The 1,075,787-nt window shown below is 47.8% G+C and overlaps 17 protein-coding genes across 47 annotated transcripts; 9 read left to right on the forward strand and 8 right to left on the reverse strand.

Moving 5' to 3' along the window:
• Window positions 1-616: 616 nt before the first annotated feature.
• LLGL1 (LLGL scribble cell polarity complex component 1) lies at window positions 617-59,108 on the forward strand. 3 transcript variants are annotated; one of them, XM_053276583.1, is made up of 23 exons: window positions 617-1,088; window positions 13,328-13,425; window positions 31,040-31,121; window positions 31,603-31,733; window positions 33,458-33,616; window positions 34,177-34,339; window positions 35,558-35,693; window positions 36,071-36,125; window positions 37,440-37,594; window positions 37,807-38,024; window positions 38,878-38,945; window positions 42,118-42,271; window positions 43,244-43,348; window positions 44,075-44,367; window positions 45,581-45,734; window positions 46,925-47,078; window positions 48,833-49,116; window positions 50,500-50,764; window positions 52,314-52,428; window positions 53,706-53,800; window positions 54,224-54,347; window positions 55,257-55,336; window positions 55,891-59,108. In XM_053276583.1, exons 1-22 carry the CDS (start codon window positions 840-842, stop codon window positions 55,333-55,335), a joined length of 3,336 nt encoding a protein of 1,111 aa, XP_053132558.1. In that variant the 5' UTR covers window positions 617-839; the 3' UTR covers window position 55,336; window positions 55,891-59,108. The 3 variants fall into 3 exon arrangements, with proteins under 3 accessions (XP_053132558.1, XP_053132559.1, XP_053132557.1); XM_053276584.1 differs by having other exon boundaries at window positions 618-1,088; window positions 31,603-31,718; window positions 55,798-59,108; XM_053276582.1 differs by having other exon boundaries at window positions 619-1,088; window positions 55,798-59,108.
• A 979-nt stretch (window positions 59,109-60,087) lies between these two features.
• On the reverse strand, window positions 60,088-91,384 carry FLII (FLII actin remodeling protein). Its single transcript, XM_053276242.1, has 31 exons — window positions 91,247-91,384; window positions 88,241-88,408; window positions 85,875-85,985; window positions 85,434-85,505; window positions 85,172-85,252; window positions 84,728-84,813; window positions 84,110-84,271; window positions 82,969-83,072; window positions 81,586-81,761; window positions 80,372-80,529; window positions 79,332-79,416; window positions 78,811-78,958; window positions 76,688-76,821; window positions 75,577-75,789; window positions 75,180-75,359; window positions 74,701-74,783; window positions 73,960-74,034; window positions 72,260-72,343; window positions 71,612-71,783; window positions 70,793-70,897; window positions 69,725-69,916; window positions 69,076-69,264; window positions 68,310-68,449; window positions 66,830-67,097; window positions 65,799-65,953; window positions 64,780-64,840; window positions 64,428-64,556; window positions 63,421-63,527; window positions 62,517-62,622; window positions 61,628-61,693; window positions 60,088-61,048 (listed from the first exon to the last, which is right to left on the reverse strand). Exons 2-31 carry the CDS (start codon window positions 88,301-88,303, stop codon window positions 60,914-60,916), a joined length of 3,840 nt encoding a protein of 1,279 aa, XP_053132217.1. The 5' UTR covers window positions 88,304-88,408; window positions 91,247-91,384; the 3' UTR covers window positions 60,088-60,913.
• MIEF2 (mitochondrial elongation factor 2) lies at window positions 89,211-98,494 on the forward strand. Of its 5 annotated transcripts, none has more exons than XM_053276251.1 (5): window positions 89,212-89,460; window positions 89,910-90,089; window positions 94,501-94,657; window positions 95,010-95,190; window positions 96,205-98,494. In XM_053276251.1, exons 3-5 carry the CDS (start codon window positions 94,511-94,513, stop codon window positions 97,260-97,262), a joined length of 1,386 nt encoding a protein of 461 aa, XP_053132226.1. In that variant the 5' UTR covers window positions 89,212-89,460; window positions 89,910-90,089; window positions 94,501-94,510; the 3' UTR covers window positions 97,263-98,494. The 5 variants fall into 5 exon arrangements, with proteins under 5 accessions (XP_053132228.1, XP_053132226.1, XP_053132227.1 ...); XM_053276252.1 differs by having other exon boundaries at window positions 89,985-90,089; XM_053276253.1 differs by lacking the exon at window positions 89,910-90,089 and having other exon boundaries at window positions 89,211-89,460.
• Window positions 98,495-99,044: 550 nt separating this feature from the next.
• On the reverse strand, window positions 99,045-119,103 carry TOP3A (DNA topoisomerase III alpha). 2 transcript variants are annotated; one of them, XM_053276244.1, is made up of 19 exons: window positions 117,337-119,103; window positions 116,314-116,373; window positions 115,319-115,392; window positions 114,905-114,980; window positions 113,817-113,925; window positions 112,642-112,785; window positions 111,586-111,756; window positions 110,466-110,566; window positions 110,301-110,375; window positions 109,717-109,799; window positions 108,950-109,157; window positions 108,603-108,788; window positions 107,701-107,830; window positions 106,296-106,409; window positions 106,048-106,213; window positions 104,492-104,635; window positions 104,070-104,192; window positions 101,804-102,567; window positions 99,045-101,268 (listed from the first exon to the last, which is right to left on the reverse strand). In XM_053276244.1, the coding sequence occupies exons 1-19, from the start codon at window positions 117,523-117,525 to the stop codon at window positions 101,084-101,086; spliced, it is 3,102 nt and encodes a 1,033-aa protein (XP_053132219.1). In that variant the 5' UTR covers window positions 117,526-119,103; the 3' UTR covers window positions 99,045-101,083. The 2 variants fall into 2 exon arrangements, with proteins under 2 accessions (XP_053132219.1, XP_053132218.1); XM_053276243.1 differs by having other exon boundaries at window positions 99,045-101,271; window positions 117,337-119,100.
• On the forward strand, window positions 118,878-129,532 carry SMCR8 (SMCR8-C9orf72 complex subunit). Its single transcript, XM_053276245.1, has 2 exons — window positions 118,878-122,318; window positions 123,943-129,532. Exons 1-2 carry the CDS (start codon window positions 119,974-119,976, stop codon window positions 124,394-124,396), a joined length of 2,799 nt encoding a protein of 932 aa, XP_053132220.1. The 5' UTR covers window positions 118,878-119,973; the 3' UTR covers window positions 124,397-129,532.
• On the reverse strand, window positions 129,374-151,698 carry SHMT1 (serine hydroxymethyltransferase 1). 2 transcript variants are annotated; one of them, XM_053276246.1, is made up of 13 exons: window positions 149,922-151,698; window positions 142,730-142,980; window positions 140,687-140,811; window positions 139,934-140,079; window positions 138,806-138,921; window positions 137,295-137,455; window positions 136,637-136,718; window positions 135,391-135,603; window positions 134,112-134,228; window positions 133,566-133,688; window positions 132,474-132,590; window positions 131,359-131,469; window positions 129,374-131,029 (listed from the first exon to the last, which is right to left on the reverse strand). In XM_053276246.1, the coding sequence occupies exons 3-13, from the start codon at window positions 140,780-140,782 to the stop codon at window positions 130,857-130,859; spliced, it is 1,455 nt and encodes a 484-aa protein (XP_053132221.1). In that variant the 5' UTR covers window positions 140,783-140,811; window positions 142,730-142,980; window positions 149,922-151,698; the 3' UTR covers window positions 129,374-130,856. The 2 variants fall into 2 exon arrangements, with proteins under 2 accessions (XP_053132221.1, XP_053132222.1); XM_053276247.1 differs by having other exon boundaries at window positions 142,730-142,808; window positions 149,922-149,980.
• LOC128336566 (chemerin-like receptor 1) lies at window positions 146,009-147,082 on the forward strand. Its single transcript, XM_053276443.1, has one exon. The coding sequence runs from the start codon at window positions 146,009-146,011 to the stop codon at window positions 147,080-147,082; it is 1,074 nt and encodes a 357-aa protein (XP_053132418.1).
• On the forward strand, window positions 151,178-168,403 carry PRPSAP2 (phosphoribosyl pyrophosphate synthetase associated protein 2). 4 transcript variants are annotated; one of them, XM_053276255.1, is made up of 12 exons: window positions 151,178-151,530; window positions 156,943-157,063; window positions 158,319-158,470; window positions 159,794-159,846; window positions 161,151-161,217; window positions 162,354-162,526; window positions 162,944-163,059; window positions 163,508-163,563; window positions 164,448-164,596; window positions 165,099-165,169; window positions 166,849-166,995; window positions 167,301-168,403. In XM_053276255.1, the coding sequence occupies exons 3-12, from the start codon at window positions 158,352-158,354 to the stop codon at window positions 167,457-167,459; spliced, it is 1,110 nt and encodes a 369-aa protein (XP_053132230.1). In that variant the 5' UTR covers window positions 151,178-151,530; window positions 156,943-157,063; window positions 158,319-158,351; the 3' UTR covers window positions 167,460-168,403. The 4 variants fall into 4 exon arrangements, with proteins under 4 accessions (XP_053132230.1, XP_053132229.1, XP_053132231.1 ...); XM_053276254.1 differs by lacking the exon at window positions 151,178-151,530 and adding an exon at window positions 151,872-152,023; XM_053276256.1 differs by lacking the exon at window positions 151,178-151,530 and adding an exon at window positions 156,502-156,652.
• Window positions 168,404-177,077: 8,674 nt separating this feature from the next.
• SLC5A10 (solute carrier family 5 member 10) lies at window positions 177,078-251,045 on the forward strand. The gene is made up of 12 exons (XM_053277175.1): window positions 177,078-177,137; window positions 177,981-178,085; window positions 192,458-192,563; window positions 193,990-194,070; window positions 198,388-198,593; window positions 204,348-204,483; window positions 235,267-235,374; window positions 237,949-238,099; window positions 246,865-247,033; window positions 247,965-248,180; window positions 250,294-250,405; window positions 250,734-251,045. The coding sequence occupies exons 2-12, from the start codon at window positions 177,990-177,992 to the stop codon at window positions 250,925-250,927; spliced, it is 1,575 nt and encodes a 524-aa protein (XP_053133150.1). The 5' UTR covers window positions 177,078-177,137; window positions 177,981-177,989; the 3' UTR covers window positions 250,928-251,045.
• On the reverse strand, window positions 195,628-232,619 carry FAM83G (family with sequence similarity 83 member G). Its single transcript, XM_053277172.1, has 5 exons — window positions 231,377-232,619; window positions 215,933-216,100; window positions 207,819-207,943; window positions 205,280-206,783; window positions 195,628-199,158 (listed from the first exon to the last, which is right to left on the reverse strand). Exons 1-5 carry the CDS (start codon window positions 231,854-231,856, stop codon window positions 198,742-198,744), a joined length of 2,694 nt encoding a protein of 897 aa, XP_053133147.1. The 5' UTR covers window positions 231,857-232,619; the 3' UTR covers window positions 195,628-198,741.
• A 3,270-nt stretch (window positions 251,046-254,315) lies between the features above and the next one.
• GRAP (GRB2 related adaptor protein) lies at window positions 254,316-270,963 on the reverse strand. 2 transcript variants are annotated; one of them, XM_053277174.1, is made up of 5 exons: window positions 270,730-270,963; window positions 268,267-268,364; window positions 267,567-267,689; window positions 256,602-256,770; window positions 254,316-255,038 (listed from the first exon to the last, which is right to left on the reverse strand). In XM_053277174.1, the coding sequence occupies exons 1-5, from the start codon at window positions 270,805-270,807 to the stop codon at window positions 254,853-254,855; spliced, it is 654 nt and encodes a 217-aa protein (XP_053133149.1). In that variant the 5' UTR covers window positions 270,808-270,963; the 3' UTR covers window positions 254,316-254,852. The 2 variants fall into 2 exon arrangements, with proteins under 2 accessions (XP_053133149.1, XP_053133148.1); XM_053277173.1 differs by having other exon boundaries at window positions 256,590-256,770.
• A 21,365-nt stretch (window positions 270,964-292,328) lies between these two features.
• EPN2 (epsin 2) lies at window positions 292,329-336,211 on the forward strand. Of its 5 annotated transcripts, none has more exons than XM_053276627.1 (9): window positions 292,329-292,613; window positions 311,629-312,404; window positions 319,755-319,867; window positions 320,577-320,669; window positions 320,952-321,114; window positions 325,069-325,245; window positions 326,883-326,975; window positions 329,313-329,525; window positions 331,855-336,211. In XM_053276627.1, exons 2-9 carry the CDS (start codon window positions 311,810-311,812, stop codon window positions 332,190-332,192), a joined length of 1,785 nt encoding a protein of 594 aa, XP_053132602.1. In that variant the 5' UTR covers window positions 292,329-292,613; window positions 311,629-311,809; the 3' UTR covers window positions 332,193-336,211. The 5 variants fall into 5 exon arrangements, with proteins under 5 accessions (XP_053132602.1, XP_053132607.1, XP_053132605.1 ...); XM_053276632.1 differs by lacking the exon at window positions 292,329-292,613 and adding an exon at window positions 293,615-293,637; XM_053276630.1 differs by lacking the exon at window positions 292,329-292,613 and adding an exon at window positions 294,748-294,880.
• A 5,611-nt stretch (window positions 336,212-341,822) lies between these two features.
• On the reverse strand, window positions 341,823-354,298 carry B9D1 (B9 domain containing 1). Its single transcript, XM_053276633.1, has 7 exons — window positions 354,115-354,298; window positions 352,958-353,026; window positions 351,663-351,774; window positions 349,850-349,946; window positions 347,257-347,319; window positions 346,737-346,804; window positions 341,823-343,211 (listed from the first exon to the last, which is right to left on the reverse strand). Exons 1-7 carry the CDS (start codon window positions 354,181-354,183, stop codon window positions 343,102-343,104), a joined length of 588 nt encoding a protein of 195 aa, XP_053132608.1. The 5' UTR covers window positions 354,184-354,298; the 3' UTR covers window positions 341,823-343,101.
• Window positions 354,299-365,749: 11,451 nt separating this feature from the next.
• CACNA1H (calcium voltage-gated channel subunit alpha1 H) lies at window positions 365,750-851,543 on the reverse strand. 10 transcript variants are annotated; one of them, XM_053276623.1, is made up of 41 exons: window positions 845,476-845,649; window positions 840,966-841,021; window positions 837,547-837,604; window positions 664,188-664,287; window positions 629,954-630,072; window positions 622,450-622,548; window positions 604,011-604,327; window positions 484,323-484,434; window positions 480,709-480,842; window positions 477,414-477,511; window positions 471,880-472,039; window positions 462,458-462,773; window positions 446,457-446,549; window positions 443,880-444,669; window positions 442,747-443,171; window positions 419,807-419,958; window positions 417,948-418,133; window positions 417,240-417,357; window positions 413,113-413,268; window positions 407,480-407,570; window positions 406,080-406,288; window positions 404,952-405,386; window positions 403,880-403,980; window positions 402,850-402,973; window positions 402,690-402,758; window positions 401,869-402,053; window positions 398,414-398,540; window positions 397,223-397,348; window positions 394,931-395,020; window positions 393,178-393,391; window positions 383,539-383,690; window positions 382,109-382,218; window positions 381,156-381,289; window positions 379,841-379,911; window positions 374,635-374,713; window positions 374,220-374,341; window positions 373,609-373,908; window positions 372,730-372,885; window positions 369,737-369,923; window positions 369,135-369,313; window positions 365,750-368,622 (listed from the first exon to the last, which is right to left on the reverse strand). In XM_053276623.1, the coding sequence occupies exons 7-41, from the start codon at window positions 604,310-604,312 to the stop codon at window positions 367,450-367,452; spliced, it is 7,476 nt and encodes a 2,491-aa protein (XP_053132598.1). In that variant the 5' UTR covers window positions 604,313-604,327; window positions 622,450-622,548; window positions 629,954-630,072; window positions 664,188-664,287; window positions 837,547-837,604; window positions 840,966-841,021; window positions 845,476-845,649; the 3' UTR covers window positions 365,750-367,449. The 10 variants fall into 10 exon arrangements, with proteins under 10 accessions (XP_053132598.1, XP_053132599.1, XP_053132594.1 ...); XM_053276624.1 differs by lacking the exon at window positions 622,450-622,548; XM_053276619.1 differs by lacking the exons at window positions 622,450-622,548; window positions 664,188-664,287; window positions 845,476-845,649 and adding an exon at window positions 851,441-851,543 and having other exon boundaries at window positions 393,199-393,391.
• LOC128336647 (uncharacterized) lies at window positions 710,609-716,709 on the forward strand. Its single transcript, XM_053276634.1, has 3 exons — window positions 710,609-710,891; window positions 715,543-715,663; window positions 716,391-716,709. The coding sequence occupies exons 1-3, from the start codon at window positions 710,876-710,878 to the stop codon at window positions 716,536-716,538; spliced, it is 285 nt and encodes a 94-aa protein (XP_053132609.1). The 5' UTR covers window positions 710,609-710,875; the 3' UTR covers window positions 716,539-716,709.
• Window positions 851,544-901,268: 49,725 nt separating the features above from the next.
• GRIN2A (glutamate ionotropic receptor NMDA type subunit 2A) lies at window positions 901,269-1,059,346 on the reverse strand. 6 transcript variants are annotated; one of them, XM_053276429.1, is made up of 15 exons: window positions 1,059,208-1,059,346; window positions 1,057,870-1,058,050; window positions 1,055,965-1,056,387; window positions 965,446-966,038; window positions 948,594-948,708; window positions 943,984-944,189; window positions 943,191-943,359; window positions 942,904-943,057; window positions 939,530-939,655; window positions 935,683-935,912; window positions 934,879-935,039; window positions 918,424-918,611; window positions 913,383-913,621; window positions 908,678-910,130; window positions 901,269-906,906 (listed from the first exon to the last, which is right to left on the reverse strand). In XM_053276429.1, exons 3-15 carry the CDS (start codon window positions 1,056,382-1,056,384, stop codon window positions 906,836-906,838), a joined length of 4,125 nt encoding a protein of 1,374 aa, XP_053132404.1. In that variant the 5' UTR covers window positions 1,056,385-1,056,387; window positions 1,057,870-1,058,050; window positions 1,059,208-1,059,346; the 3' UTR covers window positions 901,269-906,835. The 6 variants fall into 6 exon arrangements, with proteins under 6 accessions (XP_053132404.1, XP_053132402.1, XP_053132403.1 ...); XM_053276427.1 differs by having other exon boundaries at window positions 901,269-910,130; XM_053276428.1 differs by lacking the exon at window positions 1,059,208-1,059,346 and adding an exon at window positions 1,058,460-1,058,582 and having other exon boundaries at window positions 901,269-910,130.
• LOC128336568 (translation initiation factor IF-2-like) lies at window positions 1,058,814-1,063,837 on the forward strand. Its single transcript, XM_053276444.1, has 2 exons — window positions 1,058,814-1,060,267; window positions 1,062,271-1,063,837. Exon 1 carries the CDS (start codon window positions 1,058,814-1,058,816, stop codon window positions 1,060,149-1,060,151), a length of 1,338 nt encoding a protein of 445 aa, XP_053132419.1. The 3' UTR covers window positions 1,060,152-1,060,267; window positions 1,062,271-1,063,837.
• Window positions 1,063,838-1,075,787: the final 11,950 nt, after the last annotated feature.

The raw sequence follows: 1,075,787 nt of genomic DNA on the forward strand, positions 1-1,075,787 counted from the left end.
ACTATGCAGGCACTGAATTGGGCTCCCTGGGTGACCTGGCTTGCTTCGAACCAGTCCTTGAGAACCCTCCTAAAGAGTTGCGTACGTTCACGCGGCAGGCTTTGTGTGACGGGCGTGTATAGTGCATTTCTTATTTTTTGCTGGCCTGCAACTCCCATCATCCCCGGCCATAGGAGCCAACAGTTAGGGATTGTGGGAGTCGCAGTCCAACAGCTGCAGAAGCGTGCAGCGGCCCCGGCAAGAACTACACACACTTGTAATAATCCATGGACGCGCGCGCACACACACACCCCCTCCACACACACAGCGATCTGCACGCGACTGCACAGAAATGCGGCTCGTCTCAAGCCTCTCGTGAAGGCGCCTGTCGTCTGAGCCCAGCCCGAAAGGCGAGGAAGCCACCGCGTCCGCTGCCGCGTGCAATCCCTCGAGCGGGGCAGGTCAGCGCAGAGCCGGCCCAGCCTCCTGCCCCGTCGTCGGGAAATCAGAAGAGAACCCAACTTCTTCTGGCATTGCCCAATTCGGGCGGCGCTGGAAACTACATTTCCCAGCAGGGCCGAGGGCTCGGCGCAGGCGCCCTGGGGGCGGGGCAGGGCTGGGGCGCCGGAGCGCAGCGCAGCAGCAGCAGCAGCAGCAGCGCAGCGCCTGCCCCTCTCCGCCGCCGCTGGCTTTCGTGCGCTCTCGCTGCTGCAGCAGCCCATTGTGTGGCCGGGCCGGGCGCGGGGCTGGCTGATTGGGCGGTGCGCCCGTCACTCCGCCGCCGCCCCCCTGCCCGGTCTCCCGCCCGCCCGCCCGCCCCCCTGGCAGGCAGGCTGGCTGGCTGGGCGCCCCCGGCGCGGATGCAGGAGCAGCCCCTCGGGCGGGCGCAGCGCGGCTGGGTGCATCACGGGCGGCAGCGGCAGCAGCCCCCGCGGTTGCTCTTCCCTCCGCCGCCGCCGCCGCCGCCTGGGCCTCTGCCCCGCTGCGCTCGCCTCCCGCTGCTGCCCGCCGCCGCCGCCGCCGGCAAGATGATGAAGTTTCGCTTCCGCCGCCAGGGCCACGATCCCCAGCGCGAGAAGGTCAAGCAGGAGCTCTTCGCCTTCAACAAGGTAGGGGGAACCCCCCTCCCCCCCAGCCCCCCCCCACACACACACCCCACGACCACGCGGGGGATGGGAGGGTGGGAAGAGCTTGTGGGGAGCTCCAAGAGGGTCTCTCCAAACTGGGGGGAGCGGGCAACAAAGGAGAAAGGCGCATCCCTCCGGAGGAGGCTCTGCGGAGGGGGCTGCTCTGGGAATGGGGGGGGGGGGGCTGGGGTCCTGGTGTGCCTCTGTGAAGGAGAGAGGCGCAGCCCCTTCCCCAGCGGGAGTCTTTTGGGGAGGGGGCACTCAGGCCAGCTGGTTCTCCCCATCCTTGGAAAGGGGGGGGGTCCTGGGTGTTTCCTCCCCTCTCGCCATCTAGCAAAAGGGAAAACGGCCTGGGGGGGGGTTGTCGGCTCAGCGAATCCCTCCTCCTTTAAAAGGGGATGGTGGGGGGGGTCATCTTTGGCTTCTCCATCTTCTCCAGCTTTGGAAGAGGAGCCCGTGGCATCCCTGGAGGAGGGGCAGTGTCTTTTCCGGGGGGGGGGGTTACAACTCCTGGCTCTCCTGTGGAAAAGGGGGGAGTTCTGGCAGGCTCCCCTCCTTCTGTGCTCTTTGGGTGGGGGGTGGGGAGAAAGGGAGATTTCTTGGGCCGGGGAGGGGTGCTGTTTTGGAGAGGGGGGTCTGGTCCCCTGGCCTCCCCATCCTCTGCAAGGGAGGGTTGCTTTGCCTCCCCTCTCTCTGGAAGGGAAAAGAGAAGCTTCTCTCTAGGAGCGGTGGAGGGACCGCTCAGTTGGCCTCCTCCTGAAAGGGGGAGTGCCTTGCCCCCCTCCCTCCCCCCCTCCCTCCCTCCCGGTTTTGGCAGAGAAGGCGAGATCAAGGCTTGGTGGGGCTCTGCTCCTTCTCCTGCCTCCCCTCAGCAGCCTCTGCATTGGTGCTCCTAAGCCAAATGCAGCTTCTCTTGGGAGGGGGTGATAGAGGTCCTCGGATGGGCGGATGATGGGGAGGCCGAACCACCGATGGGGCACTTTGCAGGGAACAGAAGTGGGGGAGGGAATCTCTCTCCTGAATGGGGAAGTTCTTTCCCGAAACAACAAAGAGGATGGGGACAACTTTGGCTGTGTGTGTCTGGGAGTGTAAGAGTGCCTTAGGCTTTTCCCTTAAACCCCCCCCATCCAAGCTCAAAGATTTAGGGTGTCTCTTCCATGGCTGGCTTTTACTTTATTTTCACTCGGCAAATGCAACCCTCTCTGCTTCTAGCAGAGGCTAGAAGAGGAGATCAAGTTCTTTTGGTGGGGGGCGTGCAGAGGGGTTGTTGGCTGGCTTATGAATGTAGCCGCAATGTGTGTTATGGGGGGGGGGATCCACTCCCAGTCTCTTAGGATTGCTCTGCCTCTGAGATGAGAACTTTTAAAAAGTCTTTTCTTTTTCTTTTTCTTTCTTCTTCTTCTTCTTCTTCTTCGCAGAGATGATTGCTTTGTCAGTTGCTCTCTGTGTTCTCTCTCTTCTTCCTGCTTCACTTTGGTCCCTGGGAGAAAAGGCAGTCTGAGCTAGATCCCCTGCTCTGTTGCTGGGGGTTTCGTTGCTTTCTCCTTTCTCTGGGCATCTGCAGTCATCTCCCCCCCCCCACCCCCAACTTCCTCCTTTAGGGCCTCCTGGGTGGATGGAACTAATAAACCTCTTGCAAGGATATATTTTCTGCTGTATCGGAAAGCCAGATTCTCAAGAATAAAAATACTTTCTGCGTGCCCTGATGCCTTTGACCGACACAGGCAGAGCTTCACTTTCCAGTTATCCAGGCGGCTTCTTTACTTGTCATTCTGCTCCAAGTCCAAGATATCCACTGGAAGTTAATTTTTGAGCTTAATTTAGACCAGAGTGCACGCTTGGCGCCTCTTTTCAGCACTGGCACCTGGGAAGGTTTGAAGAAGCAATCTGTCTGTCTGATTTTATTTATTCATTTCTTTTCTTTTCTTCTCATTCCTATCTCTCTCTTCCTCCAAGGAACCCAGAGTGGTGTATGTGGTTCCATTTATCCTCACAACAACCCTGCGAAGTAGCACGGTTGTCACAGTTCTTCTGATCACGTGCAGAGTGCAGTCTCGCCAACCCACAGCCTGCTTCCCTAAATTTAGGTTCAGGGTGGGGGCTCCCGACCTTAGGAACATAGGAAGCTGCCTTGCATTGAGTTAGACAATTGGCCCATCTACACTGACTGGCAGCAGCTCTCCAAGGCTTCAGGCAGGGGTCTTCCCCAGCCCTACCTGGAGATGCTGCCAGGGCGGGAACCTGGGACCTCCTGCATGCAAAGCAGACGCTCTAGCACTGAGCTGCAGCCCCATCCCCTTAAAGGGAATATCCCACCACAGATAGCACTCCTCTGTAGTCACCCATCCAAATGCAAACCAAGGTGAATCCTGTGCCGCAAAGGGGGCCATGGATGCTTGTTACTGCCAGACCAGCTCTCCTCCCCATCACCCTCCGCCACGATGCCCCATGGGAGTTGTAGTCCAACAGCATCTCGGGATCAAAGGCAGGGCTAAGGACCGCTGAGAGTGGTGGGAATTACCTTTAAAAATGGATTAGCAGCCGTACGGCAGCACCTGTAAGCCTCTGAGAGCAGCAGCGACCCTCCTGGCATCCCACGCGGCGGCCCCACGGCCCCGACACTTGCCCTCTGTGCATGGGCAGAGGCCCTTTGTGTGGTCCGCTACACCAGGCTGTCCCTGGGAACCGATCTTCTAGGCCAGGAGGAATCCCTTTGGGCCCTGGCCCCTCTGCATGAACACCACCACCACGCTTCCTGCCACTAGTGAAAGGAAAATGGGGGAGCTGGGATCTCTCGGCGGGTTTGGCTTGCGGCTGCTCTTCTGTGCTGGCGTTTCTCAGTCGTGGCTGGAACGTTTGCTTTCTCCGCTCCTCTTGTTAGAACTGTCACTTTGGCTTCCCGTCTGCTCTGAAGAGCTAGAAATCTAGGCCAGGCTTTCTCTTGGTGTTTGGGGTTGGGGGAGGCATTCAAAGCAGGAGGCATTCAGGACTTCTGTTTCCAACTTCTAGAGCACTGTGTGTGTGAGCGCACTGCAGGGAGGGTTTCCTCCCCCACCCCACGGTCTTGATTTACAGTCCTTCCCCCCCTCCCCATCCTCCTCTTTTGTCTCTTGGCAGGCCTGCTGGCCCCCTTAACTCTTTCACTGCCTGGGGATGCCAGAGTTACTGATCTCTCCAAACTGGGGGAGTGAGCGACAACATGGCAAATGCCGATCAATATAGGCCAGGGTAAAGTAATTCCGGATGGGGCCAAAAGACCCTCACCTGCGCATAGACACTAATGGGGTCTGAGCTGTCAGTGGCTGACCAGGAGAGAAATCTTGGGGTCCTGGTGGACTCCTTGGAAGTGTCAACTCAGTGTGGGGCAGCTGAGAAAAAGGCCAATTCCATACTTGAGGTCATTAGGAAGGGGATTGAAAATAATATTATAGAGCCTGCATACCGATCTATGGTGCAGCTGCATCTGGAGTGCTGTGTACAGTTCTGGTGGTCATCGCATCTTAAAAAGAACATCCTAGAACTGGGAAAGGTGCAGAAGAGGGCAACCAAGATGATCAGGGGCCTGGAGCACCTTCCTTATGAGGCAAGGCTACAACATCTGGGGCTTTTTGGTTTAGGGAAAAAGCAACTAAGCGGAGATATGGCAGAGGGCTATAGAATTATGCATGGTGTGAAGAGAGTGGGGAGAGAGAGAGATTTTTCTCCTCCTCCTACAACACTAGAACCGGGGCTTATCCCATGAAACTGATTGCCAGGAAATGTAGGACCAACATCAGGAAGTACCAGTTTGCACAGCACATAATTAAACTGTGGAACTCACTGCCATGGGATGTGGTGATGCCCACCAGCATGGGTGGCTTTAAGTGGGGCTTAGACAAATTCGTGGAGGGCAGGTCTGTCAGTGGTTATTAGTCCTTGGGCTAGAGGCTACCTCCAGGCTCAGAAGGATATCTCTGAATACTAGTTGCAGGGGAGCAACAACAGAGAGAGGGCGTGCCTTCATCTTTTGCCAGTGGGCCTCCCAGAGGCATCTGGTGGGCCACAGTTTGAAACAGGATGCCAGATGGCCTTGATCCAGCAGGGTGGTTACATAGGGACATAGGAAGCTGCCATATACCGAGTCAGGCCATAGATCCATCTAGCTCAGTATTGTCTACCCAGACTGGCAGCAGCTTCTCCAAGGCTGCAGGCAGGAATCTCTCTCAGCCCTATCTTAGAGATGCTGCCAGGGAGGGGACTTGTAGCCTTCTGCTCTTCCCAGAGCGGCTCCATCCCCAGAGGGGAATATCTTACAGTGCTCACACATCAAGTCTTCCATTCATATGCAACCAGGGTGGACCCTGCTTAGCTAAGGAGACCAGTCATGCTGGCTGCCTCAAGACCAGCTCTCCTCTCCTCTGTTCCTATGCTTATGTGCTTTTTGGAAATGCTGTTCTGGGCCGCTCTTCCCTTCCCAAATGGCATTTGCAGGATTCTGCAGCAGACTGAAAACAGCTGCCCTTGCGGCTATTGACTGTTGTGAGTTCCAGTGCACACACTGGAATGTTGCATCTTTCTTGGAGGCTTCAGCTGTTCCAATCTGCCCCCACCCCACACACACACCGTGCCCCGTTTGTGGGGAATGTAATGCAATGGTACAACTCCCTTTCCTCCGGCAAGAAAACGTTGAGTTGGTAGAGCAGGAAAAAGGTAAGATTTGTCTGCTGCTTTCTCAACTTCCTGTTTGGTTGAAAAGCGACATACAAATATTCCTAATATTTACCAATCAATCATTCATTCATTCATTCATTCATTCAATTTCATTCATTCATTCATTCAATTTCCGTTCTGGCAAACCCTCACCTTTGGCAAGCAGTTTAAATTAATGGGAATCGGGGGTTAGGGGAACGGCGGTTGCAAAAAGACCAAAAGCTCAAAGAAAAAATACCAAAAAATTACCCCAAATTACCCGGAATCCCTTGAAATCACCAAGAAGAAGCAGGAGGAGTGAGCAAATTGAGCCTCTGGAAAGTTCTGAAGAATTTCTGAAGAAATTTCTCAAAAGCACTTTTGAACTACTCAAAAATCACTTTAAATCGTAAGGAGTTAGCAGGGTTAGCAAGAGGAATGAGTGGATTGAACCCCCCCTCTCTCTCTCACTCACACACACACATTGCGGAAACCCCCTCCCCACCAATCACTAAAAAATCTCGCCAACCTGCGGATACTTGGGTCACGGTTGGTGAGGATGGTCACCATTTCCCAATCGTGGATACTCAAAACTGCGATTGGGAAAACCGCCATTGGTGAGGGATGTCTATAATAATAATCCAGCCTCTCATTCCTGGATATCAGATACCCACAACGATTGCTATATATTCTATCGGCCTGCTATAAAAGGGTGATAGAACAGTGGTCTGTGCTGTTTTCAAGATGTTGCCAAACTACAATTCCCATCATCCCAGCCACAATAAGTTATAGCTAGGGGTGATGGGAAATGTAGTTTGGCAACATCTGGAGGGCCACAGGTTGGGGAAACTTGCCTTAGGGGATGGAGCAGCTCTGGGAAGCATAGAAGGTTCCCATTTCCCTCCCTGGCAGCATCTCCAAGAGCTTAAGAGAGATCACTGCCTGCAACCTTGAAGAAGCCGCTGCCAGTCAGTGTAGACAATACTGAGCAAGATGGACCAAGGGTCTGACTCGGTATATGGCAGCGTTCTATGTTCCTATGACTGTGCAGAGAATTCAACTTGGGGCAAAGTTTTGCACCGGACCAATAAACGATGAGTCAGGCAGAGTTTCCTCTGCTCTGAATGTTTTTAAGAAGGGCCTGAAAACATACCTGTTTAGCCAGGCTTTTAGTTTATAGTTTTAAAGCTTCGGGGTTTTAGGGGTTTTATTTGTATTTCAAATTGTATTGTGTTCATGTTTTAATGGTGGCTTTTTCCGCCCAGGGACTTCTGTATGGGACGGCATAGAAACGTTCTGAATGAATAATAACAAATAAATAGATCTGGGGAGAAAAGCTTCATGGCCATGCCAGGGAAAGCTTAGCCTGCAAAGCATCTGTGTGTCCGGCTGCTGCAAAAGGCAGAAGCACAAGGCCGGTCAGAAAAAGGGGCCACCTTTCTCTCCTGCCGAGCTCTCCGTGTCTCGGCAGTGCTCCCCCCCCCGCCTTTGCTATTTGAACTTTTGGCAAGTGAGGTGGCCGCGTTTTGTTTAATTTGGAAAGGATTGCGGAATGATCCCACCAGGGGCGCATGCTTCTCTGGCGTCAACATCTGTGCGGTGCAGCGTTTGGGCAGATGGCCCTGTGATGAACCCCAGTACGTTCCTCTGCGGACTCCGAGGGCCTCTCTGGGTGCAGAGAACATCCTGGGTGTGCACCTGAAGATGGCAAGCGTGTGAATGGAAAGGACAGGTGTCCAGCAGATATGAGTGTTCCCCGTCGGAGACACTGTTGGGGAGATACAGGGTTGGCCGCAGGCTGCAGGATCCTTGAGCGTCGCTCAGGAGCTTTCCCAGACAGCAGGCTTTACTGCCGGGTTTCTGCGGGGCTTTACTGTCAGTTTGAAGTTGCCCCAAAAAACAGACACAAAAAGTGGATTTTTTAAAAACCCCGGATATAAATAGGGCTACACTCTTAATGTGCAATGAAAAACCCGAATCGTGTGTGAAGTCCTCCCCGATAGCTCACGGGGACTTTGGGATAAATTTGGCCGATACGTGAACACACCCCTCTGTTCTGGAGGAGATGCGAGCTAAAAGCCGGGTGTGAAAACCCATCAGGGCTTCTCGAACTTGGGTCCCAAGATGTTGGATCACAACTCCCTTCCTCCCCAGCCCCACCATGGCTTGCGGGGATGGGCGTTGTAGCCCAGCAACATCTGGGGACCAAGTTTGAGCGGTCAGGGGTTCCCAGCCTGTGCTCCTCCAGATGTTGCTGAACCGCCTTGAGATTGTTTTTAATGTAAGGCGGTATATACATGTAACAAAATAAATAAATAAATAAAACTCCAGTTCCCATCATCCCTAGCCCTTGTAAAGTGTAGCGGTGGGATGATGGGAGTTGTAGTCCAACAACAGATCCCAGGCTGGGATCCAGTGTTCCCTCAAACAGGGATTCCCAGCTCCTTTGCAGCTGGGGATTCTGGGAGTTGTAGTCAACAACATCTGGGATTCCCTGTTGGAGGGAGCACTGCCTCAAAGGCAGGATGCCTCTGAGTACCAGTTGCAGGGGAGTAATGGCGGGTGAGAGGGCATGCCCTCAACTCCTGTCTGTGGCTTCCAGCGGCATCTGGTGGGCCACTGTGCGAAACAGGATGCTGGACTAGATGGGCTGCCTTGGGCCTGATCCAGCAGGGCTTATGTTTCTTATGTTTTGCTGAGGACCCCCTAAACTCGCCACGAAACCTAGGTTTCTTTCTGCCCTTAAGAGTTGTCATTTGGGGGGAAGCCTAACCCCACACGGCTGCTTTTGACTTGGTTTGAAAACTTCAAGCTGCCTGCTTAAAACCCGGGCAAGCCGCTCTGAGTTCCATCATGCAGGAAAGCAGGGCACCAATCCTGGGCAATAAGAGAACCATTTCCGGTGGGGTGCAAGTTCTTTCCTGCACGTTGAGTGGCTTCCTGGGTTATCACAGCAGACTCTGAGTGGGGCAAGTTAATTAAAGCTGGGTGAGCCAGTCAGGCAGCAGCGTGTGTGTGTGTTTGTGATCAAACACACCTGCTAATCCTGGGAGTTGATACCTAGGAACAAACCAGAGGTGATTACCTGACAGCAGCGGTTTAAGAGGCTTTTCTTGTACAGCCTCCGTAACTGAACTGGGCGAGACTGACTGCGTTGGGACCTGGGTGTGACTGTGTGGCGAAGAAGCATCGTGAGGAGGTAGCCTAGAGTAGCCGGGTCAACTCACCTGTGGTTTTGAGTTTCCCTCTTCTTCTTCCCTATGCTTTGTCCTTTGCTTCTCTGAAATGAAACTCTGGTCCCCAAGGAGAAATCATAATGTGCTTGTATTTTTATTTATTACATTTCTGGCCCACTCTCCCTCCGAGGAACCCAGAGTCCATGGTTTTATGATTGTTCTCACAACAACCCTGTGAGGTAGGCCAGGCTGAGAGAGAGAAGTGACTGGTAGTGAGTTTTATGGCTGAACGGGGATTTGAACTCAGGTCTCCCCGTCGTAGTCCAACACTCTAACCCAGGGCTGTTCAACTTCGGCCCTCCGGCAGATGTTGGCCTACAACTCCCATAATCCCTGGGCCCTGGCCACTGTGGCTGGGGATTGTGGGAGTTGTAGTCCAAAAACAGCTGGGGGGGGGTGGGCTAAGTTGAGCAGGCCTGCTCTGACCTCTGCATCAAGTGTTCTGCATATGGCCTTCCCCATGGACTTAAAAATGGGTTCTGCCTTCTCAAGTTTCCAGACCTCCTTATCCTAGAGGAGTTGCAGGATGCAATGACCAGGGTGTGCTCTGTGCTAAACGCTCTTCCTCCCTGCCACCACCCAATAGGACCTTGAGCCAAGCTATATCACCAGCTGGATCTCATGGTGCAACCCATCCCGGAATGTACCATTTCAGTTGCGGAGTATATTGGGGGGGAAATGCGCTGTGTGAACAGTCTCCCATGTACCAAACTCCCTGCACAAAGCCATTTGACAGGGGAGGAGAGCTGGTCTTGTGGTAGCAAGTGTGAATCGTCCCCTTTTGTGTTGGAACCCTTTTCCGGAGACTTTTGTCCTCGAAAGACTTGTTCAAATTTGCGCCCTTCTCCCTTGCAACACAGTCTCAAGTGGATCAGTCCAGCAAGAGCTGTGTTGTGCGAGAGCCTGCTGATCGCGTAGCTGCGCCCTGACACAGGAGTGGTCAAGCTTGGGCTCGTGGAAAATGGTTGGACGACAACTCCCATAATCCCTTTGGCCATCGCGGCCAGGGATGATGGGAGTTGTAGTCCGACCGCTGGGGCCCCAAACTGGAGGACCTGCATGCAGATCAGAAGCTTCTCCGTGACTCCATTTCTCCACGGCTCCAACTGAACTGCTTGCTGCACACTTGGAAAAATGTAGTCATCTCTGTTGTCTAGAGTCTCTCTCTCTCTCTCTCTCTCTCTCTCGTTTAAACATTTGGCAATTAACAGCTCCAAGATGAGGCGCTTTGGAACTTCAGTGCCTCCCACCAGCGGCTTGGCGTCCCACCAGGCGCGCTCGGAGATGGGCCTAATGTGTCACATTACATCCAGCGTGCATGCTCACCGAATATCTCCCGCATGGCCCCCGTGAGGCTGTTTGGTGCCTTCTGATGTTGTCGCCTGAGATGGGCAAGGCAGGAACTGATTGGAAGGGGCTCAGGACCAGCTGTTGCCTCCAACAGGGACTCCCAGATGTTGTTGACTACAACTCCCAGAATCGCCAGCTGCAAAGGCTTTTGCTTGGGGATCCTGGGAGATGTAGTCAGCCACATCAATCTCTATTGGAGGGAGCGCTGCTCAGGATGTGACTTGCATGCAGGGAGAGCACGTGTGACAACATCTGCAGGAGGGCTGAAGTGGAGCAGCCCTGTCCTAGACCCTGGTTTTGAATAGGTGTCGGAGTCTTTCTTGGGGTTCCACCTGCAGCTTTCCCAGACAGCAGGCTTTACTGCGGCTTTACTGCGAGTTCGAAGTTGCCCCCTAAAAGGGATGCAAAAAGTAGATTTTTTTTTTTTTACCCTGGGTATAAATCGGGCTACGCTGTAACATACGAGGGAAAACCTGAACCGTGTGTGGAACACCCGAATCGTGTGCCTCGCAGGGACTTTGGGGTAAATTTAGCCGATATGTGAACACCCCCCCCCCATTGTGGAGGAGATGTGAGCGAAAGGGCGGGTGTGAAAAGCTTCCATGCAGGGGAACATGGGATGCGGTTGGATCCCTCTTTGTTCTGGCCCTTCTGTTGGGAGAAATGTCGTCTCCTTTCTGTTGCAAGCAGAACCAGTGACCCAGAAGGCTTGCTGAATATCGGAGAGAGTCTCTCTTCCTTCTTTCCTTCCCACCCTCCGTGGTCCGGCTCTCTGTACCAGGTCACAATGGTTCTGTCTCTTACTACCTGACTGAGGAGCTCAGATTCATCTTCCTGCTTGAGCATTTATATATATGGGGGGGGCGGTGAGATTCTTGCAACGCTCGGGGGTGCCCAGTTTTTCTCTGGAGTCTTTGCCAAGGGTTAATTGAGGAGGAGGAGGAGGAGGAGGAGGAGATAGCATTTGCGACACCCCTTTCCTCTCCTTCCTCGGCTTCTTTTCTTGCATCTCCCCCAAAGCCTGAGAGTTGGAATTGGCTGGAAAGGTTCATTTGTCCATGGGGTGGGGGGAGCGTCTCTCGGCCAAAGGGCCGCTCGAGGGAGGCGAGGAGGAGGAGGGAGTGACGCGCAGTTGCAGCCAAGTCTGGATCGAATCTCTCCCTCCTTTCCGGCTGTCCTCGAATGCAGCTCCCAGGAGCCTGGCTTGAGCTGGAGCCAGTTGGAAGAAGCCGGCACCTGCATTGCGTGGGTTGCCTTGCCTCTTGGGTGACCCTCTCCAGCAAGCGGGGGGGGGGGTGGTAGCGGAAGACCACCAAGCGGCCTGGACTGTTCGTGTAGCATCTCTGAGGTCTAGGCCAAGAATCTGGCACGATCTCTCTTCTGGGCTTGCTCCAGTCACCTGAGCAGCAACTTGGGCATCGAAATCTAGCAGCTGGAGCTCTTAGGACTTAGGAAGTTGCCTTCTACCGAGGCAGACCGTTGGTCCTTTCGAAGTCAGAGGCTAAGCAAGGGGACAGGGGTGGTACCAGGATGTGGTGCTGGTTCCTTGATTGTCCCCTTTTGGCTCTCGGCTGAATAAATGTTGTAAATGAACATACTTTGGCAACATGGTGCTCTCTTTGTGGCTTTTCTTGGTGCACACAAGTCTGTTGGGCAATTTGCCGGCTGAGTGCTAAACCTCTGCAAAATGTAGGTGGTGCAGAATCCAGCTCCCGGAGAATCTCCACTTTGGGGTTTTTTTTGGTTTTCAAAAGCTACTAGTCCTTATGAGGGTTATGCAGATGCATGTGTGGGCAATACCTGCTGAAATGGGAGATACAAAGGTGATGGCTAAACAAGGTTTCTACTGGTCAGAGGAAAGCCCTTCACTGTAGCTCCTGGGCTCCCCGCTTCCCCGGTGGCTTTTGGGTTTTATACGCTTTAGTCTGCATAAACCTGAGCTGTGTTAAACTGTCATGAAACTGCCTAATCTTTTCTGCCATCAAAAGTGAAGAAGGATCCGCTCTTTAAATCTCCTCCTAAAACGCACTCCCCTCTCCAAACAAATACAGTCTTGCAATATGCGGATAACTAACAGACACATAACAAATGCAACAAAACAGACACATAACAAATGCAACAAAACAGACACATAACAAATGCAACAAAACAGACACATAACAAACGCAACAAAACAGATTCAAAGGCAGCGTCAATGGATCAGTTGAAAATTCCAGTGCAGCAGCCATCAGATTGGGCAGTAGCCGAGTGGAAGAACATCTGCTTTCGCATGCAGAAGGTCCCAGCTTTGATCCCTGGCAGCATCTCCAGGTAGGCTGGGGAAAGACCCGTGCCTGAAACTTCAGAGAGCCGCTGCCAGTCATAGGAACATAGGAAGCTGCCATATACTGAGTCAGATCCTTGGTCCATCTAGCTCAGTATGGTCTTCACAGACTGGCAGCGGCTTCTCCAAGGTTGCAGGCAGGAATCTCTCTCAGCCCGATCTTGGAGATGGTGCCAAGGAGGGAACTTGGAACCTAGATGCTCTTCCCATAGTGGCTTCATCCCCGAGGGGAATATCTTCCAGTGTTCACACATCAAGTCTCCCATTCAGATGCAACCAGGGCAGACCCTGCTCAGCTAAGGGGACAAGTCATGCTTGCTACCACCAGACCAGCTCTCTGAGCTAGGTAGACCAGTGTTCTGACTCGGTAGAAGGCAACTCCCTGTCTCTTGGGGGTGGATCTGGAACTCAGTGGTAGAGCATCTCTCTGAGCATCTGACATCTGAGCATCTGGTGGAGAGGGCCTCCGGTTCCGTCCCTGGCAGGACTTCTAGGTAGCGCTGGGAGAGCTGCTTCCTGAAACCCTGGTGCGCTGATGCATATGCTTGTGTCTCCCAGAAGCTTGCAATGCTCCAGCAGGCTTGTTATGAGAGCCCCTTTGCCTACCTTACTGCGGCTGAAATGGGATTTCTCTTTCTTTCCAGACGGTGGAGCATGGCTTCCCCAACCAGCCCAGCTCCTTGGCCTTTGACCCCAAGCTCCGGATCATGGCCATCGGCACCAAATCGGGAGCTGTGAAAATGTATCCTTTGGGGGTTGCCTGCAGCTGCCCTTCTGCATGTGGAACTCCAGCCGGAGCGGGAGGTAAGAGTGGTTGTGGTCAACTTCGTCACGTGTCCAATGCACTTGCGGGGTGTGGAGCAGGTGCTCTGCTGATACCAGGCCACGCCAGGTTAACTAAAGTCTCTGGATAGGATCCAGACCAAGTCACGGCATGAATGGGACTTCACTTAGTCGCGACTGATGTTTCAGTGGTGCTCAGTCATGACTAGCTAGTCTGCCCACTATGTGTTGGGCATAAAACTGAGCAGAGAGACGTCTTTTAAAAAGTGGCGATTCTCTTATATTTAGCACGGGGAGAGCAACTGGCCCTCTCCACCCCCAGCACAGCATCCCTCCAGTGGCTGTTGCTGGTGTTTGTTTTATGTTTCCTTTTAAAGTTTGTGAGCCCTTTGGGAGACAGGGAGCCATTTTATTTGCTTGCTTGTGTTTATATTGATTTAAACTGCTTTGGGAACTTTTGTTGAAAAGCAGGATATGGATTTTCGTCATAGTCGTATGGAGCATATCTCGGTGGAGTTGGACACTGGGCATAACCTTAGCTTTTGGAGTGTGCAGGAGTGTTAAAGGGACGTGTTTCCGCAGAATCTCTGGGAAGGGCAGAGGCTGTGTGGATTTTTCTTGCCACCATCTGATTCTGGGGATATCCTGAAAAAAGCAAAAAAGATGCGGAACCCTCTGTAGTGGTGACAGCCAACAGGCTGGATGGCTTTAAGAGGGGCTTGGACAAATTCATGGAGGACAGGTCTATCAGTGGCTACTAGTCTGGTGGCTATAGGCCACCTCTAGCCTCAGAGGCAAGATGCCTCTCAATACCAATTGCAAGGGAGCAACAGCAGGAGAGAGGGCATGCACAGACCTTTTGCCTGTGGGCTGCTCAGAGGCATCTGGTGATGGACCACTTTGTGAAACAGGATGCTGGACTAGATGGGCATTCTTGGGCCTGATCCAGCAGGGCTGTTCTTATGTTCTTCTGTCTCTGAACCATAAGAGCAGCTCTGGAGGATCAGGCCCAAGAATGCCCATCTAGTCCAGCATCCTGTTTCACACAGTGGCCCACCAGATGCTGCTGGAAGCCACAGGCAGGAGTTGAAGGCATGCCCTCTCTCCTACTGTTACTCTCCTGTAGCTGGTAACGAGAGGTATCCTTCCTCTGAGGCTGGGCTCAGCAAATGTCATTCTTCACCGGCGATATCCAAAAGTGTGCATTATCTTGGCAATTCCCACAACCCTCTTGTAAGGTAGGCCAGTATTGCCCTGCTCTCTGGCAAACGTGGAGGCCGACGGAACAGCGGCTTTTCTCCAGCTTTTTAGTGAGTTTGTGGTGAAACGGAGGCGCGACTCCGCAGACTCCTGGATGAGCGCTCTCCGCTGCAACACTCTGCTAGCTTTGTGGTAGGCCGTTCTTACAAACGGCTGCTTCTGTGTGTGGGGTGGAGGGCAGCCCCCAGGTTGCTTACCAAGAAAAGGATGGTGGGTTTTGTGCTCAACAGGTCTCCTGCTCGTTGCACCTGCTCTCCAGCTGTCTTAGATTTGCAGGTGCGCAAATTACAGGCTTGGGACCTGGGAGCTGCCTGCGTTTGCCAGCCTGGCTGTTGCTTCCAGCAGGAGGAGGAGAGGCAAAGGAAATTGGATAATTGTCTTGCCACCGGCATCTTTGGGAAGGGGCGGGGGTGCCCTTTTTCTTTTCATCACCTCCTCCAGAAGCATGGTGGTAGCCGACGCCTGTGGAATTTCTTTTGGGCTGAGAAGCAGTGTCGCAAAAATGATAAAGTTGGAAGGAGAGCAATGGAACATAGGAAGCAGCCATATACAGAGTTGGACCACTGGTCCATCTAGCTCAAGATTGTTTACACAGACTGGCAACAGCTTCTCCAAGGTTGCAGGTAGGAGTCTCTCCCAGCCCCCTATTTTGGGGATGCTGCCAGGGAGGGAACTTGGCACCTTCTGCATGCAAGCAGGCCGGTGCTCTTCCCAGAGTGGTCCCATCCCTGAAGGGGAATATCTTGCAGTGCTCACACATGTAGTCTCCCATTCAAATGCAAACCAGGGTGGGCCCTGCTTAGCAAAGGGGACAGTTCATACTTGCTACCGCAAGACCAGCTCTCTGCCTTGGTCTGACTCGCTAGATGGCAGCTTCTAACAGGGCTGTCTAGGGGTGTGTGGGGCTGGAGGCGAATTAGCATGTCCTAATGGGAGGTGGTTGTGGCGGAGAGTGTGCATATGCAACCCACAATGGGCCTGCCTCTTCCCACCTGCACGTCTCCTCCCACCTGCAGGGAGAAAACACGCAGCCACAGGCGGTGGTGAGGCAGACACTTGGGGGACAGGGAGAAAGCGTGTGCAGCCACAGATGGTTGGTGGGGAGTGGTCTCCTCCCCAGGGATGGCCCAAGGGTCAGGGTGCCCCACGTGAAGCCCACCTGGGCCCCCACTCCCAACCCGTTGCCACCGCCCTGTCACCCACCTGGGCACCTGTGTTCCCTCCGACAGAGATTCTCAGATTCTGTGGACTACAACTCTCAGAATGTGGGCGGGAAAGTGTGCGGGCGGGGCCTGGGGAAGGGCGGGGCCTGGGGCGACTGCCCCAGTCGCCCCAACCAATGACGGGCCTGCCTTCTTATGTCCCTGTGCCACTTCTGGAGATGGGATGCTAGCTGAGTGGTCAAGCATCTGCTTTTTATGCAGAAGGTCCCAGGTTCCGCATCTCCAGGAGCAATCCCAGGCATCTGGCTTCACCACGAGTTTGAAGTTGCCCTAAGAAACCGACGCAAGCCGTGGATTCTTTTATCCTGGGTATAAATCAGGCTAGGCTCCAATGGGCAGTGGAAAACCCGAATTGTGTGTGCTCCCCGATAGCTTGCAGGAACTTCGGTATAAATTTGGCCAATATGTGAACACACACCCTCCATACCAGAGGAGAGATGAACTCAAAGCCAGGTGTGAAAAGCTTCCTGGTCGGGCTGGGGAAGACCCCTGCCTGAAACTTTGGAGAAGCCGCTGCCAGCCCGAGCAGGCAACACTGAACTAGACAGGGTTCTGGTCTCTATAAGGCAGCTCCCCAGGTCGCCAAGTCGATCCTGCAGCCTGCCCACGCCACAATAAGCTGCCTAAAACCTGACCTTGAGAGTCGGGACGCGATGTGTTTAAACATGAAATGCTGAAAGGAAAGTCCAGGCAACCCCGTCCACACGTTCTTGCTGCCTGGGACAGATGAGCTGGCTCCATGTCGGCCCCGAACTCGTGGCCGAAGCCGTTGGGGCGGCCCGGGGAATTTTCTCTCCCCCCGCTCATTCCTTGGTGCATAGCAACGAGAGAGGCCCCCCCCCCGGCAAAAGGGGTCTTCTCGTGTCTCTCTGGAAGAAGGCTGAATAGAAGCCTTTTGCTGCAGGCATCTGGGCTCTTTTCAAGCTGGCGCTTGGCATCCCAGCTAGAAGATGTGCAGTCTCCATGGAGCTGACTGCCTCTGGAATAAGATGCAAGGAACACTCTTCCAGCATCCCTCCGGTTGGATCTCGCACGCCTCATTCTTTCCTCCTGGGGATTTGGGGTGGGGGGGGTGGGCGTCCAGGGTGACCAACATTTTAAGGAGATTGGTGATGGTTTCCAAACTGCTTTTGGGGGGGGGGAATAGTCTGTTTACAATTCAATCAAAAACTGCGCCGAAGAAGGATAACAGGTGCTCCAAATGCAAGTTCAGAAATGCCTCTGAACTCGGCACCAACCGAGACGTGGAAACAAAAGCGGTTTGGCAGCCCCAGGGCGGCCGCGCCCAAACACCCAGGCGTTAATTTAATGGAGTATGCGTTAAATTACACAGAGTACAAATTACAAAGTTGCTCTTCCTGAGGCAGGGAGTTCCAAAGAGCTGGGGCAGCTCCCAAGAAGGCCCTGTTTCTAAGTCTACAGCAATTTTGCTTTGGCAAAGGAGGGGTCCCGGAAACAGAGCTTTTCCTGCCAACTTTGGAGAGTGGGGAGGAATAGAGAGGATAAAGCCCTCCTTCGGTGACCCAGGCGGCAGACTCCTGCCTGCAACTTTGGAGAAGCCGCTGCCGGTCTGTGCTGGATGATCTGACTTGGCAGAACGCAGCTTCTTGTTTTCCCTGTCGCAAAACCTGAAACTGCCTAGGACTTTTCTCCTGCCCAGTTTATGGATGTGTGAACTGTCCCGTTTGTCTTTGGAAGCTCTCCATTCAGAAAGAAAAGAAAGAAAGAAATGTCGACCCTCCCTATAGGAGTTTGTGGGACCGTATTGTTTGATGATGATGCTTCTTCCACAGAGTCGGTCTCTCTCTTTCTCTGTCTCTCCCGCCCCCTTTCTCGGCATCTTTAGCTGCACTGGAAGCCTTTCTTGGCTTCTGCTCAGGACATGTGTGAGCTGGAAGAACAATAGGGGAAATGGCTTAAGAACAGAGGATAAAGTTCTTAAGGGGAAGGGGGGGGGGTTTCCTAGTTCCCAGCAGGGCAGGGAAGGAAACAGCTGAAACAGCTAAAAATACAGCCCTCGGTGCCTGAATGGAGTAATCCTCGGCTCCGAAGGGGGCTTGGGCTAGAAGGACTCTCCTTGCGGTCTGCTGCCAGAGGACTGTAGTGGAACCTGCCAAGGGGTGGAATAAAGGAAGACCCCCCCCTCCCCCTGGTGCAAAGCCTGGTGTTTGGGGCTGCTAGTGCGGGCGGTGTGCCCTGGCAAAACCGAACAGACTCTCTGCGGAAGGGAGCCCAGTTCGCTGTTGCCAAGGCGAAGCAAACTTCGGCAGGGCTGGAAATCACTGCGGCTTCCTTGGCCTCTCTCATCGGAAGATAGGAAGCTGCCATATACTGAGTCAGACCCTTGGTCTATCTTGCTCAGTCTTGTCTTCACAGACTGGCAGCAGCTTCTCCAAGGTTGCAGGCAGGAATCTCTCTCTCAGCCCTCTCTTGGAGATGCTGCCAGGGAGGGAACTGGGAACCTTCTGATGCTCTCCCCAGAGCGGCTTCATCCCCTGAGGGGAAGATCTTGCAGTGCTCACATTTCTAGTCTCCCTTTCGTATGCAACCAGGGCGGACCCTGCTTAGCTAAGGGGACAAGTCATGCTTGCTACCACAAGACCAGCTCTCGTCTCCGTGTTTGCTTCTCCCCACTGTTGAGCGGGGAGGAGAGATGGTCTTGCGGGCTTGAATTGTTCCCTTTGCTAAGCAGTGTCTGCCTTGGTTAGCATTTGGATGGGTGACAACAGGTGAGCGCTGCAAGATGTTCCCCTTAGACCAGGTCTGCTCAACTATCCCCCCCCCCCCCCCGTGCTGTTCTTGGACTACAACTCCCATGATCCCCAGCCACATTGCCCAATGGCCGGGGATTATGGGAGCTGTAGGCCCACATCTGCAGCAGGGCCGAAGTTGAGCAGCCCTGCCTTAGGGGATGGGCCCCCTAGCTCAGTGGCAGAGCATCTGCAGGCAGAAGGTCCCGGCCTTATTCCCTGGCAGCATCTCCAGGTAGAGCCGGGGGAGAACCTTGAAGAGCTGCTGCCAGTCTGTGTAGACAATCCTGAGTTAGATGGACCGATAGTCTGACTCAGTAGAAGGCACTTCACATTTTTTTTGGGGGGGGAAAGGGCTATAGCTCAGTGGCATCGCCCCTCTGAACTAGATGGACCAAATGCCCAAGGTAGTTTCCTACGCCATGCTGTATTTGGCATGGGGCTGTGGCGGGATGGGAGAGCATCTCCTTGGCATGCAGAAGGCCCCCAATTCCCTCCCCAGGTAGGGCTGGGACAGAGACTCCTGCCTGAAATCTTGGAGAAGCCGCTGCCAGTCCGGGTAGACAAGATTGAGCTAGCTGGACCAAGGGTTTGACTCAGCATAGGGCAGGTCCTTTTGTTCCTGAGGTCTAGCGCGCCAGGGGTCTTTCACATGTGTGCACGCTCTCTCAGGCAATGCACTGGCAACAGTGTCCCCTGCCGACTGGGCCCCGAGGCACCTTTTAAAAGTGGTGTTTCCCTTGATTGAGCAGGGGGAGAGCAACTGGCCCTCTCCATCCCTAGCACAGCATCCCTCCAGTGTCTGTTTCTGGTGTCTCTCTCTTCTGTTTCCTTTTTAGACTGTGAGCCCTTTGGGGAACAGGGAGCCATCTTTCTTGGTCTGTATCTCTGTCCACTGCTTTAGACGGGAAAGCGGTATATCAATATTCCTTGCATTCATGCCAGCAAGGCGGTGCACCCCCTGCCAAATAATACGGCATAGAAATCCGTGCAGGCAGAAGCAAACGGGCCTCTCTGCTGCCGCCATCCCGAAGGGCTTCCCTCCGCTTGGGCGCCTGCTTCCTTTTTCAGCCAAGAAGCCCCCTTCGTCTCTCATTCATGGCCTGTAGATACACTTTAAAAATTGCCCTCTTGTCCGGTGTGAAGCATTTCCTCTGCCTTAAGGGCTCTGAACAAGCGGTGGGTGGGTGGATGCTTTCCCCCAACAAATGGGCATCCTATGAATTGAAGGCCTGTCTTGTGCCCGTTGCTGGTGGTGGGGCCGGAATGCCTGGTCAAGGCTCCCTCCCTCCCTGTTGCTGGGAAGACCTTGCCCTGCAAGCCTGCCGGTCCGTCTCTTGCTCAGAGCTCTCCGATGCAAAGCCAAAGAGCGGGGAAGGGCCCCAGAGCTCGGTGGCAGAGGGCCTGCTTTGCCTGCAGAAGCCCCCACCCCGGGGGTCCGATCCCCCCCCCGGCAGCGCCTCAGGTTTCGGAAAGGCTTTGCACTATCCCGGGCCGCGGAAAGCTCTTGCCAGCGCAGAACCTGGACAGATGCTGCAATGGGCTGGCTTGGTCCGTAGCCGTTTCGTAGCTAATTTAGCAGGTGGACATGAGTTCGTTTTGGGGAGGGGTCCCAGGTTCACTCCCTGGCAGCTTCTCCCGGTAGGGCTGGGAAAGACGCCTGCCTGAAATCTGGGAGGAGCCGCTGCCAGTCAGTGTTGACAATAGTGAGCTAGAGGGACCAAGGGTCTGTCTCAGTATAAGGCAGCTTCCTATGTTCGGGGATGGGGCCATAGCTTAGTGGCTGAGAATCGGCTTTGCCTGCAGAAGGTCCCAGCTTCACTCCCTGGCAGCATCTCCAAGATAGGGCTGAGAGAGACTCCTGCCTGCAACCTTGGAGAAGCTGCTGCCAGTCTGGGTAGACAATACTAGGCTAGATGGACCAAGGGTCTGACTCAGTATATGGCAGCTTCCTATTATGACTCTGGCAGGACCACAGGCAAGAACGGAGAGCATGCCCCCTCTCTCCTGCCGTTGCTCCCTGCAACTGGTTTTCAGAGGCATCTTGCCTCTGAGGCTGGAGGTGGCCCGTAGCCCTCAGACTATTAGCTGCGGATAGACCTGTCCTCCCTAATTTTGTCTAAGCCCCTTATGAGGACATACACCCTCAAACTTTGAAGGCGGTTGTGTCTGTGACTCTCCCCTGCCCCCTCCTTGCTTTTCATGGTGCCGTAGCTTTAAGCTTCTCCTGCATGGTTCACAAACTTGTCATTTTGGGTCCTTGTGAGCAGCACACTCGCCTATTGCTTGTGGCAGGTCTGGCCGTCTGGGACTGCCATAGGATGGTCTGGGTGATCTGCACGCATCACAGATGAAGCCCACGGGCTGCGGCTACCCGACTTCACCCTGCGTTGCTCCACTTCTGTATAACCGCCCATGAGAGAAGGGCCGTGATTTTAAAAACCATCCGTCCCCATCCATCAAGGTTGGTGCGGCTGTTTCTGCAGAACAAATGCATGCTTCTTCCATGCCTTGAGAATCTCATCTTTCTGGTCGGTCTGTCTTTCTAGTAGAGGGTGCTAGTTCTCATGACTCTGGAGAACACTCTGAGGATGCAGAATCATACAATGTCGGAAGGGCCCCTGGAGGTCCTCTAGTCCAACCCACCGCAGGAAACTGACAGCATCCCTGGCCGGTGGTTGTCCAGTCTATGTTTGTATGTCAAGCCCAAGGAAGCCCATCTAGTCCAGCATCCTGTTTCCCACAGTGGCCCACCAGATGGAGAGGAGAGCTGGTCTTGTGGTGGCAAGCATGACTTGTCCCCTTAGCTAAGCAGGGTCTGCCCTGGTTGTATATGAATGGGAGACTGTGTGTGAGCACTGCAAGATATTCTCCTTAGCGGGGGATGGAGCTGCTCTGGGGAGAGCAGAAGGTTTCAAATTCCCTCCCTGGCTTCTTCAAGATAGGGCTGAGATTCCTGCCTGCAGGCTCGGAGAAGCCGCTGCCAGTCTGTGAAGACAATACTGAGCTAGATAGACCAATGGTCTGACTCGGTATATGGCAGCTTCCTCTGTTCCTGAGTTCACCCTCTGCAGCCCCCAAATCCTCTTTAGTCTGTCCTGGGCGATGTGGTCGCCGCACATCCGACTGGCTCTGTGCCAGGTGGCCGCCTGCGATTGTGATCTCCGCTCGGTGCTTTAGAGAGAGAGCAGAGAGTGAGAAAAAGAAATATGTGGGATGGGAGGATGTTAAGCTGTGTGTTGAAATGTTTCTGCTCGTGCATATTTGCATAGATATAGGTGTCAAAACAGTGATTGATAGGCTTATAGCTGGCTGATTGCTTATTGCTAAAAATGGGAAGATAAATATTATCCCCTCTTTGACAGAATGACCAAAAAAAAAATAAGCATGACAATGATGATTATGTGTCGGCTTGCAGCAGTAAGTCAATTTCATGTCGGCCAAGACAAATCACTTGAGTTGTTAATTAAAGATTGGCAGGAATTTCTGTGTTATTGAAGAAGTACGCTGATATTATTCAGTGGAAATGGATCTTACATTAACACGATGAGAAAGCAATTAACACAATGAGAAAGCAAGCTGGATGTATTGGAAGGTTGGATTGTATATATAATGCAAATTTCTTCTGGAAAATGAAATCGGAATAACTGATTTGAATGGTAATCTGTCCGGGTTAACGTTAGCCTATAAAACCAGGGCGATTTCTCTTGTGTATTTTCTGATCTGCATGAAGATGTGGTGATGCGATTATCTAACCTATGCATTACATATATAAACCTTCCTCCCCTTTGATTTCAAAACGCCTTGCAATATCTTTTCCCCCCAAGAGCGGACTTGGCCATCAGATTTCAATTATCTGCCCAAATTGGGAGCAGCTGCAGCTCCTGGCACCCCATCCCACCCAGCAACATTCAGCCTCCCATTGCCGGCTTCCCACCACAGCTTTAGAGTAGACCCTCACCCTGGCTGGACAGCCTGAGAAGAGAGCGAATCGGCAGGAAGAAAGAACCGGCCTCTCGGTTCGCAATCCTCTGCGGCAGAACGGCGCTGGGATGTGGGCAGGGAGAGCACCTGGGCTCTGTCCCAGAGTCACCCCTTGAATTTCATGGCTGAATGGGGATTTGGACTTGGATTTCCCCGGTCTAGTCCAGCACTGTACTACTCTGGCTCAGAGTTGGTGGTTGTTAGTATTCATTTTTGGAATAATCAGGCGGGCAGAGCCGCCCTGGTGACTTCAGAATGCATTTACTCTCCCCAGCAGCTGCCATTTGGCGCTAGTCTGTGCTTTGCTTGTGGCTTGTACAGTTCTTTTCCTCGGTGTGTGTGCGCGCTTGGGTTTCGATCCTACCATGTTAGATACAAATCCACACACTACAGTAGTCCTATGAAGCACTATAAAGCAACTGATGTGTTCCACATTTCTCTGTATCTCTGCTGATGAGCAATTTAGGTGTGTGTGTGTGTGTGTGTGTGTGTTTGCAGGGGTGGAGCCACCGTTGAGTGGATGGGTTCAAAGCACCTGGCCGCGAGCCATGGAAGTGCCATGCAAGCCCTCCGGAGTTGATTCCCAGCCAGCGCTGCAGGGAGAGGAAGGGAAACAAATGCACCCAGTCAGCAAATGCTGGGAATGCACCCTGGAGGGCTTGTGCGGGCCCTCCAGCCATTGGGCCATGTGGTACGTGATGTCACGCGCGAGGGGTGTCACTGGTGTGTGTGTGTGTGTGTGGCGCATGCAAGGTAAGGCTGCCAGGGACAGAGCAGAACCCCGCTCTGCGTTCCCTGGCCCCGCCACGGTGTGTGCGTATTTCGATCCGGCTCGTTAGCTACAAATCTGCACTTTGCCCGTTATTGCTAAGGCACCCGCCTGGTTCTGGCACCACCCACAATTGGCTCCACCTCTCACTACCTGTGGCTCTACCCATCGCCTGCCCTGCCTAGCGCCCACTCAGTCTAAGGAAGCCCCAGTGGCCACTGCTTGCAAGTGTGTCATAGGAACATAGGAAGCTGCCTTCTACCGAGTCAGACCTTTGGTCCGTCTGGCTCAGTATTGTCTACACTGACTGGCAGCGGCCTCTCCAAGGCAGCAGGCAGGAGTCTTTCCCAGCCGTACTTGGAGATGCTGCCAGGGATTGAACCTGGGACCTTGCGTATGCAAAGCAGAGGCTCTTCCGCTGAGCTCCGGCCTGATCCTCCTGGCTTTCACCCAGTTCTCCCTTTGATGCAAATCTGCGTCTGGGCTGTTGTGGACTTCACATAGGGGCGCACGAGACGGCATGCCATTTTCTCCCCCGCTGCCCCTGAGCACCAGACGCCACACACAAAAGCCAGCCCAGCTGCCTTCTAGTTTTCTCCCTCATGGGTTGCTTTTCTGTGTGCATTGAATTTCCGGTAAGCAGGCACAGCTCATCAGGGCCCGCTTTGTCACCCGCTTGAGATCTGCACCTTTTGCCACCGCGAGGATGTGGTCACCGGCAGCAATCACAGTTGCTTTTCTCACGGCTGGCCCGCCGTGGGAGGATCCGTGTCGCTCTGACTGCTGAGCCAGCAGGGTCTGCGTGGCTTCCTCCCCACTGTAGAGGTGTCGGTTGGTCGTCTGCTCGTCTTGCTGCAGAGAGCTCCTGGCTCCCTAAAATCGGTGGCTAGCTCTGCTGCCAGCCAGGGATGTGCACAGAATTGGTGGCTGCCGGTTCGAGTGGGCGGGGGGGGGGATAACTTTAAGGACTGGGGAAGGTGCTCTTAACCCTGCCGGTGCTGTTCTCAAAAACGTTTCCGCCGGGGCAGCAGCGTACCTCCAAATTTCCCCCACACTTTAGATTTTTCTGTGGCAAACATTTACATCCCATTTATAAACATTCCTCGTATCATTTCATTAAAAAAAAATTAGTACCAGTGAATTGATGCCAAGACACTATTAGGCAAGCGTGGCGGTTTCATGCTTCTAATTCGCGATCTTGAAGGGATTATCCCTAGGAAGTGTGTGTGAGAGAGTACAAAGATATATTAGTGATCTGTAAACAGGAGTGTGATATAGTGTATGTGTGGGAAATAAATCTATTGATCAAGTAACTTGCCAAATCAGATCACAATCTGTTTAGGACAGAATGGAAACTTGCATACTAATTTTTTTCTGAGACCTCTTTCAAGGAAATAAAGAGAAAAGTTTTATGGGAATTTTTCTGGATTGCCCCCCCCCTCCCCAAGAAAACTTCCCAGTTAAATCCTGCCCCCTGAATACCCAGATCTCTGCATGGATGCCAGACACCCTGACCACAGTGTCATATGGGCTTCTTTCAGTCAGCCTCTGCTGGTACTCCAGCTGAGCAGGTGTGATGGGATCAGCCTGGAATTCCCAGGGTGGAGAAGCCGCCACCTCCTTCCTGGAGGAAGTTAGTGTCAAAATGCAGGATTGCATTTCCTTGAAATACATTTAATTGTCACTCTGAAACCCCAAAGGTGTTTACTTTGGAATGTGGAAGAATGAAATGCCTTCCACACGGCCCTGCCACTAACAGAGCGCTGGTTGGCGGGGACTAGAAACAGGGCCTTTTTGGTTGTGGCCCCTTGGCTTTGGAATAGCCTCCCCGAAGAGCTTCTTCATGCTGCTCCCTCTCTCCATGTTTTTTTTAAAAAAGAAACCAATTAAAATACATCTTTTAAAAGAGGCTTTCACATGTTTTGTCTGCTGCTTATATCTGTTAGCTCAAAAATGAGAATTATAAAAACTAAAGGACCTTTAAAAAAAATTGGAACTTAAAAAAAATAATTGTAATTTTAAATGTGGTTTTAGTCTAGTCTTTTAACTGGTATGACTCTATTACTCTTATGTTGCATTGTATCTATTTTATTAACGTTGTGAGCCACCCTGAGCAGTAGCGTACTGGAGGGTCGAGGTGTAAATATTTTAAATCAATCAATAAAGAAATGATCCTCCCAGTTTTGATCTGGAAAAGGGCACTTTCTGAGTTCTGGCAACCAACTTGCAATAAAGCATCTCTCTCTCTCTCTCTCTCTCTCTGTGGAGGTTTTCCGATGCTTTCCGTGGTCTTTCCTGACTCCGAACTCTCTCGAGCAGCCGCAACCTTGTTGTGACATGTAGGAACACTTGCTAGGCAAACTTCGCACAGCAGTGTTGGTTCGGCTGATCGTGGGAGGAGGGGTGTGGTGTCACAGAGGCACCGATCACTCGCATTTGAAAGCTGCTGCCTCGTAGCCTGTTCCCCAGCACACATCTGGGGAGACAGGCCATAAGTGTTTTCTCTCAGATGGAACATAGGGAGCTGCCATAGACTGAGTCAGACTATCGGTCCATCTAGCTCAGTATTGTCTACCCACACTGGCAGCGGCTTCTCCCAGGTTGCAGGCAGGAGTCTCTCTCAGCCCTGTCTTGGAGATGCTGCCAGGGAGGGAACTGGGAACCTTCTGCTCTCTTCCCAGAGCAGCTCCATCCCTTGAGGGGAAGATCTTGCAGTGCTCACACTTCTAGTCTCCCTTTCATATGCAACCAGAGCGGACCCTGCTTAGCTAAGTGGACAAGTCATGCTTGCTACCACGAGACCAACCCCGCGTCTGACGGCAGACCCGGGGGCATGTCTGGGGCCCCACTCGTGACCCCGATTGGTGGCAGCCTAGGATCTTTGAACCCGTTCGCCGAATGGTGGCTCCGCCCCTGAATCCAACCCCTGCTAAAAGAGCAAAGAGGCACCATTTTAAAAGTGGTGATTCTCTTATATTTAGCAGGGGGAGAGCAACTGGCCCTCTCCATCCCCAGCACAGCGTCCCTCCAGTGGTTGTTGCTGGTGTTTATCTTATATTTCTTTTTTAGATTGTGAGGCCTCTGGGGGACAGGAAGCCCTTTTTATTTATTTACATCAATTTCAACTGCTTTGGGGACTCTTTTTTTTTTTTTTTTTAAAGTGGTGTCTAAATATCCATTGTATTTGTAAATATTTCCCTGTGCTGCAGACCCACTGGAGTGCCAAAACAAAGAAAAATGACTGTGGTTTTTAAGAGTGTACGACGAACTCGCTGAGTCTTATGCCGTGGTTCTGTGTTTCTCCCCCTGAGTTAGAGGAGAGCTGGTCTTGTGGCAGCAAGCATGACTGGTCCCCTTAGCTAAGCAGGGTCAGCCCTGATTTGTATTTGAATGGGAGACTACATGGGTGAGCACTGCAAGATATTCCCCTCAGGGGATGGAGCCACTCTGGAAAGAGCAGGAGGTTTCAAGTTCCCTCCCTGGCAGCATCTCCAAGAGAGGGCTGAGAGAGATTCCTGCCTGCAACCTTGGAGAAGCTGCTGCCAGTCTGTGAAGACAATACTGAGCTAGAGAGACCAAGGGTCTGACTCAGTATATAGCAGCTTCCTATGACTTCCTGCTCCTACAGAACCGTGATATGCTCACGGCCTGCCTGCCTGGCTCCATTTGGGGCTGGAGGCGACAGAGGCTTTGCTCTACATCAGCCCTCTCTTTGTCGCTGCTATCAATCTCCCAAGCGTGTTTTGCCCCCAATAAAATGGAGCCCGCCCGCCTTTCAGACTAAATAAGTCTTAGGAGCTGGCCTGAAGATGGGCACCCTGTGCGTGCCGTGCTTGGGGGGGAAGGAAGTCTGTGTGCTTCTTGCCTTCTGAGCCTTTATAAGGAGAGAGGCGACAGCCCGAATAGCATCTGAATGAGATCACGATCGTTGCTTTTGGACCAAGTTGACCTGGTGGTAACGCTGGGTGCTAGCTGTGAAGGATCGGTCCATAATTGCTCTTAGATATTATAGGGACATGCCTTATATTATAGAGATGCCTTATACTGAGTCAGACCCTTGGTCCATCTCGCTCAGTGTTGTCAACACTGACTGGCAGCAGCTCTCCTAGGTTTGAGGCTACAGTCTCTCTCCCAGCCCTACCTGGAGGCTTTTCAGACAGCAGGCTTTACTGTGGGTTTACCATGAATCTGTACTGCAAGTTCGGGGCATAACAGACACAAAAAGAGAATTTTTTTAAAAAAAAACACAAACACAACCCTGGACATAAATTGGGCTAGGTTCCAATATGGAGGGAAAAACACGAATCATGTGTGAAGTGCTCTCTGAAATATTGCACGGACTTTGGGACACACAACCGAAGTAAAGTTAAGTCACCGTCTGAAAAAGCTCCTGCCAGGGATTGAACCTGGGACCTTCAGCATGGCTCAGATGGAAAGCTTGAGCCGAGACCCAGGCTGGACAAAATGCATCTGCCAGGAACTGGAGCAGATAGAATTGCCCAGTCTGTGTTTTTTCTCTGTGTGCAAATCCTGTCTTTGAAACATCCTGTCGCTTGTGAAGCTGATCGTTGGCCCTCTTCTTGCAAACTAGGTCACCGTCCTACATGGAAAACAAAAGCTCTCGCTTGTCTTTGGAACCGAAAGTGACGCTGTGATAGGAGCCGCAGAAAGGTTGTGTGTGTGGCCACACTTTTTTCTTAAAGGCACCTAGAAAATGCTGTACAGATTCACCACGAAAGCCTGATTCCTGTATCAACTGAGCAGATCCTCAGTTTCTTTCTTTGCAGAATTCTGCATTTAAAGAACAAACTCTGTTTTGTATAATTTTGGCTTTGCTAGTCACAGGAAGAGGCAGGGATTGGGCTGGTTGCTGCATTTTTTTTTCCCGGTCCTGCACCCACTTCAAAACCTTTATTTAGGGAGCACCCATTCTTGGGAATGTAGCCACCTAATGGCACAGCAGGGAAATGACTTGCCTAGCGAGCAAGAGGTTGCCGGCTCGAATCCCCGCTGGTCTATTTCCCAGACTATGAGAAACACCTATATATAGCAATAGCAATAGCAATAGCACTTACATTTATATACCGCTCTATAGCCGGAGCTCTCTAAGCGGTTTACAATGATTTAGCATATTGCCCCCAACATTCTGGGTACTCATGTCCAGGGTTGTGGGTACTTATGTTCTGGGTACTTATGTCCAGGGTTGTGTATATATCGGGCAGCAGTGATATAAGGAAGATGCTGAAAGGCATCATCTCATACTGCACAGGAAGAGGCCATGGTCAACCCCTCCTGGATTCTACCCAAGACAACCACAGGGCTCTGTGGGTGCCAGGAAGTTGACACCGACTCAATGGCACACTTTACCTTTACCATTCTTGGGTAGGTGCATTTCATCCAGTTCTGTGGCATCTCAGCATACATGTGGCTTGAGGAAGGGGGTGGATAAAACAAACCTTAAAAAAAAAAAGGCAAATAGTGGTTAATGATTCTCATGACCAGGGCTGCCGAAATCCACTACTCTAATAGTCTGTGACAAGTGAAAAATGAGTGCAAAAAGTCCTGGTGAGCAGTGTACCAACATAGCTTGACCAGTGGAATATTTCATCTGCCTGATAAACAGCCAACATTTCTTCATCCCTGTTGCTTCTAAACTTCATTGTGTGTTTCTCAGAGGTAGGGATGCTTCTGCAGTTCTCCCCATCTGAACTTCTCTTCAGATCTTGGAAGAGAGTTGGTTTTGTGGGAGCAAGTATGCATTGTCCCCTCACCTAAGCAGTGTCTGGCCTGGTTTGCATTTGAATGGGAAACTTCATGTAAGATATGGGGCCGCTCTGGGAAGAAAATCTGCATGCTTACATGCAGAGCTTCCACATTCCCTCCCTGGCAGCATCTCCAAAGTAGGACAAGATTTTTTTTTATTGAACCAAAAGATTATTGATCTCCAAAGTAGGGCTGAGAGAGACTCCTGCCTGCAACCTTGGAGAAGCCACTGCCAGTGTGTGTAGACAAGGCTGAGTTAGATGTTCCTAATGTTGAATTTCCTGGTCCAAAGTGAAACTGATTCATGGTGAATTCTCTGTTGCTTGTGGAGTGGTAGCTGTTAATGTCTGTATTTTGGGCAGAACATGGGTGCATATATGAGTTGCTTGCAGCATTCATGCACCCCACCCTCCGTGCCTTGTATGCATGGTCCTACGTGTGCACACATTAGTAAAACACAACACAAAATCTGGATGTATCCCTGGGAGGAATTGCATCAGGAGGGCTTTCACAATGAGAGGAGGGGGAAAGCTGCAAAGGAACTGAAACGCTGTGCGCTCCAAATCCGAAAATTTTAATTCTGGAAATTCCCTTCGTTTCAGCTGGAGTTCAAGAGGAGTGCTCTAGAGGGACAAAAAGGGGATTGGGGAGGGGGGAATTTGTTCAGTTATGGGATGGAAAGCCAGTTGAGTCAGTCTCGTTAAAAAAAAAAAAAAGGCTGAATGCATGATTGTAGTGATGTGACTAGAGAGTCCAGTTGCCCCGTGCAACCAGCAAACAGGAGGCCGGTTGCTCGGAGACCTTCTCCAGGAGGTATTCTGACAAATGTCACTCTTGTGTCTAAAGGGGGTCGGGGGGGGGGGAGAGAAAACCAGGCCAGGCTAATGGATGGTGACCGACTTTCTAGGCCTTGGCAGCTGCTTCTCCCTCACAGTAGACATTTTGGTGCCTGACTCTTAAGGGAGGAGAGCTGGTCTTGTTGTGGCAGCAAGCATAACCTGTCCCCTTTGCTAAGCAGGGTCTGCCCTGGTTTGCATTTGAATGGGAGACCATATTTGTGAGCACTGGAAGATACGCCACTCAGGGAATGGGGAGAGCACCTGCCTGCTTGCATGCAGAAAGTGGTGGTGGGGGAGAAAACGACGGCCGGGGTGTGACGGGGGGAGAGAGAAAACTGGGGTGGGAAAGAAAGCAGCATTGGTGTCCTTGCGGGGGGGGGGACTGAGAATGGGGGGAGAGCTGGGGGGGAGGAGGGGGGAGAACTAGAGGCACAGATGCTCTGTGCCTGGGCCAGCTAGTTCTTTCTTAAATGCCCTCCACGCTAGTGATTGTCAGCTTGAGGCCATCTAGTGAGAGGCAGCAGGTCCAGGAGAGTCAAAAGAGAGGGACACCTCACACAATGCATGGTTGCTTTATGGAACTCCCTGCCACAAAGCTTGACCATGCCCTCTGTTTTTGATGGCCTTTAAAAAGGGCTGTACACTTTCTTGAAGGAGGGAAGAGCTCTGGCTGGCAATTAGCCATGATGTCTAAATGGAAACTCCATGCACAGGGGCAGTCTACCACTGTTTGCTAGCTGCTAGGCAGAGGTAGTGGGGCGGGGGCTGTGGCTTTCACCCGCTGTTGGTGGACTTTCTGGGTTTATCTGGGTTACCACTGTGGGAAGTGCTGGATTCAGATGGTCCTTTGGTCTAATCCAGCAGGTTATGTTAATTGTCCTTGTGTGGATGAATCCACCTGGGCGGGAGGGTGTGCTGTCAATCTGGATTACACTCCTCTTCCTCCCATCTTTGAGCTTCTTCCTTGACGCCATGCCTTCCTCAGATATGGAGCTCCTGGGGTGGAGTTCACAGGGTTACACAAGGAGACGGCTACAGTCACCCAAATGCACTTCCTACCTGGACAGGTAAGGTCCCTGTACTTTCAGATCTCCCTCTTAGTGCCTTTTAGTTGGCATCCTGGGTCACAGAGCTATGCTCATCAGTCTTCTCAGAAATCCCCGAACTAAGATGCTGGGATGTGTCTGGTATTGGGGCCCATCTGCTGAGATGTTTTCCAGTGGCTTATAAGAGAGGTAGGGATGTGCACGAACCGTTCGGTGTAGAACCAGTTCGCATTGAATTGGGCTGGTTTGGCAGTTCGATCATGGACCGAACCGGGGCTGGTTCGGTCTGCGGTCGAATCAAACCAAGCCTGGTTCGAGTGGACTGGTTCAGGGAAACGCGGCGGGGTGTGTGTGAGTACACCCTCCCCCGCCCTTAAAGCACTACCCCCGCCGGTGCCGAAGACCTTTCGTGCACATCCCTCGTGTGAACTTCTGGAAGACGAGAAGGGCAGTTGGGCGTGGGAACGCCCGTCCTAGAGGTGTGACGTCTCTCTTCGCCCAGGGCCGGCTGCTGTCCCTCCTGGATGACAACACGCTTCACCTGTGGGAGATCTACCAGAAAGACGGCTTCTCCAACCTGGAAGAGACTTGCAGCTTCATCCTCCCCGGACGGCCAGGGTTCGACAACGCTAAGTACTCATTGCCGATGGCCTCCTTTCTCGCTTGGCTGGGGCAGTTGGGGGTTCCGGAAAAACTTTCTGCAAGAAAGTGGAGGCCTTTCCATCGTCACAGTTGGAGTCTCCTGGATTCTGAGTGGTTTTCCCTTCTAGATTTCATAGCTGCCACCTGCCGCCTTGCTTCAGTATCTTGCTCCTTGAGGATGGCGGCAATCTTGGGTCAAGAGGTCACCCATCCTGTGGCTCGTCCTTTAGGTTTTCCCAGAGGAAACTGTTTATTGCATTTAGCCATAGGCTATCGCAATTAAAATAGGGACAGCATTTGTTTTTTTAATCATCCCACCTTTCATACAGAGCGAGCCCAAAAGGAAATAGGAAGAGAGAGGAGAAATTAGAGAGGAGAGCTGGTCTTGTTGGTAGCAAGCATGACTTGTCCTCTTAGCTAAGCAGGGTTCACCCTGGTTGCATCTGAATGGGAGACTTGATGTGTGAGCACTGTAAGATCTTCCCCTTAAGGGATGGAGCCACTCAGGGAAGAGCAGAAGGTTCCAAGTTCCCTCCCTGGCAGCATCTCCAAGACAGGACTGAGAGAGACTCCTGCCTGCAGCCTTGGAGAAGCCGCTGCCAGTCTGGGTAGACAATACTGAGCTAGATGGACTGATGGTCTGACTCAGTCTGTGGCAGCTTCCTAAGTTCCTAATAAGGTAAGACAGACTCCCTCTGCCCTGCCCATCCAAATGCAAAGCAGGGCAGACCCTGCTTAGCAAAGGGGACCTTCATGCTCGCTACCGCAAGACCAGCTCTCCGGCCTGAGATCCAGAGGGCTCTAGGAGGGAGTTTCAGGCATGCGGGGCAGCAAGGGAGGAAATGTGGCGTTGTTTCAGGGTAGAGAAAAGCTGCAGATGACCGAGAGTAGAGGAGCTGAATGAGGAAAGGTCACAGGCAAGTCTGTGCTGGGATACAAGCAAGCTGAGAGGAGGCAGCAGCAAGGCTGTGGACGGTTGACGTGGGATCCAGGAACAGCCAGAGAGAGGGATCATTTGTATGGCAACCATTTCCAGTGGCTCCATATATTTTTTCTTTTCCTTCAAACAATGCAAGGGGAGGGTTTGTTGTCCAGTTGCCATGCCTTCCGCTGTTTACAAGCATTCAGGTATTAATTCCCAAGGAAAGCTTTGAATTTGTTTTTTCAGAGCTAGCCTTTAAACCACGTAGGTGTGCTTTCCTGAATCTTCTCTCCACCCCACCCGCCCCCGGCCGATCAAATATTTCATTTCAAATACTTCAGGCTATTGGAAAAGCCCTTGGGAGAAATCTGCAGCACATCCAACTAAGCTGCCGTGCTTTTTAATTTGGTTTTGTTTACAGAATAAGTTGTGCACGCTAAATTGGATCATTGGGAAGATTTCCAGAAACCACCACCCCTGCCCTCCGTCACTGTGATCACTCGCGTCCCCATGACCGTGGGCTCCAAATCCTCTACAGTGTCCAGTTGCTGTGGGACAACAAACCCATCAACCCCTGCTGCAACATATCGCAGCGGGGGGCGATGGGATTTGTAGTTCTCCAGCCGCTGGAGAGCCTCAGGTAGCCCAGTTTTGCTCAGCAGCATGCAGGGCCTTCTGGGTAGCAGAGTCAATGTGGAAAAGGGTTGCCTGAACATGGAAAGTCTAAAAACCACTGGCCCGGTGTGTCAAGCAGTGCAGCCCTTAACTCTGGAACTGTTCTCTTGTCTGATAGTTCCCCTCCCAGCATCACCCGGGTGACGGTCATCCTGCTGAGGTCGACCTGCGATGTTGCCTGCCTTGGCACGGAAGGGGGCGGCGTCTACTTCCTGCACCTCCCTGGCCTAACGCTGATGGAGGACCGGACCCTCCACCAAGAAGAGATCATGCAGAGGTGAGCTGAGCACGCATGTTACGGGACCGGAGGGAGTTCTGCTTCTTACGTGGCAATCTCCAGATGGAGGGCCGCGCCCGTGAACGGACAGTAGCGGGAAACGCCGGTGTGCGGCTGAACAGTTGTGGGCATGGAAGGTCTTCCAAACCCCAAGAATCTCGTCTCCCAACAGGAAGGGTCTAAGAACATAAGAGGAGCCTGATTGGGCCGGCTGAAAGGAGAATTGCCCTTGCAGTGGCTGATCAGCGTGTACAGATGTTTGTATACTCGTTCAAGTGTGTGTTTGTGTGAATGATTGTCCCTGTGTTCATTTTAGAAGTGAACCTGGAGACAGGGTGTTCAAATACAGAGTACAGATAGGGAGTGTACTTCTGTACCTGCGTTCAGCATAACATGTGAATGGCTGTGCCTGCATCCAGATCTGTGCCTCTGTACACTGTACATTCATTGTACAAGAGTTAAACGTAATGTGTGAATGGGCCCCTTGTGTACACTCATATGAGTGTATCATCTGAATAGGGTTCATTTCGCTCTCTCTCTCTTTTTTCCCTCCATCCCAGCGTACCAGAAGACTACCGGTGTGGGAAAGCTCTTGGCCCAGTGGAATCCCTGCAGGAGCACCCCCGGGACCCAGCCAAAATACTGATTGGGTACAGCAGAGGCCTGATGGTTCTCTGGGATAAAAGCACGCGAGAAGTCCATCATCTCTTTCTGGGCAACCAGGTAACACAGTGCCTTGGTGGGATGGGCTTCCTATCAGGGTGTTGAACCAGATCTGAACCCCAAAACCAGTTCAGACAAAGAGGTTTTTCTAGTGAACTCAGTCTGGACCTAAAGCTCAGTATCGTCAACCCAGACTGGCAGTGGCTTCTCCAAGGTTGCAGGCAGGAGTCTCTCTCAGCCCTATTTTGGAGATGCTGCCAGGGAGGGAACTTGGAGCCTTCTGTATGCAAGAGAGGAGAGCTGATCTTGTGGTAGCAAGCATAACTTGACCCCTTAGCTAAGCATGGTCTCCCACTCTGGTTGCATATGATTGGGAGACTAGAAGTGTGAGCATTGTAAGATATTCCCCTTAGGGGATGGAGCCGCTCTGGGAAGAGCAGAAGATTCCCAGTTCCTTCCCTGGCTTCTCCAAGATAAGGCTGAGAGAGATTCCTGCCTGCAACCTTGGAGAAAACCGCTGCCAGTTTGGGTAGACAATACTGAGCAAGATGCTTTGACTCGGTATATGGCAGCTTCCTGTGTTCCTATGCTCTTCCCAGAGCAGCCCCATCCCCTAAGGGGAAGATCTGGCAGTGCTCACACATGTAGTCTCCCATTCAAATGCAAACCAGGGCAGTCCCTGCTTAGCAAAGGGGGCAAGTCATGCTTGTGACTACAAGACCAGCTGCTCATCCCTCCTTCCTGGAACCAGAGCTGAATCCTGGGCCACAAAAGGTGGTAACCAACCTACATCAGGGGCTCTCGCACTAGGCTCCCCAGAGGTTGTTGGACTACAACTCTCATCATCCCCCGCCGCAACAGCAAACCCAGCAACGTCTGGGGACCCAAGTATAGCAGCCCTTGACCTGAATGGTTCAATTAATCCTGTCACTCTGCTTTCAGTTGTATGGTCCATCTTTCCATGTTTGCTGTCTTGTTTGCATTTTGTTTGTAAAAAACAAAACAAAAACCCTTTTAAAAAGGGGGTGGGTGGAGAAACAGTGTTTAAAATATTTAATGGTGACCATTCGTCTTATAGAATTGCATTGCGAGCCAAAAAAGGCTGTTTGATATTCAGCACGAAATGCATCTCGACCGGTTCAAAGCGTCTGAACCGCTTTTTAAAGTCGGCGTCCGAAAGGGAACGGGTCTTTTCTCATCAGTCGCTCGGGAAACCAACCCGCCACTGAAAGCCTCCGAGTTCTCCTGAGCTCACAGTTGGTCTTCTCCCCCCTGCAGCAGCTGGAGAGCGTGGGCTGGGAGAGGAGCGGCCAGACCATCGTGAGCTCCCACAGCGATGGTGGCTACGCAGTTTGGTCTGGGGCAAGGGGCTCCCTGAAGACGCTGCAGCCGGCCAACTCCGCAATCCCTTACGGTGAGAGAAACTCCCTGGCCGTGGCTTGTCATGAGAAGAGCCCTGCTGGATCAGGCCCAAGGAAGCCTCTCTCGTCCAGCATCCTGTTTCCCACAGTGGCCCACCAGATGCCTCTAAGAAGCCCGCAGGCAGGCAGTGGGGGCATATCCCCTCTCCTGCTGTTGCTCCCCTGCAGCTCGTAGGCATCTTGCCTCTGAGGCTGGAGGTGGCCTATAGCTGTAGGAAATATAGCTGGGTATGTTGAGCCTGGGGAAGAGACTAAATGGATATGAGAGAGCCATCTTTTGATATCTTAAGCTTTCTTTTGCTTCCTCAGACTCAAAGCAGCAGCAGTCAAGCACTTAATTCAGAACCCCCTTTTTTTTTGGTCGTTTCAGGGCCGTTCCCATGCAAAGCGATCAACAAGATTGTATGGCAGACGTGTGAATCAGGGTATGTGCCAGGTTTGGATGTGACTTCTGTGGCTTCTTGGGCTGTAGACACTCAGGGCTTCAAAGACTGGGCAGGGGGATGTTGAGTTCTAATGAAAAGATGGACCTTGTGAGTAATACATTGCATTTTGAAACTCATCAGAACCAACAGGAACTAGCAACTTAACCTTTAAACAGAAGGTGGGACTTTCAATGTTCTGTGTTGCCTATTAGCTCATGTATGAAAGTTCTTATCAGCATTAGGAACATAGGAAGCTGCCATATATTGAGTCAGACCCTTGGTCCATCTTGTTCAGTATTCTCTTCACAGACTGTCAGCGGCTTCTCCAAGGTTGCAGGCAGGAATCTCAGCCCTATCTTGGAGATGCTGCCAGGGAGGGAACTTGGAACCTTCTACCTGCAAGCATGCAGATGCTCTTCCCCTAAGCTAGGGCACCATCCCCTATGGGGACTATCTTACAGTACTCACATATCTAGTCTCCCATCCAAATGCAAACCACAGGGGATGATTCATGCTTGCTACCACAAGACTAGCTCCTCCTCTTCCATTGACAAATAACATACAGGAGGACCTTGTTAATCGCAGACGCAGTACCCAAAGCTTTGCATATCAACGGACAGGTAATTGATACCTGGCCTCGTTATACTGTGGGGGGAAATTGCCAGGGACAGTTAACCTCACATATCCGCAGGATATCCACCCCCGGCATAGTACCTCCAGTGACTGTTGCTGGTGTCTATTTTACATTTCTTTTAAAACTGTAAGCCCTTTGGGGATAGAGATTCATCTTATTTATTATTATTTATCTATGTAAACTGCTTTGGAAACTTTGTTGAAAAGCAGTATATAAATATTTGTTATTGTCAGGGGTGGCTGGAAATGAACTCAGATGTCATTTCTGGCCGCCATTTTGAGATCGGAAATGTCAAAATGGCTCCTTTTGTGCCCACCAGGAGCCTAACCCCCTGGTATGCATTGCCCCAATGACTCCGTATTCATGGTTTCCATATCCACGGTAGCAGTGGAGAACGGAACCCTTGCGAATACGGAGCTTCTCCTGTACCTGCATTTTGCTTGTAAGTTTGGGTTGTTATATATTGGTTTCCCACAAAATACTGCACTCAGAGTGGCTCATGGTACAGAAATAACAAATCTGGGGGGCAGAATCCAAATGTCAGTTCTAATTAATTATTGCCGCTTCCTCCACTTCCGTTTTCTCCTGTCCACTGGCATCTCTTCCTCAGCCTCCTGACAGATGCAAGCCAGCCACTGCGGTGATGTTCTCTGATTGCTGTTTCTCCTCCCTTCCTGCAGGGGTCACTTTATCATTTTCAGTGGCGGGATGCCTCGGGCCAGTTACGGGGACCGTCACTGTGTCACCATCTTGCAAGGACAGACGTTGGTCACCTTGGACTTCACATCTCGTGTGATTGACTTCTTCACGGTGTACAACACAGAGGTAGAGGAGGGTATGCAGCCTGCTATTTAAAAAACACCAAGCTAAAAGTTCTATTTTTGTAGCCCCCCACCCGACCCCGGACCGTCCACCTTTCTCTGTCTGTGTTCCTCAAATGGTTTCTTCGTCCCCTTCCAGCTCACCATAATTACTCCTCCCCGTTACCCAGTACTGGGTGGTGTGTGTCACAGGTATGTTGGACTGATTGTGTCTTGAAACTTCCAGAATTCGACAACCCAACCGCCTTGGTGGTTCTGGTGGAAGAGGAGCTGGTTGTGATTGATCTGCAGACACCGGGCTGGCCCACGATTCCCGCTCCCTACCTGGCTCCGCTCCATTCCTCCGCCATCACCTGTTCTTACCACATCTCCAATGTCCCCCTCAAACTCTGGGAGAGAATAATCAGCGCAGGAGAGCAGCAGAGTCCCCGGCTGTCCTCCGTGGTGAGTCGGTGCTAGTATTCATCTGGGCAAGCATCTGACCTGCGGATAGAATTTTTGAAGTCTAGTCTAGTCCTAGTCTAGTCCTAGTCTAGTCCTAGTCTAGTCCTAGTCTAGTCCTAGTCTAGTCCTAGTCTAGTCGTCTAGTCCTAGTCTAGTCTAGTCTAGTCTAGTCTAGTCTAGTCTAGTCTAGTCTAGTCTAGTCTAGTCTAGTCTAGTCTAGTCTAGTGAATGAAACACATTTTCAATTTGTTTCGAATTCTAAAAATTTGATTCCAGTTGTAATCCAATCTGAATCTGGTCTGAAAATCCTATTTGAATTCAAATTGATTTGATCCTGTTTTGGCAGCTTTTTTAACCAACCAGGGGGCCTGAATGGTTTAAAAATGGTGCCAAACAGCTTTTGAATCGAATTTCAAAAATTTGATTCGGATTCAAATTGAATTGCCCTTTGAAGGGGTTAGATTAGAATTCGAATCACTCGAATCACCCAGGTACAAGTCAAATCAGTTCAAATCGATTTGCACATCCCTACCTGTGGATCCTTGGATCTTGTTTGCTTGTATACCTCTCTGTGACTGGGTCTGGGTGAGCATCCATCCTGTACGGATCTGTGTGTATAGCTTGTTAAACATCTTCGACTCTGTGCTCAAGCTTTCTGAATTTCAGTATATAGACTATTCCAGTCTATATATTGTGGAAATGTTTGCACAACTCATTGAAGAATTTAATACAAAATTCAGCAATGATTTTGAAGAAGTTGTGCCAGTTTTGTCAGTCTTGTGGGGAGAGGCAAGGAGCGCGGCAAGACGCCAAGTGGTGCTTGCTCATATTTTATTTCTTCCTTTTAAAACAGAACTGGCCTGTCAATGGAGGGAGAAACTTGGCCCAGGAACCCACTCAGAGGGGGCTTCTCTTGACGGGGTGAGTCTGTGGTGTAGGGCACTCTCCGTCCTCTTCCAGATTCGGAGGGGGGACAAGCAAATTTGCGACGGAGGGAAGAAGGCAGTCTGGGAACGAAGAGACTCGAAAAATGTTTGCAGTTGGGAATGATGTAGAAGAGAGCAATCCACATGATCAAGGGGTCAGGGCATCGTCTCAGACAAAGAAAAGCTAACGCATTTGGTGCTTATTAGTTTAGAAACAAGGCAACTGGAAGGAGAGCCCAATAGAAGTTTTTAAAATTATCCGTGGGGTGGAGGGAGTGGGAAGAGAGTTGATTGTCTCCTTCACCCACAACCCTAGATCCCAGGATCCGTTCCTGTGGAACGGATTGGCAGGAGATTCAGGGCAGAGGAAAAGGAGTCCTTCTTCACGCAACATAGAGCCAGAGTTTATTTAGGGAACTTGCTGCCACAGGATGTGGCAACAGCTGCTGGATCAGGTGGCCTTTAAATAAAAGAGACTAAGACATAGTCCTGGAGGGGAGAGCTATCTGCAGGCAGAGCTTTGGGTCCCCAGGTGTGGTTGGACGACAACTCCCGTCATCCCCAGCCACGGTGGCCAAAGGCTCTTGAGAGTTGTATCCAACCCTATCTGAGACCCAAGCTTGGGAACCTTGTCCTAAAGCTGGAGCTGGTGGAGTTGGGGAAGACTCCCCTTCTGGGTGGACGGATGGGCCACTCCCCTCCCCATTTTTGTTTACTTTGGCTGCCTAGCAAGAATGCATTCTCTCTCCCCGCCCGCCTTTCTCTTGTTTAAAAAAAATAAAAAAATCCTCTTGGCAACCCCTGAGCTGCTTGGAGCCAAGCACAATTGTGGCTTTGAATCTCCAACAGCCCCCTCTGAAAGCACAGCCAGGGCTTGCTAGCCAGGGTCTGCAGATGTTAAGGCTCGAATGGGGACTGGGTGGGGTGGGGGTGGGGGGGCGGGAGAGGCTGGGGTGGCCAGCTGGATCCTTCCTGTGCTCCAGCATGGGGTGTGCTGAGAGTTCAGAGCTGGCTTTCCTATGCAGGCCTGGAGCTGAACCGCCATCGGGCTACGAGGAGAAGAGCCCAGATGTTTGTGCTCCTTTCCCGTCAGGACCCCACAGCTTTTCATTTCTCACTGGCCTAGCTAGGCAGACGGTCCACCCCAGAGGTGGGGGGGGAGGATGTTTTGTTTTCCCCCAAGAAGTGAAATTGGGAGACATCCGAAAGGGAGTTTGTGTGTGTAGAGAGACCGCCGCTGATTTTGTCCGTATGGAGGGAAAGAGCCCAGCCTTGCGTGTGAATAATCCTCCGTCCTTGAGTGTGTGCACACTCCGTGCAAGAACTGAGTGGGGTGGCCTGCCTGACCCAGTTGGGATGCAGTTCTTGAATGCAAAGCACCTCGGCGTCGTAAATAGCAAGCAGCCCCGGTATGGATCCTCTTGCTGTATTTTTCTTTTGTTTCGCACCACTGATGTGCAAAGCTTTACTTATGAATCATAAACAAAGTTGAAAACAAAGCAGTATATAAGAGCACAGATTTTTACGTAGCTAAAGCATTGTCTCCTCCTCCGTGGTAAACAATCGGGCGGCAGGATACCTCCCTGCTGCCCCCTTGAAGCCCCCTGCCGCCCCCTTGAAGCCCCCTGCCGCAGCTTCAAGGGGGCTTGTACTGGTTCCCCCTGTCCATTGTCGGCCCAGATGATGGGAGTTGTAGTCCAGAAACAGCTGGGGGAACGAAAGTTGAGCAGGCCTGATGTAGACAATCATATACACAACTTCTATGACTCTTGTTGGGGCCGAGGGGTGATGACAAAGCCATGGGAGTGGACCTGAATGGGGGGAATCCCTCCTGCCCCCTTCCCATGTATTTTATTGCTGCTCGCTATGTGGGGAGATGGAAGTCTCCAAGTAACATCCTGCCAAGCCTGGCTGCAACCTGATCTTCCTTGTGGCAACCCCAGTGGTCTTGGCGGCAGCTGCTTTTGACATTCCTTCGGCATGTGGAAATCATTTCCCCCCCTTAAAAAAAAAAAAAAAAGGTTTTCCAGGTTTTTGCTTTTGAGGGCAGGAAGAAGGTAGGGAAGGAAGGATGGGAGGGCCCTGAACAGTGTTCCCTCTAACAGGGATTCCCAGATGTTGTTGACTACAACTCCCACAATTCCCAAGCAAAAGCCATTGCAGCTGGGGATTCTGGGAGTTGTAGTCAACAACATCTGGGAATCTCTGTTAGAGGGAACACTGGCCCTGAAGACTGGCAAAGGAGTGTGTGTGTGTGTGTGTGTGTGTGTGTGTGTGTGTGTGTGTGTGTGTAGCACCCTCTCTCTGTGCTGAATGCCCAGCCGGCTTTGTAACCGAGACAAATTCACGGCTCTATTTTGGTGGGCTTACCTCCAAGAAGTCAAGTTGGATTTGATTTGTATACCGTCCTATTCTCTGCCCCAGGGGTAGGCAGCCTTTGGCACTCCAGCTGCTGTCAAATGGCAACTCAGGGGGATGATGGGCTTTGTAATTCAGCAGCAGCTGGAGTGCCAAAGGCTGCCTATGCCAGGTATTCCCAAGCTGGGTTCCCAGAGGTTGTTGGACTACAACTCCAATCATCCCTCTGGCCACTGTAGCTGGAAACAAGGGCAGTTGTAGTTCAACTGCAGGGGACTCAGGTTTAGGAAGCCATGGTCTAAACAAATCAAATCTTTATTGTTTACAGTCATTCGACCAGCAAAACACAAAATACAAAAGCTTTACATAAAAGCAAACTTGGTCAAATAAAATAATAATAAACTGTTGAAACATAAAAACAGAACCATAACACCCGAGTTCATCCATTACATAAAACAGAGGGCTCCATGCCTTGTAATAATCTAAAATTTAATTCCATCCAACCCCATATCTCACTTCTCAACATTTTTTATCCTAGTCTTATTACTTCGCCACGTTATAAGACACTACATCCAGATGGGGGTTGACTTGCAGAACCATGAGCACGCCCACTTGAAGCCGCGCTGGAGAGTTTCAAAGCCAGGATGGCTGGAAGCCGGGGGAGAGGGCATCGTGTCAGGCAGGATTGTGGTGAGGGTTGCAGAGAAGATGCTAGGCCAGCGTCTGGTGAAAAAGTGCCTTAGGGACAGAACCGGTTGACCTGGGCCACCTGTTCCGTGGCCTAAAATGGCGGCTCCTTGTCCCCACAGCCACGAGGACGGTACGGTTCGTTTCTGGGACGCCTCGGGAGTGTCTCTCAAGCCGTTGTACAAGCTGGGCACGGCCAACATATTTCAGACAGACTGTGAGCACAACGACAGCTTGAACCAAACCTGTGAGGAGGAGTGGCCTCCCTTCCGGAAGGTACCGGTTCTCGATGGAAATGTGTGCGAGTCGAGGACGGGGCGGGAGGGCGAGTGCTGGAGTCTCGGAGTGGTCAGGAAGATTGCTGTCTTTTGTGTCCCAACCAGGCATGCCTGGGAAATTATAGGCATGGTGGGGGGCAGGGGGGGCGCAGAGGTTTCCCGTCCGCAGGTGGTCACACTTTGGAGAGGGACAGGGCTTTTAATGTCGGAGCATCAGTATGGGGGAAAGATTGGAGAGAGACAGGCACACACACACACATACACAGAGTGCCGGATTTAGGCACAAGCTATGGCTTCAGGCCTCACATTATTACTACCAAACTAAATGGAGAAGAAATGCAACTTAGTCCAGTAAATCTATCGTGGGAAATATATGCAATCTATAAGACAGAGTCACCTTAAGTGGCGCAGCGGGGAAATGCTTGACTTAACAAGCAGAAGGTTGCCAGTTCGAATCCCCGCTGCTACTATAGCGAGCAGCAGCAATATAGGAAGGAGGCAATGATAAACTCCTCCTGTATTCTACCAAAGATGAGATCCTGGGGTGAGTTTTCCAAAGGCTGGTGCCACCCCATAGCAGGCCCTGTCTGAAGTTGCCTGTTCGCGCACTTCTGCTGGTGGAGGGACCCAGGGAAGGGTGTTCGGGGCAGGTCTTGGTGCTCAGGTTGACTCATGAAGAGGCAGGCCTTTGAGGTGGTACCAACCTATTTAAAGACTGTCCAAACACACACACTGAATTACATGGGAAATGACAATGAGGGGAACGATGCAAAGATGAATAGCCCCTTGATGTGTCTAATATTGGTGGAAATGTGCCCTCATGTGGAGAGAGGAAGAATCACTGAAGGAGTTCTTGAGTTTGAGCCACTGCTGCTCATAGAGGCACGCTCTAGATTCCCTGTATGGCTGTGTGTGCCCCCTTATTCATTTCGCTAAGTTTCATAGTGCATAACTGCTGTCCTGCACCCAGGTTGGCTGCTTCGACCCTTACAGTGATGACCCCAGACTGGGAATCCAGAAGATCGCTCTGTGCAAGTACACAGCCAAGATGGTGGTGGCTGGGACGGCAGGACAGGTACTGGCTCCTAGAAAGGTGTACAAGATCCTTAGTTTGATGTCCCCCCCCCACCCTGTGGAACTCCCGGCCACTTGCAGGAGTTGAGTGGGGCTTTGGGAGGGAGTTCCTGGCATAGGGGACAGCAAGGGCTGCATTACTTGGCAGAGCAGGAAACCTTAAGGTGGGCTGAGGATGGTGCAGAGCAGGGGCTCCCAAATCTGTAATACTCCAGATATTGCCGAACTACAACTCCCATCATCCCCAGCCATAATAAATTGTAGCTGGGGGTGATGGGAGTTGTAGTTCAGCAACCTCTGGAGTACCACAGGTTGGGACCCTGGTGTAGGGCCTTTTCAGAGGTAGACCCACAGCTTTGGAACGCCCTTCTGGAAAAGTTTTGCTGTGCTTCTCCTCTCAGGGTTTTTAAAAAAAACAGCTAGACGCCCGTCAATTTAGAGAGACTTTTAAATGTTTTGTTTAAAGTTCATATCTGGTGGGTGTTCAACTCCTTCACTTTCAGCCTCCAATTTTGCAAGACTGCCTGAACAATATTGCCCTGGGGAGGTGGGGTATAACTCCTTGAAATAAATAAGAAGCTGCACGGCTAGTCCCATCCAAGTGAGAGCACATCCACGGCAGATTTTCTGTCTCCCAGTGGCATATAAATGGCTTCCCTCCAGGATGACGCCAGGAATTTGTGGTCCGGATCCCGAGGCTGGCATGACTCTTGTTCTCTCGTGACAGGTACTGGTGATGGAGCTCAGCGACGAGAAGTCAGAGCACCTGATCAACACTGCCATGGTGGACCTCCTCCAGGACCGCGAAGGCTTCACCTGGAAGGGCCACGACCGCCTCGCCCCCAAGAATGGCTCCATCCCCTTCGCTCCCGGCTTCCAGCCCTGCGCCCTTGTGCAGTGCATGCCCCCCGCAGCTGTCACGGCCGTCACGCTACACTCGGAGTGGAACCTGGTGGCTTTTGGGACCAGCCACGGCTTTGGGCTGTATGACTACTACAGGAGGAACCCTGTGCTGGCCAGGTAAGTGGGGTGGTAGGGGGTGCTTGGGGCAAGGCGTTGCTTCAGGAGCTCTTGCCTGCCAGCCAGCCAGCCAGCCAGCCTCCTTCAAGGTCCATCTGAGATCTGAAACACACACTCCACCATCACCACCACTATTGCCACCCCTCCTCTACCACCACCACTGCTACTACTACCACTCCACCACCGCCGCTGCTACTACCACTACCACCACTCTGCCGCCACCACCACTAGTACCAACACTACCACTCCACTGCCATCGCTACCACTACCACCACTCCACCTCCTCCACCGCTACTACTACTACTCGACCACCACCGCTACTACTACTACTACCACTCCACCACCACTCCTCCACTACCACTCCACCCCAGCCTCTTGGGGAGGAGATGTGCTTGTGCCCCTTCCACATTTGGCAGAGAAAGGTGTGGCTTTTATTTTCCTTGGGCAGGATTCAGACGAAGGCACCTGGCAACGGATGGGGCTTGCGTTAACTTCTCTCAGTGGTGCTTAATCATGACTAACTTCGACTGCATCGTGCCACTTGTGCTGAAGTGGAGAATTAGCTCTGCAGTGTGAGAGCAGCGCCTTGGCAGTTGTTCCAAGCCAGTTGGAACTGGGGCGGGGAGTTAGTTTTTGGTGGAGGTTTTCCTCCTCCATTTGAGGAGGGTGACACGGTAGGGAGCCAACTGGGTGTTTTAGTTACTCTGTGCCTAGGCGCCGTTTCTGATGTGGGTCTGCACCCCGGTGGCTTTGTGTTGCCTCGATACTGGGCCATGAGAGCTGATGGCAGTGCCAGTGGGAGAGAGTGGGCATGCCCTCTGCTCTTGGCTGTGGGCTTCCCGGAGGCATCAGGCGGGCCACTGTGCGAAACAGGATGCTGGACTAGATGGGCCTTCTTGGGCCTGATCCAGCAGGGCTGTTCTTATGTTCTTACGGTTGGGGATCAGCTGGTGGGAGAAGTCTGATCTGGAAGCTTTTACATCTCTGGTTAAGTCTGATCTCGATGCTTAAGTTTCAAGTTAAGTCTTCCCAGAAGACCAGAGGAGACCGGTGGAGGGGCTGGGTGGGCGGCGTCTCCCTGGAGCCCTATGAGAACAGTCACCCTGGAGATGCTTTCAAGTGTGCTTGCCACAAGGGGGGCAGCAGAGCCCGAATCCAGAGGCTGCCCGTCCTAGCTCTGCGGAGTCCTGATTGTGGCGTGGCGGTGTTGCAGGTGTACGTTGCACCCGAATGACTCGCTGGCCATGGAGGGGCCCCTCTCCCGCGTGAAGTCCTTGAAGAAGTCCCTGCGCCAGTCCTTCCGCAGGATCCGCAAGAGCAGGGTGTCCGGCAAGAAGCGGGTCAATGCCAGCAGCCCCTCCAGCAAGGTGAGCCGACTAGGTGCTTGCAGGCTTCGGTTTCCAGGTGGCGCCCAGGTTGTGGGTTTGAGTCCTGATGAGGTGGTAAGCACTTGGAGAGTTGGAGTGTACACTTCACACACTGGTTGTCGTTTACCGGACTCCCCACTCTTTGGGGGATTCCTGGTGCTAGTGGCTGCTTCTGGAACGGGGCCGTAGCCCAGAGCCCTTGCGTGTAAAAGAGCCCTGATTCCGAATTCAGAACAGATGAATGTTTGTTGAGTGTTTATTGAAAATCAGTCTATAAATAACGTTAATTGCCCTGCAGGTGTAGGAGAGGAGAGCTGGTCTTGTGAGAACAAGCATGAGTTGACCCTTTTGCTAAGCAGGGCCCACCTTGGTTTGCATTTGAATGGGAGACCACGTGTGTGAGCACTGTAAGATCTTCCCCTTAGGTATGAGAAGAGCACCTGCATGCTTGTATGCAGAAGGTCCCAAGTTCCCTCCCTGGCAGCATCTCGAAGATCGGGCTGAGAGAAACTCCTGCCTGCAACCTTGGAGAAGCTGCTGCCAGTCTGTGTAGACAATACTTTTATTTTTTTAAAAACACATTTTATATCCCGCTCTTCCTCCAAGGAGCCCAGAGCGGTGTACTACACACGTAGCTTTCTCCTCACAACAACCCTGTGAAGTAGGTTAGGCTGAGAGAGAAGCGACTGGCGCAGAGTCACCCAGCAAGTATCATGGCTGAATGGGGATTTGAACTCGGGTCTCCCTGGTCCTAGTCCAGCACTCTAACCACTACACCACGCTGTGATAGATGGACAAATGTAATGGACTTGATGTAAGGCAGCAGACTTGATGTTCCTGCGTACAGGCACTCCCTCGTTTACAAACACCCAGCTTGAACGACCTGTACTTACAGACAAAGCTCCGTAACCTATTAAATTAATGAAGTTCCCAGTTTACAAATGCCGACCCACACGTACAAACAGGCCATCTCTTATTGGAAGTAAGTGTGTTCCGCATTATCCATCCAGCTGACAAACTTTTGGAATGCAACCTGTTTGCAAGTTGGAGACTCGCTGTGCCTGGTAATCTTATGGAGTGGATTTTGGAGAATCTTGAAGATTATCCTGTCAAGGCTGGGTGTCTCTAGAAATATGGATCCAGCATTTGGGGGTGGCCGTATCTTGAACGCGGTCTGCTTTTCTCCCCAGGTGCAAGAAGCAAATGCCCAGCTGGCTGAGCAGCCGGGCCCCCATGAGGTAGAGATGACCCCCGTGCAGCGGCGGATCGAGCCCCGATCGGCGGACGATTCGCTCTCGGGAGTCGTGCGCTGCCTCTACTTCGCGGATACTTTCCTCCGAGATGGTAAAGATGGGGGGGAGGATTGTATGTTTGCAAATGAGGTAGGGGTGTGTGGAGGGGGGTGGGATTTAGAGGAGGTATGTCACTTTGTGTCCCTGCAAGGCAGCTCTTTTGGGTCCTTCTGAAAGCTGCTGAAAGCTGTTCTTCCTTTTACTTTTCACTTCAAGCCCGCTGCTAGGGAGGGGAGAAGGTTTGCAGCCCAGGGTGGGCATCTGCAAGCAGCAATGCGACTCTGTGGAATTTGGGGGTTGATGGAAGTGGGGCACTGGGAGGGGGGCGGTTTCCGCAGCAGAGGAGGTTCGGTGGCAGTTTTTGGCACTCTTAACTCCTGATGTTGCGTAGTAGGTCCATGCCACAGCTCTGGGGCTTTTCCATTTAGCAGAAAGAGCAAGGAAGACCGTGGGGAGGAGAGCTGGTCTTGCAGTAGCCAGCCTGAATTATCGCCTTTGCTAAGCAGAGTTCAACTTAGTTTGCAGGACTGCATGCACAACATAAGGCCCCGGGGCAGGATCCAGCCCACAGGGCCTTTTTTTTTTTTAAAGGGCCCCCAGAGAAGAATATCCTACAGCATCATAGGAGCTGGAAACTGCCTTACAGAGCTGATGTTTACTCGGAAATACATCCAGTGTTGTCTCTCATTTTTTTCACCTGTGTGTGGAATGAGTTTTGTTCTGCGCGGCAGTATCAAGGCAGTGTGTGTGCACGTGCATTCAGAATGGGGCCTTCCTGATTCGACCTGAGCGGGATCTAAAATTAACTGAGTGGACATCAAAAAATGTGAGAGCACGTACACACACACGCCTTAGAGGGAACACTGAATACACCCACAGTGTACCCAGTGAGGCTTCCTAGGAAGCTTGCCTAGGACTGCAGCCTGGAAGTGACAGTGATTTAGGGAGACCAGAGGGCATTTATTTGGGGCTGGCTTGCACTCCAGTGCCTCACTGGCTCGGCGTCGATAAAGTCTATTTTCGGGCAATATCCTTGGTCAAAAATTGTGAGTCACTTAACCAGGAGGGGGATCGATCCGTAGCTCAAACTGCCTTCATTATTTTTAATGTAGTAATTAATGTGCTTGGAAATGGACCTCGGCTTCCACATACCAAGTCATGGTTAGTTCCAGCCTACTGGGCATTTGAGTTGTGCGCCCCGTCTTAGAAGCTGAGGCCTTAGCTCAGTGGTAGAGCATCTGTCTGCATGCAGAAGATCGCAGGCTCACTCCTTGGTTGGCAGCATCTCCGGGTAGGGCTGGCAGAGACTCCTGCCTGAATGAAACCTTGGAGAGCTGCTTCCAGTGAGTGCAGACAATATTGAGCTAGATGGACCATTGTTCTGGCTCAGTCTAGGGCGGCTTCCTTTGTTTGGGCTGGGGCCCTGCCTCCGTGGGAGAGCATCTTCTGTGCATGCTGAAGGTCCCAGGTTCACTCCCTGGCAGCATCTCCAGGTAGGGTCGGGAGAGACTTGACTGATTGATTGATTGAGTGCTGTCAAGTCGGTGTTGACTCTTAGCAACCACATGGATAGATTCTCTCCAGGATGTTCTGTATTCAACTTGGAATTAAGGTCTCTCAGTGGTGCATGCATCACGGTCGTAATCGAGTCATTCCACCTTGCTGCTGGTCTTCCTCTTTTTCTTCTCTTTCCTTCAACTTTGCCCAGCGTGATGGACTTGCCAAATGCGTCTGACCCTTTGGGACTTAGAATGGCACCCCTCGAAAGCTTCTCACAGCGGCTTTTCTCCCCACATTGTCCCACAGCTGCACATCACGGGCCCACCATGTGGGCTGGCACCAACTCTGGCTCCGTATTCGCCTACGCCTTGGAGGTCCCTTCGCAGGAGAAGTTTTCCGAGCGCTCCGTGGAAGCCGTTTTGGGCAAGGAGATCCAGCTCATGCACCGGGCGCCCGTGGTGTCCATCGCCGTCCTCGATGGCCGGGGGAACCCTCTGCCCGAACCCTACGAGGTCTCACGGGACCTGGCCAAAGCCCCCGATATGCAGGGCAGCCATGCGGTGCTCATAGCCTCGGAGGAACAGTTCAAGGTAATTCTGGCAGGGGAAGGAAGCTTGTGGAGGGATGTGGTGTGGAGTGTGTGTTGAGTGTTGTAGAACTGGAAGAGGTGCCGAAGAGGGCAGCCAAGATGCTCAGGGGCCTGGAGCACCTTCCTTACGAGGCACGGCTACAGCATCTGGGGATCTTCAGTTTGGAAAAGAGAAAACTACGGGGAGACATGATAGAGGTTTATAAAATCATGCATGCAGTACAGAGAGTGGACAGGGATTTTTTTCTCCCCCACTCACAGCACTAGAAACTGAAGGCCAGGAAATTTAGGACCAAGTGCTCTTGTGGTAGCAAGCATGAATTGCCCTCTTTGCTCAGCAGGGTCCACCCTGGTTTGCGTATGAATGGGAGACCTACATGTGTGAGCACTGCAAGATATTCTCCTTGGGGGATAGAGCCACTCTGGGAAGAGCACCTGCTGTTTGCATGCAGAAGGCTCCAAGTTCCCTCCCCAGCAACTCCTGAGATGGCTAAGAGAGACTCCTGCCTGTAACTTTGGAGAAGCCGCTGCCAGTCTGTGTAGACAATACTGAGCTAGATGGACCAAGGGTCTGACTCGGTAGAAGGCAGCTTCCTATGTTCCTGTGAAGCACTTTTCCACACAGTGCATAATTAATCTATGGAATTCTCTTCCACGGAATGTAGTGACTAGCTTGGATGATTTTAAAGGGGCTTAGACAAATTCATGGAGGACAGGTCTATCAATGGCTACTAGTCGGGTGACTATAGGCCACCTCCAGCCTCAGAGACAGGGTACCTCTAAATGCCAGTTGCAGGTGAGCAACAGCAAGAGAGAAGGAATGCCCTCACCTCTTGCCTGTGGGCTTCCCAGAGGCATCTGGTGGGCCAATGTGGGAAACAGGATGCTGGACTAGATGGGCCTTCTTGGGCCGGATTCGGGAGGGCTGTTCTTGTGTTCCTATGAAGGGGCTGAAATGAAGTCATGAGAACTTCTGCAGCCTGTAAAAACTGTAGCAATTGTTTATTTCAGGAGTGAGGCTGTGAACAAGAACAGCTGTCCTCCCTCCGAATTGGCTTCGCGACCTAGCCAGACCTGACCATGTGACTTTGTGGCATCCTTCTCATGCCTTTATTTTCTATTCAACATTTTTTGCGTGCCGCTTCTCACCTTGAAGCCCCTGCAAAGCAGCTCGTGCAATTTAGAACCAGAACCTCCTAAAACGATGCGACGTTCCATTTCTTTGTGGCTGCTGTTCCCAGGGAGCCAAGCTGATATTGGTGGTCTGCTGCCCCTTACGGAAAATTGGGGGTGGTGGTGGTGGTGGTAGGTGGACACAGCTACCCCAGGGTTAAAAGCTAAGCTTGCCCTGGCTTTGCTCTTCACCCCCGTGCTCTGCCTCCAGGTTTTCACATTGCCCAAAGTCAGTGCCAAAACCAAGTTCAAGCTGACAGCCCACGAAGGCTGCCGGGTACGGAAGGTGGCCCTGGTCAACTTTGCCAGCGTGGCTTGCGAGGACTACACAGAGAACTGCCTGGCCTGCCTGACCAACTTGGGGGACATCCACATCTTCACGGTGCCGGGTCTGCGGCCGCAAGTCCATTACGACTGCGTCCGGAAGGAGGACATCAGCGGAATTGCCTCGTGTGTGTTCACCAAACATGGGCAAGGTGAGCTCAAATTAGGACTCTCCCCAATCCAAATGGCGCTTCTGCCATTGGCTTCCCTTAAGCAAGCTGCTCCCTCCCAGATTCCACTCCCTGGAGCCAAGACAGGATGGGCAAAGGGGTTCCGGGCTCGTGGGCAACCAGGTTATCTGTGTGTTCCCTTCTTGTAAGCACTAAATATGGGCAAAGAGCTGGTCTTGTGGGAGCAAGCATGAATTGCCCTTTTTGCTAACTGGGCAAAGAGGCACTTTTTTAAAAGTGGTGATTCTCTTGATTGAGCAGGGGGAGAGTAACCGGCCCTCTCCATCCCCAGCACAGCATCCCTCCAGTGTCTGTTGCTGGTCTGTCTGATGTTTCTTTTTAGATTGTGAACCCTTTGGGGACAGGGAGCCATTTAATTAATTTCTCTATGTAAACTGCTTTGGAAACTTTGGTTGAAAAGCGGTATGTAAATATTTGTTGTTGTTGTTTGTTTGTTTCTTTGCTAAGCAGGGTCCACCCTGGTTTGCATTTGAATGGGAGACTGCATGTGTGAGCACTGTCAGATATTCTTCTTGGGGGATGGGGCCGCTCTGGAAAGAGCATCTGCATACCTGTCTATGCATAACTTTCTGCATGCATAATCTGCATGCAGAAAGTCCCAAGTTCCTTCCCTGGCAGCATCTCCAGGTAGGGTTGAGACAGATTCCTGCACGTAACCTTGGAGAAGCCGCTGCCAGTCTGTCTAGACCAGGGCTGCTCAACTTCGGCCCTCCGGCAGATGTTGGCCCACACCTCCCATAATCACTGGCTATTGGTCACTGTGGCTGGGGATGATGGGAGTTGTAGTCCAAGAACATCGCGGGGCGGGGGGGAGTAGTTGAGCTGGCCTGGTGTACCTGGTGTAGACAGTAGTGAGCTAGATAGCCCAGCGGTCTGACTTGGTAGAAGGCAGCTTCCTATGTTGTTTCATCTTGTCCCCAGCGGCCTCAGAGTCCCATAGAGGCAGAGGGGATGGATTTTTGGACCAACAGCAAGGCCTTGCGAGAGCCGTGGGTCCCGTCGCCCTCTCTTTAAGCCTGCCTTGCAGTGACAGGGCTTGCTGGGCTTGTGGACTACCGACATGGCTGGTGCACAACCCGACACATCCACACTGGACGTTGTCAGGAGGTGTGTGCCCTTGGACGGGCCTGGCCATCTCTGGGGCTAGTCCTGGTCTCTCCTCGCCCCTCACCTCCCAACAATGGGGCTGATACTGGCCTGCCTTACAGGGTGCTTGTAATCTTTGCAACAAGATGCCCCCCCGCGAAGCACTTTCCGCACACGGATCCCGAGTGTGGATCGCAGGAGGTTGACTGCATAGCTGGTCTCCTCTTTGGAGCCTGGGCTGAGATTCTTTCAGCGGGTTGTGGCAGGAGGGGCTTGGAATCTGCTGGGGAAGTGGCACAGATATGTGGAGAGGGGGTCTGGCAGCCTTTTTTAAAAATAGTAGACCCTCTGCCTGCTGTCAGCTGTAATTGTGGATTTTTTTAAAAAAAGCAACAACCAGTGGGCCCTCTTTTTCCCCTTGCAGGCTTCTATCTGATCTCTCCATCAGAGTTTGAGCGCTTCTCCTTGAGCACCAGGAACATCACGGAGCCGCTGTGTTTGCTGGACACGAGCCGCGTCCACGACGCCACCTGCCTTGGGTAAGGGCAGCCCCTCTGCGGTCGCCATCCCTTCCGGGCTTGATGGGACCCAGCTTCATTTTTGACGACCCATGCATGGCCGCCGCGAGTGGGTCCGGGCCCTGGTGAAAAGTTGTTTTCGGGCCCCCGCCGCGAGGGCCCCCCTGCCGCTGCCGCCACTGCAAGGCCTTTAGATCTTTAAATCAATTCTAGCCGCCATGTGCACAGCCGGGGTGGGGGGGGGGTGAGCTGAGCACCCCCCTGTGGTGGCGGGTGAAGCAGGACCGGCCCAGCGGCCCTTGAGAACTGTGCGGTCCTCTAGTGCACCTGCACAGTTTGAATCGAGCGATGCTCAGTTTGAATTGAGTGACATGGGGTGTGTGTGTTTGATGCACACACACACGCACACACACGGCCACGCACATGGCAGCTAGAATTATTTTAAATATTGGCGGTTCGGCCTCGTGGCAATGGTGAGGCAGGTGCGGGGTGGTGGCAAGACAAAAACGTATGCAACATAGTCGGGTCCCGGGCCCCCTTCTGGCCTGCCGGCCCCCAATACTGGCTCCCACCACCACCCCCTCGTCGGCCCTGCCTATATGGACCTGATCCCAAATTGTCATCTTGGGGGGTCTTGGATGGGGAGGAGAAATGTCTCCTATCGGGACTTCCTTGCTTGTTGCTTAGACTATAAAGATGTGCCAGTTGAGGGCAAATAGTCGTGACCATGGGGGATGGATTTTGAGGGCAGGATTTGAATTAGGATTAAGAATATAAGAACATGAGAAAAGCTCTGCTGGATCAGGCCCAAGGCCCATCTAGTCCAGCATCTTGTTTCACACAATATCCCACCAGATGCCTCTGGGAAGCCCACAGGCAAGAGGTCTGTGCATGCCCTCTCTTCTATTGCAACTGATATTGAGAGGCATCGTGCCTTTGAGGATGGAGGTGGCCTGTGGCCCCCAGACTAGTAGCCACTGTTAGCCCTGTCCTCCATGAGTTTATCTAAACCCCTCTGAAAGCCATCCAGGCTGTTGGCTGTCACCACATCTTGTGGGGCAGGGAAGGACTAGAGCTCCCTGTCACCCACTCAGCAGCCCTGGATTAGGACTGGCCCTCCTGCAACTGCTATTTCTAATTTAACAGAAGCAACAGTCCTGTGAGCTGAATAACTGGAGTAATGATGCTGTGATACAGCTGCCGACTAGCATGGGTCTTGCTGGCTGCTAGGATGTATATTTCTGTCTTGACTGGTGCAGGAGGTGGGCGAATTAGAACAATTCTGCTGGTTCTTTCAGGAACAATTTTGCAGCAACACCAAAAGTCAGCCAGGCCAACGGAACACACGTCCTGCAAGGATCGGAGGCCAACCATTCCCTTGCAAGCAATGATCGTAAGGAAACGCTTCTTCCTGAACTACCTTCTAGCCGAGATAATGTCCAAGCAGTTCTGTTGAGCCACCCCCTGCCTTTCACTTGCCTTCACTTCCCTTCATTTCCCTTGCCTTCAATTATTTGCATGATATGCAGATTAGGGTGCCTGGATTTGAAGATCTTGACTATGGCAACCCTACTCTTGTTAGCTATTGCTGGTGTTTCCCTTGGGTTTCTTGTGAGCCTATTTGGGAGGGGGGAATCTCCTTTCTTTTGCTATTTGAGAACTGTTTTCAGAACCTTTTGTTGAAAAGCGGTGTATAAATATTCTTAATAATACCTAGAGGACAGAAAATCTGCTGTTGACATCCTGATTATGCCTCTTTCCAAATTATTTATTTATTTAAATTTTCTTATGTACCACCACCTCCAAATCCACCCAGGATCTCCCGACGAGTTGCAGGCGTCCTTCTCTCCCACTCCAGTTGACTCTCCCAATAACAGCATCGACACCCCTTTGGATACCACTGGAGACATCACTGCTGAGGAAGTGAAGGACTACTTGGCGTGAGTGTCTCTCCATTGATCTACCTCTTTAAAATTTCATGGCATGACGATGGATGAGATTAGGAGTGTGCAAATAAAATTTTATTCATCATTTTTTATTTTCTTTTTTTTTTGTTCCAGCTTTTCTTGGTGTATTTTCCTCTCTCTGTTATATTTTTGGCATTGTTTTTATCAAAAATGCAGTCGCTCTATCCACTCCTGACTGGAGTTCCAGAGCATAGTTTCCACCTCCTGGCTGCCATTTTGTTCGCTCATATAACTCATGATGTAGCATCACCATGAGGCGATTAAAAAAAAAATGGCTACCGACAATGGTCCACAATACTGTTCCATCACGAGTTACATGATAAAACAAAATGATTACCAGGAGGAGGTGGCTGCTTGCTAGAGCTCTGGTCCAGAGCCATTGATTAAAAAATATTCCACTATTTGTTTTCAGTTCAAAACAACAGAAACGAAATAGATTCCGAAAAGCAGAAACCTTCATTTGTTGCATTAGTCCTCTTGTTCTGTGGGACATTTGTTTAGAAATGAATGGAAATTAATACAACTGTGTCCCATTTAGATCTGTTCAATTTATTCTGAAAATGAATGCATATACTTTGATGAGATGGTTCATTGCCCTGAACTCATGGAGTCGACAAGGAGCAAACATCATTCCTGTGACAGCTGATAGTTTAGAGATCTTCTTTTAAAGGCAAATTCATGGGTGATGGGTCCGTGAATAGACCTTCCATGTTCATCTGCAGTATATCTCTGGTTACCAAATGGTGGGGATGAACAGGGATTGGCCATCTCCATCATTCTCGGGTTATCTGGCTGACCACTACGTTGGGGACAGGACACTGAGCTGGAGGGATTTCTGGTCTGAGTCCAACAAGGCCATTCTTGTGGTATTATCCATTACAGGCCCTCCGAGGAAACAGAGAGAAACCTGAGGAACATGAATGACGATGAGGCACAGACCCCGGGGATCCTGATTAAATGAGGTAAAGCCTGAAAAGTGTTGTTTTTATTTATTCAGTCTTTGAAACAAACAAACCTGAATGACATATCTAAGGTTTAAGGCCATGGAAGTTACTTTCAAATTTAGGTCTGAGAAATCTGACCAACATCGGAACATAAGAAGCTGCCATATACCGAGTCAGACCTTTGGCCCATCTATCTCGGTATTGTCTACACAGACTGGCAGCGGCTTCTCTAACGTTGCAGGCGGGAGTCTCTCTCAGCCTTGTCTGGAGATGCTACCAGGGAGGGAACTTGGAATCTTCTTCATGCAAGCAGGCAGATGCTCTTCGCAGAGCAGGGCTCTATCCCCTAAGGGGGATATCTTACAGTGCTCACCTGTAGTATCCCTTTCATATGCAAGCCAGGGTGGGTCTTCTGTATGGCTCAATACTATATATGTGTTATTAACATCTGAAAGGAAACCCATCTGTTCCTTCTGCAGAGACCACGTCCTGTCCAGTCGGCCCGTTGCGGCAGTTGGACCTTGCAGACAAAAGACTTGACTGTTGGCCAAATTTCTCCTCCTCCTTTCCAGAGACCATCTTCGATGCCCCGCCCCACTTTACAAATGTTTTTCTAACACCTGGCATGGAAGCAAGCAAGCAGGACCTCATACTGGCTCTCCCTGGTATCTCCTCTTCAGGTTAAAAACAGAAATGTGCCATCAGCTATAGGACCAAGTCATCTCAACTCTTCCGTTGTGCACACACACTGAAACTCTTAACCTTTTTAAAGCAAAAACTGACACACGCGGTGTGTGTGGCGGGAGGGAGGGGGGAATGATGAAATCCCACTGAGCAAACCTCTCTCGGCTGAGGATCAGCATCAAACTTTGGGGGAAAGGGGCTTTTTTATATATACCGTGAATGACTTTCCTCACCTTCTTTCGCTGCCTGGTACAACAGACAACTCCCCGTAACCGGGAATTGGCTGGCAGATTCTCTCATTTTGCTGGCTGCCAATTGCTCTCTTGTGGAAATGTTTACATACTTGCAGATTTCGCCTCCTTCCTTTCTAACAGCTTAAAACACCTTTTTCTCCCCCATCCCACCTCTGGTCACTTCCATGTCACCTGGCTGACAGAGAGAATTGGCCTGATGATCCCCATCAGGTGATCAGCAGCTTCTGCTCATGTGTCACCAGTGGGAACTCCTTGGGGTTCAGGCCTGGCTTGGGGAGAGGAGCTTGCTTGAGGTTTTTTGATACTGGTGGGGAGCCTTGAATGCTTTGGATCCTTCTTGGCTGACTGAGCTGATGGATGTTCTTGAAGTAGCGTGACGGGCTCTGAAGAAAGTGGGTGTCTCTTTCAGTGGTAGGTTTTGAGGCACAGGAGGGGAGACCAAAGCCCTGGGAGATTTCCATAAGCAAAACAGCATCAAATTTCTCTCCACGTGGCAAAGGTTCTAACCAGATGCCCAGATTGCTCCAATGATTCCTCTACTCCTCATGACAGCTCATGAGAAAAGTACAAGCTAACTTACCACATCCCCCTTGGTTGGTCATTGCTTGGTCCTTCACTTTTTGGCCAACTGTGAATTTTTTAGGAGGACTTGATGTGGGATGGTAGGAGGTGAATAAGCAGTCACTCCTTCCAAGGACTCCGACATGAAAATCAGGAGGGATACAAGGTCTTTGGGAATGGGGCTTCCTGTCTTACAAGCAACCATTGTCCTTCTGAAGACCAGGGGATTCCCAACCTGTTGTCCTCCAGATGTTGCTGAGCTACGATTCCCATCATCCCCAGCTGCAATCCCTTGTGGCTGGGGATGATGGGAGTTGTAGTTCGGCGACATCGGAAGGAGGACAGGTTGGGAACCTCTGCTGTGGGCCTTGTATGCCGCCCCCACCCCAACTGAACAACCTGAGTCCAGTTTTTCATGTTCAGTTCCTTACTTTATTCTCAGCTGGAGAGAGGAAACTCACGTGGGTCTAGGAAGCAGAGACTGGCCTTCTCTTTTCTGTTTGCTCAGATAGTCCACTCAACATGTCACCTGCACAAATACCCCGGTCTGGCACCCTTGAACTCTTATCTGTGCTAGGGAGTTGCAGTGCTATCATGCTATGATGCCTGAGGCGAAGAGGTTGAGCACAAGCAGCTACGTAGTTCTAGGGTTTTTAATTTTATTTTTTTTTAGGCCTTCAACGTCCATCTCTCCTCCTCCACTGCACTCTATTAGTCCCCTCAGCAGATCTCGGTCATCAGTCCAATAGACTTGTAATGTTGGCTGTAACTCAGTTTCCCCCACCTGTTTCTTACGATCGGTCCCAAATTTAGATGCTCATTATCACATCTGCAAAGTTACTTCAGGGGCCTTGATCTCAGTGGTTTAATTGAGAACTTGAAACTGCTTCCCACAAACCTGAAGCAGCCAGTTAAGGACTGTGGAATCTTGTAGGTCGGAAGACATTGAGGTAATTTACACCATCAAAAACGGTGTTCTACCCGGGTTCGGAAGCTGTGTGCTCTTCCAGTTTCCGGCTGCGTGGAAGCAAGATAAGAGGGAAACCTGGGTAGAAGTGATTGTGTGGAAGCAAGGGAGGAGGAAAACCTGGGTAGCTTTTCCTCCTACTTTGCATCCACACAGTCACTTCTACCCAGGTTTTCCTCTTACCTTGCTTCCACACTGCTGAAAATTGGCAGCACACACAGCTCCTGAAGTCGAGTAGAATAGTTTTTGATTGTGTGGATGACGTCGTCATCTTCTTTCTGTTGAAATGTGGCCAATTTTTCTTCCTCGCTTTCCCCAGCCCACTTTGGGGCTTGCAAGGGCAGCTTCTGATGTTACTTTGATGTGCCCAGTTGTACTTCCTGTGGCCATGCACATGGCCAGTGGCCTGAACTTTTTTTGCCTTGGAGAGCCACCTGCTCCTTGTGCATTTTGCAACTTGGGTGATTTCCTCCGCATTCGGCGTACAAGTGGGGCCAGCCTGCAATTGGGCACCCTCTCTGGTGTGCTTTTTTCTGTTCCCTTTTCCATTTCTTCTGTCCAAATGTTGCCACTGGCCGCTGCCTCCTCTCTGCAGGTGCTACAAGTGATGGCCCTGGGGACATCCTCGGCACTGGCAGGAGAGAAGCTCCAGGCCTTGCTCTTTGCAAGGTGGCGAAAATCTTTGCTCCCCTTTTTATGAGCAAGGGCTTCTTGCCTTGGTCCCTCCTGCTGACCGCTTTGTGCCAAAATGAGAGGAAGGTTGCTTTGAGGATTAGTGGGAGGGGGAGAAGTAGAGAGCTGGGAAGTGTGCTGACCAGCTCTCTGACAGGTACAGACCAGAGCAAGAATTGTATGCCGCATGGACTCCATCGTCGCTTGTGTTGCTCTGCAGGCTTTCTAGTTTGCTGGGTGGGGGGGGGGGTACTTCCCCTTCCTGCCTGACTTTTGCCTCTGGTGATGACTTCACAAGAAATTATTTGTAAGAATATTTTGGTACGGTTTGATTCCCATCTCCCCCTTCCCCCCGCCTGTATGTGTGTGTGTGTAAATGCCTGCGCTGTGTGTATGTGTGTGTGCGCGCGCTTGCGCGCACACACACGTGTGGCTGAGGGGAGAGGCATCCCATAGTCGAAACGTGCCATTGTGTGTCTTAATTTTTTTTTTTTTAGGGGAGCAGATTTAATTGTGGAGGGAAGGGTGGGTTAGTTTCCTTGGTAGAATGAACCCTCCGTTGGGGTTTTGGTCAAGCTGATGGATTTAGCATTGCTTAGTTATTAATACTGGTTTTTAATAATGAAAAAAATAAAGCATTTAATATCTTAAATTCATGTCATTGTCTTATCTGGGGGCGGGGTGCGTGTGGGGAATTTGCAGAACTCTGGGACTATGGCTCACAAGCAATAACTGCTCCTCTCCTTGGAGAATGGAGAGACTCCCCTAAAATTAGTAACTCCTACCCTTTCTCCTCCTCCTAAAGCAAGGCTGTACAACTTTTGCCTTCCAGCTGCTGTTGGAATACAACTTCCATCATCACAGCCACAGTGGTCTAATGTCAGTTCAATAAATTTTAGATCCTGCTCAGGCTGAATCAGGAAGGCCCCACTCTGAATGCGCATGTGCACACACTGCCTTGATGTTGCCGCCCAGAACAAAACTCATCCCACACACAGATTTTTAAAAAATTGGAACTCTGGTAGGGGGATTCCTGTTTCCGGCTCCACGAAGGAATAAACCCTTCTAACACGCCTCAGTCCTGACCCTGATTGGGCCCAAATAGAAGTATTCTATTCCAAATAATTCAGAATACTACCTATATTGTATTTATCCCAAAGAAAAAGGACTCTGGATTTAAGATGAGCCTCCCTCCACCCCTTAAGGAAATACCTGGGGGGGACCTCATCTTAGATTGGGGTAAATATGGTATTTAGGAAACAGAAGTCCAGCCCCTACGGCTGTGCTTACTGGAACAGTTAAAGTTATGATACTCAAATACTGCAGAGGTGTGTATCTTAAGAAGCCAACTCTATTCATTATAGACCTATAAAAGGGGGAGAAAGTATTCTTGCTTGTAGTCTATAGGCAGGAGCCTTTGTGGGGGGAAAGCCAACAGGTTTTGGCAGGCATCTAGAAATACGACCGCACAGACACATGAATTGCACATGTGGGGGTTGTCAGAGGCAGGAGTGCCCCCACATATTGTGGCTGGCTAGTAAAGGGGTTCTGTCACCAATCATTATCTCCCACTAGCTTTATTAGTAACTTCCCTAGTAATTATGTAAAAATGATGAACCGCAAAGCATGGCTTGAGACTAAAAGTCATTTAATAGATATAAAGCTGCCCTCAGCCTGTGTAAAATCAAATGCCGCAACCCATGTTAGGAAGGTACAGTTGTTTCCCCCATACTGCTGCCAGGAATAATGTACCAGAAGGCAAGGTTATATAGCCCTTATAAAATCTTATACAGCAAAGAATCCATTTCCCCTCCCTGAGGACTAACAGCAAATGAACTGAGCTTTATTGTTTTAAAGTTAAGAAAATGTGTTTCCCATCACTTTATTGCACCCCTAAGTAAACAAGCTTCCTACCCAAAAGTGGATTTAAATACAGGAAGAGAAACTTATTTTGTGAAGAACAGTGCAACTGCTATGGGAAGTTTGCTAGCTGAACACGGGACCGGTCATTTCTGCTCCCAGCATGCTGTGCGCTCAGGTGCTGCATAGAAGCTGAGTGGTGTGCTTTTTTAAAAAAAAGAAGTTTAAAAAGTCAGCTGCAAGTGGGAAAAGAACTGTATACTGCAATTCTACGACCTTTGGACTACGGGACGAGTCCAATTCTAACATTTCTGAGAACAGAGATGCAGACTTATCTCCTTTTACAAAAGGAGAGCACAGTGCAAGGAGGGATATTTGGCTTTTTGCTGGAGGAAGGGAGGGAGACTGCAGCTGTCCCCTTTAAGAAGGGAGGAGCCAATGCTAGCTCCACCTCTTCCAGTTATACATTGACCAATCTGTTGCTTTGAGAAAGGTGTGGCTGTCTAAGGGACAACCCCGGCTTGGCTGCTGGGAGAAGAGCAAGTCCATTCATTCCGGGAGTCCTGCTCATGATGCCGTCAAGCGGTGCCAACTGGGTTACACTAGAGGTTTCCGGAAAGCGCTCCAGGCGTGGAAGCAGCGGGTGAAGGCTGGCGGCTCATTACCTTTCCGGACCAGGCGGAGTTTCCGAGGACGTGCCGTTTCTTTGGAGCGCATGTGCTGAAGGTACACCTAGGACAGCGAGAATGGGGAAAGCTCAGGGGTGCTGGGAGGCCTACTGGAAATATCTTCCTCAAGCATAGAGAGCACCAGGCACTTGTGGCAACTAGCTAAGACAGGGGCTCCCAGCCGTAGCAGCCCAGATGTTGACTACAACTCCCATCATCCAAGGCCACTGTAGCTAGGCATGATGGGAGGTGTAGTTCAACATCTGGAGGACCCAAGACTGGGAGCCCCTGAGCTAAAGAGACAATTGTGTGCCCCCAAACAGGGGAGGTTCTAATCCCTACTGACCCCAAGTAATTTTGGAGCCGGGAACTCCAGGCCTTCTGGGCACTCCACCACCACCTTGCCACCGTGTGTGCTTGCATAATCTCAGCCAAACCTACTCCACAGGGGGATTGTTAGGATCAAGGGAGAGGTAAGAACCATGCATAACACCCGGGGTCCATGGAAGAAGGCTGAGCTACACGGGCAGTTAAATAACTCTCTGGAGTCCCAGACAGGGTCCTGTCTGTTCCAAACAAACCTATATGAGATGGTTTGCCCAGGGAAGATTCTGGGTAATTGTAGCTTCCAGATTATCTTTACCTGGCAGGCCTTGAGACTCAGCTTGATCTCCACCTGGCTGGTCTGTGTTCCTACCCACATGTACACCTGAAAGCAAGTAAAAATCGAGAGGTTTAGAAGTAGCTGCTTTAAATCTTACAATTTTTGCTCTAATCAGTGGTCCTGCTTGGTGCTTTTTAGATCTGGGCCCTGGTCCCCAGCCCCATTTTTAATAATTAAACTCAATCATACCCACTCCCCAAGAATAATTACATATGTTTTCCAAAGTCTTAATATTATAATTCAGCACCTCTGAAGGTGGAAGCAGCAGAGGTCCAGGTGAGGCTGGGAGTCCTCTCCCCACTGCTCTGTGCAGGTACCCGCTTGGCTGCATTTCCTTTCTGGAGGAGGGTGGGGGCTGATGAGATCTAGGGCTTGGGGGCCCTGCCCCACAGAGGCACACCTAGGAAATTTTGGAGCCTAGACCTAAAGGCCTCATCTCCCCTACACACACATAGGCACCCCACCCCACCGTCTCACACACAGGCTTTTTAACACATGGGTTCTCAAGGGCCCAAACAGCAACTGAACTCACAAGAATGCAAGGATGTAAAACAAATATATACATATTGTTTCCGGGGGTGGGGGGGGGGGCGGCGTGGGGAACGGAAAATTTTTCTTACAGGAAAAAGCTGCCATTTTGAGACAGAGCCTATTAGCAGCTTTGATGGCAGGCTGAAAAAGGGCAGCAGTGCGTGAATCGTCGAGGCAGAAAGGACGGGAATTGGGAGGAGAGGAAAACTGCCACCCCCACCTTCTGCTTCTATGAGCAAAAAAGAGGGCACCAAGTGCAGCTCCAAGGCCTCCTCCATTCTCTGATGAATCTGGGTCCCCATGCGGTCTCTCCCTCTCCCCGCTGTCAAGAACTCACCTCCTGCCCATTGTCCAGCAACATGATGTCGTCATCCGCCAAGTCATCCTGGCAGAAGTCAGAGCACTTTTCTGACACAGCAAAATAGCCTTTCTCGTTGGAGCACCTGAGGAGACAGAGGCAGAATCGCCTTCATCAGTCAATGGCCAAAGAAAACCACAGGGTTCTGTGCGTGGCAGAAGTTGACACTGACTCAACAGCACAACTTTAACTATATATCTTTATCTAGACACACACACACACACACACCCATCCCACAAACATATATGGCATCTGGCTCTTTGGAGAAACAGACACATGAAGCCAGGCTTTTGAGAGTGAAGTCTCAACCAGATTTTACACACATTCCGTCATCCTTTTTTAGACCATGCTAAGAGGGTGGCATCTGACCCGACCTCCATGCACAAGTCATTCTTGAAGGAAACATCAGTGAGTACAGCTCCCAAATCTCTCAGGATTTTTATTTTTGTATTGGTGCATTTGAAGCAACCTGAAGATTTAGGAGTGGTAGCAAGCACGAATTGTCTTGTTTGCTAAGCAGGGTCTGCCCTGATTGCATATTAATAGGAGACTACATGTGGGAGCACGGGAAGATCTTCCCCTTAAGGGATGGAGCCGCTCTGGGAAGAGCAGAGGATTCCATGTTCCCTCCAGCATCTCCAGATAGGGTTGAGATAGATTCCTACCTCCAACCTCAGAGAAGCCGCTGCCAGTCTGTGTAGACAATCCTGAGCTAGATGGACCCAGGTTCTGACTCTGTATATAGCAGCTTCTGATGTTCACTTGCATAATTCAAACAGAACAAAAAAGCCAACTTTTTTGGTGATAACCACACTGCCCTCTCTGTTGGTTGGGGGAGAGAGGAAGAAGAAGAAGAGGATACTGACAGAAGAGCAGCTCTCACCTGAAGAGGCGAGAATATTTCATGTAGTCAGCATCTCCATCGTATGGCTTCTGAACTCCGATGCCGACCCAAAAGAAGTTCTCGGGTTCCTCCCCCTCGTTTATCACCTAGAACCAAGCAAGGCAGAACATCTGTAATGCGGGGCAGGTGAGGTGTGAGTGGGAGATCCCTCAGCCTTTGCTCCCCAGATGATGTTGGGCTACATCCTATCGCCCCAGCCACTGTGGCTGAAGGCTCTTGGCAGTTGGAGTCCAACAATTATTATTATTTGTTTAATTTAAGTAACCCCTGACTCCAAGGGCTCTAGGCAGTTTACAAAAACAAAAGCGCAAGAAAAACTATTAAAAACAGCCATTTAAAAATTTAACATTCAGAGTTGTAGGCCCTTGGGAGTTGTAGTCCGAGAACTTGGGGACCCAAGTTGGAGAAGCCCAGGGCTGGAGAACATGGAGTTAAATCTCTGTCTCTGCTAAGGCAAAACCAGCAGGTTGCATTGAAGGCAGGTAGATGCCAATACAAGCCAGAAACTAAGTGTACCAGGACCTATGATCCACAAAACCATCAAAGATCCAACAAACTATACAAACATTTGATATATGAAGACAGGCACACAATTATAGTTCAAATGCAATAATACCTTCAAAGCAAAGCTGACAAAATATGGTGAAATCATAAAGCATAGACATCCAACAATGTCCACAGTGGTGACCTGGGGAGGGCTGTACCTTACTGATTCATTAATTTTTTAAGAAGGGCCAATATTAACATCATTCTCCAGTATCTTCAATAGTTAATGTAATACTTCTTAGGGCCTCACCAACAATTCAATTAAGCCCCCCTCCTTTAACAAGTCTTCAATTCAAGAAGGTCCAAGGATCTTACTGGGACTCCCAAGTCCAACTCTTAGTACTTTGAAGCTTAACAGGCCACTGCCAGCCACATAAGCTTCCTGCCCATCTTCCTCCCCCCATCTGCCCAAAGCTCTCTGGCTGTGCTCCCCACCTCACCTGCTTGCTGTAAGAGTCGTCAAACATGTGGTTCATGATGTCCTCTGCCAACTTAGCCTCATCAGGGTCCGCAGCCCGCCCCACCCAGGTATAGACAATGCCCTGGTTATCTGTGCTTTCAAAGGGGACCTGGAAACGAAAGGAGAAGAGATCAGGGCCCTCAGAGGACCAGATCGAAGTACAGTTTTCAAAAAGGGAGAGCGCAGGGTTGACAAGGACCACCAAAAACCTCTGCAGAAGGTACCCAGGACTGTCTGGGCTGCAAATTCCAGGGTTAAGTTAAACGGCTTTTACTTTGCCTTTCAAATGGATGCATCCAATTCCATAACAGAGGCGCACACAGATTCATTACCTTCAAAATGAAGCAGAACTCTGAGTTGAGAAGACCAGAGTCTGTGCTGATCTGGATGCACCTGAAAGGGGAGAGAGAGAAAGAGACAGCAACATCACTCAGTGTTCCCTCTAAGAGGTGGGCATTTGTGCACACACACACATTTTTTGATGTCCGTTCAGTTAATTTTAAATCCCGTTCAGACTGAATGGGGAAGGCCCCACTCTGAATGCATGTGCATGCACAGCATCTTGATACTGCTGCCCAGAACAAAATTCATTCCTCACACAGATGAGGAAAAAAAAATAGAGAGAACACTGATTCACCACAACAAACACAGGAAGCTGCCATATACTGAGTCAGACCCTTGGTCCATCTAGCTCAGTGTGGTCTACACAGACTGGCAGCAGCTTCTCCAAGGTTGCAGGCTGGAATCTCTTTCAGCCGTATCCTGGAGATGCTGCCAGGGAGGGAACCTTCTGCTCTTCCCAGAGCGGCTCCATCCCCTGAGGGGAATGCCTGAGAAGGTGAAAGCAACGTCTGCCACACAACACACTTGCATGGGGTGAAGAAATCGAAAGCCAAGAGAGGATCATCAAAATGCTGAAGAACCCTCACCCCGCAAATTAGCTAAGCCATTTCTCATACAGGGTCCATAAGGTGGCAGAGTATCTGCTTTGCACAAATACAAATATTATATACCGCTTTTCAATAGAAGTTCCCAAAAGTGGTTTACATTGATATAAATAAATAAAAATGGCTCCCTGTCCCCAAAGGGCTCACAATCTGAAAATAAACCACAGGCAGACACCAGCAACAGGCCCTGGAGGGATGCTGTGATGGGGTTGGATAGGGCCAGTTGCTCTCCCCCTGCTAAATACAAGAGGATCACCACTTTAGAAGGTGTTTTGGATCAGTGTCTTCTCTCAGTTAGCAGGTGAAGTCTAAACCCCTGATGAACCCGGGCTCAGCCTGAAAACCCCTCTGGGCAAGAGAGACTAAGCCCCCCACCCCCAAGGAGCTTGGAGAGAGCCCCTTACCGGGTGCAGAGGGCGCTGCCGTTGGTGCGGATGTGGTAGAGGCTAGGCTGGAGGTCGTTTTCCTTGGACTTCCTTTTGCCCTTGTGGATGATGAATTTCCTCTTGAAGTGGGAGAGGAACTTGGGATTCTCCTGTTGCTGCGTCATGCGCACAACCTGAAACAACCAACAACAACAAGGGTTCGAAGCCCCAGCTTAGGTTAAAGGAAAGCTAGGTCCATACCGGCCATTTGTATCTTGTAGCAGCATATGCATTTTAAAATTGCATTATTTTGCAAAAGATTATGCATCATTTTTGGAAGGCCAATCTGGCCTTGGAGTACGCTCAAACACAAAGCGGCAATCTCTACCTCAGGGCTTCTCGAGCTTGGGTCCCTACATGATGTTGGACTACAACTTCCATCATCCGGGGCTGGAGGCAGGGGATGAAGGGAGTTGTAGTCCAACACCACGTAGGGACATAGGGAAGCTAGGAAGCTGACTTATGCTAGATGGACTCTTGGTCCATCTAGCTCAGTACTGTCTACACAGACTGGCAGCGGCTTCTCCAAGGTTGCAAGCTGGAGTCTCTCCCAGCCCTGTTTCGGAGATGCTGCCAGGAAGGGAACCTGGAACCTTCTGCATGCAATCATGCAGGTGCTCTTCCCAGAGCAGCCCCATCCTCTAAAGGGAATATCTTACAGTGCTCACATAAAGTCTCCCATTCAAATGCAAACCAGAGTGGACCTGGCTTAGCAAAGAGGACAATTCATGCTTGCTACCACAATGTGCAGCGGGGAAATGACTTGACTAGCCAGAGGTTTCCGGTTCGAATCCCCACCGGCAGCAGCGATAAAGGAAGATGCTGAAAGGCATCATCTCATACTGCATGGGAGGAGGCAATGGTCAACCCTTCCTGTATTCTACCCCACAGGGCTCTGTGGGCACCAGGAGTCGACATCAACTCAATGGCACACTTGACAACCAGATCAGACCAGCCCTCCTCGCTAGGCTTGAGAAGGCCCGAGGTACATACGCCCCTCATTGACTCACCTCCAGCTTGCCGGGAAACAGACTCTCAAATTTCTTCTGGAGGCTGAAGGTGAAGGTCAGCCAACCCATGTTGGAGGCCTCCCGGCCCTGCCAGAAATACACGACACACTGGAAGTCTTCCTCGGGCTGCTTCTCCTCTTCCTCCTCCTCCTCCTCCTCCTCGTCTTCTTGGTCGTCCTCCTGCCCCACCTCCTGGTCAGCCCCCTTGGCTCCACTCTTCTTCTTCTTCTTCTCCTCATCTTCCTCGCACTCCATGGGCACCCAGTATCTTTCAGGGCAAAAGCACAGACGGTCAGCATGCAACCCCTCCCAGAAGGGTCAGACACGGACTCGGAAACCCCACGAGGTGCCAGCAATGGTCTCAGGTGAAAAGCAGCAATGTAAAAAGTTACGTTAAAAAGTTTAAGATTTGGCTTACAAAAATCAAGAGGTGGTTAGGCTGTGGCAACCCAAGAGTTCAAACTATTTCAGATTAGGGCTGTTTTGACTGATGGTCAAAACAGGGTTCGTTCAACTGACCGGTAATATAAGCATAACTTTGCTGGATCAGGCCTAAGGCCTATCTAGTCCAGCATCCTGTTTCACACAGTGGCCGATCGGATGCCTCTGGGAAGCCCACACACTAGGTGATGAAGGCGTGCCCCATCTCCTGCCGTTACTCCCCTGCAACTGGTATTCAGAGGCATCCTGCCTCTGAATATGGAGCCAGCCTTATAGCCATTAAGACTAGTAGCTATTGATAGACCTGACTTCCATTAATCTTAAGCCCTACTTAAAGCCATCCAAGCTGGTGGCCATCACCACATAATGTGGTGGAGAGTTTCACAGATTAAGTATTACTGTGAGCAGGGGAGTACTTCATTTTTGTCGGTCCCAGATTTCCTGGAAATCAGTTTCGTGGGATGGCCCCTGGTTCTAATGTTGCAAGAGAGGGAGAATAATCTCTCTCCACTCTCTCCACATCGTGAATAATTCTATAAACCTCTACCACATCTTCCCTTACTCACAAATGTTGCCACCTGGCCTTGTATGCAAGTGCACCTTCAATACAAGGAAGAACACCTCCATAGGAGAGGGCATCTTAGTTGCACTCTTCTAATAGTAGAGTATTTTTGCTCAGTCGAAGAGCATCCACTTATGTGAAATAAGACAGGACGAAATGCCCCGCAAACTGTGAAAAATTATGGGTGAAGTCTGATTTTTTTCCAAGAAACAAGCCACAAAATGGCTCCTCCTGGGTTCCTCCAGACAAAATGGCGGCCAGAAATGACCTCCATGGTCACTTCCAGCCCTCTAGGAACCACCAATGCGTAGGTTTTAACCTATTCGTATCAGTGGATACTGGAAACGGGTGTCTATTCGATACCCCATGGGTACGCAGAATCGCAAACCGTGGTTCTATGAGTAAGGAGGTTCTCTTGTACTGAGCTAGATGGACCAATGGTCTGACTCAGCATAAGGCAGATTCCGACGTTCCTACCGGCAGAGGAAGACATAGCAATCCTGGGTGTGGAAATGCCCAAATTCCTCCTCAGGCAGGCGGGTGAACTTCTTGCTCTCCAGGACGAAGCCTTCCATGCCGTCCAGGTCTTCATTCCATTCTTCCATAAGCTGCTCTGCCTGTCGCCCAAAAGATACAGATGGACAAGTTACCGAGGGGATGAGAGGGACGGGTGTGGGTGGAAAGGGCATGTTTTCTGGCTCCCTCAATTTTAGGTCTTTTTATTATTATTTTTAAAGACCTGTAGGGAAATTTAGGGTTTGCAAGAAATTAGAATCCAGCCATTAAGAAACATGATGGATGGTGCAGACCAGAGCTGCACTACACAGGGACAAATGTATAAATGGAGCAGAATTCAGGATACCAAGACCTGTCTTAAAGCAAATCTGAGAAGTTTCTAGTCCATCAGATTACGGGTGAAAGGGCTGTTATGTCGTGGTCTCAGAGAGTGGAGGAGGGATCAATCAGGATTCCCATCTGACAGGGGGAAAGGTCTTCAGCACCCCAAAGAGCTCTTTAACCCTACCCATGACCAACAGAAGTTATGCAGAATATGCAAATACATGCCTAGATTTGCATACATTTCTACAGGTTGCAGAATCCAGCTTTTCTGAGAGCAAATGTGCTGGGTTTTAAGTGCAAAGATGTGCATAGAAAAAATTCTAGGTCCATATATGATGCTGGGTCACACTGGAGAAGTCCCGAGAGGAATGTCTGTTTCGACACCCCCTCCACCACAGTATACCTCAGTCAGCGGCATGGGAGGTTGGCGGGGCAGGAAAAGGGCCGTCAGGTCCGCCTTCATCTGGTCCCTTTTCTCAGCGTCTTTCTGCACTTTGCCCGAGAGGCCACCTGTCTGCTGGACTGACTCTGCATTGCGGGTGTAGTCCACCTTCAGCACATCGTCCCAGTTCTTGAACTTGGACTTGAAGACCTGCCGGGGAGAGAAAGTCATCCACACTCAGAAATGACAGCCAATTAAGAGCCGGTTCATTAAGGTGGGTGCCTACTAGGGAGAGGGCCTTTTCAGTGGTGGCACCCTGTTTATGGAACAGCCTCCCCAATGAGGTTCGCCTGGCTTCAATTAGTCCTGCCTGGGAGCACGTGGGAAGGATAACCCACTCAGAGATGTCCTCAGCTCCAGGCAGCAGAGACCTGCCCTTTTGATCCCGGGCTTTTAGGCAAGGAGCTGCCCCATTCTCTTTTTTAAATATTTAGCTGCAGCGTTCTGCTTTTATGTTTTCATTGCATTGTTTTTGTCTTGTCATTAACTGCCCTGAGGTCTTAGGACAAAGGGCGGTATATAAATATAAAAACAAACAGCACCAGGTGAATGCAACTCCGGCCATGCAAATCCCTACCCACGCGTCCCACACGGGTCCCTCCTGACCTACCTGGCACTCGGTGCCCTCCAAGTTGCGGATGACCATGGCATGTTTGGGGCGGTGCAGCATGACACAAAGCTCCTGGCCCAGCTTAAGGGCAGCCGCCCGGACCAGGCGTGGGGATTTCCGGCCGATCCAGATGAAGACATCAGACCAGCAGTCCAGAATGTAGACAGACTTGGTGTCCAGCAGGCTCTGCAGCTGCAGGAGAGAGGAGATGGAGGTGTGTGTCCCAGCCACAGAGTTGAAGTATCTTAGTTCCTTCTCAGGGACTAAAGATCCCCCCAGAGGCTCACCTGCAACATTCTGTTGCACTGATCTCACTGCAACTTCCCCAGGTATGTAGGAAGCTGCCTCATACCAAAGCAGACCCTTGGTCCACAGAAGGAGGAGAGCTGGTCTTGTGGTAGCAAGCACAAATTGCCCCCTTTGCTAAGCAGGGCCCGCCCTGGTTTGCATGTGAATGGGAAACTACATGTGAGTGCTGTAAAATATTCCCCTTAGAAGAGGGGGCTGCTCTGGGAAGAGCACCTTCACACTTGCATGCTGAAAAGCAGACGGTGGCTTTATCTCCCTCCATGGATACATCAATCCTTTTTAAAAAATCCACCTATGCAAGTGGTTGCTAGTGAAGACCTTTTCGTTCACTCAGGCCCTTAAAAATAATTTTTAAAATTTTGATCTGATTTTAACTGGGTTTTTAAAAAATGTATTTTAAATTGTTTTGTATTGCATTTTGTATTGCTTTCCTCCTCTCTTCTGGTCTGTTATGATTTAATTCAATGTGTGTTTTTATCTCATGTTTTAATGTTGTGTTGTTGTCCAGAGAACAATTTAGGGGGCAGCTAACAAATAAAGTACATTAATTATTATTATTATTAGTAGTAGTGGTTAACAAAACCTCCTTAAGAAGGCCTCTGTAAGACTGCTCCCTTGGATGTGGTGACAGCCACATAATTGATTGGGGTGGGAAGTTGAGAAACCAAATGGAGGGATTTCTCCCTGACCCCCAGTACACATACACGAACATACGCACATGTGTGCACACATTCGCTCCCCCGACCCACGGAGTCTTACCAGTCTCATCTCTGGCAGCAAATCCACCTTTGGTCTCTTCTTATGTTCCACAGAGAGTTTATAGTTGATCTGGGGGAGTTCCAGGTAGCCCAAACCCAAGCCAACCTGTGCGGGAGAAAGAAGAGGATGCTCAAAACATCTTTTCTGCATTGCTCCCCAAACCCAGAATTCACAGAGGGGGGAAAATCTACCCATTGATTTAAAAATTATATTCAACCCCAAATTGGCAAATCAAGAAGTTGAGTGCCCACAATGGAATTTAAAAAAATAATCATCATGAGAAATAATAAAAGAAAGCAGAAAGGTTCCTGGCCTGATGAGCCGGAAACCCATTTTTTAAATCCAGAAATCAAATTCTAGGACTTCTATATCTTGACAGACTCCTGCATCAAAGTCAACTCGGTGCATTTCCTGACTCTAGTGATTTATGGGATAAGAAAACAACCGTAATTTTTGGCAGAAACCCCACAGAGCATGTGTGTTTAAAAGTTAGTTTTCTATGCCCGCAGCGCTTACGCTGATGTGGCGCTTAGCATGAGTGATTTCTCCCCTCCATCTGCAGAAGCCACATTCATAGTAATCTCCGGGCTAACTATAAGAAACTATGCATAAGGATTGGAGTCCCTGTACTGATATCACTCAACACTCATGATGTTCCATTTAGCAGTGGCGCTTACGGCGATGCAGAATTTCTGCTTCTTTTTTTAAAAAAACCAGCCTTTTTTCTTTAGTGTGGCATTTACGCCAATGCAGTGTTTTTGCCGAAAATTGTGGCAATGTTGTCCCGTCCAGATGGGTTTCAGAGTCTTTTCTCCCCACCTTGTAGAGTTTGGGTCTGGGTGGCCGGAAGTCATCTGGGACATTGGCCTTGATCTCCTCTGGCTGGCCTCCAAGGACGTCCCAGAACTCCGGAGTTTCCTGCGTCTGGCTGAGCAGCAAGATCTCCGCTTTGCCCTTCCTCTCGTTCTTGTTGATCTTCTCAGCAAAGAGCCTGGGAGGACAGAGGAATTCCGTGTGTGAAGGATTCGGGAAAGGGTTGTGTTGCATGCAGAAGGTCCCAAGCTGAATCCCTGTTCACTGGGGTGGCCCTCGGATTGTGTCTCTGCCTAATCTACCCGGTGATGGATACATGGATTCTTGCCCCCACCCCACCCCCAAGCTCCTCTGGAAGGAAGGGCAAGATCCCAAACTGATAAAGTAGAACAGTCTCCTACTACCCCAAGGGTGGCTTGGGTCTCCAGAAGTGTTTGGACTACAACTCCCATCACCCCCTGCCACTGTGGCACGGGGTGATGGGAGTTGTAGTCCAAACACAGCTGGGGACCCAAGCTCGAAAACCCCCATATTAGCAAAATGGGTACAGAAAGAAAGAGATATTAATTAATAAATGATGATGATTTTCCCCAAACCCCCAAAGTTGCTGACTCCCAAAGCCCAGTCCCAATGCTCCTCATGTTTGGAGGGTACCTGGCTTTGGTGGTCCCGCTCAGAGTGGCCTGGCTTCCCCTCCAGATGTAGATCTCAAGGCCATGGTCCAGGAGGAAGACAAACCTGGAAGGACCGAGAGGAAGGGGAGAGATGAGAGATTTCCCTTTCGATAGGTCAGACAGCCGATGCCCATTCTGCTCTACTGCCACAGTTGTCATTTTGGGAACGGACCATAATGCTTTGCATACAGATCAAGGGAGAGAAAGCAGAGGTTGCATTCTTCCCCTTCAAACAAACACAAAAAAAGAAGCCAGCAAAATATCAGACTTACCAATAGCCAGCCAGCTAGCCTGCCTGCCCTCTAACCAAAATGGGGATTGGATTCCTTTGAGTCGCTAAAAAAAAAAGACTTCTCCATTCTCTGGGCACTCTGATTGGCTACCTGAGGAGTCAATCAGCCTAGTCCCTCTCTTATTTGTTTAGAGGGCGGTCGTCAGACCACCCACTTTACAAGAACAAAAATGAGCATGCTCCTTGGCTTCTGCCTTATTAATATTAATATTTCAAAAGATCTGGGGCTTTTCATTTGTCCTTTGAGGTCGGTGCTACTGTCGCCCACCTCACAACTCTTAAAGCAGCAGCAAGAGCAAGAGCAGCAAGGAACAGCAGAGGGAGGCAGTACGTACACAAAGGAAAGACAACATGGATGGCTGATAAATTTAAGGGGAGCTCCGTCCACTTTGCCCATAAATAAGATGCGCCCCTGGGTTGATCCACTCGGTACTCAGCCTGGTTTATTTTTTAGAGGGGACCAGGTAGTAGGATTCACCCACCTCTGCTTCAAGGTCTTGGGAGTGAAGCCAATACATATTTTTCAAAAAGTGCTATCCATTCTGGAGATCTAATATTCTGCGTGGAAGCCTTTAAATATGCAATCTACCACTGGTGGATAGTCCAGAGGTTCTCAAACTTGAGACCCCCTTTGCTCTGTTATCCCCTGCTACCAGGGCAAAGAGGCACCCTTTTAAAAGTGGTGATTCTCTTTATTCAGCAGGGGGGGAGCAACTGGCCCTATCCATCCCCAGCACAGCATCCCTCCAGTGGCTGTTGCTGGTGTCTATCTTATGGTTCTTTTTTAGATTGTGAGCCCCTTGGAGACAGGGAGCCATTTTATTTATTTATAATGATGTAAACTGCTTTGGGAGCTTTTGTTGAAAAGCGGTATATAAATATTCATCGTATTCAAACTTGAGTCCCTAGATATTGTTAGACTTCAGCAGCCATTATCTCCAACCACAAGTCCAACATCATCTTGGGATCTAATTTGAGAACTCCTGGTATAGTCCTAGGAGGCCATACCACATGATTCTCTTCAATGCCACATCGGCCCACCTAGGCTAGTGTCCACTCTACATCTTCATCTTAGCTCCAGCTCAGAGGAAACATTTTGGACACTCACATTCCCAAAAAGAACCAGCCTGCAGGGGCTGGGCCACCATTGAGCGAACGTGTTCAAAGAACCCAGGCCACTAAGGAAAAGGGCCGCCAGGCCACTCCAGCCGTCCCGATCTCATTTCCAGGCAGCACTTGCTGCTGGATCGTGTTTATTTCCCTTCCTCTCCCTTGCTAGTACCACAGAGCCCAGGCCATGCCCCCTTTGCACGTGATGTCACACGCAGGCGGGGCAGAACAAGGGCCAGCACCCCACTGGCTACAGCACTGCCAGCCTGCATACTCACCGTGGGTCCAGAGAAGCTGCCTTCAGCGGTACTGGTTCCAGCTTTATGTTCTTCTTGCCATAGACACGGTAGAGCCTAAATTTAAATTACACCCCCCCCCCCAAAAAAAAAATTTGTAAAGGAGGGAGCATTAATCCTTCAGGGGGCTTTTAGGATTTTAGGTAGTCTAACTCATGAATGTTCCCACTCAGTCAGATACAGGAATTCAAAACAGCAGCTAGAGGGGGAAAACAGGACACTAGATCAAACAGAGGCTGCTCTAGCCTGAAATACACAGTGGTTTGGAGGTCTCTCTATCATAGAGTCTGCAGGCTAGAAAGGTCTGCAACTGTGGGACAATGGTGGAATTTCAGTTAAGAGCAGGGGGATAAGTTAATGGAGACCTGGGAGGGGAAATAGGAAAGGAGGAGGGAGACGAAAGGAAGGGAACCTGGCTCTCAGAGATTTAAGTGCTTTGCAAAAAGAGGCACCCGGACCAAGGCTGCTCAGAAGACACGCCTTTTCACCTGAAAATTGCACCCCTTAATCCCAAATATGCTGGGGCTAATTGGTGAAGGAAAACAACTCTGGAGATGATGAAGATGATGATGGGGGAGGAGGGAGGAAGGAAAGCAACCCATCATCTCGGTGCATGCTCCATGGCCAAGCTCCACCATTGTGGAGGGGGGAAGCTTCAGGCTTGACCTTTGGGCCACATCGAGTCACCTTACATCTGGTCCAAGGGGGCCATAGCATCGCTACCTGGAAATATAGTGAGTGTCCTCCACTGTGAAGAAGCCACTGGATGTGCCCCCTTCAATGTAGGAGATTTCGTGATCAAAGACCTGCAAGGGATCACAACAAATCAATGTTTGAAAATGAACACAGGAAGCGGCCTTCTACAGAGTCAGACCCTTGGTCCATCTAGCTCAGTATTGTCAACCCAGACTGGCAGCAGCATCTCCAAGGTTGCAGGCAAGAGTCTCTCTCAACCCTGTACCTGGAGATGCTGCCAGGGAGGGAACTTGGAACCTTCTGCATGCAAGCAGGCAGGTGCTCTTCCCAGAGTGGCTGCGGGTGATGGGAGTTGTAGTCCAACAACATCCAGGGGACCCAGGTTTGAGAACCCCTGGGTTACCAGAACCAGCGTGGGAGGGACCCCTAGACAACATCCTTCCTGCAGTCACCAGGGCTCTTCTCTTGGCAACAGTCTGCAGGGAAGAGCCCTGTTGGGGGCTTACCTGGCTGAACTCGTCACTTTCGTCGCCCATCTCTTCCCGGATGGTGCGGCACTCAGCCCCCAGGTAGTTCCGCAGGTTGACAGCATGGATGGCTGAACAGGCCTTCTTGTCAAGCGAGGACTCCTGGCCAATCCAATAATAGATCTCCCAGTTCAAGGAACCATTATCATCTAGAAGAGTCTGGGAAGGAACACATTTTCACAGTTGGACTAAAGTAAAGTTAAAGTGTGCCGTTGCTAGTAGCAACTGATAGACTTGTGCTCCGTGAATTTTTCTAAACCCCTCTTAAAGCCATCCAGGCTGTTTGCTGTCACCCCATCTTGTGGCAGAGAATTCCATAGGTTGATTACGGAACCATAACCGACCACTCCCATAATCACCCAACCACTCCCCTGACCTTCAACACGATGTAGCAGTCTGCCTCGTAGAACTTCCCATGAAAGGTCTCGTCCAGCAGGATGGGCACAAAATTCTCAATCTGCCAGACGGAGACGCCAGGGAGCTGGCCCACGTCCTCCGTGAAGAACTCTGAGTAGTTGAGCTGCGGCTTCTCCAAGCTTTGATCCCACCGACGTGTCTTCAGGTCTGTGTATTTCATGTCCCCATTCTCCTAGTGGTGAGAGAAACAGAGTGAAGGGCTTCAGTCACTTTTGCCTTTGCTACTAAAAATATTTAAGAACATAAGAGCAGGAAGGCCCATCCAGTCCAGCATCCCATTTCACACAGTGGCCCACCAGATGCCTCTGAGAAGCCCACAGGCAGGGGGTGAAGGCATGCCCTCTCTCCTGCTGTTGCTGCTCCCCTGCAACTAGGATTGAGAGGCATCTGAGGCTGGAGGTAGCTGTTGATAGTCTAGACCAGGGATCCTCAACGTTGGGCCCCCAGATGTTCTTGGACTTCAACTCCCATAATCCCCAGGCCCAGTGGCCTTTGGCTGGGGATTATGGGAGTTGAGGTCCAAGAACATCTGGGGGCCCAACGTTGAGGATCCCTGGTCTAGACCTCCATGAATTTATCTAAGCCCCCTTTAAGGCCATCCAAGCTCGTGGCCATCACCACATCCCCCGGCTGAGAATTCCACAGATTAATTATGCACTGTATAAAAAAGGACTTCCTTTTGTTGGTCTTAAGATCATCCTGGAGAGAATCTATCTATGTGGTCGCTAAGAGTCAGCACCAACTTGACGACACTCAGTCAATCAAATTTCCCAAAAAAGAAAAAGAAAAAAAAGAGAGAGAATCTGAAATTGGTTCCCTGTCCCAAAAGAGCCTTGAATACAAGAAAGACACCAAGAACAGCCACAGCGGGTGGGGAATACTATGCAGGGCTGGACAGGGACAGTTGCTCTTGCCCTACAAAACACAAGAGAGCCGCTTTAAAAAGGTGCCTCTTGGCCCACTGAGCTGGGAGAGGGGTCGCAGCCTGTGTTCCAAGAGGCCAGTCACTTGCACAGCTGCTTGGGTGTACACACACACACACACACACACCCTTGCAGATGTGCCCTTACCTCCATCTTCTTGTTCTTCTCCTGCGCCACATCGGACATCCCCTTCAGCACCTGCTTGGCCTGGTCATCCTGCGCAGAGTCCTTGCGTCTCCGTAACCGCATCTTCCGTGCCATGGGGTCCTTTGGGCTGCTTCCTGAGCAAGGGGAGGGAGGGAAGAGAATTTTAGGGGAGGGGGGCAGCCTTCCCTCCAAGGTGCACACACACACACACACACACACACACCCCACAAGCCCTCCACCCAACTCCCTTAAACTGCCGTTTACTGTGGCGGCGGCTGCTCCCTCCTCTTGCTGCTGCCTTACCAACCACCTCTGCCTGCCGGCCATGGGCTCTTCCCAAGGAGGGAATCATCTCCCTCCTTCACTGTGCCGGTGCGATCCTGAGCAGCACCTCCACCTCTGCCCGCCACTCGGGCTCTTCTGGAGGACTAGATGGGATTTTGTTTGGTCTCTATAGCTCAGAAGTTGGCATTCCCAGCCCTTTTTATGGAATATGCCCCGAGATTGCGGAATGCACCCCCCACTAAGATACGCTGTGGAAGAGGAGTGGGGGAGATTTTTAAAAATTGCATGCTCTGTGTGTGTGAGAGAGAGAGAGAGAGAGAGAGAGAGAGAGAGAGAGAGAGAGAGAGAGAGTGTGTGTGTGTGTGTGTGTGTGTGTGTGTGTGTGTGTGTATGATGTGCGCACAATACCTTGAAACTGCCACCCAGAATAAAATTGCTTCCACTCACTGACGATAAAAATTAAGAGGGAACACTGGAGTGGGGATACATTTTGAAATTCATGCTCATATTGCTAACAGCAGGGGTTCTCCCCAGATGCTGTTGGACCATTGTGACCGAGGATGATGGGAGCTGTAGTCCAACATTTGGAGACCCAAGTTTGAGAACTCTTGGCTTACAGATGGTAGAAAGGGGGGAGAGGAATAACTTTCCTATCATCCAGATGAGTTATAGGATAAGTCATTACTTGATGATAGGGTGGGCTGAGGGGCCGTTTAGGCAGTGGCGGGTCGGAAGGGAAGCCGCAGGCTTGGCCTCCATCTGCAGAAGGGGCACCCTCCCGCTGGGCGGCTTGGCGTTGGGTCTCATGGCCTGGAGGCAGGAGGCCTGGCAAATCCTCCATCGTGTCTGCAGCCTGGAGCGAGGAAGGCCTCCTGGCATACGTCACGATGGGAGGAGATCCCCGGGGTTCTCGTGGGGAGGCAGGGAGCTGTTGTTCCCCTTAGGAACAAGAATGTTCCTCAGCCTATTTGTTTGCTCCATCGACGAAGGGAAGGGTTCAGGGGAGCAAGGAGGGGAGAGAGAGAAAGGAGGGAGAAAGGCGGATTTGGGTTGTTGTTGTTTTGACGAAAAATGCTCAAAATGGGAATAGAGAAAGTCTCAAATAAGGAGTAGAAGTGCCATCTCTGGAGCTAGCCCAGGGCTAAGAAAACTGGGTGGGGTCATCCTTCCCAGGCTCTTAAGGACTTTGGACCTAATTAACCTAGGCCTGCCTCTGGAGCACGTGGGAAGGATAACCCACTAAGAGACGTCCTCATCCGGCAGTAGAGAAAGGGAACACCCGAATGTTGCTCATTTGTGTACATTTAAAATTTTAAATGCAAAGGAGATTTCGAGTTAAAGAAAACAAGCAGCGTAATAAATGTCTTAGAAAGACCAAAGGTGGGTTCCGATATCCCATGAAACCACTGTTTATTTCATTGGTTAATTTGTATGTCTGAACTGTACCAGTCAACAAACTGTGGTTTATTTGGGGCAGGATCTGAACCCAATGTTGGAAGGTTTGTCCTAACCCCCGTCTCATCCGATATCTGAACCCAGAATCATGGCTTCATCTCAGGTTCAGCGACTTCACCTTGCCCTAACCCTGGTCTCTTCTAATATCTGAACCCACAATTGTGGTTTCATCTCAGTTTCAGTAACTCCGCTTTCACAGGGCTCTCGAACAGAGAGAGGCAAGCCTAGGAAGGAGACCCAAACAAAGCCTGATTCATTTTGCTGTATCAAGTTTGGGAAACTGTGGTGGAAATCAGGAAGCTGGAATCTGCTGGGAGGGGCGAGGCAAGGAAACCACAGAATTTAAAAAACCCAATAACCCAAGGGATCACTTCCAAGCTCACCTGCAGCTGCTGCTGCCACAGTTGCAGGAGAGGCTCCGGCCAGCCGCAGCTGGTTCTGCAGGGAGAAGTCGATGTTGTACCACTCTGAGGTTCTGTCCACAGGCTTGGGGGGCATCACGAGGTTGGGGTTCTCACGGACATCTAGGATCTGCGGGAGGAAATAGTGGGGAGAACTCAGCTCAGAAGTGAGGCGGGTGGCTGAGAGGGCCTTTTCGTTGGTGGCACCTTCTCTATGGAATAGCCTCCTCAGTGAGGTTCACCTGGCTTCATCGCTTTATTCTTTTGGACGCCTGTTCACTCAGGCCTTTTAAATTTGGATTTTCTAATCTGATTTTTTAAAAGTTTTTAAAAATTGCTTTGTATTGTATCTCCCCCCGTTTTGGTCTGTTATGATTAAACGTGTTGTGTGTTTTTATTTCATGTTTTAATGTTGTGTTGTGAGCCACCCAGAGAACAGTTTGTTATGTGACAACAATAGCAGCAAATAAAGTTTATTTTTTTTAATTACTATTATTCCTCACCTCAATCTCAGTCAGAAAGTGCACGGCTTCTGGCAAAGTGACCAAGCGGTTCTTGTTCAACACCAGCTTCTTCAGCTTGGCACACCTGTTGGAGAGCAGGGGAGAGTGACTCACTCAGGGCTGTCCCAAACGCGGGCACAGACAAGAAGAAGAGAATATGAGGAAGCCAGCATGGCGTAGTGGTTAGAGGGTTGGACTAGGACCGGGAAGACTGGGAGTTCAAATCCCCATCCAGCCATGAAGCTCACTGGGTGACTCTGGGCCAGTCACGTATCTTTCAGCCTAAACTACCTCAAAGGGTTGTTGTGAGGATACATATAACCATGTATACTGCTTTGGGCTCCTTGAAGGAAAAGCGGGATATAAATATAAAAACAAAACCAACCACCAGAAGCTCTGAGAAGGGAGAGAGACTGCCTGGTTCTCCGACAGCCACAGAATCATGCAGACTGATGGGAAATGGGCTCAGCATGGATTGCAAGATTGCTTCACGCTGCCTGAGCAGGATAGTGGATGGTCTGCAAACCGGTCGGCTTATCAGTTCTAATTTGCAGCACTTGGGGCTGAAGTAGAAAATGCTCTCAGAAAAATGCCTACGTTTCTTTTCAGCCGTGGCGGGGAGCTGTTCCACACAAAGCTGTTCACCAACGTATATGTCACTTCTCCTCCAAAAACCGAGAATGGCATAAAGATGGGTTCCAGGTTAACTCCCATCTCAAACACGCTTGGCTTCAGAATTAGAGCTGCCTCCCTGCTGCCTCAGACCATCCTGCTAACTGGGCCAAGAAACACCTTTAAAAGTGGTTTCTTTAGCTCCGGTGTTCTCAACCTCGAGTCCCTGTATGATGGACTACAATTCCCATCCTCCCCAGCCACAATGGCAGAAGACTGTGGATGGTGAGAGTTGTAATCCAGCCATATCTGGGGAGCCAAGGTTGAGAATTCCCACCTTAGTTACGGGGAAAGGACCCCCCGCCTTAAACTGTGGGCTGTTTGGACCTGGAAGGGGACGGGGGGAGGAGGAAGAGGAGATGGCGTACCTGCACAGGCTCTCTGGGATGAGTTCTAGGTTGTTGTTGGCAGCCATGAACTCCTCCAGGCGGACCAGTTTCCCAATACCCGAGGGAATGCCGTCAAAGTCCACCTTGTTGGAGTTCAGATAGAGCTTCTTCAGCTTGGTGAGTTTGCAGATGGCTGACTGAAGAAGGAACCGAGAAAAATACAAGAGAACCTCGTTATATGCAGATTCTATATCCACGGTTTTGTGTATTCACGGGTGTGTAAACGACAATCAGTTTCATTATATGTGGATTCAAAAGGATTAGGAACCATGGATACATGGTTCCTAGAGGGCCAGAAGTGACTGCAGAGGTCATTTCCAGCTGCCATTTTGTGGCTCTTTTCAGCAACAACAAAAATCCATGATTTTTACAACCATTTGGGGGCATCGCTGGATGTCAGGAGACCTGCAGAGCACAGTAGGGCACATTATTTGGCCTGTTTTTGTGGAGGCTTTGTGGGTTTTTTTTGGGGGGGGGGGGGGTTTGAATCTGGGAACCTAATCCCCATGTTCCCACAGACTCAATGGCTCCTTATCTGCGGTTTCATTATCCACAGTAATATGTGGGAACAGAACCCCCACAGATAATGAGGTCCACCTGTAATATATAATAATAATAATAGTAATAATAATGATTATAATAATAATTATTATTATACAGACCCTATTTATTTTTCTATACAAGCTGCTTTGGAAACTTTGGTTTGAAAAGCAGTATATAGGTGGTAGTAGTATGCAATTCTCTGAAGCCACACCCTTTTCTACTTGAAGCTCCACCCATAGCCTAGAGCCCCACCTTTCACTTCTAGAGCTCCTCCCACATTTTGAATTATTCCTTAGTTTTATGAAGGAGTAGACCAGAGGTCCTCCACCTGGGGTCCCCAGCTGCTGTAGGACCACAACTCCCATCATCCCCAGCCACAACGGGAGTTGTAGTCCAACAACATCTGGAGATCCAACATGAGGAACCCTTGGGGTAGACTTAAGTTTCCAGTACCTGTTCACCTTTCAGTACCAGCAGGTTCAATGATAGTGCTGGTCATGCTCCAGTGGCATGCCTAAACAGTTTTTAAAGAGACAGTTACTACAACTCCCATCAATAAATTGGGGCAGGGGATGATGGGAGCTGTAGTTCAATAACAGCTGGAGGGTCAAGCTTGCCTGCCCCTGGCATGGACGAAATTGACCACTTACAGGCAGGGAGGTGAGCTGATTCCGGGACAGGTTGAGGGTCTCTAACTGGGTCCACTGGTCGATGCAGAGGGAGAGTTCTGCAATCTGGTTGCTGCTCAGGTTGAGGCGACGCAGGTTGGCTAAGGTGTAGAGGCACTCGGGGATCCGGCTCAGGTCGTTGCAGGAGAAATCCACATCTGGGGCACAGCGAGAGAAAGATCAGGAACACAGGAAGCTGCCATGCATGCAAACTGTAGGGTTATCCACAAAACACTATCTGCAGAACAGTATCAGAATAGTATCTGCAAGGGTTCCTTTGTCTGCTGCAACCACAGATAATAGAACCGTGGACACCGAGTCATTGAAGCTATAGGACTCAGGGTGTTAGTTTACCCCCTGCTAACTGGGCAAAGAGGCACCCTTTATAGTGGGGAGTCTCTTTCTTTAACAAGGGGAGAGTAACTGGCCCAATCCATCCCCAGCACAGCATCCCTCCAGTGGCTGTTGCTGGTGTGATATGGTAGGATTCTTTTTAGATTGTGAGCCCTTTGGGGACAGGGAGCCATCTTATTTATTTATTGTTGTTTCTGGAAGGCAAAAAAGCTCCCCCACCCAAAGGCTTTAAAAATGCAGGAACATGTGAAATAACATACCGTGCCCTGCTCTCCAGCAATGCCCCACAAAAGTCTCAAATCTGGGTTTCCCCCCGCAAAAAATCACGGGGTTTTATTTTAAACAAACAAGCCACAAAGTGGCTCTTCTCCTCAAAATGGCAGCCAGAAATAAACTTGGAAGTCATTTCCGCCCACCCCAACCCACGGATATGCAAAATTAACCCTTTGGGGGGGCTTCCTCCCCCTACACCCGCGTATGCTGAGGTTGGACATCAGTTACCCACGCGCGGATACATGAAACCACAGGTGCTGGATCTGCGAATGGCAAGGTTCTCCTGTATACCGAGTCAGACTGTTGGCCCACCTAGCTCAGTATTGTCTACACAGACTGGCAGCAGCTGCTCCAAGGATACAGGCAGGCATCGCTCTCAGCCTTATCTTGGAGATGCTGCCAGGGAGGGAACTTGTAACCTTCTGCATGCAAGCCGGCAGGTTGCTCTTCCCAGAGCAGCCCCATCTCCTAAGGGGAGATGCAGTGCTCATGCATGTAGTCTCCCATCCAAATGCAAACCAGGGTGGACCCTGCTTAGCAAAGGGGACAATTCATGCTTGCTACCACAAGACCAGCTCTCCTCTCTGGCTGGGCAAAGGGAAGGGTAAGTGGTCAAGCTGTGGCTAGACTGCATGCAGTCAGCACAGCGGAGAGAAATCCCAAGTCTTAAGAATGAAAAAACTTTACTCTTCCTGGCAGGATGTTGGCTGTGCCCCACAGAGCCTGTCCCAGCATTACCTGAAAGATTTGATAGCCCCTCCAGGCTGGTAGGGAGGTTGCTCTGCGTCCGTTGGGTGTTCCGCAGGTGCAGCGTCTGCAAGGCGGTCATTGCTGGGAGTTGCCTTCCGTTCGCAAGAGGGGTGGGGTGGGGGGGGGAAGCAGGAGCAAGGTAAGAATTTAAGGACAGCTGCCCATTGAGGAGAGGGCAACAAGGACTCACTTTAAGCTATAGGAAAGAATATTTCAATTCCGGGGTAAGCTTTTCTGATAGGTCATGTTGTATGATGGAGTATCATAAACCCATTATTACGACGACGATGAATATTTATATACCACTTTTCAACAAAAGTTCCCAAAGCGGTTTACGTAGAGAAACAAGTCGTTCTAGTAAGAACTAATCTGCCTACTTTCCTTTCACTTTCTCTACAACTGGACTAAATTTGGTTCAAATCAAGGCCCACAAGTTAGATCTCTTGCACCTTAAATGTTCACGAGTCCGTCACCTTGGATCGGGGTGGATGACTTCATTACCAACTACACCATTGAGGTATCCCTGTGTGTCACTCACTACAACTGTACCTCGTCTGGTTCAAACTGGTTATTCGGTCCACAAGTTAGTACACTTGAGCCTCAAAAGTTTATGCGTCTGCCATTTTGAATCAGGATGAATGACAACATCACAAACTACACGGTTTTGGCATCCCTCTGTGTCCCTAGAGCTGAAGGAAATCTGTTTCAAATCGGATAGGCGGTTCACAAATTTGCCCACTTGCGCCTCAAAGGTTTACATAGCTGCCATCTTGAGATGGAGTGAATGACATCATCACAAACTATGCCATTGACGTGTCCCTGTGAGTCCCTACAGTTGTAGCAAATTTAGTTCGCCGGCCGCCACTTTTGCTCCCCCCCCCCACCGCCTGCCTGTGCACTGGCCTTATGTTCCCCACCGCCATCCCTTTCCTCTCCCCCTCCCCTCGCTTGCAAGAGCTGCCATGCATGGGATTCACGAAGGGTACGTCTAAGAGAATGAGAGAGAGAGAGACGGAGGATCTTGGGATGCAGAGTCCTGCACCCATGGCCCAACGGCTTAGCCTGAACACACCCAGGGCCAACGAGAAAGACTCCACCCAGCCAGTAAGAACCTGCTCGCTCCCTTTACCTGAGCTGGGCATGCAGGAGTGGATTGTTATTCAGGATCAAGGTCTGGAGGTGCACCAGGCGCCTCATCTGCGGGGGGAGGCTCTCCAGCTTGTTGTCGCTCAGGTCCAGGTAGAGCAGGTCCGTCAGGTTGATGAACAGCTGGTTGGGGATGCTGTCGATCCTTCAGGGCGAGAAGAGGGGAGGGCGGTGAGAACACAGCAGCACCACACCCTTTTCAACTGCCAGGCAGATTCTGGCTGCGACTGCAAACGAGGGCGGGACGCTCGGAGAACAAGAGGCCCAAAACGCCTGCAAGGACCGCATGCCCGTTTGCATCACATTACGGAGCAGCGGTTTCTAGAAGGCATCTGCACAGCTGCTGAACTGAACTTCCAGTCCGACGAGGGGACGGGGCGAGAGGGAGTTATGCTGCTGCCCTTCCAGACACTTTTACAGTGCAGCACCAGCGGAGGAAACGGGGCGGGAGGGGTAAGAGCACCCTCCCCCCGCTCTTAAAGGTATTCCCCCCACCTCACCCGCCTTTGGACTGGCTCCTGCCAAAATTCCATGCACATCCCTAATGGGAGGGCCTGATCTGTAGCCCGCTTAGCTTGTGCCTATATCCGGTGCTGCTCACTTGTTGTTCTTCAGGTTGAGTACCAGCATGTTCTTGGCGTTCTCAAGCTCTCGAGGACACTCGGTCAGTTGGTTGTAGCTCAGGTCCTAGGACGACAAACAGATTGGAAGCGCCATCCAACAGAGCAAGCTCCGCCATTCTGCCTTTGCAGCCGTTGTGGCCTTGTGGTCCCCTTGGCTAATGTCTGCATTTGACTGGGAGACCACGTGGGAGCACTGGAAGACCTTCCCCTTAGGGGATGGGGCTGCTCTGGGAAGAGCACCTGCACACTTGCTTGCACGCAGAAGGTCCCAGGTGCAGAAGGTCCTTGGCATCTCCAAGATAGGGCTGAGAGATTCCTGCCTGCAACCTTGGAGAAGCTGCTGCCAGTCTGGGTACATGGTCCACCCACGAACCATGGTCTTTCTGCCCACCCTGGTCAAACAGCCAATGGACCACACTTACTAGCACCGAGAGGTCTTCGAGTTGGAAAATGTCATCAGGGACCCCAGAGTTCTTCAAGCAATTGGCCCGAGCAACAATAGCCTGGAAAAGAAGAAAGACCAGTGCTGGAGTAACGACACCAAAGCCAGAATCAACATTATGCATCAGAGGAGAGACGAGGAGGAACAGCTGGATAAAGGGAGGGATGGGCAAGGATGATGAAGTTCATGACTGGTGGAGATCCAAACGACCATCCCAATGACCAAGGCTGCCCAAAGCTTACCCGGAGGCAGGGGAGGCCGGATAGTTCTCCATGGAGAGTGGTTAGGCTGTTGTGGTTCACAGAGAGATGCTCCTATGGAGGAACAAGGAAGGAACAGGCATTTATAAAATACAGCTGAAGGAAAGAGCTACAGCTTGTAGGGGTACTACAAGGATGAAGAAAACTCTGCATGCCCAGGGTTCTCAATCTTGGGTCCCTAGATGCTATCGGACTACAACTCCCATCATCCCTGGTGGCTGTGGATAATGGGAGTTGTAGTCCAACAGGGTCCAGGGACCCAAGTTTGAGAACCCCTGGCATACTTTAGCTGCTAGGTGTTCTTTCCCCAGCTCTCTGTCAGGCTCTCCATCACGCTCCTGCCCTTACAGAAATCCCCAAAGAAGCTGCATTCCCAAAGTCTGCAGAAAAGGAATCCAAGTATCGACAAGCCCAGCTCCTTACCAACTTCTGGAGGGCCGACAGCTCCTCCGGCAGGTAGCAGAGGCCAGTCCTGTTCAACTTCAGCCATCGCAAGCTGGTCATAGATTTGACATGCTCCGGAAAATAGCCGCCCTGAGTGACGAGGGGGACAGAGGAGGACAGGTTTAGTTACATCCACGCAGCCGGACTTGTGCTTTGCTTTTGCTTTTTGGGGAGAGAAGAGTTTCCCCCTTTGATAATAGAAACAGGATCATGAAATAAAGTCAGTTAACATCAGATTTAAGGCAGGCAGAGAGCGGGGCGGGGGAAGAGGCCTTCACACATCATGCAACGGATGAAACTCACTGCCAAAAGATCTGGTGAGGGCACTGCCTTTGGGGGCTTTCAAAGGGAATTGGATACATTCACGGAAGGAGAGGTCTATTGACAGCTATTTCCCACAATAGCTAAATGGAACCTCCAGGTTCAGAGGCAGTGCATCTCATATTCTGGGGGCAAAAAACCTGGGGATTGCTTCATGCCCTGTGTGTGAGCTTCCCAGAGGCATTTGGTGGTCTGCTATTAGAAGTGGAAACCTGGAGCAGATACGTTTTTGTTGTGAGGTCAAGGGGATCTCAGAATCTCGTGTTCACTGCCCGGGCTTCTCCCCTTGACCAGACAAATGCCTGACCCCAGGAGTAGCTGGCTGGACCAACAGTCTGACACTGTATATGCAGCATAGGCCCAGACGACAGGGACCAGGCCAGATACTCAGTGGGAGAGGATCTGTTTTTTATGCAGAAGGCGGCTGGTTCCACCCCTGGCAGCACTCTCAGCCGAAAGGATCAGGTAGCAGGTGATGGGACCCGAGATAGCCCCTTCCAGTCAGCCTAGACCAATCTGGGGTCATGAGGTGGTCCCCGACTCAGAAGCCACTTCAGAAGAATCTGATGCATCAAAGACCCAACTTTGGATCCATTTCATATCCAAAACCGCAGGCAGAATTTTCCTTTGGCCACATCACTTCGATCCATGTGCTTTCCAACAGGGTTAGTTCACACATCCAGTGATGAGTCACTGAGCAACCCACTGGTGACAAATCCAGTGAGGAACCTGCATGTGTGAGTCCACCAGAAATAGTACCGAGCTCATCGTAACCTGCAAGGTTTCGCCACAATACGCTGGCTTCTAGAACAAATCCCCAGTAGCATTTCAGTGGAGGGTGTTTACTAACGTTTACAAAAGTTTACCTGTAGGATACCTGTAGGGAGGAGAGCTGGTCTTGTGGTAGCCAGCATGACTTGTCCCCTTAGCCTAAGCAGGGTCTGCCCTGGTTGCATATGGATGGGAATCTTGATGTATGGGGATTGTAAGATATTCCCCTCAGGGGATGGAGCTGCTCTAGGAAGAGCAGAAGGTTCCCAGTTCCCTCCCTGGCAGCATCTCCAAGATAGGGCTGAGAGAAATTCCTGCCTGCAACCTTGGAGAAGCTGCTGTCAGTCTGTGAAGACAATACTGAGCTTTTAGCCCTCCAGCTTGTAGCCGAAGATAGACCTCTCCTCCATGAAATTATCCAAACTCCTCTTAAAGCCATCCAGGTTGTTGGCTGTCACCACGTCTTGTGGCAGAGAATTCCACAAGTTATGTGTTGTGTGAAAAAGTACTTCCGTTTGTTGGTCCTAGATTTCCTGACAATCAATTTCATGGGATGACCTCTCAGAATAAATGATAACACCATGACAAAATGCATCCTAAGAAAAGCGTTCTATGGTCTATTTTATAGACCACAGAGGAATATACAATCAGATCTCAAATCCCCACAGTAGGCAAAACTGTCTGCTAATCAGTCTACATCTATCAGTCAGGGAAAGAATATTTTGTGATCTATGAGCTCCAGCCAAGTATCCGTTTTGGTGCAAACACAAAATGAAACTAAAGTTCCTTTGCTGGTGCACATCTGCTGCGGCAAGCGGCCGCAATCCGGTGCACTTATTTGGGAGAAAGCCCCAATGAACTCGGTGAGATTTATTTCCGAGTAAATATACATAGGACTGATGTGTTAAGTGCACTTTTTATGCTGAACACAGCCGGAACTTTCCACGGCAGGAAGCCAAGGAGTTCAGTGTGGCTCAAAAGCTTACACACCGAGGGACGTCTAGCACCAGAAGTCTGCTGAATTTCTTTCTCCATCAAGCAGCCCCCATCCAAGGGCTTATTCCTAGTAACGCAACAGCCACAGGCTGCCGTTCAGGCCTCCTGGCTCCGGCCAGGGCGGGATGGGATGAGCCACAGTCTAAAATTAGCCATGGAGGAGCAAGGCAGAGCCGGCCCGCCCGCTTGCCTTCCGGATCCGACAACCCCACGGTCTCGACCGACGGGGAATCCCAATCGCCTTCTCTCCCCCTTACCTTGAAGTCGTTCCCACTGAGATCCACGCCCCTGATGAAGGGAAGGACCCCCGTGGCAGCCATGCTGGGGGGCGGGGGGGTAGCAGTTGTTACAAGCTAGCCAGCCAGCCGCTTCCCCTCTTCCTCCTGCTGGGGTGTGTGTTTTTTTTCACAATCATTGACACAGCCCTAAAAGAGAGAGAGAGGAAAAGGGGAGGGAGGGTAGGCGGGGCCTCTGGCGCGCTGCAAGCAAGCTTGGTGCCCGGGACGCCCCGCCCTCCTTTAACCCTTTGTTGGCAAGGGCAAAGCACGAAGTAGCCGTCCCGCCCGATGGGGGGAAACCACCATCCTGCCTCTCACCGGGTGCCCAAAGGGAAGCCCACAAGCAGGGCAGGAAGGCAGCAGCTTCCTTTTGCTGTGCGGCTCCTACCCTAACCCTAGCCACTTGGGTTCAGACTGAGGTAGACTATCCCCGAACATGGAGGCTCTCTTCTAGCTCACACAGCTTACTGATGCTGAGAAGAAGGCTATTCTCCGTGAATTTTGTCTAACCCCCCCTTTTTTTTATAACCGCATAAGACGAGTCCTGTTGGGTCAAATCAAAAGGTATATCTGGTTCCATGGCCAACCAGATGTCTCCAGGAAGCCCCACCAGCAGCCCTCTCTCGCTGCTGAATACCCCAGCAACGGGTATTCAGGGGGTAGACGGTCTTTGGATATGGAGGTCCCATTTCGTGATCACAACCAATGTGACTCGCAATTTGCGAGACTTGTCCTCCTTGAATTTAACCCCCTCGTAAACCCACCCAGACGAAGTGAGCATCACCCCATCTTGTGGCAATGAGTTCCGTACACTGCAGTTTCATAAACCACACGTTGTGCACGCACTTTTTATGAACGTATTAGTTTAGGACGCGTTTAGAACCGGAGGGATTTGTATGCGCGCGTTTGGGGGAGTGGGGACTGGGGGCGGGTGGAGTTGTGAATTTCTCTTTCCTTCCTCCCCACCTTGCGGTGCGCAAGTGTAAACGGGACTCTGATAGGATCGCGGCGGCGGCTACTGTGCTGTTGCTGAGGTGGTAGCGGCAGCCTCATTGTCTCAGATGTGCAGCGGATTCAAGCCAAGCGCAGTGTCGGATAACGGGCAACATTGTCCCTCATTAACGGGCAACACTGAACAAACGAACCACTTGGTTGGTGGCATTACATCTGGTTGCCTCCTCGAAGTCAAACCAGCTCAGGTGAGAGAAAAAGATCCTTCCTCGGTATCTCTGCCTCTGTTTCCGTCCCTCTCGTTACAGACTGTGAACACCTTGGGGCAGGGGCCTGTTTTTCTGTCCTACGTAAGCGATGTCCAGATATATTCATGGCCTTTACAAAATACTCCGGGAAAGAGGTCTCTCTAAATTCGTACCTTATATGCCCTCCCTTAATTGTCTCCCCATTGCCAGAAATTTTAAATTGCGAGCCACTTTTCTTTTCATTCGTTTGCTATGGGAACTTTGAGAACTTTTTTGGGCTGAAAATACTACTAGTATGCAAATTGGGACAAGGTTTGTACGAAACAAAATTTATTTCTTTTGCTGTTTGAAACTGCTTTAAGCGCTCTTATACTGAAAAACATATTTATTCAAATAGTAATAGTAATAATGTGGACACTTGGAGGAGAAGAATGCTCTGCCTCTTTAAGGGTTCGAACCCGCGCGTTCTGCGCAGAATCCGAGAGAGGCGGAAGCCAAAGGAGCTACTCTGCGTTCTATTTTAGAACGCGGAGACGCGGGCGGCGCGCTGCCATTGGTCCCTGGTACTCGCCAACGTTCTATCTCTGGCTTTGAAGCGGCCGCTGATCTTCCGCAGCGTCCTCTTCGAGGTGAGTGTAAACTCGGCTTCTAAAGTGGGGACCTGGACTCTTAAGAAGGGGAGGGGGCTGGACCCCAAGATGGGTGGGGGTTGGCGTTCGCGCGTTGGAGATCCTGCTCCATGTTAATGGGCCAGAGAAGGAAGCTTTTTGATCGGGAAAGGTGAATTTTATTAATTTGCGGAGGGAATAAGCAGGGTCGAAGAGATCTGTGAGAGCACCTTTAAAGACTAGCACCTTTATTACAATGAAGTGCGGGTCGATGTATCGCAAGGGGAATTCTGATCTCTGGTCCGTTTTATTGGCCAAGCGGAAGTAAACTGTGTGTCGGATTTCACATCTTTTAAAGGGGAAGCGGAGGTGTGTTAATTCTCCAGGTGATACAGAACTCTTGGGCTCCTTCTTACCGGCACGGCTGCCTTTTAAAGAGCTTGTTCCCGTGCTAATGGCTGCACTTTGATAGAGACAGTTATCCTTGGTCTGTGACAGTGCCACAAATGGCTGACGTGACCTCTGGCAACTTGCTCTCTGTTGGCAGCAAAAATGGGGAAAAGGCCATTCTGCCTCTCTGGAAATGCCATTTATCTCTGGAAATAAAAGTGCGGAGGTACCCGCCGGGTTACCCGCAGGCCAATTCCCTGACTGTATATTCACCCCTACATCTCCAAGGGAGGCCAGAATTTCCAGATCAATCATTAGCCGTTTAAAAACCTGCTAGTGTAAGGAGCTGCCTTCTGTTGAGCCTGGATCTTATGGGCACAAGGCATGTTTTTCTGAGCTATAGGGCCTGCGTTGCTCTGAATTGCACCAACAGTCTGTCTTGCCTACTGTTGCCTACTCTGACTGTCAGCAGCTCTCCAGAGTCTTGAGCAGAGAGTGGTCTTTCTCAGCCCTGCTGAGAAACAAACAAGGTGCTTTTACAAAGTGGTGATTCTCTTTAGCAGGGGGAGAGCAACTGGCCCTCTCCATCCCCAGCACAGCATCCTTCCAGTGGCTGTTGCTGGTGTCTGTCTTATGTTTCTTTTTTAGATGGTGAGCCCTTTGGGAAACAGGGGGCCATTTTATGTCTGTCTGTCTGTATTTATTTCTGTGTAAATCACTTTGGGAACTTTTGTTGAAAAGCGGTATATAATTTTTTTTGTTGAAAAGCGGTATATAAATATTTGTACCTGGGATGCCAAGGACGGAAACTGGGACTTCCTGCATTCAAACCCACGGGGCTGCAGCTTCCTCCCAAAATGAATTCAAGCCCTCTGGCTTAATTGGTCAGGAAGGTTCCTTCTACTGAGTCAGATGCTCAGTCCATCTAGCCTGGAGTTACTTGCTCTGCCTGGCAGCGGTTCTTTAAAGAGGAAAGCAACTGCAGCATACAGCTGTGTGTGGTCTGGCAGATATCTGTGGTCCCCTGCAAGGCGAGAGACAAAAGACAGTAGTTCTTTGTTAACTAAAATGCTTGCAGCCTGCTAAAGGGTGTTGAGGCAGCTCGAAAGCAAACAAGAGCAATGTTTTTAAAAGCTTGAAGTCCAACAGCGATGATAAGTCAGGTCAAGTCCACTGATTGAAATGTAGCAATTTGCTATTATACAAAGTCCACCATGAAGCAAGAAAACAAACCACAACAATAATAAGGAAGTAACCGTGAAAATAACAAACCTCGGCTGGATGTGGGGAAAAAACAAAAAAGCCCAGAGGGCCCCCAAATGCTCTCTGAAATTGTATACACCAGTAAATATTTATATATTGCTTTTCAGGGGGGTAAAGGTCCCAAAGTGGTGTACATAGAAAAAAGAATAAGATGGTTCCTTGTCCCCAAAGGGCTTACAATCTAAAAAGAAACCCAAGATAGACACCAGCTCTAACTACTGCAAGATGCTTTGTAAAGATTGGCTAGGAATTGGTGTGGATAGATTAATCCAGGGCATGAATTGTCAGCTTTGCTAAGCAGGGTTTACCCTGGTTTGCTTTTGAATGGGATACATGTGTGAGCACTGTAAGATAGGGGATGGGGCCACTCTGGGAAGAGCAGAAAGTTCCAAGTTCTCCCTTTGGCATCTCCAAAATTGGATGAGAGAGACTCCTGCCTGCAACCTTGGAGAAGCCACTGTCAGTCTGCACATACCAGGCCTGCTCAGCTCCCTACCCCACCCTGGATGCTTCTGGACTCAGTTCCCACGAGCCATAGTGCCCAGTAGCCAGGGATTATGGGAGTTGTAGGCCGACATCTGCAGGAGGGCTGAAGTTGAGCAGCCCTGGGGTATACAGTACTGAGCTAGATGGACCAAGGGTCTGAGTCGGTCAAAGGCAGCTTCCTATGATCCTATGCCACTGGACTACAGCTCCCATCATCCCCAGCCACAATGGCCAAAAGATGATGGGGACTGCAGTCCACCAACATCTGGGGACCCAAGTTCAAGAAAGCTGTTCACTGGTGAGGTCGCAGATCATACTCCCCCCCCCCCACACACGGACAGAATGGAGTCCCAGGACTTTGGCCCCACTGCAGAAAACGTCCTGTCCTTGGAAATCACTCACACACACACACACACACACACACACACACACACACACACACACACACACACCACTTTGCTCCTTCTCCCCTCTGGCGTTGAGGGTATAAGCAATCGCACTGTGGGAAACAGTTGTGTCTATATTTTCAGGTGGGTGAAGGTTATTCATCGTCAAAGGAAATGCACTCTATGTGTGCATGGCCTCAGGGCAAAGCTAGCACTGCAAACAGATTTGGGGCTCAAATGTCATTAGTTTGGTTGAAGCTAAACCCCAGAAGTGCATCTTGGGCACGAATTGCTCCCGTAAAGCTGCTGGCAGGGTCTGGTCCCCGGAATAGAAAAGACCACCCCGGGGAGAACAGGCTAGCAGACAGATATTGTTACAAGGCTTCAAAATAGCAAATGGGAACCTGACTCCGTCCTTCCCACATCATTCCTGATGGATTCTTCTTTGCAAATCCTGCCGTGGGTGAGAGTGTGAAGCTGTTTCCCAGTGTGACTGGAACATAGGAAGCTGCCATATTCTGAGTCAGACCCTTGGTCTATCTTGCTCAGTATTGTCTACCCTGTCTGGCAGTGGCTTCTCCAAGATTGCAGGCAGGAATCTCTCTCAGCCCTATCTTGGAGATGCTGCTAGGGAGGGAACTTGGAACCTTCTGCTCTTCCCAGAGAGGCTCCATCCCCAAAGAGGAATATCTTACAGTCCTTACACATCATGTCTCCCTTTTGTATGCAACCAGGGCGGACCCTGCTTAGCTAAGGGGACAAGTCCTGCTTGCTACCACAAGACCAGCTCTCCTCTCTGTACCCAAGTGCTATGGTTTAGTATATGGGTTCCCAGCCTTGGGTCCTGAGATGAGGTTGGACTACAATTCCCATCACCCACAGTGGCCAACCTGGCTGGGAACCCTGCTTGTAGTAGCTAGTATCAGGCTTGGGAGACCCAGATTCAAAACCTGACACAGACATAGGTGAAACTGAGGCTGGTCAGTCTCTCTCAGCCTAATCGACTTTATAGGATGGTTGTGAGGATATAATTGCGGGTGTGTGTGTGTGTGATGCATGAGTTCCTTGGAAGAAGGGTGGTGGGATAGAAATGTAAAAAACATTATGTGATCTAGGTAGCACTTGGGTCTGAATGACACACTTGGCATTTGCTCAACTGACTGGCCTAATGTTTTTTTAAATGGGAACATTATTAGAACAACAAGAGATGCTTTAATCAGCTGCAGATCTGATGCTTATCCTAATCACACAAATTTAGTTACATTATTTAACCCCCCCCCCAATTGTAATTCGTTATGCTAATTTTTAATCAGATAAAATTTCTGTAAACGTAGTCGATTCACTAAATGACTCTTCTCTTCTGTCCTGGAGTACCATAGTCTGCTTTGGTTATTAAATCTTTCAAAACTATGGAATTAAAGTGGACATAAAGCAAATGTTGTACAGCCTCCCTCATCACCACTGCGGCCGGGTAAACATAGTCTTTTTGGCCCTTTCGGGCCTCCGTAAAGGCGAGCGGCGGCCAGTTTGCGGACCTACCGGACCGGAAGGTGGCGGGTTCGATAAGGGCCGGACCGAATTGGCCCGGTTCCGTTTGAGGCCGATCTGGCCTCGAACCGAACTGGGCCAGACAGTTCCGTGCACACCCCTATCTGTAACTATGTCACTGCCTTCTCTTCGGCTGTCCCTCGCCCACCAGAGCTGGCATTTATGAGTCAGAACTTCCACTGTGGTTGAGCCACAGCATCGTTATGGGAACGGAGAGGATACAAACAAAGAAATCTGCCCGAGGTAAGGAAGCCAGTGGTATTTAAAAGCTGAGCGCCGGCTTCCTGAACATGTGTGCAATGCAATCCTAAGCTCAGAGACATGGCCCAGGGGCGTAACTATGTTTTTCTTTCCGGAAGGTTGGTGGTGATGGCAGATTACGGCCCCAAGCCAGGGAAGAGGCGTGATGACAGCGGTCTGGGCGGCGTGGTGGACTTCTTGTTGGCCAACGCAAGAGTCGTCCTGGGAGTCAGTGGAGCAGCTATCTTGGCCATCGCAACGCTCGCTGTAAAGAGGGTGAGGCTGGAGGAGAGCTGGTCTTGTGGAAGCGAGCAAGAATTCTTTGCTTAGCTAAGCAGGGTCTGCCCTGGTTGCGTATGAATGGGAGACCACATGTGTGAGCCCTGGAAGATATTACCCTTAGATGATGTGGCCACTCTGGGGAAAGCACCTCCCTGCTTGCATGCAGAAGATCTCTCCCGGGCATCTCCAGATAGGACTGAGAGAGACTCCTGCCTGCAACCTTGGAGAAGCCGCTGCCAGTCTGGTTAGAGAAGTCTGAGCTAGATGGACCAATGTCTGACTCAGTATATGGCAGCTCCCTATGGAGATCGGGGCTCATTCTAATGGGGAATTTGTGCTTCCACAGCTTATAGACCGTGCCACCAGCCCACCAGATGAGGATGATATGAAAGCCAAGCAAAAGTCCCTGGAGGAGAGCTGGCAGGATCTCAGCTTGATCACAGTGGTGCCCACACCGCAGCTGAAGGCGCGACGGGAAGACCTTGAGGAACCCTTGCTGTCCCCAGCCGAGGCTGTGACTGCACAAGGTGAGGATAAATGTGGCGTCTTGTTCTGCCGGGATTCCAGTTCTCAGCGTGGCGTGTGTTCATTAGGAATGCCAGCTTAACCCCCGGCGGCCTGGTTGATTTCACGTTCTCTGCTGTAATGCTATGATGGGAAGCCTCCATCTTCTTCTGTCGGCCTTGCAGGATCCCCTTGTAAGAAGGCCCCATTCAGCCTTCACTTAGAAGGTGCTGCAGAAAGACCCCAAATTTCCAGACTAATGGAGGAGAAGCTCAGCCCAGATTAGGCAACGGTCCAAAATATTGCTACTTCTCAATTTAAGTTTATATACCTGCCCGGTGCCAGGCCTGGGTAAGAACATAAGAACAGCCTTGCTGGATCAGGCCCAAGGAAGCCTATCTAGTCCAGCATCCTGTTTCCCAAAGTGGCCCACCAGAGGCCTCTGGGAAGTCCACAGACAAGAGCTGAGGGCATGCCCCCTCTCCTGCTGTTACTCCCCTGTAACTGGTAGAGGCCTCTTGCCTCTGAGGCTGGAGGTGGTCCATAGCCATCAAGAGCAGTAGCCATTGGTCCCCCCGCCCTTGCTAACTGAGCAAAGAGACACCTTTTAAAGTGGTGATTTTCTTGATTGAGCAGGGGGAGAGCAACTGGCCCTATCCATCCCCAGCACTCCCTGTTGGAGGGCGCACTGGGGACAACCTTTGTGGACTGCACTGATTCCTGTCTACTGTCAGAAGTAAAAGGCGCCCATGTTCAACATTGGTCTGTCTTGCTGGGAATGCCCTTTCCGGATCAGAAGGGCTGCAGAAATCCACTAGTCTACTAGTCTGTGACGAGTGAAAAATGATGTCTGACAAGTGAAAAAAGTCCTGATGAGCAATGTAGCAATATAGCTTGACAAGTAAAATATTTTGTATGGCTGATGAATGGAGCCAACCTTTCTTCACCCTTGCTGATCAGAATAGTTGATGGACCTTTGCTCCACTGCTGCCCTTCTGCAATCGGGGGCTGATGCTTTATTCTCTTCTCCTTTGCAGAACCTGAAGTCTGTGTCCCACCCTTGCAGGCCCCACTGGTAGAATCAAGGACCCTGCTGTGCCTCACGCTTCAGGAGAAGTTGCTCTCTTACTATAGGGACCACATCTCTGTCTCTGAGGCAGAAACGACCCAGGGGAAACAGCTAGCCACGGACATCTTTGCCGAGTTGCAGAACTTTCTGAAAAACAAGTACTCCGAATTGCCCTTTGGTGACCTGTTCCTGAGCGGGTACCTCTGCGACGGCTTCGCTGGTGGCAACCCCCTCGAGGTTGCCTTCATGCTTCCTTTGGCACTCGAATCCAGCCTTTGGCGCTTGGTCCCAGGCGAGCAGACTGTTGTGAACAACCCGTGCTTGGGGATGATCAAGCGGACAGGCCTAGAGTTCTTCCCGCGGGGCACAAGCCCCTGGGACAGGTTCCTTGTAGGTGGTTACCTCTCGTCCAACACCATCAACGATGCCCTCCGCAAAATATTGATGGCCTCCATCAACTGGCCGGCTATCGGCAGCATGCTGGACTGCATCGTCAGGCCTAAAATGGCTTCCCGGGAGCTCAGGTTAGAGGCCAGGCATGAACAGATCCATGTGGACATAGTCCTCTGCCCGATGGTGGAAGCCGGGGATAAGATATTTCTTGCTGCATCGCTTGAAGAACCCGTAGAGAACCTCTGGCGGCAAAGTTTTTATGCAGCAGAGGTTTCCAAGCTTAAAGAGCTGGACGCTGGGGATTCTGGCATTCGGCAGCATTGCCTTGGTATCTTGAAGGCTGTCTTTGAGAGGCACCCCTTCTGGAGCAAGTTGACCGGCAGTCACGTGACTCATGTCCTCCTGCACCTGAGTGAAACGGAACTCGATTGGTCCGAGGCGATGCTGGCGGAGAGGCTGCAGAAAGTGCTAGAGGAGCTGCTGCAGTATCTGGAGAAAGGTGCCCTCCCTTGCTATTTCGACAGCAGGATAAACCTCCTCAGCCACCTGCTCTTGGAGGAAATAGAAGAAATTGGCTACACGTTGTATGGGGCTTTATCGGAGCCGGATCTCGTGACCGGGCTTGGCTTATGAGCGACTGGCTTGCGTGATGGTGGGGGAGGCTACCTGCACATGTCCACTTTGGGACTGAATGGCTTGGAGGAAGCTCTTCTGTTGATGCCGGTTGCAGCTCATTGCACCGGAACGAAATGTGAAGTATTAACTCTTGAAGTAAAATGGGTTTGGGTTGCCAGACAGGGCATCACACCTTCTCCCCCTTGGATCTTTCTGCAACCTGGGCCTGAGGTAGCCACATGTTACTCTGCAGGAATGCAGAAGCAGATGAGAAGAGTGGGGTCATGCGAAGAACGCCCAGGGCTGGATCAGGGGAGGTTCTTCACTTTTATCTGGTTTCTGCATCTCTGTGGGATGGAGTTATGAGGAAGTGGTAACACTACGGCCCCATAAAAGAACGAGGCCCTTACCACAATGCTTGACTCTCTTAGGGGTTGCTTTATTGCACAACCTGAAATCCTAGCGCGGGGGATCAAGGTGGAAGGGTATTTGTAGTTCTTTTGTAGTTTGGATTCCACCGCTGATGCAGAATCGGCACGTTCCACCCCCCCCCACTGCGGAAACGACTACAAAACTAGCACAAGATCACCCCAGGTGCTTGCATGCATTGGGTGCTTGGGGGAAACAAGTCATGTGGTGTTAATGACATGTCCGTGTCCCCTGGGGTGTCCCACACACCAAGACTGCAGCTTCCGACGGTCTGTGCAGCATGTGGCTAAAAGTTGGAGGCTTAAGAATTCGACTAGTCTGCATTGCTGCTGAAAGTGACCTTTCCTGATCAGAGCACCCCTAGTCGGGCATGGGGTGAATCTTCTACCTCACAGATTTGCAAACCCATTTTCCTCGCCGATCAGTTGTAACTGTGGCCAGCACACCAAGTGCCAAAGGGAGGGTGTGGGGGGAAGAGGGGTCGATCTGGGGTGTTCTTGCAATCGGTGAACTGGGAAACCTATTCATCGCGATCTCTTTTGCCAATGTCAAGCCAACTTAATGCTTTTGTTGCTGATTTCTGTCGAAAGCGAGTGTTTCCAGTTGTAGAAATGAGTGACTCTTGCAGGGTTTTTTTTTAATGCTTCCCCTGTTCCTTGCTATAGTTGTGCACCTACTGGCATGTAAATACACTAAGGTGGACAAAATACTCTGTACTGCTAGCACTGGACGCAGCGCAAAGCTGTAGTGGTGCTTCTGTGCCTGGGGTGGTGCTGACTGGGCGAATAAGACCTGGGTGAATAAAATTATGCAGAATTGGATCATGAGTCTACCTTATGCTCTGATACGGCGCTCGTCTCAGGCCGCCATCCTCGTTTCCGTTTGTAATCCATAGAAAGCATATATTTAGCATTCCTTACATGATGCTAAGAGAAGGTAACCAGGTCCTTCTTGGCTGGAAAAACTCTCTCTCTCATACTTTTATTGTCTCAAGCTATGCAGATTTTAAGGACTGCTCTTATCCAGAGACCTTGTTTTTACAACCACATCTGCATTTATTAGGGGTTGCTTTACTGAACAGCTTCAAGTCCTGGAAAAATTAGATCATTTTGCTTGGAGAATAGCTGTCGTTTTGCCGAGTCGGTGTTCTGGTCCACAAGGAACTACAGCAAGACACTGTTCCATGTTCTGATCCTGATCAGCTAACTGGAATGAAGATCTAAAATGCAAATCTTTGACCCATACAAGCAAGGCTGACCCTGCAGTGACCCCCCCCCCCGCCCCAGTATGTGGTTTGATAGAGCTTTCATATAACACTGGCACATCTGGCTGGATATATCATTCACCACTATTTAAAACACGTAAACATCCTTCAAGAGGCAGCCAGTGAAAGTAGCTTATTGCCACCATCTTTATTATTTATTTTAACCCATTTATACACTGCCCAAACCTCATGTCTCTGGGTTATTCACAATAAAATACAAGTTAACAAAATTAAGACCTTAACACAATGTAAAAACTGTTAATACCATAAATCTAATTTATAATCTGGTCTTAAAAGATGAAACTGCTTCGAACAAGGGCAGGCAAAAAGGTTTATTTCATTTCTATTCTGCCCTATCCAGAGGTTCTGGGTGGTGCAAATTCAGATGAACAGATAGATCTCTGGGCAACTGACAGATTGCAAGGGTTTGACTCCCTGCTTAACAACAGCGTGCATATTTCCTCCCCGCAGGCTAAGATGGAGGAAAGACTGAAGCTAGCCCTTGACTCGTATGTGAAAGAACTGTGCATTCAGATCTGAAAACAAATTGGTGGCTTGAAAATGTGCTCAGAGATAACCTTTTCCTTACTTCAGTGTAAGTCCAGCTGAATCATTATTTTATACTTGGGTTCAGTTAAACCTCAGGGTTCTTGTAAAAAAGAATTTTTTTAAGAGACCACCAGCCTAGATCCTGTACTCTTGATCACCCTGGCTTCTGTGATCTAAGAGCTGTTCTTCAGCCATGGTGTGGATATAACTCTGCATCCTCTCAAAACAGACTCACCAGTCCTATGGCACATGGTTGGCTTCAGAGTGCAGCATGCCTGGTGGTCCACCACTGGGAATAGCACAGGAGAAGGACTGCTCTCCTCTCACCCTTCCTGCCACCCAAAGGAGGGCAGGGAAGAGGCAGAGATGGGAACTTCACAAGGCTGCAGAGGAAATCAGTACACAGGCTCATGCTCCGAAGCAACAGAGACATGCATACCATTCAACCTTTCCCTTCCTTAATACTGGGAATCAAAGTACAAATTCTGCGCCATTACAAAACACAGAGAGCAAGTTTAAGGTAAAATTTTAATTAAAAGGCACATAAATTACCTAAGTAGGCAGCAGCTTCCTCTTCTGAGTAGAAGAGGGTGGTATTTGCTACACAGAAAAACAGAGGTTGAACTGCATGAGTCAGAATTGTTCTGTATGCTCATCTTGTCTACATGGCTGAGTCTGGCTACTCATGGAGAGATAGGGAAGGAATTTCTATTGCAGAATCAGAAAGTTGTCTGTTGGCATTCAGTGGAAGGGGAACATTTAGTCCTGCATCCTTGAAAGCCCTCCCAACAGCTGAAACAGACTTCTAGTTAAGTTTCCCAGGAAGCCACAGCCATACTATAGTTCTCTCCCAAGACCATGTAATAGAATGGCTGCTATTCTGTAGAGGTTACATCCATATTTAAGGACAGAATGAAAGATACCCAAGATGGACAAGTCACATTCTTGTCCTAATGAAGAAGTGTAGATTGTGGAGTTACCTACTGGCAAAGTACCCTGCCTGCCATCTTCTCCTGGAGAAGGGTGCACATCAATGCCTCTGATGACTTTTTCACATATCTTCAAATGTGTGTGTTAGAGCTGAGAAGCTGGCACTTCAAGTTAAGTGACTGGCTGAGCCGACCTTGGAAGCCATCCTGAAAATTGTGTGTGGGGGGTGTTGTTTCCAGCTTCACAACAAAGAGCTTACTCCCCTCTAAAGAAGCAACACAGCAAACTGCCCTTCCTACAGCACAACTGATAGGAAACCCTCTTGCTTTTTACATCACTGTCCAGAAAGAAAGGGAAAACGCAGTGCTGCAGACTGTTGCATTAAGGAGCTGGTAGTGAAATGGCTTCCCACTTCCCCACTCAAATCCAGTTTTTGAATCCACCACCAAGCTGAGGAGAACAAAGGCTTGTGTTGCATCTGGACTAGAGAAAGCGGTTAGTTGATCTTTTGCTAGTTTCTCAGACAAGAGTTTTAAGGCCAAGCTTCCAAAGTCTTTCCAAATGCGGTTTTTAATACTCCAGACAGACAATTCTTTGTTGTGTGGATTCGCTCCATCACGTCCTCCTACAAGAAGGTCTTGAATCAAGTTCAATAAGATGCTTGGCTTCAGCGATTCTGTGGGCACGTCTTCCGGGTATGACCAGGCTGGTGGCAAATTCCACAAGTCCGTTGCCTCTTAGTTGTGGGTGCTGTTAAGGAAGAATCGCTGTCTGACCGTTTAGCTTTGATTCCTGAGCCCCGCACATTCTTTCCACTCATGAAGTGGCTTGAAGGAAAAGCTGTAGTAGCTGCTGCTGCACAGAGAAAGAAATGTGGGGAGCTTCAGACAGAAAGCCTCTTATAATCTTCCTGTCTGCAGGGGAGCCAACAACAGGCCTCACAAGCCAAAGCTAGCAGGGGGCTTGGAAACTCCGAACTGTTTTGTCTGAACCAGTTCCCAAAGATAGTGTATTAAATTATCTTTCCATGGGTACATTTTATGCCTATGGTGCATAAAATCAGGAGAGTGACCACCCTTTTGATCTGGGCTTTTGGCCAATGAGCTGTCCCTGCTCTTTCTAATGTTTGAGCTACATTTTGTTCTGTTTATGGCTTTTGTGTCTTGTTTTATCTTGTTAACCACCTTAGGGTGGTTAAACATATATAAACATTTTAAAAAAATAATAATAATTCCACACATACACCCCCGCCAAGAGGTGGAATCCTCAAGAATCTGACAAACAACAAATCCTGCTGTGGAATCCAAGCTCACCGAAGGAGCTGTAGAGGAAGTGGAGACTCCTTCATGCTGCCATTAAAAGATGCATCTGCACACACTTTCCTTACCTGGTGCCATGTTCTCATCCGCCCACTGGAAGAAGCCACACTGCTGCTCCCGTGGCTTGGAGCACGTGTGGAACTGGCGCCCTTTATTGGGTCCTTCCTTTAGAACAGTCCTGGTGACCGCAGGCTGATCACACCTGCACGTAGCACCTCCTTCGTTGCCCTGGCCACCGCCGCTGCCGCTGCTGCCGCCGCCGCCGCCGCCGCCACCGCCGCCTCCTCCTCCTCCTCCTCCTCCTGGGTCATAGCCCTCACTCCAAGAGCGCCCGAAGCCCCTTCCTCCTCTCCCTAAGGAGCCTGGGGGCCGTGCAAAGTCCCTTGGCATCTCACTGCTCCTGGGGTCCGGCTGCTGATCTGCCCAGAGGAAGAAGTTGCAGCCGCCGGAGCTGCATTTATAGAACTGCCGGCCTTGGTTGGGGCCTTCTTTGCGCACTGTCAAAAGCACCGCCTCCTCCCTGCAATTGCAGACCACCGCGTTGTTCCCGCCACCAACAGGGGCAGGATTGCTGGCTGCTCTCACAGGGAGTGCTGGGGGTCTGGGCCCCACGCTTGCTGAGAGTGGGCGAGGGCCATTCTGGTGGCTGGCTGTGCGGCTGAAGGAGCGGTTGGCCTCGAAGTGGCTGGCTGGCTGCAGAGGCCTGGGTGGCCCTTGTAGGTATCTCAGGTCCAAGATCTCCCTCAGGGTCTCGTCACAGCCTCCGATGCAGCCGACAAACTCCAGAGGCATCATGACGGGCAGGCTGCCCCGCTTGAACTTGAGTTTCAACCTATAGGGAAGAGGCACTGCTAGTCAAAGTCCTGCTGGCTCAGACGACAGGTTCATCTAGTCTAGCAAGAAGCCCACCGAGAAGGCACATGGTCCGCTCTCTGCTGCTCCTCAGCAATTGGTGCATCAAAAAGAGAATCCAAATGTTATGTATGAATATTTTAATATGATAGGAATAAGACGATGATTTGAAAACACAGTCCAACTATGTAAGATATAATAAAACTGGATCAATTAAAATCTCTCTCTCTCAATAAAACTAATACAAAATGATCCAGCTGGAAAGGCCGATCATTCATTTCAAAATCGTTGATGAAATGGAAGACGTATGGATGAGTGTTCCCAATATCTTGTTTCAATTAGAAGACGAAACATGTCGTGATTTTGCCAGCGTCTGATCACTTGTGTGTTGTTGCCAGACACGTTCCGACTATAATCAAGTCTTCTTCAATGGCAACCATCGACTGTTAGTCTCCACCCAGCCTACGGATCGGACTGATGCCAGCTTCTCCCTTGGGCGGCAATTTTGAAATGAACGATTGGACTTCCTAGTCTGACACAGAGAGTACCTCAGGGATTGTTTTGTATTTTTATTGATCCAGTTTTATTGTCTTACACAGTTAGACAGTGTTTTCAAACTATACAGTCTTATTTCTATTATATTAAAATATTCATATGTAAGATTTGGATTTATTTTTTTAACGTTCAGATATACTGCTGAATCCAAACAGGGTTTTGTTTTCTCAGCAATTGGTGTTCAGGTATTCTGGACCTAGTTTATGCTGGATTGCAGAACATAGCCCTAGTGGCCAGCAGGGGTGTACCTAGGTAATTTTGGAGCCTGGACCTAAAGGCCTTTGGAGCCTGCCCGCCCACCTGCAAATTAAGCATCATTATGCTCGGCCAGGCAACTACAACACCCAGGACAGACTAAAAAGGATTTGGGGGCCCCCAGGGGCTGTGGGGGCCCTGGATTTTGGCCTGGAAGTCCAGAGGGAAAAGCACCTCTGGGGGCTAGTACTGGGCATGGTCCTGCTTGCAGCTTGCTCCTGTGCCAGGGTATGGCACAGCAACGTCTAGGCCAGGGCAGCAAGACTTCAGCCCTCCTGTTTTTGGACTACAGTTCCCACAATCCCCAGGCACAGTGGCCTTTGGTTGGGAATTATGGGAGTTGAAGTCCAATTACATCTGGGGACTCCCATGTTGAGAATCCCTGATCTAGACCATACCGTGCCAGGCCACAGATCCAAGGGCTCCCAGCCTTGGTCCCCAGATGTTGCTGGACTACAATGCCCATCATCCACAGCCACTGGGAACTCCTGCCTTGGACTAACCAGGACAACATGCTGACTGCGATTCCCTTGAGTAGGGGAGAGAAGCATATCCCTTTTGCAGCTGAATGTATGCTTGCATTTCAGGAGAAAGAAATGATTCACCACCAAGAAGGATGCTGCAATTAAAAGGTGACACCTGAAAGACACCCCTACCCCCGGAAATACTTACTTGTGCACTGGATGCGGTTGACACACATCACAGACCGAATCGTCCTTACTGACCTCCAGCACGGAATCGGGGAACCATATGGCAGATTTGCAGGCAGGATAACCCATGCAGCTGAGATAAAACCTGGGGATTAAATAAAGGAGAGAGAGCTTTAACAGGAAGCGTCAGAACAGACGGGGACCGTGTGGATTGCATGCTCTGCACAATGCCAGGCCACACTGCTGATGCTCCAGTCCTCGGCAGCATCTCCAGGTAGGGCTGGGAGAGACTCCTGCCTGGAACCTTGGAGAGCCGCTGCCAGTCAGAGCAGATAATACTGAGCTAGATGGACTAAGGGTCTGACTTGGTAGAAGGCAGCTTCCTGTGTCCCTAAGTTGGCTGCTAATTCATGTGCCGGGTTGTGCAGTACGAGACAGACTCACTTGCCATCCTTCTTGGTCTTTAGGACCATGTCGCTGTTGCACTGGGGACATTTCCTCACCGGATCTGGCAGTGCTGGGTAGATGTCTTCTTCTTGTGCAATGCTGGTCACTTCCCCAAAGTACTGAGAGAGGGCCTCGTCCAGCCTGTGAAGAAAGGCAAAGACTGCTAGGCTTGTTTTTCCTGCCACAGCTCAGAGGATTTGTGTGGCTCACAGAAGGCAGGCAGATTCGCAGCCGTTCCAGCAGGAGCAGCTGTGGAAAGTCAAGCTCCAGGCCCATTCCGGAAGGGCCAGGCGCGGGGCTCCTTAAGGAAGCAACAGCAGTTGTGAGAGGAGGCAACATGTGCTAGTGAAGAGGGCGAAGTCAAAAAAATGAAAAATAGAAAAAGAAATGTGAAGGCAGAGCAAACGCAAGAGTCCACTTTGTCAGATGAATGAAGTGGTCACCTAACTATTTGAAGTATTGGTATTCCACCCCTCCAACACAATACTGCTCGGGGCGGCTCAGACAATAAAACTAGTAATATAAAATTGATTAAGCTGGTATGACGACGATGAGATATGCACCTTCCAGAATCCACAAGCTTTCTCAAAGACCTCTTTAATGCACAAATAAAGCTTGCCGATATAAAAATTAATAAAATTCCGTTAAAACCCAGCTAAAACCAGAACAACTTTGAGATTCGTGTCTTTGAAGCAATATAAGAAAGACAAGCATTTTAAAAAAAGATTATTTGGTCAAAAGGCCTAGCAATGCAAGGGGTGTGGCACACTACTATGCTGAGCACAAATAAATACAAGACCCAAGATCTATGCAAAAGTGGGTGTGACATCAAACTAGCAGTTACTGGTATGAGCAAGCATAGCAGGATAAATTGTATAACTGAATACCAAAAGAGATACATTATCCTTTTTCTGGTGAGCCGGTCACTACTTGTTTCTACCATGAGTTGCATAACATAAAGGCCTACCACTTGCAATCTGCAAATGTACATTCCTCTTCTGTAGATGGGGAACCAAGGCCAAATCAATGGACAGGGGAGGGCTTTGGAACTAGGTTTCCTGTGGGCAGCTTAAACTTGGGAGTCCATGGAAAGAGTGGATTGAGAGAAGTTTTCCTCCCTTTCTGACAGCACTAGAGCCAGGGAACTGATTGCCTGGAAATTTAGGACAATGGGAGTACGTTCTCCAGAGCACATAATTAATCTATGGGACTCTCTGCCACAGGATGTGGTGATGGCCACCAGCTTGGATGGCTTTAAGCGGGGCTTAGACAAATTCATGGACAAGAAATCTATCAATGGCTATAGTCTATCTCCAGGCTCAGAGGCAGGATGCCTCTGAATACCAGGTGCAGGGGAACAGTGGCAGCAAAAATAGCATGCCTTCCTCTCCTGTTTTGCGAGCTCCACAGAGGCATCTGGAGGGGCCGCTGCAGGAAACAAGGTGCTGAAGCAGAGGGGCCTTGGGCCTGACCCAGCAAGGCTCTTCTCATGTCCCAAACGGTCCTCAGGGCAGTGGCATCCAAGCAGCTCCCCGGGCTCCCACAGCACTCACCTCTTTGCCTTCTCCACGGCTTCTAGAAAAACTCTCTTGTATTTCTGGACCTGTTCCCTCAGCACAACGGATTGGTCTTTCTTCCCTTCGCAGATCAGCTTCAGGTCAGCCTCCAGCTCTGCCCGCAGGTCAGGCTTGGACATCTGGTAGCCCATCGAATCGTAGCCTGGGAGGAGACACCACCTGACTGTGGAGGCCACGGTCCAAGCGCGCAGGAGCCCCACCCCGCGGGGAGGCGTCCTCCTTACCTTCGACCAGCCCCATCCCCAGGTGCCCTGGAAGGAACCTCTGGTCCGGAGTCAGCCCCACGTACGTGCGGGACTTGATGGTCTCGATGTGCTCCGCGTGGGTGGCATCGGTCCCTGAAAAGCAGCCCCTGCCGTGAGTGGCCGAGGGCAACGAGAGGGAGCTGCAAAGCCCCGTCTCGCCCCCTCCCCTCACTCCCCTGCCGGGCCAGAGGACCGTATTCAATAGACCCCAATGCTTGTATTGCCTTGGAGACACAGATCCAGACACCTCAGGAAGCAGGCTAGGAGCAGAGATGCTCGTGTGTGTGCCACAACCATCACATCAGGGGCTCACCAGCTGCTGAACTACAGTGCCCATCACCCACCACAAGGGCCTTGGGGGGTGATGGGTGTTGTAGTCCCCACTGGGCATCCAGGTTTGTGAGCCTCTGCCATAAATTGAGTGATTTCTAGCTTCCTGTGGAAGCAGGAATCCTCCCTTCCCAGTCTCAGCATCTCTGCCTGTGCTGACTGCTTCCTCATAAGAGCCTTCTACTGAGCCAGAGCACTGGTCCATCCAGCTCAGGGTTGTCTATACTGGGGGGCGGGGGCGCTGCACAACTTTGGCTCTCCAGCTGCAATGCTCGCCATCCCTGACGACTGACCACGGTGGCTGGGGAGGACAGGAGTTGTAGGCCAGCGTCTGAAGGAGGGCTGAAGTGGTGCAGACCTACTACGACGAATATTCATATGCCACTCTTCAACCAAAGTTCCCAAAACGGTTTACATAGAGAAAACAAGTTAATAAGAGGTATCCTTGTCCCCAATGGGCTCCCAATCTAAAAAGAAGCATCAGCAACTGCCACTGGGGGGATGGATAGGGCTAGTTGCTCTCCTCCTGCTCAATACAAGAGAATCACCACTTTAAAAAGGTGCCCCTTTGCTCAGTTAGCAGACCTAGCCTACACTGACTGGCAGCAGCTCTCCAAGGTTTCAGGCAGGAGTCTCTCTCAGCCCTACCTGGAGATGCTGCCAGGGACTCCAGATGCCCTCTCACTGAGCCCTAAGGAGAATATTTTGCAGCAGACAGTGCTCACATGTAGTCATGCATCGAAATCTGAACCAAGGTAAACTCTGCTTAGCAAAGGGACAATCCATGCTTGCTGCAACAGGGCGGGTTCTCCTCCCACAAGAGCTGACCCACTCAGTTTGTTTCTCAGCTAAGGCATTTAGATTGGGAGCCTTTGGAGGCTGGGTGGTGGGTATGTGGGATGGGGCCTTCTCCCCACTGCACTCAGGCTTTAGAACCCCCCGCCTTAGGAGGCACATCTGCCTCCCTAGCTCTTGGAAGTAGCCAGCACACGGACACTAGCCTCTAAAGGCACGAGACAACAGATCTCCTTTATGCTGCCTACACACTACTGACCAATGCCATGTTTCTCCATCAGCGAAATGAGATCCGCTTCTGTAAGCAGTTGTGGAGGGCTGGTCTCCCCATCAACCATCTCCACCGTGGTGGGCTGGAAGCGAGCCCCTCTCTCATACACGGGGACAACCTGTGGGATACGGTGGGAGGGTGGGGGAGAGAAAGAGAAAACATAATTCAATCACAAGTGAAACTAGTTCTTGAAATATTTTATTTCAAGTAAGCACAGTCTGCTTTTGATATACAGGAGGACCTCAGTATTAATGGGGGTTCCGTTCACGGCTGCAACCGTGGATACAAAAACCGCGAATATCGAGTCACTGGGGACTATGGAATCACGGGGTTTCGGTTCCCAGTAGTTGGGAAAATCATTTAATATCAGCCAGATTTGGGTGGGAAGCCCCCTACCATGCTTTACTGCCCTCCTTGTGCCCTGGAATGCCCCCGAATTGGCAAAAATTGGCTGTTTTTCTTTTCTTTTTTCCTTTCTTTCAAAACGGAAATTGAGGCTCCGAAACACAAAATGGGGGGCTGGAAATGACCACCACCATTTCCAGCCCCCCACAACCCACAGATACGTGAGGTCAAAGTGTCCCCCCCACGTATGCCAAGGTTGGGTGTCTTTTACCTGACCACGGATATGCAAATCCGCAGTTATCGAGGCCCTCCTGTGAATTGCTCTGATTTTAGCATCAAATTGGTTCTCCAGGGAAACTGTTGGCAGAAAGTTTGGTTCCTACAGATGTCGCTTGCTGCACACAAAGCTTCCCCCCACCCCCAGGCGGACAACTGGGGAGCCAGATCTGGTCTAGGGGAGTCCAGTGGCTGACTCTGCTATTAAATCAAACCCATCAAACAAACCCCATCCAGACAGTCGATGCCCGAAGACCAAACTTCCTCACCTTATCACTCCACTTCTCATAAGGATAGACATCCAGGTAGTTTCTGGCCAGGATCATCAGCCCATGGGCAATGAAGCGCTCGTTAGCGATGTCAATCTCCACAGTTGTCTCCTGTCCTCTCGCATCTTGGGAGCAGCAGGCCAGAAAGTGACGTACAATAAATTCGTACAATCGCTGCTCATTCCCCTAGGAGGGTGCATACAGTCCAAGGAAAAAAGTGTTAGGCGTGAGCTGCAGCTGGTGGGGGGAAAGGTTATTTGGTGAGCTCCTCCAACAGAGAGACTGAGCTGTCAACCAGGACTTGCCCAACCCCCAAGCAAAGAGAGTCACCAGCCACACAGACTCACCTGTAAATTACTTGCATGTTTTGTGGGGTGAATCGGGGGGTGAGCCTGATCCGATTTAGTCCCTTGGCGAGGTGTTGGCCCACCTTGGTCTAGAATCCTTTGCGCAAATGTTCCCCAGTGGGGGTCCTGTGTTTGAAGCTGTACCAAGTTGGGGAGGTTTAGGTCTTTGGGGAAAATGTTGGTCTCTGTTCGAGGGTAGCTGATGTACCTTGAAAAGAACAAAGGAAGCTGCTTTCTACTGAGTCAGGCCATTGGTCCATCTAGCTCAGCACTGTCTACACTGGCTGGCAGTAGCTTCTCCAAGGTTGCAGGGAGGCGTCTCCCCCAGCCCTATCTTGGAGATGCTGCCAGGAACTGAACCTGGCACCTTCTGCATGCAAGGACAGAGATTCTCTACCACTAAGCTATGACCTCATTTTCTAAGAGGAAGATCTTGCAGCAGACAACACTCACATGTAATCAATCACCCATCCAAATTCAGACCAGGGAAAACCCTGCTTAGCAAATCCATGCTTGCTAACAAAAAACCAGCTCTCCAAAACCAAATCATTTCCGTTTGATTTCTAGCTTGTTGCACTAGACGGTATTAAAATTCAACAAAATCCACACAGAGAATACTGAAATGCGGTACTAGAATTAGAACAATAATGACTCACAGGCAACCCTGAGCAGTCACTCAACTCCCACACTGCCTGATTCTGAAGAGAAGAGCTGTCCTAATGGGACTTCTTTTATATAACCAACACGTACACAACTACAGCTTTTACCCCTGAGTGTAGAGCTTCTCAGCAATCTTCATGGTTTCTTTGGCATTTATTTTCAGCTTACGGGAGGCCAACTTTTCAAGTTCCTGTATCAGAGGGAGATGAGAAAAGGAGCGTTGGTTTCACTTACTGTGAAGTCTTCTTCTGGTTGCTGAAGCCAGGGGCATCTCATTGGGTTATCTCTCTCAGAAGCTCCAAGGCAGGACAAAATTTGATTGGCTAAAGAACAAGTCCCGCCTACCCGAGCCCGAGGGGCAGTATATAAATACACTCAATAACACCTTTTAACTAATTACCTGAGCTTCAAGGTTAAAGAAACTGGAATCCAAAAAAACTCTAGCTATATTGGCCTTTTGGAAGAAAGGCACAAAATAGTACACACTGTCTTGTTTTTAAAAAGGGACAACACATTGCTACTAGCTTTTGACTAGAGAAAGACTTGCTTTCTCCAAGAACAGGGATCTTAATTGTAGAGTCTCTTCTCAGAGGCCTTCAAAAAGAGGACCAGTGCCAAGGCCTGGCTTAGACACTCACTTAAGAGCCTGCCTATTAGCCTAATGTTTAAGGATAACCTTTTATAAACATACCACGGTGTCCAATGGCAGAGGTCTCCATTTGCTCTTTGGTCTGCTCCCGATCTCCACGACTGTGGCCACCGGATCCTAGGAACAAAGACAAGCAGAGTGGCAAGGGAGAGTTCCCCAGAGGCCTCGGTGTCAAAAGGGAACTGGCTGGACCGCATGGCCTCCTACCTCCATGCACATCTGGTAGAGAACAAGGCAAGCAGTGTGGCTGAAGAGACGATTCCTCTTCCAGTTGAAGTCCACAGTGCCGTCTTCGTGATCATGGGTCACTGCAGGGAGAATACAGATTGCCATTAGAACTCAGCAATGCCAACAGAGCCGATCAGCCATAGATTCACCTAAAACCAAAAGAGTGGTAACCAAAAGTAATGTACAGTGGTACATTATCAATACAAAATATTAGCAAAGGTGGCAAAACAATGGACTTTCGTTTAAGATGATCACCCCAACATGATCCAGTGCAGACTTCTTCAGCAGCTACTGCTAATGTTGCAGCATCTAGACAAATACAGGTCTTCGTGGGTATTATATTTAGGTCCGATCTACCCAGATACAGGCCTTGTATATTTGCCTAGAGCAGTCAACAAAAAACCAGATTCCTTTGAGTACTCCTGTCTTGAGGGTAGAGAGACCCACCACTACTCTCAGAGCTACAAGGTACATAACAAAGTTAAACATAGGAAGTTGCCTTATACTGAGACAGACCATTGGTCCATCTAGCTCAGTATCGTCTATGCCAGTGGTTCCCAACTAGGGTTCCTCCAGATGTTGCTGAACTCCCAGCATCCTCAGCCACTGGTCTATGCAGACTGGCAGCGGCTTCTCCAGAGTTCTAGGCAGGATTCGCTCTCAGCCCTACCTTGGAGATGCCAGGGAGGGAGCTTGGAACCTCAAATGCTCTTCCCAGAGCGGCTCCATCCCCTAAGAGGAACATTTTCCAGTGCTCACACATGTAGTCTCCCATTCAAATGCAAACCAGGGCAGACCCTGCTTAGCAACAGGGACAATTCATGCTTGCTACCACAAGACCAGATCTTCTCCTAGTGGAGAAGCTATAGAAGGCATTGTGTGTGTGATCACCCAGCCCAGCACAGCAAAGAACCCAATCTTAAGAGACAGATAAGCAAATTTCATCTGTGGTTAAAGCAAACTCCTGGCCCTTGTGGTGGCCGAAAAGAGTCTGACAAAACAGGCAGCTTTTAACATTAAAAAACCAGACATTTTCTCAATGTACATTTTGCAATTTTAAACATGTTTTCATCTCTGCATTTGATATGTTGATACATACCTTTAATCTTGTAGAAGATCTCGGGGACAAAGGCTTGGATGGCTTTAAACCTTTCCACCACAAAGCCCAGTGTTGGGAACTGACAGCTCCCATAGCTGATGAGTTGGTCTGCTAAAACATCAGGGAAGATTTTCTGGAGCCTCAATGTCTGAAATCGGGTGAAGGCAGCACCTGCACAAAGAAGAGAAGATGATAAAGGTTTGTGTAATATTGACATGAAACCGCTGGGAGAGATCATCAGGAGATTTGGTGCAGGGTGTTGTCAATATGTTGACGACACCCAAATCTATTTCTCCAGTTCAACATCATCAGGAGAAGGCATAACCTCCTTAAATGCCAGTCTGCAGGCAGTGATGGGCTGGATGAGGGATGACAAACTGAGACTGAATCCAAACAAGACGGAGGTACTTGTAAATGTAAATGTAAAACTTTATTTCGGTCGTAGACCAGCAATACAACAATATTAAAATAATAATGATAATAACAATAATAAGATGATAATATAAAATTATCGTGAGGCGTGAGGTACTTCTTGTGCAGGGATACAGTTTTGATCTGCCAGTTCTGGATGGGGTCACACTTCCTCAGAAGGAACAGATACGCAGCCTGGGAGTGCTTTTGTACAAATTAAAAAATCAATAAAAATATATAGAATAAAAATGGTCTGACTCAGTATATGGCAGCTTCCTATGCTCCTATGAAGTCCTGCAGAGGTCTATTCTGAGACATGGGCACTTCTGAGAAGCCTGCAAGCTTCTGCTAGACCACTCAGATGATGTTTCTATACCTCAAGATTTCAATTAAAACATTAGGAGGAAACACAGCAAGGACTGCATTAACTCAGAAAACCGATAAAAGCAGAATGTTCATGAGTTTGGAAACCGAACACACACAGATCTAGCAGCAGCTCTTTGGAGAACAAGTCTAGAATAGGAAAGAGTCTTTACATCAAACATGCCAGCGTTTCAAATCCTTTTCAACAATGCTCGCCTCAGTCTTCGAAGTACCTGCAGGGCAGGGAGGGGGCAGCCACAACCCACTCCTTTGTTCTCCTACCTATCCTGAGGTCCAACTCTTGCCGAACGTCCACAGCTTTGCTAACATTCTCATCAGGCTGGGTGAGGTTCTCACAGGCGGCTCTAATGGCACGAGGCGTGATCTCAGAGAAGCGGGCTCGGAACACCTGCAGGCTGGGCTTCACTGTCCGAGAGAGAGAGGGAGAGACTGAGATTCAAGGCAGGTTTAGATCACAGAAGAATGAAAAGTCTCAGCAACATCCTGGTGGCCCACAGAACTTTCTTGAGCCCTCTTCCGTGGCATCAGTCCATTCATCCAAAATATCCCAATGGAAGAAAAACAACACTTCTTCAATCCCAAGACTCTCAGTTTACCAGACTCTATAAAGAGTAGCTCTCTCAACAGGTACTCTTGTTGCCAATAAATGAAATAAATGGACTGAGGCCACTGAAGAAGGCCTGAAGAGGCGGAAACGCATTTGGCGATCTAGTACTGCTGGCAATCAAGTACTGTGAGGATGCAGAAACCACAGGATTCCAGTGATTAAGTCCTGTAGCAATGAATGCAGCTTGCACGTGAAGGACTTCTATTTATTTATTTGCGTGAACCCCTGTAGAATGTAGGTTATGTTTTAATATTAACCTCTGTGTGTTTTATAAGGTTTTGCATATTATTGTATTTGAGATATTTATCCATTTTTGTGAACAGAGTTTGTTGTGGGTTTTTTAGCCACATTAGTATTACTTTTTATTTGTATTATTGTATTTGAATGAGTTATTTTCTGTTTTTATGGTTATATTATTATTATCTATCTATCTATCGGTGTCGACTCCTGGCAACCACAGAGCCCTGTGGTTGTCTTTGGTAAAATACAGGAGGGGTTTCCCATTGCCATCTCCCGCGCAGTAAGAGATGATGCCTTTCAGCACCTTCCTATATCACTGCTGCCCGATACAGGTGTTTCCCATAGTCTGGGAAACATACCAGCAGGGATTAGACCCGGTAACCTCTTGCTCCCTAGGCAAGTTACTTCCCCGCTGCCCAACATTAAGAACGTAAGAGCAGCCCTGCTGGATCAGGCCGAAGGCCCATCTAGTCCAGCATCCTGTTACACACAGTGGCCCACCAGATGCCTCTGAGAAACCCACAGGCAACATTCTACCACCACACCACATGGGGATAGTGAGAGCAGCCTTCTCCCTCCACAATCGCACCTGCTTCACAAACGCTTATGATCTCAAAGCCAATGTTCTCTCCTTCGCGGTCGCAATCTGTCCAGATCACCAGAGCCTGGCACTGTTGGGCCTCTCGCTCGAGGGTTCGCTGGAATCAGTAACAGGACGGGATGAGAGAGCAGGAAAACAAGCCACCCACATTGCTGCTGACTGTAATCCCTGCCAGTCATGTAGGCAGCAGGAATACAAGCACATTTCTCTAAAAAGGGAAGCAAGGTTGTGCCAAAGATTATCTAGGCTTGGGTCCAAGACTCTGACCTAAGCACCAAATGGCATCCAAAAACAGATGTGAAAGGTGTCAAAGTATGTATAAAGTGTTACTCTTCACATCCAACAGAAGCACATTGTCCAGGCCCAGAAACTGGTGGGTGCTTGCAGCTAGGACGTCTCTTAACCCTTTTTCCTACCCAAACATCAAGGGAATGCAACTCTGAAAGCCCAATTCAACTTGATTAGTTACAAAGACTGCATGTCAAAAGGCAAGGAAGTGGTGTTTGCAGAGAGCAGGAGCCATGCAACTGGTCAATAGCCCTCTTCTTACAAACTTCTCACAGGAACATAAGAACAGCACTGCTGGATCAGGCTCAAGGCCTATCTAGTCCAGCATCCTGTTTCACACAGTGGCCCACCAGATGCCTTTGGGAAGCCCACGGGCAAGAGCTGAGGGCATGCCCTCTCTCCTGCTGTTGCTCCCCTATAGGAAGCTACCATATACTGAGTCAGACATTTAGTCTATCTAGCTCAGTATTGTCTACACTGACTGGCAGCAGCTCTCCAAGGTTTCAGGCAGGGGCCTTTCCCAGCCCTACCTGGAGATGCTGCCAAGGATTGGGGCCTTCTGCATGCAAAGTAAATGCTCTACCACTAAGCTACGGCCAAAGCCCCACCTTGATCACCCATTAGCATTACCCTTTATCCACCACCCATAATCTCCATCTGAGAGACTTTTCTTTAGTGTAACTGAAGTTTTCTTTTTACTAACTTTTTACTAACTAACATTTACTGAAGGAAAACTCACTGCCTATAACATCGTCAGTTAGGCCAGGAAACCTTGTAGCAGTACACACCTTTATGTCCATGTAGTTTTCAGGACAGTATTTCTCAATTTCAGCATCAAAGAGGACAAGTGGGTTGCAGCTATGCCTGGAGAGAGCATCAAAACGCAAGATTTGAGGTAAAGAGGCACCTGATAAAAGCAGGAAGTGAGCAACAAAGTGCTCTCTAGGTTAGGGTTTCTTAACCTTGGGCCCCCAGATGTTGTTGGACTACAACTCCCATCAGCCACAATGGCCATGTCTGGGGGTGATGGGAGTTGTAGTCCAACAACATCTGGGGGCCCAAGGTTAAGAAACCCTGCTCTAGGTTATGAACACTTCTGCCACAACCCAGGTGCTGGTTTCTTATAGCTGTTGCCCTTAGACAGACATTCAAAATCCCATGTGCATGATCTGCTGAAATGCCAGAGATTTGCCAATACAAACCATTTTCGAAACGGCATCTTGAAGTCATGAGTCAGCAAGTGCCCCGAAACAGAAGTCATCACCACAGCTACATTCTGCAAAAGACAGAGTGAGACAGGGTCGCCCCAGTCAAAAACCAAAGGAGCACTTAAAGCCCTCTGCCCATACGCAGCTTCTAAGATAAAGGCCTGCTTCTTCCCCTCGTTCTTGGACGCATCAAAGAATCTGGCTCCCTAAACAAGAACCAGAGAAATTTTCTGGCTCCAGAGACGATTCAATTCCACATAAAGGTAATAAAAATGTCTCCATTGTTCATTATTAAGTAAAGACATGAACAGTGTCTGCACAGAAGCGAGAGGGACCAGTGGCATCTGGGCCACTGTGCGAAACGGGATGCTGGACTAGATAGGCCTTGGGCTTGATCCAGCAGGGCTGTTCTTATGTTCTTATATTAGAGCATATGTTTGTTATTGTTACTATTATTTATATACTACTTTTCTACGGAAAAGGTCTCAAAGTGGTTCACATAGGGGGAAAATCAATCAATCCCTGTGCCCCAAAAGGCTCAGTTTAAACACACACACACGGAACAGCCTCTGGAAGGATGCTGTGCTGGGGATGAATAGGGCCAGTTGCTTTCCTCCTGCTAAACAGAAGAGAACCACTATTTTAGCAGGGGCCTCTTTGACCAGATAGCAAGAGCCTGGGAAGTGCTTCCCATAATCAGGGTTTAAAAACATAAGAAATACTTTGCTGGATTAGGCCAATCAAGTCAATCTTCCATTTCCAAGTGCCTCTGGGAATTTCACAAGCAAGGCAAAAAGGCAACAGCCCCCCTGTTCGTCTACAGCATTTGGCAACTAAAAGTATGCTGCTTCTACACAGGGAAGGCTAGTAGCGGTTATGGCATGAGGATTTGGCTTTAACATCTGCACACTGCCCAGCACAGCCTCTCGTTCCTGTCCTCATCTGATAAGGGAGAGATAAACAACTGCAAAGAACAGTCTGACACATACCTGACCAAACATGTGATACTGGAATTCATAGATCTTGTTGAACTTGGAAATCCCTTCTCTCTAGAATGAAAAGGGAACAAGTCCAGGATAAAGCTGTTCATTCTCAACAAGTCAAGATAGACAGCTAAAGCAATACTTGCCCTGTCAACACATGACTGATATTTAAGAGGAAGGTTAGATCATGCTTCTAATGTAGCAGTATAGGCCCCAATCATGTGTATATTTGTTCATGTCTCCAGCTTTTAAGAACAGACACGACTAATTTCATACAAGCATGCGTTTTGCTGTGTGGCCATGTGCTGAGAAACCTGACAGGCAATCACTTTCCAGTGTAGAGATACGCAATGAAATATATGCCAGCAATCACCAGAGATGTCAATCTGTGCACAAGCTGCATCAGAGTGGTAGCAAGCATGAATTGTTCCTTTCGCTAAGCAGGGCCCTGCCCTGGTTTTCATATGAATGGGATACTATCTGTGAGCACTTAAGATATTCCCCATATAGGGGATGGGGCCACTCTGGGAAGAGCACCTGCATGCTCACATAACGCATAACACATAGGTTCCCTCCCTGGCACCTCCAGATAGGGCTGGGAGAGACTCCTGCCTGCCACCTGGGAGAAGCCGCTGCCAGTCTGTGTAGTCAATACTGAGCTAGAAGGACAAAGGGTATGACTCAGAAGGCAGCTTCCTATGTCAAGTGCTTCCCATACAGGAAGGAAGTGACTTCCTGCGGCCAGCTGTTCAAATATGAACAGATCCGCCTGCCCTGTAGTGAATGTTTCCCATCTTTCAGCAGCACCATACGACCTTCTGATCTAGGGTTGGTGGGGAGGGGAGAGAATTAAGATAATTCAGAGAAGATAAGTTTCTTGGGACAGTTGGATTTTAGCTGAGCTTAAAGATGTAACTGGACATTTGATGATGCATTTTTATTCCAGTGTTACTGTCCTCCCCCAAGCCTTCAGGACAGGGTGGGTTATAATCAAATACATAAATTAGAGTTCTTATTGTGTTCTCTTACCCGCCTCATCCTGCTGTTAGAAAGGATGTCTGCAATCCCCCTGGCAGCATCATTTTTCTCGGCCACACAGAGAACCTTCTGAATGTTTCGGAGCATCATGCCCTCAGCAGCCTGAGAGAAGCGGAGACTCCAGAGCCAGGAAAACAATTTGACCCCTCGGTGAGTGAACAGGTTGGCCTGTAAGATCATCCCAATAACAGGGCCCAATTTCCAGCCTGACAAGACATGGCAGAGTCTCCTTCACAGTGCTGCTTTATATTCCTATCCCTCTGCTTATTACAGTCTTCGTGAAAACAACCGAAATAACAGCAAGAGCTAGTCAAGATAAAACGGCAGTACTGGGAAGAAGCAGCAGCAATTCACACAAGGGTGCAAAACTCCAGGCATTCCACTTTCCACACATTTCCATTTGCTGGGAAAGTGCACAGGATGAGATCTTCTGTAACCACAGGTGATCAAGGCAACCAGGGCCTCCCTTTATGTCAGGCAGATTGTCAATTGACTGCACAGGCACAATTCCTCTTTCAAGTCCAGTCTTTAAAGACGCAACTCCAGGAGCTTCCAAACGTATTCCAAAGGCTCCAATCTTCAGTATCTCCTTTCTCCTATCAGTGGTCCACAACGAGCAGAGATCTATCACCACCTAGTTACTTGCTGACTGCTTTCGGTCACTGCATTGTTACGCTTCCAACTAAAACCATCCTTAGTGTCCAACACAAATGAATTCTGTGTTGTGCCTTGCTCTGTCTATCTAGCTACACCTTTGATTCCCCCCAACTCCTCTACAGCCTCCAGATCCACCTCCGACTTCAAGCCCATCAAGTCTCAGCCACACATAGCCCAAGGGGCCAGCTGCTACCTGGTAATTCCAGAGTGAACAGCCTGCCTTCTACCTTGCTCCCAAATCCATCAACCTCTCTACATAGGCTTCCCATTCATCCACTGACAGCTCGGCCTGAACCCCAAGGCGCCTTTAGCCTTCCCCTCCTACCTAGCCCTCCTACCTTTTCATCCCCTTCCCAAGTCCAGCTTTCTCCCTCAAACTCCACCCCCACCTACCGTGTTTTTCTTGCCTACCCTCAGTTGTCACTTTTCTCTACCTGCTTTCCACCCTTTTATCTTCCCCCCCCCCTTGGGACTCCCGATCTGTGCCTCATCCAGACCAGAAACCCCAACACTTAACCTCTTGCCTGCCTGCCGCCGGCCTGATTTCTCCTCCCTTGGTCCTCACTCAGGGTCCCCTTTTTCCCTTTGGTTCAAGGGCTTCTTCTCCCCACGGGCTGGCGGCGGGGGAGAGCTTCGTTCTACAACCTGGGGGGCTTCCTTTTCCCCACAGGCTTCGGTCCCCCCCTTCCCCCCCACAACTGAGCTCAGCCTCCCTTCTCAGGTTCCTCTAGGCTCTACCTCCTTCGCAAAAAGGCGCCTTCCCGCCCACTGCCGTATTCCGCGCGGCAGTCACTGCCGTAACGCGAGAGGCGAGGAAGAGATTGGCTAGAGCCGTTGTTTACCTATTCTTCTTTGCTTTACGGCTTTGCCGGGGAAGGGAGGAAAGCCCAAGTAGGCGGCGGCGGCGGCGACAGCGGCCCAATTGTGGTGTAGGGGAGGGGACCAAAACTACAGCCCCCAGAATGCTCCGCGGCTGCCACGCGTGTAACCGTCTCCTATTTTTAGAAATGTGTTTTTCGTATTCGTGCTTTGTGGCACAAAGGACGACATGGCGAAGCTGTGTGTGAGGAAAAAGGAGCACACCGGCTTTTAAAAACAACCCCCCCCCAACCAGTCGTGGTTTCCGGGGTCAGGAGGTCACAGCCTCGGAGCGGGTCATGTGACTCCAAGATGGCTGCCAGGCGGCGGCCGTGAGGGGGAAGTGACGGTTCCTGTTGGAGGCGCGGGGCGAAGGAAGGGGACAGACGGCGAAGGGACTCGGGCTGGTCCTAGCGCACACCTGGTTTGAGGAGTAGGGAACGGCAGGCTCGGGAAGGGCTCAGCCTCTCTGGGGACGGGAAGAGGCAGCCGTCCATTCCCCGGGCGGGCGGGCAGGCTGCAGCTCCCCAAGGAGGGCTCTGGAGAGGAGCCTGCGTCCTGGGGGCAGCCAGCTGCTCAAGGGCATTCCGGACTGGGAAGAGGGGCTGGGGCTAGACTCTGATCTCCCCTTCCGCCCCCGCGCAAATGAAGGGGCTTGTCTCCGCTGCCCCACTTGAGGGGAAGGACTGACCCCGTCTCCCTCAGGTGTGAAGAGGAAGTTCCCACCCAGGGAGGAGTGTTACTTGGTGAGGGGCAAGTGGCCCCTAGGCGAAGAGGTCAAGGGAGAGGGTGGGAAGGTCCTAGGGCGAGGAGCCCACAGAGAGCGGTCAGGGGGGCATAGAAGGGGTGAGTGACCCCCACAGAGAGTCCTTGGGGAGGTATAGTAGGATCCTCGGGTGAGAGGTGAGCCCCCCCTACACACACACACAGGCAGAGGTCAAAGGGGAATGCAATAGGGCCTGTCAGGTGAGGGTCAAGTGATTCCCCCCAACAGGTAGGTCAAGTGGTGGTTGTTCACCACCACCACCACCACCACCACCACCACCAATGGATTCTAGCTGAACATTATTGGTCCGTGTTCTCCATGCCCCTTCACTGCCCCCAACTGGAAATATGATCAGCGCCCCAGATGTGGTGGCGTTTACCAAAGAGGAGGAGTATGAAGAGGAGACCTACAACGAGCCAGCCTTGCCCGAGGAATACTCTGTGCCACTCTTCCCTTTCGCCAGCCATGGGGCCAACCCCTGGTCCAAGCTCTCGGGAGCCAAGTTCACACGGGACTTCATCCTTATCTCGGAGTTCTCGGAGCAAGTGGGCCCCCAGCCATTGCTCACTATCCCAGATGATGCCAAAGTTTCCGGCACCTTTGATCTCAACTATTTTTCTCTCCGCATCATGTCAGTGGATTATCAAGCCTCCTTTGTGGGGCACCCCCCTGGATGCCCTTACCCAAAGTTGAACTTTGTGGAGGATTCTAAAGTTGTCCTGGGCGATTCCAAGGAAGGAGCTTTTGCTTATGTGCACCACCTGACACTCTACGATCTCGAAGCAAGAGGTTTTGTCAGGCCTTTCTGCATGGCCTATATTTCTGCTGATGAACACAAAATCATGCAGATGTTTCAAGAGCTCTCCACGGAATTTTCTAAGGCTTCAGAATGCTTAAAGACTGGCAATCGGAAAGCCTTTGCAAGTGAACTGGAAAAAAAATTGAAAGATCTTGATTACACCAGAACTGTTTTGCACAATGAGACTGAGATCCAGAAGAAAAACAACGAGAAAGGCTTCTACACCACTCAAGCTATTGAGAAAGCAAATGAACTGGCCAGTGTTGAAAAATCTATTATAGAGCATCAAGATCTTTTAAAACAGATCAGATCATATCCTTACAGTAAGCTGAAAGATTCTGATTTTCATCATTATGAGCCAGAGTGTGCAATAGAACAAGACAATAACTCAGAACAAGGATGTACTACCTCGAAATCTGATGAGCCCAGTGAAATGCACCTTTATCCTCAACAGCCCTCTTATATCCCGAAGCTGATCAAGGCAAAGTCTGCCAAATGCTTTGACAAGAAACTCAAAACTCTTCAGGAATTGTGCAATGAATATTTTTTCACTCAGACTCTAGACCAATTGCATCAAATTGAGAAAATGTTCAGAGGTGATGTTTGCTACCTCTTGATTAACCAGATCAGTAGAGCCCTTTTAAAGCAACAAACTATTACCAACTTCCTTTTTGAAGATATATTCCTTCTTGATGAAAAACCGCTGAACAAGCAGTTCAATGGCTACCAGGGACTTAATCTAGACACCCCCCATGCCAAGTGTTTGGAAGTCAGTCCTGTTCCTAAAATGTTGGTCAACTTGGGATCTTACAAATCCAGTGTTGAGTCTGTGCCTATTAAGATGGATCAGGAGATTGAAGACACTCGAGAGACAGAATTTTCTGAACCGATTACTTTCAACTATCAAGACAATCTTGAATATCTTGATGCAGAGCTTAAAGGAAGTGTCAGTAGCGGTGAAAGCATTGAAGTTTTGGGAACGGAGAAGTCCGCAGCTGCCCTGCCTCCACCTGAGAGCCAGGCAAATTTGCCACCAGCCCACTGTAGCCCACAAGTGGTGAGGAACAAAGCAGTCAGCAAGCGGACTATCAGTGAGGACAGCATCGAGGTCCTCAGCACGTGTCCCTCGGAAGCGCTGATTCCTGATGACTTTAAAGCAAGCTACCCAAGTGCCATTAACGAAGAACCTTATGCAGATGAAGATGATGAAAGTCTTCACTTTAGCCATGGTTTAAATCTGGGCAACACTGAAGAGATGGAAGGCAATCCTGAAACTGAAAATCTTCTCCCTGTGGACTCTGCCTGTTGCACTGGAAAAGAGAGTCCAAACTTCCTAGAGCCTAACGTGATCCCCAGACATTGTGATGATGATGGAGTGGTCCGTATCCCACCCCAGCCATACCGGCAGGTGGATCAGGAGTTTCATAGTTTTACAGACTATTCTTCCCATGATGGGGTCTTGGGCGGCCTCCTCACCTATGAGCTTGATCCACATTATCTCACAAGCAGCAGGGACACCAGTAAGATGATCCTGGATAAATGTTCAGACTCCACAAGCTACATGAGCAGCACAGCTTCCACAAGCTCAGACCGGACTTCTTCTCCTGCTCCTCTGGTGGGTCAGTTTGGGGAAAAGCACAAGAAGAAGGCAGGGCAGAACGCCTTGCGGTTCATCAGGCAGTATCCCTTTGCTCACCCGACCATCTATTCTCTGCTGAGTGGGAGGACATTGATAGTGCTGGGGGAAGACAAGGCCATCGTGGAGAAGCTCATCACAGCCCTCTCCATATTTGTTCCAAACTGTGGAGCATATGCCAAACCTGTGAAGCACTGGGCCACGTCTCCTTTGCACATCACGGACTTTCAGAAGTGGAAACTGATTGGATTGCAAAGGTAAAAAACTAACCCACCCCAGATCTCCACCTTCTGCTAATAGTCCATTTTGTTTGGGAATAGGGCCACAGCTCAGTGGTGGAGCATCTGTTCTGTATGCAGAAGGTCCCAGGTTCACTCCCTGGCCGCATCTCCAGGTAGGGCTGGGAAAGACTCCTGGGAAAGCGAGCCACCCAAAGAATAATTGTCATGGGGTAGCCAGCAAATAAAGGTATTGATTTTAGATGGGTGACTGCATGTGAGGGCTGCCTGCTGAGGGCTGCCTGCCCATCTTTAGGGGATGGGGCCGTGACCCAGTGGCCGAGCTTCTGCTTTGCATGCAGAAGGTCCCAGCTCCAATCCCTGAGTAGGGATGTGCACTTTTACGGGCCTCCAAACAGGTCTGAACATCGGGTGGTTCGAAGGTGGGTGGGGGGATAACTTTAAGGGTGAGGGAGGGTGCACTTCCCCCTCCCTCCGCTTTCCCACTGCTGGAAGTACCTGGTGTGTGTGCACATGCCAGGCACGGGCGCGCACACATTCTTCCTGGTACTTCCAGCCAAAGAGGGAAGGAGGCCGCAGGGAGGGTGTGCTGCCGCCTCGACGGAGCCTTTACTAATGGAGCTCTGGCGGGGGTGGGGGGTAAGTGCACCCTCTCCCGCCCTTAAAGTTATCCCCCCCCCTTCGAATTTCTCCCGCCCAGTTCTGTGCACATCCCTATCAGTGTTTCCTCTAAGGTGTGCACACTCACAAGTTTTTTTTAATGTCCGCTCAGTTAATTTTAGATCCCGCTCAGGTTGACTCAAGAAGGCCCCATTCTGAACACACGTGCGCAGATACTGTCTTGATACTGCCACTCAGAACAAAATTCATTCTGCACACAGATGGAAAAAATTAGAGAAAACACTGATCCCTGTCCCTGACAGCACCTCCAGGTGGGGCTGGAAAAGACTCTTTCCTGAAATCTCGGAGAGCTGCTGCCAGTCAGTGTACACGATCCTGAGCTAGATGGACCAGTGTTCTGGCTTGGCATAAGACAGCTTCCTATGTTCCTAACCTCTGATCCATACAAAGCCGCATCTATCTAACTTTGGTCCCCACCACTCTAGCACAGAGAGAATCCTTGGCTGATTTCCCCTTGACCCAAGAGGTAAACTTGTGTGCCGTTTCACTTTCCATTTGCGCTGCTGTGGAGCTGTGCTTCTTAGAGCCCTCCACCCACCTAAAGGTTAGAGTTAAGGGCCCGCTAGCAGAGGTCACTGTGATTGACATGCCGATTTCTCTCTTCCAGTATAGCAGGTGAATGCCTTTGGAGGTGGAGCAAGTTTTTATCTAGATCAGGCCTGCTCAACCTAGAGCCCCCACCCCCCGCTGTTTTTGGACTACAACTCCCATAATCTTCAGCTATAGCCGCCAATAGCCAGAGATTTTGGGAGTTGCAGGCCAACATCTGCAGGAGGGCTGAAGTTGAGCAGCCCTGATCTAGATGCTATTTCAGGGGGTGGGGGTGAGACTCAAACCAGGAACTCCCTAGCGTGGAGCTTCCACTCTTGCCACCCCACTGGCTCTTGGCATCCAGTTTGCATCTCTGTCCTGGTGCTCATTGCTGCCACACCTTTGCATGCATCTCCCCTTTCTTTTCCAGAGCCTCTTCTCCAGCCGGGGTCAGCGTGATGCACTCTCTCAGCCGATACAGCCGGTACATCAGTATCCTGGATGCTGACAGCAAGACGCTCCGCTGCCCTCATTACAGAGGGACCCTGGTTCCCCGGCTGGCTGACCACCGCACCCAGATCAAGCGGGGAAGCACCTACTCTATGCACGTCCAGACTGTCCTGACCCAGCTGTGCTCCAAGGCCTTCCTGTACACCTTCTGTCACCACCTGCACCTTCCCATCAAAGAGGGAGAGACAGAGGAGTCCGTGGCATCTCGGCGGCTGAACTTCCTGAAAACCCAGCTGGGCCTGGCAAACGAGGATAGCAGAGTGGTGCAGTATCTGGCCGAGCTGCTGAAACTCCAATACGTTCAGGATCCCATCCGGGGGGTCAGCCCAGTCCTCAGGTTTGATTACACGCCCAGCTCTTTGTACAAAATTTAGCCGCCTCCAGCTTGCCCTGTCGCTTCCTCTCACACAACGATCGTCTGTCCTCACCTGTGGCTCTTCACGGACCCACACAGTGCCATTGTCACTGAGGTCTTTTGGGTGGATCGGAGAACAGCATGTAGCTCAGCCAAACTCATTAAAAGGAGACTGCTGAAATACCGGCCACACCTCTTTGGAAAAGGGAGACTGCCCACTTCTAAATCGCTTTTGGAAGGAGCCATTCGGTCTCGGATCGGGGGGCGGGGGGAGAATGGGGAGCGGCATCTTTGCAGTGTGTTGGCGGGTATATGGAAGGGGAAGTTGGCTTGGTACGTGGACAGTGCTGTGGGGGTGTGGGGAGGGGTGCGTAGTGGCACAGGGAACAGGGTTCCCTCTAACGGGAATTCCCAGTTGTTGACTACAACTCCCATAATCCCCAGCCAGAGGCCATTGCAGCTAGGGATGCTGGGAGGTGGAGTCAGCAACATCTGGGAATCCCCGTTAGCGGGAACACTGACCGGGAGGGCCCATGTTCATTTTTTTTATTTGAATGGAAATAAGCCACAGAAACATCTGCGTAGCAAACCTGGCCTTTCCTAGATCATTTTGGGTGATCATAGAAAGTGGAGATTACCTTTTAAAACAAAGCAGGGAAAAGGCCGGCTGCCCAAGTACCACAGGAGACAGATATTGATCCGCTGATGTGATCATTTTGCAGGGTGGGCGGGCATTGCAATGACTGCTGGAATTGAGCACCCCTGGGAAGTGGGGGCGGGGAACCGGAAGAGAATTCCACAAGGCATTTCCTGGCGCTCCAGATCAAAGCGGGAAGGAAGGCTTGGCAGGGTGTTGGAAAGCCAAAAAGGTGTGAATGTTGAGAGTAGGGGTGGGAAGGGTGTGAGAGTGAGAGTGCCCGGTGAGGGAGAGGCAGCGTCTCAAAGGGCCGCAGCATCGCCCTCTTAGCACTCAGGTGTCCTTGGGAACGAATGTACTGGATTCGACCACCTTTCTCCCTGCCCCTTGTGTGCTGCTTTGTCGCAGCTGGGCTTGGTTTGCCACTCACATCACAGCCAGCCCCCCAGGACCCACACTGGCGCACACTGCTTCCAACTCTGCCCCGCTGCTCCGTGTTTGTTTGTTTCAAATGTTAAGCCTTGCAACAATTTTACTACCTCTACCATAGCGGCACTGTGAGTTATGCAGCTCACTGTCCATTGGGTGTGGAGGACTTTCAGTTCCAAAACTCCTCCCAAGTTGCAAACCGGCTGAAAGCTGTCAATTTAGTCTTTACGGACTCGTCAAATGTTGGGTGATGCCCGCAGGATTTGTGCTCATCTTTCGTTTTGCCTGTGAACGCGGGAGATCTCCAATGAGGCTACATCGCATTTTGGCTGCAGATCAGCCAAGAACAGGGGCTTATTCAAAGGGGACAGCTGGTTGTAGTAACCTTTAAAGGGTAGAGGAATGCCTTACTGAAAATATCCTCCTTGGTTTTATTTCCCTTTTTAAAGGTTTTATTTCTGTTTTCAGTGTCGGGAGGCTGGTGGCAGAAGCAGAATCAAATATTTTAGAAGAGTAACTGAACTGTATATGTATTTTAAAACCTCTGTTTGATGTAACTCTGCGAGACAAAAGTTCTGGAACTGAATGTAAACGTTTCTGATGTCCCAGAGGAAGCGTCAAGGCCAAGTGTAAAGCTTAGTGTTTTAAGAGTTCTGGGAAACTTGATGCAAATGCTGCACTACTGTAAAGAAAAAGAAAAAAGCAGGGGGGAAACCCCCATCCCATTTGAAAGGGAGACTCCTTGTTTATATGCTGCACTTTTGAGTTCTTTAAGTAAAGAGAGTATTTTGTTGAGGTTACCCCCAAGAAGACTGCTTACCAAGTGAGAGCAAATGGCAGGGTTTTGAATAAGTGGTGGGAGGGAACCTCAGCCCTTCTGACATTGTCAGACCTACAGTGGAGTCACAATGTGGGGCGGGGCCTCCCCCCCCCCTGGCAAAGCAGGCAGGCACGGTTTGCAGCTTTTCAGGCCGCACTGCATTGCTTCCTGCCTTTTCCATTCAAACACCTGGATTGGGAGCAGCCCACATGTTTTACTAGCAAGGGTACCAAACCAGATGATCCCCACGCTTGCTAATGAGAGCTTGTAAATAAAGTCTCCTGTATTTTCTGCTGGAAAATACAGAAGCCAGGGTGCAAATAGCTTCTTGGCATTTCATCTCTCCCTCTCTCTCTGTTACGTCAGGACTTTGCAGGATTGCTCATATCCAGGATTTAGAATAGCCTTCCTTGGTTTATCTCATTTGAAAGACAGTGCTTATGAAACTGGACATGACGGAGAGCACAAACCTACTGCCCGAATGACACCCTGGCGTCCATTTCTCCCTCTATAATTTCTAGGTATGTTCATCTGTATCGGGATGACATCTGGTTGGCAGCCAGCACTGGGGGTGAAGAGTTTGATGCCATCTTTTGACAAATACCACTAGAAACTGGAGGGGATCAAGGGGAGTGCCAGAGATTGGGGTTCTGTGGCAGCCCCGTGCCATCTGCAGTGTCCAGTACCACTCCAAGAAGCCCCTTGTTCTGGTTATACTGGCTTCCAATATGCCTGCTCTACTCAGTGGGCTCTTTCTCTTTGTCATCTTACCTGAATTTCTCAGTATTTCCTCCTTTGATAGCAGCAGGGACTGGGGGAGGCAGCACATTTTTATGCCTCTTAAGGATGAGGAAGAGGGGCCTGCAGTAGAGAAGTAGCTTTCTTTCTTTCTTTTTTTGCTTCCCTAATGGAGCCAAGCCTACTTGTTTGGGATGGAGAAGGTTGTGCTTATAAAGCCAGCCATTAGCTGTTTCTCCAAAACCAGACACTGACACTTGTATGTGGAGCTACTGTTGATGCTGTAGCATCTAGAGCAGGGACAGGTAGCCTTCACGCTCCAGCTGTTGTTGAACTACAACTCCCATTATCCCTAGCCTCAAATTATTATGGCTGTGAATGATGGGAGTTGTACAACAACAGCTGGAGAGCCAAGGTCCCTGCTCTAGAGAAAACCTTGTAAGGTTATCTAGACAGCCAGTATTGGGGTCTCCATACCCCATTCCCAGATTTTTGTTCTGCCTTACCTGCACAATGCCTTTTGTACACATGTTGTATCCACAGCTGGCTAATACCTGTTCAAAGCTTGCACTATTATCAGAAATCTAGGAGGAATCCCCAAAAGAAGAGGTCTCCAGGGGTGGATCCTAGGTGGTCTTGCCTACACTAGACCATGCTATGCATTTCAGCCCATATTTTCAACCTCCTTGCTTGGGTTTCTCTATCTATTCTTTGCAGGTGCAGAATGGTTTATTACATTTGCATTTATCACTAAAATGTGCCAATGTGGTTTGTGAATAGGACTGGTTCCTTGAGGGACCCATAAGTGCAAGACTCTGGAAACAGTCCTGGCAGCTCGCATGCACTACTGACCCTTGAAGGCAGGCATTCTCAAGCACAGGCGTTCTCAAGCTTGGGTCCCCACATGTTGAACTAGAACTCCTATCTTCCCCAGTCAGTGGCTTTCAGCCATTTTTCAGGCTTTCTGTGGACCCAAGCTTGAGGACTCTTGCCTTCAAGGATGCCTGGGTCTAGGTGCAAGGACAGGTGATGGGTGCCATCCTGTTAGCAAGGAGGTGTCCTTAGCCCAATACATTGCTGAGCCTTGTAAGTATAGAAACAACCCATCCTCTGAAAACCACCACGGTGGGTGTTCCTTTCTTCCTCCTCTTGACTCCCTGACCATCCCACCTAGGCTGCATTTGACACAGTGGTCTGGCTTCCTAGCTTTGTATTCTGGATTTTAATACAATGGTGCTCTTTTGCACACACTTAAAACTGAAAAACTGAACCCACCAAATGTCCTTCAAGGACTGTGAGATTAGGCAAAACTCCCTCGTGCCCTCTGGCATCTTGTTTTTGGACACTGCATTGATATGTGGAATAAAGCAAGTTCATCTTGTGCTTTCAGGGCCCCACAATTCAGCCATGAGTCCGGTATAGACATAAGTGCTGTCGATCTAAATCAGGGTTAGCAGTTCCATAACATCCTACAGGTTCACAAGCTCCCTTCCCTCATCAGTGTTAACCATGGTGAAGAATTACACCTGCACCAAGGTTAACATTAACCATGGTTACCTCCTAGCCAGACTTTGCAGACCAGCTTCAAACCCTGGTTACAAGCCAACCATGACTAGTATGAAGTTTAATGTGGACTTCATGCTACAACATGGGGCAATTTGCATGGGATAGAAGAGGCGGCAGCAGGATGTGCCTATAAGGAGTTCCCAATCTCTAATCATGGTTTGTAGTGTGCCAAAGGCAGCAGGCATAGTTAAGAGAGAAGCTTAATCTAGCTCTTGCATCATGAAGTGACCTGCACCGTTCTGCCTCATTAATCTGGTAAATGTTCATATAGGTTGTCCCAAGAATGAACCATTGGGTGCAGATCAACATGCTACAACTGGAAATGCAGGGACTCTAGCATAATTTGCACTTGGAGATTTTTGAATGGGAGGTTGCTTTCCCGGACAAACCATGGTACTCCAGGAGCTGACACACCTGCAGTCATATCTAGGAATGCATAAGCCCACGGCCCTGCTAGTTGCTTCTTGCTCTCCTAGGCCACAGCCTTCTCAGCCCCTCCTTTTCTCCCTCCCTCTCTCTGGACTTGGGTGGGCTGGCAGCTGTCTAGAAGCCTCTGTCTCTTTCCCCCATTCCCAAATTCTCACCCTTCCACGACGTCTCTCATTGCTGCATGTTAAGTTTCTTGTCCGTACCTGTGTGTACACAACACTTTTGTGTAGGCAGTAGTTGGGGGGGCGGGGGAATATTAAATGGGATTGTCTTCACAGACAAAATCCATGCAGCATGCCTTCCATGTGTTTGTGCTGTTAAGGTGCGTACTGCACAAGATCTTAAAATAACATACCCAATGACTACAATGAAAAATGTACATTTAAAAAAATTATTTATTTGGGCTCAAATATTTTTTGAAATACAAAAAGGAAAAAAAATATTGGTTGTATTTTTTAAAGCTTATATAACCATTGGCATATATTGTGGTTAAATTCTTAACTTTATTGTGCTTAGTAAAAAGTGTCCTGACTATACTTCTGGGCTCATATGTCTGATGAAAAGTGTGCATGTGTAATAACTGGAGAAGGAGGCGAACTGCAGACTTTACTGCAGGGCGGGAGACTCGCCCCACTGTACTTTGGATTAAGAGACAGAATTTTGTCTTGCTATGGTGGATCTGCACTTATAAGCATGGCTTCAGAGATGGTTGGATGAAATTCACTAATGTGGTACGACTGTAAGCAAATCACGTTAGTCCCTATCCCACAGAGAAGGACTATGGGGAACAACAGTTGCTATTGAAACTAAAGTTATTCCCCTTTTAAGAGTGTTTCTTCCCTTTCCACAGCCCCTCCCTGTCTAATCCTCAGCCATCTAAGCTAGTGACCGTCACCTGATCTGTATGGCAGTGAGTTATGTAGGTTAAAGATGCATTGTGTAAAAAGAGCGAGGAAAGCTTTCTGTCCACCTTCTCCACATCTGAAACACTGTTCCCTCTAAGGTGTGCACATGCTCACAAGCTTTTTGATGTCCACTCAGTTAGTTTTCGATCCTGCCCAGGTTGAATCCAGAAGGCCCCATTCTAAATACACATATGTACACACACTGCCTCGATACTGCCACCCAGAACAAAACTCATTCTGTGCACACATGAAAAATGAGAGGGAACGCTGATCTGAAAGCTCTTTGGCTGCCCCAACAAAGCAGCATCAGAACGATCAATGTTCCGTGTCGATTGCCTCCTGCTTCTCCTTAGAAAGTTCTACTTTCTGCAGAGGGCCAGTTTCCATATGAAAAATCAAAACCTGCAGACAGAAGTGCAGCCCAGCCCTAAGGACGACTTTAGTGTGCATTTTTCCAGTCAGTCTAAGGGGAGCTGAAGTCTCATTTTATTATTTGCACAGTGTTCTCCACAGCTGCCTCCCTAGCTTTTTATGCTCAAATCTCACTGCACCCTGGCCTGGAGTTTCAACACACAGTGTTCGTATGGCCTGTCTCCATGAGGATCTTTGCAACACTGCCAACGGTATATTTTGAGATGTCCTTTAAGTGCTCTTTAACTACCCCACCAAGGGTGGGTTCTAATATTCTTGGGATGTGTCAGTTTCCTTCTTCAGTCCCTGCAGCTTGTAAAAAAGGGAAAGAGATTGATAAAAAGCAGGTTTTTAAAACCAGCTCCTGCTTGTAGGTACAGGAACAGCAAAAAAATGGGGATGGGTTTAATTCCTCCTGAATCCAATATCCATGAGGGCAACTTGACAAGACAACAGAAGCATCAAAGCAGTTGGGAAGGAACCGCCATCCCAGAGATGGGTTTCCATGCCATTCTCCTGGGGCGGGGTGTGCTGCAAGGTCGCTTTAAAGAACAGGTAAACCGGGGATTGGGAAGGAATCCGCAAAGACCTCCACCTCCTCCTTGAGGGACTTCAGCGCTGCTTGGTATTTCTCATCAGACACCAGCTTCTCCTTAAACTCCCTCAGGGTTGCTTTGGGGCTCATGTCATGCTGAACCTGCAAGGTGAGTTCTATACCTGTATGGGGCAATACAGACAACCCAGATTAAGTTGGCATACTTATTATACCAAAGCCTCAGCAGAGCCAACTTTTCAAGGCAGGGAAGAGTTAAATAATGAAAAGGTGCCATCTCTCTAACAAGGGCTCTCGATAGTCCAGTGCCAGCATTTTGTCTTCTGCACCACTGGAGCCGTTTCCTCGGCAAGCCTGGCAGACTGAGCTCAGTGCTTTAAGTGGGTCATTAGGCCACTGTGGCTGGGGATGATGGGAGTTGTAGTCCAACACCACCTGGGCACCAAGCTTAGGAGTCCCTCTTCAACAGCCACACCACAAAGGCACAACCTACCTTTGTGAATGAAGTGAGCGACCTTTTGGAAATCCCCTTCCAAGAATCCCCGAGAGGTCAGCGCTGGGGTGCCCAGCCTCAGCCCACTGGGACGCAAAGCACTCTTGTCCCCTGGACAGAAAGGAAATTTTTTTGGAATTAAAGCACAGGAAATGGAAGAGTGAATATAGGTTGCATGGATAATTGCATGGCAGTCAATGGTGGGGGTCATTCTATATTTATCGTGAAGTGGAGACCCAGGCTCCGTCTCTGATTTCAAGGGTCTCAGTGCTTGAATTATGAGGTCCTTAAAGAAACAGACATGACCCATCTCCCCTAGTGTCAACCAAATTTTGCTTCCTCTTAAAGTAGCAAAGAGGGTCAGTGCAGAATAAAGAGACCTGAGCACGAATATTCACAGATCCCGGAAAAAACCGTTCTCTGCCCCAAATCCTGGAGAGTTGTTGCCAAGCAGAGTGGGTAATCTTAAGACAGAACTGCCAAAGGACTGACTCCAAAGGCAATGCATCACCCATTAGGTAGGGGCTGTTGAATCCTTTTTTTTTTTTGGCATTTGGGGTTTCCCCCCCAGGCACTGGGAACATAACCCCCGATTTCCATCGCCCCAATGCCTTAGTATTTGTGGTTTCGCCATCCACGATACTAGCTCAGAACAGAACCCCTGCAAATACTGAGGTCCTCCTGTATAAATAATAAATAAATGTCTCCATTACAAAGAGAGGAACAGGGAGGGTTGCCATATTCTGGCTTTCCAAATCCAGGTGCCTAATTTGCATATTATGTAAATTGGCTGGAAAATCATTTTTGAGCAGAATAGTGACGGCACGTTTTGCTCCATAACTCCGCTTCTACAAGGTATAGAGCTTAGCTTTTTTAAAAAAGATGAAAGCTGAAATCTGGGCGAATCTGGGTGGGTTAAGCAATCTGGGTGAGATGCTTGAAATCCAGGTGAAACCCAGAATTCCGGGGGGGATGGCAACTCTGGGAATAGGCAGCGCCCAGCGCCATGCCCTGTGAATCCCCATCATACCTTCTGGGGCCAGGCAGCTGGAGCACCCCAGTGCGATGGGCATGTTTCACCCTCCCAAAGACCACCGCAGACCCCGCCCCCTCACCTGGGCAGGTGTTCTTGTTGCACGCAATCGAGCAGAGCTCAAGGACCCGTTCAGCACGCCCCCCGTCGGTGCCTTGGTTGCGCAAGTCCACCAGGATCAAGTGGTTGTCGGAGCCGCCTGAAAGAAAGCCCCCAACCGTACAGTCACTCCTGAACAAATCCAGGAGTGGTGGACTCCTCAGGCACCTGCTTCTAGTAACTGGCTTTGGACATAACGTTTACGATGATTCGCGTGACGGGTAGTCAGCTGCCTCATGTTGGAAGCGCTGTCTCTTGTCTCAATGACAGCGGAGGTCAGACCCGTGAGTCAGAGGGCTAGAGGGTCAAGACACTGGTCATCCCTTCTCTACCACTCTGACACTATCCCTTTGGAATGTAGATTGCTACTCTCAGGGACACTTCCTTCCTGCCTTGTCACTTCCTCTTCCCTTCCTTCTACCTTGCAACATGCAAGCTCCGCTCCCCTGCACCATGTGTGCAGAGATGCAGAATCCATCTGCATCCAGCTAGATAGATAGATTAGAGATCCTATCTCTTCACTTTACTATCTAGAATGGAGTTCTATAATAAATACTCCTTATATTGATTTGAAACTATGAACTGGCTCCAAGTTATTCCACTCTCAGCATACACGCATGCCTAACCAAATTCCGCTGTGTCGTGCCTCTGTGCACTCTGCTGTAAAGAATAAGGGTTTCTCCTACCAGAGAGAATTCCCAACACCTCAAACCCTTCCGCACTGGAGGGGGAAAGTGGGCTGCACAGATTAAAAAAACAAATAGCAGCACAGTTGGCAACAGGGCTGCACACCTTGGGCCCTCCTGCAGATGTTGGACTACAACTCCCATAATCCCTGACTACTGGCCACTGTGGCTGAGGATGATGGGAATTGGGATCCGACAACAGCCAGAGGGCTGAGGTTGTACAGCCCTGGTCTAGAGGCAAGTCAAGAGGGTGGTATTAAAATGTAATTAGTAAATACAACAAACAGGCACAAAGATGGAAGGCAGAATCCGTCAGTGTATGTCCCTAGCGGCAATCGAGATGCAGAAAAGGCTTTGGAGAGGTACGTAGACAGGTACCTGCTTCTTACCAGTCACAACATGGTATCCCAAACCGATGAGGGTTTTTGCCAGGGCTTTGCAGTTGGCTACCACTTGCTTCTGGTAAGCCTTGAATTCCGGGGTCATGGCTTGCTTCAGAGCAACAGCAACCCCTGGCCAAAGAGAGCAAGAGGAGGGTGAATAGCAGCTCTTCAGAGAACAGTGACACTGCTCCGCGAAAGAGCACACAATGCATACCGACTGCCAGAGATTCTACAAGGATCGTTGGTCCAAGACAGGAAAAAGGCTGTGCCCAAAATCATGATTGAAGGGGGATTTGTTTGACAACTCACAGGTGTGTGGGGCACACCTAGACATGCCCAGAGGCAGCGTTCCCTTTCACGGGGTTTCCCAGATGTTGACTACAACACCCATCGTCCTCAGCCAAAGGCCACTGAGCTGTGGATGATGGGAATTGTAGTCGACAACATCTGGGAATCCCTCTGATGGGGAACACTGCCCAGAGGGGTTCTTGACCTTCTTTGGCCCTCCAGGATTCCAGTCTGAATTCTGTGTTTTAGAGACCGCTTAGTTACCTGCAATGGCATGGTTGTGAGGCCCTCCCTGCAGGCCTGGAAATACAGCTTGATTGATAAGGCTCTCGAGGTTGTAGAGGATCTCCTTCCCTGTTTTGGGATCCACACTGCGAGCACCTGGACAGAGAAGGTGGTAGTTCTGCTCATCATTGCTCATCCTTCACCTTGGGGTTATATTTATAACCGCCTTGGGGTTATATTTTAACGAAAGGCGGTATAAAAATGCAAAAAATAAATGAATGAATAAATAAATTCACCCTGGTTGCAAACTTGCCGAAGCTTGGAGTTGTGTGCTTAACCCCCAAACCCAAGACATGTCTGGTCGTAAGAAGGCAAATAGGGAGAGAGACCATTGCTCAGTAGCAGAGAATATGCTCTGCATGCAGAATTCCCTAGGTTCACTCCCTGGCAGCATCTCCAGGTAGGGCTGGGAAAGACTCCTGCCTGCAGTATCGGAGAGCTGCTGCCAGTCAGAGCAGGCAATACTGAGCTAGAGGGACCAATAGTCTGGCTCGACTGACGGCAGCTTCAGGCGTTAATTCAGAGCATCCATAGCTCAGTAGCAAAGCTCCTGCTCTGCATGCCACAGGTCCCAGGTTCAATGCCTGGTAGCATCTCCAAGTAAGGCTGGGGAAGGACCTTTCCTGTAGGGATGTGCACAGAACTGGCGAGGGCCAGTTCAAAGGCGGGGAGGGATAACTTTAAGGGCGGGGAAGGGTGAACTCCCCGCCCCCCGCCACTGCCGCATTTCCCCCACCAGCGCTTGCTTAAAAACTAGCTTACCTCCCTGCTACCCCGTCCGCTCCTCAGACCGAAAGTGCAAGTCATTTCTCACTGTGCCATTCGGTGGCTCCACTCTCTCTACTCTATGCATAATTGTATACACTTCCTTCCATTTGAGACCCTGGAGAACCACTGAGTACACTACCCTTCCGGGCTAGACAGATGAAGGATCCACCTTAGTATAAGGCAGCTTCAAACACTGGTGAAAAGTATTTGAGCCTTTAAAAGATCCCAATCCACACGTGTTTAACCAAGGCTTTGGTCAGCTGTAGGTGGGTTTTACTGTTGTTGTATTTTTAAAAATATTATTTTCACAGGCTTAAATTGTTTTGTTGAAATCTCTGTGTGTGTGTTTTAATGTGTTCTGTAAACTGCCAGGAGATATTTGTTTTTGGCAGTATAAAAATGTAATAAATAAGAACACGGAGTTCAGAGGCAACTAAGAACACCCCACTCTGGAGAGAACTGGCATCGTCCTTCCGGCCGGAGCTCTCACCTTTCCGGTAGAAGATCATGCCAGCTCGGCAGCCGCGTAAGGTTTTGTGGGTTGTGGTCGAGACCACGTCGCAGTGCTCGAAGGGCGACGGCACCACACCAGCTGCCACCAACCCGCTGATGTGGGCCATGTCAGCCATCAGGCACGCACTGTTCTCATCTGCGATCTTCCTCATGCGGGCATAATCCAGATTCCGGGAGTAGCAGCTGACCCCTAGGACAGCAGAGAGAGCCGGCCAAGTTTAAAAAGGGTCGCAGGGCAAGCAATTCATGTGACAAGGATCTTTGCCTGTCCCCATGGAAACGACAATCAGAAGAGAAGCTTCTGTTTTATGGTCCGTCTCCAATGCATTTATGGTCATGATCGTGATCGTGCCAAAAGTATTATTAAGCAAAGAATTTATGGTATGGAACACCAAGCCGACACAAGTCTTGTCCCTAGTGACTATAATACAGAAAGATTAAATAATAGTACCAAGATCTTTCAATTCTTTCCTTACCCATTCCATAAAATCACATTAAACAATTAAAATCAACTAACACCATAAAAACAGCGAAATGCAACAGCCATAAAAACAGAAGCAGAGCAGCTGCAAAGGAGAGACTGCAACCCCTAAGGGATAAAAGCCTGAACAAATAAAAAAGTTTCCAGACGTTATTTAAAAACAGCCATAGACGCCAGAGAACGGATACCCAGCGGGAGAGCATTTCAGGGCCCGGGGGCAACAACAGAGAAGGCTCTGTCCCATGTGCACGACAGTTGAGCCTCTTTCTTAATGTCGGCACATGGAGCAAAGCCACCTCCAATGACCTTGTTAAACAACATAGGGATGAAAACTTTTTGAGATCAGAAATAGCCACTTGTATTGTTCTCTGTTCTTTAATGTAGGGATTCCCAACCTTGGGGCCCCAGTTGCTGGACTATAACTCCCACGATCCCCAGCTCCAATGGCCTTCAACCACTGTGGCTGGGGTTGATGGGAGATGAAGTCCAACATCATATGGCTGTGAAGCCCTGCTTTCATGCAAGAAAAGTGACACCTATTCTATTTGAAGACATCATTTTTCCTTTTTTTAAAGGACTAGATTGAAGGCCTCCTTTCTATGTGCTTTTATATTCACATATGTTTCTATAACTTTCTTCCTTTATTTTGCATTAGTCAATAAAAAGCGTGAATGTGGAAGACCAACTTGTCCAGCTTCACAGCCTCTTCACAAAGAGAGTTTCTTTCTTCCCAGTTCATTACCTGAAATGATGAGCTTTGGGTGGAATAAGCGAGCATTTTCCTCCAGCCTGTCATAGTCAATGTAACCCGTTTCAGGGTTGACCTAGTGAAGAGGAGACCAAGCAGGAAAGTGAACAAAAAGCTTCTCTCAGTCACAGCAGCAACTTTCTTCAACTTCCTCTATAAAAGGGCTTCGGGGGTCCCATGATCTTGGACTTGCATCTTTCATTATAGAATCAGCTGCTAGGAAGTCGTGCCAAGAAAGGGCTGCAGAAAACACACCCAGCTCCAATGAAGCCTCTTGGCTGGAAAGCTGCAAAGCAAGGATTCACTGGGAGACCCCATTTAGGAACATAGGAAGCTACCATATACTGAGTCAGACCATCGGTTCATCTAGCTCAGTATTGCCTCAGGGAGCCTACAGGCAGGAGTTGAGGGCATGCCCCCTCTCCTGCTGTTATTCCCCTGCATCCTACCTCTGAGGCTGGAATCAAAGGGCAACCCTATATACTGCCCTGAACCCCTTGGAGGAACAGTGGGATTCAAATATAATCTAATTAAAAAGTCAATAATAAATCAATATATGCTATTGCTTGGATCAAGAGTATTGTTTTATTGGCAGATCAGTGCCTGCGCCTAGAACTCAAACCCGTCTCCCCCTGGTGTGGAAGATGCTCACCTTGTAGGGCATGGACTCAAAGAAGATGGAAGTGGCTGAGATCTTCTTCTTGTCCGTCATGAAGCCGTGGGTCAAGTGACCCCCGTCAGGTAAATCCAAACCCATGATCCTCCCATGGGGCTCCACCAGACCAGTGTAGACTGCAAAGTTGGCAGGGGACCCTGAAGCAGAAAGACATTTCCCGGTACATGCATGGCAGTGAGAAACTTACACTCCAGTTTACCTGGTCTGTGCTACTCCCGATCCCCTTTTAGTGGCTGGTATACTGGAAGCAAAGTCAATCCTAGTGTTCTGAGTCAACAAACTGGGCCAGTTCAGACACAGCAAGGAGTGCTACTAATCCAGGGCACTTCCTCCTCACTACTTTTCCTTGCCACAGTCCTACGACACAACCACCCGGCTTAGCTAACCCTGGTTAGCTCTGTATCTCCTCTGAACCCAGCAATGGTGGTTTAGCTGCAGCTTACCACCAGGAAATGAAACGAGGATTTGATCCTGTATAAGTGATCCAGGTTCCGAAAGATCAGAGATTCCCAACCTTGGGTCCACAGATGTTGTTGGACAATTACTCCCATTATTCCCAGCTGCGATGGCTGAAGACCCTTGGGAGTTGCAGGCCAACATCTGGGGACTCACAGTTGGGAACCCTGATGACCCAAGACTAGGAACTGAGGAAGTTGCTGTATACAGAGTCAGACCCTTGGTCCATCTAGCCCAATATTGTCTACACACACTGGCAACGGCTTCTCCAGGGTTGCAGGCAGGAATCACTCTCAGCCCTATCCTGGAGATTATTTATTTTTTATTATTAATTCAATTTCTATACTGCCCTTCCAAAAATGGCTCAGGGCGGTTTACACAGAGAAACAACAAATAAATAAAATTTGGAGTCTCAGATGCTCCTCCCAGATTGGCCCTATCCCCTAAGGGGAATATCTTACAGTGCTCACATTTAGTCTCTCATTCAAAGGCAAAACAGGGTGGACCCTGCTTAGCAAAGGGGACAATTCACACTTGCTGCCACAAGACCAGCTCTCCTCCCAGATCTTTCACCTTTGTACAGAATCACTACACATGCAGTTTAATGAGCCACCTGGCCAAATTTGATGTTGCAGGTAGGCATAATGACCATATAAGCTTTCCATATAAGTGGAGATAGCCCCCAAATTAGCATGATTGTGAGAACCCACGCCAAGATGGTTTATGGCCCAAGATGAAGTTGAGAATCCCGTCATGGTGTGGGTTCACACAATCATGCTAATTTTGCTAACCTACATTAATGCCAGCTGAGGAATGCCTGAGGGAACTTGGAACTTTCTGCTCTTCCCAAAGTGGCTCCATCCCTTGAGGGGAATATCTTGCAGTGCTCACCCATGTAGTCTCCCATTCAAATGCAAACCAGGGCAGACCCTGCATAGCAAAGGGGACAATTCACGCTTGCTACCACCAGACCAGCTCTCCTCCCTAGCCACAGCCCTCCTCACCCAGTTTAAAGCCAGGACCTGGAATACCTGAGTAGGGTTGGACGTTGACTCCCCACTTCTGTGGATCCAGCCCGTAGGCCTCCAGGGCTCTCTTCTGACACAGTCTCTCCAACTCATCCACAAACTCTGTCCCGCCATAGTATCTAATGAGAGGGAGGGATTCTGATTCTAAAAGCCTCCATTCTAACAATCACAAAAGTGATGCACGATCTTTATCCTCACTGGAGAAGCCAGTGCAGTAATTCTGTGCTGGACTATACCACTTTAGGTTTGCAAGTGTCCCAGGTTGAAGCAGTGGCCAGAGGTGCCTTTTATCAGCTTCGGCTGATACACCAGCTGCATCCATTTCTTGAGATAAATGACCTCAGAACAGTGGTACATCTGCTGGTCACCTCCAGACTTGACTACTGCAATGCACTCTACGCTGGGGTTGCCTTTGTACGTAGTCTGGAAACTGCAGTTAGTCCAGAATGCGGCAGCCAGGTTGGTCTCTGGGTCATCTCGGAGGGACCATATCACTCCTATCTTAAAAGATCTACACTGTCTGCCAGTAAGTTTCCGGGCAAAGTACAAGGTTTTGGTTATAACCTATAAAGCCCTAAACAGCTTAGGCCCTGGGTATTTAAGAGAATGTCTTCTTTGCTATGAACCACACCGCCCCTTGAGATCATCAGGAGAGGTCCGTCTGCAGTTGCCACCGGCTCGTCTGACAGGCCTTCTCCGTTGCTGCCCCGAGGCTTTGGAACACACTTCCTGCTGAAATAAGAGCCTCCCCATCTCTTACAACTTTTTAAAAGGCAGTCAAGATGCATTTGTTCACCCAGGCTTTTAATTAGACAATGTTTTAATTCTGTTTTAATGGTGTTTTAATGTTTTAAATTTTAATTGTTGGAATGTCTCACGGCTGAATGGGAATTCGAACTCGGGTCTCCCCGGTCCTAGTCCAGCACTCTAACCACTACACCACGCTGGCATGGCAAACAAAGGTCTCGGGTTCAGACCCCGGCATCTCCAGTTAGCGGATCTCAGGTACCAAAACTGCAAAATACCTCCCCCTTCCCAACCTGCGGGAGAGCATCCCTCAGCTCTGCAACAGAAGGCAGACATGTATGCTTTGAAGAAGCAAAGGCGATCAGTTGTGTCTTGAACTCCCACCTTTGTCCTGGGTATCCCTCCGAATACTTGTTGTTCATGCATGAGCCCAGGGCCTCCAGAACGGCTCGGCTGGCAAAGTTCTCAGAGGCGATCAGCTCCAAGCCCACCCGCTGCCTTCGCTTCTCCTTCTTGATGATCTCGTGGACCTTTGCAAGAGGGGAACACATTGGAAGCTCCTTGTTATATCCTCCCCATGCAGGGTCACCCAGGCTCTGGGTCACGAACTATCCATCTCATCTTTCAGTTGCAGGGGGTGGGGGGATCTGGGTCACAAAAAGGGCAGAATCCTGGCGACCCACATATTTCCCTTAACTGGGCCAAGAGGGACCTTTCAAAGTGGCGATTCTCTTGTATTTAGCAGGGAGGGAGCAACTCTGGGTGTCCAACCCCAGCACAGCATCCTTCCAAGGCTGTTGTTGGCATCTCTTTTTAGCGTAAGAGCCTAAAGGACAGGGAACCGTCTCCTCATTCTATCCGTCTGTTGGTTCTACTCTTGCAATAATGTTCCAGGGTTGGTCAGCAAGGCTAGCCAAGATGTATGGACCCCTACTCATCACGTGTTAGTCCCTGCAGAAGGGAGTCAACAAACTGGAAAGCGTTAAACCAGAGCAAGGCGTCATTCTCTCAGTGAACGTCATTGTACCCAAAGGTCAGTGACCCCTTGGCCGCTCAGAGCTGCTGACGATGGTTGTGTTTTCCTGCCAGAATCGATACAACAGTCAACATCACCATCCGGGCAAGAAGCCCCCTCACCTCTGGGTCGTTGGTGTCCAGCGGTTCCATCACCATCTTATTGTGGGAGGCCCAGAGAGCCTTACTGAGGTGGTCTCCGTTGGCAAGGCTGGCCATGGCTTTTGGCTTGCTGGGTTTATAATGGCCTGAAAGGGAAGATGCAGAGCAGGGCTGCTCAACTTTGGCCCTCCTGCAGATGTTGGCCGACAACTCCCATAATCCTTGGCTACTGGCCACTGTGGCTGGGGATTATGGGAGTTGTAGTCCAACAACATCTGGGGACCCCAGGTTGGGAACCTTACACAACACTAAGCTAGACAGTAGCCTGGAGTGAGCAAATTTGCTTCTCCAGCTGCTGTTGAACTACAACTCCCATCATTCCCAGCGACAATTGTGGCTGGGAATGATGGGAGCTGTAGTTCCACAACAGCTGGAGAGGCAAGTTTGCTTTCCCCTGCAGTAGACAGTACTAAGCTAGACGGGCCTCAGTAGAAGGCAGCTTTGTATGTTCATAGACACGACTGCCAAATCAATGCGGCAGGGTCTGCAAGCATCCACTGGCCAAACGCCATCCTTGCAGTAAAGATGGACAAGGGAACCCGAGCCCCTTTGCCACTGCTGACCTCCACTTGCACACACAACCACTGCTCTAGGAATCGCTGGATGGCAGGAACAAAGCCAAGGCTGTCCGGATGGGGGGTGGGGTGGGCAGGAGCAACCACCGCCCTGTTTAATCGTTAACTCCTCAAGGATAGCAAAAGGCCGCATGGAGCAAATTGGGCAATTGCCTCTCGGCTGCGATTTAGCAACAGTGAAAGTCCGCTTTGCCAGGCTCAGAGTGGCCCACAGGGCAACAGGGCAAATTCCCGGGGCGCCCCACCCACGGGGCACCCCTGCACCCCAACTCCCACCCTTAATTACCTATTCTGCTCAAAACCCGGCACCCTCCCCACATATATTCCACCACCCTCTCAGTGCCCCCAGTCCAGCACTGCGCTTTGCAAATATGTCTCATGTGAAATACTTCCTGGGGCAAATACTTCCTGGATACCATACGTCAGTACCTTGTTAGGGTACTTAGGAACATAGGAAGCTGCCATATACCGAGTCAGACCACTGGTCCATCTCACTCAGGACTGTCTACCCAGACTGGCAGCGGCTTCTCCCAGGTTGCAGGCAGGAATCTCTCTCAGCCCTATCTTGGAGATGCTGCCAGGGAGGGAACTTGGAACCTAGATGCTCTTCCCAGGGCAGCTCCAGAATATCTTAACAGTGCTCACACATTTAGTATCCCATTCATATGCAACCAGGGAAGACCCTGCTTAGCTAAGGGGACAAGTCATGCTTGCTACCACAAGACCAGCTCTCCTCCCTACTTGATCTGGTATTGAAGTTTCCACTTCCCACCCCATATCAAAAGCTCGCTCGTCATCGTGGATTACCTAAACTAAATGGACTGGTGATCTGATTCAATCTATGGCAGCTTTTTTGGTGGGGAGGATTCAGTGGCAGAGCATCCGTTTTGCCTGCAGAAGGTCCCAGGTTCAGTCCCTGGCAGCATCTCCAGGTAGAGCTGGGAAAAGCTCCTGCCTGAAACCTTGGAGAGCTGCTACCAGTCCATGCAGATGATACTGAGCTAGATAAATCAGTGGTCGGACTCCATATAAATAAATAAACTTCCGCATTGCCGCATTTCCCCCACTGACAGGGCTTTTGTGTAAAATGCAGCATATGTGCAGCAGCCACCACAGGATAATTGTACACAGTTCAACAAGTCTTGCCAGCTGTGTGCTACAGCCGTGGAGTGCACAACTTCCAAAACACCACTTTCCTTATTGCTCCAAGCTAAAGATGTCACTCTTTGCTTTTCCTGACAAGGCTCTTCTACTCTTTTAACAGCAACATGACCAATTGAAATGCAACATGGAATTCCCCCCATGGAAAGGCTTCACCGGTTGGATTTCTACTTATCACGCAGCTGGTGAAGGCACAAGAGTCTGCAATAATTCTTTTTGTCCCATCCTGCTCCGAGCCCATCAACAGGCGCAGAATCCCCATACTTACCAAGACCACGCGCGGGAGTCCCTGGAAAGAGAGAACTCCTCCCCCGATCCGGACTTAAAGCCTCAGGCCCGGCGCGCTCCTGGAATAGAAGGAACGTCCAGTGCTTTGTCCCTCGCGTCGCAGCCAATCACAGCGTTCCGTCGGCAGGTCCCCGATAATTATACTGACGACGGTCCCAGCCAATCAGGGGTTAGAGACAAGGTCCTCCCTTTTCGTGACTCACACGCTATTGGATGGAGCGGTCTTGACTCCTTTTAGATGGGAGAGCGCGCTCAGAAAGCCTTATACTGTTATTAATAGCCAATGTTGGTGATGGAATATGCTGGGATCTAAGGCTGGGGGCCTCCGACTCTATCTATACATGTTATTTTTTGTGTGTGATATTGAGCAAAAAATTAAATCATTAATATGCATTTTTTTAAAAGACAATGCGATGTGTTTCTGGATTTGTTTTTTTAATGCATTTAGATCATTGGCCTGTTTCCCCGCCACTCAGACAAGGGGCCTCAGAGTAGCTTAGAGGAAATCATTTTATTTTTGTTTTGAATTGTCTGGTGGGTAACCTGCCCTGCCTTGCTTAGCCTTCTACTGCAGCAGAAAAGTGGGACAGAAATGTTTTCACATTAATAATAATATAAGTGAACTAAATATTCAAATACTACAATTTAAATAAAAAATTAACAATAAATGTGAGTAGTGCAAAAAATCAAGCGGAGACAGGAAGTTTCTGAGCATGTACAGAGTGCATCCTCCCCAAAGATACCACATTTTTCATTCTTTTTTTAAAGAGGGGAAACAGAAACAAGCAACAATTTTAGGCCAATAATATTCTGAGCCAGTGGCAAATCTAATCTGAATTCTGGGGTCTCTCTCTCTCTCTCAACTTGAGTGATCTGGAGTGAGTTTATAGCCACTTTTTTCTGCAGTGCTACAGAGAAAATAATAGGATGTACATTTTTTTTCCACTGGTTCTGCTCCTCTGACTTTCACAGCAACCTGACTCACCAACATTTAGCCGATGATGCTTTTCCCATCACTCCTCTCTATTTAAAGAAAAGCTTTACTTGCTAAGTTCTGTGTGTGAGACCCAGAGCTTAATACAGGTGCACTTAAATGCACAGGAGCCAAAGCAGGAAAAAGCTGGCAACCATAACAGTAAAAAAGCAGAACAAGTGAAATCGGACAATACCTAGATGCAAAAAGCTGGAGCTAGAAAACTAGAAAGCCCTCGGGTTGTCTCCCCTCATCCCACCACACCTGCCCTATACGTAATGATATTTTCACAGAGCTGTGACCTCCTCCCCACCCTTGCTCCTCTGCCTTTAAAAGCAGCTGGACACACAGAAATGAAGACTGCAATTCTAGGCACGCTGCCTTGTCAATCACACTGAACAAAATAGGACACACTAGATGAGGCACTGGAGATCCATAGTTAGATGTCTGGTCTCCTTACATATTTGTGAAAACCAGTTGTAAGGACCCCAATTTGGCAGGATCATGGTGCTGGGGGAGGGGCAAGGAGCTACCCCCCCCCACACACACACACACTTATGATGCTGCTATTTGGTCCTTAGTCTTTCAGTGAACATGCATAAAATTAGGGCTTTAAGTAAGCTAAACTTTTCCCATCAACTTATTCCCATACTGGGAATAGTGTCATCTACCAAATTTCTGCCTGTCAAGCTGCTGTTAAAAATGGATGGCATCTTCAAGATGCTACAAGATTCCTTGCCAATTTTGTTGCACACTGCTAACACCACTACACACGTGTATAATTTAACTTTTAAAAAAAACAAAAACAAAATATCCATGTATTCCAGTGAAGTGACATCCTAAATCATTGGCCAATGGGTTAAACTCCACTAACAAACTGGAAGAAGAGGTTAAGGAAAAATTAAGGAAGAAGAAAGGTTGGAGGAAATTGAAGAAGAGGTTAAGGAAGAAGAAGTTGGAAGAAATGTGATGCTCTGAAATCCCCTTAAACGTAGACATGTGGAAAGGAAAAAAACCATGATAGGCCAAGATGAATCAGCCAAGAAGAGCTCTCTCTCTCTCTCTCAAAGTCCCCCAGACACAGAAGAATTGTGGACATCTGTTGCTCAAAGAATCTGCACAGCAAAGACATCTACTGGAAGAGGCCAAAGTGGGTAAGCTGCTTCTTCCCCAAATGACCAAATTCACAGCTTTGCCTTAAATCAAAATTGAAATTTGATAGGTTGTTTAAAATTTTATTTTAAAAGAAAAAAGTATAGATATGTCAATTTACTGCTTGAACTCATAACATGAACTAGTTTACAGATCTCGGACACTGACCTCAGCAGATATCACTTGTCCTGATATTCCAAACGATATAATGCCCAATTTCTAGTGATGACTGAGTTATAATCTTTCCTTGATGAATATTTATTATTTTTATTTATTTAGCATATTTTTATACCACCCAAAATGCAAGAATATGAATATAGTGTGTTAAAATTTGTTCATAAGGGATCATATCACAGACCACAGTGAACCAATCTAATTGTCCACAGATAGGCACTTCTATCTTCTGTGGCCATTGAAGCTGTCAGTATATTTCAGGTCAGCAAATGATGAGTTTTTAAATTCTATGTTTAAGAGTGCTAATATAACCACTTCTGGTTGAAATGGGAATCTTGCATCTATTACTTGTATGGGAATAGCATCTATTACTTGTTTCCCAGTAAGGAACCATCTCGATGAAATTCCACCACATGTGCAGAAAATGGCATTATTTAGAAGTGGGGAAGGAATATTATTATTATTTAGAAATATTTATTTAGAAATTGAAATATTTAGAAATATTTATTTAGAAAAATTATTTAGAAATAGAAATTATTTAGAAATAGGGCTGGAGAAGAAAGATCGGGGGCGGGGGGGGACAATTCTCCTTTCTCAAACTTTTGCTATAATAAAAAGTACATTTTGTAGCCATTATTCATAATTTAGGAACATCTATTTGACCAGAGCAATATAAGGAGTAAATACATTCAAATGGTCAAGGAAGCAAAACATGAAATATATATCTAAACTTGAAAAGATGTTAAGCAATAATTTCCTCATTGAAAACAGCAGCAAATATAAAAACTAGAATCCACTACACTGAAATTATGATCTCAGGTAGATCGACCAATGTTCAGAAATATAAGATAAACACCAGTCACAGTCACTGGAAGTGGTTCCCATTGGTTTCATTTAAATTTATATATTACAAGATTTGTATGATGCTGCTTCTATGATTTCAGGAGCTGACTTCTGGGAATGGCCAATATCTCATATTCACCCTTCCTGACCAATGTTACCTTCTTGCATGAAAACACCACTTCACACGCAGCAAGCAGCTTCCTGCGTCTTCAAAAAAGCATGCATTTGCTTTCCATGGTGGTCTATGGTGTCTCATGTCTCCTGGGAGTGACTGGAAATGGGCTGGTCATCTGGATTGCTGGCTTCAAGATGAAGAAGACGGTGAATGTTGTGTGGTTTCTCAACCTGGCAGTCGCCGATTTTGTCTTCACGTTTTTCCTGCCCCTGAGCATCGCCTACACTGCTCTAGGCTTCCACTGGCCCTTTGGGAAACTCCTGTGCAAACTGAACAGTGCTATAGCCTTCCTGAACATGTTTGCTAGTGTCTTCCTTTTGATGGTGATCAGCGTGGACCGGTGTGCTTCAGTGGTCCACCCTCTGTGGTCCAGAAACTACAGGACCACAAAGTTGGCGTACCGAATTGCACTGGCTACGTGGGCCGTCGCCTTCGTCCTCAGCTCTCCGTATCTAATTTTCCGAGATACAGCGACCAACTCCAAGAATGGCACCAGCTGCTACAACAACTTTGCGCTGTCCAGTGACTATACAGGCGAGGAGACACGAAGGATTTGGAGGGCCAGGAACCAAATCATGACCATCATTAGATTCCTGTTTGGTTTCCTCATTCCCTTTTCCGTGATCTTGGTCTGCTACAGCGTCGTTGGATTCAGGATGAAGCAGAGACACCTAACCAAATCCTCAAAGCCTTTTAGGATCATCATTGCCGTCACAGTGTCGTTTTTCCTCTGCTATTTCCCTTACCATGTCTTCTCTTTGCTGGAAATGTCCAAAAGTCCTTTAAGCCATGAGCTCAAAATCGCTCTGTTTTTAGGGATACCATTGGCTTCTAGCCTGGCTTTCTTCAACAGCTGCATCAACCCCATCCTATATGTGTTTGTAGGACAGAAGAAGTTCCGACGGTCCATCATCTCAGCCTTTGAAGGGGCATTTGGCGAGGATTTCATCTTGTCTTTATCCAGCAAGAGAAAATCTAGATCCATCTCTCAGGTGGAGATCCAGATGACTACATAAACCAAGGATTCTCAAGCTTAGGTCCCCAGATATTGTTGTAATAGCAACATAGAAAGTAGCCTTATACCGAGAGAGGCCGTTGTGTTATCAGGCTCACTCAGATCACCATTTTGTGTGGTTCAGTGTACCCCAGACCAGAGACATATGCCATTTTTCTTAGCCTATTTAGAAGAGAAGTTCCAAATAGGCTAAGGTGTAAGCACTGTAGGATATTCCCCTTGGCTTAGGGGATGGGGCTGCTCTGGGAACAGCACCTGCATGCTTGCATGCAGACGGTTCCAAGCTCCCTCCCTGGCGGCATCTCCAAGATAGGGCTGAGTGACTCCTGCCTGCAACCTGGAAGAAGCTGCTGCCAATCTTTGTAGACAATACTGAGCTAGATGGACTAATAAGGGTCTGACTCAGTATATGGCAGCTGCTTGTGTTCCTAAATTTCAGCTGCTGCATTCCAGAGATTACAGGTCATTCTGATTAGGCATTCCCTGGTGCCCCCAGGCTAATTAACGGGACTGGGATATGCCACTCTGATTGCACCTGGGCACATACAGAAAGCCAGGGCAAAACCATCCCAGTAAAGAGACAAAAGGTAATGGAATGCAGGCTTCTTGTCACCCCTTAAGGGACCACTGAGGATAATACAACTCAAGGATATTTCCCTCCTTTCTACTTAACAGTTTTAGTGAGTCATACCAGAGAGAGATCTCCCTCTCCCAATGCTGTTCACACTACTTGCAGTAAAGCACCTGTGAAGCAACTCCTTTGTTTAAGAGAAGCAACCAAGTGAAAACACCCAGGATGCAGTCCAATTGATACAGTATTGGGCTGTATCAGAATTGGGCCTTTTATGGAACAAGGACTCACAATATTTGACTCCCACCACTCATACCCTCCAACTATGTTTTGGACTATAAAAACCCTTGTGCCTCTCTTGCACCCCACCTTTCTTGCCTCCTGGAGAGAAGGACCCTACCTAGATTGCAGGACAGGTAGCTATGAAACACGCCTTGGCTCCACCTTTCTCTGAAACCTTTCACCCCCAAACCTCTGTCCCACACCCTAGTGCTATAACATGGTAAATATGTATTACCTAAGCCATTTCCAGAGAGGTTGCAACCTCCTTACTTACAGAATTAGCAAGCCTGCAAAGAGCTAATCTCTGCCTTAATCGTCCTCTTTCCTCATTCTGTGCCCTTATTGCCCGTCAATAAAGCAACTCTGTTTTCAAGGCACATGTCTATGTTCCTGACCTCCATTCCAGTGCATCCATACTGGGTCAACTTTCCCTACACTTTAAGGTTCACATAGCTGTATACTGCTTTGCACCCATTTTATGCTAATTTCCCCCCTTTGAGCAAAGCATAGTCATGAAGGGCGGCTACTACCACACTTCAGAGCAAACCTGGTAAAAACTGGGCCATCTAGCTCAGTACGGTCTACACAGACCAGTAGCAGCTCTCTGAGGTTTCCAGGCAGGAGTGTCCCAGACAGCCCTAGCCAGAGATGCTGCCTGGGATTGAACCTGGGATCTTCTGCATGCAAGCATGCAGATGCTCTTCCACCGAGCTATGGCCCCATCCCCTAAGAAAATATCTTACAGCACTTACATGTAGTCTCCCATCCAAATGCAAACCAAGGCAGACCCTGTTTTGCAAAGAGGATCATTCACACTCGACACCACAAGACCAGTTCTCCTCCCCAAAGACAACTCTGAGCATCCTACACCACAACAACTTAAGCTAGCTGTAACCCAACGACATCTGGGGCCCAAGTTTGAATACCCCGAGCCAAGGGGGTAACATGATGTGCCAAGTTACCCATCAGGGTCCTCATCCCGGGTCCTCATTCAGGCTTCATGGATGTTTCATATTTACATCCTGTGCAAGCAGTCCGACTGGGTTGTTCTTGATTTCCATGATCACAATTTGACCTTCACAATGGTCACATTGAAGGGATGCTGCTGCTCTTTTCTAAAAGAGTTACCTACACAAAATGCTTGAGCACCCTCACATGGTCACACTGTGCATGACAGCTCCAAAGAGGCCATTTCCAGGCCAATCCAGTCAGCAGAAGTGGTCGATTGCATGGCACCACTGACTTCCAGAAGGAGAGGACAGCTGGTCTTGTGGCGGCAGGCATTCATTGTCCCCTTTGCTAAGCAGTGTCTGCCCTGGTTTGCATTTGAGTGGGAGACCACATGTGAGCACTGTAAGATATTCCCCTTCAGGGATGGGGCCACTCTGGGAACAGCACCTGCCTGCAGCCTTGGAGAAGCCGCTGCCAGTCTGTGTAGACAATCCTGAGCTAGATGGACCGATGGTCTGACTCAGTATATGGCAGCTTCCTATGTTCCTACAAGTTCTAGTAAATACGAGAGTACACCAATTTTATGTCTGCTACAATGCTAAAGAAGGGAACTAATTTGTAAGTCTGTCTCTGTAACTCTGGGAACAAATGTACATGTATTGATTGAGGGGGTGGGGGAAGGATTACATTTAAGTTTAAATTTTCTATGTGAATAACACTTTTATTAAAAAAAAATTTCAAGGGGGAGTTATAGTAGAGATCTGGCAAATGAATGCATTCTAGCAATAGATCATTTGTGATAGAGATTTTTTTTATTGGTGTTTTACATCAAAATCTCCAACAATAATAATAATGTTTATACTAGCTGGGCCAGCTGCAGAGCATCTGCACCTATAGTTCTCTCCCTGCTGCTGCCATTTTTCCCCTGCTACCTGCCTGCACCACCATTTTCTCCCCCAGCCATCGCCATTTTCTTTGCCCGCCCGCCATTGTAGCCCCCCCCCCCCCACTGCCGGTTTCTTCTCCTGGGACTTACCGGCTCCGTGACGGTTCCTACCGGCTCAGGGATGGCTTCCTGCTCGTCTGCGGGGAGACCCCGATAAGACTCTCCACACTGCTCACGTGGAGAGCCTCATTATGTTGAACACTAGTATGACAAGAGTACAATGTACACAGGTACTGTTATTCACAGGTTATGCTGAACACAAGTCCAGCAGTACACTTCCTGTGTGTACCATGCACTGTGGGGGATTGTACCTTGGTTCACCTCTAAAATGAACACAGGTAGCAGATTGGTCTAACGAACCAAGTATTCTATGGGGGTTTGGGGGGAAGTTTAAACATTTGTTAAAAATCTCCCGCTTCTTTTGTGGGCTGGGTGGTAGGTAGCATACGAGCACGACAAATATTCCCCATTGTCCCCTATGGCTGGAACAAGCTGCACTCACAGAGCGCACTGCACACAAGCTTTTGCATTGCAATTTGCATTGCAGACCAGAGCAGTGAGTGAATCACAAGTTAGTCTTAAGGCCAGACAAGGAGCTAATCACAGCAATCACCAAGAGATATTGCACACGCGCACACACACCTGGTACTGTCTAGTTCTCACCACAATACTATCTCACAAACAAAACAAACCACAACTCAAGGAAGGAAGGCACCCAAGTTCTGCCTTTTGGCACCCAAGTTCTCACCCTTCTGTCTCTGCCTTAAAGGCAGGAAGAGCCATTCCGGCTGCGCTGCCAATGCAGTGCGGGCCAATCGATTTCCTAAGCGGGGCCATGGGGCCCCTTTTGGGAGGGAGATCAATCAGCCCCGCCGTGTAGGGCTGCTGCTTGGCCCTGTTTGGAACCAAAATAATGCCCCCACACCCTGCATCTGCAGGGGGCGTGTCTGGAGCCGCACTTGTGGCCCCTGATTGGTGGCAGCCTGGGTTCTTTGAACCCATTCGCCCAATGGTGGCACCACCCCGGGTGCTTGCAGCCCCAGACAGTGAATGACAAACTGGAAATGGCTGACGCGCTGTTCACTGGGGCTGCAAGCACGTGCAAGCAGCCCTGTACCAACACTTTTGGGGAGAGTGCTGTGGGGGGGGTGGCAGTGGGGCAGGTAAGGAGCACATCCGCCTTGCCCCTTAAAGGATCCCCTCCCCTCAAGTGGAGGGATGCTGGATCCCTATGGGAGGGATGCTGTGCCTGTGCTGGGGATGGATAGGGCCGGTGGCTCTCCTCCTGCTAAATATAAGAGAACCACGCCTACTTCCAAAAAGGTGCCTCTTTTTTGCCATGCTCAGTCAGCAGGGGAGTAGTTCACCGCCGCCAGGGCGCGGCAGCTCTCCCCGCCGACTGCGTGGCCGGCCATCTCGCAGGCATCGCGGCAGCCCTGGGGCTCTCTGGCGGCGCCCCCTTGGCTCGCCCGGCCGAGCTGCCCCTGCCCAGCCAGCTGCACATTCACACACACACAGAAACATGTACCCGCCTGGCAGGCACCCCAGGAGGAAGGCCCGGACAGGGGCTCCTCGCCTGATTGACTGAGTCAAGCCAGTGCCGACTCCTCGCGACCCCAACCCAGAGAGTCCTTCTCTCCAGGGCGGCCTGCCTGCCTGCCACTGGGCCTTGGATGCCTCTCAGGGGCCCGTCGCACAGGTGAGGCTGAAACCCGTGTCGCCCGGCAGGCAAGGCAGAGAGCCTTAACTTGGGGCAAGAAGCAGCAGCAGCAGCTGGACACGCGTGTCCAGTGCTCGTGGGGAGAGGGGGCGTGTCGGGGGAGAAGCCTGGGAACCCGCTGTCAGCGGTCGTGAGGAGGAGGAGGAGGAGGAGGAGGGCGGCGGCCTGGGCTGCCCTGCACGTTCCCCGTGGGGGGCGCAGCGGAGGGGGGGGGGTGTCCCTCCTGAGGCGAGGGCGCCCCCTCTCGCCTGCCGCCGCCATCGCGGCCTGCCCCTCCTTCCCCGGCCTTCGCGCGCCGCCGCCGCCGCCATTTTGCATCCGGACCCGGCGCGTCAGTCTCCCGAGGAAAGACGCGCGGGAGGGAGGCCAGGCGAGGGAGAGGAGGGCTGCCGGCCCGGGCTGGGACGTGGGCTGCCGCGGCGGCAGGGGACCTCCGCCCTTCTCCTTCTCCATCTCGGGGCTGAGGCGGCAGGTAATGGGGAAGGGGCTCCCTTCTCCCCTCTCATCCCTGGTGGGGGGGGAGGGGTTGGCGGCGGCTGGTCAGCAGTTGGGGGTCTGCGCCATGGGGGGTGGGGGGTGATGAGGAGGGGGGCGGGGGCCCTCCTGGGTCCGCTGCCCCGCCCCTGCCCTCAGGTGTGCCGCTTGAAATGGTCTCCTTCTGGCGGGGGGGGGGGGGCTCCCCTTGCTGCTAATTGTGGGAGGGGGCTGCTGAGCAGGAAGCCTCGTGGAGGAGGCTCGGGGGCAGGATCGACTCCAATGCAGCCATCCAGCCAGGGGTCCCCATGTGGCGGACCACAACTCCCATCGGGCTGCAGGCGGCGATGGGAGTTGTAGTCCTGCCACATCTGCTGGGGGGGGGAGCAAAGGAGGGGTCTGACGGGGGGTTGCGGGAATAACACGCATTCCCCCCCCCCGGTGTGACGGGAGGCGGCTGCCTCGTTGGCTGCATTTGCATATAATACAATTTGGGATGATGGGTGTCTCTGCGTTATTCTGAGCGCAGCTGCTAGAGATGGACCTGATTTTCGGTTGTTTCTACGGTTCCTGCTGCTTTTCTGAGTTGAGAGAGAGGGAGGTGCAAAACAAGAAGAGGGGTTTTGGGGGGGGCTGCATCTCCAAAGCTTCTGCATCTTTAGCTGCCTGGGGAGGGAGAGCCTTCCATTTCATCCCCCCCCCCCGCCACTCTGCCATGCAAGACTTTTATTCTCTGCTTTGGAACATGTGCATGCACCTTGCAGCTAGCGGCTTCTTGGCGGACTTAAAATAACAGCTCCAAAGCACGAGGAGGGGGCTTCTTCCATGGGGAGAGGATCTTCATCTCTCTCTTTGCCCCTCCTTGTGCCAAGAGGCATAGAAACTGTGGGGTCCTAAGAATGATTGCTCAGAAGTCACAGTGCAGTGGTGGCTTGGAGATATACAGTATATGGCTTGTAAACAAATGCGTGCATTTCAAAATCAACTGCTAAATGACGCTTCCCATTTCTGCCCTTCAACTCCTCCCACTTGGGGAAAAAAGTTCACCCAAAAGGTTGTGCTGGCATCAGGAGGACAATGTGGGCTTAGAGCTTCTGGCCTCTCCCACCCCCGAGAATAATTGAGGAGGGGGATTCTTCCCTGTGGGGCCTCCGCTACCATCACCTTTTCACAAAGCTAAAATAAAATGAGCGGGGATTCCCCCCCCCCAGCTGTTTCTCATTCCTCTGCTCACTTCTGTTCTTTAGCAGCGACCCTATTGTTCATTTTTTATGGGGTTGGAGTTGAATGCACAGTGTTGATCTCCTGGGCTGATGCATCTGATTCATCTCCATGATCCTCCTCCTCCTCCTCCTTTCAGTAGCTCAGGAACAATGGCGCGGTGGAGGCCTTGTGGGTAAAAGCTTTTGCTGGGAAGCTTTGTCTGTTGGGAGCTGTGGCTTGTTTACAGCTTATGCCCAGCTCTCTCCAGCCACTAAAAGCCTCTGTGGTCCAGAGTCTGTCAGGACTCCACTGCTGTTAATGGCGAAGATTCAATCCAGCAAAGTCATCTCGCTTCAGAGAAGGTGGGGTGTGGTAGGGTGACCGTAACCAAATCAACTCTGTTGCTTTCCATGGTACCATTTCTGCTCCTCCGTTTTTGTACACTGCCATCCTACAGGCTTGTGTGAGCACGGGACTTATTACGAGGCTTTTCCACCAGCCCCTACTTATGGTATGAAGCAGTGTTCCCTATGAAAGGGATCCCCAGATGTTCTTGACTACAACTCCCATCATCCTCAGCTGCAATGGCCTTCGTCTCGAATTATGGGAGTTGTAACCATAATGGTGATGTAGTGGTTAAGAGTGCTGGACTAGGACTGGGGAGACCTGAGTTCAAATCCCCATTCAGCCGTGATACTTGCTGGGTGACTCTGGGCCAGTCACTTCTCTCTCAGCCTAACCTGCTTCACAGGGTTGTTGTGAGGAGAAACATAAGTATGTAGTACACCGCTCTGGGCTCATTGGAGGAAGAGTGGGATATAAAATGTTTTTTTAAAAAACCATCTGGGAAGAAATCCCTGTTAACAGGAAGCACTGATGTGAAGGATCTAAGTCCAAGCAGATCCACTACCTACTGTGTCTACAGCTACATTTTCCCATTTTTGTCTTGTGGTTGTTAGCAATGCTGGGTTTATTGCCGTCAAATAGGAAATGGAAGATTCTCTTGCTGAGGCCCTGGACTGATGGAATAAGAAGCCAGCAAATGTTACCTGGGAGTACCCATGTGCTGGTTTTGCTCCAGATTTAAAGGGCCAGTATGATTTACGCAGAGGTGTGCATTTGTTGATATGGGATCACACTCTTCTGAGTGGAAACAGAGCCATGTTTAACGTCCATGTAACTCCCCAGATGTTGTCTTCTGGAATCTTAATTATGCATATTACCCATTTTATCTTCTCTTGACAGCAAATATGTGGTGGGGTTTTTGTGCTTTTCTCTGACCTCTGGTGTTGATGCTCTAAACTCTCGGTGCTTGGGGTTGCTTGAAGGAATTCTGCTGCTTAGGGAGTTTGAACCCATTGCTTAATTTGCCCCCACATCCTGCTCCACTCTTCTCTTCCTGTGTGTGAAGCTGGATTAATATTGCAGTTTAGGTGACTTTGAACTACAAAACGGTTGAGTGCAGGGGCTGTCCTTAGAGAGCCCTGGTGGGGTGCAGGGCCTGGGGCAAACCAGCCAGTGCGGGGCCTCTTCCAGTTAATTTCAATGGAGGTTAAAAGAGTGGGGCCCAGGTCGGTCGCCCTGCTTGCCTTGCCCTAAGGACAGCCTTGGTTGAGCGATGCTACCTTTAGAGCTGCAGTGTTTAATGCACTTACTCGGGCTCAGTGGAGTCAGTTCCACTGAAATCTGAGGGCAACTTGCCTTCTGAGTAAGTATGCATAAGAACATGCTGCATAAGTGACTTCTCCTGAGGTGCAGTGCCCTTCTGGGAAATATCTTCTGCTGTCTGTGTGGAATGACAAAGCAGACCTTGGTGGTCTGTCAGGATTTTTTGGTGGGTTGTACTTATGAGTCGATGTAATTGACAACAAGCAGCTGGACACTGAAAGAAACAGAGCATGAAAACGTAGATTACACTGCCAGTGCTCTGTGTGTGTGTGTGTGTGTGTGTGTGTTTATTTATTTATTTATACACATACATATCTACATTTGCCCATGTGGTGGTATCATAATGAAACTGTAGTTCAGACATTGGGCAGATGTGGCAATGCAATAGTTGCCTTTCACTGATCCTCTTTAACTGATGGGATAAGATTGGTGAGGGTAGGGGTTGCTGGCTATCCAGTCTTCCGCATGAACCCGTCAAGGGGCAAATGCTCAGGAGTTCCTGCAGAGAACTTGGGACATTTTTTAAAAAGGACATTCATAGGATACAAAGTCAGACCCTTGGTCCGTCTAGCTCAGCATTGTCTACATTGACTTGACAGTAGGGATGTGCTCAGAACCGGTTCCGCCGGTTAGCAGGGGTATGGCTTTAAGAGTGGGGGAGGGTGCACTTACCCCTTCTGCCGCTTTCCCCCTACCGGCGTCTGTTTTCCCCCAAGCCCATCAGGGTGGCAGTATACCTCCCTGTCACCCCGTTGTCCAGATATAACTGGAAGTCACCCATGCGCTGGCATGGGCGCGCACATGTGCTGGCACGTGTAGGTGCATCGGAGACTTCCGGTCATATCTGGGCAGCGGGGTGGCAAGGAGCTACACTGCCACCCCGATGGGCTTGGGGGGAAATGGATGCCGGCGGGGGGAAATCAGCAGGAGGGCTAGGTGCACCCTCCCCAACTCTTGAAGCAGCACCCCATGCCGCCTTTGAGCCTCCCCGCCGGGGTTCCATGCACATCCCTACTTGACAGTGGTTCTCCAAGGTTTCAGGCTGGGGTATTTCTCAGCCCTACCAGGAGATGTTGGGGTCTAAATCCAGGATCATCTGTGTGTAAAACAGATGGATCTCTCCTAGCCCTGTAATTTGGCAATCCTTGCGTGCGACCACTTGTCTGGCGAATGAAGCACAGACAAACTGAGGAGATGGTCTTGAGATCTTAAAGCCTTTGTCTTCCATAGGTTGTTTCTAGTGTGCCTTCAATGCTGACCTCCGTTTTATTCCATCAGTTTTGGCCAGAGTACACTGTATTTGTCAGCTTGCCGTTTTTCGTGTGTGTTGTGTTAAAATCTTTTTGTTTCAGTTGGTACATTTTTGAAGAGTCGCTTCTCCTTTTTGACACTGGGAGTTATTTCCGGTTAATTAGGGAATTTAAGAATCTGAATTTCTTCCCTCGGGACAGCTTCCCCATAATGAACAAGGCTTGATCTGCATGAATGGCGAATGCAGCAGCGGGGGGTTGGGGACTTTCCTATGAATGAGATTCTCCGCCATCCTCTTGGCTGTGAAATTCCACTGAGCTGGACAGACTGAATTGGGTTTGTTTGCAGAGGCTGGGAGAAGAGCTTTAATAACACAGTTGCCCGCCATCGCTGGCAGATGCAAGTATGACTAACGGTGTTTTTACAGAAGCCACTCCAGAGAGCAGGAGGAGGCGGCAGTGATATTTTGGCATGAGGATGATCCGTTCTAGTCTGTTTTGACCAGGTTGTTATGCTCCTTGATTATTATGGCACTTTTGTGATAAGGTATCTGATGTTGATAGTGGAAAAATAAACTTTTTTAGGAGTGCTGTTGATCTGGGGTAATACTGATACTGTGAAAGGAATTTGGTTTTTTTTAAAAGCAGATTGCTGAGAGTGTGTCCCAAAATGCACGTGTGTATGGTAGTAAAGGAGCTGCTTTTAACTGGGGGATAAAGGCACTGCACTGAAGTCTTTTGCTTTTTGGGTCTTGCCTTCGCTGTCTCTTAATAGTTATATATTCTGTTTCCACAGGTAAAAAGCTTCGTGTCAAAGGATGCTCTCAGCTGCCTTGCCACAAGGAAACAAAGTTCAAGACTGCCGTAGTGCTCTGTGCCAATTTTTCTGAGCTCCTTCATCGGTCTCACCCTTATTTGTAAGCTGTGTGTCTCTTTATGTTGCTTTAGAAGCCTGGTCAACTTGGGGCCCCCAGCTCTTTTTGGACTACAACTCCCGTAATCCCCAGCCACAGTGGCCAATAGCCAGGGATTATGGGAGTTGTGGGCCAACGTCTACAGAAGGACCGAAGTTGAGCAGCCCTGCTTTAGAATTACATAGTGGCAGACGAGGGAGCCAGGAATTCTTAACCTTTTGTGGACTGTTTTGATGTGAACAGGAATACCACAAGGGGTTAATTCAGAGTTATCCCAAACCAGCAGCACACTTAAAGCCCTTGTTGCTGATTGGCCATGTATATGCACACACAGTCTGTGTTTCTCTCTTCTCTCTCTCTCTCTCTGATGGTGGGAGTGCATATTGAACCTAGGGTTTGTTCTTCTGCTTCATTACTGGGACTAAACATGAATCCGTGTTCTGGTTACCCCTGATTTATAGTCCCTAGTGGTAGTAAGGACTGTCACTTGATGAGAAGAAAGTCTGGCCTGCTCCTCTTTCTAAGAGCAGGTTGATGTCTAGACATTGGCTGGTGAAAGTTTTTGCAACATGGAGATGATGCTTATTTCCAGCAAAAGTGTGCATGTCAAGTGGTTATTAAAGGCATAGCTGGAGTTGCTGGCTGAAAGGTTGGCAACAGAAGTGGTGCTCATAGTACAACGTGTAAATGAGGTGTTCCGCTTTGGATAACTGATCCTTGAAAGCACCCCGCACCCCATACCATGGATTTTTCTCTCCTTAAAAACAAACAAACCTATGTAATTATTCATTTGGATCACTGTTATCTCTTGCTGTTTGTTTAGTTGAAATAAAGGAAGAAAACATGTGAGTGGCAAAGAGGCACCTTTTAATGTGGTGATTCTCTTTATTTAGCAGGGGGAGAGTAACTCGCCCTGTCCACCCCCAGCACAGGACCTCCAGTGACTGTTGCTGGTGTCTGTCTTGTGTTTCTTTTTAGATTGTGAGCCCTTTGGGGACAGGGTTCCATCTTATTTGTTTGTTATATCTTTGTGTAAACCGCCCTGAGCCTTTTTTGGAAGGCTGGTATAGAAATCGAATGAATGAATGAAATCAAATGAATGAAGTGAGGCAAAACATTTGCAGTCCTCAAAAGTACAGGAAGGTGTACATCGGTGTAGCATTTATGCTGAAATGCAAGCCCTTCAATCTTTTAAAATGTTTTCCTCCTGTTGGATGTTGTTTAAAGGGCGCCGGTCTCTCTTTTAATCTTCCTGCAGCACTTTAAAAGAGGGAAGACAAAGCAAGGTTTGATGTTTTGTGTGGCACCTGACGGAACAGGTCCCATCATGAATGTGACGAAGGGCGGGCTGGTGCTGTTCTCGGCCAATTCCAATCCATCCTGCATGGAACTATCCAAGAGAATTGCTGAGTAAGTAATTGCACGTGTGTGTGTGTGTGTGTGTAAAACACAACAAAAGCTCTTTTGCTGGCTGCTTTTCAGCAGGGGACCTTGGTACTGGCGTGCCTGGGAATGCAGCCCAACGTTCGGCAAGATTAGCGTGTTATTGTCAAGTTACTCAGTAATGCTCCACTGCAGTTTGCCAAGATAAAGTTACATTTAAAGTACAGTGTCAGTACAGTCTGGGCTTTATTCTTGTCAGCCAGATCTTCACATTTGATCGAGTCTGGTTACTCTGAAACATAATCTAATAAATCAAGCTCTCCTGTCTTGGAGATTGTGGCTCAGGAGTGTCGAACAGTGGTTCACAATCTCTGGTCTGTGGGCCTCCACTGGTTTCTGGTGCACTTTTAACTCGTTCCCAAGTCTGTGATTTTGGGAAGAGGAGGGATGGGGGTAGAAAATGCTGAAGATTTGGACGCTTTTGGACCCTTCTGCTTCATGCTGAGGAGGCAGGCCACTTTTGGGTGAAATATCAAAACTGCAAGGCGGCTTGCCTCATCAGCAGTAGAGATTCTAAGGAAGGGAAGGCTGATTAATGGAACCAAGTGGGCAGCTTCAGAGTAGGGAGCAGTTGAGGAGCCAGGTACTTTGCCGCCGTCCTGCTAAAGACGCTGCTTGCAATGTGTGAGGGCTTGGCTGCAGCTGGCCCTCAGTCTAACCATCTGTGGCCACCCAGATAAGATCTTAGGCTTGTGTGTGACTGGTTCCACTCCCAGTCACTATGAACCCTCTGGATCAGGTCGTTATTTCGGTCTTTGACCAGCATAAGGCAAAAGGAGACATAAAAGCTGTGAAATTAGCAACAATTAACATTAAACGCAGTAGGATCTACGCCTAGAGAGTGGGGGCAATTTGGATGCAAATACTCACTGAACAGCCGTAGTCTGCCTTGCTAGTTCAGAGACGCAGGGTTCATTCTGCAGGCGGCTAGGAACATTAAGCCCTCACCACTTCCTGTTGTCTCCCCCAGTATGCATTTTAAGCTCCTCCGAGAGAGGCCTGGCTAAAACACAACCGTCACTCCTGAAATGAAATGGGTTTTTTAAAACAGTTTTTCTAATACGAAGCTATTGAATGGTTCTCCACTGCTTGTTGTAAAGTCTTGGATTAAATTACAATGCTCTTCTTTCAAACAGCTGTTTTATAGTTCATGTTCTTACCCCACCTGTGACCCTTAAACAGGGGGCTTATACAGTCATAAGACTGAAGGGTGGGTGTTTTTCTGTTTTTCTTTTCATGTTTTGGCTTGTCTTTTTCCCCTGTAGTGACCTTTGCTTCCTTTTTCCACAGGCGCCTGGGAGTGGAGATGGGCAAAGTTCAGGTTTACCAGGAGCCAAACAGAGGCAAGTGTTTCTTTCTTGAGGTCTTTCACTTGGGAGCAGTTGTTTCCTTAAACATCTTCCCCTACAACAGGGCTGTTTAACTTTGGCCATCCTGGAGATGTTGACCTACAACTCCCATAATCCCTGGCTATGGGCCACTGTGGCTGGAGATTATGGGAGTTGTAGTCCAAAAACAGCGGGAGGGCCAAAGTTGAGCATCCCTGCCCTACAACCTACTCCCCTACTCTTTCAGCTAGGATTGGGATCCCTTTGTCCCTGAGCCAGCTCTTGCAATGTTTTGTCATTCACGGTGCGGGCAAGGGGGCCCTCTGGCATTCTCTCCTCCCTCGCTGTGTTACCAATAACCAGGGCAGTGCATTTCTCCTGTCATCCTGCCCTTGCAGTGTGGGGACCAGCTGTGTGAAAATAGCAGCGTTGCCACAAACTCTGCCCACGTTGCATGGTGCAGTGATGCTGCAGCTTTTGTGTAAGGCATGTAATGGCTTGCTGGGCCAGCCCAAGGGGCCCGTAGAGGCTGGATCTGGTTTCCAGCCTGGGGGAGGGGGATAACAGAAGAGGAGGCCTCAGTCGTGCAATTCAAGGTGGCTTATCGTAGGCCCCATGTGTCTGGAGCACCGATGGAGCCAAGCAGCCTTCTTTGTGATCTTAAAGTAAGGGCTCACTGCCTTCGTGTTTCCAGACTCCGTTTCAAGGGCTGTTCTTAGTTTTTAACCCCGCTGGATGTCGTGGGACGAGGTTAGCTCAGGAGCAGCCTGCTCTCACGTGAGATTGCGCTGTGCTCTCCTGCGCCCTTGTGCAAAGTCAGGCGGGCAAACGCATGAGAAGGGGCCTTCCTGGTGGTGATGGACCGCTGGCATTTTGCTAGTGAATACCACTAGATCTCCCTTAGCCCTAAATAATTAAATAAATAAAATACTTGGTACACAATGTTTTTGAAGAGTTTTGTCACCAGGGGAGTGGAGGGAGCCACTAAAAATGCATTTTTGACCCAAGCATAATGTTTCAAAGTACTTGCCATGTGGTTCAAGGGTGGTCACGTGGCAGGTCTTTCTCTTCCATTCCTCATTCCCAGCAACCTTCATGGAGGATGTGGGGATTTCATGGTGCCAATACCTGGAGCCACTGCAGCTGTGGCAAAGAGATCATTTTTTTTGGTGACACCCCTGTAGCAATTCTGTTCCAGCTTAAATTATGGGAAATTGCAGTATTACCTGCTTGTCTATCTGAGATGGCTTCCACTGTGGTTTCATCTGTAGATGGAAGATTGGCTGATTTGCTGAGCGTATGTTTGTGTGTTTTGGCAGAAACCAGGGTGCAGATTCAAGAGTCTGTAAGAGGAAAAGACGTCTTTATCATCCAGACCGTTTCAAAGTGAGTAGAAAATGTGCTTTGCGTGTACTCATCATTGCAGAGAAACAATTTTGGTAGTGCAGAGCAGATACATTTCATTTGTACTCCTTTTAACCCTTTTCGATATTCAGATGTCTGCAGCCTTTTGCTGTGTACTGCCCATTAAAGCTGTGCAAACCTTCCGGAATCTATTTGGCTTCAGCCCAACTTGGTCTGAATTAAAGCGCCATCTCATTGGGCTTCAAGTGGGACCAAAGTAGATTGAAGGCTTTGGTCCAAAACAAAGCAGGACTCCCTCCCTAGTTCCGAATTGAGTAGGATTCTCTGAAGCCCATATGGAAGAAGTCCCAACCCAGAAATTCCCAGGGAAGCTGCTGCTCTCAATGCAATGTTTTAAAGTTGTATTTGTTTGGAGAAAGTTGTTTATAGTGGAGTACAGAATGATGTTGGCTTAACATGTAGGCACCTAAAGCTCATCGGTGGCTGAAGCTTTGATCAAAGTAGCTGTACTCAAGCCAGACACTGGAATGGTTATTTTAAGCCTCTAACTAGGATAAAAATAGCTCATGGATACATTGCTTGTTATATATTCTGATTCGTATCTTGCTCTGTACTGATTCCTATTGGTTTCTCTTTGCACTCCCCTGGCCTGTTTTTGCTTTAGGGAAGAGGGAGGCGGTCTGGTCTGGTCGCTGCATTGCTCTGCAGCAGAGCTTGGCCAAGGGCAGGGTTGGGCTGGTGACAATGTCCAACTCCACTCCTAGCCAGATGCCTATAGCAGAAGAAAGACAACCTGTTGCTGGACGCCCTAGTGGAGTCATGGCCTTCCTTTCCTCTCTAGCGGGTGCATACAAGCCAGAGGTGTAAAGTGAGCGAGAGACAGAGCCTCACGCTGCTTTTAAAATGTTAAATGGAAATGGTATCTCTTTAACTGCTTGAACAATGTAATAGATTTTTCTAATTCTGATTTCTAAAATAGAAGTAATCCTTCAAACAAGTCACCAAATATGGTGCAGCAGTTTTCCTGGGAATTTCTGGGCAATGGTTTTCTACTCCCAACTTCCTTCTCCGATGGATGAAGGGCTTCATGTTTAAATCTGTCAGAGGCGAGATTTATTTTGGACCCTGGATACCCAGCTGGAGCCTCCTTGTTGCAGGGATGTGAATACGACCGTCATGGAACTCCTGATCATGGTATATGCCTGCAAAACGTCTTGTGCCAAAAGCATTATTGGCGTGGTCCCCTACTTCCCCTACAGCAAGCAGTGCAAGATGAGGAAAAGGGGCTCCATCGTCTCCAAACTGCTGGCATCGATGATGTGCAAGGCTGGTAAGAATGTAGAGCAGGGAGCTGTTCTTAAGAATAAAATGTATAGGATAAAAATTTCCTCAATCAAAGCTGTTCTAGAAGTATGTTTTAATATCTGCCACAACTATTCAATGATAAGCAAAACCACAGTTGAAGAGGCACTGAAGTTGCAGTTCTCTTGGTCTGTCAATGGAGGACAGGTCTGTCAGTGGCTAGTAGTCCTGACCTGATGCCTGCACGCAACCTCCAGATACTGAGAGGGGGTGCCTCTGAATACCAGTGGCAGGGGAGCAACAGCAGGAGAGAGGGCATGCCCCCATCCCCTGCCTGTGGGCTTCCCAGAGGCATCTGGTGGGCCACTGTAGGAAACGGGACGTTGGCCTTGGAAGACCTTGAGCCTGATCCAGCGAGGTCGTTCTTATGTTGGTTTCCCCAAAGGTCTAACTCATCTGATCACCATGGATTTGCATCAAAAAGAAATCCAAGGGTTCTTCAATGTCCCAGTCGACAACCTGAGAGCATCTCCATTCCTACTACAGTACATCCAAGAAGAGGTGAGCAAAGCAAGAGGGATGGTCAGGGATGCACTTAGAATTAGAATGAGTAATTAGAATTAGAATGAGTTGCAATCCAGAAATGCAAGTTTTGGGTGGTATAAAAATATGTTAATAATAATAATACCTACTATTTTGATAGTCCATCTGGCTTTAGAATTCTGCATCTGAGCCCTACAACTGGGGTTTCTAACTGTGGGTCTCCAGATGTTTCTGGACTACAATTCCCATCATCCCCAGCCACAGGGGCCTTTGTATAAACTCTGTAGATCCAAGCCTTGCATTGAATGTTCTCTAGTGGGGAAAGGGACTGGGTACGTACCTAATGTAAAGGGAGAAAGTGGTGTTTCTGTTTTGTGTTGGGAGTTTGTTGTTCCTATGCTGTACTGTATCTTGAAAGTTTCTGCTGCACATTTGAGGGTTTTAACAGTGTTGCGTGTCTCTTTAGATTCCAGACTATAGGAATGCTGTGATTGTGGCCAAATCTCCTGCGTCTGCAAAGAGGTGGGTAGTCATTTTTGCTGTCTGGAACCATGTCATGGTACAACAAGTAACTAATTTTTACTTTTGTAGCTTGCATTGTAGATTGTTTGCTGTGTAGTATGTGAAATGGCCTTTTGTCTGTCTTGGGACTGAAGGCTAGAAGAATGCAAGATGGTACTGAGAATGGATTATTCCATTAATCTCTCCATACTTGCCCAAAGAGGTTGCTTTTGAGCAGAATAGGGAAACCAAAATGATCAAGGGGCTGGGGCAACTCCCCTATGAGAAAACTACAATGTTTGGGCCTTTTCAGTTTAGAAAGGAGGTGAGGTAAGGGGAGAGGACATGATAGAGGTGTATAAAATTATGCATGGTGTGGGTCAAGTGGATAGAGACAAGAAGTTTTTGCTCCCTTTCTCATAGTATTAGAACCCCGGGGGCCCTCCACTGAAGCTCAGTGTTGGGAGATTTAGGACAGACAATAGGAAGTACCTTTTCACACAACTTGTAGTTAAACCATGCTGCCACAGTCTTAAAAGGGGATCAGACAGATTCATGGAGGGCAAGGCTATCAATGGCTGGTAGTCTGGATAGCTGTAATTTTCCATCAGGATCAGAGGTGGCATGCCCCTGAAACCCAGGTGCTGGGGAACACCAAGGGGAGGCGTCCCTCCCCCCAACTTGTGGGATTCTCAGACGCACCTGGTTTGTGTGAAGCAGGATGCTGGACTGGATGGGCCTTTGGCCTGATCCTGCAGGTCTTTTTCTTATGTTATTATGAATAAGAGTCCTGGGATAGGAATGCCGTCTTGCCTCCTGCGCTTTATTGCTTGCTTGTGTCTGTTTGACTTTTTGCACGATGACGAGCCTCGTAATTAGCGCTGCTGTCTTGCCCTGGTCCGCAGGGCGCAATCCTTTGCCGAGCGCTTGAGGCTGGGGATTGCTGTGATACACGGAGAGGCTCAAGATGCAGAGTCTGACTTGGTGGATGGCCGGCACTCCCCTCCAACCGCCAAGAGCGTCGCTGCCATTCATCCCAGCTTAGAGATTCCCAGTAAGTAACCTTGTGTGAGGGCGTCTCTGCTGATCTGGGTAGATCACATGGATTGTCTGCCAGAAAATGTCACTGCTTCTGTCTCTGCTATGCATTTATCCTTTTAGAAAGAGTGAGGGAAATCTGTCAGCATTTGACTTCTTTCCCCCACACCCAGTTCCACTTATGGAGGATGCAGACTTGAAGTCCTCTGCGGTGTAATCACCATGATCTGTGCATGAGACACCAGGAGGGCTCACTACACAGTGCACTACAGCCATTCGGAATGTATACTGGGCATTCGGGATGTGCATAAACCGGTTTGGCAGTCCTTTTATGGACCACCAAACTGGTTTGGAGGTCTGGCGTTCAGACAGTTCAGCGGTGGGGTGGGTACCTTTAAGGAGCAGGGACCACCTAAAAGGGAAATAGTTAAAGCTTTTATACTATCTTGTAGATAAGGTGAAGAATGCCAAGAGGTGAAAGATTTATGATGCATTCTCCTCCCCCCTCTTTTATTTAGTGCTGATTCCAAAAGAGAAACCTCCCATCACAGTTGTTGGAGATGTAGGCGGAAGGATAGCCATCATCGTGGTATGTAGCTGTCTTGATGCAGTAACCTGGGGATTTTGAACAGCCTTTAATGTTTGAAGGACGCATGTTGGGTAGCAGTGTATCATGAATGGTTCCGTTCTGAGGTGTGTGTGGGTTTTTTCTTCTTAAGGAATCCAAGGGCAGAAGTCCAGTTAGATGCCACTTTGATCCTGGGTTTCAGTAATAACCCCTTGATTCAGAAAAACCGAAACCTTATCAAGGCAGTTCTGAATGTAACTCTCTGGTTTGAATTGAAACTATTCTCACTTCCTTAGCCTGAAATTACAGGACTCTTTGAGCGATGGTGTTTCGCAATACCAAGCAAGGCAATTTGAGAACTTTTATCCTGGCCATGTAGCCTCATTCCTGCTGCTGGAGTGAGGCAATTTTAATAGAGGAACACTTATGGACAGGTTTCATACTTCCATCTTATATACAATCTGTTGACACTTCAGAGCCAATTCATGTTTTACGTCTTGAAATCAGGTGCCAAAGGTATCACAGCTACAAATGGCAAAATATGAGTGGGGTAAAAACATGCATGAATCCTGCACAATTAAGAGGCCATATTTGTTTCCCATATATCCAGAAGCAGCATTTGGGAAAAGATCATGTCCCAAGCATCTTGTGTTTAGTGCAGGAAAACTCAGCCATGACATTGCACCTATGTTTTGTCATTTTAAACTATGCTGCTTTTGTATCGGAGTTTGAGGTGTAAAATGGCTCTTAGGTCCTAAAAGGTTTGGTAGTAATTGGGCTGAAGATGCTGTTGCATAGGAAGAGGTTGTAGGTTACATTTGTCTGGCGTAGCTGTCACCAGTTCTGGTGACAATTGAACACCAGTTCTGTCTTCATTCGGGACATCTCTCAGGTTTGCTGGAAGCCAAAATTCCAGCTGTTGATTCCAACATTCTGTCTACATTCATAATTAAAATGATCAAAAGTCTTCTAGTAGAAGGAGAGAGATATAATTGTTTGCTTTAATGAGCCAGGTTTGTTTTAACAAGGCTGCCTTTTCACTGTACCAGTCTTCTGGTTCAAAGTGAACATTTTCAGCAACATGTGATTGCTGATAATTGTTCTCTACCCCAGGAGTTTTTTTGCTGAGCTGCTAATCCAGTGCATCCATCTGGTGTGCACTCAAACAACTGCTGCTTTTTATGATAAAGCAACCTGCCATTTGTACTGCCTAGAAAGAGGAGAGTTGAAATTAATCCAGTTTAGCAGATGTTGAAAAAGTTGTGCATTCAGAAAGGGTGAACTTCTTAAAATGTTGATGCAGGAGAAGCCGACTTTCGTATTTTGAAAGTTTGGGCAAGACAGTTTTGGAGTGAATAACTTCCCATGGAATGGTGTAAATTGGTTTCTGGGCCAGCAAGGCTTTCTAAAAGCAAATATTTTCTGTGCCTCGTTAAGCTTCTTAAGATCCTAAAATTAAAACACTCCTGGTATGCCTGTGGGAATCAGCATGGTCATTTTGTTAGTTTTTTCTGTGATCTGCTATGAAGCTTCCAAAGGAGTTTTGAACTTCTTTGGTGGAAGTAACTAGAGTCGCTCATACGATCATTCACTGGGTAGGACAAGCATCCTACAAGCTTTAGAGGGAGCCTGACCCCAAAAGGGCCTTCCTTTTCTCTTCTGTGGCTTCTTGGCTAACTCTTCCATGTCCTCTTGGGCAGGATGACATCATAGATGACGTCGACAGCTTCCTTGCCGCTGCCGAGACACTCAAAGAAAGAGGCGCCTACAAGATTTTTGTAATGGCCACCCACGGGCTCCTTTCCTCGGATGCTCCCAGGTTGATAGAGGAGTCTGCAATCGATGAGGTAAGCAGCACTGGGCTCATTCCCAGGTGATCACTTTGTTTCTGAAATAAGTGTCATCAGAAGGGTGCATGCTTAGAAGGAGCTCCATTGAAGCTGGGGGCATTTCCTCCCTTATGGTGTTTGCCATTGTTATGTCATTCCTCTGGTAAGCCATCCAACGGAGCTTACTAAATTGTTCTGCTTAATCTCATGGTGCAAAAGAGCAACATGCAGTAAGAAAGGTTGTTATCCTTTTTGGGATCTGTCTTGAGGAACTTGCAACTTCTGAATTCTGTGCTCACTTTTCTCTCTGCTTCACTTTCCAGGTGGTGGTCACCAACACGATTCCTCACGAGATACAAAAACTCCAGTGCCCCAAAATTAAGACTGTGGATATTAGCATGATCCTCTCAGAAGCCATCCGCCGAATCCACAATGGGGAGTCGATGTCATACCTTTTCAGGAATATAGGCTTGGATGATTGATCCCTCCTTCCAGGCTTTAAACGATGATAATTTCAGGGGCCAAACTGGACATGTACAGAAATGTGAAGCGTTTGTGGCTTAAACTTTGTATTTCGATGGAACCCATTACTGTTTAGTTGCTTCCCTCCCCACCTCGCTGCCCCCACAGTGGTTTAAATTTAGTAGATGAAATTTCCAGAGCTATTTTTTCTTTGCCATTTTTTGAGAAAAATTGACTTTAACAAAAAGAACAAAAAAAAAATTGAAAAAAATTCTTGTTGTCATTAGGCTAGCTGCATTCTTTATTAATGGTGGAATCCTCTGGGAAGTTCTCCTCCTGCACAAGTCTTGTATGAAAGAAACTGTAGTTTACACTCCAGCTGCACGGTCTTGGAAGAACAGCTTTGTCTCCCGGGGCTGATTCCATCGGTGGATTAGCTCTTTGGGTCAGATGCTTAGGCCCCTCTCATAAATACTTGTTTTTTCTAGATCTCCATCTGCCTGTAAACGGGGGGGTTCCCAGCCTGGGGTAAAACTTGCTTGTAAGTGAAAACTAGCCCTGCGTCCTGTGGAACTCCTCAACCACAAAAGCAAATGAGGCCTTCTGCCTTGCTCTTGAGCAACTGCTGTTCATTTCAGGGAGGCTGGCACAAGAGAATTTCCCAGAGGATTGGGCCCTAAGAATACAACTCGCGCACACAGAAGGTTGAAGATCGTGACTCTTTCACGTGACATTCCTGTTTTCCAGAACAGCTTGCTTACAAGTGCTTTAAAGGGTTAATTTAAAAAAAATGTAGCTACTGTATAAAATTTGCATCTGAGAAGCCAAAAAAGAAAAAGTTGCACTGTTGTACGCAGTTCAGTGACATTTTTTTTGTAGAAGTGCTTTTATAGGAAAAGCATATGAAATATGCACCGGTATTTATTTTCTGCCGCAAGAATAAAAGGTTTTTGTTTTTGTGTGAGCTTTTTAGGAAACGTTTATTCAGCAGTGGTGCTGTGTTTCTTATCTGCACAAGGTGTGTTTGTGGGGCAGGGGGATAGTGATGAGAGAACAGGTAGCTAGTCGGGTCGCTTGGTGAATTCTTTGAACCCTGTTGAAGCTTAGACCAGGGACCCACAATGTAGGCTTTGCTCACTAGCCAGCCAGTATTTGTGATTGCTGCCAATCCCCTTTCTTCTTTTAGATCCTTGTCTAGCACACAGGCAGGTTTTAGGAGATAAACAGGCCCTTTGTCATTTGCACTGGGATATGGAGATAAGAATCAGTAGGAACCCTCTGCTACTGCCCAGAAAGGATTCAGACTGTTTCTTAGCTACTCCAAAATGGCTGTGGAAATGAGACCTCTGTTGAGGAGATCTGTGTGGTGCTGGGTGTCCTCCTTGGTTAGTCAGTACACTATAGCAGCTCATCTCTGTATAACCAAAAGACCCACAGAAGTTAAAGGAAGTTCCTTGATGGAGAGGAGAGCTGATCTTGTGGGTAGCGGGCATGACTTGTCCCCTTAGCTAAGCAGGGGCCACCCTGGTTCCATATGAACGGGAGGCTAGAAGTGTGAGCACTGTGAGATATTCCCCTCAGGGGATGGAGCCGCTCTGGGAAGAGCAGAAGGTTTCAAGTTCCCTCCCTGGCAGCAGCATCTCCAAGATAGGGCTAAGAGAGATTCCTGCCTGCAACCTTGGAGAAGCTGCTGCCACTCCGTGAAGACAATACTGAGCTATATAGACTCAGTATATGGCAGCTTCCTGTGTTCCTAACTAACCTCTGCTACTGTCCTGAGTTGTGTGGAGCTGGTTGGTTTTTTCAAACCAGGAACACTGAACTTTTCCCAGATGGAATTCTGTCTGAGAATGCCTTTGAGAGGCGTGGGATTCCTCAGTAGGTTTCTAGGGAGCACTCTGGAGAGAGCCACCATCCGATGCACCAGAGCAGGGGTTTCCAACTTTTGGTACTGTCGTTGTGCCTGAACTATAGCTCCCATCACCCCCAGCTACAATTTATTGTGGCTGAGGATGATGGGATTTGTAGTTCAGCCACGTCTGCAGTACCACAAGTTGGGAAACCAGCACTGGATAATCTGTGGCCTCTGTTCACTCACAGAAGTATTTCCATGTTATGCTGCACAACACTGAATGACCCCACTCCTTAGAGCTAACCCTAGATGAAAAGGGGATGGGTTGTATTTGTGATGAGTTTTCAGCTCCTTTACCAACTCCCTGACACCTGTTTTATCCAAGAAACTCTCCCTCTGCTAGGGTTCATGCTTGTGTGCCATGACTGAATAATGTTGCAAGACAGGGCTCTGGCATTGTGGAGAATTTTTCAGAAGAGGGCCCTACTGCCTGCCCAAAGGAGGATGTCCTTTAGAGTGAGATGCCTCCTTGCCCGAATAAACCCAGGGGCAAGGCCTCACTTTGCAGCTGAAGCCGGCTCTCTCTCTCTCTCCTTCACCAGGGAGAGTCAGACAAACTGTGAAGGAGACAAAACTTTTCCTCAAAAGAGCTCAGAATCCAGGAGCTCTATAAAAGACGTTGCCTTGAAGCGTGTAGAACTGGTAGGATAGTTCTACCTCTTGTTATCAGCTGAGCTTATTCTGCCCGCTCCCAGAAGCCTCCCTGGTTGCAACTGCATTTCCAGGCTCGGAAATGCTTTTGCTATGCTCAGGAGCTGCACCACAATGTGAGCTCCCAGTTTGTTATACATGGGGACAAGTTGCTTTGTTGGCAGTGGACTGCTTGCCCCTAGATTTGGCTACAGGCCTCACAAATTGGAAAGGGGATTAGTTCCACACTCCTTCTTTCTGTGAGGGGGCCTGACTAAGCAGACTCCAGGACTAGCTACTGCAAGTGTCTGGCATTCAAGATCATTCCAGCCTTGGAATGAAATCTAAACTCCCCTCTTCTTGCAAGAGAGTTAACACCTGTTGTTAATGAAGCACTCAGGCCAGAAAGGCAAGGAAGATAAAACAGACTCCATTATTACAATAGGGATGAGTTGGTGATGTAACTTTGAAGAGGTGCCCATTGAAACTCTTGCTATAATTATTGGGAAGCCCTTCCCAGCACAGGATATTCTTTACACTTGCACACTCCAGTTTTCCTCACAATCAGCCTTGAATGCCATAGGCGATTCACACACATTCCTACCCAGGAAGGACTAAGACACAATGCATTCCGAACAAGTTGTTCTAGTAAGAACTAATCAGCCTACTTTTTTTCACTGTCTCTTCATCAGACGTTCATGTGACTGCCATCTTGAATTGAAACTGATACATCATCACACACCATGCCATTTGGGCATCCCTACGTGTGTCTACAGCTGTAGCAAATTTGGTTCAAATCGATTAGGTGGTTCACAAGTTAACCCACATGCACCTCAAGAGTTTACGCATCCATCATCTTGGATCGAGTAGATGACGTCATCACAAACTATGCTGTTGAGGTCTCCCTATGTGTCCCTACAACTCTACCCAGTTTGGTTCATAGTGGTCCAGGCATTGCGAAGTTGATGGGGAGCACACAGACGGGCACACACACAGAATGCCAGGTGATCTCATAAGCCTACTGAAAAGTAGGCTAAAAGGTTGTCTGGGCTCCCCTATTCGGCAGAGCAGGACAAAACAAATGTGCCCTCAAGGCACGTTTTGGGATATAAGTATCCCTAACTCCATGACCCAGTGTGCTTCCTTGAGTATTTTACACCTGGGATTCCCACTGCCGGATAGGGGCAGTTCTCCCCCTGCTAAGCCGAAGGGAGCTGCCATTTTGAAAAGGTGCCCTTTGGCCCAGTTAGCAGGTGCCACTCAACGAGGCTGACCTTTGTATGCTCATTTATTATTTAGTGAGCAGCTGGCCACTCTGCTTTTCCACACACACAAGTTCCCGCAGTGGTTTGCGTAGCAAAAGCCAGGAGAAGATGGTTCTCTGTCTGCAAGGGGCTCACAGTGTAAAAAGAAACCCAAGGGATACTCCAGCAGCACGGATTGAAGGAATGCTGGTCTCCCTGCTCAATAAAAAGGGCCACCATCTAAATTAGGGGCCTCTGACTAGGTTTTTAGAGCCTGCATGCAAGCAGGTTTAGGGCAGGAAAGGAAGAACCGCCCGCCCCATCTAAAAAGCTGCTTGGGGGGTGTCAAACAGAAGAGTTGCTGCCCCTTTGCAGAAGGTACAGGCTGACCTTTGGATAGAAAGACAGGACTCATATGTAAGGAGGAGAGCTGGTCTTGTGGTGGTAAGCATGAATTGTCCCCTTGGCTAAGCATGGTCTGCCCTGGTTTGCATTTGAATGGGAGATTACATGAGGGAGCACTGTAAGATATTCTCAGGGGATGGGGAAGAGCACTTGCACGCAGAAGGTCCCAGGTTCAATCCCTGCCAGCATCTCCAGATAAGGCAGGGAGAGAGACTCCTGCCTGCAACCTTGGAGAAGCTGCTGCCAGTCTGTGTGGACAAAACTGAGCTGGATGAACCAAGTGTTTGACTCAGTATAAGGCAGCTTGCTACGTTCCCTTGAGGTCATTCATACAATCAAAAACTCTGTTCTACCTGGGTGTGGGAGGTGTGTGTGCTCCCAGTTTTTAGTTGTGTGGAAGCAAGGTAAGAGGAAAACCTGGGCAGAAGTGATTGTGTGGAAGCAAGGGAGGAGGAAAAGCTGCCCAAGTTTTCCTCCTACTTTACTTCCACACAACCGAACATTGGGAGCACACACAGCTCCCAAACTCGGGTGGAACACAGTTTTTGATGGTGTGAATGACCTCTAAGTATGTTTGCTCTTTATTTATTTATTTATTTATTTTACATTTATGTTCCGCTCTTCCTCCAAGGAGCCCAGAGCGGTGCACTACATACTTCAGTTTATCCTCACAACAACCCTGTGAAGTAGGTCAGGCTGAGAGAGAAGCGACTGGCCCAGAGTCACCCAGCAAGTCTCATGGCTGAAGGGGGAGTTGAACTCAAGTCTCCCTGGTCCTAGTCCAGCACTCTAACCACTACACCACGCTGGCTCTACTTGTGTATCCATAGGTGTTCTTAGCCCTGGACTTAAAGGCTGAGGTACTCCACACCCCTGGGGGGGCCTGCATATCCTTCTTCGTCTGTCCTGGGCGGTGCCCCCCCTGGCATGGGGGATGGGCATATATATGAGGGATGGGAATATGTTAAGTTGTGTGGTGAAATGTTTCTGCTAATGCATCGTGGCATAAATAGACCTGTTTTATATGCAAACATTCTTGTGAGTTCTGCTGCTGTTTGCGCCTTCTAGAGCCCAATGTGTTAAGAATACTGCGTGTGTCACAGTGTGTGGGGGGAGGGGGCTCCAAAGCAGGGGATCCTCCAAAGGCCTTTAGGTCCAGGCTCCAAAATGACCTAGGTGCGGCGTTGTGTGCATCATGTCTTACAGTGTTGTGCACCTTTCAAAAGCTTTCATCATCCTTCACTAGAACTACTTGAGGGAGAGCTACTTATGTCCTCCTGGGACCTCTTGCCCTTGCTTAAGATGTGCACTTCGAATGTCTTTTCAACAGGAAGCCTGCCGAAATCACTCTCTGTTTTAAACCCCCTTGCCCTGCAGCAGCTGAGCCATGGGAGAACACAAAGAGAATGTGCCCAAAGCCCTGGGTTAGAATTTAAACGCTTCCCTCCGCCGAGTGGGTCTAAAGTGTCAAAGAAACACCATGCCCCCCCCCCAGAGTTATTAACTCAAGCTGTGTGACTTCTTAAGGAAAGGGCTGACACATTAACAAAGAGTGTCAGCATTTGCAAAGAAGGCAAGTCGCTCACAAGAGGACAATCTCTACAGAGCTGAAATGGGGAAGTGTGGAAAGTCCAAAGGTGCTGGACAGAAATCTGTGGTGGTGTGTAAAACAGAAAAGCAAGTGGTGTTTGGGATTTTAGGATTTTTAAGGCTTTTGTTTTGTTTTGTTTTAAAGACATCATTCTACATGGTTCGCATTATTTATAAATTCAAGATCCAAGTTACAGCATTAAGGTTTGCAGTATGTCCATTACAACAGCCAGGACATACTTCACAGAGAACTAAACATAAAACTATACTATATTTAGTTATTATTTATTTATCTATCATATTTATCTATCATATTTCTGTACCACTTGATATAGACATCTCTAGGCGGTGTACAAAGTTAAAACATAAGAAATGTAAACAGTATAAACAGTTCAAATTCATTTAAAAAATAAAACAATCTCAGTAGATAAACATATATTAAAATTGGGAAAACAGGTACTTCTTGAAGGTCTTTCTAAAAGCAAGCAGAGAAGGAAATGCTCTTATTTCAACAGAGAGCACATTCCAGAGCCCTGAGGCAGTCACAGAAAAGGCTCGGTCTCGAGTCGCCACCAAACGAGCCAGCAGAAACCCTAACTGGACGTCTCCAGATGATCTGAATAGGCAACAGGGTTCGTGACAGAGAAGGCGCTCTCTTAAGTACCCAGGACCCAAGCCATTCATTGAGGGCTTTATAGGTAATAACCAGCACTTTGTATTTTGTTTGGAAACATATGTGTATGTATTCAGTTTGGAAACTATATGATCCATACAATGCATATATATATGGCTGTATAAGGTTCAAAAACACCATCAAATTATATCATATGTGCCACAGAGAAGGAGCTTAGATACAGTGCAGAAAAATTCCAAAGTATTTCAAGCTACTGATGGCAGCATAAGTCCTTCCACTCCCACCAATTTTGCCAGCTTTAACAAGGGGTCCTCTCTTTCTCAAATTCTGCTAATTCCTGGATTTGTCTATAAAGAAAATACACAGACCCTTTAGTCTCTGCTGGTTTTTCTGCATAAGTGGGGTGTTTTTTAATTGCACATTGGGGTTGAAAGTGGATTCCAGTTCTGAACTGGGGTGTGTGTGTGTGTGTGTGAGAGAGAGAGAGAGGGTACCTTTTTCTGTTCCCCTCTTTAATGCCTGTGTTGGATTAGTGACCCACAGGTCTTTGCACAAAGCTACGTAGCACGCTACGCTCAGGCGAGGGTCAATGTTCAGCTATGGGGCAGTCAGACGGTTGGGAAGGGGACAGAAGGTGGAACACAAGAGCCCACCTTCAAAGTGTTAATTAACCATGTGTTAGCTTCTGACATTTAGCTGAAAGGGGAGCAGGCCCAGAGCAGAGTTAACCACTTGCAGAGTTAAGAATGCACTGCTCCCTGGTTGTTTAATGATCAATTCCTTGATTCCCGGCAAGTCACTCAAAATGATCACATAAAAGACTGTCTTGCCGTAATCTTTGGGTCATTCTCGGAGCTGGGCCAGGACGGGACGGCCATGGAGAGCGATTCCCATGCCAGATTGTCCACTCCAACACCACAGTTCACTGTCTCTGATGTGGTCGTTGTGGTGGTGTATTTTGTCTTAAACTTGGCTGTAGGAGTGTGGGTAAGTTGGCCCCCTTATTGAAGATGTAAGCTTAATTGGACAATTAATCCACTACAGCAGGGGTTCCCAGCCTCAGGTCTCCAGATGTTGCTGGACTACAACTCCCATCAGCCAAAGGCCATTGTGGCAGGGGATGATGGGATTTGTAGTCCAGCCACATTTGGAGACCCGAGGCTTGGAACCCCTGCTTTGTTGTATCCTTTTGTATCCTTGTTGTATCCAGTTGTATCCTTTGGATTGTGTCCCCTTAATTAGTTGTCGATTTTTATTTCTTAGACTTCATGCAGGGCAAACAGGAACACAGTAAGCGGTTACTTTTTAGCTGGGAGAAACATCGCATGGTGGCCAGTAAGTAGATATTTATTTCCCTTTTTGGGGGTGCTCACTCAGGCTTAATGTAAGGGTTGGAGTCGGGATTTTTAAAAAATTGGTTTAAAATACAAATGTTCTTGAAATATAGTTAGGTTTTAAGTCTGACTCAGTAGAAGAAAGCTTCATAGGTTTAGGGGAAGGACTTCAAATTAATAGGAGAACATCTGCTTTGCATGCTGAAGGTCCCAGTTCAGTCCCCAGAAGCACCGTCTCCAGGTAGGGATGGGGAAGATTCCCATCTGAAACCCTGGAGAGCTGCTGCCAGTCAGAGTAGACAATACTGAGCTAGATTCTCATTTGACTCAGCAGAAGGCAGCTACCTTACTATGTCCTCATAGCATCTTCTGTTTTTGACCCACAGATTGGAGCATCCTTGTTTGCCAGTAGTGAAGGATCAGGCCTCTTCATTGGGTTGGCCGGCACCGCAGCTGCAGGGGGCGTAGCCGTGGCTGGATTTGAGTGGAATGTAAGGAGTTCCTTTTTGTTTAATGAGCGAATCAATCACTTTGCACCACAATTTTATCCATTATTGATTGATTGATTTGATTTGTATACTGCCCTTCCAAAATGGCTCAGGGCCATTTTAGCTCTTCTGTGCTTTTATGAACCACTTTACTGTGAGGTCAAGTACCACAACTGAGTTATAGTTTTGGGTTGTTGTTTTTTAATAGAGGTGTTTTGACAACTCCCACTTTATATCCCCCCACCTTTTGTGGGGGGGCATTATGTGTAATGCAGCGGTACAACTGAGGTGTGCACAGAAGGTGTCTGAGTTCTGTAATGACCACAACATTAAATTCTGTAACGAGATTAATTTCATTAATCTCAGAGACCCTGAATCCCTCACTAGTGCACTGTTTGCTTCAACTCAAAAACTCCTAGAGATATGGATTTTTTAAAAGAGTGGATATTTAACAGCTCCTTTGCAGCCAAATCAACAGAAAAATAGTTATTATTTATTATAGGGGTTCTCAGACTCGGATCTCCAGATGGAGATCCATCTGGACTACATGGTTGGACTACAACTCTCATCATCCCCAGCCACAATGGGGCTGGGGATGATGGGAGTTGTAGTTCAACAACATCTAGAGAGCCATGCTTGGGAATCTCTACGCAATGAAATGGTTGTAATTTGTGATTGTTTAGCAAAGCACCAAGAGGTCCAATTACGAAGTCGTGCAGAGCCTTATTGTTGCAGTTAGTCAAGAACAAGCATGGAGATTGTCGTGCAATATAAAGTGAATAACATTGACTAGGTTAAGTACATTTGAGATAGGAAAGACCGATCCTAACTATGAGCTACACAGTGAATAGGAGCGGGGAGAGAGAGATGCAACCATCTGCTCTCCAAGGAGAAAGGAAACAGAACTGACTCGCTACAGGAAATACCTGAGGAGTCCAGGCAGGGGTCATAGAGAAGAGGCAAAGCAGGGACAGGTAAGGGGACCCTCACTAACTAACTACCTTTGCTCGCAATGCCACTAGTGGTCATTAGGATAGTTGGAGTGAAAGGTTGATGCACTGGAACTCCATCTGCAGCAGAAATTGGTTTGTGAATGATGCACAGGCCATTCAGAAGCAAGGTCTGGCTGAGATGTAGAACTACAGTTTCATTATTTGGTTTCTCTGGATCTAGGACTAGGACCGGGGAGACCTGAGTTCAAATCCCCATTCAGCCATGATACTAGCTGGGTGACTCTGGGCCAGTCACTTCTCTCTCAGCCTAGCCTACTTCACAGGGTTGTTGTGAAAGAGAAACTTAAATATGTAGTACACCACTCTGGACTCCTTGGAGGAAGAGCGGGATATAAATGTAAAATAATAATAATAATAATAATAATAATAATTTCTTGACTCCCTTTAGGCCACCTATGTGCTTCTGGCACTGGCGTGGGTGTTTGTTCCGGTCTACATCTCTTCAGAGGTAAGTGTACATAGGGCCTAGCCTTTCTCCAAATAATTTTGGAGAAATATTGTTGGGGGTGGGGGCAGGAATCTGCATGAATAGATTCAGCCAGAGTTGGCAATCTAGAACTTTGCTGCCCGGATCATTCACATTTCTTGTCAGTCTCTGACCATGGGAAGTACCTCCTTAAATCCTTGCACTGGCTTCCTTTCCACTCCCAGATCCAGAACAATCTCTTTGTTCCCAAAACCCACTCTGTCCTGGTTTGTCACATTTTAGACTGTAAGCTCCTTGGTGTTTAGGGACCTGTCCTGCTCACTGAGCAAAGAGGCACATTTTAAAAGTGGCGATTCTCTTTATTTAGCGAAGGAGAGCAACTCGCCCCATCCGTCCCCAGCACAACATCCCTGCAGTGGCTGTTGCTGGGGTTTATCTTATGTTTCTTTTTTAGATTGTGAGCCCTTTGGAGACAGGGAACCATTTTATTTATTTATATCAATGTAAAGTGCTTTGGGAACTTTGGTTGAAAAAGCAGTATATAGATATTTGTCATATTCGTATACTTTGTAAAGAGCCATACAACATGATAGGGCTGCATAAATAAAAATTAAACAGACTTCTAAATAATCCACAAATGTTACCATACCCCTGCCCACCGTCCCCAGCTTGCAAACACTCCCTTGCCTGGTCACCGGAAGATGATTCTTACTCGCCATAGGAGAGTGGTTGTTTACAAACCTGGTTTTACAAACAAGTTTCAGCTGGGTTTTTTTTGGCAATCTAGCTTGTGATGCTGCCTTTTTCTCAGTACCTCTTGGGAACCTGCTATTGTTCATTGGTTCTCACTCTTTTTTTCCTTAGATTGTCACCATGCCGGAGTATCTCCAGAGGAGGTTTGGCGGAGAGAGAATCCGGATATATCTTTCGTCCTTGTCTCTGTTGCTTTCCATCTTCACCAAGATATCTGTGAGTGGTTGCTGGCCCATTGGCTGGCAAAATAATATCTATCAATCATGGATGTGATTTGCCCTGAAACATGACTTTTAGATGTTTCTCCTTGGGAAGAACCCTAAAATTCTCTTTGAATTCCAATTTTGCAGTTATTTTGGTGTCAGCTCTAATCTAGTCTAATCACACAGAGCGTAATTAATCTATGGAATTAACTGCCGTAGGGGATATGGTGATGGCCACCAGCTTGGATGGCTATAAGCAGGGCTTAGCCAAATTCATGGAGGACGGTTCTATCAGCGACTACTAGTCCAGATGGCTATAGGCTACCTCCAGGCTCAGAGGCAAGATGCCTCCAAATACCAGTTGCAGGAGAGCAACAGCCTTCCTTTCCTGTTTGTGAGGCTTCCCATGGCATCTGGTGGGCCACTGTGGAGGCTGAACTAGATAGGTCTGATCCAGCAAGGTTGCTTAGGTCCTGAAACTAGTTACAGCTTGACCCCCTTAAGGATGAGGAGTCTAGCAAGTGGGCCCTGGGACAAGAAGTGAAGATGGGTTGCAGTGTTCCCTCTAACGGGGATTCCCAGATGTTGTTGCTCCCAAAATCCCTAAGCAAAAACCATTGCAGCTGGGGATTCTGGGAATTGTAGTCAACAACACCTGGGAATCCCCGTTAGAGGGAAAACTGGCTCCAGGCCCCTCTGCCTTTTTCTTCTCTCCTCTGCCACCCACAATGTCTTTGCTGCAGAAGAACTATATGGACATGGTGAGAAACAAAACATTCTTGGCATGCCCTTTTCTTGCTCCGGTGCAAATATCATCACACTCCCTAACCTCTGCTCAGGAGCCAGAAGCTTGCCACTGAGTCAGGGAGGCAGCAGGCGGACACGGGAGGGGCGAGCAAAGAGCAGTCTGTTTTCCAGCTGGTGAGGTGGGGTGCGGGACTCCCCCATGGATCCAGGGATACTTGTCCATCCTCATTCAATTATAGCTACAACTAGCAATAGCCCCTGACTCTAGCTCAGTGGTAAAGCACTTGCTAGTCACCGCAGACGGTACTGGGCTAGAGACACCGATGGTTGTCCGACTTGTTACACGGCACTTCATATGACTTTTAACATTTTTGTCGACGGTGGTTCTGCTGCAATGCAGCTCTCTCATCAGCAGGGAGAGCTCTTGATCAAGTTGCTGTCCCAGCCAACAATCACATCTTGCAAATTCCTGTTGTTTTTGTCAGAGATTATTCCACATCTGCCTAAATATATGCCCCTGGCACACCTTGGCTTCTTTCTTGGAAACGGTTTTGCAGAACGAATTGGTGATCCCTATCCACCAAGGCAGAGTGACTGTGGTATATAAGAACAACATCTGCCTTACCAGGATCCCTGTTGAAGTGTCTGACTGTATTGAATGTGTGTAGCAGACATGACAACTATGGGCCTATCCTACGTTGTCTCTGGACCGATGCACATTGCTGGTCACACGCTTGATCTGGTCTTTCACTTTTCTTCTTCTTCTTCTTCTTCTTCTTCTTCTTCTTCTTCTTCTTCTTCTTCTTCTTATTATTATTATTATTATTATTATTATTATTATTATTAATTCAATTTCTATACCGCCCTTCCAAAAATGGCTCAGGGTGGTTTACACAGAGAAACAACAAACAAACAAGATGGAACCCTGTCCCCAAAGGGCTCACATTCTAAAAAGAAATATAAGATAAACACCAGCAACAGTCACTGGAGGTACTGTGCTGGGGGTGGATAGGGCCAGTTACTCTCCCCCTGCTAAATAAAGAGAATCACCACGGTAAAAGGTGCCTCTTTGCCCATGTCAATATAATCAGGAGAAAGCATAACCTCCCTAAATGCCTGCCTGGATGCAGTGATGGGCTGGGTGAGGGATAACAAACTGAGACTGGATCCAGATAAGATGAAGGTACTTATTGTGCAGGGTCGGAACTCAGGAGACAATTTTGATCTGCTGATTCTGGATAGGGTCACACTTCCCTGGAAGGAATTGGGAAGTCTGGGGGTACTTCTGGAGCCAAACCTTTCCCTGGTGTCCCAGGTTAAGGCGATGGCCAGAAGTGCTTTCTATCCGCTTCGGCTGATATGCCAACTGCGCCCGTTTCTTGATACCACCTCAGAATAGTGGTACATATGGTGGTAACCTCCAGACTTGACTACTGCAATGCACTCTATGTGGGGCTGCCTTTGTACATAGTCCAGAAACTGTAGTTAGTACAGAATGCGGCAGCCAGTTGGTCTCTGGGTCATCTCAGAGAGACCATATTACTCCTATACTAAAGGAGTTACACTGGCGGCTACCAATAAGTTTCCGGGCAAAATACAAGGTGCTGGACTGTGGTTTTAAATTGCTTTAAGGTCTTTATTTTTAATCAGTTTGATGTTGTTGTAAACCGCCCAGAGACAGAAGTTGGGGCAGTCTACAAATTTGCAAAATATAAATAATTCCAGCCCAATCCAGCCAAAGTGATTTATGTACTTGTTTAGAATCTGTACCTAATATTCCCATTTAAAAAAAAAAAGTATGCTCAAGTTGGCTTACAGTTCTCAGTATAAAGGCTACAATATTTAATACCAAATCAGGGTGGGTAAGCATAATCCCAAATGTTTTCCCAGCCTGCTACCTAAGAAACTTTAAACTGGAGATGCCAAGGATCCAGTCTCTGTAAGGGAATCATCCCTTGCATCATCTTTGAAGATGAGACAATGAGGTAGGTGAGGGCTTAGACCAATATTCTCTGTGTGTGTGTGTGTAATCTGTGGGCAAAGTGAGGGGAGGGAAGGCAGATGCTGAAGGCAGATCTAGGTGAGGAAATGTTGCCTCGTCAGCAGTTCCAGGAAGGATTTAGGCTAGTCACCAGGAGGAATTTCCTAACTACGGTGCTTCCCAGATTACACCCTACAACAGTGTCACTACAGATCTGCTAAGTGTGCTTCCATACTTCCTGTATTGTGACACCGCAGTCCCTGCACTGACAACAAGGTGCCATTCACATTTCCAATGCCTTATTCCGGATTTCATCTTCTTCTTTATTTTATTGCATTATTTTATTTTATTTTGCATTTCTATCGTGCTCTTCCTCCAAGGAGCCCAGAGCGGTGTACATGGTTATGTTCATCCTCACAACAGCCCTGTGAGATAGGTGAGGCTGAGAGATGCGTGACTGACCCAGAGTCACCCAGTGAGTTTCATGGCTGAATGGGGATCTCAACTCAGGCTTCCCCGGCCCTAGTCTAACACTCTAACCCAGGATATCTTAACTTTGGGCCCCCAGATGTTGTTGGACTACAACTCCCATCATCCCCAACATCTGGGGGCCCAAGGTTAAGAAACCTTGCTCTAACAGGTACACCACACTGATATAAAAAGCAGGACAGTTTACAGGTAAGCAAAGCAAAATGGTTAAAATGCACAAGCGAGATACCTTTCTTCCTGTCTGGTGTCTGAGCAGGAGGTTCAGTGGCTCTTTGCATTATAGCGCTACAACTTTGCAAGTCAGCTGCAGACAAATGTATTTCCCCATTGTAGCAGTTTGAGATTCTGGGGATCGTTTTCAATACGATCCTGCCAAGCCAAAACATTTTACTCCTGTTGTAGCTTGTACAACAGTTGTATACTCACTGAGTCAACTCTCAAAGTGCTCCGTTTCATCTACAAAATCTCCATTGACAAAATAGGACCACAGTGACTTCGCTCTCAGGGCTTTATTTATTTATCTATTCATGCGTTCATTTGTAGATGGATATCCCATGTCTTCCCATTACTAAAAATGCTCAAGGCAGTTTGCAACAATTCAACACAGATGAATACAAGAAACCTGAACCCAATACAAAAAAAACAAACAAAAAGCAGTGTAAACATTTTTAACACAAGTCAAGAGAGAGGAAAAAAACACAGTAAAAAGAAATTAGTGTTTATTAAAAAAAACAACCAACCCCAAACAGTACATGTAAGATAAAATGCAACCATTGGCATAGCTATAATTGGACATGCAGGAGACAAATGTTCCTGGGCCACTGGAGGGGGGGGCATAGAGTTCTCTCCCTCCCCCCACAGGGCACTCTCTTATCCTCCTCCTAACCGGTGAACAAGGTCATAGGAAACATAGGAAACTGCCATATACTTAGTCAGACCATTGGTCTATCTAGCTCAGTATTGTCTTCACAGACTGGCAGCGGCTTCTCCAAGGTTGCAGGCAGGAATCTCTCTCAGGCCTATCTTGGAGATGCTGCCAGGGAGGGAACTTGAAACCTTCTGCTCTACCCAGAGCAGCTCCATCCCCTAAGGGGAATATCTGACAGTGCTCACACTTCTAGTCTCCCATTCAGATGCAACCAGGGCAGACCCTGCTTAGCTGAGGGGACAAGTCATACTTGCTACCACAAGACCAGCTCTCCAGGTCCCAGCTGGGAAGATGTTGGCCATGCCCTCTGCATCTGACATCAGACATAGGGGGTGTGGCTGGCATGTGGGGCAGTGTGGGGGAGGGCCGCTGGCAACAACTTGTCTCCAGGCTGCCAACCAGCTCCCTACGCCTCTGAGTACAGCCATCAAACTTGGCGCTTAAAGTGAACAGAAAGCAGGCCTTCCTAAAGGGAAATGTCTTCGGCAAACCACAAAAACCAACCCAAGACAAATCGAGACCCACTTCTCTGGGCAGGGATGCCCATAATTTGAGAGAGAGCTACCCAGAAAGGGCTTCCCTTTGCTTCTGCCAGCCACGTTTATTTGGGAATGAGGTCATGAAGTCTGTGCTATAGTAGACTCAGAGTTTTTGCAATCAGATAGGACGCAGCTGACAGGTCTCAAGATGTGGGTGGCTGCATTTCTCAGGAACAATCGAAGATGGCGTCAAGGAGAGCATCAAGGACAATGTGGAAATGCCACAGTGAGAAGGTCTGAGGAATATGTTTAATTAATAGATCGTAAGATGGCCAAGTGGCTTGATGATACAGGTTGTAATAAGACACTTCCTGGAAGGAAGTCTTTAATTAGAAAAAGGAAGAACCTACCAGAGCTAATCTTCACTGGCAGTAAAATTAGAATGGAGAACTGGACTGGGAATATCAACAATCAGGTTGTTTGAATATTAACAATCCTAGGGCAGGGGTTTCCAATCCCCAGATGTGATTGATGGGACTACAACTCCCATCATCCACAGCTGCAGTGGCTGGACATTTAATGCACAGCTGCTTAATGCAGATTGGTGCAGACAGCCATCTCTCACCTCTCTGCCTCTTGTTAAGGGTTATGTGTGTGAACTGGGTGCATAATCTTGCAGCACACACAGTGGCACTCTTACCCCTGGACCTCCGGGCCGAAATCCAGGACCTCCACAGCCCTGGGGCCCCCCAACTAGTCTGTCCTGGGTGGTGTGGTCTCCTGGCTGAGCATAATGATGCTTAATTTAGATAGACCCAGCGTGGTGTAGTGGTTAGAGTGCTGGACTAGGACCGGGGAGACCCAAGTTCAAATCCCCATTCAGCCATGAGACTTGCTGGGTGACTCTGGGCCAGTCACTTCTCTCTCAGCCTAACCGACTTCACAGGGTTGTTGTGAAGAGAAACTCAAGTATGTAGTACACCGCTCTGGGCTCCTTGGTGGAAGAGTGGAGGGGCCTCCAAAGGTCTTTAGGTCCAGGCTCCAAAATTACCTAGGTGCACCTCTGAGCACACAATCAGTCCACTGAATTCTCTGCCATGGGATGTGGTGATGTCCACCAGCTTGGATGGTTTTAAGCGGGGCTTAGACAAATTAATGGAGGATAAGTTTGCCAATGGCTACTAGTGCGGATGGCTGTAGTCTGCCTCTATGTTCAGAGGCAGGATGCCTCTGAATACCAGTTACAGGACAGCAGCAAGAGCGGGCAGGGGGCATGCCTTCATCTCCTGGTGTGTGGGCTTCACAGAGGCATCTGGTGGGACATTGTGGGAATGAAGGTGCTGGACTGGATAGGCCTTGGGCCTGCTTCAGCAAGGCTCTCTTGTGTTCTTTAATTAATTAATTAATTACATTTATAAAATGCCCCATCCAGAGGCTCTGGGCAGTGTAGAACTAGTTTAAAAAACATAAAAACGAACATAATTTAAAACGCACTACTTAAATCAATATAAAAACAATTTTAACACAATTTAAAACCGATTAAAATACTTTTAAAATGATTTAAGTATTTTGCTGTGACTTCTCTTGTTCCCTCTGCTTTTACCCCAAAATTCTGGCTGGAGTGTTAACCTTACATGTTCAAGTAACACAGGACTTGATTAAAAACTGAACTTTCTACCTTTGCCCGATTCCAGGCAGAGATTCTGCCAAAAATGTTCAACCTTTTGTTATCCTGGGGCTTCTGGTCACACCTAGGTGTGACTTCCGCAGTGCTGGCGTTGTGGTCCCCACTCCCCATGCTGGCCCTGCCTTGGGTTCTTTCTTTCTTTGCCCAAACTGTTCCCCAAAAGGGACAGATTGTCTCCTGCCCTCCCCAGAGGTTGGGCACCATTCTTAATCGCATTGCAGAAGCGCTCTGAGTCACGCACTATTCAGGCATAGAGCAACTCGTTTGGGCCAGGAGATTAAAGGAGCATCTAACTTCATTCATGGAGGATTTGGGTAATCTTGTTGACAGTAAATTACCGAGCTGAATGTCTGCACACACAAGGGATGTGTGAAGAGGTGGGGCAGCTTCTTCAGGGCTGGTATCATGATACCAAGGCTGGTATCATTGCCTTCCTGGTGGGCAGAAGCTGTACTATGGGCACCAGCAAGCAGGCACAGTGTGAGGCTGGGTTTCATGACCGGTTGGCATATGGCTTCTCCGGGGGTTCTCAAACTTGGGTCTCCAGACTTTGTTGGACTACAGTTCCTATCTTCCCCTACCACAATGGCTGAAAGCCCTTGGGAGTTGTAGCCCAACAACTTCTAGAGACCCAAGTTTGAGAACCCCTGGCTAATCTATAGTTTTGTTCCTGTGTATGAAGTGTTAGCCTAGATTTGACAGAAGTGCTTGAATCTGTGCTTGATCTACCACAGCATTTTCATCCTGGAAAAAACACCCACAGGTCCCTGACTGTGGTGCTAGGGGAAGTGGGAGTTAACTTTCATCTCAGTTATTGTTTTGCCCAGTGGGCTAAATAGCAGCTTTGATGGGGTGGAGAGGAGACAGTTTCCAATAGGTAAAAAGTGCATGGAGGAAATGGTTCAGCCACCTTGCCTCAGGACCATGGTCCCTACTGGAACCAACTGATTGTCCCCGAATCTGCATTTTCAGTCTTAAAATGACAACAGCACAGGAGACCCAGCCCTGAATCTTCTGTCATCTCAGCTCTTGCTCAGATTGAAGAATTAGGCCAGAACTGGCAGCTTTATATAGGGCCAGATAGGATCCTATTGGTCCCTTGACTCATCTGACCCAGCTGCTGAGCTGGGAGCTGCCATACCATTTCTGGCCCTCTCCTGTAGTAGGGGCGTTGAAGTGGAACCCTATTGGCCCTTTTCTGTCACCTGATCCATTCTGTGCTATGAGCTGCAGTACCATTTCTGGCCAGCTCTAGAGATGGTGCTGGAGAGCAGCAGAGATCACACCAGCATCTTCTTCCTCCTCTGGCAAGATGGTGGGGCAGAAAGCAAGACTGCCTAGGTTCTGATGCCAGAGCACCCTAGGCCTTACAGGGATTTGGAATGAAAACCGTTCTTCATCAGGCAGAAGGAAATTTATTGTGGCTGGGGATGATGGGGCCTGTAGTTCAACAACAGCTGAAGAGCCAAGGTGGCCAGGCCTACCCCTGATTAAAATCCTCCCTCCAGGGCAATTCAAAGTGAACTTTGCAGAAAGTGGTTTTTAAAAGATTCTATCCCAGTCTTGCCTTAAAAGGTTGCCTCTGCTGCCAGTTTGTGCATCAGCATAAAGCTTACTTTGGCTTGTGTAAGCCAAAGCTCTGCATGATCCTCCTTCTGCCAGAAGCCGCTGGGGCCGACTTCAAAGGTTTTTAGAGCTTCTACAGTTCTTCTTTTAAGAATGGGCCAGGCCTGCCTTTTTATTTGTTTTAACGAGGCTGCTGCTGCTGCGTTTGGGGAGTCATCTCCTTAATGAAGCCAAGTCACATGCTCCCCCCACCCATCTTGGCAGAATTATATCAGAGGAAGCTGGAGGGGCCGTGCTTTGGGATTCGAAGGGATGGGTTTTAATGGGGTGCAGATGCCTACCAGCTCCTCAGGGAGGCTCTCAGCACCATCCAGGAATTACGAAACAGTATTTCTTCCTAGGGAAATCTTATTGGCTGATGGAACCCGTCAGACGTAGCTTCTGTCCAAGCAGGGGTGAAGTGGAAGGGGGACGCGCAAGGATAGAGAGCCTGTACTCCTCGGCTTCTCTGGCTGTTGCGGTGGGCATGGCCATGGGCCTGCCGTGGAGAGTGCCTGCACTTCTGAATTTGCAACTACATCACTGTGTCCAAGGGAGGAAGGGGCAAGGTGCGAGGGATTAGATAAATTCATGGAGGAGAGGTCTATCTGCTGCTATTAGCTTTGGAATGGGGATGAGGCCGTAGCTCAGTGGAAGAGCCCCTGCTTTGCAGGCACAAGGTCCCGGGTTCAATCCCTGGAAGCATCCATCTCCCGGTAGGGCTGGGAGAGGCTTCTGTCTGCAACCTTGGAGAAGCCGCTGCCAGTCAGTGTAGACAATATTAAGCTAGTTGGACCCAGTGGTTGGACTCAGTATGCTAAGGCAATTCTAGCAACTCACAGAAATATTTCAGGGCATTCTCCAGGCGACTAAAACCGGGACCAAAGAGGGATAGTGATTTTTCCAGAGACTGGAACCAGGAGATAGAAACGGCCTCTTATAAAATGGAAAAGTTGGAGTGTGTACATTCCATCCTCACTGGAGAGGCCTAGTTGTGCCACAACAGTGCAACCGTGCAGGAGTGGCATTTCATTGCTGCTGGGCGTTGTGTATCGCTGCTTCAGATCCTTCTGCAGAGCCCCCGGGCAAAACCCAAGTAGGTCACCTCTTTTCCCTCAAGCCTTTTTTGGCCTCAGCCTCTGAGTGGGCAGGTGGTGGGGAACCTTCACTCCGAGAGTGGATGCGCTTGGTTACACCAGAGCAACCTATAATCCTGTGAAGAATGTTAATGCCTGCACCCTTCAGCAGCCTCTGATGTGGTCAAGGTGTGAGCCGAGAACAGAAACTAAACTGTGCCTCATAAAAAAAGGCCTCCCAGAACAACACGAGTGTGCATCCGCGTCTGAAAGGGTGCCACCTGCATCTCTTAAAATGAAACAGCAACTCCTTTATGGAGGGCTTGTTTTGCCCCAACCTGAAGTATTGAGATGACCAGCAACTGATCTTTCAAAATCCTTAGAAGCATCCCCACACCTGTTCTCTCTCTGACCATTTAGGGTACAAATAGAAGTGAGAGTGGAGAACCTGCAAACAAATCTGCTGCAGTTCTTTTAGAAAGGGGATGGTGACTAGGTGGGCGAGGGAATTCTGATGCCTTTCCCAGGGTGCTGTTTTCCTGGCTGAAATATCTCTTTTGCAGTTGCTCCTGGTATCCACAAGAACATCAAAACAACCATAATATGCCACAAGAAATTGAATGCAACTAAAACATGCAAAGATGTTTAGACATGATATGCAATGTCTCAGTACAATTTAGAAAACACACAAGGGGAACACACACACATACACACACTTTATATTCAAATTAGCTTATTAGCGGCATCTCCAAGACAGAAAAAACAAGATAGACTCTCAGATAGGCTGAGAGAGACTCCTGCCTGCAACCTGGGAGAAGCCACTGCCAGCCTGGACAATACTGAGCTAGATGGGCCAATGGTCTGACTCAGTATATGGCAGCTTCCTATGTTCCATTGACATCCTAAAACATGTGAGCGCCTGCACATGCCTGAGAGAGAGCACTGCGTCTGACCCTGTTTAAGGTTGTGAGAACAGCCCTCCTCTTGTGTTCTTCCATCAGTTGCCCTACAATAGATTATCAAGATCTGAAAACATATCTCAGCAGTTTCAGGAACTGATCAAGGAGAGAGAGAAAAGGCATCTGTTACCCATCTAATTTCTAGAAACCCCGAGGAAGAAGCTCATCTGCAGAGAACGACCGCTCTTAACTTTCACGAGCCATGTTTTAACAAGGCATCTCTCAAAAAGCAAAAGTAGGATCAAATGAAGGATTGTGATGTACCAGAGACAGCGGTAAGAAAATAGGGACAGCTGGAGGGTATGAGAAGAGCAGACAAGGTTTTTATCCCCTTTCCTGAACTGGCCTGGGGAAATAGCATGTAATTCGAAATAGTGTAATTTGAAGTGGCTTCGCTCAACATCTACCCCGCAGCATGAAGCTATGTGCGAATAACTCCTTGGGTGACCTAATGAGGGCGTGAACCAACTTGGAAAGGCCTGCTCCGTGTGAGAGTGATGTCTCGTGAGGAGAGAGAAAGAGCTGCCCAGGCAGCTTCTTTGATGCCTCCAGATGCCGGAAGAGAGGGTGTCGAGGGCAATCTTCAGCGCTGAGAGGTGAAGAAGTTTGCTTATTTGTCCAATTTTAATATCACCTTTCATAAGACATCCCAAGGGGGTTTACAAAAGTAGAAATACAGTAAAGCTCCACAAATTTTTATTTTAAAATCAGTTAAACAATAAGAATTATACCCCCCCATCTAGACTGGTGGCCATCACCACATCAAGTGGCAGTTAATTCTATAGGTTCATCACATCCTGTGTTAAGCAGTTCTTTTGTCTGTCCTAAATCCTCTTTCACTTGTCTTGACTTTTGTCCATTCCAGAGCTTCACATCTGTTATTTCTGCTGTCCTTAACAGCTTTTCAAGGGGGACCGGTAGTCTTGTTTTAATAATGTAGCTGGTGAGGTGATGCTGAGGTTGGAAGAAGACCTTAGCTAAGAACACCCAATGGGTATGAGTTTGTATAAGGCTGACTGTGGATATACATTTGAGTAGAGGTTCTCTGGAACTTCAGGTGGATTCTGGAGACTCATCATGATACTAGTCCTCATGAGTAGCTATGTTTTCTAGAAGGCCATTCGGGTGAATCAAAGTACCAGCCTTGTCGGACCTGGTGGGGAGAGTACAACCAGCCCTCCAGGTGGCAAGATCCTTGCTGCTTCTGCCAGCCCTGGGTACACGTGTGCATCTCGCCTCGTGGCCCACCCTCTACTGAGGACAGCCGGCGAGGCAAGATAACCTTTTGCAGCTGGGTTTGGAGCGCAGCATGTAATAACAAAACAGAACAAAACTTCTTTGGCAGCCGATTCAAAGGCGGGGCAGGTGCCAGAGGGGCAAATCCATTCAAGTTGGGAGAGCAAAATCACCGCCTTTGCCCCACCTGTCGCCTTCCGCGTTGCTGCCTCCGTCATTTCGCCTGGAGGGAACTGGAGGCCAAGGAAGGTGTTTGCTGAGCCTGCAGAAAAGAAGAAGCAACAGCCCTCCTCGGCCACTCATGGACAGGACTGAGAGAGACAGAAGGATCTGCCACAAGAATGCTGAGTTCTGAGCAGCTGCAGCAGCAGCTGCAGCTAACAGGAAACAGCCATCCCAGCTGCTAATTCATGCATGGGTTCTCTCTTTGCCTTGGACTCCCAGATGCTGTTGGACTACAACTCCCATCATCCCCCTGTCACAATGGCCACTGAGATGTCATAGACATGAAAACATCATATATTAGCCCCTGTTTACTCCTGCCCCCATTTCACTGGGGATTGTCTACCTGTGCTGAATGATAGATTGCAAGCCCCTCAGGGCACATACCTTTCCTCTTGTTGTCTGTACAGCACCATGCACAATAATACTTATAATAATTATAATAATATAATTAATATAATATAATAAACATTAATATTCAAGGCAGGGCAAAGGGTAGAGAGAAGTCAAAGAGGAATCAGAGGCTTTGTGGCTGTTCAACAGGTTGAACAATATTAACCATTGATAGAGCTGTCCTTCATGATTTGTCTAACCCCTTTTCGAAAGACATCGTCACTGCATCCTGTAGCACTGAGTTCCACAGATGAATCGATGAGCCTGAATTGAATTCTAGTCATTTGTAATTCAACCAGATGTGCAAAACAGGCCATCCCAGTGGATTATTGTCGGTGGTAATTGGTGGCAAAAGGTCCTCTTTGACTCTTGTTTGTTTACTTAAAATATTTCTGTCCCACCCTTCCATCACATCGCTGTCCAGAGCAGCAATAAAACAAAACAAAAAACCCACACTAAAACAAGAAATACGAATATTACGAATATTTATATACCGCTTTTCAACAAAAGTTCCCAAAGCAGTTTATATTACATAAACAAAATAAAATAACATTAAGAAATAAATAATGAAACAAACAAAAAGAAACAAAACAGCAAGATACAATAGCAGGCTGAAACTGAAACCCTATGAACACCAATTTTAAAATGCTTCTTTTAAAAAGAGAGTTTTCAACTCTGCCTGGATTTTTGTGCATCCCCCAGAACCCTGTGGAAATAGTCTCTTGACTATCTTGGCTCTCTCTCTCTCTCTCTCTCTCTCTGTGCTTCGCATTAAATAAATAAGCCTGTTAAGCAGAGTTTGTGCCTGTCTTGCACAGACCCTGAACTTCTCTTGGCTTAGAGGAGGCAGAATCTCAGTTTGCTGGCTGGTTGGTTTCTCAATTTTTTCTGTACCTGCTTGGCAGTGGGTGTGCCACTGGGCCCAGCAAATAATGAGAGGGATGTCGCAAAGTCTCATCCAGAATTTCTTGCTGCCTCAAAGCTGCAGCTGAGCAACTTGTTGACAAGCATAGGGTGGTGCAAGCAGCAGCCATTGCGCGTTTGATCTCAGCCGGCCTGGGGTGGATGCTGCACAATTAATGTGTGTTGCTTCACAGCACTGAATCGGAATTCCTGCAATGTTGTTTTCTTCCCAAGTAAGTTTCTAGTCCTCACTCTTCAGGAGGAACATTTAGAGCAGTGTTCAGCCCCAGGGTCCAGTGGTAGACCCCATCAACCCTACGGGCATTTGCCTGACTAGTTATTTATTGGGCCTGGATGAAACGCTGGCTGAAGCGGAATACTGCACGGTCCCCCTAGTCGCATTGGAGGTGACCATTCCCATCCTGCAGTGCTTTTGCCCAGCACTTGTGTGTGTGGGGGGCTCCTTTAAGGGGGAAAGGGAGCCCTCTCAAGCCCTTGCACCATCTTGGAAGGCATGCTCAGAGTGCTGGGAAGTGTGGCCCTTCCCAGCACTCACCTCCTAGAGGGCTCCGTCTTTCTTGAAGGGCCCTCCCAGCACGACAGAAAGCACAGGTTTGCGACTTTGAGCAATGACCTCAAGGCTCTTGCTGTGGCCCTTTCCAGATTGCACACAACCACAGTGTCACAACGTGCCCCTTCAGTGTCCTTCTGTACTGCCCGTGTCTTGACACTGAAGTCCCTGCATGGTCAGCAAGGAGCTGCTCACATGTCTGATGCCTTCTTTTGTGTTTTATTGCTGCTTTATAGCCCTATAACCAGGGGCAGAGCCACCACTGGGCAAACGGGTTCAAAGAACCCGGGCTGCCACCCTCAAAGGCTGTGCCTCGCAGCCTCAAACACCCCTCTGCGTCTGATGTCAGACGTGTGTGGGGGGTGTTATTTCGCTCCCAAACGGGGCTGTGCGGCCCCATTTGGAACCGATATCGGCCGTGCTGCATTGGCAGTGCAGCTGGAGTGACGCTCTGGCCGCTGTTGCCCAACTCCGAGTGGGCCCATCTCCCTTCCAAACGGGGCTGCGTGGCCCCATTTGGGAGGGAGACTATGCCCCTGCGTCTGATGTCAGACCCGGGGGCGTGGCTAGCCAGCTGCGGTGGTAGCCGAACACGGGCCACCGCCAGCCTCTCTCCACCCCCCCCCAAAAGGCTGTATATTTCCTATTGTAGGAGGCAATGGATTTCAACTGCGGTTTTAAACTGGCACCACAAAATGTCGCCGTTTACACCACTTTTGTAGTGTAAACCTCACTGTCTGGAAACCACCCCGCTGACCCTAGATACCATATTTACCCAAATAGAAGGCGACTCTGAATATAAGATGATGCCTTAAAAGATAGACGTTAAATACCTGTATTTACCTAAAAAAAGAGGACTCTGAATCTAAGGCATCCCTGCTCCCCCCCCCCAATATTTAACAAGAAAGTTGTTCAAGGTATGGGAGCCCCAGTCCATAGAAAAAGTGACCATCTAGGCCTAGCCAGAAATTCAACAGGGGAAGCTGTTCCCATCGCTACAGCTAGTGGTTGGTTGTGCTACTAAAGCAAGCTGCCTGAACTTCGAAGTACAGCACTAGGTGACATTTCTCTGCCGCTCTGAAATTTCTGACTGTGAGCTCTCCCTACAGACGGACCTGTACTCGGGAGCCCTGTTCGTTCAAGTCTGCCTGGGCTGGAACCTCTACCTTTCCACGGTCCTGATGCTGGTGGTCACGGCCGTTTACACCATTGCGGGTAAGATGCCCAGGGAAGCTGGCCTTAACGAAGAACAGCGGAACAATATTTGAAAAAGCAGCAAAGGAGATTTTGCTTCCCTTTTAAAGCAGAGAAGGATGTGGGCAGGTGTGCTCCCTTGGGGAAGGTGTTCTAGAACTGGGGTGCTACCCTTTGAGCACTGTCATATCCCCCTTGGGGGATGGGGCCATAGCTCAGTGGAAGACCCCCTCCCTGCTTGCATGCAGAAGGTCCCAAGTTCCCTCTCTGGCAGCATCTCCAGATAGGGCTGAGAGAGACTCCTGCCTGTAACCTTAGAGAAGCCGCTGCCAGTCTGTGTAGACGAGGGGTGCACAACTTAAAATGTCCCAACCATGACTTTGTTCCGGCCGATGTGTGGGGACTGATGTCAATTTTCAGCACGTGAATAATTACATTAGAAATATCATTAAAACGATTAATGAAAGCAGTTTTAGGTACTGGTCGATCCCTCCCCCTGTTAAAGGGACCAACAATTTTTAACCAAGGATAAAAGCCAGAAAATAAGGCTTATACTTGTCAAGTCAGTGGGGCACCTGGAGTGCATGCCAGCCACAAATAAATGCTCTCTCTTCTTCCCTTCACCCCACTCCCTAAATTGCTGTCACTTTCAGGCTGCAATCATAGGCATGCTTACTGGGAAGTAAGCCTCACTGGGTACACTGTATTTCCAAGTAAACACACACAGGATGTTGTTGTAAGGCAGTTTCTAGCTCCTATGATGCTGCAGGATTATCTGGGGCGGGGGGCAGTAAAAGATTTCCCACGGGCCAGTTCCGGCCTCAGGGCCTTATGTTGTGCAGGCCTGTGTAGATAATACTGAACTAGATGGACCAGTGGTCTGACTTGGTATAAGGCAGCTTCCTATGTACCATCAAAAAGGCCCTTGATGTTATAAACCCTAGACTGGGGTGTCAAACCCCAACCCTTCTTGGCCTACAACTCCTATCATGGGAAGAGAGCTGGTCTTGTGGCAGCAAGCATGACTTGTCCCCTTAGCTAAGCAGGGTCTGCCCTGGTTGCCCATGAATGGGAGACTAGAAGTGTGGGCACTGTAAGGGGCCCTGCCATCAACCTTGGAGAAGCCACTGCCAGTCTGTGTAGACAATACTGAGTTAGATGGACCAAGGGTCTGACTCAGTATATGGCAGCTTCCTATGTTCCCATCATTCCTGGCTACTGGCCACCATGGTTGGGGATGATGGGAGTTCTGGGCCAATAACAACTAGAGGGCCGCAGTTTGACACCCCTGCCTAGACCAGCTGCAGCTTGGATGGCCGGCTTACTCACAGAAGGGTCTCCTTGGAAAGCCTTAAAACATGGGGACAGATGCTTGCTTAGGAGAAAGCAATAAAGCCAGATTTTTACGGACGTTTCCTTAGACTCAGTCCTTGTGTGTCATTTGTAGGTGGGCTGGCAGCTGTCATCTATACAGATGCCCTACAAACAATCATCATGGTTGTTGGAGCCATCATCCTAACAGTAACAGGTAAGGCCCAGAAGCATGTCTGTCCCCAGTCTCTGGGTTGGAAATTTATGCAGTTCATCGCAGAAGAGAAGCGGGCATGGATGTGATCGCAGCTGCCTTCGTGCCCAGCGTATGGGCTTCTCCTTGGGACTGTGTTCAATTTTGGGTCCCAATTTTTTTAGGAAGGACATGGATAAACTGGACGGGATTCAGGGGTGGGCAGCCAAGATGGTGAGTGCTCTGGAAACAAAATCTGGTGAGGAGAGGTTGAAGGATTTGGGTATGCTTCTCCTGGAGAAGAGAAGGCAAAGGGGAAATATGAAGGCCATCTTCAAGTGTCTGAAGGGCTGTCTGTCATATAGAAGAAGGAGCAGACCTGTTTTCTGTTGCTTCTGAGGACCCAATAACCATTAGCAAGGTTACTGGTTAGAGACTAGAACCAATGGTCTAGTATAGAACCAATGACAAGGAAGGCGAAGTAACGAGGAAACTGTTCCTGGCTAGAGATTAGGAGGGATTTCCTGACTGTATCAAAAGAAATTATCTAATTACTTCTCTTCTGTCGTCATTTCCTGGCTGCTCTGAATTATTTTATGCCAATTATCTGCTTTCTAGGCAGAGCTTAGAAATCAGCTTGAAGGTGGCTAAATGTTGTGTCATGGCCTGTAAGATGAGGACAGATATGTTCTAGCTGGTTGTGAAGTTGGCTCATATTTATAGTTATGCAAATCAATTGTGGGTAATATCGAATGTTTCATTTGGGTCTTTGATCTGTTATAGTATATTACAGTATGTTCTCATTTGTGATAGCATGTTGCTTCTTCCTTCTGTTTCTGTCTGTTGGCCATAATAGAGCAATTGATAACTGTAAGAGTCGTTTGACAGTAAAACAGTCTGCCTGTGCAGTGGTCTCCGCTGGAGGCTTTCAAACAGAGGGTGGATCATGGCCATCTGTAGCAATTTCCTGCCCTGAGCAGGGTGTTGGAGAAGAAGACGCCCCCACATCCCCCTTCTGCTCTCAAAATCTATGATTCTGCATCATAGATTCCAGTGGCCACTCCTGGAAAGTGGATTCTTGACTAGACAGACCCGCTTTGGTCTGATCCAGCCAGGCTGCTCTTAACCTTCAGAACCATGTCAGTTTCCCAGTTTTGACCCAGAATAGTGGATCCAAAATATGTCCCTCTATCTATGTACATAGGGGACAGTTGGAGGCAATTCTGATCGGAAAGGACAATTCTTACATTCTTAATATGGTTGCGATTGTTGTAGTGATTCCTTGTATAAACATCGCAGGCCTTACTGGGGAAAGATATAAGCTAGATTCCCAACCTGGGGCACCCATGGGTGCAACCTGGGGCACCCAACCTGGGGCACCTTGGACTACAGCTCCCATCGTGTCCAGTCACAATGGCCAAAGGTCATTGTGGCTGGGCATGATGGGTGTTGTGGTCCAAAAAATATTTGGGGATCTGGGAATCCTTGATCTAGAGTAAATGACAGACAAGCAATACAATTTTCTAGGTGATGACAGGGCAAAAAATTAAAATCCACACAATTGTGAATTTTTTACATTTATAAATCCACATTTATTTTTATTTAAAGTTTTTGTTATTTCTAAAAGTGTAAACAATTTCTTTGGAGGCTGTACAACCAGGCTAACTCCAAACAGCAGCCATCCCTTATATGAACAGATTGTCCTGGACTTGGGTAATATTTTGGCTTGGGTAAACCCATATTTTGCCTTTTTGGAGAAATTATGGAGATTTAAAATAAAACACATTTTTTCTTCGTGCAAGTGGCTGAAGTTGCCATTTTTCAGGTTTCAGCCCCCCTGTCTAGGTCCCTAGAGGTGTGTGTGTATGCATCTCAACTCCAGCAAACATGTGTGTTAAATGCACATGCAAAATGCCCACATGTGGCTTCCTTTCTTCTTCCACCCCATCACTTGCCTGGGCGTTTTTCACACCCAACTTTTAGTTCGCATCTCCTCCGGAATGGAGAGTGCGTGTTCACATATCCACCAGATTTACCCCCGAAGCCCCTGCAAGCTATCAGGGAGCCCATCACACACAATTCGGGTTTTCCATCACATGTTAGAGTGTAGCCCAATTTATATCCAGGGCGGAAAAAAAAATCCACCTTTCGCGTCGGCTTTTTCAGGCAACTTTGAACTCGCAGTAAACCTGCGGAAAAGCCTGCTGTCTGGGGAAGCGCCTGATCAGCCACATTTACTATCAAATTGCGTTGCAGTCAATGAACATCAGGTGTGAACCTTATGGGAGAGCGGGGGCCAAGTAGGGTTGCCAACTCTGATTCAAGTTCTCCTTGGAGGGCCCCTCCGCCCACGGATATTCTTTCCAGGATGATCTCACAATGTTGATTCATTCAGATCTCCAGGGTTGCTTTCAACAGTGACCTGGAGATGGATGCAGATTTGTGGAGATTCCATGTTCATCTTGGAGAGCTGGCCAAGGGATTTGCAAAGGGATCCTTCGGGGGAGAACTGGAGAGCTCCAATCATGTCTCCGCTTTCTTCTGTGGAACGCTGGAGGGGATGTCATCGTAGGAAGCGAGAAGTCAGAGAAGTCAGAGTAGGCAATACTGAGTTAGATGAACCAGCGGTCTGACTCAGTAGAAGGCAGCTTCCTATCCAACCTGTGTAATCGTGTAGGGGAAGGGCTGTAGCTTAATGGAAGAGCATCTGGTTAGCATGCAGGAGGTGCCCTGGCAGCATCTCCAGGTAGGGCTGGGAAAACTGCTGCCTGAAACCGGTTGCAGTTAGCGCCACCATCCTTGGTGGCGACCCCAAACCGGGCCTTTTCTAGGGTTGCCTCAGAACCCTGGAATGCGCTCCCAGACGAAACCAGAACCTCCCCGTCTCTGGCTGTTTTAATGTGATTTTAGTTCATGGTGTTTTAAAGTTTTATTAATAGTTATTTTAAACTGTTTTACATGATGTCATGTTTTAAAGATTGTTTGTGCTTTTAATCCATAAACCGCCCAGAGATTTGTATATGGGGCAGTATATGAATGCAATAAATAACTAACTAATGGATTGTAAACAAACGCTGAATAAGAGTGGATCATGTGGTTCTGAGGCTCGCCCTGCTTGGTTGGCTCACCGCTTGGTCGCCATGACAAGGCTTTGAAAAGAACCTGAATCACTAATTCCTGTTGGCGCTCACCACAAAGGCCATAAATCCCCCCCACCCCAAAACATCTTCAAATCATTAACTTTCTCAAGAGGGTGGCTTTACTTTGCGGTATTTGTGGGTGCTTGCTTTAGTCCCAGGCTTCTTCACAAGAAGCATCTATCTGGCTCACCCTGGTGTCTCACTCTCTCTCTCTCCCTCTCCCTCTCTCTCTGGCTTCCTAAGGTGATTCAGTTCTTGCTAACGCCACTCAACAATCAGACACTTGCAAAGATCTGAAGGAGCAAAATGAGTCAGACTTTGTGGTCTTCCTTGTCTGGGGCTGTCTACTCTGACTAGCAGCTGCTTTCCAAGTTAAGCAGGTCTTTCCCAACCTTGCTGTCTGAGAACCTTGTCACTCGGGGGGCCAGATGTTGACCTTTTGGCCCCACAATGGCCAAAAGGAGTGATGGAAGTTGTGGTCCAACAGTATCTACGGGCCTAAGTTTGAGAGCCTCTAGTTCTGAGTGGCAGGAGCTCTCTTCTAACGTTTCAGGGAAGGGGTTTCCCCTGCTATCATTTGAGCTCCTGTCATTTGACTGGACACACCAGAGACGGGAACTTCTTGCATACAAAGTAGGTGCTTTACCGCTCGAGTATCCCCCAAAGGGTCTCATAGAAGAAATATGCAATGTGCCATGATTGGGGCTCCATCCTCCCTGGACCTCCTTTGCTCGAATTCATTGCACACGTGAAGTATAGCGATATTGTGTCAAGCATTTTGCAGTGGGAGAGAGGGAGAAGGGGATGCAGGGATATTGTCTCTGAGGATGGCAGCCTTGCACCGTCTCATTCCAGGCTGCCAAACTCTTCTTAAAATTAAACTAGCCTCTTAATTGTTGCTATGCTGCTTTTTAACAGTACCATCTCTGGCCAAGACAAATTTGGTTGAGGAATGAATCTTTTGCAAGAGGCTGGAACTGAAAAACTGTGCAAACTGTCTGCTTAAAAGAGTTTTAGAGTAAGAGAGAACTGCACGGTTGAGTAGCCTTGCCTTCCCCCTCCTGTTTCTGCTCCTCTCCTTAGAAATCATGCCCGAGTCCCTTCTAGAGAAAGGTGCAAAGATGACGTAGCAGCTAGGAGGGTTATCCACGCATGGAGAGCATTTCTCTTTTGAATAGGCTCCCCCATCTTCCCCTTCCAGCTTTTGACAAGATTGGTGGATACCACAACCTGGAAGAGGCCTACCTGAAGGCCATCCCCGCTAAGATTATCCCCAACACAACCTGCCACCTGCCCCGGCTGGACGCGATGCACCTTTTCCGGGATCCCGTCTCCGGAGACCTGCCCTGGACCGGCATGACGTTTGGGCTCTCGGTTTTGGCCACATGGTACTGGTGCACGGACCAGGTAAACATAAACACAACCCTTCCCTCTCCTTGCTGGGCTAATGCACAAACCCCCAGTGCTCCTTTGCGGTGGGCAGGGTCTCTGAACCACAGGGCGTGCTCCAGGGCACTTTGGTGTGTTCCCTAGAAGGACTTCTCCACCACCAGCCTCACTGGTCCTTGCGGCCGGCGGCTCCCTGCTGCCTCCGTTTGGAATCGGACCACTGGCCAGCCCTGTTCTTGAGGTGTTTGGATTGCGACAGTTTGGAGAGAGGGATGCCCAGCGGAGTCCTTATTTCTTCTGATGCCCTCTGGCTTTCTTTGAACGGGGTGGATGGATTGCCGGTTGCTCTGGAGGGGCTTTTGCCTCCTTGGGAGAAGCGGGCGGCGGGTTGGGTGTTCTTGCTGGAACTGAAGCCTTTGTTCTGCCAGTATGGTGGGCAGGCTGGGCCAGGGGAGGCTTTTTTGGCCCTGCTTGTGTCCTGGTGGTACTTGCTGTCTCCTGGGTTTTTTCCTTGGGGTGCGCCACTCTTGCCTCTTCCTGTAGGGAGCTGGACCCTCGATCCATAGCAGAAGAGCTGTGGTCCCTGTGAATGGAGCAGGAAACAAGGAAGGGACATTAAATTAGTGTTTGTGTGTGCTAATGCTCCCACCCTCCTCTTATTCCTTTTATTGCAATGAGATGAGATTACAGTACATAAACATGATCAAGGATAATAATAATAATTATATATATATATATATATATATATATATATATATATATATATATATATATATGATATTATAATTAAATGTGCCACAATAGAACATCATCCTAATTATTTTTTAAAAGGTTTTGTGAATTGTGGACGATGCAAGTCATTTAGTGGTCGTAGAGAAAGACATGCTGTTCTGGTAGCTCCAGGTCTCAACACTCACATCAATTTCGGAGGATGCATACAACTGAAGGAAGCCTGGGCAGGTGCACAGCTGGGGGAGTCAATCATGTGACTTGCCTCTGCCCCCCGCCCAGGCAGTGGGCCCCCAGACAACTGTCTCCCCTTGCCCTAGTATAGTTACGCCCCTGTAGGGGCAGAAGGGGAGATGAGCAAAGCTGTCTGAGGGAGCCGGACAGGGGAACCCTTGGATGGCTGAGGATGGTGTGGTGAAGCTCATAGGTGAGATGTGCTAGAACATGACAGCAAAAAGGACTGCAGCTCAGTGGTGGAGACCCTGCTCTGCATCAAAGTGTCCCAGGTTCCATTCCCTAGTATTAAGTAGGGCTGGGAAAGACTCTTCTCTGCTTAAGGCTCTGGAGAATTGCTGCCAGTCAGTGTGAATAGTACTGACCTAGAGGGCCCAAGGGCCTGACTCCGTAGAAGGCAGCTTCATAGGTTTGGGGGCAGGCCCATAGCTCAGTTTTAGGGCCTCTGCTTTGCAGGCAGAAAGTCCCAAGTGCATTCCCTAGCAGCATCTCCAGGTAGGGCTGGGAAAGACCCTTTTTTGTCTGAAACCCTGGAGAGCCTGCTGTCAGTCAGTGAGCTAGACGGAGCAATAGTCTGATTCGGTGTAAAGCAGTTTCTTATGTAATCGGATGGGTTGTGGGTTTTTTTTTTTTTTTAAGTGTTTTGAGTGCTTTTAATTCTTCTCGATCCCCCTGGTTCGCTACTTTGAAGCAGGGTATACATTTACAAAATGAAATTTAAGAAATGTCCGTAGAGCATTTTGAACATACTGAAAGACAGCTTAATAATAGCAGCTGCTGCAAACCCTGTTGGCCCCAGGAAGCTGGTTGGCTGCAACGCAAAGAGCTTTTCATCCCCAGAGACTTGGGACATGTTGAAATGGCCGGGCAAAATGGCAAATATTTAGACAACAAGGCAGAACTATTAGGGTGCCACACCTGATCAGCAAACAAGATCCCAAAGAGAAGCCTGGAGAGGTCTGGATACTGCTAGAATGTGTTTTTCTTTCCCTTCCTCTTCCAACTGGGAAAAGGGCAACCACTCTTGTCTAATGGGGTCAGTCCAGTCCCCGGTGTGGCGAGGATCGGGCAAAACTGTAGCCACAGCAGGACTGGAACCCTCAAGATATCCCAGGGCCCTTCCTGGAATATCAAGATATATCTTGATATTGGTTTGGTTGGTTTCACATCCTCTTACTTATGGAGACATAAGAAAAATGTGCAGTTAGGGTGCCAAGCAATTGCTCAGTGAGATGGCTATCAGTGGTTCATGTTTTCATGAAAGGGCCTCAGCAAAGTGGTAGCTGAGGCCCTTTGCTTGCAAGATGTTCCAGGTTTTTTTTAACCTCCAGCTAAAAAATCATGGCTAGCAGAAAAGACTCGTCTGTGACCCCAGCCAGCTGCTGCTGCCACTCAGAAGCATTAGTACTGGGCTGGATGGATCAAAGTTCTGACTCGGCAGATGGTAGCTTTGGGTGCTCAAATCGTGACCCCACCAGTTGCACTGGTGACCGAGTGAGCCCCACTGGTAGATGTGTTCGCATGACCCCTGCTCGGTAGCAGGATTTAGCTCCAGATTGGCTCTGTAAGGCATAAAAACACAATCTATTGGATCAGATGAAAGGGCCACCTAGGCTAGTATCTTTCCCCCTGGACGTTTTCCGGACTACAAGATTTGCAACGGGTAAAGCGTTGCAAAGTGTGACAGAAGAGTGCAACGGTTTAAAACCAAGAGTAAAGCGTTATTCAATGCTTCGTTGCAGGCTGGTGCCATTCATATATTCCGTCCATTGCAACGTGTCTATATTCTCCTTGAAACACATTTATCTGCCCCTCCTCCTGCTCTATTTGGGCCAATGGAGTTGCAGGTCAGGGGGGTGACATGGTTTTTTGGAGCGGTAATTTCTCGGCTGCCTTGCGCTAATCCGCAAGCAGGGGGAAGCACCATTCCAAAACAAAAATCTAACTTTGTCTTGCATCATTCCAGTCTTGTGCAAGCAATAAACAGGGATTTATTTATTTTTAAAAGAGGGGGAGCTGGGAGGAGATTAGCTACTCTTCTGTAGAAAAGCTGAGGCAGGGCTGGAGTTTGCCCCTTCATGCACCAAACCAAGCTGAATCACACACTTTGGACTGAGTCACGGGTTGAGCTGGAACGTCCCAAAAATCTAGCTCTCAGCATTTCCTCAACTGGGAAATTGGAAGTGCTGGAGTTTTCCTCTTCTGCAGAATGGGGACAATATCTCAAGAAGCCTGTGAGTAAGGCTGGGGAGGGTTTGCTGTCCTGGATAATGAGTGGTTGTATCCTGCTTGGCAGATGACGCAGGTGTCTGAGCATCCTATTCTGCATGGGCCTGCAAAAGCGATCTTCTACAGTCTAAGATCGCTGTGTTGTTTTAGTGGAGTCAGCATGGTCGTGACCTTTCTGATGCTGATCTAGGAGCTTAAGGCTGCATTCCCTACACACAGTTCCAGGATAGTAAGTCCCACTGAATGCAGAGTGACTGATTGCCAAGTAAACAGGCACAGCCACTGTCTCCTGCCCTAGATACGAAATCCTGATGATGGCCATGATTATAATAATCCGGCACGTCAATGTTTGCAAAATTTAGGAGGGTGGGAGAGATGGAGATGAGTGTGCCAGTGTGAGGAAGGATCTTGTTCTTCTTGGTCTGCATTAGTCTGCCAGTAAGGGCCAATCTAGATGCAGCACATCTGTAAGGAGCCCCCATGTTCAGAAGCAGCATGCTGTTAAAAACCAACTCCTAGGGAGCAGCCTGTTGCCTTCAGGTTCTGCTTGTGGGCTTCCCAGAGATATCTGGCTAGCCACTGTGGGAAACTGGATATTACAACTACATGGACCCTTTTGGTCCAATCCACCAGAGCACTTCTTATTTCTTTACCCATGCTAGCTAAATGGAGCCTCTGTGTTCAGAGGCACTCTACCTTTGAATGCTAAGAACAAACAATAGGGGTGCCTTCATGCCCTGTTTTAGGGCTTCTTGGACAGAGCTGATTGATCTCTGTGGAAACTAGATGGGGGATGTGGTGGACCTTTGGTCTGATCCAGTGCTGCACAGCATTGGCCCTCCTGCAGATGTTGGACTCAAACTCCCATCATCCCCAGCCACACTGGCCAATAGTCAGAAATGATGGGTGTTGTAGTCCAGCGTCTGCAGGAGGGCCAAAGTTGTGCAGCCCTGGAGAGGTCTTATGTTCTTCAAGGTCCCCAGGTCTCGTCATTTAGTTTTAGATGTTAAGGCCTGTGCCTTGAATTGGATCTGGAAACAGGCCAGCTCTTTTAGGACAGCTTATAGATTCAGCACATTTGATGGAAAATTAAGTGCAAGTAGTGTGGATTAGTGCCCCTCTGGAAATCGTGCCTGCCTCTTTAAAAGCGCCGAAGCAGCCAGGGAGGACTCAGCAGCCCCCGTTCTGCCCTATTCCTCCACCAGCCCTCTTGTCCACCTTCCTCCCCTACCTGCCATGGGGCAGAACTAGAGTCCTGCTGCTTGCTACAGCAGGATGAATCGAAGTGGAAGACTGGGAGGAGAGGCCTGTGGGTGGGCTGCATCCTTTGCTGTTGCTGCTGCAGGACTTTTCAAGTGGCAGGCAGGACAGCTCAGCCACAATGTGGTGTAGGGAGGCTGAGCTCACTTTTCAGTGCATGGTGACATTAAAATTAAGTATTAAAAATATGAAAGAAAGCAATTGTTCGTCACCTGTGGCTCTTTTCCCCATGTCAAGGGACCCACAGTTTTAACCAAGGACAGTGGCCAGAAAACAGGCCTGGTCAATGGACCTCCAGTCCATGCTAGCCCCAAACAAATGCCAAGTCCAGAGACGCAGGTTTTGGGACATGCCCAGAGATGCAGATTTCGGTCGGTATATAAATATGTTCAACAAATAATAAGTCCTCTCCTTTCCTTAAATTGCTGTTGCTTTCAGGTTGCAATCCTAGGCATGTTTACTTTGGAGTAAGCCTCACAGGGAACTCTGTGGGAATATTTCCAAGTAAACAAGCATAGGATGTGGATGTTGTTGGAAGTGGAGTTCCAGTGCATCGACCTTTTGCACCAACTATCCTAATGACCACTAGGAGCCTTGGGAGTAGAGGTAGCTAGTGAGGGTCTCCTTACCTGTCCCTGCTTTGCCTCTGCTGTCTGCTCTATAACCCCTGCTTTGACTCTTGTCCTCAGGTACTTCCTGTAGTGAGTCAACCCTCTTTCCTCCTAGAGAGAAGATGGAGACGTCTCTCTCCCTCCCTCCCTCCCTCCCTATTCATTATGTAGCTGATAAATAGGATAGATCTTTCCTATACCAAAAGTACTTCACCAATAAATCAGTTTGGTTTAGACTCTACTGTGATCTCCATGCGTGTTCCTTAAATAACTGCAACAACTAAACTCTGCACTCTGTAACTGGAATGGTAGCTTCCTTGGCATTTTGCTAAATAATTACAACCCCCACAAAAGATGTAAGGCAATTTCAGGGAGGAAAGAAGATGCCCCCCTTGCAGAAGAGGGAACTGACCCTCTTTCGTCCTGGGGTGCTGTTGCTGCAGGATATCCCTTCCCCTAGGCCAGCAAAAAAGTCCCTGTGTGCCCAATCCAGCAGGCCTGCCCTAAGTGCAAGCGAGGAATCTGGCTGCTCAAAAGGGTCATGTGTTTTATTCCCATTTTAATTGGTTTTTGGTTGGTATTTTGTACACCACTGCATTTTTACAGAAAAGCAACAGAACACATCTGTATAACTAAAACAACCATGCTCCGACTATGTGTGTGAAATTTGTGCCAAAGTCACCTCTGTGTCACTCCTGCTTTCTCACAGGTCATTGTGCAAAGATCTCTCTCTGCCAAGAATCTGAGCCACGCCAAGGCTGGATCCATCCTAGCCAGCTATTTAAAAATGCTGCCCATGATTGTTATCATCATGCCAGGGATGATAAGTCGGATCCTGTATCCAGGTAAGGCGTGATTGCCCCAGGGAGGCAGTGGTCTGCCTGGGAGGAGGTATCCAACCTGTTCTGGACAGGACTGCACTCCCTGTAAAACAGGGGCTGCCAAGCTTGCGTCCCCAGATGTTGCTGGACCACAACTCCCTTCATCCACACACATGTTAATTACGAGCATCTATAGCTTAGTAACTAGAGCGCTTGCTTTGCATGCAGAAGATCCCAGGTTCGACCTCTGGCAGCATTTCCAGGCAGAGCTGGGAAATATATTGTAGGGACCCTGCAGGGCTGCTGACAGACAGTGTGAGCCGCACTAAGCTAGATGGACCGAGGGTCTAACGTGGTCCAAGGCAACTTCCTAGGTGCCTACAAAGCAAAAAGGCTTCATTCAAAGTAACTTGTGTCTCAAACTGGGGATGGAATCATAACAGAGGGGCAGGACATCTGCTTTGCATGCAGAGAGGAGAGCTGGTCTCATGGTAGCAAGCATGACTTGTCCCCTTAGCTATGCAGGGTCCACCCTGGTTGCATATGAAAGGGAGACTAGAAGGGTGAGCACTGTAAGATCCCTTAGAGGATGGAGCTGCTCTGGGAAGAGCAGAAGGTTCCAAGTTCCCTCCCTGGCAGCATCTCCAAGGCAGGGCTGAGAGAGATTTCTGCCTGCAACCTTGGAGAAGCCACTGCCTAATCTAGATCCTCCCTGGGTCTTGTTTCTATCACAGACATACTTTCTGCTTGAGAACCATTTCAGTAATTACAGGCCCGCGCAATAAACGTAAGCTTAGAAGGTTACGACAGAGAGTCCTACCTGTGGAGCATTGCTCGGACAGGTAATGTGGCCGTCGGGTAAAGCATGCAGGTTATGGCCCCTTCCCAAAACACACCTAATTTCTTCTACACTGTCGCTTCTCCGCCTGCTTTGGAAGGCCTCATTCAGACCCACGCTGAGTATCGGCTGGGGGCTCCCCAAAGGACTCACAAAGGTGCCTCGGCTCATGTGGGGCTCGCTTAGTTTCCTTTGCAAGCGTGGGTGCTGTTGAGGGTCGTGCTCACTTCCGTTGGGGAAGAAGTCGGAGTTGGTCCTCCGGAGGAGCCCAGCATGCTCTCGCACCTCAAAGTACTCGTCGGAAATGGAGGACGCGTTGGAGCGGCGGTGACTGTGGTTGGCAGAGCTGCCAGACAAGCTCCCGTGGTTGCTGAGTGTTATGAAATCCTCTTCTTCGGCCTCATCCTCTTTCACCCCATTTACAGGACCGGGGACTGCTTCTGCGGACACAGCTGTCTGCCTGCTCAGTTTGTGATGACTCCTTGGGTCTTCAACCTGTGCGGCGTTCTCACTGTGCTTTCCATTTGTGCCACCTCCCTCTGCCTGGGGGCCATCCTCTGTGGCAGCGCCATCCTCCACTTTTGCGGTTTTCATGGAGGTAAGGTCTGTCACGGGGACTGTCCTTGGTTTTGGGACTGGAGGAGCAATGTCCTTGGCATCTGTTTGGTCGTGAACTTGTACGTCCAGTTTCTTTAGATGCTGACTGCTGGCCAGCGTTGCAAAGGTTTCTCCATTCTCCAGTTTCCTTGGAGTCTTGTCCATGGGGCTGGCTACAAGGTTCGGGACCTCCTGCATGGGGACAGAGGGAGAGGCAGGCTCCAGCTGGTGAGGAGAACTGGAGGCAGGCTGGCTGTTGTGGTTCCTTTTTGCTTCTTGTGCTTTCTGCTTGAGCATCTGCTTATGCTGGGCGTTGGCTTGGGAGACATCGCACACCTTGATGCGATTGATCTGGGACAGCTGGATGTTCTTGATCTTGGGGTCAATAATGTTGATGTAGCCCAAAATCTCGCTCCCCGGTTCTGGATCGGGTTCTACCCAAGTGGGCAGGTAATCAAACATGTTGGCCTTCTCCAAGTTCACGAGCCCCGGGTGGAGAGCGGGCGCCATCTCAACCATGTCGCTCGGTCGCTCGGAGACCCGGCCCTCTGGAATGGCATTGCCCTTGGCTTCAGCCCGTTTACGGTCAGCAAGATTCTTGTTACTGCTGGCGTGGCTGCTGCTGATCTGCTCGGCGCTCTTCGCCTTGACGAGGGCATACTTGGGGTTGACCATTTTCTTGACAGCGGCGTTAGATGGGTTCACAGGCATGATAGATGGTAGGATCATGGGCTCTGGTTCAGGCTCCTCATCCACGGGGATGGACTTCAGACTGATGCCTCGAGACATGAGATACAGTTCCTGGAACTGCTTGTCGAAGGCCTCCACAACCTGGCCCGTGAGGACCGAAATCACGTTCCTGTCCGTTCTAGCAGCAGACCAAGTAAAGCTGTGTGGGAACAAAATGGGAATTAGTTTTGGACTCAGAGCTCATCCCTTCCTTCAAGCTTAAAATGAAGGGCCCAAATGAAAAGCAGGCAGCATAAAACGTGCACTCAAGCTAGCATCTCAATTAAAAAGTGTAATACTGACAAGCGAGAGCAGAAGCTGATGTTGCAACTATTTGTGTAAGCAGGGGTGCAGCAAGACTGAAGTGGGCCCTGGGACAAGAAGTGAAGTTGGGCCCCTGGACCCCCTGCCTTCTTTGCCTTACCCCCATCTTTGCTGCAGAAGAGTGAATTCTTCCCCAACCCCGTGGTGGTGTCCTCTCCTCAGTGGCACAGGGATATTTGCCCCTGTTCAATTATAGCTACATCTCTGCATGCAAGTCTAGAGCTGCAGCATGTAATGAGTTAACTGGCTGGATTTGTGGGATTTAAAAGATTTTTAATCTGCTAAAAAGGTGCCCCTGATGAATCAGACAGGATTGGTGGATTGGTTGTGGAGGTTGTAGACTCTGATGGTCTTCAGCACTGAAAGCAATGATGTTTCCCCCGTGCAAGTTCTTTGAGGTTGTAGGATCTGATCCCAGATCTGATCTGCTGTCTCCCGCTTCCTAGCATCATGGAGCTTTAAAGGTGGAAGGCGTCTTGGAGGACTTCCATTCCAACACCCTGCTCAGTGCAGGAAACTGCTGCAGCATCCCTGACGGATGCCTGTTCAGCCTCTGCCCCCTCTCAGTTTCCCAACAGTATCTCCCCTGCTCATGCCAGCAGAGTGGTTAAGGAGCAGGCGGCAAGCAGGTGCACAGCTGCAGATGTATGGAAACTTCTTGGTCTCATCCAGTAGAAGACAGCTGCCTATGCTCACCCTAAATTACGCAAAGACCTGCCAGAACAAAAATGCTCTTAAGAATCCTTTCATTCACTGTGACACTGCAGCAGGGTTCAGAGTAACACTGAACTGTCTGTCGAGCATGGTGAGGGGAAAACCAGCCAATTCTTACGGTAACTACACTGCAGGAAACTGCTAGGAAAGCACCTACCTGTAGGACCCACACATGGCTTTGTCACCGTCCACAAACATGAATTTCTGCGCTAAGTTGCCCTTGAACCTTGTGGCCGAGTGGGTGAAGAATTCAGTGCCCCCTGTTGTGCGGACTCTGAGATTCTGAAAAACCAAAACGAAAGCAGGGAAGTGAGTAGGAAGCCGCCCTGGCAATCAAATGGAAAGCAGCTCATGAAAGATGGTTACTGCGTGGTCTATGCCTAACGGTGGGGGTTCTAAACTTGGGGTCCTCAGATGTTGTTGAACTACAAGACCCTTTGGAATTGTCACTCAACCACATCTGTGGACCCCAGTTTGAGAACCCCTGTCTGAAGGAGCATTTTCTGTTTCACAAATCCCTGATGGAGGGTTGCAAGGGTAGAATCGGTCCTGAAGAGTTTACCCGATGCTGGGACAGGGGCCGTCTTGCCACCTGTCTGCCGGGCGCTTTCCAGATTACACTCTGTTCAACAGTAAAATGCTTCAGCTTGGCAGAACCATTCTGAAAACGTCAATAGCTTGCGCAACCCTCCTACAATGGGGAAAACACAGCTATTTATTTGCGACGCACATGCAACATTGTAGGACTAAAACGGAAGGGTAAAATCTGAACGAAGGTATTGGAAATGTGAACGGCACCTTGCAGACAGCGCAGGGACCGGAATGTCGAAACACAGGCAGTACGGAAGCACACTTAGTGGACAGTAGTGACACTGTTGTAGTGTGTAATCTGGAAAGCGCCCTGGTGCCTCAGTCCTCTGCCATCTGAGGTGACCGCCTCACCTCGCCTCACAAAAAGACCTGTTGTCCCCAGGAGCCGGTTTAATGAGGTGTATTGCAGCTATCGTGGTCCAAGAGATCTGTTCCCATGCATGGATTGGTCTGATCTTTTGCTAACGCCATCCAAGTTAGTGCTTATCATCACATCCGGGAATCTCATAACATTGCATAAGGGGGGTTAGCTGGAGCCCGTTTTTACCTGCATCTATGATGAGGTTCCCCCTAGTTCTTTCCTGTTAAATATGGGGAGGGCGTCTTAGATTCAGAGTCATCTTTCTTTGGGGTAAATGCAGGTTCAACTTGTATTGAACCTCTGCCTTTTAAGGCATCACCTTACATTCAGAGTCGCCTTCCTTTCAGGCCTTTTCAGTAAAGAAAAGATCTCTTTCCCTAATTGTTGGCCTAATCCCCCCAAGTCTCCTTTCCAAGAGTGTGCTGTGCATGCTGTGTCCCCCTCCTTCCCTGAAATTTCAAACTAGATGCAGCACCAGCACCAAATTAGCTGTTCACTTTGGCTCTGGCAAGAAGGATGACAATTAAATATCCGAGTGAGGCAGAACCTGCCTCTCTCTCCCTCCCTCCCTTGGTTGCTCGCTGCCTCTCTTTGGGCTGCTGTGTTCTTGCTGACAGTGGCGCAAGTGTGGACTCATCTCTTCAGCATCAGTTTCATGATTTACCTTTTGGGTAACTGGAGCTCAACAATAGCTCAGCCCAGCAGCAATAATCCCTGGCATTTACCTTTGAAAAGCCTCCTGAGATTAATGGCGGCGACGTTTGTCTGGCCGAGCAGGGCGGCCCTTCCTTGCAAGGAATTTGCCCTGGTTTGCCAAGGGAGGAGGATGTAAAAGGTTGCTCTTGCTAGCTTCTGATCATGGGGTAGCAAACCGCTCCATAGCTCAATAGTAGCTAGGACCCCTTTGCATGCAGAAGGCCCCAGGTTTTGTCCCCAGTATCTCCACCAAAAATGGGTCTCTGATAGCAAGGCTAGGGAAGACTGGGGAGCATCTAAAACCGAATGGATTTTTCACTCTCGATCAATCAATCTTTATTTCAGTCTTTGGCCGTGTAAGATTTTTCACTCTGACTTCCAGTGCAAAAGAGTAGGGGTTTTTTAAACCATAGAAATTCCAAGGCCTGGGAGTTCTCCACACAGCAGGCTTCACTGCAAGTTTTCTGCGAGACTTTACTGCAAACTCAAAGTTATCCCCCCACAAACCCGACACAAAAAGTGGATTTTTAAACCTCGGATATAAATCAGGCGGCACTCTAATGCGCAGTGAAAAACTCGAATTGTGTATGAAGTGCTTCCCAATAACACGCAGGGACTTCGGGGTAAATCTGCCCGATATGTGAACACACACCCTCTGTTCCAGAGGAGATGTGAGCTAAAGGGCTTTAAAAGCCCTGTGTGGAATACTTCCTGGTGTTGCCTCTTGAACCTTGACTAAATTGTTCTCCCATTTTCTTCTCATGTTCACATTTTGGACGATTCCCTTACTCTCTGAATGTAAAGCTGTCTCAGCTAGTGGCCACTGCAACATCTTGTGGCAGTGAGTTCCACTAGGTATTGATGTGTGGTGTGCAGAAGGCAGCCTTCCTCTTGTTTGTGCTGAACCTACTGCCCTGCAGCATTGTTGTGTGGCCTCGTTCTATCACAGGGCTAAACGTCTTCGGCCCTCCTACCGATTTTGGACTACAGCTCCCATATTGCCTAGTCTATTTGCCACAGTGGCTGAGGATTATGGGAGCGGTAGTCCCAAAACAGCTGGAGGGCTGATGTTGTGCAGCCCTGTTTTCGCATCATGAAAGAAGAAAACTTATATGAACTTTTATTGTGTTCCCTTGTAATTACCTCCCCCAACCCCCCACTGAAAGGCCCGGAATATTTTTTTCTTTAAATATTAAGGAACTGATTGCTGTTCTCCAGTTTATGCAGAAGGAGGTAGTGGACTGAGGTGGAAAATTTCCAGACTGTCCCATGTCAAGGCTGCATGTGGGCAAAAAGCTCCCTGTACTTTAGGTAGTCAATTAGCCCATCAAGGAGAAGACTTTTCTCCCTGATGTGGGCTAGCTTACTACATGCAGATTGAGGGAGCATTCAGAAATGAACTTCCCACCTGCAGACTGAAGTGATCTAGTCCAGAATTCTACCTCCTCATTCTAGGCGATGGTTAGATTGGTTCCAGCTTTCCCATGTGCATCACATGTTAATGGAGTGTGCTAACTAAAGATAGATTGGCCTGCACTAGTAAAATGGGAAAGCAGAAGAAAAGTTAAGGAGCTAGTCAGCTCCGGCAAATGATTGTTTGAACAGGTCTTAAGTGACTTGCCAAAGGCTATAGAGATAATCGCTGGCAGTACTGAAAAACACCCAGCTCAGGCTTTTCCTGCCCTTCCTGTCTGCAGTGATGCCTAGCATGTTTCCCAGACAGATTTCTTAACTTCTAAACAGCCACTTTCATTTTGCACACCCTTGATTTAGGAGGAGGAGGAGGATGGATTTGTGGATTTTAAAAAATGCCACTGCATTGGTCAGGGACATGAGAGGAGATGTTACAGCTCTGAAGTGCTTTGGAAACACACAGGGGGAGCTGCAAGTCATGGATCTGAAGTGCTGGAGAGGGGAACCATGGCTGAGCTATTTCATTGTTCTTGTCCCTAAGCCATTTTTATTCCTCAGATGCCCTTTGTAAGGCTTTTTTTTCCTTCTGAAAGAGAAAGTGATCTGAAATTGGTGGGCAATGGAAAAGGCCTAAAATATATGTGTGTACTGCTATGGAGTGTTCTGGATAGGCAGTGAGTTTGAAACAAATCATTGTTTAATCCAACCCCTCTGCCCCCAATGTGCAAGTTAATGTGCAAAGAAGCCAGCTGTGGTAATATGCAGCCAGTGCATGCAGTTATGGTTCAGATGTGCACGTAGGGTTGCCTTATTAAAGCTTCTCAGATCTGGCCTAATTATGCAAATTATAATTCAATATTATGCAAAGTATGCGGCAACTTATTGTATTTATTTATTTATTTATCAGATATTTATTTATTTATCCGATATTTATCAGACAGATTTGCATACTGCCTGCCACTACATAAGAGCAGCCCTGCTGGATCAGGCCCAAGGAAGCCCATCTAGTCCAGCATCCTGTTTCACACAGTGGCCCACCAGATGCCGCTGGAAGCCACAGGCAGGAGTTGAGGGCATGCCCTCTCTCCTGCTGTCACTCCCCTACAACTGGTACTCAGAGGCATCCTACCCAAGTCTCTAAACAGTTTAGAATAATAAAAATCTGGGGGCTACCCTAAATTCTGGGGGACATGGCAAGGCTATCTGCATGGTATTGCTCGGAGAAATATCTGTGCTTTTGAATCGAGAGCATGAGGTAGAGCAAAGCTGTTTGTGGGAATGCTGCGTACAACAAAGATTTGGATCATCTGAGTTGCAAAACCTGCATGTCGGCTTTTGTGGATCGGTGTCCTGTATGTGCCATGTGGACGCATGGGAAAGAAGGCCGCCAAACTTCTGTTAATTGGCCCAAGAGGCACCATTACAAGGGGTGTGTGTGTGCTCTCGTATTGAGCAGAGGGAGAGCATTTCAAAAACTCTTGGGTTTTTAACTTCAAGTCCTTTGGGAACAAGGAACCATCTTCTTATTCTGTTTTCTCTTTTTCTTATTCCTTTTGCTGTGGAAACTACTTTGAGATTTGTTTGCTGGAAAGTTGTACTCGCGTATTCTTAATAATTAATAATGTGGTCGTGGTGGAGAGAATTCTTGTATCATCTTGTTCAGTGCTCCAATCAGGGCAAATCTGGCCGATATGTCAACGCATCCCCTCCATTCCAGAGAAGATGCGAGCGAAAGGGCTTTAAAAGCCCTGCGTGGAAAACTAGCCGGCTAGTAAGTTTTTGTATCAATAAATAATATGAATATCTGCAGGAATAGTGGAAGAGATGGGGATCATGTAAAAGATTCCTAATGATCCCTAGCATGGAACTGGCCTTTTTCACAGCTGCCACACATTGAGTCAGCATTTTCAACGAGCTGTCCACCACAACTCCAAGATCCCTCTCCTGGTCAGTCACCGACAGCTCAGATCCCATCAGCATGTACTTGAAGTTGGGGTTTTTCGTCCCAATGTGCATCACTTTACACTTGCCAACATTGAATGACTTTTGCCATTTTGTCACCCACTCACCCAGTTTGGAGAGATCCTTTTGGAGCTCCTCACAGTCTGTTTTGGATTTCACTACCCTAAATAGTTTGGTATCTTCTGCAGATTTGGCCACCTCACTGCTTACCCCAACTTCTAGATCACTTATGAATAAATTAAAAACAACCAGTACAGATCCCTGGGGGACCTCACTTCTTTCTTACTTCCATTGTGAAAACTCTCTGGTGACTCAGGAGTCCAGTGACTCCTGGATTTGCTTAGTTTCGTTGATGTTTGGACTTTTCTCTGGCTGCATTTTTCTCACACCTGATGCAAAGCTCTTTTTGTACAGACTGATGACATCACCGTGGGTGGATGGACGGATCAGTTTTGTTGGGTTAACCAGATGCTGTTTGGCCAGCGTGCCTCCACTTGAGAGTCTGACCCAGCAGTCTAAGCCCTGCCTTCTCAGAAGCACACAAAAGGGCCCAAGGTGTGCTTCAGGCAACACCCAGATGAGCACAAAACAAAAAATGACAACAACCCCAGAGCCCCACAGCAGCAGAAATGTCCAGCTTCCTCCTCATTAAGTAAGATCTGTTTGCTTAATCTCCCAATAGGAAGAAAAGCAGAAGCAAACACCCGAAGACAGGTGAGTGGCGGGGGGAATCATGCAATCCTCTCTGCAAAGGCTGAGATGAATCACTCTGCAAACAACTCCCTCTGGTTGCTCAGCTCACTGACACCGTTTCCCAAGCAGACGGGTTGACCCTTTGCACCTGCTTGCCAGAGCTTGTTGAGTGTGAAAGTTGATTCCGCTGTTGCTCTAGGAGTAGCCCTCTGGCCCTTGTGTGCATGAACCAAGGGAAGCTGGCACAGAGATGGGGGAGTGGGGATGCTTTGCTGACGCACGTTCTTTCCGCTGATGCAGCTGTTTCAGGATAAAGTGGGCATCCTACAGCTGTGCAAGAGTTTGGCCAACCATCACACCTCATCCCTATGTTGTGGTGGGCTCCTGTGGCTCTCGTCTGATGGTTGGCTATTGGTTTGATGGCTATAAGCAGAGGTGCACCTAGGTAATTTTAGAGCCTGGACCCAAAGGCCTTTGGATGCCCCCCCCCCCCCTGCAAATTAAGCATCAACATGCTCCACCGGGAAACCGCTCTGCCCGGGACAGACTAAAGAGGATTTGGGGGTTTGACCTCAAAGAAAAGGTCACCTGATCTGGGAACGGTGTGATACATTGGAGAGCTGTTGCTACTCAGAATGGGTAGGACAAAGCTGGGTGGACCAATGGTCTGTTTCAGGGTGAGGCAGTTCATAAGCAATTAAGCAGGAGCTCTGAACTCATTTCAGGGCCACAACCAAAGTGTTTTGTGTGAAGAAGAGACCCGGTTCAGGCCTTGGCAGCATCTCCAGGTAGGGCTGGCAAAAACCTCCGCTGAAACTCTGGACAGCTGCTGCCGGTCAGTGTAGGCAATCCTGAACTAGATGGACCCAACTAGATGGACTCAGAAGAAGGCAGCTTCAGGTGTTCATATGTATGTTTCTCAAAGCAGGTTAAATTTCAGCATTTCCTCTTGGCAAAGGTGCAGAGTTTCCTCTCCCTTGTCATGGTACAGATTTGGATTACCACATCAACTGCTGATCCGGGATAGAGCCAGGGTGGTGTAGTGGTCAGAGTGCTGGACTAGGACCGGGGAGACCCGAGTTCAGATCCCCATTCAGCCATGAGACTTGCTGGGTGACTCTGGGCCAGTCACTTCTCTCTCAGACTAACCTACTTCACAGGGTTGTTGTGAGGAGAAATTTAAGTATTCTTAAATGCACATGAATTCTTAAGTATCCTCTGGGCTCTTCCTTGGAGGAAGAGCAGAATACAAATGTAAAATAAAATAAATAAATAAATTTGGCCCCTTCCTTCCTGCAGAGCCTGGGCCATGATCTCATCATGTGGTCTTAGTCAAGCCTCTCTCTCTTTCACCATCATCTCCCCTCATCTGCAAAATGGGTATAATAATTGTCTAGAATACTTGTGTTCTGGGTGAAAAAGACTGAAATTCTGCACCAAATGAAGCTCTGTTCTGCAACCCTATGAGCTTGTGCCAGTTTGTATTTTTTTCACATGCATTATTTTGCTGTTGTTGACATTGTGCATCTCTTAGTTTAGATACTGGTAGATGTGGGAGGTGGCAAGGGGCTTTTAGGGGGCACTGAAGAAGTCCCACTCCTCTGATCCCTAGAAATCTTATTCAGCTCCCTTCTTCCCCGACACCCACCCCTTGCCCAGCCGCCTTCTGAGGTTTTTATAGGCATCGCTCACACACCCTCAAGCATATCTTCATACTCTTAAGAGCTGGGAACTTGTTCCTTTTTTAAAAGAAGGAATGACAAAGAGACACAACTGCAATTCCAAAGAAGCTACATCCCCACCCAATACCCCACCCTGTGGCTTTCCTGTGTTCCTGTCGAATGCACAGAGTCCCCTGGCCTAACTTACTGGGATGGTAGGGATTATGGAATATAGGTGAAGCATTCTGAAGCCTCGAAATGTGCTCATAATGAAGCCTCGAAATGTGCTCATAATGAAGCCTCGAAATGTGCTCATAATGAAGCCTCAGAATGTGCTCATAATTAATATTAATTGTGGTTGCAAGGGAGTAACAGCAGGAGGGAGGACATGCCCTCAACTCCTGCCTGTAGGCTTCCAGCGGCATCTGGTGGGCCACTGTGCGAAACAGGATGCTGGACTAGATGGGCCTCCTTGGGCCTGATCCAGCAGGGCTGTTCTTATGTTCTTCTATGCTAGATCTGCTCACAAATCTAGGATTTTCCTGTATGGATTTGTAGGAGAGTCTGAAGATGGCAGAAGTCACGGTGGTGACTTCGGCCACCTTGTTTGAAGTTAAGGCCACAGAGCTTTGGGAAGCTGTGGTGAGGATGAAGTGAGAAGCTAGCTAGTTGCCAGAGCTGCTGCCAATCAGTGTAGATAATATTGAGCTAGGTTGACCAAGGATCTGTCTCGGTAGACAGCAGCTTCCCATGTTCCTAGAATGCCTTCCTCTTTGTTGCAACCAACATCTTACAAGAAATAAACCCGTCTCTTTGAAGAGGCAGACGTCTGTGGCTTTCTTTGTTACAAACAGGCAAACATGTCTTGTGCTTTGGGACCGGAGTTTGCATTACCTTTAGGTGCCCGGCGTGCATTTGCGCTCGTTCGCACATCTGGAGGAAGTATTTCAAGTTGGACTCATCCAGGATGATGTAGATGGCCACTTTCCGCTTGAACCCTGCGTCCAGGAGGTCTTTGAAGATGTCCACGTCAGTGAACATGTCCATGACTACAGCAACGACCTGTGGAAAAGAAGAGCAGAGGCATTAGGGATACAATTCACATCTTTTGGACAACCGTTGTGGAATATAATCTCTGCAGGGCCTTGCAGTTCATGCTGACCTAGCCTAGGAGGGCCAATAGGTTCGAAATCAAACATTTCGAACCTCAGAAAATCAGAGGGCAACAGGGCAGCATGTAACCTTAGCTAGAGGGCTACTTGTAAGTGAAGTGTGCACTTCCCTGGCATATACTTACTTTTCACATACTTTATTCATGTGTTTCTTATGCCAGGCTTGTAAATAGCCAGTCACCTGTGGCAGTTTAAGAACTGCCTTTGGGGCGACCAGGAAGAGGAACTTGACAAAGACTGGTTTATTTGTTCTTTTAGGCCCTTTATGTATAGACAGTAGACAGGTAGCCTCATGCATATAAGAATTCTTAAGAACTAGGATCTTCTGTAGACTTCTTTGCCAAGTTGTGTTGCACTTGAAGCCTGCTTTTTCTTCCACAAGCTTGGGCCTGCCTACTTCTGTAGTTCTTAGTCAGTCTCCTGTAGGAGCCGCTTGCATTTCTAGATTCTCTTCTCTTTGGCGGTGAAATTGTCTCTAGATGGTTCTCTTTAAGTGTGGGCATCGTGTAGAAGTGTTCTTGGCATGCTGTGGTTTATGACGCTGCAAATCCCTCAGGTGGAGAGCATCACACTCCTCCATCTCTGCTCCGCACTCAGTCTCTTTCCAGCCCAGCTTGTTCCAGGTCATGGCTATGGACGGCACATGCTGTCATCCTGTGGGAGAACGCGGCATGTACTTTCATGCACTGGACGGAGAGAAAGGGGCGGGTTTTTAGGAGAAGTGTGAAGAAAGCCTTCTGAACATGCCAGTGAGCAAGCCATGGTCATAATCTCGGGAGCAAGGATGAAGTGTGCCCAGAGGCAGGCGTGTGCCTGGCGAGCAGGAGACAGGGCTGAACAGCACGTGATGCTGAGTCGTGTGTCGTTGCGGACCAGGTTATTTTTGTGGCCATGGAGCCTGCAATCTGTAGCAAAAGGGGTGCTTTCACTCCGCCAGTGGTTTTTCTAATAAAGATCTCCCTTCCTTATAGGGGTGCCATATTCAAGCTCTCCAAATCCGGGCACCCTGATCTGCATGTTATGCAAATTGGCTTGTCTATTATGCCTATGATGCAAATTAACTGCATTATGCATATTATGCACATTAACTTTGCGCTGTCCAAACAACTTGTATTTAATCTGTAGACAGTATTGTCCTCCATGAGTTGCAGAGGGTCTCTTTACCTAACCCTTTACCCGAGTATTAAACACCCAGACTTTATATCCCAACACTTCCTAATATACAAGTTCCATTTTTAACCTTGTCTCATAAGTTGTGTGTAGTGCTGTCATGGATTCCTCACCTACTGCGGACTACCGCCCCACTCCATTTCCCAACTTTACACATGACAATAGGGAGGCTCTCCACATGAGCAGTTTGGAGAGCCTGCAGAGCTTGTGCGGGGAGAGCGGGATTGACCCACTCTCCCCACACATGAGCATTCCGCCCTCCCTGGGCGGCCAGATCGGCCACCCACACAATTACCGGCTCTGTCACGGAGCTGGTAGTGGTGGTGGGGATTGGAGGGGCCTCCTGGCTCCCGGAAGTCCCAGAAAGTCCTGTGCAAGTGTGTAGGGCATTCTAGGGAGGCCCCCGATGCTGGAAGGCTTGTTGTAGCCTCCTGGAAAGAAAACCACAGGGCTCTGTGGGCGCCAGAATTCGAAATCGACTTGACGGCACACTTTACCTTTACCTAACAGGTCAAAGGCCATTGTGGCTGGTGATGATGGGAGATGATGGGGTCCCCAAAGGGGACCTAAGACTGGAAACCCCTGGCCTAGGCCACTGGAAGATAGGAAGAGCACATTTTGAGGAAACGATTAGGGGTTTTATATGAATGGGGCCATTTGCGGACACATCCGAGGTGCTGTATTTTAGGCCCCTGGAAGAGAGGGAGTCTAGGTTTCTGCATAGAGGCTGCCAATCAACCCTCTGTGTATAGCATTTGCTTATCTTATGTATTTGTTTTAAAAGGTGTTTACCTTTTTGAAACAGATTCAGAACAGCTTACAAAACTCTTATGAAGACAATTGCAGCATAATGCAGAGAGCCCTTAGCAACCGGGCAGCATCAAAGCAGCTCCGTCCTGTTGTCCTGGAGTGTTTGCAAAAATTCGCTCTATTGCACTGAGCTTGGACAAACCTAGAGTGTTTGTATCTGACCTGTTTGTGATGAATTCCACCCCACCCACATACACACACAATGGATGGCAGAAACAAGTAGGTGTCAATATCAGCTTTTTGGAACTGCACAGCGAACAAATGGGCTAATATGGATTCTCAGTAACCCTAACTACAATGCTGCAAGATTGCTCCATATTAACAGTGACATACATTTTAACAGTGGTGTGTTACAGTGGATTGACGGTACATAATAGACCTTCAATGCATGACTGTGATTCCATAGTTTCCCCTGAGGAAGAACAGTCACAGCTGGGGATTTTGTTTGGCCATCGGGCGCTCTCTGCACTCACTGCCTTCTGCGTACTGCATGGGGCGTCCTCTTCTTCTTCTTCCTCTTCCTCCAATCCTAGACTTATCTGGGAATAACCTGGGCCTTGAAAGTGCTCAACACTGGATGGATCATAGGGGAGAATTTGAGTCAACCCCCAGAGCCCAGGGAGGAGATCTGGAGGCAATTTATTGCTTAAGGGCTTCAGATAAACAAAAGTTTAATTGAAGGTGTTTCAAACTGAGATAGGAAGCCTGCACACTGTATTACTACTAGCTACCTCATAGTGAAAGGAAGAAGCAGAAGCAGAGTGAGAACAGAGAAGGGAGCGCCCTAAGAGTATCAGTCTCTCCCAGTCACAAGAGGCTTAAAACAGAGAACAAGATAGAAGAGAAAACAAGAGGACAGTCCTGCATTCTCTGCCTTAACTAATCCTAATGGTCAATATTTATTATATTTTATTTTATATCCTGCTGTTCCTCCACAGAGCCCAGAGCGGTGTACGTGGTTATGTTTATCCTCACAAAAACCCTGTGAGGTAGGTTGGGCTGAGAGATACATGACCGGCCCAGAATCACCCAATGAGCTTCATGGCTGAATGGGGATTTGAACTCAGGACTTCCCGGCCCTAGTCCGACACTCTAACCACTCCGCCATCCTGCCAATAGGAGGCAATTGGGGTTAAGAGTCAATGCCTGTGGAGTCAGATCTCCAACACGGATCATGTCCCGGAGAACAAGCCTTCCTCGCCCAACTCACATATGGCGTTTTTAATCCTCTGGTTTGTACTGCACACGGAGCCTTTCATCCCAACATATCAAAGGCCCTCTTGTGCTCAGCCTGCTCATTATCTCAGCATTGTTTCCTCCCTCTCTGCGGGAGGCAGAGACGTGTTACCTGCGTGGAACCAGTTGGGAAACAGGCCTGCGAGAACGCTCTAAGTGGCTTGGGTAAGCCAGCAAGCCAAGCTCTAAACAATTATTGCTCGATCTGGGCCATCTCTCCTTGACCTACTTAAGCAAGCTTTCCATCTCTGCCACATCACGTAGAGCACCTTTGCACGTGTTCCACAGCTCCTGAATCATGCTTGTTGTTAATAAAAATAATAATCTATAACCTTTATATAGCCCATTGCATATGTACAAAGCATGCCGTGTACATGAAATTAACTGCTGCTAACTGGGACAAGACCACCTAATGGCGCAGTGGGGAAATGACTTGACTAGCAAGCAAGAGGTTGCCGGTTCCAGTTCTCCGCTGGAAACACCTATATCAGGCAGCAGCAGCCTCTCATATTGTGGGGGAGATGGCAATGATAAACCCCTCCTGTATTCTACCAAAGATAACCACAGGGCTCTGTGGTTGCCAGGAGTCGACACCAACTCGAGGGCACAACTTTCCTTTTACACAACGTTTAACTGGACTAAGAGGCTTCTTTCAAAGTGGTGCTTCTCTTCTCTTTAGCAGGGGGAAAGCACCTAGTCCTCCTCCCCAGTTCCAGCCCAGCATCCCTCCTGGTGGCTGTTCCTGGTTTCTCTTTTGTGTTTCTGCTGAGATTCAGCACCAAAGAGCATGGTCTGGAAGCAGACAAGCTCAAGATGCTCTGGGTTAAGACACCAATATTTGTAGGAAATAAATATATCTAACTGGGAGACCCTGGTTGCATGTGAATGGGAGACTAGAAGTGTGAGCACTGTAAGATATGGATGGGGCCATCGCTCAGTGGAACAGCATCTGCCTGCTTGCGTGCAGAAGGTCCCAAGTTCCCTCCCAGGCATCTCCAGATAGGGCTGGGAGCCTCTTCTGCCTGCAACCTTGGAGAAGCCACTGCCAGTCTGTGTGGGCAATACTGAGCTAGATGGACCAAGGGTCTGACTCAGAGGCGCTCTTCCCCCTGGACTTTGGGGCTGAAGTCCAGGGCCTCCACAGCCCCTGGTGCCCCACAAATGCTCTTTAGTCTGTCCTGCGTGGTGTGGTCGCCCGGTGGAGCATGATGATGTCCTGGGTGGTGTGGTCGCCCGGTGGAGTATCATAACTTGGTATAAAGCAGCTTCCTATGTTCCTGTGTTCCTATGAATGTTTGGAGAGGGGCACTGCTGTGTGGCAACAGGATTAACTCAGAGGCCATACTGATCAAACCCAGCTAGATAAACAGCATCCCGAGTTTGCTTGCTAAGGCAGTTCTGTTTGCTCGCCTGTTTGTTGAAGGGAAGCTGGCTTTGCTTGCTTGGCCTTCTGCAGGCACCAAAACAATCTTTCGAGACCTCTCAGCAAAGTGGCATGATTGCGTCTTCTTTTTCTTTTTCTGGCTTTTCTGTGGTGCACACGGAAAATTCCCAGAGCTTTGCAAACTCTGCACTTAAAAGCAAAGAGATTTGTACTCAGGTAACTCAAAGTAATAGGCCAACAAAAGCACTTCCAGAGAGGTAGCAGAGAGGTGGTGTCAGTCTGAAGCCACAAAAACAATTGAGGGTTTTGCAGCACCTTAAAGGCCAGCAAAATTATAATTTACACAGCAATGTATGTTCGGTATAAATAATGCATTTGTACTTGTATACAGAGTGCAAATGAAGGGACTTCGCATCTGGCTGCTTATTTTGCATAATTCTTTCTGCTTTTGCCAGTTGGTGGAGTGGGGACGGAGAACTGGCTGGGTTGTGTCCCAGCCAGATGAGAAACCAAAGCAGACAAGCCACTCCCAAGCCTGGGTCGCCTTTTGTACACCAGGAAGCTCAAACCATGATGTGGGTACTTAACTATGATTAGCACAACCCCTGCTTTCTTCTTGCATCTGAACCCAGCCAGTGGGTAGTCCTTGGACACTGGGTGCAGGTTCTGCACCCCGCTTCCAAAGCGGACACCAGCAGTTTATTATTTATTTATTTGATTTTTATACTGCCCTTCCAAAATGGCTCAGGGTGGTTTACAATTAAAACAAACCATTAAAACAGTAAAGAGCTAAAACAAAAATTAAAAACAATATAACAACAATTAACAATTTAAAAATATTTTAAAACAACAATTAAGCAATCGCAATAATTAAAAATCCTGAAACTGGGTTAAAATATTAAAACCGATTTTAAAACCCTGGAAAGCCGGCTTTCTTGTTTTAAAGTGTCAGAACGTGGGTTGGGCAGTTTAATCTCCCAGTGGGCCTGGTGGTTCTTACAACAGAATTCTTGCAACTGATTCAGCAAAGTTTACTGTCTGGAACCAGACTCAAGAGGCAGAAGTTGGGAACACTAACAATGGTTAACTGGACCAAGAGGCCCCTTCAAAATGGCGGCTCTTTTCTGTTTAGCTGGAGGAGAGCAGTGGTCCCTCGTCTTCAGCCCACCAGAGCATCCCTCCCAGTGGCTGTTGCTAGCGTCTGCCTTGTGCTTCCTTTTAGATTGTCTAGGGAACGTTATTCTTATGCTTTGTAAAAAGCTTTTATGCACTGCTGGTTGAAAAGTAGTTTATAAATTCGAATAACAATTATAACAACCAATTTAAAAGGGGCTCAGATTATGGGGGAAGGAAGACCCCCACATTAACACTGCTTTACTACTGTCCCCTGCTAACTGGGCAAAGAGGCACCTTTTACCATGGTGATTCTCTTTATTTAGCAAGGGGAGAGTAATTGGCCCTATCCACCCCCAGCACAGGACCTCCAGTGACTGTTGCTGGTGTCTGTCTTATGTTTCTTTTTAGATTGTGAGCCCTTTGGGGACAGGGAGCCATCTTATTTGTTTGTTATTTCTCTTTGTAAACCGCCCTGAGCCATTTTTGGAAGGGCAGTATAGAAATCTAAATAATAATAATAATAAATAAATAATAGCTTCTGCTACATTTGTAAACTGCTTTGGGGTTGATTGAGAGGTGAAAGGTGTTGGAGATGGAGTTCCAGTGCATTGACCTTTTGCACCAACTACCTTAATGACCCCTAGGGGCATTGGGGGTAGAGGCAGCTAGTGAGGGTCTCCTTACCTGCCCCTGCTTGCCTCTGCTCTATAACCCCTGCTTTGACTCCTTCTCAGGTACTTCCTCTTGTGAGTCAGTGCTCTTCCTTTCCTCTTAGAGAGCAGATGGAAACAGCTCTCTCTACAAACCTATTCTTTCTTTCTTTCTTTCTTTCTTTCTTTCTTTCTTTCTTTCTTTCTTTCTAATGTAGCTGATAGATAGGACTAGGTCTTTCCTAATTCAAATGCACTTCACCAATAAATCTATTTAGTTTGGATTGTACAACAATCTCCATGCGTGTTCTTTAAATAACTGCAACAACTAAACTCAGGGCTCTACTCTGTAACTGGAGTGGGTAGCTTCTTTTGGTGCTTTGCTAAATAATTATAAACCCCAACAAACAGAAGTACAGTATCCTGATAAATAATGACATTCGGAAGGCCTAAACCTGAGTTTTCCCAGTTGTAGTCAAATTGTGCCCCTCATAGCATCCGGAAGGCAGTTGCTGAAGGGATCATTGCAAGAGCTAAGGGGGCTGGACCGTCTCTCTGCCTGCTTGGAATCTGAGCACCAAGTGCAACCAAACCTTCCCCAAAGACAAACTAAGGGCAAAGCAGGTTTTCCAGGGACAGTGACCAGAAAACAGGGACTGTCCCTGATGAATAAAAGCCAAGCTGGAATGTATGCTTAAGCATCCAGAATCCAAGGAAATTAGCTGTTGATTTCGCTTGTAGCTGGCCCTGCCAAGAATCTCTTTGTGTTTCCTGAATGTGAAAACCAGTGTACATCATTTCCCAGTGTCAATCAATCATCATCATCATCTACATTTTATATCCCGCTCTTCCTCCAAGGAGCCCAGAGCGGTGCACTAGATACTTATGTTTCTCCTCACAACAACCCTGTGAAGTAGGTTAGGCTGAGAGAGAAGTGACTGGCCCAGAGTCACCCAGCAAGTCTCATGGCTGAATGGGGATTTGAACTTGGGTCTCCCTTTAATCTTTATTACGGTCATAGACCAGCATAAAATACAGGGGGTTCCTAGTGTCAAAATACTCTTCTTTCCAGTTTGAACTGGTCTGTTTCCAGATCTCTTTCTTCTCTTCCCTGAATTCTAACAAGCTGTCCGGGTATTCAGAATATGCTGTTGGTCTGCATTTTTGAATGGATTAGCTGTTTAAGAAAGGAGGGTGCATTTAATATGGCCGAGGCTTTAGATTCTTTCCAGGTTGTTTATGGAGCAGACTCCTAGCACGAGGAAGTTGTGGCGATGCAACCTTCAATTTCCCCCTCTAATCGGCATGAAATAATGGAATAATTTTGGTTCTGGGAAAAACAGGTCTCGTTCCATCTCTTTCCCCACTTTCTCACTTACTTAAAGGAGGCTTTTAAGTTCTTGTCTGCTGGGCATCCAAACCCTATAATTAAATCTGAAGCTTTACCTGTTGGGGAAGCAAAAGTTGTGTTTGCTAAGCACACCTGTTCCTTCCTTCCATCTTTTCATCTCTAGACTGCCAAACGCTTTGCATCTTGTAATTACTAACCAAGATCGGCTGTTTTTTGGAGAGGTAGGGAAAAACTGATTGTGCCAGGGAGAGGAACCTTTTAATCTATGTTGTTGCTTTGGGGTTATTAAAAAGCAGTGGGTGAAATCAACTGATCTCACAGAAATTCTGATTTTTTAAACTCCTGGGGGTTGTTGTGAGCCTCTAAACTTTGTATAGAACCTGCCTCTTTTTCTGCTGTATATCAGCACAGATATAGCACATGCAATCAACAGCTCATACTTGGTGTTTTGTCCCCAGCATCTGATATGCATAGGCAGACTGCTCCTGAGCATGGAAGCTCCATTTAGTCATCATAACTAAAAATATAATAGCTCTGCTGGTACAGTGCCAAGGTCTGTCTAGGTCAGCATCCTATGTTCATCAGATGTATCACAAACAGGGCATGAAGTCAGTGTCCTTCTCTGTCACTGCATTCACCCATATGAACCTGCCACGGCCCTCCGTTCATCATCTCAGACCCAGCTCATGGCCCCGCCACTAACAGAGATAGAGTTGGCGGGGACAAGAGACAGGGCCTTTTTGGTTGTGGCCCCTCAGCTTTGGAACGGCCTCCCCAAAGAGGTTCACCATGCTCCTTCACATGTTTTTAAAAAACAACTTAAAACACATCTTTTTAGAGAGGCTTGTTAATGTTTTATCTGCTGCTTATATCTGGTAGGTTATTTAGTTTTTATAGTTCTCAGTTTTCAGCTTTTTAAATAACTTTTAATCTTAAACTTTTAAAAAATTGTCATTTTAATTGTTGTTTTAATCTGGGCATTTAACTTAATTTGTTTACTTTTATCAGACTCATGTTTTACATTGTATCCGTTTTATTAATGTTGTGAGTCTCCCCGAGCATTCGTGTCCCGGAGGAGCGGGGTATAAAGATTTCAAATAAAATAAAATAAAATAAATAATTTACTATTCAGAGAGATACTGCCTTTGCAGATGGAGGCTCCATTGATCAGTCATGGCTTTCAACACAGGATGTTTCTAAGGGCCAGGCTCTAATGTGCCGAATCTCTTGTCATGTTAAGCACTTTTAAAGCAAACCAAAACTAGGATAGCAAACTTTTAATGGGCAGTTTAAGCGAGCTTTTTTGTTGTCCTCATTAGAGGGTGGAATTTGACCTAGAGACCTAGCATTAAGGACACACTTGTTTACTTTTTGAGGCTATTTTGGTCCTGGTGTGTTACTGTAATAGAATGGAAAAGGAAATAAAGACAGCTTTGCTGTCTAGCAAGGAGTGGCTGCTCTTTTGTCTGTTATATTGTAAGTCCTCTTACGGAGCTCTTAAAGGCACCTATTCTGAGGTCTTGGTAAACTGAATAAATCAATAGGCTCAAAAACAGATGATTAACCAACTAAAAATGATTTAGCTGGTTGACACAACACCCAAGTACTTGTTCTGTGTTTACAATTAATTTAAGAAGCGATTAATTGTGATGCAATAGTTGAGTAATTGCTCTTTACTTGCGGCTCTGGATTCCGATCTCCTCTTTGCATGGGAGAGCGCTAGATCAGCGTAGAGCGGCAGGGCTACACAATTTTGGTTCTCCTGCAGATGTTGAACTACAACTCCCATCATCCCTGTCTATTGGCCACTGTGGCTGGGGATGATGGGGGTTGTAGTCCAAAACCAGAACTGAAGTTGTGCAGCCCTGGTGTAGCGCAAACGTTTTCTATATGGACTCATTCTTTGTTCTCAAATTTGGGTCCCCAGGGACTTTTACACACTGCAGGTTTTACCGTGAGTTTGCGAGGAGGCTTTACTGCAAACTCGAAGTTGTCCAAAAAACCTCTGCAAATAGTGGATTTTTTTACCCTGGATATAAACCGGGCTACACTATTATGCGCAGTGAAAACCCCAAATTGTGTGAGAACTGCTCCCTGATAACTTGCAGGGACTTTGGGGTAAATCTGGCCAATATGTGAACGCAGCCCCTCCATTCCAGATGAAATGCGAGTTAAAGGACTTTTAAAAACCCTGTGTGGAAAGCTTCCAGGGAGTTGTTCGCACCTGGCTTCATGCTTCGGGGGTAAATGTTGAGCAAAGCCACTTCGAACTACACTCGCAGCATTGAGGGAAGCAGCCCCTCCCCTCTGCTCTCAGGTTTTGTTTTGATGCAAGTTCACATGGCATGCCTCCGTGTTTCCCTTCTAGCCAATGCAGGGGTGGAGGGGGGAGAGCTTCCTAAAGAGCTACATCTGCATTTCTAAAGAGAGTATCCCTCTTATCATGCTAATGATTCTACGTCAGTGCCTCCCCCTGTTTGCTCCACCTTTTCGGAAAAAGTAGAATAAAACCCTTTGCTCTCTCTTAATCCAAGTCCAGTGGAACTTGAGCAGAAGAGTAACTGCACATTTTGCTCCATAACTCTGCTTCTACAAGGGCTAGCTTTTTTTTAAAAAAAAATGAAAGCTGAAATCCAGGCGAATTAAGCAATCCTGGTAAGATGCTTGAAATCTGGGTGGAACCCAGAATTCCGGGGGGCATGGCAACTCTGACTCGGTATAAGCCAATTGTATGTGTTTAAAGATGTGTTTATGTCAGAATGTGACTGACATCCATCATAGCCTGAGCGAAGCTATACTCAAACAGTAATTTATCTTGACAGCCTTTTCCCCTCTCCCTTCTCTTTATTTCCCGAATCCAAATGGCTTTGTGCCACGCAGACATTCTGTGTTGTGGGCAGACCAGGATGATGTAATCTTTCACACCATCAGAGAAGGCATTTGCAGGGAACTTTGCCCTTAAGTGGAATGTGGCTTTGCTTTTATTGTCCTTCTGAAAAACACATCTAACCTAACGTGATCCTTTCTGAGCTCTTGTATGATCAAGGTTCATCCCGGCATGAGCCTTTCTTTCACCAACACATAGTGTGCAGGGGTTGGCCTGGAGTTTCTAGGTCTAAGAATCTGTATCACTCTCCAAGTGATTCTGGAAAGCAAGTCTGGAGACTTGAAAGGCTTGGTTTTGGAGAAAATCTTTTTGCAGAAGAAGTCAGGAGGGCAGGGGCCCATCTTCACTTCTGTCCCAGGGCCTACTTCAGCCTTGCTACACCCCTGTAGAAAATATTTAGGGGGAAAGATCTCCCGGAATAGCTTCAGTCAGAGTTGGCAAACCTGGAGGCTTTACAGACCGGGCTTTTATTTCGAATCCACTCTGGATTGGGGTGTGCCAGTCCCCATATTAGCTCGATTTACCCCTTAGTACCTGCAGACTATCAGGGACCAGGACAGACAGGACTTTGTTTCCCCCCGAATGGAGGCTGCGCATTCTGGCTTAGCCCGAAATATGTCCGGCTTTAAAAAATCCTCTAGTTTCAGAGACTTGAGGGGGAGGATAGGAAACGGGGCTTCTGTTATGCCCCGCAGTTTCTCTGTTATGCATGGGGTGGTCATGCCAGTAAAGCGGCGTTTTTCAAAACTCAGTGTTTTGAAAACAGTTTGACAGCTGTTTTCGGTGTGGTTTGCTCTAAGTGATTTGCAAGTGCTGGGGGCGGGGAGGAGATGGTGTTGCAGATTGGTGATACTCCGTAGAGGGAGTCCAGAAGGGGAGGAGGAATTTCTGAGTTCTAAGCACAAAGCGCAAAATGTGTGTCTTCCTATGTTTTACATAGACTTTAGATCTGCAGAATGGATGTAACCTGAGCCCCCTTTTGTCTGAGCTGATTCCATTAGGTAGGGGGGAGGCGGCGGGGGGGAAACATGAGGTGACAAAGGCAGTCAAACGAGAGAGAGAAACCACTCTCTTGCCTCTTCCTTGGTGGTGTGATTTGCGATTGCTTGGAACGCACAGGAAAAAGATCTGCCAGGGAGTGTGGGGAGGAGCCGACGGCTATGTGAACTGTCAATTTAATCCCCCAAATTAAACTTTTTGCAAATTTGCTGCAAAGCAGAGTCGCTCTTCAGATACATGAAGCCAGGTATGAATAACTCCCTAGCGAGCGCTGATTTAATCAACCTTGGAAATGAAAAATTATCCTGCTTCTTGACTGCCCAGACACAGGGCAGTGCTCAGTCTTTTGGAAGCTGAAGCAAGAGGCTGAGAGAGAATGTAATGATGGGCACAGTCAGAAATGACTAGTGACAGAGCCTTGGAGTGTCTTGTATATTTTCCTGTCGTCACTGTTTTCCAGATGACGTTCAGCCTAACGTTGAAAGGGAGCCATAAACACACGTGCCCCATTGAATCTGGGAAGCAACAGGTTTGTTTACAGAGCAATGAGATCTATCCTAACAAAAGATCAAGTTCTCTCTTTCACCTACATTATAGGCACACAGAGAGAACAAGGGATATCTAGAAGGAAACTCCCAATTTCTGTTGTGATGGCAAGATATGGCTAACATATTTAGGGGCGTGAAAAATCAGGGGGGAAATTAATTGCAAATTGAGGTTGCTGCTTCTGGAATCTTGGTGTATGAGGTGAAGCAATAGGCTGGAGGAGGAGGGTAGGATCCAGAATTTTTCTGGAAGATAAAAATCAAATACATACATACAGTTGCCACCAGCTCGTCCGATGGCTACTCGAGGATGGGCTTTTTCCGTTGCTGCCTTCACTGCCCTCCACTGCCTGACTTCTCAGCACTGGGTGGCTGGCAGCAGAATGTGTGAAGTTACTCCACTGAACAAGCCCTGGGTGTAGGGTGATGATCTCTTGTGGTTCTTGTGCATGGACAAGCTGTCCCTTGATACTGTGGCAGTCACAAAGTGAGGAACGGGCAGGCATGAATTGGCCTTGAGCATCACGTGTCAAAACATCGTGAGCTGCTGCTCATAGCTTTCCAGTCTTTTCTCTCCCTTAGCATGGAGAAACCCTCTTCTGGGGCAATTTGTATGCATTTCATGCCTAAAATATGTTTTTATCCAGCTGGACCAGGTTGGTTACAAATGGGTGGCCACCCACTACCAAGAAGTCTGCAGAAGTTGGGAAAGGACGTTGTCCTGGCTTCCACACTCTGTGTTTTGTTTATTTTATTTTATTTATTTTTTACATGTTATATCCTGCTCTTCCTCCAAGGAGCCCAGAGCGGTGTACTCCATACTTTTGTTTCTCCTCACAACAACCCTGTGAAGTAGGTTAGGCTGAGAGAGAAGTGACTGGCCCAGAGTCACCCAGCAAGTATCACGACTGAATGGGGATTTGAACTCGGGCCTCCCGGTCCTAGTCCAGCACTCTAACCACTACACCATGCTGGCTCCATGATGTAACTGATCAAGGAGGTGTCAGTGGCTGAGATGGCTGAGCTCTGAAAGTGTGGGATCAGCAAAGCCGCAGTGCGAGGACGGAGCCTTTCTGTAGCTGCTTGCTGATTCCAAATGATTGTTTATAATGGACTTGCTGTTTTAATGAGCACCGCACTTGGCAATCTTTTGATCTTTGCTCGCAACAGGCTGAGAAGTAGGTCACTGTTACTCCCATTTCAAAGATGGGAGATTGCAAGTTGCCCAAGGACATGGAACCAGGATGGCTTTCTCTGGCTGCACCCTAACGCAGTAAGCATTATAGAAACAGAGGAAGCTGCCATATACCGAGTCAGACCATTGCTCCATCTAGCTCAGTATTGTTTACCCAGACTGGCAGTGGCTTCTCCAAGCTTGCAGGCAGGAGTCTCTCTCAGCCCTATTTTGGAGATGCTAGGGAGGGAACTTGGAACATAGATGTTCTTCCCAGAGCAGCCCCATCCCCTAAGGAGAATATCTTACAGGGCTCACACATGTAGTCTCCCATTCAAATGCAAACCAGAGTGGACCCTGCTTAGCAAAGGGGACAATTCATGCTTGCTACCACAAGACCAGCTCTCCTCCTCATCAAGGAGTGAAAATCTGCCCACTCCCTCCCTCCTTTTCTAAAGCATTTTCTAAAGCAGTGTTTCCCAGACTGGAGTCCCCAGGTGTTGCTGGACTTCAGCTCCCATCATCCTGAGCCACAATGGCTGAAGGCCCTTGGGAGTTGTAGTCCAACAGCATCTGGAGGCTCAAGGTTGGGAACCCCAATTCTAAAGGAAGCAAACTGGGTTGGCTATGGGGTTCATTTTCCATGGCTCATTCTGAAGACCCTCCAACATTTCACAGGTGACAACAGAGATATGCTTGGGAAATGAGCCAAGACTCCTATGATGATGATGATGATGATGATGATGATTATGAACCTGTGAAGTAGCAGTGAAGGGAAGAGCCTCACTGAGTATGTGCAGAGTGCATTTCCTTCACCGCTGAGTAACCACAGCTAGCACACACAGAGAAGTTCATACAAAGAGCCCTGCTGGATCAAGCCCAAGAAGGCCCATCTAGTCCTGCATCCTGTTTCCCACAGTGGCCCACCAGATGCCTTTTGAGAAGCCCACAGGCAAGAAGTGAAGGCATGCCATTTCTCCTGCTGTTGCAATCCTGAAACTGGTGTTTAGAGGCATCCTGCCTCTCAGCCTGGAGGCAAACTATAGCCATCAAGACTAGTGGCCCTTGATAGACAAATTCGGGGAGGAAAGGTCTAAGTCCCTTTTAAAGCCTTCCAAGCTGGCGGTGGCCATCATTAGGGAGCAGTATTTCCAGGCCGGAAGGTGCCACTTTCCAGGCAAACACGGGTCCCAGCATCTCTCGGTTTTTAAAAATTAAGCACGGCATGGAATGGTAATTGGGGCAGTTGCATAACTCCCTTCCTGCGGGGTCTTAGCAGGTCAGGCAGCTGTTTGGTTTTGCTTTGACTTATGCCAGTGGGACAGCACATGCGAATGCATCCAAATACCACCAGCACCTTCGTTCGTGGGAATCATCCTGTGCCGCCCACCCCCAGTGGTGCAATTGCACATTCAGAAGTACAGGCGGCACTTTCCATGACAGTCCCCCATGGCCATGCCCACCAGAGAAGCCAAGAAGTACCGGTGCACCGTCCCTGCACATACTATGCATGTGGTTGCCCGTGGCCTGCGAACAAGGAAGGTACAATCTAGTGGATCAAACTCAGATTCATAAGAAATGCCTTTAAATGAACAACTCCTCAAACCTCTTCCCCGTTTGATTCCTTTGGGAGATTGGATCAGTGCCTAAGGGCTTATCTTCCACCAAGATAAGTGGATCTCAACAATAAACATCAGAGGGATCAGTTCATTCTGGAAAAGAACAGACCTTCCCATGCCTCATCCTCCAGCGAAGACAATGGGGTGTTTTGGTTAGGCAAGGGGGTCATCTAACCTCCCCATGCCAAAAAAATAATAATGGTTCATGCACAAGGAACCACTTACCTTCTGAGCTTGGAAGATCATCTTGCGGACGACCTCCTTGATGTGGGGCTGGAAGTCGATGGGGGGCTGCATGTAGACCGTGGCTCGAGTCACACCTCGGTAAGCAACTGTCTCTGGCCACCCCAGGTCCAGTTGGGGAATGGACCGATCAGACCTCTCTGGCCAGTACTCCAAAGAAGGCACCGGGCCCAGTTCTTCGCTCTGGCTGTTCGCCTCGACATGCACATCTCCGCGGGGGATGAATTCCGAACCAGGGTCATAGGTTTCCAGCGTATCCAAGATCTTTTTAAGCTCCAGTTCCGAAAGGAAGTCCCGGATGTTCTCCTTTTTGAGGACCTCATAGAAGGCTTCTGGGCCTTTCGAGACCAGGGCTTCCAGAGCTAGCCGCTGTTCTTCGCTGTAGAAGAACTCTGGTTTGGATTCGCTGGATCTCCAGTTGACATGGCTGTCATCCAGACACTGGACCTGAGAGAGAGCCATTCTTTGCAACCCCAAAAGTGGAGAGAATCCACCAGTCCCAGTCCCAGAAGTATAAATAAAACAAGTTGATTATTTCCCAGTCTTTTTTAAAAAAACAAACAAACCCAATAACTTAGCGTTGTGTATCCCTGAGTGTAACAATTAGCAGCAAATATCGCCCCTCCTCCGTAGCTCTGTTGCGATTCCTCAGTTTCCTTTTTGCTTTTTCTCTCCTGACACTTTGCTGTCTTTGGATGTTTTCAGTTCCTTGCTCTGCTCATCACCTCATCTCAGTTGAATGAAAAGTCCTGGCCAGAGAGAAGGTCTGCTCAGGTTTCTTTCTCTCCCCAACTCTTGCAAGTAGGTTAGAAGAACTAGACAGTAGCAACTTGATGCATGAGGACGCTTAAAAGCTGCAGCTGCATCCAGATCCTGCTCATTCCTTTCCACCAGCCTCTCAACCGTCCACTTCCTTCTTTGCTTTCAAAATCCCACAGAATATGATAAAACACGAAGGGTAAACAGTGTTATGAAACTCCCCGGAACGAAGTCAATAGCAGCAGTTGGGAGCAGAATATTTTTGATCCTTTTTTTTTTTTTTTGCCTCTCTCTTGGGCTGAACTGCAGCTTCTCCAAACAGGATTAACAGGACAGGTTCCCCCCACAACTGCCTCCCTGATCCTGCTTGCCGTTTGGATCCAGATTTCTCTTGGGCTCTGCTCACACAGGTAGCATGAAGGAGTTTTGCCGGTTGGCAGCTTGGAGCCTGACAGCCAGAACTGAAAATGAGAGAGTGTGAGAAGGGAAGAGGAGAGGCGGGGGAAGAGAGAGAGAGAGAGAGCTTGAGTAATATGCTCCTCCCTGCCCCACCTGCTGCAGTCACATGTTAACCCGCCTTCAGATAGTCCCTGTTCCTACCTGTCCCATTAACTCCTTTAGGTATATAAAACTTGCACATGACTTCTGCCCAAGTCTGGTGCGGGGAGAGAAGGCAGGAAACTGACTCACCGGAGCAGGGCCAGCTCCCTCTTCAGCTTCCAGATCAGGCCGAGGAAAGAGACAGACAGGGCTGGGCTTGACTCAGGCCTCTGAGGTTTAAATTTTGTTTGTTTGTTTTAAAGTTCGGCGATCCTTCGATTCATTGTTTGTGTTTGGACGGAACGTCACTGGGTCTTGCGTGAGCTTCTCGACACCTGGAAAGTCACCGGCAGGAGTGCCAGTCCTTGAAAACACGTGTGCCAAGGATTTAGCTCAGGGGGTTCCAAACTCAGGTCCCCAGATGGTGTGGACTACAACTCCCATCATCCACAGCCCAAATGGCCAAAGGAGCACTGGGATGAGTTAGGCCAGGGATCTCCAAGCTCAGGTCCCCACCGGTAGTGGACTACAACTGTCAAGGACATTCAGCCACTGTGGCTGGAAATGATGGGAGTTAAGAACATAAGAACAGCCCTGCTGGATCAGGCCCAAGGAAGTCTATCTAGTCCAGCGTCCTGCTTTCTACAGTAGCCCACCAGATGCCTCTGAGAAGCCCACAGGCAAGAGCTGAGGGCATGCCCTGAGTTGTAGTTCAGTATCGACTTGAGAAGCCCTGATGTAGAGCATTACTCACTGAGAATCTGAGGAATGATTTTTTTTCTCACTCCCCTGCTGTCTTTCACTTTTGTTGCCTCTTGTATAAGATTTGCTTTGCTGGCTCAGATCAAAGGTTCATCCAGTCTACAGGGAGACAGGGTAGAGGTATATAAAATTATGCATAGAGAGAGTGGGCAGAGATGATTTTTTTTCTTCCTTTCTCACAACACTAGAACCGGGGGTCATTCCATGAAACTGAAGGCCAGGAAATTCAGGACCGACAAAAGGAAGTAGTTTTTCAAACGGCGCATAATTAATCTATGGAACTCTCTGCCACGGGATGTGGTGATGGTTACCAGCTTGGATGGCTTTAAGCAGGGCTTAGACAAATTCATGGGGGACAGGTCTATCAGTGGCTACTAGTCTTGGGAGCTATACGCTACCTTCAAGCTCAGAGGCAAGATGCTTCTCAATCCAAGTTGCAGGGGAGCACCAGCAGGAGAGAAGGCAGGTCCTCAGTTCTTGCCTGTGGGCTTCTCAGAGGCATCTGGTGGGCTACTGTGGGAAACAGGATGCTGGACAAGATAGGCTTCCTTGGGCCTATTTGTCAGATTTATATAGTGCCTTTCATTAAAAATAAATAAATCCCAAGTACTATATTACACACTTAAAACAATATAAATATTAACTTTCAATATTAACAAGAACTTCTGGTAAGAAGTAATCTGCCTACTTTCCTTTCCCACCAATTACTTTAATTGATAATTACTGTCTGCACAAGTTAGCCCACTTCCACCTCAAACATTCATGCGCCCACCATCTTGAACTGGGGTGGATGACATAATCACAAAGTACGCGCCATTGAGGTGTCCCTATGTGTCCGTACAAAAGTACCAAATTTGGTCCAGGTCAGTCTTGCGAAGTTGATAGGAGGATACACACACAGCTGGGTGATCTCATAATCTTACTTTCCTTAAGGAAAAATAGTATAGTAAAAATAGTATAAAAATAGTATAAAGTATTAAATAGTGTTGAAAACATATACACAGTAAAACAACAAAACAATATGCAGTACCGAGAAGCAGCAGCAGCATAGAACATAACACTCATCTAAAAGCCTGGATAAAAAACATGTTTTAACTTGATTTCTAAAAGCCGTCATGGAAGCTGTGGAGTGGATGCCAGCTAGGAGAGCGTTCCAAAGCCTGGGGGCAATGACGGAGAAGGCCCTGTCATAGGAACATAGGAAGCTGCCATATACCGAGTCAGACCCTTGGTCCATCTAGCTCAGTATTGTCTACACAGACTGGCAGCAGCTTCTCCAAGGTTGCAGGCAGGAGTCTCTCTCAGCCCTATCTTGGAGATGCTGCCAGGGAGGGAACTTGAACCTCAGATGCTCTTCCCAGAGCAGCTCCATCCTCTAAGGCAGGGCTGCTCAACTTCGGCCCTCCTGCAGATGTTGGCCTACAACTCCCATAATCCCTGGCTATTGGCCACTGTGGCTGGGGATTGTGGGAGTTGTAGTCCAAAAACAGCTGGGGGGCCTAAGTTGAACAGCTTCCTATGTTCCTTTGTCCTTTATATTGACGGTCTGGAGTTTGCACAAGGGGGATCTGAGTCTTCTTGGTTGCAGCATGTTCTGAAAGCTGCAGAGACTGAGCTCCCTTTCTGAGGAGGTCCCACCAGCCTACTCGGGTTCTGGGAACTGGCAGATTCTGAGTACGTCAGTGTTTAATTCAGGACCTCTGGCTTTGTTGATTTCAGCCATAAGAGCTCCTGGGAGCCAGCCACAGCCAGGTGCACCTTGTGGCCGGGAGCCCAGAAAGTTGACCACTTCCCTCTTTGTGTCGTTTCAGATGCTGTTGGCTGCGTCGATCCAGAGGAGTGTATGCGAGTCTGTGGGGCCGAGGTGGGCTGCTCCAACATTGCTTACCCCAAACTGGTGATTGAACTGATGCCTAGTGGTAAGTTGAGCCGGGAGAGGCCTGAAACGGCCCCAGAGGGATGGGCTGGTTCTTCTTTCTGCCCTTTACCCAGCCGCACCCTCTTTCCCACCTTGTTTGAGTGAAAGCTATCTTGATTTTCTTGGTGTTTCCCAAGAGGGGTTTCCCCCCTTCTGAAGGAAGAACTACAAAGAGTGACTAATGGGAGAATTTACATGGATACTTCTTGGTACAAATAGGATTATAGATGCTCTTGACTCCTGCAGTGTTCAGTCAGTCATGTTTATTTACGGTCATAGACCAAAATTTAAAGCATACATAATAATACACATGATATAATAATAATATATACATGATATAAACAGAGACATAAACTCATCCTAATCAGCAGTTTCCAGTTTGCATAATCTGGTTGATCTTAAAAGGGAATAACAGTGCCAGGACTATATTAATTATCGTAGTTGTAGTAGGACTGCTTTGATTCGGAGCAAACCTGGTTCAGATCTGAATCACAGCTTTGGTGGCTGAATCGGGCCAAATAACTTCTGAATTGAATCTGGCAACAAAGTTTTTGCACAGCCCTAACTGCTATACATCGCTGAAGGCTCTGTTCCACTGGCTGTGTGCTGAATTTGTCCGTTCTCCAGTAGCCTGTCCTGCATTCCTTTGCAAGCAAAAATTGTATTTTCCGTTTGGCTGATGGTGGGGAAAATATAACTATCCTAAGTTTATTAGAAGCCATTCAGAATATACCTTGGCAGCTGCAGGGAATGCAGTGGCACGCTGGACATCGCCAGGGTGTCACAGCGTTCATGCGCACACATGGATACAGAAGTGTGCTGGAGATAAATTGTGCCCACCCACCCACTCAGAGATTTAAGCACAAAAAGGAGCGGTGCGCTGACAAGATGCACAGTCTAGAAGGCTGCACTAATGAAATGTTAAGAAGGCCTATGCCAAAGGCAAAAACGGAGTCAGAACAGGGCCAGCGATTTACCAAGAACAGGGACAGAAAATGGGAACATTAGCCCTAACCCATCTTTTCGCCCAAGCTTTCTCAGCTTCCTAAATTTGTTAGGTTTTAATCTTGGGTTTAATTTTAAATTGTTAAATTGCTTTAAGTTTTTTGTATATGTTTTTAATTGTTTTTATGCTATTGTTAATGGCCCAGACACGAACGTTTGGGTGGTGTACAAATTTGATAAATAAAAAAAAATAAAATAAATAAACATAGGAAGCTGCCATATACCAAATCAGATGCTCGGTCCATCTAGCTAAGTATTGTCTACACAGACTACACAGACAGCGGCTTCTCCAAAGTTGCAGGCAGGACAGAGTCTCTCTCAGCCCTATCTTGGAGATGCCAGGACGGTAACTTGGAACCTTCTGCATGCAGATGCCCTTCCCAGAGTGGCCCCATCCCCTAAGAGGAATATCTTACAGGGCTTCCACAAGTAGTCTCCCATTCAAATGCAACCCGGGTGTATCCTCCATACTTGCTACCACAAGACCAGCTCTCCTAGGGATGGCGTCTAATATATGGACTGTTAACCCCTTGCTGCTCACAGCACCCAACTGCTGCTCTGGTAGGTAGTCTCTCACTTGAGGTGGCCCCCCCAGCAGGGGCATAACTATAATAGGGCAAGGGGAGACAGTTGTCTGAAGGGCCCCAGAGGCAAGTCGCATGACTGCCTCCCCCAGCCGCGCCCCCGCCCGGGCTTCCTTCAGTTGCATTCATCCTCCGAAACTGATGTGAGGGTTAAGACCTGGAGCTACCAGAACAGCATGTCTGTTCTCTAGTACCTTTAAATGACTTGCATCACCCACAATTTTGGAGCACGCCGCTCTTTTGAGGTAGGCTGCCACCAGCTGAAGACTGATCTAAAGCCACTGACCCGGCTTAGACCATTGATGCTTGTTAACGCCAGACTAGCTCTCTTCCGTGCAGTTTGCAAACTGCAAGTCAGGTTAAGAACATCTCTCCTGAAACTGCTGTTGGCTGCAGAAGGGTATGAATTGTGCCCTTAAGCGTCCCCCTCTGTGGCTAATGGCAGCTCCATGTTAGGGGGTGGTTAAGCTGGGAAAGACCTTTGCCCCAAAAGCTGGAGAGGGGGACAGGGTGCCCTCCAGCATCACCATCGGAGCTGGTCTTGGGGCCCGATCGGACCCTTGCAAACCAACGGCCACACTCTTTGCAAAGCTTGGAAAGAGCATGAGGAGAAGAGGCTGCTAGCAAATTCCCCTCTCACCTGCTCCTGCCCCCGCTGCACTTTCAGTGCAAGGGCTGGTTTTGAAAGAGGTATGGGTCATGGCAGCATTTTGCCCCTCAGCTCTGGCACTGCTATCCTTTGCTCTGCCCCTGTCTGCTGCCAGTCAGTGTAGCCAATCCTGAGCTCGATGGTCCGAGGGTCTGGCTCAGTAGGCAGTGGCTTGGAGGGAAGAGGGGAGTCAGCGAGCCGCTGACCCAAGAGATAAGGAAAGAATGAAATCTTTGACTTGCTTTGAGCCAAGCCTGCTAAATCTTGCACAGAAATGTGAAATGTCTCCTTTTGAAAAACCGGGTCTCTGCTGGTCTTTTGTGGCTTTGCCTTCCAGGGCTGCGGGGGTTAATGATTGCTGTCATGATGGCTGCCCTGATGTCGTCCTTGACCTCGATCTTCAACAGTAGCAGCACCCTCTTCACCATGGACATCTGGAGGAAGGTCCGGCAGGAAGCCAGCGAGCGGGAACTGCTTCTGGTTGGCAGGTACCAGCCGGGGTGGGTTGGCCGGGCTTCAAGGCCTGTTCAGTCCACCAGCAAGAGTGAAATGTGTGATCCCTTCTGCTTCATGGTGTGTTTCCTACCTTCTGAAGAGGCTGTGCATGCTTGGAATGCAAGTTAATTGACCTGAAAAGAACCTTGGCTTCTATTTTTGGAGAAATTGCTGTTTACATTCATGATCCTCGCCTTTGCTGCAAAAGTCCATGTGGGTGATGTTAATCTGAGCACAATTTGTTAATTACCTTATGGAACTCTCTGCCATAAGATGTGCTGATGGGTTTGGCTGACTTGAAAAAAGGGTTTTAACAAATTCATAGAGAAGATATCTGTCAGTGGATATTAATAGCCGCAATCACCAAATGGAGGCTCCAGGTTCAGAGGCATTCTACCTGTCTGAACACCAGAAGATGGGGACAGAAAAGGGAGGGCTGCCACTTTTCTAACTGGGGCTGGCCGCTGATGGGAAGTGGGTACTGGACTAGAAGGAACTTTGGTCCAGTCCTTTTACTCAGATTCACTTGGTGAATTTGCTAACTGAGCCAAGAGACACCTTTTTAAAGTGGTGAATGTCTTTTATTTAGCAAGGGGAGAGCAACTGGCCCTATCCGTCCCCAGCACAGCAGTCCCTGAGAGCAATCTCCCCTGTTTAGCCCTCTGTAGTCTTGCCTCTGGAACCATATTCTGCTGTCTTCTGTGCTTCAGTTGACCTACCTGTACAATGGGCATGCTGATGCTTTGCTCCTCCTCACAAGCATCTCGTGGTTTCTGCTAATGAATCTGTTTGTGTGGTAGATGAAGGGCTGATCATGCAGATTGTTTACAGATGATCCTATGAATTAATCACCAGGTAATTTGCCATTTTATTGGGTCGCAGCTGCAAGATTAGTCTTTGACAAGCCTAGGCAGTTGTTGATAAGGATGCTGCATATTCTGGCTACCAGTTAAACTACCAGCTGTGCTGTTGCTGCTACTATCTTCACAAAGTTCTGCTGAACCTTAATGTGAGATTGCAAAAAACAACCCAACAAATCTCAAGAGCCCATAAGAAGAAAGCTTGCCTTCCTTCCTAACCTTCCTTAAGAAAGTCATGGTGGCCTAAAAGGGGGTGGGAGGGAGAACCAACATTTTCCAAAAGGAATGCAAAAGATTCCTTGCTGGGTTGCCTGGAGGAAATCCTTAACTCGCCATGGATGATCAGGGACGTGGCAATTTACAGCCCTGTATTACTGATATCTTAAGCTACGGGTGCATGGCTGCAGCCGTGTATCCAGGATTTCCTTCCCACTGCTTTGCACATGAAACAAGAAATGTAGGCCTTTTCAAGTTGTCTCTGCCCAAGCCGTGTTTAGCCTGACCTTCGTTTGGTAGGTTTCTCAGGTTTGTCACAGTGAGTGTAGGCTTACCGACTCCTGACATTTCTAAATGTTCACCATATCAAACAATTTGCACCTCCAGGATTGGCTTCAGTCATCACCTGGAGATTGAGGCCAATTCCTGGAGACTGAAAATGGAGGAAAAGAGAGAATTTTGACCCGGTTTGCCCGTTATTGTCACCCTACCCTAGTGCTGAGGCTCAAATAATTGGGGTTTTCATTTGGGAAGGCTCATTTGACCATCACCACCACCCCCTGGCCAAACTGATCTTGCACTTCCCTTACACAAGTTGTCCTAATTGTCAACATTCTATGTTCGTTCTTTCCTGTCCCCGTAGCTTTTAGGAGGGCAGTTCGCATGATCAAAATTAGAGTAGGAGAATCCTCCTAACCTAATTTGGAAGCATGCTCCTATTTTACTACCATGTGCTAGAGAAAAATGAGGTCAGAGGCTAAGAGCTTGATCGTGAGCTAAGATCCAGCCGGGTAGGACGAGCACACACTACCCATAGGAACAAAGGAACATAGGAAGCTGCCATATAGTGAGTCAGACCCTTGGTCCATCTAGCTCAGTATTGTCTACACAGACTGGCAACGGCTTCTCCAAGGTTGCAGGCAGGAATCTTGGAGATGCTGCCAAGGAAGGAACTTGGAACCTTCTGCTCTTCCCAGAGCAGCTCCATCCCTTGAGGGGATTATCTTGCAGTGCTCACACTTCTAGACTCCCATTCATATGCAACCAGAGCAGACCCTGCTTAGCTATGGGGACCAGTCATGCTTGCTACCACAAGACCAGCTCTCCTCTCTTCTCTTATAGTATGAGATGCTGCCTTTCAGCATCTTCCTAAATCGCTACTGCCCGATATAGGTGATTCCCATAGTCTGGGAAACATATCAGCGGGGATTCGAACCAGCAACCTTTTGCTCCCCAGGCAAGTTACTTCCCCATTGCCCCATTAGGTGGCTACCCATATTCCGTCCCTAGCTTCAGAACGAGGTAGAAAGAAAAATTGCCCTACCCCGCTGGGGCTTTGCTCACGATCAAGTTCCCAAACGGAAGCATACGTGGTACCCAAATTATGGTCGGAGGCTTCTCCTACCATAATGTCAGTCATGTGAACTGCTCTAGAATGCTTCTGCGGATTCTGTGATGTCACAGCAGCTCAGCCAATGCTGGGGCTTGTGAGCAGCTGACAGCTAGCAACCAGCTTTATCCTGAGCTAGGCATACACACATGCATTGACTCTAATCTAAACTTGAGATGCTGCCTCATGCGGTTCTTTGAGATGACGTGGCTGGCCTTGTGTGGTAACTGATCGTGTCATGTCACCTCCAAAGTAGCAATTTGGGGACACTCCCTGAGGAATCCGCCCAGCTGGGCTTGGGTTGCGTTTGGTGAGGTGGGGGACACGCCTTGCTTAATTGTTTTCTTCTTTTGTCTCTTCTGGGGATAATCAATTGGCTTGTAATGTGTGAAGAGAGGAAGAGAGAGAGAGAAAGAGGCCTGTGAGCCTAACTTGCTAATTAGGATGCAATTTTGCAATCAGAAGTAGGCCTCCCACTCATCTAACCTAATTCTTGAGTGATTTCACAATGCTTCCTTTGGCTGTGAGTCAGTAATGAATCCAGTCTCAGTGAACTGGTATTTTATTTGGCTGAGAATCTTTCATTGAGCAGGTAAATAAAAACGGCTAATTTGCAGGGTCCGACTGTTGTCCGACCCTATGCCTTTTTCGTGTGTGTGTGTGTGGCAGGAATTTGTAGACATTTTTGATTAAACTTCATTTGATAGTCCGGAAACAGGAACCAGTTCTGTGTCCCTGTTTCCAGCCTTTGAGTCACTAAGTGATCTCTTGTCCTATCTCAGCGGACCCATCTCTGAAATGGGTGCCTCCCAGTTCCTTATCGCTGGGAGGAGATTGTGAAGCAGCTTTATTATGGCCCTGAGGTCCTGGGGCGAAAGTGAAGCTGTTTATCATTATTGACTGTTTGCGGGTGGGGCTATTTGTTTATGTAAAAACATTTAATTTGATTCATTGTCAAGTAAAAACCTAGAACATCATTAAACCACCCTGAGCCATTTTTGGAAGGGTGGTATATACAACAAACAAACAAACAAACAAAAATATATAAATAAATATAAATGAAATAAGAAGGTAGACGTCGTAAGAGAGAAAGAGCTACTGCTGGGCCATGATTGTTTCTCTCCTCTCCTTGATAGTGTGCGCAGCATAATACAATGTACGAAACGTGTGTGCCATTGAACTCTTTCCCTCCCTCCTCCTAGCACCCACATTACTGGGGAAGAAGAACTTAGGTGTTTCTTGTACCTTTGGTTCCTCTTAGGGCAAAACAAGGCCTTAATGTACAAGCCTGGCATTTTCTGCTTGTTCATTGATCGGTAATATGGGTATGTCTGTTCTCACAGTCGGCGTTGGGCTACGCCTGCATACCACCCATGACAGACTAAAGAGGATTTGGGGGGCCCCAGGGGACGTAGAGGCCCTGGACTTCAGCCCCAAAGTCCAGGGGGAAGAGGGCCTCTGGGTGCAAGGGGAGAGCAAGTGGGTGCAAGTGGGTCCCCCTCTCTCAGGGTCCCAGACATCACTACCACCCCTTGTTCAATTATAACTATGCCCCAGAACATGACCTCTTTTCAGCATAGGGGAGGGAAATGCAGCAGATATTGTCATGAGATATCTGCCTGGTTGACAAAGAGCTCAGGATGAAAGCCGGTATTCAGGACAGCATTCTGTGGTTCAAGTTTGAACACTCGTTTGACTTCTTGCAGTCATTAAAGTTTAAGGAGGCGAGAAGAAAGCCTAGTACATTGTAATTAGGGTTGCCCTCCCCCCCCACAACCCTGACTATCTGTGCTTCCATAAAAATCCCTGTGTGGATCCCACTTTCTTTCTTGGTGTCTCTATTGCAGCTGCCAAATATTTATTGTGTTTGAATTTTATGATCCTAAGCAGAATGTCACCTTCCTGGCCAGCTGCCAGGAAAGAAAAACGTAGAGCCAAGACTTTGGGTGTGTCTGCGTTTTCAATGTCATATTTCTACTTTCCTGTAAGCTGCTTAAAAAAGAAACTAGAAATAGTATCCATCGGAGAGGGGCACTCCGCACATGCTCAGGGACATGCTCACCTTATATTAATTGCTTTAAATATCTGCTAGTCAGGGTAGGGGTGAAAAAGGCACTCTGCACATGATGGAGGCTTAGTCGCTTGTGGTTGGTTTCTCTCCCTCTCCCCTTAAATATCTTGTTTCCTTCTCCAAGGGAAGACACTCTTCCGTTTTTATCCTCATTGGCTTTTCTTACACAAGGAAAGGAGCACTCCTTTGGGGAAAGGAACTCTGCACATTCTCAGAGGCACTCAGCTTGAGGTGCCATAATTTTAAAAAGCAAAAGTTGGCAGCTCCCATTTCTCTGGCTTCTTGCTACCCTTTCAGCATGTTTACCCTTGCCCCGGGTTCACCTACGGCCTCATCTGCATGAGTGATTGTTGTGGCAGGGGTGGTTTCACTGGGACATAACTGGTTACCATGGGGGAAAACACAAACGGAAAACCATCTATATAGACGTCACTTTACAGGAAGTACACTTCAGTCTTCCCTTATAAGGATGTAAATTTCTCCACATTTTTCTTCAGGCAAACTTCATGGCTTCCCTTTCTCCAAGGGTTTTTGTACAACATCAGTTGCGTAATGCCAGGGTGATTAACAAAAATGAGACACATGTGGCAAGCTCTTGGAAGTGAATGAATGGGTGACTAATCCCAGAGGGTTTATCAGTGATGGGTGATATCAGGAAGAATGCATCTGAAACAGCTTAGATCTCTCAGAGCACGGACGTGGATACAGAGTACACACAATTTCTCTATGAGATTTCCCAAGGACAGGCTCCCCAGATGATGATGATGGACTACAGCTCCCACCACCCCCTGTTGGCCATTGTGGCTGTGGATGGTGAAAGTTCTAGTCCAACAACATCTGGGGCCCCAAGGGAGCCCCCGGACGAAAATGTTCCAGGCCTGAATGGAGTTCTGATCGACATGCTAAAATCATGTAAGATGTAGGGGAAGGAGAGAGAGACGTTTTTCTCCCTCTCTCCTATTGCTAGAATTCAGGGGTCCTCCAGTGAACTAAATTGCAGGAGCTCCAGGACAGACCATAAGAACAGCCCTGCTGGATCAGGCCCAAAGCCTGTCTAGTAGAGCCTACAGTGGCCCAACAGATGCCTCTGGGAATCCCACAGGCCAGAGCTAAGGGCATGCCCTCTCTCTTGCCGTTGCTGCCCTGCAACTGGTATTGAGAGGCATCTTGCCTCTTGGGCTGGAGGTGGCCTATAGCCATCAGACTAGTAGCCATTGATAGGCCTATCCTCCATGAATTTGTCTTAAGCCCCTTTTAAAGCCATCCGTGTGGCCATCCCCACATCCCATGGCAGGGGAGTCCATAGATTAATTATGCACTGTGTGGAAATTATGTGCTGTATGCGCTGTTTTATTGGTCCTAAATTTCCTGGTCTTCAGTTTCATGAGATGATTCTTGGGATGATGTGAGAGAGTCAGAAAAAATTATCTTTGTCCACTCTCTCTACTCCACCTCTATCATGTCTCCCCATAGTCACCACTTTTCCAAACTAAAAAGCCCCAGATGCTGTAGCCTAGCCTCATAAGGAAGGTGCTCCAGGCCCCTGATCCTCTTGGTTGCCCTTTTCTCCACCTTTTCCATTTCTACCATGTCCTTCTTAAAATATGGTGACCAAAACTGTATACGGTACTCCAAATGTGGCCAATAGATTTGTATAAGGGCGTTATAATATTAGCATTTTTATTTTCAGTCCCCTTCTTAATGATCTCTAGCATGGAATTTGCCTTTTTTCACAGCTGCCACGCACTGAGTTGATGGCCAGGGATTGAACCTGGGACCTTCTGCAGGCAAAGCAGGTGCTCTGAATACACTGAGGAGGAGAAGTCTATGAAGCTATTCCCACGATCCACAGAAATCAGGCTAAGCCCAGCCTGTGGATCATGAGAACCGCCAGGCTTGCAGGCGAGCCCAGTGGCCCACCTAATTTCCCCTCCCCTTAAACCAAATTAACAGAGTGAGTGCTCAATTAGCCTTATTTTTTTGGTTGTGAGATGCTATGTGCATCTCCACGCCATGGCAACTCACGAGGGGACCCCTGACTGGGCCTTGGGGGTCTCCCCAGGATGCCCCGCGCACTTGCGCAGGGCATCCTGGGTGTGTGTTGTAGGACAGTGCTCTTTCATTCTGCTGAGTACTTGGGTGTTACTAGTACATCTCTATATTCAGCTGTGAAATGCTGGACAGTATGACGGCATGGGGACCCCTCTCTTCCCCTCATGGGTGAGTCACCCATTAAGAACCGTGTCTTCCTCCTGCTTCTCCACCTTTTTCTTTCCCTTACACTTACCAGCCAGACGAAGTTGGCATGCCCGGCTCTCTCCCCAGAAATAGCTACAGCAGCAAGGGATTCTTTATTTAATTAAACAGATCATCTTTGGCCTGGGGTGTAAATAAATGGTTATCAAAAGGGCAGGCCTCAGCCTGTTTCCTCTTTCTGATCACCTCCACCTGGCTGCTGACACAGCCTTGGAAGGATTTTTGGTTGTGGAGGGATTGTGTGTCTGTCGTCTCCTTCAGTGGTGGCTTCCCCATAGTTCTCAGGGCCCTACAGCGAGACCTGGCACGCTGAGACACCACCGTATTACTGACTGATTTGCATCTGCTGCAGAGTCTGGTTGTGTCACTCGGGGTGTTGGGTGAGTCCAGCCCACAGGAATAAGTTTTGGATGTCTTAACTCCTTTCTCAGTGATTTGTAATGCTTGGAAGGGACCCACAAGCCATCATGACATTGGATGAATTCCAAACTGTGCATATATGTAATTTTAATCTATTTTAGCTTGTCTCTTGCAATTGTCTCTTGCAATTATCTTTAATTTTAGCCTTTTCACGATATCTATCATCGTATTTGCAATCACGTTTATCCTCCTGTAGGGTATGAGACTTTGCAAATTTGGGCAGCCCCACATAGAGCACATTGCAGTAATCCAGTCTGGAGGTTACCAGCAGATGTACCACTGTTTTGAGGTCGTCTAACTCAAGAAATGGACGCAGCTGGCATATCAGCCGAAGCTGATAGAAGGCACCTCTGGTCACTGTCTCAACCTGGGACACCAAGGAGAGACTTGGATCCAGAAGCACCCCCAGACTGCGTACCTGCTCCTTCTGGGGAAGTGTGACCCCATTCAGAAGAGGCAGATCAAACTCGTCTCTCGAGTTCCGACCCCGCACAATGAGTACCTCCGTCTTATCTGGATTCAGTCTCAGTTTGTTATCCCTCATCCAGCCCATCACCGACTCCAGGCAGGCATTTAGGGAGGTTATGCCCTCTCCCAATGATGCTGACATGGAGAAATAGATTTGGGTGTCATCAGCATACTGATAGCACCCTGCACCAAATCTCCTGATGATCTCTCCCAATGGTTTCATGTAGATGTTAAACAACATCGGAGACAATACGGAGCCCTGAGGGACACCGTACAAAAGTTCAGATTTTGAAGAACAACAGTCTCCATATAGCATATGGAGTGTCAAATTGATCAGGGCTCTATTCCTGTTGGTGTCCATTTGGGCAACCAAGTTTTGAGTTTCAACCCTGCCAGATACCTAAACCAGATAACTGTGCCAAAATACTGCAGAGCTTTGACACAGGCACAATGCAATGCCTTGCAAAGAGCAGTCCTGGAAGGGAGATATCGAAAAATCCCCTACAAAGAACGCACGTGTCTCTGCAAAACAGGAGATACACACACACACACACACACACACACACACACACACACACACACACACACACCCCTATGTGCCACAATAGAACATCATCATCCTAATTTTTTTTTAAAGGTTTTGTAAATTGTGGACGATGCAAGTATTTAATGGTACTAGAGAAAGACATGCTGTTCTGGTAGCTCCAGGTCTTAACACTCACATCAATTTTGGATGGCACCCTCACCCTAAATCTGCTACTTGAAGCAGCCACCTCAACTTGGCTCATGTTAGAAGCAGTGTTCCCTCTGGGATTCTGAGATGTTGTTGACTACAACTCCCAGAATACCCAGCTGCAATGGCTTTTGTTTGGGGATTAGGGGAGTTGTAGTCAACAACATCTGGGAATCCCTGTTAGAGGGAACACTGCTTCTAACATGAGCCAAGTTGACACTGGCTATAAGTAGCTGTTTCAAGCAAGTGAGCCAAGCTGCATTTTAACGTGCTTTGCTATACCCTACAATGTGTTGCTTCTTTAGAATAAACAAGGCCTTGGTGTCTTTTGCTAACCCCTGCAGGATAGTCACAGTTATCCTGGTGGCGATTAGTGTCGTTTGGATTCCCATCCTGCAGAGCTCCAACAGCGGTCAACTCTACATCTACATCCAGTCGATCACCAGCTACCTTGCACCACCTGTCACAGCTGTCTTTCTGCTGGCTGTCTTCTGGAAGCGAGCCAATGAACAGGTAGACCCTGGGGGGACGCGGGGGGGGGGTGGAGTTTGCGAATGGCCGCCCTCTGGTTCTCCTGCGTCACTTTGAACCTGGGTTGAGTGAAAAGACGTAGCTAGCTCCTTGTCTCTGAGATTCAGCTCCTTGAGAAAGAGGCTAAGAACTTTGGGTTAAAGCTTAAGACCTGGAAACCCCCTTGGTGGCTTGGTTGGGAGCATCAGCCACTGGAGTGTGCCTGTGTCTGTCTGTGTGTGTTCTGTGTCCGCTGGTCTGGACCCTTGGAATTAGGGTTGCCAACATCCCATTGCCGGAATACGAGACACAAGTCGGGTGGGCAGTGTCTTGGGGGCGGGGTCATCTGTGGGCGGGGTCATCCTAGAAGCCTGAGTAGCAATGCATTTGTCAAAACCACAACAAAACAAGCCCCATGATTTCACAAAGCTTCTTATCCACACGGATCATCCCATGTAGACACAGACAGGTGGAAAACGAAGAGAATCCCTCAGGCTTACACACACACACTACATCCCCGCACTTCCACACTGAAAGGCGTTTTTTTATCTGCCAGAAGTGGTGAGTCGGTGAGCAGGAGTCTGTAGGTCTATTGACACTTGATAAGTAAACAATTATCCACTTGCAAGATGTAAACAGAACCAGGCAATGGCTCCTGCAAGTTTGCAGAGCAACTGGGGCTTCTTTTGTGAACTTGGTTGTTTCTCTCTTTTACATGATAATATGGACTTTGCTGGGATGTCAAAGGGCTCAATGCAAATGTATTGAGGGACAAGGGAGAGCCCCAGGCCCTGCCAATAATGGGGGCGGGGACAGCATCCCGCCCGGGACAAGAGATTTTTGCCTCTGATACGCGACTTCCCATATAATATGGGACTGTGGGAACGCTACTTGGAAAACCTGATTGTGTTCTCATGGATGTCTCTATTTTCAGGGAGCCTTCTGGGGTCTGATGGTGGGGCTTGCTGTTGGCCTGAGCCGGATGGCCTTGGAGTTTGCACACCCCACACCTCGCTGTGGCACCCTGGACAGCCGCCCTGCTCTTGTTAAGGACATCCACTACCTTCACTTTGCCTTCCTCCTCTGCCTGCTGACGGCTGCGGTGGTGCTTGGAATCAGCTTGCTGACGAGGCCTCCTGCAGAGTCTCAGGTGAGCAGGGGAAGCTGGAAGCTTGAGCTCCACTTTCCACCTTTCGGGGGGAGCCTTTTGCAAAGCCAGTGAACAGGGGAGAATCTTTGGGAGCGTTGGAAGAGATGTGCATGAGCATGGGAGATGAGCATGGGAGTTGTAGCCCAACAACATCTGGGGACCCAAGTTTGAGAACCCCTGGTTTAGGAAACCCAGAGGTGGGAATCCACGTTTTCTGAAATATTGGGCAGTTTTAGCTTCAGAAACTCAGCTGTTCTTGTTTCTGAGATGTGGGAAGAACAGATTTCAGCTAGGTTCCTGTGCATTACATTGGCATGCAAAATGGCTAGCGGGGGTGGGGCAGATAGTCAGTAGGATTTCCGTGTGCTGAGACTGACATGCAAGGTGGCCTATTCCCTTTTCAAAAATCTTGCCCGAGGCAGAACTCTCAGTGAAACCACCTTAAAACTCCGCTTCAAGATGTAATCCTCTTTCCCCCTCCTTAGCTATGGAGGGTTGGTTTTCCTTGGCATCGGGGCCTCCTGGGGCGTATTGGGACACGCCAGGTGGCCCAGCTGCTTTTGTGTGTGTTTGCCCAAGAAGAAAAGGCAGTTCTTCCATTAGAGGCATGAAAGTGAAGGTAAGGTTGCTGGATCTCCTCATGCCTGGGAGGTGGCTCTGAGGACACACTATTTCAAGGCAGGCAGGAGCAATTATTTGGTGGAAAATGGTTGTCTTGGTCTACCCTGTGCCTCTGCCAGAGTTTAGGCCTCGTCCTCTCCTGGATACATCTACAGTTGTCATGCCCCCTGAAATTCTGGGTTCCATCCGGATTTTAAGCATCTCATCCAGATTGCTTAGCCCACCCAGATTTGCCCAGATTGCAGCTTTTATTAAAAAAAACAAAAACAAAAACAAACCACGCTAAGCTCTAGCCCTTGGAGAAATGGAGTTATGGAGCAAAATGTGCAGTCACTATTCTGCTCAAAAATTATTTTCCAGCCAATTTACATAATATGCAAATTAGGCACCTGGATTTGGAAAGCCAGAATATGGCAACCCTAGCTGGAGGACAAACTCTCCGTTCTTCTCTGCTGTCTCCTTATGGTTGCATAATGAGAACTGTGTATATTTAGGTCAGCCTCAGAAGCTAGATTTTCCCCTGATCTAGGGAGTCAGAAGAATGCAAAGTTGTTGGCAAGAGACCCGAGCATTTAAAAAACTGATATAAATGGCACAAAAGTAAGTGAACAAAACATCCCTTAAATAGTCAATGTTGGTTTAATACCTTTGGTATTAATAAGCTGGTTGGTTTAATAAGCTGGCAAAACTGAAGGGTGGAGGGGAGAGGCAAGGAATAAAATGGAAATATCCACTCGCATGCTGTTTAATTCTCTATACAGAGCTCTATCTTTATCTGCATATTTGTCAAGCAATCTGATTATAAGGTTTGTGGGATTTCAAACTTGGAAAGTGCCTGCCTTTAACTTGTCTGGTGCTTTAAAAAACACACCAAACCTGAATATCACACTATTTTGCTGTTATGTGGGTAGTTGCAACTTCCACCTTCTTCCTGATCAGGCTGCTGGATCCAAGCCTATTGTAAGATGCTGGATAATTTCAGATTGTTTGGGGCCCCGAGGATTTCCCATTGCAACCATCTCCCTTTAAGGCAAAAGCTGTTTGGACAAAAAAAAACCCATCCCTGAATTTCTTGGAGGCAGCAACCTGTAGTGAGGTGTGCTGAGGTGGCAGAGCTTTTGCTAAAGAGAGCTTTCACAGATAACTCTATAGAGGCATGCCCAGCACATGGATGTGCTGCGTTTCCTTGGGAAGGTGAGTAGCACATATGTGCCACATGTGTGGTTGTATGTGTGTATGCATGTGTGTGCTGCTTACAACCTCCTGAAAGTGTCTGAACTTGTATTTTTGAGCTGATATTATGGTAAGGTTATCTGAAAGATGGGTGTCAGATGTTTGGACAGGGGCACAATTTCAGTGCTTGCCCTAGGCACTATTTCCCCTAGATACACCCCTGCCGTTTGCCCAGTGATGGCTCCGTCCCTGACCCAGCTATGATAGCAGTTACAGGGAAACACAAATCATTAATACAGTCCTTTTTGGGAGTGTGCAGGTCAAGAATGTGACTTGGTGGACTCTTGGTCCAGAACAGCGGCCTCCTCCTCCAGAACTCCCCATGCCAAAATCAGTATCTGAGAATGGCTTCTCCGGGACAGAAAAGGAAGGTAAGCCTGAACTGAGGTTCCATGTTGTTGTCATGACTGAAGCTGTTGATAAACAGATCCTCTAAGACAGGAGATTTCAATCTGGGGTCCCCAGATGTTGTTGGACTACAACTCCCATAATCCCCAGCCACAATGGCTGAAAACCCTGGGAGTTGTAGTCCAACAACATGTTGGGACTCACCCTGTTCTATGAATTTGTCCAGTCTTTAGAAGGGTTCCCTGGGAGTTGTAGTCCAACAACATCTTGGGACTCCACCCTATTCTATGAATTTGTCCAGTCTTTAGAAGGGTTCCCTCATTCTTCTCCCTATCTCTCCATTCCTGACAGAATCCCAGGAAGGGCACCCATGGAAATGCCTCTGCAGTGGGGTGGCCTGCAACTCCCTTTCTGTGAAAGCAGAAAAAGCCCCGGTGAAGGTCCCTGGGGACATAACAGAATCCCCGTTCTGGTCTCGGATCTGCTGCCTCAACGCCATTGTCCTGATTTGCGTCAATGTCTTTTTCTATGGTTATTTTGCTTAAGAATATCTCCTGTGAGTTGGAGAAAGAGGCAGGCAGAGTGAGGAGGAAGAACATTGGGATGTATGTAGAAAGAAGTGAAGTGTCCCTTGATGATTGTGTTAAAAAACAACATTTCAGCTAATGGAGCCTTTACCTTTGTACATTAATTCAAGGCGGGGTACTTTGGATTGGTATAAGATATTTCACTTTTGCTAGCATATGCTGAAACTCATCTTTGAAACTGTGAGGGTCTGGAATAGTTTTTGACAAAATGATAAGCTGGGGGGAGTAAATAGCAGGAAGGGGCCTTCATGTGCAAGCATCTAAAAAATGTATAACGAACTCGGCTTGGCTCACCCAAATCTGTACGGTTTCAAAAGTTCCACAATGCACTAGAAAGTAACAAGCACACCCAATGCCATTTTGCTGTCTCCAAAATAGACTATGAAATGATGGGCAGGTAAGAGATTTCTAAGAACGGAAGCCTTTGAAAAGCCAGCTATCATGTTTTGGTACATCTGACCTGAAGCCTTAGAGTGTTCCTAGTTTGTGGTCCTGATGTGGCAATTTCTGGTTACCCATGAATGATGCAAACACACCCTGCGACTCCCTTGTTAAGCACCTAGGCTCTGGCATGCAGGACTCCCTGCATGACTGTGGCAGTTTGCAAGCAGAAGCAATATTTGGCCCAACTCTGCTGCTCTACAGTGCCAGCACTGGAGATGGCCAGGGGTGGTATTGCAGCTACAGAAGACAAAGGAGGCCAATAGTTTCCCACTTCAGCTCCATCACTGCCAATGGACAGAGACTGGTTTCCAGCTCCAGCAGGGATCAGGTGAGGCAAGGAGCCGACAGCATCCCATCTGGTCTTCTAAAGCTGCTGACCCTAGCTTGGCTTCTCAGACTGAATGACTCATTGCCTGGACATAGACTGAGCCTGTTTATCAGTCTTCTTGATGGTGTGCTGGTTTGCTCTCTCCTGACCACCCACTTAATCTGCCTGTCTTGACCCCTGGTAGAGGCAGCCCCTTGTCTCCAGACCACCGACTCTGACACCCTTGCAAGAGAAGATGAGATGATGTCCTGGCAATTGATCTGCAGAAGGAAAGCTCTTGGAAAACCCTCTCTCGTAATTCTGACCATGGAGAACCAAGAGAAATATGGCTGCAGGTATGAGGTCCTAACCGGGTAGATATTTCTGGCTGCCAGTATTATTGGCACTATGCATCCCATAATGTTTGGCTAGCCTGAAGAGGAAAATGGGGCTGATAAAATGAGGAGAAATGGGATTGAAATGCAATCAGAGGAGGGTACAGTAAATTAGCATCAGCTGGGAGAGGCCATAGCTTGGTGCCAGAGTTCCTGCCCTGCATTCAGAAGGTTCCAGGTTCAATCCCTGGCCGCATCGCCAGTTAAAAGAATATCAGGTTTCTGGCAGAGCTAGAAAATACTTTTCTCTGCCTCAGACCTTGGAATGCTGCTGCCAGGCATTGCTTGAGATGGACTAATAAAGCGCCATAAGGCAATAAAGCAGTAGGTACATACGTTAGAGGGATCAGCCGTAGCTCATTGGTGGAACAATACCTTTGCATGTAGAAGACAGTGGTTCCAGTCAAAAAGATCTTAGCTAACAGGGTTAGGAAAACCCCTTCTCTTTCCCTGCAGGGCTGCTGCCAGTCAGAACAGATAGGAGCATAGGAAGCTGCCGAGTCAGACCATTGGTCCATCTAGCTCAGTATTTTCTACCCAGACTGGCAGCAGCCTCTCCAAGGTTGCAGGCTGCAGGAGTCTCTCTCAGCCCTATCTTGGAGATGCTGCCAGGGAGGGAACTTGGAACCTTATGTATGCAAGCATGAAGATGCTCTTCCCAGAGCAGCCCCAAAGTGGAATATCTTACAGTGTTCACACATGTAGTCTCCCATTTAAATGCAAACCAGGACAGACCCTGCTTACCAGAGGGGACAACTCATGCTTGCTTCCACGAGACCTGCTCTCTCAATAATATTGAGCTGGATCAGGGGTGTCCAACTGCAGTCCTCTAGCTGTTTCTGGCCTACAACTCCCATAATCCCCAGTCACAATGACCAGTAGCTGGGAATGATGGGAGCTGTAGGCCAAAGCCGCTGGAGGGCCTCAGGTGGTCAGCCCTGTGCTAGATGGACCAATGGACAGACTCAGTCAACGGCAGCTTCAGGTGTTCCATAGATCCTGATAAGGCCTGTTCTATAATCCCAGTGATTACAGAATGGAAACATCAGGCTCTGTGGCGGTATAAATAGATGGTGGGCATGAGAAGTTGAAGGAGATGACCGAAGATCATGTTTATCAGACTCAGGCCCACCACATTCCTATCTGGTGACCCAGGTAAAAAGGAAACAGCTTTGAACAAGTTTTTGACAAAATGGGGAACAGAGAATTGTGATGGGGAGTTCCCCTCTGACACCCACGAGCCCTCTGTTCCAGCAGTGGAAAACCACCCATGTGTGAAAGGCCTTTTTCACAACTGCTGTGCACTGAGTTGACACTTGCAATGAGCTGTCCACTATGACCCCAAGATCACTCACCTGGTCAGTCACTGACAGCTCAGACCCCATCAATATATATGTGTATAAGTTGGGGTTTTTTTTTGCCCCAATATGCATCACTATGCATCAATATGCATCAATATGCTTGCTTACATTGATCTGCATTTGCCATTTTGTCGCCCTCTCACCCAGTTTGGAGAGATCCTTTTGGAACTCCTCACAGTCTGTTGTGGATTTCACTACCCTAAATAGTTTAATGTCATCTGCAAATCTGGCCACTTTGCTGGTTACCCCAACTTCTATATCATTTATGAAGAAGTTAAAGAGCACTGGTCCCAGTATCGATCCCTGGGGGACCCCACTTCCTACTTCCCTCCATTGTGAAAACTGTCAATTTATTCCTACTCTCTGTTTCCTGTCCTTCAACCAGTCACCAGTCCACACATGGACCTGTCCCCTTATTCCATGACTGCTCAGTTTACTCAAGAGCCTTTGGTGGGGAACTTTGTCAAAAGCTTTTTGGAAGTCCACATATACTATGTCAAATGGATCACCTTTATCCACATGCCTGTTGACACTCGCAAAGAACTCCAAAAGGTTAGTGAGGCAAGACTTTCCCTTGCAGAAGCCATGCCGGTTCTCCTTCAGCAAGGCCTGTTCTTCTATATGTTTCACAATGTATGCTTTCCATCAAATTACCCGGCACAGAAGTTAAGCTAACCGGCCTGTAGTTTCCCAGATCCCCCCTGGATCCCTTCTTGAAAATCAGAGTACATTAGCTACTTTCCAGTCCTCTGGTACAGAGCCTGACTGCAGGGACAAGTAAGTTACACATCTTGTTCAAGTGAGCTACATCCTGGGTGAGGCACTGAGAAATTCTAATGCACAAGCAAAGGGAGAAGAATGTATTTACAAGAAAAGGCTGCATCTGCAAGAACAGGCTGGATGCTTGTTCAGCAGTCATTTCCCTTCCACAGGGGATACTGGAAACAGCAGTTCTGTGCATGGCACACCTGGGACTTCCAGCACAATTCTCAGCATCCTCACTGAGATAAAGTCCCCCAGCTTGTTTAAGGAAGCTACAATGGCATCAAACCAATATATATTTGCAATGTAGACATGCCCTGTCAGAGCTAGCAGGGATCACCATTCGTCTGCCCCACTTGTGCAGACGGTGTGATCTGCCATCAGCATTTGGTTCTGGCTGGAAATTCAGACAACCAGGAAGGATGCAGGGACTGCAGCTCTCAGATGGGTGGAGAGTTGGCACTTATGTGAGGGAGCCCCCTTTGTCCTCCTCCTGGAAAAAAGTCTGAGTGGGACGACCATCCCCTCGATTTTCTGTGGCACTTCTGGCCTCAATTTGAAAAGTCTTTGGCTACTGCAAAAGGGTCCTCCAGTTGGAGCATGAGCAGGGCCGGTCATATGCGCAGGGGGAAAACATAGTTCCTGGGGAAGAGGCCGCTTTTCACACCAATCTTCCCTCTCCACCAGTCGGGGTCGGAACAATCCTGGATTTCAATGATGTCTCCTCTCTGGAAGCTCAGCTGGGATGCATTTTGGGCAGAGAAGTTGAACTGCGCTTGGACGAACTTTGGAGTCCTGGGCTGCAAGGAAATGAAAACAAGACGAGGATTGGGGAAACACGTTTACATAAGAGCCAGCCTGCTGGATCAGCCCCAAGGCCCATCTGATCCCACATCCTGCCTCTGAACGTGGAGATTGCCTATAGCCATCAAGACTATTAGCCATTGATAGACCTGACCCCTGTGAATTTGTCTAAGCCTCTTTTAAAGCCATCCAAGCTGGTGGCCATCACCACATCACGTGGCAGAAAATCCCATAGATTAATGATGTGCTGTGTGAAAAGGTGCTTCCTTTTGTCGGTCCCACATTTCAAACCACAGGGCTCTGTGGGCACCAGGAGTCAAAATTGACTTGATGGCACACTTTACCTTTACATTTCCATGCAATTAGTTTCATGGGTAGCCAACTAATGGCGCAGCGGGGAAATGCTTGACTAACAAGCAGAAGGTTGCTGGTTCGAATCCCGGCTGGTACTATATCAGGCAACTGCAATATAGAAAGATGCTGAAAGGCATCATCTCATACTGCATGGGAGGAGGCAATAGTCAACCCCTCCTGTATTCTAAAAAAAAACACACCACAGGGCTCTGTGGGTGCTAGGAGTCAAAATTGATTTGATGGCACACTTTACCTTTTCCTTTAGTTTCATGGGATGACCCCTGGTTCTAGCAGGGGTGTAGACTTCTCAGTTTCCGGGGGGGGGGCATGGGGCACATGGGAGGAGAGGACTTGTGGTAGCAAGCATGAATTCTCCTCTTTGCTAAGCAGGGCCCACCCTGGTTTACATTTGAATGGGAGTCTACATGTGAGCACTGTAAGATATTCCCCTTAGGGGATGGGGTCGCTTTGGGCAGAGCAGCTGCATGCATAGAGCACCACTAGCTTTTCTCCTTCTTATACTGCTTCTCATCAGAGAATTATAGAGTGGAAGGGCCCTGAGAGGCAGCTGTGTCTCCTAAGAACTTGCTGAGCTGCTACAAAGAGAACACAGGACTGACTGTGTTGTTCAACTGACTGATGAACTTGAGCATGAGAGCTTGCTGATGCGACCTGGCAGCCAGGGAGGGCATTGCCTCCCCCAGGAAATCTGGAGGAGGGCTTGAGCCCCACCGCCCCCACGAACCTTATGCCCCTGGGCTCTAGTGTTGTGAGAGAGGGAGAAGAACGTCTCTCTTTCTCCACTCTCTCCACATCATGCATAGTTTTATAGAGCTCCATCATGTCTCCACTTAGTCACTTTTTTCTAAATTAAACTAACCTTTTCCTAAACTAATCTGACTCTTACCAGGGGTTCCTCTCTCCCATCTGTTTGCCCAGGTGTGCAGTTTTGCATCAAGTGCAGTGGCCACACAATGGACAGAGGGGATGAGAGGAATGAGCAGACAGGAGCTGTTGGTAGACGTTGGGAGATGGGCAGTGTATTTTAGGAAAAGGAATGGAAAGAGGCACTGCACCAGTCTTGTAAGCCCAATCTTTTAAGACTTCCTCCAGCAAAAGCCAACCAGGTGGGAACTAAAGATGGAAGGAAAACAAGTAGATATGGGAACAATCCAAGGGAGACCTCAACTTACACCCCCTCTTACTTCCTGCTTTTTCATATGATCTCGGAGAAAGAGTTGCTCCTTCTTAGCGATGGAGTTGGTTCTGTAGAAATCCACCAGTTGGTTTATAGAAGTGAACTTATCGTCCCAGAGATAATACTTGCTATTCTTCTCCCGGAGCACTTTGAAATGTAGGACATGATCTCCATAGCTGTAGAAGGATGCATAGAATGATGTTAGCAAAGACGAGGCTGCTTTCCAGATTACACACTACAACAGTGTCACTACATGTTCGTTAAACACACCACTACGTGTGCTTCTGTACTGCCTGTGTTTCTACATCGCAGTCCTTGCACTGTCAGCAAGGTGCCGTTCACATTTCCAATGCCTTCTTTCGGGTTTTATCTTTGCGTTACAGTGCTACAAGGTTGGCAAAACAACAACTACAAAAAGCTGTATTTTCCCATTGCAGGAGGTTTGCGCAAGCTAGAAAAGACTGCTCCTCCTGCTGGTGGCTTTGCACAACACCCTTTATTTACGGTTTCAAGATGATCCTCCCAAGCTGAAGTAAGCGACCACTGCTGTAGCGTGTAATCTAGAAAGTGCCAAGAAGGGAGTGATAATCCCTGAGGCAGGAGATTTCATAGCCTAGCCACCATGGTTGTTTATCACATCCATGATGACCTGGGTGTGACTTTCGACCTGTTGTCATAGACAGGATGCACAGCCTATGGCTGCTTCCCATTTTTTTGCAACTCTGCCTCACTTAAAATACATTTGTATCTTTTCCTCAAAGAAGGACAGCATTCTGCTTCCTGTGTACATTATGCACATCAACCAACTTTGCATATATTTGCATAATTTATTCTGAGTCACGGGAGAAGCAAAACAGAACATTAAAGCACTGACTGATGATAGATTTGGAATCCTGTTCATCTGCCCTCTCTGGCATCTGAAAGTTCGCTAACCATTCTCAAGCACATATTAGAGACTAGGAACTGGCTTTCAAAAATAAATAAGAAAATGAAAGCCAAGATTTTCACAAAATATCACATACTAATATCTGAAGAGCCACTTAATGGCACAGTGGGGAAGTAACTTGCCTAGGGAGCAAGAGGTGGCCGTTTTGAATCCCCGCTAGTCAGGGGTGTAGCAAGGTTGCTTGGAGTGGGCCCAGAGACAAGATTTTAAAATGCCCCCCCCCCAGAAGCTCAGCTCATGAAGTAAAGAAATCCTAAATTATTTTTTTTAAGGTTTTGTAAATTGTGGACAATGCAAGTCATTTCATGGTCCTAGAGAAAGACCTGCTGTTCTGGTAGCTCCAGGTCTTAACACTCACATCAATTTCGGAGGATGAATACCACTGAAGGAAGCCCGGGCAGGTGTGCGGCTGGGGGAGTCAGTCATGTGACTTGCCTCTGGGGGGGGGGCAAGGCAGTGGGCCCCCAGACAACTGTCTCCCCTTGCCCTATTATACTTACGCCCCTGCCGCTGGTATGTTTCCCAGACTATGGGAAACACCTATATCGGGCAAGCAGCGATATAGGAAGATGCTGAAAGGCATCATCTCACACTGCACAGGAGATGGCCATGGGAAACCCCTCCTGTATTTTACCAAAGGAAACCACAGGGCTCTGTGGGCGCCCGGAGACGACACTGACTCAATGGCACAACTTGACCTTTAATTTTTGAAGGGCGTGATCACTAAATTTTGGAATGCACACATTCTTTTACCAGTTTATTGATGCTCTCTAAGGACTTTTCAAGTGGTTGGTGCAGCATCAGAGTAGGTGGGCTTCTGTCTCTGGTGCTGGGTGGTGTCATGCAGGGGTTCTCAGATTTTGACCGGTGTGGCTGCTGGGACTGATGAGAGCTGTAGTCCAACAACAGCTAAGGATCCAAGTTTGAGAACTCCGGCTGTAAGGTTTTCTGCTTTGTATTTCTGCCACATGTACTTTTGACTGGGTTTGTTCATATCATATTTTAATATTTGAGTGGGGGTGGGTTTTTGTTTTTGCTATGTGGAGACTATTGCATTCTATTTTGGGGGGTGCTTTGAGTTTCCTATATGGAGGCAGGAAGGCAGGATACAAGTCCTTTGAAAAAGTATGGCGATTAACAGTCCATCTCTCAGCCAGAGATGTCGCTGCTGCAAGTGTCTCCTGCCAGCCAAGCAGCACCTCCTGTAGCCAGATCCTTATGAGGGATTAAAACTGCTTTGCTGATGGGCGTCTCTCCAGGTGCCACTCTACCTCTCTTGTTTGCATGAGCAGGAACAAGAAGCTCAGTCTGCTGATGCCAGAAATGGAGAAGGGAGAAATAATCTGGGGATTATTTTGCGGGGTAAAGACTTTTGATTCAGCATGCACATGCAGAGTAAGAGATGAGAAAAGGAACACTCACTATTTAGCCATTCCAAGCCTCCCACTCAACACCAGTGGCTTTTTGCAAGACAATTTGCAGAGGAGTGAGCCGACCGACCACTTGAATTTCAAAAAATTGGGGCAACAGCAAAGGCATTGAGGGTCTCTGGCAGAGACTTCCAGATGCCATCATCTCTGTGCTTCTGTGAGTTTCTCAGAGGGGAGGGTATTGCTGGCCTACTTTCTGCTGCTCTACAGCACCACCACTGCAGATGGCCAGAGGGTAGTATAGCAGCTACTAACTCAGCAGGAGTCAGGTGATATAATGGGCTTTACCCAATAGGGTTGCATTTCATTGCCTCTACTGGAGATGATCAGAGGGTGGAATCACAGCTACCGAGTCAGCAGAGGTCAGGTTACCCAAGGAATCTATAAAACGGCTGGCTCCAGCTTAGCTACTCCATCTGAATGACTTGTCACTCAGGCAAGATAAAATTGCTTGCAGACAGACAAGCGTACAGATCATGTCAGTACGAGGGAGTCTTCAGTGAACCAAGGAAAAAAAATTTGCATCATAAATTTTTTTGCTGAAAAGTCCTCTCTATTATCAGTGCTTTGTAACTTTACAGCTGGACGAGGCAAAAGCAGAAGTGCGGGATGCCCCCGACCTCCCCCCCCCGTGTCTCTCCTGCCACAGATGCCCTGCAGATGAAAACCACACCCTATTATCTCAAACTTGTAAAACCTACAAAGAACCTGGCTGTTTAGGTGGGGAAGAAAAGGCCAATTGCGAGCAGCTGTTTCCCATCCCAGGAGCATGACGTCCCATTTTTAATAGCCCTACTTAAACAGGCATCTGGGCAGAGAGGTGTGGTGATGTCACGTCAATCTTTGTGCCATGCTGAGGCACGGGTTGACTTTGTGCCACCAACTTGCCCCAAACAGGCCCGGGATGGGCTCTTTGGCTTCTTTTCGAGATGCACCCAGAAGCGACGGCGCCTTCGTAAATCTGGGAACAGGCAGGCAAGCGGCTTGCCCCATGACTTATGGCCAGGCTATGTAAACTACGGGAGGGGGCATCTGGGGACACCAGCCTGCTTGTACATGTTTGACATCAGTGCATAGCCAATGCACTGCCCTTGAAAACAGGGTTGCTTCATGGTTGGTCCGTTCTGGAGAGCAGCGTGGTAGCATTTTGCCCCAGATACTAAGCTTGTTCTCACGATCCTAATTAGGATAGCATGTATATCCTGCCCTAGTTCAGGAGCTGTGCACGATCCCATATTGTGACGGTGTGCAAGTAAGATGCAAGGCCGGAGGGGGAGGAAGTGACTGTCCGGGAGAGAGGAGCTAGAGTGGAGGGCACCTTTCTACCCAGCACTTTAGTGAGGTAGGAGAAAACTACCTTCCCCTCAATCCAGCTCCTCTCTCCCAGACGGTTATTTCCCCCCCTTATGAACTTGGGTGGAGAGCTGGTCTTGTGGAAGCGGGCATGAATCGTCCCCTTTGCTGAACAGGGTCCACCCTGGTTTGCATTTGAATGGGAGACTGCATGTGTGAACACTGAGAGAGTCCCCTTAGGGCAGGGCTGCTCAGATGTTGGCCTACAACTCTCATAATCCTTGGCTATTGGCCACTATGGCTGGGGATTATGGGAGTTGTAGTCCAAACACAGCTGGGGGGGGCAAAGTTGAGCAGGCCTGCGTTAGGGGATGGGGACGCTCTGGGAAGAGCACCTGCATGATTGCATGCAGAAGGTTCCAAGTTCCCTTTCTTGCATCTCCAAAGATAGGGCTGAGAGAGATTCCTGCCTGCAGCCTTGGAGAAGCCGCTGCCAGTCTGGGTAGATGAAACTGAGTTAGATAGACCAAGGGTCTGACTCGGTAGAAGTCAGCTTCCCGTGTCCCTGTGCTATGCCTGACATCTCCAGTGTCAGTGGTTCAAGACCCCATGTGGGTTTTGACCCTCCTCCTGGGTTGCCTTGCCAGCTGGCTTTTAAATGGCATCTGAAGTGTGAAATATCCTTTCCTGATGTATGGGTTTGTGTGTGTGTGTGTCTAAGAAGCTGCTTTTTCTCTCCAAATCAACTCGATTTGCTCCACTGCTTCTGCCAAGGTCAACACACGTGCGTTGGACAAATGGAATCTAGTGTGAGAACGGCTGGAGGGCAGACCAAGGCCTCCGTGCAGCCTCTCCTGCTGCAAGGCCCCAACCATCCAAATGTCTTGCTGGCAAGCTGGGTTTGCCTGCCTTCCTCTGTCCTGCCCTCAGTGGGTCCTGGGGCTGTGATCCTAGGCATGCTTCCCTGGAAGCCATCCCCACTGTATGTAGTAGTGGAATTTAGTTCTGAGTGGACCTGTAGAGAGAGGAGGACTGGGCTGTTGCATGCTTAAAGCCTGGTTATTTCACTGGAACGTCTGTGGGATCTCCGCATACAGCTCCAATGGCTGTTTCCAGATCCAGTTCAAGGCGCCGGTTATAACTTTTAAAGTCCTTAATGGTTTGGGTCCTGCAGGGGTGCAGACAGCTCCTCACCGAAATGACTGGGGCGGGGGAGAGAAATGTATTTGGAGGGAGAGTTCAGTAAAATTAGGGGAACTCCTCAAATGCTTAGGTGTGGGGTAGGGAGGATCTCCACCCCAAGGCCCTGGATAGCTGAAGGACCGCCTGCTCCTGAAAGTTTCTGCCTGCCTGAGAAGGTCATCAGAGGGGGCTCTACGCTGTGTGTTGATGCTGTGGCAGGCTCAGTTGTCATGCACATGGAACAGGGCCTTCTTGGTCCTTGCCCCCAGGATGTTTTCCACAAAGAGCTTTAAAGCCCCTTCGCTCACATCTCCTCTGGAATGGAGGGCGTGCATTCACATACCGGCCAGATTGCCCCTGAAGTCCCTACGAGTTCACACACCATTCGGGTTTTTCACAGTGCGTTAGAGTGCAGCCCGATTGTGGTAAAAGTGGTTTAAAAAACCAACTTTTCGTGTCGGGTTTTGAGGATAACTGAGTTCGCAGTAAAGCCTCGCAGGAAACTCACGGTAAAACCTGCAGTTTGGAGAACTCCCAGGTTTTGGAACGCTGAAGAGCATGGACATCTGCTCTTCAGTCTGCCTTGCTGCCTCTAAGAGGCTGGTAAAGACCTGGCTGTCTGCTCAGTCCTTTAAGGGGTGTTGATTTCTCTTTTGGCTCTCAGTGCTGCTGCTTTTATGTGATTAATTTTTGTTTTATTTTGTTTTTGTGGTTTTTTAAAAAAAATTGTGCAGATTGCATGGTTGTTTTTAATAGGTATGTTGTGACTGCTTTGAGATTTGTTATGAAAGGCAGTATATAAACATAAAGTTAAAGTGTGCCGTTGAGTCAGTGTCGACTCCTGGCTCCCACAGAGCCCTGTGGTTTTCTTTGGTAGAATCCAGGAGGGGTTGACCATGGCCTCCTCCCATGCAGTATGAGATGATGCCTTTCAGCATCTTCCTATAGTGCTGCTGCCCGATATAGGCCTGGGAGACATACCAGCGGGGATTTGAACCAGCAATCCCTGGCTTGCTAGTCAAGTCATATCCCTGCTGTGCCATTAGGTGGCTTGATATAAATGTAGTAATCAATAAAAAATAAAAATGCACCGACTCGACAGCACGACTTTACACACTAGGCCAGGGAACGGCAACCTTTCAGAAGTGGTGGGTCAAATATTCACTCTAATCAAATATTTTGTGTGCCAGAAATACATTTCAGTGTTTGGGAGGGCTCTCTCTCGCTCACCTCCAATGGGGGGGGGCACAGGGTCAGGAGGTCCCCCGTGGAGGGTTGCCTCCCCCCCCAATTCCCATGCAGCCCCTCAAAACCAGTCCTGCTGCTGAGGCATCAAGGATTTCTCTCTGACTTGGCTCTGGGGCTGGTTTAGGTTGGCTGCATGCTGGAAATCAGGGGAAGAGGGAAGAAGGATGAGCCACTGATTTCCAGCATGTAGCCCCTCTAAACAATCCCCGGAGTCAAGTCAGAGGGAAATGGCTTCACAGGGTGATTTTTTTTCCCCCTTTAGAATTTTTTGTGCCACTCAAAAAAGGTGAGTGCCGCTCAGAATCCTTTTGCGGCCCACCACAAACACGTGTGGCGTAAGCTGCCGACCTAGGCTGGCAGAGCCTCACCCAGAGCCTTCTGGGTCCCTCCAGAGCATACCACCTTGGGGTGCTCCCAGCCTGATGTTCTTCTGTGGGAGAAGATGCCCCGGAGCGCAGGGCTGGGCACAGTCCAAGTTCAAGTTTGGACTGATATTCTGACACACAAGGAGGGAACACCCTGGCATGTGCCTACCCCACAGCCAGCTTTCCATGCCAAGGGCCGCCTGTGATGAAGAGCAGGCCCCAAGGAACAAAGTGAGCTCATCCTTCTCTCTGCCAATCCACACGCCCTCCTCCTCCTCGACCTGGGAGTTATTTGTACATGTCTTCATGCTGCGGGGGTAAATGTTGAGCGAAGCCACGTCGAATCACACTCACGGCACTGAGGGAATCAGCCCCTCCCCTCTGATCTCGGGTTTTGTTTTGATGCACGTTCACATGGCATGCCTCCGTGTTTTTCTTCTAGCCAATGGCGGGGAGGGGGGCGGAGCTTTCTAAAGAGCTATATCTGCATTTGTAAAGAGAGTATTCTTCTTATCATGCTTATGATTCTATGTCAGTGCCTCTCCCTACTTGCTCCAGCGGTTTTCAGAAAAGGTCGCTTAAAACCAGCATTTAAAAAACCCTGCTGCACCATTAGGTGGCTAGGGCCTAGTGTGTACCCACCAACATTTCACAGGGGGAAAGAGGGACTTGGAACACCCCTATCCTCCTAGCTCAATCGGCATGCATAATGGATTCCCGTCATACAACAAGATAAACTTGCATGCACACATATGAAAATCTTATTCATGCTGTATTTCAGCAAGAGAGTCTTTGTTTCCTCTAACCTTATAGAAGCGTTTTCGTGTTAAGAATAAGGTCTGGTGTCCCAGTTGCTTGCCAGTGCATGTCCCTGCATTCATGCACAATCTGGACAAAGGACAAGCTAACTGCAAAATCCCGCCACAGTGTTAGGCACTTTTTTTTGGTAGCGATCCAACTGGCTGCCATCACCCCACCAGCCTCGTAGTAACGGCTGCGTTCGTTTTGTTCCCAAAGAACAGGTACAAGCTGGAGGTGGTGGAAGCCAGCAGGATCCCCAACAACAAAGGCTCCACTGTGAAGAAGCAGTTTGTGGAAAGCGAAGGAAGCAGGAGCCGTGAGGCACGCCAAGGAAAGTGCTGGGCAAAGCTGGAATCTGGCCCAGCTTGGCTTCTGCCTGAATGTTGCCTCCGGGAATGGAAGGTGGGAGGTCAATGTCCAATTTCCGGGTACAATCCAAGTTGCTGGTTTTGACCTTTAGAGCCCTTAATGGTCTGGGCCCTGGATACCTGACGGACCGCCTGCTCCCAAGGGTTGTTGCCCTCTCCACGAGGTCATCGGGAGAGGGGGCTGCTCCGTGTGCTAACAATGAGGGAGGCTCACTTTCCGTGCACACAGAGCAGGGCCTTTCCCGTGATTGCCCCCAGACTTTGGAATGCTCTCCCAGTGGGCACCCGCTCCCCAGTCTCCATCACCATTTTTAGAAAGCAAGTAAAATCTTGGCTTTTTACCCAGGTTTTTAGATGAGTGTTTTGTTGCTGCTTTGTATCTTTTGGTTATATTGTACATGTCTTTTAAACTTTTTAATTAGATTTGTATTTTTATATTCCAATTTAATTTTTATTGTGCAGTTTTATATTGCTTTAATTGTCTTGTAAACCACCTTGATATTATTTCGATGAAAGGCGGTATACACAATTAACAATAAACAAACAAACAAATTTAAGGCCCAAGTAGATTTCCAGCCTGAAATTTAACAATCAGTCAATCAATCAAAGGCCCAAGTAGATTTCCAGCTTGATTGGAGCAAGGCACTTTCTGCAAAGGTGCACGTGCTCCAGCCGTCTCTATTTCCCTGGGACAGTCCCTGCTTTCCCACGTCCATCCCTGGTGAAATGGGTGGAGCAGAACTGCCCACCCCCTTTAAACGACACCTCTGGACTTCCCAATGGGGTTGCAACCTGCAAATTGCTAGCTCTCTTTGAGCATGCCTCATTGAGTCAAACCCTTGGTTCATCTAGCTCAAGATTGTCTACACTGACTGGCAACAGCTTTTCATGGTTTTAGGCAGGGGCCTTTTGCAGGCCTACCTGGAGGCTTAACACACGGGACTTCTGCCCCGAATCTCCTTCGGGAGAGAATGTGTGCATTCACACACCAGCCAAACTTACCCCGAACTGCCGACAAGATCCTTGGACCCACTCCACACACAAGTCGGGCTTTGTGATGCAAATTCTAGCTTATCTTGAGGTATTTCCAGATTTTTAAAATGCTGGTTTTAGGCTACTTTTTCTGAAAATGCCAGAGCAAACAGGGAGAGGCGCTGATGTAGAATCATTAGCATGATGATAGGGGTACGCTCTTTACAAATGCAGATCTATCTCTGCAGGGAACTCTCTCCCTCCCTGCATCTGCTGGGAAGGAAAACACGGATGCTTGCCATGTGTACTTGCAAAAATGAAAGCTGAGAGCAGAGGGGAGGGGAGTGTACTTCCACAAGTGTACTTCGAAGTGGCTTCGCTCAACATTTACCCCGAAGCCTGAAGCCAAGTATGAATAACCCGCAGGAGATGCTGCTAGGGATTGAACCTGGGACCTTCTGCGTGCCAAAGCAGATGCTTTTCCACAAACATATTGTCTGCATTCCCAAAGGAGAGAGGTGTTCCAAATGGCCATAATTTGGAGGGGTGGAAATATCACCTTCCAAAATTTCTTCCTTGTTGATGACGCAAGGAACTGGCCTGTTTGAATGTAGCTGCCCCAGGGATGGAAATTGAACTGATTGACATCAAACATCTTTGCGAGAATTTCAGAAGGTCATAACCTTCATGTGATGGCTGCCATTGCCTCTTAAGGAATGACTGGAATGGATCTATGAAAGAAGCTCTCTTTTGTGGCAATCACCTGCTCAGCACTTGGTATCTGCCAGGAGAGGTTTTACAAGTTTTGGACATATGATAAATGAAGAAATTAACAAGGCATCTGGAGAAAGGAATATGGATCTATAGCTGCAGGTGTTGAAGCCCCATCTGTCTTATAAAGGGGGAGGAAGGGCACGGTAGCAGCAATGTGTGGAATTATTAATGCTAGGAAGAGAGCACAGAGAGTCATTCCCCCTCCTCTCTCGGAACACTAGAACAAAAGAGTCTGCTCTGCCCAATGAAATAGGCAGTAGGTTCAACGATAGACAAAAGGAAGAATTTCCCCATGATGGGCTTATGGAACTCACTGCTAAAAGGACCTTAAATTGGGGTGTTAGAAAGTACGGCTTGGAGGACTACTGGCTAATTTCAAGTAGCTTATCTAGGCCTGCTGGTTTGCAGGGTGCGGTGGTGGTGGTGGTGGGGGAGAGAAGTTATATGAACCTATGGAACACTTTATGCTGACAGTGGTAATGTGTCCACAGCACTTTTTTCAATACTTTTGCATTTTATCAACTGTCTGTAGAAACTTTAAACGTCATCAAGAGCAGGAGGATCTATGCATGAGAATGGATGTCAGTGCTTTTGTTCTTCTTGGTGCATGGATCACAGAAATGGACAGGGGAGGTTACTGAGCCTCTTTAAAGAGGGTTGTTGTGAGGATTAAATGAATGTAGGGCTGTACACTCCTTGGTGGGATAAAATAGAATTAATAACACGTTCTTTTTAATATGGGGGAGGATTCAAGCCTGCAGTCCCCAGCCTGCAGTCAGAAGTGGTATAGTCCCAACAGAGCTGTACCAGAAAATCCTGAATAGGAAGGCCAGGTCCTAGTAAGAACCGTGCATCCAATACACAAACTGTCGCTTGGGAAAAGCCAGTTTGAACATCTGTAGTGCATACTGAGTGCCCTCTAGTGGTGTTCCTATAACAAGGCGGCACCATTGGGGAAAGAGTAGGATAGGAGTTCTCAAACAAGAGTCCCCAGATGTTGTTGGACTACAACTCCCATCATCCCCTGCCACAGTGGCCAAAGGGGATGATGGCAATTGCTGTCCAACAACTTCTGGGGAGCCACCTGGGGAGGAGAGCTGGTCTTGTGGTAGCAAGCATGAATTGTCCCCTTTGCTAAGCAGGGTTTGTCCTGGTCTGAATGGGAGACAACATGTGTGAGCACTGGAAGATATTCCCCTCAGGGGATGGGGCCGCTCTGGGAAGAGCATCTGCATACCTGCATGCTGAAGGTTCCAAGTTCCCTAGCTCGCATCTGCAGATAGGGCTGAGGGAGATTCCTGCTGCCTGCAGCCTTGAAGAAGCCGCTGCCAGTCTGTGTAAACAATACTGAACTAGAAGGACCAAGGGTCTGACTCCGTATATGGCAGCTTCCTATGTTCCTATGACCCAAGTCTGCGAACCCCTGGAGTTGGGATCTCATTTATTTTCACAGATGTTTCCACCTACCCAGCCACTGTCGATACGAACATTTCAGACACTTAGCTGCAAAAACTGACGTATGTTCGTCAGTGTTCGTATCAGGACAATGTTCTCGAATCACCACTGTCTTCAGCAGCACCCCAATAGACTTACTTCACGGAGATGGAGAATTCTCCAGGGCTGCTCTCGCTTTCCCTGATCAGAAAAGCTCCCCGGAACTGCCGTTTTAAGAGGACCTGTTCAGCCTCCTGTCTGGAAATCTTGCCAGAGTACCACCTGAAGGAGAAAGCCAGAACATGGCATCAGTGGAAGGGTTGCCAACAGTCCAGAAAAAAACCAAGCTGGGAATGCTCCTGGACCTTGAGTGATCAGCAGGGTGTTTTTCACACAGCAGGCTTTACTGTGAATCAATTTAAAAATCAATTTTAAAAAGCCTGAGTGAACAGAATGGTCTTCACCCAGTGTCTAAAAGAACAAAGTGATGATGCCAGGTGAACCTCACTGGGGAGGCTATTCCATAGATGGAACAGATGGGGTGCCATCACCGAAAAGGCCCTCTCCCTAGTAGCCACCCGCCTCACCTTGTTTGGCAGGGGTACCCGAAGAAGGGCCTCCAAAGAAGATCTTAAAGTTGGGACATATGGAGCAAGGTGCTCTTTCAGGTAACCTGGTCCCAAGCCACTGAGGGCTTTAAAGGTTGAAACCAGCACTTTGAATTGGGCCTGGAAACAGACTGGCTAGATAGAAGACAGCATGGTTATTTCCCCCCTCCAAAATCAGTGATGCTTTTCACAAAGGGTGCCCACCCCAAAAGACCTCCTTGGCATTATGCAAAAACCAGAAAGCTACTTACGGGTGAGGCTTCATCTTAATGTAATTCTTTGGGACGAGCCCTTCATAGCCAAAGAGCTCTGCTTTGTACCAGTTCTGGTCGTCTTCCATGTTGAGGACCTGAAGAGTCCCAAAGAGAAGGGAGACATGTTAGTCTCGAGCTGAGATGATGGGCTAGAGCAGAAGGCAAGCTCCCCTTTCCACATGCATTCTTGTGGGGCTGGCCAACTTGAGGCTCTCCAGCTGTTTTAGGACTACAACTCCCATCATCCCTAGCTGCAGTATATTGCAATTAATTATTAATATTATTCTATTCCTTATTTACAAAAAATATTTAGCAGATTTCTGTACTGCTCCAGGTATAAATCTCTGGGCAGTTTACAAACTTACAAGCACAAAACAACCATTAAAAGCATTAAATCAATTAAAAGTTCATAAAAATAAATAACCGCAAAATTTAAAACTTTTGAACTAAAAGTCGCATTAAACAGGGGTGTTTCCTGGTGTTTCTCAAAGGCAACCAGAGATGGGGGAGGCTCTGGTAACCAGAGACAGGGAGGTATCCTAGTCCTCCTGGGGCAACCCTAGAGAAGGCCGGCTTTTGGGTCGCCACCAAATGAGCTGGTGGCAACCACAACCAGAGCTCCCCTGATGTTCTTAATAGGCGGTGGGGTTCGTGAAGAAGGAGGCACTCTCTTAAATATTAGTGCTAGCTGACAAATAATAATAATAATGCATTCGTTTAATAAACGTCAGCGAATAAATGTTTGGGTTACTGCTGGTACTAACCAGGGAGAATGCTGAAGGGTTAAAAATCAAAGAAGGCCTTTGGGTTTTCTGTTGATAAATGGGGAGTGTGCCCCTTTTCATAAGGCAGATGCACTGCTTGCTTTTTCCGGTGGAGTCCCCCGCCTCCTCTCTCAGCTGCACAAACAGGATCTGAGATTCCTCTGGGGACTCTCTCTGGGCACCCTCTGCTTGGCTACGGCAGGCGTCCCAGGAGGCTCAGCAGAGGAAGATCATCTTGCTGAGACACTTTCAGCAAGCTGCAGCTGCAAAAGAGGCTGCGCCATGGAAGCAGCTCTGACCCTGGGATATGCATGCATGCTTCCATGTAGCACAAGATTCTTTGGCTGGCAGCAGGCAAAAGCTCGGGCTGAGCACAGAGCAGGCTCCCTGGCATGGCTAGATCCCTGACCCCACATATCTGGCATGCATGAAGGAGGACAGAACAGGAGAAAAGGGGACCCCTGTGGCAGGCCATGCACTCCGCTTACACAGGCTGTTCAGCTGAATGCATGCTTGCCCATCTGGACTCCTTCATTTTCTCTGCTCTAGTCCGTCATAAGGAGGAGGAGGAGAGGAAGAGGAGGAGGAAGTGGTGGTGGTGTAGGCTAGTAAACCGACTACACAGTTTCCTTTTTATGGTCAGTTTACTGACACAGGAGGGAAAGCAAGCTAAATACTTGAATAAAGCAAAAACCCGAGAGACCAAGTCCTTATATGAAGGATCTCGTGCTCACTGCTGCATGTGTGTTCCACATAACATGTGAGGAACTGTACATGTATGCAGATCTGCTCCTGTGTACGCTGAACACAGATTGTACCTGGGTGGGACATCGCATGTGAATAGGCCTGTGGCTATGGGGGTTCTCAAACTTGGGTCCTCCGACTGTGTCCAGGGACTCCACATCCCCTGGGGCCCCCCCAATCCTCTTAAGTGTGTCCTGGGTGGTGTGGTCGCCGGTGGTCCGCACTGTGCTAGGCGGCTGAGTGCGACTGTGACCTGTGCTGCTGGTACCTCCAGTGACTGCTGCTGCCTGGTGTCTATTTTGCGTTTCTTTTTAGATTGTGAGCCCTTTGGGGACAGGGAGACATTGTTCCCTCTAACAGGGATCCCCAGATGTTGTTGAAGACAACTCCCATAATTCCCAAACAAAAGCCATTGCAGCTGGGGATTCTGCGAATTCAACCCCACCATCCCCTAGAGAGAATCATAATGCCAGAGAGGTGCTTGCAATCCAGATTTTGCAAAGACATAGGAGCCGCCTCAAAGCTAGAGTTGGCCACAAAAATCCACACTCTGAGAATCTCAATTTTCGTTTTTAAAACTGAAACTGGTTTCTAGACCTTCCTATTACTGCAAATATAGGCTTGGCAAAATCTCCAGAGCCTCACCAAAAATCCCAGTGGTCAAGGCAGTATATTTGTGCCTCGTTCTTTCTCCACCTTATCGGAAGGACTGGGATAAATTATGCCAATATATGCACATTAGCAACGGGTGCATCATTTTCACAGGCTGTTTAAAAGCACAGTTTACACGTAGCTCTAGAGCCAGGGTAGGCAGCCGTGGCTCCCAGCTGTTGATGAACTACAACTCCCATCGTCCGTGGCTGGGGGTGATGGGAGTTGTCGTTCAGCAACAGCTGGAGAGCCAAGGTGCCCTTGAGATGGGTTTGCATCGACCCTTCAGCATAGGATGTACCTTCAGTGTGTCGCCTTTCTTAAAGGTCAATTCATCCTTGTCGTCAGCCTGGAAGTTATACAAAGCCACAGCTTCCATCCTTGGGCTGGTCCTCCTCAGATGTCCAACAGGAAAATGCAGTGTGCACGACACCCTCCGTGCCTGCTTAACCTTGCTGGCCTTTGTGGGCGGGTGGGATCGAAGATACTGACAGGATACCGCGAATAAATTATTTTAAGGAGCTCCCAGTCCAACTTTCTTCTGCCTCTTCAGCTCACAGCTACTGAAGACTTGCTTCCTGTCTCTTAGGGCAGGCCCAGAGATGGTTAAGAGAGAGAGAGAGAGAGAGAAAGAAAAAAAATCCATGTGTGAAAGTAAGACAGGAAACTTATTTGAATATGGTTGCAAGTGGGGCGTATGTGTGGGACAGAGAAATGGTACCAGGAAATGACACCTGCTGAGTGACCCCTGCCTTCTGTCACGGAGGGCCTTCTGCTCTTCTCCTGGTGGGGCGGGAGGTTGCCAACTTTTTAATTAGCCTCTGCTCATGTGCCTTTGGAAGCAACTTGATCTGAAGACAGGAGCAGGTCATCTTGCTCATCTCTGTCATGAAGAGGAATATAGGAAGCTACCTTCTATTGAGTCAGACCATTGGTCCATCTAGGTCAGTATTGCCTACACAGCCTGGCAGTGGCTTCTCCAAGATTGCAGGCAGGAGTCTCTCTCAGCCCTAACTTTGAGATGCTGCCAGGAAGAAACTTGGGACTTCCTGATCCTCTTCCCAGACCAGCTCCATCCCCTGAGGGGAATATCTTACAGTGCTCACACTTGTCTCCCACTCAAATGTAAACCAGGGGAGACCCTGCTTAACAAAGGGGACAAATCCTGCTTGCTACCACAAGACCAGCTCTTGTAGTAGCATCACCAGATGATTTCTGCAGATAGAGCTGCTGTAAAAGACACAGGAGTATGCCATGTTGGGATTTTCCTGGTCCGTTGGCAACCTTCTGTGGGCCTTCTCTGGGCTTCAAAGGAAAAACAGTTCCCTTTTTGCATGTAAAAAACATGCAGTGTCTCCCCATCTGCCCTGAGAAGCCCTGCTGTCGCCTCTGAGCTGGGAAGTCCCCCCATTCATATGACACTTTGGTAAAGAGCTTTGCCATCATGCCTCAGCACTCCCACGCAAATGTCTGCAGCAGGGACAGAATCAGCTTGACAGCAGACCAAAAGGCGGAACAAAAACTATGGCCCACTCACTCAAAGAACTGGTGCCCCCTTTTATTTGTGCCTTGCCTGGGAAATGAGTTCCAAAGCTGCAGAACCACAACCCAAACCATGTACGCCCAGGGCTTCTCAAACGTGGCTTCCCAGATGCTGTTGGACTACAGCTCCCATCACCCCCAGCCACAATGGCCCAAGGAGACCCAAGATTGAGAACTCTGCGGTGATGAATCTAAGGGGCATTGCTCACTCACTCTGGTGGTTGATTCTGCTAGGCTAAAAAACTAGACCTAGGGAGGAGAGCTGGTCTTGTGGTAACAAGCACCAATGGTTCCCTTTGCTAAATCAATTCAATTCTGGCTGTTAGGAAGGGGAGAGATGTGTTGTATTCTATCCAGTGTCTTTTATGTTTTGTGGTTGAGACGTTTGTCCCAGTGGGGATCCTGTGCAGAGAGTGTGGGGGGTGGAGTCAGAAAGGAAAATGAGGAGAAGGAGAAAATGGGCTTTTTCATGAATAAACTTAAAATTACTTTGTGTTTGTGAAGGAAGCCGCGATAGAACACCAGCCCTGAGTTCTGCCAGGGATTGAATCTGGAACTTCTTGCTCCACCACTGAGTTTCAGCCTCCTTGTCCCCTGTAAGTAAAGTGTGCCGTCAAGTCGATTTCAACTCCTGGCGCCCTGTGGTTGTCTTTGGTAGAACGCAGGAAGGGTTGACCATTGCCTCCTCACGCGCAGTATGAGATGATGCCTTTCAGCATCTTCCTATATTGCTGCTGCCTAATAGAGTACCAGCGGGGAGTCGAACTGGCAGCCTTCTGCTTGTTATTTTATTTATTTATTTATTTATTTACATTTCTATCCCACTACATACTGAAGTTTCTCATCACAACAACCCTGTGAGGTAGGTTAGGCTGAGAGAGAAGTGACTGGTCCAGAGTCACCCAGCAAGTGTCAGTCCAGCATTTCCCTGCTGCACCACTTAAGGTGACCCCTGCCCCCTGTAGCTTCTGTCAAAGGCATAAAAACAGGGCTTTCGTTTTTCTTATCCTTGTCAGGGTTGGTTGAATATCCTGTCAGCGATAAACCAGCACGATTTTATTTTGCACCCAGATAGCTGCATGTCCTGACTTGGACACAAGGAGGCAGATTCATCTTCCAACATCTTGCATGGAGACTCTCCAAATCACACTGAAAACTCTGTTGCGGGGCTGTTTTGCAAATGAGACCAACCCTAAAGCTGCCTCTCGACTTGTCCAGGTAGGTCTCTCATGCTTGCAATTCTAACAAAATAAATCTTGGAACCTAGAAAGGAAATATTTTTCTAACAATCCCATTGGGCTCCCCCCACCCGCCGCCCCCCACACATGGAGAGAGCGTCATGCTTCTGTGGTGTGGCCATTTGGGTTTGGTGAGAGTCTGTCTGTCAGATTTAAAACAGTGCAATAATCCATCAGAGAGAGGGGAAAACCCGGGGTAAGTAGAAACCTTTCCCCTGCATTTCCAGTTGGTCTCCAGCCTTTACGACTCCTTTGTAACCTCCATATCTCCCCTGGAGCCTCACCTTGCTTTTGCCCTGACCCCATCAATGGCACTAGGAACAATATTGGTGGGATGGGGCAGAAGTGAGCACAGAGGGCAGTTTGTACTATGAATGCTTCGGTTAATTAGGAAAATGGCGCTGTATTGATTATTAGGGAAATGGAGGGGATGTGGTTTTTCAATGTGAATGTGATGGTGGGGGTCACACTTTCCTTTCTTACTCTCAGGATATCATCAGTAAAAGGGAAATGCATGAAGCACAAACTTATCAAGAGCTATCTGTGGGGTCAGCCCAAATGCTAGGCCGACCTAGGTGGTTGCATAGGGCACCAATTCTGGGGTGGATGGGGGGGATAAACAGTGCAAGAATATAGCACTGCCAATTATTCTCCCTCTCCCCGACCCTCGTCGTATTGCACCCCTGAAGTACTGCACAGAGGTGTAAGGATGTCATATGCCTTAGTGCACCCTGCTCCCCAAAAGGCCTGTACATTCTGCCTCCCCCCCCCGAAATTGTACCTCAGCCCCCAATAAACATGACCGGAATGGGTGGGGAGGAGGCAGGGAAGCAGGCCTGATCACAGGCTTTGGCTGCCCCTGTCATCGGAGTCATCGGAGGAGGAGCCGGCCCGGGGCCAGGAGTCCTCTCCCCAGGGCTGCCAGCTGACACTTGCTCTTATTGCCAGCCTGGTGTGCAGAAATCAAGAGGCGTTTGGCTTTTTACGGTGTTTGCTTTCTAGCATAGAGATAAACATTATTGCATCGAGAGGTGTTTTATGGTTTTGGCAAACAGGCCGTTGCGATAACAAGAACACTGGAACCCAGCAAGATCAAACACATTTGCAGATCTGGATGATGGGGATTCTGGCTGTCATCTAAGCACCCCCCCCCATTGCAGTCCAAGACATTTTGCTTCCTCCGCTGCTGAGACGCTGCCCCTGCTGTGCTGGGGCTGGATAGGGCCAGTTGCTCTCCCCCTGCTAAATATAAGAGAATCACTATTTTTAAAGGGGATACAATGAGACGATACTGAGCTAGCTGGACCGGTGGTCTGACTCAAGGAGGCAGCTTCTTATGTTGCTAGGTTTCCTGGAGGGACCTGACTGGGCCCCATGGGGAGCAGTGGGGTGGAGGACTGGGTGGTGCTTTGGTCTGATCCAGCGCGGCTCTTCTGAAGGCTCTGGTGGCCGTTGGACGGCAGGATTGCCACATCCTCTAGGCCTGTACCCACCCTCAAGAAACGCTCAATCTGCTCTCTTTAGGAGACATGTGCTCTTACTTTGGTTAATTGCAGCCACACTAATTGGATCATGCGGCTGCTTGCACATGGATCTGGGGCCAGCTGGTCTCGGTGGTGCTGTTGTGAGGGCAGGCCTCGCATCGGAGCTGGCTGAAGCTCATTTCAAGGGGGCATACCTGTCCAGCAGGTATTTCAGAAGCAGCAGCTGGTATTTCTGTCTGGACTGCAGGAGAGAGCTGTCCGACTAGTGGTTCGAGCCAACCCGGTGGCCAGCCCGGAGGCTCTGCAACTGTTGTTGGACTACAGCACCCATGACCCCCTGCTGCTATAAATTGCAGACAGGGTGTTTGGATTTTTAGTCCTGCAACAGTTGGAGAGCCTCCAGCTGGCCACGCCTGAGCGTTGATCAGGGCTGCACAACTCCAGCCTTTTTTTTCGGACTACAGCAACCATCATCCCCAGCCACAGCAGCCAATAGTCAGAGGTGATGGGAGTCACAGTTCAGCATCTGTGGGAGGGCCAAAGCTGTGGAGCCCTGAGTTAGACTAGAACGAGGGAGACCCAGGTTCAGATCCCCAGGCATCCATGGAACTCACTGGGTGACCTTGGGCCAGTGACTCCCTTCCAGCCTAACCTACTTAACAGGATTGTTGTGAAGATTAAAAGGAGGGGGAGGATGGAATGTAACTTTAAGCCGCCGCAAGGCAGGGAGCCATCCCAGAGCTGCAGTTGTTCTTACTGTAGGTGTCACAGGAGCATTGCTCAGGAGAAGAGTTGGCAACCCACCTAGATGCTCAAAGAGTCCCAGATCCTGTGAAAAGAGGATTAGGAGCTCAAATGAACATTTCAAAAATGTCTCCAGTGATTTCTCTTGTGGAATCTAAGCTTTCTAATGCATGGACTTAGGAGAGGAGAGCTGGTCTTGTGGTAGCAAGCATGACTTGTCCCCTTAGCTAAGCAGGGTCCACCCTGGTTGCATATGAATGCGAGACTTGATGTGTGAGCACCGTAAAATATTCCCCTTAGGGAATGGAGCTGCTCTGAGAAGAGCAAAAGATTTCAAGTTCCTTCCCTGGCTTCTCCAAAATAGGGCTGAGAGAGACTCCTGCCTGCAGCCTTGGAGAAGTTGCTGCCAGTCTGTGAAGACAATACTGAGCTAGATGGACCAAGGGTCTGACTCAGTATATGGTAGCTTCCTATGTTTCTATGACTTGCTAAAAGGGAGGATAGGTGGGACCCCCACAAGTTGGATAAATGGATTTTCTCTCTTTGCCTGCCACTAATTCCAAACCAAGGGTTGCGTTTCCCCCCTGCAGTGCTTATCTATGTCCCTCCCACTGGGAACGCCAGGCCTTTCCCTCTCCTTTTTAGTGTGGTCCATCAGCTTAATGGAAGTCTGAGGTCATAACGAACAGGCTGCCCTTCTAATTAGAGTCATTAGCTTGGGTCTGGTACACACAGACAGGGACAAACAAGCACAGAATAGCCATTCCCAGCTCCTGACCAAGGCAAAGCCTCCTAGAAAAGGAAGCTTTGCACAATAAGGCTGAGAAGGTACCCAGGTTGAAGGCTGCCACCTTCCTGTTTTTGGCTCTGTTCCCATGCCATTAAGAGCAAGCCAGCACACAGAGGTCTTACAAGTGAAGGTTTTTCCTTCCATAGCAACACAGTACTGGGAGACCTTTGCCTGCCTAACTTTTGGGGGGGGGGCCGGCATGGCAGATTGTCTTATTTGTTTGTTATTTCTCTGTGTAAACTGCCCTGAGCCATTTTTGGAAGGGCAGTAATAATAATAATAATAATAATAATAATAATAATAATAATAATAATAATAATTTTTTAAAAAGAAGGCATGACAAGATAGCAGGTTCCCCTGGGAGTTATTCACACATGGCTTCATGCTGCGGGGTAAATGTTGAACGAAGCTACTTCGAACTACACTCGCGGCATTGAGGGAAGCAGCCCCTCCCCTCTGCTCTTGGGTTTTGTTTTGATGCACATTCACATGGCATGCCTCCGTGTTTCCCTTCTAGTCAATGGTGGAGGTGGGGGAGAAAGAGATTACTAAAGAGCTACATCTGCATTTCTAATAATTCTACATCAGTGCCTCCCCCTATTTGCTCTGCTGTTTTCAGAAAAAGTCGCTTAAAACCAGCATTTTAAAAACCCGGAAATACACTGAGATAAGCTAGAATTCACAAGCCCAATTTGTGTGTGGAGTGGGTCCAAGGATCTTGAGGGGACTTCAGGGTAAGTTTGGCTGGTGTGTGAACGCACATGCTCTCTTCTGAAGGAGATTTGGGGCTGAAGCCCTGTTTGTAAAGCCTCCTGGTACCATGTGGAGATGACCATTCTCGCTGTGCTGTGCTTTGCCCAGCAGGGTGTGTGTGTGCTCACTTAAGGGAAACGGAGCCCTCTTGAGCTCCTGAGTCCTGGCTGCACCATCTTGGAAGGCGTGCATTTTCCACCGCTTTCCTCCTCCAGCTCTTAAGAGGAGGCTCCGTCTCTCTTAAAGGGCCCTCCCAGCACTGAGAAAAATGCAGTAGCCTGCAGAGATCAGCACAGTGGGAACTGGCTCTTGCATGGAAGGGGGTCTTTTTTTTGCCAAAGTCGCTCCTTGTTGAAAAAAAGTGAAGAGAAGATCACTGAAATGCATATTCCATGTCCTGAATAAATATCTCTATGAAATGCATATTCAGTATCTTGTCTGGGCCCTTTCTTCTGAGATGGTGAGCTCTCTGATCATGGCTGGTGCCTTCTGAACAAGTGGGTGTGGACCACACCTACAACATGCAGCCTGCTCTTAAGAACCAGTTTAGATGACAAGGAAAAAAAAACACGGATCTGGGATTTCGAATCCTTTTGAACTCTCAGAGTAGATGCAGGCCTCTGATATTCTCTGTCAGAGGCAGCTTCAGTTTTGCAAGCTTAAGGAGGATGTTGACGAAACTGGTACAACAGACCTATCATCAGGGCATGTGGTATTTATGCCACATGCTTGGCATAAACCTTGGCATAAACTAAGGTTTATGCCATTTACTTGGCATAAATCTTTGCTGGCACATACGCCGGTTGTGCTTTCTCCTTGATGGCGCTGGTGGTGTTACCCATTTCAGCCAGCCAGCTTTTCCCATCAGTGCATCGCCCAGGTAGGGAAAAGGTTGACTTGATGAATCACAGCTTCTCATGCAGCTGCGACAGGCGGAGGAGCCTTGCCAGGACAACACGTGCCTTGAAGCCTGGCAAACGTCAAGGGAAAAACCAAGAATCCAGTGTTTCCCTTATTAGCTCCTTATCCATTAGATTCCTGCCTGCAGCCTTGGAGAAGCCGCTGCCAGTCTGTGAAGACAATACTGAGCTAGACAGACCAATGGTCTGACTCAGTATATGGCAGCTTCCTATGTTCTTATGTTCCTATGTAGTTATATCTCCACCCCCGCTTTGTTTGTTTTTCCTTGATTTTTGTTTTTTTTTGCATGATGCTAGATTAGCCACACAGAAATGAAGCACACATCTGTCTGTCTGCAAATTTGGCATCTTGTGTCGGGGAATGGTAAGAAACGATGCTTTTCGAAGGGGAAAAACCTCATCAAGGATGACAGAGAAGCCGTATCCTCAGGCTCTCCGTCTGCGGTTCACTCCATTGAGGAGCGGCATCATGGGAAATTCTTTTGCCAGATAAAGAGCAGTGTGTCAATAGTGCAGGCCGGTTTCTCCGCCGCAGCCAATAGCAACGTGCTAGCAACAAGTGCTGTTGAATCAGAGAGCAAGTCCTCTAATGGGGCCTCCCTTGAAACCAGCTCTGCCAGGGCTGCGGGTATCAACACAGGCTGCGGCCCCACGGATTCACGTGTGTTCCAACACCCACGCATGAAACTATGCGCAGCCCAGGAAGCAGAGGCAGCAGCATGCATAATGAGATGTCAAAGGCAGGCTCCCGTGGCTCATGGAATGCTCCCGGGCTTGAGGGTGATGTTAGGAGGAAACATGACAGGAATGGGTGGGGAGGAGGCAGGGAAGCAGGCCTGATCACAGGCTTTGGCTGCCCCTGTTTTGCAGGGATGGTTGTTATTTCCCACCACTTTGGTCCCTGACCCAATCGCTATGTTTATTTTGGTTTGGGAGAGAATTTGGAGGGTGCCTTTTAAAACAGGTTCTTGTTGTCCATCAGTGCTGGGGTGATGGGCAACATTTGTGGGGGCCAAAATTAGGGGACAGAAGAAATGCTGAGAGTGTTTTGGAGTCTGCATGCTTCTGGAGGCTTTACAGACAGGGCTGTTACCCCGAATCTCCTCCGGAAGAGAGTGTGTGCGTTCACACACCACACCAGCTAAACTTACCCCAAAGCCCATTTGAGGTCCTTGGAAGAAGCACTCCACCCACAAATTGGACAAAGAGGGAAACCCTCTTTAGGAATGCAGATATAGGCTTTAGCAATCTCCCACCACCACCCGCCGCCATTGGTTAGATGGAAAACGCAGACCTGTGTGATGTGAACCTGCACCAAAAAAACCTGAGAGCAGAGGGGAAAGGCTGCTTCCCTCAATGCCACGAGTGTCATCCGAAGGGGCGTTGCTCACCATTTACCCCGCAACATGAAGCCATGTGTGAATCACTCTGGTTAGTGGCAGGATGCAATTCTGTTTCCCCCCTTTATCCCTCGCCTGCTGCTTCTTTGGCGGCGGCAGCAGTAGCAGCTGTGGCCAGGTCATTCCCAGACAGCGATTTTACTTTGCTTCACCATGGAAGGGCAGGTGTGCGTTCACATATCGTCCAGATTTACGTTGAAGTCCCTGCGAGCTATTGGGGAGCACTCCACACATGATTCGAATTCTACACTGCGCATTGGAGCTTAGCCCAATTTATGTCCGGGGTAAAAAAAAAAAAATCCACTTTTTGCATCCTTTTCTGGGGCAAGTTCGAAATATCCGTTATGCCCTACAACTTGCACGACTTCACCCCTTTTAATCCTGTGGTAAAGCCTGCTGTCTGGGAAAGCTCCTGGGAACTCTTCTCTAGCCCTGATGAATTTCCCCCACAAAATGCCCCCTGAATGTGATGTTGAGGCTCTTCACACGATTTGTGTGAAGAGCCTCTAGGGAGTTTGCGGGTCGGCCCCATCCCCTGAGGGGAATAGCTTACGGTGCTCACACATGTAGTCTCCCATTCAAATGCAAACCAGGGTGGACCCTGCTTAGCAAAGGGGGCAGTTCTTGCCTGCTACCACAAGACCAGCTCACAAGAAGAGTGATATTGGCACCCTACCTTGTACAGAGAAGCCCTGAGCCTCCACTGAGATGTTAAAGAAGTTGCAAGGTGTCTATTATGTGTGGTCCGTGCTCTTGGTATATCACTGTCTTGATACAGTCTCTGTGAAACTTCAGGAGGAGGGTTGATGGCCGAGGGGCACAGCCCTTTCCCGAGGCAAAGCTAGGCAAAGCTATGGAAAAGAGCTTTTTCTTCTGGGGACCTTGGAAACCCAGTTGCCAGTTAAAGCAGCTATTACTGGGCTAGATGGACCACAGCCGCAGCCCCCCAGGTTTTCTCTACTCCCCCAGTTTTTTAAAAATAAGTATCCCAGGTTGGAAGCTGCCTGCCCTCTTCCCTGCTTTTCTTGTGCCCTGCCCTGAACCTTTAGACTGGCTACAGGTCTGAGATGGACCAATAGTGTCTGACTCAATATACAGCAGCAGTGTGCATCCGCAAGGACAATTTTACTGCATTGCTTTCTTGACCTCAGCTCTTTGTGGATTTATGACTACTGGGTGATGTTTATCATTGTCTTATAGCTGGAATGGACTTATTTTATTGTAATTACCAATTGTGAATTGTAAGTATGTGCATAGACACCGGCACATGGGTGCAATGTCACGTTAGAATAACTCTGGTTTGTAAGCCTGTTGTGGTTTAATGGTGTTGTAAATCATCTCAGCAATTGCGATTAAGATGCTTTCCAGATTACACTCTACAGCAGAGGTAAAATGCTTCGCCTTGGCAGGATCGTATTGAAAGTGACCCCCAGAATCTCAAAGGGGAAGATACGTTTGCGACGCACATGCAACATTTTAGCACTCTAATGCAAAGATAAAACCCGAAAGAAGGCATCAGAAATGTGAACGGCACCTTGCTGACAGCACAGGGACTGCTGTGTCACAACACAGGGAGTATGGAAGCACACTGAGCAGATCTGTAGTGATACTGTAGTAGGGTTTAATCTGGAAAGCGCCTAAGACCGCCTGAGCCACTTTTGGGTAGAAATCAAATAAATAAATAAGGAAGGAAGGAAGGAAGGAAGGAAGGAAGGAAGGATACGGAGATTTTAAATCAACAATGAACACATAAGAAACAGAAACGGAGTCTTGTCAGCCCTCTCTTGTGCGGAAGCTACTCCACGGATTGAAGGCCCCGGACAGAGCTCTACCAAGCTGGGAAATGGCCAACGAGGTGCCTCAACACAAAGAGTGGTTTGCAGCGGAGCTTGCAGGGTTCTGCTCCCTCTGCCTGAAAGGACAAGCCGTTTGTGGCAACAGCTCTTTCCTTCATGGCCATAAATGTACCACCCACATTTGTGGGGTGGGGGTGGGGAGAGTCCTAGGAACCAGCAGTGGCAGCCCCAGGCAAAGCCCACCCCTTTGCTCACACGGGCAGGTGCCTCCCATTGGGCAGGTGGTCCCCATCCCGTTCCCGGCCTCCCACTCGCTCTTCTCACCAGCCCTGCCATGGCCGGCTGATTCTGGGCAGCATAAGGACGTTGCTGCACAAGGCAGCCATGGGATTCTGACCTGCCTTGGCAGGCTGGCCACTCGGGAGCAGCAGGCAGAGGTGGTGTGGGGAGCGAGTGGGCGTCCGGGTGGACGGCAGGGATGGGAGGGGTGCACACCCACTGGCAGGGGCAGGGGGCGCCCATGCCATGGCACATGGCCCAAGCCCTCAGCACCCCTTCTCTGCTTGGCACCCTGGGCAACTGCCTCGTTGGCCTGGGGGACGAGCCAGCAGCCCTGGGACCCAGCAGCTGCTTGCTGAAATGTGTCAGGAAACGAGAGTCCTGTTTGCAGATCTACTGCGCAAGCCAGAGCAAACGTTTCTACTGAAACATTTTCAGCTGGTCTTAATGAGAACAGTTGGTAGTGGCAGATGTTGCAACAAAGAATAATCTTTGATTCTTGGCCTGGGATCAGCAAGCGATGGGAATAGCTGGTGTGTGTGTGTGTGTGGTGTCGTCCCGTCCCCCCCCGGTAATTATATTATCTAGTCCAGTGTCGTCAGTGTCTGTGGCTTTTGACGGACTAAGTTAACTCAGGGGTTCGCAAGCTTTGATCTCCAGTTGTTGTTGGGCTACAACTCCCATCATCCACAGCCACAATGGCCATTGTGACTGTGGATGATGGGAGTTGTAGTCCAGCAACATCTGGGGAGTCTTGGTTTTGGAACCACTGAGTTAGGGCGGGGGAGGGGTTTCCTGGCCCTGGAATACTTACACTTTAAATTTACAGGGCAGGAGAAGAGAAAGGATGTGTCGTGATTCCATTTATACCTCCTTAAAGTTAGTTGCAGTGGAGACTGGACCTTGGATCATTCCAGTGGGGGGCGGTTTATTAGGCATTTCAGTTAGATTAATAAATCACCCCTACTTGATGTTCTTGCACAGACAGAAGGGAGTGCTACAACCAGATGATGGAAGTGAGGCAAGCAAATTGTATTGAATTGTTCAAACTGGCCCTGGCTTTCCAAGGAACTGAGTGTCAAATAAGATGTTAATTTAAGCACGTGTTTAAATGTGCTTGTTATGATAGGAGGATCCATCTTGGCTTCAGAAAAGATGAGCCCTCTTGGAGAGAGATGTGTAGGTAGTAGGTATCTCTCTCTCTCTCTCTCTCTCTGAACCAGGTAGAATGCACCTGTGCAAGTGTGCATGTGAATGTGTCTGCATGTGTGGGGAGGGTGTGATATTTTTTGCACAGGAGTGAGAGAAAGGGTATGCAGAGACTGTCTTGTTTTCCACCATGTCCTCACACTTCTTCTGCTTCAGAGACACGGGGTGGGGGGGAGAGTTTTCACTTTTGCCCCAGGGCCCACAGCTGCATTGCTGCATGAAATTCTCTCTGCATTTAAGCACCTTCTCAGCTACTTCTTAGTTTGTTAAGTTCTATTTGGGGCCTTTAATCCATGGAATAATTTGACATTTCTTTAATTTTGCTGTCTCCCAGCTAGATGAATTATAAGGGTTATGTGGCTGCAAGTGGAAAGAGTCATGGGATCTCTCCTCCTACCCTGCCCCTGCCATTTCTGTATTGCTATCTTGCATGTTTCCTGGAAGGGGACAGAGTAGCTGACACATGGAGCTTTTCCAGACAGCAGGCTTTGCTGAGGGTTTACTGCAAGGCTTTACTGTGACTAGTTTAAATTGCCCCCCCAAACCAATGCAAAAAGTGGGTTTTTAAAATCCTGGATATAAATTGGACTATGCTCTAACGTGCAAAGGAAAACTCAAATTGTGTGTGAAGTGCCCCTTGATAGCTCTCAGGGAATTCGGGGTATATTTAGCTGATATGTGAACACACACCCTCCATACTGGGTGTGAAAATCTTGATGGCATGAAAAACTTCATGGTGTGGAGGCTAGCTCTGCTCCAACAGTAGCCATTAAAATTTTCCCTTTCTGTACTCCAAGCAGTACCCAAACTGAAATTCATTTCTGATCCATCCTGTGGTGGTGAGTTCCTCAAATCAATTTATGTCTTGTGTTGTGAAGGAGGGAATTCTTTTTGCCCTTCCTAAGCCAACCACCCATCACATGAACTCACAAGTTCTGGGACTATAAGGGAGAAAACATTCTCCGTATTTTTTGCCGAGAAGCAGGGTTGTTCTCCGGCCCTCTCAGCTCAGAAGAATGTGGCAGCTGACAAAGGTGCCAATTAGAGCAAATTATTCCCTGACTGATTTGCTTTGGCATGGAAGTGCCAACTGCTGCTGTGTGCACACAGTGGGAGTCGCTCCCAAATATTCCATGCATGCAGGGAGACCTTTTCTGTTGGGTGGGATGTCCATTCATGGGATGGATAAGTTTCTCCACAAGGGAAGGTGAGGATTCTTATTAAGACCTCATAATTTAGATGGTCAAGTTTAGGGTCTTTTCACACGGGGCTTCTGAAACCCTTTAATTCGTATCTCCTCCAGAATGGAGGGGGTGCATTCACATATTGGCTAGATTTACCCTGAGGACCCTGTGAGTTATCGGGAAGCACTTCACACACAATTTGGATTTTTCACTGCGCGTTAGAGTGTAGCCCGGTTGATATCTGGAGTAAAATAATCCACTCTTTGCGGCGGTTTTTTGGGACAACTTTGAGTTCACAGTAAAGCCTCCCAATAAACTGCTGTGCGTAAAAGTCCCAGGTAGACAATATTGAGCTAGATGGACCAATCGTCTGACTCTGTAGAAGGCAGCTTCCTGTGTTCCTAAAATCTGAAAAGGGTGGGCCTCACTTATGTGGGTGTTGATGATCGGATGCACATTGAACTATGCAGGCCAGTCCCACTGCTGCTGTGAATTTATGACGAGCAATAAAGAACTGTGGTGTTGTTACGTGGCTTCCAAAACTGGTCCCCAAAGGCGTGGGGTGGCCTCTCGCTTCCTGGATGATGAACAGGGTAATGGTACCACTTCTGTAGCAGCTAGGACTCAGGCTGCCCTACTCTCTTGATTAAAATGCACCGAGAAAGAGCATTTGGATAGGCCCAGGAGGATGGTTAGCTGCCCAGCCGCTATTGATTGTTCATTAAGCTGTTCCAGTTGTCAGGCACGCTCCTCTTCTCCCCCCCCCTCGCCAACTTGCCCCCAGCCCATATTCAGAATGTCTCTGTCTTCTTCTGCCTGCCAGACAGATGATTGGCTTTAATAAGCAGCCATTGACAGCACAACCAAGGTGAGGGGAGATTGATTTTCAGCGAACTCTGCAAAGAGATCAGCCCTCGTTCTCCCTCTCTGCACAGTTGGCCCAATAATTCCAAGGCCAATGAGTTCCGTTTAACTCTCTGTGTGTGATCTAGAAATTGGGGGGGGGGATGGGGCCCCCACAGTGCCACTGAGCTCTGCATGCGGGAGGTCCCGGGTTCAGTCCCTGGCTGCCTCTCCAGGTAGGACTGGGAAAGACCCTTGCCGGCAACCTTGGAGGGACGCTGCCAGTCAGTGTAGACACTATTCTCTAGATGGACCAAGGGTCTGACTCGGTATTAGATGGCTTCCTGTGCTCATTAGAGAGTGGCAACTTTGTGTTTAAGGCCACCTTGAGACTAGACTCTTGAGTACATAGAGTGACTCAAACCAGCGGGATAAACACAGCAGGATTGTCCTTTTTTAAAAAATGTCTGCGTCTTGTGGTCCTGGGATGATTGGTAAAAATATCCTTAGTAGCAAAGCCACCCTTGACATCTTCTAAAAATAAACACAGACACACAGACACAGACACACACACACTCACACACTCTCCCACTGAGCTTATTCCAGGGTAAGAAGTAGTACATTCAGCTAATTTCAGTGGCAGGATTGTGTGTGCTACATTTGATATCTGTAGGTCATCAGGAAGTATGACATGGGGGCTCTTCTCATGGCCGGGCAGACTGGGGGAAGGCTTTGCAAGCCTTGCCTTCCTCCCAGACGAGCATTCTTAGGCTGGGCTCCCACACGATTGGTGCTGTCCATGCAGAGTGGATTGCTCCGAGGCTGGGACTCGTTATCCCAGCCTCCAGAATCCCACAGTGCACTGCACACTGCGTGCAGTGCACAGGGGGATTCACCCAGGGGATGGGCGCTCTAGGTGCCCATCTCTGTGATCATGAGCTCGTGCTGCCACACAATCCTAGGGGCTGGGTGTGTTTGTGCCCTTACCTCTCAGGTAAGAGCTGGGCTTCGGTGCTGAGTTTGGCACAGCAGCACCGCCAGGACCTGCCTGGGTCCGGGCGGTTCTCACGGGCAGCCAAGCCCAGGCATGGCTGCTTGTGATAACAACCCCTTTATTTTGCACAAGTGAATGCTTTAAAACATATACAGGAAGACTTTGTTAATCGTGGGTCCAGCACTCGTGGTTTCACGTATCCGCGGTTAGGTAATTAGCACCCAACCTCAGTATACGTGGTGGAGGGGGGCAGAGGAAAAGGGGTTAAACCTGCATATCTGTGGGATGGGAGTTGCCAGAAATGACCTCAGAGGTGATTTCTGGCCACCATTTTGACTGCTGGAGAGATTGGGAGCCATTTAATGGCTCAAAAACAAGGCATAAAGTGCAAATTTTCAGGTGATTTCCAGCTGATTTTCTGTATCCAGGAACCTAACTCCCTGAGTCACATTGCCCTAATGCCCCTTTATTTGCGGATTCACTATCTGCAGCCCTCCCCTCCCCGCAGAGGAACCCCCGTGGATAAAGGGGTTTTTCCTGTAATAGATGTGGTTATTTATAACAAGTGTATACAATGATTATTACTACCAATAGACTGCTTCTCAGCAAAAAGTTGTTGGAGTGTTTCCCTTTACACAGGAAAGGAAATTGGATGGTTCCTTGTCCCAAAAGGGCTCCCGATCTAAAAAGGAACACAAACGAGACCCCCTCCAGCACATGGAGGGACGCCGTGCTGGGGCTGGATAGGGCCAGTTGCTCTCCCCAGCTAAATGCAAGAGCCCCCCACTTTAAAACGGTGCCTTGTCTTTGTTCAGTGTTGTGTTCTGCTGCAAAGGAAGCTGTAGGGTGACAGGGCCATAAATATGACTTGCAGAGCCCAGTTTTGCATCCCAGCAGAGAGAAAATGTTGGCCTGTGTTCTTGTATTGATTTCTTTAATGACTCCGAAAGCTCAGAAGGAGGTGTGCATATGTGGTGAGGTGGGTGGGACAAACTTCTAATGGAGTGAGCTGGCTGTGATTTGAGGATTGAATTGCATGCAGCCAGAGCCAGACGGCAGCCTAATGAGATTGAAGCTGGTAAAGAGAGGAGGGCTGGAGACAGTGGCAGAGAATCTGATCTGGGAAAGTGGCGGCTACAGAACATGGAAAACAGCCCCCCCCCCGCATAAAACGAGGAGCATAGGAACATAGGAAACTGCCATATACTGAGTCAGACCATTGGTCTCTCTAGCTCAGTATTGTCTTCACAGACTGGCAGCGGCTTCTCCCAGGTTGCAGGCAGGAATCTCTCTCAGCCCTGACTGGCATTAAACAGGATTGGCATGGAGGCTTGTGTTTGCAAAGCTTATTTTGCATGCCTTAATTCAGGTGTGTTAATTTATATCCTGTAACTTGCAAGGTGAGACAGGTAGCTCTGTGAATGCTGAGGGGCCATAGCATTACATCACCAGCTGATAACCCAGTGGAAGACAACGATATTTTCCCAGTCACCTTTTCTCCAAAAGAACACACACACCCTCTTGGCTGTTAAATCAGTGGGTAAACCAATATGGCAGGTGAACTAAAGGCCTTCAGCATGTGTTTTGAAGCTTCTTTTTGCAGTGCTCTAAGGGTGAAATCCATCGGGAAGTTCTCCAGCACATGCCTCATGGGAATGAATGTGCAAGAGCACTACTGTGTTCTTGCACATTCTTTTCCATGAGGAATGTGCAGGAGAACTGCTTGATAGGTTGGGCCATAAATGTTTCATCAGAAAAAAAAAAAGAGTTTCATTCTGCCTTGGAGCTATGGTAGGCTCTTGTTTGCAACCAGGAATTGCAAAATGCAGTTTCAACACCGGCTCTCTGGCTTCTCCACCTGCTCCCAACTCTTTGCTCCCATGTCTTCTGTCATCCGATACTCAAACGCTAGATTGCATGGGATGGAGAACTGGTCCAGCGAATTGCTGTTCTAATTGCCGTCTCCTCCTCATCTGGAAATGTTGTGATGCTTATCAAACAGAATAGAGTTTCACCCAGGAAACACATACCACAATTCAGATGAGATTAAAGAAAGAAAGAAAAGAAAGCTGAAAGGAGTGCCTTAAGACTGGGGATTAGCTGAAAGGATTTGTCTTGTGGGGCTTCTCTCACTGGGGTGCCAAATAGTGCTATTACACAGAGGAAGCTGCCATATACTGAGTCAGACCATAGGTCCATCTAGTTCAGTATTGTCTACACAGACTGGCAGTGGCTTCTCCAAGGTTGCAGGCAGGGAACGTTCCTCTTCTCGTAATCAGGTTAGTAAACCTGTATGTCATTTATGCAATGCTCCTGCATATGAATAGGGAGGGAAGACGCAACCAAGAGGTTCACGTAGATGAGACAGTAAATTTCTTCTGGAAAAGTTTGTATGGTTATGTGCAAAAAGACAAGTGTATCTCTTCTAAACAGCAAATGGGACAAATTGTGGATATGGACATTGGACATAACCCCCCAGATTACCTGATGTGCCTTGTTTGAAAATATTTGTAGCTATATGATGTACAAGCAACCACTTTGTATATAATTGTGCTTTGGTAACGTACTGTATGCTTTGGTAGTTTGTTGGTTCAATAAAAAATCTTATCCTATCTTGGAGAAGCCAGGGAGGGAACTTGAAACCTTCTACTCATCCCGGAGCGGCTCCATCCCCTGAGGGGAATATCTTATAGTGCTCACACTTCTAGTCTCCCATTCATATGCAATGAGGGCAGACCCTGCTTAGCTAAGGGCCAGGGAGATAAGGCAACACTTTTAGAGGACTAGCATCTGTTGTACAATGTTCACAGAAGGGGTCCAGTTCTTGGGCCACTGTGTGAAACAGGATGCTGGACTAGATGGGCCTTGAGCTTGATCCAGCAGGGCTGTTCTTATGCTCTTATCTTCTTACGTTGACCAGGTCAAGAGAGCTTTGCTGATTATTTGAGTTTAATTGTGTTATATGGTGCACTTATAGGTGGTCACTCCACCACACACAGGTGATTCCTAGATTCCTCCACATGTGAACTACCCCTTAGATAACCCAGTTTTTAGCTTGACTATGAAATCTGCATGATTTGAAAGCTATCCGCATGGCCAGTTTTCTTCTTCTTCCCCCAACGTGGCCCCTGCTTGAAAAATAGTGAAGAAGTTGCTGAAGGCAAGACAGTTGCTACTCAAGTCTGAGAGAAACTGGGTTGGGCCCACAAGTATGATGGTTATTTATGATGCGTCTTCCCTTGGGAAAAAACAACTCCTTCTAATGACTCTTCTTCTAGGGATATTGCTTCAGAATTCCCGAACAGTGTGGTCATACATGACGATCCTTAGTGCAAAGTGGAATTAAGTCATGCATAATAGACAGTGCCATTAATGGTCTTTCTGCTTAGCCGGGATGCCTCTCTGAGAGAGCGGTGAGGGAAGGGGGGAGATCGAGTTGGTGATTTAATGGTGATGTGAGCCAAAGGGCCACTGGGAATGCCAAGGAGATGGTTCAGCTCCTTTGACTTGTGTGACTCTTTGTCAATATTTGACCATTGTTCTCCAAGGTTAAGATGATATCTCTAACTGCCCCAGACTGACGGGCTTTCTGCAAGGAGGCACTTGAATCTAGGATGCTGCAGAAAGAAGCAATGTGAGCCTTCGGTCAATCCCCACCTTTGCAGGGATGTGCACAAAACACGATTCAAGCATTGAATTGTGGCATATCCACCACTTCTTTAACAGGGAGGAGAGCAGCTCCATACATGCTCCTCCACCGCTCGCCGCCACACAAAATTTGGCCGCGCTTCCTCCACCTATCTTGGTGCACCGGTGGGCATCTTCCAGCGGTCCTCATGTGACGCCAGCATGATGATGTGATTAACTTCCTGTGGCCTCAGGGTCAGCTCTAACCTGCTGAGCCTCTCTGGCTAGTCTTCCAGGTTCCACTCCTCTCTCCTTCCCACTTCCCCCTGGCAATGACAGTGACTGCCAGTGCCTCAGACCCCGCCTCTACTCTCACAACGCTGCACATGTACAGGGGAAATGTGGCCATGAGGCATCACAAGGAAACGTGGTGATCCTGCAAGAGATGCACGTACAGGACGATGGTGTAAGTAGACAAGATCTCTTGCAGATCCTATTGATCTTGGTTCTGAGGACATTTTGGCATATAAACTAGTTCTTTCAGTCAGCTTCCAGAAGCATGGCATAAGCAGCACAAGAGCAGGGAGTTAAACCATTACTAGTTTTTTAGATTGTGAGCCCTTTGGGGACAGGGAGCCATCTTATTTATTTATATGTCTCTGTGTAAACTGCCCTGAGCCACTTATGGAAGGGTGGTATAGAAATTGAATGACTGGCTGACTGACTGACTGACTGAATGAATGAATATGGGCTGAGTTCTGGTTCATCAGTTTTTCTTTGTGTAACACTCTCGTTTAGTCCCAGTTCAGACTACATTTAAAAAAGTGACTTGATCTACCAGTTTGACACATTGAACCAGTTTTGAACTGCTTTAGATACATTTCAAGCAGAATAATATCAAACTCTTTTGCAATGTAACTTTATAAAATGGGTACAATGATCACTATTTAACTTGTGACATTTTCCTTTTCAATTTTTAAAATGGTTTTTTGGAAACAAAATATGTACTAGTTTTAAAAGGGAGATAAAGCAGAGTGCCTGATGATTGAGCCATTGCTTTGGATCCAGCTATCACCTGTTGTGTGTTGAGGATTGGTTCCCATTCAGGTCCAAGAATATTAATAGGATATTAGGTTTGGGGGCAGTTCTGGTTTACCGAAAGAGCCTCCGTGAACCAGTTTTTTTGTTCTGGGTTCGAGTTTAGTTCAATTCCCTGGTTTTACAATTTTGGCTTGGGGTGAAAAATGGATTTTTGCCTTGGGGAAGGGCAAGGCTGAGAGGGTGCCTGGTTTAAGCACATTCACTGGGGGAAAGGCCGTGACAGAGACAGGAAGTTCTGTGGTGGTTGAGGCAGCCTTCTGTCACTCCCAAGGCTGGGATGAGGCTGCAGCCATCCAAATATGTGCAGTTTTGGAGTGCTTGCTGAAAAACATCAGAGGAAAATCCTACGTCACAGGCAGGAGAAACTCCCCTAACTGCCTCTAAAATTAGCTAGTCAACATAGGATGGAATGGAAAGAAGGAGGACATAAGCCTGAAAGTAATACGAAATCTAGATGGGGCTTAGAACTCTCTGCTCTTTGCTCTCTGCTCATGTGTGTGATGTGCTTAAACCTCCATGCTTTGCTCCAATAAATTTGTAATATTTAAGGTGCCACTGGAGTAAGATGGTTTGTGCTGAACTCATGATGGTGGTGAATTGGCAAGGATTATCTCCCTATTCTTATTTTATATTAGGGGGAAAAAGATATAATACAAGGCCCTTGTATTATCATCATCATTATTGCTGTTGTTGTTGTGTTAGGAACATAGGAAGTGGCCATATACTGAGTCAGACCATAGGTCCATCTAGCATAGTATTGTCTACCCAGACTGGCAGCAGCTTCTCCAGGGCTGCAGGCAGGAGTCTCTCTCAGCCCTGTCTTGGAGATGCTGCCAGGGAGGGAACTTGGAACCTAGATGCTCTTCCTAGAGCGGCTCCATTCCCTAAGGGTACATAGTTTTTTTGGCCTTTTATCCTTTGGCCTGTTTTATCCTTGCAAAAAAGGTAGTTTAGGCTGAGAGAGAAGCCCTAGTCAGACATAATGTCGTACAGGTGTCTGCACACATATACATGTGTATCAGACACTGTGCAAAGTTTGTGTGAATAGCTGTATCTGTGTTCATTTTAAGCTTGCACCTGCAAGTTTCAACTGTGGGGTACATAGGAAGTGTCTTACTGTATGTGCACTGAGCATAATGTGTGCATAGCTCCATGTGTGTACACTGGACACAGTTTTCATGTGTTTTGAACATAATGTGTGTGATATTCACAACCAGTTATGGTGCTTGTCCTAAGCTCACCCAATGGACTATATGTCTGTGAGGAATTGAACCTGGGTCCCACTGGACTGGTCTTAGTTCAACTGCTACAGTATACTGGCTCTTACTAAATAATCCTGACTTATTTTAAACTGTGGTTTAGGAGAGATTTTCCGAGGCTGAGGAATTCCCAGGGTGATGGGAAAGCCGAGAGTGCATTCTTTCCCCCCGCAGGGGTCACCTCCTTTTAAAAAAAAAAGATTTCTCCTCTTGTACTTTCATGCTTTCCTCCTCTGACTCTTTTCCTGTAGTTCGTTTTTCTTGACTCACTTTGTGGTCTCAGGAACTATATGTTCTGGGAAGATGAATTCCACCCTGCTCCCCTCCCACCTTCCCATAATAGAGAGCGAGAGAGAGAGAGCTGGTTTCCATTTAGTTCTAAATCTGAAAGGCTTTCGTGATTTCCAGAAACTGAGTCATCTTTTGCGTTGTGGGGAACAAGTTCGTCTGTAACCAAACCGAACCAGAAAGTGTGTGTGCGGGGCGGGGGGGGGGAGAATTAGAAAGCATGTCCCTCAGGGTGTTCATGTGGCTCCAGCCAGCCCCCTCCTCAAAAGCCCCCCCCCCATAAGCATGTCTATGTGGGGGGGGGAGTGTGAGCACGCGCGCCCGGCTCCCTCTCTCTAATCCTGGGAGGGTCAGAGAAAGAGGCGGGGCTGGGGAGCTCGTGCGGGACGGCGCGCGCAGAGCTCTCGCCTCTCTCTCTCTCTCTCTCGTGCCTGCGCGCCGGGGGCGCTGCGCCTGAGGGGGGTGCCGCTGGAGCGCGCACGCTCTCTCTCTCTCTCTCCTCGCTCTCTCTCTCCTCGCTCGCTCGCTCGCGCGCCCCCGGCGGCCGCCATGTTGGATGGCGCGTGTGGGCGGCGGGTGTCGAGCCCAGTCAGAGGCGGCGGTGGCGGCGACGCTGCTGCTGCTGCTCCGGGCGGGGGCGGCGCTGGAGCTCCAGTTGGGAGCCGCTCGGGAGGCGGCGGCGGCGGCGGAGGAAGAGGAGGGAGGCGGAGCCGGGGACCGAACCTGGGGCTCAGGTGAGGGTGGGGGCCTCTGGGGGGAGGAACCGGGGGGGGGGCGGGACAGCTGAGCAGAGCTGGAGGAAACGGGATGCTGTGGGGCTCCTCCCCAGGAGGGGGGCTGCGTGCCCGGGCTTGAGGTGGGGTCGGCAGGGTGAGGCAGCAGGTGTGGGGGGCGGGCGGGCGGGGGGTTGCCTTGTTTGGGCCCCACGGGCTGGAAACTTGGAAAGCAGCGAAACCGTCTCCAGCCCAGACCGCCCGGAGCTTTATCGAGGGTGTGTGTGTGTGTGTGTGTGTAAAAACGCGCCAGCTCAACAAGCAGACCCACGCACCCCCGTGCAAGCCGCGTGGGTCTGTCGGGGTTGTGTGAATGGGAGAGGACGGTGTCAAGAGAAACGGGCTCTGCTGCCGTGCGGGTCAGTCGCAGAGATCAGGAAGGGAAGGCAGTCAGGCAGCCGCGCCTTCCCAGCTATCCTTTGCATGCTCACGCCTTATTCTCGTTTGAGTGTGGTGGTGATTTATGCCACCTGTTTTCCATTCTAGGAGGATCCCTGCCCCCGCTCACCCCCCTTCCCATCCCATATCCCTTGATTAATCCTAAAGATGAAAGGGAGCCAGATTGAAGAGATCCTGAGGATTTAAAGGCAGGAAAACATCGGGTGGCGGTCAGAGCCCCAGGCTAGGCCTGCCAACTCTGGGGGAAACCCTTCCTGATCCATTTCTTTCCCCAGTATTTCCCACCATATCAAGCCCTGAAAATCTCTAGAACTGCTTTTAATAGCCACCTGGAGGTTGATGCCAGTTCTTGGAAACTCTGGGCCCATCTTGGAGGAGTGACGATCCTACCTCAGTAGGGTAAAACCTTGAGTTGGTCCCCCTAAAAATATTTGTCTCCTGTGGCCACCTGATAACAATTCTGACACCAAACCAGTGGCCTTCATCCACATGTAAAAACGGCACACCTGCAAATATTTTCATTGATTTTGCCTTCTTTGTTTGCTGCCAGGCCTTTTAAAAACAGGAAATTACCTGGTGTTTGAAAGTAAGAAAGCATGACATCTTAATGTCTTATTGTGATTTGCTGCTGTGTTGATTAGATATTTTACCTGGGGTGTGGTTTGTTTTTGTTCTAGTATTGTAAAGGGTTTGGTTGTTTTTCCTAGTAAAATATACTGTTACATTAAATGGAATGTACATGTATTTAAAATGTGTAACAGTATATTATTTATTTATGTATTTGATTTCTATACCGCTCCTCCAAAAAAAGATCAGGGTGCTTTACACAGAGAAATAATAAATAAGATGGATCCCTGTCCCCAAAGGGCTCGCAATCTAAAAAGAAACATAAGATAGATACCAGCTACAGTCACTGGAGGTATTGTGCTGGGGGTGGATAGGGCCAGTTACTCTCCCCCTGCTAAATAAAGAGAATCACCACCATATAATGTGTGTATGCCCACATATACATATGTAATAAATAGTTTATGTATGCACACCACTCTCTCCCATGGGTTCAGAGCAGCTTACATTAATTCCATCCATTGTGTTCCCAAAAGACTCACTATCACAATATGATGACTTACAGTGCAATCCTATTTTTTACTCCCATTTTCACTTGGGAGTAAGTGCAGATATGTTCCATTTGGTTTACTCTCAGCTGAGTGTCAACAGGATTGCACCCTGTAATATTTTATTTTTGTTTTGTAGCTTTAAAAAGTGTTCGCTCTTATGTAGCTTTCTCAATATGTTTTAATATGTATATTTGTTTTATATTGGTGGTTTTATGTTGTAACAGGCCTCAAGTTCAGGGGAAGTGCTGTATGCATGTTGAAAAATAAATTATGGGGTGTCTGAAATAGAAGGTAGAGGGGGAAGTGAAGAAGATTAATTTGGGGATGTTGGGGAAACTGCTTTGAGGTTTGAGTGGCTGTATATCAGGGACCTGGAAGGTTTGGGGTAGTGTATCGTAAATGAAATGGGATATAGGAAGACAGATATTGGGCAGGTGTGATGCAATATGGGGAGTTTGATGAATGTCATGAAAGGTGCTTTGTATGTCTGGAAGGCACATGTTTTGGCTGTGGTATGTTGCTGTGGGGTGGAATAAATGCTTTTGGTGATGTTGGGGGGTGGAGTAGACATGTTGGGGGTATGCGTTTGGTGACATGGGAGGACAGTGAATACTTAGGATGCTTTGTGGGGGTGAATGGTTGAGAGGAATCATGTTGGAAATACTTGCAGGGTTAACTACCCTATGTACTTTGGATTGCACAGTAAACACAAAGGTGCGTGGGCTTGTGTAATGTGTTGGAAGGCTATGTTTTTCTGTGTGTGTGTGCGTGTTGAGACTCTATGATGGGTGTGTAATGCAGCCTGGAAATTAACACCCTGCATTCCAACTAGCCTTTGTTGTCATCTCCATTAAGCTGACAGCAACAGTTACTTCCAATTACAGCAGCAAAGTCTGTAGTCACTGATTTCTCGGAGCCAGCAAAGCTTATCCTGGCAACTCCAGAATAGCTAATAGCAATGAAATATCCATTTTCCATTCTGTTTAGCTTAGATTTGATTAAAATTTGTGACAAAGGGGATTTATTCATAAATCTTCCAACTGGCATTTCTCTACCATCTTGCATTCTGCACATGTTGCCGAATCAAAGATCTTTTAACCTCCGCCTCTCGCTTTGTATTTGTATTGCATTTTTGTTTTTTGTCTTGCTTCTATTTTACCTGCTTAGTTTGAGAGGTCTTTGAAAATAGCATCTGGAAGGAAAAGGGATAATGTTAAAACTGTTATTTCAGAGGAAGGGTTCTTTATTCTACCCTTCATAGTGCTTATTGAATGCTGTGCTCCATAACACTATGGAAATATTACTGTTTTTATGCTAGGAAAAATTATTGGCCATGGTCAATACTGCTTTTATATACCTATTTATATTATAGGATATGAACTATTATGGGAAAATAGTAATGACTTGAAAATGACATGTAATGGTAGTCATAGTTAAGGATTGTTGCAGATGCATTGTGATATGGTGATTTTGTGAGGGTTTGGTGATTTTATGCATGGTGATTTTGTGAGGGTTTTTTTCTAATGTGAACTCCTTGCACATTATGTTGTGTGATGCATGGAACAGCCACTTTAATTATTTTGAAGTAACTTTCCAGAAGTACAAAACTACCGCAACAAAATTTAAGTAGATAAATATTTTGTAACTATGTCGTCTCTTAACCAAAAGGGATTCTTAACTGGAACAGAAGTATATGAGCCTTGGAAAAGCCCCATTGGGTTTAAATGGGGACTCCCTAGTCCAGCACCCTGTTTCCCACAGTGGCCAGTCAGATGTCCCTAGGAAGTCCATAAGCAGGAGATGAAGTCAAGGCATGCCCGCTTCCTTGCCTTAGCTCCTCTGAAACTGGTATTCAGAGGCTTCCTTCCTCTGAACCTGGATTCGCAGATAAAATTCAAGTTCTCCTTGAATTTGTCTATTCCTCATTAAAGTCATCTAAGCTAGTGGTAGTCATCACATCTTGTAGCACATTTGATTGATTGATGGATGTGCTTTGTGAAGAAGCTCTTCCCTTTGCCCATCCTGAATTTCCTGCTAGTTAGTTTCATTTAATAACCCTTAGTTGTAGTGTTGTGAGAGTGAAAGAAACTTCCAGTACAGCATCCCTCCGGTGGCTGTTGCTGGTGTTTACCATGTGTTTCTTTTTAGATTGTGACCCGTTTGGGGATAGGGGGGCATTTTATTCATTCATTCATTCATTTATATTTATGTAAACTGCTTTGGGAACTTTTGTTGAAAAGCGGTATGTAAATATTGATCATAATTTATTTATATTTATATTCGTAGTCATATTTTGCTTGCTGTCTTATGCATGTTTTCCAGCTCTGCAGTATCCTTTTTGAGATGTGGTGACCAGAACTATACATGGTATTCTAAATACGTATTACTTGGTAAAGTTATTTACTGACATGTTCTCAGATTACCTTAATTCCTTCTGATCTTAACAGATGTCTTGCATGTAATTTTCATGCAGAACAGCACTGATGTATGCCAGGGATCAAAGTAAACCAGCTAAACAAGGCAGATGAATTTTCGAGTACTGACTTGTAGATATGAATATTCTGGGGCGTGTGCTGCTTTTAAGAATAACATAGTATATATATTTTATTCATTGGTATAAATAAACTGGAAATTTTCAGTAACCGGTTGGCAGACTTAGTGGCATGGTTGATTGCTTGGTTGTCTGTGCTTCCGGAGGTTGTCTTGCTTGTATTGAAGGCATTTTTTCTTAAAAATGGTGCCTCCATCCTGTGGCTAAATGGCATAAGCCATTTGTGGGACTCAGACATTCAAGAACTTCTGTGGGGCCACATAGCTGCAGCTGGACAGTAATATTGGTGTCAGTAGGGTTGAAGCCTGCAGTTGAAGCTTTCCCTTTTCCTAACAGTTTAAAAAAATCCCTTGCTATACATAAGTAATAGGGTACTTTTCTTTAGCCATGCTTGAATCATTTTGCTGCTTCATACTAGGATACTGCTTTCTTCTAGTTGTGATGTCTAAAAGTTGTGTTCCAGGGAACTTAGATTCCTTGAAAGCTTACCAGCTGTTCCCCAATAAGATGGTCAGTAATGGCAGACAAACGTCTCTGAAAGACAACTGGACCACCACTACCAATCTTCCCCTGCAGTGCGGACCCACAGTGGATTGTGGAGTGTGAGGTAGGGTCTTCTCAGTTTGTTGAATGAGGCCCATCTGGCTTGGGTTGCTACCCGGTATGCGGGGTAACTGTTTCCCCTGCTAACTGAGCAAAGAGGCGCCTTTTTAAAGTGGTGATTCTCTTTATTGAGCAGGGGGAGACCAACTGGCCCTCTCCATGCCCAGCGTGGCATCCCTCCAGTGGCTGTTGCTGGGGTCTACTTTAGGTTTTTTTCCGATTGGGAGCCCTTTGGGGACAGGGAGCCATTTTTAAAATTTATTTTTCTCTATGTAAACTGCTTTGGGAACTTTTGTTGAAAGTGATAAATAAATGTCGCTGTTATGTATGCGCTTAATGTGCTCCCTAGAACTTGACCAGGGTGCTTTCCAGATTACACGCTACAACAGTGTCATTACTGTCCATTAAGTGTGCTTCCCTACTGCCTGTGTTTCGACATCGCAGTCCCTGCACTGTCAGCAAGGTGCTGGTCACATTTCCGATGCCGCCTTTCAGATTTTATCCTTCCATTTTAGTCCTACAATGTTGCATGTGCGTTGCAAATAAATAGCTGTATTTTCCCATTGTAAGAGGGTTGTGCAAGCTGTTTACGTTTTCAGAATGGTTCTGCCAAGCTGAAGCATTTTATTACTGAACAGAATGTAATTTGGAAAGTGCCCTGGAATCCTCTCCAACATACAGGGTTTCTTCAAGAGACCATTTAGGACTTGACTGGATTTTGTAGAGCATGGGTTCTCAACCTTGGCTCCCCAGATGCTGTTGGACTACAACTCCCATCATGCCCAGCCACAGTGACCAAAGTCCTTTGTCCATTGTGAATGGAGATGATGGGAATTGTAGTCAACATTTGGGAAGTCAAGGTTGAAAAACCCTGCTGTAGAGGAGGGTGGGATCCAAATGTTGAAGGGTGGGATATCTGTTTTAAAAACAAAATGTTAACGAATAAAACAGAAAAGTGGATCCTCTTCCTTGCTCTTCCTCGGTTTCCATCCTTGTGCCCAACTGAGATGAATCCAGTGGTGCTGCATTCAGTCTGTATTAGCATGGCCTGACTTCACTCGCCAGTGTAGTATGCTTAGCTGCTCACATGCTTTGCTTACATATATACAGCCGCTGGTATGCTTTGGCCACAGTAGACGTGCAGCCCTCTGTTTATCCCAAGTAATCTCTGGAGAAAATGACAAATGAAAACAAATATCTGCCTTTGAGAAGCAAGATGTTTAGAGCTATGGGAACATTTGGCTTCTCCTTCTGCACAATAGTCATCCCTGGCCTTCCAAGGTTTTAAAATTGTGTTTAAGTATTTTAATTGGTTTTAAATAACTCTGAATTGTTTTAGAATTGTTTTTATATTGTTTTAAGCAGTGTGTTTTAAACTTTTTTTAATTTGTTGTGCCAGAGCCATTGGATGGGGCGGTCTAGAAATGCAATAATCCCCTGGCCACGCTTAATGGTGGCAGGCAGCAGTGTCTGTGGAGAGCAGCAGAATGGGTGTGCCATTCTCTTGAATTCCAGTCCTAAATAGGTTTGTTCTTAAGTAAATCTCACCAAAATAAATGGGCTATGTAAAGAATGTGTGCTTAGGATATCAGCCCTCACAGTTGCCTTAATGAGTTTCAATAACTGACTGTCCTCTGGTTTTTATAGCTTCTTTAACTGCTTTTTGGAGGCTTAACTGCCTTTTGGAGACTAGATAGGTAGTGTTCATACTTTTCATATTCAGTGCATGCAGAAATAATGAGTATTAATTAATTTTGCTTCTAGTGTTCACTTGTTTGTTTCCTTTAAAATGGTAAGCTTAAAGTTCTTGAATTCTTGCAGTGCAGCACTCAAAACTCAATTACTTTAGCCGATGGAAATATGGATAGTCTGAATCCATAGGGCTGCAGAAATCCACAGTTCTTCTAGTCTGTGACGAGTGAAAAATGATGCCTGATGAGTGAAAAAAGTCCTGATGAGCAATGTACCAACATGGCTTGATGAATAAAATATTTTGTCTGGCTGATAAACTGAGCCAACATTTCTTCACCCCTGTGAATCTATACAATTACTGATTTATTTTAGAAAGAACTATGCTGTGGAAGGCCTTTACCTTATGATTTATCTTGGTTTGCATAGCCTCTTAATCTCCTCAGCCAGATTAGCAACTAATTTTTGAGGTTGAAAGGTCAAAAATAGCTCCTGCAGATTGTCGTGATTCTTGGGAAATAATCAGCTCTCCAAAGCCATGATATGAGCAAACAGCCAAAAGTAGTTGACTTTTGCAAAATTCCTGTCATGCTTTTTTGACTGGTTCGGGTGAGAGTGGGCTGGGTATTGAAGTGAACTAGTATCCTGCTGTCTTAAAAGTACTTCAAATAACACGACTCTCTTTCAGTATGCAACTCATTTTTAAGAATGCTGCAGAAACGGTGTGTAACTCTGTGAAACAAAAGGATCCTGGATGGTGCTTTCCCCCCCGGGTTTCCTGGTAGAGGAGGCTTAGAGAGATTTGCTGAAATCTAATGCATAACCAAATTGGATACAGACTGTTCTTGTGAGCCCTAAAAGGATTTGTGTTCAGGTACTTCACTTCCAAAATGTTCTGTTCATTATAACCACTTGGAAACATGAACATGACATCTGCTCGGAAGTCTTTTTTGTTACAAAATGCAAACTGGCATTGTTTGTCAGTGAACATGTTTCTTGTGCTGATTTGACTGAGCTCTGAAGCATTTGTTATGTGGATGGGATGGGAATTGGGGCTTTTTACTGTACAAAGTTCAAAGTTTCTGCCTTGAAGCATGCATTCGTTTCCTAGGAAGGTAAGATAATGCCTTGGCTGGTATATTTGTAGCTGTATGAGAGTCAAGTGTATTTAGCTCATTGAAAGAGTGCAGTTGTGGTGTGTGTGTGTCTTTGGTTTTTTTTAGTAGGAGCGGAGAGTTCTGGTAGGGTGTGATGGTTGAGTATCTGCAACCTGCAGTAGGGAAGTGCCCGAACCGGTTCAGTGCCTCCTTAGGGAAGCGTCAAACTGGTTTGGGTGCCAGCATTTGAACGGGTTCAGTGGGGCAGGGTTCGGTTCCTTTAAAAAGCAGGTAAGCAGGACCTTCCCTGCTCCGCCGCCCAACCACCACTTTGCAGAGAGCGATGCTCACTGTTCCAAAGGCCGCGTGTGGCTGCAGTGCTGCTCCCACATGGCCGCTGCACATGCTGCTGGGAGCAGTGTTGCAGCCACCTGCAGCCTTTTGAACAGCAAGCATTGTGCTTAGAAAAGCGATGGGGTGGCAGAGGAGTGGGTAAGGTCTTGCTTACCTGCTTTTAAAGGGAACCAATCCCTGCCCGCAGCTGCCTGAGCTGTTTGTACACATCCCTAACCTGCAGCATTACAGGAGGTAAAATATATGGGCCGCTTTGAGTAAAATCAAACGTAAGAGACTTTCTACTTGGAGATAATGAGGCAGCATAACATTGTTGAGTGTATAGAACGAACTTCATCTGTGTTTGGGATCCACCTGCCGGATCCACTCTTTTGCCAAGAAGTAGTGGGCAGCATCTAGATTGTTATGACTAAGCTACGTTGAAATGTATTAAGTTCCATTGAAATTTGTTAGTCATGACTAACCTGTCTCATTGATTTCAACAGTGCTTAGTCATGGCTAACTAGTTTGGATGCTGCCCAGTGCCTTTCTGCCTTTCATCCCTTTGTTTCATGTTGTCTTGCTGTGTCTCAAAGTCTTTGGTCTTAATGAATGGTGTTAGTTGAAATATTGAAGGTGACTTAAGAGAGAGATTCTCTGTTAGGTTCTTAGCCTTGAGCAGATGGCAAAGAATCCTTCTTGTTAAGTGCTGCTAAGGCATTAGGTTAGGCCAAATTAAAATGAAGAATTGTGAAAATGCCTCCCTTCTGTGGCTCCTGCTGCTTCTGAAAGCACACTGATGTTGTTTAACACATGAGATTTAAAGCAGCTCTTGCTCAAAATCTCTTGTAAAGCAAATGTCAACCCTATATTAATATTCACATTATGAATGCTGCCCTCCACTTTCTCTTCTGTGTTACGGTTAACTAGACATTAACATAGTGTGAGAAATAAGGTCTCACGTGTAAAGATGGCTTCATGTGTAAAATGTTCTAAGTGTTCATCATGGCAGAAACTGGGATGAAGCGACTCTAGAAAATGGATTAGGCACTGCATCCTGGTCTTACATTTCACTATGAAGTACCTCCTGCCTGAAATCACATGTATATTTTCAAGTGCTTTAATCAGGCATTTGAAAATCTGCTTGCCAGCGCCAGCATGCTGGTGGGAGTGCCCCCAGACCTCTGGCAAGCAGGACATGGCACAGATCTCCCACGGTCTCCTTTCCACTGCCTTTCTTGAGAAGGGAGGAAACAGCAGGAGCCCTTTCCAGACAGTTGGAGGTGGCTCCTACTGTTCCTTACTATCTCCATCTCCCAGTGCAAATGACAGAAGACCTGCTTCTCCCCTAAGCCCTCTGCCTGTGTGCCAGAAAAGGATCTGCGTGAAGAGGGGGCATTGGTGGTGGCCACAAATAATGCTTAGCTAGTCAGCTAAGCCTAAATGTGTGTTTCTCCGGCTTTAATGATAGTTTAGGGATTTTACTCCACTTTGGTTACGGAGTATTGCCTCCATTAACAAGTTATGCTTCTACCATGTTAAATGTTACCATAGTGTCTGCAGCTAGTGCCTGAGAAGACGCTTCCCCACTTGCCTACCCCAGATATGCTGCCTCGCCAGTAGACTTTGATGTGATCTCATCATGCCCTGGTTTGTGATTGACAGTGTGACCCTTCTGCATTACCAGCGCATCCCACCACCACCACTTAATCTCCTTTTTACTGTCCTTCCCTAGTGAAACCAACAAGGTCATCCTTACATTAACAGGGAGGGAGCTAGCCATGCCTGTTAAGAGTGACCAGAGAGCCACCATCCAGCTCCCCATATTCCTTCTGAGGTAGCCCTACCTTCCTACAAATGCCACCACAGGGTGTCCCAGGAACCATCTTACTTGGAGGGGAGGAGACAGACACAGCCTATACCCTGGTTTAAGAATGAAAACTCTTTCCCTTGCTTGTCTCTGCTGCTTTGTTGTACAGCTTTTTGTGGATATTTATGCTTGTAATGCTTTTATGTAGACTTCCTTGGGTGGTTCAACTCAAAAGTGGTGTGTGAATGAATAAAAGAGAGAGTTCTCTAGAGAGAGGAGAGTTTAACTTGTGTTGTGTGGGTGATGGGGCTGTCCTCAGATGTGTATTTCTAAATGCAGACAGTGGTGTGGACAACGAAAACACAAAGAAGCACTTGTTCAAAGGTGACACACACACAGTGAAAAAAGGTTGAAACAATTGCAAATCCATGAACATCAACATACATACATACACACACAATTTTAATGTTTTTGATATGTTGTATTTTACCTACAGCTTTCCCGTTTCTCCCCCACAACCCCAAGCCCGATCTTCCCTCCTCTAATCAGCCTTTGCATGTTGTGCTGGCTGAGGGGAGGTGGGAAAAGAAAGGGCGGGGGAGAGGGGAGAAGAAGAGAAGGAGATGTGGGTAAATCAGAAAGGGTGTTTTGGGTTGTTTTTTGTTTGTGTTTTCTAATTATTCCAAGAATAGTTCAACAAAGTTGTCCCAGACTTCTGACCATTTATGCAGTTTATTTACTTTTATGAGGGCCCATTTTTCATGTGCTGCTAGCTCAAGCAAGTCATGCATCCATTCCCCACTCCTAGGAGGAGTGGGAGATTTCCATTGCTGCAGTATTAATCTCTTGGCTACCAGTAAGCTTCTCCATAGCCGTTGTTTAGGACCTGATTTTAGTACCCACTCTGTTGGGATATACCCCAGTACTGCATTCAAATCCTTCAGTGCAAGGGATGAATCCATCACTAAATTAATACGCGTAATAACCTCCTTCCAGAATCCTTGTACTATTAAAAAGCACTTCGATACAACTGCATGTTTCTTTAACACATTCACATGCTGGCAGTGGTGGGAGAGACTCTTGAGAGCTCTAAGTGGCCCATATTAATCTGGAATTCCTTTTCTTTCACTTCTTACCCCTCTCCACCCTGGCCCCATGACATCTTAAGTTGTTTTCAGCTTGAGATTCTCAGTCAGCATAAAAGTATGCTTATGCTTTCTTTTTCTCATGAATATGTTCTGTGTATGTGAGCAGAGCAAAATGCAAATTTAATTTTGTAATTTTACTGCAAGTCCATGCATCAGGAAGCCTGGCCCTTTTATTTCTGTTCAAGTTTTTTGTTATTTGGGTGCTTGTGTACATGGAATCATTGGAAAAGAGAGATACGTGGGATAAAATTGTTAAGCTCTCTTTCATTATAGAAAATGCTGTGTAAATAATCAATGATAGCAGAGCTAAAGAGCTTCAAAGCCCAACAGTTGTGGAATTTAAAAATACTTTTAAAAGGTGATTCCTGAGAGCAAAATGCTAAAAATTACTTTTAAGAACGTTTCAATGGGTTTTGATGCTTCTCTTCTGTCTAGGCTTCGCCAGCCCTGGTGCAGGAGTTTGGCCCATCCAGGGTGATTAAGCCATTTGAAAAGTTGTTTGCAATAAAGTAGCCGGAGAAGATGGAATGTGTACTTCCTTCTGGAGCCAGATTATACAAAGTGACAGTTGGCAGAGGAACAGACAGCAGATGCTTTGTGGAAATGTGATCCTCCCCCCTCCTCTTTAAGAGCAAGTGAACACCTACTCATGTAAAATGCCAGTGAACTGTTCTAAATGGAGGAGAGTATAAATAGTGTGTGTGTGGGGAGGATGGGGTCAGGAAACACGAGGCCATTCTGGTACCAACAGAATATTGGTATACTTCCATACAGAATTAAGCGGTGTCAGACAGGAATGACTGATTTGCAGTGTTGGAGGACAGGAGCGGAAGGGTTCATAGGTCTGCCTACATGACAGTCAGGCCTTTTAAAGCTCTTTAGCTCACATCTCCAGAATGGAGGGTGTGTGTTCACATATCGAGCAGATTTACCTCGAAGTCCCTGAGACCTCTCAGGGAGCACTTCACACACAATTCGGGTTTTTCACTGTGCATTTAAAGAGTGCAGCCTGATTTATATCTGGGGTAAAAAAAACCCTTCACTTTATGCATTGGGTTTTTGGGATAACTTTGAGTTCTCAGTAAAGCCTCCCAGAAAACTCGTACTTGTGGTAAAGCCTGCTGTGTGGAGGACTCCCTGTTCACTTCTGTGCTGTTGCCTCCTTCAAAGCTCAGAAAGCTAGAAGCAAAACCATTCTTCATTTTCTAGATCTTCATTTTCAGAGACGACCATCTTGTTGCTGTTTGGGTACTGTATAGTATATACTAGTCTGTCCCTTTTTCACAATTTGCTTTTGACCTGTGGCATACCTGCTAAAAACATAGGCAGCTGCTGTGTAGGATGGCTGTACTCAATGGTGCCTCAGTCTTGTGGCAAGTAGCTTCCCATCAGAAAATAGCTCAGATCCAGGAATGTGTGCCCTGGACCTGACACCCTTCTAGAATGGGGCTAAATGTTGTAGGGTGTGCTCTCAAAAGATGGCTATTTGATGGTATTTGCTGGATATCAACCAAGTTGACCTTGGTTCAGAGGGAGTTGAATTTTGAAGCACATAATCATAATGGTAGAATGTGTGTTGTGCAGTCTTTGTTATATCTTGTATCAGATGCCTGCTGAAAATATTTAAAGCAAAGTTATTTGGAAGAGTTCTGGATATTTTGTAATCAGATGCTCCCCTGCAGGATTTTTTTTTTAAATACACTGAAGTGAGTGCAGCACAAGTTACAAAAGCTCTTAATAGTGCCACTGTTCTATCCAACCCATAACTTGGATGCTCAGACCAGTCATGGTTCTGTTGTTCCCGTCTCTCCCAGCTTCCACTCATTTTTGCAAAGAAATATCTGCATATTAAAATGGGTCACATGTAAGCTGCTGGCTTTACTTTTTATCTTTTGTTTGGACTCTGGTGGAGTTTTCCTTTGGAGAAAGCCAGATAATGCAGAGATTAAGCATAGGTTATTGAAGTAGCTACCCTGGAGCTGAGTCAACTGGCTCCAAATGTTTTGTGACCGCACTGGAATATTCCAGAGGCCTTTGTGGCATCCCTGAAACTCCCACCATTTCTAGTTATAAGCATCAAAACAGAGCATCCCATTTGCATGAGAGCTCTCTCTCTTTTTTTCTTTTGATTTGGGAACACCAACTTTGTGTTCCCAAAAGGGGTCTCTTTTATGGCCTGCTGCCTTGATAGGTGTTCTATAACAGAGGGCACACAACTCCGGTTATAGCTGAGTCAGCATTCGGGTGTAATGCTTTGGCGGCAAAACCTCAGTTGGCAGCGGCGAAACTTAGAGATAACCGAAGGTTCCATTTGGAGTTTGGCAAGGCAAACTGGAGTTAGCTTTTGGCCCGTAACCACGGTTTCATGCATTTGGGCGTACTGCAGTTACAACCTCGGCCAGCTATAGCTGTGGCTATCCTGAATGTCTGAACTCAGCCTACATCCCCAGACTCCTCTTCCTTGCTCTGAGCCACTTCATCCCCCCCCTCCAAATCCTCTATTTATTGACCTTCTTTGTCTTTGCACTTTTAGAGAGAGGTAAGGGCTTGACTGTAAGGGCGTGCAGAATAGGACTGCTTATCTCCATACACTTAACAATATGCATTTAAGCATGTTCATAGAATATAATTAGAAGTTAGGATTCCTATTCATGATATCTTTGGCCTAGGATCATTTTTAAAGAATTGTTTTTAGAAAATGTTAAATGTGGTTTAAACTGGGGGAAAAAACCCAGACTATTATTTTTTTAAAGCATTATTTTTTAATCTCCCTGGCCCAAAGGTATATAGTCCCAACAGAGTCCTTATTTGCACCTCTGGTCTGAAACAGAAACTAGTTTTCTGCTTTCTCCCAGAGCAAAGTATATATGCTTTCATCACAAAGGTGTGGTGCCACTCTGCACCCGTAAAGAATCATGTCCACTGGCAGCTTACAGTTCATCACTGGAACTTCAGGGTGTGTCTTCCTATATGTTCTTGACAGCAAGTCCAGCTTGTGTAATAATGTTGTCTTGCGTGATTACAGGGGTGGAGTCATGGTGGCTGGAAAACTCCTCTCTCCATTTACAGCTCTCTGATTTTCCTCTTGGAATTCAGAAACAGCAAATGAAGGATGGCTTTGTTTTTTGTTTTAATGAGAATGGCTTTGTTGCTCTTGTTGCTCTTTGTGAATTGGGTTTTATGTCCTCCATGTCTGTGCCCAGTTATTGCAGCTGGTGGCTCATGGTTAGTTTTTGCCCTCCATCCTCTACTATATTGAAGTTCTGGACAAAAGGCAAAGCCTTTTACACCTGTAACCACCAGGTGTCCAGCAGCTAAGCCTCAGGGCATGGTTTGAAGGCATGTGATACAGCCATCTTGCCAAAGCTAAACCTCTGGTCTGATCTGTACCTGGATGGAAGGCAGTCTGGGAATTATTATTAATATTTTAACTGCCTTTCAACAAGAATTCACAAAGTGGTTTACATACAAAAACAAATAAGATGATTCTCTATCCCAAAAGGGCTCACGCAGCCTCCTGGTCCTAAAAGAAAGAAAGAAAAAAACATAGCTACTGCTTTGAATTTCACAAAAGAAATGAATATACATCGGTAAATAGTTTAGCTTCTAGTTCCAAAGTCCTTCGCATACATTCATTACAGGAAGCTTCTAAGGTAAGGCAGTAGTATTTTCCCTTCATTTGCAGTGCAGCAAAAGTATGTTTGGAAACATACAGCCACTTTTGAAAGGGGTTGTGGAAGTATATTTCAGCACCCTGGAGAACTAGGACATAGTTTGTTCTTCGACCTCAAGCTCTTATTCTAACTCTGGGAGACCAAAATCCTAAAAAAAACCCACCCCAAACCCTACACACCTTAGAATATGAATAAGCTTTCATCTCTTAGGAAACCAGCCTCTTTAGCTCCTTGACCCCTCTCTGTCTTCCTCCGTAACCAGGTGTGTTTGAATTGGGGAAAGGGACATGGAAAGCTTCTTTGCATTTGGCTGGTGTCCTTTTCATAGACTGGAAACCTGAAGACGACCAGTGTTTGCACCGATCTCCTCCCCCCCCACCCCCAGCTTCTGAACTGAACCTTGCTTCCCAAACCCTAGCTTGACCCCATCCCTGAATAACTTTGTGCTGAAATAGGCTGTGCGAAAGCAAGGGGGAGTGTGTGGGGCTGTTCTAGCGCTTCATGCTGTTCTATTCAACGAATTGCTGCTTTTTCTTTCCTGCACAATGGCGCAGGAGACCTAATGTGTGTTCTGCATGTGGGCTTTTATGCATTGTGCCCAGCTTCATGCTCTTAACACTCCTTTTCTCTGCAGTTTTTCAAAGTACAGTTGTTCCCTTTCCTGTTTTGGTTTTGGAAGCAAGGCTTTGACTTGCCTTTTTAATTATTTTAAAGCATCTGTTTTTGTGCAGTGCAACTGGTATCAAAAGTGATTTGTTCTTCCACTTAAATACTTGTGACTAAGGGCCTAATTAAACGTTGCACGCAAGCACATGTACTAAAAGCCCAACATCCTGCTGCTTTGCTGCAAAACAGCATGGGGAAAGGGAGACGTATGAAGCCCTGCTTCCCCTGTTGTTTCTCCACTGCAAATGGCGTACTCCCTGTGCGCTGAAGAAGCAGACTTTTATTGCCCATGTGTAACATTCAGTTAGATCCCAAAGCTGCATGCCTGCATTCCTTTACTCCTAGGTAAGTCCCCTTGGAATCACCGGGACTTAATTCTGAGTGTGAGTGGATGGGATCCAACTGTACAGTACTGTCTATGTAAAAGGATCTTTCAAGATGAAGGCAGGGAGTGTGCAAGGCTTGTAATGTTACACAATTTGAATGTTAGCAGCAGTCAGGTATGTGTTCTGCCATTTGCCCTCACTTGTCCCTCTTATTTTATCTTATATTTTATTGCTGACTTTTCAAAATGTGTCTCATTGTCTGTCTTGAGGTGAAAGTTTTGCTGGAGCTTAAGTTATGAGGCATCCTATTTGCTTTCATATTTCAGACAGCATTAAAATCTGATCCTGTTTTTGACCTCTGCTTCAGTGGCTGATGTGAAAGATATTCTAAAATGTGTATAATTTCCTTTACTGCCCCTAGGACCTGTGGTATGGTTCAGTACCTTGCACAGTGCTAGTCATGGATCTTTCCAGCTGCGTGTCTTAGAGTTTTATCAGCTGAGTTGTTCTGCTATACAGGGCATTAAACCAAGCTTGCTGTTGGGTACATGCTTTTGCCACTGCACAAAATTTGCAGGAAGGAATTATTTTCATCTGGGAAGTAATATTGCTTGCCTTGAATGACTGCAGGGCGGTGGGTTGGGAAATAGTGGAAAACCATTGCATGTGGTAGGTAACCTGCCTCCTGGGTGCCTTGCTCTGGTGGTATTCCAACCCTGCATTTGATTTGCAAGTGCTGATGTGTGCCACAATTGGTTAGTTGCAATGCACAGTCCTCACAGGTGAGAATTCATTAAATAAGGATGACTTCCTTTTGTGGATTGGAGTCCACAAAGGGTGGTAGCTGTTGAATCTTGGATTTCGCATTAAAACTTGCCATATTCTGTGACTGAAACAAATGCTACCTGTTGGACCAAATGTAGTTCTATACATGAATGTACCTTTACAGCTTGACCAGATGGTCCCCACATGAATAAAAGTGGGAGTTTTGGTATTAAAAGGTCTGGGAGAGGAATTGATTTGTAGGGTCTCTGATGTATTCCCAGACACCTGCAGTCTGCTGGTATATTGTGTGTGTGTGTGTGTGTGTGTGTGTGCGCGCGCGCACACACACACACACGTGCTTAAACACACACACACAGAAGAAGACTGAAAGCTGCCAAGATATATCAGCCTTTGACTGGTGGGATCCTCATGCAGGTTTCCTCCTTTGGTCAAGAGAGTCCCTTCTTGGTTGGGATGAAAGTGGCCAGTTTGATTCAAAGGGGAGATCTGCATTTTCCTAGGCAGTTTGCTGGCTGGTAGTGTAATTTGTGCATATGTGTGTTCTGGTGTGCTTCAGGTCGTCTGAAGTCCAGATCTGGTGACAGAGTTCACAGGTTAATAGGCAAGCAAGCTGTGATCATAATACATTCACATATCACATTTCTCCTAGCATTCAAATATGGGGGTTACTCACAATCTCTTGGCTGAAAAAGGTAACAAGCAGTATTCCTTGTAACAGGGATTCCCAGATGTTGTTGATTACAACTCCCATAACCCCTAGCCAAAGGCCCTTGCTGCTGGGGAAGATGGGAGTTGTTAACAACATCTAGGAATCCCTGTTACAGGGAACAGTAACCACCCCGAGCCATTTTGGAAGGGCAGTCTATAAATCAAATAAATGAATGAATAGTTAAATCTTCTACTATAGGTAAGATACTTGAATGCTGTGTGTGTCTGTGTTCCATTGGGATCTTGGTGAGGTCAGGTTGACTCTACTTGACTCCCTTGCTTACCTCTGGCTTCTTGATTTTAAAATGCAAACAGCTTCTCACTGAAAATAGAACACTTAGGTAGTAAGTTCTTCAGGGCAGGGGCTTGCCAGGTGTGCACATGTTAAACTTGTATTCAGACTTTGACAAAATTTTTTTGGATCCAGGAGCCAGCCCAAAAATGTAGGCGCCAGATAATGGACAATTGACAAAATTACTGGACTTAGTGACTGTGCAAGTAACATAGAGTAGAAACAGAGCCGCCTGGAACAAATAAAATATTATTTTATTCAGAACTCTTGGGTTAGAGGGTTACAATCTGGTAGTTTTGTGTGCATCTAAAACACGGCTTAATGTGTTACAACACACAGTCTCAATCAGGCTCTTCAGGAATGGGTGGAATGAAGATTTGGAACTAATAATGGCAAAGAGATTATAACTTTGCCGCTCTAACATCGCCTGATAGAGTTGCAGGTAGCATTTAGTTGCCAGCTGCCGAACTGTCCTTGCTTTCAATAGCCCTACTGGCCGTGTGGGTCACACAGCCCAGAGTGTGGCCGGAGGTGCAGCTGGGCTGCTCTGCCGTCCACGAGGCCAGGAAAGGCAAACCTTCCAAAGCCTGTCCCACGAAACCAGTGATGGTGTCCCAGAAATCTCTGCTGAACTTGGTAGCACATAGTTCTGTTGTAGGAATATGTCACAAGATCATTTGTAGGGGGTGAGGGAGAGCGAGAGCAAAAGAGAGCTCTTCGACAATACCATATGCTGATAGGCTATTGCAACTGTTTCAACAGGGCATGCTCGCGCACGCGCTCTCTGTCTCAAAAGGGGGGGAAAGTCAGGTTGTGTGGGTGTTCTTGTTCTGGTATTTTCAGCAAGCAGCTGCTGCTTGAAATGTAATTTTGTTTCCTTCTGCCATTGCAGCTTTAACTTGCTCTCCCAGGACCATGTTTTTGCTGAGCTTGCGAGTTTACGTAGTGATTCATTGGTAAACTGGTAATCCACTAAGGTCTACTTTTAAAAACTTAATTTCCTATTGATATAACGCTACACTTCTAATGAAAGAAACTGGCCATGTGTTATTCTCCTGTTCACTATATGATCCCCCCCTCCTATCAAGTGGCATATTGTCAAAGGCTTTGTTACTGCGTACATCATACATGAAGGTGAGAGGGAGGGTTGGATGTGGATAGGGAGGTATGCATAGGCCTCCCTTTCCCAATTAGTGCCTGGGAGCAGTAGTGCCTGTGTCCCTAGGGGTTGCGGTAGGGGGAGAAAAGGGCTGGGTCCTGTGCTCTGTGTGTGGGTGCTGTGACAGGATGGATTCTCTTAAGCTTGTAGCATAGATATGCCCATAAAACATTGACATTTGCCCTCTTTTCATGTGGGGAGAAAGTGACTTGAGCTGGAAATCCAGTGTAGCAGTGGTCACATGGAGTCTCCCAACCAAATGCAAACCAAGGCAGACCCTGCTTAGCAAAGGGGACCATTCATACTGACTGTCGCAAGACCACTTTTCCCCTTTCTGTGTTTTTCCTTACGTTGACCTTTCCCCCCCACAACTAAGGTTATTCAAAAATATTTTACCTGTATCTGGATTTCATATACAGCTTGTTTATGAAATTGGTTTAAAGCACACTTCGTTAATGTTTTTATTATCTTTCTGTAGTTCTGAAACAAAATATTTTTTCTTTTAATATGTTTGGTGACAGTCAAAGAATTTGAATGTTTGCTTGGGCTATTTTGAAAAACACAAGGGCTGTGAAGTAATTGAAGCTGTAACTAATGGATTTTGTGTGTTTCTTTCTCAGGTCAGGATTTCCAGCTTTTTCCCTATCTTTCAGCAGGGGAGGACATGACTGCAGCAGAACTTGCTCCAAGTCGGTCACACAAAGAGTGTCTTCATATCAGAGAGATTTGCAAAGTAGAAAAACCAGTGACTGATCTCTGAGGACTTCTTTGGAATCTGCCTGGATTCAAAAGGAGATAAAAATGACAACTTCGTCGATTCGGAGGCAAATGAAAAACATTGTGAACAATTACTCTGAGGCTGAAATAAAAGTCCGGGAAGCGACTTCGAATGACCCTTGGGGCCCATCGAGCTCCTTAATGACCGAAATCGCTGATCTGACTTACAATGTGGTGGCCTTTTCTGAAATTATGAGCATGATCTGGAAGCGGCTGAATGACCATGGCAAGAACTGGAGGCACGTTTACAAGGCTTTGACTTTGTTGGATTACCTGATTAAAACTGGCTCGGAGAGGGTGGCACAGCAATGCAAAGAGAACATCTTTGCTATCCAGACTCTGAAAGATTTTCAGTACATTGACCGGGATGGTAAGGACCAGGGCATCAATGTGCGGGAAAAGTCCAAGCAGCTGGTTTCTCTCCTGAAAGATGATGAACGGCTCAAGACGGAGCGGGCCCAGGCCCTGAAAACCAAAGAACGCATGGCACAGGTGGCCACTGGGGTCGGTAATAACCAGATCACCTTTGGCAGAGGCTCTAGTCAGCCCAACCTTTCCACTAGCTACTCGGAGCAAGAGTATGGCAAGTCTGGAGGCTCTCCGGCTTCTTATCATGGGTGTAAGTACAAACTTGCATGCTAGATTGGGGGTCTTCTGTTCCTCTGCAGAGTTGAGCCCTTTCTAACTTGTGGGCGGATCGAAGGAAATGAAGGTCTTTCATGTGTTGTGTGGCACTTGCCATTTGTGAGGTGTGTGTATTAGCCATTGGAGAGGAAAACATATGAACCAGATGTTCCTTAATTGGAAAGTCCAGACCATGCAGGTTGTAACTCAATCTTTTTTGCTGGTGAAGTCACACAGTATTCTATGGCAGGATGTTTGGGTGGGGAGGTATTTTACTTAAAACAAAATAATAATAAAAAAGACAGCCTTCAGTTTCGACTCTGTAGAAGGAAAATGAATTCCAGCTGAATTGGTGAGGCTGCCTTATGTCCCTGACAAGCAAGTTTAGGACAGGATTCAAGTGTTTGAATTATTGCTTTGCACACACAGGGAAGTTGTACAGGTTTTGGCTGAAACTTGGAATAACTGTTCTTGGAGTGATGTTAGCTGATGGTCCTCTTCTCTGTATCCTGACTGGAAAGGTCCCGAGTCCATCACTGGGTCTAGTATCTGTGTAGTGTGTGTGCACATGTATGGTTGCATGTGCAGACACAGAAAGGCCTTTCTGGTTGCAGGACAGGGAAAGCCAGAACCTGCTGTCCTCATTTTCAGTTGTTCTTATATCCTGTTTCTGTATTCAAGTGTGTCTCTCTCTCTCTCCTGCCCCTGCCCCCACGCCATTTCTTCTCCCTAATTTTTCAGTTAATGCACTCACATCTGTGCATTCCACTGGTCATTTTTTTGGTCCAGTTTGCACTGGTCTGAATTATTAGAGGAGCAAGCCGCTGTATTGAGTTGACATTTCCTTGGAAGATTCTTTTGCTTTTCCAGATCCACTTACTTGGGGATTCTTTCCCAGAAGTTTTAACAGTCTTTTCCTTCCTGAGGGGCATGATAAAACTGGTTCTATTTCAGGATTTAGTCCAGTTTTTCTTCCGATCTTTAAAATTATTTTCAGTTTGTGTAGTCTTTAGCGTGTTGAACTGCATATGATATGTGTGGAAGAACAAGATTGCAATTGTGATTTAATCCTAAGAAGAAATGGGTTGGTGTAGTTTTCCTCAGGATTGTACAGTTGTACTCTGTCACATTGTACTAAGGTGACCTGCTTTATTGATTGATAAAATGAATTGAAAAATATGAAGCATCTTGGTGGATCAGACCAAATCCCATCTAGTTGTAGAGATTTGCAAATTAATTCAAGTGGAATTTATTTGCGCTCGAATCGGGGTGATTCAAAGTGTGTGTGTGAATAAAGGGCCTTATTTGCATTAGAATCAAATTGTTCCTGATTCAGCTCAAATTAATTTGAGTGACTGAAGTGCCATTTTTTCTGGGGAGAGCTGGTCTACCAATTAGGTTTGGCAGGTAGACCTGCCCTCTGCCCCAGACTTTGTGCGCTGGCCTGCCTCTGAGGACTGGTCTACCCATAGTGAGCTGACACAAGAAGTCCAGAGCAGGCTGATTTACCCGCTGACTCCAGTTGGTAGACCAGGAATCAAAACAGGCCTCAAAATGGTGCCGTTTTTCCTGGGAGGGCTGGTGGGTTCGCGGGTACACCAGACCTTTGCTCTGGACTTTGTGCATCAGCCCACCTTGGAGAACTGGTCTACTGAGTAGACCAGTCCTCCAAGGTGGGCCGAAGCACTAAGGGCTGGTCTACCTGCCAACCCCAATTGGTAGACCAGCTATCCCTGGAAAAAATGGCTCTTGAATCAGTTGAATCAATTCATGTGATTCGAGGTTGATTTGTTGAAACAGCTGGCCAAGCTGGCTGTTTGGACAAATCGATTCAAGGATTTTGCGATTCGATTTGAGCTTGTATCGAATAGCAAAATCTGATCCATTCACATCTCTTATCTAGTCCAGTGCTCTGTTTCCAGCAGCAGACAGCTAGATGTCTTTGGGAAGGTCACAAGTAGGGACTGATGTTGCTGGCCTTCCCCTGTCCACAGTTTCTGGTGTTCAGGGGTATGTGAAATTTATCTCACCATGCTGTTTCTTATGATCCTCTGTCATCTGAGCAGTGGTTCATATATTTCGTCAGTAGCTTGGTAGATCTGGAAATGAGTTCCTGAAATGGTGTAACAGAGCCAACAGGGCTGTTGTGACCCAAACATTCAGGCTTCATTTCACTTGCCTGTCAAGGCCTGAGGTCATTAATATTCATTGCTCTCATTACTGGATCTCGTTACTTGGCTTTTGTACCATGGTGCCTTTTTTAAAACATGTTTTTCTTTTTGCTTCTTTTCAACTTCTGAAGTCTGTGTGCGCTCACAAATGGTGAAAACTGATCCTGAGTTTCTGGAAGTGCTTTTTCCTTTGTTCTCATCTCCCTCGTTGGCTTTCATTCACATACATTCCAGTAAACTAATTGAGGATGAAAACTGCAACCTGTTGTTTCCAGAAGCTAAGTCCTCATCAAAGGCTTGAATGTAGGGGAAGTGTAGAGTTACTATTGGAATGCTGTTGGTTTGGACAAGGCGGGCAGCTTGGGAGTTTGCTTTTCTGTAAGATACTCTTCTGTTTCAAGGATAGGAGCAGGTTGTAACCCATTTTTCTAATGTGTATCAGAAGGCAGAACTTCACATTACTTTGCTATCAAAATGGCAGCCCTGGGTAAAATCTCCCCCCTTTCCCCATAACCTTTAGGTCTGTCTACATGAGTTGTGGTGGTGTCATATCACATGATTCCCGAATTCACTTTATTGGTTGGTAGGGATGGAGAGATGCAGAGCACAAATAACTCATGGGGTGTGTGTGCATTTGACATGGTTGCCATTTTTGGTAGAAGCCTTATGTTGAGAGTAACTTGTTACCTCAAGACTCATGTCAAATCATGTGTCTTTTCCCCCTGGCTGGAGATCATCAGTCTGGGATGATTTACTGAGCATGCTCAAGACAGGACGGAACTTAAGCAGTTGCACTTCCTTTCTCCAGGTGGCGCCAATTCCAGTTTCGGTCCTGTCTTGCGCAAGGCTTGCATGCTGGAACTTGGCTCTGCTAGATTTGGCCTTTTTGGCTTGGCATTTTCCTTCTGTTTGTTCTCCTTCCCCATTGTGCAAGGGTGGGAAAGTCTCTGGCTTAGTTTTTACTTGATATCTGACCAAATTTCTGCAAAACCTTTCTTTATTTGTGATTTGGCTGATCGGCTCTTTTATTTTCGTTTTTGCCGTTTGTTTGTTTTTCGGGTCCTAAGCTTCTGCACTGTGGAAGTGGCTCATGCAGAGGAGCTGCTGTGGGCTTTCCTCTCTGAGGGATTGATTTATCCCGAACCCGCTGAGGGCTCTCAGCCTATTGCCGGGTCTTCCATGGTGGCAGACACAGCCTACCCCGTTCAGGCGGAGACTTCTGCAGACGTGCCCCTCCTTTCCCCACGTAAGTCACTGAGGCGCAGCAAACACGCAAAGGAAGGAAATGGGGGAAAGAGCAAAAAAGCCAAGCGGTTGACGGAATCGGTCTGGCTCAGTGAACGGCTCCTTATTCAGGCTGTTTGCCGGCGTTCTGGAGCAGTTTCTGGTCTGCCCCAGAAAGCAGATGGAGCATCAGCTGCCTAGAGCTCAGGGCGATCTGTCTTTCACTCTTTCACTTTCAGGAGTGGGTTTGGGACAGAAATGTTCTGATTTGGACAGACAACCACTGCCCAAACCTCATAATCTAGGTTTGAAGGCATATAAATCCTCCCTAGCAGCCTGGATTAGGGCCTGTATCCATTTGGCCTATGAGTAACAGAATCTGGCACCTCTGGTGGGCATCTTGGCCCATTCTACCCGCAGCTCCACTACCTCTGCCACCTTTGCCTCCCAGCTCCCATTAGCAGACATCTGTAGGGCCGCCACGTGGAGCTCCACTACCCCCTTTATTTGACATTACAAGTGCCCTCCTTTGTTGCTGCTCAAGTGACCTTCGGTCGGAGGGTCCTTCAGCAGGTGGTCTGACATCCTCCCCTCCCTTCTTGGAGGGTTACTGCTTGGGCATGTCCCAGACTGATGATCTCCAGCCAGTGGGGAAAGGAATATTGTTCTTACCCGTGAAGGGTCCTCTGGAGATAATCAGGCCCTCCCTGGATGTCTCTCTGGTTGCCCCTGCTGTGTGGAGTGTACATAGTTGGGGAAGGGGTACTTTGTTTTGGGTGGAGGCAGACTCCAGGGTTCAGAGTATCTTCTTCCTGGTTTTCTTCATTGTTATTCCCCCTCTATTGGCAGTTCTGTTGTTCTTGTGCTACGCTCGTTACTTGTTCCTCTTTCTAGTTATCTTTTTCGAAGCAGAGCCAACCTGTGGACTGTCTCGCCTTTTGCGTCAGTCCCGAAACGGGGGTTGGCGCCACCTGGAGAGAGGAAGTGCAACTGCTTAATTTCTGTCCTGTTTTGAGCATGCTCAGTGCATCATCCCGGACTGATGATCTCCAGTTACGGGAAAAAGGACCCTTCACGGGTAAGACCAATGTTCCTTTCCTTGCTGGGATCTAGGGACTACTTCGGTTACCTTTGCTATGGAGATAATTGCTGTGTGCCACTGACAGGCCCGACTGCCACTTAACCTCTCTGTGTTCATATCTATCAAACACAAACCCATAAAAGCAGGGAGCCACATAATTAGGCTTAGCTGACTAGCTAGGCATTTTTTGTGGCTGCCACCAATGCCCCCTCTTCACGCATATCCTTTTCTGAGAGAAGCGGCTCTTCTGTCATTTACACTGGGAGATGGAGATGGTAAGGAATAGGAGCCACCTCTAACTGTTCGGAAAGGGCTTCTGCTGTTTCCTCCCTTCTCAAGAATGGCAGTGGAAAGGAGACCGTGGGAGATCTGTGCCATGTCCTGCTTGCCAGAGGTCTGGGGGCACTCCCACCAGCATGTTGGCGCTGGCAAGTGGATTTTCAAATGCCTGAATAAAATGGGTGAAGTCCTCCAGTGAGCTTGAATTTAGGAAATCCTATATAAAAATGTGTGAAAAGGCATAGCTAGTAATGAGATGGAGGAGCAGAACCCTTCAGGATTCCTGCTGGAAGTTGGAAATGTTGTTTCTTGGTGGTAGCCCGAGGCTTCTTGTAAAAGCCAGCCCGTGGTGTAACGGCAAACATACCCCAGTGGTTTCCATGTGGTTTGAGAACCTATAATCTCGAAATTTCTCAAAGCAGTAACAAAGCGAGACTTAGCAGGTCAAAATGGGATCTATTCAGTGCCATTTTGCATGAACATCTGTGTTCACTGTCATGTGCTACAGAATAAAAATCTCTTTGTGTGGCAGTATTGCTAAGGCAATACCATTTATGTTAGGTCTCTGCAAATGAAGCATTTTGCTGATAATGCACAGATACTTTGGTAATTCAAGACTTTTAAAGACTGGCTGAGTGGGGGAGGGGAAACGTCAGTAAAATCTGTGACAACACGGACGTCCTTCAATGATTTAAAGCTCCTCTGAGGCACGTGGCGATGGGATGCTTCCGTGGTAGATGCCGTTTTATTGCTTTCCCCTATAAAATAAAATGAAAACTTAACCAGTATGCCTTAATATGAGAGAACAGCTATAAATTTTAATTGGGTTAAACCACTAAATTTCATATGGTTTAGAAAGGCAACGCCACTGAATATTTTGGGTGATTGAAAGCTGAGGTGTGGTGAGGTTTGGTGATATGGTTAAGTTGCATGGCTGTATGAGCCATTTTCTTTCTCTCTCTCTCTCTGTAAACTGCTTTGGGGACTTTTGTTGAAAAGCACCATCTCAATATTCATAGTGGTAGTCAGTGTTCTAACTTTTTTTCACCTGCGTGTGGAATGGGTTTTCTGGCAGCATCAAGGCAGTGTGTGTGCCCGTGCATTCAGAGTGGGTGATGTTTCCCTGATTCAACCTGAGCGGGATCTAAAATTGACGGAGCGGACATCAAAGAACATGTGAGTGTGCGCACATGTGCATGTGTTAGAGGGAACACTGGGTAGTAGTATGATTTGCAGTGCAATTCTGTGCATATTCAGAAGCAAGTCACACTGAGTTCTGCTGAACTTGCTTCCTTGTAGGTATGCATAGGATTGCAGACGTATTCATGTTGAAGACCAGTGTTCCTTCTAACAGGGATTTCCAGCTGTTGTTGCCTGCAACTCCCATAATCCCCAGCTGCAATGGTTGAAGACTCCTGGGTGCTTTCTAGATTAAACCCGAAACCCTTCAACAGTGTCGCTACAGATCTGCTAAAAGTACTTCCGTACTTCCTGGGTTGTGACACCGCAATCCCTGCGCTGATAGCTAGGTGCTGTTCACATTTCCAATGCCTTCTTTTGGGTTTTATCTTTGCGTTACAGTGCTACAATGTTGCATGTGTATCGCAAAAAAGTAGCTGTATTTTCCTGTTGTAGGAGTTTGAGATTCTGGGGATCATTTTCAATATGAACCTGTCAAGCTGCTGTTTGACAAGCTGCATTTTACTGCTGTTGTAGTGTGTAATCTGGAAAGTGCCCTGGCTGTAACTCAGTGCTGGTGACTGCTGGGAACAGTGCAGTATTACATTTTGTTTGAGTCCTGAACTCAAGAGTAAGTGCTGCATGGACTCAGTGGTCCCTTTAATTTTTTTCATCTCTGTGTGTAATGAGTTTTGTTCTGCTCGGCAGTATCAAGGCAGTGTGTGTGCACGTGCATTCAGAATGGGGCCTTCCTGATTCAACCTGAGTGGGATCTAAAATGAACTGAGCGGACATCCAAAAACTTGTGCGCATGCGCACGCCTTAGAGGGAACAGTGCATGGCCTGAAAGATGTCCTGCAAGGGATTTTTTTAGACAAGCATTTGTAAATGTTGTGATGCTTAAATCCCTCTCATATTGGGGTCTCCTTCCCTGCATGTGGTTTAGGTTTATATAATCTCAGTTTGCTCAGCAAATTAAATGACAAGCATCCTCCCATGGACCTCGCATTATTTTCTTTGAATCACTGCTTTGGGGTGATGCTCTTTCCTGGGTTTTTGTCCCCCGCACTTCTCCAACAAAGTTGCATGTAGACCTAAACGTTCTAGCACTTCTTAATCCCGCCCTACCCCAGGCATTTAGGAGCATCTCAAATAGACTTTTGTCCTTTCTATGTGGATCCTTGTCTAGTAGTTATTCTGTTCAGTTTTTAACGTTATGATCTGCAAGCTGACGTGTACTCTTTTGTGGTCAAAAGATATGATAAAAATATAAACATTTGTTTTTGTTTGTGTGTAATTTGCAACAGCTCGTTCAGGGAAGGCTTATTAATATGGAGAAGATGGATTTGCTGAAGTAGCTCTTGTTTGATGGAGTCCTGCATGTTCTTATAGTGTCTTTTTCTTCCAACAGCTACGTCGCCTCGAGTGTCTTCAGAGTTGGAGCAGGCACGACCTCAGACAAGTGGGGAGGAAGAACTCCAGCTGCAGCTTGCCCTGGCCATGAGCAGAGAAGTCGCAGAACAGGTCAGTGTGAGCCGGTTGAATCACCCTGTCCAGATTGGCTTCCCTACTGACCTGTCTTGTCTGGATTGAACCTCAGCTTGCTAGCCCACATCCAGCCCATCACCGCCTCCAGCCCCCAGTCCAGTACATTCACTGCTTCCTTAGGATCTATGTCAGAGAGAGGTAGAGCTAAGTGTCATCTGCATATTGATGACACTTTAGTCCAAGCCTCCTGATGACCTCTCCCAGCAGTTTAATGTAGATGTTAAACAGCATGGGGGACAAAACCGAGCCTTGTGGGACCCCATAGGCCAAAGTCCGCTTGGTAGTGGCACTCATACCTTGTCACACCCGCCCAGAAGAGATCTACCTCCATGCCATCTTCATTGCCAAATGGAAGTGTCTGGAAGGCAGCTCTTGATCTTGCATCTTAACTTAGCTGCTACCTGGATGTATCCATAGTTCTAAGTTCTTGCAAGCAAGCAGTTTTTAATATCTATAGTTTGTTGCTTAGCTCTGGCTGACTTGGTTTCTGCGACTGCTGATTAGTTTTATTTGATGTTTGTTGAAACAATTTATCTCTTAAGATGTGTACATTGTTTTGAGTGCTTCTTGTCAGTAGAGAATGCAGCTAATATGATACAGTAATACACAAATAATCACTTGGCCTGAAGTAAGCAACGGTGGACAGCTGTTGTACAACGCTGGATTTTTCTCCTCCCTTTCGCAGGAGGAGCGCCTTCGACGTGGCGATGATCTGAGATTGCAAATGGCTTTGGAGGAAAGTCGCAGAGATACAGTAAAAATCCCCAAAAAGAAGGAGGTAGGTGCTGGACAGTTCCTGTTTGCCATAAGGCTGAGAGATGCAGTTTGGGATGATTGCATTCGTGGACCACTGCTGTGTGTGTTTGTGTGCATTTGAGTGAGAGTATATGGTCACCAAGAATTACTTCCACGCTGGGAGAAAAGAACAAACACTCATCTAAGAGCATGCAAAAATGAAATGGTGCATTTTTCTTTTTCCTTTCTTCTTTGTCATTTCTGACTTCAAAATATTGGAGGAGTTTGTGCAAAGCTCATTCATGACACATGTCCTCTTCTACAGCGCACAACTGTGTTGGATCTCATGGATGCCCTACCTGCAGCGCCCGGAGTGCAAGCTCCCCAGAAAGCAGAGCCATGGGGCCCACCAGCTGCAACAAACCAGACAGACCCTTGGGGGGCTCCTGCGATCAGTAGCTCCACTTCAGACCCTTGGCAATCATTTGGTAAGTGGGTAGCAAGCAATGCTGTTTGGTTAGGTCTTGTCCTTCACTGCTGCCTGCACACAAGGATGGGCAGAAGATGCACACCCCTAGATAGCTTAAGTTGGGATTTTCCTCTGAGAACAAAGGCTCTCCTGGGTTCTCATTTTTGGTTCGGGACACTTTTATGTGCTCCTTTAGAAAGAAAACCCTTACACTTATCTGATGGGTAGGCCTGGTTGTGGTTACCTTTCCCCTCTTTGGGGCTCCCTGGAGCTTCTCTTTATGCTGCCTACTTTCTGCCAACGTTTCAGGGCAGGTTGAGTGCCTAGTGTGACATGATTTCTGAATGGATGTTCCCTACTTATGGGTTTGGGGCACCTTATCTGTCTCTTGGACTGCCCTGGTCCTGCTCCCTTTCCAGTTCTGATGCTCCACTATCATCTCTAGCAACTGACAGAACCAGCAACTCAAAACGCAAGTGAGGATTGGTGAGATGCAAATGGCCCCTCCTCCTCTCCTGCCATACATAGACACACACCCTGTTTCTTAGATTCTAGCTTCTGATGGGTTTTTAATTGTAACCTGCTTTGGGAGTCAGCCTTGCCTGAAATGTAAACTGGCAACATAGTTGAGCATACATTTCCCAAGGTGAGACGTAAACACAGCCAAAGTGATGAGTTTGAGCTGACTTCCAGAAACCAGCTAATATATTTGAGAAGAGTTATATTATAATAGCATGCTTAGTTGACGTGGTCTGACCGTGTGCTGCGTGACCCCATTCTGAAAGCCTCGCTTGGTTTTGAACCTTTTTTTTTTTTTTGGTGGGACAGTGTTGGCATATCCAGAGTGTGTCTTCCTACAGCAAGCACTGTCTGGCTTCTTGGGAAGAGGCTTTGGAAGCTTGATGGTGACCGTGCTCAGTTGCACATGAAGCTGCTATATTAAGTAATGACAGGCTTCTAACTCAAGTTGCTATAATTAGCCGTGCTATAGCAGCGAATGTAAAATGTGTTTAATACTGCCCATAATGAAAACGGATGCACTTACTCAGAGTGGTATTTAAACAATTTAGTTGATGTTGGGGTTTGTGTCTGTGCATTTGCAGACAACAATTATGCAGTAAAACGTTGTGTTCAGTCTCTTTATTTTTAACCCTTGATGTAATGGTTTTTAGGCTTTCAGGGATCTTTCAAGATCTTTTTGCACATTAGATGCACAGATATTGCTACACTGCAGGGTACCCAGGCCCTGTAGTGCAAGGCGCATTGCAGCTACAGAGGGATTAGGAGATTAAAGAGCAGTGGGCAGGAATGAGGTTTTCTCACCCAGTGTAGGAGGAGGCCGTCCTCCACCTTGGGTTGTGCCTCTTGCGCTGTTCTAACAGACAGAGCTTGTGCAACTAGTTAGGCCAGCCCTCTTTCCCAGCAGGAGCAGGATCCTCCCAGTTCTGATCCTTTCTTGCTCCTTGCAATGAAAGAACTCCTGCTCCTTCTGGCCTTCTACAACTTTCTAGCCCTAGGGGGAATCTGCCTCTTTGTGACTTTCTGTCTCCTTTTCTCCCCTTTCGGTTCCCCTTCTCACCTCTCCCTTAAAAAAACCCCCCAAAACTTCCACTGCACCCTCACCCACAGGAAATCCAGCTGCTAATGCTAGCTGGCATTTGTGTGCATAGCACTAAGAAGTGCCTTTTATCCCCCGGGAAAGGCTTGCTTGCTCTGAATAAGCATTCTGCCTCTCATGTCCCTCAAACCCTGGGACCCAGGCATGGACCCATATGCCCATTGGAGAGCAGCGGTGGTGGTTGCTATTTCAGTACAATTATGTATTTGTCCATAATTGGATAAATACATAAATGGTCCAATTATGGACCAGTATGGCCCATATACCCTGAAGCAGGATCCTTTGCACCCAGTGTTTACATATACTCTGCTCATGTTTACATACACTGTCACAAACTGCTTGTAGTCTACTATTTCAGAAGGACTTCTAGAGCAAAGGAAACACAGGTGGCCCTCATTATTCGTGGGGGTTCCGTTTTAGCCCGTCCTAAATCCCTGCTAACTGAGCAAAGAGACACCTTTTAAGGGGGTGATTCTCTTATATTTAGCAGGGGGAGAGCAACTCGCCCTGGCCAACCCCAGCACAACATCCCTCCAGTGGCTTTTTCTGGTATCTGCTTTATGTTTCTTTTTAGATTGTGAACCCTTTGGGGGCAGGAGGCCATCTTATCTATGTATTTTTCCTGCTTCAGTGCAAAAGCGTGTGGAACGCCAATCTGGCCTCTTAGATTTCTGTGCACCTTATCACACACACACACACACAGTTTGCCTGCAGTCATTCTGTGTAGGAATTTTTTTATGCTACAAAGGGCAGTCTGGGCATGACTGATGATGGTGCAGATCGCAACAGCCCTAGATGTAGGGTGCATAGGATCTTTGCTGTCCTCCTCGTGGTCTGCTTCTGTCTGGGTTCTCACTCTAAAGTTCGGTGGCTATGAAATAAAATCAGCCACTAATTTCTTCTTGGAGTAGCCATAGTTTTTATTGTTCAGTCCGCAGATCAGCTGCCCTTTGTGAAACAGAGCATTGAGAAACCCTGACTGTGGCCCATGTTTCTGAGGCTATAAAGGTTCTCTTGAAGTTTAGTCCACAGGAAATCAATCCTACATATGAAGATACAAGCAGAAACTTGTCACTTCACACGAGGAGCTGCAGCTGCGGCATTTTCCTCTTCTTTGGCTTTCAGCATTCACTAGCACTACCGATAACAGTCCCTTGTTCCAGTGGGCAGCAACTTGGCTCCCACGGATGGTTTGGAAGGAGTTAGATTTATATTTCTGAGCACCGGAATGACTCGGAGCGGAACAGAGATGCTAAGGCTTGCTGCGCCAGGCTGTGGCATTTCAATGGGAATAAGGGACCTCTCAGAAGAAGGTGTCCTCCTAGATGCCTCTCGTTCCTATGTGTGTTATCTGTCTCATGAAAGAGCAACTGTTCTGGACACTTCCATTTATATCACCCCTTGCCAGTTAGTGCTTCTTGCATTGCATCATTGATAAAAATGCAGGAGGAGGAAACGGAGTGTGGGGCCAAGGGTAGCTGCATTCTCTTAAACACTTCAGTGTTTCCTGCCTTTGGAAAACACAAGTTGGACCTGCCACCTGTTGATGAAAATGAGCTCTGGACTTTGCAGTTCAGAAATCCTGCTAATGCTTTTCAATAAAATGTCTTTTAAAAAACCAGAACGGGATTTAAAAGGCAAAAAAAAAAAAAAAGGGTGGGGGGAGGCCCTCTTTGGCTGTGAACTGAAAAAGACAGCAATTTTATTGTGAAGCCAGTGTGGTGTAGTTGATAAACTGGGAAGCCCTGGATTTAGGTCCCCACTTTAACCACAACGCTTGCTGGGTGATTAGTTATTTTATATTTGAGATTTATACCCCATCTTTTTATGCATATGTAAATTCAAGAAAGTTTACAGAGTAAAGGAAAACAATATGCTAATTAAAAGTTGAACTAAGCCATTTTTAGAATCTGCTTTGTACACTTATGTTGAGCTGTGTTTGCCATTTTGTTGCCAGATCACCTAGTTTGTAGAGATCCCTTTGGATCTGACTAACACGGTTCTGTCTGTCTATGGAGAACATTCATAGTTTTCCTTGGAGCAACCAGAAATCAATTTTGTCCCTAGTAGACGTTAATCTAATTGTCTGGTTAGCCCTCCTACATCCCACCCTAAGGCTGCTTCAGCTGGCAGACTTTGGAGCTTCAACCACGTGCTCAACTTTCTCTCTCCCTGCCCCCAGATACAGACTTAATATCCAGCCTGGAGAACTGGAAAGCCTGCTTACTCCTTTATGGACATTTTTAGTTTGACCCAGTGTGGTTGTAAAACGTACTGTGGCTTTTGGATTTTTTTTCTGTTGAGTGTTTCAGTGCATTTTCCTGATCTGAGGACTCTGCTTTCCTCTCCCTTTAGGTGCCAAACCAGCTGCCTCTGTTGATCCGTGGGGGACCCCTGCAGCCTCCTCTGCTGCCCAGCCTCTCACGAAGAATGTAGACCCCTGGGCTTCCTCTCAGCCACCCTCAACGACAGCAAAAGGTGCTGTTGACCCCTGGGGAGTGCCCCCTGCAAATAAGCCAATTTCTGCTACTGGTAAGTGGCCCATTCACAGCTCACCTTTCTGTTCCTCCTGAGGAGACCTGCTGTAGTGCAGGTCACACTGGGACATGTGCCTGCCTGTTCTTCTTCCACTCTTTTCCTTGGAACATGGTTGATCGCATAAGCCTTACTCACACTTTATATTCAGCAGTTTTACGATCTGTGTCCCTGCTAACTGGACAAAGAGGCACCTTTTTAATGTGGTGATTCTCTTTATTTAGCAGGGGGAGAGCAACTGACCCTATCCACCCCCAGCACAGCAAACCTCCAGTGGCTGCTACTGGTGTCTATCTTATGTTTCTTTTTAGAAACATAAAAGAAACACAAAGGTTTCTTTGGGGATAGGGATCCATCTTTGCCTTCATCTGCCCTTTGCCTTCATAAAAAAGGGTAAAGCACCCCCCTTTTGCCTCACCCTTTAGATCTCCTGGAATGGCTTGGCATAGGCCTTTGATATTGAGCACAGATGTAGGGCAGGGTGGGAAGACTCTGTATATTTAATTTGAAGCATATTGGTCAATGCATTGATTTTAAAATGTTTGTTTAATCAAATAAAAATTTAATTGCTCATTTATCAATTTTTTTTTGAATTTTTTGAAATAAACTCATAAAAAAATTATATAAGTGACTTGTTTCACTGCAGAAAATTAGAAAAACTTCTGCAACTGAAGAAGTTTTGGACCATCATTCCACCTCCATGTGAGGAATCTGCCCTTTGCCTTCATAAAAAAGGGTAAAGCAGCCCCCTTTTGCCCCATCCTTTAGATCTCTTGGATTGGCTTAATATAGGGCTTTGATATTGATCGCTGTGTATATTTAATATGAAGTGGATTGGTCAATGCACTGGTTTTTAAGAATCTCTTCCCTACTGCAGTAAAGCTGCAAGAGAGGGCTTTCTCTTAGAGTACTTCATACCTGGTGAAAGTGGAGCTAACTGTAAACAGCTGAATAAACAAACAATATGTATATATATATTTGTAAATACATTATGCTCAAGTTGGTTTGCAATCCAGAAGGTCTGATTGAGAACTGTGAAGCAAGAGGCTTCTGTTGTGCTTTTAAGTTTTTCCCTTACAAGTGCTATATGTCCAAGCTGGTTGAACATGTCTAAACAAACTCACACTATTTACCCAGTATGTCATCAGTCAGTATGATTCTGTAATCCTATGAAATGTTGAGGAGGCCCCACACATGCTGATGCACACCCAGCCCCACACACCCCTGGGGTGGCCTTGCCAGTTCAGACCCCCATCAGTGTATCTGTGAAGTTAGGTTTTTTTGTTCCCTTGTGCATCACTGTACACACACAGTGAGCCACGTTTGCCATTTTGTTGCTGATTTGCCCATTTTGAGGAGAGCTCTAAAAATAATCTCTACAATCTGCTTTGGTTTTCACCACTGTGAAGTTCCTTGGAGAAGATGCTGAAATAAAAGTGAATAAAGCCTTCAGTGTCTTTAAGGGAAGTGAATTTCTGATTTCTACAAATTCCAAAGTTGCTGTGACAGAGGCACCTGTCAGCTTCTGGGGGACAGAAGAGGCTTCGCCTGTTGCTTAAGAGCAGCTCCTGTAGCTCCAGGCCATCATGCAACTCAGTCCACTGATGGCCGTGCCTTCATGTTCTGCCCCACAGGAAGTAAATCTTTTGACCTCTTCAGCAACTTGAATGGGACGGTTAAAGATGACTTTTCTGAATTTGACAGCCTTCGCACATCTAAAAAGCAAGGTACGTGTGAAGTAAACATTGGACAAAGCTACAAAATGGTGCTTGAACATGCTAGAACTTTGGAATTTTAAATAATAATTTTTAAAGCTGCATTGCTCCCCCCACCCCGCTTTTTTCCTTTGCCTGTGTGTTGATGACACAGTGTAGGTTGCAAGAATATTAAGTAAGGCTAGCATCCAAGAAATCTCAATCAGTTAAGACCGATACCAGGGACGGCGGAGGCAGCAGCGAGAGCCCCTTCCAGCTCCCCTCCTGCCTCCCGAACGGAGGCAGAAAGCCTCCATTCTGCCTCCATGTGGGCACAGAAAGCCCCCAAACTGGCTGCAGACAGGCCCACGCTCCATTCAGGAGGCAAGAGGGGAGCCGGAAGGAGCTCTTGCTGCCACCATTCCACAGCCACTGCGGCTGCTGCCACCCCCATCCCACTGTGCAGCGGGTGTAGGCGGCAAAAGGGGAGCCCCCCTCCCCACGCAGCCCTTGCTACCCTCCCTGCAGCGGCTGCTGCCCCCGTCCCACCTTGCAGTGGTGTATTTTTAAAGATTAAAGAGTGAACTCCCCCCCCCCGCAGCCCTTTACTTGTAAAGGGGGATCCTTGCTGGAATCCTTGTAAAGGGGCACCCCTCTGCAAGTATGGCTGTTGAGCCATCGATCAGGCCCGATGGCCAGACCGGACTGGGCCTGGGCTCACTCATTGAGCCTGAACTGAGCTAACTGGGGGCAGTTCGGATTAGAAACCGAACCGAGGTGGCTGGCACATCCCTAGTCTCTTCCATTCCCTGATACTTTTAACTGGAGACGCAGGGGATCGAACCTGGGAATGTCTGCATTCAAATAATGTGTTCTGTCACTGAGCTGTAAGCTGTATCAGACATAATCTTGGAGGCATTCCCATACTGTGGGAGAGAGAAGAGGGCAGTTTTAAAGAAGTAATTGTATTAAATGTATTTTTAAAATATGCTGTCATAATCAATGCACCTTTTTAGCCGATCCAAACTTTCAGCAATGATTCTAACAATTCAGTTATGTTCCTCAAATGTTGCAGCTCTAATATTGAGACTTGCCTCAAATTAAAAATACTAAATAAAATGCTAATATTCTGGAAAGGATTTCGTTAGCACATTTTCCAGGTTGAAACTTGTCCTTTGATGACAGGTTCAGGACGAACCTTTCCACAACATTATGGTAGTGAATTCAGTTGAAGATTATTGGGTAGGGAATGCTCCACAAACATGGCCTGTCGGTTCTTTGCTGAATAGAAATTATGAGTTAGGATTTTATCCCTTGGGAGTGACATTCTGTGCAGGCACCATTAAAAGGGATGGGAGAGACCCCAAGATCAGAGCTGTGGGTGGCACTTTTTAGGAGAGTGTTCTGACATCCCCAGTGGATTTTGCTCAGCATCTTGGACTGCAGGGCCATTGGGTTCTATTCCACTCCTGATGCTCTGAAACTTCTGTAGTGAGATAGTCAAATCAGTTAGAACTCTGCAGTTCAAGTAGGCGCTGTGGCCGCCAGAGATCCAAAATGCTAGATTTTTGCAGTGTGAGGTGATTGCAGAGTCCTTTGCTCAGGCCCTAGATTTAGTGCATTTCTCCCACTTGGTGACTACAAAACCCCCTCCCTGTGCGCTGGAAAACCGTCAATGTGTCTGATTTCATCCTCTGTATTTATAACTCTGTTATTTTGATAAAAGCACCGTTTGTCTGATCTGGCTGAAGGCAGGTCAAATTCTCTCTCTCTTTCTCGTTTAAAGTAGTCAAGTCCTCTGCTCACGGGGCATGACTGAATGCACAGTTTTAGAATGGCAGTAGAATAGGGGGGAGTCAAAAAACCTGATGCTTCTGAATGTCTTCTCCATAGAGACAATTAATCCGTGTCTGTATCCAACAGCACTCTAAAGAAGGATACCAAGGTCAGTTTGTAGAAACTTTCTTTTATCTTACCCTGTAATTGCAATTCTAGAGTCCTCAAATTCTCCAAGATAGGTAGGACTCAGGTCTGACCTGCTTAAAGATGAGACACCTGCGTTTAATGGGCTCGTTAAATGAGGCAATTTTGTGGGAGGTGGGGAGAAAGAAGAAACAGAGTGGAGACTTTCTAGTGGCAGAAAGCAATCATTCCCTGATCCCTGTGTTAGGTTTAAGTATCAGTCCTAAGCACATTTACTTGGAAGCAAGTTCCATTAAATTCCAAGCACATTGGTTTAGGATTGCAAGCTTTAACATTTTTTAAAAAAGGTAAAAAGAGGGATGAACGCATTGTATTTGCGCTTGTTTTTCCTACATGGAAGTGAACACCTTTTCCTTCATTTCAAAATGTTTGTATCTGTTTCACCAGATTCAGGTTCTGCTTTGTCAGCCCAGAACAGCGGCACGACCAGCCCTGATCTCTTTGAGTCTCAGTCTGCAAACTTGGCCTCCGGTAAACAGAGTGCAGCTCGGAAAACTCCCGAGTCCTTCTTGGGCCCCAACGCTGCCCTGGTGAACCTGGATTCGTTAGTGTCTAAGCCCCCACAGCCTGCACCTTCACTGAACCCATTCTTGGCTCCAGGTACAGCTTGGCATACAGAGAGCAGCTGCTCTTGGGGATGAAGGGGGTACAAACGGAGAGATGATAAAGAATTGACGCCTTGGGCCAGACAAGCAGGCCCACCAAGCTCAACATGAGTGGGCTTCACGAGCAGTTAGAGATCCATCCCTATGGGTAATCTTGGCGCAATTAATGCTGATCATCTTTATAGAATACTGTACCTGAAAGTTCAAAATGCTTTGCCTACTTTGTCTAGTTGTAATCCTTACAACTGTGCTGTGAGACAAGTTGCGATTATTACCCCCATTGGCTTGCTTAAGCATACCTCATGAGCAAGGGGAGATTTTCCTAGCTCACACTCCGAGCCACTGAACTAACTAGAGGGAAGTTTGTACTTTGAAGTAATAACCTCTGGCAGATCTAGCCTGAGTGCAGTGATTAATTATGAAATATCTACACATATAACAAAAGATTTTCCCGTTGGCTCTGTATCATATGGCAATGGGTCCCCTCTATACCTGTAACAAAAAATGATAGTCTCTGAGTACAGTCAGCAGTGAGTTTTATAGTACACATTTTTGTTGGTCTTCAAGTTGGATGGATGGCACTTTGTTTATAGGTGGAGAGCAAAATATAGGCTGAGACAAAATATGCCCCGGTTGTGTTCCAGGGTAGGAAAATCTTTTGCTTGGGAAGTTTGGTAGCTAGCAAGAGATGCAACCATTGGAACTGAGCTACTACTGAGCGTGTTGAAGCAATTTGTTTGTTGTTGGTTGTTAAACTGTGGCAACGAGCTATTTTGATTCTCAGAAGTTTGAGAGCATGCCCATATTGAGGAAAACAGCCAGATTCAGCAGCCAGCCTCCCCTCACCCCTGGGTTATCGACAACTAGGGAACAAGGTTTTCACAGAGGTCATTCAGGCCTTCTAGAGAAACCCAACTGTGTGTCTGTTACAAGGAATGTGGAGTTCTGGCAGGGGGCCAACACATCACATCCTGGGAAAGTTCCTCTTTGCACTTTTCCAGCTTCTCGCATTTGGAAATGGCTCATTATGATGAAGCTGTTAAAAGCCCCAAACAGCTTAGGCACAGGAAGAGAATGTCTTCTTCACTAAGAGCCCCATCGCCCATTGAGATCATCTGGAGAGGTTCATCTGCATTTGCCACCAGCTTCTCTGGTGGCTACATGGGGTCAGGCCTTTTTTATTACCGCCCCAAGACTCTGGAATGTGCTCCTTGCTGGAAATAGGAGCCTCCACCTCTCTGACAACTTTTAAACAGTCTCTAAAGACGCATTTATTCACCCAAACCTTTTAACTAGACTTGTGGTTTTAAATTGTTTTCAGGTTTTAATTTCTGTTTTGATTTGTTTTATGTTGCTGTAAACCTCCCAGAGACGTCAGTTTGGGGCAGTTCACAAATATAATTAATTTTTGTAAAATAAAATATGGGCCAGGATCCAAAGATCCTGCAACAAGTTTTTCTGCCTTCAGTGTGGCTCTGGCTGTCTGCTTCACAAACCCTCGCTGCTTTTGATGTTCAGGGGATTTTCCAAGGCCCTTGCCTGTTCAGTGGGAGAAATCCAATTCAGTAGAGCACACACAAGACTGGGCACTCCTCTAAAGTAAACCTTTGGATCCTGACTGTGAGCCCTTGGCTGGGAACTAATACACCATAGCAAACATCAGAACCAAATAACTTGCAGTTATTTGCCACAGTTCATGAAATGCAGATCCATGGACTAAAAAGATGGTCAGAATATCTGCCAGCAGATTTGTTTCAGCTTTGGTATGATACATCTGTGCTCTATTTGGAAGTCGAAGCTGTTTGTTGGGGCTGATGGGTGGAACTCCCTGCTCGCTTGTCAAAACGGAGCAGAATAGATGAGTGCAGAACTTCCCTCCAGGTTTGTAGGAATTTGCTTTGAGTGAGGGGTGACTTTGATTCCCAACAGTGAGGTGAAGATAGTTGGCAGAGAGGATATGAACTTTGTAAACGCGATGGAACGTGCCTTAATTGGGTCAGGAAGCTACTGGCAGTGAGGCCCTTTTTGTCCCAACTAGACCGGTTCTGGCAAAATTTAGTGTGGGTGCACGTGCCCCTGTTACCACTGTGGTCCTCTGACCTGTTGCCCCTAAGCAGAAGATATGAACAAGCACTGCCAGCAGCAAGAACTTCTGACCTCTTGTCCTCTGTTTAAGGTAGCCTGGACAGTTACTGTCTCGTGGAGATCCCCAGCAAGGCACAGTGTGGGCAGGAGCCTCTAGAAACTCTGCCTGCCTGCATAAGGTGGAGAACAGTGACATGTTGGACGCTCTGTCTCATCCCCGTCTCCTTTCTTCTCACTAGGAACAGCGGTTGCAGCTGCCCCTCCTCCAGTCAACCCGTTCCAAGTGAACCAGCCGCAGCCCCTCACACTCAATCAGATGCGGTCGAGTCCCGTCATGGGCAGCAGCCCCTCCTTCAGCACCGTGCCAGCCGTGGGCATGGAGCCAGTCCCTCTGCCTTCTATGGCACCGATGGTGATGGCACCCCTACCAGCCATGGGCACGATGGCCTCTCTCAGCAGGATGGGCCAGGGAATGAACATGGCCATTGTGGGCTCCATGGCACAGCCTCTCCACAGTACTGGCATCCCCCCCTCGGCCTCCCAGCCTGCAAACGCAACTAACCCTTTCCTCCTCTAAAGTCCGGGCCTGTGGGACTTGGCGGAAGGGTTGTGGAACGGAGTGGGATGCCCAAGGCTTGCTCGGACGGATCCGTGTGTGCAAGAGACTGGGAGAGACGAGGTGTGCCGTTTACAGGTTTATTTTGAAGAATTCTCTCGCTCCTCTCCATCTGCTCTCCAGCCAGCCTTTGCTGCAGATGGTACTTTTTACTGTGGGCTTGTGGGAGCATCACGTAAAACATTGGGACTTTGTCACCAAAGTTAGGTTTCTTCTCTCTGTCCAACCCCCCTCCCCCTTTTTTTGTTAATCATTTCAATACTGTAGGAAGAAGCTGCCATTTTAAACCCCCCTCTTTCCTATATTTTATACACTATTTGCTGGACTCTGAAGTGACTACAACCCAGGTCTGTCAGAACCCCCACGCTTGTGAAGAGTAGATTGGCGACTCAGAGTGCTAGCAAACACATTTGCACATAATTCTATACTGTACTAAACTGTTGGATCACCCATAGTCCTTATAAATCCTAGAAGAGGAAGGATTTGCGGGTGCCCAGAAGCTACATAGTTTTCCTTGCACACTAAAACCTAGAGCTAAACTCTACTTTCTTTCTGGGGTTGGGTAGGAGGGGTTGCAGTTGGCAACGAAGGCGGGACAGAAGCAGATTCTCCCTCTGGTTGTGATATCCTACCCGTGTGCTGTTCTGTAGGCGGCGTTCAATTTGTATTCTTATCCAAGGACTCTTACAGGACTTCCGTCTGAGTGGCTGGCATGCTACTGCGCTTGTGTTCCAGGGTGTTCTGCTCTGTGCTTGTCCGATCGTGACTTTATTTGGAAAGTGTGTGTGTGTGTGTGTGTGCGTGTGCGCGTGTGAATTTGACTTGCAACGCAAGTTTTTTAAAAAACGGGGTGGGGGGAAAGAAGAGGGGAAAGTGGGGCACCATTTAATTCAGCTTCATTGGGAACTAATTTGGGATGAACTTTGCTGTTATTATGCAGTTATCCTTGTATACTTTTGCACTTTTAAAAAAAGAATTTTTAGTACCATTTTGGATTTGAGTTGGCAGGATTGGCTCTTGGTTCCACTCTTGCTGATTTTTATAACGTGGTTCTTATTTAACAGTCTGTAGCTCTATTGGGTCTAGCTGAAAACTTAAGATATGATCATTTTTATGATTTAATGCCCTCTTATTTATATATTTAGCTCTTTGTTTTGGTAAAAAAGACTTTAAAAGGGAATATTGGCAATTTTTTGCTTTTGAACAAAGAGTTTGTATTGAAAATGAGACACTCCTGTGGCATAAATTTTGAATGGAATATGAACGCAAGATGACACTGAGAAGGAAAACACTACAGTTGCCTTTCCCTTGACTTCCCCACTCCCTCTTTTATGATTCCTCCAACTCAAATGAAAAAAACAACAACCAAGCCTTTTCTAGACATAAGATCATGAAAGAAATGACTACTTATCTCTTGTAATACTTTGGGAAACTTTTAAAGAAAAAAACACTGTTATATGAATGTTGTTAATTTTAATCAACTAAACTCTTCTAACTAAAGGTGCACTCTGTGCTAATAACTGGCTCTGTTTACAGTCTTCATTGCAAAGTGAACTTTTTTAAATTCCTTGGATCCCTGGTCATGAAGCCATTACTCAGGTTTTATTCATTGTTTTTTACCTGCTTGAAAAGTCTCTCTTTAAAATGGCATCTTGTAAAAGAACTCTTTCTAGGTGTGCAGCAAACACACCCCGAAGTCTCACCTGAGTGGAATATTTTTTTTCTTCCTTCTCTGTACAGCCGTTGAGTGGATGCAGTTGGCCTTTTCTGGTTTTTCCTCTTTTACAAAAACAAATCAGTGTTGGGACTTCTATTTTCTGGTAATGGATGGCATCTCTGGTGTCAGACTAGAATAGCAGGTCTCATAAAATATATGGAAATATCTGAGGCATGAGCTTTTTTTGTGTGTGGTCAAGGTGAAGGTAGAAGATGATTGTGACTTAATTGCGGGTAGTACTGTATTTATCTGAATAGAAGACGATTCTGAGTTTAAGATGACCCTCATTAAAATGCAGGTTAAAATACAAGTTACACTTGTATTTACTCGAAAGGAAGAGGACTTTGAATATAAGAGGACTCCCCAATATCTAACATAAAAGAACTTGGAAAAATACTTTTCTTAGATTCAGTAAACATGGTAGTTGTGTTGTATTTGAGTGGCCATCAGAAATGCTAATAGTGGGAGAGATACAAGACTTGGATTTGCAAACGAAGCAGCTGCTATCTGGTCATTCTGAGACAAAATTCATTCTCTTCCCTCACAACTTCTGATTGCATTTCACTTTGCTTGTCCAGGAATTGTGGACATCTTCCTGCGTGTGTTAGACCATAAGGAAGTTGCCCCTCTCAGAGTAACCAGGCTTTGAAGGCACCAGCATGTTTGGGGTCTTTGACTCAGGCCTATCTAAAAGGCACCTTGGCCTCCAGAATATGCTGCGGTGAATGGGAGTCAAGCTGAGAACAACTAGCTTGCTTTAGTCTATGCCGGTATATTTCCTGCTTCTTAAACAGGTCTTCTATGTCTAAACGTGGTGCTTGCCAGTGGCGATCTAGGTTTACTGCTCTTCTCCAACAAAATCCAATTTTATTTGTAAGCTTCATAGCCATATTCCGAATGTTTCCTGCTCAGATGAATTCTCCCTCAAAAAGAAGAAGAGAAGAGTAAATTTGCACCCGAGGCTCATAACAAACGCCTGAGATTTCCCTGGCATTCCTCTTCCTGTTTCCAAATAGGCAACTTAACCATTTCTAAAACAGCTTTACTGGTCAAGTTGGCCAAAGATTTTGTAAAATCATCCTTGTATAATGTTAAGTCCAAAAAGCGGTGACTTATTAATTAAGTTGCTACTCGCATGGTGTGGGCTAAAGATCCTCTACGAGAGGGTTTGCCTGGCTCTCCAGGAAGAGTGCCGTCCACGCTCTGGGTGGCATGAGCAGCAGCTGTGCCAGAGTGCTCTGGTGCAATGCCCTCTCCTGCAACACAGTGTCTCAGAAGTTACTTGTCTGTGTTGCTTTGGCTTAGGGCCAGAGAAGAGTCTGCAACCTGTTTCTTGGCATCTAAGGGGACTTTGGAGACCTGGCTCTCAAATCTCCGTCCCCCAGGCTACGTGACAACGTCAGTTTCAAAATGGGAGTTTCCAAAGCAGTCCATTAGCTAATCACAAATATCATGGGGGCCGGGCGACTGGTCCAAGAAGATTTGGCCAGCTGACCAGTCCAGTATTTTTAAAGCATTGTTAGAACGGTGATCATCAATAGGTTTGAGACTGATGCTAAATTAGTTCATTCTTACTGTGGAACAATGATATTGTGATAAGTTCAAACGTTTCTAGATTGGAGTCCAGCTCTTCACAGAGTAGACAACCGGATCCTCTAGAGGGTGTACTTCCGATTCCTGCAGGAAATGAGATGGAGGAAGTGATCACTGCGAGGAACTTCTGAGGGAAAATGCACCAGAATTTCTCAACCTGCCCCTCCGCCCCCCACACCCATTTTGGCTTCTAACCATCTTCTCTACCTGAGAACTTGATGGAGAAAATCAGAGGAGCATTGGGATCAGCTCTACTATGGTGGCTACAGTGACCACCATTTTCTTTCTGGCCATTAGCATTTTTAATGTGTGCTGTATATATTACAATTGAATAAACTGTGGAGGGATATCTACTTTTATTTTCCATGGCAGAATCTCTACCATGCAAACACATGCAAAATTGTATCTTTTAAAAAGTGTTAACACTTAAACATACATATATTTACCCAGCTATTTTCTTAAAATTGGGAGCAGGTTACATTTGATTGAGTTTGTGCTATTGATCTTTTATTGTATGAATATAATTTATCATTTGTACTGTTGTATCTTAATGTTCTGTATTTGTGCTCGTTTCTCCCCTAGCGATGTTGCAGAAATGTGGCAGTCAAACCACAGAAAAGTGGGGGCTTGTCAAAGGTGTCTTGTTGGAATTAAAAGTGTATTGCTTATATTCAAGAGTCCTGTGGCTTCTCAAAGATGGGTCTTGTGTTTGTGGGTCTTGCTCTTCATTGCTGTATAACATGTCACCAGTATTTGATGTCATTGATTAAGGCCATCAATGTGGATAGAGTTCTACAAAAGTGAGCAAGGGACAAATCCCTGCCTTGAGGGGCTTGGAAAGGGGAGATAATGGAGGGAATGGGGCGGGGGGGGGGGGTGAGCAAGGGAAAGAATGTTATTTATTTCCAGTCCCAAAAGGGCTTGCAATCTAAAAAGAAACACGTGTTAAACCCTGGAGAGATGCTGTGCTCCTCGCTGCGAATATAAGGGACTCGCCACTTTAAAAGGTAGCTCTTTGCCCAGTTAGCAGGGGTTTTATTGACAGCAGTCATATGTTAAACATGTATCTTTCTCTTTCTGTCCCAATAGCAGTATGAGGATGTCAGGGGTGTGTCTTTGTAGGAAAGGTGGGTCGAGAACGGATTTGAAGGGGCATCACGGAGTTGTACTGGGAGGGAGTGGCAGGCGGAAGGGGCAGCAAGGGAGCAGGAGAGCTTTGGCCGTTGCAGGTGGTGGAGCGGAAGGAGTGAAGGGCCTGAGTAGGGTTGCATGGCTTGGCTCTCCAAGTGGCCTTGGCCTGACTTCCCACGTGTTCCCCGCCACAAGGGGGTGGCAGCAGTGTTCTAATTTTTTTCATCTGTGTGCGGAATGAATTTTGTTCTGGGCAACAGTATCAAGGCAGTGTGCGCGCACCGGCATTCAGAACAGGACCTTCCGGATTCAACCTGAGCGGACATCAAAAAACGTGAGTGCGAGCACATGCGTACGCGTTAGAGGGGACACTGTGTGGCAAGACATAGGCCTTCCTACCGTTGTGGCTGCACTTATGTGTAAAGGTGGGAATGGAGCTCTTTCTCACACTGCAAGACTTGGGCTTCATCCTGCCACTTGCCCCAGTACAGCAATGGGCTGCTGGGCATCCTTGCCTGTTGGTGGAGACATCTCTGCATGTGGACTCTCTTCCCCATAAACTTTGGTGTGTGTCCCCGACTAAAAGACTAACTTTTCTCTCTAGCCAGAGGACCTGCTCTTAAAGCGAGGTGGGAGTAAAGAGAAGCCTAGAGGCAGGGAAGTGCAGGGTGAGTAAATGTCATTATCTGTCGTGATACACAAACTTTTGTGTGATGAGTCTTCCAAGAAAGACAGATGGTGTAGTCCTGGCTTCTCTCTGGGCAGGAAAAGGACAACCACTAGGGAAGGTTTGGATGGTGGAGGGTCATTGCCCCAAGCACTCTTGGCTTTTTCTGGGAGGTGGGAGGTCAAAGTCAGTTTCTGTCCTGTGTACTAAACAAGTTCTGCAGGAATGCCATTGCCCTGCTGCTGAACCAAATGGAAGTGGCCCCTCAGTTATTCACAGAATTCTTAGTTCCAGAGGGCAGGTGATGGCATCACTTTCTAATTCTGAATGTCTTTATCAGCTGTGGCCTCCCACCCCAGGAGTGTGGCATGCCTCTCTTGCATTTGCTGAACAAATCTCATGTTCCTGATTGGGCTGAGCAATAAAGGAAGCTCTTAACTTGCTAATGTTGATGATGTCTTGTCCCCCTTCAGAAGCAGTGAGATGGCTTGACAGCTCTTTGAAACTTCTGTGTGTGTGTGTGTGTGTGTGTGTGTGTGTGTGTGTGTGTGTAAGGCTAAGGCAGGGCTTGATTGGCTGAATAGGGTGCTCTGGTGCCACACCCTCTGGTCCATTGGGGTTTTTAATCTCAGATTGTTGCTTTGGTGGGTCAGAGAGAGGCACCCTTATCAGGACAGAAGCTTTTCTCTTAGCTAGCCAGTGGTGAAATGAAGTAGATTACTTGCGGAATCTTAATTGAAGAGATGATTGCTGTGTGGAGAGAGGAGAGAAGTCGCACCTTATTCAACCGGGTGTGCCTGGCTGGCCAGGTGCTGGGCAGTTTTCCTTTAGCCGGAAACTCCCATTCCAAATCCCACTCTACATTTGCATCTTGCACAAGAGAGTGTTAATGCTGGTTCCTCTCATGCCATTTCACAACACTTGTGAAAGGCAGGCTAGGCCAGCAGAGTCTGCCTTGCCCAAAGACTGCCCTGTGAGCTTCATGGTTGAGGGGGCATTTGAACCAGGTTTTTCTGATCAAAGTGCCATTGTTCCACACAGAGGGATGGGGGAATTAGGCGGACGACGGTTCCCTAGCAGCATTACTGCAGTCTGCTAGGCCCCAACAGAATGTGGCTGCTTTCAGTCCTCCCTTTGTGATGAATTTTGCATCCGTTTTTTTTGTTTTGTTCATGTGATGAATTGATGATCCAGCCATCTGCTGCTCCCAGCCCTGACACACCAGCAAGTCTCTGTCTCCACCCCCTCCCCATTCCGACTCTTCCTGTTCTCCCAGCAGAACATTTTGTCACCTGCCCTTCTGGTTCTCAACAGAGCTGCTTTTTACAACTCATTTTTTGCTTGCATTCTGGAGGCCGTTTCTCTGTTTTCTCCCTCTTCTTTGCAGTGCTGGTTCGTTTTGTTGTGTTTAACTCTTTGCATTTGTCTTGTTTTCACCCGTCTCATTCCTGGTACTCTGTGGCAATACATGTCTGAAGACCCCCTCCTAGCAGTGGGCAGTAGTAGTAGTGGGCTAAATATTTTGGTCCCTTTAGCTGGAATTTCATTGACCAAGTTGTGCTTGCTGCAAGCATAGTGTGAGCCAGCCTAGGATGGCATTCTGGTGTTCAGAGACAGCTTTTAGATTGCACAAGAAGAGGCTGCAAGGATTGCAGTTCATAAATTCTGCTTTTAGCCGGTTAGCCTCCTACAATTATTATTAATTTATCTGTTACCTTTTTATACCACCATTCTGCTTTGACAAAGGCACCCAAAGAAGTTTACAATAGCAACACAAGGAAATTACGTAAGATTAATCAAATGTTGTCCTTTTCAGGAGCTGAGGACAAGTGCTCGCTCGCCTGGGTGCCTCCTTCCTCAACAGGCCTAGGTGCACCCTCCCTCCTAGACGTCTCTGGTGAGTGGTGGCGGCCCTGTTCTGGGCAGGGCCACCTACAGAGAGCAAGCACCACCCGTACAGAGAAGGAGGGACTTCACAGATCTGAAGGATCTGGTCCTCTTGCCTTTCCTTCTGTGTGAAGTTCATTGTTTGCTTTTCGCAGTCTCCAAGAGACTCTGCAGGTCCTCATTCCATTGTTCTTCCCTTAGATCCTCAGTGAGCACTATGTGCAGTAGTCTATTTACACGTGCAGGTTGCCACATCCCTGAGTAGGGTACATGATTGGGTGGACCAGCCCTAAAATGATTTCTGTTTAGCAAAGACTTGGATCAGGAGTAGGTTTGTTGGTTCAGCTTTGATATGAATTTTGTGCTTACCGTTACTGGAAGTCTCTGTGACTTGCTGAAGGGCACTATTGTTTTACTGTCAAACAGACAATATGATGAGCTCAGCACCCATCCTGCTACTGCATCAATCCTCTTACCCCTTTCTCTTCCCACACTGCCTAACTTTTTAACATGTTTGGATGGAACTTGTTCAGCAAGCTGAATCGGGGTTGTTTTTTCTTTGCAGGGGGTGGATAGATGGAGAAGTCTTTAAAATCCTGGTATATTAACCTTTCTTGGCACCTAACTCGTGACAATTCATCAGCATATAAACCATGATTGCTTGAGATGTGTTGTTTCAACGGATGTAAAATAGCCTTGATATTATCCTCTTTGCTGTGGGAGAAGCTGTGCCAGTTCTCCCTTATACCATTCTGCTGGCAAGCAGCCCAGCCCAGCCAGCTGGAGTTTCCTGAAAAGGTCGACATGAGAAATTGCAACCAGATATGAGAACAGGAAGTTAATGTGTGTCCAAGGACAATCGGTATCTGACACAGAAAGACTAGGCAGAGATCCCAAGTTCCTTCACAGGAAGGCCCTCTCTGCCTTTTGTTGATGCGAGGGATAGGCTGTACAATTGGGGAACTTGAGAATTTCTGGTCAAATTTTAACTTTAAAATGTAAAAGAGGCTTGTGTGTTGTGTATTTGGGTCTTTTCTCCTATCCTGTATGCTTATTAGTCTGAGGCATGGAAATCAAGAGAAGTTTTTTTTTTAAAAAAATCCATGGAATTTGGGATTTCCATCAGTCTAGTCCAGGGTCATTGGTCGTATTCTTTCTTATATGACCAATGCAGCAATGCTATCTCCTCCTTTGGCAGAATGGTTGCTGTGCTCAATTCTGCTGTTCGCCTGGGCTTGACTTCACTGCTTTCAGGAGCCTGCTGGAAGTATTGGTGCTTCTGCCAGAATAAGGGGGTGGGATTTTGCTCAGTGGCTTTCCCTTTTCCGAGCGAACGGCCAGAAGCAGCATTGCAAGAACAGGGGCAGCTTCTGCACATCATGGTTGGGGAAACCTAAAAGGACCACTTGTTTACAGGTAGCTGCAAGCGTTTCAGTGTCACCATGAAATGGTGTGAAGGTTCCAGAGGCATGCCAGCTTCCCCTCAATCTCTATTTCTGTGTGTCATTCCAAACAGTGATTTTAGCCTGGGGGGAGAAAATCATCATCTGGCCCAGTTGCTATAGCATTCCAGTCCTACTTGCTATCCCTGTCTTGTCGTATTTTAAGACAATTGTGTCTCTGCCATATTACTGAAATTTGCCAAAATTCCCCAGATTTTGAATCCCCTCCCCTCAAAAGGGTCCAGCCTTGTCAAAACGTCACCTGCCATGTCATCGAGGAATACCTATTTGCTGTTCCTGTCCCTATTATTTTAAAGGCAATCTCTCTGCCATGTTTCTGAAATTTGCAAAATTCCCCAGATGTGTCTCCCCTTCTTGAAATGTCACCTGCCACATAGCCAAGTGTGCATTTAGCAAGGCCTGGAAAAATCTCCTTGCTATACCTTTTGCTTGTGTTTTAAGACAATTATTGAAAATTGTAAAGATGCAGTTTGATCCAGATAGCATCAAACTTTCCTTCCTCCCTGTCCAGGAAATGACATGAGCAGCTTCCAGAAGCGTGCCAGGTTCCTCTCCTCCCGCCACCCCTCACATTCTTTATTGCTGTATATTATTCCAAAATATGCTGCTAGTCTAAAGGGAGAAAAACAATATCCATTTTAATTTCCCCTGCCCCCAGTTGCTGCAGTGTTCAGGGCTGGATTGTTAATGTGCATCTGTACATTTTGCTGCCGATGTGAAGTGCTTCTGCCCAGATGTGGGCCAGCACTTCAGAATGTGAGATTTCAGCTCTCTTGCCTTCTTTTGAACCACTAGGGAGGGGACTCCATGTCGAGTTCTGCGAGATACTGTTTGCTTTAGATTCTTGGCTCCCCCTGCTGGGAGAGCTCAGTAAGGCGAAAGCCTTCTCTTGCCGGGCTGTATGCATGCAGGCAGGTTCAAATCTGCCAGTTCAGCTGTGACTTTTTTATTTTCCTTGCTTCAAAATTTCCACAAGACTTTGCCAACTAGTAGTACAACACACTCTTCTTCTCCTTAGGACTCCTCCTTCTGCATGGATGAAACGCAACAGCAAAGAGATTTGGCAGGTATTGTCAAGTAGCTGAGAGATTGTGCCTTGTAGCTATATTTATAAGGACAACAGTTGCCACAAGCAATGGGAAAATTTTTTATTTAAATAAAATGTACAAAAAGTGAATACAAAACAGATTCTTTAGGCTGCATGCTGGATGTGTTAGTAGGAAGCAAGAAAAGCATCCACTTGGATCTAGTAAATATTTAAACAGAGGCGTAAGTTTAATAAAGTATGCTACTGTGTCTGAGAAATGTTTTCGGTTCTATTATTGCAAGATGGTCTCAAACAATACACCGTCTCCTTTGAGGGTCAGACAGTGATCTCGCAGGAATCCAGTTCTTAATTCCATGTTTCCCCAGAGCCAATTACCTCAGCTTGAGGATGCAGGGCAAGCTTAGAGCAGTCCCACCAATAAGGGCAAAGAAATAGGATGAGGCTGGGGTTCGAGAGGCAGAAGGCCACACAGGACCCTCTTCCCCTCCCCCTCCCCTAGTGCATGTTCAGTGCTAACGTGTACATAGTTCTATAAGGGTCACAGTTTAAGGGGTGTCAAGCTGCGTCCCTCCCACTGGTGTTGGCCTAGAACACCCATCAACCCTGCCTGCTGCCCTCTGTGACGGCATGATGGGAGCTGGAGGGACGCCGTTTGACACCCCTGGTTTAAGCTGGGTGACTACAGAAGATATAAACAGTCTAGAAATAATGTGGATGGTCAGCTGTTTTTGACCTAGCTTGGGGATGGTTCTGAACAAAACAGGAATGTGTGAAGACGACCTTGCAAGACAGGCACTGGAGCCTTGTCCATGGCTCATTGTCTCTGGGGCAGGAGGTAGCATTTGTGTCAGTCCTTCCTACGGTTGGGTTTCTCTCACAACTGTCGTCATGCTCTGAGAAATCCTGCAAAGGATAACTGGGAGATTAACCTCCTGCTGAGTAATAGCTTGGCGAGGGCTGGAGACCCTCTCCAAATTATGTAGGCTGATGTGGTAGCTGCACACACGACTTCCCTGCACGTGGTAAACTGTGGCATCAAGGAGAAAGCTATAGAGAGTCGTGTTGCTTGTCTACAGGCAGGCATGCTTGTTTGCAGGGGTATTCAAAGGTATGTCAGCCACCCTCAGCTGTGGTCGGAAATAGTGGCATCCACTGTGTTCCTCTGGCATGATGTGACTAACAGCTGTTAGTCACGGGCAAGATGCCATTTCAGTCAAATGATGAAACATGTAGTCCCATAACCGATGGGCCTGAACTAATGTATAGTTCTCCTGATCCAAGTACCGGGCAAGGTGGGTGCCAGAATCAACGTGAAGTCCTCATGTTCGGTTCAGTGAACGTGTGCATGTTGGCAGAGGCTCACATCATGAGCTGTGCATGCTGGCAGGGCTCACATCATAGCCCAGCTTCTTCATGTCTTTCGTCGCCACGTTAAAGGAGAGGGTCACAAAGCCTTGAGACCGCACCCTGGTCACTAGAAGGAAGCAAGTAAGTAACCGTAAGCAAGTGGAACTGGTTGGCTTTCTGAAGAAGACTGAACATATGAAATATGTGAGCACTGTAAGGTATTTCCCTTGGGGGAAGGGGCCACTCTCGAAGAGCGCCTGCAGGCTTGCATGCACTAGTTCCCTCCCTGGCAGCAGCTCCAAGGTAGGGCTGAGAGAGACTCCTGCCTCCAACCTTGAAGAAGCCGCTGCCAGTCGGTGTAGACCAGTGTTTCTCAACCTTTTTGGAGTCAAGGACCGCTAAATTCTAGGACCACTACATTCTTCATGCACAGTTTCCCGGACCAGCAGAACTTGCATCTCTGGGCACTTTACAATTAAAATAATATGAGCATTAAAATCATTAAATTTGGAATCTTTTGCAAACATGGAATATTAGGGGTTTTCAACCTTGGGGCCCCAGATGTTGGTGGACTTAAACTCCCATAACCCACAACCATAATGGCATTTGGCCATTATGGCTGAGGATTATGGGAGTTGAAGTCCACCAACATCTGGGGACCCAAGTTTGAGAACCACTGAATCTAAAAGCCTGGGTGAACAGATATGTCTCCAGTAAGTCTTCAGTATGTGTGGGGTGGGGGTGCTTGTGATTACTCAATGGACAAGGGATGTTGGGCCATTAGAAAAATTCAAAAGCTACATGGGGCCAATGAAAACAACACACAAGCAAGCTTTTGAATTCCCCAAAACTCTTCATCAGGCTGAATGTCAAGCAAAGCAAAAAGGAGGTGAGGAGAGGAGAGCTGGGTAAGTTGTCAGTAGAGCCCAAAGTCTACAGTTTAACCCTGTCTTGATGGAGGTGGAGTTGTGTAGTTGCAGGGCCGGATCCAGACCACGTTAGTCAGGACCACCCACTGAAATTAATTTAGTCATCTCTCATTTGTGTCAATGCTGCTTGGTCATGATCACCTGGCTGGGTCTGGTATGCTGCCTAGAAATACATTTCACTGAATACACACACACACACTTTTCACAATATATAGTGATATACATTGAGTACTTTTCTAAAGGGCTCACACTCTAAAAAGATACATAAATTGGGTACCAGGACCCTCCCCCCCCCGAAGGATTTTGTGCTGGGACTGGATAGGGCCAGTTACTCCCCCCTTTCAATCAAAAGAATCATCACCACTTTTAAAGAGGTGTCTTTTTGCTCCATTAGCAGGAGACTGGTGTGTGCTCCAGGTTCGGTGGGTCAAAGGGTCAATGGGTCAATGGGTCGGTGGGTCAATGGGTCGGTGGGTCAATGGGTCCGTGGGTCAATGGGTCGGTTCATTCCAGTGTCATTCATCCAATTACCCTTTTGCATGAATGCACAAAATGGTATCTTGCCTCTCTACTGCACCATGCTGCCTCCCTCAGCGCTCCTTGGTACTTGTGCTTGCTCCCCCTCCCCCAAGGAAGGCCCGCCCACCTGCACTCCCTTTCTGTGCCTCAATGATACTCCTCTTCTGTGCCATGTGCAAAACCGAGGAAGTGAGTGCCTTGATTGCAGTTGTTGGGGGGGGGGTGACTCCCAGCCAGGGACCAGCGCTGAACCCTTTGCGGACCGGTAGCGGTCCAGGGACCGGTGGTTGAGAAACTGTGGTGTAGACGATACTGAGCTTGATGGACCTATGGTCTGACTCAGTATATGGCAGCTTCTCGTTTTGCATCCTTAGATCTAATCCTTAGATGCAGAGTATATATCTAACTTCTACTGTCTACCTCAGAGGTTCCCAACTTTGGATTGCCAGATGTTGTATTACAACTCTTATCATCCCTTGCCACAAAAGCCTTTGGGAGCTGGAGTCCAACCTCATGGAAGAGGGGGGAGAGACTCCCAAGCTTTGGAATGCCCCTAGTTTAACACACTAGTAGTTATGAAATTTTGTGCAGTTTTCACTCAGAACAACTGCAGACAGACATGGTTGAGCTCCTCACAAAGCACGTGCAGTGAGTAACAAATAAGGATGTGCATGGAACAGGATTTGCATTCCATTCCAAGCTCGGAACATAACTTAACTGGCTTTGTATGATAACACTTGGAAGCCACTTGGAAGCCAGTCCCAAAACCAGTCAGCGAGGGAAAAACAGGCAAATGTCCAGAATGTTTTGAGTGTTGGGTGCCATTTTGGAGCCCTGTTTTCCCCTTGCTCACTGGTTTTAGCACTGGCTTCCAATTGGCGGTATAAAAATGCAATAGATAAATAAAATAAATAATACTGTAAATCTCTGCTTCTTGGTTGGCTTGTTGTCATACAAATCCAGTTAAGCTGATTTGTATGATGTTAAGCTAACCAAGAAGATCAGAGCCAGTGCCAAAACCGGTCAGCAAGGGAAAAACACACCTCAGAAATGGTGCTCGGAATGGGGTCGTTCCATTCGAAGCTCGAAACAAGCCCTTCATTTGAAGGGTGTTGTGTTTTGAGCCTGAAACCCTTGTAATGGCCCATTTCAAGTCCAAAATGTTCTGCACATCATTCATAACACACAACCTAGTAAAGATAGCAGCTATAGCAGCTTGGCAGACTCAACAAAGAAAGTGAAGCCTAACGACAGTTTCACTACACAATTCCAACATATCTAACAATAGTAGATAGGGAGTTTTTCACAGATCCTCTTGGAGCTAGCGGGGGTCTCCATCCAAGCATGCTCTCTACTACTGAGCTATGGCCCTCCCCTTAAATGCTTTGGTTAAAACCTACAGGCTGCTTACTGTACTATAATCTACAGGTTACTTGCAATTGCATTTAGGAAATCTAATGGGGGAGAAAGTAATGGCAGTTTCTGTGAAAGAGGCTGCAATTTCCAAGGCTCGTATGACGGTCTTTATAAATACAAGCCGTTTACAAAAGAAAGCAAATGAGAAGATGGTCCCCTGTCTGCAACAAACTTGCAATCACCAACAGCCACCGCTGGGCTGAGGTGTCCTCTCCCTGTGAAATACAAGAGCCATACGAGGTGCTTTTTGCCAGCAGGGCTTGTGCCCATTTCCGCTTGGCTCTGCCATCTGTTCATACAGATTTACTTAAGTATAGACCCTGCCTTGTGGGGTCAAGTCAGCTTACAATGCAGCCCTGTTTCTGCCTTCTTACCCATCTATCCGATCCCTCCCTAATCCTCTTGCAGGATCTATTTCAAAAACAGTATATGAGCCAGAATTGGTGGGATTTATGTCCCACCCATGAACACCTCTTACTCCCACCCTCGATACTAAGTCCCTTCCCCTCTTCAAGGGTAGGACCAGCCCCTTTAAAGAGCACGCCTTTAATGCTGGCAACACCTCTGTCTCCATCTCAGCTGCTGCCCTTGGGCTGGAGGAGCTGGACTCACTCTCCTTTGTGAGGGGCCTGACCTACAGCTGGCTGTTCAGACACAGACAGAGACAAAGAGGAACCCAGCCTTGATTCCCAGAGCACACTCTACCCTAGGAAAGGGCATGTTCTTCCCCAGCACCCCTGAGAGCCTTTGACCAAGAGAGAAGCTTTGAAGAAATAAGCAACTCCTACCTTCTCGACCCTCTCCCTGCGCCACCACCTTGGGGTCAGTGAACTCTGGTCGTCTTCCCATGAGCCAGCTGGGAGAAGAGGCAAAGGAGGGTCATTCTGTTGTCCAGTCACTCAAAGGCAGCTCTACTGTCCAGTATGCAGAACCTTCCATATCCTGCCAGGTTGCCAAAGACCCCAGGGGGTTCCCAAATCACAACTCCCATCATCCCCAGCCACAATGGCCAAAGCTGAGGTGGGCCATGTAGGGAACATCTTTTATAAATTGGGTGCATCACCAAGGCCCCATATACACAGTTCCTCTCCCCTTAAAAATGAGGAAGCATGTACATTCGACTACTGCACAGAACTCTGGATTCACAAGTGATGTTACCTGCAGAGTGGAGACACTTATCCCACTGCTATAGCAAACCAAGTCCCTCACAACTCCGATGACTGGCCAAACAAGGAAAGTAAACTCAACTTAATCTACAGCCAAACTCTCCATTAGAGATTTACCCACCCTGATACTTTCTTTCAGTACCTTGTAAACTTTTGCAGCTTGGATGTAGATTCAGGAACAAACATTGGGATGGTCCTTTTATGGCTGAAAAAGAATTGACTATCAAATTTGAAAATTATAGGAACACAGGAAGTTTACTGACTCTGTATGTTCATCTTGCTCAGAATTGTCAACACTGACTGGCAGTGGCTCTCTTAAGGTTTGGGGCAGACACTTTCCCAGCCCACCTGGAGATGCTGCCAGGGATCAAACCTGGGATCTTCTGCATGTAAGCATGCAGATGCTCTTCCAATGAACTATGCCCTATTCCCTAAGTCATTCAAACAGTGCTCACATGTAGCCATGCATCCAAATGCAAACCAAGCCAGACCCTGCTTAGCAAAGGGGACAATTCATGCTCGCTGCCACAAGACCAAATGCAAATTTAAAGGTTTAAAGTAAATTTGTTGCAATTCTGACTCAATTTGAGTCTCCAGATGTTGAACTACAACCCCTATCATCCCCAGACGCAATGGCCAACCGTTGGCCAACCGTTATCCAACAACATCTAGGGATCCAAGTTAGGAATCCTTGGCTTAAGTAGAAACACTATGAAGTAAGGATACCCCATGCTTCCCCCATCCCACTGCTAGAAAATACCACACATACCATGGCAGGGAAGTATCATTGGATTCTAGCCTGTAATCATAACAACAAAATATTTTGCAGTGCTCTGCCTGAGCTTTTCTGCATGGGGTTTTTACAGTGCTGAGGCTTGGGGTGTGTTCATATAAGGGCAGGATTTAGCCCAAATTCAGTACTGGACTCAAGACGCTGTTCATACAGCAAGTGGAATTTTTCAGGTTTTGTCTTTGCGAATGGAGCTTACATCCTGTATCCAAAAGTAGTTGCACTTTCTAAAATGTTTTCCTGGGATACTCCGTCATTCTGCAGAGTAGGATTCTGATGTGTGGAGAGAGCCCACAGACGAGCAGATGAAGATAAGATGGGAGGAAGTGTGGCTTTGCCGAGTGTCTGCTGACATGACAGCACCCTGGGCAGACTTATTTCCTGTGCCTTGGAGTCAGCTTCCATTCGTTCATTCATTTTAATTTTTAAAATGGGGAGAGGGGCCACGATGCCGACTAGCCAGCAGCACTAAACAGGAGCTCCTGCCTTTAAACTGGACTGCTCTTCACTGGAGCTGAAATTCTCAAGCCAAAGCTACACAAACCTTAACCATGACAAAAGCGTGAAGAGAAAAAATAGCAACTGCCCAAATGACCAACCAGCCAAGGGAGGGAAGCAGATGAGGATTGACTTCTACCTCCCTACTAACAGAAGCCATGAGTAGGGAGCCTTTACGCTCCCTACCAAGAACAGATTGACAGCCCTGGGCATGGTGAACCCTTCCTCATCCCCCAAGGAGTCTGCTACAAGGGAGGCTGCATTACACCCGACATCTCCTTCGCTATCTAAGAACTCTGGTTGGAAAATTCACCTGGAGCAGAGTTCTAAGAGAGCCAGAAGTTCCTGCAGCCACTCCTGTGGATCCCTACCAAAATATTTAGGAGATGCCTGCCTACTTACAGCAGAAAGAATTATACAAATCTTAGGGCTTTTAAACACAATCTCAACAAAAGGAGATGAGCTCAGACATGCCTTCGATACTTCTGTGCTACACAAATATACAATTAAAATTCCAAACAGCCTCCAGCAATGTCCAGGCAGCTCCCTCCTCATCTCCAGTCAGGACCTCAGCCAAAATCACACACAAGACACACGCTGGACTGTCAAACACAATCCATTCATAAATTGACGCGTGTACTTCAAACCTCCCAGGTGCTACCCCATTAATGCTCAGAGATGGTCTTATTGTAAAGCGATTACTAACTCTCTGAGCCAACGCTTAAACTGCCACCCCAGATCGGTAGATCTGGACTCAATCCAATTTTTGCCAAGCTGCCCAGGCTTAAAGAGAATTCTGCTCATCTTCAATCACCCCACCCTCCCACGTCCGCTCCTTTGGCAGGGAGGAGGACACATCTTCTCCACAGCTTTAACATGAGAAGCCCTAGAGCGTTTAAAGACAGCGTCATTCTACCCCTAATTGCAGCAAAGATCAAGAGCCCAAATATTCCTGCTGAAAGTGATTTCACTTTCATTCATCATCATTTCACCATCATTCCTGCCCCCACCCCCAGTGTTGTTTTTGGAGTAATAACTCCCATTATTCTCGGGCATAATGGGTGCAGGATGATGGGAGTTGTAGTCCAACAGCATCTGGGGACCCAACATGGAGAACCCTTGCATTAAATAATAAGAGTTTATGGTATTCCACATAAGCCACGAGCCTGGGTCCCATCAACATACTTTTAATTCAGAAAACCTATGGGGAGTTGCCTACAGTGCCCCAGATGTTGCTGAACTACAACTCTCAGCAACCCCAGCAACAATTTATTGTGTCTGGGGATGCTGGGAGTTGTAGTTCAGCACCATTTGGCAGACTCTACGTTAAGAACCACTGCCCTAATGGCTTCCTTCTCCTGATCTGGGCTCTTGATTTCTGGAAAGTAACAGCAATGGCATGCAAATTAAATAAGGTAAATGGTAAAGCAAGCAATCATGACCTCACCTCCCTGGTGTGAAAGGAATGTGAACCGCTCCGTAACCTCGAACCACGTCGTTCCCAAAAAAATCCGGGCCATAGACACTTATGACTATCTGAGGCCCTGAGAGAAAGAAATGGACAATAAACTTTGGTCATAAACTGACTACAATGCTCTCATTTTTGAATGGGGGTGGACAATTGCTCCACAGTAGATCAGCTTCAGCAACTTATTTTTTATTACAGCGCTTCTCCAAGCCACTCTGGGCAGCTTTTATGGGGTCTCAGGCAGTCTTCCACCCAGGCACTGCCTAGACCCAGAACTGCTTGGATTCAGCAAGGCGGCTGCACAGGGGCCTGGGATCAACTAGCAACAAGCGGGCAGGTCTGCCCTCCCCCTTTTGCCATAGTCTTTAACAACCACCCAACTGCAGCCCTCAACTTTGCAGGGACACAAAGCTACAGGCACCATGGGCTGGTTCATTCTAAGTCCTGTGCAGGAATGCCTGTGTCAGGCTGGGCCTCTGGATGACAACGGCAAATATTTATATACCACTTTTCAACAAAAAGTTCCCCAAAGCGGTTTACAGAGATATACATACATAAAATGGCCCCCTGTCCCCAAAGGGCTCCCATTCTAAAAAAGAAACATAAGATAGACACCAACAACAGCCACTGGAGGGGTGCTGTGCTGGGGATGGATAGCCTGGATAGGGGGATGCTCTCCCCCTGCTAAATAAAGAGAATCGCCACTTTAAATAAAAAAGGTGCCTCTTTGCTCAGTTAGCAGGGCTGGCAGTTGGGCAACCCCTCCTTGCCAGACAGTCATACAGCCCCACCAACAGGTGTGGTTTACACAGCACCACAGCGTGTCTTGGCCACCTTGGATATGATGCTCTCTCACTCTCTAGCTGCACCCAGCCCCACCCCCCAGGGAATGCATATAGTACAATATAGTGGAGTAATGTAAGATCAAAGAACCTTCACCCTGCTGTTGTCATCCCGCACATAGCAGCACGAACCCCAGGCCTCACTGGTCGTCCGGTTGGCCAGGGAGGCATCACAGCATGACAGACAGTTCCCATAAGCACCCAAGGGCTAGTTCCCTCACCCGTAAAGTTCAAGTTCAGGTTCAGCACTTCAGAGGCATCCCAGCATGAAGCAGGTCAAGTTCAGCATTTGAGGCATCACAACATCAGAGACAGTTCAGGTGAACACCCAAGGGGTGGTTTCCTCACCTCGCAAAGGTCAAGGTGAATTTGGGGGTTTGCATTTCAGAGGCACCACAGCATCAGAGTTCAAGTTCAGCTAAATATTTTGTGCCACAGCATCAAGTTCAAGTTCAGCTAAATATTTTGTGCACCCCAGCCCCCCCGCCCAAAAAAACACACAACATGCCACCAAAACAATCCTCCAACCAATTCCAGACTCCTTTCTCAACCCAAAGAGCACATGCAGGAAGAGCACAGCTAGTTAAGAGCATTGGAGGCTCATGACAAAAACCACGGATATGCAAGACACGCAACTGCGAATGCCAAGGCTGGGGAATTATTTCTCAACAGTGGATATGTGAATCTGTAAATATTGGCACTGCGGATAATAAGGTCTGCCTGTACTTCCTTTTGTTGGTCCTAGATTTCCCGGCCATCAATTTCATTGGATGACCCCTGGTTCTAGTGAGATTTCCATCTGTACTATGCATTCGAGGGGCCTGTACCCAAGTTCACTTTAACATGAACACAGATACCGTCATTCTCAGACATATATGATTATACAGACATCTATACACTTGTACAACATCATGTATGGATTGGGCTTCAGGATCCTCTGCTTTACTTACAGCCAAACGGGTTGGTGCTTTTGAAAGTGATGTCGATTGGAAAATTCCACACCAGGTCTTGCTGGATGTGTCTGTTCTTAGAAGTGATCTGTGAGATTCCTTCTTCCAAGCCCTAAAAATAAGCAGCAGGGAGACTTTGTCATTTTTCTAGAAAAATTGTTTGGTTTTTAAAAAACCTTTAAGAAGTTTTTAAGAAGCTTCCAAAGACTGGAGGGCCACAAAGCAAGGCATAAAAGCAATTGTTTTCCCCTGTTTTTTATCCTCGACATTTGGTATTTGTCGGGATGCTGCGTTACTTGGTTGCCTGTGTGGCCCTGTAGAGTCCAGCGGGGAGTGCACATCCCTTCTTTTGGGCTTCTGCCTTCCCCTGAAGGGAGTGGGGGTGAGGGCCCAGTGGGGTTGAGCATGTGAGACAGAGAGCTGCAAGGATCAGCTTGAGTAGGGCAGCCATGTTGGGTGTGGCAAGAAGCAAGACCAGGGAGGGGGCAGGACTTGGAGTAGGCTTTAAGCTCTGTTATCTTTGTACTAGGGCATCTAAGCCAAGGCAGCCAATGATGAAGGCTGATCTTGAGTGTGGGAGCCGGACGTTCCCATGGAGAGTGAACTGGCTGGATGCAGAGAGTCAGGACGACTAAAGTGATGAAATAACCTCCTCCCTTACTTTGAGGCTGATCTTAGCTGTTCTCACTTTTGAGTCTAGAGTGAAAAAGGGCCAGGAACACACCTCTTTCCTCTTGGAGCATGACTATATTCAAAGATATACTGGCTTTGAATGTGAAGGTTCTACTTAGCTATTACTAAGCAGACTACAGGAGGGGCTTAGTAGAATACTATTACTAGCAGAATACAAGAGACTCCAGAACCTAACCCCCTTGTCACCTGATCCTAGGGAGGCAGTAGATGTCCTGAATTGGAGACTGGAGGCCGTGATGGGTTGGATGTGGGCTAATAAACAGAGACTGAATCCACACAAGACATAAACAAAGTTAACAATAAATAAATAAATAAATTATGGGTAGTAGCTGTTGATAGACCCATCCTCTATACCACGGATTCTCAATGTTGGGTCCCCAGATGTTATTGGACTTCAACTCCCATAATCCCCAGCCCCTGTGGCCTTTGGTTGGGGATTATGGGAGGTGAAGTCCAATAACATCTGAGGACCCAACGTTGAGAATTCCTGCTCTATACAACATCAAGAAATGCAACCAGACTGTTGGGAGCAATGCAGAGCTGTAGTTCAAACAAATCAAGGCAAAACTAATTAAGTCACGGCGGCTGGAAGAAACACTCACCGAAGTCGGAGCCCAGTCATGCCCGTACACAAAGCAGTACTTGCAGTAGAGGTCATCAAATTCTGGGAACTGAAAGGAAAAATGGCACTGTACATCATTCCACATGGTTCTGTGCATTAATCCAAAGGTTTGCAAACTTGCACAATACAATTCACCACTCAGATCTCCAGGGTTCCTTTCAACAGCCAACTGGAGATGGATGTCAGTTCCTGGAGACTCCGGCTCGAATACCCTGGAAGCAGAGATGCTCTTACCCCTGGACTTCCGGGCCAAAGTCCAGGGCCTCCACACCCCCTGGGCCCCCCCAAATCCTCTTCAGTCTCTCCCAGGTGGTGTGGTCGCCATGCTGTGCTGCTGGTCTGCACTGTGCTGGGCAGCTGAGTGTGACCTTTGCTTTAGAGCCAGAGGGAGGGGTGGGGAAAGAAGGATGTGGGGTGGGAATATGCTATGTGTTGAAATGTTTCTGCTCATGCATATTGGCACCAATATACCTGGGGCTCATGGTGAAGACGACGACGTCCTCTTAAATACCCAGGGCCCAAGTTGTTAAGGGCTTTATAGGTTATCAGCAAGACCTTGCATTCTGCCTTCTTGCATTCTTGTGAGTTCAGTTGCTGTCTGTGCTCTCAAGAACCGACCCACGTGTTAAAAAACAGGATGTGCGCGCCTAGGGGGAGGATGCTTCACTTGCGGGGGGGGGGGGGGCTGCTGGTGGTGGCGGCCTTTGGGTCCTGGCTCCAAAATGATTCGGGTGCACCTCCGCCTGGAAGGCTGGCAACAACCCTACGACCCGGCCCCAAAGAGGTGTGTCCATACAAGTGCCCACAACACACACACACACAGAGTGAATGGCTGCAAGGCCAAGGCAGCCCTTCTGTTCGCCTAGGGAGGGTTTTCCCAGCAGGGCGACTGGGCGGGGAGCGCGCTTCCCTTGCTCCGTCCCTGCCTGGCGGGGCGGGATAGGCGGCCACCGAACCCCGCTGGGGAAGCAGCGCCTCCTGGGAGAAGGGAGACTCTTCTCTGCCTGCGGGACTCCCCCAGGCAGGGAGTGGGGAGAGACCCTGCCGACCTCCGGGGGGGGGTGGAAGGGGGGCGGGAGCAGCTCGCTCGCTCGCTCGCTCCGCGCAGGGGGGGCTCCCTCCCCGCCCCTCACTCACCTGCGCGCTCTCGATCTGCCCGTTGACCAGGAGGAGGAAGATGGTGGGGTGGGCGGCGGCGGCCGCCATTGGGCCCGTTGCTAAGGGATGGCTCGGCGCGCGCCCTAGCAACGGGAAGCGGACGGCGCACCGCGAGGGACAAGCTTGCTGGCTGAGCGCTTCTCCACCCTCTTCCTGGGTTCTGGTTGGCCCCTGGCGGGGGCGGGGACCGGCCAGATCCTAGCAGCCCGGAGCAGGACAAAGGGCCAATGAGCGGGGGCGGCGGGGGAGGGGGCGGGGCTCGGACTGTAGAGCCCCATAGCAGAGGCCCAATGCATGGGGTGCAAATCTCAGCGAGAAAGTTAGCAGCCCCCGGGGGTGGGGGGCCTCCCCAGGCCCCGCCTGCACCCCGACCCACCGCCCAGCCCCACCCCGACAGAAGTGCGCTGAGGTCCTTCTTATTGGTTTTTCAATAAGAAAAATCTTTCCTGATTGATTTTTAAATCTCTGTTGAAGACTTTTCTTTTTCGCCAGGCTTTTGCCCTGTAGTTTACCTATTTGGTGTTTCCCCCCCTTTTTGTTAGTTACTTTAGTTTTTAATTTAGAATGTAATTTTGATGCTGTCTTGCTTTGCATGTTTTTGTACACCGTCCAGAGTCTTTGGAGTGGGCGGTATGTGTCGATAATAAATAAAAAAATTCTGGAGCCTGGCCCTAAAGGCCTTTGGAGCCCCGCCCACCCCGTTAAGCTCTTATACTTACACCCTCTTACACTGTGACACAGACAGTATTTTAAACATGTGGGTTCTTGAGTGTGCAAACAGCAACTGAAATCACAAGAATGTAAGAATCTAAAACAGGTATGTTTATGCAAATATGCATCGGCAGAAACATTTCAACACGCAACTTAACATATGTCCATCCCACATATCTCTTCCCCCCTCCTCCACCCCCACCTCTGTCTCTAAAGCACCCAGCACAGGTCATAATCACACTGGGCCGCCTGAAGCAATGCAGGTGACCACACCACCCTTGACAGACTGAAGAGGATTTGCACACACACACACCCCATGGAGGCCCTGGACTTTGGCCCCAAAGGCAAGTCATTTCCCCGCTGCAACATTGGAGGAGAGCTGGTCTTGTGGTAGCAAGCATGACTTGTCCCCTTAGTTAAGCAGGGTCTGCCCTGGTTGCATATGAATGGGAGACTAGGAGTGTGAGCACTGCAAGATCTTCCCCTTAGCAGGGGATGGAGCCGCTCTGGGAAGAGCAGAAGGTTTCAAGTTCCCTCCCTAGCAGCATCTCCAAGAGAGGGCTGAGAGAGATTCCTGCCTGCAACCTTGGAGAAGCCGCTGCCAGTCTGTGAAGACAATACTGAGCAAGATAGACCAAGGGTCTGACTCAGTATATGGCAGCTTCCTATCTTCCTAGGTGGACCCTACCGTGCCCAAAATGGGCAGGAATGGTGCAACCCTCCTGGAACATCCTCCCGCCCTGCCGCCCTCGCAAACTGTCAGGCTGCATCCCAAACACAGTGGACTAGGCTACAGACACCACAGCAGAAGATTGTAGCACTGACACATTTCCAGTCTTGTCCTTTTATGCACCCCTTTAGTGCCAAAAATGGATTGGAATGAAGCAATGGCCTGAAACAGCCTGGAAAAAAACCCCCAAATTACTAATATGTTACATCTTTGGAACAATTAAAGATCCTTGAAATATATCAGAGCATGTATTCCTTATTTGTAAATAGATCAATATCTTATAAAATTATATAGCACCTACAATAGTCATAGAATCAAGAAACTGGTTGAAAGACAGTTGGGTGCCTGTTCTGGGCTGATTCAAGCCGTTCCACCATTCTGGCTCTGAAGAGGTTAATAAATGTGCAATATACCCCCAGGCCATCCCGGGGTGTTCTGGTCCATTTTTGGTTCTGAAGGGGTTTTATTAATACATAATAAAAGTGTAATATTGGAATTATTTCAGTGCTGAAATATTCTCCAGGGTTTATAACACATCCCTCTGGTTTTGGGACCCAGTGTGGTTTTTATGGGGTTATTCCGGCCCATTCCGGCTTTCACCCAGATCCAGACAAATGTCTTAAAAATACAAGTGATAGAGACAGCAAGTAGAATTTCCTAGGTCTTGCTAAACACATCTTCAGCTATGTGGAAAGTGAAGTTTCAACATGATGGGAACTTCCCAATATGCTGATTTTGGTGGACATATATGACAGACAAATGAATGTCTTGAAAATATAGGCAAATATATTTTCCTTCCGTTGCCACTAGATGTCTCCATATTATTCCCACTGTCATAAACTCTGCAACTTGCTGAGAGTAGCTAGGAGAGTCCTGACTTAACATCACCCCCTGGGTACGGCTAAGCCTCTCACCTACCAGACTCTCCCCAGAGTAATCTAGTCTCCCATCAGTTTCACAGGGGTGTGTGTGTTCTATTGGTTAAAGATATATTATTTATTACATTTGTTATCTCGCCTTTACTCCAAGGAGCTCAGGGGCGGGAGTAGACATGTTTCCTCCCCCTCTTCCCCACTTTATGTTTACAACAACCCTGTGAGGTAGGTTAGGTTGAGAGATGATGACTGGTGAAAAGTCACTGAGTGAGCATCAGAGTCGAGAAAGGCTCAAAATCTGGGACTCCCAGGATCCTACACTCTAACCACGACTTCATGCTTGCAAGTCAGATATACAAGGAAAGAGATACTGAAGGAACCACAATTGTCGTAGAAACCCAGTTTGAAATAGTCCTCATCAGCATGTCAAAGTGAAGGCTGTAAAATAGGCAGCTGTAGTGTTAATGCAGATACACTTATACAAATGAGGAAGGATGCATTTCCCTCACACCATGCTAGGAAATTTGACTTTTAGAGACCTTGAGAAAGCAGTTGAACCCTAAAGAGTAGTCTTGCTAGGTGTTCACACTAAAACCATTTTAACAAGGCATCCCTGTCCCCAATGGCAAAAATAAGGGCAGTACAGCCGGCATGTTTGCTTTGAGTGCTGCCCCAAGGACCACCCCCACCAGAGACCTGCCATCCTTGGGGTCGCCAGGGAGGCAAACAGATTGCGTGCCATCACAGTTCCCTGATACTGTCAGAGATCTTCCACCAGATCTAGCAGACATTTTCATTCATTGCCTCTCTTTAATCGTATTTCTCTTCGCTTCCTTAGGCTGCCAGTGATCCAAAGGGGACTTTTAAATGTTCGCAAGTAGCCCATTTTGCAAATACTTCTCTTGAAACTTCTTTTCTCTGTCGCAAGGACTTGGAAGGGTCTTTGTACAGGTCTCCCAGAAACAGCACTTTAACACTTTCATATCTTGATGCAATTTGTCATATCTTTATGCATAGCATGACAACCAGAAGAACGGCTGGATTTTACCTTGATGGAAAAACCTCGAATAGCAGCTCTGGACAACTGGATCTCTGGAGTGTGCATGAACAAGACTGCCTCATCCCACCCACCCCAGTTCTGCCTCTGTGACTTACTGATGCCATGTCTCCTCTCGACAAAGGCTGAAAACCTGACTTTCCGCTATGCCTCTCCGCCCCATTTATGCACAAAGCTGTCTTGTGTAACAGGAATAAATCAAAGCTGTTCTTGGGGGAAAGCAAGCTGAATCAATCTTAATTCTTATGGCATTAAAAAAATGGAACGAAAGAAAGACCTATTTGTTGGTGTCTGAACTCTTGGCCTTCTTTGGAACAGTTGGATCTGAACACACACTCCGTCCTTGTTAATGAATGACTCATTCCGGCATGAAAGGCAAGAAGCTTGACAGGTGGATGCTGTTGAGAGCTGTTCAATTCATTCTCTAGAAATCTTCTAGAAGAAGAAGCAGGTGAAAGAAGAATCATTATTCTGCAACCCCATTAAAAAGACGCCCTATGAGTTTATGAAGTAGTACAAGTTAGGTGGCAGGGAAATGCTTGACTAACAAGCAGATGGTTGCTGGTTTGAATCCCCGCTGGTACCATATCGGGCAGCAGCGATATAGGAAGATGCTGAAAGGTATCATCTCATTTCATACTGTGCAGCCTCCTGGCAATGGTCAACCCCCCTCCTGTATTCTACCAAAGAAAACCACAGGGCTCTGTGGGCACCAGAAGTTGAAATCGACTTGACAGCACACTTTACAAGTTAGGTCAGCAGCTGGAATGTCCCATGTCAAATCTGGCCCTTGAGTCATGCTGCCTCCCCTGTTTGCCAGCCTATAGGTCCGGCCTGCTCAACGTAGGCCCCCCAGCTATTTTTGGATTACAACTCCCATAATCCCTACCCACTGTGGCCAATAGCCAGGGATTATGGAAGTTGTAGGCCAACATCTGCAGGAGGGCTGAAGTTGAGGAGCCATGCTATAAGTGAAAGATGCATGGATAAGGTGGAATTTGTGACAACGAAACATGTTGGCTGGCTACTTGCCCATCACTGCTCATGCCCTGTGCAAAATGGCCTTCCAGGGAAACTAGTTGCTGACAATGGTGGCCTTGGTGGAATATGGTTGGGATGTCAATGTTTAAGAACAACTTTGCAAAAACCCAGGCCTTCAGGACAAAGATATGGAAGAAAATTCAGGTGGCGCATCCTCTGATGTTCTTACACAGTTTCCAACACACACTGACCAGTCAAATGCCTCCGAGAAGCCCGCAAGCAAGGCAGGAAAGCTAATAATCCTGCTGTTGCTCCCTAGCAAATGGGATTCAGAGGCATACTACCTCTGAAGCTGGAAGAGGCATATAGCCATCATGACTAGTAGTCATGAATTAGACATTTTTCTTTGTAGGGAATTTGGAAGGCCAGGGCACTTTCCAGATTACACAGTTACAACGGTGTCACAACAGTGTCACATATGGAAGTGTGCTTCCATACTGCCTGTGTTTCGACCTCACACTCCCTGCACTGTCAGCAAGGTGCCATTCACATTTCTGATGCCTTCTTTTGGATTTTATCCTTGTCTTTTAGTCTTACAACATCAACATTGTGTGTGCACTGTAAAAAAAAAAAAAGCAAGCTGTATTTTCCTATTGTAGGAGGGTTGCGCAAGCTATTTACATTTTCAAAACGTTCCTGCCAAGCCAAAGCATTTTACTGCTGAACAGCGTGTAATCTGGAAAGTGCCCAGGTAGGAGACATGGCTGTCAGAGTGGGTGGGGAAAGAGCCTGACACCATCTTCATAGTATACCTCTCTAGGTCAAGAAGACAGTGAGGTCATTTACACAATCAAACACTGAGTTCTACCCAGGTTTGGGAGCTGTGTATATTCTCAGTGTTTGGTTGTGTGGGAAACAAGATTGGAGAAAAACCTGGGTAGAAGAGATTGTGTGGAAGCAAAGGAGAAGGCATACTTGGGTAGCTTTACCTCCTCCCTTGCTTCCACACAATCTCTTCTACCCAGGTTTCTCTCCTAACTTGCTTCCACAGAACCGAAAATTGGGAGCACACACAGCTCTCAAACCTGGTTAGAACATAGTTTTTGATTGTGTGAATGACCTCAATGTCTTTGCTGTACCTTTTAATGTAAGTGGCCCTGAAAATCTGTTTATAAGGTGAGGGTGAGTAATTCTGCAGTTTCTCTGCATTCAAATGCACAAACACTTTGTAGAGATGCAACAAAATGATTCACGTCTGGAAACTGATTTGGAAAGAAGCAAGGTCAGAACAGACCTTGCATACCTGCAGTAGGCAGACTCATATACAGCCAGGCACTTTCAGCTCAGGGGCTTTCTAATTATGGGATGACTATATTTCTCGCACTGCACTAGTTCTCCTGTGGCTCACAGTTTGGGAGATCCTGGCTTACACTTTTCCAACTCAAAGAGACAGGAATGTCTGCAGTCCAGACCTACAAAACACACCATGCCCCCCAAGCAGTTTTTATGATATCTCTGAGATGCACAAAGTAGTTTTATTTTTAGTGTGCTGCTTGCACAGAAAGGGGTCTGACTCATCTCTGGCCAAATCTTTAGCTCTAATGCAAAGATGCAAACATATTCTATACCGTTTTCCTTCTTCATTCCTAGTCTCGTCGCTGCTGTTCTCAGCTTCTTCCCTCCTGCTGTTCAAATCAAACTACAAAGAAAGTGGAATCAAAAGGCATCTTGGAACTATGGTGGTGAAATGAATCAATTTGCTTGCAGGCTCTCCTTTGGCCAACAAGAAGAGACACAACCACATCTGTGCAGCTCAAGTGTGTTTCATCAGTGGCTAGCCTTTTCGGTGGTGTTTAGCCTTTTTCACAAACACCAGGCATCAGTCAAGTCAAGTCCAAGAGAAGTGTCCCACTGGTGCACACTGTAGTACAGGGGCTAGCTCAGTGTGTGATGGAAGGGACTGTGGTTGGTTCCTGGAAACCCACAAAAGAACTTCGAAGGAGCTGCACCAAGAACCAGTGTGATGTAGCCCAGTGGTTACAGTAGGAGGGCACCCAGATTCAAATCTCAGCTCAGCTACGAAGCTCATTATGGGATCCTGGACAAGTCTTTAAGGGTATTCACACATGCAGCCTAACCCAGGCTAGAGAGCCCAGCCCAGGTTAGGCTGTGTGTGTGAAGTGCTGGATCCGTGCAGATCCCTTTTACCGAAGTAAAAGGGCCCTCGTGCCGGGGTCATGTGACTACTGGGGCTGCTTACAGCCTGAGTGGACACAAAGATGGGCTCCTAGAGTGCCCGCCGCATGTGGGATCTCGGTCCATGCTTCCCACTAATGTCGATGGATCGTCTGGGGGTGGTGTGGGGGAGGAAAGTTTAGCCGCCCTGCCTCCTGGTTGCGTGAACCTCCATATGGTCTCTCAGCCTAATCTACCTCACAGGGTTGTTGTGAGGATAATGGGTGGGGGGGGGCAGAAGGAAGATTCTTGAATGCCATTCTGAACTCCTGAACGTTTCCAACAGAAGGTTGGAAATATAACCAATTAACCCTGGGAATTATAATTTGGCGAAGAAACAACATTTTCCGTTTTTGCAGCCTTTGCTGGGTTTTATAGATTTCACTGGTTCTTTACTGCTGCTTCTATGACTGGTATTGATTTTGTATGGCATTTATCGTATTGCTCTGTTTCTTTTGTGGAATACTGCCCCAAACGTCTTGTAATGAAAGCAAGGCCTATACATTCAGTAAGCAGATGAATATCTCTAGCCAAGGATCTTCAGCAAAAACAAAGAATAGCAACCAATAGAGTTCCTAGACAGTCCTCAACTCAGCGGAGTGAATTTTGTAATCTAGTTCATTACCTAGGTTCCTGTTTACCTTTGCAGCTTTAGGTATAATGGCTGTTAGCATGGTGTTTTTTTTTAATTTATTGAATTGATGAACATTTTTTGCTCAAATATATTAGGGTGCAATTTATATTCTACAAAATGAACTGCATGGTACTTAAGTGTTACTTACTTATGGTAAAATAAGGTCGAACTGAATTAAATCTTCAGAATGAACACACACACACACACTGGAGGGCATCTTGGAGGCCATCTAGACTAGTCCAAACCCTTCAGCATCCCCAACAGTCGTCCAGCCTCTATTTGAAGACCCCTAGTGAGGAAAAGCCCTCTACTCCCTCTAGATCACCGGTTTCATTGTCATACTGCTCTTACCATTAAGAGGTTTCTCTGAGAATCGCTCCTCCAGTGCTCTTCCAAAGAAGGTGAAAACGAAACTTGCCTTTTCATCACATTCTAACCACCTTGATTGTGAGAGGACAAAGGAATGATTAAGAGGTACCAAGAGGTAACTAATCTGTGTTAAGTGATCCTGTGAATATGCCCTTGGAGAACCATTTCTCAGCAATCAGCAGTTTGGAGCAATTCAGCCTGATGCTTAATGTTTAGAGGTTGAATTTCTGATCGCATTGGCTTGAAATTCTCTCTTCCCCCTCTCTCTCATCAAGTGGAAAACACACAGAACCCCAAACAAACTGGCACTGCAGCTTTAATTCAATTAAAAGGAGCCTTTAATCTCTTGTCATTACAAGATCATAGAGGCTGCATGAATACTAATAAATGCACTCAATATTTGCACAAGCTTTTTAGGATGAATAATTAAATTGACTTTATCCATTAAACCTGGCCCATTAAGGCTTTTAATGCAGGGATGTGTCTTAATGGCTCAGAGCTACTGTCTTTCTTCTCTGGGGCCTTCATGATGGTTTTTTAAAAAGTGGAGATTCTGTGCATGGCTATACGTGCACTGAACTTAATGTGTGAATAATTTTACAGATCAACCATCATAGGGACACCACCCACAGACTGTATGCATATGAACATAACATGTCATCCGGGCAGATAAGGGTTGATTTATACTTTCAGCTAGTGCCCATGTTAGTGTCTGTCCTGGACTGCACCACTCCAGCTGTGAGTGTCATACTCCACATATCTGAATTCATCTTATGAAAAACGAAATGTACTTCTCTGCACAAAGAAGAAGGAGGATAGACTAAACTTTGCTCCCAGATGTTCTGGTTTTCCATTTGCATTTTTAAAAAAAGATTAGGCAACATTCAAACTTATGAGCTCTTCCTCCTGCACTTTGAAGTGATGCGGTCCAGGGAAAGTTTAATCATGGGATTCGCCAAAAGGCCTAAGACTCGCTCTTGGCATATAAACGGGCAGAAGATTGAACAGGTTCCTTGCTTTAAACGTGCAGAGGAGTTCTTCCACCATCCTGAAGTTTCTTTGGACAAGAGGTGGCCACTACATACCCACAGTGCTTAAACTGTACAAAGCCAAGCTGCTAGCACAGCATCTCTACAGTGGCCAGCTGGGTCCCTTCTCCAACTTCTCTCCATTGGAACACATCATGTGCAATCAAAGTTCTTAAGAGCAGCCCTTCAAGTCCCAAATGTCTCTAATATTACCCTGCGGCTGGAGAATGGCCTGTTAAAAGTGGAGGCAAGGGTCTGGATTAGGGATGTGCACAGAACCACGGCAGGGTGATCTGAAGGCAGCGGGGGGGTCTCTCTTTAAGAGGGGAGGAGAGTGCACTTACCCCTCCTGCCGCTTTTCCCTCGCCGGTGTCGGGTTTTTTAGCAGTCCATCGGGGCATCAGCGTACCTCCCTGCTGCCCCGTTCCCCTCCTCTTCCGGATATGACCTGTTTCCGACTCCCAACTCCGACATCACCTGCTGAGTTGCCAGGTTCTGTGTGACAGCAATTAAAATCTGGCAGTTGATGTGCTCCTGTCCAGAAACTGACTTTATGGACGAATTGCAACATGCCCTCTGCCTACTGCCTCAGAGCCATTCATAGTGGCCCTGCACTCCTACAGTGTTCTGGCTTATTACCCGTCCTAAAACTTCTATCATGACTATAGTTAGCCCTGTATGATTGTATATGTCCTTTTATAATTTTTAAAAATGCCTCTTATAGGACTTTATAATGCATTTGCCTCTTTCTATGATGCTCTTAATTTTAGTTCTACTCCTGATTTTTTATAGCTTTAAAGTATATGTTTGTTATTCACCTACAGGCGTTTAATATTCACTCCTTTATAACCATCGTTATATTTTGAATTTTACTTCTATTTTTGGTCTCTTATAGCCTTAAAATAGGTTTGTATCTTGTATTTAGTCATTTGTCCACAGGCTTTTAATATTTGTTTTTTTTTTAATGTAATCACCCCTTTTTACTTTATGCTGGTCTAAGACCATAATAAAGACTGATTGATTGATAGTCATGGGATTTTGACGAATGTGTGAACGGATAGATGTTGTAGCCAATTGGATGGATATGTGAGCTGTTCTGCATTGATCAGCACATGGGAACATGATCCGGTTTAGGAGCACAAACTTACATTTTAGCTGGAGTCAGTTTTTCTTGCGAGATGTCCACCAGGGAAACAGAGATGATGGACTGCTCTAGTTAGCACAGCATTCGTCCAGTGATCCTTATTGGTTTCAGCTCTTGGAGAATGCCACGGGTCAACAGGATTATAAATAGAGTACCTATTTATAGAAAGGCTACACTTTCCCCCCCTGGCCTCCTTCAGCATGGCCCCAAACCCTTCAAGGGAGCACACATAAGCCAAGAATGGCAGCCGGAAGGTTGTTCCAATGTTAATAACAGAGAGACAACTCAACCCACCCAAGACTAGGATGGTCATTTTGCAAAAAAAAACCCTCCTTTCTGGGAATGGTGAGTTGACAGAGGTTATAAGAATCAAATTGCCTTGCTGGATATACACATTGCGTTCCCAATAGCAGTTGCTCAGATGCCCCTGGAAGCTCACATGCAGGGCCCAAAGGACATTTGCCTTCCCCTGTTGCTTGTCTTCTGCATCTAGTACTTAGCTGCACCTAGGCATGGTTGCAGTTCAAGGTTGCATGGCTGGATCTGCTGGCAGAGAATGATTTGCGGCGATTCTGGCTATTTCCATGACCCATTTGTGAACCTTACCCTTTCTCTCTGTGTTATCACTGCTGTTTGGGGGCGACCACTCAATATATCAATATATCACTCAGTGCTGCCTTCCTGCAGCTGAATTGTTTTTTGGTCTAGCAAAGATCAGTTACAAAGCAGCCCACTAGACCGTCGTATCCCCCCCAAGGTGGGTGGTCATTTCAAAAAGTACTTGAAGACTTGGGGAAAAAGTTCTGCATCACTGATTCCTTGCTTTGGGCATTTTCTTTCTCTTCCCTTTGTAAAGACACAACTTTGGGAAAATAGAACCAGCCCAAAATTCTGCTACATGTATTCTGTTATCTTTTAGGGCTGTCACCCAATGAAATAACTCATCAGTGATGAATCAAATAAATGAGTTTGAATTGACTCATCAATTAATTCATCATCAAACGAAATACAAAGTGTTGGTTATTACCTATAAAGACCTCAATGGAACTTAAGAGAGCGCCTTCTCTGTTATGAACCCTGTTGACTATTAAGGTCGCCTATTATCTGGAGAGGTCCGGTTATGGTTGCCGTCGGCTTGTTTGGTGGTGACTTGGGATCGGGCCTTTATTGTGGCTGCCTTGGGGCTCTGGAATTCGCTCCCTGTTGAAATAAGAGCATCTCCTTCTCTGCTTGCTTTTGGGAAGACCTGCAAGATGTACCTGTTTTCCCAGGCTTTTAATTGAAATTCAATTTTAATCTTTTTATTCACTTCAATTGTTTTATCTATTTTATGAATTTTAACTGTTTTATATTGTTATTACATTTGTTATGTTTTAACTTTGCACACCACGTAGAGATGTCTATATCAGTCAGTATAGAAACAGATAGATAGATAAGAAACTGGGGTGAGAAGAAGGCATACAGGTGCTCGCCAACTGGTACAGTTCACATCTGACTCCCCCACCCTCACAGAAGTAAACCAGAAATCTGCACAGTGAACTGCTGGTCTGTTAAGATGAGTCCATTGGCTTTCAGATATGGGTCTTTCCCTGCCATTCCTGGAGACTGAACCTGGGGTCTTTTGCTTGCAAAATATGGGTTCTACCCATAAAAAGCTACAGCCTCTTCCCTGAAGTGTTTGTTCCCCCAAGAACTTGCCCCAGAACAGAAAAGGTACATTTGTATTAAATTTTACAAAGGTGCTTCCAAATGAATCTGCAAACATGACCTTTGTCTAAGTCTTCACCCTAAGCAGTTTCTGTAGGTACTGGATTATCCATCTAGTTCAGAGCAAAGTACACAGAATAGCATTTCTTAAATAATTTACTATTTATTTGTTGTTGTTTTTCCCGTCAATGTCGGAAATCACCTTCCTCACCTTCAGCCCTCTTTGTGCACGTTAAGTTCAGATTATTGCAACATTTAACCTGAATTCCATAAGAAAACAAAGGGGAAAAGAAACAACATCACTTGGATATATGTAGAACAAAAAGGACAGAACCGTACCAATAAGAATGGATGCATGAATAACTTATTGTTATTGCACTCGCTACAATTCAGTAGTGATTTTGGTTTCCATCATTTCCTGTATCGAGGACATCAAATAAAGAATTGCAGCAAAAGGTGGGACCCAGAAAGACACAACAAAACATTAGCTCAGAACTGAAGCCAAGGGTGGGTTGTCAAGGGAAGAGGGTGGGGGAAAGAAAGGAGGGGACAGACAGCAACATCCTTAAGCTTCCACTTGGAATCTAACAACTCACCACCTAGCTGAGAATCTGATATTGATGCAAAAAACAAAAAAATGAAAGTCTGCTAAAGGGTGGTGGTGATGGTGGGGGACTAGGCCCCAATCCAGCTATAGTTAGTAGACTCCCATTCTAAATACGATTCCTAGGAAATAAGCCAGACAAACTCACTAAGTGGGCCTAATGCAGCCAAGATTGATTACAATGCAACTGGTTGGTTGGTTCAGATGAAAGTTATGTGTGAGTAACTCTAGTCAGATCAGGGCCATTGGGTCTAAATTCTTATACAGAAACTTGAGAGGCAGTGTGGTGCAGTTGTTAGGGATTTGGATCACGAAAGCCTGAGTTCAAATCCCGCCTGAGGCTGTGCAGCTCCTTGGCAAACCAAGGCACCAGCTGCCCATCTCAGGGTAACTTGCCTCGCAGGGTTGCTGTGAGCATAAAAGGAAATAGCCCCACACAATGTAGGCCACCCCGAGCTCCTTGGACAGAAGGTGGGATATAAAAGTGAAGAATAAAGATTAGGGTGCGAGTCCCGTGGAAGGCAACAGGATTAAAGTGAATCCCAGCATCTTCCATCAGTTTCAATGGGACTTAGATGTGACTAATTCTAGCTGGATTGGGTCCATTGTTCTTTCTAAAAACCATGTGCATTATGAAGAGATGTGTTTGCATGTGTTGTGTGTGGCTCTTGTTTATGTGTGTGTTTTTCTTTTTATTTCTCAAATACATTATTTTTCTATTTATAATAGCTGCTGATATACAGACAACAATATACAACTCGCATCATTCCCTGGGCTCTTCTACTTCCCGTGACAACTTCCGTGCAATAATAAAAGGTGCCGTTTCGAAAAAGTCAAAAAAGGTTTTTTTGTTTTTTTAAATCCTATTTTTTTCTTTAAAAAAGATAAAATAACAGCCCGAAACCCAAATCAATGTGATCGAGGCCACGCCGGGGGGGGGAGAGGGGGAGGAAAAGAAAAGTCGGAAAAGCTACTCCGTGTACCGCTTAGAAAGGAAAAAAAGAAAATACTATCTCCTTTCCTTACCCTGAACCTTGTTGCTGCTTAAAACCAGCTTCTCTTTAATTTAAAAATAATAATTGAACAAGAAAGCAACCTTCACAGCGCTTAAAAGAGACAAGTATTTTGGGATAAGCGTCGGTCACGGAGCTGTGACTTTTCATTCATTGTCCACGTCTTCAAAGCCACTGTAGTGGTGGCAAAGCCCTTAAGTTCACTCTCAACCTCCCCCCTCGAAAGCTATACTGGTTTGTCAAGGTCTTCGTCTGTCGCTGTGATCACGGGGACCAGTCCGTGCTTCTGCAGGGGGCTCTTGGTCCCACCCGAAAGCTCTTCGTTCTCCTCAGGGTTGCCACACTGAGTTTTTAAATGGTCCACCCTTTTCATTTCTAGCGGTGAGGCGTCGTCGGGCCGGGAATCTGTAGAGAGGGGTGCGGCCTGGCCACCCTCCAAAAGGCGGTCCGAGAGGTTGCTCGTGGAGCCAGGGTCAGACGACTCAAAGGAGAAGTTGGGGATTGTCAGATGCTCACCTCGGCAGGCGGGCAGGGCCCGGCGTTCGGCCTTGGAGGCCAGGTCTCCTGGCTGGCTCTCAGTCAGCTCCAAGGAGTCCCTGTAGGCAGTGGATTCACACGAGGGGGTCCTTCTCCTCAGCAGGCTGTTCTCAGATGCTTTGGTACGTGCCGACGCATTGCCTTCTTCCTCCATGGGAGGATCTATAGAAATGCAAGGTGGGCTCATCTTCTTCTTCCGCCGTATGCCACGGATATACTCAGCCTCCAGCGGCATGTGGAGGGGAAGCCTCTTCTTCTCCTCCGGTGACTCGATGAAGCGACACTCTCTATCGTCGATGGATGGACAGATCTCGATGGAGTGCCTTCGTTGGTCATCCGCCCAGCCTGGCTTGGCCAAGAATCCTCGTGTGTCCACACTGTAGAACTTCTTCAGGTCTTTCTCTTTGCTGATGCCCCCCGATAGGCTGGTTGTGCTACAGTTCTTGAGGGGGGCGGGTGACAGGGCGGGAGAGGAGAATGGAGAGTCGGAGGGGTCTCCGCTCTCCAGCTGCTCTGCCCAGTTTCTTACAGAGCTGTTGATGTGGCTGACCTCTTCATCGGCCAGGTCCGAGGACTCAAAAAGAGAGCTGTCTGGGTCGCTGTTGCAACTGGAAGGCCTGCTGGGAATACTGTGTTGGCTGAAGGTGTGCTTATGGGTGCAGACGCTGGAGGGCCTGTGGGGTGAAGCATGGGGAAGAGGAGGTGTCCCGGGGAGAGACGAGGGTGTGGGGTGCAGCAGAGGCGGGCCCAAGATGCTCTGACACAGCTTCTTTGGTGGGGGCAAGTTCTCGCAGGCCTCAGTTTGCCCTCGGTCTTTAGGATCTGCATTTGGGGCCTCCAAAGTGTCTCTCTGAATGGCCTCCTGCCATGGAAAGAGAAGAAAATGGAAGGGGCCAAGAGGACAAACAGAAATATCTGGATCAAGAATGAGAACACACCTCTCTCTGTATTCCCTTGCTGATGACTGAGCTCTTCTGAGAAGGCCTCTGCTGTGGCATCCCCAGTCCCGCCTTTCCCTGCCCCCGCTCAGCCCCCTCCCGTCAGCTCAAGACGTATCACTGATGTCATCGTGATGGGTTTCACCCTCCATTGCCCTGCTGGGTCTCCCTTCCGGTTGTTCAGGCCGCCCAGTCCCTGTTTGGGCTGAAGAGCTCGGCCGCCTCTTCTTCTCCTGGGCTGCAGCCTGCCCTGGGAGCTCCATCAGCCCCTCGAACTGCCGCTGCTGAGGGCCTGGTTAGGCCAGCGGGCGCTCCCGCCTGACACCTACCTCTCAGGGTTGTCGTCAGGATACAATGGGCAACAGAGAACCCTGAACTATTTGAAGGAAGGGCTGACAAAAGCGGGGTAGACAAAGAAAATGCAGAGTGTTCCCACCTGTCTGCACAGCAGCCTGTGGAGGCTGGGGGAGCGCGAGGCAGCGTGTGGGGGCAGGAGCTTCCAGAGGTCCCTGTGGTCATGACGGGGAGGTGGGGTGGTTGGATGAAGGGCCTCGCGTGGCACCCTCAGAGAGGAGCAAGTCCCCACAGGCTGGGAGCGAACAGAGGTGATGGACCCTAGAAGACCGAGAAAGAACAGAGTTTGAGTCAGAAGATGGAGAAAGAATGGAGTAGGAGTCAGAGGCCTTGATCAGTTAAAAACACAAAGCAAACGCCAGTGCAGGGACTGGAAACACAAGATGGGACTGTTGCAATGGTTCCTGCAAGAAGAACCACCTACAGTTTGCTCAGACCGCTGCAGCCGCTCAACTTTAGAATTCTCCTCCCTGGGAGACATCAAAGCCTGAGCTCCTGGGTCTTCTGGAAGGGATGGAAAACATTTTCATGGAAAGTCATTTTTGTATGGCCAGGGTTGGGGCATCCATCGTGGCAGGTGTCCGGACCATTCTGACAAGAACAATCCGGCCGCAAGACAAGTGGATGCCTTCCAAAGTGTGCGGTGCTGAATAAATACCACCAAAGCCCCATGCAATGTGGTACCTCTTGGCGACTTATATGAGTAGGTCTCCAGCTCCACTTCATGGAGTGGGAAGGGGGCTTTGGCCGGCATCACAGGGCGGAACATGTAGCTGTCGTTGGGCAAGGAATGCATCCTAGCCACGGAGATCTTACGGACTGTAAGGAGGTTCTGGGGTTCCCTCTGAGCCCCAAAGCTCGCAGCAGCTTCCTGCAGGTCAGCAAGAGAGGCAAAGACTGTGTTAGAGCAGAAAACGTAAACAGCGACCTCTACTGAATCAGACCCTCGGTCCGTCTAGCTCAGTATTGTCCACGCTGACTGGCAACGGCTCTCCAGGGCTTCAGGGAGAGAAGGGTATTTCCCAGGCCCTCCTGGGGGTGCTGCTGGGGACAGAATCTGAGACCTTGTGCAGGCAATCTGGAACTCTCCCACAACTCCATGCATTTTCCCGTGCTGCCCCTTACACACTCCGAGCACACCTGCATGGCTTCACCTCTTTTCTTCTCAATTTTTCCTCAAAGCCCATTTTTCCTGCCCATCTTTTGCTTAACCCCCTGGCCATGATCCCCAAAAGGACCTCTTCGAATAAATCTTCTGAGGCAGTCTGAAGCCAACTGAGTTTCAAGAAGACCGGCAGAATTTCTCACAGAGGTTCTGCATGTTTACAGTTGCTATCATTCCCCCCAAGAATTCCAAGCACTTCACACACATGGTCTGGGAAACGGCATTCACAGAACGTCTCTTCACAGGACCACAAGGCCAGAGTTTTGCTCCTTACATTGGGTGACTCTGAGTGGTCCACAAAGGGCCACGGCCAGATTATCAGCCCACTGTCCCACACAGCTCCAAAGAACAAAGCAGACACACTGACTTTTCCACAGAGCAGAACAAGAAAACCTGATCACACCTCTCCCCTCCAGGCCCATAAAGCCCCACAACGCGGATTCCCACACAGCACTTAAGACCTTGACGGAACACAATACTTTCACAGAACAGACATTCACAGCAGTGCTATAGTCTATATTTTCTTTTTGTTAAAAAAAAAAATGTGTTGCATCTTTTATGAGAAATGAGTCTTTGACACCACACTGCAGAAGATAACTACTATGGCTGGAACAAAATGTGTTATGGGGAGAGAGAATTGGCCATTGTGGCTAGCTGGACAGAGGAGGAAGTGGTCTTTTTGGCTCACTGGGCTTTCTCAGAATGGCTGCATGCTGACAGATCCAGCTTTTAATGGGGGTTTCTCCCATCCTCAACTCTCATTACACTCTTGCTCTCAAGAAGGTGATTTCCTATGATCTCACCTTACTTCTCTTTTGATTTTTATCTACTACTGTTTCCTCTAACGGACAGAGGAGGAAGCAGCCTTGGCTGGCAGCCATTTTGAAAGGCTCACTGTGCCTTCTCAAAATGGCTGCCAGCCGATCCAGCTGTTGATGGGGGCCTGTTTTCCTGTTTGCTCTAATATCTTGCGACTGTTTAATTTTTCTGTTGCTCTTAAAAAATTACTCATTTTCATGTTGTTGTTTTTTAACTGCAAGCCACTTTGCGGGGTGGGTGGGGAATCTTTAGTTGAATACTTCATTGCTTCCCTGCGACAGAAAACTGTCATCAAAAGACTTTGAAAATCAGGAATAATTTCTCCCTGCATCGACCTGCCAAAACCAGGATCTCATTTCCGACTCTCGAATCCCTTCTGGCTTCGAACAAGGCCATTCCTTCCCCCTTCAAGTTAAGGGGCCGCCTGCCCGGGGTTGCCACATGACTGCCTGGCCAGAGCCTTCCACAGCCTCTCAGGAGGCAGATGTCAATTAGTGCTCGCCTCTAAGCCAACCTCCTTTTCAATTTCTCACTTTGACGCTAATCAAGGCTCACATCCCAGATGGTGATGCTGGAGGAGATGGAGGGGAGGCCTTCTCCATGCAGCTGCGCTTTGCCCGTCCCCCAAACCCTTTTTAAATTGTATAATTTGGGACTGCTAGATGCAGAGGAAAGACAATGACCTCTTTTATCTTGCCAACATCATGTCTGAATAGGAAGGGGACTTGTGAGCCAGCATTTGGCAGGGTCGGGCATTCACCCAGGGTCCCTGGATGTCTGAGGAACCAGATCAAACCAAAGATCATCAACAAAGCTCATGGCAGGCCTAAATATGGGGCTCCAGGGACTAGCCTGAAAAGGAATATACATGATGGATGGGACAACTGGAAACCCCACAAATTAAAAATGGCTCTTGATAGTTGTGATTTTTTTTTTTTTGAGGCTGATTATAATGTGTGTTGGAATAAATCTGGGAACCAGATCCAGTGCAATCCTGAATCCAGGAGTTCTCAAACTTGAGTCCCAGATACAAATACAGTACAGCGAATATTTAATAAATATATACCACTTTTCAACCAAAGTACCCAAAGAGGTTTGCATAGAAATAGATAGATAGATAGATAGATAGATAGATAGAATGGCTCCCTGTCCCCCAAAGGGCTCACAATCTAAAAAAGATTAATATCAGCGATAGTCATTGGAGGGATGCTGTGCTGGGGATGGATAGGGCCAGTTGCTCTCCCCCTGCTAAATAAAGAGAATCACCACGCTAAAAAGATGCCTCTTTGCTCAGTTAGCAGGGGATGTTAGCAGATGTGGGACTACAACTCCCATCATCCTCAGGCACAATGGCCTTGGGAGCTGTCGTCCAACAACATCTGAAGATCCAATGCTGGGGACTACTGCACTAAGCCATAGAATTGGAGCGATGAGCGTCCATCGGCTTTCTGCAGCCATATTCTGGAGCAAATTCTGCAACCCATTTGTGGGATATGTCAAGCTAGCATCGAGGCAGAGGCCTGCCAAGAGGAGACAGGAGGCCGACGGCACAAACTGTTTTGAGCTGCAAAGCCACAGAGAGAAAGGACAATGGTGCCACACGGACGCGACCACCACACCCCCGCTGAGCCGCACAGCACTGAAGCGAGATGGGAGGAAGGATGCAGAAGCCACGGCGAGTTCACACAGTCACCTCGGCCTCTCCGCCTGCAGCTCTGTGGGAAGGAGTCGGGAGGTGGTGGCGAGGAGAAGAGCGGAAGGATGCATACGCCATCAAGGGATCCTCCCCTCTCTCCAGCAGATCTAAGTTGGGGATGGCTAGAGACACATCCTCATAATTCAGAGCCTCCTTGAGGTGCAAAATTAGGGAGATAAAATGCATCAGTGGAAGGGGATAAAAGGCATCTACAAACATCTGGATTAAGTTCCAGGGGGTGGGTGACTATTTTGCTGCACACACATACCCTTGCAGAGGATGGACTTGGAGGCAACGGAACCTCAGAACAAGGTGAAACAGCTGGTGAGGAGGCAAGGTTAAGCTCAGTTCATTTTAGATCCCACTCTGATTGAATCAGGAAGGCCCCCCTCTGAATACACATGCACACACACTGCCTTGACACTGCCACCCAGAACAATACTCATTCCACACACAGATGAAAAAAAATCAGAGAGAACACTGTGCATGAGCTTAGTTTAGCTCATAAAAGTCTGTCTTTTAAGATCTCATCTAATCAGTCAACTCATCAAACTATCTCGAGTCTATCTCACAGGAGTCTATCACTTATGAGATGGATTCACAAGAGATAAACTAAACTAATGAGATAAGCCCTAGAGACAAAAAGTACACTCATGAGAACATTTATTTAGAGAGAAATGTTTTTGAACCCACTATGATGAAAACTTGGGCACAGCCAAAGAGGAGTGTGTGTGTGTGTGTGTGCGTGCATGCGTGCACAAATTGACTGACAAGCCACAGCCAAGCCGTGGGGTCACCTGTGTCTAGGTGGGGCCACCCGTGCCACTTCCACACCCTCAGGAAGGAGATTCACGATGGCCAGTTTTGCTTTTTTACCAGTGCCCGATGCTGCACAAGCAGAGGGGAGCCTGCCTTGGACGCCGCCTGGCTGCCATCCGGGGCCCTCACTGGGGTGTTGACCCCCCTGGACATCTCCAGCTCAATCTCGGCATCCATCTCGGCATCCTCCTTGGCCTCCTTGTTGCTCTCCTCTAAGTGTTTCATCAGGACGGCCACCACCACGTTGACCAGCACGAACTGGGCAATGAGGACGAAGGTGACAAAGTAGACGGGGGAAATAACGGGCAGGTAGCTCAGGCAGTGCTTGTCATCCCGGTGGCATTCCCGGAGGGTGTCCTGGAAAAGGGAAGGACAGGAGAATGTATGCAATGGCTTGCTGGATTACACCAAAGGTGTAGCATCAATGGACTATTTTATATATCTCTGCCACGTGCCTTCTACTTACTTGTCTTTTTTTCTAGCTCAGCATGAGCACACGGGTCAACCAGAAACCAATTAAGCCGTTTTAAAATGGGTGCAATACATTTCCCATAATTCCCCCCAGTCAGAATCCAGGGGCCCATGCTTCTGTTGCCGTCCCCAGACACATCACCCGGTGCCGTCCAGACTGTAGGGTGCTGAGCAGGAAACGGATGCAGAGCGCTCACCTTCATGATCCCGTTCCAGTTGTCCCCGGTTGACACCCTGAAGAGGGTGAGGAAGGCCATGCCGAAGTTGTTGAAGGTCGCGTGCCGGCTCAGGCCTTCGCAAGGGTTATCCTCGCTGCAGTCTGCGGGATGGACACAGCGAGCCAACACTCAGGGAAAGTGGTCTCAGAAAACCAGCGCTTGCTCCAACCAGCTCAATGGACCATGGTCAGCCGTTTTCATCATCCCCAGCCACAGTGGCTAAAGGCCCTTGGGAGTTGTCGTCCAACAGCCTCTGGAGACCCAAGCTTGGGAAGCCCTCTCCCAGAGCATCACAGTGGAATGGGTAGGGGTGGGGAGAGTGGGAAAGCAAGCAAGCAAGCAAGCAAGCAAGCAAGCAAGCAAGCAAGCAAGCAAGCAAGCGGGGCCGACTCACCAAGTTTTCCAAATAATTCAACTCCCAGGGCAGCATAGATGAAAAACAGGAGCATGAAAAGCAGGCCAAGGTTTCCTACCTAAGAAAGAAGGCAGTTCAAACAAGAAGTCAGGCACGTTGAAGACTGAAAGCAGAATTTCATACTTATGACAGCTATACAAAATAAAGGCAATTCATGCTTCCCATCTCTTGGTCACACAGAACTTCCTGTGTGTGCACATCCAGAGAAGTCCCTCAACCGTTGCTCAGACAGCCATCGGCCATTTGAGATTAGTTTAGCTAGGTGGGTATTGCAGCCTAGATGGCGACCTTGAGCCCCTATCTGCTAGCTTGCAGTGGAAACTGTGCTGGTGGCTCATGAGGGAAGGGGCTAGAGCCTGTCCCCTTTGTTAAGCACGCTCTGCCTTGGTTTGCATTTGGATGGGAGGCTACATGGTATAAGACCCCCTAGGGAATGAGACCACAGCTCAGTGGAAGAGCATCTGCACAGGAACAACATAGGAACATAGGAAGCTGCCATATGCTGAGTCAGACCATTGGCCTATCTAGCTCAGTATTGTCTACCCAGACTGGCAGCAACTTCTCCAAGCTTGCAGGGAGGAATCTCTCTCAGCCCTCTTCTTGGAGATGCTGCCAGGGAGGGAACTTGGAACCTAGATACTCTTCCCAGAGCGGCTCCATCCCCTGAGGGGAATATCTTCCAGTGCTCACACATCAAGTCTCCCTTTCATATGCAGCCAGGGCAGACCCTGCTTAACTAAGGGGACGAGTCATGCTTGCTACCACAAGACCAGCTCTCCTCTCTACAAATCACAGTGCAATTGGTCTGCATGCTTGTGTGCAGAAGGTGCAAGGTTCCCAGGCATCTCCAGAGACTCCTACCTGAAGCCTTGGAGAGTTGTTGCCAGCCAGTGTAGACAACCACTGAGCTAGATGGTATAAAGCTGTTTCCTATGTCCCTGTGCCCCCATGCTGGTGCGATCATACCATGGGTGCCTCTCTGCCAGGAAAAGCAAGCAGGCTTGATGGATGGCCCGATAATCCAAAGCAGATCCCTTTATACCCTTTGCTTGATGAGACTCCGAGAAATGGATGCGGGTATTATCCCCTCAAAAATAACTGGCAGTCCTTGCTCTGCTGGCCTCCGGGTGACTGAGTAAAGCCGCAAATGGCTGCTCTCCTGCTGGGAATCCTCGGCAAACGCGAAGGGAGGGAGAAGCGAGGCAGTTTGATGGTTCCAAAATATGACTGCTTAATAGCAGGATGTGGCATGTAATGGGACCAGCCATTTCTCTTCCCAGCCGAGCGTGCTGAGCAACAGTAGAATTTGCCTGAGGCACATTCCGAGTGTGGACAAATAAGCAATACACGGAAATCCTGGACCGAGGAGATTTGCTCCCTGTATAAACTATCCAAATTAAATGTGCCACTTCATTTGCATTTTTAAGCTGTGTCTTGGGCTGTCACTGTGGAGGAAGTATTCAAGGCACTGCAATTCCACGAACACCCCTGGACTAGTAATGAGCAATATCCTGTCAAGGTGCCTGGCGAACATACGAGGGAGGAGCCTTGGGAAAACTGTATTTCCCAGGATCCCTGGGATGTTGCAGAGGGGGTGGTCTCTGTTGAGTTTCCCCTGCTTTTTCTAAGAAAAATGCAGACAGGGAAGGTTTTCTCCAACTTGGATTACAGCCTACGCTGAAAAGAACTCACGGGGCTGTAATGTTTTCCTTGGACTGAAGCAGTGTGCCAGTCTGCAAAGCTGTGCAAATAGCTTTGCACATGGCAGTAGCCCCTGGGAAAACTATATTTCCCAGTGACTATTTTGGCCTGGCTGTGGGGAATGTTACACTATATGGCAGGTGTTGGAGAAGGGAAAGACCTTCCCCTACCTTTCCTTTTCCTGTGGCCTCCTGCTATAGCTACACACTATTGTCCCCATAAGTGTGGTGGGAGGGGGTGGTGGTTGAAGGAACATAGGTTTGAAATGAGTAAGTAGGTGGGTGAGAGAGGGCTTGGGAATTTGGATTCGCTTATTTCCATGACGACCAGATGTGAGTTGGGGTGAGGAATCTCCCATCACTACTGTCACATTCTCTCTTGGTGTCTACGTTTTGCTCAGGCATTGCCTGACATACTCCCAGGCCTTTTTATGAAACCTTGAGGTCTAGCAACGTGCTTTTTCCCCTTGAAATTTATTGCAGTTGGGGACGATGGGACTTGTAGTCCAACAACAGCTGGAGAGCCTTAGCTTGGCCACCTCTGAAATATAGGCCGAAGTCCTTTTTGTTCAGCCCTTCTCGTAAGTAACCCTTTTTATTCCAGGGTAGGACTGTGAACATGATGTGCCACTACTCAGCGGGCATAATGTCTTTGTGTGTGGCATGACACCTGCGTGGCAGTCTCCTGACTCCAGTCTCCATCTGTGGGCATCTTTCCAAAAGCATTTTTCTTGCGGAGGTATTAATTTCATCCCTCGTTGCATTATGTTGGAAGAATTAAAGCTCCTTGACAACAGCAAACCACGGCTGTGTCCTCCAGTGGAATGAAGCAGAGAACGGGGAGTTTTTTTCTGCATATTTCTTGCTACAAAAACATCTGTCGAGCTGCATTCCAGAGACAAAGCAGGGGTGTCTTTGTCTGCCTTTCATTAATGTGCATTCCACAGAGGTTTTTTCTTCCTTCCTTCCTTTAAAGAATAAGCTTTAGATCTTTTTGATTGGTGCAATTTCTATTCATTAACTTGGGTGTCGAGTTCAGGGAATTTTAAATGGCAAAGCAATGATCCTAAGCCAATTTTTATCCCAGCCACAGTTCAAAGAGCTGGAAGTGGCCCTGTCCTAGAACAAAGCCTAGAATTCAACTATGAGAAATTCGGGGTCAAGATGGTGGCCACCAGTTCCCCCCCCAGAAGTCCCCTGGGAATGATGTCAAAGGCACAGTGCTATTCCCAGGGGGCTTATGGGAAATGCATGATGACTGCCAGTCAGTGAGAGACGAGCTGCCTCTGCTGATGAGGCCCTCGTATTTTGCTCACCTTTCACACACTCCTCAACATTGCCAAAATGTGCCCCCGCCCCCAGTTCTGTCACCTGGGAGATATTCAGACAAGGCTTCATGCTTTGGGTATCCAAAGAGTGAATCTGCTTCGGAGTAGATTCACAGCTGTTTAATTCGGGTGATTAGATAGGGTGTTCACATAAGGTCGGTTCTTCTCAGCAGTCCCTGTGGATCTTTTTCCTGTTTGCATTCCCACAGCTCGCTCCGGGTTTTGTCTCCAACCAATCACATCCCAGAGGAGGAGGCAAGAAACCTTTTTTTTTGGTTAGTTTGACAGCTGGTTGCGGAAGACCGGCGAGACAAGTTGCCAAGCAGCCGGATCAGACAACAGAACGCTTAACCCGGACCTGCCGAATCGCACCTCAATCTTTGTTGATTTTTATAACGAACTTGCCTGTGTGACTGCCTTCATCACCTCACGCCCCCTGCTCCCTGACACCCCAGACCATTTAAGAGGCCATGGAAGTTTCAAGTAGAAGCCATTGCTTTCTCTCTGCGATGAAGAAAAATGCAGCCTCCTGGAATCAGCTAAGACACAAAGGGCTCAGGTTGCACCAAACCTGTAGTCTCCATTGTTAAGTTCCAGGCATCCTCCAACAACATCTGCTATGTAAAGCCCATGTTCCGATGGCAACCAGGCTTCAATAAGATGAAGCCAGAGACTCATATGTGAATTAAAAAGACTAGCAGCACTCGCAAGGCTTGTGTTTAACTCAGGAATGTCTCCCTCCCCCTCCCCTTCTGGACTCCCCTTCCACAGAATGTCACCGGTCTGCCACAACCCCTCCCTCCAGCGCCTGCAATTGCAAATCGCCCAGAGCAGACCCAACACCTGAGGGCAAATCGCCCAGAGCAGACCCAACACCTGAGGGCAAATCGCCCAGAGCAGACCCAACACCTGAGGGCAAATCGCCCAGAGCAGACCCAACACCTGAGGGCAAATCGCCCAGAGCAGACCCATACCCAACACAGCTGCCAAACTCCCCTTCATTTAGCCTTGCGAAAGGGCGAGTTCTGAAAAAAAGCCGAATTACTGGCAATGGCCCCTCTACACATCGTGGGAGCAGCGGCGGGGCATTCCAGAAAGCTCGGTTTGTCCAAAAAAAGAGGAAAAAAAGCTGCCGCAAAAAGAGGATTTGTTTACCCCGGACATAATTTGGGCCAAGCTAGAATGCGCAGCAGCAATTTGAGGAAAAGCTGAATCGGATGTGTACTGGTCCCTGATAGCTCACAGGGACTTTGGGGTAAATCCAGCTGATATGCGGACTTGCACCCTCAATTCCATATGGGGTGCCAGCTAAAAGCCATGTGTGTAAAAGTCCCTGCTAACAGGGAAGGAAAATCAGGAAGGGGCATGTCAGATTATCCCTACATTTGCAGTTATAGCAAGCAAAAGTCTGCTCTGAGGAGAAGAAACATATAACATCTTTAGACCTGCAGGAGGAGGATTTGAAGGTGCCATCCTTGCATTCAACCCAAACATACCTTTTCCCCTTCTAGGGTGAGTTGTGTGTGTGTGTGTGGGGGGGGAGAACATGTTCTACCAGTTTTATTTGGAAACATCTCAAGCTGAGTGGGGAAGGCTGGTTATAGGTGGTGATAATTGGCTAGGGCCTGTGTCTTGTCTAATTGCAAGAGCAGTTTTGGAAAATGTTTAAAATATTCATTAAAAATAAGAGAGGAATGGATCCATTGCTAACTGCACATGTGCTGCAGGAAAAGGACAGACAAGAGGGGCAGGGGACCCATCACTTGATTTGCTGGAATAGATATGTACAAATGAATTGGCAAGGCAGGAGGATTCACATTACTGGTCAAGTACCACTGTGACCAGTATTTAAAAGTTAAATGTTCGCCCTCAGTTTCATACTTGACTCCTCTCAAATTCAAAACACATCCTTAGGGATTCTAGGAAAGAAACTTGTCACATGTGCTGGCATCTAGCTCATCATTCTTGCATTATAGCAGAACTTTCAATGTTTTGATAGGAGCAAATTTCTGCACTGGTGGAAACTCCAACTCTACAATTTTAGAAAACCAGCTGTCTGTTTAGAAACTACAACAACAAAGTATGTAGAGAAAACCATATTCCCCAAGGAAAGAGTCAAAGCTGGTTTGTCCTGATGGAGCTGGTCTTCAGGCTTACCTGGGGGAGAGCTTGAACCACCGTGTCCAACAATGCTCGCATTCCTGTGGCCATTTTGAGCAGCTTCAGGACTAAAAAGCAAAAGCAAAAGCAAAATGGAGTTAACAACGGATCCTCCATATACAGGGGCAGTATACCTCTCAATACCAGAGATCAAAGGCAAGCAGCAAAAGAAGGCTGATGCTTTCCTCCCCTGCTTGGAAGCTTTCTAGAAACTTCTGCTCGGCAACTGTTGAGAGCAGAATCCTGGGCTAGATGGTCCCTTGGCCTGAGCCTCTTTTTAATCCTTAATAATTTCATCAAGTGATCAGAAAAAGACAACTCTGCTCAAGAGTAGAGCGGATGATAGAACCACCCTAGAATCCAGACAGAGTCACAGGAAGCTTGGATGTTGGGCTAGGTTAGGCTACTCCAGATCATGTATTTGTCAGTCAAGCAGAGTGGTAGTCTGAAAGCTCCAACAGAGTTCAGCCTATGAGTGACTGAAGACCTTTGCTGCTGCTCCCATTCCAGGGTTGCTTACAGTGAACTGCATGCACTAGCTGGGTCATGTCAACCAACCCTTGAAGGAAAGACATCATGGTTTGCTCTGGAGAGCTCTGAGGGGTACCATTTTGCCAGTTGCAATGGCATTGTGTGTGTGTGTGTGTGTGTGTGTGTGTGTGTGTGTGTATGATGAGATGGTGGAAGTTGGGGGGTCTTGAAGCTTTTAGGGGGAAGGCTATAGCACAGTAGTAGAGCATGCAAAAGGTCCCAGGTTCAATCTGGCAGCATCTCCAGATAGGACTGTCCAAGACCAAGACCTGAAGCTTTGGAGAGCTGCTGCCAGAAAGTACAGACATCCTGGGCTGGAAGGATCAAGGGTCTGATTCAGGAGAAGACAGAAGAAGCTGACTCAGGAGAAGACAGATTGAGGAGAAGGCTGTAGCTCAGTGGTAGAGCACCTGTGTTGCGTGCAGAAGCCTCAACATCTCCAGGGAGGACTGGGAAAGACCCTTCATTGCCTGAAACTCTGGAGAGCCTTTGCTAGCCAATGTAGACAGCACTAAGCTAGATGGACCAAGGGTCTGAGTCAGCATCAAGCAGTTCATAGATTCAGGAGAAGGCTCACAGCTCAGTGGCAGAACATCTGTTTTGCATGCAGCAGGTCCCAAATTCAATCCCAAACACCTTCAGTTAAAGAAATCATGAAGCAGCGCAGAGGAAGACTGCCGCCCGTCAGAGCAGACAACATGGGGAGATGGGCCAGCTGTCTGGCACAGCATAAGGAAGCCTCCTGTCTTCACAGAAACACCCGGCCAGCCCCAAGACTCACCTCTTGCAATTCGGAGCACCCTCATGATGCGGATTATGGTGGGATTAATGGGGAGCGCAGCATTCATTTCAATTTCCTCCAGGGTGATGCCCATGATTGACAGGAGAACAATGGCGAGATCCAGCTGGTTCCATCTGAGAGGGGAGAAAGAGACCATGAGGAGGAATAACAGAGCTGTTTGGGGTGAGGTCATCAGGGGAGGCATAGGATCTTAAAGGCACCAAATACTTTGCATTTAGTCTTTGGTGCACAGAAAGGGTGGAGGACTAGGCTCACCCTATGTACTTTTCATTGCGGCCAAACATGTATACTTTGCTTTTCTATGAACACTTCCCACACCGTGGCTAACAATCAAAACAGCAAACGCAATGCAACTCCATAAAAACAATCATCAAAACAGCAGGACCAAATGGCACTGCAAAAACTTGACAGGAACGAAAATGGAAAGTGTGGTTATAAACACTTCCTTACTGTTCATGAAAAGTGTGGGGAAAGTCTTACGTTAGGCTGAGCCACACTTTCTCCTTAGCTCAAAATCTGAAAGAGGGAGGAGTGCCGAGGCTGACCCCAGCTCCACCTTTTTTGCTGCCACCACAAGCTCCTTGTGGCGTCTCCATCTTCCACCACGGGACTCAAGGCAGCGTCCATGAAGTTCCCAAGCGGTCTTCCATCCAGGGATTAACCAGAGCTAAACCTGCTTAGCTTCAGCAAGGTGGCTGCATCAGGTGCCTTCAGACCACGCCGCGGGACCAATTATGCTATGTGATGGTGCTACCGCTTTTGCTGTATCCCTGGCTTGCAGTTTGGCCACCAGGACCTTGTTGTCTGCACTGAAAGATGCTTATTTTCCAGCAGTGCCCCTTTGTGGTCAGCAGTAGTGCCCGATTTAGTTCCCGGGCAAAACTACAGGGTTTTTACCCCAACAGGGAGGATTTTCACATGGAATGTCTAACCTGTCTTTAAAGAATCTCCGGAATCCAAATGCTACCAGCTTCAACACGGCTTCAAATACGAACACGATGGTGAACACGTAGTTGCAGTACTTTAATGCTTCATCCAGCGACTGCAAGGAATCAGAAGTTCATGACAGGGTGCTATCAGGGGCGGTCCTTTCATGGGGCAAGGTGAGGCAGTTGCCTCAGGCAGCAGATACTTGAGACACGGGCAGGACAGCAAAATCCCCCCCTGCTTCAGCCACTGGAGCAGCTTTTTGGGAATGATCTGATGCTCGCAGGTTTTGCAAGGAGAGCCTCACCTCACATGTCTTGCAAAGCTTATAAACATCACAAGGTGAGAAGAGGCAGCCTCCCTCCCTCCCACCCCATAAGAACATAAGAACAGCCCTGCTGGATCAGGCCCAAGAATGCCCATCTAGTCCAGCATCCTGTTTCGCACAGTGGCCCATCCCAGTTCCAAAGCTTTGCAGGAGTTGCTTCCAGCCATGGGGGCAAAGCAGCATGTGGTTCCGTGACTCAGGCGCCACAATACCTTGGGAGGGACACCCCCTGGGAGAGATTCTCCACAGTTCCTCCCTTCCCAATCCAGTTGACCACCACAACCAGCATACATTGTTCCATGATTTTGTGAGGTCCATGGTCGACATCACAATGGGGCCATTCACATGAACGGGCGGGTGCAGGGGGCAAGCGGGGAGGCTGGTCCAACTCCCCTCCCCGAGAATTGATGAAATATTGCTGGGAGAGTGGACTGTGCTTCCAGATGATCCACACTATGTGGCACAGCACGGAGCTCTGGAGACCGGTTCCAGCCTCCAGATATCCCACAATGACATGCACAGTGCATTGAGGGATTCCCCCAGGAGATGGGAGCCATAAGCCCCCCATCTCTATATCCACTGGGGCTGAACGCATCCCCAGCAAACACATGATCCCAGATTAAAAGGCTCGCTCAAGTCTTTAACCCCGGTTAAAAGCCGGGTTGAAAAGCTGGGCTAGGCGGTCCTGCCCTTCTGGGATTGGGACCAGTCCTGGCGGTTCTCACACGCAGCCAACCCAGGCGCGTGAGAACAGTGCAAAGCCTCAATAAATGTTTAGCTGTAGCTAAAAAAAGCTATGAGATTTCGTATCTGTCCTAATGCCACAGCCATATCTGTTTCCTCAGCTCTGGGTTGTATTTAGCACAATGTCTTGATTGCCAGACCAGTTTGAGATTTGGCTGAAGCGGTCTGCCGGACTACGAACCAGTCCGAATTCAGACTACTGCACGAACCACGGTCCGTGCAAACCCCTACCATGCATTTGCCCAAGATCCTGGCTTAACTGCAGATGCTGGGAATTGAACCTGGAACCTTCTGCATACAAAGCAGGTGCTCTGCCTCTGAGCTATGGCCCTTCCCTCTGCAAGAAAGGCGCACTGCCCATACCTTGGGTTGGTTGAAGTGTTCCATTGACATAGTGATGACATTGACACCAATGATAAAGGTGATGAAGAGATCCAGATAGTGGCTGGTGCAGAGCGTGTGGATGTATCTCCGAACAGGCGAGTAATCTGCGTAGTATGGACGCCGTTGGGCTTCTGCAGAGAAGAAATGAAACACCCAACAATTATTGACTGCCCCGCCCTTCCATGGGCTAAGACGTGCTGACAGGAAGTAGCGTAGAGGCTTCCTGTTTGCTGTGCTTGCAGGAGTGCACATGTAATGGATCGAGCCCTTCTTTGGGTCTGCTGTTGAAGGTTGCAAAGAGAAACAGAGCGTGCTGAACCCATGGGAGGCTTCAGAAAGAGGTGACAGCACCATCTCTCGTGGGCACTCCTCCACTTGCAAAGGAACTACACAAACATGAGGGTGGGTGGACCTCTATGACAACAAGGCATGTACAACTGGAGGAAAGATCTCATGCTGCTGCGCGCGACTCACGTGTGGCTTTTGAAGCTGAATGTACTGAAATGAATGACAGGGAATGCCGACTGAAAAGCCATTGGCCATTTGGAAATCCAATACATTGGCCATTTGGAAGGAGGAACACTGGAAGCTGCCATGTACAGAGTCAGACCCTTGGTCCACCTAGCTTGGAACTTGGGACCTTCTGCATGCAAAAGGGAACGCTCTAGGGAATGATGCTCCAGGGAATGCACTAAAATGAATGACAGTGAATGCCCACTGAAAAGCCCTGGTTCCTTCCAAAAGGCCATAGGAATGCATGGAATTTCTGAATGGTCAATGGCCATTTGAACATTTAATACATTCCATGTCCATTTGTTTGTTTGTTTGTTTGATTTGGAAGGAAGAGTCAGACCATTGGTCCATCTAGCTCAGTATTGTCTACACAGACCGGTAGCGGCTTCTCCAAGGTTGCAGGCAGGAGTCTCTCTCGGTCCCATACCAGAGATACCAGGGAGGGAACTTGGAGCCTTCTGTATGCAAGCATGCAGATGCTCTTCCCAGATATCCCTTAAGGGGAATATCTGACAGTGCTCACACAGGCAGTCTCCCATTCAAATGCATACCAGGGCAGACCCTGCTCAGCATGCTTGCTACCACAAGATCAGCCATCCTCAGCTGGAAGAGGAGTCGAGTAAGTCTTTAAAGAAAGAAAATGGGGCAAAGGTTTGCCACTCTTCCACTGGCCCTCTTACTCACACGCAAGTCTCCTCTTCTTGGCCTTTGCCCTCTTTAATGATTTTCAGCTAAAGTTATGATTTTGCTGATGTCAGAGACAACCAGATCAGAATGTAACAAGCCAAAATAATCAGATCAAATAGAGAGCAGATTGGCTGGTAACCCTTCAGCTATTATTATTGTTTCTTCTCTTGATGGTTTTCAAAGGACATTTTAAATGGCTTTTGACCAGGGTCACCTCCATTTCTCCCTGCCAAGCAATTTGAAAGCAAAACAAAAAGCAAACACGGCTCTTTTCTGGATGGTTGGATGTCAGCTTTTGATATGGTTTTTTTTTTTGGCAAGGGTTCCATAAATCAGCTTGGATCATGCCTTCAGCCCACATGATGTGAGTGGGGCTGATCCTCCTGCTGCCTCCATGAAAAGTAAAAGCAGCATTTTGAATGTGTGTAAGAAACAGAAGTACAGCTGTGTGTGTGGGCGGCGGCGGTGGGGGGGGGAACCACATCATTGAAAGAGTTTTATTGTGGGACACGCAGAGACCAAAATGAAGACCAGGGACAGAGATCGGAATCTAGATAGGCGTCATTCTAAAGCAGGCTTGCTCCACCTATGCCCTCCAGCTGTTTTTGAACTACAACTCCCATAATCCCCAGCCACAGTGGTCAATAGCCAGGGATTATGGGAATTGTAGGCCAGCATCTGCAGGCGGGCCGAGGTTGAACAGCCCTGTTCTAAAGGCTCAATAAAGGGGGCTTTGGGTTTGTGTAGGCAACCACAGAGTCCCGTCCTTTCGGTTCCTGAGTGGCCCTAGCACCTTGCAGGATTGGGCTGCAATGCGCCTACTTTCTAGCTTTAGGGAGCCCTATCCCTGGAGTTTCTCCTAAGGAGAGCCTGAGTACTGCACAAGATTCCAGAGCAAGTTCTTGGGCACACACTCCACTCAAGTCACCAAGGACAGCAGCCAGGTTTCAGGTGGTGTTGTGTTTGCATGTGTGTGCTTTGAACGAGGTCTCTCAGCAGTCAGACTCCAGGGCTCTGGTTGCACAGTATGCCTGGGAGATGGAGCGGTGTGCCTCTAGGCTGCCCTCTAGGCTGCAGTACTGCCTGAACAAGCTGTCAACTGAGCCCCCAAGGGCTAATCTCTGCCTACCAGGCCCTATAAAGCCCTGAACCACACAGTGCTTGCTCCTCAGTCTGAGTGACTGCTGGGGGGATGCTGGCACAGCCCCTCCTCCAGTTGCTGGCTATTGCCTTGAATCCTGACTCCTGCCTGGGTGGGGCCATGCATCACCTTCGGATTGGCCAGAGGAGAGCCAACTCTACTCTCTGGTTCTGGATCCTGGCCATCTAGGGCCTGACCCTTGCTGAGACCTGACCCCAGATCTGTGGGCTTCCTTGTTGTCCTTTGTGATCTGAGATGGTGCTGTGGAACACACACAGCAGCTCCATATGTCTCCACGGGGAGACATATGGAGCCATCAGTAACTGTGGTCAGGCTTTGAGGGGATCTTGTCTACCATTAATGATTTTCTCATTATGAACATAGGAAGCTGCCTTCTACCGAGTCAGGCCATTGGTTCATCTAGCTCAGGGTTATCTGCACTGACTGGCAGCGGCTTTCCAAGGTTTCAGGCTCAGGGGTCTTTGCCAGCCCTACCTGGAGATGTTTCCAGGGACTGAACCTGGGACCTTCTGCATGTAAAGCACATGCTCTACCACTGAGCTGTGGCTCCATCCCATAAGGAGAATATCTTACAGTGCTCTAAAGTAGTCACCCCATCCAGATGCAAAACAAGGCAGACCTTGCTTAGCAAGGGGGAACATGTTTGCTACCACAAGACCAGCTCCCCTTCTTATCAGATGAATCTCTGTGTCAGGGTTTCCTCCCTTCCTCCCTGGGACAGGGAGGTGTGCCCGGCCAGCCGGTAGTGTGCCGAGAGAAGCCAGGGGCTCCAGACGCCAGGACAGCCCAGGCAATTACCTCTCAGAAGCCAGAGAGGATTCAGAGAGACATGCAACAGCTGCTGGGGGATGGGCCGGAGTTGCCCAAGAGGCAGCAGATTGCTGGAGAGGGAATAGCCAGGATAGCAGCCCCACAGCTGCAAGCTGCTGGAGGAAGGAGAAGGCAGGGGATGGAGTTGGGGAATGAGCCCCCTGTGGAGGCCAGGGACTGGGTGTCCAGGACAAGTGCCTGGCCAGGGAAGACGGAGCCAGCTGAAAGTGGGGAGGAGTGTCTGAGATGCAGGGATTTATTTAAGGCAGAGGCTGCCGAGGATGAGATCAGTCAGGGCGGGGTTTGTGGGCCTGACAGTCTCCTGGAGAGGAGCTCAGGCTTTTGGCTCCCACTGATAGGGGAAGGCGGGGAGTGAATAAACTTCCTTCCTTCTCCAACTCTGAGGCAACGCCCGCACTTATAATTCACTGTGAGGGAGCATAAAGGTCACTTTGGAGAATTTCTTCTCCCAAAAGCCGGACACTCTGAGTTCACAAAGAACCCCAGGGTTTCCCCAGAAAAAGTTTGAAAGCAACCCGACAATGGGGTCCGAGTACTGGTTATGAGGCGAAGCAGTGCTTGATGCATTCCTGCCAGCCTCTGATGTGGCACAGCACATGAATGTGGCAAACCAGTGAGCAAGGAGGGAGGCTGGGACTAAGCTTGGTGGGGATCTCAGGTGGGTGGAGAACACAGAGTGAGAAGAAGCTCTTGAGAGGTCTCTACAGTGCCAGTGAAAGGATGGAGGAGACCTTGGACTCTGAGACACGGACATCATAGCACCCTGATGACATCGGAAGTTGCATGCAACACACAAGTCATGACCCATTCCGTCAGGCATGCAATGTCCATTAGAAGAGATGCCACTCATGCACTGCAAACGGCAGGGACGCACAGGGGCGTGTGGCTGGGGAATGGAGAGCGTGACTCCACTCTTGGATATGGCAATGCTGAATCAAGGCGCAACCCCGTTGAAGCCAATGCTGATGCACAAACGCATGAGACGCTTTGGGCCTAGACACGTTTCTAGAATGGCTTCTGTCACTGTTAGCTTACGGCTGGGACTCACAACGGCCTGGTGTCTGAGACAGTATCTGAGAATGAAAGCATGGCACATGAGTATGAGAGTATGGCTCACGGACGGCCCTCTCCTCCTCTGTGCATAAGAATGCGTCTCCTACTCATGTTTAAGTGCCTCTCTCCTGATCTGGATATGCCTCACATATGCCTCACAATGAATCCACCTATTTTGGGGAGGCAGATGGCTTGGGATGATGTGCCTAATTGCACAGCACATGTGACAAAAGAGCATGAGAACCAGAGGCTAGTTCACCCATAGCAACGCTCCTCAAGTCAACACGCTAAGCCATTGTGTGAACCAACTTGGGCTTCACTCTGGTGGTGCTCGGTGGTGGTGGTGGTGATAGTGGTGGAGTGACCCTCCCCTCCCTAACACAGCATCACAAACACAGAAACGGCATTCTTCTGCCCTCTGGATCCACACAGTGCTGCAGCCCGCTGCCCTCTAGGTTGCCCCACAACTCAGAATGTCTGTCTAGCTCAGTATTGTCTTCATAGCCTGGCAGTGGCTTCTCCAAGGCTGCAGGCAGGAATCTCTCAGCCCTATCTTGGAGATGCTGCCAGGGAGGGAACTAGTGACCATGTGGCAAATTTTCTCTTGGTATAACTTTCTGTTCATCGTTGGAACTGCATTCTCACTACTCCAGCATGCATCACGTCCCTTCCTGTCCTCCATGGAGGAATTGCCTCAATGTTTCCACCATCACGGTCCCCACACGTTACAGAAATGGCAGGCTGCAAAGAAGGAAGTGATGTAACAGTGAACCTGCTCCCCTCTTGATTGGCTCCTTTGACCTGTTTGCTTGGTTCTACCATAGTATCTTCCCAACTGGGGCACCCCCCCTTCCACCCACATCCAGGAACAACGCAAAGCATCAGAGGGCTTAGCCCCCCCGGACCAACACAGCTCATTCCATGGCAACTCACAGACACAGCGCTTGCCACGGACACACGCATACCCACAGACCCACCGCAAGGAAGCCACAGAGCAAGAGAGCATCAGCCACACTTTGTATCTTTCTGAGTCTGCCATGTTGTTTTTTTAAAAAGGCCAACCCCACTGATTTCTAAGAAACCACCCTTTAAAAAAAACACCCACACACATCCCAACACTTTTCATGTTGGAAATAAATTGGGAAAACCCGCTACCATTATTTGATTGTCATTTCAGAAAACAAAAAGATCCTTAATTATTGCAGCAATATGGAGCACAAGGCTGTTAATGGCGACTTGTCTTGTATAGTGCCTCCAGGATCAGAGGGAGGCAACAGAGGGAGGAGCCCACATCTCCTGCTTGTGGGCTTCCCGTTCTGGGCATTTTCCAGATTAAACCCTACAACGCTGTCACTACAGATCTGCTAAGAGTACTTCCGTACTTCCCTGAATTGTGACACCGCAGTCCCTGCGCTGACAGCCAGGTGCCGATCACATTTCCGATGCCTTCTTTCGGGTTTTATGTTTGCGCTATAGTGCTACAACGTTGCATGTGCGCTGCAAAAAAGTCGCTGCATTTCCCCATTTGGGATTCTGGGGACCGTTTTCAATACGATCCTGCCAAGCCGAAGCCTTTTACCCTGGTTGTAGCATGTAATCTGGGAAGCGCCCTGGTGAGCCATTGGGTGGGGAACAGGATGCTGGACTCGATAGGCCTTGGCCTGACCCAGCTCTGCTTGGCCAAGGTTTCCCGAGCTCTCTTACCTGAGATTCTGCTTTATCTGGAGAGACCAGGAATGGAACTTGGGACCTTCGGAATGCCAAGCAGAGTCTCTACCACGGCACTATGGCCCACTTGTTGGCTACTCTGACTGGCAGCTGCTCTCCATGTTCTCAGGCAGAGAAAAGTCTTGGCCACCCTGCTCCCTGAGAGGCCAGGCATTGCATCTGGAACCTTCTGCATGCAAAGGAAGTGCTCTGCCATCGGAATACAGATGCTCCCAATCAGTGTTCTCTCTAATTGTTTTCATCTGTGTGCAGAATGAATTTTGTTCTGGGCGGCAGTATATAGGAACATAGGAAGCTGCCATATACTGAGTCAGACCATTGGTCCAGCTAGCTCAGTATTGTCTACACAGACTGGCAGCGGCTTCTCCAAGGTTGCAGGCAGGAATCTCTCTCAGCCCTATCTTGGAGATGGTGCTAGGGAGGGAACTTGGAACCTTCTGCTCTTCCCAGAGCGGCTCCATCCCCTGAGGGGAATCTCTTAAGAGTGCTCACACATCAAGACTCCCATTCATATGTAAGCAGGGTGGACCCTGCTTAGCTAAGGGGACAAGTAATGCTGGCTACCACAAGGCCAGCTCTTGTCTCTTGGTATCAAGGCAGTATGTGTGCATGTGCATTCAGAGTGGGGCATTCCTGATTCAACTTGAGCGGGATCTAAAATTAACTGAGCGGACATAAAGAAACATGTGAGTGTGCACATGTGCACACACCTTAGAGGGAACACTGCTCCCAATGCACACAGGAAGCTGCCTTCTACCGAAACAGACCTTGGTCCATTGAGTTCAGTATTGCCTTGACCGGCAGCAGTTCTCTAGGGCTTCAGGAAGAGAAGGGTCTCTCCCAGCCCTACAGAGATGCCCCCACAGACTGAACCGGGGACCTTCTGCACCCAAAGCAATGGCTCTTCCCTCCAAGGGATGCCACACTGAAAGCAGAGAGCTCAGTATCTGTGCTGCTTCCAGGATGGGCAACTTGTACATCTAAACCTCCCTTGTAAAAGTTTTACAAACTTTTTAAACAGCTGCTCCTCGGTGTTTTATGTATCATTGTTTCCGGGAGGTTTTTAAATCTTTCAAACAGAGATTATTTCTATATTTGTATTAATAGCTCTACTTTTTGTATTTTAATTGCGTATTTTAACTCTACAGTATTGCAAACCACCTTGAGATAATTTTAATGAAAAGCAGTATATAAAATGAATGATAAATAAACAGATAAACCAACGAAGAATCCATCCCAGAATCCTCTGCAACGAGGCAGGGAGTCCTGAAGCATGTTATCGGTTCAGGCTAGGATGCCTTTGACCCCCAGCCAATCAAGGAAGAATCTTGAGTTGCCCGTGACTAGTTTAGTGACGACCCCAGGGGAGCTAAACACGTTAATGTAGGTCCAGGGTAACCCATTCCATAAAGGAGCAGCTGACCAAACATGGGTGCTTCTGCATTCATGTCTCCCATAAGGGGAAAGACCATATTGGGCCTCAGGTTTTTGGGGAGTCTGAGAACATGGAGTGCAGCAATCGTGGCTTGTCCAAAGAAGCCGGGGTGGTGGTGGTGGTGGTGGTGGTGGTGGTGGTGGTGGCGAAAGAGGCACAGCTGCCTCTGCTTCCCAGCGTCTCAGGTTGTTCCTCTCTCTCCCACACTGACTGCAGACTGGCCATTCATCAGATGAAGTTGTGTGGTCACCCACGCAGCTCTCCCTGACAAATGGCCAGCCTGTAGGCAGTGAGCTACAGCTTTTTCGGACAAACTGCTAATGGCGAGAAGGGAAGAGATGGGATTTCATAAAACTTGCTCAAGACCGGGGCGGCAGAGAAAGGCACACGAAAAAGAGGAGTGGTTTGCGTTCACCTGATAGGGGCCTTGTAGGAGACTCGGCAACAGCATGGCTGGAGAACAGACCTTGTCTTAAAATGGAATGTTGTTTTCCTGGCGTTTTTGGTAGGGTAGGCCTCGGATCACCTCACACTTTGCAGTGCTCCTGCCCTCCTGAACTCATCTTGCAGCTGCCTCCAGGCGCCAGTCCCCAGAGAGGGGAGGCAGAGAGAATTCTCATGGACTCACAAAGGAAATGTTTACGAAACCAGCTTCGCTGCAATTGGGAAAAGGCCTGAGAGACTGTGACAGAGAGAGGCACGGAGGCAGGCGAACCAATATGCTCCTTCCCAAAAGGAAACATCGAGAGAGAAACGCAAGATGAGAGACTACTCTTAGGTTTTTCCCCATCAAGCCTACAACAGATCAACCTCCATTGTCTGCCGTGTTCTCTCCAACAGCGATTCCCAGAGGTTCTCAACGACAACTCCCATAATCCCCAAGCAAAGGCTATTACAGCTGGGGATGCTGGGAGTTGTAGTCAGCAACATCTGGGAATGCCTGTTAGAGGGAACACTGGTTGTCTGTTACCAGTGATCCCCTTCCACATTAAACTGCCTTTTGCTGAGTCAGACCATTGCACTGTCTACTTCATAGGCAGCAGCTTTCTGGTAAGAGTCGTTACCAGCCCTAATACTCAATCCTTTAACTGGAGTTGGTGGGGATGGAAGTTGCGAACCGCTGCATTACAGCCCTTCTTCATACACCAAGCGGCCTTATACAGAGTCTGATCGCTGGTTCTTCTAGCCACTTTCCACCAGACTGGCAGCATCTCCAAAGTTGCAAGTGGAGTGCCTTCTTCCCTGTTACCCAAGAAATGCCCCCTCCCCTTTGGTAGAGATGCCAGGGATTGAACCAGGGACCTTCAGGACACAAGGCATGCATTCTGCCACTGAGCTAAGCCCCCTCCCCAGTCCTTGGCTTAAACGTTTCCAGTTCTGCTTCTTCAGAAGTATTCCTGCCACCCAATGTTAATGGTGTCTCTGTTGACCCTTTTGCTTTCTGTGTTGTATTGACTGCAAGTTCATTGGGCAGCTAACATGTCACATCTATTTTTCTGTTAAAACAGTAAGAACAATGGTGTGTGTGTGTGTGTGTGTGTGTGTGTGTGTGTGTGTGTGTGTGTGTGTGTGAAATAAAGGGCTCTGCAATGTGAACTTGGTTTCTGCAGCTAGTCCGCAGAGAAGCCTTCCTGGAGACCAGTTCTCTTTGCTGCAGTCTCAGAATTCCCTCCAGGGAGGCTGAAAATACATCTCTTCGAATGGACTTTTCATGGGGACTCTTTCCCCCAGATCCCCAAACAGGGGTGCCCCACTCCTCCCCACCTCAATTATTTTTCCTCATGCAGCATCTGCGTGACATGCGGGGGCCATGCGCTAAGACCCTTAAAAAAATCACCAATGCTTGTTCTAATTGTTTGTGAAGTATAGAAAAAAACCCCATCACTGCACACTTAAAAATGCTGGTGATGCTTTAAGTCCCAGGGGACAGAACAGCATTATTGGGGATCGTTGTCAGATGCAAAGCCAAATGGGGCACCATTGGGAATGAAAATCACGTGGCCAGATGGGGTCAAGAGTCGGTGGGGGACGGTGAAACCTCTGACTCTTAAAGCATCTCCAAAAGATGAAAAGAAAAAGTCTTCTTCAGTCCCACTTTCAAACCAAAGCAAACCAAAATGAGAAGAATTTTAAAAAATAAAAATAAAAATCTTGCTTTGGAAGCAGGCAAGGCTCAGAAAGATTGTGATTTGTACCGCTGTCTACCGACCAGACATGTATATCTCCTTACTCCTGCGCTTTTTCTCCAGCCGCCGCAGGCGCTTCTCCTCCCGCCGCCGGGCCTCCTCGGCCTCCTGGTGCTGCCGGCACTTGTGGAAATTCTCCACCACCACCCCGACGAACATGTTGAGCACGAAGAAGCTGACGATGAGGAGGAAGGAGATGAAGTAGAGGAGCATCCAGGGGTTGTGGTTCTGGCTGGGCTGGCAGTGGAGGCGGGGATGGAGCAGGAGGAGAGTGAAAAGAAAACAGGGTCAGCGGTGAGATGGCACACCAGGGGGCTGCCTGGGATAAGGCCCCGGGGCCCTGATCCGGGACTAAGGCTGGGGAACCCAACCCCTGTGCTGCTGTCACCTCTGGGCAGCTAGGCGCAACAGGTCCAATGAAACAGGACTGGAGCTCAGAGCAAAGACCACCTTTCCCAAAATTCTGCTTCCCCCAGTCGCTAACCAGATGCCCCCAGGAATCCCACCCGCAGGGCAAGAAAGCAACAGGCCTCTCATACAGGGCAACAGTGGGACTGGCCTTTGGTCTGATCCAGCAAGGCTCCTACGACAGTCACAGCCCACGCCAACGGCAGGTCCCCCAATCGCGGTTTTAGGCATCCGCGGCTGGGAAATTGTGGCAGGTCTCACCAACCGTGACCTGGGTACCCGCGGTTTGGTGAGGATTTGTGGCAATTTGGGGGTCCCCCCCCAAATTTTCAGGCCCAGGGGGTGATTTTTGGGACTCAGGGGTGATTTTCAGGGATTTGGGAGTGATGGGGGGGTGTCAGGGGGTGGTTTTCAGTGTTCCCCTTCACTTCTCTTACTGACTCATGGCGATTTCCCCCCTGTTTTTAACTGTGTTTTGTAGTCTTTTCGCAACTGCGATTCCCCTAACCCAGGGGTGGGGAACCTTGGCCCTCCAGCTGTTTTTGAACTACAACTCCCATCATCCCCACCCAGCTGGGGATGGTGGGAGTTGTAGTTCAAGAACAGCTGGAGGGCCAAGGTTCCCCACCCCCGCCTGAACCCCTTGTTTGCCAGTGATTTCAATGGCTCACCTTTGCCAACCCTCACGGTTGGCAAAGGATGACTGTATTTGCCCCTGCTGACTGGACTCAGAGGCACCTTTCAAACTGGCGGCGCTCTTACATTTAGCAGGGGGAGAGCAACTGGCTCTGTCCAGTCCAGCAGAATGTCTCTTCCAGTGGCTGTAACTGCCATCTCTCTTGAGTTTCTTTTTTAGATTGGGGACAGGCAACCATCTTTAGTCCTCCTGTGGCACACAGTTCGGGAATCATCCCTGCTAACTGGCATCTTTCAAAGGGATGCCTCACTTATATTTAGGAGGGGAGAGCAGTTTCCCTACCCACTCCAGCACAGCATCCTTGCAGTGGCTGCTGGTGGTGTCTCCTTTGGGTTTTCTTTCAGATAGCGAATCCTTTTTATTTGGGACAGGCCACACATGCAACTACCGGGCATCAGGGCAGTTCACATGATCAAGAATAGTAGGAGGAGACTCCTTCTACTCTATTCTTGATTGTGTGAACTGCCCTGATTCAGGAACTGCCCTAGTTCAGGAGTTGTGTGTGCTCCCGTTTTCCGCTCATGTGTGATTTAAAAGCAAGGCCAGAGGCGCCACCTGTGTGCATCAGAGGGCGCCCTCCTACCCAGCAACTGTGCCCAGGCCTTTAAAGAGAACATGCATATGTGAACAGGCCTGTAAGCTCCCCTGCGAGAACACCACAGAGCTTCTACCTGCTGGTCGATGCCCACGGCGTCCAGTCCATCATACATGATGTTCACCCAGCCATCTTTGGAGGAGAGGACGAACAGAGACATCAGAGCCTGTGAGAACGAAGAACCAATACCTTCTATTTGTAAGAACACTAGAACAGCCCTGCTGGATCAGGCCCAAGGCCCATCTAGTCCAGCATCCTGTTTCACGCAGTGGCCCATCACCTGATTCCTCTGGGAACCCCATAGGCAAGATGAAGGCATAATTTCTCTCCTGCTGTTGCTCCCTTGCAACTGGTATTTAGAGCAGGCCTGCTCAGCTTTGACCTCCCATCAGTTGTTTTTGGACTACAACTCCCATAATCCCCAACCACAGTAGTCAGGGACTGCAGGAGTTGTAGGTCAACATCTGCAGGAGGGCCAAAGGTGAGCAGCCCTGATTTAGAGGCCTCTTGCCTCTGAGCCTGGAGGTGGCCTATAGCCAGCAGACTAGTAGCCATTGACAGACTTGTCAATGATAGGAGAGGAGAGCTGGTCTTGTGGTAGCAAGCATGACTTGTCCCCTTAGCTAAGCAGGGTCTTCCCTGGTTGCATATGAAAGAGAGACTAGAAGTGTGAGCACTGTAAGATATTCCCCTCAGGGGATGGAGCCGCTCTGGGAAGAGCAGAAGGTTCCCAGTTCCCTCCCTGGCAGCATCTCCAAGACAGGGTTGAGAAAGACTCCTGCCTGGAATCTTGGAGAAGCCGCTGCCAGTCTGGGTAGACAATACTGAGCTAGAAGGACCAACGGTCTGACTCAGTATATGGCAGCTTCCTGTGTTCCTATTCAGCATGGATGCTGGTGTGTTCTTATGGGCCCCGAATCCAACGGAACCCTGCCACAATGCAGAAGAAAAGAGCTTATGCAAACTGTCCTCATTCACGCTTCTCCGGCGCGGGCAACTCCTGCCTTCAACTCCCGGTGCTTTGCTCTTCTGAATGTACAAGGGAGAGGTCACGACACCAGTCACTGAACTGCCCCTTCAATTAGAGCTAAGCTGCCACTCGGGCCCCTCGCAACCTGCTTCCTGCCCTCTCTGTCCCAGGAGAGCTGCTCTGAGACGCTGCCCTCTGCTTCCAGCCGCCACTTCCAATTTTCCTGGCTGGCGCAAACACTCGGAACAGCCGTCCCACCTCACCCACTCTCCGATCAGTATGCAAGGCCAAGCTCACTCTGGAGATCCCCGACGGTCAGAAACGGAAGCGGCAGAGAGAGCCGAGGAAGCAGGCTGCAGGAGGAAGACCCAGAGTGAGATGTGTTGGTGCAGGAGGCGAGGATGGAGGTGGAAGAGGAGAAAGGTGGGTGGTGAAGGCAGTAGAGGAAGAGAGCAAGCCTGGGTGGAGCATGAGCCCAGCTGCTCAGTCTGCCCCCACTCCCATGCCCTGAACCTGCCCCAAAGACTGAGGTCTAGGTGTGTGCAGAGGCACTCTTGCGCCTGGACTTCAGTGCCCAAGTCTGGGGCCTCCACATCCCCTGGGGCAGGGATGGGGAACCTTGGCACTCCTGCAGATGTTGGCCTACAATCCCCATAATCCCTAGCTATTGGCCTCTGTGGCTGGGGATTACGGGAGTTGTAGTCCAAAAACAGCTGGAGTGCCAAGGTTCCCCATCCCTGCCCTCGGGGCTCCCCAAACATCTTTAGTCTATCCTGGGTGGTGAGGTTTGTGCCCTCAAGAACCTACATGTTGAAAAATGATGCTTAACTTGCAGTGGGGGGCCCTCCAAAGGCTTTTAGGTTCCAGATCCAAAATTACTTAGGTGCACTTCTGTGTGTGTGTGTGTGTGTGTGTGTGTGTGTGTGTGTGTGGGCTCATTTGGTGGCGACCCCAAAACAGGCCTTCTCTAGAGTTGCCCCAGGGCTCTAGGATGCCCTCCCAAATGAAACCAGAACCTCCCCATCTCTGGCTGTTTTTAAGACTCAATTCTTCAAAATGCACCTATTTTATCTGGGTTTTAGTTTATTAATGTTATAAAACTTTATGGATGGCCATTTCAATTTGTTTTATATGATTTAAGATTTTAATTCTTGTGTTTTAATCTGTAAACTGCCCAGAAATTTTATCTGGGGCAGTAACAATAACAATAATATAAAACAAAGTGTTAAAATATTGTAGGGTGAAAACGGGCATAACATCCTGTGCTATAGGCAGCTGGTAAGTATTTACCCCCCCCGCACGCGCGTGCACACACACACACACACACACACACACACACACACACACACACACACACACACTTTCATATCCTCAAGAGGACTTTTGCTTCACCCTCACCTGCCCCAAGTTGTCAAAATTGTACTTCCGCCGGACCCACTTGTGGTGAGCGTTGGTGCAGTCGGTTTTGGTGGAGACATTTCGGATATCGGGCCCTTCACAGTAGTAGAATTTGCCTTTAAAGAGCTGGATGGAAGAGGACAGAATGGTTAAAATTAGAAAGAGGGAGGCAGGCAGAACAGGCTCTCCCTTTTGACCTAACCTGGGCTGGAGGAAAGATGGAGGCATGCTGAGAAACCTGGACAAATGCGTGACCTAAGAGTGATTGTTAAGAAAATCAACTCCAAGAGATGCATCAAATAGCGGAGCAAGAATTGACACAAAAATTTGACTGTAATGACCCAGTTCTTAATAGAGATTAGGGTTTCCTTCCACATTATAAAGACATAACTTAGGATACTTGGTCTTTGACTCTTTTAGAACGTTGATATTCTAGTTGCCTTCCACTGACCTCTCTGCTTCCCCTGGGTCCATCTCAGCATGGCTGAAGCATCAGACAAATGAATACAGAATAGATCTATCAACAACTGTTATCTATGGGAGCAAAATAGAGCCTCCATGTACCCAGGCAGTGTGTCTGTATCAGCTGCTGCTGATAAATCATAGAGGAGGGTTGTTGCCTTCAGGCCCTGCTAATTGGCTTCCTGGAGGCATCTATTTGGCCTCTGTGGGATGTAAACTGCTTGTCTAGATAGACGTTTGATCCCTCCTAGCACGACTCCTCTGATGATATTACCACACATTATGGGGGATTGGGACCAGTATCCCCTGTCACAGTGGTGTAGGCCTGAAACAACAGGGATTCCCAGGTGCTGTTGACTACAACTCCCAGCATCCCCGACTGCAATGGTCTTTGGCTGGAGATAATGGGAGGAGCAACCACTGGGAATCCCCTGTTACAGGCAACACCAACTGGGACCCCAGACTGCAAGGGGAGATCACCCCTGAGAGATCAGCCTAGGCAACATGCAGTCCACTCTCGGCACGTGCCAGAAGCCAGGATCCGCTTCATGTCAGGGAAAGCGGCTGCACAGCCCACCGCTTTAGAGAAGCTGAGCGGTCAAAGTGGAAGTTCACAGAAGTCCAGAGAAGTTGAGCAGCCAGTTGCTGCAGGGGAAGGGGCGGATGGATCCTGGAGCGACTGCCGACAGAGGCTGGCGCAGCGGGGGGTGATGGGGGTGCCGACATTACCTGCACTCCCAGGATGCCAAAGATGATGAAGAAAGCGCAGCAGATGAGCACGATGTTGCCGATCGGCCTGAGAGAGGAAATGAGGGTCTCCACAACAAGTTTAAGCCCTGGCGCTCTGCTGATGACTCTGGAAAGAAAAGGAAGTCTGAAGAAATGGCGGAGGTGAAGTTCTTCCCAGGTTATAGTCTGACTCACACATGTGCGTGCACACACACACACACACACATACACACACACACACTCTCTCTCTCCACACACTTGCAGCTGATGAAGTAGATTAGGGGTTCCCAACCTGCAGTCCTTCAGATTCTGCTGAACTACAACTCCCATCATCTCCCATTATTGTGGCCAGGGATGCTGGGAGTTGTAGTTCAGCAACACCTGGATGGAAGACCACAGGTTGGGAGCCCCTGAAGTGGATCAAAGGCGGCCAACGGGAGGCTCTCCAGCTGTCAGGGGCGGTCCTCTCATGAGGCATGATGAGGCAGCTCCTTCAGGTGGTGTGTTATTGGGGCGCTAGCGCCCTGTTGGCCACACTGGATAAGCTTTTTGGGACTGATCTGACCCTTGCAAGCTTTTCAAGGAGTGTGGGAAGAAGAGAGAAGGCTGCCCTCCTCTCCCTCACATGCCTCGCAGAGCTTGGAAGAAGCCTGGGGAGAGAAGAACAGGCTGCTGGCAACCTGCCCTCCTCCCTGCTGCACCACTTTTGGGATTTGCAGGGGTAGGTTTTGAAAGGGGGCTGGCCCACACTAGGGGTGTGGGGAAGGTACAGACGGAAGGAGCTGGGGTGCTCCCCTTGGGCATCCCAACTCCTTGGGCAGCCTCAGCCAGGAGTTGTTGGACTACAACTCCCATCATCCCAAACCACAATAGTGGCCGCAGGTGATGGAAGTTGTTATCCAGCAACAGTTGGAGAGCTCAGACTGGCCACTCCGGAAGTGGAATCTTGCTTAGGAAAACTCCTGCCACAGTATATCTGGTAGCCTTTAGGGTGCTAGAGCACTCACTGTTGTTTCTGCTGCCACTGACGGGAGGAGAGCCGGTCTTGTGGTAGCAAGCATGACTTGTCCCCTTAGCTAAGCAGGGTCAGCCCTGGTTGCATATGAAAGGGAGACTTGATGTGTGAGCACTGGAAGATATTCCCCTCAGGGGATGGAGCTGCTCTGGGAAGAGTATCTAGGTTCCAAGTTTTTTATTCATTTATTGTTAAATTTATAACCCACCTTTCATTAAGAAAATCCCAAGTTCCCTCCCTGGCAGCATCTCCAAGAGAGGGCTGAGAGAGACTCCTGCCTGCAACCTTGGAGAAGCCGCTGCCAGTCTGTGAAGACAATACTGAGCTAGATAGACCAATGGTCTGACTCAGTATATGGCAGCTTCCTATGTTCCTATGACCAGCAGGGCGGCCCTTCTGGAGTCTGAGGGTCTGGGGTGAGGCCCCCAATGACAATTCCCACCTCAATTAAAGGCAGGGCTGCACAACTTTGGCCCACCAGCTGCTGTTGGACTACAACTCCCATCATCCCTGACAATGAGCTACTGTGGCTGAGGATGGTGGAAGTTGTAGTCCAACAGCAGCTGGCGGGCCAAAGTGGAACAGCCCTGCATAGAGCAAGCTCTCTTTCAGCAAGCTGCCGGTCGCTTTTCGAATCATTGGCCGCCTTAGTTTCTCCAGATACCTCGCCGGGAAGAAAAGAGCCCCGTTTCTCGTGGCCGGGAAGCGGAACCACAAACCCGAGGGGAGAGAGGGGACAAGAATTCCCCCAGCACGTTCACTCTGAGCACTTGGCTCACTCCACGATGCGGAACAAAACGCAACGTCCGTCTGTTTTCCGGTGCCTCTGCCACGGTGTGAAATGGCTCCGTGGTGGTATTGAACAAGAAGCGTCTACAGCTGCTCCGCATGCTCAGATTGTGGCCTGCTGTGGTTCACATTCCGATTTGCTCCAGATCGCTTTCCCTCTGCCGCTATCTCCACCTGCCCCCCTCCACACACTGGGGCCAGGCCTACTGCTCCCGCGAGGGACGGGAGATGCGGCAATTCCACATGTCATTCCGCTGACAGGTGCCCACCTGATACATCGGGTTCAGAGACAAATGCGTTTATCTTGCTCACAGTGCAAGGATGATCATGCTCGGCACCGCAGACAAGCTCAACCTTTCCCGATGCACAGGAAGGTTAATGGCATGCATGGGGAAGGCTGCTTGGGCTTTCTGGTCAGGCGCAGGCATGCAAAGAGGCGGGCAGAAGAATGGCCATCCACAGGCAGAGGAACCCAAAGGGCTGGCCAGGCGTCCCCATGCAAATATTTGATATTCACGCTTCTTTGGTTTGAGGAGATAAACGACAAAGGGAGCCCAGTTGCTTCTCCTCATCAAAAGGAGCTGCTGAATAGGGGTTGGCCTGCTGTTATTTCCACCAACAAAGCACAGAGGAAGGGACACCCACCCAGTGTTAAGCCCCAAATGTAAACCAGCATACCCTGCCAGAATAGCTAAACAGAACGCTCTTGGTTGGGAGGCGGCAGCTGCAGTGTGCTCTGCTCAGGGAGGAGAGCTGGTCTTGTGGAAGTGAGCATGAATTGTCCCCTTTGCTTAGTAGGGTCTGCCCTAGTTTGCATTTGGATGGGACTATGAGTAGACCTGGCCTCCGGTCTGGGATTTGTCTTTTCCCTGTCACCACTGCCTATGGGTAGACCCGGCCACTGAGAACAGGAGGCCAGTTCTCTACCTGCCGTGTCTGCCTGGAATTTGTCTTTTCCTTCATCGAGGACAGGAGTGGCCATGGGTAGACCTGGCCTCCGGGTAGATCTTGCCTATGGGTAGACCTGGCTTCTAGTTCAGGCTGTCTTTTCCCTGCCATTGCCACCTAAGAGTAGACTTGGTCACCAAGAATGGGAGGCCAGGTCTACCCATCATGGCTGCCTATGGGTAGACCCAGCCTCCAGTCTGGAATTTGTCTCCCCCACCCCCCCTTATCACTATGGGTAGACTTGGCCACCGAGATCAGGAGGCCAGGTCTACCTGACACGTCTGCCTATGGGTCTGGAATTCTTTGTCTCTTCCCTGCCAGCACAGCCTATGGGTTGACCTGGCCACCGAGAACAGGAGGCCTGGTCTACCCGCTGCTGTAAGACTCCTCCTTAGGGGATTTGGTCATAGCTCAGTGGGAAAGCGTCTGACGGCCCAGGTTCACTCTCTAGCTTCTACACAATAAAATGTAGCTATGAAAGTTGTAGTTCAGCAACGTCTGAAGTACCACAAGTTGGGAACCCTTGGTGTAGACAATCTTGAGCTAGATGGACCAATGGTCTGACTTGGCGAAGGCAGCTTCCCATGTTCCAAAGTAAACTCCAGCTGGCCCAGAATATACCAGTTTGGCTTTTATCCGAATGCGCCCCAATTCTGGGAAAGCAAATGGCATGCATCCCGATTCCTCCGAGGACAAAGAGTACCTTAAAGGCCTTAAGGTGCGCAGCAAACGAAGCACTCGAAGGATCCCCAAGATCTTTGCTCCGCCTGCCGAGGCCATGGAAACAACGATGTCAATGATAGAGACAAAGACCAGGACTCCATCCAGGACATTCCAGCTGCTCTGGAGATAGGTGTTTTCCCCGGAGAAGAAGCCGAGGGCCACCACCTGAAGGTAGAGAAGAAGAGAACACTGAGAGCCGAGACCTTTGCCCTGCTTCGCCAGTCTGCCCATTGCTCAGAATGAGACTCCGGTTCTGGACTCCATGACTAAAAGTGACTCCATGACTAAAAGAGTGCAGGTGACTCATGCCTTTGAATGCTCACCAACACCTTGCATGGAGAAAGCAGGTGGGATGTGCTAAACTTCTGGCTTGGTTCATACAATCGTTTGAATCTAGGTTTAATGTGGATTACCAACATTAGCATGATTGTGCGAACCCACGCCAAAGTGGTGGATGACCCAAGATGAATCCAAGATTCCTGCCTTGTCATGGTTTTGGTAACCCATGTTAAACCTAGATTCTGACGATTGTGTGAACGAGGCTCTTCTCTATGCACTAATTTACTACATTCAAGGGAGGTGCATTTTTGCGCTCCCCCACCCACCCGAAGGGAGATTATTGAAAAATATGCCACCTCCCTTGGAATAGTAGTAAATCCTTGGAGTGGATTGTACCACCTCACTTTGCACAATGGGCTTCTATCGTGCACACAAACAGTTGATAGGAGAGGAGAACTTGGCACTGATCCCTCCTCTTTTGCATACCACCATGGGTGGCGGGCGGGGGGGGGGATTGCTCACCTTGACCAACATCTCAGCAACAAAGATGGCAGTGAAGATGTAGTTGGATACGCTCAAGAAAATCCGCTCCTGCAAAAAGAGGGCAAGTCAGGAATGGGCAAATGGCTCTCTTTAAACTGGCAAGGGGCTAAACACAATTTGGGGTTTTTACATGGCTCACCGTGCTGTTGGGGTCGATATCCGGCCTCTCCAATGCAATGGTTATGCAATTGAGGAAGATGAAGACGAGAACCACGTGGTCAAACATCTTGTGCGCTATAACCCTCTGGCATGTGGCACGGAGCCTCAAATACAAAAAAGAAAAGCAAAGGAAAAAATCAGACACGGGAGGTTCAAAGGGCTGGAATACAGTCCAGGGGCTTTGCTGTTTGGGGCGAGCACTGTCTCTCACCTCTATCCAAAACTCCGTTGCCAAAATAGTCTCTCTGCTTGTCCCGGGCATGAAGCCCTTCCTGGAATCCCGACACCAGGGCTTAGATCCTGCACAAGCTCCCTGGACTTCCACTTTCCTGTCCAACTGGGTGGTGGTGGAATTTTAAGTCAGGGAGCTGGTGTGTGTGTGCTTGTTGGGGAAGGAAGGGCAGGAACCCCCTTTCCCTGCCCCATGGCCTGGTTCCAAACTGCGCCCCTTATGGCAGCTTTTTGACATTATTCATTTATGCATTTATAACCCGCTCTTCCTCGGTGGAGCCCAGAGTGGTGTACATGATTATGTTTATCCTCACAACAACTCTGCAAGGCAGGTAAGGCTGAGAGATGTGTGATTGGCCCAGAGTCACCCAGTGAGTTTCATGGCTGAGTGGGGATTTGAATTTGGGTCTCCCAGTCCTAGCCCACACTCTAACCACTACACCACACCGGCTCCCAACACTCTTAGCAACACTGAAAAAAAGACCTTGGAGAATCAGTTCTTTCTTGAGACCTTAGAGAATCAGGGGTGTTTTTTTTTAGTGTCTTGTGAATGTTTATGCCATTGTTTTAGCTATCTAATTATGAGTTAAATTCGGTGAGTTTCAAGGCTGAACAAGGATTTGAACTCGAGTCTCCCTGGTCCTAGTCTAACCACTGTGCATCCCAGCCACAGAGCTCCAAGGCAACATGAGTTTGGCTAAGGGCAGGCACCTCTATAGGCCCATATGTTGGAAGGTGGCAGCCAGAGGCTTCATCCAACCCACATGAAGAGCTCTTACCGATTCTGAGGGGAGAACAAATAGAGCGACCAGGCTTCGTGCGTCTTGCACCACTCCGGCTTGTAGGGCTCCAGGGCTTTGCGAATCCGGTAGCAGTAGTTCTGGATGGGAGAAATGGCTTCATTTTAGCATTGTCAGCCTCTCAATTCCATCCCAGAAAGCCGCTTCATGATGAGTTGGCACTGATGGCAGGGCCCTGGGCAGCGTTTTAGTGCTCATGCAAATTTATTTTATTTTATTTTGGTATTTCTGTACTATCACGCACTTGCCTGGGGTCACATTCTCCAACAGCCCCCTTTCCTCTGCTCCTGTTCATCGGCTGTGGAAGTGGCCTCAGAGGTGCTGGGGAGGAGGGGGTTCATTGTCACCCTGTTCCTCCACCAGCCGTCAGGGAGAGGGGCCAGACCACGGTCCATCGGTTCCTGGCTCTCCCTGGCAACCGGGGAAGCTCCCAGTTGGCTTTGCCTGTACACAGGAGCTGTGCAGCCTCCGTCTTCTCAACCCTGTGGCCGGTGGGAAGTCCCAACATGTACCCCCCAATAAATGCATCTCTGGGCAGTTGACATGCATGTGAGCGAGAGGCAGGAAACCTCCATTCTTCACTCAGAGATTTATCTACTAGGGATAAAGCTGAATCCTGAAGAATTCTTGCAACTCAAAGTATTTAAAAAATAATAATAATAATAAGGTACCCCCTCTCCCAGGCGATCTTCCAGGCAGAGATAAATGGAGCCTAGGAACATAGAAAGCTGCCATATACTGAGTCAGACCATTGGTCCATCTAGCTCAGTATTGTCTACACAGACTGGCAGCAGATTCTCCAAGGCTGCAGGCAGGAATCTCTCTCAGCCCTCTCTTGGAGATGCTGCCAGGGAATTAAACCTGGGACTTTTCCCACTGAGCTATGGCTGCATCCCATGAGGGGAATGTCTTACAGTGCTCCCATGCTGTCTCCCATTCAAATGCAACCAGGGCAGACCCTGCTTAGCAAAGGGGACCATTCATGCTCGCTGCCACAAGACCAGCTCTCTTCCCCGAAGAAAGGCTCCTTCTCCCCCAACCTCCTGCTTACATCCTCCATGTCGTCATCGTAGTCAAGTGGGTCGTCCTTGTGGCCGTCCATGCGCAGATAGAACTCACTGGGCACATGCACCATCTTGCCGTTGCAGTCCTGGTACTCGGTAGGCACCATGGCCACGGGACTGACACTCAGAGAGTGGCGCACACCAGGCACCTGGAGCAGTTCCGGCAGCTCCAAGGCCCCGCGGCAATCCAGGGACTCTGCCCGCCGGTGAAAAGGTGGCCGGCTGACGGCGCTGAGCTTGGCGTCCTCCGCTTCATCGTCCGTGCTGCCTTTGCCTTCCCCAGAAAGCAGGGACTCCCGCTCCCCAGACTGGTTCTTCTTCTTGAGGCTCGGCGCCCGTCCCAGGCTGTTCCAGCTCGAACGGCGGCTCCCCCAGTTGCTGCTGGTGCCCCAGTTTGCACAGGGGGAGCTGCGGAGGCTGGACTGAGAGAGGGGGAAAGCTGGTGAGAGCGCCATGCTTTTGGGAAACAAACCTCATGAATTGACCCACGGGGAAGTTCCCTTCCTGGAAGTTTCAAAGAGCTCTCTACTGATAATGAATTAAAGATTCTGTAGCAGATTACTAATAACTAGCCAACCTCGCACCGAGCATCTGTGCGGCGCTTTGGGGCCAGCTGTTTCCCCCTCCCTCTTCCTCCTGCCCTGGTCTCGCCTCTTTCCCCCTTCCCTCCGTCCCCGCACTCTCCAGCCCTCCTCCCCTCTCATCCCTCCCCCCCCCACAGAGCTGCGGTGGGAGGCCAAGACAGGTCCCTCCGCCAACGATTTTCCTGTCCCTGTGCCGCCGCCACCTTTCTCTTCCCCTGCCCGCAGCCCGCCACCGCCTTTCTCTCCCCCTGCCTTGGGGCCTAGATGCTCTTCCCAGAGTGGCTCCATCCCCTGAGGGGAATATCTGACAGTGCTCACACTTCTAGTCTCTCTTTCATATGCAACCAGGGTGGACCCTGCTTAGCTAAGGGGACAAGTCATGCTTGCGACCACAAGACCAAGATTCATGGTGTGGAGAAAATGGGAGGAGAGAAGGCCCTCCAACTCCCTGAGCATTTGGGTCGCCCCTTTCTGCCCCCTCCTGCCCAAACATCAAAGCCCCGCTGAAGAACATTAATGCTGGCAAAATACCAAGGACTTTTGGTCGAAGCTCAGCGGATCGATCGAAGCGTTGCTTCCTCGTCTGGAGTCCACAAAGGGGTGGACAGAATCCATGTGTGGGGAACACCTTGGGGTGGGCATGGGTGTGGCAGCAGTGCGCATGATGATAGGTGGGGGCATGCTTCCCTTGCCCTCCAGGTGGCCATTGGGAGTGACCGCAAGAGAGTACAGCTTCATCTCTGGAAAAGAAGGGTCTTGTTAGGAGGACAGAAGAACTGAGAATGTCCACATTCCCAGGCAGATTGTTACTTTCAGTAGTTTAGAAAGCTTCCAGCGGCAAATTTGGGTAAACGTCCACTAACCCCCCATCTCCAATTATTTCCACAAATTCTGGGAAGGAGACATAATCCATTCTCCTTTTGTTTCTCCAAGAATGGGTTTAGAAAAAACACGACTGAGGGGAGATATGACAGAGGTCTAAAAAATCATGCATGGTATGGAGAAAGTTGACAGAGAGAAATGTCTCTCCCTCTCACATAACACTAGAACCAGGGGTCATCCCATGAAACTGATTGCCGACAAAAGGACAGACAAAAGGAAGTACCTTTCCACACAACTTATAATCCATCTATGGGATTCTCTGCCACAAAATGTGTTGACAGCCAACAGCCTGGACAGCTTTAAGAGGGCTTTAGATAAATTCATAGAGGAGAGGTCTCTCAACGGCTACTACTCTGAGGGCTATAGGCCACCTCCGGCCTCAGAGGCAAGATGCCTCTAAATACCAATTGTGGGGGAGTAGCAGTTGGAGAGAGGGCATGCCTTCAACTCTTGCCCGTGGGCTTCCCAGGGGCATCTGGTGGGCCACTGATCCAGCAGGACTTTTCTTAAGTTCTTATGGTGGAAATCCTGCTCTCCCCTGGGAGCTATCCCAGGTCCTGAAGTGTCCTCCTCTGACTGCCCTCTCTGTGATCTACTTCCTGTTGGCCACTGGAGGCCCAGAGGCAGGAGAGGGACCACAGGGGACAGACTGGCGTCCCACAGAACAAGAAGTAGCTGGTGTCAGGGCTGAGTTGTAGGCAGCTGTCATCAGGAAACCAGGAGCTGGGACAGAGCGTCTGAGCTGAGAGACTAAGTCTGGAGACATAGCCAAGGAAAACACCAAAACACACCCAAATCTGGAATACCACAGTTGACCAGGCAAAGTCCTTGCCCAAAGAGGAGGATCCTTATAGCCCTTCCTCTCTAGAGTTCCAAGAGGGTTCTAGCTTCTCAATTTGATGGATTTGGTGTATTATTTTTGCAGCAGCCCAAGTGATGGTTTCATTTAAACTATTATATCAAAGCCTTTTTCTCTGATAAACAGAACTGCTGTAATTTGCTGTTCTCTTCTACTCCCCTTCTGTAAGGAGATGGCAGCTTAGCCCTACCAGAAGCACGAAGTTCTTTCAGCTTCTCAAAATCCTCCTCAAAGTTGATGGATGTTTTGTCCTCATCTGTATCAGACCTGTTGGCATCACCCTGTGGGGAAAACAGAAAAACGGATCAGGTTTTTTTGAGATACAGTTCTGAGGAAGATTACCAAGGTTGTACAGCTGTTTGGAGGAAAACCCCTTGTGCTGGTTGATGTGAAAACTGTGGGAGGGAGTTCCATTGTCTAAAGTGATTTCTCCATTTAACTTCCACGCTACAGAAATTCCTGCGCTCCTAAATCTAGGAACTAGCTTTAGTTGCTTACCTTTGTGAACAAAAATCTGATGAGCATTTTCATTCCTATTGGGATCCTCCATCCCCTTTGAACATTTCTTCCCCTTGTCAAAATATATCCACATTCTTTAGAAGCCTGTTTTATGGGAACAGATTCAACGATGCAAAAGTATAGACTTCATTTGCTCAGGAGGTGACCTTGAACCTGGGGCTCCATTCCAACCTTGGCAGATGGAGGGAACAGACTATCCTCCCGTCTGAGCATCCCATCAGCTTTCCCCGCTCCCCCGGGCCAACCCCAGCCCACCATTTCCTATATAGCCCTGGCTTGGAGCCTGTTCTACAGTCTGAGCAAGTGCGGCTTCCTTTCCCAGATTCAGCTCTGTCTTGGATCCTGACTCCTGCTTCTCTTGGACCAGGCACCCAACTCTGGCCCACGTGAACTGGCACCGGCTCCCTTCAGTCCTGGCACCCAGGAGCCCAATCCTTCCCAAAGCCTGGTCTTTGCATGATGTAGATGGGTTGAAAAGTTTGGATTCGTGAGTGGGAATACATAGCACACAATCACAGCACTGCCCCTAGATGCAACCTGATTAGAAATCCTTCTGAGCTAAGCAGATGAGAAAACAGCCAAATGCACATTTCTTTCTTATGATGGTTGGGCAGATCTTTTGTGCTACCAAATGAATAATTCACCCTCTCTTTTTAGAAGGAAAAAAAACAGAGAGAGAGAGAGAGAGAGAGAAAGGAAAAGCCTCTCCGTACATTCAAATCAAAGCCTGTCACAGCTCCAATAGGAGCCATTAGCCACCAGCAACAAAACACGGCCCTGTTTTTTCTAAGTCTGTAATTACATATTTATGGAGAACATCGTCCGGGACTGCCAATTTCCCAGTTTGTATATGCACACCATTCAAGCGGACAGGAAATTGGAGAATCTAGAAAGGAGCTTTTCATTACATCTTATGCAATAACTTATTTTGTGGAATGAAAAAAATGCATAAGGATTCTCTTCCCACCTCCTCCTGAGGTTACCGAGAAAGAGCTAGGGTATTTGATGGCAACAGAACACCAGCCTGCCAACACTCAGAGGAGAAGAGGGTAGGAGCCACCTTCTTTGACATTAGAGGCCTCCTCATCTGCTGGGTTCTTTATTTTCAGAATTTACAATCTGCCTTTCTATATGATATTCAAGGTGGTACAGAAATAGTCAAGCAAAAGAAGAGAACTCTGGCTGGAATCCTTACTAACGCCCAACTCATGCAAGGACGTTGTGATAGTGCAAGGCTATTGTTGTGTTCCAAACTACTGTTGCACTGGTGCAATGGGTGTGCAATCTATGGCATGCCTGATATGTTTTCAGGGAAACTTTTGTGCAAGAGCACAGTAGCACCGTTTCGAAAATCATAGGAACGTAGGAAGCTGCCATATACTGAGTCAGACCCATCTAGCTCAGGATTGTCCACACTGACTGGCAGCGGCTTCTCCAAGGTTGCAGGCAGGAGTCTCTCTCAGCACTGTCTGGAGATGCCAGGGAGGGAACTTGGGATCTTCTGCACTCAAGCAAGCAGGTGCTCTTCCCAGAGCGGCCCCATCTCCGAAAGGGAACATTTTACAGTGCTCACACACTTAATCTCTCATTCAAGTGAAAATCAGGGTGGACCCTGCTTAGCAAAGGGGACAATTCATGCTTGCTACCAGAAGATCCGCAATCCCCATGCCTTTGCACTGTGCATATAATGTGCTGGGATGCTATGTGCATGGTGTGGCAAGTGACCGGCTGGAAGCAGCCATTGGGACACCCACGACATGCTGATCGGCTCTGTGGGGAAAGGTCCCATCAGCGTAGTTCGAGGTCTGAAATGAAGTCAACCCAGACAAAGGCGTCATACAGAGGCACTCTTGAGAAAAGCGGAGCCCCTCCTGGTTGCTGCCGTTTAAGTCAATTAGCCTGTGCTTTGAGCTCAGCTTAACGGGTCCCCTTGTCAGCGATGTTCCTGCCATTTTTAATTCAATCAGCTGAAGTTAAACACAGGGAATTTCCTCAAGCAAAACCCAACTCTCTTCAAAGGAATCTAATTGAGGTTTCCCGCAAAAAGGCTTTTAGACTGACAAACGGGCTGCCACCACCAATCCAGTTGGTGCGGCGGCAACGATAATCCGACCGAGGAGAAAGGAAGCCGAGGACAAGGAGAAGGGAGATGTGGATGGAAGGATTTGGGGACTGCTCAGGGATGCAAATGCACCACTCCATTTCTCATTAGCCGCATGGGTGAAGGTGGAAAACTCCACTGAAAAACTCCATGTTGGAGGCAACTGATACAATGGGCTGGATCAGTTGCCCTAAACAAGGTAGAAGAGCACCCAGCCAGAGTCAGAGAGAGAGAGCCTGCTCCCAATCGGCAGTCATGTGTCGGCAAAGATCAAAATGGGAGAAGGGGAGCATGAAGGGAGCATGATCCTTGCATGGAGAAGATCCCTGACTTAATCCTCCAGTATAAAAGGCCTCTGGTAGCAGGACTCGTAAAGGCCTTTTCCTGCCAGAGTTGCTGCCAGTCAGTGCAGATAATGACCTTGATGGACCAATGGCCGGACCCAGTAGAGGGCAGCTCCATGAACATCATGAGCTCCATGAGCATCCTCAGCAGGATCTGGCTCCTGCAGTGAGACCTCCAGGAAGGTTTCAGCCTTTGAACCTGTTATGAATGGACATTTGCAGCTGTTGTTCTCAGGTGTTATACAACTCCTATAATCCTCAGGGAAACACCATTGCAGCTAGGGATGCTGGGAGTTGTAGTCAACAACATCTGGGAATCCCTGTTACCGGGAACACTGCTCCTGACACACAGCTCGTAGAGACAGTGGTGTTTTGACCATCCCAGTCTGATAGGGCTTGGAATGGTTGTGTGACGTTGGCTCTCTGTTGGATGCATAAGGCGGCTTCGTGTTGATTCAGAACATACATAGCTCAGTAGCAGAGCTCATGCTTTCTATACAGAAGGTCCCAGGTTCGATGCCTGAAAGCATCTCCACGTAGGGCTGTGGAAGGCCCTTTCCTGCCTCAAATCCTGGAGAGTCCTTGCCAGCAGGGGTAGAGCCACCATTGAGCAGACGGGTTCAAAGAACCCGGGCTGCCACCCCTCAAAGGCCACCCCTCGCGCCCTAGACATGCCCCCTGCATCTGATGTCAGATGTGGGGGGCGTGGCTAAACGCTCCCTGCATCTGATGTCAGACACAGGGGGTGGGGCTAGGGGGCTGCGGCGGAGGCAGAACCCGGGCTGCCAGTGGCCTCCTTTCGCACCTGCTTGCCAGTTAGAGCAGACAATACTGAGCAAGATGGACCAGTGGTCCGACTCAGTAGAAGGTAGCGACCTCTGCTTGTCTACCCTTTTTTGTGATGCTTTGGGATGGGGAGTCTGCTCTGTTTACATTCTCCACCTGCAACTGAAAGTAGTGTGTAAACAATAATTTAAGAAAGAAACAACAGGAAACATTTTTTCCCCTGACCTCCACCACCTCCTGTCACTTCTGGAGGACTCCTGTGCTGAAGAGGGAAACTGTTCCTCATTCTGCATTCACATCTTTCTGCCGCGGTCGCCAATTGAGTATTCCAAAATAGTACGTGGCTGCTCTGTTCTTACAGAGCAAGGGTGGTGGCGGCGGGTGTGGGGGGGGAATCCCCCAAATATGATTAAACCCTTTCCTAAGTAGTTATTCGTTGCTCAAACAGCCTGAGTTTGGGGAAGGCTCAAGACCATTTCCATACGCTAATGACTTCATAAAAGCTCCTTGATAAAATATGATATGGAGACAGTTATATTTCTGAAACAGAAATGGGGACATAATTCTCACTTAAAGCCCCAGCTGCCGGGTGGATTTGTCTTGTGGGAGAGAGGGAGTGGAGGGTGGACAGCAAAGCAGGGCAGAACGTTGACTGACAGAGGGAGAAAGGAACAGGAAGTGGGGCCTTCAAGGGAGCTTCAAGGATGCAATATTTCACCACTTGCAGGTGGTGAAATTGGGGGATCACGCAGGGGAATGCAGGGCAAACTCACCATGGCCCTCACAGGGACTTCATCAGCTCCCCTTCATTTCAACCCAGCTCTAGCATTCAGATGGGCTTGTGCAGAAGGAGCAAATGGATATCTACTACTACTCTGAATATGCCACCTAATGGCGCGGTGGGGAAATGACTTGATTAGCAAGCCAGAGGTTGCCGCTTCGAATCTCTGCTGGTAGGGGAAACGCCTATATTGGGCAGCAGCGATATAGGAAGACGCTGAAAGGCATCACCTCCTACTGCGTGGGAGATGGCAATGGTCAACCCCTCCTGTATTCTACCAAGGAAACCACAGGGCTCTGTGAACGCCAGGAGTTGACATTGACTTGACGGCACACTTTACCTTTTACTGCTATGAAAATTTTTACTTTGAATATTTTACTATCCACTGCTAGTGCAAACAGTATGGCAGAAACAGGAGGTTCTGGTTCCCAAGAGCAGCCCCAAAGTTAGGAACATAGAAACATGGGTAGCTGCCATATACTGAGTCAGACTCTTGGCCCATCTAGCTCAGTACTCTCTTTACAGACTGGCAGAGGCTTCTCCAAGGTTGCAGGCAGGAGTCTCTCTCAGCCCTATCCTGGAGATGCTGCCAGGGAGGGAACTTGGAACCTGCTACATGTAAGCAGCCAGGTGCTTTCCCCAGAGCGGCCCCACCCCCTAAGAGGAATATCTTGCAGTGCTCACATGGGGTCTCCCATTCACATGCAAACTGGCTGCATGGCACAAAGCTGTCTTGCGTTTTTTGCTGCCCTTCAAGGCAAAAGGGAAGCTGCTTTCTAATTGAGAACCCTTGAGTTAGGCCATTGGTCCATCTAGCTGCTGGTTTCTCTGCCAGATTGTGGCTTTCCAGGTTCCCTGGAAGACCTTTCCAGCCCTGATATCCTTTTAATAGGAGACCCCAGGGATTGAACCTGGGGCCCTTCACGTGCAAAGCAGATGTTCCAGCACTGAGCTGTGATCCTGAAGGACCAAAGGGTAGAGAGTTTTCATGCTTTTGGGTGAGTATCTGTGGCGAAAACAGAGGATTGTGAACACAGCAAGAACACTACCATCCTGTAAAAAAGAAAGGGAGAGGAAGAAGGGAGAAAGGAAAAGGCCCAACAACAGCCTACCACTACTTCACACACATTTTTGTCCTCTGCTCATTTGACCATTAGAAACCACTGCACCATGAGGTGGTGAGTTCCACAACTTCCTGTTATTCCAGGTATGCTGCAAAGCATCCAAGCAAGACAACCTCAGGGGCCCCAGACCCCTGAGCCGAAGGCTTGGCTGGGCTACCTTGTTCTTACCTCAGCTTGGAACCCCTCCACCAGGATGGCGACCAGGAGGTTGAAGAGAACATAGTTGCCGAAAGTCATCAGAGCGACGAAGTAGAGGGCTGCCCAGGAAGAAGTGGAGGCCATCCCGTTGTAGAGAACCACGTTCCAGTCCTCTTGAGTGAGGATCTGCACAGGGTGGGAAGGAAGAGAGAGATGCCAGTTCAGTCCCAAACTCCCAGCATAAGCTGGCTTTTAAGCAAGTTAAGCCACCCCTGATATTCAAAGCAACTCCAATTTGTGGGCAGAAACTGGCCATTTCCTGTCTTGGCTCACAGCTCCCTCCATGGTGCTGTGCACCCCTTCCCCTGCCAATGGTTAATATTTAACGAGAGGGGCTGGGGGAGGGCCCAGGGATGCCAAGAAACCACCCCATTTAACCTGGAAAGTGTGATCCCTAATCTCAGAGGTGAGAATCTGCTGGCAAGTCTTCCTCTTGCCAGGCAAGAGGAATGCACTTTGCACATGCGCAGAGGATGAAAGCTGAGCCCAACTGGGTCAGGCAAAGGGTCTGTCTACTCCAGTATCGGTTTCCAGTAGTGGCCACACAACCCTAAGCAGGACTTGAAAGCAATTCAAAGGCAGTATGCGAACGGTGTGCCATTTGACCTCCCGCCACCGCCCAGAACTGGCTCCGTCAGCAGCCATTGAGGGGACGAGGCTGTAGCTGAGTGCAGATTACTTCCATTGCATATAGAAGGTCCCAGGTTAAAATCCCCGCCTCTCCAGGCTGGGCTGGAAAAGATTCCCATCTGAGAACTAGGAGAAGCTTCTACCAGTCAGTAGGGATGTATCCGAACCATGGTTCGAAGTGAGGTTCGAGCACTTCGAGGGAAACTGAAAAGGGAACTTTAAGAAAAGGGAGAGCAGGTGCTTACCTGCAGTTTGCCACCCCTTCCAGCTTCCGGCTGGGGCGGTGTGTGTCCCTAAAAGCTGTCAACCCACACGCCGACAGCACGCACATGGCATCTGACCATGCAAATGGCACCCGCGCATGTGCCATGTGCATATTACTACTACTACAAATATTTATATACTGCTCTTCAACCAAGTGCTCAAAGTGGTTTACATAACAAAATAAATAATACGTAACGAAGATGCTCCCCTGTCCCCAAAGGGCTCACAATCTAAAAAGAAACATAAGGCAGATACCTGCAACAGCCACTGGAGGGGTGCTGTGCTGGGGTTGGGCAGGGCCAGTTGCTCTCCTCATGCTAAATAAAGACAATCAGCCCTGCAGTTCCGCCAGGTTCGCAGTGGTCTTTTATTGTTAATAGCAATAATAGAGATGTGCACGAATCGGGTTTTGTGATTTGATTTGAACTTGAATCAAATTGCAAAATCCTCGAATTGATTCGTTGAGACAGCCAGCTTAATAGCAGCAGTAGAGATGGACACAAATTGGGTTTTGTGATTTGATTTGAGCTTGAATCACAAAATCCTCAAATTGATTTGTTGAAAAAGCCAGCTTGGCCAGCTGTTTTGATGAATCGACCTTGAATCACTCAAATAGATTTAAGTGATTCGAGGACCAATTTTTTCTGGGGAGAACTAGTCTACCAGTTGGGGTTGGTGGGTACACCAGTCTTTCAACTTGGACTTAGTATGTGGGCCCAGTGCTCTGAGGCAAGCCGACATGCAAAAGTCCGGGGTGGAGGGCTGGTCTACTCAGTGGCCCCAATTGGTAGACCAGCTCTCCTGGAAAAAATGGTGCTCAAATCACTCAAACATTTTTTGGTCGAATCAGGGTCAATTCGATTCAAACTGAAATCAGGCCCTTTATTCTAAGGGTGATTCAAGTCTGAATCACCCTAATTCAAGCTCAAATTGATTAAACTCAAATCAATCTGCACATCTCTAGGCAGTAGCAATGGTAAAGCTTCATCAGAATTAATTCCACATTGCTACTTGACCCTAGCATAAAGGATTAAAAAAAAACCCAGCCCTGAAGGCTTCTGGGTGTTCAGTGCAAGACTTCAATTAGTCCAGCCTCAAGCAAGACAAGTGGTCACCAGAATTGCCATTAAACGTAAAAAGAGGTGCTTGATGGCCAAGAACCATCCTCAGCTCAAGCGGGCAGCTCCGTTCCTGTTAACCTCATGGAAAACACCAGCTCAGCTTTTGTACCTTGTGCAAAATTTACTGACCCATAAGATTTGCTGTTAAAATAACACTGATGCCTGTTATTAAAATGAGGCAACGAAAACGCGACCGACACAACGCCAAAGTCAACATCTTCTTTCAGTGTTCTGTGGTTTAATCTCTGTCGTGGTTTAATCTCTGTGGCTTGTTTGTTTAGACCAGCTGGTCTGACATGGACAGAGTTAGTTCTTTCCCGCTTTGGAGATTTTAAAAGGAGCTAGCCTGTTCATATCATGAAATCAGCCCCAAATGTTGTATTTTCAGAGGTAAACAATCGGAGAGCAACATCTTTTGCTGGAATCACTCCCAGTCAAGTAGGAGGAGGTTTGCCCAGTCTGTGACCCATCAATATGAAAAGAGCCATGCTAGATCAAATCAAAGGATATCCACCTTGTGCAGGTTCTTGCAGGAACCAACCATCCCCTGCTAGGAAGCCCATTAAACCATAATTGGAATTCATTATTTGCCTTCAGGAGAGCCCTCAAAATCTCTTTGTTTGGCCTGGCCGCCCAGGATTTTTAAAAGGTGGTAAATGTTTCTAACTTCTTGTAACCTGGTTTTCCGGGGTTTTAGACTGTTTTGAATTGTTTAACTGCTGATTGTTTTATGGTGTTTTATAGTCTGTTTTGAACTGTTAACTGATTTTAATAGTTTTGCCTTAATAAATAAATAAATAAATAAATAGATAAATAAATAAATAAATAAATAAATAAGGAGGGCAGGAAGGCAATGAGGCTCTTCACACAATTTGTGTGAAGAGCCTCTAGGGGGTTTGTGGGGAGAGCGAGCTTAGCCCGCTCTCCCCGCACACGAGCAGGAGTCTGCTCTGGGCAGCTGCAGCGGCTGCCCACACATCTGCCAGCTCCGTCACGGAGCCGGCCGGGTCTGGGGAGTTCGGGGGCTGTGTGGCCCCCGGAAGCTCCAGTATGCCCTGCGCGAGCGTGCAGGGCATACTGCTTTTGAGCCTCCCGGCCGGGGGTCTACTCATGAGTAGCCGCGCCGCATAGCTGCGCTGCAGCTACTCATGATTTAAAAATGCTTTAAGGGGAGGGGTACTGTAGCGGGTGACCCGCTTTGATGGAACCGGGCTCGGCTGTGAGCCCAGTGAGTCGGACAATCGGTGGGGAGTGAGCTAAGCACCCTTAGCCCGCTTTCCACTGATTGTCAGAACAGCTTCAATAGCACCTTCCCCACTGTTGCCCCACAGCAACTGGGTATTCGGGGGTAGACTGCCACTCAACATGAAGGTTCCATCTAGCCTATAGCTGTTGACAGACTTCTCCTTCTCTACTAATTTGTTGAATCCCTTTTCAAAGCCAACTAAGCTGGTGGCACTCACCGAGCCCTGGAACTGTTCACCTGGGCTGATGGGCTGCACTCCAGAGTTTGGTCAGACCTGGCTGAACGCTGCATTATCCGGACTCAGTTTTAATTTAAAAAAAAATGTTTTACAACTTCTGCAAAATAATTAACTGCAGGACAGAGCAATACCTAGTGAAATTAAGCCTAAGTGACAGAAATAATTGCATATTCGCCCAATGTTTTGCTTAGCCTCGATCACATTCCAAACCAAGCAGGACTATTACAAAAGAGACCCCCAATCCTTTGGGAAAGCCAAACCCAAGAACATGATTTAAATATAACTCTCAGTTACAGCAAACTGCTATTGGCCACTGCATACCAGGGAACAGCTTGAAAAGGCACTCTCTCAAGTCTCCAGAAGGCCTTTAGGAACATAGGAAGCTGCCACATACTGAGTCAGACCCTTGGTCCATCTAGCTCAGTATTGTCAACACAGACTGGCAGCGGCTTCTCCAAGGTTACAGGCAGGAGTCTCTCAATCCCATCTTGGAGATGCCAGGGAGGAAACTTGGAACCTTCTGCATTCAGCCTCTTTGAAGTTGCCAAGTGTGCACCTCTGTTGCCTTGGCAGGAAGCGGTAACTTGAGGGACCTTACCTGAAACACAGTCACAATTGCCCACAGCAAGGAATCAAAGTTCTTTCTGTCTGGCACCGTGTCCCCCGAGTCCGTTTTCAAGCCAAACTTGCATCCAAAAAGATGCATCCCGAGAATGCTAGAAAGGAGAGAAGCAGGGACATGTCAACATGCATTGTTGTGGGTACATTCCCATTTGACCTCCATGTTGAACCTTATTTTTATAGCTGTTTGCCACACATCTAATCTAGAGCATGTCAGAAAGGAGGGACATTTTGCCCCTGGCAAACAGTGACTGGGGGGCTGAATGAGGAACAAGCAGGAAAGACTTCTTGCTGGGCCATTTACTTCTGCTCATTGATGGCACCAGGAAAAATACATGCATCTGGAGGAGGGGCACAGAAGAGGCAATGTGCATTTCTGAGCAGGGGTGAGGTTAGTTCCACATATGTCGCTTGCCATCTAACAGGCACAACGGAGTGATTGTTTTGCTGTTGTTGTCACTTTTGTGTCCTTCATTTGTCTCCGGCATGGCAGGATCTGGTAAAACGGCATAACCGTACAGAGGGAAATCCATCTGCCGTGCACCGGCCTGTCAGTCTCTTGAGAGCTCAGCTGTCAGCCATGCTCGCTTGGCAAACGGGCCCCATTGTCATCCTAATCTATGCAGCTCCAAAATGAGTGAAAACCAATTAATTGGGGAGGGAAGGGGCACATGCTGGCGCATACCTGAAGATGAATATGAAGAGCATGAGCAGCATGCAGAAGGTGGCCACGTTGTCCATGGTCTTCATCAGGACTACCAGCTGCCGCCGGAGCGCTGGCATGAACCGTACTAGCTTGAGGACCCTGAGAAGCCGGAACGTTCTCAACACAGAAAGGCCACCGTCTGACTGGCCAATGATCTCCCAGACACTGAGGATTAAACGAGAGATTTGTGAACTTTGGCCATTTATCTATTAGGATTCACCTTCATCAACTTCTCCATCATCATGCCCAACAGGTAGACCATGGGTTGCACCCAATCCCACCCTGATTCTGATTGGGATCCCTTGCAGGTATGTGCCCTCAGGGATGACTCCAAGGGGTAGCAGGTGCTCCCCAAAAAAGATTTCCCACTCCCCCCATCCACCAGACTGGAACCTGAAAGCAAAGTGTCAGACAATACAGTCATAGTACGTATATCATGGTGCTATCGCTTGAATGATGTATTTTAAAAGGCCCCCGTTGTTTAAAAAAGCCTCATTTGCTCAACAGCCACCGAATAAGTAACAGAAGCCAGTGCAGCCAGGTAGGCAAGAGATTCCTCCAGCCTCCCAGGGACCAGGCCAACCCCTTCGCTTCCTTCCTGGCCAGGAACTGGGCTGGGTGAGACCATGTGTGCAGGGCAGGGGTGCAGGGTCATCTTCCCTGCAGATTGCAGCTGGCCTGGTACAGATCTCTTTCCCCACCCCGGCCTTTCCTGCCACATGGCCTTGGACAGGGAGAGGAAACTAGCCTGGAAAGCCGAGCAGAAGTTTGGGCTAATCCAAAAAGACAGTGTTTTCGAAGAGGCCCATTTCTGAATAAGTCTGAGGATGTCAAGCAAGCTTCCTTAACAAAGTAAATGACCTAACATTAATGACCTTACCTGCACAGCAAAATCCTCACTCCCCCAGTAATATTCTTTGCCATCCCACTGTTCCCTCAAACCAGTTATTTTAGTGTCGCCATGGTCAGATTGGGTCAGAACAGGCCGGTCCTCTGGGCAGGGCAAGAGGGGCCGTCGCCCCCAGCCCCGCACTCCCCCAGGTCCTGCATGCACACTCTCCCACCCACCCTAACCACCCCCACAGCCTAGCAGCAGCAGTGCATCAGCTGCTTGGAGTAGGCCTGGGGACAGCCCAGGCTGCATGCCTACTCTCTCTCTCCTCCCACACCTGTGGCTGTGCGTGCTTTCTCCCTTGACCCTGTCCCTCGAGTGGCTGCCGCTTGGAGGAGGCATCTGCAGGCTGAGCCCAGAGCTCGGAGGAACTCTGGGCACTCCCCCCACCAGAGGAAGGTGCTGAAAGTTCCTCCGAGTCCCGGCCAAGCCCTCATGCCTGCTCTGATGGCGCCCGGGCAGGCAATAGAGGCAGGCGGGGTGGGGGGGCGCCCAGGCGTGCAGCGTCCCTGATCCTTGGGCCAGCCATGGGGAGGAGACTCCTCCTCCAACCATCTGCAGCCGCCCATCCCCACTACCACCTCCCCAAGAGACCCACACACATGCTAATTCAACCCCAGCCCCATGCCCCACTAGGGACAGCCTTGGGACAAAATTAGGTTTACAGGAAATGCTCGTTTGATGCGCTGAGCCATGAGGAGACCTGCTCTTACAAGCTCCAGCCAACCTCGGCCTTGCTCCCACAGCTGTATGACAGCTGGACCGGACATTTTTTGCTCTTCCCGAGCCGACCGCCTGTCAGTTTCATGGGAAGGCTCTGAATTCTAGTGACTGGGCGGCAGGGGGAGGACAAATTCTCTGATTCTGCTGTTTCCGTGCCCATGCGTGTGCTCTCGGCTCGACATCTTTGTCTGTAAGCCTCTGGAGATACAATTCAAGCTCTTACCTGATCACCACAATGATGCCATCAAAAATGTTGTACGGGTTCTTGATGTAACCCCAGATGCCAAAGGCAAGCAGTTTGAGCAGCATCTCCAGGGCAAACATGCTAGTGAAGACAATGTTGCTGATCTCCAGAGCATTGGTTAACTCATCTGGCTGAGAGAGACCCAGAAACAAAGAAAAGGAACGTCAGAGGGTTACACAACTGAGAAATGCTACCAGCATCTTCATGGCCTCCCTGAAGTGGACACAAAAGGCATTTTTGATAGAATAAACACATTTGGACAGATTCTGTGCACTATAGTCACTAAAGCACGCAATACTTGAGATTTTCGGGAAGGTTTGCAATTAAGAATCTGTAACCTTCCAAGGTATCCTGCTTCATTAGTGGAACTGATCTTTGGACTGGCAATTTTTAGCCTACTTTCTGGTAGGCTTATGAGATCACCCGTGTGTCTGTCCTTGTGGGTGTCCATCTGTGTGTGCCCCCCTGCCCTATAAACTTTGCAATGCCTGGACCACTATGAACCAAATCAGGTACAGTTGTAGGGACACACAGGGACCCCTCAAAATCACATGGGTTGTGATGATGTCATCCACCCTAATTCAAGATGGCGGACACATGAATGTTTGAGGTGCAAGTGGGAACTGATATGGACCAAATTTGGTACAGTTGTATGGACACATAGGGACACCTCAAACACATGGCTTGTGATGATGTCATCCACCCTTATTCAAGGTGGTGGATGCTTGCACGTTTGAGGCGCAAGTGGGCTAACTTGTGAAGTGCCTGTTTTGGACCAAATTTAGTCCAGTTGTAGGGATAGCGAAAGGAAAATAGGCAGGTTAGTTCTTACTAGAATAACTTGTTTTTCTTATTGTCTCATGTAAATTCCCAACCCTGTCATTTAGGATAGTTGCACTATGTTCTGTCCTTGAGAAGGATGAGGTTGTTCCTTCTCTTCTTTGGAAAGGAGAAGCCAAACTACATTAAGTTATGATGTTATTCTGGAAGCTGGTTGTCCAAACATGTGTTTTGCAGAACAAGAAACAGATGTACCTTGAAGGAATTTTGCTGGTCTCACTCAAATGCATTTGGCTTCCCTTGAAATACCTCAAATTTTTTGAATGAGAAGGAACACTGAAATTGGCTTCAGACTGGAATGTTTGGTTTTGAATTTGCAGGATGATATAAGAAATTCTATTCCCACTTTTCACATAAACCACCAGGGAAAAGTTGGCTATCATGTGAACAGTGGATGTAAATCTTTTCAATTAAATGGAGTCCCAGTTGTGAACAAGGAAAGACTTCGCAAAACCAGACAGTTTAATCTCTCTTGCTCCGCCAGAGTAGCAACTTTAAGACAAGAGTCGATCCAAACTTCCTTTTTCTTACTCTCCCATTAGGTTTACCATGGGGATTATACATACTTAAAACAGGAAAATTTATTCATGGAGATAGGGCACACACACACACACACACACACACACACACACACACACACACACACAGAGTATTTGGAGTCTCAATTAAGCCCTTTTCAAAAGTTCTCATTGTGCGGGATCAATATTCATTCATTCATTCATTCATTCATTCATTCATTCAATTTCTATACCGCCCTTCCAGAATGACTCAGGGCGATTTACAATTAAAACAAAACCATTAAAATCAATTAACAGTTAAAACAGAAATTATAAAACAGCATAAAACAACAAGAATTAAACAGTCAGGACAATTAAAAAACCCTGAAAAACCAAGTTGTGCAGGCACAAGTTGCTCTCTCATACACAATTATGAATCCTTACTTCCTTGCACTGCTATAGCTGACACAGCAGCACCCTTAGCAGCAAGCACAGTCATATGCTCAACTAGAGCAACTTCAGTCACACTTTGACAGAGTACACCTTGCAATGCAGATTGCAGAGCGGAGCAGAGCAGTGAGTGAAGCACAAGTCAGTCTCAAGGATAGACATGGAGCTCATCACAGCAATCACCAAGAAATATTACACACAGACGCACAGCTGCCACTATCCATTTCTCACCACAACACTATCTCACGAACAAAACAAACCATAACCCAAGGGAGGCAGGCACCCGTTCTGCCTTTGTCAGTCTGAGATCCAGCAAAACCAGATCATTATAGCAGCAATAGCACAACATATTATACTCATTGCTAAGAAAATACAACCACAACACCAAACCTTCCTTGATTCCTTCCTGCTCTCTATAAGGGCTCTCTCTGCCTCCCAATCCCTTTGAATACATTTTGAAATTCTCTCTAAACGTCTTCCCCCTCTCTCCTCCTGTCCCCAGCCAATGGGAGCACTGCTGCCAATGACAACACTAGATTTCTATTATAACAAGCCAACAAAGAAGCAAGGAGATTACAAGCCAGTTGGAATCCAGTGCCAGAAAACCAATCAGAAAGGGAAAAACAGGCCTCCAAAATGGCGTGCAAAATTTTGAAACGTTTCGATCAAAATGGGGTTTTTCTGCTCCGAGCTCGAAACAGGCCCTTTATTTAAAGGGTGTTCTATTTCAAGCTTGAAACACTGGAAACGTCCCGTTTTGAGTTGAAAGGTTCCGATGTTGAAACATTCTGCACATCCCTCCAGCACCGAATCTGCGGGGGGGGGGGTATTTCTCTGTGCAGATTACAGCTACTGGATTGCAAACAACAACAACAACAACAACCCAGCCTCACTTCTCACTGACTATTGCCTTTTGTTTTGCTGAGGGAAAATTTTGCCTAGTGATTTTCTCTGCATTTTAAAATTCAGCTTTCTTCTGCTTTCCAGGTACTGGTAATACTCTTGGGATCTCTGCCGCTGTGTGGAATCCTAATTTTAAAGTAATTTCCTACTACATACAAAGGAGGAGGGATTAGTGGGAGTATTCCCTTTCATGCTAATTAGTGCAGGATGGAGTTGGGGACAGGAAGAAGGAATTAACTGCAGCGGTTTGGATAATTGACCCGCAACAATTAGTGCAAGACAGGGAAAATCCACCATGGCCTAAGTAGCTTCCCTTTGCAGTATGGACACTGGCTGCAGCCGACGCAAACAGCAAAGGGAATGATTGTCTGGCCAAACATGACTGTGAAGTAGAGAGGCACTAAGGTCATTCACATGACTGCCAAGCCAGCGAGGAGGGCAGGGGTGTGTGTGTAGGCAGGATTATACCTATCTTCAACCCAGATGATCTCTCTGGTTCTTCTGGCCATGTGGCTCATGCACCCACATGAGCAGCTCTCCTGGGAGCCGTGTGCCCATCTGGGGACCGGAAAAACACAGCCCAGCCTGCAGATATCCCTTAATGCACTGCACAAAGAGTGCAGTGCGTTGAGGGATTTCCCCTCAAGCCAGGCACCTGGCTCTGTGTCTGCTCAGGCTGCCCGCAGGCCAAACAGACCCACGGCTATGGACCTGGGTACAGAGCGGCACCCTTGTACCCAGGTAAAAGCCCAGGGGAAATCCCTGGGCTACTCGGAGGAAGCACCGGGATCCACCATGATCCTGGTGCTTCACCCAAGCAGCCTTACTCAGGTAGGGCTGCCCAAGGCTGCTCGTGTGAACAGCCTTACTAATTACCCAGACAGAAAGGTGAATGGGGATTATGTTCAGAGCTATAAGGCATGGCTCGATGCAACCACCAAGGGTCTGGATTCAAATCTTCCTCATAAATGCTTCCCATGTTGCACTTTCAAGACGGAACAAACTGACACAGATTAATTTTCTCTCTGATTCCAGAACCACAACAACTGCCAAAACCAGAAGCTGACCATCTCCCCTTCTTCCCTTCCAGTGCAATTTTTACTAACACAACATGCATGATGGGATTTGTTTATTATTTGCCTTTATATCCCCTGCGCTTTCTCCAAGAAGGAGCTCAGGGCAGCAAACATAGGATAGCCCCCACTCACCCCCACAACAACATCAAGCTCAGGATTGTCTACACAGACTGGCAGCGGCTTCTCCAAGGTTGCAGGCAGGAGTCTCTCTCAGCCCTATTTTGGAGATGCTGCCAGGGAGGGAACTTGGAGCCTTCTGTATGCAAGCATGCAGGTGCTCTTTCCATCCTCTAAGGGGAATATCTTACAGTGCTCACATGTAATGTCCCATTCAAATGCAACCAGGGTGGACCCTGTTTAGCAAAGGGGACAATTCATGCTTGCTGCCACAAGACCAGCTCTTCACAAGCTCTCTCTTGTGGATAAGGCGAACCCCTGCTAACTGAGCAGAGACACCTTTTAAAGTGGCAATTCTCTTATATTTAGCAGGGGGAGATCAACTGGCCTTATCCAACCCCAGCACAGCATCCCTCCAGTGGCTGTTGCTGGTGTCTTCCTTATGTTTCTTTTTAGATTGTGAGCCCTTTGTGGATAGGGGACCATCTTTTATTTATTTCTCTATGTAAACCGCTTTGAGAATTTTGTTGAAGAGTGGTATATAAATATTTGTAGTTAGTAAGTAAGTAAGTAATGGTTCCTCATATATTTTGCATTGTCGTCAGCAACATCACCATCCCTTCTAATGGCAAACTTGGGTGGTCAAATGCCTGTCAGTGTGAAAATGAAATGAGTCCACCCCAAAAAGAATGTCCTGTGGTGTCTGCCTCCTCGGATGACTCCACAGGTATGCAGAAATACGTCCATTTGTAAACAAAAAGTAATTAAAAGGCACGACAAGAAGGAAGCACATATGAAAAGGGCTACTGAGGGGAGGCACAAAGGCACACAGGAGATGGGTATCCTGGGCATGCAAATTTGCAACACAATTCTTTGAATGGATTTAAAATCTGCCAAAATCCTGGCACCCATTTCCAAAAGATGGTGGGGAAGAACGATAAAAAAAATAAATTCTACAACCTGATATCTGAAATGAGGTTTTTCAAGCGTACGTTGAAGGCAATATTGTGCTTTGTGGCTTATAGAAACCACTGGTTACACTTGAACTGGTGTGTGTGTGTGTGGCACAGAGTAAACCTATTATTTGATTCACTGAGCTGTGCAATCTCCTCTCCCTCCCACCAAGAGTAATCTGTTTAACTGATGGATTACTGGTTTCCATATTAGATTTCCAGGGCTTACTCACCACTAAGAAAGTAATCGCTAGATGAAAACCCCCCCTTTTTTAAAAAAAGCAGGAGATTAGAGCAATGGCTCAGGTCAGGTAGGATTAGATGGGGCTCTCCCCTCCCCAGCCCAGCCCACCCTTCCCATCCCATTCCTCTTCCCAATGTTGGAAACAGGTTAAATGGATTTAAAGTGCTAGTAAAGTAGGTGGGGAGTTGAATCAATAATACAGTCAAGGGGAAAGATGCATTGGCTTTTAAGCATCACTTTAAAAATGAACAAACTCTGAGTATATTTAAATACATCCCCTGCAACAACACATTTCAGCAATGTGAGCTAACATGGCAGTCAGAATCCTAGACATGAGGGTGTGCGTTTGATGGCATAGGCACCGGCCAATCAACACCCTCGACATCCGCTTTTCCCTGGTTCAAATTGAAACTTTCCAGAGCAGGTTTTCATTTCATGGCCCAATCCAGCCCCAGCACAGGACCCCTCCGGTGGTTGCAGCTGGTGTCTACCTTATATTTCCAGTTAGACTGTGAGCCCTTTTGGGACAGCGAACCTCTGCTCTATAACGAAACGTGACATCTGTCTGCACCTTAAGTTGATTTCCTTGGCTAAGCTGATGGTTGATCAGAGTTCTCTTCCCCTTTAACTTCCCAAGAAAATCTTCGTGTCGCGGGTTGTTCCTTGGGGGAAGTCCTTGGCATATTCATTCTCCGCTCAGCCTCTCTCAGGACTCTCGCTAAAGTATCAGTGCTCTGTGGCCTCCATTCTTCCATTTCTCAGCTTCACTCCGCAAAACGCAATCTCATTTCAAGTGGTGTAAATGCCAGGCTAGATTAGATCAATTGCCAACTTCCCCCAATAGGAAGAAAGAGCCAGGACAAGACATTTGAAATGCTTCTACCTGCAGAGTGGAGATCTAAAGAGATTTTTCTGGAAACTGGGGGCCAAGGCCAGTCAGATGGAGGATGCCTCTGTGGACACTCACTTCATCAGACAAAGAGGAGGCGGAGAGGGTAGACAGATTTTAATCACAAAGCAAAATGGTCTCAGGTGTCTGAGATGAAGAGTGTCTGTTAGATCGCCAGATAACATTCCAGGCAAGGGCAAAAGAAAAGGATAGAAGGAGATGGAACGGCTTGCTTATAGGGTTGGCCTCCTGAACAGGGACACTCTTCTATGAGCCATCCTCCTCTGCTTGGTACGGATTAGTTCCCCAGAGGGCAGGGAAAGCTAAGGACACCCTGCTGGTTTTAGCACTGCTCCTGGAAGCTCACTTTTGCCCATTTCCTCCCATTGCGGTGTGAAAGACAAGCTCCATGGATTCCCTCTGCTTGTGGGGCTGAATCGGTTTTGCTCATCATTTTTAGCAGGGCTTCCCAAACTTGTTGGACTACAACTCCCATCATCCCCAGCCGCAATGGCCCAATTTATAAAGTACCTTTGCAGCTGGTGGTGTAGTGGTTAGAGTCCTGGACTAGGACTGGGAAGACCCGAGTTCAAATCCCCATTCAGCCATGATACTTGCTGGGTGACTCTGGGCCAGTCACTTCTCTCTCAGCCTAACCTACTTCACAGGGTTGTTGTGAGGAGAAACAAAAGTATGGAGTACACCGCTCTGGGCTCCTTGGAGGAAGAGAGGGATATAAAATGTAAAATAATAAAATAAAATAAAACTGGACACCATGCTTGGTAGTCACTCAGTGCTACCACAGAGCCATGGGAGACGTGAAGAGGAGGAAACATGCCGATTTTGTGGACAAGACCTTCAGAATCCATCATTCTGAGCCACGCATCATCCAGAGTTACCACTTGCCCTGTACTCAACCCAACTCCTGGGCCAGATGCCCATCCAAACAAAGAAAAGGGCAGAAAACCTTGACCTCCTGACCTGTCTAAACGAAGAGCGTGGCAGCTACCACTGCACCGATTATGATCTGTTGTGGTGTTCAGGGAAACAGAGTGGACGCTTGCTCTCACCTTCAAAGCCCTTCTTGGCCTTGCTTGCCTCCTGAGCTATCGGCCATATCTATATGTACGTCTCTGCCCATGCTCGTCCTGCTCTACCAGCTGCACAAAGGTCTTCTTCTCCTTTGCTGCCTAGAACAGCCTCTTGGAAGACTTGCAAGGTGCTCCTCTTACTTTAGAGGAGAGGAGAGCTGGTCTTGTGGTAGCAAGCATGACTTGTCCCCTTAGCTAAGCAGGGTCTGCCCTGGTTGTATTTGAATGGGAGACTTGATGTGTGAGCACTGTAAGAGATTCCCCGTATGGGGGGGATGGAGCAGCTCTGGGAAGAGCAGAAGGTTCCAAGTTCCCTCCCTGGCAGCTTCTCCAAGATAGGGCTGAGAGTGATTCCTGCCTGCAGCCTTGGAGAAGCCGCTGCCAGTCTGTGAAGCCAATACTGAGCTAGATAGACCAATGGTCTGACTCAGTGTATGGCAGCTTCCTCTGTTCCTATATTACTTCCTCCAAATCCTTCCTCAAAACCCACATTTTCCACAAAGACTTTCACAAACGCTCCTGGTCCATATAGCCATTATGGCTAATAGCTCCTGACCAACCCCACTTCCTCCAAGAATTTTTCTAATCTTATTTGAAACTCATCTAAGCCAGTGATTCTCAGTGCATTTTGTAGCTGAGATTCCCATAAATACATCACATGGAAAAGTCCTTTCTCTTATCTCTCCTGCTACTAAGTTTCATTGACCCCACATTCTAGCATTATGAGAAAGAGAAGCCCTGTTCAGATATTATGTTGTACCTGTGTTCAGATGTCTGTACGCATGTTCATAAGAACATAAGAACATCCCTACTAGATCAGGCCCAAGGAAGCCTATCTAGTTCAGCATCCTGTTTCACACAGGGCATGCCCTCTCTCCTGCTGTTGCTGCTCCCCTGCAAGTGGTATTTAGCAGCATACGCATCTTGCCTCTAAGGTGGGAGGTGGCCTATAGACACCAGATGTGTAGCCATTGATAGACCTGTCCTTCATGAATTTGTCTAAGTCCCTTAGACAATATTTTTGTGTGAATGACTCAACCGGCATTCATTGTTGTGAACTTGGATACAGGCCTCCTGAAATACAGGGTACAGATAAGAACTACGTGGCTGTACCTGTGTTTGGCACAACATGTGACAAATAGTACCTGCATATAGATATGTACTTGTGTACACTCTACACAAACTGTACAACTGCTGAACATAATGTGTGAATAGGGCAAGAGAGAGAGAGAGAAACCTGTACCACACATAATTTTACAAACCTCGAACATGCCTCCCTTGGAGTCTTTTTTTCTTAATTAAAAAGCCCTACAGGTTTTAGCTTTAATTCATAGGGAAAGTGCTCTGACTTCTTGATTGTTTTTGCCTGCTCTTCTCCTGCATCTTTTCTGGAACAGCGATTTCTGGGTTTTTTGTTGACACAACAGGCTTCTTTTTTGCAGTGATTATGAGACAGTTCTCCACATTCAGAGGACAACTTTTGTTGACTAACAGAGACATCAAAAGCCAGTCTGTTGCTGCTATCAGCTGAAATTGTTTACTCCTTCCAACTTGCACTGCTCTGGAAATCTTTAATCAAAAAATGGACAGAGTCTCTATTACTGCCAAGAAGATTCACAAAGGGTCACGGAGATCTGTTTTGTCAAACCATTACTCATCCCAACTAATAGACTTTTATGGAGATTCTCTCTGGCAATGCACATTTCGCGGCTGGTGGCTCACGGGACGGTACACAGCGGAGAACGCTGAGTGGAGAGCCAGGACAAAAGGTTCAGTGGTTCATGCAACACATCAATAACAAAGAGTTTGGGGAAACGTTTGAGTAATGGCTCACCGCTGACAGCTGGCCATCTTTCAAGGGAAGCGCCTGCTTATGGGGAGGGGCTAGGAAGGAGATTGTCCTTCAGAAGGCTATAAGTGGAGAGGGAAAACACATCAAGGAATGCTCCAGTGACATTACAGTGAACCCTCAGTCAAAGGAGAAGTGGAGATCAGAAAACAATAATTTGCATGAGGACAACTGCTGTGGAATTGATATTTAAAGGTGGTTGTGAAATCACTAGGCACTAGGGTGATTGTGAAATCACTAGATTGGTTCAGCCTGGCAGTGGGTAGGGGTGGGCAGCCGGGCAGGCAGGCTTCTGACTGTCAACACTTGAGCTGCACAGATTCTGGAGGGTGTCAGAGAAGCAGAAGGGCCTAGAGGAGGAGGTGGCAGGAGCCCAAGAAAGGTAGCTGGCCCCAGGAAGCAAGGCCCCAATAGAACCTGGGAGAAAATGTAACCTGGGAGGGTTGCTCCTTGGAAGCGAGTTCTATAAAGCAGTTGCTATTGCCAGCTGGAGGGATAACCACAGAATTGTACAGAGTGCAGTGCAATTAACTGGAATGCACCCAATGTGCAGGCAGTCACGAAGGTTGTTCACACAACCAAACTGTGGGGTGGGGAGCAGGAGGGAAGGCAGGAGCCTACCTGCCTTCCTCCACACGCACAGAGGGCTCTGATGCCTGTGCACCCAAATGAGTGGGGCGGTAATGAGCGAGCCAGGGATTGGGAGGCAGAGGGAAGGAAGCCAGGAATCCTACAATGCAGCGTGTGAGCAGCATGGTGCTTTGGGAATGCCCAGTGCTGCCTGGCCGCTCCTTCCCTCCAACTCTATCATCAAGATGGCTGCTGGCAGCTCGACAACCCACACAACTGGGGAGTGAGGTAGGAAGTGCGTGCTTGTCCTCCTACCCTCCCTTTAAGACTGGGTTTCAAATCAGGGCTACCGAGGGGAGGAGAAGCAGGACTGGGAGCAATCCCAGCGCTTCACACGACCAGCCCTACCTTCACACAACTAGCCCCGTCCTAACCACATAGGGCTGGTTGTGTGAACAATCTTACTGTCTTCTCAGGACAAGAAACCAAGGATAGCAACTATGAATCCCTTCTGAATAAGCATAAACAGGGAGGCTATTCACACGATGGGGCGAAATCGGGCTAGTGGAGGCTAGCCCGATTTCGCCCCATAGTGTGAACCACCGGGCTCGGCTGCGAGCCCGGTGGTTCCTAGGCGGGTAACCCGCCTAACTACCCCTGCCCTGAAACCAGGTTTGCGGAGTAAGCGCTCCGCAAACCTGGCTTTAAAGATCGTGAGTAGCCACGGCGCGGCTCCGCACTGCGGTTACTCATGAGGAGACCCCCGGAGGGGAGTCGAAAAGCCACCTCCCGGCTCCAGGGGTCTCGCCAGCATGCCCTGCGTACTCGCGCAGGGTAGGCTGAAGCTTCTGGGGGCCGTCACGGAGCCAGCAATTGTGCGGGCGGCCGATTTGGCCGCCTAGGCCTCCTGCTCAGATCGTCTGCGGGGAGAGCGGGCTGTGCTTCCCAAACTGGGTCTCACTGATCATGAGACCCGGCTCAGGATGTCAGAAGGCTGCCATGAGCAGGAAGAGTCAGGCGGCCACAGCAATACAGCCTTCACTCTCTTTGCCACCTCCTGATCTGCCTCCCGAGCATCGTCAATGCCAGATTTGAGTGCCCTGCTTTTTGAGCTGTTCTCCCACTTTTGGGCTGCCGCTGAAGGCATGCTGATGTTTGTTTTGCTCATCAACATCACATCTCCTACTGTGCAATCTCCACCAAACTGCACAGCCTATGAGAAGGAGAAGGTCGTTTATGTAGAAGAATCTCGTGTTCCTGTGGAGAAGCAGCATATATTTATGCATGGAAGGAAATTAGAATTAGTGCTGTGTCATCTTCAGGACAGATTGGGGGTGACCTTGGGTAAAGCATCCCCAGTGTGCTCTCTCATCCACTTGGAAGATCAGTTTCATTGGGTGACCTGCGAGGCCAAGTGAAAACATTCCGTTCCACTGCTCCATTTATCATTGGCAAATTGAGGGGCCATTTCAGCAGCTGATGGTGAAGCATGGCAGCGCTTCCCTGGCAGGCTGGAAGGACCACTTTCCTCAAAGATCAGTGGTCCATCTAGCTCAATATTGTCTGCCCTAATTGGCAGCAGCCCGCCAAGGTTTCAGGTTGAAGCCTCTCCCAACCCTACCTAGAGATGTTGCCATGGCCAAATGGCCATTTGGAAATTCCAGGCATTCCTACAGCCATTTGGAAGGAGCCAGTGCACTGCAGGAGACATCCCGTCATTCATTTTTGTACATTCCCTAGGGTCTACATGATCTAAATGGTGTCAGCCCAGTGGACTAGGAACATAGGAAACTGATTCATACCGAGTCAGACTGGGGGCGGGGGGAAGGAGCTTGTGAATTGAGCTGTTCACCGGTCGCCATCTTGGCCCATCTAGCTCAGCACGGTCTACACCAGGGGTTCCCAACCTGGGTTCTTCCAGATGTTGCTGAACTACAACTCCCAGCACCCCCGATTTATTGTGGCTGGGGATGCTGGGAGTTGTAGTTCAGCAACATCCGGAGGAACCCAGGTTGGGAATCCCTGGTTTACACTGCCTGGCAGCAGCTCCCCAAGGTTTCAGGCAGGAGTCTCTCCCAGCCCTACCTGAAGATGCTGCCAGGGACTGAGCCGTGACCTCCTGCATGCAAAGCGGCTACTCTACCAGTGAGCCTACAGCTCCATCCCCACATAGGAAGCTGCCTTATGCCCAGTCGATACCATCGTCTAGCTCAGTGCTGGTAGCAGCGCTCCACGGTTTCAAGCAGGAGCCTTTCCCAGCCCTATCGGGAGATGCTACCAACCCAGGGCCTTCCACATGCAAAGCAGGTGCTGTACAACTCAGCTATGTGACAGGGTCTTGTCACTCACTGAGTGTGGGGCTCGGGTTCCTGTGCTTTGCAGTGCCCTCCCGTTTGCATTCCGGAAGAAAGTTACAAGCCACGCCTGAGCTGCTTGGCACAGCTTTGCAGTGACGGGCTGAGCCTCCCTGCAGACGACTGAAGGAGACAAGTAAAGTTGCTGGTCGTGTGCCCACATGCACACCTGGCCGGCGATCAGCAGTGTACGGCCGGGAGGAGGAAAGCACACTTGGGCTCCTCCAAGAACCCACAATGCAGTGCGCGAGCAGCAGAGGGGCTGCTTGAGGTAAAGTGGCTGCTCCACTCGGCATGGCTGTTCATTCCTCCTGGCTCGCTGCCAGAAATGGCAGCGGACCAAGGGGAAGCCCGGTTATCTGGGGGCGATCGTTCACAGCCTCACCTGCCAAGGTAAAATTAACTGCCGGTTCGCTTCACCTCGGTAAAACACTGGGTACAAAAGGCAGGCTACCCTCTGCTCCAAGACAATACAGGCTGCCTGGGGTAATCCCGGCCAGTCATGTCGTGAGAACAGCTCTAGTGTCTTTTACCATCTTCTGCTTTACGGGTGGTGTTGCTAACCCTTCTCCCCCCCTCACCAGGCCCTTATCCCTTTGTTCCCATCAGCCACCTTTTTGTTGGGTGACTGCTGGTCTGTCTGCTGAATTCCAACACTCCCCATGGCCTCAATGCTCAGGGCAGGTGGGTGTCAAGAAGGGAGCTGCTTTAGGGCTGGCCCTTCTAGCCTGTCCGGAGGACTGTTACAAGCTACGGCCCCTTCATGTTTGGTCTCTCTCCCACCCCATCAGGGGTGTAGCGACCAAGGAGCAAGGGGGGGACAATTTGGGAGACCCCAGGCTCCTCCTAGGCTAGGGTGCCCCCTTGCCCCCTCCCACCCCCAGCCGGTGAGCGAAGCATGCAGCTCTCCTCTCCACCCCCAGTGTTTCAACAAAAAACGCTAGCTGCTGGCTGGGGAGAGATGGACCCTCTCCTGGGCAGTGTTCCCGCCCCTGCATCTGATGTCAGGTGCAAGGGGTGGGGCCAATACCAGCCGTTTCACTTCAGAGATAGGGTGGGCAGAAAGAACGAGTGGCGGTTCTTCCCGCCTGCCTCGGTGACCATGCTGGGCTGGGCCCACAGCCTGGTCTTGGCGGGGCCAGTGTGGAGCTGCTGCTATAGCAGGTGGGTGGCTGGAGCAGGCTCAACTCTCGCTGCGGGTGCCGATACGGAGCTGCTGTTGCTTCATTTGCTCACTTTGTAGGTGAACTGATGATGGAGCCATTAAGCTCACTTTGTAGGTGTGTTGACGATGGAGGTTTCTCTTAACTACTACATGGTCTTTGGGCTTTCCCCAAATGGCATCTGAAGGGTCCCAATGAGACCCTTGACAGTGGTGGGGCGGCGGCGATGGCGAAGAGTGGGTAGCTGACCCGGGAGGGCATTGGCTTGTGTCTGCCACTTGTGTCTGCCACAAAGCTCCCTACAATACTGATCTGGAGCCAATAAAGGAGACCTTTGGGCACAACCCTAATTAGACTCATCCTTAGGATGGTGGTCCAGTTTCCTCCTCTCTTCCAGTCCCAAGCTGGAAATAACTGTAGCGGATTTCCAAAGAGAGGCAGCTCAGCAAAACTGCCTTGCGGTCCAAATCAGCAGCTGGCGTCTGCCGTGGAAGCGCCGCGCTATTCCGGAGACTGAATTATTGATACCATATCATGGCCGTGAGCGCCATCATGCTCAATTGGCGATTAAAATCAATCACAATCATATCAAAAGGCGGAGGGTGAAGCTAATGACAAAAGCTTGTATTTCACAGAAGTGCCCAACAACTTCCAGAGAGCTGCCCGTAAAATATCCCACAACCCTGTGTTACTTGGCTTCCCCTCCGTTTATATCACAGTTACTGAAAGACTGTGTGTGTGTGTTTTTTTTAATCTTGGGAAAATGCAGAGAGTATTAGAGAGGAGAGAGCTGGCTTCCCAGAGCTGAGCATCTCCACGGCTGTATCTGTCAAGGACTCCAGGGCTTAAGGCAAGAACATCTTGTTCTGAAACATATCCCAACAAGGTCATTTAAAAAAGCAAACACCTGAAATTTATCAAGGCATTTGAATTGGATTGTTTCAGGACCTCATGTTGGGAAATGCTGCAAAATTTTAAAATTATCGGTAGCCACATTGGTCCACTGAGAAGAAAAAACCAAAATCTAAAGGAAGGCCATATTTTTTATTAGAGTTATTATTAACTCTGAAAGCAGCTACACCACAGGAAGCAAGCCCAGCTCTCTTACTCAGGCTGGGTCCTCCTCCCACCCTGCCAGGAACCTTTTCATGCAGGGCTTTTAATTTGCATTTCCTCCGGAATGGAGAGGGTGCATGCACATATCGGCCAGATTTATCCTGGAGTCCCTGCGAGCTATCGGGGAGAACTTCACACACAATTTGGGTTTTTCATTGTGCATTCGAGTGTAGCCTGATTTATATCTGAGGTTTAAAAAATCCACTTTCCCCCCCGTCAGGTTTTTTTTTTGGCGGGGGGAGGTGGCAACTTTGAACTCACAGTAAAGCCTGATGTCTGAAAATGCTCCAGCAGTCATGAGGACAGCTGTACCGTTTGACCTCCCTGAAGAAAAGGCAGGATAAATGGCTGACCAATACAGAACAAATGTCTCTTTCCTGGGACTTCCTTTGTACATTTGATCTAGAAGATACCATGTTGAGGAGTTCCAAATGGAGGCACCCAAAGCATTGCCCAATGGAATAAAGAATTCATGCCAAAGAGTTCAGTCCATATGAAAAGGCAAACTGCGCCACAAAAACAGAACACCACGGGAATTTAACCCAGGGCTAATGCAACCTTGTCTTCTAGGCTTAGGAGAGAATTTTCGAGCCAGAAAGTCCAAGGCACGGTGTTGCTCTTACACCAATTAGGAAGAACTCGAACCAGTGGCTGTCGAAAGCCCAGGTATGCCAGGTGTGATAATTGCGATAGTAACGTGTCCCCTCTGGCTGTTTACTGTTGCGAAAACAGCCGGCACAGTATCTGGCTGCACGGTTGAAAATCTGGCACAACGGTGCATAATTAGGAAGCAGTTGGCTGATAAAAGAGCCCTTGATGTGAAAAAAGAAAGGGACAGTAGACAGACGCTGCCTGGAGAACCATCTGAATTCCTTGCAACAACACTGGGGCGGGGGGGGGGAGAGTACACCCCCCTCCCAAGACTGTTCTACATGGCTCCCTGAGAGTACCATCATGTTCTTCTTCCTTTTACTTCATGTTTTCCGAGGAGAGACAGATGCAACCATAAATATTACATCTGGCTTTTAAAAAGGAATAAGATGATGGGAATCACCTAGCTAGCAACAAGCACCCAAACAAAAAATAAGGGAGGATCAGGAGGAACATAAACAGTATTCACCACTTCCGCCTTTCCACCTTCCTTAGGTTGTATTCAGCCATGCTGTTTCTGAAACCGGGAGAAAGAGGGATGCTATGAAACAAATGTTCCTTCTCAGTATAGAAGATCCCACACGAAGCAGCAGTTTGTGGGTCTGCAATAGATGGCTTTTGTAGAGCCATCGCTACAAGAACATGAAGAGAAATGGGTAGCAGAACCCAGCAAACGAGGAAGAGCAAAGTCAGGTGACCCTATAAGGCTATAAGGAGCCAGTGTGGTGTAGTGGTTAGAGTGCTGGACTAGGACCGGGGAGACCCGAGTTCAAATCCCCATTCAGCCATGATATTAGCTGGGTGACTCTGGGCCAGTCACTTCTCTCTCAGCCTAGCCTACTTCACAGGGTTGTGAAAGAGAAACTCAAGTATGTAGTACACCACTCTGGGCTCCTTGGAGGAAAAGCGGGATATAAATGTACTAAAATAATAATAATAATAATAATAATAATAGTAGTAGTAGTAGTAGTAGTAGTAGTATTTTCATGAACAGCCTTATAGGGTCAGGGTGGAACCTACCTTCCCCCAGATGAGCTCTTCGGCGTGCCATTGCACATCCACATGATCTGTGCTCCTTCATGCAGTGTGAATCTCTGGTGACCAGGATGAGTCTCAGCCTCCAGGAATCCGACAATTCACTGCATGATGAGTGCGGTACATTGGGGGACTCCCGGGTTGGGCGTCTAGGGAGTCGTGGAGTGTAGGCCCCACAATAGCTTGGTTTGATCCTGCTCCTGCTCCTGCTGCATGCATGCAGGGACAAAACACTAAAGCCACCCTGGAGCCATCTCTACAAGAACACGGAACATTTTGATATCCTAAACTGGAAAGCGGGGAGGTTAGGAGGTTAAGACCAGGCTGCCTACCACATGATGGCTCAGGGGATGGGCCAACTCTGGAGAAAAGCTGTAGAAGCAGACACAAAAAGTAGCAAGGGCCTTCTGGGACAAATTGACAGCTGCCAGAAGAGACATCGTGTGGCTGCCGTGTTCCCTCTAACAGGGATTCCCAGATGTTGTTGACTACAACTCCCATAACCCGCAAGCAAAGGCTGTTGCAGCAGAGGATGCTGGGAGTTGTAGTCAACAACTTCTGGGAATCCCTGTTAGAGGGAACACTGTGTGTCTGGTGGTAAGTTCTCCCCACCTCCAAAATTCACCATCCCTACAAAACTGCCAAAGTGGCTCCCCCTCACCCCAAATGGGGCGGCATTGTCTTGGCCTTCAGTTGGCTTGGCCCCAAATGCTCTCATAAGAGATTACAAGGGCAGGTCTTTTGACCTGGCAAATGGCAGAAAGCTGCCACCATCACACCAGAATTTGCGTTCTCCCTTGCACACAAAGCCCAGAACCCCCCTCCCATTTTGTTACAGATTTGAGATCTGAAGGCACTTTGGATCCTGGCTTTGCTCACAGTGGCCTGGAGCTTTCCTGGCAAAGGGATGAGGAGCCAGGCTTTGTTTCGTTGTACGATGCATCAGCCGCAGGCAAAACCCAGAGGACTCTTTTCTGATCTCAAGCTGCCTTAGCACGAGGCACTTCAGAGGAAGCCTGGCTTGAATGGCTCCGCTGTTTGTTAGCAAGGTTGTTTGCAAGCTATGCTGGGGTTTACTCAGTCAGACACGTCCAGGCCTTTGCTCAGAAATTCCTGCTGTGGGTTGCAGCGAACTTACAGCGAAATAAGTGAGCGGCTCAGAGACAAGCTGAGCATCTCAGCCTGAAGAGCTGAAACGTAGGTTTGCTCTCGCGGTTTGTAAAGCAGAAGAAAACCTTGCAAAAATCTCAAATCTTAAAACCCCAGGATTGAAAATGTGGCTGCTTCCTTTTAGGGAAGTGCACAAAATGGATTTTATGTTCTGTTTCGAGCTCAAAACAAAATGCAGATGACCAAAATGTTCGTCGAAACAACCGATCCGACCAGTTGTTTCAACAGAACAAACTTGAAACATTTCAAGTATTTTGGCCATAGGGAACAATGGGGAAACTCAAAACACCCCAACTGTTCCCCATGGGTAGCTCCTAGGGGTGCCAAAGAGGGTTATGTGGTAGGGTATGATGGGTGCTACCTACCACTCAATCCACAAAAGGAAATGGGCAAGCAGGCAATTCTAAACAAATGTTTAACCTTCCCCCAGCCCACCATAAGATCCTTGATGAGTAGCACCCATCATGACCTACCACCTGACACACTTAGGTGTCCCTAAGAGCTACCCATAGGGAGCAATGGAGTGTTTCGAGTTTCCCCATTGTTCCCTATGGCTGAAACAAGCTGCACTCACAGAGTGCAATGGATTTTGCAACCCTGCCTTGAAAAACACCACAAAAGCACACAGTAAAAGGGAATTTCCTTGCACTGCAAGAGCTGCCACAGCAGCACCCTTAGCAGCAAGCACAGTTCAATTAGAGCAACTTCAGCCACATTTTGACTGAGTACACCTTGCAATGCCAATTTCAGAACACATCAGAGCAGTGAGTAAAGCACAAGTTAGTCTCAAGGCCAGACATGGAGCTTATCACAGCAATCACCAAGAAAGAACCCACAGAGAGCTGGCACTGTCAATTTTTCACCACAACACTATCTCACAAACAAAACAAACCACAACTCAAGGAAGGCAGGCACCCAAGTTCTGCCTTTGCCAATCTGAGATCCAGCAAAACCAGATCATTATAGCAGCAATAGCATAGCATATTATACTCAGTGTTGAGAAAAGAAAACCACACAATCAAACCTCCCTTGATTCCTTCCTCCTCTCTATAAGGGTTCTCTCTTTCTCCCAATCCCTTTGAATACATTTTGAAATTCCCTCCAAAAGTGTTCCCTCCTCCCTCCCCTCAGCCAATGAGGGCACACTTGCCCATGACAACACTTGATTTCTATTATAACAAGCCAACCAAGAAGCAAGAGATCACAAGTCAATCAGAAACAGTGCCAGAAAACCAATCAGCAAGGGGAAAACAGGCCTCCAAGATGGAACTCAGATTGTCTAAACATTTAAACTCAAAATGGGGTTGTTTCATTTCGAGCTCAAAACCGGCCCTTTATTTGAAGCGCATTCTGTTTTAAACTCGAAACACTCAGCCCGTTTCAAGTGGGAACGTTTCACCATCGGAACGTTCTGTACATCCCTACTTCATATCCTTAACAATAACAGCAAGGATCAGACGTAGGGCTGAGTCAAAGTGACAACATCAAAAAATGCCTCCCTCTTTCCACAATTTTTTGGAATTTGTGTCTGCAATCTCCTGCAAAAATGTGTCACTTTCACAAAGAACAACACCATTGCACTCTTGTGGTTGCCAAATTGACTCTTATCTCTGTCAGTCTCTGTCACGTAGGCACCATGAGGTTTTTTCCTTCTCTCATAATGCTAGAAGTGGGCGTCATCCAATTAAATAGATTTGCAGTAGATTCAGGACAAGCCAAAGGAAAATCTTCTTCACACAACACATAGTTAATGCCTGGAACTCAATGTCATGGGATGTGGTGACAGCCACTGGCTTAGATGGCTTTGAAAAGGAATTAGACATTCAGAGAAGAAGCAAAGAAGTCTTTCTATTGCTATCAGCAATGATGGCTGTTTGGAACCTTCATGTTCAGAGGCAGTACCAGCACTGGATTTTGGACCCCCAAAACTGGGGGATGAAACAGACAGTTGCAAGTCCAGCTTAGCCTAAAACAGAACACCTAGTTTCTGCAGGCCCTGAATCCCACCTGCAATAGCCTTTGGCTGGAGATTTTGGGAGCTGTGGTCAACAACATCTGGGAATCTTCGTTACAGTGAACAATGCTGTAGTATTCTGCCCAGAACTGTCTTGGAAATCTGAAGACAGCCAGCCAGCCAATGAAGATGGAGGTGGTCTTTCAAGCCCTTACTCTTGCAGAATGGAACTGCACAAGGTGGTGCAACCCTGCAAATCCACCTCCTCTTCCAATAATTTGCAGTAAAAAGAAAATGAATGAGGTCACAACATTGCACCTTAAAGGTCCCCGCTTTCCTGCTCCACTTCCTAAAATAGTTAGGAACATAGGAAGTTGTCTTATACCAAGTAAGACCCTTATTCCATCTAGCTCAGTATTGTCTTCACAGACTGGCAGCAGCTTCTCCAAGGTTGCAGGCAGGAACCTCTCTCAGCCCTATTTTGGAGATGCTCCCAGGGAGGGAACTTGGAACCTTCTGCATGCAAGTAGGCAGGTGCTCTTCCCAGAGTGGCCCCATCCCCTACGGGGTGTATCTTATGGTGCTCACATGTAGCCTCCATTAGGTGTCCCTAGGCACTACCCATGGGGAATAATGGGCTGGTTCAAGTCTCCCATTATCCACTATGGTCAAACTGGTTCGAATTCGGTCAAACTGGAACCGAACCAGTGGTTGGTTCAACAGAACTGGGTTTTCGAACCCGTGGTCTGGTTCACATTTGGTTTGAATTCGAACCGAACTGTGGGAACCGGTTCCATGCCACACCTTTAACACACACACTCCTAAGCTTGGGAGAGAAATGTCTTTTGCCCAGGGCTGATCTTACATGATGTGGATAATTCACTTCTTGGAACAGCCACAAAAAAGCAGAAATGTATATGCACAGAATGGGAGGGCATACTTTTGTCAAACAGCCAGAAATAATTGGTTTTCTAGGAAAAGTGAAAGAACTAAAAATCAGAAAAAGAGCACCTCCTTTCCCCAGCCAGTGAGTGACCCGACCCATGGCTTCAGGGATTCTTCATCTCCTTTCATCCCACTGTCCTTCATTCCAAGCAGGCAATGAGGACGCACCGTCCTTGCCTTTCAGAAATGTTTTCTAACGCCATGCTGTTCTCAGTATTAGTGCTAACAGCGTGCGTTTTCTTCCTTCTAAACACTTAAAAAACAGAAGAAGAAAGAACTTCTGATGCCCGGCGAGAGCAGAGGACGCTTTTGGTGAAGGGGCGACTATGCACAAGAAACTTCTGCACTGCAGAAGTGCTGCTGCTTCAGCTTCACACAACCACAGGGGTGTAGGTGGCAGAGCAGCAAGCTGGCCAAGGGTTGGTTTGGTGTTCAAAATTGGATGTATTGTGGGGTTCTCAAAATCCACTGGACATTTTCCCCAGGCCTGCACCTTGTGTAAGCTGAGTGCAAGTGGAAATATTCCTCTGGGGAGGTTTGTTTGCTTCCCAGTTCCCACAGCATACCTATCCAAGCTTCAAACACTGAGTTCTTGGACCCACAGCTGGCAAATCACAACCCCCCTCTGATCCACACCTGTAGTCGGCTGGTCAAATCTGGCCCTCCTTGGCAAATTCGTTGCCCTGCTACAGACCAGCCTTATGGGATTACAGTCTCTGGTTCTGTGGGCCTGATCCCAGAGCCAGCCTGGCCTCCCTTGATAACTAAGCAAAAAGGCACCTTTTACAAGTGGTGATTCTCGTTACTTAGCAGGGGGAGAGCAACTGGCCCTCTCCATCTCCAGCACAGCGTCCCTCCAGTGGCTGTGGCTGGTGTCTACCTTCTGTTTCTTTCTTTCTTTTTTTCAGACTGTGAGCCCTTTGGGGACAGGGAGTTATTTTATTTATTTATTTCTGTGCAAACCACTTTGGAAACTTTAGTTGAAAAGTGGTCTATAAATATTTACTCTATTGTATCTGAATGCATCCAACACAGCTGCTGGCCATGAGACCATTGCTGGTGGATGATCAGGCCTTGGATTCCCACCTCCTGACATCCACAAGAAATTTAGTTTGGGCAGCTTTGTCTTCCGTGAACTTCTGCAGAATAGAACGCCTGACATTTAGACCATAGCGGTCTTGCAAAACAGACAAATGTCAGGAAATTGAACACCACATACAAAAATCAATGTTCCTCTGCAGGGGAAAAACCTCAGAATAGTAAAACTGTGAATTCCTGTATGAAGTTTGCTTAGGTTAAGGCACCTTTTAAAAGTGGTGATTCTCTTTATTTAGCAGAGGGAGAGCAACTGGCCCTCTCCACCCCCAGCAAAGCAGTCCTCCAGTTGGGCAAGGTGACTGAGTGAGTGGTTGCTTCTCAGCTCCAGGGCAGTTTTGGATGACAAAGAATATTTAGATCCTTTCCAGACTGGCTTCCAGGTGGGCTATGGGGTTGAGATCGCCTTGGCTGGCCTGACGGATGATCTCCAACTGGCGATCGACAGAGGGAGTGTGACTCTGCTGATCATTTTGGATCTCTTGGCTGCTTTCGATACCATTGACCATGGTATCCTGCTGGGTCGCTTGAAGGAGGTGGGTTTGGGTAGCAATGTTTTACAGCGGTTCCATTCCTACATCTCTGGCAGATTCCAGATGGTGTTGCCTGGAGACTATTGCTCTGAAAAGCGAGAGCTGAAGTGTGGGGTTCCACAAGGCTCCATACTATCTCCAATGCTTTTTAACATCTACATGAAACTGCTGAGAGAGATTATCAGGAAGTTTGGTCTGGGATGCTATCAATATGCTGATGACACCCAGATCTATTTCTCTATACCAACTTCATCAGGAAATGGCATGGCCCCCGTAAGTGCCTGCCTGGAGGTGATATTGGGCTGGATGAGGGATAACAGACTGAAGTTGAATCCAAACAAGACAGAGGTACTGTCTGTACATCTGTAGGGGGTCGGGATCCAAGAGATGGTTTAGATCTGCCTGTTCTGGATGGGGTTACACTCCCCCTAAAAAATCAGGTTCGTAGTCTGGGAGTGCTCCTGGATCCCAAACTTTCCCTGGTTTCTCAGGTTGAGGCTGTGGCCAGGAGTGCTTTTTATCAGCTTCGGCTGATATGCCAGATACGTCCATTCTTAGAGACTAGCGACCTTAAAACGGTGGTACATATGCTGGTAACCTCTAGGCTTGACTACTATAATGCACTCTACGTGGGGCTGCCTTTGTACGTATTTCAGTATTTCAGAAACTACAATTGGTACAGAATGCGGCAGCCAGACTGGTCTCTGGGTTTACCCGAAGAGACCATATAGCACTGATTCTAAAAGAACTGCACTGGCTGCCAATAGATTTCCGAATGAAATATAAAGTGCTAGTTATTACCTATAAGGCCCTTAACGGCTTAGGTCCAGGGTATTTAAGAGAGCGCCTTCTCTGTTGTGAACCCTTTCACCTATTAAGATCATCTGGAGAGGTCCGATTACAGTTGCCACAAATCCGTCTGGTGGCAACTCGGGACCGGGCCTTCTCTGTGGCTGCCCCAGGGCTTTGGAATGCACTCCCTGCTGAAATAAGAGCATCTCCTTCTCTGTTTGCTTTTAGGAGGACCCTGAAGACGTACCTGTTTCCCCAGGCCTTCAACTGAGATTCGGTTTTTAAAATTTTAATGTGTTTTTGATGTTTTTATCTATGATTTTTATTTTTTTATGAATTTTAAATGTGTTATATTTTATGGTTTAATTCTGTACAACGCCTAGTGTGTGTATATACTTAGGCGGTATATACATTCAATCAATCAATCACTCAATCAAGAGTAACTTAATCTGGATATAAGCCAGTGACTGGAGTAGCCCATCTCATACAGTAACTACAACATTTAAACCTCCCTTGGAGGCCTGCAACACTACCAGTTCCCATGTTGAGAGGAACAGGAAAGTAGATCTCAGACCCAGTTTCACAAGCTGGTTCATCCCAGAAGACTGTTCTATCAGCAATGCACCACCTACCTGTTCGTGATACTCGATGCCCATGCTCAGTGTGTTGATGAGGATGGCGATCATAATCCCCCGGTTGAAATACTTGCTCTCCACAATCCACTTCAGCTTGTTGCCAAAGGCCCTCCAGAGTCTGGTGACTTTATTCCCCTCCTTGGGTTTCTTCTTCTTCTTCTTCTTCTTCTTCTTGTTCCTCTGCTGCTGGATCTGGTCTCTTTGGTCCCCATGTCTCACGTCCTGCGTAAACTCATAAACCCCATTGTTGTCTTCACCAGACTCATAGCTATCTGACTCGCTGAACTCGAACTCAGGGTCCTCTAGGATGCTGGCACAGTAGGGGCAGTTCTGGAGCTCGCAGCTCAGCATGCTGGCTTGTGGGCTGGGCAGTGGGCATGGCATGTTCAAGCCAGAGAGTCTGCTGGCTGTCCGGCAAAGACCTGCAGAGAAGAGGAGTGGACAAGGTGAAGAGAGTGACCCCGGTCTTCTGACTGAGTCCTCAAAGGAGCCTCTTGAAGTAATGGGTGTGCAGATGGGATCTCCTTGGGGTGGACCCACACCAAGGACCTACTCTTGCAGCCCTCAAACTTTTCCCATTAGGAAAATAATACCACTGTAGAATATCATTGGGTATTCTAAAAAAAATCACACACACACCCGCCCCGCGATGCCTTCTCATAATATTAGGGTGAAAATGATTGATGGGAGATTTAGGGTGGACAAAAAAGATCTCCTTTGCACAAATGCAGTTAGTTGGTGGAACTCACTGGCACAGGATGTTGCAATGGTAAATAGCTTAGATGGCTCTAAGAGTGGGTTAGACAAATTATTGGAGGAGGAGAAGGCTATCAATGGCTGTTAGACATGAGGGCTATATGGAACTTCCATGTTCAGAGGCAGTGTACCTCTGAGTATCAGCTGCAGGAAAGCAATGGCAAGGGTGTTGCCTTCAAGCCCTACTTGTGATCTTCCCAGAGGCAATGAGTTGACCACAGGTGGGAAAAGAATGCTAGCCTGGTGGACCTTTGGTCTGATCCAGCAGGGATCTTCCTAGGTTCTTCCATTCTCAAACCCTTTTGATGTTGCTTCCATCATTCCTTATGGCTGCAGCACCCATGCTAACCTACCAGCTCCCTCTTACTCCTTACCGTGTTCTCCAACTAAATGATGGAGCTTTCCATAGGAATCCACGTTCAGATGTGCTGGGCTGTTAACCACGGCCACAGGAGACCCACCTCCACTTTCGCTATCATTTTTCTTCCCTTTGGACACTGGGGTGATGCTGGCTTTGTTGGCTGGGGAAGGCATGATGGTCGGGTAGTTCATGTTGCCGTGATTGGTAAGCTTGATACTCGCCGTGACGTTGGAAGACTTGCATTTCATCTGGGCCCCTTCCACGTGGCAGTCGGCATGATAAATGCTATGGACAGACTCCGAATCCGCCGCTGGGGCGGCCCGGAGGTTGGGGGACGACGGAGGCAGCATGAGTTGGCTCCCCGGCTTGATAACCTTCAGCTCTAGATCACAGATCTCAGGGTTGGAGCGTGGCCCTTGGGGGCTCCCGTTGCTGAGATGGTAGTGGTGGTGGTGATGGTGGTGATGGTGGTGGATCAGGTGGTGGATGGAGGTAATCCGCTTTTTGGTCCGGCGGCCTTGGCCATTGTCGCTGCTGTTGGGGTCGACCTTTTTCCGCCGTTTGCTCTGCCAGTTGTTGTAGAGGCGCAAAGTCCGCCGTTTAACTTTCCTGAAAATGTGGCAGATGTATTTGAGGAGTTCATCATAGCAGCTTCCCGGTTCGGAGAAGCTGGCGATTGTGCTGTCGTTCGAGAGGTAGCGAGCCCGCTGCTCCTTCATTAGCTGGTTCTCCCGCTGTTTTGTTTCAGAAAACTGTGTTGCTATCACAACCAGGCACAAGTTAATCATGAAGAAAGAACCAACCTAGGAGGATCAAAAGGGAAAAGACAGACCTGTCACAGTTCGGAGGGACGCATGCAGAAGAGAGACACGGACACTTTCCCTTTGCTTTTCCTAGCTTCAAACACAAACAATGTAAGGGGCAGAGAGCTGTTGATACTGTCGGGAAAATAAACATCAACTCTCTCAGTTTGTGCCTTTAAAAAGGAAAAAAAAAGCATCCCAAAGGGACCTGTTTGTTTGTTGTGCTCAGTTCAGTGCCCACCCAAACATTTTCACTAGCAAATAGCAAGCAGGGTGTCTATAGTAGCATGCTACTATGCTGACTCAGACCCTGACTCAGACCCCGACCTTCGTGGGCTAAGACCCAAAGTTCCTGCCAGAGACCCTCAAAACTGCTGGGAAGGCCAAAGCTCAGAAGCAGAGCCCCTGTTTTGCATGCACAAGCTACCAGGTTCAATCCCAGGCAGCATCTCCAGGTAGGACTGGGGAATACTCCAGTGTGAGAGCCTGGAGAACTGCTGCCAACTAGAGCAGACAATTCTGGATTAGAAGATCCCATGGACTGACTCAGTGTAAAGCACTTCAGATGCTTAACTGAAGGACACTTTGCCCCAGATCCCAAGAACCCACAAGAATTACTGTGAATCCAGGCATTACTAACTCCCCAACTAGATGCATCCCAAGTTGCATTTTGGATTAAGGATCCAGCTTTAACGAGGTGACTAATACATCCAAAGGAGGGGTCACACATCTCTGCTGAGTCTCAAGGTTCAGCTTTGGTGATGAGGGCAGAGTCTAGATTTCTCTTTCCCACCAGTATCTTTGTTTCCCCCGCCAATGCATCCATGCAAAATATAAGGCTTGTTCACATGACTGTTAACTGGGTAGAGCAAACATGCTATCCAGAATCGGAAGTTGTGCATACTCCTGGTTTTCGGCCATGTGTGAGTAAAAAGCAAGGTTAGGAGACAGGGCGTGTGAGCATCTGCTAAGCGTCAGCTGGGCTGGCTGCAGATTTCGTCCCCAGCTTTTGAATGAGGTCGGAGGGAAAATCTGCTTAGCAGGTTTTTTGATGTGGTGATTCTCTTGATTGAGCAGGGGGAGAGCAACTGGCCCTAACCACCCCCAGCATAGCATCCCTCCAGTGGCTGTTGCTGGTGTCTATCTCAGGATTATTTTTAGATTGTGAGGCCTTTGGGGACAGGGAGCCATGGGTACATAAGAAGTTGCCATAGTGAGTCTTCTTCTTCTTCTTCATTTGCATTTATATTCCGCTCTTCCTCCAAGAAGCCCAGAGCGTTGCTCTTGGCAATTGCTCTTGGCAATCACAGCAACAAGCATGACTTGTCCCCTTTGCTAAGCAGGGTTTGCCCTGGTTGCATATGAATGGGAAGAGCATCTAAGTTCCAAGTTCCCTTCCTGGCAGCTTCTCCAGGGTAGGGCTGAGAGAGATTCCTGCCTGCAACCTTGGAGAAGCCACTGCCAGTCTGTGAAGACAATACTGAACTAGATAGACCAATGGTCTGACTCAGTATATGGCAGCTGCCTATGTTCCTATGAGATGCAGTCTGGGACCTTCTACGTGAACATTCCATGCCCTGCCACTGAACTACGACTCCTCGTGAACTACGACAGCCCTCCCACGGGCGATGGCTCTGGCCAGCTGCTGTAGAGATGTCTCTCCCCACACTGATGACGAACTGACACGGACCCCATAGCCATGCTCCTCTAGATCTCCTCTAGCGAAGGAGGAGCGAGACAGCTCTAACAAGATGCGATGGGTGCCTAGAGCCCGCTCCCATACTTACTATTATAAGTAGTATAAAATATATAAAATTGTAAAAAGAGTGCGCATCCATGACATAATACATGATGTCAACCCATCCTTCCAGGGTTATAACCTGCAGAAGAAGAAAGAGAAAGAGAAAAACCAAGAAAAATATGTCAGAATTACAATCAGGGATAAAACTGAGAAACAAGGTTCTAATGAAATTTTCTGGGGGCTTCTAAGCTACCTCAGAGATCTCCCCTCTGCCTGCAGCTCCAAGTTGGGTGGTTGTTGTTTTTTTTTAAGGAAAGGGGATGAGAGGGGCTTGAGTGGGCAGTTGACTTCTTTCTGGAACTTAGGAGCATAGGAAGCTGCCTTACACTGAGTCAGAACATTGGTCCATCTAGCTCAATATTGTCTACACTGTCTGGAAGCGGCTCTCCAAGGTTACAGGCAGCTGTCTTTCCCAGCCCTTCTTGGCGATGCTGCCAGGGAGGGAACCTGCGAACTTCTGCATTCAAAGCAGATGCTCTTCCACTGAGCTAAAGCCCCATCTCCTAAAGGAATCTCTTACAGCAGATGGTGCTTAAATTTCACTGCCCATTCAAATGCAAACCAAGGCAAACCCTGCTTAGAAAAGCAGACAATTCCAAAGATGGCTCAGTGAAGCCACTTCCTGACTTTTGGGAAGACCATTTTGCCAACCAATCATGAGTAAGAGGATCCACCCATCTCTAGCACAATTCTTTTCTTCATGCGAAATACCTTCTCTGTATTCATCCCCTCTTCATTTTCTCACACATTCCCCCATTCACATGGCTCCCGTGCAGTGCTCATATAAACACAAGCTGCTCACAGAAACCACACCAAGAATGTTTCCCAACATTGCGGTAGCCTCCATTCTCTCCTGAACTATTTATCTCCAAAAGCACAAAGTGCTACTGTTCCTAAGCTCAGAGAGAGTATGCAAAAAAAAAAAAGAAAGAAAGAAAGAAAGAAAGAAAGAAAGAAAGAAAGAAAGAAAGAAAGAAAGAAAGAAAGAAGTGCCTTTGAGCAGTTGGAATGTTCACAAACATTTCCTAACCTCTCAGCTGCTGAGTCAATGGTTAGGGAACACCTATTTCAATATACTGAAGTCAAGATTCTTACAACCAATAACTGTGGAGGTGTTGAATATAGTACTGCAGCTCATATTATAGATTGTGAGCTCTTTGGGGACAGGGATCTATCTTATTTATTTATTATTTCTCTGTGTAAACTGCCCTGAGCCATTTTTGGAAGGGTGGTATAGAAATCGAAGACATACATACATACATACATACATACATACATACATACATACATACATACATACCTTTGTTCTCCCTTGTTGGGTTTTTTTGTGGGGTGGGGGGAGTGGGGTTTGTGGCAGCAAATTAGCAAACAAAAAAATCTTCCCTGCCAATCTGTGTACTCTGCTATTTAGTCCAACACCTCATTCATCTCTCTACCAAAATAGTAAATGCCCGAACTGATTACCCAAAGTTGGCTTTGACTTTGCAAACAGATACACAGAGATTACCATCAAAGTTCTGACGATGTCTATGGCTGCACACACGGGGAATCTGCCAAATTTGTAGAGGCCTGCAGCAAAGGCTCTCTCTGTTGGATCATGATTGCAATAATGAGAGCTTCATATGTCACCAAGAGACTGGCCTGAGGTTTCCTCCGGCACTGGGTTTGCTTAACTCTGACAGCGCAGAAAAATCAAGTAACCGAACGCAGGGAATATTCAGTGATGTGTCTCGATACTCTCAAGAGAGAGACAGGGAGCCTCCTGTAGTTTTCAAAGGGAGGGTCGGTGGAACTCAGTGATGAGTAAGTACCCTTCCTAAACGCACCTCTGTTGGAGCCAGTGGCCAGAATAAAGACTGAAGAAAGAACCTCCATCCCCAGCAAGCCCATCTGGATCAGAAATCCCATCATTCCCAAAGAGCCATTCATAGCTTGAGACTTTTAAGGTCTGAAGACTTCTACGTCTCACTTGTCCCATCTGCCTCCACCAAACCAGGGCTAACGTTTTTTAAAACAGAGGAGGGGCAAGGACTGCATTTGATTTGGATGCTACTTTTGGAGGGGGCTCATAGCTCAGCGCTAGAGCATCTGCTTTGCATGGAAAAGGCCTCAGGTTCAATCTCTGGCATCTTCACTTAGGAACACAGGAAGCTGCCCCTAAGTTCTGCTCTATTGCTCTTAGGACTCGACAGCAACTCCCTTCCTGTCCTGTCTTCTAGATTCTTGGCTCGGTTAGGATGTTGGATAACAGCTATCTTTGTATGCAAATGGGATTTGCTCTCCTTCTGATTGTTATTTTTGTTATTTTATGTATTCTTTTTATCCATACTTTTCTCTAAAGTTTTAAATTGTATTGCTGATCTTTGATCGTTGATAGTAATAAACTGAACTAAACTAAACTAAACAGGAAACTGCCTTATACTGAGTCAGACCATTGGTCCATCTAGCACAGTATTGTCTACTCTACACAGACTGGCAGCAGCTTTTCCCAGGTTGCAGCAGGCAGGAATCTCTCTCAGCCCTATCTTGGAGATGCTGCCAGGGAGGGAACTGGGAGCCTTCTGCATACAAGCAGGCAGGTGCTCATCCCAGAGTGGCTCAATCCCCTAAGGGGAATATCTTACAGTGCTCACATGGGGTCTCCCATTCAAACGCAGCCAGGGCGCACCCCATGCTTGCTACCACAAGACCAGTCCTCCCGTCTTCAGAAGTTTATAAAGGGGCTTTGCCTTTGCAAGGAGACCCAGGCAGCGGATGATGGGAAAGATATTTCTTTGAACGAGAGCCTGGAGAGCTGCTGCTGGCCAGAGTAGACACTATGGAAGAAGGCAGACGAAGAGTCTGCCTCAGCAGAAGGCAGCTTCAGATGGTCACCCTTCCTCTTCGGTTCCTGGTGTGCAATTGTGAGTGATTGGTGGTGGTGAGGGGGGAAGTCCTTTCATGTGATCATAGCTGCTCCCCATTGCCACAGTCCCACATTTTTCAGAACAGGGCCCAGGGATGGAAAATAGGTTCAGGACCTGAATCCTTCCCCATGTCAGACTCAACTTCTATGTGGAAAGCTAGCCTGGGAGAAGACTACACTAAAATTCTGCTGTGGTTCTCCCGGTTCTCCCCAGGACCAATCCTGGATCCACTTATCTACACAGCACATGTGCAGCTTCAACGGAGATGCGCAAGGCAGGGTTTATAGGCGAGGCTTTCTTTTAAGCTGCCTGTAAAAATCTGCTCCAGGCATGCACGCTGAAACTGCATAATTGTCCTTGCCGACACTACTGTTAAATGTTTGAACAAGGGGAAAGATGCTTTAATTAAATGGCAAATCAATGGCATACTTGTATTCTCAACCTCCTTGTAGCCGTGGAAAAAAAGGAGCTGAGAACTTAATTAACACCAGGAAAAACAATGTGTGTTAGAACTTGTGAGTAAAGCGAGCCCCACTCATTAATGCAAGCTCTCCCCGACTCAAGAGATGGCTACAGCCTTCATTCCCTGCATGGCGGAAACAATCAGGATGATTAAAGGAACGCTGGACAGTGTTGATTTTATAATTCTTAGGTGCAGAGGGTTTAGACCAGGCCTGGACAACCTGGGGGCCAGATTTTTCAAAATGGCTCAGGGCAACTTCGAACTCACAGTAAAGCCTTGCAGTGAACTCATGGTAAAGCTTGCTGTCTGGAAATGCCCCTGGTAAATCCCTATTTAGTTTCTATGTTTGGTTTTTGGAGACTCCGTGCTTAAAATGCAGCTGGTGTGAGTGGCTAGCATTGGCATTCATCAGGATTCACCTCCCTTCCATTCCTCTCTCTCTCTCCACAATAATATACTAAATAGAATAATACTAACACCGCTACTAATAGGCTCCTGGACTAGATGGATCCACTTTTGGCCTTGATCAGGTATTCTAACTCTAACAGTGTTTTTACTGATGTGCATGTAATTTCTGTTTTAGTCACATGTACCTTACAGGAAAAGAAGCAAAGCTTTTGCCATGGCTTTCGCTTGGCCACTTGCAGGCATGTTTCAGTTGCCAAAGGTGACCAGATGAGTGGCTATGAACCGACCTCTTTCTCCACTCCAGCCTGGCTGCCTTTGCTGCGTCTGAGGCAGATGGCTGCAGACGGCATAGATCATTTGCACCATTGTGTGGGGAATCTGAGGCTGGCATGCGTCTTCCAAGGAAAGACCAAGACGCTGCCAGCTACCGAAGAAGCTGTGCTCTTTGGTCAGGAGCCAGGTTTTTCATTTCATCGCTTCCCTTCCTTAGATGAGTCTTTGGGAGACTGGCTGGAACAGCTGTGGAAACAGGTGGATCTCTCTCCCGATGCCTGGTGATGAAGAAGGAGCCAAGGGAAGCCCAACATATTGCATCTACCTCTTCACTGAGCACTTGCTTTCAGGCTGCTAGGACTTGGACAGTGTAGAGTGCATGAAATTAAATGGCAAGTCACTATTTCCTGAGAAGAGTTACCCAGGTTTTTGGAAAGGGGTGATGGTACCACCCATCCAGGGATGTGCGAGCCGGCTTGCTTTGAGCTTGGCTCGACATCAAGCCGGCTTGGTTCGGGTGGTCGGAATGCGAACCAGACTGGCCCCTGGTTCAAAGAACTGGCTCATGGGCCACTTTGGATTTAGTAAAGGGGAATCCTCGAGGATTCCCCTTTACAAGTAAAGGGCACCCCTCATCCTAATAGTAAAGAAGGTGCAGATTGGGGGGCAGCCTCTGTACCTTTAGTGGAGGCAGCGGAGAAGTGGCAGAGATGGGGGGGCGCCAATAGGGGCTCCTCCAAGCCGCCTGCTGGCCTCCCAAATGACAACCTGGGCTGGCTGCAGCCCAGTTTGGATCTTGGTGCACGTGCAGAGGCCATTTGTATCACCATGTGACGCAGGACTAGTGATTTGTGGTTCAGCTAAGCCCAAAGCTGAGCCAGGCTGGTTCGAATCCAGTCCGGATTTGAACCAAGCTGGGCGAACGTCTGGCTTACACACCCCTACACCCTTCCCAGACAAAGAGCAGCCAGGGCTCGCCCTGTGGTTTTTGGCACTCTGGGCGAAGTTTGACTTCGGTGCCCACCCTGCAGCTGAGAAGTGCAGTGTCCCAGCTTTAACACGAGTCACACAGGCTGCTCATTTGTGGGGTCGAATGGCCAACCCACATGGACGACCCGCAAATGACTACCCTGCGCTAGTTGGAGGATCCAGTGGGAGAGAATTCCCAGTCTATTGTGTGGGCAAAATTCTAACACTTCAGAAATGAAAAGATGCTGCTGTTGAAATGAGGTCCAGTCGGCATCAAAGTATGTGGAACTAAGTAGGAGAGGCGGGGCAGCAGTCAGGAACAATATTACAGCAACACGGGGGAAGATACAGATGGAGGGAACCGCTACTAGGAAGTGCTTGTTATTACAGCATGGATTCAAATGGACGTTGACGCGGACTTCTCTAATAAAAGACTTTTGTTATATATACTGCTGCTTGATCCTTTAATGAGCGCAAACGCCACTTGAAACACAGCCGGAGACCATTTCTTTTCGGAAACGAATGCTGAGGCAGGCAATTCATCTTCAAGAGAGGGAGTACAGCTTATGAGGCCAGCTGTTTATTGGGGATGGAGGTGCAATGAACAAAGAAGACTGTGTCTTTGGGGGTACAGAATGTGTGAAGGTCTGTAGAGCAGGTGCAGGATCACACCACTGTGTGGTGCTTCAGGGAGAGAAAGAATAATGGGCAGTGATATTTTCTGGCACTTTTGATGCACCGCCAAGAGATGGGAGCAGTAGTCTAAAATCAGCTGGAGAGCTGAAATTGTGCAGTCTTGGTCTATGCTGACTAGTAGTGCTCTCCGAGGCTTCAGGCAGGAGTCTCACTCAGATTTCGCTCAACACAGCTCAACCCAATCATCTACCCTCACTATGTCTCTGCATAGGCTGATGAGCTGTCTTTTCATCCACCTGTTTTGGTGATCTAAGACATCTCATACTGAAAACAAAACACAACATAGGCCTGGTTCAAAGCAAACAATCACCTGAATCTAGGTTTAATGCAGGTTCCTGTCATTAGCGTGATTGTGTGAACCCACGCCAAGGCAGGAACCTCACATTCATCTTGGACTAGGAACAACCTTGGCATGAGTTCACACACAATCACACTAATGTTGGTAACCCATATTAAACCTAGATTTGAATGATACAGTGTGAACCAGGTCATAATTATTGCAATAATTGTTGAGATCCTACATGCCCATTTTGGGCCTCTGGCTGGTCTGTATCAGAACCTCCCCACCTTTTGCCCCTCTCTAGCTACACTTCTGAACTCCATGCAACAGAGATCCAGGTAAAGTTAGGTCTACGTAGCTTGTTCCTTCCAGCCCGGGGAAAGGCAATGCCCTCAACTTGCTTGGGGAGATGCTCTTGATGCTCTTTAAGTCTCCCAGGAACTCTTCCTCCATCATCACATTCTTTGCTAGCAGACCAATTAAACAGCCTCAGACTTTCCCCTGCAAACATCGCTGTTGGCAGCAGGCACTTTGCATTAGTGCATCAGGCAATTGTTTTAATCAATAGGGAAAAGAGGGACTGGGGGCAAAGGCTTTAATTCTGCTTTGAGAAAGCAATTTCAGGCGAGTTACGCAGCAAACCGGAAACTGGCAGCTGAAGGGGGACGAATGCCGAAAGATTCAATTAAGATGATTGGCGAGCCAGTCCTGCAGGGCTCTGCCAAACTCAATAACAAGCCGGCACTGGAGTCAGCAATGGAGACTCTGCCCCGGAGGGACAAGGCAGGAATTGGGCCTCTAAAGGTTCAGTGTTAGTGGAGATCTGTCATGGTAGGGAAATGGCAGAGATGGAGAACGGGCTACAGAGAGTGGTAAAGCAAGCAGGAAAATTAAGTAGCCCGGGACAGAAGGGAAAGGCGGGGGGGCTAGCTGGCCAGAGAGCTTAAGGGTACAGAGGCCATGCAAATTGCAGGAAAAAGGAAGCAAAGTTTCACATGGGTGGAAAGCCAATCTTGCAGTAGTGTGCATGAATTATCCCTGTTGCTAAGCAAGGTCTGCCCTGGCTTGCATTTGGATGGGAGATGACATGTGAGTGCTGTAAGATATTGTCTTTAGGAGATGTGGCCAAAGCTCAGGGGAAGAGCATCTGGTTGCATGCAGAAGGTACCAGGTTCAATCCCTGGCAGCATCTCCAGGTAGAGGTGGGAAGGACTCCTGCCTCCTGGGAAGGACTTCTCAGGGAGCTGCTGCCACTCAGTGTAGACAACATTAAGTTAGACGGACCAAGGGTCTGACTTGGTATAAGGCAGTTTCCTATGTTCCACAATTTGAAATAATCTACCACAAATCTTTCACTATCCGTTTTGAGTGACAAATAATTCCTCTAGCACCTCTAATGAAGTGTGAAAAGCTTCATTATGCTTAAATAGTAATTATTATCATTTGTATCAATATTCACTTTTGAGTGATTAATTGATTGATTAAGTGCCATCAAGTCGGCATCAACTCTTAGCGACCACATAGATAGATTCTCTCCAGGATGATCTGTCTTCAACTTGGCCTTTAAGGTCTCTCAGTGGTGCATTCATTGCTGTTGTAATTGAGTCTATCCACCTTGCTGCTGGCCGTCGTCTTCTTGTCTTTCCTTCAACTTTTCCCAGCATGATGGACTCCTCAAGGTTGCTGGGTGTTCGCATAATGTGTCTGAAGTAGGATAGTTTGAGCCTGGCCCTTTGTGCCTCGAGTGGAAATTCTGGACTGATTTGTTCTAGGATCCATTGGTTGGTTTTCCTGGCTGTCCATGGTCTCCTCAGAAGTCTTCTCCAGCACCAAAGTTCAAAAACGTCAATACTTTTTCCATCTTGGTTCTTCAAAGTCCAGCTTTCGCATCCGTAGAGTGTCGGGGGGGAAACCATTGTCTGAACGATTCTAATCTTTGTAGCTGTAGACATGCCATGGCATTTAAATCTCCTTTCCAAGGCCTTCATTGCAGCCCTACCAAGTGCTAGTCTGCGGCGTATTTCTTGACTGCTGGATCCTTCACTGTTGATGGTCGATCCTAAAAGGCAGGAGCTATCCACCTCTTCAATGTCTTCATTATCAATTCTGAGGCTGATTGCTGAACCCGTTGTCATTAGTTTAGTCTTCTTTACATTAAGTCATAGTCCCATTTTTTCACCCTTATATCTGGATCTGAACTGTATATTGATCTATGATCGTAATAAACTGAATCTGAAATCTAATTATTATTAGATCAATCAGTTCAGACCAATCGTTGGTTGCCTGTCCCCTCCTTGCCTATGTCCTTCTGCCTGCCTTCCTCTCTGTAGCATCTGGGAAGCTCTGCGTGGCCAATACCAGCTGAAGGAGAGGGGCTAAGAACAGAAACTAAGGACACACAGATTCCTCTGGTTCATCCTAGGACTCTCCTGTGATTCCATTACACTTTACATCTTGCTCTGTTTCTCATCCAGCAAGATGAGCGGTTTGTCTTTTAAGGCTGTGCTGAATTCTTCTTCTCCCACTTGCACCACTCCATTCACAGGAACTGAATACAGGGAGTGTGGTTGTGGGGAATTACCAGTGACAGCATCCCAAAACATCCCTAGTGATACAACGTTCCAAAATCCAGGGGGGAAAGTGCACAAGGAAGTTGGCTGATGAGATCCTTCTGCCCATCCCTTTTCTGTGACATGAACCTGAGCTTCAGCCAATCACAAACGAGAGCTGGTCTTGTGGTAGCAAGCATGAATTGTCCCCTTTGCTAAGCAGGGTCTGTCCTGGTTTGCATTTGAATGGGAGACCATATGTGAGCACTGTAAGATACTCCCCTTAGGGGATGGTCGGGGAAGAGCATCTGAATGCTTGCATACAGAAGGTTCCAAGTTCCCTCCCAGGCATCTACAAGGTAGGACTGAGAGGGACTTCTGCCTGTAACTGTGGAGAAGCTGCTGCCAGCCTGGGTAGGCAATACTGAGCAAGATGGACCAATGATCTGACTCAGCATATGGCAGCTTCCTATGATCCTACCAAATCCCATTATTGCATGCCAACAGAGATGACTAGCAGAGAAACCTATGCCATGAAACCGGACCAAGGTTTTGTCAGTGTCAGTGGTCCGCACGGTCTACCTCCTCTCTCTCCTCAGAGCTGTCCTTGCAGGAGGGTTTCGTAACACCTCTCAAGGCAAGCTTCGATGGTGGCAGGAAAGGGCAACAAATAATTGCCATGCTATTTCTGGTGAGTTTACAAGGTCTTCCGTGTGTGTTTCTGGAGGCCTTTTATCTGTGTAGTTTTTGCCCTTTGGAGGGCACGCTGATTTGGCTAACAAGCTCCAGTTGGGGAATAAAGGTCTATTCTTTTTCCTCCATTGAGTGCTGTGCCGGGAGGCTAATTTCACCTCTGGTGATGCAAAGTCTCTTTTCATGAATTTAATTTGATTTGTTCATGACACAAGCTGGTAGGTTAGCTTTCTGGTCAGAAAAATAAACAGGACTTTTTGCTCTTTTCAAAGTTCTCTCCTCTTTAGAAGAGCCATTTTCTCATGAGGCTGTAGTTCGCCAGCCAGTGTATGCCTGACCTTCGGTTACATCTCCGGATGGAATGCCACCAGCCTTGACTTCTCTAAAGCAAAGCAGAAATGCGGCATCTGCATTTAGTGATGTCGGATTTATGGACTGCTTGTGATTGGGGTTTGAAAATCATGTGCTTTTATATGGTTGGTTGCAAATGGGACCTCTCACAACTTGCTGAAGCTGCTAAGACGAAGGTACTGACTGTGGGGGATCGGGACCCAAGAGATGGTTTTAGATCTGCCTGTTCTGGATGGGGTTCCACTCCCCATGAAAGATCACACACGTAGCTTGGGAGTGCTCTTTCTGGTTTCTCAGGTTGAAGCAGTGGCCAGGAGCGCTTTTTATCAGCTCTGGCTGATATGTCAGCTACATCAATTTCTGGAGGTAAATGACCTTAAAACAGTGGTGCATATGCTGGTAACATCTAGGCTTGACTATGGTAAAGTAAAGTTGTACCATCGAGTAAGTGTTTTCTCCTGGCGACCACAGAGCCCTGTGGTTGTCTTTGGTAGAATACAGGAGGAGTTTACCCTTGCCTCCTCCCGCGCAGTATGAGATGATGCCTTTTAGAGTCTTCCTAAATTGCTGCTGCCCGATAGAGGTGTTTCCCATAGTCTGGGAAACATACCAGCGGGGATTCAAACGGGCAACCTCTTGCTCCTTAGGCAAGTTACTACAATCCGTGAGACCCGCCAAAATGAGGTCTGTGGGAAGAGCGGGCTTAGCCCATCCTCCCCGCAGATGATCGCCCGCAGAGCCCTGGGCAGCTGGATCAGCCGCCCACATGACTGCCAGCTCCGTCACAGAGCCAGTGGGGGCTGCAGGGATCGGGGGCCGCAGGGATCGGGGGCCGCAGGGATCGGGGGCCGCGTGGCCCCTAGAAGTTCCAGGACGCCCCGTGTGAGCGTGCCGGGCATCCTGGAGACACCCCTGAGCCTACTCACGAGTTGCTGCGCTCCATGGTGATACATGGGCAGAACGCTGAGATTAACCTCGGCTAAGGGGAGGGGCAGTTTCTGCTGTTTGCTGCTGTGAGCCGCGGGGCTCCCGGGGCAGCACACGATCGCCAAAAAGCGGACTAGGCTCCCTTAGCCTGCTTTTTGGCGACCGTGAGAACTGCCTCACTCTCTTAAATCCCCAGGGCCTAAGCTGTTTAGGGCTTTATAGGTTATAACCAGCACCTTGTATTTTGCCTGGGACTGCATCGGCAGCCAGGGTAGCTCCTTTATTATAGGAGGAATATGGTCTCTCCGAGACGATCCAGAGACCAACTGGCTGCTGCATTCTGCACCAACGACAGTTTCCGGACTATGTACAAAGGCAGCCCCACACGCAGTGCATTGCAGTAGTTGGGTCCGGAGGTTCCCAGCATAGGTACCACTGTCCTGAGGCCTTTTATCTCTGAGGATTGTCCATGGCATTCTCTGAGTCGGAGCACACTGGCAAGGCTGCCTCCTCTGGTCGAAGTGGAGTTGTGGCTGCCCATCCAACACTCATCCCCCGAACTGTCTGCATCGCCCTCTGGCTTCTGGGCTTCTTCCCTTGTTTTGAAGAGCTGGGCAGGAAATGCTTTCCAGCCCTGCTCCTGGGCTTCCCGGAGGCATCTGGCCAGCCACTGTCGGAAGCAGGATGCTGGACTAGATCAGACCTTTGGCCCGACCAGCAGGGCTCCTCTGAAGTTTCATGTCCGGAAAACGCCAGTTCCTTCTCCCCCAGCACAAATAACGCTGATCAACTGCGGTTGTAATAATAATGGATAATAAATCGCTCCTCATTACGCATTCATGAGGCTTGATTTATCATGGTAATTAGCCCGAGCATTTGCTGCAGCTTGGCCCACAGAGAAGGGAGTTAACTCCTCTGTGGTGGCGCAAAAGAATCCAGGATGTCTCCTAAGGAAAGAGGCCATAGATCAGTGATGGAGCATCTGCTTTGCAGGCAGAAGGAAAGGTCCAGCTTCAGTCTCTGGCAGCATCTCCGGGCAGGGCTGAGAGAGATTCCTGCCGGAAACCCTGTTGGAGCTGCTTGGAGACAGGTGCGTAGAGTGCCTGTCCTTTGGAGGAATCCCCTGGTGTACTGTGCTTGGTGCACGATGCACTATGGGATATGACGGGTCCCAGGCTCGATCCACAATGCACGGAGCTGCGGGATCGTGTGGGAACGTGCTCCCATTGTGTGGGAGTGTGCTCCCACCCTCCCACCAGGCAAACAATGCTTGTCTAGGGGGAGAAGACAAGGTTTGGGAAGCCCCCCCACCTCGCTGACACACCCTGCCTAGTAGGTCACATTAATAATCTCCTTGAGTTTTGGACCCAAGGAGGAACACCCAGATTTGCCTCCAATTTCATCCCCTTTTCAAAAAAGAAGCTGAAAGGGGCCTTGCGATCAAGGCTGCAGCATGGGAAAGCGGAGGGAGCCCTTTAGCCCTGCAGGACAACCACAATCTAAATCACACCTACAAAAGCCCTATTCAGACATTATGTTGTACCTGCATTCAGATATCTGTAAATGTGTACAGGTTTGAGTGTGAATGTCAGTTAAAACCATGTGAACCTGGGTACCAGACCCCCTACTTTGGCTGCCCCCAGGGAAGGAAAGCGGGGTAAAAGTGTTTTGATTGTGTTTTTCCCCCTAAAGCTCAAACCCTCATACTGGGTCCCGTTTGGCTTCTGGCCAGCTTCCATCCGCTTGACTCAGATTTGAGCACATTTTCTGGGTTATCAGAATGGAGGTTTTCTTTCTGGTTTTCCTTGAAATGGAAAAAAAAAATTAATGCCAAGATGAGTTTGTGTGTTACTTCTACTAGAATGACAGCAGCATTTATTGCTGCTTGTTGGGTGTAATTAAGCAACAGGTGTTGGGAGTCCTTGAGAGCTTTCCTGCTGAACACCAGCGACATTTGGAGAAACATGATCAGCTCATCCTGAGAGGGAATACCGATTGTCACAGCTGCAAAGCAGAAGGAGACGCACCAGAGAAGAACTCTCCATTTATACTCCTCTTGACGACAGCTCTGCTAATAGGTGGGAATCCCAATCAAAGGGAATGCAGCATCATTGCAAAGATGTTCCTAGTTCTGGCAGCGCCTCCCTCTGTCAGGGAGTGGCAGAACGAGTTGAGCCAACGTGGGTGAGTAGGCAGATGGTGCTGGACTGGCGCTGTGATTGGGAAATGGCCCATAGAAGCCCGGGCTGAGCCCAGAATCGGCAAGTATAGTCAGGATCAGGGCCCTGCTAGCACCCCATCTAGGAAGGATGCCTGACCCACGAACCTCATTTGCTGCCTGGAAGCTGCCGACGCAAGAACTCAGAGTCCTGGCAACCTCCTGGACAGCTCCCCTCCTGGTGAGCATGTGCCACGTTGACCTTGCTGATGTCGCTGGGCAGCTCCAAAGACCAGGAACAGGACAGCCTCCAGAGATAGCTACAGCTGAGAGCCACAAGAAGCTCCAAGCACACAGCACAAAGCTGGAGTTGAAGAGAAGGCTCTTGAGAAGCTCCTCTGGCAGCATGAGAACCGAAGAGCAGCCCAACTGGATCCGACCAAAGCCTAGTCTGGACCAGCATCCTGCTTCCCACACTGGCCAATCAGATGCCTCCAGGAAACTCACAATGAGGACAGGATGGAAACAACTCCCTCCTGCTATTCTCCAGAAACTGACACTCAGGGGCGTGCCACTTCTGAATCCAGATGCTACATAAGGTCATCATGACTAGTAGCCACTGAGAGATGCTTTCTTCATTCATTCGTTTAATCCCCTTACACATCAAAGTCAAGAGCTGCCCATATACTGTAATTGAAGAGGGGTTCTTTGGCAATCATGGTGGAGGGAATACAGAGATTAGGGGTTACCCTCTTGCCTTGTGAAAACCCAGGCTATCTTCCAAGAGCTTATGTCTAAGAAGACATCTCCATTGACGAATTAATCATGTTTCACGAGAGACACATCCATGACCTTTCATTTGCTCTCTACAAGGTGGGAAGAATTCCACATGGAGGTCTCCTGCTGTCGATATGGGGAATGTGCCAGAGAAAGCTCCAGGCAGCCGTGGCGAGCAAGAAGCGTGACCAGAATGCCCAAGACTGAGAAAGAAACCCATTCACCTTCTCTCAGAGTTGGAGGGAAGAAGAAGAAAAAAGAAAAGCAAAGAAAAGCAAACCACCTTGAAATACTGAACAGTATTAAAGGAGCTGTCAGAGGCAACAGGAGTTCTCGCTGTTATCTTGATCATCCATCCTGACAGAGGAGAACTTGTCCCCATCCCTTGACTCACGGTCAGAAGTACATAACAACTGCAAGGCGGGGTGGTGGTGGGGGCAGTGAAAAAATGCAGCAACAGAAAACAACCAGCTCAGAGAAGCTGCGGAGGTGCAGAGTTTAATTTGAGGAAGAAGGGCTCCCTTGCACCTTAGGGTCTCTGGGCGTCCACCAAAGAACGTTCACAAGCACAGCTGTTATGGGCTTAGGAGTGCTGGAGCTGCAGCTTCTGTGTGGCATCGACTCTTAGCACCAGCAACCCTATTGGCCACTAGAGGCATTAGGGGTAGAGCCAGCCAGTAAAGGCATCCCCTCTCTAACCATGATTTCTCTGCTCCGATTCTCCTTTGTTAGACTGATAGTCTCAGGTTCCACTCTCTCAGCTGAGAGGCAGACTTCCTTCTTCTCCCTTCCCCACTTCCTGTATGTAGCTAGCAGTGACCCATATAGGTCTTCATCTATCTCCCTTATGGATTTCCTAAACAAACTACCTTGTTTGGAAGTTTAACTCCATGAGGCGGTTCCCACAACCAGTGGGAGTCGCCTGGAGAGGATTAGCTCACTCTCCTCGCAGACACCAACTTTACCTTTACCTTTCACTGTTTTGCAATATGACATAACATAGCTTTGTTCTGTATATGGAGGTCCATTGACTGTGTGGAGGGAGGAGGGAGGGTACCCTTCTCTTGTCTCTCAGCCTTCCTTGCAAAACCTGCAAGGGTGATATTTGTCCAGAAGAGCTGCTCCGATGGGGGCCATGGTGGGACCATCTCATGGCCTGCTGGCCCCTCAGTAATCCACCCCATGAGACAGCTACCTCATCTCATGAAAGGACTGCCCCTTCTCCTTAGCGGTGAGTTGGGGGGGGAGCAGTTCTGATCTCCCCTTTGCACCCCCAAATCCCACAAATTTCAGCCCAAAATCCTTATTTGAGAGCTCTCAGTTTAGCACAATTTCAGGCTGCAGGTGATAGAGTCACCGCCCTGAACCATTTTTGGAAGGGCGGTATATAAATCAAATAATAAATAAATAAATAAATAAATAAATAAATAAATAAATAAATATTTTTGAATGCTCCCTCCACCTCGCAAAGCAGAAAATCAGGGGGAAAGCTACACTTAACCTTTTGTTCCTGATGCACTGATTCACTGGATGCAGGGGGCATTTTACACAGGGTACCTTTAAAAAACCAAACATGCTACCTGCAGTCTGAGTTATCAAGAATTCTACGACCTCGTTTGGTGGAATCAGTAATATGTCTCCAACATTCCAATAACTGTTTGCTTTTGGGGATGGGGGGAGGCCTTTTATCTACTTTTCTCCCTTTGCATGACTGCTATTTCGGTAAATGTGGCTTTTGCTTTTGCTTTTCCTTGTCCTGCTAAGGAACCAGATCAAACGAGAAATGTCCTGGTGGGGTGGAGATTTCACCCCACACGAGGCAGTAACAATGCCCCCTAATTACTGCTTCTGTTCCTTCCTCTGAAAATTATGTGCAATTGAGAGATCTTAATATCTCAGAGTTAATTTAGGTCCCCATCTCCTCACTTTCATCCCATAATAGGATAATTACTTCCCATAATTTGCCACGGAATTTGCCTTCCTAATAAATAGATGCAAGAGTTAGCCTATTACACAATAAGCAGAGAGCATCGAAACATGTGTAATTCAGAGGATTACAAGAGCCCATGATTAAGCTCTCCAGAATGCAAGGAGGCAGCCACAGAAATGAGCATGAGGATTCCATCCATCATGCTGTCCCCATCAATGCTACATAACTAGCCTTGCAAGGGCTAATTCACACATTACAATAGGAAGGCGCTGGGGTTTCCAGGAGTCACGCCACCAATCAGGGGGCGTGATGTCACACAGGGGCGGGGTGGTGGTGTTATTTCAGTCCCAAATGGGGCTGAGCGGGCTGATTCAGTCCCAAACGTGGCCTGATCTATCGCTATATAAACCACTATGAGAACCTTTTGTTGAAAAGCGGTATACACACACACACACACACACACACACACACACACACACACACACAGCGGTATATATATATCTCCTTGAATGAAGTGGGGATTCTTTTCTTTGCACACTGTAAGCAGGCCAGCTTCCCTCTCAAGCACGCCCTGGTCACCCACACCAGAACAGGGAAGAAGTCTTACCTGAAAAATAGCTATCCAAGCATAGCCAATATTATCAAAATTAATAGCTCCATTGTGCGGGTTTAGATCCCCCGTCCTGCAAATGTTGTAATACTGGTTCCAGTTTATGCAGGCGTTCCGGTGGCTGAAGTCCAGAGTATATGAGTTTTGGTTGTAGGAGTCCATGCTCAAAGTACATTCCACCTTGTACTCCTTCCTGTTTGGGATGCTGGAACATTTCTGCATGCCATTATCCCGGTGGGACGAGCAGATGAATGGATTCTCCTCCCCTTCCTCCGTGCGATAGTACGGGTGCAGGAAAGTCAGGTTGTATGTCCTTTAGCAGGGAGAAGAAACACAGGGAGGCATTAAGGTCTTTGTGGCATTTCTTAGCAAAGGGTGCTGAGGATTGATGGGTGCAGTTCTGGAGTCAGAAGTCAGTCGAGGGAAAACACTTTTTGTGCATTGCCTAGACCTTCATCTCCAGCTTTGTTAATATAATTTAGACTACCAGTTTTATTTTGTTCTCTGACTCACAAGGGGCCCTTATGTTCAGCTCAGTGTGGGAATGTCCAAACTGACATATAATTGTATGGTTTAAATACAAAATAGCATTGCAGATTTTTGGAATCTCATTATCCAAAAATCCCACCACCCAGTACATATTGTAATTTATCCATAATTCAGAATCATTACTTGGCATGAAGAAACTGATAACTAAGATGAAACATCAAACAGAGAGAAGATAAACCCAATGCTAATAAAGGGCTGTGCTTATTCAGATTTTTAAGAAGGCAGTTCTGTTTTCATTTTACAGTATATGTTTATGTTCTCCCAAAAAACCCAAGATGACAAAGTGATTCCCAACTGTAACTGTTCTACTTCCCCATCCTCATGGGTTTCCTTATGACCAGTCCACCGAGGTCACCCTTGATATAGCTGAAGGATAATAATTCTTTATATTAGGTACTGCCAGTCAACCCTGATTTCTAGCCACACAATTCTGTATTTAATTCAGGGTTTCTTATATTTATTAATACATTTATGCATGCGATTAAATGGTATCAATCTTGTTTTGCAGGATTAAAAAAAAGAAGCTAAAATCCAACATATATTTGGAGAGGACTTTCATTTTCACCTCGGCAATTCTCCCCATCCATAGAAGATATCCCACCATCAATCTTTTAAACTCTTGTTGTGTATTATTAATTAGGGGCTCAAAATCATTCTCCACTAGCCTGCACATATCCATTGATAATAAAATCCCCAGGTATCCAACTCCTTTATCCTTCCATATAAAACCAATTAACTCAGTAATTTAAGAGTTGGTGTAGCTGTCCAAACTAATGCCTAAAAGATCAGATCTAATTTTATATCCCCCAAAACCAGCAAATCATCTTGCCCAAGGCATGGAAAGACACTACATGATCTTCAAGGATGAGGACTATGTGATTAGCATGCAAACTAATTTGGCTGATTACCCTTCCAATATCTGGCCCTTTAATTAGAGGGACGTAGAGCAAATCTTAATAGCCAGCATCTCAACGTATCAATGGAAAAGCGAGGGTGATGGAGAACAACCTCGTCTCCCCTGCCAAAGGTTGGCCGTTCTTGACTTTCACCCATTTCCTAATATTCTTGCTATTGGGACCTCTAGGACTCCGCAATGATGAGAATCTGACTTGATTAGCAAAAGCTTTATTTCAGAACTCACCACAATCCAGAGCAGGAAGTAGCAAAGCAGTTATATCCAATCAGCTGAGGCTCCAACCAGACTTCTAGTGAAGATCTGAAGATGGACCCCCTTACAATCTAACAATTATTTTATAACCCTTCTATGGTCCTAGTCAGTGTTCCCTCTAAGGCGTGCACACGTGCTTGCACTCACATGTTTTTGGATGTCCACTCAGTCAATTTTAGATCCCGCCCAGGTTGAATCAGGAAGGTCCCACTCTGAATGCACATGCTCACACACTGCCTTGATACTGCTGCCCAAAACAAAACCCATTCTGCACAGAGATGGAAAAAATTAGAAAGAACACTGGTTCTAGTTGTTGATTCTTTCCTCATTTGATCTTTTACCTGGTCACAATTTTACATGACCAGCCCCCAAAGAACTTTTGTTACACTCCACTACGTCAATCTGTAGGAAGTCTGAGATTTTTTGTTTTCTGTACTCATGTTGAAATCCTCCTAATGTTTAGCATTAGCCCCACTACCTGTTGGTCTCACTTACAAAATTTCCCAGCACAGACAGCAGCAATGTACTGTCACATCACTCTTAAAAACCAGAGGCCTACCTTCTCTCTCTCTCTCTCTCTAAACAAGCCTATGCAAGGTTTGGTCAAGTTAAAGCTCTCCTTATCAAGAGCTATTGCCAATATGCTTCTAATTACAGAAATTACACAATAAAATCTCCAACAGCAGCTTTTGTGACTTTTGCCCATTTCTAAACATTCTTGCCATCAAGACCTTTCGCACTCCATCTGCCAACCCTTACACACTGCAAACCTTGAGTCTTCAACAACATACCCATCACGTTGCTTATCATGCAGCCTGAAGAAGAGTTCTGTTGAATCTGAAAGCTCGTTCACTACCTTGTGACATTTTTCTTGGTCCTTCCATCCTACTTTGGCTTTTGATGTTTCTCTTTTCTATGTTTTTTGTACATTTCCACCCAGTTCCTTATCCTTCTGCTTCAGGAACTTTGTGCTGGCAGTTTCTGAACTCTGTGAAGAGGTTTTCTTGAGCAGCTGCCTCTTGGCTGGCAGGCACAGCTGCAGAGCTCGCTGAGGGCCTTTCAGACTGAAAGCCATCACCTGAAAAATCTTGGCTGCGGCTGTTCAGCTTTAATTAAACATTTAATCCTTGCCACTCTCCAGTAATTACCTGCTGAGGATAGGACAGCAACTCTGTTGCTGGAATCATTTGCATTTCTTCTTTTAAAAATATATAGAAAGGCAGCGGCTGAGGTTCAGAAGCTCACAAACAAAGATACAGCCAAAGTTTTAAAGTTTTAAATCCCCCAAGAGTTCTCAAGCTTGGGTTCCCAAATGTGGCTGGACTTCAAATCCGCCTTGGGGTTATCTTTTTAACGAAAGGCGGTATATAAATGCAAAAATAAATAAATAAATAAATAAATAAATCCCATCATCCCCAGACACAACAGCAAAAGATGCCATTTTGGCTGTGGATGATGGGAATTGTCATCCAATATCTGGGGACCCGAGGCTGCGAATCCCTGCTATACACACTTGCATGAGAATAAATCCATTGAACTCAGTCGGACTTATTTCTTAGTAGATATGCATAGGATTGCATTGCAAGGGTTGGACTACAGAGCCTATCATCCTCAGCTACAATGGCCAAGAACATCTGTGGTTGAGAAACCCTGCTGAATACCATGGAACTCAACAGGGCTTATTTCTGGCTAGACACACCTAGGATTGCATTGCAAGAATGTTAGCTGGTGACCCGAGAAGTCTTTGGGGCCAGAGCTACAATACAAGGTATTTAATGTTGCATTGAAGGCAGACCCCAAAGCCACACTTCACTCTTTTAAAAGAGAGGACGATTTTCCAGACCTCATGAATGCAGACATCTAATGAAACGGACAGGTAGTAGATTCAGGACAGACCAAAGGAGCTATTTCATCATGCAGTGCACAACTGGTTTATGAAATGCACAGCCTGAAGAAAGGGTGATGGCCAACTGCATTAAATGGGGATTAAGCAGGTTTATGAAGAGCTCCAGCAAGGCCCTCCCCCCGATGCCCAAGTGGAGCCTCCATGTCCATGTGCAGCATACCGGCCACTGCACGGGCCACAGAAGGGGAGGACTACTGACCTCAAGCCCTCTTTCTGGGCTTCCCTGAGGTGTCTGTTTGGTCACTGTGGGAAACAAGAAGCTGGACTAGATAGACCTGTTTTGGTCTGATCTAGCAGGGCTCTTATTTATTATTTCAGATTCATATACCAACTATAATCTGATGATCCCAAAGTGGTTTAAAAATGTAGAGAAAGAAACTGGACAGTATTTAAATGGCAGCATAAAATGAGATTCAAAGGCAAGGGGTCTCAACCTTGGGTACCCAGAGATGTTGGTGGACTACAACTCCCATCATCCCCAGCCTTTGGAGTTGTGATCCAGCAACATCTGGGGACCCAAGTTGGAGAATTAAAATGGCGCTGTCCACCCTTCCAGCCTCACTGAGCACCACCGCTAGAAGCACACCGGTTTCCCCAGGAGTATTTTGGAGGCATTAATGTTGCTTCTAAGAGCCTCCGCTGGTCCCCAGACAGACCAAACTTCCGTCAACTCCAATTTCCACTTCAAAGCAACTGAGTTGTTTCAGAAAATCCTTCTGTTGGTACATCCATTAATGAGGAGAGACTCAGCCACCGGCCATTTCCAGCTCTTTTGGGTTGCTGGCGGGGCAGGAGGAGAAAAATTAACCGGCTCTGTATGCTTATCTCAAATCTTTTTTAATTGGTCTGGGATTCGGTTTGCTGTTCCTGCTAGGCGGAGATAGCCTCAGGCCATAATTGCTGCCAGGCGTGTGCTTTCCCCCCACCTCCAGCCTTTCCTTCGCTGCTGTCTGAGTGGCCGCTGGACTCCCCAAAATATCTTGACATTTAGGCCTGGTTCCTGCAGAGTCAGCTGCAAAACCGTGTCTGGTCTGTGACTGCAGCCCTTCTGACTCTTGGGAGGGTTCCTGGCTCGCCAACTTTTCAGAGGCACAGAGACTCACACTTGACACTCCCCTTGTTCAGGACCAGCTCCAAGTTTCAGGGGGCAGCTGCCCTTCACAGACCCCCTCCCGAGGTCCCCCCGAAGCTTGTGGTGGGGGTTATCTTGGTGGAGGGGATGGGATGAGAGAAAGCAGACAATGACCAAGTGGCTTTTTTTGGCTAAGAGAGAAGCCCTTTTCAGACACTATGTTCAACACTTGTCCAATGCATGTCCAGGGTACCCAGGTACAGAACTGTACACAGGTGCCATCATTCACATGTTATGTTGAACGCAGGTACAGAAGTACACTCCCTATCTCTACCCTGCATTTGAAGGGCCTGTATCCAGGTTCACTTTTAAAATGAACTCAGGTACAGCCATTCACACAAATATGTGTACGAGTGTGCAGACCTCTATACACGCATACAGCATGTCTGTATAGGGCTAGAGTCCCTCCGCGAATTGCTTCATAAAGGCTACAAACAGGGAGTCTCAGCGGTGGGCCCTTCGAGGACCACCAGCATTGCAGCTTCGCAAGAAGGCCGATCCTGGATAGGGATGTGCAAACAGGTTCGACGTAACCGGTTTGACTGTTTGGGTCGAACTGAACGCCCATTGTGCAGGCGTGGAGGCCTCCAGGAGGAAAGGCCGAAAACCGGCCATAAAGTGGCCAATTTCTGAAATAAGAGAGGCTGGTGGCAGGAGGGGGAACCTCCGCGGATTCCCCTGTTGCCTTGGACAACTTCCCTGGATGGGGTTAAAAAAAGGGGGGGGGAACCCTCCTGAATGCCCCCGAACTGAACTGAAAGGGGGGTGGGTTTGAGGGGGTGCTGGACCGAACTGGCCCGGTCTGGTCCGTGTCCAGTTTAGACTCGAACCGAACCAGCCGGTTCTGTGCACACCCTTAATCCTGGATGCTCAATGCAGGAAATCTATTTTCTTTGGGGGGGTTTTCTTTTTAGGAGGATCCCGAGGTCTCCCAACTGGAGCAGGTACAAATGAATGGCTTTGGGGTGGAGTCAGATCCAGAATGGTGGCTCAGGTGTATACAAACTCGACGAATATTTATATACCGCTTTTCAACCAAAGTTACCAAAGCGGTTTACAGAGATATACATAAATAAATAAAGAGAGCTACCCTGCTCCCAAAGGGCTCGCAATCTAAAAAACAAACATAAGATAGACACCAGCAACAGCCACTTGAGAGATGCTGTGCTGGGGCTGGATAGGGCCAGCTGCTCTCCCCCTGCTAAATAAAGAGAATCACCACTTTTAAAATGTGCCTCTCTGTTCAGTTAGCAGGTGAAGGATCTACCTGCTTGCTGCACCCCACGAGATACAAGTAGAAATTGACATCTGAGTGATGACAGAGTAGGCACAGAGACCTGCTGGAAGGCAACCCATTCATACCCCGGTTTTACAGGCAAGGAACACTAAGGCTGCGGCAGAAGCAATTAGCCCAAGGCTAGCCGTGGCAGAGCTGTTCTTAAAATTGCAGGTTTACATCTTGGTATTGTACAAAGGAATGGGGGTCAGAACCCCTTGCTGATCTACTGCAAGTTACTCAGAGATCTACTAATAAACCCTGATCTGCCTTCTGCCCGCAAAGCCGCATTCACTCTTCCAACTCGGAGAACTAGCCTCTAGAGACCGGGGTGGGTGGGGGTGGGTCTGGCCTCTGAAGGAGGAGGATGGTACAATTCCGGCGAATGAAATATTAAGAGGAGGCATCACCTAGAGGCAAAAATACGGGCAGAGATCCAGCTGCTGCACTTCTGAAATATCTGAATGTTTAGGCTTGATGGTCCAGGCTGGAGATAGCACAACTGTGTTGGTCTGTACATCTCCTGACTCTTGCAGGGGCTCCACAGAACTTCCTTTCAAAGAGCTGTTTGAGAGTGAAGCGCTCTGGGAGCAGAGCCCAGCAGACACTTTGCAGAGACACGTGGCCATTGCAACGTCCTATGACGACGAGATCCGTAATCTGGCAGTGCATCGGGCGACTGAGGCACAGCTGCCAGTTTCAGCAGAGCTCTTGGCTTTGGGGCCAAAATATGCATTAGGGGATTGTTGCCGGGATGCTAAAGAAGGCCATAAAATGATACAAGACCAGAAAGTCACCGAGGCAGCTGACCACGTCTGGAGCTCAGAACCATGAAATGTTGACTTTGCTTCCACACTCTGACACAGGAGGCTCAACAAACATGCAGCATGCAAGCATGCAGGGCATATGGGAGAGACCCCCGGAGCCGGATTTTTGCCTCCCCTCCGGGGGTCTGTTCATGAGTAGCCACGGCACGGAGCCGCACCATGGCTACTCACGATTTAAAAAACCGGGTTCGCGGAGCGCTCGCTCCACAAACCCAGTTTAAGGGGAGGAGTTGTTTGGTGGGTTAACCGCCGGGAGGCAACCGGGCTCACCTGCGATACCAGTGGCTCCCACAGTCAGCTGAAATCGGGCTAGGCTGATCGTGGGAATAGGAGACTCCCCTAGCCTGATTTCGGCTGATTGTGGGAATAGCCTCCCTGCCTGGCATTTAGCACCTGTGCATAGACTGTGCATAGGCCCACAAGGGTTCCAATCCAGCTGCTTTTGATCCAAGGAAACAGACATGTCAAGTCCTTGGATGCATTTAACTCAGTTTGGTCCTGCATTGGTCCTAACAGATGTCTTACCCCAAGATGATCCTTTCCCCCTTCAAATGGACCAACACAATTCTCTCTGCCTTTCCGGCTTTCTCAGTTAATGACTTGCAAACCTAGAACTCTTCAAGCACCAAGCAAATGACTAGTCCCCCTTCAGTGCCAAAACCAGAGATGTAAGCAAAGCCAGGAGGAGGAAATTAGGCTACCCACCAAACACCTTTCATTTAAACACATAAAGCCATCTGGAATGCCCTGTTTATGCTTTCTTGCTGCCGGGCAGCATCTCTGAAGTAAAAATACTTTTAAGGGAAGAGGCGGCAGCAGCAAAAGATAAAACCAGACTGCTAACGGCATAGCTATGCCGAGCAGCTCTGGAGTTTAATTAAGACCGAAGCAATCCCATTTCGCTGTGTCCTGTGGCAAGCCTGAGACACCAACCCCCGGCTTCCCTTTCCAACATGGCTTCAAAGAGTGTGGCAGGGTGGGACATTTTCTTGTGGGCTGCAGCAGAAAAAAGGGAGGTCAGCAGAGGTCTGGAGAATGGGGGGAATGGATGTTCTGGAGATGTTTATGTTCGAAAAGGAAACACTTCAATTTGTTGTTGTTATTTACATTTATATCCCGCTCTTCCTCCAAGGAGCCCAGAGCGGTGCACTACATACTTGTTTCTCCTCACAACAACCCTGTGAAGTAGGTTAGGCTGAGAGAGAAGTGACTGGCCCAGAGCCACTCAGCTAGTTTCATGGCTGAAGGGGGATTTGAACTCAGGTCTCCCCGGTCCTAGTCCAGCACTCTAACCACCACACCACGCTGGCTCCATGCAATTTGCCATGCAAGGAGAAAGGGAGACCAATCCAAGCTAGACTCACATGCAGTAGAATATAAGGCATGCATTCTGTTGGAGATGTGACTCCATAGGCACCGAATCTCAACATCAAGACCCCCTATCAGCCACCAGGAACATTAGGAGTGGAGCAGAGAGGGCAGGCCTGGCCTTTTCTTCTCTCTCATTTCTTGTATCTCTGCTCCAAGTCTTTTCTATTGGTAGACTTAGGTCACTCCCTCCTTCTTTGTTCTCTCCTCTGTTCCTTCTTCTTCCTTCCACCATGAGGTAGCGAGTGCAGGGTGCAGGCTTTCTATCTAAGCTGGTTACTTCCTAAAATAAACCTTTACTTGTTTCAGCCCGGAAGCAATTGTCTCCAGATGCCCTCACTGAGCTCTGTTCTCAACAGACTGGGTTCCTCTGCTAAAAAAGGGGCTAACTCGATTCTCCCCTACAAACGCTATCATTTCAGGCTGCAGGTTGGCAGGGAATGCCACCTTTTTAACAAGTCCGCCATGTGAAAATAATCCCTTGCAAGCAGAAAGGTAGCACACCAGGGAGAAAGATTCCGGGCTGGTTCTCATGTCCGATAGCTGGGTAAGGGGAACATCCAGCTATTCTGCAAGCCCTGTGCAGGCTCCCGAGAAATGACTGTGTGTCGGCAAAAACCCTTTTTACTGACTTGCGCTGCTGGTTTTCCATTTGCAGAAAGTTGGGGTTTTTAAAAAGCATGTGGGAACATTAAAATATATGACTCTCTCACCTGCAGCCTGAAGTGGCACAAACCTTTCCACAAGCTTTGGACTGCTCTGCCTGGAACATAAGAACATAGGAAGCTGCCTTGTACTGAGTTGGACCCTTGGTCCATCTCGCTCAGTATTGTCTACCCAGACTGGCAGCAGCTTTTCCAAGGTTGCAGGCAGGAGTCTCTCTCACAGCCCTATCTTGGAGATGCTGCCAGGGAGGGAACCTGGGACCTTCTGCATGCAAGCAGGCAGATACTCTTCCCAGAGTAACCCCATCCCCTAAGGGGAATATCTTACAGTGCTCACATGTGTAATTTCCCATTCAAAGGCAAACCAGGGCAGACCCTGCTTAGCAAAGGGGACAAGTCATGCTTACTACCACAAGACCAGCTCTCCTCCCACTCAATACCATTGTGGGACATGCAGGCCAGGCCTGTGGAACCTTCCCCCAACAAAGGCAGCAGAGAAAGAAATGAGATTGACCTTGGAGGACTTACATTTGAAGGTTGGTGTCTAGGAAACATCTGTTCCTCAGCAGCCCGGCCCAGAGCTGGACACCCACGATCCCAAAGATGAAAAAGACAAAGAAGCACAAGAGAAGAACGTTGCCTAACATAGGCAGAGTATCTAACAGCAGGGTGACCAGTATGCGCATACCTGCAGAGAGAGAAGGGGGAGAGGAAGACGGGGTATTAGGAAGCAGAAAAAGTGCCCACAGATCCACTCTGCAGAGGCTTGGTTTTAACAGAAGCAAGTGGGCACCATCCAGGACATTGTACTAGTAAGAGTGGTATTGATGGGTTTGACGATACTCTTGTTATGTGCAATGAATGTGCTATCTAGACCCATTCAGACATTATGCTTGTATGTATTGCATGTACAGGTGTCTGTCCACACATATGTCTTTCTGCATGGATGGCTGTACAGGTGTGCATTTTTAACGTGAAACTAGGTACAAGCCCCCTTCAAACTTATTTTAAATATTTATATGCCACCTCCAGCCGCAGAGGCACGATGCCTCTCAATAACCAGTTGCAGGCAAGCAGCAGGAGGAGAGAAGGCATGCCCTCAGCTCTTGCTTGTGAGCTTCCCGGAGGCATCTGGTGGGCCAATGTGTGAAACAGGATGCTGGACTGGAACGGGCCTTGGCCCTGATCCAGCAGGACATGTTCTTATGTCCCTCCAGCACAATGCTTTTACGGCAGCTCATAATAATAATCCCAATAAAATATCGTACAATTAAAAGAGAGAGAAATAAACAAACAGGCAGCAGAATAGTATAAAACAGAGGGCTAAAAACGGGCATCCCAATTAAAAGCAGGTTTAAAACCTAAAGATCACTTTATTATTATTGTTATGACTTTCTATATCTGCCCCAAAACAACAGTTCTCTGTGCAGCTGATAAGGAGTGTGGTTCAAATGTGGGAAAAGCCTCTTTGAAGAGGAGGTTCTTTAAATCCTTTCTAATTTCGGAGTTTTGTTGTTGTTTTTTTAATGCAGAGTACAAAGAGGAGGTGTACAACTGTAGATGTGTTGAACCAGGCCTGCTCAACTTAAGCCCCCCCAGCTGTTTATGAACTCCAGCTCCCATAATCTCAACCACAGTGGCCAATAGCCAGGGATTATGGGAATTGTAGGCCAACATCTGCAGGAGGGCCGAAGTTGAGCAGCCCTTCAATGCAAGTGCTTACAGATCTGTACTGTGAACACAGAGTGTGCATGCACTGAACCTAATGTGTGCAATGCTAACTTCCTCAGTGTTAAGGACAGGGGCGTATCTAGGGGAGAGGGGGCCCGTGTTCATCCTTCTCTTGGGAGGCCCCCCAGACAATGAAGAAAATAGGGATGGATGGATCTGGAGGGCCCTCAGGAGCTGGGGGCCCCGTGTTCTTTGAACCCTTTCGTTCAATTATAGCTACGCCCCTGGTTAAGGAAGTGCCCTTGGAAAGGATTTGTTGGGGCTGCCAGGCTCCGGAGGGCTGCTCATGATGAATGCAGTGAACAGACATTTTGGGTGGCTTGCAAGCATTTCTGCAGAGCCGGCGTCACCCTGCTGCCAGCGCCTGGGCGATGCCGAACTTCAGCTCTCCAGCACTTAAGGCAATTGCAAAGCACGCATCTGACCGCCTCCAGAATACAACCACCGCTTCTCTGTCTGATGAGCATCGGACTCATTTGGCAGCATCTTTCCCCCCGCAACCTCTGCGGCAATAGTCTGCTGCCTTTGCCAAGGGTGCAGCATTGGCCCCTCCAGGGAAGGCAGAGCAGGGCCATGACGTAATCTCTCCAAGAAGGAGCAGCGAGCGAGTAAGTGAATGTTAGGGCTTTGCCTGTGAATTGGGGGATCAAGACGGATTACTGGGATGGCTGATGCTATCGGAGATTCATTACACTCTTGCTGTCCACAACCCCCCTTGCTCCAGAGTTCCAGTCTGGCACCGGAATGACCTGCCGTTGTCCCCACGGGCGAAACTAAGCCCCCCATCAAAGGCAATGCAAAGCACTCTGGCTGGAAGTCAGCAGCTCTAAGCCTGCTATCAGGAGTTTTTTCTGGGCTAAAATTTAAAAAGGAAGCAGGTAATTTGCACCTTGATATGCTCCAAGGCCTATCAAACCCTGGAGCTGCTGGTCTTCAGCTCTTCCTTTTCTGTTTCTATGGCCAGCTGTCACTTCAGCGTTGTCTCCCTCAATTCTTTGTTCCTCGCCCCTCTCACAACCTGTCCAAGACTCCCAACCCCCTTCAGCCAACATCTTCAAATCTGCCACCCAACTTTCCAGTACAGATTATGTAGATTCAGATTGAGCAAAGTTGGGATGCTCCAGCGCATACAGAGTTATGCACCGCCACTGAAGTGGAGCAAAGATTCCCAAGAGAGAAGGATGCCACTTGACCAACACAACGCAACATCACTAGAACACAGGAAGCTCTCTGCTACTGAGTCCGACCCTTGGTCCATCGAGCCCAGGATTGTCTTCACTGACTGGCAGTGGCTCTCCCCGCCCAGCCCTGCCTGAAGGAGACCTGGTCTTGTGGAAGCAAGGATGAATTGTTCTCTTTGCTAAGCAGGGTCCATCCTGGTTTGCATTTGAATGGGAGACTATGTGTGAGTGATGTAAGACGTTCTCCTCAGGGGATGAGGCCACTCTGGGAAGAGCATCTGCATGCTTGTGTGCAGAAGGTTCCAAGTTCCCTCCCTGGCATCTCCAGCTCAGAGGTGATTTTACCCCTGGACTTTGGGGCCGAAGTTCAGGGCCTCCACACCCCCTGCCCCCCCAAATCCTCTTTCGTCTGTCCTGGGTGACATCAATAACCTATGTGTTAAAATATGATGCTTAACTTGCAGCAGGGGTCCCTCCAAAGGCCTTTAGGTCCAGGCTCCAAATTTACCTAGGTGCACCTCTGCTCCAGAGAGAGAGAGAGATTCCTGCCTGCAGCCCTGGAGAAGCTGCTGCCAGTCTGTGTAGACAATACTGAGCTAGATGGAACAGGGGCCTGACTCGGTAGAAGGCAGCTTCCTATGTTCCTAGTAACTATAGTCAGTTTTTATTTATTTATTTTACATTTTATATCCCGCTCTTCCTCCAAGGAGCCCAGAGCGGTGTACTACATACTTATGTTTCTCCTCACAACAACCCTGTGAAGTAGGTTAGGCTGAGAGAGAAGTGACTGGCCCAGAGTCACCCAGCAAGTCTCATGGCTGAATGGGGAGTTGAACTCGGGTCTCCCCGGTCCTAGTCCAGCACTCTAACCACTACACCACCCTGGCTTGCATCAGTTTGTACTTTTTCTTTTCTGTGTTGCCTGGGAAGAAGGCCGAGGCCTTCTTTTCTGTTTTTCTCCATTGGCCCCAATTCATATCCCATTGGAACAATGAAGCTTTTTTCAATTGTCTGACTACCACAAGACCAGCTCTCCTCCCAGGCACCAACTGGAGGGGACCGTCCCCACTTTGCTCAGGGCCAGTGTGGGGCTCCAGGGAGGGACAGGGAGAGAGAGGCACCTTTCCCACCTCCTCTTCTCTCCTTCCCCACACCTGACCCAACCGACTCTGGAAACCAAAACCGAAAAGAGAGGGGAAAGCCAACTGCTTATTTAATTGGTCCCCTGTGGGAGACGGTAGCCAATTACAGGGCTCGGAGTTTGGTCTGTCCGTGATGTCATCTACCCTAGCAACCAGGCCCAGACTCTGCTAACCCCTCCCTCAATACAGGCATTCTCCTATTTCTTACAATAACATCTCATAGGGAAATTTATGGCCGACAGCCATGAAGCGCGAATATAGTCATGGCAGCCAGAGAGGATGCAAAAAGCTAGGTGGAAAAAGAGGGGTGGTTGCCCAAGATGGATCTCCACTTTGGATTCTCTCTGGGCTTTAGGCACTGGAAAGCAAGAGGCTAGGCTTAAAACACCCCTGGAGAAACAGAGTGATGTCGTGGTTAGAGTGTTGTCCTAGAAGAGATCTGGGTTCAAGTCCCCATTCAGCCAGGACGCCCAATGGATGAGCTTGAGCCAACCTCTCACTCTCAGTCCAACCTACCTCACAGAGTTGTTAACTTGGGGAGATTAAGTGGGGTCATCTACATCCGCGTGTGCCACGCTGAGGTCAGTGGAAGAGGGGCGGGATGCAAGTGTGAAGAAGAAGAGGAAGAGAACCCCTTGCCTTGTCTACGCTGGATGAACACAGATGGCAAGGGTGCAGGTTTGCACAGGGGTGTGAAGGGTGAACCAGGGAGGAGAGCTGGTCTTGGGGTAGCAAGCATGAACTGTCCCCTTTGCTAAGCAGGGTCTGTCCTGGTTTGCATCTGCATGGGAGACTACCTGTCAGCACTGTGAAATATTCCTCTCAGCGGATGGGGCTGCTCTGGGAAGAGCACCTGCATTCTTGCATGCAGACGGTTCCAAGTTCCCTCCTTGGCATCTCCAAGATAGGGCTGAGAGAGACTCCGGCCTGCTGCCTTGGAGAAGACGCTGCTAGTCTGGGTAGACAATACTGAGCTAGATGGACCAATGGCCCGATTCGGTATAAGGCAGTTTCCTATGTTCCAGTGGTAACTCCCTTCCATGGGATGCCCTCTGCCACTGAGACATTCCCAAGAGGTGGCCACCATTGGCAAGACCAGATCATTCAAGGGCTGCTGCTTCTTTGTCGAAAGAAAAAGTGGGTGAGCCAGCGAAGCCATTTCTGCTGGATACCTGATGATTTTATCCTACAATTACACCAGCTCTCAGCAGAAGAGGATTTCACTGAAAAGCAATAAGATGGCTCAGACATTAGCATATCAGCGAAGGATCACCAGGCAGAGAGCCGGCGGTGCCAGGAAATGAATTCAACTTGTTGGCTTATCTTTCAAATTGGATTGAAGAGAAAAGCAGCTGATGCAGCTCATGAAGGGGGCTTAAGGCCCACTTGATCCTCTGAGAGCCACCCCGCTTGGTTCTGTCTTGAACAACCCAATGCTCCACTTAGCAGCTCCTGGAAAGTGCAGACTGGGTTGGCGACGGTCTCGGGAAGGCCGATCCAGTGGCAACATTGAGTGCTCAGCATTAAACCCAAGGCAAGAGCAGGGCACAAGACTGGAGGTGCTCACAGAGATTCGTGGACTGTGGCTCTGGGATAAATAGACCAAGAGGACAAATGCATGGAGGACAGGTCTATCAGTGGCTACTAGTCTGGTGGCTATAGGCCACCTCCAGCCTCAGAGGAAAGATGCCTCTCAATACCAGTTGTAGGGAAGCAAGAGCAGGAGAGAGGTTATGCCCTCACCTCTTGCCTGTGGGCTTCTCAGAGGCATCTGGTGATGGGCCAGGGTGTGAAACAGGATGCTGGACTAGATGGACCTTGGACCTGATCCAGCAGGCTTAGGTTCAGGAAGCAAGCAAACCAGTAGCCAGTCCAGAATGGATCACACACTGGTCCTACAGAGAACCAACCCAGACAACGCAAGACCGCTACTGCAAGACCAGCTCTCCTCCTTTCAGGGAGGGTGGGTGGGTGGTGGGAGGGGAGAAAGCAACAAAACAAGACTTACTTGGCACCCTGTTAATGGCTCGTAAAGGCCTGAGAACTCGGACCGTACGGATGGCAGATAAGCTGACGTTGTGTCCATCCAAAGAATATTCCATCATCCTGAGGAGGAAAGAGACAGACAGCCAGAGGTGAGAACAAAGACCCCACATGTCCTCTGATCTTTTTGGGGTGTGTGTGGAAAAAGAGACATCAGGAGCATTTCCAGTTGGGGCTTTTCGCTTGCTTTCCCTCCGGAATGGAGGGTGTGTGTTCACATATTGGCCAGATTTACCCCAAAGTCCCTGCAAGCTATTGGGGAGCCCGTCACACACGATATGGGTTTTTCATTTCAACAACAAATATTTATATACTGCTTTTCAACAAAGGTTTCCAAAGTGGTTTACATAAAGAAATAATAATAAATAAGAAAAGATGGCCCCACAAGCCACCCCTAAAGACACCCCCTGAAATTACCTCTCCGTGCACACTCTATTAACGTGACTCCTTAGCACTAACAATCATGTTTACAGCCTAAGGCCAGAGGTTCTTCTGCAAGGGAGGTGGCTTGTTAGAGCCCAGGAGCGCAGACGTGCCCTCAGTGGGGGTTATTGGTTGGACGATATCTGCAGGTCTTTGGCGCGTTAGCCCTCCAACCTTGGAGGAGGTAACTCCACACCCAGGCTAAGCAGAGAGACTGATGTGTGTGTCAAAACACACACACACACACACACACACACACACCTGCCCATGCAGAGGACATGGGCTGCTCAGTGGGGCCAGGATGGGGAGGAGTTTCCCCTGCTAACTGAGCAAAGAGGCACTTTTTAAAAAGTGGTGATTCTCTTTTTTTAGCAGGGGGAGAGCAACTGGCCCTATCCAACCCCAGCACAGCATCCCTCCAGTGGCTGTTGCTGGGGTCAAGCTTGTGTTTCTTTTTAGATTGTGAGCCCTTTGGGGACAGGGAGCCATCTTTATTTTTATTTCTCTAATTTTATTTCTCTATGTAAACCGCTTTGGGAACATTTTTTTTTAAAAAGCGGTATTTATATACCGCTTTTTTGAAAAGCGGTATATAAACATTTGTAGTGAGAGGAGGAGGAGCTGTGCAGCACCTACACCCACCCGCCTGCCTCCCTCCACAGCCTCTGCTTGGCTGCAGACTCTGAACTGCCACCAGCTTGCCCCCATTTACTGGGGGCAATGTGGCCCAATGACATCATCACCTGGTGCCACCTAGCAGGCAGTGACATCATTAGATTGCGACGGGGAGGAAAGTGGCGAGTCTGTGGCTGAGTGGGGGCCAGGGAAGCAGGCAGGTGGAGGCTAGCAGCCGCGGTGGCAGGAACTGTGGGCCGCTGCCAACATCACTACCAGCGCTTAGATTATAGGCTCCTATGCAGCAGCATCATAAGCCTCCTGTTTAATCCTGTTCCATCTACCTGCCGATTATCAGCAGTTTTTGAAATGGTCAATTCATTAAGCAGCCACCATCACAGAGAATGTCAGGAAAACAGCCGGAGCTGATCTATGGGCCACACGGCAAGGAAATTTATATTGCAATTTCCACCTGCCAGTTAGAGCAAATAGGCCTGCAGCCAAGCGCCAGGTGCATGAGCTGAACAGACTTTCCAGGAATAATGCAAACCATTGTCTAAAGCTGTTACACAAATATCGCAGAATCCTGAAGGGCTGTCTGGCTGCACTCCCAATTTGTCAGGTCATTAAGTAGCTTCCACTACAAATGGATGCAGCATTTTTTTTTTTTAAATGGACATAAACAGGAACAAAACACTGTACTGTTGGGAAATGTACTTGGCCAGGCTGGGAAAGTTCTCAAGGGAGTGTGAGAAATCTATATCATTTAGGCCTAAGGGTTGTTGTGAACTCTGGTGACCATTGGCTTAAATTCCCTGATGTCACAGAAGGGCAGGGCAGGCAGAAATGCCTCTGTCCTATCATTCAGGGCTAGGGAAAAGGTCATAGCTCAGTGGCAAAGCCCCTGCTTTGTATATCCTGGTTTACTCCCTGGCAGTGTTCCCTGTAATAGGAATTCCCAGACGTTGTTAAACTACAACTCCCATAATCCCCAGCTGCAATGGCCTTTGGCTGGAGAAAGATCCCTGGGCCCCAAACCCTGAAGAGCTGCTGCTAGTTAGGGATGTGCATGAGCTAACTTGGCAGCTGCAGGCAGGGCAGGGATCGATTCCTTTAAAAAGGAGGCACGCGGGTACTTACCTACTCCTCTGGAGCCCCATTGCTCATCCGGGACTGGTGCTGGTGCGCAAAAGACTGCGCATGGCTGCTTCCTTGTTTCCCGAAGCCTGCCCACGGCATTGGCACGCACATGATGCTGCACGCAGGCTGCTGGGAACAGAGAAGCAGCTGCGCAGAGTCTTTTGCACGCCAGCGCTGATCTCGGAGGAACAGTGGGGTGGCAGAGGAGCAGGTAAGCACCTGCATTCCTCCATTTTAAAGGAACCATCCCCACCCCGCTGAACCAGTTCGGGTGAGCCCGCCCGAACCGGTTCGGCCCTTCCACCCTGCGGCACTGAACCGGGTTGGGCACATCCCTACTGCCAGTCAGTGTAAAGGAGGCACCCAGGCCAGGGGAGAGCATAACATCGGCCCCCATAGAGACCAGCTCTGGCCTGTGAGGACAGTTGGGGCAGCAGCCCCCGCACCCTGCTTCCCAGGAGTATGGGAAGACCAGGGTGCCCTGAAAGGAAGGCAAGGAAGGAGGCTTCCAGGCCAAGGAGCTCTTGTCCTCAGCTCCTGAAAAGACCAACAGCCCGAGACAACTTCTTAAAATCTTCTGTAATTTGCTTTATTTTAAATATTGTAAACCGCTTTGGGTGCCTTTGTCAAGGCAGAAAGGCAGAATAAAAATGTAGTAAATAAAGAAACAATACTGAGTTAGCTGGGCCTGACTCAGTCGAAGGCAGAGCCCACGATTCCCTTTCTGGGCAAGGTGCCTGAGTGTGTGGTGTCCACTCAGCTCCAGATCTGATTGCGTGAAACTAGTTATCTGGATTGTCTCCAGATGGGTTTTCAACCCAGCTTTAGGATCAACATCTTAACACCAGCCACTAGCTGGCCAACTAGCAATGTTTTGCAAAACCAATTGCAGCCATTCCCTGCCTCTCGGAGTTTTTAACACGGCTTTTTATCTGGTGTATGTTTTTCCTGCTTACTGGAGAAATTATTGAAAGATGAAAGGAAAGACACTGAGCTTTGAAAACGTAGACATACAAATACACGTTGGCATCTCTTTTGCGGGTAGCACGCGCGAGCAAGCGATAAGCATTTTGTCTACTGACCCGGCAACCACAATGAAGAAGTCCAGGCGATTCCAGGTGTCTCCTAGGTAACACTTCTGTCCAAAGATTCCCAGAGCAATCATCTTGATTACCATCTCCACAGCAAAGAAGGCAAAGATAAAGTGATCAAATGCCTGGATTTAAAAAGAAAAAAGAAAAAAAAGGTTGCTCTTAGAAATGCACAATGGAACAAACTATCATGCACTGATAAAGAAAGGTTTCCAATCTAGAGAATAAAAGCGGAGCCTTCACACATCCTGATAAGAGCAGCCTTAGGAGATACACCTTTCTGAAGGGGAAGAGCCTATTACTTGAGCCGAAACCCAATTTTGCATGCATTCAAAATCTGGCAGTTTTGAATCCATTCATGCTTTCAGATATATGTATAATATAAATAGAACTCCTACTCACTTTATTTGAAGACTAACAAAGCAGACTGCTAATAGATGGAACAACACTGGGAAGACATTTAAATTAACTGGGAGGAAAAGTCTAAGGGTGGGATCTTGTTCCAGCCCATAATAAATTTAACACCATAATGGTCATATTACAATAATCAAAATGTCAGCAATTGACTTTGTTCTTCTGGCACTCCTTTCCTTTGCCCTCGCGGTCCTGGCTTCACTTGCTCACCGTGCAGCCGAATCCTATTGGCTGCAGCCGCCCACGTGATTTTGGTGAGGATGTTGCAATGCTATGTCTGTCTTGAACAACCTTCACATGGACCATCACAGCCAATAGGATTAAGCAGTGTGGACACCTGAGGCTGAGGATAGAAATGATGCCAAGATGCAGGCGCTTCTGTCAGGGGTTCCAAAAGGATGACCAACAGCTAAATAGTATCAAAGCCACATGTGTGTTGGAACTAACATGAGTATTTCTGCCATCATTTTCTTGGCTGCATTGAGGGACTTTTAAAGTCAATAATATCAACACCAGAGAACATCTACTGCGCCAAAAGCCTTACGGTGTTTCTCCACTTACAAAATACCTTTTGGGATGCCCTTAATTCCCGATGGATGAAGTCCTGTACAACGAAACATGGAATCCATAGTGTGACAGGAGTCTCTCTATTTTGCTTTCTTGTATTGTTCTTATGCACAGCTTGGCACATTTTATGCAGTTCTCCCTTTACATGCTTAAATTATCTTTTACGTTTTGGATGACAAATGCCTCAGCGTTTTGTATCTTATGGCACTTATTGTCTTTGGGTTTCATACTAGTCTTTAAGTGCGACGCCTGTTTGTTCAAACGGGGGATAATTGGAAACAGAGCCCAGAACTCAGCCTGGCTCTTCCTAAAGAGGGCTCCCGTGACGTAGAAGGGCCTCTATGGAAGAAACTTAAATCTTAAACCTCGTTTCCAGACAGCAAGGCAATAACACTAACGTGCCTAATTGGAGAGCGGAATACCTTGCTTTCCCCCAAACACTTGAATTCCCACAGCAACGATAACTAGGATGGGGAAGCAAGTCTGGGAAATCATGAGTGACCCAAAGCCAAACACAAACAACAGACTAATGGAGCTGCTGGGTGAAATAGCAGAGGCTCTCCAAAGATCTTAGCCAGACACAAATCCACCCCACCCACCCACCCCCGAAATCTGCTTGCCTAATTGCTCTGCAGAAATGGGCTTGCAGGCAGCTGACTTAGCTACCAGAGGAAGCTCAGAGCCACACTGGCATCTGCTTGCCTCCATGCTGCTTAATGCAGAAAGGCTTTGACAAGGACGACTGCCCAGATTCAGGAGGGATTTGCATTTGTGGCCAAACTCCAACTCATAAGCTCCAGGACACAGAATGGATGATGAGCTCAAGGCCAAGATGTGATCCCCAGTGGCGCTGGTCTGTGCTGCCTGATGAGCAGAGACGTTGGGTTTCTACAAGGCAGTCGAGGCACAGAGACTGAATGAGGTTCCTTCTACCTCCAGGGAGAGAACCACTGAATGGAAGCAGGGCTGCTAACTAGGTTTTATACCTTTCACCCGGAAGCCATCCCTGACAGAGAGGGAGCCACAGATGCGTGGCAGAGCATTTCTTATTTTGCATGCTGAAGGTCCTAAGTTCTAACCAGTGAGCTCTCTAATTTTTCCATCTGTGTGCGGAATACGTTTTGTTCTGGGTGGCGGTATCAAAGCAGTGCGTACGCTTGTGAATTCAGAGTGGGGTCTTCCTGATTTAACCTGAGTGGAATCTACAATCAACTGAGCAGACATCAAAAACCATGTGAGCACGTGCACATGTGCCCACCTTAGAGGGAACACTGATTCTAACCCTACACATCTTCAGTTAAAAGGATTTGATAGGAACACAGGAAGCTGCCTTACACCGCATCAGACCCTTGGTCCATCTAGCTCAGTATTGTCTACCCCAGGGGTGTACATCTCAAATGCCCCAGTGGGCCGGAACCAACCATGATTTGGTGTGAACATAGGAAGCTGCCATATACTGAGTCAGACCATCTAGCTCAGTATTGTCTACACAGACTGGCAGCAGCTTCTCCGAGGTTGCAGGCAGGAATCTCTCTCAGCCCTCTCTTGGAGATGCTGCCAGGAAGGGAACTTGGAACCTTTTGCTCTTCCCAGAGCAGCTCCATCCCCTGAGCGGAATATCTCACAGTACTCACACATCAAGGCTCCCATCCAAATGCAACCAGGGCAGACCCTGCTTAGCAAAGGGGACAAGTCATGCTTGCTACCGCAAAACCAGCTCTCCTCCCATTCTCCGACTGCAGGGTTCGGAATACCCCCCTTTCCACCTGAAACCCCCGGAGAGCTGCTACTAGCCAGGGTAGACATTCTTGAGCTGGATAGACCAGAGTCATACAACACGTTTGTAGAGATGGGAAGAATAATCTCTGGGCAATGGCATGGGATAAAGAGTTGTGTTTTTTTAAAGAACAAGGCAGCTAGCCTGGAGAGGAGCTAATTTCCTCCAGACAGAGGGCATATGTACAGTACAAACCAAAATCCATTGCATAGCAATATAGGCATCATGGCCCCCTCCAACCCGCCCCCCCCGGGAATTGTAGTTCTGTGTGGATGGTTCAAATGTCTCTCCTGCACCACAGAACTACCATTCCCAGACTGCTCTGGGGAGAAGAGATCAGCTGTGGGACAGGTTCAGAGCAGATGAGAAGAAGCTGGGGTGTGTGTGTGTGTGTGTCAGTTCATCCAGGAGCTGGATGCACTCCCAATTCTTGATAGTGTGTTTCAAGACACAAGCCCCATCATCACTCCAGCCCCAGCTGCGTCGGACAAGTGTGCCCTACCTGGAGCCTACCTCCAGCTTCGGAATGAGGTAGGAGGAAAAACCCTCTTACCCAGCTGGGGTGCAACAGAAGAGCAAGATCCCCACTTCCAACCTTACTTTTATCTAACACACAATCAAATATTTGGGACACGCACAGCTTGAACGAAAGACAATCATGTGAACTGCCCTGCCAAGTATCTATTGTGACATTAGTTAAGACAATCCTGGTTAAGTCCACACTGTTTCTTTCCTTGCGGAACTGTAAACCATACATGTTTCACTTAGCCTTTTAGAAAGAAAGAACAAGAAAGAAAGAAAAAGAAAGAAAGAAGGGGGCGGGGAGAGAAAAAGAGTTATTGCTTACCTCCAAGATAGTGCACCTCTCCGAATCGCACTCGTCATCTTGACACGGTTGGAACATCCCAAGGGTGACACAGTTCAGAAGGATGACCAGCATGCTGACATGCTCAAACCAGGTGGGAGAAACCCATTAAGGAAACCAACGTGACTTAGACATCAGCAAAGATGAGCATGGAACAAAGAGAAGGAACATTGGCGGTATCTGCATACCCAATAGCCCACACCCCCAGCTTAGCAAGCACAAGACTACCAAGGTCAACTCTGCAAAGGAAAAACAATACTGTGAGGTGCTGATCATTCTCTAGAGCAGGGGCTCCTGATCATGGACCCTCAGATGTTGTTGGACTACAATTCCCATCATTCCCAGCCACAATGGCCAAAGACTGCACAACACAAATGATGCAGTCAACAATACATTGGATAGCAAAGGCTAGCATAGAATTCTCTCATCATGAAAAGGCTGATAGAGCCTTTTTGGAAGGGCGGTATAGAAATCAATCAAGAGAGGAAGAAGGAGGCACATGGGAAAGGACTAGAGCCCTACAATGAGGGCTGCCAACTTTTACCAGCCCTGGCTCCTGTGCCTTTAACTATGGCTGCCTTTGGACATACCTTGTTAACCGCAGGTCCAATGGACCTGCATTTTGCCTGCAGTCCCCTAGATGATAACAATATTCAGTCTGGGAGCCGGCAAAGAGGGTGGCAATGGCTTCCTCCGACCCTGGAAGGACAGCCCACACCAGCCAATAGAATTGAAGCCGTGGGAGGAGCTTCCTCCCTTAACTCCAGTTTGGGTGATTCTCCCAATCCAGACGATACAATGGAGCCTCTGGACCGTCACTTAAGTGAGTGTAACTTAATTGCAACCAAGGGTTCAATCGGAGGTTTGGGGGAGGAGTCAGAATGGCGGTTGGATCCCGGGACCACGGTTCCGCTTATTCAGACATCACAGGGGGCTAACCTTAAGGTGACTTTGCCTCAAGTTTCCCTGTTATCCTAAGGTGGCCAATAGCTCGACTGATAGACATTAGCAGGTGATAATACAGACCTGCATACAATGGAAAACTCTACTGGCTGATTTCTGCAGATCAAGCCATGATTAAAAGCATGGGAGCAAGTCAGGCTGTTTCGGGAGGTAAGCTGGCAACCTAACAAATGTTTACTACCAAGTGTTTAAACAACATGAGAGAGACGTTGCAACACATGGAAGATTCCCACGAGCAGGGTGGGATTGGGGGGGGAGTAGAATGGGGTGGTAATTAATTTGGGCCAGTGTGCATTTGGCCCCTTCATTAATTTGATGATTGAGAGATGGAGTAGCGGGTCGAAGAAGGTTAACATTTTGTGAATGATCCATTTCCCCATTATTCAGATGGTATGAATGGTGGGGTGAGTACAAACCCCAATTATTGTGCTATTTGGTCGCAACAGCGGGAAAGAGTATTAGGAAAAATGACTTCAAGTGGCTTTCCCACTGGGCAGATTGCATTAAATTATGCAAGAGTGCCAGTTAAAAAACATTTTTCTTAAGGAATCGGATGAATTAAATACCACTTTAGGCAGCAACTATAACAGCGACAGAAGCAACGTGGGTTCCTTCCAATAAAAGCAATGCAGCTTCAAGTTCGGCTCCTACTGAAATGTATGCAAGGAAACAAATCTTGCAGTAATACACTGTTTTCCACATCCAAGGCGGGGGGTCTTCTACACAGAGCAGATAGTTTTCTGGGAGAAGTCGAAATCACATGTACTAAAACCCACAAAGAGCTCTGCTGGATGAGACCAAACATCTGTCGAGGAGTGACCAATCTGGGGCTCTCTCGCTCTCTCTCTCTCTCTCTCTCTCTCTCTCTCTCTCTCGTTGTCATTGGACTACAACTCCCATCATCTCCTGCTGTTGCACAGTGAGGATGATGGGGGTTGTAGTCCAACAACAGCCGGAGAGCCTCAAGTTGGCTACCATCGGTCTAGTAGCTTTTTGTGGACCTATTTGCTTGCAGAAGTAAAAAGAAATGAATGGGCATGAGACCAAGAACAGCTTGTTTGAAGAAGGATCTATTGAATGTCCTCTATAATAACATTCCAACTGTCTCGTGAGGAGGAGGAGGAGGAGGAGGAGGAAGAGGAGAAAGCGCCAGCCCCAACAAATCTTGCTGCAACTTATGCAATGTTTCTTTTCCGTAGAGGAGGTTGTGTAAAGATAAGCCTCGGCGGGAGGATGTGTCGCATATGCAACAGCATAAACAACTCACTTTTGTCCTGCAATGCACTTGGTTGTGGTGATTTATTTGTAAAAAGGAAAGGAAAGAAAGTGAGTGGTGGGCTGTTGCATGGGTTCCTGTTATTACTGGCGTCCAACTGGTGGGGGGCGGAGGGCACTCTGGAATCATTAATCTTGGAGGGCAGATTAGAATTGTAGCGGAGGAGGAAAACCAGGGCAAGGCCTGTGCCAGATCTGCATCTTGAACGACGGAGGGGAGGAAACATGACGTGAGGGGGTTCGTAGGAAGCGGCCAGCCATTTTGCTTTGCTCCAGACTTGCAGGGCTGCTCAACCTCGGCCCTCCTGCAGATGTTGGCCTACAATCCCCATAATCCCAGGCTACTGGCCACTGTGGCTGGGGATTATGGGAGTTGTAGTTCAAAAACAGCTGGGGGCCCTAAGTTGAGCAGGCCTGCTCCAGAGCCACAGCAGGCTGCTTAATGCTGAGTCAGGGGCCCCTAGTCCATCCAGCTCAGTACTGTCTACACTGACTGGCAGCAGCTGCAAAGCTTCAGGCAGGAATCTCTCCCAGGCCTACCTGGAGATGCTGCCAGGGGGTTTAACCTGTGGCCGTCTGCATGCAAAGCAGGCTGCTCTTCCACTGAGCTGTGGCCCATCCCCTAAGAAAGGAAATATCTCACAGCAGACACTGCTCACATATTGTGAGGGAATGAGGCCTTTACCACACTTTTTTGTTTTTTAAAATGTTTAGGAACACAGGAAGCTGCCATATACTGAGTCAGACCACTGGTCTACCTAGCTCAGTATTGTCTTCTCAGACTGGCAGCGGCAGCGGTTTGTATTATATATGGAATTGATTCCTCCCTTTCTTCTCTGCTAAGGAGCTACGGAGGGGTAAAAAGTTCACAGTTCCTGTTCTACAGTTTGGTTTGGGAGGGGAAAGTTTTACTGTTTAGTTTTTGCAGGGAAGGGAGAGCAGTGTTCCGGTAAGAGGGAATGCCAGATGTAGTCGACTGCAGCTCCCAGAATCCCTAGCTGCAGTGGGCTTTGGCTGAGGATGCTGGGAGTTGTAGTCAACAACATCTGGGATTTTCTATTGCAGGCAACACTGGAAGAGAGGGATTGGCTATATATTTTTTAAATGGGGGGAAGTTGAGTTTGCTTTGATTGGCTTGTTTAGGCAAATTGGAAAGGAGAGAGAGAGAGAGAGAGAGAGAGAGAAAGTTACAGCTGGAATTTGAGCTGAATTGGAGTTAGACTCAGAGAGACACAGTTGGAGCAGCTATGGAAGAAGCAGAAGCTGACTGGGGCGGGCAGAGAGTTTGGAATCACTGAGCTGGAATCAGTGAGCAGAAACTACTCGGTGGTGATAGTGAAGCAGTCTAGCCTACTGCAGGGGAAAGAGGGGAGCTTTTTCCTTTGCACTCCTTTGAGACTGTTGCTGGGCCTGGTTTGCATTGGCTGTTGGGCTTGCTTATTCACTGCTTTTCTTGCACTTTTGCTCTACCTGAATTTCTTTCCTGTTCTACTTGATGTTGCTGCACTGTTTTGGAACTAAGGTTTTGAACCAAGTAAACTTTTTCTAGGTTTTTGAATGGTTTCTATAATATCCCTGTCAATTATTATTCCCACCCCACACCTACTTGCTTGCACCCTACTTGCCACACCCATGAAACTCACTGGGTGACTCTAGGCCAGTCACGAAGCTCTCAGCCTAACCTACCTCACAGGGCTGTTGTGAGGATAAAAATAACCATGTGTATCGCTCTGAGCTCCTTGGAGGAAGAGTGGGCTATTCATGTAAAAACAAATGACCCTTCTGCCTTTGGGGGATAATGAATTGTTTATGTTCAGGGCCTGCTGAGGTGGGATCCTCCATCCAAATGCAAACCATGGCAGACCCTGCTTAGCAAAGGGGACCATTCAGGCTTGCTACCTCAAGACTAGCCCTTCTCCCCTCCAAAGGGAAGCGGGAGGCAGTGCTGACTTAGTACGGCCTGTTGCTGTAGCAATTCTTGGTTATCACACACTGATTTTGGAAACTCCCAGCCATCAGCAGATAAGGTACAGTGCCCATTCCACCAACACCCTCTCCTACCTTGGAATAGCATGCATCGCCACAGACTTTCCAGTGATCCCAATACAGCTGAGAAGCCATGTTGACAGCGCCCCATTCCAAGGAAAACTCCCTAATAGCCCCAGTTTGAGGAAACTATGGCACTTTTAAAGAAAGTGTATTTGCACAATACTGTACATACCTATAGCAGTGAAAGCCAAGAAGCACCAAGGGGGTGTCTCGCAAACTGGGACTCCCTGCAGGCTGAGCACCTTAATTCCGGTGCCTCTGATGGCTCAGTTTCCACAGCAAGCCTGGCTGCAATCTCCCCCACTGCTGTACAGCCTGCCTGAATCCCTTCCGGTACTCTATCGGGCAGCAGCGATATAGGAAGACGCTGGAAGGCATCATCTCATTCAGTGCGGGAGGAAGCAATGGTAAACCCCTCCTGTATTCTACCAAAGACAACCACAGGGCTCTGTGGGCGCCAGGAGTCGAAATCGACTCGGCGTCACAACTTTACCTTTTAGGCAATTTAGGCAAGTAGGCATGGGGTAGGAAAAATAAAATAATAGACAGAGACACTTTAGAAACTGTGTGTGTGTGTGTGTGTAAGCCACCTTAAGAACTCTTGCAAACTCTTGTGTCATAAAGCAGGGTATAAATATCTGCAGTACTTTATAGTAATGAATTATATTGTGTTTAAATTTGGTTTCTATTACTTCTACATTGTTTTATCTGTTTTCCTAATTTTGTGAGCTGCCCCAAGCAGTAGAGCACTGCAGGGGTGAGTTATAAATATTGCAGATTAATAAAATAAATATTTTTCTCTCCAGTCTCTCCTGAGCTTATGCTGCAACTTCCTTTGCCTCACTTGAAAACATCCAGGCAATGGTGTGTGTTCTTCTGGGTTGTTTTTATTAAAAAAATGTCTTTGGGAGCTTTGGCCAAAAAGAAGAAAAAAGCTCACTTGAACAGCTGTAATCAATCAATGGCCACCTAAGGGTTCACAGGCCTAAGCTAAAGTGAAGACTGCCTGCCTTTTCTGCTGCAGAAGATTTAGCCTCCACCACAGTGGAAGAAGGCGCATAATCCCTCGTTCTTTTTTTAACCCTACAGGAATTACAAGTTTTTTAGACCTCTTTAGGTCTAAAAAGTCTAAAAAAAACTGGTTTGAAGAATAGAAGTATGTGTATACCATTGCCATTATATTGTCCGACAAGAATAGTAGCTTGTATTAGGTGCTGCTGTTGACTCACCTAGGGCACACCTGGTTCCGTGCCTCCTTCTCTTTCTCCAGAAGAGACCAGCCAGGTGCAAAGCCATGCAATATAAATAAGTAAATCATTTCCCCATCCAAGGTGGTGGTGAGGTTGAAGGGCTCGCAGCATAGTTAATGCACCATGAAATGTTGTTGGCTGCCATTTGGAATCCAAATGGCCACCATTTGGCCATCGGGTTGCTTGACATGCATTGAGTTTTCTCTAGAAGTGTGCACATGGGTGCAGAAAAAGATGATGTATGTCACCAGCAGTGTTCTCTCTAATTGTTTTCATCTGTCTGTGGAATGGATTTTGTTCAGGGTGGCAGTATCAAGGCAGTGTGTATGCACATGCATTCAGAGTGGGGCCTTCCTGATTCAACCCGAGCGAGATCTAAAATTAACTGAGCGGATATTTAAAAAACTTGTGAGTGCGCACACAGGCGCACGCCTTAGAAGGAACACTGGCTACCAGTATCTCAAGACTGCTCAGAATCTCAACACTAACTGGCAGCGGATCCCCAAGGTTTCAGGCAGGAGTCTCTTCCAGCCCTACCTGGAGATGCTGCTAGGGAGTGAACTTGGGACCTTCTGTATACCAGCAGACAGATGCTCTGCCACTGAGCTATGCCCCAATCCCCTAAGGGAATATCTTAGAGCAGACAGTGTTCACATGTAGTCAACCATCCACATCCAAATCCAAGCACTGCCTACTTAGCAAAGGGGGCAATTAATGCTCACTACCAGGAGTTTACTTCTGGGGACCCAAATCTGATGACTCCAGAGCTAAGGAGTTGGCTTCCAGGAACTGGTCACTTCTGTGTTAACAAGCCAGTCCTGCTTAGAACTTGGGGAAGGCTTTGCTATGCTATGCAAGGAATTAATCCTCAAAACCAGGAAGGGTATCGGTTATCAGTTCTAGAGGTCATTCACACAGTCAAAAACTGTGTTCAAACCAGGTTTCGGATCTGTGTGTGCTCCCAATTTTTGGTTGTGTGGAAGCAAGGTAAGGAGAAAAACCTGGGCAGAAGTGATTGTGTGGAAGCAAGGGAGGAGGGAAAGCTACCCCGGTTCTGCCCAGGTTTTCTCCTTACCTTGCTTCCACACAACTGAAAATTGGGAGCACACACAGCTCCCAAACCCGGTTTGAACAGAGTTTCTGATTGTGTGAATCTAACAATCCAAATCTAACAAAAGATGGTCACTTTTCAAAACCGCAAAACCAAAACAAAATGCAGACTTCTACCTACGGGACTTTACAAACGGGGCCTGTGGTAGTGCACAAAATTGGAATCAAAGCTATGTTGACAACAGAAATATAAACAACTTGAAAAGGGGCTTGTCTTTCTGTGATCCCCCACGCCCGCCTGCCGCCACCCATTCCTCTCTCCAAATGAACCAGCTTGCTGCAGTTTAGCAAGCGTGACATGACTCAGCGTGCCGGGTTCATTTGTTGTAATGATGGGATCCGTTTCCACAGAATGCAATAATGCCTGCAATTACATTGATTGTCACAATTTGTCACTGGCACAAACTAGGTCAGTGCTTGTGATTTGGAGTTTGTTTCAGCATCCCGAGCGGCTGGTATTCCTTTATGCGCAAACACACACACACACACACACACACACACACACACACACACACAACCTCAAGCCTCCACCAAACAGGTCCTTATGCAATCCCTTTGTCCCTTGCTGTGCCAAGAACATTTCCAATCACAGTTCCATGAAAGCAGACAAGGTTCACGGAGTACGGACGGACACAATGCACAATCATAACTTTTATTCTGTTGGCAGCTGCAGCATCTTCCCTAGAAGAAGCAAATTGGTTCCCATTGCCATACTTTGGGGGCACCCGTAAAGCATAAATGTGCACAATATTGGTGCCAGTCCAAATTCACTGGGTCTAAGGACTAGAACTGACCAATGTTGCTTCTACTACTAGTTTTATTTATATATCACTTTTCAACAAAATAAGGCCTCAAAGCAGTTTACACAGGTGGCGGGGGTGGGAGAGGACGCATCCAGTCCCCTGACTTGCCAGGGACTACCGGCAATCGTTTGGGTGGGCGATCCACCTGTTCAAGGAGCAAAAAGGGATCTTCTGTGGGAAAGGTAAGTTTGCGTAGCTTTCTCTGCCTCCTTCCACCAAGCCCTTCTCACTGGTCATGAGAAAGGGCTCTAAGTCAGGGCACAGTGAGAGTCAGGTCAGTTGGATGTGTTTTGACCACCTTTTATTTATTCCTTAAGCTTTTTTGGTTGCTGTTTTTGTACTAAGCTTTTCAAAGAAACTATTGGGTTAAGCTGAACTATTTTTAAAGTAACATTTATTGTTTATATGTTGTTGTTTTTTAACAATAGTAGCTTTTGTCTTTTTCTTGACCCCATGCCTAAAGCCATTACCATTCTACTAAAGTTTATTTTTTTGATGCAGCAGAGGTTTGGAAGGCTATTGTAGTAGACTCAGCCAGAGGAAAGCCTAAAAGTATACTTGGTGGCAGTGGCAAAACTTAGAGGTTACGGGGCTGGTTGCGACCGGGCCGTGACAAGTGGTAGGAGCATGGGGCGATCTGCCACACCATGTAATGCCAGGAGAGTGTTTAGGTCGACCAAACATGAAAAGAGTCTTGCCAAAAGGCCCTCTGGCCTTGCACTCTAGTTTCTCAAAGCAACTAGCCACACACCTCTGGGAGTTGACAAGCAGGGCATGGCAGCAAGAGTCTGTCCCCGCTCCCTTCACAATCTGTTACTCAGAGATAGACTGCTTTGGTACATGGAGGCTCAACAATAATTACAACCAATATCCACATCTTTGTCTAATGTATTTTTCAAAGGCCATCTAGGCTGCCTGCTGTCATGGACGCTTTTTGTAGTGAATTCCAAACATTAATGAGGGCAGTCCTACTTTCAATCAGTTTGATTGAATAGCCTGAAGTCCTAGGATTATGAAACATTCTCCCCAGCAATGAAAACATCCTTCCTTAGCTCCAACGTAAAGCCCTCAGTGTTACGTAGCTTTCCTCTGGCTGCAAGGCTCAGTCAGCGGACTCAGTGCTGACATTTATTCCCTGAGAAACAGTATGTACCATTACACCAGTTAGAAGGGATCAAACCGAGGCTAGCTCCCCCCTGAATCTCTTCAGCTCTCATTACAATCACGTGCTCGCTTAGATGGAAAACTTAATTTCCACCATCCTCTTTTGGGGAGGGAGTTGGGGACAAACGAAGGTTAGACGCATCCATCTTCAAGGAGATGAACAAAGGGTGTGCGCAAGAGCGTGTGTGTGTGTGCATCTGCGCATGAGGTATTTCCCCCCTACCAGGTTGTTAGAGAATTAGACTGCAGGTAATGGTCACAATAACACACACACACACCTTAGATGCCTGTCATATATCACAGAGAGTCTAGATCTGTGCAATGGTAGCTCACCAATTTCAAAGGGGTGGGAGGAAGACACGGCTTTGTTTCAAGAGTCACAGAAGAGCATTTTCACTGGGTGGGAGGATGAATGCACTCTGTGAATCATGTCATTGAACTTCTGCTTAAAGCTGCAGGTTGAGAGTCCCCAAATAATGAAGTCTCCCACATTTGTTGTTCTGGATTTTGTAGCCTTGTGGTGACTCATGGTTTCTTCCAGCACTGAACTTGGAGAATCCAATCCCACAGAGAAAGGGGCCGCTTGTTCTGCCATTGTTGGCAGAATTCAAAGAGTGGAGTGAAGGCGAGGGAAGGCCTAATATGGGCCCATGCTCGGTGGATTCCAGTACCTATAAAATATTGGGAGCAGTTGAATAGCAGTTTAGGGAGAAAAAAGAAAATGGAGGAGGAATTGACCTGTTCAACTGCCTGACATCTTTTCGCATTCTGGAGAGGGGGATTGGGGTCAGGAGAATGCAGACTGTGAAGTTCAAAAACTTCCATCCCTGCACTATACAGGTAGGCTACAGAAGGGAGGAGGGGGGGGAAAGGCCCCCGTTTCCCCTGCCCCATTCCCCGGAAACACGCCCCACCCCACCTGCTCCTATACAGCAACAGAGTGGCCAGCCCCAAGTCCTCTTGAACTCAGCACAGCAGGGGGAAGTTTTCAGGTAGGTGGGAAAGAAAGAAAAAAGCTACCGTCCACCCTCCCGAAACCTGCCTCTGCACTGCAGCACTTTGCTGAGGTTCCCCACTTGCATCTTTGGAGGCATCTCTCTGCCTCAGATCATTAAGGCTTCTTCAAACCTGTACCCTATTTATGAACCTCCACGATCACCACCCACACATACACACCAGGCAGACAAGACATAAGAACACCTCTCAGTGCCTTCAACAGATGGATGAGGGACCACATGGCAGAGAGTCTGCAGGGGGAAAACATATATATTTTGCATTTCAGTGGAGCCTCAAGAAGCCTCTGAACTTATGAGCTGGAATCTGCGGCAGCCTGGAAATTCAAAGGGAAATATCCCTTTGGAGGAGGATAGGTTTTCCGACTAAATATTCAGAAGGGATTGCAGGAGGGTAGGCGGGTGGGGGGAATGCAGAATGCAGCCCTGTCCAGAGAGTTATGAGGCTCCAGTCCCTCTTCTTCAGCAATCCACACAGTCCCTTTGTTCTCCCTCCTTTCAGCCGCGGTTTAGAGCAAAGAACAAATTCACTCTTCGCCTTGCATTGAAATCCTTCAGATTAAAACATAAAGGTAGCAGCCAAGGGAATTCAGCAATCGAGAAGCAAGACAGATGAAGCCAAGGCAGTGGACAAATTTCTGATTGCATTTTACAGGGTGGAGAAATTAACTGACAAGAGGCTGCAATAGAGTATTAAACTGCCTCTCAGACCCGGGAGATGCAAAAAAGACATACACAGCTCCTTTGACTTAAAGAGGCTCTGTCGGCAAGCACGTGGAGGTGGCAGGATCTGACCTGCAGTGGGTCTTGAACTGGTAACCCGAGGAGTGGCCAGGTTGAGATTCAATTATGGAGGGAACCGGGCAAAGGAGAAGAGTGCAGGGCCTGGACCCTGGAGGAGGAGAACTCCATCACTGCAGCATGTCCTGGGACCAAAGGAACTTGGAATATCCTCATCCCCTAAGGCAGATGACATGCCTTAGGGAATCTGCAAAGCCTAGAGACCCAATACCAACTCTTGGCTGCTCCTAACCACAGCTGCAGTTCCTCAACCATCACCTCCACAACCCAGAAGCAAGGATGGTCCCCATCTGCTGGACAGCCTCTCCACACACTTTGCCTTGAGTCTGGCTTCTGACCTGGATATGAACTGCCTTGGTCACCCTGGTGGATGACCTACGCTGGGAGATAAGACAGAGGGAGTGTGGCTCTGTTGATCCTCCTGGACCTCTCAGCGGCTTTTGATACCATTGACCATGGTATCCTTCTGGGACATCTCTCCAGGTTGGGACTTGGGGACAGTTATACGGTTATACAGTGGTTCTGCTCCTACCTGGAGGGTTGTACTCATAAGGTGGTGCTGGGGGACGCCTGTTCCACCCCTTGGCCTTTGGCCTTAGTGGATGTTGGCTGCAGTGCCATCAATATACTGATGACACCCAGCTCTACCTATCTTTTAAGGAAGCAAACACCAGGGAGGCAGTGGATGCTCTGAACCGGGGCTTGGAGGCTGTTCTGGACTGGATGGGGGCAAACAAGCTGAAACTCAATCCAGATAAGATGGAAGTGCTCTGGGTTGGTAGAACTGATCATCTGAGTAATGAGGTAAATCTGTTCTTGGACGGGGTCGCATGCCTTCTAAAAGACAAAGTCCACAGCTTGCGGGTGCTTCTGGACCCAACGTTGTTCTTGGAGGTGCAGATGGCGGCGGTTTGCAGAAGCACCTTTTACCAAGTATGGCTGGTACGCCAGCTGTGACCCTACTTGGAGAAGTTGGACCTGACCTCAGCCACTCATGAGGTCAGGTCCAACGTGGGGTTGCCCTTGAAGACTGTTCGGAAGCTTCAGCTGGTCCAGAATGATGCTGCAAGGATGCTCGTGGGTGCAAGTCGTTCCATGAGTATCACACACCTCCTGTAGCAGCTTCACTGGTTACCAGTCCGCTTCTGGGCTAGATACAAGGTGCTGGTCTTAACCTTTAAAGCTCTACACGGCTTGGGGCCGGGGTACCTGTCGGACCACATTCACCCACAGGAATCTTCCAGGGCCCTCTGTTCATTGTCTCAGGCCCTGCCACTCACTTTTTAACCTGACTTTTAACTTGATTACTCAATTTGGTTAATTTTATTACTTTTATTGTATCTATTTTAATGTTGTGAACCACCCCAAGCAGTAGTGTACTGGAGAGGTGGGGATAGAAATATTATACATAAATGAATGAATGAATGAATGAATAAATAAATAAATAAATAAAGGCAGCTCTTGCCTTGCTGGCCGTCCATCCGGTCTTTGCCAGTAGGAAATTCAGTCATGCCACACAGGCATGGTGGGAAGGGGACCCTCAGGGCTTGCTCTTGCTTCTGCTGCTCTCCCTCACCTCCCCACCAGCATGAGGAGACAGGCCTGACAGCAAAGCACTCCTGCTGCACAGAACTCCCCCCCCCCTCTCTCTCTCCTTTGTCCAAGAATGAAAAAGTTCAAGGACAATATTGAAGGTCTTCAGCAAGGCAGCTTCAGCACCCTGGACAGCAGTTTTATAAGCATCCCAGCAAAATTACAGATTACTTCAGTTTAAGTGGCGAAGCGGAGAAATGCCGGACTAACAAGCAGAAGGTTGCTGGTTCGAATCCCTGCTGGTACTATATCGGTCTGACTCAGTATATGGGAGCTTCCTATGTTCCTATGCATTAAAAGCAACATCAAGAACAGGATTTTAAAAAACAACCCAATCAAATTAACTAAATTAGATTAAATGGGTAGAATTCCTTTTATCGATTTGCATTGCAAGCAAAAAAGCCTGGCAGCGTTCTGCACGAAATGAACCTCAAGCAGTGCAGATGTGGCCCGATGTGTCTGAACCAGTTCCCAACCCCCCTTGTGAAGTTCACAACTGAACCAGCAAGTGGAAACATACCGGTGGCTCTGAACCAGAGTAGAATCCACTGAGTCCCCATGTAGGGGAATCCCTGAGGTGGAGCCGATCGCCGTGGGTAAACGTGGCGCGCTTCATGTCGGGCATCCCCCGCCCAGATCTTGCCGGGAGGACCCCATCGGGCGGGGGAAGAAATAGACACCAACACGCCCACCTGGAAGCCTTCACGCTGCCCCCTGGCAGGGAGGTGTTGCCTCGCTATCAAAGGACAGCGTAGTTTCGCAAGATCTGGAGCAGCTCTTGTGAGATCTCAAGGCAAGATCTCATGAGACTTGCTCTAGCTGTCAGGAGCTACAGAATATAAGGGCGGGCTGGCCAGTGATGAGGGGCCAATCCAGAAGGAGGGCTCAGCGTCCAAAGAGCTCGAGGACTCTGACTGAGCCTTGGAGGTGGCAACACTAGGGCGGGGCTGGTGAATGGAACAAGCCCTGCCTGTAAGCCTTAAAGCCCCCCAGGCTGAAACCTCTGAGGCTACCTCAACCTCCTTGGACAGTGGGAGGAGGATGGCTGTCCTGAGAGCCTGACACACCAGTTTGGAAAGGACACAACACTAAACCCAAAGCTGAAGTTGATAGAAAGCAAATAGAGAGAAATCCTTCTCCCTGTTGCATGACACCAGAACCAGGGGTCATCCCATGAAATTGATTGCCAGGAAATTGAGGACCAACAAATGGAAGTACTTTTTTCACACAACGCATAATCAGCTTGTGGAATTCTCTGCCACAAGATGTGGTGACAGCCAACAACCTGGATGGCTTTAATAAGGGTTTGGATAACTTCATGGAGGAGAAGTCTATCAATGGCTACTAGTCTGGTGGCTACAGGCCACCTCCAGCCCCAGAGGCAGGATGCGTCTGAATATCAACTGCAGGGGAGTAACAGCAGGAGGGAGGGCCTGCCCTCGCCTCCTGCCTGTGGGCTTCTCAGAGGCATCTGGTCGGCTACTGTGTGAAATGGGATGCTGGAGTGGATGGGCCTTCTTGGGCCTGATCCAGCAGGATGGTGCTTTGTTCTATATGTCTAATGGTTTGGCTCCGTGAAGGAGAAGGAGCAGAAAAAAAGGGCCTGTCCTTCAAAAATTGGGACAGTCACAAAGTATGTGATAACTTACTATAAGGAAAGAGAGGCTTATGACTCAAACCTGACCACATTTCCAACCCAATAACAAGAGATTTGAGGCTTTCACTACCACCAAGTGGCGTTAGATGGAGAGGCTTTGGCTATATTTGCCCACAGGGTAGCATCCATCAATGGCCGCCGTGCCAGTTCCAACGCAGCCGTTGATAAATTGACCCTTCTGTTGGAAGCAACGCCACAAGGCCTCCATCAAAATGCAAAGCCGAGTAAGGAAGAAATGGAATAATTCCCGAGCCAAACCTTTCATGCTAAACTTGGAACAGCTTGAATGTCCATCTGATGAATCGAGGCAATTATGACTTTTTAAAAATGGATACTTTAAGCAGCTTTTGACTCAAGAGGCAGTTTAACTTAACATTTTAAATGAGCACCAACTGAACGGAGTCTTTATGATCAACTGGCAATTTTCTACTTAGTGCTTTAAATAACTCAAAGACCCTCATTTGCAATCGAAGGTCCCCAAATCACAATAATCTCAGGACACAATTGAGCCTTAGTGATTTGGTGATCTGAGCTGCTGCTGCCGGGTCTACCTGCGGAAAGGGACTCTACACTTCTGGAACCTGGCCGACAGGCAGAAATTGCCAGTTCAAGGGGACCAGTGGATCCATGAGAATAAAAGCCTCTTGGGTTGATTGAAACAGTAGAAAACCCCAACCTTTCCAGAACCTACAAGCCACCATTCAATCCATTTTAACTTGGAGCCACATTTACCATCTCTTATACATTCCCCCTTTCTAATTCCAGTTTGCTAGCCTCTCAGCACCAGTTGGAGTTCTGCCTGCAAGATGCCTTTATCCCAAGTCAGAATCATCCAGCACACTGCTGTTTGCTCAAGCTGGTAGAGGGTCCCAAAGTCGTCTTTCCCAGCCCTGCCAGCAGAGATCCTTCTAGCGCAGAGGTCCTCAAACCTGGTTTCTCAGATGCGGTTGGACTTTGGCCATAGTGGCCAGGAATGACGGGAATAGTCCAACAACATCCAGGGACCCATGTTTGAGAACCCCTGGTATAGCTAGAGATTCCAGAACCTGGGATTTTCGGCATACAAAGCAGGTGCTGTGTCACTGAGCTGTGGCCCCCTGCCCCAAACAAATCCAAGCATCCCTGTTTACTTGGTGATGAAGCTGCTGTATATCAACTCAGCCCATTGAAACACCGAGGCCGGATTCAGACAAAACACAAAATTGGACGTCTGTTCACTTCCAGTTTTGCTAACCAAATATCTGGACCCGGGGAATTGAAGGGAAAAAATTAAAGGAAAAAATGGACCCACGGTTTCCATCCCCTAACTGCTTTTGTTACCGTCGGTTTGCATTAAGTTATGCTGCCGTAAACTGCATTTCGGCGGCGATCAAGGCACGTCTGATCCAGGGAGTGCAGTTTGCCTTCACAGCAAAGTGAACCGGAGTTGAGGGAGGAAGTTCCTCCCTTCTCTCCGGCTGCCATTGGCTGCACGAGCTGCCCTTCAGCAAAGAAGGAAGCCCGCACAGCCAGCTCCTCATCCGCTCTGCAGTCTCGCTGACTGCAGAGAGCGCGCTTTCCAGTATGTCATCAAGCCGACGGAAGTGGGTGGGGGCGGAACCGTGAGTCCACCGAACCTGCAGTTCCGTATTTTGTCTGGACTGAGCCCTAGCCTAGTATTGGCCACGTGTGCTGTCAACCGCTCTGCAAGGGCTCAGGCAGAGACAGCCACAAATCTGGAATCCTTTTGACGGAAGATGCAGCCAGGGGTCGAAGCTGGGACCTCTGCATGCATTTTAGCATGTTCCCTACCACTGGGCCATACAGCGGCAAGGATGACTGGAAATGGCCATCTGTGCCTCTTCCAGAACTGAGATCACTTTCTCTAGTCAGAGAAGAAAATCTTGGCAATGTTTTCTGAATTGGAAAGATATATGCAGAAATTTCTCAACTTTTTTTTTTTTTTTTGGTTCTTACTTCTGCCTTCCCCAGCCCACAGATTTCCGATCCTCCTCTCTCCTCCCGTGGCTGATCAGCAAAACCCGCTGTTGCACCAGGTAATTTGTCTTTCTGCCATTCTCAGCAGGCAGAAGAGTGATTTGGACATGCTCGCTGGAAGCCGTGTGTGTTTCTGAAGCCCCGCACTGCTGATCGGTGGAGATGACTCAGGCACCTCGTGAAGGGGATGGGGCTGCAGCTCAGTGGAAGAGCATCTGCTTTGCCCGCAGAAGGTCCCAGATTCACTCCTGGGCAGCATCTTCAGGTAGGATGGAGAGAGACTCCTGCCTGCAACCCTGGAGATGCTGCGGCCCATCAGAATAGACTATCCTGAGCAAGATAGACTAAGGGCCTGATATAAGGCAGCTTCTTGACTTCCTTGATTAACACCTGGGCGAATAACGAAGAGATGCCGTCAGGAGGAATGGAAGAAAGCAGAAAGTCGCCTTTCATGAAGCGAAGGGAGACGTTTGTCTCGTGACAGTTTGGGCATCTGGAAAAAGTACAGAGAAGGGCAATCAGGGTGGAGCCAAGTTAGCTCCACAATGTCGCTTGTATCTTTACAAAAGGGACGTGTTTCTAGAAGTTGTAAGAAATACCAAGATTCTGGAGAGAAGCCAAAGCTTAGTGGTAGAGTCCCTGCTTTACATGCAGAAAATCCCAGAATCAATCCCTGGCAACATCTCCAGCTGGCCCTGGGGAAGAGCCCCTGTTGGAGACCCTAGAGAGCTGCTGCCAGCCAGAGTAGGCAATTCTGAGCCAGATGGACCAAGGGTCTGACTCAGTAACTGGCAGCTTCTTATGTTTGCATTCTAATGCTTTAGCTTTTGTATGCAACACTCTGGCCAAAGTGAGCACATATAAGACTTCATTATGAAGCCCTCACCGTTAGATTTTGCCAGTTTCACTCTAAAACCGTCCTTGGCAGGAATAGCAGATGCAGCCAAAGGAAAATCCAGAAAACCAAGGAAATGGAAGAGGACAAGCCAGGCGGCTTCAGTCACATTCCTTCACTCATTCTCTCCTTTCCTGCCCCTCACCCTCCTCTATAGACCAGCTTTCCAGAGCATTGTAGCTAGTCTCTCAAATTAAACAAAATTAAATCTAATTGGGCTGCCAAAGGAGTTTCCCTAATTACTTTCAGTGGTGGAACAATCAGTCCCTACACAGGCCCTGTTGCAGGAGAGTTTTCTGCTTGCAACACAATTCGACTGACCTCAGCAATGCACAGCCTCCTTGATTTATTGCAATCAGAAGACCTCTTGGCTTCTAACTCCAGGGATTTCCCTCTGACCCTTCTCCTCTTCAGCCCAGATCAAAGCAGAAAAAAGACGGGCTCAGCCCGGCAGAATTTCCAGCCACTCTTTCCTCTAAAATAGGGTAGCCCAACTTGATCTCACTGGAGGAAGGGTGGGATACCAATTTGAATAATAAGAAATACATCATAACCATTATGGTACCCTCTGGGTATTTTGGCAGATCTGTGTTTCTAATGCAGTTCCACTGCATCATGGATACTGTAGTCCCCAGCCTCCAAAGACAGGTAGCATTCCTCATTTCTCTCTGCTTTGTTCACATTCAAACCCGATATCATGGCTTTGGGTTGACTGCATGGCATTTGGTCAGATTACAGGAGATGATATGATTCTAGGGGATTAAAATGTTGCAGGAATTCAACTGGTTTGGCAAGGAAAGGTTAAAACGGAAGGATTTCTTTTCTTAAAAAAAAAAGTTTGTGTGGCATCATCAGGACTCACTGATAAAGACTTTCCTTGGGTTACAACCGCAATTCTCCCTCTTCAGATCACTATCATCGGGAGAACAAAGCCATCCATCTCCTAGTTACAGGTGACGGGGGAAATTGCCTCACGAATACTGTGTGAAACAGGAATCTGTTTTATAGCATATTTTAAACAACGGGTTTCAGTTCAATTCAAAACCGTACTGAAAAACAAAAACAAAGAAACCCCAAAGCTTAATATTCAGGGAAGTGCTATTGTGTTCCATTAGACTGCAATAAAAAGTCATTTGTTACAGAAAGATCTCTTTGCAGCTTTTACAAACGAGACAAAACACTGGCCGTTGTCCTAAGGGAGGAGATGTGGAGACGCGACAGCAGCAGCAGGAAGCCGGAACAGGCAAAGAGCACAGAACAGGCAGGGAGCTTTCCTCTGCAACCCACCCCACCCCACCCCATGGACATGGCTGCTCCACTTCGGCCCTCCTGCAGATGTTGGCTTACAACTCCCATAATCCCTACAACTCCCATAATCCCACAAACTCCCACAGTTATTGGCCACTGTGGCTGGGGATTATGGGAGCTGTAGTCCAAAAACAGCGGGGGGAGGGGGCCCAAAGTTGAGCAGTGCTGGAACAGACGCTGCACTAGGACATGACCCAAGGGGAAGAGATGTTCCAAACGAAAAGAAAGGGTGGAACTGCTTAGGCACCGTGCACTGCATGGTGGTGCATGCACATGCATTAACACACATGCATGTTACAGACAGGAGGAATCCATTCCACCATGTGAAAAGGTGCCTCTTTGCCCAGTTAGCAAGATGGATCACGTCCATGGGCTCAGGTAACATGGTATGGAGTCTGGTATTGCTTCCCCTCGGCATCAGATTCCCCCTCCCAGGCTCAAATATCTGGGTTCCAACTGAAGTTTAGGGGGGAAACACACCACCACCTTCTCCACAACCACTCGAGATCAGAGGAGAGTGGGCACCATCTTGGTTATGCCAGCTGTTTTCCAGCTGCAAAAGCCGGCGGCCAAGCAGAGAGCCAGCCAATCAGCTGATGAAGATTTATCACCCGCTATCTTCGATAACCCACTGAGCTGTTTGAACAAAGGGCGGGGGGAATATGAAATGTTCCATGGCAACCGAGTGGAAAAGATCCGGCTTTATCTTCAAGGCTGCAGATGAACTCGTATCATCACCTCCATGCTTAGGGGGCCTCCTGATCCAATCATGCCCAGGAGTCACGCTGCAACACTCACATATCCTTCCTGCCACAATGGGGCACCATCTCCTGGAAGCACAATCCAGGAGTTGTCGCTGCTATTGTTGATGAGAATCCATAGCATCCTTTCCCAGTGTATTTCTTGCCTAAATATGAGCCCAGAGCAGAAGTCACAACAAATATTTATATACCGCTTTTCAACAAACGTTTCCCAAACAAGAAATAATAAATAAGATGGATCCCTGCAGATCAGAGGCCTATCTGCATGACCGTGAGAAAGGGCTCACTGCCTACATTTAAACCCCATTGCAGGCCATCTATTGTACCCAAATCCCACAGCGTGCCAACCATCTAATACTGTCAAAAAGTGGAATCAAATATCGCAGGCTGTCAAATACAGTTCTCAAATATTCACAAAAGGTTCCCCAGAATGTCTAGGGAATTGTTACTAGAAGAGTTATGAGAATTTCCAGCAGCCAATTTATTTCAACTGTATTTAATACTACCCACTGGCAGTATCCTTTGGTGCCATGAAATGTATGCTTTTAAAAACCACCCCCCTCAAAAACAACAACACAAAATTCCCAGTTGCGCGGGACAGTAAGCCGACAGCCCCAAAGTCTTGTCAGCTGTGTTTTCTGAAAGCAATTAAAATGATGGATTATCCAGGTACGGGGCGAGTGCTCTCTACCCGGGAAATACATTCATCAGATTGTATGGGGGCAGGTTCGCTTATGTAATCATGCCGGGGGGTCACTCCATAATCCGTTGGCTTCAATGGAAAACAAACAGTTGATGAACCACTTCCCTTTGGCAGGCGTTGAGGGTGTGCAAGAAGAACAGCTCTCATCTTGGCATCTATTCTGTGACCTCGGGACCCTTGGACCACCCCAGGGTGCCCCTGGATTTGGAAGAGGCATAGGGCATGGATACTGGAAATTCTCCATGGCTGCCCCTGAGCTTCGTGGGTGGCCCATGATACTGCCATGCTTGGGCGAGGGGCAAAATGCCACCTTGTCTCATGACCCTGGGTCAGCTGCCTTTCAAAACTGAGCATTTTGAAACTTTGAAAGATGGGATGGGGGGAGAAAAAAACTGAGCACTGCAAGCTTCCTTCCTTCCTTCCTTCCTTATTTTAAATTTTTATTGGCTTTTGCAACAGTTTTACATTCAAATTACATTCATTCATTTAATTAAGTAAATATTGACTTCCCGCTTACCTATCTGCGCGATTCACGTTGACTATACATATAAACCATGGCTATTATAATTCAAAACATACTCCACATTACTACTCTATTTTACCCAACCCAACCTGCTGTTATTACTATATTTCAAACCCTGCTGAAAAGTCCATATTAGAAAAATAATCCTTTAAGGAAAGTAAAAATGGTTCCCAATCTTCTTTGAAAGACTCCAAATTTTCATCCCTTATATGTGCTGTAAGCTTTGCCATCTCAGCATCTTCCAAATTTTTTATCAACCAGTCTTCTTTTGAGTGCATTTTAGTGTCTTTCCATTTCTGCGCATATACTATCCTAGCCGCCGTGGTTGCATACATTAAAAATGTTAAATTTCTTCTGGAGAACTCTCCTTTGGGCAAGCTTTCAGAGGGAAGGTTGCTGGCAGCCTCCACTTTTCTCCTCATGCTTCTGGCACTGCAAGATATTTCCGTCAGGGGATGGAGCCACTCTGGGAAGAGCAGTAGATTCCGAGTTCCCTCCCTGGCAGCATCTCCATGATAGGGCTGAGAGAGATTCCTGCCCACAACCCGAGAGAAGCTGCTGCCAGTCTGTGTAGACAATACTGAGCGAGATGGACCAATGGTCTGACTCTGTATATGGCAGCTTCCTATATTCCTATGTAGCAGTAGTAGTAGACTGTGAATGGACCCCCCCCACCGCACTCAGTCCAGCCTTTGGCCACTGTGACTGGAGGTGATGGGAGCTGTAGTCCAAGATCACCTGGAGACCCAAAGTTGGGGACTGCTAGAAAGACAGACAGACACGCACACAGTCGTCCTGCCTGTTATGTCTTCCGCAGAGCGCCCTGCTGTTCTGCCTGCCCGCTTTGCCGCCTCGCTGACACCTTGGGAAATCAAGACAAAGGAACGGCCAAGGTGGCTACGGAAAGCTCAGGCTCCCAGTCACTGGGCCGCCAAGTGGAGACTCTCTTCCTCCATCCTCCTCTGCCTTCATAAACAACCAATCGATACTTTAAGCCAATTTCACAGGTCATAAAGTTTGCAATGACGAGGCGGAGACTGCCGCTAAGCTGAGAAAGCACCGTTGTGTGGTCCTAAGACGGGGAGGAAAGATGGGATGCAGAAGATGAACCAGGAGAGGAGAAGCCTCGGGGCAGGCAAACCGAGCATCCCTGGCGCTCGGTGGACTACAACTCCCATCAACCCCAGCTGCAGTTTATTGGGAGGTGTCGTCCAAAAACAGCCGGTGAGCTCAGTTTGCCCATCCCTGCCCTGGGGGTTGGAGCTGCTTGCCTACAAGGAAAGGCCAAAGTGTTGAGGACTCTGGAGAGTAGAAAAAGAGAGAGATGTTGATGGGGAGTCACAAGAGAGGCTCGTGGAACGAGGACTTTTTCTTCCTCCCTCCCTGAATGCTCGAAGTCAGGGTGACCCCATGAAGTTGCCTGGCAGAATGGACAAGCCAGGCAGAAAGAAGCACACTTGACTGTCACCAAGAGGCTTTTGTTGCAGAAAACGTCCTCGGCAATCAGTAAATAGCCAAAAGAGAGAGAGGTCACGCTGCCCTTTTAATTCAGTGAGTGTGGACAGAAGAACACGAGAAGAGCCCTGCTGGATGCTCCCGCACACGCTGTTTCCCGCTGTGGTCCACTAGACACTTCCAGGGAGCCCACAAGCAAGGCCTAAAGCTCAACTTTGGCCCTCCTGCAGATGTTGGCCTACAACTCCCATAATCTCTGGCTATTGGCCACTGTGGCTGGGGATTATGGGAGTTGTAGTCCAACTCCCAGCTGGCAGGGTGGGGTGCTAAGTTGAGCAGGCCTGGCCCAAAGGCAACGGTCTTCCCTTCCTGTTAGTTCCCTGCAAAGGATATTCAGAGCTATAGTGCCTCTAAATATGGAGATTCCATCTAGCCACTCTGCTAGATAAACAGTGAAAGAGCTACTGTCCTCCATGAATTTGCCTCCCCTCCCCACCCCAATCTAAGCTTATGACTACTACCATGTCTTGTGCCATCACATTCTACAATTTAATTATGTGTGGTCTTATGCCTACTGGCCCCCAAACTCTAGTGCTCTAACCTAACCACTGCTAATTGAGCAAAATGCTGCCTTTTCAAGTGGCAATTCTCATGTTTAGCAAGGGGAGAGCAACTGACCCTATCCAGCCCCAGCACAGCATCCCTCCAGTGGTTGCTGCTGATGTCTACCTGATCTTTCTTTTTAGATTGTGAGCCCTTTGGGGACAGGGATCCATCTTATTTTACTGTATAAACTGCTTTGAGGACTTTGATGAAAGCAGCATATAAATATTCCAAGTAGCAGTGTTGTGCAAGAGGAAGAACCTCTCTCCCCCCCTTTTTCCTATACTACGCACAATATTCTAAACCTGTATCATGTCATCATTCCTCCCCCAAGACAACGTTTTCATGTCCCACAGGGGTCTGTGCCAACTTCTGCTGCAGTTGTTGTTGTTGCCAACACACCCACAGCCTCAGTGCACCCAGTTAAGAGCCTCAACTGTCTCCTGTCCCTGGCCACTTGGGTGAAAAATGCCGGCTTTCCTTCCTATCCGGGACCAGCTTCTGCGTCAAGCCAGCTCTGCATGTGGAGCTGCGAGCTTTGCTCTGGTTGTTCCAGAACGCCCACGCAGCCGCTGCCAATCACATCGCTGGGGAAAGAGAAAGATGTGCGGGGGGGGGATGCCTCTCAGGTCAACTGGAGGGGGAAACGGAACCCCAGGGAATTCTCCAGGGAGCTAGCGGAAGGGCTGCCTTTTAGGGGGCTTAGCAAACCCATGAGACGATTCCCAGAACTCTCACACGCAGGATACATATCAGTATCCTGCGTGTCCCTGGTCTAAGCTACTCTGGGCTCTATTCTAGAGCCCAATTCTAGAATCCATCCACAGTGAGGTCTAGAAACAGCTCTAGAAGTTTGATAGAAATCTCTGCTAAACATTGCCCAGTATCCAGATTAGATTAGTAATGATGAAGTTCCACTGAACTTATTGGGACTGAAGATAGTCTCAGCTTTGTCCCTCTGACTTCAATGGTGCTTAGTAATTACTAACTCGTCTGAATGCTGCCCACTGGTTTTTTTTTAATTCACCATTAATATTGATACCCTGCCAGTCCACTCTTCGCAAGGTGGCTAATTAAAATCACAGCCAACCAATAACAATTAAGACCTACCGATATAATACGAGTGCAAAATGTAAATTATTCATGACAACTGCACTCCCCTCCCTTGGGCTCGGCCTTGATCTAAATGGAAATTGAGATCTCTATGCTTGAGAGAGAGAGAGAAAATTCCGGCATACCCATCGAACAAAAGACATATCCCACGGACAAGCACTGGGGAAGTTTGGTTAACTCTTCCCCACTATTGGTTGACAGAACACGGTTACCTAGTAACTGGAGCATCCATCTGTGGCAGGGAGCCACCAGAGAAGCGAACAAATGATTCTATGGAAACCGTATTGTCACTGGCCCTTGGCTCCTGAGCTGTCGCCTTCCATTCAGAGAAGAAAACGGCACAAAAGTCCTTTATGACCTTCACAATTAACGAGCCCCAAACTGACTTTGTCAATGCATAGACTTGCTGCTTCCTTTTCTCCAAGCATATTTGCTTCCCACCAAGGAGCAGGTTGTAAAGCCTGGAGCTTTTTCAGACGGCGACTTTACCACAACTTTACTCTGGGAGGGTGGGTGTGCATTCACGTATCAGCCAGATTTACCTCAAAATCAGTGCAATACTTCAGAGAGCACTTCGCACACGATTTGGGTTCCCCCCTCTGTATCAAAACCTAGCCCGATTTACGTCCAGGGTAAAACTTTCCTCTTTTTGTCTCGGAGTATCTGTCATGCCCCAAACTTGCATTAAAGCCTCACAGTAAAGCCTGCTGGAGGTTTCAAGGCACCCAGGACCCCTTAATTTCCAGAAACAAGGAGTATGGAAGCCGAGAGACCATTTTTCTTCATTTAAGTGAAGAAATGATCCCTCAGTAGAAGCTATCAAAAGGTACAGGATCCATTTTCTCACCACCTACTTCTAGGGATGTGCAAAAACATGCACTATCATTTCCAGTTTGAACTGCTTTTCCACCCTGGAGTAACAGTTCTCGGCCAAAACCCAGGAGCCCTTTCAGATCTTGGCTGCAAGATCACGTTCCAGATGGTCTGCGTCTGTTACAGGCCTCAGATTTGCTTGCATACGGACACAGTCACATGATAAAACTGGTTTTGCAGCCGTACGATTGCTTAGAACACCCTCAGCCCCTGCCAAGCGGGCAAAGCGACACTCTAATATTTAGCCGGGGGATACGCAGCGGTCAGTCCATCAGCAAATACATTTACATGAATTGCCTTGTGGCCCCGACTGTGGGATGTTTCAGCCTGTGCTGGGTTCCTAGTCTGGCTGGGAACCCATCTCTCTGCCTTTTGAGGCAGGGGAAAGTGCTCCTAGCCAGTACCTTGTGGCCCTGGTTCCACATATGACCACGCCTCCTGTGTCTGATGTCAGGTGCAGTGGGCGGGGCTAGGGCGTCTAGAGGGTGATGGTGGTGTGTTGCACCCATGCTACCGACCGCCAGCTTCCTACGCGTCTGGATGGATCAGGGATCTAGAATGGAGGGAGGCTCAGAATGAGTAGCCATAACATTCATCATCTGAGCCCATTATGAGCCAAGCCGACGACTTCTCCAAATCCGGACCCAGCTCTTAATGGGCTGACTTCCTCCAGTCTCCTTAGGAAGCTGCCTCATAATGAGTCAGAGCCTTCTTCCATTGCCTACACTCACTGGCAGTGGCTCGCCAAGGTTTCAGGCAGGAGTCTCTCCCAGTCCTGCATGGAGAGGCTGTCTAGGGGTGTGCAGAACCGGTTCTATTCGTAACTGGTTCGAATAGAATCGTCCTGGTTCAGACTCGACCAGGACCCTAAAAATGATGTGCTGGTCTGGGTTTGAGCCAAAATGGCCCTGGTTCTACTGAACCAGTTTGGAACCAGTTTGGTGGTTCAGGGGTATGCTTGTAAAGGGGAATCAGATGAGGATTCCCCTTTATAAGCAAGTGCGGGGGGGGGATGGACCCTGCCTACCTAAAAAAACCTTAACAGGAGCAGGCAAGAGGACACTTGTAGTCTGAGGGCGTGGCAGCACAGCTCCTCCTCTCCAGACCGGGCTCTAAAGGTGCCCTTTTGCCTGCCCCATTAGGATTTTTTTTAAGGTAGGCAGGGTTCCCCCCCTTGCTTGTAAAGGGCAATCCTCAGCAGATTTCCCTTTAGAGACACGCCCCCTTGAACCGATGAACTGGTTCAAAACCAGTTCAGCCCAGTTCGACAACCATATATCGGCCAGATTTATCCAGGAGTCCCTGCATGGAGCTATTCAGGAGCACTTCACACACCATTCGGGTTTTTCATTGCATGTTAGAACGTAGCCCAATTTATGTCCAAGGTAAAAAAAAAAATTAATAATCTATTTTTTTTGCATTGTGGGGGGTGGAATTTGAACTCATAGTAAAGCCTCGCCGTAAACTTGTGGAAAAGCCTGCTGTGTGAAAAATGCCCAGGAGGTCTAGGAATGACAGTTCCCAGGCACCCCAGCACCAATAGATACTCCTGAGCATGCTCATCTTAAGGATGAGCTTTACATGGCCTACCCTATCACCCACCAGTTCTCCCCGCCATGATTTCCCCCCCACTTGCACATGTATTAGGGAAGGGAGGGCAGCAGCTAGCAGAGCGTTTCCCTAGCTTCGCCAACATGTCACACCCATCCAAACTTTCTGTGAAGGAAGTTAAAGTTTTTTGCAAAGTTCTCCAGAAAAGCTTGGATAAGCTAAGCGAATTATGAGGCAAGCCAGTGTGGTTCACCAATCATCACTACTTCTAATGCACCCAAAGCAGAAAGCAGGTCTGCCACTTCATTAATTTCTACCTCAGGACTCAATTCGAGCAGAGGCACGCCCCCCCTCTGTCACACACACACACACACACACACACACACACACACTCTGTTGTTTCTAGCAAAGCCCAGAATGGAAGCACTTGAAAATAAAGGAATGTGTGCTATATTGTGTGCACTAAATGGTTATTAAAAGCAATGCCTTCACATTCCATAAGAGCTTGGGAGTAAATCATGCGGCAATAAACTGCATTACCTATAAATTTGCTGCCACCAAGGCTATAACAACGGAGCAATAAAAACACACATTGCCACTTGCAGATGCTGCTAAACCCGATGTTGAGAGCCACGATCATGCTCACATTGACAGTGATTGGAGGCTTCTTTGGGGTACTTGCTGGTGAAATATGCCGGAAGCTGCACCATCACCCTGGGTTTGTTCTCCCAAGCACTGATTTCCCACCAGTCTCTATTCAAATTCCCACCAATTGTCACATACTGGCCCAGTATAGTATAGTATGGCCCAGTATACTGCCAGGTTCACACACAACATGGAACCTGCTTACAAACTTGGTAAATCTGAACTCACAGCAAGGAGGGAACCACGGGTTTAGGTGGGGACATAAACAGACTTCTGTAACCAAGATCTGAAGCTGGTTTGGCGAGGAGTAGGTACCACTCCACCCTGTATCTGGACCCAGACTCTGTGTCGGGAGGTGCAAGATCTCAAAAGAAGAGCTTCCGGTGACATCCGTGGCCGTCCAGTGTGGTGAACGTTGGGACCTCTCTCAGGAAGGCACGAGCGGGACTCGGGCCCACTTAGGCAGCTCATTGGCCCTCCTGCTCAGGAAGGAGAATAAAGTCGGTCTGGAGGGTGCATGCCAGGTGGCGACGGGGAATGGTTTGCAGTGGTGGCTGCCGCGGTGAGGAGGGTGGGCGAGCAGGAGGGGTGTTCCCCATCGCCCGCCCTCCTGGCCACTGCCACCTCCACCTGTTGCTTTCAAAGCGAGTGGAGGTGACGGTGGCGCGGAGGGCAGGTGGGCAAGCGGGTGTCCCCCTTCGGCTGTCCACCCTCCACCACAAAGCAGCGGGCAGAGGCGGCGGCAGAGGGAAGGCGCCTGCTCCCCAGCATGCAAGCCCTTCTCCTCAGACTGAAATGGTACGGTCCAGGAACAAAGCGACCACGTCACCTGCTGTGTATGTGGCAAAAGGAAGCCCTTTCCCACACAGCGCATAATCAATCTACGGAATTCTCTGCCATGGAACGTGGTGATGGCCACCAGCTTGGATGGCTTTAAAAGGGGCTTAGACAGATTCATGGTGGGCAGGTCTGTCCACGGCTACCTCTATGAGCCCTTTGGGGACAGGGGTCCATCTTATTTATTTGTTATTTCTCTGTGTAAACCGCCCTGAGCCAAATGAATAAATAAAATAAAATAAAATAAAATAAAAAGTCTGGTGGCTGTGGGCCATCTCCAGCCTCAGAGGCACGATACCGCTCAATGCCAGTTGCAGGGGAGCAACAGCAGGAGAGAAGGTGTTCACATGCCTCTTGCCTGTGGGCTCCACAAAGGCATCTGGTGGGCCACTGTGTGAAACAGGATGCTGGACTAGATGGGCCTCCTTGGGCCTGATCCAGCAGGGCTGCTCTTATGTTCTCAGGCAACTTGAATGGGAGGAAGCCACCAAATTACAACCCCAGAGGTGGATTCTGGATAGATCTGACCCTTTTGGCATGGTTCCCTTTGTGGGATGACTATTCCTGCAGAATCAAGATGAGGCAGGGCAATGTGCCTGATGGGACGCAGACCTCTGTAGCTGCTTCTTTGTAAACATTTGCTGCAGCTGGCAAAGGTGGGGAAAGTGGAGAGCCCAACATGTCCCTTTTGCAAACAGAGAACACGCAGAGGAAGAGGCAGCAGGGTTGTTTCCGGAGGCGGCTTCTGCCAGATCTCGAGGTTCCATTCTATCAGATACGTTTATCAGAGCAGAACTCAACATGTCAAAATCCATTACTGTTGGGGATGTGCATTTCCAAGATTTGGCAAGCTGGATAATGTGTGATTCCTGCTCCCCGTTTTGTCTTTTTGTAGGAAAAGCACACCAGAGTAAACAAAAAATGAACACTCCCCCTCAAAATGTACACTGGCCTTTTAAAAGAGTTTTTAACTGCCCAGTTGTGAAACAACACCAACAGTGCAGTTCAAAATAAAGCAGTCCCACTTTTAGAAACTGGGAATTCCATTTGTTTACTTTTTGCATTTCTTCATGCGCTTTGCAACTTCAGACGTACAAGGGAATCTATTACAAAGCTAGCAAAGAGGAGGTCATGTGGGAAAATGAACCAGAGAGGAACGCTGGATGCTGGAATCTCAGAACCATTCTTAGGGTTTTACTGAGAAAATTTATATACTGCTTTTCAATTTTAAAAGAAGTTCTCAAAGCAGTGTCCATTGAAAAGCAAATGAAATAGAGAGATGGTTCTGCTTCCTGCCATTCTGTCCCGAATGGGAGGAGAGCTAGTCTTGTGGTAGCAAGCATGAATTGCCCCCTTTGTAAAGCAGGGTACACCCTGGTTTGCATTTGGATGGGAGACTACATGTGAGCACTGGAAGATATTCCCTTTATGGGATGGGGCTGCTCTGGGAAGAGTATCTGCCTGCTTGCAGGCAGAAGGCTCCAAGTCCCCTCCCTGGCAGCATCTCCAAGATAGGACTGAGAGCGATTCCTGCCTGCAACCCTAGAGAAGCCGCTGCCAGTCTGTGTAGACAATCCTGAGCAAGATGGACCACAGGTCCAACTCAGTATATGGCACTTCCTATGTTCTTAAGAACCAGGGAGGAGAGCTGGTCTTGTGGTAGCAAGCATGAATTACCCCCTTTGTAAAGCAGGGTACACCCTGGTTTGCATTTGAATGTGAGTACTGGAAGATATTCCCTTTATGGGATGGGGCTGCTCTGGGAAGAGTATCTGCCTGCTTGCAGGCAGAAGGCTCCAAGTCCCCTCCCTGGCAGCATCTCCAAGACAGGACTGAGAGCGATTCCTGCCTGCAACCCTAGAGAAGCCGCTGCCAGTCTGTGTAGACAATACTGAGCTAGATAGACCAATGGTCTGACTCGGTATAAAGCAGCTTCCTATGTTCCAAAGGGCTTCACAATCTAAAAAGAGACACAGAGCAACAGCCATGGGGAGGGAGGTTATGTGGGGCTGCAGAGGGCCAGTTGCTTGCTCTACCCCTGCTCAGTACAAAAGAGCTGCCACTTTAAAGGGAGCTTCTTTGTCAGCATAAGCAGAACTGAGAGAGCCCACTGACCCCTCCTGCTGCGGTATCTGAAGCCTCACAGGAGGAAAATGACAGAAAGTCTCCCACCCCCCCGCACAATAGTGGAAAGCTAAAAGCTAACAAGACCAGAAAGACAGCAACAGCCGGAGTTATAAATTGGGCTGCAGTGAAGCCAGGACACCTTTCAAGGGGCCGTGCCTCACCTTTTATGATGCTGGCTATATTGTAGGGTCTCACTGCACACCACTTGGCTGCTTTCCAAATTCATCTGTTGCTTGGCAGATTCATTCATTCATTCATTCATTCAATTTTCATACTGCCCCTCCAAAAAGGCTCAGGTCACGCCTAATATATGCTGCATCATGTGTGTGTTTTTTCATTATTGGGGTTGTGAATCATGCTCGGAAAAAATGGCACACTAGCTCTCCCTTTAAACTTGGGCATTCCTGCTCACTGATGAGGAATGACGTGCACTGCGTTTGCAAGGCAGCTGGTGGCAAAAGTAAAGTTGTTTTTCATTTACTTAAAAACACAGGAACAAGAAAGCTGCCTTCTACTGAGTCAGACCCTTGGTCCATCTAGATCAATACTGTCTACACTGACTGGCAGCAGTTCTCCAAGGTTGCAGGCAGGAGTCTATCCCAGCCCTACCTGGGCTCTTTCCAGACTAGATGCTACAACGGGGTCAGGGAGCATCTTCCTGCATCGTGATACCGCAGTCCCTATGCAGACAGCAGGGTGCCGTTCCCCTTGCCAATGCCTTGTTGCGAATTTAATCGCTGAGATGTAGAGCAAGGACGTCATATATCCGGTGTGAAAAAGTTGCTGTTTTTTCAGGTTGTTAGTTGCTGCGAGACTGCTCCCCCTGCTGTTTACGTCCCGAATGCGACTTGCCCGAACGGAGGCATTTTGCTGCTGATGAGCAGCTAGTCTGGAAAGCGCCCTGGAGATCCTTCCATGGATTGAACCTGGGACCTTCTGCATGCAAGCAGATTCCCTAACACTAAGCGACAGCCTCGTCCAAAATACAATATGGTACAGGAGGTGGAAGTCACCTTAAGTGACGCAGCGGGGAAATACTTGACTAACAAGCAGAAGGTTGCCGGTTTAAATCCCTGCTGGTACTACAGTGTCGGGCAGCAGCAATATAGGAAGGTGCTGAAAGGCATCATCTCATACTGCGCGGGAGGAGGCAATGGTAAACCCCTCCTGTATTCTACCAAAGACAACCACAGGGCTCTGTAGGCGAGAGGAGTCTAAATCGACTTGACTGCACACTTTACCTTACAGGGGGTGGGTTGTAGCTCCGTGGAAAAGCATCTGATTTACATGCAGGAAGTCTAAGGTTCAATCCCTGGAAGCATCTCCAGGTAGGTCTGGGAAAGAGATGGGAAGAGAGCTGGTCTTGTGGTAGCAAGCATGACTTGTCCCCTTAAGCTAAGCAGGATCTGCCCTGGTTGCATATGAATGGGAGACTAGAAGTGTGAGCACTGTAAGATATTCCCCTCAGGGGATGGAGCCACTCTGGGAAGAGCATCTAGGCTCCAAGTTCCCTCCCTGGCTTCTCCAAGATAGGGCGGAGAGAGATTCCTGCCTGCAACCAAGCTGCCAGTCTGGGTAGACAATACTGAGCTAGATGGACGTATGGTCTGACTCAGTATATGGCAGCTTCCTATGTTGCTATGTTCCTATGTAAAGACTCCTGTCTGTAACCTTGGAGAGCTGCTGACAGTCATTGTAGGCAGTATTGAGCTAGAAGATGGACCAAGGCAAGGCACCTTCTTATGTCCAGTTGAAGAAAGGGTCTGGAACTCCCCCTACAAAACACCCCAGATATATCTGACAGGCTTTTATAAGCTGGCAGGCTTTTTCTAAGCAATCAAATCATGTGTGACTATTCGGCAACTCAACTCACAGAGGGTTCCAAGATTATCTGGCAATTATTCAACATTCAGATTTGCAGAGAAGGACCTTGTTGGAGGGAAATGGATTGCTGCACTAACTGAGACCACATCAACTGGTGGATTTGCCCAGGGTGGTCGCCAATACCTCGATTCGCTCCCAATGTGCAGCTTCTTGCAGAGCAGAACAAAGATTATCTACATTTTGACAGTCCAGTTGGCCAGAGGGATTGTTGCAGAGGAGATGACAGACAAACACCAGAGAGGCCGTGAGTTGCTGGCTGCTCCGTGCATACACTTCAGGCAGTTTGTATATTCCTTCCCTTCCATTCCCTGAGCAGAACGCACAGGCTGCACTTCCTGACTCAGTTTGCTAGAAGCAGAGGAGAATTAAGCGAGAGGGTGGGGTGGGGGGAAAGGAGAGGAGAGAAGCAAGAAATTGGCCACAGAAGGATTTCCAGGCAAGCTAACCCACAAGCAAATGGCATCTATTTTTACACCATGCATGAATCAAAGGATCGAGTGTAACTATAAATGCAATCAAAACTAAAACCACTAACAAAAACCAAACAGATAAAACTCAGGCAGATTACCGACAGCTCAGCAGCCAAAACTGAAAAAGCATCAAATCAGCCAGCATGACGTCCAAAGCCTTGTGAAAATAATCAAGTTGTCATTGTTGGCTGATAGGTGAGCGGAAGGGGAACCAAATGGGTCTCTTGAAGGAGGATATCCCCAAGTTTAGGAGCCACAACCGAGAAGCCACTGCTACGAATGCCCAACCACTGCAGATACAAATTAGGGCCTCCTATGTTCATCTGAGCTTGTTGATAGAGGTCAGACACATGACGGATAAATACAAACTAGTCCTTCCAAAGGGCCAAAGGAATGCATGGCACTTTCAAATGGCCATTTGGGACTTCAATACATTCCCTGCCCAGTTGGAAGGAGAAACATAGGAAGCTGCCATAGGAAGTCCGACCATGGGCCCATCGAGCAAAGGGTTGTCTACCCTGACTGGCAGCAGCTCTCAGGCAGGGAGTCTCTCCCAGCCCTGCTTGGAGATGTCGGGTAGGGAGTGAGGCAGGGACTTCCGGCATGCAAGTGTGCAGATGCTCTTCCATTGAGCTACAGCCCCATCCCCTAAGGGGAATCTCTTGCAGTGCTTGCATGTAATCTCCCCTCCCAATGCAAACCAAGGCAGACCCTGTCCCATTCATGCTTGCTACCACTAGACCAGCTCTTGCCCCCACTGGCCATCGTCTGCCCAGGCCCTAGCCTCCTCCCTCACACCAGGTGCCGTTTGCTGCCGCCCTTGAGCAACGCATGCTCGCCTGTGTGCGTGAGCATGGGGTGGGCATGTCTGAGCCGGCCCGTTGTCTTCAGAAACTTGTGGCAAGAGAGGAAGAGGGAGGGTGCGGAAAGTGGGCTTCAATCCGCCCGCTGAGTGGAGGAAGGCGGCAGGCAGCCAGAGCGCACGCCAAGCCCCGATATCGGCATGTGTAAATGGGCTCTCTTCCCCCCTCCGGCTCCTGTTACGAGCCGCGCCGACACCGTCTCCCCTTCATCTCTCAGAGGTAGTCAATATTGCAATTATGGGCCAGAGTTGAAGTCAATTACATCCATTACGTCCTCCCCTTACAGTTGAGGCTGCCATTCTGTCTTGCCAGAAAGAACTTCTTTCCAACTGGCCATTTTAGGCTCATTTCCCTTAACAGCAAAAATTGCACACTGAGGATCCTTCCCCCACCGCCCTTCAGTGCAAATCTGCTCTCTCATGGGGTTGCCCTCAGATCTCCTGTTCTCTTGCCCTTCCATCAAATCCCTACCTTGCCTTCCTATCCACTCCTCCACCCAGCCGAAACTCTGGGTCTTTACTCTAGCCTTCCATGGCCTCACAGCAGGCCTGCTCAATTTAGGCCCCCAGCTGCTTTCAGACTACAACTCCCATAATCCCCAGCCACAGTGGGGATAGCTAGGGATTATGGGAGTTGTAGGCCAACATCTGCAGGAGGGCCAAAGGTGATCAGCCCAGCTTCACAGCCTCGATTTTTCTCCTAATGGATTTATTAATTATCATTTAAAAAAAAATTAGCCCTCCATTTTCCACACAGAGTGGCTAGCAGAAATTTAAAAAACAAAAGACCACAATATATGCAGCACAGCATTGGCAATGATAAAAACAATAAAAACATCATACAAAACAGCATAAGATAGCATAAAAATCAGAAAGCTCCTTTGAATAGACAACCCTTGGCAGGCCAGAGGAACATAGGGAGCTGCCTTATACTGAGTCAGACCATTGGCCCATCTAGCTCAGTATTGTCTACACAGACTGGAAGCAGCTTCTCCAAGGTTGCAGGCAAGAGTCTCTCTCAGCCCTGTCTTGGAGATACCAAGGAGGGAAATTGGAACCTTCTGCATGTAGGCAGGCAGGTGCTCTTTCTAATGTGTAGTCTCCCATTCAAATGCAAACCAGGGCAGACCCTGCTTAGCAAAGGGGACAATTCATGCTTATTACAAGACCAGCACGCTAAAAAGCCCTGTTTCCCCCAAATGACCCCATTCTGTCTCTCTTTCTGACTTCTGTGCCTGGAACTCCCTCCCCACAGATCTCCTGCCCGCTCAAGTGGTTGGCACAGAGAGAGTGGTGCCCATTCCCTCTTGCTGCTCCTCACCCCACCCCACCTCACCCCACCCTAACTACCTCCCAGGATCCCTGCACTTCTCTTGTTGCTCCCAAGGTTGCCCACAGAGCTTCAATGCAAGATTTGAACCCAGTTCTTCCCACTCGGGGTTCAACATCTAACCACTACTCCATGCTTTCTGCATTAGTTCATGTTGTCATCCACGCCTGTGCCTGATGATGGAGAAACCAGAGCATCCCATTCACCACCGAGATGGAGCACAGGATTGAGATGTGTCAAGCTGACACAATCAATCTCCCTTACAGAAGTGCGGAGTGCGGAGAAGAAAAATGGCACACAACTGAATGTCAGCCTGGAACACTGAACTCATGCAATAGGCTTGTTCTCACATTTATGAATAGGGTATGAGAAGCCCAGGGGTGGAGCTATAATTGGGCGAGTATTTTCTAAGAACACAAGCCATCCAGTATTTGGGAGGCGCCTATTACCTCCTCCCTACCCCACCCCACCCCACTCCAGCCAGCTGACCCTTCCTGCTGTGGCCACTCTCGCTGACTGACCGCTACGCCACTCTCTTCCTGCCAACTCCCCAAGCTCTCAAGATGTGGGAGAAAACCCCAGAATGAGAGCTTCCTCTTTCTGTCCAATTGGGAACTGGCTGTGAATGAAGGACGTGCATGCACCTTCTTGAATGGAAGATGCACACACACACACCTTCCATTTGTAGCAAGTTCCAGGCTGGGCGGAAGGAGGAAACTCCTGTTTCAGGGGTGTCTGGCTTCTTGCTGCCCAGGAGACCGAGGAGCTGGCAGGAAGCAGAGGGGGCGGTGAGAGGCAGCGCCCCCAGTGGCCAGGTGGCATCAGGGAGGCTGCCGGGGTGGTGGCAGAGCCTCTGTACCAATGATGAGGGGTGCACACGCACAGCGCATGCCACCGCAGACAGGGTCACAGGCTGGGTGTGCAATTTGCCACTGGGGCCTACCACTGAGGTGAACACAGGCCCAGCCTGTGGGAGGCTTCTCCTACCCTATTCATAATCATGAGAGCAAGCCTAATATATGGGGGAGAGGAGGGGGTGCACCCTTCCTCCACCACCTGAAGAGGGGGTGCTGCTCAGAAAATATAAACTAGGGCACAGTAAGCCACCATAGCAACCACCCAAGGCAATGCACATGGTAGCTGTCCTTGGTGCTGAAGCAAAGCCATCCAGATGGGTCACACTCAGTGTTCCCTCTAGCAGGGATTCCAAGATGTTATGGACTAGAACTCCCACAATCCCCAAGCAAAAGCCATTGCATCTGGGGATTCTGGGAGTTGTAGTCAACAACATCTGGGAATCCTTGTTAGAGGGAATACTGGTCCCACTGTGCTGAATTATCCAGCTTCCACAGCATGTACAACTGGGAATAACTAGGTGGTACAAGTTTGGACAGGAGTCAATGATACAAACTGATTTCAGTCTTGGGATCTTTGTAAATTTGGGACAACAAGAAGTGGTGCCCTGCAGCCGATGGATTCTGATGGAGGAGTGCTTCCCCATTCACAACAAAAGATGCACCCAGACAGCTCAGCAGAGTTGCACATGAAATCACACTGTGATGTTGCTTGTGCATCTGCTATGGACATGAAAGGTTTCTACCATGCATAAATATCCTCCCCCCCGCCTTAATAAGGCAAACATTTGCAAACAGGTCAAGTAGCCATTAAATAGGTTTGTCACCTTTTTCACCCACAGAGACTTTTGTGCTGCTAATAAGCAGGAAGGAAGTCAACACACCCTCCACCATAAGAGCAGGCCTGCTGGCTCAGATCAAAGATCCATCTCCACTGAGCATCTTGCTCTCCACAGTGGTCAACCAGATGCCTCCCGGAAGCCCACAAGCAGAGTTTGAAGGTATAGGAACATACTGTAAGAAGTTGCCTTATACCAAGTCCATCTAGCTCAGTACTGTCCATTGGTCCATCTAGCTCAGTACTGTCTACACTGCCTGGCAGCAGTTCTCCAATATTTTGGATGGGGATCTCTCCCATCCTGACCTGGAGGTGCCATCAGGGATTGAACCAGGGACCTTCTGCATGCAAAGGAAGTGAGCTACCACCAAGGACACATCCATAGAGCACACATCCAAATGCAAACCAAGGCAAACTTTGCTTAGCGAAGGAGACAATTCATACTCACTACCACAAAACTGACTCTCCTCCCCATAAGGCCACAGCCCTCTTTCATTGTTCCTTCCTTCCCTCTACCTGGTAGAGGTAGACTGCCCTTAGCTCTGGAGGTTTCATACAGCTGTCCTAACTAATAGCCCAAGAGTACAGTTTCCATGAGAGGGTGACTATTATCCACTTTCTGCTCCACCAAACAGCCACTCAACCAAAGCACCACCCAGTCAATCATCACTACCTGCTTCTGGAAGGAGAAGCATGTTCATGAGAGGGCGGGGTGGTGGTGGAGTGGGGGAGGACGACAATCATCATGTAAACGTTCCATCGATCTGTTCTTTGCACACCAGACGTGCATGAGCATCTGTTGCTTATACAAGGCATGAAGCAGCAGAGAGAACCACGTCCCAGATTGTTTGAGAGAACACTTTCGAGAGCTATAAATAAGATACCCAGAATTTGGTCTTTCTTGGATCCTATTCCCAAAGGAAGGTGCAGACTCCTTTCTCTAAGTGTAACTTTATGTGAAGTGAGGTTCTTTATCCTTTCTAAGGAGAGGAGCGTTCGCTAGAAAATGAAACCACTGAGGATTTGGATTCTTCATTTTCATTTATCTGGGGAATTTTAAAACCCAGAAACAAAAGAAGGAGGAGGGACAGAAAAATGATGCAGCACCAACAAATCAAAAACAGGAAATGGAGGGGAAAACTCCCAAACTGCTGATGGATTTATTCAATATGTTTTTATTGATACACTTTCATTAAATTAGTTCAGTGTTGCCTTACGTGTTTCGAGCTGTTGCTCTTCTTCAGAGACAATTCTTGGGTAGCTAAAATTAATCAATCATTGCCATAATGAAATGAAAGTGTATCAATAAAAACATATTGAACAAATCCATCAGCACCTTGGGAGTTTCCCCCTCCTTTCCCTGTTTTGGAGTTTTGAAACCCACTCTTCAACTAAAATGTTTCCCAAGCGGCAATCAGCAACAAATACTCCAGTAGACAAGCAGTAGACAACCAAAACAGTATTAAAACTGAGGAGCACAAAACAGCAGATCAAAATGGCAGATAAAAGAAATCATTCAGACGGCAAGAGAACAGCATCGGACAGCAGGTCAAACATAAAGGGAGGAACCATGCTCACTGTTCTAAAAGCTCAGGAAAATTTGAAGTGGAAAACCCTCTTGCTGGGAGTGAGGGGCTACTTACCCCTTGCACTTCCAACAGTTTGTTCTTCTGAAAAGTACCTGCCTTTCTTGGGACACACCTGCACCCAGACCCAAAGTTGTCCCTCCAAAATGACACAAATAGCGAAATTTTTTTACCCCGGATATAAATCGGGCAAAAGCCCAAATTTTATTTATGAATTTATTTAACATTTATATCCCACTCTTCCTCCAAGGAGCCCCCAGAGCGGTGTACTCCATACTTAAGTTTCTCCTCACAACAACCCTGTGAAGTAGGTTAGGGGGCTTTTCATCCGAAAAACGGCCGCATTCCTCCTGCACACGGCTTCCACGAGAACGTGTACAGGAATCAGCGTCCACCGCAACAGAGTCACGGAACAATGCAGAAGGGTCATTTCATCCCTCTGAAGGCTAAGACTACAATACGGGTGTTAGTTTCCAAGGCGCGATAAGACACTCTGCTGTTTTTTGTGACACAGACGAAGACTGCAGTATGCATGCTTACGTGGGAGTAAGTCCCACTGAACTCAGCTGGGCTTTCTTCCAAGCAAGCATGCGTAGGATCAAGCTGTGAGTGCCATTTAGTGCAATCGGGCCGATGACGTGGTGGACTCCACCCCTTCAGGCTGCGAGTGAGAGTTGCCTGTTTGACTGTTTCCTTGTGAGGAAGGAATCTCTGCACACAGAAAGCTAGCTCATAAGGACTCTACCTTTTTCCTGCAGAGGCTCTCTCCTTTTAACCCTTGCATGGCAGAGAGTCAACTAGGGATGCATTCTCACATCACTGCATCTCCGTGCAGGAAATTTCCTCCAACTAACTGGGCAAAGAGGCCCCTTTCAATGTGATGGTTTCCCTTACATTTAACAGGGGGATTTTTACCAATCAGTGAGCCTGGACGGTTTTTTAAAGGTGCCAAATGGCTCTCGAATCAAATTTGAATCGATTTTCAAACTTTCGACTAGAATTTGAATTGAATTGCCCTTTTAAGGGGTGATCCAATTGGAATTAAAATGATTCAGCTCACCCAGATTTGTGTCGAACCAATTCAAATTTGAATCAATTTGCACGTCCCTACCCAGCGCAGCCCGTATGTTTCTTTTTGGATTGTGAGCCCATTGGGTATAGGGAAACATTTCTTCTCCTTACTATCCCTTTTTCTTTTTCTACACCTGGAGCACTTTTCTATTAAAAGGTAGTCGATTATAAACAAACAAACAAAACACACACCTGTTGAATTTCTGTCTGTCCAAACAGCAGAGGCCAGCAGGAGAGCCCTGCCAGGTTTTTTTTAGTGGCAGTACTAGATAGAATAAGAATAAAACTCCCCCCCCCCACACACATACACACACACATAATAGAGTTGTGCATGATTCATCAATAGTAACACTGTTAAATGTCACATGGAAAGCAGTGCTAGCAGCTGTCGTTGCTGGTATGAATGAATGAAGTATGGCTAATAGCAAGAGTTTTTACCAAAAAATAAAAAAGGCGGCGGGGGGGGGACACACACGTACATATTTAAAACTTTAAAGCCGCTGTTACATATTTTAACAGCATCTCCAGTTCTCTGCAAATGGTCTCATTTGAGTAATCTCTTCATTCATAGAATATTTAAAAGGTGTCACAGCTGCAGAATGTACATCAAGAGAACAAGGAGAGAGCTGGGGGGGTGCGAGCAGGAGGTGTGAAAAGATAAAAAGGAGCCTGTTGCTAGGCTGAGCTGCATCTAGGAAGGGCTTGCGGGGAGAGACAACTTCTACCACATTTTGAGTCAAATGTTATAGCTTGTGCTGGTTTCCCCAGTGCGACCTGATAGGAGCATAGGAAGCCGCCTTCTGACGAGTCAGAGCTTTGGTCCATCTAGCTCAGTCTTGTCTACACTGACTGCCAGCAGCTTCTCTGAGGTTGCAGGCAGGCGTCTTTCCCAGCCCTACCTGGAGATGCTGCAAAAGGGATTGAACCTGGGCCCTTCTGCATGCAAAGCAGGTAGAGCATGCAGTCACGATTCCATCGCCTTCTGCCTTTCCACTGGAATGGCAATGCAAAACACACACAAACACTTTCACATTATGTAAAAGTAGTAGTCAGAGTTTTAAGGTAAAGTGTGCCTTCAAGTCGATTTCGACTCCTGGCGACCAGAGAGCCCTGTGGTAGTCTTTGGTAGAATACAGGAGGGGGTTGACCATTGCCATCTCCTGTGCAGTATGAGATGATGCCTTTCAGCGTCTTCCTAGAGCGCTGCTGCCTAATATAAGTGTTTCCATACCAGCGGGGATTTGAACCGGCAACCTCTTGCTCTCTAGGCAAGTTACTTTCCCGCTGCACCATTAGGTGACTACACAAGTTTTAGATGGCTTTAAAAGGGGATTAGACAAATCCATGGGAGAAGCAAGGTCTATCAATGGCCATTAACTATGAAACCTCCATGTCCAGAGAAGTGTACCTTTGATTAGCTGTTGCTGGACACTGACAGTGGGAGAGGGCTATCACCTTTAACTCCTCTCTGTCGGCTCCCAAAGGTGTCAAGTTTCCCACAATTGGAAACTGGAAGCCAATGGGTTGGAATTCACCTTGCCATGTCCCCGGAATTTAGGGTAGCCCCCAGATGATGATGATGATGAGGAGAAGGAGGATGACATTTATATCCTGCTCTTCCTCCAAGGAGCCCAGAGTGGTGTACTACATACTTAAGTTTCTCTTTCACAACAATCCTGTGAAGTAGGCTAGGCTGCGAGAGAAGTGACTGAGCAACTCCACGGCACTTGCAGAAGGATCGCTGCAACTCCTAACACTACCATCAACACAGAAATAGTCAGAGGGGGTTTAAAATAGTTGCAGATCTGGGGTAAAAGCCCACATCTGGGAACTCTAGTTGTAGCATCTTCCTGCACTGAACGTGTGTGTGTGTGCGCGCGCACATGCGCGCGCAGGCAACTAGAAGACCTCCAAGGCCCCTTCCAGTATTCCCTCTAACACGGATTCCCAGGTGTAGTTGACTACAACTCTCATAATCCCCAAGCAAAAGCCATTGCAGCTGGGGATTCTGGGAGTTGTAATCAACAACATCATCTTCAAGACAGGACTGAGCGAGATTCCTGCCTGCAACCTTGGAGAAGCTGCTGGCAGTCTGTGTAGACAATACTGAGCTAGATGGACCAATGGTCTGACTCAGTATACAGCAGCTTCCTATATTCCTATGGGAATCCCCTGTTAGAGGGAACACTGGTCCCTTCCCACTCTGACATCCAAGGATGCTCTGCTGGATCAGATGGACCTTTTGCTCTGAGGGCTGAAATGGCCTGTGGCAAAGTTGTCCTTCAAGCTTCCTCAAGCTGAGAGGAAGGAGCCCCCTTCCCATAATAACTCTGTGCAAAAGCCAAACCAGTGATGGAGTCTTGCCTCCACCGTGAAGAAGCGAATGGCTCGCTCTTTTATTTGACACGCACAAAACAAAAACCACCCCACTCTTCTCTTTCATGTACAGCTTTTTGCAAGTCCCTTCAACGGGACTCTGCTTTTCGCAGATGAAAGGGAGGGAGCTTGAACCTATTTCAATGAATCAATTAATTTCCAAGCCTCTTACCTCTCTGTTTCAGACGCACAAAGAATAGGTTTAAAGAGCAACACTCAGTCCTAATTAAACGGCACTGGCAAAGATTATGCACTGGTATTGGCCCAGGGCCACCGTGCTGAAGATTTATTAAATCCGACAGTCTAATTTGCCCTGGATATTCTTTCTCCTTCCTAAGTAGTGCTTGGAAAACTGTTTAAATATGCTTTCAATTTAATTATAATTCATAGATGCTTTTGTTGCCACTGTCACAAGGCTGGCGCTACAAGATGGGCCAAACTCCCCTGCAAAGTCGCCCATAGAAACCTGCAGTCACTTGGGTATAGAATTCAGACATTACTTTGATCTCTCTGGGTGTCACTGTCACTCTGGAACTCCATGCCAGTTTCATGGGGAAAGGCCCTGGTTTCGTTCTTGCCACAGCCAGTTGAAGCAATCTCTAGTGGCAAAGGTGAGGAAAAATCTCCGGCTTGGAGAGGTTCTGCCAGTCAGAGTAGACAAGACTAGGCAAAATAAACCAGCAGTTCAAACTGGCAGGAAGTCACATTATTTGTTCCTGCTTTGCATGCAGAAGACCCTAATTTGAAGTCCCTCCAGGTAAAAGGAACTCAGACAGGAAGGTTGGGAAGAGCTTCACTTTGGCTGAGACCTGGGAGATCTGCTGCCAATACTGGGCTGAACAGACTAATCCACTGATTCAAAAGAAGGAAGCTTCCTATAGCCATAGATCAGTTTTGCACACAAAGGTTTTTTCAGAAAGACAGCCGAGTGGAACAGTGATCTCAAGACAACTTCCCTGAACCACACTTCCTCACTCCCACCCCCAACTTCACAAGGAGCTTTCCCAGACAGCAGGCTTTACTTGTGAGTTCAAGGCTTTACCTGTGATTTTTCAGCAAGGCTTGACTGTCAGTTCAAAGTGGCCCCCCAAAACACCCGATGCAGAAAGTGGATTTTTTAACCCTGGCTATAAATCCGACTTGATGGCACACTTTACCTTTATAGATCGGGCTACACTCTAACATGTGATAGACAACCCAAATTGTGTGTGAAGTGCTCCCCGATAGCTCACAGGGACTTTGGGATAAATTTGGCCAATATGTGAACGCACATTCTCCATTCCGGAGGAGATGCCGACGAAAAGCTGGGTATGAAAGACTTCAAGGGAAGGGTCGTCTCAGAGCATGCACACGTAAGAAAACTTTGCATAGACTAGGACTAACATTTCTCACAGGGCCAGCCTCCCAAAGCTGCCCCCTCTCTGACTTTACAAAGTCAAAAAGGGAACATTTTTGCTTCGACAGATTAATTATTCCCACTCCGGAAGCAGGGCTAGCTAATTAAAATTAAGGCTCGCTAACCTGCAAAGCTGTACAAAAAGACCGTTGGTACCCAAGAAGTATGATTCACCTCCTGGCACAATCAGACCATGATCTCCCACAAGCGTTCATGACAGTCAGAAGAAGCAGGAAACCTGGACAAGAAAAGCTTGGAAACAGGCCGACTTCTCCCACCTTTAATTTGGATTCCTAATCAAAGCGATGGACTTTTAATTACTATTCAAAGCTCTTCAGTAGTGCAAGTGGGGGGGGGAGTCTTGCAACTAATGGGTATTCTAGTTCAGGGGTTCCGAAGCTTGAATTCCCAGATATGGTTGGACTACAACTCCCAACATCCCCAGCCCAATTGCTGAAGGCCATCTGGGGATTCAAGCTTGGGAACCCACAGGATAGCCATCTGCCTTCCACTTCCGCTTCTTAACAACATTCCTCTCCTACTTTTGGGTTCACCCTTCTTTCAAGGAACAACAACAACAAATACTTATACGCCGCTTTTCAACAAAAATTTCCAAAGCGGTTTACATAGAGAAATAATAAATAAATAAATAAGCCGGCTCCCTGCCCCAAAGGGCTCACAATCTAAAAAGAAACATAAGATAGATACCAGCAGCAACAGCCATTGGAGAAATGCTGTGCTGGGGATGGATACTTCCAGTTGCTCTCCTCCTGCTAAATAAAGAGAATCACCACGTTAAAAAGGTGCCTTTTTGCCCAATTAGCAGGAAAAGGCCATCTGTTTCAGATAAAATCCTGATGGCATTATATCTAGAACACCAAGCCAGAGACAAAATAGGGCTTCAACGACTGTCTACTTATCAACAGAAATGCTAACAATTCAGAAATAAGTCACTCTACAAATGGATAGTCTGTACTTGTGTTCTCATCTCTTTGCTAAACCTCATACTGGCAAAAACAGTATAAATTTTTTTTAACGTGATAATAAATGAGTAATGACAATGAATGTGATTGCTTACTTTCCCCTTCCAATTGGCACTTGCTTCAGACTGAATTAAAAACAAACCTTCTGAAGTGAATTCACACCTCTATTGAATTGCTACTTGTGGTGTTTCTGATTAATCCATTCCTTGACCCAGGCCAGCTTTTGAATGGGGCTTTAGTTACTTGGAGTTGAGGTGGGGCTAACAAACGGCCAGCAGCAAGAACACGGAAAAGTTCTTGATTATTAGAATAATAATCAATACTATAATAATATACCACTACTACTATAATAATATAATCATATAATAATATAATACTACTACTAGAGTAATACTACTACTGCCTTGTCCTTGAAAACCGCAACTCTTTCCTTTGGATTCTACACTATTCTTGAGTTCCACTTGCAAAACTCTCTTGAATTCCTAAGGGAATTTGGAAAGTTTAATTGTTTGGTTCATTGTGATGGGAATCTGCTGACTTTGGCTGCAAAAATGAAGACAAATACAGAAAGGAAGGACCCCATCCATAATAGTAGCAGTTCACATCCTTATGAGCCCGTAAGAGCATCCATATGCCATGTGGTTCATCCAAGAACTGAAATAAATGTTGCATGAAATTGAAAACCTCATTAGATAATCCGAATGTTGGATTTTCATTTCCTGAGATGCTGAATCCCTACAAAGACATTCCTGACAGTGGAAGAAATCTATTCTTGTACCCCACTTTTCACATATCGAGGAGCTTTTAAATAAAACGGAGGGAAAGGACTGAGATTTCAAAGTTCTTTCCCCCAGAAAGCTTTGCAGAAAATACAATGTATGTATCCATTCCGACCAAGATATACGAAGAAAACTGTTGAATGCTCCTTTACCTCCACATCAGAGGTTGGTCCCATTCAGATCTGAAAACATTCTTTTGGTTGGCTTTGAACCCTAGCTAGACAAGAATCCCTACATGTGCTTTTAAAATAATAAAAAATGCTTCTAGTCCTCATGCAAAAAGAAAAAAAAGTTTCAGAACATTGGGCAACATACTTTAGGGGTTGGAAGTTGTTGACATTCATTGCTGTTCTGAGGTAGGGGCGGGCTAGAAAACGAATGCAATGCAAAGGTACGGCCTCTGCCCCGGAGTGCAGGCATGGCTGCGGATCAGGACCATAGGAAAAGGCAGGCATTGAAATAAAGCCAATATTTGTCACAAAACGAACCATTCTAAACAATGTTGCTTGCACGCCAGACACCATCTCCATTACTCTTTAATATGCAATCTAATACCTTTGGGAAACCGTGCGTCCTAGTGTCGTCATGTGTGGTACTTTATTTTTAATCACGTTAAAAGCTGCATTATGATGGATTACAGATGAATACAGCTTTCAAGAGAAGGTGAGGGGGTGGAAGAAAAGGCCAGTAAGCAAAGCTGGACCAAGCACAAATCAATCCCTCTGCAAGAACAGAGATCACGGAAAATCTAATTGGAGCTATTAAAGGCATCCTCATCTTGAAAACAATAAAAGCAGAGGTAATGTTGGGTGGTGAAAGAGACTACTTAGGGCCATGACAGGCAACCTCTGCTCGCCAGCTATTGTTGGCGCATTGAGTTCACTAACAACTGAACATAGGAACATAGGGAGCTGCCCTATATGGAGTCAGACCATTGGTCCATCTTGCTTAGAATTGTCTACACAGACTGGCAGCGGCTTCTCCAAGGTTACGTGCAGGAATCTCTCTCAGCCCTATCTTGGAGATGCTGCCAGGGAGGGAACCTGGAACCTTCTGCTCTTCCCAGAGCAGCTGAGGGGAATATCTGACAGTGCTCACACATCAAATCTCCCATTCATATGCAACCAGGGTGGACCCTGCTTAGCTAAGGGGACAAGTCATGCTTGCTACCAGCTCTCCTCCAAAAAGAATTCCACCTCTCTTCCACAAAGAATGCTTTGTTTCTTTTTGAACATTTCCTTTTCATTTTAATTGAAGAGTCAAGGTGGTCTACCCAGACACAGGTTTTCCCTGGCATCTTGGACCACTTGATGCTTCTGGATGCTTTTGGAAGTCAAACCCATATAGAGTCCATTGATTTAGCTGTCTTCTAAACCCACCTCCCACCACCAGTTCCGCTAAAATAGGGCCTCAAGGCAGCTCATATTGGCACAAGATCAGGCATGGATCTGCAAAACCCAGTAGTAGCTCAAATAACTGTTTAAACTAATGTTCATAATCTTGAAACTACAGCCAGCAGGAGCAGCAAAAAGATATATATCCATAGATCTTAAGTGCCAAGTCCCAAGCAGAATCAAAACATTTCCACCAACTGCCTTAAGCATTCCTGTCAAATGAGCCTACTGCACTTTTCTTCCCCTTCTCCCTGATCTTATTCACATTTTGAGTTATGGCCAGTTTCCGGGTCCTTTGAACTCTTCAGAACTACATTATCAGCTTTAGAATCTGGGGGGGGGGGGTTTGCCTGTGAAAATGGTATAATTTTAATAGTCTTTTAAAACTTTTTGGTGTGAACTGCCTTGGGATTGTTTTAATGAAAGGTGATAGACAAATTCAAAAATCAATCAATAAAATACTCATATTTTTCTATGGAGAAAGTTTACCACACACTTTAAAAATCTTTCTATGGAGAACTTTTAACACACATGCACCACAAAAGGCTAGAAAAGGTGCTCCACAAAGGTTGGCACACAAATAAGTAACAACGGCCGGACTCTGTGTATTTAATTACAAGTGAATTTGCCCATCCATTTTTAAATAATTCTTTTAAAGTAACCTGGAAATTGTACTCACAGAGACTCGCAGAAACAAGTCACTGTAGCGAATTTTTGTAGGCTGGAATTTTCCTCTCCTTCCTGCATCAGCTGGTTAATGCTTAACTCACTGACCAGTTTGCGTCAGCTCTGCAGCACGAGGAAAGACTCTAGCGCTGTCCTCTGCTGGAGGAGCAGACTGGTTGGCTTAAGAATCTATAACTTTCCAAACCCAGAAAGCTAAGAAAAAGACTCTAGTAGGGTAAATCTCGCTGCCACCAAGTCACCGCTTTAGGAAGTCTTTCCCAATGGGGTCTGGGGTGACTAGAAATCCCTGTTACCCTTTTGCTCCTCCTTGCCAGCAGGCAAGAATAAATCTTCCCTCTGTGCATCTATCTGCACATGGTAGGTAGTTGTTAATTGTTGGCCAAATTGTTAATTTGGCCAAGCTGTCTTTGAGATGTGTTTCTGCACCAGAGAAACACTCCCTCCTCCTTAGTTATTGATTAACGACCCTTAGAAGCCTGAAAAGGGTAAAGAAAGAAAGAAACTTTTATTCAATTAATACAGACTAGTTCCGTCTGAGGCTTTTCGCTTTTAGATACACTTCAAAATACTTAGTTGCTTAAAAGAATACTTTAAAAGCACCCCGAATGATGCTGGGGCAGCACACATTCAAATTTAGTTACTTAGTTGCAAATAATAGATATACTAACCCCCCACTCCAGATTTTTCTAAACCAGCCAATCAGGACAATTCAAGTTCCTTCCTTTATTTTAAAACATATCCTATCAAATCAAACCCTCTCTTCCCTCCAGAAGTTAACCAGGAGCATTTCCAGGTGGGTTTTTTTAGCTCGTTTCTCCTCTGGAATGGAGGGTGTGCAGTTACATATTGGCTAGATTTACTCCGAAATCCCTGCGAGCTATCGGGGAGTACTCCAGACACGATGTGGGTTTTTCATTGTGCATTAGAGCATAGCCTGATTTCTGTATGGGGTAAAGAAAATCCACTTTTTGTGTCAGTTTTTGGAGGGCAAATTTGAACTTGCAGTAAATCTGCTCTCTGGAAATGCTTCAATAAAACATTTCCCATCTAAACCAAACTGTTTAGGAGCTGTGAACCTTTGACCCCTGCACTGCTTTTTAACACTGAACATAGGAAATAAGCAAATACATATGCAGTATAGACATCTGTAGCACAAAAAGAGCAGGTTCAGGCCTCATTCCTTCACACAGGCCATTTCTGGAATTCTGGACCCGATATTATACAGCCCCAATTTTTATTGCAGTCAGAAATAACACCCACACTTATAAAATACACACCCAAGCTCAAAGCTGGGCTCATGGCACCTATAGGCAGATGCAATGAAAACTCTCCCAGTTCTGTTGTTTTGATCAGACATGGAACGTCTCCCTTCCTTTTTTGCCAAATGCATATATTTGCAGATCCTACCCATCTGAGTCAACAGATTTGGAACACACTGTACCCTGTACCTTCTCTGAGGTTGAAGCTGTTAATTGCACCAAAATGTTTTGGAAGAACATTCAAAATTGTGTTTTGTTTTACTGGTTTGCTTTTTCTCTTCCGTGGGAGTCGCTGTGTGATTCTAGAGATGGAAATCGCATTTACATGCCAAAAGGGGCAACATTCCTCCTTCTGTAAATTTTCAGGTGATCAATGGATGACCCATGTGACGAAGGTTATGAACAAGTATTTAGACTTCTGAAAGCTGCATCTTCATTTAGCAAAATAAAGTTGTTAAAATCAAGCAGAAGGCAATTTTATTGAGAAATGTTGTTGAAGCGAGTTGGTTTTGTGATAGCAAGCATGATGTGCCCTTAGCTAAGCAGGGTCCACCCTAGTTGCATATAAACGGGAGACTAGAAGTATGAGCACTGGAAGATATTCCCCTCAGGGGATGGAGCTGCTCTGGGAAGAGCAGAAGGTTCCAAGTTCCCTCCCTGGCAGCATCTCCAAGATAGGACTGAGAGCGATTCCTGCCTGCAACCCTGGAGAAGCCGCTGCCAGTCTGTGTAGACAATCCATATATTTATTTATCAATCAATCAATCATATTTCTATACCGCCTGATATGTACATCTCTAGGTGGTGTACTACTCATGGCTGCTCTACGGGCAAGAATGTCTTTTTCTTATGGACCAGTCTATCAATGGCTACTGATCCCGGTGGATGTAGGCTACCTCCATGTTCAGAGACAGGATGCCTCCGAATACCAGTTGCAGGGCAGCAGCAAGAGAGGGCACATGCCTTCATCTCCTAGTTGAGTGGCTTTCCAAGGCATCTGGTGGACCATCGTGAGAAACAGAGTGCTGGACTAGATAGGTCTGATGTATCAGGGCTGTTCTTATGGGCTTGGCCCTCCTTTGACCTAAGTACCCCAGAGGCTGCAAAGCTGCCCATCGACTTTCAGCCATCAGTTGATGGCTGTCCATCAACTTTTGGTTTCTTTTTAAAGACTGAGCCCTTTGGGGACAGGAAGCCATTTTATTTATTTCTTTACATCTATGTATACTGTTTTGGGAACTTTTTGTTGAAAAGTGTTATAGAAACACTTGGTCCTATTTATATCGGAAAGCCTTCTTGGCTTTCTCCAGCCTCTGTGTACTCCTCGGATGTATTTTTTACAAGCTGAAGCAAAGGCAGCCCGGGCCATGACTTGAAGCGGTGGGTACAATGGAAGCAGGAAGGCCCACCCCCTGCAGACGTGGCATGGGGCAGCTGCCAGTCACAGGGACGGAATCCAGCAGGTGTGCAGGCTCTCAGTTTACACGGTGACTCCCAAGAGGATTCCCTGTAAACGTATCACCGGAATGTGATCCTGCAAGTCTTTCCAAAGCCTTAACACCACTGGCAGCTCTAAAAATAAGAAGGTGGGGGAGGGGGGGACCTGGTCTCGCACATGGCAGAGACCAAAATAGCCAAGTATTCAAGGCCATGCATGGAATTCTCCCAGCCTCCTTCGAGCTTGCTGCTCTGTAATTAAGCAGGCGAGCGTGGAGCTCAGCTTTTGTTTCCCTCCCTCCTGCTGCTAAGATCCATCTCTTCAAAAAAGTGTCATCAAGGAACATGCCAGAAACCAACCCAAGGGCAGCCGCTGATTTGGAAACACTGTGGAATGGGAGTTGGGGAAAGTTCATTGGCAAAAAGAGGTTGAGAAGAAGACCCAGCTCCATCAGTGTCAAAGCTTGGGGTTCCCAACTTTGGGTGTCCAGATGTTGCTAAACAACAACTCCCATCAATGGTCTTGGATCATCGTGGCAGAGGATGATGGGAATTGCAGACCATCAGCTGGGGACCAAAGTTTAAGAAACCCTGGTCTAGTGTCTGATCTAGGTCTAGTCTGGTCTAGTGTCTGGTCCACAATATTCTAAAACCAGGTTTTGATTACACAAGTAAACAGGTTTGATATAAGTTTAATTGTCATGGTTTCCTCAAAAGCATCTGAGGAATTGTGGGTTGTGAGGGGTGGTAAGAATTTTCTGCTAGAGAACTTTTTCTGATCCCAAGAATTCCGGGTCCAGGATTCCCTCAGACAACAATTAAAGCCACTTAAATCTTGGTGCTCTACCATGGCCTGTACTGTAGCAAGTGGAGTGCGGGGCTAAATCAGAGCGGCCCACATTCAGACCCTTGCTCAGCCACGCTGGACACTGAGTAACCCAGGACCCAGTTGAATCTATCTCACATGGCTTTTGTTGGGCTAACCCACATCAGTTAGGGGTGTGAGGAACCAGTTCTATTCAAACCTGTTTCAACTGGTTCGGACTTGAACCTGCCCGGACCCCAAAAAGCGGGTGGCAGTCTAAGTCTGATTCAAACCAGCTCTGGTTCTAATGGAACCGGTTTGGCAGTTTGAGGGGCATGCTTGTAAAGGGGAATCCAGTGAGGATTCCTCTTTGCAAGCAAAGGGCAGAACCCTCCCTTTAAAATACTCCTTATGGGGGGCATGCGCGGAAGCCGGAACCAGGCCGTGCTGGAGTGCCAGGATTTGCTAGTTCGGAATTTGGGGGAGCCATGCCGCTGCCACTGCCCAAGTGCCCTCTCGCTGTCCCCCATTAGGAGTATTTTAAAGGCAGGGTCCCCCCCTTTGCTTGTAAAGGGGAATTCTCACCGGATTCTCCTTTACAAGTGTGCCCCTCAAACTGACAAACTGGTCCAGCCTGGTTCAACCCTCAGACCAAAGCAGGGCCCGGTTCGACTTGAACCAGCTTGCTGGTCAGCAGGCTAGTTCAAATTTGCCTCAAATTCAAACTGAACTGCCAGAATCAGTTCTGTGCACACCCCTAACATCAATGTACAGCTCCCTCAGCAAAACCGGAGGGTGGGAAACTCCTGTGAATATTTTCACTAATGCTGCTAATAAAGATAAAATTGCTACCACCTTTTTTTGGACAGGGCTTCAAGCATCTTTAACACAAATAGGTGGGCATTCATCAACAACAAAAGGGTTCACACACTGAATATCTACCCTGTAGCAGAGATAAAATGGAGCAAGGTCCCCAGTGAATGGACAGACGTTCCCCACATTGTGAATTCTTGCTCTATCTCCCCTGACAAGATTCATGTTTGTCATTGTTAGGATGAAGAGCGATCATTTCAGATGGACTTTTCTCCTTTTGATTCCATCTGACAACCTCTACAGATTCTAGATAATGGGGTGGAAACTCTTCTTTGATTTGTGTGCTCTTCAAGGAGCTGTGGAATTTCTCCTCTCTTTCAGAAGCAACACTGAGAGAGATCCTGAGCATTATACCTGCTTATCTCTGCAATGAGGGCCATGGCTTTTTTTGACCTGATGGCTGACTTCTCTCCTCGTCCCCTTTTTAAAAGGATGAAGAGAAAGATAATTCCACTTTGTTAAACAGGCCCTGGAATGGCCTTGCCCTTGTCTCTGCACACAAAGCTCGGCATGTAAAATTATTTCAGTGAGTCCCCACCACTACAAGGAAAAAGGCTACAGTAAACAGCAGTGCCCAGGACCTCCCAGAGGTCCAGAGAGGCCCGGGCTAGGGGTGTGCATGAAACCAGTATGCCAAACAGGACTCAAACAGAACCAGGCATGTTTGGTTTTGCCCCATTGAACAGATCCCCTGGTTCGGTTCGAATTCAAGCCGGTCCGGGGGTTCGAATGGGAACAAAATCAACTTCTCACCAGCAGTTGGGGGCCATTTTGGGGCCATTTTTGCCTTTTTCTGCATTGCCAGCAGCCATTTTGGAGACTGCCACGTATGTGCACTGCCATCTGCGTGACCCTGGCTGGAAAACTGCCTGAACTGGGATGATTTGAGACCTCCTCTGTTGCCACCCTGAGATTTTGGAATGCACTCCCTGCTGAAATAAAAGCCTCCTCATCTGACAGCTTTAAAAAAGTCTTCAGAGATACATTTGTTCACCCAAGCTTTTTAACTAGAATTGTGGTTTTACATTGTTTTAATGTTTTAATTTTTTGTCTTAATTTGTTTTATGTTGTTGTACACTGCCCAGTGATGTGAGTGACATACAAATATAATTAATAAATAAAAAGACAAAAACAATTATCCGTTAACAACAACAAAAAGTCTTACCAAATCACATCTCTTGCTCACTTAAATTTGCAGCTTTAAGCTGAGAGTCTGTGTCACATTTTACTCTGATAAGAATAGAATCCTGCTTTCCATGGCAGATAATTTGGCTCCCAAGTAAAGCATAATTTTCTTAGTGGGAGCAACATGCTATTTCCCACTAGAGCATCTCCATGAGGTAGTAAGGTCTGGGGGCAAAAAAAGTGAGAAAAACCAAAAAAGGGAGGATTTCGTGAAGGCCACCCCACCATCTTGACTGTCTTTCCCACTCTCCAGCATTACTGTGCCAGCCATTCGGATATCCCAGACTCACAGCTGTTCCCTGAGGGCCCTGTGGGGAGCTTATTCCATCAGTTGAAAGAAAGGAAGAAAGGGAGGAGGGGAAAACCTCTATGTTTGGAACAGCTCCGGTGTCTCCTGCTTCTCCAATGGCGGCATGTTAAAGGAAACAGCTGAGAAGCAGCTGAGTAATTGCCGGAAGGCGGAGGCTGGGAACAAATCGCCAAGGGAGAAACGGAGGGAAGCCCAGAGAAAAGCCGAACCCTGGACAGCAGCCAAATGGTCAGGATCTGGCATTACAGACGGGCAGATGTCGATCTATGTCCACTCTTTGGGTAGGGAAGACCTGATGTGAATGAATTGGCGTAAGCAGCTCGGAGAGCTGCCATTATCCCATCAAAAAAAGAGAACCGTTTCCCAAATGTCCCTCAAATTCAGTTTTGATAGGTGCACAGAGTGAAGAGATGGCGCACTCTCCAGGACACGAGTTATGTTTTGTCCCTCTAGCTTGGATGGTTGATGGGGAATAATATGGCAGGAGAGCTGGGCCTTGTGGTAGTGAGCATGACGTGCCCCCTTTGCTATGTCCTGGTTTGCATTTGGATGGGTGGCTACATAGGAGCACAGTGAGATATTCCCCTTAGGGGAGGAAGCCGTAGCCCAGTGGCAGAGGAGAGCTAGTCTTGTGGTAGCAAGCATGACTAGTGCCCATAGCTAAGCAGGGTCTGCCTTGGTTGCATCTGAATGGGAGACTTCATGTGTGAGCACTGCATGAGATTTCCCCTCAGGGGATGGAGCCGCTTTGGGAAGAGCAGAAGGTTCCAAGTTCCCTCCCTGGCAGCATCTCCAAGACAGGGCTGAGAGAGATTCCTGCCTGCAACCTTGGTGCTCTCTCAAAAAGCGTAGGCGCAGGGCTGCAGTGTTCCTCCTTGGAGCCGTTCAGCTTTGCCACACAAATGGCCGACGCATGTGTGCATGGCACATCCATGCCCACACTTTTTGGGAGAGCACCAGAGGGGGGAAGTGCCGAGGCAGGGATGGGCAGGTAGGAAGCACTTTCACTGCCCCTTAAAGTAACCACCCCACCCTCCTAGGAGTGCACGGAACCAGTTCCGTGAACATCCCTACTGGAGGGATGCTATGCTGGGGATGGATAGGGCCAGTTGATCTCCCTCTGCTCAATAAAGAGAATCACCACTTTTAAAAGGGGGCCTCTTTACCCAGTTAGCAGAGTCTTTGTGCAGCAGTTTGAGTGGTGATCTCTCAGTGAAATCACAGTGGAACCTGCTCACGGGTCAGTCAACAACTGATGTACATTTGGCTTCTTGGACTTGAACACACAACCTGTGCCCCTTGTGGTCAGAAGTGCACACAGAAGTCATTTTCGCCTCTCATCCACTTTAGATACACACAAGTGGCAACTGGGAAAGGAGCAGTCCCTCTCCTGTATGTATATTGTTTATATAAATGATTAGATATATATGCACACTACCTTCTGACACATCATACACGTATTTGTAGAGGGGCGAGGACAGACATCCCTAACTTTCTTCATGGTGTTGAGAAAGGGGTCCCAACCTTGGGTCCCCAGATGTTACTGGACTACAACTCCCATCATCCCCAGGTACCATTGCAGCTGGGGATGATGAGAGTTGTAGTCCAGCATCATCTGTGGAGCCAAGGTTGGGAAGCCCTGGGAACAAAACTTCCTTCCTCTCTCGTAATACCAAAACTTGTGGGTCATCAAGTGCAATTGATTGGGGAGGTGGGGCTGGATCAAACCCACCCCCGCCCCATTTCACTGCCTCATTCACAGCTGACAAAACTGAGCAGGGAACTTGGAGATTGGTGAGACACGCCCAACCCCAAGGAGCCCTTTCAAGCATGGAGGCACAGGAAAAACTAGGAGAGACTCCGAGACACCAATTAATTACCCTTCCTACGCCCTGCTCTGCCAGACACACCAGCCATATGCTGCTTTCCTGAACTTAGCAAGGGCTCCTTGATTAAGCAGTGGGCCTGTGGCCTCCAGCCACCGTCTTCTGGAATAATTACAGTTATTCAGCGAGGCGGCTTCGTGATTGTTTATTGTTTAACGTCAATCACTCCCCAAGCACTCATAATGAGCAGCCCGCACACACTGCCACTCAGTTCCCAAACACCATGGAAAGCTGGGAGGCCAATTTGTTCTCCTTTGTGGAGCAGGGGTTGCAAGTCTTGCTCAGATAGCTCCCCCCCCTTCCCCAAACTCACAGAAAACTGGCAAAACTGAGCCAGTTAGAACTTGGGGAGGGAAGAACATGGGAAACTGCCTTATACTGCGGCAGGCCATTGGCCCGTCTAGTTCAGTACTCAACACCGACTGGCAGCAACTCTCCTAGATTCCAGGCAGGAGTCTTTCCCAGCCCTACCTGAAGATGCAAATGTATACCTGAAGATGCAAATGCAAATGCAAATGTAAATGCAAATGCAAACGAAGATGCAAATTTTATAATTCGGCAGTTCAGACTTGTAATACATACATAACACACTTTGACAAGTGTGAAACAAAGGAAGAGAGCAGGTCTTGTAGTAGCAAGCATGACTTGTCCCCTTAGCTAAGTAGGGTCCACCCTGGTTGCATATGAAAGGGAGACTAGAAGTGTGAGCACCGTAAGATATTCCCCTTGGGAAATGGAGATGCTCTAGAAAGAACATCTAGGTTCCAAGTTTCTTCCCTGCCTTCTCCAAAATAGGGCCAAGAGAGATTCCTGCCTACAACCTTGGAGAAGCCATTGCTAGTCTGTGCAGACAATACTGAGCAAGATGGACCAATGGTCTGACTCAGTCTATGGCAGCTTCCTATGTTCCTGTGTTCCCAAGAGACATGCTCTTTCCCAACAAAGGCAAAAAAAAAAAAAAGGTCAAACTAGGGAAGGTCAGATGTTTACTAGGGACAGGTACCAAAAAACAGGGACTTGTTTGATAACTGCTTCCCTCATACAAAAAAGAAAAGGAAAGAAAAGAAAACCTAAGTAGATTTCAGGAAAGGTGTATTCAGCAACAGCTCCACTTTCTCCTTAGAACAAAAGGACATAAGAACAGCCCTGCTGGATCAGGCCCAAGAATGCCCATCTAGTCCAGCATCCTGTTTCACACAGTGGCCCACCAGATGCCTCTGGGAAGCCCACGGGCAAGAGCTGAGGACATGCCCTCTCTCCTGCTGTTGCTCCTCTGCAATTGGGATTGAGAGGCTTCCGAGGCTGGAGGTGGCCTATAGCCACCAGACTAGTAGCCATTGATAGTCCTGTCCTCCATGAATGTTCTAAGCCCCTTTTAAAGCCATCCAAACTAGTGGCCATCACTATATCCTATGGTAAAGAATTCCATAAATTATTCTCCTCCTTCTCCGTCTCCTCCCTTTTCCTTTCTGACTCCACACCCCACACGCACTACAGGATCCCCACTGGGACAAACTTCTCAACACCACAATGTCAAAGATGAGTAGACAGAATACAGGGACTGTCCAGGTATATGCCATGGGCATCCATGGTGGAAGAGTAGCAGTCAGAATAAATAACCGAATGTGCACTGGACAGTTTTACCTTCATTGAGGTTTTCCAGTTCTAACAACATGATTGCAGTTCAAGTGAACTTCCCGAGAGATGCGTCCAATTCATAAACAAGCCTCATTCCTCTGCCATGGAGACTGGAGAATGTTTATATGCTACTCTAGGAGAGAAGTTGATTGGGACCCATCGACCCGCCCCGTGCACTTTTGCCAGCCATAACTTCATACATTTAAACCCACATCGGCATCTTCCCTCATGTCAGGCCTTCAAATCTAATTACGGCCACGACAAACGCAAAGAAATGATGTCTCCGCTCAGCATTCGCCACGGCTGGTTAAAGCCAATTGGTCTCAGGGGTCCAGATCACGCAAAGATGCTTCAGAAGAGTCCATCAGCCGAGAAAAATCAAACCAGGAGAGGAAAACAATGAGGGAAAGCTTTGAAGAACTTCAATACAGGAAAGGGATTGCTAGAGAAAGGCCTCCTGCTGCCACGGCCTGTAAGCAGCAGCCTTGGATTTTAGTCCAACATCTGCAAGAGGGCCAAAGTTGTGCAGCCCTGTTCTGGGGTGGGTGGGGTTTGGGTGTTTTTTTTAAAAAAGGAACCACTGCAGCCCTGGTGAGTTTTGCCTCCACCCTAAAACCCTTCCTCCAGTTTTGCAGTTTGTGTGTGGAGCAGTGATATTTCATCTCAGTCCTAAAATGGACACATGCAAATAGGAGTGAGCAGCTGTGTTGCAAAAAGGGAGAACTCTGACCAACTGACTGTAAACTGAAAACTAATCCTTAGAGCCTTAATTAGGGATTCAATCCTAACCCTACATTCCCCACCCCACCCCGGCCACGGGATACTTCCAGAAGTAAGTGCTTTGTTGAAGCCTCTGCAAACAAATCGTTAGTGTAAACAGAACTGTGGAATCGAATTTGCAAAGCGGCTTGCAGAGAAAAAACACAAACCAAATAATTAATTAGCCAGAGATAATGTTTAATAATTAAAAAAGAGAGAGCATGCATTCTCTAAGCTAATATGACCCATATCTTTGGCAGGGACTTCCGACAGCAGAAATCACAGGGTAATGGCGGGAGAAATGCTGGATTTCATATTCCTCGTAAAGAAGCCACAGTTTCTGCAATGAGGCTGAACAGTGTTATTGACACTGGAGCTGCTCACATATGAACATCTCAGAAGGCAGATCACTGCTCTGCACCCGGAACCACCTCTTCTCCATCCCCCGGGGATTATTTTATTTTGCGGTGCCAAGAACTAACTCTCAGCGCTCCAGCATATGCATAATGCTGTGCTACTGAAGAGAACTCAAAAGGAAGGCAGATCCTGCCAGTTGGGTTCACCTCAGAAGCAGCTGTTACTCTAGCTTGTCTGTATTAAGCTCCAACCCCCTGGCACTGCTGGTGGAAGAAATTTTGCAGGATTGGGCAGGGACCCAGCAGGTACAAAACTGAGAAGGAATGAGATCCACATGCCAAGGGACTCAGGCCATCACTCACAGTGAAGATGCCCATCTGGTAGCAGCAGGGATCCTTATCCAGATGAGTTCCAATCCCTGGTCAGCAATTATTCTTAACATACACAAAAAGGTGTGTGTGTGTGTGTGTGTGTGTGTGTGCATTTCAAACTGAGAAAAGGCCAATGAGCCACCATTGCCTCCACCTACTAACTCACCGCCATGCAAATCAAGCTTGTAAACAAAGAGCCCTGTTAACTCCTCCCATCCGCACAGCAAACAACTACAGTCAACTGTTCAGAGTTCTCTCTTTTTGCAACTCAGCTTCTCACTCCTATTTGCATGGGTCCAGTTCACTCACATTAATTATTATCAAAATATGTCTATACTACTTGCCAACAAAAAGTCCCCAGGGTAGTTCATCTTGCAAAAAGCACAAGATAATTGGTCCCTGTCCTAAAAGGGCTCACAATATTAAAAGATATACAAGGGAGACATCAGCAACAGCCACCAAAGAGATGCCATGCAAATCTAAGCTGCCACTTTTTTTAAAAAAAGTGTCACCTTGCTTCCATAGCATGGCCTTTGGCCATTGTGGCTGAGGACAATGGAAGTTGTAGAAGATGATCCCCAGATGATCTGGGGATCCACGTTTGAGAATCCGTGGTTTCTCCACACATTTCTCCAATTAAGGTTGAAAAAAGAAGAATCAGGTTTGAAATGATCCCATATGGCTTCTGCAAAGCCAGGAGAGAGGGAGATGCCATGTGTAGGGGAAAATATAATACCTCTTCACAACCATCTGGAAAGCTCCCATTTTAGCAAGTTCTGCGTTGCTGGGGTGAATAAGGACAGCGGGCTTTCAGTGCGCTGCTTGATGTATTGATTTAATAAAGTTTCGCTCTCCCTCACCCCCGCCCCAGCTGCCGGCTTGTTGCTATGGTTGCAGGCTGCTGACTAGGTATAAAAAGAGAAGGGAGGAAAAGAGGCCATGTGGCTGCCTAGCAATCTCTCCGTTTCCTTCCTCGTTGCTCTTGGCTGCTCAAGGAAAGACGGCTCCAGAGATGTGCTAGGCCAGGGGATTCCCTCCTCAGCTCGGTCGGCAGCAACCGCCACGCCCGCAAAGCTGCCTGGCCTTGCAGAACCCCCTCGAACCTCTGTGCTCCGCAGGCCCAGACCACTTTCCCCTCTAACACAGATGCCCAGGTGATGCTGACTCCCATTCCCGTCACCCAAAGCCATCGTCCACTGCAGTTGGGAGTGATGGGAGTTGTAGCCAACACCAGCTAGCAATCCCTGGGAGAAGGAACACTGGCCCGGAGATGCACTCAAGGTCTGAGGAGGAGGGGCAAGCTACCCTCCTGGCCAATCCAGTCGCTGCCTCACTTGCAGGACCAAGAGTCCATCAGATCCCTCAGGGGCTTTGCCTAACCCGGAGTCAGAAGCCACGAGCCATAAGCCAATGGTTAACCCATTCCCTGATCCAGGCCAGCTTTTGAATGGGGCTTTAGTTACTGGTAGCCCAGTCCCAGAGTAGAGGCGGGGCTAACAAACAGCCAGCAGCAAGAGCACGGAGAAGCGGTCTGCACTTGCCTCTCTGTACATGATGTCTATTTCATTAAAGTATTAATACTCCTGATTCCACTCCACTGCCCTTGTCCTTGCACTTTCCCTTAGATTACACTACCCAGTTTCGGAAGCTGTGCCAAGGTAGGGGACACTGGCAGAGATCATTGTGGTGTTCTTGTTTAATCCAATCATTGATCCAGGCCAGCTTTTGAATGGGGCTTTAATTACTGGTATCCCAGTCCCGGAGTAGAGGCGGGCTAACAAACAGACAGCAGCAAGCACACAGAAAAGGCAGACTGCACTCGCCTCTCTGTACATGATGTCTATTTCATTAAACGATTAATATTCCCGATTCCACTCCACTGCCTTGTCGTTGCATATCATAACTCTTTCCCTTGGATTCTACACAGCCCACAATCCTGCACTCCACCCGCACACATTCAGCATCAGTTGTTTCAGGCGCTTGCTAATGATGAGCTTAGGGGATCATTTCCCCTGCACATCTGAATGTTACATATTTATTTGTAGACATTTTTAATCACTTTTGCTCAGTGCAATGGGACATAGGAAAAACATAGTTATCCAATAAATAAGAAGCAGATCATAACTACAGCGGAATTATGCTGGGGGGGGGAGGAATGGGTCTGTCTTGGCAGGGAGTTCTGTAGGCTGAGACCACAACTGAAAAGACCCTGTTGCACACCCAAGCCCTGCTTTGTGTAAAGGATGGAACATAGGAAGCTGTCATCACACTCAGACCATTGGTCCAGCTAGCTCAGAAACAGTATTGTAAACACCTTCTGCAACAGCTCTCCAAGGTTTCAGGCAGGAGTCTTTCCCAGCCCCACCTGGAGAGACTGCCTGGGATTGAACCTAGGACCTTCTGCATGCAAAGCAGACAATCTACCACTGGGCTACAGTCCCATGCTCAAGAATGGAGAACAGAGCCAGTTCTTAACACCTAGCGGGGACCGCAAGGAGAAGGTGTCAATGCTACGGACAATGCAGTTGCAAAATGGAAATTCAGGAGGCTTGTCGTTGGGGACAGGGGCCTAGGGAGCTTGGCCGTGGCTGGAGGACAAAGTGTTCCGGTGGCTCCCCTACCTGCTAGGTTTTGCTATCGCATTCACAAAGCGTGTGTGCCAAGCATACGCCAAGCCACGGCCCCTGCATCTTGACATCAGACACTAGGGGTGGGGCCAAAGCTGAGGCCCGTCAGCACTGCTGACTGGGGAAGGGAAGTGCTGATGGGCACTGACTCCACCCCTGTATCCGACACATGATCCAGGGGCGTGGCCAGACCCATCCCTCCCCAGTCACAGCCAGTGTTTTTGGCTTAGGAGGAGAGGGGCGTGCCTCACTCCCAGCCCGTGAGCGCTTCATTAACTGGTTGGGTGCAGGAGGGGGCAAGGGACACCCTGGCCAAGGGCGATGCCTTGGCGCCCCCCCCCCCCACCCCACCAGACCCTGGCGACCAGAGGATAATCATCACCACTTGCTCCATAGTCCCTACGCCCCTGGTTGGGGTCCACTTGTCAGCTGAAATAGTCCACACACATTACCTGACAAGAAGGTTAATGCAAAATTGCTGGTCCCTGAGCCTGGAAGCCAGAGCGGAACAAAGAGAGACCACGTACCCGCTTTGACAAGATTTATGATTGAGCCTGCTCACGGTGGAAGCAGAACAGACCCACTCTATTATCCTGGACCTCACGGGCAATCTTCAGGGACTTCTATTACAAACTAACAAGGTCCTTAGAATACTTTCCCACTGCCTGCAATCTGAAAAGCTGAAGAGTGAGGGATGGGGGTCGTGTGATATTTCATTCTTGCCTAGTACTGCTAACCCCTTGAATAAACTTAAAGCACTTACTTGAAATTTTTTTTAATTTAAAAAAAAAATCAGTATCTGGGACCAGCTGCTTTGTTAAGGCTGCACATACTTCTAACCCAATTCAGTACAGTGCTGAATTTGAGATCTCTCTCTCTCTCTCTCTCTCTCTCTCTCATGGTATTGGCCAGCCTTTTGCCTTTTTTGGGATGAAAACAAGATTGATTTGGCCAAGGTTGCCCGCTCGTTTCTAAAATTCATAGATTTCTTCCCCCCTCCCCAGACATCAATCGCTAAAGAAGAAAGAGCATTTTGGCATCTAGAATGCATTTATGTCCGGTTTGGTGCAGCTCATTTAATTACTGCACTGCTGTAATAGTGCCTTTAAAAGTTATCCCTCATCAAAGGGTAGTTTTACAGAGTGTTAATTAAAGTGCCCTGGCATACAAGACAATAGCCTTGGCAAACGGAGTATTGCTGAAAAACCCGCTTTCATGCAGCAAGAACTGGCCTGTGGGTTATCTTCCTTCTCACAGCCATCACTATAGGTCCTCCTTGATTCCTCTGTCTGCAGGCCCTCTGAATTCTATCTATTTGACCCAAGACCATGATCATTTGCATCTCGAAATTGCATCCAGAGTTTAAGAGGTCAAAACAAAATACTGAATATTCATTTCTGTTTTCATGTTAAGGATATATAAAGTGTCTGGAACCATGGTGTACAGAAGTTAGTCTATGGAAGGGCTGTATCACCTTAGCCCTCTCGGCTGTTCTTCGACATCTCCATCATCCCTAGCCCCAGTGGCCAACAGTCAGGGATTATGGGAGTTGTAGTCCAATATAAGTAAGACATGGCTGTATACTTTCTCCTTGTTTATTCAACTTGTTTATTCAACTATATGCTGAACACATATAAGAGAGAAGCTGGATTGGAAGAAGATGAATGTGGTTGGAGGAAGAAACATCAATAACCTGCATTACGCTGATGACACTGCTCTGATAGCTGATAATGTGGATGATCTGCAAGCTCTAGTAATGAAAGTCAAGGAGCACAGTGAAAAAATGGGACTACGACTAAATGTAAAGAAGACTAAACTGATGACAACGGGTTCAGCAACCAGCCTCAGAATTGATACTGAAGACATTGAAGTGGTGGATAGCTTCTGCCTTTTAGAATCGACCATCAACAGTAAAAGATCCAGCAGTCAAGAAATACGCCGCAAACTATCACTTTGTAGGGTTGCAATGAAAGCCTTGGAAAGGATAGTTAGATGCTGTGATGTGTCTATACCTAGAAAGATTAGAATAGTTAAGACAATGGTTTTTCCCATGACACTCTATGGATGCAAAAGCTGGACGCTGAAGCAGCAAGATTTAAAAAGAATTGATGCTTTTGAACTTTGGTGCTGGAGAAGACTTTTGAGGATACCATGTACAGCCAGGAAAACAAACAAATGGATCCTAGAACAAATCAATCCAGAATTTTCACTCAAGGCACAAATGACCAGGCTCAAAGGTGGATGGACTTGATTACAACAGCAGTGAATGCACCACTGAGAGACCTTAAAGGCCAAGTTGAAGACAGATCATCCTGGAGAGAATCTATCTATGTGGTCGCTAAAGTCGACACCAACTTGACGGCACTCTCTCACTCACTTGAGACTGCCAGAGAGAACGCTTTGACTCCTGCTTTCTGCCAGTCACTGGGACTGGGAAAGGTGTTGCTGGGGTAGCCTTCCCCAAGGCTTGCAGGGATCTAGCAACCGGGCTGGGTGACAACAGCCCTCTGGCCTGCATGTGTGCCTCTATGGCCTTTCACTCTTATGAGAGCGCAGTCGTTGGGAGAATGTCTAAGCTTTTATCGTGACACTTGGCTTTATTGCCCAGTTAATGTAACCAATTCCTAGGTGTAACTTAGGACGGTTCTTCTCATGAGGCCGATATGCATGCTTCCAGCCCAGGAAAAGGGGCTGAGTCCCGCTTCCCCTATACACTGGAACAAAAAATAGAACTGAGCCATTTCAGAATTCCAATGGCTGTCTTTTAACCCAACCTTCGCCGTGACGCCATGTGCTTGTAAAAACACTTCTGCAGTCCTTGATTGCTGCAGACTTCTCCCGCTGCACCGTCTTGTCATCCCATCCTTTTTGTTCTGGCTGATAAACGGGGACCATGAGACACAGTGGAAAGCGGGCTTCCCCCAGTGTGGCGCTCTGCACTTACAGTACATGCATTGAAGCTTGAGGCATAGCAATGTGGCGTCCCTGTTACCGGGCAACGGCAGGAGGAGTGCCAGGAAAACAAACAAACGGATCATAGAACAAATCAATCCAGAATTTTCACTCGAGGCACAAATGACCAGGCACAAACTATCATACTTGGGATACATTATGGAAAAACCCTGCTCCCTTGAGAAGTCCATCATGCTGGGAAAAGTTGAAGGAAAGAGAAGAAGAGGACAACCAGCAGCAAGGTGGATGGACTCCATTACAACAGCAATGAATGCACCACTGAGAGACCTAAAAGGTCAAGTTGAAGAGACCATCTGACACTGACGTGATGGCACTTAATCAATCGATCAATCAATCAATCCAGTATCTGCAGGAAGGCCAAAGTTGTGCAGCTCTGGTCTCCAGTACCTTCCCTCCGGTGTCACCCAGCACTCCATTTCCACTGTAAATTTGGCAGACAGAGTGTGTCCCGAGGGCACCACCCAGGCTGCAGTACCTACCTGCCTAAGCATTCCATCAGCTTGCCCCCTATGGCCAATCCCTGCCCATCAAGCCCTATTCAGTACTTGCTCCAGTGCTTGCTCCTCACTGACCAACTTGCCTTTGGCATTGCCTACGTGCCTGCTTCCTTCTCCTGATCGCTGTCTTGGATCTTGACCTTTTCCTATTTTGGAACACCCACCCACTTCTGGGTGTACATCACATGGGGCTACTGCTCAGCTCTTACTAGGTTGCCACCATGTGTACAAGTATATAATCTTACTGGGTACACAGGGTGTGTTGGGTATCCCGTTCCAAGACTCCAGAACATATGCAAGAACACTCATAATTTTGAAACCCACCTGTTTTATGTGGCCTTTGATATTCATGTTAAAGTTTATGCCCTTAATCCTCATTCCCAACTACATCCAAATTGGCAGTGCATGTAATGGCATTCACCTAGAACTAAACTGAAACACACCCCAAATGCCTCTGCCCCATGGTGAAATGGGGGGTGGGTGGCATTTCAGTAATTTTAATGGAGGCAAAAATGAGGCTTAGTTGTGGCACATTTGGAGTGCCTTTCCACCTTAGCCCTAGGCAGATGCTATTACAAGCACTGAAAATTCAAGATGCAGATGCTTTTATCTAGTCTAAAGGCTATAGGCCATAAGCCACCTCCAGCCTCAGAGGCAGGATGCATCTGGATACCAGTTGGAGGGGAGCAACAGCAAGAGAGAGGGCATGCCCTCACCTCTTGCCTGTGGGCTTCTCAGAGGCATCTGGTGGGATGCTGCGCGAAACAGGATGCTGGATGAGATGGGCCTTGGGTCTAATCCAGCAGGACTTTTATGTGGTCTTGGTGCAAAGGGAGAGATGCTAGCCTGGTTCACAAAGTCATTTGAATCACACAGGTTTAATGTGGGTTACCAACTTTAGCATTATCGTGTGAACCCATGCCAAAGTGGGAATCTTGGGCCATAAACCACTTTGACATGAGTTCACAGAATCACACTAATATTGATAATCCACATTAAACCTAGATTCCAATTGTGAGCCATTTTATTTATATCTCTGTAAGCCATTTGGGGGGAACTTTTGTTGAAAAGCAGTATATAAATATTTGTAAATGATTGTGCATCACTCTGAGGGGGGCATTCCTGGGAAAGTGAAAGCCATCCAGAAGAGCATTTGGTGAAAGCCATCCAGAAGAGCATTTGGGGTATAAATATTTTAAATAAATAAATCTGGGAGAAAAAGAGCCTGGTTTCATCCCCACAATGCCCCCCCCCCCAAATGCAGTCAAAGGTTCTCATTCTTATAAGAAAACATTCAGTTCCACGCTACAGCTGCCCAGCCTTAGACCTGCGCTCAACCCTCCCTTCCTTTGTTGGCTCCCCATGGCCTATTTTAAATTACAGGTTCATGGGGATGCATCTAATACTGCCTAGGTGCTGTGCAAACTGATGGTGTTCCAGGGATGGATGTATAAATGAATAAATATTGAGGGAATGGTCAGTGAAGCCTAGACTTCTTTATATAAAATCATAGCTGAAAGAGCCTGATATTCCATCAATGAACCCCCTCCTCCATTCCCTACGAAACCTGAACTCTGTGGTGCCTGCTGTTTTAGCTGTTAAGAAAAGGATTATGATGAGTCACCCTCTAGCAAATACTCACAGAGGAGGGACAAGGGATGGGGAAGGAGATTTCCAAACAAGGTAATGTTTGTCTTAAATTCAGCCTGGAGTAGACATTCTGCAAGATCTATAGGCGAAAAAACCCCACACATATTTCCTTGCAATCAAGCCGACTGGTTTGCAAATGTCACCAGCCGTCTGTGCCAAAGCATCAGGAAACATGGGAGCGGAGACAAGAATCCGTGAAATGCTTTGTGGACAAGCCATAACATTTCACTCTACATGATAAAAGAGATCTTACAGATTTCATATATACTGCAGTCTTCAAAGCGCTTCCCATATCTCTTCTCAGTAATCCTCGCAATGGGCATGAAAAGTAGTTCATATTATTGCACCCGTGTTGCAGGTGGAACTGTTGGGTCGAAGATAAATGGCTTACTTAAGGCTACATTGTGAGTTTACGGTGGCAATGAAATGTGAACCAGAGACTTTTGGACTCGGGTTCCTAGTCACTGCACCAGCTCATTGCCCAAAAGGACCATCATACATTATAAGGTCATACTCACAACCGGCTGTACCCAAGTTAGGGCAGCCCTACCTGGGTAGAGCTGGTCATGAGAACCATGGTCCATTTCCTGCGATATTCTAGTATGAAAAGCTTCCAGTTTCTCAGCAATGAGAGGGAAAAAGAGGGAACATGGCATTGTGGCATCAACCTGCTAGTCAGTCCTGCTGCTCTGATTTGTGAAGGAAAGCAGGCAACGTCTTCCTTTAAATCAAATAAATTACAGCCGGCCTACAGTACATGTCTTGTGTGTTTTTTCTTTTAAAAAACCCAGCAGAGATTAAAGGAGTAATTCCTGTTAACCGTCACAACCGCCTGCTCTCATTTGCCCTTGAGGAAATACGGCCAACACAGACAGACAAGTTGGCTGAAATTTCTAATAGGGCAGAAAAACCGACTAAATGGCATCCCTGATCAGGCTAGAAGACGCTTCTTTTTAAAAGTACAGTGACACTTCTGAGATGGTGTTTGTGCAATGTATGCATGCCCAACCTCCATGCAAAAGCAAGCATGGTTTTTTCATCATTGTTTTTTTAATCAACATACACTTGTATATGACTAAGTTTATTAGTTTACGTCAAAGACCAGCCAGAAGAACAAATATACAAAAACTGACAAACAACAAAGAATTACAAACCCATTTCTCTCCGCTCTTATTCTTCTTGCATTTAAGAAAAAATTGGCACAGTTATTAATTACATATTTATCAGTTAAGGTCAGTCTGCATACTTCCACTGATGTTCTAGTCTTTCCCTTGAGAAACCACAGTTCATAGGTCACCTATAAAATAGCCCTATATGCCGTGGCACTAAGCACAGTCAGGAAAAAAAAGAAGAGATTTGCCAAAGCAATGTAGGGATTTCAAGGGGAAGGTGTTGGCTACATTGCCATGCACTCTATACTGAACGATCTTGCAACTGCCACTTATGTTATGGTTGATATAGCCACGGAGTGAGGCTGGCGGCAGCCTATGTTCAGCGGCCACAGCGGCCCCTATCCCCATCCCTGCGTCTGACGTCAGATTGCATCTGACATCAGACGCAGGAGCCCGACTAGCCATGCCCCTGTGTCTGACGTCAGATGCAGGGGTGTGGTCTCCCTGGGAAACAGGGCCATGTGGCCCCGTTTGGAAGGCAGATCGGCCCGTGCTGCTTTGGGCAGCGCGGGCCAGAGTGACTCTCCCTGCCTTTAAAGGCAAGGAGAGCTGTTCCGGCTGGACTGCCCATGCAGGGCAGGCCAATCTCCCTCCCCAATGGGGCCACATTGTGTTGGAGGTTACCAGCATATGGAGGTTACCACACAGCTCCATTGGGGAGGGAGATCGGCCCTTTAAAGGCAGGGAGAGTCGTTCCAGCCCACGCTGCCAATGCAACGTGGGCCGATTTTGTTCCCAAACAGGGCCCCGCGGCCCCGTTTAGGAGTGAAATAACACTCCCTGGTCTGACATCAGATGCGAGGTATGTGTTGGGGCTGTGAGGCGCGGCCCGGTTGGCGGCAGCCCGGGTTCTTTGAACCTGTTCGCCCAGTGGTGGCTCCGCCCCTGGGTTGATATGATTTTTAGTGGTCTGTTTTAAAATTACAGACTTCAAATCTCCATCCCTTTTGTTATGGCCTTTGGCTAAAATCATGAATTGGCCTTTTTGCCATAACCATCATCTATGTCAAGAGTGCCCAAGTTTCGGTCCCTAGTAGTATTCCCTGCAACAGAGATTCCCAGGTGTTGTTGACTATGCCTCCCACCAATGGAGCTTCAATGGTCTTAGCTGGGGATTATGGGACTTGTAGTCCAGCAACATCTGGGGACCAGTGTTCCCTGTAACAGAGGTTCCCAGATGTCATTGAATGCAACTCTCCTCACCCCCAGCTACAAGCATCTCAAGAGAGTTGTGCTAAGGTTCCATTTACAAAAACAAAAGAGGCCATTGAGTTAAAATAGCACCGATATTTCTCCAAAGACAGCCCTTCATTGAAGAAAGATTCTTCATCTCAATGTACATTTTTCTCTGCTCAGTTTTATCAACAAAGCCGACTTCATAAATAATATCCTGGTTCTAAAGACCGTTAAAAATAGATGCCTCTGCCAAGTCATCAAAGTCAGAAGGGTTTTAGTTCATGTTTGCCTTATAAGTCCTTCTTTTCTGGAAGTTTCTCTTTCTAACAAGGTAATTGTTTGGCCTTCTCCTCAGATATTTCGGAGACTGCTCCATGGGAAACAGAAGATATTTCCTCTAAAATAGATTGTGAGGCATGGGAATTCATGCCACGCTCAGACCAGAGACACCTGGATGTCAGAGCGGAGTTGCTCTGGCCCTACTAGCCACTTCCAAGGGAGACCTCTCTCTTAGAGTGCTCACACATCAAGTCTCCCATTCATATGCAACCAGGGCAGACCCTGCTTAGCTAAGGGGACAAGTCATGCTTGCTACCTTGAGACCAGCTCTCCTCTTCTCTCTGAGTACCGTGCGCCTCTCCTCAAACATGAACTTATCTGTAAGTAGTACTATTATATGATAGTTTAATACAAAAGGGTTTGTGAACAATGTAAACTGACACAACCATACAAAAACCCAAGCAGAACACAGTCTTAATAACCTTTTCAACAGTATCAAATAGTTGGCAACAATATTTCTTGAATTCAACATACGTTAGTCCCAATAGATTTTACATAGGATGCCAAAAGATATCCAAAACCATATTATGCCAGCAAACTAGTCATATAGAACTAAAAATTACTACCAAAAGATCTTCAGACTGTGAATATAACCTATAAAGAGCCATAGTAATGTACTAAAATACTTACATGTCACGATTAGGGATGTGCATGAACTAGTTCGGAGATCCTTTCCCAGACCTCTGAATCGGTCCGGTGGTCCAGCGTTTGAGCCGGTTTGGTGGCGGTGGGGTTATCTTTAAGGGACTAAAGCAGGGATTCTCAACCTTGGGTCCCCAGATGTTGTTGGACTTCAACTCCCATCATTCCCAACCTAAGGCCATTGGGGCTGGGGATTATGGGAGCTGAAGTCCAATAACATCTGGGGACCCAAGGTTGAGAATCCCTGGACTAAAGGGTTCTCTTAAACCACCACCACCACCCACTGCATTTCCCCCACCGGCACTGTCTCCAAAACCATGTCGTGAACTTCATGTTTGACACTGACCGCCCCGGAGGTATACTGCCACCCTGCGCCAGCAGTTTTGGAAACAGTGCCGGCAGGGGAAACACGGTCGGGGTGAGTGAGTAAGAGCACCCTTAAAGGTAAACCCTCCACTGCCACCGAATCAGCCCAGCACCATTTCGTACACATACCTAATCACAATGATTAGAACATTTCCAAAAACTCCATACTAACTACCAGCTGAATTCAATTCTCAAGCAAGGTCAAAAACAAAAAAATGCTCACACACTGAAGGTTATTTATACCTGAGTAATATCACTTGCTCTAATTATACACAGCCATTAGAGATATATCTTAATGCCTGATCCTGAAGTGACTGACATATAAGTTAATAAAAACCATGCCAGAATTCTATTAAAAAGACAAAAAATCCAGTTCATCATTGAGTACATAAGGTACAACTGATTTCAGGTGAAAAATCCATAATTCTTCTCACTGAAGTAATTTTATTAAAGGATCACTTCCTTTCCTTGTAGAGACATATATTTTTTCTACAGCAATTTTAAATAAATAATCAGGAGAATGATTGTATTCCAAGGCATGTGTAGTTAAAGGTGCTTCCAAACTACCTGTCCCGATTTTGCTTTTATGTTCTTTTATTCGAATTCGTAATGGTCTACTAGTTTGATCAACACACTAATGAGAACATGGACAAATAATAACATAAATCATATAGGAGGGCTGGCAGGTGGTATAAGATTTCAATTTGACCAATTTTCCAATGCCAGGGTTAACCAACTGTTTCATCTGTATAGATTGGGATCTGTAAAATCCAAGGGAAAGAGTTGTGGTACGCAAGGACAAGGGCAGTGGAGTGGAATCAGGAATATTAATAGTTTAATGAAATAGATATTATGTGCAGAGAGGCAAATGCAGACTGCTTTTCTGTGCTCTTGCTGCTGGCTGTTTGTTAGCCCCGCCTCTACTCCAGGACTGGAACACAAGCAATTAAAGCCCCATTCAAAAGCTGGCCTGGATCAAGGAATGGATTAACAAAAAATACCACAGGGACAAGAACAGGGTCCATCCTTATGATGTTCTCTCGGTTTTGTAATGTCCACCTGTATATAAGACTTACTAAAATCAGAATGCACAAATTGGAAAAATCCTAGAGAAGAGAGCTGGTCTTGTGGTAGCAAACATGACTTGTCCCCTTAGCTAAGCAGGGTCTCAGCTCTCCCCCCCCCTCATTCTCGCCCCCCCTCCTCTCCCCTCCCCCTCAGCTCTCTCCTACCCGTACTCAGTCTGTTTCAGGGCTCTCTGCTCAGGTGCAGAGAGACCCAAAATGGGCCAGGCGCCGTCCTCCTCATGAGTAGGCTGGTTGGAGATGACGTGCGCTCTCCCGCTGGCTGGCAGCTGCTTACTCTCCCCCCTGCCCGCCTGCTGTTTTCTCTCTCTGGCTGTCTGCCTGGCCAGCCACTTCCTCTCCACCCCCCGGCCGCCTGCCACTTCCCCTCCCCAGCTGCCCCTTTCTCTGCCCCCCCGGCCACCACTTTCTCTCTCCCCCAGCTGCCACTTTCTCTCCCCCTCCAGCCGCCTGCCTGTTCGCCTTTTCTTCCCTGCCACCACTGTCACTTTCCTCTTCCCCTCCTGGCAGCTTGCCTGCGAACTCTTGTAAGAGCTGCCTCGCATGGGATTAGCCACGGGTACGCCTTAGAGAATTATATATATAGAAGATGTAGGAGGATCCTGTTTTAATCTGAAACTAAAAAAAGAATGATCTTGAATAATAATATTTATTACTCCTAGGCCAAAGGGGGCCAAGGGTTCAGCTTTCCAAACAAGGAGGGTAAAGTCAATCCAGGCCCAATGTCGAAAAACATGCCAAGAGCTGGTTAATTTAAAAGAGCCGGCCCAGGCGTACAGTGTTTACTTAACCCTGACACTTTATTGTTACTAGGAAATATTTCAGCATGTTTGAAGTATGGAGTTAGAAGCCAGAGTAGGATCTTGCATATAATTTAATGACAGCCTGACCTGTTTCTTCCTCTGTTGTTATCGGCTTTGCTTTTTGCTAAGCTTCTCACTTTCTCCCTCCCCACCTTGTCTTGAAGTTTAACCAGCCATCCTTTCTATTAGGGGTTCCCAACCTGTTGGACCATACTCCTACCATCCCCATTCATAATGACTTGTTACTGGGGATGCTGGGAGTTGTAGCCCAACATCATCTAGTGACCTAAGGTTGGGAACCTCTCCTATAGAAGGAGGTGGGTGTTGACAAGCACAGTCATGTGAAGGAAATACAAGTACTGCCTGGTTTTGGTGCAGAAACAAAGCACTTCTCTGGATGGTACGGAACTATGAATGTACGAAGCTGTTTTATACTGCGTCAGACTATTGGTCCATCTAGCCCATGCCAGTCTAACTTAACAGCTAACTCTCAGTATCTGTCCTCCCTGCTGGCATTCGCGGGTCCTGCAGAAACTGAGCTTGTCCTTGCTATGTGGAACTCACAGAGCCTATTCACACAATGGGAGAAAATCAGTCTAGCAGAGGCTAGCCCGATTTTCTCCCATCGTGAGAACTACCGGGTTCGGCTGCAAGCCCGGTGGTTCCTAAGCGGGTCACCTGCTTAAGTAGCCCGGTGCTAAAACCAGGTTTGCGGAGCAACTGCTCTGCAAACCCAGTTTTTTCAATCATGTGTTGCTGCAGTGTGGCTCTGTGCTGTGGCAACTCAAGAGTAGACCCCCGACTGGGAGGCTCAAAAGCAGCCTCCTGGCTCAGGGGTCTCTCCAGCATGTCCTGCGGACTCGCACAGGGCATGCTGGAACTTCCGGGGGCCACGTGGCCCCCCAACTCCCCAGCCCCTGCCAACTCTGTGCCAGAACTGGCAGTCTGCTCTCCCCACTCTAAGCCCGCTAACCTTCTGAAGGCCATCCTCCTTGATCGTGAGACCCGCCTCACATTGTTGCTACCTGGATCCCACATCATTGCTGCCTGGAACCCGCATAGTTGCTACCTGGATCCCGCATAATTGCTACCTGGAACCTGCATTGTTGCTACCTGGAACCTGCAGCTACTGCCTGCTTTGCATTGCTAGATCCCTCTCACTCAGTGCCAACCCCTCCCATACTTTCTTCAGTTTTCCACAGGCTATCAGTGCTGGAGAAGACCATGGAGGATACCATGGACAGCCAGGAAAACAAACAAAGGGATCACAGAACAAATCAATCCAGAATTTTCATTCAAGGCACAAATGACCAGGCTCAAACTATCATACCAGACACATTATGCGAAAATGCAGCTCCCTTGAGAAGTCCATAATGCTGGGGAAAGCTGAAGGAAAGAGAAGAGGACGACCAGCAGCAAGGTGGATGAACTCGATTGCGACAGCAATGAATGCACCACTGAGAGACCTTAAAGGCCAAGCTGAAGACAGATCATCCTGGAGAGAATCTATCTATGTGGTTGCTAAGAGTCGATACCAATTTGATGGCACTTAATCAATTAATCAAACTCTGCACAACTGTGAGTTTGCTGCAAAGAGCAAAGGTGGCATTTTCAAAATGTGGACATTCTTGGCTTTCTTTTATTTCACAATCACCTCAGCGGAGTCTTGCAAGGGAACAGCCGATTCCCAAGGCAATGAACAATTCCAAAAGAAAGAAGTTCTTCTGTGCCAGGACAGTGTTGCCTGTGCAATAGCACGAGCCATCATTTTTATATCTGCTTTAATATACATATCCACCCTGAACATTGTAAGTGTTTGTACCGTTGTGACGGACACCATCCATCAGGCAAGAATAGCTTTGTGCCGTCTCCCGGGTATGCAGCACATCTCGCAAAACATAAAAAGATGTATTTACACAATAAAACTAGACAATTGCACAATCGTTTGAGCCTGGCTGGGAGAAATGTGACTGCCTGGCTGGAGATAAACGGGTTGGGTGCTGCAAATGATCTAATATAGTTTTATGAGGGCTGCACGCCTTCACATTTGTCACCTCGGCTGTGCCACTTTCCACTGATGCTGACCTGGGCTTCTGTCAGCCATGCTCTCCCCTCTCCCATTCCATGGCCACCCCAAACTCCTGCTAAACTGTTCTGCATGGATTCTGGTGGGGTTTCAGAATGTGTTTGAGTGGACAAACACTCGAAGATTCTGAAGTTTTGGCAGAGGGGGAGATTTGGGATGGGGAAATGGTGCACATGAAAAGTTAACCTCTGTGGTGTTTGTGGTAAACCCATTCCTTGATCCAGGCCAGCTTTTGAATGGGGCTCTACTAGTTACTTGTATTCCAGTCCTTGGTTAACCCATTCCTTGACCCAGGCCAGCTTTTGAATGGGGATTTCGCTATTTTTTAAAATTATTTTTTTACATTTTAGATCCCGCTCTTCCTCCAAGGAGCTCAGAGTTAAAAAAAATAATCGCTGCACAGCACTATAGCTCTGTGGTCTTTCAACACCCTTTTTCATTCATTTGCACCTAAGCACTAGCAAAAGCACAATTTTGACGGTGTCCATGCAATCTGGGTTTTTGCAACCATGCCTTGAGACTTGAGTCTTCTTGTTGGATTATGAATTGCGATGTTATCAGAAAGTTTTAAATATCAACCAGACAAGCGGATTTGTTGGGGCTGGCTATATATAGGCATTTGCCAAGGCAAAAATAAAACAACTGGCGCTAGAACTCTGCAGCCAAAGGGAAGTGCAAAGTCTGGGTGACCCAGAGGACTGTGAAGAGAGCACAAGGAAGAGGGCATGCACACAAGGCTGGCGAAGGGCTGGGCTTCATCCTGGACGCTTTGCTCTGGAAAAGCAAGCCAGTGCCATTTGGTGGGTAAAGTGTTGAGTCTGGCCAAGGGGATTTGATTCTCCCAGGAGACCAAGGAGCCTGGCTTTTTGCCTTTGCTTGGGCAACAGAAGCCAATCTAGCTTCTGGCAAGTGTCAGGGACTGTGTGAGGCTATTCGGGTCAGAGTGGGGCCTGTGCTCAAATATCCTAGTCTATGCACAGAGCTCACTGGTACATTTGGGCCAGCCACTATGCTCTCCAGGTTGCCCACCTCGCAGGGGTGTCGCAAAGGAAACAAAACAGGGAGGAAAAGTGACGCACATTACCCTTGGAAGAAGGGCAGGGGAAGAAATGAAATGAAAGCAAAAGAAAAACATTCCTTCCAGGCCAAGTGGGTACAATAGATCATTTGGGTACAATAGATCATCCCATTCTTAAGGAGACAGTGAAACGGAGACAGAGAAATACCATAGCTACAAGATCATATCATTCAGGCAGGATTCATCACCCCTTGCTTTGAGCAGAAACATCAGACGTATCAGTACCCACCAGGCTTCTCGACTAATCAGTTCAGGCTGAGGGGGGTTGTCTGACTTTGCCTGCCTAGTCCGACCCTCCCCTCCCCCTCCAGAGCACTGCAAGATCTGCACAATGCTAGAAATTACAATCCAACGGTTTTAGTGACTCTTTACTGCATATTACTTTTTCCTTCCCTCATCAGAGCCCAAAAGACTCCACGCTCAATGCACCATCTGTTCCTTTTCCTTTCTTATCAGCCGTTTTCAAACTCCAACTAGGGATGTGCTCGAATCGTTTCGGCGGCTCTTCGGAGAGGCGCGGAAACGATGCAGCCTCCTGCAGCCAAAACGCTTCGGCCTGGGGTGAGGGGTCCGTTTAAAAGGAGGCAGGCAGATCCGACCTGCTCCTCTGGTGAGGCGCCAGCACCCCATCAGCATGCTGTGGCTGACCTCGCCAATGCGTCAACACCATTTGCGTGCCGACGCCGCATGAGGGCTGCTGGGGGCAGCCTGCTGAGCACACCACATCAGTGTGGTGCAACCATTCAAAGGGTCCGGTGGTGCAGCTGCTGCTTTCAAGTTAGATTTAAAGAATGACAGCGCCACGATGGGGCGGAGTGGGCTGGCGGCAGCCTCACTGGAGAGCAGGTAGGTTATTGATTCAAATGCAATAAATAAATACATACATACATACATACATATACCCTGCATGGATTTTATGACCTGCTTCCCATTAGTGGCATGCTTGTCATCAGAACGATAGGTCATGCCTCCCAGGTTGCCTGGTCAGGCCTTACACTTTGCAAGCCATACCTCCTCCCAGATGGTTTGGCCACTACACTATTTCCATCAGAGAAATGTTGGAGGCTATGGGGCAACAACCCACCCTGATAGGGGGAATGTCAAAAAATCGCTCATGCCCACTGTGGCCCTAAACAGTTGCTTCCTGGACAGCATCAAAACCCAGTTATTATCATCTACCATTTCCTCTGGTGTTCCCAGGCGTGCTTTCCCCAAGTCTGTCTGGCAGCATCTATTTTAACACATTTCTATATTCCCGCTAACATGAATTATGTGTTTAGGCTTTACAGCTCCAGATGCTATGAAACTGTTTATTTCTTCCTTTAAAAAGAAAAAGAAAAGGCACTAACAAATTCAGCCATAAATGTCTCCAAGAAATAAAGCGCTCAGCGGTTTTCGGTTCAGTGCTGGGCTGTGAATTTTGGATGCTGAAAGAGGGACGTTCCTATTGGTGCCTCCACAACACCCACGCTTCAGTTTACACCAGACATCATCCAGTGGGATGTTCTCCAGCACAAGCTCCATTGAAATAAATAGGAACTGCACAAGAGCACACTTACATAGGTAGCTGCCATATACTGGGTTCAGACCAATGGTTTATCTAGCTCAGTAGTGTCTTCACAGACTGGCAGCGGCTTCTCCAAGGTTGCAGGCAGGAATCTCTCTCAGCCCTATCTTGGAGATGCTGCCAGAGAGGGAACTGGGAACCTTCTGCTCTTCCCAGAGCAGCTCCATCCCCTGAGGGGACTCTCTTCCAGTGCTCACACTTCTCGTCTCCCATTCATATGCAACCAGGGTGGACCCTGCTTAGCTAGGGGGCAAGTGGTGCTTGCTTACCGCAAGACCAGCTCTCCTTTCTAGATAGACTAACTTGTGCTTCACTCACTGCTCTGGTCTGCTCTGCAATCTGCATTGCTGATGAGGGTGGTGCTGTGGCAGCTGTTGCAATGCTAGGAAGTAACTACGAAGTCATAATTGTGTGTGAGAGAGCAACTCGTGCCAGTGATGTTACTGCAGCGCAGGCACTGCGGCCGGCACCGGATTCTGGGCCAGTGATTCCTTTGGGGCCCTTTTTAGACTGTGTTTGAAAGGTGTGTTCTGTGTTGGGAGGGACAGAATTTCCTTTTATTGTGTGCATATGAAGTGTTTTTCAAGGTAGGGTTGCAAAACGCATTGCAAATTGCAATGCAAAACTGGTGTGCACTCCGTGAGTACAACTTGTTCTGGTCATAGGAAGCAATGGGGGAACTCGAAACACCCCTTTGTTCCCCATGGGTACCTCCTAGGGACACCAAAATGGGTTGTGTGGTAGGGATGTGCACAGAAGCAGCTGGCTTGGTTCGGTTTGAGGCCGGACTGGCCTCAAACCCAACCGGGCCAGTTCTTATTAGGTTGCCATTCATTTTCATGGGGCAGATACAGGAGAGGTTCCTGCTGGGTTATATCTCAGTGTTCAATTCTGCTTCCCATGATTCAGCCCTTTTAATGGTGGCCCTAATTTATTTACTTATTTAGCACATTTTTATACCTCCCCATACAAAAGGCCCTGGGTGGTTCACAATCTAAAAACAACCATTAAAACATTAATACAATTAAAGTAATTTTAAAAGACAAATAACTCTAAAACATGAAGCTTTAGAACTATAAATGAAAAGCCTGGCTAAACAGGTATGTTTTCAGGTCCTCATCCCTCCTGGTTTTATGTATGTATGTAAAACCCCCGAACCATCTTTAAATCCATGATTCCCAGATGCCCAGACGAAACACAATAGCAATTTATTTAATAAAAGAATCAGCAATTAAGAGTCACTGCTTTAAAATCCATGACAAAAGAATGGCAGAGTCTGGAGAAAATAAAAAGGTTTTGTCTGACACACACAAAAGCAGATGTAGGTGTCAGACTGAATTCCCTAACTGAAGGGTTTTTTTTCCAAATCAAGAGAAGCTTTTTGATTGATTAAATGTTCTTTAAACCACAAATCTAACCCATTATTGGCTTAAATGTTGCAACAGTCCCAATATACACACCAGTCTGGCTTCACAGAGGTCTGAAGGAAACTCCCCCATCATCCGTAGGAAATCCGACTGTGGATGACTAAAACAGATCCTTGCTAAAACAGATCCCATACTCCACTCAAAGTTCCACCCTGCTTTCTCAGACTAGTTGCTTAGCAACTTGGCACTTAAAAAAATATCTAGCGGAGAATCAGCTGTTCTCGGGAGAAATTCTTACATAGTTCACTCAAAGAGTTTCATGTTGTGTTTTTAGATTGTGAACCACGCAGGGACTTCCGTATGGGACAGTATAAAAATGTGTTAAACAAACAAGCAAACAAAGGAACGAACAAACAAATGTTACTTAAAGCCATCCAGTTCAATAAACAACCGTTTCTCCCTCTCTTGTCACACAGCAACCTTTCTGCTTAATTAATACGCCAAACGTTTCTTGCATGGCGAGTTCTTACCAATTATTGACAGTGATGTCTGGATTAGTCTTGCTAGGGGGAAATCTGGGTGGAGGGATAATTAGATAATAAATCCAGCCAAGACAAAAGTTCTCTGAAAAGATTCGGCTCAAAATTTGTGGGGGAGGGGGAAAGTTTCCCTTGCAGATTTCTCCCCAGTGCACCGTTTTTCCTCACTGTTTTGAGGCAAGGGTGCACTTTTGCGTGACCTGTAGGTACCATTTTGAATTTTGCAGATGTCTCTTAGGACATCATCATTTCCAGGGGACTTCCTGGCAAAGTGATATTCTCCCACCTCCTTCTCCTACCCCTCTCCCAAATCTGCTGAATCACAGGAACATAGGAAGCTGCCATAGACCGAGTCAGACCCTTGGTCCAACTAGCTCAGTGTTGTCTACACAGACTGGTAGCAGCTTCACCAAGGTTACAGGCAGGGAGTCTCTCTCAACCCTTTCTTAGAGATGCCAGGGAGGGAACTTGGAGCTGATTCTTCCCAGAGTGGCCCCATCCCCTAAGCAGAATATCTTACAGTGCTCCCACATGTAGTCTCCCATCCAAATGCAAACCAGGGCAGACCCTGCTAAGCAAAGGGATTCATGCTTATTCCCACAAGACAATTTGGCTGCCTAGAAACAGGATGGCAAAACTGGAGGGCACATTTATTTCAGCCTCAGTACTAAATATAATGCTTGAGAGCTTCCAAATAGTTTCACATCTACAGCTTCTCTGGTGACCCTCCGGTGTGAGGCAAAACAGAAGATGGCAAGTTTGCCCCAAGTTTGCAAGGAGGAAAATTCGAAATGCAAGTGCTGTGCTTGCAGTTGCTGATTAAAGCTTTAATTAGGACCAACGGCGATGCACAGTTTGCATCAGAGCTTTTACAAGAGTTTCCTCCACACCCCCTTCCATGCAAAGAGGTTACATACGCTCCAGAAAGCCAATAAAACAGAGAGGGAAAATTAAGAAGCCGCTCCGTAGGGAGATGGGCTAGCTGTCTCTGACTAGAAAAGGGCAATAAACATCCACAGGGGAAGCAAAATGCAAGATAGCATCTGGCAATGGCCACTTTTGGCTACCAAAAGATATAGTTATCTTTTTAACGAAAGGCGGTATATAAATGCAAAAATAAAAAAATAAAAAAATAAATAGAGCCCATTGTCGTGACCTCCCTGGGCTAGCCCTGTGCAACCCAGGTAGGGCTGGTCATGTGAAGCCCCAGGGTTGCTCCTGATCCCGCCCCTCCTCCCATGGCTAGCCCTGATATAAAATCCAGGCTTCAAACCCAGGTAGGAGGACAAGTGCATGCCTCCCACCTCACTCGTCATATGGAGGTCATATGGTCATATGGAGCTAGTCATATGGAGCTGTGCTGCAGGCAGCTATTCCCGGGCTTCCAGCAGTCATCTTTACCACAGAGGCGGGGAGAAGGAGTGGTCGGGCAGTGCAGAGCTTCCCCACTGCACTACGCTGCTCGCACAGTGCATTGTGGGATACTTGCCGGTCCCGGCTTCTTTCCTCCTCTGATTGCCGCTTGTCTTGCGGCTGCCCTGCTCGTTTGGGCATCCTTGCTTGAGAATGATGCTACACCACCATGTTGTGTCCCTCTGACATGGCTGCTCCAAGCATCATCACACAGCTTCATTCTCAGGGGCTTCTGGGAAACAAACACATCATTTGTTTCCTACAGCTGCTGGGAGGAGCACCAGCATGGTGTAGTGGTTAAAGTGTTGAACTAGGACTGGGGGAACCCAAGCTCAAATCCCGGTCCAGCCATGAAACTTACTGAGTGACTCTGGGCCAGTCACTTCTCTCTCAGCCTAACCTACCTCACACACCCTTTCATGGCCCCCTGCTCCCCCAAAGTAAAGGGAGTCTAGAGTTTCAGTCTTCCCACAAAAACACGTGTCTGGGCCATACCTCCTCAGAATGCAAGTACGGTGACTAGAAGGTCCCCCATGGACAAATAAATCCCTGGACACAAATCCAGCACATCAGAAAGAACTGCCTTTGCACCTCAAGAATCAGACCAATCAAACAAATGCTGCAGGACCAGTTGAAATCAGATTTCCATTATTATTATTATTATTATTATTATTATTATTATTGCATTTATATCCCGCTCTTTCTCCATGGAGCCCAGAGCGGTGTACTACATACTTAAGTTTCTCTTTCACAAAACCCTGTGAAGGAGGTTAGGCTGAGAGAGAAGTGACTGGCCCAGAGTCACCCAGCTAGTATTATTATGGCTGAATGGGGATTTGAACTCAGGTCTCCCTGGTCCTAGTCCAGCACTCTAACCACTACACCACGCTGGCTCTTAGTCGGGTTGGACACATCGGGATTGTTTGTTCCGGAAGTGGCATTTTTAGCCAGACTGTAAAAACCGAAGCCCTTGTCTCCTTTGCCGTCTTCATTGCTGGGAGTCGTAGTCCAGCAACATCTGGGGATCCAGGATCGGGAATCAGTGTTCCCTCCAAGGTGTGTGCATGCGCGTGCGTACACAAGTTTTTAAAGGTCTGCTCAGTTAATTTGAGATCCCGCTCAGGTTGAATCAGGAAGACCCCACTCTAAAGGCATGTGAGCACACAATGCCTTGATACTGCTGCCCCAAACAAAACTCATTCCGCACAGAGATTTAAGAAAATTAGAGCGACCACTGTTGGCAACCCTTGAATCGGAAGGCAGAAGAGGAAAATGAACTGGACTGTCTTTGCAACTCTCTTTTGCAAATGCGGTCCAAGAAGCTGCTTTGACTATTCATGGCCTGACCCGGTTTTACGTCTGTTCAGCTCCTCCGCAATCTCCTGGGGAAAGGAACAGACAGAAGCAGCTCTGAGCTCCCCTGAGGAAACCAAATAGGCCACTCGATTCTACCTTGCCTAGGACGCACACAAATGCATGCAAGAACTCTCTGGAGAAATGCCCCCCCCTCTCACTTCTAGGTCCGCGGTTCTCATGCCTCTCGCTGCCCCAAACTCCTTGCTGGAGAGGGAACAATGTGCGTCACTACTTGCAAATATAGGGACCGTCCCTCCTCCCCACCCTCTTGCCTGTCATAATGGCACAGCAGGTATATTTCAATTTGAGAGCCGTCTGGTACCTTTTAAAAACCATTCAGCCACCCTGATTGATTAAAAAAGGCACCAGAACAGGGTTGAATCTATTCGAATTCGAATCGAATTTTCGGATCAGATTCAAATTTGATTTGAAGCAAATTTTCAAAATCTTTTTTTTCTCGAAATTGAAAATTTTGTTTTGTGCACCTCCAGAGCAGATCGTTATCCACCATTGGCTAAACTATGCATCACACTTTCTATCCAAAAGGTGTGTTCTTTTCTGAACCATCACTCCTTAGAACTATGGGGTGGGCAGCTCTTCTTCAGTAGAACCAAGGAAGCGATAATTCAGATAATAATGTTACACAGGCACACCCCCAGCAAGGTTTATTTTGCTTGGAGATGGCTTTGGATGGGAGTGGTGATGCACAAAATTAAACCTCTTGTGGATAATAGCAGGCTCAAGAATGATTCACATTTGTATTGTTCTGCCTGTAGAGTTGTTTTCGGTTTTGAACAAGGAACACAATGTACTGCAATGGCACAGATTGGCACTGAACTGCCGTCCAAGCATTTGCCTGGGCGACACGATGTGCCATTATGCCAATTGCAGATAATCAGACTTGCCTGATGCACCACCGTGATTCAAATCTGCATGATGCTGCTTAGGCAGAAGCCTGCGTTTTCTGAATGGAGAATGTAAAACTTGCAAACAAGAGTCGGCATGCAATGTACAATAATATGGTCCAAACTCTGACTTGCTCACTTGCTAGGCCTCCTTGGGGAGAAGGGCTGGTCTTATGGTAGCAGGCATGAATGCCCTTTGCTAAGCAGGATCTGCCTTGGTTTGCATTTAGATGGGAGACTACATGTGAACGCTGTAAGATATTCCCCATTGAGCAGTGGAAGAGCATCTGCTTGTTCGCAGAAGGTCCCAGGCACGATCCCTAGTAGCATCTCCAGATGGGGTTGAGAAAGACTCCTGCCCTGTCTTGAAGCATGTGGAGACTGACAACCCATCTAGTGAGGATGCCCTCCCCATGCCTCGGAAAAAGACTCCTGCCTGCAACCTTGGAGAAGCCACTGCCAATCAGTGTAGACCAGTGTTTCTCAACCTTTTTGGAGTCAAGGACCGCTAAATTCGTCATGCAGAGTTTCAAGGACCGCTACATTTTTTGTGTAGACAATACTGAGCTAGATGGAACAAGGGTTTGACTCAGTATATGGCTGCTTCCTATGTCCCTACAGCAATGTTTTGGATCTGTTTTAGATAAGTGTGCTGAAGATATCATACAGAAAGACCTGTGGGAGAAAGGGTCAGCTTTCATGAATTCCAAGATGAGGCCAAACATTAATCTTCGCAAGAAACAGTCAAGCAAACCTGCTCCCTGTCCAACTTGCTTTTAAGTCAGATGAGGTTATACCATATACTACGACATGTTTCCAACACGCGGCTGTCATAACATTACAAAATCACCATATTTGCTAGGCTGTGTGGCCTTATTGGGTTTGTCAACTGACAAAACAAGTTTATATGTCTGTGAGGACCAGCCATCGGCAGGACTACGAGTTAGCTCATGGCCCCAAAGAAAGCTGTGCACCACCTCCAAATTATGCCTCTCGGAGCAGTGGAAAGAGGGAAGTCTGCTATCTATGTTCCATGTTGATTTTACAGTGTGTTTGGCAGTTAGAACACCACCCTTTGACTCGTCGTAAAATTAGTGTGTAGATATGGAAGGCACTGAAGAAAAGTTAGTGTGGAACATCCACTATTTCAAACCCTGGGCGTTTCCCACCCCAATAAAGAACAGACATGCGTTTTCCATTTAAGAGTGATTTCAATTAAAAGGAAGGATCAGCCAGGGTGTCGCTAGGGGGAGGGGGGGCATGTTTGCCCCTCCCCTCAGCGGTCCCTCAGAATGAGGGAGATATTGAAGAAAATAGGGAGGGGTGGATCGGGGGGGGGGGCTGGGTTCTTTGAACACATCCATTCAATTATAGCTGCGATATATACACCCCTGCGAGCAACAATGGCAAATGAGAACCTTCAATAAAGCATATCCACTTGGACAGCAATAAAATCGTGGATCTTTTCGGAAAATGGAAGGTTTAGAGGCACCTAAGTCACCTTAAGTGGTGCAGCAGTGAAATGCTTGACTAACAAGCAGAAGGTTGCCGGTTTAAATCCCTGCTGGTACTACAGTGTCAGGCAGCAGCAATATAGGAAGGTGCCGAAAGGCATCATCTCACACTGCGCAGGAGATGGCAATGGTCAACCCCTCCTGTATTCTACCAAAGACAACCACAGGGCTCTGTGGGCGCCAGGAGTCAAAATCGACTTGAAGGCACACTTTGCCACTTTAAGACATAAAAAGAGCATCACAGTTTTAAAACACAAATCATTTGATATCTCTAAATGCACTAAAACTGCAGTTCGGGGTGTGAACTTTACAGAAGGGAGGACTTGTCCCTCAAATCCAACATCAAAAAAGTAGCCAGGCATTCACCAAAGGATAAACATCAGTAAGCTGCATCGAAAATAGTCGGGTCAATAAAGTGAAAGGAAGGTCTGAAGAAGGCAAGGCATTTTTCAAGCTTTGCATTTAACAAATTCATACCCCAACCTGCCTAGGGAAGCGAACAAAAAAACAACATTAAAACCAACCAGTCAGAAATAATAAGGAACCACCAAAAAGTGGCTTTAAGGGGGGCTTAGATGAATTCACGGAGGATAGGGCTATCATTGGCTACTAGTCCTGATGGCTACAGGCTACCTCCATGTTCACTGGCAGGAGGCCTTCGAATACCAGTTGCAGAGGAGCAGAGCAGGAGAGGGGGCAGGCCTTCATCTCCTGGTTGAGTGGCTTCCCAGAGGCATCTGGTGGGCTACTGTGGGAAACAAGGTGCTGGACTACATAGGTCTTGGGCCCAGTGTCCCCTGTAACAGAGACTCCCAAATGTGGTGGACTACAACTCCCACAATCCCCAGCCAAAGGCCATTGAAGTTGAGGGTGCTGGGAATTGCAGTCAATCACATCTGGGAATCCCACGGGAGCCAGCGTGGTGTAGTGGTTAGAGTGCTGGACTAGGACTGGGGAGACCCGAGTTCAAGTCCCCATTCAGCCATGAGACTTGCTGGGTGATTCTGGGCCAGCCACTTCTCTCTCAGCCTAGCCTACTTCACAGGGTTGTTGTGAAAGAGAAACTCAAGTATGTAGTACACCGCTCTGGGCTCCTTGGAGGAAGAGCGGGATATAAATGTAACAACAACAACAACAACAACAACAACACTGCATTGGGCATGATACAACAAGGCTGTTCTTAAGTAATAAAAACAAGAATAAGAATTCCACCAGATGCCACCTTAAATAAGTCCAACAGCTTTTCATAAAGTGGATTGTGCCTCACATTTATACTTCAAATATTCCGTGCAGATCTGCAATTAAGATTCAGTGTAATCATAACAGGTCAAGCAGCTCTTGGTCATTCCCATCAAATTAAAACAATCTTCGGGGAGGGGAAAAGGAAAGGGGGAAAATCAGAAATGCATTGGAGTGTGGAAGTGAGGAGCCAGAGTTCCCAAAAACTTTCTACATGTCCTGTGCCTCTCTGGAGGCTAAAAATAGCCCTGGTGTCTACAGTGGAATGGTCTGCTAAAAGCATGATTTAAAAGTAAAATTGGCTGGATTCCTTGCTAAATTGCCATTGCTATTCCTCTCTGAGAGACGTCCTCTCCTCTAGCAGAAAAAAAAAGAAGAGGGGAAAAAAAGAAAATGTGCCATCTGAATTGAATGCTGACGGCAAAGATGTGGGGGCGTGAAGCCATTGGGAAGAGTTCTCTCTTGAGAAATCTTGGCCGTGCTTAAGGATTCATATATTCTCTACTTCAGTGATTTGGGATAGCAAACTGCGGACATTCTACATGGTCACAGAGACAATCTCTCAGGCAGGAAACTCTCGCAGGAGGCAGCTCACATGTTGTGTACAATAGAAGTCCTGGATTGAGGGAAATAAACAGAGGTCCAACAGGAGGGGGAAAGGCTCTCTTTGCTCATTTAAAGAAATGAACTCGATTTGGACAATGGTGCATTGCCCACTGTTAGAAAGAAGCCCAAAGGGTGTCCGGACCAGGCCCAAAGCTGGATCTGGAATGTATGCACAGTCTGGGATTGCCAAGCCTCTCAGAGAGAATTCTCAGAGAGAAGGAGGCTCTCTCTGTTCATATACTTTCCCCTGCTAAGTGAACAAAAGAGGCACTTTTTAAAAGTGGTGATTCTCTTTATTTAGCAGGAGGAGAGCAAGTGGCCCTATCCATCCCCAGCACAGTATTCCTCCAGTGGCTGTTGCTGGTTTATCTTATGTTTCTTTTTTAGATTGTGAGCCCTTTGAGGACAGGGAGCCAACTTTTCTTTCTTTCTTTCTTTCTTTCTTTCTTTGTAAACCACTCTGGGAACTTTTGTTGAAAAGGTTTTTGTTGCTGCTTTATGGGCAAAGCTCACAAAATTAATGTCCCTCCAGGTTTTATTTAACTACCAACTGACAACAACCCACCATGTCAAAGCTTTTTATGGATATGACTTTTTCTTCTCCCTCCAAGGGAGGTTGCATTTTGAAGGCTTTACAGGCCGATAGCTACAAAGAGGGGAAGTGGTTGCTCTCCTCTGAAGAATCCATTCTGGTTGTGAAGCATCACGATGCATCACATTTTCCGTCAAGTTTTAGAATAAAATTAGGGGGCTCCATAAAAAGACATTTCAAAAATGCTCAAAATTGCAGCATAAATCCACATCATCTAGATCAAAGGTTCTCGACCTGGGTCCCCCAGATGTGGTTGGACTACAACTCCCATAATCCCTTTCAGTCATTGTGGCTCAGGATGGGAGTTGTGGTCCAACCACATCTGGGGACCCAAAGTCAGGAACCCTTGATCTAAAAGGTTTAAGCAAACTAACATGTTTTCATCTGGTGCCAAAAAAGAAGACAGAGCAGGGATTGAGTGACTTCCCTGGGCAAGGAAGTATTTTTGCCTCAACTTTATACTTTTTGCCTCAACTTTGCCTTTTGCCTCCAGGGCAGATGCTCAGAGCGGCCTTCAAGGAATGCTGTGTCATCACATGGGGCAGTGAAATGGGAAGGGGCATTTTTGGCACAGCCGTAGACTCCAGTGCTTTCACTTATAGGGACAAAAGGGAAAAGATACAGCCCGGATTTTTCAGCCAATAGCTCGGCAGAAAATAAACCTGCTGTCTTCCGCCTTCCAGGCTTTGAGATTACAGACAAGCCCTTGGGCACTTACTGCTCAATGTTTCTATAATTCAATCATTTTAAGGAAAATAGAATTGAATGAAAGAAATAACTTCAATTTAAACATAGTTGGTTACGGGGATATAGACGTTTGCGGCTCCACTGGGCTTCTAATTCACCCAAAGTGTACCGCCATAACTTTCCTGAGCTACGATACATCCCAGTTTTGAAACTAAGCACAGAAAGCCAGAGATCCAAGCAAAACTGGATGCAGGAAGCAATCTTTTCCTCCCAGGATACTGATGAGTTATCTGCTTGCTTCTGAACACATCAACATGCGGGATTGGATAAAAGTTGTTTAAATTTCACCATGTCCGTTTGTAAACCGTCTCTTTTGAAGCCTGCTGTTAATTAAAAGCTTGGACAGGGATTCTCAATCTTGGGTGCCCAGATGTTGTTGGACTACAACTCCCAAGGCCCTTGGCCACTGCAACTGGGGATGATGATACTTGTAGTCCAACAACATCTGGGGACACATTTGAGAATTTCCTGGACTGGACGTTTTGGAGAAAGCATGCCAAGAGTAATATCATACATGACACAAAATTTACATCAAGGCCATTAGAGACAAGGTACATTTCCCTCCATAATAACTGGTTTATATGGTAGAGATGCAAAGAGGATGACGAACTTTAAAGAATGACAACTTTAGCAGCAGACCAGGGCTGCAGGAAGCTTGCGCGACAAGGTCCAGCGCGTGGCTCCCACGCCACTGGAAACTGGCACCTTGACCACACACCCCGCATCAATGTAAGAAACAGGGGGCGTGGCTCACAAGACGGAAGGAAGGAGCTCCCTACCAGGCTAAAAACAAAGCACTGATTGGGGAGAATTGAGAGGCAGGCTGAGTGGCCCCAATACTGGCCATGCCCCTTGCCTCTTGACTTTGATGCGGGGGGGGGGGCGTGGTCGCTGCCTGGAAGAGGAGCTGCTCAGCGCTTCTCCTGATGCTCCCCAATCCGTGCTTTGATCCGGCACTGACTGGCTGGGGCTCTCTTTCCTTGCCTCACTGGGAGCGAGGCCGGGAAAGAAACCCACAGCCAGCCAGCACTGGATTGAAGCACCAGCTGTGCAGGAATGGGTGCACCTCACACTCTCAGCCGGCAAGCGATTTGTTGACTGGGAGGCGGCAAGGGGGTGCCCTGAGGAGGGGTGCCTTGGAGGGCCCCCTAGACACTAGCGGCCAAGTGATGCTTGTCCCCCCTTGTTCCATTGTCCCTATGCCCCGGCAATGCACACTAACATTTTAACAAAGCATCCTCCTAACGCAGAAGCAGGCAAAATGGGCAATTCACAACTCGAATGGGCAGAAAATAGGAACTCTTCCCTGCTTACAGGGAAGAAAAAGGGGAGAGCTCGCTTGGGCTATCCCAAGCCTGCACCCCCTTTGTGCACGGGGGCATGGCCCGGGCTCCGGAAAGCCTGAGCCAGCTCTCCCCATCCTTTCAGGTAGCACTTCATTTTCAGGCAGCACTCCGCATCATTTCAGGCAGCATCATTTCAGGCAGCAAACGCTGCCTGAAAAGGAAAGGGGAGACTTCACTCGTGACTCTCTGGAGCCTGGGCATGGGGGGGGGGAAATTACTCGGGGCTATCCCAGGCCTGAGCCACGCCCCGGTGCACGTGATGTCATGCGCCCGGGATGTTGCTAGAGCGGCCGCCGGGTGGGGCCAGACCCAAACTGCTGTTTGGCTGGGTCCACACCTGGACCCTGCTGGTCTTGTGGTAGCAAGCATGAATTGCCCCCTTTGCTAAGCAGGACCCACTCTGGTTTGTATCTGAATGGGAGACTGCATGTGTGAGCACTGTAAGCTATTCCCCTTAGGGGATGGTGCCGCTCTGGGAGGAGCAACTGCAGTCTTGTATGCAGAGGGTTCCAAGTTCCCTCCCTGGCATTCTCCAAGATAGGGCTGAAAGAGATTTCTGCCTGTAACCTCGAAGAAGCTGCTGCCAGTCAGTGTAGACAATCCTGAGCCAGATGGACCAATGGTCTGACTCAGTAAAAGGCAGCTTCCTGTGTTCTATTGCTTAGCAAAGGGGACAGTGCCTGTTGCTAGTATCTCCTTTGCATTTCTTTGTAGATCGTGAGCCCCTTGGGGCAGGGAACCACCTTCTCATTCTTTTTGCCATGTAAACCACTTGAGAACCTTTTGGAAAGTGGCATAGAAGTCATAATCAGTAGAAGCTCCTTGGAAGACAGCTCTTCTGACTTGCCAGAGTCTGCTTGTCTTTGCACTGTTGGCCCTTTCCAGAATGCATGGAACCAGAATACCCAGCCACCCCATAATGAGAACTGAGCTGTCCTAGCAACAGCTCGACTAGAGAAAGACACAGCAGGGAAGGAGAGCGAAGCCCAGAAGTCAAATTGGCCTTTAACATGATTAGCCCCTTTGGATCAATAGACGCAGGACAAAGAGAAAGCCGTGCGAGGCGGTCAGGAAATGGAGCTGTCAATGTCACTCCAGTACGATTCCATCGCATCCTCCCCCAGCGGACTCTTCTATGAGTTCTACGGGTGATTCTCAGCGATGTAATGTGCTCTGCAAAAAAGTTTTAGTTGTGCATTTTGTAAAGGAAAATCAGGCTGCCTTATTTTCCCTGATTAAGGGCCTGGGGCGCGCTGGGAGATCTAAACAATGAATGATTAGTATGCAGCATAATAAGGCTCCAATTTATACGTCTCGGAGGACTGCGACCGACAAATGTCAATTACGCCGTGGCGCGATGTGTATTTGCATGCATTTATGATGCTTCCCGCTTCTGACCGACCTCCTTCCCCACAAGGGTTTTACTATCTGGAAAAAGGGGGAAACAACAACCATGCAGTAAGCTGACAGCAAAGCAGAAATGAACGGGTGAGCTGTCTGGCCAAGCGTCGGTCACTTTCCTTTCTTTCCCATACAACGGAAGATCATGTTAAAAGGCGGAGGAACAAAACTGTGCAGATCAAAAGGGCTGGCACGGTTTGATTAGATTCTGTGCAAAGCAAAAGAGTGAAGGATGAATAATGAAAGGGAGCAAAAATGAAGGCAATAGATTGCATTTTGGAACATCGAAAAAGGCTTAGCAGAATCAGACTGGAGATTCATCTAACCTAGCATCTTGTTTCCATCAAGGGACAGTCAGATTCTTCCAAGAAGCTCCTAAGAAGGGCATGGATTTGACTGCCTTTCCTTGTTTGCACCTTAAACTCAGAGGTAGACTGCCTCTGCGCAAGGAAGAGGCTGCATTCTTGGCTATGATAGCTAATAGCTGGAGATTTGCCTGTGTGCACAAGGATTGTATGCTTTCCTGTAACTGGATCAGATTGAAGGTCTGTCTAGCCCAGCATCCTGTTTCCAACAGCAGGCAGCCTTTAGGAAGCTCACAAGGAAGGCATAAGCCAGGGCAGCCCTTATAAGGCGAGGTGTCCTCAGGTGGTGGATTCCTGGGTGCCAGCAGGGCAGGAAGATGTCCCCCAAGATGGTGGGCTGGCTTGGATGATTCAGAGGAGAAGCCAAGGTGAGAAACTAAGACCTATGATGAATGATTATAGGAGCTGGGTATGTTTAGCCTGGAGAAGAGAAGACTAAGACAGAGATGGGAAGATAAGATCACCATCTTCAAATATCTGGGTTAGGACTTGTCTCTGTTGCTCCTGAGAGCAGGGCTAGAACCAAGGGGTTGAAACTGCAAGGAAGCAGATTGAGGTTAGACATCTGGGGGCATCTCCTAATGATAACAGCTGTTTGACAGGGGAACTGCCTGCCTCATGAAAAGGTGGGCTCTCCTTTGCTGGAGGCTTTCAGACAGAGGCTGGATGGCCCTCTGTCAGGGATGCTGCAGAAGTTTCCTGAACTGGACAGCAGAATGGACTAGGACCCCCCCACCTGGGGCTGGGGTCCCCTGATGTTGTTGGACTACAACTCTCATCACCCATGATGAGAATAATGGGAGCTGTAGTGAGAGATGTGCACAAAACATTTTTTTATTCATTTCAAATTCAAATCAAATTCCAAAAATTCATTTTGAATTTGAATCAAATTTGAATCTGGTCTGAAAATTATATTTGAATTCAAATCAACTTTGAATCGATTCGACCACTTTAGTGCCTTTTTAAAGCAACATGGTAGCCTGAGTGGTTTTTTAAAGGTGACAAATATCTCTTGAATATAATTTGAATCAAATTTTGAAAATTCATTTTGGATTCGAATCAAATTTCCCTTTTAAGGGGTGATTTGGGTTGAATCTGAATCACTCAAATCACCCAGATTTGAGTTGAATCCACTTGATTGCGAATTGATTTGCACATCCCTAGTTATAGTCCAACTACATTTGGGGACCCAAGGATGTGAAACTCAGGACAAGAAGACCTCCTAGGCCTCTAAAATTCCAACTCTCAAATTCCATGGTTCTATGGCTGGATTGAAACGACAAATTTAGAATATTAATAGAGAAGGATTGTGCAGTTACGAGGCACCCCCTTTGGTTCTGGCCATCTCGCGTTGCAGCAATATGAAAAGACTCCGGAACAACTCTAAATGGAACAGATACTCCCTGCAGGAATTTGTCTTATTTTCCATTTCTACTTTCTGCTGGCAGACAAGACGAACCCCTGCCTGCAAAATCTACCGCACGATAATAAGAGATGCCAGACTGATTGACCGAGTTCCTGTCTAGCTGGACAGTCGTCATCTTGGATCCAAATGCTTTGTGGAACTCTTTATCAAATTTCCAGACAGCCACCCTCTCTCTGTCTCCCAGCCACTTTTGCTTTTGTGTTTGGAAAGGTATGCCTTGTCCCTCTCCGACAACATCAGGAACATACACAAGCCAGTGTAGGCCTTTCTCCTGCACCTCCAGATATACATCAGCCCACAGCTTGCAACTTTGAAGGAAAGGCAAAAATCACACTAAAGCTCTGAAGATATGGGCAAAGTATTGCTCAAACGCTTCCAAGCTGATCTTCAGAAACTTAAGGGCTAGCTACTTGCTCTGTTTTTAAAATGGGAGCAGAGCTTCTCAGTACGCGGCTGAAAAGCAGGGTGATGGGGATGCTTCCCAGACCCACCCCTTCAGTACTTATTTGCTGGGTGTAGTAATTTCTAGCCACAAGCTGTAAGTGACTAGAGAGGCCACTGCAAGTCCATTAGACATCTTGATGACGAGATAAAGGTAGCAATCAGCTTCCGAGGCAATAGCAGCGAAAGCAGGGAGTAAAAGGTTTCATAGGTCACATAGGAAGCTGTCTCATACCAAGCCGAAGCTTTGGTCCATCTAGCTCACTACTGTCTACACTGACTGGCAGCAACTCTCCAAGGTTTTAGGTAGTGTATTTCCCAGCCCTCCCTGGAGAAGCTGCCAGGGACTGAAGCTGGGACCTTCTGCATGCCCCACAGGTGTTCTGCCACTGAGCTACAATCCTTCCCTAAAAATTTATGTAGGAAGATACATTACAATGAGTCAGACCACTAGCCCATCTAGCTCAATATTGTCTACACCAAGGACCTTTCTGAAAGCCCAGCTCACCCATAAAGCCCTTGGCTACCCCTTAGTATCCAGCCCTGCAACCAAGAACCCACAAAGTGGGCTGCAGCACCCTGGAGAGCACTCAGCGAGCCACTTGCTCCAACACAGGCCGGAGGCGGAATGAGGCCTTAAATACCTCCAGGATCCACCTACCCCCAGGCTCCGCCTCCCACCCAGAGAACCAAGAGATTTAAAAGGGGCAGCCTTCTGGTCCTTAGTGTCTAGTAATTCTCCTCCACCACATTAAGTGCCAGTGATGGTGTGCAAGCATGGAGTAGTGTGAGATGCTTGGTGTGGACAAGGCTGCTTCATTTGGGGTGGGGTGGGGTGCTTAGGCTCTGTGAGTGCCAGTTCTGGGGTCTCTGGATGCAGGCTCAGCCTTCAGCCTAGCGTCAGGGCCTGGGGCTGTCTCCTCTGGCCCAGCTGCTCTCCATTTCTCAGGGTCCGACTTTGTGCTACCACTCCAGATCATCACATTTCACCTTCTCCCCTGAATAAACCATTAAAGTCCTTAACAGTTTGGGCCCGGCGTACCTGAGGGACCGCCTGCTCCTAAGGGTTGCTGCCCGCTTGACAAGGTCATCTGAGGGGGCTCTGCTCTGGGTGCCGACAATGAGGGAGGCAGGGCCTTCTCTGTTGCTGCCCCCAGACTTTGGAATGCTCTCCCAGGGGCCATTTGCTCCTCGGACTCCACCACAGTTTTTAGAAAGCTTGTTAAATCTTGGTTTTTTATCCAGGCTTTTACATGATTGTTTTTATTGCTGCTTCTACGTGTTTTTACCCGTGTATAGTTTTTATTCTTGTATTTTATAGATTTTTAATTTGGTTTGTTTTTATATTTTTAGCTTAATATTTTTATTGTCATTTTATTGTATGTGTTTTAACTTTTGTAAACCGCCTTGGGATTGTTTTTAATGAAAGGCGGTATATAAATTCAACAATAAATAAATAAATACAATAAATATAAGAAACAAAGTCGGCCTAACTGAGCTTGCATCTATTCTCCCTCTCTTAGCCTTTCTCTCTTTTTCCTCCCTCCTCTCTGTCGACATTAGGACTGTACAGTCCTTGGGGGCAGAGTCCTGTCTTTCTAAGGTATTCTCTACACCAGGATAGGCAACTTTGGCACTCCAGCTGTTGTTGAACTACAACTCCCATTACCCCCAACCCCAATATATCACGGCTGGGGATGATGGGAGTTGTAGTTAAACAACAGCTGGAGTGTCAAGGTTGCCGATGCGTGCTCTGTAGCATCATACAGGCTGACGGTGCGACCAACTGCAGTCCACACCACGAGGGACAGGAGAGCGGCCGCTTCCCCATTCAGATCATGCTCGGTCTAAATCACTTCCTCGAGGAGTGCATTAGGAGTGCCGCTCATTCTCTGCTCCTTTTGTGAGTCAGGCACCATTCCTAGCAGCAAGAGGCGCACAAGAAGAAGCCCTCGGAGTTGACTGTCTTTGCGGCAGGCTTATGTAATCACACGCCACCAAATTAACTCAGGCAGACAGTTCAAGGTCTTGTGAGGTTCAGAGAGTTAAGCAAAAAAGAATGAGGGGGCACACTCATGGTGAACAGAGTGAGCAGAACACAGGAGTACACTCATGGTGAAGAGAAGGACCTCACAGGGAGGTACAGCCGAGCTTCTTCTGCTGTGATTTTGCAACGCTTTTGCCATGGCCACTGCTGTGATGTTGGGCTGCGGGCAGCCCAGAGCATAGCTAATTACCTCTGCTAACTGGGCAAAGAGGCACCTTTTACCGTGGTGATACTCTTTATTTAGCAGGGGGAGAGCAACTGGCCCTATCCACCCCCAGCACAGGACCTCCACTGACTGTTGCTGGTGTCTATCCTATGTTTCTTTTTAGATTGTGAGCCCTTTCGGGACAGGGATCCATCTTATTTGTTTGTGATTTCTCTGTGTAAACTGCCCTGAGCCATTTTTGGAAGGGCGGTATAGAAATCAAATTATTATTATTATTATTGTTGTTGTTATTGCTGCTGCTGGGCAGGACACATATTGGGATCAAGCAGTTTAACTGCAACTCATGAAAATGGCAAATGAAAAACTCCCCTCCCACCAGAGTCCAGCCTTGAGGAGCTGGGAGTGCTTATATAGGGTTTGGTAGCCAATTACCCTATTTACCTGAATGCACGATTAGGTTTTATACAAATTATTTGTTGTTAGAAAATGGGGGGGGGGATCTTAAATTCAGACCCTCTTCCTTACAAGTAAATGCAGGTATAGGCCACAGTGCCACACCCGCTCCCCCCCCCACTCTCCTGTCCGCATTCCGATGTACTGGAGAGCATCCTCTCTACAGTCAGCGAGAGGCAGGGGAGCTGGCTATGTTGGCTTCCCTCTTGCTTGAAGGACAGCCCGCACAGCCAGTCAGGGAGGGAGAGAGAGAGCAGGAGGAGTTTCCTCCCTCGACTCCAGTCAGACCGAATGCAGCCTACAGTGCTGCATTCGGACAAAATGGAGGCTCACTAGACCCTCGGTTTGGAGCAACAAAGGCCACTACAAACCGAGGGTTCAAATCAGAGCCTCATCAGCACAACCTTGGGCCACCTGATGGACGGGGTCAGAGCTGGCTGGGTTCGGACGGGATGGTAAGGAAACCACGGGTCCCTGCATCTCCAGCCCCCTGTTACGCACGTATGTGGCCATAATCTGCATGAAATCTCTATTTTTAAGGCGACTATTTTTAAGTTCAGAGTCATTCAGGTAAATATGGTAGCAATATTTTGAATTAGGTTTGATACAGAATAAGAGTCAGGAACAGCAGGCAGGCAGGCGTGACAAAGCTGCTTTGCCTGAGTAAAGTTCAAGACTGATCCAGGCAGGAGCGCCTCTGCTCCCAGGAAACCGTGAATGGCCAGCCTGCAGGCTGCAGCAGTGGGGCTCTCTGGTGGGGTGGGAGAGAAAGGAGCAACCCAAGCGGACTCCTTTGACAGCCCCCTGGCTCCCTAGGACGAGCCTCTCCCGAGGTCAGGGGAGACCAATGGATTGCCTGGCTGGGTGGAGTCCTCCCAGAGCTTTGGGAAGCATGATACTATTTTTATTTTATTTTGTACATTCATATACCATCCCATACAAAAAAATTCCCTGGGCGGTTCATAGCCTTGCAGCTATGAACGGTCCATAGCCTTGCAGCGATCACAGCCTTGTAGCCTCTCCAACTGCAGCCCCAGGGCTCACCACAAGGGGCAGCAGAGCACAGATCTCAAGGTTGCCAGTTCGAGACCCAGCAGCTCCCGACCGTTAACCTACTAGCCCTTTGTTCCACTTGCTGTTGCATCTGGGAAGCTCCCCAAAGAACTGGATGTAGTTTTACCTGCCCTCAAATCAAAGGCCATCCAGTTTCTTCAATCCAGAAGCATCAATACAAGCAAACGGTGAACCTGGAAAGGTTCAAATGAGAGGGTTGGGTTGATATGGCAACCAGGGAAAAAAATATCCACTTGGTTCTAAGTGCTAAATAAAATGTTTCCTAATTAAATTTTTTAAATGGCATTTATTGCAGAACGCTCTGCATTGTTACAGAAGGGCTCCCGCGTTTTAATCGGACCAAAGAGAGATCCAATGGAGATATTCATTGCAAAACGGGCAAATTAAAAGAGCTTTTAAAAACAACCCTGTTAAATTATTCTCCTCTCTGTTTCCTCCTCAATGACTCAGGTCTGTTATGTACCAAAGAGCTCAAGCTAGGAGCCCTGTTCTCATGACATATATCCAAGAGAAGAGAGAGGACAGCAGGATCCTGGGGGCATAGGACCCCACCCTCTAGACCAGGGGCTCCCAGATGATGGGGCCTTGTCCAATCTGCTAGAACACTTCACACAATAGACATTAAGATAGGAGAAGTCTCCTACTCTAGTTCAGGAGCTTTGCACGCTCCTGATTCTCAAGCACGTGTGAGTTAAAATAAAGGTCAGAGGCTGGGAGCTTGATCGTGAGCTAATCCCCAGCTGGGTTGGATGAGCATGCCCTACCCAGATTCCATCCCCATCTTTGGAATGAGGAACAAATTAAAATTGTTCTACCCAGCTGGGGTTTAGCACACGATCAAGCTCCCACTCCTGACCTTGTGGTTAACTGACACAGGATCAAACAGTTTATTTATTTAATTTGTTTATTATTCAAATGTGTAGACTGCCCCAAACCCCCATCTCTGGGAAGAATTGGGAGTGCACACAGTGCTCTTGAATTAAGGTAGGAGGTTCCTCGTAACCTAATGTTGATCATGTGAACTGCCCTGCTAAGTGCTGTCTCTAAGAGTGAAGAAGAGTCTCGGCTTGGACCGGCAAGCCCCCGAGATACTCCTCCAAGTCAGAAGGTGAAGACTGGACTGTGTCTTCAGGTTGTGGTGGGCACTCCCTTTGATTCGCCTGGTTGCCTAGACATGAGGAACCCCAGAAGCACAGACGCACCCAGGGTCTGGGTCATAGGATCTTCCGACCAGGGGAGGCGAGCTGGTCTTGTGGTAGCAAGCATGACTTGTCCCCTTTGATAAGCAGGTTCCATCCTGGTTTGCTTTTGAATGGGAGACTACATGTGTGAGCACCGTAAGATATTCCCCTTAGGGGAGGGAGTCATTCCCTAATGAAAGAGCATCTTCATGCTTGCATGCAGAAGGTCTCAAGTTCACTCCCTGGCATCTCCAAAGGGCTATTGGGATGCATGGAATTTCCATGGCCATCTGGAAGAAAGAACATAGGAAGCTGCCTTAAATCGTGTGTGGGGTTAGGGTTAGGGTGTAGCTTAGCAAATGGGGCAATTCATGCTTGCTACCACAAGGCCAGTTCTCCTCCCCTGAACTGTCCACCTCATCCCCTAGTTGGGGAGCTCCTGGATCTGACCCTACATGGAGGCTCAGCACAGCATCAGTGTCAAGGGAAGAGTCTGGGAGCCCACGATATTGGGTGGGACTCCCCAAAGCAGCCCAGAATAGATCCCCGCGTCTAGAGTGTGACTCATTTCTGCCATGCTTAACTCCAGCCTTACAGTGATAGAAAACGTTATACAGTCTGCACCACTTTAAGGAATGCTTCAGGGTATGGATTCCGAGCCTGGCTGTCTCGCCGCTAAGGAACTGGCGAACCTGTAACTGGAAATCAGAGGGCGGCTTTTCTTTTTTTTTTTAAGTGTCTGTTTGTTTCCCCATCATTCCCTTGGAAGATCTGTGACACCCACACACGGAAAGACCGGTCAGGGAGGGAGAGGGGAGTGGTGGTGATGGGGGAGAAATTATTAATGAGTTCAGAGAGGTTACTATGGGAACCTGTTGCTAATGAATCTCTGGGGCTTCCTTTTTACCTTGATGGCGCCCTCAAAAGTCGGCAACGCCATGCCAACAAGTTTCCTAGTAATAACGTTGCCATAGTAACTCCAGCCGCTACATCCGAGCGCAGACCCAATGCTACACCCACAGACGGTCAGATTAAACTCCAGGTGATGTGGTTTGACAAGGCAATCTCTCTCCTCCGAGCTGGGGCTTGGCATTAAAAGCACGGGGGCTCCTCTGATCCCCCCTTTTAATAAGTGTCTCTCTCGCACAACTATTGATTCATGACCTCCCCCCCCCCTCTGTGTTTCCAGACAGTTTTAATAAGTGGGTTTCCTTTTGGAGAGAACAATTGATAGAGTCACTCTGTCACTGCCTATTTATTGACAGATAAAGCAGGCGTGTTGGGGGCACAGCAGCAAGCACACAGGCAAGTACGGCAAACCCAGTGGCATGTGGAACCCCAAGTCAGTCTCTCAGTCCTGTCCCAACAACTTTTGTTCTAGTGTGCTTCCCGTGTGTGTACACAAACACGCTCCGCTTTCAGATGGAGCTGGCTGGTTTCAGACCTCTGCTAGGGATGCGCACCAAACCGAAAAACCCAGTTTGAACCCGATTCGAACCGAACTGGTTCCATCCACAGTCTGATTCCACCCACAGTTCTGGTTCCATCCACAGTTCCATCCATGGGTCTGGTTCCATCCACAGTTGAGCTGGGCCCAGTTCAGTTCACAAAAGGATGTGTGGAGTGGGCGGGTACGACCGGGGGCTGCAGGGAGACCCCCAGGAGATTTGGAGGCCCCCTCCCTCTACTGAGGACCAGACTGAGCAAAGAGGCACCTTTTTAAAACGGTGGTGCTCTTTATTGAGCGGGGGAGAGCAACTGGCCCGATCTATCCCCAGCACAGCAAACCTCCAGTGGCTGCTACTGGTGTCTATCTTATGTTTCTTTTTAGACTGTGAGCCCTTTGGGGACGGGGAGCCATCTTATGTATTTTTATTCCTTATTTCTCCATGTAAACCACTTTTGGAACATTGTTGAAAAGCAGTATATAAATATTCATAGTAGTAGTAGTAGTAGTAGTAGTGATGTGTTTAGAAAACCAAAGAAACTCCATGTTTGCCCCGAATACCTCATTCTAACTTAAAAGTAACCTGGCCAAGTTCAGGGACATCACTGCCTCTCATGATCAACGTCATTATCTCTCTCCACTAAACCATATCTATGAAACTTGCTAAGACAGCTAAGCTTCCCCGGCCAGGAAACAGGATTTAACCAAATAAGGAGTAATCACCAGATGAACAATGAATCATTCGCATGCGCACTAGATACTTAGACCACCATTTTATTGCCACGTATACTGTGTCTAGGGTGTCAGCATCATTAGATTGTCTGTATAAATGTAAGATGCACCTGTAACCAAACTGTAATCGGTTTGAGCGCGTGAGCCTATTGATTACCTATTGCTAAACTGCAGTAGCAATAAAGCCTCTAAATGATTCCCACTGAGTCTGTTTGATCGACTAAGAGGCGGACCCAGGGAGGAACCATATTCACATCAGTAGTAGTAGTAGTATACACTGGGATGCTGTATCATCTGATCTGGCCTCCTGCAACTGGGAAATCTGGTTTGCTTGCTTTTCCAGGTTTTCCAGTCACATGGAGAGAAATGTGTGCAGTTTATTTATTTAACCTATTTTGAATGCTGCCCACTCCTGAAGTCTCTAGGCGATTTACAACAATAAAACAAACCAAGCAATCATGAAACAATCAATTCAAACATATAAAAGTTCAAATTAAAAGAACTAAACCATAAAAACTGCTAAGCAGCTAAAAAGCTTGGCTGAAGAGATGTGTCTTCCTAAAAGCCAGGAAGCTTTTCAGGAAGCTAAACAGGGCAGCTCTATTCTCAGCCGGAAGTGCGTTCCACAGCTCTGGAGTAACTACAGAGAAGGGTCTCCTTTGAGTCGTCCCCAGAGGAGCCGTTGGCACCCTGAAGATCTTAATAGGTGGCGAGGTTCATAACGAAGAAGGTGTTCTCTTAACTACCCTGTGCCCAAGCTGTTAAATAAATACATCCATCTTATTTATTTGTTATTTCTCTATGTAAACTGCTTTGGACACGTTTGTTGAAAAGTGGTATATAAGTATTTGTTGCTGTTGTTAAGGGCTTTAGAGGCAATAACCAGCACCTTGTATTCTGCCCGGAAATCAACTTGTAGCCAATGTCTTTCTTTTAAAACTGGAGTAATATGGTCTCTGCAGGATGTCCGAAGAGTTCTGCAAGTGCTAACTCCATACAGACATTCAAGTTACTGTGTTTAGATTAAGACAGGGGTTCCCAAACTTGGGTACCTAGATGTCATTAGAGTACAATTCCCATCACCAGGAATGATTCTGTGCCTAACCATCCCAGCGTTGGAATACGTAAGGTTGTGGGGAGTTTTAGAACGTTTTTCTCATGGCATCACTCTCCATGGAATGGAGAAGTTTTCCCAGGGTGGGAAAATAAACACACACTCACACAGGCAACACACACACACAGGCAACACACTCACACAGGAGATGTTGCAACAGGCTATTGAAAAGGTTACTGTAACTGGGTTGCAACGGGCTACTGAAAAAGGTGAGGAGAGCTGGTCTTGTGGTAGCAAGCATGACTTGTCCCCTTAGCTAAGCAGGGTCCACCCTGGTTGCATTTGAATGGGAGACTTGATGTGTGAGCACTGCAAGATATTCCCCTTAGGGGATGGGGCTGCTCTAGGAAGGGCACTTGCCTGCTTGCATGCAGTAGATCCCAAGTTCCCTCCCTGACAGCATCTCCAAGATAGGGCTGAGAGAGATTCTGCCTGCAACCTTGGAGAAGCCGCTGCCAGTCTGGCTAAACAACCCTGAGTTAGATGGACCAACGGTCTGACTCAGTAAATGGCAGCTTCCTATGTTCCTAAGCTTGTGGACTAGCAACTTGTGTGGACCTCTTTGGAAGGCTGCTTCAATGCCATTTCCCCTCCTCCTCTCACTTCTTTCCTCTCCTCCAGCCTTCAGAAATGCATTTCTTCAAAACATATTGTTCAGAGGAAAGGGCAGCAGGTCAAGGGAAACAGGAACATTATTCACCCAAAAATATGCCTAAGAGAAGGATATTAATAGGATGCGGCAGGGAGTTGCTTGACTTATGACTGTATAAGGTCCAGCGACTCAGTATAAAACTGGAACTGTGGTTTGGAAGGCATGTGAAGTGGAATATCAGAGGCCTGCTGGCAAGACTCAGCAGTGCATCACGGGCCCAGCCGGTGGTTCTGGGAATGAAGCCTCACAGCCAGGCTGCAGACGCTGTTGTTCCCAAGTAACACTGAGAGTCTTTGCAAGATAACATCCCAGGAACCTCAGGAAACAATGAAGCCAAGCCTGAAAAGCTAGGCAACCGTCTGATAGGGTTAATGCCAGCTTCCCATGATAAAAGAGTCAGGTGAAGAGGCCGGCATGAGAGCCAAACTGAAAAACACAGACAGTCTGGAGGAGGAGTCCCTGCTTTCTGCTGGACGTGGCCAGTTTATTTCCCAGGAAAAGGGAAACTGGACTCGACCAGTTGAATCACTGGGCTCGCTCGGTGGTTCTCACGACTGCTGGAGAGCAGACTGGGCTCCCTTAGCCTGCCTGCCAGCAGTCGTGAGAATAGCCTCAATGTTGCACCCCCAACACCCCAAATCCTTTTGGAAGCATCCTTAGACCAGCATCTGTGATGCAGCCTGCTCAGCAGGTTTCCATAGCAAAAGCAGGGGTGTCTCTTTTCACCCACTTGCCACATTCCAGGCTGTGAGCAAGAGGGCGATTGGGAGGTTCCCAGAGATGAGGAAAAGCAAGTTGAGCCCCGGCTTCTCTCCAGCTCTTCTCTTTTTAAAAGCCCAGCAGCTTTGCATTGGGCAGGGTGGCCTTGATTTGCTCGGTAATGAGGCAAGGAAGAGAGTGGATCCATGGTGATCAGGGGCAGCCTGACTCCGGTCGACTTTGCTTAGCAGTCCAGCTGTGGAAGTCAGCAGCGGCCAACAAGAGAATCAGAACACAGATGCACAGTGTAGAATCCAAGGGAACACAGGAAGCTGCCATATACTGAGTCAGACCGTTGGTCCATCTAGCTCAGTATTGTCTACACAGACTGGCAGTGGCTTTTCCAAGGTTGCAGGCAGGAGTCTCTCTCAGCCCTTTCTTGGAGTAGCTGCCAGGGAGGGAACTTGGAACCTTCTGCTCTTCCCAGAGCGGCTTCATCCCCTGAGGGGAATATTGTACAGCGCTCACACATGTAGTCTCTCATTCAAATGGAACCAGGGTGGACCCTGCTTAGCAAAGGGGACAAGTCATGCTTGCTACCCCAAGACCAGCTCTCCTCCCATAAGTACAATAGACCCTGCTTTATTGGGTCTGCGAGTGTGAACATGTGTCTGGTAGAGACACCTGGAGGTATAGTATCAGCTGGTCCCTGAAGGAAACAAAGATAACCTGATTTTTTTTCTGTGTGTGTTTTTAATTGCAGTGAGGGGAAGTAGACGACGATGGATTTGCAAATTAAATAGGCGTCATCTTTCATCTTTTACCCTGTGTCGTGTGCATCAATACCATTGATTTTCCCATTTGATCTTTTACCACACTGGCTATGTGGTCTCTTGAAACAAAAAAGGAGAGAAACGCTAAGCTAAGCAGGCAAATGACCACTTCCAAGGATCTCCTAAAGTTACTACATGGGAACAGTATTCAAGCAGGGCCATGGGATTTCTGCCAGCATCTTACAAAAAGAGCCTTCGGTCTATTTCTGCTCTGTTATCCCAGGAGAGGAGAGGCTAGAAAATGTGGACTTATACAAGAACCAGCCTATCAAAGAAAGAAAGAAAATAATTATTTTTTAGGCTACGCTAGAATCGCAGACACTCGATCTTTCTATCCCTGAAGGACTGTCAACGCTGAGTGAAGCGATTCCTAAGGATTCCTCCCCACCAATATTTTTCCCAATATTTTTCACAGGATCAGGGAGTTCAGGTCTCTGGGCCTGCTCTTCAGTCTTTCCTTTCGATGCATGTCAATTCCTGTAGAATCTAGGTCAAGCCTAGTCCTCCCCCTCAGGCAGGTGGATGTGACATGAAGGCAGGAGACGAGTGCTAAACCTCCTCATGTTTTGCAGTTGTGTGTTGGGTAAAAATAAGGTTGGAGGTAGGGATGGACACAAAACTGGGAAACTTGGATTGGGTCTAGTCAAACCAGACTCGAGTCAAAGCGGGTCCAGTCCAGCTTTGTGCACACCTGAACCAGGCCTGGAACCCGGTTCAGCGGGGTTTGAGGCCGTGCTAGTAAAAAGGAAATGCGGTAAGGACTCCCTCCTCACGCGGTCTTCAAAATGGCTGCCGCAAGCCAGGAGAAAGCTGGCAAGGCCTGAAAATGGGCCAAACCAGCCCAGAAAAGACTGCGGGGAGGATGGCGGTGGGAGCGGAAGCTTGAGATACAGTCCCCCATAGCCATGGCAGCAACCCCCTCCAGGTGGTGGAATGACCCAGGCCCAGTGGTGTGTTTCCAAACAAACTTTTTTTTAAAAAGTTTCAAACCCCAGACCAACTCCAAGCTGGCCAAGGGGGTTCAGCTCAAGGTCAAGCTGAACTGGGCCAGCAAAAGGGTGAATCCTTGATGGCAAACCGGTTCGTCCTCGAGCCAGTTCGCACGTCCCTACCAGACATGCATGCATGGATGCACTTAAGCTCTTTGTCAGATGCATCCGTTTTGGAAACTAGATCTTTACCTGGAGCAAACACGTTGGTTACATTTCAGGAAGTCTCTTGCTATGCTCAACATGGTCTCCGCTGATCAAACCTACTTTGCAAAGCTACAAGAACAAGCAGGAATACTGCTCTTGGGTACACAGGCACGTTGGAGTCAGCGATCCAGGACACACAGGGGCTATTAGGAGATGTAGAACAACCAACTCGCACCTCCCTTGTGAAGCTCACAAAATTGCCAATTTCATGGATGATGTTTCTCTTTGCTCCAGCTATAACTCCATCTATAACTTCCATCCCTGCACCTGGCTCTCTTCTCTGTGCACCATGAGTGGCTGGAACCATAGAAGGCAGATAAGAAAGCAGCCCCCAAAGCCTTTTGGGCTTCCTCAGGGATTAAGGAGACCAGTGGAAATTAGGCATAAGGACATGCAACTCCACACTCACCCCTTTCACCTGACTCTGGCTAGAGCCCAATGCAACTAACTATCTGTCTGTCTGTCTATTCAACATATTTTATACCACCCAAAGCTTACGTCTCTGGGCAGTTTACAAACAATTTAGATGTGGCTGCCACCATAGACTCCTGCCTGAAACCTTGGACAGCCAAAGACAACAAAAAGCAGAATTTGGGGGCCCTCGAGGCCAGCGGGGACCGGACTTCTGCCCAGAAGTCCAGTCCAAAGGGTGCCCCTGAAACTATATCCCTTATCTCTTCCTTGCAACTCAAGGAACAGCGCCATAGCTCGGTGTAGAACATAGATCTTGCATACAGAAGGTCTCTGGATCATTTCTAGTTAATAATTCAACTTGGTAAGAAGGATTCCACTGGAGATCCTGGATGGCTGTTAGCCCTGTTTAGGTGTTATAAAAAGCGCCCCCTCCACACTGATGTACTCAGAAGCCCTGTCCCTGCTGCCCGTGGTTGCAGAGACCAATGCTGTACTCATGGACAGATGAGGACATGCCATGATCAGAATGGCAGCAGAATGCTAGGCAGAATCTGTCCATGGTCTCTGCATTCTAGGAAGAATCTGTCCAGCATTGGTCTCTGCAACCATGGACAGTGGGGGCGGAGCTTCGGAGCATGTCAGTCTAGGGGCGGGGCTTCAGAGCATGTCAGCCCAGGGCTCTGTAAACACAGACAGCTCCCCCCACTTTTAAAATACTGCCTGAACAGGGCTGATGCTTGCCTGACAACGCTGAGCTGCAGAGACTGATGGCGTGCATCTGTAACTCATTTTGAGCCGAGTAAAGCATGATGTTTACAGCAACAAATCTGATCACTTCATGCAGTCAGGAAAAAGACAGAACAGTTTTATTTTATCCACCTGAGAGATTGTGGTAAAGTGGCTGCCACACACTTTTATCAAAGCCAATTTCAGAGACACACACAGAAAAAGGCAGCATCCGAACCTGAGAGAAAGAGAGCCAGGCCGCATCACCAGCCTCCGTCCAGACATGGGGTCAGCCCGCATCTCAGCTTTTTGCAAATGAGACAAACATGACATCCAGGGAGATGCAAAAGAGCTGGTTATTCCTGTAGCCTAGGAGGCTACTCTCACGAGCAGCCAAAATCGGGCTAACTCTGTTTTCCTGGTCGTGTCACCCTGCCCGTATTTATGCTGGCCTTGGGCCAAAATAAACAAATACATACATGCCGTGTAGTGCTTGTGTGGGCACTCAGCGCTAGCCAACCCAAGAGGATCAAGAGTCGTGATGGCTCCTACCTTCCCCCAAGCCCTCCCCAGGACTGGGTGAGTAAGGTCGTGTGAGCAACCTTAAAGCGTGACTTCTGTTTATAATGGCATTAATTTAACTCCCTTATCAAAACACCCAGAGATCTGTAGGAGCAGGACGAAATTCCTCCCAGCACATGGATGAAAGGGTGTGTATATTGTTGATGTTCTGCAATGTAGAACTCTCCTTAAGTACCACTGTCCCCATAAATAGTCTTGTTTCTATCCAGGCGACAAGTCCCTCTCTTTCCCCACTCCTTGCTGTGTGCGTGTGTGTGTGTAATTTTGTCTCCTTCAAAGAGGCTCTCCAAGTTATCTGCAAGTTGTGTTTTATCGCCTGGATTCTTCCCTTTCATGACTGTGTATTCTTGGCAGCTGAAACAATTCTGTGATACTGAGGAACATTGCAAGGAGTAGATAAGATATTGATGGAACAACGTAACAGAGCTTCAGAAGAGCTGCAAGAGAGGAACAAGGTTTTTTAGCAGAATGCGGGCACCTAAACCAAATGTCTTTCTCTCCTTTCACGCCAATTTTGGGGAATGTGATGGAAATGTCTTACAGAAAGTGTGGACAGATTACTCTGGGATCGATTCTTTCTGTCAGAACTCAACTGAAGCCAGGTGAAAAATGGCAGCTCAGGGAGAGGTACAAAATGGCGGTTCAAGGGGGTGGATCCAATTACCCCTTGCACCCCATAATGTGAAGCACCTCAGCCGGGGGTGGCAGACGATTGATAAAGCAGAGTTAGGAGAGCACTCACTTTCCTCACCTCATTTTGGAGGGTGGCTCCATAGGCGGGTTTGCTGCTGTGGCGCTGCTGGGATCGGGCCTGATCCTGGTAGTACACACGGATACGCAAAACCAGGCTGGGCTTCCTTTGCCCAGTTTTGCACACGCATGTGAATAGCTTCAATAACTAAATGGAGCAATGGTCTGATTTGATATAAGGCAGCTTCCTATGTTCCACATTAAGACAGGTTTTGTTTTAGCTTACAAAAATCTCAGGTTGCGCCAGTGCAACTCACTACAAACCAAAGCTTCAAACTAGAGTTTGGCGAGGCAAATCGCAGCTCGCATTTGCCGCCAAACCACGTTTGCACGCGTTCTGACATTCACGAATTGAAACCTCTGCTCCATTTAACTGTGGTTTCGCATTCTGTGCAAATGCAGCCAGAGTTAATGAAGCTATTCACACATGTGCACAAAACCGGGCTAAGGAAGGCCTGCTTGGTTTTGCACGTGCGTGTGTATACTGCTGGGATTAGGCCCAATCCTGAAAGCACCATGGAGGCAAACCTGCCCACAGAGCCTCCCTCCAAAACTAGGTTAGGAGAGCGAGTGCTCTCATAAACCTGTTTTATTGATAGTGCTTGCAGCCATGGCTAGCAGACTGAGACAATCTCGGGGAGGGGGGGCCCATAATGCACTGTGCACTCACGCGGGGCATTATTGGAGCTTTAGGGGGTGGGACAATGCATCCTGGCCCCCTTAGCCCTCTGAGCTACCGGTAGGAGCCGGGAGTCGAGTGGGCGGCCGATCTGCCCACTAAAGAGAAGCTCGACACTCGTCTGCGGGGAGATAAGAGAGGCTCTTCAGGGCTTCCTGCCCGCTGACCCTCTTGCCCTTCCTCACGACTTGTCCTCCTCTCAGCAAAAAGGTCTGCTCTCTCCTCCCTGGTGTGTGATCCATTGTCTGTTTGCTGCTTTTGGTTCTCCATTTTTGTAGTTAAGTGCCTGCTTTTCGCACGGAGGATGGTGTGTCACCCCAAAATGTTTCCTCGGTTTCGGTTTAGCTTACACGTTTTGTGTAAAAATTGGTGTGTTGTTTTAATACCTTTTGTGCACTAAAGAGGTCATTTCGACGGGTAATAAAAGAGAAGGAAACAAATGTGAAGGAAAAACCCTCCAGGAGCTCAAGCCGCTATAACCCACAGCAACAGAAAGTTTCTCAGCATGACAGGCATCCACAACAAATCCCACCTACAGCCTCTATAAATAATCCCATGTAGGAGAACCTGCTCTGACTGAAATAAGCTCCCTTCACATCATGTTCTCAAACACCAACAGGCAAAACTCTGCAGGTGGCTTTGCCAACAGAAAATGAGACCAACAGCCACTGTGCTAGCGCCGGATCGTAGCCACTCTGATATCACGACACATCCAGGGTGGACCCACAATATCGCACTAGTTCAAGGGAGGGGAGCCACACTTCAGGGGCAGACACTCTGCATGCCAAAGGCTTAATCTCCAGCGGGGAGTCAAACCAAGCATGAATCCAAACACTTGCTTTCAAGAGAGTTTTCAGTGAACCAGAACTGATCCTAAACTCTCTCGGTTGCCTTGAAGCTGAACCTGAAATGGGAGAACTGGTCTGGTGGGAGCAAGCATGAATTATCTCCTTTGCTAAGCAGGGTCCACCCTGGTTTGCATTTGAATGGGAGACTACATGTGAGCCCTGTAAGATATTCCTCTTCTTAGGGAATGGGGCCGCTCTGGGAAGAGCACCTGCATGCTTGCATGCAGAAGGTTCCACATTCCTTCCCTGGCATCTCCAGATAGGGCTGAGAGAGACTCCTGCCTGCAACCTTGGAGAAGCCGCTCCCAGTCTGCATAGACAATACTGAGCTAGATGAACCAGGGGTCTGACTGGGTATAAGCCGCCAGCTTCCTATGCTCCTAACCAAATTCCTAAACACAAGAAACTGGAACCAACTGAAAAAAAGAAAGTGTTTTAGTCATCAGGCGCTCCACTTGCTATGGTATGATCAATGGTTTATTTTCATAGTTATTTATTCTGTTGCATCTGCTTTGTTTGCAAACTCCTTAAAAAAAAGATCAAAGCAGAATAAATATTTTGTCTCGCTAATGTCTTTTAGTTACATGGCCAGAAAAAAAGAACTTTGAATCCGCCAAGGTCCCAGGTCCCATCCCTGGTCTCTCTGGTTAAAGAAACTCAGGAGTGCCTCTGTCAGACCAAGTAGTCAATACTGGGCTAGACGGACCAGAAGTCTGAGTAGGGGGCAGCTCCAGGTGAAGGTGGGTTGTTGCCCATGTTGCAAATATAAGCTCCTTTGCTAGATCTGGCATAGCTGTTATTCAACACAATGGAGAGGTCACCACACATGCACACTTGGTCACCACACACGCAGCTATACTGATGCAACCGAGGCATGCGATACAAGTCTTTACTCACCAAATTCTTACGTAATGCATGGCAGTACCGACTAAGCTGGCTTTGTTGTTATGGATACACTTTTGCTTGTGACTCAACGCATTGTATGTTTTCCCGTGGAAAAGCATAATTACAATGACAATACGATCATAAACAAACATCAATCTAAAAATTAAGCAATACAAAGTGGAGTGGCACTTAATCCATCCGTTAGGGCTCTGTGTGCATATCAGAAGCTCTCTCAAACTGGGAAATTCCAAAGAAAGGCAGGGGAGAGCTCTCTTGACAGCTTGTGCCCATGCCAACTGAATTTATTTATTTATTTATTAGAAACATTTACTATACCGCCCACTCGGAAGACTCTGGGCGGTGTACAAAAACATGCAAAGCAAGACAACATCAAAATTACATTCTAAATTAAAAACTAAAGTAACTAACAAAAAGAAAAGAAAAACCAAATAGGTAAACTACAGGGCAAAAGCCTGGCGAAAAAGAAAAGTATTCAACAGAGATTTAGAAATCAGTAAGGCAGGGGCTAAACGAATCTGAAGGGGAAGGGAGTTCCAGAGAAGTGGGGCAGCAACCGAAAAGGCCCTTTCACAGGTCCTAGCACCCCAAACCTCTCAGAAATCAGGGATCGACAAAAGGGCCCTCTGCGATGATCTGACCAGACGGGATGTAACTGGATGGAAGAGGCGGGTCTGTAGGTAGACAGGCGCCAAACCCCGCAAGGCTTTGAAGGTCAAAACCAGGACTTTAAATTGAACTCGGAAGCAAATAGGCAACCAATGCAATGACTGCAGGAGAGGTGTTACCTTGCCATATTCCCTGGCACCCATGAGTAGGTGAGCCGCTGCATTCTGGACCCGTTGTAGCTTCCCAATCGTCCTCAAAGGTAACCCTAGATAGAGAGCGTTACAATAATCTAAGCGGGAGATAACATGGGTCACTGTCATTAATGCCTGCCAATCAAGGTAAGGGCGTAATTGGCGAATCAGATGAAGCTGGGCAAAAGCACTTTTGGCCGCAGCCTCCACCTGCTGTTCAAGCTGGAGGCACGAGTCCAAAAGGACCCCCAAATCACAAACAAGCTCCACTGGGGGCAGTGCCACCCCATCTAAAACAAGGTTCACATCCAAATGGCACTTCCATGGACAGAGGAAGTTTACCACTAAATTCAAGATGCCAGCCTGAGATGAAACAAAATTGTGCTTTCTGCTCACGTGATCCCTGACCCACAAGTGCCCAGAGACAACTGTCTAATTCCATTCATCTCATTTTAAAAGACATTGCCAATGAAGGCTGTAGAATCCAAGGGAAAGAGCTGGGGTGTGCACGGACAAGGCAGCAGAGTGGAATCAGGAATATTAATAGTTTCATGAAATAGATATTCTGGACAGAGAGTCGTGCAGACTACTTTTCCATACTCTTGCTGCTGGCTGTTTGTTAGCCCCGCCTCCACTCCAGGACTGGAATACAAGTAACTAAAGCCCCATTCAAAAGCTGGCCTGGATCAAGGAATGGATCAATCCAAAACACCACAAAGACCAATGTTCCCTGTGACAGGGATTCCAAGATGACGATAACAACAGCCATTGCAGCTGGAGATTATGGGATTCAACACCCGAGTCAGACCCCCTTGGCCCATCTAGCTCAGTATTGTCTACCCAGACTGGCAGTGGCTTCTCTCAGGTTGCAGGCAGGAGTCTCCCTCAGCCCTCTCTTGGAGATGCTGCCTGAGGGAATCTGGAACCTTCTGCATGCAATTATGCAAGTGCTCTTCCCAGAGTGGCCCCATCTTCCAGTGCTCACACATCAAGCCTCCCATTCAAGTGCAAACCAGGGGGGACCCTACTTAGCAAAGAGGACAATTCATGTTTTCCACCACAGGACCAGCTCTCCTCCCAGAGGCATCTGGTGGGCCACTGTGTGAAACAGGACCCTGGACAAGATAGGCTTCCTTGGGCCTGATCCAGCGGGGCTGTTCAGGGCCAACTGTGCTGGGCCCCTGCAGCTCACCAGCAGGCCAGACCAAGAGCTCTTCACGGCGCCTGCTGCTGGTTCTGCAGGAGATTCCTATGTGTGGGCCAGCAAGAAAGTCCCCACGGGTCAGATCCAGCCCCCGGGGCCTTCCATTGTGCAGGCCTGCCCTAAAACGACCAGCTCTTGCTTGAGCAGCCGCCTTATGTTTCTCTCTCACCAGCTTGCTTTGTATTTTCCTTCTCCCCATGGTTCTGGGAGCTTTTATTTCATATAAGGGAACAAAAGTGTGTGTGTGGGGGGGCATTTTTAAAGGAAACAAGTCTGTCCGCTCCCCAAGCAACAGCTTTCCCCCTTCCCCCTTGCCATGTGTGGGAGTGTGTCCTTTTCAAGATGCGAGAAACCAGCAGCCGATTTCGAGCTCGGACTGTGCTTCGCGGCCACAACTGGAGAGGCCGGGTGGGTGTGGTTCCCCTTCCATGCATGCTCTGAATGCCTGACTCTTGACCCCGGCAGTCAACTGATCACATGGACACCTGTCCACTCCGAGGAGCGTGGAACAACTTTTTTTTTTTAGAGATCTATAAATGTGTGGCAACCCACCCACCCCAGACCCCTTTTTGCTCAACCCACAGAAACCGGCACTGGTTCCAGACATCTGCCTGGAGAAAGCCCACCTGCTGTAGGTCACAGATCTTCAACACCCATAAATACTCAGCACAGGGTCAGCTCGCAAACCTTGCTTTGGAAAAAATGTTTCCACGGATAAAATAAATCCCCGGCCGCTCCAGAAAGAAAGGGCAGAGAGGCCTGGCTATTGCTTATGATGGCTCAATGGAAGTCCCGGGCAGAGGTGCCCTTTGGACCAGACTGCTGGGCGGAGGTCGGGTCCCCCACATCCCCTGGGGCCCCCCACATTCTAATATTGGAGTCTGGAGCTAAAGGCCTTTGGAACACCCCCCCCACCGCCCCCTGCAAGTTAAGCATCCTCCTCCTACACACACACACACATCGTGACACACACAGTATTTTTAACACGTAGGTTCTGGAGGGCACAAACAACACCTGAACTCACAAGAATGCAAGAATACAAAATGGGTATCTTTATGCAAATATATGCATGAGCAGAAACATTCCAACACGCAACTTAACATTTCCCCATCCCACATATTTCTTCCCCCGCTTCCCCCTCTGTCTCTAAAGCAGAAGCCATGCTCAGCCGCCTGGCGCAGGTCACAGTCATGCTCCGCTGACTGGTGCTGTGTGGGGCGGTGGCACGGCAACCACACCAACTGGGATAGATTAAAGAGGGTTTGGGGGCCCCGGGGGTGTGTGGAGGCCAGTAGTCCCTCTAATTTTTTTTCATCTCTATGTGGAATGAGGTTTGTTCTGGGTGGCTGCATCAAGGCAGTGCGCGCACATGTGCATTCAGCGTGGGTCCTTCCTGAATCAACCTGGGCAGGATCTAAAAATGACTGAGCGGACATAAAAAAAATGTGTGAGCGCATGCACGTGCACACACCTTAGAGGAACACTGGTGGCGGCCCTGGACTTCCTCCAGCGATCTAGGAAGGTGCTGAAAGGCATCATCTCATACTGCGCGGGAGATGGCAATGGCAAACCCCTCCTGGATTCTACCAAAGACAACCACAGGGCTCTGTGGGCGGCAGGAATCAACACCGACTCGATGGCACAACTTTACCTTTTTACCTTCGCATTACATAAAAAGCATTCTTTGTAGTCTGCTTTCAAAGGGACTGAATAATATGGGTTAGCTTTCCTGGGATTGCAATATGCCACAAGTTCTTATACCAGATCTCATCAATCCCTTGATCATAAATATTTAAAGCCAATGACTGATGGAGGGAGTGAAGAGACAGGCTTCCTTCCTGACCAAGATGCTGCCACTAGCTAATTGCCAGCCAAATGAGAAATGCCTTTTCCTGAAGAGACAGAGAGAAAGAGAGAGAATACTCATTTGTTGTCCGCCTTTTGTCTGCACAGGGACTGCTTGAAAAACCCACTCCAGCACTTACTAGTCTCAAAAGCCCTCTCTCTGGCTCTCAGGGCCTAGGGGGTGGGGCCGAAGTTATGTGCACTTGCTCTGAATGCAGAAGGTCCCAGGTTCAATCTCCGGCAGCATCTCCTGGAGAGATACTGCCCATCAGAACTGATACGATTGAGCTAGAATGGATCGGAAGCCACCTAATGGTGCAGCAGGGAAATGACTTGATGATCAAGCGAGAGGTTTCCAGTTCGAATCCCCGCTGGTCTGTTTCCCAGACTACGGGAAGCACCTATATCGGGCAGCAGCGATATAGGAAAGTGCTGAAAGGCATAATCTCATACTGTGTGGGAGGCAGCAATGGTAACTCCCTCCTGTATTCTACCAAAGACAACCATAGGGCTCTGTGGGCACCAGGAGTCCACACCGACTCGAAGGCACACTTTACTTTACTTTAGAATAGACCTATGGCCTGACTTGATTTCATGCAGCTTCCTATGTTCCGGTGTTCCGATACCATCACAGCAGACTGCACAGTAAAACCCTTCCTGGACGGTTCCAGGGATTGTGGTGGGGGAGTGCTATCACAGGATTAAATGCACCCCCATATTGGGTTTTTCCCTGAGTTGCACAATTTTTTAATTGTACCAGCAGCTCCAGTGGCTTTAACAGCAATGGCCAGGCACTGTGGCTGGCAGTGGATTCTGGGTCAGTGATTCTTTTTTTGGCCATTTTTGGATTATGTTTGGGGAAAAAATGTGTGGTGTTCTCTGTTGGGAGGGACAGATTCCTGTTACTGGGTGCTTCTAATCTGCAGTGTTTTGCAAGGCAGAGAGGCAAAATGCATTGCATACCAAATTGTAATGCAAAACTTGTGCTCACTTTGTGAGTGCAGTTTGTTTTGGCCATAAGGAACAATGGGGAACTCAAAACACTACATTGCTCCCCATGGGTAGCTCCTAAGTACAAATTTTAACCTTTCCATAAAACCCACATAGGATCCTTGAGGGTTTTGCGGAAAGGTTAACTTTTTTTAAAAAATGCCCTCTGGCCCATTAAGGCAAGAATAATAGAGCCCAAAATAGAAATTGCCTGCTTTCCCATTTCTTTTGTGGGTTGGGTGGTAGGTAGCACCCATCTTTTATTATTTATTACTATTACTATTACTATTATTACTACAACATTTTATATCCCGCTCTTCCTCCAAGGAGCCCAGAGCGGTGTACTCCATACTTAAGTTTCTCCTCACAACAACCCTGTGAAGTAGGTTAGGCTGAGAGAGAAGTGACTGGCCCAGAGTCACCCACAAACTCGGGTCTCCCCGGTCCTAGTCCAGCACTCTAACCACTACACCACACTGGCTATCATGCCCTACCTCCCAACCCACTTTGGTGTCCCTAGGACCTACCCATAGGGGTGTTTGGAGTTCGCCATTGTTCCCTATGGTTGAATCACTCAAATTGATTTGAGTAATTCGACGTTGAATCGAGAGATTTGAGGTTGATTTGTCAAATCAGCTGGTTTGGGCCACTCTTTCGACAAATCAGTTAGAGGGTTTTCCATGGGGAAAAACGAGCTCCTGCCTCTGCCACTCGCTGTTTTCACGGGAAGCTATAATGGCATTGCCATGAAATGCAACCAACGTGGCAGTGTGTGGAGGTGGCGGGGAAGGAGGGTGGGTGGGTGATGAGAGCACATTGGACTTGGCAAAAACAGTGAGTGAGGGGTGGGGTGCCCGGGTGCCCAGACAGGGTTTGCCTCGGGAGCCCCTGAACTTTGGGCCAGCCCTGCTGGAGAAGATGCTGCTAGGGACTGAACCTGGGACGTTTACACAGAGCAGTGGATTTTTTTTTACCCCGGATATAAGTTGGGCTATACTCTAATGCACAGTGGAAAACCCGAATTGTGTGTGAACTGCTCCCTGAAAACTTGCAGGGACTTCAGGGCAAATCTGGCTTATATGTGAACACATCCCCTCCATTCCAGAGGAGATACGAGTTAAAGGGCTTTAAAAGCCCCATGTGGATTACTTCCTGGGATCTTCTGCAGACAAGCATGCAGATGCTCTGCCACGGAGCTACAGCCCCATCCGCTAAAAGGAAACCTCTTACAGCACTCATAGGAGGTCTGCCATCCAAATGCAAACTAAGGTGGACCCTGCTTAGCAAAGGGGACTATTCATGCTCACTACCGCAAGACCAGCTCCCCTCCCCAAAGTGAGCAGAGTGACACCCTAGGCACAGTCAGAAAGGGCTTTGCCAAGCTGCTGTGTCATTTTCGGAGCCGGGCCTCTTCCATCCTGCTCCCTGACTCCCAGAGACAGGTGCTCTTTGAATGCTCGCCCTGGCTCTTGTTTCAACACTCCCTCCATGCTCCTCGTCTAGCCATCCATCTTTCTGTCTCGCCGCTTTTCAAGTGCCACAGAGAAATGCTTTGGTGGCATTCTTTCCAAAGCCACTTGCCCTTTCGCCAGAGGCAATGTTTGAAATGCATCTAATACCTCCACAAGGAGGACTTTTTTAAAAACAACACCACATCAGCCGGTTGTGCAAAACTCCCCAGCTGGGTTGCCGAGAAGCCGAATTCCCTGCTGGCTTGTGAAAGCCCTAGCAGCTATGGACACAGACCCAGAAACCAGCTTCTCCGCTTGCTCCCACAAAGACCGTGGTTAATTCTTTTTTTTCCTCAGAGAGCAGCAGAGCCAGGGCTTCACCCTTCTGGGAAGCAGCAAAACCAGATTTGCTCTCGGTGGCTCCTGAAGGCAGGCTTAGGCTGAGTGGGCTGGATTCACAAGGGCCGCAGACTCAGGGTGCTTTCCAGACTGCGCTGGAAGAAGTGGTGTAGACTCCAATGGTTAACTCTAACATTTTGAAGCCAGATAGAGTTCGCTCCGTGCCGGATTTACACCACTGAGGCTTTGAGGGGAGAAAGCAGAGGAAGTGGGGAAGCAGCCACACACACACACACACACACACACACACACCCCACAGACACAACTGTTTCCAGAGAGAGAGGGAAGTGGTGAGGGGGGCATGGGGTGGAGGGAGCAAGGCACTGTTGTGCAAGAAAAAGCGTGCGTGAGAGAAAGGAAATTTAAGAATGGAATTGGTGCCAAGTTATTCCCAGTGCCTGGTTATTCCCAGCCAGAAAAGGAAGAGTTAATCTCACCTCTAGAAGTGAAGAGATAAGGGGGGTTCATATGTAAATGGATTCTCTGCATACCTGCTTTTGTGTCAGGCAGGCACAGAAGCAAACTCTTCCCAAATCTCAGAAAACCAGCTACTTTCTCATGACGGACATACTACAAGTGCTGTCAGCCAGGAACGTGGAGATATGATCCGATGCTGGGCGAACAGCACCTTATGCAAGACGGTGTCCAAACCCAAAGCATGTGAATGCACACCGAGCCTATACCTTGGGAAGCAATTTTAAGAAGCCATCTGGAAACCACCCTGGAGGCAGCTCCCAACGATAAGGGCTGTTCAGTGGGATCAGCCTACTTTGCAATGTGGTGGGTTCCCTTCCTCTAGAGGTGTTCAGACACAGGCTGCTGGACAGTGTTTTAGAGCTGCTTCCCTCATAAACAGACAGTGATCGTATGTACGTTGGAAGGGAAGGGAAGGGAAGGTTGGTGTCAACTCCTGGTGCCCACAGAGCCATGTGGTTTTTTTGGTAGAATACAAGAGGGGTTTACCGTTGCCTTCTCCTGCGCAGTAGGAGATGATGCCTTTCAGCACCTTCCTATATCGCTGCTGCCCAATATAGGTGTTTCCCTTAATCTGGGAAACACACCAGCGGGGATTCATACCAAGAGCCTCCTGATCTCTAGGCAGGTTGCTTCCCTGCTGTGCCATTAGGTGGCGTGCCAAGGACTTTGCAACTCTCAAATTCTATGCTCTGACGGGAGGGCATGACGTAGGGCATAGGTGCAAGATCTTGAAGCTATTCACACACACCTACAGGGCCACCCTCCAAAACGAGGTTAGGAGTTTTCCCAAGTGAGTCTGAAGCTGCCCAAATAAACCAAAGCAAAAAATGGATTTTTTTAAACCCCAAATATAAATCGGGCTACATTCTGATGAGCAGTGAAAGACCCGGATTGTGTGTGAAGTGCTCCCCAGTAGCTTGCAGGGACTGCAAGGTAAATCTGGCCAAAATGTGAACACACACACACACACACCGCCTCCATTCCAGAGGAGATGCGAACTCAAAGCCGGGTGTGGAAAACTTCTGGGAGAGGGAATGCTCTCCTATCCCTGTTTTACCAATTGTCGGTAAATTACCAATCGTCACTACATTTCCGGTAATTGTTTGGGCAGGCGATCCTCCTACCCAAAGGACAGGACCAAATTGTCTGCGGGGAGGTAAGCTTTTGGGGGTTTCCTCCCCGCTCACCCTCTTGCCTGTTCTCACTGCTCCTGAGAAAGGGCTCCTTGTGTGGTATTCACACAAGAACAACACCAGGCAGACACAGAGCTCTTAACAAAGCATTTTCACTAAGCAACAAGCACATCAAGGAAAGACAGCAGATACAAGAGCTGGGCAGACTCAACCTACTCTCATAGAGGGAAACCGATCTGCAGACTCACTACACAATCCAGACATTTCTAACAATTATCCCTCCCTTCCAAAGTGCCTCTGCCATACCAAGTATATCAAAAGTCAGCTGTGAGCCTTCAGGAGGGTGTCCAGTCACTAGTCAGGCCTCCCAGGGGATTTGAGTCTCTGCTCCAAACAGTACCAGTCACGATTCATGAAACAATTCAAACCTATCTAGCAGGAGGGGTATCCATGGGGTTGGGAGCCCTGTACCCCCACCAGCCTCCTGGAACCAGCCCTGGACACAGGCGCACGCTTTCCCTGTTGTACTCCTGCCTCTGCCTCCCGCCCCCACCTCTGCAGTCTCCTTTATGCTGAAATAAAGACTGTAAGTTCTTTGGGTCCTTTTCTCAGTTGAAAAGTGCCCAGTGTATAGATGGAGCGACATAATCAATCAGTCAACCAATCAACCAGTCATCCAGTGTTCAAATCAATCAGTGTTCAGTTCAATTCAGTTATTTATTTACGGTTGTTGACCAAATGTCAATCAATCCAGCCAATCCACCAGTCACCCAGTGTTCAAACCCTGACCCCTAATCCCAGCAGTGTGTGGCCCAAGTGGGGAGGGGAAAGCAGCAGGCACTTTGCACATGCTTAGAGATAGCCTCTTTATCACTGATTCATTTAGCACTGTCAATATACCGTGTGCTTTCCAGAGTAACAGAAGGAGGCCCCGGGGTAAGAGGGACAGTTTCTTATCTACCCCGCCAGCTAGACCCCTGCACTTCTCACAGCAACAGAGGAAGCTGCCATATACGAGTCAGACCATTGGTCCATCTAGCTCAGTATTGTCTGCACAGACTGGCAGCAGCTTCTCTGAGGTTGCAGGCAGGAGTCTCTCTCAGCCCTATCTTGGAGATGCTGCCAGGGAGGGAACTTGGAACCTAAGATGCTCTTCCCAGAGCGGCTCCATCCCCTAAGGGGACTCTCTTACAATGTTCACACATCAAGTCTCCCGTTCATATGCAACCAGGGCAGACCCTGCTTAGCAAAGGGGACAAGTCATGCTTGCTACCACAAGACCAGCCACCTAATGGTGCAGTGGGGAAGTAACTTGCCTAGCGAGCAAGAGATTGCTGGTTCAAATCCGCACTGGTATGTTTCCCAAACTGTGGGAAACGCCTATATGAGGCAGCAGCGATAGAGGAAGATGCTGAAAGGTGTCGTCTCATACTGTGTGGGAGATGGCAATGGTCAACCCCTCCTGGATTCTACCAAAGGAAAACCACAGGGCTTTGTGATTGCCAGGAGTCGACTCCGACTCGAAGGCACAACTTTACCACAAGACCAGCTCTCTTCAGCCTATTGAGGGGATTTCGGCAGGTACTGTTTCTCTCCCTCCTGCATCAAAATAGCCAAATTCCCCACAGCACAGCCGTTCCCAGGGCAAGCTCTCCTCCTTTGCAGCCGTCCGCCCAACCGAGTAAACAGGGGCATTGCCCACCACAAGATCAACAGCAAACGGGGGTCTGGAACCCCAGTTCTAGAATCCCCATCCGCGTTTTCCAGACCGCCAAGCTCCATCCCAGGTTTTTGGACTGCCCCTCCAAGAGAGAAAACCACCTGGCAAGGAGCTAAAAGAAGTGGGTCTACCTTGTGATGGGGAAGCGAGAGAGAAACAGCTGCTGTGGGAGCCTCCGAGGTGGAATCCCGGCCATGGGTGCAGTTAGGATGCATTCAAAGCCTGACTGCATCTCAAACCGGGCGAGGCCGTGTGCTGAGTTCACAACCAGGTGGATGTTGTGTGCCATTAAGAACCAAGAGGTACATCAGGCTGAAAGGGTGCCACCCTCACTTATTTTTCACACGGATGCCTTAAAAGCTTGATCATTCAGAATAAAGTGTCATCCAACCTCACTTGAGCGATAGCCCTGCTATTAGAGGATGCTTACATTTCCTTGGGACAAAGGCTAGAGCTTCACCTTCTGCTTCATAGGTGGAGGAACAGCTGACGCATTCAGGACAATGCTGAGATCTTAGACACAGGAATATCTTGGAGTGGGACCCTGAAATTTCATCACCCCCAGTAGCAGATGGAAACCTATGGAATTCTCTGCCACAAGATGCGGTGACAGCCAACAGCCTGGATGGCTTTAAGAGAGGTTTAGATAAATACATGGAGGACAGGTCTACCGATGGCTACTAGTCTGAGGGCTATAGGCCACCTCCAGCCTCAGGGACAAGATAACTCTCAATCTCAGTTGCCGGGGAGCAAAGGCAGGAATGAGGGCATGCCCTCAGCCAGGGTTTCTTAACCTTGGGCCCCTAGATTCGTTGGACTACAACTCCCATCATCCCCAGACATGGTCTTTGTGGCTGAGGTTGATGGGAGGTGTAGTCCAAAACCATCTGGGGGCCCAAGGTTAAGAAACCCTGCCCTCAACTCATGCCAGAGACATCTGGTGGGCCACTGTGTGAAACAGGATGCTGGACTAGATAGGCCTTGGGCCTGATCCAGCAGGACTATTCTTATGTTGAGAATGGGGGCAGGATTTTGGAGATCTGGGAAGGTAGGGGTGACATTGATAGGAGGAGACCCACTCACTAGCAGTGGCAGAGAAGATCTGCCGAGACCCTGATGCCAGTATAAGCAGATCAGAAGAACCTTCCGGGATCAGGCTCAAGCCTCATCTAGTCCAGCATCCTGTTTCCCACCAGATGCCTCTAGGAACCCCACAAGCAGGGGCTGAAGGCATGTCCCCTCTCCTGCCTTTGCTCCCCTGCAGCTGAGATTCAGAGGCAAAGGAGCTATGCATAGACTTGGTCCTCCATGAATTTCTCCAACACACTTTTAAAGCCAGCAAAGCCAGTGGCCCTCCTCGCATCTTGTGCCAGTGAGTTCCCCAGGCTAACTGTGCACCATGTGAAGAAGTACTTCCTTTTCTCTATCCTAAGTTTCCTTCCAGTCAGGAAATCTGCTTCCTGAATACCGGGACAAATGGCTGGGCTCAGAATAAGACCACTTCAGCGGCTCGCTAATTTGCTCAGCGCACTTTCGGCTCCTAGCTCTCCCAGCAAGATGGCAGTCTGGTCCTTCTGCCTTCCTCGGTTTCCTCCTGGCACGTCTGCCGGCAAGCTTTGAGAACTTATTAGAGTTAAAAGCCTGGCCAGTAACTGAATTGAAAGGACAATGAAGACCATAATGCTAGTGTGTGCGCTCTCTCTCTCTCCACTGATTGCTCTTAGTAATGGATTATTATGGGTTTCTGTCTCTGTGGAAGGTTCTTCTCCTGACAGCCAACCCCCCCCCCCCTCGTTGCCAAGGGAAGCACGGAAGAGCTGATTTAACACATGCAGGTTTCATTGCTTAACCAAAGCAAGATCAATAGTCATCATATTAATAAATAATGCTCATCTGGTAGGTCACAAACTGCAAACTCCTGGCAGGTAGCAAGCAGAGGCCACACACGAGCTGTTGCCACCGTGCCTTGCTTTCAAAAGGGACCTGGCGTCGTGCGATGCTTTTGACGGGGGGAAAGTCGCCCGCCATCCTGAAAGGTAAGGCAAGGCTCGCAGAAGGGACTTGGACCCAAACGGCAGAGTCAGGGCCCATGCCAGCAAAAGGACACCCTTGGGACTCAGTGCCCTGAGAGGGATCGCTGCTGTCCTGGACCCCTGGAGAGGATTGGGCCCAGCTCGCGTGGTAGGGTTGCCGCCGACCAAGATTGGCCTGGAGTGCCCCGAAGCCAGCATCTGTCTCCAGGAAAGTTTGAAAAGCCGTCTGGGAAGGCTTAAATCCACATAACAAAAATATCAACCACTAGAAACAGTCTCCGTCAGAGATGGCAACTCCAGTGGGCCACCAGCCGGGCGAGCCCTCTCCCACTCCCCTAATTGGAGCAGCACAGACACTTTCCCTTTATTCTCGCCACAGGATTTTAGCCAGAAGAAGCTGCCTTTCGTCTTCCTTTCTTTCCCCCATAGCACCTGTGAAGTGTCGTGGTGCCTGCTGGGGCATTATGGGAAGGAAACATGGCAGGTTCCTACCAGCCATGTTCCCTTCCCACAATGCTCCAGGAGGCACCACAATACTTCAGGAAGTCTACCTGAGATCACCTGGTCAAGGGCTCCCCAAACCTGGACCCAGCCCTAGACAGGTTGCGGAGAGGTGCACAGACACATAAGCAGCACTAAGACACCACTGACAGGGGCCCACATACAGAGAACCAAAATAAAAATAAATGCAGATTCTTGACGTCATAAGAGCTCATTTCCAGTGTACAAGGGAGAGATGTGGGATTCACTCCCACACAGCATAAAGCAGACTGTATAGAGATATGCTGTTGAGGCAGTCATATATAACTACATTAGGGAGGGGTAAAAAAAACACAACCCATATGGTATGATTTTGCTTTCTCACCACCTGCAACGACCAGTTAAGACATTTCAACTTGACAAGTTAAAGCATTTGGAGAACACTCTGCATTTGGCAAGACCCAACAGAAACCAAGTTCATTCTGCCTTCGTCAAAGGGTTGCATGCAACAATTCAGACGACTCGACAAGATCGGGCTTTACTAGAATCCACAACAACAGCCACCTTGCGGGGTTCCTCTGCTACCACAAGGCACCCTCAGCATCTTACCTCTTTGAGAAAACCTCCTTTCCTCTGCTTTCTGGATTCAGAGGATTAACCCTCTGAATGAACAAGAGGGTTAATTCTGACAGCGGACCCCAAGCTATCCATGAGGCTAGTCCAGTGGAGGAGACAAGTTAAAGCGCTGGCCCATTTTGAGCCATGGAAACAACCAAACCAACCAACCAGCTCCCAAGACGTGGTCTCCATCCAGCGCCCAAACAGACGGAACTCAGAGGGGTTGCCAACCATCGGAAGCCACCCAGCTCAGAAGAGAAAGGATATGGGTTACAGACCAGTTTGAGGCACCAGCTGCGTGGCCGGGTGGTCTGGTCAAGGCAGAAGAAGACTGTGGAGGCCAGGGAAGGGTAAGGGACCTGGTTCTCTCCCTCGTGGGCTGGATCTTGGGTGGACGATCCCGCCGAGGCCAGACTGTCCTGGATGGATCTACAAGCGCTGAGCGCATCTTCATCTTGCTCCTCCCCGGGCTGGGGTGCCTGGCTGGGGACTGTGCCGGAGGCTATCGGGACCCGTACCTCGTCGCTCGCCAGTGGCTGGAAGGGCTCTCTCCTCTCGCCATCAGTCATGATAGCAGCCGGCACCTTGAGGGGACAAAGGAAGGAGAGAAGAGCCTGGTCAGGAGAGATGTTGCGATCCCTATGGAATACTGTCCACTGCCACCCACTGGAGGGGAGGGGCTTCGCTCAATGACAGAGCACCTGTTTTGCATGTGGAAGGTCCCACATTTGACCCCGGCAATCTCCTGTTAAAGGACCTGAAGTGGCCGAATGGGGTTGCTCATCTGCAACCCTGGAGAACTGTGGCCACCCACAATACACCACTCATGGACCAATGGTCCGAATCAGGACAGCAACATAAGAAGCTGCCCTATACCGAGTCAGACCACTGCTCCATCTCGCTCAGTCTTGTCTACCCAGACTGGCAGCAGCTTCTCCAAAGCTGCAGGCAGGAATCTCTCTCAGCCCTATCTTGGAGATGCTGCCAGGGAGGGAACTTGGAACCTAGATACTCTTCCCAGAGCGGCTCCATCCCCTGAGGGGAAGATCTTCCAGTGCTCACACTTCTAGTCTCCCTTTCATATGCAACCTGGGCAGACCCTGCTTAGCTAAGAGGACAACTCATGCTTGCTACCACAAGACCAGCTCTCCTTTGTCTTGAAGCAGGGAGGAGAGTTGGTCTCATGATAGCAAGCTTGAATTGTCCCTGTTTGCATTTGATTGGGAGACTACAAGTGTGAGCACTGGAAGATATTTCCCTCAGGGTATGGGGCTGCTCTGGGAAGAGCACCTGCATGCTTGCATGCTGAAGGTTCCAAGTTCCCTCCATAGCATCTCCAGATAGGGCTGAGAGAGACTCCTGCAGCCTGCAGCCTTGAAGAAGCTGCTGCCAGTCTGGGTAGACAATACTGAGCTAGATAGACCAAGGGTCTGACTTGGGAGAAGGAGGCTTCCTATGTTCCTTTGTTCCTAAGGCAGCTTCAGGAGTTCTCAGCCTTGGGCCCCCAGATGTTGTTGGACTACAGCTCCCACCATTCCCAGCCACCATGGCCAGAGGTCCTTGTGAATTGCAGTCTGACATATGGGGATCAAGACAGAGAGCCTCTCTGCATAGGAGGCACCCGGAGCTTGGAGGCAGAGCACTGTCTTTGTGATGCCACAATGTCCCAGGTCCAGTCATCTCCAGTCAAAAAGGACCTCAATGGGCAGGACCTTTCTATGCCCAAGATCCTGGAAAGCCCCTGCCAATCAAATACTGGGCCAATGGACCAATGGTCTGACTCAGGATACTGCAGCTTCGTCTGTTCCAAGCAGATCAGAGAAGCACGAGAAGCTGGAAGTGAGGTCCTGCCTAAACTACAAGTCTAACCCGGTTTAACGGTTGTGGTTTTCTAACCAGAAATCCTCTGATCTGTGGTTCATAAGAGTGAGGCAGGAAACTGGACTTGGGAATTCTTCTCAGCCTTTCTTTTGGGGGAAGCCACAGCTGTTAAAGTGGCTTAAGACCAGTTATGCTTGCATAAGCCCACATGGTCTGCTGCCCATTGTCCCAGATGTAGCATGTCATTGGAACATAGGAAGCTGCCTTCTACCGAATCAGACCCTTGGTCCATCTAGCTCCGTATTGTCAACCCAGACTGGCAGCAGCGTCTCCAAGGTTGCAGGCAAGAGTCTCTCTCAACCCTGTACCTGGAGATGCTGCCAGGGAGGGAACTTGGAACCTTCTGCACGCAAGCAGGCAGGTGCTCTGCCCAGAGTGGCCCCATCCCCTAAGTCAGGGTTTCTTAACCTTGGGCCCCCAGATGTTGTTGGACTACCAACTCCCATTATCCTCAGACACAAAGGCAATGTCTGGGGATGATGGGAGTTGTAGTCCAACAACATCTGGGGGCCCAAGGTTAAGAAACCCTGCCCTAAGGGGAAGATCTTCCAGTGCTCACACATGTAGTTTCCCATTCAAATGCAAATCAGGGCAGATCCTGCTTAGCAAAGAGAGCAATTCACGCTTGCTACCAGCTCACCCCCCATATCCCTTTTTAGTCCCCCATATGGGAATGAAGTGGAAGCAGATTTGGCCCTAGTGACTTCAGCTGCTAACTCCTAACCAATGACTAGGATGTTGGTTTGGATGAAGACAGACAGAGGTGTCTGAGTGTGGCGGAGGGAGCGGGTTTGCACCCACATTCACTGGACAGCATCCCGATCAAGTTGGTCATAACTTAGTCCCAATGAAATTAGTTGTTAGTCATGACTAACTGGCCTCATTGATTTCAGGGGTGCCTAGCAGTGGCAAGGCCTGCCTGGGTGAGGCAGGCACACCTCTTTCCCAATCTCCTCACCCCACCCACCTCGCCCGCCCCTGCACTAACCTCAGGCACATGGGCTGGTCATTTGACTGGTTCCCCATCTACTCTGCATGCAGGGAGTCCCAAGTTCAACCCCTGACAGCATCTCCAGGTACAGCTGGGAGAGATGCCCATCCAAAACCCAGGAGTGCGGCTGCCAGCCAGAGCGGACAATCCTGCCCTGGATGGACCAATGTTCTGACTGACTATATGGCAGCTTCATCTCTTCAGGTTCCTTCACAGAGGTCAACTGAAGAGAAGGAAAGGGATGTGTGTGCGTGGCGTTTTCAGCCCGAGAAGAACTCGCTTCTCGGTAGGGCGGTGTGTGTGATGCAGAGGTGGAAACGACAGCTGGCAGCAGACCAGGACTTGTTTTATCTCCTTCCCCACCTTCACGATTGTATCAATGTATTAATTACATTCAAGTCTAGCAAAGTCAGCGGGAGAGGTGTGAAAATGTTTGAAGTCACAAAAGGAGGATGGAGAAAGCGGAAAAACTAAGAGAAGAATCAGGGCAGGGGAAAGAAAGGAGAAATGGAAGGACACCCAAAGAGCCCTGCTGGATACAACAGACCAGACGTCTGTCTCACCAAGTTTCCCACAGGAGACAGCCAGAAATCCCAAATGGGAGGCCTACAAGCAGGAGATACAAACTGCCCTCCCCCACGGCTGTCCCCCAGCAGCTGGTATTCACTGGTATATGCCTCTGAACATGGTGGTTCCCATCTAGTCATCAGGGCAAGTCATCATGTCTAGTCATCATGGCACTGATATACTTCTCCTCTTTCATGCATTTGTCTAATCCCCTTTTAAAGCCATCGAAGCCTGTGGCCATTGTCACATCTAGTGGCACGTCTTGTGGCAGGGAGTTCCATACATTAATCATCGCTGCACAAAGAAGGCCCCTTCCCCATTTAGTCTGTCCTGATTCATTCTACTGCCCAGTTAGTTTCACTGGCAGTTCTTTTGTTATCTTGTTTAAGAGAGAGAAGGAGTGTCCGGGTGGGGGAGAGAAATGGAAAGAAGCGGAGGATTAAGAAGACTAATATTTATTTAGGGACCACCATCGATGCAGAGGGCTGTTTCAGAGAGCGATAGGCCCCTGCCCGGAGGAGTCGGCATTCCAAATTTATGCGGGGAGGGGCGCGAATGGATAGCAGGCAGGGAGAGGCCAGGCTAACCAGGGATGGAGGCGAACAGATGTCCGAGGCAGCTAAAGGCCGGGAAGGAAAGGGGGGTGTGTGTGTGGCATTGCTACTGAGGATAACAGAGCGGGAAAGGAAGGGGTTACTGAGAAACAGAGCGGAGAGGAAGGGGTTAATCAGAGCCAGCAAAGCCGAAGGTGGGAAAGAAAGCAGGGAAAGGAGGAGGAGGAGGAGAGCGGACGGGCGAGCCACGCGCCTCATTGTTCTCCGCTTCCCCTCCCCTCCCCTCTTGGTCAGGGACTGTCCCGCACTCGGGTCCCCCCCCGCCCCCTCCTCTCCACGCGCCCCATTGGGGGAGAAGCGGCCCCTCGCCCTCCGCATTGTCTGAAAAGTGAAGAGGTGCTGGGGCGGGCGCGGGGGTCCAACTTGAACGGCGCGACACGGACCTTGCCCCAGCATCGGGCGCAGAAGTGCAGGGAAAGGCGCGGGGCGGGGCGGGTCCTCACGGGCCTCGAGGAGGGGGAGGGGCACGGGGGGGTGCTCCGTCAACTCGTTTTTAATAGCATTTATTTGATTTTCCCAGAGAGGGGGGGGGTGTCACTTGGAGAGCCAAGTCCTAGCCACGTCTACTCGGGAGTGAGCCCGCCGCATTGAGTTCAACGAGGGTTTACTCCCAAGTAAGTCTGCCATAGGCTCCTGGACAGGCTGACTTGAGAGGCAAGCGCAGCTCATTAGGTGGTTGCCTTCCCCGTGAACGGGCAGAGGAGCGGGCTCCATAATCCGGCGGGGTGGGTGGCGCTGCTGGGCTGGGCACCTGGTTTGGGCTGGGCTGGGCGGGGGGGCGGCAAGCGGGCTGCCTTACCTTCGTTCCGCGGACCTCTGGCTTCCCACACGCATAGCCGTGCCTTGCGGTTCACATGAGCCCAGGCAGCAAAATCCACTTCCAAGGTCCCCGAGAGGAGAGCGCGCGCAGGATCCGCTTCCCCCCCTCCCCACCCCCACCCCCGGGATAGGAGGTCTCCGGCTCTGTCAATCCCACGAGCAGCTCCGGCGAAGGGCGGTGGGTGCCCTGCGAGGGGAGGGGAGTTTCAAGCCACGGAGTCCCCCATGGTCCTTCTACGCCCGTGCCTCTTCTCTCCTCCACCCTCACATGGACCCCCAGAAAGGATGGAGAGAGAGCCGGTCTTCTTCCGTCCCCTTTGCGCCAGGAAGCTCTAGGGAGGCGTGGGGAGGGGGCCACCGGATCCTTTGCAGGGGAGGGGGCCGCCAGGAGTCGGGTCCACCGGATCCTTTGCAGGGGGAAAAGAAGCTGGCTAAATGGGAGCGGGAGAGAGAGAAAGGACCCCCGCGGTACCGGAGAGCGCTTCGCCTTTGCGCACACTGGAAACTTCAGACTTAACCGGTGGGAGGGAAGGGAAGAGGAAAAGGGGTGGAGAGAACGCCAGAAAGGGGTGGGCAGCCCAGAGAGCTGCTGCCGGAATCCCAGCCGCGAGAGAGCCGAGAGAAAGAAAAGGATCCCACCCAGCCAAGCAGCAGCCGCCGCCGCCGCCGCGGGATGGAGAGCCGGGCTTGGTGCGCTTTGGAGAGGGAGCCATGCGTAAAAGTACCCCGGGCGCACGGCCCAGAAGAGTCAAGAGGTGGCCCGTCTCCAGGGCGCACCGCCGCCTCTCCAGCTTGGAGAGGGGGTGTGCGCGCGCGTGTCGAACTCAGTGCGTATAAATGAGGTGGGCTGGTGGGAGGGTGTCTTTTTTTTGGGGGGGAGGGGTGTTGCACGCTTTCTTTCGGCCCCGAACTGCCGTTTGCTATTTTCCCCTCCCTCCCTTTCCCCTACTCCTTTGTTCTCTCTTGCATATGCCGCTGCCCAAGGTGGCCGTTCGGTGAAGGTCAGACTGCACGCGGTTCAGAAGTTCAGCTGCTCTGCTGGAGGAGACAGGGAGGGGTTAACCCCTTCCAGGTGCTCAGCGAGGCCACCCCCCCCCCCGAAAAGGGAAAGGATGCGGGAAAGCCGCAAGCTTTGGGGTGCATCACTGGCTTACCTAGCCTCGCCCTATACCTGGGTGGGGTTCGCAGAGGAAAAGATGGAATAACTCTCTCGCCTCTCTCCTAAGGACTGCACAACTAACCACGCGGGGTGGGGGGCGGGCTGGCTCTCCCCTCCCTGAAACCGGAGCAGCTGCAATTCCCAGTTGACATGGACACATGCATGGAGAGCAGGGCGAGGTTCTAGCAAAGGCTGAAACAAACGAGGTGGGGGAGCGGCGCTTCATTTCTCCTTCCTATGAAATCATATTTTAACTCCAACCTGCCCCCCACTGATCTCACATATCCCCCACCACACCGCTTATCAACCTTGCCATTTAGAGAATGAAATCCACTTTCTGCTCCACCCCGCCCCCCAAGCACACCCCAAATAGGTCACCATAATGGTCTGATCAACTCACTGTAAAGCTTGTCCCTTCCCTTCATTACTTAGAAATTCTGATACCCACATTCAACTAGGGTAAGGTTATATTTTAAATTCCAGCTTTTCATTTTAGATTCCAGCTTTTCAGAGTATCCTGAAAGAGCAGCAAATTCTCAGATATATTTTATCCCCATGGGGTGTGTGTGTGGAAATGATCCACCTTCAGTCATAACTGTTCTGATTCCTTTGAAATGAGGTTTAAGGAAGGGGTTCCCAAGCTTGGCCAGACCATTGTGCCTGGAGATGGTGGGAGCTGTACTCCAAAAACATCTGGGGACCTGGCTGGCATATGTTCGCTCTCTCTCTCCTGGCTTAAGGCCCATGAAAAGTCAGTTCCAGCCCTGATGTGATGGGTGGGAGAGACCATCTTTGACCTGGGGGGCAGCATGGGGGGGGAGCCTCAATCCATCTAGGGGATCAGAACAGTCGTTTACACTGCAGCAGTTTTGATGTAGTTAATCTTCCCGCTCCATGACTTAGTATTCAGAATAAACATATCAGGCTGGAGCAGGTAGTGGCCCATTATAAGCACAGCACAGGCTCTGGGGTTCATTCCAAGCCAGTGAGTTTTAATGGAAGAGAAGAAGTTTAAGGATAAGAAGAAGGAAGTGGTGGTGGTGTGGGTGGGTGGGTGGGTGGGGGAATACCCTGCAGACCATTTGCCTGGTGGATTCTCACCCGGGACCTTTGAAAATAGATTAGTTTATTATGACCCGCAATATTCAATTTGCAAATGCAGGCTCCATTGTTATTCGCTGCTGGTTAATAATGGAGCAGATTGAAAATGGAGGTCAGAATGTCTCCAGAACAGAGATGAGACAAATGGGGAATGCTATTCACACACACACACACACACACACACACACACACACACACACACACAGTGTTTTATGATGCTGCCATGAGATTGCACTGAACGTGGTGTGACCAGCCCTGAAGTGAAGGACACGAGCCCAGGCGACAAAGCCCCAAACTGAAGAAGAAGCAGAAAGAAGCTAATTAGGGGAAATAAATTGTTCGGTGCAATGGAGGATTTGTGTGTTTGATTTGGGGATGCGCAGCTCACGAAGACGGTTTACCTCTTGCACGTAGCTCTGTGCTTTGAGCAGAATAAGGGGGAAAAGTGACCTTGGCTTAATTTGGATTTAAGAGAGCGAGAGAGAGCGCAAGCAAGCATGCCTAAGAGAGGTTGGCTGGAAGTGCGGAGAAAGAGTAATCTCCAAGTGTCTGGAGATGTTCTTGGCTCTTTCCCCAAAGGAAAATCTTTTCCATTTCATATCCTCTTGCTTTTTTATTCCTTCCAAAGGGAACGTTTGATATAACAGCACATTTCCCTCTCTGCAGAGAGTCTTCGGAACACGTCAAGGCGACGTAGTAAAGTTCAGCTGTTGACACAGCAGACCTTTCCCGACATGACCTTTGAAGGCTGCCTCCATAGAGAGAGGCAGAAAACCTCCCCAGTTTCAGGAGAAGTTGGACCATGGCATGGCCCAGTGAGATATGACTGTGGCGTTCTTCAGCTGGGTCCCTGACATTTCTTTCTACATCCAGACTAAAGGACTCCTAGGGACATAGGAAGCTGCCATATACCGAGTCAGACCATTAGTCTTGTCTACACAGACTGGCAGTAGCTTTTCTAAGGCTGCAGGCAGGAATCTCTCTCAGCCCTGTCTTGGAGATGCTGCCAGGGAGGGAACTTGGAACCTCGATGCTCTTCCCAGTGGTTCCATTCCCTAAGGAGAATATCTGCAGTGCTCCTACCATGTAGAGGCTATTCCCACGACCACAGGAAAGCAGGCTAAGGGAGCCCAGCTTGCTTTCCTGCAGTTAGGAAGCTGCCGTATACTGAGTCAGACCCTTGGTCTATCTAGCTCAGTATTGTCTACCCAGACTGGCAGCGGCTTCTCCAAGGTTGGAGGCAGGAATCTTTCTCAGCCCTCTCTTGGAGAAACCAGGGAGGGAACTTGGAACCTTCTGCTCTTCCCAGAGTGGCTCCATCCCCTACTATGGGGAATATCTTCCAGCGCTCACACATCAAGTCTCCCGTTCATAAGCAACCAGGGTGGACCCTGCTTAGCTCTGGGGACAAGTCATGCTTGCTACCCACAAGACTAGCTCTCCTCTGAGGCTCCCAGCAGTAAACCCCGCTAAATACCCCTCCCGTTAAATGAGGTTAGCAGAGCAAGCGCTCCGCTAGCCCCGTCTCCCCAACTGTGAGATGCTGCGGCATGGCTTCACACCACAGTGACTCACAAGGAGAGCCCTGGCCGGGAAGTTGCCGGCCTCGGGGGTCTCCCTAGAATACCCTGTTCACTTGTGCGGGGCATTCTAGGACTTCCAGGGGCTGGGCGGCCCCTAATCCCTGCCGCCCTTACCAGTTCCGTGATGGAGCTGGTAGTCGGGGACAGTTCCCTGCTCGTGTGCGGGGAGAGAGGGCTAAGCCTGCTCTCCCCACAAACCACCTCGAGGCACTTCACTTTGATCGTGTGAAGCACCTCGTAGTCTCCCATTCACATGCAACCAGGGCAGACCCTGCTTAGCAAAGGGGACACGTCATGCTTGCTGCCACAAGACCAGATCTCCTCCTCTTACAAAAGACAGTAAAGGTAAAGTGTGCCGTTGAGTCGTTTTCGACTCCTGGAGACCACAGAGCCCTGTGGTTGTCTTTGGTAGAATACAGGAGGGGTTGACCATTGCCTCCTCCCGCACAGTAGGAGATGATGCCTTTCAGCATCTTCTTACATCACTACTGCCCGATATCAGTGTTTCCCATAGTCTAGGAAACACAGCAGCAGGGATTCGAACCAGCAACCTCTGGCTTGATAATCACGTCATTTCCCCACTGCACCATTATGTAGGCCTATTGAAATTGAAGTCGCTGTTTAGAGTGGTTCCTGATTAATACTGTTAAGTAAAGGTAAAGTGTGCCGTCGAGTCGGTGTTGACTCCTGGCACCCACAGAGCCCTGTGGCTTTTCTTTGGTAGAATACAGGAGGGGTTGACCATTGCCATCTCCTGCACAGTATGAGATGATGCCTTCCGGCATCTTCCTATATCGCTGCTGCCCCCTATAGATACCAGCGTGGGTTCGAATCGGCAACCTCATGCTTGCTAGGCAAGTCATTTCCCGCTGCACCTACTTGGTCTGAATGTCAGCCGGTGACTTCTGAGATTCCTTTCATCTTTCGAAAGAGGGACTTGACCTGTTTGGGTCCCATATCCACAAAAGTGAATCCACAATGGCTCATATTGGCAAAGGCCACATCTCCTCAGCTTAAGTGTGCGTACAGCCTGACTCCAAGATGCTCTCACTCGGCTGGCTGGCTGTTTCACATTCTGTTGGCCTCCCCACTTGGGCACCCTGGATGTTGTGGACTACAATTCCAATCATCCACTGTGGCTCTAGCCGAACACCCTCTGGGGTTTCCAGGTTGGGAACCCCTGTGCTAGGCTATTGGGAGCCCTTCAAGTCTGGTAGGGGTCTGCTCTGAGCCTGGTGTCCTCTGTTGCTCTTGCCCATCTAACCAAGTGGGTTCTTTTGCTTGCTTCATGGAAGGATCCAGTGGGATTAACCGATACCCCAAAGCAATCCCCCAAAGCTGGTTCTCTGGGCATCCCATCTGGAAGCAGGAGGAGGTGGCGAGAACAGAGGAAACAGCAGGATTCTGGTGGGAATGGGTCATGCCTTCTGGAAGGGAAGCCAAGGCGTTGGGGAGGCAGCTGAAAGAGCCTAAGAGAGAGCCTGGCCAGATCAGACCCAAAGGCCTATCTGGTTAGCATCCTATTTTCTCCAGGGGCCTCTGGAGAGCCTACAAGCAGGGCTTGAACACAGGGGCCAACGAGGGTTGAGAGACCCACATGGTTCTGAAGCTGACCTGACTGCTTTGGCAACCGGGGTGGGTGGGGGGAGGCAGTGACTCAGCAGCGCTCCTTGCCCAGGGGAATGTGGGGAGGGCATGCGTCATGCACAGTCACAGGTTAGCCTCAGCTCAGTTCTAGTGACTTGGTGGATGGTGAGTTAAGGACATGCACACTACAATCCAGGGCCAGACTGATGTGCAGATCCAGAAAACACTCTGGATGCGCACACACACGCGCACACACACTCTCTCTCTCTCTCAATCTCTCTCTCTCTGGCTTTGGGTCCAGTTAATCAGGGCATTTCTATGGACAAATGGACCCACTTTCCCCCAAGGCCTTGATCTGGTTTGTGCATCCCAGAGTCCAACAGTGGCAGCAGGAGGAGAGCAGTGGCAAGGATGAATTGTCCCCTTTGCTAAGCAGGGTCTCCCCTGGTTTGCATTTGAATGGGAGACTACATGTGTGAGCACTGGAAGATATTCCCCTTAGGGGATGGGGCTGCTCTGGGAAGAGCATCTTCCTGCTTGCATGCAGAAGGTTCCGAGTTCCCTCCCTGGCAGCATCTCCAAGAGAGGGCTGAGAGAGACTCCTGCAGCCTGCAACCTTGGGAGAAGCTGCTGTCAGTCCGTGTAGACAATCCTGAGCTAGACGGACCAAGGGTCTGACTCGTCAGGAGGCAGCTTCCTATGTTCCTATATAAGTGCCTTTGTCAATGTGCCACAGGACAGAAAACTAGCAAGACTCAGGGCCATCAACTTCTTATTGCGTGCAGCAGATGCTCAAAGGGCAGAGGTTGATGTCCCATGGCTTGGAGCCATCTGTGTGGATTTAAAAGGAACGTGCCTTTGGGTCGACTGCATTTTCGCGAATGCAGGCCAACATTTTGGCAGGTTCAAAGGGGGCTTTTTAGAGCATTGTTTGTGACTGTACACCTCAAGGGGGTGGAAAAGCAAGACCCATTTCCCTGGCAATGTTCTTCTGAGTGGTAATTAAAGAGCAGGCCGCTTGTCTCCTGTGTTCTCGGAAAACATTTTGTGCATTTATCTCCTGCTAGTAAGGTCACTTTTTTATTAGACAATAAGAAAATAATGGAATCCATAGATGCATTTTGGATATCTTTCTCTCTCTCTCTTTTGCCCGATAAGATCATGTGTTTTATGGAAAGTACTATGTATGATTTCTTCCTTCTATTCTGGTTTGCTTGTTTTGGAATTGTGTTTTATGGGGGGGGGGGGGTTTAAAACATGGAAGCCAAAAATAAAGATGCACAACTTAAGCTAGAGGCCTTCCAAGAGGTTCGAGGAGAGAAGATGGCCCTGGCTTTCTCTCTCATATATAATCCTGGAATTTGAGCTGACCCACTGAGGTTGATTGGCAGTATGTTGAGGTCAAGCAAAGGGCTTTCTTCACCCAATGCATTAGCTTGTGGAATTCACTGCCACAACATGTGGTGGCTGCTAACTTAAACAGTAGCTCGGATTTAAAAACTGAGCTGAAAAGACCTTTCAAGGTTGTGATATTTTTGTATCTAAGGTGAGCATTAGCTTTAGGAGTTACATATGTGTAATGCATTTCCTTTCCCGCATCTGTTTTGTTCATTTCTCAGTTTGCTAGCCTTTCTTCTGCTTTCCTCCTGTTGCTTTCCCTTCTCCCACTGCAGACTAAATAGTCATTTGGCATGCATGGGGCAGGGATTTTGTTTCTGCTTCCGTTACTCTGTAAAGCACCACAAACAATTATCACACCAGGGTAGTATTAGTATTATTAGAACATAACAAGCTGCCTTATACTGAGTCAGACCATGGGTCCATCCAGCTCAGTATTGTCTACACTGACTGGCAGCAGCTTCTCCCAGGTTGCAGTCAGGAGTCTCTCTCAGCCCTGTCTTGGAGAGGCTGCCAGGGATTGAACCTGGGACCTTCATGATGGTTGGATCTGACCAAATGTCAGACAAATTTGATCCAAAAGTTCTCAGATGAAACTTTTAACTCAGCCTTAGTAGAAGAAAATGATAAATTATCTATCTATCTATCTATTTATAATAATCTATATTATTAATTATCCTGGGTGTGCCTTAGAATGTGCGTCCCGGCGCCCAGCTGATTGGCTGGGCGGCGGAGGCACCTGATTGGCTGAGGCGCACCCAGGAGGTAAGTGGCAGGCCTGGTCCGGCCCGGAGGAGTTGGGCAGGGGGAGGAGGGAGGACAAGAGAGTGGGGCAGGATGGCAAGATTGTGGGGTGGGAGGGAGGGGAGGACAGCCGGTCCCAAAGAGCGCACAGATGCTCTGTGCCGATCGACTAGTAATATTAATATTTACATATATTGCTTTTCAGCAAAGAAGTTCTCAAAGCAATTTAAGTAACAAAATGAATAAGAGCAAGAGTTGGTTTTGCAGTAGCAAGCATGAATTGCCCCCTTTGCTAAGCAGGACACACCCTGGTTTACATTTGAATGGGAAACTACATGTGAGCGCTGTAAGATGGAGCCGCTCTGGGAAGATGCAGAAGGTCCCAAGTTCCCTCCCTGGCAGCGTCTCCCAGATAGGGCTGAGAGAGATTCCTGCCTGCAACCTTGGAGAAGCTGCTGCCAGTCTTTGTAGACAATACTGAGCTAGATGAACCAATGGTCTCGCTCAGTATAAGGCAGATTCCTCTGTTCCTAAGGAAATGGTTCCTTGTCCTAAAAAGGCTCCTGATGGAAAACGGAACACAAATGTGCGCTCCCCCTGCTAAATAGAAGAGAATCCCCACTTTAAAAGGTGCCTCCTGGTTGAGCTAGCAACCTTTATCAAGTCTAGACTTCTGCTCTTGGATTGCCTACTCTGGCATTCTCCCTAGCAGGCAAATGATCTGCGAATCTGCGGGTGAATCGTGATGCCAAGAATCAAGCAGAGTGACCTGTGATTTGAATACAGGCCCGGGGCCAACACTTGATCCACTGAACTGCTCTGGTTCTACGCTACTCTAACTTCATTGACTCCCTCGTTGCTAATCCAGGCTTACGTCAATATTGGGGAGAGGAGGGTTTTGGCACACGTTTCTTCCTCCCTGTCAATCAGCCAGCAAGATTGTGAAGATCGATGCAGTCACTGGAATGCACACGCAGGAGTGAAGGGGGAAATGGCCTGCAAGATCAAGGGCATACGAAAGAGAGGCAGAATCCTCCCTGCCAGCCTCAGTATTTTGTCACATGCTGGCACATGGCCAGGTCAATTTTGGAGAGAGTGAAAGGAGCAGGGAAGGAAAGGCAAAGGCTGGCTTGATGCAGGTACTCACTGGTGTGGGGAAGAACTTTTAGCATGCCCAGAAATGCAGGTTATCACTCTGTGTGCAGGACAGTGGCGCTGTGGAGCATTATTATTATTTTTTAATTCTAGTCTCAGAACTGCCTGAACAGTGGTTCTCATGCATGTGTGCTTTCCCCCCACAGCTACATTGCATCATGGTTTCTCAAGTCTGCAAACCTATGAGTCTTTCTTTGTGCTTGTTTATTTATTTAATTTATTTATTTATTTATTTAATTTTTACATTTATATTCCGTTCTTCCTCCAAGGAGTCCAGAGCGGGGTACATAGTTATGTTTCTCCTCACAACAACCCTGTGAGGAAGGTAGGTTGCTTTTGTGTTAGTACTGAGCAATGGTTTCCTTGGTGCTCAAAGAAAACACTGTAGAATGCTTCTTGGAGAAGCAATGCAGTGGATCTCATTTCAGTCACAGTGCCCACAATTGCTGGAAACAATGCTGCATGAACAAAATCCTACATTTTGACTCGGTGTGATATGAGGTGCCTTCAAAGCAAGTGATTTGCCCCATGCGCCCAATGAGATGGTACAGTCCTCTCAGGGTAGGGGACTGTACCGTGTGTCCTTATGAACCATTGAGATGGGCTGCAAAATCACTGTGTCATGACTCTGGGTTTGGAAGTTCTCTGTAGAGCAGTGTAGTACCTTTCCAATGGAAGACAGAAGGTGCAGGCTGCATATTTGTCAGGGGGAGGTGGGTTGTTTTCCACTTACTTAATTCTCGCTCACTTCAATCTGGGTTTTCCTGATTGCCAAAAAACCTTCAACCATGGTGCAATCTAGCTAACAGCCCTTGCATAAATCATGCTAAAAAAAATAATGAGTTATCTGTGGACTGAATTCATTTAGCTAAATAGACAGAGGGACACTTTCAAGTTATTTGGAAAGATTAACAGAAGAGGAAGGGAATTGGAGGAGGGGAGTCACTAATAAATTAGTGAGGGATAAAGCAGGGTGTGTGTGTGTGTGGGGGGGAGAATTGTATTAGAAACAATGGATTTCTAATATATTCCAATCATTCAGCAGAAAGTTCTTCCAGACGAGATTGGCAGCTTGATAATGCGGGATGTTCTTGTGCTTCAGATGCATTTTTAATTAAACTAGGCTGGCTGTTACCAATGCAGTTTAGAAATGAAATTATAATTGGACACATAGAGAGCTTTTTAAGCATCTGCGACATTTTACTTTCAAAACCATCAGGTTTTATTTTACTTAATTTTATTTTTTTAAGATAAAATAGTCTGTTGAGATGGGTTGTTCCCCCCCCCCCCATGTGCAACGATTCTCAGGGCACGAGGCCAGGGCAGTGAGTGGGATGGGGGTCAGGGAAGCAGTCACTAAGCCAGAGTCCTGAAGAGGTCTTGATTGGGCTCCCAGGTGCAGCTAATTCTTTAATTAATTTGTTTTTGGCTGCATCCTCCTAGCCATTTTCTCATAGTACGCTTAGCTGGCAGAGAGCAGTTGGGAAATTACGGTTACATAGGAAGCTGCTTTCTACCGACCATGAGTCCATCTAGCTCAGTACTGTCTAGTGCACAGACGGGCAGCGGCAGTGTTCCCTCTAAGGTGTGAGCCTGTGCATGCGCTCACAAGCTTTTTGATGCATGTGCATTCAGAGGACCTCCCCAATGGAAGACAGAAGGTGCTGTGTGGAGCAAGTGGCAGATTTGTTGCAGATTTGTCCTGCCTCGATACTGCCACCCAGAACAAAACTCATTCTGCACACAGATGGGGAAAAAATTAGAGAGAACACTTGGCAGTGGTTCTCCAAGGTTTTCGGTAAGAGTCTTTCCCAGCCCTACCTGGAGATGCTGCCAGGGATGGAACCTGGGACCTTCTGTGTGTGCAAAGCAGAGGCTCTTCCCCTGAGCTACAGCCCCATCCCCTACGGGGAATATTTTACAGCAGACAATGCTCACATGTGGTCACCCATCCAAATGTTGAGAGTTGACTCTCCTGCTCTGAGCACAATCCATCACTCCATCAACTCACCGCACCAGTATTTCAAGTGTTCCAAAGCACACTGCCGAAAGCTCCCATTGGAGGTGGAGGATGCCTCAGCCCAGCTCTGTCCTCTCAAGCTGTCTTTTCCACCTGACATTTATAGCATAATAATGTCCCTTTCTGTAAAAATCCCAAATAGATTTACATAATTTATTGGGACTCTTTTGTGCTTTATTTAATGCTCTGCTGATTCTCGCACGACTTAATGTGTTGCCATAACGCTAGACGTGTCAAGAGGGGTTGTTTTACAGTTTTTAATCAAGGCCCTGCTAACACCTGCCATCTGCAGCTCCCAATCAGGAATTCTAGTTGTCAACTGAGCCGAAGGATGCTGTGTAGGCTCTTGCAAGGGACAGAATGAACTTGGGGTCATGAATAGAGAGAAGGGGAGATACGATGGCCATCTTCAAATATTGGAAGGGCTGTCATTTGGGGAGGAGAGCTGGTCTTGGGGTAGCAAGCATGGATTGTCCTCTTTGCTAAGCAGGGTCCACCTTGGTTTGCACATGGATGGGGAACTACATGCAAACACTAAGATACAATCATCCCTTGCCAACCACGGGTTTACCAACCATGGTTTTGAGTATATGCAAATGGGAAATGGTGACAGATATTGCCAACTGCGACCTGAGTATTCACATTTGGCAAGGTTTTTTAAAAGTTATTTTGGGGGGGTTCAGAGGTTCGATCTGCTCATTCCTCTTGGTGACCCTTGCTAACCCTTAATGAACTTGCTGTCCCTTGCCACTTTAAAATGCCTTTGAGTGATTTTGGGGGGTTCAAAAAAATGTCCCGAGGTTCGATCTGCTCATTCTTCTTAGTGACTCTTGGCAATATTACAGGATTTTTTGTAATTTTTAGCTTTTTTTAACCCCTCCCCTTTATTTTAGGACTTTTTGTGGTCGTGGTTCTGCTAACCCCGTTTCACATAGACTTTAATGCCTCGCCAACTGCAAGTTTGCCAACGGCGAGGTTTTGCCAGAATGAAACCCTAGAGGTTGGTGAGGGACGACTGTTTTCCTCTTAGGGGATGAGGCTGTAACTCAGTGTTAGAGCACCTACTTTACTTTAGAAGGTCCCAGCTTCAATCCCCACAGCGTGGTGTTTTTGGTTAATCCATTCCTTGATCCAGGCCAGCTTTTGAAGGGGTTTTTAGTTACGTCTATTCCAGTCCCAGAGTAGAGGTGGGGCTAACAAACAGCCAGCAGCAAGAGCACGGAAAAGCAGTCTGCACTTGCCTCTCTGTAAATAATATCTTTTTCATTAAATTCTTCATATTCCTGATTCCACTCCACTGTCTTGTCCTTGCATACCAGAACTCTTTCCCTTGGATTCTACAGGCAGCACCTCCAGGTAGGGCTGGGTGAGACTCCTGCCTGAAACCTTGGAGAGCCGCTGCCAGTCAGTGTAGACACTACTGAGCTAGATGGACCAAGGGTCTGATTCGGTGTAAGGCAGCTTGCTAGGTCCTATAGAAGAAGGAGCAGACCTGTTCTCTGTTGCTCCTTTGGGCAGGACGGAAGCCCATGGGTTGAATAATAGTAATAACAATTGTTCTCTGAGTCAAAGCATTGATCCATCTAGCTCACTATTATCTACACTAGCTGGCAGCAGGTCTCCAAATTTTCAGGCAAGAGCCCTACTCAGCCCAACCAGGAGATGCTGCCAGGGATTCAACATGGAACCTTCTGCACGCAAAGCAGATTATTATTATTATTATTATTACATTTTATATCCTGCTGTTCCGTCAAGGAGCCCAGAGCGGTGTACTACATACTTAAGTTTCTCCTCACAACAACCCTGTGAAGTAGGTTAGGCTGAGAGAGAAATGAGTGGCCCAGAGTCACCCAGCTAGTTTTATGGCTGAATGGGGATTTGAACTCGGGTCTCCCCGGTCCTAGTCCAGCACTCTACCATCGCTATGGCCTGATGCCCTAAATGTGGAGTGGGGAGAGGAAGCCTGATTTATATGAAATGCTAGCACTTCTCCTCATCTCCAGTAACGGAAGAATTATGCCATTATGCCTGCTCTGACAAAAGTATGATCGAGTAAAGGAGGGCAGACAGAAATGCCATCAATTGTTGAGAACTGGCAAGCATCTATGAATTACTGGAAAACATGCCACAGTCGACTTCCAGCATGAGTCATGCATTTAATTTATGATGACATATTTCCATATAATGTGTATGATTTATTCACTGTACATAGGTTTAGGCACCCTGTTTGTTCGCAGTTGGTTCTAAGTTTCTGAAACCAATCTTTTTTTTTTTTAATCGCAGCATCCAAGGCGAGGAGCTGATCTTGTGGTAGCAAGCATGACTTGTCCCCTTAGCTAAGCAGGTTCTGTCCTGGTTGCATATGAATGGGAGACATGATGTGTAAGCACTGTAAGATATTCCCCTTTGGGGATGGAGCCTCTCTGGAAAGAGCAGAAGGTTCCAACTTCCCTCCCTAACTTCTCCAAGACAGGGCGGAGAGAGACTCCTGCCTGCAACCTTGGAGAAGCCACTGCCAGTCTGTGTAAACAATACTGAGCTAGATGTACCAGTGGTCTGACTCAGTATGGCAGCTTTCTATGTTCCTAAGGCAAATTCACCTAAGGTATCTTCTCTGTCTCACTCAGTTGCAGCTCTTGAGTTAATAGTTCTGAAGTCTTACACTGGACAGACACATTTATCATTTGCAGTCCATGCTGCCTCTGATGCTCAAAATGTAGGGGGTGGGGTGAGATTGTGGTGTGGACTCAGGCATGTTTTTTTGGGGGGGGGGAATCAAGAGTGATGCAAGGATGGACTTAAAATAAATTTTAAGCGGATTTCAAAATGCTTCCTATGCAGAACCTCCAGCAGGCTGCTGTAAATTCAGTTTATTAACAGTGGCTCCCTGTTCTGTTTCATGCAGAGAAGAGGACAGGTTCTTTCCCAGTCACAGGGCCACAAACCAGAGAACTGCCTGGTGAATTTTGGGCCTCTCAGCTGCTATTTATTTACTTATTTATAATACCAAATCCTGAAATTTAAACCCCTTCATGCAGGATTTCAAACACACACACACACACCCCTAACAAGAAATATTGGCCTTACTTTGCATCTCTTCAGGACGGGAGAGGATCTTCAGCCAGCAAATGGACAACTTTGTTGCAAACCTTGCAGAGTTGGGAAGGCGTGGAGGGAGGCCCTTTCCTAAAAAGAGGAAAAGCCCAGGAAGTTCAAATCAAGGGGACCAATCTAGAGGACAGGATGGGGAGTTCTGGCTCCACCCCCAGCAGAAGCCTGGGCTTGTTAGCTAGTCTGTCTGTCCCAGGAGGGCCCCGAGAAAGCAACAGCTGAGCTTCTGGGGACGTGGGAAGGCCCCAGCCTGTGTGTAATATGTTAGGACTGAGTCAGTTCAGCGTATCAGGGAAGCTATTTTCCTTTACTGACTTTTTGGCATCTGCATTGCCAGATGAATGAAAAGTCTCTCTTACAATCTGTTTTATGAAAACTCAATTGTTCTCATTGCACACCTTTTCCTTTTACTCTGATAATCAAGCCTTGTTGCTGAAGTGTGCCGCTCTTCACTTTGGGTCTGCCTCGGTCACACGCCTTTTGTTGGGTGCTGCACCCTATAGCAGAGTAACTCACCTGTGTCCCACTTGGTTCAGCAAGAACACTCCACACACAGGTAAAAGTGCCACAAAGGAATATATTGAAGTTGAGGACACTCACATGATGTATTGTCTCTATAAGGTCCGGTTACACATTCACATATGTAAGGCACACAGATAAGCACATAGATACAGCATCAGCCGGGTGGACCACAGTGTTGCAGCATTAACCACTGTGGACAAGTTGCTCTGGTGTGAGCTATACCCTTATACTAGTAGTGACCAATCACCACAGGCCATTACTCAGGGCCTTACCACTTGTTAACAGGCTTCACCTGTTGCCAGTTACACCACCTGCTGTAACACGGTGACTTGCACTTTGTATTTAAAGCTGTACACACCACCTCACAGTTAATATATACTGACACCTTTGGAGGCCTGGGACCCCTTTTTGGCTGGGTCTTGCCACTTTACCCCCAACCCCCGCCCCATAAATCTTCTGTGGAAAGAATGGTTTGTCCCACATCACCATAAAGTGGATGGTGGCTTACTGTGAATCCCTTACAGACCAGGATTCAACCCCCATGGGCTTCCCCCTCTTGCTTCTGGCTCTGGTAGGAGTCATGACAAGCGTGCATATTGTGTTTTGTTGTGGCTGCTCAGTGGTGAAGCTAGCAGGGCTTTTAGTATGGGAAATTCAGTGGCATGTGACTGTAATGCACGCACATAGCATGTGATGCTGCAATGCACACCTGTGCATTTTCCTTGCCTGTGTGCACAGACTTTGTCGCCTAGAGCCACATTCCATCACATTTAGAAGCCTACACAGAGTAGGAGAATCCTCAGAACGGGGAACTGATAGCACTGATGCAGAAGTATGTTATATTCACTGGGGAAGGATCTCTGGAGAGTAGCAGTGGAGTTTCCAGGGGGAGGATAAATCGAGAGGCTTGTTCAGAATCCTGGACGACTCATTTTCCTTCCCCACTCCCATTGTTACCAGGCACTTTTTGCATCTTTTATCATAAGACCATTTTTGCTTGACTTGAATGACTGAAATGCACAAATGGTCTCTTAGACCGGCACATTGCTTTTGGAGCGACACGTTTTGTGTGTCCGGCTGCACACATTTTGAAAAGGTCCTGCAATGTAAGTTTTGGGAAGGGCTGCAATAATGAACTCTTCAAGCTCCACTCCCAGATGCCACCCAGTAATATAGCTTCATGTTGCTCAAGGCCTTCTAAAAAGAAGGGGTAGGATCCAGAACTTCCACGCTGCAGAGTGCTCTGTGGGTCTGTCTCCTGGCTCCCTGGTTGGCGTCTTCAGTCTTGACTTTGGGCTCCTGCAGCAGCTGCCCATGGCCAGCCCTGAGAGCCGAATGCTTCTCCAGGCAGAAGGCAAAACGTACTCCTCAGACTTCAGAGCTTTATTAGTCCCATTCTTAAGAAGGACCGCTTCTTGGATCGATAACTGGATAACTGTTTTCCTGAGCTCAGCTGCCCATCAGCTAAATCCACCTATTAATCCCGTAGAACAAACAGAGGGCACTCCATGAGTGCATTAAATACCTATAATGGATGGCTCACGAGGGCCACCCTCAAGGTTTTCCTTGGCTGGTGGTTCAGGAAGTCGGATGATATGCAGAAGCTGGCACAGAGGGCAGGAGTGTCCTTCACGTCCCAGCACTAAGTGTGTGCATGAATAAAAAATCTGGATTTGATTCAAACATGGATCGAATCAGCCCAATTTGATTCGGACTTGATTAGATTCGAATCCAAATCAATTCGACCTGTGTGGAGGGAGGGGGAGGAGAGCTTCCTTTCCCCCGTGGCCCACTGGCCGCTACTTTTTAAAACAAGAGGTGCGGAGGCGCCTTTGAACTGCCCCTGGGAGCAGTAACTGCAGAGTTTGCAGCAGCGGGGAGGCAGCAACCCAACCACCATAGCTCCTTGTGACCTGCCGGCCGCTCACACAGGGCTGTCTCTTGAAACGGCCTGTGCACGCGTGGGGAGGCCATCTGAAGGGATAGCCCAGTGTCCTTTTCACTAGAACACCGGTGTTTTGTGCAAAGGTCAGTTTTGAAAGGGGGCTCGCCCCCAGCAGGTTATGTATGGGTCAAAGCAACATTTGGTGCCAGCCCGGGATGGGAAGTCTCGTTGATTAGATGAGCAAAAACCCGGAAGGTAGGAGTATGAGAGAGAGGTCTTGTGGTAGAAGCATGAATTGTAGTCACAGGCTGGTTGAGTAGAAGAAGCATGGCCCTTTGCTAAGCTGGGTCTGCCCTGGTTTGCATTTGAATGGGAGACGACATGCAAGCACTTTAAGATATTCCCCTTAGGGGATGGGGCCACTCTGGGAAAAGCACCTGCCTGCTTGCATGCAGAAGGTTCCAAGTTCCCTCCCTGGCATCTCCAGATAGGGCTGAGAGAGACCTTGGAGAAGCCGCTGCCAGTCAGTGTAGACAATACTGAGCTAGATAGGCCAATGGTCTGGTTCGGTATAAAGCAGCATCCAATTCAATTCAATCCCTTTATTACAATCACAGACCAGCATAGTTTACAAACAGAAGTCCAACCAACCCCGCCCCCCCCCCATAACTTACAAATTTATGATAAAGTGAGGCTCTTCTAGGGGGTTTGCGGGGAAAGCGGGCTTAAGCTGCTCTCCCTGCAGATGAGCAGACAGCCTGCTCTGGGGAGCCAGGAGGCTGCTTTTCAGCCTCCCGATCGGGGGTCTACCTGTGAGTAGCCGCGGCACGGATCCGCACCGCAGCTACTCACGATTTTTAAAACCGGGTTTGCGGAGTGCTTGCCTCAGTTAAGCACATACTTAAGCACACAGATCAGTTAATGATTCTTAATGAACTCCTGGTGGATTTTACTGGCTATCAAACAGAACTTAGCCACATTATAAGATGTCATTGTGGTCATTTAAAAGACAACCAAGATAAGAAGAATCTGTACAACCTGGATGGCAAAGCAGCATCCTATGTTCCTCTGTGTGTCACCTGTCCAATCTCTCCTATTCCTTGGCTGGCACCACTCCCTACAGTTCTCTCCTTTGGCCTGTGGTGATGTACAGGTGGAATCTCCACCTGCCATCCAGTTTAAGACCCAGTGCGGGCTGAAGTGTCGACATCTTCCCTTCGTGTGACTCCCAAAACCGTTTTGGAAGGTTGGCAAACTTTCCAGGGAGGCAGCAAGAGGAAAGAACCTGGAAACCATCATCTGTTCATGGACACACCTAGGATTCATGATGTGGCTCTTTTGATCCCAGTCCTCCCAGCAATAGGGTCTGGATTGGAGGTCTGGAAATCAAAGAGCCACAGTTTTGTCAGTCAATTTCTGAAGAAAGCCTTGTGTGGAGGCATCCCTTGGCCACCTTTTGGCTGCTGTAATGTTTGTAGGTCTGAATAGAAGCCCAGCCGGCATAAACATTTGCATATCACCAGGGCTAATTTCCCCCCTGGGGTACTACCACCTAGATAATCTTCCCCAAGAAAAACTGCCAGCCAAGAATTCAGGAGTATTAGCTTGCTGAAATCTACCCTGAACAACAAAGATATGACAGCAGAAAAGGCTTTTGCGACAGGGCTTCACAATGGTAACAATAAAGAGAGAACTGGGACGCTTCCTGCATTATAGAAACAATGCCCCCTGGTTTTATGCCTTTCTCCTAGTGTCTGGAACGTAGTTTTTCATATGGCAAATATGTGCAGGGAGCCATTTGGAAGGGCAGCCTTCACAAACAAGCGTGGTGACCATCAGGAATCCTGGTACAATGTGGGCAGTGTTCCCTCTAAGGCGTGCATGTGTGTGCACGCACACAAGCTTTTTTGATGTCTGCTCAGTTAATTTTCAATCCTGCTCAGGTTGAATCACCCCGTACTGAATGTGCACGTGCACACACACTGCCTTGATACTGCTGCCCAGAACAAAACTCATTCTAAAAATAGATGGAAAGAATTAAAGGCAACACTGAATAGTGACCCTTCCTTCCTTCCTTCCTTCCTTAGGCCCCTGATTCTTCCACCCTACTTTCCTTATATCACTCTACCTGACCCGCCACACCCCCTTCCTATGATCAGAACAGCTCAACCAACTGCAGTGAGATCCATTTTTTCTGCCCACAATGCCACCCATTTTCCTTAGGTGACATGAGTGTAGACCAGTCACTCATGGCCAAAGGGTTTCATTATCACCGCTACAAAACTTCTTAGTACAGGAATCTTCAGACTTGGTTCCCCAGATGTTTTGGAATTGGACTGGTGGAAAATCCCTGCTTCAGTACATTACAATACAGACAGTTTGCAAAAGAGGACAATGGTTTGTACGCCAGGCAGCCTCCGATTTCAACACTGCTCTTGATTTGGTAACAAAACACTCATTTTCAGCATTTTGTGACCATTACGGTTACTGAAAACAAGCAGCGCCCGGGCCCAGGGTATGACCAATCTTCCATCAAGTGGTAATTGCTTGGGCGCCAGAAATCTGGGTCTTGCATTTATAGGACGATTATCTTGGGAGAAAGAAACAAGCAAAGATGTTTGTTCCTGCTGCAGCTTGCCTATCTCTTCTTCCTTTGCTGCAAAAGCAGAAAGAAGGGCTGGATTCTCATGCTCGAGGTAGGGTTGTGTCTGTCACTTTCATAGGGTCATCCTATGAAATTGATTGCCAGAAATTTAGGACCAGCAAGTGGAGGTACTTTTTCACACAATGCATAATCTGCTTGTGGAATTCTCTGCCACAAGATGTGGTGACAGCCAACAACCTGGATTGCTTTAAGAGGGGTTTGGATAACTTCATGGAGGAGAGGTCTATCAACAACTACTAGTCGGAGGGCTGTGGGCCACCTCCAGCCTCAAAGGCAGGATGCCTCTGAGTACCAGTTGCAGGGGAGTAACAACAGGCGAGAGGGCATGCCCTCGTCTGTGGGCTTCCAGTGGCATCTGGTGGACTACTGTGTGAAACAGGATGCTGGACTAGATGGGCTTCCTTGGGCCTGATCCAGCAGGGTTGTTCTTATGTTCATGAATGTGTCTAAATTATTTTTCAAGCAGCCATCACATCTTGTGCCAACAAATTCCATAGCTTAATTATGCTTTTTAGAAAGAAAGAAAGAAAGAAAGAAAGAAAGAAAGAAAGAAAGACTATAACTTTATTAGAATGGGATGCTGGCGATTTAACAGAAAGTCAAGCTAGTTATGGAGGAGTGAAGAAAAAGAATTCGCATTACACCCACAATCAATAAGGCTTTGGGCTGTTTAATTTTTCCTGCAATATTTTTCCTGTTCAACTTAAATTCAGCTCTCCCTGTTCTCAAGAGCTTAGGTTATCTTTTAGCAAAAAGAGAACGTGGCTGCTAGGTGAACTTTCTTAAGCTCTTAAAAGCCTGGCTAGAAGACTCTGCTGGAGAAAGGACTGCTTATCTTTCTGTTCCTGCTGCAGAGCAGAAACAAAGACTCATCTTAAGCTATGAAGCCTTTTCACTGTTCTCTTTGAAACCTGTAAACGAAGCTATAATTTGTGTCTTCAAAAGGGAGGGATTGAAGGTGGTGGTATCAGTTGAATTCGTAGAGCAGGGATAGCAGATAATCATTGCTTCTACAATTCATCTGAAGATCTTAGAATGCTAGTAAAGCTGGAGACTGATCTAATCCAGAAAAGCACATCTTAAATTCTAGAAATGGAACAAAATCTTATAAGACATTAGGCTTGTTCACACAATCATTTGAAGCTAGGTTTCATTTGGGTTACTAACATTTACGTGATTGTGAGGACCCATGCCAAGGTGGTTTATAGCCCGAGATTCCTCCTTGGCATGGGTTCGCACAATCATAATGTTGGTTACACACATTTGTTTTATTGCTGCTTTTCTCCTCTCAAGGAACCGTAAATAGATTAACTAAAGATTTATTCAACTATGGGGCTATTCTCACGAGCAGCAAAAATCGAGCTAGGAGAGCCTAGCCCAATTTTTGCTGCTCATGTAAACCAACAGGCTCGCAGGCGAGCCCGGTGGCTTACAAGCGGCTAGCCCGCTTTTGTAGCCCTCCCCTAAGCCCAGGTTTGCGGAGCGAGCGCTCAGCAAACCCGGGCTTCCCGATCGTGAGTAGCCGTGGCTCCGTGCCGCAGCTACTCACGAGTAGACCCCCAGAGGGGAGGTGAAAAGCTGCCTCCCAGCTCCGGGGGTCTCTCCAGTATGCCCTGCACGCTTGTGCAGGGCATACTTGAGCTTCCGGGTGCCACACGGCCCCCGAGCTCCCCAGCCCCCGCCGGCTCCGTCACGGAGCCGGAAATTGTGTGGGCGGACAATCCGGCCACCCAGGGCTCCCTCCCTGCTCGTGTGCGGGGAGAGCGGGCTTAGCCTCCAAAACTGGGTCTCACTGATTGTGAGACCCGGCTCAATAACTCCGTTTTCTCCTTTCTCTTTCCTTCCCTTTTCCTCTTTATTCCTCCCCACGCTCTCTGCGGGATCTCCCTTGGGACAAATTTCCCCACAAACAGCAAAAGATTACTGACTAAAATACAACACATCCCTCCCCTGTATAACAAACAAAAATTGAATTGATTTAAAATTTAGTGACAAAGTTTGAAGTCTTTTTGGTGGTTTCCTGTCCTTAGTCTTGGGTTATCTGGCACAGGAGCTGTTTGTTCTTCTGGTACCGAGGATTGTCCATCACTTTCATCAGCCTCATCTGCAAGGTCAAAACTGGAGGCAAAATCAAATTCCTCTCCAGCTCCTCTCTTGAGATCAGACTCCCTTCCTCTTGTCTCATAGTTTGCATGTTAGAAAGTCTTGAACTGTTCCATTTCTTTCTATAATCCAATATGACAGAATCTCCTCAAATTTCAATTATTTGTTTTGATCCAGAATCTCAGGAACATCCCTTTCTCACTTTATGAGGCAGCCATACTCGAACAAAGTCCCCTACTTGATATGTTCACTGTTCTACACTCTGTTTCTGATCTACAATTTATATTTTGTTGCTTCTCCCTTACCCGATCAGGAATCTCTGCATCCTCAGGGTGAGATGGCACGGAAAGCTCTATCAGTTGTTGCCACTGGGTAAGTTTGGTGGTAGCTTTGTGTCCTCTCAGTTGTTCAAAAGGTGATTTTCCTGTAATAGAATGAGGAGTGGTTACATGAAACAACAGGAAAGAAGCCAGAAGCTTGCATTAAGAGTTGTGTTCAGATTTTCTGTCTCCTGTGGTTCAAGCTCAGGTCAGCAGACACTTATTTTTAAGGACATGACTTTTTTCCTTCTATTACAAGCTGGACTGCAGTGGTAGGAAACCCACTGCTATCCTGAGTTGAGCCAAAGCAAACCTTCCGACTGGAAATGTACCCAGACTGCAGACATAGGACCCCAGTAGTGGTTGGAGGCGGACTCCTGCTTTGGCTTTTAAGAAACCCATTAAAGATTAAAAGCACATTTCTTCAACAAGACTAAACCGCACGATTTTGGAAGGACTGGACATTTACAAGTTGTAAACTGCTCTCAGGTTTAGATTTTGGCCTGTTGCTGAACTAGGCACGATCTCCGAGATAAACAATGCTGAAAAGTCTTCTTTGGAAGTGCACTGCATCCTGCCAAGGTCACCAGCTAAGTCATTTGGAGGCAGCAGCTTGCTGCATTTAGGGGAGAATGTTGGGTTTGGGCCGTATAGAATGAGTTCAGGATCCAGTCTGGAAAAAAGAACATCCCACAGAACAGTACTATGGAGTTGAGTGCTGCTGTTGAGTGCCCACTGGCACCAGCTGGATCAGAGCTGAGTCACAGGCAGCGATGAAGGTGAGAGCCAGGAGCTAGGAGTCCGCGTGGAGATGTCAGAACCAGAGAACAAGCTGGAAGTCAGAGTAAGCCGAGGGCCAGACAAGGAAAAACATATGTTCCTAGTCCAGCACTCTAACCACTATACCATGCTGCGCAGTCCGAGCTGACCCCGCGCTTCCTCTGTGCAACTCCGCTGCTGCTACGCTAAGAGACTAGGGTGGGCGGCAGGGTATGCCTGGGTGCCAGACCACCCTGGTCATCGCACCAGAAGGATGAGCCTGGCTTGTTCATCTCTAGAACTGACCACTTGCGAGAGGTTATCAAGGAGAAGACCTGGCCTCCTCTTTTGTAGGTCAAAAATCGCCCCCCCCCCCACACACACACCAGTTTTGAGACTTTAGGAGGGCAGCTACTGCAGTGCTTGAGAAGGAGTGTTGGTTTCTCTCTGCTTGATCTTCCATTCCCCATATTTTACTGATATTAGAAATACTTTGAAGTGCATTTCTGGCTGGGGAGGAAGTAGAAAGAGACTATCTCTTGGGAAGCAATTTGCCGAAGCTCTTGTACTAGTTAAAAATATTTCTACATGCCAGAAAGGGATTAGACTTATTTTAGCATTTCTCCTTCCATCTAAACCTCGTTTAATGGGGGTATTAGGCTTCTGTTGCAATAAATTGGTTCTTAAAAAAGGGAGGGGAGAACCCCTTTAATGAATGGCAGGCATACGTAGGCAAAACAGTTCTAACTGTAGAAGGCATTTTGGGTCATGTAGTTTGTTTGATCTGCTCGTGGAAGATTCTTGGTGGTAGAGGATGTCAGGTATTTTCCTAAGGCAGAGGTTCTCCACCTAAGGTCCCCAGATGTTGTAGGACTACAACTTCCATCATCCGCAGCCATAATGGCTAAAGGCTAATAATCCAAGAGCATCTGGAGATCCCTGTCTTCAGGTTAATCTGAAATTAATTGCCTGGTAGGGCCATTTGGTACCCAAACCTAGAGCCAAATGAGTCTTCTTTCTCAAAGAGTAGCAGCCAGCAGCACCTACTGGGGCCAAAGGGAGTCAACAGACCCTGACGGACACCATGAGCTATCAACCTGGACGATGCAACCCCTGGGGAATCTGCCGTTCAGAGAGCCAACGCCTCTGACTAGTGCCATCTCCCGCCTGCCCCTTCCCATTTTTCTTCCTTTGCCCTAGTGGCGTGGAACAGACTTCCCTCTTTTTCTGCTCTCAGGATGTCATCGCTCAATAGGACAATCTCATCAGCACTGCGTGGCCTGGGATTGCATTGGGTGTGCCTTTCCTCCTTACGTGATAAATATCAACACCAAACGGCAGCCATCAAACAGAACATCAGTTTTGCACACTACTATTCATTATCCATTTGGATTCAGTATCCAACCATTATCTAATAATTTAGTATTCATAAAGAGCCAGTTAGAGCCGGGGCGGGGGGCAAGGGCGGAGAGGGGGTGAGGGGGATAAAAGGGGAATGTTCATGTTGGGGGGGGGATAAATGGGGAATTGTTGAGGGGCAAAGGCAGGGAGCCTAAGAGCCAGTGATCCGTGCAGTGTGGGCATGTGACGGCATGCCGAAGATAGGGTGGCCAAGTTCTGGCTTTCCAAATCTGGGTGCCTAATTTGCATATTATGTAAATTGGCTTGAAAATAATGTTTGAGCAGAATGGTGACTGCATGTTTTGCTCCATAACTCTGCTTCTACAAGGATAAACTGGCAGCGGCTTCTCCCAGGTTGCAGGCAGGAGTCTCTCTCAGCCCTATCTTGGAGATGCCAGGGACAAGGAGGGAACTTGGAACCTTCTGCATGCAAATGTGCAGGTGCTTTTCCTAGAATGGCCCCATCCCCTAAGGAGAATATCTTCCAGTGCTCACATGTAGTCTCCCATTCAAATGCAAACCAGGACGGATCCTGCTGAGCAAAGGGGGTTGTGCTTGCTACCACAAGACCAGCTCTCCTCAGGATCAAGCCCCTCTGGGACTGGAATAGCCACTCCCACTACAGATCTGAGGGGCCCTTTGCCAATTCCCATTGCTGCCGCCTCTGTGCCTTTCTCCATGGACATCTCTCTGAGCTCAGCTGCTGTATTTTCTCTGATGTATCATTATGTAGGGGGCTATTAAGCCATGGTTTGATTCAGTCAGGTAGAGAGAAAGTCAGGGACATTCCACAATGTCCCATGTCCAAGTGTGCAAGATTGTGCTTCTGGAGCAATCAGGGTGGAAAATGCTTTCAAGCAAACTCACACCCCAAAAGGGGGGGGGGGAACAGAATGGGGGAGCAGCTGTTTTAATTAATCCATTAGCATTTGCCTCTAAGTCTTTAATTTTTCTTAAGTAACAGCACTGCCAATTTATATGAAATCCTGCTGGAATTGAAAGCTGTGTTCCTTGTCACAAGAGAGGGAGGTTCTGGTTTCTCAAGAGCCCTTGAGGGTAGATTTTTTTTTTTTTTAAAAGAATTTATTATAATAGTCAAATAGAAAGGAAACAAATGGAACTTTTAGAGTTCATTGCATTGCTTTTAAAAAACAAACCTCCTCACATTAATTACATTTTTGCCGTCTCTCTCGGGTGGCACTTATAAGAGCAGCGTTCATGATGAATTTCTCTCCTGCATTACATACTACAAATGCAAGAGCAGGGAAAGACTCTGCAGAAACCAACTGCCCCAAACTGGGAGAGTTACCTTGAATAAAAACAGGACAGTGGTTTGGAGAGCTGGCTGAGGTGGTGACGCTTAATTCCAGGGATGCCATTTCAGGGTTGATGGAGTGGGCAGTATAGTTCCAGCAATTTATTCCAGCTTTGCATGGGTAGGAAGTGATTTTTCCCTTCACCCACTTAAAGGGGTTTGGCATGGACCAGTTGCCCAACCCTCATGCAGTCCAGCCAATCAGGGTTTCACAACCCTAGACCAGCCAATCAGGGATGGGTGCAGTCGTGCCTAAAGCAGCTAGGCCTCCCCTCAGCCACAGCTGATGTCGTAGTGGTTTGGGAATTTGGTCAGTGGCTCAGTGTCACCTGTGGTTCTGCAATCCTAGGGCCATGGAAGGGGCCTGATGATGGAGCAGAAGTCCAGGGAGGGGTTACTAGAGCCCCTAGTCTGGTTCACACATTCAGGGCATTCACACAATCAAAAACTGTGTTCTACCCAGGTTTGGGAGCTTTGTGTGCTCCCAATTTTTGGTTGTGTGTAAGTAAGGTAGGAGGAAAACCTGGGTAGCTTTTCCTCCTACCTTGCTTCCACACAACCACTTCTACCCAGGTTTTCCTCTTACCACAGCCCCCAAACCTGGGTAGAACACAGTTTTTGATTGTATGAATGATCTCAGTAGTTCAAATAGTTTAATATGGGCTACCGATTTCAGCATGATAGTGTGAACCCACACCAAGGCTGGAATCTCACATTAATCTTGGGCTGGAAACTACCTTGGCACGGGTTCACACAATCACACTAATGTCGATAACCCACATTAAACCTTGATTTGACTGACTGGCTGAGTTCTGATGTCCTGAATAGCCACAGTTATAGTTGGCTGTAGGGGTATGCAATTCAGATTTTTGCTGTTTCGATTCAGATCCAAATCGAAAGACCCCTGATTTGTTTTTGGGTCCGAATCTGACCCATCTGAATCACCCCAGATTCTATTCGGATCCGAATTAATCTGAATCCGAATCAATTTGGATTTAAAAAAACGGGTCCCATGGCCAAAAGAGTGGGGTGGGGTGGTAGTGCCTAATGGGTGGAGGCTATCACCCAAATTGCAGAGGAACTGGGCAAAGGGTTGATTTTTGGTGGGTTTTTTTGGGAAGTTTTAGTGTCTTTGGGCCAGATTTGGGGCATAAAGTGGGATCTGGGGCGGAAGAGTGGGGTGGGGTGGTAATGCCTAATGGGTACTATCATGTCAGGAGGAAAGGGGTGGCCTAGAGCAGTGTGGGGTTGGTGGTAGTGCCCAAGGGGGGCAAGGAGGCTACCAGAATTTTTTCAACGGATTTGGGCAGAGGGCTGATTTTTGGTGTATTGTTGAAGTTTACGCATCTTTAGGGTTTTTCTCCGTAGGGAATCATGTAGGTTTCAGCAGCCCCATAACTGCATTTGGGGGGCGACGGGGTAGCCCAGAGTGAGTGGTGGTGTAGTGAACAGAGGGTGCCAGCCACCCCCATGGGTTTCTAAGCCATGGGGTGCAGGGTTCTGTTGGTTCTGAGGTGTTCTGAGTGTGGATTCTCTGATAGCAAATGAGAGTGGATTCATGGTTTGTATTGAAAATCTCATTTGCTACCAGAGAATCTATACTCAGAACACCCATTAGGCACTTAATTTAAACTGAGTAGTACACCACTGCCTTGAGGGGGGGAGTGGGGTGTAGTTGGCACATGCCAGTTGACAGTTGGCGCTGTCGAAAAGACAGTCAAAATGAATAGAAGAAATGAAGGCGTGTCATGAATTCTCAGAAGGATTCATTGAGTGAAAGTTATTATACACCAAAGAATCCAAACACTTGAAAAATAGTGACCACACATTTTACTCCATAACTCCACTTCTATAAGGGCTAGAGCTTAGCTTTTTGTTTTTAAATGAAAGCTAGGAATCTGGGGGAATTAATAGGAGGAATCCGAAACTTGAATCGATTTGAATCAAATCAGGCGCAATCCGATTTGTACCCGAATCTAGCCAAAGGACCACAGGGGCGATTTGTTTTGTCTCTGAATCACCCAAATCAGCTAGATTCAGGTACAAATCGATTTGTATCCAAATCAATTGGCACATCCCTAGTTGGCTGAGGTTGTAACTGCAGTATGCCTGAACGCATGAAACCGCGGTTACGGGCCAAAAGCTAATTCCAGTTTGCCTTGCCAAACTCCAGTTGGAACCTTTGATTGTCTCTAAGTTTTGCTGCCCACAACCGAGGTTTTGCCGCTGAAGCGTTATGCCCAAATGCTGACTTAGCTATAACCGCAGTTTCATGTCTATTCCAAACGCCAGTCTTAGAGGCAGCAGGGAGGGGCTCCCCTCTCCTTCAACTGGAGTTTGGCTGGCTACGGTTAAATGAATGTTTGAGGTGCTGTTTGGAGTTAAGGATTGAAACAGACTTGTGCGTCTGCATTGTGTGAACCAGGCCCTTTGATTCGTGGAGTCATCTGATGGGGCTTCTCTTTGATGGGGTTTGATGGGGCAAACTCTTATTCTTCAGAGACTGTGGTTCCTGCTATCTAGCACAGATGGGGTTTGTTTCTCCTCCCCCACCCCAACTGGGTTCTTATCAGGGTCCGAGACTCAGTGGATTCAGAGAATAGGCTCCAACGAACTCAGTGGGGCCTCTCTCTGTTTGGAGTAAACATACCCAGGATTGGATTGCACTAGAGTGAAGAATGGAAACAAAGAGAATAATTCAGAGACAGAGGAATTAACCACTCTTTGAGAGAGCATTATTTAAAGTTATTTTCCCCCTCTTCCTACAACAGAAGTACACAGTGCATTATTGCATTTAATAACATCGGTTCTCAGCTTGGGTTGCTAAGCAACCTTCTCGCCCGGTCTCGCCTCTTCTCTGCCTGTCACCCTTCCAAAACAACCAACCCAAAATAGACCCCCACATGTGTGTGGCAAGAACATAGTGAGGGATATCAGCGGCTCTGCTCCGAAGAGGTGAAATGGGTGTGCTCCTTTAAAGGCTCGGAGTGCTGATGGTGATGTACAGTGTTGCAAAAAAAGCGGCAGCCTTTCATGTGGTAGAGTGCCCTCTCCCAATTCTTTGTCACCTTTGAGTCTGCTTGGGGTCTGCTTTTCCCTGATTTAGTGTGACTCTGTGGCACCAGGCTGCCAATTCCCACCCTCACCTCAGGCCTATTTGCATGCCTAGCAACCCACACAACTCAAGAAAACACACTGAGGCTGTTCTCACGATTGGCCAAAATCGGGCTAAGGGAGCCTGGCCTGATTTTGGCCGATCATGTGCTGCAATGGGAACCACGTGGTTCCCGGCAGCAAACCCTTCAAAGTTCCCCTCAAAAAGTGAGCGCATCTTTTTGATAGTGTATTGCCATGGCACTGCTCTGCACCGCGGCAACACATGAGGAGACCCCCCCGCAGCCCCTGCTAGAGCCTGCAGTCGTGTGGGCAGCCGATCCAGCTGCCGAGTGCTGCAATTGTGATCGTCTGCAGGGAGAAAGGGCTAAGCCTGCTCTCCCCGCAAACCCCCTTAAGGTGGGTCTCACTGATCGTGAGACTTGCCTCATTGCTTTGTTGCAAAGTGGTATATAAATATCAGGAGGAGGAGGAGGCTCCGCCCTGAGCCTTTTGGAAGGGCGGTATAAATTTTTTTAAATAATAAATAATAAATAAATAATAAAAAGACCCCCAAAAGTCATGCTTTGGCAATGTTATCCAGTTGGAAAGCCTCAGCCACTCTGTTCTTGGATTCTCACCCTACATCCCAACTCTATTCCCCCCCACAAACACAGACCTCCTGCCACTTTCCCTTCTGACGTTGCCATCATAAATCCCAGAATGGCGATCGAAGGATAAACCTGTGCTGTTTTCCCCCCTCATTCAAATCATTTGTTGCTTCAAAGTTATCCTGGCCCCCAAAGTTCCTTTCATGCCTTTCTCCTCCTTCCTGCTTGTTCCATAAGCATGACTTGCCCTTTTCAAGTTGCCCCCTGCATCTCACACTTGGTAAAGTTGCTCTCTTCCTCTCTATGCCAGCCCCTGTTAAGACCAAATTGATCTGAAATCCCAGCTAACTGAGACTGGAACTCCTGGGCACTCCTTCTCCACCCCTCCTGTGAACCTCCCTTCAGCGGATCTGCTTTTGCTTTGGAATGGCTTATTACAGAAAAGGATTGATGAGATAAAAGCATTTCTTTTCAAAGCTTTTCTTCTGCAGGCACACACACAGCAGTTGAAAAGAGGTGTTTTGGTTCTCTGACATGCTGCTGACACGGAGTACCAGATCACATAAGTGCAGCTAATGGTCCGCATGCAAATGTTCTTGTTGAAAGTGAAAGTTCTCTATGCTGAACTTTCAGCAGGAATTTTGTGGCAGCTGCAGTTTCTGATTTCACCTGATTTCACCTCCACCACTGTTTCACGATGGCGTGTTCTTCGCCATCTTTGCTTCCCCACAATTCAATTTGGAATGATGCTGTGTGATGCCATCGTGTTCCAAGGGGAACTGTGGGCAGGAAAAACAGTGACAGCCCACTATCAAGACTTGTGCCACGGTCTTTTTTCCTTCCCAGTCCCCCACATGCCTCAAACATAAATGGTCAACATAGTTCTTTACAGAGCAACAAAGTCAAAAACAGACAGACCCCTGCCCCAAAGAGCATACAGTTGAATTATGACAGAGGGAGAGAGGGGGTGGAGAGAGAAGGGAAGACAGAAGCAAAGGTCACCAATATTGGTAACCAACAGAGAGAGGTGTAGAATCCAAGGGGAAGAGTTGTGGTATGCAAGAACAAGGCAGTGGAGTGGAATCAGGAATGAAATAATGAAAGTTTAATGAAATAGATATTCTATACAGAGAGGCAAGTGCAGACTGCCTTTTCTGTGCTCCTGCTGATGGTTGTTTGTCTACTCCAGGAGTGGAATACAAGTAACTATTCAAAAGCTGGCCTGGATCAAGGAATGGATTAATCAAAAATACCACAAGAGGGAAGGGGAAGAAGGGGCGGATGTGAGCAATTGCAGTTATGCATTCCAGTACTTGGTTTCAACTGGGGACAATCGCTTTCTGCCTTTCTTAGATGCATCCACTACAGACGGACATCAAGGTGAAAATTGAGCTGCCTTAATGATGCTTTTGAAAATTAAAGGGAGAGCTCCTGAGTGATTTCAAGGGCGACAAGCACATGGAGTCACCCAGGAAAGTCTCTAGACGTTGGCCTTTAAAAAGAAAACCTGCCCGCAGTATTTTTAGTAGCTAACTTGGTTCAGGAAAAGGTAATCATCCCGTTTCCTCTCAATTTCCTGCACAACCGTGGTGATGAGTTTTTGGGGACGTTTCCTCTTGCAACGATCTACAGCACAGGATGGCAGCTGGTGTGGTGAATTATGCATGTCTTGTCCTCAGCTGGCCCTCCTTGTAGTAGCAAGGGTGCTTCCTTCTCAGAAGAGCAAGACAGAAGAATTACAGGATCTTGCTCAGAGGATGTCAGGCCTGGGAAAGGGTCAGGTTCCAGGCTGCTGGGTCCTGACGCACAGGGGGAGCTGGCGGCCAGATGGGCCCGAAGCAGGATGGGCCCAAGTTCTCAAGCGTCAAACAAGGAACAGATGGACCAGAGGCAGATATGCAATCAAAGCCAAGCAGAGGTCAAGCTCCAAGGCTGCCATCAGAGAAAGGGAGCAGGTGCTTTGGCAACATCCTGACCCTAGAGATGAGTTGCTCAGACTGAAGAGCAGGAGACTGGGGCTTTGTTGAGATGGATGGGCCAGCATTTCCAACTGAGCAAAGAGGCACCTTTTAGAAGTAGTAGTTCTCTTTATTGAGCAGGGGGAGAGCAACGGGCCCTCTCCACCCCCAGCACAGCATCCCCCCAGTGGCTGTTGCTGGTGTCTATCTTGTGTTTCTTTTTTAGATGGTGAGCCCTTTGGGGGGACAGGAAGCCCCTCATTGATTTATTCATATTAAGCTGTGTAAGTCAATTACCTCAGAGCCCCTCAAGCCAGAAAATATGCCCTCCCCAAGCTTTAGATTTTGGTATGTCCCCTGACATCACCTTGATTGTGAATTGGCAGCTGGCACAGATTCTTACTAAATCCTGCCCATGTGAAGCAGAGTATGTGTGTATGTGTACTGGCAAAGAACTGACTTCGTGGGCATTTTGGTTCTCCAAGCCCAGAACAGAGATGAGTCGATTTCCTCATGGCTCATTCCCCTGTTATTTCATAGGTTTGCTTTGCCCTAAATCTCACTCCTCCTGAATTCTGGCTTAACCAATTCTTGGTTTAATTCTTGGAAGCAGATCGGCTGCAGCTTTTAGTTCCTTCAGTTCAGTAGCATCTTCCCCACCCCAACAGGCTCAGGTGTGTTGAAGGGAAATGCAAAAAAAAAAAAAAAAAAAGCAATCTGGATGGAAATGCTCAGTGATTGCGTCCATATTCTTTTTGTGCAGTATTTTACTGATACATTCCCATGCATCACACATCTTGAGAGAATGTACAATCACAATGGGTTTGGGGGGGCTGCTTTTTATCAAAGCACACATGGACATAGATGGTCTACAGGGAGAAAAGGGACTTGAACTGCATGTCATAATATGTTTTGCAAAATATGCCAAAGGAATGGAACGATGGAGAATTCCTTGCACGTTTGTTCTACTTCGGAGAGTAGAAGCTATCATCTGCATTAGAGGTGTGCACAAGACCAGAAAACCCAGTTTGGTTCTAGTAGAACCAGACTTGAACCGAATTGGGTCTGATCCAGTGCACACTAGAGCCAGGCCCAGTCCAGCTTTATTCCGGACCCTGGGCCCAGCTCGGGGGAGGAAAAAAAGGTTTTTTAAAGAACAAAAATGGTGGGCTTACTGCCATTGCTGGGCTCTGGGGGGTGCTGTTGTGGTCACGGGGGAGTCTCCTGATGCCCTCCTTCCCCACTGCCCGCCCGGTGGTTTTCGGCCCATTATGGGCCACTTTGGGAAAATTTGGGAAGTGAGGAAGTGAGCATCCTGCTATTTGGCTTGCTTTTCCAACTTCCAAGCAGCTCCCCATAGGAGTTGCAACTGGGACGTGATGTGCCCTGGGGAAATGGAGACATCACCGGCAGATTGACTTGTAAAACGCCATGGGTGGCCATGGTGCACACATGACCGGCTCTCGGCTTTAACCTCCTCATAAATCTTCAATCAGAAGGAAGCCGCAGCATATGCTGGGTAATCAGCGAGATGACAAAGTGGAGGAGGTGGGAGGGGGGATGCCCTTCCTTGCTTGATGGGATTATTAAGCAGCACAGATTCTTCGTGGCTACAGGAGGCAACAAGCCCCTTTGCTGCATGAACTGAGAAAGTAATACTTAATAAAGTGGAGCCAGCAGACATTCGGTGACAGGTTGCTTGCAGGCATTATGCTGGGAAATTAGTAGTGGCGATCTGTGTCCATTCAGTCAAATTTCATTACACAAAATTTACCAGGACAAGCCAGTCCCTTCTTCTGTTTTCCACTGCCCTGAGCTCCATAGGCTTATACAGCCAAGGTAGGGTGGGTGGGAAGAAAGTTGAATCAAATATGCAGGGAATCATACTATTGCCCTATCTTGCAGGTTTGTTGCAAGAATAACTGGGATGATGTGTTTGGAACACTCTGTTGCACTATATCAGTGGTGTTCACTGTTTTTCTTTTTTCTATTGAAAATAGGAGCACCTGTTTTTCAAGAGGGGGCACCTTACGTATGAGGTAAAGCTACAACAGCTGGGACTTTTTACTTGAGAAAAAAAGACAACTGAGGGGAGACATGATAGAGGACTCTATGATCATGCATAGTGTGGAGAAAGTTGATAGAGAGAAATGTTTCTCCCTCTTGCATAACACCAGAACTCAGGGTCATCTCATGAAGCTGATTGTCAAGACACTTATTTATTTTTGATTTGTATTTAGGACCAACAAAAGGAAGTACTATTTCACACAACACATAATCAACTTGTGGAATTCGCTGCCACAAGGCGTCACTGTCTGGTCTGGTTTGGTTCAAGTCTGAACTGAACCCAAACCGGACTGGGCCATTTTGGTCTGGCACCCCCTTGGAAACCACCCTCCCAGTTCGGTAAGTGGGGGAGGGGACTAAAAACAACCTTGAAAACTCTGGGTGTGTGTGTGTGTGTGTTCAGTCTGGGGTCAGACCAAATGGGGTGGTTCAATTTGACCCCAAATGGTCGAACCAAACCGGTTCAACATCTAACACGTTCAATTTCGAACCTGTTTGCACATCACTAGATGTGATGACAGCCAACATCCTGGGTGGCTTTAAGAGGGGTTTGGATAAATTCATGGAGGACAGGTCTATCCATGGCTACCAGTCTGAGGGCTATAGGCCACCTCCAGCCACTGGAGTGAAAACAGTGAAAACCAGCTCTCCTCTTAAGGCCAATAATGTTACTAAGCCTCAGATTTCTATGGGGAGCACATTCTACAGCCTAGGAACAGCTGTGGAGAAGGCCCGGTCCCAAGTTATCACTAGATAAACTGGTTGCAACTGGAGGCGGACCTCTCCAGATGACCTTAATGTGCAGTGGGGTTCATGCAGAAGAAAGAATTATCTAAAGTAACCCAAACCTAAGCTGTCCAGGGCTTTAAAGGTAATAACCAGCACTTTGGTTTTTGCCCAGAAATATACAGTATTGGCAGTCAGTGCAAGAACAAGCATAATATGGTCTCTCTGGGTTGTCCTGGAGACCAATCTAGCTGCCACATTTTGAACTAACTGAAGTTTCTGGACTATGTACAAAGGCTTCATAGAGCACATTGCAGAGCCTGTAGGCTACCAGCGGACTCAGCACTGTTTTGGACATTCTCTCCAAGGAATGGACACAGCTGTCTAATCTGTTGATGCTGATGAAACTATAGGAGTTGCCTGGAATATTTGGATGATTTGACAGGTGGGCTATAAGCTTTTCAAAGTATATAACAACAACAACTTAAATAAATATGGGCAACTGAAGCCCCTTGGGGCCAGCAAGAAATAGAGCCCATTCCCTAACCTGCTCGCTTGAACCATCACTGCCTGAGTAGAGTTCTGCTCCCTCCCTGGCTGTGGCAAAGTTGGTAGAGGTAGCTGTGGGGACTGGCCGTGTGATGGAATTTGGGAATGGAGAGGAGGGAGGAAGGCCCCCTTATTGATAAGATCTCCAGGTACTGTCAGGAAGGCCACAAGTGAGGCAAGAAGGTCCCTGCTAACCCACCAGGGCCCTCTTCTTGGATTCTTATGGAAGGGAGCTGTCCAGGGTGCTGATGTCCTACCCATGGTCTACTAGTGAGGCCGCCCATTCTCTTCTAAAGCTCCTTTCTGGGTCTTCACTGGACATTGCTCGGCTGTGCCCAGGTTTTTCTCCAACACCATGATGGTTAGAAACTTAGCTCTTTTCAAAAGAGAGAGTTCAGTTAGTTTTACTCAGGCAGATGATGCTCAGGCTATAGTGTCTCTGTCAAGAATATAGGCCGCTCGGCAAAGAATTAAAAAAGTTTCTCATCAGTGCCCACTCAGAGTGGATTCTTTGCTTGAACACTTCAAGACAGACAGTTTCATAGCCTCTGAAGCAGCTTGTTCACTTGTTGACAAACTAATTAGTTGCTCTTTTGCTATTCTTTATGGTGCGGTCTCTCTTTGGTGCAGATGCTTAGCTCTTGAATCTGTGAAGTGACTTATTCATGCGCTCATAATGGTATCTGCTGCTCAGCTCAGCCCAGCACCTAGTGATGAACACTAGAGTCCTCTTATCACCAAAGTGGTACTGTCAGCTAATCAGCCCTTCCTTCTTGGAAAGCATAAATAGCATTGCAGAACTCACAGATGATTCCCTCAGCTATTGCGACGCACACCTTAGATTGCAAGATGGTAATGGGCCTTTACAGCTTTTAATATCTGCACTCTAAAGCTGTAAGTTACTCAACTGATGAACTCATCGCCTGTGGGACTGTGGGCTTTATGTTATGACAGCCCCGCCCCCCCCGCCTTAAAGCAGCAACAATGCCAAAGGTCCCTTGTGCAGGTGTTGATAATAGTTTCCATTAGCCCAATTTCATGCACTATGCATTATTTAAACACATGGCACATTTAGGCTATGCTTTGTAAAGTCTTTTTTATTGATTGATGGTAAATTTGTAGTCAAAGTTGGCTTGTAATCCAGGAAAAAGAAAGTGATGGGCTCACGGTATTGGCATCACTTAAGCAACTTCCCTAGCCTGTGGCTTGTCTTTTGAAAAACAAAACAAATAAAAATGGTGGAATCCTGAATTTTAAGCAGGGCTTGGTCTGTTTGGTGTCTCCAGCTCCACTCTGTGTGTGCTTTGGAGCACCTATGTGCTGTCAGGATCAATCCCTCTAGACGGTACAGTCAACTAGAGGAACACAAGGCACTCTCATGTGTGTATCAGGGTGGTTCTCACTGAGTGTTATGTTCTGATTGTGTATGCTGTTTGATTTCATGAAGCATAGCATTGTTCCAAGTGAATTGTGGGTAAAAGATAGTGGCTTCTGGTCAGAGATTGGTGGTGGTGCCATTCCTTCCCCATGGAATAATGCTATGTCATCATGTGGAATTGTTCAGAGGCAGTCATGTAGTTGCAAATTCAGAAGCACAGGGAGTCTCCATGACAGCCCCCATAGCCACACCCACCCTAACAGCCATGCCCATCCCAGTGGCCACACCCCTTAGATGCAATACTTTGGGTGGGGTTCTTTTACAAGAAGTCAAGGATCATGTTGACTAGGGAATATACTAGAATGAATGACGAGGAATGCACTGGTTCCTTCCAAATGGTCATAGGAATGCATGGAATTTATGACTTGCCATTGGCCGTTCGGAAATTCAGTGCATTCTGTGGCCATTTGGGTGAATGAGTGCATTTCCATGTGGGCATTCCCTGACATTCATTTTAGGATGTCCTGACATTAGTCCATAGGACTTGCATGCTGACGGGTCCCAGGTTCCATCCCTGGCAGCATCTCCAGGAAGGGCTGGGAAAGACTCGTGCTTGAAACCATGAAGAGCCATTGCCAGTCAGTGTAGACAGTCCTGAACTGGAAGGATCAATGGTCTGACTCGGTATAAGGCAGCTTCCTTAAGATAGGAAGAATGGTAATAAATGGTTGGAAGAGCAAGAGCAGCACGTTATTTCCATGTAGAAAGACAAGGGCTTTGCATCCCTGCTAAGAACTTGGAGGAAAAATAGTACCAGGCTGCACCTGCCCATCCCAGAAGCACTGTACCAATCAGAGGGGAATTGTGGGGGGAAGTTGGTAAAGTCCTATAGGGAAAGTTCTGTTTTTCCACCTGCAGCTCCCATGAAATCTCTCAGCCCAAGAAATAATTGTGCACGATATTTTGGATAGAGAGGCAGCTGTGTGAATTCCTCTGAGTGCATGTAACTGATGTAATGCCTGAAGCCACACTCTGTGTGGGTGGCTCACCTGGGGGAACCCCATGAAACCTTGCAGCTCCCTTTTAGCAGGGTTGCACTGTGGGCTTTTTGTTAGAGCACTGAACTTGAGGCGTGGGAAGTTTTCCTGTGCACGCACCCTTCGTCAATGGGTAGGAAATCCCAGCTCTTTTGTCAGAGAGTTACAATTAGGTGTTCGATGCCAGGAAAGGACGTTGCCCAGGGCAACCGTTCAATTTTCTGCACACTTTTCTGAGGACAAAACTCTAAAGTGCCGGCAGGTAGGATGAACAGGTAGGATGCCAGAGTACAAGTTGGCAGATAATTGGAGCTCCCGAATCCTTAAAAAACAACGAGAAACAAAACCAAAAGGACAAAAGTGAATGACTAAAGCATGGGTCCCTGGCCTTGGGTCCTCGGATGTTGATGGCCTTTGAACGTTGTAGCTGAGAATGATGGGAGTTGTTGTCCAGCAACATCTGGGCACCAGAGTTTGAAAGCTCTCGACCTAAAGCATCCCTTGAGTTCTCCTTTCTGACCTTTTCCTTGTAGCATCCTTGCAATGCCTTGTAGATGGCATTCTGCCATGTCACAGAGCAACACCTTATGGCTCAAGGAAGAAGTGGATTCACTAAAGAACATACATGTAGAGTGCATAAGCAATTGGAACAAGACGCTTTAAAGTGCCCTTTAGAATGACAAAACTGTCTTATATGGAGTCAGAGCTTCTACAGACACGTTTAAAGTGTTTCTTTAAACACTTCATTATTTAATGAATGACAGGGGTAGTAATTTGTGGATAGATTGTTTTTTAGATTTCTTAAATATGAAGTTTATACCATTCTTGTGAGATCAGAGTTTGGATCTGTCACAAGCTGAATATTCAAATATACAAAATTAGACTGATGAAGAGCACCAAAAGGGTTTTAGTACCACCTCATCATCAGTGTTCCCTTTAAGGCATGCGCACATGCCTGCACTCACAAGTTTTTTGATGTCTGCTCAGTTAACTTTAGATCCCACTCAGGTTGAATCAGGAAGGATCAATTCTGAATGCAGGTGTGCACACACTGCCTTGATAGTCCCACCCAGAACAAAACTCATTCCACACAGAGATGAAAAAAATTAGAGAGAACACTACTCATCACATTCTTTCTGTGGTCATCATCTACAGAGCTGATCTTCTGGTAGCAAGCCTGACTTGTCCCCTTTGCTAAGCAGGGTCTACCCTGGTTTGCATTGAATGGGATACGACACAAGCACTGTAAGATATTCCCCTTGGCTTAGGGGATGAGGCCACTCTGAGAAGAGTACCTGCATGCTTGCGTGCAGAAGGGTCCAAGTTCCCTCCCTGGCCTCTCCAAGATAGGACTGAGAGATACCCCTGCCTGAAACCTTGGAGAAGCTGCTGCCAGTCTGTATAGACAATACTGAGCTAGATGGACCAAAGGCCTGTATATGGCAGCTTCCTATATACATCATTCTCATTTTTTTCAATCATTGTTTTATTATATGTTTGAATTTTGATGTATATGGTTGTTTCTATTTCTCTTATTTCCTGCACCAAATTCTCTCTCTCTCTCTCTCTCTCTCTCTCTCTCTCTCTCTCTCTAATAGCACTATATTAAAATATTTTCAAGTTTTCAATAGTACTTATTGAGTCATTCTCACAACCAAATGGGGGGAGCTGAAGGGAAGGCAGGAACCTACCTGATTCCTCCCACATGTTCAGAGACTCCGCTGGGCTCTGCTGCCTGCAGCACATGAGCAGATGGTGATGAGCCCAGCAGAGATTGGGAGGGAAGAAGCAAGCTGAGGTCACCAGCTATCCCACAATTCCCCACACAAGCAGCATGACGCCGTGGGAAAGCGCCTGCCTGGCTCTATCATAGAGATGGCTGCCAGTAGACCAGGAGCAGCTGCTGCCAGCACAGAGCTCCAAACAACCAGAGAGTGGAGGCAGGAGTTCCACTCATGTCCGACCTTCCTTTAAACCTGGGTAGAAAATCAGGGCTACCCAGGGGAGGTGCGGCAGGATCCGGAGCAATCCCAGGACCCCAGATGACCAGTGGGGATGTAATCGAGCCAGGCTTGCCATTGAGCCGGCCTGGTTCGGGTGGCCCAAGGTTGAACCAGACTGGCCACCCAAGGGATGTGTGCCAGTCCAAGTTCAAACCGGACCACCACCCCCAGTTCATGGAACCGGCTTGTGGCCCGGCTCGGGAGGGGTACGCTTATAAAGCAGAATCCGGTTAGGATTCCCCTACAGGGGATCTCCTAGCTTGAAACGTCTTTTCTCCTTTAACTTTAAAACGGGGGGGGGGGATACTTAATCTTTACCTTTTAAATCAAGTAGCCACTGTGGTTACAGAGGCTGGGGAGGTAGGGGCTCCTCCAGCCACCCGGTCTGCCTCCCAAATGACAGTTCAGGGCTCCGGGCACAGAAGCATGTCCAGAGGCTTGAACAGGATTGCAGCCAGCGTAGACTATCATGTGGGAGGGGGGCGGAGAGGTGGGAAGAGCCCCTGCTGCCACCACCCGAGTCTCTGCCCCCACAGCAGCTGACCCCAAAACTGCCACTGACAGCAGGGCACCCCCCCATGTTGGCCCGTGAGCCGACTCGGGCAGCTTACAGGCTGAACTGGAACTAGCTGGGCTCAATCGAGCCTGATCTGCCCAGGTTGGCTCGAATCTGGTCCAGATTCTAGCCGAACCAGATTAACATCCTGCTCGCTCCTCCCTAATGACCAACCCTACCTGGGGAGGCCAGGGCTAGCCCAGATAGGGCTGGTCGTGAGAATGGGCTCTTGGTATTGTGCTTTTGCTAGTGTTTTCTGCCCCATTTTTGTCCTTTTTCATATGAAGTCAGAGCACTGGTTCAGCTAGCTCGGGATCGTTTCTGCTCTGACTGGCAGCATCTCTCCAAGGTCTCCAGCAAAACATTTCGGAAATGGAGAGGTGTCGCAAGCAGCTTGTGGCATGGCGTTGGGGAAGAGGGGAAGTTCTTTCCTTTTTCTGAAAGGAAAGAAGGCAGAAGCTCCACTGGGTGAGCCTCAGGTCGCTGTTTGCATCAAAAGATGCCAAAGCCTCAGCCTCCACAGAGAAAGAGCTGGGTAATCCAGTCCCTTAGCTAATAGGCAATAACAGATGGAAACATATGGCAAAATATCTAATTAAAATGTACCTGTTTTGAGAAATTAATCTCTTTTTATTGAAGCAAAGCTCATACAGGCTTCACTGGCAACGACTGTGTGGAATATTAATTAGGTGCTGTATGTATCAGGGTATCGGCACAAAGCAACCCCTCACCCCACACTTTAATTTGCCAATTAACACAATTGTATGAATTGTTATAAATGAGTGGGGAGGGTAATATACCCAAGTTTATCTCTGGACTTAAAAGAGAGCCCAGAGGGGCAGTTTAGCTTGTCAGGGTCCTGCCACCATCTGAAATATGGCTGGCAGCAACGAGCGACAAAACCTTCTTCATAGCAGCACCGGGGCTATGGGACCCCCTCCCCAGAGATCTCAGTCCCAGCCCCTCCCTAGCCAATTTTGAGTTAGGCAGGTATTCAGCCTTGGGATTGGGGAGGAGAGCTGGACTTGTGGTAACAAGCATGAATTGTCCCCTTTGCTAAGAAGGGTCCACTCAGGTTTGCATTTGGGTGGGTGACTACATGTGAGGGCTGTGCAATATTCCCCTGAGGGGGATGGGGATGTAGCTTAGTGATAGAGCTACATGCAGCTTGCATGCAGAAGGTCCCAGCTTCAATCCCTGGTGGCGTCTCCAAGATAGAGCTGAGAGAGACTGGTCTCTGCCTCTGGCCAAAGGACCAGTGGAAGGTTGCACTTACTTACGTATCGTTAAATTTTTATACCACCTTTCATTAAAATAATATCAAGGCAGTTTACAAACCATTTAAAACAATAAAAGACTGTAGAACAGTTACACAATAAAAATATTAAATAGGAATATAAGGATACAACTCTAATTAAAAGTGTTTAAAAACATACACAATAGGACCATAAAATACAGAGTGGCAGCAACAAAAAGAACACTGATCTAAAAGCCTGGGTAAAGAGCCACATTTCCACTTGCTTTTTCTAAAAACTGTGATGGAGACAGAGGAGTGGATGCCCACATGGCAGCCGAGATGTTTTCAATCAACAACATTCCAGGATTAATCAGCACCATCGCCAGTTAAAGGATCTTAGAGAGAAAGGGAAGGAAGACCTCTGCCAGGAATTTTGCTGTGCACTTGCACTGCTCTTATGTGTTTCAATGAGGCCTTTACAGGAGAATCTCTAGGTGAAGTCAAAGGAGGTAAAGTGTGCCGTCGAGTTAGTGTCGACTCCTGGCGACCACAGAGCCCTGCGGTTGTCTTTCGTAGAATACAGGAGGGGTTGACCATGGCCTCCTCCTGCACATTGTGAGATGATGCCTTTCAGCAACTTCCTATATCGCTGCTGCGTGATGTGTTTCCCATAGTCTGGGAAGCGTACCAGTGGAGATTCAAGCCGACAACCTCTGGCTTGCTAGTCAAGTCATTTCCCCGCTGCGCCATTAGGTGGAGTGGACCCTCCAGGTGGAGTGGACCCTCATTTTTCTGCTTTTGGGTTTTCAAAGGTTGGCAGGAAGGGAATTCCACACCTGAGCCACCTTTTTATAACCTGCATGTGGGAGGAAAATAGTTGGCCAGGTGTTGCATCAGAACCCACAGCAGTCTAGGCACAGCCATTAGATCCGAGCTCCTAATGGATCTATGAGGAAGCAAGATACATCCTGAAGGCTGAGTAATTCAGTCCCCCTTGCCTCCTCCTAGAGAACCGCTGCCAAACCACGGATGGGCGGCCTCGCTCTCCCCGCTTGTGGCTCATTTTTAAAACCAATCTTCCTGTTTGTTTTGAATAGCAGGGAGACTCTTCCATGACAGCCAAAGCCCTGAAAGCATTAAAGCCCTATTGCCTTGATCGTTTGCTTGTCTCTGTAGAAAAGAATGTTATTAGGAACGGTGGGGGGGTGGGAATCGGCTTGCAGTTTTCAAGTGCTGAAAACAGAGCAATGATGGAGGGGTGGCAGAAATTATTTAGTGGGAAGCTTGTTCCCCAACATCTCTTGAACATGCTATCACCATTCTGGCGTCATCCAGTGTGACCAGCAAAGCAGTAGCTGGGATTTCTTCTTCATGGCTTATTTTTTCCTACATATCTGGACCACATTTCTGGCAATGGACTCAAGGCAGTTCCTGGTTTAAAACAATGGCTTGCCATGTAATAGACAAGGTAGAAGAGAGAGAGAGAGGGTGGGAAGAGGAAAATGAGCGGAGTCAAATACTACTTATAACATCATGTGACTGAGTTATTGTAAGGATCAGTAGGGGGTGTGCATAGAACTGCTCTGGGTGGTGCAGTTTGAAGTCAAACTGAATTTGAACCCAACGGCCAGTCTGCAAACCAGTTCATTAGAACTGGCTGGCAGTTCGGTTCGTGCACTCGAACCGGGTCGAACGGGTTCCGCCTGATTCGCCCCAGTTCAAGATGCTTGTAAAGGGGAATCTGGTAAGGAGCCGCGCCTGTGCTCGCCATGTAAAAAGGAGGAGCAGGGAGACACCAACCACAACCACTGGAGGGATGCTTTGCTGGGGCTAGAGAGTGGCAGTTGTTCTCCTCCTGCTAAATGTAAAAGAATTGCCACACTAAAAAATAAATAAAAAATCACAGAGGCTGTTCTCACCAGCAGCCAAGAAGAGGCTAAGGCAGCCTAACCCACTCTTGGCTGCTTGTGAGAAGGGGCGGGGGGGGGGCAAGTGGTTGCCGCAGCCGCCACAGCAAACCCGTCTGCCAAGCCCTTCTGCAAAATGAGGTTAAGCAAGCAAGTGCTCTTTTTTTTTTTTTTGGTCACCTGCTTTCAGCCGGTAGACTGGAAGACTACCCAGAAAAGAGGAGAGGGGTTGTCTGCGGGGAGGTAAGTGCTAGCAGCCTTCCTCCCCACTTTCCCTCGAGCCTTTGTTCACCGGTCGTAAGAAAGGGCTCCCTCTTTGCTCAGTTAGCAACTCTTGGAAGTAACTCCTGGAGATCTTCAATGACTTGATTCGGTGCAAAATATTGGGGAGGGGCGGGATCCTCGGGAATCACTTCAGTCAGAGCTGGCAACCCTATGCCAACCAGATCTGTAGAGAGAACCCTGCTGTCTCAGACGCAGTCAGGCGGAAAGGCTGCTGATGGAGGCAGTTCTGGTGGAGGAGCAGCCAAAGGATTGCACGTTAATAATGTTCATAATTGTGCAGGTTTGCAGTCTGGAAGAGGCAGAGGCAGGGAGAGAGAGAGTTGTCAGTAGATAGAATGCACCTTGGAGGTACAGGGTTTCTCTCTGGAGAGCTGATGCGAGCGAATAGGGCTGCTTGCTTGTACAGATGCTTCTAGAGTCTGCATGTATATTTGTGAATAAGCAAATATGACCAAAGCAGTTGGAGGCCCCAGTGCGCTCTCCTCTGAAAACTAAACCCATAGAATGCTTGTCTGGACCTTCTTACCACTCATGGAAATGACGGAGGATGTAAGCCTGTTATTCTCTCTCTTTCTCTCTCTCTCTGAGCCGGGTCTCACGATCGGTGAGACCCAGTTTGGTGAGCTGAGCGGGGAGAGCGGGCTAAGCCCGCTCTCCCTGCAGACAATCTGGGCCGGAGCCCTGGGCGGCCAGATTGGCTACCTACATGATTGCTGGCTCCGTGACGGAGCCAGCGGTTCCTGGGGGGGGGAGTGGGGGCTGATCGGCCCCTGGAAGCTCCAGCATGCCCTGCGTGAGTGCGCAGGGCATGCTGGAGAGACCCCCCGGAGCCAGGAGGTGGCTTTTTGCCTACCCTCCGGGGGTCTCCTTGTGAGTAGCTGTGGCATGGAGCTGTGCTGCAGCTACTCATGATTATTAAAACCAGGTTTGCAGAGTGCTCGCACCACAAACCTGGTTTTAGGGCAGGGGTACTTAGGCGGGTTACCCGCCTAGGAACCACTGGGATTGCAGCCGAGCCCAGTGGTTCAGATGATGGGGTGAAATCTCCGCTAGCCGAATTTTGCCCCATCATGTGAATCGCCTCTCTCTCTCTATCTCTATCTCTCTATCTCTCTCTCTCTCTCTCTCTGGTTGAATTAACACATAATGCAAAACCAGAGGTTGACGAACCTGTGGATAATATTTGAGACTGTGAATCACATCGCAGAAGTCATCCAACATCTCAATTCTCCATCCTCCGGTTTCCAGGCACGATGGCCCCTGCCTGCACCTTGGTCACAAGAGGCTGCCACCAAGAGCCACAGTGTGCATAGAGCGACTGCATTTCTGCGTGTGTCTCAGCTAACCCTAACCTCTGCCCCATCTAACTCTGGTTTTGCGTTATATCCGAATGCGACAACTCTCTCTCACTCCCTCTCTCTCCCTTGTAGTTTTTCTTCCTGAGGAAGACCTGCTAAATTCTCGAATTCACTTGCCCATGACAAAAGACAGACCTGGGAAAGGGAGCTATGCTTCCCCAATTGTAAGACCACCATGACTCTGTCCATAGCCAACTCAACAATTGGCCAAATCAGATGCCATATAAGGCCATGTTTCAAGATGACATTCCATTGCGGGACTTAAAATAGACATATAAAGTTGCAGCAACTAGTCCAGTCGGCTCTGTTGATAACTTCAGATAGATATATTAAAGGCAAAAACTCACCCTCTAAACAAGCATTTTTATGGGGGCTGGAATTAAATTGTTTTCACAATCATTATAAATGTCAGCTCCTCATACCGATGAGAAACCTACCCCATCAGAGTCTGAGCTTGTCAAATAAACACACAGGAAACCTTTTTAAAGAATGGGGGCACTTGGAGTCAGAAACCTTTAAAACAACGGTTGCTATGCAACTCAGCAACTTCAATAGATAAATGGCTCTATAATGCACAAGGAAGGCAGTGAACATGGAATCTTCCATATTTATATAGACCTATTTATTAAGAACTTCATAAAGCTGATGGCCATCCTCATCTGAACAAAGGCTGGGAGAATATTAGTACCTTATACTAATACAAGGAGTTGTGTTAGCTCCAAGGAGTTGTGTTAGGCACTAACACATTGGCATGAATTTCTAGAATGCCAAAATACATCCACATCTAATGAAATGGACTCAGGATTTACCTAGAATGCCAGGATCACCATGCAGAGTATGAAGATGCCATCACATGCTGACAGCATAAAAATGCGGTCTGGGTGCAAAATACCAGATAAACTGGAGCCCAATATTAGGGGGACAATTAAAGGAAATCAATGGGATGGTGGTAGTTCTCAATCCAGTGGTAGTAAACTTGGGATATTTGAAGGAACTTTCCCTAAGACTGAAAACGGAGTTGATTTATGACTTTCTAATGGTTCCAAGATTTTGAAGAAGAAACATGGTGGGAGAAGAACTTGGAGGCATTTAAGAGTGGTGCGTGATAAGCAAACTCCCTCCAGTGTGGATCCCAATTGGGTCGCCAATTAGGAGAGTCATTAGCTAAAGCTCAAAAATGGCTGTCTTTCTGAGAGGTCTAAATTGGATCACATCTTTATGCATGCACATTCCCATATGGAGGCATGGGAATTGTAGGGCACCTGCTTTGCATGCAGAAAGCCCCAGGTTCGATCCCTGGCAGAATCTCCAGGAAGTCTCTTCTCAGCCTGAAGCCCCAGAGACTAGAGCTAGGACCATACTGAGCTAGATGGACCAAGAGTCTGACTTGGTCTAAGGCAGCTTCCTGTGTTCATACAAAGCAAAAAGGCTTCATTCGAAGTCACTTGTATCTCAAATTGGGGATGGAGTCATAGCTCAGGGGCAGGACATCTGCTTTGCATGCAGAAGGTCCAAGATTTGGCCCCTGGCAGCATCTCCAGATAGGGCTGGAAAAGATACTTCTCTGCCTGAAATCCTGGAGAGTTGCTGCCAGTCAGTGGACAATACTGAGCTACATGAAGCCTGGGGCTGACTCAATATAAAGCAGCTTCCAATGGTGTCCATATGATGAGGAGAAACCTCCAGATACCAGACAATATGCTTCTGGATAGCAGATAGTGAGCAGTAAAGAGCAGGGGTGGCTTTTGCTTCTGTGCCCTGCACTTATGGACTTCACTGTATGGCTAGTGAGATGCTGGGCTGGGTGGACCTTTGGTTAATCCATCAGGGCTCTTCTTGTGTCATATATGAGTCTGGTCAATGCTTGGATGTGACACTACACCACTCTGTACGGAAGATCTGCTACACATACAAGGAATCAATCCAATCAATTGTGCATTGTGTGAAGGACTTCCTTTTGCCAATTTTGGATCTATCGCCCATCAGCTCCTCTGGATGAGAAAACTCCTACCATAATAAGAGGTTAAAAAGGCCCATATCCACTTACATTTCTCTCTAGGTCTTCTCTCCAAATCCTGTTCCCATTTCACCCAGTTAAGGGTACGAGCTTGGCGGTGAGGTGCTCAGCAAGAAGGTGACAATCCAGATACGTTTGAGGTTGGAGGCTGGGACACTCAGTGCCATCTTCCACCTTGTTAAGTCAGACCAACTTAACAGATATAGAGATTTCTGTCTGTGACAACTGGAAGGCAATGCATTTGCACAATCTGCAAAAAATCACGCAGGAAGTCAAATAGTGCCGAGGGAATTTGCTCTTTATTGGACGTGTAATGTGCGTGTGCCAATTCTCCTGTGCGGTATTTAAATGGTAATGTATTCTGCAGCCTTCTAAATGAGAGACTCCCTTAACGCCATCAACTCCACTGCTCAGACTGACAGCAGAAGAAATGAAAATTTACAGTGGGGCATGTTTGACAGGCTGCTAGAATAGGGACCTGGTTGCCCAAGGGCTGTGCATGAGAGATCAGCAACTGCGAGGGGAGGCAGATTGGGGGGGGGGGAGATCGACACCTTTTGGGAGTGGCCATAGCAGGAAGAGCCCCTACTTTGCACAAAGAAGGACCCAGGTTCAGCCCTGGCAGCATTGCCAATGGAACAATCGGGTAGGAGGTGATAGGAAAGAACTATGATTGAGGAGGGGAGGCGAGCTGGTCTTGTTGGCAGCGAGCATGAATTATCCCCTTTGCTAAGCAGGGTCCACCTTGGTTTGCATTTGGATGGCTGACTACATGGGAGTGCCATCTACAGTAAGGTTTTCCTTAGGGCAAGGGTGTCCAGTGCAGCTCTCTACCTGTTTTTGTTCTACAACTCCCATCATTGTCACAGTAGCCAAGGGTGATGAGAGTTGTGAGCCCAAAAGAGCTGGAGGGCAGCAGTTGGAAACCTCTGCCTTAGGGAATGGTGTCATGGCTCAGTGGTAGAGCATCTGCTGTGCATGCAGGTGGTCCCAGTTCAATCTGTGGCAGCATCTCCAGGCAGCGCTGGGAAAGACCTTGAGAGATGCCGCCAGTCAGAGTAGAAAATTCTGAGCTAGATGGACCAATGGTCTGACTTGGTAGAAGGCAGCTTCCTATGTTGCTATGATCTTGCCAATAGGGATGTGCAAACTTATTTGAATTCAAATCGATTTAACTCAATTCACAAATAGAAAGCTATTTGGCACCTTTTTTAAACCATACAGGCCCCTTGATTGGTTAAAAAAGGCACCAAAATAGGGTCAAATATATTCAAATTTGATGATGATGATGATGATGATGATGATGATGATGATGATGATTTCTTGTTTACCCAGTCAGACAGGTGTTATTGACTGTTTTATCCAGACATTGAGTCCTTCCCAAGGACCTGGGATGGCTGAATTTTATTATCAATATTGTTATTATTATAGATAACGTCGCAGAATATAGGCTGTTCCCAGTAAAGTTGCTTTTTTGTAATTGGCTTATGGTGATTTCTGTGGCCCCTATGGTGTTGAGGTGCTCTTCAAGGTCTTTTGGAATTGTACCTAGGGCGCCAGTTACTACTGGGATTATTTTGGTCTTCTTCTGCCACAGCCTTTCCATTTCCATTTGTAGATCTTTGTATTTTGTTATTTTTTCTAACCCCCCCTTCTATTCTGCTATCACCTGGTATTGTTATGTTGATTATTTTGACTTGTTTTTCTTTCTTCTTGACTACAGTTATATCTGGTGTATTGTGTGGCAGATGTTTGTCTGTTAGTAGTTGGAAGTCCCATAATATTTACTACTACTACTACTACTACTACTAATAATAATTTCTATACCGCTCTTCCAAAAATGGCTCAGGGCAGTTTACACAGAGAAATAATAAATAAATGATTTGAATTTGAATCAATTTTAATTTGAATTGAATTTTTGGACCAAATTTGAATTTGATTTTGAAATGAATTTTTGGAATTTAATTCAAATTTGAAACAAATAGAAAAATTCATTTTATGCACATCTCTATTTGCCAGTCAGGATAGATGGACTAATCAGAGGCACTCTTATCCCTGGACTTCCAGGCCGAAGTCTAGGGCCTTCACAGCCCATGGGGCCCCCAAAATCCTCTTTAGTTTGTCCTGGGTGGTGTGGTCACCCAGCCGAGCTTCATGATGCTTAATTTGCAGGGGAGGGGGGCCTCCAAAGGCTTTTAGGTCCAGGCTCCAAAATTAGCTAGGTGTACCTCTGGGACCAATGATATGACTCACTATAAGACAAATCCAGATGTTCAAAGGAGCTTTCTTCTTTCTTCCAGCACAGGACCCAGTCTTTCTTCTCTGGGCAAAGTGGTGGTTTTCTCAGAGGAAGAGCAACTGTCCCTTTTCAGCATCTTTTCCAATGGCTCTTTTCCAGAGGGGATGCTGATGGAGATGGAAGAGCAAAGGTGGCAGGAGATCAAACTAGATTGATATGAGGGCAACCTACTGGGCCCTGATCTACCAACAGCCACTGGCTGCAAGAATTGTCATACTGGTTCCCTTCATTCACCAGGAATTTTTAACCATTAGGCATCCCTAGCCTGAGCTCCTAGAGGAGAAGCAGAGGCAGCCATGCTTCCTTTGTCCCCACCCCCCACCCCCCAGCTTGTTAGGACAAGCTGCTCCTGCAAGATAGATCACCAAGTGAGCATGCTTTCCCTTGGTCATGGTTCATTCTAAGTGTGCTTTTTGAAAGGAGGTGCTCTTATTTAACGGAGATGATTATTGCAGCAAAACAAACCATCTTTCATTTCCTGCTATAAAAATGTCTCACATTGCTGAGCTAAAATCGCGGATATAAAATGACAATAAAGAAATTCCACTCATATCTCCTGGGTGTTTTCCTTTGCTCGTTCCTGGTGTTTCAAAGTCGTCTCAATATTTTACCATCTTGGTAATGAAAAATGCATCGTCCATGGCCCACCGTGCAATACTATTTCTGCCATCTTGTCATGACAGGGGAAACATCTGTAGCCCTTGGCTGGTCTCATTTGTTTGCTAGAGGAGAGAAACTGGAGCGTGGCGACAGGAGCGGCAACGCGCAAGGGAAGCCTGTGTGGCAGAGGGAGGGAGGGAGAGTTGGGGGGATATCCAGGGAGAGTCAAGTTCAAATTCCGTGCACAAGACTAGAAGCCAGGAGAACTGATGGATGGAAGGGGGCAGGCGAACAGCTTGTGAATTCATTGCAGTAAGATCTGATGTTGGCTATGAACTAGGGCCATGACCTTTAATTGGTTAATAAATAAAAGCCTTTTGCTCAACAAAGCCAGTCCCTTCTCTCTCAGCCTAACCTACTTCACAGGGTTGTTGTGAGGAGAAACCTAAGTATGTAGTACACCGCTCTGGGGGCTCCTTGGAGGAAGAGCGGGATATAAAATGTAATAACAACAACAACAACAACAACAACAACAACGGCACTCAAATTAATCAGGCAGCAGATCTTTTAAAACAAGGGGCCAATTCTCACAATCTGGTGTCTATTTTATGTTTCTTTTTAGATTTGAGCCCTTTGGGGACAGGGAGCCATCTTATTTATTTGTTATTTCTCTGTGTAAACTGCCCTGAGCCATTTTTGGAAGGGCGGTATAGAAATCAAATAAATAAAAGACTAGAGGTTGGGAACTCCTGCAAGAAAGCAAATGACAAAAAGTCATCATTGCAAAAGGCCCATTACGCATTACTTTTAGATTCATTTGTTGTTGCTGCTTATTTCAGGGGTTCTCAAGTTTGGTTCTCAGATGTTTTCCCATTACAACTCCCATCATTCCTAGCCACAATGGCCAAAGGGTGGCAGGAGCAGTAGTCCAACAACATCTAGGAACCCAAGGATAGGGATGTGCAAATCATTTTGGATTTGAATCTGTTTGACTAGAATCTGGGTGATTTGAGTGATTCGAATTTGAACCAAATCACCCCTTAAAAGGGCAATTTGATGCAAATTCAAATAGAAGAAATTCTATTTGAATTCAATTTGAGAGCCATTTGGCACCCTTTTTAAACCATTCAGGCCCCTTGACTAGTTTAAAAAGGTGCCAAAACAGGGTCAAATTGATTCAAATTCAATCCAAATTCGAATTGAATTTTTGGACCAGATTCTGATTTGATTTGAATTCGAAACACATTTTGGAATTTGATTCAAATTTGAAACAAATTGAAAAATTTGTTTCATGCACATCTCTACCCAAGGACCCTCACAGGGGGTCCTCTGCTTTGCATGACAAAGGTCCTAGGTCCAATCTTAGCATCTTCAGATGAGACTGGGAAAGACCCTTCTGAAACTCAGGAAAGCTGCTGCAAGTCAGTGTAGACACTACTGAGCTCGATAGACCAAGATGGACTAAGTGTCTCAGGATAAAGCAGCTGCTTCTGCTCCCAGCACCTGTGGCTCATATGTGTGTGTGCGTGTGTGCATAATTCTTAATCTGATCGTTTTAAAATGTTTTAAAATGTGACATTTGATTTGTTCGCTGAACTGAGCTTGGTTTCAACTGGAACAGCAGGATAGGAATCTGTAATAAAGAAATAGCTCCTGCATGTGGAGAATGCCTGGATGCACTGTACATGTGATTCAGCATTGTGTGTGCGTGTGTGCATGCATGCATACAAAGTTCCACAGGAGATCCAAGACCGAGGGTTTCCCAGTCAGTCATGATAATCTCCTACCCTATTTGAGATAACTAATGAGAAGTGCGTGGGTGAAAATCTCCAACACTGTGTTGAAAGAGAGTGCTCTGTTCCTCACGTGGTTCTGCACATGTGACTGGAGTTCCGTTAGAGGGGAGGTGTGCCCCCCACCCTCTTGAAACCAAGGGGCACGGATGCTCAGAAGCAGCATCAGATACCGGCAGCCAGTCTCGCCTTCTTTAAAGATTACATCGCCCCCATGATCTCGTTTAGTCGTCATTTGCATGCTGGAGAATTTGGCAGACAGAAGGCAGCCAATTCCCTCTTTCTGAGAATTTCTCTCTGTCTCTCTCCCTGCCCCCCTTTAAGCCTGGTTTAGTTTCCGCACTGCTCATCTTTTAACTCTCTCTAGCATGGCAACCAAAAAAAAAAAAGGAGGGGAGAGAAAGAGATTAAATAAAAAATTAAACAGATGGAAATCTACGTGCCATGCTCTGTGGTGAGCAGCCCATGGGGAAGGATGGCTCTGGAGAGCAAATGATGAAGAGGATTTGGGAGCGAATTTAGGATTTATTGCGAAAAGAAAAGAGGGATTTACAGCACAGTGGAGCTCAAAACCATGACAGCCCCACTGCAAAATTGATGCTGTTTTTCCCTGGAAAGGGTGCAGCCTGGGACAGCACAGCCACAAACAGCGTGCCTCCTAAAATACCTGAATTAAAGGCCCAAAGCAATTGCCATCAAATAAACCCGCTCACTACATCTCTAAAGGGCTGCTCTGGGGCCGTAGCTCAATGCTAGAGCACCTGCTTTGCATGCAGAAGGCCCCAGGTACAATCTCTGACAGCAGCCCCAGGTAGGGCTAGGAAAGACCCCTTGCCTTAAACTATGCAGTGCTGCTGCCAGTCAGCATTGACAATACTGAGCTTGGTGGACTAATGGTCAGACTCAGTATAAGGCCGCTTTCTATGGAACTCGGGAGCACCGTCTCCTGTTTTCCACAATGGCCAGCCAGGTGCCCCAGTGGGAGGCCAGAAGTGAGGCAGGAAGGCAAATACCCTCCCTCACCTTTTTGTATCTATTACTCTGAGGCAGACTGCTTCTGTACATGGAGGCTGAATTCCTAAGTCTTATACTGAATCAGACCCATCAGGGGCCATGGTTTCCATAGTAACAGCCCAATGAAGACAGTGAGGTCGTTCTCACATTCAGCTCTCCCCAGGCTAGTGCAGCTCTTCCCAGGTAGAGCTGCTCGTGAAAACCATTGGGATTGGACCTGATCCCGGCACTCCGCCGGGTAGCCCAGGTTCTAAACCCGGGCTAAAAGTGAGGTAGGAGGGCATAGCCCCCCTCCTACTCCACTGCCCGGCCGTGTGTGCAACTGGGCTAACCGCAGCTTCTCCCGGACTAATGGCAGCCATTTTGATCATAGAGGCTGGGGGTGAGGTGCAACCCGGCCTCTGGAACTTGTATAATGCATCACACTGCTTACGTGGTGCTTTGTGGGATATCTGGAGGAAAGACATCCTTCCTCCATCTCTAGCTTGGTGTGCCACTCGCCGCCACAATATTTGTGTAGGCGTACAAGCAATGGCACACAGAAAGCGATGGATCATGGTGAGGGGGGAGAAGGTAGGTAGAATCCTGCCTTCCCCCAGCCCTCCCCAACGACCTTATTATTTATTACCTTTTTTTAATCCACTGCCCATCTTCCACAAAACCTAGGGCAGCATACATGATCCTCCCTCCAATCTTATCTGTACAACAGATAAGTTAAGCTGAGAGACTGACTGCCCTCAGTGAATTTCATGGCTGAGTGGGGATTTGAATCTGTATTTCCCAAGACCTAGTCTGACACTTGAACCACTTCACCACTACTGGCTCTAGATCAGGCCTGCTCAACTTAGGCCCCCCCAGTTGTTTTTGGACTACAACTCCCATAAGCCCCAGCCACAGGGGCCAATAGCCAGGGATTATGGGAGTTGTGGGCCAACATTGCAGGAGGGCCGAAGTTGAGTAGGCCTGCTCTAGATAGACCTCCCCTTTTTTTGTTTCTGTACAGGAATTGGTATCCAAAAGGTACACTGCCCCTGAACAGGGAAGTTCAATACCACTAATGGCTGATAGGCCTATCCCCAGGAATGTCTCTAATGCCCTTTTAAAGTAATCTAAGCCACTGCCTAGCACTAGATCTTGTGACCACGGATCTCTATATATAAAAGGCTTAGGTGATCTGTGGCAAATGGTGCGTGGCAAGCCCCACCCCCACAGTGCTTTACCAATCAGAGGCAACAGAGCAGGAGAACTGTGGTGATTGGGCAATGGGAATTCCATATGCAGATAGGGAAGAGAGACCTGTGATGGTTAAGGTCAGTTGGAATGCAACTGTTACTGGTGGGAAGATTGTAGAGGAGAGAATAATCTATCATTTATAATTAATTCTCTTAGCCAGCCACAGCCATGCGTGGGGATGTGGCAAGGGCTGTGCATGCTGGCGGAGGAGGTGCCTGATTGGCTGGGCGGCAGTTGGCTGCTGGCAATGGCCACTGTGAGGAGGAGGTGGGGGCAGCGAGGAGGCCGTGGAGGGGCTGGCCACAGGGTGAGGGGGCTGTGGTGGAGGGTGAGGGGAGCAATCAGGTACTGGTATGCAGATGCTCTGCGCAGGTTAAGCTAGTTATATGTCCCAGTCAATTTCAGTCAAGTTCTAGTATTACGACAGATTGGAGAAAAGTTCACATATTGCATAATTTTATAAACCTCCATTGTGTCCTCCTGTCCGGCGGGCAGTGCTGCCGGCTTTATCGCGGGCATCATGCCTATGCATTCAGCAGAACTGCCTCCCCTCCCACCCCCTGAGAGGAGTGTGCCCACTGTATCCCTTCATGAATTACTGCTCGGGGCTGATCGATGCAGCCGTGCCGGTTCTGGAAGGGAAGGGGAATCACAACCACTGTTGATCTGGTTAGAGCAAGACTGGTCTTTTCCTGGCTGGTGTTCTTCCAAGGAGGGAGGGGAAATCCCCCAGCAGCTCCTGTTTCTGCAACTGGTGATTGGCCACATTCCAAACATTTCCTTACTTAAGCGTATTCCTCATTATGGAAGCTCTCAAGGTGAATGAGTTCTTAGAAAATCAGCACAAGGAGAGGGGTTTTTTGGTTGGGGGTTTGGCATCAAGACCTTAAAAAGCCTAATGGGTACAGACATCACCTTGACCCCCAAGTAGCATTGTAAGACATTCTTCTTAGGGGATAGGGCCGCTCTGGGAAGAGCATCTGCTTGCTTACATGCAGGAAGTTCCAAGTCATCTCCAGATAGGACTGAGAGAGACTCCTGCCTGCCACCTTGGAAAAGCCACTGCCAGTCTGTATAGGTAGTATTGAACTAGATGGACCAATATGGTCTGACTCAGTAGAAGGCAGCTTCCTATGTTCCTGAGTCCCCGATGTTTCCAGAAGCCATTTTCAGGGCCCGGCATACAGAAAATAATGTTTGTGTAATTTATTATTTTAATCATGAAAAAAACATCCAGAGGTGCAGGTTGTAAATTATTCTCTCTCTCTCTCTCTCACGCAAATGAATCCTGTACTGATGAATGGCTTGTAGAACAGTATGTGCTATAACTTAACTTCCAACATTACGTATTTCAAGGTATTTATGACCCAAAAGACAGTCATTCACTTAGCAACTTTACTGGAAGTTCCATGTCTGTTTATTCAAAGATGCACCTCCAAGACTAGCACCGGATTCCACCTAAAGAACCATTTTAGGGGACATTTGGAAGTTCCTGTTTGGACAAAACATCTGAAGTATGCCCAGAGAGGCACAAAAGTATTTGAAAAGGAGGGGAAAAAAACAATTTCTCGGCACAGTGATCTTCTGCAGATCACTGCTTGGGGCCCACAGGAAAGATCATTGCATAGAGAGTAAAATAAAACCAAATTTTGCTACAACACACATGCCGAATTCAGGCACAACAGGAAACCAGAGGACCCTTCACTTCCGGTTTCCTTGGACGCATATCCAAATTGGGAAATCAGAGCTGAAGGCGAGAAGGGACCTCCCCAAACCTACATGCTTTGTGAGTAGTTTGGGCACCTCCAACTGTGGTGCCAGCGTTACATCTGAATGCTGGCACCACTGTTTTGGCCCCACAGAGCCAGAGTTGAGGGAGGAAGCTCCTCCCTCACTTTGGCCTGATTAGTAGGCATGCTTCTGTCACGAAGGAAGGCCGCACAGCCAGTTCCCGCAGCTCTCTCTGCAGTCTTGCGGATGCTTAAAACATCATAACCATGGCAAAAAGAGACGAGACTCTGAATTAACTGACATGTTAAGAGAAGTAGTCGGGGCGGAGGAGGGAAGCAGCAAAGAGGTCACCAGAGAGCGGGGGAAGGGGGTGTGGACCAATGGACCCATGGTTCCGTGTTACATCTGAAGGAGGCCACACACACACCAGGGGTGGCCCAAGGCATTGTGGATCTTGGTTGAAGGTGCCTCCCCTTTTAAAGCCAAGCTTTGAAAGTGACAAAGGGGAGAAGGGATGGGAGTGACCAACAGCCTTTTCTCCTTCCCTGGTGCTTCTTGCAAACATTGCCAGGATTGTGAGGTGCTCCTCCCAAAGCATGTAAGGGTCAGATTGGTCCTGAAGAGCTGTTCTTCCGGTGGTGGCAGAGGGCAACTTTCCTTCATGGTGTTGCCCCAATAAGCTGAAGTTAACGCCTCGCCTCATGGAAGGGTCACCCCAACACACATACATCAATATTATATATTGTTGCCAGGAAATCCTCGGTATGGGGCAGAAAGCTTCGGGAGAACAGGGCGTGTCCCATGGCAGAGTGCCCCCCCCCATGCAGGTCTTACCAGTTTGACCTGACCTAGTTGGGGAGGACAAGAACGAGACACCCGCCTGGGTGGCTTCCGACTGGCCCCAGCAGGGATCGGGTGAGTCGGACGACCGTGTGGTCTTGTGAGGTTGGGGGAAACTGTCGTGAGATCTCGGTCTGAGATCTTGGCCGACATCAGGATCTCGTGAGACCTACCCCCAGTGTCAGGGGGTATATAAGGGAGGACTGGCCAGTGATGAGGGGCCAGTCCAGGAGCAGGGCTTGCTTTGGAGGAGCCCTGGGATTCTGACTGAGCCTTGGAGAAGCGCCTCTGAAAGGGGCTGATGAATGGAACAAGCCCCTGGAAAGGAGTAATGCTCCACACTGGTGAAAGGCTCTGAGGCTGTCCTACCCCTGCCGATGCTAGGGTGCAGCTGGCCCTGTGAAGAGTGCAACAATTATATATAAAACTATCATAGCATTCCCATTTCTCACCTCTATAGACGATCAAGTAATTGCTCAGGAGCAGGAACAAGCACAGTCAGGCTCCAGGATTTGGGGCTCAGGAAAAGTCCTCTCAGTTGCCTTCCTCGACCTGAAAGAGGAAAACCAAGGAGCTTTTCAGTCCCACCTGGCTATGCCATGGCATCCAAACTGTCAGGGTGGCCAGGTTGTGGGCAGCCATATCTGAGGACATAGTGCCGGTAGCCAGGAGAGGGGCGCTGTAGAGGCCATGAACCAGGGCTGCAGGGTGTCAGCAATCCAGAGACAAGCACATGCCAGAAGATCAAGCCCGGGGAGTCTATCAGAAGCCAGAGCCAGGGCAAAAGCAGGAAACAAAGTCTAGGACCAGGCGGGAGCATCATACCTGAATGACGGTTCAACTAGAGGGTCAGAAGCCACACCAAAACTCAGTGCCAGTTCAGGAATCAGACAAGAGGCAAGAGCTGTGGCAGGCCAAGGGTCACAAGAAGTAGTCAAGAGAGCTGGTCTTTGTAGCAGCAATCACGAGGTGTCTCCTTTGCTAAGCAGGGCCCACCCTGGTTTGCATTTGAATGGGAGGCTACATGTGTGAGTCGAGGCTGGTCCCAATCTGGGAAGAGTATCTGCATGCAGGTGGGGGGGGGGAAGGGGCAGCAAATGCTCCCCCCCCAAAAAATGGGTACCACCCTGCTGCCAATGGCCATTTGTTTCCACCTCAGCAGACAGTCACCCCATGTCTTAGAAAACAGGGCTGGTGCTTGAGTGTCTGCAGACTAAAGCCTCCCAGGGAGCAGAAGATGGATGTGCTGACAGACTGAGAATTATTCCCTCCATTTCCGTGTGTAACTACTTCCTAATGATCGGAATTATTGGAGAATTAGGAGGAAGTTAATTCAGTCCACAGGCCCATCCTTGCAGCTGCTGCTGCTTTTTTCTTTCTTTTTTTTTAAACAAGCGGAGATGGTTCCCATGAAAATCACTGTGCAACCACTCTTTTACACGCTCGGTCAACACTATAAAATAATTACTGTAATTTGCAACCGTTTCTGACTCAGCACCATAGCATGGCTCATTAAAAGAAAGCCCTTGGCCGAGGTTTTCAACAACATTTTTTGTTGGATACATTTCATAAAGGAACTTTAATTGATACCATCCATGATGTGGGGGGGGGAAAGAAAAATGGGCCCTTACACCCCTCCCCACAGGGGCAGAGCCACCATTGCAGGGTCCGCCCCCCCCGCAAAGAACCTGGGCTGCTTTGGCCAGAGACCGCGCCTGGCACCCCAGCCACACCCCCTGCCTCCGACATCAGACGTAGGGGGTGTAGCCATGTTCATAAACGGGGTCACATGCCCCATTTGCAAGTAAGCTTCGGCCGGCACCACATTTGCAGCGTGGCTGTTTTTGAGAAGTTTCAGCCAGCCCTAGATTTCCAGTGGGGCCCGGAACGCATCTCTCTGCCTTTGCAAGCAGGGAAGTTTACTTGCAAGTGGGGGGTGTGGCCCCCATTTGCGAACGTGGCTATGCCCCCTGCGTCTGACGTCAGCACCAACAGCATTCTCCCTATGCCACTGCCTCCCCGTCACAATATTCAGCTCAGGCTGAAGAAATCCCACCGGCATGGTTTTCATTTATTTTTATATCACTTCCCCAAATGGCAATGCATCATTAGCATTAGACAAAGGACTTCTGTGTGCTCGACGATTTGGAGTTCAGTTTTACTAATGGACCCCAAAGCGAGGAGAAGTTTTTTGTTGTTGCTGTTGAGTGAATGTTCAAAATTAGGATCCATTTACCATAGGTCTAATTGCAGAAGGATTGGCCTGGGACCTTGCAAAAGCTTTCATCTCGTACACAGTGCTTGGGGGATGGCATTGAGAAGCTTAACCTGACTTTGCATGTCACTCTGTTGCTAATGTTAATAGCAGTATTTTCAGCTAGGCTCTGCCTTTTAAAGAGTTTCCCAGCAGGACGCCCAAAATGCTATAGATAGGTAGGATTTGCAGGAGAAATGGTCACAGTGAATGTCAAAGGACAATAATGATGATGCAGAATTTCAACTAGCACCCGGTGGAATTGGAGTGGCAACAGTGAGCTACATGCCTTCCTGCAACTCACCCCCCCCCCCGCCGCCACCCCTTTTCATGTTTTTTGGATACTCAAAGCTCAGATTAAAGTGAGCGACATTTTTCAGGAAATAAAGGCACTTGCTTTTATTGATTATTTAGTACATTTATATACCGCCTTATACAAAAAAGTCCCTGGACGGTAAGCAAGCAGATAGATAGATAGATAGATAGATAGATAGATAGATGATGGCTAGATAATCCATCCAAGAGTGGTCTCCTTCTTTGCCTCAACCTGCTGCATCATTTCTCTCCAGCTACAATGTGGTGATTTTAGCTCTTCACATCACACAACAGCATCCCCGCTGCATTATAGTTGATTCAACCAATTTGCTACTTTGCTAACTTCTGATTTTTTAAAAAAGCCTCAAACGACTTGATTATTTCTCATTCTATAAACAGGGTTTTCCAACCATCAGGTGCCCAGATGATGTGGACTCCAGCTCCCATTGTTCCCTGCCACCATGTCTGAAGGCCCTTAGAAGTTGTAGTCAGGGGCTTCATTAGAGGGTGGCCCATGGGGCATAGGCCCCCAATTAATTGCCTAGAGCTCTGAATCTCGTCAGAAAAAAAAAATTCTTAGCCTGTCAGATTTTCTTACCTGGGAGTTATTCACACCTGGCTTCATGCTTCGGGGTAAATGTTGAGCGGAACCACTTCAAAATACACTCGCGGCATTGAGGGAAGCTGTCCCTCCCCTCTGCTCTCAGATTTTGTTTTGAAACAAGTTTCACATGGCATATTCCATGTTTTCCTTCTAGCCAATGGGGGGCGGGGAGAGAGAGCTTCCTAAAGACGGCTATCTCAATTTCTAAAGAGAACATCCCTCTTATCATGCTAATGATTCTACATCAGTGGCTTTCCCTATTTGTTCCAGAATTTTCAGAAAAAGTAGCTTAAAACAAGCATTTTAAAAATCTGGAAATATGTTGAGATAAGCTAGAATTCACATCACAAAGCCCAATTTGTGCATGGAGTGGTTCCAAGGATCTCGAAGGGACTTTGGGGTAAGTTTGTCTGGTGTGTGAACGCACACACTCTCCTCTGAAGTAGATTCGGGGTAGAAGCCCTGTGTATAAAGCCTCCTGGTAATGTTTTCTGATGGACAGGAATGTAATTTTTCATTACCTTTTACAGAGGTAATTACCCATTTTCTGATGGGTAATTTTTTTTATGATGGACTAGACCAGGGTTTCTCAACGTGTGGGTCCCCAGATGTTATTGGACTTCAACTCCCATAATCCCCAGCCCCAGTGGCCTTTGGATGGGAATTATGGGAGTTGAAGTCCAATTACATCTGGGGACCCACACGTTGAGAATCTCTGGACTAGACCATAAGTTCTCATTACCATCAGATTTAAGTATTTTTCAGTAATGCTTTCTGAGGGTCTGGACTATAATTTTTCATTATTCTGTCAGATTTTAGTATTTTTTCTGATGGACTGGATCATAATTGTTCATTGTCCTGTCAGATTTCTGTTTTTCCCAGTGCCCGTTCACCTTTCAATACCAGAGCAAGCTTTTCTGGTGGGTAATGTCTTATGATGACTGAAACCTGGTAGAGTTTCACCTAGTTCTTTGCTGCTTACACCTTCATAGGTGCTGTGTTACAATATTGGAGACTTGAAAAAACATACGTAATTATTCTTGGCAGGGATATGATTGGGTTAGGGCAGCACCTGCAAGTTGCCTCAAGCAGTGGCGCTCTGCCTGGAATGCGGGGCGGGGGGGGTCAGCACTCCGCCCTCATCCTGGTGGGGTGGCAGCATGGCCCCAGCCTCTGTGCATGTGCAGAAGTTCTGTGCATTCTTAGAGGCCAGGGCCATGCCACTGCCCCGTGGGATGCCAGGCAAAGCGCAGCTACCCCACATGGCAAAAGAGCCTCTCACCACCACCCCTGGCGCTGCCCTTGCTGGCCGCTACTGAGTCCAACAACATCTGGGCATCCAAGGCTGAGAACCCCATAATCACTGTTTATGACAGGTCACCTTACACATGCACTACTTGTTGTATGAAGCATCTCCTTCTGGCAGCCTTGGACTCATTGCCTATCAGTTTCCACGAGGGACTCCATGTTCAAGCATGATGAAAGCAGGCAAAGAGTTCTCTGCTCTCTATATTGTTTGTGATTGTATTTAAGCCGCCATTTTGCCTCTTCCTGGGTTTCCTGGGGGCCCCCAAACACTTGATCCAACCACCGTGATCCAACTGGAGAATGATGCAATGATGAGCGTGATAAGAGGTTGCGACCTTATTCATGTAAAGATGTTCCATGGAGACAAGGGAAGAAAGAGCTCAACTGAAGGAGGAGTTTTGATATGCAGAGTCGCAATCGCTCTCAATCAAGAGGGGGGAAACTGAAGGCAAATACGGGAGATAAATGTCACTTTAATCTGCATAATATGAATATGCATGGGCACCAATTTTCATTTACCTGGAGGATCAGCACGTGGCATTGCTGCTTGCTAATGAGATGGAAACCAGTTCTTTAGCTACCTGTGCCGATCTTGGTTCCCCCCATCTTATGCTGAGGATGGCTAGCTGAGGGGTCTGTGGCTGCTGAAAAGAAAGAGCTGATAGGCTGGGTGTGAGACAGACACACAGAGCTGAAGCAGCAAGCAAGAATTGTTGTCTTTGCTAAGCAGGCTCTGCCTTGGCTTGTAATCGAATGGGTGACTACATGTGAGCGAGCCCATAGGGGACGGGCCTGTAGCTCAGTGGTAGAGCATCTGCATGCTTTCATGCAGAAGGCCCCAGGTTCACTCCCTGGCAGCATCTCCAGGTAGGCCTGGGAGAGACTCCTGCCTGCAACCCTGGAGAGCTGCTGCTAGTCAGTGCGGACAATACTGCTGCTTCCTCTGGACCCCCAACTAACTGCCTGCCGCCACCTTTGGAATCCTTCAGACCCCAACCAAATCTGAACACCAAAACCACAACTCAACCTAACTAAACCAACAAGACTTTGAAAAACCAATTAATAGAACTGAACCGAACCTAACAACAGAAAAACACAATCACACACACACACACACACAATCTAAACCTAAAAGAACCAAACCACAAAACTAACCAAGCGGGGGAAAATAAAAATTGGGTTCGTGTGTGTGTGTCCCACCAATCAAATGGACAATGTGAAGATGGGGCAGGCAATCCACAAGAACTTGGGAAGGGTAATTTTTAAAAAGGCAAGCGAAAAAGATGGGCAGGTAATCCAAACAAAATGGTAATCTGGGGGCCAGGGGTCTGAAGGATTCAAAAGGTGGTGGCAGGCAGGCAGTTGGGGGTCTAGAGGAAGCACCAGGCAGGCAGGAGGGTGGAGGTCTGGAGGTGGCGGCAGGCAGGTGGGGGGTCCGGAGGAGGCAGCAGGCAGGTGGGGGCGTAGCTAGGGAAGAGGGGGCCCGTGTTCACCCCACCCTAGTGGCCCCTTCAAGTGAGGGGGAATAATGAAGAAAATAGAGAGGGGTGGAGCTGGGGGCCCACAGGAGCTGGGGTGCCTGGGTTCTTTGAACCCATCCACTGAATTATGGCGACACCCCTGCAGGCGGGGGTTTGGAGGAGATGGCAGGCAGGCGGGGGGGGTGTCCGGTGGAGGCAGGCAGGGATCCAGAGGTGGCCGGCAGGGGTGAGAAGGAAGGGCTCAGCAGAACAGGGAGGGAGGGAGAAGCAGGGGTTGGGGGGCAGTGGGGTCTACAGCAGGCGCAGCGACTAGAGCAGCAGCAAGCAACCCAAAAGCCACAGCGGCTGCAGCAGGGCTCTTCCTCAGAAACGAGAGGAAGAGTCACGCCAGGCAGGCACTGCCGAGCTTTCAATACAGTTTGAAGCCCTCTTCTTTTTGCTCCCCAACCTTGTCCCTCCCCCCACCAGAGTTGCCCCCGACAACACAATTATTTGAATGACAACTAGCCAACCAGAGCAACAGAGATCACTAGCCAATCGGACGGCAGTGGCTGAAAACCATTAAGGGAAGGCATAAAAATGGTAAACACAGCTTGGGTAAGGGCGGTCGCAACATTCAAACCTTTGGACCAGTTTGGACCAGTTTGATCCGAACCAGGCTCAACTTGGTTCAGACCTGGAACAGTCCCCTCTTTCTGGGGGCCGGTCTGGTTTGAACCCAAACTGGTCAAACCTGGTCAAATGTAACCAGGGAGGGCCCTGCTTAGCAAAGAGGACAAGTCATGCTTGCTACCATACGTCTGGCTCTCCTCCCATAAGACCAGATCAGTGATCTGCTTAAGAAAAGAGGTGGCCAGCTTGTATTTATGACTGCCTGTTCACTACAATTTCTTCCTATCGATGGAACTTGAGCTGCATTTGAGGCTGGAGACAGATGAGTGTGTCTCCCCCACCCACCCCAAAAAATAGAAAGCGGTATTATACAACCTTGGTATAATAAATTATGATCCCACATTTGGATGAATGTGTGGTTCATCCAAATCGGTTCCACAGAAACCAGTTCTACAGATTTCGCAGTACTAAAAACTGCTGCAGAACCCAGTTTTGACCAGCAGTAACGGAGGGAAGTTAATGCGTGTGTGCAGAGCAGGGGCCAAAAGGCATCCTTCGGAGCATCTCTCGAGAAAACAAGGATTCGTCGCCAGCCAGAAGGCTTAATGCGTTCGCACTGTGTTACTTCCCCTTCTTTATGAGGGGGCGGAAGGGGGAGGAAGGGGAGCGAAAACCTTTATATGAAAGTGCACTTTTAATTATGCCTTCCACACTGTATCTTTGCTTTAATAATGCTGAAAAATGAAACGGCAAATCCTCAGTTCCCAGGGTAAGTGTTATTTGGCAAGAGATAATGAAATCTTTTAATACCCGCAACAGGAAAGCTTGCGCTCAGGGCTCTTCTTCAGTGCAAGTCTGACGAGGCCTCCACTGCGCACCAAACGAACGCAAAAACCACGGACAGACCTCAATGTCCTCAGCAGACAGGTGTGACTTGTGGCACAGCGGGGAGGGGTTGCCACATACTGGAGTCATTCTCTTCCCCACAATGGAATTTATTTCTTGGGTATGAGGGAGAAGAACTGTATAAACATGGCACACACAGACTCTGAGGCGGGTCTCACGATCCGCGAGACCCACTTTCTGCCAAACTGCTAAGCCCGCTCTCCCCGCAGATGACTGAGCAGGGAGCCCTGGGCAGCCGGATCGGACGCCCACACGGTTGGCGGCTCCGTGACGGAGCCGGTGGGGGCTGGGGAGCTTGGGGGCCATGCGGCCCCCGGAAGCCCCAGTATGCCCTGCACAAAGCACGCAGGGCATATTGGGGAGACCCCTGGAGCTGGGAGGCGGCTTTTCGCCTCTCGGTCGGGGGTCTACTCAAACTGACTCCAGCCCACCCATTTTAATCTTAAGCATGGATCCTTAATAGAGACATATCGGACTCGTTTTAGCCGCCTGGGAGGCCTTTTGCCTTGATCCATGCGAGGTCTCCTACCCGGCACATTTCATGCTTAGAGCTTCCATTTGGAGCGCAATCATGAATTAGTCTCAGCCTGACGAGCTGCCAGGAAATAAATTTCCTGCCACCTCAGTCAAAGAGACCTCGCTGAGAATCAGGAGCAGGAAGCTTGGAGACCGCTTTCGGATGACACTGCTAGCTCAACAAAGGGATTGGGACAAGGGTTCAAAGTAAACCGATTCAGTGGGGGGGAGCCTGTTTCCTGATCACTTGCAAAATAGGGGAGCTCCGGCTTCAGGGGAAATCTCACCAACACCATGATCCTGCTCCAGTTGTGTGTGTGTGTGTGTGTGTGTGTGTATGGGTTGCACCCTATTGAGGGCATTATTCATGTGGAGGAGCTGACTACATGTGGAGACTGACTACATTCATGTGGAGACTGATCGCAGCAGGCATTCCCACATCTGAGTCCCCAGATATGGATGGACTACAACTCTCATCACTCCCCAGCCACAATGACTGAAGGAGCCATTTGTGGCTACTCACGAGGAGACCCCCAGAGGGCAGGCAAAAAGCTGCCTCCCGGCTCCGGGGGTCTCCCCAGTATGCCCTGCGTGCTTGCGCAGGGCATGCTGGAGCTTTCGGGGGGCGATTGGCCCCTGCTCCCCCCAGCCCCCCACTGGCTCCATCACGGAGCCGGCAATCGTGTGGGTGGCCGATCCAGCCACCCAGGGCTCCCCCCCCCGCTCGTGTGCAGGGAAAGCTAGATGACCAAATGGTCTGATTCAGTAGAAGGCACCTTCCTCTGAGATTTGATTATATAAATATGTGTGCATGTGCATGTGCGTGCACATACACACACAGAGAGAAATCCTCGAGCTGTGAATATATCAAAACTCAGGGAGAGAGGATTATTACCTTCATATCCTTCTTGTAACCTTGTTGGAGGCAAATGGTTGACAACTCTGCCAGCATGGTTAAGTGGCTAGAGTGCTCAACTAGGACTGGGGAGACCTGAGTTCAAATCCCCCTTCAGCCATGAGACTTGCTGGGTGACTCTGGGCCAGTCACTTCTCTCTCAGCCTAACCTACTTCACAGGGTTGTTGAGAGGAGAAACCTAAGTATGTAGTACACCGCTCTGGGCTCCTTGGAGGAAGAGCAGGATATAAAATGTAAAAAATAAATAAAAATAAAAATAAACTTTGGAAAGAGGAAGAAGGATTAGATATACCTTATGCCTATCCAACAGAACTTTCCTTAGTTGCTTAATTTAGAAAATCTAAAAAATAAAATAGAATAAAATACACACTTCTGTGGCTAAATGTCCTGTATATCCAACTTCAGTTTTCAGAGAAGCTGAAATTTCTGCAAGAATATTGCAGTTATCACACTGAAAATGAATCCTTTTTGAAGCCTTCCCTTACAAACAATGAAGCCTTGAACTTTAAGCACGCATTGTGCCCTTCGCGTTTTAAAAGTCAAGCTATCAGCATGACTAAATCCCATGTTCTAGGCTGGAATTTTTCAATTTCCAAATGTGCTCCCCTGATGCGTTTTGTAATACAAGACTCAAAAAGCGAAATCCATCACTTGCTTGCAGGAGAAGCCATAAAATATGCCCAGTTGCTAATACTGACACTTGGATATTCTATTATTCATGGAAAGCTTTTTGTTTTATGCATCTGCAACCTGTATGTTTCTGTTGATTTGCAAAGTGAGGGGTGCGTGTGTGTATACACACCGTGTCGCTCCCTGTCCCATTTTGGCAAAACATCATTTTGCGTTCCTTCCCACCGCAGGAGGTTTTCTGATTACTCTGCTGTAATTGAAATAGAGCCCTGAAAAGGCCTCAAAATGTCCCTTTCATGTATTATATTGACAATGATCTTATTATGCCATTAGATAGTCTCATTCATTAAAATGGGGGGGGGGAGAGAAGTGATATCCCGGAATAAAAACACCTCTCTCTGCAATATAATTATAGCTTCCTTTACATTATTTATCTTGCCATGACACCCCAGGGATTTAATGACAGCATGTCAAAAATAAGGGTCTAGTTCACATTCAAATTTAGATTTAATGTTGGTTACCAATATTGGCATGATTGTGTGAACCCACACCAGGGTGGTTTATGGCCCGAGATGAATCTGAGAGTCTTGACTTAGCATGGATTCACATATCATGCTAATGTAGTAATGAAGTTACTATATTTCCTAGTTTCAGGTTGAGAAATATTGTATTTACCTGCATCCAGGTAAATACGGTATTTCCACGTTTCCCCCACGTTCTTTGATGTTAGAAATCAGGGGGGCATGTTAAATTCAGAATTCTCTTCCTTTTGGATAAATGTATAACCAAAATTTAACCTCTATTTTTTAAAGTGGGGCCATCTTAAATTCAGAGTATTCAGGTAAATATGATATGAACCTTCACTACAGGTAATGATTGCCTGAAATACAAAGAGAGCATTATGGCCCTGAGTGTTCTGTTTGACTTTCCATCTGAGCCAGAGAAAATATCAGCTCCTCCTTCCTTCTACCTCCAGCAGCAGCACCCACTGAGGCTGATTCTGCTCAGCTGTTGTTGTTTTTCCGCACTCCCTAGTATCTGCTTCAGACAACACACCTGCTGGGATGAGCAGAAGAGATGAGAGAGTCTAGCCTCCAAGTCAGAGGACTACTCATTGGAGGCCAGAGGTCTGCCTTTTTAAGATTACCTACTCCTGAGAAAGGGGCTGGAGCCCAAGGCGGGTAATGAGCAGGGGTGTGTGAGCCGGCTGTGAGACTGGCTTGGTTCGGATCCAGACCAGATTCGAACTGACCCAGCCCAGTTTGGGCTCAGGCTTGGCTGAACCAGGTCTGGTCCGGTTCAGCCATCAAACAGGCCATCTCAGAGGGTATACTTGTAAAGGGAAATCAGTCAAGGATTCCCCTTTACAAGTAAAGGGGGATTCCCTGGTTATGCAGGGGTGGGGGTTGAAGAAAAGGCTCCTTTGTACTTTTAGAAATCAGGCTCCAGGGGCGGCTTGATGTTGAGCCCAGCCCAAAGCAGGCTGGCTCACACCTTCCTAGTAATGAGACACAAAGGCTCAGCTGAGCTGCATTAGACTTGGGGAAGAATATTCGCCAATGCGAATATCCTGTCCAATAGAATGGACAGAAGAATTCTCCAAAATATTCACCAATTAGAATAAATGCATTGCCGACTATTGGAGAGTTGGCCCCTACTCTGTGGACTCCTCCTCTGAGACAGGGCAAGCTTCCTCATATTGAGTCAGACCATTGATCCATCTAGCCCAGTCTTGTCTTCTCTGAGGAATCAGCTCTTCGGGGATTTACGCAGGGACTGGCCTACTTCCAGACCAGAGACCCTTTTAACAGGAGGTGTCTGTCTGGGATTAAACCTGGACCCTTTTGCACACGCAGCAAAATTATTACATAATGTCCCAACACACGGCTCCAGACCCAACTGGCATCCCATAGTATTCCCTGCAGCTGTGGTTCTGATTACAAATGCAAGTCTCAGTTGGAGGCTGGACTTCATGGAGCAACAGGCTGCTGTTCTGGGGAGCTGTCCTAGTCCTGCAGGACTCCAGTCTGACCCTCTCCATTATTTGCTTTTTGTTATGGCGCTCGCTTACGTGCTGCTAATGGCGCTCCGCTCTGGTTTACTTTGCTTGGACATGGCCCAGGACCCTGTGTCCTCTCAGCCCGGCTGGAACAGTACAAGAGACCAAGTCGAGCAAGCCACGTAGACACTTGTTTGGGCTTCCATTCCTGCATTTGCAAGAATGCAAAGTTCTAATCGATAACGGCAGTAAAACCTTCCTCCATTTGCCACAAAGAGCTTTGCATACATTATTTAAAAATGACAGTATTCAACAGCTGAGAGGGAAGGCAAAAGCACTTATACCTCTCTAGCAATTTAAAAGTGTGCGTATATCAAAGGGGAGTGCTCCAGTCCACAGAATGGTGCATCACTTTGGTTTAACTTCTTCTTGATTGCCTATTGAAAACAAGGGGTTTTTGTTTTGGCCTTCAGCCTACAAATTGCCCTCCACCGGACCCGAAAGTCTTGTGTGAAATGTTCCAGGCAGTTGGGCAGGATCCTATGAGGAAAACAAGCCTTTTGGGTTAGCAAGGTCCACACAAAAAAGGCCCCAACATTTAGAGAAAGGTGTCCATCTTCTTTTCCAGCCATGCTTCCAGCAACATCACACGATGTGGCTTGGAACTCCCTGCTTAACAGAAAGGGTGGGGCAGAGCAGCTGCTTTACATGCAGAAGGTCCCAGGTTCAGTCCCTGGCAGAACCTCCAACTAGGGCTGAGAAAACCTTCTGTCTGAGCCCTTGAGAAATGCTGTCAGTCAGTGTAGACAATACTGATCTATATGGACCAATGGTCTGACCACAAGGCCGCTTCCTATGTTCCTGTGGTTGCTGGAACAGCATGGACATTGCCTAGCCAGAACTGACTCACGAGACCAAGAGCTGGATAGGATCCAGCAGGGCTGTTCTTATGTTCTTACTTTGTAGTGCTGGTCAGTGACCAAAATAAAACTGAACTTTTCACACACTTGCCTGTGGCCACGGTCTCCAACTGCCTCCCTTCCTCTGCTCCTATTTAAATGCCTCACCAGGAGTCTCCAGGGCCAAGTTGCTCCCATCTCTCCTGACCTCCTCATCCCTGGCCATCCAAACCTTTAAAAAAGCCCTGCAATCAGGGCAATCCCAACCACCTTCTCCTGACTCCACTCTCTCCAATCTAGGTGCCTGCCTCCTGCCTCCTTCAGCTGTTGCCTGTCTTGCCAGCTGTTGAGGCCCTCCCTACTCCTCTTTGCCACCAGGAGGCAACCTGCTGGCCCACCCTGGCCCACCCATGGTCCATCGGTTCCCGGCTCTCCCTGGCAACTGAGGAAGGTCCTGGCTGGCTTTGCCTGTACCCAGGGGTGGTGTGGCCTCTGTCTTTTTGGCCCCACGAGTGGGTGAGTAATCAGGCCCTCCCGTGGCTGGGACCATTTAGAACATACAAAACTCACCAGAATGACCTATCTGATCAGGCAAAACGCTGTGTACTTTTACATGGCACCTTCTGGTGAAACACCGCTGTTGGACAGCGAAGTTCTCAAAGCAGTTTGCAAAGAAAACAAAGATGATTTCCCATCCCCAGAGGGCTCAGTTGGGCATTTGCTTGAACTTATTGCTTTTGATGCTCCAGGTTTTGATTGGGCAGGGTCTAGACTAGTTAGGCATGAGACGAGGTAGAATGCATCAGACTCCTAGACTTTGCCGATTCCACAAGTAGAGTGTCTTCTGGAGTGAACGTTCTGGGGTGTCTTTCAGTATAAGTTGACTCCCATTATGCTGACTCGGTATATGCTGGCAGTGTTGTGGGGAGGGGTGGTCTCATCCTGTTTTGATTCTGGGTCCTGGCTAGTCCCAGCAATGCCTGCAGTGATTCAGGGGAACAGGCATCCAATTGCATCTATGCTGAGTCTTGGCAGAGGCGCAGCTGCCATGTAGACAGCCTTTTCAAAATGCAGTTTGTTGTGTTAACTCTCTCAGCTACGATCCCCAAGAGATGCTCTCCAGTAACAGTTGTGTTATAAGTACTGAGCAAATGGGTAGCACAGTTCTCTGTGAATGAGAGAGGGCTCGTGAGTTTCCTGGCAGCCTCCCAGCTCAGGGGTCTCTCCAGCATGCCCTGTGTGCTCATGCAGGGCATGCTGGAGCTTCCGGGGGCCACGCGACCCCCGATCCCCCCCCAGCCCCCGCCGGATTTGTAACGGAGCCGGCCGTCATGTGAGTGGCCAGTCCGGCCGCCTGGTGCAGACTGACTGTTCGTCTACAGGGAGAGCGGGCTCATCCCGCTCTCCCCGAAAATCCCATCCAGGCTGTTCTCACTGATCAGGAGAAGAGCCTCATTGAGGTTGTTCACACAAGTGTGCAAAACCGGGCTGAGGGAGCCCAGCCCAGTTTTGCATGCTCATGTGGACCCACCTAAGTAGTCTGCCTGCAAAATACGGTTAAGGGAGGGAGTGCTCCCTTGACCACATTTTTCTAATCCTGTGTCAGCTGTGGCTGCTTGCAGTCAGGCACCAGTAATGCACCGCACACTTGTGTGGTGCATTATTTGGGCTCGGGGTGGGGCAGCACATGGCGGTGTGTCCCGGTACCCCAACCCCAGGAGCTGTTGGGCGAGTCTGCGGTCGTCTGTGTGGATGATCCGCCCACCCAGGAACTCATCGGAGATCATCTGCGGGGAAGGTACATTAAACCCTCCCTCCCCGCAGACCGCCCCGGAGTTCTTTTCATGGCTTGTGAGAAGAGCTCTATTGTGTAAAGGAGTCCTCTTCTTTTTTTCTGTCTCGAATCTCTTAGCATTCAGCTACTCGGATTCTAATACTAGGAGAGAAGGAGAAAAACGTCTCTCTGTCTGCTTGATCCACACCATGCATCGTTTTATGCTCCTGTCATGCTTCACTTTACCCACTTGCTCAACTCAAGAGGCCCAAATGTTGTCATCTCTCCTCATAGGGGAGCTGCTCCCAGCTCCCTGAACATTTTAGTTGCCCTTTTCTTGATCTTGACCAGCTTGGTGATGGTCAGGCATCGAGGCGCTCTTCCCTGTGGCTGCTGCACCAAGGGACTTTCTGGCTGGAACCAGAAACGGCAGTACCACCCTCTGGCCAACTACAGATGCCAAAGCAGAGCAGAGAACTGGCTCCCTCTCCTGGAAATCGAGTGCAATGAGAACTGGTCTTTTGGGAGCAAGCATGAATTATCCGCTTTGCTAAGCAAGGTCTGCCCTGGTTTGCATATGAATGGGAGACTACACGTGTGAGCCATGTAAGAGAATTCCCCTTAGGGGATGGGGCCACTCTGGGAAAAGCATCGACCTGCTTGCATGCAGAAGGTTCCAGATTCCCTCCCTGGCATCTCCAAGATAGGATCGAGAAAGACTCTTCCCTGCAACCTTAGGAACACAGGAAGCTGCCATATACTGAGTCAAATCATAGGTCCATCTGCCTCCTTGCTGCCCCTTCCCCCAGTCGTCGGCAAAAGGCTTCACAAAGCCTTTTGCGCATGCACACGTCACGCACGCACGTCACGTCTCTGTGTCACGTGCGAGCGCATCGCCCTCCCCCGCGCCTTAAAGAGCCCCCCACACCAGTGCCGGACTGCCAGACCGCCCTCATGTCCGGACCGGTTTGGAGGCCTTCAAAATGGCCTCCGGACTGTTCCGGGCTCATCCTTATGCCTAAAGACACAGGCATGCTGAAGGAACCATGGTGAACTGAGGACATCACTCTGCAGAACATTCAGAAGGGAAGAGGGTGGGAGGTGGCGGAACTGGGCAGGCGAGGGCACAAAGCCGTGCGGATCATGTGGCTGCTCTCTGCGGAAGCCTGGCTACAGTGCTGGAGGTCCTCAGCAGCTCTGGCTGTGAGGGCTGTTCTGCCCACTTTGGAGGATCACCAGATATCGTTGGAGAGCAGTGTCGTCTTTCTGGGCACCGGAGGTGTCTCGCAAGATCTCATGGGATTTCGGTCTGAGATTTCGGCCAGGGCTGAGATCTTGTGAGACTTGCTCTGACTGCCAGGGCCTATTTAGAGGCCAGCTTGCCAATGATGAGGGGCCAGTTGCCAAGGAGAGCTCACCCTGGCAGGAGCTCTGTGACTCAAGGCTGCGGCTTAGGGCAGCATCCACCTCCAGAGGCTTGTGAGTGGAACAAGTCCTCACTGGAGTGACCCTTTCTGGGACACTCTGAGGCTGAGCTGAGCTATTCCAGTCCTGGCTAAGCCCCCCAACGAGGCTACCCCAGAAGGAGCATGACAGAAACCATTGAAAGAAGGCACCCTTGCACACCAGTTCTATTTGGGAAGCTGGTCCCAGGCATTTGGAACTCCCCAATCTGGGGACAAGTTCATACGAAGGAAATGTGGGAAGCATCCCTGCTGAGACCGAGATGCCTGGCCTGACCTGAAGCAAGAGGAGAGCGTGTTACTTCTCCTCCGTTTTTGATCTGGGCAGTGGATTGGGGCTGCCCCGAGCATTATCTCCCGGCATTGCATAATGAATGCCAGTAAAAACTTATTAAAAAGGCAGGCTTGAATGGATACCAGAACCGATTGTAAAAGAAACAGCATAAATAATACAAAATTAGGCCTCATTATTTAATCACCAGGCCCGATTAAACATGATCTTTGGGAAATTAACAATTAGCAAATAGTACCTTTAGGCAAAACTCTACTATTATGCAGACAATTAACACCACATTTCATTAGCAAAAAAATAAAATAAAATCCTCGTTGCAGAGGGAGAGCAGGGAGCAAATGAGGGAGAGGACAGGAGTTTTCTTTTGTGCAGAAGACAAGATTATTTTATTTTTTAGTTTCCAATTCCTGTGTGTTATTCCACCAATTCAGAGTGTATCTATCTAGTGCATCATTGCTGGCCTACTGTGAGAATCATGAGGGTTAGTAATGGAGGATGGATCCATGCCTCATCCACGGCTTAATATAAGAGGAGCTGTGCTGGATCAAGCCCAAGGTACATTCCCACAGTGGTCCACTAGATGCTTCTCTGAAGCCCACAGAGATGAAGGCATGCCCCCTTTCCTGCTTTTGTACCCCTGCCGCTGGTATTACCAGAGGCATACTACCTCTGAGCCTGGACCTGGAAGTAATCTATAGTCATCAGCCATTGATCGATGTTCTCCATGAATTTGCCTAAGCCCCTTTTAAAGCCAGCCAAGCTGGTGGCCATCACCACATCACATGGCAGATAATTTCACAGATTAATTACAAGCTAAAAGTACTAAACTTCCTGGCAATCAATTTCATGGGATGACCCCTGTTTCTGGTGTTGTGAGAGAGGGAGAGATTTTTCTCCCTATCCACTCTCTTCACACCATGCATTGCTTTACTGACCATGTCTCCTCATAGTCGCCGCTTTTCCAAACCAAAAAGCCCCAGATGCTGTAGCCTTGCCTTATAAGGAAGGTGCTCCAGGCCCCTGATCATCTTGGTTGCCCTCTTCTGCACCTTTCCCAGTTCTGGAATATGAGTGAGAGCTCATTACTCCACAGCCCCAGAGGGATTTCCCCCCCCAAGTAGTTGTGTACATATGAATGGTGAGGACCACATGTACAGCTTGCCTGCTATGGACACTGCTTCATATGGTCACCATCTCCTGAGTGGTTCCTACCATGCTGTGTTCCCTTGGGGGATTCCAGGACATATGGTGATTTCTCTGCACTCTTTCCAAATGCTGTGAATGAATTCTGTCTATGGTGTATTATACGTGCAATTCCCCATCCACACATAATCACTGGCTGGATCTGTTGCCATTTACCTCTGCCTGCAAATCGTCCCATAGAGAAGGGTAGGAGTCCAGGATCCCCCTTTGCTCCTTATGGTAGCCCCTACCGTAGGGAAGTAGGGACCCAAGTTTTTTTATTCCTTGTGTCCCTTGGTGGAGCCTCCCTCCTACTGAAGGAGGCCCAAGTTGTAGCACCCCCTTGTTCCTCTTCAGGCCTTCACCCAGGTCTCCTTCTCTGTCCCCTCCCACCTGTTTTTGTCCCTTTTGTTGATGCTCAGAACATGTGGCAGGGTCAGTTACTTATCACAGATCCTGAAGATCTAAGGAGGGGAGAACCTAACATAGGAAGCTGCCTTCTACTGAGTCAGGCCATTGGTCCATCTCGCTCAGGATTGTCTGCACAGACTGGCAGCGGCTTCTCCAAGGTTGCAGGCTGGAGTCTCTCTCAGCCCTCGCTTGGAGAGGCCAGGGAGGGAACTTGGAAGCCTCTGCATGCAGATGTTCTTTCCAGAGCAGCTCCATGCCCTGAGGGGAATATCTTACAGTGCTCACATGTGGTCTCCCATTCAAATGCCACCAGGGTGGACCCTGCTTAGCTAACGGGACAAGTCAGGCTTGCTACCACAAGGCCAGCTCTCCTCTCCTTAAGACGCAACATGCTTCTTAACCAGCACACACGGTTCTCCACTTCCACCCTTCCCACCCCTCCATAACCATGTGCCTGTCCCCCTTTCCCCTCCGCTCACTGAATGTCTGCGACTCCCTCTCTATCCGATGGCAGACTGAACTCGCTGCCCTCCCAGCTGTTAGAAGTGGATTACTGGATTAACTCCCCCAATCAGATGGTTGAGCACGTAGAGGCTGCAGTTCACCGAAAGTTATTAAATCACAGACTTCCCAATTATTGGGCCAGAGCACCGAGCGGCATCTCCAGGAGTCTTTGCAACAGACTGACTACGTTTTTCTAGTCACCCGATGTCAGTGCTGTACAGAGGGAATGTAGAAAGATGGCTTATCCTTCTGCCTATGATCAGGGCCCTTGTGAGGAGAATGCGGTGGAGACTTCTGCCATTTTTGCAATATCTATTTACAAAGAGACAGCTGATGGACATTAAATTCAGAGCAGAGAAGAGAAATTAATTTATGCAATTCGCTTCTATTGGATCTCGGGACAACCACTTGTCCAAATGTCAAGGAGATGAGATCAATTCGAGGAGGAGGAGGAGGAGGAGGTCTAGCATAGGAATATAGGAAGCTGCTTTGTACTCAGACCCTTGGTTCACCTCGCTCAGTACTGTCTACACTGGCTGGCAGTGAATCTCCAGGGCTTCAGGCAGGAGTCCCTCCCTAAATGCTGCTAGGGATTGAACCTGGGACCTTATGCATCCAAAGCAGATGCTCTGCCACTGACCTGCAGCCCAGGGAATATTTTACAGCCATCCCTGCTTGGGAGAACATCCCTAGTAGTAGTAGTCACTACTAGTAGTAGTCACTCATCCCTAGCGGTAGTAGTGATGTAGTAGCTGTAGGGGGAGTTGTAGTAGTTGGGGTAGGGGAGTAGTAGTAGTAGTGACACCCTAGGAGTAGTAGTGATGTAGTAGTAGTAGGGGAAAGTTAGTCATACGAGGAGGAGTTGTAGCAGCAGCAGCTGCCACCGCAGCTGCCCTAGGAGTAATAGTCACCCATCCCTGCTAAGCAGACTTCATGCTTGCTACCCCCATGAGCAGTCATGGGTAACCACCAAAGGATAGGTCAGATCCTGAAGACAGGAAGAGAAGAGGAGAGGAGAGAGAGAACCAAGCGCCAGGGTCAAGAAGCAAACTTGGAGGCAATAACATCAGGGACAATGGAAATTGTAGTCCAACCACATATGGGGAACCAAGATTGGGAACCCCTGTGCCAAGAGATCCCTCCCTCCCAGGCCTTGGGAAGGAGTAAGAATGGCAAGCACAGCAGCCTCTGAGTCACGCTTCACACCTCATCCCTTGAATCCCAAGGAGGCATCAACTCTTGCAGACTGACAGGCAGATAAACTTTGGCGCTGTTCCTTTAATCCACATATTTATTTAGCTGATGGATAAGAGAGTCCCAGATCTGGTCCTTTATTATGTTTGGCAGTGAATGTTGCTGTCTGGAGGGAGGAGAGCTGGTTTTAATGAGCATGAATTGTCCCCTTTGCTAAGCAGGATCTGCCCTGGTTTGCATTTGAATGGGAGACTACATGTGAGCCCTGCAAGATCTTCCCCTCAGGGGATGGGGCCACTCTGGGAAGAGCACCTAATGCTTGCATGCAGAAGGTCCAAGGTGCATGCAAGATTCCCTCCCTGGCATCTCCAAGACAGGGCTGAGAGAGACTCCTGCCTGCACCCTTGGAGAAGCCGCTGCCAGTCTGTGAAGACAGTACTGAGCTCGATAGACCAATGGTCTGACTCAGTATAAGGCAGCTTCCTATGTCCCTACGGGAGAGGCGAGGGAGAGCAAGTTTACGGCCCTCTGTCCATTTCAGAAGAGATCGGCCTGTTCTTTTGCAGCAATGGGATGAAGATAAACGATAAACATCCATGTGGTTCAGTGCTGGGGAGATGAAGACATCCCATTCATCACCGCCCAACCCATTAAACTGGTGGCATTCCATTTTAAGCAGATGTTGCTCTTTTGCAGCCAGTCAGATCTGCTGACTCCAGTCCAAGGACCCTGTTTGAAGCCGGTTACACATCCCTTCCAATGCTATGGAATGCCTGAAGTTAGTGATGAAGAATTTAGTGACAAAGCTACCTAAATCAGAACCCTTCTACACACAAGCAGTTTAGTACCTTTCACAGCCCTCAGTTTACACCATGGGAGATGGGTTCATAATGGATTTTGCACTCTCCGGTGGTGGAGCCTGACTGCCAGCAGCCTGTGTGTGGCGGCCGCAGCAGTCCCGCTCACCCTGCCCCCTGTGTCTGATGTCAGACATGGGGGGCATGGCCTGGCTCCCAAATGGGCTGGCCGTTTAACTCCCAAAGGGGCCGCGCAGCCCCTTCGGGAGCTCGACTTGGGCTGGCGCTGCGTTCGTGGCACAGCCTAGAGTGGCTCTTCCCTGCAGGGCCACGCCATGAATGCAGCGGCCCTTTAACTCCTGAAAGGGGGCGGCACAGCCCCTGCTCGGGAGCTAAACCAGCACCCCCTTGTCTGACGTCAGATGTAGGGGGCCGTGTTGGGGCCACAAAGAGTGGCCCCTGATTGGGCATGGCCCGGGTTCTTTGAACCCGGCGGTCCAATGGTGGTTCCGCCCATGGCTCTCTCCAAGCTCAATGGAGGGATGCATTTAGTGACATTATCAACTGAACATATAATGATTCTGATAAGGGGTGAAGCAGCTAAACTCAAGGGCAGAAAGAGAGGGAGGAAGGGAAGAAAAAGGAAGGAAAGAAGGAAGGATGGAAGGAAAAGCTCTTCAATATATATATATTTTAAACAGTATCATCGATGGCTCCTTTCTGAGATTTGTCTCCCAGCCTTCCACCAGAGAGGTTAGACATGGAAGTGATCCTCACAATTGCATGAGGAGGCTACCCCCTTCTGTGGGGGGTATATATATATATATATATTTCTGTATGTCAACTCTTGGCAGTAAGGTTAAAAGCAGGGTTGGCAGCAACATTATGAAAAAAGTGGATTTTGACGCAAACTTCAAGGTTCCTTCCAAAGGGGGACAATAAGAAATGTTCAAGGAGAGCCTAACATGTTTCAGGTAGGCATGGGGAAATTCGCAGGTGGGTTCTGTGCATTAAAGCCTGTTATACTGATTTGCAAAATCCAACATTTTTACAGGCGATTTTTAATATAAATAAATAAATTCATCAGTACCCATAGCTGAAAACCTTTGAATTATCTGAAGCTAAAACCATATTTTCAAAAATGAAACTTGGGGTCAGAAGAAGGAGCACACAATTCAGTGACTGAACCTCTGCTGCCATCTCCTGCCTCTCAGAGGAAGAGGATCACTTTATTAAAAAAAATTAAAAAAAGATTTTATTGCGGATGAAGTGGCCTGAAGCAAATCAGTCCTGATTTGGCCCAAATTGTCCCAAATCAGACAGGCATTTGATTTGCATTGGAGTGGCCTCCCTCATCTGGTTCTGAAGACCAGCCTGAAGCTTTGTGTGTGTGTGTGTGTGTGAGAGAGAGAGAGAGTGGTGGGGAGGGAAGACAGATGTTAAGGTAACCAATATTGGTAACCAACAGAGAGAGGGAAGAGGAAGAAGGGGTGGATGTGAGCAATTGCAATGATGCATTCCAATACTGGGTTTCAGTTGGGGACAATCGTTTTCTGCCTTGCTAAGATACATCCACTACAGATGGGCTGATTTGGAAACCGTGAGAAGCCCAGATCATGCACCTGTAATGCTGGCAACATATGCACAGCTTATAGGCCAACATGTGCCACTGCTTGTGCCAACACAAAGAAGTTCCCTCTCCTGGAACTCTTTCAGGCTTCAGCAAGGCCTTTGGCAGAGAGAGATCTGTGAATATTGCAAGAGCCAAAGTTGGAAATGGAACTGTTGGAACGGAGACCCAGGGACCAGGCTGCCCTAAATAGTCATCCAGAGCATCATGGGTGGAGCCACCATTGCATGAACAGGTTCAAAGAACCCAGGCTGCCGCACTTCAGGGGCCGCGCCTCACGCCCCAACCGTGGCATTAGCTGGATTTTGCTCGTAAACAGGGCCGTGTATGGCCCCGTTTGCGAGCAAAACCAGTGCCACACTCACAGCATGGGTAGGCGCGCTGCAAATGTGGTGCTGGCCGGACTTAGCTTGTAAATGGGGCCACGGAACCCCATTTGAGAGCTAAGCTACTACTACCACTACTACTATTATGAATATTTATTCATAAATAATCATTTATTTATGGTTATTTTCCAACAAAAGTCCCCAAAGCGGTCTCCAAGGATATAAAAAGTCTCCAAGGAGCCCAGAGAGGGTGCAGTTTAAGTTTTCTTAAAGGATAGCCTGCACATCCAATGACAGCCGGAGAGAGGGAGGAGTTTCCTACCTCAACTCCAGTTTGAGTGAACACAGCCTGCACTCCCGAATTCAGACGTTAAACCTCGGGTCGGAGTCATGAAACTAACTATGACCCGAGGGTACAAATGGGAGTTTGGAGAGCAGAACCGCGAGTGTCTTTATTAAGTTTATTAGTGTTTTGCCAAGTACATCTGTTGCACAAGTTCTGTACCTTTTCCTTATGTTTCTTAGATAATGGAACCTTAGATAATGGAATCTTGTCATGAAAATTAACTTTTAATATACGGAAATAGGGTGGAATTAAAATACAATGGCATCGCATTTGAGTGGGAAACTATATTTAGATAGATCAGTAGCATGTGAGATAAAATTTGGAACTAAATATCCTAATCAAGAGATCAAAGGCTGCATCAATTCCACAGGGATTTGAAAGATTATGATCATTCAAGTGTGAAACTGGCATAAGAACGCTTCAGGAAAGATGAATAGACAATAACATATTATTAATTTAGCATCTAACGCAAGTCAGGATATTGGGGATATAATCAAGATAATGTCAGGCCCAGTACAGATGGAGGGGGTACAGTGTAGCAGAGTGTAGCAGAGTGGAAACTGAGGCTTGTTTATTGAACAAAGTTACTAAAGTTTATTACTAAACTATTAAGGTTAGACTGTGCCGTCAAGTCGGTGTTGACTCCCGGCGATCACAGAACCATGTGGTTTTTCTTGCTAGAGGGGTTTACCATTGCCGTCTCCCGAGCAGTATGAGATGATGCCTTTCAGCACCTTCCTATATCGCTGCTGCCCGATTTAGGAGTTTCCCATATTCTGGGAAACACACCAGTGGGGATTCGAACCAACAGCCTTCTGCTTTCTAGGCAGGTTACTTTCCCCATTGCGCCATTGATTATTACCAAATCATAAACAACAGTCCTATTGAGTGAAAGATCATCCTAACAGAAGAATAACAGTCTCAAGCATCCGGTACGATATACAAACTAACTGACCAATCATGCTGCAGAACTGATGATTGACATGAACATTTTAAACTCTACCACAAGCCTTTACACAGCCCCTGGTGGCGCAGTGGTAAAACTGCCGCCCTGTAACCAGAAGGTTACAAGTTCGATCCTGACCAGGGGCTCAAGGTTGACTCAGCCTTCCATCCTTCCGAGGTCGGTAAAATGAGTACCCAGAATGTTGGGGGGCAATATGCTAAATCATTGTAAACCGCTTAGAGAGCTTCCAGCTATAGAGCGGTATATAAATGTAAGTGCTATTGCTATATATACATCAATGGCAAGAACAAAGACAAAGTATATGCACCTAAATCCCAACGTATAGAGGCGCTTCAGATGATTGCTGTGAAGCACCTCAATGTGGTCTGCAGACAAGCAGCTGCTCATAGCTGGGATTGTTTTAATGAAAGGCAGTATATAAATTTAACAATAAATAAAATTTAAAAATTTAATCATTATCTATGATTTACTTCTTCTCTGAATGTAGTATCTGTGTGTGTATATATAACTGATCACTGATCGTAATAAAGTCATTCATTCATTCATTCTCCATTGACTGCCTGAGCGTCCCCCGCACAGATGCTCCCCACCAGCCCAGGCACCCTTCTTGTCACAGCAGGAACATAGGTTGCTGCCATATACTGAGTCAGACCATTGGTCTATCTAGCTCAGTATTGTCTTCACAGACTGGCAGTGGCTTCTCTGAGGTTGCAGGCAGGAATCTCTCAGCCCTATCTTGGAGATGCTGCCAGGGAGGGAACTTCTGCTCTTCCCAGAGCGGCCCCATTATCCCCTTAGGGGAATATCTTTTCAGTGCTCAAACTTCTAATCTCCCATTCATATGTAACCAAGGCAGACCCTGCTTAGCTAAGGGGACAAGTCATGCTTGCTACCACCAGACTAGCTCTCCTCTCCTGACTAGCTCTCCTCTCTAAGCGGGTGCTTAGCTGACCAATGGTCGGGCCAGCTCTGACAATACTGTAAATGGCTACAGCAGCTGGATCCCATCCTGCGGGGCTCTCCTTATGGGGGCATGGTGCTGAGGGTGAATCGCTGCGTCCATTGCCTCAAGGGGAGGTGTTTGTGGGGCATGGGCAGCTGCAGATGGTTTGGGGCATGAGCCTCTGCCCCAGGGCCGGCCCAAGGGTCAGGAGCACCCCAGGCAAAGCCTGCCTGTGAACACACACACCCCTGACGCCCCCCTGTTGCCTGCATGGCTGCCCCCACCCAGGCACCCCACCCACCTCCCCATTGCCCACCTGGGCACCCTCCCAGCCACAGCAGAGGGTGGGCACTGGGGTGGGCGCACCTGCCCTCCTCACCACTACTGCTTCTACAGGCATCCTCTGGGCTTGGTGCCACGAGTTCCTCCAGGTTCCGGTCTGGCGTGTGCATGCAGGGCTGGGGGCAACTGCCCTGGTTGCCCCACCCAATGGACGAACCTGCAAACATGTTTTGAACAGTTCGATAGTTAGTGAGCATTCAAGTCACGGCCTAGAACTGGGTTCTCAAATCTGGATTCACAGGGTTGTTGGACTACAACTCCCACTGTTCTCGACCAGAGGAAGATGTTGTCCAACAATAAATTGTAGCTGGGGATCCAGCAACATCTGGAGGATTCCAGGTTGGGAGGCACTAGAGAGTACACACTATAGGGTGGGGATGGAGCCCAGTGAAAGAGCATCTGCCTGTAAAGAGAAGGTCCCAGGTTCACTTCTTGGCATCTCTCGGTAGAGCTGGGAGACCAAGGAACTTTGAGGAGCCACTGCCAGTCCGTGCAGACAATACTGAGCTAGATGGACCAATGGTCTGACTTGGTAGAAGGAAGCTTCCTAAAATATATATTTTAAAAATGGAATACAGTGATTTTGAGGGGTAGGTGGGAATCAAGCTTGAAGGATCTGAACTTTGCCAAACAAATCGCTCCTATGAAAAGATGCAGATTTGAAATAGAACATTGACTTTGATTATAAAGCCATTCACTGATATCCTTGGGTGTTGTGCTAGTCTCCTTCGGTCAAATGATGGCAGTAGTGTTTCAAGAATAGCACCATGTTCTCCAGCTGGTTCTTTGGCAGTGACTTCTCTGAGCTGCTGTGATTGGCTTAAAATTTAAATAATTAGAAACTAGGGAGCACCCAAAACAACTCCTCACTTTTTGCAAAATATTTTCAGCAGTGCCAAACTGAACCAGTCCTCCTTTTTGGCACTCCTTGTAAAAAACCTTGCTGATTTCATGAAACTGCTCTCAGTTACAAACCCACAATATTCCTTACATGAAGACCTATGAAGGGAAACAATTGCACACGGGATTTACTGCCAAAACAGCCTCGAGGTATTAAGAGGGATGCTCAGCAAAGAATGTTCCAGGATTTCAGGTCTTAGCAAAGAATCTTCTAGAAGAAATGCATGGATTTCTGATTCGAGCAGATTTGGGTAGCTGAGGATAAGCAGGGAGTTCTTTCAATTGGAACTTCATCGTGGGTCTGTGTTGGTCAAGATACAGGGAAGGGAGTGTAAATGATTGCTCAGTAAAGTGCTGGGGACAGAATCTGGGTAGGGTCTGTCCGTCCAACCCAGCTCCTGCCTCCCACACTATCACTCTCCTCTCCTTGCTCTTGAGTTCACATGATGGTTTGGGAGTGTGCCCAGCATTTTTACCCTGACAGGGTGCTCCGCTGAGAGGAATGGGACCTGGCTGTGAGGGGCTTCCTTCTTGCTTGAAAGACAGCCCACACAGCCAATCACACAGGGAGAGAGGGATGAGCTTCCTCCCTCAACTCCAGTCCGGCCGAATGCAGCCTCCAGTGGGTAGCTGGCGTGCATTCGGACATACCGCAGGCTCCGTGGAACTGCTGTTTTGAGTAGTGAAACTCATTGCAAACCAAGGGTTCAAACTGGAGTCTCCCTGGGTCACAGAAGGGGCTGGGAAGAGGTGCAAACAGTAGCCCAATCTACCCTAGCTAAGCACTTGAGTGGGGTAGTGCTGCAGGGACTTAGTGCCAGTTCATTTTTTCCTCCAGGGTCCTTTTTCCTCCAGGGTCCAGCAGGGATGCAAAGTCCTCTGCTTTCTACATGGAAATAATTTGCTGCTCTTGCTGTTCCAACAGTTTGTTATGTTTGTTCAGGGGTTCTAACTAAAATTTTATCTCTATCTCTATCTCTATCTCTATCTCTATCTCTCTATCTATCTATCTATATATATATATGAATGACTCACCACCTCTGGGGGGTGCTGCCATGGCTGCAGGGGGGAGAATGTTCTCCAGCTGTTACCCCTCCCCCCACTGGCCTACCCCCCAGTCTCAAAATGGTCCAGTTCAGGCAGTTTTCTGCCCGTTCTGGGCCTCTGTGGAGTAGTGGCGGCCATTTTGATGGCTGCCATACATGCGCAATGGTCACTTGCATGTTCTCACGCTGGCCACGTTCGGTGTTGAACTGGCTCAAGGTCAAGCCGGTTCACACATCCCGACTTCACAAGCTCACCTGTTAAAATGGGCTCCCTGTGATTACAAGCCAAAACCTGAAGACTGAATCTGGCACCAGCCAAAAAGACCTTTGCTTGGCAAGCTATGGAAGAAGAGGCTTCCTTCCTTTGCTGCTCAGGTTCTTAACTGTGGGTCTCCAGATGTTGTTGGACTCCAGCTTGCATCACCTCCAGCCACAATGGCCCTAGATTCCCAAGAACTGTTCTGCAAAGTATCTTGCAGGCATAAAAGGTCTGTGGCCGGCTCAGCCGTGAGATCCCCTTTCCTCGGCGTAGATGGCACTCTAAGATTTGGAAAAGAGACCTTCTCTATATATATGTTTTGCTGCAGAGTTTCCGCTTCCACTGCAAAGCATCAAGCCTGGTGGTTTTTTTTGTTTTTGTTTTAAGTTCAATATGGATATTGCAAGGACGGGGAGCCGTGAAATGGGGGAAATGAAACATTGGTGCTGCTTTCAGAAATGCATGCGCTAATTGAACACGGGGGAAATGCTTCCTTTTTAAAGAGCAAATATGAATCTCTGAGGATCTCCGTGCATATGTATATTTGTGTACTACTAAATTGCGAACTACTAAATTAGCAGAGCTAATCAACTGGCATTTTACCTGGAGATTCCTTCCTACTGAAAATTTTAGCTCCGCGGAGGTCTCAGAAGTCACCTGAAGAGGAACGTGGACTTGTAGGGACAGATCAAGCTGCCATATACCGAGTCGGGCTATGGGTCCACCTAGCTCAGTATTGCCTACCCCCTATCCCCGCTCCAAGCAGCCCCGCATGGGAGGATTGTGGAGCGGCAGGAACATGCACCAGGGGGAGGGATCGGGGAGCTGATCTCCCTGCAGAGAGAAGGGAAGGAGCCTTTTGGGACTTGGTAGCCTCCCAGGAGCTGCCACAGGAGAAATAGGGCAGGCATGAAGTCCTGAGAGGGTCAGCGCTGCTGGGTGGATTTAGAGTGGTGGGAGGACAAATATGGAGAGCTATGAATAACTCTCAGCGTTTCCGACTGCCTGGCCCTGAACCCAGGAGGAGCTTCTTGGGGCTGAGGGCTAAGCATTTGTGTGCCAAGACATCCCTTTTCCTAAAGAGCGCATCCATGTGCTGCAGGAGGTGCCACTTCCAATCACAGCCTCCGTCTTCTGGCCAGGTCTCCCCGCCAGAAGCTGTCTGTCCCTATCCAACATGTCTGCGCCGGAGAACTGAGTTCCTTGTGTGCTGCACCAGCCTCTCTCTTGCCTCCCCCCGCCAGCTTTCCCCATCCCTTAGGTCTGGGGCATCTCTGACATCTGCATGGGTGTCTGGCTGCATTTCCCGAGGTTAGCTTCCGTTTTTAGGCACCTTCCTGGGACTTGCCAGTCCAGATTGGTGCTTTCCAATCAAATCTCAGTGACTCGACATGAAAGCCTCCAGTCGGCAAAGGCCTGCAGGCAGAGATTGTGCTATGTGCCTGCTTCCAGATGCCAGAGATGTGCCTTGCCTACCTTCCTGCGTTCTGTCACAGCCCCATGCTTTGCCTCGCAGCTCCCTTCCAGACACATCAAAATCCTCTGGCTTTGCTTACACATTCCCCTTTAAGAGGTGGGTATCGGATGTCGATATCCTGTAACAACCACCCCTTTTTACAAGGGATTCCAAGTTGTTTCTATTGGGGCTAGGCCAGAACCTTTAGTCCTGTTTGCAAGCAGTTAAAAGGAGCCCCCACTTTTGGCAATCAAGGGTGAAATTTCACCAACATTACCTAGGAGGAGGTGGCAGCAGCAGCAACAATGACGACAACAACAACAACAACAACAACAACAACACACACACACCTGTTGCATTTGATGGGAGACATGTATGAGCACTGGAAGATATTCCCCTTAGGCAAAGGGGCCTCTCTGGGAAAAGCTCCTGCATGCTTGCATGCAGAAAGTTCCAAGTTCCCTTCCTGACAGCATCTCCAAGATTGGGCTGAGAGAGACTCCTGCCTTAGAGAAGGAGTCTCTTAGGGAACCTTAGAGAAGCTGCCATCAGTCTGTGTAGTCAATACTGAGTTAGATGGACCAATGGTCTGACTCAAGAGAAGTAGAAGGCAGCTTCCTGTGTTCCTATGTTCTTAGTCCTCAAAATGTGAGCCTAGCTCATCAGGGATCCCCTTGTGAATGTCACAGTGCCAAATGGCCAATCAGTGTTAGTAAGACTGCATCACTGAAGGCAAACATAGCCTATTCAGAGTGAAGGTGATACTTTGTTTGTCACATAGCCCTCACTCTAGATGAACCAGGGAGGGAACACATGCTAGGTGGAAGCCTTGAAAAGCTTACATCCCCACAGACGATCTGTGCTGCTGGTCTGGGCGTGGGGATTGCATGTCCCAGACATGGAGCTGCCCCCTTGGGCAGCGGGGAAGGTCAGGAACCAGGACACATTGCTATGCCCCCCTTAACTCCTATTATGTACTGTGTGAGTGCACGGTGCATTATGGCGATCCCCCCGACACCAGCCAGGAGTCCCACAGTCTCCCAGCCCCGGCATCCAGGAAATGAAGGAAATGAGAGGGCGCTTGTTCCCATAACCACATTTGGGAGGCGAGCTGCAGAGGTAGGCTGGCCACCGTGGTGCCACCCGGAGCCAAGCAGCTCCCGGCAGTTCTCATGCACAGGGGAAACTGGGCTGAGTTTCCTTAGCCCTGTTTCCCCTGCGCATGAGAACAGCCTCAATATATTATATATTAGTGAGGTGTGGGTTGGTTTGGGGGGTTGTGGAGGCCCACTGGGGCAGGATTGGGGTAGAGATCAGCCTCTGTCGCACTCCCAGCATCATAATCAGAGAAGTGATAGGATCCAGTTTGCTCTTGGAATGGGACTCCAAGGATACAGTGCTACCTAGTTTGTTTTGTCTAAGCCAATTCCGAGCCTGGCGCTGGTGGAGTTCTCCCCCGCCGTGGTTATTACAGCTCCAAGCTGTAGTACCTTCCTCCTCCCAGTGGAAGCCTGACAACCTCTTCTCTGCATTCCCCTGGCTCCTTGTGTGATGCTTTTGAAAGATACCCCCCTCTGTTACATTAGCAGGTTCGTTTACTTCAGAGAGTTCAGCTTTCTCTTTCCAAAGATGATCTCTATTTTCTTGTGGAAAGTGTGGAAACAAAGTGACAATGCTTCAGACTTGGTACGAGTCGAAAGGAAGAGGTGAGCTGGATGCTTGGCTCCTGTGGAGACAGATGGAATCATTCTTATATAACTGCTGTGAACACACTCTTCCTGCGAGAGACTCGGCAACCTGACCCACCTACGCTGGTGACTCACACGCTGCCTCTTCATCATGGGTGTGGAGTTTAGCCCGTCCGCTTCCCTTGCATAACCTCTCGAATCATTGAGAGGCATTCCCATTGTCTTCCATGAGCAAGGGAAATCCTGCTCGCAAACATTCATTGGGGATGAAACCGCCTGTCCTGGGCTGATATTAAATTTGTTCCAGCCATTTGCAGTATGGGTGTGAACCATGGGCATAGCAACCGTTGACAAAGGGTTAGCAATTGTCCCCAGGCCCAGAGGGTCTCCCCCCTTGCCTAGGGTGCTCCTCCTTGCCTAGGCTCCCCCTTGCCTAGGGTGCTTCCTTGCACCTATCGCGCACCCAGCCAGCAAACAAAGTGCTCGCCAGCTGGGAGCATGAAGCATGCCCCTCTCCTTTCCAGAACTCTGGAAGAGGGATGGACCCTCTCCCAGGCATTGGTCCTGTCCTTGCATCTGAGATCAGTCTCAAAAGGTGGGTCCAATGCTGAAAAAAAAACCCCAGCAGGGTTTCACTTTGAAGGGAAGATAAGACGGGGTAAGTGAGATGAAATGGGGTAAGCTGGGCAGGAAGAACGAACGGTGATTCTTCCTGCCTGCCCGGAGGCCATGCTGAGCTCAGCCCCTTGCATGCTCTTGGGGGCTGGTGCAGAGCGGCAGCGGCAGCAGCAGGTGGGCACTGGGTGGGCTGCTGGCTGCTGCAGAGTGGTGCCCGAGGAGCCAGCTAAGCTGATCATGATGGCGGCAGGGAGGAGGCGGTGGAGGTGGTAGATCCCCAATGTAAGTACAGTAGGTAATCTAGGCCCGGGAGCGGATTGCCCTGCCCCCTTGCGTCTGATGTCAGATGCAGGGAGTATGGTTTTGTGCACACACGTGTGCAATGGAGAAATGGGGGGGCCACTTTGTCCCCCAGCCGCCTCGAAGCTTGCTACGCCACTGGTGTGGATGTTTGTTTGGGCTTTGGGGCTGGCCATCCCTAGTCTAACAGAGCAGACACAGATTTGGGGGAGGGCAGGTCTCTCAATGGTGCTTCCAGTCAAAGATAGTATGCCTGTGATGTGCAGTTTCCAGTGAGAGGGGCTGTCATGTTTGGGTGGGGCAGGTGCCTTAGAAAACGGCCCATCAGGAGACAAGGAGCCCGGAAGGAACTGTCAGAGCAAATGGATCCAAACCTAATAACAAAGAGGTGGTCAAGAGCCAGGTAGACAGTTCAAAGGAGTGAGCCAAGCTGGTCAAGAGAGACGAGAGGTCAGGAGCCAGGGATCCAAACGAGCAGGGAAACAGAACATGCCGGAGCAGGGGCAGAGCCACCATTGAGCGGACGGTTTCAATGAACTCAGCCACGAGCCACAGAAGGGCAGTGCAAGCCCTCTCGCTGGAAGGAGGGGACGGGAAATCAATGCACAGGCTAGGAATGTGCTCCGGGAGGCTCACGCAGGCCCGCCAGCCATTGGGCCATGCCCACATGCTCATGACATCGCGCACAAGTTGCATAGTTTGATGGGCTGCTCGGCACCATCTGGCTGCCCACTGCTAGAAACAGGATACTGGACTAAATGGTCTGATCCAGCAGGGCTCTTATGGTGTGCTTATGAAAGCCAGTGAGACCCTCAGTCGTGCCTTGGGGTATTTTGCCGTTGAAAATTTCAGCAACATAACAAGGTCTATAGAGGATTTTTGCTCTTCCAGATCTGCTGCAAACATAACATTCTTTGGCAGATAGTTCTCTGGGTGAATTTTGAAGAGGCAAGAAATCGGCACAAGTTGCTGAGGCAGCAGCTAAGAAAGCTTGCTTGACTTCTTCTTGGGGGATGAATAGTATAGATTTCCTTTCACTGTCAGATTAGGAAGAATGCATCGACGCTGTACTGACCTCCATTCCTTTCTTAAGCTAGGCTTTAAGTGAGACTATACTCCAGGGCTTCTGGTGTATGTAGGTGGTGGGGAGATGGGGCTGGCGTGTCTTGATTGGATGCCCTGTTCTCTGCCTTTTCAAAGATTTATCTATGTGAGGAGCCGTGTGTGTGTGTGTGTGTGTGTGTGTGTGTGTGTGTGTGTGTGTGTGTGCTAGACCCAGTTTGGTTGCACTTTTGATTTTCAAAGTGATTTCACGTGACCACTCTGTGAAGTAGGTTGCTATTATTCCCAAGGTGTATAGATGAGAAAAATGAAATGGATTGAGAATATTCTCCATGTTCTACTTTCAACCAGAACTATTTGGGTGGGGGAGATGTTTCTTCCATAAATAAATATTTAGACTGTGAATATGGACACCTTTTAAAAATAAAATCATGTTTGGCATTGTTGCTTGCCTGTCAGGCCACAGTAGGGTTCAGAGATGGCAAACCAAGTCAGAGATGGCCGGGTACAGAGGTAAGCCCATACTCAGGTCAGGCAGATAACTGGGTTCCCAGAAGTGGCCTCCTCAGGGGCTGCCCAGGTGTAGATAAGGTGTAAAGGTCGAAGAACTAAGCCTAAAGTAACAGTTATATAGAGGATCCATGCCTGCAATACCCTCTCTGGCCATTAACTGGGTGGCACTGCAGAGCAAAAATAAGGCCAATAATGCTAAGAGCTGCCCTAACAAGCGGGGACTAAGACACCACCCTGTCCTGATGCCTTACATTTCCCCAGCTTCTGTTTTTTCAGCACCATCCTCCCCCTCCACATACCCCTGCTGGTGCTTCTTCCTCCTTCCTGATAATATGAACCCAAGCAATGTACTGGCCATCATGACACTACATAGGTTTGGTTATAAAATCAGTTGCCTTTTACTTTGCTTGGCTCATGATCGCCAGCTCGGCTAACCTTAAGGATGGGGACATTTACAGAGGTTTGCTGCTGGGAGCCATAGCTTCTGTTGTAGTGCCAGTTTCCGTTTTTGATTATTGCAATCGGTTTTCTTTCAAAACACACACACACACACACACACACACAGACACACACACACACACCTATTTTGACTGTCCTTGCCTTGCCTCTGTACTTTGAGGGCTCATCTTGATGTTCTCCCTCCCTCCCTCCCTCCCTCTCTCTCTCTCTCTCTCTCTCTCTCTCTCTCACACACACACACACACACGCACACACACACTTTCGAGGAATCTGCACAGCTAATGAACCCTTTTTTATTCTCAGCCGTGGCTCCAACACTTTGGAGACAGTACTGTTTGGCACTTCGCTTGTGTCTAATTGGGCTTGAAAGCTCAACGTGCCTCTTTGTACTCTGGTGGTGTGCAATATTTTGACGTGGTGGACCTCCTACTACTGGAATGAAAATAATCATCGCCCCTCATCCCCATCCAGAGCCTCATTTGAATCTGACAACTCCATCAGCTGCATAAAAGAGGGGAGGCTCAACATATATTTCATGATCTTGCCTGCAGTGGAATGCCTGCCTTGTGGTACGTTTGAGCATCACAGGGGCATAGCCATTGTGCCTATGAATGATGGAAGCTGTCATCCAACAACATCTGGGGACCCCTTGCCTACACTGCCTGGAAGCAGCAGAGTATAGTGGTTAGTGCCCTAAGACTGGGGAGACCCGAGCTCAAATTCCCACTCTGCCATGAAACTCATTGGATGACTCTAGGCCAGTCACTTATCTCTCAGCCTAACCTACCTCACAGGGCTGTTGTGAGGATAGATAACCATGCACACTGTTCTGGACTTCTTGGAGGAAGAGTGGGATATAAATGTCTTGTGGTTGCAAACATGAATTGTCCCCTTTGCTAAGCAGGATCTGCCCTATTTGGCATTTGAATGGGAGACTACATGTGTGAGCACTGGAAGATACACCCCTTAGGGGATGGGATCACTCTGGGAAGAGCACCGGCATGCTTGCTTGGAGAAAGTTCCAAGTTCCCTCCCTGGCAGCATCTCCAAGATAGGGCTGAGAGAGACTCCTGCCTGTAATCTTGGAGACACCACTGCCAGTCTGGGTAGACAATACTGAGCTAGATGGACCAAGGGTCTGACGGTATAAAGCGGCTTCCTAAGTTCCTGTGTTCCTAAGGAAGGGAAAGAGAGCTGGTCTTGCAGCAGTGAGCATGACTTATCCCTTATGCTAAGCAGGGTCCAACCTGGTTTGAATTTGGATGGGAGACTACATGGGAGTGCTGTACGATATTCCCCTTAGGCAACGGGCCCATAGCTCAGTGGCAGAGCAGCTGCTTGAACACAGAAGATCTCAAGTGCACTCCCTGGCAACATCTCCAGGTAGGGCTGGGGAGGGCTCCTGCCTGTCCCCCCTGAACAGTCGCTTCCAGTCAGTGTGGCCAATACTGATCTAGGTGGACCAATGTCTGACTCAGTAGAAGGCAGCTCCCTATGTTCCTAAGGAATGTCTTTCCCGGTCCTACATGGAGATGCTGCCAGGCTTCAAAACAAGGACTTCATCCACCAGAAGCAGGGTACATTCTGTCCTCTTCCAAAGCACAGTTATTAGACCAAGGCAGGGTTTTAGCTGAGGAGGGATCTGAGTGGAGACAAAAGTCTCAGGAGGGATTCAGCTCTCCCACAGCTCAGAGAAGAGCAAGGGTAAGATAAGGGAATCAGTACTTTGGACAGCTCCATGCCGGCCAGACTAAACCAGCAAATAGCTCCAGGACAGGTAAAGTGTGCTGTTGAGTCCGTGTCGACTCCTGGTGAAAACAGAGCCCTGTGGTTGTCTTTGGCAGAATACAGGATGGTTTTCCCATTGCCTTTCCCCGCGCAGTATGAGATGATGCCTTTCAGCACCTTCCTAGATCGCTGCTGCCCGATATAGGTGTTTCCCATAGTCTGGGAAACATCCCAGCGGGGATTCGAACCAGCAACCTCTGGATTGCTAGTCAAGTCATTTCCCCGCTGTGCCATTAGGTGGTTCCCAGGGCAGGTAACTCTGTGCTATTCCAGCCAGGGTGGGCCGTAGGCTTTTGTAGGCTGCTGCTTCTTTACCCTCTCCCTTATCTGAGTCTGAAATTCTCCGGGCCCTCAATGCTGGCAGGTCTCTGCTTCCACTGTCAGGCTCTCAAAGGACTCCTTCAAGACAGAAGACAAGAGCAGAGCACAATCCTCAGATTGTGGAAGGTTGCCAGGCTCCCCTTACCCGACCCCTGCCCAGTTTCCTCATTGCAGGGTGTTCTGGTGGGGGAGAAATCCAACAGTCACCTGAGCTTGGAGAGCCTTGTGGTAGAAAGTTCCCTTGCTGTTCTTAACAGTCGTGTTCTAGACCCTCCTGTCCTGGCTAGACAGCACCCTTTTCTCATTTGCAAGTTTTCCATTCAGGCCCATCAGCTCCTGTGTGTGGGAAGAAGGCGGGAAGCTGCGTGTCATTTCAGTGGCGACAAGAAAGAGATGCAAATAGAACGCGAATAGCACCAGAAGCGCTGCGCTGTTGAAGCTTTGGCTGATGGTAGAGAGCTTTGCACGGAAGAGAATGAATTGGATGTTCCCAGCTCAGTGGCATTCGATAACAACAAAAAACTGAAATTTATTAAAAGGTTATAAAGGCATTTGCTGGAGTTAACTTCAAATGGAGGGGAACTTGTGCAAAACAGTTTTGGCCAAAGAGTTTGTCAGCCTGCTAAAACCGAGAGCCGAACTCTTAAATAATAGAAAGATGACTAAGAGAGAGGCAGAGCTATTAACCTTCGCGGATTGCTTCTGGTATCGGTAATGGACTATGGAATAGAGTCCTTTCTTTCCTAGTTGAAGGCGGAAAGCAAGCTTCAGGTTCCACCCCCCCCCCCAGCGAAAAGTAGGGTTGATTCAGCTGCCATAAGAGATCTATTGTTTTACTCCCCTCCCTCTTTGGAGTTGTATCTCTAAATATACAACTCCATTATATTGGGTAAGAATTTTCCTGATTAATACAGGATTATATTATACAGGCGGGCCTTCTCTGTAGCTGCTCCCAGGCTGTGGAATGCACTGCCAGCAGAAATTCGCAATCTTAACTCCTTACTGACCTTCAAGAGAGCCCTTAAAACCCAACTGTTTGGAATTAATATTTATAAATATTAATATATTTATATTATATTAATATAATATATTATAAATATTAATCCTAATACAGTCAAGATGTGCTTAATGGCCACTACTTAGATTGCTTTAGAAAGAGATTGGACAACTTTGTGGAGGAGAAGGAAAGATCTGTCAGTGGCTATACAGTAATGTAGGCTATATGGAGCCTCCATGTTTCAGGGCAGTATACCACTAACTACCAGTTGCCAGGTGGCTATTGTGAGGAAACAGGATACTGGGTGGCTCTCTGGCCTGTCCTCCTCGTGTCCTACAGCCACCTTGTGTATATCTAAGTAGAAAGATAAGGCAGAAATGTCTCTAATTAATACAACAGTGCAGAAACACACATTTGCAAATATTCAAGCACCGCTATCATTTCTGCTTTGGGGGGGTTCATATTTTGAAGGTGCCGCATTACCTCTAATTTTAGGGTGTGGATGTCATTTCTTCTCTCAGTGGCAAACCCCAGTCTGTGTCAGAACTGGCCTCTTGTGGCCAGGAAAACGGGATTCCGGGTGTGCATTTGCCTGAAAGAGCACCAGAGGGCAATCCACCGGCTGTTGGCTTGGAGAGACCATCCATGGCCTGCAAGCAGCACTTTGCAAATGGCTGAACACCTCGATGTTTATTTTTAAAGAAAAACCCTGACAGCTTTTGATTTTGATGTGTTTCTTCCCTTCTGCCCAGTTGCTATCTGAAATTGCAGCACACGAAAGAGAGGGCCACAATGAATTATTCATCGTGACCAAAGTGTCAACATTGCCTTCAGGTTCCTGTCTGTTGGTGACCACCTGATCCATTAAATGCGGGAAATCGTGCTTGAAGGATTGGCGGAGTGTACACCATCCTTTCTGTCTTCTCACTAACAGAGGTTTGGAGGGAATACTCTCGATTCACAGAAGCTCACGTCATGGCACTTTCACTGGCCAGGCAAGACTCCAGAGCCCATAGGCCACCAACTAAACCGGTTTCACAGGATAGCCAGTTCAAGCAGTTGATGGAGGTTGACAGGTCAGGCTTCACTTTCAAAATAGACTTCCAGCAAAATGCTTGCCTTTTCTAAAGAATGGAGCTTCACCTTGCCCAGAACTCTCTTACTTCTACAGTACCACAAATATTTAAATACTGCTTTTCAACAAAAGATCCCAAAGCAGTTTAGATAGATAGATAGATATAGATAGAATGGTCCCCTGTCCCCAAAAGCTCACAATCTAAAAAAAGAAATATAAGATGGACACCAGCCGCCGCCATTGAATGGATGCTGTGCTGGGGATGGATAGGGCCAGTTGCTCTCCCCCTGCTCAATCAAGAGAATCACCACTTTAAAAGAGTGCCTCTTTGCTTAGTTAGCAGGGGTTTCTCAGCCATTTTATTCTCCGGAATATGGTATTTACCTCTGGATGTGGAGGCTCCATTCTTTGCTATCCTGCTAGTGAAATGGCACCACCTGAAATCACACGCCTGCTCATCAGCACATCACTCGCTAAGCACCACTTATTTTCCAAGGCTCTTGTTTTGGAACATTGGACTTTGTGTTCCACAGTTCCCACTTAGATTTTACTGGGGAGCCATCTGATCCTTTTGGAGCGCCATTATTTCCCATCTATTCTTGGCACGGAAGCATCATATTGTTTTCATCTGGAAAATGAACTCTCCGAACATCTATTATTCAGAGGAATCTTTGTCCTCGAACCATTTAAGATGAAAATGGAACAACGAACACTTCACAAAAGCAATGTGGCTAACAGCAACTGGAACAAGCCCGGGTGGGTCTGGGGGTCTGGTTTTCTGCACTGACTCGGGCCGAATTAGGGAAGCCCAAGGGAGCTGGGGGCTTGGGTCTCAGGCTGACTTGAGATGCATCTTTTATGAAGGCCTGTTACGAGCAGAGATAAAGCTAGAGTGGTGTTTTCTCCCCACAGGATTCGAAATGGAGTCGATGGTGAAAAGCCAAGGTTCAGGTCTCAATGGAGGTGAAGAGACTGCAGGCGAGGAGTCATTCTCTCCTGGCGAATAGCGATGCTGCCAGCACCAGAACAGAGTGGCCAAGGGCGGGACCCTTCAGTGTCCCACTGGGGGAAAGAAGGATGCTGTTGTTTGCACCCCCATTTCCATAACAAGATCACAGCCTGAACAACCACTGACACATTCCTGATCCACCAAGACGGTCAGGGGCCTAGAGCACTTTCCTTACAAGGCAAGGCTACAACACCTGGGTGTTGTTGTTTTTTAATTTAGGAAAAAGACAGCTGAGGGGAGCCATGACAGAAGTCTATACAATCATGCATGGTGTGGATAAATTTTTTCTCCTTCTCATAACACCAGAAGTGGGGGTCATCCCATGAAACTGATTGCCATGAAATTTGTCTAAGCCCCCTTTTAAAGCCTTCTAAGCTAGTGGTCATCACCCTGTCCTGTGGCAGAGAATTCCATAGGTTAATGATGTGCAGTGTGAAAGAAGTACCTCCTTTTGCTGGCCCTGAATTTCCTGGCCTTCAGTTTCCTGGGATGGCCTCTGGTTCAAGTGTGGTGAGAGAGGGAGGGAAATTTCTCTCCAAGGCGGGTCTCACGATCCAAGAGACCTGCCTGGGGAGGGTGAGTGGGCTAAGCCCACTCTCCCCGCACACGAGCAGGGCGACAGCCCTGGGCAGCTGGATCGGCCACCCACACGTCTGCCGGATCCATGATGGAGCCGGCAGGGCTGGGAGGATCGGGGCCCACGCAGCCCCCCGGAAGGTCCAGTGTGCCCGACGCGAGTTCACAGGACATGATGGAGAGACCCCTGAACCAGGAGGCTGCTTTTAAGCCTCCCGGCCGGGGGTCTACTCATGAGTAGCCATGGCATGGAGCCACAGCGCAGTAAGTCACAAGCAAAAAAAACGGGGTTGCGGAGCGCTCGTTCCGCAAACCCAGTTTAAGAGGAGGGCTAGTCTGGTGGGTTAACCGCCAGGAAGCCACCAGGCTCACCTGCAAGCCCGGTGGCTCCACGATCAGGCGAAATCGGGCTAGGCTCCCCTAGCCCGATTTCGCCTGATCGTGGGAATAGGTCCTCTGTCTACTCTCTCAACTCCATGTATAACTTAATACACCTTGATCGTGTCTCCCCACAGTCGCCTCTTTTCCAAACTAAAGAGCCCCAGATGCTGTAGCCTTGTCTCATAAGGAACATGCTCCAGGCCCCTGATCATCTGGGTTGCCCTCTTCTGCACCTTTCCCACTTCCGTTGCCAGGAGAGAATTCTAGCAGCCACTGGGAATGAGCCATGCATAGCTCAGTCAGAGAGCATCTGCTTTGCATGCAGAAGGTCACAGGCTTAGGCCCTGGTAGCATCTCCAACGAGGACTGGGAAAGACCCCTGTCTGAACTAGATGGGCCAATAGAAGAAGAAGCAGCTAGTTTCGCTCCTCTTCAGCCTTACCCCCCCTCCCAAAACCACCAGTTTCAGCCCAGCTTTAACAAACATACGCTAAATAAACTGCATGTACATTTAGTGCTTGTGCCAAAGCATCTGGACACAAGAAAAATCCATTAAGATGTGGATCCATTAGCAATAAAAGTATCAGTTAACAAGTACGAGGTTGTCAGGAAAATGCACCATCAAAGCTCTTCTTGGCATGAGCTGAAGTGAGAGGCAATGTAAATGCCTTACTGGTTTCACAACAGCCTTACCTGTAAAGCAATCAGGATAGCAGAGAGCAGTTGTCATTAGGACATTATCCATTAGCAAAGGTTTACTCAGTGTCTGCAAAGGGCAAGAGCCCTCCAGCCACCAAGTGAACTATAGGCAGTTTAAATGCTGCAATAGAAACATCTATTGAATGCAAAAATATCCCCTCTTAGCAGCTAATGATTTAGCGAGTCCTACTGCTCTGGGCCAAATGCATCACATCGCCTTGCTTCCCGCTGCCATATCTCAGAAAAATCAGCTGTGACACCCTGAGCAAATTGATACAGATGCCCTCCTAGGATCCAGCCTTTGGAAACCAGAGAGTGGGACATGTCACTGTCAGCTGGTTAATTCCGCCACGCTGAAGAACTGAATTCAATAGTTGGGAAAATCTGGGCAATCCCATTCGGAGCGGGGCCTAGAGCAAATCTGGAAAAGGGCCCCAGAAAGAAAGAGAAATGGGCTGCATTCACATATAATGCAGAATTATGGGTCCCATGGAGTTGCAGTTCTGCTCTCTGCGCCAGATGTCTCTGTCTCCTGTCCAGATTTGGACATAACGGAAAGCAATTTCTCTGCAGTCAGCAAGACTGCAAAGAGGAGGGGGAATTGGCTGTGCGGGCTTCCTTCCTGCATGAAGGACAGCCCACACAGCGAATCACAGCTAGGGTTGAAGGAGGAGCTTCCTCCCTCAACTCCGGTTGAAGGGGACGCAGCCTGCCGTTCTGAATTCAGATGCAACACAGGCTGCGTCTAACCTCAGGTTGTAGCAACGAAACTCACTACAACCTGATAGTTCACAATGGAGTTAGAACAAACTGAACCTTGGGTTGGTCACTGCATGGAAGTTGCATGCATTCGCACATAACAGTATGGAAACCTCCCCACCACCACCAAAAAACCTCCGGTTCTATGTTGTGTGCGAATGCAGCCAATATCCCTAGCTCTGACCAATAACCAAGAACTGCTGGCCCACCAAGGAAATATCCTTGCATTCATATAGGCTAGAGGAGATCAAGGGATATATAGAGGAGATCAAGGGATAATATGATATATTATTGAGAGGAGAGCTGATCTTGTGGTAGCAAGCAGGACTAGTCTCCTTAGCTAAGCAGGGTCCACCCTGGTTGCATATGAATGGGAAACGTGATGTGTGAGCACTGGAAGATATTTCCCTTAGGGGATTGAGCTGCTCTGGGGAGAGCATCTAGGTTCCAAGTTCCCTCCCTGGCAGCATCTCCAAGATAGGGCTGAGAGAGATTCCTGCCTGCAACCTCGGAGAAGCCGCTGCCAGTCTGTGAAGACAAGACTGAGCTAGATAGACCAATGGTCTGACTCGGTATATGGCAGCTTCCTACGTTCCAAACCGGCCTGGGTCAGCTCGAATCCAGTCCGGATTTGAGCCGAACTTGCAAATCTGGTTTTGTGCATACCCCTACTCATTTCTGGGTTGCGTCAAGCTGGGGTGAGCGGACCTGATGCAACTTTACACCCACAGCTGGTACTCCTGTGCTACTGAGATGTATTGACAGGAAAGAGTTCTGCTGCAGGCACATCAGCCAACATGGGCAGAAATTCTTTGGCTTTCTATTATAGGATGACAAAGAGGCTTCTCTCTCTCCCTCTTCTCCCACTTGCTGCTCTGGGCTACTGACATTTCTATCCTTAGAAAGGTCAACTGCCGCCGTTTTGAAAATTTGCCACCTTCTGCAGCAAAAGCAACATTTTTATCCCATAGTTCACATGGGATAAAGGCATGCTTGCTAATCCTGCGGGGGCCATCGATACAGTGAGAGAATCGAGAGCACCCATCCCCTCTTCCTGCTGTCATGGCAAGGACAAATCCAACGGCAAGAAAAATTTAATTTATTCCAGCAACAAAGATAGTAACAGGAAGGGAAAGTGGTAAAAGGGAGAGAAAGGCAAACAAATGTAACCTTATGACATCTGTGGCCTGCTGTCAAGAATGCAAAATGACTCCGAGGGGCTATTTTTAAGAGGGGGCCAATGCATCAACCTATTAGTGTCAGACCCAGTTTTTGAGGTTCAAATGATGAAGTCACCCCACGCCCGAAGGTCTACAGGGGAGCAAGGGAAGGATCAGAGGTAGGACATTTGCTTGTCAGGGGTATGCACATGTTTTGTTTAGGAGAGAGTTCAGGAAAGGGCACAATGTGATACTATGGGGTTGGATTCCAGTTCCTGAACATCTTGGGTTGCATTTAAACACACACACACACACAGAGGAAATTTGTAGATAAGATCTGCTGAAATCTCACGGGAACCTAGGAAGCGGCCTTATACTGAGTTGGACCATTTTGCCATCTAGCTCAGTATTGTCTACTCTGACTGGCAGCAGCTCTCCAAGGTTTCAGGCAAGAGTCTTTCCCATCCCTACCTGGAAATGCTATGAGGGACTGAACCTGAGACTTTCTGCATGCCAAGCAGATGCTCTACCGCTGAGCTATGGCCCCATTCCCAATCAGAGAGATGAGTGAATACGGGTCAAATGGCACATTACTTTATGCACATGTTTAATGATAACACCCAGCACCTAGAGGGCCTCTCCTGCATTGAGATCATGGCTGTCGCGCTCCTCCCTTTTCACGCTCTCGCTCCCGATCACACACACGCCCACCTTGGCTGCCCTAGCTGCTTTTTAACCTCCTGGCATGAATGAATCCTTTCCCCAGGTTAAATAGCAGCCATGGACGTTTGGAGAGATCCTTTTGAAGCTCCTCACAATCTATTTTGGATTTCATTACCCTAAATTGTTTAGTGTCTTCTGCAAATTTGGCCATTTCACTGCTTACCCCAACTTCTAGATCCCATGTCTTCTAAATTTACTCAAGAGCCTTTTGATGAGGAACTTTGTAAAAAGCTTTTGGAAAGCCCAAATGTGGTGCAGCAGGGAAATGCTTGACTAAAAAGCAGAAGGTTGCCGGTTCGAATCCCCACTGGTACTATATCGGACAGCAGTGATATAGGAAAATGCTGAAAGGCATCATCTCATACTGCGTGGGAGGAGGCCATGGTAAACCCCTCCTGTATTCTACTAAAGAAAACCACAGGGCTCTTTGGGTGCCAGGAGTTGAAATCGACTTGACAGCACACTTAACTTTACAACTTTATCCACATGCCTGTTAGCATTCTCAAAGAACTCCAAGAGGTTAGTGAGGCAAGACTTACCCTTGCAGAAACTATGCTGGTTCTCCTTCAGCAAGGCCTGTTCTTCTATATGTATAACAATTTGTCCTTAAGTATGCATCAATTTACCTGGCACAAATAACCAGCCTTTAATTTCTCGGATCCCCCCTGCATCCCTTTTTTGAAAATTGGTGTTACATATGCAATTTCCCAGTCCTCTGGTACAGAGGCTGATTGTAGGGACATATTTTTGATAGGAGATCAGCAATTTCATATTTGAGTTCTTTAAGAACCCTTGAGTGGATGCCATCTGGCCCTGACGATTTTAGGACATCATTTCTCAGCACCTCAAATTGTCCCACTCTTCAGCCTCCAACTCTGAGTAGCTTAGTTCAGGTGTGGGTATATGCTCAGTATCCTCTGCTGTGAAGACATATGCAAATAACTCATTCAGCTTCTCTGCAGTCTCCATATTCTCCTTAATACAGCAGAACCTTGCTATCAATTGGTTTGATACCTGTGGATTTGTGTATCCACGGTTGGGTAATTGACACCAAACCTTGGAATATGTGTGTGTGGGGGGAATGGTTTAAAAGGGGTTATTTCCACATACCTGTGGGTTCGGGGTGACCAGAAATGACTTCGCAGGTCATTTCCGGCTGCCATTTTAAGAAAAGGAGACATTTTGTGGCTCATTTTTTAAAAGCAAATTTTCTGGAATTTTTCACAGAATTGGGATGCGGGCATCCCTTGGAGACTTGCAGAACACAGTAGAGCACTCCTCCCTTTTGTTGTTGATTTTTGCCCTTTCCCCCAGCTTCCTGGAATCTAACCTCCCCATTCCCATTCTCTTAATGCCTCGGTATCCGCAGTTTCGGTATCCACAGCACAGTAGCGGAGAACATAAGCCGCACGATACTGATTCCACTCAGTCATAATGCAGCCGCTTTCTCAGCTGGCTTTCTGCTTCCTGATATATTTCTGCTTTTCTACTTTCTGACATATTTGAACAAGTTTTTGCTATTTCTCTTGAAATATTTAGCTATATGTTCCTCAGACCCTCAAAAAGGTAAACAGATGATAACACTACATCTTGACTAATAATCCACATAGATATGTGTCTGTGAATGAGAGGATACACATGCCCATCCTCAAAACCTTTTGCCAACCAGTCTTAATTTTTCATTCCTCTTAAAATTCATGCTTGGCAAATCCTTCCTTGGACTCTGACCTTTGCCGAAGCCTGCCGGGTTCCTCCCTTCCCTACGATACATGGGTGAAAAAAAGACTATCGGCAACAGTTCAGAAAATGAACAAAGAATATTTCCCACAGATTCTGAGCCAATGACTTGGTCTGGTGGCTACAAATGCCTTTTTCTTCATTTGTCAGTTTCAGCGCCAGGTCAGAGGGCAGACGTTCAATTCCAACCCTGGTGGAGTCTTGCTGATTGCACAGTGGTACATAATTTATTAATTAAAAGTAGATGGCAGGCTGCCTCGACATTTTGATTAACATAATAGCGCTTGCAGCTATAATTTGAATTTAACAGAACATTGCGATCCTTTTTTAAAGGGGAAAAAATACAATAATTTGAAAGCTTATTAAACCCACTACACGAAACACTTTCACTTATGAGATGGATAATGTGCACAATTAGTCACTTGGTGTGTGAAATAAGCCACTGTGGAAAACAGTCTGCTATTGATTCTGTGGAATTGCTTTCAGTCCCTTAGTCATGCCTGAAAAGGTTGATGCTCTTTCTAGATTTAGCCTTCCAGACTGGTGGCAGGAGGCATGAAGGACAAACGGATTCTCCATCTCACATCTAGAATCTCTCAGACCCAAAGAGGGTGGGCAACAGAGTGAAATCTCACAGTTCCTTCATCCATTCTTTCGTGCTCCCTATCCAATGAATGTTACAGCAAAATACTGGATTACTATGGCAAGAGCTAGGCTGGAATACATGGGAAAAACAAAACCCAAGCCTTGCATATTTCCACAAGGAAACATCAAAGGTTCAGGACACTTATCTGGGCTGTCGAGCATCACTTGTATATTAGTATTCCCTGTTGGCTTCTCTGTGCATCATGCTCAATGATTCGATGCAGATTTGAATCAATTATTCTAGGGACATGCGAGCTGGCTGGCTTCGAGCCGGGCTTGACATTGAACCGGCCCTATTTGGCCGGTCTGAGTTCAAACTGAACTGGCTTCCGGTTTGAAGAACCAGCTCGCGGACTGGCTCGGGTATACTTGTAAAGGGGCATCCCTAACCTAAACTTCCCTAAAGCCGTGGGGGGGGGGGGAGAGTGACCACCGTACCGTTAGCGGAGCCAGGAGGATAGGCAGCATAGGCAGGTGGTGAAGTGGTGGGTGGTGGTGGCAAAGCATCCGAAGCAGCAGGGGGGTGGCCGCAGGGCTCCTCCAAGCCCCCCGCTGGCCTCCCAAATGACAGTTCAGGCCAGCTGCGGCCGGGTTCAGGCCTCTGTGCACATGCAGAGGCTATTTTCATGACCTCCGCACGTGTGCAGAGACCATTTGCGTCACTAAGCCGATTTGAAAAGATGCCCCTTTTCATGTATACCTGTGCCAGTCCGCGAGCCGGCTTGGGTAAGCTGGAGGGTCAAGCTGAACCCAGAAATGGACCAAGCCAGGTCGGTTCGAATCTGGCCCGGATTCGAACTGGCCGGCCCAACCAGTTCTGGGCACATCCCTAAATAATTCAAAGTCCGATTATTCAAATGCAGATTTGAATCATTGTTGGGTATCACATACAATTTCCTTAATTGTGTTAATTATTGATAATGCTGTATGGTGCCTTCTGACAGAGAGACAACTCACAAATATTACAAATAAAGGATACCAATAAAGGTCTCTGTCCCCAATTCAAATGTAGATTTGAACTTGTGCATGTAGCTCATTCCACTCCTTAGTTGTCTCCACCCCCTCGGCCACCATGTTGCAGGTGGCTCCACCCTCTTGAGAGGCTACTTTGCACCTGCATCCAACTGAGAGATCCAGTGTGGTATAGTGGTTAGAGTGTTGGACAAGGGACCAGGGGGTCCTGGGTTTGAATCCCATTACAGCCATGCAACTCACTAGGTGACTCTGGGCCAGGCACTTCTCTATCAGCCTAACCTCCCTCATAGGGTTGTTGTGAAGATAAACATAAACACATACACTGCTCTGGGATCCTTGGAGGAAGAGAGGGAGATACATAAATTAAAAATAAGATGGAGAGTCTTTGGGGCTCTAATAAAAAGACAAAGTAGGTCATAGGAACATAGGAAGCTGCCATATACTGAGTCAGACCATTGGTCTATCTAGCTCAGTATTGTCTTCACAGACTGGCAGCGGCTTCTCCAAGGTTGCAGGCAGGAATCTCTCTCAGCCCTGTCTTGGAGATGCTGCCAGGGAGGGAACTTGGAACTTAGATGCTCTTCCCAGAGTGGCTCCATCCCCTAAGGGGGATATCTTGCAGTGCTCAAACATCAAGTCTCCCATTCAGATGCAACCAGGGCAGACCCTGCTTAGCTATGGGGACAAGTCATGCTTGTTACCACAAGACCAGCTCTCCTCTCCTGGCTGCAAGCCTGAAATCGGCCCACCACCAGCTAACCAGTGAGTGATCTGAGCTCCCATAATCCTCCCGTCATGGGTGGGTGTTGCACAGACAGTAATCAAAGCAAGACAGCAGCAGAAATGAATGCTGACAAAATGGCCCCAAATCTGTTAAATTTAGACAGAGAGTCCTTTACTCCCTTTCCATTTCTGTGTGGTGTTTTATGATAGCGGGTGATATATTAGCAGAGCTGGGACAATTTGATGGCCTTTTTCTTAAGCTTCAGTGAGTTTTGATTGTCCTGAAACGTTCCCCTCTCAAGGCTTTTTTTGTCAGCTGGCTTGCACGTGAGTCTCTGCTGTCTTACTTGACCTGTCAAGAGATATTTGCCAGTCTGGGAGAGGTGCCAGTGAGTAGATGGGGGCACTTTATAATCTTTGAACGGCTCTGGAACAGTCTTTAGAACATTTGTAAATTACTCCAGGAACTGTTTGAGGTGGGATGCATACATGGAAGCAATCATGTACAGCACTTAAGTGGATTATGCAGACGGTGCACAAGATTAGGGATGTGCTCGGAATTCGCTCCGGGTGGTTCGGTTTGAATTTGAACTGAATTCGAATTGAACTGCCTGGTCTGTGAGCCGGTTCGTTGCTTTACAAGCAGAAGGGGAAGCCCTATGGGTTTGAAAAAGCGTGAGTGGGGGAGGAGGGCGGGAGGTCATCTTATGCTGTGTGTGTGTAGCTGCTGTGTGTGTGTGTGTGTGTGTGTGTGTGTGTGTGTGAGAGAGAGAGAGAGAGAGAGAGAGAGAGAGAGAGAGAGAGAGAGAGAGAGAATATATTCTTGCAGATCCTTTCCCTGTAGTTTGGTCTGAGCCAAGGTTCCCACAGAATTTCTGGCATCCCTCATCTTTCCTTTTCACTTAGCTGTCTTTTGTTGCTAAAAGGGGGTTAGGAAAAGAAATCATGGAAGCTAGATCTGTCTGTAGCTATGAGAGAATTCCCTGCCACATGGTGTGGTGGTCAGTAGCTTAGATAGATGGGTTTAAAAAGAGGATTAGACAAATCCAGGGAGTGTATCAACTCCTGTCGATAGGCTATAGGGAGCCTCCATGTTCAGATCCAGTCTATCTTTGGATACCCAGTACTGGAGAGTAACAGCAGGAGAGGGCTATGGACCTTTCCTCTGACCCAGCAAGCCTCTTCCTCCAGTCTAACCTGCCCCAGGCATTGGAACTGCTCCCTGCAGCACAACACGCCGGTGAAATCCGTTCGTTTGCTCAAGGAGATGGAAGTTGCTTCCTCCTCATTGATTCCTCTCCCTTCCTTGAATATTAATTACTATGCTCTGCTTGTCCCTGGGTGTATTTTAAGACTGCAATTTATCTCCTTCCATCGAACACGAGTATGGCTCTTTCCCTCAGCTGCCCACAGCTCTGCAAGATGGAAATGGCCACTGTGACCCCACATCCCAGCTGCAAGGAAGACACGGAAATATTTCAATTTGGGTAAAAGGGCCACAACTGTATTAAATAATCAAATTAGTGAGCTGAGTGTGGAATAAACTCCACCCCTCTACAGGGCACATAGGAAGCTGCCATATACTGAGTCAGACCACAGGTCCATCTAGCTCAGGATTGTCTTCACAGACTGGCAGCAACTTCTCCGAGGTTACAGGCAGGCATCTCTCTCAGCCCTGTCTTGGAGATGCAGCCAGGGAGGGAACTGGGAACCTCAGATGCTCTTCCCAGAGCAGTGATTGAACCTGGGACCTTCTGCATGCAAACAGATGCTCTGCCACTGAGTGGTGGCCCCATCCTACAGTGTGTCCTGCCCCATCCCCTAAGGGGAATATCTTGCACAGTTTGCATTAGAAATACTTTCATTGCTGCTTGTTTCACATTAGCTGAGTTAATACCAAATAAACTTCAAACGGCTTGCGGCCGAATTTTGCAGCCTTGTCCCGTATAACCTTTCTTGCTTCTCAATGTTCAGATCTCACTTTCAAGTTCCACATGCGGCATCTTTGGATTCTTGGACAAGGTCAAATGCTCCGTAGGAAATTTCCGATATTTCTGATTTCACCACCCAGGCCCGTCAACATGTTACAGCGCTCACATGTGGTCACCCATCCAAATGCCAACCAAGGCAGGCCCTGCTTAGCAAAGGTCACGGCACTGTTCATTCATGCTCATGACACTATCGCAAGACCAGCTCTCCTTCCAAGGTAGGAGATGATTGCTGGAGATTACCTGGCCTTTCAAAAGAGGGGAATAAATGAACCCCTGTCTGAAGGAGCATATTTAATTCAGCGGTCGCAGACGGGAGGGACCAGAGGGAGCCCTTCTCTGATACAGAAACTGAGCACGCAAAGCAATCTTCCATTTATGTTGAGGAGCCATCAGAGGGCTGTTACGCTGCAGAGCTGCTGGCTCCTGGCAGGTACTGGGCGAAATGCAAATCAGCATCACAGCATCGTGACGCGGCCGCGCAGGAGTGGCAGAACACAAGTGGATGGAGATTATGAAATTGGGTGACTTGGATATTAAGGTGTTTCTGAGAGTGATGTTGTTATCATTCGGCACTCCATAGGAGATAAAATAGACAGCCTGCATTTAAAGATGTACCGAGAGCCGAGATCATATATATTCTGTATATATTAAAGGCCATTCTGCAAGCGAGGGAAGACGCTAAACGGATAAAAAGGCTGATTAAAACTGGAAAAGCTGTGGCAAAGTAGGAAAAGCATCATACATTATGGGGATGTTTACATGAGGCAGGCAACTCACTTGAAGGGGTGAGTGGGGGGCATCGGTTTGGGGGAAAGAATCCGAGATACCCCAGGAAGCCGTTTATTGCTGAGTGATGCATGGCAGACACTCGGTGGGCTCTCAAAGAGACAAATCTCATAAATACGCATTGTCTGATCAGGCAAATACTGTTGTGCCGTTGAGGGCAGGCTGTTGGATAGATGTTCTGCTGAGCAGAATATTGAGAGACATTGAGCCTTGGCACACGATCATTTTGGGCTAGGCCAGGAGCCGAACGCAGATTAGTGTGGTGGTAGGTCACACAAAAAGCTCGCCTCCGTTGGGCTCTGATAACTCCGCACTCACACAATTGTGGCCACAGCCAGAGCAGTAGATGGGAGTCTGCCTGGGAACCAGGGGAAGCTCCTCACACTATCCACTGCGCTGCCAGGAGCAGGGCTGCTTGTGTGAATGATCCCTCTGTCAGGATCCAGCCATGCCTGGACTCCAATCCAATGAGGCCTCCTTCAGTGGGGTGGAGGCTTACCTGGCCCCAGCAGAAGTCTCTGAAATCCAGCAAGGTCCCATGGAGACAGCTGCAGCTTTCCCCTCCTGTGGATCCTTCTCTTGAGCTCAAGATCTTGTGGGACCTTGCACTCCCTCATTTGGACCCCTGGCCCCTCTCCAGACCGTCCTTCATCACCCAGCCAAGACAGAGAGAGCAGCAGTGGATCAGGTCCCAGGCCTCCAGCTGGTGGAGGAGCATTTATATCCTGCCCTTCCTGCAGGGTGTTCAGGGTAGTGCACACTATCTTTCTCGTATTATCCTCACAACATCCCCATGAGGAAGGTAAGGCTAAAAGATAGTAATTCGCCCATGGTCACCCAGTGAAGATCACTGCAGAATTTCTGCAATGCAGTGCAACAGTCTCTGCAATTGCATTGCAGAAATTCTGATTACAGAATCGTTCACCTCTCTTCTCTGTCAAATAATGCACAAGGGGAGAAGCCTGGGCCTATTGGAAGTTGAACCTGGATCTTGGGTACTACACTATAAGCACTATTCCACCCTGGCTCTCCTTCAGTCTATGAAATGTTGGAGAACCTGGGTTGTGAAATCAGGAATATCAGGAATTTCCCAAGGAGCATTTGGCCTGGTGCAAGAGACAAAAGATGCCAAATGTGGAACTTGAAACTGAAATCGGAACATTTAGAAGCAGGAAAGGTTATACAGGACAAGGCTGCAAAATTCTGCACCCTGCCATCTGAAGTTTATTTGGTATTAACTCAGCTAATGTGAAACAAGCAGCAACGAAAGTATTTCTAATGCAAACCGTGATAGAAAATCAATTGTAATTATAGAAGGCTGTGGGTATCTTGTTATCTTCTCCATGTGAGGCCCGCTGATTTGTTGATGTTTAAAATTACATCTACATTTCAAAAGGAAAAGAGACTGTGGGAAAAGGGACCCAAGGCCTCCCACTGGAGGAGCAAGACAAAGCAAGGCAAAGGGAAGTGATCACTAGGCTGGATACATCTTTTTGCTTTTTTGGAAGAGGCTGCAGCTGCTAATGTCACTGACATCTTTATTGGAAATACATAGGAGCAAAGGAAGCTGTCTTATACAGAATCAGACCCTTTGTCCATCTTAAGGTAACGTGTGCCATTGTGTCAGCGTTGATTCCTGGCAATCCCAGAGCCCTGTGGTTGTCTTTGGAAGAATACAGGAGGGGTTGACCATTGCCATCTCCTGTGCAGTGTGAGATGATGCCTTTCAGCATCTTCCTATATCGATGCTGCGCGATATAGTCTGGGAACATACCAATAGGGATTCAAACCGGTAACCTCTGGCTTGCTCATCAAATCATTTCCACGCTGTACCTCGGTTTTCCTCCCATCTTGCTTCCACACAATCACTTCTACCCAGGTTTACCTCCTACCTTGTGTCCAAACAACTGAAATTTGGGAGCACACACAGCTTCCAAACCCAGGTAGAGCATAACTTTGGATTGTGTGAATGACCTCTGTGTATAGTCCTATCAGTTATTACCTTTAAACATCTACAGTGTAGATCTAGGACCATGTGACATTTCAGCAGATGTATTGGAGTCAAATCATAGAGGCCCAATTCACTCTGATATGACTCAATCCGAATCAAACTGCTGTCAAATTTGATCCAGCCCTGAGTTAACTGAAGTTTCATATCAACCTATCCCCCCTTCCCCTACCTCACCACTAATTTCCTTAAATGAATGAATGAATGTCACAGAACTGATGCCAACCCTTTGAACTGGGGACAACCCTTTGAGAGACCCCGGGTGTCTCAACCCTTTGAAAGAGCTGGGCTTTGTCTGGACTTTACATTAGAAACGTGTCCCTTTCCCCCCAGGAAGGGAAGTGTGGAGCCTTGTCCCCGTGTGTGTGTGCGCGCGCCCCCACAGAAAAGGTCATCTGACACCACCCTGCCTTTCTACTTAGGGACCGGAATGCCTTCAAGCCTCGCAACACATTTGATAACCCATCCTCATTACGAAAGATCCCTTGGCAGCGCAGAAGTGTAATCAGCTTGCAGATCAGATCTGTCTCTGTCTATTTAGGCGACGTGCTGTTTCGCTGCCAGCCGCCGTGCTGGAGCTGTCAAATATCATCTCGATCCTGCCTCAAGTACGCAAGTGTATCAAGAGGCGTCTGTGTGCCAAGGCCCTCTCCAGGAACGTGGTGGGTCTTGTTTCACCTCTCCAGGGCCACAGGGCCTGCATTAGGTTCCCCTTGGGAGCCACAATGGGAAGGGGGCCACAGGTCGAGGGCCTGAAATAGCTGTGTTGGCTGCATGCCTTCAAAGAGCATAGGAAGCTAGCTCAGTATTGCCTAGACAGACTGGCAGCAGCTTTTCCGAGGTTGCAGGCAGGAGCCTCTCTCAGCCCTGTCTTGGAGATGCTTCCAGGGAGGGAACCTGGGACCTTCTGCATACAAGCATGCAGTTGCTCAGAGCAGCCCCATCCCCTAAAGGGAATATCTTACAGTGCTCACATGTACTCTCCCATTCAAATGCAAACCAGGGAAGGCCCTGCTTAGCAAAGGGGTATCTTTTTAAAAGGACAGAGGTATTAAGAGGTATTCTGCTTCTGATCCTGGAGGTTCTACACTGGCCTTCATAAACTCACTGGCTGACTCTGAGCCAGTCACATATCTCTCAGCCTAACGTACCTCGCAGAGTTGTTGTGTGGAGAAACATAACCATGTATACTGCTCTGGGCTCTTTGAAGGAAGAGTGGGATATATATATATATATATATATATATATATATATATATATATATATAGCCTTTCAAAGTTTTTAAACTGTTCCTAAATATTTTTAATTGGTTTCAAATGGTTTGGAACCATTTTAAATTTAAATGCTTTAAGCCATTTATTTTAAATTGTGTTTTTGTTTTTGTTTTAGCTTTCTGTGCACCTCCCAGAGCCTTTGGATGGGGTGGTATATAAATGTTAATAATGATGAAGAAGAAGAAGAAGAAGAAGAAGAAGAAGAAGAAGAAGAAGAAGAAGAAGAAGAAGAAGAAGAAGAAGAAGAAATAATGATTAAATAGCAGTGATGCACCCTTCCTGTAGGAATTTGCCCAATCCCCTTTTTTAAAACCATTGAGGCTAATGACATTGGCTAGCAGCATTGCCCAAACAAATCCTGACACAGACGATATCCAAGAGAGAAACTGACACCAGAAGAAAGATGTAAATGAAGTGCCACTGGCAAACTCTTAAAAACAGACCATCAGCATGTGTTTGATGTATCATTTCAGTAAAGTGACATCAAAACATCCTATGAGTGCATTAATTCATGTCAAAATAAATACAGAAATTGCAGACAATAGAATAATATGCAGACACCCTGCCGAAGCGCTAATAGGTGACAAGTCACTTTCCTCCCTGACTGGTTTTGGCGAATCCAAACACACCACCCTCCAGCCGCTAATGACAACTGCTGTTTTCTGCGTCAGAAAACAAGAGAGGAGCTACCTAATAGCACAGCCCTGAACAGTTTGGCAATTTTACATGCGAGGAGCAGCAGACTTTTGCTGTTCTTTCCTGATGTCGACATTTAGGAACTTAGGAAGCTGCCTTATACAGAATCAGACCCCACTTTAATGCATGGTGAACTCTGAATTCTTTAAATAAACCTAAGTTTCCTTTTTTATTGTTTCCACTCTACGTTACTGATGGGCACATGTGTGTTGATAAAACACCACAAAAGAGTCAAAGGTACTAAAGACTGTAGCAAACTGTGCGGTGCGTGGGGTGCTCCCTACAGTGAACCAAAATGAAAGTATGGAAGAACAGATCATTGTTAAATCCACTTCAGCAACAAGGCTGGGTGATTCAGAAATGCAAAACCCAATGAGACATTTGGATAGGGAGCATTTTGGACATATTTTGCAAGAGTGCGTCTGCCTAATAACATTGTGTTAGTGTAAGTTGTGCAAACACACAATTTGCACAAATTGCATTACACAGTGGACTTACTTTTGTGTAACACAATTTGCACATTTGTGTTTGTGGAACTTGCCCAGTTTGTACAAACACAGCATTGCTAGGCTGATGTAGTACTGATGTAGTACTTTTGCACAATATGTCAGCCAGTTTCCCTCCTAATGTGCATAGGTTTGGGGATCGCCTGCATCCTGCTAGGACCCAGAGCAAAGCTGAGTGTTGTGAGATCCGTTTTTTTGTCTTTACACATCATCTCGACAGGAAGATAGGCATAATAACCCAGTGTTCGGAGTTCCTTCTGCATAACACACAGCATTGGTCCACAGTTTGGCATCACGTCTTCCATGAGGAGGTGAATTAAAATGCAAAACAGTCGAGGAAATCTACTGAGAAGGGGAAAAAGAGTCGTTGGCCGTTAAAGGCAAATGGGAGAATGGATCATTTGAATGTGTCGAGCCAGGGAGCTTAATGAAGTCTGTTCTAATTTCTTGGCTGGTCAATTTCAGCTGTCAACAGAATATTCTGGCTGGGATATTAAAGAAAAAACAAAAAACAAAACAACCCCTGCTGCGTCTATTTATCAGAAATGCCAGCTTCATGGGGACTAAATCATGAGATCTCTTGAATGCCTTGAAGCTGAGGCAGATGTCATGGTACTCTGGTTTTAATGGTGCACATTTGTTTCTCATTAACCGAAATTATCGGCAGCCGGATTCCAGGCCTTTTGCGTCTGCTGTAGCCTTTCCTCATTCCTGATGGCTTGCTATTGGAGGGGAAAGTAGCCATGGGCCAGTTCCTCCAGGCTCAAATCAGATGGGCATGGTGTCATGAAACCGATTTCTCTGCCCCCACATGGAAAGTCACTCAGCTTAATCCAAACCCATCAGATTCAGACACTGTAATAGAGATGTGCATGAAATGAGGTTTTTTTCTATTTGTTTTAATTAGATTGAATTCCGAAATTTTTTTCTGAATTCGGATCAAATTCAAATCTGGTCTGAAAACTCCTTGACCCAAGCCAGCTTTTGAATGGGGCTTTAGTTTCTTTAGTTACTGGTTACTATCAGTCCTGAAGTAGAGGCAGGGCTAATAAACATCCAGCAGCAAGAGCACTGAAGGCAGACTTTACTTGCCTCTCTGTACATAATCCGTCTTTCATTAAACTATTAAGATTCCTGATTCCCCTCCACTGCCTTGTCCTCGCAGACCACAACTCTTTCTCTTGGATTCTACAGGGGGCAATTTGTGATTTACGGCTGAGTTGCATCCAGACTAACGATAGGCCATAATAGCAGGACTTTCTTCCCAGGCGGGGCGGGGGGATTGAGTTTCTTTAAGCTGGCCCAGAATGCCTACACTCCATTCTCCAGAGCTCTTCCTGGCTTCTTTTGACCAGAGACCTCTATACATTTTTACTCGGAATGCCATGGGGTGATGCTATATCATGAGGACTGTTAGCTCTCAGGGCTGTTCCCATGATTATGATTAGGGAAGGAGAAGCTGCCTACCTTAGTCTGGGAGCTCTAAGCAGGTCTTGGTGTGGCCAGTGTCTCCATGGGGGGACCTTTAGGGATGGGGCCGTGGTTCAGTAGTAGAGCATCAGCTTGCGGGCTCCAGGTCCTAGGTTCCATCTCTGGCATCTCCAAGGAGGACTGGGAAAGGCTCCTGCCTGAAACCTTGGAGAGCCGCTGCCAGTCGGTGTAGACCAGGGATTCTCAACGTTGGGTCCCCAGATGTTATTAGACTTCAACTCCCATAATCCCCAGCCAAAGGCCACTGGGGCTTGGGATTATGGGAGTTGAAGTCCACTAACATCTGGGGACCCAAAGTTGAGAATCCCTGGTGTAGACGATCCTGAGCTAGAGGGACCAAGTGTCTGACTCAGTAGAAGGCAGCTTCCAGTACTCCCTCTTGGCTCATTGCTAGCACCGCTGTGAGGGTTAGGGGAGCAGAAGGTATTTGGTGAGGGTGATGCTGGTTCCCTAGGGGCTTGGGCTGGGGTTCTGGGAGTGTTGGTTTGGGGGTCTCTGTTTCTGGGCTCTTCAGTCCTGGGGTCTCCCAGTGGGCAGGCTCCGGCTCTGGCCTGGGATCAGGGCTTGGGCCGAAGATTGTGCCTGTCTCCAGCCTCCAGTCTGGCTGGCTGCTCCCCGCTCCTTAGGGTCAGTCTCTGTGCTACTGCTCAGGCCATGACCTCAAGAGCTTTCACTGGCTTTATCAAAACCCGTTTTTCTTCTAACTGCATCCTCAGTTACGTTGCTCAAGCAGGGACCAATATGGGTTGAAATCTGTTTAATCCAACATTCAATAGCAATTCAACATCAAACAGGGAATAAACTTCTTGGTAAATGGGCTTGCAGGGGGTGGATTCTAGTTTCTTCCTAACTCCTTGCCCTTCTCTCGTGGCTGTGCACTTAACGCCATGCTGTTAAATGTAAAAGTCAGTCCTCATTTTTTAGTTGGACTCAGTGAAGTGCTAAGTTACTATGTCTGGGTGGAAATTGAACATTGCTGTAAAGCAAAATACCACAGCAGTGCATAATGTAACTTTTCATTATGCTCGGAGTACCAGCAGCTTTCAGACCAACTCTGCTGGCTTTTGCTCTTGGCTGAAAGACTGGATGAATCAAAATCCTTCTGTCTCCCTCAAGAACACCAAGCAGAGACTTTTGAATTGTTCACACCGGCTTTACACTTGCTGAAAGGGCTGGCGGGCGGGGAGGAGTGGTGGGCAATGTTCCCTGCAAATGGGATTCCCAGATGTCGTTGACTACAACTCCCATATTCCCAAGCCAAAAGCCATTGCAGCTGGGGGTTGTGGGAATTGTAGCCAACAGCATCTGGGAATCCCTCTTACAGGGAACTGGTGGTGGGAATTGCTGGTTTGAAAGCTCAGGCCCCTTCTTTAGCATCAGATCTGTAATATATATTCGAATTCTGAGTTCCCTTGCTGGTCCATGGTATTGGTAGCCCATCTGTTAGAGGGTTGGGCTATCACAGTTGCTCTCTAGCACAACACATGTCTTGTATATCTACCAGCGACAGGCCTCATCCTGCAGGACAGCTCCTGCGTTTTGCTGGTAACGTGGAATCCAGCCTGTACCGCAGTGCTGGTGGTGGTGAACGCGACATAAATAATAGGATGAACAGTACTGACTTCGGCCTGGTTCCCAGGTGTGGGATCACACTTCAGTGTCATGGAACTGTTTGCTAAGCCTTTTAAAGCCAGTTCACAGAAAGAGGGTTGTGAGGCCCTCCCTTTTGCAAATTGTCCTCCTGCACACTTCCCCCACCCCTTGCTGAGACTAATTAGAGGAAACCCCACAGTCAAATCAAGCAAGGCTATGCATACCATTCTTAATGCCGAGCTCCGCTGTCGAGAACTCATCAGTACTAGAAGCAGGAGGTTTGGGTCTGTGCTTTGCCTGCTAATGCCAGGCAGTAGAAGAGCAGCCTCACCCACCATTGGCCCCTGCCAAACGAAGAAAGGCTGGTGGCTACTAGGGAGAGGGCCTTTCTGGTGGTTGCACCCCATTTATGGAATAGCCTCCCCAGTGAAATTATTCCATAAGCTCACTAGCTCCATCACTTTGTTCTTTCAGACGCCGGGTAAAGACCTTTTTGTTCACGTAGGCCTTTTAAATTTTGATTTTCAACTGATTTTGAAAGAGTTTTAAAACTGGTTTTAACTGGTTTTAAAAAAAGTTTTAAGATGACTTTATATTGTATTTTGTATTTTCTTCTTTTCCCCTTTTGGTCTGTTATGATTTATTATTATTATTATTATTATTATTATTATTATTATTATTATTATTATTATTTTATATCCCGCTCTTCCTCCAAGGAGCCCAGAGCGGTGTACTCCATACTTAAGTTTATCCTCACAACAACCCTGTGAAGTAGGCTAGACTGAGAGAGAAGTGACTGGCCCAGAGTCACCCAGCAAGTCTCATGGCTGAATGGGGATTTGAACTCGGGTTTCCCCGGTCCTAGTCCAACCACTAGTCCAACCTAGTCCAACCACTGCTGTCCAACCACTACACCACACTGGTGTAGTTTTTATTTCATGTTTTAATGTTGTGTTGTGAGCCGCCAAGAGAACAATTTGTTATGGGGCAGCTAACAAATAACATTTTGTTGTTATTGTTGCTGTCATCGTCATCATCATCGGAAGAAGAAAGCACTGTCTCATTCACACAGGTTCCCTCTGAAGCTCTGAGGTACAAAATACAAATACAACAAAGATTTATACACAGCTTTTCAACAAAATTTCCGAAAGCGGTTTACGGAAGGAAGGAAGGAAGGAAGGAAGGAAGGAAGGAAGGAAGGAAGGAAGTTGGCTCCCTGTCCCCGGTAAGCTTGGGTCAACTAGGAGGCACAGGGTAGGAATGTGCCTCCCCGCCAGCCCACCCCCATATGGTTGTGAGCAAGAACTCCCTGGTTGTCTTGTAGAAAAGAGAGGGACACATTCTAGGAATAAACAACGAAAACAACAAATGAAGTCCCAAGTGAATTTGGATGCTCCTCCTCAGACAAAACATGAGGGATCTTGAGGAGAGCCAACGTGATAAGACCAGTGAAATTTCTCAGAGAAGTTATTGCGCATTTCTGCTTTCCATGTTCCCCACACCACTAACTACTTTTGACAGGGCCTATTGCAAGTTGAATTGCTCACTGCATCAGTATTTACCTTCCTTCTCATTTTTCCCCCACGGGAAACACACATTTCCTTGAAGTGCGCAGGCTGGGTTGGTTATGATGAATGACTGCAGGACTACAGAAGGCTGTGCTCTCTGACAGTTAGTCAATGGTGGGGCGCATTTGAGCAAAACTGCCAAATGAAGGGTAGTTCACTTCAGCACAATCCAATCATTCTGTCAGATAACTTGTCCTCCAGGTCACCTACTGGGTTGGCATTTCAGAAGTCCAGTCTTACTGATGGACTGGCTTCTCCACTCTTGTTGCTAATCCCTGCCCTCTCAAAAAGAGGAGAGAATGGAAACAAACCCAGTTGGCTGGCTGCATTTATTTGATTTATGTTGGGGTGGGGAGGATAACCCTTTGCCCAAATTGCAAATCTAAAGCTTTCCCAGCTGTGGTCTTGTTGTCAAACTCTTACTTGCACTCTGGTACACAATATATCCATGAGTATGACCCCTCACCAGTTACAACATTTATGTTATTAATAAAAATATGACACAGGGTAGAAAACCACCCCAGAAATAAATGGGCTTTCAATGGTTTCTAGAGATGTGCAGATCAATTCGACCTCAAATCTATTTTAGTTGAATCGGATTGATTTGACCTTGAATAAAATTATCTTTAAAAATAAGGGCCTGATTCAAGGTCAAATAGAATCACCCCCAGTTCAACTCAACTCGATGCAAATGATTCAACCTCTCTGGGGAGAGCTTGAAAAAAACAGGCCTCAAAATGCTACTCAAATCATTCAAATCAATTAAAGTGATTCAAGGTTGATTTGTTGAGACAGCCGTTTTCGACGAATCAATTCAAGGATTTTGCAATTCTATCCAACCTCAAATCAGATTACAAAATCTGATTTGTGTACACCTCTAGTGGTTTCTATCCCATCCCCATTATAAATCAATTGGGAGAAAGGCCACCCCAGAAATGAATGAAATCCCTGTGGTGGGATAGTTTCTATCCCATTCCCATTATAAGTTAAGAGGGAGAAAAGGCACTCCAGAAATGAATGGATTTTCTGTGTTGGGGTGGTATCTATTTCATGCCCATGTTAAGCCCTTTGAGAAGTGAGAGACCACCCTGTTTCTCTTTGGAAACTTCAGTTTTGTTTCCCCAGGTGATGATAGTGTCTCAAAACCAGACTGAGGCACTGTATAGTTCTGTGCTCCCGAGTTAGGGCAGATGAAACCAGCCCCTCCCACAATGTCAGACCTAGGGGCTATTCACACAATCGTAGAAAATCGGGCTAGCCTCCGCTGCAAGCCCGGTGGTTCTTGAGCGGGTAACCCAATACATTGGTGCATCCACCAGTGACACCAGGGCAGGTGCATTCTTGCCACAGACCTGATGTTCTCGAGTGTGCAGGGCAATGTTCATCTGAACCTGCCCTCCGAGAATTGTGGCGAGGGATAACCGTTCCCCCAGTGTGCAGCTGACAGGGGCTCTCCTGAGCAAGGGATTGACCTATGTAGGTACACAAGGATAGGGATGTGCAAACAGGTTCGACGTCATGCCAGGCCACGCAGAGGCCCATTGTGCAGGTGCGGCGGCCTCCAAAATGGCTGCCGTGCCGGGTGGGGGAAGGCCAGAAACCAGCCAAAGAATGGCCAAATAGCCAATTTTTTTTTTTACTAAGGGAAGCCTGCAGTGAGAGGGGGAACCTCTGCAGACCCTGCCCCCGGACACTTTCGACAACTCCCGGGGTAAATTTGGAAATCAATCAATCAATCAATCAATCAATCAATCAGCTTGTGAACCCTCCCCCCCAGAATAAACCAAACTGGGGGGGGAGGGGAGTTCAAGGGAGGTGCCAGATCAAACTGGCCCGGTCTGGTTCAGATCCAGTTTGGACTCGAACCGAACTGGACCAGCCGGTTCCGTGCACACCCCTGCACAAGAAGCCAGGCATACCCCCAGACATGTAACCACATTCACAAAGGCAAGGCCTGCCATCTGTAGTTGTACAGAAGATAATTGGTATTTACTAACTGAGCAAAGAGACACCTTTTAAAGTGGCAATTCTCTTAAATTTAGCAGGAGGAGAGCAACTGGCCCTATCCAGCCCCAGTACAGCATCCCTCCCGGGGTTGTTGCTGGTTTCTGCTTTTTGTTTCTTTTTAGATTGTGAGTCCTTTGGGGACAGGGGGCTAACTTAGTTAATTATGTAATTTTTTTTTCTACGTAAACCGCTATGGGAACTTTGGTTGAAGAGCGGTATATAAATATTTGTTGTAGTAGGAGTATGGTGTGTTCCAAGTACGTTTGTGCCCAGCACAGCTGACAAAAAAACCCCAAGCAAAATATGTGTTAATTGTGGGCAAATGACCTATAGAATGTACTTGACCAGCTCCCAGATTGCCTTTAGGTCAGTCACAGGGTGTCCTTTCAGCAGAAAATGCCGAGAATTGAGCTGCTGAAGTATGGACCCTCATTAGTGTGGGCTTTGAAATGTTCGTTTTTTCTTTGCTTCCAGCTCACGTTCTCAGTGAGTTGTGCAGTCACACAGGGCCTCATGCTTGGGATGTGGGGGTCACCACTGCACTTCCCTGGAGTGAAATGTTCAATTATTGTGGATTCTGTAGCCTGCAAAAATGGGGGTGGGGGTGGGATCCAATGTAACCAATGGGACTACTTGGGACTAGGAAGTCCTACTCCTGTGGAAAAAAATCATGACTCCAGATGAGGGTTAAAGGGCTGCTGTCCACCCCCAGGCACTGCAGCCAGGATCAGGGATGCCCCAGGATCAGGCCTTGGACAGCTCCCAGGGGAACAGGTCTGGACCGTGCACAGGGCTGATCAGGCGAATTATTACTATTATTATTTATTATTAATTCGATTTCTATACCGCCCTTCCAAAAATGGCTCCAAAATGGCAGTTTATACAGAGAAATAATGAATAAATAAGATGGATCCCTGTCCCCAAAGGGCTCGCAATCTAAAAAGAAACATAAAATAGGCACCAGCAACAGTCACTGGAGGTCCTGTGCTGGGGGTGGATGGGGCCAGTTACTCCCCCCCTGCTAAATAAAGAGAACCACCACATCAAAAGATGCCTCTTTGCCAAGTTGGCAGGGGACCGGATTCAGAGCTGGGTATCATAACAAGAGGGAATGTTGCTCCAGCAGTAGTTCTCCGCAAAGGGCTGAGTTTTCTAGCCTGCTGTTCACGCTAGGTGACTTCAGAGGTGCACCTAGGCAATTTTTGAGCCAGTACTTAGAGGCCTTTGGATGCTTGGCCGGGCAATGCTTGGCCGGGCAAGCACACCACCTGGGACAGACTAAAGAGGATTTGGGGGGCCCAGGGGCTGTGGAGGCCCTGGACTTCAGCCCTGAAGTCCAGAGGTAAGAGCGCTCCTGGGTGGCTTGGACCTGCCTCTTCCAGGAGCAAGCCTTGGAGCCCTTGGGAGCACGGGGAGGAAGGCTACTAATGCTTACCTCCTCACATCCATTCCCTTGTTTCACCCTGGGTCACCGACATCGGGGGGGGGGTCCCCATAGCGCACCACACACTCATGCGGTGCATTATGGGAGTTCCAGGGGCCTCCTACTCCCCCCACCCCACCAACCTCCCTGCTGCCAGCAGAACCCAGCAATCATCAAGGTGCTGAAGATTGCCTGTGGGCAGGCAAGCATTTTAAGGCTTCCTCCCCGCTCTCCTTCGAGCCCCTTCTCTGCAGTCGTAAGGAAGGGCTCTTTGTATTACAACTCCCAGCATCCCTGGCTGCGGCTGGGGATGATGGGAGTTGTAGTCCAACAGCAGCTGGAGGATCAAAGTTGTGCAGCCCTGCTCTGTTGAATAACTTTCCAAGTAGTGACCTGCACACTGGAGGCAGCTAGAAAGCAGTGAGTGATTGTCTGCAGTTCCCCTTCTTTCCCAAGGGCACCACAATGCCTCTCCATCTCCACCCCGCACCTACACGCCATCCTCCTCTTTGGTAAAATGGATCCCAGCTGTGCAGAACTGCTTAATAGTTTCTAATCTGGTCAAGGCAATTTATTCGGTTTCTTTTGCTTTTTCTTTCTTTCTTTATATAAAGAAAATGGGAACAGATAATATATCCGTTCAAGATTATGAATTCTTTTCATGCGGTTGCTTAGGGAATTCAGATGTGTGTGTGCGTGTGCGTGTGTGCATGCTTCATTTCTAGGTCACATTAGCTTTGCACCTCAAAGCAGTCACAGAAACTAATCTTCTTCAGTTTGACTGCCGCCTCGCAATAAACACTCACACCTTTGGAGGGCATCATTGGCCACTTTTAAATAACCGTTTCCCAAGTGGGAGCAGCAATGAGCGCTGTGCTGTTATTTTCATTTTTACAAACCCTTGCCTTTTCCTCTCTCTCTGTAGGGTTCTCTCTTTAAACAGCTGTTTGTTACAGAGGAATGCCAAATGCGGCTTGTTGTTTTAACAAAGTGCTTCTCACAACCGTGTCCAGGTAAGAATTTGGGGGCTCCATTTATTTAATTTACTTACTGACTTATTTCTGCATTTATTTATTCATCATATTTCTATACCACCTGATATGCACATCTCTAGGCGGTGCACAAAATTTAAAATACGTAAAAGTTACAAATTAAAATACATAACAATAAAAACAATAGAATAAAATAGATATTAAAACAAGTTCTAAAATTATTAAAATTAACTCTAATCAAAAGCCTGTGAAAACAGGAGAGTGTTGAGGTTCTTCTTGAAAACAGAGAAGGAGATGCTCTTATTTCAGCAGGGAGCACATCCCAAAGCCCTGGGGCAGCCACAGAGAAGGCCCCGTCATGGGTTGCCACCAAACGAGCCAGTGGCAAGCATAACCGGACCTCTCCAGAAGATCGTAAAAGGTGGCAGAGTTTATTACAAAGGAAGCACTTTCTTGAATTGCCTGGACCTAAGCTGTTAAGGGCTTTGCAGGTAAGAACCAGCACTTTGTATTTCACCCAGAAACCTATCAGCAGCCAGTGAATTTCTTTCAAAACCAGTGTTATGTGTGTTATGTGATCACTTTGTGTAGTCCCAGAGTCCAATCAGGGTGCTTTCCAGACTAGCCGCTCAAAAGCGGCAAAATGCTCCGTTCAGACAAATCACTTTAAAAACCTAAAACCTGAAGAGGGATCAGTCTTGCGAAAACTAACACCCCCCAAAAACAAGACCTTTTTTATGCCGGATAAATGGCATCGTAGCACTAATATATGCTACTTATTATATTCTGCTTTTCAACAAAGGTTTCCAAAATGGTTTACGTAGAGAAATAATAAATAAATTTAATGGATCCCTGTCCCCAAAGGGCTCACTCACAATCTAAAAGAAACATAAGATAGAGACCAGCAACAGTCACTGGAGGTCCTGTGCTGGGGGTGGATGGGGCCAGTTACTCTCCCCCTGCTAAATAAAGAGAATCACCACTTTTAAAATGTGCCTCTTTGCCAAGTTAGCAGGGGTTAGCTTAAGACACAAGGCAGTTCAGTAGTGGCAGCTGGAGCACTTGTTGGAGTCCCCAGTGGAAGGCATGAGGGAGCACACTGGATCATGTAGTTGGGGGTCCTTAAACCCAAAAACATATCCTGGGGGCAAATTCCATTTGACCTGTGTTGTCTAACAGGTGTGTTGGGAGGGACCGGCATACATCCCATTGTTGCTCATCTCGCTTCCTGAGTGTAACAATGTGGGAATTGCCTAGATATGCCAAGACTTTTGTCATGAAAACAGAGTGCATAGACGCAAGAAGGGGGATCTGCATAAATGAACAAGTCTGGTAATCTAAGCAGTACATTTGATGGGTGCATCTCTTAGGTTCATTAGCTTGCTCAACCTCCTGTATGTGTGTGTGGGCGGGGTGTGTGTGGTTTACCTAGCAAGCCTAATCTATGTTCCTCCTGTTGAGCTAATTGGCTCATTAGCTGTCTGTTCTCCTTTTTGTGGAAGGAGGGGAAAGACAAAGCAGTTCACCCTGAGGGCAGAGTGGCCTTGACAGAGAGTTAACCGGCTTTTAGTTAACTTCTGGGGTCTACTTAGAAGGGGGGGCGTGAATCTACTCCGTGACCTGTCCTCATGTGGAGGGCTCATGATGCTGTGAGGCTCCTGAGCATGTACAGAGTGAGATCTCCAAGCCTAGAGAATCAAACACAAATGGGGAGGCTCCTGGGAGCCAATAGAAAAGCTTTGCTAGTTACACCTCCACCCCTCTTCTTGGCATCTCCTCTGTCAACACTGGAAACATCTGGGAAGGGATCCCTGAAAAGTCTTGGATCAAATTATGGTGTAGTTGTATCTGATCACAACTGGCTATAAATACTCAGGGTTTTTAAAATTGTTATGTAGCATGCATGCCTCCTTGCGCAAGGAAGCCAACTCCCCCATGAGCATGCCATTGGAGACGTACAACTTTCTGTAGAGACTTAAACACTTGATATATTCAGTTTGAATATGGTTGACCTATGGCGTGAAATTCTCAGTGCTCAAAACTCCACTGTGTTCTCCTTGAGATAAAACTGAGAATAATTAAAGTTAATAAACTTGGGGGAACAACATGGAATCTACTGGGGGGGGGGAATTCATTAAAGTCATTTAAATCCACCCTCCTCACTCCATGTTATTCCTCTCTGAGAATGCCAATTAAACATAATAAGTCTAGAACTGCAGAAAAGGCAAAATCTCCCTTATTACTATAGGGACTCTCCAGCTCCATCTGACTTTCTAAAGGGGATTCAGGGCTTTTGAAGGAGAGCTTTAATGCATGGAGAAGCCACATGGATGGTACAAGTTGGAATCTTAGGGCTTGGCCTGTGAAAGGCAGGGATGTCGCACGTTCTTACCCAGTGGAACGGAGCCAAATCTCCCTTTTCCCCACACCAAGATCCCTACAGGACACATTTTGGAAATGGCCAGCCTCTTCTTCAGACAGTATCAAGAGGACTGTCAGTTGGGCATTTAAAAGAGACATTTTGCTATTTTCCTGCCAACCATGGAAAATTGGCATGGAGGGACAATTTATAAAAGTATGAGGCTCTCCACAGGCTCCATGCGGAGAGCAGGCTGAGGCCGCTCTCCCTGCAGACGAGCAGGGAGCCATCCCTCGGCAGCCAGATCGGCCGCCCACATGACTACTTACTCCGTCACAGAGCTGGTAGGGGTGATGGGAGTTGGGGGCCGCCTGGGGAGACCCCTGAGGCCAGGAGGCTGCTTGTAGCCTTCCAGTCAGGGGTCTACTCATGTGGAGCTGCGGCATGGAGCCGTGCTGCAGTGGCACACGATCAGTAGGAAAACATAGGAAACATTGGAAGCTGCCATATACTGAGTCAGACCATTGGTCTATCTAGCTCAGTATTGTCTTCACAGACTGGCAGTGGCTTCTCCAAGGTTGCAGGCAGGGATCTCTCTCAGCCCTCTCTTGGAGATGCAGCCAGGGAGGGAACTTGAAACCTTCTGCTCTTCCCAGAGCGGCTTCATCCCCTGAGGGGATTATCTTACAGTGCTCACACTTCTAGTCTCCCATTCAGATGCAACCAGGGCGGACCCTGCTTAGCTGAGGGGACAAGTCATGCTTGCTACCACAAGACCAGCTCTCCAGGTCCCAGCTGGGAAGGTGTTGGCCATGCCCTCTGCATCTGACATCAGACATAGAGGGTGTGGCTGGGGCTTCCGCATGGAGGTCCTCTGCCACTGAGCTTCAGTCCCTCCATTACAGGGGAGACTCAGCGAGATCGGTTGCTCATCTGGAGGTCCACAGTGCTTCATGTGGGGCAGCATTGCCTTGGTCAACCGCCGAGTCAACAGAGTCAAGCATGAGCATGGCTGGCCTATTGCGCGTGCAGTGCCACTTTCTGCCCATAGTGGCATCCAAGAGCAGCAGAGGACTCCCTCTGATGATTTAGCTGCAGCTTCCTCTTCATGCAATATAAGAGAGGCTCTGCAGCCTGGCTGCCAACTGGATATTGGTGTTTCCCCCACCCACAGGGTGACTGGAAAGTAGCAGTCCTTGAAGAGTTTGCTTCTTGTGTCACCACAGCTGCTTCCTTGCGTCTCACAGGAGAAGGGGGGGGGCACCTTCTTCCACACTGCAGTAGCACTGATCCTATGCCATTGACTGCAATGCAGCTCTGATTTGCATACACTGTATAACTGAATACTGATCAGATGGTGTTGGGGGATCACTTTAAATAATAGACTCTGCACAAAGGCTTTCTAGTAACAGGTACCTTCCTCCCCCCCCCCCCCCCGCACCCCTGTAATTGATTCCCAGTCAATCTTCCTTTTCCCTCTATATTGCAGAAGAAAACAAATCTTACACTCCAAGCTTTAAGGAAGCGATGAAATATTTAGAGGCATAAATATCACAAAGCCATAGATTACAACTTATTCTCCCCATGAGTTTGGTTAACACAAGGGAAAAATACTAAAATGCAATCGTTTTATTGGAAGCCAGTTTTATTGATTTGAACGGAACTGACTTCCAAATCAAGGGGCCCAATTCAGAGATTTCCATGTGCAGCAGAGGGCTGCACTTGTGGTGCTGGGAGCAAGGAGCTTCCTTTCCGAACAGAGGATCAGTGCCAGCAACTCTGCTACCATGGAGCACCTGATAGGAGAGATGAGGGAGAGATAGAGGTCATTCACATGGCCAAGGAGGGCCAGAGGGGAGTCAGGATCTGTCCTACCTTCCCCCACATGACTGCCACTGCCACAGTCCCACACAGTCACCACTGCAGTGAGCAGTGTAGCAACAGGGGCTGGGGGAAGGATGCCCAGCCTCCAGGAATCCCACAATGCTCTGCACTGCTTGCACAGTGCATTGTAGAAATCCCTTCGGCCGGGGCACTCCGTTCCCTAGCCTCTATGGACAAAATGGCTGCTTGCAGCCCAGTTGTCGAAACAACCAGAAAGTGAAGTAGGAGCCTGGGAGGGTGTGCACATGTCCTCCTACCTTACTTTTAGCCAGGGTACATAACTCAGGCTACCTGATCAAGGAGCACTAGGATCGGGACCAATCCTAGCACTTCTCAGGACTGGCCCCTTGAACCGGGCCCGGACTGGCTCAGATTCGAACCAGAGTGGGGGACCAACCCGGTCCAGTCCAGTTCAAATCCAGTTCCGATTGGAACCAAACCGGAAAAACCAATTTTGTGCACATCCCTAGCTGAGGGTAGTAGAACAAAGGTTACTGGAGGGGAAGGAACAGCATATGAGAGTAGAGGCCAGAAGGGCGTTGGCAGTAACAGTGATGAGGCTGTAGAGAATGCAGGAAGGGAGTGGAAGTAACACCTTTGCAATTCAGCTGGGCAACTTCTTCACATAGCAAAAACACAAAAGAATGCTAAAAGGTTTTCTAAAAATGCACATCACAGTCAAACAGGATAGCAAATCTATTAATTTTGGCAACCCCACCTCCATTTGGAAGCAGGTGTCTTCTTGTGCTGACATCATGGGAATGGGCCTCCGTACTGCTCTGGCAGAGGGAGGGTTCTTTGCACCAAAATACAGCTCTCTCTGTTATCGTAAAAAACATTGTTTGGAAGGTGTTGTTTATTAGCATCTTAGGGATTTTAGGCCAGCAATGCCCAGGGCACAGTCAAGCATTGAATTATCACCTGGGTTACCAAAGGGAGATGTGGCAAGATGATAGATGAGGGTGTGCATTATGACACAGAGTTTGTGCCGAGTCTTTGGATGATATTTCGCAGTATCCTTCCAGTGCTGCTCAGAAAATAACTCACGCTGTCTGTCATTGCAAGGCAAGATGCTCAGTTATTTACAGCCTAATTAGGGATTAAAATTTAACACAAGATAAATGCTGTACTAAAGTAATCTTGCACCTACCGGCCCAAAGGATTCCAGGCCTGTCTCTGTAACTAAGTGTATTTTGCAAAGACCCGCTGGGCATTCATGAAACTTTTCCCAGCAGCAAACATGATTAGTTCCTTTTCATCCCCCTCAGATATCTGTAGGGTGTCTCATTACCTGCACGGTGACATCACTACTTTGCATGTTTTCTATGCACCGTGCAACTATGAAGAATATCCACATTATTGTATTCTCTGGATTTGCTTTTGTTGGGAAGGAGGCAGAATGGCTAGGTCTCTGGTTTTCAGCACCATGGATAGTTCCTAGGCTTGCAGGCTACTAGCCAGGCCTGTAAAGGTAATGTATGCTGTTGAGTCAGCGTCAACTCCTGGCGAACACAAAGCCCTGTGGTTGTCTTTGGTAGAATACAGGAAGGGTTTACCATTGCCAACTCTTGGGCAGTATGAGGTGATGCCTTTCAGCATCTTCCTATACCGCTGCTGCCCGATATAGGTGTTTCCCATAGTCTGGGAAACTATACCAGCGGGGATTCAAACTGGCAACCTCTGGCATGCTAGTCAAGTCATTTCCCCGCTGTGCCAAATCACTAAGAAAAAAAATCTCACCAACTGCAGATAGTCAGGTTGCGGTTGGCAAGACCGTCACAATTTACCCATTGCAGATACTCAAAAACCACAGTCGGCAAAACCGCAGTTGAAGCGGGTTGACTGATATTCCTATTGGACCAAGAGGACTGCACAGCCCTCCTGCTTCCTCTCCCTGCTGCCCCTCCACTGTTTGCAACTCTCTGCTGAACTGGTTTCCAAGGGGGTGGTGATGTTTCCAGTGTTTGTAGTTACCACTTCAAATTATGGATCATAATGTTCAAGTGTATTACGGACATAGTACCATTTCCCCCAGAAGTCATTGTGTAGATTAGGATGTAGGCAAGGTTTTGCACACACATGGTCTTGGTGGCTCAGATGGTGTGCTCATCTGCGGCAATGTTACAGTATGTAAGTGAGACCCTTACTCTGGATTTAACTTGTGTTGAAACTCATGTTGATCACGGTGAAGCACTGTTGCCCCCAAATGTCCCATCACTGGATTGGCCCAGCATAGTTTAGGTCTGTTGAGAGGATGCCTTTGACTTCTGAGGATCCAAACCAGGCAGGCACGATCAGAACCAGGAACCCACAGATCTGGGAACTCCTGCCCCATGTGGAAAGCAGCTGAGGCAACAGCCTGGAACATCAACTGGGCAGTAAAACATCCTTGCAGTCCAGAGTGACTCTATCCACACAGACAAATCTAGATGAGTTGGTAGATCAGCCAGTAAGTGACAATTACTTAGGCGAAGTTTGACATGCAATTACTCTTTGAACGTTTAAAAATCTCCCTCAGGATAGTAGACTCCTTTCAGTAGACTCCTTAAGTTTGCTGTTTGGGGTCAATAGGAGTCATTTGTAATCCAGTCAGATCCAGAAGCACCGTGAGCAAGAACATTGGATGCATTTTGAAGCACTACACATGCTGTCTATTTTTAACTGTAATATTGGATTGAGTGACAGAATGAATGCACCTGTTACAGTATGAAGAAGAGACTGCTCTTTTGCTAGTAGCCCAGTAATGCAGCAATCATCAGGCCCTCAGACCCGGTGTTTTCACTTGAGGATAGCATTTTCAGAAATGGTACAAGTTAGAAGGCTTTTGAAGATAGCTGACTGGCTGGGTGCTAGTGCATATTGCCAGGTATCCAAGTCCATCTCGGATTATTTACTGTACTCACAAAGGGCAGGCTCTACCCATGTACCTCCTATTGGTAGTATTTTCCATTGGTGCTCCAAGGAACCCAGGGGTTTCTCTGAGGCTGATCATCAGGCATTGCCCATCATGGTGAACATGCATCCTTGAAAGACACCCACCACAACTATTGTCCCTTGGACTGTGCAGCCCAAGGGCGTCTTGGGTGTGGTCCAGAAGAGATTAAACATAGGAAGCTGCCTTCTTCAGACCATTGGTTCATCTAGCTCAGTATTGTCTATGCTGACTGGCAGTGGTTCTCCAAGGTTTCAGGCAAGTGTCTTTCTCAGGCATACCTGGAGATGCCACCAGAGATTGAACCTGGGACCTTCTGCATGAACCTGGGACCTTCTGCATGCAAGCAGATGCTCAAGTTCTCATCTTCAGGTCACGCGGAGCAAAGATGAGATCAAGAGACCCAATTATGGAAAATGGACTATGCACTCCAGAATGCAGCTGAGAGACTCCCACATCACCCAGAGATTCCATGGCCCATGCACAGGGGTTCTTGGCATGTGACAGAAATCAAGTCCACTTGGAAAGGGTTCCCTAAAGCAAGAGCAGGCATTATGGAGCTTGAGAGCTACTGGTAACTCCCAGGCTGATCTTAAGTCTCTTTCCAGGCATTTGGGTTTGTTTTTCCCTTCCAGCCAGCACTGCAATGCTGATTGACTGGCAGAGGTTTAACCTTTGCGCAGGGTTGCTTTTATTCCCCCTCTCGTTAATTTCTGCCCAGTTTCTTCCCCCACAAAGCAAAGTGCTCCCCTCTTGCCCTGCTGCAAAATTCTCCTCCTCCTCCCAGCTGAATGTACAGATCTGATTGGGTCAGCTCAGAGGACTCTGCTCCGCCTGCGGACCCTTGTGGAAGCTCATGAGATGAGGACGTCTTGGTGGTTGCCCCAGGTGGTGGAACCCGCGTGACCTGCACTCCCAGACTTTCAGAGGAGATCAAAGACTTCCCTTTTTATTCAGAGCTTTGGCCAATGAGTAGCTCTCTGAGCTCTTTCCTAGAATATTCCTATTAAATATTCAGTGGTTTTGATGTTAAAATCCTGTATACGTTTCTGTACAAGTTGCCATTTTGTGTCTGGCTCCACCACTTCAAGCTGCCATTTTGTGCTGGTAGATCCCAAGATTTGGGCAAAAAGAAAGTAGACCCCAGAAGCCTTACATCTGCCCAGCCCAGCCCTAAAGCTTTTGTAACCACTAGACTGAGAAGGATGCACACCAAGGAGTATGAACAGTGGTGTAAGATAGGCAGCCGTGTTCTCACATGCAGCACACACACACACACACACACACACACACACACACACACACCACACTGTAGAGGCATGCTCCCTACCCTGTTGCGCATTCCCTCTCCCAGCAGCATTGGTGGCGGTGGCAGCTTTCCACCAAGAATGACATGCTCCACGCTGTGTGCCACTGCAGATGGGCAGACATGTGCCACTGGGGATGAGTAGCGTGCATGGGGAGGAGAACCCTGCTGGTGGAGCCTTCCACTCCCCACTCAGCTGCCAGTCATTAAATCATGAGAAATACTGTATATGTGTGAACAGCCCCTTCCCCCAGTTTAATTCAGTGGCTCATTTGCTAATCCCTCCCTCCCTGTTTTGACTACCCAGTATTCAAACATGTCCTTTATACTTGGGTTTTGTTCTTTTAGCCTGGCTGTGTCAGAGCAGTGAAATAAACCAATGTGACAATCAAAGCAGCTAGAAACTGATAAGGCTGCTCTGTTCCCAGGTGATCCATCCCTAGTCACGTCCCTGTCAGGGCATCAGAACAGCAGTGTCAGCAGGATGTGCTCAGAGCCATTACAAGAGTGAATGAACTTGCAAAGAAGGAAGGAAGGAAGGAAGGAAGGAAGGAAGGAAGGAAGGAAGGAAGGAAGGAAGGAAGGAAGGAAGATATACTGCATTTTTATGCAAACTTTCTTGGGACGAAGCCTGGTAGATCTCGCCTCATCAAGCATACAGGCTTCAGCATTTGTGAGCGTACAGCCACCAATGACCATATATGTGCCAACTAGCCCTTTAACGAAAGGACTTCGTTCTGGGGATATCCTGTTAAGATTTTATTAAAGTATTGATGTCAGCGGAGCCACTGTGTGTGTGTCCGGGTTCACAATGCATAGCAGCCTCTCAGGTGGTGTCAACAGGTCAACGTAGCCATTCACACGCCTTTAACCTCATCAGGGGGGTTGTCATGATCTCCAGCAGCACCATTCTCCAACACGTCCGCTTCAAACTCATGCTTCAGTTCATCTGGAAACCCATTCATCTCCTTCCATATGGAGTACTTGGTATCCCAAAGGGCTTCTATCATGTCCCACATTTCTGCTTTTTCCTCCTGAAGGTCTTGGTCATTATCCCTTAGTGCAATATACTCCTCCCATAGGGCCATCTTGTCCCTAGAGATAGCCATGTCTTCTTCCCAGAAGATTTTGTCCTTCTTCCAGAAGGCCTTGCATTCCTTCCAAAAGTTCATATTCTTCTCTTGAATGTTCTCCATCCTCTCCTGCAGGGATTTGTTCTTTTCACGCATACCCTTGTTCACTTCCTGGAATTCTTTGTTCTTCATCTGGAAGTCCTTGACCATTTCTCTGAAAGATTCATTCCTTTTTTCAAAGGTGGAAATTTCCTCCTCTGTGGTCTTAAGCTTCTCCTGGAAGGACTCCACCTTCTCCTGGAAGACACTGAGCTTGTCCTGAAAATCCAGCTTTTTCATCTGGAAATCCTTGATCTCATTGATGAAAAGCTTGCTTTCCTCCAAGAAGTTCTTGATCTCCTCCATGAAGTCCTTGTTCTTCTCCTTGAACACATGGATCTCCTCCCACAAGGCCTTAGTCTTGTTGTCCTCTCGGAAGGTTTTGATCGCTACTCTCAGATCATTGCACTTGCCCCAGAAAGCTTTGATTTCCTCCTGCAGGGCCATTTTCTCCTCCTTCATATTCCTCTGGGCAATCTGCTTCTGCAGGGAGGAAGGAAAGGTGTTCATGTGATGCCAGCTCTCCCGTTTGCCAGAGGTGGGCAAAGGGCCTTCACTGCTCTTCTTGCTCTGAGAGTCTGCATAGCTGCAGGTGAACTCCAGTTTCTTTTTCCTGTTCTCCATCTGATCACAGCTGTGTATAGAGACAGAAATGAATGAGTGACAGAGGAATAGAGGATTTGTTGGCTGCTAATGGAATGCCATGGCCTGTTGACTCCCAGAGCCTGACACAGACAGAATACATCCATGGAAGAGGAGGAGGCCAAGTCACCAGGTTCCTTGCATCCCCTGAAGCCTCAGCTGTGGAACAGGACATAGGAACATAGAACCCAACAAGTGGGGAAATTTTATCATATGTGGTGGACTTGCAATAAAGCTCAGTTGCTTTGGAAGCAAATTCATTCAAAAATGGAGCAAATTTTGGAAATGAAATTCCCCTTTTTGCCAGAACTTTTCCTTTTAAATATGACTAGGCCTTATATTCCTACCAAGTTTAATGAGTTATCTCTATATATGATTACTGCCGCTAGGATTCTCTATGCTACTAACTGGCATATCTTGAATATCCCATCTTTAGATGATTGGTTTTAAACTATGGGACTATGCCTCTATTTCTAAAATCACTGCTTATATGGTATACCGAGCTAACTTGGCAAACCCCTGCTAACTTGGCAAAGAGGCACCTTTTAATGTGGTGATTCTCTTTATTTAGCAGGGGGAGAGTAACAGGCCCTATCCACACCCAGCACAGTACCTCTAGTGACTGTTGCTGGTGTCTATCTTACGTTTCTTTTTAGATTGTGAGCCCTTCGGGGACAGGGTTCCATCTTATTTGTTTGTTATATCTTTGTGTAAACCGCCCTGAGCCATTTTTGGAAGGGCGGTATAGAAATCGAATGAATGAATGAATGAATGAATGAATGAATACCTGTATAGAGTCATTTATGCTGGTTTGGGAACCTTTTATTAACTTTAATACTCGACAAGGTCATCATTTATCTTCCATATCAGGCTTTTATTTGTAGTTTGTTTGGTATATCTACTGTAATCTTTCTTGAACCTCGGCCAACAGAGAGTGTAATTTTTCTCTCTTTCTCTCTGATCTCTGATTTGCTTTATAGTTTTTATTTTGTCTTATGTTTCAAGAGATGTAACTATGTTTTCCTCTGGTTTTTTATTATTTTAATAAACCTATAAAATGGTTTTTAAAGGAACATACAACATAGGAAGCTGCCTTACATCGAGTCAGATAACTGGTCCATCTAGCTCAGGATTGTCTACACTGACTGGCAATGGCTCCTCAAGGTTTCAGGCAGGAGACTTTCCCAGCCCTACCTGGAGATGAACCTTCCAGGGTGTGAACCTGGGACCTTCTGCATGCAAAGCCAATGCCCTACATAAGGAAGCTGCCTTAGGCAGAGTCAGACTCTTGGTGCATCTAGCTCAGAATTGTCTACACTCACTGGCAGTAGCCCTCCAAGGTTTCAGGCAGGAGTCTCTCCAAGCCTACCTGGAGATGCTGCCAGGGAGAGAATCTGGGTCCTTCTGCGTGGACTCTGCTGCAGGACATAGTACATGCTGATGTGGACTCTGGAGTACCAGACATAGAAGACTGCCCAGCCTTGGATCCTTCTTAAATCTATGTGGCAGTTTTGGTCACACACACACACAGATCACCATTTCTTGGACCCAAGAAACAAGACGTGGATGAGTCCAAGTGGAAGCCAACACTTGTGGGCAGAGTACCAACCTTGCAAAGTGGGGCTTTCCTGTTCATTGCACAGATTCCCCACAAGGGACCTTGACTTAACTGTGACCAGGATGAGTCCACCAGGAAGGGGTGGGGCTTCAGGGACAGCTATGGTGACCTGCAATAGATGCCTGGATCTCATGGGAGCAGCATCTATTTTCTGCCTAGCTCATGGTGGGCGTTTTAGCTACCTCTCGGGACCACTCTCCCACTGCCTCAGAAACCTTGTTTTGGAAGAATCTGGCGCTGCTGGGCTTCAGGACAGGTCTCAAATCACAGCCAGCATCATTGTGCAGACAGAGGGACAGAGGAACATAGAAAACTGCTGTATACAGAGTCTGACCATTGGTCTATCTAGCTGTCTACCCAGACTGGCAGCAACTTCTCCAGGGTTGCAGGAAGGAGTCTCTCTCAGCCCTGTCTTGGAGATGCTGCCAGGGTGGGAACTTGGAACCTTCTGCATGCAAAGCAGATGCTCCAGGGAATGTACTAAAATGAATGACAGGGAATGCCCACTGAAAAGCCCTGGTTCCTTCCAAAGGGCCTTAGGAATGCATGGGATTTCCATGGCCATTTTGAAGGAGGAACATAGGAAGCTGCCTTATACTGAGTCAGACCTAGCTCAGTATTGTCTTCACAGACTGGCAGCACTTCTCCAAGCTTGCAGGGAGGAGTCTCTCCCAGCCCTATCTTGGAGATGCTGCCAGGGAGGGAACTTGGGACCTTCTGAATGCAAGCAGGCCGGTGCTCTTTCCAGAGTGGCCCCATTCCCTAAGGGGAATATCTTACAGTGCTCACACATGGAGTCTCCCATTCAACTGCAAACCAGAGTGGACCCTGCTAAGCAATGCTTACTACCACCAGACCAGCTCTCGTCCCATAGAAGAGGCTTGTGCTAACTCTGAAGAAGTAGCTATGTTCAGATGGGGACCAGGGTGCAGATGTAAGGGGTATTTAACCCTTTACTTGAAGGCCACTTTCCTGCCAAAAACCACCTTTCTGCAAAGTGGCAATTCTAACCCCCACCCCCACCCCAAAGTGCTGTTTGTGACTACTGTTCTGGTTTCATTTAAGTTGTTGGGGTGCCAAAGGTTTTCCAGAACTGCACCGCTACATTTTCAGCCCTTTCAGTGCTATCTGTTTGTATGATCGTGGTGATGGCAACACACACATACACCCTTCCTGCTGTTGGGTGCTGTTTTCCCCTCCAGTTTCCTTCCTAACCAGAAAATCTCAGAGGAGAGGGAAATTGAGGACAGGGAAACATTCCATCCAGTGTTCCCTCTAAGGCGTGCATGTGTACACGCGCTCACAAGTTGTTGTTTTTTGCCTGCTCGGTTAATTTTAGATCCCACTCAGGTTGAATCAGGAAGGCCCCACTCTGAATGCACGTGCACGCACACTGCCTTGATACTGCCGCCCAGAACAAAACTCATTCCACAAACTGATGGAAAAAAGAGAGAGAGAGCATTGATCCCTCCCCCGTAGTGATGGTACAGCATTGCTACCACCACTGTGAAACACAGAATAAGGTATGATGGGAATGTTTACTCTCCCCTCACATGTTTTTGAGGCAATTGTTCTTAGAAGAGCTCACAACTCTGTATGTGGCCAATGGATTTTGTATCGTTTGGTTGGCCATCAGGGGTGTAGGGACAATGGAGCAGGGGGGACGAGCATCCCTGGCCTGTGGGAGGGGCACCCTGGCATCCCCAGGGCACTCCCTTGAACCCTCCCACAGCCCGTCAGTGAAGGAAACATTGGGAGTGTGAGGTGCACCCCTTTCCTGCCCGGCGAGTGTTTCACTCCAGCGTTGGCTGGCTGGTACCTTCTTTCCCTGCCTCGCTCTCAGTGAGGCAAGGAAAGAAAACCGCAGCCGGCCAGTGCTGGGAAAATGCACTGATTGAGGAGCATCAGGAGAAGGGCCGAGCAGCCCCTCTTCCGGACAGTGGCCATCCCTCTGCATCACCCTCAAAGGCAGGGGGCATAGCCAGTATTGAGAATGGGGCTGCTCAGCCCCACCCGTGCTTCTCCCCAGGAAGCACTTCATTTCAGCCTGGCTAGGAGCTCCTTCCTCTGCCTTGTGGCCCCCTTCCCAATACTGGCCACGCCCCTGCTTCTGAGGTTAATGCAGGGGGTGCTCAGGATGCACATGCGCCATTTTCCAAACATGCACCAATTCTCAAGGTGCAGTCAGCAGCTGGATCTTGTCCCATGGTCACCAGCGAGCTTCCTACAGGCTCCTACACCTCAGCTGTGAAAGTTTACAGAGAAGGTCAGATGGCTGCTGCTTTTGAGGTTGCCCCTTTCTCTCCTCAGTTGTTTGCGACTTTTCAAGCTTTTTTGTTTGTGACTTCTCAAGACTCCTCAAGCATTTTAATAATAAAAATAACTCCGTCTTCAAAGTGCCCTAAACTTCATCACACAAAACAAAGCCTGGGTTGTCCACTGACCTGCATGTCTTCCTTTGCTTTGATGAAGGCTCCCTGGTGCAGAAGTCAGTTACCATGGCAGCCAGTGAACATTAGCACAACAAACCTAGAACATCTGCATATCCTTACGTTCCATCACCTGAATGCAGAGTTGATACCTGCTTCCTATGGAATACATCCATACTAGGGGCATTCCTATTAATAAGACTGACCAAATAATACAGATGAACCCCTATTTATTTATTTATTTATTTATTTATTGAGTGTTAAATTTATATACTGCCTTTCATTAAAACAATCCAAAGTGGTTATCCGTGGGGGTTCCATTCTCCACCACATCCCCATATCAAGCTGTCCTTGGGGCTACCACCGCTAATTTGATTAAGTGGAAGCAAGGGCAAATGAGGGTAAGAACAGCGAGGGCAAAGAAAAAAGAAAAAGAAAGATGGTGCTGAGAAAAACAGCCCTGGAACAATGTTTTTAAAGAGTGTAGGAAATTGTCACAAATGGGGATGCTTTTTGAGACTCTCCAAACACCAGGACATAGAAGGTAGGTAGCCTCAACTCTGTCTTTGTAGCAACTTGGATGCTTAAAAATGAATAAGAGCCAAATGGCCAAGTAAGCATAAACAAATAAATGAAACATATATCTTACATTCAACCACTTCTCTATTAAGCTTTTATGGAATCTCATAAAGCAAGGAGAGAATGGCCTTAAACACAAATTATTGGTTGTCGGTGTTTGCCCAGATCTGTCGCCTGAAATGAAGAGCCAGCTTAACAGCTACCACAGAACGTCTCCCCCCACAGGTCTAGCTCCTTCTTCCACAGACCCATCACTTTCTTCCAGCCATCCAGTTCATCTTTCCAAAGATCCTGTTCCTCTTTAAATATCATCTTTAGCTTCTCCAGGAGATCTGTGATTGTCTTCCAAAGCTGCACGTTTTGCTCCCACAGGGCTGTGTTCCTTCCATCAGTACTCTTAGAAATCGCTCTGTGCTTTTCCCAGAATGCTGCGAGTTTCTCCTTCCTGTTTCTGTTTTGCTTCTTGAGGGTCTCAATGGCATCCTCCAGGTTTTTTTCTTTTCTGTAGAGGTCTTTGGTCCCCGGATCCATCAGAAGTTCCCCTTTCAACCAGGCTCAGCAGTTGTCTAGCAGACCGAGAACTGTATCAGCATTAACACTTATGGGCTTTTGGTGGTCTCCCCCCCTAAAAAAACAACAACCCAACACTGAGATCCTGTGCAAATTTAAAAAAAGAGTTCTCCAGGAGAGGGAACCAGCTGAATGCAGCAAGCCAGGAGGAGGACTCAGGTGTCAAGCTAACCTCCTTCCCTGGCTGTTCCTGAGGCTGACCTTTCCTGTGCCTACACAGTAATTCTGGGGTGCAAGAAGGGTCAGGAGCCCACCTCATCCCCTGCAAGTCTGACAGTAATGTCTGCAATAGGGGATTAATAATGCTGAACCAGCATGCAGGGTTTGTGTAAGGATTCTGTATATGTGACACATTCAGCTTGCTTTAAAAAGCACCATATGATGCAAACTATTCCGTCCCTACCCCCCCATTACATTTTTCTTGGAGAAAGAAAAGAAGGTACAGCTGATTTACATATGCATCTGAGGATCTGGTGAAACTCTTCCTGGGCTATATTTTTTGAAAGCAAGAGGGTAAACTGCAGGAACGACTCCCCCGGACACATATCTAAAAAGACCTTGACTACAGAAAACTAGCTGTCAGGAAGAATGGCATTCGCCTGGCTTCCAGTCTGACGTGGTGGCAACATGCACTTTCTCTCAACATCAGGATCAGACCTGCAGCCTGAACGTCACACCATTTAATTAATTAATTAATTAATTAATTAATCACACCAATTAATTAATTAATTTCTAAACCATGCCACTGGACTCTGAGGCCCTAGGCAGTTCCAAAGCTTTGGGGCAGCAGCTGAGAAGGCCCCTCCCCGAGTCGCCACCAGGCCAACTGGTGGCAACTGCAATTTGGCTACTCCTTGATCTGGATGCAGCATTTGGTTTGCTTCCTTCCAGTTCTTTGGCCGTCATTCTTATGTATATCATTTGATATATCTCCCAATATGCTAGTTCTTGATATGCCAGTAACATCTGGTACATGTCCCTCTCCTAATCCATTCCAAATGGGCTAATCAATAGCAAATAATCAATTTGATAATCAATAACACACACACTCAGTGAATGGATTCCATGGTATGTTTCTCTAAAAGCACATGAAATGTAACGTTCACTTACATGTTACTCTTAGAAGTTGAATGCTTGAAGAGTACAAGCCAAGGGGGTCCTAGTACTCTCCTATGTCACTGTGATGACTGTTACATCACTCTGTAACAGTCAGCCCCTGCTAAGTGAGCAAAGAGGCACCTTTTCAAAGTGGTGGTTCTCTTTATTTAGCAGGCGGGGAGCAACCGGCCCTATCCATCCCCAGCACAGCATCCCTCCAGTGGCTGTTGCTGGTGTCTATCATAAGTTTCTTTTTTAGATTGTGAGCCCTCTGAGCACAGGGAGCCATTTCATTTCATTTCATTGTATTTATTTTTATATTTATAGTCATGCATTTGTTTGTAAACTGCTTTGGGGACTTCTGTTGAAAAGCAGTATATTATAGATATGTGTATAAATATTCAACGGATTATGTCGTGAGGTGAGGTGGGAAGCCAGTGTCATAACTCTGGGGCAAGCCAAAATTGACCGGCTGAGAAATTCAGCCATTATCCACAAGGGATGTGGCAGACACTGGAATTAAAATGCAAACCTGAATTTTGGGATTTGAAATTCCACATCTGGCGCACAGAAACCGGCAGATTTCAGTTATTTTGCACATTCGGTTCTAGAGACTTTCTCTCAACAGTATCATGGCCACCAGATAACTACACTGTGCAAATGACTGTATTTAGCTCCCTTGGCAGGGAAGATGTGACAAGGTATCTCCTGCTGTTTGCTGCTGTGACATTTCAGCAAACCTTTTGGTGTAGTGTTAACATATTTATCCAAGCGACCCCACCATGGTGACATTTATCACTTGCTGGTTTCCACCGCAGCTGAACATTCAGCTCCAAATCCTTTTTTAATATATCTCTGCGCTGTAGACTATAATTAAAGAGAGGCTGCCATAAGGTGGTTAGCCCAAGAAATTGACTGCTTCTGACAGGTGCCCTGTTTGGTCGTTCTTTCCCCCCAGCGCTTCTTAACCTGATCTTTCATGTGCTACAGAAATAAACTGAATTAAAGCAAAATGAAACAACAACAGGATTGTGTGTTTTCCCCAGCTGTTAACACAACAGGTGTGTCTGCTCTGCAGAGCAAGATGCCAATAGCCATCCTAATCGAGGTCTGGGCCAGAATCCTGGATCCATTTTGAGGGGGAGCATTCCCAGTTTCTGCAAGTTGCAGGTCTGGCCCCAAAGAAAGCACAGATAGATGGTGGGGTGCTATCTATATAGCAGGGTGCCGTTGATATTTCCGATGCCTGGCTTCAGATTTTATTGATGTGTTGTAGCCCTACAATGTTGTAAATGAGTTGCAGGAAAGTAGCTGTATTTTTCCGCTGTATGAGGCTTGCCCCGTAGTTTATGCATTGGCTTTTGATTTTGATTGGATTTGCTTTTGTTTTTTCATACTTATTTTTCAGACCCGTTCATGTTTCCTCCTTTTCTTGTGCTATATATTGGCTGGATCATTCAGCAGATTGAGGATCTGTCAATATGTTAGGGCATATGTTTTAAAAATATATGTATTTCTACCCAATTTCATTTCCCGGTACTCTTGCTTGTGCAAGCAGAACAGAAGGAGCTGTGCTTCCCCATTGAACTAAACCATTTACTTCTGTTCAATCCTTTTTTTCTTTCTTTTTTACTACAAGGCAATGGAGCAGTCCAAGGCAGGGAGAGAGAATGGTCACTTACTTAAGAGGAAGCCCATTGAACTGAATAATTTGCTTCTCTGCAATCCCATTTGTTTACTGCAAGGCAACGGACTCTCCCCTTCCCTTGTTTATTGCAAGGAAGCCCAGTGAACTGAATCATCTACCAGCAAGCCTGCAAACTGTTCTCAATGCCATGTGGTGTGGAGGGCTCATTCCGCAGTTCAAGGATTTGTTGATATCTAAATCCCCTTTCTGTATATGGATGTATTTTTTTAATTTTTTTTGGCTCGGGTTCTTGTGCAAGAGGCAATCAAGGAATTGTTTGCACAAAGGTGCTGCCCCCCCCCAGTGGCAGGTTTGTGCAAAACCACCTAGAGAAAAGAATTAAAAGACACACCTCATCACGTCATCCTCCTCTGTGACTCCATTGGCCCGAAATAGAGGAGGAGGAGGGGGCAGTGAATGCGATTCAGGTGGAATATGGACACCCCCTGCCTGGAAAATCCACTGCAGTGGTGGGTAATTTGAATGGCCACAACCCTGTCACGATGCATTGGGAAACGCCTCGAGAAACTCTGTCCTTGTGGTTTCAAGCTGTTGACTCGTACTGTTGCACTTTGCAACCCTTTAACCGGCACAAATCCCGTAGTCCGGAAAACACCCAGCAGCAGCCTGAGCCCTTGACACGAGCAGGAGTGAAGTAACAGGCCCGCGGGGTGTCAGGATGGGGCCAGGCAAACTGTGAGACCTGGTTAGCCCTGATAAGGGCCTTAGTAGTGACCCCCAAGGCGTGACTCCCTTCTGGACGACGACATACACCCAGTTAGCAGGGAAACATCAAGAGCCAATCAGGTGCAAACAAGCAACTCCTACTTGGCTACAACTAACAACTGGCAAATCCTTCCTTGAAGCAAGGATGGGCAGGGTGGGAGCGGAGATCCTGGATGGACTCTTACTCCATGGGTGGGGCCAGTTTAAAACAAGCCCCACCCATGGGTGGGAGGAGAGCTGGTCTTGTGGTAGCAAGCATGACTTGTCCCCATAGCTAAGCAAGGTCTGCCCCGGTTGCATATGAATGGGAGACTTGATGTGTGAGCACTGCAAGATATTCCCCTCAGGGGATGGAGCCTCTCTGGGAAGAGCAGAAGGTTCCAAGTTCCCTCCCTGGCAGCATCTCCAAGAGAGGGCTGAGAGAGATTCCTGCCTGCAACCTTGGAGAAGCCACTGCCAGTCTGGGTAGACAATCCTGAGCTAGATAGACCAATGGTCTGACTCGGTATATGGCAGTTTCCTATGTTCCTAGGGCTGAAGTTGATTGCATGGCAAACAGAGCCCCGTGCACCTCTCTTCCCAAGAAGCCAGTCACCCCTCCATTACTTCTCGAAAACCACGCTGGGCTCTAGGAACAGGACCAGCTTTCTCTAAACCAAGCATCTTCTCTTCCCTGCTTCATTTTAACCCCCACCCTTCTGTTTCTCAGCCTGAAGCCAATGGGCCTTCCGTCACTTCATTCAACCCTCATTCTGCCAGCCATTTGGGGGCCTTTATTCGGGGGAAAAAATCCAATTTACTCAACTAATGAAGGGTATTTTGTGTGGCTCTCTTTATGTTCCCAAAGCTTTGAAATTGCAAGAGTTTATAAGATGCGTCAAAAGGCATTTGCAGCTTGTGCTCAGCACTAAATTAAAACCCGGTTGTAAGCAATTTGCTTGCAAATAAGCATCTGCAATCTTTGCCCTACTTCCTATTTTATTAAAAGAAAGGGGGGTATTGTTTTCTCATAAAGCGGACATCAGCAGAACACATGGCCTTATTCTTCCATTATTTACTAGCCAAATGCTGATCATTACAATGGAAGGGGAACTGGGGGCACATGTGCCATTTTGCTGTGCCGGTTCTAACACTGCCTGCCCCCTTCCAGGAGTTTCTGCCAGTGAAAGTGAAACATTGTCCCGCAGCGGGAGTTCCACATCCCTGGTACAGATTAGGGGGATCGGAGTCCGGATCCTGGATTGGGATCCTCATCCTGGCCCTGGATTTCTGGTACGGAACATTTTGGAAGGAAGGAAACAGGAACAGTGCAATATCCGTTTATTAAAGAGTAGATCCCAATGCGTTTTGGATGCAAGGGAGGCACAACCTCAAAGAGGCACCCTGTCCCAAAGATGCCAGAAACAACCCCAGACAGTTATCACCTTCCAACCAAGAACAAAAGGAGACTTTGAGGAGATTCTCACGATCGGCCAAAAGTGGGCTAAGGGAGCCTAGCCCGCTTTTGGGCAAGCGTGAGAACCAACTGGCCTCGCAGGCCAGCCTGGTTTCCTTAAAGCGGGTAACCCGCTTAGGTAGTAGCCCTCTTCTTAGACGAGGTTAGCGGAGCGAGCGCTGGTTCTCTGTCCGAAAAGGGCTCACCGTCAAAAAGGAACATAGGGTAGACACCAGCAACAGCCACTGGAGGGATGGATAGGGCCAGTTGCTCTCCCCCTACAAAATACAAGAGAAATACATAAAACAAAGTGGAGATTATCTTGGATTTAGCAAGGGGAGAGCAACTGGAAATAATAGAATGGAAACAGAAATTTATTACGTGTCTATCCTGCCCTATACATCCAAAGGCTCTGGGTGGTGATTTGAAAGGAATGTCCAGTTATCAAAGGCGCACAGGAGCCTTGCTCTTTTTGCAGAAGAGAAAATCCAATATATAACCTGAAAGCTTCTGATACTTTGCCAAAGATGAATCATACAGCCCCGGCTCTATCTGTGTTCATTTGGTGAGGACTGTTTGCAAAGCTCACTGTGCAATGAGTGATGTCATGTCTCTGCAAATTTCTTTTCCCTAAGCAAACCAGCCCAGTCTCAAAATGTTTCTCATATGCTGTGGCTTCCAGAGCCTTTGTTGCTTTTTTAAATCCTTCTTTAAACCCAAAGCATGGTCCAACCTACTTCCCTGCTATTTCAGACTCCTTAAAAAAAGCTAGAAGTACAACCCAAAACACAGAGGGGCCAGAGTAGCCACCGAAGTCTGATTTGGATAAGTGGAACGGCATCCTAGACACACAACCTAATCCAGTCTTCATTTCCTAACAATTGTTGCTAGAAACTGGAGAATCCCCACATGAGAAGATGAAATAAACTAACACCACGGCTCTGAAAACTAGCCATTGGAAAGGCAGCAACAATTCCCTTGGAAAAGGAGAATTGTTCTGCTCGGCATGCCATGCCGTGGAACCAATAATGAAAGTATTTGAGGAACTGCCCAGATCATGGCAACACGGTAATGCAATGCTCTAAAGCAGCCATTTCTCCTCTTGTTACAAAAATTGGACAAGTACCCAGAGAGCCCTTTCTCACAAGCAGTGAGGAAGGGCAGGCAAGAGCTAGCAGGGAGGCAGCCTTAAGAAGCTGACCTCTCCGCAGACGATCTGGTGCTTCCCTTTGGGCAGGTGGATTGTTTCCTTTGCCGGTAACTCTGGGTCGGGGTGCCAGATGCATTGCCTGCCCTGCATTGCCCCTCCCCCCTGGAGCTCCCATAATGCACCGTGTGAGTGTGTGGTGCATTATGGGGATCCCCTCCCCTCCCTGAAGCCCCAGCTGGGGCTGGCAGACGTAGCTGGGTAGCTTTTCCTCCTACCACACAATCAAAAATTGGAAGTACATGCTAGGGATGTGTACGAGCCGGTTTGTGCACTCCCAGGAGGTGTGTGGGGGATAGCTTTAAGGCATGGGGTGTATCCCCCCTGCCCCCAGCGCTGCTGCCTAAACCTCTGTCGTGAGGCAACTGCATACCTCCTTGTTGCCTCGCTCAGTGTAATACCAAAGGGGCCGGCACCTTAATCCTGCTGAGCTACCTGGCTCAGGCCACTTCCAGTATTACGCTGACTGCGGAGGCCAGGAGGTATGCAGCCACCCTGCGGCAGCGATTTTGGCAGCAGCTCTTGCGGGAGCAACATGGCGGGGGGAGGTAAGGACACCTTCCTCACACCTTAAAGCTATCCTCCCCCACACTTCCAAACTGGCTTGAATGCCAGTCTTTTGAACTGCTCCGGAGGTTCGGGAATGGACCGCCAAGCCAGTTCGTGCACATCCCTAGTACACGCAGCTCTGAAAACCGAGTAGAACACAGTTTTTGATGGTGTGAATGACCTCCTTATCTCCCTCTGAGTCTACTTGCAGCAGAATAGCTTCTTGCCACACCCACCAGCCTGAACGAAGTACTACACCCTATGGGGGATTACACTAGACTAGCTGGATCAATGGGCTGACTCTGAATAAGACGGATCCATATGTGTTCTTGTATCCAGAGGTCTCTGAGTACTAAACAACACTTCGGAGCTGTTCTCGTGACCAGAGATTTCTGAGTAGGAGAAGGTCAGCCCAGGAACCTCCGGTCATCTGGGGCAGCAGGAGCCTTCCCAACCCAACAGCTCCATCTCTGGGTAGCCCAGACTTGCTACCCAAGCTAAAAGTAAGGTAGGACATAAAGAGAGCCTATTCTGCCTTTTTTGGGGTGGGGTATCTGCAGCACTGATGTGATTTAAACTGCTTCTGGGCAGCTGGTGGCCATGTTTACCATAGAGTTGGGTGGAAAGAGGGGTCAGGCATAGCCGAACTGCTGCAGTACTGAAGACTGCCTCTCTGCTCCTTCCACAATGTATTGTGGTATGGCTGGAAGCCCCACCTCCAAATTTCAGTTATGGTGATCGCTGTTGTGCCGTGATGTGTTGGTGGCTGAGTGGGAGAGCCCAGAGCAAGCTCTGGTCATATGGAGAAAACAGGCAGGATCCTGCCTTCCCTCCAAACTACCACATACACACAATTTGGTTGTGGGCTCTTTGTCTCCAGTGCTTAATGGTGGCAGAAGTCTAGAAATAGTCAAGCACACCCCCAGCTCACTTCTTGGAAGACAAACTGGCAACTGGAGGGTATGACCTATGGACATGTCAACAGAATCCACAGCTCCTTTCCATCACATTTCTTCTCTGTCCAACAAATGTTGTGGCCAATTAAAACTGATCTTTGTCTCTCTGGAAGAAATTGCGCTGGCTAACCTTTAGCTTGAAAAAGCAAATCAATAAGGAACTTTTAAATTAACAAAGCCAAAGGGAAGTTGCCAAGGAGGGAACACACACAGTGAGAAACATTTTAAAGAGTTTGTCTTCAGGCGAGGAAGCCACATAGATAGGACCTGTGAGACCCTGGATAATAGAGCAGTTTTCAGATATGAACAATTTGGGTGTTTGTTTGTTTGTTTTGAGGGGGGCAGTTGCCACTGATCAAGGCTAACCAAGAGCCATTAGCTTAAGGGCTTTCTTTTTCATTTCCACCATTGCCTGGTAAATATTCACACTGGCAATGCTCATAAACGTTAAAAATCAAGTCTGGTGACAGCATCATGCTCTTCATTTATGGGTAAATCTTATGGTCCAAATGCTTTGGGCCCATATTGACATTTTTAGGGCTGCTTCTGGAGTTCTCATCTGAATGCTTCCCCAGATTTTGTTGCTCTGAATAACCTGATCTCATTTTGAAGCAGAAATGCTGCATTAGGAATCCTCCATTTTGTGCTCAACTTTTGTACAAAACACTGTGCATATATTGTAGCAGATAGCCATTCCGTCCATTTATTTGTGTCTCTTTGCCCTCCTCTTGATGACCAGTATAACACTGCAAGACAGCAATTTGGATATGATTTCACATATGGTTGTGGCGTTTTCCCAGTGTGCAAGAGCACAGGGGTTTCCCCAGATTGAGACATACACCAGCTTCCCACCACTTAGGGTTGGGGCATGTTCATACTAAGGGGGAACTGACGACAACTTCAGGACAGTAACCCTTGGAAAGCCCATTAGAAATGGTGGAGTAACCCATGGAGGTGAAGGAGGGGATGGGGAAGGAGAAAGCAGTGGCTGTGGCAGCGGCCGCAATTTGGCCCAAGATTTACTCAGATTTCTGCTTATTGAGCTTACATGCGCATAAAGGAGGTTGATATAGTCGTGGCTGCTGCCAAGGTAAGCCACTTCCTCCCACTGTTAAGCTCGCTGTCTGAAAATAACTTAGCTTAATCTTTTAATTGTGTAACTTTTATAATCTTGTTTTAACTTGTGTGTGAACTGCCTTGAGATTGTTTTCATGAAAGGCGTTATAGAAATTCAACAATAAATAAAATAAACAAACAAACTCCCTTTGTGGTGCTCCTAAACTGACTCACAGGGCACATGCCAGAACAGGCCCTCGTCGGTGACTAGCCCCTCATCCTTGGCCAGTTCACCTTCATATAGCTCCTGGAAGTCTTGACAAATCTCGTGAGACCTCGAGCTGAAACAAGCTCTCATCCCGAGACCTCGCGAGAATCCCCGCTGACTGCATGAGACCTCAGCCCTGTCCCCACATCCAGGTGCTTCTCCCTGTCGGGGCCATCCTGGGCCGAAACTGCCCACAACAGCACCATCGCTATCCCCAAGATGGTGGGTGGGGCATGCAGCATGATGGCCAGGCTCTCCCCAACATCAGGGTAAGTTGTTCCCCCGCTTTCTTGCACCCTGTACCCGTCGTTCCCTGACAACCACTTATGCTAGGCTGAGCCCTCTTAGCAGAAGGGGAATGAGTGCAATAAATAGCTCAATTGCTATCTATGCTTTGCATAACATCCAGCACTAACTTCTTGACTACATGGCCTCTTTAGCTGTTTGATAAGGGATGCCCCCCTTAAGAAAATGAGAAGGAAGGATCCAAGGTGTGTGTGTGTGTGTGTGTGTGTGTGTGTGTGTGTGTGTGTGTGTGTGTGTGTTGTATCTTGCTGAGGCCAGCAACTCCAGAGTGTACCAGAGATGCTCAGAATTGGATTAGCACCTTCACATTCTCTCGCTGAACTTGTACTCAAGGCCCCTTGGAGATGTATTTTCTTTCCTTTTGCTCTGATATATAGAGTTCTTGGTGACATGATTTATTTGGTGGCCACGCAGAGAGGAAAATAACAGGTTTCCAAAGAAAATGGAGATTTGATTTCCCCTTTGGTTAGATTGCAGTTTTGTCAGGTCTCTAAAATTATTTCCTCCCTGGTTTCACTGTAACTCCAAGGTTGCTTGCTTTTTTGGCATTGTAATCAGACACTTGACTTCTGCTGCGCACAAGTTCTCGGCAGTTTAATACCTTCAGTCTGAGCACTTTTGAATCTTTGAGGGTCAAGAACTGTGCAGGCTGCCAAACCAAGCTGGTGAGATGCCGGCTCTAAATGAGGGCCAATTGTCTGACCTCTCTCTGAAGACACTTTCCCCACTGCCTTCACTTCTCCCACTTCAAAGTTCTCTTCTCCAGCTGCAGGAGTTTCTCCCCAAATCCTCTCCAAGAGGCCAATAATAGTTGTGTCTTCTGAAAAGCAGAGCTCCTGAGCTGTGTGCCAGATTCTCCTCTTAAAGAGGGCTCTGTTCACATCCAGTGGCATCTGTTGAATGTTGCTATAATGACACCCCACTTTTCCTTCTTGTTTCAACACTTATGATGGTTTACAGCATATGAAATTGTTACAATCCAATCAATAATAAAATAATGATTTGCAACTATATATCAACTGTCATATCTCTTCTTATGTTCTTACAGAAAAATGCATGGAGGATAAGTCTGTCAATGGCTACTTCTTTAAAATGATGGTTTTCTTTATTGAGCAGGGGGAGAGCAACTGCCCCATCCAACCCCAGCATAGCATCCCTGCAGTGGCTGTTGCTGGTGTCTGTTTGCTCAAGAAGAAGGAACTGACTGGAGGACAGGAGATGTGGCCATGAGGTCAGATGTGGCCATGACTTCCAGCAGGTGGGTCAAAGAGATTTCAGTTTGCTGGGCGTGGGGAGATGGTTCATCACAATTCTCAAAAAGCTTGGACATCAACATGCTGCAAAGAGCATTTCTTCTGGCTTCTTTAAAAAATAGAGTGACAACTAGAGATGGAGGTGCCCCTGAGAAGTCATCAGCGATGGTCTGAAATATGGGGTGCTGAGACCCTCCTCCAAGTGGCAGCACTGCAAGGTAAACATTTCCCAACCTACCCATTAATTCATCTCCCTTCAGCTCCAAAGGGCGGTGGGGCTCCTCTTTTTATAGCTGACATTTCAGCAGTACATTTATGAACTTCACAGCTCAGGAATTTGTGCTTATGATTGCCATCAGTGTTGATAAAGAGCTTCCCTTCTCTTCTCCTATAATTAGAAAATTACTTAAATTTAAACATGCAGTCAACCTAAAGCCTTTGGTTATGCAGCAAATGAAATAAGAGATTAATTTAGTGCAATTATGAAGTTGCAAAGTCAATTTGGCAGATTGGTGTCAAATCTAGTTTTAATTTTAATTTTAATCTGGTTTAAATGGTTTTTTAAAAAAAAATTAATGGTTTTATTATGTGTTTTTGATTGTAACATAAAACCTAGCCCTAACCCTGAGCCACTTTAGGAACGGGCTGTCAAACTGAATACTAAATAAATAAATAAATAAATAACTGTAGCGACGTGTGGCATTTCAATACTGTATTCAGTGTCAAAGTATTTCTCTTTTTAAAAATTAATTAATTCAATTTAATTATCTCTTTTAAAAATTCCCTTTTGTTGAATCTGCCACTGCCAAGCTACCGTGCTCATGAAACGAAAGGGGAAAATAAGATATGTTGCTGAATAATACCTGAAGCAGATAATAGTTCAGATAATTTGAAATGAAGACACATTCCCATTAATCTTAAATCGCCAGAAGAAATATCTTTAGAAATGCAGTATTAGAGACATTTTGGGGAGATACAATTAACACACTTTCATGAGTTACTAGATGGGATTTATAGCCAGTGGGGGAAATGAAATAATTCAAACTCTGGACAAAATCTACCAGGAAATGTTCCAGTGGGAACTTCAGTGGGAGTTGTGAAGGTTTTCCAACAATAAGGAAATTTAGCATTTGAATAGCCTTTGTGTGTGGGCGGGGGGAGATAATCCTTACAAATAATCCTGTAAAATAAGAATCATCCTGACATTGCAGCTGAACTTTTTAGGACAGGAGTTCTCAAACCTGGGCCTCCAGATACTGTTGGACTACAGCTCCCATCATTCCCATGATGGGAACTGTTGTCCAATAAGATCTGGGGAACCAAGCTTGAGAACACCTGCTTTAGAAGTTTTATCTGAACACAAAACTCTCCTTACAAGTACCTGAACAGGAGCTGGATTTGAAACTGTTTGAGCCTCCTTTATACATTTACCAAGAAAGAGGTAAAAGGAGGGATCCCTGCTGTTAAGAAGTAGTTATGAATGCTCCCACCCTTCCCAGCCAGAAATTCTTACATTCTGTGATAGCTGGACCAAAGAAAAAGTAAACGTTGCAGAAAAAATATCTGCTAAAGTTCAGAGTCCTTGGGTTTATTTTAAAGCTCTGCGTTATGGAGTATGACCTTAGTTTCAAGTACTGAAAATATAAAGAGGAGCAGAAACGTGCTTAGAATGGCTGAAAAATTTTATTCTGGTGTTGCGAGCAAGAGAGAACTTCTCAAAAATCCATTGTGAGGTACAACTGGATTGTACCAAAAAGAGAGAGAGGAAAATCTTTTCTGGCTTCTTTCAATTGATGGCTATTAGTCACTATGATAAGTGGACTCATAAAGGGCTGACCCTAAACCAAATGGTGGCCCAAGAAAGGAGGGTTTTCAGCTATTGAATACATTATGGTTCACCTAAACCTAAATTGTTCTAATTTTAATGTGGGTTATATTGGCATGATTGCAGGAACCTGTGCCAAAGCAGGAATCTCAGATTCATCTCAGGCCATAAACCATCTTGATGTAGGTTCACACTATCATGATAATGTTGGTAATCCAGATTAAACCGCCATTCAAATGGTTGTGTGAACTGGCTGATATCCTGACCCAATTACTCCTGTTGAAATTTAATCCTCTAGAATAACTCCTGAGTTGGACTATTGAGTAACTTAGACTGGATGTCAGGCACTGCCCCTTTCACAATTTGATGCACAATATGTAGGCATGATATATTAATCTCACCCCACTAGGGGTGTGCAAACTGGCTCAAACTCAGGTTGGTTTGAGCTTGAACTGGCTTGGTTCAAGGGCTTGACCTTGAACCACAATAGGCCTGTTTCGGCTCAAGATCGAACTGAACCTCCCGGTCCAGTTGAACCAGTTTGAGTCCAATTCTGTTGGTTATTTGGACATTCAATGCACCCCCTGGCCATTTGGAAGGAACCAACGTATTTCAGTGGGCATTTCCTGTCTTTCATTTTAGGATGTCCTGACACGAGTTCACAGTTTCCAATTATATGAATGGCCTTGGGGGTTTGGTGCCTCACCTCAAGTGCCTCAGTAGTTTGGACCACCCCTGGCTTGTCCTTAGAGAGAAGGTGCTGCACTCCCAATCATCATGGTGGCACTGTTGTGTACCTTTTCCAGCTCCAGGGCAGCATTTCGGGTCAGCAGCATAGCTTTCTAGTTGAAGATCAGTCTTGGAAGTCACTTTTCTCAGTAGAGGCTGAGCAGCACCTTTCAGGGCACAAGTCCTTGTGTCAGAAAATGAATATTTCCCTCCAGGAAATACTTTCCTCCTCACTGAAACGAAAGAACCAAATCAGGGAGATGCGGGCGGCGGCGGGTGGGGTGGGGGGATCAGAAAGGTCAGTCCTTGGTATTTCAGTCTCCGGCACTGTCACAGCAGAGGATTAACCCCTAAAATGGGTCACAGTCAACATGGGAAGTGTGGGGGTTATTCCAGAAAGTACTGAGCAAATGTGATGGTTTGCTGTACAAAGTTCTCTCGCCAACTCTGACTTGACCTTTAAATCTTCCAGAGGGAAGTGCCAGTGACATTTCGCTATGCTTTTCGACATATTCTGCCTCTCTCACACACCCGGCTTCAGTGTAGCCACAGATTTCCCTGTTCTGCAGCCATAGATGTGGTTTCTTTTGCTCGCCTTGCTTCTTAAGACTTTGTGGCCCCTCTCTTTGGCTGCCAGGTGCTGGTGAACAAACAGGGGAGGGCTGAGCTGGAAGGGAACTTGAAGGGCTGCTAAGCCAACCTCCTGGTTTTAGTGCAAGAGACTGCTGTAGCATCCCTGGCAGATGATGACTGACCAGCCTCTAGAGAGGGAGAGCCTACTACTGCATAGGGCAGACTGTTCCATTGTCCAAAGGGCCAGCCCAAGGACTGCTAGCATCCCTGGCAAAGCAGGGCTATGTGGCATGGCAACATAATCATAACAAAGTTGGCAGGCTGGCTGTCCAGAAGCAGCAGCAGCAACTAGCAGAGAGGAGAGGAGAGGAGAGGAGAGGAGAGGAGAGGAGAGGAGAGGAGAGGAGAGGAGAGGAGAGGAGAGGAGAGGAGAGGAGACCAAATGGGCAGCCAGGTGGGCAACAGGAATGAGGATTGCCTGCTTGGTCTCCCACCTGCCCAGACGACAGGAGGTGTGTCCCCCCCCATTGGGTGGGTGCCTATGTTGGCTTGCCGGGTGGCATATGACTCTGGCCATCAGTGCCCCTTCCTGTTGGATGCCCTAGGCAACCGCTGTTGCTTGGACCTAGCTGTCCAACAGATCTTACAGTTAGGAAATTCCTCCTTACATGCAGGAAGTCCTGGGTAGGTTGGCACAGAAAGTTCTCCAAAGTGAAATTCATAAGAGAAATTCAGTTCCTCCAAGGGGAAATTGAAATTAGAAGAGAATTTCAGGCTTGTTCCCAAGGTGAAACATGGGAGAATTTTCTCAGATGAGCATATCCATTTTCCATGAGCATATCCCTTTGTGTGTCCAGACCTGCTTCCCCATTCAAATGAAAGGCACACTTAAATCCCTGCAAGGGGAGGGTGGGATGTTTAGGAACAGGCTGACTTTGAAAGCTTGTATCTGCATCCATGGGGGTAGGAGAGAGGAGGAATGGAAGCATTTATTTTTGTTGCTATGAGATTTCTCAAGGGGCGAAAACCCAACATGCACTGTTTCTGCAAGACTTTGATGTTGTTTGCTGTGCAGCAAGAGATGTGTCAACACAGCAGGTCAGGCACCCAGAGTATAGCGCCAAGTAGAGACGCAGAATTGAAGATCCATCATTATACTTGTCTCTTGCTGAATGCCCTATTGCCGAGACCTAGAAACATTGATCAAGGCGATTACCCCTTTTTCTTTTCATCTGTAAAGCCAGGTTGCCAAACTTAAATGTATGGATGCTACTGCTGTAATAGTTTGAGTTGATTCATCAATTTAATAAATTCATTCAAATAAATTCAATTTAATAAATATTTACAGTACATATTTAGCAGAACCCTGTAGGTGTGTGTGTGTCTGTGTGTGTGCGCGCGCACCTTGAGATATTGCAAGAATATTACAATGATTTTAAAAATGTAATCAGGAAAACCTCCACTCATTTCATTATTAAAAGGGGGGGGGATCCCCCTGTTACCTGTTACCCCCCTGACCCAGTCAGCTTTCTCCTGCAGTCTGCTTCTCTCTTAGCTATTCCAGCTGTGTCTCTCTAGATTTTACTCCTACTCAATCCTAATTCCAACTTTAACTCTCTGCTGCAGGCAAGCCTCCTTTTATTCTCTCTCCCTTCCAATTTGTCTAAACAAGCCATTCAAAACAAATGCAAGTTCCCTCCATCTTTAAAAAGATAGCCAATCAAATCAAACTCTCTCTTCCCTCCGAAATGTAGCCAGCAAAACTCTTTTCCCTCCCAAACCAAACTGTAGAATAGGAGCGGTGAACGTTTGACCCCTGCAGAGCTTCTTAACACAGAACAAAGGGAGCAAGCCATTACATATATAATGCAAAAATTTGAAAGACAAAGAGAAGCTAAAAGGCCTCATTCCATCATACGCTGGACTAGAACCAAGAAAGATGTATGCAGTTGAGCTAAATCGTTGGAGATAGGCATTCTCCAAACACTGATGCTTTTTAAAGTTTTAAAAGTTTGAAGCATCGATTCTTCTCCCTTTATTATTTATTTATTTTATTTATTCGATTTCTATACCGCCCTTCCAAAAATGGCTCAGGGCGGTTTACACAGAGAAATAACAAATAAATAAAATGGATCCCTGTCCCCAAAGAGCTCACGATCTAAAAAGAAACATCAGATAGACCCCAGCAAGAGTCACTGGAGGTACTGTGCTGGGGGTGGATAGGGCCAGTTACTCTCCCCCTGCTAAATAAAAGAGAATCACCACGTTAAAAGGTGCCTCTTTGCCAAGTTAGCAGACGTTCACAGGAACCCCTTTAGCGAGGAGAGCTGGTCTTGTGGTAGCAAGCATGAATTATCCCTGTTGCTAAGCAGGGTTTTGGTTTGCATTTAGATGGGAGACTGCATGTGAGCACTGTCAGATATTCCCCTTGTGGGGGTGGAGACATAGCCCAGTGGCAGAGCATCTGTTTGCATGCAGAAGGTCCCAGGTTCAATCCCTGGCAGCATCTCCAGGTAGGGCTGGGGAAGACTCCTGCCTGCCCGAAATCTTGGAGAAGCTGCTGCCAGTTAGTGTAGACAAGACTGAGCTAGAAGGACCAAGGGTCTGACTTGGTAGAAGGCAGCTTCCTTTGCTTCTATATTCCCAAGCTATGACTTGTGTAACCCCTCTCTATCTCAATTCTGTTGGAGCTAGGACCCTGGCAGCATCAGCTCTCAGCTGTAATGTCTCATAGTGACCATTGGGTGTGTGTGTGTGTGTGTGTGTGTGTGTGTGTGTTAGGGTCATGGATCAAAGTGCTGGACTCCTCCCCTCTTTGTTCTTCTAGTGTTAGTCTGCATTTTGTCTCTCCAGAGAAGACGGTTTGTTTAATCTCTCTCCCCTTTCAGCCTTAAGCTCAGGTTTCCTATCCATTTGTCACTACTAAATAAATCCTTGTTGTTCTTCAATCCTGTCTCAAGACCACTTGCTTTGCTGCTTTCTCACCATACTGGTTTTGCTCTGCTATTTGGGGACTGAACTGCCATTCTTCCCCTACAAATTCCAAGGTGCCTTTCAACCGAACCTTCATCCTCTTCACCACAGCTTACACTGTCCCCAATTGGGATCTTTGACGGTCCTTCAAAATTTCCACAATTGGGAGGCCATGAGTACCACTCTGTTCCTGCCATTCTACTTCTGATGTGCCAACAGCACTTTCAGAAAGAATGTTGTTTATTACTTGTAGCCATAGCGGTGGGATCATTGGATCACACGGATTGCATTGCTCTATCTTTTTTTTAAAACACCCCATCTTCATGCATCTTGTTCAAGAAAGAGAATCATAATTGTCCTAATAGCGCCAGCCCTAACGAATCAATTTCGTATGCGTTCATTTCATATTTCCCCAGCTGCTTAAATGTTCCACTCCAGCTAAATTGGCATTGCTTGGGTATTATGTAAGGGACACTTACAAGAAAGTACAATTTATGAACGCTTCAGAAGAATCGCATCAGCTCCATCGGAACATTCCATCACAGGGGAATCACATGGGATGGAGGATCTATTTATATTTGCTGATGTTCACAATGGAGACCTGCATCTGTCCCTCAAGTCTATGCACAATGCACAGTATGATGATCCTCCTCATTACCCCAATTAAGTTACTGCTTCATACATTTGTAAAGGGGAGGGTGCCCATTTTGCTTGCCAGGGGGCTTAAACAGAAACGAGAATAACTTTGAGATCCACTGCACCTGGTGATCATGTAATCACCATTATTATACTGAAATATTCTTCAACCTCAACTTTTATGTCAAAACTCACCATTTCTTGGTGGGGTAAAGTTATTTCCTGAAAAAATGTTTTGGTTCTGAAAGTATTCATCTTTTCCCGAATCCTGCTTGGTTTTCCTCTAATGGAGGCTCTTCTGGAAAAACTTCCCACCCTGCCTGCTGTTTCTCTCCCTTTCCTGGACCAGCCACATGGGACAGTCCAACTAATTAGAAATCATATAGAGAACCTGATGATGTCATCACATAGCCAGATTGGACTAAGATATGATGGCACCAAAGGCAGGTAACATTAATGGAGAGTGAAAACATGCAAGTAAGTTAAGGCAATGTCTGTGAGGCACAATGAGTATATTTTAATATAGGAAGGCAGGGTATAAATTAGTAGACAACATTAAAACGAAGAAGGGAGTGTTTTATAGCTGTGAAATGGGGTTGGAAAGGGTCGGCGGGGTGGGCAGGAGGTCACCTTACCGGTAGTGGTGTTTCCTCAGTGGCGGCGCCAGGCAGTCGGAAGGACAGTGACAGCTCCACTAAGCCCCGCCAGCACTCCCGCCCATCAGCACAGGCCAGCTAGGGCCTGGTTTGGGCTTCCGCAAATGCTCAGAGGCCATGTGTGTGACCTCAGCGCGATTTGTGTGGTCAACACATACTTCTGCAAATTACCATGGTGATGCAAATGGCCTCTGTGCTTGCATGGAGGCCCGAACTGGGCCCCAGCCAGCCGGCGCTGATGAGGGGAGCACCAGCAGGGCCTAGGGGAGCCACCACCCAGGGTAGTTCTGTGCACAGCCCTAGCTGCTTCCCTTGTAACACGAAGTAGTCTTATGTTGGTATAACTAAGACTTTATGGAGAAATAATAACAGGCAGCATTTCTCAGAAAGAGTGCTAAAAGTGGTTAAAGGGAGCTCTCTCTTGCTCTTTATTAACATTGCCAGAAACCTTCATGGAAAACTGTCCATACAGTGGTGGTGGCTGCTGGTCTCTGGAACTGGGGGAGTGGTGGGCAGGGCAGGTATTGGTCCCTGAAAAATCACATCATTATTATTTATGTTTATGTTTATGTCTTGCTCTTCTGCCAAGGAGCCCAGAGCAGTGTATATACTTATGTTTCTCCCTCAAATAACCCTGTGGGTGGGTTAGGCTGGGAGAGAGGTGACTGGCCCAGAGTCATCCAATGGTTTCATGGCTGAATGGGTTTTGAATGGGTCTCCCTGGTCCTAGTCCAACACTCTAACCACTACACCACACTGACTCTCTCATTAGAATATCAGAAGCAGGACACCAATGAAGTAGAAGCAATTATGGGGAACCTTTGCAACTGCAGGGCTGCGAGCCATGGCAAGCATCATTTCATTAGCAGACTAGCCCCTTACAATGCTCGCTTGTCCTTGGTCATACTTTTCCCCTCTAGGTATCTGTTTTGGAAGCCATGGCTGGGTGCAGGATATAAAACACTACAGTGCATTCAAAACCAGAACAAACACACAACCCTGCCATCCACCACCAAAGGAAAGAGGCTGGGGTAGAGGAGCTGGAGGCTTCAGACTGACCCCCTTCTCTGGTGGCTTTCTGCAGATCATACTCTTTTATTGCTTCCTCAACTAACTGACCTGCCAGGATCCTTTTCTTATCTCAGACAGTAGGTTGAGTACAAAAACAAAGTTTTATTAAGAAACTAAAACATCACATACTGAGGGAGAGACATAGAACAACATACCTAAGCAGGAACTAGCATTCAACAACTAATCAATTCTAACTGACTCTAACTGACCAAGAGAGACCTATTAACATCTCATCATGCCTCTAGTGGCCAGAAGAAGTTACTGTGGTAATGCTTTAGGATTCTCACTTCTCCTTCTCATTGCTTGAGCACCAATCAACAGAACCCATCATCGCTCACAATGCAAGAAAACAATCTCTTGGCAATGGCTTTGTGATTCACAGGGTGCTGCACACAACGGAAAGCTAATGGAGATTCACCTCCATGTTCAGGACAGTTTATGGGCTATAGGATAACGCAGGAAATGGTAAACATCCAACTTGAGCAACTGGACGATGGTTTTCTTTTGAACAACTCAGACTGATAACAAACAAAGCCTGCACTTGTCAAAGCAGTTCCAGAAAGCAGAGCCGCTACCAAAATATTTGAATGGGGTGGAATGGGAACAAAATTGAAAGAATTTAAAGAATGCAAACAGGTTTTCTAGTATAACACACATACACCCAGAATCATGCAACGCCTCTCCGTCAGATTCATGCAATGCTTCTCTGAAGATCAATGGAACTATTTGCTGTTTCTTGCATTCAGGGAGAGTAGAAGCAGCTGGAATGGAAATCAGTCCTCCACCTCATCCTCCCCCTCTTTTTTGCCTTATCGTCAGTGCAAGCGCATTTCAGAAGTGGTCCCCTGGCAGTTAGACGTCTAATAAACCTCTTCTGTATCCTCTCTGCCTTTCATTATTCAGTCTTCCAGAACTGGTTGTTTGGTGGATACCTGCTGAGTGTACACACAGAAACGTGTTTATAGGTACCTTGTGGGAGTGTTGGTGTCTCATCGCAGCTCAAACTGTTAGCTTGGAAGCTGCCAGAAACAAATCTTGCCTCAACTTGGAACTCAAGGACAAATCTGTCAATGTCTACTACTACTAGCTGTGCAGAAGCTCCAGATTCAGAGGAAGAGTATCTTTGAATACCAGCTATAGGAAGCTAATGGTAGGAGAAAGGGGTCTGCCTCATGTTCACCAGTTGTCCTCGAGGCAAATTCCTCTCACCTCATCATTTGCAATATGTGGAGAGTAGTAAGGGTGGGGCTGAAGGTCACTGGTAGACCATCTGCTTTGCATGCACGTTCAACCCCTGGCTAGGAGTGTGAATAAAACCGGAAAACCCGGTTCAGCTTGAATCGACTTGAACCAGACTCAAGCTAAACCGGGTGTGGTCCAGCTCTGTGTACACTTTAACCAGGCCTGGTTCGGCCCAGTTCTGAAGGGGTTCGAAGTTCTGCTGGTAAAGGGGAATCCGGTAAGCCTGCCCCACACCCCTGTCAGAGCAGGCAGGGACAGTTTGGGCCTGATTAAGGCCTCTACGCATGAGTGGAGGTAAAAAAAATGGCCTCCAGCCATGCGCAGAGGCCATTTGTGTAACCCTAATCTTAACCAGCAGCAGCAACTTTAAGGTAAAAAAGCACTCCCCATGTGCTCCAACTCTCTTTAACTAAGCCCCCTGGTACCAACCCCCTTTACTGGGAAAGGGGAATTCTTACCAGATCCCCCTTTATGAGTGATTTTCAAGCTGGTTCAAGCCGAACCAGGCCAGCTCACATATCCCTACTCCTGACACCTCCAGGCAGGGCTGGGAAAGCCTCTGGCCTGAAATCTTGGAGAAGCTGATGCCAGTCATTCTAGACAATACTGAGCTAGATGGACCAAAGGTAGAAGGCAGCTTTCTATGTTCCTGATAGAGCCCTCTCTTATAGATTGTGGTGGAAAGAACTCCCTCAGCAGTGTTCCCTCTAACAGGGATTCCCAGATGTTGTTGACGACTCCCAGAATCTCCAAGAAACTCCCAGAATCCCCAAGCAAAAACCATTGCAGCTCTATGAGCATAACAGGGAATCCCTGTTAGAGGAAACACTGCTCAGCAGGCTCACAAATTTGGGCTCGGAAAAACAAACCTATTCCTATTAAGTTGGAAATAGCTTGAATTGCAAAGCCCAGCCTAATTTCTATTGTGACCCTGACAATGGCATTGGCAGCTGGATAAGGCCTAATCAACCCCTAACCTCCTCCACTGAACCTCTATCCCCCTTGTGATCAACCTATTTCTACTCTGCCTTCAGGAAAACATGGTCTCAAGTCTGCTTATGAAGGTGAATCAAGCACATCCTACAGCACAAATGCACTAACCAATTAAAACCAGTCACATTTAAAAGCAGAACAATGATCAGCCATCAATCAAAAATGCCAGAAGTTGCAGGCAGATAATTTCAGTGCAATACCCATCATTAAAGAGGTTGGGTGAATAAAAGAATGAAGTTTCACTAGGGAGCTGAAATGCAGAAGAGTGGATGCAAGGTGCATGATCCTGGGGAGGGCATTTCCAAGTCAAAATTCCCCTGCTGAGAAAGCCCAGCCCTCAGTTTCTGGCTGCCTGTCTCTGCAGTCATGGTATCTACTAGGCCAGTGCATGGTCACAACATTAGGAACTGGGTTGGTCCTGATCTCGTCCGACTCAAAAAATGTTGGTTCGGGGCCACTGGACCCCTCTGAAATTCAGGGTTGGAGTCAGGATTTGGGGTGGGATTCAGGATGGGCATAGGTTTGGAGTCAGACAAGAACATTTTAAAACTTTAAAAGTAGCTGTGGATACTCACTGTGTGAACCCAGAAGAACACTACGACCTGAGAGTCACAGGGAAAGTGAGTTACCATCAGAGAGTCTAAAGGGAAGTTAGCTCACACCAGTGAATTGCAAGAGAAACCCGAAAATCAGCTGGTGGCTGCAAATGTGAATGAAAAATGGGCTAAAAGACTTGGGGGTGGAGGTGGAATTAAGGTAAGATATGGATGGGCGGGCAGATAGAGGGCAGAAGATGCCCCCCCCCGTGAACGCTTTAAAAATAAACAAACTTCTCGTTTCCATTTGGAGCTCTGGAAAGCTCTGATCCTTTTTCTGAAAGGGTTCAGAGGGGAAATGGGGTGTTCGGATTCGGACTCTCTGAAACCCTACGGAACATAGGAAGCTTCCGTATACCAAGTCAGACCATTGGTCCACCTAGCTCAGTATTGTCTACACAGACTGGCAGTGGCTTCTCCAAGGTTGCAGGCAGGAATATCTCTCTCAGCCCTACCTTGGAGATGCTACCAGGGAGAACTTGGAACCTTCTGCATGCAAGCATGCAGGTGCTCTTCCTGGAGTGGCTCCATCCCTTAAGGGTGCTCTTACAGTGCTCACACATGTAGTCTCCCATTCAAATGCAAACTAGGGTGGACCCTGCTTAGCAAAGGGGACAATTCATGCTTGCTACCATGAGACAAACCCTCCTCTCTTAGACCAGCTCTCCTCCCACCAAATTTGGTAGATTCCTATTTTACTGATCCAATTTTGCTTAGGTCGATTATCTACCTTTGTGGATGGCCTCAAGGATGGGCAGACCTGTTTGGAGCAGGCGGTCCTCTGACCACCCATTTCCCCAGCCCAGTAAAAATTTAATTCCCTGGGGTTGACATCCATTCATACATAAATGCTGGGGTAGACTAAGAGGCTATTCTCACCCTCCATCATGAAAACCTCCGAGCTCATGGGTGAGCCCGGTGGTTCAACGGCAGCTAGCCCGCCTAAGAACCCCTCCCCTAAAACGAGGTTAGCAGAGCACTCACTCCGCTAGCCCCATTTTATTGATCGTGTGCTGCTGTGGTGCGGCTCCACACCGTGGTGACACACAAGTAGACCCCCAATCGGGAGGCTACAACAAGCCTCCCAGCCTCAGGGGTCTCCTCAAAATGCCCCATGCACTCGCATGGGGCATCCTGCCACTTCTGGGAGCCAAGCACCCCCCGCCCCAATCCCCACCACCCCTACCGGCTCCATGACAGACCTGGTAGTCATGTGGGCAGCCGGGTTGGCCCCCAGGGATGGCTCTCTGCTTGTGTTCACTGAACCCTCCTCAGCTCCACACGTTGACCATATGTAGAGCCTTTAAGACTTCTCAGGATGGCGCTTAACAGATGAATTGTGTCTTTGTTGCATTTCTGGTGCAGTTTAGGCCATTTTTGCTTTTCAACTTTGACTCTCAATTGGTTTCTTTTTCTCATCTGCTGTGATAGCAAAAGAAACCTCTTGCTTGAGCATGACGAATGGAGTGCCTGTTGGCCTCTAAGGCTGTTCAGCTAGAAGGTAGAAGATTATTCCAGGACATCAGGTCCATTACAGATCACTGCCACTGCAGAGTTCAGAGGGAAAATGCCTGTCATAATTACTTTATCCGGATCATTATTGCTCTAATAACTAGGGACCACTCGGCCTCACAGGCTCAGTGTTCAGTAGGTTGTACCAAGCAATGCAGTGAAAGAATATAGGTTTGCTAGATATTTTTGTGGGTGTGCAATGAAAAAGCTGCCTTTACCCGAATGGCTGGGGGCATATCTAAAAGTTTTTTGCATCCCTTCAAACTAGACACAGGGTTACTAGATGGACATCTAGGTGCTTGTTGGATTTCATTAGGAATGTTTTGTTTTATTTAAGCAACTAACACCCTTGCCATATCACAAAGTGATTTTTTAAAAATCTCCACTTAATTTTTTATAAAGTTTGCATTGTGCCATCTGCATGCAAAGCATGTGTTTGATCACTGTGGAATGGCCACTTCTCCAATAGACTTGAGGAATCAGGTCTGCCAGTTGTTTTTAAGGTGCTGGCTGTTGCCTTTAAAGCCCTAAGAGAGGGACCTTAAGGATCTCCTTCTTCCAGCTGAATGTACCCAACTGATTAGGTCATTCAGTAGGGCTCTATTCTGAGTGCTAACACTTGCAAAAGCTTGTCTATTGAGCATTCAGAATGAGGGCGTTCCTGGTGATTGCCCCAGGCAGTGGAACTCACTCTCAGATGAGAGTGAGCTGGTCTGGAGAGGTAAGCTGGTTTTGTAGCAGCAAGCATGACGTCCCCTTATTTATTATTATTATTAGCTCGATGGACCAAGGGTCTGACTTGGTAGAAGGTCTTCCTGAGTTCATAAGACAGGGAGAATGGCAATAAATGGTCAGAATAGCAAGAGCAGCACATTATTTCGACACAGAACGCCAAAGGCTTTGCATCCTTGCTGAAACCCAGGAGGGGAAAATGTACCAGGGCTGCACCCCTGCCTGTCCCTGCAGCACTATACCACTGGTCATCAGGAGACCAGACCAGCACCTTCCTACCTACTCCAAGGAAGTGCTGCAATGACTGAGGTGACATTGTGGAGGTGACATTGTCAGCAATAGTGGCAATGTCATGTAACCCTTTCAAGTGATACTGCCATATCAGCAATCATACAGTCACATTGCGATCCAAAGAAAATGGCAAAGAAGGATGTACGTCATAACTAAATAGATCTTTCCAAAAGAATATGAAAAGTGACCATTTCTTAATGAAAGGAGTGTCTTATATCTGGTTAACTCCAGCTCTTGTAGAGTAAGTAAGTTTCGAGATCCAAGCTCTATCCCATATCCTAAAAAACCAATCAGCTAATGTGCATCTTACTCTCAGAGCCAATCTTGGCTGAAAAGCTGGGTATAAGTATAATAAATGTTGCCTCTTGCTCAGATAGAAGGGTGAGGCAAAGAACTGTATGCATTGTGCAACGTTCGGAGAATAAAACCATGTGTGTCTCCTTCCATGACCCTTTCTCCCCCGTCCTTTCATTTATTCCTGGCAATGGAAGTCCAGGAGCCTCCTAAATCAGATCAGTAGCAGCAGCCAGTGCCTAATTTTGACAGATGTTCATCGCCTAACCTTTCAATATTTGTTAGAATTAGAAGCATTTCAATGGAGGCAATTAACTGACAAGGTCAGGAAACTCACCAAGATAATGTCACTGAAGCCTGCTGAGATCATGCAGAGGGGAGACGCTGATCTCCGGAAACTTTTGGGAAGATGCCAATGTTAATTTCTATTTAACCCTCCATAAAGAGGCCCCGTGAGCCTTTTCATCTCCAGTAGTAGCGGCTCATCCTAATGAGTAGGGGGCAGGAGGCACCCAAGGAGGTGCAGCTGCCTCTGCTTCCCAGCAACAGCTCTGGTTGGGTCTCTCTCCCACCCAAAGGTCATGCTACCTGACCATTCGTTAGGTAGAACTGCATCGCTACCTGATGAATGACCAGCCTGCAGGCAGTGTGGCTCTTGGGCGTGGTGAGAAAGAGAGAAGCAACAACTCCCAACGCTTTCGTGCCCCCCACTTGGGGTCATTAGGGTGAGCTGCTACTAGCAGTAGGACTCATAAGAATAAGCTGAGACAAGTTGACTTTGATGAAATTGGTAATTTTCGTGTGGGGAGGGGATTAGGGAAGAATAAAAAGGAAAAAGTGACCGGCTGATTTGGCACACAAAGGAATAATTTTATATATACACTATATATAAACTGTTTCCCTCCCTGAGTAACTGCGCCATGGTATAAATGCTCTAGGAGACTGTGTCTTTTTAAATGATGGTTGGAAGGTTACTGGAGCCCTTGCGTGGCAAAGATTTGTCTTCTCTAGACAGGCAGAAAGAAACTGCAAATCAATTTCAGGTTTTATTAGAGAGAATGTAATTCTACATCAGTCACATGAGGGCCTTTAGCCAAAAAGAGATTTCGATGAATAATTTTAGAAAGGATTTCAGATGGGGAAGATCAGAGTCGGCTGCCTGGGCACAGAAGAAGCTATTATGGTAAAGAAAGAGTGAGTGAAAAGGAGGGCAAGAATAGGCATACTGCTAAGTATGACTTGATCATCAATCTCTTTATTTTAGACCTGATCCACAGACTTCTCAGCTGCCAGGTGGCTGGTTCTTGGCAGTGCCATGGTAGTTGGGATAAGCCAAGGGCACTGATTCAGGAAGGGGGGCAAAGGGGGATCTGGGGTGATGGTGGAGATTCCCAGGAAGGTTGAAGAGCCCTCTCTCAGACAGTCAGAAAGGTGGTGGTATCAGAATATCTACAGAAAAAGCTCGGAATCCGTGGGGGTTCCGTACCCCACCATTACCGCAGATAAGGAAACTGGGAATACTGAGTAATTAGGGTGATGGCATAGCAGGGGTTAGGTTCCAGGGGGCCCGAAAATTGCAGACAAAATGGGCAGAAGTGGGGGCGGGCAGCAATTAAAGTGGTCTACCATAGTTTGTTGGCCTCCAGCATTCCACAAGGCCTCCCAAAAGTGCCAAAATCTGGTGGTGGGGTGTGTGTTTTTCATGGAGAAGGAGGATGAACATACTAAAGGAGGAGAGCTGGTCTTGTGGTAGCAAGCATGACTTGTCCCCATAGCTAAGCAGGGTCTGCCCTGGTTGCATTTGAATGGGAGACTTGATGTGTGAGCACTGCAAGACATTCCCCTCAGGGGATGGAGCTGCTCTGGGAAGAGCAGAAGGTTCCAAGTCCCCTCCCTGGCAGCATCTCCAAGATAGGGCTGAGAGAGATTCCTGCCTGTAACCTTGGAGAAGCCGCTGCCAGTCTGTGAAGACAACAGTGAGCTAGCTGGACCAAGGGTCTGACTCAGTATATGGCAGCTTCTTAAGTTCCTAGGACCCACCTGACCCAGCAGAGTCTGATCCAGCAGAGTTTCACTTCCATTCTTGAAATTACATTCTTGAGCCCAATCCACCTAAGATGTATATGTCCTGAGAAGCCAGATTTCACATGTATATTCCAACCTGGGTGAGGAACTGAATGTCTGCAAGGTCTTGTATTTGCAGGTCCCCTTTCCAAGCCAACAACTGGCTCTGTGCAGAAGGAACTCTTCTCAAGAAACTCCTGTCCACCATCTGCCTCTTCAGGACAGGGAGGGGGCCGGCATCAATTCTTCTTGCCAACTGGTCCACTCAAATACTTGAGCTGGTGAAAGTTTAGCCCCCCCTATAAAAAAAATTCTTTTCATTCTGTTTTGGATCGGAAATAATGAGCGAAGCTAGGAAGCACTTTGATCTCTGGGGGCAGATTAACAATCACAAGCTGGCTGAGAAGTGACAAAGAGCCACATGTGAATCTGCCCTACGCCGCCTTCGTTAGTATTCCTTTCACTTTCACCTGGTCTGAAGCAAAAGGTCAACACACCTTAATTCCCAAGGAAAGTGTTCCCTGGTCTCTGAGATTTAATTTTGCATCTGTAATTCTGCTCGTTCCCATTGCTAATCTACCTGTTCAGTGAACTGAGAAGAAATTGATGGAAGCCACGGCTGTTCTCTTCCATGTTTTTGGCTGGCTTCATTGGGATGCAAATCTTTTGGCAGAGAGAAATGACAAAATATGGAGGAGGAGAGGGAGAAGGGTATGAATCTCTTATCAAATGTCATTTCTGCTGGGCTCCACATAGTCAATTCTATTTTATAAGAGCGGATAAAAGGTCCAATGCGGCTGACACAGAGTTGGAAAGGGAAGTGCCAACATTCGGCCCTTGGGGCCAGATACCCTTTCCAAGCACGATCTCCTAGGTGTTTGAGCCTGAGGACCTCAGGCAATGAGGATGGCAATGAGGAGCCCTGGCAAATGTTGGTAGATGAGAACATCCACAGCTGGCCATTCGCTTCTGGATCCAATTCAAAGGAACTGCTCAGACTCTAAAGGCCTCTTGTGTCCTTGGACTGACATAGAACATAAGAACAGCCCAGCTGGATCAGGCCCAAGAAGGCCCATCTAGTCCAGCATCCTGTTTCGCACAGTGGCCCACCAGATGCCTCTTGCTGTTGTCCGGGCTGCTTGCAATCTGAGCACGCACAGTCAGACACCTAGAGCTCCTGACTCATGGGCGTATCCCCCAAAGCACTGAGTTCATTGCACAGTGCATTGTGGGATATCTAGAGAGCAGGATGCATTGTCCCAGGCTCCAGAGATCTGCTCTGCCAGGAGCAGCACAGAGAGTGTGGGTGCACAGTGGCATGCCAAAAATTGAAACACCAATCATCCAGTGAAAGGTAGGTTAGTCCCTGCCTTTCCACCCCCGCCCCATACGTCCTCGTACCTGCCTTGCCGGTCATGTGAATAGCCCTAAAGTCATGTTTCACTAGTGGCCACAGAGAATGTGTACTGTTTTGTTTTGTTTTTTTAAATGGCCTTCTACTGAGTCAGATCCTTGAGTCAGATCCTTGGTCCATCTAGCTCAGTATCGTCTACCCAGACTGGCAGTAGTTTCTCCAAGGTTGCAGGCAGGAGTCTCTCCCAGTCCTGTCTGGAGATGCCAGAGAGGGAATCTGGGACCTTCTGCATGCAAAGCAGATGCTCTAGGGAATGTACAAAAGGGGAATGCCCACTGAAAAGCCCTGGTCCCTTCCAAAGGGCCACAGGAATGCATGGAATTTCCAAATGGCCATTGGCCATTTGGAAATTCAATACATTCCATGGCCATTTGGAAGAAGGAACCTAGGAAGAAGGAGCCTTATATTGAGTCAGACCATGAGTCCATCTTGCTCAGTATTGTCTGAGCAAGACAGGCAGCAGCTTCCCTAAGCTTGCAGGCAGGAGTCTTTCTCAGCCCTATCTTGGAGATGCCAGGGAGGGAACCTGGAACCTAGATGCTCTTCCCAGAGCGGCCCCATCCCCTGAGAGGAATATCTTACAGTGCTCACACATATAGGACCGAGTCTCACGATCAGTGAGACCCGGTTTGGGGCAGTAAGTGGGAAGGGAGCCCTGGGAGGCCGAATCGGCCGCCTACATGATGGCTGGCTCCATGACGGAACTGGCGGGGGGTGGGGGGAGCGGGGTCCGCACGCCCCCCGCAAGCCCCAGTATGCCCTGCGCAAGCACGCAGGGCATACTGGGGAGACCCCCGGAGCTGGGAGGTGGCTTTTCGCCTCCTGGCCAGGGGTCTACTCATGAGTAGGCACGGCGCGGCTACTCATGATCCTAAAAAGCAGGTTTGCTGGAGTGCTCGCTCCACAAACCTGCTTTTTAGTAGGGGTTCTCGAACGGGTTACCCGCTCAAGAACCACCGGGCTCAGCTGCGAGCCCGGTGGTTCTTACAGTCAACAAAAATTGGGCTAGCCTCTGCTAGCCCGATTTTTGTTGATCGTGAGAATCGCCCATAGTCTCCCATTCAAATGCAAACCAGGGTGAACTCTGCTTAGCAAAGAAGACAATTCATGCTTGCTACCACAAGACCAACTGATGGTGGTAGTGAGGTCCTGAAGGGTGTAAGGCACTGTACGTGGAGACCAGGAAGCAGCGGCACATGACTCCTTACCCCAACCTTGATCTCCCACATCCCCTGGGTACAAGCACTCCAGTTCATTCCATTGTACTGAGAATCTGAGCCATGGCTGCCCACAGAGCAACCCAGCTGTTTCTGACTGTACTGCAGCATCACCTCAGGATGTAAATACAGCTCAAGATGGCCTCCGAAGGCTAGTTTCACACCTCACAAAATCAACCCCAGATTTATCCTGGGATCTCCCGTGGGCTCAGTTGAGCCAGTAAGCATTCTGCCAGCTGCAGCTAGGTAGGAGTTGGTTTTGTTAATTCTGGGCAGGGAGAACATGGCTGCGACGGTGTGTTGGAACCGTGCAGCACACTGCAGCTATAGAAAGAAGCTCTTCCCCCCCACTGAACTCCCCTTAGAATTCTGGCAGATGTTATTTGAACAGGACCTTCCAAATCAACCTCCATTTTCACTTCAGGCAAGATTTAGTGGTGACGCGAGCTGGATTGCACAACCCCAGAAGCAGAGAGGTGCAGTGGTGGTGATATTTTGGTAATCCCTCCTGGATTCTGAAGGACACTGGGGAGATCTTATTAGAGATGCTTCCAAAATATTCATATGCCAAATTTGTTCCCAGGTTTTTTTAATAATTCAAAATTATCAAGCAATGTTTCTGAACCTTCCATTGTCCCCCTCATCTCTCTTTTTCAATTTTTTAAAATGTATTTTGTACAGAACATGAACAGTGTTGCAGCCTGTTCTGGCTTAGTTACTTAGTTAGTGCACAAACTGGTATGCCTGGTTCAGTCCGAGATGGACTTGAATATATATATATATATATATATATATAGAGAGAGAGAGAGAGAGAGAGAGAGAGAGAGAGAGAGAGGGACAGAGACAGAGACAGAGATAAAACTCTCTGTCTCTGGGAGGTACTGCTGGGGCTGTGAGGTGGGGGCAGGGGTCTCCAGCAGTTCCCCCTCCCGCCACCAGCTTCCTGGTTGAAGCCGTTTTCAGCCCATTCTGGGCCACTCTGCACGGGCGGTGGCCATTTTGGAGGCTGCCACACATGTGCACTGGCCATATGCATGACATGCGTGGTGGCCTCCAAAATGGCCACCACCAGAGCAGAGAGTCCCAGAATGGGCCCCAAACATCCCAGAACAGGCTGAAAATGGCCCGAAACAGGTCATGTTGAGACCAGGGAGAGCTGGCAGGTGGAGAAGGAACTGCTGGAGACCCCCCTCCCCCCGTGACTGTGGCAGGTTTTTTGTTTGTTTTTTTAAAAATAAACATTAGAACTTCTGGGCCGGGGGGCGGGTTTCAGCTCAACCTCGAGCCAAATTCAAAGCTGGTCTCAAAAACCTTTTGTCTTGCATGTCATATGTAAATTTTCAGCATTGGGAGCAGGCCACTAGATGTATACTGCCAGATGGAGATGTGCATGAAACAAATTTTTTAATTCATTTTTAATTCAAATTGTATTCCAAAAATTCAATTAGAATTTGAATCAAATTCAAATCTGGTCCGTAAATTTGATTCAAATTCAAATCAAATTTGAATTGATTTGACCCTGTTTTGGTGCCTTTTTAACCAATCAGGGGGCCTGAATGGGTTTTCTTAAATTGCCAAACGGCTCTCAAATTGAATTTGAATCAAATTTTGAAAGTTAGATTCAAATTCAAATTGAATTGCCCTTTCAAGGGGTGATTTGATTCAAATCACTCGAATCACCCAGATTGGAGTCAAATCAATTTAAATTTGAATCAATTTGCACATCCCTACTGCCAGGCATCTCTTTGGCTAGATAATAAAGGACCTTAGATGAACAACCTTCTAGTTGGTTTCTAAAATATCTTCCGAATGCAGGACATGAATACCAACAACTTTAAAGGAAAGGTTAAATAAGGTATTTTGCTAGCCATGAAATGGACCGTCCAGAAATTCAGGGAACTTAAAGAGTAGGAAAATAACAAACAGATGGCATTTGAATTCCTCCCTTTGGGGCAAATGTCATTCTTGACAATCCAAACTGAACAGCTTCCCTGTTTAGGATCAAGACAAGAAGAAAACATTTCTGTGTCCATGGAATGGCATGAGCCAAGCGCCAGAAGCACCGCTTTGGGAGATGTTTATAGGCTCTGATAGGTTTCCAGAAACACAAAGTATTTTAGTAGCATGTCTTTATTTCTGTCAGAAGAAATCTTAAGCAAATGCCACAAAATATTTGGCCAGCAAATGACATTTAAAGCTCTCTTATTGCAGGCTTAAGCCTAACATGGCCACACTATTATATGAAATGCCAACGGAGAAAAAACCATTAAGACATCTCATAGAACATTTGCCACCCATTAGCAAAAATAATATAAATTAATGGGCATGGCAGAGGTAAAAAGGGCTATTTGGAAGATGCTTTTCGGCGCTGGCAAAGTCCACGTCCCAACATGAATTGCTATTCTAGGTTAAAAAGATGACTGAGGAGAGACATGATAGAGGTCTATAAAATCCTGCATGGTACAGAGAGAGTGGATAGAGAGAGATTTTCCTCCCCCTCTCATAAGACTAGAACCAGGGGTCATCCCATGAAACTGATTGCCAAGAAATTTAGGACCAACAAAAGGAAGTACTTTTCCACACAATGCATACTCAGCTTGTGGAATTCTCTGCCATAGGATGTGGTGACTGCCAGCTGCCTGGATGGCTTTAAGAAGAGTTTAGATAAATTCACACAGGACAGGTCTATCCATGGCTACTAGTCTAGGACTATAGGCCACCTCCAGCCTTAGAGGCAAGATGCCTCTAAAAAACCAATTGTAGGGGAGTAACCGTTGCAGAGAGGGTGATTCTCTTTATTTAGCAGGGGGAGAGTAACTGGCCCTCTCCACCCCCAGCACAGTACCTCCAGTGACTGTTGCTGGTGTTTATCTTATGTTTCTTTTAGATTGTGAGCCCTTTGGGGACAGAGATCCATCTTATTTATTTGTCATTTCTCTGTGTAAACTGCCCTGAGCCATTTTTGGAAGGGCAGTATAGAAATTGAATTAATAAAAAATAATAATAAGAAGAAGAATAAATAATAATTCAAAGAACTGCACTTTCTCCATCCTTGAAAGAGCCACTTCTACTTGTAGAAATTATCATCCGTTTTTCTTTTATTGATGCTAATCTCTTCCTTTCTCTCTTCCTAGGCATTTTCTCTCTCTCTCTCCCTATACAAATATCTGCCCATGTGTAAAACTAAACATGTCTTCGGCAACAGGAGTTGAGCAGATGTCAAAGACTAACATGACAGAAATCCCTCTGCAAATATTGGCAAACCCATCCCCTATTGATGTTCCAGCTAAACGAATGCTGAAAAACATCGTCTGTCAGCAACTAAAGATAGAGCCAGAAATAAAGAAAGCAATCAAAATATGTTTATCCAATGAGTTCATGTTGGGGAACTTATTCTTTAATTGACATTACTTGAGAGAAGAGAGGAGGAAATTATTATATATAAGTTGCTTGGTTCCGCTTTGAAATCCAGCAACAACCTACAGACATGCATGCACACAGACCCCTTGAGAAATTTCTGCAGCTTGATCAAAACTCCGTTGTCTTCCTTCCAAAGTGTTTCATCTTCACTGTAAGTTTTGCTTTTGGCAAAATGTTGGGGGTAATGCGAATAATAATTATAAGCACCGGAAAAGCAAGGTGCTGTACATTAAAATTAACTATCCTGCCCACAGGTTCAATCAATCAATGGGCAGCTTCAGGCATTTATTTATTTAACGTATTTGTATACGTTAAAGTCTCTACCAAAGAGACTTTACCATTACCAAAAGTCTCTAGGTGGCATTGCACATACTGGCTTGAAAAGGGGCTTAGACGAATTCATGGAGGGCAGGTCTATCAATGGCTAGTAGTCTGAGGGCTATAGGCCACCTCCAGCCTGAGAGGCACGATGCCTCTTGATACCAGTTGCAGGGGAGCAACAGCAGGAGAGAGGGCAGGCCCTCAGTTCTTGCCTGTGGGCTTCTCGGAGGCATCTGGTGGGCTACTGTGGGAAACAGGATGCTGGACAGGACGGTAGGGAAGTGAAAAGTGCATGAAGTGTTTCGTGCACATTTGGATGAGGGGGGAAACTCCGAGCTGCCCCAGCCGAATCGTTCGGGTGGGGGGAAACTGGTTACTTGTAACGGGAGGGAGGAAGGTCTTACCTGCCCCTTTGATGCTTCTCCTCCAGCCACCCCAGTCTTGTTTAAGCAATCGGGCTGTTTGAAAAAGCCATGCTGCATCCGTTCCCTGTTCCCAGCAGCCTTTGGACAGCACTGGGCAGGAAATTGTGTCTGAGCATCTGCAGACGCCATCTTGAGCGGTCTGCATACAATAAATGCTGCGCTGGGGTGGCGGGGGCCGGTGGAGGCGCAATGGAGGACCAGGTAAGACCTGACTTCTTCCAGTTAAAAGTAAACCGTTTGCCCCTGCCCAAACGATTCGGCTGGGGCAGCTCGAAGCATTTCGGCACCTCGAAATAGAGGTGCCAAATTGCTTCGAGCACATCACTTCTGGATGGGTCTTGGGCCTGATCCAGCAGGTCTGTTCTTACGTATGTAAGCTCTGCTAACATCAGACTCTGTGTTTAACATCAGCCTCTGCAGCATTTGCTTTCCCTTTCCATAAGAAGAGCCCTGCTGGATCAGGCCAAGGCCCATTCAGGGCAGCATCCTGCCTCATGCAGCCACCAACCAGGTGCATCTGGGAAGCCTGGGCAGGGGGCTCAGCACCGCCTCCCTTGGTGTTCCCTAGCACCTGGTTTTGAGAGGCATGCCTCCCCTGATCCTGAAGGAAGCATGTAGCTACCAAGGTCATCCCCATTCGAGTGCCTACCCCCCTTCTAGGTGAGGAAAAGCTAAGACGCCGATGTCCAAACCCACCAATCTCACATTTTAAACTACTTGCTTCAGAAAACCTGTGCTCTGAAATTCACTTCAACCTTCGGCTTCAGAGCTCGGGTTTTCTGAAGCAAGCCTGTTGGAATAAACCAAGATGGGTGTGTTTTGGCATCACAACTCATTTCAACCCAGGAAGGAAACTGATGCTTGTGTGGGAGCATGCACTCCTGAGGCTGAGGGACATTTGGGCCTGGCAGTGGCTGAAGCTCCCTTATATGAAAATATAGAGAGATGAAATCCGCCCCCACCCCAATATAAAGAAAAATTTTAAAAGGACCAAATAGGGAGGGAGAGATTAAATCGACACATCAGCAAATTAGAGGAGGTGTTCCAGTGCTGGAATTAATTTTAGAAGCTATTCTAGACAAGAATAAATGAGAATTAAGGGGGCGTAGAATGCAGCATATAGCAAAATTAATGGGGAAAATCCACTCTTCCCTGTAAAGGTCTCCAGTGAGTGACACATGTCATTCTGAAAAGATCAGAATACTGTAAAATGTACACTTCACCGTGTGTCTTTTTCCCTTCCCGGTTTTGGATTCAGAACATTACATGCTAGCCATATATATCCCTTGTATATGCGGGGGTGGGGGGAGCTAATTTCCTTCTGCAAAAGAGATTCCATTATGAGAATGTGTCTCAACAATATGCTATGTGCACACTGGGAAATGTTAAGTGTGGCTATAATGTGATTCTGGAAATCTTTGCCAAAGACAATGAAACAGCCTGATTTCTTTCAAAAAGAAGAAAAGGGAGAATAATGGACTTTGGGGAGGGAATGAGTTGTGGCAAATCAACGCTGGGCATCGCATTAGCAGGGTCTAGGTTTAAGAAAACTCCAAATGTTCGCATCCATCAGCTGCACGACACGCTCAGGGCCACTTTCAGAAACGTCGCCTGGGAGTAAGGCATAAATCCAAGTATTATCTCCATAAAAGGGATATTGAATTACATGGCACAAAAGGGACATAAATATATAACTGCCTTGCAGGAGATGACAGAGAGGAGAACCATGAAGTAGTCACTGCACAATGGCAAAACGTTGCTCCGAAAGCATTTGGTTCTCCGAAATCAAAGGGCAGGGATGACTCACGCTGTGGAGTCCTCCCGTTACATCACTGTACCCCTGACACACTTTGCACAGGGAAAGAGGAGGGGGCAAGAGAGGAAAGAATGAGCAAAGGACACCCTAGAAGGATGCACAGTCATGGCCCAAAATGCTTTGGGGTCTGAAGTAAGGGGCCAAATGTTGCTCCAATTGTCCCCTGCCCCTTCCTTGGTAGTGCGGTGGTGGTAAGTTGCACTCAGCCAGCTTGTGGGCGAATAGCCATTGCTTTCCCTCTTTCTCATTCTGTGCTGAATTTCGAAATGAGAAGGGGAGAAGAGAGTGCCGGGACAGAGTGTCTCCTCTTCTATTCTCTGCAGGCATGACCTGGTGAGTGGAAAAGGGAGCAGAAAAGAGTGCTAGGCCAGAGTGTCTCCTCTCCTCTTCTCAGCAGCAATGGCCTGATGAGTGGAAGAGGGAGGAGAGGAGAGTGCTGGACTAGAGTGTTTCCTTTCTTCTTAGCAGCGGCATCAGCAGCAGCAATTTGGGGAGAAAGTGGAGGGCGGGTCATCACTTCAGAAAGTGGAGGGCGGGAGTTACTTCAGTTCACTGCATGGACAGGCAAGGAGCAAATAGGCAGAGCTCTTCCAGAGGAACTTCTAGTTTCCAGGGAGACCCATTAAAATGAACAGAAGCCTTGCCAGTATTTGACTGTCCAACGTCTTAGTGCTGAAAATGAGCCTATTCATTTTGTTTTATTCCTCTGCCAGTAAAAACTGGTTTATAGGACAGTTACTCCTCATTAAACCTTCTGAAAAGAAGCAAAAGCAAAGCATGCTTCAGTACTGCTCAAGAGTTTCACTGCTGTGCCAGAGGGAAATAGAGAAGCGAAAACAAAGTTCCATGTTTGTCAATGTACTAGACCAGGTCTAATGTGTTGCTTCATTGCATCACATTTTTAAAACATTGTACATGCATCTGTGTAAGCAACCGAAGCTGGAAGCAGAGGTGGGGAGAGATGAACGGCTACTGTTGTTCAGCACACACTTCCCTTATTAGGGAAAATGATACCTTCTAGCAGGTAAATTAGTATGGGAGTGATATTAAAATGTCACGCCTTCTAATGAGGATGTTGAGTTATGACACATTATAAGCACTGTAATAATTTGTGAATAAGATAAAAAGGAGGAAAATCCTTTGATGTAATGCTATTACTTAGAGTACTTGAAAGTGATCAAATTATGATCCATCAAAGGGAGAAATGTTAAGAATTCCACACTTGCGATGGGCCGGGCCCCTATCTGTACACTTCAAATGAGCACTTCGAATGTTCATTTGAATAATTCACACTTCCTTGTGCCAATCTAGCAGCAGGTTCATTGGAACCTGTGAAGTGCTCTAAAAAATTAAATGGACCAAACAGTTTTGAAATTGCTTCCCCAAAGTTTAACATAACACATTTTTTTTAAATTGCTAGTTCAAAGGCAGGGCAGGGTCCCAATCCAGAGGCTTTGGAGTATTTAAAAGGCCAATAACCTTGCTTGCTCCTTCTCTGCTTGTTTTTAGGAAGACCCTTAAGACGTTCCTGTTTTCCCAGGCTTCTAACTGAAGTTTAAATTTTACTGTATTTACTTACTGAGATTGTTTTTATCTGTTTTATGAATTTTAACTGTTTTATATTGTTTTTCTATTTGTTATGTTTTTAACTTCCTTCACCGCCTAGGGATGTCTTTATCAGGTAGTATAGAAATTTGCCAGCACAGTCTAATGGTGCAGCGGGGAAATAACTTGCCTAGCGAACAAGAGGTTGCCGGTTTGAATTCCCAAACACCTATATCAGGCAGCAGTGATATGGGAAGATGCTGAAAGGCATCATCTCCTAAGGCGCAGGAAATGGCAATGGTCAACCCCTCCTGTATTCTACCAAAGACAACCACAGGGCTCTTTGGTCGCTAGGAGTTGACACTGACTCCACAGCACACTTTACCTTACCTTATATAAATATGCCAAAATGAATGAATGAATGAATGAATGAAAATATCCTGAAGGAGAGAGAGCCCACAACTTCATGAGGCAGACTGTTCCACTGTCAAACTGCCCTTACCCTTGGGCCTAGGGCCTCACAGGGACCATTTGAGCATGTGCAACAGCCATTTTGTTTTTGGAGGCCATTTGAAAAAATTTTTATTTTAAGAAAATGGCCACCACACATGCTCAAATGGTCCCTGCCAGGCCTCACAGAGGCCATTTGAGCATGCGCAGCAGCCTCCAAAATGGCCACCGCACCAATCTTTACAGTCCTGAATGGGCCAAAAATCAGCCCGGGAAGGGCTGCGGGGCTGAGATAGGAGGCAGGCGGGGGAAGGGGGAACCTTTGCAGACCGCCCCCCATGGCCTATAGGAAGCCCTCCGAAGGGGCTACAGATAAAGAAATTTTTTTTTTAATTAAAAAAAATTTGTGAACTGGGGCGGAGGGTTTAGTTCAATCCTAACCTGAACCCCTGAACTGAACCCCCGAACCAGTTCGCACATTCCTAGTGTGGATAACCCTAATATTCAGCTAGAATGACCAATAGAAGGCAACAGCATAAGGCAACATCCGTAGGTTCATTATATTTGTACATAGCAGCATTTCCACTTGCACATATAGATTATTTGGCCCTGCAAAATGCCTGAATTGAGTCTTGCCTTGCTTCTACCAGCATTAAACAATCCTTCTCTTGCACATTGCTTGTCTCTGTCTTTTGTTTTTCTTTCTCTTCCACGGCTATTTCTCCTGCAATCTCATTCATTAAAACCCAACAAAGCTGTCCTAATCGAGGCCGATCCACAATTACAATAAATGCATTTTGACACAACCTTTAATGAATTGAAAGGAGGAAGTGCCGAAACGCACCCTGATGGTCTGTCTCTTTGGCAAACGATCCTCATCTGCTTTGACATCTGTACGTTCCCGTTTGCATCAGAAGTCAACGTGTTTTAACTCTATGGGAAGCGGTTTAGCATGGAGTCAGCAAATTCACTGTAGATGTTACTTTGCTATCAGAAGCTGCCATTTAAATAATTAGAAAATTGTACATTATTGTACATAACAAGGCCAACAGGGGGCAAGGAAGAGAATTTCTTTCTTTTATGGCATCCAGGCAGCCAAATACTGATAAAAGATTAGGTTCTTGCCTATGTGACAGTGCCAAAAAATTGTTATTCTAACAGATTCCAATTGAATCTTGGGGATGGAGGAAACTACCTTATACCTAGTCAGAACTTTGGTCCATTTAGTTCAGTATTGTTTAAAGGCAGGAGTCTCTCCTACCCCTACCTCGAGATGCTGCCACGAAGTGAAATTGGGATCTTTTGCTGGGACCAGTTTTAGAATGTGAACCCTTTGGGGACAGGGATCCATTCTATTGATTGATTGATTGGTTGGTTATTTTTCTATGTAAACTGCTTTGGAAACTTTTATTTAAAAGCGGTATATAAATATTTGTTGTTGTTGTTGTACACTGCTGGCTGGTCCCAGTTTCTCCATCTAAGACGCCATATTAAGATCATCTGAGGAGGTCCATTTGTGGTTGCCACTGGCTCGATTGGTGGCAACGCAAAACTGGGCCTTTTCTAGCGCTGCCCAGGGACTTTGGAACACACTTCCAAGTGAAATTAGAGTTTCCTCTTCTCTGAATGGTTTTAAGGACCTGAAAACATATAAGCCAGGCTTTTAGTGTATAGTTTTAAAGCTTTAGCTTTTAGCATCTTTATTTGTATTTTTAAAATTGTTTTAATTGTGTCAATGTTTTAAGGTTTTTAGATTGTGAACCGTCCAGGGACTTTTTTTGTATGGGGTGCTATAGAAATGTAATAGATAGATAAATAGATACCGCATCTCCAAAATTCCTTGGATGTGCTACCTGAAGAACAGGCTTATTATTTCACTGGGGGGGGATCCAGTTTCTCTATGGGGGGGCCCAATACATTGGTGGGGGGACACCCAATGCACATGATTAAGCAATGCATTCTGAGCTCAAAGTAGCACATTCATTTGCTTAGTGAACTCCCCTGCTAACGCTCAACATGGCATATGGGTGTGAAGTTATTTAGTTACACTTGGATTTGTTCAACAAAAGATTTCCTGCACTGGGACTCTTAATTTCTGTGTTGGGGCAGCGTGTTCTTCCAGAAGAACATGTCTTTCTTCAAGCGAAAAGGCCATAGGAAGTGAAAGTGAGCTGAATTTAGTTATCTACCCGGCTTAATAGCCTTATTAACTGGATCCTCGCATGCAAGAAGGAATCACAGCACAAAACATACAGATGCTCTTCAGATAGGAATATATGAAGCTGCCTTATTTGGAAGCAGATCGAGGTCCATCTAAATCAGGCTGGCAATGACTCACACCAACATTGTCGATCCAGAGCATTGTTGGTAGGACATGGCAGCTATGCACATGGAGTCCTGATGCTTCTCTTCAACTTTAGAAACTGTTTTCTTAATGAGAAACAACGTTCAGGTATTCAGCAGATCTGCTCCAAGATTCCTGGATCAGGGCAAAGGCAACCATCTTCCCCATATGCACCACGGTGTACCATTTCCAGTTCCTTCTTCAGAACATAACAACCTTGCAGGCACATCTAGTCCAGAATCCTGTTTCCTACAGTGACTCACCAGATGCCTTTGGGAATCCCACAGGCAAGAGATGAAGGCAGGCCCCCTCTCCTGCAGTTGCTCCCTGCTCCCCCTGCAACCTGTATTTGGAGGCATCTAGCAAATGAATCTGGAGGTATTCTGTAGCCCTCAGGACTAGTAGCCACTGAACTCTGTCCTCCATGAAGCCCCTTTTAAAGCCATCCAAGGCACATCCCATGGCAGAGAATTCCACAGATTAATTATGCATTATACGAAAAAGTTACTTCCTTTTCTTGATCCTTAATTTCCTGGCAATCAGTTTCCTAGGATGACTCCTGGTTCTAGTCTTGTGAAAAAGGGAGGAAAATTTCCCTCTCTCTGCACTATGCATACTTTTATAAACCTCTGTCATGTATCCCCTTAGTTGCCTTTCTGTGCGTGACGCCATGGCCTTTCTTGACCTTTTGGCGGTACATTTCCTTCTTTATCTGGCTGCTCAAAAGATTTTTAGAGCAAGCCCCAACAGCCCTTGGGGACCTACAGAAGAGGAGGCAGCCAAGTCGGGCACCCTCAGGCAGTGCCTTTCTCATTCCCTTTGGGCATTGGCTATTTCCAACATTTCAGGTGGGGGGAAGGCAGTCTCAAGGGGATGCTAAAAAAGCAGCTGAATCCAGGCAGAGCTGCTTGGTTGGTTGGAGGCCTAGAGAATCATCAGGACACTACAATCACTGCTGTTGCCTGGGCTGGGATCTTGACTCCTGGCACCTGCTTTGTGTGGCCTTGAGAAAGGAAAGAATGAGAAATATTTTACCTTTGTCAACCAATATTGCAATCTGACCGTACTTTACAAGAACAAATTGGAGTCTAGGGCATGCACTGCTTTCTGAAGTTGTTGCAGGAAGGGGTCTTTCCCAGCCCTGCTCTCCGAGATTAAAATGTCACCAAGACTTGGAAATGCAAGTCCTTTCTTTAGGTAGGTAGGTTACATCTGGTAGGTTATTTAGTTTTTCATTTTTTATAATTCTCATTTTTTAGCTTTTAAAATAACTTTTAATTTATAGTGTAATTCTGATTGTGGTTTTAGCCTGGACTTTTAACTTGTTTATTTAATTTGGTTAATTGTGTTAGTTTTATTTTACATTGTATCTATTTTATTGTTGTGAGCTGCCCTGAGCAGCAGTGTACTGGAGGGTCAGGGTATAAATATTTTAAATAAATAATAAAGCCCTGAGCTCTTGATGGTCACTATATAAAGCTATGCAGTGTACCCGTTGCAAGTAGCTTTTGAGAAATATAGTCCAGTATGGTTGGACCTCTGGCATAGCTCTCACCTTCCTCAGAGCACGCAAGCCCCACAAGCATGCTAAGGTAGTGCCTCACTGGGGGATTTATTTAATTTATTAAATAAATTTATTTATTTAATAATTTATTTTAATAAATAGACTATATTTATTTATTTAAATATATTGTAGATTTATTTATTTATTTATTTTAATTATATTATTATTATTATTCTATTTACACACACTCTACCAGATGTTATTGACTGGATTTGGTACTTTAACTATGTGCTGTTAAAAACCTTACCACCGCCCCCCAAATGGTGCCTAATCTTGCAAACAGCAACACAAAATTTGATCACCTTGAAACTAATTTCTGTACTCTGATCTGAAAGCAAACATAAAATACTTCAGTATGACTAGAAGATTACAAGAGAAGAAGAAGAAGAAGAAGAAGAAGAAGAGGAGGAGGAGGAGGAGGAGAATTCCTTATTTCCTGGTAAAAATTACAATGAAAAAATCTATGTTGAATCAACTCCACTCTGTGCTCACATCACATGGGCAGCCTTTTTCACTTATCAGGAGTGTTCTGGTACTTCCCAAACAGAACAGCCAAGGCTATAACACTGCATCTTGCTAGGAGAGGTTTATATAAATCTCCCTGTTCAAGTGCAATAAGCTGCAACTTCTGCATAGCCACGTGGGTTTTCCACCTGCCATCTCTGTCAAACTGAAATACCCCGGATCCCCAATGAACTGGGGATGAAAACGGCATGTCTAAGGAGTGCCTCAAGACACAGTCCATGTTTCCCTAAGCAAGCCACGGCTCAGACTGCTAGCAGCTGTAATTCCTGGGCAGGGAGGGAAGGAGCAGTAATTGTTATTAAAGTCAGATCCAGATGCCAGGAAAATGTAAAGAGATTTTGGTTTGTCTTCATGCCAGAATGCAGAGTGGCCTATGTCATGTATGCATAATGAAAACAGAAAGCCTTTGAAACACATTGGTGAATAGAGCTCAGGTGAAATCCCTTAGTTACCACTGTGGCTGTCAGCCAATTAAAGCTGTTGTGTTTTCTTAATTTAAGCACCTTCCTTCTTATTAAGTGATCAGTTAATTAAAGTGGAAACAAATATGCATATCCTCAAAATCTCAGCCTAATTGAGATATTGATGGAAGTGTAAGATAACTTACAATTTCATATTGATTTATGCCTATCCATCACAAAGAGTCTGATAACACAGGACCTTAATAAAACAGCAATGACAGACTCCCTGATAAACAGGCCCTAGCTAGAATGTTCTGTGCCTTATACCTGCAGAACCTGGAACCTTCTGCAGGTTCTATTCTGACAGGTTAGAATAGAAAGGCCAATTGCTGCAGCACTGAAAAATAAGCTGAGCATCCTCTTACTGCTTCCAGGGGGGAAAATAACACAAAATCTTATCTTGTGAGTTACTTGTTGGGGCAGCAAAACATCAGCAGAGGGAGAAATGTTTGTCCACAAAGAACCAGTGAACAAGGAAAACCCAAGCAGAAGCAAGCTCCGTTCTCCCTTTAAAAAGAACTGCTGATATTGTGTATATAAAAACAGTCAACTAAATGTGGTCTGAGTCAGCTCATAAATGTTTCAGAGGAAAGGTACCTCTCTGGCTATTAAACCTGAAGAATGGAGCGCCGTTTGCCAGGTTTTAAAATAGAGTAGATGCCACAGAAAGCCAGATCTGGAATATTCAGGGCTGTGTTAGGAACGTAAGTGGCAATGGCATTGCCTTCTTCCGACCCATGGATGTTTTATAGCACACCAAAAACCATTTCATGGGTGAAGGTGGGAACATATTTCCAGGGGACCAAAAGGTGGAGACTACTGATGAAAGAAGCTGGTTTGTTGAATATCCTGCTTTGTTTCAAAAGATGTATTTAAATATGTGTATGCCACCTTTGCAAAGCACAAAGTACATCTGACAAATATACAGATTTTTAAAAATTAAGTCCTCCCAGGGATGTAGCTATAATTGAGCAGACGGGTTCAAAGAATTCCCCCTCCCAGCTCCTGAAGGCCTTGCAGCTCCACCCTTCCCTATTTTCTTCATTATCTCCCTCACTCCGAGGGAACACAGGTCTCTTCTCCCCTAATTATGCCCCTGAGTTCACCATATAATCAAATGAGCAGAACCCAGGAAAAACAAGTCACTCAACATCCTTGATGAAGAAGCTTGTTGAATTTCCTCCAGAGGAGCTGAGGGTCAATGGCTGGAAAAGCTCATCTCTTAGCCACAATGTATCTCCCCCCCCCCCCCCCCCGAGCACAGAGCCAGCTTACTAGATGTTAACAGGTAAGGGGTTCAGTCAGGGAGTTAGATAGTCTCCCATATATAAGGGGCTCAGACTCCTGAAAATTTTAAAGGTAAAAACTTGAATGTTACCAGAATTGTTCAGGCAGCCAGTATAACTGGTGCAGAAGAGGCAGAAGCATATATGGAACAGAAACCAGAGGCAGCTAGCTGGACTCTGGAGCTTCCGAGATGCCTTAAAGGGCAGCGCATAAGAATAGCCCTGCTGGATCAGGCCCAAGGCCCATCCAGTCCAGCATCCTGTTTCACATAGAGGACAACCAGATGCCTCCAAGAAGCCCACAGACAAGAGGTGGAAGAGGGCATGCCCTCCCTCTTGCTGTTGCTTCCCTACAACTGCTATTTATCTTGCCTCTGAGGCAGGAGGTGGCCTGTAGCCACAAGACTAGTAGCCATTGATAGAGCAGTCTACTGTGAATGTGCCTAAGCCCCTTTTGAAGCCAAGTCCTACGGGGCGACAGTGTACTTCCCTGCCGTCCTGTTTGCTCTTTGGCCGGAAGTAGCTGGCGCACATGCACCTGCAAAAGCGCATCTGCACACCCCCACTTGCATATGCAGAAACGCACATGCGCATATGCAGAAACGCACATGTGCATACACGCATATGCATACGCACACGCCCATGGGCATAGGCACACACGTTCGAGGGACCAGACTCGAACTGAACTGGGCCAGCCAGTTCCGTGCACATCCCTAGAAACAACTATATCCGCTTAGGACTACAGAGTGTGCAGGTGTGTGCATAAGAGGGAAGAGAGAAATATCCCTGTTTAATGCTAACGAAGCTTCAAATTGATTTCATATTCCTCATTAACATTTGCATTGCCAAGACCTTCTCGTGTAATTAGCTAATCAAATAGCTAAACACTTTGCTTCAAGGAGTAATTGGAGGGAAAGGTCCAAAGGGTCACCAAGCACTTAAATTGGGATCATCCTGCCAAGTTCAGGCTTGTGGAAGAGGCAACCTTGTCACGAGATTCCACTCCAACAAATGTTGAGATTGTGGCCACAAGATTCCGCTCCAACAGATGAAGTCAACGCTCACGGAAATAGTTGGAGTGACTCCTGGTTGTGTTCCAAAATCCCTGGTGGCCAGTGTATGGTTTAGGAGGGAAGGGAAATATCTGAGCTGGCCTGTACCTGCCCAAACCTCCTCCCAGGAAGAAGGCATAGCAAAAGGTACATGCATTGCACTAAAGGCAATGTCTGGCATACTGTGCTACTAAGAGTGCATCTGGTCAGAAATGGAAGCTGGGGGGTGATTCTTAGTGGGGAAAGAGCACTGAAAGAGAGGATTAATCCAGTCCAAGGCGGCAATGCATGCAAAGCAGATGCTCTTGGCAATGCAAAGTGCACACACAGCATCCAAACCTTGGTAGAACACAGTTCTTGATTTTATGAATGACCTCTACATGTGAATACTGTAAGATGTTCCCCTTAGGGGATGGGGCCACTCTGGGAAGCGGATCTGAGGTTCCAAGTTCTCTACTCAGATAGGGCTGAGAGAGACTCCTGCCTGTAAGTTTGGAGAAGCCGTTGCCAGTCTGTGTACACAATACTGAGCTAGTCTACCTAGGTGCCTATATAGCATAGCAATACAGTTGAAGAGGTGGTGCTACTGGTGAGATGAAAGACTTGGAATAGAACGTTGGAATAGGAAAAGGCTGGGGGGTCGGGCGAATTGTAGTGGTGAGGCAACTAGAATGAGTAGGAAGGAGCTGTTCGGAGACTCAAGTCCAAATCCCCATTCAGCCATGAAACCATTGGGTGACTCTGGGCCAGTCACTTCTCTCTCAGGCTAACCTACCTCACAGGGTTGTTCGGGGGAGAAACATTGGTATATACTTATGGGGCTCCTTGGAGGAAGAACTCTGGGCTCTTTGGAAGAAGAGCAAGATAGAACATGTAAACATAGCTAAATAATGATGTGATTTTGCACAGACCAAGACCTGCCCTGCCCCCCTGCCCCATCCACTTCCAGAGGCCACCAGCTGCTACAGCAGCTACTCTCACTCCAGGCAGGACACTAACAGAAAGAGCAATGGAAGGGTTTGGATAACTTCATGGGAGAGAGGTCTACCAACAGCAACTAGTCTGAGGGCTATAGGACACCTCCAGCCTCAGAGGTATCAGTTGCAGGGGAGCAACAGCAGGAGAGAGGGCATGCACATACCTCTTGCCTGTGGGCTGCTTGGAGGCATCTAGTGGGCCACTGTGTGAAACAGGATGCTGGGCCTTGAGCCTGATCCTGCAGGGCTGTTCTTCTGTTCTTAAGGCTACAGGTCACCATATATTTTCCAGCAATGACAATAGCGACATGACTTATCCAATTTGGCAGACAGAAGAAAGGGTGATGTTTGGGCTGGATGGCTCTGGGGCCTGGGCCAATTTCTGACTAATGGAGCTGCGTGCCTTTGAGAGCTCGTACAAGCAACAGCCTTTCAGGCTAATCGATATAGCTGCAGAAATTCATAACCTGCCAACAATTTAAGAGGTCATTAAAATTTCAAACGTGACATTCTGAGTTTGGAAAGTGGGATTTCTACAAGATATCCAGAGTCTTGAGTCGGGTTTGCAACTCTGGATGGCTTTGGGCAGGGACACGCAGGAGGGTGGACCAGTGCTTTGGCATCTTATTTCCTGCACCACCTACAGGTATTTCCATTGCAAGCATCTGCTTTGCATACAGGTTCAGGTCCTAGCAACATCTCCAGGATGGGCTGGGAAAGACACCTGCCTGAAACCTGGAAGAGCTGCTGCAAGACAGTGTTGACCATATTGAGCTAGCTAGACCAATGGTCTGACTCAGTAGAAGGCAGGCTCCTATGTAACCATGCAGAAGGACTACTGTAGCATAGTGGGAGCATCTGTATGCTTACATGCAGAAGGTTCCAGGTAGGCCTGGGAGAGCCTGACACCTTGGAGAAGCTGCTGCCAGTCAGTATAGACAATACTGAGCTAGATGGACCCAAGGTCTGACTTGGTATGAGGCAGCTTCCTATGTGCTTATAACTGGGAAGCTCACACCTTTTCTCTGCTCCTGGAAGAAAGGTGGGGAGAGAGAGATGACCACCTTCCTTTTGAAACTAGATCAACCAGGGTGCTTTCCAGACTAGACCCTACAACGGGGCCAGGACGTATCTCGGAAGTGTGCTTCCTCACTTCCTATGTCATGACATCACAGTCCCTACATGGACAGCAGGGTGCCGTTCACATTTCCAATGCCTTGTTGCAAATTTAATCGCTGCAATATAGAGCAAGGACGTCATATATCCGGCGTGAAAAAGTTGCTAATTTGGGGGGTTGTTGGTTGCTGCGAGACTACTCCCCCTGCTGTTTACGTTCCAAATGCGACTTGCCCGAAGGGAGGCATTTTGCTGATGATGAGCAGCTAGCCTGGAAAGTGCCCAAGACAAGATTGTCCTTTATTTCACATTCGAGTGAAATTGGTTGGGTTAGCCATACAAATAGAATGCATTTTTGCTCCTGTGAATGATCCTATTTCCAGAGGTGCACCTAGGTAATTTTGGAGCCTCTTTGGAGCCCCCCCCCCAATGCCTGCCTCACTGTAAGTAGTAGTTGTTGTTATTACTATTAATTCGATTTCTATACTGCCCTTCCAAAAATGGCTCAGGGCAGTTTACACAGAGAAATAACAAACAAATAAGACGGAACCCTGTCCCCAAAGAGCTCGCATTCTAAAAAGAAACTTATAAGTTATGCGTAACACCCCTACACACACACTCGTGTGACATTCGCAGTATTTTTAACATGTGGGTTCTTGAGGGCACAAACAGCAACTGAACTCACAAGAATGTAAGCATATAAAACAGGCATATTTATGTATCAGCAGAAACATTTCAACAGGCAACTTAGCATATTCCCATCTCACATCCACCCCCCACCCCCACTTCCACATCTCTGAAGCAGAAGCCACGCTTGGCCACCCAGTTCAGCACAATGCCCAGGACAGACTGAAGAGGATTGGGGGCCCCCGGAGGTGTGGGGAGGCCTTGGACTTGGGCTCTGAAGTCCAGGGGAGAGAGTGCCTCTGCCTAGTTCTCGTTTCTCTCTCTCTCTCTCGAACTTGCTGATCACAGATATTTCCTTCCTTGGTGCCTTTCCGTAGACCTCATTTTTTTGAAAAAGAGCCCCCTCCCATCGTGATCAGAATTGATCTCCTGCAACCACAATGCTTCGCTACAAGACCTATTTAAGGCATCTTTGCCATGGCCCTCCCGCCTTTGCTTCCATTTCATGGTCTGTGCCTTCACATTCTCAGCCCCATTATTCTGAAAGTGGAATATAATTTCTCAGCTGAAGGAAATATCTACACTCTGAAAGGGGAGAAAGAGAATGTCTTCCAAATTTACTGCCTGGCAATTTCTCCCTCTTTCCTGCCACTGTCAAAGAACTGGTTTGGGAAGTAAAATATAGAGCAGTAAAGAACACAGCTTTAGCCACTTGGAGGTACAGTGGCTTTGGGTTTGTACATTTCCACAGCCTCTACATAAAAATACCAGTCAGTTTGATATGATTGATAATATAGGGCTTTAGATTTCTGTCCATTTCTTCCATGCCATGTTGTTAAGCACACTTGATGGAATAAGATTGGTGTAGTGTGACTTATGGACTTCATGGCTTCTCTTTCCATGACACTAAAACCGTAAAAAACAACAACACAGTTTACACATTACAAAAACCTGAATTTGTCACTCAGTGCAGCTTATCAGCAAGCTCAGCCCAAGGAACCTGGCAGCAGGATTCATGCATCTTACTCCTGGTGCCACCTGGGCAGCTCTCTTGGGAGCAGCTGGTCTGCTCCTTGGTGCTCCACAGTGCCACCCTGCTAATGGTCAGAAAGTATACCGCAGTTTGTCAGCTCAGCTGTATCAGAAAATCTGGGGAGTCAAAAGGGTTGGAGTCGACAGTCTGCTGCTGCCTCAGATGAATTGCCCTCCGGTCTGAGCAATTAATTAACCAGACAGAAGCTGTAGTAGTACGTCATATGTGCAGTATATGGAGTGACTGTGTCAACCATATGAATCACTAGCCAGCTCATGGCATGTATGTATAGTCAGGTGGTAAAAGTGTGAACTAGGGAAAGTTTTAGACAGATCTGTTAAGGCACTGCCCCGCTGTGCAAAAATGGGGGGGGGAGTGATACAATAAGTATGAGATTTGACAGGTACTGAATAAATAAAGGTCTTTTAAAATTGAATCCCATGCCTCAGAAACATTACAAAAGGTGTTTCAAGGCACTACAATGCCTGTACTTAATGCACGTTCCCTTTATTTATTTATAGTGATATAAGCCACTTTGGGAACTTTTGTTGAAAAGCGGTATATAAATATTTGTATTACTATTATTAAGTGGAAATGATTCTCTGTGGATGCCATTCTTATTTCATTAGATGCCTTTGTGGATTGCACGTCAACACCAGTAGCAGATTAAGTAATGCCTGCACTTAATGCCCGTTCCCTTCTGCCATTCACTTCTTAAATGGATGGGGGAGAGAGGGAGGGAGGTCGTGCACATGACCAGTACAGGGGCAGGAAGGTGGGCAAGGGGGAAGGCAGGGTTGAACCTAACTCCCCCAAACAATCACCAATCTCCTCTTCAGTGCACCGTCACACACCCACATGATCTGCATGTGGATCATGTTTTATTTTGCTGAATTATTTTGATAGCTGAATGGAGGAGAGAGGCTGGCCGTTTTTAGACTGTTTCCTTATTTCATGCTTCCCTTGTTAGCAGAATAAATGCATCATAAATGCACCAGAGAAGATAAGTTTTGTGTCTCCACACTGAAACTTACAAGCAATGATACAGATGGCAGCTGGGAGCCATTATGATGATTGAGCTGAGAGGTTTAAGTAACACAGGATCATTTCTTCTGTCCCATTAAATGTCTAATTCCTTCTCAAGAAGCATCCTTCTGTGGAAGCCATTCTTATTTCATTTCATTAGATGCCTTTGTGGATTGCACGCCAACACCACCAGTAGCAGGAAAAAACAATGGGAGGAAGATGCAGGCTAGTGAGCCAGGATCCTTTTCTATAGACCAGTTTATGACATCTGTCTCATTCCTCCAACATTGTCACTCTCCACTGCGACAAAGCAACTAGAGCCCAGGTGATGCAATCGGGGTAAATCTTGCAGTATGCCCAAACCTGAAACAAGTGGATGTAAACTGGGCTGTTCAATGCAGCTTCAGTTGGATTCTGGAGGGCACAGCGGTGGAGCTATAAGAGGGTGGATGGGTTTGAAGAAACTGAGGCACCCTGCATCTGGGAGCCGCTGAGCATCCGGGAGGAGCTACCTAGTGCCACGCTTCCCCTGGCCGGGGCTCCCAGCGCTACCGACCACCTCCTGCCACCACTCACCTGGCTCCTGATGAAAGGAGAGGGGGCCTGGGAGCTGGTAATCATGTGGGCGGCTGATCCGGCCGCCCAGGGCTAACTGCTTGATCGTCTGTGGGGAGAGCAGGTCAAGCCTACTCTCCCCGCAAACCCCTTTACGGCTCTCCACACTTCTCATGTGGAGAGCCTCTTTATGTCTTTAGAGTGGGAGAAGCCACCGACCCTAATTCGGGAGCTGGGTATGCGCCCGATGGTCTATCGAGCACCAGCTGAGTAGGACAATTTTCCCGCTTACCTCATTCAGAGGTTGGGGAGGGGATTTTGGTAGGGTGTGCCCAGCTCCCAAATCAGGGTGGGGTAGTTCTCTTATCCTAATGTTCATCGTGTGAACCGCCTTAAAGTTTGCTGACCTCACTCATCTGTGTGTGAAACCCAACCACACCTGCTCACTTTCACCTCTTTTGAAACCTCTCTACCTTTCCAGATTGGAACGACTATGGACAGGCAGCAACCCCCACACTCCCAAGCAACCCTCTGTCTCTGAGAGATGCATGCCTGCAGGCAACGGGAAGTGCACATAGAACTCAAGGAGGTCTTTCCGGTGAAGGCAGTGGTTGTGGGAATCCTGGAAGTGAACAGCTTGGGGCCAGCAGATGGGACTGAGAACTGTGAAGTGGCTGTCATATCAGCAAAGAAATTATTTATGCTGCTTCTCGGGGGTTGCTGAGGCTTGAAATGGTGTTGCTTTAACAACACGCACAGGGAGGCAGATTGAATGGGGGATGGCCGACGTGGTTCAGAAAGTTGGGAAGGAGATGGCAATTTGTTCACTGCAGATGACAAGTCATATGCTGTCATTCCTCAAGGAAATAGAGAACACTGATTGTGTCAGCTGAGAACTATTCTCAGTTGGAAATGGCCGCGACTCATCTCATATATTGGTGGGAAGAGCTCCCAAATGGCAATAACAAGAACAAGAGGATGTGGCGCAATTGTCAAAGGAGCTGGCAATTTGGGGGCCATGCCCCCCCACACACACATATACACACCCCTCATCATAAACAGTGCCTTTGGCTGCCCCGATTCAGCATTTGGAAAGTTGAAAACCATTGCAGAACCACTCTCTCCTCTTCCACACAATGGTGAGACTTAAGAGTGCTTGGCGGCTCTCATGGTGTGATCCCTCCTCCTCAAAGCTCCCACTAAACACAGCATGACCTCTTTTTCAACGATGATGGGTACCCATGTCTTCCTTCAAAAGAGTTGCTCTTTCACATGAATGAATGGGCTGTGTCTCCATGTCTCTCTCTCGTTCTCCCTCTCAATCTTCCACCCATGCTCTTTAAATAAGCAAATCTCCTAGGATGCCAAAGTGTCTCAATGCTTGCATTATTAATTCTGTGCTGAAGAGCTCTCTCCTGTCCCGCCCCCGCCCCCCCTCTCACACACCAAATAGGTTGCTCCATCATTTTAACTTTATTTTGAAATTGTCGGGCACAATTCTAATGCTCCAACTGACTACAAATGGAGGCAAGTTGCCCATGGCAATGTCGGATGGGATTCCATCACACTGAAGGCCCTGGTGTTAATATGGTCTGACAGTTCCTTCCATTATGGATTCTGACCCACCTTCCCTCTCTCTCTCTGGTCTACAGGCGTAGTGTGCAATCTAAGCAGGCAGTCTGCAACATTGTGTGAAGTCCATGTATCAGCGGTGACCAGCCCACTTCTCACTGCCAGACTAATGCCATACATGCACTCCAGAACTCAGTGGTCACTCCTTATGTCTGAGGTCATATCCACACCTCCTGTGTTAACTGGTTTAATAGCCTTTCCCTCATCCCAGGGAACCTGACAATGCTCAGAACTCTCTTTAAACTACCAGGATGCTTTGGGAGAGGCCATGACAGTTACATAGCTATTTCAAAACCCCTATATGGATTTGTAACAGTGGCGGCTGGTGCTCCTGAGACTTAGGGGCCACTAGCTAGAGCAGGTGATGGACAGAGCCAACTGTGGGCAAGTGCATTAGCAATAACTAGCAAAGTCTACTAATGTTTGCTTTCTCCCTTTTCCCTCCAGAAAAATATGCATTTTAAACCACATCAGTTGCTGCTGTATAGTCAGTGCTAATAAAGAAGACACATTTAACCCAAGCTGGGGCTCCCTTTCGGAACAAGCAGTGCGGCACACAGATATCTGCAGTCAAAACCACAGAAATTCAGAGGGCTGAAAACAGCACCCCATAAGCACAAAAACCTGCAAACCTTAGATTTTTAGTGACTCTGTGATCCAAGGAATGAATACATTCCAGTGATGCATTTAATATCATGCTAAGGTTTGTCATGGGTACAGCTAACAGCACAGTGACAGGAGAAATGATATCACTGATATGAAACCAGCCAACATTTAGCTTATGGCAGGATTTCAATACTTCATTAGCAAAGGCTGTATAAGCTCTCAGCCAGAGGATAACATTCGTATTATTTCAGGGCGCCATGTTACCTGGTTTCTTGGGTGGCCCTGTGGAGTCTGGAGGAGGGTGTGGCATCCCTTCTGTGGGGCTTTCGTTCCCTTCAGGGGGCAGCAGGGATGAGAAGGGTCCAGGCTGGTTGGATACCAGAGGGGTTGAGAGGGCAAGACAGGGAGAGTGGCAGGGAACAGCCCTGGGGAGACAGCTAGGTGGGGCGGGGCAGGAAGCCAGGTCAGGAAGGGGGCGGGGCTGGAAGTTGGCTTGAAGCCCTGTCCGCTCTGCACTGGGGCATTTAAAGACCAGGCAGCTGATGAGGAGTGGCTGCTTCTGAGTATGGGACCCGGGAATCCTACAGGAGAGGGAACTGGCTGAATACAGCAAGCCAGGAGGATGGCTCGGGTGACCAACTCACCTTCTCCCCTGGCTGTTCCTGAGGCTGACCTTTCTTTTGGTGCTTACCCAGTCATTCTGGAGTTCGAGATGGAGTTCAAGCATTCTGGAGTTCAAGCATTCCAGGTGGGCTAGGAGCCCACCCCATCCCCTGGGTGTCTGACACAAGGTTTTCCAAGAATCATACTTGGCCTATACCGCATTTTTACAAAAAGACTAAGGACAATTGAGAGGGTCACCAGACACAGAAATACACTTTCAGTTGCTGAGGATGAGAATAGATTTGCTTCCCCCAAAACAGAGGTTTTGTAAATCCAATGATGAATGGCCTTTCAGTCTGTCACTTTAACCCCCAGGTAAACAGGATCAAGGCACCTTGGTTTCTTTTTAAAAGAGCATGTAAAATAGTCCTCAGGTAAACAGTCTGAAACTCACCAGTAGTGTAGTCACACCATAGTTGCAACCTGGCGGAAGTCACAGGAACATAGGAAGCTGCCATATACTGAGTCAACAACTAACTAACTAACTGAGTCAGACCATTGGTCCATCTAGCTCAGTATTGTCTGCACAGACAGGCAGTAGCTTTTCTAAGGTTCTTCAAGGCAGGAATCTCTCTCAGCCCTGTCTTGGAGATGCTGCCAGGGAGGGAACTTGGAACCTTCTTCTCTTCCCAGAGCGGCTCCATCCCCTGAGGGGAATATCTTACCGTGCTCCCATGTGGTCTCCCATTCATATGCAACCAGGGCAGACCCTGCTTAACTAAGGGGACAAGTCATGCTTGCTACCACAAGACCAGCTTTCCTCTCATACTCTTCTCTCACATACACATTCCTCCTAGGACGTCATCATGTTCCCTTCCAGGAGTAATAGAATAGTGCCCCACAGAACCCCCCTGCCATCAGAAATCGTGCTTATGCGAGTTTTGTTGCAGTACTCTTACAAGGGTGGTAGTGCACTCGCTGTCAGAGGAAGGGCTTGCATGACATTTAATGGAAGGGCTTGCATGACATTTAACCACCTGTGCATTTCTCCAACCTGTTTATTGCTCTGTAATGGGCCACAAGTTTTAAAATGTTTAGATAGTGGATTTAAATCTACTTCTGACTATGGACCAACCATACTTCCCCCAAACCCTACATGCTGAGCAACCAGGCCTGTCCTTTGGGCAGGGTGAGAATGGCAATTGCCCCCAGGACCCGTGGCTGGATCCAACCAGCCCCCACTTCCCATCAGCCTCTACTCCGCCTCGCCCACTTCCCTGCTCAGTACCCATCACCCATAGCACTAAAGAGCTGTGTCACCTTCCTCTTTGTTCAAGCAAAGAGCAAGGTGATTGAACTTCCCAGCACCATGCGAACTTGATACTCAATGAGAGGTCTGTGTGCACTCTGATTAAGCATCAGAGCATCAGAGAGGAACATAAGTGCCTCTCACTTAGTATCCAGCTCATGTGGTGCTGGGAAATTCACCTCCTTGCAGGAAAGAGGCAAACTTCCCAGCACCTCGCAAGCTGGATATTAAATAAGAGGCTCGCATGCGCCCTGATTAAGCATCAGGGTGCATGCGTGCCTCTCATTTAGTATCTAGCTCATGAGGCGCTGGGAAGCACAGTTGCCACTCTCCTCACTGGAAAGAGGAGGGAGGCGATCAAACACTTTAGCACTGCATAACTGGATATGCAGCAGGATGGGGGTGGGGTGGGGGTGGGGAGTGGAGGCCAAGAAGGAGTATGGCTGAGGGGGAGTGCCACCCACCTCCAGCCTTGCACCCTCCTAGGCCCGCCCCGTTCCAGCAACCACCAGCAATCTGTTGTCATGTTCTCCACACCAGAGAGAAGGAAATGCTGGTGGAGGTGCTGATTTGTTTAATTTGAATGGGGTGATTAGTTGGTTTAAAAGGAGATGATCAATCAACTAAGTGTTCTTTAATTGGTCGATAGACCACCTCAATTATGCCGAAGCTTCTTTTTCATTTGCAAATGCCTTGCTGCACTACCAACAGAACCTGCTTCCCCCAAATCCCAGGATCCACCCCAGCAAACGGGGAAAATGGTTTAGAGAATATGTACACAGGATTTGGGCACAGGACCTCTCAGTCCCCACTGCAACCTGATTTGGTTTGGACCTGGCACAGTCATTTCAGAATCTTAGTTTGTCTACACGCCAGATAAATTAAAAAATTACAAACATCCATCTTAGGGTGTGCCCCGAGTCCCTTTGAAAATGTCTGTAATGCACGTCCTTGGAATTCATAAATATGTCTGAATAGGCAAGTGGGAGTCATGGAATTACACAAGGTGCTGATGGGTTCCTTTTGATTTTTTAATGCTGCTAATAAGGTCCTATGAAGCATTTGAGAAGGTGGAAAGTCTTTTTAAAAAACATGGAAAGAAGAAACCCTTTTAAAAGCCTTTTCCCATCTCAGTGGTAAACGTTTTCTCCCTGAGGTCCCAGCGTGCAAAGTGCCTGTTCAGAGAAAGCCATCAGCAAATGGAGAGAGGGAGCAGAGGCTGCGAGGCACATTCAGAAGTGGCTACGGTAGCATTTTGTGTCGGTGTTCAAATGGCCGAACTGGAGTGCTTGAGCCAAGCAGGGATGGTCAGAGCAGTCCTGTATCTGCCCAAGTGACCAGTTGCTCCTGTGCGTCTTGCCCATTTTTGAGGCCTATTTCACCCCTCACTTAGTTCCTCAACACTTGATGCCTGTTACACAGGAAGCTGCTTTAGACCCTTGGTCTACCTAGGTCAGTCTTGCTTGCACTATTTGGCAGCAGCTCTCCAAGGTTACGGGGCAGGAGCCTCTCTCAGCCCTCCCACTGAACCTGGAATGATGCAAGGAATTGAACTTAGGACCTTCTGCATGCAAAGCAGATGCTCTACTACTGAGCAGGCAGTTCTAATATGTCGTTTCCCATCCAAACTCAAACCAGGGCAGACCTTGCTTAGCAAAGGGAACAATTCATGCTCACTACCACAAGACCAGATTCTCCTCCCTGATAGATGAATGTATGAAAGGGCGGGTCTTGGTCTTGTGGTAGCAAGCATGAAGCTAAGCAGCGTCTGCCCTGGTTTGCATTTGAATGAAAGATTACATGTGTGAGCACTGTAAGATATTCTCCTTCAGGGATGGAGCTGCTCTGGGAAGAGCACCTGCATGTTTCCATACAGAAAAACCCAAGTTCCCTCCCTGGCAGCATCTCCAAGATAGGGCTGAGAGAGAATCCTGCCTGCAGGCTTAGAGAAGCCGCTGCCGGTCTGGGCAGACAATCCTGAGCTAGATGGTCCAATGATCTGACTCGGTATAAGGCAGCTTTTTCTGTGTTCCTATCCACCTTTGCACTAGGTGGCAGCACATCAACACACATATCCTTAATGTGAGCGCCTTTAAAAGTGACTGTAAATCCTTAATGAGAAACAGCAGGGAGGGAAGACTTCCATGGGCTTATCAACATATTGTTTGTTTAGATGCATCTGTCCTACCTTTGCTATATTAGCACTAGGTAGGAAGCCAACCGTGATCTCTGTGTAGTTGGCCTTCCACCTCCATGGAGTCTGAAAAAACTTGGCCAACCCGGAAAATCTGCTGCCGACTCTCCTCTTTATTTTTGGAGCATGGAATAAACTTCAGAGTTGGAGACAGAACTGACCCTCTCTCGCAGCTATCCAAAAATGCATATTAGGCCTTGGAGATCAAGTGCCTATTGAAATGCACTGAAATTAAATAGCTCATCATAGACAAAAAGCTTTGAATTTAACAATGATTTATAAAGTCAATGCGTGTTTGACATTTTCTTGAAAATTATGGCTTACTTAAAGCACCATCTTTTGATGGAGAGTTGACTCATGTTAAAATGCTCTACATTGCAAAAGTTATTTCTCTTGCTAAAATGCTGAGTTTTAAGAAGAGCACAAAATGCTTAATGTGGCCAGGTTCAAAGAATTATCCCTGTCATAGTTAAGATGGAGAGGGAGAGAGAGAGAGAGAGAGAGAAAGCCACAATTCTTTTAAAAGCTAAACCTACCTGGTATTTTGGGATTGGAGAATAAATGGGAATGAACTTCCATCCCCGAAGGGACAGAGACATGGAATAACCAGATAGCACTCGGGAAAAGGGTGAGTTACCCAACAGAAGAAGTACCATGGAAATATCAGACCTCTGATGGATCGGACCGAGCGGTTCATTAATCCAACATCCTGCTTTCCACAGCAGCACAGAGCATCCCAAGCTTTGGTCCCCAGATAATGTTGGACTGTACCTCCCAATGGCCTTTGGGGATAGGAGTTGAAGTCCAGCAGCACTGGGGAACTCAAGCTTTGGGACCTCTGCAGTAACCAACCAGATGCCCCAACTGGAAGCTCACAAGCGGGGCATGAAGGAAACAGCCCTCCTTTGTAGTCTGCATCTGATATTCAGAGGTAGACTACTTCTGAATCTGGAGGTTCAGTTTAGCCATTGATCAACCCATCCACATTCAGGAAATTTTCTAATCCAGGGTTGGGCCCCCAGATGTTGTTGGACTACAACTCCCATCATCCTCAGCCACAAAGGCCATGTCTGAGGATGATGGGAGTTGTAGTCCAACAACATCTGGGGGCCCAAGGTTAAGAAACCCTGGTCTAATCCTTTAAAAAAAAAGCCTTCTGAGATAATTGCCACTATTGACATATTTTGTGGCAGCAAATTGCATACGATATTTACTCACTCTCTGAAAAAGGATTCACTTTTATCAGTCTTACTGCCAGTCAGTTTGTTTTATGAGAGTTAGGAAAGTTCACCCCACTCCCCACCTCTCTCTCTCTGCATTGTTCATTATTTATAACCTCTATCAGATCCCACCCCTTAATAATCTTTTCCTATACTTAAAGCAAAATGTAAGGAAGGTGCTCTGGCAACTTGATCCTTTTGGGCGCTCTTTGCTGTACCTTTTCCATACACAAACAAATGAGTCTGTAGTTGTCCAAAAACAGGCTTTGTAAAAGAATGGACAGGTTAACATAAATTTAAAAATACCTTTTGTCTGGGCTAGCAAAGCTGCATCTACTTTACAAAGGAAGAGACAAGAAAAGAGCTGCAATTCATCCTGAAGTGTCTGCTAACTGCTGGATACCTTGTGCTGAAGGACAAACTCTCCAAAAAACTGCAGAGCGTACCTATCTTGCAATCAACTCTGTTTTCAGTACCTGTTAATTGCAAATGAGCTCTGCAGGGGATGTTTTCCTCTCCTTTGCTCTGGATCTCAGGTGTATGTTTGTTTTCTGTTTGCTCCAATAACAGTTAGCATCCAAACTACACAATCTAGTAAATCTTCAGGCAAGGCCAAGAACCTCCCCTCAAGAAACAGAAGTTAAAATCATAATGGAGCTTACACTCAATGGGCACCTCTGGACATCGTGTGGAACCTCAAGAAGATGAACCTGCGGTTAATCTGTGAACCCGGGAATTATCCTGCAGACAATAATCCAGCCACAGTTTTGCAACCTCTGGTTTCTAGGCAGAGGGACCTCTCCCTCTTCCTGGCCCACTGAGGCTTTATCCCAGCAAGCCAGCTGCTGCTTGCATTTCCAGACTGCAGGCAGGGTGTCAGGATGGCAGTAGAGCAGTAACCATTGGCCACAATCTCCAAGGCGGTGTTCATAATGCGATAGTGCCTTCTGGGCATCAATCACCCACACACTTGAGCAGGTGAGCTATTCAGGAAAGGATTCCTTTCACATATGCTCCCTCCCCTTCCCTGAATGGAAGCTGTCAAAAGTTCTTGTATGGAAACTGTAATATTTTGTGAGGGGAGGAGTGGGGGGGACAGTGTGTTTCTGTACATACTCCCACCCCTTCGCAACCAAGTACATAGGAAGATAGGAAGCTGCCTTCTACTGAGTCAGACCATTGGTCTATCTAGCTCGGTATTGTCTTCATAGACTGGCAGCGGCTTCTCGAAGGTTGCAGGCAGGGATCTTTCTCAGCCCTGTCTGGGAGATGCTGCCAGGGAGGGAACTTGGAACCTTCTGCTCTTCCCAGAGTGGCTCCATCCCCTGAGGGGAATATCTTGTAGTGCTCACACATCAAGTCTCCCATTCAGATGCAACCAGGGCAGACCCTGCTTAGCTATGGGGACAAGTCTTGCTTGCTACCACAAGACCAGTAAAGGGGTGGCGTGGGGCAGAAGAACCTTGTGGCAAGAACCTTAAGTCTTAAGGGTGTCTTGGGTGTGGATGGCAAATGCCCACCTGGAAGAACCCGGGAGGTCTTTTGTGGTGGGGCAGGGGGCGTCTGGCCCTGTGGGTGCTCCTGGAGGGGAGAAAAGAACTGCCCCTGCACACCTTCTGAGGCTGGAGGAGCTTGGGAATGGCCCGGCAGTGCGGGCAGCTAGGGGCCTGGCATCAACAGTTGAGGCTGGTAGAGTGGCTGTTGCCCATAGGGCGGGCAGGCAAGCGTTGCTGAGAGAGGTGGAAGCCCACATTATCAAGCATTGCTTTGCAGCATCCATCGCCAGCAGCCCCCCACTGCCATCCCATTCCGCTTTTGCACAAGTGTTCCCCCACTGCCATCCACCCACATCTGGAGCATACTTTCCTGGACGGCAGAATATGCACCCCGCACATGCACCCCCACCTTGGCACAATGGCACACCCACCAGATCAACCACAAAACCACAGGATAAGTACATCTAACCCATTACCAGTCACAAACATTCCCCCACTCCCCCCCAAAAAACACCATCCCCCACTTGGCAGGAGACACTGGTCACTCACCTGGTTGATCCTGCAGCATACAAAGTTAGAACAGCCCGGCTGGATCAGGCACAAGGCCCATCTAGTCCAGCATCCTGTCTCACACAGTGGCCCACCAGATGCCTCTGGGTTGCCCACAAAGTACTTTCTCTTGTCGGTCCTAAATTTCCCAGCCTTCAGATTCATGGGGTGACCCCTGGTTCTAGAGCTGTGAGAGAGGGAGAAAATTTTATCTCTTTCTACCCTCTCCACTTGGGACCTTCTGCATGCAAAACAGATGCTCTGCCACTGAGCTAGAGCCCCATTCCCTAGGCTCACATGCTTCCTACCCATTTATCTATATCTTTATTTCCCCTAGGTGTACCTGTTGCCAATCCCATGCGTGGCAGCTCTCGTGAAAGCAGCTGCCTGGGGGATAGCGACGGGGATGGGGAGACAATGGCGGCGGCGGCGATGGGCCAGGCCGGCCGGCCAATGGGAACAGGAGGCAGTGGACTGGCCTGGTGCGGTCACTGAGAGCAGGAGGCGGCAGCAGGCCGGCCTGGCCCAGCCACCAGGAGCAGGAGGTGTCAGCCTGGCCTGGCCCGGATGCCGGGAGGAGGCAGTGGTGGGCCAGTCGCCAGGAGAAGGAGGAAGTGGGCCAGCCTGGCCCAGCCGCCGAGAGCAGGAGGCGGCAGCAGGCCAGCTGCTAAGAGCAGGCGGTGGCAGGCCGGCCTCGCCGCCGGGAATTGGCAGGTGGGTGGGAGGAGGTGGCGGGCCAGCTTTCCAGGTGGCCTGCCAGCCAGAAAGCGGTGGGAAGTGGAGAAGAAGTGGACTGGGCATGTGGGGTGGGGGGAGCAGGCGGAGGCACCCAGCCCAGCTAGTTTCTATATATTCCCCTTAGGGGATGGGGCCGCTCAGGGAAGAGCACCTGCCTGCTTGCATGCAGAAGGTTCCAAGTTCCTTCCCTGGCATCTCCCAATAGGGCCCAGAGAGACTCCTGCCTGCAACCTTGGAAAAGTTGCTTTCTCTCTGTGTAGACAATACTGAGCTAGGTGGATCAATGGTCAGACTCAGTAGAAAGCAGCTTCTGGTGTTTCTATGTTCCTTCCCTCACAACCGACCCCCAACCTCCAAATCTGTTCCCTCTTTCCCTGTATACAACACTTGCATGCGCACAGATTAGAGATTTGTCAGAGCAGCGTTCTGTCATATTAAAAAATACAATTATTCCAAGTTAGATCTAAGTGTTCAGGCTTTTAAATGTCCAAACAGATGATGCCATATAAGTAGGACATAAAGAACATTAGGAAACTCAATGCCCTGCATTTAATTTTCTAGGGAAAAAAGCACTTCAGCGGCTCTTTATGATAGTTTATTATTTAATTTAATTATTTCTAATTGCAGTGAAATTTGCATTTTAATAGATACCCCGATGATTGAGTAGAATACAGAAAGCTTTGTTTTAATCCCAAACATTATCACTGTTTGTCTGAAGCTTTGGATTCCAGATTGATGTTCCAGCAACTCTTGGAGCTCCATAGTTTTGCAAGTACCGAAAAGAATGAAGGCTAAGGTTGTGATGGAGTCCCGAGTGGAAAGGACAAGGGAACAGACTGGGTCATGGAGTTAGGGGCACTTATTCTCCAAAACGTGCCTTAAGGGTACATTCCAACTTCCATACTTTGCTGAATAGAAAAGGACGGAGGGGCTTGTTCGGAATGCGTTGTGTCTGATTGCAGGCAGCATGAATTGCCTATTGGGTGTGAGGCTGATTGTGCTGAAAACCAGGGTCTGCAGGTGCGTCCAAGAATATCTTGTGCTGGGAAGAGCTTCCAAAGAATCCTTCAAAAATTTTGGTAGGCAACACTGCCAGAGTTACATCACGGACTCATCTCTTTCTGGGAAGGAGGCCTGTTGCTGTACTTCTCTTATTGACTCTCTCTTGCTCCACATAATGGGAATCAGCTTGCTACAGCTCATCCTGGAGTCTGCTAAGCTGGGGGCCCTCATCTAGGGAGAGGGGGAGATGGATCCATTCCCTGTGTAAGTTGGCCTTGTTTCCTGCCAAATCGAGGGGCGAAGTATCCATCACCCACAAAGTGACTATTGTTCCTCATGTGTAGCATAAATGGGGAGCTCCGATTGCAGTGCAGCTCCTGAACATGGCAGAAGTGCAATCTCCAAGCCTGGAGATGCATTTGTAAACAAGGAGGCTCACTGGTGTAATCAGGGTGGGACAGCCAGGGCACGTGCCCTAGGCGCCAGCTGAAGGGGGCGCAGAAGTGCCTGCCATCACATGCACAATTTTTTTTAAAAATTCAATTTTTAAAAAAATCAGCGGGCGCTGCTGCTGCTGCTGCACGGGCCCACCACTATCATACCATGTCACCGCGGCCAGCATCTCCGTCCAGCACCCCCTGCCCCCTCTGTGCAGGTGCAGCAGCCTGCACACTCGACTTGCGGGAGATCTCCAACTCCGATTGGGTGGCACGCAGTGCGGGCGTGGGGGGCGTGGGCTCTCATTGGCTGGCGCCTGCTGGAACAGCACAGCATGGCGCCCTTATTTAATCTGCAGGTGCCTGCACGACCACGTGTGTGTTGGACTGGAGACTGGACTGGAGAAAGAGAGACTAGCAGCTGGGCCTGGGCATCCTGTGCTAAGTAGCAGTTCTTCATGTGTCTGCTGCTGTCACCGTGAAAAGTCCTCCCTTTCTGGGTACCAAATACAACGGCCTCCTTCCTAGAGCGGTGTCTAAAGAGGACTCCATGTACAAGTGGGTCTGCCTTCACCATTCAAAGGGACATCTCACCTGCCCTGATGCTTCCTGAAAAACATGCCTTCCGACATTTTAGGGATTAAAAGGGGGCCTTTCCAATGTGTTTCTGGTCCCCCATTCCCATCCCAAGGGGCACTGTTCGACCAGAAACTATCCCCTAGGCAGCAATTACTACTACTGCTACTACAAACATTTATGTGCCAATTTTCGCCATTAGGGTCATTAGGAAGGGGATTGAGAATAAAAATGCTATTCTTGTTATTCCTTCATACAAGCCTAAGACAGTGGCAACTGGTGGCCAGTAGGGTGGTGTGGTTGTGGTGGTGCAGTGAGAAATGAACTCTGTGCATGCTCAGCCCTTTGTCTGTGTGTACAAGATGGAGCCCTCAACTCCTTTTCATTTTATTTGTATTTGAGAGCATAGTAAATAAATAAAATGATTCAAAAAAGAGGAAGTCGGGTAATCTGGAAGATGCAGACAGATCACAGACTGACCTTCCTTGAGCAATGGATCATGGCACTGAGGTTTCCTGGTAACGATTGCTGTTTTTAATGACCTAAGATTAAAAATTGGGAGTAGGAGAGAAAGGATATTTGCCAAGTGGAGCTTCTGTTATCTGCCAGTTGGGCTACATTTCTGGCCAGCTGCCAACCTCCTTAAAATTCATGGAATAGCAAGGTCAAAATGGTGAAAGAGGAAGATGAGTGGTTGAGACTTGGAATCAAATAGCAGTAGTGATGAATTCCATCTCGTGGACGGGGTTCGCTAGGCCATTAATCTTCCCTTATCAAAATTCCACCCCACAACACTCTGATCTGGAGGCTCCACGCATCTCGTCAGAAATGTAATGGAACAAATGGCCATGGAAATCACAACTCTTCACAGCTCTGGACCAACAGCACAGGCAACCCAAGCGGCCGCTTTTGGCCCACAGCTATTTAGCAGAACCAGTGTTGACACAGGCCTTGCTTTGGCATGTGATCACTCTAATTCAAGATTTTGCATGCCAGTAATACATGCCAGTAATGCTTTAGCAACCGCTGAGAGCCTTCGGAGTCAGGCAGTATATAAATAAAATTAAATAAATAATTTTAATGCAGAAGCGCGCTCGCGCGCGCTCTCTCTCTCTCTCTCTCTCTCTCTCTCACACACACACGTTTTTAAACTATTATTGTGTGTTAAATAATAATTTTTTTTAATGTTTAAGAAGCCTAATTTAAAATATATTTAAATGCAGTTCTCACCTGTTTAGTATGATTCAGTGGAAGTCACTGGTATGTTTCAGTTGCCTGTCTTGTATCTTGTTATTTTTAAAAAACATAAAATTAATGCCCAGTCTAAGCTTTGTTCCTGGACAAGCAGACTTTATGAGAAACTCCCACTAATAATCTCCATCCCTGGATAAAGATCTGCAGAAATTCCATTTTCCCTTTCTGGACACAGGGTGGAAAGATGACCTAGCACAGAAGAACTGACTCCTGCTAAATTCAGTCGGGCAACCTTCTCTCAGGAGTCAATGTGAGTGCCATTCACAATTATTGTGCATGCCACATTTGGTACCCTTGCCATTGGTTACCTATCCCTGATCTCAGTCAGCCCAAGAGAGATTGCAAGTCCATCACTGTACAGATATTAAGAGTTGCCAGTAGAGATGTGTACAATTCAATTTGTGCATGAATTGATTTATGCTGAAATGGGGCAATTCGAGTAATTCAACATCAAATCAAATCGCCCCTAAAATGAAGGGCCTGATTTGAGCTTGAATCAAATCACCTCAGATTCTTTGTGAATCGATTCGAGTGATTTGAGTTGTGGGTGCCATTTTGTGTCCATGTTTTTACCTTGCTGGTTGGTTTTCTGGCACTGGCTTCCAATTGACTTGAGATCTCCTTGCTTCTGGGTTGGCTTGTTACCGTACAAATCAAGTGAGAGACAGAAAGTGCCTGTTGGGCTTATCTGACTCTGTTTTTTTTTTTTTAATTTGCAGTATTTTTAACAACTGATTTAACTTTCTTCTAAATTTTTTTTAACAGCAGCACCAGAGGGACTGCCAGTCTGTGTTAAGGGTGTGCACAAGACCGGTTTGCCCGGTTTGGTTAAAGTCGTGACGGGAACATGTGCAGCGGCCTCAAAAATGGCTGCTGCCACTGGGGGGGAAGGCCAGAATGGCCCCCCAAAGGGCAAAAACGGCCTTTGCAGGACCCGGGGAAGGCTGGCAGGGGAGAGGGAGACTAACGAGACACTCCGTGGCTGTGCAAGCATCCCCACCACCGCGAGGCTGCAAAACCCATGGTGGTGAGTTAAATATATATATTTAAGTTTAGAACCCCTGAGCTGGCCCTGAACCAGCCAGGGATGTGTGTGTTCAGCTCGAGGCTTGAGCCAGACCAGTTTGATGGCAAAACGTCTTGACCTCAAGCTGGTTCACACATCTATAGGCTGTGTAGCCAATACTGAGCAAGATGGATCCATGGTCTGACTTGGTATAAGGCAGCTTCCTGTGTTCCTATGTTCCTAATCTGAAGATGCCAGGAAATTGAACCTGGGACTTCACACACGGCAACATGCAAAGTATGCATGTTTCCACTGAACAGTGGCCCCTCTTGTGAAGAGTGCTTTGGGTTAATTGTGTATTTGTTTATTGAAATTCATACTTCATTGTTTTCTTGCTAAAAAAAATAAGTTTTGAGATGAAGTTCCTTATGATATTTATGTTAATAATGGCAAACATCGAAGGCTAGCCACTGACTCCCCGGCTAAATAGGGATTTGAATCACAGCCCAAGGTCAACACCGTCTTAACTGACTCGCCTTAATTTATTTTTCCTGTAAGAAGATAAGACACTTTCATGCACATCTATAAACCAGGATTACTCAAAACTTTTTTATTAGTCTAATCACATCTTTTTTACAGTCACTCTTCTATGTCAAATAACCTTCAAAATCTGCCTCCTTTTCCCTCAAATGTGTTTTGGCAAAATCAATCCAAACAAGCGCAGCTGTAAGTATAAAGATTTACTGTTCATTATACAGGCTACTTTATATTCTTCGGGAACTTCTGCAGCCAACCTCCCAGGGCCCAGCTGCCCCTGCCAAGATCTTCACTCAATAAGCAAGCAACTGAATTTTTCCTTTTGAATCTATTTGTAGCCACAGGCCGCTTCACACATTATACAGACACAAAACTGTATTATACAGACACAAAACTGGGTTTATTATCAAATGTACATACACAGCAGAGAAATGCAAGAATTCCCAACTCTGGCATGTACCTGTATATGTCTGCTTTCAGACACAACTGCTGTTTTTAACAGAGTGCCATCAAGGCAAGTGGGACTGTTTTATATGAGGGCAGGTTCTGGCCCCAAGGGGCTTACAATATAAAAATCAAAACAGGGGAGACATTAAAGGAAGGTAGAGGGAGTGAAGGCAAGGCTCAGTCTCACTACGCCCATGCTCCTGCTGCTGCATCCACCACTTTTAACCACAACAGCAGATGAGTCTATGGGGTCATCTGGGTGGGTGTCAGGGGCAGTAGGGGTGGCCAGTTGGGCTTTGCTCAGGGCACCTCTGAGCCTTGGGCCAGCCATGGTTCCTCCTGAATCCAGTCCTCAACATGTGGCCCTTTTGTCTCTAAAGAGGCTCTTGGGGCTACAGAAATGTTAAAGTAGCTGCTGGCTTGCACTTTCTCCAGAGATGCTTGCTTAGAAAGACAACACAAGACTGCGAGAATTTCCAAAAGGTGATCCAACCATGCTCTGCAGACAAATCGGAGCAGGAAGTTCACAAAGCTTTTGATGTCTACAAATATAGTTGATATTTAAGCCTAGTCAATGGCGCCAGCTGTAAAACAATAGACTGGAGCTGGCAGCAGCCTTCGCAATGTCATGTTTACAAATCTTTGGCAAACACCGCAATGCTCTCATGCCAATGCAACCCTATCAAGAGACTTACAAGAATATATACACTTCTGTGATGCTTAAATTTGGACTTTCATGGTTCACAAATTTCTAACAGCAGGCCAAACCATTTTCTACTTTCTGAATTGCAACATCTGTTCAGCAGCAGCCCTGTAAAAGTTCTTGTTGTGTGGCCAAATGATTCTTCCATATGAACAGGATAAAGTTTCAGCTTGCAGTGCCCTCTGCCTCACCAGGTACTTGCAACCTGGAGCACACAAATGGCCCCTTCCCACTAGAGAAGTGCTCAGAAGATCATGCAAATTTAGAGGAGCATTACATCCTGTTTCCCAAGGTGGCTAGCCAGAGAGTTCTGGAAACATGGAAGACATGAAGGCCACAAGCCTCACCTGAAGCCAAGAGCCCATGAGATCTGGACAGCAAGGCCAGGCAAACTTCAGCACCACAGACAGCTCCATGGGACAACTTGTTCTGTCAGAGGTGGATAGAGCCCTTAAATACCCCTGAGCTCAGCCTACCACTCCTGGGCTCAATCTCCCTGCTTGCAGAGTGGAAGCCTTAAAGACCTAGAGTCTCACTCCTCCTCCTCCTCTTCCTCCTCATCTGACCATGCCTAGCATGTTGCTGGTACTGCCATTAAGAGATCAAGGACTGCAACAGTGTGGGGCAGACTTACTCTTCAGGGAGCTCAGGCTTGAAGGGTGGTACTTCAGGGGGTTCCAGTTCTGAGACTCTGTCAGGCAGGGCTGGCCTGCCTGCTAGGCCAACTAGGTGGCCACTAAGGGCAGCAGCCTGGTGGGGGACCGTTTCAACCACCAGGTGCCCCCTGGCATCCTCCCTGCCACCACTGACATGGTGGCGAGTGTGAGCACTGACATGGGGGTTGTGGGGACAGGGGGAATGGGCTGGGGCACTGCACCCAACTGTCTCCTCCTCTGCTGCCGCCTCCTCCTCCTCTCCTCTGGCTGCCCACCTGCTTTCCCTGCTTCTGGCTATTCCCTGCTTCCAGCACCCGCCCTCTTGCTTTCTCCTGCTTCTGGTGGGTATCCTTCACCCGCCGCCAAGCCTCTTCTCCTCTGGCCTGCCAGCTCTTTCTGCTTCTGGCTCTCAGATGGATGCAGGAAGGGCTGCTGGCGGGAGGCCAGAGAAGCCCCATCCTGCACCTTCAGCTGCATCTCCTCTTCTCCTCTGGCCAGCTGCTCTAGTGAGAGTGGGCAGTAGCAGAGGCGGCAGCGGCGGCAGCCAGGTTTTGCCTGGGATGCCAGAAGTCCTTAGGCCAAGCCCTGCTTCCAGGCTCTGTCCTGGGGCCAGGTCCCAAGGCAGGGCTTTTCCAGTATATCTTTAATCAGAAAAGACTACTGGCTTTCAAGTCAGTGAAAGGCTGGTTGACTGCAGAGTAAGACTGCAGAGTTAAGTTGATACCACAGGCAGAAGAACATTATCTTCATCTATGTGTAATTATGTTGAGGAGGGCGGGCTTCAGACAGCAACCATTAAGGAAAAGGCTGTGTTACTAGTGTGCCTGTTTTACTCTATGAAATGTTGGAGGGTGTGACCTGGTGACCTGTGATGATTACAGTGTATTACAACTAATATGTATATACCACTTTCAACAAAAGTTTCCAAAGCAGTTTACATAGATATAAACAAACAAACAAACAAACAAACAAACAAACGGAGCAGCTTGAGTAGCAGCTGTTCCAGCCAGTTAGACCAAAAGAGGAAGTTTCAGGCAGAGGAGGAGGGGCTGGAGAGAGCTCCCTGCTCTCAAGGATTGCCTGGCTGCTGGTAAATTTGAGCTTTTACTAGCTTGTTTGTTTGTTGGGAGGGGGGATGCAATCCCTGCTTTCTCCCTTCTGTCCCTCTTTCTGCCATTTGCCCTTCCTTTCTGCTTTCTGACTTTCTCCTTGCTTTTTGCCCTGGCTTTTTTGCTTTCTGCCTTCTTCCTCCGCACCCCACACAACCTTTCTATTTCCTACTTTTGCTCTGTGTTTCTGCTCTTTCTGTTTTCCTCAGTGCTGGCAGGCTTGGATAAATACCCCATTAGAACCGCATTAGAACCCCAGACCAGCTCAGATTTGAGCCAAACTTGAGGGGGTCTGTTCGGGGGGTGGCGGACCTAAACATGCCCAGTTCCATTGGAGTCCATTTCGGACTCAAACCGAAGCAGGCCACCCAGTTTCATGCACACTCCTATAGCACACCTGCAAAGCTTGCAAAGGACACAAGGAGAGAAGAGGCGGCAGCTGGCAACCTGCCCTCCTCCTTGCCACCCATGCCACTGTCAAAGCTTGCAAGGGTCGGTTTTGAAAGGCAGCTGGCCCACACTGAGGGCATATGGGTCAAGGCAGCATGTGGTATCTCACCTCAGGCACCGCAAGGCCTTACACAGCCCCTGTTCCGGCGCTCGCAAAAGCAAACGTGAAGCCAGAGAACCGGTTCTAATGGCCGGTTGCTCTTGGTGCTGCTCCCCTTTACTCCCCTGCCCCATGAGATCCTCCCAGAGCAGCCTCAAGCATCTGAGCATGTTAATTCCACTCCAACCAATTCAGTCTCTGGCTTCTCATCACGCCTTTCTGGGGAAGAACTTTCTATTTAGCAAATTAGTGTCATTTTCACAGGCATTAAATTGCCAGATGACACGAAATCAGAGTTGCAGGGTGCAGAAATGAATCAAACGTGCAGATGCTAATTGGCAAATGACACATTAGCAGCTGCATCTGATGCCCTTTCGCCATCAGAGACTTCAGAGGCCCACTAGCTTGATAGGCCTGGACCACTTTGCAGGGGATGGTTCTCTTCCCACTTAATTACAGCCACAGACGCACAACTGAGAGAGAGACAGAAGAAAGCTGCTTGCTGTGTGCTTCCATAGCTCAGCGGTAGAACATGTTTTGCATTAGGAAGGTCCTAATCTGAAGAGTCTCAGGAAGAAGAGTTGGAAAGGTGCCTCTCTGTCAGAGTTCCTGAAGAGTGGTTGCCAGTCATAGACCCAATTAAGTGAAGCAAAGAACTGACTTGGCATAAGAAGGTTTTAGGAGCATAGGAAGCTGCTTTATACCAAGTCGGATTAGGGATGTGCACAAAACCGGTTCACTTCCAAACTGGATCCAGACCAGACCAATTTGGTTTTGCACCCCTCTGAACTGCGGCCCATTCAAGTTAGTTTGGGCCCAGTTCAAGGGGGTGCAGGTGGCTTCCATAATTGTTAAAATGCTTTTAAAAAACCAAAGTACTTACCCCTGCAGCAGCCTCGGGGGGTGCTGTGGTGGCCACAGTGGCTGCAGAGGCTCCCCCTCCCCCTGCCAGCCTTCTCCCGAGATTCCTGCTAGTTTGACCCATTTGGGGTCAATTTCAGCTATCTGCATACACGGCAGCCATTTTTATGGCTGCCACACTCGCGCATGGGACATTTGCGTGGACACGCAAATGGCTGATGATCACATAAATGATCATTTCAGCCCTCTGCATGTGTGTAGCGACCATTTTTATCACTGCTCATGCACACAGGCCATTTGCGTGGTCATTTCCGAATCAGCCTGAGTGGTTTGGCTCAACCTCGAACCAAACCAGACCCGGTTCGGTCTGAGGTCAAGCCTTCGAACCGAACGGGCTTGAGTGCAAACCAGCTCGATTTCGAGCCATTTTGCACACCTCAGAATTGTCTCCAAGGCTGGTTTTAAAAAAACCCCAACATTTATATTCCACTCTTCCTCCAAGGAGCCCGGAGCGGTGTACTACATACTTGAGTTTCTCCTCACAACAACCCTGTGAAGTAGGTTAGGCTGAGAGAGAAGTTACTGCCCCAGAGTCACCCAGCAAGTCTCATAGCTGAATGGGGATTAGAACTCAGGTCTCCCCAGTCCTAGTCCAGCACTCTAACCACAACACCACACTGGCTCTTCAGGCAGGAGTCTCTCCAGTCATATCTGGAAATGCTGCCAGGGACCTTCTGCATACACAGCAGATGCTCTTCCATTGAGCTATGGCCCTTCCTCTAAGGGGAAGATCTTACAACAGACAATGCTCACATGAAGTCTCCCCTCCAAATTCAAACCAAGGCAGATCCTGCTTAGGAAAGGGGGCAATTCATACTGGCTACCCCAAGATCAGCTCTCCTCTCCTGTTGTCCACCTGAAGTGCCAGTCCTGTTGCTTGAGATGGTGCACAGATTTAAATGAGCGCTGATGACTCACCGGGTTGCTATTCAACTGATGTGTCTCCAGCAACTGAACAGGAACAAAACAGGAAGATGCTGATGGGGAAGCACATGCAAATACCAGAATTCAAATAGAGAAGAAAATGCTAAAATGTTGCATGAATAAATCCAAATGGCTTGGGGCACTTACGGAGAAAAACCACATTTTTGCTTTGACAAAATGTCTGTCTTTCTTGTTGAGGGCAAAAGAGTAGGCAGGGCCGATAGAGGAAAAGCCTCAGGCGCCTCCATGGTGACTGGAGATGTGACTAATATAGTTGGCAAACAGGCACTTGCTTGTAAAGGGATGAGGACTGTGATTCAAAAATCTGTCTTTCACACGCTGGAGTTAGACTAGGTTGTGTTTATTTTGCAATCCCCTATGAATTTGTCAGATTCTCCTTTAAAGTCACCTAAGCTAGTCTCTATCACCATATCTTGTGGCAGGGAGTTACATAGTTTGTATGAGGTAGTGTCTTTTGCCTGTTCCGAATTTATCACCAGCCAACTCCTCTGAATGACCCCAGGTTCTAGTATTACTAGAGAGGGAGACGAATGTTTTCCTAAAATAGGGGTTCTCAACCTTGGTTCCCCAGATGATGCCGGACTACTAGATGGCCCTCAAGGGCCTTTGGCTATTAAACCTGAGGATGATGGGAGTTGTAGTCCAGCAGTATCTGGAGACCCAACTTCGAGAAGCCTGAGTATAGAGGATCAGGCTGTAAAGAAATGAACAGAGAGCAGGATTTTTTCTTAGTATTGTTCATTCTGTTTGGAAACATCCGAAAACAATTATAAAACTGAACATGAATTTTCTGGATGGGCTTCATAGTTCAGTGAAGCCATTTAACAGCATAAAGCCGAATGGGATGTAGTTTCAAATATATATGAAGGCAATTTGCTGTAAGATGCAGGAAAGGCATCTGCATTGTCTAATCTGTGTCAGCTCAGATGTTTTAATAATATATTGTTCCATGTCCCACAGCCTCTGTTCTTGAGGGATGTGGGTGCCTTATCTCTCACGCCCAGGAGGTTTGCTCTTCTGTTTTATGTCCGACACCCAAATCCAGTCCCCTCCATTAGAGCAGTTTAGCTCCTAGGCAAATGTGAAAATATGGCTTTCATAATAAAAGCACAGCATCTGATTGTCTCCATATAGCCTGACAGAGCCTCCCAGGGAAAGGAATTCAAAGCAGACATGCATTTTCCACAAAGGAACCCTGCAAAGCATATCATACACACTCAAAAAGAGGGAATTTTATTCCGGAAGGGAGGGGAGGAGAGTGAGTTCAGTAAGACCACTTAGTCCAACCAGATGCCTCTAGGGAGCTGAACAATGACACCACTAGACATCCCCAATGTCCCCAATGACACCACTAGATGTCCTGCACCACCTGTCTGTTTTCATTTCCCATAAACTGGTACTCAAAGATACACTGCTTCAGAACATGAAGGTTCCATTTAGCCATCATGGCTAAGGGTCATTGATAGGCCTAGCTGCCTTCATGAATTTATCCACTTCTTTTTAAAAGTCACCTAAGTTAGTGGCCTATACCATATATTGTGGAAGGGACTCCTATGATCTTGCAGAACATTCTTCTTAGGGTCATAAACTCTGCGGGATCAAACCAAAGATGCAGTAAGACCTGCATCCTGTTTCCAAAAGCTGCCTCCAGGAAGTCCACAAGCCAGACTGAAAGACGATAGCATTTCCCCATCCTTTGCCCCCCAATGCTCACTATTCAGTGGTCTACTGCATCTGAGTAAGTAGGCTTTGTATTTCCATCATGACTAGTAGCCATTGGTAGACCTCTCTTTCTTCATGAATGTGTCTAATTTCCCTTTAAAGCCATCACCCATCACCCCATCTTGTGGCAGTGAGTTCCACAGATTACTTGGCAACCCAATGCTTAGCTGAAATGTTTTATGTTAGCTGTCAGTACTGTTCACATTGTTATAATGAACATTCTAAACATATACATTTTATTTATTTTTAAAGTGGGGGGGTGAATTCATGCACTGTGTGAAGGACTTAAATTTGTCTGTCCCTTCATCAAGCAATCCCTAGCGCTAGTCTTCTCCCAAGAGGGTGAAAAATGTCCCTCATTCCAAGCCATTCATAACTTTACAAACCTCTGTCATGTCTCCTTTTCATCATATTTCTTTGTACATCTCTACTCAAGAGTTGACAAAAGCCAATATCTTTTTCTCTGTTGGGACAGGTCAGAATTTATGAGTGCCTCTGAGCATGTGCAACCAAGATGGATGTCCAGCTTCTGTGCTCTCTCCCACTCTGCATGCAAGACACAACCTTGGCTATCAAAACCACCAATTGATCAATAACCTATTATGTCATGAAATGAATCCCTCCCATATGCCTTATTAATGAGAATGTCTGGGGAGGTATGGAACCATCGATAAGAGGTGTAGGTAATCATTCCCAAGTCAGAAAATACTCCCATGTAAGACTTCTATTTTTTGATTCATAGGTCCGCTTCAAATAAATGCAAGGAATGAAAAATCGATCCGCTTGCCTTTTTGGGGGTCTTGAGCTGCCGCTTGACATTTGAATCACAGAACTGAGAAGGAGAAGAGTCCTATTAATAAACAAATCCGGAAGTCTGCATCGGAAGGCAGAGCTCCTGATGCCCTCCCCAAATCCTGGCCCTAATGATTCACAACGGAGAGCTCTATATTTTTCCCTCCTATGCCGGCTGTATGTAAAGGATCTTCAGTCAAAGACGAGCTCTGGCCAACAGCCAGCCTTGGAAGGCGGCTTGCTGAGCAGACAGAATTTAAATTAGAAATAATTATTGCTGATAGTAGGACAGCGCTTTTTTAAAAAGTTAACTTCTAGGTGAGTTTGCAAATACACAACAGGAAGAATCTTTGGAAATATAACATGTTTCTCCAAGTCAGGCTTGGACAGATGTCCCTGAATCCAAACTAGAAGATTCTGTTATGCACCATGGAGAGGTCTCCAGTGGAGGTGCAGATATCCGAGCTCCTGGGCTGCTCTCACTCTGCACAGCAGGTCTGGCAGACTGGGCTCTGAGAGTGCCCTCTAGGCTGTAGTACTTGCCACAGCCAGCTGACACCCAAGGACCAATCGCTGGCTATCAGGCCCTATAAAGCCCCAGCCTTTGAGCTTGCTGCATGGTTTAATCTCAAGAGAAAAGACATGAGAAAAGTCCTGCTGGATCCCCGCATCCTGTTTCACTCAGTGGGCCCAGGTGCATCTGGGAAGCCCACAAGTGGGGGAAAGAGGGTAATGCCCCTCCTGCTGGTGTTCCCTAACAGCTGGTGTTGTTGAGGGGCATGCCCCGCCCCTGCATTAATTATGATGGGAATATACAGCTTTCTAGGGGAGTCGCCTTTGATAGCCCTATCCTCCATAAATTTGTCTGATCCTGTTTAAAAACCATCTAGATTGGTGGCCATCACCACATCCAGTGGCAGCGCATTCCATAGTTCATTTTCCATTAAAAATGTGTCTTGAAGCCACATGATGCAACCACCTTGCTGAAGCTAAGGAACTCGGGGGTTTTGATAGTGCCTGGATGGGAACAGTCTGGGAACCCCATGGTTCTACATAGACCTTTGGGCCAGCAGTTGTATGTTCTTTGCTATGAGAGTTAGTAATGGATCCTCCATGTACAGAAGCAGTATATCTCTGAATGCCCATTGCTGGGGGAGCAACATCTGGGAAGGCCACTGCCTTTCTGCCCTGCCTGTGGGACTCCCATTGGGGCATCTGACTGGACACTCTGGGGAGCAGGGGGCTGGGTTAGCTGGTTCCTTAGCCTGATTCAGCAGACCTTCCTTATGTTTTTATCCTCTCATGAAGCGGGGGGGGGTGTTGCCTCTTCCTAGCCCCATTAGTGAAGCACAATTGCCCCTGAGTTCTCCATGAGTCTGAATTATTTCCCAACACCTACCTCTTTGCTTTCTTTACAAACCCCCATTATTCTCAAAGGTTTTAATGTCCATGGTTTCCCCCCTCCCATCGATGATTCATCTAAAACCATATCAGATGCCCTCTATTTCCTGAGATTCAGCAGTCACTGTGCATTACAAGAGTCCCCCCGCCCCATTTAATTCCATATTGCCCTAAATAGATCATCCCTCCCCCCAACCTGCCAAATACTCACAATCAGATTGGGGGAAATTTAAAGAGACATTTATTTGTTCCTGACCTTTGCAAATCTTCTTTTGAAAGCCATTTTAGAGGATTGGGGGGGGGGTGCCCTTAATTGTTATCAGTCAGAATTTTAAAGGGCAGGGGGAACTTTGCACAACTAGGGATTGTTCTGAATGACAATATGGATTAAAACCCCGAAAAGTGTTATGAAATGTGTATTAATGGGCCCAAAGAGAGAGAAGGGTTTTTGTTTTTTTAAAGTTTGCTCTTGTACTCCAGTGCTTTTGAAGCTTGTTTTCATCTTGCAGATTTAAGCCAAGGAGTATTTGATTTAGGGCAGTCATACAGCATTTGTAGCAGGGTAAGCTAGTCCACTCTCCAACCCTGCTAGCAGCAACAATCATCCCCTTTACGTAAGAACATAAGAGCGACCCTGCTGGATCAAGCCCAAGGTGGCCCATCCATTCCAGTATCCTGTTTCACACAGTGGCCCACCAGATGCCACTGGGGAGCCCACAGGCAAGAGGTATGTGCATGCCCTCTCTCTTGTTGTTGCTGCCCTGCAACTGGTATTGAGAGGCATCTTGCCTCAGAGGCTGGAGGTGGCCTATAGCCACCAGACTAGTAGCCATTGATAGACCTGTTGTCCAGGAATTTATTTTAAAGCTATCCAAGCTACTGGCCATCACCACTTCCCGTGGCAGAGAATTCCACATTTTAATTATGCACTGTGTGAAAAGGTGTTTCCTTGCGTTGGTCCTAAAATTCCCGGCCTTCAGTTTCATGGGATGACCCCTGGTTCTAGTATTGTGACAGGGAGAAAAATTTATCTCTGCTCACTTTCTCTACTCCATGCATAATTGCATACACCTCTATTATGTCTCCCTGTAGTTGCCTCTTTTCCAAATTAAAAAGCCCCAGGTGTTATAGCCTTGCCTCATAAGAAAAGTGCTCTAGGTCCCTGATCATCTTGGTTTCCTTCTGCACCTTTTCCAGTTCTACAGTGTTCCTCTTAAGATATGGTGACCAGAACGGCATGCAGTATTCTAAAAATCTGACCACACCATAGATTAGTATAAGGGCACGATAATATTAGCATTTGCATTTTCAATCCCCTTGCTAATGATCCTAGTATGGAGTTGGCCTTTCTCATTGCTGACACGCACTGAGTCAGCACTTTCAATGAGCTGTCCACCAAGACCTCAATATCTTTCTCCTGTTCAGTCACTGACAGCTCAGACCCCATCAGCATATATGTGGTTGGGTTTTTTTTTTTCTCAACTGTATTGGTGCTTTCCCCGCTCTTGCTTAGTGGCTTTTGAGTATGAGAGAAAGAAACACAAGAGATTGGGGGGGCGGCTGGAGTTTAAAAGATGTATGCCTCCATAAAAGCATTTTACATATACATTTTTTATATTTCATATTACTATTTTATTTTCTATATAAAATTGCGTGAAGCTGCATTCAAGTATTATCTGGGTTCCAGAAGCTTAATCAAAAGAATAGTATAGATTTATTTTTGATCAACTAAACAGAAATATAATGGGCAAGACATTTTGACTTCCGCCTTCTTCAGCTGCTCTGATGGCTTTGAATCTACTTTCATATGGTTTGTTTTCCAAGTCTTGTATGCCACTGCATGCAAGCCTCTCGTGAGATGGAAAAGTGAGAGAATTGATATGAAATTCTCATGTAAGTGAAGAAATTGACCAGTGGCAGAGAACCAACAAGAGACAGCTGAAACACCAAGAGCCAGTGGAACACATTCTGGGGAGACCAACTCAACAGGCCCCGAGAGGCAGAGCCAGTTTCAGGGGAAAGATCTCTGGCTTCATGATCTCACTGAGAGAATGAAGAGCAATTATGGAGGTTAGAGCCAAGGGCAGTCAGCAGTGAATATAAGAACTCACATTTCACGCACAGTCACAGACGGTTGCTGTGGAGGTCACCTGAGTGTCAGCCCAAATTAGCTCAACAGGGACTATTTACATCGTTGGGAGGCAAACCTGAATGTGATCAGAACAAATACCAGAGGACACCAGCTGGCCCTGTGAATAACGGCAAAGAGGGAAATGATCCACTACGAGGTGGTTTCTCACTAATCGTGAGAGAAGCCTCATTCTCTGCTCAGGGCAGGGAACTGCTACATGCCTGACAGATGGCTGTCCAGCCCCTCAGTATCTCTAAAGGAGGCAGACTGAGCCCTTTCTCACAACCAATGAGTAAGGGCAAGAGGGTGAGCAGGGAGGAAGCCTCAAAAAGCTTACCTCCCCACAGATGATCGGGAAAACAAGACCAAGGGTCAAAAGTTAGGTCAAAAATGAGAGCTTAACCTTGTTTTTCAGGGAGGCTCCCTAAGCGGTTTTGCTGCTGTGCTGCTACTGGAAGCCGAGCAGCTCCTGGCGGTTCTCACACGCTGGGATTCCTTAGCCCAGTTTTGCCTGCATGTGAGAACAGCCTCAGACGGTTTTACTGTCTTACAGCTCTCACAGTTAAGGAGAGGAGATTCCTCCTAATGACTAGCCTATAAGAGGCTACTCCCACGATCACGGGAAAGTGGGCTAAGGGGGCTTAGCCAGCTTTCCAGTGATAGTTGGAACCACCGGGCTCACCCGTGAGCCCAGTGGTTCCTTGGTGGCTAGCCTGCCTGGGAATCCCTGCCCTTAAACGAGGTTAACAGAGCGCTAACTCCGTTAACCGTGTTTTTGCGGTCGTGAGGAGCATGTGTGGAGCCTCAATATCTTGAATGGCTTCATCCATGTCTCCAAGTTCTACATCAGCTCATTTTGAAACAAGACATGCAATCAAAGAGCGCACAACTTCCCCCAGTTGCAACACACACACACACACACACACACACACACACCATGTCTTTGCAAACATCAGAAGGTTCAGGCTGAGGTCACTTCATGATCGGATGAAACAGCTCTGGGTCAGTTCTTATTTTATCCTGATGAGTTCCCCGTCCCTGGCGATAAAGCTGGCCATGTTCAGTGACCTTCTCCAAAGCCCCGGTTTATCGTGCTCACACAGAGCTGCTGGTTGATGGGCAAACCCATGTGTAAATATTTTAAAGCCTCTCCAATGCTTAACAAACCTTCATAGAGTCATTTCTTCTTTCCTCTTCATCTCTGGGTCCCTGGAGTGCAAACGGAATGGAAGCTCATGGCAAGTGTTGTTTTGAGTGTGTCCGTGTGTGATGGGTTTTTTCTATAAATACCCATCATGCTGCTCACACGAGTCAGCTTACATTTCAGTGGGGCGGCATTTACTATTCAGGTTGTTGGATTTGAGGCAAACCATATGAACTTCAGAAGGGCCTGACAAAAGGGGCATCAAGTACAACTTCAACTTCCTGTTGTACTTTTCCTGTTGTACTTTTGATGAAAGGGGCATCAAGTACAACTTCCTGTTTCCCACAATGGCCAAACAAGTTGCACCAACTGGAAGTCCACAAGCCAAAGGTTTCCACAGTTTTATGTTCCCATCTGATCTTCTGAGGTGGTCTGTCTTTGAACATGGAGGTTTCATTTCTATCATCCTTGATTCCTCCCTTGATTCCACCAACCTTGATAAATATCAGCCTGTTTCAAATCTTCCCTTCTTAAGCAAGATGATAGAGCATGTGGTGGCTGTGCAGCTGCAAAGGGTCCTGGATGACCCTTTTCAATCTCGCTTTCATCCTGGTTTTGAGACTGAAACTGCCTTGGTTGCCCTGATGGATGACCTATGTCGGGAACTAGACAAGGGGAGTGTGTCCTTGTTGGTTCTGCTGACCTCTCAGCGGCATTCAATACCATCAGCCATGGTATCCAATCCCTATCCTCTCAGGTATAGGGACTGGGGAGGGAGTGCATTAGAGTGGTTCCAGACTTTTCTTGGGGGGAGGTTCCAGATGGTGGTGCTGGGGGACTTCTACTCGACTCCTTGGACTTTGGCCTATGGAGTCCCGCAAGGCTCAATTTTGCCCTCCATACTGATTAACATCTACATGAAACAGCTGGGAGAGATCATCAGGAGGTTTGGACTGAAGTGTCATCAATATGGAAGGCAGTGTGCCATCCTACCAGAACCAAGTAATCTGCTGTTGGAGGCAATTGCCTCACCTTACCTTATGGAAGGACTGCCCCGGACTGGCAACAGATTCCAGGCAAAACAGAGAGAGTAGTTTTTCATACTATGCATAACTTATGGAACTCACTACGATAATATATATTACAGGAGGACCTCGTTAATCACGGGTCCAGCACTCATGGTTTTGCATATCCACAGTAGCATAGACCTCAGCATATTTATTTATTTATCATATTTTATATATGGTATCATATAGTATACATGGGAATGACCTCGGAGGTCATTTCCAGCCGCCATTTTGACTGCCAGAGAGATCAGGAGTCATTTTATGGCTCAAAAACAAGGCAAAAACTCTATTTTCAAGTGATTTTCAGGTGTTTTCGGCACTGTGGGTGACAGTAGGGAATTTTGAGGGGCCATTTGGGGGCGATTGGGGGGACGGGGCAAAACCCGCCATTTGGGGCTGATTTTCAGTCGATTGTATGTGTCTCAGAACCTACCCCCCCATTCCCATTGCCCTAATGCCCTGTTATTTGCAGATTCACTATCTACCCCCCCCCCAAGGAATGGAACCCCAACAAATAATGGGATTCTCCTGTATCAGGTAAGTTTATGGGAAGCTCATCTATTAATGAAGCTAATTAATTAATTAATGGCTATTCAGCATTATAGCTACATGAAGTGTTCATCTTCCCTCTTCAGAAGCTTTGTTTTCACATAGGAAGCTGCCTTATATCGAGTCAGACCATTCGCCCATCAAGCTTGGCATTGTCTATACTGAGTGGCAACAATTCTCCAAGGCTTCAGGCAGGAGGTGTCTCCCAGCTCTACCTCTAAATGCCAGGGAGTCTCGCTCAGCATTGTCTGTACTGACTGGCAGGTTTCCAGTCAGTTTTGGACAAGGGATTTCCCCAGCCCTATGACTCAACGGCACAATCTTTCCTCTCCTTTATACAGAGCTGCTGCCAAGGGTTGAACCTGGGACCTTCTGCATGAAAAACAGAAGCTCTACTAGTAAGAAATGGCCCCATCCCCCAGTTGATGGGCAGCCAGTAACAGGAGAAAGCCATGGCTCCCTACCCTATATGTGGGCTTCCCAGAAGCATCTCTTTGGCCACTACTGGAAATGGCTTTTTGGTTTGATTCAGGAAGGACATCTTTATGAAACTTGTTTTTGCTCCGATGCTGAGGAATTAGCTGATGCTTTGAAAGTTGCAAAAGTAAACCCTCTAGATTTTGAAAAAGAACATTGATCAGTTTTTAGCAAATCTTCCCTCCGTCTGTGAACTTACACCCTGGGCGATGGTTACTGGTGCTACTTCGGCACCAAAGGGAGGGGTCTGTTTTCCTTCCCCTTCATGTGGGAATGTCCTAATTATTGCGCCTGAGACTTGAGTCTGTTCTTCCATCATCTGTGAGCAGCTGCTTAGCCAGAGGAACAAAATACTGGAGGACTTTCTAGCTAAGATTTCTTGCCAAGAGTTTTTTCACAGGCATTTGCATGTCTTACGGTCTTCTCTCTCATGGGAAGCTTTTCATGGGCTTGCAGCCTGCATAATTTCCTCTTGAAGCAAATATGTAACTTATCTCAACGGCTTCATATGACTTCCTTGCAAGTGTGCATAAGAGGTTTGTTGCTGTTTTGTTTTTGGTTTTTTAATTGTCAAGTCAACCCAAGATTTATTTGTGGATTAATTATCTGCCTTTTAAATCAGTCAGTCAAATGTGAACAAATGTTGCAAAGGACCAAAACGTCTGATGCACTGTTGAAATGCATCACTTTGATAAATAAAAAGCCACTTAGATGCTTTTCTAAGGGTGCCTTTCTGCGATATAGAAGGAAACATGAAAGAACTTAAACTAGTAAAGAAAAGCTACAATGAATGTAATCTCAAAGGTAGGCCAGCTAAATGTTTTTTAGAGCTGCAAAGCTGAGTCAATTTAATCAGCTAGATCATTCCATTAGAAAGATCTTGCAGTCTGTACCACGTCTCTGGAGTCAACGATACCTAATCCAGAGATAAGGTGGAAGACTCTGGGGATGAATTGGAGCTCCCACCCCACTCCTGCGGCATGACACAAACTCCTTGGAGCAGAGTTCTCTGCCAGAACTCCTTGGAGCAGAGCGACAGGGGAAGGTTCCGACAAGGTCTCTGCGCAGGCGCATAGCCCATTCATGTAAAAGACAGAAACCACATTGAAGAATCTTGCCTACCTCGAGTCCCCTGCCACAACTGAAACCCCAGCTTTGCCAAATATCTGCTGGGAACAAGATACAGTCTTTGCTCTTTTCCCTCACTAAACATTTGTACCAAAAGGTGGATCTTGTGCATGAGCAAATCACCCAGAGGCAGAGAACCAAGATGAACCATCTTTGCACCAGAGTTCTGGGTTCAGTTCCTTATTCCAGGGCCTAGGATGTAGTGATGGTCAAAAATCAAAAATCCAGGTTTGGAAGCTGTGAATGCTCCCAAGTTTTGGTTGTGTGGAAGTAAGGTAGGAGAAGTGATTATGTGTAAGCAAGGTAGTAGGAAAACCCAGGTAACTTTTCCTCCTACCTTGCTTCCACACAATCACTTCTACCCAGGTTTTCCTCTTGCCTTGCTTCCACACAACTGAGAACTGAGAGCACACACAGCTCCCAAACCCAGGTAGAACACAGTTTTTGGTTGTGTGAATTACCTCAATGTGGTGTAGTGATTAGAGTTCAAATCCCTATTCAGCCATGAAACTCGCTGGGCAACACTGGATCAGACACATATCTCTCCGCCAGCGCCTATCTTACATCACTGTTGTTGTGAGGATAAACATATAGACTGTTCTCACGCACAGCCTACCCAAGGCTAGGGAATCCCAGCCGGGGTTAGGCTGTTCATGAGAACTGCCAGGATCAGGCTTGATCCCAGCAGGGCAACACTGCCTAGCCCAGCTCTTTAACCCGTGTGTTCAGGATCGTGTGTTCACTCTGGAAGCATGTGTTCACTCAGGCTACATTCAGCCCAAGTGGACACAGAGTCAGGCACCTAGAGTGCCCATCTCCTGGGGGAATCCCCCAATGTACCATGCATGTTACACGGTGCATTGTGGGATATCTGGAGGCCGGGATGCATGGTCCCAGCCTCTGGAGCGCCGCACTGTGTGCATAATCTGGTAGTGTGGTCCACATTTGGTTGCTCATCTGGGGGGGACAGTGTGTTGGCCCACCCTTCCCTCTTGTCATGTAAATAGCCCCATAATCATGTACATTGCTCCGGGCTCCTCAGTGGAAGAGTGGGATACAAAATGTAAAAATAAATAAAATAAATAAATGAATCATAACTGGCCCTAGGCACCTAATCCACCACAAGTGCAATCTGGAGTCTGGATCAATTTCTCAGGCATCTACAGGATGCCTAGAATCTAGTTACTCCAGATAACCAAATTCCCACCCATCACTATTGGATCTTTTTTCTTCAACAGCAAAGCTAGAAACAGGAAACTTAAAGCTACATATATATTATCTTCAGGGGCTTCATTTTCTGTTCTGTCTAGTTATGCATTCCCCCTAACACTTCTGGCTCTCAAATGTGCCTGAAGGGAGCTGGTGAGCTGCTTTGCTTGAACAATATGAAATGAAACAGGCAGTGCAATTTCTGTCTCTTCTTTTGCAAGGATTGTAATAATTAAGGGATTGCAATTAGGATGCAGATTCCATCCTCTAATCAGCAGCTTATTTCACAAAGTAACACAAAGTAACAATCCTCCTGGCTCCCACAGCATCTGCCTGAATCAGCAAAACGCACAATGGGATTATCCAAATATGCAGATTGTTCTGAGGAGCACTTGAAGCCCTCGAGCACAAACATGCACAACTGATGCAGCTAAATGTAAATGAATGAAGGATCCAAGCATGGGATCAGGAGACCCATGTGCCGGGACCAGTTAGGTATGCAAATGTCTCTCTGCCCTTCCCCACTGCACCAGAGCTAGTTAAACAAGCAGCTTAACAAGCAAAACAGGAAGCGAGCAAGCTAGAAAATGTCCCTTATAGCCAAATGAAGTTACTCAGAAAGAAAGCCATGCACAAACTTGCAAATCATCAAAGACAGGCAAACATCTCAGGTGAGGAAAGAGCACAGCAACTCGGGGCATTCCTAGTTCGGAAATGGAAGCAAAGCAAATCTGTTTGTGTTTTTTTAAATGTGAAATTTGGAATGGATGACAGGATCCCACCCAAGGTGAAGCATCTAAGAATGTTCATGGGAAATTGAACAAATTTCTTTTTAAAAACCAGGCAACCAAAATGATCAGGAAAGTAGGAGCATCTCCCCTATGAGAATGAAGAACAGCAACTTCCCTATAAGAATTCGAACCTTTTAAGCATAGAAAGAAGGGGAGTAAGAGGGCACATGATAGAGGTGTATAAAATTATGCACGGCATGGCTCAAATGGATAGAGATTTTTTATATCTCTCTCATAATATTAGAATCCGGGGTCACCTGTTGAAGCTCAGTGCTGGGATTTTCAAGCCAGAAAAAAGGAAGTCTTTATTTACACAATATATAGTTAATGGAATTTGTTGCTACTGGATGTGGTGATCAGTATTCTCTCTAACAGGGATTCTCAGATGTTGTTGACTACAACTCCACCCCTGCTAACTTGGCAAAGAGGCACCTTTTAACGTGGCGATTCTCTTTATTTAGCAGGGGGAGAGTAACTGTCCCTGTCCACCCCCGACACAGTACCTCCAGTATCTGTTGCTGGTGTCTCTCTTATGTTTCTTTTTAGATTGTGAGCCCTTTGGGGACAGGGAGCCATTTTATTTGTTTCTTATTTCCCTAAGCCATTTTTGGAAGGGCAGTATAGAAATCAAATAAATACATACATACATATATTAAATGATAATAGCCCCCAAGCAAAGGCTATTGCAGCTGGGGATGCTGGGCATTGTAGTCAACGTCTGGGAATCCCTGTTAGAGGGAACACTGGTGGTGACGGCCATTAATCTAGACAGTTTTAAAAGGAGATTAGACACATTCATAAAGGATAGGGTTATCAGTGATTAATAGCCTGGGATAGCTGCATATTTCAATCAGGATTATGGGTGGGGGCATGGCCCTGAACATGGTATGGTATGGTAGGGCACACCAACTGGAGGGGACAGCTGCCCTCTTAGCTCCACTTGTGGGCTTCCCAGATGCACCTGGTTCACTGGCAGAGCCAGCTGAACTGAAGCCCGTGTCCTACCTATCGGCAGCCCCACCAGTGACGCCCCATGCGCGTGATGTCATGTGCACAGGGTGAGCCTGGGATCTGGAGAGCTCTGAGTGAGTTCTCCAGAGCTCATTTCCAGCCAGTGTTTGCTGGCTGGGTGCATTTATTTCGCTTCCTCTCCCTCGCTGGAGGGAAAGGAAATGAAATAAACACAGCAGCAAGCAAGCTCTCCAGCGAGCATTCCAGAGCTCATTTCCAGCCAGTTTGCTGGCTGCTGCATTTATTTTGCTTCCTCTCCCTCCAGCGAGAGGAAGTGGGTGGGGGATCATGTGACTTGCCTCTGGGGGGGCCCTTGAGGTAGTGGGGCCCCGAGACAACTGTCTCCCCTTGTCTAATGCTAGTGACGCCCCTGCTCAGCTCTAATGTATGTCCTCTTACCTTGATTTCCTTCCCAACATTTCCATTATAAATCTTCAGTTAAGGGATTTTGAGGGGTAGAAAACCACAGCTCACCGGTTTGGTTTTCGTCAGCTCATGTTAGCCTGCCATTCTCTCTGCAGGTCAAATCAGCCAACATGCAGCTAGTTTCTGGAAACTAGAAGCCCTGAAGAGATACCTTACCTCAACTGAGCATTGACTTCTTCCACCCTCGGGACCTTGTCTGATTTGGCTTCCCTGAAGTGCTCCTGCTTCCAATTTGACTTGCCTGCTTTGTGTCCATACCCAACTCTCTCTCTTTCGCTCCATATTCAGACGTAATGTTGAATGGGTCCAATGAGCTCGCAGTTCCACTCCCTAACACACCCCAGTCACCCATCCAAATTCAGACATAATGGAGAGTACCCTCTCTGGAGTCAGCAAGGTTGCAGAGAAGAGGGGGAAACTGGCTATATGGGCTTCCTTCTTTTCTGATAACAGCTGGAGAAAGGGAGGAGCTTCAGGGAACACAGCCTGCAGTACAGAGTTTGGATATAACGCAGGCTGTGTTAAATCTCGGGTTGGGGTGGCAAAACTCACTACAACTTGAGGGATCAAACTGGAGGTTGGAGAGTGGAACTTTGGGTCGCTCTCCACGTGAAACCAGAGTTCGGAAGGACTGTCCTGCATTTGGATATCCAGGTTTGGAAGCCTCTGGCCCTTTCAATTCCGGTTTCACATTACATGCAAATGTCGTCTTCCCCCCCCCCCCACCCCGTTCCAAGTTCAGAACTAGGTTGCCTATGTCTGCAGTGGCAAAAGGCAAAGGCAAGAGCTGGAAGAGACTGTTGAATCCTCTAGTGGAAGAAAGGTGCCAGGTGTGCTCACAAAGTACAGATCTAAGATGTTCATTGTGCCTTGCATTGATCAGAATATTTTGCACGTCAACAGAATATCCCCTTGGATGAGCCAGCCAGTCTTTCTCCAACAGCAGCTGAATGAATCTTTCATAAGGAATGCAAAACCAGTGAACTCTCTTACATATGTCTCTCTCTTCTTCCCTCACCCTCAAAGCTTTCATGAGTGGAGAATTAGCACTGGGACATAAACATCTAAAAAAGCAGGTAAGAAAATGACTTCAGGGAGGAGAGCTAGTCTTGTGGCAGCAAGCATGAATTGCCCCCTTTGCTAAGTAGGATATGACTTGTCCAACCCAATCTGATTTTGAATGGAGACTCAATCTTTATTACGGTCACAGACCAGCATAAAGTATAAGGGTGATTACAAGTTAAAATGAGAGCGGGTAAAAGTGATTACATGTAAAATGGTACATAATAATACTAAAAGGACAAAGAATACTAAAAATAGTAAAAATAGAATCACACCTGAGAAATAGTAAAAATAGTAAATAGTAAAATAGTAAAATAGTCTATGCAGTCATACAAATGTATAAAAAACATAAAAAGCTTTAAGGGGGGGGTGAAGTTGTATGAAGGTTAAAAGGCATAAAAATAGAAATATATAAAATATATAAAATATATAAAATCCTGAGCAATTGGGCAATAGGATAGTCTGAGCCAATAACCGAGAATGGCCACCCACACCCTAGCCTCCAACTTGATCAAGCCTGTCTCCAGGCACAGAGTGGCATTGGAGACACATCTTGGTACTTGGAGTGCTGCCCTCAGGACTTTAGACTGTACAAGTTAGAGTGTCACAATGTTGGGGAAAGGGCTCAACTGAGCACCATAGAGAAGCTGAGCTATTGACTTGGCTGTGAACAGTTCAAGAGCAGTGGGTACATAATGGCCTCCTCTTGTCCGCAGGAATTTGAGAATGGCAGAGGAGCTTCTCTGGGCATTTAAAGCCATGTGTTCTCCATGAGCTTTTCTAGAACCACAAGAATGAAAAACTACTCCCAAGTATTTAAAGTGTGCAACTTGCTCAGTCTTGTGTCCCTCAATCCACCAAGAGTGAATCTTGGGCCTCCTGGTAAAGGCCATAATTTTAGTTTTGTGAAAGTTGATTTCCAGGCAATTCTCCCTGCAGTGCAATGTAGGGCCCTCAGTGCTCTCCTAAGGCCAATGGGAGTCCTTGAGAGGGTGGCAGCATCATCCGCATATAACAGGATGGCAATGAGTCTCCCCGTGAGCTTTTTGGGGGGTGGAAATCTGGGTTGCTGAGCTGGCCCACCATAGAGTTGATGTAGAAATTGAAGAGGAGTGGGGCCAAAATGCATCCTTGTTTGACAGCCTTCTGAGTTGGTACAGCTCTTGTGAGGTGGCCTTGGTGGCTACATCTCACCTTGAGTGAAGTGTCTACATGGAGGGTCCAAAGAAGGTATAACAGGCACTGGTCAATAACTTTCCCCATAATTTGACACATGAGATGGAGTTGAATGCTGCCTTGAGCTCAGTAAAGGCGGCATAGAGAGAGGTCACCCTCAGGAAGAGTATTTCCCAATAAGATGCTGTAGAACCAGGCACTGATTGATAGTGGAGCACCCTCCTTGACGCCCGCTTGTTCCAATCCCTAAGTTTCCAATATAGGTGTCTCACATAAAGCTTGTGGATGGTATTGAACAAGCTGATAGGTCTGTAGTTGGCGGGGTCATTCTTCTTGCCTTTTTTAAATATAGGGACAATGATCACTACCTTTCCAGTCCATGGGAATTTGGCCATTCGTGTCAATATAAGTGAAGTGCGATGCAAAGATAGAGGAACACCAATCCAGATTATTTTTAACAGCCTCCAGTGGAACGAGGTCCTCAGCTGGGGCCTTCCCTGGTCTTAACTGGGTGACTAGACTGTGGATCTCTCAGGTTGACACCGGAGTCCAAGGTAGAGTATTCTCAATGGTGCAGAGGGAATTTCTGTAGGCAACTGGAGGGTCTTTGTATAGGTCATGAAAGTATTTCTCCAAGATCCCTGGGTGAATATGACAGTCCAATTGATTTGGACCATAGCTGGGAGAGTGCTTTGTAAGCCACCAGAACATGGCAGAGTCTTGGATCTAATGGCCTGAATAAGTCCCATCCATGCATCTTTCATAGCATCTCTTTTCTTACGAGCCAGCATAAGTTTGTACTGTCTTTTCTGCTGAAGGAGATTTTGTGCGGCCAATAGTCCGAAACTAGATTAATAGACTTGATAGGTATTGACAAGGGCTTTTTTGGAGTTAACACAGTCCTTATCAAACCACTGCTTGGAGACCTGTTGACGCTGTGCATGTGGCTCGCAGTTCTTACAGGAGAGGAGCTGCTGTAATTCCTGGACAAGGGCACTGTAGGACTCCAAAGGTGCATGAGTTGGGTAACCTTGCATATGTAGAACTATTTAATTGGCCACTAAATAAATGAGTACTGTTAAACCTGCATAGACTGAATGATAATCCTGCGTGTTCCTGCCACTATTCACAGTGTCTTCCCTCATTATTCAAACAGGATTCAGGTGCTGCGATTCAGGGATGTGACTCTGGTGCCCATAATTCCCTTTTCACATCAGCAAAGGAGAGAGAGAGAAACATCCTCTTAAAACACTAGCTGATGATTGAAAGAACAAAACCAGCACACTTGCCTGGATAAAATCTGATCGTGCATTTTAGCAAACGGAGCTGGTTCCTGATGGGACTGGAAATTGAATCGGCATGCTTCCCAAAGTAGATACTTGCAAGCAATCAAATAAGGATAATCTTCAGACCGACATGATAGCTTGTCATCGGAAACAACGGATTAGAGCATCAAACACACCCAGTGCTTGCATTTCCCGGTTACATATGGCCATGTAATCCTGTGTTATGAATGGCTTAGTTATTCTGTTTTATGGTGCATTGAGCAGATATGCTAAAATGGTGGTCTTTGTGCTCCTCAGAGGTCCCTGGCTGGCCATTGCTGGATGTGGGGTGCTGTAGGACAATGGGGGCTCTCTCTGATCTGACCCACCTGATAGGTGCTCCTATGAAAGAAAGAGGGTCCAGAAGCAGAAAATTATCCTCCTCCAAATTTCTCTTCCGACGGAGTTCTTAATTACCTGGAAAATCATTTGGATAAGGCAATTGCAAGATGCTCATCCCCAAATTTGAGTCCTGCAGTGTGAGCAGGGATTTTTAAAAAACCTCTCTCTCTGCTGTAGATTATGCTTCCATTTCCTTGCTTTATTGGATTGTAGATTGCAGACTTCTCGGGGCAGGGATTTGTCCTTTTAAGGGCACTATATCAATTAAACATCTTTTGTAGTTTGATAACATGGAGGGAGGAGCGAGACAGAAATGGTCTGAAGGAAGGGAAAGAAGCAGCAAACATAAAAGTGAAACTATGGAGAATTCCTGATGAGTTGGCCATTCCTCACTGCTGCCGCCACCATGGCCGCTCGTTCCCCTCAGGCCGCTGACAGGCCCAGGCCCGTCCCTTGCCTGCCTGCCTGCCTCCCTCTGACAATGGCCTCGGTAGCCCCAAACAGCAGCAGTGGTTGACTGGGCCCTTCCTTGCTGCCACCGCCATGGCCGCTCATTCCCTTCAGGCTGCTGACAGGCTGCGGCCCGTCCCTTGCCCTTCCTTCTGTCTCTCTTCCCCACCCCTCTTTTTCTCTTTCTCTCTCCTCCACTCGCTCTTCCCCACTCTTTCTCCCCCCCTTCATGATTTCTCTCTCTCTCCCTCCCTCCCTGAGTTAACAGATGTTGTTCATCTTGTTTCCTCATTTAATCCACACAACGGCAGCCACCTTCCCCTTCTACGATCAAGAACATCTTCCAACCAGTAACAGTTGCATTCCAACTGACCTTAACCATCACAGGCTCCTCCTCCTTATCGGTATAGGGAATCCCCGCTGCCCAATCACCACAGTGCCACAGGCTCCTCCTCCCTATCTGCATATGGAATCCCCACTGCCCAATCACCATGGTGCTTCTGCTCTCACAGGCTTCTTCTTCTCCCTATCTGCATATGGAATCCCCACTGCCCAATCAGGTGCTTCTGCTTGCAAACTCTGTCAGCCAATCGCCGCCTCTCTACCACGTCCCCACACATGGCCCATTTTGGAGAAATAAGAATATAGATGGTAACATCTAGCATTCTACTTCTTGGGGGTTTTTTTTGTAATTCAGTAAATTTGTCATCTTAATTTGTCTTCAGTCAATTGCCACTGATGTCTCTTTTGGTCATGGCTTCTTTTGGTCATGGCTGCCTTGCATCATAGGACTTGTTGTTTCCCCCCAGCTGCAGTATTCAAGACTCTGTCTTATGTGTTGAGTATGGCTCAGGAGAATGGAGATAGCCTGGTTTTAAAGAATACAAACAATTTCGTGCAGAAGGTCAATATTTAATATTGTTGCAAGGATGTTGATTGTTCAGCAATATGTGATGCTTATTCCTGCAAGTGTGAATCATTTGTCAAAATCATAGAAAATTCTGGAATGCTTGCCAGACATTTTGCAGTCAGATTCAGAGGCTTCAGACTTGTAATATTTGACCTGGATTCTCACAGTTAAGGGCTACAACTCCAGTCTGAAAAGAGCAGAGACATATTAGGGGGGGGGGAGAGCAAGAACACTTCTTTATGCAAGAGGAAAAGTGCTGGAACAATGTTTCCACCTTTACTGCAATGTCACCATCTGGAAAGCAAATTAGATGCCTCTTGTACGTCCTCATGAATTATGTATTTGTGCTATATAATGCATAAGCATTTCCTCTGTTTTGAAAGCATGCTGGTCCTTTTTCACATTTTATACCAAAAAAGAAAAAGGAGCACACACATTTTATCTTCTTCTTGCTGGCTTGACTGCATTTGGACTCTGCAAGTCTCCCTCATATGGAACTGGTGATAAAGGAAGGTGGTTCTGCACACATCCGAGGTTTTTGCTAATTATGCCATTTAGGATAGAACTGCTACACATTTCCTCCCAAAACTCTGCTGTGGATTATGTTGATGGATATTTGCTGGATGTTTGTTGTCCCTTTGGCAACCAGTGGTATTTTGTTCATATTTGTTATGCAATAATTTATATTGGACAATATTTAATCATTGCTATTAGAGAGGTTGCAAAAATTTATATTTGCTCAGTATGGGGGTTCATAATGCTCTCCTCATATTTGAGTGAGCCTTACAGCTCTATCATTATTTTCCGATTAGATTCAGGGTCAGGGACTAATTCAGCTCATCCCACGTGTTCCCTCTGTTGCATCCACAATCCTCCAGACCCCAATCTCCTTCTCTCCTGCCAGCCCAGCCAACACAAGTCTGCACCCTGCTCCATGTCCACCCATGGGCCTTTTGATTCTCTAGTGGCATATGGGATGGAGGAATACACAGAGTATAATCCATCCTCAGGAAACCATCCTCTCTGTTTAATCCCTGTCCAATACAATCAAATTTCCTGATAAATTCCTACTCTGCTACTTCCATATGGCTCCCTGAGTGGATCTTTTTCAGTATAATACACTCTCAGGTCCATGACACTGTGACAGTGCATGTTGAAATGCTCACCAACAGGTTTCTTGGTAATCCTATTTCAGATTTATGTCCATTCAGTCTTTACGAGAAAGAAGGGTAAAATTGCGGGGTGGGGGGTTCCACATACTTTGAAGGAGATTCTGGGCTGCCACCCTAGATGATTCTCCACCTGCCCAAGTCAGAAGGTCTTTCAGAAGGGCATTTGGCTCAGTTGGGGATGGATGGTCCACAGGCTGCAAGCTCACCATATCTAGTCTATAATACACCAAGTGCAAGCCTTAACCCAGCAGGGCCTATTGGAGCCTCTCTCTCTACAATACCTCTACACATCAATTTTGCAAACGCCTTCACAGTTGGTTGTTCTTCTTTCCTGTCCTTCCTGCTGAGATTACAGCCCAGCCAGTTGTCATCAAGAGTACTCTCAAAGGCTATTGATCTTTTGAAGGATGCCAGGCAGTTGATCCAGTCCGACTGAAGAGTCGTCTTTCTAGTTACTGCTTTGGGGCAATGATCACTAATTCAGGAAAAGCTGCCAGCCTCCCTCCCCAGCTTTATTTATTTAAACTATTTTTGCTCTTGAGACTGTAAAATTCAAGGTTCCACAAAGCACACCCAAAGTCTAAGCACAGCAGAACTCTTGGAACATTTAATATGGCCACTGCAGACAACTAGACAGCTTCGCACATTGGTGTTCATCACCTGATGATAGCGGCGAATAGTTCCATGTGTGAAGGAGTCGCCTCAGAGTGAACACCACAGATGGAACTTTTATACCACCTCAGGTTCCTAAGATATCCTAAGAGGCCTAGCAATGATCCCATTGGTACCACCACTGCTGTCTGTTTGGGCCTAGATTCTCTGTCTTGCTGGCAAGATCTGGGAGCTGTCAAGCAAAACTTCTTTGACATCAGAGGAGCTCTCCAAGCAAGAGGTCAGATGTAACAGGGCATTGAGTAGCAGCAGTTAGATGCAGCTGCAAAACAGTAGTTTTACAGCTGCATCTGCTGCCCAACACCTTCCTGGAGCATCAGTAGGGTCCCACTCCAGTTTTCTTCCTTCCTTCTGCCAAGTAGGGTTCAGAAAGAGGAGGCCTTATGCTGTTAGACGTACACTGTGCCTCCTGAATTTCCGTTATGACTCAGTACGTCTTTGCTCCTGATGTCCTGGTAGTGATTGTAGAGTGTCTGGAGCTGGGCTGTGTAAGCAGACAAGGCATATCAGGTCCTCTGAATCTGTAGCCTCAAGTGGGACCCCCCGCCAACCATGCACCAGCCTGTCCACCTACCCCTTTATCTTCCTGGTGCTCCAGCAGTGGTGAGCAAAGTGAGATCTAACCCTGCTCCTCTATTCAGTACCCCCTTGCACTGCTATATAGTTAGATTTATAGTTTTAAATAACTTTAATGCTGGGTTTTAAATGCTTTCAATCTTTTAAATGATTTTAATTGTTAATTGCTTTAATATTTTAAATGATTTTAATTGCAAACCACCCAGAGATGTGAGTTTTGGGCTGTATAGACATATTTTAAATAAAATAAAATAAAATAAATAAAAATATATGGTGTAAAAAGCACCAGCTGACCTGGGAAATGTAGTTTTTGTTAGATGTGTTTGAATTATGTGTAGTGAGTCTGCAGATCAGTTTCACTCTACTGGAGTACGTTGAATCTGCCAAGCTGTTGTATCGGTTATCTTTACTCTGTGTGCTTGTTGCTCAGGAGAAATGCTTTGTTAAGAGCTCTGTCTGTCTGGTGTTGTTTTTGTGTGAATACTACACAAAGAGGTGGGCCTCACGATCACAGAGACCCGCATCCTCCAACCCTGCGTGGGGGGGGGCGGTCTCCCTTGAATGCCTCAGGAGGCCCGATCTCCACTGCCCCAACCAGCTCTGTGACGGAGCTAGTAATTGTGTGGGCGGCTGATCCTGCTGCCTGGGGCAAGCTCCCTGCTCATGTGTAGGGAGACCCACTCTTCCCCACACAGGCCCTCATGGTGCTTCACACTGCTTGTGCGAGTTGCCTCATAATCTCCCTCACTCCGAGAGGCTGCTGGGGAGAGGGGCGAACACGGGCTCCCTCACTCCTAGCTACACCCCTGTTCAGGTGACATGCTCCCCCCTTCTGGCCTCGCATGCCTCTCATTCATTTCAGTAGCGCTTTCCCAGCAGGACTCTCTATTGAATGTGGCACCCTGCAAGTCAGATCTGGCTTCCACCAGTTCTGCCACCTTTAATGGCCCCCAAACTACACCATTCTGTCTTCACTGAGGAGGGATCGCGTCAAAAATCAGCATCCTTGGAGAGTTGCTGAGGGCCCACTGCTGATCCCCAAGACCACCTCTGTGCCCCTAGTGGTGGCAGCAGAGCCACCGTCTCAAGAACCACCTTGATGGGAGGATTTCTGAGTGCCCCTTGAAACCAGGAGCTGACCTTGAGTTTGACTGCCTGCACCTGCCTCACAGGTGGGCTACTGGACATGTAGGTCACCTGATGAGCCATGGCTTTCTGGCAACTTGAAAGCAAATTAGATTCTTGTGCAGTGTGGTGTTTTGGGTTAACCCATTCCTTGATCCAGGCCAGTTTTTGAATGGGGCTTTAGTTACTTGCATTCCAGTCCTGGAGTAGAGGCGGGGCTAACAAACAGCCAGCAGCAAGAGATTATGGAAAAGCAGTCTGCACTTGTACATTATCTCTGTTTCATTAAACTATTAATATTCCTGATTCCATTCCACTGCCTTGTCATTGCATACCACAATGCTTTCCCTTGGATTCTACATGCAACATTCTGGGCTACATTAGCAATATCCGAAACATCCATGTGGCTCTGTGGGTGTTTTGCTGGAGCTGCTAGCTTGGGTAATAGATCTTTCTCCATTTCATCAATGTGCTCCATCCTCCAGCATGAGGCCAGCCTCTGTTGGATGCTGCCCCAGCAGAAACTGCATCCTTTCCCTGTCCCAAGACTGCCGTAAAGAGGAGTGGAGATGGACAGCTTCTATTAAAAAAGAACTCTCTTTGCTGCTATTGTTCCCTCTTTGACAAGGCAACGTGATTTATTTTGTAAAGACAAAATGGATATCTGCTAACATCTGATTTTTTTTTTTTTTCTTAAAAGGAGCAACACTCTCTGGCAAACTTGTAGGAAAGCGTTAAGAAAAGGGAGAAGATTTAAGAAGTACATTTTCCATACGTCCTGGAAAGGCTGCCTAGTTTCTTATGCAAGAGCAGCTTGTGGATGCAGGCATTAATTTGTTGACTTGTTTTTATTACTCATGTTTCTACCCTGCCTTCCTGTCATTGATAATCTAAGCAGCAAAAGAGCAGTCCAGTAATGATACAGGAAGATCATTAGATTCAAAACAGCCTAATTTTAATATATTTAAGAACAATCTAAAATTAAGTGGTAAATGGAAACAGGATTCTCACCTTGCTGGACCTTTGGTCTGATGCAGCAGCATTCTTACGATGTGCTTATGTTATGATTTAGTACACATGACCATTATGGGTGGGGCTGGGGGGGTGGGGCAGAGGCTTCTTTAGCCAACATATCTGCTTCTTCATTCCCACCAATCCCAATATCCATACAACCACAATTGGGGGATCCCTGAAAATGTCTTCTTGGTTAAAAAAAAAAAACCCTCAAAAACCATTCCTACCAATTTTAAAGGATAAAAACGAAAATCCCACAAAGCACTCGAGGTCTCCAGCTTTCCCAGGGCCTCATTCACCTTATCCATTGCCCTTTTAAGAGTCTTACTTTGTACCCACAAGGTGACATCATCAGCATACATACTAATAGAGAGCCTCTCAGGCAAAAATGAGGGGAAATCATTAACCATAATACTAAATAACATGGGGCTCAAAATAGTGCCTTGTGGGATTCCATTCACCACTAGGTCAGGACTTGGAAATACCAAACCCACCAGCACCTTTATCCATCTATCAGTCAAAAAATTGTGAATCCACCAAAATAAAAAATAAAAAAATCCTCCCATGCATCCCCTTCCCAACTATGTAACAACCCTCCATACCATTCCATACCATACCTTACCATACCATAAGACTTTTTGATATCAAGAAACAATGACACCAAAAAACTCCTAACACAAAAAGCCTTCCACACATCGGTCACCAACCAAACCCCCTCCAAAAACCACTCTGTACTTCCATAAGCAATGGATGCTTTTCCAAAAAAGCCAAAGTAAATTCTAAAAGACCCTGTTTCCGATACGTGAGAAGTGTAGGGAAATGATCACTCTCCACTGAAGAGTCCTGTAAAACTTCCTAATCACACTTTGATGAAATAAAAGCTGACACCTGGCATACATTAGTCCTGTATGTGAATCAAACCATGTCAGGGTGCCATCATTTAAAACTACCAAATTTTGATGTTCACAAACATGCTCTGAAAGCCTCCCATATAAATCCAAGTTTCAACTCCCCCAGAGAGGGTTATGACTATTAAACTCTCCACATAATGGAGAGCCCTTTAATGGAACAACAACTTTAAAGATTCCAAGACCAAAGAGTGACACGGGTCATAAACATTAAAAACCCGAATCCATTCAAGAGGTTCACCAAAAAAATATCTACAGCAAGGAGCTCAAACTCAGTAACTGGGGAGAGTACTTCCATAAGATTTAAATTCTGGATAAAAAAGGCAACCCCGCCACCTCTACCCAACACCCTATCCTTTTGTAAGGCCACATAACTACTACTGCTGCTACTACAACTACTACAAATATTCATATACTGCTCTTCAACCAAAGTTCTCAAAGCCGTTTTCACAGAAAAATAAATAATACATAAATAAGATGGTCCCTTTTCCCCAAAGGGTACACAATCTAAAAAGAAACATAAGGAAGATACCTGCAACAGCCACTGGAGGGATGCTGTGATGGGGACGGATCGGGATATCACCTGGTAGCTGAAAAGAAAGATCTGCAGTGAGCCAGGTTTCTTGAAGACAAATCACAGCAGTGTAAACAACGTAGCAATGTAAACTCTTGCAATGTAGACAAAAGGTTTTTCGGCTCCTGGCCATGTGCAAAGAGAGCCAGCGTAGTGTAGTGGTTAGGTATTGGACTAGGACCTGGAAGACCTGAATTCAAATCCCCATTCAACCATGAAACTCACTGGGTGACTCTGGGCCAGTCATGTCTCTCTGAGCCTGACCTACCTCACAAAATTTTTGTAGATAAAAATAACCATGTACGCTGCTCTGAGGTCCTCGGTGGGAGGGGTAAGTAAACCCTCCCGCCGCTCTTAAAGCTACCCCCCCCAAACCGGGCCGCCCAGGTCTGGACCGGTTCAGAGGCTTTTTCAATGGCCTCAGGACCGGTCCGGGCCCATCCCTACATACCACCCACTGCCCATGTCCATAAACCTGACACTTAAAGCAACTGAGTGGAGGGGGAACATAAGGATGGATTCGAAACACCTGGTAGCCTGTGATCAGCCATTCTGGGAGATCCTGTCCCTTAAGACAAAGAAAAATACGGTAGTCGAAGGGCAAAGCGTATCGCCCTTCCTAAATGAAAAACACTTGACCTCTAAAATCCAGACCTCACCCCAAACCTTTCTTATATCTCCCTCTGTAACACCCAGGGAAGCCCCCATTATTAATCCCTTCCTTTCTGTCTGAAAGTGGGGAAGCATGCAGGTGACCTTAATTTTTCCAGGGCAGTTCACCACAGAAGTGTTTCCAGTTGTTCCTTATACCTACACTCAACCATTAAATCACCTCCCTGCAAACATGTTACACATACTACATCTCAAATAGCCTTTTAAAGACAATTGGCTAATTTCAAGGGACTCGTATCACAAATTCGCACATTCTTCCCTATAGCTTTTACCACAGCCAGGAATGTCTGACTCTTCTCCACTTGAAAACTCACAGCACCACTCTCCGTAAGGAGGCATTTTTTCTTATTCCACACCTCACCATTGATTTCCTCACTTTCCAAATCTCCTGCCAACCTCCCTAGGCCTCCAGCTCCTCCTCTATAATATCTCAGTCCAAAAACAAAGCTACTATCAAAACCAGGCTACCATTTAACTGAAGCACGCTATGGCGCTGTGCTACTAGCCAGCAAAAACCTGACCCTGCCACAAGGCACAGTCACTGTCCCACCTAAGCTCAGCAATGCAATGACTTCATCATAGGCCAGTGCTCCCTGAAACTGACCCGAACAGGCCTGGCATGCTAGCCTCATCTCCAGAAGTCCCGCACCCACAGGTCCTTCCGGGACCTTCCCTTCCTAGCTCAGGAGATCTGCCCTTCATTGCATCTCTGCAGGGCTTGAGTTCATGGTGGCAGCACTCAGTTGATCTCCATGGGCCCGCAATGCAGGGCCACCCACTTGCCTGCCAATGCCAACTCTGTCCTCCCTCCTGCACCCGTCAGGTGCCACCGAGGCCAGGTGCAGCCATTTGGGTGGCCCCAAGAAAGAGGAGGCCCAGCTGCCTCTTCCCCAGGGAGGAGTAAGTTCCCCGTGTCGGTTCTGGCAAGGCCCTGACACTTCCATTAAAATGTTGGCAATTGCTTACAGTAGTAAGCGAAAGGCAATAATCAGTAAAAACACACAGCCAAATTGGGCAATGTAGCATTGGGATATCATCCTATCCCCTTTGGTTGCTTGATTGGTTGGGATTTCCCAGGTGGGGAGACCCAAAGAGGTGGAGGAACCAGCAAATATTGGGGGCAGTATGGAGAGAAATGGCACTGAGCAGTATCCAGAACAATGCATAGTCACACAAACTGCTATGCAGGAGAAACAGGACTAGAAATCTGGAACTGGGAAATATTCAGCATTCCCTTAGTGCATTGATATTAAAACAGATGCCATATCCAAGAGTTGTTTGGCTGGAAGTTTTGAATGCAAATTCTGCAAAGCTGGCTTCTGGTAAGGTTCTGAAAAGGTTGTTGAGCGTCTCAGAAAACAGGACCAGTCTGGCTCATGAACCTTCTACATTTGATTTTTAAAATACCTCTAAATGCTTGTAAGCTCAAGGCAGGCATAATTAATGTAGTATGTTTAGGCACAGGGCATCGCTGTCTGTGTGGAGCTGCAGAAATAAACTTGGCACCATTGCTAGAACAAGAACACTTCACATGAATGTCATGGCTTGTCTCCCACTCTTAATAAAAAACAGAGGACAGTTATGAGATGTTGAAAGTAAACTTCTGGTTTGCCTGGCATATGTGACCTCTGGTTCGCACTTCATGCTGGCTGTCCCTATGGAACTGAATCCCTTTAATATTAAATGAATGCCTCATTCGGAACCCCAAGGGGTTGGAGACTGTCTGGTGTCAGGCCAAAGAAGAATGTTCCAAATTACAGAAAGCAGATGCCAAGGTTGTTCTGCAAAGTGGCTGTGTCTTGCTTCTGACAAAGGGGAATCATGGTGTGTGTGTGTGTGTGTGTGTGCGCGCACGCGCGTGCACATAGATAGATATAGATATAGATATAGATATATAGATATAGATATAGAAATCAATAAATCTGCTGGGTGAGGGATAACAAACTGAGACTGAATCCAGATAAGACGGAGGTACTCATTGTGCGAGGTCGGAACTCAAGAGACGAGTTTGATCTGCCTGTTCTGGATGGGGTCACACTTCCCCAGAAGGAACAGGTACGCAGTCTGGGGGTGCTTCTGGATCCAAGTCTCTCCTTGGTGTCCCAGGCTGAGACAGTGGCCAGAGGTGCCTTCTATCAGCTTCGGCTGATATGCCAGCTGTGTCCATTTCTTGAGTTAGACAACCTCAAAACAGTGCTACATCTGCTGGTAACCTCCAGACTGGATTACTGCTATGCGCTCTATGTGGGGCTGCCCTTGTACATAGTCCGGAAACTACAGTTGGTCCAGAATGCGGCAGCCAGGCTAGTCTCTGGGTCATCTAGGAGAGACCATATTACTCCTGTATTGAAGGAGTTACACTGGCTGCCGATATGATAAGCATTAAGCCTAGCTATTCAAATATATACACACACACTCCCATGAGCCACTCTTGCCTTTTGTTTGGCCAGTCACACCCAAGACTGACCAGTTCATGCAGCTATGAACTACTCATTATTCTTCCTGACTTCCAAAAGCCACTCCCTTTCTAGGAGTGGCTTCTGGTGCAAAAGCATCTGTGGCCCCAGGGCTGAGAACCTCAGTCCTACGGCATGGCATGGGTGGAATGACTCTAGAGTCTCCAAGCGAATGACTCAAAGTGAAGGAAATGAGCCCTTTGGATCCTGGCCACTTTAAATTAGTTGCTCACTCACAACTATGATTACCTGGTGGTTGCATTCTTCCTGCAGGCTTCTCATTCAGCAAGCATCTCTCTTGTAACCTTGAAGAGCCAAAAATATTTTTAACATCTCATGTATTTATTGCTTGACGGCACTTACATCCTTCAGGGAAGCAGGCAGTTATCTCTGTACGTGTTCTGGGTCTCTCTCTGCCACCTCTTTGCTAGGCTGCATATCAATCACATCCAACAGCTTTCCAGAAAACTTTGAGAGTGACTGGAATATTTATTATAGTTTCACCTCCCCCCACCATTTCCCCCTGCAATCCCTATTTATATCTCTCATTAGCATGCAGACGTAATTCTAAAATGGTGGCTACTCTTTCCATGTATTGCAAATGTGGCCAATGCAAGGTAGATTGCCTGGCCAAGCAAAAAATGTCATGGCATTCCTACTGTAAAGGATCCCTCCATGGAATCACATGGGAGGCTGCCATTTACTGAGTCAGAACAATTGGTTCACTTAACTCAGTGTTGTCTACTCTGACTGAAAGCCCTCGAGAGTTTTAGGCAAGGATCTTTCTCCGCCCTACCTGGAGATGCTGCCAGGGGTTGAACCTGGGACCTCCTGCATGCAAAGCAGATGGTCTACCAGTGAGCTACAGCCCTTCCCTGGAGGACAATGTGCAATTTAAAAGAACCAAGATCCCTTCAGCTTTTTAAAAACAGTGCAAGGCCAAGAAATGAGTCAATTGCAGAATCAATGAATTCTGCAACATGATTACTACAGCAGATTCAATTACGTTTTCAGAAATGCACAAGTGGGGCAGAGGAAGGCTTCAGGCGGTAATGCCTGGCATAAGAACTGGAGAGCTTTGTGTAATTGTGCATCTATTTCCTTCTGTGAAATGATGGAGGGTATGGAAAAGAAGGGACAGCTTTCTTTAGCAAGAGCCTCAGCTGCTCATTCTTGGCCAGCAAAACTGGACAGACTTTTCCAGCAAAACAAAGGCCAGCTCAGCTCAAAAACAGAAGCTCCAGTCTATTAAGGCAATAACTTCAAAGCAAGTTCAGCTTTAGGGAATAGTGCCCCCAATTCAGTGCTATAACAAGAGGTATTTTTTGCAGATAAGTTTAATCTGTTTGAGAAGACACTGCAATAAAACATTTTTTTAAAAAAAATCAATGGACGGCAATAGCACAGAAAGCAAGCATTATTGTATTTCTGAAAGCCTTCTATGAGAGAATGGAACAAATTAATGGCAAACATCTTGGTACTAATGCATCAGAGAAAGTTGTAAAAGCATACAAAATAAAGCAAGACGCTGCCATGTTTTAAACCCCCTTTTATTTCAGGGAGAGAAAGTTAGGCACATTCTTGGAGATTTTTTTTAAAAAACTATTTTTAAAACATGACCATTACACTGTTCTTGCCAAAAGGCAGTCCAAGTTGGCTCATGATGGTTTCCAAACAGAATCAATAAAAGAAATAACAATGAAAGAAAAACAACAATAAACAAGAATAGTACAAGCCCAGCACAAATGACACCCTAGTCACAGCGCCGAAGAACCAAGAAAACAAGCAGCTGAGCTAATGGAGTAGAGAGTTGCCCTCCAAAAGCAGAAAAAGAAGCCAGATTTTAACCTTCTGGATGGTCTTCAAGGCACTGCTGTAATCTAGTCTGGATGAAACTAACAGGAGCTACCCAAACCTTGACCCAAATTCTGCATACTGTTTGCTCCCCTGTGGCAGCTTGCTGCATTACAGTACACCTTTAAGTCTCCAAGTCCTGGACAGGCCCCATCTACGAGGGAGATAAGCTGCTCTTTGGAAGGAGAGCTGGTCTTGTGGTAGCAAGGATGACTTGTCCCTCTTACTAATCAGGGTCCACCCTGGTTGCATATGAATGGGAGACTAGAAGTGTGAGCACTGTGAAATATTCCCCTTAGGGGATGGGGCTGCTCTGGGAAGAGCATGCTTGCATGCAGAAGGTTCCAAGTTCCCTCTCTGGCATCTCCAAGATGCCAGAGAGACTGAGAGAGACTCCTGCTCATAGCCTTGGAGAAGCCACTGCCATTCTGTGTAGACAATACTGAACTAGGTGGACCAAGGGTCTGACTCAGTATATGGGTGCTTCCTATGTTCCTCTGTGTGCACTCATTGGGGCTATTCTGACGATCACAAAAATCGGGCTAGGAAAGCCTAGCCTGATTTTTGAGGATCGTCAGAACCACCGGGCTCGCAGCCAAGCCTGGTGGTTCTGGAGCGGCTAACCCACTCCTGTAGCCCGCCTCTTAGCCCAGGTTTGCGGAGTGAGCGCTCTGCAAACCTGGGCTATCTGCTTGTGAGTAGCCCCCCGACCGGGAGGCTTAAAAGCAGCCTCCCAGCTCGGGGGTCTCCCCAGTATGCCCTGCGCGCTCACGCAGGGCATACTGGGGCTTCCGAGGGCCGCGCAGCGCCCGAGCTCCCCAGCCCCCACCAGCTCCGTCACAGAGCCGGCAACTGTGTGGGCGTCCAATCCGGCCACCCAGGGCTCCCTGCCCGCTCTCCCCGCAGTTTTTTAAAAAGCGGGTCTCATGGATCGTGAGACCCGCCTCACTGACTCTCTCTACAACAATGGAGGGTATAAGTAGCTTCTTCTTGATCCTGGGGCATTGTATCAACTTCTTTTGACTTAACTGCTCAGCTTCTTGGCTTGTTTTTATCTCCAGCTTGTTGCTTGATCCCTGGCTCCTGGTTTTTCTACCTGGCTTTAGCTTGGTCATTCTCCTGACTCCAGTTTTGAATCCTACACCACCTACAGGTTACTGCACACAACACAGTCCAACAATTGCATGGGCATGGATCACTGTGGCAAGATCAAAGTTCTTTAGCAAAGGGTGAATCAGCTGGTGCTCCTAGTTACCAAGGCCACTTGAGATTCCAAGCTCTGGATCAACCCCAAACTGTGAACCTGATCCCTAAGGGTGAGTGTGACCCCCATGCAGAGCAGGTGGAACTCCCACTTCTAGGCATCCCTTCTTGAGAGGAGGGATCTTGACTGAAAGTGAGAACAGGATCAGTGGGGCAGTCAGGCTGCCTCATAAAGTCTCCGCCACTGTCTGGACATTGCTGGTGGAACAGTTTCCATTTATCCAGCTCGTAGTTTCAGCATCTGGACAGCTCCTTTCCTGCTCTGTGCTGGGTGCTCTGATTGCTGGGCTGAAGAACAGCTCATCTTCCCTGCACAGAAGGCTGGAATGGTACAATCCTTAGTCTCTGATATTAGAGACATTTTAATAGGAGTTTCCACCAACATTTTGCCAAAATAAAATTGAAAGCAAATTTGGAGGTTCTTCAGGCCCTGAAATCTTTCCATGGACAACCCCCAAAGGGTTTTGACTGGAAAAACTGTCCAGGAAGACTGCATATCCTGAATTTTAATGTGCACTTACTGCAAAGGAACAAAATTTTAAATTCCTCTTTTTTTCTGCTCTGCCATCATTTGAGAAGAGGGTAAAAATAGCAGAAAAACACTTTCTATTTTGGGTCTATCCCACCTCTTCTTTTCTTTCTAATAAAACAGGCACACAACCCTATTTATTAAAAAAAATAAAATAAAGTCCTTCTTACATCTCCTAACACTCTTCCATGACAGGAATGTCAAAGACTTGCTGGTGAACCAGGCTGATCCAACCAAGGTCTATTAATCTTGGCCACAAAGCCCACGGGGGGGTGGGTGTGTGTGTGGCTAAATCTGGATCTGGACTGCCAGTCAGTTGCAAAGACCCATAATGGTTTGCATATGCTGGCATTCCCACATCTGCCCCTTTCCCGCCTTCAGAGACTGAATCAGCAAGAAGGGAATCTCTAATTCTATTTTATTTTTGGCAGGGGGAAGTAAAAAAAAAATCAAACCTGGACGCCATAATAGTTAATTCACTGGAGGAAAAAGAGTGGGCTGGAAACAAAGTCACCACCTGTGTGGGTGGGAGTGGGGAGGAATTCAAAAAGAGGTTTTGTATATCGGCCCAAATTCTCATTGTGTCAAATTAAAAAAAAATCTATCCTGCATCGGTCTTCTTTCATGAAAAGAGATACTGCAAAGCATGTTGATCTAATTGCTTGAAATTAGTACCCTGAATCCAGCTCTTCTGTGCAAATGTGAATCTAAAAACTGACACAGGTTTGGGAGGCCTATGAAACCCGCAGGGTGTGGGTGGAGGCCAGCTTGCTGGTGAAGCAGGACAAGGTCTGGTCAGTGTTTGGATGGCAGCCCTGTGTTATAGAAGACAAGTCGCCTTGCGTTCTATAATGGAAGAAAGGCATGGTGGAGATTTAATTAATAAATAATAATAATAATAATAATAATAATAATAATAATAATAATAATAATAATGGTGTTTTTTTTAAGGCCAGGTCTTCTTCGGTCCCTTTAAGAGAAATTTCGCCCGCAAAAACCAAACCTGTGGCTGTTCCCTTTTGACTCCACAAAACCCCTGCTCACTGGGCCAAGAGGCACCTCGGAAACTCTTAGCGAAGCCCTCTCATCTTAAGGAGGGGGCGAACAACTCACCCTCTTCAGCCCAGCAGAACATCCTCCAGTGGCTTTTGCTGGGGTCTCCTCTGGGCTGCTTTTTCAATTGGGAGCCTCTTTGGGGCAGGGAACCATCGTCCCAGCCCTTTTGCTCTGTAAACCACCTTGGGAACTCTTTGAGTTGGACAGCTGCAGAATCAATAATAAATGAGATGTATTCCCCCCCCCCCCCCCCCCGCAACGAGGGAAAGGTCGGCCTCGTTAAGCAGCTGCTGCTGACTGGGTTGTAGGGAAACTTCTCAAAATGGCAGCTCTCTCCTCTTTAGCGGGGGGGGGAGGGGAGCAACTGTCCCTTTTCAGTCCAGCATTGCATCTCTCCAGTGGCGGTTGCTGGGTGGGTGGGGGGGTCTCCTTTGCACTTCTTTTTAGATTGGGAGCCGCTTTGGGGCAGGGAACCATCTTCTCATCCCTTTTGCTCTGTAAACCACCTTGGGAACTCTTTGGGTTGGACAGCTGCGGAATCAATAATAAATGAGATGTGCCCCCCCCCCCCACAACGAGGGAAAGGTCAGCCTCATTAAGCAGCTGCTGCTGACTGGGCTGAGGGGAAACTTCTCAAAATGGCAGCTCTCTCATCTTTAGCGGGGGGAGGGGAACAACTGTCCCTTTTCAGTCCAGCATTGCATCTCTCCAGTGGCGGTTGCTGGGGGGGGGGTCTCCTTTGCACTTCTTTTTAGATTGGGAGCCTCTTTGGGGCAGGGAACCATCTTCTCATCCCTTGGGCTCTGAAAACTGCTGTGTGGTTGAAAAACAGAGCGGACAGCTGCAAAATCCATAATAAATGAGATGCCCCCCTGAGGGGAAGGTCGGCCTCGTTAAGCGGCTGCTGCTGGCTGGGCTGAGGGGAGCCTTCTCAAAATGGCAGCTCTCTTATTTATTTAGTATATTTATATACCATCCCATACAAAAAAGACCCCAGGAGGTTCACAATATTCAGCAGGGGCAGAGCAACTGTCTCTTTTCACCCCAGCATAGCATCACCCCCAATGGCTGTTGCTGGGGTCTCCTTTGCACTTCTTTTTAGATTGGGAGCCTCTTTGGGGCAGGGAACCATCTTCTCAACCCTTTTGCTCTGTAAACCACCTTGGGAACTTTTGGGGTTGAAAAGCAGAGTGGACAGGAGCTAAATCAATTATGAATGAGTTCCCCCCCCCCGAGGGAAAGGTCGGCCTTGTTAAGCGGCCCCTGCTGACTGGGCCCAGCGGCACCATCTCAAAATGGCTGCTCTCGTGTTTAGCAATGGGAGAACCTGTTTATCCCCATTTGTCCCCTCTCTAGTAGCTGCTGGTGGAATCTCCCTTGAGTTTCACTTTTTAGATCGTCATCCCCTTCAGGATAGGGAACTATTCCTTCCTCCTTCTTTTTGTTCCTTTTGCTATGTCAACTACTTCGGAACACTTTTTGTTGTTGGAAAGTGGTTTGACTTTGCTAACTAGGCTAAGAGGCACCTTTGAATGTCTTGTATTTAGCAGGAGGAGAGCAACCGTCCCTATCCAGCCCATCATAGCATTCCTCCCAGTGATTGTTGCTGGTGTCTTCCTTGTGCTTCTTTTACATTGTGAGCCTCGTTTGAGATATTTGTTACATTTCTATACCACCCTATCCATCCAAAGGCTCTGGGCGGTGTACAACAATCCAAAACAACAAACAAACATTTAAAACAATACAAAAGCAAATTTAAAACCAGTTAAATACATTTAAGAAGAGGGGGCTATCTTCTTCTTCCTTTGACTATGCAAACCCCTTTGAGGATTTTTTAAAATGAAAAGTGGTATATATTTTCAATTTGTAAATGTAGCTAATATATTTAAACAATTGTCCCTGCTAACTGGGCTAAGAAGCACCGTCGAAAGTGGTAGCTCACATTTTGTGGAGCAGAGCAACTATCCCTGTTCAACCCAGTGTAGAAACCCTATTCAGACATCATGTTGTACATGTTTACAGCTGTCTGTACACTCATTCATGTTTTTGTGAGAATGCCTGTATCTGTGTTCATTTTAAATTGAACCGGGGTAAAGCCCCTCAAATGCATGGTATAGATAGAAAGTGTACTACCATTCCTGTGTTCAGTATAACATGTGAATAACTGTACCTGTGTACAGATCTGTATCTCTGCAAACCCGTACGAGTGTCAGACATAACATGTGAATAGAGCTAGTGTCTTTCAAGTGGCTGTTGCAGGCACCTCCCTGGTGTGTGTTCTTAGATCTTGAGCTCTTTTGGACAGGGAACCACCAGCGCCTCATTCCTTTTGCTATTTAATTTGTTTTGCGGATTTTTGTTGTGATTAAAAATATTTACTGCTTTCCAACAACAACTTTCAAGCGAGCAGGTTTCAGGACATTCTACATTTTGGGAAGCAGGAAATCTGGGTTTGCCAATCCCTCCTGACACAGAATGATTTCAATTAATCCTGGCTCTTTAAGTATACCTGCCTGAGACATGAGATGTGTCTCCTACCACCCCTGTCCAGTTGCCCCTCTGATCACAGTGGACGGGTAGACAAGCAGGCAATGGGGAGTGTGCACCTGCCCTCCTTGCCACATGTGCCGCCACCCCCTTCACTCTTGCTGTGGCAGCCCCCATCGCCCCATCCCACCGTACAACAGCGTGGCTTGAGAAGGCAGAAGGGGGAACCTGCCCCGCCCCCTCACCCTCCCCGCAGCTGTGGCCTCCGTGCCACCCCCCCATCCCACTGTATAGTGTGTGTAGATGGTAAGGACCCCCCTTGCCCCCCCCCCGCCGCCGTAGCCAAGTGGCGACTCTGCCTCCCCATCCATCTGCCACTGCCACTCCCTGGCAGCCTCCCAAGTAACAGGGAAGTCAATCTGCAACCTCTGCGCAGATGGTCCTCTGCACGTGCACAGAGGCCACTCACGTTACCAGGAGAGTGGGTGTAGGAGCTGCTCTGCCCAGCGCTGAGCCCCCTGCGGCCACCGCAAGCCCCCCGCCACCACTGCCGTTGCCACCATGAGGCCGAAACACTTTGCAAGTCTCCCAGTCACCATGTGCGCACCGCTCCCACCCCCCACCGCCGGGGCAGTGGCAGGCAGAGCGGGAGTGGCTGCTGGGCTGACCATCCGCCTCCATGACCCTTGCATGGACAGTCTGCCAGTCCAGCGGTCACTCCTGTTCCACCACCCCCCGCCACCACGGGAGCCGGCTCCAGCCCCACCCCCCCTGCACACATGGTGGCTAGAATACTTGCAAAGATCAGCAGTTTGGCTCAGCAGCAGGTGGGTGATGCTGATGCTGAACATCTGTCCGTCCACCCCATCCACTGGCCATATGCTACGGCCCCGCATGTTAGAGGGCCCCACACACTCCCCGTATGGAGCGCATTTCAACATCCCCTCGCAGGGTGCGAAGGGCTCCCTCTCGCGCAGCTGCGAGGTGTCGGGGCAGGAGCACGCCCAAGAAGGAGAGCCCCATCCTCCAGCAGGGTGCCGCAAAACGGCCCTGGTTAGCAGTGGCCAGTTCTGTTGCCACCGCCATGGCCCAACCTGGAAGCGAGTGCGACAGCAGCCCGAAACCTCTGGGAGTCTCTGGAGGTGGGATGTGTGGTGGGCCCTAGGGATGTGCACGGTCCGGAGAAGTCCGGACCGGCACCGAAGGGGGGCCTTGTTTTTAGGGCGGGGAGGGCTTGCTTAGCCCTCCCGCCTCCTTGCCCCCGCCAGCGCCCGTATTTAACATTATAGGGGCGCTGGAAACCAGCCGCCCCCCCCGCCGCCGCCACCGCGGCGAAATCACTCTTAAAAACATCCAGCCCTCCCTCCCTCCCAGCTAGCTGCCCGCCCGCCCCCCCACCCACCCACCCAGTCGCTCACCCGGTCGGTAGATACTAAGCGAGAGGAGCTCTGGCACAGAGCTCCTCTCGCTAGGAAGGCCTCCGGGAGAATGGTGGCTTGCGCGCGCATGCACGCGCCGCAAACCACGCCGTTCTCCGGAGGCCCGGTCTACCCGCCGGGAAAGGGCCGGGTAGACCGGGCCTCCGATCGCTGGGTAGACCGGGCCTCCGGCGATCGGAGGCCCGGTCTACCCAGCGATCGGAGGCCCGGTCTACCCGGCCCTTTCCCGGCGGGTAGACCGGGCCTCCGGAGAACGGCGTGGTTTGCGGCGCGCGCATGCGCGCGCGCGCAAGCCACCATTCTCCTGGAGGCCTTCCTAGCGAGAGGAGCTCTGTGCCGGAGCTCCTCTCGCTTAGTATCTACCGACCGGGTGAGCGACTGGGTGGGTGGGGGGGGCGGGCGGGCAGCTAGCTGGGAGGGAGGGAGGGCTGGATGTTTTTAAGAGTGATTTCGCCGCGGTGGCGGCGGCGGGGGGGGCGGCTGGTTTCCAGCGCCCCTATAATGTTAAATACGGGCGCTGGCGGGGGCAAGGAGGCGGGAGGGCTAAGCAAGCCCTCCCCGCCCTTAAAGATATACCCCCCACCCGGACCCGAACCAGCCCAGTCCGAACCGGTCCGGCAGTTCGGCCATTCTTTGGAATGGCCGCCGGACCGGTTCGGGCACACCACTAGTGGGCCCATTGTGCTTCGAGAAGGGGCTCCCCTGCCTGAAGGAAGGTTGGCTGGACATCCCATCCCATCCCACCTGGGTGACCCTCTTTTGACAGAGCCCTGTTTGGGAGCTTGCCGAGGTTCCACACGGTAGTGCTAACCCCGCCTTCGGACCTCAAGCCCTGTTTTTGCTGGTCAGGAGAATAGCTTCAGTATTTGTCAGAGATCTTTGAGGGGAGATTTCTTTATTTGAAATAAAGAAATTTCAGCTACAGCAGACGTGCACGGGTAAGGGGAGCACTGCTAATTAATATCTGGAGTTATTCTCAATAAAGTAGTTTGTTTAGGAAATTTATCAGGGAGATATATAAGGCTTACATGCCTTGCTGCTAGCTACATACAGGAAGAGGGAAGGGAGAAGAAAGACGTTTCGCTCTCCAGGTGAGAGAATGAAACCTGAGACTATCAGTCTAATAAAGGGGCAGTCGAGTAAAGAAGGAGTAGTCAGAGAGGGGATTCCCTTGCTCACGATCTTGACATCTAGTACCCCTAGTGGTCAATAGCATTGCTGGTGCCATCAGTAGCTGCATCTCCAACAGCACTGGCAGGGGCGTAGCAAGGTTGGAGTGGGCCCAGAGACAAGATTTTAAAATGCCCCCCCCCCCAAAGTCCAGGGCCTCCGCACACCCCAGGCCCCCAAGGATTTAAGTCTGATATTCCAAAATAAGTATGCTGCCTGCAAATACATTTCACTGAATACACACACACACACATCACAATATATAGTGATAGACATTGAGTACTATACATTTGTTTTACTTTTAATGCCTAGAACACACTAGAAAGATGAATTATTAAAATGGGCCCCTCGCTGCAGATTAGCAAAGGAGACTTTCAGCCATGCAAGGTGAGCCTATGTTTGTTTTCCCAGAATTCTGAACAAATGCAGTCAAGTTTGATTGCAGGAGGCTTTTCACAGGAGGCTTTTAAAGCCCTTTAAGACACATCTCCTCTGGAATGGAGGTGCTGCATTCCCATGTTGGCCAGATTTACCCTGAAGTCCCTGCAAGTTATTGGGGAGCAGTTCACACACAAGAAAAATAAAATAAAAGCACCACACATGCTTCACAGTTCTCAGTCAGACCTTCTGGGTTGCAAAACAACTTGAACATAAGTGCATTTATAAATGAATGAATGAATAAATAAAATTAATAAAATACTGTTCCAGAAGTTTTTGCAATTTTCTGCCATGAAACAAGCCACTTATAGGACTTTTTAGATAGTTTTTTTTAAGTCAGCAAATTTTCCAAGCTGTTTCAAAATAAATATTCAGAGACTTCTCGGTCCCTCCCCCCCCCCCATATCCAAGCCCTATGGCAAGCAGAGCCCTATATATGGGGGGGGGGGGGCGGGAAAGGTAACCACAAAAAGGAGTTCACACTCTACCTGGCAAATGCTGGTCTGGGTTAAGCAGGGCAGCAAGAGGTCTTCTGCTGCAGAGAACACTCTGGCTGCCTCCTCCTTCCTGGCTGGCTTGGGCCCTACTCGAGTTCAGGCTTCACTGCGGCCTACACGGAGGCCTCCATGGAAGCCCCGCCCACCCGCCGATCAGCTGAGAGGCGGGAGAAAAGGAGCTCTTTGCAGCTTGCCTGCTGCTTCCGTTGCGGGCCAGCAGAACAAGCAGGAGAGACGGTGAAGAGGGCAAGTGGCTGAGAGGCTATGGGGCTGGGCAGGGGGCAATGGGGAGTCACACGAGGTGCCCCTGGGGTGCCCCTCCAGGCAGTGGGGCCCCCAGACAACTGTCTCCCCTTGCCCCATCGTTGTTATGCGCCTGAGCACTGGGTGTTCTTCTCTCTGTGCTGCATGATGCATTCACTTACTTTGTAAGCATTCTCTTTCATTGATTGAAACAGGGTCAGCCCTAGACCAATTGGCACCCCAGGCAAAGAGCACCTTTGCTTCCCCTTCTATCTGGCCATTTTAACCAACTATGATGCTGCAATCTCTTGCATGTTTTCTTGGGAGTAAGTGCACTGAGTAGAATTAGACTCACTTCCAAGTAAACATGCATAGGAATGCATTGTATGTCTACCAATTTGTAACATCTTACTTTCCTTTGGACCGGGATCCTCTTTGAGCCAGAATCATATCCTCATCAGAGCCATGACAAAGTCATGTATAATTCTTTTCCTACTGTCATTTGGCAAACAAATTGGTTTTGCCTTTAATTAAACTCTACTAAATAAAAGAAAGGGGAGAAAGGAAAAGAGAAAGAGACCTTTTTATTATTGATTTTCAGGGGCAGCCTAGTGTGAAATTTTTGATGTAGTTGTTTTGAGGATTAAAAAGTTGAGCATGAAAATGTATTATTGATTTAGCACAGCAAAGTACAGTATACTGTTCATCTAAGCCATACATTATTGATTAAAGCACTCAACAGTCCTAACCTTTCACTTGATCACTCTGAGAGAGGATATATATATATATATATAATTTTCTACAGAATTTTTATATATTAAAAAAATTTCTAAAACATGCAGTCCACTTACTTTTTTAGATGGGATTTCATACAAATAGGACTTACTTTATTATTAGGACTTTACTTTATTACAGAATACAAGCCGTGATACAATTTACAAAACAAACAAGATAATCGATACAAGAATAAAAATGCTAAATACTAAAATAACAAATGCATACATACTACTTTTGAAATCCCAAGACCAATGTGGTCATAATCATGGAGGAGCTACCAGAATGCAGTGAGCCCTTGTGGCTAAGAAACAAAATTGTGCTACTTGAAAGGTAACACGGGGATAGTTATTGGCTAAACGACATGTGACATAAAATTCTTCTCGATGGCCTGGAAATTTTTTAAATAATTGTTGAATCAATCTTAACTGAGAGTCAGAAAAGAATATGCCTCGTAAAAGGACATGAACAATTGTATCAACACTCTCCAAACACTGTTTTTAATGTACTCGTTTGGTGCATTATTTGGGCTCCGGGGGCGGGGTGATGGGCAGTGGTGCTTCCCTGCACCCCAACTCCCGGAGCGTGCATGTCTGGGCGGGCAATCTGCCCACCCAAGTAGGCAGAGCTGCTCATCTGCAGGGAAGGTAAGTGTAACCTGATCTCCCCGCAGACCTTGCAAGGGCCCTTCTCACTGATCATGCAAAGAGCTCCAGTGTCTTGTGGATTCTCATAAGGTTTAAGATAAGCATCAGAAAGCGTTTACCAGTAGTTGAATTCTTAAGTTCAGCCCATAAGAAAACTCTTGAAATTGAGTCAAAGACCGCTCTGAAATCCACAAACGCGGCAAATAATTAAGAGTTGTAACTCCACATATATTTCTCTGCTAAAGAAACGCCGGAACTAGAATCCCTGCCAGACATCGATTCCTTGTCCTCCCACCACTAGGCTCATTCACTGGGAACTGGATACAGACACCAGAGGAATTGCACTGGGTGAGACCCCGTTTGACTCAGACATGTTTAGAGCCCTTTCTCACGATCCGTGAGAAGGGCTTGAAGGGGCCAGGGAAGGAAGCCTCGGAAATCTTACCTCCCCTGCAGATGATTCTCTCCTTGCTCTTCTTCTTACCTCCCCTGCAGACCATTGCCGGCTTCTGCCGGTAGCTCCAAGGGTCAGGGTGCCAGGACACATCACCCTGCCCCCCAGAACTCCCGTAATGCACCACTCAAGTGTGTGGTGCATTATGGGGAAGCCCCCTCCCCAAAGGCAGCCAGGAGCCCCAGACAGGGCTGGCAGATGATCAATAAAACAGGGTTAAGAGGGCAGCTCCAGAGGTGGATTTGCTGCCGCTGGGGCTGGGCACGAGCTGGGCTTCCTTAGCCTGGTTTTGCCTGTGCATGTGAATAGCTTCTTAGGGGTTTTTTGAAACAGTCTCAGAGAATCCTTGGATGGGGGGGAGCTTGTCTTTTTCTAAGCCTTTCTTGAGAGCACTCAGAAAAACTACATGGAGGGGAGATCACCTCCAACCATCTCAGCAACCCACCTGTGAGTCTCCAACCCCTCCCCTCCCCTCTTCTCTTCCTACTGTTCTGACAGTAAGTGTATCTGGGAGCAGAATAGCAGATGTAGAACACTGCAATATTTATTTGTTTCTTTCTTTTATAGAGCACCATCCACTTACAGGATGTGTTGCAAAGGAAGAGAGGACAAGTCCTTGCTCTGAACAAGGGCTTACCATCTAGATATTGACAGAAGGCAGAGGAGAGGAAAGAGAGTGCAAGTGAAAGCAGGGTAAAAAAGGGAGCATATACCATTCTTTCACTTACATGTGTTCGGGTTTCATTCCAGTAGGGGATAAGGACCAGTTGTGCCAAAGGCTTCGCAGAAAAGGATTTGTAGGAAATCATCCTGAAGTTTGAGTCATTCTTTGACAATACCAAAAATGTTTGCACACAGCTAAGCAGATTTGCCCGAACCCCATTCTTTCTTGAGGGAAATAGGCATTCAGATCTTGGGATCAAATATTGTCTAGGTGTACAACTTTCCAAAAGAGCTTTATGGAAATGCGGTGGAGTTCTGCCATGGTGAATTTGCCAGCGTTTAATACCACTGCACAGCAACCTTTTGAGATGGAATTTTAATGGGTCTCTGCAGACAGTTAGATGCTGCCAGCCACAACACCAGCATAAATGGAGCTACGCAAAAGAAGCACAAAGTTTAGAGCCTTGCAGTGGATATAAAAATGTGGACTTACATACATTTATGCTTGGCTGCTTCATATTCATTGACAAATGTTATTTATAGGGAATTTGCATCCATGCAATTTCCAAGTATGCTATGTTCCTCGAAGAAGACGAAATCTTTATATATAATTTATGCACTTAATTTTATTGAAGCATAAATCTGGACTATAGAATGCAGAACATGTGACCGCCTCCCCTTTGAATTACTTCTGTGCTTGGGCTACTGAATATGGAGACCCTGCAAAGATATGGTTGACTGGAAAATTCTTTCTGTCTTGCAGATGAACAAATCCTGGCAAAACCACCATCCCTGTGCAAAGGTGTTCTTTTCAGTGTAAAAGGGGGATCTGGATGTGATTCAGATGTGCATACCTTTTGCTTTATTGTTCATCCTGTAGTTACTCAGTTGGTGACTTACAGATAGAGGTTATGAATGGAAGTCAGACAATGATTCACAGAAGCTATTCACACGTGCAGGTAAAAGCAAGTTAAGGAAGCCCAGCCTGGTTTGGCCTGCGCGTGTGAACCACCAGAATCGGGCCCGATCCCGCATTCCAGTGGTGCCTCGGTGGCAAACCTGCCTCTAGAACCAACCTCTAAAACTAGGTTAGGAAAGTGAGCGTTCTCCTAACCCTGTTTCTGTGATCATCTGCCAACCGTGGCTGCTGCAGAAATCCTGGGCAGCTTGGGGAGGGGAGGGGGGTCCTCATAAAGCATCGCACACTTGCATGGTGCATTATGGGAGCTCCAGGAGTGGGGCAATGTGGGACAACACGTCCCAGTACCCCGGCCCTCCAAGCTACCAGAGGCAGCTGGTAATTGTTTGGCAGGCGATCCACCTGCTCAAGAGGGAGCCCTTGGTCGTCTGCGGGGCAGTAAGGTTTAAAAGGCTTCCATCTGAAGTACTGCGTACAGCTTTGGTCACTGTATCTTAAGAGGGACATTGTAGAACTGGAAAAGGTGCAGAAGAGTGCAACCAAGATGATTGGGGCTTAGAGCACCTTCCTTATGAGGCAGGATTACAACACCAGGAGCTTTTTTGTTTAGAAAGAAGTCGACTGCGGGGAGACATGAGAGAGGTCAATAAAATCATGCATGGTGTGGAGAGAGTGGACAGAGAGAAATTTCTCTCCCTCTCTCACAACACTAGAACCAGGGGTCACCCCATGAAACTAAAGGTCAGGGAATTTAGGACCAACAAGAGGAAATACTCTTTCACACAGCGCACAATTAATCTGTGGAATTCTTTGCCATGGGACGTGGTGATTGTCATCAGTTTGGATGGCTTTAAAAGGGGCTTAGACAAATTCATGGAGGACTGGTCTATCTATGGCTACTAGTCTGATGGCTGTGGGCCAACTCCAGCCTCAAAGGCAGGATGCTTCTGAATCCCAGTTGTAGGGAAGCAACAGCAGGAGAGAAGGCATGCACATACCTCTTGCCTGTGGGCTCCCCAGAGGCATCTGGTGGGCCACTGAATGAAACAGGATGCTGGAGTAGATGAGCCTTGTGCCTGATCCAGCTGGGCTATTCTTATGTTCTCCCCACTAGCCCTCTCATGAGAAAGGGCTCACAGATTGCCTCAGCCAAGAGCTCACTAGCAGGGGTTCAGTAATCTACCCCTCCACCTGAAAAATTGGGATAAACATTGACAATGCTAGTGTATAGTGCTGGACTAGGACCAGAGAGACCGGGATTCAAATACCTCCTTGGCCACACAACTCACTGGGATAACTGAAGTGAAATTTGCCCCCGTCGCCCCCTCAGAGTGTATGAAAAGACCTTCACACTGTAGATATCTAACATCAAAACATTATCCTAATTCTGAGGCCTGCTTTTTGGTATTATTATTTGTCTCCCATGGACCATTCTTTCAAGGAGTCCTTTGTACCATTTCAGGCCTTGTCAGCAATAACTGCTGAGGGAGTGATTGTGCAAATTAATCGGTGCCTGCTCTTTAATAGGGTTGGATGAGTCAAATAATTAACTTGCCAATAGAGCTACAAGAGGTGATAAGTGATGGAGCAGAATATTTTGTTCCCAATTGCACAGGAAGAGCTGCTGTCAGCCACGGAGAGGAGACAGGAACCCCAGAGACCATATTGGTAGCCATGCCTTGTCTAGAACATGGGTAGAACAGAAGATGCTGGATCTTTCCTCTTCTGCTGAGGTTTGCAATCCTAGAGCTACTTCTGAAGCTCAAACCACAGATTATGGCTATCCAAAATTATGGGTTTGGGGTGGCAGGTATCACCTAACACGATCATCTGATTAATATGTTGAGCCCTTTCTCACGCGGATGAGAAAACAGTGCGCCTTTTTATCGTGGTGATTCTCTTTATTAGGCAGGGGGACTGGAGGAGAGTAATTGGCCCTATCCATCCCCAGCACAGTGCTTCCAGTGACTGTTGCTGGTGTCTGTCTTATGTATATTGTGACCCCTCTGGGGACAGGGATCCACCTTATTTATTTATTATCTCTCTATGTAAACCGCTTTGGAAACTTTTTTGAAAAGAGGTATATAAATGGTGGTGGTTGTTGTTGTTGTTGGGGTGGGTGTGATGTATCTGAATCCACAAAAGGTGATAATTGTGAGTGTGTTTAGGTGCATGTGTTTAACTTAACAAACTCAAGAGTCTTGTAATGATTAAGTGATGTCTAAGTTAGGAGGCAGAAGTCTATGATTCATGCTGATATGGCATAGCCTGTTTAATCATTGTTGTGAGGCCAGTGTTTGTGCAAACTGTGTAAACGGTATACTAAAAGGTATAAAAACTTATGGAAATTGTAACTTAGGGTCTCAGCTCCAAGCAGCTTGTCCACAACCTCAGGAGTCACAAACTGGAACTGATCCAGCCTTGCCACATTTTAGAGGAATGTTTAAAGCCCTTAAGTCAGTTTTATTACATTGTTAATTATACACTTGAGCTGGATAGGATGAGAAGCTCTTCAAAGATTCAACAGTAACGCTGGACATGAAAAGGTGTCAGCTTTAGAGTTTAGTTGAGAAAATGTTTAATGCTTGATTTTATGGGTTTAAAGATTCACAGCTGTGAGAGTTAAAGACCATGCATACACTAGATGATTTCCCCCTGCTTTAAGAGTGTCTGCAGCCCAAACTCAGTGATGGGAGAACCAAAGGGAAGCACCCTCTGGCTTCTACCATCAATCAGATGGCTAAGGGCTGCTAAGCCACTTTGGGGGGGGGGCGGTGTTAGATTATTATCACTGCAATCCTTTGTAAGTATCCTTGAGGGCCAATGGTGGGGGATAATCCAGTTAAGCAGGAGTTCCAAAGCTTAGGTCTCCTAATGTTGTTGGACTACAACTCCCATAAGCCCCAGCCACAATGTCTGAAGGCCCTTGGGAGCTATAGTCCAACATCTGGGGACCAATGTTCCCTCTAACTGGGATTTCCAGGTGTTGACTACAACTCCCACGATCCCCAAGCAAAAGCCATTGCAGCTGGGGATTTTGGTTGTTGTAGTCAACAACATCTGGGAATCCCTGTTAGAGGGAACATTGCTGGAGACCCAGATTGGAAGGTCCTGCAGAAATGAAATGTGCCATGTTCTATGAACATGTACTTAGGAGGAAGCCCTACTGAACTCAGTGAGGCTTACCTGAGAGTTCAGATACTTAAAACTGTGCCAATCACTAACTAGAGCAGGAAAATGGCATCAGGATCAAGAAACAGAAGAGAGATGTACAGGTAGAAGCTCTTCACACAATCTATGTGAAGAGCTAGTAGGGGTTTTTTTGCAGGGAAGGAGGGCTTTACGTGGACTCACCACTACCAGGAGCAGCGCAGTGGTTCTCACAAGCAGCAACAACCAGGCTGGGCTTCCCTAGCCCTGATTTAGCTGCTCATGAGAATAGCTTCCTTATCTGGGAATGCCAGGAACTGGGCACAGGACCTTCGGCATGCAAAGCAGGTGAGCTATCAGCCATGTTTGGCTTCTAACGGAGCATGAAGCCCCCAGACTCAACCAAGTGGGTCCTATTTTTCCAAAAACAAAATGCATGCTCCTCTTATTTAATGGGCCTCTTATGATGGAGGAGAACCAGCTAATCTCCTCTCCTATGGGTCTGGTGAGCTACCTTCATCTTTCTTCTAAAATATTTAAATTACAACCAGCAATTGGCTAGCTGTGCCAATGAAAACCATCCGTGCTCTCTGGCCTGGTGGTGATTTTTTTCCATTTACATCTAAAGGGGCAAAGTCTGCCATTGACAGGAAGAACAATTTATTATAAATGAGGAAAAATGGAAAGGCTACAGCTAAGACTATTACCCAAAATGATTCTGCTTGTTACAGTTGGATCGAGGAATAATGGGGACATATGGACCCTGAGCATTTGAGCATTTCCCATCAAAACTGCAAATGATTTTTGCAATAATTTCCCCCTAATTAATATTGGTATAAACAGAATGGTGCGAAACTGCAGAAGATTGAGGCAGCCTTCAACCTTCTGGTGCAAACAATGATGCCTTTGGGGGAAGCTCCTGCAAGCTACAAAATGGCACCTGGCTTGTACATAGAGATAGGAAAAGACGGGAGTCATGGACCGTATTGTCTGGTGTCAACGTTCTCTGGTTCCTCTAAAAACTACTTTTGCTGTTGTCCCGCAACAACACACACCCCTCAGATTACAATAAAGAGCAGAATAGTTAAACACCCCCTCAAGTCCTCTCCCAGCTCATATCCAGTCCTCAGTTGCATGTAGAATCTTTGCACTCCAGTGCAATTAGAACCAGCAGCTGTTTTAAATATTATTTGAATACAGTTCCATGATACACTCTGGTCTCCTTTGCTAACTGAGCAAAGAGGCACCTTTCAAAATGGTGATTCTCTTATATTTAGCAGGGGGAGAGCAACTGGCCCTATCCAACCCCAGCACAGCATCCTTCCAGTGGCTGTTGCTGGTAACTGCCTTATGTTTCTTTTTAGCTTGTGAGCCCTTTGGGGAGAGGGATCCATCTTATTACTTTATTATTGTTTTCTCTGTGTAAACCACTTTGGGAACTTTAGTAGAAAAGTGGTATATAAATGTATGTATGTATGTATGTATGTATAATGTTTGCTGCATGAAATATAACAGGAGTTTATCCAAATAAGCCTGCTGGATTAGACCAAATTAGCTGCCATGATTTGGTTCTGGTACACAGGAACCGAGTCAGACTGAGTCAACCCCTTCTACTGGGGCAGACTCTTGGTTCGTCTTGTCCACACCGACTGGCAGCAGATTTCCAAGGCCTTTAGACAAAGCAGCGTCTTTCCCAGGCCAACTTGGAGATGCTGAGAGGGATTGAATTTAGGCCCTTCTGCATGCAAAGCAAATGCTCTGCCACTGAGCAGTGGCCCACTCCCATCACAGTTTGCTCTTTCACCCAAAACCCTGGTTAGGATTATGGAGGAATAGCTGCCTACCTAACCTATACTTTAACTGCTGCCACCAAGCAGACCTTTTGTATGGCTGAGTCTACTACAACAGCCCTGACTTCCACCTTTGCAAAAATGACCAGAAACCAAAAACTCAGTAGAGTGCAAAGGTGTGGGGTGGAGGCAAATTAGACAAGCTTCTAATCTTTATATCATAATAAAGTGTACTTTGAGGGGGGGGGAGTGTTTAATTATAATGTTCACTTTTTCGTTTCTTTGCCAAAACATAGAACCCAAAACGTGTACCAAAAGAGCATATGGAAGAAAAGAAATGGTTGGGGAAATGCATAAACGAAGCCACCTAAACCAGTCCCTACACAGCGTGCCCGGCATTACCTTCTGCTCAGCAACTGACTTGTGGTGCAGTCTCTTCTCTGGGGTGCAGTGCAGTTCAGGCCTGGGGCTCAATGCCGCCTGGCTCTTCTTGCGATTGCAGCCATTGCCACAGCCCCAGCACTGATTTCCTCAGCCTGTGTTAGCAATTCCTCAGGTCCGGCTCTCCAGCAGCGTCTTCAGAGAGACTCTCCTTCTCCCTCTTTTTCCCAATTGCACCCTGGCTTTCTCCAGCAATCTAACTTCTTCCTGCCAGACTGCTTCTAGTGATGTGTTTTAGAAAACCAAAGTAACTCCATTTTACTTAGAAAACCTTAGTCTGACTTAAAGTAAACCCAACCCAGCTGAGGGCCATCACGGCCTCTCATGATCAACATCATTATCTCTCTCCACTAAATTGTATCTAAAGAAACTTGGTTCTCACAGGATTCTCACTGTTCTTTGCTGACAGTTTGGAAAACAGGATGTAACCAAATAAGGGGTGATCACCAGATGAACAATGAATCATTCGCATGCATACTAGATACTTAGTCCACCATTTTGTTGCCAAGTATACTATGTCTAAGCTGTCAGCATCATTCAGATTGTCTGTATAAATGTAAGATGCACCTATAACCAATTTGTATTCAATGCAGAGCGATAGCCCATTGAATTACCTTGCTATCTGCAGTAGCAATTAAATACCTCTAATTGATTCCCACTGAGTCTGTTTGATTGGCTAAAAGGCGGACCCAGGGACGAACTGAATTCACATCACTAGGACTCCCTCCCAGGACTCTTCTGCAGCCTCCTATTATATATACCCAATTTTGCTCCAACAGTGTTCCAAACCATCTTAACACAAAGTTCCCTCCATTTTTCAGAATTTATCTTCCCTCCCAAACCAAACTGTCAAACTGACATTCTAAATGTGAAACTAAAAGCAAAACAGAACAGGAGGCATGAACTTTTGACCCTTCCAGTCCCATCCCCCCGCCCCTGCATAAGGAAGTGCAAACACAGAAATCCTCAGTCATGCAGGGGTTTTAGCAATTTATAATTCATTCATGCATTATACAAGGTCTATCTATGAAAAGAAGTGGTTTGGGGATATTCATGCAACTTACAGTGCAGGGGCTTATTTGCAGATAACCAAGAGGTCTAGGCCTCATCCCTCCACAAGGATTAACCCTCCACAAGGATTAATTGCCCTGGGCAATTTATTATTTCCCCCCCCCTAGCCACAGGGCTATGGCCCTGCCAGCCTGTCCTGAGTCAAGGACACCACTGAACATGGCTAAGACTGGAGAAACTGGACCAAGCTCCCAGGGACAGAGGCAGTCAGAGTTGGGCTGAAGGGCGAATTCCAGAGAAGGCAAACACCACCTGGGTGGCCAGGACTGCTAAGGAGTCGGCGTCAGCCTCCAGGTGACTCTTGTCTGCAATCCTAGAAACGTTCATGGTTTGATATTGGAGAAAATACAGGGGGGTGGTCAAGAACAACTTCCCCCAGAGTTGGCAATGCTACCAGGAGTCCATAGTTCTTCTGACCCTTTGTATTGAGTTGTGCCGTTTGATGGGTCAGCAATTTGTGTATTTATTATTTATTTGTTTGTTTGTTTTTGTACATTTTATATCCCGCTCTTCCTCCAAGGAGCCCAGAGCGGTGTACTAGATACTTAGATTTCTCCTCACAACAACCCTGTGAAGTAGGTTAGGCTGAGAGAGAAGTGACCGGCCCGGAGTCACCCAGCAAGTATCATGGCTGAATGGGGATTCGAACTCGGGTCTAGCTACTGCACCAAACTGGCCCATGGGCATCATGACCAATGCAGCCCAGGGGCTACTGCACCCTAAGGGGCACCCTTCTACTGCAATACTTAGTTGGCCAAGTCTGCAGAAGGATTCTAGAATATCAGAAGGAACTTCTAGTTCAACTACTCCCTGCAGGAATGTTGCTGGTGTGAAGGAGTTAATTCCAGGGCCTCTGCCTCTTCCCTAGGCATTAAAAGCTGCCTGTGGCTCCCCAGTGCTTTTTGGTCCCTTCATCTGTTCCTCCTCCCTCCCTCCCTCCCTCCCCTCGAGCTGCTTCTGCAGCAGCTAAGCATGACTTGCCCCCTTTGCTAAGCAGGGCCAACCCTGGTTTGTATTTGGATGGGTGTCTACGTATTCTCTTTGGAGCATGAGGCTGTCGCTCTGTGGTGGGGCTCCCGCTCTGCATGCAGAAGAAACTGGGACCAGTTTCAATCCCTGGCAGCATCTGTAGATTGGGCTGAGAAGGAAGACTGCTGCCCCAAACCTTAGAGAGCGGCTGCCAGTCACTGTCCTGAGTTAGATGGGCCAATAGTCTGACTCAGTAGAAGGCAGCTTCCTATGTTTGGCAAGCAGATCTCCAGCTATGCGGACGCAACATTTCCAGGGATCACTCAGAGAGGGCTGTGGGCATTCTTTCTCCGGCAGCACAGCCCAAGAGAACCCTGTGTGCACTGATAAGAGCCTCCTCTCTCCCATGTCTGGCAGATGAAAAGCAAGCTGGCACATGCCCGCCTTTCACCCCAGCTGCTGCAAGCACAATTCCCCTGGTTTATTCTCCACATGTTGAGTTATTCCTGTGGAGAACAACCGTCCAGCTCAGCAACTGGAGGGCAGCCAAAAACACCTGGCTGCATTCAACGCCCGAGCTATTCATTGCTCACAGACACTGAGCTTCTGACATCTGCCTCCTTGATGAAGGAGATTATATATGTGCTAAAGGAACTCGCAGAAAGGCCCGGCATTGTCCCTAGTGAGAGGCCCACCGAGTTGAAAGGCTGCTCCTGCCCCCTCTTGCACCTCGGAATGTTCAAACACGCAAGCAGAGGGAGGGGATTGGCCTACTGGCCGCTGATGTCACAGCAGCTTGTAAAGGAGCCAGAGTGATGCAGAGGCTGCGATCCTGGCCTTGAGATGCAGAGTCCTGAGTTCGAACCTCCTCTCCACTGCAGAGCTCTTTGGGTGACATGGAAGCTCTCAAGCTGGGCATGAAGAAGATTGCCTTCCCCTTCCTTTTCTGTGCGTCCACCATATCTGTATTCCAAGTTATGCTGCTCCTGAACTTGGAGGCTCCATTTAACATTCATGGCATTTAACCATCCTCCATGGTTTTGTTGGTTCTTTATTAATTGACTTTATCAGAGGCCTTGTCTTGTGAATTTTGTATGTGTGTGTTAACATTTATATCCCGCTCTTCCTCCAAGGAGCCCAGAGCGGTGTACTACATACTTAAGTTTCTCCTCACAACAACCCTGTGAGGTAGGTTAGGCTGAGAGAGAAGTGACTGGCCCAGAGACATCCAGCAAGTATCATGGCTGAATGGGGAGTTGAACTCGGGTCTCCCCGGTCCTAGTCCAACACTCTAACCACTACACCACGCTGGCTCTAATGCTGGCCATGACTCCAATAATTTGCAAAACTGAAATGAATGATGACTTCAGGAGTGGGGGTGGGCAGGCGGTTTTCTGACTATGTCGACCAAATGCCTGATAATTAACTCTGAGCTGCTGCTACAACATGCACAACACCCACCCCTCTGTTCTACTTACCTGTATTTTAAAATCTGCATAACTTGACTCCATTAGATTTGACAGCTATCCCCTTTGATAATATTCTTTACACCACAGAAATCACTGTAGGCTGCCTCTCCTTGTTACTGCTAACATCTGGCACGAAACACTCTCTCCACACAAACAGACATTTCATCCTTTCATTACTCAATGCCCTGATAAGAAGGTTATAGACTGGATAACGCAGGAACTAAATTAACTTCAAGATTGATTAGGCAGTGTGAACACGAATGAGACTCTTTGAGATCCCGCAGCTTGTGGGTGGCTGGGGTCCGGGAAGGCATATGCTTCCAAATTCTCACAAGTGTCAACACGGAGAGTAGATGAAGTGAATTAACAACGAGGTTAGGAACAACAGCATGAAAGCTCTTGTCTTTCCAGTGGGTGGATGGGAGCGTCTTTGACAATCTGAGCATATGCATAAGGGAAGATCTGCATTCTTCATGGCATGAATGGGAAATTGATTGGCATCAGACAGATTCATGGAGGAATCTGTGGGTGCTAGTCATGAGGGCTATGTGGAACTTCTGTGTTCAGAGACAGTCTACCACTGAATCATGGGTGCTGGGCGGGGGTGGGTGGGAGTAGGGGAGAGATTTTCATGCCCTGTGTGGAGGAATGAGGCCTAGACCTCTTGGGGTTTTTTGTAAATTAATTGTATTATTGCATTGATTTTTCTAACATCATTATTGTCAATAGATTGTGATTATAAAATACTTGCAAAGTTCCTGTGTTAGAGAAAAGCTGGCAGGGTCAAAAGTCCGTGGCTTCTGCTCAAGCAAGATTCAGTTAAAGATGATAGGGGTGTGTGAACTGGTTCGGCCTCAAGCCGGTTCGCCATCAAACTGGTCCAGCTCGAGGGCTTGGCCCTGAGGAAACAGCCCCCACCCCCAGCGGACTCAGGGCTTGTTCAGGGGTCCTGACGTTTAATTTTTAAAAAACATGCACTTCCTCTGGGGGGTGCTGCCCTGACAGCGGCCATCTCCATGACCGGCCTCCCAAATGGTCACTGCCAGCACAGAGAGGGCCAAGAACGGGCCGAAAACAGCCCAAACTGGGCCATTTTGAGACTGGAGGGAGGCTGGCGGGGTGGGGGGGAGAACTGACAGAGGACCCCCCTGCAGCAGCCCCCCCCCCGGAGGTGGTGAGTGGTTGTTTTTAGTTTTTTAAATTGATCTTAGAACCCCCAAACCGGCTCAAATTCGAGCTGAGCAGGGGCGGGGTGTCTGTAGAGGGGGGCAAAACTGAACATGCCCGGTTCTGTTTTAGTCTAGTTTCGAAGTTTAGTTTAGTCTAGTCTCGAACTGAAATGGGCAAACTGGTTTAGTATTCACCATTCACAAAGTACCTCAGCTCAGCCCTTCTAATGTACTTTTTTTGTTCAGCACCAGTTAAAGGAGTGTGTGTGTGTGTCTTTGTGTGTGTGTGATCTTCTTTTCTTCGTAATGGGACTACATTTTCCTCTAGGCAATTGAGTGAGTCACCAAGACAAACCGCTCTGGTGCTCTGCGCTCCACCAAGCCTTCCCCCTGATGCTGCAGCAACAGGCCAACTCAGAAAGGGGCCATTACAAGATCACCGCTATTGTTGCTGGGCAGCCTCAAAGGCATGAAAAGTGCCCGTGCAAGAGAGCTAAAATAAGCACCTTTGCAAATATTCATTTCATGAGGTGACACAGCCTCAAAGGCAACCGCGTGTGATTCATCAGAGGACAAAATTAACCGGGCAGCCCCCATTCAGATGTCTCTAGTGACAATGAAGCAGCCACAGCACCAAATCTTTTGGGGGGAAATGGTGCTCTGGTACCATGGGTGGCCATAAAAACACAAGAGCTGTGCTAGACTCTAAAGGTCCCTCCAGTCCAGCATCCAACCTGGGAAGGCCATCATGCTGGATAGAAGTCCTCTTTCATGGGTGCTTCCCAGCAATTGCATTACAGAGTCCCTTACAAAGGACATGGGAACTACCCATGGTACATGCAAAGGGAAGAATAAGTGTCATACAAGTGAGCTGTCCATGGTACACATAGTGGGGAAAACATTCATTCATTCATTCATTCATTCATTCATTCATTTTTACACTTATATCCAACTCTTCCTCTGAGGAGCTCAGTACATGGTTATTTTTATCCTCACAACAACCCTGTGAGATAGGTTAGGCTGAGAGATACTGGCCCACAGTCACCCAGTGAGTTTAACGTGTCTGCCCTGTGAGCACTGGTCAGTCTAGAATTATTTTAATTTGCCACCCCACGCTCAGAATGGTTCTGGGAGGATTATGCTCCTGAATTTGGAGTTTGCATTTCCACAAGTCTTCTGCCTGAGAAGCAGGGCTGACTCAGAACCATGCCAATATTAGTAGCTCTGGGAAGCCACCGAGCTCCTCTGTATAAGTGAAACAGTTATACAGAATATTTGATTCTATTTGTTGCTGCAAATCTCTAAACAAAGCTGGCATTTACTGCAACTCTGACAAAGTTAATAGCACGTGGGGGAAAACTCCTCATCTCCCCAAATCCTTCTAACAAACTGGAATTTGCACAGAGACTAAATTAGCTAATGGCTCCAAAATTTCTTTCCTACCTCTAACAGGAGAGTGAACATATTTCTCAGTACTTGTGTGGATCTATCTTTTCCCCAAAGGTGTTGCGAGGGCCGGCTATGTGGGAGCCTGGCCTCTGAGTTTGAAATAGGACTTTGGTTGTCATTGTGGTTCATGTCCAGCCCTGAGTGCTGTGTGACTGTGCCGTGCTTTGGATTGTATGGAGTTTAATTATTCATAGCATCCAATTAATATTTTATAGATTACTCTGTATCCGTCGTGACGGTTTCCTTATGAATTATGGATGTGTCCTAGTCAGTTGTGGGGACAATGTATCGATGCCACAGAAGTTCAGGCATGATCCGGCTAAAGTTAAGACCTTTGGAGTCCTGTTGAGTTCAGCAAGAAAGTTAAGCACCTGCTGATCGATCTTCAGCTGAAATCTCTCTCCAGCAAGAGTGGCTGCAGGTCAAGCTCCTTCATTGCATGCTGGGTTCAATGCCCAGGTTCAGTCCTAGGCAGCATCTCCAGGTAGGGCTGGGAAAGGCTTCCATCTGAAACCCTGGAGAGCTTCTGCCAGTCAGAGTAGACTAGGGATTCTCAACCTTGGGTCAGGCCATTGTGGCTGGGGATGATGGGAGTTGTAGTTCGACAACATCTGGTGAGCCAAGATCTTGGTGTAGATAATACTCAACAAAATGAACCAAAGGCCTGACTCAGTAGGTGGGAGCTGCATATTTTCAAGTCAGACGTGCCCAGGTTTGGCCAGATTGTATGTTGTCTGCTAAACCTGTAGAGACAACATAGAAATGTACTGACCTAGGTTCGATCGAGAAGGCAGATCTGGCCACAGTTACCCACGCCTTAGTCACGTCACGGCTGGATTACTGTAACACACTGTGTGTGGGGCTGCCCTTGAAGAATATTTGGAAACTGCAGCTAGTGCAAAATGTGGCAGCTAGGATTTTCTCTGGAGCTGCCCGCTGGGATCACATCACACCCATTTTGAAAGAACTGCACTAGTTACTAGTTTGTTTCCAGGTCCAATTCAAGGTGCTGGTTTTGACCTTTAATGCCCTTAATGGTTTGGGCCCAGAATACAGTTTGGGCCCACCTGCTCTCAAGGGTTGCTGCCCGCCTGACAAGGTCATCTGAAGGGGCTCTGCTCCAGGTGCCGACAATGAGGGAGGCTTGGCTGTCGTGCACAGCCCTTAACAACCCTTAGCAAGCGCGTCCTTAACTCAGCTACCGGGATCATGTGTCAGGGCGGACTGTTTGCAGTCTATGAAGAAGCAAACCTTTTCAAAGTGTATCAAAAAGCAAGCCTCTTGTTGATGCTCTTGAAAATCTTCATGGAAAACCTGTGCATGGTTTCACCTCCACCCAGCCCTGTCCATGGCAGAATCAGAACAGAAGTAAGGCCTAAGTTGGGCCAAGGCTGGTTCATGCTGGATGGTTCCCCACCCTTGTTCGCTGATAAGATTCCATGTGGTCTCATCCACTTTCATGGGATTCTTAATTGTCAGAATGCATTAAATTGCCTCTCTTGGCCCGCTAGCAGAGGCTGCTTCTGATGTGCGGCTTTCTTTTTAAATGGCCATATGTACCTCATTCGACTAGAAAGGGGGAAGAAGAGAGGAGATCTTCAAATGAGTTACAAAATAAATGAGCAGCTTGGGTTATTATTCATCATTAAGGCTGCGTGGAAAAAGACTCTCTTCAATTCACTTTTGTTCGGTACTGAAAGAGCTATCAAATCTGAAATATATATCCATGCGTGCTCTTGTAAATACAGCTTGCATTCTGCTAGCACTGGCTCAGTTTTAGGCTGTTCATAAAAAATCCTGTTCCTTCACATCAAAGCTGGATTCCAGTGTGTGAAGAGGCTACGGAACCCACACCACTGTCCAAAGTTCCAAGCCACATCCTTCACCAGTCTACGATTGCCGCCCTTTCACTTTGGAATTCTCTCCTCCACCCTGCACCCAGATTCGGTCTGCAAAAGGCGTTTGCCCTTTAAATTTCTCTCTCTCTCTCTCTCTGTTTTATTTATTTAATTATTTAAATCTTGGATGCTGTTCTTGTCTGTACACCGCCCTGCATCTGTGGATTAGGCAGTATATTAAATCTATAGATAGATAGATAGATAGATAGATAGATAGAAAGAATGCTTGGTGAACAAACCAATCACTCAGTGCTGGTGAGCAGGCCTTCGTTATTAAATAAGCACCATGGTCCAGGTGTTGCCAATTAGAGGTCAAAACCAGAGATGTGCACAAAACAGATTTTCTGTTCTTTTCACATTCAAATTGAATTCTGAAAATATGTTTCAAAATCTAATTTGAATTTGAATTGAATTCAAATTGATTTGACCCAGAGGGCCTGAATGTTTTTCTAAAGATGGCTCTTGAATCAAATTCAAATTGAATTTCAAAAATTCAGTTCAAATTTGAACGGAATTGCCCTTTTAAGGAGTGATTCAATTCGAATTTGAATCACTCAAATCACCCAGATTTGAGTCAAATCAATTCAAATTGATTTGCACATCTCTAGTTGAAACACATTGTTTTTCAGACTTTCCTAGTAATTGAGATGTCTAGTATGGCATGGCATTTCAGTTTTTCCTATAGTATGGAAGTAGAATAATAGAATCCAAGAGTTGGATGGCATCTTAAAGGTCATCAAGCCCAACCCTCTGCTTGATGCAAGAAATCCAGAGCTAGAACATCCTCGGAATACTCTAAATACAACTTGCAGGGGAGCAAGAGGGATTCATCTGGTGGGCCACTGTGGAAAACAGGGTGCTGGACTAGAGAGGCCTTGGGCCTGATCCAGCAAGGCTGTTCTTATGTTCTTATTCTTGACAGATAGCTGTCCAGTATCTGCATGAAGGCCTCCAGCAAGGGAGATACCACCCACCTCCCTTAATAATTGGTTCCATTGTCAAACTGCTGTTGGCATTCAGATGTTTTTCCTAATGTTCAACCAAAATCTCCTGCAGCTTAAGCCCATTTGCTCTAGCCTGGCCTCTGGGCCAGCAAAGAACAAATCTTTGCCCTCATCTGTATCACAGCCCTTCATTGTTAAGAGTGCTATCATGTTCCCCCAACAGTCTTCTCTTCTTGAAGTTAACAATACCCAGTTCTTTCCATCTTTCCTCCTGGGTCTGTTTTCCAAACCCTTCACTGTCTTCTTTGCCTTCCTCTAATCCAGATGAGGTCTTTCTCCTTTAGAATAAAGTGGAACTATTTCTTCTCATGACATGGAAACTATTTGGTAGTTTTTATGGGTATTTTAATTTGATATTTTTATATGTTTTAATTGTGAAAAATTTCTTGGTTTGTTTTATTGGTGTAAAAGACAGAGACCACGTCAAAGAACAACGGGTTACTCACCTTTAACTTTGGTTCTTCTGGTGGTCATCTGTCCTTTTACACGCCTTCCCATCCTTCCCACAGGGTCTACTGTTGTTTTGGTTGCCATTGGCTTGGTTGGTGGCAAATTGGGACCAGGCCTTCCCTATGGGCTTTGTAATATGCTCCCTGTCAAAATAAGAGCATCTCCTTCTCTGTTTGCTTTTAGGAAGACCCTGAAGACACAATAGTTTGCTCAGGATTTTAACTGAAATAAATTTTAAACTGTTTAACTGTTTTTATCCCATAAATTGTTTTAACTTTTTAGTCTGTGAAACTGTTTTAATTATTTTTACTCTGTTTCATATTTGTTGTGTTTTAAATTGTGTACTTGGAGAAACACAGATCAGGCAGTATATAAATATGATAAATAATAAATATCTCCTAACTGAATTTTGTTTGGTGATCTGTTATGCTGATTCTTTTTTATCTACCTATTTATTTATTGTTAAATTTCTCCTTTATTTATTTATTTATTTATTTATTTATTGTTAAATTTCTCCTTTAGTTGTTTCCTTTTAATGTAATACTCTGCAATTGAATAAAATATATATTAAAAAATCAATTGATTGATTGATTGATTGATTGGATTGGATTTTTATACCGCCCTTCCAAGCTGGGCCGAGCTGGAAATTTAAAAAGCTAAGATTCAAGTTGATGCTGACCCACTGAAACTAATGCCCAGTAACTCTGCCCAGCTCCTAATATTTATTTGTGCTAATTAGCTGAATGCCCAGTAAATTATTCAGCACCAGTAGTTAGACTGAAATCCTTTCTATTACTATTATGAGCAGTTCGTAGAAAAGGTGCCCAGGACCACACAAACCTCTCAAAGGTCTGGTGTTCTTATCACAAGCAAAACCGTCATGAGGCAGTTCTTTGATATGGTAATAGCAAACTCAACAAAAGCAGAAATGTCAAAATTAATCTCCTTTCTTTAAGAAAAAAGTGAACAAAAAAAGAGATGGCTTTTTGCAGCCTGCCACAGCTACAGGAAATTAAGTAACTTCTTAGGGAACATTTATTATCTTGGGAAATGATAAAAGTGCTTGTGGGCTACGCAGGTAAGAAAAGGTGGAATAGGAGAGAATTCCAGAGAATTAGCATGGCCAAAATCTTATAAAAAGCCGCGTTCCATGACTCAGCAATGGGTGGGTAGGAAGTAAAGGGAGGGGGGAAGATGTGAGAAATGTTTAATATTCTTTTATAAAGGGTGGGGGGAATCATTGTCCAACCCAGTTGTAGACTGAGTTTGTTTCACAGGACACATTCAGACTTCCTCCATATCAGTGAATGGACAGAAGAATAAACTTCAGTGTTCCCTGTATGGCAAGATTAGGGCCTCACATCAACAGCGGGACCTCCCTGCTTCATGTAATGACCAGTATCCTCCAGGTATTCATCCAGGCTTCAGATGTTGCTCCAATCCCATTCTCCCAGTGAGAGGGTCTTTGCCCACAACTCTGAAATTAGGGACGCTTCTGGAAAACTGGAGTTCCAAATGAGCTTGTCTTGTTTCTGAAGTGGATCTGATGCATTAGGAAGAACGTAGGTTAGGTAGCCGCCTTTGACCGAGTCAGACCCTTCGTCCATCTATCCCAGTACTGGCAGCACTGACCGGCAGCGGCTCTCCAAGGTTTCAGGCAGGAGTCTCTTCCAGCTCTACCGGGAGATGCTGCCAGAGAACTGAACTTGGGTCAGTTCGTCATGCATGCAAAGCAGGTGCTCACTTACTGAGTTATGTCTTCTCCCTGGTGGGGCAGGTCAGGGAATAAGTGAGTGCCTGCTTTGTGGAGTGTCAGACTCCCAGGGGACGAGGTGGACTCCTGGCCCTTCTTGCACCTCTCAGAATGACTTGGTAGGCACAGAAAAGGTCAGCTTCAGGAACAGCCAGGGGAGGTTAGTTTGCCACTTGAGTCCTCCTCCTGGCTTGCTGCATTCAGACGCTTGTCTCTCCTGGAGAACTCCCGGCTCCCATACTCGGAAGCAGCTCTTCCTCATCAGCTGCCGTGTCTTTAAATACCCCAGTGCAGAGCTGACAGGGCTTAAAGCAGGCCTGCACAACATAAGGCCTGGCGTCCGGATTCGGCCCACGGGGGCTATTTTACTGGCCCCCAGGTATCCTGCAGGTGCTGGAAATTGCTTATAGCACCACCCTATGCATGTTTTCTCAGAAACATGCTCCATGGTGTACCCAGTGAGGCTTACTCCTGTGTAAGCATACCTAGGGTCGCAGCCTGAAAGCCACAGCAATTTAGGGAGAGACTTTGTTTGGGGCTGGCAGGCACTCCAGGGGCCCCACTACAATGAGCAGGGACAGGACCTATTTTCTGGCCACGATCCTTGTTTAAAACCATGGGTCCATTGACAGGGGAAATAGATCCACAATAACTAATAATATTAATTTTAATGTAATAATGTACTGAAAATTGACCTCGGCCCCTGCATGCCAAGCTGTGGATGGGGCATTTGACTAGGAAATTCGGGTTGTGCAGCCCTGGCTTAAAACCTACCTCCAGCCCCGCCCCCTTCCTGACCTGGCTTCCTGTTTCCTGCCCCGCCCCACCTAGCGGTCTCCCCAGAGCTGTCCCCTGCCGCTCTCCCTGCCTTGCCCTCTCAACCCCACTGGGATCCGACCAGCCCGGGCCCTTCTCACCCCTGCCGTCCCCATTTGATAGAACAGCCTGCCTCATGCAGTGATGGTCTCTCTGTTGCTGGAGGTTTTCAGAGGTTGGACTGCCATCTGTCAGGGATGTTGGAGCGGTTTGCTGCACTGAGCAAGGGGGTTAGACTAGACCAGGGATTCTCAGCGTTGGGTCCCCAGATTTTATTGGACTTCAACTCCCATAATCCCCAATCAAAGGCCACTGGGGCTGGGGATTATGGGGGTTGAAGTCCAAAAACATCTGGGGACCCAACGTTGAGAACCCCTGGACTCGACGACCTCCAAGGTTCCTTCCCACTCTAAAATTCCATGAAGAACTTAAACAATTGGTTGTGTTGAAACTTTCTTCCACCCATCTACACAAGCACCACACAGACGAGAATTCTCTCTGGCTAATGAAATGCCAGCTAAATAAGCAAAACTTCTTGAATAATTGTTGACGGTACCATTTAGAGAAGGAATAGGAGGCTTGCCAATGTTACCTCCAAGCCATTCTGAAAAATGATTTGCCTCTTCCAGTTCCAAGAAGTTGGGGACTTAATTCAATTAACGGCTTCCCTAAGCCAACGCCGGCGCCTTGCCAAGCTCAGAGGAGCGGTTAAGAAAAGCATTGGACGTAATTCGGAAAGGTCACGCAGCTCAGCAGAATCTGTTCGTTAACACAGCTCTAATCCATTGCGATGTCCCAAGTGGCTACAACACATATTTAATCCCTCCCCCCCAATAGCTGATCCAGTTAGAACTATTTATGTTGTGTGCTTTAAACAGGGCCTTAAAGGATCAGGATGTGAACTGTGATAGCTGCTGTGTGCCTAGGAAAAGAAGCAGCAGGGTGTGAAGGTTCGATGCAGCCCATAAACTTTCTCTCCGAAGGATCGTGTGGGGGGATTGGGCTGATATGCTGTGAACCCAGAGGAGGATGCAGCAGTGGAGCCTGGGAACATAGGAAGCTGGCCTTCCTATGGCATTAGAACATTGGTCCATCTGCACTGTCTGGCAGCGTCGTCAGTGGTTTCAGGCAGGAGCCTCTCCCAGCACTACTGGAGATGCCAGACAGTGCAACTGGGACCTTCTGCCAGGGACGTCCCTAGTGGGGTGCACGCCTGGGGGCATATCAGCATGTGTGGGGGCCTCCTTGACATTTCATATAATGACAGAATCATACTGATTGATGACATACAGTGTAAATAGTGTGAGTGAGGTTTTGGGGCATGTCCAGCCAGCTTGGGCATATAGTGCATTTCTAAAGAAAAAGAAATAAAAAGCACAACACATGCCTCACAGTTCTCACTCAGACCTTCTGGGTTGCCAATCAACTTGAGCATAAGTGCATATATATTGTGTTTAAGAAGTTTTTGTAATTTCCTGCCATGAAACAAGCCACTCGGACTACACACACACACACACACACACACACCCCCAACAATTTGTCCAATTTAAAGATACCTCTTCCTCCCACCCTTCCCTACATCTCTGCTCAATACCAAAGCCCTATAGCAAGCCAGTTCCTAAATATTTGGTGGGGCGAGGGGGTAACCACAAAAAGGAAATCACATCATACCTCCATTACTAAGCCAGCAAAGGCTGGGCTGGGCAGAGGGTCTGCCGAGAGCTGTGGTGGGCAAGGGCTGCCAACACTGGTTACTCTGCCTGCCTGCATCTTCCTTCCCTTCCTTCCTGAGCTTCAGGCTCCAGCCAGACCTGCAAGGAGGCCTCTCTGGAAGCCCCGCCCACCCGCCAAACAGCCAAGAGGCAGAGAGAGAAGGCGCTCTAGCAGCTTCCCTAGGAGCCTCTGTGCTGCACATCAACATCCACACAAAAGATCAGCTCTGGCTGGGCTGCGTGCAGAGAAAGGTCAGTGGCTGGGACTAGGGGAGAGAGGAGGGCAGGCTGCACTGCAGTGTGCCCAGAGCAGGGCCCCTGTGGCAGCGTAGGGCTGGGGGCAATCGCCCCGGTCGCCCCACCCTAAGGATGGCCCTGCCTTCTGCATGCCAAGCAGATGCTCTACCACCAGGGGCGTAACAAGGTTGGAGTGGGCCCAGAGACAAGTTTTCAAAATGCCCCTCCCCCCATCACTGCCTTCTGCTTGCTTTTGAGACCTGCAAAACCACATGGTGGGGACAGATAAATTGCAATGCAGCAGATCTTTAATATCTTCTCCCAAGGTTTCTAATGCACTGTGAAATAATTGCTAACCTTATTTGATTTAATTTTGTTGTTGTTGTTGTTGTTGTTGTTGTTGCAATGAGATCTGTTTGGGCTGTAAAAAAAAATGGGCGGGGGAGGATGCATGCTTTTGTGGGGAACTAGGGGCGGCCAGGGATGGGGTCTGCAGGGAGATTTGGGGTGGTGTGCGCTCCTTTGCCTTTCGCTTCCCCGCCCCCTCGTCCTTGTTGCATAAGCTGTTTCCAGCGCCTTATTAGCATGCTGCCTTAGGTTTGAACTACATTCTATGGTAAAGAGTGATTAAAAATCAATAAAGTGACCCGTGGCAGGCCATGCCCAGACATGTGGCACCAAACGTTGGCCACGCAGGTAGGCGGGGAGGTGGGGGAAAGCGGGCCATCAGGTTTTCTGTTTTCCTAACGGGGAGGGGAGGAAGGGGGAGCGTCATGATTAAAAATAAATAAAGCGAGCGAGCGACCCGGGCCATGCCCAGACATGCGGTTCGGCGGCTGTGTGGGTGGGCGGGCAGAGAAGGGAAGCGGGCCATCATGGCCCAATCAGTGCCCAAAGGGGAATGGTGAACACTCTCAAAGCTAACCTGAGGGCTCCTCTGAGTCCTGCAAATCCTGCCACAGATCCTCCATCTCCGTGTCTTTTTAAGTAGCTTAGAAGGACAGAGCTGATTTTTTTAGAAGATTCTTCTTCTAGGCTAGCCAGCCTGGCGGCTGCAGGCTGCAATTGCACTGTACCACCAAGTTCTAACCCACTGAATCGGGAGACTGTAGAAATGAACAGCTGTGGCATTGGTCTGCCTTGTGGTACAGCCAATTGCTCAGCCCAGTAAGCTACAGGTCCTTTGCAAAAAGAAATAAAGGGGGCAAACAAAAATCCTGATGGGTTAATCTAATATTGGCAACATCCATCCACATTCTGAATATCGCTCCAAGAAAAAAGGTGGGCTCAGAAATGCAATTTGGTTAATGTTAAATAAATGGATGTGCTGGTCTCCTGGCAAACATTCTGCTTGATGAGTACAGAAGGGGAAGTGTGGAAATCTCAATAAAAAGGCCTCTTTCTCCCCAAAGGGGTGGAGTTGGAAAAAGAGGGCCACCAATAATCACCACTCATTATACCAGACACACAAGGGGGCACCTCTGAAAACTCAGAGGTGATATGGATACCTAGAAGGTATTGTAGTCGCTTCTCACTCTCTTTTTTATTGAAATGGCAGGAGCTGTGCCTTGTCCAAGGGAGTCATTTTTGTTGATTGCTTTTCATTTTTTCTCTCAATGCCTCGAGCTGGACAGGTACAGTGAAATGACAAGATTGCTCTCCTATCTCCCTAGTCCTGTGCTGCTTTTATAATTAGAATTAAGAATCACAATCTTCTGGACCTAAATCCTGAATTAAAATTATTTTTTAAAGGCTGGCAGGCGTATAAATCTCTGGCTGATACCTGCAGTCAGCACGAAATCCCAACAGTCAAACGCTAGCGTGATCTCAGCTAAGCAAGGTTGAGCTATCGGGACACTGCTCATATATTTCCTCGCTCAGTGCCTTCCCCCTGAGATCCCACTAATCTCTATTATGTTATCACCTATTTGTCCTCTATCTTTCCTGCCATCCGTCTGAAGGCTCGCCACAGTCAGGAAGCAGGGAAGGAGGGAGGGGTGATTGCGGCAGCGAGAAACTCATATTTCTTTCACTCCGCTTACTCCCGAGAGCAACACTTCTTCGGAATGATAGAAAGAAACAGATGGGCGAACTGTTCCCAGTGGGAAATTAAAGATGATTGTATCACATTAGGCACAGCAATGGAGGGAGGGGCCAGAGGAGCTCATCTGAAGTTCGTCACTGCTTCATGCTGGATTATTTATTATTATTATTTATTTACACAGTCAGACAGGTGTTATTGACTGGTCTGTTTTCTCCAGACATCGAGTCCTTCCCAAGGACCTGGGATGCCAGAATTTTATTGTCAATGGTTATAGATATCGTCGCAGAATATAGGCTGTTCCCAGCAAAGTTGCTTTTTGTAATTGGCTGATGGTGATTTCTGTGGCTCCCCCAATGGTGTTGAGGTGTTCTTCAAGGTCTTTTGGGACTGCACCCAGGGCGCCAATTACCACTGGGATTATTTTGGTCTTTTTTTGCCATAGCCTTTCAATTTCAATTTGTAGATCTTTGTATTTGGTGATTTTTTTTTCTATTTCTCTTTCTTCTGTTCTGCTATCCCCTGGTATTGCTATGTCGATTATTTTGACTTGTTTTTCTTTCTTCTCGACTACAGTTATATCTGGTGTATTGTGTGACAGATGTTTGTCTGTTTGTAGTCGGAAGTCCCATAATATTTTTACATCTTCATTTTCTACAACTTTTTCAGTTTTATGGTCCCACCAATTCAATTCATACTGCAGGTCTGGCCAGTCTTCTGTAAACTTCTGCTATATAAGTTGCTTCCACACCCTTGAGTGCTACTGAGCCATTGTGTTTTTGCATCATCCAGAAGATGAATTGGGGGGTGGGGGGTGTTGAAGAACATACTTGGCTGTAGCAGCAAACTGAACCACTAGAGTGTGCAGAATTCTGCCATCCAAGAGTTCTGCTATTTCCCTCACGCTTCTGCCTGGAAGGTCTCACAATTTCACAGGCATTTATCAACTGCTAGATGAGGACCGGGGAGACCTGAGTTCAAATCTTCTCTGTGGCCACAAGTGGGTCTCCAGAGGTTCCCACTCTTGCCAGCCTCAAATAGCCCTAGTCACAAATAGCCCAGTTCGGGCAGTTATCAGCCCTTTCCAGGCCTCTCCTCTATGGTGGTGGCCATTTTGGAGGATGCCTTGCATGCCCAATGGGCCTTTGCATGGCTGGGTCATAAACATTTTTTTAATACAAACCAGGGGTTAGGGTTAATTAATTAATAGCTGCCCAGTCAATGAGGCTATTCACACGCACATGCAAAACTGGGCTAAGGGAGCCCTGCCCATTTTTGCACGGGCATGTTGAACCACCAGGATCAGGCCCGATCCCAGCAGCACCACAGTGGCAGACACGCCTATGGAGCCACCCTTTAAGGGAGCAAGCTCTCCCTTAACCCCGTTTTTCTGCTCATGTGTCAGCCGTGGCACTCGGGAGGGGAGGGGTGACCCACATGATGCACTGTGCATTATTGGAGCTTGCTTGGGGTGGCACAAGGCAGCATACTGCCAGCAGCAGCCGGTGGTCATCTGGGTGGGTGATCTGCCCACCCAGGGATGGTGAAACTGTTGTCTGCAGGGAGGTAAGTGCTTTTGGGCGTCCTCCCTGCAAACTGGGTAGCCCTTTCCCACTACTTGTGGGAAAGGGCTCTCTGTTTCAAATTCTGATGACAGCTCTTCCATGAAATGTTGAGCATTGTTGCTTTCTTGAGCTTTGGCTCCTAGTTCACTTCTCTGTCACTGCTTCACTTACACAGTTGTGATCTGTGATTACTATTTTTTTTTAAAGGTAATGAGGAAGTTGCTAGGAACACTGTGAAATGTAGTAATTACCAGACTTCTGTTTAACACATACCTCCCAATTACATTAGCAGCTTACTACTGTTTGCCCTCTGCAAGCTAAGCAGAGAATCAAGCTATTCATTAGCCACCTTCTCAGCTTCAAAATATGCAGAGCAACCCATGTGGGGTTGGAGAACTTGCCTGACTCCAGCTTCTCTGGTTAACCAAAGGTCAGAACAGACCCTTGGCTGGTCTAACTCTCTCCACTTAGGTTGAGGTGGGGCAAAGACCCCACCGTTGCTCAAGAGATTAGGATTTCCTCTTTAACTTTGTAAAGCAAAGAAGCTATTCACATGTGCATGCAAAACCGGGCTAAGGAAGCCCAGCCTGGTTTTGCAAGCACTTATGTACCACCAGGACCGGGCCAGATCCCAGCGGCACCACAGTGGCAAACCTGCCTATGGAGCCTCCCTCTAAAACGATGTTAAGGGAGCAAGCGCACCCTTCACTTCTTTTTTTCCAACCGTCTGTCAGCCTTGGCTGCTGCAAGCAGCTGTAGCTAGCAGACTGCAGTGGTCTTGGGGAGGGGAGGGGGGAGTCCCCATAATGTACTGTGCACTCGTGCGCTGCATTATTGCAGCTCTGGGGCTGGGGCAATGCGTCCCAGCAACCTGACCCTCAGAGCTACCAGCAGTGGCTAGTGCTCGCCTGGGTGGGGCATCCACTCACCCAAGGAGAGGAAACTGCTTGTCTGTAGGGAGGGAAGCTCTTCAGGGAGGTGAGCTCTTCTCTTGCCCTTTCCCACTGGCCGTGAAAAAGGGCTCAAAATTTCCTTCCACTTTGTGCCAAGAGCTATCCAGTCAGAGAATTGCCTTCTTTCCGGCCGACGCCAAATTCCTCTTGGTGGATTGATGGCAGTCATGCATGCAAAGTTGTGGCCATCCATCCATCCATCCATCCCTGTGGCATCTGCTCAGCGCCCAGGGGAGAGGTGCTGGGTTTTTTTTAAAGGCAAAGACCTTCTTGTCTGATGGATGTCATGTTCAGGCTGTCAGTTCCAGTTGCAAAGCAATTATGGGCACTCTAATGACTATTTTTCAGCTTCTTGCTGTGGGCTTGGAAGAGGCCACAGACCATACGCACACCTCAGCTGTAGGAAATGAGAAACTGATGTCGCTCCGAAGCAAACTGTGGCTGACGCTTTGAAGAGAACTGATGAGTGTTGGCATGGCATCTTATCCTGCCGTTGACTAATGAAGCCAGTGTCACAGAGAGTCATGGGATGAAAGTCTCTTAACTAGTTCATTGGCTCTCAACCCACATGCTTCATATGAGAAGGTTCCAGATTCAGTCTGGCCTCCTCAGTTAAAGCAGGGGTTCTTACCTTGGATCCCCTGATCTTATTGGATGACTGCTCCCAGGCACAATTCTTCTGTGTCTTTCCTCTGCTCTTCTTTCGCAGCATGTCTTTGGAGGCAGGAATCTCCAGGAACCTGCCAGCCCTCTGCATATTTGTTTCTGCCCCCTGCATTTAATACCGCTGTCTCCCTTGCCTAAGCAGACATATTTTTTCTCTTTTCTTATCAGTTCTCAATCCCACAACCTCAGCCATCTGTTGCAGTTTAATCCATTCTTAACCCTCCCTCTCTGCCTCATCTCTTTCTGCCCAGGATCTGACCATGTTTCTGAAGAGAAACTGTGGACTCCGTTCCATTTGGACATATTCCCTTTCTCAGCTCCTTCTTTTGCTTGCAAAATAATTGTTTTACTACCAAGCTACAGCCTCAAGCTCGTTTGCCCGGTTTGGTTCGAGTCCAAACTGGACTTGAACTGGACCAGGAGTGTTCAGTTTTGTGACCCAGAACTAGGGGCCCAGCTCGGCTCAAATTCAAGCCACTTTGGGGTTCTGAGGTATAATCAAAAAAATTTAACTTACAGCTAGGTTCAGTGGTCTTGGGGGGGTCTCCAGTGGTTCCCCCTCCCCGAAACCGGACTCAAACCAGACTGGCCATGTTCAGCTTTCAGGGGAACTAGGGGCCTGGCTTAGCTTGAATTTGATCTGGTTCAGGGTTCTAAGGTTATTTTTTTTTAATTTACCACCAGTTTTGATGGCCTTGGGGGGTGCTGCCATGGGGGTGGGGTGTGTCTCTGGCAGTTCCCCCTCCCCTGCTGGCCTCCGCAGTCTCTGAAGGGCTGTTTCAGCCTGTTTTCATGCTGTTCTGGTCTTTTCTGAAGTGGTGGCAGCCATCTTTGAGGCCACCGCCTCAAATTTGCATGGTCGGTTCATGACCGGGGGTCGGGGGGTGGGTCAAACTGGTTCGCACATCCCTACCCCACTCCGTTGTGTGCCTAAAGGTGGCTTTGAGAGCAGAGTAGACACAGTCCCAGCAGGCTAGTCCCAACTCAGACGCATGGCCCATAGTGGAATCCCTCTGCTTTGAGTTGCATGACAACCACAGCATATTGAGAAGCCTCCTGGATTTTATGCAAGGAAATTTATAGCAGCTATCAATGGCTGACTCTCTTGAGGGAAGAAGAGCTCTCTGGCAGCATCTCCATGACATTGAGAAGGGCAGCATTTCTTTGCTCTTAGGAACAGCTGTTTTGTGTTCCCCCCCATGGCCATCTCCACGTGCCACAGTGATCCGTTTTAACAGCATGGAGGAACCATAAGGTCTATTAGTCAGAGAGCTCTTTTGACCTCCTATCAGGATTCAGACCTCATTTTCTGATTGTATATGCGATGGCTAGCAATATAGGAAGGTGCGGGAAAGCATCATTGTGTGGCTGGGGCACCAGGCCCGGCCCCTGATTAGCGGCGGCCTGGGTTCTCTGATCCTTTATTAGGTTGTTTGCTTTTGTTTGTGGAGGGCACTGCCCTTCCTGTCCACCCACCACTGCCATGGTGCCGGTGGGAGCGCTGCCACCACCATGGACCACCCCTGCTGCCAGTGGAGACCCCTGGCTGCCACTACAGCCGCAGCATTTAAGGTGCCCTCTCGCCCGCCCCCCTCAGACCTCAGCCCCTTTCCAGACAGGGAATCTTCCCCTTTGCTTGTAAAGGGGAATCCTTGCCAGATCCCCCTTTCTAAGTAAAGCACTCCAACCAGGTCAACCCAGTTTGACAGCACAAACCAAATCACGGCCGGTTTAAACGAATCGGTTCGTGGACCAGGTGGCTCAGTTTGTGTTTGGTTCAGATTCGACCTGAACTGCAGCGGCTGGTTCCATGCTGGCTCCAGCCCTAATCAACTGCGCAGGAGGCTCCAGTCAGATCTGGGGTGGCACTTGAAGTTCTCAATATCATTTCCAATTAAGCACCATCAGACCAAGCTATTGCCTGCAACAGATAGGATGTTAATTAGCTAAGGCCTGTCACAAAATGATTCATGAGTCTTTCTTTGGAAAGCAATGAAAGCCTCATTCCTTCATGTCTGGTCAGACTCAAAATTTATATACCCTCCGACATATGAAAACAGCATGGTGCCAATTTCACACTGAAGATTGGTGTCTGAAGAAAGTTGGGAACCCGTTGCTACACCAGTGGTTTACAACTAGGGGTGTGCATGGAACTGGCTGGTCCAGTTGGGTTCAAGTCCAAACCAGAACCAGAACGGGGCCAGTTTGGTCTGGCACCCCCCTAACACCCCCGCCCAGTTTGGTCTGGGGAGGGTGTTCACGAGCTTTTATTTATTTTTTCAAATTTACCCCCTCTGGGGTAGTTATCCGAAGCAGTGGGGGTGGGGGTCCGTGAAGGTTTCCAGTCCATTCCAATGGGGAACTCCCAATGTCTGATGAGTGGGAAAGAAGCTTATTTTTGTCCACTGGAACATGCATGCAACACTGACAGGGTTGGTGTGTGGGCAGGGGGGGGGGATTAAAGGCAAAAATAGGGATATAGATTTAGGCAGTAGTACAAGGACCAGGAAACATGCAATGTGCCTTGTAAATAGGGAGCATATGAATTTAATTCTGAAAGCATTGCATATTAAAAGGAATATTAAATCAGTGATGGACTGTAGAAAGTTACAATTTTCTGAGTGGGCAGGAGAAAGGGCTATAATTAGTTCCATAGGTGCCAGGAATATTAAAAGCAAAGAGTGGTATTAAGTTGTATATTCCACTAATTAGGAAATACACAGAATATCCAAATGACCATGGAGTCCATTAAGCTTTCTTAATAGAGGTACCATAGTAGAATGTAGGCGGGGGAAGAATAATTAGTTTGGGGTCTTAGGTGTGGAACTGCTGATTGGAGTGGGAGGAGGGTACAGAAAATCAATTTTCAACATTGTAAGGAAAAACAGAAAGCATTGCCCCCTTATCGCAGAATCCACTTTGTGCCTTTATCAGGATGCAGCTCTTTATGGATTTCTACCTGGCGATTTTACTTTGCTGTTAGACACGGTGGAGAAAGGAATACAAGAAAATACCTGGGGATTGTGTCTGTAACGCCTCCTAATGCTGCTGTCGCTTCCTAACTCTGACAAATGTCTTTTACTTCATCTTTTTTTGCCTGGTGAAGCAGAGGTGTGCGAAGGTGGAGGAACCACTGCAAGCTGGTTCCTGGTCTTCTTCAATACCTGAAAGGTCCCAAGATCAGCCATGGCCATGGCGGCTTACCTTGGAAGAGGCCATACCTGATTCTGGTTTCCGTGACCAAGTCAAAACTCTGCAGCTGGCCTCCAGTAGACCCCAATGCAACATCTAAGCCCACCCCGTAGGTCAGCAAGGAGTAACAGAGAGGATAAACATCTAGAAGAGAAAGTCAGTGACATTTGGGGAGCGGAGGATGAGGGATGCTTCATGGCCAAAGGCTCAAGGTGGCAACAGGCTAACAGTTGCATTTAGTTCCTTCTCTCATCAGTCATAGGAACATAGGATGCTGCCTTCTACCAAGCCAGTCCCTTGGTCCAGCTAGTTCAGTATTATCTACCCAGACTGGCAGCAGCTTCTCCAAGGTTGCAGGCAGGAGTCTCAGCCCTATCTTAGAGATGCCGCCAGGGAGGGAACTTGGATTGGTTCTATTTTGTACTGGTCTATCTGTTTCTGATTTTTGCTTCTCTTTTCCCTGCAAGATATTTTTATTTAATATCACATCATTTTTTGTCAAATGGGCTTTTTTCTTTCGGGCTGAGTGCCACCAGCCACTGGATTTTGGCAGGGTTGATGGCATTTTGCATGAAAATTTGGCTGGAGAGAAGAGAGTAGGGAAAATATATTTTATTATTTGAGAAGTGTGAAAACAACTTCTCTCGGATTGTTGTTCTGTTTTTCTCTGCACGCCCCCCCCCCCCCCCGCGCCTTTTGTTTGTTGAACATTTGCAAATGAGGAATAATCGCCAGCTGCTTTAGGTCCTTTTGGATATGATAGCCCATGAGAAATGATGGTGTGTGTATATGCCTTTAAAAACTAGCAGTTGCTGATGAACGCAGAAGCCAAAATGTTCAGCTTATAAATCCCTCTATTTAACTCTGATAAGGTCTCAAACCAAATTCTCAGCTGTCAAGCTCCAGGGCCTCCCCTCCTGCTGTTCTCCAGTGGCCCAGGGTCTCTAGGAATCGGTGTCCATCTCCAGATGACCCGTCAAAGCAATCCAAGAGATTTTAAATGGCTTGATACTGTATATGAACAATTTTAGGGGCAAGATGTTCAGGAACAGCTTTCATCAGAGTTGGCATCATCAGCAATCAGTTTCCCTTGCACACCTCAAAGACTGTGTGCACTGGCGAAGGAAGCCAGCCGGCGGCCTGTGTTTCTCCCACCGGTGCCCCCCCCATGCCCCCTGCCACATCATCACGGCCCCATTTGAGAGCAAATACTGTCCAGCGCTGCATTTGCAGCATGGCCAGAGAGGGCAGCTCTGGACGGTATTTGCTCTCAAACGGGACCACATAGCCCCATTTGGGAGCAAAGCCACGCCCCCCTGCATCTGACATCAGGTGCAGGGGGTGTGGCTGGGGTGCCAGGCACGGCCCCTGATTGCCGGTGGCCTTGGTTCTTTGAACCCGCCCACTCAATGGTGGCTCCGCCCCTGACTGTGCGCTTGTGGTAGCAAGCATGAATTGTCCCCTTTGCTAAGCAGGGTCTGCCCTGGTTTACATTTGAATGGGAGACTACATGTGTGAGCACTGTAAGATATCTGGGAAGAGATCTTCCCAGGCATTCTGGGAAGAGCACCTGCATGCCTGCATGCAGAAAGTTCCAAGTTCCCTCTCTAACATCTCTAAGATAAAGTTGAGAGAGACACTCCTGCCTGCAGCCTTGGAGAGCTGCTGCCAGTCAGTGTTGACAGTACTGAGCTAGATGGACCAAGGGTCTCTCAGTAGAAGGCAGCTTCCTATGCATGCATCAGTAAGACACCAGTAAAGCTCAACAAGAGTCACAAAAAAATACTCTTTCATCTGTGCAATCATATGAAAATCTGTGTTTTATACATGCATCCAGGTGCTGTGTGTGTGTTTGTGCGCGCGGGCGGGCACGCATGAGCGCAAATGAAGCAGAGGTAAAGAATGCTGCAGTGAACCCATTCTGGAATTTAATTTTAGACACTGTCCTAGTTAAATCACAATCAGGAGTAGTGCCATGCAGGGCCGATCAAACCAGGAAAACAATAAAAGAAGCACAACAGGGGAAATCCTCTCATCCCCAGGACTCAGGACTAACTCTGCCCCATTTGTTACAATAGGGCTTAATTGCATCTTGGAGAACCTCTGTCCTTGGAATGAAGAATGGGAAGGAGCCCAGAGACTGATGGACAGTGTAGCTCGCAAATGCGTAGCGTTCTGTGTGCATAAAGCCCCACTAATGAAAACATGGGTCCATTCGCCTCTGATCAGGAGACTTGATTAAACTCTGACTTGATTAAAAGCTACACATTTTTGAAAGGGTTGACATGCAAGACAACCAAGTCACAAAGGCGAATTACGGTGACTCCGTTTTATCCCAGCCCCATATGGCAAGCATCAGCTTCTCGACACTATTAGTTATCTGCTATTTAGAGCATCAAGAAGACTTAGCTGAATCTCTGTCCGGATTAAGGGGGATTTGAGTTGTGGTGATAGCCTTTAAAGAGAAACAGCTGGCTGGCACAAGACTTTAGCACTAATAGCATTTGGCAGAGGGAGAAGAATTCTGGTTGCCTTTGAGTCATCATCTTGCCTCTGAGATATTCCTGCTTCTCTGGTTTGCTCCACAAGCCTAGCACAGCTACCATTTGGGGAATTCCTTCTAAAACGTATTCAGATTTCTGTAATATAATAACGTATGATATAATTATAACACAACAGAATACAGTACAAAATAGGAGAGCCTAATTAATCTTGGACTTACTACCAGCAGTTCCACATATCTGCAGTCGGCTAATGGACACCCGACTTCGGTATATGCAGGAGGGATATACAAATACTGAGGTTCTGCTGTATAACATAACGTATCATAATATAATATTGTAGCTGCACTCCAAGAGTTATATGCAAAGGGTCTGCATTTTCCAATCAACATGCTCAGCATCTAAACCTGTTGCTTCAAAGATGTGATGAGTTTGATTGTCTTGATCACTGTGTGAATGAGTGGCTAAGAACTTTAACAAAAGAAGTCTATCGTCCCGACTGAACCCGAGACCATCTGCATGCAAAACAGATGTTTTTATCTACGTGTCCTTCCCCCATATAGGAAACTGTTGATCAAGTTGGACCCTTGATCAATCCAGTCCAACAATGCTTTACACTGGCTGGCAGCAGCTCTCCAGAGTTTCAGGCAGCCCTTTCCCTGCTCTGGGCTGCCATCTGGGCCTGGGCCTGGGCCCTCCTGCATGCAGAGCAGGGGCGCTTCCACTCCGTTACGGCTTGCTTCTCGTCGCTTCCGGATCGGAGTGAGAAGCTGCAGATGGGGCTCTGAGAGCATTGTTATGTCATGAACAAGTTGCCATCTGGCAAGGCTGCGATTTGCCAAGGAAAAATGAAAAAAGAAGACTAGTCCTTGTTCCATCGCTCCCCACTTTAAAAACAAACAAACAAGCAAACAAAACCCTTTCACTGAGCGCATTACAGTAATCCTGTCTGTTTCTGATGAGAACTTTGATAAGAGGATATGAACCTGCATGTCTGAGTCGGGAGGTTGTTTTTTTGTTTTTGTTTCTGACATAAAGCTTGGTGGTCATTTTGATCCCAGGATTCTTAATAGAATCAAGGGGCCAAAGCCACAAAAACAGATGGACATTAAACAGCCTGCCTCTGAACGCAAGCGATGTCAGTTGATAGAATTCCAAGCGAAGCGCTTGCTCACATGGCTGTTTTCTACAACCTCAGTGGGCATGTCCTGACACCAGGAAGAGCTCCTGAATAAGCCAGCAGGAGTTGCTGGGTTTGCCTACGTCTACACAAGCTTTTTCAGAGATAAGGCTGTGGATGTAATTTCAAGTTAGATCTAGAAGAGTGTGCTTAGATAGGTATCGATTTAAGCTCTGGAATGGTTCAAAGATCAAGTTGGAGATTCTCAGGGACCCACAACCAGCCCCTTCCCCTGATCCGAAGCCAGAGATCCCTCCATTGCTCAGCCCCCGACCCCCCGCACAGGCCCATGGAATACCAGAGTGAGGGTCTTCCACAAAGGGACCATATTCCAGGGATCCAGGGCCCAATTCTCACCCAGGAATCGCCAGCATCACTCCCAGATACCCAGGAGCTGCACTACCATCAAGCCTGAGCCCAGTTACAGGAGCAACAATGCCGCACGCAACTGGCAGCTTGCTGGCTGACATCGGAAGGGCCAACAACCGCTGGGACCCGAGGCTGGGTACCCCTGGGCTAGCCTGTGACAGAATTTGGGCTGAAATGTTTCATCCTCCAACGTGTGATATTCAGAAGTAAACTAGTTCTGAGAACACCAGTTCAGCTTTCATGTGAGTAATAGATCTATCCTAGTTGAAGCCAATAAATAGGGATTTTTAAGATGAGCCACCAGTGTTTCATCCAAGAACTTCAATAGAAGCCTGTTGGGATCACAAAGGAATTGCTTGCAAAATCATTGTAGGGTTAGATGATTCTCCATTTGATAAAGTCCTAAACAAAGGAGTTTCCCTATATATTCTGGGAAACAAATTCATGGAGGATAGGTTTATCCATGGCTACTAGTCTGGTGGCTATGGACCACCTCCAGCCCGACAGGCATGATGCCTCTCAATCCCACTTGCAGGGGAGCCCTCAGCTCTTGCCTGTGGGATCCCCAGAGGCATCTGGTGGTCCACTGTGTGAAATGCTGGACAAGATAGGCCTTGAGCCTGATCCAGCAGGGTTGTTCTTATGTTCTTATATTTTAAAATGTGCCTCAGAAAGTTAATATCTCCACGATGGGACTGAGCCCCTCTTCAGCTTTCAACCCTGCAAACAAAGCTTCCCAACTAGCTGCTTTCACAAAGCAATGCATGGATGCTGGTTCTCTCTTTCCCTCCCTCCAGCCTTTCAATATGCACCAGTTCTAGTTCTCCTTTGCTGATATGTTATCTTAATTAATGGCAGCTTTGCAGAGGACTCCGATTGGGATCATGGTGATTAATTACATGCTCTTAGTTAACACTGGGCTGAACTGGCTAAGTAAAAATAGAAAACAACTTGGAAAGAAGTCTGGCTCTGCAAATGCCTGCCTGTTTTGAAAAATAGAAGCGAAGGAACAATTACAGCCAGGTTGTTGCTAGATACTTAAAAGATTCAGGGTCTAGGTCGACAGCTCTCCTTTCAACAATTAAACTCAAAGGATGGGACCCCACCCCAAAGGATAATTACATGTGTGTGTTTTTTTAAGACTCTAATATTATAATATGGAGCCTATGAAGGTGGATGCCTCAAGAAGGTAATTCTCATGATCACCAGGGGTTTCAAATACAAGGTGTTAGTTATAACCTATAAAGCCCTAAACAGTTTGGGCCCTGGGTATTTAAGAGAACGTCTTCTTCGTTATGAACCCCACCACCCATTGAGATCATCAGGAGAGGTCCATCTGCATTTGCCACCAGCTCGTCTGGTGGCCACTCAGGGACGGGCCTTCTCTGTTGCTGCCCCGAGGCTTTGGAATGAGCTCCCTAGAGAAAGAAGAGCCTCCCCATCTCTGACAACTTTTAAAAGGTCTTTAAAGATGCATCTGTTCACTCAGGCTTTTAACTGATACTATTTTGATTGTTTTTAATGTTGTTTTAGAGCATTGTTTTAAAAAAAATTAAATTGTTTTGTTTTAAATTTCTTGTTTTTGTTTTTAACTAATGTTTTAATGTTGTAAACTGCTCAGAGACATAAGTTTTGGGTGGTATTAAAATATGTTAAATAATAAATAAATAAATAAATAAATAATGCCAAATGAATCTTGTAGGGTTGATTTCTGGATATGAATTTAGTTCTGAATGTATTTATAATTTTATTTATACTTTGGGGTAGTTCAAAAGACAAATGCGGCATAGGAAAAAATATTTTTGACCCAAATTATAAGCCTTTTTGGTTGTGGTCCCTTGGCTTTGGAACGCCCTCCCCAAAGAGCTTTGCCATGCTTCCTCTCTCAGTGTTTTGAAGAAACAACTAAAAACACATCTTTTTAAAGAGGCTTTTACATGTTTCCCCTGTTGTGTATATCTAAGAGGTTCTCTAGTTGTTAGTTTTTCTAATTCTTAGCTTTAAGATTTTAATTTGGAATTTTAAAAGCTAATTTTGATTGTGGTTTTAGCTTGCATTTTTAACTTGGTTAATTTGGTTAATTTTATTGGTCTGATCTTATATTGTAACTGTTTTATAAATGTTGTGAGCGACCCCAAGCAGTAATGTACAGGAGGGGCAGGTTATAAAAGTTTTAAATAAATAAATATAAATAAATAATGAAGCACCCTGTATTGGGAAGGAGGGAGAACCACCAAAGCCCTAAGAGATGCCAGCCCAGTTCTTGCCAGCTGAGAAGATACACCTGAAAAAGAGACACAGAACCGTACAACAGAATGGTTCCATTATCAAAGGTTAATACAGTTCAGTTAGAGGGAAAGTTGCTGAACTGGCAGGAAAGTCTTAGCAGTGTTTTCCAGCTTACTTTTAAACATTTTTTTTAAAGGATCAAAAACAGAGTCCCTGGTGGATATTTTTGCCTGCAAACTTACAAAACTGTCCAGTTTGATCAAGAAGTTGCCATTTTGTACAAGACCACTAATGAGGACCAGCTATGAGCAGAAAGTTCGGTCTGTGGGTCCTTTTTACATACACAGAAGATGATGACATAATGCAGCTTGCCAGACCTTGTAGAGAGGTCATGAGTGTAAGCTGTTCTCCAGCTAAAATATTTATCTAAGGTTAATAGGAATGGGGTGCATCATTTGACAGTTCTTGATAAGATACACAGTGACAGGATAGAGGGATGGAAGAACAGAGCTGCCAAAATCCCTCCCCCCCCGCCATAGACACACCGAGATGTAGTAGGAAATTTCCTGCCTTTCATCAGTGCTGTCAATTGTAACGCAACTGTTACACAGGCAGATGGAGAGAATGAGCTTAGGTCTGATTTGAATTTAACGAGTGCAAAAGTTCAGGAGCTAGAAATGGTAATGAGAAATTCTAGCTAGCTCAGGTTGCTTCCCTTTATTCCAGCATCTGACCCTGGAGAATCCCATGGCGCACTCTTGCTACGTTGTACTTGTAGGCTGTCCCATTTCAGTCCTGAATGGTTTAGCCTGTCCAATGTAGCACATGGTCCAGTGCAAAATGTGCCGAATCAGCAGGGGAACTGTCCAGCCAAGGGAACTTTGACAAGGTCTGCCCTGGTTTGCATTTGGATGGGAGACTATGGCTGCATTCACATGTCATGGCAAACCATAGGGAGATGAACCTGAGGTTAGTTTTTTAACCGTGAATCGCATCACAGACTTCCGTCCAAGCACAGCCCACCAACCTCTGGTTTCAGGGAAGAGGAGCACCTCCCTCTTCTCGCTCCACCATCCCAGCATGCTCCTTGGTGCTCACATTGCCAGACTGTGGGCAAGGCATCAGGATGTCTGCATAGCTGTAGCCACTGGCCATAATCTTCAAGTGGGGGTGCCAGGCACAGTCGTGCCTTTTTGGAATAGACCATGCACCTTTGGCAGGGAAAGGGCTTTTAGATATCAGTGTAAAAATAAAGAAAGAAAGGGCATGTAAGCCCTCCTTCCAACTGCAATGGCCCCACTGCCCTCATAAGAGCCCCAGACCAAAACAGTCTCGCACAAGCACAATTTCTGGCAACAGGGATTGTGTGGGGCACTATTTTTCTGTTACTCCAAGAAGGGATCATGATAACTTCCTAGAAGGGAATTTGTATATGAGGAAGGGCAAGGGGGTCAGGGGAATTCGTATATGAGGAAATATTCGTATATGAAATATTCGTATATGAGGAATATTCGTATATGAAATATTCGTATAATATTCATATAAATATTTGTATAAATATAATATTCATATAAATATTCGTATATGAGGAAATATTCATATATGAAATATTAGTATATGAGGAATTTATATATGAGGAAGGGCAAGGGGATCAGGGTCTGGTACACTGTGACCACGGATGCTTTTGCAATCGCAGATCCCGGCAAAGCAGTCCAGGAGCACCCAAGCACACTCCTGCCCCTGCCCCGTGTCAGTTTGCTGTCTGGGGATTCGTCCTCTCAGTTGGACTGCTTTCTCAGGAGTTAGGCTTTCCAGATCAAGGGCCCCCCGCTTGTGTGGGACTCCTCTGGTAAATAACAGAACTTGTACACCATGACCCCCTCCTTTCCAGGCTCCCCTCCCCTTTCATACTCCCAAGGAGTAGTGGCCGCTCCATATGTCTGGGCGGCACTGGGTGGGCAGACTAGGGGGACACCAGGACCGAGGATAGATCTTTACCCTCATTCAGATTTCGCAAGTTTGGACCAGCAGTGTGGTGTAATGGACAGATCGGCCAGTGCAGGGAATTACAGGAGAGGGGAGCCTCGATTAAGGGTAATTAATTAAGGATAAGTGAGGTTGCCATATGAGGCAAAAGCGAACATGGAGTGGCATTGGGGCTGCTTGGACTGCTTCTTTGCAGCAGTCATCAAGACAGGGAAAGGTGTTGCTGGGGTACCTGTCCCCACAACTTGCTTGTGTAGAGTAACCAGGTTGGGCGGCATCCACCTTGTAATCCTTGGGAGAAGGGGCATTGTCACCCCTTATGAATGATTCAGCCTGATCCCTGTATCCCAGGATGATTCTTCTGGGATACATGAGTGCATTCTTGCACCCAAGGGGAAGGGGCTGGGGCCCCCTTCCACAACTTTTTTGTACAAAGAACAGAGCAGAGACATTCAAGACTGCCTGCATGGGGCTGCCTTTTAAAGTTCAGTCTCTGGCAGCATCTGCAGGTAGGGCTGGAAGATGCCCCTGCCTGAAACCCTGGAGAGCTGCTGCCAGCCACTGTAAGCAATGCTGAGCTAGATGGACCAAAGTTCTGACTTGGTCGAAGGCTATGTAGAGGGTCCCCTATGTTCTTTGTGGGCTCCGTGTTGGGGCATCTGGCTGGCCACTGTGAGAAACAGAATATCCAACTATATGGGCTTGTGGTCCAATCCATTAGGGCTCTTCTTATGCACAATATGCATACCTTGCATACACTTGCAGTGTATCATGGGCTTTGTGGCCTTCAGGCTTCCTTAGACAACATGGTGGCTTTTGAAAGTTTGGCTGTGATCGTTAGGGACTCTAGGGGTTGAGCCGGGAATCTCCTGGCTTGCAACTTAGCTAAGTGAACCACCTCCTTGGTGTGTTCTCAGGCCTCAGTACCACCCAAGAGAGGTGTCCAACATTAGCCCCTTGACTGGCAGGCAATAAGAAGCCCCTGGCTTGCCCAGGCCTCATATAGAGGCCTGGCTGTCTGCTTTCATTGAGCACAGCTGCCTGTGTTCTGTACTTGAGGGTGTCCTCGCAGTCCCTGCAAGTGACACCAGACACCGGAGGTTGGAAAACATCCTCCAGGTCTGGATCTGTCCCCTCAGCCTGACCCTGATGGTAACTTTATGTTCCAACCAGAGAGGCAGCCAGGCAGCTTGAGTGTCAAGGCAGCAGGCATTCCTGCACCCTAGATTTATGTTAAATGGATTTATGCCCATCTGCAGTAATTGAGCACCTGACTCTCTTTTTGTTAATCTGTGAAGCAAGCCTGTCAAAAGCCTATTGTGAAGTTCTCCAGAGGAAACAGATGAATAAGAGAAAACCGCAGATCTGAAAGTGCAACGATTACAGAACGGCAAAGAACAATGGTAAGAGGGGGAAATGTGAGGCGCCCAGAACGGTAATAGGAGATTGCTCTGGAACTGATTAAATGCCAACCCAAAACATCTCCAACTGATCTTATCAAGTCCAATTGAGTTTCAGGCATTCAAAGAGAGGGAAAAGACTTCTAATCATCCAGCGGCGTCTGCCCTGCCTCGGAGTTTATCATCAAGTTTCTCAAAGCCACACGTGCAAAAATATAATGGCCTAAACGCTTTTTTTTTACTAGGTTGTTCCATCTGAGACTCTGAAAAGGAAGCGGCTGTTTCACCAGTTCAGTTGCTGCTGTGTGTTCTGGATGAAACAGCCCTACAGAGAAAAAGATGAGTATTGAATTGCTGCATATGTCTGACAGGTGAGACGATCATCGTAAGGAAATCGCGTCAGTGCTGTTGAAACTGGCAAGAGGAAACAGCTTTGACAAATATTGTGTCTTCTGTTGTACTTGTCCCCTTATTCATTCTAGGAGTTCCAGCTGATCCATGCATTTTGTGCCTCAATGGCAAAGAATAGCTAGTGAAGGTTCTCTGTTCTTATTAGCAGGATGGATTGTGAGGCAAGTGGCGGTGGGGGGATCAGCCATTGATGAGTTGCTCAGAGACGCAAAATCTCATCAGCCACCTCCCTCTTCCATGACCTCTTCCAGAAAGTAAGGACAGCTGTGGAGGCACCTGCACAGAGTTTGGGAGAGAGCTCTTAGCCTCACCTGATTCTTTGCTGTTTCCACCATCATAGGTGCTATATTATAATATTAGAGCAGGGCTGCTCAACTTTGGCCCTCCTGCAGATGTTGGCCTACAACTCCCATAATCCCTGGCTACGGGCCACTGTGACTGGGGATTATGGGAGTTGTAATCCAAAAACAGCTGGGTGGCTGGCAAAGTTGAGCAGACCTGTACTGGAAACTAAGAAGCATACATCATTATTCTTGGGGGACTTTGATTGAGTTTCATTATCAAAGGGGGGCTGTGGGCCTAGATCTCTTAAGTACCTAGCAAGAGCTTGGGGCTCAAACTAGGGCACCAGAAGTTGGATTCTGCCATCTTATCTCCTGGGCACTATCCCTACTGTGGCTTAAGCGCACCTGAGCGTTCAGTCAGCTGACCTCCAAAAACCAGTACTTGTCCACCAGGCCCTATAAAGCCCCAAACTCAGAGCTTGCTCCTCAGTCTGAACAACTTCACCTGAAAGCGGACTTGGATCTTGGCCCCCTACCCAGATTTGACAGGGTACCACATTTTTGAAAGGATGTTGATGAAGTGGAAGGGGTTCAGCGGAAGGCAACAAAATGGTGAGAGGTCTGAAAACCACTGAGATCTCATGCCATGCAGAATCTGCCATTTCTGAGATTGCATCAGCTGTGGCGAGAATGGTCCGTTCCAGAGAATAGGACAGTTATATCAACTGAGAAGAACCTCAACGAAAATCAAACACGATGAGCCCTTTCTCATGACCGGGTAGAAAGGGCTCAAGTCAAGGGAGAGCAGGGAGGACGCCTCGGAAACCTTGATGACCCTTGCCTCTGGGCTGGGTGTGGGGATCATGCAGCTGCCTTCTCTGGCAACATGGAGGGCTGGGCTGTGTCACCCCCGCCCCCCAAACTCCCATAATGCACTGCACGAGTGTGCGGTGATTATGGGGATTCCCCCGACCAGGAGTCCTGCAGTTTCCCAGCCCTGGATTTTTAAAAATAGGGCTAAGGGAGCTCTAGCTCTCTTAACCCCGTTTAGTTTGCCGCTGAGGCGCTGCTGGGATCGGGTGTGATCCTGTCGGTTCTCACACATGGGCAAGACCAGGCTTGGCTTCGTTAGTCCAGTTTTGCCTGCATGTGAGAATAGCCTCAATCTCTTGGCTCAGTGTGGTGGACAGAGGAAATATGCATAGGTTGCACTTTCAGCAATGAGTGTGTTTGGGAGGGAGCGGCAATCTTTGGCATGAGAATTGGGGCAGATGTGTCCCTATCTTCATCTGTGAAATGTCGGACCATAAAGAAGGAATTGATTGACTGGGAGGTATGAACTGCCTGGCCCCTCTTCTGTCCCAGCTGCAGGATTGGATCCTGGCCTGGGTTTCTAAGCTAGCAGTACAAACTACGGCTTCACCGCATGCCCAGCAATCACCTGATTCTGCCCAAGAATGACATTGAAATGGTTCTAAATATTTGTTGCCATTACAGAAGCCCAAACCTTCCACGGCAGAAGAATGGGCGGGGCGTCTGTAATGCTTTGCTCAGCTGCGTTGTGCAGGCTTTCTGTTTGTGTTTTGCCCATATAGTTCCAAATGCAAAAAGAAAGTGGGGGGAACTGGCAACATTTTAAAATTAGATGATATGCCATATGCACTAAGTAGCGTCCAATTATGCCGCATTATCTTATGGCACAATGAGCAGACCCTGATGCGGTGCAGGGTGCTTTTTCCCCACGATTTTTTTTATGTAACATGTTCTAAATAAAATTGCTTTCTACAGCAGCTTGTATTGCCGGGAGCTGGGAGGAAACGACAAGGGACAGCCGCCTCCAGAATTCACGGTGCACTTGTTCTCTTCCCTTTGAAGCATCTGCTCCTAGCTGCTGAGGCCTCGGTGAGCACAGACCCCCAGATCTCACAGTTACTCGGGCTGCCGCCCCGAGTAACTGTCTCTGCCAGAGTTTTCCCAGAATGTGAAGCCGCTGGCAGAAATACGTGCCCCATCCTTGGCTGCCAAATGGCGACCATTGGGGGCATTTGCTTGCTGGTCATCTAGGAGGGCAGAGGTTCATAACTTGCCAGACCACTGTCCTGATCAGAAAGACCATGTCCTGGCGTGAAATTACTATTAGATGTCTGACATCTAAATAGTGTCCTTACAACTCTTAAGTTCTGCTAGGTTCCATGCTCTGACGTAGGGGTTCCAGATCTGTTGGGTTCCCAGGCATTACATAGGAAGCTGCCTTATATTGAGTCAGACCATTGGTCCATCTGGCTCAGTACTGTCTGCATTGACTGGCAGCAGCTCTCCACGGTTTCAGACAGCAGGAGCCTTTCCCAGATGCTGGAGATGGAGATGCTGCCAGGGATTGAACTTGGGACCTTCTGCATGCAAAGCAGATGTTCTACCACAGCCCAGTCTCCATTGTAGGACTACAGATCCCATCATCTTCAGCCACAATTGGTTAACTACACCCTTGGCCCATCAGCGTCCTTCAGGCTATGCCCCCAAAACACTTAGTTTCACCGGGCTCAGCTTCTCTTTCTGGCCTGTTCTGGGAGGGGACCTGTTTTTTTGAAATGCAATGAAATAGATACAAAAGGAGGTGGCTTTAGGAGGAAATAGAGAAATCCATGCGGGAAGGAGAGACCTATAACTGCCATGCTCATAGTCAATGAAGCCTCCAGGTTCAGATGCAGCATACCTCTGAGGCTAGGGGGAAACAAAAGAGTGCTATTGCCTTCCTGCCCTCTTATCGGCTTCCTGGAGGCATCTGGTTGGCACCTTTTGGGATCGCTGGGTTTTTGGTCATCCAGCAAGGGATGTTCTGCTACTTCTTCTCTCTCTTGTGTCAGTGAAATGTGCTTGTCAGCAACCATCCCATCTGCCAGGCAATTTCCTTGTTTAAAAAAGCTAACAATGGGACCCCCATTAAATATGCTGGCTAAGATGACCATGAATCTATCATTTCCTCTTTCTGATCGACTCCACCCACCTGATGTAGGAGGCTGGAACCAGACTGAAACCTCTTGCACAGTTAGTAAGGTAGCTCACATGATCAAAAACAAGCATCCTACCCAGCTTTGGGAGCTGTTTGTGCTCTCAATTTTGAATCATATGTGATCGAAACCACTTGGTAGGAGGAGGGGGAGCGATCATGTGCGAGACGTGTGCTGGGTAGGATGGCTTTTCCTCTCATCCTGGGTATGAGAGCTCCTCATTCCTCCCTCCTTCTAGCTAGTGGCTTGTTCATGCACAATCAGAAGCTATGAGCGAGCACAGCTCCTGAAGCTGGGTAGGATGCTTCAACCAGTTTTTGGTTGTACAAACTGCCTTAGTGATTATGTCACTTTTTTAAAAAAAGTTTGCATTCCCTGCTCCAATTTGAAGTTTAAAGTTGATCAAAAACCTCCCAGTACCTGGGTTATGCATTGCCTCAAGGCACTGCCCTGATCATAGCACCATTCACTGACTCGTTTCATCCTCCAGATTATGACTATTCTATTGTTACAAGACACCTTTATACACACACACACATATATCTTCCTCCACTTAACACAAAACCTTTCATTAAGGGCTCATGGAGAAAGGAAGAAGAGGAAACCTCAGAAAACCAAAGCTTCTCCTCCATTGATTTTTGCCTTTTGTGTCTGCCATAACAAGACCCATACAAAAGAATTCCACACATCTGCCCGCTCTCTTGTCTACAGTTAGGGTTACAAAGTTTAAAAATATTTGATTTCAATTTTAAAAAATTAATGACGCTGCTTTTCATTTTGAAAGCAGAAATGACAAGAGAAAACACACATCACAATCGAGTATACGTTAACTAGAAAGGACGGGAAAGAGCTTGCTAGTTTTAGGTTATAGAAACCTTGCAGATGGTTATAAAGGTTGTAACTGTCTACAGAATTGCATAGACATAAAACATCAGCACTCTTCAGGCGTTAGAACCACAAGCGCTCACACTTACAGCAGCAAAAGTGGGGAGAAAGTTGGGCCCCGCTGACGTAAGCGTGAGTGCTCTGGCGCCGATAACATCTGAAGAGGGAAGGATTAATGTGCTAACAAGAACAAAAAACCACTGTACTGGAACAGTGAAACAGAATGGGGTATTATACAAGCCGTTGTTGTTGTTGCTATTTTGCGTATGGTAATATGTTCATTAGGGCAGTTCACATGACCAACATCAGGGTACAAGAAGCATCCTACCCTAATTGGGGAACCAAGCGCACTCCCGATTTTTGATCGTGTGCTATATTCAGTAATAAAACCTCCAGCTTAAGATGAGAGCTAAGATGGGCTTACATTTTCACTCATGCTCTAAAAAGCATGGACACGCCAAGATCAGGTTCCCATCTTATCTTCCATGCCATGGAAACCTTAAAGTCTCGTATATTATGCTGACTTTAGAAATGTTCCATGCACCCACATTTTGTCTTGGTCCTTGGTAAGTATACATATCTGCCATCTTGAATTGGGCTGGATTACATCATCACGAACTACACCATTGTCCCTGTGTGTCATTCACTACAACTGTACCAAATTTGGTTCAAATACAGTGGACAAGTTAGTGCACTTGCAGCTCAAATGTTCATGCATCTGCCATCTTGGATCAGGGTGGATGACATACTCACAGACTCCACCACTGGGCATTGCTATGTTTCCCTATGTCTGTAGCAAATTTGGTTCAAACCGGTTAAATGGTTCACAAGTTAGCCTACTTCCACCTCAAAGGTTCACATGTCTGCCATCTTGAATCAGGGTAAATGATGTCATCACAAACTATGCCATTGAGGTATCTCTCTGTGTCCCTACAATTGTACTCTATTTGGTTCATATTGGTCCAGGCATTGTGAAGTTGATGGGGAGTGGGGGACACACGGACACACAGAATGCTGGGTGATCTCATAAGCCTATTGGAAAGTAGACTAAAAAAAAGATTGGAGACAGATAGCTTGCTCATCAGTCATATCACAGCTGGGCAGGATGAGGGTGCCCTATACAGATCACGTCCCACAGCTGCTGAATGAGGTAGGTGGGAAGTCATCTACCTAGCTGGGACTTGACTGGCGATCAAGCTCCCCACCACCAACCTTGTTTTATCTACTACTATTTATATACCACTTTTCAACAAAACTTCTCGAAGTAGTATAAATGAATATAATAATAATAATAATTTGATTTCTATATCACCCTTCCAAAAATGGCTCAGGGAACACAGAGAAAATACACAAAGAAATACACAGAGAATTACTCAGAGAAATAAATAACAAATAAATAAGATGGAACCCTGTCCCCAAAGGGCTCACATTCTAAAATAATAAAATAATAATAGGGCAAATGCTTTCCCCCTGCTAAGAGAATCACGAAAGGCGCCTTATTGTCTAGTCAGCAAATCAGGATTGTGTCTGGCTCTCAAATCAGGCTTCCCCTACCCTAATACTGATCATGTGAACTGCCCTAGTATGTACTAATGCAACCAAGTGATGCTTTGGAGACAAGGAAATGCAATGAAATGCAGGCCATGGAGCCAGTGACAGGTACAACTTGATTATCCTTCTTCCTTCCTTCATTTATACTGAAGTCAGTTGTTGTGTTGCCAGCAGCCTAAATGGAGGAGAAATGTTTGCTGGAACAGTATGTGAAGCCAGTGCATCTGTTGAATTTCTGTCTGGACATGTAGATGGCATTTCAGGTAGAGACTGTGCCTTGTAGAGATGTACCAGGCAGAAATTCATCTGAGTCATCTTTTGCAAGTGACTGGGAGAGCTGCATCTGTTGAGTTTAAGAACATAAGAACAGCCCTGCTGGATCAGGCCCAAGGCATCTAGTCCAGCATCCTGTCTCAGACAGTGGCCCACCAGATGCTTCTGGGAAGCCCACAAGCAAGAGGTAGGGGGCATGCTGCCCTCTTTCCTGCTGTTGCTCCCCTGCAACTGTGCCCCTCAGTGCTGAGATGAAAGACTAAGGCAGAGGGTTAGGTGCATGGAGTCTAATTTATAAAGCCAGCCTAGTATATACAAGACTGCACAAAATATTTACAGCTTAACTTGCCATTTCCACACTTTTTAGAGGACAAGTGAAAACTGAAAGCACCTTAACTCTCATCTTCAACCAAGGATTATTATTATTTAAAAAAAAAAATTAAAAATATTTTAACATAAACACATCTGGATTTGAATAGCATATAAGATATTGAAGTGTTCATTACAAGAAATAAATAAAAACCATGGTGCCATACAATATTTACTAAATTTGCCGGCTGTACTTGCTGATTAAGCTTGTAAACTGATGTTGTTTCCCAAATATTTTCTTTAGAAAGTTGTGGAGGATATTCTTGATGACTTTACATCACATTTCTAGGTCTCCTGAATGCAAATTAAACATCTCTCCCCCACCCCCATTTCTGGATTCTGCTACCTTCTAAGGATGTAGCCTAATTTCCAGTGTAATTTGCTACAAAACCAGCCTCCCTTGGATGGATGTGTGTAAGAGGGGAAGGAGCAAAGAACAAACAATTTCACTGCTAGATCCCATTCTCAATTTCCACAAGTCAACAACTGCTGTGATTCAAAGCTCAGCAAGGTTCTGCTGATTGCAAAGATAGAGATGATATGTCCTGAATGCAAATTACAATGCAGAACCAATGCCATTTATTACTCATCTCAGAAATCTTGGATAGGATGGATTTGACTTGGATGTTCCTCAAGCTATACAATTTGATTAGAATTTAAGAGGAAATTGACTAGATCATAGCATTTCATACCCAAACTAATATGGCCCTCTTGAGTGCTTGCTCATGACAATTGGAATGACAAGGATGATTTGTAGTGCTTTGTAAACGAGGGTCCTGGAGACCTAGACCACTCTCAGGGCATATATATACCCGGAGCTGAACTGAATTTGCCTGGGGGGGGGGGCTTTCTTCAGTACTATTAATATTGATGTTGAATAGTCACCAAAGTTCAGTGAATTTTTGATAAGTGTAATTTGCCATCCATCCAATCTATATTGTATTGTGCTTGTGGTGGCAACATCTCCAGCACTGATTGGATGAGCTGCAGTGACAGCATGGAATGTTCACAAATGCTTGTCTACTGCTTGGGTTGTTTACAATCCAGCTTCCGTGTGAGAAGAGAGAATACCCCTCACAGACCTTGGGGCAGGGTTGGCTCCAGGTTTGCAGGGGGATCTGCTCTCCAAGCTGTGCCAGAACCCAAAACAGAAGAGTGAGCCAGCTCTTCAACTATTGCCCTCTCCCAAACAGCCGTTCTTTGTGCAGTGCAGGCTGGCAGTGGTGATAAGTCATATCAGTACCCTAGTGAAGCAACCAAGTACTGGCTCCGATTACTTCAGCTGGGCTGCCAAACCCCAGCATGATCTTTAGTCTGGAGCAGAGGCAGCCTCAAAATAGGGTGGCCATCTCCAAATGAAGCGATTGCTCCAATAAAAGCAGACTTGGAGTTTTGAATTGCGTGACATGGTCCAAAATATTGGAGGAAAACCTCCAATATTTTGGACCATATTATGCAATTCAAAACTCCAAGTCTGCTTTTCAGCTTTCCCCAGAGTTGATGCTGGATACTGGCTATTCCTGGCCAAACTTAAAGATCATCCTACTGGCAATCTTATCCTAGAACCAGAAGATCCCAAGGTTAGGGTGAGGGGAGGAGGTGGTACATACAAATGAGATGACACTATCTGGCATCCTCAGCATGGACTCTCTGCTTGGCCACAGATGTTTCTAAAGCTTCCTTACACTGCCCACCTCACAGAGTCTTTCCCTGCCTGAGATCCTTGAAACTTGTGATACCAGTGATCAAAACTGCCACATTCTGCATGTAAAGCCATGTGATCCATCAAAGAACACAAGACAGAAAATGACCACACTAATGAAGAAGCACAATGGCCGAGTTCTTTTTTTAACTCCTTCCCCCCCATTTTCGTATCAATTGGCAGAAATTATCTTTATTAGAAAAATGAAATTTTCATGTATTTACATTTTGTACATCTTGTAATACTTGGCACATGTGTTTTCTCTCTCAGATATATACATTTCAATCTGTGCAACACTCAAATCCTTCACGCCCTTAGCATAGTCTCACTGTCTGTCTCTCTCTCTCTCTCTTTTTCCCTCCTACATATTTAACAAAAAGGAAAAATACAATACAATTTGAAGACATCCATAGTAATTATATACTTTTTGTTCTTCTATCATCAAAAGTTTGAAGCAAACATTTGTGGTTTTTTTTGTAGATATGTCTGAAAATATTATTTATACAGTAGTAGCACTTAGGCATGCATTTGGGTTTCAATATGCTGGAAGGGATAAACTGCTGTTGAGACAGAATACATAACAGAGAAACAAACAAACAGTAGAATTCCTGGATCACAAATTTGTTGTGTTACACTGTGTTAGGACATGATATCCAACTATCCATGTAAGGTTTTCTGAGAAGTCTTCACGTGTGTACAGATATAGTGTGTATTGGTGACTATTTGTGTGTGTGCATGTCAAAATTGTTGCAGAATTTAAACAAAATAAAATGCCAATCCTGTTTTGATGAAAATGTGTGTCCCATTTTCTGATGGCAATTTCAGCCATGCATGTTTGTCACTTGATGGTTAAAATATCAAGGACTGATCTGCATATGTAAACCATCCTCTTAGATAAATGGACAGAACTTCACACACCAAGGTTCACAGACAGAATTTCAATACCAAATCATGCTTTTTTTGATACAGCCAGTTCTTCAAGTGCCTTTTCATACAGGATGTTGTTTAAGGTGCCTACTTAAAGTATTTTACTTCAGAAACTGCCTTTTACTGAGTCAGACCCTTGATCCACCTAGCTCAGTACTCTGACTGGCAGCAGCTCTTTGGGATTTCAGGCAGGGGTCTTTGCTAGCACTGCCTGGCGATGCCGTGAACCTGGGACCTTCTGTATTCAAACCAGGTGCTCCACCACTGAGCTACGGCCACTCCTCATTTTTAAATGTACACCTAAAAAACGTGAATGCAACGAACAGGTGTTTGGAAACATGAATATCACACAGGTTCACTGGTCAAGACAAGGATGCATGAAACCCCCTGTTGAGAAGAGGCACTTCTCATTCAATTAATTTGTGAAATGTGGAGACTTTGTCTATGTATGGTATTTATGCCACTCTGTTTTAGGGTTGCATTTTCCCATTTATTATTTGGGTTATCTGCAGTACAGATTCCCTACCACCACAAGTAATGTCTTCTGAGCATGCACATTGCAGCAAACTCAGGTTTGTTTCACTGTAATGTGGGAAAAGACTGCAGGTCAAGTGCTGAGGAATCAAGTGACGGGTGTGAAACCCATCTCTGATCCTCTCTCTCTTTTCTCTTTGAAGATCATTCCTACCGGCAGTTCTTAGTTAGTAGTAAATGCATAGTTATTTACCCATTTGGATATCCATAGATTTATTTTCCCCACTTTCTAACTCTTGTATAGCTTTCTCAAGCAATTGGAATCTATGTTCAAACTCCTTTGAAATATAACTCACTCACAAATGCAGCAGCAAATTGCTTCAGAAGAGAGTGAGTGTGTGTGTGTGTGTGTGTGTGTGTGTGTGTATACTCACCCAGCCCTACCTGGAGATGCTGCCAGGGATTGAACCAAGGGGCCAAATTTGAAGCGGGTTGGAGGGGACGCTTGGGAGCAATCGTGTCTATTGCCCTGGTGAGCAAGTTGTTCCAATTCTCAACCAGGGCATAAACAGGATCACCAGCAAAGCCAACATTAAATCCCTCCAAGGCTTCTTGGAATCTTAGTGAATCCAAAAACCTCTTTGGGCAGACCATTCTAATGGGCCCCTCACCCTGCAGAAGTGGGACGTGGTTGTAAGTCCAATCTTAACCAGATGGTGGTTCGTCCATGACAATGGGGAAATCACAGGAACCCCCACCCACGGAACACCACCCTGATCAGAGTAAAATACCAAATCAAGCGTGTGACCTGCAATATGCATCGGTCCAGAGACCACTTGGGATAGGCCCATAGTTGTCATGGCCGCTATGGACTCCTGAGCTACCCCGGACAGATTGGTCCCCAAATGAACATTGAAGTCCCCCAGCACCAAGAGTCTGGGAGACGCCAACGTGAGTTCTGCGACCAAGTCCATGAGCTCAGTAAGGGATTCCGTTGGGCAGCGGGGCAATTGGTACACCAACAGAAGTCCCAATCTATCCCTGGTCCCCAAACTCAAGTACACACATTCAATATGGTCTGATACCCTGACAGGGACCCTGGTAAGGGTGATGTTATCCTTATAGACCACGGCCATCCCACCTCCCTGCCCAGGTCCCCTCACCTGCTCCTCTACAGAATATCCTGGAGGGAGAAGCTGGGACCAAACTGGACCACTAGCCTCCCCCAACCAAGTCTCGGTAATACATACCAGGTCGGCCCCTTCATCCATGATCAAATCATGGATGAGTTCAGATCTATTTTGGACCAACCTGGCATTACAGAGGAGCAGGGAAAAGCTATGTGGGTTGTTGGCAGTGCTCCCCGAGGTCAAAGAGCTGGCAGGGCAGCCGGAAGGGGAGACAGCTATTAAATTTCTGACTACCCTTCCCCTTTGACTACCCTTTAAGGGGAGGGGGGATTAGGCAGGCTAGCCACCTTGGAACCAAGGGACTCATCCACAAGCCTGGTGGTTCCCACAATCAGTAGAAAGCGGGCTAACCTCCTTTAGCCTGCTTTCTACTGATCGTGGGAATAGCTTCAGGAAGTACTTCCCAGTACATTCAAAGAAAAAGGAAAACTCAACTTTGGGGCAGGGAGGAAAGACATGCTCTAAAGATTACATTTGGCACTGACTTGGGATTTTGTGTCATTTTAACTCCCCACCCCCACCGCTGAGGCAAGATAATTAACTGTTGTCGGAACCTCTTAATGTTGGTCTGTATCCAACCTCCTTGTTTTAAAACAATGGTGTATAATTGTGTATATTGTATATCATGGCATTGCATATGTGTGTGAAATAACCCAGAAACTATGCCTGGAGCTGTACCAGAAAAGATGTTGCCACTCCAGGGTTATTCAGAGATAATAACCTCCACACCCACCCACCCGCATGTTCTGTAACTACAGAATTACATATGTAATGTGCATATACTGATGATTTAAGATGGGTTTGATTCGAGAAGTCAAAAATGACCAAACATACATATATGATATTTCTAGAAGGGAAGCAAGTCACTAGAAAGAGGTGCTGGGTTTCCAGACTACTTGCAAAGAAGATGGTACTGCATTCCTGGATGAGTCCATTCAATATATATGGCTGTTGGTGTCATACATGAACAACTGTAGTTAACACTAACATACGATGAATCAGGATACGACCAGTACTGGGTTGAGAACAAATGAGCTACAGTTATTTGAGTGGCAGCAGTGAGGGGGGGTCTGTTTGGTTGTTTGTGGAGGGAGTGTGAAATGAAGGCACAAGGGGAAGATACTATACAACCCTGAGTTATCATCACCAACAAGGGAGCGACACAAACTGATGTGCACATTTAGGTTTTCAAGTCAGATCATGATGAGGTCTACCGCTGTACAGATGTAAGCTCCATATACCAAGACTTAAGTATCTCTTTCCAGCTGTGAAGTTGGACTGTGGAGTTTTCCTACAAACTGATTTCATCACAATGAATGTCTGTGAAATGGAATGGAAGCATTGGAGCGACAAATGTAAGCAAACGTTTGACGGGATGCAATGAGCTGGGCCTGTTTTTTTGGCTTCAATCTCCTAACTGGTCTCTCCAGAACAACCACCTGGAACAGAGGGTGGATTTAGACATTGCAAGGAGGCTGTTGAGAAGCTGCATCTTCATGGTGAGGGTTAGTCAAAGTCATGGCTATAACAATGGTAATACCCTTGGAGGTGAAGATTATGTAGCACAGGGGATCTCATATGCGAGTCCCCAGATGTTGTTGGACTACCACTCTCATATCTCCTAGCCACAAAGGCCAAAGGCAAACTGGAGAGTCAAGTCTGAGAACCCCTGGCATAGTATGTCTCCACATCAGCCACAGCGGCTCAGGATACTCACTCCAGCATGCAGTGCTGGAGTGAGAACTTACCAGCCAATCCTGGTGACTGTTGTTTACAAACAGTCTGAATGCCATGTGGCACCCCAGCACATGGAAATGTGTTTGATTTACAATACTAGCTATGCCACATTCATAATCCACCCTTATATTCCTCGTGGTCAACAAGACTCTTTCAAGACTAAAGTGTTTTCAGTAATATCAAACATAAAGTGCTATTCTTCCAGGTCTCCTCTGATGCTGCAACACCAATATTTTCAATGGCATTCATGCTGGAGCAACATTGCAGATTGTAGCATATGAGCACAATCTCCCAGGAACCTCTCCTCCCGTGCCAGGGGCCAGAGAACACACTACAGCCATCATGGTGACGCCATTTTGAATCCCTCTATGTGGCAAGTTATATAGAGGCTCATCACTCCAACAGGTGTTGATGTGATTTCTCCATATCATTGCCTACCACAAGAGGTGGTTTAAAACAGATTTGTCAGTATTTTCCTGGCTCAGCTCCTGTGCCTCTACCAGCTGCCCAACACACAGAAATTGAAAAAGGTAAAGCTTCTACCACTTATCCCCTGCCAAAGAAGTAAGCTTCACCTGCTGAATTTCTGTGAGCATGGACAGTAAAAGGAGCAGGCTCTGTTTAAAAAAGGGTGCTAACCCTACCTCCAAAACGTGGCCATAGTATGTGAACTGACTCCAAGGATCATTAAAAAGAATGGGAGTTGTCCAAGAACTCTGGTATGCTTTCTGTTTTGAAAAAGCTGTATTTTCAGGGTGATCAGGAGGGTTTAAGCCCTGCATATGGAATATGGAAAAACCATCCGAGAAAATTATCTGCTGTATGTCCTTCGGAGGAACCCCAAAAGTCTCTTTCAAATTTCAGTTTCTCCATCGGAGGAACCCAGAAATTCCCTCAAAGTTCACTTTAGACTGCAGGTAGGGATGCAGCCAAAATGTCTCTAAACATCTACAGACCTCAGCTACCTCCACAGGGAAGACAAGGCAGTTCAGTGGCTGGAGTTCCTCCCTAGGCAGGTGGGCCTGTCTGGAAATGTGTGCACTTGGGTCTCAGTGCCCTCTATGGATTGGCAGAGAATACCAACAACTAGCAACCTCTTTGACAGGCTGGAAATAAGAGATCTCCCCATTGGTCAAGCTGTATACATGCCAGGAGACTGAGCAATCCGTCTCACCTGACCAACCGAGCAGCGTTCCCCTACTGGAGTTCAACCCCAAGCCTGGTCACCCAGCGTGGCCTTGAGAGGGACTAACATGGTCTGTGCAGCCTTAGAGGGGTGTGGGAGAAGGGTCCCTGCCCTTTCCTGAGACACCTTGCCCAGGACAGGTCCCCCCTTCCTGGATGTACACCACATCGCCCCACTTGGAGCTGCTATCTGGACATGTGACCTCAACAAGCAATTTTGCCAAGTGTTCTCATGCAACTTCCATTCCTTTCAATGGGATTTGGCGGGGGAGGAGTCCACGGTGGAGGGCAGCCTTCGTCTCTGTAAGACAGACAAAGATGAACACAATATTGTTTCCATTCATGGGCCCTGAGGATCTTTTTTTTTTTTTTTTGCTTTTGTTCAACTGTGTTTTAAAAACAAAGATGAAACTAAATCATATAGATATCGCTATATATAGTGGTGGTTTGTTCTTAAAAGACTAACTCTCTAATCTCTTTGACAAGTCTTACTTTTGTCAGTGTGCAAATGCATTCTTAACTTTGTTTAGTTTTTTGTTGTTGTTGTTCTGTGTCAAACTACATGCATACCATATTGCTTATTCTCTATTAAAAATAACATTTGAATGAAAGTGCTAACAGACAAGGTAAAATAACCATCCTAGTACAAAAATAACATAGTTGCCAACACGGATATCAGGGCTATTCCAACACGAAGGACCTCAATAGAGGCTAGTTTTGCCCATTTTTGCAAACCTTGAATCCGTCGCTAAGGATGTCCCTGCACTACAGACTTAAAAGCTGGCTCTTAATTCCCTCTCCCTGGGGAATTGTACTTCCATGCAGGGAGATCAGGAGTTCTCAAAAAGAATCCTCAGCACCCTGAAACGACAAGCCCCAGGATACTTTAGGGCAGGGCTGCACAACTTCAGTGCTCCAGCTGTTTCTGGACAATAACCCAGATTCCCCAGCCATAGTGTGGTATGAAGTGAGTTGTAGTCCAACATCTGCAGGAGGGTGAAAGCTGTGCAGTCCTGCCTTGGGGGGAGCCATGCAAAAGCAGTGGTGAATGTTTCTAGGGCTGAACTTCTGAAATACAGGGGCAGTTACAAAAAAGGGGCCTGAAACTGGGGACCAGTGCGGGGGGGATGGAACAGAGCAAAGGGTTTACGAGGAGGTCAAGTGACCAGTGGTGGTGCAAGGACAACTCCTTCCTTTTTTGACCCCACCGTTTTGGTAGCTAGTGCTGGCGGACCGACCCAGAATGCTCCCAGCACAAGACTTCCATCACCATTCCTGAGAAGATCTGTGGGAGGGGAAAGAAGGCAGCCACCAAATGGGTGGCCGCAGTAAGAAGAGGAGCACCAAGCCAGTGAGTCTTGCCCTTGACCCCTAAAGATCCCTGAAAATGCTCAGCACTGCCTCTTTTGCAGCCTGCACAATGCGAGGAAGCAGCATTTTGAGCCAGCCCTGCTGGAAGATGTTTATAGTCTCTACTCCAAATACTAAACTTTATTTCAGTCTCCGACCAGCAAAGATGTTTATAGTGCAGATACACCTTTAGGAGGGATGGGTTTCCCTTCCTTCTTTCTTTATCTCATTTTGGAGCAATTGATTGACATCCCACTTTGATCTATGGAAGGCATTGCACATCCCCAATTCTCCCACAGTACTGCTACGGAATACCCTCCTGGCCTCTAGGATGCTGGCAACTATGTTTCCCTATAGAGAAAAGGGTGAATGGAAAAGCTAAACATCAGATTCAATGCTAGGCATCTTCTTATACACGCATCTATTGCTGCAGGAATTTAAAACCCTTGGAGCTGAGTACACACTATTCTTATTGGCAAGGTAAGGCATCCCACGCTCTGCAATGTACGTGTCGTTGTGGACCCGGCCGTCTCTGGAACAGTACGAGGCGGTCGATTTGATCGACGACCTGGAGTAACTATCATTTCTCGCTTTTGTGGTTAATGAGTGTTTATAAAGGTCTACAGGGCTTCGCCCGAGAACCAAGTGCTGGTCGTCGCAATAAGTGTGCAGAAAAGGGTTCTCAGCGAAGCGGTCGGAATAGAGGGACTTGATCCTCTTACCGTCGTCCAGAGTGCGTGTGAAAAGTGGAGCCTTGTTGCTCAAGAGTTTGCTTTGGGGAGCATTAAACAGGTTTGCATAAGGGCTGCCTTCTAGAAACTTCTCTTTCTCTCTCAGGCTTACGCTCCGAGCCGGTCGCCCCACGTCGACTTCCCTGGGCCTGTCAAGAAGGTTGTCAAAAGAATGCTGCCGGCTGATTTTTAGCTTGCTCTTTCTAGGAGGCTCCGTTTTGTTGTTCTGGACCCACTCGTGCTGATACAGGTCTTCCCGCTGTGCTGTGTTGGCCGTTTCCTGTAACATCTGGTCTTCATCAATGTCGTACAGGTTTCCCATCCGCACACAGGCATCGCACTTGTAGGGTGACCGGCTTAAATAGTGTCCAGTATAACTGGGCAGACTGGAAAGGCAGCTCCTGCAGTGGGTGGCATTCTGCCGGTATCTCTCATTGGCCTCGCCAAAGGAAGCATTCTTATCTTTTAAGCTATAGTGCTTGGAATACAGTTTGTACTGTTCGTTACTTGGAAGACTTTCTTCGTTTGGCAAAGGAGTCCTGTTACTCTGCTCAGCCTTCCGGTAGTTGTCGTTGTGATCCTGATAAACATCAGAAAACTCCATGGTCCCTGGAAGGATAATGTTCTCAATATACTGGGGCGTATCTAGATGAAAGCCTCGTTCTTTATCTGCATCTATAATGTAAATTTTATCCCGGGGCAGAGATTGTTTATTTTTCAGATATGTCAACTCGACTTCACTGCAGTCCTTGGGATATTTTGATACAGGTCTTTTTTTAACATTGTCCTTTGACTTGTGGTGCTTGTTGTTGTTTTCGGGCTCCGTATGGCAGGTGGCTCGGCTCGAGGTGTCTGAAACATCCGAGCGGATGATCTCTTCAGGGAGATACCTCGGGCCTTTCAAGGAGTGCTGCCGGTTTTCGTCAGAGTCGTTTTCCCTCTGTGAACCTTGTCCCTGTCGGATAGATTCTTGGCGCAAAGACTCCATCGATTTCCTCCACAATTGTCTGGGACGTGAATTCCCTTTGGCTTCAGCTGCAACAGCCACTTCCACTGTGTTAGGATTGGAGTCGTTCAGCGTGAGGGGGTGCTGCCCTTGGAAAACGTAGTTGTTGAGATTGTCCTTGTGACGGTTACCAACAAATGTCTGCAGTTCACTCATGTTATCGCCAAAGATATTCTCCTTGGGTGGGAAAGGTCTGTTGTCTGAGAAAATCAAATTCCCTTTATCCATCATCATGTCCATAATTAAGGATCCCCTGTGGATGAAATCAGCCGTTCTTTTAGGAGAATTTATTCTCGAGGGGTTCATGTTGGTAATATTAGTCATGTTCTTTGCTGTTCGCAGGAGTTTTAGCATGTTTGTCTGAGAACTGGTCAAAGTGAAGTCTGGTGATTTCTTCTTCTCCTCAATGTGCACTCCATGGATACAGCTGTAGATGCCCTGCAGTAGTTGCAAAGAAAACAGAGGAAGCCATCAACGTCAAATACCATTATCTGTAATATTTAAAAACTTCAGTCACACTCACTATATGTACAGCCAGGACCTTCTAGGAATCCAGGGGCAAACTGTCAAGCACCATGGGACCTGAAGCAGGAACCCTGTGGAATCGGGCTCCAATTCCCTATTCCTTGCACAAGTTGGGGTGCTATTTAGAAGAGACCAAGCCAGGAATCTAGCACCACCAACCATAATCATGTGATTCCAGAGAGTCATTCCTGTGCCATTTCTTGCTTGTTGTCCAAGGCTCCCACTACACTGCCTTGTAATGTTGTTTTGTGTGTGTGTGGGGGGGAGGTGTCTATCCACAGCTGCTAGTCATAAAAATGGAACCTCCATGTGAGTGTATCTGGGGGCAATCCATCAACTATGTGAATACCACAGGTTGCTGGTCTAAATAAAACACTGGACTGGATGGATCCATAGGACTCCAAAGCCATTTGGTACACACGTAAGCTGCAGTCTAAAGCCCTATTCAGTCATTATGCCTAAACACACAGTGTGGAGTGTACTGGCTATGTGCACATTCACCACTTGTGTGCAAAGCTGGGACCTTTGCTGTGTGGTTTAGGACCAGTGTTCCCTCTAAGAGGGATTGCCAGATGGTGTTGACTACAACTCCCAGAATCCTTAATTAAAAACCAATGCAGCTGCGTATTCTGGGAGTTGTAGTCAACACCATCTGGGAATCCCTCTTAGAGGGAACACTGTTTAAAAGAACCCTAGCTGAACGCATCAGGGAGAAATGACTAAACAGAGCAAAAGGACCTCTGCAAACCAGCAGAAAATGTCTGTTGCTGCTTTTCTGATAAAATCCACTCCCCTTTCTCTCCTGTAATTAGGTATATAGCTCAGTAGTCCCATCCAATTATTTTCTGTACACTTTGGCAGAGATAGAATTGCAGAGTCAATTAACTATTTTTTAAAAAAACATGATTGGAAGTTGCAAAAGATTAAGACTAAGCATATTTACAGCTTATATTTAGACAAACAACTTATTTGGAAATATAAATCCACTTTTGCAACTGGCTGCATAATTTTAAAAAATTGGCTCCGTCTCCATGGACAAATGATTTCATTTATCCTGCTAATTGTGCTTATTGATGCCATGCCATTAATTGGAAGGATGGAACCACGATGATCTGTGTTAACGCTTAATACAGAGAAACACAAGCTCAGACTGATTGGCTGTTTATGGGAGCAAACTGGAGGGAGGGGGGCATGGGGACCATCCACTGTGCTGAACGGAGGGGTTGGAGAACACGGCATGGCTTCCAACAGAGCTGCCATGATGCTTGTCAAGCCGCTGGAGAAGAAGAGAGCAGCCAGCTGGTGTGGCTCCAGAACTCAGGCACTGGAACATGTTGAGACCCAGAAGTCCCAGATATCTTGCAGGATTTCTCTATGAGGCAAGAAGTGTGGGTACTTGTGCCAGTATGTTCAAGGCTGGTACAGGAGAGGGCCGGATAGGAGCAGTCTGAAGGTCAAGCCAGGACACAGAACTTGGCTTTAGGAGGGTGGGTGGAATTGAAACCCCTCCCCACCCTGGCCTGAGGAAAAGAAGAGGTCTGGGCAGCAGACGGCCCCCGCAGACTGGTCTAGAAGGGGGCACTAAGCCTCTGAGACCCCTAGGGGAGCAGCTGAATTCAGCTCCAGATTGTGCCCAGATGACCTCGTGGCATCTACAGTAGAACCATATATTTTCCTTAAGTGGGTTTTTGCCCACCTTTAAAGCCCTGAGGGGTAAAGCCTTGCATGCCTCAGGGAACGAGGTGTCTGTCCACAGACCTCCTTGCTTCATCTCCTTCCTTTTACTGAAGCAAGAAAGAGAAGAGGCTCTGTACAGGGCTTCCCCACCAACTCCTTGGAACTACCTCCCCCGGAAGACCAGCCAAGTGACCTCCCTACTTCCCTTCTTTTGGCAGGGGACTCATTTTGTTGTCTGATGCTATTCCCATTTTCTGCTGTGGCTAGTGATGGATGAGCCCCTTCTAGCTCATATTGGATTGGCTCCGAATTAAGCCAATCTATTGCCCCACAAAATGGGGAAGTAACTGATTTCCAAACCAATCTGAATTTGGCCCTCTAAGCCAACCCCAGCTGTCATTTGCAGTGAGAGACTGCAAGCCTCTAGGATAGTTTTTGGGTGAGGAGACGATCAGCTGCTTCCCCACACACATGCACTGAAGACCCCTGGGGACAAGAGGGTTTCCACAGGGGGTTCATGTTCCCCTCTTTCTGTTTCCTTTTTGAAATCAATGGAGACCATCAGGGAGATAACCAGGGATCCAGGAGTCATAAGGAGGTGGTAGGAAACCAGGACACTTGAGTTGGGGTGAAGTGAAAGATGTTGGGGCATCCTAATTACTCTCATCTTGAATGTCCAGGAAACTGGAGTTGACCAAAGTTGGGGGTTCTGAAAGAGGAGAGGAAAGCTGGCCTTCTGGTAGCAAGGATGAATTGTCCCCTTTCCTAAGCAGGGTCTACCCCAGTTTGCATTTGAATGGGAGACTACATGTGAGATATTCCCCTTAGGGGATGGGGCTGCTCTGGGAAGAGCACCTGTATGCTTGCATGCAAAAGGTTCCAAATTCCTTCCCTGGCATCTCCAGATATGGCTGAGAGAGACTCCTGCCTGCAGCCTTGGAGAAGCTGCTGCCAGTCTTTGTAGACAATACTGAGCTAGAGGGACCAAGGGTCTGATTCAGTATAAGGCAGCTTCCTGTGTTCCTATGAAGACTTCCTAAAGCAGATTAAGGTAGTCACAGCTGAACACTTACAACACACACAATCTGTTGGGAAAGGGGGTTGATTAGTTGGTGGCCCATTGATATACAAGTATTGGTGATTGTGGAAAGATAATTATTAGAAAATATGCATGCTGGTTCCTGTAGTAAAGTAGTAAAACACCACCACCACCACCACAAAAAACCAAGGACCAGGATCCAAAAATCTGTTTTACAGGCACTCCCTGTGGGGTGGTTGTTGTTGTTTTTTGCACAACTTTCTCTGTTTTGTTCCACATCATGAATTGCTTTTGAATCTCTCCTCTGTTCCAGAAGTTGTCCCCCATGCAACGGAAGATAAGGCTACAAGTCCAAGGACCCCCGTGCTAGGGTCCATGGACCTACCTGTATGGTTCTTTAGATCTTGGCCATTATTAACTAGTGTAATTAACAAAAGTGATACACTTACCCTGCTGATGGAGAACAACAATCCTGGCCTCTCAGAGCAAACCCCAGTGAAGCAGAACCTCAGTTTCCAGTAGAACAAGTGCTCCCAGACAAAGGTGATCAGGCTGAGCGCCATGGCAGCAGCAAGCATGTAGAAGACACCCGCCATGTTGTCAATATCCAGCTGGCTGCTCATGACCTCGTTCTTCTCATTGTGGCAAATGCCCGTGAGCCACAGGGTTTCCAGTTCCTCCATCTCTCCTGAAAACCAAACAGGAAACAAAGCACCGATTGTTAGGATACAGAAACAAAGATGGTTTCACTGGGAAACAACATTGTTTCTGTGCTCTACGTGGCATGTCAGGTTATGCTCCTGGTAGCAACATGCAAGAATGTACCTCATTTTGTTGCACAATGTGAATAAGCATCCTTCAAAATATGCATATAGCAGGTGCACTGTGTTATCTTAATTCAATATGGCGCCAGGAACATGCTGGTACTGGCCATTTCAGTTGTCACCAGCATCTGGTATTCAAAGCTACGTCACTTCTGAAGATGTGAATGCTCAGATGTCACTCCAGATGTCACTTCTGAACATGTGCATGCTCTACTTAGTGATCATGACTAATAGCTACTGAATAGTCTTGTTATTACCCTCAATATTATTATCATCCAGTTGGCTTAATTGCACACGATGAGGCTATCTACACGAGCCACTTGGGGCAACCATTCGGAGCGCCAGGAGCCTGACTTTTAAACCGGGAGTTTGGCTGAGGTTACACGAACCTGCAGTCCGTTAAACCTCGGCAGGCACTTGTGAGCACGATCGCTGCTGGGTTATAGAAGGCTTCCCCCAAACTCACCACCGGGGAGAAGGAGCGGCCGCGCTGAGCATGGAGGGAGATGTCCTTCCGCTCCCAGCTGTTGCCTCCGCCGCACCACTGCTCGGACTGACTGATTTATGTATTCTTTATTTTTCTATGTAAACCACTTTGAGAACTTTGGTTGAAGAGTGAAAAATATCCATAGTAGTAGTAGCAGTAATAGCAGCAGCAGAGCGGTATATAAATATCTGTGGTGGTGGTGGTGGTAGTAGTAGTAGTAGTAGTAGTGGTATGGGCATGCAGCATGGCAAAGGCAAAGATGACAAAGCTCGTCTTCCTTCCTGCCTTCCCGGCAGGCCTCCCTGAACAGCGGCATGAGGTTGTGTGCACAACCGCTCTACGTCCTACTTGAAAGCCCAGAAATCTTCCTAAGCAGAAATAAATCTAAAGCATCACATCTGCAGTTGACTTAACTGGCTATCATGTCTGCGATTCACTTAACTGAGCATCACATCTGCAATGGACTTAATCGAGTAGCAGTTCACACATCCGGCTGCCTCCCCCACCCCCTATGGATCTGGCAATGGTATTTTCAAGCCTGCAACCTCCTTGGAGCACTTATGCGCATTTATTTTCCATTGGGATGATAACATCACAAAGACTTGTGGCATCCCGCATCAACAGTGAGTTCTGAGTTGCAGTTTTGAAAGATGATGACTGATGCAATTCACTTAACTGAAAGACCCTGCTCCTGTTTATTTGTGCTGCGGCAGGCAGGCGGGTGATTCCTCTTGAGCTATTTTAGAAGGCTAATGAGAGAGCTGAATAATTATGGAGTACAGTAACATCGTGCATATGCTAAAACTGATATTTTCCTCTTTTTTGATTGTACAAAAAAGGGCTGGTGGGTTTTGTTACAATTTCTGTATCAACAGAGAAAACAGCTGTAAAGAATTGCTGAGATAAGACGACTGCTCCTTTTGTTACAAAGCCGATGTAATTAAAGGAAGAGAAGTGGCTATTGAAGGTCTGACAAAAAGTAAATCTCCTGTGTCTTGTGGGGGAGAGGGGGAGAAATCAAGTTCTAAGGGAAGTTTTTTTTTAATGCATGGAATAAGTTACTGCTAGGCTAGCACACTCCCACATATGGGGAGTGCCTGAGGGGCCCTAATGAAGGCAGAGGAGACTAAAATTAAGAAGAGGTGGCATCCTGAATGAAAGCAAAAATCTTGAAGGTTTCTTTTAAAAGGAAAAGAACACGTTCACTTGGGTCCCCTCCTCTAGCTTCCATTGTGCCTTCTGGCTTCTGAGGCTTTTAAGAGAAGTTTTGAATACTATGTCCCCCAAACTCCCTCTCTGTCACCGTAACATTTAGAACAGAGAAGTCTGGAAGAGCTGTGAGCTTTGCATGACTGCTGGGTGGCTGAGGCTGAGAGGGAGCAGCTTACCTAAAGCGTGAGTTCATGGCAGGGGCATGATTGGGGAGGAAAGCTGGTCTTGTGGTTGCAAGCATGAGTGTTCCTTTTGTTAAACAGCATCCACCTTGGTTTGCATTTGGATGGGTTGCCAACATTCCATTGCCTGAATATGGGTGTGTGTAGTGGGGTGTGTGTGTCCTGGGGGCCGGGTCATCCTAGAAGCCTGAGTAGCAATGCATTTGTCAAAACAACAACAAAACAAGCCCCATGATTTCACAAAGCCTCTTGTCCACACAGACCATCCCACGTAGACAAAGAGCAAGCGGCAGGTGAAAAAACTAAGAGAATCCCTCAGGCTTACACACACACACTACATCCCCACACTTGCCCACTGAAAAGCTTTTTTGATCTGCCAGAAGTGGTGAGTCGGTGAGCAGGAGTCTGTAGGTCTATTTATATTTGATAAGTAAACAATTAGCCACTTGCAAGATGTAAATAGAACCAGGCAATGGCTCCTGCAAGTTTGCAGAGCAACTGGGGCTTCTTTTGTGAAGTTGGTTGTTTCTTTTACATGATCATATGGACTTCACTCAGACTTCAAAGGGCTCTGCCAATAATGGGGGGGGGGGGCGGGACAGCATCCCGTTCCGGACAAGAGATTTTTGCCTCAGATACGGGACTTCCCGTATAATACGGAACAGTTGGGAACGCTAGACTGACAAAATCTCTAGGGGAGCATCTGCATGCTTGAATGCAGAAGGTCCCAGGTTCAGCATCTGCAGGAAGGGCTGGGAGCAATCCTACGTGAAACCTTGGAGAGCCACTCGAAGGTTGTGGACAATACTGAACTCGATGGACCAGTGGCCTGGCTCAGTAGAAGGCAGCTGCAGTAGGTCTCAGTCCAGCTTGCCTCGAGGAAACCCACAAGGAGGGCAGGAAGGCAATCGCCCACCCTTGCCTGAAGCAATTAGGACTCAAGAGCAGTGTTCCCTGGAAGGCCACGTGTTGTTGATGGCAACTTCCATAAATTGCAGCTGGTGATGCTGGGAGTTGTATCCAACAACACTTGGGAACCCCTGTTGCAGGGAACACTGCTCAAGAGGTGGACTGTCTTTGAATATGGACGTCCCACATAAGCCACGGTGACTAATTGCCACTGACAGACCTTTCCAGACCACTCCTCTGTGGATCTGGCTATACACAATAACCAAATGTGACAATTAATGGCTTTAAATCCCACACCGATCCAAATACTGGAGAGGCCGGACTGGGCTGAGATAAATGGGCTTGCTTCGAGAAAGGCCTCTCCTTGCAATCAAGCTGGTGAAGAGCTATACAAGCAATTCACGAGCTAGGAGCTATCTATAGCCTGGCATGTCCCTGCTGTTCAAGGCTCAGTGGCCACAGGACTGCTAAGCAGGACTTTCCAGACCTCAACAGCTCAGGAAGCATCCTCATTCCTGTCACTACCCCCTACCCAACTTTTGCCTGCTCATTGCTCAGGCTCTAAGGAAAACTCAGCAGAAATAAGACCCCTGGGCATGTGAGCATGTTCACCAACCCCGCCTTAGTGGCTTGCACTGTACACATGGATTGCTTCTAAACCAATGTTCTGATTCTGCTCACAAAACCTTACTGTAAACAGCAGAGATATTTAGGTCGTCCCAGTGAGTTGGCCTCTTCATTAAAGGGCAACAAAGCTTTTTTAAATTTGTTTATGTTTTTATCTTTGCAAGTTGTAATGAGTGCATTGACTTCCTTTCTTCAAAAAAGCAACACAAGGAATGAACAAACTAATTAAAAATAATCATGAAACAAGCAAGCAAATAAAATTAAGTCAACTATAAATACAAGTAAAATATGATCTAATAGTTGCCAGCAATAAAAACAGAATATTCTACTGGACATGATCATATCTGTGTCTGTGTCCTGCCATCCGTGTGTATGAATTTACATTTAAAGTAGACACAAGGGAGACTACAATGCAAGAAGCAGGAGATGGAAACAAGGGGAGAACAAGCATTTATTTACATAAGCGGGAGGGCTAAGAGATTATGCCAATGCCTTCATGGAAGGATGATCCAGCTACAGATAAAGAGTTTAAGTCCTATTGATTCTGTGGGTTTGCATCTTGCCCATCAGCCAAGGAGGAGAGTTGGACTTGAGGTAGGGAGCATGCATCGCCCCCTTGGCCAAGCAGGGTCCATGCAGGTGTATATTTGGATGGGTAATGGCGCAGTGGGGAAATGACTTGATTAGCAAACCAGGGGTTGCCGGTTCGAATCCCCGCTGTATGTTTCCCAGACAATGGGGAAAACGTATATTGGGTAGCAGCAATATAAGAAGAAGCTGGAAGACATCACCTCATACTGCATGGGAGATGGCAATGGTCAACCCCTCCTGTATTCTACCAAATACAACCACAGGGCTCTGTGGGCGCCAGGAATCAACATCGACTTGATGGCACACTTTACCTTTGGCTACATGTGAGCACTATCTGTTGTAAGATTGTCCCCCTGCATGCAGAAGGTTCCAGGTTCACTCCCTGGCAGCATCTGCCTGAAACTCTGGAGAGCCACTGCCAGGCAGTGTAGACATTATTGAGCTAGGTAGGCAGCTTCCTATCTTCCTGTGTTCTCCGAGTCCACCTGCAGCTCCTTCTGCCCCATTTCTCCCTCTGCGACATGCACCATCTCACCAACTATCAATGACTAGAAGAGACTACCACAAAATACATGCATCCTTATCTGCATGCATCCATATTTATATTTGTGTGCATTTTAAAATCTAAAAGGAGAAACAAAAAGCTTTCTTGCCTTACCATCTCCAACAAACTGCAGAAGGGCGAGATCAATCCGTCTCTTCCATGGTGACCCCTTCTGGAGAGCAATCCCATAGCCTGTGGTGGCAAAGATGTACCCACTGCCAATGGTCACGAGTTTGCACCCCTCGTCCCGCCCAGCCTTGTAATTCAGCACAGCAGCATCGTAGATGAAAGCGTCCAACTTCCTGAAATCAAATATGATATTTTACAAACCAAATCATGCAGGGCGGGCAATGCCTTGTTGGCTCCCTTGTTGTTGGGGCCCAATTCTTTACCCATGCCTTATTCATGTCACAGCTGGATTACCTTAACACGCTCTATGTGGGGCTGCCCTTGAAGAATATTCAGAAACTGCAGCTAGTGCAAAATGCAGCAGCTAGAATTTTATCTGGAGCTGCCCGCTGGGATCACATCACACCCATTTTGAAAGAGCTGCACTGGCTGCCGGTTCGTTTCCGGGTCGAATTCAAGGTGCTGGTCTGGACTAATCTAATCTAATCTAATCACTGTTTTATAAATGTTGTGAGCTGCCCCGAGCAGCAATGTACTGGGGGGCGGGTATAAATGTTTTAAATAAATAAATTTCTATACCATCCGATATGTCAATCTCTAGGTGGTTTTGACCTTTAAAGCCCTTAACGGTTTGGGCCCTGGATACCTGAGGGACCCTCCCAAGAGGTGCTGCCCACTTGACGAGGTCATCTGAGGGGGCTCTGCTTCGGGTGCCGACAATGAGTGAGGCGTGGCTGTTGTGCATGTGGGACGGGGCCTTCTCAGTCATTGCCCTCAGATTCTGGAATGCCATCCACTCTTCAGTCTCCCACACAGTTTTAGAAAGCATGCAAAATCTTGGCTTTTTACCCAGGCTTTTATATGATTGTTCCTCTTGCTGCTGCTGTGTATCTTTTATGGTTAGATTGTGCTTGTTATTTAATCTTTTCACCAGATCTGTGTTTTTATATTCTAGCTGATAGCTTAATTGTGTACTTTTTGTCGTCTCGTTTTAACTTTTGTGTGAATGGCCTTGAGATTGTTTTAAGGAAAGGTGGTATAGAAATTTAACAATACAATAAAATAAATACATTCTTCTAACTGCCCAATAGTTAGAAGTGTCCGTTGGTGTGATGGCAGGTAATGGGGCTCATTCTCATGATTATGAACAGGGTAGTAGATCAGCCTTGCCCCAGTTTGGGAGCTGTGCACTGTCCATTTTATGCTCATGTGTGAACGGAAAACAAGGTCAAAGGCACCAGCAGTGACCGTGTGCTAAGGTCAGAGGGCTTTCCCTCCTACCTCCTTAAAGACCTGTATACAGCTGCTGCATAGCAGACAAATATTTCCTCCCCCCCACCCTGCTTTTTTACTCACAGACAATCATAAAACAAGAGTGTGCACAGCTCCCCAACTAGAGTAATAACATAGGAAGATGCCTTCTACTGAGTCAGACCCTTGGTCCATCCAGATCAGTATTGTCTACTCATACTGGCAGCAGCTTCTCCAAGGTTGCAAGGAGGAGTCTCTCTCTCTCTCTCTTTTTTGATGTCAGGGAGGCCAGAGTGGCCCCATCTCCTAAGGCAGGCTTGCACAGCATAATGCCCAGGGGCCAAATCCAGTCTGCGGGGACTTTTTTGCTGGCCCTAGAGGTGACCCAAAGTTTTGTGGTGCAACCTGCTGCTTGCCCCATGGCCCTGGCAGAGGTAAGTCTCCTTTCAAAATTAACCTTTGCAAGCTTTGAAAGTATATGAGGGGCTGGGAGGAGGAAAGGTTGCTCCTTTTCTCCTCATGCTGTGGATAACTTATAATTGCGTTCATTAGTATTCTTCATGAGCAATAATTGCTTTTATTGATATTTCATAATTAATGTGATCATTCAACACTGACACACCAAATCAGCCTACTGGGGTTTTTGTGTTAGAAGGAGTGCCCAGTGCGCAAGCATGCTGTCTCCCATTCAAATGTAAACCAGGGTGGATCTTGCTTAGCAAAGGGAACAAGTCATGCTTGCGACCACCAGACCAGCTCTCCTCCCATTGTAGGATGGGTCTCCTACATTGGTCCGTAGAACAGGTTTTCCCACTACAGCTCCCATAATCTCCAGCCAAAGGCCATTGCAGCTAGGGTAGGGATGCTGGGTCAGTAGCTGGGAATCCCTGTCCCCTACCCAGAATCATGATACAGCCACTTTACTGAAGCTAAGCCGGTATGGATCTAATCAGTGCCGAGATGGGATACTCTCTGGGAATCCCTCTGTATACAGCCTTTATTGTAGACAGGTACAGATCTGTGCACTGGTATGTTATGTTGAACACAGCTACAGAAGTACACTTCCTATCTGAACCATGAATGTGAAGGCTCTGTATCCAAGTTAACTTAAAACAGGGATTCTCAAACTTGGGTCCTCAGGTGTTATTGGACTTCAACTCCCATAATCCCCAGCCTCAGTGGCCTTTGCTTGAGGATTATGGGAGTTGAAGTCCAATACCACCTGAGGACCCAAGTTTGAGAATCACTGACTTAAAATGAGCACAGGTACAGCCATTCACACAAACACATCTACGGGCATACAGACTCGTACAGCAGAATGTCTGAATCAGACATTCCTTTTAACATGGAATAGTGTTTCATATACATTGAGCTTGTCCTCACAACCATCTGTTTCTGGGAAGGAGAAGGTAAACCAGAGTAAAGGGGCTCATCTCAGGAATCCCTCCTACCCAGCTCCTGCTTAAGTGAGTAGCCCAAACTTTTTAACCCAGGTCTAAACTGAAGTAGGGCAGAAATGCCTGCTGCCCAACCTCAGAATTCAGTCATCTGGGCTATCATGCTGGGTTTGTGAGTTCCCGGGAGCCAGCAGCCATGTTTAAGAAAGAGTTCTGAGGACAGCTGGGCCAGGCAGAGTGGGGCTGCTCCAGAACTGAGAGCAGCCTCTCCGCTGCTCACACAATGCATTGTGGGATAGCTGGAGGCTCCGGTTCCCAGTTTCAGCTATGGGGAATGTACATGAGCTGTAGAGCTAAAAGGAGACTCTGGTCATCTGGGAGCAGGAAGGTAGGATCCTGCCTTTCCTCCAGCCCACCCCCACTGAGCCGTGAGAACAATCTCACCGAATTCTTATCAAGAACAAAATTAATTTTGTAAAAGAAGATCAAGAACCAATACAACTTATTGTTTAAAATGCATCATGATGCCAGAACGTGACTCCGCCTATAGCAGAAAACACAGGTGGATAAGAGAGGAAGGTGAAAATTAAATGGTTTGAGCCGCAGCTCTCTTGACTGCCGCAGCTCAAGAACACACTTTAGAGCCATCTAAAAACTATTTGGGGCAGCTCCTCTTTTAAGTGGGGGGAAATGCCACTAATAATGAAGCCATAGCTTCTTCTTGGAAATAATCTTCCCTGATCAGACCCGAGGGGAAAGCTGAACATGTTCGGCTCTGGTGTTTAAACAACAATAAATCTGCATTCAGGAGAGCTGGAATTTGCAACTTGTATTAATTATGCAAATTAAGCTTTCTTCCACTCCCTCTACATATACACACAGACCATCCATACAACCAAGCAGGAGTGGGGTGGGGAAGATGGGGGTTAAGGCTGTATCCAAATCATCTTCCACCCAAACGTTGCTGGGAGCACAGATGATCTGTGCTGTGCCAAGCAGCGTGGACCTCCAGAGGCTGGGATGGACACACTCTGGCTTCCAGATACCCCTCAATGCACCGCGCAACGAGCATGGCGCATTGGGGTTTCCCTGGGAATCTGTGCACTCTAGGCACCTGTCTCTGTGACTGCTCATCTTGCACAATCAGGGCAGCTCACACCCTTAACCGTGGCTAACAGCCGGGCTATAGAGCCAGGTGTGGTGGCGTGGGCCTGGCTGCTCGTGAGAACAGCCTTACACACTTTCCTTCAAAGAAAGCTAAAGTCAGTGGTTACCCCTGCTAACTGGGCAAAGAGGCACCTTTTAAAAGTGGCAATTCTCTTGTATTGAGCAGGGGGAGAGCAACTGGCCCTATCCATCCCCAGCACAGCACTCCTCCAGTGGCTGTTGCTGGTGTCTCTCTTAGGTTTCTTTTTTAGACTGTGAGCCCTATGCGGACAGGGGAGCCATTTTACTTATTTATTTATATCTCTCTATGTAAACAGCTTTGGGAACTTTTGTTGAAAACAGTATATAAATATTTGTCATATCATATCGTATCGTATCGTATCGTAAAAGAACCAGCTCGGACTCAGCAGAAGGCAGCATCAAGTGTTAATTAGGAGCATCCATAGCAGAGCACCCGCCTTACATGCAGAAGGTCCCAGGTCCAATTCCTGGCACCATCTCCAGGTAGGGGGAGGAATTATCTTTCTCTGCCTGTAACCTTGGAGAAGTTGCTGTCAATCAGTGCCGACAATACTGAGCTAGATGCCCCAAGGGTCTAAGTACAAGGCAGCTTTACAGGAGCATCCACAGCTCCCACTGTCTTTCCCTCTTCTTTGGGGTATTCTTTACAGTTGTTTGGGCCATCTCCTTGCTGGCTTCTCCAAGTAAACACATCCTTCCACATCTACTTTTCCCTACTTGAAGTGGCTGATTCAGACCGAAGGAGGAAAGGATTTCTTTTTTCCTTGAGCCAAAATGCATAGGCATTTTGCAGAAGAGGAGGGGGTGGAAAGCAAATGGCTTTGCACGGATCCATAAACATTTCCTAACTCAGCCCCCAGGAGGCCATTTTATAGGAACACTCAGAAGGCAAACGTGCCAGGCCCCAAACAAGTATTTTTAGTCTATGACTCACAGAAAGCCGTGATCGAACATGAGGGTTGAGACTGATCGTTAAGCCGAAAGACAGAACTTCTACTGGTTTAACTAGTGGCTTCCCCTGCTCCATTTCCAGCAAATTCCTCACATGCTGTCACAAAAGCAATTGTGGTTTTCATCTCAAAGAGATACACAGAGGTAAATTTCACACAGACTCAAATGGCCCTGATTCATTCTGATGGCTCCAAGGGATCAGTGGTAAAGAATGCTGCATGTTTGTTTGTTTTTTAAACTGCAGGGGGAAACTCCCAAAGGGCAAACAGATATGTGGCCAAAATAACCTCTGGCTTCTGAGATTTCAGCAGGCATTACTAGAATACTATCATGCTTATCTTCACAGCCATAAGGACTAGAAACCCTGTACTTAAAAAAAGAAAGAATGCTGAGATTCTTAGAAACAGAGCCCTGAGCCCTGTTCTGAATTCTGTGCAATTTCTGTGCTGACACAGAATCATGGCAGGCATCCAGCCCTGATTTTGTGCATCCTCAAGTGCTTCCAGAGATTGCTCACATGGGGACCCCTATCCTGAAAGCACCCAGAGTCCTGAGCATGGATGGGGAAAAAACTAGAGCAGCATTTTTATCTTGCAAGATTAAATCCCAACATTACATAAGACTGTGCCAAGACTTTTATCACCACTGTTGCTTGTAGAGTGTGTAGCCATCCATCACCATGCTAGAAAATAAGATTTCACTGACAGAACCTTGCTCCTTAACTCAAGAGAGTTAAGCTGTAATAAAAAGACTTGTTGAGAGAGAAAGTAGAAACAAATTGCTCCAACGCTCGCTGCAATCCTGGTGTTCATTACATATCTTTTGCATTAAGTTTTCAAAGTCAACAAGACTAGCAATAATTCAGTACCACTGTCTCTAAAGATGGAGCCAGAGTCACCATGTCACTCAAGGAAGAAGAGACGGAACGAGGCATGAGGCAGTCACAGGGGCCTATCTTGTCCCCAAAGTGGCAACTGCTCTCCAAGGTGTCTGCTCTCCAATAAAGATGGGGACAAGCATTGAGGATAGGAGGGGCACAGAAATGAAGAATAATTCTTCCCTGATTTAAAAAATTGCAGCCATTTGAGGGTCAAGCCAAATGCACACAAGTCTTTGAGCAGAGAAAACTACAAATCCCACAAGTCTTGTAGGGCACGATATTTCTGAGCATCCTTAGAAGCCACTAAGATACCTCCCCAGAGGTTTGCATGGCTGCTGCTGCTATTTTTCTATTTTTATGTTGTTGTAAGCAGCTTGAAGCTGTGGGGAGATGGTAGCAGAACTCTTTTAATCAACTAGTACATGATAAATAGGCCAGACCACTCATCTGGACTGCCTGCCACTGGAAGAAGGGGCTCCCTCCTACTACGGATTCTGCCCCCACTCCAACAAACATAAGAAACTTATTCACAAGCCTGGTTACCCCAGGCAGCTCATGTCGTCCAGTCCTGGGTAGTACAGCTCTTCTACCCAGGGCTTTACCAAGGTAAAATGAACCTACGGTTCACTGCCAGGTAGCTGGGCTCCCTACCAGCCCATGGCCGTTTTTGGCAGATAGCCGGGAGGCGGGGGGGACAGTTGCGCAGAGTGGAGCATCTGCAATACTAAGAGCAGCCACTTAGGGTTGCATGCTACATTCCGGGTCCACGGTGGACCCAGCATGAGCTTTCCCCCTCCCACTGGCAAATCTGCTGATTGCTGCCCCAGCACAAGTGCTGGAGTGCGATCGGCGAAGATATGGACATATGTTGATCATCTGTAGGGAGGCAGGTTGAGCTGAAACCTCCAGCCCTCCAGAGTGCAAGGATAAGTGGCCGTGTGAAGGACCTCAAGGTTTGGTTTTGGTTTTTCACTTGCATTTGGGAGGTTTTGAGAATACCTGACTGCAAAACTCAGATGGCTTCTGAAGTGAACAGAGAGATGTTCCTCTCTCACACACCCCTCATTGAGAGGACCAATATGCATTAAGCAGAATCAAGGTAGATTTCCTCTTATGGATATATGAAGCTGCCTTACACAGGCTGTATTTGCACACAAGTCCAGTGGACCACGGGTTACGCCCCCCCCCACTCCAAATTCAGGTGTAACAGCAAGACTGCAGGGGGGGGCGGGAATGGCTGTGCAGGCTTCCTTCTTGCAGGAAGGACAGCCTGCACAACCCATCACAGCCAGAAAGAGGGAGCAGCTTCCTCCTTCAACTCCGGTTTCAAGGAGCACAGCCTGCAGTTCGGCATTTGAATGTAACGCAGGCTGCTTTAAGCCTCAGGTTGGGGTGGGGGGAAGCTCACTACAACCTGAGAGTTCAAAGTCGAGTTAGGAGAGTGGAACCTCGGGTCACTCTCCGCAAGAAACCAGAGTCTGGAAGGGTTGTCCTGCATTTGGATTTTCAGGTTGTTTGGCAACCTCTGGGCCCTTCAGCACTGGTTTCGCATTACCTACTAATGTGGCCACAGCGTCAAATCCACCTAGACTGGCAGCTTTAAGCCAGCCTGTGGTTATTTCTGCATGAATCCTTGTTCTAAAGGTACCTCCTGATTGGAAGGGGAGAGAGCAGAGACTCATCCAGAGATGGAACAGGCACCCTGCTCTGAAGCCGCGTGATTTTGCTGAGTGTCTGCATCAAGATCCAAACACACCCAGTGCAAACAGGTGGCAGAATTATTCCTTCCCATGAGACAGAACAACCTAACTGGAAGGAAAAGACCATGCGGACCCATGGCGGGCAGTTTCCTCTTTGACTGTCAATGAACCTTTATTCATTCTGAAGAGTCTTTATTCATTTAGCTCTTTTTGCAACCAGTCCTGAGGTGACCCAGCCAAAGGCAGCTTTGTGGGTCTACTGCAGGGCTGCTCAACTTCGGCCCTCCTGCAGATGTTGGCCTACAACTCCCATAATCCTTGGCTATTGGCCACTGTGGCTGGGGATTATGGGAGTTGTAGTTCAAAAACAGCTGGGGGGGCCTAAGTTGAGCAGGCCTGGTCTACTGGAAGGTCACCTGCTCCTTCCCGTGTTCTGTCCAAATGGAGAGCTTTTTCAGACTGATTGTGGAAAGACTCAAGTCTTCCCAACACATGTCATGCAGTTTGACAAATGGAGCTTCCTTGCACTTAACAGGCTGCAGCTTCTTGTGGGGGGGAAGATTCTATGGAGCGTTCTGAATTACTTGTCCAAAGTAAGTCAAAGTGACACAGTCCCATCACTCAGGCTCTCTTTAGGGTCATTCTCGTGCCTCTGCGGAGCTTCAGAATCACTTGTCTTTTTCCTGTCAGAGACCGCAAGACAGAGAAAAACCCAAGCGTGTGCCTAGTGATGATTTTTTGGCTCAGAGGGGGCCAGTAATATGGAACGCTTACTGGTCACTTTGGCCATTCCACTGGCACCTCACTAGCAGATGCCATTCCAGCAGTTTTGGGGAGGAGATTGGAAGGGGAACAAAATAGGCAGCAGCCCCCACCTCCCCAGCAGTTGAGGTGAAAGTTCTCCATGGAGAACGTTGGCCAATCATCATATTATGATTTCATTTGTTTTACTTCATTCATTCATTCATAGGTCAAAGATGATCCAAAGGGGCTCAGTATCTGACAAGAATCACCAGCAACAGCCACTGGGAGAGCTGAACATTGTTAATCTGTAGGGATGTGCACGAATTGAAAATTGTAATTCATTTCACATTTGAATCAAAACCTGCTGTTTTGATTTGAACATGAATGCAATCTGTTCAAAACTAGGTCGATTCGATTCAGACTTTATTATCAAATCTGAATCAACTAGACCTGTACTGTGGGTAGGGGGAGCCTCATTTCAACCTTTAAAAACACAGGAAGGGGTGCTGGGTGCACCCCAAAATTACCTTGAATGTGCAAGCCCGCAACAAAAGGAAGCAGCAACAGCCATCTCCCCACCGGAGGCACTGCTAGTTCTGCAAGGTGCCTCCACGCCAAGGTCAAAGGGGAATGGTATGTCAAGTCACCACTCCCCACCCCCTTGTGGGCTCTGCACATTAAAAGGTAATTTTGGGGCACCTTGGCACCTCTTTGCTTTTGTTTTTAAGGCTTCAATGTAGCTCTCCTCCCACTCCTTCCCATTTCGCCCCGTATTAAAATTGATTCGGGTAGATTCACCTCAAATCTGGTTGATTCTATTTGACTTTGAATCTGGTTTGAAGTCGAAACACTTGAAACAGTCCATTTCAAGTCGAAATGTTCCGAGATCAAAACATTTTACCCATCCCTATTAATCTGTTCCAAAGAGCTTACACTGGGAATAATTCTGGCAGATCAATACCTTCTTTGAACTGATTTCCAAGGCTCATTTCTCCCATTAAGCAAAACAGACACACACAACAGAATACTAGCTCTTCCTAGTCACAGAGCTTGCAGCAGAAACTGAGATACACTAGGCCAGAGGTGTGCTGCAGACATATTGCAGTTCTCAGATCCATAAATATTGCCCCCAAATCTCTCCCCTCCCTCAATCTATCTCTCAGTATCGTATGTTTTTTTCTTATGGCTGATATAGTGATCTGAACTCATTCAGTCTGATATAATGAAGTAGATGGTATAGAAATAACCTTCATAGTTATCATCCATGACAAATGGTTGCCATATTTCTCTTCCCAACCCAAGTCAAAACAGCAGTATGGATTTACAGTGTAAAATAGAGCCAACAATTCCTCCTCCCCATAAGAACAGGAGAAGAAACCTGATGGAGTCCAAGATCCTGATTTTGCAAGGCAGCCAACCAGGTATCTCTGGGAAACTCACAAGTAGGACATGAAGGTCAAAGTTCCTCAGTTGTTTTGTCCTCAAAACCTGTAATTCAGGTAATTCCTGCCTATAACCATGGAGAACCGCTGCCAGTCAGTGTAGAACAGGGCTGCTCAACTTCAGCCCTCCTGCGGGTGTTGGCCTACAGTTCCCATAATCCTTTGCTACTGACTGCTGTGGCTGGGGATCATGGGAGTTGTAGTCCAAAAACAGCTGGAGGACCAGAGTTGAGCAGCCCTGGTGTAGAGAGTACTGAGCTAGATGGACCTACGGCCTGACTTGGTATAAGGCAGGAAGCAGATGTTCCTAAGACAGGAAGAATGGTAATAAATTCTTGGAATAGCAAGAGCAGGACATTATTTCCATGCAAGAAGCCAAAGGCTTCGCCTCCCTGCCAAAACCACTCTTCACTTCACTCCAACCTCAAAAGCAATCCAATGTTCTTGAAGCCCAAGATGGGGATCACGTGGCCCTACCTCAGAGGGTTGTCTGTGACAAGACAGAACACCTGAAGCCCCTTAGAGAAATGTCCTCCTTCCACTTCATGGCCATGCCAGACACCCACGCTTCAAATTAAAGTTCCTGCTTTAAATCATCAGTGCTAACCCCCCCGCTGAAGCTGCAAGAGCCAGCACACCAGGGGAAACCTGAGTCTACGCGAAGACAAAGCATTTTCTGTGCTGCTTCTAATCTCTAGTTCCCTGCCTCATCTGTCAAAATTTCACATGCTTGCACAGCGACACACAGGACAACAGTAGCACAGGGGGGGAAAGGGCTACAAGCAGAATCAAAAGCTACCAACTGCAATCGCTGGATTCCACAGACTCAAAAAAAAAAAAAAAAGCACTCAAATGGGTCCAGCTTCCTTACTTCTCACTTGCAGGAGTGAGAAGCTGGCCTTTTAAGCTGGCTTTGCTTAGTGGGAAGCAAACCAGGCACAGGCCAATCTGATAAAACAAGAATGCAGACCACAGATGCGAGGAAGAGCAGTTATTTGCTCTGGGTCCCAAGATGCTGTTGGACCTTCAGCCACTGTGACTAGGGATGATGGGAGTTGTGGTCCAACAACATCTGGAGACCCATTTTAGAGGGATTCGGCTTCTTTCTATTTTCATAAAGCAACTGAGAAACAAGGGACTCATCAAAGTGTGGCCACTGCCTGCCAAAATACCCTGTGAGCCCCTTTCTCATGAGCAGTGAGCCCTAAGGAGCTTACCACCCTGCAGATGATCATTTTGCCCTCCCTGGGCAGGCGGATCGTGAGGGTCGGGGTGCTGAGATCTGTCGCCTCGCAACAGAATAATGGAAAAATCCAGACTTTTGGGGGGCAGTGCTGGACTTGCTGAAGGCCTGCAGAGTACGGTGGGGCACTTTACTTTGCGCTTTTTGCCCTTTCTGCCCGTTCCCGCCCGCGATTTTCGGGCCTCCAGGAACCTAACTCCCGCAATTCCATTGCCCTAATGACTCGGTAGTCGCGGTTTCGCCATCTGCTGTAATGGTGGAGAACAGAACCTCTGCAGATACTGAGGTCCACCTGTAACTGCTGCTCAGTCCAGTAAACCCTGCCCCTCACTCTGGACTGGGCCACAGGGATTTGATTCTCCTGGGCTTTCTTCCTTCTTTGGAGAAGCCCATCCTCCAAGCAGTGACTCTCACTGAGGTCTCGTCCTCCCTCAAGCCTGACTCTCACTACAAGGGTATTGCAGCGAGGATGCTGACCTGGGAAGGCTGTTCTCAACAGGAAGGGCTGCGGAGGCTTCCTTTGGGGCTGGATTGCCTGGGCAACCATCAGCTTTCCTGACTTGTCCTTGACATGACATCCTGGCTATAATTCCTTGGCAGACCACCTGGGTCTGACCCCTGAGGTCTGACCCTTGCTTTGAGCACTGGTCTCTGGCTTCCATTTGCCAGCTGCCAACAGTTCATCTCTGACAAGCAGGAATGCCATACCTAGGCTTGGAGAAACGTCCACCCCCACAGCAGCTGCTGCTCGTCTTGTCCCTTAGGAGGGCTGCCTCCCACAACGAGAATTAGAATCATCCAGAGGAGCCAAGGGAATCCGTGGAGATCCAGATCGTCTGTTTCGAAATTACATTGGCAAGTTGGGATAATTCCCCACATGTTCACAATGACAAAAGCTGATCAATCACGGCTTTCGTTTGGACTTCCGCAAGAGCAGGGGAGAGAGGCACCTTCTCCATTTGATGCTTTTTACAGAGGTCATTACAACTCTGATAAGAAACATCACTCAGGACAAAATTCAGAGCGACACACGACACCCGTACTCCTCATTGCAGTAGTTGCCTCTCTAGAGAGAGCAAATCTGGTTGGGTATAGAGTGGATGGCAATCTGAAGGCCTCCGGCTGGCTCCTTCCTGCACCTCCTGCAAGCGCTTGTGTAATAATCTCATCTATTAAATGCTACAGCTGCATCTTTCTATCCTGTCAGGGCATCTGGTGAGGTGGGCAGGGGCAGGCGAGCGTGTGAACAAACAGAAAAACACTGCCTTGAAAAACAAGAGGCTATGTGGTCCTATCTATCACCTCTGGTTTTGCACATTTCATCTGCATCCTGCCTGAATACGACGCATATACAACGCATATTTATATACCACTTTTCAACAAAAAGTTCCCAAAGCAATTTACATAGACATACATAAATTCTGTTTTTATAGTTTTGATTTTAATTGTTAACTGGTTTTAATTGGTTTATTCTGTTGTAAACCGCCCTGAGCCATTTTTGGAAGTGCGGCATATAAATTGAACAAACAAACAAACGCAAGAATAAATACAATATCCCCAAAGAGCTCACAATCAAACAACAGACAGCAGTAAACCACATAGGCAATACGTTTCCTGCAGCTGGAGTTCGAACTGAGACTCTCCAGCTCTGTGAACATCTGCAATGGTGGTAAGCCACCAAAGCAACAGACTGCATTATCTACCTAAGCCAGCGGTTTACAACCTTGGGCCACCAAATGTCGTTGGACTACAATTCCCAACACCCCCAGCCACAGTGGTCTTCAACTGCTACTCTTGCCCTAGACCACACAGTTCCCAAGAGTAGCTCCACCATCTCCTGAAGCTGGCCATTGGTTCTCCTCAACAAGAGAGCTAGAAAGGGTTTCTGCTCAGATGAGACTGCGTTTGGCCAACAGGATCTTCTGGATGCTGGCATGTTCTGACTTCTAGCCCTGACCTTCCCAGGCAGCTCTTGGGTTCCATTTGGCAGCAACCGAGCTCATCCCAGATGAGGTCAGGGAATCAGCCATGCCATGAAAGAGATTATTCCAAAGAGGTGCCTCTGTCAGAGGAAAACTGGTCTCCCTTGGACATACTTTGCCCTGCTCCCTAGAATCCACTAGCAGACAGCTCCTACTCCAGTTTAGACACATTCAAGCCTTGCTTACCACGCCACAGACTTGTAGGCTGGTGGGATCAGTATGCACACACGTGTGCATTCACACACTCCCCACAGTGTTCCCTAACTCTTGCATTACATGAATGCAAACTTCTACATATGCATGAGTGAAGAAAAAGGGAACAGATAAAGGTTTTTCTCCCTTCATGATTATTCTTAGAGCTCAGGATCATCCAATGAAACTGACTGGCAGTAGCTTAAGGACAGCCAAAAAAGCATTTCTTCACACAAGATGAAATTAACTGGAAATTTTGCCAACACACCATTTGCCAAACAATGTGGTGATGGCCACTAGGGGTGTGCATGGATAAAAACCTGCTATTTGATTTGAGGTTGAATTGAATCACAGATTCCCCCCAATTGACTCGTCAAATTTCCCCCATTCGACCCAAATCAATTCGGGCAAATCGGGTGCTGTTTTGAGGCCTGTTTTGCAGGGGAAATGGGCCTCAAAATGGCGGGAAGAGCTGGTCTCCAAAGCACCAAGTCTGGAGTGGACAGTTGGTCTACTTGCCGATCTGGACATGCCAACTGGGATTGGCAGATAGACCAACCCTCCACTCTGGACATGGCATGTCAGCCTGGAGAACTAGTCTACCTCCTGATCCAAATTGGTAGACCAGCTCTCCCTGCCATTTTGAGGCCCATTTCCCCAGCAAAACAGGCCTCAAAATGGCACTCAATTCACCTGAATCGATTCAGGTCGAATTGGGGTGGGTGGGTGGGTTCTATTCTACCCTGAATCTGGCCCCTTTCCCCCCAGGGTGCTTAGATTTGGGGTAGAATCCTCATTGCCCCAATTTAACCTGAATTGATTCATGGTCGAATCAATTTGCACATCCCTAATGGCCACTAACACAGATGGCTTTAAAATGGGATTTGGCAAATTCATCGAGGACACGTTTATTAGTTGTGGTTAGACATTACAGATAAATGAAACCTCCATGTGCAGAGGTAGTATATTTCTGATGGTGGGGACAGACAGCAGGAGAAGGCAATCATTTTGTCAGCTGCTTGTCAGCTTCCCAGAAGCATATGGGTACAAGATGCTGGACTAAGGTGGAGCTTTCATCTCCAGTAGGGTTCTTCTGATGTTCCCACTTTATTTTAATTCATTCCTCCTGCTGCACTTGAGATTTCTCTTTACAGACTTGCAGGCCTCGGATTGAAGAAAAAACCAGCCAAAGTTACAAAAAGCACCCGACGACATCTGTGCCTGAACATTAAAGTGACGAATGGAGTGCTTTTCACTTGCTCTTCAATCCTTCTTTAGGTGTCCTGAGACCAAAGCCCATGCCCTTAGGAGTGTGTAGCGGTTGTCATATATTGATCGCAAAAATATTGGACATGACAAGTGATTTGCTCCATCTGCTGCAGAAGGTGTCCGTCAAGGGAAGCGACGTAGACACCTTGGGATGTCCACGTTGAGAAATCACTGAAGGAAGAGAAGTGGCAGCTGGGCCCATGTGTTGTCAACCACAATGAATAGCTCCAGGCTGTCAAGAGGGTGGAAGGAGGGCAGAGGAGAAACAGCTGGCACTATGGAGGCTCCAAGAGTGGTCTCAGTTCCCCTGCAATCTTGCACTTCTCAGACGAAGCAGAGATAGCCAGGCCCCTCCATAAGCTGGGCTGGGAAGAACTGCCACTGGTCCCCTCCCCATCAGACTACCTGACATCATCCACCATCCCTACCTGGCTGCTTCAGAGGGAGGGAGGACACCACAAGGACCACCTGGGTACTGTCTCGTGAAACAATCGGTGTATAATGGCGCTCCTGTCAGTGGTAGGATGGCTAGCCCCAGAGATACCTGCCCATCGCCCACCGCCCCCCAGAAGAGTGCACCCCCAACAGCTAGGCCATGTCCCCTTTGCTAAACAAGGTCTGCCTTGGTTTGCATTTGGATGGGTGACTACATATGGAGACTGTAAGATCTTCCCTTTAGGGGATGGGGCCCTAGCTCAGTGGAAGAGGGTCTGCGTGCTTGGTTCAGTCCTTGGCAGCATCTCCTGGTAGGGCTGGGAAAGGCTTGGAGAGCCACTGCCAGTCAGTGTAAACAACTAGATGGACCTCTGGGCTGACATAGGCAGCTTCCTATGAGTTTGGGGATTAGGCACACTAAACACAGACCAGCAGTTATTAAATCAAACTGTGGTTTACTTTATTTATTTGATTTATTTTGATTTATTTATTTAACCATTTATTTCACCAAGGGGTAAGGGCCTGGACAGAAAAGGAGTTAGAGATAGAGCAGCTACAAGACTACACATTAAACCAAATATAACCAAAAAGCTAATCAGCCTGAACTAGCAGATTCCTATGGCCTACTCCAGGCGTCAAGGAAGATGATATGTTGAGTCCCCAAGCTCCACCAGGCAGACTCCACCTAAGAGAGTTAGGCTTTCCTGGGACACAACAGGCCCTCCTGGGGGGCAGAGTCCAGCCAATCACTGCAGAGCTCTCTCTGCTCTGCAGGGCATCCAAAACTGTGCTTACAACCTTTGCTCAACACCAACTGAAGGGAGCTGCCAACCACAGAAGCTAGTGACTTCCACTCAGGATTTAGTGACACAGTGAGGCTATTCTCACGCGCAGGCAAAACCGGGTTAACAAAGCCAAGCCTGCCACATGTGAGATCCGCCAGCATTGTGTCCAAGAGCTCTCTTAGCTCCATTTTTTGGGGGAGGGATCCCTTAGGGGATGGAGTCACTCTGGGAAGAGCAGAAGGTTCCCAGTTCCCTCCCTGGCAGCATCTCCAAGATCGGGCTGAGAGAGATTCCTGCCTGCAGCCTTGGAGAAGCTGCTGCCAGTCTGTGTAGAAGACAATACTGAGCGAGATGGACCAATGATCTGATTCGGTATAAGGCAGCTTCCTATGTTCCTATCTGTGAAATAAAAGTCTATCAGGGGAAGGCTGTTTCAACTCTCCCCCTTTCTGTCCCAGGCTGCCGATTCAGGCTGTCCATTCAGCCCATTGAATGCTCAGTCTGATAATGCAGGCTCCTAATTTTTGACTGTGTGCTAGCAGGGAGGCGGAGGGGAGAATGATTGTTTGAGAGAGAGTTGCCGGGAAGGACAGCACCGTCCTACCTGGCACTTGTACCCTGCATCTTAACAAGGTAGGAGGAAAAGCTGTCCTACCCAGCTCCTCAATCACAGACAATCACCCCCGTTCCTCTTCCCTAGGTTTTTGCTAGCACATGACTGAAAACTGGGAGCACACACACTTCCCCCAGCTGAGTATGGTGCTTGTCCGCCCAAATGGTCTCGTGTGAATTGTCCTAATGTTTGTTGGTACTGATAATTCTTTTGCAGGTCTGTGAAAGGCAGTTTCAACTCTCCCCCTTTTTGCCACAGGTTGGCCATTCAGGATGCACGTTCAGCCTGTCGAATGCTCAGTCCAAGAGTGCAGCGAGTCCAATAGGGCCCACTCTCCCAGCCCAGATGATGAATAAAGCCCTCCTTACCCAGTCTTCAGGCTGACCAAGGCATCCTCCACTCCCTTCTGATTGTACTTCACCATGTAGGCATGCATCTCCTTATAGTTGTTTCTGATATTTCTCTCTGTGCTCCCATTTGGAACCGTCCCAAACCGGAAAGGGGGTGAATAAGCATATGGCTGTTGAAACTGGAGGGGAGGAGAAGCAGGGACAAACTATTCAAAGGCTCTGGAAGAGGGAATCCCAAAGACCCTAGCTTCTGTTCCCCCTGGGAATCTTGCATATTAACCATGATCAGCTCTAAGCACTGGATCTTCCCCCTCCACCACCACCACCACAGGAGGCACCCTTCACTTCCTTCTTGGACTTGGAGAGCCTGAGGACCAGGATGCTTGGGTGGACGCTTCCCAGCCTTGTTGGAACCAGCACATACAAAATAGAGCACTTTAATCTCAGGCAACTCCAGTATTGGGGCTAGAGACAGGAGCTGGAGAGCAGAGCTTTTTGAAGGCTCAGTTGGGACCAGATCTTTGCTGAAGCAACATCCTCACATCCCCTGGTTGATGCCCTGCAGACAGCCCTTGGAACTCTCCACATGCTGATCTTGCCTTGGGAGCTGGACTTGGTCCTGTCCTTCTGTCATTTTCCTGCCCTGAACCACTGCTAACTTTCTGGAACCAGGGAACCTCTTCCCAGGACAAGATAGGACCTTGTGCACAAGATGCAAAGCCCTGCCCCTGTGCTCATCTTATAATCTATACCACTTTGCACTTGGCATCGGAAGGGTAGAGAGAGAGAGAGGAAGAACTGGACACACCCAAAAACACCCACCTTCTTATCACTCAGACCAGTCACTTGGTCCACAAATTCTTCCTGGATCATGAATGCAGCCAGGTTGGCAGTGTAGCTAGCCAAGAAGATGACAGCAAAGAAAGCCCAAACAGACACCATGATTTTACTGGTCGTCCCTTTCGGATTCTGCACGGGCACAGAGTTGTTGAACACCAGGCCCCACAGCAGCCACACGGCTTTCCCAATCGTGAACGATGGCCCATGGGGATCTGCAAAGACAAAGAATGCAATTTTACAAGGCTTGTTGTCAGGATAGATGGGGGTTACAGAGATATGGCCTAGGGATGTGCGTTTCGTTTCGGATACAAAACGTTTTGTGCACAAAACAGGCCATTTCGGCTGTTTTGTAGCCAAAACAAAACACCCAGTGCTCAAAACAGAAAATTTTGTAGCCAAAACAAAACCTCCCTGTTTCAGGTACAAAAAGTTTTGTTGTTTCAGCTGTTTTGGAACTCCATTTTGCAATCGCAATAAGTCTTTCTCCTTCAGTCTCCATTTTGAGTTTTGGCATCTGTTTGAATTTCCAGCCCTTCCAGCCCACAGATTGGCCAGCGAAAGCACGGGCTGATCTGCTGGCAATTGCCTCCTTATTCCTTTTAAGCAAATTTAAGGGTAAATTTTACCCTCATTGGCCAGTGGGGCAGTGTGCATTTCATTGTTGTTGTTTCACACTGTTGTGTGTAGATCAATTGCATTCCAGGTGGGGTGTGTGTGGATGTGCATGACCTTTGGAAATCTGCCTGATTTTTCCAAAGCTCTGCTGTTGTTGATGTGTGATGTTGATGTTATTTGGGGTGGATTCGGGGCAGAAAGGGGGCTTTGGGGACAGAAGAGTGGTTCAGGTGGTAGTGCCCCAATGGGTGCCTGCTGCCACCCAGATTCCAAAGGAATTGGAAAAAGGGCTGATTTTTAAAGAATTTCTGAAGTTGACATGTCTTTGGGGCAGATTCGGGGCAGAAAGGGGGCCTGAGGGGCAAAACAATGGGTTGGGTGGCAGTGCCCCAAGGGGTGCCTCCCACAACCCAGATTCCAAAGGAATAGAGCAAAGGGCTGATTTCTTAGGAATTGCTGAAGTTTACGCTTCTTTAAGGTCCCCCCCCCCAGGGAATAATGGAGGTTTCAGCAGACCCATAACTCCACCTGGGGGGCACTGGGGTGGCCGGGAGCGAGTGGTGGTGTAGTGCACATTGGGTGCCAACCACCCCCATGGGTTGCTAACCCATGGGGTGCTGGGTTCTGTTGTTTCTGAGGTGTTCTGAGTGTAGATTCTCTGGTAGCATATGAGATTTTCAACGACAAACCATGAATCCACTCTCATATGCTACCAGAGAATCTCAATCTACACTCAAAACATCTCAGAAACAACAGAACCCAGTACCCCATGGGTTAGCATAGTGTGGTTGGCACCCTATGTGCTCTACACCACCACTCACTCTGGGCCACCCTGGTGCCCCCCAAGTGCAGTTATGAGGCAGGAATTATGGAGGTCCATCATTCCCTATGGGGAAGAACTTTACACATGCGCAAACTCCATTACATATTTAAAAATCAGCCCTCTGCCCAATTCCTTTGAAATAATTCTGGCAGCTTCCTTGCCCCCACTGGGCACTACCACCCACCCTACTCTGCTCTGGGCCACCCCTCCCCGCCCCCAACACTGAACATTGTGGCATTGGCTCGAAAGTCAAGCAGCTCTGAGCATCATCAGTCTCCACTGCAATGAAAGCGACATTTGGTTCAACTGAACCTTTCCTCTCCTATAATCTTAATTACCAATCTCGCCTCAAAACCAATGGCTGCTGAAAAGACTCTCCACTCCCTTGACTCTGACAATTGCCACAATAAATAAATGCAATCAGGCTGACTCCTGCCTTGTGAAAACAGCTTTCAAGGCCACAAAGAAGCCAAAAGCTCTGCAGTGATGACGTATTATGTGCATTTTCCGGGTTCCTGAGCTAGAGGTGGTTTATAGGCTATGACAAAGGAAAGGAGAGGAACAGAAGGTTTCTCGGGTCATCTGCCAACCTTCTCCCCCCTCAAAATAAAGGAAATTAGAATAAGCAATCTAACATTCTTTCAAGAATAAGGCACTCAAGTTTCAAATTGCGGGCTCTGTCAGGAGAGGAAGAGGGGGAGGGAACGTTGCATGACGAAGATACCCAGCCATTGGCCCACATTACAGACCAATGACATCACGGGCCAGTGCCTGCATTAGACTGGCTGCTCTGCTGGCGTCACCTTGCCATGTCTGCCCCACAGAACTCCAGCCAACCTCCTTCTGCCACAGAACATGGCACCCACCAGAAGAGTCCCACTGAAAGAAGAAACAGTCAGCTACACCATTTTGTTTTCTAGTTATCATTCCCGCAACACCACCAAGTCAAATAGGATTTAACTGTGTGTAACAAAATCCTTGCACTTAATGTATATCAAGCTCTGCCTCCTATGGTTTGGAGCTCCTTTCAATTTGTGTTGAGCAAAGGTTGTAAGCACAATCTGGGATACCCTGTAGAGCAGAGAGAGCTCTGCAGTGATTGGCTGGACTCTGCCCCCAGGATGGCCTGCTATGACCCAGGAAAGCCTAACTCTCTTAAGTGCTCTCTTAAGTGGAGTCAGTCTGCCTGGCAGAGCTCAACGTATCATCTTCCTTGACTCCTAGAATAGGCCATAGGAATCTGCTAGATCAGGCCAATTAGCTTCTTGGTTATATTTGGTTTAATGTGTGGTGTTGTAACTCTCCTTTCCTTAACTCCTTTTCTACCCAGGCCCTTTGGTAAAATAAACCATATTTTGATTTCATAACTGCTGGTCTGAGTTTAGAGTGTTGTAGGAGAACCCCCGAGGTGGAACCGATCGCTACGGGTAAACACGGTGGGTTTTGTTTTGGGGCTTCCCCCGCAGGGAGGACAGGGATCCCCAGATGTTGTTGACTACAACTCCCAAAATCCCCAGCTGCAATGGCTCTCAACAACATCTGGGAATCCCTATTAGAGGGAACACTGGAGAGGACCCTATCAGGTGGGGGAAGTAGACATCAATACGCCCACCTAGAAGCCTTCACGCTGGTCCCAGAAGGGAGATGTTGCCTCACTATCAACAGACAGTGTCGTTTCGCGAGATCTCAAGGTGAGATCTCACGAGACTTGCTCCAGCTGTCAGGAGCTATATAAGAGAGGACTGACCCATGATAAGGAGCCAATCCAGGAGGAGGTCTCAGCGTGCAAAGAGCTCAGAGACTCTGACTGAGCAACACTAGGGAGGGCTGGTGAATGGAGCAAGCACTGCCTGTAAGCCTTAAATCTCCCCAGGCTGAAAAAACTGAGGTCACTTCAACCTCCTTTGGCAGCAGAAGGAGAATGGCTATACTGGGAGCCTGACAAGCATCTAATCCCAAAACTCTCCACGGCCCAGCTGTTCAGAGCGTGCTGTTGTAGTAAGAAGGGTCACCCTGGGGTTAGCCATACAACTCCTTTCAGGAGGCCTGTTACAGCATGCCCTTCATTCTGAGCCTCAGCCATTCTTTTTTTAAAAAAAACAAAACAAACCCACTAAATTTGTAATAGATTTTGTAAAAGGGAAGAAAAATCCTAGTCATGAGAGTGACTGGGGATTCTAAAGTGACCGGAAGCTGATCTCTGCAACGGGTGAAGAAACGTAGCAAACCCGATGTCTGCAACCACATGGCACCTGGTGACACAGAGTCGGTGTGTGAATTGAGGGCCATTTAAGAAGAAGGCTCCGACCACTCTTAATCGTTTCCCAGGAAGTCAAGGGGAGTGGTGGAAAGAACCAACAGCACAGAGCCTCTTGGAATGCAAAGCGATACCTTTTCCTTGTGCTAAGTTCCGGTTATAGCCGACGGGGCTGAAATATTCAAAGACAAAGACTGCGATAGCAGAGACGATGAGTAGCATCACAAACATCATCACCCAGACGGAGGCACTGAAAGGCTCTGCAGGCAGAGAGAAAGCAGGAGAGGGCACGTTAGCAAAGCAGCCTCCTGCAGAAACAGGGGCAGGCTTGTGGGAGACAATCCTCTCGAACAGCCACAATAGCAGCAGCAGCCGGTCATCTGACAACACTTGCACATTTCTTCAGAGCCGCAATGCAGGCTGAAGGGACCCAGCGCTGCAACTGGAGCAAGGCTCGTGGAAGGAAGGGAGGTAAAGTTCGGGCATGTGTGCCTATGCGTGATGAGAAAACAGCTCTATTTGCCACTTTATTGTGGAGCTGCCACATGGGTCAGCTGAATCCATGCTTCAGCTGGAGGTACACGAGCACATGGAGAGAAGCCAGGCTGAGTTAATGTGATCAGACAGGGAAAGATTACGCAACGTTGCCCAGAATGCAGTTTCTCTCATAGGATTCCGGAGAAACAATTCCTCTAGACTAGCGTCCCATTTCAGATTTCAGCCGGAAGGGCAGAGGGCAAGATATAACTTTGACCAAAGGTCCATCCTTTGGAATGTTCAAGGTTACATTGCACAATAAATACTTCCAGACAGCTGTGGACACGAAGCACATATGGGCTGCAATATTTTTCTCCTCCCCCCACTTTTTTAAACTAGTACACCCACATCCCGAACTCTCACTAGGCTGAGGTTCTTCACCAGTACATACTGCCTGAACAGGCCCAGCGTGTGTTTAATGGAGATCAGTGTTAGATTATCAAGGGCTCCATGAACATTTTAACCTATGTGCTTCAAAGCTTTCGCTCTGAGGAAGCGTTAATTTTTCCTTTCCACCCTCAACACCAGCACCATAGGGGTGTAGTGCTTGTGTTTTGACTGAAGGCCTTCCTAGCATCCACACGGTGGCCCTCTGTGGAATGCAAGTGGCCCACAGCAAGTGAAACAAAAATGTTTTTTAAAAAAAAAAACAGAGTTCCCTTTTGCTGCTAGAAGCAGGAACACCTCAAGAGTACATTCTAATGACCTAGTTTCCAGAATCATTGGGAACGGAGAAACTGGCTGCATCTCTCTTTAGAGAGAATGAAAACCCAGCTCTGTTCACCATTGCCAAGCTCAACTCCATGTGCTGGTCCCCACCTTTCAAGTCCTAACCAGTCTGGGACCAGGAGACCTTGAGAATTACCTCCTCCTGCACTGTTGGGGGGGGAGGGTCTGTGGCTGGAACTTAAAACCCTTAGCTCTGTGCATGCCTGCTCTGTCTGCTAAGCCACCAAGCTGCTTTCTGGAGCATCTTTGAGGACAATGAGGGATCCCTGGTTCTGTGCTGCTTAACCCCCCCCAAGATTATCATTGCCCCCACAAAAAACAGGAAGGACTATAAAAGCTTCCCGTTTGGGCTTTTGACCTCTTCTATTTCAACAAGCATTCAGTTACTAGGATGGATGTAATTTGTTTAATCCTCTGGAATCAATGTATCTGCATGATGTGCCTTGTAGTTTCAGTATGGTGTGTGTGTGTGTGTGTGTGTGTGTGTGTGTGTGTGTGTGTGTGTGTGTTTGGGGAAAACATGCAGGTGGACTACAGACAGAAGGAATAGCCCGCCCACTTGGGGACTGAATTTCTAGAGAGAGATCCTGAAGAATGACAACCCCAGCAACTCTCATGAAACACACTGAACAAGGCATCTACAAGGGGACAAAATAGAGTCAGGGATTCCAGGAAATAGCACCTGTCCCTTGTAAATCGGGGCTGTTGGAGCCCCTTGCAGATGCACTGGCTGCTGGTCTATTTCCAGGCACAGTTCCTGTTGGAGACACAGCTCCAGTGGCATTGTCTGCACCTTCTGGCCTAGAGACCATGAGGGGCATTTGGAGAAGAGATAGTGAGGGTCTTTCTCTTTATTCCCCCTCTTGTTGTCTCGCCCTCTGCTTTGGCTCTCTCGGACTGGTAGACTGATAGGACACGTTCATGCATAACGCGGAATCACAGTTGAAGGGGCCAGAGGTTCTGCGTGTGTTACATGCGCATGCGAGCAACTGGAGTTTGGCAGGGCAACAAACCCGAGGTTTCAGATTTGAAACTCCAATCTGAACCTTCGAGTTGTAGTAAGTTTCGTTGCTGCAACCCGAGTTTGCACGCAGCCTGTGGTACGTGAATGCATATCTGCAGGCTGTGTCCTCTTCAACCAGAGTTGAGCTCCTCCCTCAACTCTGGCCACGACTGGCTGTGCAGGCAGTCCTTCAGTCAAGAAGGAAGCCTGCACAGCTGCTGCTCTACAGTCTCAGTGACTGCAGAGAGGACGCTCTCCGTTATGTCCGAATCTGGACGGAAGAGCGGAGAGAGGGGTGCGGAATTGCGGGTCTATTGGACCTGTAGTTCCTCATTACATGCAAATGCGGCCACACTCATGTGGCTTTCCCTGTCTACTCTGCGCTATGAAGCTAGAAGGCTAAGGGGCACAGGCTTCTCTATCCAAGAATGTAACTTCCCCAATAAACCTCACTTCCCTTTAAATCTTAAACATCTGCCTCAAGATGAGATCTTGAGGCAGACGTTTAAGGTTCAAATGGGCTTGTTCTTTTCACACGCGCTTGCTCTGCAATAACTGGGGTGAACTAAACTTCTCCCCTTCGACCGTTCCAAGTGCTGGCTGTAACTTTTAAAGCCTGAAATGACTTGAGACCTCCAGGAACCAGGTGGACCATCTTTGACCACATGCTTTGACCACACCACCATGAGGAAGAGAAAGGGCCACCTTTAGAATGTCATCTCCTGAGAATGATTCATCCTCATTTTTTTCTTATGCCAGGCGAAGATGTTTTTATCTGACATGCCAGTACATCAAAGAGCAGGTTTAAATTGCCGCTCAATTGTTCTCGTTTTTCTGGAGTGGGTGGCTGCAGCTCTCTGCCCTCTTTTATAGAATGTCAAGGTATGCGTTGGTTTCAATACGTGTGTCACCCAGGGAGACCTTTGCTAAAGGGTTCTTTATCAGTTTCTTCAATCAGTCTTTCTGACTGCTCTATGGATGCAATCACAGCCACTGAGTCCAGTTTCCCTAATGGAAGTTGGCTTGAATCCTCAGCACTATATTAAACAGATAAGTTTGCTGCCCAAACTTTGAAATGTGCAATTTAAAAGCTGACAGAAATGTGTCACAGAAGTGCTAGGTGTACTGTGCAGCTATTCTTTAAAAAAAAAAAATAGTGAAGGCTGTCAAAGTGTAGGGGGGAATATAACAAAGCTACATCTATTTGTAGAAAAATGGAAATGAGGGGGAAAACCTTACCTAAAAAAGCGGATGGCGAAACCGTACCATTACTCCGTGACACCATGACGCTAATCCCAGTTTCCACAAACGGCACTGAAAAATCCACCACTTCTGACCTTTCTCCATTAATTGTGAGGGAGCCCACAGCCATCACAGCTTGCTTCTTGACCACCTGATGGCAAAGAGAAAGAGGAAGAACTGAGCCAATGTTAGCCCACACACAGAAGTCCGTCAAGCCCCGGGTGGATTTAAAATGGGTGTTGTCAAATTTTGACTTTAGAGCTCTTTTACCTAACAGAACTTACTTCACCAATCATTCCATTCCATTCATTATTGATCTTTTTCCCATGCTTCCCATTGGTCACCAGGTAGAGGTCATAGGTGAATTTGATTGCCTTGGAGAGCTTCTTCAGAATGTCAATGCAGAATCCTTTGCAACATTTCTTCACATTCTTGCCTTCCTTGGTGATGTTGCTAATGACACAAACAAACCAAAACAACTGCTTCAGTTTTAAAAACCAAACCAAGGCATAATGACAGCATGGCAGAACTTGAACATAGAGGGGTGAAAAAACCAGCACAAATGTGCTCCTGTGGTCAGGAAAGGAGCAGACAGATGTCTTGAGGCTGGTTTCCAGAAGCCTCAAAGTGGTTACAAAATCTCAACAACATCTCATCAGAGTTGGAAATCTCATGTAACCAAGATTCTGAGGGACTGAGGCCCAGGGGCTACTGAAATCCAGAAAAGGTCCCTTTGTAGATCTGGGGGCAGAGAATGAAGGTAAACAGTCGAGTAATCATGCCAGAGTCCTCATTGCTAGGGGTGTGCACAAAACTGGTTTGCCTGGTCCGGTTTGAGCAAGTGGGCCACGCAACAAAGAACACTGTCCTATCTAGTTGTTTGTTCACACATGATCGAAAATCAGGAGCACACATAACTCCCAAAGCTGGGAGTTTTCGGTCATGTGAACAGCCCTTCTGTATAAGACAACTTCATACAAGAACCGGCAGAAAGAAAATTAGTGGAGAGGAAAGGATGGGAAATACCTCTATGGGATATGGTGCCATGACAACTGGAGAGAGGGATGGTGGACTTACTTAATGACGATGAACTTCCGGCAGGGTACAGTATTCTTCACACAAGTCTCCGTCAAAGCATCCATGTCCTCCACAATGACAAAGGGGGCCTCTTCCAGAGTGACAATGCTGAGATGGTTGTGGTCCGGCTCGCTGTCATTGAAAGAATTAATCCTTGGCCACACGGAATACTTATGGACCAAGGTCTTGTTCTCCCATTTCCCCGCCTGCAACATGGAACATGCAAAGATGGCTGAAGTGTGGCCCAGCAACGCCATTGCTCCTCAAAACATACAGGGGAGGGCAGCCTTAGTCTGCTGCGCTGAGAAAAAAGGGGTCTCAATTTACTGTGGGGAGCTGCCCTGAGCAATACTGTACTGGAGGAGTGGGACATACATATTTTAAATAAAACAACAACAACAACAACAACAACAACAACTGCCCTGAGCCATTTTAGAAGAAAATAATGAATGAATGAATGAATGAATGAAATGGTTTTTGTTGTTATTCCACTTTTGGAATGGCAGAAGACATGGGGACAGGTCAGATCACCTGGCAGAAAAGAAATACAGCAGACTGGGGTGGGGGTGGGGACTAATTGTGCCAGGAGAGGGAGTCGTAGTTCATATTTATTATGCTTTGCATGCAAAAGATCCCAGGTTCAGTCTCTGGGATCCTCTGCTAAAAAAGAGCTCCGTTGTAGAACAGGGTAAGAAAGATTTTGGAGAGCTGCTGCCAGTCAGAGTAGACAATTCCAGGCTAGATGGACCAATGGTCTGACACAGTATACAGAAGCATGTACTAAGGTGTCATAGCTCAGCGATGGAGGTCCAAGTTCAAACCCAATTTAAAATCTTTTTCAAAGGCCAGCTTTTAAGGAGAACTGCTGCCGGTCAGAATCAGTTGTACTAGCCAAGATGGACTGATTCCTGAATATCAAGGAACAGGACCCCGGAGAAATGTTGCCAATCAGTGTGGCAACGCTGAGCTAGATGATCCAGTCTAATTCTGTTTAATTTGTTATTCATTACATTTATAACCCACCCTTCCTCCCAGGATCTCAGGATACTGGACATGGTTCCTCCCCTCCCATTTCATCCTCACAACAACCCTGTGAGGTAGATCAGGTTGAGAGAGTGATTAGACCCAAGGGTACCCAGCAAGCTTCACAGCCAAGTGGGATATACATGTGCTAAATGACAATACTCGGAATCGAGTCGGACTCTTGGTTCATCTAGTCCAGGTTTCCCTGGTCCACATCCTAGACTCTACACTACACCACACTGGCTTTCAGGGCAGCTTCACAGGTGCTCCTTCTGGTAGGAGATGGGCAGGGGAGATGTGCTTCCCAAGATGGCTCTTCAAAAGCCTCCTTGTGAGTTTATCCTCTCCTTGCACAGATAAACACAGGGGGCCTTAGTTGAACCATCCAAATTCACAGCAGAAACGGGGGCGGGGGAGACGACTGACGAAAGTGGGTTTTCAGTGCCTGGCCGTCTCAAGCAGCACAGAGAGATTGGGCATAAAACTATGCAGCAATAAAGCTCCCCAAGGATGTAACACAAAGCAACATCGCTAATCAGGCTTCGGGAATGGCTGTCCTTTATTGCACACTAAAAGATATTCATAGATCTTTCCACTTTAGAAGTGCAGGCATAATTCTCAAAAGGCCGCTTTAAGCACAGGCAAAAAGAGATGGCCGGCGATTTTGCAGGGGGCTTCCATTTTTAGTTTTTATTTTAAAAAGAAGGAACAATGACCAGAAAGGGAACAATTTCAGGGAGGATAATGTGATATCATTTATTAGGTGAATGCACTTGGCTGGCTGTGAAGCCTGTCTGCATTCTCAGAAGTGGAGAAGGAGAGCTGGAGGAGGGAGAAAATAACCCAGCCTCTCAGCTCCAGGGACCCAAACAAGTGCTTTGCAGGTGTGGCTTCTGAGTGTATTTCTCCACTGGAGAAGAGGAAGCTGTTTTCACACAGAACAGGCCTTCCCAAGGACTACAGATATTGGTGGACTACAGCTTTACAATACCCAGCCACAGTGGCACTTGGGTATTGTAACACAAGAACGTAAGAAGAGCCCTGCTGGATCAGGCCCAACACCCTCCTAGTCCAGCATCCTATTTCACACAGTGGCCCACCAGATGCCTCCGAGAAGCCAACAGGCAAGGGGTGAGGGCACGCTGTTGCTCCCCTGCAACTGGGATTGAAAGGCATCTTGCCTCTGAGGCTGGAGGTGGCCTATAGCCCCCAGACGATCTTGCCTCTGAGGCTGAGGCCTATAGCCCCCAGTCACTGATAGACTTGTCCTCCATGAATTTGCCTAAGCCCCCTTTAAAGCCACCCAAGCTAGTGGCCATCACCACATCCTGTGGCAGGGAATTCCATAGGTTAACTGGGGATGATGAGAGCTGCAATCCAGCAACATCGAGGACCCAAGCTTGGGATCTCCTGCATTGGACAAATCCATCGAGGAGCCTGTCAACAGAGATTTATCCCCAGGCCTGTTGCTGGCTCGGCTCCCACTGTGCGCTGACCAAGGTGCTGAGTATGCTGACTTACGACTACTGCCCTGTCTGCTTCAGGGGTTCTCCAACTTGGGCTTCCAGATCTTGTTAGACTACAACTCCCATCATCCCCAGCCGCAATGGCCTTTGACTAGCCAAATTGCCCCAACATCTAGGGAATCATCTTTTTGATTTTTATATATCCTACAAGCAATGAAATGTTAACAAAAGATTTATTATTATTTTTTAAAGGCCAGGAATATTCAGCTTTCTTTATGGGCACAGAGTTTTACCTGTAGGGGAAATGATGAAGCACTTGAAATGAAAATGATGAAAATGAAAATGATGAAATGCACACACTCACATACATGACCCGGCATTCCAAGAAAAACTTCGGCCCTTGATTCCACTGATCGCACAAACTGAAGGATGATGCTGGTCCTGTCTCTGGCCTTATTCATTGGGCCTTATTAACAACCTCTGTCATTGGGCCTTATTATCAACCTCTGTCATGCCCCTTCTTTTTCTCAACAAATCAGCCTCCAACACTTTGACCTCTCCTCTTAGAACAAGTGCCCTGACCCTTGAATTCAGGGGGCACATTTCTGCCCCTTTCCCAGCAGCAGAACTGCTTCCTGGGAAATTGACCTCTCTCGCACCCCAGCAATTTTCTTTCAGCCTTTGGTTAAGCATCTCAGCCTGACCCTGCAGAAGGGACATCCAACCCTTTCCAGTGTGAGATGGCAAGGCCATTGACCTCTCTAGGCTGCGCCACCCAACCAGAGTCATTTCCCCTCCCAGTTATTTGGCTTCATTCCTGTTTAACTCATCAAGGCAGTTCACACAACCATGAACTGGGTAGGAGACAAGCCCTACCCAGTTTCAGGAGCAGGGAAGAGGCACATTCCCATTTTGTCTTCGCGTGCTTGTAAAAAGCAAGTTGAGGGTTGGCTGTTTTTATTGTTTTGTAAACCGCCCAGAGAACTTGCATTAATAATCAATCAATAAATAAGGTGCGGAAGCTTGATCATCTGTCAAACTCCACCTGAGTAGGGCAATTTTGCTGTCAACATCATTCTGAAGCTGGGGACAAAATCTGGGTAGAGACAGAATCAGATGATTCTGATTCAACTCTGCTTTTGACAAGCACATGAGCACAAAATGGGGCTTTCCAAGGTCCCAAAACTGGATCGGAGAGAGTATACGGTCATGTGAACTGTGCTACTATGTGTTCCCCATTTGTCAATGGCCTGCTCTACAAAGTCGAGCTCTTGAAAAATCTCTTTCTTTTCCTCCTTCCAACCTCCTTGAATAGATGCACCAAGAGTTGTGCACCGAGAGTCACATGCACCAAGAATCGTGATGACCGTGAAGGAATGCTCTTTGGCTTTAATTGCTGCCCATATGGAAAAATCTTGCCATTCTCTTGAAGTTAAAATGGCCCTTGAGCACAATAGGGAAGTGTTTCAAGAGAGAGCGTGACTCAAGCAAAGAATTACACCCTATGTGGTATATCGAAATGATTGAATGTGACCAGCAACACTCTGCCTCTCCCCCCACCCTTTCTCTCTCTCTCCTCGTTTAGTTACAGATGAGATTAATAAGGATGCCAGCTTTTACAGATGGCACTGCCGTGCCGCAACAATGAATTAATTGAGAGCTAAATCGAGTTAAAACCCAAGCCTTGGAACCATTCTGAAATCAATGCCAAAGCTTTATTTTTCAGGGAGAGAGTATCACTGATGGCCTGATGACCTTTAGCAATCTTTGGGTGCTCAGTGTATACTCTGCATGTCAAACACTGCACAAAAAGAATCAGGATTCAGTCATACATATGAGCACCTCTCTCATATGTCTAAAACCCTTTTTGAAGGGTTTAATTTGCAGCAAGCATCTCCTTTCATAATGCTGAGGAACGAAAAAGGACACAAATGAACCAAGGGGACTGAAACCCCAAACAAAACTGGAATTAAAAAGCAGAACCATAGAAGATTTGTTATGCATCGCTTTCACTTCAGAAACAAGACAGAGTCATTTGGAATGCCAAAATCTGGGGAGAAATTTGGAGGAAGGAATTTTCCGGTGCTCCCTTTGCTCTGATTCCTCTCCCGACAGACTCACCTTCTCCCAAATTCGGGTTTGATTTAGCAGAATGACCACCAGCCGGGGATGTGCCTGGTAGCCATCTTCCGTGAACGATAAGTCTCTCCCTTCCCAGGTCACATTCATCATAAACCTAAAAAGAAAAGAAATGTTCAAAGCGAAATTAATGAGCTGTCCAACAGTTAATGAGCAAGCTAATTCAGTCATTGGATTAACTCCGATGAAACACATGCCATAAATCCTCTCTTTGGAATGAAAGCCCTTGTTTTTGGCTGAAAAAGTCCTCCATGTATGTGCCTGGGAATTAGTTCCATTAAGATCAATGACACTTAATTCCTGTGCAAGTGTGAATTTGAAGCCAAAGCCGGCAGTGCTGAAAGGAGTTGGAGGACATCCTTTGGAGAGGCTGCCAAAATATGACCAACACTGAAACGGCATATGCTCTTTCTTATCCTGTTTTCACCATGACTTCAATAATGAGAAATTACCAAGTAGTAGGTATTGCATAAAGATCCATGACTTTCCCCTCCCGATGAAAAAACCACAAATTTGCTGTAGCAGATAACTGTTTGAGAACATCCCGTGTCAAAATATCAATCAGAATGTCAAGGACAGAGATGAGGAGGAAATCTGGTCTTGTGGTATGAAACTGTCCCCTTTGCTAACTGGGGTCCACCTTGGTTTGCATTTGGATGGTCTGCTGCAAATATTACCCTAGGTGATGGGGTCATAGCTCAGTGTCAAAGCATCTGTTTGAATGCAGAAGGTCCCAGGTTCAGTCCCAGAGGAGCATCTCCAGTTAGGCTTGAAACTCCTGCCTGAAACCTTGGAGAGCTGCTGCCAGTCAATGTGGACAATACAGAGCTAGATGGACCAAGGGTCTGATTGGTCCAAATGTACCGCTTTAAAATATGTGCTGATGGATCTCTGCGGGGTGGGAAGTAGGGGTGTGCACAAAACTGGTTTGCCCAGTTCTGTTCAAGTCTAAACTGGACTTGAACCGAACTGGGCATGTTTGGTTTTGCGCCCTGCAAACAAACCCCTGGCTGGGCTTGAATTTGAGCCACTTTGGGGATTCTAAGGTTAATTTTTTAAAAAATTTAGGACTCACTGCTGGGTCCAGAGGTGCTGCCGCAGCCCTGGGGAAGGCTCTCTGCCATCTCCCCTCCCCACCACCAGCCTTTCCCTGCTATTCAAAGGGCCATTTCAGCCCATTTGGAGGGCATTCCAGCCCTTCCTCCAGTGGTGGTGGCCATTATGGAGGCTGCCGTACTTGTGCCCTGGCCCCCAGGACACATGAATGGCTCTAAACCAGACAGGTGGGTTTGGTTCAAGGTCTAGCTGAACCAGGCCCAGCTCAAGGGTGAGCCCTCAAGCCAGTTTGCACATCCCCAGAGAGAAGCAGAAACTGGATGAGCAAGATGATGTGCAATGAAGTTAATTGTGCATGTAAACCACAGCCAGAGTTCAAATCTGTATTCTACAGCTTACAGAGACATTTGTGCCTTAGAGCATGAACTATGATTAAGTCCACTGCAGATAATAACGCATGTATGACCACACTAGTATTTCAGATATAAATGTATTCAAAAGAATACATTCTTTTGCAAATAAGTGTCCCCCAGTGTGATGCTAGTTTGCAGAAAGAGAGAAACATCCGTGGACAAGAGGAAACAGGCTATGCACATTGGTAATTATACAATTTACAAAAAGGGAAGCTGGCACCTATACACATCATTTTATCTCTGACTGGTTGATGTTTGATTAAGTGCCGTCAAGTCGGTGTTGACGCTTAGGGACTACATAGATAGATTCTCTCCAGGATGATCTGTCTTCAATTTGGCCTTTTAGGTCTCTCAGTGGTGCATTCATTGCTGTCGTAATCGAGTCATTCCACCGTGCTGCTGGTCGTCCTCTTCTTCTCTTTCCTTCAACTTTCCCCAGCATGATGGACTTCTCAAGGGAGCTGGGTCTTTGTATAATGTGTCCAAAGCATGATAGTTTGAGCCTGGTCATTTGTGCCTCAAGTGAAAATTCTGGATTTGTTCTATGATCCATTGGTTGGTTTTCCTGGCTGTCTGTGGTCTCCTCAAAAGTTTTGTCCAGCACCAAAGTTCAAAATCATCAATGCTTTTTCTATCTTGCTTCTTCAAAGTTGAGCTTTCGCATCCACAGAGTGTCGTGGGGAAAACCATTGTCCAGACATTTCCAATCTTTCTAGGTATAGCATCTAAATATCCTTTCCAAGACTTTCATTGCAGCCCTACCAACTGCTAGTCTGTGGAGTATTTCTTGACTGCTGGATCCTTTACTGTTGATGGCTGATTCTAAAAGGCACTATCCAACACTTCAATGTCTTCCTTATCAATTCTGAGACTGGTTGCTGTACCTGTTGTCATTAGTTTAGTCTTCTTTACATTTAGTCATAGTCCCATTTTTTCACTGTGTTCCTTAACTTTCATTACTCGAGCTTGCAAATAATTTGTATTCTCAGTGGTGTATTCTCAGATGATAATCTGTATTCTCAGTGGTGTCATCAGCGTAGCGCAAGTTATTGATGTTTCTTCCTCCAACTTTAAAACCACACTCTTCTTCCAATCCCGTTTCTCTCAATATATGTTCAGCATATAAATTGAACAAAGGAGGAAGTATACAACCTTGTCTTACTCTTTTGCCAATCTGGAACCAGTCTCTTTCACCATGTTCTGTCTGGACTGTAGCTTCCTGTCCTGTGTATAGGTTTCTCATGAGAACAATGAGATGTTCTGGGACACCCATTTTCCTAAGCACGCTACACAACGTGACATGGTCAACACAATCGAAGGCTTTTCTGTAGTCAATAAAGCACATATTGACTTCTTTTTGGTATCCTTTGGCTTTCTCAATTATCCAACATGCATCAGCAATAACATCTAATTTTATCATAGACATCATAAAATAGTTTACAGTCCATGCATGGTGGAAGTGCACTGTTCTCTTTTGTCCTAGCCTGGCCCTCTTGGGAACAGACAATTTAGTTCTTGACACTGTTTATCACCATCTGCAGAGACAGTGCTGAACACAGGGAGTGCTGAAGGCTGGCTAGCCTGTGGGTTCCTGTCCCCTCACTCCACATTTTGATTTAAACTTATTTCATAGTGTCAGAAGAGGACTAATGTGTATGTAGGTAGTTTGGTGTTTTGTTCTGGACCCAGGGGTCCATGCAGCATCCCTGAGTCGCAGAAATCCGCACTCCCTGCCAGCACAAACCTCCCAGGAATGCTACTACCATTTTAGGCTAGAAAGAAACTAAGATCAAACATGGAGTCCAAACCAACCAATCTTGGGTTTTTTTTTAATCAACCTGCTTGAGATACACATAGATATGAAACCAAGGTTTGAAGTGGAAGAAGTGCCTTGCCCAATGCCTACCTAGCCCAGCATTTTGTTTCACACAGTGGCCCACCAGTTGCCTCTGGGAAGCCCACAAACTAGGAGGTGAAGGCATGCCCCCTCTGCAACTAGTATTTGGAGGCATCCTGCCTCTGAACATGGAGGTCCCCTGTAGCCATCAGGACTAGTAGCCATTGGTAAAGAACATAATCTTCAATTTCCAAGGAAGCTGGAGTTAGAGCAAACCAAGACTGGTTGGTTCAGACATCATGACTGAACTTCGTTTGTTCCGAACAGCAATGGGAAGCAGACCTATTCCATCCTGCAGGAGGGAGGGAAGAATGCCTGCTCCTGAGGTTCAAGGATGTTTCCCAGCAGAGGTTTCAATTTCCCCCCCTTAAAAAGACAACACACACTCACACACCCAAATTTATCTATTTAAAACATTTGCATTCCACTTTCCTACTCAACAGAGTCCTCCAAGGTAGCTCCCGATGCAGTCATAGAACTTTTTTAGCAGAACACAGCCTCAAGCTAAAAACAGGGCTTAACAACTCCATTTCAAAAAGAGTTTGCCACACAGCAGATGTGTGTGATGGATGTGTGTGCAGCTTGAAAAACACCAGTCTAAAGCCCCCCTCTGGGCTCATGAAATTAGTTTCATGGTTCTCTGGATCCAAGCCTTTAACAGGGAGGAAAAAGCTGTTAATTTTGGCTTATTCAGATATCTTTTTAGGCAATCTTCTCATTTCATTGTTTCTTGCGATATCATTAATCACATTTCCCAGCTGCTCACAAGGGATATGATGCAGGCATCTCTGCCTTTGTTGATTCCAGAGACCAAAGACCAGTCCTGGTGACCGAAACTCTGTGCTGGTTGCAGGGAACGTTGACAGTACATTCAAGCTGACTGTATGGAGAAATGCTGCTTGATGCCCTCAAGGGCCTCTGATGTCACTCCCTGCCAGCTGCTGATTGGTTTAGCACTGTGAGGGCGGGGCTTGCCTACCACATATGATGACGATGTGCCTGCTTCATCCAACATAACCAATTAACTTTGCAGCAGACAAAATGCAATGATGTTCACAACATGCATAGAACACGAGTTCAACACCCAGCCTCTGGGTTGAGTCAGATGCACTGATGCACAGCTAACCTGCTTGGTCTCTGCAGCATCCAAGAATGACATGCAATTGTGAGTGAGCACATTGGGGGTGGGGAAAATAGGCCCTTGCAGGCTCAGAGAATAGCACCGGACTGCCATTTTTCAGGCCTGGAAAGCAACAAAAGTCTTGTTCAATTATATACTGTTAACAGATTGTTCCAATACAAACTTTGCCCAGTCTGAGAGCAACTGGGAGAGATTTTTGCGGTAGGCAGTCAGCAGGGAAAGTGTTCAGTGCTCAGAACAAATCCTTACAGCTGTTATCAGATCATTTATAAGTGGTGATGGTCACAAGGGATGGTAGAGTATTTGCTTTGCATGCAGAAGACCCCAGGTTCAATCCCTGGAAGCATCTCTAGGTAGGGCTGGGAGAGACTCCTGCCTGAAACCTTGGAGAGCTGCTGATGGACCAAGGGCTGACTCGGCAGAAGGCTACCTCCTATATAACCTATGTAATTACATAGGTGAAGGACTGTAGCTCAGGGTAGAGATTTGCATGCAGAAGGTCCCTGATTCACCTGAACAGTTTGGGCCCAGGATACCTGAGGGACCGCCTGCTCCCAAGGGTTGCTGCCTTCTTGATGAGATCATCTGAGGGGGCTCTGCTCCGGGTGCTGACAATGAGAGAGGCTCGGTTGTCGTGCACGAGGGATGGGGCCTTCTCTGTTGCTGCCCCCAGACTTTGGAATGCACTCCCAGTGGCCATTCGCTCCTTGGACTCCATCACAGTTGTTAGAAAGCTTGTTATATTTTGGCTTTTTATCCAGGCCTTTACATGATTGTTTCTATTGCTGCTTCTGTGTATTTTTACCCGTGTATAGTTTTTTTATGTTTGCATTTTATATATTTTAAATCAGATTTGTTTTATATTTTTAGCTTAATATTTTTAACTGTCATTTTTATTGTATTTTTTAAACTTTTGTAAACCGCCTTGGGATTGTTTTTAATGACAGGCAGTATATAAATTTAACAATAAATATAAATATAAATCCCTGGCAACTTCTCACGTAGGGCTGGGAAAGATTGCCACCAGTCAGTGTAGACATGCCCCAAGCTAGATGGACCAAGGGTCTGAAGGCAGCTTCCTATAGTCTTGGTGGGTTTTTAAAGATGCCACTTCTGAACACTCAAACCAATCTCTTTTCCTGCAGACCTGCCCGAAACTGCTTACTTTTCTCCCATGGGCCAGATCTGGTCTCCATTCTTTAGCACACGCACACCTCCAAGTACCAGACCTGGATTTCAAGAGTTGGCCTCTGAAGTCCTGTGCAGCGGCGTAGCAAAGTTGGAGTGGGCCCAGAGATAAGATTTTAAAATCCCCCTCACCCCACTGAAGCTCAGCTCATGAAGTAAAGAAAGCTTAAATGAGGCTGAATAGTGGTAACAAAAAGCATAGTAAAAGGTTTTGTAAGGTTTTGCAAATTGTCAATGATACAAGTCATTGAATGGTACTAGAGAAAGACCTGCTGTTCTGGTAGCTCCAGGTCTTAACACTCACGTCAATTTTGGAGGATGAATACAACTGAAGGAAGCCCGGGCGTGTGTGTGGCTGGGGGAGTCAGTCATGTGACTTGCTTCTGCCCCCCCCTGCCAAGGTAGTGGGCCCCCAGACAACTGTCTCCCCTTGCCCTATTATAGTTACGCCCCTGGTCCTGTGATAATCCAGTGCCCAAAGGAGCACGTTAAACTGCCTTGCAGATCTTGGCTTGCCTTGACTGCATAGAGGGAGGCCATGTTTCCACAAGCAAGCTGCACTCAAAGCAGTTCACAAAGGATAACAGTAAAAAAAATACCACCAAAATGCAACAGCATATAAATGGCATTTCTGTCCACAGAATGTCAATAAACAAGATTCAAATCAATTTTTAAAAAACATAATAGCATAACAGGCAATTAAATAAAAAGCCCCATAAAAGCAACAATCCATTATTCATCAAAATAAAGTGATGAACTGCCCAGGGATGTTTTTGTATGGGGCAATATATAAGTGTACTAACTAAAAAAATAAACAAATAATAAAGTAGGGGTGAGCTGAAAGTTGTGATTTGAACTGAGGGAGAGAGGGGTGTGAACAGGAGAGCTACCAGACGAGGACGAGCAGGAACATTCAGTGCTGGATTCGGGAGAATGCAGAAGCCGGCTATCGTAACTGAAGGGAAGGTTGCTCCAATGTGGTGTCTCCTCAGACTGCTGCAGACTGCTGCCTCCCCTCCACATGCAAGCTTTCTTTCTTTAAAAAGGTCTTGCCCAATTTGGCAATCACATGCTCTGGGCCTCCACCAATGCCATGAGGTCCAGATTGGAGGAGGCTGGCAGAACTGTATCCTCAGGTCTTGGCAGGGATACTGGTTGGAATTCTCTGGTTTACCTGGTGTGTGTGTGTGTGTGTGTGTGTGTGTGTGTGTGTGTGTAGATGGGGCGTCCCACTGGCACAAGGTCAGTTGTGCCTCCAAATCAATCTCTTCTCCAAGACTTTCTAACCTTCCCCCTACCCAGGGTGATGGTGGGGGGCTTCAGGATCATGAGAGGATGTGAAGCCAGCATCTCTGGTTCCCCACATCCTTCTCTTCACTGCGACTTCGAAATAGGTGGCAGGTTGTGATAACTTGGCATCATTCCCGGGGGCATCCACCTGGCATGCACACCTTGAATATCAGTCATCTGCAATATTTCATATCGTCTGCACTCTCGTACAACCTTTATTTCTTTTTTCTTAAAATGCAGTATTAAAAGCTCAGGTGTTTATCCCCCAATGACATCTTTGGCTGCATACCGAATGGATATCATCACATATTTCCTACCTATTATGAGGCTGCATCCACAGTCTTCATCTTGCACATAAACCCTTAATGTAATTATAAAAGGTGTTTTAAGTTCAGCTGTGATTCACCAAGCAATGGAGACACCATGTGGTCAGTTATGAAAATGCCAGAATAATTCATTGTGAGATGCCGGCACATCTTCTGAATCTATGCCCAAGAACAGTTTACGGTTTACAGTTGGGAAGTCATGTTAAAGGTGAGCAGACTAATTTACCCTTCCCTTGTTCAGTGTTTCAGACCCCTCTCCTGAAGAAGAACCACAACAGACCTCTTTACAAATACACTCAACTCAAATGGCTTCAGCAACCTAGAAACCTGGGCAACATCCAGACTAGTCATGACTAAGCACCACTAATACCAATGAAAAAAGTTAGTCATGACTAACTTAACTCCTGTTCCTTCAATAGGACTGAGTTAGGAATGACTTAGTCTAGATGTTGCCCACAGGATCTGATTTATTTCAATTCATTTATTTTTCCTAATTCATACACTGCCTGGCTGTTTAAAAACACTCAAGATGTATTTGCAATAACTGAAAAAACAATAATAGTAAAATGAAAAAATGAATACAAAAAGCAGTTGACAGATCAAACAACAGCCATCAGGAAGAGCCTACATCGGAAAATGGCCCAGAGAATAAAACTGTTTTCAAAGATAGACAACAAAGGGCCATCTTTCTCTGGGGAAACCATTCAATAACTTGGGTGTCAGTACCAAAAAGGCCTTCATTCTGCTCCCATCTCACTTCATGATTGTCAGTAGGAGGGTAGAAAAAAGGATCTCAGGTTAAGAAGGAAGGAGAGCTGGTCTTGTGGTAGCAAGCTTTTCCCCTTGGCTAAGCAGAGTCCACCCTGGTTGCATATTATCATCATCATTATCATTATATTGTCATAAATCTGTTAGCTCGGCTAACCCAACAGGATTTACAACCCCCTTCAGCACTCCCCGGTGAGTTAACAGAAAGCAGCAGCGGAACTGCACGAGTGAAAAATAAAAGGCTCACAAAGAAAAACAGTAAATGAATTAAGTCCCCTGAACTGAACTAGGTACCCCCTCTAACAATAACTGAGTAATAAGTGAAGAGAAAACACAAAGCAAGGAATGAAAATAGTGAAGGACAACAGAAGCAAGGAATTAACAGAACAAAGCAGGAAAGCATAAAAAAGGCAAACTGGAACTCAGACAAAATTTTGGAATTCAATAGCACACTGTCTGCAGACCAGTGAAAGTTGCAAACAGCACCTGAGCAATTGAGAGACTGCCAAATATATATGGCTCAAGAGAACCAGCAGCCAATCAGGCTTCCCTGAGTCAGCACTTCAGCTTCCTCTCTAGTGATCTCCTGCACCTGTGTGACTTCCACTGAGCCTCCCTCTTGAGCCGTCTTCTCAAGAAAGGTGAAATCCCAGGCTCCTCCCCATCAGAAATCATGTCTGGCAGCTGTTGCGAATCCTCAGTTCCAGAGTCTGGTCTCCCTGCCAACTCCTGTTGCTGTGCCTCTGAGCCCTCACTAGCAGTCAAATCCTCCCCTTCCTGCTCTGACTCTGAGTCAGAAGTCTGAGCCATGACATATGTGAATGGGAGACGATGTGTGAGCACTGTAAGATATTCCCCTCAGAGGATGGAGCTGCTCGGTGGAGAGCAGAAGGTTCCAAGTTCCCTTCCCGGCAGCATCTCCAAGATAGGGCTGAGAGAGATTCCAGCCTGCAACCTTGGAGAAGCCGCTGCCAGTCTGTGTAGACAGTACTGAGCTAGACAGACAAATGGTCTGACTCAGTATATGGCAGCTTCCTATGTTCCTATGGCCAGGATCACCTCTACAATAAGCACTGCTCTCACCCTAATGAGCTTATTTTGGCCCATAGTTTAGTACACAGATAAACCAGGTTGACTATACAGTCATATGATATCACCATGCCCATGCTTTGGGGGCAGGAATCCATTTTTGTTTGTTTGTTTGTTTGTTTGTTGTTAAATGACAAGAAGGAATGTTAAATAGGAAGCTTCTGGTCAATAGCTTGACTCTGCTCCATTGTTTGTAGTTTGGAACCAGCTGCTGAAACCCTGTTGTGAGGGGAGGGACTGGGGGCCATCTGTGCTGGGGAGGAAAGCCAGGAATTCTTCTCTGGCTTGTGATATTGAGGTGAGAATTACACGATCCAATGGCATCTCTGCTTAAAACCTAATCTGAACCACCACTTGGTGCAAAAAACCTGGGGTGAAAAATATACTCAGCATGGCCACTCACATGCTCTGCCTCCTTCTGAGGGGAATGTCTATCTCTGCTGCAGAGAAGGATAACTTGGAAAGCAGACTTAAGGCCCTCTACCTCTTGATAACTACAACAAACCTTGGAAACTTGAAGCTCAGGAAAATAAGCAGCACACAATTAAGTTAGCTCTCTGTTTGGCAACACAAACAAGCATTTTGATGGATGAACTAGTTTCATTTTAAAAGGGGGGGAAGAGGGGGTGTAATCATAGATCTCCACTGAACAGCAATCATCTGCAAGATGTTGTAATAGCTGCCGTTTTCATTAACCGCAAACTCCACATGTAGCTTTGGATACGACTCAAAGATAGGCGACTCCAGGTTTAAGGCTTCGCCTGCTCAAAACTTAACCTGAAAAAAATGTGTGCAGCACATTTCCAGCTCCTGCTTAACGTCTCCGCATTGGGACTATTTAGCCATTACAGCTGAGATGAAGAAATAGCAACTTACTCTGCCATGGGTGGAGCTATAACAGGGTGCTCAGGTCCAAAGAACCCATCGCACCCTCTGTCCAGGAGCAGCCAAACATCCGGGAGCCAAACATCTGCTGAGCTCCCCCGTCCCCCTGGCTGGGGCTCCTTCGATGGAAGGAGGGCATGCACATGCCCCCAGGAGTGGGCCTGGGAGCCTGGCGGCAGGAGACGGAGCTGACGGCAGGTGGCCAGCTGGAGCCAGGAGGCAGACATAGTGGGGGAGTCAGGGTACGCATGCGTGAGAGTGTGTGTGCCACCCTGGGGGGCACTGCTGCAAGTGGGGAGTGTTCCTCTGTGAACAGGGGGAGCCTACTCTCCCCTCGCTACTCTGTACCCTGCTCTGTCTGCCCTATGGATGCTGTCTCTGGAACTGCAGCTTGGAAGCTTCCCCAGATAAGGCTTAAGACAAGGGCTCTCAATCTGGAGTCCCGAGAGGGTGTCAGACGACAACTACCATTGCTTCCCATGGCTAAGGATGATGCGAGTTGCAGCCCGGCGTTGGAAACCCCTCTGGTAGAAAATTAGATGCGTCCCTTCCCCCTCAGTAGTGCTGAAATTCTTTTTAGCCATAAAATGCTTGGGCGGGGGGACCCACATAGATGTGATTATGAGAAATATACACTGCACCACACCTGACTCCTAGGAAAAGAGTTCCCCTGCCCCTGTTTTGCCCCTCTAAAAATCTCCCAAAATGTCTTTCAAATGTCTTTGCCTGGTTGTCTATTTTGCCCAGTTTGGTTGAACAAAAGAAATATTGTGATAATTGTTTATATACATATATGCTGCAGAGATTCTCAACTTGGGTCCTCAGATGTTGTTGGACTCCAATTCCCATTATCCCCGGCCACAATGGCCAAAGGCCCTTGGGAGTTGTAGTCCAACATCTCTGGGGACCTAAGGTTGAGAATACTTGTTTTTCAACCCAAAAAGTTCCCAATGTGGCTCATATAGGGAAATGGAAATGCTTTCCTGTCCCAAAGAGACTTGCAATCTAAAAAGAAACACAAGAGAAACCACAACCACAGCCACTGAGAAGGACTGTTGCTCTCTCCCTGCTCAGTTTAAGAGAGCCACCTCTTGAAAAGGGGCCTCATTGCCCAGTTAGCAGTGGTATTCTTTGCAGGATAACATTCACATTTCTCTCACCCAGTAGATATGTGGAAAAGGCCCCAGTGAGCCAATTCTCTGGTGAGCAAACCATCTGAAGGCAGCCAAGCATGAAATGAGTGTTGCTCCAATTAAGATGAGGCAACATCTCTGCCCTGCTAAACCCGGCCATTCAAGGTGCAGCAGGTTAACGTTATTAATGAAATGAGATCTATATCGGAGCTATCTTCAGTGCCACCGTTACCTGTCTGTGAGTGTCAGGTAACAACATCTGGGCCTGGGAAATAGGAGGGATGATTGGCTGGCTTTAATGAGGGCCCAGCAATCCCAACTAAATCCCATCCATTCCTTGGTCCCACCTGGTGGCTGAGAAACTGATAAGCAAACTCAAGACACCATTTCATGAGCACTACCATTCTAGACAACTGGGACTCTTGTTTTCCAAGCTGATGCCAATTTTCGCAGCTGTATTCCATCTTAGGGGCTGATTTCACTGGCCACCGGGAAGGAAGGGGTGGTGGGGGTGGGGTAGGAGTCTTCAAGGTGCTCTAATGCAAAACCTCAGCCCCTGTGATTGGCACCACCGCGCAACCCACAAATTGTCCCCTTTGCTAAGCAAGGTCCACCCTAGTTTGCATTTGAATGGAAGACTGCATGTGAGCCCTGTAAGATATTCCCCTTAGGGGATGGGGCTGCTCTGTGAAGGGAAGAGACTCCTGCCTGCAACCTTGGAGAAGCCGCTGCCAGCCTGTGTAGATAATACTGAGCTAGACGGACCAAGGGTGTGTGACTCAGTATAAGGCAGCTTCCTATGTTCCTATTCTCCTCTTGGGATGGGGCCTCTCTGGGAAGAGCACCTGCATGTTTGCATGCAGAAGTTTCCAAGTTCCCTCCCTGGCAGCATCTCTTGGTAGGGCTGAGAGACCCCTGTCCGCAACCTTGGAGAAGCTGCTGCCAATTAGTGCTGCCAATGCTGAGCTAGAGGGACCAAGGGAGAAGGCAGCTTCCTGTGTTCCTAGAAGGAAGCAGCCACAGAAAACCGCATGAGCAGTTCTGTTGCACCTAGAAGACTCGCAAACGGATTGCAAGGCAGCCCTCTGGGACTGCAAAAACCAGGGAAGAGGTTGTTAGGCAGCCTCAGTGGGAGAGCGGGAGGGGGAAGCAAGGCGCGGGCTGCTGTCAGCCAGCTACTGGCAGCCTTCCCTCAGGGGCCCGGGCACATTTGTCCCCGCCCACACCCCCTTTATAGCTACGCCACTGCAATGGAGTCATGAGGGAGTTTAGCACTGCTATGTCTGCCAGGAGACCAGGCACTTGTCCCCCCACCTCCCCGCCAAACATCAGGCAAAGGAAGGAGCCCCTCTGCTGCTTGGACAATGAGCAGAGTTACTCTAGACTTTTTCTTATCTCTATGCCCTAGCCGTTTGTGGGGCACAGAGCAAAGACCAGGTTTGGGAAAGCAGGCCCTGTCCATGGTTCTGACTGAAGCAAAATCCGCCATGCTGGATTTTGAAGGGTGTGGGTGAAGAAAAGACTGGAACTCTTCTATCCCTCACTCCTCACCTTTCAAATTTGATGGGCCTTGAGTTACTAATACTGCTTCTTCTTTTGCTTTGACATGACTCACGTTCAACGTCCAAATTAAAAATAAGCATCATTCAGTTGGAAGAAGAAGTGAAGTGATGTCATCTTTTGGAAGCATAAAGAGATATTTCCAATAGACCCCTACATGGATTCCAAAAATAGACAAATGGTTCTTCCTTCTTTTCAAAACGATTGTTCGTTTGCTTCCATTTCTAACCCAAATAAACGGCACTGATCTTGTTAAGAAAGATGCAGATGTTACGTATCTGCCAATGTGGAAACTAAGTTGGCTCTTTGCCATGTGCCTTCTTCATTCCTAACAACAGGTGATAGGCTTGGTTTGGTTAGATGCTATAACTTTCTCCTCCTTATTCCGGAAGTCATCCTATGATGCATCACTTATTTAGGAAGCAGTCTTCCAAAATGGCATAATTGCAGACCAAGTACTCCAGTACTTTAAGAGCTGACCACAGAGACTTGTAAGCCTAGATAGTCTCCACAAGATTGGCTACTCTGGCAGTCAAACAAACTGTTCCAGAGGGCTGACACCCACCTGAGCTGTGTCCCATGAGACTGTAATGCAAATGAACACACCACCACAAGAGACTCTTAGCACACCAGATTATCAAGGAATTCATGGTGTGGATTCCTAAGTTTGAAAGATGGAGTCGCAACATGCCATTTGCCTTATAAAGGCATGCCAACATGCCTTACAACAAACACAGATATCACCTGAAAGGGCCAAACAGCATTTTCAATAGCACACATCTGTGTTAGTGCTATGATACTGTCTACAGAATTTCTTCTGTGTCTACTTCCACAGAATTCCTGCACCCATCAGGACACTCGGTGTTTTCCATCGAACACAATTTCTGCCTCTGATGACACTACTCCTAGGAGTAAATCGCTCGGACTGTTCAAGCAAAGTACAACAGTACTTAACAAAATGACTTTTTGTAGATCATTCACAAAATGATCTAGAGCCTTGTAAGAGTCTCTAGATCATCTCCACAAGATTTGTCACTCGAGCAGCCAAACTGTCCTGAATTTCCATCTGGTCATTTTCATTGGGGAGTCCTCAGTTTGAGTTCAGAGAGAAGGAAAGCTTCTCTCTCAGACCTCTAATATCCTACCTTGGTCATGTTTTTCCTAAATGAAGAAGTCCCCAAACGCTGTATATTCCTCATACAGAAGATGCCCAAGCCCCTGTGATCATTCTGATGGCCATTATGCGGTTCAGCCACCAAAAGCGTACATACATCAGCATCGCAGTTGGCACAGAAAGATGATTTCTAAGGAGAAAGAGCCATCACTTCGCTCACTGCATTCCAACTCTTTCCACTAGCAATTATGCATCACCTGCTGTAGGATCTCATGTTCAAAGCCTAATTGCATCGCCCATACACATGCTCTCCCCTTGTAGTCATACAGATTTAATAGCTGAACACGGTCACATGGAAGAAGAAGATAACTAGCCATGGAGTGGTGAGCAGGGTGTACAGAAGAAAGGGTGGAGGTGTAAGAGCTCAGTTGATTTTCTGTGTGATTTGATCACCCTGACCCCCCATGATATTCCTTAAATGCCTACACTGGCTTCCTGCCCATTCTCAGATCTGGCAAAGTTCCTGATTTTCAATATGTATTCTGGGACACATCCTTACCTATGACCTATCTCTACTTGTGTATACACACAGACATCCAAAGGTCATCTTCTCCATCCAATGACACCACCTTTTCACCCTCATTGCCCCTTATGCTTCTCAGAACTGCTGCCCAGAACACCTCTATGATGTGTTCTGAACAACACCTCCTTTCTTCCTTTGAAAAATATGCTTGAAAGTAATGTGAGCAATGCTTTTTAAATTTTCAGAAGCCAGAGGAGTGGCTTCATTCAGGGATCATCGTGAAGTGCTGAGAAACTCTCTCCTTTTTAGAGTGATCCCTGATTGGCTCAGTAAAAGAGGAGAGCTGGTCTTGTGGTGGCAAGCATGACTTGTCCCCTTAGCTAAGCAGGGTCTGCCCTGGTTGCATATGAATGGGAGCCTAGAAGTGTGAGCACTGTAAGATATCCCTCTCAGGGGATGGAGCCGCTCTGGGAAGTTCCAAGTTCCCTCCCTGGCTTTACAAGATAGGGCTGAGAGAGATTCCTGCCTGCAACCTTGGAAAAGCTGCTGCCAGTCAGTGAAGACAATACTGAGTTAGATAGGACAATGGTGTTACTCAGTATATGGCAGCTTCCTATGTTCCTAAGGCTAGGATCACCACTACATTAAGCACTGCCCTCACTCTAATGAGCTTCTTTTGGCCCATAGTTTAGCACAGGGATTCTCAGCGTTGGGTCTCCAGATGTTATTGGACTTCAACTTCCATAATCCCCAGGCCCAGTGGCCTTTGGCTGGGGATTATGGGAGTTGGTCCAATAACATCTGGGGACCCAATGTTGAGAATCCGTGGTTTAGCACACAGCTAAACCAGATTGACTACACAGTCATATGATATCACCATGCCCAGTATATGATCCCTAATTGACTAGGATCGCCCAAGGAGGAATAAAACAGTGGGGGGAAATGGCAAAAGTAGCAACAGAAAGAAAAAATGAGAAAAGAGAGTAAGGGCACAGCAAACAGCCACAAACAGAATACGACCAAAGCACCAAGGAGATCACCCTAAAAGCACAACTTCCGAGGTGAAAATCAAGCACTAGCATGAACCAGTAGCCATCTGGCTAGCCCTCACCACAATTTTCAAGTGTGTTGCCTCTCTGGGCTAATCACTGCCATCCTCACATTGCCTTCTTCTTTTAGCAATTCTGCTTCTGTTTCAGGAAAACAAGAAAGGGAACTGCAAGCCCCTTTGGGGGTAGCAGAGAATCCTTTTCAAGATCTCATTCCCTTTCAACAACACAAATGATGAATATGAATACCAAGGCTGAAAACAGCACAATCAACATCGCAACCCTCTGCAGGAACAGGCAGAGTCAGGCTGCTCAGAAAAACAGCCAAATGTTTATGAAAAGCTTTGGAGCCATCCAGGGAAGGGGAACAAAATCATCTAAGGGTTAAGCAGAGACCCACTAACTGACTCTAAATGAGTGCACGCATGCATGCTATGAACACGACTCAGCTCATCAAACCGTTACTTTTCAAAAAAGCGATGCTCATTTCATAACCACAGCGATGCTTTGGCTTCTCAATGTGCAACTTAAGCAATACACTCCTTCTCAATGTGCTGCTAAAACAGCACCAGATCTCTACAATCAAAGTAATTGGCCATTAAAAATAATCATATACGCAGACTCCAGATCCCCCTAACAAGGTTTGGTCATGCGAGGAACGTCCTGCAGCACAGATTCTCTGATGCAAGGAAAAGAAGAGCGAGAGTCCGCGCCTCCAGAGCTCCACATTTTGGGAACATCGGATGTGTTCAGGCTGCAACAAAGGGAGGCAGCAAGTCCCAAGTTCCTCCACCCCATCTGAGGGGCATTCTCAAGGGGAACAATCTCACAAGGAAGGAGAAGCTGGCATTTGAAAGCAACCAAGGTGCTTGTTCCTCCTCCTGGACAGAGACTCTCCTGTCCAAGAACTACTGGACTTTACTTCTGGGCACATCAAGGATCTCATTTTGCTATGTTAGACTTGCAAAGATTAAAAAGCTTCACTTTTCCAGACTCCAATACTCTCCTGAACCAAGTCATTCAGAAGCAGGTGTCCCAGCGGCTTAACAGAAGCCAACACAAGCAGATTGGCCCTTTGAGTCACCTGACTCCAGTGAAACTAGGAGCTGCAATATTACCCTCTGGCCACCTCAAGGGGTGGCGCTGCGGCACAGCAGAGAGCAGGTCAGCAAGTCTCTCTCTTGTCAAGTTGCCATCTTGGCACAAACAGCAAGGCTCCTGGATCCCTCTGCCAGAGTGCCTGATCTAAGACCCCCGGCACCTTGTCACCCAGTGAAAGGCTGCCTGTGGCGCTTCCAAGCACACAGGGAAATGAGATATGTGAACATTAGCATTACAGACAAGCATTATACCAGACCCGAAAAAGTGACATGTAGATATATTAGAACGAATGAAACCTTACTTGTGTAGCGTTTGAGAAGGCTGCTCCTTCCTCTCCAGCTGTCCGTAGCAACTGGTTTTGGCCTCTGGGATGAAAGAATACTTTTCCAACATGGCTGCCGCAGCCATCCTAATAATCCCAAGGCCATCCCTTACCCGTGCCTCCAAACTGTAGTCCCATTCATCATAGGACACCGAAATCAGCCCTGAGGGAAACTCTTTAGGGGTGATTTCCATGTTCCCACTGACCAAGCTAGGAACAATCCAGAAGAAATCATAACCAGTCAAGCCCAAGGAACGTGCTTCATCGAGGATGTAAACAGCTTCATCCTTCGAACAGTACAACATGATAACAGAGGAGTGGATCTTCTTCAACTGAATGGTCATCTTGGCATCCCCGATGGCCGTGTCAAGGGTGATAATGTTTTGCATGTCCCAGCCCACAAAACTGTTCTCCACAGTGTATTTGATGAAACTAATGAAGTCCCGGTAGCCCGGGAATGTGCTGGTCACCAGAGAGAAGACATGCCAGTCGTAATATTGCATGAATTTCAACATGACAATCGCTTCCTGTTGGATTGATGCCCCAAACTGGAAAAATGTGGACATCACATCCTACAAAGAAGAAAGAAGAAAGTGTGGTCAGTGGGTGAATTGCAGTCATGCTCTGTCCTTGGCTAGTCACTAATCAGGAAGGAACGAACCTCTGTTTCAGGTCCTATTGGCTAGTGATTTAGAGGGTTGGTCTCTGCAAAGTCTGACCTGACCCACTCACTGGAGACATCAATACCCATTTGGTCAAGAAGGCAACAGCCCTTTCCCACTGTCTCCCAGCCCCCCAGCAACTGATATCTAGGGCATACTACTGCTGAACATGGGAGGTTCCATATAGCCATCATGACTAATAAATGGGATTTGACCCTCCCTTGCAACAGGGGGGACATTCTGGTTGGCCATCGATGCCTTTCCAGTTTGTTGATCTACAGGACCTGTTCAATGGATGACATCAAATAATGGCTTGCATGTGTGAAGAAGCCATCAGAGAACAGACACCACAGAAAGAATGTTCCCATCCCCTCCATTCACTAATCCGCCTGCCAGCCATCAAGTGTACAGTAACCACATGAAGAGAAAGAAAGTTATTTATTTCTGAACCAGCCCTTGATCATTCAGAATGGAATGTGAAAACTACCTCTACTGGCAAGCAGCGTTCCCTCTAAGGCATGCACACGTTGCACGCTCACAAGGGTTTTTTTATGTCCGCTCAGTTAATTTTAGATCCCTCTCAGGTTGAATCAGGAAGGCCATTCTGAACGCACATGTGCACATATTGTCTTGAAACTGCCGCTCAGAACAAAACTCATTCCGCACACAGATGGGAAAAAAATTAGAGAGAACACTGCTGGCAAGGATCACATTATAAAGCCCTCATCTGCAGAGTTTGATCTGTTATCTGTGACAGCTTTTCCACCACAAACCTTAAGACCTGAGCACTGTGTGTTGTAGAGAGCACTAAAACATCTGTGTAGTGAATTTACACGTCGTACAGAACCAAACTCTACATACCAGGTGAGCTGTCAGGAAAAGCACACCATTCTCCTACTCGGATATCATTGCAGCAACGTAAACATGAGCAGTGAGAAAAGGCAGGCAGTATTCACTGAAGAAACAAACATGGCAAATGTCTGCAACACAATGCGGGAAACTTTGGTATCAACATGAGAAGCTAAAGCAGAAGGCGATGGAAGGTAATTAATCTTCTACTCGCAAGACAAGCTAAGCTTGTCTTGATCTCACTTGTTTATAAAGCAAAGCCACGCATTCCAGCAAGTGGCAGGACCCAACTGCTCCACAACAACATGCGCGCCAGTCAAGAAGAGTGATTCTAGGCAATGAGGTGATTGTTCTCTGGGGAGAAGGCAGCTATAATTAGCAAATATCTTAGATGAAGCTAGTCAGCATGGAAATCCTACCAGGAAAGAAAATGCTCAACAACTTGCTTCTTCAAGGATAACAGCAGCAACTTAGCAATAAATAAATATCCATGCAGGGGACCATTCTTATATTACTTTATGAAATTTTGTGCATGAATATGAAGTTCAGTGCATTTTAAATGATGCTCTGTATTCTTAGAGCAGTTTTGGGGGCAGGAATTCTAAACAAGGTGGAGAAGAGGGACCGGAAGTACAACATGCTTGACTTCCTCTTCTCTTCCAGTCTGGAATATTCTAAGCCCCAATCCAAGTGTGCTCACAGGAGGAAAGCTAAAGAGTATCAGGTATTCCCTGTGGGGGCTATTTAGAAAGATGTGTCCTATTTCAATCCAGTAAATCCAAGAAGAAAGAAGGAGCAGTCAGGAAAAAATGGAGCTGAACAGGATCAGAAATGTCTGACATAGAACATTACTTCCTACATTCTGCCACTAGGTGCAGCACGAGAGTGACACCTAGTGACACAAGGCAAAAATTACAAACTACAAAGCTTCAGTCAAATGGGAGAAAAAAACAGGGTTCTACCCCAGAGAGCAGGCATATTTTAAACTCAAACCCACTGGTATCTGCTAACAAACCACAGGTAAGGAAAAGGTAAAGTGTGCCGTCAAATCGATTTCGACTCCTGGCACCCACAGAGCCTGTGGTTGTCTTTGGTAGAATACAGGAGGGGTTGACTATTGTCTCCTCCCACACAGTATGAGATTATGCCACCATCTTCCTATATCACTGCTGCCCGATATAGTACCAGAAGGGATTTGAAGCGACAACCCTAACCCCATTTACTGGGGGTGTAAATGTACTTCTACCACCATCACTGTAATATCCACCATCTTACAATAGAGAGACTCTGCAGTTCTCTTGCTTGTTCCTTGCAACCCCTAAAATCAAGGTGTTCCAGCTTTAGCATCTGAAATTCATGAAACAAGATGTCATAGTGGAACATAATGTAAGAGCAGCTCACCCAAAAATAAATTAGCTTTTTCTTCATTGAGCAGGTGTGCATTAGCTTTAATTGGAGCATACCTCGAGGGTTTTCTGCTCTGAAAATTTTCGGATTGTTCACAGGCAGAGACATCAAAATTCAGAATTTCATGCTCAACGATAAACTAGGAGGGGGGTGGAATATGGATTTGTGTGTGTGTCTCAAAAACACCATGGGTAGCTGTGGTAGTTAGCTACATGCTACAAAAGGGAAAGAAAACCTTATAGCCTCTTAAATATTTAATATTTATTGTTGTTGTTGTTAAAGCTTTGCAATGCTAATTTTTAGGACTGAACAAAAATCGCTCTTCAAATTTTGCTGGCCCATTTGCAGACAGCAAAATTGAGGAAGAATTTCAGTAACTTGGGGTGGGTGGGGCTTAAATAGGAGTGAAAGGGAGTAGAACCCAGAGGACTTCCCAGCACCACCACTCCTCTGTCTGGTGTTCTTTCATTGTTATTGCTATCATTCCCATAAGCCCCCTAGGTACGACACTGTGTAATGGTAACTCCAACTCCAAACTATCAGTTTAATGCATCCATCAAAGCTCACGGCCTTAGAATTAAAATTTGTGGTTGAGGTTAAGGGTGTTCATCTTGAAGGACTGGAGGCACTAAACATTCTGCATTCTTCCTCAGCATGGTTCTCTTCTGTAAGAAACTGAAGCTTCTTCTTCCTCCAGCAAACCATTTCTCATGTGCCCATTTTTTAACCATGGTCAACCTAACCATTCCTGATGTGTCCAGCTTTCCAACCCTACCATGAAATGCATCTGTTTATTAGAATTCTGCACAACTGTGGGATGGTACATAATTCTCTGACGGTTTTTAATGAAGGCAGATGGCATCGTACTCCAAATTCCCTTCAGAGGTACAGTATATTTTATATTATTATTTTGCTGCCTTCTGCATAGTCTCTTCCAAACAACCAATGTGCCCATTTCTTTTTAGAGTGAGACAAACTAATTATGGAGAGAGAACAAGGCAAATAAACCAACCCCCAGAACGACTAGACTAGATTTTCCAAAAACATGTCTTCCTTTCTTCTACCTCAAGCCAGTTCTTCAACTTGGGGCACAACGTATTGCTCCCATCATTACATATTTACAGAAAGAGAGAGAGAGAGAGAGAGAAAGAAAGTTCATACTGTCCTAGGTTCAAAGGCACCCCACATAGAGAGCCTTACAGTAATCCAATCTGGAAGCAACTAGGGCTTCAGTTACCCAGACAGGTGTATAATTTAGAGACATTCCCTTATCTTGGGCCACTAGTTAACTGTATTCACAAAATGGTAGTTTGTAGACATGCCCTTGAGGCAACACCAGACTGCGAAAGCAGAGGAAGGCTAGAAACTGCTATACAGACACCTTGTTTTTTTGCCAGTCCTCATTCTTGGTGCAGACTCCAAAACACGGCTGCCAATTCCAGCTTACCAGGCACAATGGACGGCCCACTCTAACTGCATGGACGGCCCATTCTGACTGCACACACAGCCTTGAGACGCCCGTCCAGAACAAAACCCATTCCGTACACAGATTAAAAAAAAGAGAGAGAACACTGGCTGGCACATCAGCCAGAGCTGGTGAAAGTCACTCCGAGTTCATGTGAGTCCAGGCACATTTGGAGTTCCAGTCACCGAGTGTGATCTTCTCATTGGGAAGGGCCCTGCCTGCTGGGTATTTAAAGCCAGCTTTCAGCAACCTCTCTCATTCACGGGAATTTGACGCAAAGGACGACGCAATTAGCTGAGACATGTCAGTGTGTGTGCATTTTGTACAGATTGTTAAAGAGGCTGCCCCTCACTCCCACTAAATAAGAAAACAGCATGCAACTTGTGTGGTAATTATTCACTAAAATGTTGAAATAGCAGAGTGCTCTCGCGCCCTCTCTTTGGCAAACCTGGTTTTTCCACATTAAGTTGATCAAACGGAATTAATAAAGGGTTGATTCAAACCTCTTCCCCCCCCAAATGCAACCTCGCTTTCCCAGATTTCTCCAATATACAGTTATGTTGCATTTTGCATCGCCAATGAGCACTCGACAAGTGAGTCATAGGAACACAGGAAGCTGCCATTGACCAAATCAGACCCTTAGTCCATCTAGCTCAGTCGTGTCTACACAGACTGGCAGCGGCTTCTCCAGGGTTGCAGGCCGGAGTCTCTCTCAGCCCTATCTAGAGATGCCAGGGAGAAAACCTGGAACCTTCTGCATGCAAGCAGGCAGGTGCTCTAGAGAATGTACTAAAATGAAGAACAGCGAATGCACACTGAAAGGACCTGGTTCCTTCCAAAGGATCCTAGGAATGGAATTTTTAAATGGTCGTTGGCCGTTCAGAAATTCAATACATTCCATGGTCATTTGGAAGGAAGAACATAGGAACATAAGAAGCTGCCTCAGCCCTATCTTGGCTGAGAGAGCCTAGGAGGGAACCTGGGTCCTCTGCATCCAAGCAGTCAGGTGCTCTTCCCAGGGCAGCCCCACCCGCTAAGGGAAATATCTTAACTGTGCTCACACATGACTCCCATTCAAATGCAAACCAGGGTAGACCCTGCTTAGGAAAGGGGACGATTCATGCTTGCTACCACAAGACTAGCTCTCCTCCCATAAGTTAGTAGAAGGCATTCACATTTCATCTCGAGCCACATGCGAGACCAAATCCAAATCCATTGCGTTTTGGCCCCTGGCTGCAGAACGCAATGAGGCTCAGGCACTTTCCACACAGTGCAGGTGTCAGGATCAGCCCATGCCCAGAGGCAGAAACAGACACTTCCTCATTGGGGAAGGACTCCACTGCAGCTGCAAACAGGACGAGGGGCATGTTGGACCAGGAAGGTCTAAAAAAAACTCTGGGCAGTTTACAAATTAAAATGCAACAATTAAAACCTTAAATCATATAAATGAAATTAAAATAATCATCAATATTTTTTAACACATTATAAACTAAAAACCTGATAAAATATGTGCATTTTCAAGAGTTCCTTAAAAACAACCAGAGATAGGGAGGTTCCAATTTCATTTGGGAGCACATGGCAGAGCCCTGGGGCAACCCTAGAGAATTTTATGGCTGTCCTATTGATTATTATTTTTAAGTAGTGAACCACTTTTACAATTATAATGAAAAAGCAGTATGCATTGGGGGTTTTTACAAAACAAACAAACAAAAGAACAGTAGCAATGGTTCATCACTGGTAGTTGACTGGAAATGGACAAACCATTTTGCAGGAATCACTCCCCTAAAAAGGCTCCAAGTGCTTCCATCAATGTTCATGATGAGCAAAGAGGTCAGGAAGGGGAATTGGTCTTGTCTAAAGAGATTTCAGGAGCTGAGCACTCAGCTAAATCTGTGGGCATTGCTATTCAGAAGGCAAACTCGTCCAGTTCTCAACATCATCTACAGCATTTCAAATCCTTTTACACAATGAGAGGTTTTTATCAGCCCCACATCTCGAGTGGTCAATCCAACCACTGAAAAAGCAAGATAAAAACTGCAGAGGTCCTGGTTAGAAATTCTGTTCTCCCTCCCACCATTCGGAACGGAGGAAAGAGACTCTAATTAAGGAGTTGAGGATGCCTTTCCCATTGTTTCCAAAGAGTGCTTAGCTCAATCTAAATCATTAGTTCAGCTAGTAAGGGGCTGAAACACCCCCATCCTTGCAGGAGGAAGGCGCAGCCATGTGAAGCATCCTGACTGGGGCACAGGGGGAAGTGAGAGGGTCAGGCTGTGGCCATATCTAAATCTAGACTGGGAGATATACTCTCCAATAGGGAAGTGGGAAGTTCAAACCACAAGGTTGAGCCAGTTTACCACTGCACTGGTCCGGCTTGAGGACTCACTGGCTAGAGATGTGCATATTACCTTTACCCCTTTGGGGAAGGTCCTCGAGGCAACGGGCGGGGGGTGTTTCGTGGAGGTTCCCCTCCCCCCCCGCCTCCGTAATCACCCCCACTGGCCGGTTTGGTTGGTTATTCAGCCCATTTGGGCCTCCAAAGCTCCGTGCAGCGGCTATTTTGGACACCACCACACATGCACAAATGGCCTCTGTGAGGCCTGGCATGACCCAGGGCCTCACAGAGGCCATTTGCGCATGTGCGGCAGCATCCAAAATGGCCACCACGTTGAACTGGGTCATGCCAGGCCTCGCAGAGGCCATTTGCGCATGCGCAGCAGTTTCCAAAATGGCTGCTGCGCCAAGCTCTGCAGTCCCAAACGGTCAGAAGAACTGGCCGAAATTACGGAGGCTGGCAGAGGGAGAGGGAACCTCCACAGACACACACACCCCACCGCCGCCTCGAGGACCTTCCCCAAAAGGGTAAAGGTATTTTTTTAAAAAACTAAACTTTTTTTTTTTTTTTAAATCATGAACCCCCCTGGACCAAACCAAATTGGGGGGGGGGTTTCCAAGGGGGTGCCGAACGAAACTGGTCCAGACTTGAACCGATCTGGGTCAGCCGATTCCGTGCACATCCCTATCACTGGCAGGTCTGGCAACCTCGGGGGTGCTGGCGCAGCCGTGGGGGTGTGTGTCTTCAGTCTCTTTCTCCACCCAGACTCCCCCAGGTCCTCTAAGGGCCATTTCAACCGATATTTGGCCTGTTCTGGCTCTTTCCCCGGTGGTGGCAGCCATTTTGGAGGCCATCGCGCATGCGCCCTGGCCATTTGTGTGGCCAGGTCATGACCCAGTTGGGGGACGAGGTAGACTATGGAGGCACACACACACCCATGGCCACGTCAGCACCCCCTGAGGCCACTAGACCTGCCAGTGATTGGTTTTTTAAAAAAGAAAGAAAATTTAACATTAGAACCCCTGAACTGGCTCACATTCAAGCCGGGGGAGTTGCTCTATCCTCCAATCCAGGAACTCCGAGATCTCAAGAATGTGAGCCTCAGAAATTGCAGCCTGACATGCAGTTCTCAGCAACTGCTACTCAACAGCAGAAGGCCAAGCTCAATACCAGGCCTGACTATACCAACGGCTTCACAGGGGCTGCACATCAGTGGCAGAGCATCTGCTTTGGATGCAGGAGGCTCCAGCATCAATCCCTGGCAGCATCTCCAGGTGGATGCTTTCTTTGCTTGAAAACCTGGAGAACTGCTGCCAACTAGCTCCCCCTATCTAGCTCTACACAATATTGAGCTCGATGGACCAGTGGTCTGACTTGGTATAGGGCAGCTTCCTATATTCCTATGTAAAGTGTGTGCCGTCAAGTCAATTTCGACTCCTGGAGACCACAGAGCCCTGGGGTTGTCTTTGGTGGAATACAGGAGGGGTTGACCATCGCCTCCTCCCACGCAGGATGAGGCGATGCCTTTCAGTATCTTCCTCTATCACTGCTGCCCAATATCGTAGCAGCGGGGATTCGAACTGGCAACCTTCTGCATGTTCGTCGAGCATTTCCCCGCTGCGCCACTTACTGCCAATTGCAAATCCAACACTCTAACCAAGGGGTGACCAAACTGAGACTCTCCAGCTGTTGTTGGACTTCAACACCCAATGGCCAATGCCTGCAGGGGCTCAGTTGTCTCTGAGCCTCTGGGTCACAGACAGGCCCTTCTCTCTGGCTGTCCCCCCAAAAAGATCCATTCCATGCTCTCCATGCTCTCTTGAAGCAACTGAGGAATATCCTTATTCAAGCCTTTGTCCAGGGAATGTGAGGATCTTACCCTGCATTGTTTCTTGATGTCTGTGTGTGATGGCGGCTTTTAACTTAGAGGTCATTCACACAGTCAAAAAGTGTGTTCTGCCTTGGTTTGGCAGCTGTGTGTGCTCCCAATTTCTGGTTGTTTGAAAGCAAGGTAGGAGGAAAAGCTACCCAGGTTTTCCTCCTGCCTTGCTTCCACACAGCCGAAAATTGGGAGCACACACAGCTCCCAAACCCATGTAGTCTTTGATTGTGTGAATGACCTCTAAGTTTTGCTGCTATTTTTGTACATGGCCTTGGGTTTATTGGCAAAGGGCAGTATTCATGGAGATGGATGGATAGACAGACAAGATTCCTTGCAGTGGGCCATTTTTCACACTGCAGCTACTGAAGTCTAATTTGCATGGCTAATAACATGGCTGGACAATGATGCTTTCCCAACATACCTTTAGCCTGAAGAACAAATCCCCTTGCAAATCACTTGGAGGGGTGGGCAGAGGCTTCTTCAAAGGCACTGAATGCAGCTTACTGCTGTGCAGATGGAGTCAAACTTTCGGCACCAGATGATGACAGCTGACAGGGGCCTTGGGCAGTGATAATCCGTGTGAGAGTTGGGGTGTTGCATGTGTCCCTACCTTCACCATAACAAGGAAATACTGCAGCTGAAGTGAGGAACCATTGCAGAGCTTCCCACAACACACAATAATACACACCCAACTTCTGATCTTGGTTGCAGGTGGAGGAAGAAGAAGAAGAAGAAGAAGAAGAAGAAGAAGAAGAAGAAGAAGAAGAAGAAGAAGAAGAAGAAGAAGAAGAAGAAGAAGAAGAAGAAGAAGCCCTTCCACTCTTGAATGAAAATCACAGTTACAAAAAAACACAACACCCAGCAGCATTAAAGGATTCATTCTGCACTACTAACTCTTTCATTGTAAGAGAAGGCTTGCTACGACAGCTGACGGCTCAGGGACGGGACGGAAGGCGCCGACGGCAAAGCCAAGGGTGATTACCTCTTTAAGTCATTTCCGAAAGAGCCGGGATGTCAGACTCTATTGGCATTACAAAAATCCCCTTTATTAATTTTTTTTCCAAAGTTACATCCGAACCTTCTTTCAATTAAGCATCAGATTGGAGAGGAGTCTTTATTTCTAGGTCACATGGCAGATTAAATCCCCCGGGTGCCGCATCACCGAAAGGTTACCGTTAAACCCAATTAAAAACACTGGAAAGAGAAGCTGGAGGTAAGGCTGAAGTTGGAAGACTTTTAACGAAGTTAACAATTAACGATAAAACAATCTTTGACTTTTTCTCCCTGCTTAGCTACCTGATTGGCAGAAGATGCTCTACATTTTATCACTGACAACTCTTAACCTTCCCGTCCCTCTCCTCCGCTCTTCAGTAATTTGCTACCCAAGCTTTAACTCTAAAATTCTTGGCCTTCACCGGGTCTTTTCATCTCAGCATGGAAGGGAGAGCAAAGAACACGAGAGCAAAAATTCTGCCGCCTTCCACTGTGCTGCCCCATTAGAGGGGGTATCATTTAAGGCATTGGGAGGAATTGGGAGGTAGACCAAATGCAGCCACTGATCGCCACTGTTACCCAGACAGCCTGACTGGAGGTTCCCAGGAGCAACCCTATACCTGATTTGGAGCTACACGCTTGTAGTTTCCATTCTGCCTCTCTGAACCCACAGGATCGTGAGTTCACCATTCGGTTCACATGAGCTAACTAATGGGGTAAGTCACTTGGCATGTAGCATGGGAAAGATGGCTCTAGGTCAAGTTTAACCCACGACTGCAGGAGGACTATCCCTCTGCTCGCCTCCCTGATGCCATCTCCCATGCAGTATGAGATTATGCCTTTCAGCACCTTCCTATATCCCTGCTGCCCGATAGAGGTGTTTCCCGTATTCTGGAAAACCATAGTTGAACCAGCAACCTCTTGCACCCTAGGCAAGTCATTTCCCCACAGCGCCATTAGGTGCTATTCTTCTACAGAACTAGCCAAATGCTCTCCCCCTATGTTGGCACATCAGATCAGTTCAAGCTTATCAGCCTCGCGGGAAGGGATAGAGAAGAGGTAACAGGCTCATCTCCTTCCACAAATGCTGCTTGTTAAAGCATTCCTAGGCACCCCCAAGGTCCTTCCTAACCATGAGATACGCTCTGGTGCGCCCATTTCATTCCATCCTACTCCGGTTTCTTAACCCATTGTGCTGGTAGAGCACACCCAACAAAGCCAGAACTGGACACAACAGATTCTTTTGTTCACCACCATTGTTACCCTTCCCAACAGAAAGACGTGGTCAGCATACTGCCTCAGGGCAAGATGCTGCCTATTTCAGCCCCTAAGACCACCAAACCATGTGTGTCTTCCTCAGATCCATCTGTTGCATGTTCGTGCATTTAGGCACTAGTGACACCATCTTGCTTTGCCTGGACTCTTGTTCCCGTCCTGCTCGTCACCTCCAGATCAGCCCTGCTTCCAAGCCCGAACGGTACAGTCTGCTTGGCTGCCTCAAGATACTAGTCTCCTGAGATCAGATTCCCTTTGGGTTTTTCTTGGCTCTCTGACCCTCGTGTGGCACCTGGGTCCCCGTTCTTGCCTTTTGCCTTCCTGCCTGTCCCGGAGGAAAGAGGTCCTGCAACCTTTGGTCCAACAAGGGTCCACACACACCACCAGACGGACTTAGGCATAACTCATCTCTGCTCTAAAGCCTCTGGGTCCCCTCATCTTCTGCTCTCTTTTAAATCCAAAGCTGTCCTCTAAGACCATTTCTCTGGCCAGTCTTGAGTGGATCTAATTCGGACCTCAAACCAAAATGCCTTTGTGAGCTTCAATTAATCCTATTGATGTATTGGTCTTGTTAGTTTTGCTAGTTACTGGAGCTATTCTGACGATAACGAGAAACCGGGCTATGGGAGGCCAGCCCAGTTTCTAGAGAGCATCAGATTCCCTGGGACAGCTGGGAACCATATTCTTATTCCTTATGCTGTGTCGGCTGCTATGGGGACTTTTTCATTTAATTCAAGTCCCTGACTGGTGGCAGCATTTTGAACCAAGTGACGTCTCTGGATGTTTTTCAAGAGCAACCCCAGCCTTTTGACCTTCCCAACCAGTGGCTGATATCTACTCTCTGCTGCCATGGTTAAGTAACTTGATGTTCTTTGAAAAGATCGAGACGTTGCCAATTCCGCCCCCTCCCCATCCAGCCTAGATTAGGTTAAACCCCACCTGTTGCCTGGTGGGTGAAGATTGGATGAGGGGAAGATCGGGCTTAATTAACAATAGCAGGGGAAAGAAAGTGCCTCCATTTTGTTATACAGATCCAATCGTGAGGCTGGAATTGCCAAATCGAATCAAATTGCTTAGCAGACAAGAGCCCTCCAGCCTCCCATTCTTCACCACTAAGGAGAAAACGACACTGATTAGATGATATTGATCACGGAAACGGCTCGTCCCCGAGATGTATTATCTGTTGCCATTGCACAGAGGGTGCCATCACTAGCACTGTCCTGCTTGACAACACTGTCTAGACGACAAGGCAGGCTTGGGCCTGAATGCTTCTGGAGCAGCAGGCCACCCTCACCCACACCCCCAGCAGCACCAAGGCTCAGTCGGATATTTGGGAAACAGCCTGGAATCCACGACCGTGTGCCTGTGAGGCGGCAGAGAGAGAGAGCCCCTGCTTTGAATGCAAAAGGCCCAATGTTGAGTTCCTGGCAGCATCTCCAGGCAGGAGATGCTGAATCCAGAGAGGTTTCAGAAAGATTCCTGCCTGAAACCTGGGAGAGCTGCTTCCAGTCAGTATAGGCAAGACTGAGCTAGATGAACCAATGGGGCAGCTCAAGAGAAGGGAGCTTCATATGTTAGCAGTCTGTTTTGCATATGCATGTATTTCTATAAAGAGTCCTACAATACTGAACGACTTTGCAACACAAGCACTCTGTTTATGACCTTTCCTTAGCAGTTTCGAGTAATGCTTTCCTATTCTTCTTCTTCACCACCACTACCATTCTCCTCCCTGTTCAGAGAAGGCATATTTCTGACGCTCTGATCCTAGGGATCAAAAGTAGGGGCAGGCCTGTGACCTTCATGCTCTGTGTGTGCACTGAGCCACTAGCCACTACTGGAAGTAGTGCTAGCCACTACTACTACTACTGGAAGTGGCTAGTTCCAGTAGTGGCTAGTGGCTAGCCACTACTGGAACTAGGATGCTAGCCTAGCTACACAGTCCACCAAATGGATCCCACACGGCAGTTCCTGTGTTTTGACACGAGCAACCAAATGTTGATAGTATTTGACAATCTCATCAGTTGGGTACCAATTTCATCCTTTCATTTAAACACTCAAGTAACATCTTGGTGGCAAAAAACCCACCACCCCTTCACCACACAGAGATCGGGACATAGCTCAGTGGTCACATCTGCTTTGTGATAGAAATTTGCTTTGCGATAGAAATTTGCTTTGCATGCAGAAGACCTCAGTTTCACCTCCTGGCAACATCTCCAGGTCGGGCTGGGAGAGACTCCTGCCTGAGACCTTGGAGAGCTGCTGCCAGACAGTAGACAATACTGAGCTAGATGGAATTGGCCAAGCAAGAACTTCCCTCTTTTTTTTAAAGAGTATTCCCTCACTGCCACTCCAGCCTCCTCCTCCTCCTCCTCCGCCTCCTCCTCATCTTTCTTCTCATTTAGACTTTCTCCACACTCCTCCTAACACTGCACCAGCACAGGTTTTCGAGAGAGAGACATCTCCTACATCCCAAACTCATTCCGGCAGGATCCTCAAATTCCCGGCGTCTCAGCTCTAGTGGGGTTGAATCAAACACCAGCCAGTTTGGTCTCTGTTTCCAAATCATACCAGAAGCTTCAAGCCTCCTTCAAGAAAGACATCTCTGATATGGGTTTTATGTTCAGCAAACAAAATTCTACAAGACAATTAATCCCCCCCAAACACTGGGTGCCCCCCCCCAACCTTTCTTCCTTTGGATTTTTGCAGCATGGAAAATGTTCGTTTTCTCTGCAGTCCCTGCACCCAACATCTGCAGCCTGCGAAAGAGCTCTGGGCACGATAATATTCCTCTGAGACAGACACGATGATCAGCAATGGCAATGTGTACATTCCTTATCTCAATAGCCCTAACCAAATTATGCTAAATGCACGGTTAGTACGCATTCCACGGAGTATCGCCCCAGCGCCAGGGGAATCAGGCATGCAAATGCCGAGGATTAGTTGACTTTCCGCAGCCTATGATGCTTGCATTTTTTTTGTTTGTTGCAAAGTTGATTTAGCACTCACAAAAGCAGCCAGATGGCAGCCCTGAAGCTTCACTCATAAATACAGTGCAGCAGAAGTATAAGCAAGAGCCATAGATAGTGCTTCTCGAGAGACCATTCAGGCAATGAATTGCTCCACGGCCAGCAGCATACTAAACTGCCTTCTCCCGAGTCAGACCACTGGTCCACCTAGCTCAGTATCGTCTACACTGACTGGCAGCAGCTCTCCAAGATTTCAGGCAGGAGTCTTTCCCAGCCTTATCTGGAGATGCTGCCATGGCCAATGGCCATTCAGAAATCCCATGCATCCCTATGGCCATTTGGAAGTGCATTTCAGTGCGCATTCCCTGCCATTCATTTTAGTACATTCCCTAGAGTCTATACGATCAGTTGCATGGTGTCAGCTTGGAGGATTAGCAACATAGGAAGCTGCCTTATTCCGAGTCAGACCATTGGTCCATCTAACTCCATAGTGTCTACTCTGATTGGCAGCAGCTCTCCAAGGTCTCAGGCAGCAGAACCTGCCCTACCTGGAGGAAACCTGGGACCTTCTGCATGCAAAGCAGGTGCTCTATCACTGAGCGACGGCCCCATCCTCGAAGGGGAACATTGGACAGCACTCGTAGTACAGATACAAACGTAAGAAGTGGCCTTATTTCCCCCGGTGAAGAGCACAGAGCACAAAACACATGGGGATTCTATATGAAACACATCAAGACTCTGCACACAAGCAGGCGGGTGAGCAGGCAGGGCCCAACTCACCTTCACCCCAGACAATCATGTAAATGCTTGCATTCTCAGATGATCCGTCCTCCTCCAAGCAGCGAGGATCTCCAGAGGCTGGGACAATGAGCACTGTGCACTGGGATGAGATGGGCACTCTAGGAACCCATCTCTGTGTCTGCTTGGGCTGCCTGGGGTTAAAGGCGCTGGGTGCTAGGGTGAAGGGTGTGCTTGCCCATTCAACCCGGGCGAATGGCTGGGTTTTAAAGTAGGGTTAGGCAGGGCAGGAGCACCAGGGTCAGGAGCCATCCACAGGACACATGGGCTGCCCGTAAACATACAAATGTTGATATCACAGAACAGGGGTTCTCAACCTTGGGTCCCCAGAAGTAGTTTGACTATAACTCGCCTCATCCCCAGCCACAGCAGCCAAAGTCCAACAACATCTGCAGAGTCGGGGACGTCTGCCTCAGAGCAATCTTCCACTTTAACAGATTGAATTGGAATGTCTTCCTCTTCTTTTTTTCCTCCTCATGCATACTTTTCCTTGTAGCTTTTGTCATACAATTTACCTGTCATTTTTTAATACTGAAAACACCTCTTTTGTTGCTTTCTACTTTTATAAAAAGAGGAAGAGGGAGGTAACGAGCAGGATGGTCAATTCTCTTCCCAACTCTTCACATTTACAGGCACCTTTTGGGTATCCATTGACAGGTACCTGGCATCAAGCTGTAGCTGGAATAGGGAAGTGAGCCTTAAATGGTTAGAAGGACAACTAAGCATTCCCATTGGCTACCTGACAAGAGAAACACCCATTTGCAGCAAAAAACAAAAAGACAGAGCCACAGTTCAAGAGGAAGCTCTCAGTGGGAATTACTAGGAATTATTTACGTGCAACTATCAACTGCTGCAGTGGGCATTATTATTTGTTTCTCTGATTTCAACTTTAGGAATGAGCGTACTCCCTCAGTTCTGTTTCCATAATGCTGCTGAGATCCCAACATCCCACTGATTCCACTCCAATTATATGCAGCAGGACTACTGGATTTCAGAAAGTTAGAACAGGTACCATAAAATGTGGTGAAAATGAAGAAATAGTTTATTTTCAATATAGATCTATACCCCACCTTCCCTGTGAATCACAGCCCAAAGTGGCTAAAAAAAACCCCACAAAACTATTTTTTAAACCTAGTTTTTAAAAGAATAAACATATTTTAAGAATTAAAAACCCATTTGCAATTCCACCTGTACAAAGGCTCAGGATGGCTCGGAGAACCAGCTGGGAGTGAGGCAAATTCTCCACATGTGAATTCTCCGCAACTTCACCTAAGATAGTACTGGCTAGCATAAGCCCTTTGCTGATCAAACACAGCCACTGTCTGAAGCTCAACGTAAGCAGCTGTCCGTTCCCCAGATTCAATTTAAGGCTTACTTCAACCTCTTCCAAGCTACAAATCCGGTTTTCCTGAAGTCTCCCTAAAACTACATCCTGCTTAAGATGATCTGAATGTGCCTTCTAAAGGATTCATCAACGAAGCAGTGAACTGGCATTCTGATTTCTATCATCTTCAAAGCAAGTACTGTGGTATCCAGCTTAAGAAAGAAAAAAAGATACAGAAAATGGCAGGAAGACTATTGATGGAAGAAGAGAGAAAGAGTCAACCACAGGAATGATGGCATCAGGCATCGCGGTCTAGGTGGTGGCCAGAGGCAAAGAAGTTTCTCACGAGCAGCAAAAACTGGGCTAGGGAAGCCCAGCCCGGTTCTTGCTGCACATGAAAACCAACGGGAGCTGTGCAGCTCCCGGCGGTGGTGCAATGGCAAGCCCTCAGCCCTGTAAAGTAGCCCGCTGCTTAACTTGGGTTTTGGGCACAAGCATGCCGGCTAATTGATCACGTGTCGCTGCCATGCGGCTTTGCACAGCACCAACATACGAGTAGCCTCCTGACTCACGTGGTACAGTATGGAGAAGCCGGGAGGCTCCTAAACCTTCCAGCTTCCAACCAGCTCCAAGACGGAGCCTGTAATTGTCTGGGTGGAAGACTGGGCAATCGTCTGCAGGGAGGGGTAAGTTAACTCACTCTCCCCGCAGACCCATCCGAAGCTATTCACACGTATCGTGTGAAGAGCTTCGATGCTTTTCCAGGGATAGTTGAACAACTCCCCAGAGATGGTTGCTGGCATCTTCTTGGCATATGAATGGAGAAAGCTGAGTCCGTACTCAGTCCCTTGGTCCAGCTTGCTCAGTACTGCCTACACTGATCAGCAGCAGCTCTCCCGGGATTCAGATGGGCGTCTCTCCCAGCCCTACCTGGAGATGCTGCCCTGCCAGGGAGTGAGCCTGATGCTCCACCACTGACTTACAGCTCCTTCCTCAATACAGAGGGAGCTGCCTTCTCCTGAGACCATTGATCCATCCAGCTCAATACTGTTTACACTCTATACTGACTAGCAGTAGATCTCCCAAGTTTCCAGACAGAGGTTTTTCTCTTCTCTAACTGGATATGCCAGGGATTAAGCTTCAGACCTTCCAAGTCCAAAGGGCAATCAAGATAACTGAGGGCTAGAGTACTTTCCATACAAGGTAAGGCCACCATTTCTTGGTCAGCAAGTCTGCTTCTCCTTCTTTGTAGGGCTGTGTGTACAGAAGGCACACCTGCAGATATGTAGATCAGGCCCTATGAATGGTTATTTGGTGTTTGGGGATCGTATACCTCTGAGTATCCGATACTCAAGAAGGGCTGCCAACTTCATGGAGGACAGGTCTATCAATGGCTACTAGTCTGAGGGATATAGGCCACCTCCAGCCTCAGAGGCAGGATGCCTCTGAATCCCAGTTGCAGGGAAGCAACAGCAGGAGAGAGGGCATGCCCTCACCTCTTGCCTGCGGGCTTCCCAGAGGCATCTGGTAGGCCACAGTGGGAAACAGGATGCTGGTCTAGATAGGCCTTGGGCCTGATCCTGCAGGGCTGTTCTTATGTTCTTAACTGCAGGTTTTATTGTCTGTGAGGTTTTTCCCAATCTTGTTCACAATCACCAGCCCTGGAAATCTCCAGGGTTGCTTTCAAGAGTCACCTGGAGATTGACGGTAGTTCCTGGAGAGATCAAGTTAATCTTGAAGGGTTGGCAACCTATGTGAGTCAATGCCAGGAAAGAGCCTTCCCTTTCCAGCCCTGTATGTGAGCAGAACTAATTTCCCCGAGACTGTGGTGCTTTGTGTTTTCCCCCATTTAAAACAAAAAGTAATGGTGTAAACCGTAACTAGGCTGAGAATTTGGCTCCTGGGGACCAGGAACCTCTCCAGACCTTTTGAAATGTCTTCCCTCCCTGCAAAAACTGACTGGATTATAACGCTTGATGCTTGGAAAGGCCATAAGCAAAGCATTGCTCAGCTAAGCTTGTGAAACCCACTTTGGCACTACGATTTCCACATAAAAACAAGAGAGGAAGGAACGAGAGGCAAGCAGGGGAGCGGAATTACATAACTCCTTTCATCCAAGGATCTCAATGTGCAAACATGACTTAATTAATTATGCTTTATGAGGCCCCCTGGGGGAAAGCAATCATCACATTTTACAGCCCAGAGAGGGAAAGGTGAACCGTCTGTCCCTGGCCCAGAAAAATAGAAATTATCCTCAGAAAAGAAGAATCATCGATACAGAGAGCTGCTGAGAGGCAGGAAATAAATCTTTTAAATACATTAAATTAAGTCTTCCCAGCATTGTAGGCCATCCAGGCCAACGCCCTGTTCAGAACTAGAACATTCCCAACAGACTGTCATCAAGCCTCTTCCACGAGGAAGTTCTTTGGCAAGGAAAATCCCATCACAGCATTCCCTGAAACAGGGACTCCCAGATTTCACTGACTACAACTCCCAGCATCCCTAGCTTCGATTGCCCTCGGTGAGAGCTGCTCCTCCCACCACAGAAGGGCACCACAATAGCAATAAAAGCCTCTAAGAAACAGGTCTGAATTACGAAGGTGGAAACACCTGCCACACCTGATGGGAATGTGGCCGCTAGTAGCATGGCTGGGCCCAGGGGCGTAACTATAATAGGGCAAGGGGAGACAGTTGTCTGGGGGCCCACTGCCTTGGGGGGGCCCCAGAGGCAAGTCACATGACTGACTCCCCCAGCCACGCACCCGCCCGGGCTTCCTTCAGTTGTATTCATCCTCCGAAATTGATGTGAGTGTTAAGACCTGGAGCTACCAGAACAGCATGTCTTTCTCTAGTAACATTAAATGACTTGCATCATCCACAACTTACAAAATCTTTAAAAAAAAAATTAGGATGATATTCTATTGTGGCACATAGGTTATAGATAGATAGATATAAATTTTACTTCAGTGAGGGGAGCCCATTTTAAAATCTTGTCTCTGGGCCCACTCCAACCTCACTACGCCCCTGGCTGGGCCTCTGAATTTCCCCCAAAGCAGAAATTCTTGCCCTTGGAGGTTGAAACAAGGGCCCTGCTGGAGACCCTCTTCTAAAATTGCAGCTTTTCTTTCATAATGGCAGCCCCAAGTTTTAGACCTATAACCACATTTCCTTAATACATGCAGGGCTGGCCAAAGGCTATGGGGTGCTCCAGGGAAAGCCTGCCTGGGCCCGCATATATGAACTGCGAATATGAGACATATGAAGCTACCATATACTGGCCTGGTTCACACAATGGTTTGAATCTAAGATTCATGTGGATTACTGATATCAGCATGATTGTGTGAATCCATGCCTAGCTGGGGATCTCAGATTCATCTTGGGCCATTAACCACTTTGGCTTGGGTTCACACAAACATGCTGACCTCAGTAACCCAGATTTGAACAATTGTGTGAACCTGGCCACAGAGTCAGAACATTGGTTCTTCCAGCCCAGGGAGTCATCGAAGGCTGGGAATAATGTGGGTTATCGTCCCATAACATCCAGGGACCCAAAGCTGAGAATCCCTGGGCCAGCCCAAAGACAATGGAGAAAAATATTTATATACCTCTCTTCAACCAAAGTTCCCAAAGTGGTTTACAGAGATATACATAAAGAAAGAAAGATGGCTACCCTGTCTCTAAAGGGCTCACAATCTAAAAAATAAACATAAGAGAGACACTAGCAACAGCCACTGGAGGGATGCTGTGCTGGGGTTGGATAGGGCCAGTTGCTCTCTCCCTGCTTAATATAAGAGAATCACCACTTTAAAAGGGGTCTGCTAAGTTAGCAGGGGGACATAACACTGTGTTCTCTGACTGAAAGCAAGTCTCAGCCAGAGTGAGACTCTTCTCACGGCCTGATCCCCTTGCTGTGTTAAGGGCCAGTTGTGTGAAACCAGCCTTGGAAACAAATGCCCATCATGAGGCCAGCCCTTGCCTCTGGCCACCAGATTTCCAGCTCAATTTCTGGCATTCCCGTAAGTCACTTGGTTCGAAACCAGTCTCAAAACTCCCTGGCACTTTTCATTTCTCACCTATAATAAGTGCTAAAGAGCTTACCAAGCAACATCGAGCTAATTAACATCAAATCAGCTCTAATTGGAAGCGATTCAGCAGTCTTGGGCTGTAGTAAAAGCCTCTGCAGGATTCTTTCACGGGGAACGTTAGTGCTGACATAGCAGCAAGTGGAAGACTGATATTGGCTATATTGGGCAGGGGGGGAGCACTGTTTGGTAGCCACAGACTTCTGAGAAGGAGTCCCCACAGAATTTCAGAGTTGAAAGGGACCCTGGAGGTCTTCAGGGCAGCAAACTGATAACATAGCCAACAGATAGCCGGCCGGCCTCTGACTGAAGAGCTCGGCAAAGGAGAGTCTACCATTGCTTGAGACAGGCTGTGCCACTGTCAAACAGCTCTTATAGTCAGGAAATTATCTTAATGAGGTCATTCACACTCAAAAAAAACCCTGTGTTGTATGCAGGTTTGGGAGCTGTGCAAACTGCCAATTTGTGGTTGTGAGGAAGCAAGGTAGAAGGAACAAATACCGAGGGGTTTTTTCTTACTTTGCTTCCACGCAACCGAAAATTGGGAGCACACGCAGCTGCCAAACCCAGGGAGAACACAATTCTTGATTGTGTGGATGACTGCAATGTCTAGCTTCTTCTAATTTCATCCCTCTGGTTCTAGTTCTACCCTCAGGAGCAACACAGGCAAGTCTGCTCTTTCCTCTGTAGGACAGCCCTTCAGATATTTGATGGGATCTCCCCTTACTCTTCTCTCCTCCAGGCTGAACATACTCAGCTCAAAGGACTTGGTCTCCAGACCCCTCACCATCTTAGCCATCCAAGTTTATCCACATTCTCCTTAAAATGGGGGGTCCAGAACTCTGTCTCCAAGTGAGATCTGTCATTCACACTAACTGATCAGCATTGTATTCAGCAACATTAGATAAATGTTTTGTGTTCATTATTTAGCACCACCACAAAAAGATCATCCACTTGCATCCATTCTTCATTCAAGCTGCTCAACAGGGTAGATTTAAAAACAGATTTTCTTTTATCTTCCTTTTTAATACATTAAATGTCGCTTAAAAATAGCCTGGTCTAAATGATATCTAAATGTAATATGAAGATGTACATTAAAACCTACATCCATTATCTCTTAAAATTGAATCCATAACTGTCTATCAAACACATTAAGCTTGATTCAGCCCCAACTAAGCTTGTTTAAATCCCATTTATTTCAACAGGAGAGCTTTAAGCACGTATATAACTTTCTCACTGAAATTGCTGGAATTTAAGGAAAATGCTAACTTTGGCTAGATTGTGCTCTTTGAGTGTCCCTTGAAAATAAAATAATGAACTGGGTAAAATTATGTATCTTGAAGTCAAGCATTGCAAATATGACTCAAAAGAATTATTGTATATGTGTGTTTGATCAAATTGTGAATATTTCGTAAAACAAACAGCAGTGACATAAATTTTCTAGTCATGGAGAAGCATTTTTTGCACGCTTCCCAGAAAAGGGAGTTTCTCATGCTTCTCTAAGGCTTCTGTGCTGCTCAGTAGCACAACTACTGCAGAAGGCCAGAGGTGGTATTGCAACTCACTGCTTAACCTTGGTCAGGTGACACAAGCAGCCAATAAGGACCTACTAGACTTGTATATATTTATATACTGCGCTTCATCCTAAAGACCCCAGAGCAATTAACAAGATAAAACAATAACATTCAATAAAATAAGCATAAAAACAATAAAACATTAAACACAGAACAGAACATAGCTAAAAACTTTAATAGAGCAGGGATAGCTCATTGGCCAAATGTCTGAATAAAAGGGGCAGTCTGCACTCTCCTCCTGAAGGCTGGAAGAGAGGGAGCTGTTTGGAGCACATCTGCAAGTGAGTCAGGTGGGTCAATTCAGCTGGGAGGAGGCAGGCTTATAAAACTGGGGCCTGACTCTTCAAAGAGCAATGTGTGGCCCTCTCCTGCCAAAAGAGCAACTTGCTTGACTGACAAATTCCCTGCTCTGTCGTAGCTCCTCAGGCATGGAGTGAGGTTCTTAGGACCACTGATGGAAGCTGAAGCCAGCTGCTGGGAACAGGAGCCAGGTCAGAGGGGCCACAAGTAAGATAGTCCTCAAAGGCAACTGTAGGTTCAAGGAGTCTCAGTTCTGGAGCATGGGACAGCAACTGGAGCAAGCTGTTGTCCCAGCAGAATGTGCATGGCAGGAGGAACCTTATACAGACAGCGGCTGTGAGTGCCTTCATTAACTCTGACAGCTGTGTATGGCCATTCCCTTGATTATGAGGAGTCTGTTACTCACAAGTAGACCCCTGTTGAGATAGCCCTGATCTGGCTGCAAGGCATGTGCCTTCAGGGTCCCAGTCTGGGGTCAACCTCTCAGGGTCCCTCACTGGTAATGGATGGGCTTCAGGGTCCCTGCTTTTATCCTGGGGTTCTTCGTTGGGTGTTGGAGGCTGGGGAGCCTCCCGGATTCTGGTGGTACCAGATCTGCATCTGGCAATGTACTTTCCTCTTCGTCCAATGATGTGTCCCGACTGGGGGACTCCTTGGGGTCCCCCTCAGCGGCGGGGCTGCACTGAGGATTCCACGGTAGCTGGCTCCTCTTCTGAGTCTGTCTTGGGTGTGGCTGGATGGATCATGACATGCTGATGCATCCACTTCCCTTAAGGCCAAATGGACAGAGAGCAAATGCTCTAGCCTAAAGCAACTAGTAATGTAGTCACAAATTCAAAAATTCAGGGCCTCTCCATGACAGTGTCCATAGCCACTTCCACCCTGACAGCCACACCCAACTGTAACAGTGACACCCACGTAGCCACGCCACACCCCTCACTTAGACAGAAGCAATAATTTGGGGAGTTCCGATACAAGAAGTCAGGGATCATGTAGACTCTAGGGAATTTACTAGACAAGGAATGCCCACTGAAATGCACTGGTTCCTTCCAAATGGCCACAGGAATGCATGGTATGTCCAAATGGCCATTGGCCATTTGGAAATTCAATGCATTCCATAGCCATTTGGAAGGAACCAGTGCATTTCAGTGGGCATTCCCTGCCATTTGTTTTAGGATGGCCTGACACTAGTTCACCACAGGACTTTCATGCTGCCAGTCCCAGATTCGATCTCTGGTAGCATCTCCAGGTAAGGCTGGGAAAGACTCCTTAATGAGACAGCTTCCTATGTTCCTAAGGCAAGAAAGATGGTAATAAATTCAACTGTAGTCAGTTGGACTATGTAAAACAAACTGTTGGAAGAGCAAGACCAGGACATTATTTCCATGTAGAAAGCCAAGGGCTCGGCATCCCTGCAGAGACTGTAGAGGGGTGGGGAGTACCCGGACTGCATCCCTGCCCACCCCTGCAGCACAACACCACTGAGAGGATGTGACACAACCCGCTTTTGCAATCTGCAACCCTTCCTGCCACCACGTTAAGCATAGCTTTGCCTCCTAATACGTTCTGTTTTTAATCGATTCTCAATGGCTCTCAAACGACACGATGATCTTTGTCTTCCACAATGTGCTCTCCTAATTATGAATTTCTTTTCTTTTCCACACAAGGCCTGGCTCAGCAGTAAAAAGGAAAGGAGCATCTGCAGCCATTCCATTAACAGGCTACATATTCATCCTTTTCCTGCCGCTGCTGCCTTAACACATCTGCCAGGAAGAAAATTAAAGAAGCTCCATGGAGCTGCTGCTCCCAACGAGTTTTGTAATAACAGGAACTGCTAGACCCTGGGTACACGAAATAAGCTTTTTGGTGTAATGGTTAGAGTGCTGGACTAGGACCGGGGAGACCCGAGTTCGAATCCCCATTCAGCCTTGCTGGGTGACTCTGGGCCAGTCACTTCTCTCTCAGGCTAACCTACTTCACAGGATTGTTGTGAGGAGAAACCTAAGTATGTCGTACACGGCTCTGGGCTCCTTGGAGGAAGAGTGGGATATAAAATGTAAAATAATAATAATAAAATAATAATAGTAATGGATTACATGTGCTGTAGTATGTAGAAATTAGGACTGAGATTAATTTGACTTTTTGGCCAAAGTGAGGTCAACTTTCCAGGCAAATGCAGGGCAAATCTCCTCCTTTCATCTTTATGTTTGAAGTGGTGGCAGCTCTTACTACAGCCACTGGCTGGCACTATTTCCCCCATTTTTTCTTTGTGGCGCAATGCAACATTATCACACAGTCTCATTCCAAGGGGGTGGTTAAATGGCAGACTCTCCACTATCAGCCCTCATTTCCAGCTTCCCCACCTTGACTTCCCTCAGAACGATGCTTTTTGACGATTCGGCATTGCCCTGTGGGGACATTCCATGGCAAAAAAACCTGGTGGTGATCTGCTAGCAGCCACAGAAGGAATCTTTCCCACTTCCACCATTTGCCTCTTTCATTTTGCACCCCTCCAAGCCACCAAAAGGCCCCCACGCTTTTGTGACGTGAAAGGGGAGAGGGTTTAGAAATCACAGACTGAAAGTTCATCAGCAGATGTGAGTTGGTGGCAAAATAAGCCAGACTCCAATATCCCCCCCACACTCTCTGCAATTCCTTCTCGGCTTAGCAAATGCTGCAGCCTGGAAGTAATCTGTATTCTCACACGAGGGAAGGCGAGTTCTTACACTGCCCATCAGGATTTGATGGGGCCGGTGCCCAAAGCGATCGCTCACACAAGAGCCTCCCCACAGCCAGGAGGGAGCAAGCTGGGTGGGGCCAGAGACAAGTGAGGTGGTGAAAGGCAGGCAAAAGTCAGACTCCTGCACCAGCAGCAGAGTGTGTGTGAAAAGGTGGAGCACCAGCGCTTCGCCTGCCAGGATCTTCCAGGTAGGAGCCAAGCTGCTCAGTGTGAAGAGTATGTCCCGCAGCGGAGGTTTTCTCGGCCTAGGAGAAGCTGCAGTCGGTGCCACTGCTTCATGCATTAAAGCCCCTACCTTGCCGTTCAACTTGGCAATCCCGAAATTAGGTCAGTGCCGAACCTGCCACAAGGTGGTCTCTCCCTCTCTCATGCTCGCTGCGGTCCACTTGGCGGAGGGCGCCTTGGCGTCATCTCCTGTACTGCTTTCCCAGAGCAAATGCAGGCAGGCAGAGAGAGTCGGCGTTTCCACACAGGTGTTTCCCTGCAACATGTCAGGATGCATTTCCATCCCAGCCTTCCTCCCCAGCTGCTTTTCCTCAATGGGGAAGGGGAGAGATGCCGTGAGGGGTGACGGAAATGGCAGCAGAGTGAAACACCCACGGGGGGAAAGAGGAGAGGAGAGGCAATGGCAGCCCAACACCTGTTTATGCCTCAGGTGCCTTGGTTCTCACTAACTGTGCAGAGGCACGGGCTCTGGTTCAAGACGGAGTTGGCAGGAAACAGCTGCCCCCCGAAAGCCAAGCGAGCTGGTCCGGCTTAGCTTTGGACTTGGCTGCTGCTCTCCTTGAAGACGGGGTGCAACTTCCAGTTGCCCTTTCCAGATCAGGGCTGGGAAAGCAGTGCTGAAGTTGGAACCTTCAGAAGTGCAAGCAGCCCCCAGAGCCACACCTAGCCTGACAGCCACAGACCATGGCCACGCCCACCCCAATGGCCACACCTCCTCAATTTAATAACTGGGGGTGGGTGGGTTCTGGTACAAGAAGTCAAGGATCATGTAGACTCTAGAGAATTTACTGGAACGAATGGCAGGGAATGCCCACCGAAATGCACTGGTTCCTTCCAAATAGCCATAGGAATGCATGGAATTTCCAAATGGCTGTTGCGTCATTTTAGGATGTACTGAGATTAGTCCACCATAGGACTTACATGCTGACGGTCCCAGGCTTACTGCCTGGCAACATCTCCATGAAGGGCTGGGCAAAACCCCTGTCTGAAACCATGGAGAGCGGCTGCCAGTTAGTGGAGACAATACTGAGCTAGATGGACTAAGGGCCGGACTCAGTATAAGGCAGCTTCTTATGTTCCTAAGACAGTCTGCGAGTTGTTTCGCTTGCTTGACCATTCTGAATCCATTTTGTTTATGCATTATGCAAAAAGGTGCCTTCGTAGAAAAGCTTAGCAAGTGGCAGAACCATGACAGTCAGGCTTAGAAGCACAGCGAGCAAAGAAACTGCTGGCTTGGGGTTTCAAAATAGATTCGGGGAAAGTCCCTAAAGATTGAGATAATGCTTGCGCAAACTAACAGCAGCTGCACTTTGCAAAACCATGTCTGGAGCATTCTAATCATGCAGGGTAAATATGGCCTTGTTTGTAACTTGCTTGTTTGTTGTACACATGTAAGTGCCCAGCTAATTGATTGAGAATGTTGAAGCAACTTGAGTCAAATTATGTAACTTCCTCTTTCGACCAGACAAGACAGTGTGATGTACCTTGCAAGTGGTCTTTGGGTCTGATCAGGCTTGTGATCGGTGCGAGCTCTCTGACCTTTCCGCTGAAACTGTCTTTTATCAATAAAGCAATTACTTGGATTTCTAAACCATAGCGTGAAGACCACGTTTTCTTCCACAATAGGAAGAATTGTGATAAACGGCTGGAAGAGCAAGAGAAGTACATTATTCTATGTTGAAAGCCAAGGGCTTTGCATCCCTGCCAGTACTCTGGAAAGGAAAAGGTACCAGGTCTGCATCCCTGCCCGTTCCTGCAGCACTTACACCACAACTGGGAAAATAGCAAAAAATCAACAGCAGATAGCAAAAAACAAACATTTATGTATATGTCAAAGAAAGTGTTTTTTGAGGCACCAGTCGGAATAGCTTAAGAAACTGAATACTAAAATTTGCCCTGTTGAGCTCTGCAGCATTTAAACAAGGGATCTTAACTCAGCATTGACCACAGACTGATCGATTTAAAACTATTTACCACCCATACTGCAGTTTCCAACACATCTGTACACAGGCTCCAATCAGGGACAGTCCCTCATTTCTGGAATCCAGACCTGGTGAACAGAAAATCCCAGATGTTTTTGACTACAACTCCCAGCATCCTCAGCCAAGGCCTACCGCAGCTAGGGATTCTGGGAGCTGTAGTAAACATCTGGGATTCCCTCTTATAGAGAACACTGCTGGTGAATCACTGCTCCTATTTTGGCCCCGTTTGGCCTCGTGTCCAGTTTTTTTTCATGTGAGTTGCTGCAGTTGTCATTCTTCGGGATTCTCCCGGGAGTCTCTAACAATTACGCAGTGCACAGCCTCGGGGGTAGGGCTCGGGGCAGAATCCAGTCTTCAGCCATGTGTGGTAATGGGGGTGGGTGGGGCTTGGAACAGCAATCCTTGGAGTGAGAATTGGGTTATAGGGATTCTTAGATATTGATGGCAATTCTCATCATTCCTAACTGTCAGCAACATCTGAGAATTCCTGTTACAGGGAACACAGAAGACTATCTCTATTTTAATGGGTGAAATGTTAGAAATCAGGAATCCTGTGCTCTGCCTGCATTTCATTAGCTGGACTAGATGGCTCCACTTTAGTCTGATCCAGCTGGGTTTGTTTTACATTCCTATGATTTCCAGCAACAGCAGCTCATCCAAATGAGCCAGGGCGGTGCCAGAGGAGGAACAGCTGCTTCTGCTTCCTAGCAGCAGCTTAGGTTGATCCTCTCTTCTGTGCCACTCCACCTGATGAATGGCCAGCCTGCAGACAGCACAGCTCTCGGGCAGGGTGGGAGAGAGGGAAGAAAGCCCAGCTCCCCAATGTCCGAATGAGCCCAATGTCCTAACGAGCCCCCTGGCTCATGAGGAGAAGCTGCTACTGATTTCCAGATAGACTTGAGCTGCTGTTAATGTTCTCTCCTCTCACTGGTGCACTCTGTCTCTTTCTCCCTCCATGCTGGCTTCTAGACCATCTAGGTAGCTCTGATATTTTGCACACGACACAACAAAGACACACACCCAGTTGTTTACAAGACCTAGTTCTCCTCCTCTCTCCATCTACATTACAAGCATCTGAGCCATGCGTCTCGTCATCTCTGTTTGTGTGCTTGTACGTAGCTGAAGTGTGTGTCTGCATTAAAACTGTCACCTGCCTGCAGCCCATGGATCGTGGCAGGAGAGGAATGGAATTTGTTTCCTTTAAATCGCCAAAAGTAATTGGGACAGTTACAAAATACAATCTCTTCCTGCACAGAGATAACATTCTTCATGGCTCCATTTGTATCAACTGCAATGTCACTTTTTGCCAATTCTGGTACATTTCAGCTTTCAGTGTCTGCATTATGCAAATAAAAAGCCTTATTTAAAAAACAAAACAAAACAAAAAACAAAGAAAAAGCAGCAGGAGGAGCAGCTTTCTGGCGAGCTCCTCACAAAGGCCATGTTCGCTTGCACTATTTATATAAATATATTATTCTCTTTGGGATTGGCTCATCTGGTTGTGCAGAATCTATTTTTATTCTCCTGCCCCTCTTTTTGCAGGCGTTTGCATCCATTCTGATACACCATGCATCCTTGCTTGGAAAGGGAGCACTGGGTGCATTTAGCAGTCACAGTGGCTAGATGGAACCTCCATGTTCAGAGGCAGTGTACCTCTGAATACCAGCTGTTGAGCAGCAACAGCCACAAAGGGCTGGAAGTCATTCCCTTTAGGAGATGGGGCCATAACTCAGGGGAAGGGCATCTGCTTTGCCTGCAGAAGGTCCCAGGTTCAATCCCCAGCAACATCTCCAAGTAGGACTGGGAAAGAAAGACTCCTGCCTGAAACTTGAAACACTGCCTGAGTCAGTGTAGACAATGCTGAGCTAGATGGACTACAGGTCTGACTTGGACTAAAGCAGCTTCCTATGTTCCTAGTCATCTAGGCGGACACCATGCATCTGATCATGCAGACTCTAGAGACTTATATCTTTTTTGCTCAAGTCACTCAGATCTCCAGGGTTGCTATCAATAGCCACCTAGAAATTCATGTGGACTCCTGGAGCTCCCAGGCCAAATCAGGGTTGGCAACCCTAGCTAGATAGCAGGAGTGTGTGTGATGTGTGATCCAGCAATACTCAAAGTGTAATCATTGTGTAATCCATCCAATTAATGTGTAATCAATGTGTATTCAATTATCGTGCAATCAATGCATGATCCAGCAATACTCAACATTGAGTGTAACCTCCCAGCAATACTTGCAGCCGTAGTCAGTGTGATTAGCTGACAGAGTATTTGGGATGCAACTTTATTAGACCCCCTGATGCAAACAGTAAAAGGTCAGGATTGGAGTCTATTCTGGCTCCAAGAGGTCAACTTTTCAACTGCCTTTGATAGCTGGTGGTTGGCTGCTCCAAGTCACTATAGGAGGCAGGATACACAGCTGAAGTCCTGCAGTGTGGATCGGGCCAGTGACAGCGGGGCAGGCTCAGTTTTGCACACAGCAGCAAGGACATTCTGTTGTTTTTGTGGGCATTTAGCGGAACTGCTGTAGCATGGAAGAGCCTGGGAGCCTGCATGCTTAGTTTCCGCTGCTCTAAATATCACATTTGTAAATAAACAGTTCGCTGCGAAGAGCTTTCCAAACTTCCAGGACTCTCTCACACAAGAGGACTGATCCTGTAAAATGCTACCCTGAAACATCCTCCGACTTAAGGAAAAGAGAGGTGTGAAACCTGAGATCTACCATGAAAACCCGGGAGAACAGGATAGGCTATAAAGAAAAGAAAAAGAAAAAGAAGCAACCAAATCATCAGTGCACCCTTTTTTATCTTTCAGTGCTTCTGGACCTCCTCCTCCTCCTTGTCCTCCTCCTCCTCCTCCTCCTCCTTTGCAAAGAGAAGAGCCTTGACCAGGATGGGTTAAAGCAATACCCAAAGTCATTTCAAAGTAATAAAGAAGGAAACTGACAGAATTGCTTGGCAAGGATGTCACAGCTGCAGAGAGACAGATGGATGTCTTAATAGGAATGTGGTGCCTTCAGAAGAGGAGGAAGAAGGGGGGGGGGATTCAAAGTTGCAGCCCCAAATCAAATTGTTCTTAAAATGTTGCTCTGAGACAAGGCCGAGATTCCCGGGTGCCCAAGGACAATGTTCTCCCATGTGCTGCACCGGTGCAAAGGACCAGCAAGCAGAAATGAATGACCCAAGGAAAATTCTCCTTTTTTCAGTTTGCAGTTGGGTGCAGAAAAATGAGCTTTTTTTTCTTTTCTTTTTTAAAAAGGGGGGGAATGACGGGGTTTTTTTCTGAGCCAGACTCTGAATCTGAAAACCTATTTATTTATTTATTTATTTATTTATTTGACAAATTTCTATACCACCCAAAACTTGCGTCTCTGAGCAGTTCACAATAAAAACACAATCAAAACAAAAATTAGACATTAAAACAATTTAAATTTGGTGGTAGTGGTGGGGTAACAAACAAGAAGTCTGGCAGCAGAGGCAAGGGGGAACGTCGTCCTATTTCAGAAGCGTCTGGGCATGGCTTCTCAGTAACAGAAAGCGAATAAGACAAAGTGGACCCCACATTTTTTATCGGGAGGAAATTAGGAAAACGAAACAGGCAAGAAGAGTTTTCTTCCAAGCAGGATTTCTAACATCCTTCCCTCTGCCAGTTGTGCCATGCCAAAAATTTCCCAGCTGCATGCAAATGGAAAAGGAGAAAGGCCCAGAAATCCCTAGACAAACAGGCAAGCAAGTGAGCAAGTAAAATAGCAAGCAAGAGCCCTCTTCCTTTTGCCTTAATTCAATTTTAATAATATAAAAAGCTCTTCTGATGAAGAGTTTTGTTTTGGTGAATGGCTTCTTTCATATTTTATTATGTTCAGAAGAAGCCTGGTTTTAAAGCGCCAAAATAGTTACAGAGAAGAGCTCAGAAACATCTCTATCTGCCAGTCAGTGTAGTGACTGTAGTACTGAGCTAGAGGGAGCAGAGCTCTGACTTGGTAAAAGGCAGCTTCCTATGCTCCTACAACACACAGGACATGGTCCAATCCTGGAATCAGTTTTGAATGAATTCATAACCATTTTGAACTGCAAGTTGAATAGGAATTCAAGAGAAGAGAAAGCAGAGAAGAGCAAAACAGAGGAACAAGACAGGGCAGGCAGGGGGGAATGCAGGGGTTTTCTGCTCTGAGCAAGTGGGTGAACTAGGAGACATCCAGGGTCCCTTCCAACTCTCACACTCTATGATTCTATGAAATCCTCCCGTCGCTAAAGCTGTCTCTTCTTTCCACTGCAAAATGCTGGAGGGTACGAGTCTCTGCAGGCTCCCTCCCCAGTTCTGGAGCCACCCATCATTTCTGGGGCCTTTGCCCCACCTCCACCTGTCTACCAGGTGCCAGAAACGCCTTCGCAGCCAGGGATGGATCCTGCCGAGAGCCAAAGATCCCGACCTGACTCTGCATAAAATGGCTATCCTTCTGAATTACCGGCAACCCAGCCTTCTGAAAACAAAACTGTTCGTTACTGCCAGCTACATCTCGAGCCCCTCTGCCAATACCTGATGTAATTTGCTAAGAAATAAACCAAGTCAAATGCTCCTTTTTATAGGATGCTGAGCATCAGCAGTACATAACAAATGGCTGACACAGAGTGGCCAGCTCTCCATCTGCTCGGGGAGATAAAGACTGCACACCAATGGCTAATAATGCATCAGTGCATACTGAAGAGGCCATCGGGAAGCGGTGCATACTCTGTTCCCTCCATATGCAAGCGGCACCAGGTGGAAGGAAGGGCCCCCCCCCCCGAACTCAGCTGGACAGCAGCCAGGCTGTTCCATTGAGCAAGGAAACTGCGACAGGGCTACGCAACGTTACTCATCGGAGGGCGGCTGCTGGAATCCGTGCACCCCCACCCCCCACCCACGCCGCTTCCTCGGAATGCTCAGCCACGAGCAAAACGCCAACCCCTTTATTACGCTGCACGTCCTGGCTTTTTCTTTGACTTGCCTGGCCAAACACTCTCAGATTAAGGCAGACATGCGCACGCACACTGGGCAAAACGGAAAGGCAGCCACTCGTAAACTGCTTGAGTGGGGAGGAAAATGGATGGGTCTCTCCAGCAGAGCAGAGCAGCATATCACCCAGGCCAGAATGCGGGCGTTCTGGAAAATGAAAGACCCAGACCCCAGGACGGCCCCAGACAGTGGCGCTCCTGGACTCTGGGCCCAAAGCCAGGGCCTCCACACCCCCGGGGGCCCTCAAATCCTCTTTCATCTCTCCTAGGTGGTGTGGTCGCTGCTGCTGCCCCTGCTGTGGGGAAGTGGGGAAAGAGAAATGTGGGATGGGAATATGTTAAGTTGTGTGTTGAAATGTGTCTGCTACTGTTGATTTGCATAAATAGACCCCAGGCAGACTCATGCAGGGGTGAGCTGTCCTTCAGGCATCAAGGCACCTGGAAACAGTCTGGTAACTAGTGCAACTGATACAGCAGCAATATGATGATAAGTTCTGAGTTCCTAGTGTCTGTTAGGACCCTCTCCACCAGGGTTTGTTCTCTCTCTCCCTCTCCCTCTCCCTCTCCCTCTCCCACACACACACACAGACACACAGACAGACACACACACGGCCTCCCACAGCTCCCATCCAATTCAGAACATACACACCCAGCTGGTTTTTAAATAAAAATGAACAGTCTAACTGTGGATCTCACATGTCACCTTCGTTTGGCCCAGTCCAACAAAGCACCTATTTTAGGGCCACAGAAAAAAAACACCCTAAACTCATTGTTCAAATTGCATCTATCCATATGCACCCCTGCTCCTGCCTCTGGCTCCCAGTGCCAAGGAAGAATTATGTCATTTGCTAAGCAGGGTCCACCATGGATTGCATCTGGATGAAAGACTACATGTGAGCACTGTGAGATATTCCCCTAAGGGGATGAAGCCGCTCTGGGAAGAGCACCTGCCCGTTTGCATGCAGAAGGTTCCAAGTTTCCTCCCTGGCATCGCTAGACAAGGCTGGGAGAGATTCCTGCCCACAACCTTAGAGAAGCCACTGCCAGTCTGTGTAGAGAATACTGAGCTAGATGGACCAAGGGTCTGACAAAGTAGAAGGTAGTTTCCAAGGTTCCCAAAGTGTGCTGACCAAGGCACCGAGTGTGGGCAACTACTGCTTTGTCTACTTCATTGCCTGACTGGGTGCCCTTCTATCCATCTCCTAGATCAGGGTTCCCAGTCTTGAGCCCCCAGACATTGTCGGACTACAACTCCCATCATTCCCATCCATAATGGTCAGAGGAACTTCTCAACCCTCTGCCTCTAGGCCCGTAGCTTCTGTGTGCTGCCCAAATGGAAAGATGCCTCATGGCAGGTTTACCTCTGTTTTTTCCAGCTCTCAGAGTGGTTGTTTGTTTGTTTATTTACATGGCAATATCCATGGAACTTTGCAGAGGACAAAAGAAAAGGTCCTTGCTCCGAGGCGCTTACATCTAAAATTTCATGTGAGGAAAAGGAAAGGGAGTGAAATTGAAGCAGAGATAAAGTGGGAAGAATGTGCCATTGTTTCAGTTATGTGGACTTGGGCTTAATAGGGTGGAGGGTGTAGACTAGAAGGCTGTGCCAAAAATCTCACAGAAAAGTTAGATTTTGGAGAGAGATCTGAAGGAAGGAGAAAAGAGATTTCGGAAAGCAGTTTCAAGTATAAGAGTCACAGCACAACACCGTTCATTCCATTATCCAGTTAATAAGTCTTATTATTTATCTGCCTGTTTGCAGATTAAATTGCTCGATACCTTTCTGTAAGGTGCTGTTAACCCCACCACCACCCTGAGCAAAAGGAGGAAGAGTTTTCTTTACTCAAGTGACAAGCCTGGAGCATTCCTGCGGGGGCATTCCTGTACATGGCATGCATTCTGCATAGTGCCCTTGACTGATTTAATGCTGGGAAAGGTTCTACAAATGCACGCACCTGGGACAAAAGCAGCCCAATTGGGGAGGCCCTGGACACTCCCCTAGGGTAGAATTATTTTTAAACAGCCCTTCCCAAAGGTAGGAGATGAAACAGGAGGAGCAGCGGCAGAATGGTGACCAAGACAAAGCAGAAAAAGTTATCAGCACTTCCAGATTCCAGACCTAAACAGAGAATCCTCTTGTAGAGGGAGTGGCCATTGTGGCTGGAAATGATGGGAGCTGTATTATTAATTATTTATTATTATTATTATTATTATTATTACATTTATATCCTGCTCTTCCTCCATGGAGCCCAGAGCGGTGTACTACATACTTGAGTTTCTCTTTTCCAACAACCCTGTGAAGTAGGTTAGGCTGAGAGAGAAGTGACTGGCCCAGAGTCACCCAGCTAGTTTTATGGCTGAATGGGGATTTGAACTCAGGTCTCCCCGGTCCTAGTCCAGCACTCTAACCACTACACCACGCTGTAGTCCAACATCTGGGGACCAATCATGTTGTGGACCCTTTCTCTGATAGCCTCCCCCACAAATGTTTGAGGTTGGTCTTTTAAAATTATTATTTTTAAGACTTGTACAATTGGCAAAGTGTCCCATATCCCCCATTCATATTCATTCTCTCTCTCCTTCTCCACCCTCACTCAGCCCTTATTTTCTGTGATCAATTTGTGGAACTCACTGCTACAAGTTAACCTAGATGGTTTTGGAAGGGGCTTAGCCACATCCACAGAGGAGAAGGACAGGTCTATCAGTGTGATTTGGTATGACGGCTGTATAAAGAGCCTCCCTGTTCAGAGGCAGGATATCTCGGCTTCTCTGTGTTTTTATCTGTTATCGTGTTTTTATGCTTGTTTATATGTTTTTAGCTTGATGTTTTAGTGCTTGATGTTTTTACTGCTTTTATTGTATGTTTTAATTTTTGTAAACCGCCTTGGGGTTTTCTTTTTAACGAAAGGCGGTATAGAAATGTAAAAATAAATAAAATAAAATAAATCTCCAAATAGCTGCAGCTAGGGAATAACAGCTGGAAACAACAGCTAGGAACAATAGCTGCCTTCCTGCAGGCATTTGGCTGGCCACTGTGGAAAGCAGGAGGAGGCTGGACGAAATGTCTCTTGGGTCTGATCCAGCCGGCTCTTCTTATGCAAGTCCTGGTTGCAAGTCAGCAGGATTCCCCAAGTGGTTTTATTTGGTGCACTGAGAGAACAAAGGCAAAACAATTTTTTTAATGACACCAAACAACAACAAACCAACCTCAGGAAGAGTGACTTCACCACTGTCTAACCTATTAGTAGGCTATCAGTTTGCTCTACAGCCTTTCAGACTTGACAGTTTCCTCCTGATTTATCTCCCAAGCCAACACTTGGGGGCTGAATATCTCCGCAAGATCTCCTTCAGGGAGAATAAAGCCAAGGAGCCCATTTTGCTTCGCTGGAGGACCCGTCATTCATGCAGCCATCTTGACCGGGTGGGGGGGGGGCGGTTCAAAAGACTTGTGCTAATTTCATGGCAGGCTGCCAACAGCTGGCATATTTTATTAAATGGTTTGCGTTTGTTTTCTATCAGCTGCCTTGCAAAATTCTACCACCTGGACCTTCTGTTTGTGTTGCTTTTCCTCATTTGCACCCTATTTCCATTTTTAAAGGATTTCTTTTCAATTGTACAAGTCCTGAAATAATAATAATAATAATAATAATAAAACCAACCTCAAGCAGTTGGGGAAGGGAGGCTATCAGAGAAAGGGTTCTCAACATGCTGGGTCCCCAGATGTTCTTGGACTGCAACTCCCAGCATCCCCAACCACAATGGCCACTCCCTCTACAAGAGGATGTTATGAGATCTTAATCTCACACCCCCATCTGCACCCACATTGTTCTTGTCTTCATGGGAAAAGGCAGGACGCATAAGTCTGCAGGGTGAGCAAGACTGGCAAAGCCAGCCTGACCATTTGCAGGACATGGAGGGCTGACAGAAGAAATAATTCATACAGTGTGTCATTAACGTATGGAACTCCCTACAACAATATGTGGTCAGGCCCACTAGCTTAGGCATCTTCAAGGGGGAAAATCAGACACAGTCAGGGAGGAAGAAAAGAGGTCTATCAGTGGCTATTAATTATGATGGCTAGATAGAGCCTCCATGTTTAGAGGCAGTCTACTCCTCACTTCCTGCCCTGCTGCTGGGCTTCCTTGAAGCATCTGATTGACCACTGGGAGAAACAGGATGGACTGGATGGCCCCCTTTTGACCTGGTACAACAGGGCTACTCTTATGTTTCAGGTGAAAGCTCCCGCTCCACCCCAGGGAGTACAACTGGAGGTCCCCCATAAGCCTCTATCACTTTCCTATGCATGCTGCACCTCTGCACCATCATTCCTCCTCCTCCAGTGGCCATGGGACAGCCTCCAAGATGGAGCCAGAGTCCTAGGTTCCTCCCAGGTAAGACAGTCTTGCCCTAGAGACCAAGCTTTTCAAGGGCTCTGACCTTATCTCACAGGTTCATCCATGCTCAACGAAGTCAATATTCAATTGCTCCCCCCCCACTTTGACCACCACACCTAACCAAATCTCCATCCAATGAGTTCCTAGAGTGACCTGTTTCTTGGGGGGGCGGGTGTGTCTCAGACTAGATGACTAGATGGCAGGCAATTGTCTTGAGAACCTGTTACTCCAGGAAGACAGCACTCACTCTCTTGCAGACATTTTCCTGGCCACAGGAGGAGGTGAGACTGGATGCTATGAGCTCAGTGCAGGACATGGGTTTCAAATCCTGAGACTGGCTGAGAAGGTTGACTTAAGTGGCAAATCTCCGGTGCTTGAGGCAAAGGTGTAACACAGTTATCTCTCAGGTTGCACTCGAGGCAGAAACACAATATCTGGGCAGTGAACTTTTGCCGCATTCCCTTGACAAATAATGAACAGAGCTGATGTTATGATAGAAAGAAGCGAGTGTTGTCTATTGTTACCCTGAAGTACAGATTAGTGCCTCTGTGCAATCTAGATAAGGAATTTCAGCTTCGACAAAAAAACCCAACCAAAAACCACTTATCAGACCCTCTTTTTTCTAAATCCCTTTAAGTTTCAAAATACACAGCTTAATACCATTGAGCCCTAATAAGTTAAAAACCCCTGGAAATCGGAACAGGAGGTAGAGAGGGAGAATAAGAAGAAATCCAAACACACCTAGGGAAATTAATTGCTTACATTGTAAATTATAAGCTTTTATCTAAAAACAGTCTAGAGGCTTCAATTAATTAACAGCTCATAAAGTTTCATTATCTAGATTTTTTCCCCCAAATACAAGCCTGTCCAACAATTATACACTCATTCAAATAAAAGTGAGAATCGGGGAAATTCAGGTAGTTGTATAAGACCCAAACATTAGCAGAGAGACGGCCAGCGTGGTGTAGTGGTTAGAGTGCCAGACTAGGATCAGGGAGACCCGAGTTCAAATCCCCATTCAGCCATAATACTTGCTGGGTGACTCTGGGCCAGTCGCTTCTCTCTCAGCCTGACCTACTTCACAGGGTTGTTGTGAGGAGAAACTTAAGTATGTTGTACTTCTCTGAGCTGCTTGGAGGAAGAGCGGAAAATAAATAAACAAAGGCTGGGTCCATCCACGGCATCTTCTGTACTGGGCCTAATCCTGTCCACATTGATGCACAAAGTGCCAGCCTAGGAAAGTCAGTTGTGAACAGATCCCATTGAAATAAGTCTAATGCTCACCCTCTCAGTTTTTCTTCCCAAGCTATCTCCTGCTGAATTTATCCACATTTCCTCTCCCCTCCCCTCCTGTCCTCTCTTTGTTTCCCACTGAAACAGACAGTGAAAGACTGTAGGCTCCTTGGGATCTGTCTGTGTTGCTGTCCTGTCCCAGCCTCACACAGACAGAAACCCACAAAAACAGATGCGACAAGGCAAGGCAACCTTGCCAGGCCTTTGAAGAGCTCCAAGGGAGCAATGTGATTCACAGAGTCCCAGCTCCATCTGAGCCTCTTTCTATCTCCTGGCCTTGACTACACCTTGCAGGCTTGATCCTACTGCTGCAGAGGTCTTAAAAGGGAAGCCCTCCAGGCCTGAAGCCAAGCACTCCGTCACCTCTCAGCCATTCCTCCCCTGAGACTTCACCGATATGCTGATGGGATCTGAACTGACAGTGACTAACCAGTAGAGAGTTCTTGGGGTTGTGGCGGACAGCTCATTGAAAGTATCGACTCAGAGTGCAGCAGTGGTGAAAAAGGCCTATTTTGTTCTAGGGATCATTAGGAAGGGGATTGAAAAGAAAAATGCTAATATTATAATGCTCTTATACAAATCTATGGTGTGGCCACATTTGGAATACTACGTACAGTTTTGGTCACCATAACTTAATAAGGATATTGTAGAACTGGAAAAGGTCACCCAGCGGCACAGCGCAAAATGACTTGCCTAGCAAGTATGAGGTTGCCGGTTCGAATTCCTGCTAGTATGTTTCCCAGACTATGGGAAACACCTATATCGGACAGCAGTGATATAGAAAGATGCTGAAAGGCATCATCTCATGCTGTAAGGGAGGAGGCAATGGTAAACCCCTCCAGTAGTCTACCAAAGAAAAACCACAGGGCTCTGTGGTCGCCAGGAGTCGACACCGACTCAATGGCACTCTTTACTTTACTTTTACCTAGAACTAGAAAAGGTACAGAAGAGGGAAACCAAGATGATCAGGGGCCTGGAGCACCTTCTTTATGGGGCAAGGCTACAGCATCTGGGGCTCTTTACTTTGGAAAAAAAGTCAACTATGGGGAGACAAGATCGAGGTGTATAAAATCATCAATGGAATGGAGAGAGTGGACAGAGATAAATTTCTCTCTCTCTCTCTCTCTGAACACTAGAACCAGGGGTCATCCCATAAAACTGAAAGTCGGGAAATTCAGAACTGACAAGAGGAACTTTTTCACATAGCGCATAATTAATCTATGGAATTGTTTGTCACGGAATATGGTGATGGCCACCAGCTTGGATGCTTTAAAAGGGGCATAGACAAATTCATGGAGGACAGATCTATCAACTACTACTAGTCTGGTGACTGTGGGCCACCTCAGAGGTACAAAAGCCTCTCAATCCCAGTTGCAGGGGAGCAACAGCAGGAGAGAGGGCATGCCCTCATCTCTTGCCTGTGGGCTCCCCAGAGGCATCTGTGGGCCACTGTGTGAAACAAGATGCTGGACTAGACTGGCCTTGGGCCTAATCCAGCAGAGCTGCTCTTATGTTCTTATGTGTCATGCACTAGCAAACAGCCACTGGAGGGCTAGAATTCCCAGCATGTTGGGGGCTGATTACTCAGGTGAGTCCAGCTCTGGTGGCACCATCTCTGGGGATCTGGGTTCAGGTTCCCAGGGCTCCTTGCTGCCTGGTTCATTCTCACTGCCAGGGCCTAGATCCTGCCCTTTGGCAGCCGATACTGGTGACAGAGATCTGACCAGGTCCTTCTGCTCTGAGTCCGTCTGCTCAAGGCTGGTGCCACAGCAGTTGGCGAGGCAACTCTGTAAGGCATTAAATACCCTGATGTTACAGGGTAATACCTCAATTACACACATCCTCTCCAGTTCCCCAAATTTCTCTTTGTCATGCTTTCTTAACAGTCTGTTTGTGGTTCAGTGAAAACAAACAAGAAACAAATATGAAAACAACAGGGAATATCAACTAAAAGAGAATGTACATAGCCAATTCTATCATTTCGTGATGAGAATACACACAGAATAAAATGAGCCCCAGCTTCTCTCTCACTCCACTCTGCCCACCCTACTCTAGCATCACACACACACACCAAAAAAAGAGTGCTGAGGGATACATTCTGATGAGAGACGTCCATGGACATGGACCCCAGGAAGACCACAGCCAAAGCCGGTGCACAGATGCAGAGTGAAGTGCCGGGAAAAGCCTTGGCTTGACCTATGATGAAGAACGGACAGCCCGTCCTGCCATTTGTCTCGAGACCTCCCCATTGGATCAGTGGCTACTTTTGCTCATTGCCATTAGTCGGTTTGCCCAACAGTGTTAAGAGCCGCGAAGTGAAGGCAGACAAGCAGAACGCCTCCATCTGCTGCTCAAAAGGCCATGCTAAATCACACCAGAGTTGTGGGGGGGGGACAGAAAAATGTTCCATTGCTTTGTTTCATGTTGAGCCGCACCATTGATGCAATTTTAATGTGTGCAGAACATAAAGCATGGCCAGAGTGTTAATTCAGAGAGCAAAACTTGTCCAAATTTTTTACCTACAGAGGACAAAGGAAAATAGGAGGCTGCCTTACACAGAGTCAGACCCTTGACCTTGGCTCCTGTAGACCAAAAGAAAAGAGAAAAGGTTGGGTGCCCTTTCCCCACAATTTCAGTGGGGGGGGGGCACCATTTTCACCAATATCAATCTTCCCCTAAGGTCCATTGAGCTCAGTATTGTCTACACTGCTCTCCAGGGTTTCAGGTAGGAATCTCTCCCAGTCCTGGAGATGTCACCAGAGACTCATCCAAGGACCTGGGACCTTCTGCATGCAAAGCAGCTGCTCTTCCGCTGAGTTACGGCTCCAAAGGTGGCATACATGAGTCTCCCGTCCCATCCAGGCTCTGGCCAAACCAAGAGCAGCTTAGCTTCAGCAAGGTGGCTGTTTCATGTGCCTTAGAACATGCTCTGGGACCCTGATTGAACTTTCATTTGCACCTGGAAGAGACCCTGCATATCTGCCAGAGGCCAGTGGCTTGGGGGTGCATTCAAGGGCATGTTCTCCACTCACAAAGCACATGACGAAGGACTCAAGACATTCCCGTTTCCACCCCCACCAGGGTTGCATTGCAGGAGGAGACTGATATCACTGGAAATAGTGCCCCCCCAGAGCTGAAATTACCTTTCAGGGGGAAAGGAGAGCCCAATCTTTTCTCATTTCTGATGGCCCCTTGGCTACTCTTTTTGGAGGGCTGCAGGAGGTCAAGATTTGACTAAAATTGTAGATTCAGGGGACAGAACTGGTGGGATTAGTTACTGCCCACCCCATTCCACCCAAGTGATTTGAGCACCAGGGTTCCCGTATCTTTCCCCCTATGGATAGAGCCTCAAGGCAGCAAAGGTTTATAGGAACACTGCCGTGATCAGGGCCAGCCCAAGGATTGCTGGAGCCCCAGGTGAAGCCTACCTTTGGCACCCCCACCCCTTTCACCTGAGAGGGTGGGTGGATGATTGGGTGGGCAGTCCCTGTTGTCTGATTGGGCGGGGAGTCCCTGTCACCCACCCACTTGCTGCCTTCACCACTCTGCCTCCTGTGCCTGCTACTCCTACTGCTGTTACTTCTGGGGAATGAGCGTGCTGTCGCGTGAGACATGGCAACCGTGAGACATGGCAACCGTTATTATAACGCACCTCAGCAGGCCGGCTGCCCAGCAGGAGCAGTGGGGAGAAGCGGTGAGGAGAGCCAGTGGGTGGCTGGGTGGGCAACAGAGATGGGGAGTATCTGCTCAGTCACCCGCCCACTCACTTGGATGGGAGGTGCTCACGCCCACCTGTGGGGGTGGTGAGCACTCATGCTGGCTCAACGGGTGGCTTTTTTTTTTTTTTAACCTTTATATCCCGCTCTTCCTGCGAGGAGCTCAGGACATGCTTATTTTTATCCTCACAACAACCCTGTGAGGTAGGTTAGGCTGAGAGTCGCCCAGTGAGTTTCATGGTTGAATGGGGATTCAAATGCGAGTCTTCCCGATCCTAGTCCAACACTCTAACCACGACGCTGTGCTGACTCCCTGACCCTGGCCGTATGCAAGCCATTGCAAGCAAAGCTCCCATTTTGGCCCCATAGGGGAGATCTGGACAAGAGGAATGGAGGAAGGACTAGATCAAAGGCATCTTGTCTCCATGCATTAAGAAAGGACAATCTAAGCCACCCTGCCATGGGCTAATTCACACCTGCACCATTCATTCCTCAAAACTTGACTTGCAGCTGAAAATGCAAACTGAGTCCATGGAAATGCACTGCATGGGGTGCAATATGAAATCATGGCCAGTGCCATTTCAGCTGCATTGCTTCAGTTCCTGTACCATATTTTCAGTCCAGCCCATGAGAAAACTGGACTGGTGTCGCAGCTCCGTGGTAGAGTCCCTACTTACATGCAGAAAGCTTCCAGTTCAATCCCTGGCAGCATCTCCAGGTATGGCTGGGAAAGTCCCATGTCTGAAAACCCAGAGAGCTGATGGCACTCCATGTAGACAGTCCTGAGCTGGATGGACCAAGGGTCTGCATCAATCAGCTACATTTGTTCAGATATTTTTCCACGTTGACACTCAGCAGAATAGATCCAGGACTTGGAAAGAATATCCACCAATGCATTCATTGAAATGGAAGAGAAGTACCAGTATTAGAAAGCTGGAGTGAACAAAAACTCAAGAGATTATTTGCAAACATCAGGGCAATCAGATGGCTCTGGAACTTATGGAAAACAGAAAGCTACAGACAAGAGGGCTGTCAGTATTGACGGCTGAGGTAAGGGCGGATGCCAGGATATTGACAGAGTTAAGATGACTTTTACTGTTGGACAGTATCCTGGGAGGCCATTTAGAACTCTTGGTTTTGCCAACTCTTCTCTCAGGCTGCACAAATCTCCCTGTTTCTTGGCCCAAGGTAGACTCTGCATTTTATGTCCAGAATAAATCATGACTGATCCCTGCACCTCTATGGATGTCAGAAGTCTTCGGTATCATCCCTGAAACCCATTAGTCATGTTTCGAGCTTATGTAAAAGAGAGCAGGAATGGCCAACTGGCAAGTGTGCAGGATGCATCCAGACTCTGCTCCAATTCCTACTGGCTCCTGCCCCCATTTCCACCCCCACAGCTGTGGGGCTCAGATTTCCACCTGATAATCTAAGGCTGGGGAGCAAGCTTCCAAAAGAGCAGGAGAACTGTCCGGCTAAGAAGTTGCCTGCAGCCAAGGAGTGTTGCATCAGCAACCCCGTAAAACAGAAAGGCCGTTTATACCTTGTGGAACACATAAATAGTGGCTGGCCCAGGGTTACCCTGCAGTCATCATGGCTGAATGGAGATTAGAACCCAAGACGTCCACTCTAACCACTAAGCAATACTGGCTTCAGAAAGCACTTTCATGCACCACTCAGAGGGCTCATCGGTCCCACTTGTCCCTGGTTCTCTGCTCCCTTTCCCTGACCATCTCATGGGCTGCCTGCTCTCCTGCTCAGCCCTCCATTCTGGCTGCGCACAAAACCCTCTCCTCTGCAAAACGTGGTGCAATCGTGCCACGTGTGTCGTCTGAGATAATGGATTATTGGACACAGCAGAATGCAAGTTATCAACCCCACTGCAGCTCCACATCAGGCCCCCACTGCAAGTTCAGGGGGGCCCCTTAATTCTCACTAATGCTATGTAGCCCAAAGGCTCGCATCCCAACGCCCTCATCTCTCTCTCCCTGCCTTTTTTCCTGCACAGCTTTCATCCATCATAGTTTCATTATTTCGACGCTGCTGCTCCATTAACCGCAGATCATTCATTGAGACAGGGCCATTTAGGGAGAAGATATTTGCAGGCACAGTGCTGGCACTAGAAGGAAGGGTAGAAAAACCCAGTCGTCGTAAGAAGTCAGCAACCCTAGCTGGGAGAGGGCCTGAGGGTTTGTTCTGTACTCCACCCTGGGTCCATACTTAAGAGCAGTCATCATAAAACCTTGCTTTCTGCACAGCGTTCATCCAGCAAAGTTTCATTATTTCGACACTGCTCAGCTGCCCCATTAACCGCAGATCATTCACTGCGACATTGCCAGGATACCTCTCCACCTTTTTCTCCATTCCAGAATTATGGCCAGTGGAGGGAGAGCTCATTTTCTCCTTTTCTCCTAACACTAATATAATACAATAATAAAATGATGATGTTGATTAATAAACTTTATTAGCCGCCCCATAACAAATGAAATCACAAAACACCAAAAACAACAACAAACAGTACAAAACAATTTTAAAACTTTAAAAGTCAGTTTTATTTGAAGTTGTACTTGAAGTCAGTTGACTTTCCTTCACTAGAATAAAACTGAAGGGCAGTAGATTCAAGGCAGAGAAGAGAAAGCCCTTCTTCACACAACACGGAGCTGCCACAAGATCTGGCACAAGATGTGGTGACAGTCATCGGCTTAGATAGCTTGAGACAGAGAACTGGCAAAATCGGGGGAGAAGGAGGAGAGATCTGTCAATGGCGATTAGCCATGACGGCTATGTAGAACCTCCATGTTCAGTGACAATTTATAGCTTTTTTTGCTAAAAGGGCCACCTTTGTGTTCGGCATGTGGGTCCCCAGAGGCATCTGATTGGCCACCAGGGGAGCCAGAATGCTGGGTTTGACGGACCCCCTTTGGTCTGGCCCAGAATTGGTTGAGGGACAGCTGGCTGTTGGCCAGGAAAAAGGTTGAGTTCCAAATGCAAGTAAAACTTGATTTCTGTGCTTCCAGAGCTGGGAAAATCAAATCCAGCTCCTCATTGCAAGAGGGAGCTTTTTCAGCAAAGGCTCACACCACACAGGATACATTTCCAGCTTTGACGTTTGTGTCAACTTCAGATGATTCAGCCAGCAAGTAAACAGGGCTCAGAACATGCATACCGCAGACCGCAAAAAAGGTGTCACCTCTATGAAGCCGCTTTGGCAACAGAGCCAGAGGAGAAGGCGGCAGCAGGCTGCCTCTGGCACTCTTCCTTCGCACACCTAGATGGTGGAGGAAGCATTGAACACTTCCCCTGGAGGAAGCTGGCAGAACAGACTCTCCTGTGCAGGAGGACTCACTGTGATTCTGCCCCAGGTGGGCTTGTAGCACACAGCCAAAGCAGACCTCTAACCTGCCACTCCAGTTTCGAATGCAGCTAACCCAACCAATAAACCTTCTATGGCTTAAAAAATCACTCATTCAAATACAAATATGACATCACATGCAGGGGAGTGGCCAGCACCGGCAAGGGCTCATTTCCCAGCTGGTTTCCTTGGCTGCGTGTTTTCCTCATCCTCTTCCTCGCTCTGAGTGAGGGATAGAATGAAGAAAATATGCAGCCGACAAAGAAGTTGGCTGGGAATGAGGCTGGTCAGGGGTAAGGGGCAAGCCATGTGGCTCCTAGGAGCCGGGTGACTCATGTTGTTTGAACATCTCTGCCCAATTACAGTTCCATCCCTGTGCCCAGTAGATAGGATGGCGCTGCGAACTGAGCAAAGAGGCACCTTTTCAAAGTGGTGGTCCTCTTTATTGAGCAGGGGGAGAGTAACTGGCCCTATCCATCCCCAACACAGCTTCCCTCTAGTGTCTGTTGCTAGTGTCTTATCAGGTGTGTGTGTGTGTATTTTTAGTTTGTGAGCCCTTTGGGAACATGGAGCCTATTTATTTATTTATGTCTATGTAAACCACTTTGGGAACATTTTGTTGAAAAGTGGTATACAAATATTTTTTGTATTTGTATGAGTGATAAAAAAATATTGGGCAGTGTAAAAATATGATAGATAGATAGATAGATAGATAGATAGATAGATAGATAGATAGATAGATAGATAAAAGATAAACTTTATTGAGGTCTTTGACCAGTACAGAAGCAAGCAGAAAATGCTGTGCACATGCACATCAGCTACTTCTGGTACGACATTGACCGGGGCTGCAAGGAGTTATTCTGCAGCCCCACACCAGCAGTTTTGGGGAGAGCGGGGGAAAGCAGTGTGGCAGGTAAGGGTACCCTTCCTTAAAGGACCCCTCCCCGCCTCCCAGGATTGCATGAACCAGCTCGTGCACATCCCTATGCCCTACACCATGTTCATACATGCAATCATCAAGTGCTGTGGAATCAAGCAACAATGGTGCAATGTGCTTCTCTCCCCAAGGGCCAAGTTGCCTGCTAATGCTCTGAGGCAACAAAGCAGGGAAGGAAGCACTGCTCCCTCGCACTCGCTGCAGGACAACGGCTCCTTAAACAGTCTGACTCAACGCAGAGCTTTTGTATGTGGCATAATGTGATGTTAATGACCGTTTAACTTCGCAGATCTCTCTCCAGCACAAGAATCGGGATGTGAGCTTGTTCGAGCAGCTGCTTCTGTCCTTCCTCATGTCTTCCTTGCCGCTGGGTCACACCCAGCACCCTTTTCCGATTCCTCGGGGTATTTTTAGCATGCAGATAAGATTCAAATGGAAGGGGAAGAAGCTGCAATATTTAAAAGGGGAAGGGAGAAATCTTAATGCTCCATGTCGGGAGAAGAGATAACGGAGGAGGAAAGGGCAGGAAGATGGCAGTGATCACTGGGCAACATTACAAGAATCTTTTTAGCCATGTGCCGAATTACATTCAGAAAATGAGAGGGCCTCTCTCTTTTGTACTGACGATTAAAATTATTGTTCTGCTGTCATTCCTAAAAAGACTTCTGATCTAAGCAGCTGCCTTTGCACAGTCAGCCCAACTGAGCTGGAATCCAATTAATAGTGTCTTGCTTGACGTTTTTTTTCAAAGCACCAAACTTGGCTCTCAGATCAAAGAGGAATGTCCTCCCGGACACCGCGGTGAAGGAGCAGGAAGAACAGGATGCCACACCCAATCTTCTTAGCTGCCACTGCCCAGGGGAAACATCAAGGATGGGCAACTGTGTCCCCCAGAAAGCAACTCATGCAGAATACTGTTGTGAGACTGCTGAAGGGTGCCAGATATCAAGATCATTTCTGTGCACAATTCACAGTGCTGGATCATGACCTTTAAAGCCTTAATCACCTGGGGATCTGAATGCTTTCCCCATCGATTTCTGCCTGACCCTGAGGTCATGTGGAGAAGCTCCTCTGCAGGTCCCACCATGCTCAGAAGGTGATCCGTGAAAGGGCCTCCTCCCTAGCGGCACATAGCTTATGGCATCCCCTGCCTCATGAGATCAAACAAACTTTAATCCATCCTGATGGATTTCAGGTCAATCTTCTGAAAATCTCCCTTTTTCAGTAGAGAAAAGGGATCTTTTTCAGCAGGCTATACATTTTTACAAAAATAAATCATCAGCAACATATGATTCTGTCCTATTGTTACTTGGAACAGTGCCTGAGCCTGTCAGCTGGGAGACCCCAGAACCAAAGGCCCTGAAACTGAAACTCAGGCTCACTGAGCCTGAGCCAAAGAACCCCAATTAACCAGCCACTTCCACCCAAAGGATTTCAAGTCTGCACACCAGCAGAAGAGGCTTGGTGAATAGAGGAGGAGGGCTAGACCCCCAGCCAGAAGGCCGCCCCTTTCAATCTCTTCCCTCTGCAGGCAGGCAGAGTGTGGGAGGGGAACTCTGAACCCGGAAGTATTTAAGACCTTAAATTAAGACCTCCTCTGTTGGAGCAAGGTGCTCACTAGGAGCTCTCCAGGGTGCTGAAACCTAGTGTTCCTTTTCCTGATATGATTGAGAGAGAGATTGATTGAGAGAGGAACTTGAGTCTTGTGGTAGCAAGCATGAATTATCCCCTATGCTAAGCAAGGTCTGCCTTGGTCTGCATTTGGATAGAAGACTACATGTGAGTGTTGTAAGATATGATATGGGGCCATAGTTCAGTGGAAGAGCATCTACGTTCTTGTGTGCAGAAGGTCTAAGATTCACTCCCTGGCATCTCCAGGAAGGGCTAGGAGAGACTTCTGCCTTGGAGGGCTGTTACCAGTCAGTGCAGACAATACCTAGCTAGATGGACCAATGGCAGCTTCCTATGTTCCTTTGGCAGGCATAGGAACATAGAGAGCTGTCTTATACTGAGTCAGATCATTGGTCCATCAAGCTCAGCATCAACATCAACTGGCAGCAGCTCTCCAAAGTCTCAGGCAGATAAGAGTCTTTCCCAGCCCCAAATGGAGATGCTGCCAGGGACTGAACCTACGATGCCACAAATTTGGGGGGGCGGGGGGAAGGAAAAGTAAAGTTGTGCCATCAAGTCGGTCTTGACTCCTGGTGACCACAGAGCCCTGTGGTTTTCTTTGGTAGGATACAGAAGGGGTTTACCATTGCCTCCTCCAGCGCAACATGAGATGATGCCTTTCAGCATCTTCCTATATCGCTGCTGCCCAATATAGGTATTTCCCATAGTCTGGGAAACATACCAGCAGCCGATTCAAACCAGCAACCTCTTGCTCCCTAGGCAAGTTACTTCCCTGCTGCACCATTAGGTGGCTAGGGGGAAGAAAAGATGCTAGAGAATGCTTCAAAAGTGTTTGCACAGAACACCCCCAAAGCCTCTATTAACTGTACAAGTTCAGAGGCAACAGACAAATTATCCAACTGTTGCAGAGCAAGCAGAAGTTCCTGCATTCCTCCTTGTGAGTCACCTTGGATTTTTTTTTTTTTTTGGAGCTCTAATAAATAATTACCAAAATCATAATGACGACTATTAAGTGCTGTGTCTCCTGCATCCTGATCTCCAGCGGCTGTGTCTGCCATGCTGGCGTAGCCCCGTGGGTTCTGACATCCTGCTCAATACACATACTCAATACTCTGACCTGAACATTCAGATTTGCTGGCACAGCCAACTCCAGCCTAGGGCTGCCCCACCTCTTTCCCCCCTCATTATTATTATCTGCAACGGTGGAAAGAGAGGGTCGATCATGAGCTGAATGGAATGCTAAGAAGTTGACCTGAATTTGCAGCACACCCATGACCCAAGCTGGCAGCTGTCCCAGCAAGTCAACTGGTGCAAGAGCAGAAGTGGTTAATTACTGTCCCTGGAGGTGACAGCCCCAGCTTGCTAGACCTTGAGGCAACATTCGTTAACATTATTCCACTACAGCGTGTCCTACAAACAGAGCATCAGGCATGCACCAAAACCCACATGCCAGTGCGTGCAAAAGGGCACGGCAGGGGATCTCCTCATACACTGAGAAGGGCTCTCACAGAAAGAAGAACCCAGGAGCAGCAGATAGCCAGGCCCGCTGATGCTTCCCATGCCATCCTCCCAGATAGAACAGGATTAAAAGACACACAGGAGCCCTCAGCTGCATGGCACAAGAGCAGTGGTACACCATAGGCACACAGGGAGCTGCCTTATACCGAGTCAGATCACTGTCAACCCCAACTGGCAGCAGCTCTCCAAAGTTTCAGGTAGAGAAGAGCATTTCCCAGCCCCAAATGGAGATGCAGGCAGGTTCTGAACCTGGGATGCAAAGCAGGGGCTCTGACACTGAGCTATGACCCCACCACCACCACCACCATTCCCTATGTGGAGATGCTGCCAGGGATTGAGCCTGGGATGCTCTGCATGCAAGCAGACACTCTTCGACAGAGGAACCTAGGAAGCTGCCTTCTACTGAGTCAGTCCAATGGTCCATCTAGCTCATCAGTATTGTCTACACTGGCTCCAAGCTTGCAGGCAGGAGTCTCTCTGGGCATCTTGGGAGATGCCAGGGAAGGAACCTGGAATCTGGGAACTTGCTCTTCCCAGAGCGGCCCCATCCCCAAGGGGAATATCTTACAGTGCTCACCCATGTAGTCTCCCATCCAAATGCCAACCAGGTTGGACACTGCATAGCAGAGGGGACAGGTCATGCTTGCTACCACAAGACCAGCTCTCCTTTGACCTTCAGCCCCATCCCCTAAGGGAGATAACTTAAAGTGCCCACACATCTCCCATCCAAATGTAAACCAAGGTGGACCCTGCTTAGCAAAGGGGACAATTCATGCTTATTTCAGGCAGGAGTCTTTCCCAGTCCTACCTGGAGGTGCTACCAGGGCTGGAACCTGGGATTTTCTGCATGCAAAGCAGAGGCTCTTCTACTGAGCTATGGTCCTTCCCCTAACTCTTGGGCCATCTAGCTCAGGATTGTCTACACTGACTGGCAGGATTCAGGCAGATGCCTTTCCCTGGAGATGCTGCCAGGGAGTGAACCTGGGACCTCCTGCATGCAAAGCAGAGGCTCTGCCAGTGTGCTATGGCCCCATCCCCTATGGACAACTTGCTGTCAACAGAGGCCATTTCTTGAGAGGACCAGCAACACCGACTCCCCTCTTTGATTTGCTCTCCAATAAGACAAGATCAAGGCTGAGCCAAAATGGGACCCCCAGCTTTGTACTCCTGTTTGGAAACTGCAAACTTGGGGGCATTTTGGTGATTTACAAGGTGGTTTTCCAAATTGTGTCCAGCTTACGGGTGGCCATGGTGATCACACTCCCAAGTGTGGCCAGGCACCGTTTCCCCTCTTATTTTTGCCCACAATGACATCGTAAGAACAGCCCTGCTGGATCAAGCCCGAGGCCTCCCCATTCCAGCTTCCTGTTTCCCACCGTGGCCTACCAGATGCCTCTGGGATGCCTACAATCAAAAGCGAAAGGCCTGGCCCCCTCTCCTGCTGTTGCTCGCCTCCGACCTGAAGCTCCCAGCCCCAGAACTGTGTCCCGGATGCTTTCCTCCCTGCCATCTCCCTGGCCACACGCCTTCCCAGTCCCAAATCCCGTTCTCCATGTGTGCATCCACACAAATGGTGGGCCTTCCCCCCCCCCCGGTCCTCAGCCTTTCAAGCTCCCCTTCCAGACAGTTCCATCCTGAGCGATCACATCTTTCCACTTCACTCTGTCTGCCATTGGGGCTGGCCCATCCACTAAGTGAACTAGGCAGTTGCTTAGGGTGCCAAGTGGAGAGGGGCGCTAGTCAGGCCAGGGTGACATGCCACCGAACGTATAGTCCGTGAGCCAAAAGTATAGTCAATTGGAGCATGGGCGCTTTCCTGCCACCCCACCACTGACGGCCACAGCAACAAGGATGGGGAGATCGTTCAGCAGCGGTGGGGGCGCCACCACCTTTACGGGCAGGCCCCTTTCATCGCTTGAGCAAGCAGGCAAGGAAGCAGTTGGCTGAATGAACGAGTGAGCATCCCCCATCCTTGTTGCCCACTTGCCTACCCAGTTGCTCTGCTTGCCTCCGCCACTTCTGACATGGAGCCGGCCTTGTGTGGTTGCGTTATAATGGGCAGCTGAGCTGCGGCACTGGTCGGCAATGTCATTGTAACATGCCAGGCCAGGCCAACTGCCCCAGCGACGGCAGGAGGGGCCGGTGGAGACAGAGCAGTGAGGAGAGCAACTGGGGGGCAAGACAGGTGACAGAGACTGCCCACCCGCAGGGGCAAAGAGGGTGGGGGCGCACACATGGGACAAAGGGTGGGTTACAGAACTGAAGCCAGGCGTTGCCTGGGGCACCAGAAATCCTTGGGCCAGTCCTAGATGCCATTTAAAATGCTCTCTGGATGATGCACCGCGATCCTCTCTGCAACTTTCCCTCCTACTGAAGTTCCCTCTGCTAACAAAAGCACCAGAGAGAACAAGCTGTTCTTTTCAGTGCTTTCCCGCAAGTCCTGTAAGATTCTGGGGGTGGTGGTGGTGGGTAGTGAAGGCTCAGATACCCTCATTTAGTCTCTTCCCAGATAGGCATATGATTTAAAAAAAATAAAAAGACAGGCACACTCTATCTAGATGTTGCCAGAAGGGTGTACCCAAGGCTGAGAAACTTTGCAACCCACAAAAGCACATGCACTGTTGCTGCAAGGGAGAGGAAGAAACACCCCAGATTACTCACGAGAGCCCCAGTTTTCTTCTCCAGGCCCCTGGTAAATCCCTGCCTCTGTTTTAGCCCAGATTTTGCATTGTGGGAAGTGCTCAAACTCTGCTCGTGTGAATGGCTAGTGGTCACATCTCCGCGGTCAGCTCTCTTCCTGGGTCTCTGGAAACTAAATCTCTTAATGCGGGGGTATCTTCTCTCTAGTACACTTTTTAAAAAAAACATTTTATAACCCACTCTTCCTCCAAGGAGCCCAGAGCGGTGTACTACATGCTTAGGTTTCTCCTCACAACAACCCTGTGAAGTAGGCTAGGCAAAAAATGCATACACATAGACATGAAGGGTTTCATGCAGGCCACAGGCTTTCACTTCACACATTGCAGCTGCTGGGGTCTATTTTTTATCGCTGATTACAGATCCACAGTAGGCCCAGCTTCAGTTGTCCAAGGGAGTTCCAGGCAAGGAATGCATGCATTGCATCTGGTTCAGCCCTCAGCTAGTTTCAATCTCAGGACACCAAGTCGTTGGTTTAGGTGCCAGCATGAGCAGGAAGCTGCCGTATACAGAGTCAGACCATTGATCTGTTGCGGGGGGAAATCCGATGGAAGAATGAAAGCAAGGGGGCCAAACAGGAGGGCAAGGTTCCAGAGGATTTTCTCGCAACAGATACATCTAGCTCAGGATTGTCTACACTGACTGGCAGCAGCTTCTCCAAGGTTTCAGGCAGGAGTCTTTCCCAGCAGCCCCATGTGGCGATGCTGTCAGAGACTGAACCTGGGACCCCGTGCATGCAAAAGCAAATATCTACAGTGCTTCACCCATCCAAACCTGGGCAAAAGGGACCATTCATGCTCACTGATCTCTTCCCATGCTCAGCAGCATATTCAGAGAGATCAAACCGGACTCATGTTCAGGGGCAGCACAAAGAGCAAAAAACTGAACGGGGGTGGGGGGAGCATGAAGCAGCCCCCCCGGTTCAGAAGCATCCAGATGGTGACTCAGTTTCCTTTCCTAGTGCCCAAGAGTGCCTGCATTTGGACCCAGACGGCAGTGTCAGGCCAGGCTGTTGTGTGAGAAGCACAATCCCTGGCTACTCAGTTATGCACGCACGCATGGGCAGGCGATACTTCTTCCTGCAGAGACAGCTAGGGACATATATCTCACTCTGCTCAGCATCCCAAGCTGACAGGACATTTGCCCTCTGCCACAGGAGGAGTGGATTTGGGAAGGCTGAGTTCTTGAAAGGTTTTCGCTGGAGACTTCAGCACCAAAAAACAAAGGCCAAGTTCTCAGTTCCTCAAAGCAGACATCCTGTTCACACATAAGCAGAGATTCTTGGATGGGAGCAGCTTGTACTAACAAGCCAGGAGTTTGGGGGGGTGGGGGTGTTGTAGGAGGAAAGTTCCATTCCCTGGCATTAATCAGAACCACACTGTCTGCGGGCTGCCCATCCGTTAGGTAGAGCTGTGTGGTTAACCTGTGTGCTTGGATGCAGAAGGTTCCAAGTTCCCTCCCTGGCAGCATCTCCAAGACAGGGCTGAGAGAGACTCCAGCCTGCAACCTGGGAGAAGCCGCTGCCAGTCTGTGTATCCTGAGCTAGATGGACCAAGGGTCTGACTCCGTATATGGCAGCTCCCTATGTTCCTAACCTTTGCCCTGATGTGGCAGGGCTCTTCTGAGCTTCTCCCATTTAATTGTGGAGCAGAGTTGAAAATTAGGTTGAGCTGATATCTCTGACGCCATTGCAGATGGCCCTGGGAACCACTCTGGCAGGGCAGAACAGGAGAGGAAATTTAAACGGAAGACTGAGAATGGAAGAAAGAAACCAGCTAAACACATTACTTGGGAGCTGAGCATCACAAGTGAAAAAGAGCCTGCATCCTGGAAAGCAAGTCTTGGCTTGTAGCCTTGAGAAAGTCATCATCATACTTCACATTTTAAATGGCAGCAGGTTTCCTGAAGTTAAAAGCACTTCACTTTGCATACATTAGCTCAGGGTCACGCTAGATGTTAGGGGAAACGGTTGCATTTCTCTCATTCACATTTTAAAACAAACAACAAGGGGGAGGAGTACACACTGGATCAGGACCACAGCATGAGGACACAGGATTTAACCCTTTAATCCCACACTGCTTTCACAGTTAAAATCAGCATCCTCCCCTTCCCACAGCCAAAAAAACCCTCTGCTGCTTGCCAGAAAGGAGGCTGCTTCTGGTACCACTAACGGCTTCCTGACTGGGACATCCAACCATTTCAAGAGGGGATATTCTTTTCTTTTAAAAATTATACTTTTGATTTAAAAGACAAACAAAAGATTATACAAGGGGAAACATGGAATATAGGGGGGAAACCATCACTGCATTTCACATTCCACTGGGCAACAAACATCCATCTCTTAATAAATTTGTTTACATGCTTGTTTTCTTTCACACATCTAAAATATGTTAATTTAATAAATAAAGCAATATCCCGAACACATCTGCATCAGTCTGTAATGACTGAGCATGCAGAGATTTCCAACGGCAGGCATTGCATAATCTAGCTGCTGCTAACAAAGCCCCAGCTCCAGACCTTCTGTAATGATCTTTTCCTTCAAATATCTGCACAAAACCACTTGCAGTGTATTTATAAAAGAACACAGGAAATTGCCTTGTACGGAGTCAGACCCTTGGTCCATCTAGCTCAGTTCTGTCGACACTGGCTGGCAGCAGCTCTCCGGGGTTTCCGTTGAAGTCTTGCAAAGCCTCACCTGGAGATGATGCCAGGAACGAAACCTCTGCACACAAAGCAGGTGCTCTGCCACTGAGCTATGGCCCCATCCCCTCAAGGGAAGGCCTTCAAAAAGTGCTCACCTTTAGCCAGCGATCCAACTGAAAACCAGGGCAGGCGCGGCTTAGCAAACAGGACAATTCATGCTTGCTACTGCAAGACCAGCTCCCCTCCCCTTGTCTTGTAAGGATATATCCAGCAATTTATTTTATACCGTCCAGAACCTCAAGCCAAGGTTGGATGGTTCAAACAACGTTTGGTTGTTCTTATCAAAGAATAGACCTTGAAAAGATGGGAAAGGTTCGCTTTAGATGCGCAGTATCTCCAGCAATTATTGTGGTCAGTATTATAAATCCAGGAGCCATGTCCCAACGATACTGCAATTCCAAATAACTTTCAAGAGGGGGTTTTCATGAGGCTAAACCCCCAAACCACAATCCTCAGGCAGCTGGATTCAAGTCTATACCCCCCACCAGATATTTTGGGAAAGCTACGGATGGAAATGCAACAAGACACTTCACTTCACACCTAGCCTCAGTCGCCCTCACAACAACTGTCCTGTAAGGTAGATCAGTAGCACAGGCTGCCTCTTTTCTGGAATCTGTCCCAGATAAATCACTGTCCCTGTTCTTGCCTCTTGGCTATTCTGCTCCCTGCCTTCTTCCCCGCACATGGCTAGGGTTGTAATTCCTCAGAATTCAGGCCCCTCCCCAGAAGAGAAATTAAACAAACGGGGGGGGGATGAAACTGGGCATCATTTAGTATACCTCTATGTCAACAGACACACAACACAGTGGCACTAGGCAGCAGATCATCTAGTGAGTAGAATCCATTTGTAAGGTGTGGTGTACAAACGGGTTTGTTTGCTTTAGTAGTAGGGGTGTGCGAACCAGTTTGACCGGTTTGAGTTCAAACCAGACCGGCCCTCCAAAACGGTGGGGTGTGTGTGTGTGTGTGTGTGTGTGTGTGTGTGTGTGTGTGCTGGCCGAGTTTGGATTAAACCAGTTTGGCCTGGTCTAGCTGCTTGTAAAGGGGAATCTTGTAAAGTGGATTACAGCCACCCACCCACCTCTGTAAACCAATCCAGCCACCCACCAACATGGACAGGATAGTCTGCAGGGGAGGTAAGCTTTTTGCGGCTTCCTCCCCTCGCCCTGTCCAAGCCCATTCTCCAATCCTCAGTATGGAGAGTATAAGACTGAGGGTCTGACTCAGTATCTGACTTCCTAAGACAGGAAGAATGGTACTAAATGGTTGCAATAGCAAGAGCAGCATAGCATCCAGTGGCTGTTGCTGGTGTCTATCTTGCGTTTCTTTTTTAGGCTGGGAGCCCTTCGAGGACAGGGAGCCATTTTTAATTTAATTAATTTAATTTATTTATTTATATCTATGTAAACCGCTTTGGGGACTTCTGTTGAAAAGCGGTATATAAGTATTCATTGTACGCGTATTCCCATGTAGAACGCCAAGGGCTTTGCGACCCTACTGAGACCCTGGAGGGGGGAAAGTAACAAGGACTGCCCATCCCTGCCACACCACAAAACAGGGCATGGCCCTATTTTAATCAGTGAAATGTTGGAGGGTTTGCACCCAAAATTGCAGTTGGGGGGCTGAGGCCCCACAAAAGTCTCCTTGTGAGACCATGGCAGAGGCAATGAACCAGTTGGGGGCTTCCTGAGCCATATTAGTTTTTGCCCCCCCCTCCGCCATATTAGCACTGAACATGCCATCAGTGTGCTTGCCACGAGAAATCCTAACTATTTTTGAGGAGCACGACCTGGGTGTGCAGGACCCAATTTTGACAGCTGGTTAATGAGACTGGCAGGGAAAGGGAGAAGCTGCAGAATTGGGGGGGGGAGAGCGGGGGAGTGGAGAAAGTGCAACGGGGATTACGTGGCAAGGAGGAGAGATGCAAACGCTCCCTTCCCATCACAGGGAAGAGTTTTCGCCTTTGTCTGTCTATTCCGAGCCCATCACTCTCCCACACAAGAGCAGTGGGCGGCATGTGACAGAGACAAGCATTTACCGGTGAGGTTTGGAACGTAATCTGGGGGGGGGGAGAGCTGTGAGGATTATATTTAAATTAAGTTACTAAAAAGTGACCAAATCCCAAGCAGAAACAAGCCAATTTTTATATAAGGACCTGTGGGATAAATTCCTGTTAGAGTTCAAGAACTTTAGTAACCCAAGTGAACTTGCACGTTTTCTGTTACTGAAGACCACCAATTATGTAACCTTGCATGGCTCTTTATTTGCTTTAGCAGCCAGGAATAATAATAATAATTATTATTATTATTATTATTATTATTATTATTATATCTATCTAACTTGTTCACTTCCATCTCTGGGCAGTTTAAAACAATATAAAACAAGTTAAAACACAGTTAAAACAATATAAAACAAGTTAAAACACAGAAAATAATAGATGTTATTTGTTAGCCACCCCATAACAAATTGTTCTCTGGGCAGTTCATAACACCCAGGAAATCAAGAGCTAAACTGATTGCCCAACTGCAACATTTGGCCTGTGGATTTTGTTCAGCCGTTTCCTAAACAATCAAACTGATAATAATAAAGAAACCTGCATTTGTGGCACTTGGGAGCAGCCATTGCTCCTCAACCTGAGATAAGGTGATATAAGTAAAGGTAAAGTGTGCCGTCGAATCAGCGTCCACTCCTGGCGCCCACAGAGCCCTGTGGTTGTCTTTGGTAGAATACAGGAGGGGTTGACCATTGCCTCCTCCCACACAGTATGAGATGATGCCTTTCAGCATCTTCCTATACCGCTGCTGCCCGATAGAGGGGTTTCCCATAGTCTGGGAAGCATACCAGCAGCGATTCAAACAGGCAACCTCTGGCTTGCTAGTCAAGTCATTTCCCCGCTGTGCCATTAGGTGGCTCAAGGTGATATACTTGCTATGAATAAATAAAATTCACTGTAGCTAAGCTTAGGTACACAGAACTGAAATAAACAAACACATATATTCCTCCCTGCCTCCATTTCCCACCCTTCCTCTGGTAGCATTCCCCATTGTAGGCCCTTTGGGGCAGAGACCTACCTTCTTGTGCTCTGTAAAACACCATGCATATTAGTAGTGCTACGTTAAATACATAAAATGTGCGCAATCCAGACACAATTTATCAGACCCACCAGCTGACATGAGAAGGGAAATTATCCAAAGTAGTCCCATTGAAAATGAAAAGGTGGGCATTGCCTAATATATGTTCTTTTCATTTCAATGAGACTACTTTGAGTAATCTTCTTTATGTCGGCCACTGATTTTAATTGTAGCTCAGGTCTCTCCCCATCGAAATCAAGGAGGATGCAAATTGTGCCTTAATGTTGGTGGGCACACACCTAATATTCCTCATTTAAGAACTCCGCATGGCCACAATCACAAGCCACGTGGATCTCTGCATGAAACAGTGGCTGTCCCGTTTTCTGTCTGCACTGCAGCTACTGCATCAGAATGCCCCTGCTTACGACGGAATGTGAATTTTCCCTGAGATTGCATTCCGTTCCCCCTGCTGGGCCTACCTTTAGTGTCCTTGTGCTTCAACAGCTATAGAGTTGACTTCAATCTGTTCTCACTCCCACTGTTCAATTTTCAAGCAGGAAAAGAAATAAGGAAAGAGAGGAAACCAAGAGAACTCCGACCACGTTGGGTGGCATATAGATTATAATGCGTTATTTATCAGCAAGTTTAAACCAAGAGAAGATGTGACAATCTGTCTGATGCTCAGCATTCCAAAAGCAAAACAAACGGCTCAGATTGTATCAAGCACGTGTTAATTATTCTTTGCTCAGTACAGGAAGCGTAAAGCTAGCTGCAGATGATTTGAGAAACCTTCACTTGAAGCCCACAGTAGAAAATGAGACCGAACTTGTGTTTGGTGGCGGTGGTTTTCCTTAAATTGTCCCCAGCCTACAAAATAGCAAGGATTTCCCTCTGAGACAAAGAGATGTTCGTGCCAAAATTCCTTTCTCAATTGCTTTCTCAGCAGGGATGCATGGGTAGAAACTCAGCGTTGTCTCGGGATACATGAAAAACACAACGGAGCTGTTCCCACGCTGATCACTAGGATAGGGAAGACACACCTTGGGCCCTAGTTCGGGAGATGGGCGCACTCCCATTTTCTGCTCATGTGGGAGTTAAAAACTAGGCGGGAGGTGCCGGCAATGGCTGTGTCCTAGGAAGCAGCTAGTTCGGAGGGGTCCCTCAGAGTCCCTCGTACACAGCAACTGAGCCCAGGTCTTGAACGACATAGAAGGAGAAGCCCGATCCCTGGCCACTACTTAGCACACAGCCACTGCTGGAAGCTTTTTAGGGCTTCCTTCCCGCTAGCCCTCTTGCCCTTTCTCACTGCTCATGAGAAAGGGCTCCGTATGTCAGAGAGGCAAGAGCAGGCTGCTTTTCCGTGCTCTTGCTGCTGGCTGTTTTGTTAGCCCCGCCTCTATTCCAGGACTGGAATACCAGTAACGAAAACTCCATCCAAAAGCTGGCCTGGATCAAGGAATGGATTAACCAAAAACATGATAGACCCTTGGTCCATCTAGCTCAGCAATGTCAACGCTGAAAAACAACAGGGCTCCGGGGTTTCAGAAGGAGAGTCGTTCCCAGCCCTATCAGAGAATGCTGCCGAGAACCGAACCTGGGACCTGCGGCATGCCAAGCAGATGGCATTCCACTGAGCTACGGCCTCTCCCCAAAGCAGGACTCAAACCGCACTTGCTTTCTTGTGAACACATTTAAAGTTCCTTAGGCTTGTCCTGAGGAATGCAGCACGTTCCCACTATTTGCTTGCCAGAAACTGGTCTCCACATATTGGCCTGGTTCACAAAATTGTTCGCATCTCAGTTTAATGTGGGTTACTGACATTAGCAAGGTTGTGTGAACCCACACCAAGGTGATTTATGGCCTCAGATGTATCTGAAATTCCTGCCTTGGCATGGGTCAGTAACCCACACTAAGCCTAATAACCCACATTAAGCCTAGATTCAAACAATTGTGTAAACCGGGCCATTGCCTTTGCACACAGTTCCCCTTTGGCTGTCATGACAAATAAAATTCCTTTTTCCTCCATGAATGTAGTAATAATAATAATGATGATGATGATGATGATGTGCCCAGTCCCCTTGTAAAATATCTAAGTGAACACCCACAAAGAAGGCAACTGTATTAATATTCTTGAGAAAAAAATTGTTGGCTAGTCTTGGACCATAATGATCAAAATTGACTGAAAGAAGGCTACAGACTGCAGCCATTAAGAAGCACCATTTGAATAGAGAAATCTAGAATGGGTGTCTCTGGATTTCTCAGCTCACTCTGCCAGACCTGGCCTTGTCAGAATTTCCCAAGCTGGGCTGCTGGCTCCATTTCCTCCCCCCGCCCTCCCCATCTGGAAGCGGAGCTGGGAATGGGGGGCCTCGAATATCGGCTGCTCTCTCTTGGACACAAACTGCCAGCTTCACCCACCAGAAGTCTGGGTCCTGCCAGGGCTGCCTCTCCATCCCGGCTCCTTCACAGAGGCACACACTACTCCCAGGTCCCTCTTCCCCATGTGCCACTGGCAACACACTCCCTGCTTCTTATCTCCTCCAAACATTTGTTCTCTCTTGGGAGTGCTCATTCCCTTGACCTGGGCTTGGCTTGTGGTGCTGCAACCGTTGGCAGCATCCATGGCGGCGGCAGCCACCTGCTTGGATCTTAAATGACCATGGTGGATCATGGTACCAACCAGGTTTGCAGGCAGAGAGAGAGAGAGAGAGAGAGAGAGAGAGAGAGAGAGAGAGAGAGAGAGTCATCCCTCACCAACCGGTATGGTTATATTCCCGCAGAACCAGGCGGTTGGCAAATTCGTGGTTGGTGAGACATAGCAAAGAATGGGAAATGGGGTTAGAGGAACTGCAATCACAAAAACACCTAGAAATAAAGGGGAAAACATTCAAAAATGGCAACAAATCACCCCAAATCCCTTAAGATGACCAAGAGTCCCTAAGAGGAATGAGCAGATTGAAACTCTGGAAATTTTTTGAACCCTCCAAAATCACTCAAATGTACTTCAAATCACCAGGAGTTAGCAAGGGCCTCCAAAAAGAATGAGCAGATTGAACCTCTGAATCCCACAAAATCACTAAAATGCCTCGCCGACCATGGATACTCGGGTCGTGGTTGACAGGAGCAGTCACAATTTCCCATTTGTGGATACATACAACCATGCTTGGTTAAACCGTGGTCGGTGAGGAATGACTATATACTGAAGGATCCATATGACACATCTTGGGATTCTGGGGGCATAGGTTTTTAAGGTTTTACTCTCAGCTTCACAAGGACCCGGCCTCACAACTGCTTGGAATGAACAATGAGTTGCACTCAAATTCCTGTCAGAATTCCATTTGCAGTGGAGTTCTGCGAGATAATTCTGCAAGAGCCAGCGTGGTGTAGTGGTTAGAGTGCTGGACTAGGACCGGGCAGACCCGAGTTCAAATCCCCCTTCAGCCATGAAACTAGCTGGGTGACTCTGGGCCAGTCACTTCTCTCTCAGCCTAGCCTACTTCACAGGGTTGTTGTGAGGAGAAACCTAAGTATGTAGTACCCCGCTCTGGGCTCCTTGGAGGAAGAGCGGGATATAAAAATGTAATAATAATAATAATTTCCTTTCTGCAATAGCAGCTGCATAGAGCTCTGCTTGGATTAGGCTGTGGCATGGGAGGGAGGATCACCCCTTTTCCCTTGCACCAGTTCCCTAATTTTAATCATTCTCCATGGGGGGGACACTTATGGGCTTTTTGTCCTTCCACACATGGAGGTCACATTTAGCTGTCATGGATTTGCTCAACCCCTTTATAAACAACAACAACAACAACAACAACAAGAAGAACAAATATTTATATACCGCTTTTCAACAAAAGTTTCTGAAGCAGTTTACATAGAGAAACAAACAAACAAAGTAAGTAAGCTCCCTGTAAGCTCCCTGTCCCCAAAGGGCTCACAGTCTAAAAAGAAACATCAGATAGACCCTAGCAACAGTCACTGGGGGTACGGAGCTGGGGGCGGATAGGGCCAGTTACTCTCCCCCTACTAAAGAGAATCACCATGCTAAAAAGGTGCCTCTTTGCCCAATTAGCAACCATCTAAGCCAGCAGCCATCACCATATCCTGGAGTGGGGAATTCTAAAAGTTGTGTGAAGAAGGATTTCCTTTTGTTCACCCTGAAATTCCTGCCAATCAGCTTCGTTGGGTGGCCCCAAGAATTACAAGAGAGCTGCTTGTTTCTTCATATGTATACTCCACTTTGCAGCCCTGACAGACTCTCAAAACAGCTTACCATTTTTTTTTTTAAGGAACAATGTAGGAAAGAGTGGAATGTGTGTTTGGCAGTGTCTTCTGCTCCCTGGCAGCTGGGGGTCCAGTTCAGGTCCCAGACTCTTCCCTCCAAAGCAAGTGTTCTCAAGCCGGGGTCCCCAGACATTGTTGGACTACAGTTCCCATCATCTCCAGCCACAATGGCCAAATATCCCCGGGAGCTGTAGTCCGGCATCTGGGGGCCCAAGCTGGAGAACCCTTGCTCAGGAGAGAGGCAGAATGAGCTGCAGAGGAACTCGGGAGGTTGGCTGATGATCAAGATGTCAACCCAAAGCAACTGCCCTTCCGATGATCAGTGAGTGTGGAAGAGAGAGGCCCAACGTAACGGCCAAAGGGCAAAGCAGAGCATGTGTCCAAGCCCTCGGAAACCTATCTAGCGGCTCTTCACCATGACCTGAGCAACCTCATGGAAAAGGCACACATTTGCTACCCCCCAGTAAGGCGCTTTTCTGGCCATTAATAACCTTCCATGCCTTCTTAATTAGGAAACAATGGCCTAAAAATGTACTACAGCAGCAACTGCCATTGTGAGTTCTTGACCTTGTTACATAAGCACCTCATTACCAGCCTCTCTACCCATAGGCACATTTACCTTTAATCAAAATGAACTAATTGCATCTCAGAATACTTCCCCACAGCTAAATGGGGGTGGGGTCATTTTAATTAAGAGATCAGGGCAGAATTAGGTGCCTGTGTGATTGTTCAGGGCAGTCTGTGGTAATGCCTTACTTTCTGGGTATGTTTTCCCAAGGTGCCGATTTCAAGTTCTATTTTGACTATTTTGTGGCTATTTGGGGCTCTGTGCTGGGATTCTGAGCAGAAGTGCATGTCAAAATTGAGAAGCAGGCTTACCAGAATACGAATTGTTTTCTTTGGATATGTACTGCACCCATCTGGGAAACGCTCCATTGTTCAGGCATTCAGACTGCAAAGGAGCAGAGGTCAGTTCCTTTGCGTAAGATGCAGCATTTGACCAAACAGAGCATATTTTGTCATTTGCAAGATGAAGAGGGTGATAAATGCAGAACTACGTCCCTGCCATTATATACATGTTGGAATGACAAGGTACCAACTAAGAGATGCACATGCGAGCACAAAGCTTGTATTAGAAGGAGCAAAACACAAAGCTTTTATCCAAAACATCCCCAAGATCATAAGCAGGATGAAAAGAAACAGAAGCGCTGATGTTTTGCGGATGTACAGGCCGAAGTTCACAAAATGCTCAACAACCTAAGTAGAGATACATGAATATATACATTCATATTTTCCTGTGGCAACAAATGCTCTGAATGAAGAAGAAGACAAGGCCTTGGCAGAGATGTCTCCCGAGTCTTTAGAACTGCCCGACCAATCTCTAGCTGCCAAATACAACGGAGTTTCAATTTAAGAGCTTGCTTTTTTGTTCCAGTTGCAATAATATCCCATGCAACATCATGCAATGTAATAACTGTGATTTTAAAAATGGGAGGATTGCTGGGGAGGCCAGGTTGAGACTACAGAACCTTCAGACCCTTGGTCCATCTAGCTCAGTATTACCTACACTGACGGGCAGCGAGTCTCCAAGGTTATAGGCAGGCGTCTCTCCCAGCCAGGGAGTGACCCTAGGACCTTCTGCATGCGAAGGAGACATTCTACCATTAAGCCGCAGCCCATCTCCTAAAGGGAATATCTTCCCGCTCTCACATGTAGTTGCCCATCCAAATGCAGACCAAGGTGGCCCTGCTTAGCAGAGGGGACAATTCATGCTCACTGCCACAAGACTGACTCTCCAAACAATTCACACATGCACCCACAGGCTGCAATGATAATATCATACACATCCCCAGCTGGGAATTGGTGTGGGGGGGGAACCCTACACAGCAGCACTTGGAAAGGTTGCACGGGAGAATCTGAAGCAGGCTGGCCCTTCCTGTGTAAGGTGTTACCATTTGGGCTTCTGGGTACAACTGAAGCAGAGTCAGACCACCCACTCTCCTCTCACCTATGCAGGAGAGAGAGAGCTGGGCTTGTGGTAGCCAGCATGGCTTGTCCCCTTAGCTAAGCAGGGTCCGCCCTGGTTGCATGTGAATGGGAGACTTGATGTGTGAGCACTGCAAGAGATTCCCCTCAAGGGATGGAGCTGCTCTGGGAGGAGCAGAAGGTTCCAAATTCCCTCCCTGGCATCTCCAAGAGAGGGCTGAGAGAGATTCCTGCCGGCAACCTTGGAGAAGCCGCTGCCAGTCTGTGTAGACAATACTGAGCTAGATGGACCAAGGGTCTGATTCGGTATAAGGCAGCTTCCTATGTTCTGCCCTGAGGAAAGACAAGACAACTCCATTCTTGTACCCCTTTTCCTGCATGCTAGTCAGAGCACATCAGCATCGGAGCCCAAGATGTGAAAAGGCAGCTGATGTGGAAAGCACGAGTCTCCCGGCTGCGTTGGAGCATGACTCAGGGTCCCTGGTGCAGAGGGGAAAGGATGGACAAAGAATGAACTGAGAGTGGGTTTCATTTCTGGGGTGGGGGGGGGAGGATGGCACCTTCCCCACCATCACCCCTACACTGGGTTACTCACCAGAAGAAGCATGAAAGAGACAGCGACAGTCTCAGCTGCCAGGTGAGCGCATAAGCAGTGTGTCTGCAGAAGCCGGGAACAATAGGAAACTAAATCTGGGTTTGGGGCTCAGCCAGGGTGTTGGGGGTGGACGGACCCCTCTTCCCCTCTGTGCTCTTGGGCAGAGAGCACAGCAGAGTCAGCAAACAGGAGAGGGTCCCAGTGATCAGAGAGGCAGCAAGCATGCCACAGAGATTTGTGCATGGCTCATGGGCCCTGGTGGCAGCACCACTCAAGGATGCAAATGTACAAAGCTTATTATACAGATAAAACAGATTTCTGGCTTTGCCTCTGAGCTACCATTCTGGATATGGCTTTGGTTAGCAGACCTCGTTTAAAAAACCCCAAGAGATCCCACAGGGCCGAAATCTGCCTTGGGGATACGGAACGGTCATGCTTAAAGCTGATCTATGAGAGGAGAACTGGTCTTGTGGGAGCAAGCACGAACTGTCCCCTTTGCTAAGCAAGGTCCACTCTGGTTTGCATTTGAATGGGAGACAATGTGAGGATTGTAAGATATTCTCCTTAGAAGATGGGGCAGCTCTGGGAAGAGCACCTGCATGCTTGCATGAAGAGGATTCCAAATTCCCTTCTTGGCATCTCCAGGATAGGGCTTAGAGAGATTCTTGTCTGCAACCTTGGAGAAGCTGCTGCCAGTCTGTGTAGACAAGACAGTACCGAGCTAAATGGACCAATGGTCTGACTTGGAATATGGCAGCTTCCTATGTGCGTAGCCCTCTTCCCAAGGGCTTTATGGGCACCACAGAACATTCTCAGGCAATCTTCACAACAACTCTGCAGGGCAGGGAAGTAGCGCCATCTCCACATGGCAAGCAGTGGCTTCTTCAAAGCAAGTGGTTCAGGAATCAGACACTCCACAGACACCCTGCTGTCACATGATTCGTTTTGCTTTCCTGTCTTCTTATTCTGTTAGGTTCTGGACTAAATACACACAAGAAACCACCTTCTACTGAGTCGAACCACTGGTCCATCTAGTTCAGCATTATCTGCACTGACTGGCAGTGGAGGTTTCAGGCAGCATCTCCTGCCTGAAACTCTGAGGTTTCAGGCAGGAGATGCTGCCAGGGATTGAACCTGGGACCTTCTCCATGCACAGCAGGGCTCTGCCAATGAGCTACAGCCCCCTCCCGAGTTTGGAAACAAAACCTTTTAAAGATTAAAAAAACAAACCATTTTAAATAAATACTGCTTAAGGTAAATTGTTCTTGTTGCATTCATTTTGCCGCTAAGATACGGCAAGCAAAGGGTGTCTAAACCATTTCAACCTGAACCAGAACTGAAGCCACGTTTTAAAAGACTTTGAGGTCATTCACACAACCGGGTGGGCAGGCGGATGGGGGCAGGAGGCACTCACCTTCCCCCTAGATGATTGACCAAATGTTGCTGGAAGCACCATCTGTACTCCCACACAATCCCTCTCCAGAGAGCCAGGATGGTACATCCCAGGCTCCAGGTATCCCACAATGCATCACATGTCGAACACAGTGCATGGGGGGGGATTCCCCCAGGGGACAGGGGCTGTGGGTGCTCATCTCTGCTGAACACAGCCCAAGGAGACACATGAGCAGGAAGCCAGGGTTCAGAGCAGGCTCGCTCCCTTAACCCCAACTGGGAGCCAGGCTATAAAGCCAGGCTAGGTGGCACTGCACGGCCAGGATCGGGCCCAATCCCAGTGGCTCTCACACAAAAGCTTCCCTAGCCTGGGCAGCCTAGCCCATGAGAACAGCCTCTTGGACTCCCTGACTCCACATAATAGTCTCAGTCACCGTTACACCAACCCTATAAGGCAGGTCATTGTTATCCTCTTCATATTGTAGATAAGGGATTCTCAAACTTGGGTCCTCAGGTGTTATTGGACTTCAACTCCCATAATCCCCAGCCTCAGTGGCCTTTGCTTGAGGATTATGGGAGTTGAAGTCCAATAACACCTGAGGACCCAAGTTTGAGAATCACTGTTGTAGATGGCAGCTGAAAGGGAATGCCTTACCTTCTACTGAGCTCATAACAGAGGTGAAATCCCAACTGTGGATCTTCCCATTCACAGTCCCTTAACGTAGCATATGATACACCAGCTCTCACATCAAGAAACACTGTTCTTAAAAATCACCGATTCTGTGGTCCAGCTTAACTACTGGTGGCAGCTTCCTGTCAGATGAGATTCCCTAAATACTTTTAGTTGAAACCCTCAATGGAGTTTTGAAAGCCCCCTTCCCCCTTTGCCTGAGTCCTTAGAGAGCCGCTGCCATTGAGCGGGATGGACCAAAGAGCTGACTCAGTCTGGCAACGTCACATGGCAGGGCCAATTACGCACGCACGCACACACGCATTCTCCCCAGATTGTCATCTGCACAAGGTTGAGTCCAGCTCAGACTCTGATCTTTTGCAACCCTGGGCGCTCCTTCTGTCCACCCACAGATTATTTCAAAGCTTTTTTTTTTTTACCCGCCCTCTTTCCAGGCATCCTTCTGTTTGTTACAAGCTGCTATGTGGGTTTCTATGATGATACACATGACAAAAAGGAGTCATAACTTATATTTTATTTGGAATGGCATATGGCAAAAGACGGGACTGCAGCCGTGCTCAGATCTGACGGCTGCTGGTTCTGTTTGCTTGGTTTTTACTGCAGTTTGGTTTTTGTTTTCTTGCACCGATATATTAGACAGGCCCTTTTATTGGCGTTTTAGCGTGTGGGGTTTCTTTTCCCATTGTAATCCACTTTCAGCAGCCACAGCTTTAAAAGCCGCTGTGAAGCACTAAAAACAATAATAAACTTCCGGAGAGACACCAACTTGCTTCTCCTTTCATGGAGTGATCAGTGAAACAAAAGAACTTTTTCCAACTGCTTTCCTGTTTTAAAACACTCAAAAAAGGGAGGCTCAGGTTGTATTCCAAAATGAGAACCAGAAGTAACACGGATCCTGTAGTGGTTCGTCCAGTAATCATGCAGCTCTACCTGACAGATGGCCAGCCTGCAGGCAGCATGACTCTTTGGCAGGGCGGGAAAGAGAGGAGCAACTTGAGCCGCCTCCTTTGGCACCCCGCTAGCCTGTTAGGGCAAGCCACTACCGTGTAGGGTGAGGGGAGGAACATCCAATGTAAATAATAAAATATATAAGCAGTAGGAACATGCCTTCTCATTGCCCAGCTTGGCTTCAGGTGAGATGCACTCTTGTGCCCTGTTGAGGATGAATCTACATTGGAGGGGCTAAGGTGACCAAAAGGAAGGAAAGCAATACTTGTTATTCAGAGACAGACTTCCACTGAAGATGGAGGTTCCACTGAGCTCTTATGACTAGTATCTGTGGATACACCTCTCCTCCATGAATTTTGCTAGCCCCTTTTAATTACGATCTAAAAAGAACCATATCCAGAGCCAGCAGTGCCAGGGCTGTCAGAGCCACCCACCTCCGCAAAGGAGCCCTGCAGCTCCGGCACCCTGTCTCCCCTTCCCTCATCCCCACAGTTGCTACCTGGCTCCCCGGGAGCTGAGGTAGTTGCAGGCCCAGACTGTGTTCCAGCTCGGAAGCCAGGGTACACGCTTGACTGCCGGGGGTCTCTCTCCCCATGAGTGCTCCTGGGAGGAGGGGGAAATCAGCCAGGATGTCTCCTTGGGTGGAGGGCGGCCTTCGGAGTCCAAGAAGGGGCGGAGCTCCTGCCAGCCATAGAAGCCCTCAGTTCTCACCTGCCGTTTTGCTGGCCCAACGGTTCCTCGATAAACTTGTGGCACCAGCTGCCTGCCTTGTAACCTTGCCGGCTTCTTTCGCCTGTCTTGCTGCCTTGCCTAACCTGGGTTGAGTCAAGAAACCACCAGATACTTCTGGATGCTCATGAGCAGGGCACCAAAGCAGTGGCCTCCCTCTCTGCTTTATCCCCAGCATCTAATATTCAGAGGTAGATTGCATCTCTTCTCGGAAGCTCCATTCAGCAATCTCAGCTAGATAGGTGGCTCTAGAAATTCAACAGAGCATGTCAAGCATCAGGACAGCCAGCTTGTCTGAGCCCCGCTGCCGAAAACAAAACCATGGAAAAGCTGGAGGAGCCAATAAAGAGGATGCTTATCATGCTAGTATCAAGGGTGTTCTGGAAGCTAGGTGGATGGCCCAGGCAAGGAGGGAAGGAGCAAGGAATATGGCCAAACCTTTCACTGAGGGAGGAACCACGCAGGATCTCCAAACAGCCACCCCACCCCAGTGTCACTGAGAAGCCCAGCTCTAAGACATTGTCATCACATCTTGACACATCTCAATGCACCATTCTGCAAGATTTAGGTCATATTTCCAACATCTATTTTGGGTAAACACCCCTCTTCCCAGAAGAATGGGTTTATAGACTCTTTTTTATCACCGCTGAGTGGCACAGGAAAAAAAAAGAGGACACTTTTGTGAACAGGGTATTATTCTGCCATTCCTATGCACGCATTTGCATGACTGTAACCTTCCTTCCTGTTCCACTCTGCATAGGTTGGGGTGGGGAAGAGGTCTGAAAAAGACAACCCCCTGCATTTCTAACACCCCATAAGAATCCCATTGCTGGATCAGGCCAAAGGAGCATCTCATCCAACATCCTACTTCCAGCAGTTGTCCACTACACCGCCCCCCTCCACCAGGAAGCCCACAAGGAGATGGCATTCCCTTCTCTGGTTTTGTTTACAACACCTGGAATTCAGAAATATAGGGCTTATCGACATGGTCCATGGATGGACCATTGCCAACGAGCAGCTTCTCTAACCTAAAGTCTGAAGCCACCTTTTTGGCTTCTAAAAGAGTATGAAGCAGCTACAGCACAACAAAGGAGCAGAATGAAACAGGATGCCTGGATGGTGTTCAGAAGAACTATCTCACCGCCAGTTCCCAATATATTTTCTGCTTTTCACCACCCGAGCAGGGCTGGGAAACAGACTGTTGGGAAATGGCTCCAGGGACGAGGGGGAGGCAGCACCTCAGCGCCGGCTGCCTCTCCCACTGCTACAGACGGCTAAACTCAAGAACTTCCTTTCAAGCTCCCACGTCCTCCCACAGCCCTAGAGGAAGGGAAGTGGCTGTCCGAGGCAGCTGCAGCCATCTCCCATACTCCACATCAGGGGTTCCCAACCGGTGGTCCTCCTGACGTTGCTGAACTACAACTCCCACCAACCCCAGCTACAAGTCATGGTGGCTAGTATGGCTATTGAGGCTATCACTTTTGAACTGCGACTGCATCACTGCTGGTTGGTATGCCCTGTAGCTAGTCACCACCAGTCATCAAAAGCCATGATGTTGGTGGTATCCAATGAAAAGAGCTATCCTTTGCTACTGGCTAAACAGAAAGTTAAAGAAATGATCTTCCCATCACTTGATGGCCAGGACAGGGTGAATGAGCACTTCTCCCCAGGCAAAACAAGGATTTGCAGCCCTTTCTGGAGCTGAATGGACAAGCAGCTGCCACTTGCTCCTCTCGCTTGCCAGCAAGATGCACCAAGGCCTGGGTAACTTTTCATTCCTCTCCTCCCCAGCTTGGTAATTAGTGCCCCGTTATGTTCCTAGAGATGAAAGATTTGCCTAGCCAGGGCTCAGTTGGGGGAAACTGCCAGGCCCATAAATTAATTACACTGCTTTGCCTTTCAAGAGAGCTCTTTAAAAATGCCAACACCAGCTCACAGCATCTGCGAGGGAGATAGGGAGGCCCAGGTGCATTTGCTCCGAGTTCAGGCAGACATGTCTGGAAGAGCTAGAAAGCATGTCTGAGAAGAGAGAGAGGGAGAGAGACTGATCTCCAGGATCTAGCCAGCCCTCACCCTCCGCGAAAGAGGGGAGGCTCTGAGTATTTGAGCCTGGAAATAGCTGGCCTTTGGGTTGAAGCAAAGGGCCATCTTTTCCCCTCAATGCCTTGGAGAACATCAGATAGAAAAAAAGAAAGCAGAGGAAGGTCTCCAAGGCCCACAGTGAGGAACGTGGTCCTTTGCCTCCACTCTATCCCCTGCTCAGAGATGTCCAGGCTCAAATATTTCAAATCCGGCCACCTTTCACAGAGCACCAGAGCTTGCTACATCATGGAGTCTGGGTCAGGTGGGACCTTACTGGAAGGGGAAGGAGGGTCCCCTGCAGACCCCAGAAGATGCCAGGAGGAGTCAGCTGCCAGAGTGGAGTTTTCCGGTTACCACTACACAATATATTCCTTGTCATATGCAGAGTGTCAGAACCTTCCATATCCCAGAGCTCAAGACAGACAGGACCTCCTAGAAAGAGGAAGGTGGGCTTTCCCACAGACCCCTGTGTATGCTGGGGAGGGAGTATCAACACCCCTACAGGGGACTCGGGGACTATGAAAGGTACCGCATGAAGGACCTAGGAAGGGTTCGAGGCTGGAGTCTGCCCTGCTTGGAGATGTTTCCAGGCAGTGAAGCTGGGACCTTTTTTGTAAAAGGGACCAAAGCCATGCAAAAGCAAGCCTCTGCCTCTGACCAGGCAGAAGCATCTCTCCAAATTAGATTGCAAAAGCTATTTTTGAATGGGGAAGCCATTCAAAGTGCAGCGGGCTGCAGTGCCAGTTACGAGACGGCGCCAAGTGTCAAACCTATGTGGCATTCCAGTTCAGCAGACTCCAGAAAAGAGGCTTGCAGCTGTTGGGGGAGACTGTGCCCTGGCCAGCTCATCCTTCATGCCCTTGAGTAAGACACCCTCTGCCAATCGTCGTGCACGAAGCATTGATCAGTGCAAACGTCCCTCACTTTGCTGGCACAAGCCTTCTTCAACTGATGGGCACCCAAGTCTGTTACTCATGTCAGCTGCACTTGATGAAATCATCATACACGAAAAGTCAACGTCTCTCCCAGGCACCCCCTCTAATGCTTCCTGCATCACCCTGTCACACTGAAATGTCATCATCCCTCATGTTGGTGGTTGCTGGGGTTTTTTTAAAAGTGGAATATGACATGTGAAGTCAATGAGTTCCAAAATGTCGTCCTTGCGATCGTGGTCACAAGTGATGGTACTGGTTGGTCTCCACAACCCTGTTAGGCCCAGATGTTGGACTCCAACTCCCATCATCCCCAGCCACAACGATATTCCAATTAGATATTTCCCAAGTGTGGACATTCCATGATGGGATCATGCATGAGCAACAAAGATGAGTCATTTGAGCATCGTCCTCCAAGGGCTGCTTCACGCGGCAACTCAAGCGTGTTCTGCTAAAATGGCCAATGAATTCTGAGAAGCTCCTAGACCGAAAAGGCCATCCAAAGGTCTCTCTGCTGTCCCCCACCCCCTTCTTGGCAGGAGATTTGCTTCTCTGCCATCTTGCATAGGCTGTGCTCTTTCATCTTACTGTTCATTTTAATCTCACAAACAAATTGGGCAAAGCTCAGGGAGAAATCTCGGAGCAATGAGAGCTGGTCTTGTGGCAGCAAGCATGGGTTGTCCCCTTTGCTAAGCAGGGTCCACCCTGGTTTGCATTTGAATGGGAGACTACATGGGTGAGCACTGTTAAGATATTCCCCTTAGGGGATGGAGCCACTCTGGGAAGAGCATCTAGGTTCAAAGTTCCCTCCCTGGCAGCATCACAAAGATAGGGCTGAGAGAGACTCCTGCCTGCAACCCTGGAGAAGCCACTGCCAGTCTGTGTAGATAACACTGAGCTGAATGGATCAATGGCCTGAATCTGGCAGCTTCCAATAAATCATCATCATCATCATCATCTTTATTTGTTAGCTACCCCATAACAAATTGTTTTCTGGGTGGCTTACAACAGAGGATCAAAACACACAACAAAAACGCTTAACACATTAAATCATAACAGACAAAAAAGGTGAAAGACAAATACATAATACAAAGCAGCTTAAAAACTCATTTTAAAATTAGTTAAAAATCTGATCAAATCTGCACAATTGAGCAGCTTGTGAGTTCCTAGGAAGGCAGGTGAGAAGAAACAGCTATGGCCAGTAGACCTCTCAGGTGGAAGGGATCCAGCTGTGTTAACATGAGCCATTGGGATGTCCAGACAAGAGGATCACACACAACTCAGTAATAAGCTCACCCCAGATTGTTTTCATTTCCATATGCTTCAGTTGTTCCTAGGGACCACCAGAAAGTGTTGGCAATTTAGGAAGTAAGGTAACAGAGCCTGACTCGTGAGTGCTCCAATTTGAGACCCCCTTGGATGCTTCACAGTATGCCGGAAATGCCTTAAAGGTGACACACACACACCCTACCATTTTCTTATATCACAAGAAATCATCTCGACTACCCCTGTTTTCCACATTGCTTCCCTTACGCCTGAGGTCTGGCAAGAGAGTAGGAGAGACAGGGCCTTTTCCGTCATGGGACCTCTGTGGTGCCATACCCTGCTCAGGAGACCCACTTAGCCCTATGATTGTGCTGCTTCCACAGCACAGCAAAGACCTGGCTCTTTGCAGATCTGGTAACCTGACCTATTGTATTAGATGTTGGCTTTATTTTTCCTGCTGCTGCTTACAATGCTTTTCTGTAGCTTTGAGGAGTTATCCTTTCTGCTCATCCTGTCGTCTTTTCTTCTTAACTGGTTTTTCTCATGGATTCCTTAGCTGCCCTGAATCTCTTTTAGGAGAGAAAGATGGGGCTATAGCAATTCTTATACAATAAAGAATGCAGAAACACCTTGCCTTGGCTGAATAAGAAGCCAAGCCATTCCCAAGGTCCACCTGACACATTTTTGCCCCCTCGATAGCACATCCATCCAGCCTGCAGGGATTCTAGGGGAGGCCTTCCTGTGAAGCACAGTGACGCAGTTGCTTTTGGGGCTGCCAGACACGCTTGCCTGCAGAAGGTTCCCAGTCCCCTCCCTGGCAGCATCTCCAAGATAGGGCTGAGACCGAGATTCCTGCCTGGAACCTTGGAGAAGCTGTTGCCAGTCTGTGTAGACAATACTGAACTAGGTGGACCAAGGGTCCGACTCGGTATATGGCAGCTTCCTAGGCAGACCACAGGAGAGATGCCATTCCTTTATCCAACCTCTCTCTGAATGGCTTTGGATGTTTTGAGGTTACACACACACACACAATGGAATGCCATTTTAAAATTCAGATTCAGTACAAAGCCAGGAGGGAGAAGATATTTTGACTTTCCACTTCAGAGACAAGCATACATAAAGCTGACACTGTCTGTTTAACAGGAATTACAGTGACTTGCCCTCCCACTGGACTTCACAGGTGTGTTGGAAGGACAAACGCTACTAAGCACTTCACTACTTGGAAATGAACACACAAATGTAAGAAGAGCCCTGTTGGATCACACCAACGGCCCATCTAGTCCAGCCTGAAACCCAGGGGAGCTGCTGCCAGTCAGATGAGACAATACTGAGCGAGACGGACCAAGGGTCTGACTCAGTAGATGGCAGCTTTGTATATTCAACTTGCCAGCTCTTACTACTACACACAAGACAGACAGAGATCATTCACACCACCAAAAACTGGGCAGGACACTTGTCCTACACAAGTTTGGGAGCGGTGTGCACTGCCGATTTTTGGTTATGTGAGTGCAAACAACTAAGTGGGAGGAGGGAGAAGTGATCAGGTGGAATCAAGATAGGAGGAAAAACTGGGCAGGACAGCTTTTCCTCCTACCTTGGTCAAATACTGGGTAGGACAGCGCTGTCCTGCCCAGCTTTTCCTCTTACCTTGGTCCCACACAATCACTTCTCCCTCCTCCTACCTAGTTGTTTGCACCCACACAACCAAAAACTGGGAGTGCATACGGGTCCAAAACCTGAGTAGGACACTTGTCCTACCCAGTTCTAGGTTTTGTGAATGACCTGTGTACTAAGAAATGAATGCAGTTCTCATGACCATCCATTGGGTAGGACAAGCACCCAACCCAGCTTCAGGAGGTCTTCCCACTCCCAATTTTCAATTGTGTGCTAGCAAAAACTTCCGTGGCAGAAAGTGGGGAGAGTGGTCATCTGCAAGATGGGAGCTGGGTAGGATCGCTGTCCCTCCTTTCTCATTAAAATGCTTGGTACAAGTGCTGGGTAGGACAGCACCATCCTATCCAGCTCCTCTCTCACAGGCGATCACACCCCACTCCTGCGACCTAGGTTTTTTTGCTAGCATATGATTTTTAAAAATTGGGAGCGTGCATAGCTCTCGAAGCCAGGTAGGATGTCCTACCCAACTGACAATTGTGTGAACTGCCTTATTGCCTTATTGTCAACTCAAGGTTGACTCAGCCTTCCATCCTTCCAAGGTCAGTAAAATGAGTACCCAGAAATGTTGGGGGGCAATATGCTAAATCATTGTAAACCACTTAGAGAGCTCCGGCTATAGAGCAGTATATAAATGTAAGTGCTATTGCTATTGCTATTATTGATTGGAAGCAGGATTACCATAGACAAAAGTGAAGCACATCACACAAAATACCTAATTAGCTTATGGAATTCATTGCCAAAAGACACAGTGATGTAACTTAAGGAATGCACTGCCACAGTATGAGCCCAGGCAGCTCTAAGAAGGTGGACTAATTCTGGGAGGAACAGATCTATTAACAGGATGCCTTGGAATACCAGTTACAGGGGAGCAACAGCAGGAGAGGGGGCATGCCTTCCTCTCCTGACGGTGGGCTTCCCAGAGGCATCTGGTGGGCCACGGTGGGAAACAGGATGCTGGACTAGATGAGCCTCCTTGGGCCTCATCCAGCAAGGCTATTCTTAACGGCTGTCAGTCATGACAGCTAACATTTGGAGGCAGCACACTTTGAGGACCAAGTATCAAGGTACGATCCTCATCCTCATATCTGGCTTCTGGACTTTTCGGAGGCATCTGGGGGCCACAGCTGGTTCAGACAGAACTTCAGATCAACCCAACAGGGCTCATCTTACATTATATTACCCCAGTGTTTGTGTATGATGAATTCTTTGTTCCCCATTTCCCATCGCTGAGCAACTGTTCACGACATTTCATGCCTTCATGTTCTATTTTGCTTCATATTGTCCTCATTCATTAACATTAGCAACCACCTCTCATAAACATCAGCTATTCTGTGTCATTTTGCTTACTCGGTCCAAAATACTGACAGGGTAGTAATTCGTACACACATGAGGATGGTGCACAGTAAGCTAGAGCTATGGTAAAGCAATTTTCATCTTGGGCTAAAAAATCTGGCGATCACACAAAAATGTCATCATGATTCTGGGATTTGAGGGCGCAGAGGGAGGAATAGACCAAGGTCAAGTTCCAGAGAAGACAGTCAGGTAGGGCAAGGGAAGACAAGCTCTCTCAGTCTAAGACCTTGAAAAGCTGCTGCCAGTCACAGCAGACCATCCTGGGCTCCTCCCATGTGCCCACCCCCTGGAAATTTAGACGTCTACGCCCCTGGTTTTTGAATTATTGATCTGATTGAGTGTTAGAAACGTGTTGAAAGCAATAACAAAATATGATAGTTCACATTAGTATGTTGGATGGGTATCCCATTGTCTGATGGCTATTTTTTAGATCTAATGCTAGTCTAGCATCAAGTGGTCCTGTAGAACAGTTATTTCCGTTTGCTGGGATGATTCACAGCCCCAGGAGGCAAAACTTGAGTGATTTAATCTTTGAAAAACTGTATTGCTTAAAGGAAATGGAAACAAATCTGGATTAGTAACGAACATCTCACAATTGTTTCCTTTCTTCAGGCATTGTATTTTGCATTTTAAAATGTATTTTAAAATACTATTTTGTATTTTTATTGTTTGTTTACAAAGTATTTTGTATCTAAAATACATTTTCTCAGGTATTTTGTATCTAAATACAGTTTTTCTGAGTATTTTGCCCATCTCTGATGCATGAGTACTTGTGGGTAAGTCCCACTGAATTCATAGAGACTTACTTGCACGTAAGTCATGCTCAGACTCATACTGCAAGTTCTGTGTGTGCCAAAGCATAGCTCCCTTCAAACACCTAATCAGAAACTTAACACATAAACACAATGCACAGACTCTGCTGGTTGCATTAATTAACTATATCTCCAGGTGTATGGGATGCTAAGAACAGATAGCTTAATTCTGTTTTCTGCCTCTCTAATTATAATCCTCCAGTTTAATTGTATTCATCTGAATATAGTTGACAGAATCTAGGCCATCTCCATTTCAAAAGGGCTTTGGATAGGCATGGGATTCCCAGGAGACACAAAATTAATCACAATGAAAATTAAGTATTCTTCTGCTTAGTTCTTGCTCAACTGTGTGATGGAGAAAGCTGAATTTGTGAAATAGACCTTGTTTAGAATTACTATCAGATATCCTTCTAACTCAGAGGTTCTCAAAATTTGGTCCCCAGATGTTGTTGGACTACCATCAACCTCAGACATCTCTTGTTAGAACAGGAGTACTTAAACTTAGGTCTCCAGATGTTGGACTACAACACCCATCATCTCCTGATGGGTGTTGGGGATAATGGGCGCAGTAGTCCAACATCTGGAGACCTAAGTTTAAGTACTCCTGTTCTAACAAGAGATGTCTGAGGTTGAATCTAAAAACCCGCCCATAAAAGCACATGTTCTCCTTCTGCAAGCTGACATTTTTAAAGGCTGAACAGCTTCGGAATAGATAACTGCAAACCCAGGGACTCAATAAAGTCCCCCATCATAAATATGATTAAGTTATTAGTATATTTATTTATTTATTTTTATCCCCCCACCTCCAAAAGGTTCAACCATCATTTGTGGTAAACCTCCTTCCTGTCCTCACAACAACCTTGTAAAGTAGGTTAGGCTAAGTCCACTATTCCAAGGCCCTCCCCTTATTCCTCTATATCAATAGTATGTGTTTTCTAGAGTCAGAGCAGACTTTGGATAGTATTTAAGACACTTATTACGATCACAGAGAGATGAATGAGGTATTCAACAAAAGCACCACGTACATACATTTGCAAAAGTGTATTTTGCCAAGTGATTTTGTCAAGCTAACCCACCCACCCACCCACCCAAATCAGATAAACCAGGCCCAAAGAAACTTGAGATAAAGACAAGCTGCAGTCCTTGAGACCTCCATAACTATTTGCTGTAAGATCCTTAGGAAAACAGGAACATAGAAAGCTGCCATATACTAAGTCAGACTTTTGGTCCATCTAGCTCAGTATTGTCTACACAAACTGGCAGCAGCTTCTCTGAGATTACAGGCAGGAGTCTTGGAGATGCCAGGGGGAGAACTTGGAACCTTCTTCATGCAAGCATGCAGGTGTTCCTCCCAGAGCAGCTCCATTCCCTTAAAGGGAGTATCTTACAGTGCTCATACAATCTCCCATTCAAATGCAAACCAGGGAAGACCCTGCTTAGCAACGGGGACAATCCATGCTTGCTACCACAAGACCAGCTCTCCTTCCTTGGCTTTGGTAGACTGAATTGTAGCCCTCCCTAACCAGCAGCTCAACTGAGAGGGAGCTGAAGAATGTATTATGACTGTTCTACCAACTCAGATGCTTTTCAAAAACACAAGAGTCTGCTGGTAGGAAGGGGTTCAGCAGGGGACAGCAGCCCTCTTTAAATGGGTGTGTGTGTGTGGGGGGGGAATTATGAACCATATTGTGGTGATCAGCCCCTCCTCTCCCCTAAAGAGGGCTTCTCTTTGTTAGAAGGAAGCAGGCTGGAGGTGCAGCCAGATGTGTACCCAGGGAAATGGCTGCAAAAGCAGGACTGCAGTTCTTGGAAGTCAGGATTGCTGGGGCTTAAATTCTCCATCCACGGGTAGGTGAGTTTCAAGGCAAAGGAAGTCAGGGTTTTTGGCTTCTGGAAGTTTAATCTAGGGAAAGTTTGTCTAAATCATTGTAAACCGCTTAGAGAGCATTGTAAACCGCTTAGAGAACCGCTAAATCATTGTAAACCGCTTAGAGAGCTCCGGCTATAAAGCGGTATATAAATGTAAGTGCTATTGCTAAGTGCTAAGTGCTAGTCAGATTTTGCATTAGAAACGTATATATCTTTCATGTGCTTTGTATCAGGGATCCTCAACGTTGGGTCCCCAGACGTTATTGGACTTCAACTCCCATAATCCCCAACCAGAAGCTACTGGGCCTGGGGATTATGGGAGTTGGAGTCCAATAACATGGTTGGGGATTATGGGAGTTGGAGTCCAATAACATCTGGGGACCTGCTTTGTATATCCCTCAACCTGTTCTGCGCCCATCCAGCTAGGATGTTGTAAAATACTCTGAAAGCTTTTAAAGATACTTTTGTGTTTTCTTACATCTATGTTCTTTGCAACTGGGTAACCATGATTGTTAAAGTGTACCACCCCAATAATATCTGGGGTGATTTCTGAAGTATTCTTGTAAACTACTGAGTATTTTCTTTTACCTGTAACTAAAAGCTGAGAGAGCCTCAGACTGAAGCAGTCTGTAGTATTTTGAATAAAGGTGTTTTTTTCTTTGCAATTTTAACAAGCCTCTTTGAGTGGATTTTAACTCAGGAAAGCGGGTTTCTCCAGTGCAAAGCATATCCTCAGATGTTCAGCAACTCTACCAGTTTTCTCACCACATGTAAGCTTGCACATGGAAGGTCTTTGTACTTTTCCAATAGTAGAGGAGAGAGATTTTCCCTGGGAATTCCATCCATGCCCAGGGAGGGTCAAACTCTGTTGATAATCGGGTGGTGGTAGCAGCAGCATAGGTCCTACCAATATATTGGGAGGATGTAGGGAGTTTGGGGGAGAAGCCTTTGCCAGAAAGCTCAGAGGGGATGATTCAGCATTTTTCTTTCCCTCACATGCACTTTCTCTGAGACAAAGGGTGGTAATCTGCTACACATATTAATCACAGAATGGACACACACAACTAGATACATCCAAAGTTCACACACAACTAGATACATCCAACAATGCATACAAGTCTCTGAGCTCCTGCATTATACAAAATCAGAACCTTGGTCCATCTAGCTCAGTACTGTCTGTAACAGGGCTGCAGCACTTTGAAGCTCCTGCATATCTTGGCCTATGATTCCCATCCTCCATGATTACAGGGAGGACCTTATTAATTGCAGGTCCAGCACTCGTGGTTTCATGTATCAGCGGTCGGGGTCATTAGCACCCAACCTCATATAAGCAATGTTAAACTGGCAAAAAATTGGTTAAATCCTTGCATCTGTGGATCGGAGGCAGCCGGAAGGGCATTGCTGGAGCACTGGGGGCCCACAGACCACGGTAGGGCACTTTATCCTCGCCCCCCAATTTTGACCCATTTTTACTGCAGTTTCCCAATCTCCAGGAACCTGACCCCCAAGACTACATTGCCTGTAATGACCTGGCATTCGCAGATCTGTGGCAATATCGGGCTGCCTGCTAACTGAGCAAAGAGACACCTGTTAAAGTGGTGGTTCCTTTATGTTTAACAGGGGGAGAGCAACTGGCCCTATCCAGCCCCAGCACAGCATCCCTCCAGTGGCTGTTGCTGGTGTCTATCTCATGTTTCTTTTTAGATTGTGAGCCCTTTGGGGACAGGAAACCGTCTTATTCATGTATTTATTTTTATGTGTAACCCTTGTAAACCTGTATAAAGCTTTGAGAACCTTGATTGAAGAGCAGTATAAGGAGGGGGAGGAGGAACGGAACTCCTGCAAATACCAAGGTTTCCCTGTAACTGACTGCTCTCTAGGGTTTCAGACAGGGATCTTTCCCGGGTGTACCTGGAGTTGCTGAACTTGGCCCTTCCACAAGCAAAGCATGGGCTAGGGCTCCATGTGCTTCTCATGCACCTGTTATGTGCCTCACCCAAGTACACCAGGATACAAGCATGGGTATCTCTACTCTTCCCTTCCCCATCTGTGAAATGCAACCACGGATGCTCTCCTCAGAAGCCTCAGCTGTGCATTCCCAAGTACCAGCCAGGAGCAGTCAGTGCTGGGCTGCCCAAACATGGCCCCAGCGAGCACTGATTTGCCAGCTGGAGCCCTCACGGAGGTCTCTCCCCCTCAACCAAATGCCTTTCATCTGCCTCTGGCTGAGAGAGAGAGAGAGACCCTCCTGCAGCCCAGACAGCAAGCCGGCTGCAAACCATCACGGGGTGCCACAAGGTCTGAGACGAAAAGCACAAAATTTGAAAATGGCCTGTGCATTAGACTTGGTCAACGGCATTAGAGGGAAGGGGGAAAGAGGGAGACTCCAACTATTAAAGTGTCAGTTCCAATTAAAGTCAGCTTCTTCTGCTGCACTGTTAATAGATGACAAAGCGGGGAAGGGGAACATGTTTGACAGACACAATATGGCTTGCCCTTCTGTTCAGTTCACACAAGCAAGGTATGAGGGAGCATTTGGCAGGTAGGGGTGGCCACCTCTGGAGCTCCACGTCACTCATTAGGAACAGATGAAGCTGCCTTCTGCTGAGTCAGGCCCTTGGGGTCATCTAAAGCAGTACTGACTACTCTGACTGGCAGCAGCTCCCCCGGGTTTCAGGCCAAATGAGATCTTTTCCATCAGCTGCTGCCCAAAATCTTCTTTATAACTGATGGGGCTGGGATTTTCTGCATGGAAAGCATGTGAGCTATCACTGAGTTACAGCCCCCTCCCAAACTGCCATTAACTATTCTACTGCCAGAGAAGGGATGCCACGATGCTCAGGAGGATGGAGAACCTTCTCTGTAAAGAAAGACTAAAACATTTAGGACTATGTCGTTTAGGAAGAAAGACACCAAGAGTGGGGAAAACATGACTGGAGTTTTGTAAAAGGATGCATGCTGTGGGGAAAGCAGAGGAAGAAACATTTTTCTTTCTCCCTTATAAGCTCTGGGGACACTCCATGACTGACTGATTGATGAGACAGGCCAAAAAGAAAAAGAAAAAAGGAACTCTCACTTCACAAAATGCTAGGGATGTGCACGAAACAGATTTTGCATTTTGTTCCGAGCTCAAAACAAAATGCGGACGGGCAAAACATTGCATCAAAAACAGCGGTCAACCTGTTGTTTCAACAGGAAAATAATTCAAAATATTTCAAGTGTTTCAACTATAGGGAACAATGGGGAAACTCAAAACACCCCATTGTTCCCCATGGGTAGCTCCTAGGGACACCAAAGTAGGTTGGGTTTGGGGGCATGATGGGTGCTACCTACCACCCAACCCACAAAAGAAATGGGTAAGCAATTTTTAACCAATTTTTAAGAAGCAAGGAGATTGCAAGCCAATTGGAAGCCAGTGCCAGAAAACCAATCAGCAAGGGGAAAACAGGCTTCCAAAACGGTGCTCAAAACATTTCCATTCGAAAGAGGGTTGTTTTGTTACAAGCTTGAAACAGGCACTTTATTTAAAGGCGTTTTGTTTCGAGGTTGGGACGCTCGAAACAGCCCGTTTCGAGTTGAAACATTTCCATGTGGAAACGTTTTGCCTATCCCTACAAAATGCCTGCCAATTAGTTTATGAACTTCCCGCCATAAGATGTAGCGATGACTACTAGTTTAGATGGCTTTAAAGGGGGATTAGATAAAGGCATGATGGAGGAGGAGGACGACGATCACGGACTATTAATCATGATGGCATTCTTCAGAGATAGAGCCTCCAGAGATAGAGCAGTCTATCTCTGAATACCTGGGGAATTGCTGGGGAGTTACCCGGGGAGGGGTTTTGCCTTCCTTGTGGGCTTCTGCTGAGGAGGCATCTGGCTGGTCTCTGTGGGACACAGGACCCTAGACCTGTTGGGCCTTTGGTCTGATTCAGCATAGCTCTCTTGATGTTCTTATGTCCTTACAGAAATGGCTAGAAATCACAGGGTGGCTCTACTTGGAGGAGCTGACCATCCCCTGAAACACAGCAGACCTGGAGAGCCCTGAGACGAAGCCTCCATTAACGTCTGCAGACAGCCTGTCAAGAGAAGAGTGTGTTTGTTCAGCTCACTTTGCTGTTGATCGAGTTAATTTAAATGATTCTGATAGCTTCATGCGCAAGTGTCAGGTGTTTTTTCTCTCTCTCCCCATTCCATATTCCTGGAACAACAACAACAACAACAAGGCTTCAACAGCAAGATCTACAAACCCCAGTTATTTATTTATAGTATTAAGATATTATTCCCACACTGAAGGCATCATGCCGGCCTTCCATTTCTGAAAAGTAATTCCTGCCATAATCCCCTGTCAAAGACAATCACCTTGATTATTGAGATGCCAAGAAACTCTGAGGCAGGGTCAGCAATGGGCAGACGCTCCGTGGCTTCACTGGCCTGCTGAGGATGGTGCCACTTCGCCCCTCCCTCACCAATGCAAAGAAGAATGAAGGTATCAACATTGTTCCTGCAGTACCGTCTATATGCATGCTGGGTTGGTTTGTCTGTCTGTTTGTTCACAAAGAATGGGAACATAGGAGCATAGGGAGCTGCCATATTCCAAGACAGACCCTTGGTCCATCTAGCTCAGTATTGTCTTCACAGACTGGCAGTGGCTTCTCCAAGGTTGCAGGCGGGAGGTCTCTCAGCCCTATCTTGGAGATGCTGCCAGGGAGGGAACTTGGAACCTAAGATGCTCTTCCCAAAGCGGCTCCATCCCCTAAGGGGACTCTCTTACAATGTTCACACATGTAGTCTCCCATTCAAATACAAACCAGGACAGACTCTGCTTAGCAAAGTGGACAACTCAAGCTTGCTATGACCAGACCAGCTCTCCATCCTACGGGAGGAAAGGTCCCTGCCCAGAGGGGTTTGCCATCGAGGACACCAGGGCCAAGCGAACTATTGTGGCGCTGGAGGAAAGATATAAAATGCTGGAGGGGAAGCTACCTCCCAGCTCCCCACACGCCTTACAAAACTTGCAAGAGCGAGATCAGTCCCAAAGAGCTGTGCCCATAGTGGTGCCAGGGGACAACCTTGCTGCCCATCTGCCTACTCTGGAAACCAACTACTCCATATGCTACTGGACTCTAGAACCTGACCACCAGCCCACTTTTGACCACATTCTCTGCCTCTGGCCCTACGGGTCCTTTCTGCCCATGTTAGAACGTGGACCTTGGCTTGTTTGGTTAGGCTGCTCAGCTCAGGTCCGGACATGGCCTCATCAGCTGGGTCTGGTGATGTAGTAAAAATTCAAGGCCAGTCACTGCACCCACTTCACAGCCAGGCAGATGTTAAGGGAGATGAAGCCCGTCAAAGAAACATAGGAAGCTGCCATATACTGAGTACCTGCTGACTGGGCGGGAAAGGAATCTTTTTAATGTGGTGATTCTCTTTATTGAGCAGGGGGAGAGCAACTGGCCCTATCCATCCCCACCACAGCATCCCTCCAAGGGCTGTTGCTAGTGTCTCTTTTAGGTTTCTGTTTTAGATTGTCAGCCCTTTGGGTACAGGAATCCATCTTTCTTTCTTTCTTTCTCTATTTCTTTCTCTCTATGTAAACCATTTTGAAAACTTTTGTTAAAAAGTGGTATATAAATATTTGTTGTTGTTGAGTCGGACCCTTGGTCCATCTAGCTCAGTGTTTTCTACACAGACTGGCAGTGGCTTCATGCAGTGGTGAGGATGAATTGTCCCCTTTGCTAAGCAGGGTCTGCCTTGGTTTGGATGGGTGACTATAGGGGAGCACTGTCTGCCGTAAGATATTTCCCTTAGTGGGTGGGGGCCGTAGCTCAGTGGAAGAGTATCTGCTTCTACACAGAAGGTCCCAGGTTTACTCCCTGGTAGCATCTCCAAGTACAGCTGGGAAAGATTCCTGCCTGAAACCTTGGAGGGCCTCTGCCAGTCAGTGTAGACAATACTGAGCTAGATAGACCAAGGGTCTGACTCGGTAGAAGGCAGCTTCCTTTCCACCCTTCCTTCTTTGCTTGCATGGACAGGCCTGTGGGTCAGACCCACCCTTCTTCTCGGCAAGGCCAATGCAAGGGAATTCATTGCTAGCTTCGATAAAAAAGGCAAAAGCATGAAGGGTGGGGTCAGTCATGGCACCTAACAGAACCCCACTGTACAGAGGCAGGATACCACTGAGTATCTAAGGTGCTAAGGACAAGCAGCATTATCTTCTGATGGGCACCCCCAGGTATTTGCCTGGCCACTGCTGGGAACAGAACGCAGGACTCTAAAGACTTTGGTGTGATCCCATGAGACCATCTTCCCAAAACTCCCAAGTCTGTATATATCGTCAATCCAAAAGCTGGCAAGCTCTTCTTGTTATCAGTGCAGAAAAGATGTCTGCAGCCCCGCACTGTGAGGGGTGCCATGGAGAGCCAGGGAAGAGAGGCAAGAAGAGAGCCCAAGCTATTTTTTTCATTGTGTAATTTCTGGTTTGTTTGGGGCTGACTGAGCTGCTGTGGAGAAACAGTCCCAGGGTTTGATGTGCTGAGAAATTATTTGCCGAACAGCTAATAAGTGTCTCTCCAGTCAGCAAAAGCCTCACTCAATTATCATCAACTCTGTATGCAAGTGACAACCCAGATTGGTTCAAAAGCTCTCTAGCTCCATTGAAGCAACACACAAGCTCCTCACCCCAGCAAGAACGGCAACAGAGCACCGGGATCCTTGCAAAGAAACTTTGCCTCTGCAGCTGTGTTTTGTGTCAGCGGAAGTTAAGGAGGATGTGGCATTTCTGTTGCGTGTCCAACTGTGTGGTGATGAGGACGGATGGGGCCATAAGCATCTGCCTTGCACGTAGAAAGTCCTCGGTTCAAATAATGCTGATAACAAAACATGAATGCCAGTTTAGAGCCTAAAGTTCTAGACCTAGAGAACTGGGGAGGAACCATAGCTCAGCAGCAGAGCTATGCAGAAGGTCCCAGCTTCACTCCCTGGCAGCATCTCCAGGTAGGGCTGGGACAGATTCCTGCCTGAAACCTCCGATAGCCACTGCCAGTCAGTGTAGAGTAGACAGTACTGAGCTAGAGGGACCAATGGTCTCACTCAGGATGAGGCAGCTTCCTATGTTCCCATCTCCCCGATCCTATTCTTCCTTTTTAATATAGACATGGCACAGGGATGGCCGATATACCTCTAGATCTGGGAAATGCTTCAGAGGTTTTCAATCTCCAAACCATTTCCAGATCCAGGAGCATGTTTATATGGGCCATCTACCCAACCCTGTTTTAGCCCCTGAAATGGCAAAAATGTTTGCCCACAGTTTTATTCTCCAGCAAGACAGCAACATTCTCCAATTGGAAGCAATAAAGATATTCCACATTTTGATGCAACATCTCTCTTCTGGCTTTTGATGGAAATGAATGTATCAGTATGGAGCACCATGCCTGGACTCCAGACTCGCAAAGCCCTGAATGTTGAACGGCGCCCATATTATGGAGCGTGACTGTTTGGTCTGTGTAGTGACATCCGTAAGAGAAAAGGGTAGCCCAAATGGCCAGGGGACCGGAGCACCTTCCCTGACAGGAGGACTTCAAAAGGCAAGGGAGGACATGACGGAGATTTATATAATCATGCGTAATGTGGAGAAAAAGGAGAGAAGTTTCTGCATCTCCCTCATATCACTAAAATTCAGTAAATTCAATGGCCAAATTCAGTAAATTCAGATGAGACAAAACAAAACTCTTCCCATGATGCAGAATTAATGTATGGAAATTTCTGCCACAAGATGTGGCAACAGCCATAGCTTTGGTGGTTTTAAAAAAGAATTAGTCAAATGCATGTGAGGGGGGGAAGATGGAGACATCTAGCAATTGCTATTGGTCATGACGGCTAAATGGAATCTCCCCCTTCAGAGAAAGTATACCTCTGAATACCTGGGGTTGGAGACAGGAGAAGGCTGCTCTCTTCATGCCCTGCTTAAGGCCTTTTCACGTCTGGTTGACTACTATAGGAAATGGGATGCTACACTTTTGAGCTCACCCCACAGGACTCCAGACCAAAGAATACAGAGTCCACCCCATCCCAGGAAGACAAAAGCTGAACATCTCTGCTATAGAGTAGGAGTTCCCAACCTTGTAATCCCAACAACATCTGGGGAGCCACAACTGTGAAAGGCCCTTGGAAGTTGTAGCCCAGCAACATCTGCCAAGCCAAGGTGGAGAACCCCTGCTCTAGAGGGACATCGCAACAGGCAGGCCTACAATCCACTTTTTTGACAGAAGAGCAGGAGACAAGAGGAAGTGGGGAGGATAAGGCAGCACAGGAAGAAGCCAGCTCAGCTCCTCTGGGGTTGGTCCTACAGATCTGCAAAAGCTCTCCGGAGGAGCTCACCCCAAAAGAGCCAGGATAGCACAGTGGTTAGAGTGTTGGACTGGGACCGGGAAGACCTGTGTTCAAATCCCCATTCAACCAAGAAACTCAGTGGGTGACTCTGGGCCAGTCATGTATCTCTCAGCCTACCTAACCAGGTTGTTGTGAGGATAAACATAACCTTGTACATCTGGGAACATAACCTCTGAGCTTCTCGGAGGAAAAGCGGGATATAAATGGGGGGGGCGCACAGAGAGGATGCCACTAGGTTCTCCCGCTTTGCACCTCTTCACTGCAATTCTGCGTTATGAGAGGTGATTATTACTAACAATACGAATTCAGGATCCGCAATGACCATGACACTTTACAAATTGATATAAGCAAAAGGAAAGGGAGAATGAAAGACAGCAAAACACCAACGGGCATGCAAGGAACCGTTTGCTTCAAAGTTACTATAAAATCATTGCTGCACCATCAGATCTCCCTCTTTAGGATGTCTTTGGTGTGGTCTGTGGGTAGTTCTTTTCCCGTCTTGCTCTAACCCTTTGTCTGGACAGTTCTGCAGATCAGAGCTGCTACGTTGACCTTGCATTGCCACAACAGCAACCCTATTCAGACGAATACGACAAATATTTATATACCACTTTTCAACAAAAGTCCCCAAAGTGGTTTACGTATTATAAATAAAAATGGCTCCCTGGCCCCAAAGGGCTGACAATCTAAAAAAGGAACATCAGATAGACACACCAGCAACAGCCACTGGAGAGATGCTGTGCTAGGGATGGAGAGGGCCAGTTACTCTCCCCCTGCTAACAAAAGAGAATCACCACATTAAGCTGCATGTACATAGCTCCATAAACTTGCCTAAACCTTTTCATATAAAAAGAAGCCATCATAACTGGTGGCCATCTTCATATCCTCTGGCAACATGTTCCACAGGTTACCCACTCAATAGGGGCAACAACACGACCTCTGGCAGGGTAGGACAGCCAGGTGCACTCTTGAGCGGCATCTGTGTGCTTGAAAACATTAAGGTAGGAGGTGGGGGATCGTGTGCAAGGAGGATCATGTGCAAGATGGCAGCTGGGTAGGGCGGCTTTTCCTCCTACCTCAAGGAAAATGCTGGGAACAGAATCTAGGCAAGGCGTGCTCATCCTGCTCCTCTCCTCGCTCACACGAGCTCATTCTGTCCAACTTCTACCAATGTCTGCAAGCACATGAGCAAAAATTGGGAGGATGCCCAGAATGGATGCTCTGACCATTGACCATGTCAGTAGTTATGTGAACAAGCCTGTTGTGTGAAGAAGAATTTCATTTCTACTGCACAGGGCAGGATCCTCGGATGAGGTGGGTGGTCCTCCTCATTATTTTAAAAGGTTGAAACGTCAGTTTGGGGAACCCCTGAGAGTTTTCTTTGCATGCCAATGAATTCAGGCCTTGGTCTCATCCAGAGATGCACAACTTCTGCCCTCTGGCAGCTGCTGGCCTACAGTTCCCATAATCCCTGAATAGTGCTCGCTCCGGTTGAGGATGAAGAGAGACGTTCTCCAAAAACAGCTGGAGAGTCAACACTGTGCAGCATTGGTCTAATCCAAATGGCGCCTGGAGCATTCAGTTTCGCTTCTGTGGCCATGAGCCCCTAGAAATCCATTTACACTCACTGTATGTCACCTCAAGCACTGGCCCAGGGTCTGTTCCCAGAAGCTTAATCCACACTTTTCTTTCTCCTGTTTGGCTTTTGTTTGTTCAGTCTTAACAATCAAAGCACTGTATCCTCTCCTGAGCAGTGCTCCCTCTAAGGCGTGCACGTGCACCCACATGTTCTCTGATGTCCACTCAGATCAGACTAAGGAAGGTCCCACTCTGAATACACTGCCAGGGAGGAGAGCGGGTCTTGTGGTAGCAAGCATGACTTGTCCCCTTAGCTAAGCAGAGGCCACCCCTGGTTGCTTATGAATGGGAGACTACATACGTGAGCACTGTAAGATATTCCCCTCAGGGGATGGAGCTGGTCTGGGAGGTCCCAAGTTTCTTCCTGGCATGAGCCCCTGGTGGCACAGTGGTAAAAACTGCCGCCCTGTAACCAGAAGGTTACAAGTTCAATCCTGACCAGGGGCTCAAGGTTGACTCAGCCTTCCATCCTTCCGAGGTCGGTAAAATGAGTACCCAGAATGTTGGGGGCAATATGCTACATCATTGTAAACCGCTTAGAGAGCTCCGGCTACAGAGCGGTATATACTGTAAATGTAAGTGCTATTGCTATTGCTATCTCCAAGATAGGGCTGTGTGAGACTCCTGCCTGCAACCTTGGAGAAGCCACTGCCAGTCTGTGTAGGCAATACTGAGCTAGATGGACCAAAGGTCTGACTCAGCATAAGGCAGCTTCCTACATTCCTCCTTTCATATGGCCATGGAAATCCCATGCATTCCTAAGGCCCTTTGGAAGGAACCAGGGCTTTTCAGTGGGCATTCCCTGTCATTCATTTTAGTACATTCCCTGGAGCATCTGCTTTGCATGCAGAAGGTGCCAAGTTCCCTCCCTGGCAGCCTCTCCAAGACAGGGCTGAGAGAGATTCCTGCCTGCAACCTGGGAGAAGCCGCTGCCAGTCTGGGTAGACAATACTGAGCTAGATGGACCAAGGGCCTGCCTCGATATAAGGCAGTTTCCTTTGTTCCTATGCCTTGATACTGCTGCCCAGAACAAAACTCATTCCGCACACAGATGAAAAAAATTAGAGAGAACACCACTCCCAAGGCTAAGCATTTACTCATGCACTGCCAAGGAATGCTGCCACAACTTTCTTACAATATCAGCACAAGAGCCCTGCAATGCTGACACATTCATCTAATTTAATATAGCACTGGCAGTGTCACCAGTGTTCCCCCAGAGCATCCATGGTAGATACATACTGACAAAGCAAGACTTGGGGTTTGACATTGTATGGTTTCCTCCCAAAGAACTGTGGGAGTCAAGCATTGCAAAGGATTCCTGAGCCCTTTCCCCCAACAGAACTACACTTCCCAGGATCCCCTGGGAAAGTGTCACACTAGCTAGGCTCCAGATACACCCTCTCAAATGAGATGCATTTAGACATCAACAAGAGTATGACATAACATTTGAAGGTCTGTTGGCACCCAGGTGGGCAAACTGTCAGCCTGGAAATTGGCGGACTCAGAAAAAAATGAAATACACACACTGCCGACTGAACTCCAAGCTACCTGTTTTGCGCCATCCAATAGAGTTCTGATTTATGCCCAAAAATCTTTAAAACATTCTTGGATGACCCACGATAGTAATGATAAAGGGACTTCTCCGACTAGTCACTCATAACTCCAGTTAGAGACTGATAGGATGCATCCTAGAAATAACTCCCGAGCAAGTAGTTTGCATCCTAGGAGTAACTCAGGAGTAGCCTGGCACAATTTCTACTGCCAATTTCCACCCTAATATGGGAGAATATCCGGATTTTCCATTCTGATAGACAATACAATACAATGAATATTTATATACCACTTTTCAACTCAAATTTCCAAAGCGGTTTACACAGATATAAATAAATAAATAAAATGGCTCCCTGTCCCCAGAGGGCTCACAACTGGGGGGGTGGGGATAAGATAGACACTAAGGATGTGCACAAACCAGCAGAGGGCTAGTTTGACGGCAGAGGGAGAATACTCTTACCCCACCTCTGCCGCGTTTCTCCTGCCAGCGCTGTGCCCCAAACTCCTGATGCGGGGCGGCAGTGGCATACCCTCTTGCCATCCCGGTCAGCGTCAGACTGGAAGTGGACGGTGTGCACGCCACCCCACGCCGATGATTTTGGACACAGCGCTGGCAGGGGAAATGCCGGAAGGGGGAGGAGAGAGCATCCTCCTTCCTACTTAAAGGTAAGCCCCCCAGCACCGCCAGTTCGTGCACATCCCTAATAGACACCAGCCACTGGAGGGATGATGTGCTGGGGATGGACAGGGCCAGTTGCTCTCCCCCTGCTGCTTTCCAAAGGGAGAATATCACCCAAACAAAACCTCAGGTGTAATAATTCAGACTTGTTTCCCTCCCTCACTGCAAGCACAACTTACGCAGGCAAGTCAGGCTGTGTCTATTAGAGCAAGGGTTTCCAATTTTTGGCCCCTAGATGGCGCTGGACTTCAACAGCCTTTGGCCCTTGTGGACTGGGATGATGGGAGGTGCAATCCAACATCTGGGAGGGGGCGATGGAAGTATTTTAGTCCAACAGAATCTGGGGACCCAGGGTTGGACACCCCAGCATCCGGGAATTCTCCATTTCAACTCTCGGTCCATACCTGCCAGGAATACCCCACGTCACTGACCATGCACAAATTCGAGACAAGACCGTATTTTCCTCCTACCTTTTCCGCCACGATCATGGAAGAGCCACCATGGATCCCCAAGATTGGGATAAAGGTCTGTGATGAAATAAAATCCAAAATCTGAGCGATGGCCTCCTGATCAGTATCATCTCCAAAGACCACCCCATGGATCTTGGTGCCTGACATCAGATCACAGACGCTGGTGATGATGCTCTTGGGGTCGGTCTGGTCGGTCAGAAAGGGCACCACGTTGACATCACTGGCAAAGTCGGCTGACACTTCTCTGCTCCAGAGAGCTTGGATGTCTGTTTCGGTGATGTTCCGCATCCTTCCCAGAATGACCGCAATGTTCAGGATGGGCCTGATCTTTTCTGCCCCGTGGACAAGAGCCAGCTCTGCCAGAAGAGTGTGGAGCACCAGCAGTTTCCAGCAAACACGCGCCATCGTGGCCACTTCCATTCCCTGTGGAAGAGGTCACACCGCACAAAAGATCAGGATAAATTGCAGCATCCTCCTGGTCATGGCAGCAGGCAATGCGGCCGCCACCCAGTAAGCAAGCATCTCCCCTTCCACCGATTCCTTCTTGTGGAGGGTCTCAGAAGTTCAACCTCAAACCAACAGCTTGACTTGACATAACTCATGTCAGAGCAAGTGGCAATACCAAGATCACATCTGGACACTGGCAAGGGACACTGTTAGAGCTTGGCCACAGAATTCCTTAAAAGCCATCCTGCTCAAGCCAGTCCAGGAATGAGCTCCAAATCTGCCTTTTGGACTATGCGGCTGTAGGCACTGCTTGGAAGGCATCCAGAGACCCGGGCCACATCTTCCGCCTCCTCCTGCAACTGAAGCAGCCCCAACTGGCTTCCCCCTCCCTTTGCATTCCCTGCCCAGAAATGATCTTTTCTTCCAAGGCTCATTTTGGGCTGGCTGCTCACGCAGAACCGGCTGCATCTCAGAAATAGATCCAGGCCACACAGGATTCTAACCTATTTCTCACTTCCCTCTCTCCAGCTCTGCATCCCTTCAGCCGGACATCTCAGACCTGGCTCTGGCATTGGCATGATGGACCTCGCTGTGTGTGTGCCACTTCTGTGCCTCGACTGACTGCAGTGGGAGGGGAGGGGAGACCGGCGGCCGTGAAGGGACGAGTGTTGTGGCCTGGTGCCAACGCGCTTTCACTGGGGAGGAGATCTCAGAGGCCCAGGGGACCTTCCGTGCCCCCTTCCAGGCTGCTCCTGGGTGGGCTGGCAAAGCACTTCCCTCGCCTGCCCTGCATCCCTCCCCCCATCTCTCTGATCCTACCTGCCACCATCATGATGCCTCCCCCAATCAATCACTCCCCTCCAGCCTCAGGGATAAGGGCACTCATCCGGAGAGCCATCCCTGCAGCTTGGGGAGGGGGCAGAAGGGAGGTGGCACGACATCCTCTCTCTTTTTTCTCCGTAAGCATCATTTGAATTCCAACTCAGCTGTGGTCTGCTGCAAGGCAGATTTATTTTCCTCCCCCCCCCACACACACACTGCAGTAGGATGCGGGGGGGGGAGAGGAGCGAGGAGGAGGAGAGGAGGAGGAGAATGGGGTTTTATAGTAACCCAAAACCAGGCTGAGCGTTTGAACCTGCTTCAGCCTTCGTGATGGGAAATGTGTCCCCATTGCCAAATAAATAAAAATGTTGCGCCAAGCTGGGAAAGGGGGGGGGGATCGGTTTGCCCCAATTAGAGAGGATCCAGGCGTGCACACACACACACACCCACACTGCGAAATTCTTGCAACGTTTGCCTTTACTACGTAGGAGAGGGAATTCTCCCCCAGCTCCCGGCCTGCTCTCCATTCATGGAAGCCAAAGGAAGCGCGGGCCAAGAGCACCTCCTAGCGGCCTGCGCGATCCTGGCGCCCCATCCTTCGCCTCCCCGCGGTGGGATTTGGGGGCGCATATTTACCAGGAATGTTAGGAATTGTAGCCTCCGCTGCGAAGTTTGGCATTTCGTAAGGCTCCTCAGCGCCGAGCGTCAAGGCGAGCTTCCATCCTGCTTTCCAAAGAAGCGATCGCCGCCGCCGCCGCCCGCCGGGCTCCGCATCGCCTTCCCGAGAGGCAGCGACGATTATTCGTGCAAAGGGGGTCTGGGGAAAGCAGGGATGCGGGGAAGGAGGAGGAGGAGGAGGAGGAGGAGGAAGGGTGGCAGAAGAAGCACCACATTAGGCACACATACCAAAACAAAAAACAAAACCCCAACCCCGCATATTGGCCATCTATATTTGTATGATTTCAATCATCTGCAAAAGTTGGCTTGCGAGATTTTCTTCTTATTCTTACTCTGAAGCAATCTTCCTTGGAAATGCCTCCTTTGCTCAGCCACTCCACCCGCGCCTTCTGCATGCAGTGCGATCCTGTGCTTGCTTACTCACAAGGAAGCCCCTGTGACTCCAGTGGGCTGGGAATGAACGGGTGGCTGCGAGAGAGACGCCGGCCTGCCCAGCCTTGCTCGGTCAAGAAGAGAGGCTGAGATCCCAGGCGGCACCGCTCACTTACCTGGGACAATTCCCTGAAGCAGCGAGACTTGCTTAGGAATAAACGTGTGTGTGTTAGGAGTCAACATGCCCCAAGTGTGTGTGTGTCTCTCGCTCTCGCTCTCTTCTCCGCCGCCCCCCTCCGGCCTGATCCTAAACACTTTTTCCCGCGAAAGGGAGAGTCCCACGGCACAGAAGGCGAGCCTCCTCCCGAGAAAGCGTGCCACGATTGCAGCAGCCAGCACGCAGTCAAGGAATGCCTGGCCGCAATCTTTACTCAGGAGTAAGTCCCGTCGAAATCAACAGGACTTCGTTCTGAGTAAACACGCCTGGGCGGGGGAGAGGAGAACTCGGTCCGCCTAGAAAGGCAGGAGAAATGCAGGCTGCGACCCTCTCTGCCCCTTCGCTTACTTGGAGCCAGCCACGCCGAGCTCCACGGGCTTGCTTCCGAGGAAGCACGCCTGGGAAGGAGGGCTCTGGCCAGCTCCTCCAGCACGCCCCTGGCCCCAATTCCGCCCTAAAGCAGCAAGAGCCCCGAGAGGCTGGGAGAGAGAAGGCGCCAGCAGGGGCCAGAGCTACAACCTCCGGCCCCCAACCCAGAGGTCCCCCGCGGGGATCATCTCTCTCTGCCCGGCTTCGGGGGGGGGGCGGCTGCAGTGCCGGTGGGGTGAGGCTGAGGAGCCCAACTCCGCCTGGCCAAGCCCCCACCCCGAAGCCACACACCGCACACACACCCCCGGCGGCGGGGGAGGCGCCCCCCCGGTACTCACTGCAGGCGCCCACCACATCCTGCCAGGCTGCGCCTCCTCCGCCTGGCGCTCATCTCAGTGGCTGCCTCCTCCGCACCGGCCAGCAGCGCGTCTCGGGCGGGCCGGGCTCCGGGGCCCGGGCGGCGGCGGCGGCAGGCACCCTCAGCGCAGGAGTCCCCTCGTTCCCGGAGCGGGGCCAGCAGTTCGCGCTTCCGCCAGTCCCATCACACGCGCCTCCCCGCGGGCGCTCAAGTTGGCCAGTGGCCGCCACGCCGCGCAGGAGGAGGAGGAAGAAGACGCGGGGCCGGCGGGCGGGCGGGCGACGCCGGCTCGGGATCGGCTCTCTCGCTCCGCTGCGCCAGCACACCGTGCACAGGCGGGACGTGGAGGAGGAGGAGGAGGAGGAGGAGGAGGAAGAGGGGCGGCGGCGGCAGCCCCAAGAGGACTGGGGCAACCCGAGCCGAGGCAGGCTTGCATGCAGAGCCGCTCTCCAGGCAGACAGAGCGGGGAGGATGCGAGGGCGGGGCGGCTTGACGCGCTGCTCGGGACCTCGGGGAGCAGCAGGCGAGGAGCTGGCGGTTCGCACGCAGAAGCGGAGCCCGGCCAAGCGCCGCGGAGCCGGGCTCGTCCTCTCCCCGCCTGTAGCCCACCCCGCAAGAGGCAGGCAGGCGGAGTCGCTGCCGCAAAGAGGAGCCACCGCTCCTCGACTGGGTCGGCCGGCGGAGCGCGCGCGCGCGCGCGCGCCACCATCCACACGTGCAGGCAGAGCTGCACTCCGCCCCGGCGCTCGTGTGCGCGGGTACCTGAACAAGCGGCCCTGGCCGCCCCTGCGGGTGCCCGGCCTGCCCGCCCAGGCACGAGGCAGTCAGGCCTCCATCGATGCTGCGCGGGGTCTGTTTTTCAAGGGGGACACCCAGGTCTCGGGCATGCTTGCCCAGACAAGACATTGGGACCAAGAGGGGTGAAGGACCACCAGCTATGGGGCTGATCGGCTACTTCGAATGGGGCCGAACTCCAAAGAGCAGTGGGAGAGCGTGTTACTTTGGAGTGCTCCCCCGTAGCTCGCAGGGACATCATCGAGGTGAATCTGGCCCTCTGTGAACGCGCACGGCGCCTGCCCACCATGGCGAAGGGAAGTGAAATGGGAACGGCCTTGGTGGAGCTGTGGAGAGAAACGTGCGCCGATTTCGGCCGTTTGCACCCGGATGCGCGTGTTGCGGGAGCATCTTGCCTGCTCTCTCCAGCGAGCTCCATCAATAACCCGTGCAATGTTTACTCTGGGGAAGCCCAGAGTGGGAGACTCCCGCGTCTTGGCAGGGCTCCTAATAGAATAGTATGGTTTGTTTTTGTAAATACTGTCTCTGCATTAGCTCTGCTTGATCTGTTGTATATTATTACTTTCTTCACCACCAATGTGAATAGTACCTTAGGGAACATAGGAAGCTGCCTTCTACAGACCATTGGCCCATCTAGCTCCATATAGTCTACCCAGACTGGCAGCGGCTTCTCCAAGGTTGCAGGCAGGAGTCTCTCCCAGCCATATCTTGGAGATGCTGCCAGGGAGGGAACTTGGAGCTTTCCACCTGCAAGCATGCAGGTGCTCTTCCCAGGCAGCCCCTTCCCCTGAGGGGAATATCTTACAGTGCGCACATGTGGTCTCCCATTCAAATGCAAACCAGGGTGGACCTTGCTTAGCAAAGGCGACATTTCTTCACCACAAGGCAAGCTCTCCTCACACACAACAGGACCGGTCCCTGTCCCCCTGCCTGCCCCATGCCCCCAGCAGCATACCGTTTATGATTCAAAACAGAGAACTGGTAATATAAAAAAATTTTTTTCTTCCATTTAAACTCTGCCTTCAAACAGATTTTAATTTAAGTACAAGGAAACACACGGCAAGATTGCTTTGCTTGCAAGGCTTCATCCATGCTCACCTGGGCATCAGTAATATGGAGAGGAGGAAAAGACACAGGTGAGGCGTGAGCTCCCCCCATGTGCTCGGTTTTCCAAAAGTCCTTCGGGGTGGCAGCATACCTCCCTGCTGCCCCATTTGCCCCATTGTCTGGATGAGACTGCTCACAAGTGCATGTGCAGGTGCGATCATTACCTCCGTTCACTTCCAGACAACGGGCAGCAGGAGGTACGCTGCTGCCCAAAGGACTTTTGGAAAACCTAGCACTGGCGGGGGAAACGCAATGGGGGGGGGATAAGTTCACCCTCCCCCACCCTTAATGTTAGACCCACCACCACCATCAAACCAGCCCCCTCCGGTTCCATGCACATCCCTAGCAGATTTACCCCAAAGTCCCTGTGAGCTATCAGGGAGCACTCCACACACAATTCAGGTTTTTCATTGTGTGTCAGGGTTTAGCCCAATTTATATTGGGGTTAAAAAATCCACTTTTTGCGTCAGGTTTTTGAGATTACATTGAGTTTGCAGTCAAGCCTTGCAAAAAAAAAAAAACCAACTCCCAATAAAGCCTGCTGTATGGAGAACTCCAGGCAAATTCCACTCTCTCACAGTTTAACAATATCCACGGTTCACACTGGTTTTCTTTATTGCTTTCTCTTTTTTTGCTGGTGGGCTGCTTTTAATCTTTGTGGTTTCTTTCTTGTTTTAATATATTGTTTATTATTGTTGTGTTTTGTTGTTTCGCGCTGTTGTGGGGCAGCCTTGGAATTGCTTGCTGCTCAAAGGTGGGGTGAAAACTCAGATAAAATCAGCCTTTGCCTGGTCAATCAGCTGCAGATTTTCCAGTCGATTTTGACCCATCAGCGTCATCTCTGACACTTGTGACATTCTGCAGATAGAGAGATGAGTGGTTCTCTTGACAAAGAGAGAAAGCTCCTTGCCAGAGCTGGGGAGGGGAAGAGGGGACTTTATTTTAAGCACATTTGCGTGTTGAGAAAGGTACGTGGATTATTTATGACAATTCTATCAGGCTGAACGCCCTTCCGCAGGGGACAGCTCTCATTTAAAAATGATTGAAGAGGCCCATTTTTTAATCTGTGATTTATTCATGAATCCGTTCAGTGGTGGCAACACACTGATTGAATCATTTTGCCTGCTGTTATTTATTCCAGGAACAAGGGGACTTCCAACACCTTTGGAAAACGGAAGTAATAGGCAGATGGGAGGAAATGTATGTGGGAGTAATGCGGCTCTGAAAGGAAGGACTGATTGACATCTGCCCATCACTGGATTTCTCTCCTGAAGATGAGCAAGACGTTCTCCATGCCTCTTCCCTGTCAAAGGGGGTGGCGGGTCAGTTCGCTGCCTCCCCCCGCCACAGGATCTGCACATTCGAAGTAATTTTGGGGTTCCCCAGCGCCTCTGTTTTTATTTTAAAAGCTGAAATATGGCTTTCCTCCCACCCTTTTCTCCCTCGCCCCATACTCAAAGCGATTCTTGTCGATTCACCTCAAATCTGGCTGGTTCAATTCGACTTTGAATCGTATCAGTCTTTTTAGGAGTGATTTGATTTGAAGTCAAAACACTTGAAACACCCCGTTTCGAGTCAAAACGTTTGAAATGTTTTGAAACGAGTCAAAATGTTTTTTTGAAATGTTTTGAAACAAGTCAAAACGTGTTTTTTTCCCGAGTCAAAACGTTTGAAATGTTTTGAAACGTTTGAAATGTTTTGCACATCCCTATTGGAAACTGCAGCTTAGTTCCTCAGTCTCATTATTGGGCACAGACTGAACTGCGCTCTGATTGACCATTGCCAGTGACCTGCTGAATGGTGTGATGGTGTCCAGCTCAAAGCCTACCTGCCTAGTGATGTCTTCTTAGCTCTAGACCAGGGATTCTCAACGTTGGGTCTCCAGATGTTATTGGACTTCAACTCCCATAATCCCCAACCCCAGTGGCCTTTGTTTGGGGCTTATGGGAGTTGAAGTCCAATAATATCTGGGGACCCAATGTTGAGAATCCCTGCTCTAGACCACCAGCCCCACCCTTCCAATAATCAATTGACACTTTTATTAAATTAATAGTATTTTCACTATTGTCTCAATTACGAATGTAAGAAGAATTTTACCAAAGGTCTGCCTAGTTCAGCAACTCCTTACCAGAGTAGCCAACCAGATAGCCAGGAACAAGGATTGAAGGAAACAGTTCTCCGCTGTTGTTGGATGCTAACAACTAGTACTTAGAGATATACTGCCTCTGAACAAGGAAGTTCTATTTGGCTGTAAGGGCTAAAAGCATAAGAGCTGTGCTGGATCAGACCCAAGATCCATCTAGTCCAGCATCCTACTTCTAACAGAGACCAACCCAGGTGCCTCTGAGAAGCCCACAAGGAGGTCAATAGCCCCCTCCTGCTTTTGCTCCCCAACAGCTGTTATTCAGACAGTCCCTGAATATAGAATTTCTGCATAGCTAACTTGGCACAGAGGCACCTTTTAATGTGGTGATTCTCTTTATTTAGCAGGGGGAGAGCAACTGGCCCTCTCCACCCCCAGCACAGCTTCCCTCCAGTGGCTGCTGCTGGTGTCTATCTTATGTTTCTTTTCAGATTGTGAGCCCTTCGGGGACAGGGAGCCATCTTATTTATTTGTTATTTCTCTGTGTAAACTGCCCTGAGCCATTTTTGGAAGGGTGGTATAGAAATCGAATTAATAATGATAATAATAAATAATATAATAGCCATCATGACTAACCACCACTGATAAACCTCTCCTCCACGACCATGAATTTGTCTAATCCCTTTTTAAAGCCATCTATAGCTCCATGCTGTCCTTCATGCTGCATTGTGTGGAGAGGAGAGCTGGTCTTGTGGTAGCAAGCATGACTTGTCCCCAGAGCTAAGCAGGGTCTGCCCTGGTTGCATCTGAATGGGAGACTTGATGTGTGAGCACTGCAAGATATTCCCCTTAGCAGGGGATGGAGCCGCTCTGGGAAGAGCAGAAGGTTCCAAGTTCCCTCCCTGGCAGCATCTCCAAGATAGGGCTGAGAGAGAGACTCCTGCCTGCAACCTTGGAGAAGCCGCTGCCAGTCTGTGAAGACAATACTGAGCTAGATGGACCCATGGTCTGACTCAGTATATGGCAATTTCCTATCTTCCTATGTTCCTATGACCAGGGGCATAGCTAGGGGAGAGAGGGCCTGTGTGTCTCCTTCAGAGTGAGGGAGAGAATGAAGAAAATCAGGAGGGGTGGAGCTGGGCGGGGGGCAGCGTTCTTTGAGCCCATTTGCTCAATTATAGGTACACCCCTGGTGGAGATGTCCTTCCTTTTGTGTGCCTTCAGCCTCATTTTCCTGGGCGACCTTGAGGGGAAAACCTCTCTCTCCCTCCACTTCTCTTCATCATGCATCATTATATCAACTTCTATCACACCCCACCCGCCTTTGCTGTTTTTTTTTTTCTAAACCATTATAAGTCAGCTTCTGTAGTATTCAGTTTTATTTGTGTCGTCAATTTCATCAAGGAGGAAAGAAAGAGTGGATGGATGGGTAGACGACTATCCTGGTGCTCCTCTTTGAACACATTAGAAAACATTGGCTCCATTCCCTGAACTATTTGGAGGGAGAGGGAGGGGGAAATGCATATTACCTCACTCTGTCTGGAGAAAGCCATTAAATCAAGCCCTTCTGTCATTTATTAAGAAAGCTTTGTGGATTGAAATATTTGTACATTTCACCTTTGTCACACTCCTTGCAAGGAAGATTGTGGCCGTGCCAGCATTCCTGTTGGGTGGGGGAGTGCTTTCCCTCATAAATGCTTTTTCCAAGAATCTCAGCCACAAAGTCATTTTGCGTATGCCAACACAAGCGCATCCTGGCTTGTAACCTGCAAGGAAAACCAAGCTCATTGAACCACAGAGGATCTTCCCCAAGCCCTTCCTGCCCTCTCCCCAGCATCAGCAGGACCCAAGGATCAGGGTGGGGGGGTAGAATGGGAACCCTTTACTGGAGGCACAGGGGGGCTGGCCCCGATTCAGGACCCCCCCACTGGGTGGACAAGGCAGAGAGTTCAGAGGACAAGAAAGGAGGGAAAGCCCCTACAACCCAGGCTACAGGAGACCCCCTTAAGAACACAAGAACAGCCCTGCTGGATCCGGCCCAAGGAGGCCCATCTAGTCCAGCTGTTTCACACAGTGGCCCACCAGATGCCTCTGGGGAGCTCCCTAGTCAAGAGATGAAGGCATGCCCCTTCTGCTGCGACCGCTACCCTGCACCCTGTCTCTGAATCAGGAGGTTACCCATAGCCATCAAGACAGCCACTGACAGACCTGGCCTTCATGAATTTTTTTCTGTCCCATGCATTTTGTCGTGAACCGCCCTGATCATGGAAGTTCCACTTAGCCATTGATAGACCTCTCCTCCTTTAATTAGGGCTGCAGATTAGGCTGAAGCTATTCCTGGTATTCCACACACACACCCCAACCAATATTTTTTGCAGTGGCCAACTATGAAAGTCTCCAGGACTGTTCAAGCTTTTTCATGCCGAACCCCGGAGACTCCACACCAATCCTGAAGGTTTGGCAGCCCTGTCCCTCTGAAACTGTCTAATCCCTTTTTAAAGCCATCCAAGCAGGTGGCCATCACCACAATCTTGTGGCAAGGAGTTCCACATTGGGCGAAGGAAGACTTCATGGTATATTAAGATCCCTTGTGTGTGATTGTTCTCAGCACTCATTACAACACTTGGTCTCCTTATCGGGAACTGGCTGTGTTTTTCACTTGGCATCCTCCTCTCTGCTGCCATCAGCCAAGCGATCCGTGAAATAATGGCCCTGGGCAGCCCCCAGCCAGCCGGAAGAATGAGCTGGCTGCTTCCTGACAGGAGAGACAGAGGGGCCAGGGGCAACTAGAAGCCCCAGCTTGCCATGGCTCTGCCTCTTTGGACCTTTGCATCAGCCAGACAGTCCCCAGAGGGTCTCGCAGCTTCTGTCTGCCTTGCGCTGCTGGGGAGCAGAAGGTCATCTGAGGTTCAGAAGAGCTGTGTGAGCCCATGCGCCCACCCCCTGCACACACCCGACAGCCATTTCATCCTCAGAATTAATCTCCCGCTTTCTTCGAAGGCCTCTCTCAGTTAGCATCTGAGGGAAATCAGCTTCTGGGAGCCAAAGCATTACTCATCCCTGGCTTGGGAGGTCAGGGCAGAATTCCTATCACAGGCTTCTGGCTTTTTAATTCAAAGTGCTGCTCGTTAACAACTCTAGGGAAGACCCCATTCTCAGCTTGTTCCTTCTGCTTCCCAGATGGGACCTTCCTTTTCTATCACATCCTAGCAAAAGGGTTGCCAACTTTAGACCTTAAACAGCAGCTGAGCACATCAACATTCAGCTGGTAACCCTTTCCTATCTCCATGCTAGGAAATGCTTCTCTGCTTGGATTTTTGACAGCTGTCAGACATGTTGGGAGTTGGGACAGTCTGCAGAAAGGTTGCATAGGAATGTTCCATACTCGCCTTATTTTGAGGATAGGATTCTCTGAATGCCTTCAGTGGAGAGAAAGGCATCTGTTTGGGAGCCCCAGACCTTGATTATAGAAGTGGATCTAAGGCACTCTGCACATGCTTAGAGGCACTCTCTGTTGGACAATATTTCTTCATTCCTGCTGCTTTAAAGTAGGAGCATGGCCAACAGCTAAGATAAAATGGTCTCTTCAACAGATGTATGCCTTTTGTGTTGTCATGCGACTGGCCTAAAGTGACTGCTGTCCTGAAGAGAGGGAGATTTCTGAAACTCAAGAGACAGATGATAATTTATTCCAAAAGTTGTAGGCTGTTGGGAAGAGGGATCATTGCTTGTAGGGTGAAAAAGTATCTCATGTTTATTCTTCAGGTTCAACAGGTTTTGTGGCATTTAAAAAAAACAACTTAAGACCTTTTGGACCAGAAGCAAACATGGGACAAAATAAATGGTGTAAGCAACAAGGAGGAAAAGCTTCTGTCTAACTCCTTCCAGCTCCCTTTAAAACGATGGTCTGTCTCCAATCTAAGAGATTTTAAATTGGTTTGTTCCCACAGTGTAGTCTATGCCATTTCTTTTATTTTAAATCACTTCACACAAATCACTCAATTCTAATTATTTAAATCACTAAGGTTCTGTTTAATTATCATTTTCTATAAAAGTACATTCTTGTCTGATATAACCTTAATAACTGTTTAGAGATAGATGTAGGTTTCATTTTTAGAAGGTATAATATGTACACACTTCTCATAATGTGGTTTCATTCGGGCAGCCAGGCCTTCTTGTGGCACCGTTTACATTTTACATGCATACCTTTCTTACCCACAGGTACCGTAACCTAATTAAAATAATCCCTAATTGCGGCTCTTTTACAGCCTGCTGCCATGATAGGTGTTTTCCTTCTATAATGGAAGATACACTCAGAAAAAGTTTCGTCAGGGCTGCATTAATGTTCTGTTCACTTTTTGTTTCACTTTCTGTTCCCCTCCTTGCCCCCTCTCCTGCATTTCTATCCAGACTTCTCCTTGCTCATTCATTCATTGACCTTCTTTGTCTTTGCACTTTGGGGGGGCAGGGGGGAGAGCAAGGGTGTGCCTGTGTGCTGCATGTACACACCTGCAGAATAGGACTGATCACTGAATGAGCTAGAGACAGGCTGTTGTTTTTAAGGGTGTTGAAATCAGTTTAAAAGAAGGTTTGCTCCCCTGTGGTCTATGGGAGGATTGCTGGTCTTGTGGGAGCAAGCATGAATTGTCCCCTTTGCTAAGCAGGGTCTGCCTTGGTTGCATTTGAATGGGAGATTACATGTGAGCCCTATAAGACATCCCCCTTCTTAGGGGATGGGGCTGCTCTGGGAAGAGCAGAAGGTTCGAAGTCCCCTCCCTGGCAGCATCTCCAAGATAGGGCTGAGAGAGGTTCCTGCCTGCAACCTTGAGAGAGGTTCCTGCCGCTGCCAGTCTGTGTAGACAATACTGAGCTAGATGAACCAGTGGTCAGACTCAGTAAATGGCAGCTGCATATGTTCCCATGAAGTCCATATTTCAGGACTTGCCAACCTTGTTTGGCTAGAGGTAAAAGTTAGACAAAATGAATTGCAAGAACAACTTCTTGGGAATCAAATTTTTTTCCCCATTTATTTAGTCCACACCATTTATTTAGTATCACTTTTGCCTCTAGTCAAACAGGTCTGGCAGGTTTTGAAATATTTTTAAACCTACTCACCTGTTTAACTAGAGGGGAAGACATGATGAGGGTAGGAAGAACAGCAGGATCACACTACAAAACTCACCTGCTGAGCCTACCTTCAGCTGTAGGGGGGAATTATGTGCTGTCTCTAGCCTACTCTAGACACCAATTTAAAGAACAATTTTCCTCTAGGAGGGTTGTCTTTTTAACAGCTGGGATTAGCAACTGCAAAATTAAGACAGAAAAACTAGGCTTAATGTTTGTCACAGAGGATTGTGGATTCTCTATTTCCACATTCCCTGGATATTCATGCCTTGCCTTGAAGGAACGGAATGGAGGGGGGTTTGATACATTTCTCCTGCCACTCAGCTCTAATATCCACTGGTTCAAAGGATGAGAATGACAGCCAATTGCAAGGCAAGCTACCTGCCTATTATTAAACCTCATCTTGAACAAGAGGGTGAGAGTGAAGCATTAAGAATAACTTAGGGAAGCTCTTCAGTCTGGAGCGATTAGAATCAGACAAGCAACTATTGTGGTTATCATGACTCACAGGCACTTGCTCACTTCTGTTCTTTATCAATGTTTGCAAGTCTTTGGGATAAATATACAGATTTTCCACACATTAAGAATATTCTGGCTTTTGTTTCATTAAATAAAGATTATCATTGCAGTAGATCTCTGAAGCAAAGCAGCCACCAGATTAAATAAATCTTAGCCGACTCACCATGCAAGTTTTAGCCAATTAATCAATTCATTTGACAATTAAATTTGCACGTGATTAAAAACAATAGTTCAGAAGCAAGAAGCATCCTTGCTTTGGCTTTTGAGACAGGGCTGCATTTCAGAAGAGAGATTCCATCCTTGGTAGGGATAAGGGAGACATTCTCTTGTAAGAATACACTTGCCATACCTTTGTTTTAAAATAATACTTCTAAAACCTGTTTTATTAACCTGGAGCACTTTATAGCCAATTAAACATTTTAAATCTATTAACAACCATACTCTCAAGCACTTGGAATGGAGAGGTAAGCACAGGAATAGAAGCTGCTTTATACCAAGTCATCTCGCCTTGGTCCATCTAGCTCAGTATTGTCTTCACTGATTGGCAGCAGCTCTTCAAAGTTTCAAACAGAAGTCTTTCCCAGCCGTACCTGGGCCTTTCTCAAATGGCAGGCTTTACCATGGGATTAAGAGGGGTGAAATACTGTGAATTACAGGGCATATCGGATATTTCTAATTTGCCCCAAAACCCAATGCAAAAAGTAGATTTTTTTTTACCCTGAACATAAATCGGGCTAAGCTCTTAATGCTCAATGAAAAACCCGAATCGTGTATGGAGTGCTCCCCAATAGCTCGCAGGGACTTTGATGAAAATCTGGACGATCAGTGAATGCACACCTGCCCTTCCAAAGTAAATTGCCATCTGGCAGGGCGCTTGGAGATGCCAGGACCTTCTGCATGCAAGCAGATGCTCTTTCACTGCACTATGTATGGCCACATTCCCTAAGGGGGATATCTTACAGCAGAGGTTCCCAACCTGTAGTACGTCAAATGCTGCTCAACTACAGCAGCAGCATCCCCATCATCCACAGCTACAATTGATTGTGGCCGGAGATGATGGGAGTTGTAGTTCAGCAATGTCTGGAGTGCCAAAGGTTGGGAACTCCTGTCTCACAGCATTCACCCATCCAAATGCAAACCATGGCAGACCCTGCTTAGCAAAGAGGTCATGCTCACCACCACAAGACCAGCTCTCCCCTTCCTATTCACCCTTCTTTCTGCTGAGCTATACTATTCTTATTATTATTTTGCATTTATACCCCGCTCTTCCTCCAAGGAGCCCAGAGCGGTGTACTACATACTTGAGTTTCTCCTCACAACAACCCTGTGAAGTAGGTTAGGCTGTAGAGAAGTGACTGGCCCAGAGTCACCCAGCTAGTTTCATGGCTGAATGGGGATTTGAACTCGGGTCTCCCTGGTCCTAGTCCAGCACTCTCACCACTACACCACGCTGGTTCTTTCTAAGATGGGCCTTTGCTCTGATTAAACACAGCAGTTCTTACTTTTTTACAAAGCCTCCTGACTTTGTACCCACACCAGTTTTTGTTGAAAACGGAAATGCCACAGGCCTGGCACAGTCCGTTCCATCCTTGCATCCTTTAAAGAGCTGCAGGCACTCTGGCTAAGTCCCCAGCTTTGGCTCTGATGTTTCTTCCCAAGCTCCACATCTTGCCAATTGGCCTCCCTCTGAGAGGAGAAGAGGAAAAACAGCAGGAAGTCCTGCATTCCCCAAAGATGAGCAGAACATCGAGATCGGAAATGTCAAGGAACATAAGTTGCCCCACTGGGGGTGGGGGGAAAAACACACTTAGCAGTTCCATAGCAATTTCCGGGGTGGGGTGTGTGTGTTTAAATGAACATACAAAAAGTGCCTTTGTATGTTATGTAAATACACTGCAATTTCCATTTTAAAGTGAGAACATCAACCATAAAAAGATGGAAATGAAATTCTTCCCAGCTTCTGCAGTAAAAAAAAAGATGGGTGATGAATTAGAGGCAGATTCACACATTCGTGTACATCGCTAGATTACTAAAGACCTGCCAACCAGTGGATGAAACCAATTGAGAAACAACCAGGAAAAGGAATATGCAAATTCTGAGGGCCCTATGGCCTCCACTCTGGAAAGGGTGGATACAGAAAAGCTTTTCTCCCTCTCCCAAAGCACTAGGACCAAGAGTTATTTAAGAGAATTGAAGACCAACATAAGGAAGTACTTTTTCACACTGCATAATTAAGCTATGGAACTAGCTGACCTGGCCCAGAGCATCTGCACCCCTAAAATTAATGGGGGACACTAATGGCTACTAGTCTTGACAGCATACTGCTTCCAGGCTCAGAGACAGAATGCCCCTGAATCCCAGTTGCATGGGAGCATAGGAAGGAGAGAGGTGTATCTTCACCTCATACTTGGGGGGCTTTGCAGTTTTGGTGGGCCTCTGTGGGAAACAGGATGCTGGAGTAGAGAGGCACCTGATCCAACAGGGCTTTTCTTATGTTCTCATGTTCTTGTTCAGAGGGCAAGGCAATAGAGAGCTCATTGATAGAGTCCATGCTTCACATGCAGAAGGTCATGTTCAGTTAAAAGGAACAAGTAGCAAAGCTGCAAAAGACCCCGGAGAGCTGGTGCCAATCAAAGGAGTCGCTACCGAGCTAGATGGACCAATATTCTGACTCAGCATCCTAGTAAACAGCAATGAACAAATCTTGTTGGCGGAGGAGATAATCCAAGTCTGATTCCATAATTTGGGACTTTGCTCAGATTGCTTGTTTGCAATATCTTGCATTTCATTTCTTCTATATTTAGATGCCTGCCTAGCAGAGGGTCCCCCCGCCCCCACCGCCGCCCTAGTTTTAATATAAATTATTACACTTGAATCAGCTTCTGACCTAGATCTTGAGGAACGGGAGATTTCTAAGCTAGGATCCAGAGAAGTTTCCCTGCAGTGACAGTGAGCGTCTTGAAAAGAGGATCTCAGAGCTGCAGCACTGGAGAAGAGAAAGGCTGTGTCTCAATAGAAAATGTTGGGTACCAGCAAATGTCAGCACTGTGACTGGAAGGTAAAAAGGAAGGAGGTAGATATAAAAAGGATTCTAAGGTACAAATCCACACAATGTTTAAGGAATAAAAGCACAGACCTGCTTGTAATGGCCCTCTTCTCAAATCTCTCCATATTGCTCTTATAATAGACTCACAGGAGTTGGAAGGGATCTCGGAGCAGTGTTCCCTCTAAGGCATGCATGTGTGTGCGCGCTCACATGTTTTTTTATGTCTGCTCAGAAAATTTTAGATCCCACTCAGGTTGAATTAGGAAAGTCCCACTCTGAATATGTGTGCACACACTGCCTTGATAGTGCTGCCCAGAACAAAACTCATTCTGCACACAGATGAAAAAAATTAGAGAGAACACAGTGGCCCACCAGATGCCACTGGAAGCCTACAGGCAGGAGTTGAGGGCATGCCCTCTCTCCTGCATTACTCCCTTGCAACTGGTATTCAGAAGCATCCTGCCTCTTGAGGCTGGAGGTGGCCCATAGCCCTCCAGCTAGTAGCCGTTGATAGACCTCTCCTCCATGAAGTTATCCAAACCCCTCTTAAAGCTATCAAGGTTGTTTGCTTTCACCACATTGTGTGGCAGAGAATTCCACAAGTTGATTATGCGTTGTGTGAAAAAGGACTTCCGTTTGATGGTCCTAAATTTCCTGGTAATCAATTTCATAGGATGGCCTCTGGTTCTAGAGTTATGTGAGAGAGAGAACAATTTCTCTCTATCCAATTTGTCCACACCATGCATGATTTTATAGACCTCTATCATATCTCCCCACAGTCTTTTTTTCTAAATTAAAAAGCCCCAGGTGTTGTAGCTTTGCCTCATAAGGAAGGTGCTGTAGGCCCCTGATAATCTTGGTTGCTCTCTTCTGCACCTGTTCTAGTTCTACAATGTCCTTCTTTAGATGTGGTGACCAGAATTGTACGCAGTACTCCAAGTGTGGCTGCACCAACAGTTCAGATTCCATCAGCATATACATGAAGTCAGGGTTTTTCATCTCAATGTGCATCACTTTAAACTTGCCAACATTGAACTGCATTTGCCATTTTGTTGCCAACTCACCCAGTTTGGAGAGATCCTTTTGGAGCTCCTCACAATCTGTTTTGGATTTCACTACCCTAAATAGTTTGGTATCATCTGCAAATTTGGCCACCTCGCTGCTTACCCCAACTTCTAGATCGTGTATGAATAAATTTAAAAGCATCGGTCCCAGTACAGATCCCTGGGGGATCCCACATCTTACTTCCCTCCATTGTGAAAAAGCATATGTCAGCTTCCTGTGTTCCTAAGTTTAGTCAGGATTAGTAGACACAGGAGCATAGGCAGCTACCTTAGAGGGTCAAACCCTTTGTCTATCTAGCTCAGTATTGTCTGCACTGACTGGCAATGGCTTCTTTAAAGTTTCAGGGAGGAGTCTTTCCCCCGCCCTACCTGGAGCTGCTGCCAGGGATGACGACCACCAGAGCTGTAATATGGTAGCTGTGAGCTGCTTACCTGGCCAGACACTGTTATTTATAACAGGATAAAATTCAACCAACCATCACCGCATCTTGTGGCAGAAAATTCCATAAGATCATTGTATGATTTCACCTCTCTTGGCTGCCCAACCATTTCATTGGATGAGCCCAAGTTTTAACACAAGAATGGGCACTCTCTCTCCCCACTTTCTCCCCACTATAACTTTATAATTGTATCACATTCCTTGCCTTCTCCTTAATTATTCTGTCCTGCACTAAAAATTCTCACCTTTCCCCCCAAAGGGCTCTGTGGACGTTTAGGATCTGCCCCCAGCTCCAAAGCACTCCCAGATCATCTTCCCTCTTAGGTATGACCTGGGACTATGAAGTTCTACAATTCCGCAGTGCAGCTGGCCAACACTGCTCTGTCTGACACTTGTTCCCTGAGATCAGCTCCAAACCATTTTCTATCAATGTTGTCATCATCGTCTTCATTCTCTGAGCTCCAAATTAAATAATATCTGTTAAAAGGAACTGATTCATGTTCACTTTCTGAAACTCTGAGATGTGCCAAGAGAGTCTGGCAGGCATTCAGATTATAATCATGGGAATATATTAATACCCTCTCTGCTAATTTGACTTCTAAATGGTCGGCTCCTACCCGAGAGCATCTCAGCTTAATTCTGTCTTTTATTAAGCCAATCCATCACCATCCCTGGGGGAGTTGAACACAACCTCTGTGGGAAAAGGAGTTACTTCTGACTTCCAGGTGGCATTTTCAATTCCTGAACCACACCATAGATAGGCCAAAATGATAGCTCAAAATCTCAGTAATGATATATGTTTAGTCCCATGCAAACATTTGAAACTGCCATACTTAGTCAGACCCTTAGTCCATCTAGCTCAGTATTACCTATTATGACCAGCAGCAGCTGTCCAGAGTCTCAGGTCTTTCCCAGCTCTGCTACCAAAGATCCTTGTAACCGAAGATGCTGGGGAATGGGACCAAGAATTTTAGACTTGGAAGGCGGTCTTCTAGATCAGATCAGGAATCTGCTCAGGTCGGGAATCTGTCACAGCATCTCTAACAGATGGCTGTCCAGCCTCTTTCAACATCTCTAAAGAAAGCCTACCTTTCGCATTTCACAAGGCAGGCTGTTCCACTGTCTGCTGTTCAAGACAGTGCCTTCTTTCACAAAGCAGGCTGTTCCTAACTGCTTCTACAGTTAGGAAGCTCTTTGTAATGCCTCTGTGGCCAGAAAGCCTGATTGTGGGGAGCACAGAGTTCCAGTACAGTTGGAAATGTGGGCACACAGTCTCCATTTTGGATATCTCCATTCATGGGATCATGAACTCTTCACCTGCCCATATTTGACAAAATCTCACAGCTGATCGCTTGGCATGAGCAAAGCCTTGGGCAACATAACCTGAGGTCATAACAGCTAAGACTGCAAGGGGTCATCCCCACCTCTCGTTATCTCAAGAGAAGGCAATTAGCCAACAAGTAGACCTAATTCAAAAAGTACACCTCAAGGGAAGGAAAAAAAATGCTCCCCTTCTGTGAGAGAGATAACCTGGCATGCACTCTCAGCTGCGACTCAGATAAGAAGCAACATTTCCCAAACTACAGTATCATTAGTAGCCCAATTAGTTGGCAATGACCAGAGTAAGCAATGCTGAGCTTCTACACCAACACTCTAACCTTTACACCACACTGGCTTTTCATGAGTAGAGGTGATTCTTAATCCTAGAAATGTACTCAGTCCAAGGTGCAACATAGATGCTAAGTCCTTCACTAGTAGCAGGACTACAGGCTTTTCTTGGAGAGCCTTTTGTAATTGTCTCCCATTCATAGTTGCTCAGTCCATTTGCATGCCCTGTTTTGCCTCTCAAGTGTAACGTATAATTCTCTGGTGTTCACTAGAAATTTAGTTCCAGCCTATTAATTAAAACTTGCAGAGGTGAGATCTGTGGAGTGGGGAAAATCTGCTCGCCCTGAGATACATTAATAATGTTTTAACCCCCTGCCGTAGCTGACAGTTCCCCTGCAGGGTTGCTTTGCACATTTCTGGAGATGGACAAGAGATCCTATATCTGGCAATGCAAGTTTAATGTGGCCTTTTGAAATGCCACAGCAGGAACGGTGTTCGACACTCTTACACAACAGGAAGTCAAAAAATACTATGGAAAGAAAATGAAAATCTCAGTGCAGCAAAAGCAAAGTACCCAAAGAGCTTCTGTCAGAACCCAGACAACTATGTTTGGTCTAGCATCCATGGTCAGCAAGTGAGTTGCTGACCTTCCTCTGGAAGTTTGTTTAGCTACTAGCTAAAGATGTATCCCACAGTGACACTAGTGATTCAAAAATATTTGCTTGATAGCTTTTTATGGCTGGTAGCTGCTAGCCACTGAACACACCTGGGATGG

Source organism: Hemicordylus capensis, chromosome 13 (assembly GCF_027244095.1).
Source record: "Hemicordylus capensis ecotype Gifberg chromosome 13, rHemCap1.1.pri, whole genome shotgun sequence".
NCBI lineage: Eukaryota > Metazoa > Chordata > Lepidosauria > Squamata > Cordylidae > Hemicordylus > Hemicordylus capensis.

Coding starts and splice junctions, on each gene's coding strand:
- LLGL1 (XM_053276583.1), top strand. CDS start 840: ATGCAGGAGCAGCCCCTCGGGCGGGCGCAGCGCGGCTGGGTGCATCAC. Junction 47,079..48,832: donor GGATACTTTCCTCCGAGATG/GTAAAGATGGGG, acceptor ATTGTCCCACAG/CTGCACATCACGGGCCCACC. Junction 54,348..55,256: donor GAAGTGAAGGACTACTTGGC/GTGAGTGTCTCT, acceptor TATCCATTACAG/GCCCTCCGAGGAAACAGAGA.
- FLII (XM_053276242.1), bottom strand. CDS start 88,303: ATGGCTGCCACGGGGGTCCTTCCCTTCATCAGGGGCGTGGATCTCAGT. Junction 64,557..64,779: donor AGTTCTGCTTCATTTTGAAG/GTAATGAATCTG, acceptor TTTCGTTTCCAG/GTCCCCTTTGAAAGCACAGA. Junction 62,623..63,420: donor AAATATTCTCGCCTCTTCAG/GTGAGAGCTGCT, acceptor CTGTCTCCTCAG/GTGCTCCAACGAGAAAGGCT.
- MIEF2 (XM_053276248.1), top strand. CDS start 90,200: ATGTTAATGGGCCAGAGAAGGAAGCTTTTTGATCGGGAAAG. Junction 94,658..95,009: donor CAACGCTCGCTGTAAAGAGG/GTGAGGCTGGAG, acceptor GTGCTTCCACAG/CTTATAGACCGTGCCACCAG. Junction 95,191..96,204: donor CGAGGCTGTGACTGCACAAG/GTGAGGATAAAT, acceptor TCTCCTTTGCAG/AACCTGAAGTCTGTGTCCCA.
- TOP3A (XM_053276243.1), bottom strand. CDS start 117,525: ATGATCTTACAGGCCAACCTGTTCACTCACCGAGGGGTCAAATTGTTT. Junction 109,158..109,716: donor GAGAAGCTCTACACTCAGGG/GTAAAAGCTGTA, acceptor GTTCTTTTCAAG/GTACATCAGCTACCCTCGAA. Junction 107,831..108,602: donor ATGAGAAGTGGAGTGATAAG/GTGAGGAAGTTT, acceptor CGTATCCCACAG/GTTGTCCCCGTGTATGAGAG.
- SMCR8 (XM_053276245.1), top strand. CDS start 119,974: ATGATCAGCGCCCCAGATGTGGTGGCGTTTACCAAAGAGGAGGAGTAT. Junction 122,319..123,942: donor AAACTGATTGGATTGCAAAG/GTAAAAAACTAA, acceptor TTTCTTTTCCAG/AGCCTCTTCTCCAGCCGGGG.
- SHMT1 (XM_053276246.1), bottom strand. CDS start 140,782: ATGGCCAGCCTTGCCAACGGAGACCACCTCAGTAAGGCTCTCTGGGCC. Junction 140,080..140,686: donor TGGACACCAACGACCCAGAG/GTGAGGGGGCTT, acceptor CCTCTTGCAAAG/GTCCACGAGATCATCAAGAA. Junction 132,591..133,565: donor GGGATACCATGTTGTGACTG/GTAAGAAGCAGG, acceptor GCTTTCTTTCAG/GCGGCTCCGACAACCACTTG.
- LOC128336566 (XM_053276443.1), top strand. CDS start 146,009: ATGGCCAATATCTCATATTCACCCTTCCTGACCAATGTTACCTTCTTG.
- PRPSAP2 (XM_053276255.1), top strand. CDS start 158,352: ATGTTTTGTGTGGCACCTGACGGAACAGGTCCCATCATGAATGTGACG. Junction 162,527..162,943: donor ATCGATGATGTGCAAGGCTG/GTAAGAATGTAG, acceptor GTTTCCCCAAAG/GTCTAACTCATCTGATCACC. Junction 164,597..165,098: donor TCCCAGCTTAGAGATTCCCA/GTAAGTAACCTT, acceptor TCTTTTATTTAG/TGCTGATTCCAAAAGAGAAA.
- SLC5A10 (XM_053277175.1), top strand. CDS start 177,990: ATGCCGGAGTATCTCCAGAGGAGGTTTGGCGGAGAGAGAATCCGGATA. Junction 235,375..237,948: donor GATTGAACTGATGCCTAGTG/GTAAGTTGAGCC, acceptor TTTGCCTTCCAG/GGCTGCGGGGGTTAATGATT. Junction 248,181..250,293: donor GGCCTCCTGCAGAGTCTCAG/GTGAGCAGGGGA, acceptor GGGAGTGTGCAG/GTCAAGAATGTGACTTGGTG.
- FAM83G (XM_053277172.1), bottom strand. CDS start 231,856: ATGGCTCTCTCTCAGGTCCAGTGTCTGGATGACAGCCATGTCAACTGG. Junction 206,784..207,818: donor GCCATGTGTGGGTCCTACAG/GTAGGTGCTTTC, acceptor GTTCCCACACAG/CTTTACTTGGTCTGCTGCTA. Junction 199,159..205,279: donor GTCCGAGCAATGCTCCACAG/GTAGGACTCTCT, acceptor CTCCATTCACAG/GGACCACAGCTCTTCTGCTA.
- GRAP (XM_053277173.1), bottom strand. CDS start 270,807: ATGGAAGCTGTGGCTTTGTATAACTTCCAGGCTGACGACAAGGATGAA. Junction 268,365..270,729: donor AGAAAGGCGACACACTGAAG/GTACATCCTATG, acceptor GGGACTCTTCAG/GTCCTCAACATGGAAGACGA. Junction 255,039..256,589: donor AGCAGGAAGTAAGAGGGGGT/GTAAGTTGAGGT, acceptor ATTTCCTTGCAG/CCCAGGACTCCAAAGTTCGT.
- EPN2 (XM_053276627.1), top strand. CDS start 311,810: ATGACAACTTCGTCGATTCGGAGGCAAATGAAAAACATTGTGAACAAT. Junction 321,115..325,068: donor AGACCCTTGGCAATCATTTG/GTAAGTGGGTAG, acceptor CTCTCCCTTTAG/GTGCCAAACCAGCTGCCTCT. Junction 329,526..331,854: donor GAACCCATTCTTGGCTCCAG/GTACAGCTTGGC, acceptor TCTTCTCACTAG/GAACAGCGGTTGCAGCTGCC.
- B9D1 (XM_053276633.1), bottom strand. CDS start 354,183: ATGGCGGCCGCCGCCGCCCACCCCACCATCTTCCTCCTCCTGGTCAAC. Junction 353,027..354,114: donor GGCAGATCGAGAGCGCGCAG/GTGAGTGAGGGG, acceptor TTTTCCTTTCAG/TTCCCAGAATTTGATGACCT. Junction 343,212..346,736: donor GCAGGGAGAGGGTCGAGAAG/GTAGGAGTTGCT, acceptor GCTTCCTTCTAG/TGACCAGGGTGCGGTCTCAA.
- LOC128336647 (XM_053276634.1), top strand. Junction 715,664..716,390: donor AGGCCCTCTCCAGGAACGTG/GTGGGTCTTGTT, acceptor TTTTTGTTTTAG/CTTTCTGTGCACCTCCCAGA.
- CACNA1H (XM_053276616.1), bottom strand. CDS start 840,998: ATGAGAAGCCTGCAGGAAGAATGCAACCACCAG. Junction 837,605..840,965: donor AGGAAGAATGCAACCACCAG/GTAATCATAGTT, acceptor CTTTCTTTTCAG/CTACCAGGTGATATCCCGAT. Junction 472,040..477,413: donor AGCCATTAACAGGGTGCCAA/GTAAGTCTTGTT, acceptor CTCTCTCTGCAG/GTATGCGCATACTGGTCACC.
- GRIN2A (XM_053276427.1), bottom strand. CDS start 1,056,384: ATGGAAGTGGCCACGATGGCGCGTGTTTGCTGGAAACTGCTGGTGCTC. Junction 939,656..942,903: donor TTCGCCATCCGCTTTTTTAG/GTAAGGTTTTCC, acceptor CTCTGCCTGCAG/AGCCTTTCAGTGCCTCCGTC. Junction 913,622..918,423: donor TCTGCAGTTTGTTGGAGATG/GTAAGGCAAGAA, acceptor TTTGGTTTTCAG/GAGAGATGGAGGAACTGGAA.
- LOC128336568 (XM_053276444.1), top strand. CDS start 1,058,814: ATGCAGGCTGCGACCCTCTCTGCCCCTTCGCTTACTTGGAGCCAGCCA.